The sequence below is a fragment of the Triturus cristatus genome, chromosome 7 (assembly GCF_964204655.1).
Source record: "Triturus cristatus chromosome 7, aTriCri1.1, whole genome shotgun sequence".
Lineage (NCBI taxonomy): Eukaryota > Metazoa > Chordata > Amphibia > Caudata > Salamandridae > Triturus > Triturus cristatus.
The window spans coordinates 200,390,876-201,544,308 of record NC_140590.1 but is presented as its reverse complement, the minus strand read 5'-3'; the positions used below and the strand labels follow the sequence as shown (position 1 = coordinate 201,544,308).

General features: G+C 45.1%; 2 protein-coding genes and 2 long non-coding RNA genes across 11 annotated transcripts; 1 reads left to right on the top strand and 3 right to left on the bottom strand.

Annotated features, from left to right (window-relative positions):
* Positions 1-77,089: 77,089 nt before the first annotated feature.
* Positions 77,090-77,667, bottom strand: LOC146809215 (uncharacterized). The gene is made up of 2 exons (XR_014965532.1): positions 77,613-77,667; positions 77,090-77,256 (listed from the first exon to the last, which is right to left on the bottom strand). It is a non-coding gene; the product is annotated as an uncharacterized LOC146809215 (long non-coding RNA).
* Positions 77,668-146,143: 68,476 nt separating this feature from the next.
* LOC146809214 (uncharacterized) lies at positions 146,144-149,351 on the top strand. Its single transcript, XR_014965531.1, has 5 exons — positions 146,144-146,278; positions 148,331-148,446; positions 148,580-148,673; positions 148,768-148,957; positions 149,222-149,351. It is a non-coding gene; the product is annotated as an uncharacterized LOC146809214 (long non-coding RNA).
* A 40,076-nt stretch (positions 149,352-189,427) lies between these two features.
* On the bottom strand, positions 189,428-405,863 carry LOC146809213 (uncharacterized). 3 transcript variants are annotated; one of them, XM_085616032.1, is made up of 7 exons: positions 405,733-405,863; positions 384,114-384,224; positions 371,134-371,291; positions 359,896-360,109; positions 288,410-288,516; positions 227,804-227,941; positions 189,428-189,607 (listed from the first exon to the last, which is right to left on the bottom strand). In XM_085616032.1, the coding sequence occupies exons 2-7, from the start codon at positions 384,222-384,224 to the stop codon at positions 189,517-189,519; spliced, it is 819 nt and encodes a 272-aa protein (XP_085472158.1). In that variant the 5' UTR covers positions 405,733-405,863; the 3' UTR covers positions 189,428-189,516. The 3 variants fall into 3 exon arrangements, with proteins under 3 accessions (XP_085472158.1, XP_085472161.1, XP_085472159.1); XM_085616035.1 differs by having other exon boundaries at positions 227,891-227,941; XM_085616033.1 differs by lacking the exon at positions 189,428-189,607 and having other exon boundaries at positions 227,800-227,941.
* Positions 405,864-565,226: 159,363 nt separating this feature from the next.
* On the bottom strand, positions 565,227-1,085,982 carry LOC146809212 (putative methyltransferase DDB_G0268948). 6 transcript variants are annotated; one of them, XM_085614312.1, is made up of 9 exons: positions 1,085,765-1,085,938; positions 1,084,959-1,085,114; positions 976,294-976,354; positions 936,120-936,230; positions 901,191-901,348; positions 784,006-784,219; positions 625,533-625,639; positions 598,311-598,448; positions 565,227-565,415 (listed from the first exon to the last, which is right to left on the bottom strand). In XM_085614312.1, the coding sequence occupies exons 3-9, from the start codon at positions 976,318-976,320 to the stop codon at positions 565,322-565,324; spliced, it is 849 nt and encodes a 282-aa protein (XP_085470438.1). In that variant the 5' UTR covers positions 976,321-976,354; positions 1,084,959-1,085,114; positions 1,085,765-1,085,938; the 3' UTR covers positions 565,227-565,321. The 6 variants fall into 6 exon arrangements, with proteins under 6 accessions (XP_085470438.1, XP_085470439.1, XP_085470442.1 ...); XM_085614313.1 differs by having other exon boundaries at positions 1,084,959-1,085,099; XM_085614316.1 differs by lacking the exon at positions 976,294-976,354 and having other exon boundaries at positions 1,084,959-1,085,099; positions 1,085,765-1,085,982.
* Positions 1,085,983-1,153,433: the final 67,451 nt, after the last annotated feature.

The following is a 1,153,433-nucleotide window of genomic DNA, read 5'->3' as shown; positions in this document are numbered from 1 at the left end:
GACACAGGGTAGGCATGAAGCATTTGCACTGTTGCTGCTGTGGATGACATAATAGGTGCTGCAGTCAACAAGTGGCATTTAACTTCTTGGCTTCTTCCATGTACTATAGACTTAAAGGTAAATTAACAAAAGTGGTAGCAAAGGCACTTTACCACTGGTTAGCAGTGGTACAAATCTGGGTTCTACCCTTGGCAGCTCTACATTCTGGGCCCTACCTACAGCTTGTTCACTCCCTCGGGATCCTCGAGGGACGCTCTATTATTGACTCTGTATGCCTGGAGAGTCAGTGCCCAAGGCCTCTGCAGACCTACTTCAGCACAATGTGACCCTTTCCCGATCATTTGAAGTCATCCACTTGCATTGACTGGGGCCCTTGGCGCATTTACTATAATCAGTGTCCTTCACACACCTACAGGATTTTCTCACCATCATACCATTTTCAACTAGCACTCTAATCATTTGAGTGGTACAACTGGGCATCAGTACTAATAGAGTTACACTGTCCAGGCTTCCGGCGGCCAGCTAGGAATGGTTAGAGGGACTGTACCTGATGGACTGACACCCTCCCAAACAACTAAGAGAGGGATGGCTGCAGACTAAAGAGATTGAAAATAGGGAGTTCTGCCGTGGCCCCTCCACCCATCTATCTATTGGGTGTCTTTCAGTCTCTTCACAAATTGATTTCCTCCCCTAATCAATCCATGGTGGTGAATAAAATAAAAGCCCAGTGAGCATCCGCAATCAAGGACTTTCAGAAGTCGGTCTACTGCCAGCAGCAAGGTGGACCCCCCATCCAACCCATATGACGAGGCCACAGCCATCAGCTGATCCCCAGGCACAGGCTAGCAAGGAAGATTTACAAACTTTGCTATCAGGATTCTGCACGGACATCACATTTCTCTGTTAAGTATTCAGCAGAGCCCTTATGGACCTCAAAACTTCACTATGTCAAACAGACAACCGCCTGGAGCCAAGGATAACATCAATCGCTCCACACACCTGGACAGACTGGAGTAGGACTACACAGCACTCCAAGACACACTCAGCGACCCAGAAAATCTGTCCTGAAGAAACAATATTTGGATTAAAGACATTACCAGGACGATCACAACTGCAGACCTGGAAGCACATGTCCAGGCTCTCTTTGTCCACATATTTCAACAACCCGAGGACCCCCCCGTCATTTTGGACTGCACTTATAGAGTCTCTTCCACCTACCAACAACAAAGGAATCATGCTCCTGATGTGCGCACATTGAAGTACTGGGTATTTTAGACCCAGCGGTGCAGGGGCACACACCCTATGACTTCGGGGTTTCACCCTGTTCCGGACCTACAGAAACACAGAGTCTTCTGGGTGAAGTCAAAGAATCGTTTATTGGCTGCAGACCAATGACAGGTATCCTAGAAGTACAACAGCGTGTATGTTCTCAGGAGACTGCTGAAAATCATAGGAACGGACTTCTCCTTAAGTACAAAATATCATGCTCCAGGCATACATTCCTTGGTTTACGATATGGTCATATAAAGGCATACATTACAAACGAAAAAGCAGAGTCATGATGACCATCCCACATTCCAGTTCGGCCAGCCCACAATGATTTACACAGGAAGGTTCAGATCCCATGTTTGAAGTAAATAGACCCCCCAATAAATATGAGCATCTCCTGTTTTGGGAAACAAGTCATAAAGCAAGAACAAGCAGGTGTGGAAGAGATTAGCCGGGGGATTGTGTAGAATGAAAGGGTTTTATGACGGGTCAAGCCCTGATACGAATCACAGGTGGAAGGAGGAAGGGGAGCTCGTGAGACCGGTTTGACCCGGGGCAGCAGAGCCAGCTGCCCAGGTCACAGAGAAGTCAGAGGGAAAGCCCGTGTACTGTGAGGCCCGTATTAACTCCATCATAGCCTATGTGAGGGCAATGACAAGATGGCCACTGCTTCCAAAATGGAACCCGCGTAGTTGAGCAGAATACGTGTACACAGTGCATTCGTAGCTAGAACGGCACATAAAGCACTCGTACGTGCCGCATTTACCATTTGCGGTTCGCTAATACCAAAATAGACAGAGGTAGGGCCCTGTCCCCTACGCGGTTCCGAATACCAAAGTACGACAGACCCTCCTTTTGCCCTTACATAGGCAATCACTATACTCATCTTAATCCGAGTCTAGGTCAATGTTCACAAAGTCATGGAGATGTTGCTGTAGCATCATCCTATTACTTAGCTCGTCCCTCGATACAGGTTTCCTTACACATAAGGTAGCACAGAGGCCACATATCGCAGGAGCACACTGTATGCATAGACAGAACAGGAAAAGAATGGCTAAGATCATTCCAATGACCATTAGAACTTTCCAACCCCAGGCAGATATCAATTCCCAGAACCATCCCATCAGTGACCAATCTCCCTTATCCACGTGTATGGCTTCAGATATTTTATGGAGTTTGGAGATGGCTTGATACACTGTTGGAGCATTATCTGGTATGAAAATGCAGCAACTGGATTGGATGACCTTGCATACCCCACCGCGGTCTGCAAGAATAACGTCTAGGACCATGCGGTTCTGCAAAGTCATAAGGCGATCCGCTTGGAGCTCAGCTGTCAAATTACTAAGGGCACCAGCCGTTACATTGACGGTGGATTCAACCACACGAGTCAGCTGTCTCAGGTTCCTACTATTGACCATAGGTCCCCAAAACGGCAGGAAACCCAGGAAAAAGTCTCCTGCTTCCTGACCGGCAGTGTCCTCCTTACTAATCACACCTCTCACAACTCTGGTCTTGTGATAGTCAGAGGCAGCAGTAAATGTCGGCGGTAGCAAGTTCGCAATATAACATGTGCCCGAGAAATCAGGGGGCAACCACGTATATGCTCGGTCATGACAGATGAAATATGTGCCCTTAGCAGCCAAAAACGCAGGGGAAAACTGTGACGGGAAAGTGTACGTTTCAGTACAGTCACTTCTTCCCAGTTGAGCCCTAGGGTTCTGACCATTACCCTGTAAGCAGAACCGACCCATGTGGGGTACGACCCAGATTGGAGATGAGATTTTTCGCTGTCTTTCACCCAGACTAATACTATACCCCGTCGCGTTCCATCCTACATAAGGTCTCAGCTCTTCTTTGGGAATGGACGAGTATGCATTAATATCCCTACTCATATCGGCAACTCCTTTCATCAAAGCCTTATTATTGGTGATGGGTCTGATGGAACGCGGTGGGCGAGGGGAGTATGTATCTAGGGCGTAGAGAAACATGGTTTGGAATGCCCATGACGATCCATTGTAACTGTACGGTAGCACCAGGTAGGGAATACCCTTGTTAGTGGTATGGGGCATTAACCCACAGACCCAGCAATTGGTCGTATTCATTACCAGTTGGTGCTGGTGCAAGAGTTGGATAAACGAGTTATTTACGAACTCTGATCGTCGGGTCTGTTCGTGTTCAGGCAAAGGGTGAAAAAAGTGAGAGGAGGCAGTAGAAAGGGGTATAGGCTGTTCAGTGGGTGCAATGGGTTTTGGAGCAGAGAAAAACACACATCCTACAATAAACATCATGATACTACACAGTGTAACAAAGCACAAAAAGACAAAACATTTACTTTTTACAATTCTACACATCCTTGTTTGAGAGTTCATTTCCTCAATCGGTCTCTCCATCCTACAAAACTCCATCCTCTACTCGGGCCGCTCGCGGTGGATGAGTTTCTTCTGCTAAGGAGTACGCCTGTCAGTCCAGGGAAACGCCCTAGACCAACCAGAACCGTTGACCTAGCGTCTTCGGCCTGTACCCCAAAGTCTTGGCACCGCGACCCTGCGGCAGAACCCGGATGGTGGTTCGAAAAACAAAAATCAAGAAAGTCCTTCAGATGGGAGAGCAAAAAATGTCAAAAAGGGAAATAATGAGGAAATCTTTATTTGTCCATGGGCCTAGGTCTCAAGTTATAGCGGAGACGGCCAGGTGCTGTTTGGTCTTGAAACAAAAGTTCAGGCTCAGTGGTGTCCAGTCGATTTGATGGCGGCACAGCTTCCTGCAGAATATTGTCACTCTCTTGGACTGAAGCTGTGTCTTTTAGGCGTGCGTCACTGAATGGTACAAAGCGAGGTACAATGTCTGTCTCTGAGTCGGCGATACCCTCGTTGACCCACTGGTCATATGGCAGAGGCAAGGGAACTACCTTGCAGTGAGTACCATGAATCCAGTGCTTCTTCCCTTTCACTCGCACTGCTGATCTTGTCGAAAGAAGAACAAGATGGGGGCCGATCCAGCGAGGTTCGTCGTTGCCCTTACGCTGGAAATTCCGGACCAGGACCCACGAGCCAGGGTTGATGGGGTGTCCAGGAGGTTCAGAGGCTTGGGGAAGAGTATCATGTACCTGTTGGTGCAAAACACGCAGTTTAACAGTCAAATCATACAGGTAATCGAGCAGTACTGGATGCTCTATTTCACTGAACTTCGTAGGCCTTGGCACACCCCATACGTTGGCCGGGCGGCCAAAGACTACTTCATAAGGACTAAGTCCCACTCGTGAGTGTATCGTCATTCTGGTGGACAAGAGTGCTAGAGGCAGAGCGTCAGGCCATTTAAGACCAGTGCTCGCCTGGATTTTGGCTAACTTGAGCTTTAAGGCTCCATTGTAGCGTTCAACTAGTCCAGCTGATTGGGGGTGATTTGCAGCGTGGAATTTCTGCCTTATGCCTAAACCTTCACATACATTCTTCATCACTTTACCCACAAACTCACTACCATTATCACACCATACCATTCTCGGCATCCCAAACCTGGGGAAAAACTCCTTCACAAGGGCTTTGGCTGTGGATAGGGCAGTGTTATCTTTCAGAGGATAAGCCTCTACCCATTTGGAAAAAGCACAAACAACCACCAATACATATTTCAGGTTGTTGCATCTTTCCATGTGAATAAAGTCCAGCTGCAAAACTTCGAATGGACATGATGGGGGTGCAAAGTGACCGGCCGGAGTTGGGGTTCCCCTACCAGGGTTGTACTTCAAGCATACTATGCAATTCTTGACCACATTCTCTGCACACTTGGGAATCCCAACATTCTGCCATACTGGAGCCAACAACTTACAGATACCTTTCGTACTGATATGCGCCATTCCATGTGCCATAGTAACCACTGGAAGCACATATGCATCAGGCAACAACCATCGTCTATGTTCTGTCAGGTCAATCCAACAACCATTCTCATCCAACTTACCCATACTCTCTCTCCACTTGCTTAACTCTTCTTCTGTAGCTTCAGCCTGAAGCAACTTCACACTCTCTATTGTGTTCTCACACATTCCCACATCATTAACCCATCTTGCGGGGCCTGCAACATACATTCTAGTCTTCACATTCTGTGCTGTCTCTCTCGCGGTCTCATCAGCAAACGCATTCCCACGTCCAACATCATCTGTGACTTTCCTATGCGCACTGCATTTCATGATCGCAACTTGCAAAGGTAGGGTCAGTGACTCAAGGAGATCATTCACCAACTTGCCATTCTGAATTTTAGCTCCATGCGACGTCAGGAACCCACGCTCTTTCCACAAACGCCCAAAATTATGAGCCACGCCAAAGGCGTACTGGCTATCTGTGTATATGTTCACTCTCATTCCTTCAGACAACACACATGCTCTCGTGAGGGCGATCAATTCTGCTGCTTGGGCCGAATTATGTGGCACTCGTGCAGTTTCCACGACCGTATGTAAAGTCGTGATAGCATATGCAGCAGTCGTGTCACCATTAGGGAGCTTGAAACATGACCCATCTACCCATAAAGTGCCATCACATTCAGTCAGGGGAGTATCTTTGAGATCTACTCTCCCTTTCGTCTCTTCTTCTGTCCTGAACAGACAGTCATGTTGCTCAATCTCATCTGAGTCTGCTGGAATCGGCAATAATGTGGCTGGATTCAGCGTATTGCATCTTTTTATGTGTATGTGATTCGCTAACAGTGTGAGTTCATACCCTGATAATCGCGCACTAGTCAAGTGTTGTGTCTTGGTTCTATTTAATAATGTGTCTACAGCGTGTGGAACCATGACAATCAATGTGTTGTCCATTACCAGACCAGCAGATTGTCGGATAGACATCGCTGCAGCAGCTGTCGCTCTCAGACAGCTTGGCAATGCCCTCGCTACAGGGTCCAAGGTGGATGAAAAATACGCGCATGGGCGCGGTCTGTCGCCAAAAGGCTGTGTTAACACTGACAACGCACATCCATCTTTCTCGTAAACATACAATGTAAAAGGCTTGCTATAGTCAGGAGTGCCCAACACAGGGGCTGAACATAATGCATTGCGTAATTCCACAAAACTTTTCTGACACTCTTCAGACCATGGGATAGGATTCGGTGTGTCTTTGCATGTTAATGCTAATAAAGGTTTTGCCAACAAAGAAAAACTAGGGATCCAATGCCTACAGTATGAGGTGATTCCTAAGAAAGCACGCACTTCTCTCTGTGTCTTTGGCACACTCAACTGTGCAATGGCTTGAATTCTTTCTGGGGTCAGTCTCCTTCCCTCCTTCGATAAGAGATGACCTAAGTAGGTCACTTCTTGTCGACAATATTGCAGCTTAGAGAGAGACACTTTGTGATGGTAAGCGGATAAATGGCGCAACAGTGACAATGTGGCTCCTTTACAGATCTTTTCAGTATCCGCAGCGATCAGTAAATCGTCCACGTACTGGATCAGGATAGCGCCACTAGGTAAAACAAGTGCATCAAGCTGCGCTTTCAAAGCTTGACTGTATATGGATGGACTCTCGCAGTAGCCTTGCGGAGCGCGTTTGAAGCGGAAGCTTCGGCCTCCCAGACTAAAACCAAAAATGTCTCTGCTCTCCTCTGCAATTGGGATACTAAAGAAAGCATTCTTTAAATCGATCACTGAAAACCATGCAGCAGAGGCTGGAATCATCGTTAACAAGGCAGTTATATCAGGGACAACCGGAAACTGAGGCACAACAATCTTATTAACCTCTCTAAGATCAATCACAAATCTGTAAACAGGTGGCTGTGAAGGGTCCGTTCGTTTTAAGACAGGTAAAATCGGACTATTGCAAACGTTGCCTCTTGTCTCTTCAATCACACCCTTATTAATCAAGTCGCTGACAATGTCTAACAATGCTTTCTGGCCTTCATTAGAGATCTTGTACTGGGGAATACGTGGCAGTCTGACATTAGCCTTTAAAGTCACCACATATGGTGGTATTTCCAAGAGGCCCACATCATTGGGACCAGTAGCCCAAAGGGCATCCGGAAGGGATGACAATTCAGGTGGCATCGTGTTTTTAGACAAATACATTGGAGAAACCACTTGCTTGCCTAATGTAAGTTGTACTCCTGAAGGAGAACAATACAGTGTAGCGTGCAATCTTTTCAACAAATCTAATCCCAGCAAATTCTCACCACAACCTGTTGTCAGGATCAGGGGCGCTTTCAGCTCGCAAGGTCCAACGGAAAGTGACATGGGACTGGAAATCGGGTTCCTAACCGGGGCGCCAGAAAAACCTACTGAAACATTTATATCGCCAGACAAAGGTGCGCCAGGGAGTTTGGAATGCATGATTGAACTCTTTGCAGCACCAGTGTCTAGCAGAAAAGGCTCCGTTACATTTGCTGTAGTCACCTCAACATACGGTCCACTCTGATCCACTGGCACTGAAACAACTCCCTCTCTCTGTCTATGGCTATCCTAGTAATCATTATTCTCTGCATCACCATCTTCTGCATAATAATCATTATTGTAATACTGAGCCGTATTACTAGTCGCATTAGCTTGCTGATCAAAACTATTAATGGCGCTTTGGGGCGGAAGAGGACGCGCGTTTTGGGGAACACTCCCACGCCCTCTGCCTCTAGGAGCTTGCTGACCACCTCTACCTCTTGCGCCATACGCATTACCGTTCCGTTGCATTAATTTAGGACAACTATATTTAAAATGACCTTCCTCTTTGCAGTATGAACATTGGTTGGGACCTACAGGGACACGTGGTTGATAATACCCATTCATTTGCTGATTAGTCTGAAATTGTTGGGGTTGGTGATAGACACCTTGGGGTTGTCTATAATTATTACCGCCGCCACGTGGTGGATAGGCCTGCTGTAAAAGGACCTTTGTCTTTAGTTCCTTCGTTTTCTTCTCCGTTCTATCTTTCTCGTCTTTATCTCTGTTCTCATAATACTGTGCAGTAGCCAGTATTTGCGCTGAAGAAGAAACAGCCCAAGAACTCTCTGAATCTTTCAACTTTTTACACAGGTCAGGGAGTAAATTCTGCACAAACTTATCCACAAACAACCGTTGGCCACCCTCAGTACTCATATCTTGCCCACTGTGGTCAATAAACGTTTCCTCAAACCTAGTAAAGAAGTCTGACACTGTCTCATCTTTCTTTTGCTTACATGCAGATAACTTGTCCCAATTTACGCGCATCGCAGGCATTATTGTCTTCATATACGTGATGATTCTACCAGGCAATTCAGCTACTAAAGGTTCTGGTTTCGCACCACCCGTTTGTCTAGCATCAGCAGCAACAATGTTAGCCCAGGTATCCCCTAGTTCTGCATTGTGATCTACATTACGAATTGATCCCCATAGAGGCTGTGGAACAACATTACCAAACAACATGTCTATGTCGGCCAGATTCATAATGCATGACCCTGCCGTCTGTGACAACTCTTTATAATAACCTGCTGGGTTTTTACGGGGATCAGGCAATGTCTGTTTAAGTGCTAACACCTCAGAGCGCTTCCATGGAACATGCACCCAAACACGTTGGAAATGCGCTGGCACAGCGGGGTTATTGCCGACAGCTGCAACTGCTTCTTTCCATACCGGGGGAACTTCTCTCATAGGGTATTGTCGCGCTTTTGCCTTTTTCCCCACAAGGACCTCTTGTTCAAACAATGACTGTTGGCAATCGTCATTCCTTAAGGACAATACAACCGCAACTGCTTTATCTACTTCGCGGTCCACAATTATACCAGTTCCAAAATCGAACCTCACTCTACACAATTCCTGCGGGTTCGGATTTCTACCACTATCCTCCAATTCTTCACAGAGAATTTCGCACATTTTCTCGAATACATATCTCTGTTTCGGGGCATCCCATTGATGGAAAGTGTGAACAACCGATTCCACATCATACAGTGAAGGAAAAACGATCCATCTACGCGCCATGTGATCTATTACCTTTTTCTCATCGGGGTTAGGCAATTGGCTGCGCAACTGCTTACGCTGTACACCAGGAGTTGCACCAGATGACCCAAAGAGAGGCGACATTAATGTAGTAACCACATTGGCTAAACGCTGTCGCGCTGAAGGAGAAGCTGAGGCGAGAACAGGGGGAAAAACAGAGGGAAGAAAAGAGGATGTAGAGACAGGTACTGGAGTGGTAGAAGGAAGAGCGTTAGGGGAGGCAGTTACTGAATTAAGCAAAGTCGCAGGAAGTGCGGGGGTAGTTGGAAGCACTACCGGAGGCGCTTGAGAGGACTGCGCTACAGGAATAGGAACTGGTTGCAAAGCAACTGGCGGTTGCGGCAAGGCTTGCAGTATATGCACTGGAGGTGGCATATTTACAAGCTGGGGAGGCGCCGTGGCAGTTTGAGCATACGGGGGTGGCGAACTCAACAAATGCGACATTAAGGGATCTTTCTCCTTTTCTTCTGACTCATCCTGCTTAGAATGTGGCAAAGCTGGGTAACATTTGTCAATCCCTAACTTACGCTGCCTGTGCAATTGCTCATTCATTTGCTCCTCTTCATTATCTTTAAATTGTACAGCTGCTTGCATTACTGACATACCTCTCTCTCTCTTATTCTTTTTCGCTAGCTTAATTTCCTTCTGTTTGGCTTCCTTTCGCCATAAGCGAAAAGAGTCAAACATCGCCGGCCGGGCTTTCTTCTTAAACAATTTAATTTCCAGGTTATCTAAAATATCGGTATCAAAACTACCATTTTGGGGCCATTTTAAAACACCGTCTTTCCTGGTGTAGTGGATCCACACTTCGTTATATGCAATGGGGCCTACGCCATGTTTCACATAGAGCTCATAAGTTGGAGTTCCAACCGGAGGAACCGGACATGATTCTTCCAGCTGGAAATCTTTTCCACAACCCAAACAGAATAATCTACCAAATAGTCCAGAACCAGGCATCTTCGCTCACTAGTCTAGATCCAAACGTCAAAGGATTATCGATTACGATATTCTCGTGAATACACGAGTCCTCTGGCTTTGGGGTTTGCAAACACCAAATCACCAATTACCAAATCAAATCAAACGATCCCGAGGGATACCAAAACAAATGGGAGACGCTCCACTTATACTTAACTGAATATTGCTGATCGATGACGTCACCAGAAGACTCTCTCGATTGTTTCGCTCTCTCAAACTCGTCAAGGGTCCAAAACAGGTCGATTAATCAGGGCAGCAGTCCTTCGTAGCCGTCGGGACGCGGAGAACCTCGCAGAAAAGACTTTCGGACCACGTCGACATGCAGGGGTCGATGAAGTGGCGGCCTTCCTCCGGAATTTCCACACGAAGCTCCTCACGAACCTCTGGCTTGGACTGGTACCGCTGAAATCGGCCCGAGTTGGGCGCCAAACTGAAGTACTGGGTATTTTAGACCCAGCGGTGCAGGGGCACACACCCTATGACTTCGGGGTTTCACCCTGTTCCGGACCTACAGAAACACAGAGTCTTCTGGGTGAAGTCAAAGAATCGTTTATTGGCTGCAGACCAATGACAGGTATCCTAGAAGTACAACAGCGTGTATGTTCTCAGGAGACTGCTGAAAATCATAGGAACGGACTTCTCCTTAAGTACAAAATATCATGCTCCAGGCATACATTCCTTGGTTTACGATATGGTCATATAAAGGCATACATTACAAACGAAAAAGCAGAGTCATGATGACCATCCCACATTCCAGTTCGGCCAGCCCACAATGATTTACACAGGAAGGTTCAGATCCCATGTTTGAAGTAAATAGACCCCCCAATAAATATGAGCATCTCCTGTTTTGGGAAACAAGTCATAAAGCAAGAACAAGCAGGTGTGGAAGAGATTAGCCGGGGGATTGTGTAGAATGAAAGGGTTTTATGACGGGTCAAGCCCTGATACGAATCACAGGTGGAAGGAGGAAGGGGAGCTCGTGAGACCGGTTTGACCCGGGGCAGCAGAGCCAGCTGCCCAGGTCACAGAGAAGTCAGAGGGAAAGCCCGTGTACTGTGAGGCCCGTATTAACTCCATCATAGCCTATGTGAGGGCAATGACAAGATGGCCACTGCTTCCAAAATGGAACCCGCGTAGTTGAGCAGAATACGTGTACACAGTGCATTCGTAGCTAGAACGGCACATAAAGCACTCGTACGTGCCGCATTTACCATTTGCGGTTCGCTAATACCAAAATAGACAGAGGTAGGGCCCTGTCCCCTACGCGGTTCCGAATACCAAAGTACGACAACATGTGTCTACTACTTCTGCATCAAAGATGACATTATGAAAAAGGCCCACCAAAAGGAACCGCTAATGTTTCAGATGTAATCCTTCTTTCTTTTTCCCAAATGTTTCGGCCAACACCTTATGTCACCGGAAAGACTTCAGAGACATTACCCATCACCTACAAAAAGAAAAAATCTTCTATCGTTGGGGACACCTCTTCTAGCTCCTCTTCATATACAAAGAGAAACGCTTTGCAATGAAAAACTATCTGCTTGCCAGAAAGATTCTAGGCCTCCCCTTAATTTCCTCCCAGGATCATAACCAATACACAACATGTACCAACTTGATGGATCTAGGTGGTGGCTGGCGTTTTCTCTCAACACGCTTTTCCTGCAGAAGGGGAAAAAGATGACCACCTGTCATCTTCAGAAGAGCAAGTATAATAGAGCAATAATCCATTGGAAGAATGAAACATGACATTCATGACCTGCTCCAAATTCCACAGCAATATTCCTTACAGTTGCCAGCATGTACCAGATTAACCTTTGCATACTGTGGCGGAATGGGGGGCTCTCATACTTGTCCTAAGAGTTAACCCCTACTTTCTCGAGTTCCATGTATTACATGCTAACTCCTATCTCAATTACATGACTGACTCCTAATCCTATAAACTATGAGGCATTTTCCCTTATTGTTGTTTTACTCTACAGTTTTTTACTATAGCTCTCATATATACCTGAAAGTTATTTCAACCTTTCCTATGTAAAGTTACATATAGAACACCACTACCTATGTCTTAGGCTACCTGAGATCTTCTTCAATCACGCATGCATTCCCACCACTTACAATATGCCTTAAAAGATTGTGTTGTTTAACCTACAAGGCCTTAACTCCCCGCTTAAATACAGAACTCTTATACAATGCCTTAAGGGTGCATCTTCTCATAGCAGATCCGAAATGCCTTCGGTCATACTAGTACTCAAAACAGTTGCCACTTTTATCTGGAAAACACACGTAGCAAAGATCTTTGTATGAAGGGGCTTGTCTATTAGGATTGATTCAAGATATATAGAAAGGGAGGTTCGCCAGGTAGATCTACGTGGCAAAGTAGGCCCACAAGAGCTTAAGCTGGTTTCCCTATGTGTTCCTAATGCTAACAAAAAATCATTCTACTCAGCTCCCGTCCCTCGGATCATTCAATTTTCAGTGGGTGACATTGACTTGGGAGGGGGACTATAATACACCACTGAACCCAGTCATCATCTGCTCCGATGTCCAGCAAGGCCAACCTGTTCCCCATGAATTATTCAGGGGATGCATGACGTCCACGTTGTAGACATCTGGCTCATCACTATCCTGGGAAGAGGGAATAAACTTTTATTCCAATGTCCATAGAACTAATTCTTGGATTGACTACTTCTCACTTCCAAGGGTCTACAACCTAACCTCCTCAAGTGCTGCATAGACATACACACATTGTCAGATCATGCTCTCCTGGAATCTACCAACAATAGTTCTTAAAGCATTGGGCACTCAACAAATTGATATTGATAGTCCAACTTGACAGGAGTGCATCAGGTAGACTAGAACACTACTTCGCGGAAAATGATAACAGGGAGGTGACTCCCTTGACACTATGGGAGACGGCTAAAGCAATCTGCAGGGGTGAGCTTATCTTCCAGATGGCCAAATTTGAGCATCCAGCCAAACAACAGAAATAGACTTAGAGCAAAATTATTCTAGACTGAGGCCCACCACAAGCAAGGGGGTACTGCAAGAACCCTAAGAGACTTCACAGGGTAGGAAGGGAGTTAGAGCAAATTCAGATGAAGGAGGCAGCCGAATAACTAATTTACATTAATCAAGTTTCCAACAATAAAGAAGATAAGGACACATTTGAGATCCTCACTGTATTCCAACCGTACTATTCAGCCCTCATTCATACATAAGATCTAAATAAGCAACTACAAGCTGACAGTCTCTGAGAATATGTTCTCTCACATTTGGAGCTATACTTCAACCTTCTATAGAATGATATCTTACTAGAAGAGGTTCGGGAGGCAATCTTACACTTACCACTACCTCATGCCTGCAGTCTATAAAGCTGATGCCTACATACTAGCCGAACCACTCACAAAAGTTTCCAAATACCTGATGTCTAAGGTAGCCACATACACTATGCTGGGCTCATAACTTACATTGCTGTTGAAGCCAGACAAGAATATATTGCAGTGTCTGTCATACCAGCCAATAGTCCATCTTGACTGCTATGTAAAGTTATACTTCTACATCCTGGTCATGAGCTGCATGAAATATGATGGCGCCTCATCACCAATCAGGATTCATCAAAAGAAGGCAGGCAAATGACAACACCAGACTGGTGGTAATACTAATGGAAGCAGAATCAGCCATAGGGTGTACTGGCCATTCCTAACAAAATTATTAGACAAGATCCAAAATCGTTAATGGGGTATATTACCCTGATGTGCTAATCACTAGAGGAACGAGACAAGGTTATCCCCTATCCCTGTTCAATTACTTGATGGGGAAAACTCAAAATATGTTGGGTGGGCAGGCTAGCTAGCCTTAAAATGAATTTCACGCCCCGGATCTTGTATATTCTCCAAACAAAGCCACTCACCCTCTCCAAAACAACCCAAAGGTCGATTCACCAGAAAGTTATTAGCTTCATGTGGCAAGGTAAGTCCTTGAATGTGGCATCTACAACTCTTCTGCTGCCTATGGCTGAGGGGGTATAGGGATTACTGGATGAGGTCTCTTACACAATCAGCAGCCCAAGTACGGCATTCCCTTGATTGGAATTTCAACACAAGGGCAAGCCAGGAACGCAAGGTAAACAATCCTTGTCCTCAGTTTCTCTGAAGGACTTCTTATGGCTACCATGCTCCACGTGTCAGCGATACCCTTCCCTACTAACCACAATGCTAAAGCTCTTAGAATACTGGCAAGTATTATTTCACAAACCAACATTCCTCACATATCACTCAATCAATCAATCAATCAATCAATCAATCAATCAATCAATCAATCAATTAATCAATCAATCAATCAATCATAGGCATTTATAGAGCGCTCTACTTACCCGGAGGGTCTCAAGGCGCCGGTGGGGGGGGGGGGGGGGGCGGGGGGTGCTGCTACTACCCGAACAGCCAGGTCTTGAGCTTCTTCCTGAAGGCGAGGTGGTCTTGGGTCAGGCGCAGGTCGGTCAGGAGGGAGTTCCAGGTCTTGGCGGCCTGGTAGGAGAAGGACCTTCCTCCTGTTGTCGTTCTTCGGATGCGGGGGACGGCGGCGAGGGCGTGACTGGCTGATCGGAGGTGTCGTTTGGGAGCGTAGAAGTTGATGCGGTTGTTGAGGTAGCTCGGGCCTTGGTCGTGAAGAGCTTTGTGTGCGTGGGTGAGGAGACGGGAGGTGATTCTCTTGTTGACCGGGAGCCAGTGCAGGTCTCTTAGGTGTCCGGAGATGTGGCTGTGTCGTGGGATGTCGAGGATGAGTCTGGCTGAGGCGTTCTGGATCCGTTGGAGTCTCTTCTGGAGCTTGGCGGTGGTTCCGGCGTAGAGGGCGTTGCCGTAGTCCAGTCGGCTGGTGACGAGTGCCTGGGTGACATTCTTCCTGGTCTCGGTGGGGATCCACCGGAAGATCTTCCGTAGCATGCGCAGGGTGTTGAAGCATGACGAGGAGACGGCGTTGACTTGCTTGGTCATGGAGAGGGAGGAGTCCAGGATGAAGCCCAGGTTGCGTGCGTGGTCTGTCGGTTTGGGTGCGGTGCCCAGGGCGGGGGGCCACCAGGAGTCGTCCCAGGCGGAGGGCGAGGATCCCAGGATGAGGACTTCCGTCTTGTCCGAGTTCAGCTTCAGGCGGCTGGTCGACATCCACTCGGCTACCTCTTTCATTCCTTCGTGAAGGTTGGCTCTGGCGGCGGCGGGGTCGTTGGTCAGGGAGAGGATCAGCTGGGTATCGTCGGCGTAGGAGATGATGTTGAGGTTGTGTTGGCGTGCGATGGCCGCGAGGGGGCTCATGTAGACGTTGAAGAGGGTTGGGCTCAGCGAGGATCCTTGAGGGACGCCGCAGATGACTTTGGTGGCCTCTGACTTGTACAGTGGTAGACGGACTCTCTGTGTTCTTCCGTCGAGGAAGGAGATGATCCATTCCAGTGCCTTCTCCTGGATTCCGACGTTGCTGAGGCGCTGCACTAGGGTGCGGTGGCAGACGGTGTCGAAGGCCGCGGAGAGGTCTAGTAGGATGAGGGCCGCTGTTTCTCCGTTGTCCATCAGGGTTCGGATGTCATCGGTGGCAGCGATGAGGGCGGTCTCGCGCTGTGGTTGGCTCGGAAGCCAGACTGTGAGGGGTCGAGGGATCCGTTCGTCTCGAGGAAGGCGGCCAGTTGCTTGTTGACGGTCTTCTTGATGACTTTGGCTGGGAACGGGAGCAGCGAGATGGGGCGGTAATTCTTGAGTTCGGTGGGGTCCGCTGTTGGTTTCTTGAGTAGAGCGCTGAGTTCGGCATGCTTCCAGCTCTCGGGGAAGGTGGCGGTGGTGAAGGAGGTGTTGATGATGTCCCGCAGGTGGGGTGCGATGACGGCGTCGGCTTTGTTGAAGACGTGGTGAGGGCAGGGGTCGGTCGGAGATCCGGAGTGGATGGAGTTCATCATGCGGACGGTTTCTTCGGTGCAGATCGGGGTCCAGGCGCGGAGGGTGGAGGTGGGGGGCGGTGGTTCGGACGGGTTGGACGTGGCGTTCGTCGGTAGGGTGTTGAAGCTGTTGTGTATGTCCGCGATCTTGTTGTGGAAGTAGGAGGCGAGGGAGGTGCAGAGTTCTTGCGATGGGGTGTTGTCGTTGTTTCCGGTGTTGCGGTTGGAGAGCTCTTTCACGATGTTGAAGAGTTCCTTGCTGTTGTGTGCGTTGTTATCCAACCGGTCCTTGAATGCAGTTATCTTGGTGTCGCGGATCAGTTGGTGGTGCTTCCGGGTGGCAAGCTTGAGGGTGGTCATGTTGTCCGGAGTTGGCTCCCTTCTCCAGGCTTTCTCGAGGGCTCGGCAGTTCTTCTTGGAGCTCTTGAGTTCCTCGGTGAACCATGGGGCCTTCTTGCTGCCGGGTCTGCTGGGCGGGGTCCTCAGTGGGGCGAGTTCGTCCGCGCAGTTGCTGATTCACTTCGTGAGGTTGTCGGCGGCCTGGCTGGGGTTCGCTGAGCTGGCGGGAGGGTGCTGGCTCAGGGAAGCGGCGAGCTGGTCAGCTGTGATCTTGCTCCAGCTTCTGCGGGCGACCTGTTGCTGGTGGTGGTGGGTCGTCGTTCTTTTGAAGGTGAAGTGGACGCAGCTGTGGTCCGTCCAGTGGAGTCCTGTGGCGTGGCTGAAGGCGATGTCTTTGCTGGAGGAGAAGACGGCGTCGAGTGTGTGTCCGGCGAGGTGGGTGGGGGCGGTCACCAGTTGCTTGAGTCCGAGGTTGGCGAGGTTGTCGAGCAGGGTGGTGGTGTTGTGGTCGTCGTTGTTCTCCAGGTGGAAGTGGAGGTCCCCCAGGAGGATGTAGTCAGCGGAGGGGAGGGCATGCGGGCTGACGAAGTCGGCGATGTCCTCGCTGAATTGTGTGCGTGGTCCCGGGGGTCGGTAGATCAGGGTGCCTCTGAGGGTGGTCTTCGGGTTGGTGTGGATCTGGAAGTGTAGGTGTTCGGCGGTAGTCAGGATGTCGTCGGTGTAGGTCGTGATGCGGATGGTGTTCCTGTGGATGATGGCGATGCCTCCTCCTATCTGGTTGGCGGTGCGGTCCCTCCGGGTGATCTTGTAGCCCTCTGGGATGGCGATGGCGATGTCGGGCGCTGAAGAGGCGTTCATCCAGGTCTCCGTGAGGAAGGCAACGTCAGGAGCAGTGGTGTCGATGAGGTTCCAGAGTTCGATGGCGTGTCTGTGGACTGAGCGGGTGTTGAGCAGGATGCACTTGAGGTGGTTGCTGCTGGTGTTCGGCTTGGCGGGTGCTGGTGTGGGGCGGGTCCGGATGCAGGTGAACTTGCAGGTGCGGCAGCTGAAGGGTCCGTGGGTGCGTCTCGGGGTGGCACGGTAGCATCCCGGGACTCGTCCGTCGTTGAGTGCGATGAGGGTGGCGGCGTCGTAGGTCCGGCGGGTGGGCTGGGGTCTGCGGGGGCCAGGGGTCCTGGCACTGGGCGTGGTCCAGGCGCGGACGGGCGCAGACGGGCTTACCTTTGGCGCACCTTCGGCGCTCAGTCGGTGCTCCCGCTGCGCGCGTCCGCTGCGCGGTCGCTGAGGGGGTGTCATAAGAAGGGAGCCGGGAGGGCGGGTCAGCTGGGAGGCGGGGAGCGCGTGGTCCTATCAGCAGGCGTGGGGGCGGGGTCGCGGCAAAAACCGGCGCAAAAATCGAGTCGGTCGGCCCTGCGGCGGCTGGGGCGCCGGGCTGGATCGGCGATCGAGGCGGGCGGCCCTGCGGCGGCTGGGGCGCCGGGCTGGAGGCGTCAGCAGGTAGCAGGTAGGCAGCTGGAAGGAGGCAGGCAGCAGGCAGTGGGCGTGGGGGCAACCAGGCCGAGGGCACAGTGGTCGCTCATACCCCTTCCTACACTGGATTGCAGGGAGACAAATACAATGTGAGATGTCCGGTGAGATAACGCTCATTGAGTCTCATTTACCATCACAATTTATGACAAAAGTGCATTGCCAACATATCCTGGCACTCCCCTCCTCACAGAAAACACACCAACATGATAGGATGGGAGAGAGACTGTTAGAATAAAAAAGAATTGCGGTGTTGTTACATATTGTTCTGCATAACAGGCATTTGCGGCATCATTTTATGTTCATCCACCATTTTGATCAATGAGTGAAACTAATCCATCTCTCTTCCTCTGCGAGAAGCAGCTTTAGTCATTTTTGTTTTTTCCAAGGTTGGGCCTTGCTCTACTAATGAATACACTGTTCTTATCAGCACATACCTTCCCCACTGGATAGAGGCCTGCTCACACTAGTCTAGCAATAGGCACAGGCAGAACAATCTTGGCATAGAGATAGTATGTGCCCGGTCTCAGGATAGAAATGTATCCTTCTGTACCTCCTTTGTATAGCTGGCTCCATCTGGAAAGTTCCAGTCTGGGCGTGCCTTCTTTGGTTCTGAAATGTATCAACATATTTCCGATGGCAGTCCTCTCTGCAGCACCCCTGAGCAACTTGGCAGACGGGACTCCGCTGGAGTGCATCTGAATATACATATACTTGGTTTGTATTCTCTAATCTCTGACCTACTCTTCATTTGTATGGAAGGCTAAAATGTGGTTGCAAGTGACCCGGGTGGCCCCAATCGGGTCATTTCCTTCAGTTGGTGCCGAACAGGGACTCCATCGGGTGAGTGGCCCATCCCCTCCTGAGGACGGATGGGGAGGTTGAGGCCGCAGTCGGGTTGGAAGGACTGATCAGGCATCTCTGCATGAGAGAGTTTCTGAATTCGCAGCTGCCCCTCCTGTCCCGCTAGATGGTGCCTCACCCAGCGGTCATCCCGACTGGACAGCGAAACCTTTGGATCTGACTGTTTGGTCCGAAGAGTCAGCAGTGGAGAATACAGTGGAGAATACATTTGTTTGACATGTGTACACCATGTGAATTTGTTTTGGTTCTTTGTGGATATTTTCTAATCTTTTTGGTTTCTATTTGACAAGGTCTGAGGACCAATTTTGGTACAAGGTGTTTGTGAACACTTTGCCAGGCAACATAACAAAATTGGCTCACTTTTAAAAATGCCAAGATTTAGTAGGGTTTTGGTTTCTTGTTGTTGTAGTTGTTGATCTGCAGATGCTTGACTAGAAGAAGGTCAGCCAGCGCCCCCAGAAGCCACTCTGATCTTTGAAATGTATGTTAAGCATGGGCTTGGCCCTATTATGTTTACCATGCTATGGCACAAATATACGAGGGAGAATGCTGAGTTGCAGTGGCCGTTGACGGGCACCTTTGATGAACATTTTATTTTTACAGCAAAAGTTGTAGAGTAGACACTCTATGTTTGATTTTCTTCGAACCTGGTAAAAGGAGGCTAAACAGAGGTGAATGAAAGCAGAGAAAGAGGACCAGAAGGTGAGAATGAAAACTTTGAGTCAGAAGGCTGTAGCACATGATAGAGAGAAACAAAGAATAGGAATTGAACGTGAAGATAGGACGTTTTGATTGAATATTGATAAATCTTATGTGACCCAAGAAGAAAATTATACATTTGTGAACCAATTGTTAGATACTCCACCACCATATGCCCCACAGAGGACATATCCTGCTCTTCCCTCACAGGCCCTGCTACCTGCTTCTTCTGTCTCTGCTATTTCTGCTTCTGTTACTGTTGATCGGACTGCCTTGACCACGGCACCTCCTGTCCTTTGTTTTTCCTCACCATGTGTAGCAACTATGACTGTTAGTACCCCTGCAACACCTATTGTTTTCTCTCTTTTGCCAACTCTTACACCGCGACACAGCCAGCAAGCAAAGTTTGTGCCTTCTACCTCTGTTGTCACTCCCACTGTGTTCTTCAATTCCCTGACATCACAGAGTAGTGGGACAACAGTACGTGGATTTAAGGATAGAGACTGGACGATGTTCAAGGAGCAAATGGGTCCGGATGTGCGATCGGAGATGGGAGATGCAGAGAAAGTGGCTAATCAGGCTGTGCAGTGGGCCTGATACCCCATTTACGGTGTGGAAGATGTTTGAAGTGTGATGAAAGATTATGCCTTTTGTTCAACAGAACTCCCTTAGGCATATGTCGGTTACTTTGATTGGTCTTTGGGATCAGTGTTTCAAAGATGCGATGTTGGCTGCTTACCGGGGTAGACTGCTTGGGAAGAGCCCCACCCATGTATCTCAGTTTTCGATGCCAGAAGTTCAACCTATCTATCATCCCAAAATACCATAGCTAAGGGATCAGCATAATGTTGTTACTAGATCAGGGGCAGTGGCCCGTTTCCAAGAACAGTGTGTTTATACTCTGTGGAAAAGAAATGAAGTCTTGTCTCTTAAGAACTCAGTTACCTGATCCTAGGAAGAATACGATGGCTTATTTTAAAGAGTTACTAAAGCTGCCTCTTCTACAGTGATGACACTTGCTGATATTGAAATGTTCTTTGTCTTTCTTGTTCCGGTTTATATTTGGAGACAAGTACACACACAGGATCATGCTGCGGAATTAGCTGGTAGCTGGGATCAAATTAAAGTATGGGATCAGAACAAAAGCCAAGTGATAAGCGTAGATCAGAGATACTTGCATTGCCCGGCTGTATCATTATATATATGCATTCTCTTATCCCTCAGGGAAGAGTTGATTGGGACAAGTTATCGGCTTGCCGTCAAAAGAAATATGAGAGTGTGTCTGATTTTTTCACTTGGTTTGAAGGTGTGTTTCTAGACTACAGTGGATAGGATTTGTCAATCGAAGGTGGTATTTGATTGTTTCTTAATAGATTTGTTTGCAATTTACTTCCTTAGATTGCGACCTGATTACAGGCTTCTGAGAACACCTGGTCTATCTCTTGCCCTTTTGTTATTTTGAATATGTCACAGTATTATGAGCACAGTGAAAATGAGGATAAGCAGAGGACAGAGAAGAAGCACACTGGTTTGAAGATGAAGGTGTTGTTGCAGCAGGTTTCTAGAGGGAATGGTAGAGGACGTGGTGGTTTGGCCCTGCAGCTTCCACGTACTAGCAGGAATACTATGCCTGTAGGGCCGAATCAGTGCATGTATTGTAAAGAGGAGGGACACTGGTGTAGCAAGTTTTCCGTGTTGTTGCAGAAGGTGGCGGTCCAGAGAGGAGGAGGTTCTCGTGGACAGGGTTGTGGAGTTGGTGGCCATGACAGGGCTCAGAATGCTGTGGCCTCTCTAGGTCGTTCTGATGAAAAGTATTTTAATGACCCTCGGGGAGCATAGTATTATCATGATGATTATGATACAGATGAGGTGAAATGGATATTGTTCAGCTAGGACATCCAGGGAGTGAGGGACCAGTTCCGATACCTGTAGATCAACGTGGTCCGTATGTTAGTGCGGATGTGCATGGTTCAGCTAAGGAGTTTTTCGTGGATACAGGTGTGACAAACAGTTCTATTTCTCGTTCCTTGTTCTATGGGGCAGCTCTGTCTGGCCATAATAATATTTCAGTAGGTTTTTCTTATGTACCGGCTGGGAGCTCCATTTCAAAACCTCTTGTGTTGACTATTGGTCATTTCACTGTGGATTTGTCATTCTTGTTGATGTCTAATTATGAAGAAAATTTGATGGGTTTGGACTTGTTGAAGAAATTGCATTCTACGATTTACTGCTCCTTGGTAGGTGTTTACATGACATTGTGCCCCTAGTTGAAGTTCCTTACCTGCCTCTCTGCCTGCCACCCACAGAAGCCACTGGGGACCGCATCCACCATACACCATTGGGCAAGGAGATGCCAGCATCACTTTCCCTCTATAGAGCTGGCATTCCCAGGCCACATCCGGGCAAAGCCCGGGCCAAAGGCGGGCCCTTCTGTGCCCAGAGGAGACTGGACTGGGCCAACCCTCTTGGTTTTCTTCCATTTGGATTTGGGGACTGCAGCAGTGTTTTGGCCTTGTATAACTGAATGAGGGCAAAACATTTTGTTTTATATGTCCCTATTTGTTTTCTATTGGGCTAATTTGCATTATGGGAAAATGGAAATCAAGCACTATACCAAAGACAATGGACTGAACTTTGGATGGTTATCTCCAAAAAGCGGTAGGGGTGTTTACTAAGGAGATAGAAATTGCGGAACGAAGACTCTCATTAGCGCCATGCCCAACCATATCTGGCTAATTTGACTCTCAAGTATTCATACCTGAATTAGTCCCTGAGCAGAGGCCACAACTACCCCTTTCACCTACTTGAATTATTGTGAGTCAGTATGTTCTACACATCCCCAGTGAAGGAGCTGCATTTAGCACATGCCCAGTGATGAAATCTACACTACCACAAGCTGCACCCGGAGGGAAAGGGAAACCAACTTACCAGACAGGGGTTTATTGCAAATCAAAAGGTCACTCTCCAAGGGTCACGAGAACTAAACAAACCCATTTAACAAGAAATACACTGAGGACTCGCATAGGAGGAGGGAGAAATATTGTATCAAACGTATTAGACAGCCCTGTTGATAAATTCAGTAGAATTGTACAAAAGACTCTGTCACCTCTTATATCTAGATTAGCTGGCATTGAAGAGCATCTTGCCCGAGTGTTGGTGGGCTTAGGCAACAATGCAGTACCCAACAAACTGATTGATAATGTTACCTGTTCAAGAAATTTGATTTAAAACAATATGATGTCATCCCTACAGTACCGATGAACTGCTTGACTTCTTTAAGTACAATATCCACTGTAAACGGTCGGGCGCCCAGTACAGGGTCCCCCAGTACAAATGTTAGTAATAACCCAAGGGACTCACCATCACAGGACCCCATCCTGGTTGGGAACATCCCATGGGTCAAGGGGTCACAAATCAATCAAGACCACTCATGACAGATAGGGGTAGCTTATTACAAGGAAATGTGTATACAAATGGCTCAGCAAAAACCAAAGGAAATGACGGACGGAGTGTTGAACATTGCAAGCACTCACCCCCAGTCAACTGATCTGGGTTTAATCCATCACCGTTCTTTAGCCCACTCTGCCACCCCAGTTCAGACATGGCCATATGCAAATCAGTCTGACCCTGTGCCTCATGGGAACAGTCCAGCCCGAACTGCCAAGCCAGGTCTTCCCTGGACCGGAAACAAGCTTCCTAGGACCGGTTTCTGGCATTTCAGCCGTCTTCAGCCAGGCTTGCTTGAATCCAGTGGCAAAGAGAGCAAGGGACTCACGTCTGAGCATACCCTGCCAACTTATGGCGAACAAAGCAAAACCCAAAGGAAATGACGGACGGAGTGTTGAACATTGCAAGCACTCACCCCCAGTCAACTGATCAGGGTTTAATCCATCACCGTTCTTTAGCCCACTCTGCCACCCCAGTTCAGACATGGCCATATGCAAATCAGTCTGACCCTGTGCCTCATGGGAACAGTCCAGCCCGAACTGCCAAGCCATGTCTTCCCTGGACCGGAAACAAGCTTCCTAGGATCGGTTTCTGGCATATCAGCCGTCTTCAGCCAGGCTTGCTTGAATCCAGTGGCAAAGTGAGCAAGGGACTCACGTCTGAGCATACCCTGCCAACTTATGGCTAACAAAGCAAAAACCAAAGGAAATGACGGACGGAGTGATTTAACTCAGATCTCTTGACTGGGGGAGAATGTCTGCATTGTCAGCATTCCGTCCATCAATTGTTTGTTGTACAAATGGCTCAGTGCATAATTATCGGAGTGAGCGGAGTGTAAAAGATATACTAAACTTACCCCGGAATGCACACCATATACTTTGATCTTGAAGGGGGTTCCCCATTTTTTCCTTGGCCAACAAGAAACTTTTCAAAGTCTTGTTAATAAATCGGCTCATTGGTGCTTTAAGAGAATTTTGCTAAATTGGTCTAATAAAATAATTATGGCCAGGTGAGTGAGCTATTTGGGTCATACGCCCAAATGTGGGGAAAGGGATTGTGATTTCTTTAATTTTAGTAATGCATGGTTTTGCTCTAATGCACTTTAGAGATTTACCTGGTGATCTGCTGGAGGTTCACCCACTGGGCTTTTTCTAACCTCCACATTATGAACTCACCACGAGAAACCAGTCTGCGTGGCTGGGTTCTAGTACACCTCCCCTCACATAGCTTTCTCCATTTAGTGATCCAAACCACTTTGATGTCCTCTCTGGGCTGTCTGAAATAGACTGGCTAACTGGTTTCTCTAGACAACTAGTTGCCATGATGGGAACGGGCTTGTACTACAGTGCTCAAGGGAGAGGATTCTATATGGATGAACCCAGTAACAGGGGCTCAGTGAATCTATTAGAATTCTCTACTACCATATCAAATAATATTAGTGAGACCTGAGACAAACCCAAAAATTATTTGCTGTGTCTTAATTTAGTCCCAAACGATACTATGGGTAGGAAGGATCCGGTTGTCTCTACCATCATAGCTGAGCAAGCCATAAATAATGAAATTACTGGATATGCAAATCAGGGTCATATTAAGTCTCTACTCAAATGTATTTCATGGACTATAGCAGGAATTCGCCCCAAATTGACTGATGAGGTATGGCTAAATTATATTAGAGGTTTTGACATTATTTGTCTTCAGGTGACGTGGCACAAGGAAGATATTGTGCTGAATGGTTAATGTTCTTACACGGCCCATGCTATGCCCTCGTTAGCAGGGAGAGCGAAAGGAGGGTTGGTACTGTCAATTTCAGTTAACTATGAGGCCATCAAAATTACCGTTGTTGGTACATCACCTTGGTTTCAACTAATCCTGATCTCCAATATGATACAGGCCAAGCTACTAGTAGTGGAATGGTATTATAATATTTTTTATTCAAACAACTGCCAGGTTATTGAGGCTCTTCAGGCGGAAATTAATAATACCTTTGAGAAATGGCAACCATTATGCATCCTCTGGGTGAGTGATTTTAATTGCTCTTCCTGCCCCCATAGCTCTAATGAAGTCTGTGGGCTGCTAAATACAGATGGGTAGCCCCTTCCACATTTTATTCACATCCCTCAGGGCGAGGCCCTAAACTCTATTATTATGGAGAATGATTTGGGCCTCATTAATGATTTAACTAGAAATTCTGTAGGACAGTGTCCTACCTATTTTGGAGGAGGTAGGTAAAGTTTTAATGATTTTATGTTTATCTCACATACGTTTTTGCCTCTTATTAGAGAATTTGAGGTGGAGCCAAATAATGCTGTCAATCATAACCCCATCCCCTCATAGCATCCCTTAATATATCAGCTCAGAGGGGGAAAGTAGACTGTCTGATTCATTTTAATTCCAATAAAGGGGTAAGGCTTAAAGTAGACCCCTCTGAATGTGAGGCAAAAACTATCTAACTATTTATGATTCGATTATGAGGTGTTTAGATCGTGACTTTCCCCCAGCTAAGATCATTCGTCAATTCGAACAGATTTGTTCAGATGTAGCTAAAAACCTGACCAAATCAATTAGGGCCAGGAATCTCCCGGAGACAAGGTGGTTCAATGCGGAATGTATACAAGCCCAAAATCTTTTAAATTGGCTCTCCATTTAAACCTTGTGATAGGACTCATATTAAAAGATGCTAGGGAGGCTCATAAAAATATAGTTAAGCAGAGGGAAGAGGAATTGAGGAGCTTAGCCTGGGATGATTTGGTGAGAGGCAGTTCCCTTAAGGACTCTAAAAGCTTTTGGGATATCATAAATCGTCCCTTATTCACCCAAGAGGCAATAAAGACAGATTTGCTGATTTGGGGGGATATTTGGGGAACTCATTTCAAGGCTATATTTAATCTTAACGGCCACCAGCCTGAGGTAATCAGTGGGGATTTGCCCCTAGATTTAACATTGGCTTCTTGCTTAAGTGCATCTATTTCAGTAGCTGAGGTTGAGGAAGCCATAGCAAAAGAAATTAACATGGAAGCTCCAGGTCCTGATGGAGTGCCATTAGATCTTTTTAAAAGTAATCCTCATCTATGGGCTCCATTATTAACAAATGTTTTTAAAGCAGTGGTGATTGGCCCTATCTCAACAACCTTTGGGGAGGCTGTTGTGGTTCCTGTGTTCAAAAAAGGTAATAGAAGTGACCCAGCTTGCTATAAGCCAATCTCCCTTATTGATGCCACAGCGAAGCTATCGGGGAGGGTAGTCCTTGCCCAACTCGAAACCTGGGCGACTGATGCAGGGGTTATGGCAAGAATGCAGTATAGTTTTAGAAGAGGGATGGACACCATGTAACAATGCCTCAACTTGTCTCTGATTATGGGGAAGTACATGATGGCCAGGAAGGGTTCTATTCAACTGGCCTTCATGGACTTGTCCAGCGCTTTTGATACTGTAAATCGGGAGAAGCTGTGGGCACTTATGGGGAAAATGAGAGTCAAGGAGGCTCTGACCTCTCTCCTTCGTAGGGTCCATGCATCTACCTCTGTTGTTATAAAATACAGTCCACAGGGTGAAAAAACCAGGCCAATAGCCTCCACAGAATGTGTTCGGCAGGGATGCATTTTTTGCCCATTTTCTTTTTTTGATTTATGCTAATGTGCTAAAGGCCTTTTTAACAGATGACAAAATTGACTGTCCACACAATGGGGGCACACAGGACCTGCTACTTTCTTATGTGGATGACACCGTGTTAATGGCCCTGACAGCTAACTGCCTGTTTGTAGATAGGGAGTCGATATTCTGTCCTTCTATATTTTGGTGTCGATATTTTGGGCATTCTATATTATGTCCCTCGATATTTAGTCACTGAACCGATCAGACAGCTAAGGAAACAGCCCGGGCTAGGATAAAAACAATGTTCGTAGCGGGTCCCGCTAGGTTGGTGCACGAGGTCACAATGTTTGAAGATACACTTGAGAATGTGAACGAAATACAGAGTGAGGCCACAGTGGAGGAATTAGCAGTGTGGCATAAATTACAGCACAATTGAACAATGAGGGATGTTGGATTGAAAAGTCAGTGTCCGACACGTCCCCGGACAGTTTTACGTACGAATCGGTAAACTGAAGTCCGAGCGCGCAAGTACGATCCGTCCCGTCCGTCCGAATGCACAACCGTATGGAAAAAACTCCGTACGGAGCGAACTCCCATGTCAACCATGGAGACGTCCAAACATGTGCCCGCATACGTGCCGAACACCCCTCCAGCCCCCCCCATGGCCGCGCCGTACCCCCAGCCCCCATGTCTCCGCCGTACCCCCAGCCCCCCCCATGGCCGCGCCGTACCCCCAGCCCCCATGTCTCCGCCGTACCCCCAGCCCCCCCCATGTCCGCGCCGTACCCCCAGCTCCCCCCATGTCCGCGCCGAACCCCCACCCCCGTAGGTACGGAGCGTACCCACACCCCCCGTAGGTATGGAGCGTACCCACACCCCCGTAGGTATGGAGCGTACCCCCACCCCCATAGGTACGGAGCGTACCCCCAGCCCCCATAGGGTAGGTACGGAGCGTACCCCCACCCCCGTAGGTACAGAGCGTACCCACACCCCCCCTAGGTACACTACGTGCTGGGGGTCCGCACCGTACCTACGGGGGTGTGGGTACGCTCTGTACCTACGGGGGTGTGGGTACGCTCTGTACCTATGGGGGGGTGTGGGTATGCTCCGTACCTACGGGGGTGTGGGTACGCCCCGTACCTACCCTACGGGGGCTGGGGGTACGGCGCAGACATGGGAGGGGCTGGGGGTACGGTGCGGACATGGGGGGGCTGGGGGTACGGTGCAGACATGGGGGGGCTGGGGGTACGGCACGGACATGGGGGGGCTGGGGGTATGGTGCGGACATGGGGGGCTGGGGGTACGGTGTGGACATGGGGGGGATGCTGGGGTACGGTGCGGACATGTAGGGATGGGGGTACGGTGCGTACCGGGCCCCCTTTTCCCCGTGCATCGCGGCGTACTTAGCTTTTCCGGCACTTTTTGGGTCCCGTAAAAATGTTGCCATGCGAAGTGCTGTGGGTACGAATCATACTTGCTGATCCGAAAAACGCTGCCTGACTCCGTGCGAATGTCGCGTACGCGGTGTCCCGGATCCAATTTGTATGTGTTTTTTTGCCGGTCGGTGTTTTTTACGATTCGTACGGAAATGGTGTTTCCGTACGAATCGTACTTGCATGTTTGTATTTTTCCTGGGTACGAGTCGGACGGATAAAACACTCCGTCCGACGATTCGTACCCAGTTTTTCCAGGATTGGAATCGGCCCCTGTATGGCAGAATGACAACATCTTCAAAACTGCTGCACATTTACTGAAGTATTGCATGGTGTGAATGATGCACAATCCTGGAAAAGGTACCCCTACATCACCTGGTAATTTTGCACCACCTACTTTCTCTTTTGATGTCCTTCAGTTAGACTATATTGAATTGGATAGGGTCAATAATTTGAAGTACTCATTGGTGGTTGTTTGTGGATTCAGTAAATAGGTTGATGCTTACCCGACTAAAGATAATACAGCCATTGCGACTGCAAAGATACTCCTGAATGAGGTCTTTCCACATTTTGGCTTGCCCAGTTTGATCTGGAGTGATAACGGAAGTCACTTTAATGCAAAAGTCATATAGTTAACTTGTGACGGTATGCACAAAAAAATGAAATTCCATGCTGCAAAGCACCCTCAATCAGAGGGTTTGGTTGAGAAGTACAATGGTACTCTCGAACTGAAGATAGCAAAGATTCAGAAGACAACATGTTTGCAGTGGCCAGATGCTTTACTATTAGCTCTCCTGTCCCCAGGAACAACAGCACATTCTAGAACAGGATTGTCACCATACGAGGTCATGTTTGGATGCCCGGCAAATGTCTGGGGTGTCCCGCTCCCTCGCAGATTTTTTGACATTGAGTATCCATTGTTGAGACTATCTTTGACAGTTAACTAAAAATGTACGTTCTATTCACCAACCGGTTCGCGAGTCTCTTCCACCCACACCGGAGGGGCCTCGACATGATATTTGGCCTGGAGATTACGTCTTGGTGAAGAATTTCCAGCAGAAGAAGAGTTTGGAGCCCCTTTGAAGGGACCTGAAAAGGTCCTCCTGAGATCTAGAACCGCTGTGAAGGTCGCCGGCTGAAAGAATTGGAATCATACCAGACCTTGCCGCAGGATACCCTTACCCTTGCCCTATGATCAGTGGGTGAGGGAGGGCGTTGGGGACACTGAGTTTGAGAAGGTGCTGCAATTCATCCCCTTCAGCGACACAAGTTGACGTGGACCCAAAAGGATGCAGAGAACGATGAGTGCTATATGCAGCAGTCCCTCCAGAAATTCGAACCACTGTTTGTTGACCCCTCTGTGCCTGGAGTCACCAGGTACAATTTGCGTCCTTGGCTGAGGAAAAGTGCACCAAAGGAGAAGTCAGATTAGTTAGGGATGGAATGTGTAAGTTAGGGTGTACTTTTCTATAGTACCAACCGTGTTAGTTTAAGGTGTCGTGAGACTGGTGCTCTGTTTTGACATTGGACAGGATAGATAGAACATGCTCCCTAGGAGGGGGGTACATTATCCTGTGTGATGTAGAAATTGGTGTTTTCCTCTCAGTTTTTTTACCCTGATGAAGCAGAAATTTGATTCTGTTTGTGGAGGTGCTTTATAAATGTGTATAGAATTGCAGGAATGGTTTGATTCTGTGAGGTCTTGCAGTGTTGGAGTGAGAGTAGTGTGAATGTGATTTCAGGCCAGAAGTTGTTCAAGGATTGAGATTTTAGTTGCAGGACCTGAAGTGGCCTAAGATCCCGGAATATTTTAAATGGTATAGAAGACACCGAGATTTTGATTGTCTGGTGATATGACATCAGGAACTTTCCACCTAAGACTGGGAACTTTTTGTCAATGGGATGCATGGGAATCATCTAGTGGACCTTGTGTACAGAGGTTAAATATACTGATTCAGGTGATCCATGCTGGTCGAGGGTTACTGTGTGTGAATGTTCTTGAGTGATTTAATTCTGTCGACCTTTTAGAAAGACAGACTATTATGAATTTAAGATGATCGTGTGAGTAAATGTGTACGGAGAAATCGTGAAGGAGGACGAGCTTCTGTGAGGAGTGAGGGTAATGTTCGAATGTGTCACGCTGCGATAGGCCGGTTGGTGTAGAGCTGCGCTGAGATTGGTTGGTGATCATAGGAAAGTTGTGGTTGAAAAGGATTGTTTTGTTGTAATCAATTGAACAAAAGTTAAATTTTCTGAAATCATGTAATGCTTTAGGATGTTGCAGAATCTTTTCAGATGTGATGAAGGAGTTGTTACCCAAGGTTACTCCAGCACACTCAATGGTAACAAATGTTGGGCTTCATACTATAATGTGGCTAAAAAATTGTCGTTTGATCACTGAAATGGTGCGTGCATTGTCATTTCCATGCTTTGGTTCATTCAGATTGGATGTGTTAAATCAGCGTTGGGTAATGGTGTTTGTGATACCACCTTTTCCTAGACCCACACAGTTTGAGGCAATAGATGCATGGATGCGTGCATCTCCTACTAAGCAAAGAGAGAAATATCAAGGGAGGATAAGGAAAACTGTGAAGGCATATCAGGTTGCACAGTGGGATGCAAGGCTTAAGAGGTGGAGAGTGGATACCATTGAGGGAGAGAGGTTGCTTGTACCCAGTGCTGTAGGAGATAGAGGACCACAGGATAGAAACAGAAGAACAAATTGGAGAGATAGCAGTGATAATTTAGACAGCTTGTTAGATGGTTTGTTGGTTGAGCGTCTGCCACCTTACAGTCAACAGATGTGTGAAGGGGGTGAAGCACTGAAGGCACTGAGGATGTGGGAAGCATATCAGCCCCAGTAGCTCCTGATCCAGGTGTCGTGGGAAGGATTTCAGCAGTAGTAGGGGGGACGGGAGTGTCTGCCTTGGGAGGTATGGAACAGACTGTTGTCAATGCTGCTTCACGATTGCCAGAAGCTCTTACAGTACCGGTTACTATTGGTCCTGTTGTTCCTGTTTATGACATAATATGCAGGACTCTGTTCGCACTTAGCTTTCAAAACCGGTTTTTGTTCACCTTGTTTCAAAAATGAAGTATTTTACTCAGTAGTTTGTTAATAAATCTGTCTTTATTCACACATTTTCTTCTTTAATCATTTTTATGCAAATTGATGCTCTCACAATAGACTTTTGATTTTTCAGAAATTTGCAGTTCTAGAAATCCCTTGCCTCAAAATCCTCCTGCCCAATGCATTTCAGCTCATAGACCCTTCTTCAGGAGAATCTGATTTGAAAATCCAAATTATATAATCAATATCATATTCTGGTAAGCCGATGTGCACACAAAAGTGCAATGCAGTTTACTTTGGGTGTGTCAAACACCCAAAGTGCAAGTAATAAAACGGTCCTAGCATGTTATGTGTATAATGCGTTTTTTCCAATCAATTCTTGTTTTAATGTTTAATCTGGTGTATTTTTTAAATTGAAGCACTGCTTTTACTATGTTTTAACAAAGAATGTGCACCACCGTCAGCGTTCAGTAAATCAATAGCATCTGAAAAGGAGACACATTGCGTTCCATATCACCATGACCCTGCGGCCATGCTCTGCGGTGCACATTTGCCTGGATACCTTGAGTGCCCCTAATGAGCCCTCTGTCTGAATCATGCGCTTGGTGTGATCCAACATGAACCCTTTGTCTCAGCTTTCAGCATTACTGTCACTTACCTGTTCATTCTGTAAGTTGCCGTGTGAATGGCCTAACGTAGGCTGTTTGTGTAGGAAGGTGACTACTCTTCTGTTTTGTATTTGGTTAATTACATGCATGGCGTGAACAGTGTAATTGCGCAGCAAATATTAGTGCCTCCCTCTTTAGGGTGAATAGCGCATGCATAATTTGTTAGTCCCAAATGGTTGCTTGTGAGAGTATGAGTCTATGACGTATTTGGAGTTTAGATGTTGATGATGGCATATATTGAGGAAAATTAAAATGTAATATTAATACAAATATAACCACATTGAAAATACCACTACTACATATAGAACACACAGGTAACATGATGCGTTTCCATAAAGGTGAAACAAGATAAATGGCATGGGGATATCTGTAATCTGTGTGGCTATACTTGTTTGGGATCTGAATTGTCTGACATCCTGTATTAACTAGTCCTGGGCGGTAAATTCCGTTCCGCTCGCGGAATTTTCGGAATTTGGGTAATTTCGCATTCCGCGAAGAATGCAGAATTGCCCAAAATTCTGCGTTTCACGGCTTTGCGGAATTTTTTGCTTGTTAGCGTTCTCAAAATGAGTGTTCGTGAGATATTTCCACCGAGCATGCAAACAGCATTTGCGAACAGGAAAAAAGCATTGCAAACAAGCAATTCCACATATTTGCGGAATTTCAGCTATTCGTGGAGATTTTTTACCATTTCGCGGTGCTTTGCGTTGAGTGACAATGCAAATTCCGCCCACCCCCTAGTATTAACTCATAAATTTCATTCGCTGCTCCAGATGAGTACATTAATGTTTCTGCTCTGTTTGCAGTCAGTTGAGCAATTTCTTCAAAAGATGGGGGATTCCAACTGAACGAGTACGATGCATTTAAATGCATCCAGATACGATTCGGTCAGACTCACTTTGACTTCAATGGGAGCCTGTGTACCGAACGCGTACACAGGCTTGCATTGATAAAAGGAGTGACTGGGGATAATCATACACCCTGTGGCGGACACCCCTTGGACCTGCAACACTGTGCATGGTTTGGAAGAGGGGACTCATGTGTACCCCCACAGGCCCAATTTGGAGGGCCCTGGGTGAAGGAGAGCCAGCTACGGGCCCCTAAAGACCAATTCCGGCAACCTTTTCGTTCCAGGCAAACCGAATTGGAAAGGCTGTCCGAATCGTTCATCGTTCTTGCTCACTCAGAAAACCTAGCCCATACAGCTGTATGAATCGGCTCGGCAAGGCTCTATCCCTCCGAATGCCTTCTGGAACAGATTCGGTCAGCGCTAAGGGTTTCCAGGCATCGTACTTGGTTGTTCGGAACTGTGAACGCTTTGGTCAGAAACAAGGGCTGCAGATCGGTTTTGGCATATCCGATTCTGTGATTGGAGTTGAGCTCTAAGTATAACCAGAGTCAGGAGGTAGGGATCTAACTCCTACATATTGTGTATATGTTTAAGACAGTACAACAGGAGACAATGCACATTATGCCTGGGATCCACAAAGGAGAAAATCATTAAAAGTGGATTGAAATTATTGATCAAAAAAGTTTACTATTGGACAGCACTGCGGTAATATAGAATAGCTCCTGTTCATGACCCAGGCTCAGTGGGAAGCTTTAATCAGAGGCAACGCATGGAGATTGAAGAGACTGGGTTAGAAAGAACAGATAGTACGAATGGGAATGGCCCTTTCTTAGTGCCTACGGAATCTATTACCCCTTTAGAAACCACTGCTGACCTTTCCGTCGTGGTTGAGAAACCATATTAACAATAAGGAAAGTCAGAAAGCAGGTGAGTATGGGAACTATAAAGGATGTAATGAAGGCGAAGTTATTGAATGCGATGAGACTGAAGTCTGAACTCGATAAGTAATACATGGGAGTCTATCCTTAGACAGAATAGAGACCTATGTGCCAGACAAATTGCTGTTTGTAGCTAAGGATATTTCCCGAAGGGCAATACAGGCACATGAGAAGTTGTCGGAGTTGGCTCAGAGGTATGGAGCAGAATTGTGACCAACAAAGACACTACAGGGAAATCATGGGATTACTTACAGTGACCAAGATCTAGAAGAAAAAAGAGTGACTGGGTTGAAGACGCACATCTGAGAACTGGTAATAGGAATAGGGGCTTGGAGTAAGCTAGATAAGTGGAAGGAGAGATGGTCAAAGAAGAAGAGCATAAAAAAGGTGACAGGAGAAACACCACCTGCAGGAGGGGGAACTCAGTGAGTATAGGTATATCCATTACGGAAAGTGCCTAATGGAGGATACATGCATGTTCTCTGGAGTCGGGCGATCTTGTTGCATTCATGAATGATTTCCCCAGGCTCAGGGAGAATTCTGCTGAGTGGTAAAAGCAAGTTAATTGCTTTGTTAAGATCTCAAAAGTGTTTTGAATTGAATTAAATACCTTGTTCAAAATTGAGGTTCCTAGTGATCCATGGTCGGCTTGTATGATAGCTTTTGAGTGACCTACTGCTGACCCAGAGAGGGACTCCAACACTCATGGTCTTTTGCCAATATTTATGAGAAAGTACGATCAGGTGATCACATGGTTGCTTGCCAAAATAGACCAACAGGACATCGATTTGGTTAAGATAGATCGAACAACCCAAGAACCTAAATAGTCAGTACATACTTCTTGTAAGAGGCTGTTACAAGCATTCAAGCAGTACTATGAGCTAGATACACTCTACCCTAAAGACATGGGACAATTTGCATGCAAATTCATGACTGGGTTGAGGTTGGAGATCAGCCTCATGATCCAACAGCATCTAATTTGTTGACAAAACAAATCCATAGATGAAATCCTACGGTATGCCAGGTACTGTAGTGATGATGTGGACTCAAAACATAAAAGGATGAAGGAGAAATTGATGTTAGTCCGAGTGTGCATTGCCCCGAAAGTAGAGTAGGTGTAGGCAATAATGGTAACTGAAGCTCCTGGTCAAGGGAATTTTCCAGGTGGTGACCAGGTACCATCAGTTTTAGGATTGATGGGACATGAAAAGGAAGAGGTCCGACGACAAGGATAGATGTAGCGACCCTGAAGAAGACCACTGCCTGACATTTTTGTCACAAGACCGGGCATTGGACGCGCTCCCTGTGAATCAAGCACAAGGAAGGGGAACTTGCGCAAGTGGCTGACAGAGTAAATCAGTTACCAAGATCATTCAACGCTGGAGGAAATCAGAACCAGTTAGTGCAAGTGCCTCAGCCTCCAAGAATCTCGCAGGGCAATTGAACATACCATCAAATGCCCTTAATGTAGGCTTTCAATGGATATTATTTGGACCCGCTAATTTCATAGTGCCTGCGGGGAGAGGAAGACTGTACTCTTGGAGCAGTCTTAGAGGCAGACCAGAGTGGACCATATATAGATGGTCATCCTATTACATTCTTGATTGATACTAATGCTACCCGTTCTACTGTGAGATCTGCAATAGCCCCAAACTTGCCCCTGTCAGTAAAATCAATCCATATTATAGGAGTTTTAAACAAGAGAATGACAAACCCTTTGACAGAATGGTACCAGTAAAAATATGAACCTTTCAGGATCACCATCAGTTTGTGGTGTGTTATTGTTGCACGAATTCTGCACCTCCACAGAACTATATGTTGCAGAGTAGGATCTGCCTCTTATGGTTACCCCCACTTTTTGCTGGTGTTTCACTGTTTTTCGACTTTAGTCTGGCAGGGGCCCTGCTATTCAGGACCGCAACCTAGCTGCTTCCTCTCTAAATTGATTCCATGTACTTTAAGTACACTCCAGATTGGATTCTGGGGTACCCTTGTGAGTCCCTAGTATATGGTATAATATGTACCCAGGGCATAGGTACCCCAGAGGCCTACCAGGGGCTGAAGCATGTATTGTGCCACCCCTGGAAAGTCCTCCAAAATGACACCACAGGTCTGCTTTTTAGAGGTTCGGAGATGCAGACCAGCATATGCTTCATTGGTGCCTGCCAAGCAGGGGAGTCACTCCTTGACCCCAAGGAAGATTTCTTCAGTCCTCTGGTCTTGAGCAGAGCGTCGAAGGTCCAGGATTCAGCTTCGGAGTTTCGTCCAGGGTAATCTAAAGTCCTAAGGACTGGGGTCCCATACTTATACTAAGGAAGGGGGTTGGATATGCTCTGGGGACCCACCTATGGGAGGGTTTGGAAATAGGGGTGGCTACACCCATTTCCGTTGTCCAGTTTCATGCCAGAGCAGGGGCTGGAAGCCCCTGAACCGGTTTGAGCTGGACTATGCACAGGGACACCAAATGTGCCCCCAGTGCAGGACTTCAAAGCACTCAGAGAGTGCTCCCACCCAGCCCCAATACACATAAGCCTGTCTGGGAGGTTGTTACACCCCCCTGTGACAGGAAACCTATTGTCCAGGCCTCCCCTGCCAGAGTTTCGATCAGCAGCAGGAGGCCAGACCCTTGTCTGTGGCTGCAGCATCCATTTTGTGATGCCAGGGCTCTATTAAGTTTCTACCTGGTATACCAGTGCTGTCATGTCTCTCCCTCTAGAAGGGTGGGATCATACTCTCACACCAGTTACTGGTGTGGGAGTATGATTCCAAGGTGTTTGACACCAAACACGACATGATTCCGTGCAGCCAGTTCAAAGTTAGCATTTACCATTTGGTTATAATGCACTTAAGAGTATATGGTCAAGATGCACTACAAACAGCATCAGAGAAGGGTCCCCGAACACTGCAGAGGGGCTCTGCTCATGCCGAGGCATGCTCTCACATAGGAACGAAGCACTCTGCCATCAGGATTGATAAGGCCTGCCATAGGAGTGATTTATAGGTTTATATGTGTGTATATGGTGAGATATAGTGAACCTATATCTCTGTAAGGGGTGCATGCACCACCTTACCCAGGCTGCAGTAGCAGACCTGTGGTGTCATTTTGGGTGGCTTTCCAGGGGTGGCATAATACCTGCTTCAAACCCTGGTAGGCCTCTGGAGTACCTATGCCCTGGATACATAGTATACCATATACTAGGGGCATACAAGGGCACCTCAGATCCAATCTGTAATGTACCTAAAGTACATGGAATCATTTTAGAGAGGAAGCAGCTAGGCTGGGGCCCTGACTAGCAGGGTTCCAGAAACACTAAAGTCAAAAAACAGTGAAAATCCAGCAAAAACGTGGGGGTAAACATGTGAAGCAGATCCAACTCTCCTACACAACCCCCCCCCCCCCAAACGCAGGGACATTAAACTAACCTTGACCAGTTGAGTCTTCATGTTCTAAGTGGAAATATCTGGAGAGTCCATCTGCATTGGCATGGTTACTCCCAGGTCTATTTTCCACTGTTTAGTCCATCCCCTGTAGGGAAATGGACCACCTGAGCAATTTGGGATTTTTACCCTTCATCTGTTTTAGCCATAAGAGTGGCTTATGGTCTGTCTGAACAATAAAGTAAGTACCAAATAAGTATGGCCTCAACTTCTTCAAAGCCCAAACCACAGCAAAGGCCTCCCTCTCAATGGCTGACCAACGTTTCTCTCTGGGGGTCAACCTTCTGCTTATGAAAGCTGCCGGTTGATCCTGTCCTTCATCTTTCAACTGTGACAGTACATACCCTACCCCCAACTCAGATGCATCTGTTTGGACAATGAACTTTTTGGAGTAGTCAGGACTTTGCAGAATGGGAGCAGTGCATATGGCCTGCTTCAGGTCATCAAATGCCTTTTGACAGCTAGCTGTCCACTGAAGCTTTTTGGGCATTTTCTTAGAGGTTAAGTCATTCAGGGGTGTCACTATTGATCCATACCCCTTGACAAATCTTCTATAGTACCCAGTTAGGCCTAAGAATGTTCTCACCTGAGTCTGGGTAGTTGGAGCAACCCAGTCCAGTATGTTCTGGATTTTGCTCTGTAATGGTTGAACCTGGCCTCCACCTACAAGGTGGCCCAGGTACACAACCTGACTATGCCCTATCTGGCACTTAGTAGCCTTGATAGTCAGGCCTGCTTTTTGCAGGGCCTCCAAATCATTCCTCAGGTGGACCAGGTGATCCTCCCAGGTGGAGCTAAAGACAGCAATATCATCTAGATATGCTGCACTATAGTCTTCCAGGCCTGTAAGAACTTGATTCACCAACCTTTGGAAAGTGGCAGGTGCATTCTTCAAACCAAAGGGCGTTACCACAAATTGATAGTGCCCACTAGGGGTAGAAAATTCTGTCTTTCGCTTTGCATCATCAGCTAGTCTGATCTGCCAGTAGCCAGCTGTCAGGTCAAATGTGCTTAGAAACTTGGCTGAGGCCAAAGTATCTATTAGCTCATCTGCCCTGGGGATGGGATGAGCATCAGTCCTATTGAGACCCTGGTAGTCTACACAAAACCTCATCTCTCTCTTGCCATCTGTGGTGTGAGGTTTAGGTACCAGGACTACTGGACTAGCCCAAGGGCTAACTGAGGGTTCAATAACTCCCAAATCCAACATCTTTTGGACTTCTGTCCTTATACAGTCCCTGACATGGTCAGGTTGCCTGTAGATGTTATTCTTCACAGGCAGAATTTCCCCAGTGTCCACTTCATGAGTGCATCAGGTGGTCTGACTTGGAGACAGAGAAAACATATGTCAGAACTAGCTGAGAAGTTTTCTGCAGTCAGTTTGCTGCTGGGCAGTGAGGCTGCCCACCAAGGCTACACCATCAACTGACCCATCATCAGGGTACTGAGAAAGCAGGTCAGGGAGTGGGTCACTCTCTTCCTCCTGTCCTTCATCAGTAGCCATGAGCAAACCCATGTCTGCCCTGTCAACATATGGTTTTAGTCTGTTGACATGAAGTACCCTGTGGGGATTCCTACGGGTTCCAAGGTCTACCAAGAAGGTGACCTCCCCTCTCTGTTCAACAATTGCATGGGGTCCACTCCAATTTTCCTGGAGGGCTGCTGGGGTCTCAAGCTCCAACACCCACACTTTCTGTCCTGGCTGGTAGACAGTCAGTACAGCCTTTTGGTCATGCCAGGCTTTTTGTAAATGTGGGCTAGCCTCAAGATTTTTGGTTGCCTTTTTCATATACTCAGCCATCCTGGAGCAGAGACGAAGTACATAGTCCACTATGTCCTGTTTGGGGGGCTTGAGAGGTAACTTCCATCCTTCCTTAACCAGACACAATGGATCCCTGAGAGGGTGACCAAACAAAAGTTCAAAAGGGCTGTAGCCATCCCCCTTTTGAGGCACCACCCTGTATGCAAATAAAAGGCAGGGCAAGAGTATGTCCCATCTTCGCCTAAGCTTTTCTGGGAGTCCTTTAATCATGCCCTTTAAGGTTTTGTTGAACCTTTCAACTAAACCATTGCATTGTGGGTGATAGGGGGTAGTGAACTTGTATTTCACTCCACACTCCTTCCACATAGCAGTCTAGTAACAAGACATGAATGTTGCACCCCTGTCAGATACTACCTCCTTGGGAAAGCCTACTCTTGAGAATACACTCAAGAGAGCTCTTGCCACCACAGGTGCTGTAGTGGTCCTTAGGTGAATTGCTTCTGGGTACCTGGTGGCATGGTCCACCACCACCAGTAGAAACTGGTGCCCAGAGGCTGTTTCTTGGGGAGAGGTCAGATCTGAGTCTACCAGGTACTGGTGCAACAGCTGATTCTGACAATTATTAAGGATCTGTTACCTCATAATCAAATTGTACAATCCTTGATAGTCATGCCCTTTACAGCCAAGTAACCAACCTTCCAGAGCCTTAGTAGCATAATCTGCAAAGTCTACCCAGTCCTGAGTATGTGCCTTTTGGGTATCCCTGAACTTTAACCTGTATTGCTCAGTGGTTAGGCCAAACCCATCAATTAAGGCACTCTTCAGACTGTTGTAATCATCTGACTACTCCTCTCTAACAGTGAGGAGTTTGTCTCTACCTTTGTCTGCAAAGGAGAGCCATAAGATTGCTGTCCGCTGCTCCTGGGGGACCTTTTGTACTTTACAGGCCCTTTCCAGTGCAGTTATCCATTTTTGGATGTCATCCCCCCTCTGGTAGGGAGGGACAATCTTATTCAGGTTTCTATGGTCATGAGACCTCTACCTATCTCTAGAGATGTTGCTACCACCATGGAACTAACTTTTTTCTAGCTCTGTAGAGCTCTAGGGCCTCCTTATCTAGGGCTACCTGCTTCCTTCTGATTTCAAGCTGAGCTTCCTCATACTTCAGAAGTCCCCCCCTCCTCTCCTGAGAGGTTTCCCTCCTATGAGAGGAGATTGAGGTCCCTACAGATGAGTTAGAATGGTTAGACTCCACTGAGGGAGATCTTGACCATCTTGGCCCACCACCAACTCTCCCAAGAGGGACAAAGATGGGTCCATTATGGTCCTCCCCATCACTGTCTAGGGGAACTGTTCAGCCTAAGAGGGCAGGTCATGGGGAGTTACACCCCTAGGCCTTTCCTCAGATGCTGTCCCACCCACTCTGCCTAACCCTTCTAAGACCTAAAGATCTGCTAAGGTCATCCAGCCTGAGTACCTCTAAGAGATGCTGGGTGGTTGGACTTTTGCCTGTCTTCAGTTTCCTAGTTGTACATAATGCCTTCAGTTCCATGAATGGGAGTCTATCATACTGGGAATCTTGTAGCCCATTGGCTTCTGGCAAGGACCTACTGGTTTCTGGCCTTGAAGACATTGCAAGCCTGGTGTGGTGTATTGCACTACCTACTCTAGTGTGGCCTACTAAACTCTCTTGAGTTTTAGAAAGGGTGTGCTATTCCTTAACACACAACTCTAAGTTCAGTAGAACTAACTGTATTCTAAAGTTTGTATTATATGTACCTAGGGTACCTTTAGTGGTTTTCAGTTAGTTACTCAATTGAGATTCTCTGGTAAAGCAATAGCAAGATGGAATCCCACACGCTGCACACCAATGTGAGAAGTTGCCCTGATGTGTGCTGTCCACTAGTTATATAGTGGGCACCCTGTATCAGCCCAAACAACCCTTTATTGGTTATAGGTTAAAGAAAACCTTTATTGAAAGCTATCCTAGTGGTAGCTATGGAGAGCAGCCTTCAGGCTAAGTCTTGAAGGAATGTGAAGCAGCTTGTTTAACCAGTCTATAATCTCTTGAGTCACTAAATGAAAGATATCCACACCAGGTATATATATAAAATATATGTATTTATTACTAAACACACCCTCCTAGTCTCTTTATGAGACTAGAGGTCAAAACACATGAGTTACACTTCAATAATTACAATAAAATAGCACATAAACACGTCAGGCCCTAGGGGTGAGCCAAACGATGTACTAAATAGTGGTATAAGAACCACGACTTAACTAGACACAAGGCCTAGAGCCTGTGGAATTGCTGGGACCCCAAGGAACCACCCAAGGTAGTGACACAGCGGACCCACGGGGGCCGTGTGCAGTGTGTCAACACAGCCGCGAGCTCCCGTTAGCTTCTATGGGGAAAGTCGCGGTTGGATTTTTAAAGATTAGGGACACTTAGAAATGAGTCAGGACCAAACCCTTTTGGACTTAGGAAGTTCTAGAGCTAGCACCCACAGCAGCACCGGAGTACTTCCAGCAAGGTATGTGGGACTCACCACTTGGTTGGGTGTCAGGGCACGTCTGGAGCAACCAGGGAAGCCCAAGGAAATGCAAAGTTACCCCCTCAGGGACCCACCAGTCAACGGACCAGGGATCGCGAAGGGACCTCAAGACAAAACACAAAATGGCAGCCCACGGGTCACTCGGAATGACCAGGCCGACAATCTTCAGTGGATTCAGTGCTCAAGGCAGGGGCTACAAGTCAGCCCAAGCACAACTTCATGAGACGTCAGGAAGTCAATGCACTTACAGAAATGCACGGGGACCAGGAGTTCCGGTTCCACGCTATTCACGAGGGCTGCGGTCTCAGCTTTGCTGGGGACTCGGGATGAGCTGGACTATGCACAGGGACACCAAATGTGCCCCCAGTGAAGGACTTCAAAGCACTCAGTGAGTGCTCCCACCCAGCGCCAATACACATAAGCCTGTCCGGGAGGTGGTTACACCTCCCTGTGACTGGAAACCTATTGTCCAGGCCTCCCCTGCCGGAGTTTCGATCAGCAGCAGGAGGCCAGACCCTTGTCTGTGTCTGCAGCATCCATTTTGTGATGCCAGGGCTCTATTAAGTTTCTACTGGGTATACTAGTGCTGTCATGTCTCTCCCTCTAGAAGGGTGGGATCATACTCCCACACCAGTTACTGGTGTGGGGATATGATTCCAAGGTGTTTGACACCAAATACAACATGTTTCCATGCAGCCAGTCCAAAGTTAGCATTTACCGTTTGGTTATATTGCACTTTAGAGGATATGGTCAGGCTGCACTACAAACAGCATCAGAGAAGGGTCTCCGAACACTGCAGAGGGGCTCTGCTCATGCAGGGGCACCCTCTCACATAGAAACCAAGCACTCTGCCTTCAGGATTGATAAGGCCTGCCATAGGAGTGACTTACAGGTTTATATGTGTGTATATGGTGAGATATAATGAACCTATATCTCTGTAGGGGGTGCATGCACCACCTTACCCAGGCTGCAGTAGCAGACCTGTGGTGTCATTTTGGGTGGCTTTCCAGGGGTGGCATAATACTTGCTTGAACCCATGGTAGGCCTCTGGGGTACCTATGCCCTGGGTACATAGTATACCATATACTAGGGGCTTACAAGGGCACCTCAGATCCAATCTGTAATGTACCTAAAGTACATGGAATCATTTTAGAGAGGAAGCAGCTAGGCTGGGGCCCTGACTAGCAGGGTCCCAGCCACACTAAAGTCAAAAACAGTGAAACACTAGCAAAAAGTGGGGGTAAACATGTGAAGCAGATCCTACTCTCCTACACCTGTGATGGCAACTTTGATTTTCCTTGGGCTTCCCTGGTTGCTCCAGATGTGCCCTGACTCCCCACCACGTGATTATTCCCTCAGTCCTTGCAGGTCTGCACCAAAGCATCTTTCTGCTTTCTGCGTGGGTTGCTGTTGCCAAGGCTTGTTGTGTCCAATCCAGGCACTGACACTGCAGCACTCAACATCTTTCGTGGGACAGCTCGAATCCAGCTCTTGGTTGTCCTCGACGCCTCCTGGTCCTCGTGGCTGAAGAGTCAAGCTTCACCTTTTTCATCTGAAATCACCCGACATTGGTGGGCATTCATCTATGGTGCCACTGGTCACTGGCTAGTGACCCGAGTCTGTCCCCTCTGCTTTCAGGTTCTTCTCGACTTCGATCCAGGCTAGGATCTCTTCGGACACTTCGCATCTTCCGGACAGCAGTACTTCTTTGCCATCTCCCATTGAAAACGACGACGCGACCGACACCATTTGACACCTATGCACCCGGCTTCCCTGGGTGAGGTAACTCGAGTACTCCAGTGCTCCTGTGGGTGTTGACCCTAGAACTTCCTAAATCCAAAAGTGTTTGATCCTAATTCATCGCTAAGTGTCCCTAATCTTTAAAAATCTAAACTAGACTTTCCCCATAGAAGCTAACGGGAGCTCGCGGCTGTGTTCTCACTAGGCCTGGGCGAAAATTTTGTTCCGTTCGCGGAAATTGCGATAATTTGACATTTTCGCGTTCCGCGGAGAGCGCGAAAATGTCAAAAATTCCGGTTTCCGCAGCTTGGCGATAATTTGTTTCTTGCTCGCGCAATAAAATAAAACATTCTCGCGCGCGCGCGATCGCCTTACCTGAATCCCTGCGTTCGCCGACAAGTTTTCTTGATCCGGTCGCGTTCTCCATGAGATGTTGTATTGTTTTTAGCCATTTGCGCTGTCTCGCGACAGTTCGCGCCCGCAGTGACGTCATGCGTCGCGCGATCACGTCTTTCTTCTCGCGATCATGCACCGCGAGAAAACTCAAAACAAGATGGCCGCGCCCGCAAGCAACCACATGGGTAAGTTGGCGACCCGCAACCATGCAGAAAATCTCGCGAACATGCCAGAAAAAAACTTCCGCATCTTCGCGATATTTCCACTTGTTTGCGATAATTTTAAACATTTTCGCGATAATTTGCGAAAGTTAATTTCGCAAATTCCGCCCACCCCTAGTTCTCACACTGCACACGGCCTACCTTGGGTGGTTACTTGGGGTCCCAGCGATTCTGCAGGCTCTAGGCCTTGTGTCTAGTCAAGTCGTGGTTCTTATACCACTATTTTAGTATATGGTTTGGCTCGCTCCTAGGGCCTAACGTGTATTTTACTGTAATATTTGAAGTGTAACTTATGTGTTTGGACCTCTAGCCTCATAAAGAGACTAGTAGGGTGTGTTTAGAAATAAATACATTTATTTTTTATATATATACCTGGTGTGGTTGCCTTTCATTTAGCCATTCAAGATTATAGGCTGGTAAAACAAGCTGCTTTATATTCCTTCAAGACTTAGCCTGAAGGCTGCTCTCCATAGCTACCACTAGGATAGCTTTCAATAAAGGTTGCCTTCAACCTATCATCAATAAGGGGTTGTTTGGACTGGTACAAGGTGCCCACTATAACTAGTGGACAGCATATACCAGGCCAACTTCTCACACTATACGCAGGAATATGAGACCCCGGTGTGAGGTTCTGTAGCGATCCGAACCCGTGAATTCGGTATCGTAGTACTGACACGATTTCGGTACCAATGAACCGCAAATGATCCATTATATGCATGACAGTGTTTTTGCTACGCAACTAGCATGAATTCACTGAGAAATAGGGCATTTTGTTGTAAAGTCATGGCATCCATTTTAGTTACGGCATCCATTTTGTTTCTTGCCCTCACATAGTCAATGAACGGACGATGACCCCGGTAGAGTCACCTTGTTAAGGACACGTAAGCTCGAGCTCCGAGAAAGGCTGACGCTGCATGACTAGGCAGAATCAAGCTGCCTCCCTTGCCTGAGGCCAGTCCTGCTATACTGGTTCTCGTGTCCGTTGTCCTTACTGAAAGGCCGAAGACGGTAGCCATGCCCGTTTATGATCCATAAACACCTCTTATCCTACTTTTCAATCCTTTGCACCTGGCTCTGCTCCTCTCCTTCTGGGCTTTTACAATGGGGAGGTTACGATTTTTATGATGGGGAGGATCGGGCAAAGAATGGAAAATTGTCGAGAGGACCTGATCGAATACCGAAAACCTACGACTAATTATTGTTTGATGTCTATTTACTGTTTGTTTGGGATACCGGGTTGGGCATGAGAAATATTCGTTTAATGTTGCCTAAAGACATTTTGCGTGTATTTAAAGAACAACCCACTTAATGCAATTTGAACAGTCTCGTAGATTCTGCCACTGTGTGGTTCCTATGACTTCTGTGTCCCTGCAGTGAATAAATCTTGGTCTCTGACGCCACCATCGAGAAACCCGCGTCTCTGTTTATTTGTGCACCGAGACAGGAAGGAACTCAGGGGTCTTCGGGTGTTGTTTCCCTGACACCTCTGGACTCTTAAAAGTCCAGAACCTCAAATTGGCGCCCAATGTGGGGCGACGTCATCCGGTACCGGTCCAAAGCCTGAAAAGTTCGAGAAGTTTCGTGTGAAGATTCCGGAGGGAGGTACCCCGCTTCATCGATCCCTGCATGTCGTAAAAGTGGCCCGACGATCTCTTCCACGAGGGTTCCCGTTCCCAGACGGCTACAGAGGACCGCTGCCCTGACTGTCGCCCTGTCTTGGACCCGAGGTGCAGACCTTAGTACGGCGAGATGTAGACGGGTTCTCCTTGGTGACGTCTTCCACATTTCAGTAAGTATTAAGTGGGTTACGCTCAGTTTGGTTGTTCTTTGTTGCTCTGGTTTTGCTTGTTGGATACGTTTGTTTTTGAATTCGTAGATTATCATTGGTTGCTCTTGTTTAGATAATCTTTGTTTTGGTATTAGTTCATTTTGATAGGCCTAAGTTCTCTGCGCATTTTGGTTGGAATTTGTCTTTGTTTGCGTCATGACTACCAGTAGTAATTGTTTCCTGTCCTGGTTACGTTGCAACGGGGATTCCCGGTTGGAGGATTCGTATTCGGTTTCTCCGATTGGAACTCCTACATATGAGCTCTATTGTAAACATGGTGTGGGTCCTATTACGTATAATGAAGTATGGGTCCGTTATACCAGAAAAGATGGTGTCCTTAGTTGGCCACCGCATGGTAGCTTCGAAACCGAAATACTAGACAATCTAGAAATGAAGTTGTTTAAGAGAAAAGCCCGGCCGGCAATGTTTGATTCTTTTCGCGTATGGCGCAAAGAAGCCAAACAGAGAGAAATTAGGAAGACGAAGAAAGAACAGAAAGAGAAAGGGTTGACTTTAATGGAGTCTGCTAGGCAGCTGCATGTCAACGAGACTGAGAAAGCAATGGAGGTGGCGAATAGAAAATATAATTTGGCAATTGATAAATGTTACCCTGTATTGCCATCTTGTCCTACTAAGGCGATGGAGGATCATGAAAAGGATTCTCTGTTGTCTTACCTGTTGAATTCACCTCCACCGTACGCACAGGGTATTACAGCACCACAGTTATTACCTGTTGTACAGCCAGCTGCTGGTCAGCCTGGAATAGTTGCTCCACTTCCCTTGATTCCAGCTCCTGTCCTTCCCGTGGTTAATGTTCCTTCGGCACCCCCTCTTCCTGGGTCGCCTGTTCCGCCTTTGCCTGTCGTTTCGCAAACTGCTTTACCTGCTACTCCCACCTTTACTATTTCATCTGCTTCAGCTGCCCTGCTCCCGAACCCTGTGAACATTCTGACTCCGCTTTCCGTTCGTCGGAAAATAACCGACTCTGTAACTAATATCTTAACTCCTCTCTACAGGTCTTTAATTGGGACCCCCGTTTCTGACTCTATACAGAGACGTAGCCAGCTTCCTGGTCCCCAGGAACGAGAAATGTTAGATTCGACAGCTCTTAGGTGGATGTCGAAAGCTGTGAAGTATGATGCACAAAGAGTGTTAGATACCTTTATGCAATGGAATGAACCAACTCAACGTTATGTTTTTGACGTAATGTGTTCTCTTGTGCGTGAAGAATGGGAATATGATGACTTAGATTCCGTCCCCTCTGATCTGATAAATATTCAGCAGAAATTCGCCGCAGGAATGGTGATAGGTTCAGAAGTAAGAGGAGCGATAGAACTGATTTTAGCTTATAGGGATGATTCCCCTCTTCGAGCGACAAGGGACCCTGATGGTTCACCGATTACTACTAGGAAAAGACGAGGTCAATATCCGATGAGGGAAGTTCCACCGATATGGCGTGATGCAGTTCAAGCTGATGGGGCTAATGGTATTGCAGCTGCCCCGGCACAATTCCAGAGAGTGTGGATACACATCCCTTGGAAGCGGGCCGAAGTATTAGCAGTAAAACAGGCGTTGCCGGACCCGCGTAAAAATCCTGCTGGTTATTACAAAGAATTAACGCAGACAGTTCAAGCATGTGTCATGAATTTGGCAGACATTGAAATGTTATTTGGCAATGTAGTGCCACAGCCTATATGAGCCAAGATTCGGCAAGAGAACCACCCAGTCGCCTTAGGAGGTGATTGGCCAGCTATTGTAGCAGCAGATGGGCAACAAGTTGGCGGTGCTAAACCGGAACCTCTGATTGCTGCCTTACCTGGCAGAATAATTAATCTGATGAAAACGCTGATGCCAGCGTTACGAGTTAATTGGGATAAGCTATCGGCATGCAAGCAAAAGAAGGACGAAAGCGTCTCTGACTTTTTCACTAGATTTGAAGAGACCTTCGGAGACCACAGTGGGCAAGATATGAGTACTGAGGGAGGCCAGAGGTTGTTTGTCGACAGGTTCGTGTTTAATTTATTACCTGAGCTTAGTAACAAGTTAAAGGATTCTGAAAGTGCATGGGCAGTGTCGACGTCAGCACAGATACTTGCAACTGCTCAGTATTACGAGAATAGAGAAAAAGAAGAGAAGGAAAAGTCAGAAAAGAAAACGAAAGATTTAAAGACTAAAGTTCTGTTGCAACAGGCGTATCCGCCTCGTTCGAATCAGTCAGATTCACAGCAGCGACCCCAGTTTCAGCAACAGCCACAATTCCAGCAAGGGACGTCCCAAAGATTTAATTATGGTTTTTCCCGACAACAGTTAGCATGGAATCAGTGTGCCTATTGTAAAAAGGAGGGTCATTATAAGAATGAGTGTCCGGTACTGCACGCACAGACTAGTGGTGTCCCAGCTCAGAGAGGTAATATTGGGTTTATGCAAACTCCTAGAGGTAGAGGACGTCGTACAATGACACCACAGGCTGATCGCCAATCAAATTATTTCGATCAGCGAAATGCACAATCTATGCAACCAGGTAAATCTCCACAGTATCATGTTGAAGATTATTATGATCATAATGAAGAGATTCAGAGAAGCGAGTACTAGGACAGCCACAGGCAAAGAGAGGGAGTAGTATCAGTTCCAGTTGATCAGAGTGGACCTTATGTCGCAGTAGTTACCTCAGGCGTTGTCGAACCGTTTCTGTTGGATACTGGTGCGGCGAAAAATTCAATTATGCATGCGAAACTCCCTGGCGCACCTTTGTCTGGCTTAACGAACACTTCAGTAGGTTTCTCAGGCGCCCCTGTTCACAATCCTGTTTCTAGTCCTTTGCCAATATCTGTTGGGCCATGCGAACTAGAAGCACCCCTTATTCTAACAACCGGTTGTAATGAAAATCTGCTTGGTTTAGATCTGTTGAAACGCCTGCATGCGACACTGTACTGTTCTCCTTCAGGAGTACAGCTCACATTAGGCAAGAGAGTCATCTCTCCAATGTATATGTCGATGGATAAGCTCCCACCGGAGCTGCGTTCTCTCCCTGATACTCTTTGGGCGACTGGTCCTAACGATGTAGGCCTCTTGGAAATTCCCCCTTATGTGGTAAGTCTGAAAGCAAAGGTTAAATTCCCACGAATCCCACAGTATCGGATTTCAAATGAAGGTGAACGTGCACTCGTGCTGATTGTGAAAGACTTAATACAGAAAGATGTGATAGAGGAAACTAGAGGAAATGTCTGCAATAGTCCTGTTCTGCCGATTTTGAAACGCACCGACCCGTCCAAACCTCCAATCTACAGATTTGTGATTGACCTCAGAGAAGTTAACAAAATAGTGATTCCGCAGTTTCCTGTAGTACCAGATATCACTGCATTATTGACGTTGATTCCTGCCTCAGCTTCATGGTTCACAGTGGTCGATTTGAAAAATGCCTTTTTCAGGATTCCGATAGCAGAGGAAAGTAGAGACATTTTTGGTTTCTCCTTAGGAGGTCGCAGTTTCAGATTCAAACGCGCTCCGCAAGGTTATTGTGAGAGCCCTCCAATTTACAGTCAAGCATTGAAGAGTCAATTAGATACTCTTGTACTTCCTTCTGGTGTTGCGCTGATCCAATACGTAGACGATCTTTTACTGGCTGCTGATGACAAGGAAACTTGCAAAACAGCTACAATTTCTTTATTACGTCATTTGTCAGACTTACATCACAAGGTGTCACCTTCTAAACTGCAATATTGTTGCCAAGAAGTGACCTACTTAGGTCATCTTTTGTCAAAGGAGGGAAGAAGGTTGACCCCAGAGAGAATCAAAGCAATTTCGCAGATGACTGTACCAAGCACACAGAGAGAAGTGCGTGCGTTCCTGGGTATTACGTCATACTGCAGGCAATGGATCCCAAATTTTTCTCTCATGGCAAAACCACTGGTAGCCTTGACTGGAAAAGGTGTTTCGAGCCCTTTGCCATGGTCTGATGAATGTCAACAGGGCTTCTCCAACTTACGTGATGCGCTGTGTTCAGCTCCTGTGTTGGGTACTCCTGACTACAGTAAGCCGTTTACTTTATATGTCCATTAAAGAGAAGGTTGTGCGTTGAGTGTAATAACGCAACAATTTGGTGACAAACAGCGGCCTTGTGCATACTTCTCATCCACATTAGATCCGGTAGCCAGAGCGTTGCCAAGTTGTCTGAGAGCTACAGCAGCAGCTGCAGTGTCTATCCGACAGTCTGCTGGACTAGTCATGAACAACATGTTAGTAGTCATGGTTCTACATGCTGTGGATACACTCATGAATCGAACGAAAACTCAGCACCTCACCAGTGCTAGACTATCAGGCTATGAGCTGACACTTTTGGCAAGTCACATTCAGATCAAGCGATGCAACATATTGAATCCAGCAACGCTGTTGCCGACTACTCTAGAGTCGAGTGATTCAGAGCCCCATGATTGTTGTTTCAAAACTGAGGAAGAGACAAAAGGTCGGATTGATTTAAAAGACACTCCGTTACTAGATCCAGATGGCACTTTATATGTCGATGGGTCGTGTTTTAAACTACAGAATGGTGATGTGACGGCCGCGTATGCAGTTACGACTTTGAGTACGATTGTTGAGACTGCAAGAGTAAGTCAGAATTCTGCCCAAGCTGCAGAATTAATTGCATTAACAAGAGCGTGTGTTTTAGCTGAGGGAAAGAGAGTGAATGTGTTTACTGATAGCCAATACGCCTTCGGCGTAGCACATAGCTTTGGACGTCTCTGGAAAGAAAGAGGTTTTCTCACGTCCCATGGGACTAAGATCCAACATGGACAGTTAGTCAGCGATCTATTAGAATCCCTGACCCTACCGAATGAAGTTGCGATTGTGAAGTGAGGTGCACATCGAAATATTACGGATGATGTTGGCCGTGGGAATGCGTTTGCTGATGAGGTCGCTTAAGAAACGGCCAAGAACATGACGAGCCGAATGTACGTTGCATCGTCTGCAAGATGGATTGCTGAATCAGGGATGTGTGAGAATACGATTGAAAGTGTGAAGGCAATCCAGAATGAGTAGTATAAGTAACAAGGGAACCCGGTAGAGGTAGCTAAGGACCACGGGTACAAGCTTATTTCTGTTAACAATAGTCCCTAGCGTAATTTTAGTTAGGAAAAAATGATTCTACATAGACTTCAATGAGACCTATGTGAGTTCCTCCTGTGTCCAGCCGGACAGAGGAGCATTTAATCTTAAATTATCAAAGGAATGTAAGTTAAAATGGAGAAGACTGATGAAACAAGGGCACAGTCCTGTACCAAGTTTTCAACAGAGGGAGGAAAAGGAAGATCAAGAAGTAAGAGGCAATTACAAATTAGTAACAGGCAAACACACTTTGGAGCGATCATGGGGGCTTACAATACATTGAACAACTTCAAGTAAGCTCTAGCCAATAGTATCCACGGTACATTTAAACAATCGCTATAATGTGGAACTATTATAACAAGTCGCTGGGGGTCGCGTAACTAGTTAGCATGGAGGAGTCTCGTTCGTTATCGGAATTAACCAGACAAATCGCTCCACCAACTAAGAACGGCCATGCACCACCACTTGTTATAATAGTTCCACATTATAGCGATTGTTTAAATGTACCGTGGATACTATTGGCTAGAGCTTACTTGAAGTTGTTCAATGTATTGTAAGCCCCCATGATCGCTCCAAAGTGTGTTTGCCTGTTACTAATTTGTAATTGCCTCTTACTTCTTGATCTTCCTTTTCCTCCCTCTGTTGAAAACTTGGTACAGGACTGTGCCCTTGTTTCATCAGTCTTCTCCATTTTAACTTACATTCCTTTGATAATTTAAGATTAAATGCTCCTCTGTCCGGCTGGACACAGGAGGAACTCACATAGGTCTCATTGAAGTCTATGTAGAATCATTTTTTCCTAACTAAAATTACGCTAGGGACTATTGTTAACAGAAATAGGCAATCCAGAATGAAGCAACTGAAAATGAGAAGAATGAATGGAAGGAGAAAACGGGTAAAATGGATTCAAGTGGATGTTGGGTTGATTTGTCTGAGCAGCAACGTTGGATGTTACCTGATGCGTATGTACTTGCGGTAGTCACGATGGCGCATGGAGCGGCGCACATCAGTTCGAAAGGGATCTGTAAAATGTTAGCTCCAGTATGGAAGAATGATGGAATTACTAAGTGTACGGAAAGAGTGGTGAAAAACTGCATGATATGCCTGATGCATAATCCTGGCAAGGGAACCCCAACCCCAACTGGTCATTTTGCTCCCCCTTCTTGTCCCTTTGAAGTAATTCAGTTGGATTTTATCCACATGGACAGGTGTAACAATCTTAAATATGTCCTAGTGGTAGTCTGTGCCTTTTCAAGATGGATTGAGGCATATCCGTTAAAGGATAACACTGCTATGTCCACTGCCAAAATCCTCCTCAAAGAATACTTCCCCAGGTATGGTATGCCACGGATTATTTGGTCGGACAATGGAAGTGAGTTTGTAGGGAAAGTTATGAAGAGTGTCTGTACGGGTCTGGGTATTAACCAAAAATTCCACAGTGCGAATCACCCACAGTCAGCAGGTTTGGTTGAAGGGTACAATGGCACCCTGAAGCTGAAACTTGCTAAAATTCAAGCTTCCACTGGTCTATCTTGGCCAGATGCACTGCCTTTAGCTCTATTGTCCACCAGAACGACTGTACACTCTCGAGTAGGGCTTAGCCCATATGAGATTGTGTTCGGTCGCCCTGCTAATGTTTGGGGAGTCCCTAGGCCAAAGGAATTCAAACAGATCGAATACCCAATGTTGATTGATTATCTTTATGACCTGACTGCTAAACTAAGCCTTATTCATCAACAGGTATTCGAATCCTTGCCTAAACTGCCAGAGAGTCCAGGCCACACGTTGAAACCAGGCGACCAAGTTGTAGTACGGAATTTTGAATGAACTCGGAACCTCCAGCCAAGATTCGTGGGTCCGTTCCAGGTACTCCTAACAACGAGAACTGCTGTACGCCTAGCTGGAAGGAAGAATTGGGTGCACGCTAGCCATACGAAACGTGTCCCTCTCCCACTCCCCTATGACAACTGGGTTAGACAGGGATTTGGTGTATCCGAGACAGAACCTGTTCCGAGGCACATCCCTTTCAGTGATGCAGAGTACATAACGGACCACCCACGAACTGAAACACAGAACTTTGACACCTCAGCAGGAACCGCTCTTTTGAATCCTGGACCGAGTGTTGTACAAAGTGAACATTTGTCACCTGTGGAATCGAACATTTCCGCACCTATAGACCAGCTATTTCAAGATCAGAAAAGACCCGGAAAATACAGATATAATCTACGTTCTCATGTTGTGAACTAATGACATTGCATAATTACCTTTCTGTTTGAAAACTGTTTTTGATCTTATTGCATTCCATTCAGTCAGGAAGTTTGCTCTAATTTTTTTGTTTCTCTCACCTTGCCGTCTGGGTTACCGTAGGGTCGTAACGTGTGCCTTGTTTTAATTTGCAGTGAACCAGACACAAGGTCGGTTTCTTCTGTCTATCTTGGGAACTCCCAGGGTAAACAGAGGCAAGTTTTTAACAGGTACAAACCATCCGTTGCGAACGGTTGTAGAAGATGGAGCTTCCTGAACTACGACGGGTTAATGTCATAAATGTGCACAAGACAAAACTATATGACATATTGTATAGCAAATGTTTTCTAATGCAATGTACTCTGACACTTCTAATTGTTTTGATAACTTTGGTAGGCGGAATTATTTTTGGTATTCAGTTGATCTTTACACCTGTTACATCTACAGTATCTCCCCATGTTCCTGTTTCTCCGACTGTTGTTTCTCTTCATTCTTTCCATCCTTTTCCTGCTCACGAGCAAGCTCGACGCTCTGAGTTTATAAATAACACTTTCATTCAGCTCTTGCATCAACATCAACTAGTGGTTAACACAACAAACTGCTGGGTGTGTGGCTTGATACCACATACCATGGACAAGGGCATCCCTTATCTGTTTCTGCCCTTTAGTTATAATGGATCATTCTGAGCATTTCAGACCATGTTCGCTTATGCCCTAGAGACCTATCCTCCACGACCTCCGCGTTCCACTAGGTATAACTCTGCTAATAGAGCCTTGGTAAAAGGAATCACTGACATGGTTAGAGATGTCAATAACACTCCGTTCATTCCCAAGGATGAATTGCGAGTTTACATGGGTTGGAATGTTACGGAATATGGCATTACTCTGGGTGAGAACAAACGTAAAAGCTCGACTCCGATCTGGGTGGTACCCCACCAAGGTCAGGTCTGTTTGCAAGGAAATGGGAGGAATCCGAAAGCTCGACTAGGGAAGAGTGACTGTATCGAAACATATGTTTTCCCATCACAATCTTCCCCTGCATTCTTAGCTGCTAAGGGTACCTATTTTATTTGCCAAGACAGAGCATACACATGGCTGCCTGCTGACTTCTCAGGCTCATGTTATATCGCTCAACTGTTACCTCCGACATACACTGCTGCACCGGACTACCACAAAACTAGAGTTGTGAGAGGTGTTTTCAGTAAAGAAGATACTGCTGGCCAAGAAGCAGGAGACTTCTTCAAAGGTTTCCTTCCATTCTGGGGGCCTATGGTCAACAGTAGAAACTTACGTCAACTAACACGGGTAGTTGAATCCACTATCACCGAAACTGCGGGTGCCCTTAATAACCTGACAGCTGAGCTTCAAGCGGATCGCCTCATGACGTTACAGAACCGTATGGTCCTTGATGTGTTACTTGCAGATCGAGGTGGAGTATGTAAGATGATCCAATCGAGCTGCTGTGTTTTTATCCCAGATAATACGCCAACGGTATATAAGGCCATCTCTAAGTTACACAAAATCTCTGACTCTATTCATGTAGAGGAAGGTGACTGGTCATTAATGGGATGGGTCTGGAGCCTGTTATCTGCGTGGGGATGGAAGGTTCTGATAGTCACTGGTGTTGCGTTAGTATTTTTATTTTAGTGCTGTCTCATTGTTCAGTGTGGTCCTGCCCTATGTAATCTCTGCATCTCTGCATGCGTAAGAAGACCACCTGTTTTTAGAGATACGCCACGGGATAGAGTAATGCTTCAACAACATATCAGTGACCTGATGAACATAGAAATGGACTCTGACATAGAGTAAGTTATTGCCTATGTAAGGGCAAAAGGACGGTCTGAGGTTCTGTAGCGACCCGAACCCGTGAATTCGGTATCGTAGTACTGACACGATTTCGGTACCAATGAACCGCAAACGATCCATTATATGCATGACAGTGTTTTCGCTACGCAACTAGCATGAATTCACTGAGAAATAGGGCATTTTGTTGTAAAGTCATGGCATCCATTTTAGTTACGGCATCCATTTTGTTTCTTGCCCTCACATAGTCAATGAACGGACGATGACCCCGGTAGAGTCACCTTGTTAAGGACACGTAAGCTCGAGCTCCGAGAAAGGCTGACGCTGCATGACTAGGCAGAATCAAGCTGCCTCCCTTGCCTGAGGCCAGTCCTGCTATACTGGTTCTCGTGTCCGTTGTCCTTACTGAAAGGCCGAAGACGGTAGCCATGCCCGTTTATGATCCATAAACACCTCTTATCCTACTTTTCAATCCTTTGCACCTGGCTCTGCTCCTCTCCTTCTGGGCTTTTACAATGGGGAGGTTACGATTTTTATGATGGGGAGGATCGGGCAAAGAATGGAAAACTGTCGAGAGGACCTGATCGAATACCGAAAACCTACGACTAATTATTGTTTGATGTCTATTTACTGTTTGTTTGGGATACCGGGTTGGGCATGAGAAATATTCGTGTAATGTTGCCTAAAGACATTTTGCGTGTATTTAAAGAACAACCCACTTAATGCAATTTGAACAGTCTCGTAGATTCTGCCTCTGTGTGGTTCCTATGACTTCTGTGTCCCTGCAGTGAATAAATCTTGGTCTCTGACGCCACCATCGAGAAACCCGCGTCTCTGTTTATTTGTGCACCGAGACAGGAAGGAACTCAGGGGTCTTCGGGTGTTGTTTCCCTGACACCTCTGGACTCTTAAAAGTCCAGAACCTCAGGTGTATGGGGGCTAACCCTTCCTACCACCTTAGTGCCCACAAACACCAGACAGACTAGCTCTAGTGTCTCACTAGCTCTCTTACACACTCATGAAGATGCAAATGATTAGATACCCCAAAACAAAACACTCCTGGATCACACCAGTCCACCATAAGAACTGACCGAAACACAAATATAGTTTAAAATGTTTATTTCAACTATTGTGCTCTAGAATGCTGTATACGAGCCACAACCAGCAGCAAAATGCATAAAATCAACACAGTTAGTATTGCAGCAATGCCATATATCATAAAGGGAGATGTCTTCATATAAAGACTGTGGAGAAAGGACTATAAGGCCTAAACCCTCCCGTTGGTAAGAAGAAGTATTATTATATAATAGAAGAGCTCTGGGCTTTGTCAGCAGACCCCATACCTTCATGCCTAGATGGTATGTCTACATCATAGGAACCGCATTGCTCTTCACACTGGAAAGCTCCCTCTCCAAGTGTGTGCTACCTAAACATGCATCCCCATAATATCGAAACAGGAGTTTTCAGCAGCAGCTGTATTAGTATATTCTGTCTAGGTGCTAGGGACTGACCAGAACAGAAAAAAGGGGCATTTTTTATTGACCTTGCTCACAGTGTTCAGACTAAACTCCAGGAACAGGCTGAGAACTAACCAAACAGACGGTTCTCATGTGAAAGGCATACACAGAGTCTTGTACAAATATAGCCATGTAGTAATGGGTGCAAAGTCAGCATCATGGCTAATGGGCTCATGCTAACTTAGCGATGTTGACAATGTCCCTATCGGCCAAGTGACATTATTCTAGTCCATTATGTTTGATAGGGTGTGAAATAGTTGTGCAAATGAAATTGTACCATCGATTGCACACTGAAGGGAAGCAAAATGCGGACTAGCAATGAGGATGTTGCCTTTAAACTGGCAAAACAGAACTTTTTTGCTACTTTGTTTCCTTACTGACTGTGGAAGGCATGCCACTGAATCACAGAGACACCATCTCTCCAGTGGTATGGGACTTCACAAGGGAAGAAATCGGACTTGCTCGAGGAGTCAAGCCAGTTTCTAACCAAATGCAGAGTTTCTGATAACACCCCAGTACAATCTGACCCCAGAAACAGGGGCAGGGATTACACCTGTAATTGAATCCATGATTGTGCAGGACATCCTGAAGGAGATCATGGGAAGTCCGTGAATTTCTCCTATTTTGGGTTTGCAGAAGCCCAATGAGAAATTTCACATTTTCCAAGATCTTCGGAAGATCAATATCGTTGTGATTTCTTGTTGTTCCATGGCACTGAATTAATCTGTGATCCTATTCCAGATTCCTTGCGAAGCTGAATAGTTCTCAGTGATTGACCTCTGGCAGACATTGTTCTCCATTCCATTGCACAAGGAGTGACAATTTTGATTTGGTTTCCATCTGGGGAATCATGTCTTAACGTGGTGTTGTATCAAGGGTGTACTGAAAGTCTGCCCATCTCCAATCAGATCTTCAAAAATAATCTTGAGAGTTTGATCCTGTCCCAGTATTCAGTGCTGGTTCAATATATCAATGACCTTCTCATCATTCCTTAAATGCGAAAGGCCTGTAGGGATGATACTATTATCGCCTAACTGTACCACCTGTCTGACAATGGGCACAAGGTGTAACGTCCTGGCTTTCTCGGGGTTGGGACAAACAGACGACGGACCAGAGAAATGGAGGTTTAAGGATGATTTAATAAACAGATAAACAACTACAGACAACAAAGAATACCGGTACTGGAATCACCAGTTAAAGTACGATACCCATTCACAGCTCGTCTAACCGTCCTCCGCATGCACACCGGACCCGGTATGCTCCAACGGAGGGCACAGTGCTAAGCAGTGGCCGACAATGCCACTCGACCGCTGTGAAGGGTAGTTCCAAGGTTGTGGAATCTACGGGGGGGCACGTGGGAGTCACCCGGCCGGGCTCTCTACCACCTGGGAACAGCCGCTCTACCAGTATCCCCCAGAGTACTGCCACAACACAAAGACGCTGGGAACACCTCCTAGTGTGCGTCTCTTGTATCCGGGTTTAAGTGATGATACCCAAGGTGGCGCAGAGAATGGAGGGGAGCAGCCGCTCTACCTATCCCAGTTCTCCTACGAGTGTCGATGGCTAAGACGCGGAAACACCTCCGGGATAGCGTCTTAGCTATAAGCGTGTGTTTACCCAAGGAACCAGGGTTGGGAGCTTCGGCTCGCACCAACCTCGTTTTCTCCAAATTGTCAGGCCGTTGGGAGCTTCGGCTCTACCAACGGGACTTGTGCCCAATGACGTTGAATACGGCTCTCAGAACGGGACAGGACACGGGCAGGAAGCACACGCCAGCACCTCTCCTCCGCTCCTTAGAATGTTCCTTCCGCCGCTCAACTCACCAACGGGTCCGTGTACCTCAACCAGGTACTCCGGCAAAGATCAGAATATCCGACGCCGAGTCCCAGTGATCTTCTCCTTAAGTAGTACTCTCGGCGTTGTATAACCATGACTCTTGAGTTGCATAACATGAAAACTAGGCGTTCCCCTTGGTGTTATGCAACCAGAACTCTTGAGTTGCATAACATGAAAACTAGGCGTTACCCTTGGTGTTATGTAACCAGAACTCTTGAGTTGCATAACATGAAAACTAGGCGTTTCCCTTGGTGTTATGTAACCAGAACTCTTGAGTGGCATAAGGCAATTGTTGCCGGAGGGCATTCTGGGAGTTGTAGTCCGCTCTCCTCCATGCGCACCAGGTTCACGGAAGTGGCATTGTGGGAGGGAATCCATGTGTGGGAGGGGATTCCTGACAGTACATCCCCCTCCCATCAGCGCCCCCCATCAGGACCAGCACAGGAAGGATATCGACGATGGAACGACGATACCAGACGAGGAGCGTGAACCCCCGCCGCAGGTTCCCATGACTGCTCCTCGGGTCCGTACCCCTTCCATGCCACCAGATACCATAGTTTGTCCCTGCGCCACTTGGAATCCAAGATACCAGCCACCTCGTACTCCACCTCCGAATCCACAGTCACCGACACCGGCGTAAGAGGCCTCACCGCGTTCGTGGGTTTCAAGAGAGAAACGTGGAACACAGGATGGATCCGCAGGGACTGGGGCAGGCACACTTTCACGTTCACCGGGCTGATGCATCGAAGGATCGTATATGGGCCCATGAAGCGGGGATGGAACACGCTACTTTTCTTGAATCTCATGTGCCGAGTAGAGACCCAGACGTAATCTCCAGGTTTGTAGACCGGTCCAGGCCTTCTCCTCCTATCAGAAAAGGCTTTATACGTGGCCTTAGCCCCCTCCAGGGCAACTCGAGAACTCATCAAGGCCTCCTTGATGCGGGCCACCCTCTTGGCTGTTGTCGGCAATCTGTCTTCCCTGACCAGGTGCAGAAACGGCAAGAACCGGGGATGATGGCCGTAGTTACTATAAAAAGGGGAGGCCTTGGTGGAACAATGTGTGGCGTTGTTGTACGCGATTTCCGCGATCCAAAGTAGGTCCACCCACTCATCCTTCCCTTGCTCTACAAAACAACGTAGATATTGTTTGAGCGACTGGTTCAGGCGCTCCGTCTGGCCGTCCGTCTGCGGGTGATAACTCGTGGACATGGCAGACTTGACGTGTAACGCCGAACACCAAGTTTTCCAGAAGTGCGACGTGAACTGAGACCCCCTGTCCGACACGATCACGTTGGGTAGGCCATGTAGTCTCACTACATTCTTCAATAACAACGACGCCAGCTCTCCTGCCGAAGGTACCTGTTTGCAAGCGAGGAAGTGCCCCATCTTCGTGAGATAGTCCACCACCACCAGTATGGCCGTCTTTCCTTGATCCTTTGGTAGCCCGACAATGAAGTCTAAGGATATGTTTTCCCAGGGTTTGGTTGGTGTAGGAAGGGGTTGGAGGAGTCCTTGCGATCTTCTGTCGTCCGATTTCATGGATGCGCAAACGGTACATGATGAACACCAATTCCGGACGTCTGTTCTCATGGCAGGCCACCAGAACTGCCGTCCTAGGGTCGCTACCGTCTTTTCGACACCCAGATGGCCGGCACAGGGAGACACGTGGCACCAGGTGAAGGCCTGTTTTCGAAGCCTAGGCGTGGGTAACAACATACATCGTCCTTTCACCGGAATCCCGTCCTTCATCTGCCACTCCTTGTGACTGCGAAGCCACCTCCGCCACATGAAGGTATGGGTCCCCTTCTGGACCCCCCTGAGGAACGTCTGTGGTTGAATCACCCCTATCACAACTCCTGGAGGGATGATGGAATGTTCGGCAACCAGCTGCGGATCCCTGGCATTCGATTGCCTCGAAAGCGCGTCCGCTTTCCTGTTCTCCGTACCGGGTTGGTATGTGATGTGGAAATTGAAACCGGAGAAAAAGATCATCCACCTCATTTGACGGGGAGACAAATGCTGGGCCGCCGTCAGAAACTGGAGGTTTCTGTGGTCCGTATACACTGTAACCACGTGTCTGGCCCCCATTAACAAATGCCTCCACTCAGCAAATGCGTCCTTTATTGCGAGTAGTTCCTTCTCCGCAATATGGTAATTGCGTTCCGCGTCGTTCAATTTACGAGACATGTACGCCACAGGATGGAGCAAACCCGACATCTCATTCCTCTGAGATAGAATGGCACCCAGCGCCACATCAGAGGCGTCCGCTTCTACCACATAGGGTAATTCCGGATTCGAGTGAGCTAGCACCGGGGCGGTGCTGAAGGCCTTCTTGAGGGCCACAAATGCTTTTTGTGCTTCCGGTCCCCACACGAACTCCTGAGACTTCCTTAGTAGTTGCGTGATCGGGGCAACCAAGCCTGAAAACCCCTCAATAAAACGCCTATAAAAGTTGGCGAAGCCTATGAAGCTCTGGACTTCCTTTACTCCTCGGGGCACCGGCCACTCCTCCACCGCTCTGATCTTGCGTTCCGCCATCTCCTGTCCGTTGGGGCTCAGCATCACCCCAAGGAATTCCACTGATGTGACGTGGAAGTCACATTTGCTGAGTTTGCAGTATAGCATGTTTTCCCTCAGTTTTTTGAGAACTGCGGATACGTGCTGTACGTGTTCTTCCTCTGAGTTGGAGTAGATGAGTATGTTGTCTATGTAAACGACCACGTAGATATCCAATACCTCCCGGAACACCTCATTGAGGAAGTATTGGAAGGCGGCAGGGGCATTGCATAGTCCGAACGGCATGACGAGGTACTCAAAGAGCCCGAACCTGGTCTTAAAGGCGGTTTTCCATTCGGCGCCGTCCCTCATGCGCACAAGATGGTATGCCCCCTTGAGATCAAGCTTTGTGTATATTTGGGCCTTTTTTACCTGTTCCATGAGAACGCTTATGAGAGGCAGGGGGTACCGTTTTTTTATGGTTATCGCGTTCAAGGCCCTAAAGTCCACGCAGGCCCTCAATTCGCCATTCGCTTTCGGAATGAAAAAGAGAGGCGATGCGGCAGGGGATTTCGACGGCCTGATGAACCCCAGCCCTAGTAACTTATCCAAATATCCCCGTAGATGTACGTTTTTGGGTTCTGTGAGCGCATACAGTCTGCCGCTGGGAACGCTAGCCCCCGGAACCAGGTCGATTTGGCAGTCGAACGGTCTATGTGGAGGGAGCACCTCCGCTCGGATTTCATCGAAGACGTCCCCGAAACTGTGATACACTCTGGGCAGCTTTACGTCCTTTTCTGCTGCCGTGGCGACCGTGTGACCTTCGCCTACCTCACCTTCGTGGGGGTCCTGCCGCATGCCGCACCATTGTTCACAAAACGGGGAAGTCATCTCAATGTGATGCGTAGGCCAATCCACCGTTGGGTTATGTTTTTGGAGCCAGGGTAGACCCAATATGACCCCGTACTGCGGGGCTCTGATTATGCTAAAGTCGATACGTTCGTTATGCAGTTTTCCGAACCTCACCGGTATTTCTCCTGTGTGCTGTCCGATAGGTCCGGTCACCAGACTTCTCCCATCCACTGCATACACCTCCTCTGGTATCTGTTTGGGAAGGAGAGTGAGACCCAGTCTCCGTGCTTCATTGTAGTACATGAACATGCCCGTGGCTCCTGAATCAATCATGGCTACCACAGGTATCCACTGGTCCTGCACTCCTACGTGTAAGGTAATAAACAAATGTCTTCGCCCTTTTTGATTCGGGCTCAACATGGAAGGGATGTGGGTGTGACTCCAAGATGCCCCTTCCCTAGACCCGGAGTCCCTCAGTTTTCCGCCAGTGCTTCCACCACTGCTGTCACCGTTTTGTTCGCTCGGTATCGTGAGGTTTTTGGCTTGGCTGGACACTCGCGTACATAGTGCCCCTTTTTCCCGCAGTAAAGGCAAAGGCCTTGCTTGCGGCGTGATTCTTTTTTAGTGGCTGTAAGGCTCGCCCTTATAGCTCCTATGTCCATGGGTTCCGTCCTGGTGGAGGAGTTGGTCTCAGGGCCACCCATCGAAACATACGATGGCAGCGCTTTCCCTTTCCTCTTGTGATCGCCCTTTCTTTCGTTCAATCTATGGTCCAGCCGTAGCACCAGGTTGATCAAGCCTTCACATGTCTTGGGTTGGGGGTCGATTTGTGCTACCACATCTTTGAGCTCTTCGCTCAAGCCCTGGTGAAACAGCGCGGTTTGTTTGGCTATGGGCCACTTGGTTTCGGCCACTAACCTTCGAAAAGCATTAAGGTACTGCACCAGATCATTGTTGCCTTGCCTCAGCTCCAACATCTCTCGGTCGGCAGTATACGAGTCCGCCCTTCGATCAAACACCTTCAAGAATTCCTCGCGGAAGGCTCCCCAATCACATAGGATAGGGTCGTCCCTGCTCACCAGTGGGACTGCCCATTGCGCCGCGTTCCCAGCAAGATACGAGATCAGAAAGGCCACTCTGGCTTGGCTGGTAGGAAAGGCCTTTGGTTTGCAGGACAGATGCTGTGCTACTTGAGTGAGGAATACCTGCACTGTGTTGGGGTCTCCGCTGTACCTCTCTGGTGTCGCCAAAGGAATGGCTACGGGCATCTCTACCACAACTGCAGGAGCCGTGGCCGTGTGAGAGGCACCCGCCTGTAGCGGATCGTTCTGCAGAGCGTCCATTCTAGCCTTAACGTCTGCTGTTTCCTGTCTGGAAGCGGTGAGCTCGATTTGCATCGCGGCTAAGACGGCCAACACATCCTCAATCGTGGCCATGTCGTTCACCCAACCAGGAGATAGTTATGGAAGAGGTCGGATATTATGTAACGTCCTGGCTTTCTCTGGGTTGGGACAAACAGACGACGGACCAGAGAAATGGAGGTTTAAGGATGATTTAATAAACAGATAAACAACTACAGACAACAAAGAATACCGGTACTGGAATCACCAGTTAAAGTACGATACCCATTCACAGCTCGTCTAACCGTCCTCCGCATGCACACCGGACCCGGTATGCTCCAACGGAGGGCACAGTGCTAAGCAGTGGCCGACAATGCCACTCGACCGCTGTGAAGGGTAGTTCCAAGGTTGTGGAATCTACGGGGGGGCACGTGGGAGTCACCCGGCCGGGCTCTCTACCACCTGGGAACAGCCGCTCTACCAGTATCCCCCAGAGTACTGCCACAACACAAAGACGCTGGGAACACCTCCTAGTGTGCGTCTCTTGTATCCGGGTTTAAGTGATGATACCCAAGGTGGCGCAGAGAATGGAGGGGAGCAGCCGCTCTACCTATCCCAGTTCTCCTACGAGTGTCGATGGCTAAGACGCGGAAACACCTCCGGGATAGCGTCTTAGCTATAAGCGTGTGTTTACCCAAGGAACGAGGGTTGGGAGCTTCGGCTCGCACCAACCTCGTTTTCTCCAAATTGTCAGGCCGTTGGGAGCTTCGGCTCTACCAACGGGACTTGTGCCCAATGACGTTGAATACGGCTCTCAGAACGGGACAGGACACGGGCAGGAAGCACACGCCAGCACCTCTCCTCCGCTCCTTAGAATGTTCCTTCCGCCGCTCAACTCACCAACGGGTCCGTGTACCTCAACCAGGTACTCCGGCAAAGATCAGAATATCCGACGCCGAGTCCCAGTGATCTTCTCCTTAAGTAGTACTCTCGGCGTTGTATAACCATGACTCTTGAGTTGCATAACATGAAAACTAGGCGTTCCCCTTGGTGTTATGCAACCAGAACTCTTGAGTTGCATAACATGAAAACTAGGCGTTACCCTTGGTGTTATGTAACCAGAACTCTTGAGTTGCATAACATGAAAACTAGGCGTTTCCCTTGGTGTTATGTAACCAGAACTCTTGAGTGGCATAAGGCAATTGTTGCCGGAGGGCATTCTGGGAGTTGTAGTCCGCTCTCCTCCATGCGCACCAGGTTCACGGAAGTGCCATTGTGGGAGGGAATCCATGTGCGGGAGGGGATTCCTGACACAAGGTGTCACTGAGTAAGCTTCACTACTGTCTAAAAAAACGTGCAGTTTTTGGGAAATCAATACGAGAAAGGTAAGAGGAAGACATCACCAGAAAGAGTGAAGGCAATCATGAAAATTAATCCGACCAATACCCAAAAAGAGGTCAGAAAGTGAATGTTCGTGGGAATGGGTGGCTACGGTTGACAGTGGTTTCCTAATTTCTCCTTGATGGTGAAGCCTCTGCAGTTGCTGACCGACAAGGATGTGTGTGATACTGTCCCTTGGAATAACAACTATCTGCTTGCCTTCCTCGAATTGAGACAGGTCCTGTGTCACGGTCCAGCTTTTAGAATGCCAGATTAAACATAGCATTCTTATTGTTTTGCCATGAACAAGATGGTTATGCTTTATCTGTACTTACCCAGACACATGGAGTTGCCCGTAGACCAGTGGCTTATTTCTCAGCTATATTAGATCCTGTAGCTTCAGCGCTGCCCAAATGTCTAAAATCTGTTGCTGCAACATGTTTCAGTATAGAATAATGTGAAAGCATTGTGATGGGTCATCGTCTTACAGTATATGCACTGCATTCAGTTTAACTTTGGATGACGAGAATCAAAACACAGTATTTGACAAACAACAGGCTGACAAGAAATGAGCTGCTAAAAATGTCACTCTGAAGCAGTGTCCTGTGTTAAATCTTACTACCTTGTTACCTCCTCTATGGTGAGGATATGGATTCACCGCGTACATTGCTAAATTAGCATAAGTTAGTATATGCTTGGCTGTCATGCTACCTCTTTTTCACATGTTTCTACATGACTTTGTTTTCGCAAATCCTCTGCTTGTGCTCGCTCACATGGTAACCGTCTACATTTTCACGTTTCTTGCTGTACTCTTTGGTCTTTGTCTGCACAGCGTGTTCAAGGTCGAAAAAGAATGTGCTCTGTTAATCTGCTTTGGTCAGTTCCACACATGTTAGACATAATACTACCACAGCTGCACTACTGAAAATTGAGTATTTTTAATATGGCATTGCAGGCATGTTAGGCACTTGGAGAAAACCTTTCCGAAGAGAAGAGCTGTGTTTGTCCGGAGATGTAAATAATTGCATCTAAACCTGGAGGTAAGGAGTCCCTCTGACAAAGCCCGGAGGTCTTCTATAATTATTATAAACTAGTTCCTAGCATGGGGGTGGTGGCAAGGCACATTAGGCCTTTTTTCCCCTAGCTTTAAAACATGATATCCCCGTTCATATTTTATGGAATTGTAACAATGCTCACTATATTAAGTGTATGCATTTTGCTGCTAGTATTGGCTCATGTGCTGTATTATAGAGCACATTAGTTAAAATAAACATTTTAAGCTATACTGTGTCTCTGATTACTTACGTTGTGGACAAGTATGAGTGAGTTGGTGAGAGTGTTCTTGCTCCCGCGATTAATGAAAGAGTCTGAGTTACATGTTCTAGGATGTCTAATCATCGGTAGATTTGCTGTAGTACGGAGAATGTGTGAGACACTATAGCTAGTCGGATTGGTGTTCCGGGCACTAAGGTGCGTTATTGGTACACCACTATACACTGAGGTCCAAGTTGCTTGCGTGTAGTTCTGTATATGTGCAGAATCCCTGCAACATGGCGCAACCAATGTTTGGTCTGGCTCTTATCTGCGAGACACTTGAGTAGTGCTTGTGCTTGTCCACAATCCCCTCGCTTCTGTTTCAGGAAACAGATGGGACAGTGTTACCTCCTATATTGATGTTTTTATAGGTTTTTTCAAGCTTGATGTTATTAAAAGGTGTTTACTTTTTGTAGTTACCCTCCATTGCGCTGCCACGCATTAGGTTGTTAATCATCTTTGTCTTCATGACTGAAATTGATATACCAGTGCAGAGTCGCGCAGCACTCCGGCGACATTTGACAGCATATGGAGTGCCTGGCGTGGGTGTCGATCCTTTCTTTGTAGTGGAAGCTGATCCGACACAACACTATGAAGTGTTTTATTCTTGGGTCACTTTTCCGGAAGTGGATAGTGACGATGATTTGTTCCATACTTACACTGCTTCGTATCTTCCTCACAAATATTGGCTCTGTACTAATTTTGAAGTTCCGCGCATGGCATGGCAACACCATATCTGGTTTAATGGCGCCCTCCCACACCCAGGGACTCCGATCCGTTTGGGCCCTTTATCTATCAATGGGGCCACTTGGCTGGATTTGGCTGGGTACACACCACACCCACGTTATCTGACAGTTTGAGTGGATGAACTCCGCGTGATGCACACCTCTTTAGTACAGGTGCATAGAGCTGTTGTACGATATGTTATGCGCAATGTCCAGGTGGGACCACCTGGGGTTGGTGCACAACCAGCTGGACCTGGAGGAGTGACTATTAGTACCGTTATGGTTAATTCGGTTATGGGCAAGCGTCCACAAAATAAGGATGATTTGCCTTATTGGCTTGCTGAAAAATTTGACCAGATGGAGGCAGTGTTTCTGAATACCTCTCCTGTGGAAAAACACAGGATATTGACAATTAGTTTGCAGAAAGACGTAATTCCCGAGTTAACCGATTGTAACAATTGGGGAATGGTGTTCGCGGCAGTATATGCGAAATGTTTCGGCACTCCCTCAATGACCGTACTCCCCTCCATGATTAAGTGTGTTCAAGATGAGCATAGCCCAGAAGTGGCTGTTGAATTGGGGTTGAGATTGGTCGGGGTGTTCGACGTAGTTGCTGATCTAATCATTGCTAATGTTAAGGGAGATGCAGTAAACTTTCGAGTAGCTATTGCTTTGGATCTAGTCCCAGAGCCTGACAGGCCACGCGAATTGTCGAAGATTAATGCACAGGCTTACAAAACCATTAGACACAATAGTTTAGGTGTTAAGCGTTTTGCTAAGACACCAGCTCAAACGCAAACACAACAGAAGTCCCAGTCTGAAAAAGAAGAGTGTTCAATCTTTAATAAAAAAGAATTGGAGAACTAAGAAACAGGGAAAGCAACAACAGAAACAGGGGTCACGTGCCGCATCACCGACACCCGAGTCTTCTGAGCAAACTCATGATTTGCGCGACCATGCGAGAATGAGGTCTCCCGACAGGTTTCAGGTTCCTCATCAGCGTTCTCCTCGTTCTTCACAGGAAACATCAGGCTCGCAGGCCGGTGGAGGTGAACCCCAGGATCGCGGCAGAGGTCGAGGTGCCCCACAGGGACGTGATCAATCTCATCAGACTGATGGAAAGGGGAAACAAGATGATTTTCCTCATCAGCGTCCACACTTTCAGAAAAAGAAAGTTGCAGCGTTAACAGCTAGATATGCCACAGACGGCAAGGACTCGGCTCCAGATTTTAACTTGGGCAGTAACGCTGCTCGACAGCAAAGCGGAAGTTACCATAGTGCGGCAGGCACTGCGTCCATTTATGGAGGCGACAGCAACTGACACTTTCATTGCAGTTGAAACAGCTGACACTCCGCGTGGCTCCCCCTGATAGACCATATGAAATTGTTCTCCTGATTGAAGGTGACATAAAGAGTGTAATTAAAGGGATTTTTGGGGAAAATCTGACATCTGCTTACGTTGGCAGAGGCGGATTGGCCCCCGCCTTTTGTTCTTGCTGCTCCTAAAGGAGAAGGTGATACATTTGAGTTTTTCACATAATGTATCCAAGGAGCATGCAGAGGTTTTTGCAGAAGAGTGGGCTTTGGTACTTGCACCGGCTCTGTACCGTACTAATATGGGCTGGGATAAAGACACGCCACCCCAAGAAATAACATTGCGGTCTACGCCTCAGCCACCACCCGCATATTCCCTCCAGCGGGAAGCAAAAGTCCAGTTTTTGAGATTCTGACACAGAGTATCAAGCAGTGATTGAGACATGTGTCTCACAGATGAATAACGCTCTTTTTACCGTTACCAAACCCGATGGGTCATACAGCATAGTTTTGGATTATCGGCACGTGAACTCTCATTGTCGCACTTTTGCAATACAGAATACCCATAGCTCTGCTCTTGAAGACAGTCTTGTTCATAAAAAATATAAAATTACACCTGACATTTCCAATGGCTTTTTCAGTCACAATCTGTCCCCGGCATGCAGTCAATGGACCGCATTTACCGCCGGTGGTAAACAAAAAGTATTTAGGCAATTAGCTATGGGCTACAAACATAGCCCCGGAGTTTTTCGCCGCCCGTGTTGTCGCTTTGCTGGACAGCATAGACCCAGATGCGGATTCGTACATTGATGACATTTATCTCACGGATGACCAATTATGGCCGCATCTCTGCCGTGTTGACTGCATGATTGTTTTGTTTGTGGACTACGGTTTCAAATGTAGGGGTGGGCGGAATTTGCGAAAGTGAGTTTCGCAAATTATCGCAAAAATGTTAAAAATCTCCGCAAACACGCGGAAATATCGCGAAGATGCGGAAGTTTTTTTCCCGCCCGTTCGCGGTATTTTCTGCGTGGTCGCAGCTCGCCAACTTACCCATGCGGTCGCTCGCGGGCGCAGCCATCTTGTTTTCACTCTTCTCGCAGTGCATGATCACAAGAAGAAAGACGTGATCGCGCGACCAATGACATTACTGCGAACTGTCGCGAGACAGCGCAAATGGCTACCAACAATCCAACATATCGTGGAGAACACGACCGGATCGGGAAAACTTTTCGGCGAACGCGGGGAATCAGGTAAGGCGATCGCGCGCGCGCGAGAATGTATTATTTTACAGCGCGAGCAAGAAACAAATTATCGCTAAGCTGCGGAATGCGGAAATTTTTACATTTTCGCGCTCTCCGCGGAACGCGAAAATGTCAAATTATCGCAATTTCCGCGAGCGGAATGGAAATTTAGCCCAGGCCTATTCAAATGTAACTTTGCAAAATCGCACATTGCAGAGTACACCGTGTTGTACTTGGGCAATGAGTTCAATAATGAAGGTAGAGGCTTAACACTTCGCATAGAGAAATGCGCACGTTTGCGACCTCGAACAACCCTCAAAAAGCTTCAATCAGTGCTGGGATTTTTGAACTTCGGACGTACTTACGTTCCTGAATATGCCCAGCGTATCAAGCCTCTTTATGCAATGATACAACCAACTTTTTCAAAAACCTGCTGGCTCCTGGAACATTCAACTATCCTGCAATCTTTGCAGTCTGATCTTCTTGAATCTAAATACTTGTTAACACGTGATAACCACACAAACCTGGTGATAAGAATCGGGCCAGGGGCAGTGAGTTTTACATATTTGAGGTTTAATTCTGCTTAGGGTCCAGCTGCACAGGAGATATGTCAGTTCTTCTGGGTCTGGTGGGTCCATAGATTGACTTTCAGGCCCTCTTCAAAGTTACAGGACTGAGGTGGCAACACTTAGCAGAGCAGCGCTCACAGATGGCAGAGCCCAGGGTGCTGAGTTCAAGATTGTTCCTTGCCTGTTATACTTTGTGCTTTTTGGCACTATTTTCACCTATATCTTGAAAATTGCACCATTCCAGTTCTATTGATTGAATTTCTGTAATTTTGGTCTTAAATTAATTATAACATTTTACACTATTTTTCTGCATTTGTTTGGGATTTTCTTGTGTTGTGTTTTGATTTATTAGTTTTTGTATTGCTGCATAAATACTTTACACATTGGCACTAAGTTAAGCCAGACTGCTCTGTGCCAAGCTACCAGAGCTGAGCACAGGTTCATTTGGGGTTTGATTGTGACTTCACACTGCCAAAGATTGTGGTTTCTGCTTGAGGAGGGATTCACTCCCTCAACCATTAACCCTATTTCTCACATCAAATGTGGTAGGTGACAGCTCCTCCCCCTCATCTAGTCAGAGATGGACAATCCTGCCAACACCTATGCTCATTTGTCCCACTATCTGGGAGCAATATAGAAAGACCAACTGCCAGCTACACCTAGTCATGTGCAGGCATCAAATGGTTGGCACATGAAAATGGTAAGTTTCTAAAACGGACATTTTAAGAATTGTGACATAAAATCTGCTTTACTATTAAAGAGGGTTTGAAATTACAATTATTTCAACACCAAAATCGACATTCCTACCTGCTCCTAAATGAAAGTTTTTACTTATTAAATGGAATAATTGAACCCAATGATATCCTATGGGAGAGGCAGGCCTTGCAACAGTGAAAAATGAATTTAAGAGTCTTTCCCTACCGGGACATGTAAAAGTTGGAAGTACATGCCCAACTTTCTAACTACACTGCACTCTGCTCTGTGAGCTGTGCCGGGTCTCCCCAAGGATCAATCAATCATCCATAAATCAGGATTTATAAAGTGCGGCTAATCACCCGATAGTGTATCCAGGCACATGCAGGTCTTGGTGGCTTATTCGAACAGCCAGGTTTTGAGGGTCTTTCGGAATTCTGGAAGTGAGGTGATGGTCCGGAGGTGCGTGGGGAGCCTGTTGCAGGTCTTTGGTGTGATGTGGGAAAAGGAATGTCCCCCACTTCTGCTTTGGCAAATACTTGGAGTCACAATGCATGCCATTACCCTGCATGCCGTTACACCACATACCTTTACCCTAACTTGCTGTCGGGGGTGCGCTGGAAGTTGGAATAGTATAATTTACTATTCCAACTCCAGTGTGTGCAACAGTAGGTAAGGTGTTGGAGTTAAATTCAACACCTTCTACCCCATGCAATAAGCCTTTCGCATTGTAACGACATGTGGGGTAATGGTATGCATTGAAATGCATGCGTTGTAACATTTGTTTCCCCAACACATCATGGTGTGAAAGGCAGCCTCACTGGAGCACAAGGAGGATGGTAGCAGGCCAATTTCACTAGATATGATCCAAGCCGCCCCCTCCATTCCTGGACAATGCAGCACAGAAAACATTGGTCGCTGCATTCCATGAAAAATCACTAAATCATCAAATCTTACCCTGTTAGCTCTATGATACTAACGCTAAAATAAATGTATGATCAAGCAGCAGGTTAAGACATCATTTCCGCCATATCTGCATTTTCCAGTTGGTTTGGATCTTGTTTCACATGGAGCCTGATTCAGAAAACCTTTCTGTGAGTACTTAATAATAAAAGTATCATGATTGATAGAAGTGAAGACAGGAAATAAGAGTCCCACCCACGAATTGTTATGCTTACTTACCTTCTTCAGGGGAAGTCAAACCATTGCCGCCTATTCACTGATCACCCGATTTTGAGTCAGCCATTATAGGAATACTCTTTCTAATTTCCACGATTATAGGTGATAGAGCCTCCTTATTTAGTTCCTTGAAATATTTTCTTTAATGACATTACCACCTTTAATCAGGCCTCTAGATATGGGTTGTATGGGTTCCCCTAACTATGAAGGCTCTTTCCTGTTAGCACAACTCCAGTGGCTACTGAAATCTTAAGTTAGACACTCTTGCAAACCCATTAAATGCTGGATGTTCAATGGGGCGAAATGGAGAGTTCGGCTGAGTATCTTAGGGCTTTAATGTTGGAGTATGTATAGGAAGTTATTGGGTAATAAAATGCCTTACTTTTCTTAGGTGCCCCTGAGGTCTGTGATGGTGCCTCCCTCAGGAGTTGTCTAGTTTAAAACAATGATAAGGTAAGAAGATGAGATGGAAACAATTGAGAACTTATATCGTGAAGGAGTGTTCTCCTCCTTTGCAGGGTTAAGAATAGGCACTGAGGAAGTCGCTGGCCAGTTTCTGGGGCTGTGGTTAGTGAGGTACCGGAGAAATGGATATTGGGAGCAACAGAACCCCTAAGAAATGATTCCCTGACAGTGCTACTGATTCTAGGGGAAGGAGGTAGGAGAGCATTGTCACACTGTATTACCTACATACAACACTAACTCCAGCAACAGAAGGGCAGTGGGAGACAAGCCTCCCAATTTTTTGTTCAGATAAATATTGGTCACATATGTAAGAAGGTGTCAAGTCAGTAAGTGAGAAACAGGGGCTTACATTTATGCAGAATGATTTGCATCAGTTAACAGGGATTTTCTCACGAGCTTCTGATTGCTGAACAAACTGTTAGTCCCTTTGGACTCATTTCTAGCATATTGTCTGGGATTGTAGATTTGACAGTTCAATATTGAAGACAGATTATTGAATCTATTAACAGAATGATACCAAGTATAGGAATTCTTTGTTCTTTCTTACACATTGGTTCACAATTAAAAGACAAAAATGAAGACAAATTCATTTGGTAATACCAGTGTTCTGCTATTAAGTATCCCCATACGTCTCCCAATAAAAATAGTACCCATCTTGCATGACTGGCTGAATCATCCACAAGGGGAAAAGCTCCAAAACACAACATAAGTATCTCAAAATGTTTGTCTTGTATAATGACCTGTTCTGCCAATGTGGGTAACCTCCATATCTAGGCCATACTCAGCTGCCACCCAGGGAAACCTACAAATCCAAGATATTTCTGAGAAATTTATACTGGCTAGAGTCCACAATGGTATGACTTCTAAGGAATGCTCTAACTTGTCTCACCCAAATACCATGCAAACCTCACACTTGGTGGTTTGGTTTGAAATCCAAATGCTGCTTACAGTTTCAGTAACCTATGACACCATTGAAGTGCATAATGTATAAAAGAATGATGCCAGTGCCCAAGGCTGCACTTCACTGGTGCTATTAAAAATCAGCATTCCGAATACCAAGACTGCATAGTTTTAAATGCCCCTCAGGCTCCTTTATTCCACTACCAGACACAGCTTCCCCTTTATATTCCTATTGACTGTCCCTGCTTTCCCTTTATGTCCCAGATTTTCTATATTTCTAATACCCATTGTTTTCCATTTTTTTTGTATTTATCTCTCTCGCTCATGGTCAATATCTGATGAGGAAAAATAAGTGTCAGTCCCCAAAAATGAGTGCCAGTAAAGATGCACCAGTAAACACTGCCATAAAATAAGCACAGCACCATTGACAACAAAACATTATTGGTCCGCATGAGAAATGGGCTGTAATCGACACTTTGTGCCATGAAGCAGTAAAATATCACACAGACTTTTTTTGGCTTGAAACTTTATTTTGGTAATCTTACCATGCCATGGCCAAAAACATTAGTTTCCATTTCTTGCTTTGAGAAAGATCTTAGCATTTCGGCAGCCTGTCAAGGAAGTATCACGCTGATTCTGATGGGTCTGTGAGATTCAAGGGAGTTGCGAAGTCCTGGAACCAGGTAAGTCACCGCAGTGTCAATTCTGCTTGGCGTTGAGCTGCACAGGAGATATGTCAGTTCTGCTGCGTCTGGTGGGTCCATAGATTGACTTTCAGGCCCACTTCCAAGTTACAGGACTGAGGTGGCAACACTTAGCAGAGCAGCGCTCACAGATGGCAAAGCCCGGGTGCTGAGTTCAAGATTGTTCCATGCCTGTTTGGCACTATTTTCACCTATATCTTGAAAATTGCATCATTCCAGTTCTATTGATTGCAATTCTGTAATTTTGGTCTTAAATTAATTATTACATTTTACACTATTTGTCTGCATTTGTGTGGGATTTTCTTGTGTTGTGATTTATTAGTGTTTGAATTGCTGCATAAATACTGCATAAATACTTTACACATTGGCACTAAGTTAAGCCTGACTGCTCTGTGCCAAGCTACCAGAGAGCTGAGCACAGGTTCATTTGGGGTTTGATTGTGACTTCACTCTGACAAGGATTGTGGTTTCTGCTTGAGTAGGGTTTCACTCCCTCAACAATTAACCCTATTTCTTACAGCAAATGTGGTAGGTGACAGCTCCTCCCCCTCATCAAGTCAGAGATGGCCAAGACTGCCAACACCTATGCTCATTTGTCCCACTGTCTGGGAGCAATATACAAAGACCAACTGCCAGCTACACCTAGTCATGTGCAGGCATCAAATGGTTAGCACATGGAAATGGTAAGTTTCTAAAACGGACATTTTCAGAATTGTGACATAAAATCTGCTTTACTATTAAAGAGGGTTTCAAATTACAATTATTTAGACACCAACATCGACATTCCTACCTGCTCCTAAATGAAAGTTTTCCCTTATTAAATGGAATTATTTCAGCCAATGATATCCTATGGGAGAGGCAGGCCTTGCAGCAGTGAACAATTAATTTAAGAGTCTTTCACTACCAGGACATGTAAAAGTTAGAAGTGGATGCCCAACTTTCTAACTACACTGCACTCTGCCCTGTGAGCTGTTTCGGGTCTACCCAGGGGTCAATCAATCATCCATAAATCAGGATTTATAAAGTGCGGCTAATCACCCGATAGTGTATCTAGGCACATGCAGGTCTTGGTGGCTTATTCGAACAGCCAGCTTTGAGGGCCTTTCGGAATTCTGGAAGTGAGGTGATGGTCTGGAGGTGCATGGAGAGCCTGTTGCAGGTCTTTGTTGTGATGTGGGAAAAGGAACGTCCCCCACTTCTGCTTTGGCAAATGCGTGGAGTCACAATGCATGCCATTACCCCGCATGCCGTTACACCACATACCTTTACCCTAACTTGCTGTCAGGGGTGCCCTGGAAGTTGGAATAGTATCACTTACTATTCCAACTCCAGTATGTGCAACAGAAGGTGAGGTGTTGGAGTTAAATCCAACACCTTCTACCACATGCAACAAGCCTTTTGCATTGTTACAACATGTGGGGTAATGGCATGTGTTGAAATGCATGCGTTGTAACATTTGTTTCCATGACACATCATGGTGTGCAAGGCAGCCTCACTGGAGCACAAGGAGGATGACAGCAGTAGCAGGCCAATTTCACTAGATATGATCCAAGCCGCCCCCTCCATTCCTGGACAATGCAGCACAGAAAACATTGGTCGCTGCATTCCATGAAAAATCACTAAATCATCAAATCTTACACTGTTAGCTTTATGATACTAACGCTAAAATAAATGTATGATCAAGCAGCAGGTTAAGACATCATTTCCGCCATATCTGCATTTTTCATTTGGTTTGGATTTTGTTTCACATGGAGCCTGATTCAGAAAACCTTTCTGTGAGTACTTAATAATAAAAGTATCATGATTGATAGAAGTGAAGACAGGAAAAAAGAGTCCCCTGATCACCCAATTTTGAGTTAGCCATTATAGGAATACTCTTTCTAATTTCCACGATTGTAGGCGAATCTGATTTCATTATAAGCAATGTAAACAATGTGGCAAATTAGTGTTTGATTTGCTCTTTGTTTGGTCCTGCCTCTTCTGCCATGTCCAGAATTTTAGTTAGAGGACTTACTTTGTCTTAGAAGTGGTATACAGAGCCTCCTTATGTTTTTTCCTTTAAATATTTTCTCTAATGACATTAACACGTTTTGATCAGGCCTCTAGATATGGGTGGTATGGGTTCCCCAAACTATGCAGGCTCTTTCCTGTTAGCACAACTCCAGCCGCTACTGAAATCTTAAGTTAGACACTTGCAATCCCATTATATTCTAGATGTTCAATGAGGCGAAATGGAGTCTTCTGCTGAGTATCTTAGGGCGATAAGTAGCATTGCTGAATGTTGGAGTTTGTATAGGAAGTTATTGGGTAATAAAATGCCTTACTCCTCTTAGGTGCCCCTGAGGTCTGTGATGGAGGCCCCCTCGGGAGTATGTCTAGTTCAATACAATGATAAGGTAAGAAGTTGAGATGAAAACAATTGGGCACTTATATCGTGAAGGAGTGTTCTCCTCCTTTGCAGGGTTAAGAATAGGCACTGAGGAAGTCGCTGGCCAGTTTCTGGGGCTGTGGTTAGTGAGGTACCGGAGAAATGGAAAATGGGAGCAACAGAACCCCTAAGAAATGATTCCCTGACAGTGCTACTGATTCTAGGGGAAGGAGGTAGGAGAGCATTGTCACACTGTATTACCTACATACAACACTAACTCCAGCAACAGAAGGGCAGTGGGAGACAAGCCTCCCAATTTTTTTTCCAGATATATTGGTCCCATATTTAAGAAGATGTTAAGTCAGTAAGTGAGAAACAGGGGCTTACATTTATGCAGAATAATTTGCATCAGTTAACAGGGATTTTCCCACGAGCTTCTGATTGCTGAACAAACTGTTAGTCCCTTTGGACTCGTTTCTAGCACATGGTTTGGGATTGTGGATTTGATAGTTCAATATTGAAGACAGATTATTGAATCTATGAACAGACTGATGGGCGAGCAGTTAACAGTATCTCAAGAGCTGTGTTTGTTTGGTAAGATGGCCAGAAATAAAATTAATAAGCACAAAACAGTAAATTCATAGATCTTGCACAGGTCTTAGCAATACCACTGGAAGGCTGTGATTGCCCCAGGTACGATTCCCTAGATGCAAGAATTGCAAAAATGGGTAGAGTTTCAAGTAGCAGTGATACCTGCGCAACACAAACAGCTGGGTAGGCATTTGCCACATGATGTCTGAAACATGATATTGTCTATGCTCGAAGCCAAGTCTGGGGAGATGTTTTGTAATCAAGATGTTTTGTTATGTTACGTTATGTTAAACAGTGTTATTGAGCACGCGGCTACCCAAAACACCAGGCTTACCGGCACTGATAGAAGGAAATATCTGAACAAAGAGTTAGCTGAAAGAATATTGGGGCATATCAGCAACAACCGGCGATAATTATCGCTAAGCGCACTTAGCGCTAGGATAATTATCGCCGGCTAGCGTGGATTTTTATCGCTGAGATAGCGTGCTATTAGCAACACTTATCTCGAAAGTGATAAAAATCCTCACGCTACCTGCCTAACGTGAGATTATCGATGGAAACCCAGCGATAATCTCACGCATTGTGGCGTTAGCTTGATGATAGGGACTCACAAACTAAGCCATGATATCCTCCTTCCATAGGATATCATGGCCAAGTCAGTCCTGAAAAGACAATTGATAAGTAGGAATGCACTCCTTCCCTTGTCATTTGTACTTATGTTGCTATTGTTCAACTTATTTATCAATGAATGCGTGCAGACAGGCCCTGTGAACCGTCCCGGTCACAGTTGTTGCAAAAGCAGAAAACTCGGCCACCACCTGGTGCACCCTCCTGTCGCACTGCTATATGGAAAACTTCCCTCATATTCAACATTTATAAATTCATCCATTTTCACCTTTTTTTCATACATGTTTAGGACCAAAAAAATATGCAGTTCCTTATGCCATCACTCTCCAGAACTCCATAAATCACTGCAAAGACAGCGTAGTTCCATCCTGTTTCTTTATTTAATTTTTTCATATGTCCACTGAGTGCTCAAAAGGCTTTTCACAGTAACACGTTCAAATAAAGGTCAAGATAAAAACTTGAGGCAAAGATGACTCATAACTATCGCCCAATGCATTTCGAGCCTAACCGGCTCTTCGTCAGGGGTCTCTGTAACGAAATAAAAAGCACATCTCAGCTACCCATTCACTGCTGACATAAATGATACAAAACAAAACAAAACGTGTCTCTCTTATTAAACTTGCCCTCATTATCCCACACCTTTTATTTCTACTGTATTACACCTCAAGTATCACGGAAACCAAACAAATCTTCTCCCTCCCACGCCTCAATCCCCTTCACACTCTAATGATTACCACACCCACTACTAAAATTAAGATGTGACCAGCATATTGTGCGACCCTCCAAACTGATAGCATTACTCTCTCTCTCAATTTAACTTATGGTACTCCCTTGTTTAAACCAACTGTCCTGTTTGTCTTTATCTTCAAACTTATCAAAAGTACCTGATGCGAGTCACTGCCTGCAGCCTGACCTCTTCATGCTCCTCTCTCTTTCCTGGTAACGTTAGCAACTCTCGCTGGTGGTCAACCATTGGTTATAAAGCAGAAACCTCCCCCACGTGTAATCTCTCAAACCCCTCCTCGTGACTCAAAACACCTGAAACTGTGCTCAATAGTTTTTCAACACCTGGCGTAAACTACAGATCCCATAATGCATTCTCCAGTGCCATAGTGCTACTAAAACGGACCTAAATTGGTGAAAACCCACTCTTAAAGTTTACTAAACGAAAGGACACTTTCATTCTGAATATAAAGTAATGACCGTGACAAAAAATATGTAATGATAATAATGCATAATTAAAAATCACAGTGCTTCAGAGAAAGAAAACGTGCAAAACATAATACAACAGTCCAATGAGTCCACTGCTATGATGCAATTTTGATAGATGTAATCATCATTTTATGAAATCCACTTCCTGCTACACCGCTGTCTCTTTAGTGATTAGAATTCTCCTTGGCTGAAGTTCGATTTTATCTCGCTTTGTCATGGGGTGCAAACCAAGTTAGGACAGTGCGTTTCTTGAAAAGACAATTGATAAGTAGGCATGCACTCCTTCCCTTGTCATTTGTACTTATGTTGCTATTGTTCAACTTATTTATCAATGTCCTGAAGCAGGCGTAAGGAAAGTAGAGATAACAGGGGTTATCGCTACTTTTCTTGCCGCTATGCTTCATAGCGTGGGGCTTGATGATAGGAGAAATGTCGCTTAGCTACATTTCTCCTGTCATGTCAGGTCAGGAACGCCCACTTTGCATCTCATTAGAGATGCAAAGCTGGGCGTTACGAATTCCTACGCTAACACAAGTTTTCACGCGTTAGCTAATTAGGCGATAAAATTATCGCCTCTTTTCGGCCGAAAATGACCGCAAAAGCAGCGATAATTCTATCGCCTCGCCTTGCTGATATGCCCCATAATCTGAAAGTTATATAAAAAGATAGGTTTTCCGTTCCTTCCTGAAACTTAACAGATTGTTATTTGATCTAAGGCATATTTTGGTGGTGAGGTAGGCAAATGAAAGACCACCTCCTCTTGCTCTTTTGATTCTAGTGACCGAAAGAAGGGAGAGGTTGTTTGATCTCCATGCTCTGAGAGCTGAGTAGAGGGTAATAAGATGCTTAAGGATATGTGGGCCTGGTGAATATTTCAACCTGTGGGCAAAGCATAGGGACTTTATTTATTTTCTTTTTTAATTGGCATTCAGTGAAGTTGCGCAAGAGCCAGGAATGCTGTATTAATATTAGGCACAGCTAGTAAGGCTTGTGCCACTACATTTTGAATGACCTGCATTTTTTTTGTGACCTATGCCGGACTACACAAATACAAGGAAATGCCATAATCCAGGCTTGACAGAATGAGGCCCTGGATCACCGTCCCATTACAATACAGGAAAAGCCATTTGAGAATTTTCCTGAGGGAACATAGCAGCCTAAAACACATGCCTGCCACCTTCTTTGGCTGGGAAACCATGGTCAGTTCTTTTCCCAGGATGACTCAAAGGCTCTTAACGCCAGGTTTAGGGATGGAGTACTCCCCCCAAACAACCACAAATACCTCAGTTTTGTAATTTAATTTAAGACAGCTTGCCGCCATCCAGCTGGCCACCTGTTCCGTGCATGTAATAAGCTTCTTAGAAGTAGAATTGGTATCAGGACGCATAGAGAAGACAATCTGCGTGTTGTTGGCATCGGATACCATTGTGAAGCCATCAGAGGAGATGATGTCAGATAGAGGACAAACATATACATTGAAGAGTGCAGGGCTCTAAGAAGAGCCCTGCAGTACTTCATATTCCACCTTATGCATTTCTGACCAGAGAGGTCATTTACTCACTTGAAAACTTTTGTTGGCTAGAAACAAAGTTAGCCATTTTAATGTGGTCCATAAGATACCTATTGTGTCTAGCCTGTCTCTCTAGGCTGAGTCTGAGACAGTGTTGAAAGCTGCACTCAAATCAAGAAGAACAAGCATAGCAGATCCACTGGGGTCACGTGTTATTTTCAGGTCCTCGTGGCCAACAGAAGAGCTCCATAATACAGCCATGGCAAAAGATCACTTGTGAGTGATGCACCAGGTTATTAGTTCCATAAAGTTTGAGAGAAAGCCATTTCAAAGTTATTTAGGATTTTGCTTATCCCTGGAAGCAATGAGATATTTTTTTGTGGCTTATCTGTGTCAAAGTAGGCTTTTTTTAACAATGGACGGATAATTGCATGCTTTTGTGCATGGGGACAAGGTTCACCTCAAGAGAGAAATGATATAGCTCTAGCATCCCCTGGGAAAAGACGGCACCCTAGAAATTGGCTATTTTTATGTATGGATGATAGCTAGGAATTTTACGTAATGAAAAAATAATTGCATAAGATAAGCTAAATCTATTATGGTCTTATATCTAGATTTTTGGGCAATTTCGGAAAACAAAGAAAAACAGGTAATTTGATTACACTCTCAGCCAGCATTATATTTAGCACAACATTTTCATATTTAGATGTCATTGGGAGCTGCACCACCACATTGAGAAAGGCTGCATGATAATCAAGTTAAACATTTGGGAGGGCCAGCCCCCCCTGAGTTGAGTCTAATTGTAATAATGCTAATGCAATTCTGGGCCGTTTGTTTGCCCAAATGAAGTTCCTAATTACCTTATCTAAATCCTCAAAATAGGATTTAGGTATTTTGATAGGAAGATTAACAAAAATAAAAATAATGGTAAAATGGCCTTTTTATCCATAGGTATGCGAGCAAGTTCTCCCAGGGGGTCCTAGTACTATGGAAGGAAGCGTTTTTTGAATGCCTGGGGGATTTTTTATTTTGGATCATACTTAATTACTCGTTTGTCATTAATTCGGTAGTCGGACCTGGGATTTCAGCTCTTTTTCATTTAGCTTCAATTAAATCACCAGTTTTCTTTTAAATGTCTGTTTATTGAATTTCACAAAGAAAAACAAACATCAAAATGCGTTGCGTTGCTTACTACATTCAATGATTCCCGGTACAATCAGTGAGAGTAGCAGACATTGATCATTAGTCCCATGACATACACCTTGACGGGTGTCCAAATGTCTTGTAGCGTCACGCTATCTTCTGTAGCAACTAACTCCCCCGGAGAGTTCCGGGAGATGTTCATGCTGCGAAGAGAGATACGAGAAAGAAATAAGAGGAAAAGGGGGGAGGGGGTGAAGAGTGCTCTCTGGTCCATGACAGGCAGTTTGGGAGGGAGGGGTGGGGGGGCAAAGCAGACCGCTGACCACGGTATGTGTGTAAAAGGCCGCTTTATTGGAGACAGGTGCACATTACAATTTAACAACCTTGGCCGAAACGCCTTCCAAAACTAAACCTCGCTAAATATAACATACCTAACCCCGCCCCCCACCCCCTCCCCTAAATTCCTTCGAGCCCGCCCCCGCCCGTACAATACAACATTACAACAATATCAAACATTACATTCCTGTATAACCCCCCCAACAATCTCTAAATACAAACCTTCCGTTAAACAAACTCCCCTGCCTGCCCCTTTACAGCTATGGGCCCCCAAACTGTGTAACCGAACTAAACTTACCAACCTATCCTTTCCCTGTCGATAACCCAACTCAACAACATAACTCCACCAACCTCCGGTAAAACTATCGAAAATTCACCATAACCCCCGCCACCCAGAAAGAGGGGGGCGGTGCAACTACCCTCCCCTCTTTCTGCCCCCCAACCAAAAAATGGGCTTTAAACACCACGAGCCTGATTCTGCACATTCAAACACCGAGACAAGACCTCCCGAAGCTCCAACAAATACAAATCCATGCCCAACCTCGACAAATGTACTCCATCCCCTCGAAAAAATTCCACCGCCTCAAAACGAATATCTTTGTGCGTCACCCTCCCAAAACCCAGATCTCTGCAAAACCTGGAGATTTCCAAATTCACCTTCCTCCGGGACCTGTCAATCGCCCTGGGATTCTTTGCCCCTCTCCACACCCTCCGCGGGACCAATTCTGTCCAAAGAACGTGACAACCCGACCATCTCTCCTTCAACAACGCCAAATCCCGTTTCATGGCACGCAATAATACCACCCCTTTTACACTGCAAAGATCATTCTCCCCCAAATGTAGCAGAAGAATATCCAGGCATTGTCCCTTCACCATGGCTTTGTTCAAACACGGAATCAGCTCCCTCCAAAGCATACCTCCCTTTCCTTTCCAGATCAATCGAAACAGGCTATCATTAAAACCCAAACTCCCCCCAAAATAACTCTTGCACGCTTGGACGTGTGCCCACTTGACGAAGGAATGCCCCACAATCCACACCGTCAACTCCTTTGTACGTGGCCCAGCCACCGAACCTGAAAAGAAAAACAAGAATGAGACTCAAGCCAAAGAGGTGGACGCAAGCGCCTCCGCTGCAGGTTCTCGCACATATTTGTTAAAACAGTCGGATGACCAGCGCCCTAAGCGCATTATGTCGCCCTGAGACCAACCCCGATTATGCGCTTCGGTTGCCGCCCCAATTCGAAAGGAGTGCATCCCAAACTGGGCCCCATCCAGACCCATATGCTGCAAACCCTTACGCAGCACCATGCGCAGCTGATAGTCCGTGACGCGCGCCCCATTCATATGCCTGAAAACCAAATCGCCCCTATCGCCCCCTGATAATATCTTCCATTGCCTTGCCAAACGCAGCGGACACGTGCAACTGGGGGCTCCTGCCTCTAACCAAACCCCCGTACCCATCCCCCTCTGGTCAGTTTTCGAACTAGTCAACCAAATGTTCACACCCGTGTCCAAAAAGAAAACGTCCTGCCAACGAATGCCCTTCTTTAGCTTGGTCCCGAGGAGCTCTGAAACCCGAAAAGCCCCAAAAAACATGAAAACCATAAGGGTGGCAAACAATGAAGCCTCAAAATCATCCCTGCAAACTGCAGGCAAAACTGTCAACAAACGAGCTAACATCTGCCAGGAAATAGGTAAACGGGACATCACAGTTCCCCCCCGCTCCCCAGCCCAGCCCTCGAGCATCCTGCGTCCTATTTCCCCAGCAGACGGGGAATAGCCCCAGAAAAGCTTACCCATAAAAGAAATCCCCGCCAACTTCCCCGCAATGGTGACTCTAGACAAACCCTTGTCGATGAGGTCAAGGATAAATTGAACTACATCCTCTGAACTGCGCCACCCTTCCTCCCTCCTACGCGCTCCTGAAGCCAAGAATTCCTTCCATGCCAAAGCATACGCTGCACGAGTTGAAGCAGACAAAGAACCTACCACCAGCTGAAATACCCTACGTTGCCGACAGACCAGAGGTGCTCCGGCATCGGGGTCGGTGTCCTGTCCACCTCCTTGGCCAGCCCACGGAACCTCTCCCACTGCGAACGAGACAAAGCATCTGCAATGTCATTGTCCACACCTGGCACGTGCAAAGCCCTGAATGCAATATCGTAACGCAAACAGCCCAACACAAACACCCTCATCAATTTCAAGATCTGCTCGTCCCTAGCCGACTGCCTGTTGACGATTTGCACCACAGCCATGTTATCCACACGGAACAGGACCCTCTTATGTTCCAGCTCCTTGCCCCAAATGGTCAGAGCCACCAACAGCGGAAAAACCTCCAAAAAGGCAATGCTCCGCCCACCGTTCCTCCACTCCTGCGGCCATTTCTCAGCACACCAACGCCCTTGCCAGTAGATGCCAAAACCATCACTGCCCGCTGCATCTGAAAACATTTGTACGTCCCATTGCACATCCTCATCTCTGGCCAGTGGAACTCCGTTAAAGGAGTGTAAGAAAAAGGACCACATACGCAGGTCTTCCTTCACACCTGCTGACAAACGCACATGATGGTGAGGTAAATGCTGACCCGCCAAAGCCCGGCCCAGACGCCTACAGAAAGTCCGACCCGCCCGTACAACCCTGCAAGCAAAATTCAAATGGCCTAACAGCACCTGGATGTCCTTCACTGTCACCTTCGGCCGGGCCAACATCAAATCCAGCAACGCCAACATTTTGGATTTCTTATCCTCGGGCAAACGGGCCTGCATTGCAACTGAGTCAAGCTCAATACCCAAAAAGGAGATAACAGTATCAGGACCCATTGTTTTCTCCGGCGCCAAAGGCACCCCCAATTCCTCCATAATCTCCTGAAAAGACTCCAGAGCCTGCCGGCATTCCAAAGAGCCCGGAGAGCCCACAAAGAAGAAATCATCCAAATAATGGGTGACCAAGCTGTGACCAGTGCGATGCGTGAAAAACCATTGCAAAAAAGTGCTGAACAGGTCAAACAGAGCACATGACACCGAGCAGCCCATTGGTAGGCCCCTGTCCACATACCATTTACCCTCGAACTGTATACCCAACAACGGCCAATCGTCCGGATGAACCGGGAGCAGCCTGAAAGCCAACTTGATATCACACTTTGCCATACCTGCAGCTGCGCCCGCGGTCACAACGAGTGACATGGCGACGTCAACTGAGGAGTATGACACCGAAGCAGCGTCTTCATCGATAAAATCATTGACTGACGACCCTTCAGGCCATGACAAATGCTGAATCAGCCGAAACTGCCCTTCCTCTTTCTTTGGCACCACACCAATAGGGGAAATGATCAAATTATGAACTGGCCACTCTCCAAACGGGCCTGCCATCCTCCCCTCATGCACTTCTTTACACAATTTTTCACGCACCACCAGAGCGTGTTCTGAGGCGGATTTCAAATTATCCGCCCACCTTCTCTGCCGGGGCCCGTGGTACCCCAAATGAAAACCCCACCTGAAACCATCAAGAATTGTCTGCTTTGCCACCAAATCCCCGAAACCCTTCAATGCTTCCTCAAGCTGAGCCAATTTAATTGGCGTAGGAGCCCTTTGGCCCAGAACCCTGTGCGCCCCTACCTCCCCGACCACCTTGTGACTGCTGCGCATTGCTAGACATCCCTGCGCCTGCCTGCTGCCCTTGCTGACCGCCTGGTGGCCTAACGCCCCAGCAATTGACGAGAGAGTGGCGCTTGCCGCACTTGGAACACTCGTGCCTATATTTGCAGTACGCCCGCGTACATAGGCCTTTGTTGAAATCCCAACAAGCTCCGACCCCAGTCTGTGACGCGGCTGAGCCTCCCACCCCACCCCGGGTGGGGTTGCCCTGAAAGGGCCGGTAAACTAGAGGCAGACCACTAGCCGTGAAAATAGTCTTACCTCCTGGTGCAGCCCCCATTGTATGCTGCCACAAATCATTATCAAGCTCACCCCACTTTGCCTCCGGGTCCCAAGCCATGCGGGCCCTAAATTCTTCATCATACTGTGCCCAAGCGTACCCATTGCCTGTAATCTAGGCCTTCCGTATGACGTCCATATACTTAAATATGGCCACACAGCGCTCGGGAAATTTTTCACAGTAGACACTGGCATAAATTAAAAATGCCGCCGTCCAATTTTCAATCGTCAGCGGCACCTTAGGGCGCTTCGCCAATTCATACTCCTCCTCCTTAGAGCCCTCCTTAGACCTCACCTCCCTGTGTAGTAGCTTCAGAAGTTCCACATATTCGCCCTTCCAAATCCGCTCCTTGGTCGCTAACATTAAATGGGCGCCTAAAGGCTTAGTCACCCCCATATAAGAGAGCTTCTTAATCTTTAACTCTTTGCTCTGTGGCTTGTCCTTACCCTCACTTACCTCCGTATTTGACCCAGTCTCTACCTTAGCCCCCAGAACCGCTCCCTCTGACCCCGTGCCAACTCCTGCATCTTTCACATATTTTCCTTTATATAGCCTCCCCTCCAAAACACCCCCATCCCCATCTTCCCCCGACCCCACAGACACCATAATAGGTTTGGCCCGTGGTTTAGCACTCTCACCTGGCTCTAAGGAGGGTGTGCGGACCGACTCCGACCGCCTCGCCGACCTCTCAGAATGATCCCTTGGAGGATGCGCCCTGGCCGACGGGCCGTGCTCTCCTTTGGATTTCACCACCACTGGCTGTGCAATGTGTGCCGCACCAGACACCTGTAACATACTGCGAGAAACATTAGAGTGACCCCCCTCCTCAAAACCCCTTATTTCCCCTTCTTCAGGGCTGTCCTCCTCATAATCAAGCAAGAGTGGCTCTTCCACCATCAAATTCTCTTCAGCAAAATCCACCACACGGGCCTTATCGGACCCAGAATTATGCCAACCGGCCTCCGCGGCCTTAAAACCAGCTTGCGGGGGAGCCGACTGTACACGCCGGTCATCCCCCCTACTTTGAGCAACATAACCATCCATCTTGTTTGAAAAATCCGTCCATCTTGACCGCCGTGACGGTGGGGCCAGCGAGGCCGCGCCGGACCTTCGTGAGCTGGCCGCGACGGGATCCCCCGTTGGTACGGAATGTGCCGCGCAAGGCCTCACCCTCCCTTCTCCTTGGCGATACTGGGCCGCACCTCGCCCTACCGAGTCCGCTGCGCTGCTACTCTTCTTGACCTGAAAAGAAAAAGGTTGGACTGGTGTGCTGGGTCCCTGCAATCTAACCGCGCCGCCCGCCCTATGCTCACCTGAAAAAACCTCCCTAGACTGCCGACCCCCAGAAAAACCCGCCTGCACCCTACCGTCCGCAAACACCGGCGACACACCCTCCTCATCCCCACTCCAATCCAGCATCGCCTGGACCACCGCAGACGCCTCTCCCGTCGCCCGCGACACCCCGCCAACCCGCGAACTGCCACGAGCCCCTACCCCCGACTCCAAATCTCCCCCGCGCCTCCGAACCTGGAACGAGCCCGACGCAGCTTCCCCCCCACTCCCCCGGACCCCCTCAGACCAGGAGGGAAAAATATCCAGACCGTCCCAAGCCAACTCTCCCCCAGCTGGCTCCAAATCCCCAAACACCATCACCTCCTCCTCACCCTCCCCACACTCGCTCCTGCCCTACCCCGACCTTCCTGAACCCCCAGCGAACGAAACCCCCCCCACGCGAAGACACAGAGGCCCGCGAAACCCCGAAGTCCCCAGAAAAAAGTAACTCCTGCTGAGAGCCCCACCCCCCCACCTGGGCCCACTCCCCTTCCCCCATAGAACTCGTCCCTACAGACCCCGGCCCACCCCTTGTAGATAAAGGGGGGGAAAACAATAGCGGGCTCTCCCCTCCCGTGGCCCCCACCACACCTCGCTCTCCCTCTTCCCTAGACCCCTCGAAAACGCCAATGCCCTGCCCCACGCTGTCCTGCTCTACAAAGGCATCCTGTAAAGAAAGCGAGGCCACCTGCTGGGCCCTCACGCCCCCTGCGCCGCCTGCTCTGGCACCCGCCTCCCTGACAGTATACGCGCAAGGAGAACAGACGACACGCGCCACACGCGCGACCTCCCGACCCGCTCCGCGCCCGTCACCGCCCTCCGCCTCTGACCTATACAGCGCCGGAGCCTCCGGCAAAGAAGAGGAACGCCTCTCATATACGCGCCCTCCCCCGCGCCTGCCCCTCACCGCGGGGGAAGAATACGAGCGCCCCGCTGACGCCGGCCCCCTAGACGCCATCTCTTCCAGGCACCAGCCCTCCCGACCCTCCTCACTCAGAGCTCCCAACTCCCCCACCGGTACGGGCGCCCTCCGCTGCACGCCGACAGCTGGGGCCGCCTTCCAAGCGCACTGGCGGCCCCGTTCACTCACCGCCATGGGCTTCATGCGCTTCGGCGAAGTACACGCCGCCACCGCCGCCGCTATGCCCGCCGAGGCCCGTCGCATGGGACGCGACGGCCCCGCCACCTCACCCACGACGAGGTCCATCCGGCCCGCCTCACTCAGGAGCTGGAGGGCTTCCAACACACGATAATCACCTTCCGCCATTACTAACAGCAAAATAGCACTAACCAAACTAACTGACCCTGACAAAAAACACACAGCACTAGCCTAGCTCCCAGCCACCAGGTCACCAAACCTAAAATGGTGGCCGGGAGCAGGCGCCCAAAGCATTTATACCTGGGCTGCATTTGGTTAGAAAAAAGGAGCCCAAATTCAAAAAAGGCCGCGCGGGGCCAGCCACGCCCCCCCACACGCCCCCTCCCAAACTGCCCGGGGGCGGGGACTCCCTTCGGTCGCCACCCCCCCCCAAGCCCTCCTTGTATCCGTCATTGCAGCATGCTCGGTGCCCCTGCAAGTCGTTCATGTGGTCTATACACAGTGCCTATATCACCTCAGAGATGGTCTCCCTATGATCGAGGGGGTGAGAGTCGAGATACCTTTGCAGTGGTGCCCATATGTTCTGCGGTCATGACTGTGCGGGCATTAGTTCCCAGTAGACAATTGGTTGTGGCAGAACGCTACATCCCCGAGCAACTCAGTCATGCGCGGCCTGCGCTTGCGCAGATTGCTGCTTTCCACTTTCCCAGTAAGAGTAGCATGGCCAACAATGTCCACAGACACCCTGCTCACATACCCCAGGAGGGCCACCAGTGGGGAGCGCTCAAGAACACAATCAATCATGGAGTCCAACACATCGAATATGCATTCCCAGAATCTCGCCGCCTCCGGACACTCCCAGGCCAGGTGCAAGAAGGAGGACTCAGGCAATCGGGAGTGGACAGTGGACAATTTCCTGAATGAGGGGGTAAACGTTTCCCACTGGGTCACATCGTCCACATACATGTATACTAGTATCACCTGAGGAGTCAAATCTAGGCCGTGCCGAGCCTGGTGCTGCCTAATCCTAGTACCGAGAGGCTCCGTCGCCACCGCAAATAGAAGCGGAGAGAGTTAGCGTCCTTGCAATGTACCCTGAGCCACCAGGATAGAGGGGGACACTGATCCGTTGATCCTCAATCTCGACGTCGGGGCAGAGTACAGCGGGGCATTTATTTTTAATAATGAAGGGGCTGATGCGGATACGAGAGAGGTGTGTGAAAAGGTACAGCCACTCCACGGTGTTAAAGGCCTTAGTTGCATCTCAATAAATTGTAGCAGCGGGGAGAGAGTGGTCTACTGCCTGCATGGTCACAAAGATGGCGTGATGGTTGTGTGAGGTGTTCCGTCCAGGAGGCAGGCCTAAGCAGCGTGGGCAGAAAGGGGTGCAGTCGGGCTGCCAGCAGTTTTGCGAGAATTATATTGTCAAGATTAGTCATTGACAGCGGCCTATATGAGTCTCATAGTTTGGGGGTCTTTGTCTGGTTTATGGATAGTGACAATTAACGCCTCCCTGGGAGAGGGGAACAGTGTGCCTCGCTCCAGAGTATCCCCGTACATATTGAGGAGGTGGGGTACAAGAAACATTGCGTATTCCTTGTAAAATGAAGCAGTGAGGCAGTCCAGCCCAGGAGCCTTGTCAAAGGGCATGGCCCGAATACCTAGATCACTTGACTCGTCAAGATAACTGCACTGCTCGTCACTTAGCCAGGCTAATTCAATCGATTCAAGAAGGGGGAGCAGATTCGGGTGTGCCCCTGCCTGTCACTCCAAGTACAGCTTGTTATAGAATGCAAGCATTTCTGCTTGTACAGCCTTCTGGCCGGCGATCACTTAATTGTCGCCGTTACACAGTTCGCTTATGTATTCACTAGCCAATTTTTTTCAGGAGGGCTGCCAGTGTCTTACCGGCCCGGTCCCTTTCCCCATAGTGACAAGCACATGCTTTCGTGTGCAGGTAGTGTGTCTCTCTGTGTGCGGAGTCCTCAAATTCTACTATTTTCTCTTTAATTTACCCCAAGGTTGCTGGCCGATTAGACTCAAAGTACTCAAATTCGAGCACAAGGGTTTCCCCCTCTGGGCACCTAAGATCTCCCCTGAGTGCATGCCACATACCTGCCTGCTTGGCGATGCACTTGCCACAAATTACCACTTTAAAAGCCTCCCAAATTGTTGATGGAGATTCCACAGTCCCACTGTTTAGCTCAAAGTACTCAGTTATCTCAGCTCGAATTGCCTCTCAAAAGACCTGATCCTGGAGTGCACTGGAAGGGAGCCTCCAGTGAAGGGCCTATGCTCTGTGTCGGACAGTGGGAATTCCAGCAACACCAGGGCATGGTCAGTGAGGGAACGGGCCAGGAGGGCAACCTTGAGCACCCACGTGCTTATGTTGCATGAAACAAGCCAGTAAAAGATTTTGGACCAGGTGGGACCTGCCTCAGAAACATAGGTGCCCTCACTGCCTTATGAGTGCCGGCATCACCAGACATCCACCAGATCATGATCTTCCATGGTTAGCATTTGTTCCACTGCTCGTGGGCGGGGCTGGCGTGAATCACCAGATCTATCATGTTCGGGTCAAGTCACCCCGCCACAAAATGGGCACAGGGCCGAGTGACACTGTCAGCCTTCAAACCTCATCCACATTTGGGCTGTATACCGATACAAGCCTGACCAGTTGCCTCCCAAGATCTCCAGTGACAATTACATACCTCTCCTGTAAATCGCATAGCGGCGTGCGCGTGCACCATGGGAGCCCCTTCCGGAGAATGATAGCCACACCTCTGGCGTAATTAGAGTAGCCTGCTACAAATTTCTCACCCATCCAGCCCACCCGTAGTCGCACACAGCTTGTGCCCATTAAGTGTAATTCCTTCAAAAAGCAGATGTCCACTCCTTGCCTATTGAGATATACTGCTACCAGTCGTACCTTTCGTCAATCATTCAGTCCACGTACATTCCACGTTACTGCTTTAACTATGGTCATGTGCCTAGTGGTGTCACCCATGTCTAAGGTCTCGCCCTGTCAGGCATTCTCAGCATACTACATCACCAGGTCGTTGTTGTTGATGGGTCAGAGAGAGAAAGAGGGGTTAAAGGAGGAAAGAGTAAGAAGCACATTGAAACTCGCCAATTCTGTCCCAAACCCAGTGGACCCACCCACTACAGCCCCCAACATGGCTGATAAGTATTACTCCTACCTCAAACAGGCCGACAGTGGTCAACAGTTAGAGCAAACATAGGACTCATCCCTGGGTGTGGCACCAGGAGCTCAGCATCTCCCAGAAGATGTGGGCTGGGCTTCTGGACGGAATGCCATCAAGAGGAGGATCCTCTCAGTCCTTTGAGCAAGCAGAGCAAGGTCCCAGGCAGTTATTTCAAGATGGACAGTCATTCTGGGGAAATAGGAGATGGATCATGGGGGATCATGCCTCCTGGCCAGTGATGTTGTTTCACTGCTGGTATTTTGCGGGTCGTCTACAGTCTCAGTCATTCTCATAGAGAGGGGTACTTTCCGTCCACATGTGCAGCCGATGCAAGGCGCATGAGGGAGCGGACAAACTTGGTGGCTAATTTAGGGTTTGTGAAAAGCACAGTCTTGCCCGAGTGAAAGATATGTTGCGTTGCTGGATAGAGGAGGGAATGCTTAATGTTCTGCTGCTGCAACATTCTCCTCACCGGTATGAGCTCTATGTGGCCTGCACTGTTAAAGTGAAGTCAGGGAAGAAGGAAACCATGTTGCCCTAGTTCCTCGTTTCTTCCATGTCCCGGGCTCCAGACATCCCAATCCCTGTAGTTCAGCAGGCGTGCAATGATTGGCCTGGTCGGTCCCTCTAGCGGTCGTCGCGGACAAATCAATCTGGCAGCACGTTCCATGATGCATACCGGTCATAGGAAGCCTCCAAACAGTGTTTTGAACATTTACTCAATGTAGTCTTCAATACTGGTCATGGCTGTGGTCTCTGGGATTCCCACAATGCGCAAGTTGTTACGGTCCGACCTCTCTTTGATGTCTTCATTCTGATCACATCCAACACTTTCTCCATGCAGAGCAGCTTTTCCCGGGTGGCAGTGCCCTCATCCTCCAAAGTGGAGGTGCGTCATTTTGACCACCATGGGATAAGCTCATCTTGATTCAAGACCTTGTCTCTGAGCCCATCCAGGTGATCTGACAGTGAGTCTATTTTCAGATCTATGGCAGACAGGGAGTGCTTCAGGTTCATAAACATTTCACATATGTTTAGTCTGGTATAGGATTCATGGCGGCTGCCAGAAGCTTTTCCTCTGGAGCGGTCCTTCCCCGGGAGTCTTGCGTTGTTCAAATGAGAGCTTGGGCTGTTTAGTGACCTGCTTGCCCATGGTATATGGTCATCACTTCAACACCAGGAGTGTGATTCAGCCATGCCTTCATTCCTGCATTGGCCACACAATCTGGTGATCCTTGGGTGACATAGCGCACTTACCCCCCCAGTTGCAGCCTCCTCAATCTGGCTTCTGCATGGATGGTTGGGGTGTGTCTGGAACCCGCAGCGTTCCCCCGTGATATTTAGGCCTTGGCTTTATGGGTTCCCATCACTTCCATTTGCGTGCTCTTCTCTGCCTCTCACTCTGAGGGCGATGGGTCCCGCCACTGAGGTCAGCAGCAGTGCCAAGGCCCCGTCCACTTTAGTCAGTTTGGTGGCGCCGCAACAGTCTCCCCTCATCGCTCAGAAAGCATGGAGGCCTACACCAGCGGCTCCCCCTGGGGGCCCCCCAGCGTGCCAGCGGAACCCCACAGGGCAACAGTCCACTTCACCAGCATGGGCACAGGGGTACATCCCACCGTCACAGATCTCTGTCACGCAGGGGGGTGTATCAGCAGCTGTCATCCCTTATGCTCCTCTGCAGCCCCTTTCACCGTGAGCTTGATGTGCCCTGTTCCCAGAGCTGCGCTACCCTCCAGTCAACCGGGTGGTGAGCAGGCAGGGTCAGGCCAGCTGGAGCCACTTTCCCGCTGCAGTCCATTTCTCTGCCGCGGCCACTGTGCTGGTGTCCTCTGGCACCCTGGGTGCCCACGAGACAGGCCACCACACCAAAGGCACTCTGCTACGGCAGCACTGGGGAGGATGCAGCCGACACTTCAAGGTGATCATGGGCGGGACGGCCTCCCGCTTTTTGCCACCTGATAGGACTCACCTATAGCCCCAGCCTCCAGCAGCACCGGGAGTCAGAGCAAGGCCTATTTCAGTGCAGCACATCCAGGCCCACAGACCTCAGAGGCAACACCGACCCTGTTGCATGTCCGCACCAGTGCTTTCCTGCAGTCTCAGGGCCGAGGGTTGGCAGGGCAGCTCTCCCTGGCCTTATCGGTCCCATTGGTGAGCCCCTCTCAAGCCATAGCCCACAGGGCCACCATCTTGCTGTTCCTTCTGGAGCTCACGGCCGTTCTCGGGCGTACCTTTTCCTTCGCAGTGCAGGCGATTATCGCTCCTCAAGGCACATCTGTTTACTGCCGGGGGTTTACGGAGTCTGTTCCTGCGGTTTGAGCCAGGGATGTCCGCTCACTTCAAAACATTGCCTTTACCAAAATAACTTCCATTCTAACTCATCTCCTTCATATTCAAAATATTTTATAACATTTAATGTTAAATACGAGTCTTTCCCTCAAGCTTTTGCAGGTAAGAGGGGATGGGGCAGAAATAGACAATGTATTTGGTATTGTCTGGAAGTGAGGAAGCCATGACTGCAGTGTAATATTACTGGTATTATGTAGGGCAGCTTGGCTATGGGACCACACACCTTCTCTAAAATTCAGTATTGGCACACACAAAGTTATTGCAGCTCTCTTTATAGGTGCATGGTTTGCAAATCCCACAACTATATCAACTTTTCCAACCAAAATACAATGGCAATACAGACATGCTTGATTTCAGCTTTCAAATCTAAGCGATATAGGAAGCAGCCAGGGGGCTCCTCCGCAAAAGCTAGGAGATTCGCCCTACAGCTTTTCAGCACTCAAAAAAAGGAAAAATAAAATGTATTTTTCTATGCTGAAGCAGTTTTGCGAGGCTGGGCTAGGCTGGGCAGCGCAGAGGGGAGGAGTGGTGGCACTCTCTAAGAGCTCATGACTGTTTGGATGGCCCAAGATGGCTGGCCAAACAATCATGCGCACTTAGCATGTTCTTCACCCAGGCAAGCCTGGGTGGAGGACATGCCCAGACTTCTACTCTCTGTCTAAGAGCTGAACCACAGTGTTCAGACTAATCACAATCCTGCATTGCAGCGTTGTGATTGGCTTAAAGAGCCTGGCTGCCTCCTGCTTCCTGTTCGCAGAGAAGCCAGGAAGAGGAAGGAGAGGAAGAGAGGCGGCTGGCCAGCCACCCGGCTGGCAGGTGAGTGATCATATTTGTATGCACCCCTGTCGTCCTTCAGGCTAGTCCTGTCATGTATCCCCCCTTTTACATACATTGTCCCATCCACACGACAATAACGGTTCTGAACAGGTGACCTTTTACCCAGTAGTTTGCTCCTGTCTCTTCGACACCAGGCTCTTAGTATTTTATCATAATCTCTGTACCTGACATACATAAACATGTCCTTAGGTACTGCATAATTATTCTGTATAATGGTCTCCACTTTTCTTCATGCTTGACCAACAGGTCCACTGTGCATGTCCCATTGTTTTAGGAAAACATTTATGTTTTTTTTCAAACATTTATGATTGCTTTCAAAACATATTGATTCTAGAGGAAATCCTGGAGTGACCACTCTAGTATATAAGACCCCTATTCCCCCCAGCAAATGAGAGGAGAATTCCTTCCATGCTGACACGGGGTCCTGCATGGAGAATCTTCGACACAGAGAGTCAGACATCATTTGCAGGGTGTCATTCTCAGAGCAGAGACGGGGTCCTTCATACTCAACCATCAGGTGAGGGGTTAGTTATTTTATATATCTAAACACATATGCATGCTACACCTACATATATAGGCTAGGTCCATTTAGTCAAATTACGTAAGGCGTGCATTAGAGGAGTATGCAAGTGCTACTGTCTTTATTGATCTGTATATGTTCATCTTCTTAGCACTATGGTAGAAATGGATCCACTGTCCACTATATCAGTACTTGTGATTTTTTTCGTATGTTTCTGTCTCTTGATTGTCTCTGCAAATATGTTTTACACAAAACTGACGCTGGACCAATAAATACTTATTGAAATGTCCTAATTAACATCCTGTACATTTTCTCAGAACAAGTAGGCCCTCGTGCCTGAGCAAAAAGTACTGTACTGTTTTCGACAATCCCTGAGGAATCGGGTTGTCAAGTTCGGTGGTTGCCAGGCATTACCTATACCACTGTAAAATGCAAAAGGGTTGTAGTGGCGCTGTAGATATAGCTGGTCTAACGACTGACGTATCCTGTGGAGTTAGTCGTGATTCAGTTTGGACACCAAGCTCTCAGTTTTGGTCATCCAAAACGTGCAGGTCGTGGGGATTCTTAGAAACTACACAACACCCCACCTTCCCTCTCCCTACTCTGCACCCTACTACTGATTCGTGGGAGAAGCCTCCACTGCAAGCACCTCAGGAATTACTGCAGAGATGAATTAACAAATGGATATATAGTTAGATGTGTGGGCCGGCTGGATGTATGTAGATGCATGGATGGATGAAGGATAGAGGGATGGATAGCTGAACAAGTAACAAGCGGGTGGTTTAGTGAGATGACGAGAGTGTGGGTAGATGAACGAATGGTTAAGTGAATCAACATTACTAACTCCGTCCAGTGATCTGAATCACATCAATGCATCTCCCTCGTCACAAATGGGTACACAAAGAAGACATATAAAGTTGAATCTATGTTTTTTTCCCATATCCGGCACAATCTTCTTACCTTTGACAAATAAGATATATGCCACAACCAGTTTATCAGTCAGCGCATAGCGTTAACTTTCAACAGCGGTATGGCATGAATCTCATCCAGCGATTTCACTGTCGTTATCTCACTCTTATACACTTATGGTCTGTGCTTTATACTCACATGGTAAATGTCATTGCCAGTTAACACTAGAGTGTACAGTGGGTGACTTTCCCATACATGTCTGTGTCGCCACTTTTCGAGTTCCTGCCACGAACTCGAACATGGCACAGACCTGATCACTTCCGCCTCTGTCTCCAGGCGTGCGCTGGATTTCTCACCTCCAGGCTTCATTCCTGAGGCGTGCCCGATCCTCTCTCAGAGCTTCAATATAACTGCTGAATCTTCGGAAACAAAATTAAAATTATTGCCGCTTTAGCGGCAGAAAACTGCTGCTTGAGCGGCAATAATGGACTTGATAATATGCCCTGGAGAATTCCAATAGAAGCCCATGTTTTGGTGACAACATGGGCTTCTATTGGAATTCTCAAAGCGCCGATAACTTTAACTCCATGCTTGATAATATGCCCCCTGGTTCCTCCATGGAACCTCTCTAGGAGCTTCAATTTAATTGTTGGACTTTCCAAAACACGCAGCGATCCTATTTAACTATTTGTTTTTGCGCTCCGGTATTTACCGTACCTGCCCCTGGATTCCACCTTGGAAACTTTGTATACTACTACCTGCATTCACATGCGCCTCAGTTGATGCACTTGCCCCGGTTTGGACGCAACCTGACCCAGATGCTAACTACCACGATCCTTAATTGCTTTACTCTGACTACAAGGATAACCCGCTACCATTACTACAGCACTGACCTATTCTCTGTAACCCAGTTCTGATGACAGCCTGATGACAACCTGAATTTCTTACAGGTTGAAACAACGTCGACCAATAATCGCATCCTTGGATGTACTCTAGGTTTCTTAAAAATTGTTAAACTTTTAAAGAATTATTTATATACTGATGTGTAACCATTCCACAATTTAATGTTTGTTGCTCTGTTTCTCACTGTCCCTTGCACCATTCACCTTCTACATGAGCACATTTGTGTACACCAATGCTTGGGTTGGGTTACACTAGCTTACAATGAAATTTAGTGCTGATATACCTTCAACTGGCTAAATACAGACCTACTGCTGAAATACAGACCAATGTACTTGTTTCTTCTTAATCATTGTGGACCTCCCTTTCTTTCCTTTGCCCTACAATTGACCTGTTTTCTTTACGTATGTGTCTACTAAATGATTACTGGTTGAGACATTGCTGCATTGTTACATATATCTATCCATATATGGGTTGAAGGGTTACCTCCTATTTTGTTTTCATGTGTAGAAAGCCAGGCATAACCTATCCATTCCTTGTACACTTCCTCTCCTTTACATTTTTGAGAGAGGGAGTGGTGACCCTAAAGCTCATATATAAGAATGTCTGTGATAGGTGCCATATGAACCTATTGTTTGTAAAGCTCTGCACAGCTGGTGAACTTAAAGGGTGATGAGCCATGGATGGAGAGTCAAATCTCTCTTTTTGCTGCTTACAATGGTCCAATAAAACGGGACTCAATTGTCAAGGTTTTTGTATTCATAACTGGCCAAGATGTATTTCAATTGTGGAATATAAAGCAATTTGCCGAAGACCACAAAATGCGGTAAAGACAAGAAACCGGAATTCAGTTCACTTCAAGACACTCAGGTTACAGAATGCACGCTATAAATGACGTAACCCTGGAGAACATACACTTAACCCATACTCAGAGGTATTTCTAGTAATCAGAATGACAGTTGGGACTTACCATGTTGGATAATACAGCAGGGGATATGGGGTGTGGATGTAGGTCCTATGAAACACATTCTAATTAAATTATTTGTTGCAAGTATCAAACCTGTTGGAATGTCATATTAGAAAAATGTGTGAGATTTATTTAAGCTCTTCATGAACATGAAATAAAGGAACTTCAGAATGAGGACAGCTAAGTATAAATTCAAAATTATTATTCGGTTTTATATAGCACAACCAAAGGTATTTTAAGGCTTTACAAGAGCACCAGATACATTCCAGAAGGACACTTTCATTTTTGTAGGCACGGTGAGATTAAGTGATTTAACCAAAATCACAGGATGTTGATCCAGTTCCGAGACTGGAAGCCTAGATCCTGGCCATGGCACCACATCTCTCTTCTCCTTATTGTTATAACTATTGTAGACAGCATCATTGTACATTATAATAAACACCTGCAGTCTTGTGTGGTCATATCATTGTATTTGCAGACTCCTAGACTACAGTCTATAATTGTTTTAGATGATAGTTTCAGATTCTTGCTCAGTTTGGAACTGTTTCAGTTTGCCTATCTTCCTTTTATTCTTGTGTGTTCAATAGAGTTTGTTTAAATAAAATGGATATAGGATTTCCTGCAACCAACCTTGCAGAACTGTCCCTGCCTCACTGGCTGTTTCGGCTAATCAGTTAAGGCAATTGTGGTGTCCAAACCCCCATGCCTTTGTTCTACACGTAGCTTCAAACTAGGGAACTTTGGATCAGCAGCGTACATGGAACTAAACCAGAGCAAATACATCAGCTGCTCTCTCAATCAATCAATCAAACATTTATAAAGTGTGCCAAGTCATCACCCGTTAGGCACTTTTAGCTGCTGCATGGTGGGATGTCATTTGAACATCCAGTTGTTGAGTTCTCTCCTGAATTGCTGGAGCAGCGGGGTGATCCTTAGATGCAGGGGAAGGGAGATCCATGTCTTGGCTGCCAGGTGCGAGAAAGTGCATCCTCCTCAGTTGGTTCGAGGATCCAGAGAGGGTGTCGGCAAGGAAGTGGAAGGCAAAAGGGAGGTATCTAGTTGGTTGGTGGAAGGTCAGTCTTATGTTGATGTATGATGGTCCTTCGTTTTGTAGGGCTTTGTAGGTGGGGTCAAATTCTTGAACTGGCATCTCTTCTGTATCTGGAGCCAATGTAGTTTCAGGGGGTGGGATGGGGTGGGGGTCCTTCTGGTCAGGTTAAGAACAAGTCTTGCCTCTGTGTTCTTCATTTTCTGAAGTATATTCAGGAGGTGTGCACAGATTCCTACGTAATGTATGGTCTGTTGGGGCCAGTGGTGGATCTCTGTGTCTCTTTAGAGATAAAAACTCAGAAAGGTTCAGGGTTTTAAATCAAGTACAGGAGGGGAAGTGGTGTAGGAGAGATAGCAAGGAGTGACAAGATAACGGAGGTGAGTGAGGCATTGAACCTACCTACCCCCGAGGTGAGACCAACAGGAGTTTCAGATTTCTTAAATAGGAGTGTATAGGAATGCCTCTCACACTCAGACTTTTAGCATGCTACATTTATCTCCTTTCAATACAATTTGCTCATTTGGTTCTATGTCTCACTTCAAAATGATGTTTTTCTATCAAAATTCCCTATCTAGACTTTACAACCTGTTCTACGTTCCTCATGCTCTATTCACCCGGTAGAGCTACATGTCATTTATATACTACATCAGTTTTCTACCCCAGATCCACACATCTGTCCACTAAACACATCCTCCATCTACAACCATCACTATCCAAATTTTGATTGCTACATCTGTTCTAAACCTTCCATATACACACAGGGACCTCTTCAAACTCCCATTTTGCAGTTACAGCAGGGGCGTGGGTTTTGATGGGCTCTTCTGTCTGTAATTCTGCAGGCAAAGGATCATAATTAATGCAAAAGGATGAGAAGCTGAGCAACCGAGATGATCGATGGATGTGTAAAATGGTAGATGGGTGGATGGATAGATGAATGGATGAATGAAATAGTGAAAGGATGGATGAATGGAAGGGAGGAAGGATATATGAATGAATGGATTAATGGATGGTTTGAAGGATGAAAGGATGGATGGATAGGAGAAACAATGGATGAATGAGAGAACTGAAATGAAAGGCTGGATGGAATGAAAGTGTAATTAGAAGGTGGGTGGATGGATGGACGGATAGGTGAACTGAAAGGCCGGATGGATGGATGGATAGGTTGAAAGGGTGGACAGATGAATGAGGGATAGGGTAAATAGATAAATGGATGGATAGAAGTGTGAGTGAAATGGTGGCTGAATGGATGAGGGAAAAGGTGGATGATAGATGCATGGCTGAATGAGTGAAATGATGGATGTAAGAATGGATAGAAGAAAGGGAGGAAGGATGGATGATTGAAAGGGTGAAAGGATGAGTGGATTGATGATGGGCTAGGTGAAAGGGTGGATAGATGAGTGAATGGAGGTATGGATAGATGGATGAATGGATGACTGAAAGGATAATGTAAGGAAGGATGAGTGAAAGAATGAATGAATGAATGAATGAGTGAAAAGAAGGGTAATCAAATGGTTGGATGAAAGATTGGATGATTGGATGAGTGAAAGGGTGAATGGATGGACGAATGAGTGGAAGGTTGAATGAGTAAAAGGATGGATGCAGGAGTGGCACCTGCTTATGACCTCACATATTACATCACCCATGACATGGTCAGTGTCCTCATGTTACGCAACTGGTGCTATATAAAGAGCTCTTATACCTGATACCGGGTCAAGTTCGCGATATATAAAACTTTTTTAAAAAAAAATGACATCACTGATCACATCTCAAATGACATCACTGATTACAGCACTCATGACATCATACAGTCAATGTGAGTGTTTTTAAAAAGTTTATTAGTCTTTCATATATATACCATGGTGTATTGGTTAATCAGTGGGTGTATGAGTTTCTCTATGGATAATTCATTGGGTGGGATGGGTAGGTAAAGATAAGAAATGTCTCGCTGGCGATTGTGTGGTATTAACATTTCGAACACAACAACTAGTGGAAATGATCCTGAGGGAAGGGGGAAACAATATGTTAGAGGGAGGGATCAATATACTACCTCTGGGTTATTTCTATCGCCCATCTCCCGAGATAGAGAAATCACGCCAGTTTGAGGGTAGGATATGGCCTACATATAATGTACCAGTAAGAAATCGCTTTAGAATACTTTCCCCTTTAGAGGAATTAGACTGACTATGTCACCCGGTAACATCTGTCTTAAATAACTTTAAGAACAAAGTGAGCAAGGAATTGGCATCTAGTAATAAGAACTTAGAGGAATTTACAGTAGGCCATGGTGACAGTACACAAGGGAGGAGGCAGAATAAACCAGACCAACATGTCCAACATGTCGACCATAGTATATTACTTAATAGTAAAGAGAGATCAAATTACATACTAAAAAAGGTCAGGACATTGGAAAATGAGGCCCCCTTACTAACAGTCAATGAGGGGAGGATATAGATCACATTCTGGAATATAGCGGGCCATTCATCTAAACTCTCTAATGATCCCTTTCTAGACTTTATTAGGAAAACTGACATTCTTTGTCTTCAGGAGACCTGGGCTCTTAGAGAAATGCACATAGACGGGTTTAAAACCTATCATACATCCGCCACCCCGTCAAATTTTGGGAGGCCAAAGGGTGGCCTGAGTATATATATCTCAAATATGCTGTCAATAAAAAGAATTTCTTTTGTAGCGTCCGAACCAAATTATCAAATCATGACATTAAATACGGATAGTAATAATCTCATAATTATTGTAAATTTTTATAATGACATCACTAAGGAAAAGGTGGAAGATACGGTGAATCAATTAAGACATGCAGTGCAAAAAATTCAGAACTCAAATCTGGGGACTGCCCAGATTGTATGGGGCGGGGACATTAATACTAACATATGTCCACATAATAATGATTTAACATGTGGTTTGGTGGATGAGGAAACTTGCAATTTAATTAATTTTCCGTATAATGTTTATGGCAATGCCTATAACGAGAATATATTTATGCTAGATCTGGGTTTTGTTAACACATTAGTTTCACCCCCATTCCTTTCTCACAGACTTTTAATGGGAGCTCTATCATAGATTGTATTCTGTTCTCGAATCGTCTCTCACATAAATAGGATTTAAAGTGCATAAAATTGCTATCAGTGATCACTTCCCACAAACAGTAACAATATCGTTTAAAAAGTCAAAACAACATAAAGAACGGGACCAAACATGTATTAATTTGGAGATTGATAAAGTAAATGGTTATTCACTGAAGTGGGAAAATACACCACAGGAGACGGTCTTAAAAAGCTTACTACAAATAACAGAAATAATAAAAAAACAGCCTGAATGTAGAGATAAAAAGGGAGACCAAGAAAAAGGGGTGGTTTAACACAGACTGCACGAAAGTCCATTCTGCACTCAAAAAAGCAATACATAACAATAACATATTAAAAACAAAGATAATAACAAAAAATAAAACGGACTAGGAAAGCCAATAATCAAGCGGTAAAACTGCGGAAAAGGGAGATAAAAGAATCCATTTGGAAGGATATGTATAGGGCCAGTGCTACAAAAGACAGTAGGGCTTTCTGGCGTGTAGTTAGATCCCCTTTATTTAGCTCCGATAGAAAGCCCTCAATTGAAATAGCAATTGACGAAAATCAGTGGGTGGGCCATTTTTCAAAAATTTTCGGACAGGCAGAGGCATCTGTAGATAGCCAAGATATTATTCTCTCAATGGCTAAAGAAACGGTGAACTACCCCATAGATGTCCTTTTACTTTAAAAGAAGTACAAATAGCTTTGAACACGAGTAAAGGAAGTAAGGCTCCCGGACCCGACGGGGTCCCTGTGGATATATATAAGCATAACCCAGATCTCTGGGCTCCACTGTTAACCCGCGTTCTAAACGCTGCCACTATGAGGGGACTAATTGAAACTTGGTCTGATTCTATTATGGTTCCCATTTACAAAAAAGGAGATAGGCAGGATCCGGCCTGTTACAGACCCATCTCCTTATTGGGGAGCGTAGCGGGCAGGATACTGCTTAATCGCCTACAACAATGGGCCGAGGAGAAAAGTATACTCTCAGATTTACAGTTTGGATTCAGGGAAGGGTTGAGAACAATTGATCAAGGGCTTAACCTGTCTATACTAATGGGTAAATACACGAAGGCAAGGAGGGGAAAAATACATTTGGCGTTTGTCGATCTTTCCGCCGCCTTCGAATGTGTTTCCCAAGAGAAACTGTGGAGCATTCTAGTGACAATGGGGGTAGAGTCCCCCTTAATTGATTTTCTGAAGGCCCTATACACTAGCGCAAAAGCCCGTGTACGCTATGGGTTTAATGGGGAATGTACAACATCATTGCAGGTGAAGAGATGCGTAAGACAGGGGTGTGTCCTGGCACCCTTCCTCTTTACATTATACACAAATGGCCTAGAAAAGGCAATGTTGGAGGGGTGCCGGGACCTACCCCAATTGGAAAGACGACCAATACTCGTATTACTATATGCGGACGACGCCGTTATTATGGCTAGGACCCCACTGGCGTTGCAAAGGGCACTAGAATCCTATAATGTTTATATGAAGAAACTAGATTTACAAATAAACGACTCAAAAACATATGTAATGAACTGTGGTAGGGGTGGTAAGAAGCAGAAGGACATTTTTCTAAATGGAAGGAAGCTGGCGACTACTTCTACCTACCCCTATCTAGGGATATTAATAGACGACAAGGGTTCTTGGGGTCAAGCCATCAATACTAGGAAGCTTCTGGTCATGAGAACCACGACAGCCCTTGTACATTTCTCTCAAAAATTGGGTAAGTGGCCCCCAACTGAATTAATTACAATTTACAAAGCTAAATGTATAAGTTTAGCAACATATGGGGCAAGGCTATGAGGCCATCGAAACGTATCAGAAATACAGAAAGTGGAGAATGCGTTTCTTAGATACTTATTGGCAGTCCCTAGAACTACATCCACTTTTATTTGTCACACCGAATTAGGCTTGCCCTATATTACAGATACTATAAAAGTGCAACCGGTTGTCCTATGGCACCGGATTTGGAAGTCACCGAATAACAAATTTAACCAGTTGGTATTGCAAGATAGTCTAAAACTAGAACATACCCTAGAGATAGAATGGATGAGATATATAAGGGATTTTGTGACCGACCTTGGAAAACCAGAATATTATTACAACCCCCAGACAATCTGTCCTATCCCAGGAAAAGAATTTAAAAAACAGTGTATGCAGCATATGGAGAACATTAGATTTGCGAATGAGGTGTCAAAATCTACAGTCCAATCAAATCAACTGATAACTGTTTCTTTTAGCATTCAACCTTATCTTCAATATACCCTAAAGGGTTACGACAGATTCGTCCTTACCCGTTTCAGGATAAATGTTTTCCATAGGCTGGTTAGTTTTCCAATGGTTAATGATTGGTCTAAACACTTACTGACCTGTCCGTGTGATAATATGTCCTCACAATCGACGATACATGTTGTGCTGTTTTGCAAATTTTATCAGGATGTAAGAAAAAAGTGGATAAAACCGATCTTAAAAATATGGGGCCTGCGACAATGCCGCCCAGCCTTTATTGCACTCCAATTTTTAGAGAATGAATGTCTAACAAGCAATGTTGCCTTATTTCTGAAGAAAATAATCAAGTGTAGGAAACAACTTGACTTAGACACCTCTGATTGTAATAGTAGGGTGGCATTGTAATCTCTTTTTTGAAGATCGTTAACAATCTAGAATGTAAATATGAGGGTTCAATTCTTGCTAAACCTTATATATGAATAATTGTAAATCTATGGGAAATTTTAACAATGTTTTTATTACATTCTTTGTTTATTGATCTCACAACCCTCAAAAACAAAGAACTGTGTGAGATATCTTATAAGCGTATTAATATTTTAACAGAAATGTTGATAATGTTTTTAAAATGGATTCAAATTAGTGAAAACAAAAATGAATTGGTAATTTTTATAAATGTATATGTATGCTTTTATGATTTTTTATGTGACAAAAAATCGAATAAAGTATTTTGAATTGAATTGAATTGGATAATTCAGTGGGTGCGTGACTTCTAGTATAAGTAAGTAAATAAATGTGCTAGTACTTATATAGCACACAGCTACCCCGGACCGGGGTCTCCCGGCGCTGTATTCATACCGCTAGGGAACCCTTCCTGGCTTTCCCTGTGAAATGTCCACTCCTGGGCATCCCCAGGGTGAAGCCAGGCATCCCCAGCGCTGTGGGGCCGTTGTGGAGATTAAGCAAGCTATTGCCCAGAGTTGCAGCGTGGGACCCATGATTAGAATAGGCACTGAGGCGAGAATATCCGGTCCGCGGAATTTATAGCCCGAGACCCTGCCGCGACGGGAATTGAGCACTGGTCCCGGACTAGTGCTCTGCATCGAGGACTGCCGCTCTAACCATTGAGCCACACTTCTCCACCAGTGGCTATGTGTGTGGGTTAGCAGGTGTGTGACTGCCTGTATTGTATGTATAACTGTATAAGTGAGTAAGTGGCCATGCAATTGACTCTAAGGGTAAGTGTCTAGGTGTGTGAGTAGCTCTATGAATGACTGACAGCATGTGAGTGGCTATATGGGCATATGAGTGTTTGTATTAGTGGCTTTATTTGTCAGTGAGTTGGTTATAAGTGGCTGCATAGGTGAGTGTGTGCTTGTGACAGTGACTGTATAGGTGAGTATGTGTTAGTATCTGTATGAATAAGTGAGTGGGTGTGTGTATAGCTGTATAGGTGAGTAAGTACCTGTGTGATTACATTTATGGGTGAGTGAGTAGGTGCGTAAGAAGCTCTAAGATGACTGACAGTGTGTGAGTGGCTGTATGGGTCTATGCGTAGACATATAAGTGGCTGTGTTAATGAGTGAGTTGGCATATATGTGGCTGTATGGGTGACTGAGTGGATGTGTGTATAGACATATGAATCAGTGAGTACATGTGTACGTACTGGTATGGGTATGTCAATGGTTTTTAGAATGTTAGTGTGGAAGTTGAAGTAGCTGTGGGAAAGCTTATATTGGGGTGTGAGTGGGATTGTCAGAGATTCTATGGATGATGTCATCAGTGATATAATCAGTGATGCCATTTGAGATGTAATCAGTGATGACACTGACCATGTCATGAGTGATGTAATATGTGAGGTCATAAGCAGTGCATTGCGGGGGAACGAGTTATAGTTAGCTCAGCTAAATATAACTGCTTAATTTCTCTGGTTTTTTACAAGTGAAATGTCAGCCTAACTATAACAACCCTGTAACATTTGTTTTTTCAGTTGCTTTTTAAAATTCTGTTTCTTAATTGTAACATCCAATGCTGCACGACAATGCGAGGGAGGCTGAAGCGCTTTGGGCACACAGGCCCAATTTTCTGTTATTATACAGAAGGATCACAAATAAAATGTGTTTGAAACTCAATTTGGAGCCCTGAAGAAGTCCGAGAAAGGAGGAAACGCATTGGCTACAACTATCTTTAATCTATAACGTTTATAAATGAAGAAATAAGAATAAAGAATATTTGAACTATAACATCTGTTGTCGAATTTCATGATTATATATTGTAAATTACTCTTGTCTGATATGCTTCGAGTATAGACCTGTGCACTATTTTCATGCTGGACTCCCAGTAAAATGGATATTGATTACATTTTTGTGTGTGGTGGACCATTAGGTGTGTGTGTGTGTGTGTTGGTATATATATATATATGTATATGTATGTATGTATATCAGCTCCAAAGCACCAACGTGGTGCACTCGCAGGCGGGTGCTTCTGAATGTGGGTGTGCTCCCGCATAACCATAACAGCTTCAACTCTCCTCCTCACTCTGACTTTCGTCAAGAAAGATAGAACTCTCGGGGGCCGTTTCCGTTAATTTATTTGAACAGCCAACTCGCACACATAAACAGACGCTTTTCGGTAACAGCCTTTTTCTATGTTTACCGAAGCGCCGAAATGTCATGGTTTTTAAACATCTTCCTTCCTGCATACGCACAAAAGAGGGACTATCGTGAAATCGCGATGACCCTAGCATTCAGTACAATCTCATAGCGCCATCTTAAAATGTCTAAACTCTTCAATAGGCATCGCTGAAACAGTAGTTGTCAGACTAGATGCCAACAAAGAGGGAAATATATAGCCTCATTTAAAATGCAGAACAAAGGTTATCCAATAGTGAAGGGGGATGAAGCCTACCCATTTGCGTGTCATTTTGACAAGGGACATCAACGTAACTGGGATTTGCTGAGTTATTTCTGCCTTTATCATGTGTCTAGCAATCCAAGAGGTGGTGATAGGATTCTGAGGCTACGAAGGCTGACGTTGCGGTACATAATTGACCTTCAGACGAAGGCATCGCTAGGCCTCAATAGCAGTGAAGAGCATGCTATACATTTGGGGGAGTGAGGCACATGATGAACAAGTCTGGTCAATTAGTCTGTTGTAATTATCATGGGTATATATATATACTGAGATGATGCTATTAGGTATAGAGGATCCACAAGAATTATATGTATATATGTATATTGATGCATCTCTCCATGTTTATGGTCCCTATTCATGCTTAATGGAATTCTTGATTTGCTGATTTGATCCTCTTTCTTTCTCTACCTACTTTCATTCCCATTCCTTTCCAGATTTTTGATTTTTGAATTTTCCTTTCTTCTTTTTATCTATTTTGACGTAAGGAAAAGCAGTATATACTCATTTGTATATAAGTGTAAATAATGTGTATTATGTAGATAGGCTGCCCCAGGTCATGTAGAAATGGATATAATTTTTGTAAATTTTGAGGATTAACTACAACTTTTCTTGCAGTACGGTGCCCATTCAGGGAGTGATGAATTTAACAGTACATTTATTTTGGTAGTAGCGCCAAATTGTGAACAGTGCTCATTCATGGGCGAGATGGATAACCTTTGTTCTGCATTTTAAATGAGGCTATATATTTCCCTCTTTGTTGGCATCTAGTCTGACAACTACTGTTTCAGCGATGTCTATTGAAGTGTTTAGACATTTTAAGATGGCGCTATGAGATTGTACTGAATGCTAGGGTCGTCGCGATTTCGCGATAGTCCCTCTTTTGTGCCTATGCAGGAAGGAAGATGTTTAAAAACGAAGGGGGATATTATCAAGAAACGGCGTTAAAATTTCCGTCGCTTTAGCAGCAGAAAACTGCAGCTAAAGTGGCGATAATGGGCTTGCTAATATGCCCTTGGGAATTACCATAGAAGCCCATGTTCTGGGGTCAACATGGGCTTCTATGGGAATTCTCTGCAGCATATTATCAAGCCCATTATCGCCGCTTTAGCAGCAGTTTTCTGCAGCTAAAGCGGCGATAATTTTAACACAGTGCTTGATAATATGCCCCCATGACATTTCGGTGCTTCTGTAAACATAGAAAAAGGTTGTTACCTAAACGCGTCTGTTTTTGAATGTATGTATGTATGTATGATTTTGTATATATCTATCTATCTGGGAGTGGTAGTTCTGCGGTGAAATAAGCGTGCACCAGTTGGTGGTCATTCATGACGGAATTTCACAGCCTGTGTTTATTTTGGCCCCAGAGCACGAACGCAATCCCCATGTTCTTCTTCTACTGCTTGAGGCTCTAAACCCTGAGTGTTGCAAATAGATTTGGGCACATGCGAACATTGCTTCTTCCGTTCTGGACGCATGTCAAGCGCCGAGGGATTTATTTTCCAAGACTTTACTGAAACATTTCTTTTGGTTAAACATTGTCTCGTTGTTTCAAGGTGCTAAAATGATACAGCACGTTATTTTATTATGTATTATCAGTTTTTAACAATATATATCTGGGCGATTAGATTTGAGAGATTGGCGTCGCAATGAATGGCTCAGAATGTTACCATCTAAGTAGATAACATTTACTTTTGGGTATGCATGCTCATTTATATGCCTTTACATGCCTTTGAAATACAAGTATGGTAATACAGAAGCTGGTTCTGCATTGAGCAGCGATTTGTACAATAATTTATTTTATTCTTGGCATTAAGTTTTATTTACAGATTGTATTAATTTATACCAGCTACATCGTTTGGGTATATGGGCATTATAAACATTGAAAAGTGCTGTTAGCAGTGCACGGTACTTATGGAATAGTACTCTTTCTATGTTTATCTATGCTTTGAATGGGAAGGGCTATATATGCTTACTCAGTTTTGGCGCCAATTAGATTGATAAAGCCTTCTATATATATAGATAGAACCTAGTTTCCATAGGAAAAGATTTTTTTGATTTGCTAATAACTTAGGCGTCGTTTGACCAATCTTCGTGAAATTCTCTAAAATAGAAGTCTATCCAGGTCATCTCCTATCCCGAATGTTTGAGGGTGAATCGTCAAGCGGGAGTTGAGAAATATGGGGGGTCCTAAAACACGTTTTCTCAATGTTAATTGCCATAGGAAATTTTGAGATGGGCTACAGCCCGAACTGCTGAACGGAATTACTCCAAATTTGGTAAAAAGGTTGAGCTTGGTTCAGAAAGCGACTTTTTTTTTTTAATGTAAATCCGTTCAGTAGTTTTTGAGAAATTAAAAAAATAGGAGTAAAAAAATCAATTTCCCCTAGGAAACTTTGGGCAAGGCTACAGTCGAAACTGCTGAACGGAATTACCCCAAATTTGACAAAAAGGTAGTGCTTGGTTCAGAAAGCGACCTTTTTTTAAAATGGTGTAAATCCGTTTAGTAGTTGCTGAGAAATTAAAAATATAAAAGTTTCACTATCTAGGGCAGCGGTGGAGTCGCGAACCCTCCTGACCACGAGCTTCATTCTAATTGGCTGCCATAACCACGAGCTTCATTGTAATTGGCTGTCAACACCCCAAACCAGGAAGTTTTGGCAGCCATCTTGTGACTCGGAAGAAGCGAGTCACCAGAAACCAGAGAAACAAAGATATAAAACAAGATAAGAGGGCAGGGTAGAAACCCCCTGACTCCCTAGGCCTGCTCAGGGGGTCCCAGAAGGACCCCAGGGCCCAAAAAAGAATTTAAAAAAAAAATAAAAATCGGCACAATTTCTGCTGGGGTCACGAATTCCGTCAAAATTGTTAAAAAACAATGAAGCCCGGGTTCCCGCGTTTTATTTTAATGAGGCCCCTGGGTGGGCTAGGGCCTGAGGCCATTTCCTAAAAAATAATAGCGGGGGCCCGTGGGGGCCCCCACAGCACCAGGAACCACCACGACTGCGGGGCTTTACTCTTGTTGGGAGGGGGGGTGCATGGCCCTCCTCCTGGAGCCCGTGATGGACCTGGGGACTGCAACCCCCCCAGGGCCAGCTCCTGCAGTGTCCTGGGGTGCCCACCTCCAGGACAGTGCTGGTTGCTATGACAGGGCGGGAGCCACACGGCTTCCGCCCTGTCATAGCAAACTTGCTTTGGATTTTGGAAGCGAGAGCTGGGGAACCTGCTCTTGCGTCCAAAATCCAAAGCTGATTGCTTTTCCACACCGGAGGTGCATGTCAGCAGCTCCCCATGTGGAAAAGCAATGCCGGCTCTGACAGGACGCAGGGAGCTGGTGGGACCGTGGGGGCATTGGGGCTCCCCTCACGGTCCCCAATGGTGAGGCCAGGCCCTTAGGATGGGTTCCTCGGGGACGGAATTGGCCACGGGTGGGAGGCCGACGTGGTCCTCTTCTCATTTTTTTTTCTTTTCAATAATGAACATGTCGGCATGCTTTGGGGGATGGGGTTCCCGAGGCAAATGTAAATTAGTGAAAGAGTACTTTTTTTTTAGTCATGACTCTAACGCGGCTCTCAGCGCGGCCCCCCGTGTGAAAGCGATGGGTGCGCAGCTCTCAGTGCGGCTCTCGAGTACTTCTTAAGTCTTTCAAACACTGAGGGGTATATTCTCAAGGACACATCGCCGAGTTAACGGCACTTTTTCGCAACCAAAATGGTGATGCATTTAATGCAAAAACCAAAGGAAATGATGGACGGAGTGTTGAACATTGCAAGCACTAACCCCCAGTCAACTGATCTGGGTTTAATCCATCACCGTTCTTTAGCCCACTCTGCCACCCCAGTTCAGACATGGCCATATGCAAATCAGTCTGACCCTGTGCCTCATGGGAACAGTCCAGCCCGAACTGCCAAGCCATGTCTTCCCTGAACCGGAAACAAGCTTCCTAGGACCGGTTTCTGGCATTTCAGCTGTCTTCAGCCAGGCTTGCTTGAATCCAGTGGCAAAGTGAGCAAGGGACTCACGTCTGAGCATACCCTGCCAACTTATGGCGAACAAAGCAAAAACCAAAGGAAATGATGGACGGAGTGTTGAACATTGCAAGCACTCACCCCCAGTCAACAAAGCAAAAACCAAAGGAAATTAGTTTTTGATTTGTTCGCCATAAGTTGGCAGGGTATGCTCAGACGTGAGTTGCTTTGTTGAGTCTGGAGCTATGGGCGTGGCACTGTTGTGAGCTATATGTGGAATCAACTGATGTGGGTGTCCGTGTTGTAGTGCTTCCGTCACCCGGGTCGCAAGCACCAATGTGTCACTCTGTGAGCCAAGTCCCTCATCATGGCCAACATGGAAGGTACGGGGATTCACTGACCCTACATTCATCCATAGTTCCACACATGAAAGATGGTGGACATCAAATCTCTGTGTGGATATGAAGATTTATTGCACACTCAGTGGAGTGTTGCAGCTGTAGCAATACAGGGCCATGGAAAGTTCAAGTTTCACTTTTTGGCACATGGAGGGCAGCCAACTAGAGCAAAGCTTGTGTTCGGGGTTAGGCTGCACAAACATATGTAGCTATACAATCACTCCGCCAATCCCCAAGCACTTAAAAATTCACTATACACTCTCCTTGTAGTACTCTAATGATCCAGTCTCTACGTAGGTACTTGTACAATGACAAAGTTACATAACCAAAGTTTTCCCCCACTGCCAGAGGTAACATGGTTGCATACCCTGTCCACAGCACAATATAAAGTGGTAGGGCCCAGAGGCAGTATCTTGCATACATAATGAACACACAGACACAGATAGATAGTGGAACTGGGTACTGGCACGTGTGCTTGACTCCTTTTTATTACCAGGGTCACATGTCCAGTGACGTCTGTGCTGGATGCGTGTGGGGTGAGTGTAAGCCAGCCCTCAGGGAATGGTTGATGCTGGCAACAAGTACAACAGTATTAATCGGATCACACACAGAGGTTCAATCATAAAGGGTTCATGACTTTTGCTGCACTAAGTTAGGGGCATCAGATGTGAAATAATACACAAAAGATTCTATCGTAAAGGGTTCATGACTTGTGGTACACTGAGGTAGGGGCAGCAGATCTGAAATCATACACAAAAGATTCTATCATAAAGGGTCCATGAGTTGTAGTGCACTGAGGTAGGGGCATCAGAGGCATTCCACGTGTGCACAGCTAGTGATGATGCATGGTCTTGGAGTGCGGCACTGGTAGCAATGTCTTTAGCCTACTGGAAAGCGTCATCTGCAATCCCAACTCGATCTGAATTGTGAGCCTCGCAGTCCGCAATGTGGATGGAAGGCAGTAGTCAACACAATCATCGAGGAATGCTTTTTGTCACTGACCGCAGTGTAGGTAAAAAAAGATGAAATGTGTATGGAATACATTGTCGAAATGTGTAGGTTTTGGGAACGTTATAGTTGCCTACTGGACTCTGAAATGAATGAATCAAGACTGAATTTGAACTGTGAGATCTGCTGGCCGCAGTGTAGACTGCCATTCAGTATTCCTTTGGACTTGCAAGATGAATTTGGTCATTGTACTAAAGCTATAATTGATATAAAAAAAGTGTGTGGGTTTGGTAGGTTTACCTTGATGGCCGCCGAGCACGGGGCCAAAAACAAAGGTGACCCCCCCTTGCAAAACCAGGTCGTTATAAGATAGGCAATTTTGATGTCGCCTCACTACATTTTGGGCCCTTGCCTGTCGAGGGTACGTGTCCCTCCCACACAAGTGAGGCACCATTTTTATCAGGAGACCTAGGGGAACACTGGGTGGTAGGAAATTTGTGTCAGCACGGTGATGCCACAACTTTCCCACACAAAAATGTGTGAAAAAAGTGATTTTTTCACCTATAATTGAGGTTTGCAGAGGATTCTGGGTAAGGAAACGTTGGGGGATCCACACAAGCCATACCTCACTGGAATCCCTCGGGTGTATAGTTTTCAGAAATGTATGGGTTTAGTAGGTTTCCCGAGATGGCTGCCGAGCAAGGGGCCAAAAACAAAGGTGACCCCCCTTGTAAAACCAGGTCGTTTTGAGAGAGGCATCTTTGATGACTCCTCACTAAGTTTTGGGTCCTTGCCTGTCGTGGGTACTTGGGCCTTCCACACGAGTGAGGCACCATTTTCATAGGTAGACCCTGGGGAATGCTGGGTGGTAGGAAATTTGTGTCAACCCAGTGATGCCACAACTTTCCCACACACAAATGTGTGACAAAAGTGATTTTTTCAGCTAAAATTGAGGTTTGCAGGGGATTCTGGGTAAGGCAACGATGGGGGATCCATGCAAGCCATACCTCCCTGGAGTCCCCTGGGTGTCTAGTTTTCAGAAATGTGAGTGTTTGGTAGGTTTCCCTAGATGGCCGCCGAGCACGGGGCCAAAAACAAAGCTGACCCCCCCTTGCAAAACCAGGTCGTTTTGAGATAGGCAATTTTGATGTCGCCTCACTACGTTTTGGGCCCTTGCCTGTCGCGGGAACTTGGGCCTCCATCAGTCTTGACCCTGTGCCTCATAGGAACTGTCCAGCCCGAACTGCCGACCCAGGTCCTCCTTGGACTGGAAACAAGCATCCTAGGACCGGTTTCGGGGTTTCACCCTTCTTCAGCCAGGATAGCTTGATTCCAGTGGCATGGAGAGCACAGGACCCACATCTGGGCATACCCTTCCCACTCGGGGTGACTAATGCAAAAACAACAGTTGATGGACAGAATGCAGAACAATGTCATACATTCACCCCAGTACAGAGATATGGTCCTAAATCCATCGGTTTTTTGCTCACCACACTGTTCCAGTTTGAACCCAGCCATATGCAAATCAGTCTTGACCCTCTGCCTCATGGGAACAGTCCAGCCCGAACTGCCAAGCCAGGTCGTCCCTGGACTGGAAACAAGCATTCTAGGACCGGTTTCGGGGTTTCACCCTTCTTCAGCCAGGATAGCTTGATTCCAGTGGCATGGAGAGCACGGGACCCACGTCTGGGCATACCCTTCCCACTCGGGGTGACAAATGCAAAAACAACAGTTGATGGACAGAATGCAGAACAATGTCATACATTCATCCCAGTACAGAGATCTGGGCCTAAATCCATCGTGCAACATTCTGTCCATCATCTTGTGTGTTTTGCTGTTCGCCCTATGTGGGAAGGGTATGCCCAGACGTGGGTCCCGTGCTCACTACACCACTGGAGTCAAGCTATCCTGGCTGAAGAGGGGTGAAACCCCAAAACCGGTCCTAGGATGCTTGATTCCGGTCCAGGGAAGACATGGCTTGGCAGTTCCATCTGGACTGTTCCCATGAGGCACAGGGTCAAGACTGATTTGCATATGGCCATGTCTTAACTGGGATGGCAGGGTGAGCAAAAAAACGATGGATTAAACCCAGATCCGTGACTGGGGGTGAATGTTTTGCCAATGTGCAACATTCTGTCCATCATCTTGTGTGTTTTGCTATAAAATTTTGCTAACAAGAGATTTCACAAAAATGAAATGCACTGTCAACAATTAAACAAACAAAAAACTGAACCAGCGACTCGCAGCTCGCGAGCTGTAAAGCCACGGCAAGGCACCATCCACTTTACAAGCCATTCACATACCTTTCATACATGATACACACAAGACCATTCACACCACCAGGTACAAAGCCAACACATTACAACATTCACAAAAAGAGACAAGGTACACCCTGCTTGAGAAAGACAGAAAAGACTAATATTTCTGCACAACAACATATTCTTCAAGCACACAGACATACTGGTTGGATTTGGCACGAGGGTGAGTAATGGTTCAGTATATACAGTTGTATTAACGAGAGATTTCACAAAAATGAAATGTACTGTTAATAATTGAAAGGACGAGAAACTGAACCATTGACTCACAGCTCGTGAGCTGTAACGCCACGACAAGGCACCAACCGCTTTACAGGCCATTCATACACCTTTCATATGTGTGACACAAACAAAACCATTCACACCACTAGCCATGGGCCCAGCACATTACAACACTCACACTAGCAGACAGCGCCATTCAAGGGCCCATTACTTTCACACGCCCATATTTCTGACACAGCAACCACACCAGCTCACGGATTGCGTGGAGTGGCGTTTAGCTTGCAGTGTGTGTAGTGAGCAGCAGAAAGTCACTACTCACACACTGCCAGCCAAGCACCCGTCCACGCACACTATCAGCCAAGCACCAATCCACGCACACCGCCAGCCAAGCGCCAGTCCCCTCACCGCCAGCCAAGCACCAGTCCATGCACACTGCCAGCCAAGCGCCAGTCCACGCACATAGCCAGCCAACCGCCAATCCACACACACCACCAGTCAAGCACCAATCCACACAGACCGCCAGCCAGGCACCAATTCACGCACACCGCCAGCCAAGCGCCAATCCACACACACGGCCAGACAAGCGCCAATCCATGCACACCGCCAACAATCGCCAGTCCACTCACCACCAGCCAAGCTCCAGTCCACTCACAACCAGCCAAGCACCAGTCCATGCACACCGCCAGCCAAGCTTCAGTCCACGCACACCGCCAGCCAAGCACCAGTCCATGCACACCATCATAAAAAATTTTTAAACAAGAAAGAAAACACAAACAAATTGCAACTAAATACAAAACTATAACTACAAAAACAACAGCAGTAACTGAATACATCATTCTGTTGCCAAACGTTAAACTGAACTATATAAAACCATACAGACCAGGAAGCACACTATTAGACACATAGTTGCTCCCAAAAACTCTTTTGAGTGTGATACAATCTGAAACATGTGGGCACACACAGCCCAGGATTAGAAGGACAATCGGCACAGTGCATATGACTCTCCTTCCGCACACCTCTTCGCAAGCAGACTCTACATCTCTTACAAGGATTGTTTTTTTTGAGTGTGGGAGGAATTAAATCAGGAAAGTGGCGATCTTTCAATCTAGCTACATCCTCCACCACTCCAACTCTAGGAACACTTGCCTGTTCCACATCAACAAGGCTGCCTATCACAGACTCCTGAAACTGAACAAAAGTCAACCTTGACGCAGGAGAACACTCCTTGAACACACCAAAAGCATTGAAAGTTGCTAAATTGAAGAGATGGAAGGCCAACATCTTATGTCAAATGTAAGCCTTATGAATAGCAGGGTAAGGTTCCAACCTCTGATCTACTCTATTAACACCACCCATGTGCTTATTGTAGTCTAAAATGCACACAGGTTTGTGCACTTCACCAATCTCACCCCAAGCAACCACAGGTGAAGTACTCTCATCATGGATGGCAGTCAGCATGTACACATCCCTCCTGTCCATAAATTTCACAGCTAGTAGTTCATCATTACGCAATGGACTGCACTGTCCCCTCTAAAGTTTTTTGCAAACAAGCTCTTTTGGATAACCTTTACGGTTAGAGCGGATTGTGCCACAAGCAAAAGTGTCCACAATTAATTACACAGCAGTGTAGAAGTTATCAAGGTACACTTGGTGGCCTCTGTTAAACAGTCCTCTAGCAAGATCCCACACAATTTTCTCTGAAACTCCAAAAGTGGACGGACAACCAGCGGGGTCAAAAATGGAATCCCTACCAGTGTACACAGGGAAATTAAAAACATATCCTGTCCTACTCTCAGAGAACATATACAGCTTAATTCCATAGCGTGCCCTCGTGCTAGGAATGTACTGACTAAAAACCAAACGGCTCTTGAACAGGACCAAAGACTCATCTATAGATATTTTGTTCCCTGGAGTATAGATCTCTGAAAATTGATCTACAAAGTGATCAAGAACGGGCTGAATCTTAAAAAGACGGTCACAGTCAGGGTGATCTCGTGGCAACGCCAAAGCATTATCAACAAACTACAGCATCCGAAGCAAAAGTAAATACCGATCACAAGTCATAAATGCAGAAAATATGGCCGTTGCCATCAAGGGACTGGTAGACCAATCTGAAGCCATGGACGGATTCCTTATCAAACCCATCAATAAAGTCAAACCCAAAAACTTCTTCATCTCTTCCAGATTTGTAGGAGTCTAGAGTGGAGCCTAAGTCTGGCACTGTTGTCCCTCAAAAACTGTTCAGCATACAAATTAGTCTGCTCAACAATCTCACTCAAAAATACATCATCCATAAACAACTGAAAAAACTGTATAGGCAAAAAAAAATCACAATCAACTCTACAATCTACATCACCACTAAAGGCAGGCAACACCAGCTGCACCATGTTTGGATCAACCCAGAGTCCGGCACTTCCAGTAGGAAGCTAGCAGCCTCAGGCTGCAATCCAGATGCCTCTTGCACCATCGGCACAGCAGGGTTCTCCTCTAAAACAGGCACTTCATCTGCACTGAGAGTAGCTTCATCCACACCAAGAGTAGCTTCATCCGCACTGAGAGTACCTTCATCATCCGATGATTCCATGTGGAGAGAAAACTCACTGCCTGAATCTTCCCTTCCCTCCTCTCCCTCCGACGCACTGTCAATCTCCTAATCCTGCTCAGAGGAAGATTCAACAAGCATACCAACCACCTGCTAAGCAGTCATTTTACGGCTAGCCATAATCCTTACTAATAAAGGTAACTTCTCAAACAAGTCAACAACAACAAACACTTTGTAAAATAAGTAATAAACAGAAGGTGTCTTTATCTGAAAGACCTATATACTCCAAAACGATACCACTCACTTGCCAGAAGCAGCTAGACTCACCACCACCTACTCTGCACAGACACAGTAAGGATCAACAATATCCCACTAAAAAAGAAAAAGAAAAGAAAATTACACATAAGACAATGCAAAACACATTGCAATGAATTTGCATACTCAAAACACTAACTAAATATGCTGCCATTATGACACCACTTACATAAATATTCATTCATGCATGACAATAATACTCGTTTGGAGTAAATACAACAAAAATGTTTTTCTTACCAAAATTATGCAATCATGCAAAACTGCAGAACAGCCACTGCCGGAACAGGAATCAAAAGCTTTACAATAGAATAAAAAGAAGAAATAAAACATTACAATCACATATGCAAATAATGCACTAGTCCACATACTATTCACCAGCCAAGCAAAGGTGGTAGGTGGGCCAAAAAGCATAAGGCCAATCTGCCCCCACTCGGAGCAGAAACAGCCAAAACATTCACCCTCATAAAGGGGGATCGACCCTTGCCCAAGGGGTCCCTCCCCAACACCAACATTTACAAAGCTCTGGTGTCTACTGGCTTCTGCCCCCTGAGGGGACTGATGGGCCTGAAAACATATGGCTGATCTGCCCCAGCGCACAACAGGACAGTGGCCCCTCAGCCACACAATAGCTGAATGTTGCGAGATGTGGCAACCAAACATGTGTGAAGGACGCAAGTCACCCACCAATAATAATGCCCACAATACCAAGTGTAGCGGTGATGTTCTGGACAGACCTCACTATGCAGAGCACAAACCTCTACATTTGTACATATACTGCTGGTGCTGGTAGTGTTGTGGACAGTGGATGCAACCATGTTACCTCAGGCAGTGGGGAAGATCTCGGTCATGTACCTGTATTGTCGTCCCCTGTAAGCGGAAGCGCAGTGGGCTGGTCCAACATACGCCACTCCAGCGTAGAAGTGTGAATAAATAGGCCTTGACTCTGGGCGTGGTTCACTTGTGTGAAAGCCAACGTGTCTGCCAGAGCAGCGGCCCTCACCTTGCCACGTAGCTGCTACCATATCCGCCGGCCTCCTCCACACAGGCCCTCTGTAAACACAGCGGCACAGCACCGCAGACTTATGTCCGTACAGACTACTGCCTTCGAACTACACTGTGGAGAGCAGGGCTCACCATTCAGATGGAGTGGCGATTGCAGATGACGCAATCCAGTAGGCAAGAGACATTCCTCCCAGTGTAGCCCACCCACACCATGCATCATAGCTGGCTGTTTACACGCTGAGCGCCAGAGGTACCACTAACTCAGTGCACCACAACTCAATGCCACGTCACCTTATTAAGGCACAATTCATTAGACAAAAGACATTGCTACCAGTGCAGCCCCCCGGACCACGCATCATCGCAGGGTGCGCACAAGCTGAGTGCTTCAGGTTCCTCCAACTCAGTGCACCACAAGTCACATCCACATGGTCTTACTGAGCCAGAAATAATTAGACAAAAGACATTGCTACCTGTGCAGCCTGCCCGGACCACACATCATCGCACGGTGCGCACACGCTGAGTGCTTCAGGTGCCACTAACTCACTGCACCACAAGTCATCGCAACATAGCCTTATTAAGGCAGAATTAATTAGACAAAATACATAGCTACCAGTGCGGCCCGCCCGGACCACTCATCATCGCAGGGTGCGCACACGCTGAGTGCTTCAGGTGCCATTAATTCAGTGCACCACAAGTCACTGCCTCGTGGCCTTACTGAGGCAGAATTCATTAGACAAAAGACATTGCTACCAGGGCGGCCCGCCCGGACCATGCATCATCACAGGGTGTGCACACGCTGAGTGCTTCAGGTGCCAGTAACTCACTGCACCACAATTCATCACCACCTAGCCCTACTAAGGGAGAATTCATTAGACAAAAGACATTGTTACCAGTGCGGCCTGCCTGGACCATGTATCATCGCAGGGTGCACACACACTGAGTGCTTCAGGGGCCACTAACTCAGTGCACCAAAAGTCATCGCCATGTGGCCTTACTGAGGCAGAATTCATTAGACAAAAGACATTGCTACCAGTGCAGCCAACCCGGACCACGCATCATCGCAGAGTGTGCACACGCTGAGTGCTTCAGGTGCCACTAACTCACTGCACCACAAGTCATCGCCACCTTGCCTTACTAAGGCAGAATTCATTAGACAAAATACATTGCTACCAGTGGGGCCCGCCCGGACCACTCATCATCGCAGGGTACGCACACGCTGAGTGCTTCAGGTGCCATTAATTCAGTGCATCACAAGTCACTGCCACGTGGCCTTACTGAGGCAGAATTCATTAGACAAAAGACATTGCCACCAGTGCGGCCCGCCTGGACCACACATCATCACAGGGTGTGCACACGCTGAGTGCTTCAGGTGCCAGTAACTCACTGCACCACAAGTCATCGCCACCTAGCCCTACTAAGGCAGAATTCATTAGACAAAAGACATTGCTACCAGTGCAGCCTGCCCGGACCATATATCATCGCAGGGTGCACACACACTGAGTGCTTCAGGCGCCGCTAACTCAGTGCACCACAAGTCACCGCCATGTGGCCTTACTCAGGCAGAATTCTTTAGACAAAAGACATTGCTACCAGTGCAGCCCACTCGGACCACGCATCATCGCACGGTGCGCACACGCTCAGTGCTTCAGGTGCCACTAACTCACTGCACCACAAGTCATTGCCACCTAACCTAACTAAGGCAGAATTAATTAGACAAACAACATCGCTACCAGTGCGGCCCGCCCGGACCACACATCATCGCAGGGTGCGCACACGCTGAATGCTTCAGGTGCCACTAACTCTGTGGTACTGAAAATTCTGGACCCGTGTTATAAACATCATCGTATCATGACGATTTTGGTATCAGCAGACCGCAAATGATTAGGATACTATGCGCTAGCATTTTCGCCATATTCGAGTGAAGAAATCACCCTGAAATCATAGTTTCCGTTCTGATCCCTCGGTTTCCATTGAACGGCAGCCATTTTGTGATTGCCCTCACATAGGCCAATGACTAGGCCAAAAATCGAGTCTGAAGGACACATACACCTTTCCTGACTCCTCTGTGACCTGGGCAAGCTGACTCCACTGCCTAAAGCCAAACCTGTTCAGCCAGTTCCTTTCCCAGTGGCCGAATGAGATTAGTATCAAGGCACAACATATCATAAAACCTCTTCATCACACACAAACCATGCCTAATCTTACACACACCTGTCCCTGTTTCTTACTTTATGACTTGCTTTACGAGGAGGAGGTGCCCGTTTTTATTGGGGTTCCGTCGATATCTGATGAAAGTACTGAGCCTTGCCGGGTAATTTATTGAGGGCTGGACAAACTGAAATATGGGCTTGTCATCATGACTCTGCTTTTTCTTTGTAGTGAAAATATGTGAATGGTCAACTGTAAAATAAGGAATGTTTGCCTAAAGCACAATATTTTTTATAAAAGGAGAAGGCTGGCTTTGTAAATTTGAGCAGTCTCCTGAGAATATACACCGTGTTGTACTTCTAGGATACCTGTTACTGGTTGCAGCCAATAAATACAATCTTTGACTTCACCAAGAAGACTCTGTGTTTCTGTAGTCTGAAACAGGAAGAACTCAAAGTCTTAGGGTGTGCTCCCAGGCACCGCTGGGTTCTGAAAAACCCAGTACTTCAGTTGGCGCCCAACGTTGGGCGATTTCAGCGTTACCGGTCCAAGCCAGAGGTTCGTGAGGAGCTTTGTGTGAAAATTCTGGAGGAAGGCCGCCACTTCATCGACCCCTGCATGTCGATGTGGTCCGAAAGTCTTTGCTGCGAGGTTCCCCGCTTCCCGACGGCTACGAAGGACTGCTGCCCTGACTATCGCCCTGTTTTGGACCCTTGATGATTGGTAGAGCGAAACGATAGACGAGACTTCTGGTGACGTCATCGATACCCCAGTTAAGTATAAGTGGAGCGTCTCCCAGTCCTTAGTTTGGTTCTTAGTTTGGTATCCCCTTGGGATCTTTGATTTGGAACTTGCAAGTACCAAAGCTGAGGGACTCGTGTATTCACGAGACTATCGTATTTGATAATCCTTTGAAGTTTGAAGCTAGACTAGAGAGCGAAGATGCCTGGTCTTAGCAGACTTGGAAATTTGTTTTGTCTTAGTTGTAATAGGGATTCCCGATTGGAGGACTCGTGTCCGGTTCCTCCGATTGGAACTCCAACCTATGAACTATATGTGAAACATGGCGTAGGCCCCATCACATATAATGAAGTATGGATCCGATACACCAGGAAAGATGGTGTTTTAAAATGGCCCCAATATGGTAGTTTTGACACAGAGATTCTGGATAATCTGGAGGTTAAACTTTTTAAGAAGAAAGCCCGGCCGGTGATGTTTGATTCTTTCCGCCTATGGAAGCCAAACAGAAGGAAATTAAATTAGCAAAGAGAAATAAGAGAGAAAAGGGTATCTCGATAATGCAAGCTGCTATGCAGTTTAAAGATAATGAAGAAGAACAGATGAGTGAGCAGTTGCACAGGCAACGTAAAATGGTGATCGATAAATGTTATCCAGTTTTACCGCTTCTTCAGCAAGATGCAGCAAAAGAAATTGAGAAAGATCCTTTAATGTCACACTTGTTGAGTTCGCCACCCCCTTATGCGCAGAGCGCTACAGCACCTCCGCAACCTTTAGTTGTGCAACCTCCGGTTATTGTGCCTCAGGTTCTTCCACAGCCGCCAGCTCCTCTTCAGTTGGCTCCAACTCCTATGGTGCAGCCCCCTCAAGGGCCGCCGACTTTGCTCCCTGCTTCATCTGTACTTCCTACGACTTTGTCTACTACATCGACTGCCTCTTCTGGTGTTCTTCCTGATACTGCCTCTGTGTCTGCATCTGCGTCTGCCTTGCCTCCCTCTGTTTTTCCTCCTGTTCTTTTGTCAACTTCTCCTTCTATCCGACAGAGAATGACTGATACTGTTGCTAGCATTATATTTCCTCTCTTCGGGTGTGGAAATGTGGATTTTCCTGGTCAGTTATGTCCCCTATCTTGGACCCCAACGGTTCTATGTGCATGTCGCAAGTACATGTATGCTCCCTCCAGTTCCAGTTTCCAAAACGCAAACATATGTGCGTCCACCGTCAACCTGTTCTCTGTCAGATCCGCCATCAATGGGCCGGATATTCCATTCCTAAGTATGAAAGGCCACCGACTTTATATGGCTAAGTTACTCTATTTTTACAGTTCAGGCAAGTAGGCCCGATTCTGTCCTCAAAGCCTTCCCTGCTCTCTGTCTCTGACAGCTTCAGCTTGAGCTCGCATCTGTATCCATGAACTTTGTCCTACTCCCTGTGCAGCTAACGGTGCCTGCCTCGGCCAGTTTTCGCCTGCCTGCCAAGAAGCTGTATTTCACCTTCGAATTATCTATTTTGCTCCTCAGCCGATGCATTCCTGTCTAGTAGTTTAAGTAAACATTCTTCCAGCTACCAAGCAAAGGACTCAGCCTTTCCGTCCTCCTGCAAGTGATTCATAGCCCTGTTTCCATGGAGAGTTTTCTGCCCCTCGCATCTCATATAGACACTTAGACGCTTGTACACGCACACAGTCAGTATAGAATAGATTCTGTCCGAGAGTCCTTCCTTGTGGATAACATAGTTCTTTAAACATAGGATGTTAGATATGATTTGGGATTAGGTTGACTTGACCCCCCAGACTTCTCGTCTCCACATGTAGAGCTAAATGTCAAGTCCCTTCACCCCCTAGTTGCACGTCAATCACACGTCATACTGCTGCGCACGCATCTATGTTAAGTATTATCGTATAGATCCACCTATGTAAGATAACCAGAACCAATCATGTTTCTTTTATTCCTTATTACGCCTAGTTTCGATTACGTACCTGTTACGTCACTTTACTTATCAAATGTTACGCCTTCTACATTCGTTTCATTGTAATGTACTTATTATAAAAATGCATGTCTGTCAATAAAGTATTGTACTTCACTTCCTGAACCCTCGTGGTGACGGAACCTGAAGGCCGCGACTCAAGTCGGCCATTTTTGATGGAATAAAGCCCATTTAGAAAACCTCTTATACCACGGATTCTGCCTCTTGTTATTTTGAGCTATTTTACTTTATTTAAAGATTCCGTATGAAATTCAGTCCGGTAAAGAAGATTTTATTTACCACATAATGGCGCCCGAATAGGGACACTTTCTCATCTCACGCGCCGGCGGTGCGTTGCAGGCCCGGTCTCCTGCCACAGCTGGACGGACCATAAACGCGTACCAGCAGGATTTCCTGTAAGCTCCCTCCGGTCAAGCGGGGGCGACTGAGGCTGCAATCAACCCAGACGAGGCGGTGAGAAGTGCGAAGTATCCCGACCAGAGCCTAGCTGAGAGAGCAAGATCCGAGGTATACAGAGGCCCACCAGGTTTTCGAAGTCCCGATGTCCAAAAGGTCCGCTGTCCGCAGTCATCGAGTCCTGTCCATTCTCTGAGGCCTTCCGTTTCAAGGAGCTACTCGGTGAGTACCATCGCCGGGGAGGCGTGTTGACGCGCACATAGGTTGTGCCGGTCAAGACGGATTTGGGTACACAAATCCGGTCTGCACTGTTTAGCAGTGTATATGTACTGTTTAGCAGTATATCAAGTATTCCGAAGTATGCAGTTATTGTCAAGAATTCAGCGTGGTGATTAGTTAGGCAGACTGTCATCATTGTCGGCCATTGTTAAATGTTTAATGTTTAATGTTTTCAGAAATATCTTGCATATTGTGGTATGAATGATTGTTCATTGTACACTGTTCATTATTGGGGTTTTTTTCCGTATTAAGTAAGTTCAAGAGTAAGTATCAGATCAGTTGTAAATATGCCGCTCTTCTCGAAGTTAAGACAGATTACTACCAGAAAAGGGGTGCTTGAAGAAGCAGTCCCTATTCCTCCTAGGGACACTCCAGGGCATTTTATGTACCATAAGCATGGCTTAGATGCCATATTGTTTCTTGATCTATGGGTAGATTATACCAAGGAATTGCCGGAAAGTCAAAGGTGGCCCGTAGCGGGAACCTGGGATGCAGAATGCATCCTGAAAGTGGAGGAAGAGTTATGGAAAAGAAAGGTCAGACAATCACAGAAAGACGCTGTTGAGTTATGGCGTAAAGAATCTCATAGACGAACAGAAAAAGCACGTAGACAAGAAGAGAGGAGTAAAGAAAGTTCAAATAAAGTTCAAGAAAATCTATTAATTAAGGAAGGTATCCGAGTGAAATCAGAACAAGTAAATAGACAAAGAAATGCCCTTATGAATGGTATGTATCCCCTTCTAGCCGAAGGACTACCTAAGGCTGCTCCACAGATGCCAAAAGACTTGCCACCCCCATTATTTCCAATTAAGGTACATCCAAAGGGACATCCCAGAACCGCAGAAGATGTTTTTCTTTCCTCATATCTAGACGACGCAGCTCCCGAGTATGCTAACGCCGCACCACATAGACCGTCTGGTGTAGGGGTTCAACGTCAGGATCAGGTATCTGTCCCCGTGCGACAGCAAGTCCCGACACAAGCTTCGGCAAGCACATCTGTTTCCGCATCTGTCTCCGCAGTCGACTCTACAGAGGTATCGACACCCATAGTTGCTGTGTCACGTTCGACGAACCCATTCACACCCGGCGCCCCAGATGGGGCCACGGGAGGTGCTAGCATTACCTTTACACCACCTAGAATAAATAAACTTGTCTTTCAAGAGTCAGCACATTCACGTACACCTAAATTCGTAAGTGAACGTACGCTTAAGGAACTCCTTGTAAATTGTAGATATGACCCGGTAGTTGGTAAAGAGGACGAAATGGTCCTGGCATCATTACGTATCAGGCGAGCCGCAGAGTATTTAGCAAGGTTACCAGGAATGATTACGCATCTAGATAAAATATATCATTTTGTCCAAACAGGGCGAGACCCAGAATGTATTAACAGAGCTATGGAATTCCAGAAAGTAGAGATACAGGGGGAACTGCTACGTTTCCTCATAAACTGTGTGATCAGAAATCAAGACCGTCCGGGGGTAGACCCGAATGCAATGCTTATTCTTACAAGATGGAGTCAGAATATATCAGAAGGGAGACACGATAAGCAAAATTGTATAATAGCCATGTGCCGAAAAATCCGTAAAGAAATAGAGCGTATTCATGAAGGAAGATTGGGGTGCAATCACAGCCTGCAAACAAAAGCAAGATGAAGATACAAGCGATTATTATGCTCGATTTGAAAAATGTTTTGGTATAAATAGTGGTATAAAAGCAAGTAGTGACTCATATCCACATTTATTTGTGACAAAATTAGTGGAAAATGCATTGCCCCCAGTGAAGAATAGAATATTGAAATTCGAAAGTACCTGGCAAAGTAACACTCCGTCGCAAATGTTACAAATGTTACAGTATCATCACAATAGAATTAGGGATGAACAAGAACACGAGCATAGACGCATGAAGGATACAAAAATGAAAATGCTAGTTTCTCAGACAGTACCAGCAGATGGTCACAAAAAGGGTGTGACACATTCTGGTGATTCTGCAGTTCCTGTAAAAGGAACCTGCAATTACTGTAAACAACTAGGCCATTATGTACACGATTGTCCAGTCCTGAAACGTAATATAGCTACAGGTATTGCAAAGGAGAGACCACGATTAGTTAGACAAGATCAGAATGAACAAGGAGCTATGCAGCATGGACAGTCCATGCCGGTTCAACAGCAATCCATGCCAGCCTCACAGCAACCCATACAGTTTGTGCCAGCTGCACCACCATTGCCTGCTACTGCCACACAAACCACAACACGACAAATGTATCAGACTGCACAGTATGAATACCCTGAGTATCAGCGTTACGCATGAACCAGCCTAGAGAGGGAAGTTGACTTACCGCTTATCGAGATTCCTGTAGATCAAGAAGGACCTTATGTACATAGTGAATTATTAGGTCAAGATAGAAAATTCTTACTCGATACAGGGGCAAGTCGAACAACCATAAAACGTAGTGAAGTTCCAGGGGCACCCCTCTCAGGCTCTCAAAATGTTTCCCTTGGTTTTTCAGGAAAACCTATTGTTAATGAAGTATCACAGCCTCTACCACTTACGATAGGACCTTTGACACGAACTACAGATTTACTGCTTACTAAATCATGTCCAGAAAATCTGTTAGGAATTAAAACTCTGAAAGCACTAGGAGCCATAATATGTTGTTCTCCGGAAGGAGTAAGGTTGTTTTTACGTGATTTTAAAGGTCACTATGTGTCTAGAGACATGGATCCCCGACTACAGACTTTACCAGCACATCTATGGGCACAAGGCCCTACTGATGTTGGTTGCATGAACATTACACCATACCGAGTTACACTCAAGGCAGGAGTGGTATTACCACGAATGCGACAATACAAGTTACCGCAAGATGCTGTAGGGGCTTTGTTGAAAATCATTGATGAGCTAATTGCCCAAGGAGTAGTTGTAGAAACAGACTCCAATGTATGTAATTCGCCGATAATTCCGATTCTTAAACGAACTGACCCTACTGCTCCGCCAGTATACCGATTGGTTATTGATTTGCGTGAACTAAACAAGTGCATTGTGCCACAATTTCCTGTGGTCCCTGATATATCATCATTGTTGACAGCAATTGATTCCGAAGCGACATTCTTTACTGTAATCGATCTCAAGAACGCCTTTTTCAGCGTCCCAATAGATCCGGAAAGCCAATACTTGTTCGGATTCAGTTTAAATGGGCGCAGCTTTAAATTCTCACGCGCTCCCCAAGGATTCACAGAAAGCCCCAGCATCTACAGCCAAGCACTGAAACGAGAACTTGACAGTATCCACATGCCAGTCAATACTGCACTGCTTCAATATGTCGATGATCTGCTGATCACAGCGAGAAGCGAGCCAGAATGTGAAAAAGCTTCTCTGACAGTTTTACATTTCCTAGCCGACAAGGGGCACAAGGTGTCTCCTTCTAAGCTGCAATTCTGTGTCCAGCGAGTTATTTATCTTGGTCACTCGCTGTCCAAGGAGGGAAGGCAGCTTACACCAGATCGCATCCAGTTAATTGCTAATATGTCAATACCCCAGACACAAAAGGAGGTGCGGGCTTTCATAGGCCTCACTTCATATTGTAGGCAGTGGATCCCTCAGTACGCATTTCTAGCAAAACCACTCATTCAGTTAACCACACAGGAGGCAGCCACATCGACTGTTCTCCCTTGGACTCAGGAACATACACAAGCTTTTGAAAGCCTAAAGGAAGCTTTATGTCAAGCACCTGTTTTAGCAACACCATGTTATAGCAAACATTTTACACTCTTTGTTACAGAACGCGAAGGTACTGCCTTGTCAGTACTCACTCAGGATCAAGCAGGATCACGCAAGCCATGTGCTTATTTTTCCAGTACATTAGATCCCGTAGCTCAGGCTTTGCCTGCATGCCTGAAATCAGTGGCAGCGACAGCTTTAGCAATCAGACAAAGCGATGCCATAGTATTAGGACATCCATTGACAGTACAAGTACCACATGCAGTAGAGGTTCTTGTGAACCGAACACAAACACAACACTTGACCATAGCAAGACTTACCGGTTATGAACTGACATTGTTTCAACCACACATAGAGATCCGACGGTGTAATACATTGAATCCTGCTACACTATTACCTGTAATTGGAACAGACCCACTAGCTCATAATTGTGTTGAAATTATTGAAATAAAGACGAAACCTAGACAAGACTTGACAGACGTTCCATTGTTAGATCCAGACCTGACGTTGTATGTAGACGGATCGTGCATGAGAACAAATACAGGAGACTTAGTGGCCGCGTATGCAGTCACAACAGACACTGAAGTTATTGAGACAAATTGTATAGATACTTTGTCAGCCCAAGCAGCAGAACTTATTGCTCTAACACAAGCCTGTATTCAAGCCACAAATAAGAAAGTTAATGTATACACTGATTCACGTTATGCATTCGGAGTTGTACACGACTTCGGCGTGCTATGGCGAGAGAGAGGTTATTTAACCTCCCATGGTGCCCACATTCAGCACGGACCCCTCATTCATGCTCTGTTAGACGCAATACATCTACCCACTGCTATATCGATTATGAAATGTAAAGCACACACGAAGGTTACTGATACCATTTCTCAAGGCAATGATTTAGCTGACAGAACAGCTAAACAGACTGCTCAGAATCGCACATTAGGCATGACAAAGCCAATAGTTCAGACACCAACACAGTGTATGACAATTAAGGATCCCGCACTTGACGTGATTGACATACAGACACATGCTACTGCAGAAGAATTAAAGAAATGGACTGAACTAGGAGGGATCCAGACAGATCAAGGATGGATGACGAAGGAGAAATCTGTATGGTTTCTCCCTGATTCCATGGTTCAAGCCATTATAGCTACAGTTCACAGTCCAGCACATTTAGGAGAGAAAGCTATGCTAGACAGCATTCAGCACATTTGGTTCAACAAACATTTACGAGCAGCAGCTAAACAAAAAGTCCGTACCTGTATGATATGTTGTCAGTTCAACCCAGGAAAAGGTGTTCCCGTAGAGCAGGGTGGATTTCAGCCTCCTGACCATCCTTTTGAAGTGCTCCAAATGGATTATATCCAGATGGAACGATGTCGAGGATTCAAATATGTTCTCGTAGTTGTCTGCGCTCTCTCCCGTTGGACAGAGGCGTACCCCGTATCAGATTACACGGCCCCGACTACTGCCAAACAGTTAGTTCGAGAATTCTTCCCACGGTACGGTTTACCACGTGTTGTATATTCAGATAACGGCCAGCCTTTCTCATCCGAATTAATGAAACATGTCTCGCTTTTGTTGGGATATCAGTGGAAATTCCACTGTGTCCGACACCCTGAGGCAGCAGGTCTCGTAGAAAGACATAACCAGACACTGAAAATCAGACTGTCCAAAATATGTAGAGAGAAAGGTGTCGACTGGATAGTAGCATTACCAGTTGCACTCTTTTACATGAGAATGGTAGCACACTCTAGAACAGGGCTATCCCCGTATGAGGTGATCTTCGGTAGACCGCCGAATATGTGGGGGACGCCTATACCACGCAAAATAACTGATATTGACTGTAATATGCTGACAGATTACTTGGCTTCCTTGATGTCTGCACTACAATCTTCTCGTTCACAGGTAGCTGCAGCCTTTCCCGACAACACTGAGGCGAAACCCCATGACGTTGTTCCGGGTAATCTTGTCTTTGTGAGAAATTTCGACAGGAAAAATCAACTGGAGCCCAGGTGGAAAGCACCCAAGTTGGTCCTGTTGACCACAAGAACAGCCGTGAAGATCGAGGGACGCAAAGGTTGGATTCATTCAAGTCACATAAAAAAATTTCATGGACTACCTTCAGATATAGACACTGTGCCCTGCACTCCCTCACAGACTGATTCAAAACTTCCTTTGGTGGAAAAAACTGAAAGCGAACTTTACAGAGTTAAGTTAAGGCCTAGGATGTCGAGCAATTTGATTGTTTAAGTCCTCTCCAAGGTGAAGCGGTTGAATTGTCTCCGACATGTATCCCTTGGACCTAAGTAGAGGAAATACCGGAAAAATGTTGAAACGACAGGCGTATTGTAAATCACTGCGTAGCCACTGCATAGTGACATTATTAATCTTGTTTTCCTTGAGTTTTTTAATAGTTACTGCAAGCATATTGTTGCATATGTATTATCCTGTTTCTAAACGTGCTTTCAATATAACTGATGAACATTCTTTTAGTGAATTACCCCCACATGAGTTGTCCTATAGACTTGCGCTGCGCAATAACACCTTCATTAGCATGTTACATCATTCCCATCAGACTAGTAATGCCACCAATTGTTGGGTGTGTGGCCGACTCCCTCCCTATCAGAATAACAAAGGAGTTCTGCCTTTCTTTCCACATCCGTTCACACACAATGGCTCCTGTGGAGCATGGTTTAATTTATTAAATTCCATAGACCCAGACACAGCAGTTTATCAACAACATTGGATATGGGGAAATCTGAATCTAGTTTTATTCAAAGTCTGTCATCCTAATAAGGAGGGTCGCCCCAGTAGAACAGGAACTGATCTAGAAAATGAAGTGTATAAATTAGGTAATTTTACACCTAATCTTATGATTTTGAATGTCAAATCCGAAGTTGAACTAATTCTGCCCACTATGTCTGTATTTCCAGTTAAGGGTGAATTATGTGTGAGAAAAGTTGGTTCCATACATATGGGCCATAGCCAATGCGTTACTACAATAGAATATAGTGATCAAGGTAAATCGTCATTTAGAGCTTCTCGCCATTCTTACTTTATATGTGGTCAGACGGCATATATGCTTCTGCCTCTAGATTGGGATGGTACCTGTTACATAGCATTCCTTTTACCACCTGTTTTCCTAGCTCCCCCTGATTATTATCGAAATGTTCATTTAGTACACAATAGAGAGCGAAGAGATCTCCCAGTTGTCGATTATACTGAGACGGCATGGGACAAGTATGTAGATTTCAATAAAGGTATCTTTCCCTATATAGGCACAATATCAAATAGTAAGCTGATACGCAGACTCACCAAGACTCTTGAAGCTGTAGTAAACGAGACTATAGCCGCCCTAGGCAATCTGACAGAGGAACAATCAGTGATGAGAATTGTTGTTCTCCAGAATCGACTTGTCCTTGACGTCATCCTGGCCGATAGGGGCGGAGCTTGCAGGGTCATCGGATCCAGCTGCTGCATATTCATACCAGAAAATTCGCCATCCGTATATAAAGCCATCACTCGCCTTCATAAGATAGTAAGCCAGATACACCAGAACCCAGGCACTTGGACTTGGTCCAGTTGGTTCTGGAATACGGTATCAGCCTGGGGATGGAGAGTTCTATCCTTCCTAGGTATTGGCCTTCTCATACTATTCAGTTGCTGTCTATGTCTACAATGTGGACCAGCAATTTGTGGTCTGTGTGCCACATCGTGCATTCCACATCAAGATTTTCATTCAAGATCCCGGAAGAAGAAAGAAGAACAAATGATGCTATATGAACAGATCAATGGATTGATGAAGATTGATATCTCGTGAAGGGCAAGAAGGGGACAAGGAGGGAATGTGGAAATGTGGATTTTCCTGGTCAGTTATGTCCCCTATCTTGGACCCCAACGGTTCTATGTGCATGTCGCAAGTACATGTATGCTCCCTCCAGTTCCAGTTTCCAAAACGCAAACATATGTGCGTCCACCGTCAACCTGTTCTCTGTCAGATCCGCCATCAATGGGCCGGATATTCCATTCCTAAGTATGAAAGGCCACCGACTTTATATGGCTAAGTTACTCTATTTTTACAGTTCAGGCAAGTAGGCCCGATTCTGTCCTCAAAGCCTTCCCTGCTCTCTGTCTCTGACAGCTTCAGCTTGAGCTCGCATCTGTATCCATGAACTTTGTCCTACTCCCTGTGCAGCTAACGGTGCCTGCCTCGGCCAGTTTTCGCCTGCCTGCCAAGAAGCTGTATTTCACCTTCGAATTATCTATTTTGCTCCTCAGCCGATGCATTCCTGTCTAGTAGTTTAAGTAAACATTCTTCCAGCTACCAAGCAAAGGACTCAGCCTTTCCGTCCTCCTGCAAGTGATTCATAGCCCTGTTTCCATGGAGAGTTTTCTGCCCCTCGCATCTCATATAGACACTTAGACGCTTGTACACGCACACAGTCAGTATAGAATAGATTCTGTCCGAGAGTCCTTCCTTGTGGATAACATAGTTCTTTAAACATAGGATGTTAGATATGATTTGGGATTAGGTTGACTTGACCCCCCAGACTTCTCGTCTCCACATGTAGAGCTAAATGTCAAGTCCCTTCACCCCCTAGTTGCACGTCAATCACACGTCATACTGCTGCGCACGCATCTATGTTAAGTATTATCGTATAGATCCACCTATGTAAGATAACCAGAACCAATCATGTTTCTTTTATTCCTTATTACGCCTAGTTTCGATTACGTACCTGTTACGTCACTTTACTTATCAAATGTTACGCCTTCTACATTCGTTTCATTGTAATGTACTTATTATAAAAATGCATGTCTGTCAATAAAGTATTGTACTTCACTTCCTGAACCCTCGTGGTGACGGAACCTGAAGGCCGCGACTCAAGTCGGCCATTTTTGATGGAATAAAGCCCATTTAGAAAACCTCTTATACCACGGATTCTGCCTCTTGTTATTTTGAGCTATTTTACTTTATTTAAAGATTCCGTATGAAATTCAGTCCGGTAAAGAAGATTTTATTTACCACACGGGTCAGCTGGTGTGACCCCTGATTCAGAGCGTAAGCAGTCGCGTAGTCAACTGCCTGATTCGAGAGAGAGAGAAGTTTGACCATATGGCACGTAAATGGGTTACTTTCCCTTTTAAATATGATGTAGAGTCTGTTATGGATGTCTTCCGTCAATGGTAAGCACGAAAACAAAGATACGTTTTTGAGAAAATGTGTGCTTTCCTTTGTGAGGAATTGGAGGATAATGAGATAGAAACAAATCCGCCTGAGTTGTGCCGTGTACGGTTTGAGTTTTCAAAGGGCACGATTGTGGGTTCCGATGTTGAGAAAGCAGTTGCAACGTTGTTGTACTTTAGGAATAAGGATCTTTCCCAGTCACTGTTTGAACATGACTCCTCAGTTAGGAAAAAAGTGAGACAGTACCCAATAAGAGAAGTCCCTCCGGTATGGAAGGAAGCCGTTGCGGCTGATGCCGTTAATAACATCGTTGATGCTCCAGCTCATTTTCAGCGTGTTTGGGTACATGTTCCTTAGAAGCGAGCTGAAGTTTTAGCACTTAAGCAGACTTTGCCTGACCCCCGTAAAAACCCTGCAGGGTATTATAAGGAATTATCACAGATTGCAGACTCATGCATTATGAATTTAGCTGACATAGACATGTTATTTGGGAATGTTGTTCCACAGCCTTTGTGGGGATTGATTCGCCATACAGATCATGCGCAGGAGTTAGGTGACTCATGGGCTAATATTAGTACTGCAAATGATAGACTAGTTGGTGGTGCCAAGCCTGAGCCTTTGGTAGCAGAACTTCCTGCTAGGATCATTACTTACATGAAGACTTTAATGCCTGCGATGCGTGTGAATTGGGATAAATTGTCTGCGTGTAAGCAGAAGAAAGATGAAACAGTGTCTGATTTCTTCACCAGGTTTGAGGAAACGTTTATCGACCACAGTGGTCAAGAGATGAGTACAGAAGGTGGTCAACGGTTGTTCGTTGACAAGTTTGTGCACAATTTGCTTCCCGAGCTGTGTAAGAAATTGAAAGATTCAGAGAGTTCTTGGGCCGTTTCCTCTTCAGCACAAATATTGGCTACTGCACAGTACTACGAAAATAGGGATAAAGATGAGAAGGATAGAGCAGACAAGAAAACGAAAGAATTAAAGACGAAGGTTCTTTTACAACAGGCGTATCCGCCACGTGGTGGTCAGAGTAACTATCAGCAACCTCAACAGTTTCAGAGGAACTCGCAAAGGTTCGAGTATTCTCAACCACGTGCTCCTGTAGGTCCCAATCAGTGTTAATATTGTAAAGAAGAGGGTCATTTCAAGTATAGTTGTCCTATTTTGTTACAGCGTACGAATGGTGCTTCTGGCGCAAGAGGTCGAGGTGTTCAACAAGCTCCTAGAGGTAGAGGACGTGGAAGTGTCCCCCAGAACGCGCGTTCCCTTCTGCCTCAGAATTCAATGAATAGTTTTGACCAGCAAAATAACGTGTCTGGTAGGACGGCTCAGTACTATGCTGACAACTATTATGCAGAAGATGAGAATATGGAAGGTAATGATTGCTAGGACAGCCATAGACAAAGAGAAGGGAGTTGTTTCAGTTCCAGTAGATCAGAGTGGACCTTATGTTAAGGTGATTACATCAGGTGTGTCAGAGCCTTTTCTGTTGGATACTGGTGCTACAAAGAGTTCTATTATGCACTCAAAACTCCCTGGCGCACCTTTGTCTGGCGAGATGAATGTTTCAGTAGGTTTTTCTGGCGCCCCGGTTAGGAATCCGATTTCTAGCCCTATGTCCCTTTCTGTTGGACCTTGTGAATTGGAAGCACTCCTTATCCTGACGACAGGTTGTGGTGAAAACTTGTTAGGATTGGATTTGTTAAAAAGATTGTACGCGACATTATATTGTTCTCCTTCGGGAGTACAACTTACACTGGGTAGGAAAGTGATCTCTCCAATGTATTTGTCGAAGGATAAACTCCCGACAGAATTGTCGTTTCTTCCTGATATTCTTTGGGCTACTGGTCCTAATGATGTGGGTCTTTTGGAAATACCGCCATATGTTGTGACATTGAAAGCCAATGTTAAATTGCCGCGCATTCCCCAATACAAGATCTCTAGTGAAGGTGAAAAAGCGTTGCTAGCGATCATTTATGATTTGATTGAAAAAGATGTAATTGAAGAGACAAGAGGCAACGTTTGTAATAGTACTGTTCTGCCTGTTTTGAAACATACTGACCCTTCTCAGCCACCTGTTTACAGGTTTGTGATTGATCTTAGAGAGGTCAATAAAATAGTTGTGCCACAGTTTCCAGTTGTTCCTGATATCACTGCCCTATTGACTATGATTCCAGCTTCCGCCACCTGGTTCTAGGTGATTGACTTGAAGAATGCTTTCTTCAGCATCCCGATTGCCGAGGAGAGCAGGGATATTTTTGGCTTCAGTTTAGGAGGACGAAGCTTCCGCTTCAAACGCGCTCCTCAAGGCTACTGTGAAAGTCCATCAATATATAGTCAGGTTTTAAAAACACAGCTTGAAGCAATTGTTTTACCTGATGGCGCTACCCTTATTCAGTACGTCGACGATTTGCTAATCACTGCAGATACTGAGGAAATTTGTAAAGAAGCCACCTTGTCGTTGTTGCGTCATTTGTCTCATTTACATCACAAAGTGTCTCTTTCAAAACTGCAATATTGTCGACAAGAAGTGACCTACTTAGGTCATCTCTTATCGAAGGAGGGAAGGAAACTGACCCCAGAAAGAATTCAGGCAATTGCAAAATTGAGTGTGCCAAGGACACAGAGAGAAGTACGTACTTTCTTGGGCATTACATCATACTGCAGACAGTGGATACCGAATTTTTCTTTGCTGGCCAAACCTTTGGTAGCTTTGACCTGTAAAGATACACCGAATCCCGTTCCATGGTCTGAAGATTGTCAGAAAAGTTTTTCCGAATTGCGTAATGCACTGTGTTCGGCTCCTGTGTTGGGTAAACCCGACTACAGTAAGCCCTTTACACTGTATGTCCATGAGAAAGAGGGTTGTGCATTGTCAGTGCTGACACAGTCTTTTGGAGACAAGCAGCCTCCATGCGCGTATTTTTCGTCGACTTTGGATCCGGTAGCTAAAGCATTGCCGAGTTGTTTGAGAGCCACAGCAGCAGCAGCTGTTTCTATTCGACAGTCTGTTGGGTTAGTAATGAATAATATGTTGATTGTGATGGTTCCACATGCAGTGGACACGTTGTTAAACAGGACCAAGACACAGCACTTAACTAGTGCTCGATTGTCAGGTTACGGGTTGACACTGTTAGCGAGTCATGTGCACATAAAGAGATGCAATACGTTGAATCCAGCCACGTTATTGCCAATTTCAGTAGAGACAGATGATGTTGAACAACATGATTGTTTTCTCAGGACAGAAGAAGAAACGAAAGGGAGAGTAGATCTTAAAGATACTCCTCTTGTAAAGTGTGATGGTACCTTATGGGTGGATGGTTCATGCTTCAAGCTTCCGAATGGTGATACGACTGCAGAATATGCTGTCACAACTTTGCATACGATTGTTGAAGCTGCACGTATACCACATAATTCAGCTCAAGCAGCAGAGTTGATTGCACTTACAAGAGCGTGTGTGTTATCAAAAGGAATGAAAGTGGCCATATATACCGACAGCCAGTATGCGTTTGGTGTGGCTCATAGTTTTTGACGATTGTGGAAAGAACGTGGGTTCCTGACTTCGCATGGAGCTAAGATTCAGCATGGTCAGTTGGTGAATGAACTTCTTGAGTCACTGACCTTGCCATTACAAGTTGCTATTGTGAAATGCAGTGCACACAAGAAGGTTACTGATGATGTTGGTCGTGGTAATGCATTTGCTGACGAAATCGCAAAAGAAACAGCAAAAGATGTGATGAATCGAATGTATGTTGCAGGCCCTGCAAGATGGGTTGGTGACGTTGGAATGTGTGAAGATACGATAGAGAGTGTGAAGTCTCTTCAAGCTGAAGCTTCAGAGAAAGAGTTGAGTGTGTGGAGAGAAATTACGGGTAAATTAGATGAAAATGGTTGTTGGGTTGACTTGTCAGAACATCAGCGATGGTTGTTACCCGATGCCTATGTGCTTGCAGTGGTGACAATGGCTCATGGAATGGCCTATATCAGTGTGAAAGGGATTTGTAAGTTGTTGGCTCCAGTATGGCAAAATGTTGGAATTCCTAAATGTGCAGAAAATGTGGTCAAGAATTGCATGGTGTGTCTGAAATACAATCCTGGTAGGGGAACCCCAACCCCAGCTGGTCATTTTGCGCCTCCAACGTATCCGTTTGAGGTTTTGCAGCTAGATTTCATCCACATGGAAAGGTGCAACAATTTGAAATACGTACTCGTTGTTGTTTGTGCCTTTTCAAGATGGGTAGAAGCATATCCCTTAAAAGACATCACTGCCTTATCCACAGATAAAGCCCTTGTCAAAGAATTCTTCCCTAGGTTTGGAATGCCGAGAATGGTCTGGAGTGATAATGGGAGTGAATTTGTGGGTCGAGTGATGAAGAAAGTATGTGAGGGGCTAGGTATCCAGCAAAAATTTCACGCTGCAAATCACCCCAATCAGCTGGCTAGTAGAGTGCTATAATGGCACGTTAAAATTGAAGTTGGCAAAGATACAAGCGAGCTCTGGTCTTAAATGGCCTGATGCTCTGCCCTTAGCAATCCTATCAACAAGAATGACTGTGCATTCGCGAGTGGGACTTAGTCCCTATGAAATTGTGTTCGGCCGCCCGGCCAACATATGGGGAGTGCCAAGGCCGACAAAATTCAGTGAGATCGAACACCCTGTACTGCTTGATTATTTGTATGAATTGACGGCTAAATTGCGTGTTTTACACCAACAGGTTCACGATACTCTGCCTCAGGTCTCTGAAGCTCCAGGACATCTTATCGATCCTGAATCATGGGTGCTGGTCAAAAACTTCCAACGGACGAAGAATGATCAGCCCCGTTGGACCGGCCCCCACCTCGTCCTTCTCTCAACAAGATCAGCTGTTCGAGTGGAAGGGAAAAAGAACTGGATCCACGGCGTACACTGCAAGAGAGTCCTTTTGCCTCTGCCATACGAGCGGTGGGTCCAGGAGGGGATCGCTGACTCTGAGACTGAGACCGTGCCTCGTTTTCTGCCTTTTAGTGATGCACGTGTAAAAGGAACATTTTCTGAACAGGAAAGTGACAATATTTTGCAAGAAGCTGTGCCACCGTTAATTCGATTGAACACTACAGAGCCTGAACTTCTGTTCCAGAACCAGACAGTACCTGGAAAAAGCTGTTACAATCTGAGGCCGAGAACTATGGACAAAAAAAAATTCTTTTTCTTTGCTATTTTTGAAAGTGCAGCTCTCTCATCTGAGAAACTTTCTTATTTTTGTTTTTCGAACCGCCATCCGGGTTCAGCTGTAGGGTCGTGGTTGCCCAAGTCTTTGGAGTGCAGCTGAAGGGGTTAGGTCGACAGTTCTGGTCGGTCTAAGGGAGTTGCCCTGGACTGACAAAAGCATTCCTTAGCATAGAACACCCTACCACCACGAGCAGCAATTAGAGAGGATGGAGTTTTTCGAGAATGAGAGACCTGCCAAACAGATGAACTTTAAAGCCAGAATGTGTATAATGATGACAAAGAAACGATTTTTGATATTAGGTATTTTCATGTTGCTTAGTATAATGACGTTTTTAATAGGATATGTTTTATTCTCTTTTCAAGTGACATTTGCACCCACTACACAGCCCATACCTGCTTCTACTGTTCCCTCGCATTCTTTTCACCCCCTGCCTGAACACGAGTCTGCTAGAAGATTTGAATTTGTCAATAATTCATTCATTCAGCTTCTACACCAACACCAATTAGTAGTTAACACAACTAACTGTTGGGTGTGTGGTCTTATGCCTCATACTACTGATAAAGGTATCCCTTATCTGGTCCTGCCTTTCAGCCATAATGGTTCTGTGTGGGCATATAGAACGATATTCATATACGCTCATGAAGCCAACCCCCTACGTTCTGTGAAAGATAATCCTAAGAATAGTGCTCTAGTTAAGGGTATAGTAGATATGATTAGGGAAGATATTTCCTATGAGACTATCCCGAGAGATGAGACACTAGCATATATTGCATGGAACATAACAGGATATGGAGTTACTCTGAGTGAGAACTAGCGAGCAAAGAGATCCTCCCCGATCTGGATTGTACCCCATCAGGGTCACCTATGTCTGCAAGGTAATGGCAAGAATCCCAGAGCTCAGTTAGGGAAAAGTATCTGCACTGAAACATATGTTTTTGCGTCTCAGACTTCCCCTTCGTTCTTAGCAGCTAAGGGTACCTATGTCATCTGCCATAATAGAGCCTATACATGGTTGCCCCCTGACTTCTCAGGCACAAGTTTTGTTTCGTTCCTGTTGCCTCCCACCTACACGGCCGCGGCAGATTACCATAAGACAAGGACAGTTAGAGGTGTCATCAGTAAAGAAGACACTACAGGACAAGAACTTGGAGATTTCGTAAAGGGTTTTCTGCCGTTTTGGGGGCCTATGGTTAACAGCAGGAACATAAGGCAATTGACAAGGGTGGTTGAATCCACGGTAGATGAAACAGCCGGTGCCCTTAGTAATTTGACAGCTGAGCTCCAGTCAGATCGCCTTATGACTCTTCAGAACAGGGTTGCATTAGACGTCATACTTGCAGACCGAGGTGGGGTATGTAAAGTGATCCAATCAAGTTGTTGTGTTTTCATTCCAGATAACACTCCAACAGTTTACCAGGCCATTTCCAAACTGCATAAGATCTCCGGATCTATACACGTGGATAAAGGAGATTGTTCATTGATGGGGTGGTTCTGGGAACTGATATCCGCCTGGGGATGGAAGATTCTGATAGTCATTGGGATGATCTTGGCCATTCTTTTCCTGTTCTGTCTGTGTGTACAGTGTGCTCCTGCAATATGTGGCCTCTGTGCTACATCGTGTGTAAGGAAACCTGTATCAAGGGACGAGCTAAGTAATAGGATGATGCTACAGCAACATCTCAACGACTTTATGAACATAGACCTGGGCTCAGACCTAGACTCAGATTAACGTGAGTATAGGTTATTGTCTATGTAAGGGCAAAAGGAGGGTCTGTGGTACTGAAAATTCTGGACCCGTGTTATAAACATTGTCGTATCATGACGATTTTGGTATCAGCAGACTGCAAATGATTAGGATACTGTGCGCTAGCATTTTCACCATATTCGGGTGAAGAAATCACCCTGAAATCATAGTTTCCATTCTGATCCCTCGGTTTCCATTGAACGGCAGCCATTTTGTGATTGCCTTCACATAGGCCAATGACTAGGCCAAACATCGAGTCTGAAGGACACATACACCTTTGCTGACTCCTCTGTGACCTAGGCAAGCTGACTCCACTGCCTAAAGCCAAACCTGTTCAGCCAGTTCCTTTCCCAGTGGCCGAATGAGATTAGTATCAAGGCACAACATATCATAAAACCTCTTCATCACACACAAACCATGCCTAATCTTACACACACCTGTCCCTGTTTCTTACTTTATGACTTCCTTTACGAGGAGGAGGTGCCCGTTTTTATTGGGGGTCTGTCGATATCTGATGAAAGTACTGAGCCTTGCCGGGTAATTTATTGAGGGCTGGACAAACTGAAATATGGGCTTGTCATCGTGACTCGGCTTTTTCTTTGTAGTGAAAATATGTGAATGGTCAACTGTAAAATAAGGAATGTTTGCCTAAAGCACAATATTTTGTATAAAAGGAGAAGGCTGGCTTTGTAAATTTGAGCAGTCTCCTGAGAATATACACCATGTTGTACTTCTAGGATACCTGTTAGTGGTTGCAGCCAATAAATACGATCTTTGACTTCACCAAGAAGACTCTGTGTTTCTGTAGTCTGAAACAGGAAGAACTCGAAGTCGTAGGGTGTGCTCCCTGGCACCGATGGGTTCTGAAAAACCCAGTACTTCAACTCAGTGCACCACAAGTCACCGCCACGTGGCCTTACGGAGGCAGAATTCATTAGACAAAAGACATTGCTACCAGTGCGGCCCGCCCGGACCATGCATCATCGCAGGGTGCACACACGCTGGTTGCTTTAGGTGCCTCTAACTCAGTGCACCACTTATCATCGCTGGCTGCACACACACTGAATTTCCAATAACTGTGCAGCTCTACAGAACGCAACGTGGCTGTAGGCCCTTGCTGACCGCTGCCTCAGGCCTACACTGTGGTCAGCACGGCTCACAATTAAAATTGAGTGTTTATTCATTAATTACAGAGTCCAATAGACAACTAAATACAACGTCTTCGAAACCTAAATAATATCCTTTTAGTATCCTTGCTTCAAGAACTATTTTGATATCAATTATAGCTTTAGTACATTCACGAAATTCATCTTGCAAGTCCAAAGGAACACTGAATGGCACTCTACACTGCGGCCAGCAGAGCTCTCAGTTTAAATTCAGTCTTGAGTCATAAATTTCAGAGTCCAGTGGGCAACTAACTATAACGTCCCCGAAACCTACACATTTCAACAATGTATTCATTAACAAATTTCATCATTTGTTCCCTACACTGCGGTCAGCAGAGCTCACAATTTACATTGAGACATGATTTATTAATTGCAGACAGAATTGCACTTTATGTCCTCACATTTTGTCAAGAGGAAGTGACAAAAAGCATTCCTCGATCTCTGTGCTGACTACTGCCTTCCATCTACATTGCGGATAGCAGGGCTCACAATTCACATTGAATCGCAATTACAGATGACGCAGTCCAGTAGGCAAGAGACATTGCTCCCAGTGTGGTCCACCCTGACCATGCATCATCGCTGGCTGCGCACATGTTGAATGCTTCTAATGCCCCTATCTCAGTGCAGCACAACTCATGGACCCTTTATGATACAATATTTTGTGTATAATTTCACAACTGGTGCCCCTACCTCAGTGTACCACAAGTCATGGACCCTTTGCAATAGAATCTTTTGTGTATTATTTCACATCTGGTGCCCCTACCTTAGTGCAGCACAAATAATTGACCCTTTATGATTGAATCTCTGTGTCTGACCCAATGATTACTGTTCTACTTGTTGCCAGCACCAACCATTCCTGGAGGGCTGGCTTACACTCACACCACACGCATCCAGCACAGACGTCACTGGACATGTGACCCTGGTAATACAAAGGAGTCGAGTGCACGTGCCCGTAGCCAGTTCCACTACCTATCTGTGTCTGTGTGTTCATTATGTATGCAACATGCTGCCCATGGGCCCTACCACATTACATTGTGCTCTGGAAAGTGTATGCAACCAACTTACCTTTGACAGTGGGAGAAAACTTTGGTTATGTAACTTTGTATCTGTCATTGTACAAGTACGTACGTAGAGACTGGATGATTAGAGTACTGCAAGGAGAGTGTATAGTGAATTTATAAGTGCGTGGTGATTGGCGGAGTGATTGTATAAGTACATATGGTGGCACAGGCTAACTCTGACAACGAGCTTGTCTCTAATTGGCTGCCCTCCATGTCGCAAAAACTGAATTTTGGACTTTGCATGGCCCAGTATTGCAACAGCTGCAATACTCCACTGAATGTGCAATAAACATTCATATCCACACAAATGTGTCATGTCCACCATCTTGCTAGTGTGGAACTATGGATGAATGTAGGGTCAGTGACACATTGACGCTTGTGACCCGGGCGATGGGAGCACCACAACAAGAACACCCGCATGCCAATGTTGCCAGATTTTTTAAGCATTCTCTACCCCAAAGACAACCAAAAAGTAGCCCAATATTGCTACTTTAAGGAAGGAGTGGCAGGGACATTGTCAAGCAGGCGGTGAATGCATTGGAATTGATGTTGCAGCAGGCTGCCAAGTATATATTTGTCTATAAAACGCTTTAACATACTAGTTTGCTGGAGCGCGGTATATATAATTATAATCTGGCAACTAGCACAAACCAAAATTTTACCGCACAACCGGGAAAAAGTTAGCCCATTTGTGTGTGATCTAGCCCAATCTGGCAACAGTGCCGCATCAGTTGATTCCTCATACAGCTCACGATGGAGCCACGCCCATAGCTCTGGAGTCATTCTTAACAGCCTCACGCAGGACTGGCACACGCCAGGCCAGCCCACTCTGCTTATGCTTACAGGGAAGAACAACAACACTACATGGCCCAGATTTCCATTGTGATGATCTGCTGCTCACAGGTCTAGTTGTCATTATGCCACAGCCACTCCCTCATGGCTAGTATACACCCACACCACACCCATCCAGCACAGGCGTCACAGGACACATGGCCCTACTAATAAAAAAGACCGGGCACAAGTGCTCTACGCCATTTTAGAGTTGCTCCCACAGCATGCACGGTCATGGCCCATCCCAGTGGTCCCGACACCTCATGTAGGCCTGAGCCACCAAACAGGAAGGCCTACCGCCACGTGCGCGGCCTCACTGGTTACTGAGGTAGTGGTACCGCAAGGAATGAGCGGGTGTGCAACCTGCAATGATGATAGGAGCACTAGTAAGTTCTCTGCCATGGAAAAATCAAGACGCAGCTCCAAATGTGATACCTGTTGGCCTGCGGAGCGGGACTGCATGATGTGGAGGGTGCCCTGTCTGTGAAAAGGTGAGCAGTGAGGCCTGGGTGTGCAGCAGTGGGCAAATATGTCTGGGCGGCGGGAGTGGATACACAATGGCGACACAGCGATTTAGGCATACACAGTCGTATATACTCTCCCATCACTAATTCTGCACTATGTTTCAGATGTGGGAGCTTGAGGGCAGCACTAGGACCTGGCATGTGGTTGGAGACACCTCAGTGGCATAAAGGTGAGCTGTGAGGGTTTACGCAACATTATGAGCACTCACTGTCCCTCTTCATCTTTTCCTTTCTCTCCTTCACACTCTTTCTCTCTCTCTTCTTCTCACAATGTTTCTCTCTTTCTCTCAATCTTCCTGTTTCTCACACTCTTTCTCTCTCTTCCTCTCTCTCACTGTTTCTCTCTCTCTTCATCTCTCTCACTCTTTCTCTCATTCTCTTTGTCTTCCTCTCACTCTTTCTTTCTTTTTCTCTATCTCTTCCTCTCACTCTCACTGGTGCTCTCTTTCTCTCTGAATTCCTCTCACTCTTTCTTTCTTTTTCTCTCTGTCTTCCACTCACTCTTTCTTTCTCTCTCTATCTCTATTTTTCTCTCCTTTGATGGACGTATGACGCACAATCTTATCTTGCTTTTTGTCTTGCAGGCTTGCGATGATGCGTGGGCATCCTGCAATCAACACTCAATCTGCTAAACAGAATTACACAAAATTTGGCAAAAAGGTATGTCTGGGTTCAGAAAGTGACCTATTTTTTCAAATGGTGTAAATCCTTTAAGTAGTTCCTGAGAAATACAAAAAATAAAACTATTGATATCTGAGCACTGAGGAGGATTCGCGAACCCTCCTGAGCCCGGCTTCATTCTGATTGGCTTCCAATACTCTGAACCAGAATGTGTTGGCAGCCATCTTGTGACTCTGTAACCGAGTCACAAGAAAACAGTTTAAAAATGATTAAAAAAAGAGAAGGGGGCAGCGTCTTTTAAAAAAAAGAAATTGTCAGAATTCACGGCGGGTCCGCTAATCCGGCTGAAAAATAAAAAAATGAAGCGGACGAGCTCTGTCTACCCTCACAATTGAGTAATTTGTCGGAACTGCATCCACTAAGTCGGGCCTGGATGCACCATCAGCCCAGGTTTCAGTGACAAAGACCCAGTCAGGTTCAGATACTGCCAAAGAAAACAGGGAATTCCAATTTGTGTTTTATAAGGGAACATGAGTTTATGAGGAAACCATTATATCTCTCTTCCAAAGTAGAGACGATGTGTCCTAAATTAGTATTAGGTACAGAGGTCAGATGTACCCAGGAAACCATCTGAGGCACAAACACATTGTGGCTGCTCATAGAGGTCAAGGACAGGGGACATGATGCAAGGAGGGCGACTTACGACTTCCTGTAAGCTTTAGTAGTGAGTCTCTGGGTAGCTAAGCAGTCCAGATGCAGACGGGCACAGATGGGCGCAGACGGACTTGCCTGTGACATGCCTTTGGTGTGCCAGTGGAGCTTCCACTGCACATCCGCATACACATGGCCCTTTTGTAGTTGTGTCTAGTCGAGACACTAGAGCGCTGGCTGACAATTATCTCCCCTTCCTGAATTTGCTCCCAATGCTTGCTTCCCTCAGCAACATCGAGCTGAACGGCTCGTGGCAATCCAGGGATGCAGGAAATGCCCCAGATGAAAAGACTGCCAAGAGTGAATGTCTGAGTGTTTAAATGTCTAAAATTGTGGAGCTGACAGTGTTTGCTGATGAAATCCAAAAGAGCATAGCCACAGTTATCCAAGTCCAAAGTCCAACTTTGTACCTCCAACATTTTTGGAACAGCTCGTATGGACAGTCGACAAAGTGAACTCTCAGCACACAATGGATGATACAATGGGCATCTTTTTAACTTGCTGGGGGTGGTGCATTGCCATCTAACTCTCCCATATTTTTCCTCAGATGACCCTTCCTACATTTAGGTGGGGAACCACAACTACAGTCTTCTGGTGTACTGTGAAATCTCCACCTGGCTTAACGTCCCTCCCTGTGGCTTGTGCAGATGTTGTTGGCACAGGAATGTGCTGGCAAGATGGCTGACACTGGTGACTGGTGTTTCACCTGTCCCCAACTCTCATCACGGCCTTGTGCTCCAAACATCATGCACCTGAGTCAGCCATATTGCAAGTACACTTCCCCCCACTGTCAGGTACCCATAGTTCCAGGGGTGCTGTTTGGGCTGAGTTAGAGGATGAGTGTTTGCAATGGCTACATCTCATATCAGGCCCTGTCCTACACACACTTTCCTACCCAGCCCAACCAGGCCACCAGCTTGAGAGGTGTCCTGGTAATGAGAGGAAGTGTACTAGCAAGATGGCTGACACTTGTGCCTGGTGTCTAACTTGAACACAACTCTCATCAAGGCCTTGTGCTCCAAAGATCATTCGCCAGTGTCAGCCATCTTGCCAGTACATTTCCAATCACTGTTAGGAAAGCAGAGCTCCAGTGGGGCTGGGTGAGGAGAGAAGTGTTTGCAGTGACTACATCTCCCATCAGACCCTGTCTTACACGCACACTCCCACTCAGCCCAAGCAGGCCACCATAAAGAGTGGAGTCCAGACAATGAAGGAAAGTGTGCTAGCAAGACAACTGACAGTGGTGCTTGGTGTCTGACTAGACCCATCATGCCTTGTGCTCCAAACACCAGTCACAAATGTCAGCCATCTTGCCAGTACATTTCCACTCACTGCAGGAAAGCAGAGTTCAGTGGGGCTGTTTGAGCTGGGTGGGAGGAGGAGTATTTGCTATGGCTATATCTACCATCTATCTCTTTTCAAGAATCTATTATTTTTATTCTCGTGGAGTGTTACTAATGTAATATTTTCATCACTATACAAGAGCTGGCTACTACGCTGTATGTTGGAGGCAGTCCTGTTTTCTCTCTCTATTTTTTTTATATAGTTTTTTTCGGGATGCAGAGGTCTGAATAAACATGGACTTAATTAAGCATTTATGGACCTCGATTTTATAATATTCATTTATGATCTAGATTGTTGTATAGTTATTTTACCATACTATACCTAACTATGTGATACCAAGATGGCAGCGCTACGTTTTCTTTTGCTCTGCCTTTTGAACCAGGTCATCTAGTAGAGTGATTTGTCCTTCGTTAGTTTTCAGAAAATCTTTCCCTATCCAAGATGGCGGGCACATCGTGTGACGTGAGAAGGACCCTAATGGACTACACAAGTCCGAAATGATTCAGGTGATGTGTGTTTTCCTTTCCCTAATTGAAACGCCAGCACTATATAATGAGGGCTTGGTTCAGGAACTTACAACCTCGGAGACTTCTTGTCCTGAAGAAATTCGCCGATTCGGAAATGCGCGAGGGAACTCTTCCCCTTACTAAGTAAGTGTTTGAACTAGCGGGTCATGCTTTTTAGGTCTCGTCATTTGTTTGTTGTGCGTCTTCCACTTTATAAAACAAACCTATTCTAGTTAGTATCCTTCCCATTCTAATTCTTCTCGCTAGTGCTAATATCTCGACATATACTTCACGCTTTGTCTTCTTATGGTCACACAAAAACAGTTCCATAATTCTGACATCTTACTCTGTTGTCAGGGCTAGTGTGCAAGAGCGCCATCTACTGGACACAGACATATTTTAGGAGCTCTTCATTTGTGCAAAACCGAACTTGAGTTGGGACTAGTTTACATAAAATTTTCACCAGGCAAATGTGAATTCGTTTTGGTAACTCTTATAATGAAAACATTTTAGCATGTTTGAGGCTACATCGACTTTCTCTGTTTCTTAATAATACAACATACGTGGAATTACTTTGCTTCGTGATTTTGAAAGCAAGGTATTCGTAAACCATTGCTTTTTCCGTTCACTCTGGTGCAAGAATCTATATGTAGGGCAGACTTTACTAACACTTAGCATATGCAATTGGCACTTAAACATAGCCACCATACTTCTGTAGATTATATTTTAAATGACCAAAACATTCATGGATGCAGCTTTTTTCTTTGTAAATAGTGACAAAAATGATTACAATCGCGCCAGGCGGGTACTCGCAAGCATCCGTGCTATTTCTCAATACACTGTCCCTTCAACTCAGGCTGTGGAAATTGTCAACTTAGAAAGATATGGAAACGAAAACATTTTATGCTCTCACACTGCTGCTCGGCTCTTTCTTTGTGCATCTCCTGTCTTCCCCCTCATAAAGTTGGTACTAAACATAAATTTGTAGACCAGCCGGCAGGCTTTTAGTCACAGCCTTTGGTTTATGGTGCAATAAGACTGGAAATTGTCGTTTTCGTGTTTTGGACATTATTTGCCACGAAACAGCAATACTAAGGGGGTAAGGCTGGTGACAGGGTTAGAGTTTAACATATTTGGCTCAAAACGGCAGAAGCTTTGGTTTTCCAGTTACTAGTATTGTATTTTACCATCTACCGTGCAGTTAATGGTGCATTTATTTCTACTAGTCACTCTCAATTATTTGTCGGCTCTAGTCACCTCACCTGGGTGAAAGGGCTGCACGTGCTCTTCTCCTGGGAAAAGAGGCTGGACTCACTCTGAGAGCCCTGGTAATAGTAAACGAACGATCTGTGTTGTTGCTGAGGACTCCCTGCTCTGTTCTGCTTGTCTTGAAGAATGTGCTTCCTTGAGATAAGCACAAGTTTTATGGGGTCCCTTTGCTCGACCGAAGAATTCCTTGTCTTTGCTTTTGAAGTGTAGTGGGGGCGGGGGGTTTATGACCCCTCTATCCCTTTGCTTAGCAAACTTTTTGCAGGCATGAGCTGCATCTGATGTCGCGTTAGAAGTTCTAGAGCCCAGATATTTACTCTTTGCGATAAACAAACAAGCATTTGCAATGCAATAGGTCTCGCATTTATACGAGTTTGAGCTATTGGCATTGTAAATGACAATGCTTTTTATTTAAGTTTTTTTTTTTTAAAACATAAATAAAAGGCACTGTCATTTACAATGCCAATAGCTCAAACTCGTATAAATGCGAGACCTATTGCATTGCAAATGCTTGTTTCTTTAAGCTGCTCTTACCTTTACTAGGATGCTGCCCCCATTTTGCTCTCTTATTATGCTAAAAACAACTTGCATCCCTTTAGTAGCTGTACTCATCGCTGTTATTTCTTTTATTTCTCTTTAGAAATATAGGTTTCCCCCTTAAGCTCGCTAAGTTATTTCTTTCTTGAACTTGGGGTATTCGTGGTTGTTTTTAGACTACTGATCATAATCCCCCTTAAGCTCGTTAAGTTATTTCTTTCTTGAATTGGGGGTATTCGTAGTCGCTTTTGGACTACTGTTCATTATGACTTCCGGCTTTACTTGCATATCTATTTAGCAGGAAAGCTAGTATAGTTTCTAGCTACACCTATGATGATAATGTTAAAACTTTTGCCTATATATAGAATCCTCTCTACTCTATCTTTGCAGATTTTATCGAATTGGGCTCTAGGATTTACCGTGAAAGCAACACTGGGACTACATGCCTTAGAAGGATATTGACACAAGTGGAGAAACCCACTTTATCTCAAGTTAATGAATATTAAGTAAGTCTTATATATTCCTGGAACATTTAAGAGGCTTTATGTATCCTTGGATATGTTCTGCATTGGACGATTACAAGTAGGAATAAGGACTAATTGCCTTTGATTCTTATTTTTCTTTTTCTTTTGTATGCAGCTTCCCATAAAACTGGAATGCTCTATCTAAAGGATCTTATTTTAACTTTATGAGACCTGCTTGCAAGGATATATACGGATATCACTTGAACTTGGTGGGTTCTTATGTGGTCCTCATAGAACTTTCATATATAGCTCTTCTAGATCGAGAAAAAAATTGGCATTATCATTTTTCATTTTCTTTTCCAGTTTTTTACTGTCTATCATTGAAGCGGCTCGATACTCCATATCTCTGAAAAGTTATATCCAGGGTCTCTATAGATTTTACACCATTTTATTGAGAAGAGTCGTGTCGTTACTGAATCTGGGAGGAAAGTCAGAGCGATTTATACTGACCCTATGTGATTACATCTTACTCTAAGTAACTGTGGCATAACAAGTATGTATAATCTAACATTTCTTTATAGTTTATCTTTGGGTGCACTTGGTATTGTTTTCCTTTCGACCTCTATCACTTGGTATGGTTCTATGATTCCTTTATAACTCTCTCTGATGGTCTTCTTGACTAGGATTATTTTTACACATATATTGTATATCAATTATGATATCTTCTAACTCTCAGTCCAAGCTCCCATGAGGCATTGTGATGTATATAGTGTGATTTATTCAAAGAATTTAAATTTTGTTACAACTATTCCCACAGATGATATTGATGAAGCTTCAAGGAATCTTTTGAAAGCAAATTATCGGTCCGATTAATTTAATGTATTAGTTAGGTTTGGAGTTTTCGCCTTTTGAATATACCATCAGCGCCCTGAGGAAGTACGGTGTACGAGATTTCGAAACGCGCATCGGTGCAATTGTGTTTTATATTTTGTTTTTGATGTATATTATTGTTGTGTGTTTTTATTGTTTTGTGCTTTTTTCATGTATCACATATATTTGTCCTTGATGTGTATGTTTGAATTGTTGATTTATGTATGTACCTTGATTAGATGTATTGCTTTGTCAATGTTTGAGACTCATCCTATTTGGATGAAGAGTTCAACTGTATTTATGTCTTTGATAAAAAAATATAAAGATTAACTCTATGAGGAAAGTAAATATATATATTTTTTGATAATGAAAACCAAATAATGGTATAGAATATTGTTCTCTTTTTTGTGGGATTGCTTGAAGGGGTTTGTTGTGGTTTTATGAATTATATCTACCATAAGGCCATGTACTACACATATTTTCCCACCCAGCCAAACCAGACCACCTGTCAGAATGGTTTCCTATCGGTAACTGGAAATGTACTGGCAAGATGGCTGACACTGGTGACTGGTGTCTGACTTGACCACAATCCCCATTAAGACCGTGTGTTCCATACATCAGTCACCAGTGTCAGGCAACCTGCCAGTACATTTCTACTCACTGTCAGGAAAGCATACTTCCAGTGGGGCTGTGTGTGCTGGGTGGGGGGAGGAGTGTTTGCAATGGCCCCATCTTCCATCAGGTCCTGTCCTACACAGACCTTCCCACCCAGCCCAACCAGGCCACCAGGATGAGTGGTGTTCCGACAATGAGGGAAAGTGTACTAGTAAGATGTCTGACACTGGTGCCTGGTGTCTCACTTGAACACTACTCCAAACAAAGGCCTTGTGCTCCAAACACCAGTCACCTGGGTCAGCTATCTTGCCAGTGTGTTTCCCCTCATGGTCAGGTACCCATAGCTCCAGGGTTGCTCTTTGTGCTGGATGGGAGCAGGAGTGTTTGCAATGACAACATCTCCCATCAGGCTCTGTCCTACACACACCTTCCCAAACAGCCAAACCAGACCACCTTTCAGAATGGTTTCCTATCGGTAACTGGAAATATACTGACAAGATGGCTGACACTGGTGACTGGTGTCTGACTTGACCACAATCCCCATTAAGGCCTTGTGCTCTATGCACCAGTCATCAGTGTCAGGCACCTTGCCAGTACATTTCTACTCACTGTCAAGAAAGCATACTTCCAGTGGGACTGTGTGTGCTGGGTGGGAGGAGGAGTGTTTGCAATGGCTCCATCTTCCATCAGGTCCTGTCCTACACAGACCTTCCCACCCAGCCCAACCAGGCCACCAGGATGAGTGCTGTTCCGACAATGAGGGAAAGTGTACCAGGAAGATGGCTGACACTGGTGCCTGGTGTCTCACTTGAACATTACTCCAAACAAAAGCCTTGTGCTCCAAGCACCAGTCACCTAGGTCAGCTATCTTACCAGTGTGTTTCCCCTCATGGTCAGGTATCCATCGTTCCTGGGTTGCTCTTTGTGCTGGATGGGAGCAGGAGTGTTTGCAATGACAACATGTCCCATCAGGCTCTGTCCTAAACACACCTTCCCAAACAGCCAAACCAGACCACCTTTCAGAATGGTTTCCTATCAGTAACTGGAAATGTACTGGCAAGATGGCTGACACTGGTGACTGGTGTCTGACTTGACCACAATCCCCATTAAGGCCTTGTGCTCCATACACCAGTCATCAGTGTCAGGCACCTTGCCAGTACATTTCTACTCACTGTCAGGAAAGCATATTTCCAGTGGGGCTGTGTGTGCTGGGTGGGAGGAGGAGTGTTTGCAATGGCTCCATCTTCCATCAGGTCCTGTCCTACACAGACCTTCCCACCCAGCCCAACTAGGCCACCAGGATGAGTGGTGTTCCAACAATGAGGGAAAGTGTACTAGTAAGATGGCTGACACTGGTGCCTGGTGTCTCACTTGAACACTACTCCAAACAAAGGCCTTGTGCTCCAAACACCAGTCACCTGGGTCAGCTATCTTGCCAGCGTGTTTCCCCTCATGGTCAGGTACCCATAGTTCCAGGGTTGCTCTTTGTGCTGGATGGGAGCAGGAGTGTTTGCAATGACAACATCTCCCATCAGGCTCTGTCTTACACACACCTTCCCAAACAGCCCAACCAGGCCTCCAGGAAGAGTGGTGTTTGATAATAAGGGGATGTCCACCAGCAAATTAACTGGCACTGGTGCCTGGTGTCTGCCTTGACCACAACTCCCATCAAGGCATTGTGCTCCAAACTCTAGTCAATAGTGTCAGCCATATTGCCAATACATTACCACTGACTGATTGTCAGTGAAATTGCTCCCCCACCCTCGCAACTCTACCATTAAGTGAGGCCTGCCCCTGCACTCTCGAGTGTTGGTGATGGAGACCCTGCTCCACCCACAGTTTTCCCTGCGCCTCATCCCTGGTGGTCAAGTGGACCTCTGTCTCCTTTCTCTCGCTCCACTCTTTCACTCATTTTCACTCGTTTTTCTACCCTCTTTTATTTTTCACCTTTCTGCACTTTTCTGCATTTCTGCTCTTTTGTGGTATAATTCTGCCTATTTCTCATTTTTCTTTACTCCTTATTTTCTCCCTTTACCTTTCCCTGCTGTTGCTGCCCCCGCACCCCCTCCCCCCAATGCGACTGGCCCAATCCAGCTCCCCTTCCCGCTCCCGCCTCCCAGCTGTCCAGCCCTCCCCAACCCCTACTTAATGGCAGCCTCTGCAGGGACAGGCGAGCAAGGTCATTGTCAGTGAAATTGCTCCCCCACCCGTGCATCTCCACCAGTAAGTGATGCCTGCCCCTGCACTCTCGAGTGTTGGTGATCGAGGCCCTCCTCGAGGCCCTCCTCCACCCGTATGTTTCCCTGTGCCCCATTCCTGGTGGTCCAGTTGACCTCTGTCTCCCTCCACTCTTTCACTCGTTTTCACTCGTTTTTCTACCCTCTTGTCTTTTTCACCCTTATTCACTTTTCTGCATCTCCACTCTTTCCTGCTACATTCCTGCTTATTTCCCGTTTTCCTTTACTCCTTAATTCCTCCCTTTACCTTTCCCAGCCACTGCTGGCCCCACGCCCCCCCCCCCCAGCGCGACTGGCCCAATCCGCCTCCCAGCTGTCCAGCCCTACCCGACCCCTACTTAATGGCGGCGCACGCAGCGGGGGCACTACAGGCTCGCCGAAGGCAAGCCTGTCTGGGCCTGTCTGTGACCCGACCGCGACCAGCACCAGGAACCCTGGACATTCGCACCACCAACGCTACAACCCATCGGCACTCCACGCTCTTAACCCAGGCTGCAACAACAACTGCAAGCTAGCATCACCAGCTGACACCCATGGACCCTTCAGTTGCCACCGCTGCCGGCACACCTGCAGCACTGCCAAGACCACGGACCCAGTGTAACCCGCCTGCAAGAACACAACCTAACCGAAGACCCTGCAATGAATCCTCCTCAATGTCCAATCCCTCCACAAACAAGGCACCGAAATCTGGGACGTCCTCGACAGCACCACCCCGGACGTAGCTTTCTTCACAGAAACCTGGACCAACACTACCTCGGCACCGGACCTCGCCATCGTCATTCCCCAAGTTTTCAAGATCAAGAAGGACCGCCCCACCCGCACAGGAGGAGGAATCGCCATTGTCCACAAATCCACCCTCCGCCTGAGTACTCTCCCCAATGAGCCCACAGACCTGAAGGAACATCTTCACTTCAAGATACTGGCCAGCCCTACCTCCACCCTCCGAGGAACCCTCATCTACTGACCCGCTGGACCCCTCGGATTTTTTGCCAATTCCATCACGGACATCATCTCCCCGCATGCAATCGCGTCCACCAATTACACCCTACTGGGAGACCTCAACTTCCACCTCGACAACCAACTGAACCCCAGCGCCACATCCCTCCTGGACAACCTCCACAATATTGGACTCTGCCAGATAGTGACAGAACCCACACACTCAGTGGGACACACCCTCGACCCCCTCTTCACAACAGAAAATTCTATCAACTACAGCCACACCACCGAACTCCCATGGACTGACCATCGATGAGTCCACTTCACCATCAGAACACCCACCATCCACAGACACCAGCACCTGCTCCTATGAAGAAACTGGACCAGAATCACCGACAACCAGCTAACCTCATCACTCAGCACCTCCACCCCAACCATTGTGGAAAACGACCCCAACACTGCAGCCGGAACCCTCCACAGATGGATCTCATACAGCGCCAACAACATAGCCCCCCTCAAGAAAAACAACAACACACACGCCAAGAAAGCTAGATGGTTTACCACCAAACTTCAAGAGTCCAGACGCACTTGCTGCCACCTCGAGAAGGCCTGGAGGAACACCAAATCCACAGAAGTCCACAAAAACGTCAGAGCCGCCACCATCGCCCACCACCAACTCATCAGAAAAACGAGGAAAAAAGTGATTGAAGACAGAATTGCCACTCATGCACACAAGAGCAAAGAACTCTTTAACATCATCAAGGAGTTCGCCCAACCCACCAGCGAGTCCACCAACATCTCTCCCTCACAAGACCTCTGCGACAAACTCAGCACCTTTTTCCACCACAAAATCAAGAGCATCTAAGACAACTTTGACTAAGACAACCAACGCACTGAACCCTGACAAACCATTCCCAACACCCTGAAGCCAGTGATTGACAACTGGACAGCCCTCACCACACACACTGAAGACGATGAAGTCAATCCACTCTGGGGCCCCCATGGACCTCTGCCCCACCACATTTTCAGCAGAGCTGTCAACACCATCGCACCTATTCTCCGCCACACCTTCATCCGCTCCCTGGCAACCGCCTCTTTCCCCGACAACTGGAAACACGCCGAGATCAACCCCCTCCTGAAGAAACCCTTGGCGGACCCCACCAACCTCAAAAACTACAGACCCATCTCCCTGCTCCCGTTCCCAGTGAAAGTCATCCAGAAAGCCATCAACAGCCAACTTGCTACATTCATTGAAGAGCACAACATCCTTAAGTCCTCCCAATCCGGCGTCAGAAAAAACAGCAGTACAGAAACTGCCCTCTTCGCCACAACAGACAACATCCACACCCTACTGGACAAAGGAGAAACAGCATCCCTCATCTTCCTCAACCTCTAAGCGGTATTCGACACAGTCTCTCACCGCACCCTAATACGCAGACTCCATGACGCTGGGATCCAAGACAAAGCCCTCGACTGGATCTGCTCCTTCCTCTCTGGCAGAACGCAGCAGGTCAGACTCCTCCTTTCCTCTCGGACCCTATACCAACCACCTGTGGAGTCCCCCAGGGGTCCGCCCTCAGCCCTACGCTCTTCAACATCCCCATGGCTCCGCTCGCCCCCATCCTCAGAACCTACGGACTCAACATTGTGTCATACACAGATGACACCCAACTCATCCTCTCCCTATCCAACAAACCCAACACTGCCAGACACAACTTTCAAGAATGTATGGATGTTGTCGCAAAATGGATGAAAAACAGCTGCCTACAACTAAACACCAAAAAAACTGAAGTACTCATCATGGACTCAAACCCCGATGCCTGGAACAACACCTGGTGGCCCCCCATCCTCGGAAGCCCACCCACCCCCACAGACCACGCACGCAACCTGGGAATCATCCTGGACTCAGATCTCAAAATGGACCACCAGATCAACTCCGTCTCGTCCTCCTGCATCCACACCCTCTGCCTCCTATGTAAGACCTTCAAATGGATCCCCCTCGAACACAGAAAGACCGTCACTCACACTCTGGTCACCAGCAGACTCGACTTCGGCAACTCACTCTATGCCGGAATAAACAAAAACCTCACCCTCAAGCTACAGAACATCCAAAACGCCACCGCAAGACAGGTCCTCAACCTGCCAAGACAGTGCCACATCTCCCAGCACCTGCGCACACTCCACTGGCTCCCCATCGAAGCTAGAGTCACCTTTGAAATGCTCACCCATGCTCACAAGGCCCTCCATGACACCGGACCAGCATACCTGAACCACCACTTTAAATTCCAAGCCCCCCAAAGGAACCTACAATCAGCCCAGCTAGCCTACGCTGTGTTCCCCCGCAGCAGAAAGACCAGATCCGGATGCCGCCCCTTCTGCTTCCTCACAGCCAAAGCCTGGAACAACCTTCCACTCAACCTCAGACAGGCAACATCGCTCCCCATCTTCGCAAGAAACCTCAAAACCTGGCTCTTCAACAGACACCCTCATTGATGGACTGGAACCTGCGAACCCCCCAGCACCTTGAGACGCTTACAGGTGAGTAGGCGCACTTAACAAACACCTGATTGAATGATTGACCACTCACTGACACTGCATACTTCCAGTAGGGCTGTTTGTGCTGGGTGGGAGGAGGTGTCTTTGCAATTACTTTATCTCCTATTAGGCCCTGTCCTATATCCACCTTCCCGCCCAACCCAACCCAACCAGCCCACTGGAAACTCTGCTTTCCTGACCGTGAGTGGAAATGTACTGTTAAGATGGCTGACACTGGTGCATGGTGTTTGGAGCACAAGTCCTTGATGGTAGTTTGGGTGAAGTGTGTACATGGCAATAGTTTTGATAATTGTAATCTTTATTGCAGGTATGTAGGTTATCTATATTACATACACATCATATGATCGTTGACTATTAGTTTGTTTGAATCTAAGAATGTTCATTTTGGTAACTGGGACAATTACAAAGATGTCTTCAGAAGTGTCATTGCTAACTTGTGTGAAATGTGGAGTTCCTCCATACCAGACTCCCATCCTTCTGGTATTTCAAACAAGCTCCTCACTGAATGATGATACTTGCCTTCTCCTCCCAAGAAGTAAAGTGCACAGGTGGTATAGGAGGGCCACCCACAGGTCGTTGTGCATCCTGGTGTTCTTTGCTGGGCAGTTGTTTGACCCTCCTTCTGATGTTGTACCACCTCTTTTTGATATCATCTGTTGTGCGCAGGATGGGGGCTACTGCATTTACATTGCTGACTACTCTGTCCCACAACTGATTTTTCTGTCTCATGGGGCTCTCCTAGTCTAGGGTCCTGAATACCAGCACTATCAACTTCTGATATGTAAAAATTGGCTGCTTCTTCTTTAACATAGTGAGGATGAGGGAAACTGTGAGTCTGAGCGTGAAAATGAAAATGAATGTGAATTAGATGTGTCTAAGAAAGGAATATGAAACAAAAAAGTGATATGTGCAGGCAGTGATTTGAATGCAGTGTGTGATTGAGTGCAGGGCTGACAGCAATGACTGAAGTAAGAGCTCCCTACTCTTTCAGCAGTATTGAGAAAGGATCATGGTCTTTTTTTATCTAGGAAGATTGGTGGGTGTGTCTACTTTTTAGGTCTCGCCTGAGCCTGCGCTTTAGCGCTGCTCTCGCGAGAGCTTTTGTAAATGGGGGATCTGGAAGTGCAAACAAGTGCTTTCAGGCCTCCAAATACAGTGCATGTGTGCCGGGCGCGCGCACCATTTGGCAGCCTGCACACCATTTGCTTTCACTTTCGCGGCCGCACGGTCACTTTGATGTTTGATCGCGATCACTTTCACTTTCGCGGCACTTGTTTATCATTGCCAATCTATTCTACAATCCATATAGTTAATTCAATCACCTCCAGCCCGCTACTGCACCTGAACAGAACAACACATATGAGCTACTTCCAATGGATGTTTTCCCCTCCCTATGTCTCCATACGCACATACCGCTTAAAGCACTCAGATGGTGTGCCGACACCCATGCCCCATCCCTGTGGCGAAAAACTGCTGCTGACTCCGCCCCATTCACTAAGCACCTGGTCTCCATCTGCCCCAGGAGCCCAATCAGCTGTCCTGGTTGATGCACTACTAAGGCCACCGCGGACCATACTGTGGTAGTGTTGTAGCAGTCCCATGCCAACCTCTGACTGGCCACCCAGGACCTTTCCCTCTCTTCCCCTCGGGTGTATCAGCAGCATATGACACACCAGAGTCCACATGTCCCCTGCGAGTCTGACCCTGAAAAAGAAAAGGTAGGTCCAGCGTACCATTGTTAGTTTCCCTATCTGCCCCCCTTCGTCCTGCTCCAGCACCCAAACACAACCTCCCCATGGTAATGCACGCTGCTCCCACCTCCCCTTTCCCGGATACCCCTGCCTCCCTGCCGCGAACTGCACCGCCGTCCCGCCCCTCCCTCCCTCCTGCCAGGGGCCTCACACTACTAATTATCCTTTCCCATTCCGCAAATCCCCCCTCCCTTTCACCCTCCCCCAAACTCCACTCTAGTGCTGCTGCTATCAGCCTAAACGTTGGGCCTTCAAGGTGGGCCCGCGCTCTGTTCTTCTCATCCCTTCGCCCCTCCCCCCGCTGCACTGGGTGGTCTTTGGGTGCCTGTAGGACCATCCACCCGTCTTCATTCCACCTCTCCCTCATTGCTTGTGGGGCCCTCTCCAACCAACCCCCTGCTGCTAGTGACACCGGGGGACACCCCCTTCCATGCCTTCCTCACTTTCCACGTCCTCATCTAACGCCCTCGTTGGCTGATCTTCCCTGCCATCACCCATAAGCTCCCCATTGTTCTTTCTTGCATGCCCATGCCAGCGTCTCCACTCTCTCCCTTCTGCTCTGTGGCAGAGAGCTTATTGGTGTGATTCCTCTTCTGAGGCCCCTTATTTCTCTCTGCCCCCACCCCTTCCCCAATCCTCTTCCGCGACCTCATGTTATCCTTTCTTTCCCTCCCCAACTGCCAGAGCACTATCTCTAGGGCTCATAGTACAGCTGCCCCCCCTGAACCGGATGGCCGCGCTGAAGACCGGCCCTCTTTTCCCATCATAAAGTACAGTGCCGGCCAGCGTGCAGGGCCTTTCCCAACATGAATGGCTAGCATTTCCCTCAGGGCAGCTTTCCTAGCTACTGAGCAGACCCTGGACCTCACCAGCGATATATGAGGCATTCCATGGCCCGACGCGGAAGCGAGCAGGCGAGGATTGCTGCCACTCCAGTGTGAGCAGGTCCATGCACCCTGCCTCTGATAGAAGATGCATGGTCTCCTGCATTCTTTCGTCCATGCCTGCCATCTTTCAATAAGTACCCGCCCCACAAAATTCACTGCCTGTTGAACAGTCACTGTGTCACCAAAATGGTGTATGTGATCATAAAATTGCCGGTAAGTAAATAATAACCCGCCCCATTGAGTATAGCCCAAAACAAGCCCAACGAGCCCAAATGTCGCTTGAGATGACCAATTGCCCAAATTCCCCGAAGGGCAAACCTCCATTCGGTCCTCTACCCCCCCCCCCCACCCCCCAAGGCCCATTCGGAGCATGTGTTGAGGGGCAGAATCACAAGTATGGATATTGTTATACCCTATGCCTTTAGCCATTATTGAGCAGATATGGTTTTACATTTGTGAGATGGCCTCCTATCAGTGTCATACACATGGTCCTATTGTGTATCATACACATGGTCCTAGTGTGTGTGATACCATGGGCATGGCATTTGTGTCCAAACAAAACAAATGACAAGTATTTGCAATGCAATAGGTCTCGCATTTACACGAGTTTAAGCTATTGGCATTGTAAATGACAATGCCTTTTATTTATGTTAAAAAAACAAAAATAAAAGGCATGGTCATTTGCAATGTCAATAGCTCAAACTCGCGTAAATGCGAGACCTATTGCATTGCAAATGCTTGTTTTATTGATGTGGTTTTTTTTGTGGTGCTTATGCTTGTTGTGTGTTTTTTGGCCAGCTTTTTTCAATTTAGCACTTGCCATGTGCGACACAAACTGTGTACGCAACCATGTTGAATGCATCATAATCTGCTTGTTGTGACAACCAATACATATTCATGCTCGGAATCCCTATGGGACTGCTTTTCTGACCGACGCAGTCAGTTCGTATTCGTTTACGGCCAATGTGGTTGCATTGGAATTGTCTGCGACTGACACTGTCAGAGTTTTTCCTGCTACACATTATAATACGGTGGTAAGAGACAACACAGACCAGTCGGGTTGAAAGTATCCACAACAGCGGCAGTGGGACGGTCTTTCCGACTGACGTCGTAGTAAGGCCCTAATTGTTTCACTAGAGAAACACTAGACTTTATACATCACAGGTTGTGATGTACTCAATATTTTAAATATCATGGGCCTGGCCCAACTTCAATAACTTGGCAAAAAAGGGATAATTTATAGTCCACATAAATACATTTCCATCCATAATATACCAAAATCATGCAGGGAATACACTAATTATAATTCCTCATGAGTATTGTATTGTAGTTTAAGAAAGTGAATTATCAGTTAGAGCAGATTGTAGTCAACCACAAGTAATAATGCAATTTATTTTTATATCCAGGCAAAGGTTTCAGTAATTTAAACCTGAGTGCAACCTGAACCTGTTTTCTCAGTCCAGCAAAGTCACACCTTGGGTGGATTGCCTTGGGTGACTGGTCTTGGCTCTCAGAAATACTGAAAGTTCCAACTTTTTAGATGTGTTAGAAGAAATCAAGTTAGACACAACTAATGGTCCCAAGATGTCAGGGTCAACCTTTGGTGGTCAAGTCTCACTGCAGGAGAGGCCACTAACAGGGTCCTCTCCAGGTTCAGTAGGTACAGGTCAGCTGGGCATTCCAGCAAAAAAGGTTTTTTGCAGCTTCGTTTGTGCCTGTAGCCACAAAGGAGGTCAGCCAACAGACACTTGGAGCCCATTTCTTATCTTTCCAGGATACTAAAATAGGTCGATTGGGTCAAAACACATACACAGATGACGGGTCAGCAGTATCCAGTGTACACAGTCTAAAAACCAGCAGTAAAATTCAGCAAAAAATGGGAATCACAATGCAGAAAGAAGAAGTTTTTCACTCATGCCTTCCATAGCTAAAAAGCCAAGCAGCAACAGCCATTCCTTTGACAGTTCTCATTGTTTCAAAGTGGGAAGTATGTTCAAATGCCCTATGCATTGGCAATGCCATATTCAGCTTACTGCTAAGACCATTCCCTTTGGGAAGTTGGACTATATAATAAATTCAACCTTTCTACATGGTATCCTTGATTTGTTGCTTTTTCCTGCATATATTTTTGCTGGTTTACAAAGTCTGTGCACTTTACCCCTGCTAACCAGAGGTATACTGCTTGTGCTCCCTCTTTTAACATGGTACATTGGCACATTCCCATTTTAACTTACTTGGAAGTCCCTAGTGTATGGTACAAGGTGTACTCAGGGTCTGGATGTAAATGCCACATATAAACTGCAGCACTTATTATGCCATCCACTACAGTGCCTGTATGAACATGGCTTCGGGGATACTCTGAGTAGTTTGGATTTTGCAGTGTAAAAACTACAGTTCGGCCTGTCAAAGTAAAACCATTTGCCAGGTAAAATCCTTCATTTTATATATGAAAAACCCACCTCTATGTAGGCATTGTAGTCCACAACGCAGGATGCTTGCTATTTATACATAGACTCTGTAAAAATGCATGTTAAGGTATCCATATAGTGACTAGCCCCCAAAATGTATTTAGACTGAAGGACAGCTGGCTGGCCCATAGAGACAATCAGAGTACATATCAAAATCTTTAGCTGTATCACAGGAATGGGACTAGCTAGAAAAACTATTTAACAACGATTTCAAATATTTATTAAAAATCAATTGTGAAGTCAGACGATTAATAAATATTAGGGGAAAAACCCTTTTAGGAGGTTTCCTTTTCCCTGCCTGACATTCCTGGAGGGTTATTTGCATTTCTCTCATACTTCTGCCAACCACTGATTAGCATTTGAATAGGTGTGAAAAAGGTGTGAACTGCCTTTGAGGAGCAAACAACAAGCTGACCTGAATGGGCAAAGATGACTTCTCTGAAACCTCCCTAAATATGCAGGGTGGGGTCTCTGCGCATCCTTGTCCCATTACAGTGTCAAATTCTCCTTGAGTGTAAAAGCCTGCTTGACAGGTTTGCTTGGTGTAGATATACCACTTTGGAGCATCCTTGAAAGGCAGAGTTTAGGTTTCTAAGATAATTCTTGTGTGCCTTGGTTCTGAAGGACACCCCTTTTTATGACCAGATATCTGTCTGACATTTACATAATAACACCAGATGGTGCACTCAAAAGGATAGGAACAGAATGGCCAGACAATTCTTGCCTACCCATTTTTTGTTAATTGCCGATGATCTCAGTTTTATTCTACCAGACATCTGTCTCTGGCTTTATTGAGGGTACAGTGGCTGTCCCAAACTAGATTCTGGTATCAGATGTGGGAGGACACAAGGATTACCTTGTTTCACTCCACACTCACACCTCTGAGCCTATGTTTAGGGTGGACAAACATTTTTGCCATTTTGAAAATGCCTTATTGTTTAGGGCATGCACAGGAGTCATTCATATCCACTGGCTCATGGCCAGGTTTAAATGTGACACCTCCAGGTACCCACTTTAGAACTTCTGAACCTGAGAAAGAAGGGGAGAAGCCTAGACTTGCAGTTACCTGAGAGGAGCCCTGAAAAACTAGACCTGCTCTCTCTTTTGTAACCAGGACAAAAAAGTGGACACAAAGGTCAAAAGACTGGCCTTCTGTTAATGTTATAGGGACACAATCAGCTACACAAGGCCTTTCCCTGCAACTGTTCAGCTGACACATGGCAACTGGAACTGGACTGTACCCTGCTGTTGGCCTCTGCCTAACACCCTGTGAGTCTCTAAGTGCCTTCCCAGAGGTCTTTAGGGACTTTAGAAGTGTACTCCTGTGGTGAATTGAGACTTAAAGGGCTGTCTCAGAAGGTAAAATGTTTGGCTAAGATGAACCTGGTTGGCGTATGCGACCCGCTATTCACTGCATTCCCTGTTTACTACAAACATGAACTATCATTGGCACTTTGTGCAGCAGCAGCTCCTCCGTTAAGGCGGAGTAGCCATGATCCACTGCTCTCTGAGCAGTGTAAAAATGAAAAATAAAATGATAATAACACAATGTAATTATCAATTTATCTTTCAGAATGGAGCAAGGGTGGGGCGGGTCTGTGCTATCCTGATGGACAGCAGCAGTCAGCAGGGAGGAAGAATAGTGATCACCATAAGTGCACATGATGGTTTAGCCGGACATCTTAGGACGGCCAAACCGTTATGCACACTTAACATTTCTCCACCTGGCTATGTTGCATAGCCGAGTTGAGAACAGTCTCATGTTCTGCCTGACCCACAATTTAGGCCACCCAGACCAATCACGATGCTGCTATCATGCTGGCACTACTATTACCAGCATGACAAAAGCATTGTGCTTGGCTTAGAGAAGTCTGGGAGGCTGTGTGCTGCCCGGAGCCGCGGACAAGGACAGATGAGAGGCGGCAGCCGGCAGGTAAGTCATCTTTTATTTATATTTTTATTTCTGACCCCTGTCTTCCCAACCCCCCACTGACACACCACTTTTTTCAGCAGCAACTGCCACTGACTTTGTGCTTTTCGCTATGTAAACATTTTTAAATTCTAGCTCCCCTTATTGGATGTTTTGTAATTTGGTTTATTTAATGTTACTTCTTTGCACTTTATTACTGTTTTCATACTGTATAATTACTTTAAGTATCGCCCTAAATTAAGCCTGGCTGCTTTGTGCCATAGCTATCAGTGGGTTGGGCTCAGTTTAATTTAGTGACTTTGAGGGTTCACCCTGAAAATGGCTGTGATTAGTCTTTGAGGTGGGTAGTCACCCACCCCAAGTGATAATACGTTTTCTTACAGACCGCCTCAACAGTTTTGAGCCTTTCCTCAAATTCTGTTTTGCCAGTACTGGCACTCTGTCATGCTCATTTGCAAAGCACACCTAGGATAGAGCTAACCCTAAACCTACACACAGAGGCCTCCCAAATGTGACTAATTCCACCATGGTGAACAAGTCACTGTTGTTAAATGAGTACCTCCAGGCATCGGCTTGTGAAGAACCTGAACCTTATGGGCCTGGCGGCGCAGGGTACACCTTAATCTCCTGGGTTCACCTGCTTTAACTAACAGAGACACGGGACACTCTGTCAGGCGTATAAGATCAGATTTATTAGCTGCAGCTAGTACAGTTGTCCTAGAAGTACACACGGTATGTTCTCAGGAGACTGCCACTTCACTCTGTGGCGCACAATCTTTTATAGTGCATAGATAACATATAGATTAACCAGAAACACACCCAATACATACATAAAGAGCCAATAAGGAAAGGTCAAAGACAAAACATAGCCAATCGAAAGAATTTAAAGACAAGGTATCGAGTAACCCGAAGAAGCCTCTCCTCCAACTGTGTTTGTCACCCCTCCTCACAGGTTAATTCATTAACGTGTCTGCAACTGACTCGCAGGTGGCGAGATACACTTGTGTGCTTTGGAGGACAGTTGTGAAACGAGAGAATACGAGCAGAGAACAGCGAAGGCCAGTAGAAAAGATAAAGTCAGAAGAGAATAGTGTGAACCAACAGATAGATGAGACAGGGATTAGTCAAACCAGACAGGGATTAGTGTACTCGGCCAGTCTCTGACACCAGTTAGTAAACAGAGGCAGAAGGCTGTTTTGACACGATACTACAGGAAAAGCAGAAAAGACCTTGTTTGCCGTGCTGCCTGAGTGAGGGCAACACAAAATGGCGGTGGTACACAAAATGACGTCTCAAATACAATCGAGATCGAAAATCGAATTTCCTCAGACCCTCCTTTTGCCAGAACTCAGGCAAAATACACAGACTCACGTTAATCTGAGTCGATGTCGATGGCCATGAGGTCATCGAGCTGTTGCTGCAACAGCATTTGAATGTTCTCTGTCCTCTGTGACTTAGGTCTTGGGATGCATACAGTAGCACAAAGACCGCAGATGGCGGGGCCACAGTGCATACAGAGACAACAAGAGAAAATGATGGCTAACACTATTCCAAGGAATGTTAATACCTTCCATCCCCATTTGGACAGTAGTCCCCAAATCCATCCCAATAACGACCAATCTCCTTCGTCTTGATGAATCGATTCGGAGATTATATGTAATTTAGAGATGGCTTGGTATACTGTCGGAGCATCGTCGGGTATATAAATGCAGCAACTAGATCTGATCAATTTACAGACTCCACCACGGTCCGCAAGAACAACGTCTAAAGTTCTGTAATGTCATAAGACGATCCGCCTGTAGTTCTGCTGTGATATTACTCAAAGCTCCTACAGTGATATCTATAGTAGTTTCTACAACACGAACCAGTTGTCTTATATTTCTGCTGTGGGCCATTGGACCCCAAAAAGGAAGAAATCCTTTGATGAAATCTCCTCCCTCTTGTCCTGCTGTGTCTTTGGAATCAATAATTCCTCTGCCATATCTGTTTCTATGATGATTGGAAGAAGAAGTGTATGTAGGGGGAAGAAGGAAAGCTATATAACATGTTCCAGAGAAACCAGTCGGCAACCACGTATAGGCTCTATCGTGGCAGATAAAATACGTGCCTTGAGATGGTACTAGCGGTGGCGAATTCTGAGATAAGTGGATGTACGTATGGGAACAAAAGCTTTTTCTTTGTTCGGTGTCAGCGGTCTGGCCATTTATTTGTAAACAGAAATTGCCTTGATGAGGAACAGTCCATATTGGTGGAGACTTTCCCTGTCTAACCTTATCACTAAGGCTAGTGATGTAGTGAGTGACGTTCCAATCAGTATATGCTTTCCTTTCATCAACAGAAATTTTACTATTCTCCATTATTTTAGCCATAGCTACCATTCCCTTTATCAACGAACCATGATTAAAATCTGGTCCACCAATATATGGACGGACAGGTCGTCTAAATCAACTCTGATATGCGTTAGAGAATATTACAAAATAAGCCCAAGCGGAGCCTTCATAGGAGAACGGAAGGACTAAATATGGCATCCCTTTATTTGTGGTATGGGTCATAAGTCCACACACCCAACAGTCGGTTGTATTAATTACCAATTGGTGGTGGTGTAATAACTGGACAAATGAATTATTGTAATATTCGGTTCTTCTAATGAGCTCATGTTGGAGAAGTGTATGAAATAGATGTGGAGAGACAGTAGAATAAGAAGACAAAGAAATAGAAACAGAGACAACTTTTTGCTGCATAGCATGAACAATCCAACCTATACATGCCAATAAAATACACAATAATATAAAAACACATAACGTTACACCACAACGACTGTACATTAATTTATAATACTTTTTCTCTCTTTCTCCTAATGTAGTCTCCATCTTCTAAGTGGATGCTCACGGCAATCTTCTTTAATCACTTGGTTATGATTATCTGCCGTCCTATGACACTACAAATCCTGCAGGCCTATTGCCACTACTCAGGTCACAACCAAGACTCCTACCGTGACCCTGCAACCGGGATAGAAACTACATGGAAGAGAGAATCTCAAGTTTTCTTAATTAGTCTGGGTCTTAAATTGTAATTGTCTTTATCAGGTACAGTCTGATCCTGAAACAATGTTCGTGGATTTGTGGTATTTAAGCGGAGATGTGGTGGTACAGCTTTCTGAAGAATGTCATCGTCCTCTTTCTCCGATAATGTTCCATTTAGGCGTGCATCACTAAAAGGTATAAATCGAGTAACCTTTTTGCTTTCAGAGTCACTTATACCCTTACGGACCCACTGATTAAAGGGCAAAGGCAATGGCACCTTCTTACAATGCACGCCGTGAATCCAATTCTTCTTTCCTTCGACCTTTACTGCTGTTCGCGTGGTCAGGAGAACCTGCCGAGGTTTCCTCCAACGAGGCTCCAAATTCTTTGTCCTTTGGAAATGCTTTACACAAACCCAGTCACCTGGCTGGATGGAATGACCTGGGTCTGTGGAGGCTTCTGGCAAAGTGTTCTGAACCTGTTGATGGAGAACACGCAATTTAGTTGTAAGGTCGTGCAAATAATCAATTAACATTGGGTATGGTATGTCAGAATATTTCCGAGGGTGAGGGACTCCCCATATATTAGCTGGGTGTCCAAAGACAATCTCGTATGGGCTAAGTCCCAAACAAGAATGACCAGCTGTTCTGGTGGATAGGAGAGCCAAAGGTAAAGCATCGGGCCAATTAAGACCTGTGCTGGCTTGTACCTTAGCAAGCTTGAGTTTTAGAGTACCATTATAGCATTCTACTAGACCCGCTGACTGTGGATGGTTTGCCGCATGGAACTTTTGCTTAATACCAAGACCTGCACAAACTTTTTGCATGACTTGGCCCACAAATTCGCTCCCATTGTCACTCCAGACAATGCGCGGCAAACCAAATCTAGGGAAAAATTATTTTAGAAGAACTTTGGCAGTAGATAAAGCAGTGTTGTCTTTCAGGGGGTAAGCCTCTATCCATCTAGAAAAGGCGCATACTACCACTAGAACATATTTGAGGTTGTTGCATCGTTCCATATGAATGTAATCGATTTGCAACACCTCAAATGGATAGGTCGGGGGAGCAAAGTGACCTGCCGGAGTTGGGGTTCCCTTTCCCGGATTGTACATCAAGCAAATAATGCAATGTTTCACTACATTATCTGCACACTTCGGGATTCCTTCATTCTGCCACACTGGAGCCAGAAGCTTGCATATTCCTTTTGCACTTAGGTGGGCTGGACCATGCGCCATAGTAACTACGGGCAGTACATAGGCATCTGGTAACAGCCAACGCTGGTGCTCTGACAATTCTGCCAACATCCCATCTCATCTAACATTCCAGTACTTTCTTTCCACTTACTCAACTCTTTCTCTGTAGCCTCGTCTTGAATCAATTTCACACTTTCTACTGTGTCTTCATACATTCCTCTTTCTCTGACCCAATTCGCAGGGCCCGCAACATACATGCGACTCGTAGCATCTCTGGCTGTCCTTTTTGCTACGTCATCTGCAAAGGCATTCCCGCAACCAACATCGTCAGTAATCTTCTTGTGCGCACTACACTTCCCAATTGTTATCTGGGTAGGCAAAGCAAGTGACTCAAGATGGTCAGTCACTAACTGTCCATGCTGTATCTTAGTGCCGTGAGAGGTAAGACACCCAAAATTGAACGCCACACCAAACGCGTACTGGCTGTCGGTATATACATTTACTTGCTTGCCCTTTGATAACACACACGCTCTGGTCAAAGCTATCAATTCATCTGCCTGAGCTGAATTATGTTTGATGCGTGCTGTCTCCACAATTGTATGCAAGGTAGTAACAGCATAGGCTGAAGTTGTCTCTCCACTAGGAAGCTTAAAACAAGAACCATCCACCCATAGAATTCCATCCAGATCTACTAGTGGCGTATCTGTCAAGTCAATTCTACCTTTTGTCTCTTCCTCAGTACGGAGAAAACAATCATGTTGTTCTTGAACACCTTTCGTTTCTGGAAGAGGCAACAAGGTAGCTGGATTTAAAGTGTTACATCGTTTGATGTGCACATGACTAGCCAAGAGCGTTAGCTCATATCCAGACAAACGAGCACTAGTAAGATGCTGCGTTTTCGTCCTGTTTAGTAAGGTATCCACTGCATGTGGTACCATAACAATGAGAGTATTATCTAGCACCACTCCAGCCGACTGACGAATAGAAATTGCTGCTGCTGCTGTCGCTTTAAGACAACTAGGCAATGCCTTAGCTACTGGATCTAACGTAGCCGAGAAATAGGCACATGGTCGCTGTTTATCTCCAAATCGTTGCATTAAGACTGACAACGCACAACCTTCTCTCTCATGGACATGAAGGGCTTACTGTAATCAGGAGTACCCAATACAGGAGCAGAGCACAGAGCAGCACGTAAGTCAGTAAAACTCCTCTGACATTCGTCAGTCCACGGAAGGGGCTGAGGTGTATCTTTCAAAGTGAGTGCCAACAGAGGTTTGGCCAGCAAAGAAAAGTTCGGAATCCACTGCCTACAATAAGACATACACCTCTCTTTGTGTGGATGGCACAGACATTTGCGCAATTGCTTGAATACGTTCTGGGGTTAATCGCCTTCCCTCCTTTGATAAGAGATGACCCAAATAGGTAACCTCTCGGCGAACATATTGTAACTTGGAAGGTGAAACCTTATGATTAAGATCAGACAAGTGACGCAACAATGCAACAGTCACATTTTTACATATATCCTCTGAATCAACAGCGATTAACAAATCGTCCATGTACTGAATAAGAGTAGCACCAGATGGCAAAGGAAAAGCGTCAAGCTGACATTTCAGACCTTGACTGTAAATAGATGGGCTCTCACAATAGCCTTGGGGTGCGCGCTTGAACCGGAAGCTTCGGCCTCCAAGAGAGAAGCCAAAAATATCCCTACTCTCTTCGGCAATGGGAATACTGAAGAAAGCATTTTTCAAATCAATAACGGAAAACCAAGCCGCTGTGGAAGGTATAATTGTCAACAGAGCAGTGATATCTGGGACAACAGGAAACTGTGGTACAACTACTTTGTTTACCTCCCGAAGATCAATTACAAAGCGATAAACAGGAGGTTGGGAAGGATCAGTGCGTTTAAGAACCGGACGAATAGGGCTATTGCATATGTTTCCTCTCATTTCCTCAACCACACCCTTCTGAATTAAATCATGTATGATATCCAAAAGCGCTCTTTCACCTTCATTGGAAATTCTGTATTGAGGAACACATGGTAATTCAGCATTGGGCTTGAGAGTAACAACATAAGGTGGGATCTCCAGACAACCAACATCATTTGGACCCGTAGCCCAAAGCGTTGCAGGAAGAGAGAGCAATTCAGGTGGAAATTTATCTTTAGACAAATACATTGGAGAAGTCAATTTCTGTCCTAAAGTAAGATGTACACCAGAAGGAGAACAATATATCGTAGCATGCATTCTTTTCAATAAGTCCAAGCCCAACAGATTCTCGCCGCAACCATTCGTCAAGAGAAGCGGAGCCTCTAAATCATAAGGGCCAATTGAAATAGGCAAAGGGCAAGAGACCGGATTACGAACTGGGGCGCCAGAAAATCCTACAGATACATTTGTTAAGCCAGAAAAAGGTGCCCCAGGGAGTTTAGAATGAATGATAGAACTTCTCATCGCACCAGTATCTAAGAGAAATGGCTCTGAAACACCCATTGTAGTGACATTAACATAAGGTCCATTCTGATCTAATGGACTCGATACAACTCCCTCACTTTGTCTATGGCTGTCCTAGTTAGCATGAAGGCTTTTATTCTCGCCTTCAACATAATGATCATCATTGTAATACTGTGTAGACCGAACGTTTTGCTGATCAAAGTAGTTCACGGAATTTGAAGGAGGAAGGGATCGCTGTTCTTGAGTCAACACACCTCGACCTCTACCTCTGTTTGCTGTTTGGAGGCCACCACGACCTCATGGAGCAGATAGTGCTCCATTGCGCTGTAATAAAACCGGACAACTATTCTTAAAATGACCTTCCTCCCTACAATAGGTACATTGATTAGGACCTAACAAAGGTCGCAGAATATACGGCTCAGGCTTTTGATATATTCTGTGATATATTCTCTGAAACTGCGAAGGCTGTTGAAACTGAGGCTGAGCATAACGAGGAGGATAAGCTTGTTGCAAAAGAACCTTAGTTTTCAATTCTTTAGTCTTTTTCTCTTGCTTTTCTTTTTCCTCTTTTTCCTCTTTTTCCTCTTTGTCCCTGTTCTCGTAATATTGGGCAGTAGCCAATATCTGGCCAGAAGAAGAAACAGCCCATAAACTCTCGGAGTCTTTCAACTTGTGTGACAGCTCGGGAAGCAAATTAAATACAAATTTATCTACAAATAATCGCTGTCCACCCTCTGTAGTCATATCTTGACCACTGTGATCAATAAATGTCTCCTCGAAACGAGTGAAGAAATCGGAGACGCTCTCATCTTTCTTCTGTTTACATGCAGCTAGTTTATCCCAATTAATAATCCTACCACGTAGTTCTGAAATCAAAGCATCAGGCTTAGCACCACCCACTTGAGCCGTATTCGCGGCAGTTATAACATTCCATGTACCACCCAATTCTTGAGCGTGATCCTCTCTACGAATCCTAGCCCATAACGCTTGTGGGACTACGTTTCCCATCAACATATCAATATCGGCTAGATTCATGATACAGGCATCAACAGTGTGTGACAATTCTTTATAATAACCCGCAGGATTCTTACGAGGGTCCGGTAGAGTCTGTTTAAGAGCTAAAACTTCAGATCTCTTCCAGGGAACATGTACCCATATATGCTGGAAGTGAGCAGGAACAGCTGGATTAAAACCTGCTGCTGCAACTGCTTCTCTCCACACTGGAGGAACCTCTCTCATTGGGTAATTTTTCAGTGTCAGCCTAACCAAAGAATCGTAGTCAAGAAAATTCTGCGAGGAAAATAAGGATCTAAAGGTGACAAGTGTCCTTACAGCGTCCTCAACCTTAGAACCCACAATGAGTCCTTTATCAAAATCAGCCTGAACATCTAACAGACCCTGAGGAACGGAACCCAAATCCATATCCTCCCATTCTTTAACAAGAGTGTCGCACATTACATTGAAAACATATCTCTGCGTGGGCGCATTCCATTGTGAAAAAGTGGACATAATATCGGGCACACTATTTTGGGGACCCCTCTCGATCCAATTACGAGCGAGAGAGTCCAATCTTTCTTGTTCTTCGGAAGCTGGGAACTGACTACGAGACTGTCTTAGAGAAAAAGTCGGAGACACATTTAAAGCCTCAAAGAAAGGAGATAAAAGACCAGAGACAGTGTCTGTGAGTCGTTTACGCACAGACGGAGAATTGGACATAAGAATAGGGGACAAGGTATTAGGCGAACAAACAGAAGAGGAAGCAGTAATTACAGGCGGAGCAGAAGGTAAAGAAGATCGAAGTTCAGGAGATGAGGGCAAAGAAGTCGAAGGCAAAGCTAGTGGGGGCAATACTGGAAGGGGCAGATGCGGAAGAGCCGGATCAGGTGGAGGCGCAACTGGCGGCTGAACAGGCTGTAACAATGGGGTTGCATTAGCACCTTGTGCATAGGGCGGAGGCAATCTCAATAAATGAGACATCAAGGGATCTTCCTTTAAGTCTTTTCTTTTATCAGGAGGGGAAGCAGGCAACACCGGATAGAATTTATCTCTTGCCATACGATGCTGTCTCTCTGAAATTTCCATCGCATTATTGGCTTCATTATCTTTAAATTGTTGAGCAGCCTGTATAATCGTCATACCTTGTGCTTTTCTATCTCGTTTTGCTTGCTTAATTTCTCTCTGTTTGGCTTCCTTACGCCAAAGGCGGAAAGAGTCAAACATTGCCGGCCGGCCTTTTCTTTTAAATAAAACTGCTTCCAAATTATCTAGTATATCAGGCTCAAAACTATCATTTTCTGGCCACTTTAAAACACCATCATTCTTCGTGTATCGGATCCATGCTTTGTTAAAGGCAATGAGGCCAACACCATGTTTAGAATAGAGCTCATAAGTGGGAGTTCCAACCGAAGGAATTGGACAAGAGTCCTCCAGCCTGGAATCCCTATTGCAACCAAAACAACAAAGTTTTCCAAACTTAGTCAGACCAGGCATCGTTATTTCACTGGACTGTTCACAAACATCAAGGGGGTTAAATCAATTAACACAGCACAAATGTACTCACCCCTCGGCTTCGGCTTTTGCAATAGCCGAATCAAAGACCCAAAGAACCAAAGATCAAACAAAATTGTGGGAGCTACCCACCAAATACTTAACTAAGGTTGTCTTCTTACGCCAACAGAGGCCCGTCTATCGTCTCGCCTTACCATACATCACCAAAAAGAGGGCCAAGGCAGGGCGGTAGTCAGGGCAGCAGTCATCAGTAGCCGTCAGGAAGGAGTAACCACGCTGCAAAAGACCTTCAGGCCACTTCGACATACACGGGTCGCTTGACGTGGTTCGCGATTCCTCCAGAATTTTCTTGCGGGGTTCCTCATGACCTTCAGGCAGAACCACTACCACTGAAACCGCCCAACCTTGGGCGCCATTTGAAGAACCAGAACCTTATGGGCCTGGAGGTGCAGGGTACGCCTTAATCTCCTGGGTTCACCTGCTTTAACTATCAGAGACACGGGACACTCTGTCAGGCGTATAAGATCAGATTTATTAGCTGCAGCTAGTACAGTTGTCCTAGAAGTACACACAGTATGTTCTCAGGAGACTGCCACTTCACTGTGGCGCACAATCTTTTATAGTGCATAGATAACATATAGATCAACCAGAAACACACCCAATACATACATAAAGAGCCAATAAGGAAAGGTCAAAGACAAAACATAGCCAATAGAAAGGATTTAAAAACAAGGTATCGAGTAACCCGAAGAAGACTCTCCTCCAACTGTGTTTGTCACCCATCCTCACAGGTTAATTCATTAACGTGTCTGCAACTGACTCGCAGGTGGCGAGATACACTTGTGTGCTTTGGAGGACAGTTGTGAAATGAGAGAATAAGAGCGGAGAACAGCGAAGGCCAGTAGATAAGATAAATTCAGAAGAGAATAGTGTGAACCAACAGATAGATGAGACAGGGATTAGTCAAACCAGACAGGGATTAGTGTACTCGGCCAGTCCCTGACACCAGTTTGTAAACAGAGGCAGCAGGCTGTTTTGACACAATACTACAGGAAAAGCAGAAAAGACCTTGTTCGCCGTGCTGCCTGAGTGAGGGCAACACAAAATGACGGTGGTACACAAAATGGCGTCTCAAATACGATCTAGATCGAAAATCGAATTTCCTCACTTGTCCGAAAACTCCTTTTAATTGTAACATAAATACACAGCTACAGATAGTTCCATCCCTCCCATCCAGCCACCTTTAATTTCTCTTTCAATGGTCCATCATATTGCCGAGAGCCCTGAGAACACATAGGGGCATATCTACAACGCGGCGATAGAAAATTATCTCCACTTTTTTAGCCGAAAAGCAGCAATAATTTTATCGCCTAATTAGCAAGCTCATGCTAGCGCGTGAAACCTTGCGTTAGCGCAGTAATTCCTAACGCCCAGCTTTGCATCTCTAATGAGATGCAAAGTGGACGTTCCTGACCTGACATGACAAGAGAAATGTCGCTAGGCGACATTTCTCCTATCATCAAGCCCCAGGCCATGAAGCATAGCGGCAAGAAAAGTAGCAATAAGCCCTGTTATCGCTACTTTCGTTACGCCTGCTTCAGGACTGACTTAGCCATGATATCCTATGGAAGGTGGATATCATGGCTAAGTTTGTGAGGCCCTATCAACAAGCTAACACCACATTTCGTGAGATTATCGCTGGGTTTCCAGCAATAATCTCACGTTAGGCAGTTAGCGCTAGGATTTTTATCGCTTTAGATATAAGCGTTGCTATTGGCACGCTATCTCAGCGATAAAAATCCACGCTAGCCGGCGATAATCATCCTAGCGCTAAGTGCGCTTAGTGATAATTAAGGCTCCCGGTTTTCCGTTTAAACGGATTTTTACATATAAATACAGACGGAAAACGTTTTGTTTTTTGCCTGTATTTATATGTAAAAACGGGAAAATACTTACAAAACAAATGCTCCTCTGTAAAAATCCTAGTCAGAGGTGCACAGGGACAGCCAAAATAAACGGGAAACTGCTGCCCTGAAACTGCTCCAGAGACGTGGGAGAGGGGGGGGGGAGACTGGGAGCGCCGTGTGTGCAGAGACACTCCAGCACCTCTCACAGCGGTAGTACAGGCTAGATAATTGTTGGGGCAGTGCAAGCAGCCAATGTCCATTAAGAGGTGTGAAAACACCCCAGGACATCGGCTGCAGCTCCACAACATTTTGCTTTGTGTTGTATAGGAGGGTGAAGGAGGTTGATGTGGCAGGGCAGGGGGCAGAAATGCCTCCAACAACTATTAGCATAAAGCTTTTAGGGTTCAGAAGAACTTCGCCCTTTGTCTTTTATTGTTAACCATTTTTGTAGTTTAGTACACAGACAAGGCTGCGCACTGTCGTGGGTGTATATGACAAACTGGGCTTGTGGTTCAACAAGTAAAGTGCGTGGCTTGATAACAATGGCCTCTCTGGTGCCTTTCCTCGCTTCAGCCCTCTGCCCTCGCTACACCCTTCCCCTCCCCTCTCCTTCCCTTCCAGCACTTGTGTAAAACAAGGAAGAGAACAACAGCGCTCCGAAATCGGACACTGGCAGCCTGCGAAGACACTGACAAGTAAGGCTGCTTTTTATTACTCAGTGTTTTTTTTCGCCAGCACACTGGTTGGCAATACACAATGGCCGCTTAGGTGCCTCTCCTCGATTCTTGCGCTAGTCTGTGCCTTACAGACGGTGTGCATACACTTGTGCATTAATTGCTAAGCTGCACACATTCACATCTGCTTCTTTATTAAATGTATTCTGATTTTTTTCTTCAAAAACAAGAACAGAAATGACTGTTGCACCACCTGTGCTCTACATTTTCCCCATAATGTCCATATCAAAGCACTATTCTGTACAGATAAAGATGCGATTTACCATGCCTTGTGGGGTAAGTCGTCTTCTAGTGCACACTGAGAATAATCTGATATTCATCAAGCAGACACTCTGTGATGGCCGATTAAATGTGAGTAAAAGAGGTAGTAATGTGTTGACATTTTGCAAGACATCTGCGCAAATGGGACCTAATCAAAATCACGAATACATGTATCTTTTCTTAGAGGACAGGGAAGAAATTGGCTCCCAATATGTAAAGTGCACTAAGCATAGGCTCCAATTTAAATTAAACAGCTATACCAGCCTAGTGCAAGTGTGCATGTCAATTTAAATAAATGTGGAAAAATACAAGCTTTAGCGTTTTTCTTTCTTGCATCAAAAATAAATGTGGATAAATACAAATAAAATGACCAAAAAATAAATACGGATAAATACAGACGGAAATGTTCAAAAAATAAATACCATAAAACCGGGAGCCCTAGTGATAATTATCGCCGGTTGTTGCTGATATGCCCCATAGAATGTCCGCTTAGAGCTATAACATGTTGTTTGTTGCTTTAGTTATTTCGAAGAGAATACAGGGGGGATGCAGACCAAAATTTGTTCTATATCTTGTTTTCTTTCTATTATTCAAAACACATTTGTACCAGGCAACCAATAAAAATAACAGTGCATTTCTTATTCACTATGGTTTCATTAGGAAAACCAAATTTCGGACTTGGCAAGTCGAAGTTCATTCACAAACATGAATGTTATGCAATAGTCTTGGGGGCACGGTTAAAGTTTAAAGAGTTTTAATTTATAAACCTCGTGTCCTAAGATGCAGTATTTTGGCTAACATAAGCAGACAAATGGTTAAGATCAGAACCATCAGCATTGTTACAATTGTATAGAAAATGAAAGGAGCAATCATAATAAAATGACAGTGGAAATAAGCCACCTTCCTTTCGCTAGCTAACTAATAGTATTATTATTAGACTTATAGAAGGTCTCTAGGCTTAAATGGGGGAACCCCATACCGTATAGATCAGCTTAGTGGAATCACATGACAGGATCAGCTAGGCTCTCTCCTGGGAACACTCTTCTGCTGAATGAACCTAAAACATGCTGCACTTCAATATTAAAAGCACTCGTCTTTCAGGTATCTGCAGCTGCGTGCATGTTATGGCTAAGAAGTGGGGCGATCAACCTGCACTCAACAACATGCACCGGCCTGGTCGCCTCCACGCTCCTCACCTCTCCTGCGCCTCCTGCTGCCTGAGCACATCGCCGCTGTGAGCCGACACCGATTGCAACGCCCCAGCCGCCGCTGGGCCGCCCGCTTAGCCTGCACCTGTTTTTTCCCGCCGCTGCCTGCCTGCGGCCCCGCCCCCACGCCAGACGATTGGCTACCACGATCCCGCCTCCCAGCTGACCCGCCCTCCCGGCTCCCTTCTTATGACGCCCCCCCAGCGACCGCGCAGCGGACGCGCGCAGCGGGAGCACCGACTGAGCGCCGAAGGTGCGCCAAAGGTAAGCCCGTCTGCGCCTGTCCACGCCTGGACCGCGCCCAGTGCCAGGACCCCTGGCCCCCGCAGACTAAAGCCCTCCCGCCAGACCTACGACGCCACCGAACTCTACGCACTCAACGCCGGCTGAACCCCGGGTTGCTACCGAGCCACCCCGAGACGCACCCACGGACCCTTCTGCTGCCACTCCTGCAAGTTCACCTGCATCCGGACCTGCACTACTGCACCAACCAAGACCAAGGCGAGCAACAGCAGCAGCCACCTAAAGTGCATCCTACTCAACACCCGCTCCGTCCACAGACACGCCATCGAGCTCTGGAACCTGCTCGACACTACTTCACCAGACGTCACCTTCCTCACGGAAACCTGGATGAACGCCTTTTCAGCGCCCGACATCGCCATCGCCATCCCAGACGGCTATAAGATCATCCGAAGGGACCGCATCAACCAGACCGGAGGAGGCATCGCCATCATCCACAGGAACACCATCCGCATCACGACCAACACCGACGACACCCTCGCACCTGCCGAGTACCTGCACTTCCAGGTCCACATCAACCCCAAGACCACCCTCAGAGGCACCCTCATCTACAGACCCCCGGGACCACACACACAATTCAGCGAAGACATCGCCGACTTCATCAGCCCGCACGCCCTCCCCTCCGCTGACTACATCCTCCTCGGGGACCTCAACTTCCACCTGGAGAACAACAACGACCGCAACACCACCACCCTGCTGGACAACCTCGCAAACCTCGGACTCAAGCAGCTGGTGACCACCCCCACCCACTACACCGGACACACACTCGACCCAGTCTTCTCATCCAGCAAGAACATCGCCTTCAGCCACGCCACCGGACTCCACTGGACGGACCACAGCTGCGTCCACTTCAGCTTCAAAAGGACCACGATCCACTACCAACAGCAACAGGTTGCACGCAGAAGCTGGAACAAGATCACAGCCGACCAGCTCGCGACTTCCCTGAGCAAGAACCCACCCACCAGCGCAACGAACCCCAGCCAAGCGGCCACCAACCTCACGAAATGGATCAGCGACTGCGCAGACGACCTCGCCCCCCTGAGGACCCCGCCTAGCAGACCCGGCAGCAAGAAAGACCCATGGTTCACCGACGAACTCAAGAGCTCCAAGAAGGACTGCCGAGCCCTCGAGAGAACCTGGCGCAGAGAACCAACACCGGACAACATGACTGCCCTCAAGCTCGCCACCCGAAAACACCACCAACTCATCCACGCAACCAAGAAAACTGCATTCAAGGAACGACTGGACAAAAACGCACACAACAGCAAGGAACTCTTCACCATCGTCAAAGAGCTCTCCAACCCCAACGCCGGAAACAACGACATCACCCCTTCGCAAGACCTCTGCAACTCCCTCACCTCCTACTTCCACAACAAGATCGCGGACATACACAACAGCTTCAGCACTCAACCGACGCACGCCATGACCAAACCACCGCCCCCCGCCACCACCCTCCGCGCCTGTACCCCGATTAGTGCCGAAGATACCGTCCGCACGATGAACTCCATCCACTCCGGATCTCCGACCGACCCCTGCCCTCACCACGTCTTAAACAAGGCCGACGCTGTCATCGCACCCCACCTGCGGGACATCATCAACACCTCCTTCGACACCGCGACCTTCCCGGAGAGCTGGAAGCACGCCGAACTCAGCGCTCTACTAAAGAAGCCATCAGCCGACCCCACCGACCTCAAGAACTACCGCCCCATCTCGCTGCTCCCGTTCCCTGCAAAAGTCATTGAGAAGACCGTCAACAAGCAGCTGGCCGCCTTCCTCGAGACAAACGGATCCCTCGACCTCTCGCAGTCTGGCTTCCGAGCCAATCACAGCACCGAGACCGCCCTGATCACAGCCACCGATGACATCCGAGCACTGCTTGACAACGGAGAAACAGCGGCCCTCATCCTCCTAGACCTCTCCGCGGCCTTCGACACTGTCTGCCACCGTACACTAGTGCAGCAACTCAGCAACGTCGGAATCCAGGAGAAGGCACTGGAATGGATCATCTCCTTCCTCGCCGGAAGGACTCAGAGAGTCCGCCTCCCCCCGTTCAGATCTGAAGCCACCGAAGTCATCTGCGGCGTTCCTCAAGGGTCCTCGCTCAGTCCAACCCTCTTCAACGTCTACATGAGCCTCCTCACAGACATCGCACGCCAGCACAACCTCAACATCATCTCCTACGCCGACGATACCCAGCTGATCCTCTCCCTCACCAATGACCCCGCCACCGCCAGAGCCAACCTTCACGAAGGGATGAAAGAGGTAGCCGAATGGATGAAGAACAGTCGCCTGAAACTGAACTCGGACAAAATGGAAGTCCTCATCCTGGGATCCTCACCCTCCGCCAGGGACGACTCCTGGTGGCCCCCCGCCCTAGGCAGCGCACCCCAACCAACAGACCACGCACGCAACCTGGGCTTCATCTTGGACTCCTCCCTCTCCATGACCAGACAAGTCAACGCCGTCTCCTCGTCGTGCTTCAACATCCTGCGCATACTACGTAAGATCTTCTGGTGGATCCCCACTGAGACCAGGAAGACGGTCACCCAGGCCCTCGTCACCAGCCATCTGGACTACGGCAACTCCCTTTACGCCGGAACCACTGCCAAACTCCAGAAGAGACTCCAGCGGATCCAGAACGCCTCAGCACGACGCATCCTGGACATCCCCCGTCACAGCCACATCTCCGGACACCTGAGAGACCTGCACTGGCTCCCGGTCAACAAGAGAATCACCTTCCGTCTCCTCACCCACGCACACAAAGCCCTATACAACCAAGGCCCAGGATACCTCAACAGCCGCCTCAACTTCTACGCTCCCAAACGCCAGCTTCGATCGACCGGCCACGCCCTCGCCACCGTCCCCCGCATCCAAAGAGCCACCACAGGTGGACGGTCCTTCTCCTAGCTCGCCGCCAAGACATGGAACTCCCTCCCGACCCACCTCCGCCTGACCCAGGACCACCTCGCCTTAAGGAAACAACTCAAGACCTGGCTGTTCGAGCAGTAGCAGACCCCCCTCCCCTAGCGCCTTGAGACCCTCTGGGTGAGTAGTGCGCTATATAAATGCCTTGATTGATTGATTGATTTCAGGTATCTGCAGCTGCGTGCATGTTATGGCTAAGAAGTGGGCCGATCAACCTGCACTCAACAACATGCACCGTCTAGTGACCCAGACTGTTTCTTTACACAATGTACAGACCAAGGTCTCTACTCACTGTTAAGGATGTTAACAACAGACAGTTCTCATGTGAAGCAAAGTCGAGTAAGCATTTCTCAAATAATAACATGCAACAACAGTGTCGCGTGCAAAAGCAGCAAAAGCGGCAAGATGGCTTTCTAACATCTAACGCGGTTGTGCTAACTTAGCATTGTACATAGGGAGATAGGTATCATCACTACACCCCCCCTTGATCGGACCACTAACCACTAGGGGCGCACTTTCAAGAACGCAGAGTTCAAGTCTGATAGAACGGAACCAAGGGCATGACCTGTAAGTCCATATAAGGGAAGTGAAAATGTTCGAAGAAAAAAGAAAATGATGTTGTAGGGAAAAACCTCTCAAAAGGGGAAAAAAATATAACATCGATGGATACACCATCTGGAAGAGGGCAAAAAGTCAATCCATCAAGGTGTAGGCACAATAAGTTGCAACAGCTTCCAAGAAGAAATCATTGGAACGTTCGCAAAATTATCTGCCAACCAGTTCAGCAAGGGGAAGGAACACACGTGTTCCTCGATTAATGGAGCCTCAAGCACCATACTTGGACAACAGGCGGGTTCTTCAAGATAACTTCTTTCCAAGAAGTCAGCAGCAGCCGTTCCGATGTCCCAATTCCCAAGGACTCCATGTGCAGCCGCACATGCCATAATCCTGATTCCAGAACAGTCCAACTCATGAACCACTAAGGGGCTCATTAGTCGATCAAAATCCAGGACAGGAGACACCGAGTTCGACAGACACAAATCCAGAGCCCATTGGAACGACCAATCTAGGCAATGAAAAACAGGTTGCGCACAAGTAAAGAAGGGAAACCGGAAGGATAATCCATAGGCGATGCTTACGGTCGCCAACGGCAAGGTGCCATAGTAGTCAAGCATCCGGTTACGCAGATGGAGCAGCCGGGGCATGCTGCCTTGGAGCGCAAGTTGCGCAGCCAATGCGCAGTACGCAAATCAATAGAAGTACCCCAGCTACAAGGGCGAGAAGCAAAGGGAGACCTCCGAAGACGCTGGAAAAAATAGAATGAGAAAATGCGGGGATCACATCAAAAATAGTTTGGAAGGAGGTCACGAGGCCTGAGCCCACAATTTTAAAAAAAACAACCAGGCCACTTGTTGACGAGGCATTAAAGATAGTCTGAATCAGGGTCCCAAAATGAAGTGGGAGATCAGTATTCAAAAGAGCCTGTACTTCCGTGTGTGTTGGCTACGTGAAGGACAAATGTTTCACGGGATGAAGTCAACGCGACTTCTTTTTGAGACAATAGAGCCCTTATTCTGCTCATCTTGTTGAACTCTGCTTTCAAGGTTGGAATAGAAGTCCAGATGGATACATCGAGCTGGCCATGCGGGGGTGGGAAAAGGACGTTATTGCAGCAAATTACTCGCTGTGATACAGTTACTATGTAAGGAATTCCCACTAACATCCCACAGCAAGCTTCATTATTTAATAGCAAATAACTACCATTAGCAAGCAGCGTAAAAGACAGTGTTATAACTGGCACCGGAATCCCTTTCAGGATGCAAGCTAAATTAGGGGCGTGTATATTACAAGCACCATGTAACTGAATGTGCCTACACACTACAGAGTGATCTGGAGTGGAAGTACACTCCTCACCTTTCAAATAAACTTCTGTACCGTCTCTCACACATCTATACGTGAATGGGAGTGACCAAACTTCGTGCAGGAAAGCAGTACCAAGTTGTTCATATCTGCCAAGGGCATAATGTTTCATGCATGAACTGAACTTAAACAGGGGGAACGGTAACGTGATCAACCCGTGTATAAGCCACACGGCAGAATTTAATTCAGCAACAGAGAAAGGTAAAGGTTCTAATTTCTCACTGTGCAGTAGTGAGTATGTAGCATCTTTCATGGACATGAACTGTTGTTTTGCAGTTAAATTAAAAGGGAGGAACAAAGATGAAACATTCATGTAATCCCAACGGACTTTCCCTGCCTTTAACGTTTGCAACGTCCATGCAAACTGCATAATAGAACGCAATTGATTTTGACCATGATACAATATAGACAAATCATCCTGCACAATGTCTAACACAGATGATACAATATTATCTAAGGTATAAATTCTGGAAGACAGGGTGTTAATGCTATTATCTATTACAGCCAATACTTTCTCCATATTGGCTTGGTCAATAGCTCGTAATCTGGACGCAGCCTCAATCTGTGACAGCTTCCAAACTTCGTTGTAAATAGCATAGACCCATCTTTTGGACCTTCCCATCGCAGGGCCCTTAACAAAATCATTTAAATCTATTTTGTCGTTTAATTTTGATAGATGAAGTTTAACAGACGCTAAGATAGAATGTTGCAGCCAAGATTGGCATAACTTCCCCACTGAGTATGTAGTTACAGTGTGAGAAGATTCAAAACGGGGGTCCACACGAACTTGTGTATACCCCTGTCTTAAACCAAGAAACCGATGTTGACAAAAATCCGAACTTGTCTGCCACACCAACCATCCCTCTGGATTCAAATCAGAAATGTTGAAGGATGTGATGGACACGTATGTTTGCAACTTAGCAAGGGAAAGATCTGTATGATTACCCCAATTAGGGTAAGCACCCAGATCCGGAATTGAGGGAGAATTTAATTTTTTAGTAGCACCCAATCCAAAACAGGTGGTCTGAAAGATTGATGAATTTAAAAATAACATGTGATTCGGGATAAGACAGGCACGATGCAAAGCTTCTGTTCCCTGTACCTGCCATGGTTTAGAACCCCAAACCGATTTAGGATCGATAGTAGCCTTCCACAGATCATATCCTCCAATTGCCAACTCGTCCATAAAGGACTTGGAGTACAACAATTTGGTGTGTGTCAGTCTAACTTTAGAAGCAGACTCAGGCGCAACCTTAAAATAAAAGGACGCCGGATTTGACACACTGAAATCAGAAAAATAAGTGAATTTGTTCACCAATGTGGCTGAGCTACCCAGCCTAGGGGCGGGACAGTGTTCCCATTGTGTGTAATTAACAACATTTCTAAACGTATTTGCTTTGTGCAGGAAGTGTGTGCCATAATGTTGATAGCAGAATTGCTCATCATAATTAGAAGTATCTAAATACAAATCTTCAGCATCAAATGCAGCATAATATTTTAAACCAGAAAACAGTGCTTCAATGGCTGTGACATCCCAATCATCTGAGTGGATGTTCTGTTTAACCACATCACCCATAGAAACACGAAACACATTCGGCACATTAATTACTTCAGTGGGGCCACGAATCTGAAATTTTACAGCATCCCAAGCGATCCCATCACATACAGGCCAGGTGGTAATGTTCACAAATGTCTGGTCCCTTTTCATGATATGTGATGAGGAGTGGGGGGCCAAAGTTCCATCAATTAGACGAATTGTAGATCTTTCTTTCAGGTAGTGTCCATTGATAAGTCTAAAAAACACTACCACAAAGCCAATGGACATAAACAAAAAAATACATATGAGCACCAGCCAAATGTAAGTCCAAGGGGGAATTAAAAAATGTCTTTTGAACCAGGCAATAAAAATGGAAACTTTTGACGGGGCAATGGAAGTCATTGAGTTAATGTCAAAGGAAGAATGTGACTGGTTAATTGCGGTTGATTGTAAAAGAGGCACCTGCAGGATAAGCATACTCAGGATCTTCAGGCAGACCACCAGCCGTTGGTGGCAGTAAAGGACCAGTAACTGTATGCATCTCGACGGCAACATCAGGCATGGTGTTAGAAGCTGGGGCCACAACAGAATTTCTCAGCATTGAAGGGCAAGAAACTGCTGGTGTCATACTAAGAAGTATCGGCCACTCGCTGTAGCTTGACATTGTCAATAGAGATGTACCTGTTATCCTTGCGACCAGGAAGTGGAGGTAAAATGACTATACGTGTACCCTGTACACCAAGCACCGGAACTGGTGCACGATAAGAGGGGCCAAACTCCTTCTTGTTCTCCACCTTCTCACAGACCAGGTCACCAACTCGAGGTAACCAGCCGACTACCGGAATCTGAAGTGCAGCATCAGACGTGGAGGGTACGTGTTCCTTCGCTAGAGTGTCTCTGGCGTCTTGAAGAGTCTGCAATACAGCACAGTGATCATATAGGTCAAAGGGTGCGGCCGCCGCCACCATGTCTAGACCATCAAGGTCCGGGACAAACATTCGTATGCCAAAGAGCATCATGTATGGGGTCCGCCCACCCAGAGACCTTCTAGGGAGATTATTAAGTGCACGTTGCACGTCATACAAGTGGCTAGCCAGTTCCGGCCAGTACCTAAAACCCTGGCTGTCAAAGATTGCTTTAAGTCACGGTTCATCCACTCCACCACACTATTGCCCTCTGGCCTGTATGGAGACGAAAATTTGACTTGGACCCCCAAATTTCTCATGGCTTCTTTGTACGCCTTAGAGGCGCATGCAGGGCCGTGATCAGAATGAAAGGTACCACACGCAAAACTTCCAACGAAGACACGCAAATCCTTGATGACAGTACGGGCATCAGCACTCCTTTGTGGCCACACCCAAGGAAAATGTGTGCACGAATCCACTGCAACCAAGATGTACTTGTACGCAGTATCAGAGGTAAAAGGACCGCAGTGATCTAAATAAACACAAGCAAGTGGTTTATTAGATATATACAACAGCGTTTGTGGTGGACGCGCCGCAGATGAAGGCTTTATCTGCTGACAAATGTCACAATTAAGAACATAGGCCGCGCTTGTTTGTATAAGCCGAACCTCCAGTAACGTTGCTGTAATAAAGATACCGTAGCCGCAACGCCGGCATGCGCGCACGCCATGCCCTCGTGGGCTGCTGATATCAAAGATGGTCTGCAGTCCACGTTGGGAATCAATCTGTCACCAACGTTGTTAATCCTCACTAACGGGATGTTATCAGGACTTAAGTGATAATGGTAACGAGAAGGGAATCCTTTCGGAAAGTCTTCTCCCGTCTCTGTAGCAGCAATAGCTACCAAGATGTCATCATCGATCTTACTTTTGGATCTTGTAACTGCCGCTACTAAGTATGTCGCCACTGCGGTTTTTGCTGCCTCGTCAGCCAAACTGTTACCGACAGCATGGACGCCAACACGTTGGTGACCAAGAGTGTGAATTACATTCACGAGAGGCAGATTTTCTTTGAGTCCAAAAATGTAGATTGTCGTTGTATGTTTGAACACAATAAAACGAGTCACTCACTATAAGAGTAGTGACCCGATGATCAGCAAACTCCAGTGCAAGCACCAGAGCACGTAGCTCCGCTAACTGTGCGGTACAATCACCCAATGACTGCGTATGCACGACATCAGATTGGAACTCGCCATTTTTGAAAGGACCGACTACAATTGCGCAGGCCGCTGAGTAAGCATGCTTTGATCCAGTTGCGGGTTGCGCACACCCGTCAGTGTAAATGACACAATGGTAATCCTCGAGCGGGCGCAGAGTCAGAGGAGCCGGATGAACGAATTCATACTCCAAACACTCCTGAGTCTGTAATGCCGCGTCAAAGATATATGTGACGTCAGGCGAAGTCAAGGAAGTTGCCCATTGTATCCACCTTGGATGCAAAGCCTTAGAATTAGGTACACTAGCTTTCGTCACCGCCTCAAGGGCAGGATATGGTGTCACCACCAGCATGCGTTTCCCTTGTGATAGCGCTCGTTCTTTCAGGATTGCCATCTGAACTGCTGTCAGTACTTTTTCAACAGCGGAAAATCACAGCTCAGCTGAAGTGTAGAGGTGTGATTTGTATGCAATGGGGACGGTGTCGCCCTCATTGAACGTTAAGTATGTGAAACTCACTGCGCCCGGTACAATTCTAATGACCAGGTTAGTGTGGTTATCACGTGTTTGTAAAAATTTAGAAGCAAGAAGATCAGCCTGCAAGTATTGCAATGCAGCTGAATGCTCCGGTAGCCAACAGGCTCTGGAAAAAGTAGGTTTTACCAATGCATAGAGCGACTTGATACGCTGGGCATAGTCAGGAATGTACGTGCGACCGAAATTCAGAAAGCCCAGCAGGGATTGCAATTTTTTCAGCGTTGTAGGAGCACGGAGGCGTGCGCATTTCTCAAGGAAGTGCCGAGCCAATCCTCGACCTTCATTGTTGCGCTCGTACCCCAAGAACAACACCGTATACTCGGCAATGTGGGACTTCGCAAACTTGAACTTGTAACCGAAGTCAGCAAACACAGTAATTATGTTATCCACGCGAGCAAGGTGTGGAAGCAACTCGTCGTCCGTTAGATAGATGTCATCGACATACGAGTATGCTTCCAGGTCTACCATCTCCAAGAGAGAGACCACTTGAGCAGCAAAGACCCCACGGCTGTTTTTATAGCCCATCGGGAGCCCTTTGAATTGTTTTTGTATGCCACCCGAGGTAAACGCCGTCCACTCATAACTGAGAGGGGCCAGGTTATGGCTGTGAAAGCCATTGGAAATGTCAAGTGTGGTTTTGAACTGTTTTCTCACGAGACTATCGACGAGAGCCAAACTGTGGGTATTTTGCACCGCGCACGTTCGGCAGTGTGAGTTTAAGTGCCGGTAATTCAAAACTAGGCGGTACGATCCGTCAGGCTTCGTCACAGTGAATAAAGGATTATTCATTGGTGACACACATGTTTCAATTACTCCCTGATATTCCAATTGTTCAAGGATAGAAGCAACGTGAGGTCGTGCCTCACGACGCATGGGATATTGGGGTTGTGGCTGGGGCGTGGACCGCAACGGAATCTCATGGTTGGGAGAAAATTTATCCCAGCCTACCTGATTACGATACAACGCAGATGCAAGCGCCTGCGCCCACTCCCCGGCCAACCTAGTAGAATGTTCCGTCGGCACTATGTGCCCAAAGGACAGGAGGATCACGTCCTCCCCTCGAGGAGCATCTAATACGAAAGCCGGGGGCCAATCAGCCTCCGCCAAAAGAATATCATAGGTCGAGGTCAGATTATCCCAAAAAAACAGTTTAATTTTGCGTTGTATGTCACCCTCAATTATAAGGACCATTTCAAACAGTCTTTCAGGGGGAGCCACGCGAGTATCAGCAGTTAAAACACTCACAAATGTATCAGTTGCTGTCGCAGCCAGATATGGACGCAGTGCTTGCCGCACTACTGTAACTTCCGCCGCGATGTCTAGCAGCGTTAGCGCCTATGTCAGGTTCCGAAGCAACTTTCTTTTTCTGAAACGGGGGCCGTTGACGTGCAGACTCGTCCTGCTTGCCTTTACCGTCAGCCTGGCGAGGTTGCTCACGACCTTGAGCACCTCTTCCTTTCCCACGGTCTCTGCCACCGGATTGTGAAGCCGATGATTCCTGTGAAGAACAAGGAGAGCGTTGTTCAGAAACCTGAAATCTATCAGGTGACTTAATACGAGAACGATCGCGCAGATCATACGTGCGGTCACTGGACGACTGGACGGGTGAGGCAGAACGAGAACCCTGTTTCAGTTGCTGTTTCCCCTGTTTCTTAGCTCTCCAACTTTGTTTTGGAAAGTTGGGCTTTTCGTCTTTCGTAGACGAACTCACCTTAGCTTGCTGCACTACATCAGGAATGATCACGGTGAGTTTCACACCCAAGGCGCTACGTCCCACCATTCTGTAGGATTTAGCGATAATTTTTGCAAATTCCCTGGGCCTGTCGTTCACATCCACAAGTTGCAGCATATTTCCTACTTGGAATTGCATGGCATCTCCTTTGAGGTTGCCCATCACCATGGAACAAATCCCATCGAAGCTGTCGACAAGCCTCATTCCCAATTCAATAGCAGCCTCCGCACTGTGATTCTCTTGAACTTTCTTGATGACGGAGGGTAGTACAGACATAGACGGAGTGCCATAGCACTTCGAATAGGTCGCAGCAAAGACCATGCCCCAATTGTCACAATCGACAATATCCGGGACCAGGTCCTTCGGCAAAGTAATGGTGAGTATTCTGTGTTTTTCCACAGGAGCGGTGTTCGGAAAAACCGCCTCCAGTTGGTCAAATTTTTCAGCAAGCCAGTAGGGAAATTCATCCCTACTTTGGGGACGCTTGCCCACAACCAAATTAACCATAACAGGACTAATAACCACCGCGTGGTGGTCAGTCGCGTGTCCCGCAACGACAGGTGCCCCCGCCTGCACGTTGCGTGAAACGTACTGCACTAAAGCCCTATGGACAGTAATCAGGGCTGTGTGTAGTACCCGCAACTCAGCCACCGCCATGTAGCGAGGATGAGGCGTAAAACCGGCCAGCACCGGCCATGTGGCCCCTGCAATAGACAACGGGCCCATTCTAGTCAGTGCAACCGCATGGGGAAGGGCGCCTTTAAACCAAATTGTATGCTGCCAGGCAGAAATTAGAATTTCTTGTGTCCTATACGGGGTATAGACCGGAGGTAGCTGTGTGGGAGTAAAGGAATGAAACGTATCATCGTCTGCATCCACCGCCGGAAACGTCACCCATGAGTAAAACAACTCATACGGGTATGACGCATCAGCGCTCACCACAAAAATAACAGCCATCCCATCATCTGGCACCCCATATGTCGTCAAATAATGGCGCAGAGGTGCACGACTATGCGCGGCTATATCAACCGCCATCAGGACACACTAAAGCGTATCAACGAAACCAAGTGTAGCACTGGGGTTCAGTAAAAATAACCTTTGTAATGATCAAGCTTGAAGGAACCTGTTAGTCGAAACCCAGGTAGGTTAAACCGTCACTCCCGTCAACCAGAAACCAGAGTGAGGGTGCTGTGGACTAATATAAGCACTACTAAGGCGTTTCAAATCAATAGACCAAACGTTAGGTGCGCCATGTTGCAGGGATTCTGCTTATGCACAGAACTATGTGCAGGAACCCAGGACCTCAGAGAATTGTGGTGTACCAAAAACACCCCTCAGAACCCAGAACCCCTTATCCGACTAGCTTAGTGTCCCATTCGTTATCCGAGATCTAGCTAGGCGGTCCCAATATATAGACAACCCAGAACAAGCGATATAGACTATTCTCAGGAATGGTGGGAATCAGAAATACCTTTTCGTTATTATTCTCATATCAGTCCACAACAGAATAAACAGAGACACGGTTAAAGTTTAAAGAGTTTTAATTTATAAACCTCGTGTCCTAAGATGCAGTATTTTGGCTAACCTAAGCAGACAAATGGTTAAGATCAGAACCATCAGCATTGTTACAATACCATAGAAAATGAAAGGAGCAATCATAATAAAATGACAGTGGAAATAAGCCACCTTCCTTTCGCTAGCAAACTAATAGTATTATTATTAGACTAATAGAAGGTCTCTAGGCTTAAATGGGGAACCCCATACCGTATAGATCAGCTTAGTGGAATCACATCACAGGATCAGCTAGGCTCTCTCCTGGGAACACTCTTCTGCTGAATGAACCTAAAACATGCTGCACTTCAATATTAAAAGCACTCGTCTTTCAGGTATCTGCAGCTGCGTGCATGTTATGGCTAAGAAGTTGGCCGATCAACCTGCACTCAACAACATGCACCGTCTAGTGACCCAGACTGTTTCTTTACACAATGTACAGACCAAGGTCGCTACTCACTGTTAAGCATGTTAACAACAGACAGTTCTCATGTGAAGCAAAGTCGAGTAAGCATTTCTCAAATAATAACATGCAAAAACAGTGTCGCGTGCAAAAGCACCAAAAGCGGCAAGATGGCTTTCTAACATCTAACGCGGTTGTGCTAACTTAGCATTGTACATATGGAGATAGGTATCATCAATACAGGTTATCACTGCAGCATACCTGCGGTTTCACAGTTACCACACCAGATTGCTGCTAAACCCAAGACCTGTGCATAATCAAGCTGTGCAATTAATCTAGGTGTGACGAAACAGGATGCCATACAAGCTGCACCGGTAGCACAATAATTTGGGTTTGCACAAGTATATGCCTTCCAAAAATACCCACACACACATTCTTAAAATACAAAAAATACATTTCAGTGAAAGAGATATATAAGATTTTTATTTATATTTTGCAATACAAATCTCCCATATATGATAAAAAAATATGATTGAAATATTCATCCATTTATTAGCCTGACTTGCAAGCCAACACACAGCAGTAATTGTTAGAGATCTCTAGCTCGGTTTCTGCAGGGGGCGATCCCATGATCCCCAAAATCCTGCAAAAGAAAATGGACAGAGTAAATTAGATACATAGTTTAGCACAGATAGCATGTTGGCATTCATTCATTAGACTTGCACCTCTCTATCTTTTCACTCTGGCCTTCAGTGCTCTCGATTGCCGCGGAATCTTACTAAAATAAAATTCAAGTCTAATTTGATAGAAGAGCCCTTTTGTCTTCCGATTTGTTTAGGGTGTTACATTTCATCAGCCTAGTTTGCTTTTCCCAATAAAAGTAAAGCTTAGAACTGCTCGACATGTCTGCTTTTTGTACCCGCTCATGCACAAGCAACCACGGTTCTCAATTAGGAAAAATGGAACTCCAGAACCAGAAAATTACACTATTTGTTGCACCTTGTGATGGTGTGGTATGGCTTATAAAGATTTAGTCACACGAAAAACTTTTTGAATCAAATCAGAAGTTTAAGAATAATGAGATTCGAATTTGTGATTATACTAAATGCTCTGAGCCAAATTTACATGGCTCAGCTCTGTGGGTCGACCCTGAATCCCCTTCAGGAGAGAGGGAAGGTCATGCTGCCCTCAAAGTGACAATAAAGGGGATGCCCCCTTACCGTTTCCCACCATCCCTAATGGAGAGCATATACGGCCCTATACACTCAGGGAATCATACATCTGTATTTACTAATTGCGTGCATGGGGACTGACTTACATTTCCACCTACTCAAAAACATTCCAGGTGGTAGGTAGCCTCTGAAGCTGCAGCAGACACAGACCTCCAGGTGTACTAATGAGAGTGTCATGTGAAATGACTCTTGGGTGGGCTACTATTCCCTCACCTCAGAACCATGGGCAGTACAGTGGAGTAAATATGAAAGTGTGAATCAGTTCTTCAGACCCAATTGTATTGGTGAGCATGCTGAGTGAGCATTAGGTTAGTTTAGAAGAAAAGCAAATATCTTGCAATAAGCTGTAAATATTTAGCAACACTTTTGGAATGTTTCAATTGTCTGGCTTCGGTAGAAAGTTCAGTACTATAAATACAGTTTGATTTTGTCCTGGGGTCTTAGTGAGTAGCGTTCGAAGTAGTGTGAGTCCTACAGTGAAAGCAGGATACACCCATTTTCCACACTGTAGCCCAGGAGGACAAGCCCCATCGATTAAACGTTGGTACCCCAGGATAAAATCAGTTACAAACTATTTAGAGCCAGAGAACCAGGTTAGCAGAGCTGCTCTAGAGGCAGAGAACCAGGTCAGTAGAGCTGATTTAGAGGGAGAGAACCAGGTCAGCATAGCTGATTTAGAGCCATAGAACCAGGTCAGCAGAGCTGCTCTAGAGACAGAGAACCAGGTCAGCAGAGCTGCTTTAGAGCCATAGAACCAGGTCAGCAGAGCTGCTGTAGAGCCAGAGAAACCAGGTCAGCAGAGCTGCTTTAGAGCAGGAGAACCAGGTCAGCAGAGCTGCTTTAGAGCCAGAGAACCAGGTCAGCGGAGCTGCTGTAGAGCCAAAGAACCAAGTCAGCAGGGCTGCTTTAGAGCCATAGAACCAGGTCAGCAGAGCAGCTTTAGAGCCAGAGACCAGGTCAGCAGAGTTGCTCTAGAGGGAGAGAACCAGGTCAGCAGAGCTGCTTTAAAGGGAGAGAACCAGGTCAGCAGAGCTGCTCTAGCTGACACTGACTGACTGACACTGACTGATTGACACTGACTGACGCAGACTGACACTGACTGACTACTCTCTACTACTCTACAACTCACTCTCTACTACTTTCTACTACTCTCTCTCTACTACTCACACTCTACTACTCACTCTCTACTACTCACTCTCTACTACTCTCTACTACTAACTCTCTACTACTCTCTACTACTTACTCACTACTACTCACTCTCTACTACTCACTCTCTACTACTCACTCTCTACTAGTATCCACTACTCTCAACTATTCACTCTCTACTACTCACTCGCTACTACTCTCTACTACTCTCTCTCTACTACTCACTCTCTACTACTCACTCGCTACTACTCTCTACCACTCACTCTCTACTACTTACTCTCTACTACACTCTACTACTATCTACTTCTACTCTCTACTACTCACTCTGTACTACTCACTCTCTACTACTCTCTACTACTCACTCTACTACTCTCTACTACTCACTCTCTAGGACTCACTCTCTACTACTCTCTTTCTACTACTCACTCTCTACTACTCACTCTACTACTCACTCTCTACTACTCACTCTACTACTCACTCTCTACTACTCACTCTCTACTACTCGCTCTCTACAACTCACTCTCCACTACCCACTCTCTACTACTTGCTCTCTACTACTCTCTACTACTCACTCTCTACTAATCACTCTCCTACTCACTCTCTACTACTCTACTACTCCCTACTACTCTCTCTACTACTCACTCTACTCTGCTACTCACTCTCTACTACTCTCTACTACTCACTCTCTACTACTCCACTACTCTCTACTACTCACTCTCTACTACTCACTCTCTACTACTTTCTACTACTCAGTCTCTACTACTCTACTACTCACTCTCTACTACTCACTCTCTACTACTCACTCTCTACAACTCACTCTCCGCAACTCTCTACTACTCACTTGCTACTACTCACTCTCTACTGCTCTCTATCTACAACTCTCTACTACTCACTCTCTACTACTCACTCTACTACTCACTCTTGACTACTCACTGTCTACTACTCTCTACTACTCTCTCTACTACTCTCTTCTACTCACTCTACTACTTACTCTCTACTACTCGCTACTACTCTCTCTGCTACTCACTCTCTACTACTCACTCTCTACTACTCACTCTACTGCTCACTCTCTACTACTCTCTACTACTCACTCTCTACTACTCACTCTACTGCTCACTCTCTACTCCTCTTTCTCTACTACTCACTCTCTACTACTCACTCTCTACTATTCACTCTACTGCTCTCCACTACTCACTTGCTGCTACTCTCTCTACTACTCTCTACTACTATCTACTACTCATTCTCTACTCTCTACCTCTCTCTACCTCTCTCTACTACTCTCTATCTCTCTACACCTCTACCCCTCTACACCTCTACCTCTCTACCTCTACCTCTCTACCTCTACACCTCTACCTCTACACCTCTACCTCTACACCTCTACCTCTCTCTACATGCACACATATGCACATATATATGCACATGCATTTATATATATGTATATGTATATATATATACATACATATATAAACATATATATAATCTGCATATCTATAAAAATACAAATATAAATGCATGCATACATATACATATATGCATACATATGCATGTTATGTACATGAAAGTTTGAAAAACACTAATACAAGCAAAGCTAAAAAGCCACCTAATTACAAACAGAATTGCTTTAACTTAAACGAGAGCGAGACCTATTGCATTTTCAATGCTTGTTTACTTTGGTTCCATCAAGAAGGCATTCAGATGTGTCATACATTTCCCATAATTTCTGAATGTTAGCGCTCTAGTTGCTCATTAGATCACTGTAGTAACGCTACTCCTCACCAGGAAAGTCTGCTGCTGGTATTGAAAGTGTGTGTTTCAGTCTGCATGTCAGAATTTTTTATTGAAATAGAAGAGGAGAAGTCACTCAAAATGTGCCCTCATTTTTCTTTTTTCAGCACTAATCATAATTTCTATGGCAAAATGAACCCCCTCATTGTGTTCCTTTTAAATTAAACTACTCACTCTCTACTACTCTCTACTACTCACCCTCTACTACTCACTCACTACTACTCAATACTACTCTCTACTACTCTCTACTACTACTCTCTACTACTACTCTCTACTACTCACTCTCTACCACTCACTCTCTACTATTCTCTACTACTCACTCTACTACTCTCTACCACTCACTCTCTACTACTCTACTACTCACTCTCTACTACTTTCTCTCTACTACTCTCTCTCTCTACTACTCCCTCTCTACTACTCACTCTACTACTCTCTACTACTCATTCTCTACTACTCACTCTCTACTACTCGCTCTCCACTACTCACTCTTTAATACTCGCTCTCTACTGCTCTCTACTACTCACTCTCTGCTACTCACTCTCTACTACTCTACTACTCTTTACTACTCTCTCTACTACTCACTCTCTACTACTCTACTACTCTCTACTAATCTCTCTACTACTCACTCTCTACTAGTCTCTACTACTCACTCTACTACTCTCTACTACTCTCTACCACTCACTCTCTACTACTCTACTACTCACTCTCTACTACTCTCTACTACTTTCTCTCTACTACTCACTCTCTATTACTCTCTTCTACTCACTCTACTACTTACTCTCTACTACTCGCTACTACTCTCTCTACTACTCACTCTCTACTACTTTCTCTCTACAACTCTCTCTCTCTCTCTACTCCCTCTCTACTACTCACTCTACTACTCTCTACTACTCATTCTCTACTACTCACTCTCTACTACTCGCTCTCTACTGCTCTCTACTACTCACTCTCCACTACTCACTCTTTACTACTCGCTCTCTACTGCTCTCTACTACTCACTCTCTGCTACTCACTCTCTACTACTCTACTACTCTCTACTACTCTCTCTACTACTCACTCTCTACTACTCTACTACTCTCTACTACTCTCTCTTTTACTCACTCTCTACTACTCACTCTACTACTCTCTACTACTCTGTACCACTCACTCTCTACTACTCTACCACTCACTCTCTACTACTCTCTACTACCTTCTCTCTACTACTCACTCTATTACTTACTCTCTACTACTCGCTACTACTCTCTCTGCTACTCACTCTCTACTACTCACTCTACTGCTCACTCTCTACTACTCTCTACTACTCACTCTCTACTACTCACTCTCTACTACTCACTCTACTGCTCACTCTCTACTACTCTTTCTCTACTACTCACTCTCTACTACTCACTCTCTACTATTCACTCTACTGCTCTCCACTACTCACTCGCTGCTACTCTCTCTACTACTCTCTACTATTATCTACTACTCATTCTCTACTCTCTACCTCTCTCTACCTCTCTCTATCTCTCTACACCTCTACCTCTCTACACCTCTACCTCTCTACCTCTACCTCTCTACCTCTACACCTCTACCTCTACACCTCTACCTCTCTTTACATGCACAGATATGCACATTGTTGGACCCGGCCTCGTGGCGTGGTCCTTACCCCCGTGGATTGTGCCCGTTCCCCGCCCCGGCCTTCACGGGCCACCCTTCCGAACTGCACCGAGACCCCTCATCCCGAGCCGCACGAGGTCGCATACCCCTCGTGGCTCCGCCATCTTGTTGGCATCCACGTGACTCTGTGCACCAGCCGGCGTGACCCCGCTCAACCCGGCCTCGGCCCCAGCGAAGCCCCGACATCGAGGCACCAAGAACTGGCCAGGGGGTGCCGCAGGAACCATTCACCGCCCCCGGCGGAGGACAGTATCGATGAGACCCCCAACTGTCCTCCCATCCCTAGGTGTGATCGCCCTGCAACTCTCTTTGGCCTGGCGCCTCTCCTGCTGGGCGTCTGGCCACCTCCACCCGGCCTCTCCGCCCCCCCCGGGCGCCAGGGTCCGGACATCAAAGGGCTCCAGACCTATATCTGGGGCGACCCCGCCACAGATCGGCAGTTGTATCCCGGAGTCGAGAGCCCTGCTGATTGAATCGCGGCTGACCCTCCGGAGAAGAACTCTTGTTGGAACTATCACGAGCCCTGCAGACTGCGTCGCGGCTCCTTCTTGTGAACACTTTGAAGCCCCCCCGGAACATCGGGGCCCTGCTGACGCTGTCGCGGCCCAACCTCGCTGAAACCTCCCTCGGAGCCCTGCTGACGACGTCGCGGCTCGAGCTGAGCAGAAACCACCTTGAGAGCCCTGCTGACCTGATCGCGGCTCCCCATGAACTGAACGCCAGAGCCCTGCTGACGCCGTCGCGGCTCGACCCCTCCGAGATCCGGAGGTCCTCCAGCTTGAGGATAAGAACTGGGCCCCAGGTACCCTCGTACCGAGCTCCTGCCAAAGACTGTCCCGCTACCCCTACCCTTCCAAAGAGACACTGAGACTTTTGGTGGATCCCTCGATCCCTTTCGTGTAAATATTGATCTCGTAACCTTTAAATACTGATAAAGAATTGCTCGTCTTGAGACAACCTCCTTGAGTCCTGTGTGGTGGTGTTACTGTGCTAGTACGTGATAGGAGAAGGATCTCTCAGGAAGCTTCTCGGCAGCGCTCGGCTACTTCGTGCAGTGTGAGGGCCCCCCTCGGTGGTCTCGCCGACTCCTCGGGGTCCGCCTTACAACATTTGGTGGCCAGCGACGGGATCCGAGCCGAACGCAGTACGTACCAGCCAGTACCCACTAGCTACCCATCCAGGCGAACAGTAATCATGAGCAGCCAGGAAAACAACGCGACCATGGAGTTCCAGCCCGAACGGTTGGAGGAATATACGCACAAAGAATTAAAACAGTTCTGCAAGGACAAAGGCATTGCAACCACCGGCCTAGGTACCAAAGAGGAGATGCAGAAAGCTCTGAGGACCTGGCTGGAGGCCGAGGCAGGCCACTCCCAAGAAGAAGGTCCCTTGCCCCTGACTGAGGCCACATCAACCGCACTGACTCCGGCAACCGGAGGAAGAAAGAGTCTAGAAACCGGCCTCTCCGAAGAAGAAATACGAGAGCGGGAGAAGGTCCGGAACCACGAACTAGAGCTCGCACGACTGCGGCTGGACGGTGAACTCCAGCTGGCGGAAAAGAAATTGGCCCTAGAGCAGCTACGGCTTCAAGAGGAGATAGAAGAGAAGAGACGGCACCGAGAGTTGGAGGAAAAGAAACTGACCCTTGAGCACGAGCGCAGTCTCAAAGAGCTCGAAATCAAGGCCAAGAACGGGGGGACCAACACCCCCAGTACTAGAGACACCCTACCGCCTGCCGAGGCCAAGGTACATATCCCGAAAGAGGTCGTCAAGGAGTACTATAAGAATGACGACATCCAACAATGGTTCAAGGCCTACGAGGTGGCCATGACCTCTCATCGGGTGCCCCGAAAGGACTGGGGCGCCGGCCTGTGGGGGCGGTTCCTGAGTGAGGGTCGAGACACACTGCTCCAGCTGCCGGAGGAGGTGATGACCTCCTACGATCACATGAAGGAGGCCCTGCTCACCCGCTACGGGCTAACCGCGGAAATGTACCGCCAGCGGTTCAGAGACTGCAAAAAAATCCCGGGTACCACCTGGGTGGAATATGTGGACTTTTTCAGCCGGGCCCTAGAAGGGTGGATCAAGGGTAGCAAAGTCACCACCTACGGGCAGCTGGTCGACCTCATCGTGTGGGAACATCTCTCCAACAATTGCTTCGTGGAACTGAGACAACACCTCCTCGACAGCAAGATGACCGACCCACGAAAACTCGCCGTCGAGGCCGATCGATGGGTCAACTCCCGGGTCCCCTGGAACTCAATGGGGGAGTACCAGAGGAACCCCACCGGACCCCCCCGCCAACGCGGTGGAGGGGGAGGGCCGAACAGGAACCGGGACCCCCCCGCCGGGGCCCCCAGGAGCCCCCCTCGAGGGCCACCGCAGCAACAACTCTCCCCGAGCCTAGCCCGAAGGGGGGCGACCCCGGCCAGACCCGGACCACGGCCACCAGTAACATGCTACGGCTGCCAACAAACCAGACACTATGCCAGCGACCCGGTCTGCCCCCTGAACCGAAGAAGTGGGGCCGGCGGGCCCCCGCCCCGACAGCTGGCGGCCGCCGCCCTGGGAGAGGGAGAAGAGGAAGAAGAAACTCTCGACCGAGGGACCACCGAGTGGGAGCCGGCAGCCATGTCCCTGGTCTGCCTGGGTAGCCGAGAAATGGTGCCCTGCACCCCCATCCCAAGCAACACCCAGAAGTACAGGCAGCAGGTCACCGTCAATGGACAACGGGCCGAAGCCCTTCGTGACACCGGCGCCAGTGTCACCGCTGTCCGCTGCCACCTGGTGACCCCCGAACAGATCCTACCCAATGTGCTGTGCCCCGTCCGGACGGCCGACAACAGCGAAAGCCTGTGCCAGATGGCCCTGGTCCCCTTCGAGTGGGGAGGGGTGACCGGCCTGCTAAAGGTGACGGTCCGCGATGACGCCCCCGTAGACTGCCTCCTGGGGAACGACTTGGAGAGTTCCCCCTGGGCTCAAGTAGAGCGACGAGAGCACCTCCGAATGCTGGGACTATCCGACTGGGCCTGCGCCATCACCCGGTCCATGACCGCCCGGGCCCCCCGCTCATCCTCGGCCCCCGGTGCCGCCCAGCCCGAGGGGCTCGCACCACCCCCCGTCGGCGGCGAGGGGGAGGCGGACACCGACCCTGGACCTAGTGAATCCTCCCCCGAGGAGATTGCTTCCCCGTGCGCCCTACCAGAACTGGCACAATGGCGACACGAAGGGGGCCCCACCCGGGAGCAGTTCCAGCAAGAGCAGCAGTCCTGTCCCACTCTCGAAGGGGTCCGACAACAAGCGTCCGCACAAACCAACGGGGACCAGACTGGCACCCACTGGGTCTACTGGGCCGAGGGCCTGTTATACAGTGAGCAAAAAGTGGCAGAACTCGGGGCCAGCCGCGTGTTGGTGGTCCCCCTCCGCTTCTGGGAGTTCCTGCTCAACCTGGCACATGACGTGCCCCTCGCCGGACACTTGGGGCAAGACAAAACTTACAGCCGTCTGGTGACCCACTTCTACTGGCCCCGGATACGGAGAGACGTGGACAACCACTGCCGGTCCTGCCAGACCTGCCAAGCCAGCGGGAAGACGGGGGGTCGGGTCAAGGCCCCCCTCCAGCCCTTTCCAGCCGTCAGCACCCCGTTTGAACGGGTCGGAATCGATATCGTGGGGCCCCTGGACCCCCAGACCGCCCGGGGCCACCGCTTCATCCTGGTCCTCGTGGACCACGCCACCAGGTACCCGGAGGCGGTCCCGCTAAGAACTATAACGGCCCCCGTGGTAGGCCGGGCCTTGATGGGGATCTTCTCCCGAGTGGGATTTCCCCGCGAAGTGGTGAGCGACAGGGGCACGAACTTTATTTCCAAATACATGCGGTCCCTGTGGCAGGAGTGCGGGGTCACGTACAAATTCACAACCCCCTATCACCCTCAGGGGAACGGACTGGTTGAGCGGTTCAACAGAACCTTAAAGGGAATGATCCAGGGCCTGGAAGAGCCCCTCAGGCGGAGATGGGATGTCCTGCTGCCGTGCCTCCTGTTTGCCTATCGGGAGGTCCCGCAGAAGTCCCTGGGGTTCAGCCCGTTTGAACTATTGTACGGACATCCGGTCCGCGGACCGCTCAGCCTGGTCAAGGAGGGCTGGGAGACGAAGCTCCAAGGCGCCCCTCCTGACGTCTACCGATACCTCCTGACCCTCCGAAACCAGACCCGCAAGTTCCGAGCCATGGCCGAAGCCAACCTCGAGGCCAGCCAGGAGGACATGAAGCGGTGGTATGATCGGAACTCCTCTACCATCGAATTCGAGCCAGGCCAGAGAGTCTGGGTCATGGCCCCGGTTGAAGCCGGCGCCCTCCAGGACAAGTGGACCGGGCCCTTCAAGGTAGTGGAGAAGAAAAGCCCCGTCACCTACATAGTCGACCTGGAGTCCCCCCGGAACCCCCTCCGGGTTCTACATGCTAACAGGCTCAAACCCCACTTTGCCCGGACCGAACTGAGCCTGCTACTGGCGACCGACGAGGGGGGCGAGGACGACTCCGAGCCCCTGCCCGACCTCTTGCAGTCCAACATCCATGACGGATCCATCAAAGGTGTCCAACTCGCCTCTTCCCTGACCCCGCAACAGCGTGACGACTGTCAACAACTGCTGCAGGACTACGCAGCCCTCTTCTCCCTCACCCCAGGGGTGACCCACTGGTGCGTCCACGACGTCGACACCGGGGAGAGCCCCCCCGTGCGACACAGAGCCTAGAGGGTACCCGACCGAGTGCGGGCATGCATCCAGGCCGAAGTAGCAAAGATGCTGGCCCTGGGGGTCATCGAACCCTCCGACAGCCCGTGGGCCAGTCCTGTCGTCCTGGTACCAAAGGCCGCAGCCCCCGGCCACCCCCCGGAGTTACGATTCTGCGTAGACTACCGAGCCCTGAATGCGGTGACCAAGACGGACGCCCATCCTATACCCCGGGCCGACGAACTCATCGACCGCTTAGGGGCCGCCCGCTACCTGAGCACGCTGGACCTCACCGCCGGGTACTGGCAGATCCAGCTCACCCCCGGCGCCCAAGAAAGATCCGCCTTTTCTACCCCGGATGGGCATTACCACTTTCGGGTGATGCCCTTCGGAATGAAGAACGCCCCGGCCACTTTCCAAAGACTTGTAAACAAGGTTTTGGCCGGGCTCGAGGCCTTCAGCGCGGCCTACCTAGATGACATTGCCGTGTACAGCAACCACTGGGCGGAGCACCTCCTTCACCTCAAAGCCGTCCTGGCCGCCCTCCAGCGGGCCGGGCTCACGATCAAGGCCAGCAAATGCCAGATCGGCCACGGATCCGTGACCTACCTGGGCCATCAAGTGGGAAGCGGGCAGGTGGCCCCTCTCCAGCCAAAAATCGATGCCATCCAGGCCTGGGAACCCACCACTACCCAGACAGCTGTCCGGGCCTTCCTGGGTCTCACCGGATACTACCGGCGGTTCATCCGGGACTATGGGAGCATTGTTGGCCCCCTCACAGAGCTCACGTCCAAGAAGCAGCCCAAGAAGGTGCACTGGACACCCCGCTGCCAAGCAGCCTTCGAAACCCTCAAGACAGCGATGTGTACTGCCCTTGTGCTGCAGGCCCCTGACTACAATAAGGAGTTTGTGGTGCAGACGGACGCCTCCGAGTATGGGATCGGGGCCGTCCTGTCCCAGGCCGATGAAAAGGGGCTCGACCGACCAGTGGCCTTCATCAGCCGACGGCTACTGCCCCGGGAGCAGCGATGGAGCACCATCGAGCGTGAAGCCTTCGCTGTAGTGTGGGCCCTTAAGAAGCTCCGGCCCTATCTCTTCGGTACCCACTTCCGGGTCCAGACCTACCACCGGCCCCTGCGGTGGTTAATGCAAATGCGGGGCGAGAACCCCAAGCTGCTGCGGTGGTCCATCTCGCTGCAAGGGATGGACTTTGATGTTGAACACCGGCCCGGCAATGACCACGCCAACGCCGACGGCCTGTCCCGCTTCTTCCGCCTTGACGAGGAGACTCCCTAAGGAGATGGGTGACTCTCCATGCCTTCGGCTGGGGGGGACGCCTGTTGGACCCGGCCTCGTGGCGTGGTCCTTACCCCCGTGGATTGTGCCCGTTCCCCGCCCCGGCCTTCACGGGCCACCCTTCCGAACTGCACCGAGACCCCTCATCCCGAGCCGCACGAGGTCGCATACCCCTCGTGGCTCCGCCATCTTGTTGGCATCCACGTAACTCTGTGCACCAGCCGGCGCGACCCCGCTCAACCCGGCCTCGGCCCCAGCGAAGCCCCGACATCGAGGCACCAAGAACTGGCCAGGGGGTGCCGCAGGAACCATTCACCGCCCCCGGCGGAGGACAGTATCGATGAGACCCCCAACTGTCCTCCCATCCCTAGGTGTGATCGCCCTGCAACTCTCTTTGGCCTGGCGCCTCTCCTGCTGGGCGTCTGGCCACCTCCACCCGGCCTCTCCGCCCCCCCCGGGCACCAGGGTCCGGACATCAAAGGGCTCCAGACCTATATCTGGGGCGACCCCGCCACAGATCGGCAGTTGTATCCCGGAGTCGAGAGCCCTGCTGATTGAATCGCGGCTGACCCTACGGAGAAGAACTCTTGTTGGAACTATCACGAGCCCTGCAGACTGCGTCGCGGCTCCTTCTTGTGAACACTTTGAAGCCCCCCCGGAACATCGGGGCCCTGCTGACGCTGTCGCGGCCCAACCTCGCTGAAACCTCCCTCGGAGCCCTGCTGACGACGTTGCGGTTCGAGCTGAGCAGAAACCACCTTGAGAGCCCTGCTGACCTGATCGCGGCTCCCCACGAACTGAACGCCAGAGCCCCTCTGACGCCGTCGCGGCTCGACCCCTCCGAGATCCGGAGGTCCTCCAGCTTGAGGATAAGAACTGGGCCCCAGGTACCCTCGTACCGAGCTCCTGCCAAAGACTGTCCCGCTACCCCTACCCTTCCAAAGAGACACTGAGACTTTTGGTGGATCCCTCGATCCCTTTCGTGTAAATATTGATCTCGTAACCTTTAAATACTGATAAAGAATTGCTCGTCTTGAGACAACCTCCTTGAGTCCTGTGTGGTGGTGTTGTGCTAGTACGTGATAGGAGAAGGATCTCTCAGGAGGCTTCTCGGCAGCGCTCGGCTACTTCGTGCAGTGTGAGGGCCCCCCTTGGTGGTCTCGCCGACTCCTCGGGGTCCGCCTTCCAACACACATATATATGCACATGCATTTATATATATGTATGTGTATATATATATAAACATATATATAATCTGTATATCTATATAAATACAAATATAAATGCATGCATACATATACATATATGCATACATATGCATGTTATGTACATGAAAGTTTGAAAAACACTAATACAAGCAAAGCTAAAAAGCCACCTAATTACAAACAGAATTGCTTTAACTTAAACGAGAGCGAGACCTATTGCATTTTCAATGCTTGTTTACTTTGGTTCCATCAAGAAGGCATTCAGATGTGTCACGCATTTGCCATCAACTCTGAATGTTAGCGCTCTAGTTGCTCATTAGATCACTGTAGTAATGCTACTGCTCACCAGGAAAGTCTGCTGCTGGTATTGAAACTACTCTCTACTACTCACTCTCTACTACTCACTCACTACTACTCAATACTATTCTCTACTACTCTCTACTACTACTCTCTACTACTACTCTCTACTACTCACTCTCTACCACTCACTCTCTACTACTCTCTACTACTCACTCTACTACTCTCTACCACTCACTCTCTACTACTCTACTTCTCACTCTCTACTTCTTTCTCTGTACTACTCTCTCTCTCTCTACTACTCCCTCTCTACTACTCACTCTACTACTCTCTACTACTCATTCTCTACTACTCACTCTCTACTACTCACTCTCTACTACTCTCTACTACTCACTCTCCACTACTCACTCTTTACTACTCGCTCTCTACTGCTCTCTACTACTCACTCTCTGCTACTCACTCTCTACTACTCTACTACTCTCTACTGCTCTCTCTACTACTCACTCTCTACTACTCTACTACTCTCTACTACTCTCTCTACTACTCACTCTCTACTACTCTCTACTACTCACTCTACTACTCTCTACTACTCCCTACCACTCACTCTCTACTACTCTACTACTCACTCTCTACTACTCTCTACTACTTACTCTCCACTACTCACTCTCTACTACTCACTCTACTACTAATCACTCTCTACTACTCACTCTCTACTACTCTACTATTCTCTACGACTCTCTCTACTACTCACTCTCTACTACTCTCTCTACTACTCACTCTCTACTACTCTCTACTACTCGCTCTCTACTACACACTCTCTACTACTTGTTCTCTACTACTCACTCTCAACTACACTCTACTACTCACTCTATTACTCACTTTCTACTACTCCCTACTACTCACTCTATTACTCACTCTCTACTACTCTCTACTACCCGCTCTCTACTACTCCACTACTCTCTACTACTCACTCTCTACTACTCACTCTCTACTACTCTACTACTCCCTACTACTCTCTCTCTACTACTCACTCTCTACTACTCTCTACTACACACTCTCTACTGCTCTCTACTACTCGCACTCTACTACTCACTCTACTACTCACTCTGTACTACTCACTATGTACTACTCTCTTCTACTTACTCTCTACTGCTATCTCACTACTGCTACTACTCTCTACTACTCACTCTCTACTCTCTATTCTATTACTCACCCTCTACTCTCTACCTCTCTACCTCTCTCTACCAGTTTTTTACTTTGATTCCATCAAGAAGGCATTCAGATGTGTCATTCATTTTGCATAAATTCAGAATGTTAGCACTCTAGTGGCTCATTAGATCACTGTAATAAAGTTACTGGTCACCAGGGAAGTCTGCTGCTGGTATTGAAAGTGCATGTTTCAGTCTTCATGTCAGAATTTTTTAATGAAATAGAAGTGAATTTGAGAAGTCACTCAAAATGTGCCCTAATGTTTCTTTCTGCAGCAGTAATCATACTTTCTATGGCAAAATGAACACCCTCATTTTGTTCCTTTTTAAATTAAATGTTTTAAGAGTTACCACTTTATCCCAATCAAGATAGATTCAGGTGTGCAATACGTTTGTCATCAGTAGGACTGTTAGCACTCTAGTAGTTCTTTAGAACACTCTGGGAAGCTGCAGTAGAACACAAAGGAATCAACTGACAGTCTCTGCCCTTGTTGGATGTACATGTTTTACTGAGAATGCCAGACTTCATTTTCACATGACTGAGAAAGATAATGTATATTTACAGAAAATATGCTCTCAGTTTAGCTTATAGATCACCTTCCAAACCTCTGTAAGAAAAGCATGAGAAAATAGTTTTCTCTCAAACATGATTCATCCCAGCAGAAGGCTTTTTCACATGATAAAATCACCTTAGAACACACCACAATTCCTAAAATGAGTATGGTACCATCAACAAATGATTTATAATGTAACTAAAGTCTTAAAACCTTATATTAACTGCAATGCTTTTTAATGAGGTGCTATCATGCATATTGGTCCCAAGATGGCTGCCAACACTTCTTGGATGAAGTGCTGACAACCAATCAGATTTCACGATGAGATGTGTGGTTAGGCTCCGCACAGATATATCTATGATTTTACTTTTGATTTTCTCAGCAACTATTGAATGGATTTATACCATTTAACGAAAAGGCATGAGTGTGAAGCAAGGGCTACCTCTTTGCCAAATTTCATGTAATTCCGTTCAGCAGTTCGGGCTGCAGCTGCGATTAACGGTTCCTATGGAAAATTGCATTGGGAAAACACGTTTTGGGACCCCCCTTTTTCTCCGCTACCGCTTGACGAATCACCCCGAGACTTTCAGGACAGGAGCGGACCGGAGCGCCCCACCAGTTTTGAACATTTTGTGAAGATTCATCAACCGGCGCCAAAGTTATTCCAAATAGAATGTTGCGGATTTCCTATAGATAATAGGTCCAAACTATAACTACCTACTGGCGACCGCCAGTAGGTAATATTTATCTATATCTTTGCCACGTTGACTTCTATAGGATGTTTTTTTGAAGTGATGCAGAAAAAATGGGTGAACAGAATTACACCAAAAAGGCAGACCTTTACTCGGAAAACATGATTTTTGTTTATTGTTTGAAATTAATTCAGGCATTTTTTAGACGTTCATGTTTAATTGTACTTATTGTGGGCTTGAAATGCTTTAAAAAATATGTACATGGATGGATGGTCCAGCCAGAGTTCTGTGGGTATCCTGTGGTACCTGTATCCTGTGGTACCAATATGTTAAAACATCGAGATCTGATCTGATTAGTTGAGTGAGCTTTCTGTCCTGCCGGTTATTTTGTTCTAGTCCTACGAGATTGAGTGCTCTGATTAGCTATTGGCAACCTCAAGAAAAATGGCTGACATTAAAGAACAAGGGAACCTTGTCATTGTCTCTTCAAAAACACATATCTGGGGTAGGATAGGGATAACCTCACGGCTTTGGAACCCAGAGAGACCCCCAGGGGCTTGACATTAAAATACAAAAAGCATGTTGCTGTTACAGTTATTCTTCCATGGGGCCTAGAACTGGCCTCCTGTGAGGTACTGTGGTACTCCAACACAAGCCATACCACAACACCAGGCAAGCTGCAGTATGTTAAGCTTTCATGGTCTGACAGTATTGTGAAAGTGACTCTTGGTTTGCTACCACAGGAGTAATGCAGCAAATGATTTAATTGTCTATAAAATGAAAACAATGTGGGGTTGGGGTTCATGGGGGATGGTCATTCGCCAGGGTGTTGGCTGTCCACAGGGTGTTCCATGCAGGTCATATGGCCAACATACTGTCACACGTGGGTGTGTGCAGCAGGGGACTAGCAGCCCACAGAGTTGGGTTGGGGCCTGCTGCAGGACAGCTCTGTGACCAACCTCAAGGTTTCTACAGCTCAAGCTGGCCCCCTGCAGTGGTTAGGTGCAGATGGAAAATGATACTCTGCAGCACATATCCAAAAGTCATATGTAGAAGGGGGTTAGCCACCTACAGGGTTTGACAATAGGGCCTGGCCAGAGCAAAGACATTGTGCAGACCTCAATTTGAATATGGCTAAAGCCCATGTGCAGTTGTCTTCTAATGGTGTGCAGAGTCTTGGGCCTGGGTCTGAACAGTTCAGGCCTTTTTGCTACCCCCCATGCCACACTGAGGACCATACACACAGGTGGTTGGCCTCATGCAGGGGGTTTGGTGTAGGAGCCTCGCCATCAGCTAATTCTATGGTGCCTCCCTTTCGTTACTGCCCCTACTTTTCTCCACCTTCCTTCTGCATTGTGTCATCATTGGACCATGGTGCCACTGCCCTTGCTGGCCCTGACATGTACTCCCCTGTCCTTGGTCAATAATTATTTTTCTTTTGTCACAAATCCCAGGAGTACTGGGGAACCAACAATGTAATAAAAATAGATTATAATAGAAACAGCATGTAAAATATTTGTGTGATGGTGAGTGCAGATGATAGAAGGCAATGGCAGTTAGAAGTAAAGTTGCCAGTGCTTTCAAATACAGATGTCTGAAACTAAAGAATATAACAGAGCAAATGACAATGATGATCAGCTGGGAAAGTGCCTAAACCTATGATGTCCATAGGCTTGGGCTGTACAAGTAGGGAGTAAGACAGTCCCTTGGGAATGTACTACACATGGAGTGGTGGGTGCAAGGCCTGGCCACAGGTGAGGCCATGTGGCCACCCCCATTACACACACACACCCATTTGCAATGTACAAACAGGGGTTGGCTGCACAAAAGGAGTGGGGATGGTGCCTGTTCCTTTGGCCAACACCATTATATGTGCATAGCCAAAGGACAAACACAGCAGGGGGTGGCTGTTTTCAGGGTGTCCGGTGCAGGGATCAAAAAGAGGGGAGAATGAACCACTTGTACTTGCGTTACCAGAGTCATCAGTTGTTGGTACCTTTCATAAAAATAATTCATACACGTACGTAGGTGGGAGGGCGGTATATCTTGGTTCTCTACCTATTCGGAACATGACAGCATCATTATAGGAATTATTTTTCAGTATGCTGACCTCCACCTGGAGGTAAACCACTGGTATTACAGTAGTGTCCAGAAACCAAAAAATTGAAAGAAGTAAGGTGCTCAATGTGAAGCGATGTTTAAATTTCTTTCTACATTATCAATTTACGCTGTCCCCCCATCAAGCTGGGGTTATGCATGCTAGAAACCCTTGATGAACTCTTAGCAGCCACTCTGCCAACTTCTCATAGAATCATAGGGGGCGATTTTAATTGCCACTTTGAACCTTTGGCAGGAATTCCCTCAGCCTCCCTGGACGAAGACTCCACCTGGCAGATTCAGGAGTGCCAGGCGTACCCAGTCAGGAGCTTAACCCCATTAACATTGCAGCTAAATAAGCTTCTGGCAGCCAATTCTCTTAGGGCCTGCAATGGTAGAATTCCCCCTGACGTCCCTGGGCACTTTACATTTAACCAAATTGGGAAGAGCTCTATTATTGACTATATGTTAGTCAATGTCGAACTCTGGTCCCAAATAAGGGCTTTCCGGGTCATACAGAGGGTTGATAGCGACCACAACCTCCTTTCTCTTGAACTAAAACACAAACTTGGCCATTCCTTCGGCAGGGAGAAGCTGGATACTCCTGCTGCTATGAATCTGGTCTCAGTGGCGGGTGGCAGACATATTAGATGGGCGAGGTTTGTGGCAAATCCTGGTAAGGTGGCTCAGCTTTACTCTTGTGTAGTCCCCAAATTGGGGGAGGCCTTTGATCTCTTTACTGGGAATTATGACATATCCGTCTTGTAGGATTTGGAACACATCCACTCCAGCATAACCAGTAATCTGACAGAATACTTCTACACCTCAGCAACCAACAGGCCACAAACAAATAAAGAGGGCCATTGGTTTAATAAAGCTTGCAGACTGGCCAAAAGAGAGCTCGTCAGGGTGGTTAAAACCAGCTCTGTTTCGAGTGTAAGAGTGGCTAGAACTGCCTACAAAGCTTTGATAGTGTCAGCCAAGACTGAGTGGGAAGAGCTCAGATGGACAAATATAAAAGATGCTCTAGATAGGCGTGATCATACTGAGTTTTGGAACTTGGTTAGATCAGGTTCACTAGAGGGTTCACCCGCTTTCTCACCGAACCTGAGCGAAGAGGTTTGGCTAGCTCATTTTAAGCCTTTATATTCTCTTACGAAAACCGACCTGGCGGTGCACTCAGCCTCTTTATTTGGGAGCCCGCCACCTTTAACATCCTCGGCTGCGGACGAGTGCCCACCTCTATCTATTCAAGAAATTAAAGCGGCCCTTAAATATTTGGCACCAGGGAAAGCTCCAGGGCTGGATAGAATACCTGGTGATTTATTTTTGGGTGAGCAGGAAGTCTGGGTCCCCTACATCTGGCTATTCTTTAATGCAATTTTGAATGGCATGGAAATTCCTGGAACTTGGCTGGGGGCCGAGATTATTCCCATTCACAAAAAGGCCTCCCCCCTCGATCCGGCCAATTACCGACCCATTAGCCTGATTGATGTGTTGCAGAAATTGTTTTCTCGCATTCTCCTAACAAGGATACAAAGTTGGATCGATGAGCACCAAATTCTGACCTCCCTTCAAGCGGGGTTTCGCTGCAAGGTCTCCACTGTTTAGACTCCAGTTGATCTTTTGGAAAACGGTTACACTGGGGGCCGGTAGCCTGTATCTGATCCTTGTTGACCTTAGATCTGCTTTTGACCTAGTGCAGAGGGATAAGCTTTGGGCCATTTTGAGGGAGATGGGGGCTCCTACATACTTATGCAACCTATTCAAACGGCTCCACCAAGGTACCTACGCGAGGGTAAGGTACGGGCGCTCTGGGGAGCTCTCGGCCCCCTTTCCGGTCGAATGGGGAGTGAGACAGGGGTGTGTGTTGGCTCCCACTCTCTTCTCCCTGTTCCTCAATGGATTAATTGACCATCTTTTGGGGGCCAGGGATCTGGATTCCCCCAGCTTGGCTGCCCGGAAGATCCCAGCCCTGATGTTCGCTGATGACACCCTATTATTATCAAAAACCTCTATGGGTTTGCAGCGAACACTGGACGTTTTTTGTCTTTTTTGCAAGTCAAGGAACCTGTAGATTAATTTGGCTAAAACCAAATTTATGGTCTTTAATGCCAAAATCTCCTGCTGTTCACATCCACACCTGGGCGGTATGGCGTTAGAAAGGGTTTCTAATTTCGATTACCTAGGTGTTACCTTGAGTGACAGGATGGGGTGGGGACCCCAGGTAGCCAAAGCAAATTTGAGGCTGGCCCAATCTTCTGGTGGCATTCTTAAAGCTCATACTGGGTCCCCATTTAAATCAGTGGGTCCACCCCTAGAAATTTATAAGACCCAGGCGAGAGGAGGGGCGCTCTAAGGGGCAGAGTTATGGGGTCACTCGCCTGCTACTCCCCTGACAATTACTGAGAATACCTTTATCAGACGTTTATTGGGCTTACCTCAGAGTACACCATTGCTTCCCCTTCGTCTTGATCTGGGTTTACCCCCCATACAGGGGGTCATCTCGAATCGCCCAGTGTTATATTGGAGGCGGCTCTGGTCTACACTAGAGCTGCTAAGTTATAGAGATGACCTAAGTTACCTTTTGTCTCTTAGGGGGGTTGGGAAAATTCCTTGGCTCCAGTTTGTCAAAAATGCATGTAAGACCTTGGGCAGGGTTGACTTATGGGATGCCCCTGAGTTGACATGCCACTCCCTCTCTAAGAGAGAGTTGGCCACCCTACTCAATAATCACCGTTTGGAACTTGCTCTTAGTAATCCATCGTTGGGCACGCTCTCTGAAAGGTTCTTGGAGGCCAAGGATCTTTATCACTTTGAGAAATGTCTGGACGACATCCAACCTGCATTGGCTAAGATGTTGTATGTCCAGCTGAGACACGGGTCACTCCCCTTTCGGGCAGTGATTACCAATTGGTCTGCCATCCCTGCAGTCTCTAGTCTTTGTGTTGGTTGTGAAAGGTCTGATGAAACGGATCTACATGTATTGCTTTTTTGCCCGTATTATTCTAGGAGCAGAGCTAAGTGGATTATCCCTCTTTGTAAAGTGTTGGGCCTCACAGACTATAGGGAGGCTTTTAGATTATTTAAATATGACACTACCCCCCTAATTGTTTTTGCGATCTCGAGATTTCTATGGGCTATGTGGAACTCTCGACGTGCTAAAATTAATCTGCACTTACCTGTTGTATCTGTGACTCCATAGGCCTATCCTTTCTGGATAGATCTTCCCGTGTAGCCCATGTTTTTTTAGCCCATTGGGCGATTTGCTTTTTAACCATTTTAATTTTATTACGTGTGTTTTATTTATTTATGAATTCTTGTCTGGTGTGCTCAGGAAACTTTTTATTCTCTTGTTTGTATTGCTTTTATATTTTTTTAACCGATAATGAAGCTTATTGATTGAAATTATCAATTTGGTGCAGTCATTTATTAATGTAGGGATGCTGAAGAAGTTAAAAACAAAGGGTGTGCGTACAAAAATTGTGTTACTTAATCTAGCGCACTAGTGTAGTTCATATGTGAGGTCGACATGTTTAAGCCCCATTCTGCCCAGCCGGGTCTAGGGGGCCTTCTTCAGGATCGATGAAAGTGAACTGTCACTATCTGTGCGGCAGTTTGGAGTGGGTTACCGTGTGTCCACTCTATTTAGCAGGTCATTAGTACCTTAGGATCCCTACTGTGGGCCTCCACGGGGGACCGGCGAGTTTCTCCCAGCCTTCTGCAGCTGTAGGAGTGTTTGCTTGTGCTGACTCTGGAATCGGTGTTGGGTGCAGGACCATGCACTTTGACCAACTTCATGTTGCACTAGGACAAAGGCTATTCACTCCCAGGGTAGGGGAGGTGAAACACCCATGGGGGGGTTGGACACAGGGCCTGACCACAAGCTGTGTGCAACAGTGGGTTGGTTGCTTAGTTGGGGTTTTCCAGCCAGTGGGGTCTGGATGCAGGCCCTGCAGTCAACCCCACACTTTACACAGTTAAGGGCTGTGCACAGCAGTAAGCTGGCAACCCTTGCTTGATTGGGTACAGGGACTGGCTGCAGGGCAGAACATGCGCCCAATCCCACATTGTACATGACATTGGGCCTATGGTAGCTGTTAATGTCCTACTCCCTTATTATAAATGCTTGCTCTCAGCGTGAATGTATAGTCTATTTTTACCTCTAGAGGCAACAATAGCCCATAAATCCACTTCTAACAAAAAAAAACAATGGAATGCAGAATGGAGCAGCCAGGGCCCAGTACAGCACATGTCAACAACCACCCAAACACCAGCCCGGGATGCCCAGCCAGAGTCCTAAGGAAAGAGGAAATGCAAAATCAGGGCCTCATATGAAAGGTGGCGCATTGCTGGGGAAAACAGTGAAGCAGAACTTTTCCTAGCACCATACTTGTGACCATGGCATCCGATGCCTGGGAGCACAGACAGTCTCCAGGGCCCAGAGGCCCAGCTGGGACTGCATCTGAGACCAGGAGTGGGGGGAGTCAGTGATGTGGATTTGCTGCAGCCTGACGGTGGAGGCAGTGGCATTGAAACTGACTGGTGCCCCTTGGAGCTGTGGTCATTAGAGAGCTCCTGCACCCAGACGTGGGGAGGTCTGCATTGCATAATACGTGCCACCACTACACCGGGGTGCACATAGGAGAATGTCAATGGGGCCTGCGTTTTTCTGCATCTCAGGTCGGATGATGTTGCGCTGGCCGGACGCTGTGGAGGGGTTAGGCCCCTGAGCTGTGCCTAACTTGTGTAGGGGGAGTGCTGCAACTTCATTCCTAAGGGGGCCCTGCTGCATCACCTGCATTGGGAGGTTCATCAGCAGACTATACAGTGACTGCTGTACCCAGGAATGTGAAATGTGGCCTGGCTGAGGCTCCTGCTGGCTGAGGCACAGATTTGGAGAGAGCGCAGCACATTGATCCCTGGCGTCCACATCCAGGTGAGGAGAAGGTGCGATGGAGAGCAGAGTTGATCCGGGGGTCAACTCGGGTCCAGGCCTAGGGCCTGTGGGTGGTACACTGTATGCCCTGAGCAATCCCTGCACTGCAGTGGACCTACATCACCAAGAGCACAGCACAAGACTGGTGGAGGACTTCACTAAGTGGCTCTAGTCGCTGATATCGACGATTTGGGGTGGCAGGTGCCAGGGACAGGGGAGTCATTCAGGCACTTGCCCGTGGGTGTGCTGCCTGATCTGCCCTTACTCACTGGGGCATTAACCAACACAGAATCTGATTGCCACTGTTAGGTTGGAGGATTCTACCGGGTAGTGCTGCCTTTCCTCACCCCTGGCATTGAGATCTTGGGTGTACCGAGGATTTCCAATAGAGCCGCCCGAACAAATGTTCCAGGCTAGAATACACCTGAGTGGAAGAGAGGGGCCAGCTGGCCACACTGCAATTCACCATATGCCACACATAGTGCCCGGATGTCCGGTGCAACAATGTCCCAGCCTGCACACAGGGTTGGTGTCAACATTTGGCCATGCTTCTGAGTCAGTGAAGAGAGAAGGTGGGGTTCACTGTCTGGTGGACAGTTGACAGAGGACACCATGGACTCCAAACTAGACTCTGTACTGACAGTGGGTACCTCCCTTGAACAAACGTGCACTTCCTTTGAGGGTCGCAAAGATGAAATCACAGTCGAATTCGCCCTGCAGCGTGCAGCTCATCACAAGCTGGCTTACAAGGTACACAACATTGAGCAAGAACTGGCCAAAGTCCCTGTGTCACCTCGCACTGCTGCTGCCTGTCGCCTGCTGCTGCCTGTCGCCTGTCGCCTACCTGCTGGTACCGACCCCGCTCACGCCGCTCCCTCCTCACCTGCGCTGACCTCCGCTTCACGCCGCTCTCCTCCTGCTGCTGCTGGCCACTCTCCTCGCCTCCTCGCCGCCGCCGCTGCCCCGGTCACTCGCCTTCCTGGCTTCCCGCCGCTGACCCCGCAGTCCCGCCTCTCCTCCCTGCCCATTGGCCACCCAGCCTCCCGCCTCCCAGCGGACCCTCCCTCCCGGCTCCTTACTTAAGGTGACCGCGGCGGGCTGGTCAGTGTGACCCCTGTGCCCCACACAGACGGTCGCTCACCTCGCACTGCTGCTGCCTGTCGCCTGCTGCTGCCTGTCACCTGTCGCCTACCTGCTGGTACCGACCCCGCTCACGCCGCTCCCTCCTCACCTGCGCTGACCTCTGCTTCACGCCGCTCTCCTCCTGCTGCTGCTGGCCACTCTCCTCGCCTCCTCGCCGCCGCCGCTGCCCCGGTCACTCGCCTTCCTGGTTTCCCGCCGCTGACCCCTCAGTCCCGCCTCTCCTCCCTGCCCATTGGCCACCCAGCCTCCCGCCTCCCAGCGGACCCTCCCTCCCGGCTCCTTACTTATGACGCCCCCCCAGCGACCGCGCAGCGGACGCGCGCAGCGGGAGCGACGATTGAGCGCCGAGGGTGCGCCAAAGGTAAGCCCGTCTGCGCCCGTCCGCGCCTGGACCGCGCCCAGCGCCAGACCCCCTGGCCCCCGCGCCCGCCAGCCCCCCCGCAGAACCTACGACTTTGCTACGCTCATCGCACTCAAACCCGCCCGAGCCCCCGGATGCTACCGAGCGTCCCCGCGACGCACCCATGGACCCTTCGTCTGCCGATCCTGCAACTTCTCCTGCCTCCGAACAAGCACCACGCCCACCAAGACAGACTACAGCAACCACCTCAAGTGCATCCTGATCAACACCCGCTCCATCCACAGACACGCCGTGGAACTCTGGAACCTCCTCGACACCGCATCTCCAGACGTCGCCTTCCTCACGGAAACCTGGATGAACGACTCCTCAGCCCCCGACATCGCCATAGCCATCCCGGACGGCTACAAGATCATCAGGAGGGATCGCAACAACCAGACCGGAGGGGGCATCGCCATCGTTCACAAAAGCACCATTTGCATCTCGACTGACTCCACCGACGCATTCAACACCGCCGAATACCTGCAATTCCAGATCCACACCGACCCCAAGACTACCCTCAGAGGCACCCTCATCTACAGACCCCCGGGACCACGCGCACAGTTCTGCGAAGACATCACGGACTTCATCAGGCCTCACGCCCTCCCCTCCACCGACTACATCCTGCTCGGAGACCTCAACTTCCACCTGGAGAACAACAACGACCGCAACACGACCACCCTGCTGGACAACCTCGCCAACCTCGGACTCCAGCAACTGGTCAACACCCACACCCACTACGCCGGCCACACGCTCGACCCCCTCTTCTCATCCAGCAAGCACATCACCTTCAGCCACTGCACCGGACTCCACTGGACTGACCACAGCTGCGTCCACTTCAGCTTCAAGAAGAACACGGTCCACCACCACCCGAAACAGGTTCCCCACAGAAACTGGAGCAAGATCACCGTGGACCAGCTCACCACCTCCCTCAGCCAGAACCCACCGGTCAGGACAACGGACCCTAACACAGCAGCCCTCGACCTCACGCAATGGCTGACCTCCTGTGCCAACGACCTCGCCCCACTGAAGAACCCACTCACCAGGCCCAGAAGCAAGAAGGCCCCCTGGTTCACCGACGAACTCAAGGACTCCAAGAAGGCCTGCCGCACCCTCGAGAAGGCCTGGCTCCTCGACAAGACCACCGACAACATGACCGCCCTCAAACTCGCCAACCGCAGACATCACCAGCTCATCCGCACCACCAAGAAGAAATCTTTGAAGGAACGACTGAACAAGAACGCCCATGACAGCAAGGAGCTCTTCAACATCGTCAAGGAGTTCTCCAACCCCAGCACCAGCAACAACGACATCACTCCCTCGCAGGACCTCTGCGACTCCCTCGCCTCGTACTTCCACCGCAAGATCGCCGACATCCACAACAGTTTCGGCGCTCCACCCCCGCACCCATCGACCGAACCTACGCACCCCGCCGCTATCCTCCAGACATGGACCAAAGTGACCCTCGAAGACATGACACGCATGATGAACACCATCCACTCCGGATCTCCGACCGACCCATGCCCCCACCATGTCTTCAACAAGGCCGCCTCTACCATCGCACCCCACCTCCGAGACATCATCAACGCCTCCTTCGACACAGCCACCTTCCCGGAGAGCTGGAAGCACGCCGAGCTCAGTGCACTACTGAAGAAACCAACTGCGGACCCGACCGACCTCAAGAACTTCCGCCCTATCTCGCTCCTTCCTTTCCCTGCCAAAGTCATCGAGAAGGTCGTCAACAAGCAGCTGGCCGCCTTCCTCGAGACGAACGGATCCCTCGACCCATCGACCCATCGCAATCCGGATTCAGAGCCAACCACAGCACAGAGACCGCCCTCATCGCAGCCACCGACGACATCCGAGCCCTGCTCGACAAAGGTGAAACAGCGGCACTCATCCTCCTTGACGTCTCCGCAGCATTTGACACTGTCTGCCACCGCACCCTAGTCCAACGCCTCAACGACACCGGCATCCAGGGGATTGCTCTGGAATGGATCATCTCATACCTCTCCGGCAGAACACAGAGAGTACGCCTCCCTCCGTTCCGCTCTGAGGCCACCGAAGTCATCTGCGGCGTCCCGCAAGGATCATCGCTCAGCCCCACTCTCTTCAACATCTACATGAAACCCCTCGCTGCCATCGCACGCCAACACAACCTCAACATCATCTCCTACGCCGATGACACCCAGCTGATTCTCTCCCTCACCAGAGACCCCGACACCGCCAAAGCCGACCTACACGAAGGGATGAAAGATGTCGCCGAATGGATGAACATCAGCCGCCTGAAGTTGAACACGGACAAGACAGAAGTCCTCATCCTGGGACCATCGCCCTCCGCATGGGACGACTCCTGGTGGCCCCCGGCCCTGGGAACCGCACCCAAGCCAACGGACCACGCACGCAACTTGGGCGTCATCCTGGACTCCTCCCTATCGATGACCAGACAAGTCAACGCCGTCTCCTCATCTTGCTTCCACAACCTCCGCATGCTCCGCAAGATCTTCAGATGGATCCCGACCGAGACCAGGAAGACTGTCACCCAGGCCCTCGTCACCAGCAGACTAGACTACGGAAACACCCTCTACGCCGGTACAACAGCCAAGCTTCAGAAAAGACTTCAGCGTATCCAGAACGCCTCAGCCCGTCTCATCCTGGACGCCCCCCGACGCAGCCACATCTCGAGCCACCTAAGAGACCTGCACTGGCTCCCTGTCAACAAGAGGATCACGTTCAGGCTCCTCACCCACGCACACAAATCCCTCCACGACCTGGGCCCAAGGTACCTCAACGACCGCCTGACCTTCTACACGCCCACCCGACAGCTACGATACGCGAACCTCGCCCTCGCCGTCGTCCCTCGCATCCAGAGAGCCACCGCCGGAGGAAGATCCTTCTCCTACCTGGCGGCTAAGACATGGAACTCCCTGCCCGTCCACCTGCGGCTGACCCAGGACCACCTCGCCTTCAGGAAACAGCTCAAGACCTGGCTGTTCGAGCAGTAGCAGACCCCCTCCCCCAAGCGCCTTGAGACCCTTCCGGGTGAGTAGTGCGCGATATAAATTCCTTGATTGATTGATTGATTGTTTACACTGAGTGAAGCATTGGAGGTGCAGCAGCTAATGGCATGTGTGAAGTCACTGGAAAGAGCAGCAGAGGATGGGGAGGGCAACTCCCAGCATACCAACGTAAGGGTGTTGGGTATGCCCGAGGGAGCAGGAGGGGCTGATGCAGTGGCATATACTGAAACATGGTTGTGTAACCTACTGCCAGTAGGTGCACTCTTCCCATTTTTTGTGTGGAACGTGCCCATCGAGTGCTGGCAAAGTGTCAGCTGCCTGGGATTGGTCGTAGAGCCTTCCTCTTCCTACAGGGACTGTGACACTATCCTGATGGAAGCACGCAAGGTGCAGGAGGGCAAAGTGGATAACTTCACAGTTATTATCTTCCTTGACTATGCCATGGGGGTGAAGAGGCAGAAGGGCCCATCTCTAGTGGTTAAGCGATGCCTCTGAGAGTTGGGCATCAAATACTCTCTCTTGTACCTATAAAGACTGCAAGTGATCTCAGATGTTCACATGCAAATCATTGACGCCACTCAACAGGTCTGGACCTGGGTGCAATCTACTGGTCATGTAACACACTAACCCAAGGGACTCCTAAGGGAGGGAACTAGAGGCATGGGGCACTCAGAGCAAGCTGGCCCCCAACCTAACATGAACACACAAAAGAAGCTGCTCTCGAGTTTCTTGACTGAAACTCTGCTAAATCCTAAGTGAAGTTGCTGGCATCTCACAAAAAGTGAAGGACTGTCCTCACATACCACCAGGTGTTATGCTTCATTACCGGCAGTCCTCTCTCTCTAAAAACTTGGTTTGATAGAGAGCGGGCCTTCACCTGGAGACAGGGAGGCACTTCTAAAACTAAGTGGGAGCCCGTGAAAGTGAGCGAAGTTTAAAAAACCAGTGTAATTGCAGAATTACATTTATTCCAAAGAGCATTTACATGGTATTAAAAGTACAGGAACAGTGAAAATAGGGGCATATTATTACCCCCTCACCCTAGTGGCTAATTTTGTCGACATGTTTTTGCCTTCTTGGCCCAAAGGGTCAGCGGCATTCATCAGGGCAAAGAAATAGGTTGGGCTCTGTTCTTACCAAAATATCAGTGAGAAGTTACTACTTGGTAGATTGACCTATGTCACACTCTACCAAGGAAGATTTTCAATCAACCCTATGAATACGGCGGCATTGATGTGTAATCACATTCAGAGACAGGATCCCGACACATGCCCTGAATACTCCCCCAGTGACGAGGGCTCCACTGCTACATGGTCATCCTGTGCGGAGTCTGTGCAGTCCCCGATGTGACTCCTCAGATGGCAAATAACCTAATTTAATGTTGACTGGTTGTTCATCTCAATGTCTTCCATGGTTACAGAGAGCTTCAGAGAGTCTCTGGCTTTCTGTGGTTCCTGGTCTTCAGCTTCATGGTGCTGAAGTTAGGGTCTACCAAGGTCAGCACAGAGGGGATCAGGTCTGCTCATCACCCAAAGGAAACAACGTAGTTGTTCATGTGAGCAATGCATGTCAGGGGTGGTGGTGGTGGTCTCCTTGGTGCTCCGAGCTGCAATAGCAGGAGGTCTACAGCGTTGTTGACCTTGCCAAGGATGAATTGTTGGAGTTCTTTTATTATCCAAGTGCCACATTTGTGAGGCCCTAGCGGCAGTCTTGCAATGTTGTAACATCACTTATTTTACGTTCCAGTGGCACAATGTGTCCAAGCATGTTTACAAGGCAACATAAAGCCACTTTACATGGCTTTGTAATCATGTGCCCCTTTCACACATTTAACAGTGTGAAAGGGGCATTCAATGGGTGTTGCTGAAGGTGTTCCTACGGCAAACCAATGGAATCTTAAGCATTCCCGGGTTTATGAGAAACCGTAAACCTTCGGAATGCGTCAGAATCTAACACCATACCAAGTGTGGAATTTTGGAGGTGCTAAGAGAACAAATGTTTTCATTTCTCCTCTTCTTTTCACTTGTTCTTTAGGTGCTGCAGCAGCACACAAAGAAAGAGGAAATACCCTGGATTAATAGGTTTTGTGCAGGTGGGTGTCCCTTCCTGCACATGATCATTCAATTCCGCAACACAGTCACCCTTGCACCATGGCGCAAAGGTGCCAGTGTTGGTTAATTGCAGCCATTGTGCGCCAAAGCATGGAAAACGACAGGGGGACTTATTCATGAGCCCCTTGCTGGCGTGTCATTTTCTTGACGTACTTGCAGTGTGAATTTTGCATTACGTTTAGCTGTAGTTACAAAGTGATGCATCCAGGCATATGCGTGAACTTGTAAAGCCCTGTACCACATTATTATACCTGTGTCAGGTATGATGTATGCAGGGTGGGCATTCCAATGCAACAAAGCCTCGTAGTAGTGGCGCAGTGAAATCTATCAGATTTCACTGTGACAATTTTAGGACACCTCTGCATCAAAAACTCATGTCTGCCTAATGGCAGGAGTAAGGGTGATGCAGTGCCATAGGGATAGGCTTGCCCCATGCATTGCTGGAGTTGTGGCATGCTTGTGACACACCTGCAGCAATGTGTGACTTTGTCAACTCATAGATACATTAGGATTCCTGTCCTTCATTGATTGTGACATGGAGCGCCATACAGTAAATCTATGGTGTCTCAAGGATAGTGCAGTGAAAAGTGTAAAATCGCTGTTTAGTCACAGTGATGCCATACTTTTCATGAATGAGGCCAAGGAATGCACCCTATCTTATTGATAGGGTGCAATCCTGACCTTCTTTTTGGGCGCAGGGCAGCGCAGTAATATTCCTTACAGCGCTGTCCAGCACCCAAACATCTTATATGTGGCCACAAGTGTTTTCACCAATTTTAGAATAAGGTAATTTCTGGCCCTAAAAAACTGCCTCTAATTGGACTTGGCACCAGTTTTTTGGGTTTTGCGACATACAAGGAAATCATTGTAAATATTGTGTCGTGTGTTTTGCTGGAATTTTCAGGAGAAGGCCGACCTTGCATCTCATTTTTGGTAACTCATGCTAACAGAAGTGATGTTTAAAATTGCTGCCAACTGGAGTTAGCGGCAACTTTAAATATGGCGATTAAAAAAGAGGCCTCCTTAACGTAAACAAATTGAAAATACGGTGGCATTAAGTTCTTGTAAATATGCCCCTAAGTTTAAAAATGTATATATATATATTGACAATTGGGTTACAATAAAAAAATCAGTATTCTGATTTGCTGCGGCGGTGCTACAATTAAAATTGGAATTCTGATTTGCTGTGGGGTGCTCTGAATGGCTGGCTACAAAGTGAATTGAAATGATGCAGCTGCCATTATATTACACAGGCACATGGTACCTGTGCCCTGAAAATCTTGATATATAAAGGACTAAGGGGGCATGGTAGGAATACCATGGCACTTGTGCCGGAAGGGTGTTCCCACAGGGGCCCTCCTGGGAGACAGACACTCTTTTTTTTATTGTAATTCTCATGATCCTACAGGACTCATCCTGGACTCTCAAGAAATAACAGAGGGAGTCCTGCTAGACCAGTAATAAAATATAAAAGGGTAAAGAGGATTAGGAATCTGTGGGGTGTGGTCTGACTATGGAGCGTTGGCTATCACAGAATGTGCAGGTCTAGAATGCAGGTAAGACCATGCAGCCAGCCCCTCCCCAGTCAAAGGTGTGCTCAGTGGGTGGTTGACCACCCACATGGGATTCCACATGCTGCGTGAAACAAATTGCTGTGTGTGCTGTGGGTTGACATGCTGAAGTATGGTAATAAATTCATACTTGAACTTAAAAATAACTGAGAAATTCACTGAGTAAGCAAAGTTAGAGGGATGTTATAGTTAAGTATGGTAATAATATCTTATTTTACATTAAAGGAAATTCACTGAAAAACGTTAAAGTTGGATGTAAGTGTCAATTAAATCATAACATTTTAAACTTTTAAAAACACTGTAATTCACCCTTCATGTTTTAATGAATTAACTATAACCTGTGCCCTTGCCATACACTGCTTATGACTTCACATGTGACATCAGTCATGACATGTTCTTAAGCATCATTGATAACATTACAGGAGACATCTGACATGATATCATTGATGACATTACTGTGCATGGTGAAGGCCTGTCATAATCATGTCAGTAAATGATAACTGTGGAATTTTTTAATTTCCAAATGATCAGGTCTTTTCTCACTGATATAGCTCATTGAATATGTCACGGTTAACTAGAATCTTCTTCTTATAAATTACAGGGCAATGTCCTGCTGTGTCAATGCTACTGTTGCATAAAGGCCTTGAAACAAATACAAAACCAGTATAAGATCCAATTCCAGGTTGTAATCAGAACATACTCAAATTTATATCCATCTAGAGACTATTTCAGAGCACATGCCCAAATTCACCACTATTAAGACCACATTCAACAACTGAATGAAACAAAACATCTTTCATCTTTACGGTGGAAAGAAATCAATACATTGGTAACGCAAGAGCAAATTAACTCATCTCTACCATTCAAGTAGCCTGCCATCAAGAGACAAAAGCAAAAAATCAAGAAATCATCTGTGACTGTGACCTTTTAATCACTCCCAAATCTAAATCAGTTGGTAATTGTCTGTATCTTTCCATGCTTCATACTTTTTCCCTCCAACCTCTCACAGGATAGAGCAAAGAAAATGCCTGGTCTTGGGTCACATAGACTATAGTAATATCAGCAATATCACAGTAAACAAGCCAATAACTATGACCTGGACAAGCCACACCCTCATCAGTTTCAGCATACTAATCTCACACATCCTCAGATCTATTACCACAGGACCTGCCTGCCGCAGCTTTAAAAGCATCACAGAAGCGGACTGGGCTTCCGACCTCTGTGCACTGGTATGAGTACACAAGCAATTTGCTTAAATCCATCAAGAATCTCAACAGCTGGGTTACTACATGCACCAATAGCCCAACTTCCCTCAAGGCCAGCTCAATGACAAGAGCACAGCCACAGGCCAGTTCGTACACATAGGAACTCTGGCTAGCAAAATGCTACTGCAAGCAACTGTATCGCAAATGAAGCTCAAGTGAAGACACTGCAGAAAAAAAGACATCTTTGAACCTACCCTTAAAAGCTACCACCAGCAGAAATTGAACACCAAACGTATTGCTCTTGCAGAATGCATCAAACCCAGCGCCAACAGAAGAAAGGAAATCTTCGCCATCATCAAGTATTTTACTGCTTTGCAAGGCACCAAAAATATGGCTTATTAACAAACTTCACAAACTCAAATATAATGTCAATCCCCACATTTCTTTGAAAGTTTAACCACCTTAAAGTACTTTACTTAGTGGATAAACCAAAAGCTTGGTATACCTGCAAAAACTGGCCCTACACTTCAGTCTTCCCAGTGACAGTTGCTATTCTACAACGCTCATTAGATTGACTAAAACACCACAGCATATCCTTAGGCATATTGAGTAAAAATCTGAATTGTGTGGTAAACAATGATGCCCCAAAATTGGCAACAGGTCGAGTGCCCGCTCTGATGTTTGCGGACGACACTTTGCTGCTGTCTAGAACATCATCGGGCATTCAAAAAACACTTGATGGCTTTGTTAATTTTTGCGAGCAGCGGGGATTGGAAATCAATTTGGGAAAAAAAAAATTCATGATTTTCAACCTCCCTAAACGGGTACGCCCAAATCCAGTTTTATTTGGTATCCCCCTTGAAAGGGTTAAAACCTTTGTTTACTTGGGCCTTACCCTAACTGAGAATTTTAACTGGAATAAGCAGATAGCCAAGTCGACGCTTAAGCTTTCCCAGTTGGCGGGGGGTCTAAATAACGTTTTTAAAAGATCGAGCTATAAACCAGTGTCTCCTGCTTTGGAGATTTTTTGTCGGCAGGCCAGAGCAGCTGTAATTTATGGGGCAGATTTGTGGCGACATAAGCAAATAGAGACCCTCATTAAGGTTGAGCAGTCATTTTTAAGAATACTCGTGGGGCTCCCCTCTAGCACGCCTTTGATCCCCCTGAGACTTGATTTTGGTTTAGTCTCAATAGAGGAGATTGTAAGTGCCAGACCAATCCTGTATTGGAAAAGGTTGTGGTCGGTTCCTGAACTGGCCTCATACAGAGCTGAATTTGTCGAAATCTGGCCTCTCCTCAAATCTAAAAAGATCCCTTGGTTCCAACATATTAAAGCAGCTAGTGTCTGCTTAGGACTCCCGGAACTTTGGGTAACCCCGGAAACTTTTTGTTCCGGGCTAACCAAGAAAGAACTCTCTTCACTGATATGTACACGGAACTCTCAAATACTTTTGAGCTCTACAGCGGTGGGTAGGTTGACTTCGGAGTTCCTCACAGTTAAATCTGATTCAAAATTTGAGGAATTCATGGATCAAATTGAACCCCCGCTTGCACGAAAGTTATACATTCAGTTAAGACAAGGTACCCTACCGGTTAGGTCCTTTTCAGCTAAGTGGCAGACGCAGAATCAGGAAACTTGTCCCGCATGTAACTATAAAATGGAGACTGTTTCACACGTGTTGTTCTTCTGCCCTGCCTACTCTGTAATTAGAAAATGTTGGCTGATTCCCATTTGTAGGAACTTGGGATTTCGTCATTTTAACCAGGCTGCTAGGTCTTTAATATATGACACCCACCCCCCTATTGTTTTTTCAGTATCTCGCTACTTGCATGGCATGTGGCGAAGGAGACAAACTTTTTAAAATTAATTCTCGTATCTATTCCCCTTCCATGATAACTTGTTGTTTAATTCTTTTTTAACATTTTTATGCTTATTTATTGTCTTACTGTGTTGTTGATGTACCTATGTGCACTTTTATGGTCTTACGGCCGAAATAAAGTTATCACTGACTGATTGAGTAAAACATTTGGAAAAGCCTTTAAACTCAGAATAAAAATCTGGATGAAAGCATCTGCCCTTGAGGTTGCATATGAAGAATTCAAGTCTTCACATCATCTGTAGGGACTATAACTTCAAATTTCTGTTTGTATATTGTCTACCATATGCTTCTATATATAAATTGTATCTTAATAACTACATTGTAATTGTACTTCTTATACGTTGTACCTGTTGAGACTAGAAATTGAAAAGCTGTACATGAACGAATGTGAGTAAGAAGAGGAAAATGTTGTAGGGTGAGTGGTGAGATAGAAAATTGTTGAGAAGGACTGACTAATAGCTTTGGTCATTATAAAAGGAACGTGAGAGAAAGTTCAAAGGGATTGCAATTGTACATGAGTTAAGTGTTGGGTGTTTAATTTTTAAAATGAGACATTTATCAGTGATTATTAGTTGCAAAAATGTCATGCATACTGCAGAACTGACACCTTTCTACAAAGGAACTACATATAATAACTCCCCATCAAATTAACTAACAAACCTTCAAGACGACAGTACACAATAACGCCACTTGTTGCTGTACTTAGATATTAGCATCAGGATCCACCAAAATTCTGATGGAGCGCAAGTCAATTTGAAAGACATCTAATATCCCAAACACTGCCCGCACATTAATTATACCTTGATGTCCAACACCTACATGAAGATCAGCTGAAACCAGACAGAAATCCTGTTATTAACCAAGAATAGCATACAGAAAACTGTAAAACCTTGCTAAATGACAAGCACTTTAGATTCACCTTGAACACCATCCTCATCCTCCCCGGATTGCTTTGCCAAAAAAAAAAGAAACAATGATGCCTGACAGAGCTTTCTCTTCTAAAGAAAGGTAAACCATTTTGTCTAGAAAGTGACTTCAGAGTTGCTGTTTTAGCCCCTATACTCTTGCATCTGGATGGCGGTAATGCCCAGCTCCATGGCCTCACAGACTCCACATTGGCACCCATTAAGGGATCCTGAAGACTGCAGCACATCTCATGCAGGGCCTGAAGTAATGTGATCACATTACCCCATCCTGATGGTACTCCATTAGCTCCTCTTGCCACAGTGGATGGAGCGTATTCTAGTAGGCAAGTGACCCTGAGGATGGATGGGCAAGTTAATAAGAAAGAGTATGGTAATCAGTAACATAGCTGTTGGTGTATACTTTGTGAGGAAAGATAATATGCAACACTAATGCTATCATTGGTGAAGTCAGGTACTTAGAGTAACATATATTGTTGCATTACATCAATCACCAAACTGAGACACTAGGCACACGAGGAAAGGAGAACAAACAGTCAGATTGAGGGTATAGGCTAAAATGTAATAAGCAAGGTTCAGGGAATCAATAATTCAAATGTTACCATGGTACCTTATGACAATAGAAAACAATTATGGGAATGAAGCTACAAAATATAAAACATTTTACAGAGTAAAAAGTTGTCATTGCAACTGAGAACCTATATCACACCAGAAGAGCGGGGGATGGAGATTAGGATACGGTGTCAAGAAACAATCTTCCAAGCCAGTTTAACCACAAAGAGGTTGATACACCCTTCCAATTCTATCAAATCCTATAGAAGAACACTTAAGTGGTTTATGCAAAAAAAGGATGAAGGCCTTCACTCATCGACAGTACATGCTTCCTCAACAGGCCCCTTTTTCACCATGGATTTAGCATTTATATCCACTGTGGGCTTTCCATCTAGCTCTTTCAGTGAAGCATAAGTGAAGTGTGTAAAACTTCTCTATTTCTAGAGAGGTCTTTCAGGACCAGAGATTATACTTGTAAAAATGTGGAAAGGGTGAAATGTTATTTGCTCGCTCTGTATCACATAGTTAAAAGTGTGGCATTAAGGTTCATTATATAATGAACTCCCCAGATAGTATGCTGTGCTTCGTCATTCAGACCCTCATTCACAGTGGATATAGAATTTGTATCCACAATGGACTCTCCCCAGATCTCTTCATTGGAGACATTAGTGAAGTGTGCCCAACTTGTCCATTTCTTTAGAGGTCCTTGGGGAACCAGATATTAGAAGCATAACATTTGTGAGAGGAAGATTAAAAATCCTTTTGTTTGCTCACTCTCTATAACATAGTTAATGCCACAGAGTCCAGGAAATCTACATAATGTAGTGCCCTGGTATTATGGCAACACGTTTCTGCTCCTGTCTGAGGCCCTTGTGGGTCCCAGCATTCATCAGGGTAATGGGTCTGCCCTAACAGTCCCATGAGAGATCCCTATCTGTTCAATATAGAGTCACACATCAATCCATCAATTGTAAAGGGGAATAAACTGCACCAGCTTGCCTTGTTTGGCCAGACTCAGTACTTTTGCCCCACAGGGAGAATCAACTGAATAAATTAGTGGCACTTTGCAAGTAATATATGTAATTTCTGTTACTGGCTTGTGAGACAAATGTAAGCACAACAAAGCACCCTGTATCTGCACATACATCATCCACCATCATTATTCACATGTGCACAAGTCTCACTGTCCACCACGTTTTTAGTTTGCACAATTATCACAGAGTGTGCATTTGGAATGGCAACCTGGCTAAGACATATGTAGTAATGTCTGAAACATGATGATACAGATTAAAGCATAGTGCCCCCAGTTCTCATGTTGGGAAATATTGTCTGGTTGTTGGGGAAGACGAGCTTGATCATACAGTGTGGTATGTTGCTGAGTCCAAAGTTGGTGTAAAAACGTCTTTAAAATCAAGCAATGTTTACTCATAATCTCTTTTGTGGTGCGCACTTTCAATTCTCAATGTTCGCAGAATCATGTGACATTATTGGGTGCACAATGAGGTCTCACAACACGTTATGCATTAATAATACATCAAGGTACATCTTCGAATGGAGGCAGATGAATCATAGCCTGGCAAGTCTTACATTCGTAATTGAAATGGTACAGTTGGATAAATTTGTTAGTAACAATTGTGAGTGCATTGTCAAACACGAACAGCCTGCACAGGACTTTCAGATGAATTTAACTTTATAAGGGGCACCCCACAAAGTTAGACCTAATGGAATATGTAATGTTGCAAGACAATACTCCCAGTTGTTTTACCAGAATTAGATGGTATAAGTTACGGCTGAACCTGTGACCTAATGGTACAGTCAGTGTCTCCATTGCTACTTTCTATTGCTTGAACTTTTTACTCATTTTAACACTGGCAAATTGTACCTTTTGCAATTTACATTCCTCAGAAACTACATAGCTAGTTTATAAAATGAGTTACTATTAAATGATCTATTATATTACAGACACAACATAAAAATGAAGGGGATGCTCTATTTATGAGTCTAGTAACTCATGCACCGCCACATAATTACTTACAAATAATATATTTATTTTTTGATTACATGTATTATTGCATTATTTTTTTATTCAAAATAGGTTATTAAAATATTTTATAACTGAATGAATAAATATGTACTTTTTATATTTTTTAACATTAATTTATGTTTTTTTTTTTTTACCTATTTAAATTATTTTGATTTAATGTAACATTCTTTCCTATAGAGTTTAATGTTAAGTCCCTACACCCATGATTTTCTATGAGATGTTGTTGCAGTTCCATGGTTTGTCATGTGTAGTCCTAGACTTACTACTGATTTGTGGTTATTTGCAGAAACTTACACTAAGAAATTGGAAATACCAAGAAGTATTAAACTTACTCAAAAGTGTAAACTACCTTTGGAGAATCAGGCCCAAAGAGTATACATACATTCATTATATGTGTCAGAGGGCTCCAAGTTAATGTTAGTCTATACATAGGTGAAAAATATGCTACATGTGAGCAGGAGTGAGACATGAGGGTCCCGATTCACAAATGTAAACTGAGACAAAAGTCTAACTTTACGATGTTTGGTATCCGCAAAGGGCATTTACCAGTAGTAAAGTTAGACTTTGTCTCAGTTTAACCTAAGTTTTGTTCTCAGTTAGACTTAAGACCAAAACTTAAGTTAAATTGACACAATAGTCTAACTTTACTGCTCATAAATGCACTTTGTGAATACCGAAATTCATAAAGTTAGACTTTCATCTCAGTTTACCTTTGTGAATCGGGCCTGAGGTTTTTATATGTATTCTCATTCAAGAGTATATGTATACCTTGAACAATATCCCTCAATAATTATGAATATAAATACAAATGTTCTTTGCATAAGTTAAACAAAACACTATCATAGGAAATGCCCAGAATTTTCCACATTTGTCCTTTATTTTTGGGACTTCAAAGACTGTGGAAATGGTTAAGGCTTTCGGAGTGAACATGAATATTGTGTGAAATTACTCCAGCTCTTATTATTCCCCAAGATATGTCCAAGAACCAGATCTACATGAACAGAATGGCTATAATCATGATAAAATACTGTATGTGTCATGATAAAACAGATCGATCAGGAGTGGACATATAGAGAAGTATGGCATCACTTCTGCTTTCCAAAGTTCTGATGGAGACTTTCAACTTGTGTTATTGTAGCATACTGTTTTTGTTACCTTTCTTGAAATGTTTGCAGGAATTCTTTTGCAACTTCTGGGTTTTTTATGAGGAAGTTCTGAAACATGCCAAGTGACTCTACATACCCCATCAATGCTGCAACGGATATGGATCTCTCCAACAAAATGTTAGTAACTCTGTAAACAATAAAGAGGATACAGGCTGTAGATTATGTCCATCATCATGCACTGACAAACTCATCTTCCATTATGAGGATTGATTCTAGTTGTAAAGAGTGTAAGATTTGCAAGAAAAACATAAGGCCCGTGTTACATTAAGTACACAATGTGCCAGAATTTATTTGTACGTTTTTTGTTGTTTGGGTATTAAGAGACTATGGAAACTGGCTTTTAAACCAAAGGCCTAATTTGGAGTTGATTTATCCCAGAAAATCCTCAGATTGCTGATTGCAATGTTAAACCTGTAAAAGAATGCAATGGGAAGATTTCCCTGACCATGCATGCAATGAAGTGCAGGCAACACACAATAATTTAAACTTCTGAATTAGTGGTCACTCCAGAAATGAGAATATTTCACAATACCACTTTTCCCCACAACTGTAAATCTGGGTCTATGTTAAGAGTAAAGTCAGATTGCTGAAATGCCTAGTACACAATCAGGAATAATTGTATAAATTGAATTGATTTCATTTTTTTCGACCAGTTCGGATATCTAAGTAAATTACACAATGTTTTACCAAAAGTGAACAATTTTTGTAGTTTCACATTTGTTTGTTAATTTTCTCAATTAACGCTTATAGAAAATTAAATATATTATACTAACAGAAATATCTCAGAGGGCGGCACAATTTAAAGAGCATGCTGCAGTCATGTTGGCCATAGAACTTCCCCTGCATTTTTGTCCCTGTCCCTGTGGAACTACTCTTCTATGGCGATGTTAGAACTGGGGGTCTCTAAATGCCACAGGTATTCACCTTTGTCCAAGTAGGGACTCTTGCTTCTAGTCAGAGTAAGAGGGATACACACTTTAGATAGTCCATGCTCACCCTCTTGGTAGCTTGGCCCGAGCAGACAGGCTTATCTTAAAGGAAATGTGTAAAGTATTTATACTCAAAACATGCAGTAACACAGTGAAAACACCACACATGGCCACCAAAACAGTTTAGCAAAATAAAGGATCTTTATCTAAACTAAGCAAAACCAAAATGACAAAAATCCATCATATAAGTATTAAAATACAACTTTAGAACAGTAACTTCAAAAATAGACTTGTACAAAACAAAACAGTTCCACCTGGGGCCATTTCGACATTGTGACAGGCAATAATCCAAAGAATGGCACTCACCGAGAGGTGCACTGCATGCGGCACAGAGTCAAGCGGACCCCAGGCAACAGTACCTTAGGAATGAAGTCATTGGATGATGCACGTCTTGTGGAGGTGAGGCGTCGGTGACAAGGTCAAGGCCGTCTTCCTGGCTGCCACGGTAGAGGCAAGGCATCGTGTCTGCTAGGAGGTAACATGTCAAATCCAGGACAGAGAAAGTTGTTTGCATCAGCAGTGAGTCGTCGGTTCCGGTGAGGTGATGCAAAGTCAGAGACTGGTAAAGTCACCCTCATCAATTATCAGCTCAACGATAACGGTATGCAGGTGCTGGTTGGGGTGACAGAGTTGGAGTGAGTACTGGTGTCATGAAGGCCGATAATAGCAGGTATTGATGCTGCGGTGCAGACAGAGTTGTGCATCGTGCACTTCACCAGCGGTGCCCCTAGCCTAGGTGCAGGTCGTGGTGTCAGGACGGCATCGCTGACGGCATCGGAGATTGTTTTTCTTGCTTCTCTTAGGTTTCCTCCAGCTTTTAACAACTGGATCAAACTCCAGAGCCCCAAATTTGAAATAGGCACCTCCTGGCAGGTCAGAAATCTCAGCTTAAATTTCAGGCTAGCCGGGAGTGAATTTTTAGTGCCCCTGAGGCTTTAGAACAGGAGGCCAGCACACACAACCCCTTGGAGATTACCATTCAAGCAGGTTTCTTCTCAAACTTACAGTCTTTGACCTTTACTTGGCAGAATCAGCAACTACAGGCCAACCCCACAGAGCACACAGCACAGAAGCAGTACTCCTCACAGCTCTCTAGCTCTTCTCCTCAGCAAAGGTTCCTTGAGTCCAGAAGTGATCCAATTCTTTGGGGTTGAAGGTCCACTACTTATACCTCATTTTATCTTTGTTCTCTTTGTGGCAAGGGTATCTGAGACCAGTCCAAACCAGTTATGCCCTTTCTTGTGCAACGGAAACACAGGGGGTGGAGTCGGCATTGTGCAAAGGAGACAGGATCTGTTCAGGTGCACAAGGAACTCCTCCCACCACTCTAAATGCAGCCAAGGTCTATACAGCTCTGCGTCACCAAGGAAAGGCAGGACACACATCAACCCAGCCAGTGGCTGTCTACAGTGAATGCACATCTCCAGCCCCTGTCACTATAAAACCAGACAGTCAATACACAAACCAGCAGAGGCACACAGATTAATTAAACATGAAAATACCTAAAAGGGGCATTTACAAACACAACATTTAAAAAACAACTTTTCTGAAAGTTCTGAAAGTTATACTTGTAATATGTTACAAAGCAACTCCCATGTTAGCCTATGGGATATATAGCCTTCGAATAGCAGTATTTCACTATCAGGACATGTCTCACCCACTAGTACATGTCCTACCTTTCACAAACACTGCACCCTGCCCATGGGGGTACTCAGGGCCTACCTGAGGAGTGTCTTACATGTAGGGAAAGGAAAGGGTATGGCCTGGTAAGAGGGGGTACTTTGCCAAATCAACATGGCAGTTTAAAACTGTGGGCAGGCACTGCAGTGGCAAGTCTGAGATACGTTTCTAGGGCTATTAATGAGGGGGGCACAATCAGTGCTGCAAACCCACTAGTAGCATTTGATTCACAGGCCCTGGCATCCTCAGTGCACTCTACTAGGAGCTTACCAGTAAATCAAATATGCCAAACATGGATCACCAATCACAATAATAATATATACAGTGAGCACTTGCACTTTGACACGGATCAGCAGTGCATTTAAGCCAGCAAAAACTAAATCCAGCACAGCATTAAAAATACAGGAGGTAGATGCAAGAAGTCAGGTGAAATCACTCTAAGGATGCCAAGTCTAACAGGCGAGAAAAAAAAAGTTCCTGAAAAGAGACAACTGTGCCTTGCTGGAGGAAAACTACTGAACAAAGTATATTAAACATGCTCTTGCCTGCTGCTGTGATATCACTTTGCTGTGTCTGAGGAGTGCAGAAGGTCCTGTGGCCAAATGAAACTCCTGCTGCTATAGAGAAAGACCAGGAACCAGTTATGCCTGGACATTTTTATCTGCGGGCCGGAAATTGAGTTGTAAGGAACCTATTCAACAACTTGAACCTACTGATTGTTCTCCGAGACCACAAAAGAGGAGAGTTTCAAGCTTCCTCATTTCAAATAATCTTGTCAAATCTTTAAAGGACTGGGTGAAATCTCTAAGTCTATCCAAAAAATACACTACCTTGAGTAATGCAATCCATCTCTTGGGCTTCTTATATATTTGAGGCATAAAGTAGAATACTATATTGGGACTGATAACTAAAACATAAGACTTCGAAGAGCCCTGTTCACCTGCAGCTTGCAACAATGTTCCTCTCTTGATTTTTGACTTCAAAATCCAAAGGTAAAACATTTGATTCCAGCGGTCCATGACTAGCCTTTCATGCAGAGTGATTCAGCCTGAGGCAGCTTCCCTTCCTATTCTAACATATTTCTGTCACTATCCAATTGTTTTTGATGACTCTGTGTTTGTTTTTACTACATCTTTTCCCCACTCCATTTACTTTTATAGTTTTAATATTTCTATTTTTTGGTATCTAATTTAATTATGAAATTGCATGCTTTTTGTAAGAGCATTCCTTTTTTATTTGATTATCAACATTTCATGAGGATTGGTGCTGCTGGTTTCTGAACTCTAGAATACTTCTGTCCAGAGTCCATTTTATGTATTCTAACTCCTAAAATATGCTAAAATCTGCATATCTAACTTTTCAATGAATCATAATGAATGATACATTAAAACACACCAATAACATAGAAAGTTAAATTTCACCTACAAATTGCTTCACCTATAGTGGCATTCACTGGGCTGACAAGGAAAATATGGTGTCATGCCTACCTGGGTAGCCTGGTTCCTGTAGCATTTAAACCTACAGGCAGACATGCCAAAATATATCTTTTGATTGGAGGAAAACCCTTACGTAGGGATTGTTGTTCATAATGCAGGGTGCTTTATATCTAAAAGATGAACATGTAAGAATTTAATGTGTTTATCTTCCCACAGTGAGTAGCTCATATAAAACCATTTTTACTGTTAGGTATCTAGCAGGTTCCAAGAATAACATTCCAATGTGCAGTTTGTTGGAAATCCATCTTATTTGCATATTCACACAAGAGTTTTCAATTTTTTTACCTATTGTTGCTGGCTTAGAACCCTGTGGACATTACCCTAGTATCCAGGAGTAAGCAATGTGTTCTCCCCCATTAAACATGGCAAATTAGATTATTCCTGAGTGGCACATTTAATGTACCTGTACATCCCAAGTATATGGTGTAGAACATGCAAATAGGTCTTGCAAGTAAATGTCACTTATGTACTGCAAATCGTATTAGGACCATCACATTCTAAACACCCATTTGTATATTTTTTAACCTTCCCTCCCACTCCACTATTAAAGAATTTTTTAGCAGTGGGTGAGGGATTTTATCTTTAATGATGTGCCCCCATACACAGTATCTTTAAGTGCTCCCCGAAATATGGTTGAGCTCACCCTGACCTTTATGAGTTGTGGTGAGCCCCATGATGAAGCATGTCACTATTAGAGTGAGTGTGGGCTATTAAAAGAAAAGGGTTTCTTTCCCTTCCCATCCGTACCAAAGGGTTGGCTATACATATAAACCTCTCAGGATTTCTATTTTTGAGAGAGTTAGCATCATACACTTAGGAACCCCCCCAGCCACCATTTGTTCTCTCTTTTTTGTTTCCCTCTGGTCCTGGAGGCAATAACTACTAAGTCAGGGGAAGGACATTCATTTGGTTGTAAGTATGTACAATAGGGAGGACAAGTCCTTTCTCTCCTCGTGATTGAGGACCTCCATACCCGCCAGGGTCCCCATGGACCTAGGAATTTGTGTATTAGGTTCAGTGCAAACATGGCTTCAGGCCTGTGCTGTGCAGAATGACTACAGTATACTGTAATAAATCTGCAGTATGACCTGTGAAAATAACCCTTTTTGACAGATGAAGACCTCTCTTTTTATATATCAGTAAGTAACCCATTGTAGGCCTTAAAGCCCACAAGGCAGGGTGCATGACATTTAAAAGTGACAAGGCCCAAAATGCTATTTTACTGTGGCAGGTCTAGATGACCTATGTAGAAAACCAGAGTACAATTGAAAATAATAATACTGTATTATGGGAGTGGGACCAGCCTGAAAAATAATGACACTACTAATTTTTTTTAGTTATTAAACATCCAATAGTAAAGTTAGACTTTTATTAAATATTAGGGAAATGTAACTTTCAGAAAGCTACCTTTACAATGTCTTGCGCTCCTGGAGGCTAATTTTTAGGACGTCCCCAGCAACTTCTAGCCTGTACTTGGCATGAATGAGGTGTGAACTAGGTGTGAAATTCCTCCCAGGAGCTACACAAAAGGTCAGCTTGATAGACAAGTCTCATGGAATGGGTAGGGCCGTCTCCTCTGTTCTCAGCAGAATATTCAGACTGCTGGCTGTGGTCATCCTATTGCACAACAGTATCAAACCCTGCCTGACAAGTCTCTCTGAAGCACATGTAAATCGTTTATGCTCTAAAAGGGAACAAACAGGACAAGAGAATAGGTTTGTTTTGAGTGCAGTGCCTGTTTCAAACTAGATTTTAGTGGTAGATGTTAGAAGACACTGGTGATTTCCCTTCCACACATATAACCACCCATCAAAGCCCAAGTTTCACATGGCTAAATACTTTGGCCATCTTCACAATACCCATGCAGATGGCAGTTTTGGTCAGTTTTTAGTAAGGCAAACACACACTACTAAAAAAAAGGGTGTAGTCATTACCAGGAACCTTTACTCGATTGGTTAGGGAGTACCCAAAAATCATCCCTACCCTCTAACTGGTGCCATCCATGAACATGGTGCCTAAGGTTTCCTCCTGATAACACGTTTTTGGCATGCTGAAGACAGAAGATAAATGGACCTGCTGTCTGTGACCTGAGAGGAGTCCTGAAGAACAATTTCTCTTTGTACCCAGGACAAATGAGTGGACTCCAAGGGTCAGTTGCCTGGCCTCCTGTGTCACTATAGAGGCCTTTTTCATGAAGCGCCCAGCTGATCAATTGTAAATGTATTTTGCTGTCAGACTCTGTCTGATAACCTGGGAGTTTCTTAACGTTCTCCACTGGGGCCCTGGAGGCCTTAGGCATGTACTGTGCTTGTTTGTGCACCAGAAGAATGTTTGGAACGTATTAATACTTTTCACCAGATCTCTTGGCTTCAGAAGGACCAATCTGCTTGTTGGATCTGAACAGGGCACCATCAATGTAGTCCTCAATTCATGCTTGGGTCTTGGTTTTTCGATTTCATAGACAATCATTGATGCTATGCACCTTTTGGCACTATTTCTACATACACTTTTAAAAATTCATATCTCTGGTTCACCTTATTGAATTTTTGGACTTCTGTTTATTACATTTTACTCTATTTTCCTTATTTGGTTTGGAGATTTTTGATGCTTTGACTTCACTACTGCTTTGGTACTACATAAATACTTTACAAATTGCCCTACGTTATGCCTGTCTGCTCCATGCCATAACTACAAGGTGGTTGAACCCAGGTTCATAATTGAATTTGAATTTGAATTTTTAGGTTTGCACAGAAAAGAGTAGTGATTATTCCTTGAGGAGGGTACCCACCCACCTCAAATGTCTTACAGCTTTCGTATGCTAAAACAAGTATTTTGTGTTTGAAATATGCTACAGAGATGGTTTAACCACTTTTGTTTACATTCATCAAAAATCTAATTCAATCATGAAATTGGATTTTTTACAGAAATATCAGAACAGAAACTCAGGAAACTTTTACTCTAACAGCCTGAAGACCCTGCAAGCTAATTATCACTGGCCTGTTTACAGGTTTCTGTCAGTGCTGCTTTGATAAGGTATAAAACACTGCTCTCAGGGCAGAGACAATGACTTTGGCCTACAAGGATGACTTGGGGGATGGAATATTACACAGATTAACCCAAGTAGGGTACTTTGGAACCAGAGGAAGAGGGGACTTTGATCCCCAAATAAATTTAGCTGCCTGGCAGTAGGCACCATGAAGGAGAGAACTGGCCTCATAACCAGTTAGAAGTGGTTGAATGGGACAGGGACTGCTCATTATCTCAAACACATCCTTAGGTGTCCTACAAGCTCCCTCGATGGTCTGAAAGATTTTGCCATGTTGTTTTTTTGCTAGGAGTGATGTACTGTGGGATATTCTACAATGAGGTAACCTGAATGTGCTGCATCAGTAGGAAAGAGGACATTTTTCCTATTGGTCATTGGGTGTCCAGGAGTCAGCCCACTCAGTGGCTAATGTATTGAATAAACATGAACAGAAGAGAAAAAGTCAACACCTGCTGTGATCTGTATGGAGACCTGGAAGGCAGTTACTGCTCCCACTGATATCTAGGACAAAGGAGTGGACTCCAAGGGTCGATTGACTGACCTCCTGTGTGGCTACATGGTTATAAAAGAGACTACAAGAGGCCTTTTTCCTGGAGTAACCAGTTCATCATTTGGTCAGCTGTGACTAAGAGGAACTGCCCAGAAAGTCTGAGAATTTGGGCTTCAAATACCTCCAGAGCTACAGAAGGATATCTCACCACAGGTAACTAATTTCCAAAGTACTTTTTCAGATATGGTGTAGGAAAGTAGGAACTGCTTTTTTGATACCTTCACTTTTTGCTGATGCTATACTGTTTCTGACTAGTCTGACTGGGATCCTGCTAATCAGGACCCGAGTATCTGTGCTTTTGCCCCTAAATTGTTTATGGTAAGTACTTAGGTACATCCCAGATTGGATACTGGTGTAACCTTCTGAGTCCCTGGTGTATGGTACTGGGGTAGCCAGGGCATAGGTACACCAGTGTTTCCCCATGGGCTGAACATTTATTATGCTACCTATGAGCTGTAACTACAGGCCTGCAATAGCAGCATGTGTAAACTAGTGCTAGCACCACTTACGCCAGATATAGGTTTTCCTGTATCTAAGGTCACTGCAATTAAAACCTATAAGTCAACCCGAAAGCAGGCCTTTCAATCCTGAAGGCAGGGTGCTCGGTTCTAAGTGTGAGGGTATCCTGACATGAGCAGGATACCCCTACAACCTTCGGAGTCCATTCTCCCGGGTTGTAAGTGCATCAGCCATTGTGATACAAAGAGTGGCCATGCCTCATTACTGGATGACCATCTCTAAACTGGCTGAAACAAACCCTGTCATGTTTGGTATCAAACATGTTGGATTCATACCACCATAAACACTGCAGGATATATGATTGCATGCACTGTATAGCTCCTGCGGGAGGCCCACAGTACTCCCAGTACCAGTCTTCAGACCCAGACAGCACAACATGGCTGCTACCGACCAGAGACACCATTTTGCCCTTCTGCTGCTGAGTCAAGCATGAGCAGGGGAAGGCAGAATAATAGGTATTTTGTCACAGGGAGTTGTCACCACCTCCCAGACAGGGTTTAGTGTATTGGGAGCGGGTGAGAGCACTTGCCAGCACCACTCAATTTGCTTGAGGGGTACATTTGGTACTCTCCGTGCATAGTCCAGTTCAAACCAGCTCAGGGAGCCGTTGGCTCCTGTTCTAGCTTGAAAATGGACAGAGGACATTTGAGTCTCCTCTCCACTGTCTGACTTCTCCCCTGGGAGGAAACCCTGAATCGTCCCGACCCTTACCTTAGGGTACTTAAGGGCTTACTTATGAGTGGGTCCCTAGATTCATTGTAGGATTCGATTCAGCTCCAACTCCACTTCAACTTTGACTGTCCGGACATTCTGGCCAAGTTGTGCTGACTGTGCCAGACAGATTGCACTGTCCTTTGCTCTGGGACTGAGACCGCAACTGAGAAGACTCTGTCTACTCCTGACTTTGTTGTCCTGCAAACCCAATGCACCATCAGTGTCTGTGCTCCATACAAGTTCCATACTGGGCCAGTGGACATCTAAACACATCCAAAGGAATCTCCCTTGGAGTGAAAGAGTCACTCCCCTTCATCCGCAGGCACAGTAACAAGATTGAACGGTGAGCCGAACCTGGGCTTCCCCGGATTCTCCAAGACTCAGCAACACAGGTGGTGGTTCTGCATTCCCTCGAGGCCTGAGTTGTTCTATTTACGAGTTGAGGCCAGCATCCCTCGTAGAACGCTCTACAACCGAATCCCTGTGTACCGTGACATTGCATTGCTTCTTCACTCTGTAGCTGCAATGGTTACGACGACTGACTCGTACTGACGAAGTTGGATGCATCGGAAGGTTCTGTGGATGAGTCTGTCCCCATTATAACTGACCTGTGCCGACTCGGTTGGTTGGACAGATGGACCCTGTCATCTTCAGCACCCCGGTGGCTAGGGCTGAGCTACTGATTCGGTGTACCTGTCCTTAAAGCCTCTACATCATTTGACCTGTTTTCTGAACTTGAGTGGCCTTTGCCATCCGTGCCTCCTGGATGTCCCAGTGTGGCATAGACTCTGACCCCTCTGCTTTCAGGTACTGTTCGACATCCATCCGTGCCCGGGATCCAACAGACTCTTTAATCCTACTGCAACAGCAATCTCATCCTGAAGTCCTCAATTGCCCTTGACAGTGGTTGTAGTTATCCTGAATCCGAGAGTTTCCAAGGTGGGGTAGCTCTCGAACCTTCTGTATTCCAGGGGGTGTCTGCAAGGTCCACTGTTGTTGCAGGGATTCTGCACATACACAGAACTATGCACAGGAAACCAGGACCTCGGTGTGTAGTGGTCTACCAGAAAACCCACCTCGGTGCCCAGAACCCCAATTCGACTAGCTATAGTGTCTCATTCGTTCTCCGTACTACAGCAAAGCTACCAATGATTTGACATCCTAGAACATGTCACTCCGACCCTCTCAGGAATCGCGGGTAGAAGAACACTCTTTTGTTCAAACGCTCATATTTGTCCACAACGTGAGTAAACAGAGACACTTTATAGTTTAAAATGTTTATTTTAACTAACGTGCTCTATAATGCAGTACACGAGCCAATATTAGCAGCAAAATGCATAAGAACAATATAATCATCATTGTTACGATTCCATAAAGCACAAAAGGGGAAACCATATTATAATGACAGTGGAAACAGGACAACAGCGCCTTGCCACCCTCCCTGTGCTGTGCGCGAGATTATTATAATTATAGAAGACCTCTGGGATTTGTCAGTGGGACCCCGTACCTCTAAGTATAGATGCAAGGATTTACATCTCAGGACAAGCACAGCTCTTCTTCTGTCGGACTCCCCCAAGATTTACCTGTGTCTTGCGGAGAGATCTCGCGGAGGCGACATGGGCTATCGTCCCCACACCCACCTCATTCCCAGTTGATGGGTCAACAAACCAGGACAGAAGGTGGGGGGGGGGGGCAGGGACGGTAGCTAGTGCTCTGGGTGATGTCTGGTGGAGTCGCTGGAATTCTCTGTATTTTCACTTATACTTCACTGGTACAATAAACAAGCGCTCCAGCGCGACTTACATTAACCATGGACAAATCAGCAAGCGCCCCTGTGGGGGAAGGAATAACCATAAACAAAATCAGCAAGCGCTCCTGTACAGAAGGAATAAACAGAGACAAAATCAGCCAGAGCTCCTGCGCGGAAGGAATAATCAGAGACAAAATCAGCAAGCGCTCCTGCGCGGAAAGGAATAATCACAAACAAAATCAGCAAGCGCTCCTGCGTGGAAGGAATAACCACAAACAAAATCAGCAAGCGCTCCTGCGCAGAAGGAATAACCAGAGACAAACCAGCAAGGGTTCCTGCACAGCAATAAGGAACTCCAAACAAATCAGCAAGCGCTCCTACCCGGCCATAAAGAACTACAGTCAAAACCAGCAAGCGCCATGCGCGGATAGGAATCACGGGAGGTCATTCAGTAAGGGTTCTGGACTACACAACATGTGCCTTATAAGTAAGCAATGGCGCTGCTGCGCGTGGTTAATAGGTACTCACGGGACTTGCAGCTAATGTTCTACCTTGCCTGGCAGTGCTACATGTATCAACGTGGCAGCAAGGTTCCCGGACTCGCACTCCTTCGCTACTCCCTCTACTGACACGAAAAGTTTCTTCTGCGCGCAGAGGCGGTGTCTGTTGTGCGCTGCAACGTATTCAGCGCTTGGAGACTGGTACTGAAATCGGGCTTCATAGATGGTTTCCCAGGGTAGTATACATCGGAACAGGCGTCGGAACGTTATTCCGAAGCATCGCACCGGGGGTAGGCCGCGGCTGATGAGTGGTTTCCCCCGGAAGCGGTGGTGATGTCACGCTCCCTTCAGTGATAGACTGGACCGCTCATGAAAGTTAGACACCGGAAGTGAGTCAGCCGCGTCTCGCTCACGTTCCCCTGACATGCGCAGGCACAGGTCAGTCGGACCGTGACATCTTCGTTGGAATGATTTTCTCCAGGTGTCCTTTTCATGCATGTAATGCCATTTTAAAAGCACCCAAGTTTCAGTAGTGCAGCTGTGTTCCATGTCATGTCTGTGGGCATGGGACTGACCAAAGTGCATCAACAGCATACATTGTTTTTTTACCTTAAGCACCCTGTGCAGATGAATATCACAGTGTACAGCTAGATGTGTGAAAGGCAGACAGTTCTCATGTGAAAAAAAGCACACGTAGAATATTTACGAGAACAGATCCATGTACGAGCGAGTGCAAGAAGCAGCAAAATGGCAGCCAAGCGCATACTAACTTGCGCTAACTTATGCTAACATAGTAATGTCCGCAGCTAATCCCATCTCCTCACTACACTGGGAAGAGTCCTTCTTCTTTAATCTTGGAACCGTGACTTACCCATTGACTTGTATTGAGCTCACGGCCGTGTTCCCACTCTGTGCATAGCCTCCTTGGGGTTCCTAGTTACTATTCTTGGGTGGTTTCTTGGGTCCCCTGCACTTCCACGTCTTCTGGGTATAGTCTTGACTTGAGTCGTGGTTCTCATACCACCATTTTTATATATGGTTTGTTCTCCCTTTGGCGAACACTTCGTATTTGTGGTTCTTACCTGTTTCTATTGCAAAGTATTGTGTGCATTGTGTATAGCTCCGGGAGATATCTGTATGTGTTAGTGAGTGTCTTATAACAAATAGATGTTTTTATAAATACACTGTGTGGTTCTCTTTCACTTAATCTAAACCAATAAGATTATATTCTGGTCAAACAAGATGCTTTACACTCCTTCTAGACTAAGCCTGAAGGCTGCTTTCCACAGCTACCACTCAGACAGCTTCTAAGGTTGTCAAAGACCACTAAAATCACCATAAGGTTTGCCTGGATTGGCACAGGGTGCCCACTTGCATAAGTGTGCACCATATACCAAGCCTGCTTCTCACATTGGTGTGCAGCTGTTAGGATTCAAGCCTGCATTGGTTTACCAGGTAAACTTGGCGTGAAATAATTGGAAAACCATTACTAATATTAGGCACATATAATGAAGCTTAGAATAAGCAGGTTCTACTGAACTCAAGGGTTGGGTAGTTAAGGGTCTAGCGCAAACCTTTCTCCAACCTCAGAGAACTTAGTTACCACTAGGTTAGGTAGGTGCAACACCATACTTCACCTAGTATGTCTAGATAGAGTGGCCTCATGTTCCAGCAACTGAGAGCCCTGTGTTCCCCTAGGAAACTTAAGACAGGGAAGGGCCTTAGCGCTCAACACCTCTTAGAGGTGTTACTGCAAGATGACCTCCAGAAAGCTGGACCTCAATGCCTCTTAGAGGTGGGCAAGAGATAAAAGAAGTATCAGGAGGGAACCCCCTAATGACACCCCTTGGAAAACTCTAATCCCCAGAGGATAGTGCAGATGGCGTCTCTAAAAGTAGGTCCCCCTTTAGCCCATCTGGGACAGTACAGGGTAGGCAAAGGAGGATTAGTTCCTCCTCTGCAGACTGCATTGCCTCTGAAACTATTGTAGGAACATCCTTCTCTAACAAGAGGGATGACTTCATAGATCCTTAACAGGAGTGTGATGACGTTTCGTTTCGTTAACTTTATTTGACAGTAAGTCATAAAAGTATCACAAATATACATAAAACATATTACAGCCAATAAAAACAAATGTATAAATAGATAAAATTGTAAAAAACAATTAAACTACATGCAATTAATGTCGAATAATTTTTTTTTTAAATAGGGATGGAAGAAGGTCTACCATAGCTCAATAAATTATACCTGGGGCAAGCCTCCATATCCTAGTACTATTCGGATTTCATATACCTAGCGGTCTTCCTTAGCTCGAATTAGCCATGCCCATTTCAGGAATTTTGCCATGGCTAATGCAATTGGAAGGCTAGGGTCAGTGCATAATATTCTTAATGCCTCCTCATGTTTCCGTAAACCAATGAGGCGGCATATTGGTATAACCCATTTTTTTCTTGGGGCTGCATATAATGGGCAAAAAAACAAGAAGTGGCTCATCGTCTCTTTCTTATCCTTACATTTAGGGCATTTATCACCATCAGTCCACGCCCATTTAGACGTAAATGCCCTAATGGGAAGGGTTCCTATCCTTAATTGAAAATAAAGCTTCCGGTCTATTGGTTTCTCTATTACATCCCAATAGGGTTTCAATAATGGGTAAGATTTAAATTCGAGGAAACGCTCTGTGAGATGAGCAGAAGCATTTACAAAACACTTTTCAGAGAAAATCATCTCCCAATATATCTTCTTAATTTCTGTCTTGGAGGGGAAAACAGTGTTTGTTGGGTCATCCCACAGATCCCTCAACCCCATTCTCCCTAGAAGAGATCTAATTGATTTCAACCACTTAATTTCATGAAAGCAATCCTTCTCTATTACTTCCTTGAGACCCCTTGCATAGTGATACAGTTCCTCCGTGGTCCATAGCCTACGCCAATATAATACTGGTCGCAGCATGGCAAGATCATACACAGACTTCTTACCGAGATCACAAAACAGGGGGACCAAAGGGGTACTTTGGGGGACATAAGTAACTTTCCTCAAAAACTCATTTTCTAAAGTGATCAGCTGCTTAACATTAGAAAACCCCCACAGCTCAGCACCATATAGAACGGAACCCAAAACTTTCATCCCATAGATCTCTAAGACTGATCTAATCGGTTTAGTGAAAGAAGACTTAAATCTTTTAAGTAATGCGCCTGTTTGTTGTTTAAACCTTAATATACTTGTATCTAACTGCGTATTCCAGCACATATCACTCTGAAGGTTGACCCCTAAATAAGTAAAGGCTTCAACCCGCTCTAGCCGACAATTGCCCATATATATACTTCCCTTGGACCGTTTTATTTGCTTTTGGCATCTAGGTTCAGTAAGGACCATAAATTTAGTTTTTGCACTATTTATTTCTAGCCCTCGCATATCACAAAAATCCATGAAATGCTGGAGTGCCTTCTGTAGGCCACTTGGGGTTTTAGAGATTATTAGAGTGTCGTCCGCGAACATAAGGACCGGGACGCACTCTCCTGCCAACACAGGGGCATCAGTTGGAACCAGGGAGAGGTATTTGGCCACTCCTTTTATAAAAAGTGAGAACAGGGTAGGCGCCATAACGCAACCCTGTCTCACTCCCCTCCCTACTGGAAAAGCATCTGTAACTTCACCCTGCCCGCCCCATCTAACTCTTGCATAAGTATCCTCATGAAGGCGTGCAATCAAAGTTAGCAATTCCAATGGCATACGTAATTCCTCCAATACTTGCCAAAGCTTCCCTCGCGGGACAAGATCGAACGCTGCCCTTAAATCTACAAATATTGCATATAATGCACCTTTGCCCAAAACCACAACACGCCAATATAAAACAATAAATCTAAAAACCTGATCTATCGTGCTAGTCCTTGGTCGGAACCCAGCTTGCAACGGGCTAAGGATATCCCCCTCTTCCATCCAGTCCTGGATCTTTCCCAGGACCAGTCGCCCCATTATTTTTTGTAATGAATCGATCAGGATAATAGGCCTATAGTTACTCGCTAGAGACTTATCACCTTTATTATACATGGGCACAATTTCTGCTCCTTTCCATGTGTGAGGGACAGCCATCCCCTGGGCAATAACATTAGATAAATAGCCAATATATAATCTCCATCATTCTTTAACACTAAAAAATAAATCCACAGGTATACAATCCATCCCTGGTGCTCGCCCTGCAATTACAGTATTCAGTGCCCTATCCACATCCCCTAAGCTAAAAACGATGCCTTCTTAAAATTTAGAACCGAGACCCGTCCCACTTAAGTTGCCTTCAGTATTAGCATACTGAGGCTTGAAAAATTAAACCCAGGAGTTTTGGGGTACATTATTTTGAGGACTAACCGCACACCCACCTCCTTCCCATTTATAGATATCCCAAAAAAGTGCCTGGTTCTTTGATAGACATGCGTCTTTAAGATTCAGCCACACTTGGTCATCCCAATCTCTTTTTGCCCCAGAAATTATTTCCCTATAGTTGCAACGGGCTGCTCTAATTATCTCCAAATTCCTTGTTTTTAATGCTAAGCTCAAGCCAGCCCGAGCTTCCCTACAGGATTTATTGTACCACCTCTCTGGTTTTTTACTCGCCATTATCTTAACAGTACCAGATTTACAAAAATGGGCTTTGAGATTAATAAACAGACCATTATGATCATCCTCAAATGGGCAGAACTTCATCCCAGGACATGCACCATCTCCCAACTTATCTAATACATTATCAAGCTGAACTTTAATAGCACTTAGTATATCAGCTTGTTTGCTCACTTTGCACCACTTAAGATGACGCTCATCATTTGATAAAATAGTCTGAGGGGCGAGTAGGTCTTCACTTAAATTAACTATTCCCTCCTGGCCTAGCCTAAATGATGCAACAAGAGGGTTATGATCGCTCTCAACACGAGTCCTAACTTCCATGTCCACCAGGGTATGCCAGAGCTTCAAATGGACGAGTAAATAGTCGATATTACTTGACCATATGCCATTGTCATAAGTTTTTACTCGCTTCCTATCAGACAATGTCCGACCATTTGCAGCCCTTAATTGGTTACCTAAACAAAGCCCATTTAAATACAACGCAGCCTCAGTCCATTTAGCTGATGGCCTTGCCTCCAGTTCAGGGACACCCCATATAATATCCTCCTCTTCCAACATATTTACATTCCCCAGACCAAGCGGTTCGAAAGTTGTATTAAAATCACCCGCGATTAATGGAAAAACCCCATCTGGCAGAGATTCAATCAGGAATTCTAAAGCCGTAAATACCTCCGTTTTTTTCCCACCGGGAACTCCTCGAGCATATACATTAATAATAACGATTTTTAGGTCACCCAACATATTAAGCCTAACAGCGATAATATCGCAGTGCCCAGGTAAAAATAATTGGATACTACAACTTAAATGCTGTTTGACCCAAATTGTCAATCCTCCCTTTGGGCGTCCCCTTTGTCCTCTCACTGCAGGGACATAAAAGTTCAGATAACCCGGGTTAAAGACTGGTTCAACAGACCAGGTCTCTTGAAAGAGACAGATATCAAAATTATTAATAAATTCTAACCAACATGGTAAAGTAGCCTTAGTCCCAATACCAGCTAGATTCCACGATACCATTGAAATCAGGCTAGCTGTAGTCTGTGTACCCTCTTTCATTACAATCCTATCCACAGTAGGACTCGGGTACAACATCATATGCGCAGCTATAGTTTGTGGTTCCTTAATTGGTACGTTCCGGCCTAAAGTAGAACTAGGGTGTGTCATCAGATATTCAACTGTGGTTTGAGGTTCCTCCATTAATGCATCCCTAGTTATGTTGGTGCTAAAGTAAAACTTCTTATACTTAGCCGGGATCAATGAATTATCTGCCCTATGTGAACAAGGGTGGGGGAAGCAATTAGCACCTAGTCGTAGGGTTGTGCTAATACTAACATTTACCCTAGGACTTGACACTCCCTCAGCTATTCCTATACCATTAATCATTTGTCCTTCACCTTCCATTAGGTTTATCTCAAGCAGTCTTTTTGTACTAATAAAACTTGAGGACTCACCCCCTGCCTCCATTTGCTGTCAGTCGCACTCCTCCAAACCTGACAAAACTGAAAACCTATTATATAGACTTAAATTCCGTGTAATCAGGTAGCTAGATCGATCATTCCATAGGGACATTTCTCTACATAGATCTTGCACAGGAGCATAAAAATAGGTTAAAGAAAGTGATTGGATCCGTGATCTGGGGTCTATTTGTGGGCAATTACAAATATGTTCAACACATCTCCTATCTCTGAAATTGACAATCACACAGTCCCCCCCAACTGTCTTTACACTTCTGCCTACCCAATTTACTCTTCTTACAGACAGAATCTCGGCCCTGTTATACACGGGCAACGGCCTATTCGCATTAAGCCAAAATGTGCACTTATTTTTTAGCTCTGCATGTGTCTCCCTCTTACCCAGCCCTAATGATGGTACCCCTGCCAATATAACCACATAGGGGGCAGATTCAGGAGGGAGTTCCACAGTAGGTAGGTTTGGTATCACATGCTCTAAGGGTTTAGTTGGTATAAAGCCCACATTAGATGCCAATTTACTTGTCCCCACACTTTTATCCTTGGCTCCCTGCTCATGTTGTCTAGCCTCAGCAACAATAGCCAGTGGGATAGTAGTACAAGTGATCTCAGACATATTTACAACGGAGGTACTACTCCTATTTGGCGATCCATTTCGGGTGTTACCCACAGCATTTTGGCATTGGGGTATTAATATCGTCTGTTTGCTGGTTGGGTCGCTATTCCGATTACCCATCATCTTCTGAACTGATGCTAGCGAAAGTTCAAGACATGTCAATACGGTCCAGTCTTCCGTAAATTGGATAAATCATCTTTTTAAGCATATCTTCCAAATTTTTCCAAAACGGGGTACCCGGCTCCTCTGGAGAATCTCTCTCAACACCTAACTTGGGGGTTATTTGTTTACTTGCTAGACAAGATGGACCAGAACAATCTTTGTTTATAACACTCTCTTTGATTACTCGATCTTTCCCCAACTTCCTTTTTCTGCCCTTGGGTTTTGATTGGGTTAGAATTTCATCGCCCGAACATCTGCTTTCCATAGACATACCCTTAGTTTGGTTCATCATACCCTTTTTGGCTATTAGCGCTGATCTAGTTTTAATAATAGGAGAGGTCAAAGATTTCTGGGAGGTATTTTTATTATTCTTCCCCGAAATAACAATAAGCTGTCCGAAACCACGACAAGTTCTTTTGTAGAAACAACTGGGCTACTAGTAGCTTCATCCGGAGAGCATAATGTGTCATCTGGATCTGCTTCAATAGGAAGTGGAGATTTAATCCCTGCCAGGCTTCCCATAGATGACCGTTTGTCAAACACAGTATCTAGGGATAGCCTTTTTTCAGTCAATTCAATATCTTTAGCCAAAGCTGTCGACACCCGTATAAGGAAGTTGTCCAAAGTGCCCATCATTGACCCGTCTGCACTAGCACAGGTCACACTATTATCCCTTAAAGATGTTGTAGTAACAGTAGCCATAGTGGACACTTTATACCCTCTACTGCAACAGATACAGATATTAGAAGATTTTCCGGGGAAATTAAGTATGCACACTAGAGTAGGTCAGGGTAACGATAACCCTCACCTTGCATTGGGCGTTAGAGAGGTGGTCCGTCCCGTCCTTAACTGGTCTTGAACGGGCTTAAACGGGCCCGCCCTTGGCCGATGATGTGCTATGAAGGCGCTGACAGGCAAGTGGAATCAGGTGAGGCACACCAAGCGCCCTGGGACACGTAGTTCAATTCCCGCTGCTCTGCACTCCAAACAACTGCGAAGCGGCTCCCGCATCAGCGGGAGTGGCGAGGTGCTATGAAGGCGCCGACAGGCAAGTGGAATCAGGTGAGGCACACCAAGCCCCCTGGGACACGTAGTTCAATTCCCGCTGCTCTGCACTCCAAACAACTGCGAAGCGGCTCCCCAGTGTGATGACTTCCACAAGTAGATCACTGCTTTAGAGAAGTCCTGTAAAGTACAGAAGGTCCCTCAAGGGCAGTTAGACAGCTATCCTGTGGCTCTCTTTTGCTAAGAAAGGTTGAGATGAGCTCCTCACTGTTAGAGAAGAGGATGCTGACAATTACTCAGTACTGACGAGTTCTCTCATAGATGGGTTTGGTGTAACCACCGAACAGTATAGGATTAAGTTAAGAGATACCCAGAAAGCATAAACCCAGGACTGGGCCTATCTTATAGACAGTTCTATTAAGGCTCTGGAAGGCTAACTTCACGGAATCAAGGCACATGATAGTACAATTTGGTTATGAGGGAGCACATCCTTAATATCTGTCAGAACCAACTTTTGCGTCAGTTATGTTATTGTAAATTTGTTATGTTATTGTAAATTTATAACGCGCACAGATACTCCTAAGAGTGTCCCGGTGCGAGCTACAAGGACAATAAGACAATGGAGGTTAAAACAGATGAGTTTTGAGATGTTTCCTGAACAGGTTGGAGTCCTGGATAGCACGCAGAGATAGCGGCAGGGCGTTCCACAGCTTGGTGGCCTTAAAGGCAAGAGATCTGCCCCCATACGTTGAAGGCGAACGCCAGGGGTGGAAGCGAGTAGCTGCGATGAAGATCTCAGAAGTCTGGTGGGCTGGTAGAAGGAAAAACGCTTCTTTACATAGGAAGGGCCTCCGTTATATAGGGCACGATGGGCAATGACCAAGGCCTTGAATTCAACACGCTTTCTGACAGGGAGCCAGTGTAGTTGACGAAGCGAAGAAGAAATACAATTCCTGATAGGAAGATTAACCACCAGCCGAGCCGCAGCATTCTGGATTACCTGGAGTTTATTTAACAAGTAATCAGGAAGGCCAATGTAGAGAACATTTGCATAATCAAGGCGGGAAAGAATCAGAGCCTGGACTACCGTCTCTTTGGCTGATCTGGGCAACAGAGGAAGAAACTTTCTCAAGGATCTGAGTATGCCGAAACAGCAACCTGTAAGCTTATTGTTGTGGGGCAGAAAGGACAGCTGCTCGTCAAACCAGATACTTAAGTTTCTAACTGGAAGACCCGTGCAAGCTGGAGGAGAAAAAGCTGGGGGCCAAATGGAATCCCTAAAATTGGGAGGAAATATGCCGTAGAGCAAGATTTCAGTCTTCTCCTCATTGCATTTCAACTGGGCGGCCGATAACCATTGAAAGACAGCTGACAGACAAATCTGTACTCTGGATGTGGAAAAGTCAGTCTTGTCCCAAGTAAACAGGAGCTGAGTGTCATCGGCGTATGCAACGACCTTAGCCCCCCCTTCCTCCGCCAGTTGAACCAGTGGCGTGACGTAAAGATTGAAAAGCAGAGGACTCAGTGAGGAGCCCTGAGGAACACCAGTGGAAACAGGTTGAGGAGGAGACGCAAAAGGTGGGAGCCAGACCTGTTGTGAGCGTGCTGTCAGAAAAGATTCCAGCCACTTCCAGGCTTGGCCTGTTATGCCGATAGCAGCTAACCGGGTAAGTAACAAAGCATGAGGGACGGTGGTGTCGAATGCAGCCGACAAATCCAATAGGATAAGGGCTGCACTCCCGCCAGCATCCAAGCACTCACGGATGGCCTCCGATACTTCAACTAAGGCAGCCTCAGTACTATAAGACGCCCTAAAACCTGATTGAGCTGGATGGAGAAGCCTCGAGTTCTCTACAAACTCCGTCAGTTGTTTGTTAACAACTTTCTCACAGATCTTAGCCAGACAAGGCAATAAGGAGATCGGGCGATAATTAGCAGGAATGCTGGCATCAAGAGATGGCTTTTTAAGCAACGGGATGATTTTGGCTTCTTTCCATTCTCGTGGGACAACCGCCTCAATAAGGGACAGGTTAACAAGAGTGTTAACCTCAGGATTTATAGTCTCAGCAATAGAAGCCAGAAGCCTGGCTGAGCATGGATCAGAGGGGGACCCTGATTTTAAGGATTGCAGCAGTTTCAGAGAGTCAGAGAGCGCAACCGGGGAAAAGTCGGAAAATAACACCACTGGAGTAGGGCTATCAACCGAAGACACGCTATTGGAAGCAAATGTTGCCTGAATAGACCGAATTTTAGCAACAAAAAAATCAGAGAGCTTTTCGCACCAGGAAGCAGACACTGGCAATTTGGCAGCCATCGCTGCAGGGGCCATAAAGCTCTGAACAATAGTAAAAATTTCTTTCGAGTTGTTACTAGCACACACAATACGTTGAGTCTTTTAGCTTCACAAATGGCCTTATAGTAAATCTTCTGAGTATCTCTAAGCGTCTTCTTGGCAATTGGACAAAAGCCGATGCGCCAGCTGCGTTCTAACTTTTTACATTGCCATATAAGCAACTTCAAATTGGGAGTAAACCAAGGTTGAGAGGGAGAGTCCCTATGGCGCTGACGGCATGGCAGGGGAGATGAGTTGTCAACAGCTCGTCCAATCCAACCCAGAAAACAAGCAAGCACTCCTTTCAGGTCATGGGGGAAGAGTAACCCTAGATTTATCTAGGCAGAGGCCAAATGCGAGAGGGTCGATTTTGGCTGTGGACGGACAAGAATTGGACTGTTGATCAAAAGACCCTTCACTCACGGACCACGTGAAGCAAGAAAGAAAATGATCGGACCAGGAGACTGGACGAGGAGGATCCAGTGAGATGGAAAAGTTTGAACAGATGGGATCCAGAATATGACCGCCGCTATGGGTCGGTGAGCTGACCCATTGGGTAAGCTGAGCAAGGTCAAGCACCTCTAAAAAGGCTTTAGAATCCCTCAAGTCCCGTTGGTCAAGATGGATATTACAATCACCCAAAAAAGATATTGTGAGAAGCGTAGAGCACGGGAAACAAGCATCTCACCGAGATCACCAAGAAAAGGGCCAGCATAGCCAGGTGGCCTGTAAACTAAAGTACCGGCAAGTGTAGAATGGGCCGAGAAGACGATGGTGAAGTCGAGGAGTTCACTCTGCGCAAGCGAAATAGTGTTGCCCAGTGTCATCTCCCAGACATTTCTATAGATGATAGCCACCCCCCCCCCCCACCATCCAAGCGGTCAGCCCGACAAATAGAGTAGCCTGCCGGGATAGCCATCTGAACCATCGGATTGGAAGAGTCAGTCAGCCAGGTTTCAGTAACAAACAGAAGATCAAAATGAAAATCCAGGATGAGATCAAAAATATCCTGATGGTGCTTAACTAGTGAGCGACAATTAATCAAGCCAGCTTTTGCAGTAGGAAGGGCTTTGGAACTCATAGTCCCTCTGGCGTAAGAGTGTCTAGCTCTCGGAGTTTGGCCAAGTAGGAATTTGCATTTAGAGCATGATAAAGGTCGCTTACCACTCACATCCCAATCCGTGTTAAGAGGACAGATAGCAGGTCTACGTGCAAGAAGCTCAAGTCGGCTATATATTACCGGACTTACCACAAAGCGCGGGGAAAGGACATCATGGCTAGCGCTAGACACCTCCGGGATGCGGACGGGCGCAGGCGGGCTTGCCTTGTGTGCGCCTTCGGCGCGTCCGCTGTGCGACCATCTGGCGTGCATTAAATAATCGTCCCGTGTGCACGGCGCTAGAGCGCCCCAGATCCAAGATGGCGGCTCTGGTCGGCACAGCGAGGGACCAGGAAGTGAGTACACCAAAATACACAGCAAAGGTAAGTTTAAAAACACAGACGGAGGGGGAAAATGTAAAAGTATTCAGTAGTTTCTTTTATAGTGCAAGTCAGGGGGCTTTAAAATTCTTCTGAGCCAGTACCTGGTGGACTCTGATTGGTCCTCTCCCTAAGAATTGGGAAAGAAAGCAGACAAATGGGTCCACACCAAATTTAAGTAGAAGCAAACATGGTAATGAATGTGATCAGAAGAAGCAAGATTATTCTAAATCCCAGGATAAGGGTGGGGACAAGGATGTAGTTAAAAAGAGTCTTCACATGGGCCCAAAAAACCTGCATCTGGGGGTGAGTCCCACAATTCCAAGAAAGATAAAAAGAAACCTTGGTGCCACGTTTGTAAGGTAAAGGCCCATTGTACAAGGGATGCTGATTGTCCAAAGGCCAAGGAAACTCCTACTACCACTTTCCCTGAGGCACCTGCTTCCCCTAGCACAAGTTCAAGTGGTAGTACAGCTATGTAATTAGTTGGGATAACTTTGGGTTCTCAGATATGTTATGACTTTGTCAGAACTCCAGCTCAGGCAGTTCTAGTCTGTGATGGTGGTATAGACAATGTCAGCTTACTGATAAGTCCCACTAACTTGGGCAAGTACAGACAACATCCTTTGATGAATGGAAGATAAGTAATGGCTTACAGGGACACTGGGGCCAATGTCACTATTGTGACAGAGAAACTTGTGCCCCCTAAGCAGATCATACTTGGACAAGTGTACCAAGTCACCAACGCTAACAATGTCAGGGCTGACCATTTCTTGGCCATTGTGCACCTCAGCTGGGGAGGGGTAACTTGAACTAAAAAGGTTGTGGTATCTCCAGACCGACTTGTAGATTGGCTGTTGGGCCATGATCTAGAAACTTCCGCCTGAGCTGAAGTAGAGTTCAGGACTCATGCAGAGATGATGGGGATCTCTGCCAGTTTGTTTGGTGTCTCCAGGCCTAAACAGCTCAGCACTGACAAAGCACTGGATCCTGGAAAAATGTACCAGGTGCTCTCCAAGAGAAGGAACAGGAGGGGTAAAGATTTAACCTCCTCACAAACTCTCAGTGAATATCAGCCTCCTGAGGCAGATGATCTCTGCCCCTGTGAAGGTAATGTTCCAGAGGAACTTGGGCCTGTCCAAGCAGAGCTCTTAGGGTCAGGGGGCCCTTTAAGGACAGAATTAAGTTTAGAACAGAAGACCTGTCCCTCTCTTGAACCCATGTCATACATTCACCCCAGTACAGAGATCTGGGCCTAAATCCATTGATTTTTTTTGCTCACCATGCCGTTCCAGTTTGAACCCAGCCGTATGCAAATCAGTCTTGACCCTGTGCCTCATGGGTACAGTCCAGCCCGAACTGCAAACCCAGGTCCTCCCTGGACTAGAAACAAGCATCCTAGGACCAGTTTAGGGGTTTCACCCCTCTTCAGCCAGGATAGCTTGATTCCAGTGGCATGGAGAGCACGGGACCCACGTCTGGGCATACCCTTCCCACTTGGAGTGACAAATGCAAAAACAACAGTTGATGGACAGAATGCAGAACAATGGCATACATTCACCCCAGTACAGAGATCTGGGCCTAAATCCATCGTTGTTTTGCTCACCATGCCTTTCCAGTTTGAACCCAGCCGTATGCAAATCAGTCTTGACCCTGTGCCTCATGGGTAGAGTCCAGCCCGAACTGCAAAGCCAGGTCCTCCCTGGACTAGAAACAAGCATCCTACGACCGGTTTCGGGGTTTCACCCCTCTTCATCCAGGATAGCTTGCTTCCAGTGGCATGTAGAGCACGGTACCCACGTCTGGGCATACCCTTCCCACTCGGGGTGACAAATTCAAAAACAACAGTTGATTGACAGAATGCAGAACAATGTCATACATTCACCCCAGTACAGAGATCTGGGCCTAAATCCATCATTTTTTTGCTCACCATGCCGTTCCAGTTTGAACCCAACCGTATGCAAATCAGTTTTAACCCTGTGCCTCATGGGTACAGTCCAGCCCGAACTGCAAAGCCAGCTCCTCCCTGGACTAGAAGCAAGCATCCTAGGAGCGGTTTCGGGGTTTCACCCCTCTTCATACAGGATAGCTTGATTCCAGTGGCATGGAGAGCACGGGACCCTAGTCTGGGCATACCCTTCCCACTCGGGGTGACAAATGCAAAAACAACAGTTGATGGACAGAATGCAGAACAATGTCATACATTCACCCCAGTACAGAGATCTGGGCCTAATTCCATAGTTTTTTTGCTCACCTTGCCGTTCCAGTTTGAACCCAGCTGTATGCAAATCAGTCTTGACCCTGTGCCTCATGGGTACAGTACAGCCCGAACTGCAAAGCCAGGTCGTCCCTGGACTAGAAACAAGCATCCTAGGACCGGTTTCGGGGTTTCACCCTTCTTCAGCCAGGATAGCTTGAGTCCAGTGGCATGGAGAGCATGGGACCCACGTCTGGGCATACCCATCCCGCTCGGGGTGACAAATGCAAAAACAACAGTTGATGGACAGAATGCAGAACAATGTCATACATTCACCCCAGTATAGAGATCTGGGCCTAAATCCATCGTTTTTTTTCTCACCATGTCGTTCCAGTTTGAACCCAGCCGTATGCAAATCAGTCTTGACCCTGTGCCTCATGTGTACAGTCCAGCCCGAACTGCAAAGCCAGGTCCTCCCTGGACTAGAAACAAGCATCCTAGGACTGGTTTTGGGGTTTCACCCCTCTTCAGCCAGCATAGCTTGATTCCAGTGGCATGGAGAGCACGAGACCCACGTCTGGGCATACCCTTCCCACTCGGGGTGACAAATGCAAAAACAACAGTTGATGGACAGAATGCAGAACAATGTCATACATTCACCCCAGTACAGAGATCTGGGCCTAAATCCATCATTTTTTTGCTCACCATGCCGTTCCAGTTTGAACCCAGCCGTATGCAAATCAGTCTTGACCCTGTGCCTTATGGGTACAGTCCAGCCCGAACTGCAAAGCCAGGTCCTCCCTGGACTAGAAACAACCATCTTAGGACTGGTTTCGGGGTTTCACCCCTCTTCAGCCAGGATAGCTTGATTCAACAAGACCTTAAAGGGTATGATTCTGGGACTCCCAGAAAAGCTAAGGCAAAAATGGGATGTCTTACTACGCTGCCTTTTCTTTGCCTACAAAGAGGTTCCTCAGAAGGAGGTTGGCTACAGCTCATTTGAGCTTTTGTTTGAACATTTAGTTAGCGGCCCATTGTGTCTAGTGAAGGAAGGCTGGGAGCAACCTCTCAAATCTCCTAAACAGGACATTCTGGACTATGTCCTTGGTCTGCGTTCATGCATGGCTGAGTACATGAAGAGGGCCAGCAAAAATCTGGAGGCTAGCCAAGAATTTCAAAAAGCTTGGTATGACCGAAAGGCTTTCTTGACTGTTTACCAGCAGGCCCCAGCAGCTCTCCGAGACAAGTGGAGTGCCCCACACACTATCCTTGAACAAAAAGGCGAGGTCACCTAAATAGTGTACTCCCAAAAGTCCCCATAGTGTTCTTCATATGAACCGCCTGAAACCTTATCTAGACAGGGCTGACATGGGCTTGCTCATGGCAACTGATGAGGCACAGGAGGAAGAAAGTGACCCTATCTCTGATCTCCTCTCTCAGAACCCTGATGATGGGTCAGTAGAAGGAGTTGCCTTGGCAGGCAGCCTGACTGACCAACAGTAAGCTGATTGTAGTCAAGTCCCCAATCAGTACAGACATATGGTCTCTCTGATACCCAGTCAGACCACCTGGTGTACCCATGAAGTGGGCACAGGTGGCAGCCTGCATGTAAAGAATAAAATCTACAGACAGCCTGACCATGTCAGGGAGTGCATCAGGACAGAGGTCCAAAAGATGCTGGAATTGGGGGTCATTGAGCCTTCAGGGAGCCCCTGGGCTATTCCAGTAGTCCTTTCCAAGGGTGGAAAAAGATAGATGAGGTTTTTGTGTGTACTACAGAGGCCTCAATGCAGTCACTAGGACTAATGCCCATCCTATTCCAAGGGCTGATGAAGTTATAGATACTTTAGCCACGTTTCTGAGTACATTTGACCTGACTGTTGGCTAGTGACAAATCAGACTAACTGAAGATGCCAAGCCAAAAATAGCATTTTCAGCCCCTGGTGGACATTATCAATGTGTTGTGATGCCCTTTGGTCTGAAGACTGCACCTGCCACATTTCAGAGGTTGGTGAACAAAGTCCTAATGGGTCTGGAAGCCTATGGAGTAGCATATCTAGATGATATAGCTGTCTTTAGCTCCACCTGGGAGGATCACCTGGTCCATTTCAGAAATGATCTGGAGGCCCTGCAAAAGACAGGCCTCACTATCAAGGTCACCAAGTGCCAGATAGGGCAGAGCAGGGTTGTGCACTTGGGCCACCAGGTAGGCGGAGGCCAGGTTCAACCACTGGAGAGTAAAATCCAAATCATTCATCTGGAAAGGTTCTTTGAAGTGCATGGATTTTTCTGACGACCCTGCCCTGGCTTTGAGCTGCCTGCAGTGACAATACAGGGTCATTAGGCCCTTTGTGTGATGGCTGAAGACAGGATATTGAGGTGTTAGTGGAGCTGTTCTCAGCTCTGCCCCTCCATCCTGCGAGTAGATGACTCATCGAGATACACCTAATTCCTCTATTGTGTGACTCTCTGGGAGGAATTTGCTGCATCTAAATGTCAACTACACCCAGTCATGTCACCCAAGACAGGCTAGGGGAACAAAAGGGCTAAGAGCAGAAAACTGCTAGCTTTCTAAACGTCCAGTTGGCTGGGAGTAACCTGGGATAACATGGTGAGCAAAAGAACAATGAATTCAACCAAGATCTCTTCACTAGGGTGAATGTTTGATTTGTTCTGCATTGTGTCCATCATTTTTATGTATTTTGCTTTCTGGCCCTAAGTGCGCTAGGTATGCCCAGACATGGGTCCAGGGCTCACTGTGTCACTGCATTCAAACTAGCCTGGCTGATCAGGGGTGATACTGCAAAACTGGTCCCAGATTGATTTGCACATGGCTTGGTTTAAACTGGAGTGACATGGAGAGCAAAATATAATCCGATAGTGTTACATTCATGGCCTTCACAACCATTTTTGTGGGCATATGGAGTCTGGAAATAGGACGATAGTTGCTAGGATCCGCCCCATCCAAGTTCGCTTTTTTCAAAAGGGGGAGAACTGAGGCTAGTTTCCAATTGGTAGAGAATATGCCTGATAAAAACATTTGATTAAAAATAGTGAATAAGTGAGTGGCCATTACTTCAGGTAGAAGATGAAAATCTTAAGGGGGCATGGGTCTAACAGGGATTCTGATTTATTTGATAGGAGTAGATTGATGACCTGATCCAAGGTCAAGGTTGGAAAGGAGAGTAATTCCGGAGGATCAATAGAATTTAATGTGGCTAAAGCTGCTTCCTCTTCCTCTTCCCCATTAAACATGGTTGGCATACTTTGAGAAGAGGTAGTGGTTTGGGGCATGGAGAAGCCACTATAAACTGATCTGACTTTCTCCTGCAGGAAAGTGGCCAAGGAGTTGCAGAAAGTCTGATTTACCCGTGTGGTGGCAATTTCAGGGGGTTTGGACATTTGTACTGTAGCATATAATTATTTTGATGAATTTTTTGATGCATTTATGGTTGTGGTGTAATAGTGTGTATTCAGCTCATGCATTAACTTTTTATAATCTAACAAAGATTGTTTGTAGGCCAAGCAAGATCGCCATTTCCTTTCACATCGGCGGCACTTTTGTTTCTGCAGCTTAAGATGTTTAGTATACCATGGATAAGAGCATCTTGATCTGTGATTAGTGGTGGATTTTTCAGGTAAGACCTGATCCATTGAGGTGCAAAGCCACTGCTTGAAGGCTGCTGCTGCTGTTTTGGGGTCATTATTACTTCTAAGGAGAGTCTGGGCCCGAGAGCTTTCTAAGGTTTCTGTTACAATATTGTTCCATGGACGGAATCTACTGGGAAATTTATTTCTCACATTTTCTGATCCCAAATGTTGGAGAGAAAGGGAAAACATGACAGCTTTGTGGCCGAATCAGGTTAGCGGGAGTGATGGGTGACATTGTACAGCGTTATTATTAGAAAATATTCTGTCAAGCAGGTGCCCTGCAGCATGGGTAGTACCAGTTACTTGCTGATTCAGTTCCAGACTATTCACCCACAGTGTTTAGGAAGTCAGGCCGGGGTCCAGAAGGACAATAAAATAATAAGCTATTAAAAGTATAGTGATTGTCAATAGAAATCTTAAACAGTAGGGATTACTGGTTGACAGGTTATTTTGAGTAGTAAATACCACTTTCCAGCTGCTTCAATAGATTATGGCAAGCCCACCACCTTTTTTTCTCACCTGGTTTTGTTTAAAAGTGGTGTACCTGGTTGGAACTGCGATGGCTAAATCTGGGCCTGATGAGGCGCCAGCTCAGGTCTCAGTGATGAAAGCTATGTCAACCGCCCGAGCCTCCAGAAAAATGGCAAATTCAGCCACGTGCCTACAAAGGGATTGTGCATTGATCAAAGTGCAGATAATTGATCTGGTTCTGCAAGGTCCTCTTGCTACAGAGAAAAGGGACGGGATAGCATTTGTGGTCAGTGCGGCGAATGTGAACATTACACTCTGGGCAGTGAATAGGATCCGCATACGGGTCGTCACTGAGGCAGGGTTTCCACTTGCACTTACTTGTATTGTTAATATCAAATAGCTAGTCCCTCGTGTAAGCCAGTTTTGGAGTAGTTTGGGAGCTGAAACTTGCAGAGCTACTGGCACTAGGCATGGGCCAGGCACAGACGGGCTTGCCTTTGGTGCGTTGTAGCACGTCTGTTGTGCGGCCACGCTGCAGCTGTGCTTTGACCTCCCCTGATATTCAGCATTTAGACCACTGACCCCCCCTTTCCAAGATTACCAGAAGTGGAAAAAAACGAGTTGCCCCTAAGTCCTGCCCTGAGAGACGAGCAAAATGCTGCTGAAATGCTGCTAAGGTAGGTGTTTAGAAGATTAAAAGGGTAACTTAAAAACAGATACAAATTCAGATTCAAGTACAGTCAAAAAGTGCAAGGTGCACAATGTGAAATACAGAATTTAAAAATGCAGAACTGAAGCAGAGTACTTGCTAAAACAATTACAGCTAAAGATAAAACTATCCCTGGGATCATGCTGCGGCCATGCTTTTACCTCCCCTGCTGTTCAGCATCTAGACCGCCGCCCCTCCCTTTCCTGGACCACCAGAAGTGTAAAAAAAAAAGTAGCCCCCAAATCCTGGCCGTCGAGAGGAGCAAAATGCTGCTGAAATGGTGCTCGGATAGGTTTTTAGAAGATTGAAAGCTCTGAATAAAATGACTACATCCAAAGGTAAAAGGCTTCACTGGGCGAAGGCGACAAAAGTACCTGACCGAAGATGGGACCTTCTCTGGGTGTGAAATCTAAATCTCTCCTGCTCTGAGCTTTCCCTTCAAAAATCAACAGTTTCACAGAGACCTTGTCCAGTGGGGATGTGATGATGTGGAACCTTCTTCAGTCACAGCTTGCTTGCCCCATTCAGTACGTTTTATGTCAATTACAGAGAATAAATTAAAAGTGTTATCTTCTGACCATGTCAAACCTGGTATCTGTATCTCACTGTGGTTAGACTCAACTGGTGTCTAGGTACGGTCAAGAAAAACCAGGTGACTGCAGTTGGCTTAACACTTTGTGGTGCTATTTTCATATTTAAATGTAAAAACTGATAACTCTGGTTTCTCTTTTCGGATTATGTATTAAAATTTACTATTATTTTTTAAATTGTTTTAGCTTTTTTCTTGTGCTGTGTTTTGAATTTAGGTACTACATATTTGCTGTACACATTACCCATAAGCTAAATCTTCTTTATCTTTGCCATATCTCTGAGTGGGTTGAGCTCAGGTTAATTTAGTGACTTAACTACTTCGCCTTAACAAGGGATGATGGTATTACTTGAGGTGGGTATTCACCCCCTTCAACTAATGACCAATTTCACTAATACCACAATTTCTTACAAAGGGTTCAGCCTGCTCCTTATATTCCCTTTTCTAGGTTTTTAAGGACTTGAGGACTGTGAGGCCTGTAATGGTGACCTCAACATTTTCAGTGTTTTAGACACCAAATCAGATCACTTTGAATCTGCAGATCTATATACACATGCAAGGCCCAAAATGGGTTAATCAGATCATTGATCCACATCCAAACGGCCAAAGGAAGAAAAACACCTTTGACAAATCACAGTAGCTTATATTTAAAAAGTTTGGGTTGGCAGATATTCACAAACCCGGATATATTGCTGAATAAATGGCCTGGATACATCTAAAATTGAAGCTCTTTATTCCCAACACGAGCTCCTCTTTAAGCATTAATTTCCCCAAAATTACTGAATAGATTGATACCAAACTGAAAAAACCACACAATTAAAGGTTTTAGCCAATGTTTCTGTATCAAGAACAAAATACCCTATGGGAAAAAATGGGGAATCACATTTTTGGGAACCAGTCCCATTTTTGAAGGCCCCAGTTATGGCTCTACACAAAACATTCTTGAAAGGGGCAGTTGAATGAACTTCTTTTACGATACTGACTCTATAGCTCCTGTGTAATGTAAATGGATTTGCTTATTAATTCCGTTCTGTTTTACAAATTAGGAATATGGAAGGGATTTAGCAAGGGTAGCTCCCTATTAGTGTTTTCACAGTTGTGCTAATTCATCAAGAAGGGGCATCATTTACTAGAGGAGATCCAAAATGTATACTTTTACTGATAATTGGGATACCATTTCACAAATCAATATAAAATTTGGAAAATCTTTAGTGTATTTAATTTATCTTTGTATGTCATGTTTAATACAGGTTAGTCAAAGGAGAGCAAATTTAAAAGTGAGGGCTACAAAATCTTTGATATAGTAAAAACTTGGGGGCAGATTTACAAGCCCATTGTGCCACTTTTGTATCACTTTTCCCTTGTTAAAAGTGACGCAAAAGTGGTGCAAGGGGCTAGTAAATGTGCCCCATTGTTGCTAAAGTGTGTTAGAATGGACCCGAGATCCCTTATGCAGTACCCTATATAATTTAGCATTCGCTGTACCATTTTCTTTGTGGGTGCCATTTTGAATCATGATCGAAATTAATCCAAAAAGTCTGTTAATTTTTGTTCATGCTTAGTTTCAGTAATAATGGACAGTTCATATTAGTGCATACATTTCCCTCTAGATAGAGGCCCTCTACCACTTGTCTGGTGGCGGGCTCAGGATGAAACAACCTTGGACGTGGTTAGGTTGTGTGAGATACTAGAATAAAAACTTATTTTTTTTGTATTGCACTTCCCAGTTGCATCTGCCAGGAAAATTCCATTGTAGACCTGTCTTTGCCCAACTATGAAACGTACAAAATGTATCTCTATGCTTGTTGATTTCAGTTCCCTCTGTATCACTCTTCAAGGCTGTGCAGACGGGGCTCCACCCTGACTGCATCTGAATAAAATGATTATTGGTATATTCTCCACTGTTCTGCCGACTCTTCATTTGGTATGAAAGGCTGAGAGGTGGCATGAGGAGACCCGGGTGGCCCCAAGCGGGTCACTTCCTTCAGTTGGTGCCCGAACAGGGACTCCTTCGGGTGATTAATCCATCCCCTTTCCGCAGACGGTGGGAGGATGAAGGCATCATCGGGTCAGACTGACTGCTCAGGGATCCCTGCACAAAGAGTTTCCGATACTCACAGATGCTCCTTATGTCCCGCCAGACAGTGCCTCGCTCAGTGGTCATCCCGACTGGAGTCCTTAACAGTGAAACCTTGTATCTGACAGTTTGGTCGAGGAGTCGGCAGTGGAGAACTAGTTCATTTGTACTACCGATATCAGGTGAGTTTGTTTAGGTTCTTTGTGGATATGGTACCATTTGAGTTTGAGTTTGGTGTTGTCTACGGACTGTTTTGATAAAAAGAGTTTGCAAACATTTTTCCAGGCATTAATAACAATTTTGTTTTTCTTTCATAATGCCTGGCTTCAGTAAGTTTGGGAATTTGTGTTGTTGTTGTTGTTCTACCGATGCCAGCTTGGAAGAAGCTAAGCCGGTGCTTTTTGAGGGTAGCCCTAATTTTGATATGTATGTGAAACATGGCCTTGGCCCTATTATAGTTAGTAGGTTATGGAACAAATATGCGAGAGACAATGCCAAACTACAGCGGCCTTTGACAGGCTCTTTTGATGAACAAAAATTATTATTTTTAAAAAACTTTTTTTTATTGATTTTCACAATAATAAGTTTAACCAAAGTACAGTGCAGCTGAAGATTTGAGCTTGATACAGAAATCATTATTAGGACAAGAGTGATAAATAGGCAAAGGTCTACAAAGTATTACGACCATCCTGATAACAAAGTGGAAGAGGACACATGTGTACAAACACTATGGTGCTGGCATCTGACCAGTGTACCCGGGTGTTCCCCTGTTTGTCCATGTGCCCCTAGGAGTATGTTGTTGTGGTGGCAGTGTGCCATCGGCATTCTGTGTAGTCACTAAATAAGCATGAAATGGTTGCCATATATACAGGGGCTGAGCAGCTGGTGGTTGAAGCGATGCATAAGTATCGCTGATCGTGTTGCCGTAGGCCATGCTGCACAGCCAGGTCTTCAGCATGGGCGTGTGTTTGCTGGCCCAATTGAGGGCGACTTCTCTTTTTGCAACGAGAAGCGCAATGGCTAAAAACCAGCACCTGGATTTCGGGAGGTCATGTATGTACACCATAAGAGCCAGCATTGGTGTGGGTGCAAGCTCCATTTCAATCATACAGGAGATTAACCCAGAGATCACCCTCCAATATCCTGCTATTTTGCCACATGTCCATGTAATGTGCGCAAAGTCTACGACCGGGGAGCTGAATCTGGGGCAGGAGTGTGGACGGGAAGGGTCAATACGGTGCAGCTTGAGTGGTGACAGATAGGCCCTCCAAAGGAATTTAAAATGCAAAAGCTTATGCCGGTGGTTGGGGGAGACTCTACGTATTTCTGTGCAACAGCGACTCAACTGTGAGTCGGATATGGGATGGCCCAGGTCACGCTCCTACGACGCCCGCACCCCAGCGTCCCGACTAGGCAGCATAGACATAGCAGCCCAGTACAATCTAGACATAAGCTGACTCTCACTAGTGTGTTTGATAATGCGTGTCAGCAGGGGGAAATCAGGAGGTTCAAGTGGGTAACTGAAAACGTTGGCACTCAATGCCCTCTGCAGCCTCTGCAGTACGAAATGATCCATTACCGTGGCCCCACGAAATGGGGGTCTTCCGTGCGTGAGAAGATATGGCCATTGGAAAATAGGTCTCTGAATGTTGTCAGGCTGAAATTTGCCAATGTCCATTTTACCAGCATCTCTTGCAGGATAGGCATCCAGCCATTGTCTGCCAGCAGAAGCATGCCGGAGTACAGGAGGTGGCACCAAGTATTTTGCATAGTCGGTGCCAAGCCCAACTCGTCGTGGAGAGCATTTGGATATCTTGCGGGTCCAGCGGAAACCCAACAGGTAATAATGTGCTAAGTGATGCTGAGAGAGCAAAATCAGCCTCCTGCATGAAATAAGGAATCCTGACATCCGGGTGGTACCAATGCCTGCTGAAGCTAGCCAGTGTTACCAAGTAGTAAATGCGGAAATTTGGCACCCCAAACCCTCCTCTCTCATATGGCAACATAAGGGTGTCCCAGCTAAACCATGGTTGTTTACCACCCTATACCAGCCGAATCAGGTAGTGTCTGTAGCGTGGAGACAAAACTGTTGTATAATGGGATGGAAATATTTTTAAATAGGTTAAAAATTGGCAGGAGGACCACCATTTTACCTATGGCTATTCTCCCCGCCATGGACAAAGGCAATGTCAACCAGCGCTCAATGTTGCATTCCAACCTCTCCATCACCGGGCTTTAATTTAATTGCAGAATGCGGCCCACATTCCTATGTATGTGGATACCAAGGTACTTAACGGAGTCCTCGCATCACACCAGCGGGTATTCCGCCGCACAAACAAATTGGGCGGTGGTCAATAGAAAGACCTCTGACTTTTCCCAATTAATACTGAGGCCCAACATGGCACCATATCCATTTATCTTGCGGAGAAGCAGCACAAGGTTGTCATCTGGGTGTGTCATCTGCATACAAAGTAAGGTGAAAAGGGCCATTGTTAACTGCAGTCCCCGTCTGCTGTGTTTCTCCTGCAGATGTCACACCAGAGGATCCAGTGCCAAGCCAAACAACGGGGGAGAGCGGGCACCCCTACTGCGTTCCCCGTGAGAGATGAAATGCAGACGTTAAAGTGCCATTAAGGTGGATATGCACCATTGGGGTCGAGTATAGGAGTCTGATAACCACTAGGAACCGCTCCGGCACCCTGAGGCGACCCACTGTGGAGTATAAAAAGGGACACTCTAGAGAGTCGAATGTCTTTTCCGCATCAAGCAGAACATCCGCCGCCGGAACTGGTTGTGCTGTTCTGTGAAGTGTGGCTAATAATGTTCAGAGGTTGAGGGCAGTTGACTTATGTGGAATAAATCCAGACTGTGCGGGTGAGATCACTTGATCAACTATCAGGGCAGGTTGTGTTGCCAATATCTTGGCTAGAATCTTGTTGTCGAAATTTAAGAGCGAGAGCGGTCTATATGAGCCGCAGTTATATGAGTCTTTCCCAGGTTTGGAAAGAAGTATTATAACCGCCTCCCTCAGTGTAGGGGGAAGCACTCCAGACTCCACCGCCTCTTGATACACATCTATGAGGTAGGGGGCAAGGATCGTTTTACATCTCTTATAGAAGCATCCCGTGTACCCATCAAGCCCAGGGGCCTTGGAGCCATCCAGTGCATCAATGGCTTCAGTTACCTCGTCTTCAGTAGAAGGTTTGTGCAGAAATTCCTGATGCGCTTTGTCAAGCCAGTGCAGGGAGATCACATCCAGATAATCCCTATACATCTTTGGGTCCCCCACCGTTCTGGACGTGTATGAATTACAGTAATAATTGAGGACCTCCTCTAGGATGCCTACATTGCCGGTGATCCGGGTGCCCTCCTGCCCATGTAACTCAGCTATATAAGTCAGCCTCAGGATTGTTGCATCAATCTAACAAGGGTTCTACCCGGACGTTCCCCTTCCCCATGGCGCCTAGCCACTGCATATTTGCCCAGGTAGTGCGCCTTCCGCTCCATAGCCTTACGAAAATCTGCCATAAGGGATGCAAGGTGTTGTAAACTAGGGGACTGCAAAAGGGAGGAGTCACTCCTGTCAACCTCCATCAATTGCTCCTCCAGTTGTGCTAGCATATGGCATAAATATCTAAATACACCAGCACTCTTGGAGATGCACACTCTTCTGGCATGTGCCTTAAACGTCTCCCACAGGGTGGCCTTTGAACTGACAGTGCCAACATTGTGCGTCAAGTACTCCAATATTGCTTCGCAGAGTTCAGTCCCAAATACTGTGTCTCTAAGGGCCATGTCTTGAAATCTCCACAGACTTTCCACACCCCCTGCACATGGGATTCTCAGCTGCATCAAAACAGGAGAGTGGTCCGACAGTGGGTGGGGAAGATGACTAATGGTGTTAATCCACAGGGCTGCCCCTGTAGTGAGGAGCCAGTAATCTAACCAGGTACATGTGTTATACGGGGCAGAGTAGTGAGTGTACCCATCTTGACTAGGTCAGTGGTATATCCATGCATCCACCAACCCATATGCCTCCCTAATGTCTAACAGTGAGTACCTAGCTCTAGGCTTGGTGTCTGTAATGGTAGCAGTACTATCTTTTGCCAGATCGAGAAGTGAATTGAGGTCCCCACCCAATTAAATTTGGTCCACCCCCATACGTTCTATTTATGCGTGAATGGAAGTGAAAAAGTCGGGATCATCAATGTTTGGTGCATATACATTAACACATAATACTGAGTGTTCTAATAAGCATCCCTTGACAAGTACAAAACATCCACCGGAATATTTATACACTGCCACCTCCCTAAAGGGCACCCGACTATGAATCAGTATTGTAACCCCTCGCGCAATGGAAATGAAGCATGCAACATATCTGTGCGCTCCCCAATTTGCCACTAGGTTGGACTGTTCCAAGGGGGCCAAATATGTCTCCTGCACGAAGGCAATATCCACTTGGTGTCTTTGCATGTAATTGGTTACTTGCTTACATTGATGGGCGTTGTTGAGGCCACTTACATTCCATGACATCATTACAACATTTGCTTCTGAGTATACCTTGTTAACCATTTTCTAGAATGGTATTACATGAACTGCCTGTTTTTGTATAGTCACTGCTGCACTGCAATAGAAAAATTCAAAAGAACCACATTTCAGAGTTTTGGTTGAAGACTCCATAAACCCCCACTGTCCGCCCATCCCCTGCATCAAACTTCGGGGGAAAACCCCAACCCACAAGTATGAATTTCAAACTTAAATGAGATAAAAACATTCTACATTGCTGTAACGAACTTAGTAAGTGCATCTGCACTGGGGGGGTGGCAACGCCATGCCGTTACCCCGGTTCTGTTGATGACGTAGCACCTAATTGGATGTAGTATGGTCCACCTCAAGCGGCGGCCACCGCAGCATTATCACGAAGGTGAAAAAAAAAAAGCAAAAACCACTGCAGCAGGCGTTAATATGTGCAATGGGGATGAATGGCATGTTCATTTTAACTAGCCGTGAAGAGGTCCGCGCTTGCACTGGAGTCAGGGATGATGGTCTGAGAGTGTTGCGGGGAGGGTATTCCCCGCTGACGCCCTGATTTGGAGTGTATGCCCGACAGAATTCCAGGGCATCATGTGGGGAATCAAACACACATGATTGGCCATCCACGTCCACCTTCAAATGGGCAGGGTAGAGCATCCCATAGCACAGATCTAGCTTGAGGAGCCTCGCTTTCACCCCTTATACTTCCGCCTGGCTTCCTGCACCATGGCTGTAAAGTCTGGATATAGAGACATGGATGATCCATGCCACTCTGGAGTGCCTTTTTCTCGAGCCATCCTTAATGCTGTGTACCGATCTTTAAAATTCAACAGGTGGGCTATGATTGGTCTGGGGAGCAACCTGGGTTTAGGCATGGTACAAGGGTGTGATGCGTGCATTCTACCATCAAGGTGGATGTAAAGAACTCCTGTCCAAAGAGGTTGATTAACAAGGTCTCCATGAATCCATCCAGCCGCCCAGTGTAGGTGAACTTGGGAATTCCCACCACCTCTATTTTGTCACTCCGTCAGGAGTGACAGTTGCGCTTTATAAAACTTCATTTTCATTTCATTTCATTGTCGTGCCGCTCCACTGCCTCCAAATCCTCATTGTTGATGGTAATGAACTTAAGAACTTTCTCCATGCTCTCAAGCTTTTTAGCAGTTTGGGCAGTTCCATCCTCCTGGTCAGAAATCCTGTCCTCTGCCATTGTTAGGAACCCTTACTGTTGGTCAAGCCTGGCGCCCACAGTGTCAAGCCTCTTGTCTCAGGCATCAAAACAGGCATCCGGTGCCTTGGAGCCTGTCCTTTGTTCCAACAACATGGTGTCTCCCTCCACCATGCTGACTTGCTGTGTTGCCGCGCTGCAGGTATGTGGTTTGAAAGTGAGCTTACTTTGTTTCGGGTCCCTCCAGACCATGCCCAAAGTCTGGGCAACAAGCAGCGCACTTTTGCGGGGATATAATCGCCAACAGCACTGCCATGGTGGGTGTGCAATACACCAATGTTTCAGGCTCCAACCATTCCTCTGGAGTCACAGTGGCTCGGCCAGTATTTGCGCCTCTAAGGTTTTTCCTGGGTGCAGCATTTGCTATCCATGGCCATCCGTGTCTCTTTTGAGGTAACCAGCTATGGTGGGGTGGTAGCCAGCAGCCCTGAGATGCCCATATAGGTATGGGTGGGGCTCTGACGTGGTCCCACAGCTCCCGGCCCGCTGACCGGCCCCCAAGGCTCACCAGTGTGCCCTGTCACCACAGGACCTCCGGGGGAAAGCCTGTGGTGCTCACAGGTCCTTGGCAGGTGTATTAAATGCCCGCACCGCCACCTCTTACCTTGTTGCTGCCAGCCTCTTCAATCGCGGCACTCAAAGCCACACGTTGTGCTCCTCCCAGCCTGTCAGGAGCGCTGGGCAGCTCCGATGTAATTGAGCCTCTGGCTTCTCACATGCCGATAGGCCTCTCCCCTCACAGGCCCACTGCACTAATATTGGCGCAGCCTGAGGGGTTCTCCGGGGTTGCGCTGATCACTGGCCGCCCCACACCGCTCCTTACACACCATCGCCTACCACATTGCTGCAGGGAGCGACGCTCAAGGAGATGGATGACGAGGAAGTACGGCAGAGCTCCAAGCCTACTCGGCCATTATGGTCGGTGGCTTGGCCATGCCCCCGATGAACAAAAGATTGACTTTTTACAAAAATAGTTGTTTAAAAGACGAAGTAGACAGTTAATGTTTGACTCTCTTCAAACTTGGCAGAAAACGGCAAAGCAAAGACGGTTGAAAATGGAGAAGGATGCACTGAAGGGAAGGATGCAGACTCTTACACAGAAAGCTATGGCATATGATAGATAAAAGCAGGAGACAGGAAGGGGTTGTCATGACAGGAGATTTTGTTTGCAAATTGATAAGTCTTATGTGACCAAAGAGGATGATGATAATTTTGTAGAAAAGTTGTTAGATACCCAACCCCTGCCTCCCTATGCCCCGCAGAGGAGATATTTTGTTTCTTTGCCGACACAGCAGCCTAGATCGTCTGCTAAAGTTACTCTTGTATCAACTACTGTTGTACCCACAACTCTGGTTACTGTGCCCCTGTTCTCTCTCTCTCTTTACCACCCTTGACAACTTTAGCATCTCTTACATCCACTACCCCCACTCCTTTGCCCCCTGTTCTTTCTCCTTTGGTGTAATCAATGACTACAGTTCTACCTATTACTCCTGTTACCCTTACTCCTGCTGGTATACATCCCCCGAAAGTTTTCGGATGTTGATACTCCTATATGTGGGTTTGATGACAGGGATTTTGTGAGATTTAGGGAACAAATAGGTCTGTTGAATCAATGTGACATAGGGGAAGAAGAGAAGAGTACACTAGGGAGCGGAGTTGGCCGACCGGCTAGGGCCGTCAACCTCAAATCGGGGAAACACTTTCAAGTCTCGGCAAGGACGCATAACATCCTGTGATTCTGGGCAAATCACTTAATCTCCCCGTGCCTAACAAAAATGTAATATGTCCTCATGTAATGCAACTGGTGCTTGTGTAAAGCGCTCTGATACCGGATACCTTCGGGTCAAGTTCGCGCTATATAAAACTCCGTAAATAGCGAGTCAGGCCATGCAGTGGGCTTGTAATGCAGTTTACAGTGTGGAAGATATTTGGCAGGTTATTTGCGATTTTGAGCCCTTCTTACAACAGCATGCTCTTCAACATATGTCTGCTACATTGATTAATCTTTGGCATACACACATTGGGTCAGAGGCTCCCCAAATAACATTTGACATTAGAGATCGTGTTTATATTACTGATTTGGAACCAGGACAGGTGTTTGGTAATGTTACTACCATAGTTTCTTATAGAGGCTGGTTGCATGATGGGAGTCATACTCAAATAACTCAGTTTCTCATGCGTGAAGTCCGCCATATTTATCACCCAGCAATACAATAACAGACCAGCATGGTGTGGTTACAAGACAGGGCATCCTTGCCCGTTTTCAGGAGAAATGGGTTTATACTCCATGGAAAAAGAGCAAGGTTTTAGCCCTTAAGACTACGTTGCCCGATCATAGGAAAAATCCCACTGCCTATTATAAGGAATTAATTGAGGCTGCTTCATTTTCTGTAATGACTCTGGCTGATATGCAGGTGCATACTCAAGATCATGTTACCTGAGATGGGTGGTACCTGGAATGTGATTAAGGGGTGGGATCAGAAGAGGAAGCCAGGAGATAAGCCACGTGCGGAGATACTTGCTTTGCCTGGCCGTATCATTACATATATGCATACCCGTATTCAACCTAAGAAAGTAAGTTGGGATAGATTGACAGCTTGGCGGCAGAAGAAGGACAAGAGTGTATTTGATTCTTCACTAGGTTTGAAGATACGTTTTTGAATTACAGTGGGCAGGATATTTCCATAGAAGGAGGAGTCTGTTTGTTTGTTGAAAGGTTTGTAACTAACCTTCTTCCTGAAATAATGACTCATTTGCAGGCATCTGAAATTACTTGGTCTACATCTCCCACTCTGTGATCCTGAATGTGGCTCAATATTATGAGCATCGAGATCAGGAGGAGAAGGACAAAACAGATAAAAAACATAGGATTTAAAGACGAAAGTTTTGTTACAGCAGGCATCTCGGGGAAACAACAGGGGATGGGGAGAACCTTCTTGACAACTCCTGCGTACTAGGCAGCCGTCAACGATAACTTTGGGACAAAATCAGAGTGCGTATTGCAAGGAGGATGGGCAATGGTGTAGCCAGTGCCCAGTGCTGCTACAGAAAGTTGTGTCCCCTAGAGGACGTGGCTCTAGTGGCAGAGGCCATGGGACAGACAGAAATGAGAATGCTGCAGCTCCTGTGGGCCGCTCTGACAATAATTATTTTGTTGACACCAGAGACGGACAATCACATTATGATGGTATGATGTGGATGATGTGACAGGTATGTCTTACAGCTAGGACAGCCAGGGACAGGGTGAGGGGCCTGTTCAGATACCTGTAGATCAGTGTAGTCCTTATGTCACAGCAGATTTGCAGTGTTCAACTAAGGAATTTTGGGTGGATACAGGTGCGCCGAAAAGTTCTGTTTCTCGACACATGGTCCCTGGGGCAGCCCTGTCTGGCCAGAATAATGTTTCAGTAGGTTTTTCCGGTGTACCGGTTGTCAGATCCATTTCTCGCCCCCTTGCATTTACTGTTGACCCTTTTACTGTTGAGTAGGCCTGGGCAGCAAATTCCATTCCGCTCGCGGAATTTGCAGAATTTGGGTAATTTCGCGTTCCGCGGAGAACGCGGAATTGCCCAAAATTTTGTGTTCCGCGGCTTCGCGGAATTATATGCTTGTTCACGCTCTCAAAATGCGTGTTCGCGAGATATTTCCCCCCGAGCACACAAACAGCGTTCGTGAACAGGAAAAGAGCATCGCGAACAAGCAATTCCGCGTGTTCGCGGAATTTCTGCATGCTCGCGGAGATTTTTTATCATTTCGTGGAGCTTTGCGTAGCGCGACTATGCAAATTCCGCCCACCCCTACTGTTGAGTCACCATTTTTGTTAATATCTAATTGTGGTGAAAACCTGATGAGATTGAATTTGTTGAAGAAGTGCATGCTAACATTTATTGCTCTCCTGATGGTGTCTATGTCACTATGGGCCCTTATATCAACACCAGTCAGTGTTTGTCTTAGGATGCACCCTTTCCAGATGAGTTTACTCCGGTACCCCCTACTTTATGGGCCACAGGTGATACAAATGTGGGTTTATTGCATATACCACCAGTTTCTATACAAGTTTAAGATAATGCTATTTTCCCCGTATTCCTCAATATAAAATACTGCAAGCAGGGGAATAAGCTCGTCTTCAAATTATTCAGGATTTGATATGAAAGGGAGTGGTTGAAGAAAAGTCCGCCAATATCTGTAATAGTCCCATTCTTCCGCTCCTTAAAAGTACACCTTCGGGTTCCCCTGATGCTATTGAGGATGCTATCATTTGGTTATTGATTTGCGAGAGGTTAACAAAATCGTGGTTCCACCGTTTCTGGTGGTTCCCGAAATTACTATGCTTTTAACGATGATCTCACCTACTGCTAAGGTTTTTTCTGTTATTGATTTGAAAAATGCCTTCTTCAGTATTCCTTTACATCCGGACAGTAGACATTTGTTTGGCCGGGAGAAGCTTTAAATTCTGTTGCGCTCCTCAAAGCTATACAGAGAGTCCTAGTATTCATAGTCAAGCATTAAAAAGTCAGTTGGACTCACTATCGCTTTCCCCAGGTAATGTACTAGTACAGTATGTCGATGATCTATTAATTTCTATTAAAGGTTGTAAGGATAGTACAGTGAAATTGTTGTTGCTTTTGGTAAAACATGGACATAAGGTCTCTCTTTTGAAATGTCAGTATTGTCGACAGGGGGTTGCCTATTTAGGTCACCTACTGTCGAAGGAGAGTAGGAGACTGACCCCTGAGCACATCAGTACCATTAATAAGATGCCCATTCCGCGGACTCAAAAGGATTTACGTGCTTTTATAGGTATTACATCTTACTGTTGTCAGTGGATCCCAAATTACTCGTTACTAATCAAACCTTTGCTTGCATTAACAATGAAAGCTCTACATGAGCCTTTGCATTGGACGCCTGAATGTCAGCAGTCTTTTGAACAATTAAAAACTTCGCTTTGTTCGGCTCCGGTGCTTGTCACACCTAACTATAACAAACTGCTTGTTCTCTATGCTCATGGGATGGCTGGTTGCACACTTTCTGTTTTAACACAGAAATTTGGGGATAAACAAAAGCCTTGTGCTTATTTTTCTGCTGTGCTTGACCCTGTGGCTAGGGCCCTTCCGAGTTGTCTGAGAGCGGTCACGGCTTTGGCCACTTCAATCAGACGATCATTGAGACTCGTACTTGATACAGACTTTACAGTTATGGTACCCCATGCTGTGGATACACTTTTGCATAAGACTAAGACACAGCACCTCACCAGTGCACATCTTACTGGTTACAGATTTACATTGTTTGCTAACAATATTGTGAATAAAAGATGTGCCACTCTGAATCCAGCCAGGTTATTACCCCTCCTTTCTGAGAATGATGCAGACGACAAACATGACTGCATATTCCCAGACAGAATAAGAGACGAAAGTATGGGTAGACCTGACTGATGTTCCCTTATCTGAACCCCAAGGAGAACTATATGTTGATGGCTCCTGTTTTAAATTACCAGATGGCACCACCACTGCAGCCTATGCTATCACTACGTTGCGAACAATAGTAGAGACATCACAGGTCCCCTATCAGTTGGCTCAAGCTGCTGAGCTTGCTACCCTTATTCGAGCTTGTGAATTGAGCGAAGGACTGGTTGTCAATATTTATACTGACAGCCTGTACGTGTTTGGGGTCGCACATAATTTTGGCCGATTGTGGGCGCGGAGAGGGTTTCTTGCCTCTCATGGTACCAAGACTGATGACGTGGGAAGAGGAAATGCATTTGCGGATCATGTAGCTAAGGAGACGGCCCGAAGTAAAACTAAACTCATGTTTGTTGCAGGTCCGGCTAGGTGGGTTCCAGAAGTTGCAGTGTTTGAAAACACTGTTGAAAGTGTGAAGGAGATTCCAAGTGAAGCCACGATAGAGGAATTAGCGAAGAGGCAAGACAGTTAAATGTTGAATTGATAAATCTGGAGAAAATAAATGGATGTTGCAGAATGCATATGTCTTTCCTGTGGTTACTACGTCCCATGGTCCAGATCATATTAGTGCAAAAGGCATTTGCAAAATGTTAGCCCCTGTTTGGCATTATAACATGATTTCTAAGACAGCTGCACATTTGGTGAAACTTTGCATGGTTTGCATGATGCATAACCCAGGGAAGGGTACCCCTACACCAACTGGTAATTTTATTTTGCACCACCTACTTTTTCTTTTGAAGTCCTTCAAATGGACTACATAGAGATGTAATAAGCTTAAATATGTACTAGTGTGTTCAGTAGATGGGTTGAGGCTTATCCCACTGAGGATAATATGGCCATTACAACGGCAAAAGTACTCCTTTACCCCTTCGATGCTCATGACGGAATGGTTCCGCATGAGCATCGGTGCCCCTGTGCTCATGACGGAACCATTCCGTCATGAGGCCAGGGGCACGAAATCCCTCTGCTGCAGAAAGCAGAGGGATTTCTCTTTAATCCCTTTGACCTTGGGAGCTGGGGAAGAGCTTCCCCAGCTCCAGCGGCCCCTCCCTGGTTTCTGTGGAATGAAGATCAATGCGCACGTCACGCTGTCTTCATTGGGCTATCTCAGCCCCCTGGGCACGTAGAAAGACAGGAGAGGTATCATTGGAAAGGGGAGATTCCCAAGCAGGGATCCACCCACTAGACACCAGGGAGTGGGAGCGGCCCCTTGGGCAAGGGCTTTTGCTCCCCCCAAATGTCATTTAGTCTTTTTGCCCCCCCCTGGGGGGCAGATGGGGGTAGTAGCCCACTAGACATCAGGGATATTTACTTTTACCCACATCATTTATTAGGGATGGGGCTGCCCATAAAGGGCATGTCCATGCCCCCACCCTGCAAAATGTACAGCCTTTTTGCCCCCCCTGGGGGGGAGTTGGTGGCAGTAGCCCCTAATCTGCCCCCCCCAGGGGGCAGAAAGCCCACTCTATGCCAGGGATTTATTTTTCTTCAAATTTGTGGTGGGGGCTGCCCAATATGAGCATGCCCATGCCCCCACCCACCCCCTCAAAAGTGACAGACTCTCTGCCCCCCCTGGAGGGCAGATGGAGGCATTAGCCCCAAATCTGCCCCTCCGGGGGGGGGCAAAAAGCCCAGTAGACGCCAGGGATTTTTTAGGCAAATTTTAATTAGGGTGGGGGCATTGGCATGCCCGTTTTGGGCAGCCCCCACCCTAATTAAAATTTGCCCAAAAAACTCCCTGGCATCTTGTGGACCTTTGATTTGATTTGATTTGATTTATAGACTTGTAGAGCGCACGAATGCCCAGAGGCGTCTTGGCGCTATGAGCGACATATAAGGATTCTATGCGATTTTGCTTGGAACACCAGATACTTAAATAATTAGTTCTTAAATAGCCATGTTTTAAGCAAACCTCTAAAAGTCATTAGTGAGTTGCTATTCTTTAATGACATCGGTAGACTGTTCCAAATTTTTACTGTTCCCAGGAAGAAACTTCTGCCCCCCCATCGCACCTGCTTGTATCTAGGTACTGCTAGGAGTGCTTGTGAGGACCTCAGATTCCTGGATGGGATGTCTTTTTTTATGTGTGTTTTGAAATAGTGTGATTCATTCCCTTGCAGTGCCTTGAAAGCAAGGCATTGTGACTTAAAGATAATTCTTTTGGCCACAGGTAAGTTCTTTCAGTTTGAGGGAGACAGACTCATACTTTGGAATGTCCAAGATCATTCTAGCCGCAGCATTTTGCAGCCTTTGAAGTCTAGTTAAAAACTGTGTTTGAAGACCCATATAAAGGGCATTGGCATAGTCCAGTCGTGATAAGGCTAGAGCAACAACCACAGTTTTAAGGGAGTCCAGTGGAATAAAATGACGGATTTTATTAATCATTTTCAATATACCCCAAAAGATAGAGGCCAATTTCTTAATTTGCCATTCAAATGTTAACTTTTCGTCTATTATGACTCCTAGGTTCCTCACTTTTGTGACTGGGGCTGGACATTCCTCTAAGTCAGCCGGCCACCATCTTGGAGACCAAAAGGGTGTTTTAGCTCCAAAAAGCAGAACCTCCGTTTTTCCTCCATTCAGTTTGAGGTAATTTCTCTGCATTCAGGTATTAATTTGTACCATGCAGATATTAAATCGGTCGGCTGTCTCCTCTACGTTGTCAGACAACGAGACCACTATCTGTGTATCATCGGCGTATGAAACAACCGAGAAGCCAGCTTTCCTGATTATGGCCACCAATGGGGCTACATATATATTAAAGAGAGTGGGGCTGAGGGAAGAGCCCTGAGGCACTCCACATGATAGATTGAAAGATTTGGAGACCAGCCCATCCATTTCTACAGCGAACGATCTGTTTGTTAAATAAGATGAAAGCAGTTTGGTGGCAGTATCATGGATCCCTAACTTTGTCAGTCTTTCAATTAGGATTCCATGATTGACTGTGTCGAAGGCCGCCGACAAATCTAATAAAATTAAGGCGGCCTTCTTTCCCTCATCCAGTGTAGTTCTGAGTTCTTCTACTGCCATTACCAACGCTGTCTCGGTTCCATGTCCTTCTCTGAAGCCATATTGTGAGTGATCTAGAGCTCTTGTTCCATGATAAAGGTTGAAATTTGCGTGTTAATTAATTTTTCCAGTACGGTCGGACAGATGCTATTTTCCAGGAATCGGGGAAAATTCCAGACCTGATTATTTCCGAGAACACTGTTGTAAGCTGTTCACTAATCATATCTGTAAGCATGTGAAAGATTTTAGGGGGGCAAGGGTCCGAGGGGGCTCCAGACTTAGTTGACATAGCTGTTTGTCTGATCTGCTCCTCTGAAGGTGGGCGGAGAAAAACCTCGTACTTGGTACTGTGAAGCAATTTCCTGCCGTACTGTCATCAGAGTCTAGCTGTGAGCTATCATTTAGTGATTTATATAGTGTCTCCACTTTGTCAGTAAAAAATGTTCCCAGGGTGTTGCAGAACTCTAAGTCAGCCTTCTTCTGATAGCTCTTTGGAGGACTAGTACGTTTTTTCACTGTGTCAAACAATTTACTGCAGGAGTTTTTTGATTCTAAGATCTTGTTGGTGAAATATTTGGACTTTTCCTCTTTAATTGTTTTTTTTTATAATCGTGTAACGTCTGTGCATACTCTTTTCTTCTCACCTCCTCATAATTTTCTCTCCACCTTCTTTCTGACTTTCTGCATGCTTTTTTTTTGTTCTCTTAGTGTGTCCGAGAACCAAGGTTAGGAGGGTTTTTTCCTGTTAGACAGGAAGGTTTTCTTAGCAACTAGTATCTCTATCGCTGATTTGGTCCACAGGTATAGTCTATTGGCCATGCCGTTTGAATCAGTTTCCAAGTTTGGCTTTGATGATCTTAGTACATCTTGTAGCCTGGAGATATCAGTATTTGTCCAGTCTTGGTAAACCGTTTTATCCCGATTAACAGTAGGTGTTCTTGATTGCCCTTTACCCTGTATAGTAAATACTATGGCTTTGTGGTCTGACCATATAACTGGTATGACTTCCACTATTTTTAATGTGGGATTGGATGTAAAGATGCCGTCCAGAGTGTGTCCTGCGTAATGGGTTTCTTGACTGACGATTTGTTTTAAAGAGAAACTTGCCATTGAATCAGTAAGTGCTGCCGTGTTTTTATCATCTTCTTTTTCTAGATGGAAGTTAAAGTCTCCTAAAACAGTAAAGTCAGAGTGCTTTATACTGGATTCTAGAAAGGGACTTATCTTCTCCATCAAGGTATTATGAGTTTTTGGCGGACGGTAAATGAGGAGGCCATTTAGAGTGTAGTTGTCGTGGAGACTTATCTGGAAAGGTAGGGTTTCGCACTCTGGCGAACTGCCTCTCGCACAACCCGACACTCTAATTTCTTCTCTGAAAATAATAACGAGCCCTCTGCCTCGTTTATGTTCTCTATCTGCTCTAATCATAGAGTAACCTGGAGGAAGTGCTGCATTTAGTTCCATATTTGAGGTGGCATCCGCCCACGTTTCTGTGATGAAGGCCAAATCAAGTTTCTGGATTTCTATCAAATCTGCCAATTCTGTATTGTGACGAATCGTTGATCGTGCATTAATTATTACTGCATTAGCCCCTATCTGCCCCGCCAGGGGGGCAAAAAGCCTACTAGACGCCGGGGATTTTTTGGGGGCAAATTTGTATTAGGGTGGGGGGTCCCAAAACGGGCATGCTCATGCCCCCACCCCCTCAAAAATTACAGCATTCCTGCCCCCACGGGGGACAGATGGGGCAGTAGCCCCCAATCAGCCCCTCCGGGGGGCAAAAAGCCCACTAGATGCCAGGGATTTTTTAAGGCAAATTTTAATTAGGGTGGGGGCATTGGCATGCCCGTTTTGGGCAGCCCCCACCCTAATTAAAATTTGCCCAAAAAACTCCCTGGCGTCTAGTGGACTTTCTGCCCAAACAGGTAAGGGCCCAAAACGCAGTGAGGCGACATCAACATTGCCTATCAAAAAATGTTTTGGGCCCTTGCCTGTCGCGGGTACTTGGGCTTCCCACACAAGTGAGGCACCATTTTTATCGGGAGACGTGGGGGAACGCTGGGTGGTGGGAAATTTATGTGAGCCCAGTGATGCCACAACTTTCCCACACAAAAATGAGTGAAAAAAGTGATTTTTTCAGCCAAAATTTAGGTTTGTAGGGGACTCTGGGTAGGGAAACGTTGGGGGAGCCACGAAAGCCGGGTTCACAAACTACAGCTAGGCACTGCCAAAAAAGGGTCATTTTTCACTGCGAAATTGAGGTGTGACCACATTGCGTTTTGTGCTGTTTCCTGTCGCGGGCACTAGGCCGACACACACAAGTGAGGTACCATTTTTCTCGGAAGTCTTTGCGGAACGCGGGGTGGGTAGAAATTTGTGGATCCACGCAGATTCCAGAACTTTCCACCACAGAAATGTGGGGAAAATGTGGTTTTTTTGTCATTTTTTAGGTTTGCAAAGGATTCTGGGTAACATAACCTGATGGGATGCAGTCAAGTCACCCCATCCTGGATTCCCCTGGGTGTCTAGTTTTCCAAAATGTATAGGTTTGCTAGGTTTCCCTACGTGCCGGCAGAGCTAGTGTTAAAAAACTACAGCTAGACATTTCGCAAAAAAAAGGGTAAATTTTCATTGTGAAACTGTGGTGTGTTCACGTTGGGTTTTGAGCCATTTCCTGTCGTGGGTACTATGCATACCCACACAAGTAATTCAGATGTGTAAAGCAACTGTTATTACCTATAGATTTGTGATGCATTTCTGCCTTCCAAATGAAAGACGTTGTGTAAAAAAAAGTCATTTTGAAAAATGACCGATAATTCTCAAGCTAGTAAGAGTATTCCCAATTTAAAAAATGTGCAAATATGTACTGTTTCTAAACTCTATAATTTGTTACCATTTCAGAAATACATAGGTGTCTTTCATACCGATTTTTCCATGTATACATTTTCCCACAATAATTGCTATATACCCGGAACATAATAAAAAACCATTGCAAATTGCTGTTCAGTTTTTGACTCTGGGTTCGTCGGGTTCTTGGTGAACCTACAAGTCCTATATATCCCCACAACCAGGAAGGTCCATCTGATGTAACAGTATATTGCTTTCAAACAGATGTCCTAATTAGAAGAAGTTACAGGTGAAAACGTTGACACAAAAGGCTGTTTTTTTCAACTAATTTTCAATTTTTCCTATATTTAACCGTTAGTTTCTATAAAGAAACCTTGATGGATCTTCACAAATGACCCCTTGCTGAATTCAGAATTGAGTCTACGTTTCAAAAATGTATAGCTTTCCAGGATCTATTATTGCTTTCATACCCATTTCTACCATTAACTGGAAGGAGGTTGAAAGCACAAAAAATAGCAAAAATAGGCTATGTCCCAGAAAAATGCCAAAAGTGTGTATAAAATGTTGGTTTTCTGACAAAAGTCTGTCATTCCCTAAAAGCTGGAAAAATGGTGATTTCAGCCCCACAAACCCTTTTTTGAAAACATTTGCAGAGAAAATCCCAGATGTTTTCATTTGCAGTCCGTTTTTCACATTTTTCACAAAAAAACAAAATTTTGCTGTATTTTGGCTTATTTCTGGGACCCTTTCAGGGGAATCCACAAATCCTGGGTACCTTTAGAATCCTCATGATGTTGGAAGAAAGGGACTCAAATTTGGCGTGGATACCTTATGTGGTCAAAATGTTACAGGGGCCTAAGCGCGCACTACCCCAAATAGCCCATAAAAGGCTTAGCACAGGGGTGGAAAAGGCCTAGCAGTGAAGGGGTTAAAGAATACTTTTCTCGATTCGGCTTGCCTCCAATTATTTGGAGTGACAATGGAAGTCATTTTAATGGGAAAGTGATTAAATTGATTATAGAAGGTTTGCATACAAAACAAAAATGTAATGCTGCAAATCATCCGCAATCAGAGGGTTTGGTTTAGAAGTACAATGGTACTCCCAAAGTGAAATGAGCAAAGATTCAGGAAACAACAGGGTTAAAATGGCCAGATGCTCTGCCGTTAGCTCTTCTGTCAACAAGAACAACAGCCCATCCTAGAACTGGATTGTCACTTTATGAGGTCGTGTTCAGATGCCCAGCAAATGAATGGGGTGTCCCACATCCTCGTAAATATACTGATTTTGAATATCCTGTGTTTCTTGACTATCTTGGCCAGTTAACAGAAAGTTTATGTTCTGTTCACCAACAGGTGCAGGAGTCCCTAACTCCTATACCAGAGGGAACCGGCCACTACATCCAGTCTGGGGATTTCATTCTCGTGAAAAAAGTCCAGAGGAAGAAGTCTGGAGCCCCGCAGGAAAGGCCCTGAGCAAGTTTTGTTGGTGACACGGACGGCTGTAAAAGTTGCTGGTTAAAAGTACTGGGTCCACGCCACTCACTGCCTGAGGATTCCTTTGCCGTTGACATACGATCAATGGGTCAAGGAAGGAACACCCAACACCAAGTGTGAGCAAGTGCTCAGGTTTGTTAGTGACGCCAAGCTAACATGGACACAGACATCTGAGGAGAATGAGGATGTTTTGAACGAGGCTATTCCACCAGAAATCGAGATATCCCGGAGCCTTTGTTCACTGATCATACAGTGCCTGGGGCTGCCAGGTACAATTTATGTCCTTGGCTGGGGGCTACTGAGTCTAAGGAAAAAAGAAGATTAGGGATGGACTCTATAAGATAGGTAGCGCCGAGTAACAGTACCAACGTATCATAGAAATGAGTGAGAATTTTGTGTTTACCTTGCCTCGGTTGTTTGAAAACTAGTCAGAAAAAGAGAAAGTATACTTAAAGTTTGCAACCATCGTCGACGTGAGTTTTGGAGAAGAGCTTAGGACAGAGCAATCTCCACCGCTGGTGCTCTAGAGCGCCAATTATTGATGGACAATAGGAGCCTGTACCAGAGAGGCTGTAACGGACACTGAGAACATTATATTATCTTGCATCTTATTCCTTTAAAATCATTATGCATCCTTTTGGCTGAAACGTTGCAGAGGAGGACCAGCCAATTGTTCCTATTGTACAGTATAGTGGGACATGGTCAGGGAAAAGAAAAGTATTGTGTGTCGTTCTTTTGATTCTACTGATAAAAATATTGTGTGGGGTATCATAGGTTTTGGAAGATGCTCAAAGTGTGCATTTACGTAGTAAGGGCAAGGTCATTTCCCTAAGACATACTAAGAGAACGGCTCCGAGTAATGTATTTTTGGAAACACATAAGAGGTTTTTTGGTGAAGGGACTGCTTGTTACCCCACTCGATCTGTCACCAGTTTGTGGACTGCATATCCATTGTCACTTGTAAATTACATGAATACTCGTCCACCCCAATTGATAGAAGTGAATGGAGTGTTTGGTTTTGGTTTTCCGGGGCCATGTCTATACCATAGAAAGCCACAGGGGGTGGGTTATCCGGGTTGTGATAATAATACACATTGCGATCATTTTTATATGGAAGAACAGAATGTAACATTAGTAGGTTGGCACTGCAAAGAGTTGACAGTTCCTCTAGAGGCTAGTTATTACCCTGCCTGTTGCCCCATTGTGAAAAGTATGGATACCTCATTGTATATCAATTGCGCAGGAATATTGTTGTACAAAAACGCAGTGCCTCTCACAAATAGAGAGGATCCAAGTATATTCGAAAGGAAATCTAGGTATGCTGCAGTGGATTATGAGGGGCTGATTTATACACACCCAGGGTTTTTATTTTTGTCTAATGGGACTTATTCCAATGTCTATAATGGTACAGAAGATGCAGCCCTTGGAATGTTATTCCCTTTTGGTGTTCCCTGGAGAGATGCCAAGTGACAGATGTAGAAGTCAATAATTACAGTAATGGTATCACCTTTAGATACATCCTTTCCTCTATTTTTACATTGGGTGGTACTTCCATGGCCAGGGGTGAGAAAGCTAGAGAACACTTTGGATGTAAACAGCAAATTTTATCTAATACTACAGTGGCAGCTTTACGCGACATTGCCACTAAGTTATAAAGTATGCGGATATATTTGGAACAAACTAAATATGCAGTGGATTTTATCCTAGCTAAGAGTGGAGGTGTATGCACGGTAGTTGGCGATCAGTGTGTGGTCGGCATTAAGAATATGGAAAAGAATATTACAAAACACATTCTAGATATTCTCGAAAACATTAAGGGAATGAAGAATGGAAATTAGAGTTAGGTATTGATGCTTTGCTGTAACCTCGTTCAGTATCTTCCTTTTTTTTGCTCCTATTTTGTCACCATTTTCACACCCAAAGAGAAAATATCAATCCATGACATCAATGCAGCTATAATGCCTCAGAAAGATATTGATGATATGATGCATGTAGACGAAGGAATGTTTGAGAATTCATCTCTTCTTGCAGTTTTGCTCCCTAATGTTGACAATATGGAATGTTCCTAATTGTACCCTATTATCATATTTTACTATTATTTACAATTCCGTTTTTTTTTCTATGGTCCGCAAATTTTTTAGCTCATGCTAAACGGAGGGTCTGTTATAATGGAGCCGAGATGGCGTACACAGTGCCCTATATAAGTTAGCATTTGCGGCAACATTTTCTTTGTGGACGCCATTTTAAATCATGATCTAAACTAATCCTTCATTGTTTCTGAGAAATAGCCTCTGTTAAGTTTTGTTTATGCTTAGTTTCAATAATGAATAGACTGTTCATAGTAGTGCATACCTTTCCCTCTAGATAGAGGCCCTCTCCCTCTTGTCTGGTGGCAGACACAGGGTGAAACGACCTTCGACTGTGTTAGATTGTGTTAGATACTAGAATTAAAATTCATTTTTTTTGTATTGCATTGCCCAGTTGCATATGCCTGGAAACTTCCATTATAGGCGTGTCTTTGCCCAACTACTAAATGTACATATTGTATCTCTATGCTTGTTGATTTTAGTTGCCTCTGTATCACTTTTTGAGGCTGTGCAGCTGGGGCTCCACTCTGAGTTCATCTGAATAAAACAATTATTGCTATAATTATTGCTATATTAGAGGTAGTCCTAGGAGACCCGGGTGGCCCCATGCGGGTCTCTCCATTCAAGAGTAAACCTTATAATCTTCAGCTTACAATTGAAAAATCGAGTTATGTGCTAATTGAGGAAGGTGGACAGAGTTCATTTGAACATAGGGTTGCCAGTGCTTAATGAAGTAACATTATATTTGACAGGCTGTTAGCAAGTGGAGCAGGGATCTCATGTTTTAGGCATATCTGGTGAAGCGGCAAACTTAAAGTGGGGATCTTTTTTTGATCTGCATTCTTTTGTGCTGATATTATAGACGAATATGAAATTTGTCAGAACCTTAGCATGTTTGCCTACCCCTTAGTATTTGAAGTTTCATGCAACTGCAGCAACAGGGGGCTCAGTTCTGTGGAAATCGGGCAAAGTGCTTTCTTTGATCATTATTAGATAAACTACTGCAGTTTGCCTGCCAAGAATGCATAGTTTCTTCAAGCATGCATGGCCTGGATAAGGCACAGGGCCTGACCTCTAACATGGCCAGCGATTTCATTTGTGCACCCTGTTTTAATGGGTTCGCGGACCAAACTTTGGTTCTGCAAATTCAAAAACAATAGCAAGAGCTAAACGTTTCTTTTTCCAAATGAGTTTAATGTAAATAGACTTGAAGTCTATTCACATGGGTTTGAGGACTGTCTGCAAAATAATGGTCCAACTATCTTGTTTACCACTTTCAACCCACTGGACACATTATTGTTATGCCAGTCCCTTGAAAACAACTGAATGGATTTACTTCAAACAAAGCAACAGCACATCTCTGAAAAATATTTTAGTTTCATTTCAAGCTTGATGCAATTCCTTACTGAGTTTCAATCTATTTTGTAGGGCAAAGATTCCAATGGGAGTTAAAAAAACAACTCTTATTTTTTGACCACCTTTTGAAGGATACCCTCCTTGGTGGTTTTGCATGAAACTGATGAAATTATAAACCATAGCTTATAAATATATCTGAAAAATTAATACATGTTTCTCAGAAACAAAGATTTTATGTTCAATTAATTCAGCTTTGTGGTAATTCTTTCAGATATATGTGAATTATGTCTTATGTTGTTTAATATGTTGCATAATGTGTATGGAATTTATAAAACACAATTTTATAACATCAGAATAAATATATTATTTTCTATATATATGACATCCATTTTTTTGTGCAGCGTTCACAGAGTTGACTGATGATATAGGGAAGTCTGTAAGTATGTACGTGGATTTATCTTGTAGAGATTATTCACACGTTGTGCCGCATATTTTACATTAGTTCAACTGTTAATTTCTATATGTTCCACTATCAAATACTAGGCATCCTCAATTATATTAGCCTCAAGGCCGACTTACAGGTGACTTGTTTTATATTTGAAAGTAGATTTCCCTCATGACAAAAAAGGTTTATTTTGACCAGTCTGCCCTCATGTTGTAAAGATTTAGCAGTCAGGTGAGAAATATAGGCCTGAAGACACATTTTCCTGGTCAGCAAAATAGATGGCACGATATGTGCTGCAGTCTACAGGTGACATTTAACTTCCTGCAATTGGAGTATTTCTTGTACGAAATACTATGGTTATATGTATATAAGGCATTTTTTACAAAGTTAACAAAAAATATAATATTCTTGCCTCCAATATAATGCCCCACAATGCTCTGAATACCACAATATTTTCCTATGATATTGCAAACCATATTATGATGATAGACCGTCTTGGCTCCAGACCCGGTGAGAGTCATCAGAGATGGTCAGCTTGTTAGCTAGATAGCTGGGGGGCCTATATGCGATGGCTCTGTAGAAGATGCAGTTGGTTTTAAGATAGTGTGGGCTGGCAAGAATCCCAGTGGAGTCCTAGCAACATAAAGGTGAATGAGATGGTGTTAGCGTAGTAGGATGCCTTGAAAGGGGGCCTATATTATGTCTGGTGGGCCAGGGAGCTGAGCATTTCCACCATCCAGATGCAAGATTATGAAGGACTGAACATCAGTTGTGGGGTCACTTTCTGAGTGAAACTGTTTCACTTTCTTCAATAGATATTGATGGTATCAGACCATCCATGTTTTCTTCACAATGTGTTCCTTGGGTGTGAGAGTGATGTCCCTTGTAAATCTGGGTGATTTGACATAGGATACAAGTATGAGGGTGAAGATTAGCTATTGAAGACGTCAAAGTTCAAGCCAGTTAGCCATCTATGTCCTATTTCCTACTTGCAGTTCTTAGCAAATAATAGGAATTCTTTATTGGTGCGAAACCACTGTAGGTAAGTGCTTAAGACTAAGGCCTAGATGAGGTGCAAGCAGTGTCTTAGGCAAATGTTGTCTAGACCAGAGGAGACTTTAAATTACACTTGTGAGAAGTTATCAAATTAGTGAATTTGGATGTGTTATCTTTGACTAGAGGCCAAAGTGTTTCCAGGTAGAAATAGAAGATATCGGCAGTAGTACTTAAGCCTGGGGCACTCCACAGATGATAGGGATCTTCTGAGACACTGAATCCCACATAATACTTCATGATGTAGACGAGGAGGTGATTTTGAGTGTGCTGAGGGGGCAGTGTTGAAGGCAGCTGAGGTATCAGACTCTATGAGGATGAATTGATCATCTTCACCTACAGCCAGGAAGACCTCGTCTATGATATAAAGCCTGGTAAGTAGTTGTGCAGTATATTGTTGTCAATGATGTGATCATGGAGTTAAATATAGACTTTGTTGGATGATCGTCTGTATTTTCAGACCTTTTATTGATGAGGTCTTTGGAGTACCAGTGTGCAGAATGTTATGGCTTGTGTTTGTTTTATTTGTAGCAGTCGTGTTTGCATGGTTTTTTGAAGTCATTTAGAAGGATTTTTGTTTGGAGGTGGGGTTTGCATGTAGAGAGATTAAGTGGTAGGTTGTCAAGGGAGTAGTCTTTCAAAGATCTGAATGTAGGTTTTGCTTTGTTTGCTGTTTGAATTCTCAGCAGGCATATAGAAATGTTGAGTTGGTGGGTCCAATCCAATGCAGAACTATGAGTGAGTTGCACTAGTTGTTTGGAGATGTTGAGAAGACAATGTTGAGGATGTGGCCTTTGGTATATCTTGCTTGGTTGGTTGTTTCATTGTGCTATAGCACATTAAGTATGTCAATGAGTTTGAATAGGGTGTCTCTTTTTTGTTTCATGCTTGCATTGTCTGAGATGTTGAAGTCACCAAGAAAGTGGTGAGGAGCATGTCAAGCTTGGTATTGTTGATACACTCTGTGATTTCTGGAGTGTGAAGAACTACAGATTGCAAGTTATTAAACTTGAAGTGTAATATGTGTCTATTAGTTTGAGATTGTGTGATGGTTAGTGTACTGTGCATGAGGTTGGGTTTATGTAATATGAGACTGCCATGGCAGTGTCTTTGTTGTCTAGCTCTGGAAAAGTTTGTAGGGACAGGCAGTGTGGGTTGATGACTTGAAGTTTGTAGGGAACCGGGGTTCTTGCCCAAGGACATTCCTGGGCCTAAAAGGCCCAAACAGGCAATGCTCGTATCTGTTCTTCCCTTTGATAGGAATGCCTAGGTGGTTGGACACCATGAGGAGTTGAGTAACGTGGAGAAAAGGAAGGAAGTAACATCACTTCCTGTAGAGTTGGTTGCTGGGAAATGCAGTGATGTCCCTCCTTGTGCAGGTGGATACTGGAAAATGTAAGGATGTCACTTTCTCTGAAGATAGATTATGTAGCATGAAGTCTGCTTGTCTGGCATCTTCCTTTAAAGTTTTTTTCTGGCAGGAAACCAGTGATGTTACTTCCTGAAGAGTTGTATTTTTGGGCTAAAGATGATGACTGTAAACTTGCTTGGGCACTGTAGGAGTATAAGATCAAGTGGGAGGTTTTGAAATGGTGGATAGTGTTGAACAGCTTTCTGTTTCTTTAGGCTGTTTAATTAATGGAGTTGGTATAGTAGTTGGATGTGACTGATGTGATGAATTGTCAATGCACTAAGTGCACAGCTCTTCGTAAAACAAGGTTTTTAGTGTGTTCTGCTTTTTGTCCTTTTTCTTTCTTCCCAGCAGATGGATTGTTTGTTGGTGGCAAGTAGTTCGGAGTACGAAGGTGAGGAGTGTTTTGGCAAGATCTTGTGTATTTTAGTTCATGCTGTTGAAGGTGAAGCAGTTTTGGAGAGAGCTGATGTTGGAAACTGAATTGGGTAGGGTGAGATATTACTTTTTGCACAAGGTGTTTGATCCTTCAAAGGATCTAAAGATTTGAAGTATACTCCAGGTTAACCTTGGGGTTGCTAAACAGGGAGATTGTGATGGTAAAGTTATCAGTACAAACCAGAGCTGTATTTAGGTTGCACTGGATGGTCAGCGATATCAAGAATGAAAAGTTGAAGCTATGGCCTTTAGATTGAGTTGATTGGTGACATGCTGTGATACCCTGTGTGTTTACCCTTAAGATGGTATCTCTTGTATTCTTAATGCTGTGTAAGTCTTTGTGTGAAGTGAGTTTGGGTGTGATTGTAGGGATGGTACTGAGGAGTGCTGGGCTAGGCACATCTTACCTTGTAGTTGCTTGCTGCATTTAGAGTTGTTTTGTTCCAAGGCCCTTTTCCAGCTCATAAGAGGATAAAACAGAAAATGCCATTGTCTGGCTCTGTCCAGAGAGATGGCCACCTAGATGTTGGGAGACCCTGAGGAGTTAAGTAGGATAAATGGCAGACATTTTGGGGAGGTTGTGGTTAAAGCAGTGACATACCTTCCAGCAGAGATGGATGTTGGGAAATATGATAATATCTACTTTTGTTGGCATAGATGCTTGGCAATGTAGTCCACTTGCCTGGCCTCCTTTTAAAAGGATTTCTGCAAGAAACTACTGGTAATTTCTAGATGGATTCTAGATCAGGATATTAAATTATTGAATATACAATGTCAGAGGATTTCCTCTCTCACATACCCACATTGGTGTTTATGTAAAACCTTAATTAAATTTCATGAATAAACATGAGCTCAACTGTTGCTATATTCATGACTCTCTGATTCCATACATCATTCTGCAATGTTGCCTCTCTAAAATCAAACAATGAGTTTTAAAAACTGTTTAAATTTCATCACAAAAGCATGGAACTGATATTCGTTGTCCCCCAAAAAGTTAAGACATGGAATTCGAGAGGTTTTTCTGCTTTCAAAGAACTTTGAAACTCAATATAAGGCTTGTTTCTCTGTGTGGGGACCATAAATGCCATAATGCCCATTAGTGCATAGTGCACATGTTCTCTCATATTTGTCTACTAAGAAGAGCGTTTGCTCTGATTTTAATATAAAAAACTCATGGTTCAAATGATATCCAGTAAAATATAACACTGTGTTTTTTATATGGTTGCCTTAACAATAGATAGGCATAAGTTGATAATCATAGTATGTGTTTGACTGTTTGGTTCTTTGACTAAGGAAAACAGATCCTGTATTACATGGCGTGAAGAGACATTGGAGGCAGCTTGGTACATCTACCCTAAATTGGCGGATGCATCAATCAGACAAAGTTGTTCGCTTAATTAAAGTTGGGAAAAATGCAGAGTTTTCTGTCAGAAGAGCTGGATTTGCCATTCCAAACCTTTGACCAAATGGCTGATCTGCCACATGGCTCAATTTTGGAAGCAGAGACCATCACTCATTTTCTCTACATGAGGCCACCATGCTGGCCCATTCTAAGGAAATGGACCCTGATCTCCAAGTGCAGAAGAAATATCACTGTGCTTCAAAAACACTGTAACTTTTCTTTACAAGAACAAACCCTAGCCTGGGGAGTTTTTTCTTGAAGTACAGAATGCTTGGTGGAGCAGGTGAATCACACATGGTGCTTGTTTGCGTCTTTTGGCAAATGGTTAGTTCCATTGGTGAACCTGTCATACTGGTAGATCAACTGAATGTACAAAGATCCCCATCTGCCTGGGAGTAAGTTTTCTCTTTGGTGGACAGTCCTCTGCTGAAGATGATGGGGGAGGTTAAAGTCATCACTAATCTAATGGACTTTTGGGCTGCCCGTCAGAGTCTAAATGGAATCGATAACCTGGCTTTCCATTTAAGGCACTGGTTACATTTGAGGCTGAATGTCTGATACATATATTTATCCAAGTAAACAAAGCTGCATGTCTGAATCCAAAGTAACAAGATATTGCCAGTCTAGGTATATAACTTGCAACTGTGAAACCTAGTTGTCTTTCTATAGTAAATGAGGACTTGCATTCAAAGGAAATAAACTGTAGAATCCCTTTGCAAAGATGTCCTGAAAATAAAGGGAATTTTAAACAACAAATAACATGTATTTTCCTCTCACTTGGGTTAGTTCTTGTCACCCCACCCTGTAACACAGTGGAAAGTTCACACAAAGAGATGGTTTACAGTTTTATATACAAGCTTCATAAATTCATATAGCCATTCAAGGGAGATGGCTTATATAGGTTGGTTCATTACCAGTACACACCATACACCCTCAACCTGGCTGCATTCACTAGTAATGCTTCTGTAAGGCTTCAGCATTTGAACTGAGGAGTTAGATATATGGAAAAATAAAGGGACGGAGCCATAAAGGGCTTACCCTCTGTCTAATGGCCTCATATGTCTTTTAACAGCAGATGTAAAATTCCTGCTCTGCCACTTTGTAGTAACTCACAATGTTCCACAGCTGTCTGATTGGTCTAGTTATTTTATTATGAAATATATATCTGTGACTTGCACAGTGATTGAAAGATTGGTCTCTTCCCCATATTTGTCTTACCTTGTTTTATCTGCATAACGAACAGCTTCAAATATCGCTTTGTATTCAGTAATCATGTTTTCAGCAACGCATTCAGAACCATATTCATATAAGAGAAAGTCAATACCCTGCAGAGATAAATTAAATCATGTGACAATCGTATTCAAACCAATCTGTACTTTGTAATAACAGCAGCATTACAAGCGATAATCCTTTTCCATAGCTTACAGTATCATTCAGGCTACAGATGATATAACTGTTAATTGCTACCTAACATCAATCTTCTCTGCTGGATCCATAAAAGTATTGAAGATATTTAAGAATTGATTTAGAGTTCAAAGTGAAGTAACAGTCAAAGGGGTAGCATCCACTGTCAAAATGTTCTTTAAGATTCCATACCTATGCTGGAAGGAATGAAGACAGTGAATTCTACTCCAGGCTGAAAACTCAGTCTTGAAACTGGGGACTCTTCAATTCTCTCCAATCTCATTATGAATGGTCCAGAAGAAATAGGCATTCCTCATGTTGAAAACAGATACACTGGGGATCAGAATTTAGGAGCTGCAATCATATTCACCTATTCTGAGTTCTATCATGTAAAATGTGGTGGAACATGTCAATATTGGGGCTTACTGCATCAAAATCGGACATTTTTCACTTGGTAAATTTTGGAATGTTTGATTTTCTGGGGAAAATTACGGGGGTGGGAAATTGTAGTACCAAGAGTTACCGCATATACTGGAATTTCTTGGGGTAGTCATAATCAGGGCCTTAGTCTGACTTCAAAGATTTGCCACCACTTTCAGCCTATTCCCTATATCATGTGCACATATTTTTCATTTCATTAACCCTAATTCCTCTAAAGCTAGGACAAAGATATATTAACACAATGACTGAATGAAGAATGGTGCCTTCTACACTCAATCATTCATTATGTTATTCATGGTATGCATGCATTGATTAGTAAAGTATGTAATTACCAGCGAGATGTCCTGACAAAAGAAACAAAGATGAAAAGGAAACAAGAAATAACAGGAAACCTATTATCCAGTGAAGTTTTTAAAGATTTACAAAGGGGGAGAATTTGATTTTGTGCACAGAGATAGTCTGGGAGTGAGTTGTGCTAGTTTCCGGCAAGAACAGAAAAAGTATGACTGTCAGACCTAGCACAGTAGTGCATAAGTACAGACAGGTGACATAAAGACCTTACACTACAGGTAGGCTGGTAGTGGATGAGCTCATGACAACTCTTTAATGATGAAATGCATGGAAAAACAAACACGCCTTTAGGTTATCCAATGCCAGGGCTCCAATGGCTTAGAAACAGAAACTCTTATATTTAGATCAAGCACAAGTTGGACATCTGTGTTCTGTATACATTACAATTGTTCAATGATAGAATATCAACACCTAAAATATACCCATACCACAATATCGATTAATAAATATCTATGTCAAAAATATTGACATCCTATATTTTTAATAGTAGGCACAAAAATATTGGAACATAAATATCGATGTCAAAAATATAGTTGTACAGTATATTGTTTTTAATATAAATACTTAACAAATATATAGGAAGTAATAAAATTACTTCAGTTAAGCACACATATATAATAATTAATATATATATTTACTTTAAAAGTTTTATAAACCTCATTATTTTAATGTATTTTATAAATTTAAAATTATGTAAATAATTAACAAACATATGTCTATATATCTATATATCTATATCTATATTACCTCCTGGCGGTCGCCAGCAGGTAGTTATAGTTAGGACCTATTTTCCATAGGAAATCCGCAACATTCTATTCCCAAATTTTCCAAACTTTTGGCCAGCTCCGCTCCGCTCCTACCCTGAAAGTTTTGTGGTGATTCGTCAAGCGGGGGCCGAGAAAAAAGGCGGGTCCCAAAACGCGTTTTCCCCATGCAATTTCCCATAGGATCTGTTGTCGCAGCTACAGCCCGAATCTCTGAACGGAATGACACCAAATTTGGCAAAGAGGTAGTCCTCAGTTCAGACTCATGCCTTTTGCATAAATGGTGTGAATCCATTCAGTAGTTCCTGAGCAAATTAGAGTTAAAATTACATAAATATCTATGGCCGCGGAGGATCCGCGGACCGTACACGCACCGTACGCGCACCCTCCCCGAACCGAGCATGCACCCTCCCTTTCGCGCACTGAATGCTAATTGGCTGTCAAGTCCCTCTCTATATTCGAAACCAGGAACTGTTGGCGGCCATTATCTGCCTCGGTAGAAGCGAGGCTGAAGAAGCAAGGGGAATAAGTGTGTAAAACATATAAAGGGGCAGAGTGGAAATACTCTGACCCTCTAGAGGTGCTTAGGGGGTCTCAGAAGGACCCCCTGGGGCCCCCTTTAAAAAAAAAAAAACAGCGAAATGCGCATACGGTGCGCGCATCCTACCGCGTTGGGTGCACGGATCCACAGAATTTTTTTTTTAAAAAGACAAGAAATCTTTGGTTGTATGACTACTTTGTACACTGGAAGGTAGGGTGTATATTTCTGTTTTGTAAAGGTATGATTCTTATTGTTTAACAAAAACAGATTGTAAGGAACATTATATATGATTAGCTGATATGTTGAAAAGTGAAGCACACTTCCTCTCTTGTGTAGGAACATTGTGTGCTGAACTTCTGACCTGTGTGCTTAGTGCAGTGTTCCATGACCTGTTTCTATGGTAACAGGCAGAAGGCAGATTGGGGGAAGGGTTGAAATGTATTTCAGTTGGAAAGGGTTAAAATGTTTAACCAATAGAAATGTGTGTTTGCTTTTGAGTTTATGTGTGAAGGATTGTGATTTGATGTTTACATGTATATGTGTGGAAAATGAAAGGGAAACTTTTCCATTCTTTGTTTTTGCTGAGAGGTGCACAGTGCAGAGATTTTGTAAAAGAAAATATGGTGAGTGACTGATATACTTCTTAATCTACAAAAGAACTTGAAAGATTAGTTATTTAATTGTGAGGGGATGTATGTAGACTATTTTGATTTTAATCAGACTAATGTATCTCTCCTGCTAAAGTGTAGGGAGTACTTTTTTTCTCTACAATCTTGTTGACAGTGTGTGTGCATGTAGAAGCCATTCTGTGATAAGCATTTGTGTTTTTCATCTGTGTTCAGACAGATAACTGTGCTGTTTTTATATTTTGGTAGAATTAGAAACCAGTCATTGTTTATGAATTTGTGAAATGAGTTATGTTATGTTTCTATACTAAAATGTAGTACTACTTCTAGATGAAGAAATGTGTTTTGGTATAGTGCAAGGGATAGTGTTGTTTGTCTAGAATCACACAGTGAGTCTGTGTGCATTTGGGAACCACTGTGAGAGAAGTATTTGGTAACATCATGTATTTGCTGACAGATAACTGTTTTAACCTGTCATGTTGTGAAGTTTTAGTAGTATTAGAAGACAGTTATGGCTTATGATTTGATTAAATGAGTCAGGCTTTGACAGAAAAGTGCAGTCCTGAAATATATAGATTGTGTGCAGTTCCCTTACCACTTGCACTGTAGTGAATGAGTTTTGGTAAACTCCTAGGGATAGTGGTGCTTGTCTACAATCACAGTGTGAGTTAGTGTGTATTTGGGATCACTGTGAGAAAAGCATTTGGTGACATCATGTATTTGCTGACAGTTAACTTTTTTTAAACCTGTCATGTTGTGAAGTTTTAGTAGCATTAGAATCCAGTCTTTGCTTATGTGTTGATTAAATGAGTCATGCTTTGACACTGATGTGCTGACTTAAATATGTAGATTGTGTGCAGTACCATTAACTCTTCTAAACTAGTGAATGAGTTTTGGTAAACTCCTAGGTATAGTGGTTGTTGTCTAGAATCACACTGTGAGTCTGTGTGCATTTGGGAACCACTGTGAGAGAAGCATTTGGTAACATCGTGTATTTTTTAGCAGATAACTCTTTTAAAACCTGTCATGTTGTCAAGTTTTAGTAGCATTAGAAGCTAATCTTTGCTTATGCATTGATAAAATGAGTCAGGGTTTGACACTAAGGTGCAGTACCATGTACTATTCTCTTCACTGTGGCAGAACTGAAAATTTAAAAGTTTTACCTAAGCACTGTCCTAGAAGTAGTCTGATTATTTAGTCAGTTTCTAAGTACCAAATAGATTGCTTCAAATGTCTATGCAGTATGCATGTAGTGTTCTAACATACTATACACTTGTCTTTTACACCTTCAATTCCCTAGTCAGTATCCATACACTTACAGGAAACACCCTGTCACTCCCTTTGCAGTCCTCTAGTGACCCATTCAACACCATGTACTAATCCATTCACTGTGCCAAAACCCAAACACTTATAAATTCACCAAGACACTCTCTCTCCAGTACTCTAATGATTCAGTCACTGCCTAAGTATTCATGCACTGAGTCAGGCCTTAGCACATGGACTTCTCCAAACCCATATCCACTATGCATGCAGTCCTCTAACCACCTACACACTTGTCTTTCACACCTTCAATTCCCCAGTCAGTATCCATACACTTCCAGCAAACACCCTGTCACTCCCCTTGCACTCCTCTAGTGACCTTATTAAGCATCATGTACTAATCCATTCACTGCGTCAACCCTAATAAATTCACCCAGGCACTCTCCTTGCAGTACTCTAATCATTCAGTCAGTATCCAGGTACTCATCCAGTGACCTAGGCCTTAGTATATGGACTGCTTCAAACCCCTATCCACTATGCATACAGTCCTCTAACCACCTACATAATTGTCTATCACACCTTCAATTCCCTAGTCAGTATCCATACACTTCCAGGAAACACCCTGTCACTCCCTTTGCAGTCTTCTAGTGACCCATTCAGCATCATGTACTAATCCATTCACTGTGCGAAAAGCCTAGCACTTATAAATTCACCTAGGCACTCTCCTTGCTGTACTCTAATCATTCAGTCAGTAACCAAGTAGTCATGCAGTGAGCCAGGCCTTAGCACATGGACTGCTTTAAATGCCTATGCAGTATTAATGCAGTCCTCTAATCACCTACACAGTTGTGTTTCACACCTTCAATTCCCTAGTTAGTATTCATACTTTTCTAGCAAACACCCTGTCACTCACCCAGTGTGTCTCCTTATAGTACTGTAATCATTTAGTCAGTTAGCATGTAGAGTTTTAGTGAGGTAGGCTTTAGGGCATGAACTTCTTCAAAGTAGTATGCACTATGCATGTAGTGTTTTAACCATTGTCACACTTGTGGTTCAGGGACATAGTTTCTTAGTCAGTATTTATATAAAATGTGTTTGTACAGTAATGGAATAGTATAATTTTGAAAGTTATTAATAAACATGTATTTGTGATTCTTTTTTACAGATACAGAACAGGAGTGTTTCTCATCTGTTTGCACTCTTCTCGTGCAGGATTGTTTGGATGAAGGGTGCTTAGGTGTTTCATCATACTTGCTGTGCCGCATGAGTATTTTTTGTTAGGATCCCCTCGTAACAGAACTCTTTTGAAAATCTTGTGCATGCGAAAGGTGGTATTGGTCTTTGTTTGCCCCTCGAGAAAAGTAGAAAATTTCCACATCACTGAAGGAAAACTTTAGATTTGGTGAATATTTTATAGCGACATCATTTACAGTTTTTGTAAGTTGAAGTTAAAAAATTTTGTTAGCTGTGTGCATTTTATATTTCTGTGATTTGTATTTTGAGAATGGCATGTTGTTTTTTTTTTAACAATCTTTGAGATTGTGTTTGTTTTTTTGCCCGCTGTTAAGTGATGAGTAAGATTGAAATCACTATTTTTAGTGAAATTTAATATATTCTGAGAACAGCAAAAAAAGGCAAAAAAAATGACTTTGTGGAAATTATGCTACGTTGTAAAAAATGTATTATTACATGTTATAATTTTTATTCCTTTTCTTTCACAGATCCAAATTTTAAAATAAGCAATTTATATGAAATGATATTTGAATGAAAAACTGAAATAAATGTATACCATTTTTTATTCCTATTACTGTGAAGGTAAGTTTAACTAAGTCTCAATATGCAGACTGAAGAGGCCTGCAAGAAGCTACAAAGTTGAAACACGTTTCTAAAAACACTCTGTTTATGTAGTTTTGAAATCTGACCATAATCAGATATCATGTGACCTGCAAAAAAAAGAGATTTGAGGGGTTCATAATATTTCACCTTTTTAGCTGTTGAAGGACCGCAATCATTTCAATCATTCTTCTTTGAACATCTTTGCAGACAAAACTCTGTGCTTACCTTCTATCATTCGCAAGGAAATTTAAAAATGGAAATATGTCACTTTTTGTAACATAGTTATTGTGCAAGATACTCTTTTATATTTACAAAGAGAGGAAAAGGCACTCTGTGCACTTTTTATACTCCATGTAAATATAACCTCATCATGCACACCACTTTGTGTTGAAAGGGTGTTCTATAAGTGTTGTTGTGCATGATTGCACTTAATACTCATAGAACAAGACACATGTCTAGATTGATCAGAAATCATAAATCTCGATATGTGTGTGAATGCTGCACCATTTTAAATTTGGTGTAGGAAAGCACAACAAGGAGAATTGTTTTAATTTCTCCACATTTTTATATCTTCAATGCATGCTGAAATGTTCAGCGTACATTGAAGAAGAAAAATGCATTTTCTCATTATTTTTGTGCATGAAGGTGTGTCTTCCTGCAGAAAAACAAACAGCACATGACACAGATATCCTTGCACTATGGTGCAAGGGTGCCTGTGTCACCACATGGCTGCAGTTTAAGCAGCCATGCAGAGAGAAGCATAGATTTGCAACATAATTATGTACATATGTTGCATCCCTGTGCTTCGGAAGTACTACAGCACACTGCAGTTAAAGAGGTTACTGTGTGATGCTGCAGCACTTCCTCATAGTTCTGCACTTATACATTCACCATAAGCTACTAATGCATTCATTCAGTCAATTACATACTAAACATACATTCATCTAAACTAACACTAACAAAGAAATTTAGCTATTTTTTTAAAACAGGAAAGTTAGTTCTTACAAGAACTTATTTTTTTCTTCTTTCTTCTTTTATATTTTTTGGGGGGTTTTCTGAACAATTTTTAATTTTTGGGGGTTTTTCTGCAAAAAAAAACAACTAAAAAAATTAGGAGAAACCAAACAATGAACTTCAAATAAAATTTTTTTTAAAAACTAGCAAATGTGACTTTCTTGCCGGCAGATCAGATCGATCGACTGCTCACCATAGCACAAAGTATTATTGCACTTAGTGCGGAGCACTTTTCAAAATTGAAATTGAGGACGGATGTCCAAGGTTTGGGCTGATGGATGCACTCTTGATGTGCTCGGCTGTGATGAGGTGGATGGCGCAGGAGCAGGAGTGTTTCTCATACGTCGGCACTCTTCTCGTGCAAGATTGTTTGGATGAAGGGTCCTCATGTGCTTCATCATACCTGCCGTGCCGCAAGAGTATTTCTTGTTAGGATCCCCTTTCGAAGGTGGCATTGGTCTTATTCTGCCCCTCTGGAAAAGTAAAAAATTTCCACTCCACTGAAGAAAAACGTTTTTTAGGTGGTGCCTCCGGCAAAAATTCATCCTCAGAAGTATGAGGTGATGCAGGTGAAGCCTGCTGCCCTGAAGCCAGTTTTGGTTGAAAAAACTTAGAGCTAAGTCTAAACTTAGTCTAAAAAATCTTCTTCTCTCCAAAGAGATGGTGCTCTAAAGAAGGTCAAAAAAGAATAATTGAAATGGGTGGGGTCTTTCAATAATTAGAAGAGGAAGTGTAATGAACCAATAAAATCTCTTTTTTTGCAGGTCACATGGGATCAGCGCACCGTGCGCTTATGCAGCATGCTGCCAGCGTGCATCCGCGAAATTGAATACAAAAATATTATAGGATTAGATGTAAAAATATATTCGTTTTAAGACTAGTTTAGAGTTTGTCTTCAATTAATATTCACATGAAATACATACATACGTTTTTTAAAATGTTAAATACTTCGCGGGATCCGCGCACCTACCGCGTCATAGACGCAGATGACGCATCACGGAAGCGCGTAAATATCGCGTTACGTACATCGAACGTGTCGCGTATAGGCTGGGAGTCACGTACCTGTTGCATTGCGATCGCGCACTAAACACGTACCCGACTCGTACTATGCGCGGATGCTATCGCGTAGGGATCGAGAACAGAACGCATAGGGTGCGCGGATCCAAAAACATTGAAAAAAATATATAAAATACAGTTTTGAACATATAGTTAAAAAAATATTTTGAAAAATATAAAAAAATATGTTTGTAAAACCCATTAAGTTCAAATAACATTTTTTAATTTTTAAAAGAATTAATTGAAAAAATAAGTTTAAAAAATGGTGATAAAAAAGTATTTAAAAATAAAGATAATTAATGAAATTGACACACTGAATTTGAACAATATAGAAATCCAATCAAAATCATTAAACATGATATCTTCAGAGATAAGTTATAGATAGGAATTAGCATTTAAAAGACCTTTGAAATTCACTGAAAAACCATAGGTTTCATGCACGTTAAAGTTAGGAATTGTCATTTAAAAAACCTTTGAAATTCACTGAAAAAACCAAAGGTTTCAGGGGCGTTATAGTTAGGAATTGGCATTTAAAAATCCTTAGATATTCACTAAAAAAACCATAGGTTTCAGGGGCGTTATAGTTAGCTTGACATTTCCCTCGTACAAAACCCTAGAAATTTCCCTGTTAAAGTTAGTTCAGCTAACGTGAACTCGCGCCCCCGCAATGCACTGCTGATGACGTCACATATTACATCACTCATGACATGGTCAGTGACATCACTGATGACATCACTAATGACATCTCAAATGACATCACTGATGACATCACTGATGATGTCATCCATGTAATAAATTAGTGCATCTTCTCACACCCTAATATAACCTTTGATACACCGACTCAAAATTTCAGATGGCCATTTTGAAAACCATAGATACTCCAATACCAATAACTACATACCCACTCATTGACTTTTAGGCCTACATACATCTCCACTCACTCACATGTACAGTCACTCATACTTACAGTCACTCCGTACAGGACACTCACACACCGCCAATTATCCATTGAGGTACTGACACACCTAGTCAGTCATGCAAATAATTAATCACAGTCCAATTTACTCACCTATACAGTTAAGCACACTCAAGTTCACTTACTCATAAAAATACTAACAAATTCTGACACTCTTATACAATTACTAATACAAGCACACACTCATCCATGCAGGCACTCCCTCAATCACACACTCTCACATATAGACAGTTATATACTCTTACACACATATACACTGCGTTTCACATATGTAGTTACTGACACATGTACAACTGAGATATACATTCAATCACTAACACACTCATACATACACTTACCCAACCACACAGTCCATCACAGTTGCACTCTTAAAACCATGCACCATAGAATCACCCACTCACACATCTATACACAGAGTCACATACACCCTACCCACACAAACACTCAGGCACCCATACAGATACTGAGACAACCAATCAATAACCCATATATACACATTCATATCGGTATTCACAAAACCATGCAGCCACTTATACACTAACACAAAGACACATACAGACATAGTTTAGTCACTAGTCTGCAGTAAGATACATTTAATGTCTCACTTATAGAGTCAGTTACGCACCTAGAAAATCATCCATTCACATACTTGTACACCCACTCATTCTTCAACAAGCCTTTCAATATATATATTAAACATATTAAAACTTTACAGAAACACAGACTCACTGGATGACGTCATCAGTGACGTCATCAGTGATGTCATCAGTGATGTCACTGACCATGTCATGAGTGATGTAATATGTGACGTCATCAGCAGTGCATTGCGGGGGCGCGAGTTATAGTTAGCTGAACTAACTATAACGGGGGAATTTCTAGGGTTTTGTACGAGGGAAATGTCCAGCTAACTATAACGCCCCTGAAACCTGTGTTTTTTTTAGCGAATTTCTAAGGTTTTTTAAATGCCAATTCCTAACTATAACGTCCCTGAAACCTTTGGTTTTTTCAGTGAATATATATATATATATATATATTACCTACTGGCGGTCGCCAGTAGGTAGTTATAGTTAGGACCACGTTTCCATAGGAAAACCTCAACATTCTATTTTGAATAACTTTGGCGCCGGTCGACGAATCCTTGCGAATTTCTCAAAATAGGTGGGGCGCTACGCTCCGCTCCTACCCTGAAAGTCTCGGGGGGATCCGTCAAGCGGGGGCTGAGATAAAAGGGGGGTCCCAAAACGCGTTTTTCCCATGCATTTTTCCATAGGACCTTTAGAACGAGCTACAGCCCGAACGGCTGAACAGAATTACTCAAAATTTGGCAGAGAGGTAGTACCTAGGTCAAGGAAGTGCCTTTTGTAGGTTTGGTGTAAATCTGTTCAGTAGATTCTGAGAAAATAGCCTTTAAATCAATATATATATCTGAGCCCGCTTACGGTACGCTTACCGTACGCTTACGGTAAGCGTACGGTGGCGTGCGCGAGCGCGATTCTGATTGGCTCTTAGATCTTAGTAAACATTCGAATCGGCCGAAACCAGGAAGCGGCGGCCGCCATTTTGTGTATTTCACTCTGAAAAAAAAGAGTGAAAACAAGGAAAGGGGGCAATGAGGAGAGTTACAGACACCCTAACATTTGTAAGGGGGTCAAAGAAGGACAGAAAAGTACAAAGAAAACATTTATTGATTTTAAAAAAAATCACGGGGTACGCGTACGGTAAGCTTACGGTAAGCGTACGGTAGAAAAAAAAAAAAAAAAAATGAAAATCAGATTTAAGTGTTTAGATATTAGGGGGCTCTAAAAAGAGCCGTTGTGTTTATGAAATGATTTTTTAGTGGTACCTACAAGTAAGTACCGATGCAGAGTCTAAGGTTCAAGAGGAAGACTCTGTTCCCTTCATCATTGAAGTGCACACCATCTCCTCTATAAATGTCTTGCATGTCATAACGCAAGTTGTTGTGGTAAATGGCACCCATACCATAGTCACGGAGGAAAGCAGAAACAGATTTGTTGACGTGCTTTCTTGCTTTGTCATCGCACCGCGTGCCCACCGTGCGTGCACGGCACTAACTGCGTAAAGTGGGCGCGCGGTGCGCGAAGCGCACCGCGTGCTCACCGTGCGCGCACGGTGCGCGAAGCGCACCGTGCGCGCACGGAACGAACTGCGTTAAGTGGGCGCGCACGCCACGAATGGCGTAAAGTAACTTAGCATTTAAAAAACCGTACAAATTCACTGAAAAAACCATAGGTTTCACACACGTTATAGTTAGGAATTAGCATTTAAAAAACCTTGCAAATTCACTGAAAAAACCATAGGTTTCACACATGTTATAGTTAGCGGAAATTTTACTGATAAAAAACCAATGAAATTCCCCCGTTATAGTTAGTGCAGGCAACTATAACTCACGCGACCGCAATCTTCTGCTGATGACATATGTGTCTTTATGAAAAAAAAATATTTGTAATATATGTATAGCTAAAAATGTATGGAAGAAGACATGGGCAAATAAGTGTCTAAATACAGTATTAGCATCAGCAGAGGATTGCGGTCGCGTGAGTTATAGTTGCCTGCACTAACTATAACGGGGGAATTTCATTGGTTTTTTATCAGTAAAATTTCCGCTAACTATAACATGTGTGAAACCTATGGTTTTTTCAGTGAATATATATATATATATATATATATAGGTATATATATATATATATATATATTCACTGAAAAAAACATAGGTTTCAGGCACCTTATAGTTAGAAATTAGCATTTAAAAAACCTTTGAAATTCACTGAAAAAAACATAGGTTTCAGGGATGTTATAGTTATTTGGACAATTCACTCATAGAAAACCATATAAATTCCCCTGTTATAGTTAGTTGAGCTAACTATAACTAGCGCCTCTGCAATGCACTGCTGATGTCGTCAGACATTACATCATTCATGACATGGTCAGTGACATCACTGATGACATCTCAAATGACATCACTGATGACATCACTGATGACATCATCCAGGTGAATGTGTAATTCTATAAAATGTAAATATGTTTTATAAATATATATATATATGCCAAGGTGTATTGAAGAATGAAAGGGTGTATAAGAGTCAGGATGGATGATTAAGTAGGTGTGTTACTGACTGTATAAGTGAGTGATTCATTGTGTCTTGCTTAATTCATGTGTTAGCGGCTGATACAGACATTCACACAGTTTAGGTTGTCAGTTGGTGTGTAAGCAGTTCCATGGTTTGGTTAGCAACTAAATGAGGATCTATATGAGCTATTGATTGCATGTCTGAGTACCTGTATGGGTGCCTGAGTGTCTGTGTAGGTGGGTGGGGGGTGTGACTCTGTGCATAGATGTGTGAGTGGATAATTCACTGGGTATATGTGTTCAAGTCTATATCTGTGAAGGGCTGTATCGCTGGGTGAGTGTGTGTATGAGTGTCTTCGTGAGTGAATGGATGCCTCAGTGGCACATGTGTGAGTAACTCCATATGTGAAAGACAGTATATTTGAGTGTTAGACTGTATAAATGACTATATGCGAGAGTGAGTGATTGTGAGAGTGCCTGTATGGATCAGTGTGTGCTTGTATTAGTTATTGTATTAGAGTGTAAGTATGTGTTAGTATATGTTTAAATAAGTGATGTGGTGTATAACTGTACAGGTGAGTAAATGAAAGTGTGAATGATTATTTCCATTACTGACTAGGTGTGTGAATAACTCTATGCATGAGAGGTAGTGTGTGAGTTTCTGTATAGATATGTGACTGGATTTAATAATGCTGTATTGATGGCTAACTGTATGTATGAGTGACTGTATGGGTGAATGAATGGATGTGTGTGTAGACCTAGGATTTAGTGAGTGGATATGTACTAACTGGTATGAGTGTGTTCATGGTTTCAAAAATTATAGTCTGTATTTTAGAGTGGGTGTATCAAGTGTTATATTAGGGTCTGTTCTGCTCGATTTTCCCGGCCTTCTTGTGTTAACAAGTGATTGAATGTGACTTCAGTCTCTTACCATTCAAGCCTAAGGGTTAGAGTAGTGAATGGAGCCTATTTACTAGGCACTTCGACATGATTCTGTGCTCTTCCCCATAGATCAGGGCTTGCACACATAGCCTAGGGGATAGATTTGTTAGTATTAGGGATAACCTGTCCTGTAGTGAGGGTATTTCATGGAGCTGTGCTGAATTCAGGCCTGGTAGGCCTCAAACGGGAGAGACTCCATCTTTCTTTCTGCTCCGGCAGCTTGGGATTCTTCTAGGTCAAGAGTAATGTTTTAGTTATGAGGTGTTATTCGCTTGGAGAGAACCAGTTCAGGCCGGCCCTTATCGAAGGATTGTATTTTTCTTCATGCCGAAGACACTACATCAGGCCGGCCGGCTGGGAACGTGTCCTTGGTACGGGGAGGTACGAGAATTTGGTGGGCGGCAGGTTACGGGCCGGAATTTTCCTTGAGGAAATGCACCTCTATATTAGTGAAAGTCTGAGGCAGTTACATGTTCAGTCTGTAGGCGGCATCTAGCCGTTAGCAGTAAAGCTACTACTTATTCCAGGGAAGACAGACGCCATCTTGAAGGCGGAGAAGAACTGAGAGACAGATGCTTTCCTAACAGAAGAGCCAGAGAGGAGAGAGTAGCCGATAAGGAAGAGGTCCCAGTGACTCGGAGAAGGGTGATTCCAGGCGAGCCGAGGCACAGACGAGAAGGGAACCTAGATGACCACTGAGTGCAGGCTACATACTACTAAGGTGATGTCGACCCTTTCTTATTAGAGTGTATAACTTAATCTTTCACTTTTCTTTGCAGGTTATGTGTTATATCGTAATGTTATGTGATTGTGTATGTAATGAGTAATAAAGTATCCAGTTTGTAGTGAACCGACATGTGATGCGTGTTCTTGTATAAGAGGGTAGCCTATTCTTCTAGTCAGCTGTGGCTACATGAACAGATGTTAACCCTGATCAGGTAAGTGGTAACTGAATAAAGGAAAGAGGAGCCCCTCAAACCTGAGAACAGGCTATGCCCGAACTGGCAATCCTTGTGTGATCTGATGAATAGTGAGACTGATTCCCTTTTTGTATGTTATGGTGATCATAGGATGAACTGTCGTATGAGACTGCCGTCTAGGTAGAGAGGTCTGGGTTCGTATGGGACCGCGAGGCCGCCACTTGTGATACTGCCGTATGGGCAGAGAGGTCTGGGTTTGTATGGGACCGCGAGGCTGCCACCTGTGATACTGTCGTATGGGCAGAGAGGTCTGGATCCGTATGGGATCGCGAGGCCGCCGATTGTGCCGATTGTGCCGATTGTGCTGAGACTGCCGCCTGGGTAGAGAGGTCTGGGTTTGTATGGGACCGCGAGGCCGCCACTTGTGATACTGTCGTATGGGCAGAGAGGTCTGGGTTCGTATGGGACCGCGAGGCCGCCACTTGTGATACTGTCGTATGGGCAGAGAGGTCTGGGTTTGTATGGGACCGCGAGGCCGCCACCTGTGATACTGTCGTATGGGCAGAGAGGTCTGGATCCGTATGGGATCGCGAGGCCGCCGATTGTGCTGAGACTGCCGCCTGGGTAGAGAGGTCTGGGTTCGTATGGGACCGCGAGGCCGCCACCTGTGATACTGTCGTATGGGCAGAGAGGTCTGGATCCGTATGGGATCGCGAGGCCGCCGATTGTGCTGAGACTGCCGCCTGGGTAGAGAGGTCTGGGTTCGTATGGGACCGCGAGGCCGCCACTTGTGATACTGTCGTATGGGCAGAGAGGTCTGGGTTCGTATGGGACCGCGAGGCCGCCACTTGTGATACTGTCGTATGGGCAGAGAGGTCTGGGTTTGTATGGGACCACGAGGCCGCCACCTGTAATACTGTCGTATGGGCAGAGAGGTCTGGATCCGTATGGGATCGCGAGGCCGCCGATTGTGAGGTCTTGGTATACATAGTAGGAATCCCCTGTCCTTAGGTGATAGATATATGTGGTTGCAGGATTGTAAATAGGTTCTAGGGAGGGGGTAACGTTCTGGCTGGGTTAGTGAGGCTCTGATGAGCGGGTTCTATCTGATCCGAAAACCCAGAACATTTGGCGTCACGAACCGTTTACGAAACCTGTGTGCGTTATGGTTGTATCGTGTTTGCCTTCGGCGCGTGCGTGGTTTTGTTTCTATATTATTTGTATATACCTGCGTGTAGTTTTCTTTTCTCTTTCTTCTTTTTCTTTTTCTCTTTTTCTTTCTTTTCAAAGATGTTTTCTAGAAAGTTGAAATCTACTTTTAAGTTGCCCGTTGATATTCCCGGCTGGGATTCAACGCCTTATGAAGCCTTAGCCCGTGAGTGGGCTGATTCTACTGGTTTGAGTGAGAATTGGAATTCTTTTTTGGAGCTGGCGGAGCCGGCTAATGTGATTACTTGTTTACAGAAGGCGCCGGTATCTAAGGGTGATGAGCTTCCCGTTTTGGGGCGCAGAGGTTGGATTGTTCTGTCTGCGTACAGGATCCTGCATGAGAGGTTGTTGAAGTTACAGAATGTGCATAAGGATGTGGAAGCGAACTTTGTTGAGATTCAGAATGCTCATACTTTGTTGTGGTGTCAAAATAAGTTGCTTGCTGACAAACTTGAGACGTACCAAACTATTGCCGAGAGGGCGGCTGTGCGAATTGCTCGTTATAAATACAAGAATCGGCGTGGTCGGGTTTCGACGCGGAAGGTGCGTCTGGTCGTGGCGAAAGCCGGACTGGATTGGAATCCTGATGAATGGGATGGTAATATCTGGAACTCGAGTGATTCTCCTTCCTCGGGTGAGGAGTCTGCCAAGCGCGAGTCCTCTCGCTCCGGCCGTGCTTGTAAATCTGCTTCTTGCGCCTCTGATGGTGCACCCCGTGATTGCGCTCGTCCTTCGAGCGGGGTCGATGCTTCTTCCACTGCTTGTTCCTCTACGTGTACTGGTCGAGCTCCTTGTGATGCTCATCCCGCGGTCTCGGCGCATCCAGTTTTTCGACGGAAGGTGCAGCAGGCTCCCGGTGCTCCGAATGGTATTGCTTTAGACTCTTTGGAGGATTTTACTCAACAAGAAATTAGTGATATTTTGCAGCGATTTCGACAGCGAGTTGGTGAGCCCTTGCTCACATGGATGGTGCGCCTTTATGAACTGGGCGCTGCTGGCATTATGCTGGATGCTGGCGATTGTTTGAAGTTTTGTTCCTTGAGTTCGGATTCTACTGTACAGGATCATTTTCGTAACTTTAATGGTGGTGGTCAAATTTCTTTGCTTCAATTGGCGACTGAGGGTTGTAATCAAAAATATCCTACTGAGTCTGACTGGCCTCTGAATGACAAACCGTGGTATACTTTGCGCGATGCTGCGCAACGTCTCAAAGAGGAGGTGATGAAAACGGCAATTTTTCTGAATACTGCTGACCGGTTGCTTGATGGTTTCTTAACATCTTCTGTGCGGAATCGTATTATTCGTTCTTCCCCTGTTGCTTATAAGCAGGTCATGATGACTTTATTGATTAATCAGACTGGTAACATGTTATCTGTGGTGCTGGAATCGGTATGCCAACTCGTTGAGTTGGGTGAGTGGTTTAAACCTGAACGGCAGTCCCGGCCTGACACTCGTACTCCTGGTGACAATAAACTTACTAGACGTGATATGTTTTTTGGTCTTATGGCCGATGGTGTGCGGAAGGAGGACATTGATGGTGAGACTACTTCTCGTTTGTGGGAAATGTTTCACAAACGTGGCTTGGATCGAAAGGAGGGTGCCCGGCGTGTTCGGACAACTGAGTATGATCGTGGTTTTTCTGACGGTAGCGGTGATGACGACCGCCGTGGGCGCTCTGATCGTCGTGATGATCGACGTTATGCGCGTGATTTGTCCCCCCGTCGTGAGAGAGACAGGGAGAGAGAGGGGGAAAGAGAGAGGGGGAGAGATGATTATGTTAACAGCAGACGTAGAGATGATAGGGATCAATCCCCTGAGTTGAGAAGGAGAGAGGATCGACACATATTGGCCGATCGAAACCCGCAGTACAATGCAGGGAACAGTAATCCATTTCGTAATGGAGATGGATATGAACAGGAGGTATCGATACCTAGGAACCGTGAGAGTCTTTATCCTGATTTATCCTGGTACACAGAACACAATAAAAAGGACTAGGAAATAGGTCAAGCTCCAGTACACAGATGGGCTCACAGAGATAATAGACCCTATGTAGATATTGATATTTATTGGAGACATCGTAATATCCAAAGGGCCCGAGCATTGGTAGATACCGGAGCGGAGGCCACTCTTATTCATGGAAAATCAAAGAAGTTTAAAGGTCAGCCTTTTACAATTACCGGATTAGGTGGAAAGGAAACTCCCGCAGTTCAAACCTTACTTGAAATGAGAATAGGTAGAATTCCTAGAAAAGAATACTCTGTATTAGTGGTGCCACTCTTAGAATTCATAATTGGAATTGATATTTTGAAAGGAATGACTTTGCACTTAGATGATGGATGTTACCAATTTGGAACTAAACATTATATATCGTCCAGGCCTGTACGGGTTGGTCGTTTAAGAATGCCCCCCATAAAAGTTCCCCAGGCGACAAAAGTGGTTCGTCAGAAGCAGTATCGTATTCCAGGTGGTCATGAAGAGATTAGTACCACTATTCAGGAGTTGGTGGATGCAGGAGTTATAACCCCAGTTACTTCTGCTTGGAATAATCCTGTTTGGCCTGTACGTAAGAGTGATAATTCTTGGCGCATGACTGTTGATTATCGAGAATTGAATAGACACACACCCTCTTTGACTGTTGCAGTACCGGATGTTATTACCCTAATTGAAAGAATCCAGAAACATCCAGGTACATGGTATGCGTCCATTGATATTGCTAATGCTTTCTTCTCGATTCCGATTGCCCCTGAGTGTCAGGAACAATTCAGTTTTACGTGGAACGGGCGTCAGATGACGTTTAGAAGTCTTCCTCAGGGCTATGTGCATAGTCCTACGATATGTCACCGGCTGGTGGCAGAGCATCTGGCTGAGGTACCAGTTCATCCACAAATTCAGATATGTCACTATATTGATGATATTTTGATCCAAGGTGAATCACAAGAGGAAGTTCAGACCCAATTGGATAGAGTCATTGAGTGCTTGCGTGAGAAAGGTTGGGAAATCAACCCGGATAAATTACAAGGTCCGTCCCAGGCTGTGAAATTTTTGGGTATTAATTGGCATGAAGGGCACCGAGAAGTGATCCCTCAGGTTAAACAGAAAATTCTTGATTTTGCAGCTCCGAGAAATAGGAAAGAAGCCCAAAGCTTCATTGGTTTGTTTGGATTTTGGCGCCAGCATATTCCTCATTTGAGTCAAATATTGGCCCCTTTGTACCAGGTCACTCGTAAAAAGAATGCATTTGAATGGGGTAAACCACAGCAAGATGCGTTCAGTCTGGCAAAAGAAGCAATTCAGCATGCTCTGGATTTATGGCCTGTATGTGATGGTGATGTGGATTTGAATGTGTCTGTACAAGGCCTTTATGCGAATTGGAGTTTGTGGCAGAAACAAGGCAAGAGTAGAGTACCGTTAGGTTTCTGGACCAAAAAGTTACCTGATGCTGGTGAGCGTTATACACCTTTTGAGAAACAGCTACTTGCATGTTATTGGGCTCTGGTGGATACCGAGCAATTGACTTTGGGACATGATATAGTTTTGCGACCTGAAATTCCTATCATGCAGTGGGTTATGAGTTCGCCGAAAACTCACCGAATTGGACACGCTCAAGAGGCGAGTGTGATTAAATGGAAATGGTATATACAAGACAGGGCACGTGTGGGACAAAAAGGAGTTGCATCTTTGCATGAGCAGGTGGCACGGGCGCCATCAACTGAAACTGAGAGTGAATGTTCCGTACCTTTAGTACAGGAATCTCCTGTTAAGTGGGGTAAACCTTTTGATGATTTGTCCGCAGAGGACAGAAACCATGTCTGGTTTACGGATGGTTCAGCAAGGTTCATAGGGACGAAACGGCATTGGAAGGCAGTGTCCTATAATCCGATCACACAAAAATTGCTGAGTACGACTGGTGAGGGTAAGAGCAGTCAATTTGCTGAACTCTATGCTGTTTATCAAGTTCTGAAACAAGAGTTACCTGGCACATGTCATATTTTTACCGATTCTTGGTCTACTGCCAATGGACTGGCAGTTTGGTTACCGACTTGGCATTCCCATAGTTGGAAAATCCATTCCAAAGAATTGTGGGGAAAAGAATTATGGCAGGAGATTTGGGAAATGCTCCCACAGAGTACTGTTACAATCTTCCATGTGGATGCTCATACCCCGATAGACTCTCTTGACAAATTCTTTCATAACATTGCAGATGAGAAATCTAAAATTGCTGAGGCAGTGGTGGACACGCAAGATTCTGATATTGCGGGATTGGCGAAATGGGCCCACCAGAAAGCAGGACACTTTGGAGAAAAAGCCACTAGCAGGTGGGCTGCTGATCGAGGAATTTATATTCCCCTAGATTTAATTAAAAATGTTATTCTACATTGTCCCATTTGTCAGCATATCAGGCAGCGCAAAGTGCCCCAAATTGTTAAAGGTCATTTACATCGCGGGAAATTGCCCGCTCAGATTTGGCAGATTGATTACATTGGTCCACTTCCTATGAGTAGGAATTGTCAATATGTTTGCACCATTGTTGATACATACAGTGGCCTGTTGGTGGCCCTTCCCTGAAAGCAAGCTACCCAATTGAATACTATTAAAACATTGGAATTGATTATGATGTATTATGGTGTGCCATTCCAAATTCAATCTGATAATGCATCCCATTTTCGTGGAAGATTGGTACAGGAATTCTGTGTGGAAAACAATATTGAATGGGTGTTTCATATACCATATTATCCACAGGCCTCGGGTCTTGTGGAGAGGTTGAATGGCCTGCTAAAAGACCAACTGCGCAAATTAACAGATGACAAGTATAAGAATTGGCGAGATTTTTTGCCTCAAGCGCTATTGATTTTGAATAACTGTCCTTTTCTAAATGCTGAATCCCCACTTATGCGTTTGTTTCCTCCGGATGTTGATGCTAAGCCCAATGAGATCAGAGAGACTGTGATGTACTGGGAGATTACTCCCGGAGCTTTGGCTCCATGCAGAGCGACCCCAGGGTCGGCAGGTTTAGACTTGCATGCCATGGATGACACCATTATAAAAAGTAAAGATCGAGTCATCATTGAAACAGGTGTTGGTGTTCAGATACCACCTGGAAATTTCGGATTAATTGCCCCTAGATCGGGGCTGGCTGTAAAAGGCATTCAGGTGCTTGGAGGAATCATTGATAGTGATTATCAGGGAGAGATTAAGGTGCTCCTGCTGAATAGCAGTGAGGTTGACTTACTGATACATAAAACTGACCGAGTGGCTCAATTGCTAATAATGCCTGTGTTCAGCGGTGAGATCACAAAAGGCACTGCCCCAACGTTGCTAACGGTACGAGGCCAGAAAGGTTTTGGCTCCACAGATAATCCTGGGGCCAGAGTTTGGGTGCAGTCGCCTAAGAATCCCCCTGAACAAGCAGAAGTGATTGCAACCGGTCAAGACAACACCATTTTAGTTATGAGACCAGGGAAAGATAGCTGGGAAGCAGTCCCGGCTGACAAATGTTACTTACGAGAATGAATAATGCCTGTATTTGATTCTTTTTCAGATCATTCTTTGGACCGTTGCTGCAGGATGTGTCGGCGTTGGACTCCTTTTGGGATGGTACGATGAGAGAAGAGGGATCCCATCAAACCGGGCTGAGTTGAGAACCCGAGTGTCGCGTTCCTTCGCTGCGTGGGATTCGTCGGCAAACTTTTGGGTTACATTGGCCAAGCAAGTGACGAAGACCCCTCATTTCTGCTTGACACCGATGAGATCGGTAACTGATATATTGGCAACTTGTTTGGTTGCTGTCCCTGCTTCATTGGAGACTCTGACTCATATTTTTAATATAACAAATGCTCGCCCCAATGTTCTTCTGGGCGATTTCGCTGCCCATGAGTATTGCCCCTTGTGTACTGTACTGTCAGACCCGATACCGCCTGTCCAGTCCCAAATAGTTACCTATAATATCACACAAGGTGATTTATGTTTTTTCCTTACTTGTGATCCTAGTGCGATTTCTGAATGTATGCGTTTAAAATTGAAAGGTGCCACTTCATTCACCGCTCATGAACGAACTTTGTGCTTTCAAAGGACACCGAAAACATGTACTTCTGTTCAGAATAACATGACTTGCAAGAGTATGGTAGTTACCCCCAGTCACTATCGCACGATGTTACTACCTGCCGGATGGCTTTTCTCATGTGGTAATACTTCCTGGCCATATATCCCCGCAAATATTTCTGGAGGCCCTTGTGCCATTACTAGACTGAGCCTACTCATGTTCTCGTCACATCCGAATGCCAACTCTCGCGTGATCCGAGATACAGTGAGGTTACAGGAGGATTGTGACTCATCTTTGCATTTATATTCCAAGTCTGAATACCTTAGCCTGGCTGTTTCAATTGTTGGTGTTCCTGCTCTGGCAGTTTATAATGCCAAATCTATTGGGAAAATGGCCTGCTGGATGGTAAAATCCATCAATCATACTTCTACAATCCTGTCTGACATGCTATTAGACGCCCAGGGTGAACGAAGGGCTATCTTACAAAATCGAGCGGCCATTGATTATCTTTTGCTTAAACATGGACACGATTGTTCTGATTTTGAGGGTCTTTGTTGTTTCAACTTGTCGGATCATACAAAATCCATTCAGGTTCACATTGACAAATTACATGACTTGACAGAAGAAGTTAGAAAACACATTGACCAGGGCTGGTTTGACTGGCTCTTTAATTGGTTACCTGATTTGCATTTGTTACGTCAAATATTAGGAGGTATTCTGATTACTATCGGCATTTTGATTTCTATCTGTTGCTTTATTCAGTGTATTCCTTCACTACTTCAATTCGGCACACCTGGTACTAGACATAGATCAGTTAGTCTTGTTTCATATTATTCTTCCACAGATATTAGTTCTGTTTAATGAATGTATAATAGACTGAAGTCAAGGGTGAAATGTTCTGCTCGATTTTCCCGGCCTTCTTGTGTTAACAAGTGATTGAATGTGACTTCAGTCTCTTACCATTCAAGCCTAAGGGTTAGAGTAGTGAATGGAGCCTATTTACTAGGCACTTCGACATGATTCTGTGCTCTTCCCCATAGATCAGGGCTTGCACACATAGCCTAGGGGATAGATTCGTTAGTATTAGGGATAACCTGTCCTGTAGTGAGGGTATTTCATGGAGCTGTGCTGAATTCAGGCCTGGTAGGCCTCAAACAGGAGAGACTCCATCTTTCTTTCTGCTCCGGCAGCTTGGGATTCTTCTAGGTCAAGAGTAATGTTTTAGTTATGAGGTGTTATTCGCTTGGAGAGAACCGGTTCAGGCCGGCCCTTATCGAAGGATTGTATTTTTCTTCATGCCGAAGACACTACATCAGGCCGGCCGGCTGGGAACGTGTCCTTGGTACGGGGAGGTACGAGAATTTGGTGGGCGGCAGGTTACGGGCCGGAATTTTCCATGAGGAAATGCACCTCTATATTAGTGAAAGTCTGAGGCAGTTACATGTTCAGTCTGTAGGCGGCATCTAGCCGTTAGCAGTAAAGCTACTACTTATTCCAGGGAAGACAGACGCCATCTTGAAGGCGGAGAAGAACTGAGAGACAGATGCTTTCCTAACAGAAGAGCCAGAGAGGAGAGAGTAGCCGATAAGGAAGAGGTCCCAGTGACTCGGAGAAGGGTGATTCCAGGCGAGCCGAGGCACAGACGAGAAGGGAACCTAGATGACCACTGAGTGCAGGCTACATACTACTAAGGTGATGTCGACCCTTTCTTATTAGAGTGTATAACTTAATCTTTCACTTTCCTTTGCAGGTTATGTGTTATATCGTAATGTTATGTGATTGTGTATGTAATGAGTAATAAAGTATCCAGTTTGTAGTGAACCGACATGTGATGCGTGTTCTTGTATAAGAGGGTAGCCTATTCTTCTAGTCAGCTGTGGCTACATGAACAGATGTTAACCCTGATCAGGTAAGTGGTAACTGAATAAAGGAAAGAGGAGCCCCTCGAACCTGAGAACAGGCTATGCCCGAACTGGCAATCCTTGTGTGATCTGATGAATAGTGAGACTGATTCCCTTTTTGTATGTTATGGTGATCATAGGATGAACTGTCGTATGAGACTGCCGTCTAGGTAGAGAGGTCTGGGTTCGTATGGGACCGCGAGGCCGCCACTTGTGATACTGTCGTATGGGCAGAGAGGTCTGGGTTTGTATGGGACCGCGAGGCCGCCACCTGTGATACTGTCGTATGGGCAGAGAGGTCTGGATCTGTATGGGATCGCGAGGCCGCCGATTGTGCCGATTGTGCTGAGACTGCCGCCTGGGTAGAGAGGTCTGGGTTCGTATGGGACCGCGAGGCCGCCACTTGTGATACTGTCGTATGGGCAGAGAGGTCTGGGTTCGTATGGGACCGCGAGGCCGCCACTTGTGATACTGTCGTATGGGTAGAGAGGTCTGGGTTCGTATGGGACCGCGAGGCCGCCACCTGTGATACTGTCGTATGGGCAGAGAGGTCTGGATCCGTATGGGATCGCGAGGCCGCCGATTGTGCTGAGACTGCCGCCTGGGTAGAGAGGTCTGGGTTCGTATGGGACCGCGAGGCCGCCACTTGTGATACTGTCGTATGGGCAGAGAGGTCTGGGTTCGTATGGGACCGCGAGGCCGCCACTTGTGATACTGTCGTATGGGCAGAGAGGTCTGGGTTTGTATGGGACCGCGAGGCCGCCACCTGTAATACTGTCGTATGGGCAGAGAGGTCTGGATCCGTATGGGATCGCGAGGCCGCCGATTGTGAGGTCTTGGTATACATAGTAGGAATCCCCTGTCCTTAGGTGATAGATATATGTGGTTGCAGGATTGTAAATAGGTTCTAGGGAGGGGGTAACGTTCTGGCTGGGTTAGTGAGGCTCTGATGAGCGGGTTCTATCTGATCCGAAAACCCAAGCAGAACAGGGTCTCATGAGGTACTTCAGATTTTGACGTGGACGATGCCATCAGTGATATCATCAGTGATGTCATTTGAGATGTCATCAGTGATGTCACTGACTATCAGTGATGTCACTGACTAAGAATGATGTAATATGTGACGTCATCAGCAATGCATTGTGGGGGCGCGACTTATAGTTAGCTCAACTAACTATAACAGGGGAATTTCTATATTTTTCTATGAGTGAAATGTCCAACTAACTATAACATCCCTGAAACCTATGTTTTTTTCAGTGAATTTCAAAGGTTTTTTAAATGCTAATTTCTAACTATAACGTGCCTGAAACCTATGGTTTTTCAGTGAATTTCGAAGGTTTTTTAAATGCCAATTTCTAACTATAACGTGCCTGAAACCTTTGTTTTTTTCTGTGAATTGCTAAGGTTTTCTAAATGCTAATTTCTAACTATAACGTGCCTGAAACCTATGTTTTTTTTCAGTGAATGTCAAAGGTTTTTAACATTTTAATTTCTAATTATAATGATCATTAAACCTATCTTTTTTTCTGTGTTTTTTAATTATCAACCCATTCTCAACTTGGTGAAAACTGCAAATCTCACCACTCTTCATCGATACCTTACGCCAACAAAATCGCCACAAATGAGAGCCACAACTAAAGCTAATGAAATGCAAAGTAGGCATTACCGTGCAATAAAAATACGAAAACACCATTTCCCCATATTTTCAATGACCAGCCAAATCTGCAATGTGATCCAAAAAGCAGGCAAAATGCCGAGTTAGCAGTAACAAATTAACATCAACCTTTAACTGATGTAAGGAGGTCGACTATCTACTCCGTGAATTGTACCCAACTCACAGCCACATCTAAAGACCAACACGTGATAGAGCTACTGACCATGCAGGTCAGACACGCAACAAGACCACAACACCCAGCGCCACCACCACCAGAACCTCCCCCCACACCACCCCCTACTACCACTGAGGCAGCGCAAAACAGGACAACAGACCTTCCCAAAAGGCCATGCCCCTCAGCCACACAATAGGTGAGTGTTGGGAGATGTGGCAAACAACTATATATGAAGGAGGCAAGTCACCCATCAACAATAAAGCACACAATGCCAAGTGTAATGCTGATGTGCTGCACAGACCTCACTATGCAAAGCACAAACTCCTCCATGTGGAGATATACTATTGATTCTTGTAGTGTAGTGCACAGTGGATGCAACCATGTTACCTCAGGCAGTGGGAAGATCTCGGTCATGTAACTGTATTGTCCCCCCCTGGAAGCAGAAGTGGAGTGGGCTGCTCCAACGTAACCCATTCCAGCGTAGGAGTATGAATAAATAGGCCAGACCCTAGGTGTGGTTCACTTGAGGGAATACCAGCGAGTCTGTCACAGCGGCAGCCCTCACCCTGTCATGTGGCTGCCGCAATAACTGCAGGCCTCCTCGACACAGGCCTCCTGCGAACCCAGCGGCACAGCACTGCAGACTTATGTCTGTACCGACTACTGCCTTCGATCTACACTGCAGACAGCAGCGCTCACAATTCAGATGCAGTGGCGATTGCAGATGTCGCAGTCCAGTTTGCAAGACACTTTGCTCCCAGTGCGGCCTGCCCAGACCACGCATTATCACAGGGTTGCGCACACGCTGTGTGCTTCAGGTACTACAAACTCACTGCACCATAAATCATCACCACATAGCCTCATCAAGGCACAATTCATTAGACAAAACACATTGCTGCAAGTGCATCCCGCCGGGACCATGAATCATCGCAGGTTGGGCACACGCTGAGTACTCCAGGTGCCACTAACTCTGCAGCTCAACTCAATGCCACATGGCTGTGCGCCCATCCTGACCGCTGCCTCCACCCTAGACTGGGGTTACACGGTTCACAATTCAAAATTAGTAGCGACGCAAATTGTGTAAGAGACTATAATGGGTTAAGAAGACCAAATGCTCTGAATCTGTGCAGCGCAAGTCAACGTCACCTGCCTGCCTGTGGGCCTTTGCTGACCGCTGCCTCCGGCCTACACTCTAGAAGACCGGTGACACATGGTGTCAACTAACCCTGTTCAACACAAGCCAATCCCATATGTGTAACTTTGTCCTGAGTCCTGAATAGCAGTGACCACAGCACAATACTCCCTTCGAGCAGTGAGGGGTATTTCCATATGGAAGGCCGGCGACACGTGGTGCCACTGAACCTGCACTATGCAGGCTTGTGGGGCTACCAATGTATGCACGTGGCTGTGGGCCCTTGCTCACCGCTACCTCTGGCCTACACTGTGGAAGACCGGCGACAAATGGTGCCACTAACCATCTTCAATACAAGCCGATCCCACATTTGGAACTGTGTACTAAGTCCTGAATGGTAGTGACCCCACCTCCGTGAGACAACCACAGAACCAGACACCCTTCGATGAGTAAAGGCATATTTCCATATGCAACGGCGGTGACACGTGGTGCCACTAACCCCGTTCAACACAAACCGAACAATCCCACATGTGGACTGTGTCCTGAGTCCTGAAGTGCAGTGACCCTAACTCCGTGTGACTACCACAGCACCAGACTCCCTTCAATCAGTGAGGCATATTTCCATATGCAACAGTGGTGATACATGGTACCGATAACTCTGTTCAGCACAAGCCGAACAATCCCATATGTGGAACTGTGTCCAGAGTCCTGAATGGTTGTGACCTCGAGACCATGGCAGTGACCACAGAAGCATACTCCCTCTGATTAGTTAGGCATATTTCATATGCAACGGCAGCGAGACGTGGTCAACAGAAGCCGATCCCACATGTGTAACTGTGTCTTGAGTCCTGAATGGCAGTCACCCCAAGTCCATGGCAGCGACCACAGCACCACATTCCCTTCAATCGGTGAGGCATATTTCGATATGCAAGGCCGGCAACACATAGTCCCACTAACCCTCTTTAACACAAGCCGATCCCACATGTGTAACTGTGTCCTGAGTCCTAAATAGCAGTCACCCCAAGTTCGTGGCAGCGACAACAGCACCACACTCCCTTTGATCAGTGAGGTGTATTTCCATATGCAACTACAGAATCCAGTAGGCAGCTAACTATCACAATCCTACACCCTACATATTATCCGTTTAGTATCAGCGCTTCAAGAAGATTTTTTTATATCATTTTTAGCTTTACTAAAATGACCAAATTAATCTTCAAGTGCAAACTAACATGGAATAGCAGTCTACACTACAGGCAGTACAGCTCGCAATAAGGCTCACAATGAAAATTATTTTTTCATTCATTAACTACAGAGTCCACTAGGCAAGTAACTATTACAGGCCTCAAATCTACATAATATCCTTTTAGTATCCTTTCTTCTTGAACATTTTTTATATCAGTTATAGCTTTAGTACAATCACCAAATTCATTTTCATGTACAAACAAACACTCAGCAGTCTACACTGTGGGAAGCAGACCTCGCAATTTGAATTTTGGACACGTGGTGCCAACTAACATTGTCCAACACAAGCCGATACCACACGTGTAACTGTGTCCTGAGTCCCCAATGGCAGTGACCCCAAGTCCATGGCAGCGACCACAGCACCAGACTCCTTTTGATCAGTGGGGCATATTTCGATATGCAATGCTGGCGACACGTAGTTCCACTAATCCTCTTTAACACAAGCTGATGCCACATGTGTAACTGTGTCCTGAGTCCTGAATGGCAGTGACCTCAACTTCGTGGCAGCGACCACAGCACCATACTCCTTTCAGTCTTATTTGTTGTTCTTTTCTTTTTATATGTAAATCTATACATGACTAAGATTCTTCTTTGTCCAACCGCACAGGGACAATTCCAGGCCCAAGAAGGTTGTTGAGGGTATAATGGCAATGTGGGAAGAGGGTGCGTTACCTGCTGATGTGGGAGAGGCAGCGTCAAAGTTGTATCTATCACAGAAAGAACTCCGATATGTTTTCACAAATGCCTCGGACAAATGCCAGCTGACGGACTGAATCACAAAATGGTTTTTCAATGCTTATGTAGTGTGAGTTATGAACAGTTCTCAGCCAGGCTCGCAGAGGGCCAGCTGCGGCGCTCGACTCACAGATGCAGTACTACGAACGGTCTGCGTTATTGTAGCTATCCCTGCCCTGTTCCGTCGTATGCCACGCCACGCCATACCACTGTGATTACGTTCCGACATTGGCCCCACATAGCTACCTGTCGCAGGCGTACTCGCTGTTGGCATGCAGATCAGTGGTCAAGTTTTCAACATCTCATGGCCACTCCCTCAGGGCAGGTTTGCACACACACCACACCCATCCGGCACATGCGTCACAGGCCATGTGACCACGCAAATATAATAGATCAACAACGTCACATCCTTTATTGCCGGTGCTGGCTAGATGGCGGACTCTCCACGTGTCTCAACCATAAAGAGTCTTTGAAAAGTTGCGCAGAAGGTTAGTCGCACCCTGATCTGTATAGCCGTCAAGGGCCTACAACCGCCTTGGCGCGGACTTCAGATGCACAGTGTTAGTACCACTTGAAGCTCACATGGCCATAAGGGGCCTACCACGACGTGGCACGGACTTGAGTTCCACAGGCTTAGCAGCCCCAAAAGCTGATGTGGTCTCCTCGATTGATTACTCAGGACTCAGCGACATGTGTGAGATTTGCCGGGCCACGGAGAAGCTGATGTGGTCTCCGCCATTGATGACTCAGGACTCAGCGACATGTGTGAAATCTGCCGGGACGTGGAGAAGATGATGTGGTCTCTGCCATTCATGACTCAGGACTCAGCAACATCTGTGAGATCCCTGGAGAAGCTGATGTGGTCTCTGCCGTTCACTCAGGACTCAGCAACATATCTGGGATGCGTGGAGTTTTGACGGGCATGTGGAGTGCCCACTGCTGCACACTTCAGTGGCACCAGGTAATTATTTGCCCATGGATGCGCAGGGGCGGCAGTGTCTGTCTGTTTCTCTCTCTCTCTCTCTCTCTCTCTCTCTCTCTCTCTCTCTCACTCTCTCTCTTCATTCTTTTCCTAATGTATCTAACTCGCTCTCTTACTTCTCCCTTTCCCACTCCCTTTCTTTTCTTCCCTCTCTTTTTCTCTCTGGCATTTTTTTCCTTCTCTGTTTCTCTGTGTCTCTCTCCTTTGATATGCCCATTACACACGTCCTTATTTTGTGCTTTATTTTCCAGGCTCTGTTGTCGACATCCATGGTCCCCACAGGAGTGTTCCGCTTTGTTGTTTTCTATTATTTTTGTTAAATTTTGTTTATTAGTTTATCGTTCATATATATATGTTAATAAAAAATAAAGTTTGAAAATAGTTTATCGTTTATCGTTTACATATATATGCTTATAAAAAAATAAAGTTTGGGAAAAAAAATTAATAAAGTTTTTGGTTGTTCTCTTAACTGCTGTGTGACTCTTTCTTGTTCTTATTACTGTTATTTGATGGAGTCCACCATGGTGTTAAATTTTGGGGCACTAATCGCAAGAATACAGGTGATGTCTGCAGTTTGCACCAACTTTTGAATAGCTTGTTAGATTTATCTCAACTTTACTTCCATTAAAGATCTGATAATGAAATGCAGACTAGCCATTCCTGTACAAAAAGCCATGAGGTGCACCTTTGCGATCTATACTAAATTCTAAAATCCTGTATTGAATTGCACTGAGGTAGTGGCTGCACTTACAGTGTACACACAAAATCAATTAAGAAATCTCATTGTATTGATATTGATTGGGAATAGTGCGTCAGGTGCTGGATCTTGACGAGATACACTGCTCAGTTCGTATATTGTTCTGCACACGAATCGCATCACAACTTTCACAGCTTTCTGCTGGTGTTAAGCAGGACGACTACCTGCACCATGAAAGGGAACACAGCCAAGAGCCACACCAGAACTCGGTCCTAACTATAACTATCTACTGGCGACTGCCAGTAGATAATATACATATGCATATACATATACATATATATATATTCACTGAAAAAAACATAGGTTTCAGGCACGTTATAGTTAGAAATTAGCATTTAAAAAACCTTTGAAATTCACTGAAAAAAACATAGGTTTAAGGGATGTTATAGTTAGTTGGACATTTCACTCATAGAAAACCATAGATATTCCCCTGTTATAGTTAGTTGAGCTAACTATAAGTCGCGCCCCCACAATGCACTGCTAATGACGTCACATATTACATCATTCTTAGTCAGTGACATCACTGATAGTCAGTGACATCACTGATGACATCACTGATGACATCTCAAATTAAATCACTGATGATATCACTGATGACATCGTCCACGTCGAAATCTGATGCACCTCATCAGACCCTAATATAACACTTTATACACCCACTCTAAAATACAGACTATAATTTTTGAAACCAGGAACACTCTAATACCAGTTAGTACATATCCACTCACTAATTCCTAGGTCTACACACACATCCATTCATTCACCCATACAGTCACTCATACATACAGTCAGCCATCAATACAGCATTATTAAATCAATCCAGTCACATATCTATACAGACACTCACACACTACCTCTCATTCATAGAGTTATTCACACACCTAGTCAGTAATGGAAATAATCATTCACACTTTCATTTACTCACCTGTACAGTTATACACCACATCACTTATTTAAACATATACTAACACATACTTACACTCTAATACAATAACTATCACAAGCACACACTGATCCATACAGGCACTATCACAATCACTCACTCTCACATATAGTCATTTATACAGTCTAACACTCATATATACTGTCTTTCACATATGGAGTTACTCACACATGTACCACTGAGGCATCCATTCACTCACCAAGACACTCATACACACACTCACCCAGCGATACAGCCCTTCACAGATACAGACTTGAACACATATACCCAGTGAATTATCCACTCACACATCTATGCACAGAGTCACACCCCCCACCCACCTACACAGACACTCAGGCACCCATACAGGTACTCAGACAAGCAATCAATAGCTCATATGAATCCTCATTTAGTTGCTAACCAAACCATGGAACTGCTTACACACCAATTGACAACCTAAACTGTGTGAATGTCTGTATCAGCCGCTAACAGATGAATTAAGCAAGACACAATTAATCACTCACTTATACAGTCAGTCACACACCTACTTAATCATCCACCCTGACTCTTATACACCCATTCATTCTTCAATACACCTTGGCGCATATATATATATATATATATATATATATATATTATCTACTGGCGGTCGCCAGTAGATAGTTATAGTTAGAACCGTGTTTCCATAGGAAATCCGCAACATTCTATTTGGAATAACTTTGGCGCTGGTTGACGAATCCTCGCGAAATTTTCAAAATAGGTGGGGCGCTCCGCTCTGCTCCTACCCTGAAAGTCTCGGGGGGATTCGTCAAGCGGGGGCTGAGAAAAAAGGGGGGTCCCAAAACGCATTTTCCCCATGCAATTTTCCATAGGGACCTTTTGTCCAAGGTACAGCCCGAACGGCTGAACAGAATTACTTGAAATTTGGCAGATAGGTAGTCCTCAGCTCAGGGAAGTGCCTTTTGCAGGTCTGGTGTCAATCTGTTCAGTAGTTCCTGAGAAAATCAAAAGTAAAATCATATATATATGTGGGCGGAGCCTAACCACACATCTCATCCTGAGATCTGATTGGCTGTCAGCACTTCATCCAAGAAGTGTTGGCAGCCATCTTGGGACCAATATACATGATAGCACCTCATTAAAAAGCATTGCAGTTAATAGAAGGTTTTAAGACTTTAGTTACATTATAAATCATTTGTTGATGGTACCATACTCATTTTAGGAATTGTGGTATGTTCTAAGGTGATTTCACCATGTGAAAAAGCCTTCTGCTGGGATATCATGATTGAGACAAAAATACTTTCTCATGCTTTTCCCACAGAGGTTTGGAAGGGGATCTATAAGCTAAACTGAGAGCTTATTTTCTGTAAATTCACATTATCTTTCTCAGTCATGTGAGAATGAAGTCTGACATTCTCAGTAAAACATGTACATCCAACAAGGGCACAGACTGTCAGTTGATTTCTTTGTGTTCTACTGCAGCTTCCCAGAGTGTTCCAAAGAACAACTAGAGCGCTAACAGTCCTACCTATGATAAACGTATGGCACACCTGAAGCCATCTTGCTTGGATTAAAGTGGTAACTCTTAAAACATTTAATTTAAAAAGGAACAAAATGAGGGGGTTCATTTTTCCATAACAAGTATGATTAGTGCTGCAGAAAGAAAAACTAGGGCACATTTTGACTTCTGAAATCCTCTTTTATTTCATTAAAAAATTCTGACATGCAGACTGAAACATGCACTTTCAATACCAGCAGCAGTTTTCCCTGGTGAGCAGTAGCTTTACTACAGTGATCTAATGAGCAAAAAGAGTGCTAACATTCTGAATTTATGGCAAATGTGTGACACATCTGAATGCCTTCTTGATGGAATCAAAGTAAAAAACTGAAAGTATTTCCTACTGAGGAGACTGCAGTAAATGAGGAAATTAGGAAACTTCATAACAAATAAGTCTCCCAAGATGGCCACCACAGACAAAAGAGCCCAAATGTAGCCCAAATATCACCCAGATGTAGCCCAAGTTTAGCCCAATGACAGAATGTCCCAGAGTGTTCTTAAAAACAACTAGAGCGCTTACTGTCTTCATTGTGACAAAAGTATGGCACACCTGAAGCCATCTTGATTGGAATAAACTGGTAACACTTAAAACATTTAATTTAAAAAGGAACACAATGAGGGGGTTCATTTTGCCATAGAAATTATGATTAATGCTGAAGAAAGAAAATGAGGGCACATTTTGAGTGACTTCTCAAATCCTCTTCTATTTCATTAAAAAATTCTGACATGCAGACTGAAACATGCACTTTTAATACCAGGAGCAGACTTCCATGGTGAACAGTAGTTTTACTACAGTGATCTAATGAGCAACTAGAGTGCTAACTTTCAGAATTTATGGCAAATGTGTGACATATCTGAATACCTTCATGATGGAATCAAAGTAAAAAACTGAAAGCATTTCCTACTGAGGAGACTGCAGTACATGAGGAAATTAGGAAACTTCATAACAAATAAATCTCCCAAGATGGCCACCGGAGACAAAAGTAGCCCAAAATCACCCAGATGTAGCCCAAATATAGCCCAATGACAGAAGTGTGCAAAACACTTATTATTTTGTGTTTTTGCAGTGTTATATAGTGCACACTTATCAGGTATTGGAGTGCTTTACATGAGCATTGGTTACATCACACAAGAACAAATTCATTTTGGTTGTAGACATGGGGAGACTAAGTGATTTGACCAAAATCACAGAATGTCGAGCTGAAGCAGAAACTCCAACCTGGTTCCCCAGTTGCAAAGTCTGCAGTTCTGGAAGTAACACCACATCCTCTCCCCTAAGTGCAACATTTAATCAAGTGGTCAACTGGATAAAAAAACAAAAAGATAACAAATAATTTAAAAGTGCTTTGTCGCTATTTGAAAACTCAGAAAATATGTCCTTATTTTAGTCTTTTAGAGCACTAACCATAATTTTGATGCCAATAAGACCCTCTCATATATGTAATTTCTAAAGGAAATGCTCTAGGTATTACAGTTTTGATTACATCAATATGACGTCAGGCGTTCCACACTTTTGTAATAAATATAGAATGTTAGCAATCTAGTTGTTCATTAGGATACTGTTGGGAGGCAGAGGCAAGGGGCACGGACTCTGAAAATTGAAGGCAGGTAGGAGGGTGCAAAGGCAACAATTTAACCACACTGAGCAGGCAGGAAGGGCCGTGGCAGCACAACAGACTATGGAGGGCAGTGGAAAGGGGGGCAGGGGCAACAAACCAACAATACAGGACTTGCAAGAGAGGCTGTGGCAATGTAATAGACCATTGTGGGCAGAAGGAAGAGGCAATGGTAGTACAACCATACATGCCAACAGACCCGATTCAGCCAGGAAACGTCCAATGTTTTTAAGCTCAAATGGGCTTTATTTGATCTGTCTCCTGTCTACAATCTTCTCTTTTTCAATGTAACTCAAAGGGGAAAATAAATACCACAGTTTTTTTTCAAAATCTCCCTCTTACCAAGTTCAAAATGTTCGCAAGTATGGTACATTGGATCATGGAAGGAAATGGGGTAGGGACATGGACTTGGATAACAGAGGACAGGAGGGACATGGAGAGGTGCACTAAACTGACCCTGCAGGGCAGGCATCAAGGTTTGCAGCAGCACAATACACCACACAGGGCATGCGGGACGGGAGTGCAGCACAACAATCCATAGAAAGCAAGAGGGAGGGGACAGGACCATGCACATGGACAACAGAGAACAGAGGGGCAAGAGGCAATGGTAGCTAGCTGACCATAATGGACAGACAGGAGAGAAAGCTGCAGCATAACAGACCATAAAGGGCAGGAGGGAAGGATCAGGGGCATTACAATGGAACAGACAAGCCAGGAGGGAGGGAGTAGGGGTCTGCACATGTAAACAGAGGGCTGGGGGCAAGGGGGCAGGGCAGGAGCAGCAAGATAGCCGTGGAGGTCAGGCAGGATGGGCACTAGAAGCAAGACACACCATGAAGAGCAACAGTGAGACTGTGATGGCATACACACAGACCATGGAGGGAAGGTGGGAGGGGGTCAGGGGCAGCTAACTGACCACACAGGGAAGGTGGGAGGGGCCATGGCAGCACAGAAGACCATGCATGGCAAGTGGGAGGGTTAGTGGCAGCACAATGGCTATGATGGGCAAGAAGGAGGTTGCAGGGGCATGCACAAAGGACGATGGATGATAGAAGGGAGGGTCAGGACCTGTGCACAGACAAGAAAGTTCAGGGGAAGGGGCCTCACAACAGACCGCACGGGGCAGGCAGGAGGAGCAGTTGCAGCACAACAGACCAGGGAGGGCAGAAGGGAGTGGCAGTATAATAGACCATGTAGGACAGGAGGAAGAGGATAGGGGCATGGCATGTGGACAGGCAGGGTGGAGTTGGCAGGGACAGGTTACAGTCATCTGACAATGCTAGGCAGGTGGGAGGGGAATGGCAGTTCAACAGAACACTCAGAGTAGATAGGAGTGGCAGGTCCATGGAACATGGTGGGCAAAAAGGATGGAGCAGGGGCATGCACCAAGACATCGGAGGGCAGGGGGAAGGAGAATAGGGGCAGCAAGCTAAGCACAGAGTTTAAGCAGGAGGTCAATGATGAGGCATAGAATTGGGCAATGGAGGGCAGGAGGAGGGGACTGGTACATCACACTAAATTGAGGGCAGTGGCAGCACATCAGACCATGCATGGCAGGAGGGAGGAGGCTAGTCCATGGATTCACACAACAGAGGATAGGGAGGAGGGGAATGGGGCAGCAAGCTAACTGTTCAGAGAAGGCGAGTATTAGGAACTTTATTGTTTTTAAAACGTGTGTCTGTGCGAACTACTTAAAATATGAACATGTATGCAGCATAATCTCACTTTTATTCAGGAAGAAGAGGACGTTTGTGGCTGTGCCTCCGGGCTCACTTGGCAGAAACACCCCCTGACCCTCCACCCCCTATCGCAAAATGTAATGCCCGTGAAAAGAGTAGGTGAACACAGTGTTATATAGAACATAGTCCTGAGAGCACAATTGGAAATGAAAACTAGATAGTGTATGGTATAAACTATGCACCAAAAAGTGTGATATAAGATGAACCGGGCGTGAAATATAATATGCAATACATTGTGTGCAATGACAGATTCATTGGAGTGCGCGAGATAGCACAGGCACTAGCGCGTGCTATGCGATGTGCGCCTTGGAGTGTAATATGCACAGGACAGTGTTGTGTAACCTAACTAGTCTCTAAAGTTGTAATATAAAATATGTGCTGGGGAGTGTAACGTTGCATATGCACTGTGACAAAGATATGGATCCCAGATTGTAATATGTATGGCATAGCACTGTGCGTTATAACATAGACATCGAGGAAGGCACGTTAGATGGGGCAATATAACCCGTGCGAAGACAAGTGTGGCATGACATATTCACGGGGTGGTGTTACAGTGCACATGGGCTAGAGAGTGTCATGGCATATGCACTAGCTGGTGGAATACAACACAGAGGTGTGTGGCACTCGGCAGGCAATGGTGGGTGTAACACAGCATTGGGCTCTGCCGGGAGCGCGCTGTGACTCTCAAGTGATGTTCGTCCCCTTTCCAGAGAGTAAAATAAAAAGTAGTACACAGTGGATGTGTGTTTTATTAACCGTGAGGGGGGTTTCTTACATAGTTTTGGTCAAATTTTTGTCGAATCCCCTTTGAATGGCTTGGTGTACATGTGTATTAAATGTGCCCGTCAATAGCTACCCATGTTTGTATAAATAAACAACAAGGGTGTCTACCGGGATTAGGCATGGTAGGGCATCAGACATGTCAGAGCTTCACTAGTGGTGTAAATACATTCCACGTGGATTCATTGTATGCATAGTCGCCTTTTAATGAATATCACTCAAATCGTCATGGTGATAGGTATGTCATTTGAGATGTCATCAGTGATGTCATGAGTGATGTCACTGACCATGTCATGAGTGATGTAATATGTGACGTCATCAGCAGTGCATTGCGGGCGCGCGAGTTATAGTTAGCTGAACTAACTATAATGGGGGAATTTCAATGGTTTTGTACAAATGAAAAGTCCAGCTAACTATAACACCCCTGAAACCTATGGTTTTTTCAGTGAATTTCTGAGGTTTTTTAAATGCTAATTCCTAACTATAACGTGCCAGAAACCTATGGTTTTTTCTGTGAATATATAACATATTTACATTTTATAGAATTACACATTCACCTGGATGATGTAATCAGTGATGTCATCAGTGATGTCATTTGAGATGTCATCAGTGATGTCACTGACCATGTCATGAATGATGTAATATGTGATGACATCAGCAGTGCATTGCAGAGGCGCTAGTTATAGTTAGCTCAACTAACTATAACAGGGGAATTTATATGGTTTTCTATGAGTGAAATGTCCAAATAACTATAACATCCCTGAAACCTATGGTTTTTTCAGTGAATTTCAAAGGTTTTTTAAATGCTAATTTCTAACTATAACGTGCCTGAAACCTATGGTTTTTTCAGTGAATATATATATATATATATATATATATATATATATATATATATATATTTACTGAAAAAAGCAAAGGTTTCAGGGGCGTTATAGTTAGGAATTGGCATTTAAAAAACCTTAGAAATTCACTAAAAAAAACATGGGTTTCAGGGGTGTTATAGTTATCTGGACATTTCCCTCGTACAAAACCCTAGAAATTCCCCTGTTATAGTTAGTTCAGCTAACTATAACTCGCGCCCCCGCAATGCACTGTTGATGACGTCACATATTACATCACTCATGACATGGTCAGTGACATCACTGATGACATCACTGATGACATCTCAAATGACATCACTGATGACATCACTGATGATGTCATCCAGTGAGTCTGTGTTTCTGTAAAGATTTAATATGTTTAATATATATATTGAAAGGCCTGTTGAAGAATGAGTGGGTGTACAAGTGTGTGAATGGATGATTTTCTAGGTGTGTAACTGACTCTATAAGTGAGTCATTAAATGTATTTTACTGCAGACTAGTGACTAAACTGTGTGAATGTCTGTATGTGTCTGTGTGTTGGTGTATAAGTGGCTGCATGGTTTTGTGAATACCTATATGAATGTGTATATATGGGTTATTGATTGGTTGTCTCAGTATCTGTATGGGTGCCTGAGTGTTTGTGTGGGTAGGGTGTGTGTGACTCTGTGCATAGATGTGGGAGTGGGTGATTCTATGGTGCATGGTTTTAAGAGTGCAACTGTGATGGACTGTATGGTTGGGTGAGTGTATGTATGAGTGTGTTAGTGATTGAATGTATATCTCAGTTGTACATGTGTCAGTAACTACATATGTGAAACACAGTGTATATGTGTGTAAGAGTATATAACTATCTATATGTGAGAGTGTGTGATTGAGGCAGTGCCTGTATGGATGAGTGTGTGCTTGTATTAGTAATTGTATAAGAGTGTCAGAATGTGTTATTCTTTTTATGAGTAAGTGAACTTGAGTGTGTTTAACTGTATAGGTGAGTAAATTGGACTGTGATTAATTATTTGCATGACTGACTAGGTGTGTCAGTACCTCAATGGATAATTGGCGGTGTGTGAGTGTCTATATAGGTGTATAAATGCATATGATAGTCCTGTACGGATTGACTGTGAGTATGAGTGACTGTACAGGTGAGTGAGTGGAGATGTATGTAGACCTAAGAGTCAATGAATGGGTATGTAGTTATTGGTATTGGAGTATTTATGGTTTTCAAAATGGCCATCTGAAATTTTGAGCCGGTGTATCAAAGGTTATATTAGGGTGTGAGAAGATGCACTAATTTATTACATGGATGACATCATCAGTGATGTCATCAGTGATGTCATTTGAGATGTCATCAGTGATGTCACTGACAATGTCATGAGTGATGTAATATGTGACGTCATCAGCAGTGCATTGAGGGGGCGCGAGTTATAGTTAGCTGAACTAACTGTTTTTAGAAACGTGTTTCAACGGGGGAATTATTAGGGTTTTGTACGAGGTAAATGTCCAGCTAACTATAACGCCCCTGAACCCTATGTTTTTTTTAGTGAATTTCTTTGGTTTTTTAAATGCCAATTCCTAACTATAGCGCCCGTGAAACCTTTGGTTTTTTCAGTGAATTACAAAGGTTTTTTAAATGCCAATTCCTAACTTTAACGTGCATGAAACCTATGGTTTTTTCAGTGAATTTCAAAGGTTTTTTAAATGCTAATTCCTATCTATAACTTATCTCTGAAAATATCATGTTTAATGATTATGATTGGATTTCTATATTTTTCAAATTCAGTGTGTCAATTTAATTAATTATCTTTTTTTTTAAATACTTTTTTATCACCATTTTTTAAACTTATTTTTTCAATTAATTCTTTTAAAAATTAAAAAATGTTATTTGAACTTAATGGGTTTTACAAACATATTTTTCAAAATATTATATTTTTTTAACTTTATGTTCAAAACTGTATTTTATATATTTTTTTCAATGTTTTTGGATCCGCGCACCCTATGCGCACCCTTCTCGATCCCTGCGCGATAGCATCCGTGCATGGTACGAGTTGGGTACGTGTTTAGTGCGCGATCGCAATGCGACAGGTACGCGACTCCCAGCCTATACGCGGCACGTTCGATGTACGTAACACGACGTTTACGCGCTTCCGCGATGCGTCATCTGCATCTAAAGACGCGGTAGGTGCGCGGATCCCACAAAGTATTTAACATTTTAAAAAACGTATGTATGTATTTCATGTGAATATTAATTGAAGACAAACTCTAAACTAGTCTTAAAACTAATATATTTTTGAATCTAATCCTATAATTTTTTTTATTCAATTTCGCGGATGTGCACTGGGTGCGTGCTGCGTAAGCACAGGGTGCGTGGATCCCATGTGACCTGTAAAAAAAGAGATTTGATTGGTTCATTACACTTTCTCTTCTAACTATTGAAAGACCTCACCCATTTCAATCATTCTTATTTGACCTTTCTTAGAGCACCATCTCTTTGGAGAGAAGAAGATTTTTTCAACCAAAAATGGCTTCAGGGCAGCAGGCATCACCTGCATCACCTCATACTTCTGAGGATGAATTTTTGCCGGAGGCACCACCCAAAAAACGTTTTTCTTCAGTGGTGTGGAAATGTTTTACTTTTCAAGAGGGGCAGAATAAGACCAATGCCACCTTGGTCACGTGCAAGATTTGCAAAAGAGTCCTATTGAGAGGGGATCCTAACAAGAAATACTCTTGCAGCACGGCAAGTATGATGAAGCACATGAGGATCCTTCATCCAAACAATCTTGCACGAGAAGAGTGCCGACGGATGAGAAACACTCCTGCTCCTGCGCCATCCACCTCATCGCAGCCGAGCACATCAAGAGTGTATCCACCAGCCCAAACCTTGGACATCCGTCCTCAATTGCAATTTTTAAAAGTGCTCCGCACTAAGTGCAGTAAGACTTTGTGCTATGGTGAGCAGTCGATCGATCTGATCTGCAAGAAAGTCACATTTGCTAGTTTTTTGTTGTTGTTTTTTATTGTTCCCTGAAGTTCATTGTTTGGTTTCTCCTGTTTTATTTTTTTTGTTTTTTTTTGCAGAAAAACCCAAAAAAATTCAAAATTGTTCAGAAAACCCAAAAAAAATTATAAAAGAAGAAAGAAGAAAAAAAAAAGTTCTTGTAAGAACTAACTTTCCTGGTTTAAAAAAAGAGCTACATTTCTTTGTTAGTGTTAGTTTAGATGAATGTATGTGTAGTATGTAATTGACTGAATGAATGCATTAGTAGCGTATGGTGAATGTATAAGTGCAGAACTATGAGGAAGTGCTGCAGCATCACACAGTAACCTCTTTAACTTCAGTGTGCTGTAGTACTTCCGAAGCACAGGGATGCAACATATGTACATAAATATGTTGCAAATCAATGCTTCTCTCTGCACGGCTGCTTAAACTGCAGCCATGTGGTGACACAGGCACCCTTGCACCATAGTGCAAGGATATCTGTGTCATGTGCTGTTTGTTTTTCTGCAGGAAGACACACCTTCCTGCACAAAAACAATGAGAAAATGCATTTTTCTTCTTCAATTTATGCTGAACATTTCAGCATGCATTGACGATATAAAAATGTGGAGAAATTAAAACAATTCTCCTTGTTGTGCTTTCCTACACCAAATTTAAAATGGTGCAGCATTCACACACATATCGAGATTTATGATTTCTGATAAATCTAGACATGTGTCTTGTTCTATGAGTATTAAGTGCAATCATGCACAACAACACTTATAGAACACCCTTTCAACACAAAGTGGTGTGCATGATGAGGCTATATTTACATGGAGTATAAAAAGTGCACAGAGTGCCTTTTCCTCTCTTTGTAAATATAAAAGAGTATCTTGCACAATAACTATGTTACAAAAAGTGACATATTTCCGTTTTTAAATTTCCTAGCGAATGATAGAAGGTAAGCACAGAGTTTTGTCTGCAAAGATGTTCAAAGAAGAATGATTGAAATGATTGCGGTCCTTCAACAGCTAAAAAGGTGAAATATTATGAACCCCTCAAATCTCTTTTTTTGCAGGTCACATGATATCTGATTATGGTCAGATTTCAAAACTACATAAACAGAATGTTTTTAGAAACGTGTTTCAACTTTGTAGCTTCTTGCAGGCCTCTTCATTCTGCATATTGAGACTTAGTTAAACCTACCTTCACAGTAATAGGAATAAAAACTGGTATACATTTTTTTCTATTTTTCATTCAAATATAAATTCATATAAATAGCTTATTTTAGAATTTGGATCTGTGAAAGAAAAGGAAAAAAATATATAACATGTAATAATACATTTTTTACAACACAGCATAATTTCCACAAAGTAATTTTTTTGCCTTTTTTGCTGTTCTCAGAATATATTAAATTGCACTAAAAATAGTGATTTCAATCGTACTCATCACTTAACAGCAGGCAAAAAAAACACAATCTCAAACATTGTTAAAAAAAGCCAACATGCCATTCTCAAAATACAAATCACAGAAATATAAAATGCACACAGCTAACAAAATGTTTTAACTTTAACTTACAAAAACTGTAAATGATGTCGCTATAAAATATTCACTAAATCTAAAGTTGAATTTTTGGAGGCTGCACCACGCCCACAACGTTTTTCTTCAGTGATGTGGAATTTTTCTACTTTTCTCGAGGGGCAAACAAAGACCAATACCACCTTTCTCGAGCACAAGATTTTCAAAAGAGTTCTGTTACGAGGGGATCCTAACAAAAAATACTCATGCGGCACAGCAAGTATGATGAAACACCTAAGAAACCTTCATCCAAACAATCTTGCACGAGAAGAGTGCAAACAGATGAGAAACACTCTTGTTCTGTATCTGTAAAAAAGAATCACAAATAAATGTATGTTAATAACTTTCACAATTATACTATTCCATTACTGTACAAACACATTTTATATAAATACTAAGAAACTATGTCCCTGAACCACAAGTGTGACAATGGTTAAAACACTACATGCATAGTGCATACTACTTTGAAGCAGTTGATGCCCTAAAGCCTACCTCACTAAGGGCCTCATGTAGGTAAATAAATTTTACCGGTTCTTAAATACCGAGCCGTACCGAATCGGTAAATTAGAATCGGTAAGTTATATGTAGGTAAAAATTCGGTAACAGTTACCGATTCGGTAACATTCGGTAAATACGAATCGGAATTCACCGATTCGGTAAATACCGAGGTGATAATTACCGAATCGGAAAATACCGAGGTGGTATCTACCGATTCGGAAAATACCGAGGTGGTATCTACCGAATCGGAAAATACCGAATCGGTATGTACGGATTCGGTAAATAACATCACATGACTTGACGAAACAGCTAATCCTGTGCAACGACAGCCCACCCAACCAGGAACTGCCCACACCCAGGCAGGTGTACACAATTAGCCGACGTGGCCACACCCAGGCAGGTGTACATAATTAGCCGACCCTGGAGAGGCTTGGAGTGCAGAGGAGAGGCAGGGAGCAGTTGCATGTGCGAGCGGGAAACGAACAGCATGTCCAGCCAGAGAACACAGAAAGACGGAGGGGAAAGGAGGAGGAAGCTCAAATTCAGCCCCAAGGAACTCCAGGTGCTGGTGGAGGAGGTGGTGAAGCAGCACCAGAAGCTGTTTGGGAGGCAATCCCTGCAAGTGCCTGAGGCCGAAAAGCGCAACATATGGCTGGCCATCCAGGCGCAGGTCAATGCTGTGGGAGTGACCCACAGGGACATTGAGGTCCTCAAAAAGCGCTGGTATGACCTGAGGATTGTGACCAAGAGGAAGATGGGCGACATCCAGAAACATCCAGAAGGAGGCCAGCCAGACCGGAGGTGGAACCAACAGGGCACCTGCCCTCACCGAACTGGAGGAGCTGGTGGCGGCCACAATCGAGCAAGAGAGCGTCGTGGGTCTTGGGGACGCCGACAGCTCTGCCAGAGCCGCAACACACCAAGGTAAGACGAAAGCACAGCAATGTAGCCTCCCCTACCCCTATCCCACATCCCCCATTGTGAAACGAGAATCACACTGCAGTCCACACGTGTCAGTGCAGACAGGCAATGCATTCCGGGAGATGTAGTCAGGGCAACACTAACCATGACGTAAATGTCACAGGGCAACAAGGCATGTCACGCACTCGAGGCACAAGGAGACAGAGGACAGATTGGAATGTGAAATGATTTATTGTGACGCTTGCAATGCAGCCCTTCGGGGACACTGAGCCAATGTTGTTTTTCTGTCCACAGATGTGACATCATGCAGTACAGGGCATGCTGCAGGGGAGACGGCACACCGGCCACAAAAATCACCTCTAGCCAGCACGAGTTCAGACCAGGGAGCAGGCCCACTGGCAGCCGAACCACCAACACAGCCAGCCTCGCCGCACACAGAGCCAGCATCACCTCACCGAGAGCCAGCATCACCACAACCACAGCCAGCATCGCCACTCATGTTCGAATCACCGGCCACATCTCCGCTTGCAGGTGTGAGAATGAGGAGGCGTCCAGCAGCCAGGCTACGAGCCTTCGACACCTCGTCAGACGACAGCATGGGCCCAGAAGACCGCACCGGGCACCAGGAAGGGAGCCATCCCACTGTGCCCCACACCTCCCAGGCAGCACAGACGGGAGCAAGAGGGCGCCGCAGGTCGCGTGTCCAGAGTCCACCAGCACCCACTGACGGCCATGGTGTCTTCTTGGGGCTCGAGGGCCAAATGTTGAAGCAACAGCGCCTGCAATCAAAGGCAGTTATGTCAGTCCAGAGGCACATGCGGGTGATGAAGACAAGCTTAGTCAACATGGACACAAACATTGGCGGCATGGCTGCGGGCATTCCGGACATGTCCCAGTCAATCCAGCAGTTGTGCAGCAAATTAGATGCTGACATCGAAGCACGGCGCCGGGAACGCCAGAGAAGGGACACTACCAGCAGGGCACTCAACCGTCTGGCAACTGCGACTTCCCTACTTTGCCGGCGCTCTGTGACGATGCAGGAGGGCCTAACACAGTGCTGCAGCGACCTGTCTCGGGGGATGGTGCAGGTGACAAGTGCACTAGGGGTGCTATTGACTAGTCAGGCGTCGACAACTGCTGCAGGGGATGCTGCGGAGAGCATCGACACCAGCAGCAGCATCACACCCCCCGTCCCCGAAGCACGCAGGAGCAGCAGGCGGCTGGGGGTTGGCTCTAGTGAGGATGCACAGGCCGTGCAATCCACCACTGCAGCGCGTATGCGCAAACATTGATGTGGCCCTGCTTAGCCACTTCCCATTGGGTGACGTAACCCTGGACATACTCCTTGTATAGATGGTATATTGCCAGATTGGCTTGTTCATGTGTTCATGGCGTGGTGCCACATTAAACTACGTCATGACTTCTCACAACTCGCTGTGTCCCCTCACTTACTCAGAAATAGTTGCATGTGATCTCTGCCCGTCTCTCTCTCCCATCGATTGCAGTTGGCACTCTAGCTGCGCTGCCCTCTGGCTGGCCTGACTCATCCTCGTTGTCCTCAAAATATGTTAGTTCCACATCTGTACCTTTTTTCGTGGCAAGGTTGTGCAGCATTGCACAAGTGGCAATAATCTTGCAGCAGGTGATGGGTTTGTACTGGCGTGCGCCTCTGCTCTTGTGGAGGCAGCGGAACCTGCTCTTCAGTAGTCCAAACGTGCGCTCCACCACATTGCGTGTTGTTTTGTGGGCCACGTTGTATCGTCTCTCACTCTGGGTTGCTGGGTGTAGGTAGGGAGTGAGGATGAATGAACGGCATGCATATGCACTGTCGCCTGGATGAGTAAAAGGGAACCATCAGTTACATGCCTCTATACACTCTGATTTGCAGGTTGCAAGGGGCGTCACTGTTACTTACCCAGCAGGTATCCCTCTCCGAATTCGCCGGCACTCAGTCGTGTGTAGATCCCACTATTCTGGAAGATGTAAGAGTCGTGGGTGCTCCCAGGAAACTTTGCAACAATATCTGTGATGATGTTCCCTGCATCACAGATCACCTGCACATTGATGGAGTGGGTGGACTTCCTGTTCCTGTAGATGTGCTCTGTATCAGCTGGTGGACAGATTGGGATGTGTGTACCATCAATACAGCCGATGACATGGGGGAACTGTGCCATGTGATAAAAGTCTGTTTTTGTTTTCTGCAGTGCAGCCTGTGTGTTTGGGAAGCTTATGTAGTGGTGCATTCTCTGCATCATGGCATCCAGGAACTTCCTGAAGAAACGGGACAGGCAACTCTGGGATACACCACCCACCGCAGCTATCACCACCTGATAACTGCCGGATGCCAGTAGATGTAGGCTGCAGAGCACCTGCACATGTGGTGGTATGGCGTGCGCCCTTCTTGTTGGCTGGTCCAGGAGTGGGTGCAGGTCCCTTATCAGGTCCATGATGGTTTCGGGGTGTAGCCTGTACCTCTCATGTATCTCTGCATCAGTCAGCTGTAATAGTGTGATGCGCTGTCTGTAGATTTGTTCCTCCCGTCGCCACACCCTCAGTCCTGCTGCCTGTAGACGTAGGCGCCTTGCAATGACGTACATGGCGGCCATGTTGTCCACGCTGTTGCATTTTGGGATTGCTTATGTGCATTGTTGATGGTTACCACCTGCTTTCAATCCGTGTTAATTACCGACTCTTATTTACCGATTTTCCTGGATTTCTTAATTACCGACTGCTCCTACATGTCATTTTAAATTTTTACCACTTCATATTTACCACTTCATATTTACCGATTCGTTAATTATGTATTCGGTAAATATGAATCGGTATTTTAGAATTCGGTAACTATGAATCGGTATTTACCGCCTCATATTTACCGAAAAGTGGTTTTTGGACTCCTACATCTCACTTGTCTGAATACCGGTCGGTAACGGCATATTTACCGAAAATCGGCCGTTACCGACCGGTATTTCGCTACCTACATGAGGCCCTAAAACTCTACATGCTAACTGACTAAATGATTACAGTACTATAAGGAGACACACTGGGTGAGTAACAAGGTGTTTGCTAGAAGAGTATGAATACTAACTAGGGAATTGAAGGTGTGAAACACAACTGTGTAGGTGATTAGAGGACTGCATCTATACTGCATAGGCATTTAAAGCAGTCCATGTGCTAAGGCCTGGCTCACTGCATGACTACTTGGGTACTGACTGAATGATTAGAGTACAGCAAGGAGAGTGCCTAGGTGAATTTATAAGTGCTAGGCTTTTTGTACAGGGAATGGATTAGTACTTGGTACTGAATGGGTCACTAGAGGAGTGCAAAGGCAGTGACAAGATGTTTGCTGGACTGTATGGATACTGACTAGGAAATTGAAAGTGTGAAAGACAAGTGTCTAGGTGGTTAGAAGACTGCATGCATAGTGCATAGGGGTTTGAAGCAGTCCATGTGCTAAGGCCTGGCTCAGTGCATGAATACTTAGGCCCTGACTGAATGATTAGAGTACTGCAAAGATAGTATCTTGGTGAATTTATAAGGGTTTGAGTTTTCGCACAGTGAATGGATTAGTACATGAAGCTGAATGGGTCACTAGAAGACTGCAAAGGGAGTGACAGGGTGTTTCCTGGAAGTGTATGGATACTGACTAGGGAATTGAAGGTGTGAAAGACAATTTTGTAGGTGGTTAGAGGACTGCATGCATAGTGGATAGGGGTTTGAAGCAGTCCATATACTAAGGCCTAGGTCACTGGATGAGTACTTGGGTACTGACTGAATGATTAGATTCCTTCAAGGAGAGTGCCTGGGTGAATTTATTAGGGTTTGGCGCAGTGAATGTATTAGTACATGATGCTTAATAAGGTCACTAGAGGAGTGCAAGGGGAGTGACAGGGTGTTTGCTGGAAGTGTATGGATACTGACTGGGGAATTGAAGGTGTGAAAGACAAGTGTGTAGGTGGTTAGAGGACTGCATGCATAGTGGATAGGGGTTTGAAGAAGTCCATGTGCTGAGGCCTGACTCAGTGCATGAATACTTAGGCAGTGACTGAATCATTAGAGTACTGGAAAGAGAGTGTCTTGGTGAATTTATAAGTGTTTGGGTTTTGGCACAGTGAATGGATTAGGGCATGGTGTTGAATGGGTCACTAGAGGTCTGCAAAGGGAGTGACAGGGTGTTTCCTGTAAGTGTATGGATACTGACTAGGGAATTGAAGGTGTAAAAGACAAGTGTATAGTATGTTAGAACACTACATGCATACTGCATAGACATTTGAAGCAATCTATGTGGTACTTAGAAACTGACTAAATAATCAGACTACTTCTAGGACAGTGCTTAGGTAAAACTTTTACATTTTCAGTTCTGCCACAGTGAAGAGAAAAGTACATGGTACTGCACCTTAGTGTCAAACCCTGACTCATTTTATCAATGCATAAGCAAAGACTAGCTTTTAATGCTACTAAAACTTGACAACATGACAGGTTTTAAAAGAGTTATCTGCTAAAAAATACACGATGTTACCAAATGCTTCTCTCACAGTGGTTCCCAAATGCACACAGACTCACAGTGTGATTCTAGACAACAACCACTATACCAAGGAGTTTACCAAAAATCATTCACTACTGTAGAAGTGGTAAGGGAACTGCACACAATCTTCATATTTCAGGACTGCACTTTTGTGTCAAAGCCTGACTCATTTAATCAAAGCATAAGCAAAGACTGGCTTCTAATGCTACTAAAACTGGACAACATGACCGGTTTTTAAACAGTTATCTGTCAGCAAATACACGATGTTACCAAATGCTTCTCTCATAATCCTTACCCAAATGCACACAGACTCACAGTGTGATTTTAGACAATCAACACTATCCTAGGAGTTTACCAAAACTCATTCACTAGTCTAGAAGAGTTAATGGTACTGCACACAATCTACATATTTAAGTACAGCACATCAGTGTCAAAGCATGACTCATTTAATCAACACATAAGCAAAGACTGGATTCTAATGCTACTAAAACTTCACAACATGACAGGTTTAAAAAAAGTTATCTGTCAGCAAATACATGATGTCACCAAATGCTTCTCTCACAGTGATCCCAAATTCACACTAACTCACACTGTGATTGTAGACAAGCACCACTATCCCTAGGAGTTTACCAAAACTCATTCACTACAGTGCAAGTGGTAAGGGAACTGCACACAATCTAGATATTTCAGGACTGCACTTTTCTGTCAAAGCCTGACTCATTTAATCAAATCATAAGCCATAACGGTCTTCTAATACTACTAAAACTTCAGAACATGACAGGTTAAAACAGTTATATGTCAGCAAATACACAATATTACCAAATACTTCTCTCACAGTGGTTCCCAAATGCACACAGACTCACTGTGTGATTCTAGACAAAGAACACTATCCCTTGCACTATACCAAAACACATGTCTTTATCTAGAAGTAGTACTACATTTTAGTATAGAAATATAACATAACTCATTTCACAAATTCATAAACAATGACTGGTTTCTAATTCTACCAAAATATAAAAACAGCACAGTTATCTGTCTGAAAACACATGAAAAACACAAATGCTTATCACAGAATGGTTTCTACATGCACACACACTGTCAATAAGATTGTAGAGAAAAAAAGTACTCCCTACACTTTAGCAGGAGAAATACATTAGTCTGATTAAAATCAAAATAGTCTACATACATCCACTCACAATTCAATAACTCATCTTTCAAGTTCTTTTGTAGATTAAGAAGTATATCAGTCACTCACCATATTTTCTTTTACAGAATTTCTGCACTGTGCACCTCTCAGCAAAAACAAAGAATGGACAAGTTTCCCTTTCATTTTCCACACATATATATGTAAACATCAAATCACAATCCTTCACACATAAACTCAAAAGCAAACACACATTTCTATTGGTTAAACATTTCAACCCTTTCCAACTGAAATACATTTCAACCCTTACCCCAATCTGCCTTCTGCCTGTTACCATAGAAACAGGTCATGGAACACTGCACTAAGCACACAGGTCAGAAGTTCATCACACAATGTTCCTACACAAGAGAGGAAGTGTGCTTCACTTTTCAACATATCAGCTAATCATATATAATGTTCCTTACAATCTGTTTTTGTTAACCAATAAGAATCATACTATTAAAAACAGAAATATACACCCTACCTTTCAGTGTACAAAGTAGTCATACAACCAAAGATTTCTTGTCTTTTTAAAAAAAAAATCCGTGGATCCGCGCACCCAACGCGATAGGATGCGCGCGCATTTCGCCGTTTTTGTTTTTTTAAAAGGGGGCCCCAGGGGGTCCTTCTGAGACCCCCTAAGCACCACTAGAGGGTCAGAGTATTTCCACTCTGCCCCCTTTATATGTTTTACACACCTATTCCCCTTGCTTCTTCAGCCTCGCTACTACTGAGGCAGAAAATGGCCGCCAACAGTTCCTGGTTTCGAATGTAGAGAGACACTCAACAGCCAATTAGCATTCAGTGCGCGATCGGGAGGGTGCGCGGTCGGTTCGGGTACGGTGCGTGTACGGTCCGCGGATCCTCCGCGGCCATAGATACTTATGTACTTTTAACTCTAATTTTCTCAGGAACTAATGAACGGATTCACACCATTTATGAAAAAGGCACGAGTCTGAACTGAGGACTACCTCTTTGCCAAATTTGGTGTCATTCCGTTCAGCGGTTCGGGCTGTAGCTGCGACAACAGATCCTATGGGAAATTGCATGGGGAAAATGCGTTTTGGGACCCCCCTTTCTCTCGGCGCCCGCTTGACGAATCACCACAAAACTTTCAGGGTAGGAGCGGAGCAGAGCTGGCCAAAAGTTTGGAACATTTCGCGAGGATTCGTCAACCGGCGCCAGACTTATTGGGAATAGAATGTTGCGGATTTCCTATGGAAAATAGGTCCTAACTATAACTACCTACTGGCGACCGCCAGTAGGTAATATATATATCCAATCCAAATAACACAGTGACGTACGCTCTCAGTAGTCAAAAGGCATATACGAAAAAGTCCTGGTTCCAAGTGTTTATTTCACACAACGCATTTCGGCTAAAAGCCTTGTTAACGTGTGAATGTATTCAAACAAGCAGTCTTTAACCCCTTCGGTGCTCATGACGGAATGGTTCCGTCATGACCCACGGTTGAGCTGTGCTCATGACGGAACCATTCCGTCATGACCACGCCCGCGCAAGATTCCGTCAGCACAGCGGCGGAATCTGCGCAGCATCGAAGGGGTTAAATATCGTAATGACCATTACCCTGCCCATAATCGCAATCGACAAAGGACTTACAAAAGCTCATGTACTCTTGCTAGTTTTTTAAGCGGCCATCTTCAAAAATGCAAATTGCAACCAAAAATCAAAGCCCTAATATACTGGCTATTGATAAACGTATTTATATGTAATTCATCTTGTCTATTAAGAATTATGAGCCAAATAGTTTACCTGTTGTGCATAAGATAAACCGTACAAATAATGAAGATCGGGTATGACAGCCATATTAAGATGGTACTATCAGTAATACCAGCGCACTCATCTATTGTCACTTATCATATTACATACAACGTATACACAAAGGAAAATTGCGCGCATTGTCAAGAGTCCAATTTCATGCTCAGCTACTAGTTTTAAACACCGAGAAAAGAATGTCATGTATTCCAGAAATAAAAAATATCTGCAATGGAAAAGATCTTACCGATGCAGCAGATTGCTGACTCGAGTGCTCATCAAACAGTGGCAGCATCAGCAAAGCGAGAATTCCAAGATGGCCGCCTGCCGCTTAAACAAAGAAATGCGGTCTAGTCTTCAAGCGACAAACAATCCGAAGAGTGCGCGTGTATCCAGCGTTCGTTGCACTTCAACTGACTCACCAGAGGAGACGGCAGTGTCTCAACCCAGCAGCGTTCTGAAGCGAGATTCCAGTCAGAAGATAGTGTCCTTTTCTTGCTATTGAGCATTCGTTCGACCGCCGAGTAAGCAGCTCCAGAGACTAGTGCTCCGTCTTCGACTAAGGTATTTTCTGACTAGCATCTTCCTGAGAGATACTTCTAAGGTCTTCACGAGAGTCGAGCAAATTATGAAAAAGGCATCTTAGTCAAGACCTAGAGTGAGTAGAAATCTGTAACTTAATTCGTAATTCTCGGAGGATAAGAACTAAAGATACAAGGTTGACGTATTAAGACTATAAGGACAGTACACTTCAATTTCTCTGCGAATATTCTTAGACTGTTCAGTTTAATTTCCTGAAAGTTTGCAGCCAAGAATTCAGGTCAATAAAACTTCGAGCTACCTTCTATATATATATATATATATAAAACCAAAGTCCTGAACTCCCCAGTAAGACAAAGGGAGCTGCAAACAGGTAAGGACCTCTTCACCATGCACAATGCTGACGTCCAACAGTAAAAACAGCAAACGATTCCAAATTTTTCAATTCTGACTTTTTATTTCATTGTCAGACAAGTGTCCGCCTCAGACGCGTTTCGATCGCCTCCGCGATCTTGATCACCTGACGCGCTGGTGCCGGACCATACAATTTAAAATAGGGTTCACCCAATCACAATGCTCAGTGTTAATGAACATAATAGAAATACTGCAACTTAGAGTGTGTTTACTTAAAAAGGTGCCGACAATCAATCGGAAACAAAAGTAGCCGGGTTGATGGAAGAAAATTGATACATAAAATGCAACAAACCAGCAAAACAATTCATAACAAATGAAATACATGGCTAGTGCCCCTGAATGCTAGAATGTTAATTGTCAAATCCTAACCACGGCTCGCATGTTTGGAAAGAAACGACAGCATAATTTCCTTTTTTATCCATAAATAACACACTCTCAATGACTAAAGTTAAAGGGGAAGAAAGATAAATAAATAAAAATTACGAAGCATGAATAGGGATGAAGAAAATTAATAAATACTAGAAAGAAGAAAAATAAATAAAGATAAAGAAACTAGAGCAAGAAGCATTGGAATGAATATTCATACTGTAGAAGACTGCCAGTTACAGAAAAACCGCTCAATTGAAATTGCTACTGTTGTTGGAATAACCACATACAAAGTAAAGATAAACAGCCACAAAGGAAACACATTTACAGAAAGTTATGCAAATCCTCACTCGTATTCATCCCGTTTGGCATCTTGGTATCTAATAAAAGGATGAAGGAGGATTCTAACTGGCGTAATTGTTTCTCTCTGTTGCCCCCCCGAATTGAAGGTGGTACCGCCCCAATCACAAAGTAAGACAAGTCACTGACCTTATTGGCATGAATGGCCTTAAAATGTCGTGCAACAGGATATGTGGGGTCCGAGTTTACAATCGCACGAAGATGTTGTAAGATGCGGTTGAAAACCGGTAGTTTGGTACTCCCCACATATCTTAAGTGACAGGTACATTCTAACACGTAAACCGCAAAATCAGTGCGGCACGTGAAATGTTGTTTTATTTGTACCGGAACATTGCTAAATGCAGTGCAATATTCAGAAACATTAATTCCGAATTTGCACGCACGGCATGAAGCACATTTGAAAAAGCCAAAACGTGTTAGCCACGTGATCTTTTCAGTGACTTCAGGATTGGATTTAACCAACGCATCCCTCATTGAGGGAGCTCTCCTGAAAGTAATATCCGGTAGATTTGGCAGTAGAAATTTCAGAGTTAAATCGGTTAAAACAATAGGCCAGTGTTTGTAAATAATGTGTCGCAAGCTTTTGTGTTGTTTACAAAAAGTGGTAATGAGTCTGATGGGTTGAATGATCTCGGTATCCACCTCCAAACTTGGACAAATAATTTGTGGCTGTCCGGCACTAAGACAGATTTGCCGAGACCAAAGATTGGCCTTGTCAAGGGCTTTTTTAAGATTGTCTGGTTTATACCCACGGGCAAGGAACCGATTGGTGGCCTCCTGTTGGCATTTTTCTAAATCACATTGACGGCTACAAATGCGACGTAGACGAAGATACTCCCCGTAGGGAATGCTACGTATGAGATGTGGAGGGTGTGCACTGCTGGCATGTAAGATGGAGTTGCCAGCAGTGGATTTCCTGTGCAGTTTGGTCTCTATGTGTTGGTCCATAATGAACACTTCCACATCAAGGAACTCCACTCTCTCAGTGCTAATAGTAGCCGTGAATTGTAAATTCATTGAGTTGTTGTTAATAGAAGCCACAAATGAGGAGGCCTCCTCTTTGGAACCTTCCCAGACGATAAAAATATCGTCTATGTATCTGCCGTAATACCGGATGTGTGCATCCCATATGTCTTTATGGTTGGTCCTGAGGACATGTTCCTCCCACCACCCAACCAAAAGGCAGGCATAGGTTGGAGAGAAACATGCCCCCATAGCCACACCCCTCAGCTGTTTGTATAGAGCTTTATTAAACAAAAATAGGTTGTTATTGAGACAGAGCTCAATCATTTGAAGAAGCATGGTATTGTGGTCTTTGAAGTTAATGGAACGGGAATCTAGAAAATGTTTGACAGCATTTAACCCCTGTGAATGTAAGATACTGGTGTAAAGGGAAGCTATGTCAAGTGTAATTAGTACAAAGGTAGATTGCCAGCTAATCGCCTTGATTTTAGTTAAATCTTAAATATTAAATATAGCAACCAACTTTTGAGGATAAGAACTACTAATTACAAGAACTTTCAAGAATTTTCAAACTTAACTGCATGGCTATATTACCAAGTCATCTCTGGGAAACTCCCCGGAAATATAATTAGCCATTTTTTCTTCATCTTCTTCGGAATACATAGAGAGAGGCTATTCCTCATAAACTTCACAGGTGAATAATTATTTTGTCGAATTTAATTAGCAGTGTATATAGTGAAGATCTTGTGAGAGTATTGAAATCTAGTTGGTCCCTATTAATGATATGTACTATCTCTTATAGGTGCATACTGAGAATCCTCCCAGAAAGATTAGAAGAGGAGAACAGGACGCACTAGTGAGGAGTCTCTCTTTTACCCAAAACCCCTTTCCCCCCTTGTAATTCTTGAGACTGTAGTTAGTCAGTCTTGGGCGTTTCAGAGAGGGACTGGAGTATTATCATCTGCCAGTAGGAAATCGAATCTCAGGTACCTTTGGTCTGACACGCATAAAGCATACAATAAACTTGAACATAAATGCATGACCAAAAAAGGGTGCCAACCGCAAAATTACAGTGTTAAATTATGCATAAGTTAGATAAATCACTTCAAGATAGAAAGTCATTTTTGACCGATAATACATGTCAGTCCCAATATGTCATGGAGTTTCAGAGTATTGATTAGAGCATCAAATTATACCCACAGTGGGCTTGTCACAATACATAACCAGCTTACTCCATATTGGAAAATAATGCGTCTTGTGTCCCACATTACATATGAAATGTGAATACAAAAAAGAGACGATGTTATAGAGCTAGTGCTCATATCTAATTCAGAACAAGACGAGATGGTCATGAATATAACAATCTAAGTCATAAAGGATACTGTACAAAATCTAATCTCAAATATTATGTCATGTAATCGTCATGAAATGTTCAAGAAAATAAGAAAATTGATAAATGATAACAAATACGTCTGTGGCTGGTATGTAATCAAAAGAACTGCTGATAAGAATTACATGAGGTGAAGACGTGTGAAGAAGTGCAGAACAAATTGGAGAAAAAGGGTAGGATGCCCGTGCTGGTGCAGACATGTGATGGGGCCCCTTCCTTCTCTCCTGTAAAAAAAATGTAAAACATAAAAATGGCATTAAAACCGTGAAATACTAAATCAAAATCTACAGAACATCTTCAATGATCATATCTACATATATACGCATATATATATATATATATATATATATTACCTACTGGCGGTCGCCAGTAGGTAGTTATAGTTAGGACCCCTTTTCCATAGGAAATCCGCAACATTCTATTTTGAATAACTTTGGCGCCGGTCGATGAATCCTCGCGAATTTCTCAAAATAGGTGGGGCGCTACGCTCCGCTCCTACCCTGAAAGTCTCGGGGGGATTCGTCAAGCGGGGGCTGAGATAAAAGGGGGGTCCCAAAACGTGTTTTTCCCATGCATTTTTCCATAGGACCTTTAGACAGAGCTACAGCCCGAACGGCTGAACAGAATTACTAGAAATTTGGCAGAGAGGTAGTCCCTATGTCAAGGAAGTGCCTTTTGTAGGTTTGGTGTAAATCTGTTCAGTAGATTCTGAGAAAATAGCCTTTAAATCAATATATATATCTGAGCCCGCTTACGGTACGCTTACCGTACGCTTACCGTACGCATACGGTGGCGTGCGCGAGCGCGATTCTGATTGGCTCTTAGATCTTAGTAAACATTCGAATCGGCCAAAACCAGGAAGCGGCGTCCGCCATTTTGTCTCTCGCACTGAGTGTTATTTATCAAACATGATGCCCAAAAACATGTTACGGGGCTGTTTTGACAACTCCCTCCCACATAGTCATGTTGAGGGAGTCCCCAAACATCCCCCAAGAGCAAAAACGGTTTTATTTTTTTTTCGGCAATTTCGCCGAGTACGCTTACCGTACGCTTACCGTAAGCGTACGGTAAAAAATAGAAATAAAAAAAACACTATCCACACTTACCCCACCCCCTGTGCTTTTGGTGGCCGAAGGCCACCAAATGTACAGGGCTTATTAAAGTTGATAAAAACCGTGCACGGAACGCACTGCGTCAAGTGGGCGCGCACGCCTCGAATGGCGTAAAGTAACTTAGCATTTAAAAAACCGTACAAATTCACTGAAAAAACCATAGGTTTCACACACGTTATAGTTAGGAATTAGCATTTAAAAAACCTTGCAAATTCACTGAAAAAACCATAGGTTTCACACATGTTATAGTTAGCGGAAATTTTACTGATAAAAAACCAATGAAATTGCCCCGTTATAGTTAGTGCTGGCAACTATAACTCACGCGACCGCAATCTTCTGCTGATGACATATGTGTCTTTATAAAAAAAAATATTTGTAATATATGTATAGCTAAAAATGTATGGAAGAAGACATGGGCAAATAAGTGTCTAAATACAGTATTAGCATCAGCAGAGGATTGCGGTCGCGTGAGTTATAGTTGCCAGCACTAACTATAACGGGGCAATTTCATTGGTTTTTTATCAGTAAAATTTCCGCTAACTATAACATGTGTGAAACCTATGGTTTTTTCAGTGAATATATATATATATATAACACAAGATCTATTAAAAAACATTCTATTATAAATTAAAACATTAAACTATTTAAAAATCTCTAAACTTAAATTTCCCACTCCAGTCAGTGCACCAGTAGGGAACATGTTGGATAGCGGAGGGATACAATGTACTATGACCACTCCAGTGAGTGCAACAGTAGTGAAAGTGTTGGATAGCGGAGGGGTTCTATTCCCATTCCAGTGAGTGCAACAGTAGGGAAAGTGTTGGATAGCGGAGGGGTTGACATTACTATTCGCACTCCAGTGAGTGAATCAATGGGGAACGTTTTGTATCGCGGAGGTGTAAAAATGTACTATTCCCACTCCATTCAGTTAAAAATTAAAAACACACAAAATATCATCAACAAAATAAAAAATATTTGATGTTACAAATAAAAATATATTTAACATTAAAAATTAAACTAAATAAAACATTTGGAATGTTAAATACAAATCACAAATAAATACAAATATCATATGAAATAAAATAAAATAAAAATTTCAAACAAATAAATATTTTTATTTAGAAATTATTTATTAACAGAAAAAAAAGGTATTACATACATATTGTATATTTACTTTCTACCCTATAACACCAGACAACTCACAACCCATATTTAAAATAAAAATAAAAATTTCCATAATCAACGTGTAAGTCGCGGTTGCAATTTTAAAGGAAGAAGGACCCTTCCTAATTTACCCTGAAGAAACCCATGGAAGACAGAAGGTTGGAGTGCCACCCCACCCGTGGATACCATAGGAACCAGGAAACCTTCCACAGGGGAGCCGGGTTCATCAGTGTGAAGGGGCGCCGGAAACTGCAGCTGAACACAACGCAGGAAAATGCCGCTGCTGGAGAAGGAGAAAGTGTCCGGTGGAACCCAAAGGTGGATTTAAGTTGGGAAGTACCTGAAAGCAGAGGGAACAGGGTCCATGCTACTTGGAAGTGACCAGGAGGCATGGAAGACGAATGCCCACTGATGTCCAGTGCTGTAGGAGAGTTGATGGTGACCTTGGAGCTGCAGCTGTGAGGACCAAGAGATGCAGTGAAAGATCAAGAGCTGTTCATGAACTGTCCAACATCAGATGTCAAGAGTTGAGAGGTTGGTGTCTGTCAGGAGCACCAACAAGCCTTGGCAACTGCAATCAATGTGGAACGCGAAGAAGGTACAGTGTCGGGACCAGCAAGGTCCAGGAGACTCACCACAAGTAGGGGAGTCAGGGCAGGCTCCAAGCAATCTGCAGAGCTCAAAGTTCCAAAGTTGACCTCAATAGGACCCTCAGGCCAGAGGCACTGGAGTTGCAAGAGGACCTCAAGCAGCTCACCAGAGAAGGAGGCCCATGGTGCATGTGATGCGGTACGGTTAAAGATTCTAGTCACTGGAGATGCTAGAGGTTAGAGCTAATTGGCCCGAAGATCTTGATGAAGGAATCCAACAAACCTTTGTAACTGCAAGTCGACGTTGTGCATAGGATTTCCGTACATGTGGCTCAGACGACTGATACTGGCCTCAAACTTGGTGAGAGGACAGGGCAGACATCAAGGGATGTGAAGAAGCACCATCTGTGTTGCTGAGCCTTTCAGAGTCAGTGGGAGCTCAGGATCAGCAGACCGATCAGCTAGGTTATGGTACCTGGAGCTTTAGAGAAATGACTCCTTCACTTCAAGGGAGATTCCTTCGGGTGTCTTGGATGCACACAGGCCTTAGAAGGTTTCCTCTATGGGTGAAGAGATCAGGAGAAGCAGGTGATTACCCAGTTGCAACCTTGATGCCCAGAGTGAAGTCCAGTGTGCCAAAGCAGCCGAAGTTGACGTGGTGTCTGAATTGTATAGTCTCCCACAATAAATCTAGGGACCCTCCCTCAGGCAAGCCCTTCAGTACCCTAAGGAAAGGTTTAGGGCGATACAGGGTTCCCTCCCAGGGGAGGGGTTGGATGCTGCGGCGGATACTCCCATGATCTTTGTCCAGTTTTGCGCCAGAGCTGGAACCAACAGCTCCCTGAACTGGTTTGAACTGGACTATGCAAGGAGGGCACCAAATGTGCCCTTCAAGCAGACTCAGCGGCACTAGACCAAACTCTGTCTGGGAGGTGATCTCACCTCCCTGTGACAGGATACCTATTGTTCTGCCTTGTTTGCCTTGAGCTTGGCTCAACAGCAGGAGGGCAGAATACTGTCTCTGGTCGGCAGCAGCCATGTTGTGCTGTCCGGACTTAGAACACTGGTACCGTGAGCAATGAGGGCCTAAAGGGGGGCCTTTACTCTGCTGGGAATCATACCTTTCACACCTTTTATGGTATGATCCCAACATGCTTGATACCAAACATGACAGGGTTCGTTACAGCCACTTTCAAGATGGTTATCGCGTATTGAAGTGGTGCCCCTCCATATGTTATATGGCTTTCTAACTTACAACCCAGGAAAATGGACTCCGGTAGGGGTGACCTGCTCAAGCAGGGGCACGCTCACACTTAGAACCCAGCACCCTGGCTTCAGGATAGTAAAGGCCTGCTGTAGGGGTGACTTATTGGTTTTAAGTGCAGTGACCCTAGATATAGGGAACCTATATCTGTTGTACGCGGTGTTAGCACCAGCTTACAACGGCTTAAATGGCAGGCCTGTAGTGAGAGTTTGAATGGTCTCCCATAAGTGGCATAATATATACTTCAGCCTATGGGGGACCCCTGAGGTACCTGTGCCCTTGGTTCCTTACTACCATATACCAGGGTCTTATAAGGGTACCTCAGTACCCAATCTGGGATGTACCTAAGTACTTACCATAACAAGTGAAAGGAGAAAGCCTGGAATCTTGAGTAGCAGGATCGCAGTCAGACTAGTCAGAAACAGCATAGCACCAGTCAGAAAGTAGATGTAACCATAAAAGCAGATCCTACTTTTTTACAGGAATGACAGGGTAATGCTTCAGAGTCTGATGATGATGATATATTTATAGAGCACAACATACCTTAAGGTGTCTAGGTGCTACCCGAAGGATATGTGGATCTGACTCAACTGGATTTAGAATTATGCCTTAAAGAGCCAAGTTTGTATGCCCTTTCTAAATTTTAGCAGGTTGGTCTCTTTTTTGAGTGAGGTTGGTAAGGAGTTTCATAGTTTAGCCGTTGCAGTGGTGAAGCTCTTGCCACCCCACCTGGCCCGTCTTACTCTAGGGACAACAAGATTTCCAAGCTCAGTTGACCTGAGGGACCTTGCTGGATTATATGGTTTAAAATGGCTTGCCATCTGCATTTGCCCCAGAGTGTTCAAAGATTTGAAAGCAATGCAAAGAGATTTAAATTGGATCTGTTTTGCTACTGGTAACCAGTGAAGATGGAATAGGGCTTTGGTCGCAGTTTCGAATTTAGATATTCCATGGAGTACTCTTGCTGAAGCATTTTGAACAATTTGCAGCTTTTGGATACTGCGTTTTGAGGCACTGGTAAACGGAGCATTGCAGTAATCCAACCTTGAAGATATCAATAAGGATACCACGGTTTTCTTTAGCTCCCAGGAAATTGAAGAAAGTATTTTCCTATGAATTTTGAGAATAAAGAAGCAAGTAGAGGTGGTGGAATTGATCCGTGCTTCAAAGGAAAGCTTGGTATCAACAATGACTCCTAGATTTTTGGCTTTAAGACTGGTGTGGGTAAAGAGCCAAGTGGGACTGGCCACCAACTGTCTGTCCATATGGAAGTGTTGTTGGCAAATACAAGGACCTCGGTTTTGGAGGGGTATAAGTTCAGACACTTGGCTGTCATCCAATTACCTATATGACTTATACAGTCATGAAATCTAGTGGCTGTAGAGCTGGATGAGCTGTTCACTGAGAGAATTATCATCTGCGTACGATACAGTTGCAAAGCCATAGCTCTTTATCAATTTGGCTAGAGGAGTGAGATAATGATTAAAAAGCGTTGGGCTAAGGGAAGATGACTGAGGGACACCACAGGGTAATGAAAATGTGGGTGACACATAATTACCCAATGCAACCAAGTGAGACTGCTCAGACAGAAAGGAACCCAGCAGGGAGAGCGCATTGTCCCTGATCCCAATGGAGACTAGATGGTCCAACAGCAGCTCATGATTGACCGTATTAAAATCTGCTGATGGCAGACTGTGACCTGACAAATATATGGGGCCTTCCCCAGCCTACAGACATTGAATACCCCTTCAAGTCCTGTTCCCACTGTTTTTCCCCAGAGATCCACTACTTTTTGGTGCAGGCTCTGCTTTTATCTGATGACTCATTCTACAAAACTCTGGAGGCAAGATTACAGATCATACACAAATTCACTCATTCTTAGAGCTGGAGTATACTGCGCCTCCATTCCCGTGGTAATTAGTGCATGAGGGCTGCTATGTACAGAGAACCAAGAAGGAGACTCCGCATTCACTGATCCGTACATATTTAATAGAACACACAGGGTTCGTCACCTCATCAGCAGAAATATTTCGGGTAGCAGTCAAAGTCATGTGGAGGGGGCTCTTGCTGGCAGACTCTGCCTTTGACAAATGAAAATCAAAAACCAAACAATTGAAGGTTGAGGTGAGGGTCTAAGACACCTTCATTGCATAATTCTGATCCCTCACCTAATGTATGGCATCAGCTAGAATCATGTAAACGTTGGTGAGAGTCAGAAATACTTTTCATTAACTAACCGTGTTGCTAATGTTCCTCTAGCAAAACTTTCTACAGAAGGGCATGGGCCACTCACCCACAATAGGTGGTGTGCTACATCATAGGGGTGCTCCTTTGCCAATACCAGCTGGTCCTAGGCTACATCTTACAGAGCTCTTGTTGGTACCAGTGTTACTGAGAGTGCATTCAGAATAGGATAAATTATGTAGTTTTACTGCTGCTAGTGGGGTGGCGACCACTCGATATCTATAACGACAATCCCTTTTCATCAGTGACATTGTGCTGTAGGGCTAAGTGCACAGAGGTGGGGAGCATAGTCCTACGTAACTGTGCCCCAGTAGTAGAGATGTATTTTAAGGCATTCCCAAAGCACACGTACGAAACCATGGCCATCCTGTCCACACCATCAACCTTTGGAGTGGGGTATTAGAGAGGATCTCCTCCTAAATATCCGATGGGTTGAGTATCAATCATACAACATTTTAAACTTTAAGAATTATAATTTTGTTGACCTCATGACTGTATTATGGTCAAGGAAATGCAAGGACTAGTCTTCATAGCAGTATTCTTTGACCACCTATATAAAAACAATGGGGTTGGAGGCATTCATATGAGATTTTCAGAACAAATTCGTAATAATAAGGGAACTACGGGCCCGATTCACAGAACTAACTTAAGACAAAATCCTAAACTTACTACCATTTTGGTATTCACAGAAGGCACTTCCTCATTTTGGTATTCACAGAAGGCACTTACTCATTTCGGTATTCACAGAAGTTAGGAGTCCTAACTTTAGGACTCCTAAATGCCTTCTGTGAATACCGAAAGTCTTAAAATTAGGATTTTTCTCAGTTTAGTAGTAGTATAGTTAGGACTCCTAACTTTAGGACTCCTAAAAGCCTTCTGTGGATACCGAAAGTCTTAAAATTAGGATTTTTCTCAATTTAGTAGTAGTAAAGTTAGGACTCCTAACTTTAGGACTCCTAAATGCCTTCTGTGAATACCGAAAGCCTTAAAATTAGGATTTTTCTCAGTTTAGTAGTAGTATAGTTAGGACTCCTAACTTTAGGACTCCTAAATGCCTTCTGTGAATACCGAAAGCCTTAAAATTAGGATTTTTCTCAGTTTAGTAGTTGAAAAGTTAGGAGTCCTAACTTTAGGACTCCTAAACTGAGAAAAATCCTAATTTTAAGACTTTCGGTATTCACAGAAGGCATTTAGGAGTCCTAAAGTTAGGACTCCTAACTTCTGTGAATACCAAAATGCGTAAGGGCCTTCTGTGAATACGAAAATGGTAGTAAGTTTAGGATTTTGTCTTAAGTTAGTTCTGTGAATCGGGCCCTACATATGCAATATGCCTAGATATATTCCACTAACATAGGTGTTGCATGATCAAAACCTTTTGAGAAGTGGCTGACTGCCAGTATTAGGAGTCAGACAAATCTAGCTGCTTTCAGAAAATGTGAAATGACTTTACTAAGTCAACGATGTACAACTGTTTAACAGACAATAATCCTTCACCAAGACCTCCTGTCCATCTGTATACCTCTGGTGTGTCAAAGGGACAGTGACTAATGCACCAGTGGTAGTTTATCTTCAGTCATCTGTGGCCCAGTTTCGAGTCAGAAAACATTCATCAAAGTATTGGGCTATCAATAGGATGTGCTAGTGATATTACTGTATAAATCGTAAGGACATCTAACAATGTCCTGCTCATTTGCCTCCCCTTTGATGGGTCACATGCCACCAACAATAAAGAAGAACATTATAAGAAGTCCTGTGCCATATTGTTGAACTTGGCCCTTTTTCAGGATTATCCCCAAACTGTTTGCATTCTTCCTCCTATTTTTCTGATCTGTTTTTGCATCAAAGCCACCCACTCAGGACCATCCAGCGATAAGACTAGATTAGAAATGCAGTTGCCTTTGGGTAAAACATATTCACATGAGGACTGGGCGACCCTGCAGACTGATCACGACCGTGCCATTAGAGAATCTCAACTCAATGTTTAAACTTCAAAAGACTCTTCGGCTGGCCTTGATCACCCTGTAAGTTCCAATGGGCCAAGCTTCTGCCCTACGACCGCTGCTGGAACTGTGCTGCTGACCTGTACCATATCCTCCCAAGGCTTAAGGACTATTAGACGGATGTCTGGTTCCTGCTCCCTCATCACAGCCTCTTCCCTCTCCCCACCCCCCTCATCTTACCCTCCTGGATGAGGTTCCTGACCTTCCTGCTGAACAACACATGGACACCAGTTGATAGCGACCTCCTTGTCATGAGTAAACTCTTTCTCCTCCAGCACTGGTGGCGGCCCATCCTGCACAGGTCCACTGAATGGCGGACACTACTTCATAGGGTGGCTAGTCATGAGCATACCACCTATAAGGTAAATGTTAAACTCAAGACCTTTAATGCCATTTGGAGCCCCTTCCTAGTGACGGATGAGGCTGTCCCGGTTTGAGATTGTTCCAGCCCGGTCCCCTCTTCCCAGAACTGCTGGTACACCCTCTGCATCACGGCCGCTGCTGCCTCCAGTTGATTTCTGTTCTTATTGCCATGTCCCCCATCTCCGTGCCATGACTTACTGGCTGGATTAAAGATTGCATGCCCTTTTCGAACGCCCCTCAGACTTCCTCCCCTTACCCATCCTTCTTCACTCTACCTCACCCTCCCTGCACTTTACCCAGCACCCCTAACGATGACCCTCAAGTGTCAGTAACCTGTTATTCTAGCCGCCTAGTTGAAGAGCTCTATGTTCTTCTGGACATGGTGTCCTCTAGCCATGGTGTTTTATTGCTGTTTGCTCTTGACTCTATTCGCCAATAGCACAGTGTTGTAGTGTCTCACCTGTACTAGAGCCCACTTCTATAAACCTCCTGCCTGTTTGTATTGTACCTTTTAATGACCTAATAAAGAAATATTGCAAAAAGTATACGTTTGCACCTAATTATATATATGCAATTGAAATTCCAGAGTCCTAATATTTTGTACAAAGGACGATCATGCACCTAAAAGACAGTTTGCAACTAAATGTGTTTTCCAACCAAATGTGACCGTTCGTTTTTGAAATTTTTCACATTTCTTTTAATGTGTCTCTAAGGCTGAATCACAACAAAATATGTGCTTGCTTCTAAGTGCTTCTAAAATGTTTCTACTCTCTACTGATTTTAGACAGTGTGTTTTTTACACTTGAATGTGCCTTCACCCTAAAGGGGATGGCAAACTGATGCACAGCATTTGCGCCTATCATAACATCTATATTTCCATATATTACATTAGGGACTGGGGGCAATATTATACTTTCAATAAACTTCTACAAGAACAACTACAAGAAGGTACCCAGTATTTTATGGGTGGGTAACTGCAATGCGCACATCTTCCCCTCTGCATCCAATACGAACTGTGGATTACTTGATGAGGAAGGTGAAGGCACTTCACCACAACTGGCATGGTGCTGCTCTCAATAGACTTTTCTTCACAAAAGATCTAGAAATAATGAGCCCCACTATCGAGTCCACAGGTCAGTTACAGAACACATATGGTTCCATGTCCCAGGGATCAACCATAGATTATGTAATAGCTTCAGTCTCCCTCAAAAAGTTCATTACTAGAAGTAACCTTCTCTAGGTTCAGTGGCCACGCAGCTATATTTTGCCACCTGGCCTGGGAAGGGAAACATGTCCACCACATAATCCATATAAAACCATTGATAACTAGGGGAAGTGGTAATGTTTGAAACTGGGGTACAACAGATAAGGAAATACTTGTCCAACCAAAATACCGAAATTGCTACACAGACATAATATCGAGTTAGAACTATCGAAGTCCCATAATATTGAGTTGGAAATATCAAAGTGACAGAATATCGACTTCAAGAATATCGTGGACAAGAATATCGACTTTAAGGTAAGAAATATTGTTTTTGTTAATATCGAAGTCAGTAATATCATTTGTAAAAATATTGTTGTTAATAATATCAATGTTTATATGAGATTTATCTATTTTAGCATGTATTTTAAATGTATGTGTTCTATATTTTCGTTTAAGTATTGTATTTTGTTTTTAATATATGTATTACATTTTTAAAAGTTTGTTTTTGTGTATATTTTTAATTATTTAATATTTATGTATTTAAAATGTTATATTGTAAATTGTGGTCAATAATATATTGTTAATTATGTATTAATTGATTAATAATAATTAATAATAAATTATTAATTATGTTATTTGTGTCATTTCTTTTAGGAGGAGGTTGTCGGTTGATAGGGAGTAGGCAGGGAAGTAATTTAATTTCAATATATTTTTTATTTTTTTAATTATACAATTTTATACTGTTAAATGTGTGAATTCAATTACTATTGATTGTTTTTTAATTGCTTGTTAAATTTAATTAATGTATTAATTAATTAATTATTTAATTGCTGAATAATTATGTTAATAGTGTTATGTTTTACAACATCGGTGGTGTCATTTATAAGGGAATATGGTGGGAGGCATTTTATTAAATCATTTGTTGTTAATTAATTTTAATTATTTTGCTTGTGTTGGAAAAGTAAGTTATTCCCCTATGCAATCCAACACATTTCCTACTGTTGCACTCGCTGGAGTGGGAATAGTAAATTATTCCTCTCTGCTATCCAACACTTTCCCTACTGTTGCACTTGCTGGAGTGGGAATAGTAATTTTTACCCCTATGTTATGCAACACTTTCTCTACTGTTGCACTCCCTGGAGTATGAATAGTAGATTATTCCCCTCCGCTATCCAGCACTTTCCATTCTGTTCTACCTGTTGGAGTGGGAATAGTACATTATTCCCCTCCGCTATCCAACACTTTCCCTACACTTGTACTTGCTGGAGTGGGAATAGTAAAGTATTCCCGTCCGCTATCCAAAACTTTCCAAACTGTTGCACTTGCTGGGGTGGGAATAATAATTTTTACCCCTTCGCTTTCCAACATTTTCCCTACTGACGCACTCTCCGGAGTGGAAATAGTAAATTATTCCACTCCTCTATCCAACACTTTCCCTACAGTTCTACCTTCTGGAGTGGGAATACTAAATTATTCGTCTCTGCTATCCAACACTTTCCCTCTTGTTGTACTTGCTGGAGTCGGAATAGTAAATTATTCCCATTCGCTATCCAACACTTTTCCTACTGTTGCTATCTCTGGAGTGGGAATATTAATATTTATGCCTGCGCTATCCAACACTTTGCTTAATGTTGCACTCCATGGAGTGGGAATAGTAAATTATTCCCCTACCCTATCCAACACTTTCCCTACTGTAGCACTTGCTGGAGTGGGAATAGTAATATTTTCCCTACCGCTATCCAACACTTTCTCTACTGCTGCACTCTCTGGAGTAGGAATAGCAATTTTCTCCCTCTGCTATCTAACACTTTCTCTACTAAAGCACTCTCCGGAGTGGGAATAGTAAATTATTCCCTTCCGCTATCCAAAACCTTTCCTACTGTTGCACGCGCTGGAGTGGGAATAGTAATTTTTACCCCTCCGCTATCCAACATTTTCTCTACTGTTGCACTCTCTGGAGTGGGAATAGTAAATGATTCCACTCCGCTATCCAACACTTTCCCTACAGTTCTACCTTCTGGTGTGGGAATAATAAAATATTCCCCTATGCTATCCAACATTTTCCTTACTGTTGCACTCCCTGGAGTGGGAATAGTAAATTATTCCTCTCCCCTATCCAACACTTTCCCTACTGTTGCACTCCCTGGAGTGGGAATAGTAATTTTATGCCCTCCGCTATCCAATATTTTCCCTACTGTTGCTGGTGATCTAGTGTAAAATGTAATTGTAAAATAATAAAAATATTTTAATATTTTAATTTATTATATATTTTTTATTTTTATTTTACTGGTATATGTATAAATATATATATATTTATAATTTTTAATATTTTTCTACCATTTTATAATGCGGCAAGGAGGAGGGACACCACGGCGAGGTGGAAGATGCCCCGCAGATACCAGAGAGCAGATAAGTGGGTTCTTTATCTTTTTTTTAATTGTAGGTGGGACTGGGGCGGAGCAGAGTTCCACAGAGTTTTTTTTAACTCTGTGGAACTCCATGGAGTGCCACTCTGCATACTCCGCCCAGGGTTAATACTGACCCAATCAAGGTTGTGACTGCCTTTGCCACAATACTGTGTGAGGTAAAAAATAACTTAACAAAGAATGGTGGAGCCACCAAAAAAATGGTACCAGAGTGCTCTAAAATCTACATAAGACCCTACATAAGGTCCTTTGGACTGAATCAAGAGATACAGCAGTGGTCAAGTTATCACAAAAACTCTATAAAGATGCCAGTAAGGCTAGACTACAAGCACTGACGGAGGAAGCCTGGGAACAACGTCAGCAGCCTTCCACCTGAAATAATTCCAGGGAATATTGGAAGGTAATTTATGCCTCATTTCTGAAATCATCCCTAGACCTTAACCGCCATGTGGAGAAAGATTTATGGGTGGCCTACTTTTCGAAAATATTCAGTACTGGGAGTGAAGGAAGGCAACTGTCCATGAATAGTATTGACTCTAATCCACCCATGTAAGGGAAGCCCTCATTTTACAGCAAGTAGAGTACAGGCCCCTTTGTTAGATTTAACCCCTGATGTCCCAAAGATGAACAAAGTCCACACTCCCATCCCCCTCGATGCAGACGGTGCGGTCCTAATAGAGAGAACTGGCCTGGCGCTTCAGAAGCTCTTAGACTCCTATGTTAAATGTATGCATAATCGAGATCTGCAAACTAATGATACAAAATCTTAGTGACTGGGCCGAAGGCTGAAGAAAGCCCCAACATTTTGCATTGCAGGCCGGAGAGTGGCTCAGTGGGATACATTTTCCTACTTAGGGTGACATTCGACAGTGCAATATGATGATCCCATATGCTGAGACACAGGGGCTTCCTGCTAGAAAAAGGTATTGGCGCTTCATTCTCTTTTACTAAAAAAGTTTGGATCGAAACCCCTAGATGTTGTGAAAAAGGTATGTTCAGCTAAATCCACAGCAGTAGCTACTTACGGAGTGTGTGGGGACATACTAAGTATGCAACACTGCAAACAGCATTATATACATTCTGGAAGAATCTGGGGCGCCTCCCTAAAAGATATTCTAAGTACAATTCCAATATGGCGCTGAAAGTTCCCTACATATCAGACCAGATATCCTTGGCCCCAATCCTTTTATGGCATTCCATATTGAGAAGGGATCCTGTTGATTTAACCCATCAGTTCCTGGGTGGCTGCCTTGCTCTAGTACATGCACAAAACATCTCATGGCTATTGTATGTTAAAAACAACCTGATTTCCCGAGGCCTAGAAACTATTTTTAAAACCCCAAGGACCTGCCATAATATCTAAAAAAAAAAAAAAGCTGTTAAAATGCGCTTTATAAATTATTTGGTGGAATAAAGGAATCGACTCAATAGTTTTAAATTTAAGGTGCGAGTATATGGTGAGGGACCGCCACTAATCAGGGGGCAATATTGTTATTTGACGGCAGTGACAAACTTGCACCACAGATTTTTACTATTGAGATTCAGACTAAATAAACTTAACTCCCTGTATGTTGGGTTACCCATCTGATGTTTTTTTTTGCAACTTCTTCTGCCCTGTCCTTTTGATGGGGTATCTTTACAATCTGACATACATATTTTAATCTTTTGTTTAGAACACCGTAAAAAGGTTTATTCTGCCATTCATGGACAAACACAATTTTAGACAATGTCGTTCTGGAATGTTCTTTAAAATGCTGCCTGATCACTATGGGGCATATCAGCAACACCCGGCGATAATTATCGCTCAGCGCTCTTAGCGTGAGAATAATTATCGCCGGGTAACGTGGATTTTTATCGCTGAGATAGCGTGCTATTGCAACGCTTATCTCCTCAGCGATAAAAATCCTCACGCTAACTGCCTAACGTGAGATTATCGCTGGAAACCCAGCGATAATCTCACGTAGTGTGGCGTTATCTTGCTGATAGGGACTTACAAACTTAGCCATGATATCCTCCTTCCATAGGATATCATGGCTAAGTCAGTCCTGAAGCAGGCGTAAGGAAAGTAGCGATAACAGGGGTTATCGCTACTTTTCCTGACGCTATGCTTCATAGCGTGGGGCTTGATGATAGGAGAAATGTCGCTTAGCGACATTTCTCCTGTCATGTTAGGTCAGGAACGCCCACTTTGCATCTCATTAGAGATGCAAAGCTGGGCGTTAGGAATCCTGACACTAAAGCAAGGTTTCACACGTTAGCGTGGCCTTGCTAATTAGGCGATAAAATTATAATTTTTTATCGCCTGCTTGAAAATATATGCCCCTATATTTGTTACTGTATCTTTCTTATGCCTGTCCCTAAAATCCAGAAGATTACACATTTGCCCGGAATGAATTATAGGTTCTCTTTTAGTGTTTTCACGATCGTTTTTACCTGGTTTTTATATTCTTTATGGAATTACTGATGAATTATATATGTATCTATGAAATGTTATGCTCTGTAAACACAGTTAGAATAAAGTAAAGTGATGATGATGAACATCTCACTACTTTGTTTTTTTCTCTGCACAGTGAATTTTCATCCGACCGTAACACCATGGCCGTGCTGATTGTTCACAAAATGTGATTTTGTACTCATATTAGTGTGCATGTAAATGTGATATTTGCAACTAGATGTCCTGAGAAAAGTCCCTGACACCACACTTGATGTTACATCAATGGCGAATTTGTACCTAAATGCACTTTTGCACCTTAAAAAGATATGCAAAATTGTGTGATGAGTCGTTTTATGAATTATTGCAAAGTACACAATAGGACATATTTACACAGACATTGTGCCACTAGAGCGTCACTTTTTAGGACGCTCTGATTGCACAATGCCCTGCTACATACATACCAAAGCAGCACTTTGAAAATATTGTATCTTTTCATGCGTGTATCTGCATAAAGCCACTGGATAGCAGGCGTTAAATGAGTGCAACGAGGATAAATAATTTTATTTCTCCTCGTTTTTGCTCTTTTTAACTGTGCTGCATCTGCAGCACGCATGGAAGGAGCAAATCACCTTTAATGATTGTTTATGTGCAAGAAGGTGCCCCTTCTTGCACATTGACAATCATCCCTGCATGATAGGCATCCTGCACCATGGCGCAAGGGTGTTTCTATTGGTAGTGGGCAGCTTTTTTGAGTCAGCGCAAGTGAAAACACAGGTTAGCACCGTATTCTTGTAAATACTGGCAGCCCAGCGTTTTTTAAATGACCTAGTGTAGCGCAGCTATATTGTTTGCAGTACCCCGCTGTACCATTTCTTTGAAAATATACCCCAATATGTAAATGTCTGTGCATTGACAACATTAATTCAAAAAACATCTTAAGTTTTTCATTTATTCCGGACTAATTAAAGTTTCAACCGTAACTATGTTGCAGGAATATATGCAACACCTACATGACGCTGCATGCCCCTAGATGCACTCCAAACGCTGGGCATCTATGGGTTCAATAAGAGACTTTGACACAGTGCAGTGCTGTAAGTCACCTTGATGTGCTGCACTGCATGACAGGTAGAGGGTAGGAATGCATCCTATTTAAGGCTATACAGCACATTCCTGTCCTTTTTCATTCACTGGCTCCATTTGTGTAGCTGAGTGCCAACACAGACACGCACCATGGTGCAAGGGTGCTTGTGTTGCACATAGGATTGTTTTTGTGTAGGAAGGTGTACCTTGCTGCACAAAAACAATCTTGGGAGGCATATTCCTCTTTTTATGTACGCTGCAGAATGCAGCACACATAAGAAGTGGAAGAATTGAGGAGAAATAGGGATATTTCTCCTTGATTGGCCTCCCCTTGGGAAGGTGTAAGATCTAGGTGCATCCACCTAGTAAATTTGGGGATGAATCAAAATCTATGGAAGTTGCTTGGGAACACTCACATAATGACCATGAAATGTCTTCCTAGGCCAGAGTAATGCAATGTAGCGAATTGCTCTGCATTGTAACACTCCAGATTTTTTAAGCGACTCAGAGCCATGTAAAGTGGGTTTGCGTGGTTTCAAAAATCTGACTCAGAGGTTTGCATCATGCATGTACCAAGTTCCGTGGTGGAAACGTGATGCAAGCCTGTCATAAATAAGGCCCTTAATTCTTTATATTTTATACAAGTCCAGGCACTTGCTAGTTACTTCTATTCATATGACTGTTCAAAAATATATGGGTTCTGGAATCTTAAGCTGAGAAACAAAATTGGCAGTCACATCTTTGTGGCTGCTTCCTAAGTCTGATGTGCGTAAAAGTTTTAAAAATTTGTAGAATAATAATTGTTTAATCACTCACCTCATTGAAAGCATGGGTTAAACTTTGAGAGCATTCTTTGTAGTAAAGATTAAAATGTGGATGCAAAGAGTATATTGCCAGGCAGCCATTGGGTTTGAGGACACGATCTGATTCTTTTAAGAACTCCTCTATGTTGAACCAGTGAGCAGCAACAGAAGTAGTGATCAGGTCAACAGAGCTATCTTCGAATGGCAAATTCTCTGCACAGCCAACTCTAGAGAAGAAGAGAAAAGATGGATTCACTTATGAAACCAGGATTTTCAAAGTCATACAAGGCATGAGTAATCAGAGACCTATCAGTGCACTCTCTAGGAAGCCTGATATTTATATATGCTCCAGCAAACACATCTTCACTACCCTGATTATTGAGGAAGTCATGGGCACTTTGAATTAACATACACTTGAAGGCATACTAATTAAATCAATATTAATTCTGGATATTACTTGCAAGAAATGGGCCTAATATTTAAGAGTGGTGGAAGTCACACTCAAATAATGTGCACAATCCTTGTCAGGATGAACCACACAAGTCACTTAATGAGCCTGTGCTTACCCCTCTAGTGGCTTGTCAAGAAATCCATCGTGGTTGTAATATATGACCAGAACATTTTTGCAAACTTAAGCTGACAGATACCAGCAAGAGTTCAATGACAGAACAGTCTCACAAAATGACAAAAACTGCACACCATACCACAAAACACAACACTACAATAATAGCAGCATTCCAAAACAATACCACACAAACTCTAAAAAGAACAAAGCAGAGGGCGTGACTTTGCTGCGGAATGCATTGGCCGCCATCTTAACTAGCTCCGTAGAACACCCAGCCACCTTCCGAAAATCTGCATAATAATCCGTCACCCATGCATTGGATGGGCCGCCGGACCCACCACTGAGGTTGGAGCACCGAAGAATAGCCTTGTTCAGCTGCCGGAAAGCGGAGTAATTGCTGCGGCCTGCCCAAGATCAGAGGCCGGGACCTGCTGCATTGGAGAACTGGGTGTGGTGCGTTATTTTTGTCCAGCTTCTAGTGAACACAAGGCCGCGGATGTTCCTGCAGTCAGGCCTGTGGCAGTGGGAGGTGGTCCGAGTCCTGTAATCCTGACCCTGATTCAAGAATCTGTGGCCTGACCGCCCGTTATGGATGGAGGAGTGCTCCTGCCAGGGTTGTGTGACCGAAGCCTGCAGAGGTGGCTGCAGTGGGCGGTGAATGCATGTGTCCCGATCGGCCAGCCGCTGTAACGGTAGGAGATGGCCTCGTGGGACGCTGAACGGCAGGACAGACGGCGCAGCTGCGGCTCTAGACTTGGGCAGCTGGCCTTTGAAGGGCTGAAGTTGAGGCTGTGCTTGAGGGAGTGGGCTTGAGACTGGCTGGGCGACCCAGCTGAATAAACTAACTCAGTGACCCAGTTAAATCACCGCTATTGTCACAGTGGGGCAAAAGAAAAGGTCACAGTGGTCAACACATACGTGCAGTGACCTGGTAGATGGTGCCTCCCCCCCCCGGTGGTGCTGGTGACAGAGAAACATCATAAGTGAGCCGCACGACAAGGCTTGTCACCATGGGGCAGAGGGGATTACTGCTAAGGAGTGGGAGACCTGGAGTCTGCGTGGGGCTGATCGTAGCAGCACCAGTGAGAAAATGTCGACTGCCAAGGGTGCGAGAATGGTGCAACGGACTAGACAAATATGTGCTGCCAAAGCACCCGGAACCCGAACAAGGTGACAAGGGGAAATGGATGACTGGATCTGAGGGGGAACTTCCGGACCCGAAGTTAAAAGATGTCATGGACACCATTTCAGGTGTATGCTCCTCCTTTGAGCAGAAAATTGACACAATCACGTCTGAAGTGAAGCTGATCCAAGCTGACCTAACTAAAACTGGAGAGAAATTGAAGCAGATGGAAATCTTCACTGCCAGCATCATGGGAGATGCAACACAAATGCAGCAAGATATCAAGGACCTGCAGACCTTTCCCAAATTAGCAGCGGATAAACTGGATGACTATGAAGGTCACACCAGAAGAAATAACGTGAGGATTATAGATCTGCCAGAGAGGGCGGAGGGTCCTGCTGCGGACCTATTCGTTGAAGAACTCATACTTAAACACCTTCATCATAAGGGGTTGTCCAAACTCTTTGTGGTTGAAAGGGCGCATAGAGTCCCTGGAGGACGCCCCAAACCTGATGCGCCTCCCCGCCATATGTTGGCGAGGCTTTTAAATTTCAGAGAAAGAGATGCCATATTGCAGACCTCGCATATGCCCCCCCCCCCTGAAATATGAGAATTCGGATATCTCCTTTTTTCCCAGATTTCACCTCGAATGTACAGCGGCAACGGCGTTCCTTTCTGGAAGTGAAGAAGAGACTTAGAAACAAAGGACTTAAATATGCCATGTTATTTCATGCCCGACTCTACGTCGAAGTGGATGGCAGGGTCTGGTTCTTTGATGCCCCTGAGGTTGCTGATGACTGGCTTGAAGGATGGAGAGACGCAGGGGCCATACGGCCCGCTAAGGAGTGGGCCCGGCCGGGTCATCTAATGACTCAATCTGATGAACTTGTGGTGCTGGTGATTGATCTTGGCGCAGTGCCTTCAAACTGACGCAGTGGCTGAACATGTGTGATGGATGATGGTTTAACAGCATTAATTGATTGTCCTATTTATCCTTTTTGATGTTGGGTGAGCCCATCTGGCAGGGCTCATCGCTTTTTGGACTTAGGAGGTGGTTGGGGTGGCGGAGCTTACACCCCCTAATATATTCTACATTTAGTTATAGGTTTGGATGACAGGCACTCTGCATAGTTGAAACATGAGCAGTTCCAGGCCCAGAGTGCAGGGGAGCAGAGAGGGGGAGTTGGCATGGAGTGGGGTTGTTCTATGTTCTGTTGAAGAGAGCGGCATTGCACATTACTAAAAGAGAGATGAGATACAAAATCTTTGCACCTACACATGGGGACGCACTGGGATAAGACCTTCAAGCTCCTAAGCTGGAATGTAAATGGGCTTGGGGACAAAGTAAACCGTAGTATCATACTGCAATATATCAAGCACCATGCTCCAGAAGTGGTGCTTCTCCAAGAGACACATCTGGTAGGTAACTCCTGCAAGGCCATGGGCAGATGGGGCTACCGGCTGGTGGCCCACTCTGGTTTTACCACGGGTTCCAGGGGAGTGGGTATCCTGATCAGGGATTCCTTTCCAATGTCAATATAACATACCTGGACTGATGGGATGGGTAGGTATGCAGTGATTTCCAGACAGTGGGAGGGTAAGACACTCACTCTGGTGTCGGTGTATATCGCACCGGGGCTGCAGGGCCAATCCTTCAGTGACCTGGGTAAAATTGTGTTGTCATTCCCGGTAGGCTCTCTGGTTATAGGAGGAGATTTCAATAAAGTGGTGTCGGGCTCTCTGGACCGCTCTCCCCCCATACCATCAGCCCCTCCCAGAGTTGGCTCCCAGACTTCATCGAGGCCATGGGCCTCATGGATGTGTGGAGAGTGTTCAACCCAGATTGTATTCAACACACTTTCTATTCTGAGGCACACAATAGTCTATCCCATATAGACTACCTTCTCACTCCGGCGCCCCAAGTGGGGACCATCAGGGAAATCAGACACCTCGTACAAGGCATTTCTGACCACTGACCACTGTGGGCCGAAGTGGTCATTGGTGAGAATGGGATGGGTGGCGCCTATCAGCCCATAGTACTTCAGAAACCCAGTGGTTAAAGACAGAGTAGTAACAGCTATAGAAAATTACTTCCTAGAGAATAAGGACTCAGTGAGTTAATCCCAAACCATATGGGAAGCCTTTAAAACCGTAGTGCATGGTCAGGCACTCTGGCTGATAGTGGGGTGCGGAAAGAAAAGTCGAAGGAACTAACTCGCTTGGGAGAGGAAATCCTCCTCATGAAAGACGATGGCTGGGGCATGAAAATCTGGACTCCTCTCACACTCTGGCGAGATCTACAAATCTGATTTATTATCAATGCTGTAATGTATTTATGTTATTGCTTTAATTGTTTTTTTGTGAAGCATGGAATATATTTTGCAAAATTCCCTATAATGTTTATTTAAATATGACAAACACAACGTAAAGTTCATGATGTTAACCCCTTGAGTGCCCCGCCCTTTCCCCCTCCTGTGCCGGCCCTTTCATTAGCGGGCGGGGTCCATGACGAGATAGTCTCGTCATGGGCACAGAAGGGGTTAATGTACAGAATGTTTACCTGTCCGGGGGGGGGGAATAAATATGCTAAAATCAATAAAAATATTAAAAAAAAAAAAAAATGAAAGACGATGGCGGGGTACCACTGACACCAGACAGTCTTCATGTCCTGAAGCTTAAATTATCAGAATATAAAACCATAGCAACTGACACGGCTAAGTCAATGGGTAGAGACAGAGAGGGTAGGCTGTATGACCTGGGTGACAAGGCTGGGAAACTATTGGCATGGCTGGATAAAAAAGAGCAGTCTAGCAGACTGGTTCCGGAGCTGCTGAAGTGCTCAGGGGAAGTTATAACAGACCCGCAAGAGATCGCTAATTAGTTTGCGAATCACTATTACTCCATCTATAGAGCAAGCACTACCTTTACGGAAGAAGACTTGTAGGATCTGATCAGAGACATAAAACCTCCCTCCCTAGACATAGATGACAGAGACCGGCTAGACAGCGATTTTACTAACGATGAGGTTGCTCAGGCGATTTGAAGCCTCCAATCCTGTAAGGCTCTGTGCCTCGACGGCCTACCAATCGAGCTCTACTAGTTGAAACCAAATTTACTTGCCCCAAATATGCGAGCCATGTTTGGGGAAAGCCGAGACTCGGGGCTGCTCCCTCTAGATCAGTAGGTTGCCATTACTATACATAAAACTGGCAAACCCGAAGGGGTATGCTCGTCCTACAGGCCCATCTCACTATTAAATGTCGAGCCCAAAATACTCGCAAAAATACAAGCCAGACTGTTGGTCCAGGTGATAGGCAAACTAGTACACCCTGACCAGTTGGGCTTCATGCCCCACCATAATACTTCTTTGAACCTAAGGAGGCTGCATGGTGTTTTGGGGCACCGGGGCACGATTCAGGAAGCTGCGGTCGTGGTCTCACTTGATGCCGCGATGGCCTTCGATACCATAGAATGGCCATATTTGTTTGCAGTCCTGGCCAAGATGGGATTTGGGCTGAATTTTATCGGGGGGGGGGTCCGCCTTTTGTATGCAGATCCTTTGGCACAAGTGGTTATCAAAAATAAGAAATTGGGGGTATTCGCACTAAGCCGGGGGATGCGACAGAGGTGTCAGCTGTCTTCCCTCCTCTTTGCTCTTACCCTGGACCCACTGGCGTCATGGATATGTGGAGACCCAATAATGCGGGGGCTAAAGTGGGAGGACCGCATTTCTCTATATGCGGACAACATCCTGCTTTATCTCGCATCTCCTAAGTCAGCGCTCTATAGAGTACTGGATATATTCTTCACCTTTGGGAAACACTCTGGGTACACGATCAACTGGAGCAAATCCTTGATGTAAGTCCTTAGTGGTGAGCCGCCTCCACTGCCTAGAGGGTGTCCCATGGAGAAAGCAAAAGAGGGCTTCCAGTATTTGAGAATCTATATCACCGCAGACCCCAAAACTAGCTGTGATCGAAATCTATCCCCCCCGCTACAGAGACTAAAACAAGATGTGACTACTTGGAAGACCTTACAGCTCTCATTATTGGGGAGGGCGGCATTATTCAAAATGATGTCTCTGCCACGTTTTCTATATGCGCTTCAGAACTTACCAGGTCCGGTCCTGCCACAGTATTTTAAAGAGGTGGAAATCCTTCAGAGGGTGCTGCTTTGGGATGGTCACCCTTGCATAGCCCTTCCCAAGTTGGTATGATGGGGGATTGGGCTACCAAATAAACAATGTAGGTGATTGGGCTACCAGACATAAGGAAGTATTACTGGGTGGCCCACTTAGCAGCTATAAATCAATGTATGTACCGTCAGTGGGATGATCCAGGTTACAAAATGGATAAATGGTTATTACCGGGGGTAACTACAACATGACTCTCTATATTTCATGCCGAAAATATTTTCACTTACGGGGTCGACTGGAAATACAGTGCACGTATGGCACACATAAATAGAAGCCTGGGGTGGGAACAAAAGCTCACGATGGATACTCCCTTGTGGGACACGGAACAATTGGGCACCCTGAGGGGTTTGGAGGGGTTTGATAAGTGGGACCTAATAGGGATCACGAAAATAGGGGCCCTATGGCAGAAGGGAGAAGTGGTGTCCTTCGCCACCCTGCAACAAGAATATGAATTGGCCAGTACCGAATACTTTAGGTATTTACAGGTGAGACATGCACTAATGTCGCACTTACAGAGAGGGGTATCCCCCCTGATGCCTCGCCGCTGGAAGACAGGCTACTCAATGGGTACCTACAAAAAAGAGCTGTGTCCTCGACATATAAAAAGCTGGGAAATAATGCGCCAGACCCTCTCAAAGTGATCCAGGAGCGCTGGGGGAACGATGGGTTGGAACTTGGTGACGATGAGTGGCAAGAGGCAGTGGCCTCCTCACGGGAAGTTGTAATCTCTTCCAGGTTGCACCTGGTCCAACTGAAAATCCTCCATAGAATCTATGTCACGGGGACTCAACTTGTCAGTATGGGAAAAGTGGATGAGGGCATGTGTAGGAGACACTGTAGTCAGGAGGGCACATTTATGCATATCCTGTGGGAGTGTGTGCATATACAGTTGTATTGGAAGGGGATACACACCTGCCTCAGGGAAGTTCTCGGATCCGTGGTGGGGAACGAGGCTAAGAAATGTCTTTTAAATATATGGGAGCTCACAGGCTTGGATAGAAAAACCTGTATATGGGTCACGTTGGGATTGATGGTCACAAAAAAGAACCGGGCCAGGTTGTGGTAGCCAGACCACACAACCCAAAGTTGTAGATTGGAATGCAGACTAGTGTATGCTGCGCAAAAACTGTGTATGTTCCTAAAGGGTGCCCCAAAAAATTCTGCCAAATGCAGCATAGTGCAGATTTTCTTGTGGGCGGCTCACCGACATTAAGTTGCCAAGCACAAACAAAAATAAGATGAGTGCTAGATCACCACCTGGTAGGAATTCTCAATGTGGACGGGCTTGGCAGAAAGAAGCAGCACAATCTGGTGCGCCTTGTGGTCCTATCCCCTCTGATTTTACTGCATGTGACAAGCTCCCAGTGCTTAAAATCAGCGCATACATGGCGACAAACTGGAATTCTGTCCTCACTGAGTTTTTAGGTAGCTTCAAGGAATTCCATGGAGTTGCACTCCTCAAGTTCCACCTACCCATACTCTAGACAGCCACATACAAAGAGAGCTTAGGAGTGCTTGATGGTCCATTCACATCCTGATGGGCTGTCACCAGGCTGATAGGCCATCCAGGGCAAAATGGGAGGAAGGATCTGACACTTGCATATTGTGCCTAGCCAGACACAAAGAGTGACTGTGCCTGGCTACACACAAATAGCTGCATACCCCCTGTTGTTTGTCTAGAGACAGGGCAAAAAGGGCAGAGACATTTTGCACTTCAAAGGCCTCTCTTTGAAGTCTCCTCAACTTCAAAGGCACAACTGGTTATAAGTACTTGATTCCTGAAATCACCAACTCAGTACACTTCTTGACCTGAGGACACTCTGCCAACAATAAGGATGGCTTTTCTGCTGAAAAGACTGTCACTCTGCTGGGTTCTGCTAGATTCCTGTTCTGCTGTGCCTGCCCTGATGCCTGATTCCCTCCTTGCCTGATAGTGAGAAAGATTTGACCTGCAGCTCTACATCCTTAGAAACAAGTGACTCAAGGGGACATCAAAGACTTCACCCAACCCTGCTACATCCTCTGGACTCTGCCAACTCTGAATCGTGCCATGCCAAGTGTTTTCTGGAAAAGCCACACATCACCGTTCTTTAAACAAGTCTGAACTGAATCATCTCGCCTCAATGCTGACGCATCGCCATTGCCGCTGCTCTGAACATATCATCGCTAGGGGTTCGACAACAACGCAACTCCCAACTGTGCGACTCAGAACTGATGCATCGCCTACAATCCTATTGATCTCGACAGTGATACATCGTCCGAGAAGGCACTATTTTCAGCAGGTCCTACATGGCTCTGGTATCCAAACTGAGCTTCATTGCAGTTTGCCTGACTTTTCTGATATGACCCTCTCCAGCAGGATCAGAGAGCCCGACAGCCACTTTATGTTTCAAAGCACTGCATTTCAAAATATTTGTTATAAATTCATAACTTAGGTTTTATTGTTTTTCTAACTTGCTTTGGATTATTCTTCAGTGGTGTTTCGACTGTTTTACTGTTTAAGTGATGCACAAATACTTTATACATTGTCTCTCAAGTTAAGCTTGACTGCTCTGTGCCACTCTACCAGAGGGTGAACACAGGTTAAATTAGGTTGTGTATTCTACTTATCCAGATTCGGATTGTGGTTCCTGCTTGACAGAAACCCAATTTCTAACAGAGTCCTTCTGAAACACGCTACGTCCCCGGAGATACTGAACGAGGATAGTGGTAGTCATACTCACTCAGCCTACATGTGTGTCCATGCTAGTGCAAACATGTTCACCTGAAAACAACCCAGAGCCTAATGCTACATCTGTGTAGCAGCAGACCTTACTTTAAAAAGCAGACACTGTTGGTTAGTACTTCCAGTTCACTTTATCACAGCTTACAGTGAGTGAGACCCAAGTAATGAGACTTACTCACAGTGGAGGTCCTAAGTCCGGGCAGTCATAAAATCAGAAATAATTAGTCTCACCCAAAGTCTACATATATACATTTATACATATAAAAATATTGAGAGTTTAATATGCTGTTTTCATATTTTAGTGATTAAAGCAAAAATTGGCAAGCACATGTCAAACACCTATGCCCAGAATTCTATTAGTTCCCCAGCACATGTAAATCCAAGTCTTTAAGGTTTTTGCATGTTTAAACAAATCACCACAAACAACATATATCAATGAATCGTGAGTCACGTCTTCTTCTTTCTTTTTATTTAAAAGGCCTTCATAATAGCTCTCAACAGCCAACACGTGTTGCGTCGCGTAATGAGTGTAGTCCCACGACTTTCTCAAGGCTAAATTCTCCGTATTGTCAAAACCTTGATATGTGGTTCTAATTCCAGACCACACAGGGTGTCTATTTCGACGGTGTCCGTACAAACTTCTAATTCTCGTAATCTTGAACCACGTCACTTTCACAGTGTGCTATGAAAAATACTCGTTCTGGTGTGGACACCGCCACATAAGCGTGCAGGAAAGCAGAGTGCAGCACTCGACTTGACAATACGGAGAATTTAGCCTTGAGAAAGTCGTGGGACTACACTCCTTACGCGACGCAACACGTGTGGTGATTTGTTTAAGAATGCAAAAACCTTAAAGACTTGGATTTACGTGTGCTGGGGAACTAATTGAATTTATGCTAGCTGATGCTTTCTTTTGTGGAGTTTGTGGTTCTCCACACCTTTCAGCACCGTCATAATAAGTAGATGACAGAAAACTGAGTGTGTGAATCTTTTTAGTGGTGCCTAGACACCTATACCTGATACCACGTGCCCATTCTTTGAACCTATGCCCAGAATATCAAGCCTCGGCCTAATAAATGAGGAACTTTTTTTCTCTATGGTACCGACTTATCACATTCTAGGGAAGGCAATTCATATTGGTTCCTTACTTCCTATTCTGCAGGTAAGGCCTTAACACCGACTTGAGCAGCCCTAATACAGCATCTATAGACTAAGAGTGAAGAAAAAAACTTTATCCACTGGAGCTATCAATTCCACCTTAATTCTACTGGAATTCTAAAGAAATAACCAGTTTCAAACGTCTTCATAAAATTCCACACTAACTAAAGAAATTGACACTAAAGCCACACATTTAAAAATATTCCTATGGCTAACACCAGTGCCAGAGACCTGCCTATCACAAAACAAACTCTCACCAGAAACCCACAATGAGACACTGCTATTATGGTTGCAAGGATGGAGTACAGGTAAGTAGTGCAGTTCAATGACACAGCATTTCATTTGCATATGAACATTTTACTGGGAAACTTTTTTTAAGTTTACAAGTAATCCAGAATGATTTCTAAATATTCTTCACTTGGATTAATTGACAACCACCACGTCAAAACAGTCATTGAATCAATTCACTCCTATGAGAAAAGTGAAGACCTTATTGAAGTATAAATTGTTAGGGAGTGGGAAATACATGGGAAATAACATTTCAAAAAGCTTTAAAATTGTCCTCATTTTCATGTTCCCCCTGCCAAATGGCTATGGGCCCGATTCACAGAACTAACTTAAGACAAAATCCTAAACTTACTACTTTTGGTATTCACAGAAGTTAGGATTTTGTGTATATTTATCTTAAGATAAACTTAAGACAAACTTAAGACAAACTTAAGACAGACTTAAGACAGACTTAAGACAGACTTAAGACAAACTTAAGACAGACTTAAGACAGACTTAAGACAGACTTAAGTTAGGATTTTGTCTTAAGTTTGTCTTAAGTTTGTCTTAAGTCTGTCTTAAGTCTGTCTTAAGTCTGTCTTAAGTCTGTCTTAAGTCTGTCTTAAGTCTGTCTTAAGTTTGTCTTAAGTCTGTCTTAAGTTTGTCTTAAGTCAAATTTAGGACAAAATCCTAACTTCTGTGAATACCAAAAGTAGTAAGTTTAGGATTTTGTCTTAAGTTGGTTCTGTGAATCGGGCCCAAAGATTTTAGTACAGACTGGACAGCTTTTTTATCACCAGTGTGGCCATGGTTAAACTACTGGTAACATTGTAAACAGCTTTTTCCATGTACTGTCCATATGAGAACCCTATTTCTGCACCTTTTAGTGAAAGTTGCGAACATTCCTGCCGTTAAAAGATCTTTGGCCACTATTCCTCATGGTACTCCTTGAAGACTCCCTCTGTTTACAGCCTCTAAGTTTATGCTCATATTGGTAAATTATATTTTTGAAAAATTCTCAAACTGTAGGGGATATGTTCTTATAGATTTCAAAAAGCTATTCTGATGCTACTTTTGGACTATAAGAAATGTCTTTATTGTGCTCCACCTCCTTTGCAGATGTGACTGTTTGTGTGATGTTAGAGTCACATGACTCTGAAATGTACTGAACAACCTGCACCTGCTATGAAAATCTGGTAAAAGTTGAAGCTTACCTACCGGTAGGACACATTCAAGGGTGAGCCAACACTCTTGGCCTCTTGGATCTGAGCCTCACTGATGTCGATCCCAACCACCTTCTGAAAATGAGCAGCCAAGAAACGAGTGCTGTCCCCTGTTCCACAGCCAACATCGACTGCAAGCTCATAGGTATTCTTCTGTTGGAAAAATGTTTTCAGCAAGATTATTAGAGACAGGCTTTTCCTTGTGATGTCCTTAATATATACACCACATTATATGGAGGTATGGTACTAATATCTTACTTTATATTACAAAATACCCTTCGAAATTCAAGAAAAAAAACGAAGATTAAAGTGATATTATAGTTAGGTGAAAATGCCAGATAAAAATATCATTAAAAAATTAAAAACACACAGAAATTCACCAGTTATAGTTTACTTACCTACCTATAACCTGTGCCCCAGCCATGCACTACCTATGATCTCCAAATTACTTCACACATTACATGTTAAATGACATCAATGGTGACATCACTGATAATATCTCACATGACATCGTCAATGGCATCCCTGATCTCATCACTGGTGACATCATATGTGATGGGCACTTAAGCAACCAGTGAAAGTTCAAGAGCATTATATAAGTAGATACTGAGTTCAACTAGTTTGTGTTGCTGATGTACATTTCAAATAGATTGTACCCTAATTCAATGGCCTTTTACCAAACATATACTAGAAAAACTGAACCTTCTCTTTGAAAGACATATTTCTCATCTGGATTTCATTAAACAACGTTAAAGAGTTGTCAAGAAGTACTATAGGCAATTTGTATATTAACTTGAGAATTTTTATTCCAAATATTCACTGGCAACTTTGTGACATGGTACATTTTTTTTTTAATGTAGAATCTATGGGTGACTCACAGAAGGTTCATGTCATAGTATGATTGCAAGCTGTGTTTAAATAGTGCACACCATTCTGCTCATTTCAAGAATATGTGCAGAGTGGTTTTACATTCTAAAGAGGATTGCCCTAGGGTTTGGTAGTGAATGCCTTACAATTAGCTGATGAGTAAAAGTGAAGACAATATCTTCAAATGGATCTATGCGTACCTTGCTGAATACCATCAAGCCTCAAAAGCTTCTAGCAAACTTTCATATCCATTGGATGATGTAATCTATGAAGTAATCAGTGATGTCATGCACATTTTCATTTGAGCTGCCATTAGTACATAAATGTTGTAATTTAACATTTTATGAGTGATGTAATATGTGAGCTCATAAGCAGTGCATGGTGGGGATGCAAGTTGTTGTTAGGTTTGTAAGCTATAAAGCAGGTATCCAAACTCCAAAGGGCCACCACTCACGTTTCTTTTGTTCTTTTTACGATTGTTTAACGATACTATGGTATCCTCACCTGCGGTATAGCAAAACCACACAAACTTCACTTATTGAATCTTGTGCTGTCTTGGGGTACACCAACTCTTGTGGGAGGCCAGTACTACTTCACATGGGTTCTTGCTGGGTTACACAGGAGTACCTGTGGCATAAAAACATTTTGTTTAACTTTTGAGCCAGGGAGGCCCCTCTTGGTACTGCAGAAGTGCCAGGAGATCGGAGTACCGCTATAATGTCTCTTTATATGTTATTTTCGTTTAGCTTTAGAAACACGTTAACTATGTCTTTCAATGGTGGCCGCAGCATTCTGTTCATCCCATAGCCAGCCAAACATCTCGCTTGGTTCTGTGAGACAGTAACAGTCTCATGAGACTGAACCAGTCTCATGAGACTTAAACATTCAATGGGAAAAAAGCCCTCTCAGCCAATTAGAACTCTCAAATTTGTCTTAACTTACAGTACCACGGGACCAACTGTCCAGATATAAATATATTTCCAATGCAAAGCTCTAAAAGCCAAATTTTCAAAATAATTTAAACAAGCTTTCCAAGTAAAGTTAAATCTGTTAGTCAAATTTGGTATAATTTTTTGATTAGACATTCTGCTTATTGGTGAGTGTCTCTGAGTGCTCACCGGGGCAGCCCCATTGTGATGTTGGCAGTACCCACTAAAATGTGCTTCTTCCCTGCCTAAGAAGATTTTTACTTTGCTCCCAACATAGTTAGTGAACAATATACAATAAAGAGCCCTGTCATGTTATCTGACAGACCTGCCGAAAACCGTCCCCCAATACAAAATCCAGAAGTTTATAGAATATGGATCTCTAGGAAGAATGGCGGACCCCATACACAGATGGATATTCAACATCTTGGCTGACACAGCGCTCTTGTCTCAGAACCTTCTCTCTGTCAGTCTGATTTTTCAGAACCCCTGTCCTCAGTTACATATCAAGATATGACGGGGAGCCCATTTTGCAGTTGCACCGGAGGGGGGTAGGAAACTACAACCCCCAGTTTCCTTTGCGGTTCTATGCTGCCGACTTGCCAGCACACCAGGAGGTGCTTAAAAACATGTAGCTACATGAAACTCCGAGTGGAGTTGCCGGAGTGGTCAAGGCAGCAACAAGTAGCTAAATGAGACTCAGAGCGGAGATGCCGGAGCGGTCAAAGCAGCAACTCTGCACCTGACTCATTTTGGGACACAAGAGTGATCGGTGTCTGTTGGACACAATTTATTCTGTACACAATCTAATCAGGGATTTCTTCTTTTTAATCTCCGAGCATAGCAGCCGGAGGTAGGATTTTAGAATTTTCTTTGGTAACGGAGGTGACGGGCTCTGTTTGTTGGCATAATGTCACTTAATTTATTAGTTTGACTCCTCAACGCCGGACGATGTAGAACTCGTAGGGAGTACACTGTGCCCCTCCCCTTCAACATTTTATAACAAAAGAAGATCTTCCAAGAGAGGCTGCTCAATTTGAGGAACACAGCATCACACAATTTGGTCCCGAGTCCTGATGAAGACCTGATGGTTACCATTTTCACACTTCTTTAAGGGGTCGAAATGTCGACGTGTATGAAAATCAAACGTTATAGTCCAATTAAACTTAAGATCCATTAATTAAGTTTTTATATTTAAGTTAGGACGATCTCACATGATTGTGACGTTGATGTAATTGATTGTGTTATATGTAAATAATGTTTGTTGATTCAATTGTATTGTGATTTATGTGTATAATTTTTTGTATTCACATATTGTAATTTTATTTAGTTTTTCTGTGTAATAATATCTAAATAGTCCTCTGTGTGTTTATATGTCATGCCTTGTATAATTTAATATATGCGAGTTAATCACATTTCATTATTTGGTACTGGTTTGTTTCATACCTACTTGATGAGTTTGGAGAGTCAATTTTGTTTTCTTTTTCATTGAGTGAGAATACCCCACCGGTGGGTACTAAATAAGAAAGGTTTTCTGATAAACCGTGTAGCAGAACCATTGTTCACCATTTGCTGATACCAGCATCAGCAAATGTTTGATGCGGTACGTCCACCACCACAGTGGCACCCCTAAGTGACCATAACTTGACCACAATATCACTATATATTTGGAGTAAGAGGCACAATATTTTCATGGCTGTAAACAGCATCACTACAAGCAGACCAAAGGGTATTAGAAATAAATGGGAAGGTGTTGCAAACAATTTTAGAACAAATATTGGGTAAATTGATTACTGTCTCCAGGAGGATATTGTTCCTAATTTGATAGTTAAAAATTTTAGCCAAATCACCAGCGCCATGAATCTACTACTTACTCGCCACCCCATTAGGGCAGGGAAGAAGAAAAAGGATGGTTTGATACCACTTACACCAAAACACTCTGGTTGCTAAAACCTGCCCTGACAATTAAAACTCTGTGTTTCCAATATATACAGGCCAGGGATAATAGGATAAAATCACTCCAGAATGAAGCATGGGACAACCTTACTAGTGTGGCAGAGAATAAAAACACCAAGCTATTCTGGGACACAGTGAATGTCCCATTCTTATAAAATGATGCATCTTGTCCTCTGTGATTGTCGGGTGGCACATTTTTCAGACATTTTTAAAGATCATAGTGAGGATGTAGTTAGGCCTAAATGGAGGATAGGAGTGGAATGGAAATTAGAAAACCTAGAAATTTCCCTCAATGAAGTCAAGCTTGCTATTCAAATTAGCAAATGGGGGTGGGCCCCTGGACGGCATGGGGTGCCAGTTGATGTACGTAAATCTGCTCCCGAACTTTTAGCGCCTATCCTGACCAGGGTCTGTAACGTAGCATCGACAGATAGTATGCTGCCTTCATGGGAGACATGGACAATTATACCTATATACAAGAAGGGGGACAAAGCAGGTCCCCTAAATTATCGCCCAATTTCACTTTTAGACTCCTCATCAATGGTCATGAATCGAGTACTATTGGTAAGGTTGGAGGAATGGGTACAAGAAAACTCAATCCTGTCCCCAGCTCAGTACGGCTTCAGAAATGAGATGGGTAAGGTTTCACAATGCATTAACCTGGAGCTTTTAATTGGTAAATACACAAGGTCTAAGACGGGTAATCTATATTTATGTGTTGCTGATCTGAGCAGTTCTTTTGATCTGGTCGAACCTAATCTATTGTGGGTAGTGTTGATTTCCCTGGGTGAGCCTAGACCAATTGTGGGGTTTCTCTCACACCTCTATGAAAAGATAGGGAGACAGGTACATTTGGGCCCCCAAGGAGAATGCACACCACCATTTAAAGTAGGGCGTGGCATCTGTCAGGGGTGTGTTTTGGCTCTATTACTTTTTGCACTCTTTAATAATGGAATGGATAGTCATCTTAAGTCGATGCAGACCGATGCCTCTAAGGCTGGAGGATTTTCAATACCAGTACTGCTTTATGCAGATAACGCTGTACTCCTAGCTGGACTACCAGTAGGCCTGCAGAAACTGATTAATGCATTTGGCGAATTTATGACTTCAAGGAAAATGGTTATTAACAAAATCAAAACATTCACTATGGTCTGTGGTCATATACGCAAACCATGTAAACTTTTTTGATTTATAGAACCCCAATTGTTTCAGTGAAATCCTTGTGTTATCTGGGAATATTGTTTGCAGGCAATGGCTCATGGACCCAGCAAGTATTAAATACCAGAGCCAAAATGGGCAAGGTCTCACAGGAAATCTTCAAGTTTGCATCAAAACTTGGTAGCCGCCCAAACAAGGAAATGGTGGCTATTTATAAATCTAAGGGCGTGACAGCAGTTACTTATGGAGCCGGTTTGTGGGACTAAGCCAATATTCATGACTTGCAGAATTGAGAAAGATACATTTTTTAAAAGGTTTCTATATTTGCCACCTTGTGCAGCAAAGACCATAGTCCATAACGAGGTTAACTTGCAATTTATAGAGGCTATCCTTCAGGTTAAACCTTTGTTTTTATGGATATAACTGTGGGCCAAGAATGAGGGTAGCTTTACTAGAAACATAACTCTTGTTTGTATAACTTTGGATAAAGCCCTAAATATACTGTTGCTATTATACATTAGTTTCATTTTTGGCGAATTGTGTAACATGTCCGCTTGGTCTTGTATCACCCAGTTTACATCACTTAGCAAGAATAGGATCAAAATTAGTTTTTTCCAATATAGGCTCGCCAAACGTGATCTGGACGAGGGGAACAATCACTAGTGATATTTTACAACAGCCTGGACAAGGAAGTGGGGGCTTACCATCATTTGCATACGTAAATATCATACAACATCCCTTTGTGCTGACAAGGTTGAGATGTAGTATTGTGCATCACCTCGTCGCTTTCCCACATATGAGGTTGTGCTCCTCTGATGCAAATTTGTGCCCTTGTGATGGCCACAGTAAACAACACTCTCTACACTTTTTATTATTCTGTAAACTGTACCAGAATTTGAGGACCCGTTTTCTGAAAACCTATGTTCAAATCACAGAATATTCGAACGTATAAAAATGCACTGAATTTTTGGGTGTCACTAGGTGGCCCACATGTGTTTTACAATGTTGCACTATTTATAACGAATGTTATTATAATTAGGAAAGCATACCACATAGCTAATGGTGATGGACTAAAAGGTCTATGAAAGGTTGGACTTTAATATGCTTATATCAGTGATTTGTAGTATCCACCTATCAGATCATCTGTATAGTTTATTTTTAGATGTGTTTTAACCACTCCTTTTTATATAATATTTTATACACAATATGGATCTTATTTTATGTATGCATATATGCATATTTGTGATTCTAGCAATGCACTTTTATGGCTGTATTGTTTATACACCTGAATCAAGTTTATGAACAAACAAACAACAAGATATGTTTATTCAAACAGCAGCTGCATTCTTCTAATATGTCTGGATGTTAGTGTCTGACCAGAGAGAATAACAAGGGACAATGGTTATTCAGACTAAATCCCAGAAAAAGAATAAAATACAAAAACATGTGCGAAAGCTGCCTACAATGTGCATTAGTAGGCTAACATAGAGAAAACGACAATGGGCCATGTAGGAAAAACACGACAGAGCTACCCCTGCCCCTCTTCCTCCCTGCCCTGCATTGTCTGTTTTGCTGCCACTGTCCTTCCATTTGCACAGCTTGGACAGATTCCCGCCCCTGTCCACCTTTCATAAATTATCCAAGTCCAATGATCTACCCCCAACTCTCCTGCCCTCCATGGCCCTTTATGCTTCTACTTCCTTTTGCCATTCAGGGCCCTTTGTGCTGCCACTGCCCTAATGCCTCTTCTGCCTGACTTGCTAGGTGTTTTGTTCTGCCATTGCTCCTGTTGCCTGTCCTGTGAGGCCAGTTTGCTGCCCCTGCTCCTGTCCCCTTGCCTCTGTCCTCTGCTGTCTCAGGCTATCTCCTACCCCTTCCCTTCTGCCCACCATGGCAATTTGTGCATAACCCTTCCCTCTTGCCCATTATCGTCCCAGGATTTACCATATAACCTGCTGCCCGTCATATGTGGTCTGTTCTGCTGCCACTGCTACTCCCAACTGCCCTGTATGGTGAGCTTTTTGCCTCTGACCCACTCCCACCTATTTTGAAATATTGCTTTTCTGCAAGATTACCTAACAATGTCTGGCCTTTTTGCTGAACATTATTTTTGATGGCTACAGAACCTAGCACAGATCCTGGGCTGCAACGCCAGTCTTAGGATACCACTCCTGAGATGGCGTGAGTGAAAGAGGAAAGAGATTTTCTATCATCTGAGGATGTAGCTCCAAACTCTGAGACACCTACGAGACCTGAGAAACCTCAGAGGCAAGTGCGGAGCTCATTTCCAGCACCAATGTTGGAGGTAAGGCCTTCCCAATGCCCCATATTGGAGGCTCCACCTGACAGTAGGTGGCCTGAGGCCTGGCTCTTAGCATTATCAGTTGTCAGTGAGCTCTGTTGCTAGTCCTCCTTGTGGGCAGATGTTTTCCTAGTTTGGGGACAGAAGTCTGACTTGGGGGCACAATGGACCACATCACCTTGTTTATGGTGCTATCGGCATACTGGGGTGCATCTCTGAAAAAGCTAAGGGTGGGAGCCTCACAGATGGGGTCTGCAGAAGGAGAAGATTCTACATAGGCAAAAACAGTAACCCAAGATGATGGTGACAGAGGGGTACAAATAGGCTCAGAGGTGCATAGAACAGACAATTGTAACTGAGGCAAATTGTTGACTTCTATCGCCTAAGCAGGGAAGTCAAAGTATTGATTAATCAACATAAACATTTGGCTGGGTGGGGCATTGTTCAAAACTTTCCCTTTCTGGAGGATCTCTCCGAATATTTTGTTTTTCTTCCTTGTTAGAAATGGGGTCTCTAGTTGGGTGGGTTATGCACCCTGTCCAAGTAAAATCCACCACTTTAGTCGGGGGACGCTAGATATACACTAAAAGATAACCTGTCCCCACCCTCTGGCTGCTTGACACAGAGCAGCCAGGCTTATATAGAGAGACAGTGTGTAATGTATTTGTGCAGCACACACTGACACAGCATAATGAAAATACCCCAAAAATGACTCAGGCAAGGAAAATAGAGAATAATGTTATGAATAAATCAAGACTGAAGTTACAAGACTCCAACAAGTAAAAGTAGAAGTTATGAATTTTTAAAAATTAAATGAAATTGCAGAGTCATAAAGCACCAACTGGGACATCTGGTCGCAGTTGACCAGGGCAAATCAAAAAGTTTCACAATGGAGTGGGGTTCGCTGTGGGCCTCTGAAAAGAGTACCTTTGGAGGGAGCCGTGTTGACATTGAGAATGAAATGCGAGGAGCAGGGAGATTATGTGACATCCAAGATCAGAGGGAGTCATAGTTAATGTATTGTTGTCTAGTCATACACTCAGGGAAGGCTTCGATGACTGACGGCACTAAAGTAGGAGATGCGTTGTTGAAGAGCCACTCACTTTGCTGACAACACTCAGATCTACATCAAAATCTCATCCCTCGAGGAGATTCTCTCCCTGAATGAGGCCCTGAAGCTGACCGTCCAATGGCTCGCCTCCAATCAACTCAAACTCAATGCAAAGAAAACAGAATTTCTCCAAATTTCCCCTCCTAAAACCAACCCTGAGATTCAGATATGGATTAAGGCCATCACAGCCTTAAATTGCCCACCGACCATTGTGGACTCGGCCAAATCACTGGGAATAACCCTTGACTGCAACTTCATGCGGGACCACATCAACTCGATGGCCAAATCAGCCAGATTCCACCTGAGTTACCTATGGAAACTGAAACACTTCCTTGACGCTCCCGACCTAAAAATGGCAGTCCAAGCACTAGTCATCTCTAGACTGGAATATGGCTATTCTACCCTCTCGGGTTTACCCAAGATCTCCCTGGCACATTTAAAAGCCTGTCTCAATGCATCCGCCAGACTACTTACCGGCACAAGGAAATTCGATCACATTTCTCCACACCTGAAAGCGCTGAACTGGCTTCCTCGCGAGGCCAGATCAGTTGACTGGGGGTGAGTGCTTGCAATGTTCAACACTCCGTCCATCATTTCCTTTGGTTTTTTCTTTGTTCGCCATAAGTTGGCAGGGTATGCTCAGACGTGAGTCCCTTGCTCACTTTGCCACTGGATTCAAGCAAGCCTGGCTGAAGACGGCTGAAATGCCAGAAACCGGTCCTAGGAAGCTTGTTTCCAGTCCAGGGAAGACATGGCTTGGTAGTTCGGGCTGGACTGTTCCCATGAGGCACAGGGTCAGACTGATTTGCATATGGCCATGTCTGAACTGGGGTGGCAGAGTGGGCTAAAGAACGGTGATGGATTAAACCCAGATCAGTTGACTGGGGGTGAGTGCTTGCAATGTTCAACACTCCGTCCATCATTTCCTTTGGTTTAGGCTGTGCAGCAGGCAGCTCTTACTGTCAAGGTCAGTGACTGCCAGATAAGGCAGCGGTCTGTGGCAGTGCTTAATTTGTAAAGAAAATATGTGCCAGGCCACTGCAGCTTGCACTACCTATTGTACCTGCCAGGGCCACTAGTGAGAGGACCAACACAACTACCACCCTTCACGCCCTCCAAGTGTGACAATTCAGACTATTTCAGCTCCCAAAGCTTTAACAATGGTTTGGACAGCAGGTATTAGTAATTTTTAAAGCAAATTGAATTAATAAACTACTGTTGTTGTGTTCCTATCTAGTTTAGACAAACATCGCCACCATGTAGCAGACTGTCATATGTGGTGGTGTTGATAATTAGGTACCAGTGCCCAGCACCGGAAAGCACCAGCTCAAAATATGCCATGGTCTGTGGGGTGTTTGGTACAACTTGTGGGTGGGGTAAGGTGTAGCCCTTCCATGCCAAGATAGAAACCATCAAGGCTGGTAGCCCCCAAAATATTGTAAGAAGTGATGGCATTCCTGGGCCTTATTGGATATGACTGGAGGTTTGTCAAGGGGCATGGCACCATTGTTGCCCCCCTTACTCAACTGCCTTCGAAGAAGCGACCAAGGAAGTTTACCTAGACAGAAGTCTGTCAGAAAACCTTTGACTCCCTCAAACAGGCCATCTGTACACCCCAGTACTTAATGGGCTAGACTTTTCCCAGAACTTTAATGTGCAAACGGATGCCTCAGAGGATGGCATGGAGGCAATATTACCACAGTTAAATGAGGAGGTCCTTGAACAACCTATAGCATTCATTAGTAGGAGGTTAGTTCACCAGGAAGAGAGGCAGAGAGCTACTGGGAGAGACGCCATTGTTGAATTCTGGGCACTGTAGAAGCTGCACATGTAGAACATGTAGAACATGTAGAACCAGCACATATTTTATTATTTTCCTGGGATTTAGTCTGAATGGCCTAGGCATGGTCAAAGAACATTGCCCCTTGTTATTCTCTCTGGTCAGACACTAGCACCAAGACATAACAGAAGAATGCAGCTGCTGTTGTGAATACCCATATTTCGTCATATAACTGGGGACAGGGGCTCTGAAAAACACACACACACAGAACGAAGGCCATGAGACAAGAATGTTGCATCAGCTGTGATGCAGCACATCCATCTATGCATGCTAAGGTACATGGTCCACCAGTACAGGGTCCGCTACTACTCCCAGAGATTTAGAATCTATGACCACTTAGCTTTAATAGCAGGGGTGGGTTCCGGTAAATCTGTCAGTTAACATGACAGGGCTTTTCATTGTATATGGTTTAGTAACCATGCTAATGACATTATTGACATGTATTTGTTTTCTAATTGTGTCACACTTATTGCATTTAATTAGAACACAATAGTTTAAATAAGGATTATAAACTTCCTTTGTGTCTCCTTTCTATCTTATTGTGGACAACTACAAGTGGGAGAACAAAGGGGAGTGTCCTGTTACAGCGATCCCTGAGAGGATCAGAAGTGTTGCATTCTGGGGTACCAAATCACTTGTCCCACTGGAAAGGTTAGGAGGGCAAGCTATAAGTCAGACTTGGGCTCATAAATACAGATGTGGTATGGTGACCCAGTCCCCTGTATACTGATGATTTCTTGTCCCAAGCATAGTTCTGTCCTGAGCAGAACCCATGCAACAATACTAGTAGACCAGCCACAATAATTTGCCACCCACCTAGGTAGCCCTTTAAAACATGTCTCAGGCCTGCCATTGTAGCTTGTGTGTTCAGTACTGAACTGCATTTTTTACCCGTCAAAAGTTTTTGCCAGGCCCAAGCCTACCTTTTTCTATAGATATAAGTCACCCCTGGAGTTAACCCTGAACAGCCTGGAGGGCAGAGTGCAGTGTATTTAGAAAGTTAGACATGTACTTTTAAGTTCAGAATTGTAATTAAATGCCCACTTCTAGTCACAATCCTGAAAATGCTGCTTTTGGCATTATCTCGTCCCAAGCAAACACAAAGAGATGATGGACCGAGCGCTGAAACCTTTCAGACACTCACCCCAAGCCACAGATCTGGGTTGAATACATCATTGTTTTTTAGCTCACTTCACCACCCCAGTTCAGACCCACCCATATGCAAATCAGTCTTGACCCTGGTCCAGCCCGAACTGCCAAGACAGATCTTCCCTAAACTGAAAACAAGCATCTTGGGACAGGTTTTGGGGTATTACCCCTCATCAGCCAGGCTAGCTTGAATCCAGTGGCAAAGTAAGGAAGGGACCCACATATGGGCATACCCTGCCAACTTAGGGCAAACCAAGCAAAAACGAGGAAATGATGGTCAGAGTGATGAAATGTTTCCGACACTTACCCCCAATCACAGATATGGGTTGAATCCAAGGGCTAGTTGGCTGGCCTCTTGATCAGAAGACTCAGAGATAGAACAGGCTTCCTTCATCTTGAGCACAGCACCTGGACTCTGCCAGCTGTGAGTCCGACCCTCCCAAGTGGTGTCACCCATGCCATGGACACTTCGAAGTGGGCCTGGACGTGCTATGCTAGCCCAACTGTGATCCCAGTAAAACCAATGCATCACAATGCATCGTCTCCCAGAGCCGCAGCAAAAAGCATCATCTCACCAAATTCCACAACAGGACCAATGTGTGATGTATTCCTCAGCACAGGACTTTGTATTGCCACCTGCAGTCTTTCAGGAACTGCTGATGCCCAGTACAGGCCTTTGCAATGCAAGCACCTCATCAGCCGCATCTTCACCGATAACGCTGGACTCCACATCGCAGTCTAACAGCTCCTAGGATTCACTCTGCCCGACACATCCTCAATGCAGGACTTCGCATTGCTCCACAACCAGGATTTAAGATACTCTTGTTCATGAGACCTAACTGGGTCCCAGGAGCCGGCACAAGCTTCATCGCAGTCGACCTGAACTTGTGACTTTGTCCCAGTCCCGCACAACCAGATAACCACAGTTGGAGCTTTGTACTTTTAGCCATTATTTTCACTTAAACCTTGTGTTGTGTTTCAAAATATGACTGTTTGAAGTGCTGCATAAATACTTTACACATTGCCTCTAAATTTAGCCATACTGCTTTTGTGCCAAGCTACCAGAGGTTTAAGCGCAATTTAATTTAGATTTGCTTGTGACTTCACCCTGGCAAGGATTGTGGTTGCTGCTTGAGGGATGCATTATTCTTTTAAATATATGTTCACTTGGAATAACTGCAGATGGAGGGACAGAGCTCTCCATTCTTTTCTGTCCTCTACCCCTGTGTTTCTTCATTTATTTAGTTTTACATTTTTTTACATTGATGCTATCCTCAAAAAGCTCCTGTAAAATGTTCTTCTGGTCAAACGTTGGGATTTGTTGAAGCCTGCAAATCTCTTGGAATAGACATTCAAATAGATTTGAGATATCTGTCCAGAATATTTCAATTTCCGGGAAGTTTATTTCAATGCAGAATTGTTTTCTGTATAGACAATGTTCCTGGGCTATTTTAACTGAATGTTGACACTTAACTTGTTTGTAAGACTGTCAAACCCTTCTAAAAATACCAGCAACATTTTTAGCACCCTGGAATAACTTTTTAATCAACAAGTTACATGTACATTATTCAATGCAATATTATCAATTCAAGATATATAGCTTTAGTTTATTGTTTCATCTAAATGTGAATGGTAATGCGCTCACACAAACCCATGTTCCTCTTACCTTCTTTTCTAGGTAGGAGAGGATAAGCTCCTGCACCTCACTAGGCTCACGGATCATGTATTTCCGATACAGTGACGCATGTTCCTTCTTTTCATAGAATCGAAAAGTCATCTGGAGAGGCAAAAACATGAGAAACAAAACGAAAAGAACATAAGGATTATACAAATAAATTATAAAATGAAAAACAATGCCATAATCTACTAAACTGGGATCCCCTCCTCTTAGAACAAAAACCATGTATTAGTGAAAATTCATAATTGCTGCAACATCATTACGAATGTGAAAAGTCACCCTAGTTGCAGCTTCAATAGTACTGTAGAAATTCAATTAGTGTAAAAACATATTCTGGTATAAAACCAGTTTTAGGTGTCAAATCATATTTGGATGTCAATTCAATAGGACCTTTTTGGCTCAAACGCACATTCAGATGTTGGTACCAAAATGTTCTTAGGTGCATTGGCAATGGAAAGTGGCAACACATTTAGGTAAAAGAAAAGTACACAATTAGAAGAAGTGGGTCACATTTCAGTGCACAAACACTGTTAGTTGCAAAACTACCATTGATGTAAAATCAGCAGGATTACAGTATATCATGTAGTCATGAAGTTAGCTACATAAAGATCAGATTAATGTGGGCAGTGCAGCTGTGAGTGTCAATTATCCATGACTGGGAGGGGGGGGGGGGAGGGTGTTACCTCATTGTTAAGACAGATTATCATCTCGAAGAAGGAGTATCCTCTGCCTTATACACCTCTAAACCACAGTGTGGTCTGTCTGTTTCAGTGAATCCTGGGCCAGGCATGTCAACAACAATAAACATCTATATTCAAACAGATTCTGAATCAAACTCATGTCACACTTCACATTTACGCAGCTATCCAACTATGTCACTCACATTCAGCCTGCTCCTCGATATATAGGTGTTAGACTTGGCATCTTTTGGCATGTTCCCCAGTTTTTTTTGCTTTCTGACCTCCTGGTTTTGACTCTGGTTTTGTTGGTTTAGTGTCTCTGCGCGCTTTCTCACTGCTGCTCAGTGTTAAAGTGCAATTGCTCCTGTTGTATATTGTTCTTATGGATTGGTGTTTCCATGATTGGCATATTTGATTTACTGGTAGACCCCTAGTAAAGTGCACTGAGTGTGCCAGGGCCTGTAAATCAAATGCTACTATTGGGTCTGCAGGGTCTGCAGCACTGCTTGTGCCACCCACCTGAGGAGCCCTGAAAAGGTAACTCAGGCCTGCCTTTGGAGAGCCTGTGTACAGTCTGGTACTGCCATGTTGACTTACCAATTGCACCCACTTGCCAGCCCCTAACCTTCCCTTTTCTTACATGTTAGTCGCCCCTAAGGTAGGCCCCGGGTGCAGTGTATGGGAAAGGTAGGACATGCCCTGGTGTGTGTGGCATGCCCATACACTATTGGAAGGCTACCTGCTCCCATGGGATAGAATGGGGAGTTTGCTTTTAACATCATATAACATAACTACCCATGGGAACAAGGTAGGAAGATAACGTTTAGAATGCCTGAACTCAAAATGTTAAAATGCATCTTTTTATTGAGGGTGATTTCTACATTCTGTGTTTGAAAATACCACATTTAGAAAGTAGGTATTTTCTTGCATAGCCATCCAGTGTGCTTCTGATAGGATGTGTATTGTCTGTCTGGCTTTGGAGTGACAGGGGCTGGGGATGTGCAGTGGGTCCAGAAAGTCTGGATGAGTCAGGGGTGGGCTGAAAAGACCTGAGCTGCATTTAGAGTAGGGGGAGGAGAGTTCCTTTCTTCTGAATGGGGCTGGTCTGCCTTCCACAATGCTGTCTCCACCTCCTGCCAGGAAGCTGAGCCAGAGAGGACAGAACTCATTTGGACAAAGCACAGACACTCTCTGACTGACAGAACAAAGGGATTTTGAGTATAAATATTTGGGCCCAGACCCCAACATTTTAGAACTAGATGGAATCACAAAACCTGCAAAGAAAAAGATCTGGAAGAGCTGCCAGGAGTACTGCCCCTTTGCTGTGTTGTTGCTTTGTTGGGTTGGCCTGCAGTTGCTGCTTCTGCCTTGGGCAGTGAAAGGACTGGACTGAACTTTCTTTACTTGTGCTGAGTATCTCCAATGCCTTGAAATAGAGCTTTCCTCCTGTCCTGAAGTCTCAGGGACTTGAAAGACTTCACCAACCTCTGGGTGCCGCCTCTAAGACTGCTGTTTCAGTTGCCACAGAGAAGGGAAGAGCACCTGACTCCATTGTTGGCTATGTGTCCTGACGGCACCGCAGAAGGCACCACCCGCATCTTGCACAGCAAATCTGGTCTCTCCGTCAACGACGACCAACACCGCCACCATTGAGCAGCTGCTTGCACTGTGAACTGGGGGCACCGCACCGCCTTGCTTCACTCAGCTATCCTGTTCTCACCGACACTGTCGCTGCTGCTGACTTCGACACCCGTGACTGCATCGTGGCTGGGGGCACAGCTCATAAGTTTCACGACCCACCACCTCGTCCCACACAGCAATCTGGGCTGACCGATGCCACTTCCTGCTGATCGGCTATGTCGCTTGCACCACAACCTGCCTTCACCGTATTTAGCACTGCATCGTCCTGAACCATAAGCTTTGGTCTCACGGACGCCATCTGGACGGTTTTCACAGAGCACTGCCTCCACCGCATTGAAAGGGCACCGCACCCTGCACCTCTTCCATTTTGCAATGCAACTGCGATAGTTGCCTTGGCTGGCTCGCACCAACGAGCCAGGCACAACGAGAAGGTACTGTTACCGGGTCTGTCCACGCTTTCGCTGGCCCATACCAACTCGGTTGGCTGGAACTATTAGACTCTGTTTTTTTCAGCATCGCAGTAGCCCTGGATGGAGCTACCATCTCATACAAACCATATTTTTGAGGCATTTCTGCAATTTTAAGGATAGCTTGCATAGTAAATATTTTTAAAGTACTGTATGTTGGATTTTTATCGTTTTGGTCTTGTTTTGGATATATACAAATATTGGATATTTTTCTAAAATGGTGTGGTGTCCTTTTGTAGTGCTGTCACTGTATTATTGTTAGTTATGTGCAAATGCTTTACACGCTGCTTCTGAGATAAGCCTGGCTGCTCATGCCAAGCTACCAAGGGGGTGAGCAGGGGTTATTTTAGGAGTGTAACTCCCTTACCCTGACTAGAAATAAGAGTCCCTAGTTTGACAAGTGTACTTACCTCTGCCAACTAGAGATCCCAATTTCTAACCATAGGGACGACTGCTTATGCTTATCTTCATGCTTGTATGCTCTTGGCGCACAAGGCAGAGGTCCAGGAAACCAAAACCAAGTCATTTGAGATGTTGATTACGTAGGACATCATGCAGGGCTCTTAAAACCTGATGCAAGATTTCAAAATCTTCAACCAGTGTCCTGGTGCCTTGATATGCCTCTGTAAAAAAATTGTTGTCCAGAGATTTTCATTTTTGATTTGTGTTTTTCGATCATTAGTTATTTAGCTTAGGTAGACATTGCTAATCCAGACTGATTTTTTTTGGGCGAAATTTTTAAAAATCACAGCTGTCCTACAGTGATGATGTAATATTTCAGGTACAATGAGACATATATACTTCATTTTGGGAGTCAAGTAGTCTTAGAGAGACAGAAAACAACACCTCAAAGCAACCCTTTGGCCATTTTCCCACAGAATAATGGTTTTGTAACCATTTATGTATACGCCGCACTAATATGATTATCGCTCCTGTTTTAGACACATTTTTGTTGTTAATTTATTTATTTGTTTCAGCAATCACTCATGGTACATAAGCAGAATGCTGAACAGAAAAATCTGTCCCTGTTCAGCAATGTCTACAAAAGCTAAAAAACTTCTCTAATGATCCAAAAATGGAAATAAAAAATAAAAATCTCTGGACAAAAATTGATTGACGAAGGCATATCAGGGGCTGAGATTATCTGCTGTGTGATATATTGACTAGTCTACAATCAGTTCATGACCTCTGGCGGATTTATTACAAACAGAGCACACTGTTTCTGTTTGCATTTTGGCACACCTTCAAATTGGCACACTGGCTAAAATCAGGGGGACAGTGACCCCTGTTGCATATAATGCGCTGCCTCCAGGCAAGACATTCACCTACAGCTGCCCTTGGGGCAGCACAATCGTGAATGCTGGAGTAGTTGATGGAAGTAGAGGCTTTATCTGTCAGTGTGCAGGCAGCATTCTAGTCAAATCACAATGATTAGACCGCTGTTAAGACAAAAAACTAAACTACTATTCCACACTCTGCTTCAGAACACAATGCATATGAAATATGATAATGACCTAGGAATTCCAGAAACACTTCCTGTATGATATAAATCCCAAAGCAAAGAGGAGAGGGATCAACAATCACTACTCAACCTTACTTACTATATGGTGGAAGAAAGCAATGATATAGTCTTTTTCATTGATGTGTAGGCTGCGTTTCCACAGTGCAGACAGCAGACAAGGCAGCTACATTTGCTGAGTGGAGTCTATTAAACATTCATTGGTTGCTGGGAATTCTCGTGACATGAGGCTACTAAGTAGGATCTAACTCACACTGTTTATATGGGTAATAGATTTGCAACAGTAATCATTCATAATATAAACCTACCACAATACACCTGTGATAGTAACATTCAATGGATGCATGGATGGATTGTCTGCAGCATTCTTATGGTAAAAGCTGTGAAACAAACATCACATATGATTGCTTCAGATGATGATGGGTATGGCTTCGGTCTCCATCTCCTCACAACCTTCAAAATTTCAGTCACCCACCTCAAATGTTGTAAAACAAAAAAGGCCTTTAGAGCAGGCCTGGGCGAAAATTTTGTTCCGTTCGCGGAAATTGCGATAATTTGACATTTTTGCGTTCAGCGGAGAGCGCGAAAATGTCAAAAATTCCGGTTTCCGCAGCTTGGCGATAATTTGTTTCTTGCTCGCGCTGTAAAATAATACATTCTCGCGCGCGCGCGATCGCCTTACCTGAATCCCTGCGTTCGCCGACAAGTTTTCTTGATCCGGTCGCGTTCTCCATGAGATGTTGTATTGTTTTTAGCCATTTGCGCTGTCTCGCGACAGTTCGCGCCCGCAGTGACGTCATGCGTCGCGCGATCACGTCTTTCTTCTCGCGATCATGCACCGCGAGACAACTCAAAACAAGATGGCCGCGCCCGCAAGCAACCACATGGGTAAGTTGGCGACTCGCAACTATAGAGAAAATCTCGCGAACATGCCGGAAAAAAACTTCCGCATCTTCGCGATATTTCCACTTGTTTGCGATAATTTTAAACATTTTCGCGATAATTTGCAAAAGTTAATTTCGCAAATTCCGCCCACCCCTACTTTAGAGTCATGTGAAGCACTATTGGGCACAGGTTTGGCATCGCTAAGTTGTGATTCAGATGCACTAGACTTACTGGTGGTGTGCTCCCGTTCTCCTTCAAACTTGTGTGCAATTGCACTGTGGCGTGTAGATGGTTGCACATAATCACCATGCAGCTGGACTTACAAGCAGATATTAACCCCAAACTACTAATTTTCTGGGGTGGGCCAGAGCCAAGAGGTCAAGGGCTGTGGATGCATGACCAATTATTGGTAATTCATTTCACTTGAACTGCTAATTTGGTTAGTGCTTCGCAGACAGTTTTCATTCAAAGACAAAGGCCTCCCCCTTTCACTTCACAATTGAGGGACAAATTAGTCTAGGGCTGGTTTAACCAAATACCATGCTGACTGACTAAATGGGGGGATGAGGGTGGGCCCATCAGTTCTGCATCTGATTCGGAGGAAGATTAGGATGTACAAGTTGTTAGCCATTCTATGTGGTGTAATGAACCACCATGGGCTTTTGAGATATGCCAGTCTTCAAAGGACCTTGCCTTAGTCCCAAAATACAGACCTGTGGATCAAGTTCAGTTGAGGGGAAGGGACCCCCAAACCTAGCGACAGTCAAGGATCAGCGGCAGCCTCATCATCTCAGCAGGACTAATCACCCCCAGTGTGCAGTAAAGACCCTCCAGACAGTGATTCAGAGGTGTTAATCTCAGTTGTCTAATCAGTAACCAGGTTGGCAAATGGTCTGCTAGTTCTTCCCTAACTCCCCAATTGGTCCCTTCGAGCTTGGTCTTACCCATTTGTGCGGGTCTAAAGAAACAAGTAATTGTGGCTGATTGTGAGAAAGGGAAGGGAAGGGAAGCTTCCCAGGGTAGGAAGGGTGAAGAGAACATGGGGCTTGGACATAAGGACCCTACCACTACAGATACTCCAGGTAAAAAAGGGGAGGGATTTTCTGAAATGCCCAAGGTTGATTCTCTAAAAGGCAGGAGGCCATCCTATATAATCATGGTAAGCTGGCTTTGCATGTACCAGTGGAAGTCAAAGAGAAGATTTGAAAGGGTGACTTTATGGAGGTTTTTTTACTTATATTTAGGCAAAGGAGGGAATTAGAAGCAATAGAGAAAGATGGGGAAAGGTTCACTACAGCAGAAGGCTTAAGGTTGATGAGAACATTACTAATTGATGAGTTGTTTTTAATGTTTATGTGCCTGTTATGCTTGAGAACAACCCAGAATTAGCAGCCTTTATGTTTTCCAATGTAAATAGCATTCTAAAGGCTCATCATGGTTATGGGGTATCACCTAGCTTGACTATGCCATGATGTCATGTAGGCCCAGGTCAAAGATCTTGAAATTGGGTACGATCAGACTGAAGTGAATATATATCAGTGGCATAGCTAGACCTATGGCCACCAGCGGCGATCCCTTCACTTGCCGCCCCGTGGGCATGTGTAAGAGTGGGAAAACTGTCGCCCCTAGAACTCGTGCCGCCCAGGGCGGACCACCCCCCCTGCACCCACTTGCTACACCACTGATATATGACTAGAGAATGTGAACACCAAGACCACATATTTCATTCACAGCATTCCGCTGGGGACAAAACCAAAGTTAGCTAGGCTTTTAACAAGAAAGTGTGCACTCACCCAGCAGGGTCATGTAAATTCAAATATGTCTGTTCCTTCTGCAGCTTTGCATCGCACCCAGAGTAAATACATTAAGAAATACAAATAAAAATACCCCCATTAAATCACCAAACTATCTGGGTTTTAACCACACCGGTGCAGGTTGACATTCTACTTCCCTGACTTAACACGCATCCTAATTGACATGCAGCACAGATTTAAGGATCCCAGAGTCTTGTGCACATTACGCACTGTGAGAATTGAATGTCATTGCAGACACAGCATGCGTGGTAGTAGAGAAGCTCCTTAAGGAAAGCTTGCTTGGTAAAAATGCAGGCTTGTTTTCAACCCCACCCTTTGAAAGATTTGTAGAAGTACCAACATCACAGTACAGGACTCTATGTTCCAAGATTCACTACACCACATTTTAGTGAGTGCTCTATGAGATGGTGTGTTCTCTCGCCCATGAGTGAATTACAAATTATTTTTGGGTTACAGTACTCTTTGGCTATGGCATACTTACTTCTAGTGTTCACGTTAAATGTTTACTAACCCTGTCAAATAAAAACAAATAATCAAAGAATATACGAGCTGAACTTGTAGGAAAGGTCACAGGTGTCTTAGGTAAATGTGCTGACTGACTGAGTCCTTCCAGCTAGTAATGAGCAAATCTGAGTGCATGTCCTTGGATGTTGGCATTGTTGAAGGTGGGGTGGGAAACAATGTCAAATTCTTCAGAGAGGAATTTACCTGTGTCTCCATCCAGAGTCATCTGGATGTCATACGTACTGGTGATGAAGGCAGCTTTCCCACTCAGGTTGGGTCTGAAACCAGACTGAGTGGTGTGGAGGAGTTGGTGATCATTGAGGTATTTGGTAAGCTATCTAATGATGATTTTCTCTAAGACCTTCGAGAGGAATAATAGCAGGGAAATCTGTCTGCAGTTGGCGAACGCTTAAGGGACTGCAGAAGGATTCCACAGCAATGGGAGGAAAGTTCTGTGTATCAAGCATTTGGGAAGATTGCAGAAGAGGTGGAGGCATTCTGAATAGGTTTGAACATGGAACTGATGCTTTGCAGTCTTCTGAAGTAGGTGAGGTGGGAGCAGAAGTCCAATGGGGCTCATGAGTGGATGAGCTTCATGGTGGTAATTACGGGCCATATGGTTACCATTGATTATTTAGATATGATCAGGAGTGGTTTGACAATGTTGGATGGGTCCAGTTGCGTTTGAAATTTAACGTATATGGTGGTGATTTAGTTGCTGAAGGTTTGAGAAAGATAATTACAAAGGTTCTGTGAAGAGATGATCAAGTTTGGATTTCCCTACTGGTGAGGTGAAATCTTTCACATCCATGAAGATTTCTTTGTTTCTGTTGGTGCTGGTATTGATGCTATCCACCAGTGCAGTGCATTTGGTGGTCTGGCTTATTTGGTGGTAGCATCTCAGGTTGAATGTGAACATGCCCCTGTCTGCATTGTCATGGCTCATTCTCTATTTGCACTCCAGTTGTTTGCATTGGTTTTACATCAGTTTGAGTTCCTCCGTGTATCAACTGGCCTGGGGTCTAGATCTAGTTGTATTGCTGTGTCTGAGGGGGGCCGGAAGTTGGTGCACAAGGTAACCCAATTATTCTTGATGGCTGTAGGGAGTTTGTTTCTGTGTTTAGGTCAGGGTATGTTGAGAGTGGTGTTTCAGTTATTGAAAGTAGTGCTTTCCAATTTAGGCAGTCTGGTCCGGTGACAGTGCATGTGCATATGAGCGGGCCTTGGATGCTGAACTTGTTGAGGCATGGACTGTACAAGAGACTGGAATAGGATCATCAATTCTGATATTGTTGAAGGTGGTAAAAATAGGTTCCAGGAGGTGCCCAGTGACGTGGGTAGGCCTCATTACTTGTTGGGTGAAGCCCAGGCTTCTAAGGTCTTCGATGAGTGCTTTTGCATTGGGGTAGTCATGGTCTTTCAGGTGGAAGTATAGGTCTCTGAGTAGGATGTAATTGCTAGTGTCAAGAGTGAGTGATGTATCAAAGTCCTCAATGGTATCAGTGAAGTTGATGCGCAGTCCCAGTGGTAGGATGATGAGAGTGCCACTTAGGGTGAAGTTAGTTGTGATGTGCAACTTGATACACCGATTGAGACAAGAATCAGCTCACCAATCCAGTGCAGGTTGCGGCGGAGTTTCCATCCTTCTACAAGGGGCTGTATGATGATTTTGTGGAATCTGCATTTTTTGGCTGACGTTCTCTTTATCATCTCACGGATGACTGGGCTGTCAAACCAGAGAGCAATATTACTGAAGATTAAATTCTGGACCCAATTAAAAGCATGCCCACGGGAAAAACCCCCAGGAAGGAAGGATTCTTTTTGTTGAATATAGCAAAGTAGATGATCAGACTGTGGTCCTGGTACTGGCCAAGATCCGAAAGAAGATGTGTGAGTCAGATTCCATATGACCAGAATTCAGTAGAGCTAATATTGTTCTCCCCCCTAAGCCTTCTTCAATGTGGCAACTCCCGCCCCATCTCTCTTCCCGGATTGAAAATTAAGTATATCCCATCCTTAATAGGCAGATCTCATGGGGGCTTCACACCAGAGTGCTCATCTTCCAACCTTATGAGACTTCTTTCACATATTACATGGCAAGAGCAGGAAATGAAAGTGGCAACATTCCGAGCAGCTGAGAAGGCGTTTAATAGGGTTCAATAGGGTCGAATGGCCTTACTTGTTCCGAACTTTACAGAGAGCTGGTTTCTAGCTGAGTTTTCTTTAAAAGGTTAATCTTCTTCACCGCTCCCCACGGCAACTATCACCTATAATAGGTCTCAGTCTCAACCGTTTACAGAGAACAGGGTCCCCAAAGGCTGCCACCTGTTGGCCTGTTGGCACTTCTTTTCCTATTGGCACTTGAAGCCCTGAAAACAAAACTACATGCATCCACTGTCATCTCCGGCATTAACGAGGAGGTCCTGGAAAGAGAAGCCTATATGTTCCATTACTACATGCAATCACTGCGTTTGGTCATCTTTCTAGTTATCAAATATCTGCCCCTTAAATGTGCAACAACACTAACAGAACTGAAGGGACTAAGGGGCATATTTACAAGGCGGCGATAGAAAACTATCGCCGCTTTTGCGGCCGTTTTTGTCCGAAAAGCGGCGATCATTTTATCGCCAAATTAGCGAGGTCACGCTAACGCGTGAAACCTTGCATTAGCACACGTATTCTTAACACCCAGCTTTGCATCTCTAATGAGATGCAAAGTGGGCGTTTCTGCCCTGACATAACTGGAGAAATGTTGCTAAGCGACATTTCTCCAATTATCAATGGGCACGCTAACCTGCAGAGCGACAAGCAAAGTAGCGATAACCCCTGTTATCGCTATTTTCCTTACGCCTGCTTCAGGACTGACTTAGCCATGATATCCTATGGAAGGTGGATATCATGGCTAAGTTTGTGGGGCCCTATCAACAAGCTAACGCCACATTTTGTGAGATTATCGCTGGGTTTCCAGCAATAATCTCACATTAGGCAGTTAGCGCTAGGATTTTTATCGCTTTTGAGATAAGCGTTGCTAATAACACGCTATCTCAGCGATAAAAATCCACGCTAGCCGGCGATAATTATCCTAGCGCTAAGTGCGCTTAGCAATAATTATCGCCGGTTGTTGCTGATATGCCCCTAAATACTTCGGCATCATGCTCAGCACGGACTTAGCACAGGCAACACTGACAAACATGAAGGCCTTGCTCACAAAATCTGCGGCTGACTTTAAAGAAGTGTTCCGTTTTGCAACTTTCACTGTGGGGCAGATGCAAACAGTAAAGATGGTGACAGTATCTCTCTTTAGTTACCTTCTTGAGAGGATCCAGGCAAATATCCCGAAATATCTACTTCACATACTCTGCAAACTTGTAAAAAGCCTATGTGTGGGATGGTCAGAAACAACAACTCAAACTCAGCAAGCTACATGCGGATACCTGAGAGGGAGGCCTTGTGCTTACCGTATATGGAATAAACAATCATTAATAGCGTTTTGCTCTTTCTACGTGCGCTGCAAACTGTAGCACGCATAGAAAAAACAAAAATGAGGAGAAATAAAAGTATTTCTCCTTGTTGCGCTATTCTAAGGCCTGCTATCGCATGGCGTTCTTTTTTGATGGTGTGCTATCTCAGATTCCACATGCTTATAAACCTGGGGCAGTGTCAAATTGCAATGGGTGTTGCTGTGCAATACCCTCTGCAACACCCATAGCACGCCCCTTTTACGCAAAGTGACGAACGTAGGGGGGTCGTATATGCAAGGTGGAGTTAAGCCACAAACAGTGGCTTAACGCTGCTTTGTAAATATGGAGCAGGGCATAGCTCCACCAGAACGTCTCTAAAAAGGACATTCTGGTGGTGGTTTCCCCTTGTAAATATAACCTTCTGTGTCTTCAAACTGTGCATAAATTCCCGCAATGACATTGTGCATTTGATACTCTCAGCCACCTTTACAAACATTTGGCAAAAGGTCAGAGGTAGTATCAACTCTTGCAACAATCTGGAGCAAAAGCCGTCAACAGTGCTGGTTTTCCTTCATGATGCACCGACAGCGGCTGATCTCGACAACCTTGCTAAGCCGTGTACAGAAACGACTCTTGTGGCAGCTACAATGGCGGTGCTTGTGGATGGAAGCAAAGGGTGACCGTTTCCACGTGGACGGGATGCATGACATGGCCGCGGCAGCCTCAAGTGAACACAGCATTTATAGCCTCTGGATCAAACGCTCGCATTAGAGCATATGTGCCCCTTTCGTTCCGGATGTGCTCCCCCCTTCTGAACCTCATATGGGCGATGCAAGTTTACCTACACTTTCTTTACCTATCCTCCTTGCGGCTGCCTCCTCCAACACGACGCCAAGTGAAGATGGGGCATGTGAACTGTCCGTCTGCTTGTATATTCGATTCTGTAGACCCTCCTATGACAGTAAGAACATCACGCAAAGGGATAGTTACTAAACTGATGTTACTGCTCTCTGTGTCATTTGTCACTGCATACCTAAGAATTATCGGTTTGGGGACTTTTTATATGATGATTTTAAAACCCAAGAAGGAAATGTAAAAAAAGAAAAGAAAAGCTTCTCTTCTGAAATAGACTGATTCGAGCCTCACACCCCTGCACTGTGACAACAGAAAGCATTTGTCTTTCTCCCAGTGCTGGGAACCTTAAAGGCGTATTCTAGAAATTCACTTTTTTGAGGCATGGGTTGGGTTTAGTTTGAGCAGAAATGAGGAATCATTGTGCGTTTAAATTGATAGGATGCCTTATTATCTCAAAATTATAGGCTAGGATGTATTGCTGATAAGCAGACTTGCAATTGTCGTGTTGTGTTGTGTTGTACTGTCTTATGTTCCGTTTTCTTATCAGGATTTATAGACCACATGGCTGCTCCAAATGGCAACTTCTCAGAGCTAAAATAGATCTGCTAAAGTAATTTAGTGCACATTGGCCTACTTTGGGGCTGTGCCACAGTTACAATGGCAAGAGTGCTCCAGAGTTTGGACGCATAATAACTGAAGGAGCAGTCCCCCTGCCTGACTTGTTTGATTTTAGGAACTTGTGCTAACTTTAAATTGGCTGATCTTAAGGTTCTAGATGGAACTTAGGCTTGGATGAGATGCCCCACATAGCATGGTGCTACATTTGCAAAGTCAAAGTAGGCAAAGCAGAGAACTGTGCATTGCATATGCATGCCCACTGGCACCCAGTGTACATCTCACAAATACGGTGTAATCGAGTGGTACTTGGGGATGTGACAGAGCTGGTGTGGGCCCACATTGTAAATAGTTTGGAGTATCTTTAGTGAGGTCTGCTTGATGGCAAGATATACAAATTTAGATAATCTAGAAATTATGTTCAGGTGGAGGCAGCTATTATCTGGTTGTCAAAAGTTGAATTACTATATCACGCCAAAGGCCTTCACGTCTAACTTAGGGACTGGCAATGGGTCTAAGGCATCTGGCCACAGTGAGAGGCTGAAAAGATTGGGCTGATTCCCCAGCATCATGTCTTACCATTGAATTGCGATGCATTTAAGGTCCATATATACTGCCACACACACCAGACACTCTCTCATTATTGGGTGGATTGCTGCCTGGATGGGGAGTCAGAGATATGATAAATTGATTTCAGCATTTGATTAATGTAAAGTGAAATTATTCAAAAATGTTCACCAAAGTCATATATGTTGAAAAGTGTAAGGCTCAGTGACGAGACTGTGGAACACCTAAGGGAATAAATGAAGATGTAAAGTATTTTGACAAAACCTGGAAGGAGTGGTGAACTAAAAGTACCTAAATAAGGTCCTCATCACATATCCTGCACTCTAAGAGCTAGATGTACTAACATTAGGAATACGGATTTTCTAATTGCGATTATCTCCGAATCGCAATTAGGACATCAGTATTCCTAATGTATGAAACTCTTAAGAGTTTTATTAGCAATTCCTAGTAGGTCGCAAATCGACCTATCTCATGCATATTAATGAGGTAGACTGCTGAGGTCAGCAAATCACCATGTCAGTGATTGATTTTAGTTAAAACAAGCTTTTATTTTTAAATGCAGCCCGTTTTCCTAACTTAAACAATTAATGGAGACTGCAACGTAGTTGCGTCACTGGCGCGCCAAAGGCAAGCCTGTCTGCGATCATCAACACCTGGACCATGTCCAGCACCCTTGGCCCCTGACCCATCCACAGATATAATAGCGCCAAACTTCTACCCCTCAACTCAGGTCCACACAACAACAACCACTACCACGCATCTCCGTGAGCAACAGCCCACTCCCCTGCCGGCACTGTCTCTTCCATGGCAACATAGAGCCCTCTGATATGGAGCCCCCACCCACCGACACCACTACAGATCAGCTCCTAGTGAACAACACCTGTTCACTTCACAAGCACACCAATGAGATGTGGAACACCACCACCTCCCTCACTGCAGACATCATCTTCCTCACTTAAACGTGGTGTAATCCAGCTTCACTACACAACATCGTCACAGCCACACCAAACATTTACATGATAAGCCGCGGGGATAACCGCAACAAACAGGGTGGTGGAATAGCCATTATCCACAGAGTCACTCAACTGCACAATCACTGCCGAATCTTCCATCTCTAACATGGGACACCTCATCTTTCAGATCAACTACAACAGCAAAACAACGGTCAGAGGCAAGCTAGCCTACAGACCCATTGGGCCACACCGTGCCTTCTGCAAAGCCATCTCCAACTTTGTAACCCCGATGGCCATACTCTCCAAAGACTTCCTCTTCCTCGTGAACCTTAATTTCCACCTGAAAGACCCCAACAACACAAACAAAACCAATCTACTCAAGAGTATGAAATTCCTCAGCCTCTCCCAACTCATCACAGACTCCACACACATCGCTGGACACACACTTGACCATATTTTTACAGAAAGTGACAGAATCAGGTACAACCATGCAACCAAGATCACCTGGTCCGACCATTTCATTGTCCACTTCAACATCTCAACCTCCACTTCCACACCCGCCACCTCCCCAAATCCCCCTTTCAGGAGCTGCATCATCATAACAGTGATTCTCTCTGTACAAAAGAAAGGAAGTGCTGTCATGATATATCAAACCCAACCGCGACCATGCAGGTTAGAGCAGTGGGGTCTGGGAGGGAGAATTGCGACAGACGAAGACGATGGAAAATGTTTTGAATTTTCCCTAGTGGTCTTCTGTTGAATCCCCCCAAACAGCCCCACGGGTTGGGGGGGGGCTGCAAGGGCCGAGGCTGATCAAACCTCCCTCTGTGATTGACCCCTTAGCTCCTCTTGCTTCACTCTTTTTGAAGGATTTACCACAGTTCCCAAAGGAGCAGAAAAAATAGACTGTCAGGTTAATTCCACATACTCAAGGATCAAACAAGGACTCAGTGGTTAACTCTAGTTTAAATCCAGTTTCATTCTTCTTATCCAATCTCTGCTTTTGAAAGGATGTAAAACCTTTCTTACATCCTTTTGAAACAATTCTTAATAGAGGACCTTTATTGGGCAGGTCAGGAACCTACCCTTAGTCTCCCAAGACTAATTACCGAACAGACCACAGAAGTTCCATGTTATACCTACAATTAACTATAGATTCCTTTCTGCCAGTAAAATAAGAGATCAGATGTCAACAATTCTTTTCATCACCAACAATTTCACCGCTCTGCACTGATTTTCATCATAGAGGCTTCAATCTGCTCTCTCATCACAACATTGGTAGCCTTCAACCTGAACTTATGTTGCTTTGTCAGTTTAATCCAGTGTCACTGCACCATTGCATTGTCTCAGCATTAAGTGTCACTGTTGGGGGGCGCTAGAGGGCGCAAGGCAAGATGGCTGCGCTGTAGTGCAGCTCCATTAGCCGAGCATTCTATCTACCTAATATCCTGCTCATATTCTGTCATCCTGCGCCAAGACCTGGCGGTCACCATCGCTGTATGGCAGTGGGGTGATTTGAAGTGGAAGCGTATTAGTGGATCGCCTGGAATCCTTTTTTTGCTTGATCGCCGCGGCGCCTGGTGCAACATGGTGGTGCGAGGCTCGGCAGAGGCCCCTGCTGAGAGCTGGTGATCTGCGCAGCCGCGAGGGCGCCACATGGGCCTGTATGGGCCAGGGACCGGTGTGAGCAGATACCCCTGCTGAACGCCCGTTGGGGTCGAGATTAACGGTGTGACTCGCTGCGGCTGTCGCCGGCGGGGGCCCTCGGATGCAGTGTGCAGCCTAATCCAGCAAAGGCGTTATGGCACTGTCTTTCAATCCCCGTGCTCCGTTGGGCTTATGGCCGTGAGCCCGTGCCCTGGAGGGAGCCTGGTACGGTGCTGCTGAGAAGAGACTGCGAAAGCACCATTACGGTAAGGGGACGTTCTCTGCTGGGTGGCCAGGCCCCATGCAAGGGATAACAGCAGCTGTAAGAGATTGTATGCAGAAGCAAGCACACTGGACTGGAGCTAAATTCTATGTTGATGGATCTTCTCCTGTAGGGACCCAGCAACGCTTTTGACTAATACCCAGGGCCAGTGTGAAGGCAGATACACGGCGTGAGCCACTGCAGGCCTGTGGATCTGGATGTGGCAGTTTGACTAAGTTGAATTGGTGGTGGGCCTCACTCCAGTGGCACGTTCAACGCGAGGTATGCCATGGTCCCCTGTCTCCTAGTGAGATAACGCTAAAGTCAATATCTGCACATAGATACAGGCGGAGTAGGGATTACCTGTTTATTTGGAATTCAACGTTCATTGCAGCACATATCGAAAGGAAAGACACTGAACTGTCTCTAGCACAACACAAGTAGCAGTAAACTACAGCAGCGGCCTGCGAGGGATCCACTGTGCTGGGCAGGGTTTCCAAGTGTGGCGTGAGATCTGCTGGGGCTGGAGGCACTGCGGAGCGTACAGCCAGCCAGCGGGATGTGATCTATACATATCGTCATGGCCTATATGGACAAACTGGCAAAACAGACAAGAACTTTTGAGCTGCAGAAACCTGGCAAATCGCAGCAGAGGGCATCCTCAGACTCAGAGCTTGATGCCCCACCTGAGGGCACACTTTCACTTGAAGCAACTCTCCTCGCTATGCAAAGTAGCCTGTAATCCATTGATGGTAAAATGTATTGCCATTAATCTGAGAATGATTCACATGTCAGCGAAGCTTGATGAGCAGGGCGCCAGGCTGGAAGAAGCTGAAAAGCATATTTCTGATGCAAAGGGCAGTCTACAAATTGTTTCATCCAAAACCCTCAACATGGAAAAAGGTGCTTGCGGTTATCCAGGCTAAGAATGAGAACCTCAAAGCTAGGTCAGGACGCAATAACCTGCGGATCACAGGCCTGCAGGAGTCGACCAACATGGAGAGACTGGAGGAAGTGCTCAAGGAGATCTTTGGAGCGGAATATCTGTTGACAATGCTGGGCACTCTGCCGAGGCCAACCATTGCTCAACTGTTAAATTATAGGGACCATGACTCAGTCCTCTGCATGTCCCGTGAGAAAGGCACCATAAACTTTTGGGGAAATAACCTGGCTGTCTACCAGGATTTCACTGCAACGGTCCGTGCAGTGAGGCGGGACTTCCAGCCTGTCAAGAAACTGCTAATGGCAGAGAACATCTTGTATGCCATGCTATATCCAGCCCAGCTACAAATTGGAACAGAAGGTGCTGTGATGCTGCAGATTGTGGCACGAGTAGAGTCAAAGGCATCACTGAGAGTGTGGCTGGTAATAAGAGTGGTCCATCTGACATGTAACTTTTGTCATCTGCTGATGAGGCAATGTGTACTCTACATTGGGTGCATAGCATGTATCTGAGAGATGTTGTGTACATGTTGATGGAGATTGATACTGCAAGTGTAGGTGTGGTTGTGATGAGGGCCGCACACATGTGTGTTTGTATATCTTGGGTTGTAAAGGTATGTGTACTGGGCTGGAGCACATGGGGTAGACATGCTTCTCCATCTAGATGCACCAGAGGTAGCTTATGATATGCTTGTGTGTTTGTAAGTTATGAGAGATGGACATGTAGTATGACATAGGTGTTGGAGAGATCATTCCTGCATGTGTTGATTTAATGCACAAATTGTGTTGAAGTTGACATGTGCATATGTGTAGATCATGTGCATGTGTGTGGGCAGTGAGAATTGCAAGAGTGAATCTACGGCTGTGTCACATATCTGCTGAAGCTTGCTGTCTGCCAATGTATGGCTGCATGTGACTCTTGTGCACCCGCTCATTAACCAATGGCTGATAGCCTACATTGCCAATACAAGCCCCATATGGAAGACTTCATGATTGGACTCAACACACATACAGCTCTGTGGAGTTCAGCCCCCTGTTGTGTGTGTCGACACAGACTAAGCCAACTTCCACACTCACACACATGTTGTGTTTGTTCTGCAGTGGGTGGCTGGTCGGTTGTCTTTCTACATCTTCCCCCGTGTATTTCAACTGTCTTTGATGGGCATTTAGTGGATGATGTGCTTTGTTTCTTTCTCTACTGGCCCTGGGCCTCCTACATCTCCTCTCTGCACATTCCTTAGGTTTGCCAGTTAACATTGCTGCCACAGTGTGGGACTAAATCTGACATAAAATTAAATTCGGGCATTGAATCCTTTGTATTTCCCTTTGCTCATACCCCAAATGTCGCTGTTGATGCATTTTAAATGGTCACATGTCACATTGTTCAATTAGACATTGCTGGAAATAATACTCCGACCCCCTTCTTGCTACACCATGCTGGGGAGTTGAGGCCCACATCCCCAACGTTGTCACTACAGCGCGGCCCCCATACCACAATATGGGTAAACATTGCTGGGGGTTTGCACCCTAAACACCAATATGGCATAACAATGGTTGTAGTGATGGGCATCCAGCCCCCTATTGGGTAGACAACTGTGAGAGTGATGAGCATCCACCCCCCTATGGGTTGGACAACGCTGGTAGTGTTAGGTATCCACAGCCCTATGGGGTAGGCAATGGTGGTAGTGATGGGCATCCATCCCCTTATGGTGTAGACAACGGTGGGAGTGTTAGGCATCCGCCCCCTTTGGGGTGGACAACACTGGGAGTGTTAGGCATCCACCCCCCCTATGGGATAGACAATGGTGGAAGTGATGAGCATCCACCCTCCTATGGGGTTGACAATGCCGGCTAGTGTTAGGCATCCATCTCCCTATGGTGTAGACAATGGTGGGAGTGATGGGCATCCACCTGCTTATGGTGGGGAGTGATGGACATCCACCCCCTATGGGGTGTACAATGTTGGTGGTGTTAGGCATCCACCCTCCTATGGGGTAGGCAATGGTGATAGTGATGGGCATCCATCCCCCTATGGTGTAGACAACAGTGGGAGTGTTAGGCATCCATCCCCTATGGGGTGGACAACACTGGGAGTGATAGCCATCCACCCCACTATGGGGTAGACAATGGTGGGAGTAATGACCATCCACTCTCCGATGGGGAGAACAACACTGGTAGTGTTAGGCATCCACCTCTCTATGGTGTAGACAATTGTGGTAGTGATGGGCATCCACCCGCCTATGGTGTAGAAAACAGTGAGAGTGATGGGCACCCACCACCCCTATGAGGTGGATAATGCTGGAAGTGTTAGGCATCCACCCCCCTATGGGGTAGGCGATGGTGGTAGTGATGGGAATCCATCCCCCTATGGTGTAGACAACACTGGGAATGTTAGGCATCCACCTTCCTATTGGGTAGACAATGGTGGGAGTGATGAGCATCCACCCTCCTATGGAGTGGACAACGCTGGTAGTGTTAGGCGCCCACCTCCCTATGGTGTGGACAATGGTGGTAGTGATGGTCATCCACCCGCCTATGGTGTAGACAACGGTGGGAGTGATGGGCACCCACCACCCCTATGAGGTGGATAATGCTGGAAGTGTTAGGCATCCACCCCCCTATGGGGTAGGCGATGGTGGTAGTGATGGGAATCCATCCCCCTATGGTGTAGACAACACTGGGAATGTTAGGCATCCACCTTCCTATTGGGTAGACAATGGTGGGAGTGATGAGCATCCACCCTCCTATGGAGTGGACAACGCTGGTAGTGTTAGGCGCCCACCTCCCTATGGTGTGGACAATGGTGGTAGTGATGGTCATCCACCCGCCTATGGTGTAGACAACGGTGGGAGTGATGGGAATCCACCCCCCTATGGGATAGACAAAGCTAGGAGTGTTAGGCATCCACTCCCCTATAGGGTGGACAACGGTGGTAGTGATGGGCATCCACCACCCCCTATGGAGTGGACAAAAGTTGGTGTGATAGGCATCCTCCCCAATGAGGTAGACAATGGCAGTAGTGATGGGCATCCACCCCCCCTATGGGGTTGACAATGCTGGGAGTGTTAGGCATCCACCCTCCTATTGGGTAGACAATGCTGGGAGTGTTAGGCATCCACCTTCTATGGGGTAGACAGTGGTGGTAGTGATGTGCATCCACCCCCTTATGGGGTGGGCTACGCTGGTAGTGTTAGGCATCCACCCCCTATGGGTTAGACAATGGAGGAAGTGATGGGCATCCACCCCAATTGGAAAGACAATGGTGGGAGTGATAGGCATCCACCTCCCTATGGGATAGACCACAGTGGGAGTAATGGGCATCCGTCCCCCTATGTGGTAGACAATGGTGGTAGTGATGGGCTTCCACCACCCTATGGAATAGAAAACGGTGGGAGTGTAAGGCATCCACCCCCCTATGGGGTAGACAATGGTGGGAGTGATGGGCATCCGTCCCCCTATGGGGTAGACATTGGTGGGAGTGATGGGATCCACCCCTATGCAGTAGACAATGGTGAGAGTGATGGGCATCCACCTCCCTATGGGGTAGACAACAGTGGTAGTCATGGGCATCCACCCCCTATGGGGTGCGTAACACTGCGACTATTAGGCATCCAGCACCCTATGGGGTGAACAATGCTGGGAGAGTTAGGCATCCACCCTCCTATGGGGTAGACAATGGTGGGAGTGATGAGCATCCACCCTCTTATGAGGAGGACAATGCTGGTAGTATTAGACATCCAACTCCCTATGGTGTAGACAATAGTGGTAGTGATGGGCATCTACCCGCCTATGGTGTAGACAATGGTGAGAGTGATAGGCATACACCCCCTATGGGGTAGACACAGCTGGGAGTGTTAGGCATCCACTCCCCTATGAGGTAGACAACCGTGGTAGTAATGGGCATCTACCCCCCCAAAGGGGTGGACAAAGGTGGGAGTGTTAGGCATCCACCCCCCTATGGGGTAGAAAACAGTGGTAGTGATGGGCATCCACCCCCTATGGGGTGGACAATACTGGGAGTGTTAGGCATCCAACCACCATGGGGTGAACAATGCTGGGAGTGTCAGGCATCCACTGTCCTAGGAGTCCTAACTTTACTACTCCTAAACTGAGAAAAATCCTAACTGTAAGACTTTCGGTATTCACAGTAGGCATGTAGGAGTCCTAAAGTTAGGACTCCTAACTTCTGTGAATACCGAAATGAGTAAGTGCCTTCTGTGAATACCAAAATGGTATAAGTTTAGGATTTTGTCTTAAGTTAGTTCTGTGAATCGGGCACGAAGTGTGCAACGATACGCACTCTATCCGCCCCACTCTCTCAGAGTCAGTCACCTACGATGCTATCCACAGGGTGAATATTCGATCACACAATACACAATTATTTTAAACACATGAGGTCACTCTGTAACATAAAAGACAAATAATATACCAAATCTGTATTTTCTAAAAGGAAAACCCATAGGGCTCACCTATGTTAAGGAGATAAATACTTTAGTTTTCTAAAAGAGGCATGAATCAGCTCATATTCTACGGCATATCACGATGTACAATATCACAAATACCATATTATCCAGTGCAAATTGTTAACTTCATATATACAGATGGCTCACACCTGCCGTGCAAAACGTTGTTTTTGCTGATACCCAACTTTGATTGCACTCAATAGGTTTCCATGCAGTACTATACAAACAGTAAACATCACTATGGAAGCAGATGGGCACTCTACTAAAGCTCTTAACAGAAGCAAAACCTTGTAATTAAAGAAAAGAGAACATCAGAGAAAAGACCGGCTTACTATTGCAACGAGTGTGCGTTTCTTCTTCAATGGCACCGTAACGTTGGTGGGTGGACAGTGAGTAGTCGCAGCTCCAAGGTGCTCAGAAGGATGCTTGCAGTATAAAGGCACACTGAAGGAAGCCAGTGAGTGTATGAAAGTCAGGTGGGAACTCTCTTATATGAAATTGATTGTTACATCAACAGATGAGTTAAAAACTCTAAACTCTGTGGTGGCAAATTGTACTAATCATGATTGGGCATGCCAATGTTGCCTCCTTTGCTGGCATATGTCTTTTCAACAAAGGTGGATAAGGCATTGCAACATGGGCCGCGCCCTTCCTGGGGCTCCTCGGGGTAAGAGTTCTATATAATCAAGCCTGCCAGGTGCCAAGTTAATTAGTTTTGAAGTACCCGTTAATGCTTCATGGAGTCGTTCTGAAGGCAGTTCAGATGAGCCCATGGTCTCTGGCAACTTGCCTTCTTTTCTTCCAGAAGAGTTGATTATTGTAATAAGGTGTATGTTTTCTATGACTGTTTTGTTAGGAATGAGTGATGAAACGAACATGTTACACAAGCCAATGCTTGGTCTTTGAGTTATGAAACAGAGTCTGCGAATTCAACAGGATGGTATTAGCTAATAGAGCAGAGTTGAGTTGGCGCTAATAAACCAATCGTACAAAGTACATAACGTCCCATCGGGAGATTGGGAAAGACTTCTTTATCCTTCAAAAACGAAAGCCAGATTGCATTCTGCATTCTGAGATTCGGAGTGGTCATTTCAGGCTTCGTCGTTAAGGATAAAAAGCCTAAGATCTTATTAGCAAGAAAAGTAGAAAATGTATATGTTATTCTATGTTGATTTGTATAGTTCACTAATCACCCAAGAGGGTATACAGGCACTATTTAAATTTACGTCTGTGCATAGATTTCCTACATTATGGAAGTAGGAAACTTCTCAAGCAATCCACATGAAAAGCTGAGCTTAGCACAGGCGTACTTGCAAATTCCTAGCAAAGTGAATTGAATTTCATCTTATGAACACACTCTCTTCGTATAGAGTTCACTGTGGCGAAAAATTCTGCACAGAAGCACAGAAGGATCACAATTCTTCACTGTTGGTTTTCCCTTCTCCACAGGGATAATATTTTACCGCTGCAGAGTGTTAGACGGACCGGGAGGGTCGGCCGAGGACAAGGGGAGAGGTCTCCGGGGAGAGCCGTCTCCAGCGATCGTACAGACGAGTAACTTCCCCCCCACAGATGTACACCACACAAGGATAGGATTTAACGTTCTTTATAAGCGATTTCTTAAGGTACGATGGAATGGTACAAGGAGGTCTGGACTCAGGGGTCCCCTCGATTCTAGTCTCTTGGTTTGGGAAAGAGGGTAGCGGGACAGTCTGGTTACCAATCTGGTAGATGCGATGATGGATAGCTCACAATCCTCGAGCTCGGTGTTCGGGCTTGGACGGGCCGCGGCAGCGCCAGCAGGTCCCGGTGAAGATGGTAGTTCCAACGGGCCACGGCAGCGCCAGCAGGTCCCAACGAAGGTGGTAGTTCCAACTGGCCGCGGCAGCGCCAGCAGGTCCCAACTAAGGTGGTAGTCACAACGGTCCGCGGCAGCGCCAGCAGGTCCCGACGAGGATGGAGGTTACAGAAGGCCGCGGCAGCGCCAGCAGGCAGGACGATAGTTCACAAGGCAGGGCTACGGCAGCGCCGGTAGTCCGTCAAGGATGAGTTCTTCTCGGTGTCTCTCGACTCCAGGATACAACTGCCTTCCTGCTCTGGAGCTGCCCCAGTTATAGGTCTGGCGCCCTTTGATGTCCGGACCCTCGCACTTGGAGGGCGGGAGGTCCGGGATGAGGGAGTCCAGACACCCAGCAGGGGGGTGGAGCCAGTGCCCGGGGGAGCTGGGGGGCGATCGGCACCTGGCGGGGGAGAGCCATCGACACTTCTTTCTCCCATTGACCTGCCAAGTGGTCCGTTCACCTCCTGGGTGGATGGTGGTGCCGGGATGTCGGGGCCTGGCCAGGCCCGGGGTTAGGGTCGAGCTGAGGCCACGCGGCCTCGTGGTGCAGTGTCCAAGATGGAGGCCGGGCCGGGCGAGGGGGGCGGTAGTGGTTCGGCCCCATGATACAGAGATGTCCGGGGGCAGGAGTCCCGTCTTGAGCCGGGGTGCGGGTTGCTGCTGTGGGTAACACCTGGAGGGCCGGGGCTCGGGCCCTGTCATGCGGGGAGGGAGCAAGCCCTTCATGTGGCCTGTCCAACATGCGTCCCCCCCAGCTGAAGGCGGGGAGAGTCACCCATCCTCTTGGGGACTCTCTTCGTCGAGGCGGAAAAAGCGTGACAGGCCATCCGCGTTGGCGTGGTCTTGGCCCGGTCGATGTTCCACAGTGAAGTCCATCCCCTGCAGGGAGATGGACCAACGCAATAGTTTGGGGTTTTCCCCCCGCATCTGCATTAGCCACTGCAGGGGTCGATGATCTGTTTGCACCCGGAAGTGGGTACCGAAGAGATAGGGCCGGAGCTTTTTGAGGGCCCACACCACTGCGAAGGCCTCCCTCTCGATTGTGCTCCAGCACTGTTCTCGGGCCAGGAGGCGTCTGCTGATGAAGGCCACCGGCTGGTCAAGTCCCTCGGAGTTCAGCTGGGAGAGGACCGCCCCGATGCCATGGTCGGAGGCATCCGTTTGCACAATGAATTCCCGGCTGTAATCGGGGGCCTGGAGCACAGGGGTAGTGCACAGGGCGGCTTTCAGCTTTTCGAAGGCCGCTTGACAGTCTGGGGTCCAGTTAATCTTCTTCGGGTGGTTCTTGGATGTGAGTCCCGTGAGGGGCCCCACAATGCTGCCATAGTCCCTCACGAACCGCCGGTAGTAGCCGGTGAGCCCCAAGAAGGCTCGGACCTCGGTCTGCGTGACTGGGGGCTGCCAGGACTGGATGGCAGCGATTTTGAGTTGCAGAGGGGCCACCAGACCGCTTCCCACCTGGTGTCCGAGGTAGGTCACGGATCCCTGACCAATTTGGCACTTGCCGGCCTTGATTGTGAGGCCGGCCCGCTGGAGGGCCTGCAGGACCTCTCGGAGGTGGTGGAGGTGGTCGGACCAGTGGCGGCTGTACACAGCGATATCGTCCAGGTAGGCGGCGCTGAACTCCTCGAGCCCCGCCAAGACCTGGTTCACTAGTCGCTGAAAAGTAGCGGGGGCATTCTTCATGCCGAAGGGCATGACTTTGAAGTGGTAGTGGCCATCGGGGGTAGAAAAGGCGGACCGTTCTTGGGCCCGGGGTGTGAGACCGATCTGCCAGTAGCCCGCTGTCAGGTCGAAGATGCTGAGGTAGCGGGCAGCCCCCATGCGGTCGATCAATTCATCCGCTCGGGGGATGGGATGAGCGTCGGTCCTGGTGACAGCATTCAAGCCCCGATAGTTGACGCAGAATCGGAGTTCAGGAGTGGTGCCGGGGGCAGCAGCTTTGGGGACCAGCACGACCGGGCTGGCCCAGGGGCTGTCCGATGGCTCGATGACCCCGAGCGTGAGCATCTTGGATACTTCCTCTTGGATGCAGGCCCGCACCCGATCTGGTACGCGGTATGCCCGGTGTCTGATAGGGGGACTGTCCCCAGTGTCCACGTCGTGCAAGCACCAGGGGGTGACCCCTGGGGTGAGGGAAAACAAGGTAGCAAACTGCAGCAGGAGGTCCCGGCAGCCTTGGCGCTGCTCTGGGGTGAGGGCATCGGAGAGCCGGACCCCGTCTACGGAACCATCTTTCTCCTGAGTCTTCAGGAGATCAGGGAGAGGCTCGGAGTCTTCTTCTGCTCCACTGTCTGTAGCCATCAGGAGGCTGAGTTCCGAGCGCACAAAGTGGGGTTTGAGTCTGTTGGTGTGGAGGACCCGGAGGGGGTTCCGGGAAGATTCCATATCGATGAGATAGGTGACGGGGCTCTTGCGTTCGACCACTTTGAAGGGCCCCGTCCACTTGTCCTGCAAGGCACATGGTTCGGTGGGGGACATCACCCACACTTGTTGACCAGGTTCGAACTCAACGGAGGAGGCATTTCGATCGTACCATTTTTCATGTCCTCCTGACTGGCCTCAAGATTCGCTTTTGCGATTTCCCTGAATCGCCGGGTCTGATTGCGTAGTGTCAGGAGGTACTTGAAGACGTCTGGAGGTGTCTTTAGGGGGGCCATCTCCCAACCTTCTTTGACCAGGCTGAGGGGCCCTCGCACAGGGTGCCCGTACAAGAGTTCAAAAGGGCTAAAACCGAGGGACTTCTGGGGAACCTCTCGATAGGCGAAGAGGAGGCACGGAAGTAGTACATCCCACTGGCGACGGAGGGGCTCTTCCAATCCCCCAATCATTCCCTTGAGCGTGCGGTTGAATCGCTCAACCAGTCCGTTTCCTTGAGGGTGATAGGGGGTCGTGAATCGGTAGGTGACCCCGCACTGTTGCCAGAGGGACTTCATATATTTTGAAATAAAGTTTGTGCCTCTGTCGCTGACGACTTCTCGGGGGAAGCCCACCCGGGAGAAGATCCCCATTAAGGCCCGGCCGACCACCGGGGCTGTCACAGTTCACAGGGGCACAGCCGCGGGGTAGCGGGTGGTGTGGTCCACCAGTACCAGGATGAACCGATGTCCTTGTGCTGTGCGGGGGTCCAGGGGCCCCACAATGTCTATTCCCACCCTCTCGAACGGGGTGGTGACAACTGGGAAGGGTTGCAGAGGGGCTTTGAGTTTGCGGCCGCTCTTCCCGCTGGCCTGGCACGTGGGGCAGGACCGGCAGTGGTTGAGGACGTCGTTTCTCATCTTCGGCCAGAAAAAGTGGGTCACCAGGCGACTGTAGGTTTTGTCCTGGCCCAGGTGTCCAGCCAGAGGGACATCGTGGGCCAAATTTAACAGGAAGTCTCTGAAACGGAGGGGCACCACCAGCACTCGACTGGCCCCTAACTCCGCGATTCTCTGTTCACTGTATAACAGGTCGTTATCCCAATAGATCCAATGGGCTCCGGTGGTGTCCCCGGCGCTCTGGGCGATGGCTTGCTGGCGGAGTCCCTCGAAGTCGAGGGAGGGACAGGTCTTCTGCTCTTGACGGAACTGTTCCTGGGTGGGCCCCCCTTCTTGACGCCACTGAGCCAGGTCGGGAAGGTCCTGGGGCTGGGTGACCCCTTCGGGGGTTTGCTCTGGGGGGTCGGCATAGTCGGTGTCCTCTACTGGAGCGATCGGGGGAGGAGGTGCAGGCCATTCGGGTTCTTCTGGTCGGGGGATGGCACGGGCGGCCATGGACCGGGTGGTTACGCACGCCCAGTCCGGGAGGCCCAACATCCCCAGGTGCTCTCTTCTTTCGACGGCGGCCCACGGGGAACTCTCGAGATCATTCCCCAGGAGACAGTCCACGGGGGCATCATCTCGGACCGTCACCTTCAACATGCCGGAGACCCCTCCCCATTCGAAGGGGACGCAGGCCATTCGACATAGACTCTCTGAATTGTCGGCTGAACGTACGGGGCAGAGAATGTTCGGCAGGATCTGCTCTGGTTTTACCAGGTGACAGCGGACGGCCGTCACACTGGCCCCTGTGTCATGTAGTGCTTCGGCCCGGCGCCCATTAATGTTCACCCACTGGCTATATTTTCTGGTGTTGGCGGGTAGGGGGGCCCGCGGGACCATGTCTTTCCCCCCTAGGCACGCTAGAACCATGGCGGCCGGTTCCCACTCTTGTTGTGCCTGCTCGTATTCTTCTTGTTCTTCGGAGATTTGTTCTCCCCCCAGGGCGGCGGCAGCTACCTGGCGGGGTTTTGGGGTTTGGTTCTGTGGACAGTTCGGGTCATTGGCGTAGTGGCCGACTCGCTGGCATCGGTGACACGTGACATTGGCTCGGAACCCCGGGCGCATCGGGGGGTTGCCCCGGCTGGCCGGGGGCGGGGTGCTGGCAGCGGGAGCAGCCGGGACGGTGTCTCTCCCTCGCCCCTGGCCTCCTCCTCCTCCTCGGGGACGGTGCTGACCTTGGTTGTTCCGGTTCTGCTCGGGTGGCCCTCTCCGGCCCACTCGGGTGCTTTCCCACCGGTCAGCTTCGGCGGCGAGTTGCCGTGGGTCAGTCAATTTACTGTCGAGGAGGTGCTGCCTGAGCTCGACGAAGCAGTTGTTAGAGAGGTGCTCCCACACCATGAGATTAAAAAGTTGTTCGTAGGTTGTTACGTGGCTCCCCTTGATCCTCGAAGGTTTGGCTGAAATAGTTGACATATTCCACCCAAGTTGTACCCGGGATCCGGGTGCAGTCCCGAAACCTCTGGCGGTACATTTCGGGTGTGAGCCCATATCGGGTGAGGAGGGCAGCCTTCATGTGGTCATAGGATGACATCTGATGGTCTGGGAGCTGTAGCAGGGCATCGCGGCCTTCGTTGACGAACCTCCCCCATAGGCCGGCTCCCCAGTCACTTCGATCGATTCGGTGGGAGGTCATGGCGATCTCGTAGGCCTTGAACCACTGTTGTATGTCGTCCTCTCGGACATACTCTCGAACGACATCCTTGGGGATGTGGACTTTCTTTTCTGTCGCTCCCGGGGTGCGCGGTCGCTCGGGCACCTCCGGTTCTTTGTTCTGCTTTCGTAGGTCTATTTCTGCCAGTTTGCGCTCGTGTTCGTATGCTAATCTCTTTTCTTCGAGTTCTCTCTGCCTCTGTTTTTCTTCCCGTTCTTCTCGGAGCCGCAGATGTTCTAGGTTCAGTTTTTGCTCGGCTAATTTTAGTTCACCGTACATTTTGAGCCGTGCCATTTCTAACTCATGCAGTCTGTTTTTTTCTCTTTCTTGGATCTCTTCCTGCGAGAGGCCCGTTCCTCGCTCCTCGGGAGCCGTGGCGTTCCTCTCTGCTGCTGCACTGTTTCGGTCTGGGGATCTGGCGACCCCGGTTTCTGCCCACGACTCAATGGCGTGCTTGAAATCGTCTTTGGTACTCAGGCCGGTGGTAGCAATGCCTAGTTCCATGCAGAATTGTTTCAACTCACGATGGCTGTACTCTTCCAATTTCTCCATCTGGAATTTCTCGGTGGATCCGCTCTCTTTGGTTGACATTGTGGTTTTGTCGTGGGGTGAGCTACTCTCTGTACGATTACGCGTTGATTCGGATCGCGCCGCTGGCCACCAATGTTAGACGGACCGGGAGGGTCGGCCGAGGTCAAGGGGAGAGGTCTCCGGGGAGAGCCGTCTCCAGCGATCGTACAGACGAGTAACTTCCCATCCACAGATGTACACCACACAAGGATAGGATTTAACGTTCTTTATAAGCGATTTCTTAAGGTACGATGGAATGGTACAAGGAGGTCTGGACTCAGGGGTCCCCTCGATTCTAGTCTCTTGGTTTGGGAAAGAGGGTAGCGGGACAGTCTGGTTACCAATCTGGTAGATGCGATGATGGATAGCTCACAATCCTCGAGCTCGGTGTTCGGGCTTGGACGGGCCGCGGCAGCGCCAGCAGGTCCCGGTGAAGATGGTAGTTCCAACGGGCCGCGGCAGCGCCAGCAGGTCCCAAGGAAGGTGGTAGTTCCAACGGGCCGCGGCAGCGCCAGCAGGTCCCAACGAAGGTGGTAGTCACAACGGTCCGCGGCAGCGCCAGCAGGTCCCGACGAGGATGGAGGTTACAGAAGGCCGCGGCAGCGCCAGCAGGCAGGACGATAGTTCACAAGGCAGGGCTACGGCAGCGCCGGTAGTCCGTCAAGGATGAGTTCTTCTCGGTGTCTCTCGACTCCAGGATACAACTGCCTTCCTGCTCTGGAGCTGCCCCAGTTATAGGTCTGGCGCCCTTTGATGTCCGGACCCTCGCACTTGGAGGGCGGGAGGTCCGGGATGAGGGAGTCCAGACACCCAGCAGGGGGGTGGAGCCAGCGCCCGGGGGAGCTGGGGGGCGATCGGCACCTGGCGGGGGAGAGCCATCGACACTTCTTTCTCCCATTGACCTGCCAAGTGGTCCGTTCACCTCCTGGGTGGATGGTGGTGCCGGGATGTCGGGGCCTGGCCAGGCCAGGGGTTAGGGTCGAGCTGAGGCCACGCGGCCTCGTGGTGCAGTGTCCAAGATGGAGGCCGGGCCGGGCGAGGGGGCCGGTAGTGGTTCGGCCCCATGATACAGAGATGTCCGGGGGCAGGAGTCCCGTCTTGAGCCGGGGTGCGGGTTGCTGCTGTGGGTAACACCTGGAGGGCCGGGGCTCGGGCCCTGTCATGCGGGGAGGGAGCAAGCCCTTCATGTGGCCTGTCCAACACAGAGAAAAACACCTTCTTCTACACCCCCACAAATGTGGGGGCGACCCATTTCCCTGCCCACCCTGGAAAGGGTATTTACACGACCTTTGAACTGGCTTATTCCAAAGTGGCGCATCTAACTTGCCTATACATCTCTTGTATATTGTGCAAAACGTGCACACAGGCCCTGGAAATTAGACACAATTTGTGAATTGTAGCACCTTTTGTGCCCTTCACTATAGTGGCAGAGCAAAAATGGCATGAGGAATATTCTGTGTAGCACGACTGCTGCAGGGTGAAACATGTAATCCGTCAAAATACCCCTTTTTGACAAGAGAAAACCTGTCTTTTAGATAATAATGAGTCCCCTGTATTATAGGAAAAGACAGCATATTTAAAAGTATGACATGCAGAATTTGAAAGTTGACATGTACTTACAGTGATTGACAACCGAAAGCTATTTTTACTGCAAGCAGGCCTGACTGGCCCAATGGAAATAATGGAAAGTGTGATTAAATAATAATGTGTCTATCTCTGGATTGGAACCAGCTTGAGACACGATTAAAAGCCTGACTTAATGGTGTACCCAAATTTGTATGTTGTATGCTTATCTGCATTTGTCCCACAGCGGAAGACTAGTGGGTAAGTAGCCCTGATGAGATGTGAAAACTGGCCCCAGAGCTGTTACAATGGCTTTGGGATTGGGGTGATGTTTTCTCTTTCCCAGGTAGGAAAACCAGCTATGTGTGGATGTGATGGGGGCTATCTCACCAGAGAAAGTTGTATTGTGGCATGTGATGAACGATGTGGTCCGTTGCACTAATATGCGATTTGACTGTAATGGAACAGTTCTGGATGAGTGATGTTTGTTGATACTGTGCATGAGTCCATGGGGATATTGGTAATGGAAATCATATGTAGATGTGAAAAGGCAAAATTGAGACAAGGTCTGACTAGTTATAGGGGTCAAAGTGGATTTGTGAATTTTAAGGTACGTACACCAGTCATGTGATCATTTGTGCAGGATGGTGAAATGTGAGGTGTTATCAAGTTGTATGTTGTGTTTGAATGTGACAATCCCTTGAACTTGTGCTGTTTTGGGTGATTACGCAGTGATATGCAAATGACTGAGTTCATAGCCATTGCTCTATGTATGTGTGTTGTTGTGAGATGTGGTGATGTGTGCAGTGTGCATGTCTGCGTGTGCTTTGATGCTGCACGGCGTGGCACGAGTACAGTCAAAGGCATCACTGAGTGTGTGGCTGGTAATAAGAGTGGTCCATCTGACATGTAACGTTTGTCATCTGCTGATGAGGCAATGTGTACTCTACATTGGGTGCATAGCATGTATCTGAGAGATGTTGTGTACATGTTGATGGAGATTGATATTGTGAGTGTAGGTGTGGTTGTGATGAGGGCCGCACACATGTGTGTTTGTATATCTTGGCTGGTCCGGTATGTGTACTGCGCTGGAGCTTCTCCATCTAGATGCACCAGAGGTAGCTTATGACTTTCTTGTGTGTTTGTAAGTTATGAGAGATGGACATGTAGTATGACAGAGGTGTTGGAGAGATCATTCCTGCATGTGTTGATTTAATGCACAAATTGCGTTGAAGTTGACATGTGCATATGTGTAGATCATGTGCATGTGTGTGGGCAGTGAGAATTGCAAGAGTGAATCTACGGCTGTGTCACATATCTGCTGAAGCTTGCTGTCTGCCAATGTTTCTTGATTTCGTCCAGGGAAGACATGGCTTGGCAGTTCGGGCTGGACTGTTCCCATGAGGCAGAGGGTCAAGACTGATTTGCATATGGCCATGTCTAAACTGGGGTGGTGTAGTGGGCAAAAGAACGATGGATTTAACCCAGATCTCTTGACTGGGGGAGAATGTCTGCATTGTCAGCATTCCGTCCATCAATTGTTTGTTGTAACGTCTGCCAATGTATGGCTGCATGTGACACTTGTGCACCCGCTCATTAACCAATGGCTGATAGCCTACATTGCCAATACAAGCCCCATATAGAAGACTTCATGATTGGACTCAACACACATAGAGCTCTGTGGAGTTCAGCCCCCTGTTGTGTGTGTCGACACAGGCTAAGCCAACTTCCACACTCACACACATGTTGTGTTTGTTCTGCAGTGGGTGGCTGGTCGGTTGTCTTTCTACATCTTCCCCCGTGTATTTCAACTGTCTTTGATGGGCATTTAGTGGATGGTGTGCTTTGTTTCCTTCTCTACTGGCCCTGGGCCTCCTAAATCTCCTCTCTGCACATTCCTTAGGTTTGCCAGTTAACATTGCTGCCACAGTGTGGGACTAATTCTGACATAAAATTAAATTTGTATTTCCCTTTGCTCATACCCCAAATGTCGCTGTTGATGCATTTTAAATGGTCACATGTCACATTGTCCAATTAAACATTGCTGGAAATAATACTTCCCACAAAGCACAGATTGGCTGCACATGGCTAAGGGTGACCCTCCCCCAAAAAAGGTTGCTTCACCAGTTCTGTGGCTGTTTGGTCCACATCCCCCACTTTCTCACTACATTGCTGGGGGGGTTAGCTCCCACCCCCTTCTTGCTACACCATGCTGGGGGGTTGAGGCCCACATCCCCAACTTTGTCACTACAGCGCTGCCCCCATACCACAATATGGGTAAACATTGCTGGGGATTTGCACCCTAAACACCAATATGGCATGACAATGGTTGTAGTGATGGTATTCCACCCCTCTATCGGGTAGACAACAGTGAAAGTGATGGGCATCCACCCCCCTATGGTTTGGACAACCCTGGTAGTGTTAGGTATCCACACCCCTATGGGGTAGGCAATGGTGGTAGTGATGGCCATCCATCCCCTTATGGTGTAGACAACGGTAGGAGTGTTAGGCATCCAACCCCTCTGAGGTGGACAACACTGGGAGTGTTAGCCATCCACCCCCTATGGGATAGCCAATGGTGGGAGTGATGAGCATCCACCCTCCTATGGGGTGGACAATGCTGGTAGTGTTAGGCATCCACCTCCCTATGGTGTAGACAATGGTGGTAGTGATGGGCATCCACCTGCTTATGGTGGGGAGTGATGAGCATCCACCCCCCTATGGAGTGGACAATGCTGGTGGTGTTAGGCATCCATCCTCCTATGGGGCAGGCAAATGTGGGAGTGTTAGGCATCCACCCCACTATGGGGTAGACAATGGTGGGAGTAATGAGCATCCACCAACGCTGGTAATGTTAGACACCCACCTCCCTATGGTGTAGACTATTGTGATAGTTATGGGCATCCACCCACCTATGGTGTAGACAACGGTGGGAGTGATGGGCATCCACCCCCCTATGAGATGGATAATGCTGGTAGTGTTAGACATCCACCCCCCTATGGGGTAGGCGATGGTGGTAGTGATGGGAATCCATCCCCCTATGGTGTAGACAACAGTGGGAGTGTTAGGCATCCACCCCCTATGGGGTGGACAACACTGGGAATGTTAGCCATCCACCTTCCTATGGGCTAGACAATGGTGGGAGTGATGAGCATCCACCCTCCTATGGGGTGGACAACGCTGATAGTGTTAGGCACCCACCTCCCTATGGTGTGGACAATGGTGGTAGTGATGGGCATCCACCCGCCTATGGTGTAGACAATCGGTGGGAGTGATGGGCATCCATCCCCCCATGGGATAGACAAAGCTGGGAGTGTTAGGCATCCACTCCCCTATAGGGTGGACAACGGTGGTAGTGATGGGCATTCACCACCCCTATGGAGTGGACAAAAGTGGGTGTGATAGGCATCCACCCCCCAATGGGGTAGACAATGGCGGTAGTGATGGGCATTCACCCCCCTATGGGGTGGACAACATTGGGAGTGTTAGGCATCCAACTACCTATGGGGTGGACAATGCTGGGAGTGTTAGGCATCCACCCTCCTATTGGGTAGAAAATGCTGAGAGTGTTAGGCATCCACCCTCCTATGGGGTAGACAATGGTGGGATTGCTAATCATCCACCTTCTATGGGGTAGACTGTGGTGGTAGTGATGTGCATCCACCTCCTTATGGGGTGGACTACGCTGGTAGTGTTAGGCATCCACCCCTATGGGTTAGACCACAGTGGGAGTAATGTGCATCCGTCCCCCTATGCGGTAGACAATGGTGGTATTGATGGCCTTCCACCACCCTATGGAATAGAAAATGGTGGGAGTGTTAGGCATTCACCCCCCCCCATGGGGTAGACAATGGTAGGAGTGTTAGGCATCCACCCACCTATAGGGTAGATAATGGTGGGAGTGATGAGCATCCACCCTCCTATGAGGAGGACAATGCTGGTAGTATTAGACATCCAACTCCCTATGGTGTTGACAATTGTGGTAGTGATGGGCATCCACCCACCTATGGTGTAGACAATCGGTGGGAGTGATGGCCATCCACCCCCCCATGGGATAGACAAAGCTGGGAGTGTTAGGCATCCACTCCCCTATAGGGTGGACATCAGTGGTAGTGATGGGCATTCACCACCCCCTATGGAGTGGACAAAAGTGGGTGTGATAGGCATCCACCCCCCAATGGGGTAGACAATGGCGGTAGTGATGGGCATTCACCCCCCTATGGGGTGGACAACATTGGGAGTGTTAGGCATCCAACTACCTATGGGGTGGACAATGCTGGGAGTGTTAGGCATCCACCCTCCTATTGGGTAGAAAATGCTGAAAATGTTAGGCATCCACCCTCCTATGGGGTAGACAATGGTGGGATTGCTAATCATCCACCTTCTATGGGGTAGACTGTGGTGGTAGTGATGTGCATCCACCCCCTTATGGGGTGGACTACGCTGGTAGTGTTAGGCATCCACCCCTATGGGTTAGACAATGGTGGGAGTGATGGGCATCCACCCCCCTTGGAGTAGACAATGGTGGGAGTGATGGTAATCAACCTCCCCATGGGGTAGACAATCTACCCGTCTATGGTTTAGATAATGGTGAGGGTGATGGGCATCCACCCCTATGGGTTAGACACAGCTGGGAGTGTTAGGCATCCACTCCCCTATGGGGTAGACAACAGTGGTAGTGATGGGCATCCACCCCCTATGAGGAAGAAAACACTGGGAGTGTTAGGCATCCAACCCCCATGGGGTGGACAATGCTTGGAGTGTCAGGCATCCACCCTCCTATGGGATAGAAAAGGGTGGGAGTGTTAGGCATCCACCCCCAATGGGGTTCACAATGGTGGGAGTGATGGGCATCCACCACCCTATGGGGTGGACAACGCTGGTAGTGTTAGGCATCCACCCCCCTGTGGGGTAGACAATAGTGGGAGTGATGGGCATCCACCCCCTACGGGGTAGACAAAAGTTGGAGTGATCGGTATCCACCACCCTACCCCTCCCTTTGGGGTAGACAACAGTGGTAGTGATGGGCATCCACTCCCCTGTGGGGAGGACAACGCTGGTAGTGTTAGGCATCCACCCCCTATGGGTTAAACAACAGTGGGACTGATGAGCATCCACCCCCTATGGGGTGGAAAACATTGGTAGTGTTAGGCATCCACCACCCTATGGGGTAGACAATGGTGGTAGTGATGGGCATCTACGCTCCTATGGGGTAGATAATTGTGAGAGTGTTAGGCATCCACCTCCCTATGAGGTAGACAACGGAGGAAGTGATGGCCATCCCCCCCCCCTAGGGGGTGAACAACACTGGTAATGTTAGGCATCCACCCCTATGGGTAGACAATGGTGGGAGTGATTGGAATCCATCCCCCTATGGGGTGGATAACGCTGGTAGTGTTAGGCGTGGGAGTTATGGGCATCCACCCCCCTATGGGGTGGACAATGGTGGTAGTGATGGGCATCTGCCCCCCTATGGGGGGCAGATACCTAATGGTGGGAGTGTTTGGCATCCACCACCCTATGGGGTAGACAATGGTGGGAGTAATTGGCATCCACCCCCCTATGGGGTGGGCAACGCTTGTACTGTTAGGCATCCACCCCCTGTGGGGTAGACAATGGTGGGAGTGATGGCGATCCATCCTCCTATGGGGTAGACAATGGTGGGAGTGTTAGGCATCCACCCGCCTATGGGTTAAACAACGGTGGGACTGATGAGCATCCACCCCCTTTGGGGTGGAAAACACTGGTAGTGTTAGTCATCCACCACCCTATGGGGTAGACAATGGTGGAAGTGATGGGCATCCACCCCCCTATGGGGTGGACAACACTGGTAATGTTAGGCATTCACCCCTATGGGGTAGACAATGGTGGGAGGGATGGGAATCCATCCCCCTATGGGGTGGATAAAGCTGGTAGTGTTAGGCGTGGGAGTGATGGGCACTGTTAGACCTGACATCCTTGGCGTGGGTTTTTCCCCTATCTTTTGCCTCTGCTACCTGGATTTTTGATGTTGTGCTGGATTTCGTTTTGCTGGTTTAGATGCTTTGGACACTCTGCCACTGCTAATCAGTGCCAGAGTGTAAGTGCTCCCTGTGTAAACTATCGTATTGATTGGATATACCTGATTGGCATATCTGTGTCACCATGAAGTCCCTAGTAAAGTGCACTGTGTGTGCCAGGGCTGGTGATGACAGATGCTACTAGTGGGTCTGCAGCGCTGATTGCGCCACCCACCTGTGTAGCCCTAAAACAGTGTCTCAGGCCTGCCGCCGCAGGCCTGCCTGCAGTCTCCGGACTGCCATGTCCTCCTGGCCAGTGTCCACACTGACCGGGCCTAACCCTTCCCTTTTCGTACACATCAGTCACCCCTATGGAAGGCCCAAGGTACCCCCCTGGGCAGGGTGCAGTGTACGTAGAAGGTAGAGCATGTGCTAGTGCAGGTAACATGTTCTGGTAGTGAACACCGGCCATTTTGTGTGCTCACTACTGCAAGGTTATCTTGTTCCATAGGCTAACATGAGGGAGGCGGGTGCCAATAGCTATCCGCCTATCTTCTCATACGAACAAGATAAGACATGAGTGTTTGATATCCCTGAGCTCAGCATTTAATAACACATCTTTTAGGAGAGATTGTTTTTAAATCCTGAGTTGGAGAACAGCACTTTTTAGAGAGTAACTGTTCTCTTGTCTGACCCTTCTGTGTGCCTGGGCGCGCTTGTGGATTGACTGTCTGGTTTGAGAGTGACAGGGGCCGGGGATCCCCCCGAGAGGTTGGCTGAGTCAGCCCTCTGCTGAATGGCGACAATCGCAAGGAGAGTGGAGGGAGGAGATAGCACCTGGGATTGAATAGGGCTGTGCCTGCCTGCCACCCTGCTGGCTCCACCTCCTGCTGGGCGGCTGACGACCTTGCCCCTCACTCTGAAAAGAATGTAGAAGCCAGGAAAACAAAGTGCTCCAGCAACACCCAGAACTGGATCAGACCGGGCTCAGGACCCACTTGCACAAAGACTTCAAAGACTTCTAGGGGTATAAGTACGAGACCCCTGACAACAGATTTTTAGATTCGACCATCGAGAGGAACCTCTGCTGAAAGACGGACCGCTGAAGAACTAAAGGAAGATTGCCGTGCTATGTGCTCTAAAGGCTGACCTGTTCTGGCGTACAACTGAAGCTAAGGAGAAGAAGGGGTCCTGCTGTGTGCTGACCCTATCCACTTGACTAAACAAGACTTTGCTGTGTGCTGTGTCTTCAACTGAATCTCCAAGGGCCTGAGAAGAGCTGGTCTCCTGTTTCGCAACCCAGGGATAGAAAGGTTGCCAAGAACTCAAGACTCTGCTGTGTCCCACCTGCGCTGCTGTGTGCCGCAGGGACCATGGACTGTTCTACCAAGCTTCTCAACATCTGCCTGTGAGGTGGGCTGGCTGCTCTCTGTCTTGCTGGAGAGTACCGCACCGATCCGGGCCTGACACCGGTGGCCGCATCAAGAAGATCGACGTGCTCATCGGCACGTGCCTTGCCGCGACCCGGAGGCCTGAAGCAGATCGAGAGTCGTATTTCCCTGCTCTACGAAGCCGCGCTGTGAGTGGCTGACTCCGGTGACGTCGACATCGTCACTGGGGGCTCGTCGAGGGAGTGGAGGAATCCTTGCACCAATCAGCCATTGGAGCACTTGTACAACGAGTGCAGCGACACCGCCGGAGCAACGTAGCTGCCTAAACATCGAGAGCCTACAAACTGATTCATTCTCAGTGAGTATTGAATCACTCAAGAGACTAGAGACTATCATCTTACGATCCCGACCAACCAAGAAAGCGAATATTGTGTAAACCTGTGATGCTTGATTTCAACTGCGGAACTTAGATAAAGATATATTATTTTTGATATAACTCACCTGTGTGGTCTACGTTTGTGGTGTGCGGAGGGGAGATCATTGTGGTGTCTACGTACAAATACCTTACACATTGCCTTGGGGATAAGCCTGTCTGCTCGAGCCAAGCTACCTAGAGGGTGAGCAGGGGTTATCTACCGTGTGTGTCCTTGTACCCTGACTAGAAGCAAGGGTCCCTATTTGGTCTAAGGCGTATACCTCTGCCAACTAGAGACCCCCAGATCTAACAGGCACCCATCCCCCTATGGGGTGGACAATGGTGGTAGTGATGGGCATCCGCCCCCCCTATGGGGTAGAAAATGGTGGGAGTGTTAGGCATCCACCACCCTATGGGGTAGACAATGGTGGGAGTGATTGGCATCCACCCCCCTATGGGGTGGACAACGCTGGTACTGTTAGGCATCCACCCCCTGTGGGGTAGACAATGGTGGGAGTGATGGCGATCCATCCTCCTATGGGGTAGACAATGGTGGGAGTGTTAGGCATCCATCCGCCTATGGGTTAAACAACGGTGGGACTGATGAGCATCCACCCCCTATGGGGTGGAAAACACTGGTAGTGTTAGGCATCCACCACCCTATGGGGTAGACAATGGTGGTAGTGATGGGCATCTACTCTCCTATGGGGTAGATAACTGTGATAGTGTTAGGCATCCACCTCCCTATGAGGTAGACAACGGTGGAAGTGATGGGCATCCACCCCCCTATGGGGTGGACAACACTGGTAATGTTAGGCATCCACCCCTATGGGGTAGACAATGGTGGGAGTGATGGGAATCCATCCCCCTATGGGGTGGATAAAGCTGGTAGTGTTAGGCATGGGAGTGATGGGCATCCACCCCCCTACGGGGTGGACAATGGTGGTAGTGATGGGCATCCGCCCCCCCTATGGGGTAGAAAATGGTGGGAGTGTTAGGCATCCACCACCCTATGGGGTAGACAATGGTGGGAGTGATTGGCATCCACCCCCCTATTGGGTGGACAACGCTGGTACTGTTAGGCATCCACCCCCTGTGGGGTAGACAATGGTGGGAGTGATGGCGATCCATCCTCCTATGGGGTAGACAATGGTGGGAGTGTTAGGCATCCACCCGCCTATGGGGTAGACAAAATTGGTGGTGATGGGCATCCACCCCCCTATGGGGTGGACACCGCTGGGAGTGTTAGGCATCCACCCCCCTATGGGGTAGAAAAAGGTGGGAGTGATGGGCATCCACCGCCCTATGGGGTGGACAATGCTGGAAGTGTTAGGCACCCACTCCCCTATGGGGTAGCTAATGGTAGGAGTGATGAGCATCCTGCCCCCTATGGGGTAGACAACTCTTGGAGTGTTAGGCATCCACCCCTCTATGGGGTGGACAATGCTGGTAGTGTTAGGCATCCACCCGCTATGGGGTAGATAATGATAGGAGTGTTAGGCATCCACCCCCCTATGGGGTAGACAATGGTGGGAGATATGGGCATCCACCTCCCTATGGGGTAGACAACGGTGGCAGTGATGGGCATCCATCACCTATGGGGTGGACAACACTAGTAGTGTTAGGCATCTACCCCGCTATGGGGTAGAAAACGATGGGAGTGTTGGGCATCCACCTCCCTATGGGGTGGACAATGCTGGTAGTGTTCAGCATCCACCCCGTATGGGGTAGACAATGGTGGGATTGATGGGCATCCACCCCCCCTATGGGATAGAACATGGTGGGAGTGTTAGGCATCCTCCCCTCTATGGGTTAGACAACGGTGCGAGTGATGGGCATCCACCCCCCTATGGGATAGACAACGGTGGTAGTGATGGGCATCCACCTCCCTTTGGGGTTGACAACGGTGGGAGTGTTAGGCATCCACCCCCCTTTGGAGTAGACAACAGTGGTAGTGATGGACATCCACCCCCTATGGAGTGGACAACGCTGGGAGTTTTAGGGAACCACCCCCCTATTGGGTGGACAACGCTGGTAGTGTTAGGCATCCACCCTCCTATGGGGTAGGCAACGATGGGAGTGATGGGCATCCACCCCCCTATGGGGTAGAAAATGGTGGGAGTGTTAGGCATCCTCCCCTCTATGGGTTAGACAATGGTGGGAATGATGGGCATCCACCTCCTTTTGGGGTGGACAACGCTGGTAGTGTTAGGCATCCACCCCCCAATGGGGCAGACAATGTTATGTTATGTTAACAAGTTATTATATAGCGCACATACACATACACCGGATTGGTTTCATGGGGCTGCCCTAAGAGGTACCGGAGCCCTGGTGACTTACTCGTAAGCTTGTATAAACAGCCAGATCTTGAGGAGCTTCCTAAAGCTCAAGAGGTCTCTGCAAGATCTGATTTCAGAGGGCAGGGAATTCCAATGACTGGGAGCTAGTACGGCAAACCTGGCACCGCCCACAAGCTTGAATTTGAAGGAGGGAATAGACAGAAGATGCTTATAAGCAGAACGCAGGTTTCGCGTGGGTATGTGCCTATGAATAAGGTTATCCACAAATGTAGGGCTCCTGCCGTTCAATGATTTAAAGATGAGGCAGCATACCTTGAAGTATAGGAAGCCAGTGCAGCTTCCTCATGAAGAGGGTGACATGTTGCCACCTACGTTGCTGAAAGATCAGTCTCGCTGCCTGGTTCTGTACCAGTTGCAATCGTTTAGTTATATAAAGAGGGATGCCAAAGTATCAGGAATTGGCGTAGTCTATATGGGACATGACCATAGCTAGAGCTACCTGAATTAAGGCTTCCTGGGTGAGAAATCTACAGATTGTTCTTAATTTCCTCAACTGGTAGAAGCAGGTCGAAAACACTGAGCCAATTTAGGTCTTCAATGTGAGCTCACAGTTGATTGCTACCCCCAGACCTTTGGCAGAAATGGACAGGGTGGGAGATTGTCCTACTTCCTTAGGCCAAAATTGTGGGCTCCAAGGGTTGTGTGATCCCCCTGTTAGGACCATTTCAGTCATGTCTGGATTAAGCTTCAAAAGATTGCTTTTCATCCAACTGCGGATAAATAGCATAGTGGATTGAAAATCACTGACCGATTCGGGAGAGTTACTAATTGAGAACATTAGTTGGAGGTCATCCACATAGTTGAAGGTACAAGCTTTCTTGTTTTTCAAGGCATGTATCAGAGGGAGGAGTTAGAGGTTAAACAGATGGGGGATAGTAAGGAGCCTTGCGGGACTCCACATGTAGTCTTCAACTTTGGGGATGCAACCTGGGCTGTGCAGATCGACTGAGAGTGGTTTTCCAGAAAGGAACTAATGCAGTTGAGGTCCGATCCCTGGATTCCCGCATTTCTGACACAATCGGCCAGTATCCTGTGGTCAACCATGTCAAAGGCTGCGGAAGGATCCAGTAAGACCAGAGCCTGCGGGGAGCCCCTATCAGCCTCCTTCCGTAGAGTGTCCAATACTGTCAGTATAACAGCCTGTGGAGTGTGCTTGACGGATCCCTGCTTGATGTGGATCAAGATACTCAGACTGTTCCAAGAAGGCAGAGAGGCATCTGGCTACATGGGCTTCCATTACCTTGGCCAGGTATGGGAGAAATTAAATCAGGCAATAGTTACTCAGGATTTGGGGGATCTGCCCCAGGCTTTTTCAGGAGGGGGACAACAATTGCCTCCTTGAAGGTATCAGGAACGTAGCCCTGGGATAGTGACTCATTCAGAAGGGACAGCGCTGGTCCGGGAAGAGCGAAAAGCGCTAAAAACGTCTCTTAAAATGCGAGGTGGGCAGCAATCCCAGGTGAGCCTGATTTTACTTTGGACAACAAGTCCAGGAATACCTGGTTACTTATTGTTGGAAAGTGCTCAAGGGGGCAAGGATTTATTGGCATAGTAGAGCATGCCTCGGGGATTGGGCATGTAGGGATGCTAGCCTTAATTGCCGTGATTTTGTCAATGAAAAAGGTGTTAAAAGAATCACATAAGGTTTGAGAAGGCATGGGTTTTATTGTCACTCTATCAGGGTTAGACAGTTCATTAACAATAGAAAAAATATCTTTCGACCTCTTGTTAGAGGTTAGAATTTTCCAAGAGACATAGGCAGCCTTTGTGGTCAAAATTGTTTTTTATAGTCTTTTAATGCAGCTAAGTAGATCGCCTTTTCATCCGGCAGGTAATTACATCTCCACCTCCTTCCATATTGCCTGAGGGCTAATTTTTGAGCCTTTAGGTCAGTGGCAAACCATCTCTGTGCTTCATGGCATCGGGATAAGAGTATTTTCCTGAGAGGTGCATGGTTATTGCTAGCTGCTTATAGCCAAGCTGTCAAATTTTCCTCACTGAGGTTAATAGATGGTTGATTTGGAGGAGCTGTGTTGGCCAGTGTGTTGAAAAATTGGACTTTATTGGTGCCATTCTAGCTCCTTGCTGTCACCCCTTCTGTTGTGGGGGTTTTGGCTCTAGAGATGTTATTAATGGAGAATATGATTAAATGTTGATCAGACCATGTGCAGGGTAGAATCGACGGGGTAGACACAGCAAGGTTCGCTGTCCATACCTAGTCAAGGGTATGCCCTTTAATATGTGTAGCCAAAGACACCTGCTGGTTGTAATTTAACCCTGTGAGTAAATTGTTTAGTTCAGCGGATTGGGGACCACCCAGTGTGATGTTTGCCCAATAGTTAAAATCACCAATCAGCAAGATTTTTGTGTGATTAGTTATTAGGTGGGCAACCTGTTTGGCCAAGGAATGTGGAAACAGTGCCATGCTTTGGGGGGTCCTTTAGAGTAGAACACAAATCATGGGGGCCAAGTCAGAATCTAGGTTATTCACAAGGTTGTCTACTGAAGGTAGGTCTAGTGGAGTTAACGCGGTGAATTTATAATCCTGGCCTATAATGGCTGATACTCCTCTGCCCACTTTACCCTGGGGGCGTTTGCTTGGAGGATATAGTAGTCATTAGATAGGGCGGCCAGCATATTAGGGGATGATTCCTGTGAGAGCCAGGTTTCGATTAGCAGGATGATGTCTGGCTGCTCAGACTCCAATAAGAGGAATATATCCAATTTATGTTTTATCATAGAGCTGGTATTGACAGATGGTAGCTGAGGTCTATTTCTATTCTGTATCTGGTTGTGCTCTGCAATGTGAGCGGAATGTGAGAGTTCAGGAAAGGATTCTCTGCTTAACATGATCCCATTCTTAATCAGGCTGATGTCTCTAGAATGGTTAAGTATGACTTTGCCAGAGTGCAGCTATTTGACTTCAGCTGACGAGTAGTTGGTGATTTGGGCATAATAACTGGCCCCTGGCCCCAGACGTCCGTGGACGGGCGCAGACGGGCTTGCCTATGGTCCGCCGAAGGTGCGTTACCGGTGCTCCCGCGCTGCGACCGGCATTAAATGGCTGGTAGCAGCCTTGGCTCCTCTCCCCTCCTCGGTGATAGGGAACCCCAGTGAGCGTCAGACCAGGAAGCAACTGAAGCCTAAGCCGACCCGCAAATGGAGTCTGCAAGAGCGAGGTAAATTCAGAACACAAAAAATTCAATACAATTTTAAAAACAATCTTTAAAATGTGACTAAATCCTAAAAAGTTCTGTAAGACAGCAGCACCGTTCTAAGACAATGGTGGGAGTGTTTGCCATCCACCACCCCCTTCGTGTCTACATTGCTGCAAGAATACCCCCACCCCAATATTGCCTGTGGTTTCCAACAAGCTGTGTATTATGTTGCCTTTCGCGGGGTAGTGACGTTTTTGTGTGTGGTAGGTGTCTTACATACCATCTGTGATGAATGCATCAGTTAGGGTTGTAGTATCGACCCTAGGCGTACATTATAGGGATAACATGCACGATAGGATACATGGCTGCTCCGTCTCGTTTGCAGGGATCGTTTTGTGGAGTGAATCAGAGCTGAAACACGGCTCTTCCAGCTGATATGACATGCTGGAGGTGGCACTGGCGACCTGTTTTGCGGAAGGGAAGTGCAAATCATAGTTGGCCGGACGGAATCTGATTGAGAAATGCCTCCAGACTCCATTCAGCATTTAGAGAGCCTGCTCGTAGTGAAAATGGAGCCAGAATCGGAGGGTACGAGTCATTCTGGAATTTGAGAGTTTTGCGCATAGTACTACGATGTTTGGATGGTCAGCTCCCTAGCTGAGTTGGGCGGAAGGTAAGAATACGGATGCCTCTGGGAATGCCCTCTGGACGAGATCGGAATCGGGCCCTAAGTCATGGTAATTGCACAACTGGAAGGACTCAGGCTGAAAACATATGCATAATACACAGCGGCCAACTGTGACCACGCAGATTCGGATGTGTACAGAAAGTGATGCATATCCGGTCTCCCCAGGAGGCAATCTTGAGTGGCCCTGGAAGTGGCACAGCTTGCCAGACCGCATGTGACATTATAGCACGTGCTGTAAATACACATTAAAGGCAGCAGAGCACACCAGCAAACCTGTTCCTCATTGGGGGCTACCCAAACTGACAATGTAGTTACAACCCATTAGAGCTGAAAGGTGGCGCCTCTGCCTTCATTTACCGCTGTCTCACTCACCACAGACGAAAAGTACAGAATCCCATTTGCCGCTCGTTAGAGGGGGCACAGAGTTTTAGTTCTGGTGTCGCATGATACAACAAGCATTGGCATAGCCAATAGGTCTCGCCTTTGGGTCCTTATAAGTGTTTAGCCATACAACAGTTGCATAACTAAATACTTATAAGGTCCCAAAAGCGAGACCTATTGGCTATTCCAAGCGGCCGTGCGGCCGCGAAAGTGAAAGTAATCGCGGTCAAGCGCGGCGCACGCGCCCGCGCACATGCACTGTAGGTCTAGGCTGGCCTGGTAGCACTTTTTGGAGCCCTCTCAAAAAGTCTCGCCAGACAAGCGCATGCGCGGGGTCAGGCGAGACCTAAGAAACAGTCTGTTTATATCCACCAGAATTACCGGGGGCATCGTCCAGCATTTAGAAAAAATGGGACTCTCGCAATGCAGTCTTATTTGATTACAAACCCCACCCTTCTTTCACAGCACTACGCCAATCTACTCTGATCCAATGTACAGGGACATAGGTGGTCTCGAGGGCTTTGTCTGGGCTTGGTTTTGGGACCGGCAGATAAGAAAGTGTCGTTTGTTTGTAAAAACGCTGACCCTGTACTTGGTGTTTACATCTTTAATAGCACTTGCTATAAACACACGACACCACTGATGAACACGAATTGACCCTCCTCTGAAATACCAGAATGCTGGTCCATTAATACAAACAAAGCCCCATGCGCTTTTACAACACTCTGTAGATTATCTGTTTAAACAACGCAGCATAGGTAAAGAAAACAAAGCCTAAAACAGCAGCTTTTTTATTTTTTTATTTTGCTTGAGCAAATGCTAGTATTTCGTGTTCAAGCCCGGTGAGGGCAAATGATTAAACGTTCACGTGTTGTACACAACAAAACTAAAGCTGCTAGACTGGCAGAAGGCGGATAAAAGCAGCAGCATCGAAAATACCAAATCTTGGTCTAGAGACGAGCCAGTGCCTATTTAAGAATATAAAACACGGTGAAGCTTCCTTCTTAATGTCTTGCTTCATTCTGTTTTGGAGAACGGAGGATAAAAAATGATTTGCACAGCTTTTCATCAAATCATTAACGTTATTACGGAGGCGGGGCTATAGACGGCATGCTCAGGAAATGACAGGCAGTGGATGGACTCATCTAACCCTTTGCTCCCCGCTCTGACCAAGAAGCCCTGCAACCTGAGCCTGTGTGCAAATTCCTCGCCATTCACAAAACATCAATGGGGTGGGGAGGAGACTGCCGAGGAAGCACACATGCAAATCCTGTTGCATCCAGCTCTTGTTTTCAACTGCTGAACCGGGGAGCTGAATTTATGAATTGAGAGGGCATATTCATTTCCGACAAAAGATATGGCTTCAGTGTATTTCCATGAGAATGTGAGCATGTGCTTAAAAGGTTTGTAACTATCTGCAACAACACGGAAATAAACATGCCTAACAAATGGATTTGAATACATTTTGCATATTTACAAAATGATTTAATTACACGTCGACATACCGACCTATAGAAGAAATATATACGATGTATACTATGAAACATACAGAGTTCAACAATCGGAATTAAATGTATGTAGGATTGATGTAGCGCCTTCATGAAGTACAGTACCCGTGACGGAGACATATGGCGGCTGCGCGCGTTCACGCGCACATGCACACGCGCACATGCACGCAGGCTTTAGGCCAGCGGCTGCAGCACTTCGAAAATCCCCTCCCAAAAATTCGAGCAACAGCGCATGCGCTGTTCTAGGCTCGACCTAAAAACGTTATATATGCAGTAATATGTCGTTGCGAAAAACTGTATATAGGAAAAACTAACCAAGAAATAAGACAAAGGTTGGTGCAACACAGATCAAGGATTATAACTAAAGTAGCCACCGCCACGAGGGTCAACCATTTTAAGGAAATGAATCACAGTGAACGTGATTTTAGATGGACAGTACTAAGTGTCATCAAGCCCAATCCAAGAGGAGGAGACACAAACAACACTCTTAAGAAAAGAGGCTTATTTAATTCTTAGATTTAACAGCACATTGTATGGTCTTAATGAAATGTCAGAAATAGGAAGAACCTAAATTTAAACTTCACTTTAATAACATCACAAGCTGATTTTAATACAGTGGCGAGTTATTTGATTCCTTCATATCAACATCGGTAAAAATGACTTTGAAAAAGTGTAACTGAGCCTAGTAGCTAAAGAATTGGACTCTCGATGATAACATCAGTTTCAAGATTTGTAGTCTGGAATCACACATTGCAACTCGTTTAATCATATCATCAAATTTAAAACAAACATATGATTAAGGTAGACGCATTTAGCTTCCCCGGTACACGGGAAAGCTAAATGCGAGCATAACTGGAAATCCGGACTGCAGCAGCAAACTGCCCAGCCAGGGGAAAGAGAGAACTTCGAAATATGAGAGGTAAATGCTGCAGAGGGAGAGCGTGATAGATTAAACCTGCACGCAGAAACATTGTATCATTGATCGCGTTCCCGTTTGTTTCACAGCACGCTAAAACAAAGTTGCAATTGAACGAGACCGGTTACACTGAATCAACCAAGTCTCACACCAAACATTCACAGCCCACTGCGCCTCTTACTGATCAGATTTCTGGGTGAGAAACATTTCGAATGTAAGTTCAAACGTTGCGCATCTTTACTAAGAAGCCATCATTAAGTAAACAGTCTTAAATCTATACAATGGCCTTCTGTTTTCACACAAAATAGTAACCAGTGATGAAAAAATCTTAAGGAATACATGGAACAAGCCCAGCAGCACAAGTACAGTACCCGTGACGGAGACATATGGCGGCTGAGCGCGTTCACGCGCACATGCACGCAGGCTTTAGGCCAGCGGCTGCAGCACTTCGAAAATCCCCTTACAAAAATTCGAGCAACAGCGCATGCGCTGTTCTAGGCTCGACCTAAAAATGGAAGAATGGCCTATCCCTCTTCAGTGCAGATGGCAAAAATTGCTGAAGCCGAGTGAATGGAGTGGTCTTACACTGGGAGTCTTAAAGCTACTGTAGGTGGCAAAGGAAGTAGGCACAGATGTGACTCATCTTTTACAACACAGTAATATAATGTCAGCTGCCAATCAATACAGACAGCACAGGGCGCCAGGGGCTACCTTCGTTCTTACAGATGCCACAAGAAGGCAAGCCAGTACAGGTGGCACAGTAATGCAAACCTTGATATCACCTAGAAAATATGGTGCAGTCATGTAGAAAGTTACTCACTGATTTCACAATTAATGGAACAGGAAGGTTAGTTTATCCATCAACAAGTAGAGATGGCGCAGGAAGTCAATCCCTGCTGTCACTCAGAATAGATGGCACAGGACGAGAAGCTGATGATCTGTCGTTCAGCGTAGACAGTACATGATGGTAGTCACTGCTATCCCTCACTATAAATGGTAAAGTTTCACTAGTGATGGCAAAGGTGCAGATGTCAGCAAATAAATAAATCTGAACTCAACACGTATCGCGAAAGCGGGCACAGCTTGACAGTATCGGTAGCACTAGCTGGCAGCAGTCCCTGTTTGTTGCACTGTTACATCTTTCAAGGACCTTGTGATATTGAGCAAGTCCATCTGTGTGAAATGATGCCCACCAGGCAGCACCGGGGCAAAAGCCATGTGCAGCGGGTCCGCAGGGCTCCAACCCCCAGGCTCCTCTGCACCGCACCATCATACCACCAGTGCCCGGAGGCGCATTAAAGCACCAGCGGGCTCCCACAGTGCGGGACGCGCTGGCAGACGCCAGTAGTACCGCCAGCAGAACCGGGGTGAAAGCCAGCAGCGCCAGGGTGAAAGCCACATGCAGTGGGTCCGCAGGACTCCAACCCCCAGGCTCCACCGCACTGCACCGTCATACCACCAGCGCCCCGGAAGCGCATTAAAGCACCAGTGGGCTCCCGCAGTGCAGGTCGCGCTAGCAGACGCCAGTAGTACCGCCAGCAGTACCGGGGTGAAAGCCAGCAGCACCGAGGTGAAAGCCACACCAGTGGGCTCCCGCAGCACGGGACGCACGCGGGCGGGCCCGTCTGCACCCGTCCGAGACCGGTCGAGGCTGGGCCACCTGTCTAACATCGCACAATTGGTATCTGCAACCCGGCTGATAGTGCACAAGCTTAAGAACCGACCCCGATCTTTTCCAATACTCAGGTACTGTTGTGTTTTACCTGCTTTTAGTTGCTAGTTTTCATCTGACCTGGGCCTGGTTTTGTGTATATATTGCCACTATGAGTAGGCGCAAAGGTGTAGCGGGGACTGTGGATACATTTAATGTGAGAGCTGAATCTCTGCTAACCCACGAAATAACGATGACTGAAAGACGACTTTCCTTAGACCCCAGGACACTATATGGTCAATTATCATCAGGCATTTCTAAATTGGCTGACAGATCTCGCCCACCCATTTCTTCCTCACTCTTAATTCAAGCTCAAGCCCTATCTCCGGAAGTAACACCAATGGCACTGACGGCACACTCCAAAGAGTCTAGTACAACTACCAGAGTCACCCGAGCATGGGTTAAAAAACCACGTGCAGAAACTAAGGCGAAAGCATTGTTAACTAAAAGGAAGCACTTAAAAACGTATCAGCACAAAAGGAACTGGCACTAAACTGATTAATCTAGTGTCTCCTGCCTCAAGTGCACCAGACCATGGCACCATCAACATTGCCACTACACAGTCTGATACCAATTTATTTGCAACAACGGAAGACATCGCAGGGGTATGGCATTTCCTGGTGATATGGAGAATACCTTAGACAAAGTACTGGGGAAAGTATTAGTCCACCTTCAAGATTTACTTAATAAAAATGTCACCCCTTTATGGGAGAAGGTTAATTATTTGGTCACTACCTTAGACACTTTGAACAGACACAGCATTCTTAAAGACTCAGAGCCGGTAAAAAGTAACACCAACAAAGTGGGTACTTTCCTGACTACACAGACAGAATAACACTTAAATGGGCCCACTAGTACAAACCACATAGCCACCTCAAAAATAGCCGTGAGGGACACCACCATTAGACCTATACCTCACGGACATACCCCAGATGCAAAATGATTACACAATACAAATGGGCTACATAGACCGACCGCGGAAAAGATTAGTCCCAATAATAATATAGGGACAACCCCCGTGGGACCGAGGCCCAACCAGGAGCCGCCAGTATAGAATCGCCTTGATCTGCCTCCGGCAGCTACACCATATGTCGTAATCCTGGCCAACGCCCCTACTTTGCAGACATCAGAATATGAATCATGGAGTGAACTGCGTAATAAGTCACTCCATTGGTTGGGAAAGCATACTGGTCTCAGAGATGCGCTATTTAAAAACTTTAAAATGGTAAGGCGAGTTGCATGGTTAGGTAAAAAACGAAAAGAGCTACAGGGAGATTGTATAGTCTTGACTTTTAGTGACCCCATGTTAGTCCACACCATCCTAACTAGGATAGGGAACGCTTCCTATAATAACGATGAAATGAATGTTCTGCCGTTAGGGGCTTTCTATCCACATTATCCGCTCCCACGCAGGCTTGATGTCAGAAAACCTACATAGGTTCCCCATGCCAGAAAATTTGCAGGGGCCTCCCAGTTAGAATCCATAACATGATGAAACATCCCACTTTGCAACTGCTTTGAACCGTTCACTTCATTGGAGGACCTAGATTGACCAATCTTAAATCAAGAGCGGGTGGTGGCCCAAAGGAAAGTGGGCACAACACTTCAAAGGGGTGACTTTGTGTACACAAGGGGACATGATAACCCCAAACAGGATGAGAAAGCAAGAGGTAAATCACCCTATAAAGATAACAACAAGGAGGAGGGGGATAGATGTGTAGACCTAGTTAAAACCCAAAATAGTATTGATAAGGGATCTAACAAACATATTACATCTAGTTTGCAAAGGATCGTTGAAGGGGCGCTGACTAAGCCAAACATCAGTAGAAAATGTAAAATACTAACCTGGAATATTGCAGGATTATCAGCTAAAGTAAGAGACCCCCAGTGGCTAACCTTTATAGATGAATACGCTATAATCTGTCTCCAAGAAACGTGGGCAGTCAGGGATATACATATAAATGGCTTTCAAACTTTTAATATCCCAGCAACTGCAACCATACATGGGTGAAATAAAGGGGGCTTGTGCATTTATGTCTCTAATGCGGCAGGGGTCTCTAATGTGAAAAGTGTAAATGACAGTGAGTTTTACCAGATATTGACAATGAACTTGGGTGGGGAAAAGGACGTTGTGTTGATACATTTTTATAACAATATCCCTAAAACAATGATAATGAATGTTCTCACCGACTTATATCGATTTCTAAAACATATTGAAGGAAAAATGTCAGGGATATGTTCATCATATGGGTTGGTGATTTCAACTGTTTCCTTTGCAGGCATAGTGAACAGGGCACCTGTGGTTTGGGCAGGGATAAGTAAGATACACCTCGACATTTTCCTCATACAAACACAGGGGATCTGTTAAATTAAATGGTTTTTCAATTTGATTTAGGATACGCAAATGACCTTTGCTCACCCTCCATACCTTTTCAACCGACTTTTAATGGCAGGGGATGTAATTCAATCATTGATTTTGTTTTAATATCTAAGAGGTACTCCTGTAATGTACTTACTTGTAATACCCTTGACATTTTAATGAGCGACCACTACCCAATCTGCTTTGACCTTTCCTTAAGGGGGCTGGCGAGAAGAACTAATAGGAACACACTATATAACTTCGATATTCATCTTGCTAGCATCAATGGGTATACCCTAAAGTGGGCAAAAGTGGATTCTGGGATATTCCTTCAACGATTAATTAAAAAAACGCCAGAGGAAATAGACATATGTCTTTCACAGGGCAGGGACGAGGACATTTTTTATGCCTTCCTCAAGATTACAGATGAGACTCGGAAATTATTAACGAGGAAAAAGCGAGATGGAGTGTGCAGCCCTTAGGGCTGGTTCGATAAAGAATGTACAAAGGCGCACACACACCTGAAAAATACCCTGCACAGTGAGCCTAGATGTAAGGAAAAAGTAAGGCAGGCCAGAATATTGTATCGCTTAGCCCAAAATAAACGGAAAAAACAATTAAAAAGAGAGCCCTACTTCAGGCATGTCTAGAGAAAGACAATTTTGGATTTTGGAGAGCGGTTAACGCTCCCTTTTTCATTAATAAAGAGACCGATATGATAGATGATATGATAGATATGGTCATCACAGCAGATAAGTGGGTAGAAATTTTTATGGACCTTTATAATGACGAGACTACTATTGATACCACCATAGCAACACCCGCACTGGGAGCGGAAGATAACATCGAACAGGGACCCTTTCCCATAGACATCCATATCTCCCTTGATGAGGTCACTAGAGCCATAAAGGAAAGTGCCTCAGGGAAAGCACCGGGACCCGACGGCGTACCGGTGGATGTCTATAAAACTAATATTGGGCTGTGGGCCCCACTTTTAACGAATGTTTTGAACAGTTGCAACCATTATAGGTTTATTCCCACTTGGACTGACGCTATTGTGATCCCCATATTTAAAAAGGGGGATAGAAACTAACCAAGCTGCTACCGCCCCATCTTTTTATTGGATGCTTTTATGAAAGTTGCAGGGAGGGTTATTTTAAACAAGTTACAGACATGAGATGAAGATTCTGGAATCCTAACAAATTTTCAATATGGGTTTCGCTCAGGATTAGGTACAACTGAGCAGGGACTTCACCTGGCACTAATTATAGACAAATATACACGAACAAAGAAAGGTAAAGTTTTTCTTACGTTTGTGGATCTAAGTTCCGCATTCGATAGCGTTAAACACGACAAGCTGTGGAACATTCTTAAAGATCTAGAGGTTGACCCACCATTGCTAACGTTTATTAAGGAATTGTATAGGGGGCTGGGGCGAGGGTCCGATATGGGAGACAGGGGCAATGCTCAACTAAGTTTCCTATAAAAAAAAAAAGGGGTGAGGCAAGGGTGCATACTTGCCCCTCTGCTTTTTTCACTTTATATTAACAGCTTAGGACAACATCTGAGTGAATACCAATGTGACTACCAAATTATAAAGGACACCCCCGTCCCTATCCTATTGCATGTGGACGATGCAGTGATAATGGCGCGGACGCAAGCAGGATTACAAAGGTCTGTCACCAATTTTGTTGCCTATATGAAAGACAGGGGCCTAAAGGTAAATACTACCAAGATATATTCCATGAGCTGCAGAACAAATAGGAAAAAAATATGTGACATTTTTATTGACAGCAAAAAAACTGAAAGTACGGATACATTTTCATACATAGGTATAATCTTTGATAGAAAGGACTCTTGGAAAGCGGCCATGAAGGCAAGAAAACTGAACTTCTCAAGAGCCATAGGAGCAGTGACTAACTTCGCTAAGAAACTAGGTGGCAGACCTGTCCCAGAATTGCTGGCCATATACAAATCTAAATGTATTTCAACTGGGAAATATGGAGCTGGCATCTGGGGCATTGAAGAAGTAGAACAAATCCAAAGCTGTGAAAATGCTTTCATCCGTTACTTGCTGGCTGTCCCCAGTTCTACCGCCACTCTTAGCTGCCATAGGGAACTTAGTCTCTCTTACATCACTGGTATTATTAAAATAAACCCCCTATTATTATGGCATAAGGTGTGGATAGCGGCAGAGACTGGTTTTAATAGAGATGTAATCTTAGATTGTCTCAATTTAGGTAGGGTGGCAAACATGGCATGGATTAATTATATAAAAAATATTTACACATGAAATTGGCCACCCAGAATATTTTGATTCCCCGAGCAGCATGGAAGCGGTATCTAGAAAAACGCTAAAAGATCACTGCCTGAACCATCTAGAGAATAAGCGCCGGTTAAAAGAGAGAGCGAAAAAATCAGTCATGGTCAACCATCCAATGACCACATGTACAGGTTTACAACCCTACCTGGCATTGGTACAGAGCAGTTTTTGTCGTATGCTTCTGGCTCGTTTCCGCAGTGGGTCCTTCTTTAGATTAGTTACATTCCCTGAAACTAACGATTGGACAAAAAACTTGCCCGTATGCCCATGTGACGACATATCAATACAAACAACTCTGCACTGCACTTTGTTTTGTAAATATTATGTTGCACCAAGGAGAAAGTTTTTAATGCCGACACTTAGAAGCTGGGGTCTAAGACAATGTAGAACAGCTTTTTTAAGGTTACAACTGCTAGAAAATGAACAAATTATCATGATAATTTCCTCTTTTTCAAAGACTGTTATCAGGTACCGGAACACAATGTGAAGGTTTTGCTAAAATGAGCTTTTTGCAGCCCTTTGTGTATATATATGGATTTCCTCTATGATCTTTGTAGCACGTAACTTAATTATGAATATAAGAACTGTCTTCCTTATTTCCTTGAATCATGTAATAGTACCGTAATACGTTTTTTAGCTGTTTTTAACATTTGTGCTTTTATGATTTTTTATCGTCAAAAAAATTGAATAAAGCTGATTTGATTTGATTTCAAATCTCTCAAAAACTTGAAATACGCACAGTGCTTCTAAGATGTGAAATTGGAAATCTTGCCTTGCCCACTAAAATGTCTGTGTATATGACAGTGTAACGTCTGGAGGCCAACAAAGAATAAGCTTGGGAATATTTAATTGAAATAAAACTCAGGTCATTACCACCTTATTTTTGTAAACTAAATCAGTAGTACAAATGTCAAAACCGTTAAACCATTGAGGGAAAATACAGCGGCACCTATTGTTCTGTGTACTTAGGGCTTGCTGTATATTAGGTGCAGGACATAAATATGCAGTTTAAATATTTGATAAGGGGAATGGAAATTGCATAGCAGGATCAATCCATTCACTGTGATGGCCCTGAGCGCATGCAGCAGCACACGCCAGCCTCGGCCGGCACTTCCAGTCAGCCTGAGCTGCAAGAAGACAGAGGTAAGTGCAATTACAGGAACAGCTGTGGGCATGTTTGTGAAGCTGCCTGCTGTTTATTGCATGACTTGTGAATGCGAGGCAGATGTATTACCGCATGGAAGGGTGTCTCAGGCTGGGGAGTTTGTTGGGGTTATGTATCTGCCTGTTGCGGTTATCCAGGGGCAGGCACCACCAGCAGACTCATTTCTTTTACAGGAGCTAAAAGCTATTGATTTATCCTGTACAAGGAAAAGCAACAGACAAATACACATGATTATTGAGTTAATCTCGCAGTCATAGGCATTCTGAAACTATTACCTCTTACTGGACAACAAGGGGGTGTTGCTCCCTTTGTGTTTACAGTAAATGTGGATCATTAAAACTCATCCTTAACTTTTATGCTACACCACTTTCAAATGTCACCAGCCGCCAATGGTACAAAGCTTTCAGCTGTGCCTAGCAGAGGTTGACTGCAAGACTTGGCATCTACCTAGGTCCTGCCCACAAACCCTCATGGGTGCCCAACTCTTCATTGAACATGGCATTCAAAAGTGCACAATAGGGGTCTGATTTCAGGCATTGTGCCCTTACCAGTCGTTTGAGGACAACTTCTGGTTGTCCATGACATTTACCAGTGAGCAGCTGTCTATTGGACCTGCAGCTAACTCACTGCAAGCAGCCACCGCCAACTGTTCTATGCCTTACATAATGACATTTGAAAACAAGGTCTAATGCCGGAGTACCTACAGCCCACCCTGCATTGTCCGTGTGCTATGCCAGTCCCTCACACCAACATCTATTGTCAGTTTTGTGACAGAGAACCTGCTTGTAAAATTTCGTTGTCAGCCTACTGTTCTTATACCTCCTGCCTACCCTACATTGTCACCTTGCTATCCTTGTCCCTCCTACCTACCCCTCTGTTGTCTGTGTGCTGCCCAAGCCACTCTCACCTAACTTCTGTTCTCAGCTCGAAAATTCTCCTGCCTACCCTTCAATGTCAGCTTGCCACACCCACCTCAACCACTTACCCTCTGTTGTTTGTGTGCTTCCCCAGCCCCTCCAGTATAATCTTTGTTGTCAGTAGTGAGCTGCCCCTACTCCTCCTGCTTACATATGGTTGAAAGTGCGCTGTCCAAGCTCCTTCCACCTACTCTTTGTTGTCAGCTTGCAGCCCCTGCCCGTGCCCCTTGCGCATACCCTCCATTGGCAGATTTGCGCCCCTGACCCTCCCATACCACCTACTGTCTATTGTCACCTGGCTGTCCCTGCTCCATCCATCTACCTTCATTATCCATTATCAGATTTCTAGCCTTTCCTAGGCCCAGGCAAAATTAACATTTCACATGTGGAATTGGCGGAATTTGGTAACTCCGCTCTACGCATGTACCACAGAGATTCAACTGAATTTCACCATCCATTGCATGGCGTAATTATAATCCTGTTAGTGTGTGCAAGACTTGTGTTACCGCGTGCTGGCAAGCACAAAAAGATTTGTCGGCCGCCACTGCTGCTTCCAGTCACAATGGAGCCTTCCAGCACCATTTTTGTGATGGTGGCAATTGCGAGCAGCTGCAGCAGCTTCTCAAGCACATTATCTACCCATCAAAATTCCCCAGAGGCTCCAACTTCATTTTCCTGTCTAGCAGGCTTCTCCTAGTGCTTTGTCTATCTTCTTGTCACTTTTCATTTGGATTTCGAGGTGGAATGATAACTCCCTTTGTATTGGATTAAGGCTGCATTTATACCATTGGATTTGAAGGACTTTAATTTTGTGACATCACCAGTAAGTTCAAAAACCTTTGTATGAGGGTGTTGTTTGTTTGATAGAGGGCATGCACATGCATTGATTTGTACTTTTGTTCAATTTTTCAATTTGATTGTGGTTCTGGTGGGTCGCGTAGAGTTGCAGAAGGGACCGGTGTATTTGTTTGGGCATTTCATTGTTTCTCTTTTGTAAGGGAAACAGTCTGTCCAGTTCAGTACATTTTCTCCATGTTTGTTAAATTTGTACTAATCATGTATTGTACTTTGTGGCCTAGTCTGCTCATAAGGCACCCAGCCAGTACTAGTCATTGGATACATGAAATAACTCTTTCTGTGGTATATGTTGTTTTAACTCATCATTTTGACTATGGTTGTCTGTGTGCTGCCTATGCCCTCCCACCTAACTTCTGTTCTCAGCTTGAAATTCCTCCTGCCTAACCTCCATTGTCAGCTTGCCACACCTATCTCAACCACTTACCCTTGTGTGTGCTTTCCAAGTGCCTCCTGTCTAGTCTCTGTTGTCAGTAGTATGCTGCCCCTACTACTCCTGCCTATATTCAGTTGAAATTGTGCTGTCCAATCCCCTTCCACCTTCTCTCTATTGTCAGCTTACATCCCCTGCCCCTTTTGCTTTTCATTTCATTGGCAGGTTTGTTCCCCTGACCCTCATGGCTAAACTCAGTTGTCAGCTTGTTGCTCCCAACCTCTCTGCTTACTCTATTTGTCAGCTTGCTGCTCATGTCCCTCTTACATACGGACTGGACTGCCACGCTAACGCTGTTATTCTAAATTTACTGCCGCTTGTAATTTCCGCCGAGCTCTTAGCTTTTCTAAAATATGAACCTGTTGTGTTTTTAAATGTATAAATAACACTTGCCTGCTTCCCCCAACGCCTACATGGCTTGCACACTAAATTGTTTTGCACAACTCACCATTTGGGTGTTTCTCGCGCTGCCTCACTCCCGACCGCCATTTTTGGTGTGGGTCTGAGATGCTCCCAAGACGCTTCCGGGGCTAGCGCTCTAGTCTGGACAAGCACTCCTTGCCACACGCTATTTAGGGGACTATAATGGTCGCGCGCAGTGCACGCGCGCAGCGTCGCGCCGGAGGAGCGTCAGAGGAAAGCCCGTCTCTGCCCGTCCGGGCCAGAAAGGGCCCAGGGGCCACCCCCCCTGGCCGACCACGTATATACTCGCCCGATACCCTGAGGTCTCTTAGCACAGGCAATACTGTGTTAGATGGGATAACCCTCACCAAATTACAGTCAGAGGCTTTGTTGCAGGGAGAGGATGTACTCACCCATACCAGGACACAAGGCCTTATAATTGCAACGTTAAATACACGCTCGCTGCAAAAGCATCACTTAGAGGTATTCTCACTTCTGGCGGAGGGCGAGATAGACATCCTTGCTCTCTCAGAGACATGGCTGGGCACGTCATCGACACCGGACGTTCTAGCAGCCCTGCCTCCTGATTTTGATGAGCTTTGGTACAATCGCCCTAAGGACAGCAGAGGGGGAGGTTTGGCCATCTTGTTTAACCTCTTCAGTGCCCATGACGAGATAGTCTCGTCATGGAGCACGGTTGCGCTGTGCCCATGACGAGACTATCTCGTCATGAACCCCACCCACTAGTGCAACGCCCGGCACAGGAGGGGGAAAGGGTGTGGCACTGAAGGGGTTAAAAAGAGTCTCAAGGTGACACAGATTGTAGCAGAAAATTGTGATTGCGCAGAGCTGCTAGGGATAAAAATATCACTTAAATCCTCATGCATCCTGCTGTTGCTAGTATATCGCCCACCCCAGAGTTCACCTGAATTTAATTACATCTTTTTTGAACTGCTGACAAACTTGGCCTCTAGATATAAGTCCCTTATAGTGGCAGGTGGCTTCAATTACCATTGGGATAAGGTTCCCAGAGAGCCCACTTAGACAGAGTTTGAAACTAATCTCTCTGCTCTTAACTTACAACTAGTAATGGGTCCTACCCACGTGAAGGGCCACACACTTGACCTTGTTTGGTCCTCCCTGTCCCTTATGGAAATAACTGAAGTTAGCCCTTGCATTTGGTCAGACCATTTTCTGATCAAGTGCTGGGTTCCGGGAGATCCCTTGCCGGCTGCTTCAAAGCAAATGCGGAGGAAAGTTCGGTCTTGGAAGAAGATTGAGGCAGATTCCTTAATCTCGACCCTGCTCTCTTCTCCCCCCCCCCAAGACGACACAGACGAACCTGGACTCTGACACTACTGCCCTGATGACCTGGATCCGGTCCGCTCTAGATAAGCTCGCCCCGGAGCGGATGGAGAGGACCAGAACAAAAGGAAAGGGAGCCCCATGGTTTGCCGCCTCACTTAAGGAAAAGAAGCAAGCCCTCCGCAAAGCGGAGCAAAGGTGGAGACTCAACTACTGTCCAGCAGAGTCACTAACCTTTAAATCACTTCTTGCTAGTTATAAGATGGACATCCTGGCAAGGAAATCCGCCTTTTATGAGAACAAAATTAGGGAGGCTACAAACAAACAAAGGGAGACCTTTGTGATTTTAAGGGAACTTACGCAGCTAGGCGAGAAGAGTCTTGCGGGTGATCAACCCGATTGCGATACCTTTCAAGGCTTCTTCCTTCAGAAGGTACAGGACATCTTGACGGATATTACTACGATTCCAGCTGGACTGCCTTTGCCATCCTGCCCAGATAGTCAGCTGCAAACTGGGACCTTGAACAGCTTCCCATATATCGATGAAAAGCGACTGGCGGAGCTTGTCGGCCATGTCAAATCAGGCTCCAGCACAGATCCCTGTCCCCCGAAAATTTTCAAATTGGCCTTGCCTGGTATTCAGACTCAGTTGCTGAGCTTACTGAATGCCTCACTAGAAGCGGGCTACCTTCCAGCCCAGCTGAAGGAAGCTAGAGTCTCCCCACTTCTTAAGAAAGCGGGAGCCGATGTTAATGTACTGAAAAACTATAGGCCTATCTCCCAGCTGCCACTCCTGAGTAAGATCTTAGAAAAACACGTCCTGAACACCTTAGCCAGCTATCTGGAGGAACACCATCTACTCCATGCCAGGCAGGCTGGTTACCGGCCACAGCATAGTACATAACTAGTTATGGCCACGGTCACCGATGAGCTGAGAATCAGAGCAGACAAGAAACAGCCATGCTCCCTGATTCTTTTAGATCTGTCTGCAGCATTTGACACGGTCAGCCACACCATCTTGCTGGACCGTATCGCTAAGCTGGGGATAACAGGACAGGCGCTCAAGTGGCTAGAATCCTTCCTGTCAGGACGCACTCAGAGGGTCCAGATGGGGGACCAGCTGTCTGGGATTAGTGAGGTGACATGGGGTGTGCCCCAGGGGTCCGCACTCTCCCCCTTACTTTTTAACATCTACCTACAACCACTGATGGAGGAGCTCACGCGTAGGAATTGTGAAATCTTTAATTACGCAGATGATACTCAGCTTCTGGTGCAGCTGGAAGAAACAAGGGAGGCTCAGGAATCAGTGAGGAACTTGCTCAGATTCACGGTCAATTGGATGACCAACAACCTCTTGAAGGTGAATGCTGAGAAAACGGAGGTACTGGTGCTCACCAACCAGGCTAATCCTTGGGGTGATCTGTACTGGCCCCCAGAATTAGGAAAAACTCCCACTCCCGGTACGGTGGTAAAAAGTCTAGGTCTAAAGATTGATGCAGATCTTACCATGGCCCCTCAAGTTTCGGCTGTGGTGGGCTCCTGCACGGGTGTGATGAGGCAATTACGCAAGCTGACCCCTATTCTTTCAGCCTCCACCCTACAAACCATCGTCTCTGCTACAGTCATCTCGAGGCTAGATTATGGCAACGCTCTGTATCTTGGTTTGCCACAGAAGTTGCTGAGGAAGCTGCAGGTCGTGCAGAACGACGCAGCCAGATTGATTTTTTCTCTACCGAGAAACTCACATGCAACCCCACTCCTTTGGAAGCTGCACTGGCTGCCTGTGAAGTTCAGGGTTCAGTTCAAATGTCTCTGTGTGGCCCATAAGGCACTCTTTGGCAAAGCCCCAGAGTACATTAAGCAGCGCCTGAGGAGGTATGTTCTCGGCAGAACCTTGCGCTCAGGTCAGGCCTCCAATCTGACTCAACCCAGATTTAAACTAAAAACTAAAGGAGGCAGTGCCTTTTCGGTGATTCTTCCGCAACTCTGGAATGAGCTACCTGCCAGTCTGAAGGAAGATTCACAGCTACTTTCCTTCAGGAAGAAACTCAAGACGTTCCTATTTAAAAAGGCAATACTTCCGGTCTAATCAGAGATGGCAGAGGGTTTCGGGGTGACAGTATGTTATGTTCTTTCTGTTTAAGCGCTTAGAGACCGGCGGTGATAGGCGCTATACAAAAACTTTATAACATAACATAACATACCCTCTGTTTTCTGTGTTCTTTCTAGCCCCTAAAACTTAACCTCCATAGTCAGCTTCCTTACCTTCCTGCATACCCTTCATTGTCAGCTTTTTACCCCTGCCCTACTCTCCTAACCTCTCCTCAGTTGTCAGCTTGCTTCCCCTACTCTTACCATCTACCTTCTGTTAAAAGCATGTTTTTCAAGTCCTCCCACTTACTGTTCATTGTCACTTTGATGCCCTACATGTCCTCTGTTCACAATATGCTGCCCAAGCTCCTCCCACCTACTATCTATTGCCAGTTTATTAGTCAGGCCCTTCCAGTCTGAGTGCTTCCCAAGTCCCTCCACCTAATCTCTGTTGTCAGCTTTCTTCCCCTACCCCTTCCCCTCCCTCCTACTCTCAGGTGTCAGCTTTCTGCCCCTACCCCTTGCCCTTCTCCTCCCTCTTACTCTCAATTGTCAGTTTACTGCCCCTCCCGCCTACCCTCAGTTGTAATGTAATGTAAAATGTAATGTAATGTAATGTAATGTAAAAGTGCATTTGTAAAGCGCGAACTGTCACTCCGCGAGGAGCCTCCTGGCGCTGAGAGGACGAGGTAGGAGAAACCGGGGAAGAAAAAGAAGGTGGAGGAAGAGTTAGATTAGTGCAAAGCAGCGGTCATCTGGGCACTTGTAGATCCAGGTTTTTAATGCTTTTCTGAAGAGCGCTTCCGAATCTTGCATACGTAGGCCGATCAGGAGTACATTCCAAGCTTTGGAACCAAGGTACGCGACCGTTTTCCCTCCTTTGGTGGTGAGTTTAAAGTGGGGTGTCTTTAACAAATTAGCCGAGGAGGATCTAAGCGTCCTGGTGGTGGTGTAGGGTGAGAAACGAGCTGTGAGGTATCTAGGGCCTGCCCAGCGAGTGGCTTTATGGGTGATCAGAAGCATTTTAAAGAGGATTCTTTTGTGGATGGGGAGCCAATGTAGGGTGTCTAGTGCCGAGGATGCCGAGGATCTACGTGGGAGCTTAAGGACAAGATGGGCTGCCGCGTTCTGTACTATTTGCAGTCTTTTTATTGTGGCTTTATTAGCACCTGCCAACAGGCTGTTGCAATAGTCCAAGCGTGAGAGGACGAGAGCCACTGTTACTGATTTCTTGGCAGCCAGAGGAATCAGATCAAAGAATTTCTTCAAAGATCTTATTATACTAAAGCAGGTGCCCGCCGTTACCAGAGCGTGGGGGAGGAAAGATAAGGAAGAATCAAACTTGACCCCCAAGTTTCTGGCCACCATGACCGTTTCCTGTGGAGGTGGGGTAACTTCTGGCCACCAACCGCCAGGGATGAAAGTCACATTCGTGCCAATGGGTAGGATTTCCGTTTTGTCAGTGTTGCATTGTAAGTGATTATTTTTCATCCACTTTATGACTTGAGAGAGACACGTTTGAAAATTGCTTTCAGCTTCATTATTATTTTTGTCCAGGGAGACGATCATTTGGGTGTCGTCAGCGTATGAGGTGACTTCAATTCCAAAGGATTTTATAAGGAAGATGAGGGGTGCCATGTAAATGTTAAATAACAAGGGGCTCAAGGAAGAGCCCTGAGGGACACCTGTGGTTATGGTCTTCTCTGTAGAAAGGAAGGGACCTAGCGCAACGGTTTGTCTGCAATTGGTAGGAAACGATCTGACCCATGTGAAGGCGGTACCCGTAATACCGCCGCGTTCGAGTCTAGCCAGAAGGATGTCATGGGAGATGGTATCGAACGCGGCGGAAAGGTCCAGAAGGATCAGAACGGCTTTCTTACCCGAGTCAGCAAGGGTTTTTAACACCTCCGTGATCTCCAGGAGGGCCGACTCCGTTGAGTGACTAGGACGGAAACCGGATTGCTGAGGGTGGAGGATATTGTTAGATTCAATAAAATTTGAAAACTCTTTAAGCACGAGCCTCTCCGTTATTTTGCCCAGCAACGAGATAGGTCGTGAGTTAGAGAGGACTGATGTGTCTACGTTTTCTTTTTTTTTAAGGGGTTTAACCAGGACAAGTTTCCAATCCTCTGTATTTAGCGAGAAATTAACTATTTGGTTGATGACTGGGTTGATGGTGTCAATGAGTTTATGCAGAATCCTGGGGGGGCAGGCATCCAATGGGGATCCTGAGTTGCAGGTCATTATGGCCTTGAGTGTGGAATCCAGTGAAACTGGTGAAAAGGTAGAGACATTTGCAAGAGCTGGAGCTGGAGTGGAAACTTCCGTCTTGATGTTAGGAGGGGTAAGGGAGAAGTTTTTTTGTATTTTAGAGATCTTCTCTTCAAAATAATTAGAGATGTTGTCACACAGAGATTGTGAGGGGGGAAGAACTTTCTTTAGTCCCTTCGGATGCGTAAAGCAGTTGACTATTTTAAAAATAGATTTTTGGTCTAGTTTAGACTCTAGTATAGCTTTTGAGTAATATGATTTTTTGGTGGTTTTAATATGAGCATAGTAGCGTCTTCTACCAGCTTTATAGGCTCGCCTCTCCTCAGTAGTGTAGGACTTTCTCCATTTACGTTCTAGCTGTTTGCACTGGTGTTGTTCTTTGGCTAGCTCAGGGGTAAACCATGGTGGTCTCTGAGTTTTAAGATTTCTTATTCCTTTCCTGTTCTGAAACTCCAGGGGCGCCAGATCATCACAAATGTTGGAGATCCAGGTATGAAAGTAGCCCGAATCATTGTTCGGGTTGCCTGTGAGGGTAGGAGTGTAAGTTTGAGCATGGGACTGAAGCTTGGGGTTGTTTATTAGTTTGGACCAATTACGACGGGGTATGGAATTGAGGGAGGGGTCCGGGCTGTCAGTGGACGGGTAATCTAAGATGAGTGGGATCATGTAATGGTCTGTCCATATAAGTGGGATGGGAGGAGTCACCGTAAGAGCGGAGAAATTGGAGCAGATCCCATCTAAAGTGTGGGCCGCCTGGTGAGTGGGGTGTTGTACGAGTTGTTTTAGAGTAAGGAGCTCAGTTATTTGGAGAAAGTTGTCCGTCCCAGGAGATCCTTTGGATTCCAAGTGGAGGTTAAAATCCCCTAGCATAGTAAAATTGGCGTATTTGAGAAGCGGCTGGCTTAGGGCATCACCTAGCGAGTCAGTAAAAGTAATGCTATGTCCAGGTGGCCGGTAAATGAGGACCCCTGCAAAGGACAGTGAGGCATCCAGAGAAATACGGAAGCCTAGGCTTTCAGCGCCTTTAAGGGAGTCTATGTCTATAGTGGAGCAGGGTAGGGAGTCACGAATGATAATGGCCAATCCCCCTCCTCTCCCTTCCTACCTGTCCTTCCTATGGATATTGTAATTAGGGGGGAGTGCAATGGCTAAGTCTGGATTAGAGCAGTCTTTCAGCCAAGATTCTGTGATAAACAGGAAGTCGAGTTACATGTCCAGTATTAAGTCTCTGATATCTTGGCAGTGTTTACTAAGAGACCTTGCGTTAACAAGTCCTCCTTGCAATTTAAGTTTGCGAGTTGAGGAAGGGGGGCTTATCTTGTTGGTCACTGTAGGGGCGCTACCAGGAAACACATGTCTACACTTGTAGCATGTGAAGGAGCCCCATAGTATGTCTGTGTCGATTAGGTGGGAGCAGTCCTTCCTAATGTTGAGTGCCCTTAAGGCCGCGGAGCTGTATGTTAGTACAGATGCTGTATGGGCAGGGATTCCTGCCTTGGGCACGTCCTTGGCGCAGACGGGCTTGCCTTTGGCGCGCCTTCGGCGCGCCGGCAGCACGCCCGCTGCGCGCGTCCGCTGCGCGCTCGTTCTAGCATAGTCAGTGGGCTGCCCAAGCCCCTTCCACCTACTCTCCATTGTCACCTGGGTACCCTTGCCCCTTCGCTCTACCTTCATTATCTGCTTGCTGCCTCAGCCCATCCCACCTAACCTTACTGTCCCTCATCACATTTCTATGCCTGCATAGGCCCTGGCAAAATTATAATTTTGCTTGGGTTGTTGGCAGAATTGAGAAACTCCGCACTACACATGTAACACAGAGTTCCTGCTGAATTCCACCATCCGGTGTGAGATTTGACGGCCACTGGCAAGTGTGAGTGTTGAAAAAGGCCTATTTTGCAGGGTTATCCCCAAACATTTTGCTTCTTCCTCCTATTTTTTCTGACCTGTTCTTGTTGGTTTTAAAATTCTGGGCACTTTACCACTGCTATTCAGTGCTAAAGTGCATATGCTCTCTGTCCCTAGTAAAGTGCCCTGAGAGTGCCAGGGGCTATAAATCAAATGCTACAAGCGGGCCTACAGCACTGATTTTGCCACCCACTGAAGTAGCCCTGTGAAGGTAACTCAAACCTGCCACTGCAGAGTCTGAGCGCAGTTTGTAACTGCCATGTCGACTTGGCAAGCACACCCACTTAATGTCAACAAAGGTGATGGAATGCACACCTTTCTTATCTTGATATTTCCAATTTTAACCATGATAGTCATCAATGTGTGCATGCTTACTGGTTTTGTGCCTTGCCCACATGGCACATGCTGATAATCCATGCTATGTGGAGCGTCATTTCGACCCAATTCCAGTCGCACAGCAAAAGCGTGAATATGCAATACTACTCCTGCATGATACACTTGTCCATTTTGCTCAATTATATCATGGTTTAGTTCACACTCCTCGGTGCACATGACTTTGCTGAAAACCCTTACCTATGACGATCCGTGTCTGTCTGTTTATGTAAGCAACTGCAATACATTGTTTTAAACAATTCCTTGTGGGCAACTCTGACCCAGTAGCTGTGGGCGGCGCTTCGCAGAATTCCATAGAGTTTTTATTTAACTCCGTGGAATTCTGCGTAGCAGAACTCCACGAACTCCGCCTAGGGTTACTTGCCAGGCCCTTATCTTCCCATTTCTTACATATGGCACCCTAAATGTAGGCCCAAGGTACCCCTGTGGGCAGGGTACTGTGAATGGTAGGACAGGTTTGTGACATGTCCTGGTAGTGAATTACAGTGCATTTAGTTTTTCACTATGGAAAGGCTATCTGTCCCATAGGGTAGAATTGGAGTTTATTTATAACATCTTATAAATGTAACTTTCCATTGGGACAAGATGGGAAGGTAACATTTAGTATGCCTGAACTCAGAATGTAAAATGCATCTTTTAGTAAATATGATTTTTTTTGTTCTGTGTTTGAAAATACCACTTTTAGAAAGTAAGTATTTTCTTGCTTAGCCATTCTATGTGCCTCTGCTGGTTTGTCTATTGACTGTCTGGCATTGGAGTGACAGGGGTTGGGGAGTTGAATTCTCTCAGACGGCCACGGGGGGTTGATGTGTGGTCTGCCTTTCCTGGATAGGTCAGGGAGGTGCTGAATAGACCTGGGCTGTATTCAGTGTAGTGGAAGGAGTTTTCACTAGAACCTGAATAGGACCAATCTGCATTTAGAGTGGTGGGAGGAGATTTCTCTTGCACCTGAATAGGCCCTGTCTGCCTTGAACAATGCTGTCTCCACCTCCTGCCAGGAAGCTCGGACAAAGAGGACAACACTGGTTTGGACTAAGCACAGACACTCTTTGCTGGAGAGAACACAGGTATTTGGAATATAAATATTGGGGCCCAGACCCCAGAACTTTAGAACTCACTGGAATCCAGGAACTTGCCAAGAAGAAGATCTGGGAGAACTGCCAGGTGGACTACTGCCCCCTTTGTTGTGTTGTTGCTTTGTTAGGTTGGCCTGCAGCTGCTGCCTCTGCCATGGGCAGTGAAAGGACTGGGCTGAACTTTTTTTTACTTGTGCTGAGCATCTCCAAGGACTTTAAGTAGAGCTTGCCTCCTGTTCGGAAGTCTCAGGGACTGCAAAGACTTCACCAACCTCAGGTTACTGCTTCTGGAACCACTGTTTCAGTTGCCACAGAGAAGGAAAACGCAACTGACTCCGTCACTGACTCGTCACTGGCTTTGTGTTCTGACGGCACCGCAGAAGGCAGCATCTGCATCACGCACCACAACCCTTGTCTCAATGACGACGACCGATGCCACTGCCACCAAGCCGCTGCTTGTACTGTGACTTGTGGGCACTGTGGTAAATAAAATTCCTTTACCTGGACTGAATTTGATACAGAATCATAATAAAATAGCTCAGTAAAATGAGAGGCAGAATCCGTGATATTAGAGTTTCGGAATGGGCTTTATTCCAGTAATCGATTATAATCGGATGCTTCAAGTTCCATCACCACGGGGGTTCAGGAAGTGAAGTACATACTTTATTGACAAGAGGTAACTTTTATAGTACATACATTATAATGAAATGAATACAGTAGGCGTAACAATTGATAAGGACATTGACGTTTGGGCTGCGTAACCGAAAATGGGTGTAATAATGAGTAAAAAGGAACATGATTGGTTATGATGTCGTGTATAGGTGGATCTATAAGATAATACTTGGCATAGATGCGCGCGCAGCAGTATGACGTATAATTGACGTGTAACTAGGGGGTGACGGGGACTTGACATTTAGCTCTATATGTGGAGACGAGAAGTCTGGGGGGTCAAGTCAACCTAATCCCAAATCATATCTAACATCCTATGTTTAAAGAACTATGTTATCCACAAAAGAAGGACTCTCGGACAGAATCTATTCTATACTGACTGTGCGTGCGTGTACAAGCGTCTGAGTGTCTACACTGAATGCGAGGGGGTAGGAATATTCCATGGTGACAGGGCTATGAATTACTTGCATGAGGACAGAGAAGATGGGCCTTTTTGCTTGGTAACTGGAAGAATGTTTACTTAAACTGCTAGGCAGGAATGCATCGGCTGAGGGGGGAGCAGATAATTCGAAGGTGAAATACAGTTCTTGGCAGAGAATAGGCTGATGTCAGGCTTCGTGAGCCGCGCAGAGAATGAGACATAGTTCATGGTCACAGATGCAGGCTCGGACTGGAGCTTTCAGAGGCAGAAGGCAAGAGGAGTTTTGATGACAGAATCAGGGCCTACTTGCCTGGACTGTAGAATGGCATAAGTGAACCATATAAAGCCGGTGGCCTTTCATATTTAGGAATGGAATATCCGGCCTATTCATGGCGGATCTGACAGAGGACATGTTGACGGTGGGCATACATGTATTTGCGTCTTCATAACTGGAACTGGAGGGAACATACATGTACTTGTGACATGCACATAGAACCGTTGGGGTCCAAGATAGGGGACATAACTGACCAGAAAAATCCACATTTCCACATTCCCTCCTTGTCCCCTCCTTGCCCTTCAAGAGATATCAATCTTCATCAATCCATTGATCTGTTCATATAGCATCATTTGTTCTTCTTTCTTCTTCCGGGATCTTGAATGAAATCTTGGTGGTGGAATACACGATGTGGCACACAGACCACAAATCGCTGGTCCACACTGCAGACATAGACAACAACTGAATAGTATGAGAAAGCCAATACCTAGGAAGGATAAAACTCTCCATCCCCAGGCTGATACCGCATTCCAAAACCAACTGGACCAAGTCCAAGTGCCTGGGTTCTGGTGTATCTGGCTTACAATCTTATGAAGGCGAGTGATGGCTTTATATACAGATGGCGAATTTTCTGGTATGAATACGCAGCAGCTTGATCCGATGACCCTACAAGCTCCGCCCCTATCAGCCAGGATGACGTCAAGGACAAGACGATTTTGAAGCACAACAATCCGCATAGCAGACTGCTCTTCCGTTAAATTGCCTAAGGCGGAAATAGTCTCATTCACTACTGCTTCAAGGGTTCTAGTTAATCTACGTATTAGCTTACTATTAGTAACAGTACCTATATAGGGAAAGATGCCTTTATTAAAATCTACATACTTGTCCCATGCCGTCTCAGTGTAATCGACAATGGGGAGATCTCTCCGTTCTCTGTTGTGTACTAAATGAATATTTCTGTAATAATCAGGAGGAGCTAGGAAAACAGGTGGCAAAAGGAATGCAATGTAGCAGGTACCATCCCAATCTAGAGGTAGACGCATATATGCCGTCTGACCACATATAAAGTAGGAGTGGCGAGAAGCTCTAAATGAAGATTTTCCTTGATCACTGAATTCTACTATAGTAGTGCATTTACTATGGCCCATATGTATGGAACCAACCTTTCTTACACACAATTCACCTTTCGCTGGGAATACTGACATGGTGGGTAAGACTAGTTCAACTTCGGATACGACATTTAGAATCATGAGATTAGGTGTAAAATTACCTAATCCATATACTTCATTTTCTAGATCAGTTCCTGTTCTTTTGGGGCGACCCTCCTTGTCAGGGTAGCAGACCTTGAGTAAAACTAGGTTCAGGTTTCCCCATATCCAATGATCTTGGTAAACTGCTGTGTCTGAGTCTATGGAATTGATTAAACTAAACCATGCTCCACAGGAGCCATTATGTGTAAATGGATGTGGAAAGAAAGGCAGGACTCCTTCATAATTCTGATAGGGAGGGAGTCGGCCACACACCCAACAATTGGTGGCATTACTAGTCTGATGGGAATGATGTAACATACTAATGAAAGTGTTATTGCGCAGCGCAAGTCTATAAGATAATTCATGCGGAGGTAAGTCACTAAAAGAATGTTCAGCAGCAACATTATAAACATGTCTAGAAATAGGGTAATATATGTGCAACAACATACTCGTAATAATTATTAAAAGACTTAATAAAAACAAAATTAATAATGTCACTATACAGTGGCTACGCAGTGATTTACAATACGCCTGTCGTTTCAACATTTTACGGGTATTTTCTCTACTCAGGTCCAAGGGATACATGTCAGAGACAATTCAACCGCTTCACCTTGGAGAGGACTTAAACAATCAAATTGCTCGACTGGTTGGGCCTAAGCTTTAGTTTATAACTTTCAGATTTGTTCGGTTCAACAAAAGGAAGCTTTGTATCAGTCTGTGAGGGAGTGCAGGGCACAGTGTCTATATCCGAGGATAGTCCATGAAATTTCTTAATATGGCTTGAATGAATCCAGCCCTTGCGGCCCTCGATCTTCACGGCTGTTCTTGTGGTCAACAGGACCAACTTGGGTGCTTTCCACCTGGGCTCCAGCTGAGTCTTTCGGTCGAAATTCCTCACAAAGACAAGATTACCCGGAACAACGTCATGGGGTTTCACCTCAGTGTTGTCGGGAAAGGCTGCAGCTACCTGTGAACGAGAAGATTGTAGTGCAGACATCAAGGAAGCCAAGTAATCTGTCAGCATATTACAGTCAATATCAGTTATTTTGCGTGGTATAGGCGTCCCCCACATATTTGGTGGTCTACCGAAGATCACCTCATACGGGGATAGCCCTGTTCGAGAGTGTGCTACCATTCTCATGTAAAATAGTGCAACTGGTAACGCTACTACCCAGTCGACACCTTTCTCTCTGCATATTTTGGACATTCTGATTTTCAGTATCTGGTTATGTCTTTCTACGAGACCTGCTGCCTCGGGATGTCGGACACAGTGGAATTTCCACTGATATCCTAACAGAAGTGAAACATGTTTCATTAATTCTGATGAGAACGGCTGGCCGTTATCTGAGTAAACAGCACGTGGTAAACCGTATCGTGGGAAGAATTCTCGAACCAACTGTTTGGCAGTAGTCGGGGCAGTGTAATCTGAAACCGGGTATGCCTCCGTCCAACGGGACAGAGCGCAAACAACTACGAGAACATATTTGAATCCTCGACATCGTTCCATCTGGATATAGTCCATCTGGAGTACTTCAAAAGGATGATTAGGAGTATGAAATCCACCCTGTTCTACGGGAACGCTTTTTCCTGGGTTGAACTGACAACAGATCATACAGGTACGGACCTTTTGTTTTGCTGCTGCTCGTAAATGTTTATTGAACCAAATGTGTTGAATGCTGTCTAGCATAGCTTTTTCTCCTAGATGTGCTGGACTATGTATAGTGTTAATTATAACTTGGACCATTGAATCAGGAAGGAACCATACAGACTTTTCCTTCATCATCCATCCTTGGTCCGTTTGGATCCCTCCTAATTCAGTCCATTTCTTTATTTCGTCTGGTGTAGCATGTGTCTGTATGTCAATTACGTCAAGAGTAGGATCTTTAACTGTCATACAATGTGTCGGTGTCGGGACTATTGTCTTTGTCATGTCGGGGGTTTGAGTTTGAGCAGTCAGTTTAGCTGTTCTGTCGGCTAGATCATTGCCTTGGGAAATGATATCAGTAACCTTCGTATGGGCCTTACATTTCATAATTGATATTTCAGTGGGTAGATGTATTGCATCTAATAATGCATGAATGAGGGGTCTGTGCTGAATGTGGGCACCGTGGGAAGTTAAATAACCTCTCTCTCGCCACAGCACGCCGAAGTCGTGTACAACTCCGAATGCATAACGTGAGTCAGTGTATATGTTGACTTTTTTATTCATGGCTTGAATACAGGCTTGCGTCAGAGCGATAAGTTCTGCGGCTTGAGCTGACAAAGTATTTATACGATTAGTTTCAATGACTTCAGTATCTGTTGTAACTGCGTAAGCGGCTACTAACTCTCCTGTACTTGTTCTCATGCATGAACCGTCTACATACAATGTCAGGTCTGGATCTGACAATGGGACATCTGTCAAGTCTTGTCTGGGTTTTGTTGTTATTGTAATAACTTCAATACAGTCGTGAGCTAGTGGGTCTGTTCCGATTACAGGTAAAAGTGTGGCAGGATTCAATGTGTTACAGCGTCTGATTTCTATATGTGGCTGAAACAATGTAAGCTCGTATCCTGTAAGTCGCGCTATAGTCAAGTGTTGTGTTTGCGTTCTATTTACAAGAACCTCTACTGCGTGTGGTACTTGAACTGTCAATGGATGTCCTAACACTATGGCATCGCTTTGTCTGATTGCTAAAGCTGTCGCTGCTACTGATTTCAGGCACGCAGGCAAAGCCTGAGCTACGGGATCTAATGTACTAGAAAAATAAGCACATGGTTTGTGTGCTCCTGCTTGTTCCTGTGTGAGTACTGACAAAGCAGTACCTTCGCGTTCTGTAACAAAGAGTGTAAACTGTTTTCTGTAACATGGCGTTGCTAAAACGGGTGCTTGACATAAAGCTTTCTTTAAGCTTTCAAAAGCTTGTGTGTGTTCCTGAGTCCAAGGGAGAACAGTCGATGTGGCTGCCTCCTGTGTGGTCAACTGAATGAGTGGTTTTGCTAGAAATGCATATTGAGGGATCCACTGCCTGCAATATGAAGTGAGGCCTATAAAAGCCCGTACTTCCTTTTGTGTCTTGGGTATTGGCATGTTAGCTATTAACTGAATGCGGTCGGGTGTAAGCTGCCTTCCCTCCTTGGACAGCGAGTGTCCAAGATAAATAACTCGCTGGACACAGAATTGCAGCTTAGAAGGGGACACCTTGTGCCCCTTTTCGGCCAGAAATTGTAAAACTGTCAGTGATGCTTTTTCACATTCCGGTTCGCTTCTCGCGGTGATCAGCAGATCATCGACATATTGAAGCAGAGCAGTGTTAACTGGCATGTGGATACTGTCAAGTTCTCGTTTCAGTGCTTGGCTATAGATGCTGGGGCTTTCTGTAAATCCTTGAGGTGCACGGGAGAATTTAAAGCTACGCCCATTTAAACTAAATCCGAACAAATATTGGCTTTCCGGATCTATTGGGACGCTGAAAAAGGCATTCTTGAGGTCAATTACAGTAAAGAATGTTGCTTCGGAATCAATAGCTGTCAATAATGACGAGATATCTGGGACCACAGGAAATTGTGGCACAATGCATTTGTTTAACTCGCGCAGATCAATAACCAATCGATATACTGGCGGAGCTGTAGGATCTGTTCGTTTAAGAATCGGAATTATCGGTGAATTACATATATTGGAGTCTGTTTCTACAACTACTCCTTGGGCAATAAGCTCTTCAATGATTTGTAGTAAAGCCACTACAGCATCTGGTGGTAACTTGTATTGTCGCATTCGTGGTAGCACCACTCCTGCCTTTAGTGTGACTCGATATGGTGTAATATTCATGCAACCAACATCAGTAGGGCCTTGTGCCCATAGATGTGTAGGTAAAATCTGCAGTCGGGGATCCATGTCTCTAGATACATAGTGACCTTTAAAATCACGTAAAAACAACCTTACTCCTTCCGGAGAACAACATATTATGGCTCCTAGAGCTTTCAGGGTTTTAATTCCTAACAGATTTTCTGGGCATGATTTAGTAAGCAATAAATCTGTAGTTCGGGTCAGAGGTCCGATCGTAAGTGGAAGAGGCTGTGATACTTCATTAACAATAGGTTTTCCTGAAAAACCCAGGGAAATATTCTGAGAGCCTGAGAGGGGTGCCCCTGGAACTTCACTACGTTTTATAGTTGTTCGACTTGCCCCTGTATCGAGTAAAAATTTTCTATCTTGACCTAATAATTCACTATGTACATAAGGTCCTTCTTGATCTACAGGAATCTCGATAAGGGGTAAGTCAACTTCCCTCTCTAGGCTAGTTCATGCGTAACGCTGATACTCGGGTTATTCATACTGTGCGGTCTGATACATTTGTCGTGTTGTTGTCTGTGTGGCAGCAGCAGGCAACGGTGGTGCAGCTGGCACAAACTGTATTGGCTGTTGTGCGGCTGGCATGGCCTGGGCATGCTGCATAGCTCCTTGTTCATTCTGATCTTGTCTGAGTGGCCGTGATCTTTCTTGTGTTTTACCTATGGCGATATTATGTTTTAAAACTGGACAATCGTGTACGTAATGACCTGGCTTTTTACAATAATTGCATGCCCCTTTGACAGGTCCTGCTGAATCGGAATGTGTCATACCCTTTTTATGTCCTTCAGCTGGAACTGTCTGGGTAACTAGCATTTTCATTTTCGTGTCTTTCATGCGTCTGTGTTCATGTTCTTGTTCCTCTTTAATTCTATTGTGGTGGTACTGTAACATTTGTAACATTTGCGTTGGTGTGTTACCTTGCCAGGTACTCTCGAATTTTAATACTCTATTCTTTACTGGGGGCAGGGCATTTTCCACTAATTTTGTTACAAACAGATGTGGGTATGATTCGCTACTTGCTTTTATGCCACTATTTATACCAAAACATTTCTCGAATCGGGCATAGTAATCGCTAGTGTCTTCGTCTTGCTTCTGTTTACAGGCTGAAATTGTACCCCAATCTTCCTTTTTCGTAGTTAATAAACGTGGCAGTACCTGTACTAGTAGACCTGGTAGTGCTTTAGTTTTGTCCCCAAGCCCCGAACCTGGACCTCGGGCCCTTTCTTCTGCTTCTAATGCTGACCATTCTATCTTTTGGTCACCTACCTCCCACTCTTTTTCCTTGAGTTTCTCATAAATGCCAGCAGGCATCAACACCTTTAATATTGTCATAATGTCGGGGTAGGTATACTCTCCCATGAGTAACATGTCTTTAATTTCTCGGTGAAAACCCGCTGGGTCTTTGTCATGACTGGGTACCACTTTCTTCATTTCTAACAATTCTATTTTCGATATGGGCGTATATACAAATACACGTTTAAACTGATCGTCCTCGCCTTTTATTGGGTGTACTTCTCGTAAGGGATTCTGTCTATCCATGTGATATGTAGTTCTTTCCTTGACAGGCAATGAGACATGCTCTGAGCATACAAAAAGAATATACTGCTTTCTTGATACTAGAATTTCTTTAATTAACTTAGTACCTGGACCTCTCCATTTATTCATAAGCAATTCAGTTAATATGTCAGGTAAAGGACCAGGGTCCGAATGCTGACTCTGATATAGTATAATGAGTTGTTGAATCATATAAATCCCAGCTAACCTCTGCTCATCTGGGGTGAGATTCAAAAATGTGCGTACTACTGTCTCGTCACTATATTTTCCGGGACTGTCCACCCAGTGGACAGCTGCCCTTGCTAAATCTTGTTCATCCATAGAATCGAGAAAATGATAACCCCTTCGTTCTCGGAGTAGTTTGTCGGCGGTTTGGAACGAATGCTCGTTAGACCTTATGTTAATTATAGGTATTTGGAAATTCCTGTCATTATCTGGACATATTGGATGTATTGAGTCAGTATGACGTCTAGTCTGATTCCTATTACAAGATCTTCCTCTACCTACATAGGCTATGGTGTCCGACTGTCCTGCGGGCAGTCCTGACCCTTCTTCCTCGCTTTGTTCGAACTCGTCTGTCTCTAATCTCTCCTCGTGTAGGCGTTCTATTTCTTTACGGATCTTTCGGCACATGGCTATTATACAATTTTGCTTATCGTGTCTCCCTTCTGATATATTCTGGCTCCATTTTGTAAGAATTTTCATTGCTTCCGGATCTACCCCCGGTCGGTCTTGATTTCTGATCACACAGTTTATGAGGAAACGTAACAGTTCCCCCTGTATCTCTACTTTCTGGTATTCCATAGCTCTGTTAATACATTCTGGATCTCGCCCTGTTTGAACAAAATGATATATTTTATCTAGATGCGCAGTCATTCCTGGTAGCTTTGCTAAATACCCTGCGGCTCGTCTGATACGTAATGATGCCAGGATCATTTCGTCCTCTTTACCGAGCACCGGGTCATATCTACAGTCTATAAGAAGTTCCTTAAGCGTACGATCACTTACGAATTTGGGTGTACGTGAATGCGCTGACTCTTGAAAAATAAGTTTATTTATTCTAGGTGGCGTAGAAAAAATATTGGTAGCACCTCCCGTGGCCCCGTCTGGGGCGTCGGGTGTGAAAGGATTCGTCGAACGGGACACAGCAACTATAGGTGTGGACTAAGCTATGGAAGCACCTGTAGGAACAGATGCAGAAACAGATGTGCTTGCCGGAACTTGTGACTCGATTTGTTGCTGTAGGGATACGGGTGCTGGATCTTGGCGTTGGACCTCCCTGGTACGCGGTCTACGTGGGGCGGAATTAGCATACTCGGGAGCTGCGTCATCTAAATATGAGGAAAGAAAAACATCTTCTGCGGTTCTAGGATGCCCCTTAGGATGTACCTTGATTGGGAATAATGGGGGTGGCAAGTCTTTCGGTATCTCTGGAGTAGCCTTAGGTAATCCTTCGGCCAGAAGGGGATACATACCATTCATAAGGGCATTTCTTTGTCTATCTACTTGTTCTGATTTCACTCGGATACCTTCCTCAATTAATAGATTTTCTTGAACTTTGCTTGAACTTTCTTTACTCTTCTCTTCCTGTCTACGTGCTTTTTCTGTACGTCTATGAGATTCTTTACGCCATAACTCAACGGCGTCTTTCTGTGACTGTCTGACTTTCCTTTTCCATAACTCTTCCTCGACTTTCATGATGCACTCTGCATCCCAGGTTCCCGCTGCGGGCCACCTCTGACTTTCTGGTAATCCCTTGGTGTAGTCTACCCATAAATCAAGAAATAATATGGCGTCTAAGCCATGTTTGTGATACATGAAGTGCCCTGGAGTATCCCTAGGAGGAATAGGGACGGCTTCTTCAAGCACCCCTTTTCTTGTAGTGATCTGCCTTAATTTCGAAAAGAGCGGCATATTGACAACTGATCTGATACTTAATCTTGAACACACTTAATACAAAAGCACAATAATGAACAACCATTCATACCACAATATGCAGGACGTTTAACACATTAAACATTAAAACATTAAACCTTTAACTGAAACAACAATGATGATCGTCTGCATAACTAAATCACCATGCTTAATTCTTGACACTTACTAGATACTTCGGAATACTTGATATACTGCTAAACAGTACAGGTACACTGCTAAAACAGTGCAGACCGGATTTGTGTACCCAAACCCATCTTGACCGGCACAACCTATGTGCACGTCAGAAAATGCCTCCCCAGTAATGGTACTCACCGGGTAGCTTCGGAAACGGAAGGCCTCGGTAACTTGAACTGGAACCGGACTGGACTCGACTCGCCTCGTCGGAAACTGGGCTTGACTTCGAACTGGTGGGTCTCTGTATACCTCGGATCTTGCTCTCTCAGCTAGGCTCTGGTCGGGATACTTCGCACTTCTCACCGCCTCGTCTGGGTGTTGATCGCAGTCTCAGTCGCCCCCGCTTGACCGGAGGGAGATACAGGAAATCCTGCTGGTACGCGTAATTGTCCGTCCAGCTGTGGCAGGAGACCGGGCCTGCAACTCACCGCCGGCGCGTGAGATGAGAAAGTGTCCCTGTTCGGGCGCCATCATGTGGTAAATAAAATTCCTTTACCTGGACTGAATTTGATACAGAATCATAATAAAATAGCTCAGTAAAATGAGAGGCAGAATCCGTGATATTAGAGTTTCGGAATGGGCTTTATTCCAGTAATCGATTATAATCGGATGCTTCAAGTTCCATCACCACGGGGGTTCAGGAAGTGAAGTACATACTTTATTGACAAGAGGTAACTTTTATAGTACATACATTATAATGAAATGAATACAGTAGGCGTAACAATTGATAAGGACATTGACGTTTGGGCTGCGTAACCGAAAATGGGTGTAATAATGAGTAAAAAGGAACATGATTGGTTATGATGTCGTGTATAGGTGGATCTATAAGATAATACTTGGCATAGATGCGCGCGCAGCAGTATGACGTATAATTGACGTGTAACTAGGGGGTGACGGGGACTTGACATTTAGCTCTATATGTGGAGACGAGAAGTCTGGGGGGTCAAGTCAACCTAATCCCAAATCATATCTAACATCCTATGTTTAAAGAACTATGTTATCCACAAAAGAAGGACTCTCGGACAGAATCTATTCTATACTGACTGTGCGTGCGTGTACAAGCGTCTGAGTGTCTACACTGAATGCGAGGGGGTAGGAATATTCCATGGTGACAGGGCTATGAATTACTTGCATGAGGACAGAGAAGATGGGCCTTTTTGCTTGGTAACTGGAAGAATGTTTACTTAAACTGCTAGGCAGGAATGCATCGGCTGAGGGGGGAGCAGATAATTCGAAGGTGAAATACAGTTCTTGGCAGAGAATAGGCTGATGTCAGGCTTCGTGAGCCGCGCAGAGAATGAGACATAGTTCATGGTCACAGATGCAGGCTCGGACTGGAGCTTTCAGAGGCAGAAGGCAAGAGGAGTTTTGATGACAGAATCAGGGCCTACTTGCCTGGACTGTAGAATGGCATAAGTGAACCATATAAAGCCGGTGGCCTTTCATATTTAGGAATGGAATATCCGGCCTATTCATGGCGGATCTGACAGAGGACATGTTGACGGTGGGCATACATGTATTTGCGTCTTCATAACTGGAACTGGAGGGAACATACATGTACTTGTGACATGCACATAGAACCGTTGGGGTCCAAGATAGGGGACATAACTGACCAGAAAAATCCACATTTCCACAGCACCCCACTCCCCAGACGCTCACTTCGCCATCCTGGTCAAACCGACGCCGTAGCTGCTTCTGACTTCGACACCCGTGACCGCATCAAGGCTGTGGACACCGCACGTAAGTCTCACAATGCACTGCCTTGTCCCACACAGCAGTCTTGGCCGCCCGATGCCAGCTCCCACTAACTGGCTCTGTCGATTGCACTGCAGCCTGCCAGCACCGCATCAAGCACCACCTCACACTGCACCGTAAGCTGTGGTCTCACTGATGCCTTCTGGATGATCACCATCGAGCCACTGTTTGAACCTCCTCGAGAGGGCACCGCACCCTGCACCGCGTCCCTTTTGCAATGCAACGGTGGCGGTTGCCACAACAGGCTTGCGTCAACGTGCCCGCCGCAACATGATAAGTACTGTTACTGAGTCTGTCCACACTTTCGATGGCCCGTACTGATGCAGTCAGCTGGAACTGTGAGACTCTGTTGTTTTCAGCTGCGAGGTAGCCCCGTATGGAGCTACCGACTAGTATGGACTGTATTTTTAAGGTATTTCTGCAATTTTAAGGATATCTTGCAAACTATATATTTTCAAAGAGCTGGTGGTGGTGGTGATGAGAGAGGGGGATCAGTTCTGATCATGGTGGGAGGTGATGAGGAAGAAGGGGGTAACCGCTTTGCACAAAGCAGCCCTGTCCCCAGCAGGACACCAGCATCACCTGATTCAGCAACCTCGAAATGGCACAAACCTCTGATGGAAACACAACTTCATACAGTGACTGCCCCAAGATGCACGTTGAGTTTACCACCTCCTGTTTCTTTCCAGAAGTCACCTGCATCAGTGATACCCCAAAATAAAAAATTCTTGGCTACTATTCCATGCATGTGAAGGCACGAATGGCCCTATGAATAAAATCACCCCATGGGAAGCTGTCTAAAATGTTAATGCTGGGCCTCCTCCTTTTTACTTTTGTGGAAGTAGTGGGATTTTCAGAATTTGTGGAGGCCATCTGCCTGTAATTAAAGTTTGCCAGCTGGACCTATTTTTCCAGAATTGCTGTTCCAGTGTTCTTACATGATGTGTTGAAATTAGTTCAACAAGCTTTGCAGCAAAGTGCTATTAACAAATTCCACCTGATGACAGACATGTGGACCAGTCATCAAGCAATGGAGTACAAGCGTATCACTGCACACTGGATCTCTTTTGTGGGGATTAGGCAACAGCTATCTACAGGGAAGTCCTAAAGAAACATTTATGGTCATTTAGTGGCATGCAACAGCAGTAAGGTTCTCCACTAAGAAAACCCATACAACTGCAAACATCGTGGAAAACGTTTACAGCAAGGTGATTGAATGGCTGCAACCCAGAGGTCTCAGAATTTGATTTATGGCCACAGACAATGTCAGTAAGATAGTCAAGGCCTTGGCCGATGGTGGCTATTTCAGCATTCCTTGTTTAGCACATTTCATCAACCTGATTTTGCAGTACTTTCTCAAAAAGCAGACACAGTCAGCAACAAACTGTCCACCTGCAGAAGAATCTGCACTCATTTCAGGCATTCTTTTAAAGCCCGGAAACAGTTGAGGCTAATTCAGCATGGTAATAGAGTACCAATTAAAGGCCTCGTACAGGAGGTGCCAACATGTTGAAACACAAACTATTATATGTTACAATGTCTGTTTGAGGAGTACAAACCAATCAATGACTATGTCATTCAAAGAGAAGGGGATGCAGCTGGGAAAAGCTTGACCATGGAGTTGGACAAACAGGGCCTTGTCAAATGCCTGAAACAGATGCTACTTCCTTTTGAGGTTTTCACACATTAAGTCAGCAAGGAGAATATTACGAAAAGCCAAGCTATCCCACCATTGTAACTGTGACAGGACCAGTTTAAAAAGGTGTCGCAAAAGTTTGCCAGTTTTAAAGGATAAATACATGAGTTGGGCGAGGGCTTAATCCTTCGCTGTTAATCTAAAGCTGCAAAGAGACATTGTACATATGTGCCACAATACTTGATCCGTGGTGCAAAATAATACTCTCCGCTTTCATTCCTTTTTCAGAAGTGGATGTTTCACTATGAAAGACGTGGATTTTTGAGCAAGCCAGAGACCTGGAAGAAGAGCGGCTGGAAGTTCCAGTTCCTGGCACGATTCTGGCATGTAGCCTTCAATCCCCTGATAGGCAGAGCTGTTGTTTCACAGAAGCAAACACCAGCAACAAGAACACCAGCAACAACAGCAACAGAAGTATCAGACCCAACCTCTGCAATGGCTTGGTTTCAACTTGCTTGGTTTAAGCCAAGTATAGAGGTGAAGGCAAAAGAGGTCAAGCAAGTGGCACTACCATTGATCATTCGGAGGATGTTCAAAGACTATCTGGATGACCCAAAAGAGATCTACGTGGATCAAAACCAATTGGTCTATTGGTATGGAAAGATTTGTCAATGGCCAGTGATCAGTAGGCTGGCAATATAGTATCTGGCTTGTCTCGTAGCTGATGTGTTTGCTTAGTGCGTGTTCAGTACAGCTGGCACTGTTGTCACAGTGAAAAGGACCAGTCTCTCACCTCAAAACATGGAGAGATTGACCATGATTAAAATGAAACAACACTTCATGCCACACAATTACACTGTTCCAGAACCACCAAAGGAGGAGGAGGATGATGAGGGCGATTGGTTAGACCCAAGTGCATTAGCTGAGCAATATCTGGGTGAACTACCTGAATTTGAGGATGAACTCTACTGCCCTGACTGAGTAGGCCACCATATATCTTTCATTTTATCGTCAAACTGCTTTGCCCCCCAAAAAATGGATATAGCAAAATAACATTATATATTTTGAATCTGAGTTATGCAGCCATACCATTTAGGCACATTTATTGCTGGATTAAAGTTCGACCTGTGTGTAGCGAAGAATCCACCCTATTCCCTTCAAGGACATTGCCGACAATGCCTTCCTCAGTCTTATGCCTATACTTATTTATTTTATTCCCTAGCAGGGAAACACCACTGAAGATCACTTAACTTACATGACTGCCAATGTGTTGTTTCCATGGGAAAAGACTAGGACATACAATACAATAATTGTGTACCACTGTGCTTGATAAGAACAGTTAAATATTGCACCAATGGGTGATCTATATTATTGAGTGAGTGCGACTGATGATTGATGAGTCGTGTGGTGGCAAACAGTGAGGGTGTTCATCTAATTTGTAAACTTGATTTGGATAATTTGCAATGTTTGGAGGCTGATGCATATTTTTGCCTGAAGGTGATTGACCCTTTCATTCTTACCTAGATTTACTTTCATGGTCCCCTCCTTCCTGTACTTTTTTCTGGTTCTTGTAGGACCTGCGGCGGTTCGCCTGTGGGAGCAGAGGAGCTCCCCCCTCTCCCCAAACAGCTGCAGAAAGCTGGAATTCCAAAATGGTAATTAAAGTATTTTATTACCATTTGAGTTTTCTGGCTTGCTGCAGAACTGAGAGGGCACGGCGTGGCCAGTGCATTATTGCTGCTGATTCGCAGCAATGACGAGTGGTCCTTTCAGTGTGAATTGGGCATGTCGGTTTGGCCGGCTACATTATTATGGCAAGGCATGCACAATTCAACCTCTCTATGACAGCCATGTTGGGGAGCAGGCACAGGCCTTCGGTGCTCTTCAGAGCACTGAAGCAGCCTGCTCTATCTAATCCAGACACTGCTCTCATGCATCATGAGAGCAATGTCAGGATTAGATAATGAGCTGTGTGACCTCGAGCCAGTGGAATCGGGAGCTGGCTGGAGGAGTCGGGAACCAGCTGGAGAACACCGAGGACAGGACGTCATGCAAGCTAAAAAGGTAAGTAAAACCTTTTTTTGTCATTTTAAAATGTCAATTTTGTTTGTATATTGTCTCATTTTATCTATGTCAACCCACCATTTTTGTGGGTCACCAACTGCTACTGTCAAGGAGTTTGGTTAACAAATAAAAACCTATACAAGATGTTCAAATTCCTTTCCTCTTCTTGTTTATCAAGAGCAGTGCGCTGCATGTCTATCTCTATCAATCTCATTTGTGTTGGGATTTGGACTGATTTGTTACATGGATTCAGGTCTCAGGGATGGACTATCTGAACAGCCAGAAGAAGGAAGTTATTATCTTCAAAGGGAAGCCAACATGATGATGACTCTAAGAGGCCTTCTCAGCCCTGTGGTCTGGAGAGAGGTGCTTTGATTCGGGAAATGCTAAGTAGCGTGTGCTGGCTGAGGTGTCAAATTCCTCTCTTATGTGGTTGTGGTTGGGGCAGGCACGGCTGGTCCATTGGGGCTAACGGGCCATGCCCCTCCACCTTTTGCCCCATATGAACAGTCTGTCAGGCTGAACAAAATTCAGCCTGACAGACACTGTTCACATTCCGTTCAATCCGCCAGAACCCAGCCATGCACATTTAACGATGTTTTCTGACTGCCTGAACTGAACTTTGCTGGGCTGAGAAAGTCACAGCTTCTGTGGGCATGATGTTCTCAGCTGAGCAAAGGTTCCTGAGGCCCTCTTCTCAGTGCTGGCATCACTCATTGCCTCGCACCTAGGCACTTCAGGGAAGAGGTGTGGCGCCGCAGCCAGGAGACTAACTCCGCAATCTGGGGATCACGGTTCGATCCCCGGCACCGGCGGCAGATTAGCCCAGCACCATGTGACTCTGGGCAATAGCTTGCTTAATCTTCCTGACGGCCCCCAGCGCCTACAGACCCTTACGGGTGATTGTTTGTGCTTTAAAAATGTGGATTATTATATTATTATTATTATTATTCAGTTTTAAGCCCTGAAGTGCCCAGGTTCGAGTGTCCATCAGTGACACTTCATCACAGCATGGGGTGGGTCAGTAGTCTCACTGACCCCATCCCACTCAGTGATGATGTTGGGACTGCTGCCTTCCCTCATTGACTGATCTTAGGTCAGCCAATGAGGGAAGGCAGCAGTCCCAAGCCTTCTAGACCTGCCGAGGCAGTGCAGAGCTGGCTGCAGGCAAGTGTTTTGTTTTTAAAATGTTAGGTGCTTCCATGCGTGCATGTATGAATATTTGGGAAAGAGTGTTGTGAATGAATGTGTTTCTGTGTGCGTGCATGTGTGTGTGAATGCATGGTTGTGAGTGTCGTATGTATATGTGCCAGTGTGTGTGTCCCATCTGCCCCCTCCCTCCAAAACTTACTGGCAACCCCTGGTTTGGGGGACTGTAACCGGACACTCACATGGGATTTCACATCATCGCATGAAAGACGCACTCAGCTAAATGTTAGACAGTTGTGAGATTGATCAGCCAGGTACATGCAGCTACTTGCTTGGGATTGGTTCTAAAATTGCTCTAACTTCTCATTTAAGCGCACATGAGTCATAATGAATGATTGCAGCAGCGTAGACTCTTGCTCTGCCTCTTGGTCCACTCCTCATGAAGATTACCTTTGGTCCTTCTCCTAGTCCCTTATCCTGCATGAAAGGCGAAAGATCCATAACACTCCTGCATACCTTACCAGATCGGTTTTACCGGGCACCCAAGAAGGACATTCTTAGAAGAATGCAGATGCACCACCCAATTGACATTTATATACAGTATATTTTTTTCTCTGAAAAATCATCATTTTTAGACCTGTATTTGTATTTTTCAATACTAGCTGACACTGTGCCGGGGTGATGATGGGGAGAGGTTGTGGCTTAACGACTTTGAAGCTGGGGAACCAATTTTGAGTCTAGTGAGAAACTCAAATATCCTGTGATTCTGGACAAATACCTTCATCTCCCTGTGCCTAAAAATGAATGTGTTCATATGTAATACAACGGGTGCATATGTAAAGTGTTCTCATACCTTTGAGTTGAGTTTACACTATATAAACTGCAAAACAAATGGCATTCATACATTTCTTTCATTCACACAAATTTACTTTGTGTTCCTAATTTGAGCCTTTCCGTTTTCTGGGTTTAAACACCTTTGGATATTTACCCCGATTTACTCTCATTGGTTATTGCTGGATTGCTCTCTTTCATTCTTGTGTAAAAATCAGGATTCCATCTTGTGTTGATTTTCTTGGGCTCGCCATCATAAGTGGCTGGGCGTCTACCTCGGTTACATATGTTATAAATAATAGAAGAGCCAGTTTCCTTTTATGATTGTGTTTTTTAAATGTATTTATTCAGCCCCATCTTCCCTCATCAGAAAACATTGCCCCATTGGGGTCCAAAGGCAGTTTGCCTGTGTTCATCCTCCTTTAATGCTGTTGTTTAGAGCCACTACATCTGCCTCTGACTATCCATAGGTATATGTATATGGTTAGAATTTGCTGAAATCACATTTTTGGAATAAAGGACACTTTCTGGGTCACACACTTTTCTACTATCCTCTGCATGACTCAATTAAGACACATAGAAACTTGTGTGGTTGATTCTTTTTATTTTACAGAGTTTTATATAGCGCAAACTTGACGCGAAGGTATTGGGTATCAGAGCGCCAGTTGCATTACATGAGGACACATTCATTTTTGGGATATTAAGTGACTTGCCCAGAATCACAGAATGTTCCCCAGATTCGAATGACCTAACCGTTAGGCCAACTCCTCTCCCCGATATATAGTATATGTTCTAGTCTTTATGCCACCTTCTAAATACATGGGAGTCTCTCTATCACTTCCTTGGGAATTGAAGGTAGGTATGTGGCACACACATCGGGGTGATGACGTTCATATATTTCCTGCATTTATAAAAATGTATTTTGTGTTTCTAATTTGAGCCTTTCTGAGATTTTGTCCCTTGAAGATTGCCTTTCCTAGTTCCCTCCCCTTTTTTTTTATCTTGGTTTGTTTCTTGCACCCTGGAGAAAGTGGTTCACTAAAAATGTTTACTGGCACTATGGTTAACGAAGTTTGGACCAAGAAAAGAAGATTGTAAAAGATATAGTAAACTAGGGGTATAAACAATAATTAAAAATCAAACAGTATTTTGTTTCTCTCTTACCTGTTTGGCTTTTATAAAACCTGAAGATCATATTTGGACATATGATAGGTTCATAGGGTAACCTACGAGGTAGACAATAAATCAACACACAATTAAACACATGATTGTAGTTCACCAAACAAACTGTTTTTAATTGTTTGCTGTATGTGTGAGTTTGACCGAATGTGATGTGATTGAGTTATATGTGGTGTGATTCCACAGTTTTTCGTATGAGTGGAACTTGGTGTAGCCAAAAATAATAGTTTTTGTCTAGGATGAACACCCTGTCGCTCTTTATATGAATAAGATAAGACTTAATGTATGAATCTGTATATGTGTTATAGGTGATAAAAAAATGGATCTATGTACAATAACAAAGAAAACAGTTAGGTTTGTACAAAATAGTTTCTATGAATGTTTTGACTCAATAATATTTCATTGTTTTAAATTTATGAGATATACTTCTATGAAATTAATGGAGAAGGCATTTTTTCGTTCTTGTATGTTAGGTGAAAGCTCCATAACACTCATGCTTACCTTACCGGACCGGTTCAGCCAGTCATCCAAAATGGACATTCCAGGAAGAATGCAGATGCACCACCAAATTGACATTTATATACAGATCATTTTTTTTTTTAACAATCATGTCTAGAAATGTGTTGGTTCGCCTATCAATATTTTTTATTTTTCAATCCAAGATGACAGAACATTTGGATATAGCTTGGCACTCTGGGGCTAAAGAACTGTTTGCAATGCATTTACTAAACTGCGTCATTCATTCATTTCCTTCCACAACAGATTTTATGATGATTATTTGCTGCTCATCACCATTATGAATATTGCTGCTGTGCAGTTTTTGTCTTTGTCACTCCTATTCCTAGATCCCTGTTCCCATCCATCCATCGAACCCATAACCCTCTTCTCCCAGGCTGGATTATATATTGAGATGCAATTTGTGATTTTACACCATAAGTGGATCACCCGCTCAGCGAGCAAGATGAGGTGAGAGGGACACCAACTCATTGTAGGATCTTTTTTTTTGTGAGCCATAGCCCATGCCAGATCCACACACCCACCCATGCATATAAGGGATACATAGCCATATATTGCAGCACTCGTCTACATCATCATTAAGGCCTTGTATTGATTACATGCTTAACCTTCTCCTGTCCTAAGTCCACACCTAATTAAGGATATTATAGGTTTAGTTTAAATTGTTTTGATCAATTAATTAAATAGCCCACATTCCTCAGAAGTTACTACTACTAGTTTTAATATTAGATCTTCTTTGTGTCATGATGATTGTCTGGTCTCAGTCTTTGATAGGTTATGATATGAATAACCCACTCACTCAGTGTTTTCTTTAAATCTAGTTGCCTGTGATGAATAATCCTTCTGAATAATCCTACAGTTGGCTTTCACCTAGATGGGAGTGAGACCTAGCTTTTGATGTCTATCATGTTAGCATGCTCGCCTATTACTACTACCACCATCATTTAGAAGGCATCATGGATAACTCAGCAATGTGGTTTTGGAAGATTTAGAGAGGGAGCAGCCATTGTTTCATCTATTCAGGTTTGGAAATGAGGAGTGAAGTAAACCAGCTTAGTTAGTAACTTCTACTGAAGATTAAGATTATTTTTAATGTATGTAACACATAGACAATATAGTCATGGGTATACCGCCCTAGTGATCAATGTAGTCACAGAGAGTAGTCACAAGTCAATCTATCACTGGTATCATATGAGTGCCTTTTAGTAACTTGAGCTTAAGTCGCTACACATTTAGGGTTGTGATTGATTTATGTACTGACTAACTATGTTGTAATGTCATTTCCCTTTTGGTAGGCACTTATTAAGGTCTCCACCTAATCCTCATTAACACTTGACAGGTACACATGTATACGGTGATATGTAGGAAGCCCAATACCGGTCGGTAACGGCCGATTTTCGGTAAAAATCGAGTTACCGACCGGTATTCAGGCTTTTGGTATGTAGGGATTTATAAATTTGAAAAACAATAGGTCCTTCAAAAGCAATTCAACATAAGAGAAATATAGACCACAATCGGCTCTATATATTTATACAATGCCCAGCCGGACATTGAAGTTTAATGATCCAAGGAGCGGATAATATAGACATAAGTGTGAATATCGAGTGGGACACAGTCCTGCGTCCTTCAACACTAAACACAATTACATACAGTGACACAAAAACGACATTTATCAGGCTGCAAAGAGAAGCTTATTGCCGATAGCAATTACAAAGGCAAGCTTTCAAAACGGTACAATAACATGCACAATTTTTAACATGTGTGTTTGACATGCATGTTTGTACAAAGGGTCGACGACGTTTCGATCTATCTAAGTAATACATAGATCATCATTAGGACTAGTAATACACAAGCCTGAGAATAAAATTCCTGTAAAGGGATGAAGAAAAAGAACAAGGAAAGGAAGCATACATTAAAAAACATGATGACTGGTTTCTTCAGGTACAAGGGACAGCCATGGGCTCCAGATTTGCTCCCTCATACGCCAACCTCTTTATGGGGCTGTATGAGCTGGAGCATATCTGGGGCACTGGTGCACAGAATTGGAACAACAACATTATCTTCTATGGACGATACATAGACGATATTATCATGATCTGGAATGGCACTGTCGAGAGTCTAAATACATATTATGACTATTTAAATCTTAACACTTTTAATGTCAAGTTGACCATTCAATATTCCAGTACCCATATGGAGTTTCTTGACTTAAGACTCTTCATAAATGGAACTAGAATAGAAAGTGACATATACAGGAAAAAAACTTTGTGTAACAGCTACTTGCATGCCACCAGTGCCCATCCTCAATCTACCATTAGAGCCATACCATATGGTGAAATGGTACGAGCTAGAAGAAATTGTAGCATGGAGAAGGACTTCATCAAGAATATACATCACATTAAATCAAATTTCTCAAAGAGAGGATACAACCAAACTTATTTGGATAATGCAGAGAAAAGAGCTCTCTCTCTAAATAGAAAGGAAGCACTGACTCCCACAATACTCAATAAGCGACCTGTTACCAAACACAATTCTGATGTGCTATTCATTACAGAGTACAATGTATTCAGCAACCACATTTACAACATTTTAAGAAAAAACTGGCACTTATTAGAGAAAGAAGATCACATGCGCAATATTATCTCAAAAAAACCCAGGGTGGTATATTCTAAGAGTAAAACCCTCAAGGACATACTTAGTCCTAGTTATGTCACAAACTACAAAACCTCCACCAAAACATGGTTGCCAGTAAAACCCTCAGGGTTCTACACATGCAATGATTGTTGTGTGTGTAAACTGGGGCTAAACAAGCTTAAGAAGTTTAAGAGCAATCAGTCAAGGGAGTTTACCATAAACTGTTTTAACAACTGCAATACCATCTTTACAGTTTATATGATCACATGCTCCTGCAATAAAATATATATTGGTAGCAGCATTCGCAGTTTGAAACTGCGAATTCAGGAGCATGTGCGAGCAATCAGAAATTGTGATCCAAAATACCCCATGGCCCAGCACATACATCAGGAACACCCGGGAGATAGAAATATCTCGTTTTGTGGTATTGACCATGTTAAAATGCCCAGGAGAGGAGGGAACAGAGAACTATTGCTTAGACAGCGGGAGGCGAGCTGGATATGCCGCTTGAGAACAAATAAGTTTGGTCTAAGTTTTAATGATGAATTACATTACTTTCTATAGGCCAGCTGCATGTCATGTGTTCATGGTCAAAAATGTCATTAGCCTTGATAAGAGATACTCAGTCCGTATCATTCAACTGTTGTCATAGTCTCAAACAGAAACATTTATGGAAATATGCCTATTACTGAACCTATGACATCCAATTGTATTCTTTACATGTCTTAGCGCCTGATTTCATTTTCGTTCACTGCGCTACTATTTCACCTACATGTAATTTTATTTTCCTTTGTATTGGTGCTGACACAGTATTCATTCATTTTCGTTTATATTTTTTTTGAGATTCAACTAGCACCACATTTTAACATTTGGGACACATTTTTTAACGATTTACTGAACATATACTATAGCGATGAACCCAGTGCTGCCCTTAACGATATTTCGTTAGTTATTAGGTATTGCTAGGTTGAAGCATACTGTGGTAAGATGTCCGCCGTTATCACAAGATTTACCTACCAGGAAATACTCATACATCTGACACATCGATATAAGAACTAACAAAGCCTATCTATGACAGCACACATATGCCTTTTTAAAAGTTAAACAAGTTTGAAACTCTAAAATAAACAACGTTTGTCATCAAGACTCACTTAAATATATCACACGAACAAAATTGTTCCGTTCGTGACAATCTGTTTGAATGTATTTGATATCTGTTAAATACTGTTCTTTCCATTTGTACTTCTTGCGTGATACAAAATATGTTCGTAATGTCAAAAATACCTCAGTGGAATCCTCAGACAATTCTGATTCAGGTGAGGGCCCCAGCACCTCTTCTAGGAATCAAAACTTTTTAGGAAGAGGCCAGACAGAATTACCAAAACGGGGACGAGTCAAAAGGGCGCAGAGATGGTACAATCCACCAGGCGAGCGTCAGACCAGACAAAAATGTTACCAATGGTAGACCCTACTATCAACACTGCCTCTCAACTGACAACGATTCCCATTTTTAATCTGTCATCTCATACCTTACTCGACACAGAACTCTCTCTGCTCAGTAAAGGGCTCTCATTTGTCCCCACCACGCATCCCAATTTCCTTGACCTACAGGCTGAACTCCTCAGATTTTTCAGACGTCTTCGGCTCCATGCTTATTTTCTGAATAATGCTACACCCAACCCTACTTCCTACACACCATTCCGCCCCCCTTCTAATTTTTTCCCCACAGCCAATATGGTACCGGTAGAAATCATCACCTTTGAAAAAATGGTGCTTAAAGACCTCACTGCACTCAAAGACAGGAAGAAATTTATTCCGTTTAACATATCTTTTCAGGAAAAGAAGGCTATTGAATCCTTGAAGAATAACAACTCCCTTATCATTAAATCAGCAGATAAGGGTGGTGGTATTGTTCTGCAAGAACTGGATGATTATAAAACTGAGATATTCCGTCAACTCCACAACACAGAACATTACTGTAGACTTCCTAGGGACCCTACTAGTGAATTACAGGCCCTTATACTTCAAATCACTACTGAAGCCAAAGATGAAGGTTTCCTTAGCTCTAAAGAATTCCAATTCCTCAATGCCAAGTCACCCAGATTACCGGTCATCTATACCCTTCCAAAGATACATAAACACCTCACTTCCCCTCCTGGCCGCCCAATAGTCTCTGGTTGTGGTTCTATATTAGAACCATTAGGCCAGTATGTCAATTATTTCATCAAGGATTTCGTGCCTTTGACTCAGTGCTACATTAGGGATAGTATGCACATGATCAGTTTGATTGAACATTATCCCTTTAATTCTTCTGAACACCTACTCTGCACGCTCGACGTGGAATCACTTTATACAAATATCCCACAGACTTTTGCCCTACAAGTGATTCAACAAGTCTTGGACTCCAGACCTAGACCACATACAGTCCCCACATTATTTCTTTTAAAATTACTTGAAATATGCCTTACCAGGAATTTCTTTTGTTTTGATGACTTATTCTTCCAGCAGGTGAAGGGTACTTCGATGGGTGCTATTTTTGCCCCGAATTTGGCCATTCTCTGCATGGACTTTCTTGAAACCAACATCATTCTGTCCCCCATTAACCCCTTTCTGTCTGGGGTTAAAATATGGCGTCGATACATTGACGACGTTTTCTTAATTTGGCATAACAGAGTTGATATGCTGACCAACTTTCAACATTGGCTCAATAACAATTGTCTAGGTCTCCAGTTCACACTTTCAACTGACTCCTCATCCATCCCTTTTCTCGATCTCACCATATACCACTCAGATGGTGAACTCCTCACAACACTCTACAGGAAACCTACCGAACGAAACACATTGTTGAGATATGAGAGTCACCACCCTAGGGCCCTGAGAGATTCTCTACCTTACTCTCAATTTTTGCGTATTCGGCGCAATTGTTTTTCTAAAGAAAATTACTTCATTGAGTCCGCAGTTCTTTCAGACAAACTGAAAGCCCGTGGTTACCCTAAGCGACTTGTCTGTAATGCCCAGAAACGGGCTTGGTACTGCCCTAGGGAAGCCTTGCTTACACCTAACCCCAAAAAAGAAACTAAAAGAATTGTTTGTGTCACCACTTTTTCGGTTATTTCCAACCATGTTCGCAAATCTGTCCTTAAACATTGGCCCATACTAAATGCGGGTATACTCAATCTGGAAAGACCATTGTTTGCCTTTCGTAAAAATCGAAATTTGAAAGACCATCTAGTGCGCGCTGCGATCCCTAGAAAAGCACCCCCCACAACACTGAATGCCCATTGGGGTCTCACCCCTTTGGTTGGACACGCCAAGTGTGGTAATTGTAATCTTTGCGACTGTACTTTAGAAGGTAAATCTTTCTCTTTTGGCAGTATTGTTATCAAATCTAATGGTTTCTCGAACTGCAACACATGTAACGTGATTTACTTGATCCAATGTCCATGCAACAAGAACTACATTGGTCAGACAACTCAGAAGATCAAAACAAGAATCGGACAGCACCGCAGCAGGATTCGCTGTAATGTCCCAAATGCACCATTAGTGGAACATTTCAAATTGGCCAACCATCAAGACAATGAGATCAAATGGACAGTTCTACGAACAATCAAGCTCCCTTCAAGAGGTGGTGATTTGACCCAAATCCTCAATAAAGAAGAGCTGAAGCTCATTATTCTTTTGGACACTATCCGTAATGGTCTCAATAGAAATGAGGACTGGCTTGCTCTTATCTAAAGATTCATTGACTTTCTGACATTCGCCTGTGTTCTCATGCTGGTTGTAAAGAAATTTACTCCTTTTAATCGTTCTTATTCTGTCATCCTCTTTGACCGGTGGTTTTTCTTACATGCTCTTATTCTTTCTCTTTCACTCCATGTCACTCACACTGACCCAATATGGCCGACAATATTCCGTCACGTCCGCCGATAATTACACCCATTGCACGTCCCGTCACATGACACGGTCACTCTGGTCACGTGGCCCCCCCGGGTTGGTTCAAGTATCCGGGTCCCTTCACCATTTCTATTCTACCCTGCGGCCGTGCAGTTACTGGATCCCTGGTAAGTCCCTTCCCGCCCCCCTTGGGTTCGTCATTGGCCCCCACCCTCCTTGACTCCCTCCCTCGTTCTCCCACAGGCGTATCCTGGAATTCCACAACGCCCTACCCGGAAGCCCTCCATCATTGCAGCTCCGGTTAATCCCTTCTCCAACACGCCTTCACGCACAAGCAGTGAGTTTTCATCCACAGGCGTGTTCCCAGCTGGTTGCTCCTTTCCCTTCCATCTTTCATACGGTTTTTTGCCCTCCAGTTACAGCGGCTGCCAGCCAAATGATATTCGGTTCTTGGTTGGTTCGTCTTCCACATATCCACTCCATCTGGAATTTCCCAATTGCGAGCTACGATTCTGTATGCTAACAACCCAGGTTAGTTCTCTGCCGCTTCTATTCACCCTTTGGTCCCGATCAGGTTCACCGGTTACCGCTAATTACTCGCGCCGAGTAGATCTCCAGTTCACACCGTCCTGGTTATACTTACACGGGCACCCAGTATTACTGCGGTTTTCTTCACAAACATCTCCTGGAATTACCCACCAATCGTTCACGCGGGTTATAGCACTCATTCTCTTCTCATCCGCATTTGGCCTTCTCGTTATTGTGGTTTTGCACTTTTTTGGAATCTCCCCCCTTCACTTTCTCCATTAATTAACCTTTTCCTTCGCCATAACTATTGCTCACTTTGGATTATGATTCATTTTGTGATATGTTGTGCATAATTCTGCCATTATTGAGAATTCTAATTATCTATAGGATGTTTTTTAATTTATGCTTCCTTTCCTTGTTCTTTTTCTTCATCCCTTTACAGGAATTTTATTCTCAGGCTTGTGTATTACTAGTCCTGATGATGATCTATGTATTACTTAGATAGATCGAAAAGTCGTCGACCCTTTGTACAAACATGCATGTCAAACACACATGTTAAAAATTGTGCATGTTATTGTACCGTTTTGAAAGCTTGCCTTTGTAATTGCTATCGGCAATAAGCTTCTCTTTGCAGCCTGATAAATGTCGTTTTTGTGTCACTGTATGTAATTGTGTTTAGTGTTGAAGGACGCAGGACTGTGTCCCACTCGATATTCACACTTATGTCTATATTATCCGCTCCTTGGATCATTAAACTTCAATGTCCGGCTGGGCATTGTATAAATATATAGAGCCGATTGTAGTCTATATTTCTCTTATGTTGAATTGCTTTTGAAGGACCTATTGTTTTTCAAATTAGTAAGTACCCTAGGTCCTTCTTACCTCACGGGTTTCCCCTTGTCAAGTATAAATATAAATTTGGTATGTAGGGTCACATTTCAGGATTCGGTAATTTACCAAATCGGTAAAATTACCAAATCGGTAATTTTACCGATTCGGTAAATACCGAATCCTGAAATGAGATGTAGGGGGAGTGTGTGGGTGTTGTGTGGATTCGTTATTTACCACCAACTAAAAGTTGGTGGTAAATGACGAATGGCTTTGAAAAAGCATTTTTTTGCACTTAGAAGTGTGCAATGTGGCAGACATACATGCCCTTAGGGCATGTATGTGTGCCACATGTGCACACATGCAGGAATCAGGGGTGCAACAGGGTGTCACTGTGACACCCTGCCACCCTTGATTGTGCTCCCCCCATTACCGAATCGGTATTTACCGATTCGGTAATGGTAACTGGCTTCCCATTGATTCCTATGGGCCTCCTGGCCCATAGGAATCAATGGGAAGCCAGTTACCATTACCGAATCGGTAAATACCGATTCTAAAATACCGACCCATTCCGAATCGGTAAATATTACCGATGGATTACCTACATAGCATTTACCACTTCATAAATACCGAAGCGGTAAAATTCGGTATTTATGAAGTGGTAAATGTTAGGCCACCTACATATGGCCCTATATATCTAATATTATCTCAGATTTAGATGTTTTTTTTTTGTTTGACTAATGTCCAACTATTTATAATACAGGCGGCAAAGATATATAGTTTCCTTCTTTTTACTTTCAAAGCACTGGGCATCAGGGACCATTTGACTCTCATGCAAGGTACTGGAGTTAATTACTTTCTAGTCATTCTTTGAACAGCCCTAACGTGACAGCTAACAATTTATGTGAGTTCTGTTATATACAAGTATAGAAGTTTAAGCTTAATGTTTGATTTTTTTGTTGGGTCACATTTCTTCTTTAGCCTTGGTTCTATGGTGGACATTCCATTTCCGATGCAGGAAGTGCTTGTATGATGTGGAGAACATTAGTTTACTTTATAATGACCAGGATAAGCTTTTTCATTTTTTGAATAATTAAAACCTTGCTTCTCTCTTTTCCTTTCTATTAAATATCGTCGCTTGTAGTTCCGTCCATTTGAACAACTTACCTTTCGAATCGTCCTAATTGTTACGGATGTGCTTTGAGTTTCAGAACCCGACTAAGGGTGACATGCTACCTCAGGATTTTATGCAAGTCAAGATCTACCTGAGACTATAACATGTCAGACCCACTTTAAATCTGGGATTCAGTTTATACCTGATGTAATCTGTTTACACTTGTTTAGATACATCCACGTCTTATGTAGACTTTTGCTTACCGATGTACTGGTGTAACTATGTGTTGCCTTACTACGGGTTGACTGACATTAGAGCCTTTGTGTCTACAACATCATTTGTCTATTAGGTTGGTGCTTAAAACAGTGCATGAACTTTATGCTCAGTGGCATGTCTTTATGATCCAGGTGTGGAGTTCTATGCAAACACTCTGCTATAATTTCTTTTTGATTTTCCTTTGAGAAATAATTTCTTTGTGCTCGTCTCAACCTTTACTTTTTCTTTCGGTAAACCCCATGGTTAATTCTCTCTTGGTGGACTGGAGTTCAACTATTCAACATGTATAAATCTGTTTTGAACTTTATCATGATGAGTTAAAGAGAGGTAAAGTGTTACCACAAATTTTCTCTAGTTGACATACTCATTTTATAAGTTTTCAAAAGTTACTGTTGGCTCATGAATGTAATTTCTTAGCTTGTATATGTATGTTTACGGGTTCTGACTGCTATGACTATAAAAATATATTTCACAGCCTTGAAAAAGTAACTGCATGGAATAACTTGTGTCGGCTGTTATTGGTTATTCTACATACTGAAGATTTGTCGTTACATTATGAATGTACTGAAAATTACACATTCCTTTTTTCTCCAGTATATCACATCATTGACTCATCAATACATATTCCTACTGTATGGACTTTTTAATAATGCTAGACTTCTCACAAAGTGCTATGGTATCTTTTGTTGTTTATAGTCACAGAAAGTAGTAGGACAAGGGTATAACTAACTGGTATATACACTTTGATAAGTGGCTTGGTGCTGCAAAAGTGGCAAACGTAAAAACCCTCAAGCAATAAGACAGACCTATTATGTCTTGTTCTCACTCTGTTAGCGGGATATTGTTTGGGTATACATGTGTATTTTTGTAAAGCGTACGTATCATCCAAGGGTCTCAAAGCGCTGAATAACAGATGTATATTGTTACCCAACTCAATGCTACTCATTTTATCGACCTCAGGTGGATGAAAGGCTGAGTGGACACACTGGAGTTAGAACCTATGACCATGAGGTCAAACACAGGCCCCTACAGTGGATGCATTAGTCCACCACGCCACCAGACCTGGCTATAAGTAAATTAAGTCACCTAGCAAATAAATAATTATATGGCAAATGACTTCAGAATCAGCTAAGGAAAGTTTAGGGGGAAAAGTAAATGTGCAGTTATGTGACTGTTCAGAGGGCAGCTTTTTCAACTAAAAAAAGAACAGCTGTGCTAAAAGTAGTGCAAAGACAAAAGGCATATAAATAAACAATTTTTAGTTTTTACAAATAAGTACCCAACTCTACACCCACTACAGACCCACCCCTTTCCCCAAAAAATAAATAAATCGCCTCAACCAATGTCCAACCTAAGTGCAAAAAAGCCCTAACTGCCCTTCCCAATTCCAAATATCCCACCCACAACAAAAGTCCCTCCCACCAAAGAAAATATAAAAATAAAGGGCTTAGAGGGCATCTATGTGGGTGTGGATGCAAGCCATCTCAAGGCAAAGGAGCACCAGCTCCTGTATTGAGACTGTAAATTAGGCAGTCACTGGATGATGAAAAGGAGGGGGCAGTGGTGGTGGATCCTGGCTGTTGGCGACGCTGGCGAGGGTGTGGCTTGGATGGACGCACATGCGGCTGGCTGGACATACTAGGGGCAGTGGCACATGCTTCTGCCTACTCCTCCTCCTTCAAAGCCACCAGCAGGTAATATTCAGCCTGGATGGCCTTTATCCAGCAGTTTTGCAGCCGGGCAGCTATTCCCTGCCGTGATGGTGAACCAACAGGAGCATGTATATCAAGAAAGAGAAAAGTCAAATTATAAATAATGCTCAATGCAAACACTTGTTTATATCATGGCACAGTAGCAGAACACTGCCGGTCCCTTAGGGCCATTTGAAATTTTTATGTGAATAGGCAAGGACAAGTTTTCCCTACACATACATTACATAAAGAACTGACTGCAAGGAATTAAGCCAGAATACCACCAGAATAAAAGTGTGCTTTTTTGTTTAAAGGATTTCATGGTAAAACAGACACTTTTGCCCTCATTACGATGTTGATCGGAGTTGCCTCTAACCAACACCAATGCAGATTAGGAACCAACTGATCTCAGGTCAGCGGTTTGGACTGCATTATTTAGATGTGACCGCACACGTTGAGGTTGCAAATTTCCATTTTTCAATGAAAGCTTGTGCGGTGGGCTGAAACCGCAAGCAGTACAACATCCCATTGAAAAACTAAGGTTTTTAAACATCAATCACTGTGCCTGCTACACAGTGCAGGGATGTTGAGGGGGATGATGCCCCCCAGGGCCAAATGTGGATGGCCAGGGGGTATGGGGACCATGCTAGGGGTCCCCAAAGTCAGTTTCCAACCGCCAGTCCATGTTGGTAAGACCGACATGGATTGGCTGTCGTCAACAAACATCATGATCCTGATGGCGGAAACATCGTCTTTAAGGGATTATGAGGCCTTTCCCATTGAACCATGTCAGATTTCCCGGCTGCTTTAATCTCCGAGTGCCGTCATCATAATATGGCAGTTGAACTTTAAACACACAATGTCGTTCGGCTTTCCGACTGACATTGTATTTAGACACAGACTATGTAAAATTAACAAATACCTCTCATTAATATGTAAGGCATTTATGTGGTACAATTAAATATATTCTTGTTGTGCACCATTAATGGATGCATGCTAGCGTCGGGTCTGGTACTATCTGCAGTCTGCAATCTGGATAGCAGTAATAGACAAATTATTATCTTACTCTCATTCCAATAGACTGCTCTTCTGGGACTGCATTTTAATTTTACACTGACTCCAAAAAGACACATGAATAATAATATTACTATCTCACACACATCATGTTAGTCTGCCGTAGACAGCAGAGAAAACAATTCACTGCAGCACAGTGAAGGAAATGTGTGGGAGAGTAGGATCTGCACCTTATGTTGCCCCCACTTTTTTTTCTGATGTTTACACCGGTTTCTTGCTATAGTCTGGCTGGGACCCTTCTAATCAGGGCCCCAGCCTCTCTGTTCTCTCTAAACAACTTGGAGTGCATATTAGCTGCACTAGTGATTGGATACTGTGGTACCTTATGAGACCCTAGTATATGGTACCTTAGGAACCAAGGGCATAGGTACTTCACAGGCCGACCAGGGGTTGAAGCATGTATTATGCCACCCCTGGGAAGCAGACTAAATCTGACACCACAGGCCTGCTACTGCAGCCTGGGTGAGGTAGTGCTAGCACTCCTCACTGAGATATAGGTACTCTATATCTCTCCCTGCACGCACATTTAAACCTATCAGTTACCCCTAAGGCAGGTCCTATCAATCCTGAGGGCAGGGTGTTTGGTTTCCATGTGAGGCGGTGCATCTGCCTGAGCAGGGCCCATCTGCAGCTCTCAGAGTCTATTCTCTGGGGCTGTTTGTGAATGCGGTCAAACCATACACTCTTAAGTGCATTATAACCTCGCGTTTAATGCTAACTTTGGAATGGCTGCATCAAAACATGTTGTGTTTGGTGTCAAACGCTTTGGAATCATACCCCCACTCCAGTAACTGGTGTGGGGATATGATCCCACCCTTCTAGAGGGATAGACATGTACCTACTGTGGAAACGCAGTAGAATCCTGAAGAGCCCTGGCATCACAAAATGGATGCCACCAGTCACAGACACTGGGCTGCCCTCCTGCTGATGACGAAACTCGCAGTGGAGGAGGCCCAACAATAGGTATCGTGTCACAGGGAGGTGTGACCACCTCCCAGACAGGGTTTAGTGTATTGGGGCTGGGTGGGTGCACTCCTAGAGTGCTTTGAAGTCCTGCACTGGGGGAGCAGTAGGCTCCTCTGTGCATATGCCAGTTCAAACCGGTTAAGGGGTTACCTGCGCCTGCTCTGGTGCAAAACTGGACAAAGGGAAGTGGGTGTAACCACCCACTCCCCTGACCCTTCCATAGGTGGGGTCTTAGAGCTAGTCCCTCCCTTCATTTCAGTATAAGTTAGGGAACCCTTGCCATTGCAAACTAGATATCCCTGGACGATGCTCTGAAGAAGAATCCTGGACCTTCGACGTTCCACTACCTCTGGAAGACGTAAGAATTTCCCTTGGAGTCAAGGAGTGACTCCCCTGCTTGGCAGGCACCAAAACTTTGCATCAGCGGTAGCAAACTTTCCCACTCCCACCAGAGTCCAAAGTCCCTGCAGCTCAGGAAGAGGATTTCCTGACTTCTCCAAGGCCATCATGAGTCCCCAGCGACGCTAAGGCAAGTGGAGCCCATGAGGGACGAGGAACCGCAATCCCTGTGTACCATGCACTATTTTCGAGTGCAACCCCTAAACGACGTTCTATGAACTTGTGCATTGGACCATGTATGGTCCAACCCTCCAGCAGGATTTCCACCAAGGATCAGAGGCCTACCCCGTCCCGAGTGACCGTGGGCCTCTATTGAGTGAATCCTCCTGAGGCGTCTTTGCGATCCCTTGCCGGCTGGCTCGTGGGTCCCCAGAAGACTTTTCTACAGTTCCAAAGGTCTCCCCTGGTGGCTCCATGCCTGCTCTGACTTACCCTTGCTGGGTGAGTCGCTCAGACCTTGCTGGTCTGCACCGCTGACTTTTGTCCTTTCCATGAGACTTGCTGTTACCAAGGCATGTTGGCTCCAATCTGGTCACCGACACCGCAGTAAGCTGCAAACTTTGTGGAACACGCCGAATCCAGCTCCTGACTGTCGTCGATGCCTCCTGGACCTCGTGGCTGAAGAGTCAAGACACCCGTGATCACCTGAAATCACCCGACGACTGTGGGCATCCAGCTTCCTTGCCCCGGGTCACTGCCAAGTGAATTTGAACACTGTCTCCTCTGCTTTCAGGTCTTCTTTCTTCTGAATCCAGCCTTGGATTCCACTGGACACTTCTCCTGTCTTCACAAGCAGTAAGTCTTCTTTGGCTCCCATTGAAAACGATGCAGCGCCCCGACACCTATGCACCCAGCTTCCCTGGGTGAGGTAACTGCAGCACTGTATGTGTTGGCTCTAGAACTACTAACCCTGTAAGTGACTTGCTTGTAGACTCTCCTGAAGTATCCTAAAACTCTAAAATTCCAACCGTGACTTGCTCTATTGAAGTCAATTGGGATCCGCGGCTGTGTTCTCACACTGCATGCGTCTCCCGTGGGTCCTTTACTTACCTGCCATGGGTGGATTAGTGAGGCCCCAGCGCTTCTGAAGGCCCTAGGCCTTGTCCCCTCTCAAGTCATTGTGCTTAAGTCTCTTTTTTAGTATATAGTCTGGTACGCCCCTGGGGTCCCAGCCATGTTTGTGCTTAATTTATTGTGAAACGTTGATTTGTGCATATGTTCCTGACTTCTAATCTCATAAAGAGATTAGTAGAGTGTGTCTAGTAATAAATACATATATATTTGATATATATACCTGTGTGGTGTCCTTTCATTTCGTAATTCAAGAGATTATAAGGTAAAACAAGCTGCTTTACTTTCCTTTGAGGCTTAGCCTGAAGGCTGCTCTCCACAGCTACCACTAGGATAGCTTTCTTTAAAAGGTTGTCTTAAACCTATCTACCATAAGAGTCGAATTGTACTGGTGCAAGGTGTTCACTTTAACTAGTGAACAGCATATACCCGGCCAACTTCTCACAAAATGGGATATAGATTTTTTTGGGCTTGTTCATCACAGATTATCCCTTCTACCAAACTGTAAATAAGGCACTTAGTCCCACTTTACTCATTGGCCTTACCCTCCTTCACAAATTATTTCAATAAAAACCTTCACTTGACACAAAGAATTGTTTCTCTACTGCAAGGTAAGCTAGAGAGAATAAGATAAGTAGACATTTTGCTATAGATTATTCATGTGTCATGTTCTTATCCGGGTGGTGTCAGGTCTTTTTATGTCTGGCCTAAATGTAATCTCCCTTAATGTTCGTGGATTGAATCGTCCTGTTAAGAGGTCCAAGGTCCTAGATTACTGCAAAAGCTTATCTAGTGATATTGTTCTTCTTCAGGAGACTAAGATTGCCTTTAAAGAAGCTTTGCTCTTGCGAAAGGAGTGGGTTCTGGATGTTCTTTGTTCTGAAGCCGCTGGTAAAAAGAATGGGGTTGTGACCATGATTTCCAAGAACTCTGGCCTGTCTATCGTTACTGCTGAACATGATACAGATGGCAGATGGCTGTTCTCTCGCTTGTGGCTCAGATGATTTATATGTAATGAATATTTATGCTCCCAACATTGATGATCAACTCTTTTGGCGTTCAATAAATAAAAAAACTCTCTGAGATCCCGCAAAATGATTTTGGATCCTATTTTAGATAGGCATTCTGCCTTTAAATTTTGCCCTCCTAGGTCACATAAACAAATGCTCACTATGTGCTCCTCTCATCAGTTTACTGACGTTTGGGGGTTACATAATCCTATGGGTAGAGATTTCAAGTTTTTGTATTCTCCACATTCTAGTTTTTCACGCATAGATTATCTTCTTGGTGATGCTGCTCTTCTAAAAGACACGAGTAATCCTATCATTCACCCAATAGTTGTTTCTGATCACGCAGCTATCTCATTTACTCTCCTCTCTCTGGTGGATAAACAAGTTCCTCGTACATGGCGTCTTCATACAGAGATTTTGGATGACAAAGATGAAGTCCAAGAACTATTGGTAGAGATTGATAATTTTTTTAAGGATCACAAGTCTTCAGTGAATTCCCCAATTATTCTATGGGATGCCTTTAAAAGCACAATTAGGGGCCATATTATCAAAAAAATGTCAAAACAGAATGCCAAGATCAGAGGATTGCTACAATCTTTGGGGAATGAGATCAAATGTAAAGAGAGATTATATAGAAGCTCGAATGATAAGTCTCTCTTGCAGAACATTAAAAACTTGAAATACTCTTATAATTCCATTGTCACTAAGAGAGCGCATATTGGCGTACAGGCTCAAAAATGTAAATGCCTGTTGCTTCAAAATAGAGTAGGTGAGATGTTGGCTGCCAGTTTAAAGTATCAAAATATGAATGTTAAACCCACTCAGATTTCCTATATTAATGACAGCAATGGTGCTAGGAAATTCCATTCTCAAGAAATTTTGCAAGTCTTTCAATATTTTTCTGAAAAACTCTACACCCCCATGGATCAATGTGATTTGTCCGTGTGTCAACAATTCTTGCCCTCGGTCCCTACACATACTATTCCGCAGTCAGAGATGACTGCTCTGGGGCAACCTATTGAGTCTGAGGAGATAATTTAAGCCATTCGGACGACTCAGTCGGGGAAGGCTCCAGGGCCTTATGGTTAGCCTATTGCTTTTTACAAGACTTTTTCATCCTCAATAATAAAATATCTCAAGAGAGTTTTTGATAACTTCGGGCAAAGTTTCGGGGTCTGCCGCTGAGGCTACTATTGTCGTCATTCCGAAAGAAGGGAAAGAACATTCTGACCATAAAAATTTCCATCCAATCTCGCTTCTCAATATGGAAGCTAAGATTTTTGCTAAAATCCTGGCTAAGCGTTTAGAGGGACATATCCCTAGTCTTAGCCATGGTTCTCAGACTGGCTTTGTAAAGGGAAGACTTGCTAGAGATAATATCCGAACCTTTTGTCATATATTGGAGAAAGCGAAGTTATCTGTTTTCCCATCGGCTGCAATTGCTCTTGATGCCGAAAAGGCTTTTGATAAAGTGTCTTGGCCCTTTTTATAAGCAGTGCTCTAATCTCATAATTTAGGCGATTCTTTTATCAGTATGGTAATGTCCTTATATGCACAACTTAAAGCTAACATCAGAGTTAATGGGGCTACGTCCTCCATTTTTAATCTACGCCAGGGTACTAGACAGGGGTGCCCGCTATCACCCCTTCTTTTTCTTTTGTCTATAGACCCACTCCTTCGGTTACTCAATCTGAATGAAAATATCAAAGGCTTCCAATTATCTTCATATACAATTAAAACGGCTGCGTATGCAGATGATGTTGTCAACTTTTCTGCGGACATCGCTACGGCCATTCCTGCTATCTCTAATACCATTAAAGAGTTTTCACAAGTTTAAGGATATACTCTGAACATAGATAAAACGGAAATGTTCCCTCTTAATGCGTTGTGTTTCCCTTCTCACATGGGTGAGGCCGCTTTAAATGGCATTTTGACGTGAATTAAATACTTAGGAATTTGGTTTTGTAATAATCTTTTAGATGCTATTTCTTTTAATGAATCTCATATACTAGCGAAGGTTAAAGACCTCTTATCCTCCTGGTCTCCGAAATACATCTCCTGGTGGGGATGACTTCAAACGCTTAAGATGATGATAACCCCCATTATTAATTTCTTATCCTCCATGCTGCCTGTGAAACTCTCCTCATCCGTGAGAGTGATTTATTTACGTCAACATTTTTATGGAGTGATAAGCATGCTAGAATTGCATGTAAACATCTTAGAAAGTCAGCTGTTTTGGGTGGATGTAATCTTCCAGATTGGAACCTGTATCAAATTGCCTTTTTATCATCTCAGGGTGCTTGTTGGTTTTTATCGGATTCCCTCCATACCCCCCATGGCTATATATTGAACGTGAGTTGCGTATACCTCTTTCTATCACTTCCTTTTTAACTGTTTCTAAATTGGTGCTACCCCATTCAAGCCGTATTATTTTTGACACAATTAATGCTTTAAAATGCATTGATAAAAAAGTCTCCAAGCCCATTCATAAATCGAGATGGTCTTCATTATGGTATAATCCTAAAATTGTTACTGATATTGATCCTGTTACGATGGCTTCCTGGGCTAATAGAGGTCTGGCGTTGGTCAAACATCTTTATGATTCCAATCATGACCCTTTTCCCTTTTCTTCTTTAGCCCACACATATAATCTCAATACTATGGATTTGTATACCTTTTTAAAAATAAAGGTTGCTCTATCTAGAATTGCCATTTCTAAAGATTCGACTAATATTTCACTTTTGTCTATGTGGTCTCGTGCAGGTCACACTGCTTCGAAGATATACAAGTTTTTATCTGCGCCACTTCCCTCTCAGGCTACTATTACCAAAGATAAATGGTCCCATCATTTTGATAGTGATATTTTCAAACATATCTCACGAGTCATGGCAATTAATTGGATAGGCTTCACTACAGAATAAGATTGCTCCTTCTCTTATGCAATCTAAATTCTTTTCTATGAACTCCTGCATTGGACACCTGCTCACAGGAAACTAAGGGACAATGATCTTTGTTGGAATTACAATTCGGTCTCAGGCACTCACCAACATATGTTTTTTTAATGCTCGTTACTACGTTCCTTTTGGGATTTGATTCAGAAACATCTTTCACTAATCTTTGATATTTCAGTGGAGCTCTTGTTACCTACGATTTTATTGGGTCCATGGGCTGCATGCACTCCTCTCCCCTTGGACCATACTGATATGCAGCTGTTAGATCTCCTCATATCCATTGCTGTTAAAATTATTTTAACCGAGTGGAAATCCTTTAATCTCCTGTCCTATCATACTTGGAGAGCCTGGGTATCGTTTCTTCGTGTGGCCCATACTTCTGTTGAAGAGAAACATTGTACTCCTTCCATCTCTAATAATATTTGGAGGTCCTTAGATAAGTATATGAAACTGTCCTTGCAGGGTTTGGTAGCCCAATAACCTTTTGTCTCTACTTCTAAATTTATTTATTTATTTATTTATTTATATTTAATTTTTTTCCACTGCAGCACGGGGCCCCCATCTATTAGTTATCTCTTATTTATTCATTTATCTATCTAAATATTTATCTAGCCAGTTACCTATCATTTTATTTATCTATATATTGTCCCCTCTTTTTCTTCTTTCCTGCTTTCTCTGTTCTTCCTTCTTTCTATCCTATCTTTCTCTCCTCTTCTGATATTTTTTAAGTTTGTGCAATACAGCTAATTTTTTTATTTTTTTATTATCATTCTAATATGAAATATTTTTTATATTATATACTCTGATTTAGTAGTATTTGAAATTTCGTTATTCTTCTGACATGGATTCTATATTAGTGTATATATTCCCCTACATTTTTTAATTATTTATTGTTTTCTTTGTCCTGATGTATTGCCTTTTATCATAATTGTATGAAGTCTTACTTTTGAAAATAATAAAGATATTGAACACAAAAAAGAATATTCATGTGTCACTGATCATCATGTGCTAAGCTTTTGCTTAGTTAGTCACTGTAGGTGACGAATGATAAAAGGGAAAGATTTGAACAGGCATAAATCCGTCATGGGAGCCATGAAATATAGATTTATAAATCACTTGGCCAGAAAAATGTGGCACATGCCAACAATGGATTTTTCAATTTTTTTGTAGGCTGTGACAGAGCTTAGAGAAGAATAATGCAGTGACATACTAGTAGGAGGTGACTGAGTGGACACTGGGAAACAGACCTTGTTTTCGGTTTGTAATGCATTGAAAACTTTGTAATGCTGCATTAACTGAAGCAGATGCACATTTCATAGTCCGCACTGCAGTGCTGAATTGAACCATGCTTCAGTTAGGTCACAGGTGACGAAATGCCATGGGCAGAGAGGTGATGAATGATGATGAATGAGATATCTGCCTCGCTTAACATATATACTATATTAAATTTGTCAATAAGCAACTAATGTTACTTACCACCAACTGTCCCTGCCACTGCTGGGACTCTTCTCCCTCCAAACCCCTGAGCTTCCTCCATTGCACTGGTGCTGTCAGTCCCGGCACTGATGGTCTGTGTGGCAAGATTTTTTTTTTTACACATTTTAGATTCTAGATCCGCTTCCTAAGTAAATAGTATTATCTTTTAACGAGGCACAACAGCCATACCTCATTACAGTTCGGTTAGCAGTATCTTCTATTGAAACTGTCCCTTTGGGAGGTTTGTTGGTTGTCATGTTAGAAATTCCAGGTAATCAAGGCAACCAAAAACATTTCATAATGGAGGAATAGAGGTATGATGACTCATTGAAGTGCACTGAAGGGGTTGAATGGTCAATGAAGGACATATGTTCTTGTCAAATGCAGTGGGATCTCATACTTTCCGGACATGCTGCACTGTCATGGAAACTGCTGGTATACTGTATAAATGCATGATAAGAAAACATTGAGGGGGTCCATGACCTTGGCCACTCTCTCGTTATGACTGTTGTAGCATGAGCAAGAAAACCGTATCAACAAACATATGTGGATAATAATATCTTACATGGGCCTGGAATCTTCAAAGTACCAAATATATGTTCTCTTAGTCTTACAGGAATACAAGACATATGAGGGAAAGCTTCCTAAAAAAGCAAAAGAAAGCTACAATCAGGGGGAAGTCCACCACAGAAACAAGAAATATAGAAAAAAAGGATAATGCAGGGATAATAGGAATTTAACAAACATTAGATACACGTTGAAACAAGCATTTGCAATGCAATAGGTCTCGCAATTGCGAGATTTTGAGCTATTATCATTGTAACTGACAATGCCTTTTATTTGGGTTTAAAAAAACTTGCAATAATAAAAGGCATTGTCATTTACAATACCAATAGGTCAAAGTTTCTAAAATGCGAGACCTATTGCATTGCAAATACCTGTTGATTACAAGCGCCCCATGCTGCGCTTTCACTAGTGGCCACACACCTTTCTTTAGACAAGCCGTGTCTAAAGAAAGGTCCGGGCCACTATTAAACTGAAAGCGTGATAGGGGGCGCTTTTACCAAAAAAAGTATTTGTTTGTCGAGTTGACAAACAAATGCTTTTTTTTGTAAAAGCGCCCGTGAAAGCACACATGACATGCTAAATGTTGTAGGAAAGCATGTAGTGCCTGCAGTAAGAGAAACCATTAAAGAAAATAGTGCTTACAGAGTAAATAAGATGTACCGTGTAACAACTGAAGTAAAAGGGTCAGTTCTCATAGGAGGTTACAAATTAACCTGTACCACTGTGTGCGTGGCCCAGGTGGACCTACGCAAGGGTTCAGAGGGCCCTTGGGAGGTATGAAGAGATGCGTCCTCCCTTTGTATACTAGGTATCACAAAAGAATATCCCTCCTGGGACCAGGGTGGTCCCTGGTGAAAAAGTGGAGTAGGGAAAGGAACAGCAGGTGAAGAACAGGGAATGTTGTGTGTTAGAAAACTCCCAAACCAGTCTGTAAGTCCCTAGGTCTATTAGCCCACCTTAGTTCAAGAGTGGAAAGGGAAAGAGACCCTTTTCTTTTTATAGCCCTCACTCACTCTAACAGTGACACGCTTCATTATCGGGCTCACCCCAACTCCTAAAGGTCAGGGTTGGCGCAACCGTGTTTTAGGGAGCACTTAGATAAATTGTGTTTGGGGGCGTGATGTTAAAGATAAAATTCCTCTCTTGCTCCTAAAGTGTCCTTTATGAGTGGAGTGAGAGGGAAGGTTAAAAACTGACTATGTTAGGGTGGGAGGATACTGTGGAAATATGGATTTTTGTGATCGGTTGTGTCCCCTATCTTGGACCCCAACGGTTTCATGTATAAATCACAAGTACATGTATGTTCCCTCCAGTTCCAGTTATGAAGACGCAAACACATGTGCGTCCACCGTCAACATGTCCTCTTTCAGATCCGCCATGAATGGGCCGGATAATCTATTCCTAAGTATGAAAGCCCACCGGCTTTATATGGTTCATTTATCCCATTTTACAGTCCAGGCGAGTAGGCCCTGATTCTGCCATTAAGCCTTTTCCTGCCTTCTGCCTCTGAAAGCTCCAGTCTGAGCTCGCATCTGTATCCATGAACTTTGTCCTACTCCCTGCGCGGCTAACGGTGCCTGACTCGGCCTGTCTGCCTGCCAAAAACTGTATTTCACCTTCAAAATTATCTGCTCCGCTCCTCATCCAATGCATTCCTGTCTAGTAGCTTAAGTAAACATTCTTCCAGCTACCGAGCAAAGGGCCCGGCTTCTCTGTCTTTATGCAAGTAATTCATAGCCCTGTTACTATGGAAGATTTCTGCCCTTGCATCTCATGTAGACACTTAGACGCTTGTACACGCACTCACAGTCAGTATAGAATAGATTTTGTTCGAGAGACCTTTCCTTTTGGATAACATAGTTCTTTAAACATAGGATGTTAGATATGATTTGGGATTAGGTTGACTTGACCCCCCAGACTTTTGTCTCCACATGTAGAGCTAAATGTCAAGTCCCCTTCACCCCCTAGTTGCACGTCAAATCACACGTCATGCTGCTGCGCGCGCATCTCTGCCAAGTATTTTTGCTGACATTGCGAAATTCTTTCATGGAACCACCCATTTGTGACATCATACCTAATGACGTTCTTTAGTTACGCCTAGTTACACCCATTTTAGTTACGCATGTATGTCTTTATCTCTGTTATCAACTGTTACGCCTCCTGCATCTGTTTCACTGTAATGCCTCTTCTATAAAAATGATTACCTGTCAATAATGTATTGCCCCTTCACTTCCTGAACCTCCGTGGTGATGGAATATGAAGCCCACAATTCGAATTGTTATTGGAATAAAGCCCGTTCCGAATCTCTAATACCACGGATTCTGCCTCTTATTTTACTGAGCTATTCTTATTAATTTTCCGCATCAAATTAAGTACCGGTAATTAAATTATTTACCACATATTTGGCGCCCGAATAGGGACACTTTCTCATCTCACGCGCCGGAGGTGCGTTGCAGGCCCGGTCTCCTGCCACAGCTGGACGGACAACAACGCGTACCCACAGGATTTCCTGTATCTCCCTCCTGCCGAGCGGGGGTAACTGAGGCTGCGATCAACACCCAGACGAGGCGGTGAGAAGTGCGAAGTATCCCGACCAGAGCCTAGCTGAGAGAGCAAGATCCGAGGTATACAGAGGCCCACCAGGTTCCGAAGTTCCGAAGTTTCGAGTCGAGTCCAGTCCGGTCCAAGTCCAGTTCAGTTCAGTTCCGAGGCTTTCCGTTCCGAGCTACCCGGTGAGTACCATTGCCGGGGAGGCGTTCTGACGTGCACATAGGTTGTGCCGGTCAAGACGGGTTTGGGTACACAAATCCGGTCTGCACTGTTTCAGCAGTGTATCTGTACTGTTTAGCAGTATATCTAGTATGTCTAGTATATAATTCAGAATTACCTAGTTAGTGCCGAGTATTATGCTTAGTGACTAGTTCCCTAAATGGCCATCATTGTTGTTCATTAAATGTTAAATGTTAAATGTTTTAAATACGTTCTGCATATTGTGGTGTGAATGACTGTTCATTATTGTGTTTTGTTGTATTAAACGTGTTCAAAATTAGGTATCAGATCAGTTCTCAATATGCCGCTCTTTTCGAAATTAAGACAGATCAAAACTAGAAAAGGGGTACTCGAAGAAGCTGTTCCCATTCCTCCTAGGGACACTCCAGGGTACTTCATGTATCATAAACATGGCCTAGACGCCATATTATTTCTTGATTTATGGGTAGACTACACCAAGGAATTACCAGAAAGTCAGAGGTGGCCCGCAGCTGGGACCTGGGATGCAGATTGCATCATGAAAGTAGAGGAAGAATTATGGAAAAAGAAAGCTAGACAATCACAGAAAGATGCCATTGAATTATGGCGTAAAGAATCATATAGACGTACAGAAAAAGCACTCAGACAGGAAGAGAAAAGTAAGGAGAATTCAAATAAAGTCCGAGAAAATCTATTAATTGAAGTGGTACCCAGTCATGACAAAGACCCAGCGGGTTTCCACCGTGAAATTAGAGACATGTTGCTCATGGGAGAGTATACCTATCCCGACATTATGAAAATATTAAAGGTATTAATGCCTGCGGGCATTTACGAAAAACTCAAAGAAAAGGATTGGGAGGTGGGAGACCAAAAGATAGATTGGACAGCATTAGAAAACGAAGAAACAGCTCGAGGTCCAGGTTTAGGGCTTGGGGAAAAGACCAAAATACTACCAGGTTTACTAGTACAGGTACTGCCACGTTTATTAACTACGAAAAAGGAAGACTGGGGTGCAATCTCAGCCTGTAAACAAACGCAAGATGAAGACACTAGTGATTTCTATGCCCGATTCGAAAAATGTTTTGGTATAAATAGTGGAATAAAAGCAAGTAGCGAATCGTATCCACATCTGTTTGTGACAAAATTAGTTGAAAATTCCCTGCCCCAAGTTAAGAATAGAGTATTGAAATTCGAGAGTACCTGGCAAGGTAACACTCCGTCACAAATGTTACAAATGCTACAGTACCATCACAATAGAATTAGAGAGGAACAAGAACATGAACAAAGACGCATGAAAGACACGAAAATGAAAATGCTAGTTTCCCAGACAGTTCCAGCTGACGGTCATAAAAAGGGTATGACACAGTCCAGTGATTCAGCAGGGTCTGTAAAAGGGACATGCAACTATTGTAAACAGCCAGGTCATTATATACACGATTGTCCAGTCTTAAAACATAATATCGCCACAGGTATTACAAAAGAAAGACCACGGCCACTTAGACAGGATCAGAACCAACAAGGAGCCCCGCAGCATGCACAGTCCATGCCAGCTCCGCAACAGTCTATGCCAGCTCCACCACCGCAGCCTATTGCTGCCACACAAACAACGACACGACAGATGTACCAGACCGCACAGTATGACTATCCTGATTATCAACGATACTCATGAAACAGCCTAGAGAGGGAAGTTGGCTTACCCCTTATCGAGGTCCCTGTAGATCAAGAAGGACCTTATGTACACAGTGAACTATTAGGCCAAGATAGAAAATTTGTACTTGATACAGGGGCAAGCCGAACAACCATAAAACGTAGTGAAGTTCCAGGGGCACCCCTCTCAGGCTCACAGAATATTTCCCTTGGTTTTTCAGGAAAACCTATCATTAACGAAGTATCACAGCCTCTTCCACTTACGATTGGTCCCTTGACACGAACTACAGATTTATTGCTTACTAAATCATGTCCAGAAAACCTGTTAGGTATAAAAACATTGAAAGCTCTAGGAGCTATAATATGTTGTTCTCCGGAAGGAGTAAGATTGTTTTTACGTGATTTCAAAGGGCACTATGTGTCCCGAGACATGGATCACCGACTGCAGACTTTACCCACACATTTATGGGCACAAGGCCCTACAGATGTTGGTTGCATGAACATTACACCATATCGAGTCACACTAAAGACAGGAGTGGTACTACCACGAATGCGACAATACAAGTTACCCCCAGATGCTGTAGTGGCTTTACTGCAAATCCTTGACGAGCTTATTACCCAAGGAGTGGTTGTGGAAACCGACTCCAATGTATGTAATTCCCCGATAATTCCGATTCTTAAACAAACTGATCCAAAAGCCCCGCCAGTATATCGATTGGTTATTGATCTGCGCGAATTAAATAAATGTATTGTACCACAATACCCCGTAGTCCCAGACATTTCTTCATTACTGACAGCCATTGATTCCGAAGCAACATTCTTTACTGTAATTGATCTCAAAAATGCCTTTTTCAGCGTCCCAATAGATCCGGAAAGCCAATACTTGTTCGGATTTAGTTTAAATGGACGAACCTTTAAATTCACACGCGCACCTCAAGGATTCACAGAAAGCCCCAGCATCTATAGCCAAGCACTGAAACGAGAACTTGACAGTATCCACATGCCAGTCAACACTGCCCTGCTTCAATATGTCGATGATCTGCTGATCACCGCTAGAAGGGAACCTGAATGTGAAAAAGCCTCACTGACGGTTTTACAATTTTTGGCCGAAAAGGGGCACAAGGTGTCCCCTTCTAAGCTGCAATTCTGTGTCCAGCGAGTTGTTTACCTTGGGCACTCGCTGTCCAAGGAGGGAAGACAGCTTACGTCAGATCGCATCCAGTTAATTGCTAACATGCCAATACCCAAGACACAAAAGGAGGTACGGGCTTTTATAGGCCTCACTTCATATTGTAGGCAGTGGATCCCTCAGTATGCATTTCTAGCAAAACCACTCATTCAGTTGACAACACAGGAGGCAGCCACATCGACTGTCCTCCCTTGGACTCAGGAACATACACAAGCTTTTGAAAGCCTAAAGAAAGCTTTATGTCAAGCACCTGTTTTAGCAACACCATGTTACAATAAACATTTTACGCTCTTTGTTACAGAACGCGAAGGTACTGCCTTGTCAGTACTCACACAGGAACAAGCAGGATCACACAAACCATGTGCTTATTTTTCTAGTACATTAGATCCCGTAGCTCAGGCTCTGCCTGCGTGCCTGAAATCAGTGGCAGCGACAGCTTTAGCAATCAGACAAAGCGATGCCATAGTGTTAGGACATCCATTGACAGTACAAGTACCACACGCAGTAGAGGTTCTTGTGAACCGAACGCAAACACAACACTTGACTATAGCAAGACTTACCGGTTATGAATTGACATTGTTTCAGCCACACATAGAAATCAGACGTTGTAGTACATTGAATCCTGCCACACTTTTGCCAGTAAACGGAACAGACCCACTAGCACATGATTGTATTGAAGTTATTACTATCACGACGAAACCCAGACAAGACTTGACAGACGTCCCATTGTCAGATCCAGACCTGACGTTGTATGTAGATGGTTCATGTATGAGAACAAGTACAGGAGAGCTAGTGGCCGCGTATGCAGTCACAACAGACACTGAAGTCATTGAAACATATTGCATAAATACCTTGTCAGCTCAAGCAGCAGAGCTCATCGCTCTGACACAAGCCTGTATTCAAGCCACAAATAAGAAAGTCAACATATACACTGATTCACGTTATGCATTCGGAGTTGTACATGACTTCGGCGTGCTGTGGCGAGAGAGAGGTTATTTAACTTCTCACGGTGCCCACATTCAGCACGGACCCCTCATTCATGCCTTATTAGATGCAATACATCTACCCACTGCAATATCAATTATGAAATGTAAAGCTCATACGAAAGTTACTGATATCATTTCCCAAGGCAATGATCTAGCTGACAGAACAGCTAAACAGACTGCTCAAACTCACACATCTGACATGACAAAGACAATAGTTCCGACACCAACACATTGCATGACGGTTAAGGATCCCGCTCTTGACGTAATTGACATACAGACACATGCTACACCAGATGAAATAAAGAAATGGACTGAATTAGGAGGGATCCAAACGGATCAAGGATGGATGACGAAGGAAAAATCTGTATGGTTCCTTCCTGACTCTATGGTTCAAGTTATCATTAATACAATACATAGTCCAGCGCACCTAGGAGAAAAAGCTATGCTAGACAGCATTCAACACATTTGGTTCAACAAACATTTACGAGCAGCAGCTAAACAAAAAATTCGTACCTGTATGATCTGTTGTCAGTTTAACCCAGGTAAAAGCATTCCCGTAGAACAGGGTGGATTTCAGCCTCCTGATCACCCTTTTGAAGTCCTCCAGATGGATTATATCCAGATGGAACGATGTCGAGGATTCAAATATGTTCTTGTAGTTGTCTGTGCTCTTTCCCGTTGGACAGAAGCCTACCCGGTCTCAGATTACACTGCCCCGACTACTGCCAAACAGTTGGTTCGAGAATTCTTCCCACGGTACGGTTTACCACGTGTTGTCTACTCAGATAACGGCCAGCCGTTCTCATCTGAACTAATGAAACACGTTTCACTTTTGTTAGGCTATCAATGGAAATTTCACTGTGTCCGACACCCCGAGGCAGCAGGTCTCGTGGAACGACATAATCAAACTCTGAAAATTAGATTGTCCAAAATATGTAGAGAGAAAGGTGTCGATTGGGTAGTAGCCTTACCAGTTGCACTCTTTTACATGAGAATGGTAGCGCACTCTCGAACAGGGCTATCCCCTTATGAGGTGATCTTTGGCAGACCACCAAATATGTGGGGGACGCCTATACCACGCAAAATAACTGATGTTGACTGTAATATGCTGACAGATTACCTGGCTTCCTTGATGTCTGCACTACAATCTTGTCGTTCACAGGTAGCTGCAGCCTTTCCCGACAACACCGAGGTGAAACCCCATGACGTAGTTCCCGGGGACCTGGTGTTAGTGCGGAATTTTGACCGGAAGACTCAGCTGGATCCTAGGTGGAAATCGCCTCAACTTGTACTACTCACCACGAGGACAGCCGTGAAGATCGAAGGTCGCAAAGGATGGTTACATTCAAGTCATATCAAGAAATTTCATGGACTACCGTCTGATGTAAACGTTACACCTCGCGTGTCTTCACCGATTGACTCAAAGCTTCCTTTGGTTGAACAAAGCGATAAGGAACTATACAAACTAAAATTACGGTCTAGTAAGTCAGACAATTTGATTGTTTAAGTCCTCTCCAAGGTGAATCGGTCGAATTTGTCTCTGACATGTATCCCCTAGACCTGAATAGAGAAAGAAACCGAAAGATGCAGTTGAAAAAGCATGCGTACTGTAAATCACTGCGTAGTCATTGCACAGTGACGTTATTAATTTTGTTTTTCTTAAATCTTTTAATAATCGCTGCAAGTATATTGTTGCACATATATTATCCTATTTCTAAACATGTTTACAATGTTACTGCTGAACATTCTTTTAGTGAATTACCCCCGCATGAGTTGTCCTATAGATTTGCGCTGCGCAATAACACTTTTATTAGTATGTTACATCATTCCCATCAGACTAGCAATGCTACAAATTGTTGGATATGTGGCCGACTCCCTCCCTATCAGAACTATAAGGGAATTCTGCCTCTCTTTCCATATCCGTTCACACACAATGGCTCCTGTGGAGCATGGTTTAGTTTAATTAATTCCTTAGATTCAAACTCAGTAGCTTATCAAGACAATTGGGTATGGGGAAACCTGAACCTAGTTTTACTCAAAGTCTGCTACCCTGACAAGGAGGGACTTCCCAAAAGAACAGGAACTGATCTAGAAAATGAAGTATATGGATTAGGGAATTTCACGCTTAATCTCATGATCCTGAATGTTGAATCCGAAGCTGCACCAATTTTGCCCGCTATGTCAGTATTTCCAGTTAAAGGTGAATTGTGTGTAAGAATGAATGGTTCCATACATATGGGCCATAGTAGATGCACCACTGTAATAGAATTCAGTGATCAAGGCAAGTCTACATTTAGAGCTTCTCGCCATTCCTACTTCGTATGTGGTCAGACTGCATATATACGTTTGCCTCTAGATTGGGATGGTACCTGTTACATCGGATTCCTTTTGCCACCTGTTTTCCTAGCCCCTCCTGATTATCACAGAAATACTCATTTAGTACACAATAGAGAACGGAGAGATCTCCCAATTGTCGATTACACTGAGACGGCATGGGAAAAGTATACAGATTTCAATAAAGGTCTCTTTCCCTATATAGGTACAGTTACCAATAGTAAGCTGATACGTAGATTAACTAGGACTCTTGAAGCCGTAGTAAATGAAACTATTTCCGCCTTAGGCAACCTGACAGAGGAGCAGTCTGCGATGAGGATTGTTGTCCTTCAAAATCGTCTTGTCCTTGACGTCATCCTGGCTGATAGGGGCGGAGCTTGTAGGGTCATCGGATCAAGTTGCTGCGTATTCATTCCAGAAAATTCGCCATCTGTATATAAAGCCATAACTCGCCTTCATAAGATTGTAAGCCAGATACACCAGAATCCAGGCACCTGGACTTGGTCCGGTTGGTTTTGGAGTGTATTGTCAGCCTGGGGATGGAGGGTCCTATCCTTCCTAGGTATTGGCCTTCTCATACTATTCAGTTGCTGCTTATGCCTACAATGTGGACCAGCGATTTGTGGTCTGTGTGCCACATCATGTATTCCACCACCAAGATTTCATTCATCCCGGAAGAAGAAAGAAGAACAAATGATGCTATATGAACAGATCGACGGATTGATGAAGATTGATATCTCCTAAGGGCCAGTAGGGGACAAGGAGGGAATGTGGAAATATGGATTTTTGTGATCGGTTGTGTCCCCTATCTTGGACCCCAACGGTTTCATGTATAAATCACAAGTACATGTATGTTCCCTCCAGTTCCAGTTATGAAGACGCAAACACATGTGCGTCCACCGTCAACATGTCCTCTTTCAGATCCGCCATGAATGGGCCGGATATTCTATTCCTAAGTATGAAAGGCCACCGGCTTTATATGGTTCATTTATCCCATTTTACAGTCCAGGCGAGTAGGCCCTGATTCTGCCATTAAGCCTTTTCCTGCCTTCTGCCTCTGAAAGCTCCAGTCTGAGCTCGCATCTGTATCCATGAACTTTGTCCTACTCCCTGCGCGGCTAACGGTGCCTGACTCGGCCTGTCTGCCTGCCAAAAACTGTATTTCACCTTCAAAATTATCTGCTCCGCTCCTCATCCAATGCATTCCTGTCTAGTAGCTTAAGTAAACATTCTTCCAGCTACCGAGCAAAGGGCCCGGCTTCTCTGTCTTTATGCAAGTAATTCATAGCCCTGTTACTATGGAAGATTTCTGCCCTTGCATCTCATGTAGACACTTAGACGCTTGTACACGCACTCACAGTCAGTATAGAATAGATTTTGTTCGAGAGACCTTTCCTTTTGGATAACATAGTTCTTTAAACATAGGATGTTAGATATGATTTGGGATTAGGTTGACTTGACCCCCCAGACTTTTGTCTCCACATGTAGAGCTAAATGTCAAGTCCCCTTCACCCCCTAGTTGCACGTCAAATCACACGTCATGCTGCTGCGCGCGCATCTCTGCCAAGTATTTTTGCTGACATTGCGAAATTCTTTCATGGAACCACCCATTTGTGACATCATACCTAATGACGTTCTTTAGTTACGCCTAGTTACACCCATTTTAGTTACGCATGTATGTCTTTATCTCTGTTATCAACTGTTACGCCTCCTGCATCTGTTTCACTGTAATGCCTCTTCTATAAAAATGATTACCTGTCAATAATGTATTGCCCCTTCACTTCCTGATCCTCCGTGGTGATGGAATATGAAGCCCACAATTCGAATTGTTATTGGAATAAAGCCCGTTCCGAATCTCTAATACCACGGATTCTGCCTCTTATTTTACTGAGCTATTCTTATTAATTTTCCGCATCAAATTAAGTACCGGTAATTAAATTATTTACCACAATACGATGGTCCTATGACCCTACACTTCACACCCACATGTTTCAGCCCTTACTACTGGCCTATGTATTGGTCCTGGGCTTTCATCAGGGTGGGATGCAAAAAAGAAACTTCCCCAGAGACGTGAATGTGAGAGCTCATGCAATTAACAAGTGTCACATTACGACAGGAGGGTAAGTTTAATACCTGCTGTTGTTTTCTGTGAGGAATTTCCTGCAAAAGAAAGCGACAAAACACAGATACACATAAGATAGCAGATTCTGTTCCATGTGTGCTGTGAGGCCGGAATGTGACAAAAGGTGGCAAAAATTAATCACTGTTATCGTTCCCTGTGATCAACGTGTCGTGAACGTGTCTGGTACACTGTGGGGAGCACCAGGGCGTAAGTCTGGTGTTCCATATTGTTTATATCAGTGAGCACATTCATGGTTGGTCGCTCATCCATAAATTGTATGGGTGGATAATGCAATCAAAATTTAATTTCATTCATGCCATTTGTAATATTATTGCTGCTCAGTGTCACACACACATGCAGGGGAGTGGAGGGGAGAAAAAAAAGTTTTTTTTCATGATTTGTAATAGGCGGTATAAAAAGGCACTCACCCCTTGATAATAAGGGTGCTAGCTCCCTACGAGGAGCTTCGAGGGGGAGGCCTTATAACCACACTCTAAAGGTTGGGTAGACACAAAAACAAAACAAAGCGCAGAAAAGCCGGCGTTAGTGTTAAAAATAGAGCCAGACAGGAGACTGCCAGTTAAGTCCCCTTCGGACGAGCGAAGGATCTAAGATTGGAGTTCTGTTTCTCAAATAAAAAAAAAACAAGTACAATCCAGTAAAACAACTTATCCAGTAATGCTTTTATATGTCAGGCAAAATCTAAAGCTAACTTGCTCCATGCTTTTGCAAAAGGAACCAGTGGCAAAGACCTAATTTAAGTTTCCAGGGTTTGTTTGATAACAGATATTTTTCACGTTGCTAATGTTATCAACATCTTGTTCCATGTACGGCCACCAAAAATAATACTTTAGGGTTTGTTTTTAGTGGCAGTGGATACTAAGTGACCAGAATGTGAACACAACATTATTTTTGACCGTCCCCCGATTGGTGGAACAAATTTGCCCACCCTTAACAATACACCGGATTCAACAGGCATAGTTGCCAAAGAGTGGCATTGTCGTTTGATGCAGCCTGTCAGACCCGCCGAGTCCGGCAGAAACTCGGAACTTGGAAGCCCTGCTCAGCGCCTCATTTTTGCAGAGGAGAGGAACCCTGGCAAGGGGGGAAGATAAGCAGGGGGTGCGGTAGCGGGTACAGCGGGCTAGGACCCATTGTGTTCGGTAGAGACCCGGGTCTCCGAAGCAGCCTGACCAGCATCGGTGGCGGCTCGGGCTCCCCCACCCACCCCCCCTCCATATATATAGATAACCAGCGCATCAACCATCTAGAGATCTTGGCTAGCACATAATTCGATATTGATCTTTTGTGGTTGGAAAAGTAACGTCTGCGCCTCTACTTTTCTTAGGCACTATATTGTTTTTCCAGCCTATACTTTGTTTTTCATTTGTAAATAAAAACGGTATATTTATGCTGCCATCTGCAAAGTCTATATTCTAAACTGGAGAAGATAAGGAATATTCTTTAAAATTAAACCTCTTATTTAGGTGTTTTTGTTCACTGGGGTTCTAGTCCAGTAAATACGTTTGCTGACAATGACACAGCCTTCGATTGTATGTCTTTAAATGATAGTAACGAATATAAACTGTGAGGTGTAATTGATTATGACAAAAACATTACATTTTATTCAAGTGAAGGAGTGTGTCGGAAGAATAATCCAGGGTCTTGATTATTTAACCTTCTCTTTCCTAAAGGGAGCTATCACGCATTTGTGACAGGGTCTGATTTGTTGTAGTCGGGGTCAAAATGTTATGTTCACTCCGTGCATTTGTATACTGCTTCTACTTTAATTATATTTTTTGGCGCCTTCCTGTGAATGGAGAGCCATTGAGTGCAGCACCTCTCTGCAGTCACCCTCGTCTTTAGTGAGATCTTACGGTTAATGCTGAGTGGGGGCATCTCCGGGTCGACTCTGAGGAGGTGCACAACATAACTAGTGCAACAGCTCAATGCAGCACTTTCTCAGTCCTGCACGTGTCTTTGACCACAGAATGGGTCTCCCTTTTCAGTGTGAACTGGTTAGTGCTGCACGGACATCGCCGCTGAATAGTGGCAGCATTACATATTGATATGTGTTCTAATTCTATGTTAATGTCCAACTGCAATACTAACATGCTGTGACTGGGTGGGGAGGAGGGATGGACACGGGGAAGGGTACTTTTACTTCAAATAATTATCACACCTGGGGGCCATCACTTGCCTGTGTGAACAGGACTTTGCCTCAGAGTCCGTAAATCTTTTACGAGTGGACACTGCACCCTACAAATGGGTGAAAAGATGTCTTCCTGTTTTGTGCCATACAAATGAGTGTTTATGGTGAATGCACTCTAGTAGTATGTCTTGGGGTTTAGTGATAGTGCTTTATGACATGTTGAGGCTAGCTGTTATTTATTATAGCGCACGTTTTCACTTATAATTGCTTGGAGGAGCTGTTTGTATTTTTCATTTGTATGTGTTTTTCTGCAACAAAAATATACATCGTCTTAAGTGTTTAAGGTCCCCAGGCTGGTGCGGACATAGCAAACCCATGCCCCAACACAAACTCCACAATGCACACAAACTTGTATTTGCAGCTTCCACCCACATTGATAACTAGGTCGGTTGTTGTTACGGTATAAAGGTGTAGTGGAAAGAGAACGTTTAATCGGTTTCTTAATTTAAAAAAAGACGAATAAATATCTCCGGAGAGATGAAATTTAAACAAAGAATCTTGAAAGATCTTTTTGCTTGAGCTGCCTTTTACGCACACTTGGTTTGTTGCTAGATGGAGGGCGGGGGGGCAAGGATGACACAAAAATAACGTGAAACCAAGGAGCCCTGGCGGGCACATAGTCACGTAACACACTTGCCATGAGGTAATAAAAACGGAAGAGATCCAACAGGGCCGGGCGAGAAGGGAGGGGGGAATGCCAGCAACAGAGGAGCCCGCGAAAGTGAAAGTGATCGTGATTACGATCGCTACGGAGGAAAGACACATGGCGCTGCGCGTGTGCACGTTCACGTGCACTGTAGCTTTAGGCCACGGCAGCACTTTGAAAAGCCCAGATATAAAATGTCTCTTTCGAGCCTTTGGCTCGCGAGACCTAAAAAGGAGGCAACATAAGAAACATACAAGGCAAAATGATTCTACTAGTTGGGAGAGGTAAAAGCTAGGTAAATAATAGTGATTGGAAACAACAGGTGGCTAAGCTACATACTTGCACTTCAAAATCAACCTTATTGGGTAGGAAGTGAGTTCTAAGTATCACAAACAAGAAAAATGTAGTCCTTGGTGGTGCTCACAAGGGTGTGAATCACTGCACTGTATAACAGTACAGACAACTTGAAAGAAAAGCACTGAAGCACACACTCTACTGTTTCCCTGAAAACCTTAATAAGCCAAGGCACAAATGATCAGTTGAGCCAAATTCTTCTGTTTATTCGTTACAAACTTCTGTGCTTGGCTTGTCATCATCAATAGAGATCTTTAGTGGCTTGTGGTCATTCTGTATATTCTAGTTTGGTAATCCTACTTAGACAACATAGCAGTTGTCCGTGCTCGTCAACTGAATGGCTCTAGAAAATCCAATCTAGTAAACATGCTGCAGAAATGCTAGGATCTTTCTCAAAACAAGAAATACAAAATATTGTTTTTTGGCAACGGCTGCGAAATGATAACCAAATTAAAGTTCCAAGTCAAAATACTTCTGTGGGAGTTTTTACTTCTTTAGTGGGAGGCAGCATGGCACCTAATATCACCAGACATTCAGAAGAAAAGCTTTGTCATAGAGATTGCCTATGAGTTTTGTTTCTTTGCCACCGTCTGACAATAAGAAGTGACGGTATTAAACACATTTTCAGGTGATTCGGGTCCATCTCTCGATGCTGATGATTATTGATTTGTTGGTCTCATAGGGTGCTGAAAGGTTAAGAAGAATTGGAATTTCAAATCAAATCAAATCCATTCTAAATTGAATAATCTCTCCTTTTGATCTTGCTCAAAAAGGTACGAGTCAAAATGGCTACGTAGTTTGCGGATTGGGGAGTGTTTTTTCATCACTGAGTGATTATAGTATGTGTAAATATTAGGGTCACTGATTCTTGGAGAAAACCATTTATGTTGCCTGTTAATAGTGACAGTAGTATTTTATTGTGTTAGCAGTTGAGAAGGATTCAGCTATAATGTTGAATACTTTCAAATTACCTGCTATTCTACTCATTTGTTCAGTAGTTAAGACTAGAGAAGAAGAGAAAAATAAAGGAATTTGAGAATGTCGATCGAGGTATTAGGTGATGTTTGTAATGTCTCTGCAATTTCCACATATATCCTCAGGACTCTGATAAAAAATAACAGAAAATTCTTATGGTTCTTGCCCTTTAACTTCTTGGAACATCAGAAAATAGTATAGCTTGCTATGTGGCATGATTGAGTCAGATACAAAGTGGTATTTTCTTGCTTTCTGGATAGCTCTGTAATTTTCACTCACATAGACATTTCAGTTTTCTATCAGATGCCATTCCAATTTCTCACAAATTTTCTATACTGCCTTTTCAGATCAGCCAAAAAAAGCTGAACCACTTGCTGACCATCTTTTCATTTCAGCAACCTATTTTATTTAACACAGAGCCCCTATTTCAAGTGTTCGGAATTTGTTTTGCTGGTGTCAAAGATTGGACACAGCAAAGGTCTATTGTTTTAGCTCCTTAATTGTTTGAGGAAATAACTTCTTCCAGTACCTACAGTGCTACCCTGCACATAACAGTATATGTGAAACGTGTTATTTATGGATGTATGACGTTACAACGCACACTATTACAACGCATGCACTTACAACGCATTTTTTACAACGCATAATCCATTACAACGCATGACATTACAACGCATGACACTACAACGCATTTTTAAAAAATACCTTTACAACGCACTACCATTACAACGCATACTACCTTTACAACGCATACCATTACAACGCATAATATTAAATTACATTTAAGGTAAGTATTAGATAGTATAGGGGTAAAAATTACTATTCTAACTCCAGGGGGTGCAACAGTAGGGTAAGTGTTGGATAGTGTAGGGGTAAAAATTACTATTCTAACTCCAGGGGGTGCAACAGTAGGGTAAGTGTTGGATAGTGTAGGGGTAAAAATTACTATTCTAACTCCAGGGGGTGCAACAGTAGGGTAAGTGTTGGATAGTGTAGGGGTAAAAATTACTATTCTAACTCCAGGGGGTGCAACAGTAGGGTAAGTGTTGGATAGTGTAGGGGTAAAAATTACTATTCTAACTCCAGGGGGTGCAACAGTAGGGAAAGTGTTGGATAGTATAGGGGTAAAAATTACTATTCTAACTCCAGGGGGTGCATCAGTAGGGTAAGTGTTGGATAGTATAGAGGTAAAAATTACTATTCTAACTCCAGGGGGTGCATCAGTAGGGTAAGTGTTGGATAGTATAGGGGTAAAAATTACTATTCTAACTCCAGGGGGTGCATCAGTAGGGTAAGTGTTGGATAGCATAGGGCTAAAAATTACTATTCTAACTCCAGGGGGTGCATCAGTAGGGTAAGTGTTGGATAGCATAGGGGTAAAAATTACTATTCTAACTCCAGGGGGTGCATCAGTAGGGTAAGTGTTGGATAGTATAGGGGTAAAAATTACTATTCTAACTCCAGGGGGTGCATCAGTAGGGTAAGTGTTGGATAGTATAGTGTAATATTATGCGTTGTAATGGTATGCGTTGTAATGGTAGTATGCTTTGTAATGGAATGCGTTGTAAAGGTAGTTTTTAAAAATGCGTTGTAGTGTCATGCGTTGTAATATCATGCGTTGTAATGGATTATACGTTGTGAAAAATGCGTTGTAATGGTAGTGTGTTGTAAAAGTTGCGTTGTAAAGGTTGTTCCCCGTTATTTATCTCCTTAAGAGGATCACGGTTAAAAAGTAAAACCTACAAAAGACATAAACTTCCTTTGAATCCAACTGATTTCACTTTTATTGGCATATCTCAGCTCCAAAATGTGTCAAAAGAAAACCTAACTCTGGTGCATTTATGGTTGGTGATCACTGCAGGGGGTGAGCCCCAAGCAGGAATCCACCCACTAAGCAACAGATGAAGTGAAGTTGAGCCCCCCAGGCAATAGTAAGTGCTCTTACCACCTAAAAAAGAAATGGTCTTTCTGTCTCCCTGAGGTACCCTCGGAGGGCAAATGGAATTCATATCTCCAATCATCCCCCTGGGGAGGCAGATAGTGCATTAGATACTGAAGATTATATTGGAGAAACAAAGACATGAGGGTCGTCTGTCCTGGAAACACCCCAAGTTAACCCAAAAAGTCTTTCTGCACAATTGAAAGACAGATTTGTGGATCTGCCCCAAGTACGGCAGAATTTTACGGCTATTATTTTAGAAAAAGAAGCAGTGAGAGCCATATTTCCAACTTATAGTGCACCCAACAAACTGTATTCCCCCGTCGATAGAGTGGAAAGGTCACTATATACTAGGAAAAATGGTTAAAAAAAGAGTTGGTGTAGCTACCCAGACATTGACCTGTGCCTGAAGTCCATAACAGCCCCAATAGACTTTCTACCCCCTTCTTGGGGGCAGATTTGGTGGGGGTTATCCTAATCTACCCACACAGAGTGGAGCAAAAAGGCCACTACATGCATGCATGTTTTTTAAATTTGAAAACCATACCCCTCCAGACTTCCTTGAGAATCATCAGAGAACGTGAACGCCAACGCCAATGCCGCATAGGCCGGGAGGCTCGCAGCAGTTCACAGCTCAGTCACAGACCACAGACCGCGGACCATTGCCTCACCTTGCTTCGCGGTTACAAACCCATCAATCCATTAACCCGGCCCCCAATCCGCTTACCATTGGCGTAATTTGGCGGGGGGAGATAGGCGGCAGAGAGCAGCAAGTGGAGACATCAAGGGGGCATTGGGTTGCTTGGAGACCTGCGACTTCGGCTCCCTAGTCCCCCAGTGCTGACTTCAGTGCTGTTGCTGCCGGGGGTCTGCTGGTGCGGGCCTGTTTTGCTGCTGCGTTTGCGGTCTTCGATATACGCCGTTCTTTGTCTGGAGCTTTGTGAGGCCAGACTTGGCTTTAGCCCCAGGAACTCGAGTTAACACAGGCTGCTGCACACATCAGAGGTGTGAGATGTGCAGCGTATTGCGCAAGGAGGAGTCACAGAAGCCACTGGAGCTGTGGGTTCCCACCTACAAGTTGCGGGTTGCGGGTGTGTGACACGTCTAGGCCCGTTTATGTCAGGGGGCAAACCCGGTCCTTCCAGCCCTAGCTCCAGCCCCGCAATAACCTGCCGCAAACTCCCATCGCAAATTCCTTCAGCATCCCTTGGAAGGTGTGCGAGAGTGCTGACCCGGACTCTGGAGTGGAACAGAGCAAGTGTTCAATTGACAACACGCTCAGGCAGGACTTCACGGAAAGAAAGGTGCATAGCAAAGTGTATTCCTCATGTGGGTGAGTGCAGACCCTCTAGAGGGTGGCCATAGAGAGTTTGCCTCAGGTGGAGGTGGCCCAGGCAGTACAGGGTGCAGCTTTTGTTCGCCTGTAATGCCCTGCTCACTTGGCTGTGAACATAATACTGATTTTAACTCTGATGCCACCCGCTCATCCCTACGCTGCTCTACCTGTTTTGGCCAGGATTAACGCTGGAGGAGGGAGCTGTGGAAGTTTTAGAATTCAGTTCATCTGGGTTGACTCCAACTAAAGGGTCCTGGGGGGGATCAACAGAAGAATATTTAAACAGCAACTTTTCAGAATCAGCAAATCCTGGATGGACTGAGAAATACAGCTTTACATATGTTATGCACAGCATTTTCTACAAGAGCTAAACCTTACGTACCTTCTGTGATAGCTGAAGCAATTATGGCAATAACGAGGTAATTCAGACAATTAGGTTAATGGAACCCATGAGGAGGATAAAAGAATAAGACGATGACTTAAGAGCACTTTTGAAGCAGGTGCATAGTCCCTGGCCTGAAGTGCTCCAGCTCAGGCCTTAAAGCAGTGTAATCAAAGGGGTATTGAAAGGCGGTTTATCCAGCCAGCAAAATGCGCTCAGGCTGTAGCAGGGGGTGAAATACCGATGGTACAAAGAAAAAGAAAGGGTCATAAGACAACCAGCGTCAAACTCACAAGGGAAGGGGAAGATATCAATTAATTTGCATGCACAAGCAAAGAGGCTTAGACTCCAGCCTCCATTGTGTGCACTGTAATTCCTGGTTTAACCCTGTTTCAGAACTCAATGTTTGCAACATGGCCCAGGATTCCGAAACTTCCTCCAAAATTCACCTTTATGAAGGATGAAGGCGTTGCTCTATTCCCTACAAAAGAGGAGGTTAAAGAGGTTCTTCCTGCGCTGCTTCCCCCTCTAACACCTAGTACAGTATGACCTAGGATGCTTCTTATAGATCCGGATGAACCAGTCCTCAGCCCTCAAGTCTCTCAACAAGCTCAACTTTTCTGCTTTAATTCAACCTCGACCTTGAAAATCTCGGCTAACAAACAGCAACCAAAGAGGCCGTCACAGTCACCAGTTTCGCCATCGCAAGGGCAGGAGGCACAGTCGATAGACTGGTCCAGTTTTTTGGCAAACTTTAGTGGGCATAACTCCAGTAACAACATACAGCGAAATAATCAAACAATAACACAACCGCCTAATCCAAAGAAGAAAGGGTATGATCCCCTGGAATTGGGAACCTCCAAAAAAGGCGGAAATAGTCAATCAGTGGATCAAGCCCCGCAGCGGGTCTCATCGTCTTCCTTAACCTCCAGCCCTTCACTTCAAACCCGCACTAACACCTTAGAAAATAATCAGCCGGTCCCTGTATCCACGACAGTCGGTCCTCACCTAAACATGGGGACCTGGGAGCAACTGCTCAGCACATTAGACACAACCGCCAAAGAATTACAATATCAATCGAAAAAGTTTGATATCCAAATATCACTGCTTGAGACATTAGCTCAGTACATTACAACTATAGAGTCGCGCTTTGACAGGCTTAATTCAACTATAAGAAGCTTACTCCTAATGCAGGGTGCCCATCTGTTACATCATCCGTAAATAATAAAGACCGATTGTGTGCTATCCTCATGGCAAAACTGACCGCTTTACCTTCAATAGTAGGTGACCTATTACAGGAAGTCAAATTGACCAGGAAGGAGCAATCTCAGAACAAAATCCCCCTATCATTTTCTCAATCTAGGGCTTTAAATATCACAGACCACAAAGGTCAGTCAGTACCGGGTCAGCTAGACAAACCTAAAAATCTCACAACTGTCAGCAACCTAACCTCCTGGAAGAACACTGTGGTCATAAATGCAGAGATTCATCCGGCACCCGGGAAAGCGGAACCCGCAATTATGGTAAATAACGTCCCCTTGAGTCAAGAAGAAAATAACATCCTAGACATGAAAACAGCACCATACGTCTCTGCATCCCAGGATATCAAGCCTTCAAAAGCTCCAATTCCTTTGTCTAAAAGAAACAAGAAGCGGTTAAAGAAACAGAATAAAAAACAACTTCAATTACAGCAGAAATCAAGACAGGCAACATTATTGGACACATACTTTTGCCTCAATCAACAGAGGTCATCTAAAAATCAACAGGGAATAGAAAGGTTTGACCAGGTGATCCCAGTCCCTAGTATTACCACTGAGATTTGTAAAACCACCCAAGAAACAGATAAACAGAAGTGGTGCTCAATAAATGAATCACCCAATAAATTGGTTCAGGAACGGTCAGTAGATAGGATCTTATATCAAATAATACATGGAACATTGGTGTCAGGCATGGGGAAGTCTCAAAAATATAAGGATGACAGGCCACAGCAAGGCCCAGGCCTCTTCCAAGTTGGCAGGTGACGAAACTGCAGTAAAAGTTTAATCTCCACTAGTGCGCAGCAAACAAACAGTAATAAAAGAGAGTTAACGCCCCAACATCTGTCTAGGCACAAAACGTAAGTATTCCAAATATAACAACAACAAATGAAAACGAAAATGTAAGCCTCGGCATACAACAACATTTGGATGAACCTAATGATCAGACATGTACAACAACATGGCGACTGGAGGCTACATTATGCATATTTCTTTAAATACAGTCCCAAGAAGCCGCATACATCATAAAGGAAAATGGTTCCAGAATAGAACGTTAACCATAGATAAAAGGCATGAGACCATAACAATCTGCCTCTTTTAAATGCGGCTCCAAGCAGATAAGTTAATTAACTTTTTCTTCTTTCCAACCTTGTAATATTAACTAAGTGATTCCTTCTTAATAACTTTTCACAAATTTGTATAATCGCAGGGCTAGCTCCCCCTCCCCCCTCTCTTTTCCCTCCTTGTCAAACTGATCTCCAATTTTTGGAGATTAGCCCCTGACCCACTTTCCTCTACCCGTTTTCCTTTCCTTATCACCGTATTTTACATTAGCTCATGTCTTTTACTGTTCGTTTCTGCGTTTGCTTGATAATACTCACCCAATTCTAAACAGAGCCCCGCCTTCTGACTCGACGGGGGAGAGATCTGCATCATATTGGCACCTCTCCCCCATGCCATTTCTAATTAACTTCATTCCCAAAACGCTTGAGCCAACCTGTCTCGAGCACTTCTCCTCCGTTTTTCGGAGCACTCGCTACCAAATTAAAGGAAAATACCTTGGCAACAGGCACAACGCGCCGTTACGTTGCCAAGGTGCTTTCTTCCATTCCCAACAAATCGAGGCTGATTCCCATGACAACGAGCTCCAGCTGATCGGACCTGCGAGCATATTGACGGTTGCTCGCCTTCCCGATCAGCTGACAGTGAATTACTCCCTCGTTTTACGCTCCTTCTTAGCCCTAAAATATCTCGTTCACCTCTAATGTATTTTTGGTGCCTATCCTTGCAATTAACTAGTTTAGCTCGATCGCTCCAACTCTGGCCACCCATACTACCTGTTAGACCTGGCACCTTGGCGTGAGTCTCCCTCCCTCTTTTTGTCGCTGTGCCTCATGTGATTTTATGGTGTTGGCCGCTCAGCGCGCTGTGCCACTGCCAACCAGTGTCGCGGTGCGAGTGCTCCCTTTGTAAATTGTATGTGTTGGTTGGATTCCATGATTGGATTGTTTGATTTACTATCAGACCCCAGTAAAGTGCGCCAGGAGCGCCAGGGCATGTAAATGCAAACACCGCTGGTGGGCTTGCAGCACGGGTTGTGCCACCCACAGAAGCGGCCGGTAAAAGATGTCTAAGGTCTGCCACCGCAGAACCTGCGTGCAGTCTGGTACTGACACGCCGACCGACAAGTGCCCACACTTGCCGGTCCCCGAAACCTTCCCTTGGCTGCATATTAGTCACCCCTCTGGTAGGCCCACGGGCAGGGTGCATTGTGAGCCTGAGGTAGGACAAGCCTAGATGCGTGGCCTGTCCTGGTAGTGAACGGCCGCCATTTTGCTGTTCACTACTGTAAGGCTACCCTGTTCCCATAGGCCAGTATGGGCGGCCTGGATTATTACACCCTATGATCCTAACCGACCCAGGGAACATGGTAGGAGATCGAGTTTAGTATGCCTGAACTCGGAATGATAAGGTACATCTTTTCGCAAGGTTTATTTTAATATTCCGGGTTTGCAAATGTCACTTTTTAGAAAGTTGGCCTTTGCTTGCCTAACCATCTCAGCCGCCTCTGCGTGATGTGTATCTGATGTCTGGCTGGTGTGAGTGACAGGGCTGGGGGAACCCAGATGGGCAGGGCTAGGTAGCCTGGTATGAATAGGACGATCGACAGGTAGATGGGTGGGAGGAGTGCTCCTAGGCTCTGAATAGGACAGTGCTCCGCTACCTCGATGCCGGCTCCACCCCCTGTGGAGCGTCTGATGACTCTGCCCTGCACTCTGAAAGAAGAAGCCTGCATCACGTAAACAAAGTGCTCAGAAACCGGACTGAACTAGGCAAGGGCCCCCCTGGCCTGGGAGAACAAAAGATTTGTGGTATAAATGGAGGAGCCCTGCTCCTAAGAAACTAGATCCGCTTTTGACCAAGAAGAATCTCTGCCTGAGGAGAAGGCACCGGGGAAGCTGTAGGAGGAAGACTGTCCCTATCCTGGGGGATTGGCCTGCAGTGGTGACCTTGCTGCCAAAGGGGAGAAGAGAAACTGTTGCTGAAGACTTTGCTTTATTTTTATTTTCAAGACTTGTGCTTTTCCAAAACGATCTCCAAGGGCTTGGAACTGAGCTTGCCCCCTGAACAGAGCCCCAGGACCATTGGGCTCTACCTGATCTTCACTCGCCTGCTGCTAGACCGTGGTGTCCTTTCCCTCGCCGGAGCTGTGACCCTCGTGCCGCAGTCCCTCCCTGAGCCGTGACCAGGACTGCTTAGCCGCCCCCGCCTTGGGAAGAGCCTCGCTCGATCGGAGCCGCTCCCCCTACGCTGTGTTGGGCTGCCCTGTCACCTCGCTCGCTGGAGGCTCGCTGTGCACCTTCACCCTCCCGCCGGAATCGGCGTTTGTGAGCATCTCCCAGCCTCGGACGGCCCGGACGCATCGGCGTGCCCGGCCGCCCCGCTTTGTTCACCCGCCACCTGCAACACCCGCTCTGGTCGTGAGCCTGAAGATCAGACCCCCATCGTAAAGTGTGGGAGCCCCGGACGCCGCCTCGCTCTTCTGCCGAAGAGCCGCTGAAATCCCGCCCCCACCTTTGCGTCAAGAGACAAGGTACTGTACTTACAACTCCGACCACGAACTCACATCGGATCCAGGGTCCGCAACGTTCTGATTTCCCTGTCATCTGCCGTGTGCTTCCCGGTCGCCGCTTCAGCCGAAGGGTGCTGAGGCCTACAGTCACCTTGTGCCCGCCTAAAGAACTTTTCGTACAAAGAGAACTTTACCGTATTCCTACGAATTGTGGCCCCATCAGGTCAACGTTACTGGGCCTTGTATTTAACTCTGCTGAAACTACATAAAAGCTTATTTTTATATACTACCGGATTGGTGTCCATTTGTGGTGCATGCAAGGGGTTTACTGTATGTGTAACTGCATTTGCTTAACCGTGTACGCCTGAGACTTAGCCTAGACTGCTCGCGCCACGCACCTAGAGGGTGAGCAGGGGTTATTCTGAGGAGTCATCCTTCGCCCTGACAAGAAGTAAAGGGTCCCTGCTTGTTGTGGGTTCACACCTGCGTCAACCAGAGCCCCCTCATTTCTAACATTGGTGGCAGCGGTGAGGATTTACGGATTTGCATTTGTGGTTTGCGTATAGTGAATCACTGATCGCCACGTAGTGAGAGCAGACCAGTAACACAGCCACAAGGCTAGCATTGTTTTTGTTTTGACAAGAATCTCCGTTGTTAGAGCCATGCCTGGTTCACTTTCCGCCGGAAGGGCGGCTTCCGTAATCTCTGGATTTGAAGACATAGATTGGGAGGAAGGCGCACTTCATGATCGTACCAATGAAGACTTGAAAGGTCTTTGCTCCAAGTTCAGGATTGCCCAAACTGGATTGAAAAAGAAGGAGCAACTCGTAAAGGCGCTGAGGGCCTGGTATGAGTCAAAGGCACCAGAGAATCAGGTGGAAGTGGTTCCACCAGAAAGTGTCCATGAGTTCGGCAGATGCCTGTCGCCAGAGGAGTTGGCGGACAGGGCAGCAACCCGGGCACACGAGGTGGAAATGGCGAAACTTCATGGGCAGATGGATATGGAAAAACAAAGATTAGCCATGGAAGAAAAGAAACTACAATTAGAGCATGACATGAAGCTGAGGGAGCTGGAGCTGAAAGCCAAAAGTTTGGAGCTTAATCCCTCTGGTGGCAGCACACCGCCAGGATCGGCGGAACCAAGAGTTTATATTCCTAAGGATGTAGTGAAGGAGTTCTTCAGGAATGACGACATCGGGCAGTGGTTCAGAGCCTACGAGGTAGCCATGTCTTCCCACCGGGTCCCTGAGAAAGATTGGGGAGCGGGGTTGTGGGGAAGGTTCCTGAGTGAGGGGCGGGACACACTGCTAGACTTACCTGTTGATGTTCGTAATTCTTATCCCCATATGAAGGAAGCATTGATGACTAGGTATGGGTTGACCCCTGAGTTATATAGACAGAGGTTCAGGGGTTGCGCTAAGATTCCCAATAGTACGTATGTGGAGTATGTGACGTTCTTTTGCAGAGCGCTGGATGGTTGGGTGAAGGGTAGTAAGGTGAATGATTATCAAGGGCTTCTTGATCTAATGGCATGGGAGCACTTGTCCAGTAATTGTTTTCCTGAGCTGCGCCAGCACCTGATCGATAGTAAGCTGACTAACCCGAGGAAGCTTGCTGAGGAGGCGGACCGCTGGGTCAGTACCAGGGTCCACAAGGGTACCGTGGGAGATTCCGCCAAAGGTGGGCAGGGTCCCCAGCAGAAGAGTGGGGGGGACAGGGGTAAACAGAAGCAGTTCCAGAAAGGGCCCCAAAATAATCCCCAAGGGAACCAAGGGAAGGGTTCTCAGCCTCCCCCACCCCCGAAACCGACCGGGGCCCCGACAGGTCCTCCTGTTCAGAAGGGGCCCGTAAGATGTTACAGGTGTAACAATTTGGGGCATTTTGCCTCTGATGTGAAGTGTCCGATGTATGGTAAACCAGCACCCACTGGTGCTCCACCCCGGCAGGTGACTAGTGTAGCCTTGGGGGAGGAGAGGGATGTCCAAGGTGGGTGGGGTCCCGCAGAGATGTCCCTGGTCTCGCTAGGAGACCGTGAGGTGGTCCCTCCAACCCAGCTGCCTGAGAACACTAAGAAGTACAGGCAGTGGGTGACCATAAATGGCCATAGGGTGGAAGCTCTTAGAGACACAGGAGCCAGTGTGACAGCTGTCAGGTGTCACCTGGTGTCTCAGGAGCAGGTGGTCCCCAATGCATTCTATCCCGTTGTTGCCGCTGACAACACAGAGAGACACTGCAAGGTGGCTCAGGTTCCCTTCGAGTGGGGGGGGGTCTCTGGTACTCTTCAGGTAGCTGTGAGGCCCGCCATGCCTGTAGACTGTTTGTTAGGGAACGATTTGGAGAGCTCACCTTGGGCTCAGGTGGAGCGGAGCGCTCACCTGGAGATGTTGGGTATGCCGGATTGGGCGTGTGTCACCACACGGTCCATGGCAGCCAGTAAAGGTACTCGAGAGATCCTGGAGCCTGAGAGGGAGGCCCAGGAACAGGCCTCAGAGAGAAGGAGCAAGGGGCGCGGGAAGCCGGCCCCTGAAGTTCCCACGGTCCAGGAGGAGGCAGACCTTGAGGGGGATGCCCTGGAGCCTACAGGGGAACAGATAGCTGAACTGGGAGACCTACCGGAGCTGACCCATTGGCAGCAGGAAGGGGGTCCCACCAGGGAGGACTTTTGTAAGGCACAGAAGGAGTGCCCTTCTCTCGTGGGTATGCGGCAGCAGGCTGCAGCCCAGGCCGCAGGTGATCAGTCAGGATCGCATTTCATTTACTGGGAGAACGACCTCCTGTATACAGAGCCTAAGGTTGCTGAGCCTGGGTCAGCCCGTGCGCTGGTGGTACCCCAGGACTTCAGAGCCTTCCTACTGGGGCTGGCTCACGATGTGCCATTGGCAGGGCATTTGGGGCAGGACAAGACCTTCGAAAGGCTTGTCACCCACTTTTATTGGCCTCAAATGCGCAGGAGTTCGGATACTCACTGCAGGACATGCCAGACTTGCCAGGCAAGTGGAAAGAGTGGGAGGAAGCAGAAGGCTCCACTCCAGCCATTCCCTGTGGTCGGTACCCCGTTCCAGCGAGTGGGGATTGACATTGTAGGGCCACTGGACCCCAAGACAGCGATGGGCAATAGGTTCATCCTGGTCCTGGTGGACCATGCCACCCGGTACCCGGAAGCCATTCCTCTGAGGACAGTGACGGCCCCCGTGGTGGGACGTGCACTGATGGGAATTTTCTCCCGAGTGGGGTTCCCTCTAGAGGTGGTGTCTGACCGAGGTACCAATTTCATGTCCAAGTACATGAAATCTCTTTGGCAAGAGTGTGGTGTAACCTACAAGTTCACCACACCTTACCACCCCCAAGGAAACGGGTTGGTTGAGAGATTCAACCGAACCCTCAAAGGCATGATAATGGGCCTGGAAGGACCCATGAGGCGCAAGTGGGACGTCCTCTTACCATGCCTTCTCTTCGCTTACCGCGAGGTGCCACAAAAGTCTCTGGGGTTCAGTCCCTTTGAGCTTCTGTATGGTCACCCCGTCAGAGGACCTCTAAGTCTGGTCAAGGAAGGCTGGGAGCAATCTCCCAGGAAACCTCCCCAGAATGTATATAGCTACATGCTGGCCTTCAGGAATCAGACTAGGCGTTTCAGGCAACTTGCTGAGGCAAATCTGGAAGCCAGCCAGGAGGAGATGAAGCGGTGGTACGACCAGAATGCCACTCTGGTAGAGCTTCAGCCTGGGCAGAAAGTATGGGTCTTGGCCCCCGTGGAGCCGTGTGCGCTCCAGGATAAGTGGACCGGTCCCTTTGAGGTGGTGGAGCGAAAGAGTCCTGTTACCTACGTGGTGGACCTGAAGACTCCCAGGAACCCCTTACGGGTCCTACATGTCAACCGCCTCAAGCCCCACTTGGAGAGGTCCCAAGTGGGCATGCTCTTGGCCACAGATGCGGGGATGGAAGAGGAGACAGAACCTCTTCCGGACCTCCTGTCAGCCAAGGAGCACGATGGGTCAGTGGACGGTGTCATCCTCTCTTCCACCCTGACCCCGGAGCAACAGAGTGATTGTCGCCAGTTGCTGGGACAATTTTCTGACCTGTTTTCCCTGGTCCCTGGTGTCACTGATTGGTGCGTCCATGATGTGGACACTGGGGATAGCCCACCCGTACGGCACAAGGCCTACAGGGTGACTGACAGGGTGAGGACATGCATCAAGGAGGAGGTCTCCAAGATGTTTGCACTCGGGGTCATTGAGTCTTCTAGCAGTCCTTGGGCCAGCCCCGTGGTCTTGGTCCCAAAGGCTGCAGCGCCGGGAGCCACACCCGAACTCCGGTTCTGTGTGGACTACAGAGGACTCAATTCAGTCACTAGGACTGACGCACACCCCATCCCCAGAGCTGATGAGCTCATCGATCGGCTAGGGGCTGCCAACTACCTCAGCACGTTTGATCTAACGTCTGGGTATTGGCAGATCGCCTTGACCGAGGGGGCCAAAGAGAGGTCAGCATTTTCCACCCCAGATGGGCACTACCAGTTCCGGGTTATGCCATTTGGGATGAAGAATGCCCCTGCCACCTTCCAGAGATTGGTCAACCAGGTGTTGGCTGGGCTGGAGTCGTTCAGTGCAGCCTACCTGGATGACATCGCCGTGTTCAGCTCCACGTGGGAGGAACACTTGCGACACCTCTGGGAAGGGTTGATGGCGCTGCGGAAGGCAGGCCTCACGATCAAGGCGAGTAAGTGCCAGATCGGGCAGGGTTCCGTGGTGTACTTGGGACACCAAGTGGGGAGTGGCCAGGTGGCACCCCTTCAGCCCAAGATAGAAACCATCCTGAATTGGGAGGCGCCCAAAACCCAGACGGAGGTGAGAGCCTTCCTAGGTCTCACCGGGTACTACAGGAGGTTTGTCAAGGGGTATGGCAACATGGTTGCCCCCTTGACCGCGCTGACTTCGAAGAAGCAGCCCAGGAAGGTGATCTGGACTGACACCTGTCAGAGAGCTTTTGAGGCCTTGAAAACTGCTATGTGCACGGCGCCCGTGCTCTTGGCTCCCAACTTCTCCAAAGAGTTTATCGTTCAGACAGACGCTTCAGAGCATGGTGTGGGGGCTGTTCTTTCACAGATTAATGAGGAGGGCCTAGATCAACCCGTAGCCTTTATTAGCAGGAGGTTACTTCCACGGGAACAGAGATGGAGTGCTATTGAGCGTGAGGCATTTGCTGTGGTCTGGGCGCTGAAGAAGCTAAGACCCTACTTGTTTGGGTCTCACTTCCGGGTTCAGACGGACCACAGGCCCCTCAGATGGTTGATGCATATGAGGGGTGAAAATCCGAAGCTGTTGAGGTGGTCCATTTCCCTACAGGGGATGGATTTCACGGTGGAACATCGCCCTGGTACAGATCACGCCAATGCTGACGGTCTGTCCAGATTTTTCCGCCTTAGTGGTGAGGAACTCCCTGGGGTAGGGTAGTTCTCCCCACCTTTCAGCTGGAGGGGACACGTGTTAGACCTGGCACCTTGGCGTGAGTCTCCCTCCCTCTTTTTGTCGCTGTGCCTCATGTGATTTTATGGTGTTGGCCGCTCAGCGCGCTGTGCCACTGCCAACCAGTGTCGCGGTGCGAGTGCTCCCTTTGTAAATTGTATGTGTTGGTTGGATTCCATGATTGGATTGTTTGATTTACTATCAGACCCCAGTAAAGTGCGCCAGGAGCGCCAGGGCATGTAAATGCAAACACCGCTGGTGGGCTTGCAGCACGGGTTGTGCCACCCACAGAAGCGGCCGGTAAAAGATGTCTAAGGTCTGCCACCGCAGAACCTGCGTGCAGTCTGGTACTGACACGCCGACCGACAAGTGCCCACACTTGCCGGTCCCCGAAACCTTCCCTTGGCTGCATATTAGTCACCCCTCTGGTAGGCCCACGGGCAGGGTGCATTGTGAGCCTGAGGTAGGACAAGCCTAGATGCGTGGCCTGTCCTGGTAGTGAACGGCCGCCATTTTGCTGTTCACTACTGTAAGGCTACCCTGTTCCCATAGGCCAGTATGGGCGGCCTGGATTATTACACCCTATGATCCTAACCGACCCAGGGAACATGGTAGGAGATCGAGTTTAGTATGCCTGAACTCGGAATGATAAGGTACATCTTTTCGCAAGGTTTATTTTAATATTCCGGGTTTGCAAATGTCACTTTTTAGAAAGTTGGCCTTTGCTTGCCTAACCATCTCAGCCGCCTCTGCGTGATGTGTATCTGATGTCTGGCTGGTGTGAGTGACAGGGCTGGGGGAACCCAGATGGGCAGGGCTAGGTAGCCTGGTATGAATAGGACGATCGACAGGTAGATGGGTGGGAGGAGTGCTCCTAGGCTCTGAATAGGACAGTGCTCCGCTACCTCGATGCCGGCTCCACCCCCTGTGGAGCGTCTGATGACTCTGCCCTGCACTCTGAAAGAAGAAGCCTGCATCACGTAAACAAAGTGCTCAGAAACCGGACTGAACTAGGCAAGGGCCCCCCTGGCCTGGGAGAACAAAAGATTTGTGGTATAAATGGAGGAGCCCTGCTCCTAAGAAACTAGATCCGCTTTTGACCAAGAAGAATCTCTGCCTGAGGAGAAGGCACCGGGGAAGCTGTAGGAGGAAGACTGTCCCTATCCTGGGGGATTGGCCTGCAGTGGTGACCTTGCTGCCAAAGGGGAGAAGAGAAACTGTTGCTGAAGACTTTGCTTTATTTTTATTTTCAAGACTTGTGCTTTTCCAAAACGATCTCCAAGGGCTTGGAACTGAGCTTGCCCCCTGAACAGAGCCCCAGGACCATTGGGCTCTACCTGATCTTCACTCGCCTGCTGCTAGACCGTGGTGTCCTTTCCCTCGCCGGAGCTGTGACCCTCGTGCCGCAGTCCCTCCCTGAGCCGTGACCAGGACTGCTTAGCCGCCCCCGCCTTGGGAAGAGCCTCGCTCGATCGGAGCCGCTCCCCCTACGCTGTGTTGGGCTGCCCTGTCACCTCGCTCGCTGGAGGCTCGCTGTGCACCTTCACCCTCCCGCCGGAATCGGCGTTTGTGAGCATCTCCCAGCCTCGGACGGCCCGGACGCATCGGCGTGCCCGGCCGCCCCGCTTTGTTCACCCGCCACCTGCAACACCCGCTCTGGTCGTGAGCCTGAAGATCAGACCCCCATCGTAAAGTGTGGGAGCCCCGGACGCCGCCTCGCTCTTCTGCCGAAGAGCCGCTGAAATCCCGCCCCCACCTTTGCGTCAAGAGACAAGGTACTGTACTTACAACTCCGACCACGAACTCACATCGGATCCAGGGTCCGCAACGTTCTGATTTCCCTGTCATCTGCCGTGTGCTTCCCGGTCGCCGCTTCAGCCGAAGGGTGCTGAGGCCTACAGTCACCTTGTGCCCGCCTAAAGAACTTTTCGTACAAAGAGAACTTTACCGTATTCCTACGAATTGTGGCCCCATCAGGTCAACGTTACTGGGCCTTGTATTTAACTCTGCTGAAACTACATAAAAGCTTATTTTTATATACTACCGGATTGGTGTCCATTTGTGGTGCATGCAAGGGGTTTACTGTATGTGTAACTGCATTTGCTTAACCGTGTACGCCTGAGACTTAGCCTAGACTGCTCGCGCCACGCACCTAGAGGGTGAGCAGGGGTTATTCTGAGGAGTCATCCTTCGCCCTGACAAGAAGTAAAGGGTCCCTGCTTGTTGTGGGTTCACACCTGCGTCAACCAGAGCCCCCTCATTTCTAACACTACCCTGTTGTCTCCTTGCATGATCATTCAAGCTACACGCTAGTTGCCCCCTCCTTCCCAATTCGTTTATAACCAAAAAAAAGGGGGAGAGAATAAGAAATGAAGGTGCCATTCACTGTACTCTTTAATTTTTTTTTTTTTTAAAAGGGGGTGCTATTTATTGTATTTCTAATCTCTATACTTACCTTATTTAAAATTTAGCTTAATACTATGTCTGATATAGATTCAGGTGAGGCTAGCGCCCCCATCCCTAGTATGGATAATGAAGCCCTCAAAAGCATGATCCATAATGAAATGAGATCTTGTATGTTGGAATCACTATTTCAAGTCATGGCCTCAAAGAGATCACTCCCCTCTGAGGAGGATGTTACTGAGAACCAACATACCTTAGCTACTGATGATCTCATCGAAATAAGGGGAAAAAGACTAAAAAAGGAAAAATATATCGAACAACCAACCCCTAAGAGCACTATGGGAGGTCCTAGCACCTCATCTTTCATAGGAGGTCTCCGCACCTCAAATACATTGGGTGTCAGCGGCACAACTCATAATGGTGTCCTCAGCGGCACAAAATATTTGGGTGTCCCTAGCGGCACAAAATATCGAAGTGCTCAACTTAATGATACCTGATTAGGAGACGATGATTTTCAAGATGATGATACCTTTGATTTCCCTGATGAATATATCTTGGACTTAGATGAGGATGATCAGGAGTTTAATTCTCAACCTTTTGAGGAAGATCTCCCTTCCTCATCTAAAGACAGTATTGTAGATCCCTTAGGCGAAGAAATGTTTTCTCCCCTTAATATAAAACATCCTAGGAGTTCAGAATGGGTTCCCCAAGAACACGTGAGCAAATTCATTACAAAATGGTTGAGGAACCCCCTGGAGAGAGATGCTCGCAATTTACTAAGAGCTGAATGCTCCAGACCCTCCATTGAGGATAAAGCTTGCGAGACCCCAAATCTTGTTCCCGAACTTTTCAAATATCTCTTTAAGCTCAGTAGGTATCCTAGGAAAGGAATGCAGAGATCCCTTAAAGGTTGTGAAGATCGAGTCCTTGATATCCTGGGTCCTTTAGCCAGGATCATCAATGCAGCGGAAGATAGCCACATCAACGACACACCAATGAACACTGAAGTTATTAGAGGCCTGAGCCAGAGGGCCTTAGTTTTAATGGCCAACGCCAGCCTCAACTCCGAGAGGAGAAGAGTGGTTCTCACTAAAATCAGCCCTAAATTGAGTGATCTTGCCGACAAGGAGCCATCCCTCAACCCTAACGGTTTACTTTTTGGTGAAGATCTGATTAAGACTCTAGGTAAATACGTGTCTACCTTTACGGCTTTAGACAAGGTCCATCAAAATATGAAAAGAGTCTTTAACACCAATAACCTTTTTGGCAGTGCCGGAAGTAGGGGCCTCTCTGCCAGCCGCTTCAACCACAAGCCCTACTCTAGATCAAGAGGTTACGGCAGAAGAGGTTACCAACCCTCAAATACCCCTCAATTTTTTCCGCAAAGAGGAAGAGGATTTCGCTCCAGAAGCTTCAGATCACGAGCAGCATCCAACGATAACAACCCACAAAGTGAGTACAATATCTCCTTCTCCTCCCCCTTCTTCTTCCCCAAAAGTAGGAGGCAGACTCAAATTATATTATCACAACTGAAAATTAATCACTCAAGACCCTTGGGTTCTGAACACAGTGAAAGGATTTATGATAGACTTTATGAAACTCCCTCTCAATCTTCTTTTTCCCAGAGACAAAACTCTCACCTTAGATCAAGAAAAAATAATAGAGGAAGCGATATCCTCCATGCTTCAGAATGGTGCAATTATAGAAGTCCCCATGGAGACTTTAAGGTTTATAAGCACACTCTTCCTCGTAGAGAAAAAACTCAACAGATATCTTGTTTGCAGGCACTTCAAGATGGAGGGCATTCATCTTCTGGGAGATTTATTATTATAAGGAGACTGGCTAGTCAAACTAGACCTAAAAGATGCTTATTTTACCATTCCTATGGCCAAGACTCATCAACCCTTTCTTCAATTCATGTGGAAAAATCATCTCTTCCAATTCCAAGCTCTCCCTTTCGGCCTCTCCTCGGCACCATGGTGTTTCACCAAAGTGATGAGATCAATCGCCTCTTCCCTAAGAGAAAAGGGTATTCGTATGATTACATATCTAGACGACATCCTTATTCTATCCCAGGACCATTCTCAGATCATTCAAGACCTGCATACTGTAATAAACCTCTTAGAAAAACTGTGATTCATCATAAACAGAGAAAAGTCGATACTGTCCCCCTCCAGAACTCTGGAATTCTTGGAATTTACGGTAGATACAATGAAATGTCTTCTCCTACTCCCATCAAAGAAAATATCCAAAATCAAGAAAGAGATAAGATACGTTCTGAAACAAGAGAATTTATCCTTGTGAGAACTAGCAAGGTTACTTGGGCTCCTTTTATCTTCTATCCAAGCTATCTTTCCGTGTCCCTTAAACTATTGTGCTCTTCAGAGAGTAAATGCGAGGGCACTTCATTCGGGCCTTTGGTACGGGGATGGCATTTCCCTGGACCAAGAAACAAGACTAGAACTGATCTGGTGGTTAGAGAATTTGGATGCTTGGAACGGAAAATCAATTTTCGGCTCAATACCAGAATTTGTCTTAGAATCCGATGCGAGCCTTCATGGCTGGGGTACCTGTTTCCGAGATCAGAACACGGGTGGTGTTTGGTCTCAAGAAGAATCCTCTCACCACATAAACTATTTTGAACTGACTGCCAACCTCTATATTCTGATGAGTTTCAAACACTCCCTTCAGGGCAGATCTGTCATTCTAAAAATGGACAATATGTCCGCGGTTGCCTATATAAATCGCCTAGGTGGAACAAAGTCTGCAGACCTCTCAAACCTAGCCAGAAAACTTTGGATGATATGTCTGGAACACAAGATTTCCCTAAGAGCGGAATATCTTCCAGGAAAAACAAACATATCAGCGGATTGGAACTCGAGGTTCCTCTTGGACCACACCGATCTCTGTCTTCAATTCCCTCAACAATATTTGGGGTCCTCTGGAAATATATCTCTTTGCCAGCAGACTGACTGTCAAACTGGACAACTATTACAGCTGGATGCCAGACCCGGGTGCTCTAGCAGTAAACGCCTTTCTTCAGTGCTGGAAAGGGACCAACGCTTATGCCTTCCCCCCCTTTTGCAATGATCCAGTGAGTTCTTCAGAAAGTGAGACATCAACGTTATTCAATTGTCCTAGTCACTCCCTTCTGGCCATCTCAGGCTTGGTTCCCCACCACCCTAGAACTAGCTTACGACCTTTCCTTCCTAATTCCTTCCCTAGTGGATCTTCTTACAGACGTAGACGGACAAATTCATCCCCTAGTTCAATCAGGGAAGTTGAACCTTCTTGCCTGGAGAGTGTCAGGAGATCCAGTGATCTCGCAGGCCTTTCATCAACAGCTTCAACTCTCCTCGGAGAGTCTTGGGCCCCTGGTACACACTACCGGTACAACAACATTTGGAAATAATGGGTACGTTGGTGCTTGGAAAGGAATCGGGATTCCATGGAAGCACCTATCGTTGACGTTGTTAATTTCCTCATAGAACAATTTGAAAGAGGGCTTAGCTATAGATCCATCAATTGTTATAGGTCGGCTATCTCCGCGGGACATGCTCTTGTCAGTGGTAAAAATGCCATTATTTGTAGAGTCCTTAAAATAATTAGACTCAGGAAACCTCCTAAACCTAGATATCAGTCTCTAGGGGATGTTAATTTGATTCTTGACCTTTTTTCCAGGTGGCCTGATAATATTCAGTTGAAGAGCAAAAATCTATCCATCAAACTTGCTACTTTACTTTGCCTTGTTTCTTGCCGTAGGGTCTCTGATGTTAAAGCTCTCGAAATCTCGAATAGATCCTACAACATGTTTGGAGTCAAATTTTACCTCTTTAGTAGAACCAAGACTATGTCTGATTCTATATTTTATCCACGTTTTGATCTTTGCTAGAAACTTTGTGTTGTGGATTGCATGAAAGAATATGATTGCAGAATGAATGCTCTTCGTCCTTTATGTGTGAATCAATTACTTATTTCCTTTGTCAAACCTCACAAAGCTTTTACTTCTGCTTCTATTGCTAGGTGGGTTAAAATTGTTATGAATTTAGCAGGTATTGATTTAAAAATCTTCAAAGCTCATTCTATCAGAGGTGCTATGGCCAGTAAGTGCTTCTGGTCTGGAGGTAAGTTGGATGATATTCTTAAGGCTGCTGATTGGTCTAATGCTAGGACCTTCGCCCAGCATTATTGTAAACCAATTTCTCATATGTCTGATGTAGTCTTACAAAGCTACCAACATGCATAATGTAGCCTCCGGTCTTGTAATGAAATTGCGATTCTCCTATTACCATGACTGGAGAATCTGGATTTCATTAAAGACTCGGAGGCTAACATTATCCCTCCCTCCCTTTCCCTTGGATTTGTAAAGCCTACAGTATATATATTTACTCTAACATATCTGATGAAATTGGGATTATTGTACTCTTCTTGTTTTACTTGAAATCATTTCAATTTATAAATGCTTGATTATTTTTCATTATACCTTGTTTAATTACAATGTTTGCCTCCTCTTTTTTTGCATTTTTTATTCTGGAGTTACTTGTTACTTTCTCTTTTTTTTTTCAGATAATCTTAATAACTTCTGGATTTTTACCTTTGGTTCATCCATCGTTCTTCCTTTCCTTCGTTTGGTGATGGTTTAAAGAAATCGTTTGATGTCTGGAGTCTAAACTCTTTGGGACTTATCCTGTTCTACACTGCATTTAAAAGAGGCAGATTGTTATGGTCTCATGCCTTTTATCTACTGTTAACGTTCTATTCTGGAACCTTTTTCCTTTATGATGTATGCGGCTGCTTGGGACTGCATTGAAAGAAATGTGCATAATGTTAGCCTCTGGTCTTTAATGAAATCCAGATTCTCTAGTCATGGCAATAGGAGAACCGCAATTTCACCTTACAAGGCAAGGGAGAAATCCTGAACTGAGACAATATAACAAAATGATTAGCTGCTCATCGAAAGCTCTGTCATTTGGAGTCCAAATACATCGCATCGATTCACTTCATGCCTTCTGATATACAGATTAACAAAAAGGCAACTGCAGTAGCATGGACCTCTAGCACAGCAGCTCGTTGCATCTGTGAAAACCAAAGGGTATTGGAAGAAAGGGGTTTTTAATCTCCCGACCAAAGAAAGTCCGATATCCAGTTGAATTAGTGAACAAAGAAAACACCATTGAGAGTGGCACAAAGCTGTTTCAACAAGAAAACACGCAATTCAATAAGATATGGAAACAAACCTGAAATGGTAACCAATGCTAAGAAATGTGACGGGCCATCCACGAGCAATGCCATTAAAACATCATCAATTGTTAACCATCTTCAAATAAAAAAATACGGGCAGGGAATGCACTTTAGCTGCACCGTTGATAGAGCCTCAACAAGAGAACTGGGACTGGCTCGCTCGTTCACTGGCCAGTTCAAACAACCAATGACACTCAAGACAGGATAGGACCATAAAGAAAACAGGAAATAAGATAAAGAATTCAACAATTAAGGTAATTTCCTGAAATGTTGCAGGTCTAGAAAACGTACTAACCGATATTGAGGCTATGACCTTTTTAAGAGCCCATGATATCATATGCATTCAGGAATGTTGGTGTGATAAGGAGACAATAATTGAAGGATACTGCAGTTCCATTCCCCTGCAACTAGAATGCTCATAAAGGGCCAAGCAATGGGGGGCTTGTCAATTTTTCTCTCCGCCCATTGGGATTTTAAAGTTAAAGAGCATGACACTGGTAATAATTATTTACAATGTTTGGAAATCAAAGACTGGCAAATTAACCATATAATCTGTAATCTATTTTTAATAAATGTTTATGTTCATCCAGCATCGTTAGAGAAACAACAGTGTGTGAAGAAATTAGAACATCTAGTCACTTCGATTAAACAAAGATATATGGAATCTCATCTTTTATTAACTGGAGATTTTAACTTAAACATGTTAGAGAATCCCCATCGAAGCATAGCAGCAAAATTGAGGATTTACAGTGGCAAATTCCAACACAGGCTTTATGCTCGCAAATAATTGATTCCTTGGGATGCTCATTGCTTGAGACACTAGAGGCATTGTCAATGAGTGCATTGAATGACCATTTCGCAGGAGACCAACCAATACGCCCCACGCATTATTGCCCAAAGAGTTCAGCAGTATTGGATTACAAATTCATCTCCGTCACGCTCTTTAACAGTATGCACACCTACTTGATCCAGCTACACTGTGAAAGTGATCATATGCCCCAGGTCAGGGCTCTCTGTACTACAACCAATAAGATCCCATCATTATCAGTAATAGGGACAAAGGATCATTACATTTGGAGATGGACCAAAGGGGTTGTCGAAGTCTCGACAAAGTATGATGACTGGAAAACTGTTATAGCTGATAAGGGGTCACTATTAATAGATGCTATTAGTGACTGGGAAATGCTAGTACAATCATTAATTGCCTTCATGGTTTTCAACAAGCCGGCCCGTCTGCTTAAAACTCATGGTTTCTAAACTCTGGTACACAAAGCAGTTAAGGGTGTTAAACAGGTCACTTAACAAAAAGTGCCACGCCCTCAAAAGCAAAGCAAAACCGAAATTAACTAATGAGGTTAAAGCACTGCACGTAGAGTATAAAAAACAGATCTGACAAGCCAAACGAGATCATGAGGAATGGGTTCAATCTGAATTGTTCATGGCATGTAGGCATAGAAATGCAAGACGGTTTTGGATGCTCGTAAATAGATTGAACAGTGAGTCATAGAACAGTGCCACAAATGGGAATAATGTTACAGCTGAACAATGGATAATGCACGTGACCTCGTTATATAAAGCTTCTCCCACAAATACCATAGAAAATACAGGCTTAACTGAATATAATTTGTTGCAAACAACATCTTCATCGACTATGTCTAAAAGCCTACGTTACGCGACAACCATCGACGGAGGCAGAATAGCCAGTTTAATCCTTAAAAGCAGAGGTGACGTATCGCCCAGCCCGAATGACATCCCAGCATCAATTTATGAACAGGACATCCATGGTCTGGAACACTCCAAAATGTATTTAAGAGATGTATAGTGCAGCATACAGTGACCTTATCCTGGCAAGGCTTGATTCTTCATCCCTTATACAAAAAAGGCTCTATCTCAACTCCATACAGTTACAGGCATATTGCATTATTGGACATTGATGCAAATTATTTTGCCTCCATATTACTCGAGGACTTACAAGACTGGGCAATGTCGGACAACCTGCTCTGCCTCAATCAAACTGGGTCCAGAACACAAGCGGGCACCATGGATAAGCTGGTGGCCATAAGGATGCTTGCCACCCAACAAATCCAGAAAAAGGACCAACTGTTTTGTTGCTTTATTGATTATAGCAAAGCTTTTGACCTCCTTAACCGTCACCTACTGTGGACCAAACTTAAAGCTTGTAAAATCCCAGACCCTTTATTACAATGCATCATACTGCTTTATTACAATACGTGGGCAAGAGTGAAACTAGGAGGACGCATTGAAAAATCAGCACGGAGCAAGGTGTCAAACAGGGGTGCATTTTAGCACCAACACTTTTTAATCCGTATATGTGTGCTTTGGTTCCTGCATTAAATAAAGTTAACAGTCATGCTCCCAAACTTGCGAATCAACACATCTCTTTGCTGTATGCGGACAACGATGTCTTGCTCAGCCAGACGCCAGTGGGACTTCAAAGATTGTTGGACGTAATAGCCACGTAATGTCAGGCAAATGATATGCAGATCAACTATGAAAAAAACATGCATAGTTATTTTTGGTTGGAAAAAGAGAAAACAACACCATTGGCGCCTTGACAACAATCAACTGACCATCGCGAAACAATATAAATATTTGGGCTGCTGGCTGGATAACAAAGGAGGTCACGTACGACACATGAACTTGCTAAAACCAAAATTAGCCTTGTTGCAAGGTGCTTTTCGGAAAATATCCAAGGGCACTAATAAGTTCTCCTTTGAGGCACATTTGTAAATTGTCTCTGCTAAACTGGTGCAAATACTTTCACATGGCTCAGAGGCTTATCTGGGAAAATTGGGATCGTTTTTGAACAGGGCAGAGAGCGCAGTGTTCAGGTCTTTATTTCAACTGCCAGGTAACACTTTGCCAGCGCAAATTAGGTTGGAATTCACATTACAGGATCAGATGCTTGTACAAATGGCCAGCATAATAACATACCTGCATCTACAAGATCTGCTGGGCATGGATCATTAAAGCAACTCATCTGGCTCAAAGTTGCAGGTTTTGACAGCACAAAACATTCAAATATCTGGACTCAATCAAGGGAGCTATGGCACTTGAAATAACCTCATTCACAGTTTAAAACACTCCTGAATAGAAATGTAAAAATGATATCATGGAAATCGGATCAAAGTGCATTTGCTAAAAGAAAACATGCCTACCTAGTCCTCGGTAGCTACAATAAAAAGGGCCCGCAAACATATATTAAGGAACTATTTTCCACCTATCATAAAAAGAAATTTCTGAAGATGACGGATGGGAATGTTTGCAACTATAGATCTACTTCCACCATGGGCGGACACATCAGAGTCAATAATTTTTCGGCTGTGCAACCTATTTCAGGAGTCAATAACTAATTTGCTCTGTATATGTCTGATACTACTGGCTGAGCGCAGAAGATTTCTCAGGCTCATATGGATCAAGGAGGGGACACCAACATTACCATTTGCTGTTAGCTTTCTACTGAACAATGAGCAGCCACAAGTGATAACAAAACTAGTCAAATTTTTAGGATGCGTGGAGAGGCAACTAAAAATAAACTTTGAATCCCAAAACGATGAAGTGGAGGTTCTCTGAATATTTGTATTTTTAATAAATAAATCTCTAATGCTTTGACAATATTGTTTCTCTTTTAAACCAAAGGTATTTTTTATTAAGTTATCCATTTATCATTAACATTTATTTTACCAGTTTTTACCAGTGAGTATTGATGATGAATTATGTATTACTAGTTAAATTATGAAGACCTTTGAAAAATTGTGATAACAACTATCACGCTAAGGTTATTTGTAATTTTAGGCACTTTGATAGACTTTACTAAAATCAAGTATTTTATAATTTAATTTAATTGATAAGCTTCCTGAGGCAGATTGGAAGATTTACTTCCAATTTGTCCCCAGAAGAGGGTGAAAGCTTACTGAAAATCCTGGATATTTGTTTAAAAAGTGGGTTGTGGCTGGCTCTCCTTGGCATCAGGTCGCACCTGACCCCAAAAGCTTCAATAATGTTTCTGACCCTGGGAGTATAGCGCATTACCATCTCCATGGCAAGCAAGAGAGAAAATAGAGCAAAGTTTTGACACATGGTGTGGCAGAGAGGGGTAAATCCCAATTGCCACAATGAATGGCCAAACTATTCAGTCTTTAGGCAGTCAGCAACCACAAAATATTACTTTACCTGGGCATTTATGAAACCTGACACTGTGGTGAGTATAGAGTTATATGGCTTTCATAGATTTCACTGCATTTCTTTCTTAGATGCCTGGCAAATATCAAACTTTGTCTAGAACCACAAATGTTACTCACATTTCTGTTAGGTAAAGTTTCCAGATGATCCATAAAATTCCTGCCACCCACACATCCCAGTCTTCTGATAAATGCAGTACCACTATGGCTTGGCCGAGCGTTTGAGGTAGAAATAAAGTAAACCAGGGGCAATGTCAGGGACACATTGTCATGGAGCACGGTTTTTATCCGCTCCTTTTACAGACCATTAACTCACATATACAAGTGGGTACCATTTTTATCAGCAGAAGTGTGGTAATACTTAGTTCTAGGAATCTGTGGATACATACAGATTTTAGAACTTTCTGTCACAGAAGTCCAAAGAGAATAAATAATTTTGAGGTTTGCAGGGATTCTGGGTAAGAAAACATAATGAGATCTATTCAAGTCACACTACTCTGGACATCCCCAGATGTCTTGTTTTTACAAATGTCTGTCTGTATGAGATTTATTCGGTTTCCATGGATGGCACACAAATTTGGACCCACATGCCATAACTAAGTGTTTACTGTGTTCTCTCAGTGTTCACAATTTGCCTTTAGAAACAATTCATGCATGTCATTTCTGAAATATGCTTTATTAATTGGTCCTGAGGTCAAAAAGGGGGTTGTGTAAACCAGATGTAGTCGGTTTCTGTAAGAAAACAGGGCTTTTTGCAGATTCCTCCTACTTTTTGCCCCCATTTGGACAACTAGATGTTGGTTTCTCACTTTGACAGTGCACTGGAGTCTGCTAACCAGGCCCAAGTGCGAGTGCTTTTTCCCAAAATCTGTTATGTGTGAAACGGCAATCCCAATTGTCAAGGACTCTACCGCCCTGTACTCTGGCTTTGAAGCCAATGTTTCCCGCACTTGCTGCCACCAAGAAACGATTCTGACCTCCTGTCAGGCAGTGTAATCTCACCAAATAGTCAGAAACAAACGCATGAATAGGAAGGCAGTCACACCTCCCTCTTCCCATGCAGGCTAGTAACGTGGCGCATCAATGCGCTGAGCTTCAGAGGGTGCACCACCTCTGATATGCATTAGGGCTGATTCCTAGAGTTGGAAACAGCCTTCCACCAGCCCCGGGCACATTTGCCTGGACGGGCAGGAAATGAGTTTGTCAAGGAAATGTTCACCGCTAGAAGGCTAGACACACTGCCAGGCTGTCCATACAATAACATTAGATTTTTGCCATCTTTAGAAGTGACAGAATAGAGGGTTCTAGGTAGTAAAGTTGACCTACCCCCTAATGTAGTCTGGGGCAGATTAGCTTAGCTGCAGGGGCTAGCTGCCCAGTGGCTTCTAGCTCCCCCACCCCTAATGTCTAGAATGTATGGGACCCTTCTGACATCAGGACCTTAGATCTGAAAAACAATCCCACAGCATCATAGTAAAAGAGGGATATGTTGTCCCTGTGGCAACAGACCTGGAACTGCGTAAGTGAGTCATGTCCCCAGCTAAAACTGTGCACTCCCTGGCAGAGGGACACCTGTGAAGCCGATGCAACCGGAGACTCTCTTAGACTAGAAGCACTAGTCCCCGGCAAACTGCAGGTAAAACAGTTTTCCAGATCAAAAGTATCTCTGCTCATCTGGCCCTCCATGGGCTCACCCATATCCAAATGGACTAGTACATTGTGGGAATTGCAGCCCTGCATCCACAAAGTTACAGGCAACTACCACGTACCCGGGACCACCAGAAGTCAAAGCTTCTTTTCACAAAACGTACTGCTGCCAAGGCTTGTTAGTCACCATTCTGACCCCTTTATTCAAAGCTGCATTAAGATGGAACTCCATCCGTCCTGTGACCGACATAAGCAACCACTTCTAAAATCTATAAATCTGTTATATATGCTATTTTGGTGTCTAAATTAAGATACAATACACTCTATTTTTATAAATTGGTGTTGGGTCTCCTATTGTCCATGTTGGTACTCTGAACTGATTGACATATGTTCCTCTAGTAAAGCCTGACTGCTCTTTGACACCCGACCAGTACTGAGCTAAGGATTTATTAGAGTGAATCCAAGGGCCATCTTTAGGGTATTGTGAGAGTGTTACATGGTGCGGATTAAACTCACACCACATAATACTCCACTTTCCTACAGTGTCTAGTTACATGGTGGGTAAAATAAACTTGGTGAAAGGGACTAATTTATTAAAATCCCACTATTTAGGCTCTCTGCTCTGGATGTTCACTCAAAGGCTGCAATCTCCCAGAAGAAGGATCATCCTGGACAGAACTTGACGCAGAAAGAAAAAAACATATGTTTGTTAAGTCTGCATGCAAAACTCGCCACATAAAGGCCTCAGTTCTGTGGAGGTCATTTGGGTCTGCATCAGCTGATGCCATTTGCAGGGCGGTCTGTCCATCTGCTTTACCCAGGCTCGAATGTTTTCCGTTGGCAGTGGGCTAATCTGCATGCGATCCATGATGTTGAGCTGCCAAGGGAGGAGCCTGATTTGACAGAGGATCAGAGATGCCAAATTGATCAAGGACATCATTTTAGGCCTTTGATCTCTCTCTCTCTCTCTGCATATGCCATACAAGGATTTTCCTGTGAAGGTTTGTGGTTGTGCTTACATTCATTTCTTCCCATAAGTGTCTCCCAGTTTGTGTTGAGGGAGTTTCTCTGTCAAAGACAGTATTTAATCATTTTCATGTGGATTGATTTCTTATCCTACGCATATGTAAAAGAGCTTTATCACCCACCTTTTGTACATTTTTCCCAGAATTGTGCTCTTCGTTTCTTCAGTCATTTTTCCTTGATGCATTCTTTTTACTGGAAGATTGTTGTTGACTACATCTCTACTGTGAAAACTCAAATGGGGAGTTTATGTTTATCTGAAATGGATAAACCAATGATTCCTACAACTAATGCTGGGAAAAGCTCCATTACAAGAGGAGTTAAAGCAATGTATTGAATTTTTATGTGCTGTATTGTGTAAATTAGCAGTGAATAGCATGAAACACTCACTCACAAATTCACAATGATCGCTAGGCTGCCAAGTAGGTCGCTCCCCTCCGCACAGCACTGCCTGTGTGTCCTTGCCCCAGCTGCTGCTGCTAGGTTTGTATCACCATCTGTATCAAGTTCAAGTTCAAGTTCAAAATCATCTTTATTCGAATTTTTTCAAATTCATAAAAGCAATCGCATATATACAGATTCAAATATAAAACCAATATATATTTGTACAATACACAATGCATGGTCACAAATTATTTGACATAAAAATTATTTCAAAAGTTTTCCATTGTTTTGCGTACATAAGTTACAACTCTCAGAAAGGTGCTAACACGAAAGATCAATTCATCAGTTTCCAGGGTAAGCAGCATCACATAAGACTGTTCCAAGGAAAGTGGTCTTTGTTTTTTAAAATATGGGAGTAAAAACCATTTAATATATTTTTTATAGAATTTACAAAAAAAGAAAAAATTTAAATCATTTTGTAGACTCACTTCATCACAAGGGCATAATATATTTTCTGATTTTGAAGAAAAATGACCTAATGGAAAACATAATAAAAATCTAACAGTACCTGCCCTTAGACGAAGCAGTAGTGATCTTTCCCAGTTTGTCATTGGTAACGTGAGATATAAAGGGATTGGTTGTCTATATAAGTCTTTGTTTACATAAGCCTGGACAGTTGATTTGGTTAGTTCTGCTTCCAGTCTCATGTTACTATAAAGTGCGTACAGTGCGAACTTAACTTCATTTTTATCTGTGGGCTCAATTTTAGTAGGGTCAGTAAATAAATCGCTTTTGCCCACACTACATAATATCTTAAAAACACCAGCAAGCCACGGGATTCTCAACCCTTTCTCACAATTTAAACAGTCTCTTATAATTTCGTGGGTTAGAGAGGCCGCTGTATTCCTCCAAATTGCCAGCCAGAACAAGGCAGGTCTTGTTGCTATAAAATCTGTTATGTAATGCAAATTTGATTCGCAATGACAGATATACTCCGAGGTGGCAATGGGGGCTCCAAGGAGTTTCCGACAAAAACGATTTTCCTCGGTTTGAATACTAGGGGTCTTAACCAAACCCCATACCTCAGCACCATAAGTTGCTACCGGGGCACATTGTGATTTAAAAATTTTTAAAATAGCTTTGGTAGCTCCTATTTTCTTAGGCCGTGGGAGACTGAGGATAGAATTGATGGCTTTTGAGAACTTGCTCGTGGCGTGGGCCAAGTGCCCACTCCACGAGCCGTTCGCAGCAAAAACCATCCCTAAATAGGGGAAAGTATTTGTAGAATGTAACTTATTAGTTCCCACCGAAATGGCACTAAGCTGTCTTTTCCCTGGCCCGCAGGACATAATAAAGGATTTTTTTAAATTTACTTTGAGATCCAACTTATCCATGTGCGTACGAAGCTTTTGACCAAGGTACGCAGGGCATTCGGAGTGAGACCCATGAGGACCGCATCATCTGCGTAAAGCAATGTTGGCAGGGGGCTCCCCCTTATTTTTGGGACATCCATAGTGGTTAGTTTTAAGGAGTTACTTAACCCGTTGATATAAATAATAAACAGCAGGGGAGCTAAAACGCACCGCTGCCTGACTCCTCTTTCCACTCTAATAGCCCCTGAGGTTTCCCCCGCCATCCCAATCCTTACTTGGGCTTTTGTGTCGGTGTGCAAATAGGCCAAAAAATCTACAAGGGGAGCATCTAGACCATAATTTAAAAGAATAGACCACAGTTTAGACCGATTTACAAAATCAAAAGCGGACGATAAGTCCATAAAGGCTAGGTAAATTGGTGACGACCTGGCAATATTATATTTGCCAATTACTAAGTTTAAATGTAAACATTGCTCTGTCGTCCCAACCCTACTTCGGAAACCCATTTGACACGGTTCCAAGACACCTAATTCCTCTGCCCATATGTTTACTCTATTATATAGGACTCGTCCCAGGATTTTCAATGTATTATCCAGAAGTGAAATAGGTCTATAATTTACTGGGTCTGTTCTCTCCCCTTTCTTATATATTGGTACAATTATACTTGTGGACCAGGTGTCAGGCATAGGTACTAAAGGTATACTGTTAAAAACATTCGTTAAAATCGGCGCCCAAAAATCTGGTTTCCATTTAATTATATCTATTGGGAAACCATCTGGCACAGGGGCCTTGTTGCCAAGACTTTGTTTAACCCCTTCGCTGCTAGGCCTTTTCCCCTCCTGTGCTAAGCCCTTTTTGGGCTATTTGAGGTAGTGCGCGCTTAGGCCCCTGTAACTTTTTGACCACATTAGGTATCCACGCCAAATTTGCGTCCTTTTCTTCCAACATCTTGGGGATTCTAAAGGTACCCAGGGTTTGTGGATTCTCCTAGAGGGTTCCCAGAAATTAGTCAAAATACAGCAATTTTTTTTTTTTTTTGACAAATGTGAAAAACGGGCTGCAAATGAAAGCTTCTGGGTTTTTCTCTGCAAATGGTATCAAAAAAGGGTTTGTGGGGCTGAAATCACAATTTCTCCAGCTTTTAGGGAATGACAGAATTTTGTTAGAAAACCAACATTTTTTACACAGTTTTGGCATTTTTCTGGGACATACCCTATTTTTGCTATTTTTTGTGCTTTCAACCTCCTTCCAGTTAACGGTAGAAAAGGGTACAAAAACAATAATGGATCCTGGAAAGCTATACATTTTTGAAAAGTAGACAAAATTCTGAATTCAGCAAGGGGTCATTTGTGTAGATCCATCAAGGTTTCTTTATAGAAATTTACAGGCAAATATAGGAAAAATTAAAAATTTGATGAAAAAAGCAGCCTTTTGAGTCAACGTTTTTACCTGTAACTTCTTCGAATTATGACATCTCTTTGAAAGCAATGTACCGTTACATCCGGTAGACCTTCCTGGTTGTGGGGACATATAGGACTTGTAGGTTCACCAAGAGCCCAACGAACCCAGAGTAGAAAAATGAGCAGCATTTTGTAATGTTTTTTTTTTTTGGTCCGGGTATATAGCAATTATTGTGGGAAAATGTATACATGGAAAAATCGGTATGAAAGTCACCTATGTATTTCTGAAATGGGAACAAATTACAGAGTTCAGAAACAGTGCATATTTGCACATTTTCGAAATTGGGAATACTCATATTTGCATGACAATTATTGGTCATTTTTCAAAATGACTTTTTTTTTACACAATGTCTTTCATTTGGAAGGGAGAAATGCATCAAAAATCAATAGGTAATAACAGTTGCTTTACAAATTTGAACTACCCAACGTCTCCCGAGAAAAATGGTACCTCACTTGTGTGGGTAGGCATAGTGCCCACGACAGGAAGTGGCTCAAAACCTAAGGTGAACACACCACATTTTCACACTGAAAATTTACACTTTTTTTGCAAAGAGTCTAGCTGTAGTTTTTGAACCCTAGTCCTGCCGGCACCTAGGGAAACCTAGCAAACCTATACATTTTTGAAAACTAGACACCCAGGGGAATCCAGGATGGGGTGACTTGACTGCCTCCCACCATGGTCTGTTACCCAGAATCCCTTGTAAACGTAAAAAATTGACAAAAAAAACACATTTTCCCCACATTTCTGTGATGGAAAGTTCTGGAATCTGCGTGGATCCACAAATTTCCACCCACCCCGCGTTCCCCAAAGTCCTACGAGAAAAATGGTACCTCACTTGTGCGGGTCGGCCTAGTGCCCGCGACAGGAAACGGCGCAAAACGCAACGTGGTTTTGCAGTGAAAAATGACCCTTTTTTTGGCAAAGTGACTAGCTGTAGATTTTGTACCCTAGCCCTGCCGGCACCTAGGGAAACCTAGCAAACCTATACATTTTTGAAAACTAGACACCCAGGGGAATCCAGGATGGGGTGACTTGACTGCCTCCCACCATGGTCTGTTACCCAGAATCCCTTGCAAACGTAAAAAATTGACAAAAAAAACACATTTTCCCCACATTTCTGTGATGGAAAGTTCTGGAATCTGCGTGGATCCACAAATTTCCACCCACCCCGCGTTCCCCAAAGTCCTACGAGAAAAATGGTACCTCACTTGTGCGGGTCGGCCTAGTGCCCGCGACAGGAAACGGCGCAAAACGCAACGTGGTTTTGCAGTGAAAAATGACCCTTTTTTTGGCAAAGTGACTAGCTGTAGATTTTGTACCCTAGCCCTGCCGGCACCTAGGGAAACCTAGCAAACCTATACAATTCTGAAAACTAGACACCCAGGGGAATCCAGGATGGGGTGACTTGACTGCCTCCCACCATGGTCTGTTACCCAGAATCCCTTGCAAACGTAAAAAATTGACAAAAAAAACACATTTTCCCCACATTTCTGTGATGGAAAGTTCTGGAATCTGCGTGGATCCACAAATTTCCACCCACCCCGCATTCCCCAAAGTCCTACGAGAAAAATGGTACCTCACTTGTGCGGGTCGGCCTAGTGCCCGCGACAGGAAACGGCGCAAAACGCAACGTGGTTTTGGAGTGAAAAATGACCCTTTTTTTGGCAAAGTGACTAGCTGTAGATTTTGTACCCTAGCCCTGCCGGCACCTAGGGAAACCTAGCAAACCTATACATTTTTGAAAACTAGACACCCAGGGGAATCCAGGATGGGGTGACTTGGCTGCCTCCCACCATGGTCTGTTACCCAGAATCCCTTGCAAACGTAAAAAATTGACTAAAAAAACACATTTTCCCCACATTTCTGTGATGGAAAGTTCTGGAATCTGTGTGGATCCACAAATTTCCACCCACCCCGCGTTCCCCAAAGTCCTACGAGAAAAATGGTACCTCACTTGTGCGGGTCGGCCTAGTGCCCGCGACAGGAAACAGCGCAAAACGCAACGTGGTTTTGGAGTGAAAAATGACCCTTTTTTTGGCAAAGTGACTAGCTGTAGATTTTGTACCCTAGCCCTGCCGGCACCTAGGGAAACCTAGCAAACCTATACATTTTTGAAAACTAGACACCCAGGGGAATCCAGGATGGGGTGACTTGACTGCCTCCCACCATGGTCTGTTACCCAGAATCCCTTGCAAACGTAAAAAATTGACAAAAAAAACACATTTTCCCCACATTTCTGTGATGGAAAGTTCGGGAATCTGCGTGGATCCACAAATTTCCATCCACCCCGCGTTCCCCAAAGTCCTACGAGAAAAATGGTACCTCACTTGTGCGGGTCGGCCTAGTGCCCGCGACAGGAAACGGCGCAAAACGCAACGTGGTTTTGCAGTGAAAAATGACCCTTTTTTTGGCAAAGTGACTAGCTGTAGATTTTGTACCCTAGCCCTGCCGGCACCTAGGGAAACCTAGCAAACCTATACATTTTTGAAAACTAGACACCCAGGGGAATCCAGGATGGGGTGACTTGACTGCCTCCCACCATGGTCTGTTACCCAGAATCCCTTGCAAACGTAAAAAATTGACAAAAAAAACACATTTTCCCCACATTTCTGTGATGGAAAGTTCTGGAATCTGCGTGGATCCACAAATTTCCACCAACCCCGCGTTCCCCAAAGTCCTACGAGAAAAATGGTACCTCACTTGTGCGGGTCGGCCTAGTGCCCGCGACAGGAAACGGCGCAAAACGCAACGTGGTTTTGCAGTGAAAAATGACCCTTTTTTTGGCAAAGTGACTAGCTGTAGATTTTGTACCCTAGCCCTGCCGGCACCTAGGGAAACCTAGCAAACCTATACATTTTTGAAAACTAGACACCCAGGGGAATCCAGGATGGGGTGACTTGACTGCCTCCCACCATGGTCTGTTACCCAGAATCCCTTGCAAACGTAAAAAATTGACAAAAAAAACACATTTTCCCCACATTTCTGTGATGGAAAGTTCTGGAACCTGCGTGGATCCACAAATTTCCACCCACCCCGCGTTCCCCAAAGTCCTACGAGAAAAACGGTACCTCACTTGTGCGGGTCGGCCTAGTGCCCGCGACAGGAAACGGCGCAAAACGCAACGTGGTTTTGCAGTGAAAAATGACCCTTTTTTTGGCAAAGTGACTAGCTGTAGATTTTGTACCCTAGCCCTGCCGGCACCTAGGGAAACCTAGCAAACCTATACATTTCTGAAAACTAGACACCCAGGGGAATCCAGGATGGGGTGACTTGACTGCCGCCCACCATGGTCTGTTACCCAGAATCCCTTGCAAACGTAAAAAATTGACAAAAAAAACACATTTTCCCCACATTTCTGTGATGGAAAGTTCTGGAATCTGCGTGGATCCACAAATTTCCACCCACCCCGCGTTCCCCAAAGTCCTACGAGAAAAATGGTACCTCACTTGTGCGGGTCGGCCTAGTGCCCGCGACAGGAAACGGCGCAAAACGCAACGTGGTTTTGCAGTGAAAAATGACCCTTTTTTTGGCAAAGTGACTAGCTGTAGATTTTGTACCCTAGCCCTGCCGGCACCTAGGGAAACCTAGTAAACCTATACATTTTTGAAAACTAGACACCCAGGGGAATCCAGGATGGGGTGACTTGACTGCCTCCCACCATGGTCTGTTACCCAGAATCCCTTGCAAACGTAAAAAATTGACAAAAAAAATACATTTTCCCCACATTTCTGTGATGGAAAGTTCTGGAACCTGCGTGGATCCACCAATTTCCACCCACCCCACGTTCCCCAAAGTCATACGAGAAAAATGGTACCTCACTTGTGCGGGTCGGCCTAGTGCCCGCGACAGGAAACGGCGCAAAACACAACGTGGTTTTGGAGTGAAAAATGACCCTTTTTTTGGCAAAGTGACTAGCTGTAGATTTTGTACCCTAGCCCTGCCGGCACCTAGGGAAACCTAGCAAACCTATACATTTTTGAAAACTAGACACCCAGGGGAATCCAGGATGGGGTGACTTGACTGCCTCCCACCATGGTCTGTTACCCAGAATCCCTTGCAAACGTAAAAAATTGACAAAAAAAACACATTTTCCCCACATTTCTGTGATGGAAAGTTCTGGAATCTGCGTGGATCCACAAATTTCCACCCACCCCGCGTTCCCCAAAGTCCTACGAGAAAAATGGTACCTCACTTGTGCGGGTCGGCCTAGTGCCCGCGACAGGAAACGGCGCAAAACGCAACGTGGTTTTGCAGTGAAAAATGACCCTTTTTTTGGCAAAGTGACTAGCTGTAGATTTTGTACCCTAGCCCTGCCGGCACCTAGGGAAACCTAGCAAACCTATACATTTCTAAAAACTAGACACCCAGGGGAATCCAGGATGGGGTGACTTGACTGCCTCCCACCATGGTCTGTTACCCAGAATCCCTTGCAAACGTAAAAAATTGACAAAAAAAACACATTTTCCCCACATTTCTGTGATGGAAAGTTCTGGAATCTGCGTGGATCCACAAATTTCCACCCACCCCGCGTTCCCCAAAGTCCTACGAGAAAAATGGTACCTCACTTGTGCGGGTCGGCCTAGTGCCCGCGACAGGAAACGGCGCAAAACGCAACGTGGTTTTGCAGCGAAAAATGACCCTTTTTTTGGCAAAGTGACTAGCTGTAGATTTTGTACCCTAGCCCTGCCGGCACCTAGGGAAACCTAGCAAACCTATACATTTTTGAAAACTAGACACCCAGGGGAATCCAGGATTGGGTGACTTGACTGCCTCCCACCATGGTCTGTTACCCAGAATCCCTTGCAAACGTAAAAAATTGACAAAAAAAACACATTTTCCCACATTTCTGTGATGGAAAGATCTGGAACCTGCGTGGATCCACAAATTTCCACCCACCCCGCGTTCCCCAAAGTCCTACGAGAAAAATGGTACCTCACTTGTGCGGGTCAGCCTAGTGCCCGCGACAGGAAACGGCGCAAAACGCAACGTGGTTTTGCAGTGAAAAATGACCCTTTTTTTGGCAAAGTGACTAGCTGTAGATTTTGTACCCTAGCCCTGCCGGCACCTAGGGAAACCTAGCAAACCTATACATTTTTGAAAACTAGACACCCAGGGGAATCCAGGATGGGGTGACTTGACTGCCTCCCACCATGGTCTGTTACCCAGAATCCCTTGCAAACGTAAAAAATTGACAAAAAAAACACATTTTCACCACATTTCTGTGATGGAAAGTTCTGGAATCTGCGTGGATCCACAAATTTCCACCCACCCCGCGTTCCCCAAAGTCCTACGAGAAAAATGGTACCTCACTTGTGCGGGTCGGCCTAGTGCCCGCGACAGGAAACGGCGCAAAACGCAACGTGGTTTTGCAGCGAAAAATGACCCTTTTTTTGGCAAAGTGACTAGCTGTAGATTTTGTACCCTAGCCCTGCCGGCACCTAGGGAAACCTAGCAAACCCACGCATTTCTGAAAACTAGACACCCGGCGGCTTCCAGGGAGGTATGGCTTGCGTGGATCCCCCAACGTTTCCTTACCCAGAATCCCCTGCAAACCTCATTTTTTGCTCAAAAAATCACTATTTTCACACATTTTGGGGTGGGAAAGTAGTGGCATCACCGGGCTCACACAAATTTACCACCACCCAGCGTTCCCCCAGGTCTCCCGGTAAAAATGGTGCCTCACTTGTGTGGGAGGCCCAAGTACCCGCGGCAGGCAAGGGCCCCAAACGTAGTGAGGCGACATCAAAATGGCCTATCGCCAAACCACCTGGTTTTGCAAGGGGGGTCACTTTGGTTTTTGGCCCGGTGCGCGGCGGCCATCTAGGGAAACCTACCAAACCCAGGCATTTTTGAAAATTAGACACCCGGCGGCTTCCAGGGAGGTATAGCTTGCGTGGATCCCCCAACGTTTCCTTACCCAGAATCCCCTGCAAACCTCTTTTTTTGCTCAAAATATCACTTTTTTCACACATTTTGGCGTGGGAAAGTAGTGGCATCACCGGGCTCACACAAATTTACCACCACCCAGCGTTCCCCCAGGTCTCCCGGTAAAAATGGTGCCTCACTTGTGTGGGAGGGCCAAGTACCCGCGGCAGGCAAGGGCCCCAAACGTAGTGAGGCGACATCAAAATGGCCTATCGCCAAACCACCTGGTTTTGCAAGGGGGGTCACTTTGGTTTTTGGCCCGGTGTGCGGCGGCCATCTAGGGAAACCTACCAAACCCAGGCATTTTTGAAAACTAGACACCCGGCGGCTTCCAGGGAGGTATGGCTTGCGTGGATCCCCCAACGTTTCCTTACCCAGAATCCCCTGCAAACCTCAATTTTTGCTCAAAAAATCCCTTTTTTCACACATTTTGGGGTGGGAAAGTAGTGGCATCACCGGGCTCACACAAATTTACCACCACCCAGCGTTCCCCCAGGTCTCCCGGTAAAAATGGTGCCTCACTTGTGTGGGAGGGCCAAGTACCCGCGGCAGGCAAGGGCCCCAAACGTAGTGAGGCGACATCAAAATGGCCTATCGCCAAACCACCTGGTTTTGCAAGGGGGGTCACTTTGGTTTTTGGCCCGGTGCGCGGCGGCCATCTAGGGAAACCTACCAAACCCAGGCATTTTTGAAAACTAGACACCCGGCGGCTTCCAGGGAGGTATGGCTTGCGTGGATCCCCCAACGTTTCCTTACCCAGAATCCCCTGCAAACCTCAATTTTTGCTCAAAAAATCACTTTTTTCACACATTTTGGGGTGGGAAAGTAGTGGCATCACCGGGCTCACACAAATTTACCACCACCCAGCGTTCCCCCAGGTCTCCCGGTAAAAATGGTGCCTCTTTTGTGTGGGAGGCCCAAGTACCCGCGGCAGGCAAGGGCCCCAAACGTAGTGAGGCGACATCAAGATGGCCTATCGCCAAACCACCTGGTTTTGCAAGGGGGGTCACTTTGGTTTTTGGCCCGGTGCGCGGCGGCCATCTAGGGAAACCTACCAAACCCAGGCATTTTTGAAAACTAGACACCCGGCGGCTTCCAGGGAGGTATGGCTTGCGTGGATCCCCCAACGTTTCCTTACCCAGAATCCCCTGCAAACCTCATTTTTTGCTCAAAAAATCACTTTTTTCACACATTTTGGGGTGGGAAAGTAGTGGCATCACCGGGCTCACACAAATTTACCACCACCCAGCGTTCCCCCAGGTCTCCCGGTAAAAATGGTGCCTCACTTGTGTGGGAGGCCCAAGTACCCGCGGCAGGCAAGGGCCCCAAACGTAGTGAGGCGACATCAAGATGGCCTATCGCCAAACCACCTGGTTTTGCAAGGGGGGTCACTTTGGTTTTTGGCCCGGTGCGCGGCGGCCATCTAGGGAAACCTACCAAACCCAGGCATTTTTGAAAACTAGACACCCGGCGGCTTCCAGGGAGGTATGGCTTGCGTGGATCCCCCAACGTTTCCTTACCCAGAATCCCCTGCAAACCTCATTTTTTGCTCAAAAAATCACTTTTTTCACATATTTTGGAGTGGGAAAGTAGTGGCATCACCGGGCTCACACAAATTTACCACCACCCAGCGTTCCCCCAGGTCTCCCGGTAAAAATGGTGCCTCACTTGTGTGGGAGGCCCAAGTACCCGCGGCAGGCAAGGGCCCCAAACGTAGTGAGGCGACATCAAAATGGCCTATCGCCAAACCACCTGGTTTTGCAAGGGGGGTCACTTTGGTTTTTGGCCCGGTGCGCGGCGGCCATCTATGGAAACCTACCAAACCCAGGCATTTTTGAAAACTAGACACCCGGCGGCTTCCAGGGAGGTATGGCTTGCGTGGATCCCCCAACGTTTCCTTACCCAGAATCCCCTGCAAACCTCATTTTTTGCTCAAAAAATCACTTTTTTCACACATTTTGGGGTGGGAAAGTAGTGGCATCACCGGGCTCACACAAATTTACCACCACCCAGCGTTCCCCCAGGTCTCCCGGTAAAAATGGTGCCTCACTTGTGTGGGAGGCCCAAGTACCCGCGGCAGGCAAGGGCCCCAAACGTAGTGAGGCGACATCAAAATGGCCTATCGCCAAACCACCTGGTTTTGCAAGGGGGGTCACTTTGGTTTTTGGCCCGGTGCGCGGCGGCCATCTAGGGAAACCTACCAAACCCAGGCATTTTTGAAAACTAGACACCCGGCGGCTTCCAGGGAGGTATAGCTTGCGTGGATCCCCCAACGTTTCCTTACCCAGAATCCCCTGCAAACCTCTTTTTTTGCTCAAAAAATCACTTTTTTCACACATTTTGGCGTGGGAAAGTAGTGGCATCACCGGGCTCACACAAATTTACCACCACCCAGCGTTCCCCCAGGTCTCCCGGTAAAAATGGTGCCTCACTTGTGTGGGAGGGCCAAGTACCCGCGGCAGGCAAGGGCCCCAAACGTAGTGAGGCGATATCAAAATGGCCTATCGCCAAACCACCTGGTTTTGCAAGGGGGGTCACTTTGGTTTTTGGCCCGGTGCGCGGCGGCCATCTAGGGAAACCTACCAAACCCAGGCATTTTTGAAAACTAGACATCCGGCGGCTTCCAGGGAGGTATGGCTTGCGTGGATCCCCCAACGTTTCCTTACCCAGAATCCCCTGCAAACCTCATTTTTTGCTCAAAAAATCACTTTTTTCACACATTTTGGGGTGGGAAAGTAGTGGCATCACCGGGCTCACACAAATTTACCACCACCCAGCGTTCCCCCAGGTCTCCCGGTAAAAATGGTGCCTCACTTGTGTGGGAGGCCCAAGTACCCGCGGCAGGCAAGGGCCCCAAACGTAGTGAGGCGACATCAACATTGCCTATCCCAAATGTCGCCTCACTACGTTTGTTGTCCTTGCCTGCCGCGGGTACTTGGCCCTCCCACACAAGTGAGGCACCTTTTTTACCGGGAGACCTGGGGGAACGCTGGGTGGTGGTAAATTTGTGTGAGCCCGGTGATGCCACTACTTTCCCACCCCAAAATGTGTGAAAAAAGTGATTTTTTCAGCAAAAAATGAGGTTTGCAGGGGATTCTGGGTAAGGAAACGTTGGGGGATCCATGCAAGCCATACCTCCCTGGAAGCCGCCGGGTGTCTAGTTTTCAAAAATGCCTGGGTTTGGTAGGTTTCCCTAGATGGCCGCCGCGCACCGGGCCAAAAACCAAAGTGACCCCCCTTGCAAAACCAGGTGGTTTGGCGATAGGCCATTTTGATGTCGCCTCACTACGTTTGGGGCCCTTGCCTGCCGCGGGTACTTGGCCCTCCCACACAAGTGAGGCACCATTTTTACCGGGAGACCTGGGGGAACGCTGGGTGGTGGTAAATTTGTGTGAGCCCGGTGATGCCACTACTTTCCCACCCCAAAATGTGTGAAAAAAGTGATTTTTTGATCAAAAAATGAGGTTTGCAGGGGATTCTGGGTAAGGAAACGTTGGGGGATCCACGCAAGCCATACCTCCCTGGAAGCCGCCGGGTGTCTAGTTTTCAAAAATGCCTGGGTTTGGTAGGTTTCCCTAGATGGCCGCCGCGCACCGGGCCGAAAACCAAAGTGACCCCCCTTGCAAAACCAGGTGGTTTGGCGATAGGCCATTTTGATGTTGCCTCACTACGTTTGGGGCCCTTGCCTGCCGCGGGTACTTGGGCCTCCCACACAAGTGAGGCACCATTTTTACCGGGAGACCTGGGGGAACGCTGGGTGGTGGTAAATTTGTGTGAGCCCGGTGATGCCACTACTTTCCCACCCCAAAATGTGTGAAAAAAGTGATTTTTTGAGCAAAAAATGAGGTTTGCAGGGGATTCTGGGTAAGGAAACGTTGGGGGATCCACGCAAGCCATACCTCCCTGGAAGCCGCCGGGTGTCTAGTTTTCAAAAATGCCTGGGTTTGGTAGGTTTCCCTAGATGGCCGCCGCGCACCGGGCCAAAAACCAAAGTGACCCCCCTTGCAAAACCAGGTGGTTTGGCGATAGGCCATCTTGATGTCGCCTCACTACGTTTGGGGCCCTTGCCTGCCGCGGGTACTTGGGCCTCCCACACAAGTGAGGCACCATTTTTACCGGGAGACCTGGGGGAACGCTGGGTGGTGGTAAATTTGTGTGAGCCCAGTGATGCCACTACTTTCCCACCCCAAAATGTGTGAAAAAAGTGATTTTTTGAGCAAAAAATGAGGTTTGCAGGGGAATCTGGGTAAGGAAACGTTGGGGGATCCACGCAAGCCATACCTCCCTGGAAGCCGCCGGGTGTCTAGTTTTCAAAAATGCCTGGGTTTGGTAGGTTTCCCTAGATGGCCGCCGCGCACCGGGCCAAAAACCAAAGTGACCCCCCTTGCAAAACCAGGTGGTTTGGCGATAGGCCATCTTGATGTCGCCTCACTACGTTTGGGGCCCTTGCCTGCCGCGGGTACTTGGGCCTCCCACACAAGTGAGGCACCATTTTTACCGGGAGACCTGGGGGAACGCTGGGTGGTGGTAAATTTGTGTGAGCCCGGTGATGCCACTACTTTCCCACCCCAAAATGTGTGAAAAAAGTGATTTTTTGAGCAAAAAATGAGGTTTGCAGGGGATTCTGGGTAAGGAAACGTTGGGGGATCCACGCAAGCCATACCTCCCTGGAAGCCGCCGGGTGTCTAGTTTTCAAATATGCCTGGGTTTGGTAGGTTTCCCTAGATGGCCGCCGCGCACCGGGCCAAAAACCAAAGTGACCCCCCTTGCAAAACCAGGTGGTTTGGCGATAGGCCATCTTGATGTCGCCTCACTACGTTTGGGGCCCTTGCCTGCCGCGGGTACTTGGGCCTCCCACACAAGTGAGGCACCATTTTTACCGGGAGACCTGGGGGAACGCTGCGTGGTGGTAAATTTGTGTGAGCCCGGTGATGCCACTACTTTCCCACCCCAAAATGTGTGAAAAAAGTGATTTTTTGAGCAAAAAATGAGGTTTGCAGGGGATTCTGGGTAAGGAAACGTTGGGGGATCCACGCAAGCCATACCTCCCTGGAAGCCGCCGGGTGTCTAGTTTTCAAAAATACCTGGGTTTGGTAGGTTTCCCTAGATGGCCGCCGCGCACCGGGCCAAAAACCAAAGTGACCCCCCTTGAAAAACCAGGTGGTTTGGCGATAGGCCATCTTGATGTCGCCTCACTACGTTTGTTGTCCTTGCCTGCCGCGGGTACTTGGGCCTCCCACACAAGTGAGGCACCATTTTTACCGGGAGACCTGGGGGAATGCTGGGTGGTGGTAAATTTGTGTGAGCCCGGTGATGCCACTACTTTCCCACCCCAAAATGTGTGAAAAAAGTGATTTTTTGAGCAAAAAATGAGGTTTGCAGGGGATTCTGGGTAAGGAAACGTTGGGGGATCCACGCAAGCCATACCTCCCTGGAAGCCGCCGGGTGTCTAGTTTTCAAAAATGCCTGGGTTTGGTAGGTTTCCCTAGATGGCCGCCGCGCACCGGGCCAAAAACCAAAGTGACCCCCCTTGCAAAACCAGGTGGTTTGGCGATAGGCCATTTTGATGTCGCCTCACTACGTTTGGGGCCCTTGCCTGCCGCGGGTACTTGGGCCTCCCACACAAGTGAGGCACCATTTTTACCGGGAGACCTGGGGGAACGCTGGGTGGTGGTAAATTTGTGTGAGCCCGGTGATGCCACTACTTTCCCACCCCAAAATGTGTGAAAAAAGTGATTTTTTGAGCAAAAAATGAGGTTTGCAGGGGATTCTGGGTAAGGAAACGTTGGGGGATCCACGCAAGCCATACCTCCCTGGAAGCCGCCGGGTGTCTAGTTTTCAAAAATGCCTGGGTTTGGTAGGTTTCCCTAGATGGCCGCCGCGCACCGGGCCAAAAACCAAAGTGACCCCCCTTGAAAAACCAGGTGGTTTGGCGATAGGCCATCTTGATGTCGCCTCACTACGTTTGGGGCCCTTGCCTGCCGCGGGTCCTTGGGCCTCCCACACAAGTGAGGCACCATTTTTACCGGGAGACCTGGGGGAACGCTGGGTGGTGGTAAATTTGTGTGAGCCCGGTGATGCCACTACTTTCCCACCCCAAAATGTGTGAAAAAAGTGATTTTTTGGGCAAAAATTTAGGTTTGCAGGGGATTCTGGGTAAGGAAACGTTGGGGGATCCACGCAAGCCATACCTCCCTGGAAGCCGCCGGGTGTCTAGTTTTCAGAAATGCGTGGGTTTGAAAGGTTTCCCTAGATGGCCGCCGAGCTCTGGGCAAAAAACCAAAGTAACCCCCCTTGCAAAACCAGATTAACTATTGTTACTACAGCGTGAGAATTTAGGAATAATACTGCAAAGAAAATGTGGCAGACAATTTGAGGTTTACAGGACAATGGGGATAAAAAATATTTTTCAAATCACTAGAGAGACATCACCATGAACTCCCAAGGGTTTTCGACAATATCTACAGTTGGTGGGTTATTCTTACATGGAAAGTGTACCTTGGCAGAGAAACAAAAGACAAAGATTCCTGCACAACCATCTATTCCTCAAACACACACACATACTGGTTGGATTTGGCACGAGGGCAAGTCATGGTTCAGTGTATTAAATTTTATTAACAAGAGATTTCACAAAAATGAAATGCACTGTCAATAATTAAATTCACAAAAAACCAAACCAATGACTTGCAGCTCGTGAGCTGTAAAGCCACGTCAAGGCACCAACCACTTTACAGGCCATTCACACACCTTTCATACGTGATACAAACAAGACCATTCGCACCACCAGGTACAAAAGCAACACAGTACAAAAATCACCAAAAAGGGACAAGGTACACCCTGCTTCAGAAAGACAAATATTACTGCACAGTCATCTAACCCGCAAGCACACACACATACTGGTTGGATTTGGCACGAGGGTGAGTGATGGTTCAGTAGATAAAATTGTATTACCAAGTGATTTCACAAAACATGAAATGCACTGGTAATAATTGAAAGGGCAAGAAACTGAACCATTGACTCACAGCTCGTGAGCTGTAAAGCCACGACAAGGCACCAACCTCTTTACAGGCCATTCATACACCTTTCATACGTGTGAGACATACAAAACCATTCACACCGCCAGCCGCGGGCCCATCACATAACAAAACTCACACCAGCACACAGCGCCATTCAAGGGCCCATCACTTTCACACGCCCACAATCCAGACACAGCAACTACACAGGCTGAAGGATTGCGTGGAGTGGCACTCAGCTAGCAGTGTGTGTAGTGACCAGCAGAAAGTCACTACTCACACACAGCCAGCCAAGCACCAGTCGACACACACCGCTAGCCAAACGCCAGTCCACGCACACCGCTCGCCAAGCGCCAGTCCAGGCACACCGCCATCCAATCGCCAGTCCAGGCACACCGGCAGCCAATCGCCAATCCACCTACACCGCCAGCCAAGCTCCAGTCCACGGACACCACCAGACAAGCACCATTCCACGCACACCGCCAGCCAAGCTCCAGTCCACACACACCACCAGACAAGCTCCAGTCCACGGACACCACCAGCCAAGCTCCAGTCCACGGACACCACCAGCCAAACACCAGTCCGCACACACCACCAGTCCACACACACCGCCAGCCAAGTACCAGTCCACGCACACCGCCAGCCAAGCACCATTCCACGCACACCACCAGCCAAGCACCATTCCACGCACACCGCCAGCCAAGCACCATTCCACGCACACCACCAGCCACGCACCAGTCCACGCACACCGCCAGTCCATGCACACCGCCAGTCCACGCACACCGTCAGCCAAGCACCATTCCACGCACACCACCAACCAAGTGCCAGTCCACACACACCAACAGCCAAGCGCAAGCCTACACACACCGCCATCACATTTTGGATTTTTTTAGAAAAAAATAAAAACACAAACAAATTGCAAATAGATACAAATCTTCTAACAGAAAATCAGCAACTAAATACATTGCACTAACACCAACCTTGAAACAGAATCATATTTTCCAAAGAATACAGACCAGGCAGTTCACTTTACCACTCATGAATCTTCCCAGAAATTTTTACGCGTGTGGTACGCTCGGAAACAAGCAGAGAGACACAGTGCAGGATGAGAGGGACAATCGGGGCAGTACATACGACTCTCCTTCCGCAAACCTCTTCGCCAACAGACTCTACATCTCCTACTGGGAAAATCTTTTGCGGGTGTGGGAGGAATGTGATCTGGAAAGTGGCGTTCTTTCAATCTAGCAACATCCTCCACCAGTCCAACTCTAGGAACACTTGCCTGTTCCACTACAACAAGGCTGCCTATTACAGACTCCTGAAACTTAGCAAAAGTCATCTTTGACTCAGGGCAATAATCCTGGAACACAACAAAAGCATTAAACATTGCCAAGTGGAAAAGATGGATAGCCAACTTCTTGTACCAAATGTAAGCCTTACGAAGAGCAGTGTAAGGTTCCAACCTCTGATCTACTCTGTCAACACCACCCATGTGCCTATTATAGTCTAAAACGCATACAGGTTTGCGCGCTTCAGCGACCTGACCCCAAACAGTCACAGGTGCAGTGCTTTCATCATGGATGGAAGTCAGCATGTAGACATCTCTCCTGTCTGTAAACTTCACAGCAAGAAGCTCCTGGCAACGTAACGCACTGCACTGTCCCCGCACAAGCTTTTGACAAACAAGTTCTTTCGGAAAACCTTTACGGTTACAGCGGACTGTGCCACAAGCAAAAGTGTCCACTTTGGCCAATTCCCTGAACAACCGCACACCAGTGTAGAAGTTATCTACATATAAATGGTGGCCTTTGTTAAAAAATCCTCTACCAAGTTCCCAAACAATTTTCTCAGTCACTCCAAAAGTGGACGGACAACCAGGGAGGTTAAACCTAGATTCCTTACCGGTGTACACCCTGAAATTAGAGACATATCCAGTCCTACTGTCACACAGCATATACAGCTTTATTCCATAGCGTGCCCTCTTACTAGGAATGTATTGCCTAAAAACCAAGCGGCCCTTGAACAACACCAAAGACTCATCCACTGCAATTTCTCTACCAGGGGCATAAATCTCAGAAAATCGATCAACAAAGTGATCAAGGACAGGCCTAATCTTAAAAAGACGGTCACAATCAGGGTGATCTCGTGGCAACGCTAAACCATTATCAACAAAGTGCATCATCCGAAGCAGAAGCAAATACCTGTCACGACTCATGACTGCCGGAAAAATAGACATTGCCATCAAGGGACTGCTAGACCAATATGAAGCCAATGATGGCTTCCTTAGCAAGCCCATCAAAAAAGTTAAACCCAAGAACTTCTTCATCTCTTCAACATTTGTGGGAGTCCACCGGGTAGCTCTAGAGTGTGGCTTAAGACTGGCACTGTTGTCCCTCAAAAACTGTTCGGCATACAAATTAGTCTGCTCAACAATCTCTGCCAAAAACACATCGTCCATAAACAACTGAAAAAAATTTACAGGCAAAAAGTTCTCAGTATTCACTCTAGACCCTGGAACACCAGTAAACTCTGGAAATTCCGGCTGCACCATGCCAGGGGCAACCCAGAGGTCATCACTTTCAACGGGAAGACTTGCAGCCCCAGCCTGCAGCCCAGATGTCTCTTGCCGCACTACACCAACGGAAAGGCTTGCAGCCCCAGCCTGCAGCCCAGATGCCTCTTGCCGCACTACACCAACGGGAAGCCTTGCAGTCCCAGCCTGCAGCCCAGATGTCTCTTGCCGCACTACACCAACGGGAAGCCTTGCAGCCGCAGGCTGCAGCCCAGATGCCTCTTGCCGCACTATCGGCACATCAGTCTCCTCCTCTAATACAGGCACTTCATCCGCACTAAGAGTATCTTCATCATCCGATGACCCCATACGGAGAGAAAACTCACTGCCAGAATCGTCCCCTGCCCCCTCTCCCTCAGAAGCAGAGTCAGTCTCTGACCCAATATCAGAGGAAGACTCAAACAGCAAACCAACAACCTGCTGAGCAGTCATCCTGCGGCTAGCCATTATACCTACTAAGATAGAAGACTGCACAAACAAGTCAACAACAACCAACAATGTGCAAACCAAGTAAGTAAAGAAATGTGTACCTTATATCAATAAGATCAATGTACTCAAAAACTATACAATCCAAAATCAAAAGAGACAGCTGCACTCACCAGAAACAAACTCTGCAGTGACACAGCAAAGACCAACGATATCAAACTAGAAAGAAGAAAAAAAAACAAATTACTCACAAGACAACAAAATACACATCGAGCACCAATGCAAAAAGTTTTTGACACTCAAAAACCAAACATACTGCTATTATTACACCATTTGCAAAAAAAAACAGGCAGAGAAATCAAACACATTTGCATTGTACAAAAAAACAGTCTCTTACCAAACTACACAAACAGCAAAACCACCAGAACCAAAACGTCAACAGAAGAAAAGCCATCACCTAGAACAAAAGAGTAAACAAAAAAAACATTACAATTGGAAATCACAAAAAATATAACAATAAACATTATAACATGCCATGTCACTACCCAAATGGTCAATCGGTTTGTGTGCCAGGTCAGGCAGAAAACAGCAGGAAAAAAAGGCTATTCAGTCCCGGGGCGGGTGAGCCAAATACATATAACAAATTGCACCCTGGAAGCGAGGGGTCACTTCTATTTCTAATTGAACTAATTCCCTGGTGTCTAGTGGGCTTTTCTGCCCCCAATGGGAGCAGAAACGGCAAAAAAATAAAACCGATCTGCCCCCAGAGGGGGCAGAAAAGTCTTCAAAAAATTTAGGGGCCCAAGGAAGCGACCCTTGCCCAAGGGGTCGCTTCCTACAATAATATTTATATCCCTGGTGTCTAGTGGGCTTTTCTGCCCCCCCCCCCCTAGGAGCAGAAACGGACAGAAAGACGACCAATCTGCCCCCAGGGGGGGCAGAAAAGTATTCTAAATAATTAGGCCGCAAAGGAAGCGACCCTTGCCCAAGGGGTCGCTTCCTACATAAAGAAAAAGACATCCCTGGTGTCTAGTGGGCTTTTCTGCCCCCCCTGGGGGCAGAAACGGGCAGAAAGACGACCGATCTGCCCCCAGGGGGGGCAGAAAAGTCTTCTAATCACTTTACCACCCTAGGAAGTGACCCTTGCCCAAGGGGTCGCTTCCTACATAACGAAATAGACATCCCTGGTGTCTAGTGGGCTTTTCTGCCCCCCCTGGGGGCAGAAACGGGCAGAAAGAAGACCGATCTGCCCCCAGGGGGGGCAGAAAAGTCTTCAAATTATTGGGCCCCCCAAGGAAGCGACCCTTGCCTAAGGGGTCGCTTCCTACATAGCATAAACGACATCCCTGGTGTCTACTGGGCTTTTCTGCCCCCCCTGGGGGCAGAAACGCGCAGAAAGCGGACCGATCTGCCCCCAGGGGGGGCAGAAAAGACTTCCAAAAATTTTGCCCCCAAGGAAGCGACCCTTGCCTAAGGGGTCGCTTCCTACATAGTATAAACGACATCCCTGGTGTCTAGTGGGCTTTTCTGCCCCCCCTGGGGGCAGAAACGCGCAGAAAGCGGACCGATCTGCCCCCAGGGGGGGCAGAAAAGACTTCGACAAATTTTTACCCCCAAGGAAGCGACCCTTGCCTAAGGGGTCGCTTCCCAAATTCGAAATAACAAATCCCTGGTGTCTAGTGGGGCATCCCTACTCCACGATCGCGACGCTGTGCGCGATCGTGGAGCAGGAATGCCCTGTATTGAGACATCGGGGGAGAGGAAATACTCTTTCCTCTCCCCCGATGCCTCAATACTACAAATTTCACCGCCGCGGCCCCCACCGGACAACAAAACCTACCTCTGCTCCCTTGGACGCGCTGGAAGAAATGGATTCCAGCGCGTCCAACACTTCCTGATGACGCCGGCGCGCGCTGTGCGCGCTGACGTCATCAGAAAGCGTGGGGGGGCTCGGGGGGGCTCGGGGTGGCAGCGGAAGCTCTTCCGCTGCCACCCCCGTAAAGGGGGGCAAGATCGCTGCACAAGGGGGGGAGCGCCAGCTCTTCCCCCGGGGGCTGTCCTCATGACGGAACGGTTCCGTCATGAGCACAGCCCAACCGATGCTCATGACGGAACCGTTCCGTCATGAGCATCGAAGGGGTTAATAGCCACATTCACCTCGCCTAAACTAATCTGTATGGAGCATAATTGACCGGGTATATACTCATCGTTAGCTGTTACGTTCATGGCATATACTTTTGAGAAGTGATCTTCCCAACGGTCACTCGGAATAATACAATTAATTGTGGATAGTTGGCTTCTCATGTTGCGCATTTTTTTCACTGCCGGCCAGAAAGTAGATGCCTTATTACCTATTGCGGCGTCAGATAGCTCCTCCCAGTGCTCTCTCAGAATCACTGCCTTGCGTACTTCTATTGCAGACTTATATTCCTTTCTTGCCGCCCTAACCTCCGATTGGGATCTCGGTTTTGCATTCAGTGCTTTACGTAAGGCCCTATTAGCAACAGAGCAATTTCTGTCAAACCACCTTGGGTCTTTACCTATCCTTTGGTTAGGCACAGTTAGGAATGTTTTTATAGCTGTACATAAACTGGTAAAGTCTTCAATTATCCTTTGGTTATTCCCGTCTGGGAAAATGCATGAGTCAATTAAAAGTTGGTGCTTATTTATAACATGCTCAACCACTTTTCCACTATCAACCCCCCTCCATTTCAACCTCAGATTGTTTGTGGCGGGGCTGATATCTCTAGCACCTGGAAAACTTGTAAACACTGGCGAGGGACCCAATTTGATTTTAGCCACTAATGCATTATGATCGCCAAAAGCAGTTTCCAGGACCCCGGCTGTTACGAGGCAATCAATTAGCTCGGATGACATAAAAATATAGTCAATAATTGAGCTATAATCTCTGCCTCTGAATGTCGGAACGTTAACAGTTTATGTCCATCACATTAATTAGAGCATATTCACGGATAAAACAATCAAATTCTATACCGCGTTTTAATGCGCGGTCAGTATGCATGTCTCCTTCTATTACTTTGGATTTAGTGATTTTAGCATTAAAATCCCCTGCTAAAATGATCCTGTTACCTCTGCTGTTATCTGATGGTTCAATAATATCCGATAAAAATGTAAAGTTTTATAAAATTTTTGTTTGGAATTGAATAAAAATCATTATTATAAAAATTAATCACGTAAATGGGAACCTTCCTTTTATATTCGATGACCTGAATATTGGGGTTATTGGTTGGTATTGACTTTATACTTCCACCTGCTGTTATCCTAACACCAATCAATAACCTACCCTTAGGGCGGCCATAATTAGTCTTGGTTGCAATTACCCTGTTACAATGGAAACCTACTATCTGGAGGTCCGTGATAGCCCAAGTCTCCTGGAACATTATTATATCTTTATCCTGTGATAATCATCTGTATCGTACTGCATTGCCTTTATTGTTTTTGGTGTCTGAGACTGCTGTAGTCTGTCTTCCCTCGGTGCCTGTTCTTGGTCTGTGCCCTCTTTTCCTTCTGTTCCCCTCACTGTCCCAGTGTGTCTCTGCCTGTTTTTTTGCCTCTGTTCTTGGTCTGTACCCTCTTTTCCTTCAATTCCCCTCGCTGTCCCCGTGTTTCTCTGCCTGTTTTTTGCCTCTGTTTCTTGTGTTGCCCTGTAATTTTGTGCCCTTTTTTTGCCTCTGTTCCCTTCGTTGCCCCGTAATTATGTGCCTGTTTTTTGGCTCTGTCCCCTTCGTTGCCCCGTAATTCTGTGCCCACTTTGCCTTCTGTTCCCTCACTGCCCCTCACCGCTCCAGCCGCTGCGTCCCCTGCGGTCCTGCACCCCCGAACACCCATTTGCTGCCCCTGCCCTGCCTCCCACCTCCCGGCTGCTCCTCCCTCCCACCTCCCCATATATGACGGCCGCTGCGTGCCGCGCCGCTGGCGTGCCGAAGGTGTGCATAAGGCCAGCCTATCTGAGCCCGTCCATGCCTGGACCACGCCCAGCACCAGAATCCCTGGTCCCCGTGCCCGCCACTACGACCGCCGCCGCTACGATGCCAGCACACTCCACACTCTCAACCCAAGACGGACCGACACCTGCTTCAAAGCCGCCCCGAAATGCACACAGGGTCCCTTCTCTTGCCGGAACTGTAACTACATGAGCCTCAGAGCCGCCGAACCACCCGCCAAGAAAGACCACAATCACCTCCGATGCATCCTACTGAACACCCGCTCCGCATGCAAACATGCCGTCGAGCTCTGTTACCTGCTCAACACTTCATCCCCAGACGTTGCCTTCCTGACAGAGACCTGGATGAACAACTCCTCCGCACCTGATATCGCCATTGCCTTCTAAGACGGCAACAAGATCACCCGCAGAGACCGCCCCAACGGAGTCGGAGAAGGAATCGCCATCATCCATAAGAACAACATCAGGGTCTCGACCAGCACCGACGACACTCTCAGCACCGCTGAACACATGCATTTCCAGATCCACAAAGACCCCAACTCCACCCTCAGAGGCACCCTGGTCTACAGACCCCCTGGACCCTGACCCCAGTTCAGCAACACCATCGCCGACTTCATCAGCACGCACGCCCTGACCTCCACCGACTACGTCCTCCTCAGAGACCTGAACTTTCACCTTGAGAACAACAACTACAGCAAATCCACCACCCTGATCGATAACCTCGCCAACCTCGAACTGAAGCAACTCATCACAATGCAGACCCACTCCACCGGCCACACGCTCGAACCCATCTTCTCCTCAAGCTCCCATGTCTCCTTCAGCCACACCACCGAACTCCACTGGACCGACCACCACTGCATCCACTTCACCTTCCAGAAACCCACCACACACCACAGCACCCAACATATCCCTCGCCGCTGCTGGAGCAAAATCACCGAAGACCAACTACGCGCAAACCTTACTCTCAGCCCACCCACCGAACCCTCTAACACTGACGACGCTGCCCACAGCCTCAGACACTGGATCGACAACTGTGCCAACACCCTCGCCCCGCTGAAGAAACCTTCCCACAGTGACACCAGCAAGAGGGCTAGCTGGTTCACCCCAGAACTCCTCGCCTCCAAGCGAGCCTGCCAGAAACTGAAGAAGAAATGGCACAGTGAGCAGACTCCGGACAGCCACGCAGCCCACAAGGACGCCATCCGCAACCACCATCACCTCATCAGGACTGCCAAGAGGACCTCCTTCAAATACCACCTCGACAACAACGCACACAATAGCAAGGAGCGCTTCAACATCGTGAAGGAACTTTCCAACCCCAGCTCCAACAACAACGACATCCCGCAGTCGCAAGCCCTGTGCGACTCCCTCGCACCTTTTTTCCACCGCAAGATAGCAGACATCCACGACAGCTTCAACACCCAGACAGCCCCAACAGACATCAACACAACAGAATCTCAGCACACCATCGACCACGACCCCCTGCTAGCCTGGGACAATGTGAGCCTTGATGACACCTGGCTGACGAGGGCTGAAAGCCCGAAACCGGTCCTAGGATGCTTGTTTCCAGTCCAGGGAGGACCTGGCTTGGCAGTTCGGGCAGAACTGTTCCCATGGGGCACAGGGTCAAGACTGATTTGCATATGGCTGGGTTCAAACTGGAAAGGCATGGTGAGCAAAAAAACGATGGATTTAGGCCCAGATCTCTTTACTGGGGTGAATGTATGACATTGTTCTGCATTCTGTCCATCAATTGTTGTTTTTGCATTTGTCACCCCGAGTGGGAAGGGTATGCTCAGACGTGAGTCCCTTGCTCTCCATGCCACTGGAATCAGGCTATCCTGGCTGACGAGGGCTGAAAGCCCGAAACCGGTCCTAGGATGCTTGTTTCCAGTCCAGGGAGGACCTGGCTTGGCAGTTCGGGCTGAACTGTTCCCATGGGGCACAGGGTCAAGACTGATTTGCATATGGCTGGGTTCAAACTGGAAAGGCATGGTGAGCACAAAAAACGATGGATTTAGGCCCATATCTCTGTACTGGGGTGAATGTATGACATTGTTCTGCATTCTGTCCATCAATTGTTGTTTTTGCATTTGTCACCCCGAATGGGAAGGGTATGCTCAGACGTGAGTCCCTTGCTCTCCATGCCACTGGAATCAGGCTATCCTGGCTGACGAGGGCTGAAAGCCCGAAACCGGTCCTAGGATGCTTGTTTCCAGTCCAGGGAGGACCTGGCTTGGCAGTTCGGGCTGAACTGTTCCCATGGGGCACAGGGTCAAGACTGATTTGCATATGGCTGGGTTCAAACTGGAAAGGCATGGTGAGCAAAAAAACGATGGATTTAGGCCCAGATCTCTGTACTGGGGTGAATGTATGGCATTGTTCTGCATTCTGTCCATCAATTGTTGTTTTTGCATTTGTCACCCCGAGTGGGAAGGGTATGCTCAGACGTGAGTCCCTTGCTCTCCATGCCACTGGAATCAGGCTATCCTGGCTGACGAGGGCTGAAAGCCCGAAACCGGTCCTAGGATGCTTGTTTCCAGTCCAGGGAGGACCTGGCTTGGCAGTTCGGGCTGAACTGTTCCCATGGGGCACAGGGTCAAGACTGATTTGCATATGGCTGGGTTCAAACTGGAAAGGCATGGTGAGCAAAAAAACGATGGATTTAGGCCCAGATCTCTGTACTGGGGTGAATGTATGACATTGTTCTGCATTCTGTCCATCAATTGTTGTTTTTGCATTTGTCACCCCGAGTGGGAAGGGTATGCTCAGACGTGAGTCCCTTGCTCTCCATGCCACTGGAATCAGGCTATCCTGGCTGACGAGGGCTGAAAGCCCGAAACCGGTCCTAGGATGCTTGTTTCCAGTCCAGGGAGGACCTGGCTTGGCAGTTCGGGCTGAACTGTTCCCATGGGGCACAGGGTCAAGACTGATTTGCATATGGCTGGGTTCAAACTGGAAAGGCATGGTGAGCAAAAAAACGATGGATTTAGGCCCAGATCTCTGTACTGGGGTGAATGTATGACATTGTTCTGCATTCTGTCCATCAATTGTTGTTTTTGCATTTGTCACCCCGAGTGGGAAGGGTATGCTCAGACGTGAGTCCGTTGCTCTCCATGCCACTGGAATCAGGCTATCCTGGCTGACGAGAGCTGAAAGCCCGAAACCGGTCCTAGGATGCTTGTTCCCAGTCCAGGGAGGACCTGGCTTGGCAGTTCGGGCTGAACTGTTCCCATGGGGGACAGGGTCAAGACTGATTTGCATATGGCTGGGTTCAAACTGGAAAGGCATGGTGAGCAAAAAAACGATGGATTTAGGCCCAGATCTCTGTACTGGGGTGAATGTATGACATTGTTCTGCATTCTGTCCATCAATTGTTGTTTTTGCATTAGTCACCCCGAGTGGGAAGGGTATGCTCAGACGTGAGTCCGTTGCTCTCCATGCCACTGGAATCAGGCTATCCTGGCTGACGAGGGCTGAAAGCCCGAAACCGGTCCTAGGATGCTTGTTCCCAGTCCAGGGAGGACCTGGCTTGGCAGTTCGGGCTGAACTGTTCCCATGGGGCACAGGGTCAAGACTGATTTGCATATGGCTGGGTTCAAACTGGAAAGGCATGGTGAGCAAAAAAACGATGGATTTAGGCCCAGATCTCTGTACTGGGGTGAATGTATGACATTGTTCTGCATTCTGTCCATCAATTGTTGTTTTTGCATTTGTCACCCCGAGTGGGAAGGGTATGCTCAGACGTGAGCCCCTTGCTCTCCATGCCACTGGAATCAGGCTATCCTGGCTGACGAGGGCTGAAAGCCCGAAACCGGTCCTAGGATGCTTGTTTCCAGTCCAGGGAGGACCTGGCTTGGCAGTTCGGGCTGAACTGTTCCCATGGGGCACAGGGTCAAGACTGATTTGCATATGGCTGGGTTCAAACTGGAAAGGCATGGTGAGCAAAAAAACGATGGATTTAGGCCCAGATCTCTGTACTGGGGTGAATGTATGACATTGATCTGCATTCTGTCCATCAATTGTTGTTTTTGCAACCATCAAGACTATGAGCACAATCCACTCTGGCTCCCTGTCAGACCCACTCCTGCACCACATCTTCAACAAAGCCAGCAGCTCCATCACACCCCATCTGCGCAATTTCATCATTCTCTCCCTCGAGACCGCGACCTTCCCAGAGAGCTGGAAACACGCCGAGATCAACGCCCTACTGAAAAAATCCAAGGCGTACCCTAGAGACCTCAAAAACTTTTGGCCCATCTCTCTACTTCCGTTCCCGGCCAAAGTCATCGAGAAGATCGGCAACAGACAGCTAACCCGATACCTTGAAGAAAACAGAATCCTGGACCCTTCCCAGTCAGGGCTCCGCAGCAACCACAGCACCAAGACTGCCCTCATCACCGCCACCGACGACATCAGGACCCTGCTGGACAATGGTGAGACCGCGGCCCTCATCCTCCTGGACCTCTCTGCCGCATTCGACACCATCTGCCACCACACACTACGCGCACGCCTCCACGCTGTAGGGATCTGAGACAAGGCTCTGGAATGGACCATCTCCTTCCTCTCCGGTAGAACCCAGAGCGTCCACCTCCCCCATTCCGATCCGAAGCCTCCGAGATCATCTGCGGCGTACCCCAGGGATCTTTCCTCAGCCCGACACTGTTCAACATCTACATGGCCCCGCTCGCACACGTCGCCCAACAGCACAACCTCAACATAATCTCCTACCCCGACGACATTCAACTTATCCTCACCCTCACCAAGGACTCCATCATCCACCAAATCCAACCTTCACAAAGGAATGAAGGCCGTCGCAGATTGAATGAAGATCAGCCGACTGAAGCTGAACATGGACAAGATGGAGGTCCTCATCCTCTGCTCCAACCCTTCAGCCTGGGATGACTCCTGGTGGCCGACAGCACTGGGTGCACCCCCGACACCCACCGACCACGCACGCAACCTGGGAATCATCCTCGACTCAATGCTCTCCATGACCAAGCAAATTAACGCCGTCTCCTCCTCCTGCTTCAACACCCTTCACATGCTCCTAAAGATCTACAGGTGGATCCCGACAGACACAAGAAGAACAGTCATCCAGGCCCTCGTCAGCAGCAGACTCGAATACGGAAACGCCCTCTACGCGGGAGCTCCAACCAAGCTCATAAAACATCTGCAATGCATCCAAACCGCCTCTGCACAACTCATGCTCGACATACCACGCCACAGCCACATCACCCCCGACCTGAGAAACCTGCACTGGCTCCCCGTCAACAAGAGGATATCCTTCAAGCTCCTCATCCACCCACACAAGGCACTCCACAAGACCGGCCCTGCCAACCTCAATGGACAACTCTCCTTCTACATCCCCAACTGCCAGCTCAGCTCCGCCAACCTCACACTCGCCACTGTCCCTCGCATCCGGAGAACAACCACTGGCGGAAGATCCTTCTCCCACCTCGCCGCTAAGACCTGGAACACCTTCCCACTGAGTCTATGACAGACCCAAGACCTGCTAACCTTCAGGAGGCTACTCAAGACCTGGCTTATCGACCAGTAGCGGCCTCCCCACCTCCCAGCGCCTTGTGACCCTCGCGGGTAAGTAGTGCGCTCTACAAATGATTGATTGATTGAAAGTCAATCGTTTTGAGTGAATCGGAAGCACACATTTGAGGTTCCACAGTCAAGGCCATTTCAGCACAGTGCATAGAGGCAACCATTTTCCTCAGGTTGCCTGAGTTTAATGTTCTTGGTAATGACACCTACTGTGGAGATCCAGTACCCACATAGTGACATACATGGTTTTAATTAAGGACCACACCAAATAGACTGGGCTCTGATCCCGACCTCTCAAGAGCCATCCCATGCATTAGTTTGCCACTGCAGCATCCCATGCAACAATAACGCTCAGAAAATAACCCCACATCCATACTTCACAATTCCGCAGGTGCTTCCCAAACCGAAGTTCTAATGATGACCCTGTCTAAATTGTATGCTTAGGGTCGAAACATTCAAAAATAATAATTAATGGACAAAATGTTAAACAATGTCAAACATTCACCCCGTACAGATATCTTGGCCTAATTCCATTGTTTTTTTGCTTCCCATGCCATTCCACTTTAAACCCAGCCATATGCAAATCAATCTTGACCCTGTTCCCTATGGAGACAGTCCAGCCCGAACTGCCAAGGGTCAAAACATTTACTTTACATAATAATAGTGTACTGTTTTTATTTTGGAGCAATTTCACTCTGTGTTAGAGTGTGTACAAACCACCTATGCATCCTGGATCAGTCACTATTATATGTACATAGATTGTATAGCACCAAGCACTTTTCATTCACTTATTTTCACTTGCACTTTGTTGTTGCGCCATTTGGGATCACCTTCTTACTTATGAATTGATCTAAGAACATGACTGCAATGGTTTTTAATCTAGTTTGTCAAGCAAATATAAAGTAATTATGCAGTATGAAAACAGATAGAAGTATAAGTGAAAAACAACAAAAATCGCAAACATGTTTGCTATCTTGAAAATGCCCAAAATGGTAGAGTTGAACTTGGGAACCCTTTACCAAATTGGTTAGGGAGTGCACAGGAGTCATTCATATCCACTAGCTGGACCTGCTCTCTTCTTGTAATCATGACAAAAAAATGGACACAAAGACCATAAGGCTGACCTTCTGTTAATGTTTAAAGTGACACAACAAGCTGCAAGGGTCCTTTCCCTGCAACTGCTCACTGGCCAGTGGCAACCGGACCTCAACAGGATCCTGCTGTTGGCCTTTGCCTAACTCCCTGTGAATCTCTAAGTGCCCTCCCCAAAGTCTTCCATCTTTTAGAAGGTCACTCCTGGGGTGAACTGAGATTTAAAGGACTATTTCAGAAAGTAAAATCTTTGGCTAGGATGAACCTGGTTGGCGTATGCGAACTGCTCTTTACTGAAGTCAGATTCTAATTGCACTTTTGTCCCAGTTTACTGCACACATAGACAATTATTGGCACTCTGTGCTTCTTCCTATGTAAAAATTGTAAAATTCAGACTCTCCTTGTTGGATGTTTTGTAATGTTGTTTATTACATTTTCCTACTTCTGTTGCTCTGCAGTTGTACTTTATTACTGTTTTCATATTGCATAATTACTTTACACATTGCCCTAAATTAGGCCTGTCTGTTCTGTGCCATAAGCAGTGGATTGTGCTCAGGTTAATTTAGTGACTTTGAAGATTCACCCTGAAAACACCTATGATTATTCTTTGAGGTGGGTAGTCACCACCCTAAATAATAATCCAATTTCTTACAGATCACCTCAGTAGTTTTGGACCTACCCTCAAATTCTGTCTTTGATAATACTGCCACTTTGCCATGCTCAGCATCAGCCACTACCATGCAGACCACAACAAGGATATACCTACCCATAACCTACACAAGGAGGCCTTCCAACCTGGGAGTAATTCCACCATGGTCAACAAGTCACTGTTGTGAAGTGAGTACATCCAAGATTCAGCTTGTCAGAAAACTTCTTTTAATTGTAACTGATATGTTGTGTACAGAATATGTGTTCTGCAGGTGGGTAGAATGATGATAAGAAGAGGAGAGAATGTATAACGGGGGGATGGAATGTAGCTGCAGGCCGTTGGGTGTGACAGACCGTGCCAGCAGCAGGCTGGGTTGGTTGTACCTGATTGCTCGAATGTAATAAATCTATATTCTACAAGTACTGTTTCGTTGGAATTCTTTACAACAAAGGTAACATGAATACACAGCTACAGATAGTTCCATCTCCCCCATCCAGCCACCTATAATTTCTCTTTCAATATTCCATTATATCGCTGACAGCCCTGAAAACATATAGAATGCCCCCTTAGAATTATAACATGTTGCTTATTGCTTCATTCATTTCCAAAACAATACAGGGCTGCTGCAGACCAACATGTGTTCTGTATCTTGTTTTCTTTCTATTATCCAAATACAATTGCACCAGACACCCAACAAAAAGAACAGTGAATTTCTACTTCTCAATGGTTTGTTGAGAAAACAAGATACAGACTTCACAATCCAAAGTCCATTCTTGAGCATGCATTTTATGCAATAGTCTTGGAGGCAAGAACAAATCTACATACTTTCATCCATTCTGAGTCACCCAGATATTACTGCAGTACAAATCCGGTTTCACAGATCCCACAACATATTGCTGCTAAAACCAAGTCCTGTGCATGAGAAAGCCGTGCAATTAATCTAGGTGTAAGGAAACAGGATGCCACACAAGCTGCACCAATAGCACAATAATTAGGTTCTACACAAGAATATGTCTGCCCAATAAATATCCACACACCCATTCTTAAAATAAAAAAAAAATCTATTTCAGTAAAAGAGATATAAGGGTGTTTATTTATATATTGCAATACAAATTACATTGTATTCGACATTATGATACAAAATATGATTGACGTGTTCATCCATTCATTGGCCTGACTTGCAAGCCAACACACAGCAGTAATTGTTGGAGATCTCTAGCTCAGTTTCTGCAGAAGACGATCCCATGATCCCCAAAATCCTGCAAAAACAAATGGAGAGAGTACATTTAGGTACATAGTTTAGCACAGATATCATGCTGGCATTCATTCATCAGACTTGCACTTCTCTATCTTTTCACTCTGGCCTTCAGTGCTCTTGATTGCCTCTTGATTGCCTCTAAATCTCACTAAAATAAAAACGAAGTCCAATCTATAAGAAATATGGTCCGCCATGTTGTATTATAATTTGTTTAGGATATTACATTTTATCAGCTTATTTTGCTTATTCCAATTAAGTTAAATTTTATAATTAATCAACATATTTATATTTTGTTACAACCCATGCACAGCCATAGTTCCCTATTAGGTAACAACTCAAATTCAGAAGCAGAAAAGGACCCTATTTGTTGCACCATTATGTTGGTATGGCATATCTTCTTAACGTTTTAAGCACACGAAAAACGTTTGTGAATCAAATTAGAAACTGAAGACTAATGAGATTCAAACTTTTTTTTTATACTAAATGCGCTGAGCCAAATGTACATACCTCAGCTCTGTGAGTCGACCCTGATTCTCCATCAGTAGAGAGGGAAGACCATGCTGTCCTCAAAGTGACAATAAAGGGGATGCCCCCTTACCGTTTCCCATCATCCCTAGTGGACCGCATATACAGCCCTATACACTAAGGCAGAGGTCTTCAAACTATTTTGGTCTGAGCCCCACCTTAAGCAATATGTTTTGAAGTTGGGCCCCTCTCTAAAACTATATGGCAAGGATTTGGGAGTGGAAGAGATGATCACAGGGGGCAGGGATCATGAGACCATTTCAGGGGTGCTTTTCTGTAGCTCGTAATCCACACTAAATATGCAGCACCAAGCAAGAATAGAATTGGCACACCACAAACACTACTGCGGATAATTGGGGTGCCATGGGCCCCAATGTACTCCACCTGCTTCACCAATGATGGATGTAGCCCTGAGAAACAAGCTATTTCCTCTTCTTTTATTCCTTCTCCACCATGTCTGACCATCACTTCAATCTCAAAACAAGTCCAGTCTCTGTCTGAAAGAAAATTAGCTACTGCATGCTTCCCCAGTTGTTTTTTGCCAATAGCGTCATCTGCCCTAATGCTAGCAAGGGCAATGAGCCCCCATGCCCACATTCTATTGTAAAACATTCATAATTGTGATGCAGTGGGCCCCATGGCAAAATTGTCATTGTACTTACTTCACTAATATTAGCTGCTACCTTACTGTTACCTCTGATCTTTCCCAACATGGGATCCCTCTCGTACCAACCCTCTCCCTCCTATCCCTCCTCACCCTCTCATCTCTCTGATGTCCAAATCAAGGGGTTGCCTGTTTTTAATTTACCCATTCCTTGGGTCATTGCTCCGAGGCTCAAAGAACACTGGCCCAGGAAGTGTGTTCTAGACTTCTTATTCGGCTGCAGCATCAAAGATGCCTACAGCTCTGCAAAGCAGGCTGTCTACTCAGGCAACTCAGTTGGGCTATTACTTATCGGTCAGATGCCCAAAGCTGGCTTTCTGGAAAAAATAACCACACAAATAGCACAATTGCCCCCCCCTCCTTCCGCTGCTTGGGCCCTGTTCTATGCAGAACAATGGTGACCTGGGCCCTAATGCTAGCAGGAAAAATGCACCCCATGTTCTTTTTCATAGCAAGACTGACATAACTGAGATCTAGTGCCCACTCACAGAGTGTGTGTGGAGGGGGAGGGCTCCTGTGCTGCAAAACAGATTTAGAACTACAGAAGGAACATGCTTTCTCACCAAGGTGCCCGCTACCTGAAAGATTGCCAATGTGTGCAATGGTTGGAGCCAGTGTAGGCTTTAATTAATAGAGTCACTCAGTTTCATGGCGACACATATTTATTCTTTCTAAGTGGTAATATATGTGTCCATTAAAAGGAGTGCACCTTTTTAATGGGCATATATAAAAATATTTTCCTTAGGTATAGCCTGGATTCTTATCACTAAAATATACTTTGCTGCAGTCTGCTTTATACATTGTAATACAATTTTAAAACAATGCCATTCACAGTGCTTTCTGTCATGGACTGGGACATTGTAGCACTATAAACAAGCCACTATTCATCACTGCACCAATCAGGATTTAATTATGTGACTCAGTCATCACACACGAAGACATCTGCAGTGATCACATTAGCTAACTGAGGTTTCATAAGGTAAAAGAGTATATTTCCTTTTGGTTAGTTTAACTTGCATTTATTTTACAACTAAGGTGTGTGCGTCTTTATTACAAATATAATTACATCTTCAAAAATAGAACATAAATTAGATATCACATTTTACAAAATGTAACATAGTCTTTCAGGTACTAAGATGCTGTTTCCATGACAAACCAGATGTCTCTAACTGCATAACCTCAAAGTATTTTTACAATGGTCACTGTGGTGCAATAATTGTGTGCAGGACAAGTGACCGTCATGCCTGTCAATGCCCCAACAAGTATTCTAGGTGACAAATGCCATCTATTTATCACTCTCCTGCCTTCAATCTCCAGTCTCCACACTTGAAAATAAAATCGGAAACATCCTCACCAGCTCCAAAATACAACAAGAATTTGCAAAGCAATAGGTCTCGCATTTACGCGAGTTTGAGCTATTGGCATTGTAAATGACAATCACTTTTATTTATGTTTTGGTTTTTAAAACATAAATAAAAGGGATTGTCATTTACAATACCAATAGTTTAAACTCGCATAAATGCGAGACCTATTGAATTGCAAATGCTTGTTTCAGTTGTGCCCACTCCTCATCATACCAATCCCGGACACCCTGAAGCAGATGACCCCTCGCTCCCAGCTCACCCCCAGAGCCTCATCCCTAATCTCCCTCCTTGCGCCATCCCCCACCCTTGGTGGCAGCAAAAGTACTTTACAGTTGGAATGAATATGCAGAGTGAATAATGCAGTGGATCCGGGAATAAAAAAACAGCCTCGTTCAGCAGGAAGTGATCTTTTAAAGACTCGTAAAACACTTAGAAGCGGGTGAGAGAATGTGTCGGGTGTCTCTCTGTCCAGCCTAACTCACAGTAGCTCAAGAATGCTGCGTGCACCTAGAAGCAGTATGGTGGGTTGGGGAGTGGGGTCATCCTAGCTGACGAAGAAACACGTTATTCCTCAGTAAAATGGTATCCTGCTGCAATCTGAATCTACACTGTATAGTGCCATGAACTGAGGCTCTGAGCTTGTGGCGCAGCTCACCTGGTGCGCCTCTCCAACACTGTGTGACCCTCGGCGCCAAGAGCAGAAATATAGTGAATGATAAGGCTGCATGGCCCACATTTTTACTTCCTTGCCATCAATAGTTGTTAAGGTAATTGGTGTCAGCCCCGGACCGACGTTTACATTTCACTAAAAGCTCCCAGGGGATTGTGGGAAGGCAGCGGGTGGAGCTGTGCTATGCATGATGTTGGCTGCTAACAGATCGGGTTTTGTGACAGCAGTACTATCTCCACACAGGTGCAGGCAGGATCATTACAGCCTTTATACAGGTTACAAAACACACGAACAATGTAACATAATACACTTTAAAAAATACACTTTAAAAAAGGAAAACCTACCGAAGAAAAAAGCCGAGTGAAAAGCTCAGCAGTGTCTGGTGAAATATTATCGCAGCACCGCGAAAAGCTCAGCAGTGTCCAGCCGCATCTTAACAATCGTAAAAAGATACGCTTGTGTGTGGGCATCAAAAAAAAGAAAAATACCGGAGAACAAAGCGCCATGAAAAGCTCAGCAGTTTATTACAGCTTGAAACATACAACGTATACCACTGCAGGTTCCATTGTGCCTATCAGTGTGTCCATAAAAGAGTGCTTACCAACCAGATAAATTCCACCATGTGACGCCGCTAGTACACAATCCAGTCCGGATGGGCGTGCCGACAAGGAGACAGGGTGTAAACAAGAAAGCCTCATTGCAAATAGGGAGCGAGCGTTTAACATAAATGATGACGCCCGTCAATTAGAAAGAGGGGCGGCACTTCAAGTGCCCTTCAGAAATCTCCTTGATCACAAAAGCCCTAGCAGAGTGTGAAACGCATGCGTGCTGCAACGCTAGGCGAGACCTAAAAATGCAGCAGTATGTCCTGTGAGCTTGTACTTGTGCAAAGTTTTTATTTCACAAAAAAGGAAAATCCCTTGTTTTTTGTGCCTCCCAACAAGTAGTTCTTAAGTACCTTTCTCTTTGATACCTTTCAATGACCACCAGTAGTTTGGATGGAAACTCTTTGTTTATTTCACCCACCTCACTTTTCCAAGTTGATAAACACTTTCACAGTTTAAACGGTATTGGTATTTAGTTTCTCTGCAGACGTTCCATTCCATTTCCCAACAGATTTATGCTGTAGCCTGATGACCCGGCACTACACCACGCCCTATACGCCTAATTGACCGTTAATTGATGACTTGTCCTCGGTTGTGTTTGTGTTTTGATATGTAGTTATATGTAGTTATTTCAAGGTGAACAGAAAACAATGGATTTTATTTTTCTTCTTTTTAGCCTGATCTTTGACCCTGACCTCACAATCGCTAGCCTTCCCAGTGCCACTTAGTTAATTAGTATGATTATCAAAAAAATGTTACATTTATTATAAATATTAGAGAAAAGGCTATGTAGCACCCAGTCATATTTCATCACAGATCCCTGTACAGTTCGTCTACATGCCTCTTACCTTGCTACCAGCCATTGAAACAGTATGGAAAAGTTATGTAAACTTGCCCTGCATGCCTTATTGTACATTAGTCCTGCAGCCACAATACAATATTGCAGTATTCCTTCAGCAACCGCTCCATGTGTCTCACTCCGTCCTGCACTGATATATTAGGTGCCTTTCTAATATATGGCGCTCTCTGGAGGTAGGTGGCCTGAGCTCAGGTTTGGCTACTGATTTAATACATGTATTTATGCTCAGCATATTAGTCTACAAGCAAGGTTACTGCTAATTTTCCTCTTTCTACAAGACTCCCAAAGGCATCTCTCTTTGTAGCCACATTACCGATGTCATGCCAAAGAAAAGAGAATCAAAGAAGGAAAATGATGATTCTTTGACTTGTTAACTCGAGTTTCAGAAAAACGTGACACTCGAGCACGCATTTTATTAGCTGTAACATGTACATGAATATGCCTGTTTCCCAGGCTCTGCACTTGCACTACACACTCTATCATTTTTAATTCACAAACACTGACTATGTTAGGATACAACCAGCACAATAGTCTATGTAACATTAAAAACACACATATAAACTTTGCCACAGCAGTGGAGCATTAAGCTGCCATGGGTTTACATGCCAATCCGTTATCGAGTAAGAAAGCGGATTACACAGTAGTTGATTCTACAGTGACTGGTGTCTAGTTCAGGATAAGGTCACCAGCAGACTTATGAGGAAAGGCCACAGCAATCAAGAGAAAAGAATAAAATACAGCCATCACGTTCTCTTATTTATTTATGCATTTTTATAAAGCGCAGAATTTACCCGAAGGTGTCAGAGCGCTGTACAATAGAACCAGTTACGTTACATGAGAGAAGTGTTACAAAATAGAACGTACAAAAATATCAGGACGCAGAATCAAACACAGCAGGCAAGAGGAACACAATATCAAACACAGCAAGCAAGGAATGTAAAAAAATAAATAAATATAACAAATTTACAATGACTAACGAACTTCCTGGCGGGGTCTGAGAATGAAGGAATTAGTTCTGAAAGTGTCTTTGGAATAGAAGAGATTTGAGGTCCGCTTTGAAGATCCGGATGGAGGTGGTGTCACGGAGCAAAGGAGGAGGCGAGTTCCAGATTCTCACCGCATTACCTGAGAACGATTGAACCATCAATTTTTCCCTTTTGAAGGAGGGGGGCTCAAGCAGGAACTTTTCTGCATTCCGAGAAGGTCTCAAGCCTCCGGACAATTTCAGTTTATTTGCCAGATAGCGAGGGGAGGAAGAGTGCAAGGCTTTGTGGGTGATGCAAGTCGTTTTGTAAATAGCTCTAGCGTCAATGGGAAGCCATCGGAGAGAAGACAGGATATGAGTGATGTGATCACTTCGTTTGGACCCTGAAATGAAGCGAGCTGCTGAATGGAGGACGGATTTAAGGGGAGAGAGGTGAGATTTGGGAAGGCCAGTCAGAAGAGAATTACAATAATCCAGTCTAGAGAGAACTAGTGATTGGACCAAGGTTTTTAGGTCTTTCTCCGGGAAGAACCGACGAATCCCCCACAGAAGGCGCAGCTGATAGCGTGCGTTCTTGACAATGGAGTTGATGTGTGAGATTAGGTTGAGTCTTTTGTCAAGTACGACACCTAGGGATTTAGCGCAGTCGACAATGATGGGTATACTATTGTGTAAATTCAGCTGCTCCATCCAGGATTGAACAGGAGGCGGGGAGAGAGAGGTAGATAGGAGGAGGAATTCAGTTTTTGAGGGATTGAGAATGAGTTGGTGAACTAACATCCAGTTGTGAATAGAGTTGAGAGTAGAGTTGACTAGTGAGAGATCTTGAGAGGAAGACACCTTGAGGTAGATGTGGGTGTCATCTGCATAGAGATGGTAGAGGATTCCAGATTTGCTTAGGAGGTTCCCTAATGGTTCCAGATAGAGATTAAACAGAGTGGGTGCAAGGATTGAACCTTGAGGGACGCCTTGACCAATCACCAGTGGAGACGAGAGACTGTTCGCAATCTTGATCATTTGGGATCTGTCCGAGAGGAATGAGGCAAACCATTTAAGCACTGTGCCTTCCACGCCCATTCTCTGTTGAAGAGTGTTAAGGAGGGTGTTGTGATTAACAGTGTCAAAGGCTGCAGATAGGTCAAGAAGAATCAGAAGGCACGATTCCCCCGAATCGAGTATATGCAGCACATCATCGATCACTCGCAGCAGGGCTGTTTCAGTGCAGCAATTTTGAATAAAGCCAGACTGGAACACGTCAAGGAGATTATTGTCCATAATGTGTTGGGAAAGTTGTTTTGCAACACATTTTTCTGTGATCTTTGAAAAAAAATGGAGATTGGTGATGGGGCGGAAGTTATTGAGGTTGTCTGCATCTGCGGAGGTTTTTTTTAGAAGGGGGTAACCTGTCCTATTTTGAGGACAGCTGGGAGGGATCCTTGACTGAGGAAGAGATTAACTAGCCTGGTCCAATAAGAGAGAGTATTGGTATAGAAATCAATGGCGATGACACTAGGTATGGGGTCAGAAGAATGGTTGGAGGGTTTTGTTTTGAGGATGCATTTGAGGAGGTCATCTTCTGAGATGGCGTCAAAGTTCTGCCAAGTGACTAAGGATTTTCGCTCCTCAATGGGGGTGGGGTGGGTGACCTGATCCACCAGTGATTTGACCTTTTCATCAAAGAATATAGCGAATTCAGGTGCGTTCTTTGAAGCATCCTCAGGTTTGATGGTTTGGGGAAAACAGTTTGGGTTTTTGATGAGGTCGAAAAGTTTTTTGGGTCTGGTTTTAGCTGAGTCGAGGAGGGATCTGAAATGTGATGCTTTTTCATGGAAGATGTGCTTGTGGTATTTGGATCTTGCTGAACGTAAAAGAGAGAGATTGGAGGTGGATGGAGATTGTCTCCAATGTTTCTCCAAGATTCTAAGGTTTTTCCTTTCGTCATAGAGAGCTTTAGCGAACCAAGGTGCTGAGGGCTGGGTCTTTTCCTTTTGCTTTAGGGTGGAGCGACATTGTCGATTTCGACTGCAAGGATTGAGAGGCAATGGGGAGTGAGATCGTTGACATCCGCGTTAGTGTTTAGACTAGGAAGTGAACGCATAGCAGAAGCACACAGAGTCTCAAGATCAATGTTTTTAGTTTTGTGGAACCAGGTAGAAGCCCTTTTAGGTTGGCTGAGAGTTATAATGTGCGAGAGGTGAAAATGGAAGGGAATGAGGAAATGGTCTGACCAGTCTACATGGATAGGGGGAGCAATGGTAAGCTGGTCTGGTTTAGAAATATCAAGGTCCAGAATTGAGCCCTTGGCGTGTGTAATTTCCGAGCAGTGTTGGACAAGATCGTTAGCTGAGAGAAAGGTTGCAAGCTTGTTGGCAGCCGAGTCTTCCACGGAGCCCCAGTGGAGATTGAAGTCACCTAGGAAGATCTGCCTGTCGCTTTGTGAATATTGGTCACTAATTAAGTCGGTGAGTTCTTCCATGAAGGAAGAGCTGTTACCGGGCGGGTAGTAGATGGCATGGAACCTGAAAGGGTGAGCCGTGATAAACTTGAAGTTCTACGGAAGAAGATGGTGGGAAAGGCTTTAATTTGAAGGGAGTTTCTGAAGATAATCGCAACACCTCCCCTGATCTTGTCTGTTCTGTCGTTTCTGAGGATAGAGTAGTCGGTAGGTATCAGAAGATGAAAAAAAGTGTGAGAGGAGTCATTAAACCAGGTCTCAGTGAGAAAGAGTATGTCGAGATTGTGGTGGGTGATAGTGTCAGAGATTTCCAGTTTGTGTTTGGTTGCAGATCTGCAGTTGTGGAGCATACAATGTAGCTCTGACGCAACTGTTTTGGTGATGGGAGTGTTTGGGCAGATAAGGGGAATAGGGATTAGAATCTTGAATGAGGGTGCCCCTTGAGAGTGAGGCTGGTAAGTTCTGACGGAAGAGATGGTCTGAATGGTGAATTGAGTAGAATTGTTAGGAGAGGAGAGTGGAGGGGGATTGACGTTGGTAGTCTTGCAGCTAGCCAGTAAGTTGGTGATGTCTGTGGAGGACAGACTGTGGTTGGCTTTATTGGGGCGCGGGAGCAGGGAACTCCTCCGGAGGTTATTAGGGGAGGGGGATATCTTAGCACTTAAGAGTGAAATGGATGCTTCAAGCTGGGAAATGGAAGAGATGAGAAAATCAAGTTTAGTTTCCAGGGATAGGTGGGCTGAGCACGGAGTGTTGGGTGGCTCAATGGTTAAGGGAGGGAGTGGAGTAGGCGAAGGAGGACAGGGTGATATGGGGGACTGGGGAGAATGTTGGGGTGCAAGGGTCAAAGGTGGGGGAGGGAGTGAAGTAGGCGAAGGAGGACAGGGGGATGAGATGGACTTGGGAGAGTGTTGGGGTGCAAGGGTCGAAGGTGGGGAGAGATGGTGGTAGAAAGGAGTGGATGGAGTTACAGTGATATTTTTACTGGTGTTGAGCAGAGACAAAGAATAGGGATTATAAGTAGGAGGAGAAAATTGAGAAGTAGAAAGGGAGGGCGAGAGGTTGAGGGGGAGAGGAGGGGGGTTAAGGGAAGGCCAGGGATATGGTAAGATGAGAGGAGAAGGGACTGTACAGGGAGGGGAGGAAGGGAGGTCAATGGAAGGCCAGAGGAATGGGGAGAAGAGAGAGGGTGCAGGCCAGGTACCATGGGCTGTGAAAGGTGAATGTAGGGGGACAGGCACCAGGCAGGGTGGGGGAGGTTGGGGGTAAATGGTAGTTGTGGGAGGAGTGAGGGACTGTGAGGTCAAAGGGAGGGAAGAGGGCGGAATTACCAAGAAGGGAAACAGGGTTGTGAAGCATAGGAGGAGGAAGGACTGTAAGGTCAGAGGGAGGGAAGGGGATGGAATTACAAAGAGGGGAGGCAGGGATGTGAGGCATAGGAGGGGGGAGTGTAGGTTGTAGAGAGATCGGAGGTGTAAGAACGGAATTGAAGGTACGACGGAAGGGGAAGAACAGAAAGGGATGAGGAGAAAGGGGGAGGAAAGGGGAAGGCGAGTTGATCGGTAGTTCAGGTTGTAAACAAGGTGGATTAAGTAGGGGGAAATGGGTAGGAATAGGGGGGTTAGGGGGCGGGAGATGGGAATGGAGTATTGGGGAGATGCAGGATGGGGAGGGGAAGCGGGAGGTAAAGCAGACAAGGTAAGGGGGGATCAAGTAGGGAAGGGGGCAGAATGGGAGAGGAGGGAGGAAGAGAAGTGGGAGATAAAGGGTAGACCTGTGACTCCCGGGAGAGCGGTCTTAAGGAATGTATGGGGGTCATGGGGGGAGAAAGGGAAAATGAAATAAATAATACATTTTCCCTCGTCATCAACCACCGAGATACTCCCCACCCAGCCCCACCACCTCACTGCTGTTACCTGCATATACCAAGGCTGAAATAAACTGTATTCTGATTTGCTGCGGGGGCGTTTTGAAGCAAGCAATCTGATTGGCTGGCTGATTGGCTGGCTGTAAAATGAGCAGAAATGTTGCAGATAATATGACATGACCCAGGGACCTGGTCCCTTTTGCCTCAAATTCTTGAATGAAAATGACATAAGTGGGCATGGTCAGGATACCATGGCCCACTATCAGTTGTGGGGGTCGGATGGTCCCAGGGAAAACTTCTACGGAGACAAAGTTTTTAAAGAACATTTGTAGTCCACATAGTGGCACAGGACTTACTCTTGTCTCCCAAAGCAGTACAAAAGGAGTCCTGCCAGACCTGAAAAAAAAGGCTTAATTGGACTAGAAATCTGTGTTGTGTGCTCAGACTATGGAGGGGTTGGCTGTCGTGGAGTGAGGGCCTCAGGTCCAGGATGCAGATAAGGCCCTGCAGCCAAGCCCCTGTCCACAGGTTTGCTCAGTGGTTGGTTGCCAAATTCAGGGTATTGGGTGCAGCCAGCCAAATGATGCGTTTTGCCAATGCCTGTGCATTCTGTGGATTAGCATGACTAGGTTTAGTAATAAAGTCATACTAGAAGTAACAAAAAAAAAAAGAAATTTACTGGAACTAATGGTATAGTTAAGCATGTTAATATTATCTTACTTTACATCACAAAAATCGAAAGGTGAATTATCGTTCAAGTTAGGTGAAAGTGTCAATTTAAACATAACATTTTAAACTTAAAAAAACACTGAAATTCACCAATTATAGTATACCAAAATAACTATAACCTGTGCCCTTGCCATGCACTGCTTATGACCTCACATTTTACATCACTCATGACATATTGTTTGGCATCATTGATAACATCACTGATGACATCCTATATGATATTATTGATGATGTTACTGTGCATGGTGTGCTGTGCAGGGCGTGTTATAATGTTTTTAATGAACGATAACTGATGAAGTTCAGCTTTTTATCAGTCTAAAATGATCAATTCTTTTCTCAGTGATATAGCTCAATGAATATGTCATGGTTTACTAGAATCTTCCTCCTATGAATTACAGTGCAATGTTGTTAAAGGCACTGCTGTGTCAATGCTACTTGTCACAAATGCAAAACCAGTATATGATCTAATTCCAGATATATTCAGAAAATACTCAAATCTATATCAGTCTAGACACTAACTAGAGTGCATGCCGACCTTCACAAACTACAGAATGCAAGAAAAGTTCTTTCACAATTAAGGTGAAAAAAAATGACTATTCGTTATAAAAGGTCAATAGACTCAGCTGCCCCATTCAAGAAGCCTGCTGCATGAGACAAAAGCAAAAATGACTCATGTTTGACTATTACCTATCAATCACTCCCAAATTTAAATCTGTTTTTAACGGTGTGTTTTTTCCCATGCTCCATATTTTATTTCACTACCACCACGCAAAGGATAGAACAAATAAACGCCTGGTCATTGGTCACATAAACAATTGAAATATGATCAATCAGCAATGTAACAGTCAACAAGTCAGTAACTATTACCTAGGCAGGCCATAGCCTCATTAGTTTCAGCATACCCATTCTGCACCTCCATAGAACTACCACCACTGGAACCATCCGTCTCAGCTTGAAAAGCATCACAGAATAGAACTGTGCTTCCGCCCACTGTGCACCTGTATGAGCACATCAGAAAATTGCTGAAGGCCATCCGGAATCTCAATAGCTTGATCACTGCATGCACCAATACCCTGACTTCCCTCAGGGCCAACATAATGACAACAGCCGAGCCTTAGGCCACTTGGTATACAGAGGAACTCTGGCTGATGAACTGCAACTGCAAGCAACTGGAGTACAAATGGAAATCAAGTCAAGACACCTCAGATAAAGACATCTTTGAAATCTGCCCTAAGAATCTACCACCAGTAGATACAGAACACCAAGAGCATAGATCAAAACCAGCACCAATAGAAGAAAGGAAATCTTTGCCATCATTCTAGATTTCACTGCAATGCCAGGCACTCAAAATATAACTTATTGACAAGCTTCAAAAACCCAGATATGATGTTAATCCCTACATTTCTATAAAAGCTTAACCTCCCTAAAGTACTTCACGCAGTAGACTAATAAAAGGCTTGATATACCTGCAAAAAATGGCCCCCCAATACTGTTTTACCAGTGACTTTTGCTATGCCTCTTAACACCTGATCCCTCAATGCCCATTCAAGTGACTAAAACACATTGTGTCCCAAATTGTGGAAAGATATAAACCCCAGAATATATAAATATATCTTGACAAAAGCATTTGCCCTTGAGTTCGGATTTGAAGAATGCAGGTTTTCATATTATCCCTGGTGGCTGTAACGTCCAATTTCTGTTTGCATATTGTCTAACACATGCTGATATATGTAAAAAGTATCTTAAAAAATACATTGCAATTGTATTTCTTATGTATTGTACCTCTTGAGACTGGAAATTGAAAAGGTGTACATTAATGAATGTGAGTAAGAAGAGCCGAATCTTGTAGGCTGAATGATGAGATGAAAAATTGTTGAGAAGGACTGAATACTAGCTTTGGTCATTATATAGGCAACATGAGAGAAAAATGGGAGGGATTGCAATTGATTGTGAGTTAAGTGTTGGATGTTTATTTCTGAAAATTAGCCATTTATCAGTGATTGTTAGTTTTAAAAATGTCATAAAGAACTGACACCTCCCCACCAAAGAGGCACATGTATTGGTTACCCCTTAAATTAACTAACAATCCTTCAAGAGGATAACACGCAAAATAGTCACTGTGGGGCATATTTACAAGCTGGCGATAAAAAATTATCGCCGCTTTTGCGGCCGTTTTTGGCCGAAAAGCGGCGATAATTGTATCGCCTAATTAGCAAGGCCACGCTAACGCGTGAAACCTTGCTTTAGCGTGGGGATTTCTAACGCCCAGCTTTGCATCTCTAATGAGATGCAAAGTGGGCGTTCCTGACCTAAAATGACAGGAGAAATGTTGCTAAGCAACATTTCTCCTATCATCCAGCCCCACGCTATGAAGCATAGCATCAGGAAAAGTAGCGATAACCCGTGTTATCGCTACTTTCCTTACGCCTGCTTCAGAACTGACTTAGCCATGATATCCTATGGAAGGTGGATATCATGGCTAAGTTTGTGAGTCCCTATCAACAAGCTAACGCCACACTATGTGAGATTATCGCTGAGTTTCCAGCGATAATCTCACGTTAGGCAGTTACCGTGAGGATTTTTATCGCTGAGGAGATAAGCGTTGCTAATAGCACGCTATCTCAGCGATAAAAATCCACGTTACCCGGCGATAATTATCCTCACGCTAAGAGCGCTGAGCGATAATTATCGCCGGGTGTTGCTGATATGCCCCTTAGTGTCCTACTCAGATATCAGGATCTGGATTCACCAAAATGCACAAGTTCATCAAAAAGTTAACTCAGTTTCAGACATCTAATCCCTCAAACACTGCCTGTATATTTATCATATGAAAAATAAACAATTGATAGACGTAATGCTGGACATTGCAAACATTCACCCCCAGTCACAAGGATCTGGGTTTAATCCATCATTTATTTGCTCACCACATCACCCCAGTTTGAACCCAGCCATATGCAAATCAGTCTTGGCTCTGTTCCTTGTGGGAACAGCCCAGCCCGAATTAAGAAACCAGGTCCTCCCTGGACTGGAATCAATCATCCTGGGACAGGTTTCAGGGCATCACCCTTCATCAGCCAGGCTAGCTTTAATCCAGTGGTGTAGTGACCACGGGACCCACATCTGGGCATACCCTTCCCACTTAGGGCGACATATGCAAAAGAAACAATTGATGGATGTAATGCTGGACAATCCAAACATTCACTTCCAGTCACAAGGATCTTAGCTTTATCCATAATTCTTTTGCGCACCACACCACCCCAGTTTGGACCCAGCCATACACAAATCAGTCTTGACCCTGTTCTTTGTGGGAACAGTCCAGCCCGAACTGCCAAGCCAGGTCCTCCCTGGACCAAAAACAAGCATCCTTGGACCGGTTTCAGAGCATCACCATTCATCAGCCAGGCTAGCTTGAATCCAGTAGTTTAGTGAGAATGGGACCCATGCCTGGGTGTACCCTTCCCACTTAGGGCGACATATGTAAAAGAAACAATTGGTAGACGGAATGCTGGACGATGCAAACATTCACCCCCATCACAAGGATCTGGGTTTAATCCATCATTCTTTTGCTAAAAAAAAAAAACTATGGATTTAGGCACAGATCTCTGTACTGGGGTGATTGTATGACATTGTTCTACTTTCTGTCCATCAACTGTTCTTTTTGCATTTGTCACCCTGAGTGGGACGGGTATGCCCAGACATGGGTCCGTGTTCTCCATGCCACTAGAGTCAAGCTATCCTGGCTGATGAGGGGTGAAACACAGAAATCGGTCCTAGAATGCTTGTTTCCAGTCCAGGGAGGACCTGACTTGGAAGTTCAGGCTGGACTGTTCCCATGAGGCACAGGGTCAAGACTCGGTTGCATATGGCTGGGTTCAAACTGGAATGGCATGGTGAGCTAAAAAACTATGGATTTAGGCCCAGATATCTGTACTGGGGTGAATGTATGACATTGTTCTGCATTCTGTCCACCAACTGTTATTTTTGCATTCGTCACCCCGAGTGGGACGGGTATGCCCAGATGTGGGTTCCGTGCTCTTCATGTCACTGTAGTCATGCTATCCTGGCTGATAAGGGGTGAACCCACGAAACCGGTCCTAGAATGCTTGTTTCCAGTCCAGGGAGGACCTGGCTCGCAGTTCGAGCTGGACTGTTTCCATGAGGCACAGGGTCAAGACTGATTTGTATATGGATGGGTTCAAACTGGAATGGCATGGTGAGTAAAACAAAACATTGGATTTAGGCCCTGATGTCTGTTTTGGGTTGAATGTATGACTTTGTTCTGCATTCTGTCCATCAACTGTTCTTTTTGTATATTTATCAGACCTGGGTGTCTAACACCTACCTGAGGCACGGCTCAACTAAGACAGAATTTATGTTATTAGCTAAGAATTACAAACAAGAAACAATAAAAACATTTCTCAATAACAAGCACCTACATAGCTTAGAACCTCCACTTTGACTTAATTGGAAGTGCACTTGGATTCACATTGGACACCAACCTCATCCTCTAGGAAGGCTTTGCCAAAAAAAAAAAATATTAATGCCTGACACAGCTCTCTCCTCTAAAGAAAGTTAAACCATGACTTGTGGTTCTAGCCTCCATACTCTTGCATCTTGATGGTGGTAAGGCCGAGCTCCATGGCCTCACTGATTCCACAATGGCACCCCTTAGGGAATCCAGCAGACTGTAGCACATTTTAATGAGGCCCTGAAGTAATGTGATCACATTAATCCATCCTCGTGGTACTCCATTAGCACCCTCGGATGGATGGGCAAATGAAGAAGAAGGGTGTGGTGAGCAGTAACAAGGCTGTTGTGTATACAGCGTGAGGCAAGACAATATGGAACACTAATGCTATCATTTCTAGTGATGAGGTCAGATATCAGTCACCAAGGTGAGACATTAGGCACAGAGTAAAAGGGGAAAACTGTTAGTTAGAGGGCATATGACAAAATGCAATAGGCAAGGCAGAACCTCATATCTAAACAATGGAAGAGCACAACGCAGTATTCTTTCCTTGAGGTGCAGGGAATTAATAACTCAAATGCTACCATGGTTACTTTTGACAGTAGAAACACATTATAGCAATGGGAGCATGTTAGAAATGGGGGTCTCTAGTTGGCAGAGGTAGGTACCTTTGACCAAGTAGGGGCCCTTGCTTCTAGTTAGGGTAAGGGGACTACACTCCTAAAATAACCTCTGATCACCCCCTTGGTAGCTTGGCACGAGCAGGCAGGCTTATCTCAGAGGCAGTGTGTAAAGCATTTGTGAACACATGCAGTAACACAGTGAAAACACTACAAATGGACACCCCATCAGTTTAGAAAAATAAGTAATCTTTACTAGACTTAACGAACAACAAAAATCCACAATACAGTATCAAGAATATGACTTTAAAATGATAGAAGTAACTTAGTTCAATGTATATGGTAAATGCAAGACTTTACTCTCAAAGTACCTTGGATGCATCACGCAAAACAAACAAAAGGGTCTCAGGGAAGGTGATGCATCAGTTCCTTGCTTTGGGAGAGGTGATGCGTCGGTTCCTTACTGTAGCGCAGGGGAGCTGATGCGTTGGTACCTTACCGGAGAAGAGGTGATGCGTTGGTTTGTTACTGCATTCCAGTTACGATGCGATAAGATGGTGCCTCGATGCGATGATGTGGTGCAATGCGACAAAATGGTGTCTTTGATGCGATGCGACAACGTGGATGCGATGCGTGTGCGCCAGGCGGCCGCGCGGCGAAAGCGATGAACTTTGCAGCCACGACAGGCCCTGCGACACGCTTCTCCAGTGATGCGACAGCAACCTCTGTGGCGGTGGCACACTTCTCCAGTGATGCGACACGCTTTCTCGGCGATGTGACGGCAAACAGCTGCGGGGGCGACATGCTTCTTTGGCGATGCGACGGCAACTGCTGCGGCAGGGATAGGCTTCTTCCTCGTTGCGTCACGCTTCCAGTTCCCAGCAACACACAGTATACAGAGGGCCCAAAACAACAGCAGGCACCTCACTGCAGGTAGAATTCCCAGCAAGGAAAGTCAGGGGTAGCTGGTGGTGAAGTCTTTGTGTCCCTGAGACTTCCGGACAGGAGGCAAGCTCAGCTTCAAACTCGTTGAGATCTTCCTCAAGATAGTAAAAGTACACACAAAAGTTCCTTTTCTCCTTTGCTTGGCAATAAGTAACCAATGCAGGCCAACCCCAAACAGCAAACAGCACAGAGGCAGTCTCCTCCTTCAGCTTCCTTGGTTTCTCTCCTTGGCAAAGGGTTTGTCTTGATTCCCAGAAGTGATCTAAACTTCTGGGGTCTGGGCCCCAATATTTATACTGCAAAATCCCATGTTCTCTGAAGGCAGATAGTGTGTGTCTGTGCCCAGCCAAAACCAGTTCTGTCCTCCCTGGTGCAGCTTCCTGGCAGGAGGTGGAGGCAGCATTGTTGAAAGCAGACCTGGCCCAGGTAGCTGAAAGGAAATCTCCTCCCCCTACTCTCTATTCTTGAAGGCTCAGGCAAGTGAAAGGAAATCTCCTCCCCCTACTCACTATTCAATACAGGTCCTATTCAGCAAAGCCCTGACCCATCAGACTGCTGGAGCCAAGGCCCTCTCCAGCCCCCTGTCACTCACAAACCAGACATGGAATGCACAAACCTATCAGAGGCATACTGGATAGTTAAGCAAGAAAATGCCTACTTTCTAAAAGTGGTATTTTCAAACATAGAATGTAAAAATCACCCACACTAAAAGATGTATTTTAACATTCTGAGTTCAGGCATGCTAAACTCATTTTTCGACATTGTTCCCTGGGTCAGTTAGGATTATAAGATATTATAATCAAACTGCCCTTTCTGGCCTATGGAAGCAGGTAGCCTTGTAATAGTGAAAAACAAAATTGGCTGTAATTCACTATTTGGACATGCCACACACATCAGGGCATGTCTTACCTTTCACATACATGCACCCTGCCCTTGGGCCTACCTTAGGGGTGTCTGATATGTAGAAAAGAGACGGGTTAGGGAATGGCAAGTGGGTGCACTTGCCAAGTCGACATGGCAGTCCCAGACTTCACACAGGCTCCACAATGGCAGACCTGAGCCATATTTTACAAGCTGCTCCTGTGGGTAGCACAACCAGTGCTGCAAGCCCACCAGCAGCATTTGTTTTACAGGCCTGGGGCACACATAGTGCACTGTACTAGGGTCTGACAAGTAAATGAAATAAGCCAATCATGGAGTCACTAATCCATTACAACAATTTACAATAGGGAGCACTTGCACTTTGAAACTGAAAAGCAGTGGCAAAGTGCCCAAAGCATCTAGATCAGCACAAACACAGGAGGCAACAGCAAACAATGGATGGGAGACCCACGCCAATGGTGCCAGGTCTAATAGGGCACAATGTATTATGCAGCGCTATGCAGATGAGGACAAGGCTGCTTGGAAAGTGGCCATATCTCTGAATAAAAAAGACATTTTTGTAGCCAAACAGGAATACTTCGCTGAGATCATTCTAAACTCATCAAATAAGTCTAAATGTATTTTTAAATTAGTTGATGACCTCACTAACCCTCAGTGCTCTCAAAACAAGATCCAGCCCACTCAAGATCTCTGTGACAGTTTAGCTAGCTTTTTTCATGAAAAAATTAATAATATCATCATGGAGCTAAAGAATAACACCTCTGGGGCGGTAGGAAGTGTGATTCCTAAAGTAGCTACTTCAGTTGATAGTGAGGGGGGAGTGCCTTATGTTGGCATACAGATTGGGGAAGGGACCGGTAAACCAAGTCTCTTGGACCATTTTGAGACCCTCTCTGAAGAGGAATTTAGCAGGCTCACTATGGGCATCTCCTCAGGCTCTCCTTTTGACCCCCTCCCTCATAAAATCTGGAAGGAACTTGCCTTAGAACTGTTTCCTAGGCTTCAACAGATCTGTAATCAGTCACTCTCTAGTGGAGTGGTACCTTCTGGCTGGAAACAGGCTGTAGTTATGCCACTTCTGAAGAAGGCAACTCTTGATTCAACCTGCCTGGGCAGCTATCGGCCTATCTCTCTCCTCCCCTTCCCACTGATAATTCTTAAACGCCTGGTTAGCAAATCTCTGTCAGTTTTTGTAAAACAGACCAGCTGTCTGGCAGATGTACAATTTGGCTTCCGTCCAGAACACGGAACTGAGTCAGCTCTGGTGACCGTGATGGATGATCTACGTCAGCTGGCAGACAGGGGACAATCAGCAATAATTATTTTGCTTGACCTGTCTGCCGCTTTCGACACGGCCAACCATGATATTCTGCTAACCCATTTAGAGGAGGTGGGAGTAGTGGGTACCGCCCTAGATTGGTTTCAATCCTACTTATCGGGCAGATGCCAGGCTGTGGCTCTTCCACCGTTCCAGTCAGCTTTCACTAATATCTGTCATAGGGTTTCGCAAGGATCCGCTATCAGCCCGATCTTATTCAACATTTATTTAAGCTCATTGATTAATACCATTCTGGCTCATAATGTAAAACTGATAAACTACGCGGATGAGACTCAGATCATTCTGTCTCTTAATTGAACTCAACCTAATGTCCTGGAGGACTTTCATGCATGTATGCATGATACTGCGCAGTGGCTACGAAATCATTTTTTACAATTTAATTTGGATAAGACTGAAATTTTGAACTGAGCAGTTGGGAAGGTCCCTCTGCCCCTTCCTGGTAACTTTTGGCCTCTTGACACTTCCACTCCCTTGGTACCGTCCATGACGGTGCGAAATTTGGGAGTTATGTTCAATGCCAACCTGTCATTGGAGACGCAAGTGAACAAGATGGTAGGGTCCTGTTTTGGCCTTATGAGAGCCTTAAGAAAGATCCTCCCACTGCTTCCAATCTAGGCTAGAGCATCGTTCAAGGCGCTATTTTAAGTAGACTTGACTACTGTAACGCCTTACTGCTGGAATCTCCTAAATATTTTATCCAGAGATTGCAACGTGGTCAGAACACAGCTGCAAAATTAGTTCTGTCCAGACTACGTAGCTCTTCTGCTTCAACGTGCCTGGCCGAGCTACACTGGCTTCCTGTGCAGCAAAGGATATTTTCTTAAATCCCTTTGGGCCCCAGGCCACTGCAGAAGAGACTGGTCTGGTACACTCCTGTCCGTAGCCTCCGTTCCTCTTCCGCCTGTCTGGCAAAAGTACCCAGATTTTACAGGGCCAAACTGGGAGGAAGAACTTTTAGCTATGCTGCCGCAAAACTCTGGAATGAGCTTCCACTTGCAATCAGACAGTGCAGTACCTTGTCCCTGCTTAGGAAAAGGATCAAAACATGGCTGTTTCCTAGAAACTGATCCTGCCATTCCAGAGTACTGCTCTTTTCTAGGCTCTATTATATTTTCTTTTCTCCTGTTTTGTGTTGGTCTGTGTTCATGTATCTTTAGCGCTGGGGTACCCGTAGGGTGTTTGTCGCGCTCTGTAAATACTATTTACATATATGCATACATACATTATACATTTTACAGGGTGAAGACATGTCATTGCTTACTGAGACCCTATATCACAAAAGAAGAGGGGTGAAGGGAAATTAAACTAAGGTGTTGAGATAAAACATCCTGGTCAGTTTAACCACAAAGAGCTTGATACACTCTTTGAATATTATAAACTCCTAGAAGCACCTGAAGTGGTTTATACAAAAAAAAGGATAAAGGCCCATACCCATTGACATTACATGCTTCCTCATCAAGCCCCTTCTTCGCCGTGGGCTCTCCCTCTAGCTCTTTAAGTTAAGCATAAGTAAAGTGTGCCAAACTTATATATTTCTATAGAGGTCCAACATGACTGGGGAGTCAATGTAATTTTTTTTTTACTCATTCTGTATCACATTATATCATGTAGTCCTCTGATATTATGCTATGCTTCATTATTTGCACCCTTATTCACTGTGGATATGGCATTGTTATCTACAGTGATACGCTGCACTATTCCTAGAGCTCTTTAATTTGTGGATAATGTAAAGTGTCTAACTTTCTTTAGACATCATTGTGCAACCAGACATTAGAAGCATAACATGTTTAGGAGTGGGGTTAAAAATCCTATTATTTGCTCACTCCCTATCACAGAGTAAATAGCACAGAGTCCAGGACACCATATAATCTGGTGCCCTGGTATTATGCCAACATGTTTCTACTCCAGTATAAGGCCCTTGTGGGTCCCAGGCTTCCATCAGGACAATAGGGCTGCCCTAACAGTCTATCCAATATTTAGTCACACATCAATGCGTCAATCATAAAGGGGAAATAATCTACATCTGATTGCCTTGTGTAGCCCTGCTTGACTTGTGTAGCCAGAGTCAGTCCTTTTTCCCCACAGGGAGTATCGACTCAATAAATTAGTAGTACTTTGGGGGTAATATATATAATTTATGTTACTGATTTGTGAGACATTGGTGAGCACAACACAGCACCCTGCATCACCACACACATCACCCACCATCATTATTCACAATCTCACTATTTACCTCTGTCCACCACATTTTTAGTTTGCATAATGGTCACAGAGTGTGCATTTGGTATTGCCACATGACTGAGACCTATATAGTAATGTCTGAAACATGTAGATACAGATTACAAATGAGTGCCCCCATTTCTCTTGTGGTGGAATAGTGTCTCATTGGTGGGTTTATCTATTGATGAAGACCAGTCAATAGTTGGTGTCAAAATGTCTATAAAATTAAGCAACAGTTACTCATAATCTCTTTTGTGGCGCCCACCTTCATTTCTCAATATTCGCAGAAATGTGTGACATCATTGGATGCACAACGAGGTAGAAATGACACATCATATAATAATACCACATTGAGGGGCATCCTTGAATACATTTGGTGAACCAAAGTATGAATGAAACTAGATGTTAGTCACCCCACAAAGGTTGAGACCTAATGGAATACTTAAAGTTGCAAGATATTACTCAAAGTTGTTTTAACAGAATTAGTTGGTTTAAGTTACCGCTGAACCTGTGTCTTAATGGTACATTCATTGTCTCCATTACTAGTTTCTATGGTCTGACCTACTTTTAACATTAGCAAAGTGTAACTCTTGCTATTTACATCCTCTGAAACTACATACATAGGGGCAGATTTATGAGCCCCTTGCGCCACTTTTGCGTCACTTTTAACATGGGAAAAGTGACGCAAAAGTGGCGCAAGGGGCTCATAAATCTGCCCCATAGTATATAACATGATTAACTATTAAAATACCTTTTATATTACATACACAGCACAAAAATGACTGGGACACTATATTCATGAATCTATTTTTGATGAAATGTATTATAACATTCTTCATTAATTCAAAATAGATTAATGAAATATTTTATAATTAAATTAATAAATAAGTACTTTTTATATGTATTCTCTAAAATGTATAAATCTTTATTTATATGTTTAACTATTTAAAATATTTTAATTTAATGTAACATTCTCTCCAGTTGAGTTTTATTCTAACTGAAGTCCCTACCTCCATGATTTTCAATGGGAGCATGTTGCAGTACAATGTTTCACCATGTGTATTGCTAGTTTTACTACTGGTTGTTCTGTTCTGTAGAAATGTACCCTGGGAGTTAGAGAATACCGAAAAGTAGTTAGTATGTTCAAAAGTGTAAGTTATGGGGCGGAGCCAATTGGTCCAACATTGCTGACACAATCTGAGCTTGCTCTGCCGGCCAACTCCAACATCCTCAAAAATCCTCCTGGATGCATCCTCCCTCGATGACCCATGGAACCCCGACTGTCTAGCTCCAGTCGGTGTGGCTTTGGGAGCCAATACCGGGTCAGTGTAATAGAAAAACGAGACAATCTGTGGCCTGCGGCCTGGTGAGGAGTAATGTGCTCCCAGGCCACAGCTGGGAGCGGGCTGTGTGTGCCTCACCAAAGGTTCTGGGTGAACGCGGAGACACACGTCAGGCCTGGGGGGATGATGAGCCGGGCCTGAGTCGACAGCACAGCAGTGAGTCTCGCTCGGGCAGGTAAGAACGTCCGGGCTAACGTGGGAGGGCCTGTCTGGGTCGGTGATCTCCCTGCAGAGGGATGCTGCAGATCGACGAGCACCTGGCAATCAATGCGAAGTGGTGGCATGCTCCTGGTCATAGGGGGTCCTTCCTTGGCTGCCTCTACAGCTGAGCACAACTGCACTGCTTCTACTCATTGCCCCATACATTTCAAAGGATCAGGGCTGTGGCGTTTAGCCCTGAGGATTGCGTACAAGGGGCCACGAGTCGGGGGGAGAAGGCGAGGGCCAGTAAATACAGGCCTTGGGGCCTCCATCACACATCATGTCCAAAGATAGGGCCCTTGGCCTGTGGCCTAAGCAAAGCACTCTGGATCGGTTTACAGGGACAGCGGCATAATCTGTAGATACTGTGGACAACACCATTGAATTGCCATATAATGCTCCCTACTGGACACCATCACCTAGTCACAGCAGGCACTTGAGACCCAAATTGGCACAGTAGTCGCAGAAGTGACACTCTTGTGCCAAGATCTCTGCAACTCAGTCGATCGCATAACCGAAGCAGAGACTGGGGTTTTGGTGGTGGAAGATGTTAAGTCTACGCTCCAACATAATGTTTCTACCCTTGAACAACTGACCAAGAGCTTGGCACTGCGGATCAAAGATGCAGAAGGGTGGGCACGAAGGAATAACCATTATTTTCTAGGTTTCCCTGAAAATTGAGAAGGAGACAATGTTGGAAAATTCCTCACCCGCTGGCTCAACTCTTGGATTCCGGACAACACGCTGTCCTCTTGCTTTGCTGCAGCAATGACCTCCACCGGGAGATAGACCATGGTCCATGATCGCACAGATTTTGAACTTTCATGACTGAGATGTCATCCTTAAACAGGTGAGGCTACAGTCTGATCTATCTACCCATTGTATCATGATTTTCCCTGACTATACAAAAATGGTTCAGCAGCAGCACCCACCCTTCACTGCAGCAAAGGCCCGCCTTTGAGATCGCAAGATCCCTTATATGCTTCCGTATCCATCCCGCTTGCGAGTAGTCTTCAATTCCAGCCCCATCTTCTTTGAAAACCCAGATGTTTTCACGTGGACAGATGAACAAAGGAGCCTAAAACCACATATTCCACAGAGAAGAAACTCAGACTCCTCAGTGGGGAGCCCGGTCGCATACAGCAAAAACCTTTGGACAAGCGCAGGCACCAATCCAGATCAATGTGGTTTTCCGAAAACAGTAACATCAACCCAGAGACCGCACCCAAAAAGAAAAATTGACTTCAGAGAGTTAGACCAAACTCCCCGGAACGGCGGCTTTGAATCCTTCTGAATGTGCAAGGCTGCATTCAGGCCAAGTATTGGCCGATCACTATGGTGAGCTTCGGTCTCCCACAGTTCTCGGTCCATCATTGGGACATTTAGGATCTATTGGGGAGACCCTGCTTCACCTCCCTGTTGATGGCGCGGTGCAGTACTTCCCACGATAGATACAACAGCAGCTTTTAGGTATTGGGATGGGTTGGGAGGGGAGTGGGGATGTTGCTCATGTTTATTTTAGTTTTGTTAGCACACATATATGTTGCAAAGATTGTTGGTTCCTAGAGCTGAGCTCCCCAGTGCAGTACCGTGATGAATATTTCTCCCTCATAGAACAATGGTGGCATAACCCACAATGTGCACCTCTGGACAACTATATGTTGTTAGTTCAATCAATCAATCAATCATGCATTGGTAGAGCGCACTAATCACCCGTGAGGGTCTCAAGGCGCTGAGGGGGTGTGCAGCTACTGCTTTAACAGCCAGGTCTTGAGGCGTCTCCTGAAGGTCAGCAGGTCATGGGTCTGTCGCAAGTGGGTGGGAAGGGTGTTTCATGTCTTGGCAGCGAGGTAGGAGAACGTTCTGCTGCCGGTGGTCGTCCTGTGGATGCGTGGAACGGTGGTGAGGGCAAGGTCAGCGGAGCGAAGCTGGCGGTTCGGAGTGTAGAAGGTGAGTCGTTTGTTGAGAAATGCTGGTCCGGCGTTGTGGAGTGCTTTGTGAGCATGGGTGAGGAGCTTGAAGGTGATCCTCTTGTTGACTAGGAGCCAGTGCAGGTCTTTCAAGTGGGCTGTGATGTGGGTGTGGTGGGGGATGTCGAGGATTAGGTGTGCAGAGACATTCTGTATGCGTTGTAGTCTTTTCTGGAGTTTGGCTGTGGTTCCTGCTTAGAGGGTGTTGCCGTAGTCCAGCCTGATGCTGATGAGGGCCTGGGTGACTGTCCTTCTGGGGACAGTGGGGATCCATTTGTAGATTTTGCGAAGCAATTGGAGGGTGTTGCAGCAGGAGGAGGAGACAGCGTTGACTTGCTCGGTCATTGAGAGTGATGAGTCCAGGATGAATCCCAAGTTGCGTGCATGGTCGGTGGATGTCGGTATGGCTCCCAGTGAGGCCGGCCATCAAGAGTCGTACCAGGGGGAGGGGGTGAAGCCGAGGATGAGGACCTTTGTCTTGTCTGAGTTTAGTTTCAGGTGACTGTTCTTCATCCATTTGGTGATGGCCTTCATTCCTTTGTGGAGGTTGGTGTTGGCGGTGGCGGGGTCCTTGGTGAGTGAGAGGATCAGTTGGGTGTCATCGGCATAAGAGACGATGTTGAGGTGGTGTGATTGGATGATGTTGGCAAGCGGGGCCATGTAGACGTTGAAAAGGGTTGGGCTGAGGGATGATCCTTGGGGTACGCCGCAGGTGATCAAGGTGACTTCAGATCGGAAGGGAGGGAGGCGTACCCTCTGGGTTCTGTTGTTGAGGAAGAAGGTGATCCAGTCCAGGGCTTTGTTGCGGATCCCTGCATCGTGGAGGCGTGTACATAGGGTGTGGTGGCAGACGGTGTCGAAGGTGACCGAGAGGTCCAGGAGGATGAGGGCCGCGGTTTCGTCGCTGTCCAGCATGGTCCTGATGTCATCGGTGGCAGCTATGAGGGAGGTTCTGGTGCTGTGGTTGCTGCGGAATCCGGATTGGGACGGGTTCAGGATGTTGTTGTCCTCGATGAAGTGGGTCAGTTGCCTGTTGGCAATCTTCTCGATGATTGTCGCCGGGAGCAGGGAGATGGGCCGGAAGTTCTTGAAGAACTTTGGGACCGCTGTGGGTTTCTTGAGTAGGGCGTTGATCTCGGCGTGCTTCCAGCTTTCCCGGAAGGTGGCGGTCTCGAAGAAGCTGTTGATAATCTTCTGGAGTTTGGAAGTGATGTTGCAGTTTGCTTTGTTGAAGATGTGGTGGGGCAGGGGTCTGATGGTGAGCCTGAGTGGATGGAGTTCATGGTTTTGATGATGTCATTGTCATTGTCCAGGAGAGCAGGAGGTTGTTGTGGCTGGGGGGTGGTGAGTCTGTGGTGTTTGTGGCTGTTGGGAGGGACTGGGTGTTGAAGCTGTCGTGGATGTCTGCGATCTTGCGGTGAAAAAAGTAGCTAGGGAGTTGCAAAGGTCTTGCGACGGCGGGATGTCTTTGGAGGTGGAGCTGGGGTTGAAGAGTTCTTCCACGCTATTGAAGAGCTCTTTGCTGCTGTGCGCGTTGTTGTCAATGCGTTCCTGAAGGAGGTCCTTTTGGTGGCTCGGATGAGTTGCGGGTGCTTGTGGCTGGTGTTCTTGAGGGCTGTGTGGCTGTCCTGTGTCTGTTTGTGGCACCACTTTTTCATGAGTCTTCGGCAAGTTCGCTAGGATTCTTGGAGGCCGGTGGTGAACCTTCTGGCCTTTCTGTTGGTGCGTCTATTTGAGGGTTTCTTGATCGGGGCGAGAATGGTGGTACAGTTGTCGATCCATTGCCTGAATTTGCGGTCGGCTGTGTCAGTGGTGTCTGTTGGTGGGTCTCGGGCGAGGGTGGTGATGAGCTGGTCCTTGGTGGCCTTGTTCCAGCTGCGGGTTGGGGTCCATTGTACCTAATGCCGTGGTGAGCCATAATTGGCTCACACAGAGGACACTGGGTTTTCACAAATGTGGAGTTGTGGGGTGTGTAGATGGGCCATGCAGAATGTGTTATCTTTTTGTGGTCCAGATGGAAGACAGTTCAAGATTAAACAAAGCATCAATTGTCTGGCACGATACATAGTGTACATAATTGTGTGTAAATGTAATAAATATTATGTGGGCAGCACCATACGCATGCTTAAAGAACGTATTAGTGAACACATGCGAGCCCTCAAACAAGCGGATACGAGATATCCAATGGCCATACATGCTTCCCTATGTCCAGCACAAGGTGACTATAAACAATTTGGCTTTTATGGCATTGAACATGTCCCACCGAATATACGGGGTGGGGACAGAGAACTCTTGTTACGTCGCACCGAAGCGACTTGTATCATGAAATTGAAATCGGTTAAGCTCGGGCTAAATATCGATCATGAATTACAATTTTTTTTAGGGAGTTGATTCAGAGAAATGAATTATGATCTAAGTTAGATACTGATTGTTCTGGAAGTATCTATTTCTGTTGTTGTGGAGATGATGGTGCTGAAACATTTGTGGGAGCAACTAGCCTTATGCATATCTATCTTATACATGCAGATTAATACTTCTAGGTGAAATAATTGATGTGATAAATTTTAGCAAGATGACTGAACATGCCAATGATATTGTATGCGGTATCTGACTAGGTGTTCACTTGTATTGAATTACTGTGGCATATTTTGCATTTGACCTTTTCTCTCTTTTTTTTCTCTACCTGGACCTTTTCTTCTTGTTGTCTTTTCTACTTTGCTTTTTTTTGGAGCATGTTCTTCTTTTTTCTTCCAAGTTGTGATGTACTTTATGTGTTAGAGGTGATCATCACGATTGAGATTGGACTGTCGCCACCTATCGTCACAATGTGATGAAGGATTGGGTTTTTGTGACGTACCATATGGAGGATTTTATGTGACAGTATAATCTTGCACGTATCTGATGCATGGGCACTGTGATGCGATGTTCATGCTTTCTCCCCGTACGGGCTGGTAATTACATGATTTGTACTAACCTGAGTAAAATTACCACTCAGTGCGATTTTGGGAGAACTATTGAGGTCTTATCCATGCACAAATTGTGTGGATTGGATTGACAAGGATCAAGACGAAAATCTTTTTGCTGTAGAGGGGTATAGCTTGTGCACTTTTTAACATTAGTGATCTTGCTATTGATAGTCAGTGACACATGACCTATATATGTTTAAATTGTGACATGGATTGTACTTGATTCGGTACAACCCTTATTCTATCTTACTCTGTAGCATTTTTGGATTTAGTTGTTTATTTTTCTGTTAAATATTATTATATCAATCTTGACACGACGAATATTAGACATGTTTTATAATAAATAGATTTCAAAAGGAGCGCAACATACATTGTTTTGGCTCCTTTGTGGTGACTTTATTTAGTGTGTTATAGGCGTTGATCGTCGTGTTTAACAGATTTTTGAATAAATTATTGCTCGTGTTTGTAGCGAAGTAGGTTGGCGTTCCAGCCTTTCACTTTTTCAGATGTAACGTAGCCTGTTTACGCTGCGCCAACGTTGACGTAACGTAATGGCGGCACATATGAAGAAAGACCGATGCAGGTAGGAAGCGTTGCATTTCCGGTTTATTGACCGCGTTTCTTCGTATCAAGCAGACACACTGGATTACTTGCACAGAATATTTTGTACTTAGGTGAGTTCCTGAGTAGATTAGGTTGGTCGGTATCGTCTGGGTTTATATTTTTCCCAGTGGTAATTGTACTCTGGTTATTAATTTTCTTACAGTGATGTGTACCTGATTATTGTGGCCTTACTCAGCTGAACAAACCCCGTTGTGTACTTTCACTTGGAAACCCAGTTATTTGGAGGTAATTGCATTTTGAATGGGCTAAATTTATTTATTTTTTGTTTGTAGATGTGCATATTGTGCTATGCTTAGTAGGAACTTTTATGCTGCACTCGTGTTTAGTTTGTTGATTGTAGTAGCGGTTCGGTTGTGTTCTGACTGCAATTCGAGAGGTATTCCCTGGTATTAATATCTTCAGAATGTGTCTGTTACCTCACACAATCATAGAAACATTGGTTCGTTTGTCGTTTGATCAACAGATTATAAGGTTACAACTTTCAGATACATGTTGGTATTTGTCTGGGCAAGCCCATTTTTTTCCTCTGTAGTCTGTTTGGAAAGATGTGTGACCCGTGCCCCTCGTTCTTCTTTTTTACGTTGTCTTACAGCATTTGGAATTTGCATGATAAATCCGTCCATTAGATGTATGTGGATGCGACACTTTGCGCCCTTAGCCGGGATGGATTGATCACCGGTTAAGTGGTAAGTTTTGCTTGGCCTGGTTATTTTTCATATCAGCTGGACCAACCAGGTCTGGTACGATAATGTATTGCTCTATTTTATGTTTTTATAGATTTATTAAGACAAAGAACTTCTGTTTCACGCCTGGAAAGGTAGGGTAAAAACCTCTGGTATTTGACTATCATGCATCTATTGGCTTATGGGGAGACCTTACACACAATTTCTTCCTCTTCTCTCACTGCGGTGTTTTTTCATTTACTCTTGTACTTGTTGTAATTTTTGGGGTTTGACTTCTATCATAAATAGACGGTTTGAATATGTCTGATTCTGACCCTGATATGACAACAATGTGGTGTTTTGTGACATGTTGTTTCAGACATCCTTTTTACCTATTCTGACTAACTTAGAATGTGACAAATTTTTTCTGTGATATTGTTCATGATCAATTGTATTCTTGAATATGTTTAGGAGTTTCTATATTGTCTGAATTATTGAGATTTTACTCCAAACTTTTTATGTACACTGGGACTTACTTGTTATGCACATGTTGAGTATAATTTATGATGTTGGCTGGTCTGTTTTTTACAAAGATGATATTGGTTTTTCACGCTGCGTGGAGCACTTATTTATTAGAAGTCGTCATCAATGTATATACAGACATTTAAAATTGTTGCTAAAAAGTTTGTATTGTACAGGGTTGTACCCTGATGAAACACGTGTCGGCTGGGCATTGTTATCAACAATAAATAGACGACTGTGAATCATCTAAGATGTTCCACGATCAATTTTATTTGGGAATCAAAGCATATGAAGATTTATAGCTGTTATGTTTGGTTGTAAACTTTGATGGCACAAATTGTGTGATACTCCATTTGTGTGTGCACAGGCTTATTGAGTAGAGAATGTTGGCACAGTTGTCGATCTATTGCCTGAAGTTGCGGGCGGCTGTGTCTGGGTCGGTGGTGTCTGTTGGTGGGTCTCGGGCGAGGGTGGTGATGAACTGGTCCTTGGTGGCCTTGTTCCAGCTGCGGTGTGGGGTCCTTTGTGGGTGGTGTTGCCCGGTGGGTTTCTTGATGGTGAAGTGGATGCAGTGGTGGTCAGTTCAGTGGAGGTTGAAGTGTGACTGAAGGTGCCGTGGTTGCTGGCAGAAAAGGTGGGGTCGAGCGTGTGTCCGGCGGAGTGGGTGGGAGTCATGACGAGCTGTTTGAGTCCGAGGTTAGCGAGGTTTTCGAGCAGGGCAATAGAGTTGCTGTCTTTGGCGTTGTCTGTGGAGCGTACGTGCTGACGATGTCGGTGATGAAGTCGCTGAAATGTGGCCGGGGTCCTGGAGGTCTGTAAACGAGGGTTCCTCTGAGGGTGGTGTTGGGATCAATGTGGATCTGGAAGTGCAGGTGTTCGGCGGCGCTGGAGGTGTCTTCGGTGCTAGTCGAAATTCTGAGGGTATTCCTGTGGACGATGGCGATTCCACCTTCTGGTTTGTCGGTGCGGACCCTTCGGGTGATCTTGTAGAAGTCCGGGATAGCTATGGCAATGTTGGGCACCGAGGAGGGGTTCATCCAGGTCTCCATCAGGAAGGCGACATCCGGAGAGGTTGAGTCGAGTAGGTCCCAGAGTTTGATGGCGTGCTTGTGGACGGAGCGGGTGTTGAGTAGTATGCATCTGAGATGGTTACGTCCTGCCCTGGCGGGTGGGGTAGGACATGCAGGTGTTCGGCGGCTGGTGAAGCTGCAGCTTTGGCAGGAGAACTGTCCTTGCATGAGATTCGGGGTGGCCTGGAATCTCATGGCCGGCGTTGAGTTCGTGGAGGAAGTTGGCATTGTAGCGGCGTCGGGTGTCGTGGCGCTCGCGGGGGCCAGGGGTCTGAGGTCTGGTGTCTGGCGCTGGCAGTGGTCCAGTCTGCCATTAAGTAGGGGAGGGGGGTGGGACTGGAGGTGGGGAGGCGGAAGCAGGGCTGTGTCAGAGGGAGTGGCCGCGGGGCCGCAGCGGCAGGAAAGGCTGCCTAGAATATGACAGAGGAAGACAAAATCCTCAAGTCAGGTACAAGGAAAAACTTAACTAGGCAAAATGTAACTAAAAACGAGTCAGGAGCAAGAAAAACTTAACTAAGCTAAATTAAACTAAAAACAAGTCTCCTATCAAGTCAGGAGAGGACCAGGTGGTGCTGGCACGGATGCGGCGGATTGCTGACGCAAACACAGGAGGTGGAAAGGCTCTTGCGCTGAGGCAGAGAGGCGCTGCAAGCGGAGCTGTTGGGGAGTGTGTTTGCCTGGACCAGAGGTCTAGGTGTCACACGCGCTCCCCCGCAGCGGCTGCCACTAAGTAGGGGAGGGGGCGGGACTGGAGGTGGGGAGCGGGGCTGTGTCGGTGGGAGGGGCCACAGGGCCGCAGCAGCAGGAAAGCTGCCTGGAATATGACAGAGGAAAATTAGTTGTTAATTAGTTATTTGGAATACCTGCGGGGTGGTCACTCTGGTACACTGCAGGACCTCATTTATGTTGGTGCACAAGTGGGCAGATCTGCATGGCAGATACATATTCCTGCATGAGATCATAGCCCGGGAGCATCTAGTATTCGGCCGCATTTATGCCCCACTGCCTTTGGGCCAGAGCTTCTTAGATCATTTTAGTGAAACTTTGGGGCTCTCTGCCTGATGGGATTGTGGTTGTTGAAGTCCAAATTAAAGACCCCGATGCATATGGTACGGTAGGTGGCTACTTGGAGGATACACTATCCCACAGACGCTGGCTACACCTTTCATTTCCACACCCACCTTATCATGCTCCAGAATAGATTACATTTTTATCCCGGGTCCTTCATACACAGAGTACCGTCGGCAATGACCTTCCCCGGAGGTCTGTCGGACTATTTCCCTGTGGTAGTTTAGTTTCTGCTAGGCCAGCATTGACACTCATTTAGATGGCGGCTTTCAGTGTGGCACTTACCAAACCAGACAGATCACATGCCTATTCGCAATGCACTCAAGGAGTACATCTCCCAAAATGAGACAACGGCATCCTCCACTTGTGTACTGAAGGAAGCTATGAAACCCATGATTCAGAGGGCAGACATTAGTCATTATACAGTGGAACGCAAACGAAGAAGCGTGCCTTATGACACTAGAGCGTCTGGCTCGAAATAGAAATTGGGTTGTGTCGCATGGGCAGCTTCATCTGATGTTGTAACAATCTCAAAGTGAGCTGATGGATGATGCACGTGGTGCATGGCTTGCTACACAGAGTAGTATCTACCAATGGGGCATTAAATCAGGGAGACTTCTCTATAGGTTATGCCAACAGGCACAAACCCATCCCCACTTCCGGGAATTCGGTACAGTGATGGCTCATTGGAGAATCGTCTGTCCTTAAATATATTATAGCTCTTTGTCAGAACAGAAGACCGCGTCACGTATTTTTTGTATAAATTCACTGGTTGTTTTATAGTTTTAGTAGTTTTAGTAGTCACAGAAACTAGGGCTATGATATACCCCTGTAGTATAAAAGTCTCCCTCGCGGCGCTCGTTCCAAGTATAATACGCGGTGTTCTGTTCTGACAAAGAACTATAATATATTTAGGGACAGACGATTCCCCAATACAAGACTTGGACATTTCTATACAACTTTTTGGTCGCCGTCTATATCAATAATCGAAGCCTTGAAAAAGTTTCTATGAAACAAAACACATGTCGGCTGCCGGTTCAACGCTTAAAAGGAGGATTGTTACACCAAGCTTTCTACTCCTGGATTATAATGTCACTGTTTTTTAAATTTGTGATTCAAGACTCTGTTATATATTCATATTACATTGATACGGCAAGAACTAAATTTATGTCCTGCTGGTACTTTAAATTGACTTGTTTAAACAACTGTATGAATTCATATTAAATTGAACAAGACTGCCGAGCTTTATATATCTGTATACTGTTTCCATTACCTTTCTTGTAATTGTTGCAGAAATTCGTTTGCATCTTCTGGGTTTTTCAAGCAGAAGTTCTGAAACATGCCAAGTGACTCTACATACCCAATCAATTCTGCAACTGATATGGTTCTCTTCAACAAAATCTTGGTAACTCTGTAAACACAATAGAGAATACAGTCTGTAGATTATGCCCATTATCCTGCACTGACAAAGTCATCTTCCATTAAGAGATATGATTCTAGTTGTAAACAGTGTAAGTTTGCAAGAGGAAAATAAGGCCGAAGTTATGTAAAGCATAAAATCCGGGGGAATTTATTTGCAAATTTTTCGCTCTTTGGGTAGCAAGAGACTAAGGACACTGGCCTTTAAACCAAAGGCCTAAGTAGGAGTTGGTTTATCATGGAGAATCCTCAAATTGCTGATTGCAATGTTAAACCTGTACGAGAAAACAATTGTCAGATTTCCCTCCCACGCATGTAATAAAATGCAGAAAACACACAGGGGCATATTATCAAGAAACAGCGTTAAAATTATCGCCCCTTTAGCGGCAGAAAACTGGCGCTAAAGAGGCGATAATGGGCTTGATAATATGCCCTTGAGAATTCCCATAGAAGCCCATGTTCTGGTGTCAACATGGGCTTGTATTGAAATTCTCTGAGGCATATTATCAAACCCATTATCGCCATTTTAGCGGCAGTTTTCTGTCGCTAAAGCGGCGATAATTTTAACATGGTGCTTGAAAATATGCCCCACAATGATTTCAACTTCTAATATATTGGTATTCCAGAAGTAAGAACATTTTACAGTACCCCTTTTCCTCATAAATGTAAATCTGATTCTATGTTTAGAGTATAATCATATTTCTGAATTGCCTAACACACAATCAGTAAAAACTGAACAAATTGAATTGATTCCATTTTTTAAACCAGTTTGGATATCTAAATAAATCACAAAAGGTTCCGCAAGATTGAGTAATTTTTGTGGTTTCAAATTTTTGGTGAATGCACAATTAATGCCTATAGACAATTACATACATTATATTTACAGAAATATCTCACAGGGCTAAAAATTGTAGAGTACCACATAAGCAGTTATGTTGGTCATGGAACTGCACCTGCTTGTGTGTACCTTTCCCTGTGAAACTTCTCTCCTATGATCAGAGAATTAACAAGGTCATAAAAAGTTGGAGGAAAACTACTGAACAAGTTAAAAGTAAACAACTCCTGCCAACACGTTGCTATGTCTGTGGAATGCAGAAAGACCTGTGGTCAAATGAAGCTTCTGTTACAGTAGAGAAAGACGAGAACCATTTATATCTGGAAAAAAAATTCTGTGGAGATGGAGTTGTGAGACACCTCTTCAACAAAATGAACCTTCGGATTGCACTATGAGACCAGTAATAATGAGGGTTTCAGGATTTCCCATGGCAACTAATCTTGTCAAATCTATGAAAGACTGGGGGGAAACTCTAAGTCCATCTGGAAAAAAGCACTCCCATCGGGAATGGAATTCATCTCACTGGTGTTTGATATTTTCAAGAAATAATGTGGAATACTATATTGGGACTAATCAACTAAAATATAATACTTCAAAGAGCCCTTCTCATCTAAAGCTTCCAATGATATCCCACTGTTTATTTGTTACTTTAAAGTACCAAAGGTAAAGCATTTGATTGAAGAGTCCATGACTAATCCCCCATGAAGGCTGACTCAGCCTGAGGCAACTTTCCTTTATATTCTAACATGTTGCTGTTACTATCCTATTGTTTTTGATGACACTGTGTTTACTTTCATTGTTTTAATATTCCTATCTTCTGTATCTAATTGAATACTATTTGTGAAAACATGCCTCTTTTGCTTGATTACCAACACTGCATGTGGTATGATCCTTCTGGTTTCTCAACTCTAGAGTACTTCTGTCCAGTTCCAAGTGTATTTTTTCCAACTTCTAAAATATGGAAAAATTGGCTAACCCTTACTTTGCATATTTAAATTTTCAATAAGGCTATAATATATGCTATAAGAAAAAACACCAATGTTATAGAAAGTAAATGTCATCTACAAATTGGCACACCTACAGTGGCATTCACTAGGCTGACAAGGAAAACATGGCTTCACTCCTACTTGGGTAGCTTTTAAACCAAGAGGCAGACCTGCCAAAAAAAAACTTCTGACAGGAGGAAAAACCTATGTAAGTCAACCCATAATAGAGATTGTTGTGTATAAGACAGGGAAGTTGGTATTTAAAATATGAACATGTAAGAATTTAGGGGGTCATTCATTACGATGGCGGATGGACTCGAGTCCCTTAGTGGGAATAGGGCCCACCCTATTGCATGTGGCAGTCCCGCACTCCAAGTTAGGATGCAACCGCTACCATGGTGGTCGCACCTTGCAATTTAACATTGAGACGGGCCTGACACATAGGGCAGTGAAATATAGGGGGGTACCATTGGCCAGTGCACCAACACCTCCCACCAACAGAAAGGGGGGCCACAAAGGGTCCCTAAAACCAATCACCGTCAGCCTTTCCATGGCATCGTAAATTGGCGGACAGTGCCTGCTAGGCACGCCACCATTTTACGGATGTAGATCGCTCCACCAGGGAATCGGAACAATTGCCTGTGGTGGTTCCGTGGCGGGCAGTCTTTGCGCCCATCGCGGTCGCGTTCTGGATCCACCCGCCATCCTAATGTGGCAGGCGGTGAATCCACGTTCGATGGCAGAGGGCTCGCCACTGCACGCTGGCGGTAGCGGGCCTTCCCCCATCATAAGGACCCCGTTAATGTTTGCACATCCCTACAGTGAGTAGCTTCTGAAAGCTATATTCATGTAATGGGTGTAGCCAGTTCTAAAATTAAAATGTTAAAGTGCAGTTTATAGGAAATACACATTTTCTGCATTTTCAAACCAGAGTTTTTTAATTGTTTTTACTATTTTTGCTGGCTGAGAACTCTGTGTAATTTACCCTACTAACAACCTGTGCTCCCCCATTAAACATGGTTAAATTGTATTCTTTCTGATTGGCACATTTACCTTGACTCTAAATCCCTAGTAGATGGTGTATAAAATGCAACCAGGGCCTGGAACTAAATGTCACTTATAAATTGCAGCACACTTCAGCGCGTATGGTTTCAATGACTACTGTGGGCGTACAAACATGACTTCAGGCTGTGTAGCATGACTACAATTTACAGTATAAAACCTGACTTATGACCTATAAAAATGACTCTTTTTTTACAGATGAAGACCTCCTTTTTTTATGTGTTGTTAAGGCAGCCGCGTGTACACCTTATAGCACCCAAGGCAGGGTGCATGGAATTTAAAAGCAAGACAAGACACAGTGAATATTACCATGTACCTACAGTGTAAAGGCCTAAATTGTAGCCCTGTGTAGAAAGCCAGAGTACAGATGAACATAATAATGTTGTATCTCAAGAATAGGACCAGCCAGAAAAATAATGGCACTACTATTTTTAAAGTCCAAAGTTAGACTTTTAATAATATTAAGGTAATGTAACTTTTAGAAAATTACCTTTACTCTGTCTTGAGCTCCTGGAGGCTAATTTACATTAACTCTCCAGCAACTGCTAGCATGTACTTGGCATAAATGAGGTGTGAGCTAGGTGTGAAATTCCTCCCACGAGCTACACAATAGGTTTGACAAATAAACCAGAATGGGCAGGGCGGACTCCTCTAAGCTCAGCAGAATATTCAAAGTGGGGGCTGTGGTTATCCTATTGGCAAATTAGTATAAAACCCTACCTGACAAGCCTGTCTGAAGCACATGCAAAATGTTTGTTCTCTGAAAGGGATCAAATAAGACAAGAGAATATTTTTTATCTCTCTTCTGTCTGGGCACTGAGGAGCCATGCTTTTTTCACTAGATGTCTCTCTCCTGATTTGTTAGCTCATGGGCTCAACATCGTCTCCTATGCCAATGACACACAGCACATCCTCTCCCTCACCAAGAAACCCAACATCACGAGGTACAACTTCCAAGAAGAGATGAAAGCAGTCGCAACCTGGATGAAGAACAGCTGCCTAAAACTCAACTCGGAGAAAACGGAAGTCATCATCCTTGGCTCTACCCCCTCCATATGGGACGACTGCCCTCGGAAACCTACCCACCCTAATGAGCCATGCAGGTAACCTCGGCATTATACTAGACTCATCACATATCATGCATAGCCAGATTAACGGTATCTTTTCAGCATGCTTCAACACCCTTCAAATACTACGCAGGACATTCAAGTGGATCCCCCTGACTCCAGGAAAATGGCCACTCATGCACATGTCACCAGCAGACTGGACTACAGCAACGCCCTCCGGAATCAACAAAAAACTCCTTTGCAAACTCCTGACCATCCAGAACGCCTGAGCCAGAATCATCCTCGATATACCATGGCACAACCACATCACCCAACACCTCTGTGACCTCCACTGGCTCCCTGTTGGAAGAAGAATAACTTTCAAGCTGCTCACGCATGCCTACAAGGCCCTCCACAACACCGGAATCCAATACCTCAACCCTTCCATGCACCCAAGAGAAACCTCCACTCAGCCGACCTCTCCCTAGCCACTGTCCCACACTTCTACAGGACCTGACCAGGTGGACAATCTTTCTCCTACCTCATAGCCAACATCTGGAATGATCTCTCCTTCACCTCTGACGAAGTCCAACACTGCACCAATTCAGGAAGAGATTCAAAACCTGGATCTTCGAATGACCCCAACAGAGCTGCTCACTCCCACTCATCAGTGCCTTGAGACCCTAAGGGGTGAGTTGTGCACTGTACAAAACCCTGATTGATTGATTGACTGATTGGTGATGAGTCCAGTGCCTGCTACAAACTGGATCTTAGTGGTGGATGTAGGAATAAAAAGAGGGGATAGTTGCCTCCAGGTACATTTACCCGATTGGAAGATAGTACCTAAGAATCAACCTGACCTGCTAACTGGTGCCTACCACAAAGTGGTATGCAAAGTTTCCTCCTGAGAACACATTATGGGCATGCAGAAGAACAGAAGAGGACTAGACCTGCTTTCTGTGACCTGAGAGGAGTCCTGAAGGACCAAACCTATGCCTGTAGATTAGGCTTGTGGCTAAGGGTCAATGGTTTGACTTGAAGTTCCAAATGCGTTAGCATGGAAGGGACTGAAAGTAACTTCTTTTGCTGCTGCAGCACACTTGTTGCACATCTGCCCACTTGTTTGCTCGCTGCTTGCAACTTACCCATCCTGGTCGCAGTGGCAGCATTGCCTAGATGTCTAGGTGCTTGGACGGATGGAAGAGCTGAAAGGGTGCTGGCCAAAGAGGAGCTTGACTGCCAGAGCAACTGAAAGCACCGACACTACCAGTGCACTGGGGCATGTTGGAGTGGCAAAATAACTGGGCCCATGGCACATGGCTCAGGCATCTCTTCGCGTCTTGCCCCCTTCCTCCTCTATAAACGTGCAACATCACAGCACTGCACAAAGTGCACCATTCCAATCCCACAACTCGCCTGGCCATGTGAGTAGATTGAAAATGTATAACCATCGATTTGAGGACTGACTGCACAATAATGGTCCAGCTATCTCTTTTAATCCTTTCAACCCACCGACACATTATTGTTATGCCAATACCCTGAAAAGTACTGAAGGGATTTACTCCAAACCAAGCAACAGCACTGAGTAAAGCTTACTTTCATTTCAAGGTTAATACATTTCCTTCCAGGGTTCCATTCAATTGTGAAGGGCAAAGATTCCTATGGGAGTCAAAATGGCTGCTCATGTTTTGACCATTCTTTTAAGTATACCTTTCTTGGTGGTTTTGCATGAAACTGAAGATTTCATAAGTAAGCTCAACACGGTGGGCCCGATTCACAAAGGTAATTTGAGATGAAAGTCTAACCTTATGACTTTCGGTATTCACAAAGGGCATTACAAGTAGTAAAGTTATACTCTTGCCTCAGTTAAACTTAAGTTTTGGTCTTAAGTTTAACTGAGACCAAAACTGAGACAAAAGTATAACTTTACTACTAGTAAATGCCATTGTTGCAGGGATTCTGCTTATGCACAGAACTATGCACAGGAAACCAGGACCTCAGTGAATTGTGGTGTACCAAAAACTCACCTCAGAACCCAGAACCCCTTATCCGACCAGCATCAGTGTCCCATTCGTTATCCGAGTTTTATCTCGGCGGTCCCAATGTATAGACAACCCAGAACAAGCGACTTAGGGTATTCTCAGGAATGGTGGGAATCAAAAATCCCTGTTCGTAAATATTCTCATATCAGTCCACAACAGAATAAACAGAGACACGGTAAAGTTTAAAGAGTTTATTTTATAAACCTCGTGTCCTCAGATGCAGTACTTTGGCTAACATAAGCAGACAAATGATTAATATCAAAACCATCAGCATAGTTACAATACCATAGAGAATGAAAGGAGTAATCATAATAAAATGACAGTGGATGTCAGCCACCTTCCTTTTGCTAGTAAACTAATATTATTATTATTAGACTAATAAAAGGTCTCTAGGCTTAAATGGGGAACCCCATACCGTAAAGATTAGCTTAGTGGAATCACATCACAGGATCAGCTAGACTCTGCTCCTGGGAAAGCTCTTCTTCCGAATGTGTGCAAAACATGCAGCACTGCAATATTAAAAGCACTCGACTTTCAGGTATTTGCAGCTGCGTGCGTGTTATGGCTAAATAGTGGGCCGATCAACCTGAACCCAACAACATGCACAGTCTAGCGACCCAGACTGTTACTTTACACAATGTTCAGACCAAGGTCACTGCTCACTGTTAGTGATGTGAACAACAGACAGTTCTCATTTGAAGCAAAGTCGAGCAAGCATTTCTCAATTAATAACATGTAACTACAGTGTCGTGTGCAAAAGCAGCAAAAGCGGCAAGATGGCTTTCTAACATCTAACGCGGTTGTGCTAACTTAGCATTGTACCTATATAAATAGCAGTCTTCACTACACCATTTGTGAATAACGGAAGTCATAAAGTTCGACTTTTGTCTTAGTTTACCATTGTAAATGGGGCCTGGTAAGTGTATGCCAAGTGTTGTGAAGATCGGTAAAACTTAGAGGGGACTTGTGTAATATTTGATTGCAGACTTCTCTTTTTCTTAGCTTGCCTACCCCTTCTTTTAGGAAACTGAACCTGAGATGCCTGCACTTTGCTTAATATGCTAAGAGCCTATCAAGTTTCATTATAGAGCACCAAAGCTATTAGGGCATGAATTTGCTTTTGCCCTCCCTTTCACTGTTGCTCCCTGTGATGGATCTGCACAACGCTTGCTATAATTACAAGCAAATCAGACTATGTATATTTAGATTCATCAAAAAAATGTAATTATTTGCAAATTAATACATTTGTATACAACAAACTGCCTCAGAATTCAATGCTCTGAAATCAATGTTATCAATACAGTTTGAGACTGAAATTGACACTGATTCTCTACGTATGGAATTGGATATAGTGGAGGATTTGGGTATAAATAGTGGCCTCAAAGCGAAATCTAAATTTATACCAACAGGGACACACCAAAATATCGACATCTTTCATGAGAAGGTCAGCCGAGGCGTACCTGCACGCATCCAGGACCCGCTCCACCCCCCGCGAGAACCCCATTGACTGAACCGTGTGCCGCCTGTAATGAATTAATTTCCCGGCACCGGAACCCCGCCTCCATACATTGAGCAGGTTGGACTTAGTCCGTTACTCCAGCAACTGGTTTCTATCGAGACATTCACTGCAGATTAATTTCTCGGCACCGGAACCCCGCCTCCATACATTGAGCAGGTTGGACTAAGTCTGTAACTCCAGCCACTGGTTCCTATCGAGACATTCACTGCTGTGGCGAGCACACCGTTGCATCTTCCTTAAATGACGACAACCCCATTACTTAACCTCCCATATGCTCAAGTTCATATGCTCACATTTGTCCTGAAGATGAACTCAAATAATTGAGTTCGAAACGTCATCGACCTTACGCAACTTGAACCTTTTTTGTACTGATTTAACCAAGAAAAAATGGTTCTCTATTGTTGCCAATGCGATGTTCCTTTTTAAAAAGTCCACCCTCACCTGCATGTCACGCTTTTTGTCACTAAATATGTGAGCACTTGAATTCAACCTATGTACAATAAATAAGTGTCATATATTGACCTTTCCTGTCCCCTGTTTCTCTATATTAAGTATTATTCTCCCGTATGAGTCTTTGAACCTATACAAAATCATCCGCCCTCCTAAGGGTTTCTCTTTGCACTGGACCTTCTTAGGCCATCCCGAACCATTGTTTTCTTCCACATACACAAATTACAGGCATCACACACCAGAACGGGTAATATGACATTTAACCTGTCCATGACCGAAAATCAGGCACTTAATGAGTTAAGATCCAACCCTACACTAGTCATCCGTGAGGCTGACAAAGGGGGCAACGTTGTTGTTATGGATAAGGTTGATTACATGGGGGAAATTGAGAGACAGTTAGCGGATACCACCTGTTACAGGAAACTAACCCTTAATCCCATCAGACCGCTATGTAATTATATCAATACTAAATTGTTTGAGTGGTGGGAAATTGGCCTCTTAGATGAAAAGGAATATGGGTATTTGACTGTTATTGAACCCTCTTTCCCATGTATCTACGTCTTAACCTAAGTCCATAAGGGAGGCCTTTTTCCACCTGGCCGACCGATCATTTCTGGTATCAACTCCCCCACAGAAAGGCTATCGGAATACGTGGATGGTTTCCTCCAACCACTGGTACAGAATTTACCTGCGTACGTGAGGGACAGTAAGGATATTTTGTCCAAATTTGAGGGATTGGAGTGGTCAGATTCTATGGTGTTTGTAACCTTAGATGTAACTAGCCTCTACACTAGCATCAAGAAAGAGTTTGGTATTAGAGCTATGGAATTCTATCTAGGACAGAGGTCTGCTGACCACTTGTCCCATAATGAGATGCTAATGGAAATGACAAACATAATATTGTCTAAAAACTATTTCCTCCACGACAATTAATGGTTCCAACAGATACAGGGGACGGCTATGGGCTCCAGGTTTGCACCCGCTTACGCCGGCCTTTTCATGGGCTGGTTTGAGCGGCTGCATGCCTGGGGCCGACATGCCACTACATGGATGGAACATGTACTATTCTGGGGCAGGTACATCGATGATGTCATTATTATCTGGAATGGACCTGTCCCCGAACTTTTGAGCTACCATCATTACCTCAATGACAATCCATACAATTTGAGGTTCACCATAAATTGGAATAGGGAGAGGATTGATTTTCTTGATATTCAATTTTTTATACATAACAACACAATACAGAGCACAGTTCATCGAAAGAACACTGCCTGCAATAGCGTATTATGTTATGACAGCGCTCATCCCCGACATGTAGTTAACAACATCCCCTTTGGGGAAATGAGAAGAATTTGTAGCACTCAAGAGGGATTCATTCACAACGTGAAAGAAACTAAGAAGAGATTTCTGGCAAGGGGTTATCCCCTGTCCCTTATGAACAAAACGAAGAGTAGGGTTCTTAAAGTTAAACGAGAAAGCACATTGGAAGAAAGAGCACCACGGAATAAGAAAGGGATAAGTTCCCCCACTTCCCTTGTAACTGGTTACAATAGGGATAGTAGCAAGATTTTCAATATCCTACGAAAGCATTGGAGACTACTTGAGGAAGTACCAGGTCTTAAGAATGAAATTACAGGAAACCCAAGGGTTACGTACAGGCGTGGTCGAAATTTAAGAAATATGCTTTGCCCTAGTTTCGTTACATCCTCAAAAACTCCTAATTGTATGACAGAGGGACAAGGGGGTTTCTTTACATGCATGAAATGCTGTGCATGCAAAATGGGAAGAAACAGGACTCGCACGTTCCAATTCAACACTGAAAAAGTTCATAGGATCAGACATATTATTACATGCAAAATTTGTCACATATATCTTGGGCTGCCCATGCGATATGATATATGTAGGCAGTACCAAAAGGGAACTAAGGATTAGGATACAGGAACACCTAAGAGCAGCAAGAAATGGGGATCTGAGATATCCCCTTACCACTCATATCCAAACTAAACAACACAAACTTAACGAATTATGGTTCTTTGAGATAGACCATATACCGGTATCCCCCAGGGGAGGTAATAGAGAGCAGGAACTAAGAAGGAATGAAGCAGGCTGGATATGTAGACTTCGATGTGTGGAAATGGGACACAATAGTGAATCTGAAATGCATTATTTTCTATAAACGATGCCCGATTAATCCCATGGCACATTGAGTAATTACAAACTACCCTAGGTACCCGTAACACATAATGATCTCTCCTTAATCCTTACTGTATCTGCTTTCTAATCACCAACTGAAAGGGCTACTGCATCCTCTACTAGGTTAAAAATACTTGTAGAATTGGATACGGTCCACTCCCCTTTTTATCGAGATCAAGTAGCTTTCTGCCTCCTTAAGATGCACCTTCTTTGGATATTTCATTGTTCATTTGACCCCGAATGTGCCATACCTGTTGTAGTTTCTCCAATGGATATTGACAAATCCTATACAATATATACACCCAACGGGGGAATTTGATCACACATTCTCCCTGTACAGATAGAATATTCTTCTATTTGGGACCTTTACTAAATATTCATTATGGCAGTTTTGATTACTAATGACTATATTGCAATTTATCTTTCGGCTATTTCCGTTTTTTATTGATGTCCTCACGTCTCTTAAATGACGTTTTGTTTATACTTTTATTTTATACTAACGTGGTTACTTCGCCTATATAGTCTTTGTTTATCTGGCCTAAGTCGCGCTTAACTGATATCAACGACTTTATCTGGTTGGCTGACTATCATATGCAGTCATTGTCTAAATTCCCTTTCTTTCTGTTGCCCTTAAAATAGGATATTAGCAACCACTGGATGACCTGTTTCTGTTAGTATTGGTTAAGTATGCTTTATCTCTTCTTGTTATACAGGGTTAGTTAACTGCTCAAAGATGGCGGCCGTTCTCTCAAATCCCCTTTCTATCACTGTCTTGCACTTGGGAATGCCCACGTCCTAAGAGGACAAACTTAGGTGTCACCTATTGGCAATAGCTACGTGTGCTATTCATACGGTATGTTGATCTTGCCTATATAATTTTCACTTACGTTGCTAAACTCGCGTTTAGCTATTTATGATTACATTTTCCAGGACTACGAACTAAAATACAAATTTGTTTCTTATTAGTCTGTCTTTTTAATATTAGTAGTCACAAGGTGATCGTGGGAATATTAATGAATTACGAAGACATTTTATTTTCATTAGCGATGCGGGGTTCGCTCACCCTTCCAAGATGGCGGCGGTTTTTCCTAATCCCGGCTCAATCGCTGTTCGGTACTCTGGAACGCTCACGTTCCAGGAGGGAAAACTCAGGTGTTATCAATTGGGAATTATCTATAGCACTATATAAATAGCAAGTTCGAACGACTTGCCCTGTTGTAACCTGACGGGGGTGACGTCTCTTCCTTAAACAGATGCGGAATCGGGTAGATTGATACATTGGGTCCTTTTCACTCGTTTTTCCAGGTGCACCCTTTACAAACCTTTCTGGCATGTTTGCATGTATGGGGCTCCTTTCATTCATTTGTATAAGGTGCATTTCAACTGAATTACCCTGCTTGCTGGTTTGCTACCAAGGGGATAGTATGGAATTGGTTTATTATTCTTAACTTTCTGTGTCACCCTTAAGCTAGGCATGAATGTTTTAGGCGCTTTACGGGTCCTCTACAAGCTTATTAAATCTTTAAAAAGTATTTTGTACGTCTGTGCATCATAAAACGGGCTACATGGGGCTAATTTTACCCCTTAAAGTTTAACTTTCTGCCTACCTATATGTAGCTGTTCCCACAGGCATTACATATTTGAACCATTGTCTTTCTCCAATTTGTCATTGATATTATACCAACTCTATGCTTGGCTTTTAACTTATTCAATAAATGTATATTACTCATCTTTAGGCATCTTAAAGAGTGATACTACCACTCGCACCGTTGGATAGAACTTAAATAGGACCAATGCTGGAAGGACAAGATTCGTCTTAGCTACTTAGCGAATAACCTTTCTCTTTGAAATTGAAATCGAGGCACACACCCCTTTGAAGTGAGTACGCATACCATCTCTTAACAGTTTGGTGATATGTTGCTGATATAGTTAATCTATGTATTCATCTTGTTTTTATATTGACTCGCTCTTTGGCTTTTTCCTGGTGACACAAATAGATGCTTCCAGTCACATGACAATTGAAATACAGAAAGACATATTAAAAAAAGACTATGATTAATACAGCAATTCTTTTGGTGGGTATACATTCCACTTCCCTAACCCTTGTACATACTTCTGTTGTCTCCCTTTTCTCTGCACTCATTTTTAGATAGATGTTTTTAGTGATGACATGGTGAAGGTTACTTAACTGTTAGATTTAATCCCAAGAAAGGCCTACAAGCCATTCCTTATGAAATACAGTGAGGATATTTTAAACGAAACCAAATATTCAGGTGATGACACTCTAATTATGCCAATAAAACATTATATCCTTCACTGTTTATTATCACAGGCATTTTGATCAAATCATCATATATGAACAAAACTATTCGTTTTTGTAATTAATTATTGTGATGTTGTGATGTTAATTTTATGTTGTTATTGATGTGGAGTTTAATTAAGAATTGTTGATTACTCCAATGATTCGATGTTGGTCGATATCTATAAATAGATGTCCAATTTAACTCTGATGAAAACTTGGGCCCTATTAAATTTGGTCCTTCTGATGTTTGCTTATTGTATTGTTATAATTGTTTGTGCCTATTGCTCATGTGTGTTATTTATTCTATGTATTTTTATAAAATTTGTTGCAGCCCTGAAGAAGTCCCGAGGTGGACGAAACGCGTCGGCTGCTTTGGCTGTTTTGGATGTTTTAATGTGTATATGACAACTGAAATAAAGAAGATTGCTTTGAAAAGAAACCTCATGGATATGGACTGATTTAAATTATATTGGACATTTTGAGTGGTGCAACTTGTGCTGTTTTCTACATTTGCTTGCATACCTTGTGCAATAGCAAGGCAAACCATACCTTAAAATCATATATGAAAAAAAAATCATGATTACACAGAAAGAAAAACTAATAAGATATACATGATTTCATGGTCAATGAGTTCAGCCTTGTTTAAAATCTTCCATCTTCATGTGAAGTATGTCTTATGTTGTTTATGATGGTGTATAATTTGAATGAAATTGCTAAAACAGAATTTTATAACATTGGAATAAACATACATATTTTCTAACTAAATAACTTTCTTTTGTTTCTTTGCACAGCATTCACAGAGTTTTCTGATAATATAGGGAAGTGAGTAACAGTGTAAGTAGAGATATTTTATAGGGATTGATTAGCACTTTGTGGAGTGTTTTTTTCATTAGCTCAACTGTTAATTTCTACTTGTTTCCCTCGTAGGAGAGTAGGATCTGCTTCACATGTTTACCCCCACTTTTTGCTGATGTTTCACTGTTTTTCGACTTTAGTCTGGCTGGGACCCTGTTAATCATGACCCCAGCCTAGCTGCTTCCTCTCTAAAATGATTCCATGTACTTTAGGTACATTACAGATTGGATCTGAGGTGCACTTGTAAGCCCCTAGTATATGGTATACTATGAACTCAGGGCATAGGTACCCCAGAGGCCTACCAGGGGCTGAAGCATGTATTATGCCACCCCTGGAAAGCCACCCAAAATGACACCACAGGTCTGCTACTGCAGCCTGGGTAAGGTGGACTTTCCCCATAGAAGCTAACGGGAGCTCGCGGCTGTGTTCACACACTGCACACGGCCCCCGTGGGTCCCCTGTGTCACTACCTTGGGTGGTTCCTTGGGGTCCCAGCAATTCTACAGGCTCTAGGCCTTGTGTCTAGTTAAGTTAAGTCGTGGTTCTTATACCACTATTTTAGTATATGGTTTGGCTCGCACCTTGGGCCTGAGGTGTATTTGAGCTATTTTACTGTGATTATAGAAGTGTAACTTATGTGTTTGGAACTCTAGTCTCATAAAGAGACTAGGAGGGTGTGTTTAGTAATAAATACATATATTTTATATATTTACCTGTGTGGATATCTTTCATTTAGTGACTCAAGAGATTATAGACTGGTAAAACAAGCTGCTTTACATTCCTTCAAGACTTAGCCTGAAGGCTGCTCTCCATAGCTACCAATAGGATAGCTTTCAATAAGGGTTGTCTTTAACCTATAACCAATAAGGGGTTGTTTGGACTGATACAAGGTGCACACTAGAACTAGTGGACAGCATATATCAGGCCAACTTCTCACATTGGTGAGCAGCGTGTGGGATTCCAGCTTGCTATTGTTTTACAAGATAATCTCAATTGAGTAACTAACTGAAAACCACTAAAGGTACCCTAGGTACATATAATACAAGCTTTAGAATGCAGTAAGCTCTACTGAACTTAGAGTTGTGTGTTAAGGAATAGCACACCCTTTCTACAACTCAAGAGAGTTTAGTAGGCCAAACTAGAGTAGGTAGTGCAATACACCACACCACACTAGTAATGTCTTCAAGGCCAGGAACCATAGGTCCTTGCCAGAAGCCATTGGGCTTCAAGATTCCCAATATGATAGACTCCCATTCATGGAACTGAGAGCATTATGTACAACTAGGAAACTGAAGACAGGCAAAAGTCCAACCACCCAGCATCTCATAGAGGTACTCAGGCTGGATGACCTTAGCAGATCTTTAGGACCTGAAAGGCTAGGCAGAGTGGGTGGGACAGCACCTGAGGAAAGGCCAAGGGGTGAAATTCACCATGACCTGACCTCTGAGGCTGGCCAGGCAGATGACAATGATCTGGACCTGGAAAATCCAGCTCCCCTAGACAGTGATGGAGAGGACCAAAATGGACCCCTCTTTGTCCCGCCTGGGAGAGTTGGTGGTGGGCCAAGAAGGTCAAGATCTCCCTCAGTGGAGTCTAACCATTCTAACTCATCTATAAGGACCTCAATCCCCTCTCATAGGAGGGAAACCTCTCAGGAGAGAAGGGAGAGACTGCTCAAGTATGAGGAAGCTCAGCTTGAAATCAGAAGAAAGCAGGTAGCCCTAGATAAGGAGGCCCTAGAGATCTACAGAGCAAGAAAAAAGTTGGGACTAGAGTCCCATGGTGGCAGCAACATCCCTAGAGATAGGGAAAGGTCTCATGACGATAGAAACCTGAATAAGTTTGTCCCTCCCTACCAGAGTGGGGGTGACATCCACAAATGGATACCTGCACTGTAAAGGGCCTGTAAAGTACAAAGGGTCCCCCAGGAGCAGTGGTCAGCAATCTTATGGCTCTCCTTTGCAGACAAAGGAAGAGATAAACTCCTCACTGTTAGAGAGGAGGAGTCAGATGACTACAACAGTCTGAAGAGTGCCTTAATTGATGGGTTTGGCCTAACCAGTGAGCAATACAGGTTAATGTTCAGGGATACCCAAAAGGCACAGACTCAGGACTGGGTATACTTTGCAGATTGTGCTACTAAGGCTCTGGAAGGTTGGTTACTTGGCAGTAAAGTGCATGACTATCAATGATTGTACAATTTGATTATGAGGGAGCAGATCCTTAATAATTGTCAGAATCAGCTGTTGCACCTGTACCTGGTAGACTCAGATCTGACCTCTCCCCAAGCATTGGGAAAGAAGGCAGGCAAGTGGGTCAGAACCAGGGTGAGGCAGAAGGTACACAACCAAGGTGGAGAACCCAAGAAGCAAAATCCTAAAATCTCTGATAAGGGTGGGGAGAAGGGTAAAGACCAGAAGTCTTCACAAGGCCCCCAAAAATCTTCTTCAAATGGGGATTCACAACAAGGGAAAAGGCCAAAAGAAACCTTGGTGCAAAATCTGTAAACAGAAAACTCACTGGACCAGTGACTGCACCAAGTCCAAAGAATCTACTCCAGCCACCATTGCCCTTAAGGCAACTGTTCCCCCTAGTACAGCTACAAGAGGTGGTGGCAATGTCCAGAATAAGGGTGTAGTACGGTTGACCCTGGGTTATGAGATGGACTCTGGCCTAGTCAGAGTTCCAACTCAGGCTGTGTTAGTCTGTGATGGGGGCATGGATATGTACCCCTTTGTGAGTCCCAGTAATCTGGGCAAATACAGACAACAACCTTTAATAAATGGAGTAGAGGCTTGGGCATTCAAGGACACAGGAGCAAGTATCACCATGGTGACAAATGATCTTGTGGATCCTGGGCAGATTATACTTGGTGAAATGTACCAAGTGACCAATGCTTGCAATGTCAGAACAGACCATTCTCTGGCAGTTGTTAACTTCTCCTGGGGAGGGGTAACTGGCCTTAAGAAGGTTGTGGTAAGTGCAGACCTACCAGTACAGTGCTTGCTTGGCAATGATCTAGAGACTTCAGCCTGGGCTGAAGTGGAGCTCAAATGCAGAAATGTTAGGGATCCCTGCTCATGTCTTTTCTGTGACTAGGTCACGGGCCAAAATGTCTAAAACTGGACAGGCCCTGGATTCTGGAATAATGGACAAGATGCCTCCAAAGAAGTAGGGTTAAGGCAGAGCCTTCCCACCTGACTCACAATGCTGATCAGTCTCCTCAGGGAGATGATCTTGAGCCTGAAGAAGGAACTGTCCCAGAGGAGCTTGAACATGACCAGGTTGAGTTCTTGGAGACAGGGGGCCCTTCCAGGTCTGATCTGAGCCAGGAGCAGAAAACCTGCCCCTCTCTTGAACCCCTCAGAAAGCAAGCTGCTGATGAGGCTGCTGGGAATTCAAATGGCACACATAAAGTTTATTGGGATGATGGACTCCTTTACTCAGAGAGTAGAGACCCCAAGCCTGGTGCATCCAGGAGGTTGGTTATACCTCTGAAGTTTAGGGGCTTCCTATTGACACCAGCCCATGATATTCCCCTAGTAGGACACCTGGGCCAGAACAAGACTTGGGACAGAATTGTTCCTCACTTTTACTGGCCCCACATGTCTGAAGACACTAAGGAGTTTTGCTGCTCCTGTGTGACCTGCCAAGCCAGGGGCAAGGTAGGTGGAACCACAAAGGCCCCCTTGATATCACTACCTGTGGTGGGGTTTCCCTTTGAGAGGGTGGGGATTGACACTGTTGGTCCCATGGATCATCAGACAGCATCTGGGCACAGGTTTATACTGGTGGTGGTAGATCATGCCACCAGGTACCCAGAAGCAATTCCCCTAAGGACCACTACAGCACCTGTAGTGGCAAGAGCCCTCTAGAGTGTATTCTCAAGATTAGTATTTCCTAAGGAGATAGTATCTGACAGGGATGCAAACTTCATATCTAGTTACTTGACTGATATCTGGAAGGAGTGTGGAGTGAACTACAAGTTCACCACACCCTATCACCCACAATGCAATGGTTTACTTGAAAGGTTCAACAAAACCTTAAAGGGCATGATTAAAGGACTCCCAGAAAAGCTTAGGCGAAAATGGGACATACTCTTGTCCTGCCTTTTGTTTGCATACAGGGAGGTGCCTTAAAAGGGGGTTGGTTACAGCCCTTTTGAAATTTTGTTTGGGCACCCTGTCAGGGGTCCATTGTGTCTGGTTATGGAAGGATGGAAGTTACCTCTCAAGCCCCCCAGACGGGAAATAGAGGACCGTGTACTTGGTCTCTGCTCCAGGATGGCTGAGTATATGAAAAGGCAACCAAAAACCTTGAGGCTAGCCAGGAATTACAAAAAGCCTGACATGACCAAATGGCTGTACTGACTTTCTACCAGCCAGGACAGAAAGTGTGGGTGTTGGAGGCTGTGGCCCCAGCAGCCCTCCAGGACAAATGGAGTGGCCCCCATACAATTGTTGAACAGAAAGGGGCGGTCACCTACTTGGTAGACCTTGGAACCGATAGGAGTCCCCACAGGGTACTTCATGTCAACAGACTAAAACCGTATGTTGATAGGGCAGACATGGGCGTGCTCATGGCTACTGATGAAGGACAGGAGGAAGAGAGTGACCCACTCCCTGACCGGCTTTCTCAGAACCCTGATGATGGCTCAGTTGATGGTGTAGCCTTGGCAGGCAGCCTCACTGGCCAGCAGCAAACTGACTGCAGAAAGCTTCTCAGCCAGTTCAGACATATGTTTTCTCTAACTCCAAGTCAGACAACCTGGTGCACTTATGAAGTGGACATTGGGGACAGTCTGCCTGTGAAGAATAAGATCTACAGGCAACCTGACATGTCAGGGACTGTATAAGGACAGAAGTCCAAAAGATGTTGGATCTGGGAGTTATTGAACCCTCAGTTAGCCCTTGGGCTAGTCCAGTAGTCCTGGTAACTAAACCTCACACCACAGATGGCAAGAGAGAGATGAGGTTTTGTGTAGACTACAGGGGTCTTAATACAGTCACTAGGACTGATGCCCATCCCATCCCCAGGGCAGAAGAGCTAATAGATACTTTGGCCTCAGCCACGTTTCTAAGCACAATTTAACCTGACAGCTGGCTACTGGCAGATCAGACTAGCTGATGATGCAAAGCCAAAGACAGCATTTTCTACCCCTAGTGGGCACTCTCAATTTGTGGTAATGTCCTTTGGTTTGCAGAATGCACCTTCCACTTTCCAAAGGTTGGTGAATCAAGTCCTTACAGATTAGCTAATGGGCTTTCCATTATCCCTGGGTTACCTTTCCTGAGCGCTGGGATGCTTCCGAGTAGCCATGCGCTATATAAGAGCCTTTTCAATTCAATTCAATTCAATTCAATTCAATTCAATACAGGCCTGGAAGACTATAGTGCAGCATATCAAGTTGATATTGCTGTCTTTAGCTCGACCTGGGAGGATCACCTTGTCCACCTGAGGAATGTTTTGAAGGCCCTGCAAAAGCAGGCTTAACTATCAAGGCTACTAAGTGCCAGATAGGGCAGAGACAGGTTGTGTAACCACCTCCCAGACAGGCTTATGTGTATTGGGGCTGGGCGGTATCACTCTCTGAGTGAGTTGAAGTCCTGCACTGGGGGCACATTTGGTGTCCTTGTGCATAGTCCAGTTCAAACTGGTTCAGGGGCTTCCAGCCCCTATTCGGCATGAAACTGAACAAAGGAAATGGGTGTAGCCACCCCTCTTTCCAAACTCTCCCATAGGTGGGTCCCCAGTGTATATCCAACCCCCTACCTTAGAATAAGTATGGGACCCCTGTCCATAGGACTTTAGATTACCCTGGATGAAACTCTGAAGCCAAATCCTGGACCTTCGCTGGTATGCTCAAGACCAGAGGACTGAAGAAACCTCCCTTGCGGTCAAGGAGTGACTTACCTGCTTGGCAGGCACCAGCAAAGCAATTTGCCGGTCTGCATCATCGAAGCTCCCGCTGGACTCTGAAGTATTTGCAGTCCAGGAAGAAGATTTCCAGACATCTCAGAGGCTGACCAGAGTCTCCAGCAAAGCTGAGACCCACAGCCCCTGTGAGTAGCGTGGAACCGGAACTGCTGGTCACCGTGCATTTCTGCAAGTGCATTGACTTCTCGATGTCTCTTGAAGTTGTGCTTGGGCTGACTTGTAGCCCCCACCTCGAGCACTAAATCCACTGAAGACTGTCAGCCTGGTCATTCCGAGTGACCCGTGGGCTACCATTTTGTGTTTCGTCTTGAGGTCCCTTCGCGATCCCTGGTCCGTTGACTGGTGGGTCCCTGAGGGGGTAACTTTGCATTTCCTTGGGATTTTGTGGTTGCGCCATATGTGCCCTGACTCACATCCAAGTGGTGAGTCCCACAGACCTTGCTGGTCTGCACCAAAGCATTTTTCTCCTTTCTGCATGGGTTGCTGTTGCCAAGGCTTGTTTTGTCCAATCCGGGCACCGATGCTGCAGTACTCGATATCCTTTTTGGGACAGCTCAAATCCAGCTCTTGGTCATTCTCAACACCTCCTGGTCCTCGTGGCTGAAGAGTTAAGCTTCATCTCCTTCACCTGAAATCACCCAACATCGGTGGGCATCTGCTCATCGCCTTCCTGGTCACTGGCAAGTGACCCAGACTCTGTCCCCTCTGCTTTCAGGTTCTTCTCATCTTCGATACAGGCTTGGAACTCTTGGGATACTTCGAATCTTCACGGTAGCAGCACTTCTTTGCAGCTCCCATTGAAATCGACGACGCGACCCAACACCAAAAGACACTTATGCACCCGGCTTCCCTGGGTGAGGTAACACAAGTACTCCAGTGCTCCAGTGGGTGCTAGCCCTAGAACTTCCTATGTCCAAAAGGGTTTGGTCCTGACTCATTTCTAAGTGTCCCTAATCTTTAAAAATCTAACCGCGACTTTCCCCATAGAAGCTAACGGGAGCTCGTGGCTATTTTCACACACTGCACACGGCCCCCTTGTCACTACCTTTGGTGTTTCCTTGGGGTCCCAGCGATTCTACAGGCTCTAGGCTTTGTGTCTAGTTAAGTCGCAGTTCTTATACCACTATTTTAGTATATGGTTTGGCTCGCCCCTAGGGCCTGAGGTGTATTTGTGCTATTTTACTGTGATTATTGAAGTGTAACATGTGTTTTGACCTCTAGTCTCATAAAGAGACTAGGAGGGTGTGCTTAGTAATAAATACATATATTTATATATATATATATATATAAATATACCTGGTGTGGATATCTTTCATTTAGTGACTCAAGAGAATATAGACTTGTAAAACAAGCTGCTTTACATTCCTTCAAGACTTAGCCTGAAGGCTGCTCTCCATAGCTACCACTAGGATAGCTTTCAATAAAGGTTGTCTTTAACCTATAACCAATAAGGGGTTGTTTGGACTGATACAAGGTGCCCACTAGAACTAGTGGACAGCATATATCAGGCCAACTACTCACATCCCTGTTGTATACTAGGCATTCTGGCTTATTGGCTGCAAGGCCTACTCAGAGGTGACTTGGTTTTGATCTGAAAGTAGCTCTCTCTTATGACAAAAACAAGTTTATTTTGACTGGTCTGCCCTCATGCTGTAAAGATTCAACAGTCAGGCGACAAACGAAGACCTGAAGCCACATTTTCCTGGTCAGCCTAATAGATGGCACAATATATATTGCAGTCTACAGGTGACATTTAACTTCCTGCTATTGGTGCATTTCCTGAACTGTATACTATGGATATATTTATATATGGCAATATTTTTACAACAAATATAATATTAATACCTACAATAGCATGTCTCATTATGCTCTGAATACCATAATATATTCCTATGATAATATTGCCAAACCATATTTAGCTGGTACACCATCCTGACTCCAGGCCTGGTGAGTCACCAGAAATGGTCAGCTTTTTAGCCAAATGGCTGGGGATGCTGGTTGTGATGGCTCTGTAGAAGCTGGCAAGAGACCCAGTGGAGTCCTATCAATTTAAAGGTGATGTAATCATATTTGTTGAGGCCATAAATGAGATATTGTGTGGTGTAGTACGATGTCTTAAAAGGGGGCCAATGAATAGTTTGGTAGGCCAGGGAGCAAAGTGTTTCCACCATCAAGATGTAAGATTATAAAGGCCTGAACATTAGTTGTGGAGCCACTTTCTGAGAGAAACAGTTTCACTTTAATCAAAAGATATTGCTAGTTTCGGGCAGTCTATGTTTTCTTTCCAATATGTTCCATTAGTGTGAGATTGATGTCCATTGTGAATCTGATTGATGGATAAAGGTATGAGGGTTAAGGTTGGAGTTTGAAGACTTCAACGTTCATGCCAGTAAGGCATCTTTATATTATTTCTTGCTTACAGATTTTGGCAAATAACAGGAATTGCGAGAAGCCACTGTAAGTAAATGGTCAAGATCTAAGACTGGATGAGGTGCATGCAGTGTTTTACACAATGGATGTTTAAAATAGAGTAGACAATTACAATTGTGAATTGCTGTCATAATCTTGAATCTGGTTAAGGATATCAGTGATATTAGGCCTAAGTTCCTCCAGGTAGAGATAGAAGATGATGGCAACAGTACTCAAGCCTGGGGACTCCAGAGATGATAGGGATCTTCTGGCACCCAGTGGTGCCTATGTCAACAAGCTGATATTGGCTGGAAAGACATGAGTAGAACAAATTAGGACCATTGTCACTGAATCCCATGCAATGAATCAGGGTGTAGATGAGGGGATGGTGTTGTGGGGCAGTGTTAAAGGCAGCTGAAATTTCAGTCAATAGGGGAAATAATGAATCATCCTCATCTATAGCAAAGATGGCCTTGTCTATGATGTATATGTTTGATGTCTCTATTATAAGATACCAGTTCAGTAGTCTTGCAGTAGATCTGTGGCACTGATGTGATCTTGGATTAAAATGTAGAACTTTTTTGATGATTTTTTTCCCCTTACATTTTAATTCCTGTTTGTGTGTTTTTTATTGATGCGGTGTTTTATTTGGAGCATTGCTGTGTGCATGTTTTATGAGAAAATTGTTGCAGTAATTCAGAAGGATATTTACTTTGTATGTGGAGTTTCAAGGATCTGAAATTAGGGTATTCTTATTTAGGTTGTCCTTCATTTTCAGTTTGAATCCTCAGCAGACATATAGGAATGTTGAGTTCTTTGGACCAATCCAATCTAATGGCACGTGTAGTTTCCACTTGATTTTTAGAGATTTTGAGAGGACGACGGTGAGGATGTGGCCTTTGGTATATGTCGCTTGGTTGGTTGTTGCTAGTTGCTATACCATGTTAAGTGTGTCAATGAGTTTGAATAGGGTGTTTCATGTTTGCATTGTCTGAGATGCTGAATTCAACAAGAAAGAGATGAGGAGCAAGTCAAGCTTGTGATTTTTGATGAGGGCTTTGATGTCTGGACTGTCAATTACTACCGAGCATATGTTAATGTGTTTGAAGTGGAATTTGGGTTGGGTAGTATGAGAGTGTGTGATGGTTAGTGTCATGTGTATGAGGTAGGGTATATAAAATATGAGGATGACATGGAAAAGGATTTTTTTGTCAAGTTCTGCAATTGATTGATGGGATAGGCAGTGTGGGTTGATGAGTGAGTACATTGTTATATCTTGCTTTGTAGGTTGCACGGTAAAAGGAGGTCTTACCCAAGGCCATTCTTGAACATAAAAGGCACAAACTGTCAATCATCTTATCTGTGTCTCACCATTGCTGGGGATGGCATGGTGTTGGACACCATGAGGAGTTGAGTAAAGTAGAGAGAAGGTTGGAAGTGATACAACTTCCTGTAGAGTCGGTTTCTGCAAAATGCTGTGATGTTACTCCCTATGCAGGTGGATACTGGCAACTGGTAATGATGTCACTTTTTCTGAAGATAGATGATGCAGAATAAAGTCTGCTTCTCTGGCATCTACTATAACATTTTTTTTACAGGAAATCAGTGATGTCCTTTCATGAAGAGCTCTATTTTTTGCACTGAAGATGATGGCTGCAAATGTGCTTGGGCCCTGTAGGAATATAGGCCCTAATTATGATGTTGGGTGGACCGCCACAGACAGGCCTTCAGTGGTGGTCCAACAAACATCCTGGATGATGGTCTGAACACCAGACTAAATTACGAGGGGTCGGACCGCAGAGGGCAGCGAGACAGACCACCACCTTTCAAAGGCTCAAGGAGCCCATAGGGGCAAACCAGAGCTTCCAATCATTTGGCTGGTGCTGCTGAGCCTCAAGAAACCTTCCAGGAGAACATCTGAAACATGTGTGAACTTTTGGCAAAGTTTAGTGAAAAAGCTCCAGAGGAAGACCAGCATTGAGGGTGAGAGATGAGCCAGCACTGTCAAACCGGCAGGTCCTCACTGATTCGTTCCACTAAAAGCTCCGGAGCTCAACGCTATAAACCATGAAGACAAAAACCTTGAGGGCTCATGAGGCATTCATCTGAGCAGGCCATCGTCGTCAACTTGAAACTTGCATCCAAAGACCTGATCATTCAACGAAGATAGGAAAAGCTTCCAAAAAGTGGCTGATACATATGTTAAAGAATGACCCGGCCAAATTGCTCATCCTATCTGAGATGCGCTCCATCGCAGTCAGCCTGAAACTTTGACCTTGTCCTGGTCTAGTGTGACCAGATAGTTGTAGTTGCACTTTAAACCTTTAAAAGTACCTTTTTAATTTAAACTTTAAAAAATATATCTTTGGTTCCCTACGTTGAATGCTTGTCATTCGGGTATCATTTTCAAGATAGAAATATTCTCTATTTCCATAAATTGGTGTTGGATTTTTTTTGTGTTGAGACTCTTAACTATTCACTTCCTTGGTGATATTAAATGCTTTACACACATATCTTCTAAGTTAAACCTGACTGCTCATCTGCCAAGCTACCAAGGGTTTAGCAAGTAATAATTTATTGAGGCTTGACTGGACCTTATTAGTGATTATAGTGGTATTAATAGCTGTAGGCACCTACCTGCATCTACTGATTACCCACCTTCCTACAGGTGTGTTCTTCTTTTCCTTCATTTTCTTGGAAAGTTTTCTGGTGGCAAGGATTTTGAAGTACAAAAACCTCGTGTACTTTAGTTCGAGAGTGGGTGTTCATGCTGTTGTAGTTTTGGAAAGAGCTGATGTTGTAAATTGGGTTGGGTAGGGAGAGATATGACTTTGATAAGGATGTAAAGGTTTGTGGTTCTCTCTAAGTTTACCTTGGGATTCCTAAACAGGGTGATGGTAATAGTAAAGTTATCAGTACAAACCAGAGCTGTAGGTAGGTTGCTCTGGATGGGAGGCGAAGTCAAGAATGTAATTTCAATGGTTGCTAGAGTGAGTTGATTTGTATCATGCTATGCTGCCCTTTGTTTGTACCCTTAAGATGATAGTATTTCTTGTGTTCTTAATGCTGTGTAAGTGTTTGTGTGAAGCCAGACCCTTACTGGGTAATAAGGAGTGCTGGCCTAGGCACATAATGAAGTCTTACCTTGAAAATGCTTTTTGTGTTTGACGTTGTTGCGTCCCAAGGCCATTCTAGTCTATTAGAGGTTGAAACTAAGCTGCCATTGTCTGCATCTATCCTTAGAGATGGACATCTAGATGTTAGAATACCCTGAGGAGTTAACTAAAGGCCGGAATTTTGGGGAGGCTGGGGGTAAAAAACAGTTAATGTTCCCTATAGAGATGGATGGTAGGAAATATGATAATATCCCTTCATGTTGATAAGGATGTTGGGCAATGTAGTCCACTTTTACAATGATGTCTGCAAGAAACAACTGGTCATTTCTAACTGGCATCTAGAGCAGTGTCTTAGACTTTTGAATGCAGAATGTAGAATGCCAGAGGATCTCCGCTTTCACATTCCCGCATTAGTATTTAAGTGAAACCTTTATTTCATTTGATGAATAAGCATGACCTCAACCTTCGCTATATTCATGACTCTCTTAGTCATTATACCATACTTCAAGGTTTCCTCACAAAGATCAAACAATGAGGTGCATAGAACTGGTTACATCTCATCACAAAAGCAGGGAACTGATATTCTTTGTCCCCCCAAAAGTTAAGACTTGGTATTTGAGGTTATTTTTGTTCTTCCAAAGATCTTTGAAGTTAAATATATGGTGTGTCTCTTTGTGTAGGGAGCAATGGATGCCATCATGTCCTTTAGTTCATAGTGCACATTAGGAGCATATTTTTCAGATTTGTCTACTAAGAAGAGGCTTCACTCTGATTTTAATACCAAAAAACCCATGGTTCAGACAAGATCCAGCTTTAGGTTGAAAAGTATCATCGCGTTTTTTATGTGGTTGCCTGAACAATAGAAAGGAGCACTTTGATAATCCTAGAATGTATTTGACTGTCTGGTTCTTTGACAGAGGACAAGAGATCCTGTGTTACATGGCAGGAAGAGACATTGGGGACAGCTTGGTGCTTCCATGCTAAATTAGCGGATTAATTGTCCTGACAACGTTGTTGCTCTCCCACCTTAACTACAGGTAGGAGAAATGAAGGGTTGTCTGGCAGGAGAGCCACAGCTGGATCTACCATTCCATACCTTTGACATGACAAATGATCTGACACATGGTCCTATTTCAGAAGTGGACACCATCACTCACTTTCTCAACATGAAACCATCATTCCAGTCCTGTTCCAAGGAAATTTCACAATGTTCTCCAAGTGTAGAAAAGGTCTAGCTGTGCTTCAAAGACATTGTAACTTTGCTTTGTAAGAACACACCATAGCCTTGACGGTTTGTTCTTGAGGTACAGAATTTTTTATGGAGCAGGTGAATCGCACAGGGGGCCCGAATGGGCTGCTTGCAAATTATTAATTCCATTAGTGGAGCTATCATACTGCTAGATTAGGTGAATGCACAAAAGATTCCAATCTGTCAGAGAGAAATTTCTCTATTTGATGGGCAGTCCTCTTCTGAGGATGATTGGGGAATTTAAATCCATTACTAACCTTATTGGCTTTCACGCTGTACATCAGATTGTTAATAGAATTGATAATCTGGCTTTCCAGTCAATCCACCTGTGATATTTGAGGTTAAATGTCTGTTAGATATTTTTAACCAAATAAACAAACCTGCGTGTCTGAATCTAAAGTAGCAAGATACAGTCAGCCAGTTCACTTAGGCATACGAATTGCAACTGTGAATCCTAGTTGTCTCTCTATAGTAAATGAGGAGTTTATTCAATAGAAATATACTGTAGAATCTCTTCGCACAGATGTCTTTAAAATAAGTTTCAATCTAGAAGTAAAATGCATTTTCATCTCACTTGGGTTAGTTCTTTTCATCCCACCCTACCTTTCCCTGTAACAAAGTAGGCAGTTCACACAAAGAGAATGTTTGAACTATACATTTGTCTATACAAGTGTGATAAATGTATGTAGCCATTTAAGGAGAATGGTAAGAATATTCATGTACTCACCTTCAGTAATGTTCTGACTTTCAGCTTATATAGGTTGGCTCATTATCAGTACAGGCACTCTGAGCTTGGCTGCATTTCTCAGTCATGCTTCTGCAAGACTTCATAATTTGAACTGAGACGTTAGATATGTGGAGGTAATAAAGGGACAGACCAAAAAGGGCTTGCCCTCTGTCTAATGACCTAACCTGTATTTTAATCTATCACTTCATAGTAACTGGAAACATGAATACATTCAAAATTTTCAGAGTACCACAGCGATTCGATTGTCCTAGTTATTTTATTACAAAATAACGGTCTGTGACCTGGACAGTAAGTGAAAGATGGGTCCCCTCCCCTTATTTGTCTCACCTTGTTTTATCTGCATAATGAACAGCTTCAAATATCGGTTTGTATTCAGATGTCAGGTGTTCAGCAACATTTTCAGCACCATGATTATATATGATAAAGTTGTAAGCCTGCAGAGATAAATGAAATTATGTGACAACAGTATTCAGACCATTCTGTACTTCATTTCAACGACATTTGTGTAAACCAATCAATAATAACAGTAGCATTGCCAATGATAATCCTTCACCAAAGCTCATAGTGTATTTCAGGCAACAAATGATATAACTGTTATATTGCTACCTAACAGTGATCTCTGCTGGATCCATGAAACCATTTAAAATATTTAAGGCTTGATTTAGACTTCCGAGGGAACTAACAGTCAATGGAGTAGAATCCACTGACTGAGTTTTGTCCAAAATTCAATAGCAATGATGGTGGAAATTGAGACAGTGAATTTGATTCCGTGTTGACAATTCAGTCTTCAAACCGGGGCTCTTCAATTCTCTCAAATTGCAGTATGAATGGTCTTGCCTGCATGCAATAAGTATTCCTTATGTTAGAATTTGAGACACTAGGGATCAGAATTAAAGAGCTACAATATTTATCACCATGTAAAATTTGGCAGAAGATGTAAATGTTGGGGTTTACTGCATCAAAAGCTGCAAGTATTATCTGGACATTTTTCTCTTGGTAAATTTTAGCAGGTTTTATATTGGCTAGGTTGGACAATTACAGTACCAAGAGTAACCACACATATTAGAATTTCATGGCACAGTCATAATGAGGTACTTAATCTGTTGTTTAGAAACTGAAATTGAATTTATTGTACAGTTAATTAAAACCTTTACAAACATGCATCTCATGTTATCATTTTATAGCAACAATTTGAACAAACAAAAATAAGTCACCATAAAAACACAATAAAATTAAGATAAAATATAGCCCAGATGCTCCCTAGGGAGTAACTTAAATCTTTTGAAAGAGAAAGTATGAGTAATCTGTTTTTTTTATAATCATAAGCTTAGCCACTTGACTGACAAAGCTATCCTCGTTGGTCCAATGCTTGACAACAGGATAGATTACACAGCAAAAAACAAAGTGCCGTGGTATGCAGGAGAAATTGCAATGTGCACAACAACAATTTAACCTCTACAAGGATTTTAGTGTATTTCATGCGTGTTCCACAACATTCATTGTAAACAGGCAATCAGTTCCCTTTGGGTATAATCTTAGCAGCAAAGCAAAAGTAGCTGACCTCGTTGGTCAAATACTTAGAAGCAGGTTAGGTGACGTGACAAAAAGCAAAAATGCCTGCAATAATAAAAATTGTCAGTGTTCTGCCTAATTTACAGCAGAGAAAGGTGCTAAGTGCAAAGCAGCTATTTGCAAGAAATCTTGCTATAGAGTAAAACAATACATACATTAAAAATTATTGAATACTTAGAAGAGAATGATTAGTCAACATAAAAGTTATTTCTATGGAGCAATCTACCCAGAGCGGGTTGTTTTAAAGTGCGTGGTATACCAGTGTTTAACTGTGCTGAAATTCTCATTAAGGCAGCAGCAGAGTCAGCATCTTGTGAAAGTTGAATCAAAGCACCAGGGTCCGTTTGGCTGCTTTACTGTCTGCTAGCTGATTGGCTTGTCTTTTGATGCTCAGTTCGGCGGCGGAAAGGAATTTTACCAGGCGGCAGCTTAATTGGACATCCTCGCCGGAAAAGCTTGCTAACACTGCTTGTCTGCAAGTCCGAATGTGTTTCTTATTAAAGAGTGGTCTAAAAAGGGTCCGACTCTCCTGTGTTAGAATCTTGCTTATGGTTAGTGGATGCACTATGTCCTCCTCTCCCTCCCCGCATAGTCAGCAGTTGCTAGCTTCGAAGGCATAGCCACAGCGGCATATGATATGCAGATCATAATATGCCGAGGCGGAGTTTCAAGAACTTCTCTTTGATGGCTCTAGAGAAGCTAGTGTAGAGATAGGCGTGGGGTGACGCCTTGCTTTAGGACTGTAAGTTGATCCAGCCATGAGCGCGCTCTGTCAGAGCAGCTTTATCCTGTATGAGTGATTCTTTTTTGACAGTGTTATTTTAAATTTTTTTGAAGCTTGCAAAGGTCCATGATAGCTCCTAAAGGTTCTGCATTCCGCGTTGGTTAAGTGAGTTGTCCAAATAGTGTCTGGCTGCAAATGCCTCCGTGGTTTGCAGTTCTTTTCACAAATAGGTATTAAGCGACTCTGGCGCCGCCATTTTGATTTTGTACCAGCTTTTAATGAATGCTCCTTTAAGGGCGCACTCTTGTCTTTGTATCCCGAACTCCAGCCTCAGTTGTGCAGGGGATGTGTATTCTGGTAACCCAAAAATAATTTGAATTGCTCCTGCTATTGTGGGAGCCAGAGTTTCAGCGTCTCTCCCTCTCATTGCTTCGCTTCCGTAAGTGATTGATGGTATGCGTTTTGCCTGGATCACCCTGGTTAAGGGGAGGAAATTTGGGCCAGAGATGTTGTTTTTTAGGTTTCTTAATGCCACAGCAGTCATTATTCCCCTTTTTTTATGGCCTCACATTGAGCTATATAGTTACTTTTATTATCGATGATAACTTCCAGGTACTTGTAGTTTTGTACAGCTTCCAGCTGCCAGTGATATGTTGATTTTTTTTGCGGATGTTCACGCTCAATATTTTTGTTTTTTCTTGGTTAATGCTGAGTTTGCTCTCCTCCGAGTACCAAGATGTGATATCGAGCAGGCGCTGTAAACCTACTGGTGTCTGGCTAATAAGCACCAAGCCGTCAGTATATAATAAATTAGACAACTGGAATCCATCTAACTTGGATGCATGCAAGTTGCTTCCATTGAGAGAGGACGAAAGCTTTGCTATAAAAAAGTAAAAAAGTATTGGGGCAAACACGCAACCTTGTTTTAGTCCAGAGGTTGTTGGAATCTTCTTTGTTAGGTGGTCTCCTGCGCCCAATTTTATTTGCACCCAGGTTTTGCTGTGTAAAAGGATTGTTTTTTTTAGAAGTAGCAATGAAATGTTCAGCCTTTTTAATTTTTTGCCACAATATATTCCCGTTTATATGGTTGAATGCTGAGCTGTTATTAATAAAACACAGATACAGAGGCTGCTTTATACCAAGTGCAGCATCTATGAGTAGTGAGAGGATTAAGATGTTGGTAGTAGTACCCATATTCTTACAGAAGCCTGTTTGGTTTAACAGGATTGCTGAAATTTCTGTGTCCCAGGATGTTAGTTCTTGTAGGAGTAATCCTGCATAGTATTTGGCTTTGCATTAGTCTTCTATCACTTTCAGCCACATCACCGAACTCCCGTTGACAGACCATTGATGCATTCACCTTCAGAACACCCACCATCCACAGACACCAGCACCGGCTCTCACGAAGAAACTGGACCAAAATCACTGACAACCAGCTCATCTCCTCACTCACCAACTCCACCTCACCCACCACGGAAGACGACGCCCCCAACACCGCCGCCCAGACTCTACACAGATGGATCACTGACAGCGTCAACACCATAGCCCCCCTCAAAAAGAACAACAATGCACACACCAATAAGGCCAAATGGTTTACCCCGAGAGTCCAGGCGCATCTACCGCCACCTCGAGAAGACCTGGAGGAACTCCAAATCCACAGAAGCCCACAACGACTTCAAAGCCGCCACCACCGTCCACCATCAGCTCATCGGAAACACAAGGAAAGCTGCAATTGAAGACAGGATCTCTACACATGCACACAACAGTAAAGAACACTTCAACATCATCAAGGAGTTCGCCCAACCCGCCAGTGGGTCGACTGACATACCCCTCTCACAAGACCTCTGCAACAAACTCAGCACCTTCTTCCACTGTAAAATCAAGAACATCTACGACAACTTTGATGAAGACAACCAACACACGGAACCCCCAGCAACCACCCACGACATGGTCTCTCATGCACTGGTTCTGCAAGCATTGCAATCTCTAGGAGTGTCCGGTGTAGCACTCAACTGGCTAAAAGACTTTTTGGTGGATCGTACTTTCCAAGTTTTTTCTCCTACATCCAGCTCAAAAATGTACTTTCCACCTTATGGTGTTCCCCAAGGCTCTATTTTGAGCCCGTTGTTATTTAATATCTATGTTAGACCTTTGGCACTTATTGCGGAAGATTCAGGGCTCTCCCTGTTCTCCTATGCCGATGACACCCAGATTGTTTTCTCTCTATCACATGACAGAACATCCAACCCATCATCTCTTCAAGTGGGGTTGAGAAACATCGCAGGATGGATGCAAGCCAACTTACTTAAACTTAATGGGGAGAAGATTGAGGTGCTACTGCTGGGCAGGGAAAAGAACTTATGGAGCTCCCTACATTGGCCATTGAGATGGGTGCTCTACCTCTGCCCAGTCGGCAGGTTCAGAATCTGGGTGTCATAATTGATGAACAACTTTCAATAAGGCAGCAAGCAGTGAAAATGTCATCCACTTGCTTTACTATCCTCAAATGGCTTAGGAAAATCCTTTGGATGATGCCATTATCTGCACAACGTACTGTGGTCCATGCTCTTATTACATCTAGGCTGGATTATGGCAATATTCTTTATCTTGGAGATGATAAGGATGTAGTACATAAGCTGCAACGGGTCCAAAATGTGGCGGCCAGGCAGCTCTGCAAGATTCCCAAAAGTGCTTCCATCACAGGTGCTCTTCGTGAGCTGCATTGGCTCCGGGTTGAGAACCGCTTAAAGTTCAAAGCCCTGTTCAGAATCAACTGTGGCAAAGCACCACACGATCTGAAAGCTTTGGTTCAGCATTATCTTCCCTCATGCACGTTACGTTCAGCCTCACAGGCTAATTTTATTGTGCCAAGGATTAGACTGGCCCGGATGGGCGGCCGGTCGTTTTCTTATGTTGGCCCACGGTTGTGGAGCTCTCTTCTGAAGGTACTTCGGACTGAAATTAGTTACGTGAACTATTGCAAGGGCCTAAAAACCTGGCTGTTTAATTTATAGAGCTTTTTTTGTTTTTCTTTACCTTTTCAGGCGGCGTCGGGAAACCCTTGGGTAGCTGTGAGTCTAATATGAATAAATGAACAATAACAACCCACAATGCCTTGAAGCCAATGATAGACAGCTGGACTACCCTTACCACTGAAGACACACTGAAGACAAGGAAGTCAATCCACTCCAGGGCCACCACGGATCCCTGCCCCCACCACATCTTCAACAGAGCCGCCGACACCATTGCACCCATGCTTCGCCACACCATCAACCGCTCCCTGGCACACGCCTCCTTCCCCACGACTGGAAACACTCCCTACTCCTGTTCCCAGCAAAAGTTATCGGGAAAGCCATCAACAGCCAACTTGCCACCTTCATCGAAGAACACAACATACTCGACCTGTCACAATCCGGCTTCAGAAAAAAAACACAGCACAGAAACCGCCCTCCTCGCCACAACAGATGACATCCGCTTCCTACTGGACAAAGAAGAAACCGTAGCCCTCATCCTCCTCGACCTCTCAGCGGCCTTCGACACGGTATCCCACCGTGCCCTAATAAGCAGACTCCATGAAGCAGGTATCTGGGACAAGGCCCTCGAATGGATCTACTCCTTCCTCTCTGGCAGAACGCAAAGGGTCAGACTCCCCCCTTTCCTCTCGAACCCTACACCAATCACCTGACAGATCCTCCCTCAGCCCAACTCTCTTCAATGTCTACATGGCTCCCCTCGATCCCATCATCAGAACCGACGGACTCAACATTGTTTCATACGCCGATGACACCCAACTCATACTCTCCCTGTCAAACGAAGCCAACGCAGCCGAACACAACTTCCAAGAAGGCATGAAAGCTGTCGGCAAATGGATGAAAAGCAGCTGCCTACAAATCAACACCGACACAACTGAAGTACTCATCATTGGCCCACATCCCGACATCTGGAATGACACCTGGTGGCCCACCACACTCGGCAGCCCACCACACTCGGCAGCCCACCCACCCCCATGGATCATGCACGCAACCTTGGGATCATCCTATTCTCCAAGCTCAAAATGGACTGCCAGATCAACTCCATCACATCCTCCTGCATCCACATCCTCCGCCTCCTACGTAAGACCTTCAAATGGATCCCCTCAAGCACAGAAACACTGTCACCCATGCCCTCATCACCAGCAGACTTGACTACAGCAACACATTCTATGCTGGCATAAATAAAAACCTCACACAAAAGCTACAAAACATCCAGAACACCGCCACAAGACTGGTCCTCAACCTACCACATCACTGCCACATCTCCCAACACCTGCACACTCTCCACTGGCTCCCCATCGAGCCAAGAATCACCTTCAAGATCCTCACCCACACACTCAAAGCCCACCATAACACCAGACCAGTATACCTCAACAGCCGAATCAACTTCCACGCACCCCAAAGAACCCTACGATCAGCCCAGCTCTCCTACGCCATGGTACCTTGCACCAGTAAGTCCAAATCAGGAGGCCACTGCTTCCCCTTCCTCGTGGCCAGAGCATTGATCGCCCTACCACTCCACCTCAGGCAGACAACATCCCTCCCCATCTTCATGAGAAACCTCAAGACCCTGCTCCTCGACAGACACCCTCCTTGAAGGACCTGCACCACCCCTCCCCCCAGCACCTTGAGACCCCTAAGGGTGAGTAGTCATGCTACAACAAACCCATGATTGATTGATTGAACTCTCTTGCTTCTTTCTGCATGCCGCTTGCTTCTTTCTGTACCATTTTGTGACTCTTTCACACACCCTCTTCCCTCTTTCTACACCTCTCTTGGCTCTTCCTTCACCTCTGTTCCTTCTTTCTGCATTTCTTTTGTTTCTTTCTGCAACTCTCTTGCTTCTTTCTGTACCCCTCATGTCTCTTTCACACCCATCTCCCCTCTTTCTCCACCCCTCTTGCCTCTTTCTGCACCTCTGCTCCTTCTTTCTGCACATCTTTTGTTTCTTTCTGGACATCTCTTGCTTCTTTCTGTACCCCATGTGCCTCTTTCTGCAACCGTCTTTCCTCTTTTTGTACACCTCTTGCCTCTTTCTGCACCACTGCTGGTTCTTTCTGCCCTCCTCTTGGTTCTTTCTGCACTCCCCGTGCCTCTTTCACCCCCCTCTTGCCTCTTTCTGTACCCCACTTGCTTATTTCTGCACCTCTGTTGGTTCTTTCTGCACTGCTCTTGCCTCTATATGCTACTCTCTTGTACATTTCTGTACCCCTCTTGCCTCTTTCTGTACTTCTGTTGGTGCTTTCTGTACCTCTCTTGCCTCTGTGTGCACCCCTGTTCCCACTTTGTATACCTCGTTGCCTGTTTCTGTAGCTCTCTTGCCTCTTTCTGCACTTTTATGGCCTCTTTCTACACCTCTGTTGCCTCCTTCTGTACTTCTCTTGCCTCTTTCTGTATCCTTCTATGCTTTTCCTGCACATCTCTTGGCTTTTTCAGTGGTACTCTTTCCTCTTTCTGTACCCCTCTTGCCTCTTTCTGCACCTCTTTTGTTTCTTTGTGCACTTCTCTTGCCTCTTTATGCACCCCTCTGGCTTCTTTCTGCACCTCTGTTGGTTCTTTCTGCACTTCTCTTGCTTCTTTGTATACCTCTCTTGCTTCTTTCTGTATCCCACTTGCCTCTTTCTGCATGCTTCTTCCCTCTTTGTGCACCTCTCTTGCCTCTTTCTGTACCTCTCTTGCCTCTTCCTGCACCCCTCTAGCCTCTTTCTGCATCTCGTTTGCTTGTTTCTGCTCTTCTTTTGCCTCTTTCAGTACCCCTCTTGCCTCCTTCTGCACCTCTGTTGTTTCTTACTAAACTGGCCTTGCTTCTTTCTACACCCCTCTTGCCTCTTTAAGCCCCCTCTTCTCTCTTTCTGCAATCCTGTTCCCTCTTTCTGCACCTCTTCTGCCTGTTTCTGCACCTCTGATGCCTCTTTTTGCGCTTGTCTTGCCTCTTTCTGCACCCCTCCTCCTTCTTTCTGCACATCTGTCACTTCTTTCTGTACTTCTCCTGCTTCTTTCTGCACCTCTCTTTTGCTCTTTCTGCACCTATCTTGCCTCTTTCTGTACCCATCTTCCCTAATTATGCACCTCACTTTCCTCTTTCTGCACACACAGGGCTACCTTTAAACTGACCTCAGGCTCAGAACAGAAGTGCATATATGCAAGTGCACAAAAGGACTGCTGGCCTCTAAGTTGATATGCCCTGTTATATGCTATGGACTTAGGGGTAGTTTTTATCCCCCTACCCACTTATGTACTAGGGGCTTAAATGGAGGTCATACCAATCACAAGGGTACCCCAAACCATGGTGTATCCTAGTGTATGTAGGTGTTTTCACTGTATTCTAAGTGTCTTTCAACATATTACTGGCTCTGGGCCTGGTTAGGCAGAGACCAGGGTCAGTCAGTTACCACTAGTAACAGTCAGGAAAAAGTTGGGGGGTACCCAGGGCACAGGATGACTTTGCAACAAGACCTTTTTCTGCACCTCTGTTGGTCCGTTCTGCATATCTCTTGCTTCTCTCTGCGCCATTCTTCCTCTTTCTGGACTTCTGTTGCCTCTTTCTGCATGTCTCTTGCTTCTTTCTGCACCTTTCTTCCTGTGTCTGCAGGCATACTTAGAAATTAGTATTTGAAAAACCTTAGAAAGTCAGTGAAATAACTATATGCTTCAGGGACGTTGCAGTTAGGAATTAGCATTTAAAAAACCTTTACAATTCACTGAAAAAAACATAGGTTTCAGGGACGTTAGAGTTAGAAATTAGCATTTGAAATCCGTTGAATTTCACTGAAAAAAACACAAGTTTCAGGGCCGGTATAGTTAGTCAGACATTTCACTCGTACAAAACCAGAGAAATTCAGCCATTATAGTTAATTGAGCTAACTATAACTTTCTCCCCTGCAATGCACTGCTGATGACGTCACAAATTACATCATTCATGACATGGTCAGTAACATCACTGATGACATCTCAAATGACTTCACCGATGACACCACTGATGGCATCATCCAGTGACAGTGTTTCTGTAAAGTTCACCTCTTTCCATGAGCACGTATGTACACAAAAAATTGGGTTGCACTTGCGTGTAATGTAATGTAGTGCTGATAGAATTACATCCACTTAAAATAGACCTTTTTTTTGCTAATTATTGTGTTCCTTTATTTCCTTTTCTGTCACATTGAATTGGTTTCCTTATGCACTTGTCTAACTCAATGATTACCTTTTGAGACACTGTTACCTTGTTAAACATATGTACCCGGGTCTCAACTGGTTTAACGGACCTTCTCCTGTTTTTGCTTTTTATAAATCTCTAAAAGTGGCATTTTCAAACACATAATTTAAAAATCACCTTTACTAATGGTGTGTTATTAAATTCTGAGTTTAAAGATCCTAAACTCTAAATCTCTAGCTATTCCCAACTGAAAGTTACACTTGTAAAATTTTACATGGCAGCTTCCAAGTTAGCCTATGGGAGAGCTAGTCCTTGCAATAGTGAAAAGTGACATTCACAGAATGTCACTATCAGGACATGCAAAACACACTAGTACTTGTCCTGCCTTTCACACACACTGCACCCTGCCCACAGGTGTACTTTGGAAATACCCTAGGGGTGTCTTATGCGTAAGAATAATAAGGTTAGGGTCTGGCAAGTGGGCGCACTTTCCAAGTCAACATTGCAGTTGAATCTGGGTGCAGACACAGCAGCAGGTCTGAGATACCTTTGAAAGGCTACTTTTGGGGGGGGCACAACTAGTGCTGCAGGCCCACTAGTTGCATTTGACTTACAGGCCCTGGGCACACACAGTGAACTGTACTAGGGATTTATCATCTGCTAGAAAGTGGATTATTTGTAGTGGTGAACATGCATCTCCCACTGGCAATAAGGCCACTAACATGGTCTAGGGCTCAGGATAGATCTCACAAAAGTATTCCCGTGCTCAACCCTTGGTAGCTTTCCCTGTGAGCAGGCAGGCTTAACTTCAGAGACAGATATGTAAAGCATTTAAAGTCACCAATTCAGTAAATATTTAAGACACAACACACAATAAGAATCACAAACCATTTTATACAAATAGGACATATATTTATCTTTGCAATGACACCAAAACAATATAGGAAACTGGAGATATGAATTTTCAAACATTTAGCATTATACAGCACATAGAAACCTATAGTGCCTATTGGGTTGTCTGGTTATGTTAGATCAGGACAAAGTCAAAGTTTCAGGTTGACCACGATGGAGTCCCTCGTGGCTGAGCACGATGGAGTCCCTCGTGATAAGCCTTGGTCGAAGAATTTACCTGCTGACCTAGAAACTTTCCTGGAGCTTTTTATTCTGGGTTTCCTCGATGCTCTCCATCTGTTCAGATTTGTTGAGGGCCCACCAGCTTGCCTTTCAACTGGATCCAAGTCAAATTATGAAATTCAGACCTCTGGAGCTTTCCATCTGGACAAACCAGGGATCCAGGCTGGCTTGCGGTCAAAAGTGGGACGCGTGACGCTTGCAGTTGGAGCCGGTCAAATATTTTACCTTCAGACTTGGAAACGTTTATGAAGCTTTTTCTCCTGGAGTCCCTTAATCTTCTTCATGAGTCCAGGTTCGGTGAGGGTTTGCCAGCTTGGTTTATGACCAGCTACCATTCAGACTCTGGAAGTCGGAACTCTGGAGATTTTCAGCGAGACGTACCTGGAGGGCAGGCCGGCTCATAGTTGAGGGTCGCCGGCTAGGCTGGCCAGGTCGAGTCGATCCACTTATGGAGTTTTTTCCAAAGTTGCTCCAAAGTTCTCATAACTTCTGGAACGTCTTCCTGAAGTTTCTCTGAGGGTCCTAATGTGTCTAAAACCTACTAGAAGGGTCTAGAAGCTCCATAATGGTCATTGCAAGTGTGAAACTTCAGATCCCACAATCCACTAGGACAAAACCCTTACAAATCTACTGGATGCACTCGAGGGTGGGGATTCTTGGTGGTGATGGTCCAGGTGAGCTCTGTTAACATATAGACTACAGGGAGTCCAATCTTTATTCTTTTTGAAGCAAGTTAAGTCCACAGGCTTGTAGTTCCAGATTGTGTAGCAGGTGCAGTCATTCAGAGTGCAGGGCCTGGTTGGTGCAAATCAAACTTCCAGCAAGGAACCTTCTTATTTTCTTTGTTTCAAGCACCAGATCTGAGAATATCTGCCCCTCTCATATACTTATTTAGTGTTCTCTGGGTCAGACAGGAGGGCGCTCCTGTACAATGAGTGCAGGGAAACACCCCAAAGCATGACCATTTTCTCCAAAGTGTGGCACTATGGTCTTACAGAAAGCATTATTCTTCCAAAATTCAATATGGCTGAAGACTCAGCAGAGAGGAGAAAGCTAGCTAAACCAACCTCCATGGTGGTTCATCTCAATAGACTCCCTCTCCCTGGCATCTGCACATTCCTTCTGTAAGCCTGCAATCTGGCTGTGTTCAGAGGGGATGTGTGTAGATGGACCTGGCTTCTTCTGACTGTCTCCTATCGGTGAAGTTTATTTTTTACAACCCCCTCTCCATTGCTCTGGCATTCCTGTGAAGCAGAATCCTCTATTCCCAGGATGGCCCCTCACCCTGGGTTCCACTTGTCACTTCATCTAAGCAGCCTGACTAATCAACTCAACTTAACTCTGACCAATCAGAGCAGACCACTAGAAGGCTGAATTTTGGCTTACAGACAGGAAAGTCTTATAACTTCTTTGTTGTACATTTTAGGATAAATTCAACAAAACATGTTGTTGGATTTCTCAATACCATTCTCCTAAGTCCTTGAACTATATTGTGTGCAAATCCTAGTAGTAGTTATTCATTATTTAAGTTAAAAGACAATTTTAACCTATGTGGCTGGGGATCTACAATGGAGAAGATTACATATCCAATTTCACCAGCACCAGGGACTATGAAACTGCTTTTATAAGGGCGCTGCTTATAGCTACTTGTACCCCAACCCTGGGACACCTAGGGAAGACTTTAGGGGTCCTGAATACATAGAGATCCTCACTCCACAGTGCTCCGAGCACAAAATTCGATTTTGGGAAGCACTCAACTACAATGATGGAAGTTAAATGCGAATTATCTCTATCCCCAGGGCATGTACAATCTCTTTTATAAGGCTCCTCCTTATAAGTACCAGACCCCCCTGCCCCTGGGACACCTAGGGAAGACCCTGGGGGTACCTAATGTGCCAAAATATTTTACTTTACTAATTTCTAAGTGCCCCAAACACCAAAGTAGATTTAAGCACTATTTGACATGAAAAAGCCTTCCTGCAACACAGGGCTGCTTTTAACTTGACCTCAGGCTCTTAGAAGTTTACACATGCAAGTGCAGAAAGGGCTGTGGCCTCTAAACTGCCATGTCCTAGTATGTACTAGGGACTTAAAGGTAGCTTTAATTCCTCTGCCCTAGTACTTCTTAGGGCCTTATTGGGGAGGTCATGCCAATATTAGGGGTACCCTAACCCATAGTGTACCCTAGTTTGTATAGATGTTTTCACTTTATTTCAAGTGTTTTCAGAATAGCACAGGCCCTGGGCCTGGTAAGGCTGAGCCCAGGGGCAGTCAGAGTCAGTTACCACCAGTACCAGTCAACAAAAAATGGCATACGATCAAAAAGAGGAGGTCAGAATGCAAAAAGACAGGGAAAATATGCCAGAAGATGCCAGTTCTATTTGTTAGTTGTATTTTTATATTGCAACATACAACATATACATTAAAATAACTTACTGCAAATAAATTAAGCTACCTAAGCGAAATGTTGTGCCTCAAAGTTGCTACATTAGGCCAGAGTAAAGCAAGCAAGCAAGGCTGCATTGCCTTACCCTAGCACTAGGGGTTATTCAATGGGTTGTGGGTGGTTGTATACAATGTAAATACATGGAAATATGATAATTTCCTTATGCAACATATATGAATTACCAGGGAATGCTTCCAAATTGCAAGAGCACCACTTTGGATGACTATGAAGGAGATGTATGTCTAATCTTCTAATCTCCATTTACAGAAATGTTTCATGTGTGCTACAATGTGCTGCACACAAATAGAGATTAATTTGCCTTAGACAATCACATGTACAGAAATGTGGGCCTTACAGGGCATCACAAAATAAACCTGCTTGCACAAAGTTGGAGGGTACAATTTTTCCACTAGTCAGCACTGGCATTAAGCCCTTATATGGCTTTTACGATGTTGTTGCTCGAATATGAATTTACCTTAAATAAATAAAATGACAAGAGGCTTTTGGCAAAACAGCAACAAGCTGCAGTGCCCAAGAGAGTATCGACAGAGGCTCATCCAAAGACAGTCTCAGATTAGAGAGGTTTTGGCCCACATATATACATTTTGTGGGTATAATAAAACACTTTTACATGCTTTGAAATGCATCATATTCATAAATAACAAGCATGACCATCTGATAAGGGTGACCCAGATGGCTCTTGACCTCGGCGTGGGCTGGTGTGGGCCAGTGTGCGAGTGACCAGATGTTCAGTGTGATAAGCGTCTGATCACTTACTGTTATGTGCATGTCATGGCCTGATTGGCTGAGTGTTCCTAACTACATATGGCATCTAACTTTGTGGTAATTTAGGAATGTGCGCCTTTGGCCAAATGTGTTTTATAGGGGCAAATCTCCTCTGTCCTGTTTGTGGTACTACCTTTCTGTGGGTTCGTCCAGGGTTTTCCATGGGTGCATGTTTGCCTTTGGGCTAAGTTTAACTACGGCCTGTCATTCGGTAGGCTTGGGTTTGCGTTACAGGACCTTTCTGACCACATATCTCTGATTTGGGGGTTGATGGGGCGGTCATCTCATATTAATCCAACATCTATGATACAAGTGCGTGAGTGTGTGTATGTGCTACCTAGCAGTCATTGATATTATATTTACCAATATTATCATTATTATACAAACAGTTGGTACATCGTACATCAACATCGCATTAACTTCTTTCTACCACAATAACACATCAACACAACCCTTACTTGCCAACACACCACACATTTTAAACTCTGGCAGCAAACAGGTCTAATACAAACAGTCTTAAATCTACTTCATCCCCTCCTACACACAACATACACTCTACTCACAAACACACCACCACCCCCTCTACCGTACAAATTCCACTTGCAAACAAAAGTATACAAACAAACCCATCTGATGAAACAAACACATCAGCAACTCTTTTCACTACTCCTTGAAAGCAAAACATATCACACACATCAGCAATACAAAACCTCTCAAGCACAACACTTCATAATATTTACAGTCTCAAAATACAACCACACACCCACCTTTGAAACTACACAAAGGAACAACCCACAATGCAAAGCTTTCTCTCTTTCACCACACCTAACAAACATACAGCAACACAGCAACTCTCTTCCAACTGCGTCTTATCCATTGGACAATTTAGAAGCTTACTACATGACCCACATGCTGCACCATCACCACTGACTCATACACCTTTCGCCCAAAACATACGCAAACAATATACACAACGTGCCACTCCTCAGAACTTTGCTTCTCAGTTTCTACTGCACAACAAGCTTACACCACAAAAACAACACAGCACACCAACTCACTCTCAAACACCGCCTCCACCACCTATGCATGCAGATCCATCAAAATACCTTCTTAGCCTGCTGGACGAGGAACACTTTACAGAACAAGTACACGATTGCTATCCTAATACAGATAATACCAGCAAAAGAATACACCTGCTACTAACCTACACATTACTGATCACTCTTCTACTAAACTGTCTCACTGTCACCAAAGCACATTCTCTAAACTGTCTACTAAGAAATGCTCGATCACTCTCTCAAAACAAATATCACATCTACAACCTTCTCACTGATGCAAAACCAGACATACTATTCATAACTGAATCATAGTTGGGAGATGATATGGCTCTAGTCCTGCATGAAGCCATTCCTCTCTGCTATCAAACGATCACCCAAAATCGTATATGCAAAAAATGAGATGGTCTAGCTGTTGTGTTCAAGCAAACATTACATATCACTAAAGTTGACGACATCTCTATAAAGAATTGTGAGGCTCTTCTCACAAAATGCAATCCTACACCATCTTACTCCTGTAACTTTCTGATCCTTTACAGACCTCCCCCTAGCAAGGCAACATTCCCTGACGCACTTCTAGACACAGTTTCAAACCTAATAACAATACACTTCAACCTATGCGTTCTAGGTGACCTCAACATTTTGTTTGACAAACCCAATATGATCCCTCCAAAAACAATAATCAATGGCCTAGCACACTGAACCTGCATCAGACTGATCACAAACCCACACACATCGCTGGACATATCCTAGATGTCACTTTTGCTAATACCGAACTAGTGAACTTTCAAACTATATCTCCGGTCACTTGGTCAGACCACCTAAAACCACCTTATGTGTATCCACCTATCGACAATGGAACAAACTCTATTTGGAACACTTAGAAACACAACTAACATCCAGCACAGATCTGGAAACAACACATTCTGTTAAGAAACTATATGAGTGGCTACAGGAAGCTTTTAATATCCTGACCCCACTCCAAAGCACACAACAGAACAAAAGAGAACAAGCACCTTGGAGAAATAAATACAGAGATAAAAGACATACAACTACAAATTAGAAAGCTGCAACGTGCCTGGCTCAAAACAAAATACAGTCAAGACAAACTTCACCTGCAGAAAATTAAAAGATTATACTGGCAAATCATTACATGGATAAAGCAGACACGTTGGACTCCTACTTGAAACAGAGACAAAGCACCAGCACTAAACCTTTTACAAAACAACAACCCAAGAATACTCTAACTTAGCCTCTCTGTTCCTTCCAACACATTTCACACAATGTATTTATAGACCTGGTCAAAGCAAGCAGGCCTGCCGGCAGCCCGTCTAACCCATGTCCACTACAAACTTTCAAGACAATTCTTCTAACAACCTCTGCTGACAATTCAGATGAAGAATCATCAGAGATTCCTGAACTACCGGAATATTTCCAGAACTCAAAAAGTAATATATACGTCCTTCACTGAAGAAAACAAACATGGACCCGGTGAACCCTGAAAACTGACCCATCACAAATGGACCTTTCCTGGGCAAACTGATAGAAAGCACAGCGTTCACCCAGATGTCACAAATCATTGAAGCCAATGCCATACTTTCAGACTTCCAAACGGGATTCCATCCAGGAAGAGGCACAGAATCTGCCCTCCTTGCTATCTGGGATGACCTGAAGAACACAGTTGACCGTAACGGGGTTGCCTCGCAACTCCTCTCGGTCCTCTCGACTGCCTTTGACACAGTTGACCATGACGCTCTGATACAAAGACTCTACGAAGTCAGCATAGAGGGGACTGCTTTAGACTGGATCACGGACTACCTTCGAAACAGAACTAATGTCATCCATACCCGACCTTCCTCGTCCAAACCGTACTCCACAAAATCTGGGGTCCCTCAAGGCTCTATCATCTTGCCCATGCTTTTCAACATCTACATGAAGTCATTACTGTTACTGACAATCAATTTCACCTCATGTGCTGTAACTATACAGATGACACACAAATACTTCTTCAACTAGAATGCCCCAAAGACATCGGAAACTCTCCAATTTACAGTTGTCTCAGAGCCATAGACCATTGGATGACATGGAGCCATCTCAAATGGAATACGTCCAAAACAGAAATACTCACGCGTGGCGATTGGAAACATTATGACCCGCTTGCTGCCTGGCCTGATGAACTGGGATCTCTGCTTAAAGTATCAAAGGAACTAAGAAACCGCGGAATTACCATGGACTCCAAGCTGCTAATGAATGCCCAAGTGGACAAACTAGCAAAAACAAGCTTTGTTGCTATAAAAACTCTGCGACGAATCTTTGCCCCATTTGGGACTTTCCGCCAAGGTCCAAGCTACCATTTCCCTTGTTTTGTCCAAACTTGATTACGCCAATAGCCTCTACCACGGTGTTAGACCTGGCACCTTGGCGTGAGTTTCCCTTCCACTTTTTGATGGTGTGCCTCGATTGTTTTGCTGGTGTTGTCCGCTCAGGGCACTGCGCCACGGCTAATCCGTGCCGCAGTGCAAGTGCTCCCTAAGTAAAATGTACCTGTAATTGATGTCCATGATTGGTTTATTGGATTCACTGTCAGTCCCCAGTAAAGTGCACCAGGGGTGCCAGGGCTTGTGAATGCCAATGCTGCTGGTGGGCTTGCAGCGCTGGTTGCGCCACCCACGGAAGCGGCCTTGTAAAGTGTGTCTAGGGTCTGCCACCGCAGACCCTGTGCGCGGTCCGGGACCGTCGCGCTGACTGCGCAAGTGCCCCCACTTGCCAGTCCCTAAACCTTCCCTTACCTACATATTAGCCACCCCTCTGGTAGGCCCGAGGGCAGGGTGCATTGTAGGCATAAGGTAGGACATGCCCTGATGTGTGTGGCATGTCTTAGTAGTGAATTACAGCCTTGTCGTTTTTCACTATTGAAGGCTACCTGCTCTCCATAGGCCAGAATGGGCTGCCGGGGTCACGCCAACGCTGTGACCCCAGTGGACTCAGAGAGCATGGTAGAGTGTCAAGTTTGGTATGCCTGAACTCAGAATAATAAAATACTTCTTGTAGTCAAGTTTATTTTAGTATCCTGGGTTTGTAAATACTACTTTTAGAAAGTTAGTATTTACTGACCTGACCATCTCAGTCCGCCTCTGCTGTGTGTATGTGTTCTGCCTGGCAACAGTAAGGAGCAGGGTGGGGGGATCCCCAGAGACAGGTTGGCTGCCAGGTGGTGGGTAGAGAGATTACACCTGGATGGGTGGGAGGAGTACACCTTGACTCTTGAATAGACCTGTGCTCTGCCACCACAAAGCCGGCGCCACCCCCTGTGGGGCGGCTGATGTCTCTGCCCTGCTGCTGAAAGGAAAGAGCAGAGTCACCATAACAAAGTGCTCCAGAACTGGACTGAGCCAGGCCTAGGCCCCCTGACGCTAAAGAACAAAAGAATCATGGTATAAAAGTAGGAGCCTGGCTCCTAAGAAATCAGAATCCTGTTTACCACAAAGAACCTCTGCCCGACTAGAAGGAGAAGGAGACGCTGGAGGAGCTGGCCTGCTGCCTGCCTTGCTGAGAAAGGAGAGGAAGAGACTATTGAAAAGACTTTGCTACTTTGTGCTTGAACATTCTCCAAGGGCTTGATCTGAGCTTGCCCCCTGAACTGAACCCCAGGAACAGTGGGTTCTCTGTGCTTCTTGCTCGTCCTCCAATTCGAGCCGTGTGTGCATCCCGCTGGAAAAGAGACTGCGCCCCTCATCGCCCCTCCTAGGGCCGTGACACTCAGAAGCTCGCCTGCCTCCAACCCGTGAGAGCCCCGCTCCGTCCCGAGCCGCTCTCTGTCCCCGGGCCAGGCCGCCTGCATCCCTGTCACCGCCTGCTACTGGAGCGCGCTGACCGCGCTATCACCCCTCCTGCCGGAAGCCGTCCGACGACTGTGATCCACGCCGGGTCACCCAGCTGCACTGACTGTGCCCTGTGGCCCCGCTTCGCTATCCTCGGACATCTCAGGCCGCGCCGCCCCCGCTGTGGAGACCCCCCTGCACCGCCGTGCTAAAGGGTCGCGGGCCGCGCCTGCCTACTTGCCCACACCTGCTGATTGAGGACCCAAGAACACTTCCCAAGCTGAGAGTCGCACCGACCTGTGCCGACTCTCCACATCACGAAAGAAGTTCCAGTATCGGGCTCGGGGCCCGCAACGCCTTATTTCCCCGTTCGCAGGAACCGATCTCTGTGAGTACTGGAACTACAAGTAAAGAGACTACAAAGTACCCATTTGAAACAACGAGCCAAGAACATTTGCCTGCTGTATAACCTGGTGGCCTAGTGACAACGTTATTGGTCTTGTGATAAGTCTGTTGAGATATATATACCTTATTTTTACATAAAGAATCGTATTTTTATATATATCCAAGTCTGGTGTCCGTTTCTGGGGGGATTGATGTATTTACTGTGTGTATGATTGTAAGTGCTTAACCAACAACGCCTGAGGAATCGCCTTGGCTGCTCACGCCACGCACCTAGAGGGTGAGCAAGGGTCATTCGCAAGGGGTTATCCTGCGCCCTGACGTGGAGGAGAGGGTTCCTGCTTGACACAAGGGCAACCTTGCGCCAACCAGAGATCCCCGACTCTAACATTGGTGGCAGCGGTTGGGATTTCGGATTTGCACTTGTAATTTGCATACAGTGAATTATTAATCACCAGATAGTGAGAGCAGACCAAATAACGCAGCCACAGGTTTAACTTTGTTGAGACATCTGCCATTACTGCAACCATGCCTGGCTCACACTCCGCTGGGAGAGCACTATCTGTGATTTCTGGAATCGATGAGGTGGATTGGGAGAGACTGGAAGGCTACACGATGGAGCAATTGAAAGGCTACAGTGTACAATTCAGAGTCCCCCATGCTGGATGCAAGAGGAAGCCCCAGTACACCAAGGCGTTGAGAGCCTGGAAGGAGTCACGAGACCTACGGAATGCGGGGGACATCGTTCCACCCGACAACCTTGAGGAGCCCAGCAGAGTCCGGTCGCCAGAGGAGCTGGCAGATAGGGCAGCAGACAGGGCGCATGCGATGGAGATGGCAAAGTTGGAAGGACAGATGGAAATGGAAAAGCAGAAGTTGGCCCTGGAGGCACAACAACGCCAAATGGATCATGATATCAGATTGAAGGAGTTGGAGCTGAAGGCGAAAAGTTTGGACACCGCTCCTTCTGGTGGCAGCACTCCACCAGCGCAGGTAGAGTCCAAGGTGTACATCCCCAAAGATGTAGTAAAGGAGTATTTCAGAAAGGATGACATAGGGCAGTGGTTTAGGGCCTACGAGGTGGCCATGTCCTCACACCGGGTCCCTGAGAAAGACTGGGGAGCGGGGTTGTGGGGAAGGTTCCTTGCTGAAGGGCGTGACACACTGTTAGATTTACCCTTAGAAGTCCAGACCTCATACCCCCATATGAAGGAAGCTTTAATGACCAGGTATGGGTTAACTCCTGAGCTATATCGACAGAGGTTCAGGGAGACCAAGAAGATCCCTGAGAGTACGTATGTGGAATATGTGACCTTTTTCTGCAGAGCGCTGGATGGTTGGGTGAAGGGTAGCAAAGTGAGTGATTATCAAGGGCTGCTTGATTTAATTGCATGGGAGCACTTGTCCAGTCAATGTTTTCCTGAGCTACGCCAGCACCTGATAGATAACAAGCTGTCCAACCCGAGGAAGCTTGCTGAGGAGGCGGACCGCTGGCTCAGCACCAGGGTCCACAAGGGTCAAGTGGGAGACTCCGCCAAAGGTGGGCAGGGTCCCCAGCAGAAGAGTGGGGGGGACAAGGGTAAACAGAAGGGGTTACAAAAAGGCCCCCAAAGTAATTCCCAAGGGAACCCGCAGAAGGGTTCTCAGCCTCCCCCAACCCCGCAGCAGAACGGGGCCCCGACAGGTAGACCTGTTCCAAAGGGGCCCTTCAATTGTTATAGGTGTGGTGACCCGGGTCACATTGCCTCTGATCCTAAGTGTCGCCTGTTTGGCAAGACCGCACCCACTGGTGCTCCCCCCCGGCAAGTAGCTAGTGTTAACTTTGGGGAGGAAGTAGCAGTCCAGGAGGGTGGGGGTCCCGGGCAGATGACCCTAGTCTCGCTAGGAGACAGTGAGATGGTCCCTGTAACCTACCTGCCCTCTAACACTAGGAAATATGGGCAGGTGGTGACCATCAATGGAAAGAAGGTTGAGGCTCTTAGAGATACAGGAGCCAGCGTGACCTCGGTGAGGCAACACCTGGTGTCTCAAGAGCAGATTGTACCCAATGCCTACTGTAGGGTTGTCAATGCTGACAACGTAGAGAGTCGTTGTCCAATGGCTCAAGTTCCCTTTGAGTGGGGGGAGGTCTCTGGTACTCTACAAGTCGCTGTGAGAACTGACATGCCTGTAGATTGTCTGCTAGGGAACGACCTGGAGAGCTCCCCTTGGGAAAAGGTGGAGAAGACCACGCATCTGAGGATGGTGGGTCTACCCGACTGGGCGTGCGTGACCACCCGGTCCATGGCAGCCAGTAGGGATGTTGAGAGGGTCCTGGAGCCTGAGGGAGAGGTCCAGGAACCGGCCTTAGGGAGAAGGCGCAGGAGGCGCGGGAAACCGGCCCCCGAAGTTCCCACGGCCCAGGAGGAAGTAGACCCTGAGGGGGATGCTCTGGAGCCTACCGGGGAACAGATTGCCGAACTGGGAGATCTGCCTGAGCTGACCCATTGGCAGCAAGAAGGAGGTCCCTCCAGGGAGGAATTCTGCAGGGAGCAGAAAGAATGCCCTTCTCTCGTAGGTATGCGGCAACAGGCTGCAGACCAGGCCAATGGTGTTCAGGCCAAAACACACTACGTGTACTGGGAGAGTGACCTCCTGTATTCCGAGCCTAAGGCTGCTGAACCTGGGTCAGCCCGTGTGCTGGTGGTACCCCAGAAGTTCAGAACCTTCCTACTGGGGCTGGCTCATGATGTGCCGTTAGCAGGACATTTGGGGATGGACAAGACCTATGACAGGCTTGTCACCCACTTTTACTGGCCCCAAATGCACAAGAATTCCGATTCCTACTGCAGAACCTGTCAGACTTGCCAGGCAAGTGGTAAGAGCGGAGGGAAGCACAAGGCTCCTCTGCAACCTTTCCCTGTGGTCGGTACGCCATTCCAACGAGTGGGTATTGATATTGTGGGGCCTCTGGACCCCAAGACAGCCCTGGGCAACAGGTTCATCCTGGTCTTGGTGGACCATGCCACCCGGTACCCTGAAGCCATCCCTCTGAGGACAGTGACGGCCCCCGTGGTGGGACGGGCACTGATGGGGATTTTCTCCCGAGTGGGATTCCCTCTAGAGGTGGTGAGCGACAGGGGGACCAATTTCATATCCACATATATGAAATCCCTGTGGAAGGAGTGTGGGGTAACTTACAAGTTCACCACTCCTTACCATCCCCAAGGAAATGGGTTGGTTGAGAGATTCAACCGAACCCTCAAAGGCATGATCATGGGCCTGGACGGTCCAATGAGGCGTAAGTGGGACGTCCTCTTGCCATGCCTGCTCTTCGCTTACCGAGAGGTGCCACAGAAGTCTCTAGGGTTCAGCCCCTTTGAGCTTCTGTATGGTCACCCGGTAAGAGGACCTCTGAGTTTGGTGAAGGAAGGCTGGGAGCAATCTCCCAGGAAACCTCCCCAGAATGTATATAGTTACATGCTGGCCTTCCGAAACCAGACTCGGCGTTTCAGGCAACTTGCTGAGGCAAATCTGGAAGCCAGCCAGGAGGAGATGAAGCGGTGGTACGACCGGAATGCCACTCTGGTAGAGCTTCAACCTGGACAAAAGGTGTGGGTCTTGGCCCCAGTGGAGCCGTGTGCACTTCAGGATAAGTGGACAGGTCCATTTGAGGTTGTGGAGCGCAAAAGTCCTATCACCTACTTGGTGGACATGCAGACTCCCAGGAACCCTTTGAGGGTCCTACATGTTAACCGCCTTAAGCCCCACTTAGAGAGGACCGAAGTGGGCATGCTGCTGGCCACTGATGATGGAATGGAAGAGGAGACCGAGCCTCTTCCCGACCTCTTAGTGGCCTCTGAGAAAGATGGGTCAGTGGAAGGAGTTAACCTCTCACCCTCCCTGACGCCCGAACAACAGGAAGATTGCCGCCACTTGCTGGGACAATTTTCCGACCGATTCTCCCTGGTTCCTGGTGTCACAGATTGGTGCGTCCATGATGTGGACACAGGAGACAGCTTACCTGTAAAGCACAAGGCTTACAGGGTAACTGACAGGGTCAGAGCCTGCATTAAGGAGGAGGTCTCCAAAATGCTTGCGCTAGTGGTGGTTGAGTCCTCCAGCAGTCCTTGGTCCAGCCCCGTGGTCTTGGTCCCCAAAGCTGCTGCGCCGGGAGCCACACCTGAACTCCGGTTCTGTGTGGACTACAGAGGACTCAATTCAGTCACGAAGACTGACGCGCACCCCATCCCCAGAGCTGATGAGCTCATTGATCGGCTGGGGGCTGCCCGGTTCCTCAGCACGTTTGATTTAACGTCTGGGTACTGGCAGATCGCCTTGACCGATGGGGCCAAAGAGAGGTCAGCATTCTCTACACCAGATGGGCACTTCCAGTTCCGAGTCATGCCATTTGGGATGAAGAATGCCCCTGCCACCTTTCAGAGGTTGGTCAACCAGGTACTGGTTGGGCTGGATGCGTTCAGTGCCGCCTACCTGGATGACATCGCAGTGTTCAGTGCCACCTGGCCTGAACACCTGCGCCACCTCTGGGAAGTGTTGATGGCGCTGCGCCGAGCAGGCCTCACGATCAAGGCAAGCAAGTGCCAGATCGGGCAGGGTTCCGTGGTGTACTTGGGACACCAAGTGGGGAGTGGCAAGGTGGCACCCTTGCAACCCAAAATCGAGACCATCCTGGCTTGGGAACCCCCCAAGATGCAGACCGCAGTGAGGGCCTTCCTGGGGCTCACTGGGTACTACAGGAGGTTTGTCAAGGGCTATGGAACGATCGTTGCCCCCTTGACAGAGCTGACTTCGAAGAAGCAGCCCAGGAACGTGATTTGGACTGACACCTGTCAGAAAGCTTTCGACACCCTGAAGACTGCCATGTGCACGGCGCCCGTGCTCTTGGCCCCCGACTTCTCCGAGGAATTCCTAGTCCAGACAGACGCTTCAGAGCATGGTGTAGGGGCTGTTCTCTCACAGATGACTGAGGAGGGCTGGGACCAACCCGTAGCCTTTATCAGTAGGAGGTTACTTCCACGGGAAAGTAGGTGGAGTGCAATTGAGCGAGAAGCATTTGCTGTGGTCTGGGCGCTGAAGAAGCTAAGACCCTACTTGTTTGGGTCTCACTTCCGGGTTCAGACGGACCACAGGCCCCTCAGATGGTTGATGCAAATGAGGGGTGAAAACCCGAAGCTGTTGAGGTGGTCCATCTCCCTACAGGGTATGGACTTTACGGTGGAACACCGTCCTGGTACAGATCACGCCAACGCGGACGGTCTGTCCAGGTATTTCCGCCTTAGTGACGAGGAACCCCCTGGGCAAGGGTAGTTCTCCCCACATTTCAGCTGGAGGGGACACGTGTTAGACCTGGCACCTTGGCGTGAGTTTCCCTTCCACTTTTTGATGGTGTGCCTCGATTGTTTTGCTGGTGTTGTCCGCTCAGGGCACTGCGCCACGGCTAATCCGTGCCGCAGTGCAAGTGCTCCCTAAGTAAAATGTACCTGTAATTGATGTCCATGATTGGTTTATTGGATTCACTGTCAGTCCCCAGTAAAGTGCACCAGGGGTGCCAGGGCTTGTGAATGCCAATGCTGCTGGTGGGCTTGCAGCGCTGGTTGCGCCACCCACGGAAGCGGCCTTGTAAAGTGTGTCTAGGGTCTGCCACCGCAGACCCTGTGCGCGGTCCGGGACCGTCGCGCTGACTGCGCAAGTGCCCCCACTTGCCAGTCCCTAAACCTTCCCTTACCTACATATTAGCCACCCCTCTGGTAGGCCCGAGGGCAGGGTGCATTGTAGGCATAAGGTAGGACATGCCCTGATGTGTGTGGCATGTCTTAGTAGTGAATTACAGCCTTGTCGTTTTTCACTATTGAAGGCTACCTGCTCTCCATAGGCCAGAATGGGCTGCCGGGGTCACGCCAACGCTGTGACCCCAGTGGACTCAGAGAGCATGGTAGAGTGTCAAGTTTGGTATGCCTGAACTCAGAATAATAAAATACTTCTTGTAGTCAAGTTTATTTTAGTATCCTGGGTTTGTAAATACTACTTTTAGAAAGTTAGTATTTACTGACCTGACCATCTCAGTCCGCCTCTGCTGTGTGTATGTGTTCTGCCTGGCAACAGTAAGGAGCAGGGTGGGGGGATCCCCAGAGACAGGTTGGCTGCCAGGTGGTGGGTAGAGAGATTACACCTGGATGGGTGGGAGGAGTACACCTTGACTCTTGAATAGACCTGTGCTCTGCCACCACAAAGCCGGCGCCACCCCCTGTGGGGCGGCTGATGTCTCTGCCCTGCTGCTGAAAGGAAAGAGCAGAGTCACCATAACAAAGTGCTCCAGAACTGGACTGAGCCAGGCCTAGGCCCCCTGGCGCTAAAGAACAAAAGAATCATGGTATAAAAGTAGGAGCCTGGCTCCTAAGAAATCAGAATCCTGTTTACCACAAAGAACCTCTGCCCGACTAGAAGGAGAAGGAGACGCTGGAGGAGCTGGCCTGCTGCCTGCCTTGCTGAGAAAGGAGAGGAAGAGACTATTGAAAAGACTTTGCTACTTTGTGCTTGAACATTCTCCAAGGGCTTGATCTGAGCTTGCCCCCTGAACTGAACCCCAGGAACAGTGGGTTCTCTGTGCTTCTTGCTCGTCCTCCAATTCGAGCCGTGTGTGCATCCCGCTGGAAAAGAGACTGCGCCCCTCATCGCCCCTCCTAGGGCCGTGACACTCAGAAGCTCGCCTGCCTCCAACCCGTGAGAGCCCCGCTCCGTCCCGAGCCGCTCTCTGTCCCCGGGCCAGGCCGCCTGCATCCCTGTCACCGCCTGCTACTGGAGCGCGCTGACCGCACTATCACCCCTCCTGCCGGAAGCCGTCCGACGACTGTGATCCACGCCGGGTCACCCAGCTGCACTGACTGTGCCCTGTGGCCCCGCTTCGCTATCCTCGGACATCTCAGGCCGCGCCGCCCCCGCTGTGGAGACCCCCCTGCACCGCCGTGCTAAAGGGTCGCGGGCCGCGCCTGCCTACTTGCCCACACCTGCTGATTGAGGACCCAAGAACACTTCCCAAGCTGAGAGTCGCACCGACCTGTGCCGACTCTCCACATCACGAAAGAAGTTCCAGTATCGGGCTCGGGGCCCGCAACGCCTTATTTCCCCGTTCGCAGGAACCGATCTCTGTGAGTACTGGAACTACAAGTAAAGAGACTACAAAGTACCCATTTGAAACAACGAGCCAAGAACATTTGCCTGCTGTATAACCTGGTGGCCTAGTGACAACGTTATTGGTCTTGTGATAAGTCTGTTGAGATATATATACCTTATTTTTACATAAAGAATCGTATTTTTATATATATCCAAGTCTGGTGTCCGTTTCTGGGGGGATTGATGTATTTACTGTGTGTATGATTGTAAGTGCTTAACCAACAACGCCTGAGGAATCGCCTTGGCTGCTCACGCCACGCACCTAGAGGGTGAGCAAGGGTCATTCGCAAGGGGTTATCCTGCGCCCTGACGTGGAGGAGAGGGTTCCTGCTTGACACAAGGGCAACCTTGCGCCAACCAGAGATCCCCGACTCTAACACACGGATTACCTTTAACAACTATGAAAAGACTACAATGGATGTAGAACTGGACTGACAGACTACTCTTGCATATCAAACCGCAAGACCACATCTACCCGGCCTTGAATGTCCTGAATTGGTAACCGGTTGCCAGAAGATCCACGTTCAAGCTGCTTTGTATCACCCACAAAGCGAAGCATGAATTGGGACCACTCTCCATCAGGAATAAAATCACCAAGCACATTCATCATAGGAACCTCTGCTCTAGAGTGGCACCTTACCTTAAAATTACAAGATACTAGAAAAAAACCACAGGTGGCACATCCTTCTCCCCCAACATAAGATCCACCAAAAACCACCTTATCTTCAGAAAACTACTTATGAATTGGCTCTTCCCCACATAAGGACCATACGGAAACAGAAATATACAGCATATCCCTCTGTATAAAAGCATTTATTTGTAATATAGATAGGTACCTATATATGTGTATTGCTTTGTATAATCATGTCAAATAACTATGTTAAAAAAATTAATAAATAAATACGTTTTTAAGTACAACACTTGAAAACCAGAGTTCAGCAAATGCATCTTTAATCGATTTATACTTACTTCCTTTATGCATCTATATACCTTCCATGTACTTGGAAATATGTATTTATTTATTTCCTCCCAAAAAAACAAACAAAAAAACAAAAAGCATATTCAATGCACTACCCTATTTCTCACCCTATTCCTCTATCAATATTATTAATCTATATCTACTTACTTCCTTTATGCATCTCTAAACTTTCCATGTTTTATGGATCTATATATTTATTACTTTCTTCTAATTCAGCATTTCCAATGCACTACCCTATTTCTCACCCTATACCTCTCTCAATATATCTTCTACCTCAACTCTCTGACTCATCTCAAACCTCTTTCTACTACTCTTTCCAATGCACTACCCTATTTCTCACCCTATACCTCTATCAATATATCCTCTACATCTCTCATTCATCTCAAAACCCATACCACTACTATGACCCCCAAAATAGCCCTTTCTAGACTCTCCCCTACTCTACCCCTCCTTGCACCATCTGACACCTCTTTTACCATACTGATCCCCCAAAACAAGCCTTTCTAAACTCTTCACTCTAACTCCTTCGCTTCACATCCTTTTATCTCATCCCGAGCCTCCCACTACTGCTATGACGTCAAAAAAAAATCTAAACCCTTCATTCTTCTATCCCTCCACTATCCATTTCAATCAAAATAACAGACTAACATGTCCACTTATCAAATTTTATATGTCACTATACTAATTCACCACTGATCCTTTATTGGTTCTGAGTAGCATCCTACTCACAGAAAAAAGCGCTTCAACACCTCACTATATAGATGCAAAAAAATTCCCTCTTGTATCCCTCCACTATCCTTCTCAATCAAAATAACTGATTAATATCTACCACTCAAATTACTTTCATATTTCACTATACCAATTCACAGCTAATCCTTTATGGGTTTCGGAGTAGTGTGCTACTCGCCCAAAAAAGCGCTTCAACACCCCATATGGGGTAACAAGCGCTATATAAATACAAACCTTTTTCTCTCTTCTATTCCTCTGCTATCCTTCTGAATCCAAATAACTGACTAACCTATCCACCACTCAAATTACTTTCATATTTCACTATACGAATGCAACACTAATCCTTCTTGGGTTCCGGAGTAGCGTGCTACTCGCCGAAAAAGTACTTTGACGCCTTGTCAGGGGTAGTAAGCGCTATATAAATGCAATTACAATACCATACAATACAATTATGTCGACATACGTTACGGCGGACATCGACATTGGATTTACTGGTTTTGACATCACTCTGAGTGCATAGGTTACAGCATACTTAGACATTGCATTTACGGGTATTGACATAATTGTGCATGCATAAATTACAGTGATGTCATTTGAGATGTCATCAGTAATGTCATGAGTGATGTCACTGACCATGTCATGAGTGATGTGATATGTGCATTGCGGGTGCGCGGGTTATAGTTAGCTGAACTAACTATAACAGGGGAATTTTAATTGCTTTGTACGAGTGAAAAGTCCAGCTAACTATAACGCCCCTGAAACCTATGGTTTATTCAGGGAATTTCGAAGGTTTTTTAAATGCTAATTCCTAAATATAACGTGCATGAAACCTATGATTTTTTCAATGAATTTCAAAGGTTTTTTAAATGCTAATTTCTAACTATGCCTAAAGAGATAGGACATGTGAATAAAGAAGAAAAAACGCACAGAAAGAAAAAAAAGAAATGCAGAAAGAAGCAACAGAAGTCCACAAAGACGAAGAAAAGCGCAGGAAGAAGGATAATGTGCAGAAAGAACAAACAGAAGAGCAGAAAGAAGCCTTGTTGCAAAATCATCCTGTATTCTCAACTTTTTCAGAAGGATACTGGTGGTAACTGAGTCTGACTAACCAGTCCTAGAGCCAGTGCTATGTTAAAAGACACTTAGAATACAGTGAAAACACCTACATACACTAGGGAACACTATGCGTTGAGGTCCCCCTGTGATTAGCATAACCTCCTCTGTAAGCCCCTAGTATATAATAGGGCAGGGGGATAAAAACTACCTCTTAAAACGCACCACAGGGCGTGTTTGCACACTTCGCCTCAGGCCCAGTCCCCCTCCATTCCCTACTGTGTAAACACGCCCTGTGGCCGTTTTAATTTGGGATATTAAGTCCCCTTGAATCTTGAGGGTCCCTAGGGTCCAACTAGCCCACTAGGTACCTCCAGTAAGCGCCACAGAGCTGCGTTGCAGAGAGATGTAAAAAGGGACACGGCCTAGACCACCTCTCTGCAACACAGTGGAGTGGCACTTACTGGAAGCAGCTAGTGGGCTAGTTGGCCCCCAGGGACCCTCAGGATTGAAGGTGAATTATTAACCCAATTTAAAACGCACCACAGGGTGTGTTTGCACACGTCACCTCAGGCCCCATCCCCTCCCTTCACCACTGTGTAAGCACGCCCTGTGGCCGTTTTTAGTTGGGAGATTAAGTTCATTTGAATCCTGAGGGTCACTAGGGTCCAACTAGCCCACTAGGTACTTCCAGTAAGCGCCACAGAGCTGCGTTGCACAGAGGTGTAAAAAGTGGCATGGCCTGGACCACCTCTCTGCAACGCAGCACAGTGGCGCTTACTGGAAGCACCTGATGGGCTAATTAGCCCCCAGGGGCCCTCAGGATTGAAGGGGAATTAATTCCCCAATTTAAAACGTGCCATAGGGCGTGTTTGCACACGTCCCCTCAGGCCCCATCTCCTCCCTTCCCCACTGTATAAACACGCCGTGTGGCCATTTTAAGTTGGGAGATTAAGTGCCCTTGAATCCTGAGGGTGCCTAGGGGCAAAATAGCCCACTGGGTACGTCCAGTAATCGCCATTGCAGAGAGGTGTAAAAAGGGGCACGGCCTGCACCACTGCTCTGCAACGCAGCGCAGTGGTGCTTACTGGAAGCACCTGGTGGGCTAGTTGGCCCCCAGGGTCCCTCAGGATTGAAAGGGAATTATCTCCCCAACTTAAAATGCACCACAGGGCTTGTTTGCACATGTCACCTCAGGCCCCGTCCCCTCCCACTGTGTAAACGCACCCTGTGGCCGTTCTAAGTTGAGAGATTAAGTCCCCTTGAATCCCAAGGGTCCCTAGGGTCAAACTAGCCCACTAGGTACCACCAGTAAGTGCCACAGAGCTGTGTTGCAGAGAGGTGTAAAAAGGGGCGTGGCCTCAGAACACCAGTCTGCAACGCAGCTCCCTGGCGCATACTGGAGATACCTGTTGGGCTAGTTGGCCCTCAGGGACCCTCAGTATTGAAGGGGAATTGATTCCCCAACTTACAACTCGCCAGGGGGTGCGTTTGCAGAGTGCTGCAAGGAGGGGACGTGGCCTCTGGCGCGATGCTGGTCTTTTATTTATTTACTTTTTTTAAGAAGGGGGGCTGTGTGGCCCCCCTTCTTTTTCTAATTTATTGGCCCTGGGGACCCCATACCACAGGGCCTGCCCCCTAATTTTTTGTTTAGAAAAAAAAACATTTGGAAGGGGGCTGCATGGCCCCCCTCCCGAGGCCTTAATCGGCCCCGGGGACCCAACCCCAGGGGCATGGCCTTTTTAAAAAACAAAACTTTAAGAGGGGGGCTGCGTTGCCCCCCTCCTTTGGCCACTAATGGCCCCGGGGACCCCATCCCCCAGGGCCAGCTTTTGTTTTTTATTAATTTTTTAATATATTTATAGAAACACCTAGGACATGCTGGACAAACCGTACGTACCTATCACCATGACGATTTGCGTGATATTCATTAAAGGGCGACTATGCATAGAATGAATCCACGTGGAATGTATTTACACCACTAGTGAAGCTCTGACGTGTTTGACGCCCTATCGTGCCTAATCCCGGCACTCCCGCTGGTGGGTACTCTCCAAGTAGACACCCTTGTCGTTTATTAATACAAACATGGGTAGCTATTGACGGGCACATTTAATACACACACACACCAAACCATTCAAAGGGGATTTGACAAAAATTCGACCAAAACTATGCAAGAAACCCCCCTCACGGTTAATAAAACACACATCCACCACCGGATGTGTACTACTTTTTATTTTGCTCTCTGGAAAGGAGATGAACCTCACTTGAGAGTCACAGCACGCTCCTGGCTGAGCCCAATGCTGTGTTACACCCACCATGCCCACCGAGTGCCACACACCTCTGTGTTGTATTCCACCAGCTAGTGCGTATGCTATGACGCTCTCTAGCCCATGTGCACTGTAACACCACCCCATGAATATGTCATGCCACACTTGCCTTCGCACGGGTTATATTGCCACACCTAACGTGCCTTCCTCGATGCCTATATTATAACGCACAGCACTATGCCATACATTTTACAATCTGGGATCCATATCTTCGTCAAAGTGTATATGCAATGTTACACTCCCCAGCACATATTTTATATTACAACTTTAGAGACTGGTTAGATTACACAACACTGCCCTGTGCATATTACACTTCAAGGTGCATATCGCATAGCACGCGCTAGTGCCTGTGCTATCTCGCACTCTCCAATGAATCTGTCAGTGCGCACAATGTATTGCATATTATATTTCATGCCCCGGTTCATCTTATATCACATGTTTTGGTGCATAGTTTATACCATACACTATATCTAGTTTTCATTTTCAATCGTGCTCTCAGGACTATATTTTATATAACACTGTGTTCACCTACCCTTTTCACGGGCATTACATTTTGCGATGGGGGGTGTAGGGTCAGAGGGTGTTTCTGCCAAGTGAGCCCGGAGTCACAGGGCCCGATTCACAGAATTAACTTAAGACTAAATCCTAAACTTACTACTTTGTGGTATTCACAGAATGCACTTACTACTTTTGGTATTCACAGACTGCACTTACGACTACTAACTTTACATCCGCACTCGGGCCGGAAATTCCGGCCCGGAGGCGGAGCTTCTGGCTCGGAGGCGGAGTTTCCGGCCCGGAGGCGGGGCTTCCGGGCCGGAGGTGGAGATTTCGGCCATGGCTAAATCTCCGCCACTGGCCGGAACCCCCACCTCCGGGCCGGAAGCTCCGCCTCCGGCCCGGAAGCCCCGCCTCCAGCCCGGAAGCTCCGCCTCCGGGCCGGAATTTCCGGCCCGAGTGCGGACGTAAAGTTAGTAGTCGTAAATCCATTCTGTGAATACCAAAAGTAGTAAGTGCAGTCTGTGAATACCAAAAGTAGTAAGTGCATTCTGTGAATACCACAAAGTAGTAAGTTTAGGATTTAGTCTTAAATTAATTCTGTTAATTGGGCCCACAGTCACAAACATCCTCTTCTTCCTGAATAAAAGTGAGATTATGCTGCATACTTGTTCATATTTTAAGTAGTTCGCACAGACACACATTTTAAAAATAATAAAGTTCCTAATACCCGCCTTCTCTGAACAGTTAGCTTGCTGCCTCATCCACCTCCTCCCAATCCTCTGTTGTCTGAATCCATGGACTAGCCTCCTCCCTCCAGCCATGCATGGTCTTATGTGCTACCACTGCCCTCCATTTAGCATGATGTACCAGTCCACTCCTCCTGCCCTCTATTGCCCAATTCTATGCCCCATCATTGACCTCCTGCTTAGCCTCTGTGCTTAGCTTGCTGCCCCTATTCTCCTTCCCACTGCCCTCCGATGTCTTTGTGCATGCCCCTGCTCCATCCTTTTTGCCCACCATGTTCCATGGACCTGCCACTCCTATCTACTTTGAGTGTTCTGTTGAGCTGCCACTCCCCTCCCACCTGCCTAGCATTGTCAGATGACTGTAACCTGTCCCTGCCACCTCCACCCTGCCTGTCCACATTCCATGCCCCTATCCTCTTCATCCTGTCCTCCATGGTCCATTTTAGTGTCACACCCTTCTGCCCTCTCTGGTCTGTTGTGCTCCTGCCTGCCCCGCGTGAGCTGTTGTGAGTCCCCTTCCCCTGAATTCTCTTGTCTGTGCCCAGGTACTGACCCTCCCTTGTATCCCCCATGGTCCTTTGTGCATGCCACTGCACACTCCTTCTTGCCCATCATGGCCATTGTGCTGCTACTAACCCTCCTGCTTGCCATGCATGGTTTTCTGTGCTACCACGGCCCCTCCCACCTTCCCTGTGTGGTCAGCTAGCTGCCCCTGACCCCCTCCCACCTTCCCTCCATGGTCTGTGTGTATGCCATCATATTCTCACTGTTGCTCTCCATGGTGTGTCTTGCTTCTAGTGCCCACCCTGCCTGACCTCCATGGTCATCTTGCTGCTCCTGCCCTGCCCCCTTGCCCCATTGCCACCAGCCCTCTGTTTTCATGTGCAGACCCCTGTTCCCTCCATCCTGGCTTGTCTGTTCAATTGTAATGCCCCTGATCCGTTCCTCCTGCCCTTTATGGTCTGTTATGCTGCAGCTTTCTCTCCTGTCTGTCCATTATGGTCAGCTAGCTACCATTGCCTCTTTCCCCTCTGTTCTCTTTTGTCCATGTGCATGGTCTTGTCTCCTCCCTATTGCTTTCTATGGATTGTTGTGCTGCACTCCCATCCCGCATGCCCTGTGTGGTGTATTGTGCTGCTGCAAACCCTGATTCCTGCCCTGTAGGGTCAGTTTGGTGCACCTCTCCATGTCCCTCCTGTGCTCTGTTATCTGAGTCCATGCCCCTACCCCAATTCCTCCTGCCTTCCATGAACCAATGTACCATACTTGCGAACATTTTGAACTTGGTAAGAGAGAGATTTTGAAAAAAAACTGGGGTATTCATTTTCCCCTTTGAGTTACATTGAAAAAGAGGAGATTGTAGACGGGAGACAGATCACATAAAGCCCATTTGAGCTTAAAATCATTGGACGTTTCCTGGCTGAATAGGGTCTGTTGGCATGTATGGTTGTACTATCACTGCCTCTTCCTTCTGCCCACAATGGTCTATTATATTGCCACAGCCTCTCTTGCCAGTACTGTAATGTTGGTTTGCTGCCCCTGCCCCCCTTTCCACTGCCCTCCATAGTCTGTCATGCTGCCACTGCCCTTCCTGCCTGCCCAGTGTGGTCAAATTGTTGCCTCTGCACCCTCCTACCTGCCTTCAATTTTCAGAGTCCGTGCCCCTGGCCTCTGCCTCTCAACAGTATCCTAATGAACAACTAGATTGCTAACATTCTATATTTATTACAAAAGTGTGGAACACCTGAGTCATCTTGATGTAATCGAAACTGTAACATCTAGAGCATTTCCTTTAGAAATTACATATATGAGAGGGTCTTATTTGCATCAGAATTATGGTTAGTGCTCTAAAAAACTAAAATGAGGACATATTTTCTGAGTTTTCAAATAGCGACAATGCAATTTTACATTATTTGTTATCTTTATGTGTTCTTTATCCGGTTGACCACTTGATTAAATGTTGCACTTAGAGGAGAGGATGTGGTGTTACCTCCAGAGCTGCAGACTTTGCAACTGGGGAACCAGGTTGGAGTTTCTGCTTCAGATCGACATTCTGTGATTCTGGTCAAATCACTTAATCTCCCCATGTCTACAACCAAAATGAATTTGTTCTTGTGTGATGTAACCAATGCTCATTTAAAGCACTCTAATATCTGACAAGTCTGCACTATATAAAACTGCAAATACACAAAAAATAAAAAGTGTTTTGCACACGTCTGTCATTGGGCTACATGTGGGCTACATCTGGGTCGTGTTTGTGCTGCATTTGGGCTCTTTTGTCTCTGGTGACCATCTTGGGAGATTTATTTGTTATGAAGTTTCCTAATTTCCTCATTTACTACAGTCTCCTCAGTAGGAAATACGTTCAGTTTGTTACTTTGATTCCATCAAGAAGGTATTCAGATATGTCACACATTCGCCATCAATTCTGAATGTTAGCACTCTAGTTGCTCATTAGATCACTGTAGTAAAGCTACTGTTCACCAGGGAAGTCTGCTGCTGGTATTGAAAGTGTATGTTTCAGTCTGCATGTCAGAATTGTTTAATGAAATAGAAGAGGATTTGAGAAGTCACTCAAAATGTGCCCTAATTTTTCTTTCTGCAGCACTAATCATACTTTCTATGGCAAAATTAACCCCCTCATTTTGTTACTTTTTAAATTAAATGTTACCACTTTATTCCAATCAAGATTGCTTCAGGTGTGCAATATGTTTGTCATAAGTAGGACTGTTAGCGCTCTAGTTGTTCTTTAGAACACTCTGGATCGCTGCAGTAGAACACAAAGGAATCAACTGACAGTCTCTGCCCTTGTTGGACGTACATGTTTTACTGAGAATGTCAGACTTCATTCTTACATGACTGAGAAAGATAATGTGAATTTACAGAAAATATGCTCTCAGTTTAGCTTATAGATCACCTTCCAAACCTTTGTGGGAAAAGCATGAGAAAATAGTTTTCTCTCAAACATGATTCATGATATCCCAGCAGAAGGCTTTTTCGCATGGTAAAATCAACTTAGAACGCACCACAATTCCTAAAATGAGTATGGTACCATCAACAAATGATTTATAATGTAACTAAAGTCTTAAAACCTTCTATTAACTGCAATGCTTTTTAATGAGGTGCTATCATGTATATTGGTCCCAAGAAGGCTGCCAACACTTCTTGGATGAAGTGCTGACAGCCAATCAGATCTCACGATGAGATGTGTGGTTAGGCTCCTTCCAGATCTATGTGTGATTTTACTTTTGATTTTCTCAGGAACTACTGAATGGATTTACACCATTTAACCATGACACAACATGACTCTGAACCAAGGGCTACCTTTTTGCCAAATTTGGTGTCATTCCGTTCAGCAGTTCGGGCTATAGCTGTGATTAAATGTTCCTATGGAAAATTGCATGGAAAAAACACCTTTTTTGGACCCCCCTTTTTTCTCGGCCCCTGCCAGACGAATCACCCCAAGACTTTCAGGATAGGAGCGGACCAGAGCACCCCACCAGTTTTGAAAATTTTGCGAAGATTCGTAAACCGGCACCAAAGTTATTTCAAATAGAATGTTGCGGATTTCCTATGGATAGTAGGTCCTAACTATAACTACCTACTGGCGACCGCCAGTAGGTAATAGATATATATATCCTCCATCAACAATTCAAAGGAAGGCACCGCACACCAGTAATTTGAGTAATTTATATATTTGTCACAAACGTGCAATTTGCCCCAAGAAACCACCATCAACGCGTTTCAACCTCAATCGGTCTTGCTCACGGTATGTATATTTATTTATTCACTGAAAAAACCATAGGTTTCAGGGACATTATAAATACAAATTAACATTTAAAAAACCTTTGAATTTCACTGCAAAAACCATAGGTTTCAGAGACGTTATAGTTAGCTGGATATTTCACTCATACAAAACCATTGAAATTCCCCTGTTATAGCTAGTTCAGCTAACTTAACTTGCGCCCCCGCAATGCACTGCTGATGACGTCACATATTACATAATTCATTGCATGGTCAGTGACATCACTGATGACATCATTGAATTGAGGCAGAATTCAATAGACAATAGACATTGGTCTGAGTGTGGCCCCCCCAGACCACTCATCATCGCAGGGTACGTACACGCTGAGTGCCAAAGCTACTACTAACTCACTGCACCATAAATCATCTCCACATGGCCGTATTGAAGCAGAATTCAATAGACAAAACTTAGCTCCGAGTGCGGCCCCTCCGGACCACGTATCATCGCAGGGTACATACACACTGAGCGCCAAAGGTACTGCTAACTCAGTGCACCATAAGTCATCGCAAGAAAGAGTGAACAGTTTTGTGTCAGCAGTGAAGCATACTATCACTCGAAAATCACCCAAAAATACTTATAATATAAAATGAACAGAACAATCGAAGTACATTAATGATTACAATCCAGTGATTTTGAAGATGTGCAATGCAAATATGGACATATAATATGTTGCAGATAACTGAATTGCTGTTTCTCGCTATGTCACGTCATATATTACCAAGTCTGAGAAGACAGAATTGAAAGAAATGTGGGAAGAAATTACACAGGAGAAGACACTTAGCAAAAAATTGTACAGCTTCAGTTTGAAGATGCTTTCACATTAAGAAATTAAATCCTACAAATGTTCGGATCGATAGACATCGGCAAGTTTATATTCATAGTCAAGAGGAATCATCTGGATAAGTCTAGGTCTTGCTGCGGCACAAAATCGAGTTTTAATATAAATGATATAAAATACGTTTGTAGTGATATAGAGTTACGTTTCTTTGGTAGTCAAGAGAAGTGTACAGAAAATAACAGTTTGATTAGTGTATGTGTTGAAGAAAAGATGGAAGATAATAGTGATGCGAAGTTTCAAATAGATATAACAACGTTTAAAGTAGTTTCTGGTGAAAATCCCAACTAAGTATAACGTCCCTCAAATCTACACAATATCCTTTTAGTATCCTTGCTTCAGGAACTTGTTTTATGTCAGTTATAGCTTTACTATAATGACCAAATTCATCTTGCAAGTCCAAACAAATACTGAACGGCAGTCTACACTGCGGACGGCAGAGCTCACAATTTGAACTATAAAGTCCCTGAAACTTACATATTTCGACATTGTATTTCATAAATGTTTCATCATTTGTTCCATCCACCTACACTGAGAACAGCAGGCCTCACAATTCACATCGAGTCGCAATAGCAGATGACGCAGTCCATAGGCAAGAGACATTGCTCCCAGTTTGGCCCCCCAGGACCACGCATCATCGCTGACTGCGCTCATGCTGAATGCTTCTGATGCCCCTACCTCAGTGCAGCACAACTCATGCACCCTTTCTGATACAATATTTTGTGTATAATTTCACATCTGCTGTCCTCACAAGTCATGAACCCTTTACGATAGAATCTTTTCAGTATGATTTTATATCTGTTATCCGTGCCTTAGTGCAGCACAAATCATTGACCCTTTATGATTGAATCTCTGTGTCTGATTCATTGATTACTGTTGTACTTGTTGCCACCACCAACCATTCACGGAGGGTTGGCTTACAATCACCCCACACACATCCACCACAGACGTCACTGGACATGTGACCCTGTTATTAAAAAAGAGTCGAGCGCATGTGCCCGTACTGAGTTTCACTATCTATCTGTGTCCGTGTGTTCATTATGTATGCAACATGCTGTCCCTAGGCCCTATCACATTACATAGTGCTCTGGACAGCGTATGCAACCATCTTACCTTTGACAGTGGGGGAAAACTTTAGTTATGTAACATTGTCTCGGTCATTGTACAAGTACGTACGTAGAGACTGCATCATTAGAGTACTGCAATGAGAGCGTATACTGAATTTATAAGTGTGTGAGGATCGTCGGAGTGATTGTATAAGTACATATGTTGGTGCAGCATTACTCCGACAATGACCTTGTCTCTAATAGGCTGCCCTCCTTGTGGCAAAAACTGAAACTTCAACTTTCCATGGCCCTGTATTGCTACAGCTGCAACACTCCACTGAATGTGCAATAAACATTCATATCTACACAGATATATCATGTCCACCATCTTTCTTGGGAGGAACTATAGATGAATATAGGGTCAGTAATTCCCCGCACCATCCATGTTGGCCATATTGTGGGACTTGGCTCACAGAGTGACACTTTGGCTTTTGCAACCTGGTTGACGGTAGCACTCCAACACGGACACCCGCATCCAGTGGTGTCTGATTTTTTTAGCTTTCTATAGCCCAAAGCCAACTAAAAAGTAGCCCAAAGTAGCCCAATATTGCTACTTTATGGAAGGAGGGGCAGGGACAGTGTCAAGCAGGCAGTAAATGCATTGGAATTGATGTTGAAGCAGTATGCCAAGTAAATATTTGTCTAATAAAGCGCTTTAACATACTGTCAGTCAGTCAGTCAGTCAATAAGTCTTTATTCGATTAACATCATAAAAGACATACTATACATGTTAAAAAGAAGTTCATATAAAATACAATTCATATTACAATACAAGATAAAAAGTACTAAAATCATGTAAGATATTTCATAGTGAACAAATGATTAAGACATAATGACTAAACATAGTAAAATTTGATAAAACACACGCCAATCTAACCTAAAAGTCCATAGTGATGGCGCTATTTGAAAAACAGCTGAAACCTTGTGGGACACATATCAAGACTTGAGTTTCCGTACCCTAAGAATGCATGCCCAACTAATGAATTTGGCAACACCTATTACTACTTTGCTGGAGTATTGTATATATATTTAAAATCTGGCAACTAGCACAAACCAAAATTCTACCACACAACCGGAAAAATATAGCCCAATTGTACGTGATCTAGCCCAATCTGGCAACACTGATGCCACAGCCAGTCCCTCACGGCTGGTATACACCCACAGCACACCCATCCAGCACAGGCATCACAGGACACATGACCCTGTTAATATAAAAGACCAGGCGCACATGCACTACGCCATTTTAGTTAAGCTTTCTATAGACCAAAGCCAACTAAAAAGTAGCCCAAACTAGCCCAATATTGCTACTTTAGGGAAGGAGGGGCAGGGACAGCGTCAAGCAGGTGGTGAATGCATTGGAATTGATGTTGCAGCAGTATACCAAGTAAATATTTGTCTAATAAAGTGCTTTAACATACTACTTTGCTGGAACATTGAATATATATATTTAAAATCTGGCAACTAGCACAAACCAATATTTTACCACACAACTGGAAAAATATAGCTCAATTGTGTGTGATCTAGCCCAATCTGGCAACACTGATGCCACAGCCACTCCCTCATGACTCGTATACACCCACACCACACCCATCCAGCACAGGCATCACACGACACGTGACCCTGCTAATATAAAAGACCGGGCACATGTGCACTACACCATTTTAGAGTTTAGAGTACATGGCCTCACTTCTCACTGAGTTTGTAGCACCGCAAGCACTAATCGGTTGTATAACCTGCGATGATGATAGGTGCACTAGTATGTCCTCTGCCATGGCCATATCAAGACTCAGTATCCAATGTGAGACCTATTACCTTCCAGAACGGAGCTGCATAATATGGAGGGTGCCGTGAATGTGAAAAGGTGAGCAGTGAGGCCTGGGTGCGCAGCAGCGGGCAGATACCTCTGGGAGACGGGAGTGGATGGGTTGCAGCAGCCTGGATGCAGAAAGGCTGCACAGCGATTTGGGCGTAGGCAGTCATATATACCCTGCTATTACCCTTTCTTATTGCATTTTGAACACGTTTTCCAATAGCAGGACAGTTTTTACAGTCGGCCAAATGTACGTCGCTCCCACATCTGTAGCAAAGTAGTTGAGTATTTCTTTTTTCATACTTTGTACCCTTAAATTTACCATCAAAATTTGATGAACTTTCCTTTCTCTGTTTTTTTTTAAAGAGGTAAGGTCTGTTGGGAGCATCGAAGCATGCCGACACGAGTGTGACATTCCTCTCACGGCTTGTGGCTGCCTCGTGTCGCTTTGGGAATGTTATGTTTTGAATGTAAGAAGGTTGGGAGGTCGAAGTTAACGGGGGTTCAGTTATTTTTGCTTTATTCTTGCTGCTTACAAAACATGTTTTGAGGATTAAACCACATCAAGAGAATTACCGTCTCTGTCTTTTCATTCCTACATACCGGTCTTTCCGCCAATTACTAATTCTGTACTATCTTTCAGATGTGGGGTCTTCAGGGTGCACTATGTCCCGGCAAGTGGTTGGAGACACACTGGTGACACAAAGATGAGCTGCAAATATTTTCTCCAGTGTCACTCTCTCACTGTCTCTCTCTCTCTCTCTCTCTCTCTCTCTCTCTCTCTCTCTCTCTCTCTATCTTCCTCTCTCCTTTGATGGACTCATGACGCACAATCTTATCCTGCTTTTTATCTAACAGACTCTGATTCACAAATTGACGTTCCTCCCCCCAACACCACCAGAGCTGAAGACGTGTAGAATCTGCGATGATGCGTGGCCATCCTGGCAATCAACACCCTTTTTGAATTGTGAGCTCTGTTGACCGCGTGTACTGAGGCTGAGGAGGCTCCTTCGGCCCGTGGTCGACTCTCTTTGACACACGTCGGTGGCGGAAGGTGAGCATAGAGGCTAGTTTGTGCAGCAGCGGGCACTCACCTCCGGCCAGTGGGAGTGGATGGGGTACAGCAGCCTGGATGCGCAGCGGCAGGTAGTCAGCTCCGGATAGTGGGAGTGCATGGGGTGCAGCAGCCTGGGTGCTCAGCGACTGTTTTACAACTCTGGGCAGTGCAAGTGTATGGGCTACAGCAGACTGGGGACCATAATATCAAGAACGGCGATAACATTATCACCGCTTTAACGGCAGGAAATTGCCACTAAAGCAGCGATGAGTGGCTTGATAATATGCCCTTGAGAATTCCCATAGAATCCTAGGTTCTGGTGTAAAGCACCTCAAACTTGGGCTTCTATGGGAATTCACAAGGGCATTTTATCAAGCCCCTTATTGCCACTTTTGCGGCAATTTCCTGCCGCTAAAGCGGCGATAATGTTATCGTCATTCTTGATAATATGGCCCTGGGTGCACAGCGGCTGTTAGACACCTCTGGGCAGTGGAAGTGTATGGGATACAGCAGCCTGGGTGCACAGAGCCGAAACAGAGAATTACGCGTTTGCAGTTGTATATAGTCTGCAATTACTAATTCAATACTATCTTTCAGATAACTAAACTTAAGGGTGCAGTATGTCCCGGCACGTGGTTGGAGACACACCGGTGACATAATGGTGAACTGCGAAGATTTTTTCCAGTGTCAACACTCCCTCTCCATCTCTCCCTTTCTCTCTCCCACACTTTCTCTCTATCTCTGTCTCTTCCTCTGTCTGTCATTCTTTCTTTCTCTCACTTCCTCTCTCTCACTCTCTTCCTCTCTCTCACACTGTTATTCTCTCTTTTCCTCTTTCTTTCTTAATATTTCTCTCTTCCTCTCTCTCACTCTTTCTCTCTCTTCCTCTCTCTCACTCTTTCTCCCTCTCTCTTCCTCTCTCTCTCTTCCTCTCTCTCACTCTGTTTCACTCTTTCTCTCTTCCTCTCTCTCTCTCTCCTCTCTTTCTCTCTCTGACTTCCTTTCTCTCTCTCACACTGTTTCTCTCTTTCTCTCTTCCTTGTATCTCTCTCTTCTCTCTCTCACTCTTTCTCTCTTTCTCTGTCTTCCTCTCTGTCTTACTCCTTCTTTCTGTCTTCCTCTCTCCCTTTCTCTTTCGCTCTCTCTCTTCCTCTCTCTCTCACTCTTTCTCTCTCTTCCTCTCTCTCACACTGTTTCTCTCTTTCTATCTTCCTTGTATCTCACTCTTCCTCTCTTTCTCTCTCCTTTGCTGGACACATAATGCACCATCTTATTTTTCTTTTTGTCTTGCAGGCTGTGATTCACAAATTGTTGAGGGATGACACGCCATGGCTGTACATAGTTTTATTTGTTGTTGTTTTCTTTTAATAAAATATTTCACACACATAGTTTTATTTGTTTTTGTTTTCTTTTAATAACATGTTTTATATGTGAATCCTTACATGACTAAGATTCTTATTTGTCCAACCTCACAAGCATCTTTTTTATTAAAACTGCGACACCAGCCGATTTGTTACGCTCCACATTTAAAAACGTTCCTGTCACATTTGTTTGTGGGGGGTGAGCGGGGATGGCAGACAAGCAGCTGCTGCTTGGGGATGTCGGAGTACTGGTGGGTGTCTGACCTGCATCATTGTTGTCTCCATTGCATCTCTTCTCAGAGACCTGCAAACCTGCGGCCTAGTTCGTAAAAGTGCGGGCCCGAGAAGTCACACCGGCAGAGCTGCAAGCCCACCAGTGGTTTGCAGAGGGAGACTTGTGGGCCCAAGAAGGTTGTTGACAGTATGCTAGTGATGTGGGAAGAGGGCGCATTACCTACTGATGTGGGGAGAGGCAGTGTGAAAAGGGTATCTCTCACAAACAGAGCTCCGGTATGTTTTCAGAAATGCCTCGGCCAGATGCCAGCTGACGGACTGAATCACAAAATTACTTTTCAATGCTCATATAGCAAGACTTATGAACGTTCGTACCCAGGCTCGCAGAGGGACAACTGCGGCCCGTCTGCTCGACTCACAGAGGCAGAACTATGAGCCGTATGCTCCCAAAGGAACAGCAGCGTAGTAGCTCGCAGAGGTACAGGCACAGCAGCGTACTAGCTCGCAAAGGTAGACAGCTGCAAGCCGACGGACTGGCTTCTAAAGACATACCTCTGAATTGGTGATGTTGGGCATGGGGAGCGTGAAAGGGTTATATTCCCATTAGTGTCCTGGAGTGGAAGTCGTGCTGCCTGGCGCTCACCTGTTTCTCCTTTATTGTTAATAAATCTTAAACCTTCACTTCGTCCAAATCATCAATACACAGAGCTCCGCTATATTAAATTGCCCCGGAACCTTTCTTTTATATTTTCACTCGATGCGAGGCACAAGATGACTGCAAAAACTTCCTGGTTTCCAGTGTTGGTAGCCAATCAATGGACACTTCCTGCTTTGAAGAGTTAGTAGCCAATCGGAGGCAAGCTCATGCTCGGGAGTAAGGCACCGACCAGATATATATATTTTTTCCCTTTAATATATCAAAAACAACTGAATGGATTTACACCATTTCAACAAAACCGAGCTTTCTGGACCAAGACCTTTCTACCTGTCAAATTTGGCATAATTCAGGTAAGCAGTTTGACCTGTAGCCTTGTCTAAAGTTTCCTATGGAAAATCCATTGAGAAAACACGTTTTCACCCCCCCCCCCTTTTTTTCTCAGCCCCCCCTTGACCAATCATCCCTAAACTTTAAAGATAGGAGCTGATCAACAAAGAGATACTTTTTGGAAAATTTTGTGATGAAGAATCGTCAAACGACACCAAAGTTATAAGCAGATGGAGAGCTCCAGGAGGGGCGCCGCGCAACCCCTCTCCTTTTTTTTTTTTTTATTATTTTTATTAGGTTCTTGGCAATCCATTAGAGCAAATAATGCAGTTTGTCAAACATAGACATTATGCTGGATCAAAACATAGTACATCAACAAAAAAAGAAAAAGCGAGAGACCCCCACAAACCATATATAAAAAGAGTTCAGCAATTTAAATTATAGTAACAAATATCGAAATATATCTACCACTTCAAAAGATAACTTTAGTCAAAATATGATTTCCAAATTTTGGTGAATTTATGCAGTGCCCCGATCCTTTGTGCGAATATAAATTCGGATTTCCTGACTTTCTTAATTTTTTGATACTATTCATCCACAGTTGGAACAGTTTCTGTCTTCCAATATTGAAGAATCAGTGATCTGGCCACTGCTACCAAAATATACAAAAGTTTCGCCATAGAATCAGGCAAATTTAACTCAAGGTCCAATCCGAATATAATTAAATTTTCATATCTAGTGATCGTAAAATGTAAATGAAGAGAAAGCAAAGAGAACATTCCTTTCCAAAATGACTTAACTTTAGGGCAAAAAGCCATTATATGAGACCAGTTAGCCAGGTCCGATTGTGTGCATCTGAAACAAGTAGGCGTCGAAGTGCTATACATTTTAGCCAAGATTGCAGGGGTATAATATAAAAGCCACTTACTAAAGAAAAGCATTCGTCGCCAATTGGCACCTCTCAAAACCGTAAAATTAAATTTATTTAAGGTTTTCCAAAAGTTATCAGTTATTTTAATGTTTTCCTGCTTCTGCCACTTTTTTATTGCTTTGGCACTTATATCCTCCTCCCTACTTTGTGCTAAACTTTTCCTCCATTTTCCAGGATTTTTAAAAAGTGGGGACCAAAAAAGGTCATTTGTCAAATGTGACAGTTGACTATTTTGTGCTAAATCGAATTGAGCCAAAGATTTATGCAATAAAACATATGAACCCATAAGAAGAAAGTTTCCACGGATTAAAGTGGACATGTCATCAATAGTCAACCATACTCCATCTTTCACAAAGCTCGACAAAGTTGTAAACCCAGATCTGTCCCAATTATGTATGATTTCTAACCCGATATTAATCCCGAATCCCAGAACAGCGTCCCTCAGTGGAGTTACTAAGCTCAAAAGAGGAAGAGAGTACCTTTTTAGCATGACTTCACGTTTTTTAAAAAACCAGCTCAGAACCTTATATCTGACTAGTTTGGGTGATTTAAATATCGAAAGAGGAGAAGGAATTTTGGTCTCTTTACAAATTAAGTCGAAAAGTTTTTTTATAAATAAAGCAACTCTAGGTATTGAGTGTTTAAATCTTGAGAGATACTGTGCAAAATAAGCGTAGTAGTAGTCTTTCAAATTTGGCAGACCAAGACCTCCTTGTTCTTTATCTGCATATAAGGCGTTAATAGCTATTCGAGGTTTTTTTCCCGCCCAGACAAAAGCTGAAAATAGAGATTCAACTTTTGAAAAAAAAGAGCCTGGGAGAGGACAAGAGATAGTAGAAAACAAAAAGTTAAATAAGGGAAGTACTGACATTTTAATTAATGCCACCCGGCCCAGAATGGATAAAGGCAATAGATTCCAACGTGAAAACATATCACAAACTTTTTGAATCAGCGGCTCGAAATTCAGTGTATACAAATCCCGTACTAGAGGTGTTAAAAGGACACCCAAATACTTTTTGGGTCTATTATTAACACAGCTCTGAATATCTGGGTGCAAATCAGGATTATTCCTACCACAGATTAAAATTTCAGTTTTCTTCTTATTGATTCGATACCCCCCCAATGCTTCAAATTCTGTAAAGACCGAAAAAAACAGTGTTTGCGTATATATCTCAGGTTTCAGCAGCAACATAATATCGTCTGCGTATAGTTTAATTTTGTCCATACAAGCAACAGGCGGGAGAATATCCTTACTTTTTCTAATTGCTACTGCTAGAGGCTCAATAAAGAAAGCAAAGAGAGCAGGAGATAGTGGACATCCTTGCCTCGTCCCTCTTTGCACTGAAATCGAGCCTACTATAAATGAATTAACAAGGATATGAGCTTTTGCCCCCTGATATAAATTCCTAATTAGAGTAATGATTTGAGAAGGAATACCAAAGTGCTGTAATATAAAAAAAAGTGTATCCCAAACCACCAAATCAAAAGCCTTTTCTGCATCTAAAAGGAGAACTAAGGCCGGAACCCTACGTGTTTCAAAATAGTCTAATGCCTCAATCAGGTAATGTGTGTTAGTAATTAATTGACGGCCAGCAATAAAGCCATTCTGGTCTGCGTGAATCAATTGCGAAGGAACGTGGTTAAAATGAATAGAAAGTAATTTTGTAATAATTTTATAATCTGAGTTCAGTAATGTTATTGGCCGGTAAGAGTTAGGATCTAGGGCTTGTTTCCCTTTTTTCAAGAAACTGACCACCGTTCCATCGTAAAAGGACGCGGGAATTGGGCCACCCTCCAGCATAGAATTGACTAGTGAAAGAAGAAGCGCAGAAAAAGAACTAAGGAACGTAACAAAAAATTCCGCGGGAAGTCCATCTGGACCACAGGCCTTACCATAAGGAAGGCTTTTAACAACAGACTCTAAGTCGTCAGATGAGAATGATGACGCCATTGCTTCTTGGTCCAGTTGAGAAAAAGTAGGAAGACCATATTTATTTAAAAAATCGTTTAATCTCCCCTGATCTGTAGTGTGATATGAGGTATAGATGTTCTCATAATGGGACAGCATAATTGTTCCAATCTCTCCCTGATCTAAGGTATCCACGCCAGTAATTGGAGATTTAACCCCTTCCATGCCCATGACGGAACGGTTGCGTCATGAGCATCGGTTGAGCTGTGCTCATGACGGAACCGTTCCGTCATGGCCCCGCCCGATCTCGAACCCTTCAGCACCGCGGGGGAATCCGTGCAGCGCTGAAGGGGTTAAGAGATCGAATCACATTAGCTGCAGCACGTTCTTTAACCTGCCATGCTAAGAATTTGCCCGTAAAATTACTATGCTCGTACATTTTTTGGGCTTGTCTGCAAAAGATTTCCTCACTTCTAGTATAGTAATGTGCATTCAACTCCCGTTTTGCGGCATTCAATTGATTTTGTATCTTAAGAGAGGGATTGTGATACATTTGATTTACTAAAACCTGTATGTTTTGCTGCAATTGATTCTTTGTATCCCTATAAATGGCTGATTCCTTTGCGTCCCTTCCTATAACTACCCCCCGAATAAATGCCTTCAGTGAGTCCCATACAACATGTATGGGGGCTGTTCCCATATTTCGTTCAATATATTCCCCAATCTCCTTTTTAAGAAAAGATACCCATATTTCATCAGAGAGATAAGACTTGTTAAAAACCCATCGTTTCTGAGTATTCGTGCTTTCTTCCAACACAAACTCAGCCACTAACATCGCATGGTCGGAGAAGCCATTATGTAACATCCGATAATGCTGAATTTTAAATTTGGAGGAAACCAGAAAAAAATCGATGCGAGAAAATGACTTATGCCTTCCCGACCAGCAAGTATATTCTCTTTTATAAGGATTTGAAGAGCGCCATGGATCAACAAAATTGAAAATCCTTACGTTATTCATAATTATCTGAAATGATTTAGGTTTCAACTGCTTTTTCCCGCCAGTGGTGGAATCCAAGTTTGGTTTCATAAGAATATTAAAGTCCCCTCCGATCACAATATCCCCCCCAACCATCAGTAAGGACTGAAACATTTCGTCATATATTGCAGGGCAATCATTCAAGGGGGCATAAAAGCTTACGAAGGTAATATGCAGTGGTCTATTCTTTAATTTACACGTGGCCCAACACCACCTACCCTGAGTGTCTGCATCAAATTGAATCAACTCCGCCTCTAATCTCCTACTAAGAAAGAGTGCGACTCCTCTCGCTGACTCAGAGAAAAAGGAAAAGCCCCGATAAAAGGCCCACCCCTTAAACATGGAAAAATGATCAGATTTTGAGATAGGAATATGAGTTTCTTGCAATAATATAACTGCTGGATTTTCAGACAGAATCCATGTCTCTATTGCCTGCATCTTCTTTTTATTATTTAGACCATTCACATTAAAAGAAATAATTTTCAACTTTATTTTAGTCATAATTAGGACCCAAACTTAGAACCCAGAACATACATTTTTCCCCTTTGTCTAATATAGCTTTAAACAATCAATACCATGATCAGTATTCACCAGATAATCCAACACAAATACCACGTTTATCTCCAGCATTTGACCAAGCAGCAAAAATAAAAGCAACGAATTTTTTTTTTTTTTGCCAAGAACTTCATTTTTAACTTTTTTAACCCACCCGACCCCTCTACAGCCTATGGCACCCTCCTAACACTACCTACTTCTTCCCACGCGTACCACAGGAACCTACCCCTTGACATTGAGGTGTCCTGAATTCACACCCCTTAACCCCAAGACCGTGACCCCCCCCCTCCAAACACTTAAGGATTCGCAGACCTGGAAAAATGGAGAGAGAAAAAAAAAAAAAAGATTTAACACGTAATCTAGGTTGTTACACAAAACATTCAACTATAAATCATACGATCAGACTAGCCATTTTGAATTCCCTGGAGCAACGCCTGTGCTTCCTCCACATCTGATAGCATATAAAATTTTCCTTTAATGAGAACTCTGAGTTTGGATTGTTGTACAATCATTGCTTGAGCCCCCTTAGCTTTAAATAGATGTAGGATTTTGACGAACTCCTTCCTGCGTCTCGCTGCTGCTGCGGACATGTCGGAAAAGATTCGGCATTTCGTTGTATCAGTCACAGGGAACTGCCTTTGTTGTATTGCCTTGGAAAGAATTCGCTCCTTAACCCTAATATCGGCAAAATTCAAAAGAATAGTTTGCGGGAGAGTTGAATTCGGGAATGGGCGAACAGGTACCAGGTGAGCTCTAGTAATGGTGAGATCATCTTTATGCTCCGGTATCACCACCTGATGAAGAAACGTGGTCACCCAACCGAGCATTTCTGTCCCCTCAATTCCTTCGGGGACCCCCACTATGCGTAGATTGGACCTTCTATTATAATTCTCCAACTCGTCCAATTTAATTTCAAAAGCCTTTGTTGTTTTGAAGACCTCTTTGGACTCTTGTTTTACTACAGTAATTTGGTCCTCTAAGGAAGAGATCCTCTCCTCCGCCTCAAGTAAACGAGCTGGGAAAGAGGAAACTAGTTCCTCGATTTTATCCATCTTGTCCAGTCTCTGATGAATCGCAGAAAGTTCGGCATTTTGCGACCTTTTAATATCCCTCACCTCATCCAGAATTAGATTCAACATGTCCTTCACGGACATCTTCATTTCACCCTCCCTCTCTGTATCCATCTCTAACAGGGGGCCCAGGGGGGTCTGTCACCATCCTGTCACGTCCCCTATCAGGGACTTCAAAAGGCTGTGTGACTACGCTCCCTAAATCTTCTTTTCTAACATCCGCAGCATCCACTATTATCTTTTTTCCCCCCCCTAAATCAGATGTAGGAAGACCAATAAAAGGAGGGCTTGAAGAGGTATTTACCACAGGGCACAGCCCATTTGTGCCAGCCTGCGGAATCAGGCCTAACTCCACATTTGGTGACCCCATGGAGATCGCATTATTAGTTGAGGGGAGAAGTGATTTTTTAGTGAACAGAGGAAATTGTTTAGATGGAGGACACAATAAGGGAGGTTGAGTAGAATCAAGAGTCTTAGAGTGATCCCCAGAATGCAAAACATTAATCTCATCCCCCATATTCAGCTGGACTAAGTTTTCTACTAATGTATCCTCAGCCTCTGAGTTCTCTGGTGAACGTCCCAAATCACCTTCCTTAGAGACAGCACCGTCTATTAACCTGGCTGTTGCCGCTGCCTCTTTTGCCTGCTGTCGGCGCTGCTTAGCTTTAACACGAGCATTTAAAAGTTTTCCCATAATGCGTGCGTCAATAGTTGTTCCTCTCACTCGCCTAATTAGCGATTTTCCCCCTTCGATGCTTTTAGAAAAAAGTGGCTGTATGCAACAATGAACAAATGTGGATTAGTTGCTAAGTAGACTTTGAGACAGCCAAAGCTCAATCAGCACCGTTCAATCCATCTCACGGGAACAGTACCATTTTCACATCCAGAGCGGGCAACCGCCTCCTCCCCTGCTCAACCACTTATTACCTGCCGCCTCGATGCCAATTGTCCAAGGAGACCATCCACCAACAGAGGCAGAGCAAAGTAGCAATCAGGCTCCAGCTCGCCAACAAGAAGAGAAAAAAAAAGAAAAGAAAAAGAACAACTGCGGGCGTCGTCTCCCTCAATATATCAAATGCCTGCAGCACCACAGCCCCAGGAGCAACGCGCGGACAAAGACACCAGAGTGGCACTAGCGCAGCGTAGATAGAATTTGTAGTGTCTTCATACTCCTCCGTCTGGCGGTCAGCAGACTCAGCTCCAGCTCCAGCTCAGTCCCTGAGCCTGCGAGCGGGTGAGTTATATTGACATTCACACTCCATGTACGATTTTTTCCCTTTCTTTTTATCTCTCCCTTCTGTCCTGCACACTTAACCAATGCCTGCCACAGCCTGCCTCAGAGCCAACCACTTGCAAGCAGAGTCCCGGACAAAATCGCCGAGAGAGTCAGTCACATCTATTTCACAAAGAGCAATTTCAACAGTGCCTCCCTCGACGTGCTGAACGCTGAAAGTCAAACTGAAAAGTTCAAACCTGCATCCTCTCACCACTTCGCCCGCTGTTGGCCGCACCTCCTCAATGCATTCCCGTAATGAAAACAGTGAAAATATAACGAAATCCACTTGGGGAAATTACTCTGGCTTCCGGAACCCGCAAGCAGGCAGAAACGAAGATTAGAGCCGCGCATCCATAACCAGCGCTGCAGCATGGAACAGCAAACGCCTCGCAGCCTCCATCGTTGACCTCGAGAAGGGGAGGGGCAGCAACACGGCCCTCAGGTGCTACGTGGAGGCGTGGAACTCCACCGTAGCGGCCCCGCGCAACCCCTCTCCTAACATGAGTGAAGCCCCGAGACTACGGGGAACCCAGCAGGCACCCGCAGCCCCAGTGAGCACCCGCTATTAATTTTTAAGAAATGCCCCTGGGACCTACCCACCCCGGGGTCTCATTAAAATAAAACACAGGAACCCGTGACGCCAGCACGAATTCTGGGACACCCTGACCAGGCCTAGGGGGTCAGGGTGTTTATACTCTGCCCCCTTCCCTTGTTTTCTACCTTTGTTTCTCTTTTTTCTAGCGACTCGCTTCTACCGAGCCACAAGATGGCTGCCAGCACTTTCTAGTTTGGAGTGTTGGCAGACAATCACAGTGAAGCTTGTGCATGGGACTTAGCCTCCGCCCAGATATCAAAACTTTTATTTTTCTAATTTCTCAGCAACTACTGAATGGATTTACCCCATTTTCGCTTTCTGACCCATGCACTACCTTTGTGCCAAATTTGGGGTAGTTCCGTTTATTAGTTTCAGCTGTAGCCTTGCACTAAGTTTCCTATGGGAAATTTATTTTTACACTCTTATTTTTTTAATTTCTCAAAAACTACTGAAAGGTTTTACACCATTTAAAAAAGAGGTCACTTTCTGAACCAATCTCTACCTTTCTGCTAAATTTGGGGTAATACCGTTCAGCAGTTCGGGCTGTAGCTCGTCGCAAAAGTTCCTATGGAAATTAACATGGGGAAAATGCATTTTGGGATCCCCCTCTTTTCTCAGTCCCCGCTTGACCAATCACCCCCAAACTTTCAAGAGAGGAGCTGACCTAAAAAGTGCAACGTTTTGGAAAATTTCATAAAGATTTGTTACACGACGTCAAAGTTATTTGTAAATCAGGAGCAACCTTTGTTTTGATGGATTAGTTGCGGCTGGCCCAGCTGCGGGGACAGCCCGCTGCAGCGAATGCGGATCCTGCCGTGCTCCAGGAGGGTCACGCTTCAAGGAACGGGGAGCTCGCCTATTGAAAATTGAATATGGACTGAATGTCAGTGTTCAAGCCATATTTCAAGCCCACTGGGGAATGATTGATATTATTGCAAGAGACCGCAGCACCAACATGGAAGGATCATTGTTAGAACTGCAAGTACCAGAAGGCCATATAGCCTACGCCTACGCCCACTGGGGCCGGACATACATAAAGTAGTGCAAACGTCAAACAATGCAATTGCTGTTTTCAGAATCATTTTACCTGTGACCAAGGATGAGGAATATCCGAAACGCGTCAGGTTTTATACTTTGAATCTGGAGTGAAACTGACTTTTGGTGATTATCAATAAAACAAGATGCGAAAATACCCCGAGTTGGCGTCTCCATAGGGGCAACCTTTGTTTTGATGGATATTTAGATATATATATTCACTGAAAAAAACATAGGTTTTACAGACATCATAGTTAGGAATTAGCATTTAAAAAATCTTTGAAATTCACTAAAAAACCATAGGTTTCAGGGACTTTACGCCTGCAATGCACTGGTGATGACGTCACATATTACATCACTCATGACATGGTCAGTGACATCACTCATGACATCACTCATGACATCTCAAATGACATCCCTGATGACATCACTGATGACATCATCCAGTGAATGTGTGTTTCTGTAAAGTTAAAATATTTTTCATATACATCTATGCCAAGGTGTATTGAATGAGTGGATTTACATGTGCCTGAATGGAGTATATAGTAGGTGCGTGACTGACTGTATAAGTGAGTGATTAAATGTGTCTTACTGAATGCATGGGTTAGTGACTAAACTGTGTGAAAGTCTGTATTAGTCTCTCAGTTGGTGTATAAGCAGCTGTATGGGTGGGTGAGTAGCTACATGAGTGTCTATATGGGTTATTGATTTGTTGTCTGAGTATCTGTATGAGTGCCTGAGTGTCTGTGTGCGTGGGTGGGGGTGTGTGTGAGATGTGCATAGATGTATGAGTGGGTGATTCACTGGTTGTATGGATTCAAAAGTGCATCTAGGAAGGGCTGTATGGGTGAATTAGTGTGTGTATGGGTGTGTTGGTGAGTGAATGAATGTCTCAGTGGTATATGTGTGAGTAACTACCTATGTTTTAAGGCAGAGTCTAAGAGTTTTGGAGTATATAAATGACTATACGTGAGAGTAAGTTATTTGAAGAGTGGGTGTATAAATGAGTATCTGTTTGTATCAGTGATTGTATAAGACAGTAATTATGTGTTAGTATCTGTAGGAGAGTAGGATCTGCTTCACATGGGTACCTCCACTTATTTCTGGTGTTTCACTGTTTTTTGACCTTAGTCTGGCTGTGGCCCTGCTAATCACGACCCCAGCCTAGCTGCTTCCTCTCTAAAATGGTTTGCATGTACATTAGGTACATATCTAATTGGATTCTGGAGTGCCTTATAAGCCCCTAGTATATGGTATACTATGTACCTAGGGCATAGGTACCTCAGAGGCCTACCAGGGGCTGAAGCATGTATTATGCCACCCCTGGGAAGCACTCCAAAATGGCACCTGGGTAAGGGTGTGCTAGCACCCCTTACAGTTGTATAGGCTAACTATATCGCTACCATTGCACAAACATATAAAACCTATACGTCACTCCTATAGCAGGCCTTAATACTCCTGAAGGCAGAGTGCTTGGTTTTTATGTGAGAGGGTGCCCCTGCATGAGCAGTGCCCCTCTGCAGGGTTTGGAGTACCTCCTCTAATGCTGTTTGTGGTGCAGTCTGACCATATACTCTTAAGTGCATTATAACCTCGCGGTAAATGCTAACTTTGGGATGGCTGCACGGAAACATGTCGTGTTTGGTGTCAAACGCTTTGGAATACTACCCCCCACCAGAAAAATCCTAATTTTAAGACTTTCGGTATTCACAGAAGGCATTTAGGAGTCCTAAAGTTAGGACTCCTAACTTCTGTGAATACCGAAGTGAGTAAGTGTCTTCTGTGAATACCAAAATGAGTTAGTGCGATCTGTGAATACGAAAATGGTAGTAAGTTTAGGATTTTGTCTTAAGTTAGTTCTGTGAATCGGGCCCTAGAACTAGTGGACAGCATATATCAGGCCACCTTCTCACAGTATCTGCATAAATAAGTGATGTGGTGTGTGTATAAATAACGCAGTTGGTGTGTATAACTGTTTACATGAGTAAATGTGTATGTGATTGATTCTTTGCATGACTGACTAGGTGTGGGAGTAACTCTATGGATGAGTGGCGGAATGTGACTCTATGTATAGGTGTATGAGTGCATATTATAGTACTGTATTGATGAGTAACTGCATGTGTAAGTGACTGGATGTGAGTGTAGACCTAGGAAATAGTGGGTGGTATGTAGTATCTGGCACTGTTGTGTGTATGGTTACAAAAATAATAGTCTGTGTTTTAGAGTGCGTGTATCAAAGTTTATATTAGGGCATCAGTATGTGCATCAGATTATCACGTGGATGATGTCATCAGTGATGTCATCAGTGATGTCATTTGAGATGTCATCAGTGATGTCACTGATCATGTCATGAGTGATGTAATATGTGACATCGTAACCAGTGCATTGCGGGCGCGCGAGTTATATTTAGCTCAACCAACTATGACGAGCAATTTCTCTGGTTTTATATGAGTCAAATTTTCAACTAATAGCGTCCCTGAAACGTATGGTTTTTTATTTAATTTCAAAGTTTTTTAAAATGCTAATTCCTAACTATAATGTCTGTAAAACCTACGTTTTTTTCAGTGAATTTCAAAGGTTTTTTTAAATGTTAATTTCATATTTTAATATTAATAAAACCTATATTTGTTTTTGTAATATTTTGGAACTCTATTATCCTTTTTCTTTTATTTGAAAAATTATGTAATGTTTTATATGTATATCTTTTCTTTTTTTTTGTTAAGAAAACTGAAGTCCCTTACTGCTAGTGTACCATGCTCCATATGCACAAAAATCCTATCCGCCATACTGCTAAACTCGTAAATGATGTGCATTTCGTATCCGACGGGTTTGTGGCACCGCGTCCCAAGGTAACATCATATAAGTATGTGGTCATGCCAGCTGCTACTTTGGTATGCGACGGGTATGCAGTACCAAGCCGCGCATTATGTCATGTACGAATGGGGTCGCGCCCGCTGCGCGTTGCATATGCGACGACTGCACGCTGCCAGGCCCTGTGTTACGTCATACGTATGGTGTACGCCATTCCCTCATTTTCTTTTCTGGCTCAAAACTATATGTAAATAAGTTTAAAGTGTATATGAGAACAAGCGATAATCTAAAATATTTTAAAAACATTTATAAATTTCTAACTGTAATAAACTTATATTATTGTAAATATATTTTCTCAAAATCGCGTTGGTGCAGCCTCCTTGTGCGCTCGGTGCGCGATTGCCATGTGACCTTAAAAAAAGCATTTGATTGGTTCATAACAATTCCCATTGTAACAGTTCGAGGACCCCACCCATTTGAGTAATTCTCTCTACAGCATTTGATGAGAGACTCTTCTTCAGCTTCGAGAGCTTTTTTGAAAACATTTTGCTATGTGCACATATTTGACACTGCACACAACATGCAACCTTCATCTTCATCAATATTCATGCTCTATAAAGTAGCCTTCCACCTGTGAAAGCCATGCACCTAAAAGTTACATACCCAAAGTTTTCCCCACTGCCAGAGGTAACACGGTTGCATACGCTGTCCACAGCACAAGGTAATGTGATACGGCCCATGGGCAGTATCATGCATAGATAATGAACGCACGGACACAGATAGATAGTGGAAGTGGGTACGGGCACGTGTGCTAGACTCCTCTTTATTACCAGGGTCATATATCCAGTGTCGTCTGTGCTGGATGCGTGTGGGGTGAGTGTAAAGTAAACCAGCCCTCAGGGAATGGATGCTGCTAGCATCAACTACAACAGTAATCATTGGTTCACACACAGAGATTCAAGAATAAAAGGGTCAATAGTTTGTGCTGCAGTAAGGTAGGGACAGTAGATGTGAAATAATACACAAAAGATTCTATCGTAAAAGAACCATAACTTGTGGTATACTGAGATACAGGCAGTAGATCTGAAATAATACACAAAAAGATTGTATCATAAAGGGTCCATCAGTTCTAGTGCACTCAGATAGTCACATCAAAAGCATTCAGGACCGTACTAGGAACAATGTCTGTTGCCTACAGGACTGCATCATCTGCAATAGCGACTTGATCTGAATTTTAAACACTGCTGTCTGCAGTGTAGGCCAGAGAGTGGTCAGCAAGGGCCCACAGCCACGTTGCGTTGACTTGAGCTGCCCAGTTTGTCATACGCGAAGCAAAAAAAAATGTGTGCGGACCCTGTGATGATGCAAATGCACGGTGCGGACAGAGCACTCTGGAGCAATGTCTTTTGCCTACAGGACTGCCTCATCTACAATAGTGACTCGATCTGAATTGTGAACACTGCTGTCTGCAGTGTAAATTGAAGGCAGTAGTCAGCACAGTCATCCATGAATACTTTTTCTCACTTCCTCTTCACAAAATACAACATAAATTACAAAAAACTCTGCAATAAATATATCAAAACAATTCGAATTGCGATCTCTGCAGTCCACAGTGTAGACTGTTATTCAGTGTTCTTTTCCACTACCGAGAAGACTTTGATCATTGTACTAAACCTATAACTCATCTAAAAAAAGTTCTTCAAGCAAGTATACTTAAAGGATATTGTGTATATTTCAATAGACGTTGTAGTTAGTTGCCTACTGGATTCTGTAATTAAGCAATCACCACTTGATCTGAATTGTGAGCCCTGCTGACCGCAGTGTAGGCCAGAGGCAGTGGTCAATAACACCTCACAGCCACGTGCCGTTGGATTCGAAAGCACGGAGTTGGTCGCAACTGATTGGAGGGGGTATACACAAATCATCACAGAATTTAACTTATGACATCCTCAATCACAGAATCAAGACCCCGTTTCACTGTTCGAACCTGCTGTACCACAGTGTACTCCAGCGACCGCAGTCAGCCAAGCCCAAGAATCATGTGCAGCATTTAGCTACGGAAGCACAGAGTCTGATGCACCCCAACGGAGGGAGTTCTGTGAAAACCAAGCAGCAGGTAATATCGGACATCGTCCATTGCGGGATCAAGAAGACACCATTCCACTGTTGGGACCTAGAATTGGTTGCACTTGGTCGAAGGGAGTACCTTCATCTCCACTCTCAGATGCAGTTCTAACATCGTCAATTGTGGGATCAAGACACCGTTCCACTGTTGGGACCTAGAGTTGGTTGCACCTGGTCGAAGGGAGTATTTTCATCTCCACTCTCGGATGCAGTTCTAACATCGTCTACTGTGGGATCAAGGCAGCGTTCCACTGTTGGTACCTGTTGGACTACAGTGTTAGTAGTATACAGAGCATTCCACGGTGCTGGGCCTCAGGCTGGGCACTGTGTGCCTGTGTCGCGATAGCCAGCATTGATTTAAGAAGCCTTCCCAGCTCGCAGACCTCGGCCCAAAAGCTTCCGCCGGCAAGTGGTGGGCCCTCTTTCACATATGGCCGTGTTGAAAGGTGAACTGTGGGGAATATGTGCGTCGCAGTGGCTATTACGGTTTCTGGGTACCAAGAGGCTGAGAGCATTATTCACGCAGCCACCTTCGCTCACGGCATTAGCCTCTCAGCGGTGTAAGCTACGCAGACCTGGCAGACATGTTCGCCATTCCAGAAGAGAAGCACACCCAGAGAAACGTGCCTTTTATTCATACCCCTACACTAGCCTTGTGCACAACGAGCCAGCCCACTTCGCTAAAGATTTGCGCGGGAAGGGGCCACGTACGCGCTATGTTTTCTTATTCTTCCCTACTGACTGTACTATCATGGTTGCGTCCACTGTTCACTTCACTCAATAGACCATCAGTGTATCTTCACAAGTACATGTCTGTACTCTGCATACTCAAGTCTGTCTGGCACATCATCGCAACACTTTGCATTGTATACTTTTATAATCGAGAATCACTTGCCACCTTCGCACATACTTTGCTCCCATGTCTCCCCGCATTCTGCATTGTGTGGCAGAGGTGCCATGCCATGTTTGGTTTGTGTACATGGCTAGCCACGGTTCCCACAGTACGTAGTGTTGTTGTGTCTGCTAGATGTACATGTTGTTTGTCATATTGTATGTGATTATATAAGTTAGCACGTTTATTTACGATCAGTGGTTTCTCCCACTTACATATCACTGTCTTAAAGAGGATACAGAAGTTTTTCTCACAGGTGAAAAGTGCGACCACGATGGCAGTCATTCATTACTATGCAAGAATGTCCAACTGCACGACGCTTCTAAGCTTACAGCCCCCAATCGTGCGTGCTTTCTTGAAAGCACGCCAACTCCCACAATTAGACCAACATTCACACAGCATTCTAACAGCAGTTATCTGGTTCTTAATAAAATGAACTGCTACGGAATGTGAGCGCATACCGTATGTCCTTACTGTTTGAAACTGAGTAACTTCCTGTGGCAATGTCTATTTCCACCCACACAAAGTAACTCCCACAGTTCAACTTGGTCTTCAATACCTACTTTGAAAACAGATTTTATTAAACTGAGCAAGCTGAAACCACTTTTGTTTCAAACAGAAGTGTCCCTCACTGCTGCAAAAGTAATTTATGGACTGCACATAGCACAAACTTCAAGTAAAATACAGTCCTTTTTAAATACGAACCTCCCATTACACTTTGTGAACTGTTACACAATTTTCAACAAATCTGACATTTAAGCTCTGGCACACTTTTTTAACACTGTCTCCTCCGGCCTTGTCACAGGCTTTTAAACTGATTTTGGTATAATACTAGACTTCATTCATTTTATCATCTCTGAAATAACAGGAACAGTGCCCATAATTCTTGCTCTGTTTGAGACCATCCTACTACTATTTTTGCTTGTAAAAAATGGCTGCGCTTCCTGTTTAACAAGCATGTCTGACAGAATACGTCTCTACGCGAAGCTACATCAATGCCGTGAAAAAATGGAACAACTTTTCTGCTGCCTGCCTCTATCTATCATCGGAGCCAGCTACAACATGACATTTATTTACACATATGCAATCTGTGTGCAACCATCTTTTTGTTTCAAAACTTGCCCATTCGACTGGCGAATGGATCCATGCCTTGCCAACATCCCAACAATCGCTCCCGATATCCAGCAGGTAATAGAGTATCTTGAAAACCATGAACTTGATTGTTCGGGCAGTGGAGCAATGGAGGATTTAATGCAAAAAGGTATTCTGGCGGAATGGGACTTCTGCGCAACCACGACAGATCTCCTACAACGTGCGACCATTGACAACATCGCAGATTGCCTGCCAATTCAAATTGCCGCTTCAACATTCGAGGAACATTACTGTCCCTTTGAGGATATGAATTGGATCGCTTCGCTTTTCTCACACGATGGCAACAATCGCCTCTTGAAACATTACGCATCTCAAGCCACTGAAGAACATCTGGACTGCAATCTCCAAGACTTGTAAGAAATTTACTTTATTCTTGGATGTATTTTTTCCAACTTTTTTGACTTTTTCCTATACTATTTTTTAATAGACTTCAATTGAACTATTTTCATTTAATAACTTTCGAAGTATGCTTACGCATTAGAACTCTGATTTCTTTTTTGCCCCTTATGTCTCCAGCCTAACCAGGGATCGGTGATCTATGGCCTATGCAAATACGCTATTTACTTGCTAAATTAGCCTAAACTCGACATTCATTTTGAAACCATGTCTATTCTTTGTGCACACGTCTCTCTGCCTGTCTGTTATCCATGAAGCTATTTCACACAAATTAGCTCATCCTCAGCCTCTGCTCATGAGCTGGCGATCAAGATAAAAAACACTGCATTGTTTAGGAACTGGTTGGCAAAGTGTGGTAATCATAGCCTAACTTTATTTTAATTATACAATTTACAGTCATTCATGTCGAATAGGTAATTTTTATGGAACTGTAACATGTGGTGTGGAATTGACTGAAGCAGGAGCTTAGGTTTGAATACAGCAGAAGTGGTTGGAGTTTGCCTCAGCTGGATGTCTTAGCTCTTGCACCAGTTGGTCCATTTATGGCACTTAAATAATGACACTTTTTATATAACTTGCAGACTCCATCACTTTATTACACACAGCCACTTTCTTAAACCATTTGTCTTCTGTGACATTGCAACATTCTGCATTACATTCTTCACGATTATTTCTTTATTCCTGCTTGCTAAAACACTCCATTCGAGTCTTCAGACCGGTAGGAGTGAGTAGTTTGCTTCCCACTCCCACTATAGTCTAAACGCATACGAACACCACTTGCACAGCTATTCTACAGCAGCCAGTATACTACAGTGCACAGAGCATATCAGTTTACAGCAATCAGCTCACGGTTTCATCCCCGAGTGTACCGGCACCTCACCTCAGCACCATCACACTCTGGGCAAAACAGCACTTTCACACCGGTAAGGGTGAATACTTCGCTTCACACTCCCTGTATAGCACACCCTAATCACCCCACAGAGCTCACAGCGCAATCGTCTAAATGCATACTAACACCACTTGAACAGCTATGCTACAGCGGCCAGTATTCCACAGTGCCCAGAGCACATCAGTTTACAGCAATCAGCGCATGGTTCCATCCCTGAGTGTACCGGCACCTCACCTCAGCACCATCTCACTCTGTGCAAAACAGCACTTTTACTCTGGTAAGGTTGAATACTGCGCTTCACACTCCCTGCATAGCACACCCTAAACACCCCACAGAGCTCACAGTGCTCCTACCCTCCTCTTTCCTACTTTTTTTGCCCTTTTTTCCCCTTACTCGCTTCAACAGAATCACAAAATGGCTGCCAACACTTCCTAGTTACAACCGTTCGCAGCCAATAAGCAGAAAACTCGTGCTCTTAATACCTCAGCCAATCAGATGGCAGAATTCCCAAATATTGATATCTGTAAATTTCGATATTTCTCCAAAACTACTGAACGGATTCACACCAAATAATCAAAAGCGTGCTTTCTAGACCAAGACCCTTCTCCCTACCAAATTTAGGGTAATTCCGTTCTCCTGTTCGACCTGTAGCCTTGTCTAAAGTTTCCTATGGAAATTGCATGGAGAAAACATGTTTTGGGACCCCCCCTTTTTTCTTGGCCCCCCTTGACGAATCACCACCAAATTTTTAACATAGGAGCTGATATGAACAAAGAATTAGTTTGGAAAATGTCATGAAGATTCATCAAATGACGCCAAAGTTATAAGCAAAACTAAAAATGCTCTTCCTATGGAAACTTGGTCCTAACTATAATATATATATATGTTAGACTCCCCTAAAGCGATCACTCAGGGGATTTACAATACAGCCTGTTGGTTTATTTTTCAGTAACGCATTTTGCCTGACCACGCCGGCTTGCTCACACACTGAAATAGTTTTTAGAAAGCAAAAAGGGACTCTTCTTAACCTGAGTTCCATGACATATATTTTGGAATGGTAAATTCCCATTCAAAGCATGTTGCAACTTCCAAGCGCCGTAGCATGATGTGCTAGTGCTCACATCTAGGGATGGTAATGTTTTTGCCATGGTTGATGTAATAAATTTGCTTCTGGGAAATATGCCCATGCAGAGGTATCATATGTAAGAACTAATTGAGCCATAGAGGCGGGATGGAGATATGTTTATCCCACATTAACATTTACGGACTGCAATTCCCTCAATACATCATAATAGGGAAAGAACATCTGCTCCGAAAAGACAAGTCCTCTTTCCCTGTCAAGTTGCTACAACTAATAGACTCACACTCACCTGTTATAAAACAATCTTTGGAGACAGTTTGCGCTATCTTTAAGAAGTCGAGGAAGGCATAACGCCGAAACGCGTCCTTGTATTAAAGAGTCTTCAAAAGGGTTCCTGTGACTGCAGCATGTTTCTTGTGCTGAAACTGGAGCATTCATATATATATATATCCAACAAAACTCCACTCCACATGGAAGAGAGCACGCACACAAGGAGTGCTTTGTTAAAATGCATCTTTTATTCCATAGCGCCTCCTCCAACCCAGCAACACAGAGAGACGCGTTTCGGCTGTCACAGCAGCCTTCCTCAATCTGATAAGTGCCATTAATCTATAAACATTTATATATGTCATTATCATAGACAGAGAAAAAATCATCAGGTTTCAAATTGAATTTAAAAAGATACATACGTAGAAAAACATGTACACAGAAGAATTCACTTAAAATGCCTTCATTTTTTTTTTTTATCTGTTTTTATTTTTATTATTCAAAGAATTACATTTACTTGAAAGACATCATTACTTGCGCACTTTCCACACATGTTAACTAGACACATTAAACACACAGTTTCGCCACTTACATGGTGGACCCTGCGCTCGCCCTAGGCACAGCCGCAGCGCCTGACTGAACATAGTGATAGCTTTCAGTTCTGATTGCGTCTAGAATATGCCTCTATTCAGGAGCTGCTTAGTGCCAGAATTTCAGCGGAGTAGTCCGTCCTTTGTTGCCATATGGACTGTCTAACAGATTTAGTTAAAGAAGTCAGTTAATCCCCAACAGTCCCAACAATCCCAACTCAGCCCGGAGCTAGTGGTGGTGTCCCCCTCTTCCCTCACTTTGCCTTTTCCATTGACCTCGTCCAGCATAATAAAAAGCTTGTTGTCCCTTCATAGCGAGACACGTCGAGTGTCTCCACCCCGGTACATGGGGGGATTCCTGCGCTTTCTACCTTTTGGTGAGCAACCTTTTGGCAACCGCTATTCCCAGGTCTAAGAACCGGGATGTCACCTTCATGGCCGGCATTCTACGGAATTGGTGTAATAGGTATACCTCCCATTCGAATGGCAAGCTACGGCCAGTACTTATATGTAGCAGCTTGCTTATCCTACACCAATAAGTATAGATCCTCTGGCAGCTACATAGCATGTGGATCAGCCCCACCCCAGGTTCCAGACATCTGGGGCACACCGCATCTGTACGGTGAAAGTAGCTGTTGATGGCCTCCGGTGTAAGGTATGCCTTGTGTAGTGTGAACAACTGGATCTGTCGGAGCCTCATATTCCTGTGGATGCGCACTGGGCCTTTCAGTACCTTTTCCCACTCCTTATCCTCTAAGGGCCTCCCTAGATCTGTTTCCCATTTGCGTCGGAGCGATTCTAATGTGACCGCTGCATGTATGCGTAAAGACCCTGCGAACCAACGTATCAGGTGCCTGCCTCGTCCCATAACATGGAGGTACTGTATAGTGTGATGTTGCTTAAAATGCCATCATGACGTTAGTGGTCACAATTGTAATCACCCAATTGATGATAGTAATCAATCAATCAATCAATCAATCACAGCATTTATATAGCGCACTACTCACCCGGAGGGTCTCAAGGTGCTGGGGGAGGGTGGTCCGCTACTGCTCGAACAGCCAGGTCTTGAGCTGCTTCCTGAAGGCGAGGTGGTCCTGGGTCAGGCGGAGGTGGGTCGGGAGGGAGTTCCACGTCTTGGCGGCCAGGTAGGAGAAGGACCTTCCTCCTGTGGTGGCTCTTCGGATCCGGGGGACGGCGGCGAGGGCATGGTCGGTCGATCGAAGTTGGCGTGAGGGAGCGTAGAAGTTGAGGCAGCTGTTGAGGTATCCTGGGCCTTGGTTGTGTAGGGCCTTGTGTGCGTGGGTGAGGAGGCGGAAGGTGATTCTCTTGTTGACCGGGAGCCAGTGCAGATCTCTCAGGTGTCTGGAGATGTGGCTGCGACGGGGGATGTCCAGGATGAGTCGTGCTGAGGCGTTCTGGATCCGCTGGAGTCTCTTCTGGAGTTTGGCGGTGGTTCCGGCGTAGAGAGAGTTGCCATAGTCCAGACGGCTGGTGACGAGGGCCTGGGTGACCGTCTTCCTAGTCTCGTTGGGGATCCACCGGAAGATCTTGCGTAGCATGCGCAGAATGTTGAAGCATGACGAGGAGACGGCGTTGACTTGTCTGGTCATGGAGAGGGAGGAGTCTAGGATGAAGCCCAGCTTGCGTGCGTGGTCTGTTGGTTTGGGTGCGCTGCCCAGGGCGGGGGGCCACCAGGAGTCATCCCAGGCGGAGGGTGAAGATCCCAGGATGAGGACTTCCGTCTTGTCCGAGTTCAGTTTCAGGCAGCTGCTCATCATCCACTTGGCTACGTCTGTCATACCTTCGTGTAGGTTGGCTCTGGCGGTGGCGGGGTCGTTGGTGAGGGAGAGGATCAGCTGGGTGTCGTCGGCCTAGGAGATGATGTTGAGGTTGTGTTGGCGTGCGATGGCTGCGAGGGGGCTCATGTAGACGTTGAAGAGGGTTGGGCTGAGGGAGGAGCCTTGAGGAACGCCGCAGATGACTTCGGTGGCTTCTGATCTGAACGGGGGGAGGTGAGGAATGAGGTGATCCATTCCAGTGCCTTCTCTTGGATTCCGACGTTGCTGAGGCGCTGCACTAGGGTTCGGTGGCAGACTGTGTCGAAGGCCGCGGAGAGGTCTCGGAGGATGAGGGCCGCTGTTTCTCCGTTGTCGAGCAGGGCTCGGATGTCATCGGTGGCTGCGATCACGGCGGTCTCGGTGCTGTGATTGGCCCGGAAGCCAGACTGCGAGAGGTCGAGGGATCCATTCGTCTCGAGGAAGGCGGCCAGCTGCTTGTTGACGGTCTTCTCGATGACTTTTGCAGGAAACGGGAGCAGCGAGATGGGGCGGTAGTTCTTGAGGTCGGTGGGGTCGGCTGATGGATTCTTTAGTAGGGCGCTGAGTTTGGCGTGCTTCCAGCTCTCCGGGAAGGTGGCGGTGTCGAAGGAGGTGTTGATGATGTTCCGCAGGTGGGGTGCGATGACAGTGTCGGCCTTGTTGAAGACGTGGTGAGGGCAGGGGTCGGTCGGAGATCCGGAGTGGATGGAGTTCATCGTGCGGACGGTGTCTTCGGTGCTGATCGGGGTCCAGGCGCGGATGATGGTGGTGGAGGGCGGTGGTTCAGTCGTGGCTTGCGTCGGTTGAGGGCTGAAGCTGTTGTGTATGTCCGCGATCTTGGTGTGGAAGTAGGAGGCGAGGGAGTTGCAGAGGTCTTGCGAAGGGGTGATGTCGTTGTTTCCGGGCGTTGGGGTTGGAGAGCTCTTTAACGATGTTGAAGAGTTCCTTGCTGTTGTGGGCGTTGTTGTCCAGTCGTTCCTTGAAGGCAGTTTTCTTGGTGGCGTGGATCAGTTGGTGGTGTTTTCGGGTGGCGAGCTTGAGGGCAGTCATGTTGTTCGGTGTTGGGTCTCTGCGCCAGGCTTTCTCGAGGGCTCGGCAGTTCTTCTTGGAGCTCTTCAGTTCGTCGGTGAACCATGGGGCTTTCTTGCTGCCGGGTCTGCTAGGCGGGGTCTTCAGGGGGGCGAGGTCGTCTGCGCAGTTGCTGATCCACTTCGCGAGGTTGGTGGCCGCCTGGCTTGGGTTCGTTGCGCTGGTGGGAGGGTTCATGTTCAGGGATGTCGCGAGCTGGTCGGCTGTGATCTTGTTCCAGCTTCTGCGTGCAGCCTGTTGCTGGTGGTGGTGGATCGTGGTCCTTCTGAAGCTGAAGTGGACGCAGCTGTGGTTCATCCAGTGGAGTCCGGTGGCGTGGCTGAAGGCGATGTCCTTGCTAGATGAGAAGACGGGGTCGAGTGTGTGTCCAGCGCAGTGGGTGGGGGTGGTCACCAGCTGCTTGAGACCGAGGTTGGCGAGGTTGTCCAGTAGGGTGGTGGTGTTGCGGTTGTTGTTTCTCTCCAGGTGGAAGTTGAGGTCCCCGAGGAGGATGTAGTCAGCGGAGGGGAGGTGTGCGGGCTGATGAAGTCGGCGATGTCTTCGCCGAATTGGGTGCGTGGTCCCGGGGGTCTGTAGATGAGGGTGCTTCTGAGGGTGGTCTTGGGGTTGATGAGGATCTGGAAGTGCAGGTGTTTGGAGGGTGCGAGGGTGTCGTCGGTGTTGGTCATGACGCGGATGGAGTTCCTGTGGATGATGGCGATGCCTCCTCCTGTCTGGTTGACGCGGTCCCTCCGGATGATCTTGTAGCCGTCCGGGATGGCGATGGCGATGTCGGGTGCTGAGGAGGCGTTCATCCAGGTTTCCATGAGGAAGGCGACGTCTGGGGCTGTGGAGTCGAGCAGGTAACAGAGCTCGACGGCGTGTCTGTGGACGGAGCGGGTGTTGAGCGGGATGCACTTGAGGTGGTTGCTGCTGGAGTTCGGCTTGGTCGGTGCTGGAGTGGTGCAGGTTCGAATGCAGGCGAGCTTGCAGGAGAGACAGCAGAAGCGTCCGTGGGTGCGTCTCGGGGTGGCTCGATAGCAGCCCAGGATTCTGCCGGCGTTGAGTGCGTAGAGTTCGGTAGCGTCGTAGGTCCGGCGGGTGGGCTGGTGTCTGCTGGCACCAGGGGTCCTGGCTCTGGGCGCGGTCCAGGCGCACACGGGCGCAGACGGGCTTACCTTTGGTGCACCTTCGGCGCTCAATCGGTGCTCCCTCTGCGCACGTCCGCTGCGCGGTCGCTCTGGGGGTGTCATAAGAAGGGAGCGGTGAGGGAGGGTCCGCTGGGAGGCGGGAGCGTTGGAGCCAATCGGCTGGTGGGGTGGCGGGGCCGCAGGCAGGCAGCGGCGGGAAAACCAGTGCGGGCTTGGCGGGCGGCCCTGCGGCGACTGGGGCGCCGGAATCGGCATCGGCGATCCGGCACAGGCAGCAGGTGAGGCTCAGGAGGCAGGAGAGGCAAGGAGCGTGGGGGCGACCAGGCCGATGAAGGCGCAGTGGTCGCTCCCGAGCAGGAGTCTAGGTCCCCTTAAGAAGGGAGCGGTGAGGGAGGGTCCGCTGGGAGGCGGGAGCGTGGGAGCCAATCAGCTGGCGGGGGGGCGGGGCCGGAGGCAGGCAGCGGCGGGAAAACCAGTGCGGGGTTGGCGGGCGGCCCTGCGGCGGCTGGGGCGCCGGAATCGGCGTCGGCGATCAGGCACAGGCAGCAGGTGAGGCTCAGGAGGCAGGAGAGGCGAGGAGCGTGGGGGCAACCAGGCCGATGAAGGAGCAGGATTCATATTGCATCTACATACATACTTTAGCTGCATAATGCGGCATCAGACCTCCAAAATATACCTGCACTGTGTACAAATGACTTTAAAAAAAAATTGTATATTTTTCCAATAAATTAAAAAACCTCTGTTGAAATATAACATTGCCAACAGATTTCTTGTGATGCTTTTAAATATTGACCATATGCTGCGTGAGAGTAATCAGGAAGCTGCACTGCCCGAAACCCTGAAACACCACCCCCAGCACGAACCCATACACTGCCCGAACACTGCTGCACTGCCCTAAACCCTGAAACACCACCCCAACACGACCCCCTAAACTGCCCAAACACCACTGCACTACCCTAAACCCTGAAAAACCACCCCCAGCATGACCCCCTATGCTGCCCGAACACCACTGCACTACCCTAAACCCTGAAACACACACCCCCAGCATGATCCCCTACACTGCCCAAACACCACTGCACTGCCCTAAACCCAGAAACACCACCTCAAACACAACCCCATACACTGCCCAAACACCACTGCACTGCCATAAACCCTGAAACACCACCCCCAGCATGACCCCCTACACTGCCCGAACACCACTGCACTAAACCCTGAAACACCACCCCCAGCACGACCACAAAAACTGCCTGAACACCGCTTCACTGAACTAAATCCCTGAAACACCACCCCCAGCATGACCCCCTACACTGCCCGAACACCACTGCACTGCCCTAAACCCTGAAACACTACCCCTGCACGACCCCTACACTGCCCGAATACCACTGCACTGCCCTAAACCCTGAAACACCACCCCCAGCATGACCCCTACACTGCCTGAACACCACTGCACTAAACCCTCAAAAACCACCCCCAGCATGACCCCCTACACTGCCCGAACACCACTGCACTGCCCTAAACCCTGAAACACCACCCCCAGCACGACCCCCTACACTGCCCGAACATCACTCCACTGCCCTAAACCCTGAAACACAACCCCAGCACAACCCCATACACTGCCCGAACACCACTGCACTGCCCTAAACTCTAAAACACAACCCCCAGCACATCCCCCTACACTGCCCAAACACCACTACACTGCCCTGAACCCTAAAACACCACCACCAGCAGGAGCCCCTACACTCCCCAATACCACTGCCCTAAACCCTAAAACACCACCCCCAGCACGACCCCTACACTGCCCGAAAACCAGTGCACTAAACCGTAAAACACCACCCCTAGCAAGACCACCTACACTGCCCGAACACCACTGCAATGCCCTAAACCCTAAAATCCACCCCCAGCACGACCCTCTACACTGCACAAACACCACTGCACTGCCCAAAACCTAAACACACTACCCCAGCATGACACCCTACGCTGCCCGAACACCACTGCACTTCCCTAAACCCTAAAACACTACCCCCAGCACGACCCCCTATACTGCCCGAACACCACTGCACTGCCCTAAACCCTAAAAAACGACCCCCAGCATGACTCCCTACACTGCCCGAACACCACTGAACTGTAATAAACCCTAAAACACTAACACCAGCACGACCCCCGACACTACCCTAAATGCTAAAACACTCCCCCCAGCACCACTTCCTAGAGTACCCAAACACCACTGCAATACCCTAAAACACTACCCTCAGCACGACCCCCTACACTACCCGAACACCACTGCACTACCCTAAACTCTAAAACAGTACTCCCAACACGACCCCCTACAGTACCCAAACACCACTGCACTACCCTAAACCCTAAATCGACCCCCAGCGTGACCCCATACACTACACAAACACCACTGCACTACCCTAAACCCTAAAACCCTAGCCCCAGCATGACCCACTATACTACCTGAACACCACTGCACTACCCTAAACCCTAAAACACTACCACCAGCATGACCCCCTACACCACCCAAACATCACTGCACTGAACTAAACCCTAAATCTACCCCCAGCATGACACCCTACACTACCCAAACACCACTGCACTGCCCTAAACCCTAAAACACTATCCCCAGCACGTCCTTCTACACTACAAAAACACCACTGCATTGCCCTAAACCCTAAAACACTACACCCAACACGACCCCCTATACAACCCAAACACCAATCCAATACCCTAAACCATAAAACACCACCCCAGCACAACCCGCTAGACTACCCAAACACCACTGCACTACCATAAACCCTACAACATTACCCCCAGCATGACCCCTTCACTAGACAAACGCCACTGCACTACCCTAAACCCTAAAACACAACACCCAGCATGACCCCCTACACTTCCCAAACATCACTGTACTACCCTTAACCCTAAAACACCACCCCCATCACATCCCCCTACACTGCCCAAACACCACTGCACTGCCCTGAACCCTAAAACACCACCACCAGCAGGAGCCCCTACACTCCCCAATACCACTGCCTAAATCCTAAAACACCACCCCCAGCACGACCCCTACACTGCCCAAAAACCAGTGCACTAAACCGTAAAACACCACCCCTAGCAAGACCACCTACACTGCCCGAACACCACTGCAATGCCCTAAACCCTGCAATCCACCCCAGCACGACCCTCTACACTGCCCAATCACCACTTCACTGCCCACAACCTTAAAACACTACCCCAGCATGACCCCCTATACTGCCCGAACACCACTGCACTGCCCTAAACCCTAAAACACTATCCCCAGCACGACTCCCTACACTGCCCGAACACCACTGAACTGCCCTAAACCCTAAAACACTAACACCAGCACGACCCCTACACTACCCGAACATCACTGCACTGCCCTAAACCCTAAAACACTCCCCAGCACGACCACCTATACTACCCAAAGACCACTGCACTACTCAAAAACCCTAAAACACTACCCCCAGCACAACCCCTATACTACCCAAAGACCACTGCACTATCCTAAACCCTAAAACACGACCCCCTACACTACACAAACACCACTGCACTACCCTAAACCTTAAAACACTACCCCCAGCATGACCCACTATACTACCCGAACACCACTGCACTACCCTAAACCCTAAAACACTACCACCAGCATGACCCCCTACACCACCCAAACATCACTGCACTAAACGAAACCCTAAATCTACCCCCAGCACGACACCCTACACTACCCAAACACCACTGCACTGCTCTAAACCCTAAAACACTACCCCCAGCACGTCCTCCTACACTACAAAAACACCACTGCACTGCCCTAAACCCTAAAACACTACACCCAACACGACCCCCTACACAACCCAAACACCAATCCAATACCCTAAACCATAAAACACCACCCCAGCACAACCCGCTAGACTACCCAAACACCACTGCACTACCATAAACCCTACAACATTACCCCCAGCATGACCCCTTCACTAGACAAACGCCACTGCACTACCCTAAACCCTAAAACACAACACCCAGCATGACCCCCTACACTTCCCAAACATCACTGTACTACCCTTAACCCTAAAACACCACCCCCATCACATCCCCCTACACTGCCCAAACACCACTGCACTGCCCTGAACCCTAAAACACCACCACCAGCAGGAGCCCCTACACTCCCCAATACCACTGCCTAAATCCTAAAACACCACCCCCAGCACGACCCCTACACTGCCCAAAAACCAGTGCACTAAACCGTAAAACACCACCCCTAGCAAGACCACCTTCACTGCCCGAACACCACTGCAATGCCCTAAACCCTGCAATCCACCCCAGCACGACCCTCTACACTGCCCAATCACCACTTCACTGCCCACAACCTTAAAACACTACCCCAGCATGACCCCCTATACTGCCCGAACACCACTGCACTGCCCTAAACCCTAAAACACTATCCCCAGCACGACTCCCTACACTGCCCGAACACCACTGAACTGCCCTAAACCCTAAAACACTAACACCAGCACGACCCCTACACTACCCGAACATCACTGCACTGCCCTAAACCCTAAAACACTCCCCAGCACGACCACCTATACTACCCAAAGACCACTGCACTACCCAAAAACCCTAAAACACTACCCCCAGCACAACCCCTATACTACCCAAAGACCACTGCACTATCCTAAACCCTAAAACACGACCCCCTACACTACACAAACACCACTGCACTACCCTAAACCTTAAAACACTACCCCCAGCATGACCCACTATACTACCCGAACACCACTGCACTACCCTAAACCCTAAAACACTACCACCAGCATGACCCCCTACACCACCCAAACATCACTGCACTAAACGAAACCCTAAATCTACCCCCAGCACGACACCCTACACTACCCAAACACCACTGCACTGCTCTAAACCCTAAAACACTACCCCCAGCACGTCCTCCTACACTACAAAAACACCACTGCACTGCCCTAAACCCTAAAACACTACACCCAACACGACCCCTTACACAACCCAAACACCACTCCAATACCCTAAACCATAAAACACCACCCCAGCACAACCCGCTAGACTACCCAAACACCACTGCACTACCATAAACCCAACCACATTACCCCCAGCATGACCCCTTCACTAGACAAACGCCACTGCACTACCCTAAACCCTAAAACACAACCCCCAGCATGACCCCCTACACTTCCCAAACATCACTGCACTACCCTTAACCCTAAAACACTACCCCAGCACGACCCCCTACACTATACAAAAACCACTGCACTACCCTGAACCCTAAAACACTACCCCCAGCAAGACCCTGTACACTACCCAAACACTACTGCACTACCATAAACCCTAAAACACTACCCCCACATGACCCGCTACACTACCCAAAGACCACTGCACTACCCTAAACCCTAAAACACTACCCCCCACATGACCCCCTACACTACCCAAAGACCACTGCACTACTCTAAACCCTAAAACACGACCCCCTACACTACACAAACACCACTGCACTACCCAAACCCTAAATCACTACCCCCAGCATGACCCCCTACACTACCCAAATACAACTGCACTACCCTAAACCCTAAAACACTACCCCCAGTAGTACCCCCTACACTACCCAAACACCACTGAACTATCCTAAACCCTAAAACACTACCCTAGCAGTACCCCCTATACTACCAAAACACCACAGCACTACCCTAAACCCTAAACCACACCCCACAGCATGACCCCCTACACTACCCAAACACCACTGCACAACCATAAACCCTAAAATACTACCCCCAGCACAACCCACTACACTGCCCAAAAACCATCGCACTACCCTAAACCCTAAAACACTCCCGGCAGCATGAATCCCTACACTACACAAACACCACTTTACTATCCTAAACCCTAAATCAACCCCAGAATGACCCCCTATACTACCCAAACAACACTGAACTACCCTAAACCCTAAATCTACCCACTGCATGACCTCTTACACTACCCACACACCACTGAACTACCCTAAACCCTAAAACACTACCCCAGCACGACCCCCTATACTACCCAAAGACAACTGTACTACCCTAAACCCTACAACACAACCCCCAGCACAACCCCTACACTACCCAAAGAACACTACAGTATCTAAACCCTAAAACATGACCCCCTACACTACACAAACACTGCTGCACTGCCCTAAACCCTGAAACACCACTCCTAGCATGACCCCCTACACTGCCTGAATACCGCTGCACTGCCCTAATCCCTGAAACTCCACCCCAGCATGACCCCCTACACTACCCGAACACCACTGTACTGCCCTAAACCCTGAAACACCACCCCCAGCACAACCCCCTACACTGCCCGAACACCACTGCACTGCCCAAAACCCTGAAACACCACCCCAGCACTACCCCTACACTGACAGAACACCACTGCACTAACCTAAACCCTAAAAACTACCCCAGCACGACCCCCTTCACTACCCAAAGACCACTGCACTACCCTAAACCCTAAAACACTACCCCCAGCACGACCCCCTACACAACTCAAACACAACTGCACTACCCTAAACCCTAAAACACTACCCCCAGCACAACCCCCTACACTACCCAAAGACCACTGCACTACCCTAAACTCTATAACACTACCCCCCACATGACCCCTACACTACCCATAGACCACTGCACTGCCCTAAACCCTAAAACACGACCCGCTACACTACACAAACACCGCTGCACTACCCTAAACCCTAAAACACTACCCCCAGCATGACCCGCTACACTACACAAACACCACTGCACTACCCAAAACCTTAAAACACTATCCCCAGCACAACCCCCTACACAACCCAAACACCACTGCACTACCCTAAACCCTAAAACATTACCCCCAGCAGTACCCCCTACACTTCCCAAACACCACTGCACTATCCTAAACCCTAACACACTAACCATACACCACTGCACTACCGTAAAACACTACTTCCAGCATGACCCCTACACTACCCAAACACCACTGCACTACCCTCAACCCTAAATCTACCCCAGCATGACCCCTTACACTACACAAACACCACTGCACTACCCTAAACCCTAAATCTACCCCCAGAACGACCTCCTACACTACCCAAACTTGACTGCAATACCCTAAACCCTAAATCTACCCACAGCACGACCCCCTACACCTTCTGAACACGACTGCACTACCCTAAACCCAAAATCTACCCCCAGCATGACACCCTACACTACCCGAACACCACTGCACTACCCTAAACTCTAAAACACCACCCCCACCATGACCCCCTACACTGCCCGTACACCACTTATCGGCCCTAAACCCTGAAACAGCATACCCAGCATGGCCCCCTACACTTCCCGAACAAAACACCATCGCAGCAAGACCCCCTACACTACACAAACACCACTGCACTACCATAAACCCTAAAACACTACCCCAGCACGACTCTCTACACTACACATACACCACTGTACTACCCTAAATCCTAAAACACTCCCCCAGCACCACTCCCTACACTACACAAACACCACTGCACTACCCTAAACTCTATAACACTACCCCCAGCATGACCCCCTACAGTACCCAAACACCATCGCACTACCCTAAATCCTAAATCTACCCCCAGCACGACACGCTACACTACACGAACAGCACTGCACTACCCTAAACCCTAAAACACCACCCCCAGCACGACCCCCTGCACTGCCCGAACACCACTTATCTGCCCTAAACCCTGAAACAGCATACCCAGCATGACCCCCTACACTGCCCTTAAGAACCAGGCTGAATTAGGCCTGGCGGCACAGGGTATGCCTGAAATCTTCTGAGTTCGCCTTCCAAATTGTACAGAGACACGGAACACTCTGTTGGCATATGAACTTCAATTTATTAGCTGCAGCTAGGTACAGTTGTCCTAGAAGTACATCAGTGGTAGGTTCTCAGGAGACTGCCACTTCAATCCGTGGCTCACAGTCTTTTATAGCGCTTGAATCCCCTAAAGCAACAACCCCCTCAATGTGCAATAAAAACAAACAAATCATCCACTAACAAACATTCCTTGTACAAGATACAGGCTAATAGGTAATAGAAATTCCTTCCCTAGGGTCGTGTTCTCTACCTGACCCTATAGGCCAGGTGGCAAGTTAAATTAATTTACAATAGGACGTGTTTGCGTCTTGCAGGTGGTGATTCGTAAAACAATTGGAGAGGCAGAGAAGGATCACCAAGGGTCAATAGATGGTTATCACGGGAATTAGTTGCTTCGAGCCGGGTCTCAGAATGTACTTTGCTCAGAGAGACAGAAAAAGGTTGTTTAACATGTTACAGTACAGAGTATGAAAGAAACGCTACGAAGGTCGTCGGTGCCTGAGTCAGGGCAACATCACAATGGTGTCAATACGCAAGATGGAGCCATAATTAAATTTCCTCAGACCCTCGTTTTGCCATTACTCAGGCAAAAACACAGAGGCTGTTGTTAATCAGAATCGACTTCAATAGCCATGAAATCTACAAGCTGTTGTTGCAGCATTATCTTCGTGTTCTCTGCTTTCTGGGATACAGGATTTGGAACACACAGGGTGGCGCAGAGCCCGCATATAGTGGGACCACATTGTAGGCAAAGGCAACATGAGAAGAGAATAGCCAAAGTCGCTCCGACAAAGGTAAGAATCTTCCATCCCCATGTAGACAGTAGTCCCCCAAACCATCCCATCAGAGACCAATTCCCTTCATCCTGGTGAACGGACTCAGCGATCTTATGTAGTTTAGAGATGGCTTGGTATACTGTAGGGGCATTGTCTGGAATATAAATGCAACAGCTAGATCCGATCAATTTGCATACGCCCCCACAGTCAGCAAGAATAATATCTAATACCATCCTGTTCTGAAGCGTGACAAGGCGGTCAGCAACGAGTTCTGCAGTGAGATTACTCAAAGCTCCAGCTGTTTCATTGACAGTGGCTTCTACAACTCGAATTAGTTGTCTTATGTCTCTACTGTTGGCTATTGGGCCCCAGAATGGAAGAAGTCCTTTCAAGACATCCCCGACTTCTTGCCCTGACGTATCCTGGTCAGACGCCACCCTTCTTTTCTGTAAATGATGCTTGGCATCCGCTATGTATGTAGGGGGCAACAACCAAGCGATATAACAAGTGCCTCTCCAATTACCAGGTAGAGAAGTGTAAGCCTTATTTCCACACACGAAGTATGTAATACGTGAGGGAACCATGTGAGGCCAATCTGTCCCATTCAAGGTCACAATATGTTGGCAGTTGCTTGTACCTTTATATTCTAACCCTCCTTTCCTAATACAGAATGGTGCTTGTCCAGGTACCACTAGAAAAGTTTGTTCTTTTCGAGAAGTTTTATTAGAGGGCAGGAAATACAAATCCGTAGATCTGGTTTGGCGATCAGTATATTCTGACTTCTCACTATTCGTCCCATATATCCTTTTTCTGTCCCGCCAACATAAATGGTATAGATGTGCTCCCAAGCTCCTTACGTCTCGGGTATCACCATCTCCAGAAAATACCCAACTGGCACTCAATTCCCACCATGCACTACACGAACCATTAAATGAAAAACGAAGGGTAATGTATGGTATTCCAGTATTCACTGAACTTGGCAGAAGACCACAAACCCAACAGTTTGTCGCATTAGCAGCCAATTGATGTTGGTGTAGCATAGAAACAAATGTGTTGTTATGGAATTCACTCCTTCTCGACGCAACATGAGGGGGTAGAGCGACATGTGTATACATTTCAACGGTAACTTTGGGAATAGGCTGCGTAAAAATTACATGTAGTCCCCATCCTATGCAAGACAATATAATACATATTAAAATCAAGATTATTAAAGCCACTACAAAACGATTATGCAATAATTTACAATGTTTTGTGCTCATTGTTTGTATTTTGTCCATTCCCTTTTGAACAGTCATTTCCATCTCTAAATGTTGCCCGTGACGGGAGGTTGCTTCACTCAGCTGTGATTGTCTGTAGTTCTTTTATTTTCCTACAAGTCCCACAGGCCTAGAGCCACACCTTGGGTCACAATTCTGAGACTACGATCACGGCCCTGCAACATGTGGAAATCGGGATAAAGACAAAGTCAATGAGGCCTTATTGAGGTATTTTGTTCAGTCTGGGCCTCAAATCGTACCTCTGGGAACCAGGTACAGTTTGTTCTTGGAAAAAGAGATGTGGTTCAGTAGTGTCCAATTTCAATGCCGGTGGTATAGCTGCTTGGAGGACCTCGTCGTCGTCTTTCTCTGAGCAGGCAAAGTCTAGGTGTGCATCGCTAAACAGTCCAAATCTTGGTATTCTTTCGCTTTCAGAATCGCCAATTGGGTTACGAACCCACTGATCAAAAGGCAAAGGTAGGGGCACTTTCTTGCAATTTACCCCATGTACCCAGTTCTTTTTGCCGACCACCCTCACTGCAGTACGCGTCGTTAGAAGTACTTGACGAGGTTCTCTCCAGCGAGGTTCCAAGTTCTTCGACCTCTGGAAGTTTTTAATGCAGACCCAATCTCCTGGCCGTATGGTATGACCAGGATCCGTTAAAGCCTGAGGCAAAGTATCTTGTACCTGTTGGTGAAGGACACGTAACTTAGTGGTGAGATCATGCAAATAGTTAATTAACAATGGATGCTCTATCTCGGAGTATTTATTTGGCCTTGGGACTCCCCAAACATTTGCAGGGCGTCCAAACACAACCTCATAAGGACTAAGCCCCATACGGGAATGGGTGGTTGTTCTGGTGGATAAGAGAGCCAAGGAGAAGGCATCAGGCCAAGCAAGACCCGTGCTGGCTTGTATTTTCGCGAGTTTAAGCTTAAGAGTGCCATTCCACCAAACCTGCTGACTGAGGATGGTTTGCTGCGTGGAACTTTTGTTTAATGCCAAGGCCTGTACATACTTTCTGCATGATCTGACCCACAAATTCACTTCCGTTGTCACTCCAAATAATTCTGGGTAACCCAAATCTCGGCAGAAACTCCTTCAAAAGGACTTTTGCCGTGGATAGAGCAGTATTATCTTTCAGGGGATAGGCCTCTATCCATCGGGAGAAGGCACATACCACAACAAGAACATACTTCAGATTAATACATCGTTCCATGTGAATGTAATCTATTTGCAAAACCTCAAAAGGGTACGTTGGGGGAGCAAAAGTGGCCTGCCGGTGTTGGTGTTCCCTTACCCGGGTTATGCATCAAGCATATAATACAATGCTTAACCAGATTGTCTGCGCATTTAGGGATCCCCACATTCTGCCATACCAGAGCCAGAAGTTTGCATATACCTTTAGCGCTAATGTAGGCTGGACCATGTGCCATGGTAACTACTGGGAGTACATATGCATCTGGTAACAACCAGCGTTGATGTTCCGACAAGTCTGTCCAGCACCCTGTCACATCCAACCTTCCTATACTCTCTTTCCACGTACTCAATTCTTTCTCTGTGGCTTCTGCCTGGATCATTTTCACACTGTCCACAGTATTCTCACACATCCCTCCTTGTGCAACCCATCTGATCGGCGCTATATAAATACCTATACATTTACATTTACATTTACATCTAGCAGAGCCCGCAACATACATGCGGCTTGTAGTGTCTCTAGCTGTCTCTTTCGCTATCTGGTCTGCGAAAGCATTTCCTTGACCTACATCATCTGTAATCTTCTTATGTGCACTACACTTCACAATTGCTATCTGAGTGGGCAAGGTAAGCAATTCAAGAAGGTCATTTACCAATTGGCCATGCTGTATCTTAGTGCCATGGGATGTGAGAAACCCTCTTTCCTTCCACAGGCGGCCAAAACTATGGGCCACTCCAAACGCATACTGACTGGGCTGAATTATGTATAATACGCGCTGTTTCCACAACAGTGTACAAGGTAGTGACTGCATAGTCTGAGGTCGTTTCACCATTGGGAAGCTTAAAACAAGAACCGTCCACCCAAAGGATCCCATCCGGGTCCAGGAGTGGAGTATCCTTTAAATCAACTCTGCCTCTTGTCTCTTCCTCCGTGCGGAGGAAGCAATCATGCTGCTCTTGAGTACCATTTTCTACTGGAATTGGCAGCAATGTTGCCGGGTTCAGGGCATTACATCGCTTAATGTGTATGTGGCTAGCCAAGAGCGTCAATTCGTTCCCCGAAAGGCGGGCACTCGTGAGGTGTTGAGTCATTGTTCTATTTAGGAGGGTGTCTACTGCATGCAGCACCATGACAATGAGGGTATTATCTAATACCAATCCAGCAGACTGCCGAATGGAAACTGCCGATACTGCTGTAGCCCTCAAACAGCTAGGTAATGCCTTGGCCACTGGATCTAACGTGGCCGAAAAATAGGCACAGGGACGTTGCTTGTCCCCAAATCGTTGCGTTAAAACTGATAAAGCGCAACCTTCTTTCTCATGAACATAGAGTGTGAAAGGCTTACTGTAATCAGGAGTTCCTAACACAGGAGCAGAGCACAAGGCAGTACGTAAATCAGTGAAACTTTTCTGACATTCCGCAGTCCATGGGAGAGGGTGCAGTGTAACTTTAAGAGTAAGTGCCAACAAGGGTTTCGCCAAAAGGGAAAAATTGGGGATCCATTGTCTACAATAAGAGGTAAAACCTAAAAAGGCACGCACCTCTTTTTTTGCGTAAATGGAATAGGCATTTGGGCAATTGCTTGGATACGTTCTGGGGTCAATCGCCGTCCTTCCTTTGACAAGAGATGACCTAGATAGGTAACCTCTTGGCAGCAATATTGCAATTTAGATGGTGAAACCTTGTGGTGGTGGTCAGATAAGTGGCGTAACAGTGAAATGGTAGCCTTTTTACAAGTGTCCTCAGAATCTGCTGCAATCAACAGGTCATCCACATATTGAATGAGAGTGGCCCATAGTGGTAAAGACATAGTATCGAGCTGTGATTTTAATGCTTGACTATAAATGGAGGGGCTCTCGCAATAATCTTGAGGAGCCCGCTTGAACCGGAAGCTTCGGTCTGCTAAGGAGAAGCCAAAAATATCCCTACTTTCCTCAGCAATGGGAATGCTGAAGAAAGCATTTTTGAGGTCAATGACAGAAAACCAGGAAGCTGAGGCGGGTATCATTGTCAATAGGGCATTAATATCCGGGACAACAGGGAACTGAGGTACTACAATCTTGTTGACCTCTCTGAGATCAATCACAAAACGATAGACAGGTGGCTGAGAGGGGTCGGTTCGTTTAAAAACAGGCAGAACAGGGCTATTGCATACATTTCCCCTAGTCTCTTCAACCACACCATTTTGTACCAAAAGAGCTTTTTCGCCGTCACTGGAAACTTTATACTGTGGAATGCGAGGAAAATTTATATTAGGCTTGAGGGTTACAATGTAGGGCGGAATCCACAGGAGGCCCACATCATTGGGGCCGGTGGCCCAGAGGGTGGCGGGAAGAGAGTGTAATTCAGGGGGAAGCTGGTCTTTAGACAAATACATCGGTGAGGTCAATTTCTTACCTAAGGTAAGACGTACACCAGAAGGGGAACAGTGTAATGTTGCATACAATCTCTTCAATAAATCCAAACCCAGCAAATTTTTGCCACAACCAGTTGTTAAAAGGAGCGGGGCCTCCAAGTTGTAAGGGCCTATTGAAATGGGCAAAGGGCGTGAAACTGGGTTTTGAACTGGGGCATCAGAAAAACCTATAGAAACATTCGTACAGCCAGACAAAGGTGCCCCAGGGAGTTTAGAGTGAATCATAGAGCTCTCAGTCGCACCAGTGTCTAATTGGAATGGCTCTGTAACACCTAGTGCTACCACATCAACATAAGGCCCGCTTTGGTCCACTGGAACTGATACTACTCCCTTACTTTGTCCATGGCTGTCCTAGCTAGATTGGGAATTCTGGCTCTCATCCTTGGTATAATAATCATCATTCTAATAGTTGGTAGACTGAACATTTTGCTGATCAAAATAATTCGTGGAGTTTCCAGGGGGCATGGAACGTTGGTTATTAGGCGGCGTACCTCATCCTCTACCTCTGGGTGCTGACTGATAACCACCCCGGCCTCGTGATCCGGGAGTGCCGCTCGTATGCTGTAACAAAACCGGGCAATTATACTTTAAATGGCCTTCTTCTTTACAGTAGGCGCATTGATTCTGGCCCAGTGGGGGTCGGGGAACAAAAGGCCCAGGCCTCTGCAACTGTCTCTGAAATTGTGGAGGCGGCTGATATTCACGTTGGGCAGGGCGAGGAGGATAAGCTTGTTGCAAAAGAACTTTTGTTTTCAGCTCTTTAGTCTTTTTATCAAGTTTCTCTCTTTCCTCTTTATCCTTATTTTCATAATACTGAGCAGTAACCAATATCTGGGCCAAGAGGAGACCGCCCACGCACTTTCGGAATTCTTCAATTTATTAGATATTTCTGGAACCAAATTTGACACAAATTTATCTACAAACAGTCGTTGGCCACCTTCTGTGCTCACACCCTGACCACTATGATCGATAAACGTCTCCTCAAAACGAGCGAAGAAATCAGAGACGTTTTCATCCGCTTTCTGCTTACAAGCTGCTAACTTATAGGCCTGGGCTAAATTTTCGTTCCGCTCACGGAAATTGCGATAATTTGACATTTTCGCGTTCCGCGGAGAGCGCGAAAATGTTAAAATTTCCGCATTCCGCAGCTTAGCGATAATTTGTTTCTTGCTCGCGCTGTAAAATAATACATTTTCGCGTGCGTGCGATCGCCTTACCTGAATCCCCGCGTTCGCCGACAAGTTTTCCCAATCGGGTCGCGTTCTCCACGAGATGTTGGATTGTTGGTAGCCATTTGCGCTGTCTCGCAACAGTTCGCGCCCGCAGTAACGTCATGCGTCGCGCGATCACGTCTTTCTTCTCGCGATCATGCACCGCGAGAAGAGTGAAAACAAGATGGCCGCACCCGCGAGCAACCGCATGGGTAAGTTGGCGAGCCGCGACCATGCAGAAAATACCGCGAACGGGCGGGAAAAAAACTTCCGCATCTTCGCGATATTTCCGCATGTTTGCGGAGATTTTTAGCATTTTCGCAATAATTTACAAAAGTCGCTTTCGCAAATTCCGCCCACCACTACTAACTTATCCCAATTAACTCGCAGAGGGGGCATCATAGTTTTCAGTTAGGCAATGAGCCTAGCTGGGAGTTCTGTAATTAAAGCCTCAGGTTTGGCACCACCCACTTGGAGTCTGTCCGCGGCAAGTATGGCAGCCCAATCACCCCCCAATTCCCCGGGATGGTCCTCCTTTCGAATCCTAGCCCATAATGGTTGTGGGACCACATTACCCATTAGCATGTCTATATCGGCCAAATTCATAATACATGCATCGACAGTTTGGGACAACTCTTTGTAGTACCCAGCAGGATTTTTACGGGGGTCCGGTAAGGACTGTTTAAGGGCCAATACCTCAGATCGTTTCCAAGGAACGTGTACCCACACACGTTGAAAGTGAGCAGGTATAAGATGATTACCACCCTGAGCTGCAACCTCCTCTCTCCACACTGGGGGAACCTCTCTCATAGGATAGTGTTTTAATTTTCGTCTAACAGAGGAATCGCGTTCTGGCAAAGACCAGCAAGCAAACATCATTCTAAATGTGACAAGCGTCCTTACCGCATCCTCAACCTCTGCGCCCACAATCAGCCCTTTATCAAACTCGGCCTGAACATCTAGCAGGCCCTGAGGAGCTGGTCCCAATCCCATATCCTCCCACTCTTGACCTAAAATGTTACACATAGTATCAAAAACATATCTCTGCGTTGGTGCCTCCCACTGCTGAAAGGTGACCCTAATGTCTTGCACATTATACTGGGGGCCATTCGTGATCCACCTTCGAGCAAGAAGATCTAACACTTCCCGTTCATTTGGACCTGGGAGCTGACTACGAGTTTGTCTATGAGGAGGAACAGGGGTCATTTGAAGTGTCCCAAAGAGAGGGGACCGAAGACCGGAAACGGTATCAACCATTCGCCTCCGAACGGAGGAAGAATTCGTCATTAGGACAGGAGACAGGATATTAGGCGGGGCAGAAGAGGGAGTAATAGGTACAAAGGGAGACGAAGGTGAGGGAGAGCTCGGTAATACTGTAAGAGGCTGTGATGGGGTGCAGGAACCGATTGAGGAGCGACAGGTGGAACAACAGGTGGAACAGGAGGAACAGGTGCAAATAATAAAGGTGCATTCGCTCCCGGGGCAGGCGGCAGTGCAAAAGGTACATTAGCCCCCTGCGCATAGGGCGGAGGTAATCTCAACAGATGGGGCATTAAAGGATCCTTCTCAGGGTCCACATTTTTCTCTGTAGGGGAAGTTGGCAACACTGGATAACATTTATCTACCGCCATACGATGTTGCCTATCTAAAACCTCAATCGCATGATCGGTCTCGTTATTTTTAAACTGCTGGGCAGCTTGTATAATAGACATATTCCTCCTATCTCTTTTAGCTTGTTTTATTTCTTTCTGTTTGGCCTCCTTACGCCATAAGCGAAAAGAGTCAAACATAGCCGACCGGGCTTTTCGTTTAAACAAAGTGTCCTCCAAATTATCTAAGATATTGGGCCCGATTCACAGAACTAACTTAAGACAAAATCCTAAATTTACTACCATTTTCGTATTCACAGAATGCACTTACTCATTTTGGTATTCACAGAAGACACTTACTCACTTGGGTATTCACAGAAGTTAGGAGTCCTAACTTTAGGACTCCTAAATGCCTTCTGTGAATACCGAAAGTCTTAAAATTAGGATTTTTCTCAGTTTAGGAGTCCTAAAGTTAGGAGTCCTACCTGTGCTACTACTAAACTGAGAAAAATCCTAATTTTAAGGCTTTCTGTATGCACAGAAGGCATTTAGGAGTCCTAAAGTTAGGAGTCCTAACTTTACTACTACTAAATTGAGAAAAATCCTTATTTTAAGACTTTCGGTATTCACAGAAGGCATTTAGGAGTCCTAAAGTTAGGAGTCCTAACTGTACTACTACTAAACTGAGAAAAATCCTAATTTTAAGGCTTTCGGTATTCACAGAAGGCATTTAGGAGTCCTAAAGTTAGGACTCCTAACTTCTGTGAATACTGAAATGAGTAAGTGCCTTCTGTGAATACCAAAATGAGTAAGTGCCTTCTGTGAATACCAAAATGGTAGTAAGTTTAGGATTTTGTCTTAAGTTAGTTCTGTGAATTGGGCCCATAGAGTTCAAAAGTGCCATTCTGCGGCCACCGTAAAACACCATCTTTCCTAGTATAGCGAACCCACGCCTCATTAAAGGCTATGGGGCCAATACCATGTTTAGAATATACTTCATAAGTGGGAGTCCCGGCCGGAGGAATTGGACAAGAGTCCTCCAGTCGGGAATCCTTATCGCAACAACAACAAAACCATCTTCCAAACTTACTGAAACCAGGCATCGCTATCACACTAGTTTCTTTACAAACTTCAAGGGGTTAATTAGTCACTTTATAGTACTAAAACTGCACTCACCCCTCGGTTTCGGCTTTTGCAAAAGTCGAACAAAGACGAAACAAAGACAAAGGAGTGGCCACTATACTTAACCAGATGTTGTCTTACGCCAACAGAGGTCCGTCGAATGTCTCGCAATACTAATCACCAAGGGAGCCAAAGCGTGGCGGCAGTCAGGGCAGCAGGTCTTCTTAGCCGTTGGAAAGGAGAAGCCACACTGTAAAAACCTTTAGTCCACTTACGACATGCAGGGGTCGATCATGTGGTGCCCGTCCTCTGGAATTTCCTTGCGGGGCTCCTCACGATCCTCGGGCTGGACCCACGATCTCTGAAGCCACCTCACAGAGGGCACCATTTGAAGAACCAGGCTGAATTAGGCCTGGCGGCGCAGGGTTCGCCTGAAATCTTCTGAGTTCGCCTTCCAATTGTACAGAGACACGGAACACTCTGTTGGCATATGAACTTCAATTTATTAGCTGGAGCTAGGTACAGTTGTCCTCGAAGTACATCAGTGGTAGGTTCTCAAGAGACTGCCACTTCAATCCGTGGCTCACAGTCTTTTATAGCGCTTGAATCCCCTAAAACAACAACCCCCTCAATGTGCAATAAAAACAAACAAATCATCCACTAACAAACATTCCTTGTACAAGATACAGGATAATAGGTAATAGAAATTCCTTCCCTAGGGTCGTGTTCCCTACCTGACCCTATAGGCCAGGTGGCAAGAGCATTCCTAAGTTAAATTAATTTACAACAGGACGTGTTTGCGTGTTGCAGGTGGTGATTCGTAAAACAATTGGAGAGGCAGAGAAGGATCACCAAGGGTCAATAGATGGTTATCACGGGAATTAGTTGCTTCGAGCCGGGTCTCAGAATGTACTTTGCTCAGAGAGACAGGAAAAGGTTGTTTAACCCCTTCGCTGCTGCGGACATTCCGCTGCAGCGCTGGGGGGGGCAGGGGGGCAGCGCGGCGGGCCTGTGCTCATGACGGAGCCGCTCCGTCATGAGCCACAGTTGAGCTGTGCTCATGACGGAACGGTTCCGTCATGACTCCGCCCATTTGCGTTGTCGCCCCGCACAGGCGGGGAAACAGCGCCGCGCAGGCGGAGCGGCCGCCGGCAGGATTGTCATGACGGAACCGTTCCGTCATGAGCACACGACAACCGTGGCTCATGACGGAACGGTTCCGTCATGAGCAGGGAAGGGGTTAACATGTTACAGTACAGAGTATGAAAGAAACGCTACGAAGGTCGTCGGTGCCTGAGTGACGGCAACATTACAATGGTGACAATACACAAGATGGAGCAGTAATTAAATTTCCTCAGCCCGAACAAAACACCACCCCCATCACGACCCCCCACACTGCCCAAACACCACTGTACAGTCCTAAACCCTGAAACACCACCCCAAGGACGACCCCGAACACAACAGCACTGCCCTAAACCCTAAAACACCACCCCCAGCACGACCCCCTACACTGCCTAAACACCACTGCACTAAACCCTGAAACACCACCCGCAGCACAACCCCTACACTGCCCGAACACCACTGAACTGCCCTAAAGCCTGAAACACCACCCACAGCACAACCCCCTACACTGCCCGAACACCACTGCACTGCCCTAAACCTTGAAACACCATCCCGGCATGACCACCACACTTCCCTAACACCATTGCACTGCCCTAAACCCTGAAACACCACCCCCCACATGACCCCCTACACTGCCCGAACACCACTGAACTGTACTAAACCCGGAAACACCACCCCCTCATGACCCCTACACTGCCCGAACACCACTGCACTGCCCTAAACCCTGAAACAGCACCACCGCATGACCCCTTACACTTCCCGAACCCCACTGCACTGTACTAAACCCTAAACACCACCCCCTCATGACCCCTACACTGCCCGAACACCACTGCACTGCACTGCCCTAAACCCTGAAAAAGCACCCCTGCACGACCGCATACACTGGCCGAACACCACTGCACTGCCCTAAACCCTGAAACACCACCCCCACATGAAAATCCTACACTGCCCGAACACCACTGCACTGCCCTAAACCCTCAAACACCAACCCCTGCACGACCCTCTACACTGCCCGAACAACACTGCACTGCCCTAAACCCTGAAAAACCACCCCAGCAAGACCCCCTACACTCCCAGAACAATGCACTGCCCTCAACCCTGAAGCACCACCCCCTACAAGACCCCCTACAGTGCCCGAACACCACTGCCCTAAACCCTGAAACACCCCCCAGCAAGACCCCCTACACTGCCTGACCACCACAGCACTGCCCTAAACCCTGAAACACCACCCCCAGCAAGACCCCCTACACTGCCCTAAATCTTAAAACACAACCCCCAGCACAACCCCTAAACTGCCCGAATACCACTGTACTAAACGTAAAATACCACCCCCAGCACGACCCCCTACACTGCCCAAACACCACTGCCCTAAACCCTAAAATACCACCCCCAGCACGACCCCCTACACTGCCCGAACACCACTGCACTGCCCTAAACCCTAAAACACTACCCCAGCATGACCCCCTACACTGCCCGAACACCACTGCACTTCCCTAAACCCTAAAACACTACCCTCAGCACAACCCCCTACACTGCCCGCACATCACTGCACTGCCCTAAACCCTAAAACACTACCCCCAACACAAACCCCTACACTACCCAAAGACCACTGTACTACCCTATACCCTAAAACACTACCCTCAGCACGACGCCCTACACTACCCAAAGACCACTGCACTACCCTCAACCCTAAAACACTACCCCCCACACGACCCCCTATACTACCCAAACACCACTGCACTACCCTCAACCCTAAAACACTACCCTTCAGCATGACCTACTACACAACCCAAACACCACTGCACTACCCTAAACCATAAAACACTACCCTCCACACAACCCCCAGCACTACCCAAAGACCACTGCACTACCCTAAACCCTAACACACTACCCCCAGCATGACCCCCTACACTGCACAAACTCCACTGCACTACCCTAAACCCTAAAACACTACCCCCTACACTACACAAACATCACTTCACTACCCTAAACCCTAAAACACTCCCCACAGCATGACCCCTACACTACACAAACACCACTGCACTACCCTAAACCCTAAATCTACCCCCAGCATGACCCCCTACACTACCCAAACACCACTGCACTACCCTAAACCCTAAATCTATCCCTGCATGACCCCCTACACTACCCAAACACCACTGCACTACCCTAAACCCTCAATCTACCCTCAGCACGACCCCCTTACACTACCCATACACCACTGCACTAACCTAAACCCTAAAACACTACACCCAGCACGACCCCCTACACTACACAAACACCACTGCACTACCCTAAACCCTAACACACTACACCAGAACGACCCCTTACTCTACCCAAACACCACTGCACTGCCCTAAACCCTAAAACACTACCCCCAGCACGACCCCCTACAATACCCAAACACCACCGCACTACCCTAAACCTTGAAAACGTAACCACCACCACATGCCCAATCCCCCTTACATCTCACTCCTTGTGGTTCCTCTCTCCTCGTGGTTCCTGCTTCATGTCGTATCTGAGGGGTGGTGCATATTGCTGTGAGGAAATGGAACAGTCTCTGTTTCCTTACAACGACGTGGATCGTCTGCATTTTTTTAGAATGCATGGTCATTTACCATACATACCTTTACAACAAAATTCGTTGTAAAGGCATGCGTGGTAAATGACCATGCATTCTAAAAAAATTCGTAGTAATGACTTCATGATGTACCACACATGTGTGGTAATGCATGCATTTTAATGGTATCGCAAAATAAAAAAGTTGTTGTAATGGCGGTTTACCGATCGAAACTGGCCCCTGTTCTTCAGTGAGTCGTTTATTTGATAAATTCGGAAGCAATGTGTTTTTTTTTACCGAAAAGTGCATTCCCGGCTGTTGTATTGTGAAAGTGTCCACGTGACCTGGTTTCACTTCCGATGAGAGAGTGGAAGGGTCTGTTTGAAGCAGCATTCATCGCAGGTCCTCTTGAAGACCGTTGTAGCACTAATTCTACATTTTGGAACTAGGGCATTTTAACCTTGTTGTTCTTGACAGATATAAAGAGAAGATCCTGTGTTATTCAGTGCCCTTGTTACCTTTTTTGTGGGGAGTGGTGCTTGTCACTTCACTGCCCCGCCGGTGCACACGACTGGGCTCCCCACCTCGTGTGCCATCTGCAGGGCCTCTGCCTTCGGATCACTGGTTTCGGTTTCTGGACTGGCAACATAAACAGTTGCTGCCAAAGGACTAGCCTGAACACTTAGGTGAATATCCCCTGCACCAGCATTCCGCAGAAATTCTTTCCTAGCTCTCACACTTCGACAACGATGTCATAATAGCACGGCTCCACTCCCGCCACCGTATGACCATAAGAGGACCGCGTCGACGTGCTGATGTCAGTTCCACCCATTTTTTCCATGCAACCGAGATAAACAGGTGGACCGACACATTTTCACATGTATACATAGTATACTAAATATATATATACAAATGCATAACCAATAAATGCATAAAGAAATAGCAACAGATCAAGCATTTCTCACTATTAAAACATAAGCATGATTAAGACATATTAAAAACATTCATGCCAAACAGTAAAAGCATCTTTTTGGTAGAAACAGGTGGACAACGGGGAGGTGAGTGGGACATTGAGGAATCCACAGGCAGATACTCTATCCACCAGAAAAAGCGATACTGAAGGTAAGTAACTTGCTCTTCTGATGGATACTTCTGCCTGTGGGTTCCTCACCTTTTGAATAGAATCCTCAAGCCGTACCTCACCCAGAGGAGGGTGTCCACCTGACTAGACCAAAAAATCTTGCAAAACAGATCGAGCAAAATGGCCATCCCTCCTAACCTCCGAATCCAATAATAATCGAATAATTTTTAGTCGAAATTATATTGAAAATAATACTTTAAAAATACTTTTATTAATAAACACTTAAAGGAAAACTTTTATTTATAATTAATTTAATGATATTGTATACTTTACAAATTACGCCTAAGTCGCGACGACAGCGTGACTTTTCAAAATGGCTACTGGAATGCGCGCAGCTATCGTGTAGGGTGCGCGAAGGGTGTGCGGCTTCTGTATAATATATAAAAAAAAGAAGGAATATAGTTTTCCTAACTAAAAATTATTCTAGATTTATTTAAATATATATATATATATATATATATATATATATATATATATATATATATATATATATAGAGAGAGAGAGATATACGTATATATATATATATATATATAAATATATATAATCTACTGGCGGTCGCCAATAGATAGTTATAGTTAGGACCGAGTTCCCATAGGAAATCTGAACATTCTATTTTGAATAACTTTGGCGCCGGTTGACTTATCTTCGTGAAATTTTCAAAACTAATGGGGCGCTCCGCTCAGCTCCTACCCTGAAAGTCTCGGGGTGATTCGTCAAGCGGGGGCTGAGAAAAAAGGGGGTCCCAAAACGCGTTTTCCCCATGCATTTTCCCATAGGACCTTTAGTCGAAGGTACAGCCCGAACGGCTGAACAGAATTACTTGAAATTTGGCAAAGAGGTAGTCCTTAGGTCAGGCATGTGCCTTTTGCATATATGGTGTCAATCTGTTCAGTAGTTCCTGAGAAAATTGCAGTTAAAAGTACATAAATATCTATATGCGCGCACCGTGCGCGCATGGTGCTCGCACGGTGCGCGCACCAAATGTCCGCGAGCGTAATTCTGATTGGTGGTTAGATGTCAGTCAACATTCCAATCGGTCGAAATCAGGAAGTGTCGGACGCCTTTTTGTGTGTGACAGTGAAAAACAAAGGTGGAGAACGTGAAAAGGGGGCAGGGTAGAGAGTTCCTGACGCCCTAGCCTTTGTCAGGGGGTCCCTGAAGGACCCCGAAGGCTGAAAAAAACATTTTATTTTTTCTCAAAAAATCGCGGGGTGCGCGCACCGTGCGCGCACCCCCCAGCCGCCATTTTGAGTTTTAGAGGCAGAAGAGAGCTAAAAACACAAGTGGAAAACGTGAAAAGGGGGCAGGGTAGAGAGTCCCTGACCCCCTAGGCCTTCTCAGGGGGACCATGATAGACCCCTAAGGTCCCAAAAAAAAAAAAAAAATTATAAATATTGCGCGGTGTGGGCACGGCGCCCGGTGCGTGCACGGTGCGCGCACGGTGAAAAACCCTTTAAAAAAATATATATATGTGTTAAACTAAGTTTATAGAAGATATTAACTATGCTGTTCAACTTTATCCAAATTAAAAAAAAAAAGAGCTGAGCCATTCCATATTACAGGATACAGTCAATCTATAACTATATACATAGGTAGTTTATTGTAAAATAAATATATAAAAAATATAATAATACATACATAAATTAGCATTTAAAAAACCTTACAAATTCACTAAAAAAAACATAGGTTTCACACACGTTATAGTTAGAAATTAGCATTTAAAAAACCTTGCAAATTCACTAAAAAAACCATAGGTTTCACACACGTTATAGTTAGGAATTAGCATTTAAAAAACCTTGAAAATTCACTGAAAAAACCATAGGTTTCAGACACGTTATAGTTAGGAATTAGCATTTAAAAAACCTTGCAAATTCACTGAAAAACCCATAGGTTTCACACACGTTATAGTTAGGAATTAGCATTTAAAAAACCTTGCAAATTCACTGAAAAAACCATAGGTTTCACGCATGTTATAGTTAGCTGGACATTTCACTCATACAAAACCATTGAAATTCCCCTGTTATAGTTAATTCAGCTAACTATAACTCGCGCGACCGCAATCCACTGCTGATGATGTCACATATTACATCACTCATGACATGGTCAGTGACATCACTCATGACATCACTGATGACATCTCAAATGACATCACTGATGACATCTTTGATGACATCATCCAGTGAATATGTGTCTTTCTGAAAAATAAATATTTTTATCTAAAGGTTAATGGAAGAATAAATGGATAAATATCTGTATCAGTGTCTCACTTTGTGTATAAGTGGCTTCATGGGTTGGTGAGTAGCTACATGAGTGTGTATAAGGGATATTAGTTCGTTTTTAGAGTATCAGTATGAGTGTCTGTATGGTCAGTAATGTCATGAGTGATGTCACTGACCATGTCATGAGTGATGTAATATGTGACGTCATCAGCAGTGGATTGCGGTCGCGCGAGTTATAGTTAGCTGAACTAACTATAACGGGGGAATTTCAATGGTTTTGTACGAGTGAAATGTCCAGCTAACTATAACATGTGTGAAACCTATGTTTTTTCAGTGAATATATATATATATATATATATATATATATATATATATATATATATATATATATATAAATGATCCTGAAGCTCTGCACTTCCAGACACCTGGCGAACAGACACAGCGATATGAGGCCAGATGATATTTATTGGAAAAACCTCGAACCTGACACGTTTCGAGTATCTGATACCCTTGCTCACAAGTCAAGTAAGTAACTTCATTCGCCATTTTTAAATACATTGCTGTGTTAAAGTGCTATCACCACATGATTGAAAAACATAGAAAAAACACTGGCAGTCTTATTCAAAGGCACTAGCGAGTCTGTTTTCCAAACATTACGAGTTCCAGCCATCAATGGGTCCCCAATGAATACATGAGACATAATATTGCTGTATAAATGCGCAAAACATGATATAATAATATTGCAATTGAATTCAAGGTGATCATTCTTCATTGTAAATAAATAAATCATTAGAATTCTTAAAATACCTTAGCCATAACAAAAGTTTCAAATTCACATTCTAAACGTGAGAAACTACATATGAAATTCATGTGACATATATTTGATATGTTAATAGAAACATGAAAACTGTAGTGATAGTAAAAACTATGGCTGTGCAAATCGCAATAATTGTTTGTAAACAATATATATTTGATACTCATGTCACTATCTTTCACAATACTAGTCTGTTTTCAACTTCCTGTTTAAATGCTGGGATGTACCCTTTCTAATTTTAAGGCTGAGATGTGCAAAAACGCAAAAGAAAGTGCCAAGATATTTATAAAGTGCAAAAAGAGCCAAATGGACCCTCATAAAGTGCTAGTGCTAATACTATCTTATAAAAATGTACAACAACTAAAACCACTGGGTAAAATGGTAATAACCCTACTTAACAAAGTTAAAAACAGGGCTAAAACCTTAAAAACCGGCGGCATTTTGAATCAATCCTAATTTAAGAGATCATAAACAACAATAATATACATACATAAGTCCAGTACTACAAAGAATATTTTACAAAAAATGGTACAGATCCTCCGTGTTATTCAGGCCATTAGGTGTTTTACTGTCCAGCTCTAAAATCATTCTTGATTCTAGCTTTCTCAACATCTTCTCCCTATTGCCTCCTCTCCGGGGTTTGGGAATAGCTGCCACAACAAAATACTGCAAACAACTGAGATCATTATTGTGCATTAGTTTAAAATGCCGGGCCACCGGGTATGTAGAATCGTTGTTGACAATAGCCCACAAATGCTGCAGTATTCTGACGTGCACCTGCAGCTTGGTGCTGCCCACATATCTGAGGCCACAGTTGCACGTCAGAACATAAACTGCAAACTCAGTTTTGCAAATTAAAACTACCCTTAATCAGAACCAAGTCTGCACTAAAAGGAGTCGATTAGGAGGTAGTATTAATGCCGAACATGCATACTCTGCAGGAGGAACACTTAGTGAACCCCTGCTTCGGCTGTAGCCATTTTTTTGAAGCTGCGAGTTCGGGAAAAGTCTTCACAATCTGTGTTGTCATGGAAGGACCCTTCCTATATGTGATCATGGGTTGAGATGGTAGAATCGGAGCCAAAACTCCATCTGTCATAATAATGGGCCAGTTACACCTAATGATGGACATGATTCTTCTCTCCTGTTTACTGAAGGCAGTAATTAATCTTGGAGCACTCATAGTGGTTTCAATATTTTTCGCGTGGTTTACTTTAGATAATAGTGTGTCCCTCGGTTTCATATCGTCTTTGCTAACTGCCTCAGCAAGAGAGGACTCACTATAGCTCTTAGCTCTATATCTTTCTAGGGCGTCATGTTTGTATATAGTGAAATCCTCATCTGTGCTACAGATTCGCTTAAGGCGTATTAGTTCTCCAAACGGGATGCTTTTTATTGTGTGCTGAGGATGCGCACTGCTGGCATGTAGAGTTGTATTGCCAGCTGAGGCCTTCCTATGAAGAGTTGTCGCTATGCTCCCATTTTTAATGTATATTTTTCCATCTAAAAATTCCACCTGTTGCTTGCTGATCTGTGAAGTGAATTTTAAATTGGCAGTTTTGATGTTGATTTTATCGATAAAATCCATAGCACTCTTCTTATTTCCCCTCCAAACAATAAAAAAAAACAGCGTCAATGTAGCGCCACCATTGCACTACATGGTTACAGTAATCAGAATGAAATGTGCGCCTCAGGACCTGTTCCTCCCCACAGCCAACATGCAAGCATGCATAGCTGGGGGAGAAACAGGCCCCCATCGCCATGCCCCTCTTTTGCAGGTACACTTCGTCACCAAACAGAAAGTAGTTGTTAAAAAGACACCATGTTGTTAAATCTAAGAGCATCCTATTATGGATATAAAAGTCCGATGGACTATTATCCAGAAAATGTGTTAAGGCATTCAGGCCTGTTTCGTGCTCAATGCTCGTATAAAGGGATTCGATGTCTAACGTGATAAACAGCAAATCCTCTGCCCATTGTATATCCGTTAGTTTATTCAATAGATCCCCGGTGTCCTTTATAAAAGTAGGTAGTTGTTTTACCAAGTCTTGTAGAAAATAGTCCACATATTGCGTTACATTTCTCCCTACGCTTTCAATGGCTGCAATAATTGGTCTGCCAGGGACTGGGGTAGCATTTTTGTGGACTTTAGGAATTAAGTGCAGCCTGGGCAGTATTGGATGTTCAACATGTAGGAAATTATATTCCTCTGACGATATACATCCATCTCTCTTCCATTGTAACAGTTTTGCTTTTAAATTATTTTTGGCTGTATTGTATTTTTTCATATATGCTTTTTCATAGCAAGACTGGTCCTCGAGATGCCTTCGAGCTTCTACTTTATAATCTTTTTGAGGCCAGATAAAAATGTTGCCCCCTTTGTCCGATTTGGTAATTACTATTTCATGATTATCCCCAAGTTTTTTCATAAGCTTAGAGTACTGCAATTCCTGATCACTTTTTTGGCATCTTCTATATTTGATTTGGTGGTACAATTTTTTTATCTCCTCAGTGACAACCTCGTGGAAAATATCGATGGCATCCTCCGGCATCATCGGAATAAAGTGTGACTTGGGCTTGAAGGGACTGATGCCCGCTCCACATTGTTTGATTTGGGCTATAGCAAGTCTTTCCTGTGTTGGCAACATATCTGTGCTGTTGGATACTACAGTAGGTCTTTCTTCAATCAAATTGTGCAGAGTTAAAAGTGCAGGAACATCTCTAGCTTGGAGTTCTGAACTGGCATTGCTGGTATTGTCATCAGTTTGTGTTCCTTTCAAACCTTCCTTGATGGAAAAGAACTTTTTCAATTTTAACTTGCGGATAAAGCAAAAAATGTCAACTCTGGTGCAAGTATAATTAAAATCACTGATAGGACAGAATGAGAGCCCTAAAGCTAGTAGCTGTTTTTCAGCCTCTGTGAGAGTGATGTTGGATAGGTTGACAATAGTATTATCATCCATGTTTATTTTCCATGCCAGTACATTTTTTTTGGTGCTTTCGCATTTCCTCCTTTTGCGCCTCTGCCTTCTTCTTGTATTTTTTCTCCTTCTTCTTTCTTTTTCGGTTGTCTCGGTCTTAGGGTCTGGCGGAGGCGGTATATACAAATAAATAAAAAAACATAGGATTGAGGTACATTAGACATACACATTTTCATTTAAAAAACCTTTGAAATTCACTGGAAAAACCATAGGTTTCAGGCACGTTATAGTTAGAAATTAGCATTTAAAAAACCATAGAAATGCACTGAAAAAAACAGGTTTCAGGAACGTTATAGTTAGTTGGACATTTCACTCGTACAAAACCATGGAAATTCCGGCGTTATAATTAGTTCAGCAAAAATATAACTCACACCCCCGCAATGCACTGCTGATGACGTCACATATTACATCATTCATGACATGCTCAGTGACATCACTGATGACATCACTGATGACATCTCAAATGACATCACTGATGACATCACTGATGACATTATCCACATGAAAATCTGATGCACCTCCTCACACCTCAATATAACCTTTGATACACCCACTCTAAAATACAGACTATCATTTTAAAAAAAATAGACACATCAATACCAGTTACTAAATACGCACTGACTGATTCCTAGGTCTACACACACACCCACTCATTCACCCATACAGTCACTCATACATGCAGTCACTCATCAATACAACACTATCATAAGCACTCATACACCTATACAGACACTCACACACTACCACATATCCAAAGTTACTCACACACTTAGTGAGTCATGCAAAGAATCAATCATACTTCCGTTTACTCACCTATACAGTTATACCAACACCACCTCACTTATTCATACAGATACTAACACATAATTGTTCTCTTATAAAATCACTGATACAAATACACACTCATCCATGCAGCCACTCTCACAATTACTGACTGTCACATATAGTTATTTAGATACACCATCACTCACATATACTGCCTTTTACATATGCAGTTACTTGCACATGTACCACTGAGACATCCATTCACTCTCCAACACACCCATACATACACTCACCCACCCATACAGCCCTTCACAGATGCAGTCTTGAACCCATACACCCAGTGAATCACCCACTCATAGATCTATGCACGGAGCCCAGCGCGCACCCTGCCTTGCACGAGCTGTATTCTAATTGGCTGTCAAAACTCCAGATCAGGAAGTGTTGGCAGCCATCTTGTGCCTCGATAGAACCGAGCAGTACAAAAGGGGGTGGTGATGGACGGAGCATCAGAACCAATCAAACACTCACACCCAGTCAACAGATCTGGGTTTGATCCATTACCGTTCTTTAGCCCACTCTGCCACCCCAGTTCATATGCAAATCAGTCTGACCCTGTGCCTCATGGGAACAGTCCAGCCCGAACTGCCAAGCCATGTCTTCCCTGGACCGGAAACAAGCTTCCTAGGACCGGTTTCTGGTATTGCAGCCGTCTTCAGCCAGACTTGCTTGAATCCAGTGGCAAAGTAAGCAAGGGACTCACGTCTGAGCATACCCTGCCAACTTATGGCGAACAAAGCAGTACAAAAGAGGGTGGTGATGGACGGCGCATCAGAACCAATCAAACACTCACACCCAGTCAACAGATCTGGGTTTGATCCATCACCGTTCTTTAGCCCACTCTGCCACCCCAGTTCAGACATGGCCATATGCAAATCAGTCTGACCCTGTGCCTCATGGGAACAGTCCAGCCCGAACTGCCAAGCCATGTCTTCCCTGGACCGGAAACAAGCTTCCTAGGACCGGTTTCTGGCATTTTAGCGGCCTTCAGCCAGGCTTGCTTGAATCCAGTGGCAAAGTGAGCAAGGGACTCACGTCTGAGCATACCCTGCCAACTTATGGCGAACAAAGCAGTACAAAAGGGGGTGGTGATGGACGGAGCATCAGAACCAATCAAACACTCACACCCAGTCAACAGATCTGGGTTTGATCCATCACCGTTCTTTAGCCCACTCTGCCACCCCAGTTCAGACATGGCCATATGAAATCAGTCTGACCCTGTGCCTCATGGGAACAGTCCAGCCCAAACTGCCAAGCCATGTCTTCCCTGGACCGGAAACAAGCTCCCTAGGACCGGTTTCTGGCATTTCAGCCGCCTTCAGCCAGGCTTGCTTGAATCCAGTGGCAAAGTGAGCAAGGGACTCACGTCTGAGCATACCCTGCCAACTTATGGTGAACAAAGCAGTACAAAAGGGGGTGGTGATTGACGGAGCATCAGAACCAATCAAACACTCACACCCAGTCAACAGATCTGGGTTTGAACCGTTCTTTAGCCCACTCTGCCACCCTAGTTATAGAACCGAGGCACAAGAAACCTAAAAAACAAACGCAAAAAACGCGACAAGGGGGCAGGGTAGAAACACCCTGACCCCCTAGGCCTGCTCAGGGGTCCCACAAGGACCCCCGGTGCCAAAAAAATAAAAAATAAAAATTTAAAAATCGGCAAGATTCGCGCACCCAGCGCGAATTTCGGCCAAAAAAAATAAAAATATTCTGAATATTCTAATTTGCCCCGGGGCCAAATCGCGGGGGCATAATTAAAAAAAAAGTGTGGGGGGTCCCAATCCCCCCCACACTGCCCTGGTGACCGCCAACCCCCGGGACTCCAAGATTGTATATGCGGGAGGGCTCACGGCCCCCCGCAGCCCCGGGGACTGCTACTCCCCGGGGCTTCGTTACCATAGGTGGGGGGGCTCGCAGACCCTCGTGCCCCGGGGACAGCCATCCCCCGGGGCTTAAAATTATTTGATGCGGGGGGGCTCTCAGGCCACCCCAGCCCCAGGGACCGCCACCCCCGGGGCAACTAGTACATGTTGGAGGGGGGGCCATGCGGCCCCCCTCCTGGAGCCTTGTATTGGCCCTGAGGACCGCCACCCTCCAGGGCCGGCTCCTGCAGTGTCCCGGGGTGCGCACCCCCGGGACACTGCTGTTTGCAGCAGCTCCCACCCTACCATTGCAAACTGCTTTGCTTCATTGAAGCGAGAGCAGAGAAAACTGCTCTCGCTTCAATGAAGCAAAGCAGATTGCTTTTCCACATGGGGAGCAGCATGTTAGATGCTCCCCATGTGGAAAAGCAATGCCGGCTCCCGCAGGAGGTGGGGAGCCGGCTGGGACCGTGGGGGAATTGGGGACCCCCCCACGGTCTCCAACGAGAGGCCAGGCCCCGGGGGATGGGATCCCAGGGGCCAGAAGTGGCCCGGGAGGGGGAGCCATACGGCCCCCTCCCCATTAAATAAAAAAATAAAAAAATAAAAATAAAATAAAAAAAATGGCCGGCCCCGGGGGATGGGGCCCCCGGGGCCTTAAAGTGGCCAGAGGAGAGGGGCTACGCAGCCCCCTCCATAATTTTTTTTTAAAAAGGCTCATGCCCCGGGGATGGAGTCCCCGGGGCAATATATGGCCTTGGGAGCCCTTCCAGATTTTTTTTTTTCAAATATAAAAATTGGGGTTAGGCCCTGGGGGATGGGGTCCTTAGGGCCACAAAATAGAAAAAGAAGGGGGGCTACACATCCCCCCTTCTAAAAAACAGAAGGAATAAAAAAACGGGGTTGGACCGGAGGCCACGTCCCCTGCTTACACCACTCTGCAAACGAGCCCCCTGGCGCGTTTGCAGAGGGGGAACTAATTCCCCTTGAATACTGGGGGACCCTGTGGGCCAAATAGCCCACCAGGAACCTCCAGTATGTGCCAGGGGGCTGCGTTGCAGAGAGGTGTAATGAGGACACGCCCCTTTTTACACCTCTCTGCAATGCAGCTCCGTGGCACTTACTGGAGGTACCTGGTGGCCTAGTTGGCCACTAGGGGACCTCAGGATTCAAGGGAACTTAATCCCCCAAATTAAAACGCGCCACGTTTGCACAGTGGTGAAGATAGGGGGCACGGCCTGAGGTGATACTGTGCAAACAAGCCCTGTGGCACGTTTTATGTTGGGCAATTCATTCCTCTTCAATCGAGAGGTCCCCTAGGGGCCAACTAGCCCACCAGGTACCTCCAGTATGCGCCACAGAGCTGCGTTGCAGAGTGTTGTAAAAAGTGGCATGGCCTCTGAACACCCCCTGCAACGCAGCTCCCTGGCACATACTGGAGGTACCTGGTGGGTAATTTGGCCGCCAGGGGACCTCAGGATTCAAGGGGACTTAATCCCCCAACTTAAAACACGCCACGGGGCGCGTTTGCACAGTGGTGAAGGTAGGGGGCTGGGCCTGAGGTGATATGTGTGCAAACACGCCCTGTGGCGCGTTTTAAGTTGGGGATTTAATTCCTCTTCAATCCAGAGGTCCCCTAGGGGCCAACTAGCCCACCAGGTACCTCCAGGAAGCGCCATGGAGCTGCGTTGCAGAGTGTTGTAAAAAGGGGAATGGCCTCTGTACACCTCTCTGCAACGCAGCTCCCTGACGCATACTGGAGGTACCTGGTGGGCTAATTGGCCCCCAGGGGACCGCAGGATTGAAGAGAAATGTATTCCCCAACTTAAAACACGCCACAGGGCGTGTTTGCACACGTCACCTCAGGCCCGCCCCTTCCTTTACCATTGTACAAATATTCCTCTAAAATCAGCCGAACTACGAATTCCGATTTACTCACCTGTTATCAGGAGAGAACCCAGGGCTGCATCTTTTAGACCAGCACTGACCCTGAAAAGTAATTCTAAGCGTACTTACCAGTAACTTGTATTTCCATCCATAGGAATCCATTGTGTGGTTTTCAGCAGAAAAGTTTCTAAGTGTCCATTTTTGAAACGTAGAAATATTCCTCTAAGATCAGCCGAACTACAAATTCCGATTTACTCACCTGTTCTCAGGAGAGAACCAAAGCCTGCATCTTTTAGCCCAGCACTGACCCAGAAAAGTAATTCTAAGCGTACTTACCAGTAACTTGTATTTCTTTCCATAGGACTCCATTGTGTATTTTTCAGCAGAAAAGGTTCTAAGTGTCCATTTTTGAAACGTACAAATATTCCTGTAAAATCAGCTGAACTACAAATTCCGATTTACTCACCTGTTATCTGGAGAGAACCCAGTGCTGCATCTTTTAGACCAGCACTGACCCTGAAAAGTAATTCTAAGCGTACTTACCAGTAACTTGTATTTCTTTCCATAGGAATCCATTGTGTGGTTTTCAGCAGAAAAGTTTGTGTCAATTTTTGAAACGTACAAATATTCCTCTAAAATCAGGCGAACTACGAATTCTGATTTACTCACCTGTTATCTGGAGAGAACCCAGTTCTGCATCTTTTAGACCAGCACTGTCCCTGAAAAGTAATTCTAAGCGTACTTACCAGTAACTTGTATTTCTTTCCATAGGAATCCATTGTGTGGTTTTCAGCAGGAAAGTTTTAAGTGTCCATTTTTGAAACATACAAATATTCCTCTAAAATCAGCCGAACTACGAATTCCGATTTACTCACCTGTTATCTGGAGAGAACCCAGTTCTGCATCTTTTAGACCAGCACTGTCCCTGAAAAGTAATTCTAAGTGTACTTACCAGTAACTTGTATTTCTTTCCATAGGAATCCATTGTGTGGTTTTCAGCAGAAAAGTTTGTGTCCCTTTTTTAAACGTACAAATATTCCTCTAAAATCAGTCGAACTACAAATACTGATTTACTCACCTGTTATCAGGAGAGAACCCAGTGCTGCATCTTTTAGACCAGCACTGACCCTGAAAAGTAATTCTAAGCGTACTTACCAGTAACTTGTATTTCTTTCCATAGGAATCCATTGTGTGATTTTCACAAACTAAAAATATTCCTAAAAAATCGTCTGTACGACTTAAACACATTCTTTCAACTGTTTACAGGAGATTCACCTGTGCTGGATCCAGGATCCACCACTGAGTAAGAAAAAGTAACGATAACAGTACTTACCTGCTAAGTGAATTTTCTGCCATAGGATAACATTGGTGATTCTATGTGAAATTTTTTATAAGTTTCAACTTTTAAAATACAATAATAATCCTTAAAAATCACTACTGTAACCAAAACGCTTTTACTCAACTGTTTACAGGAGATGTCCAAGGACTGAATCTAGCATCCAGTCCTGTGGTTAGAAAAGTAATCCATAAAGTAACTAATTGCATTTGACTAGAAATTCACATTGAGTTCAATGGTGCTTTGTGTTTGAAATTGTGTTGCCCATTGCAACAACTGTAACTACTGTACTTAAAAGTCTATTGCCTATTTGCAAAGTATTTAAACTAAAGTAATTCATTCTGAGAAAGTATATTTTGTATTGAAATGTATAATGTAATTAAAAAAATAAAATATCTAAAAATAAACATTTTAAACAATGTAGTAAATCAGTATCAACAAAATCAGTATAACAATTAATACATTAAAAATTGTCATTTACAAAACCTTTGAAATTCACTGAAAAAACCATAGGTTTCAGGCCTGAAATAGTTAGGAATTAGCATTTAAAAAACCTTTGAAATTCACTGAAAAAAACATAGGTTTCAGGCCTGATATAGTTAGGAATTAGCATTTAAAAAACCTGCGAAATTCACTGAAAAAACCATAGGTTTCAGGCCTGATATAGTTAGGAATTCGCATTTAAAAAACCTTAGAAATTCACTGAAAAAACAATAGGTTTTAGGGGTGGTATAGTTAGCTGGACATTTCACTCGAACAAAACCATTCAAATTCCTACGATATAGTTAGTTGTACTAACTACATCTAGTGCACCCGTAATCCACTGCTGCTGATGTCACATATTACATCATTCATGACATGGTCAGTGACATCACTGATGACATCTCAAATGACATCACTGATGACATCACTGATGACATCATCCACGTGACAATCAGATACACCTCATCATACACTAGTATAACCTTTCATCACTCACTGTAAAATAGAGAGTGCCAGATTTAAAACCATTGACACACCAATAAAAGTTTCTAAACACCCACCCAGTGATTCCTAGATCTATACACACATCTAATCACTTACCTATAGATTCACTCATACATACTATCAATGATCAATAGAACACTATCAAATATACTTATTCACCTATATCGACATTACACACCAGCACACATCCTAATCACTTATGAAGTCATCCTACTCACTTATGCAAACAATGGATCAGACTTACTTTTACTTAGCTATACACTTATAAAAACACCACTTCATCTATTCATATAGACAATAGCTCATACTTAGTGTGTTTTAAAATCACTATTACAACTATACAGTTATCCATACAGTCACTCATACAATCACTGTGTCTTATGTATACTTATTTATATACAACAACTAACACATACACTGGCTTTTATTTTTCTAGTTTGTTGGACATGTACCATTGAGACATATATTTGCTCATCGCCACACCCATAAAGATATTCACTCACCCAAACAACTGTTATAACAAGTAGTTTTAACTTCATATACCTACTGAATCAACTATTCACACATCTTTGGGCAGTCACACACCCCCCACCGAACCACACACACATTCACTCTCCCATACAAATAGTCAGTTAACTAATCAATAAATGATATAGACTTTCACGTAGCTAGTAACCAACTAGTGCAGCAAAAAGGAAGACCCCAGCACTCTTCAACTAATTTATAAACAATACACATTCGTTAGAAATTAATCACATACGCAGTATGTTCCAAGTCATAGAGAGAAGAACCAATTCACATGAGGAATATCAGGAAACAAACAAATGTATGCTGTGAGTTTAGTTTAATGATTTTTAAACACAAAGCACTTCATCTAGCATATTGCATCATATATCGGACAAAACATCGGACAGAGAAGAATATCTTCTTCGTTAGTATGTATGTCCCAAATCTTGCAGTTCTTGTAAATGCTAAGGTTTGACACGTAGAGTATTCTCTCTGAAACAGCGAACGCGCGTTTCGTCACCACCGTGACTTCCTCAAGGCTGTAAGGTAATGGTAGAACAAACATTGAAGTGTCCTGAAATTAATGCCCAAGCTGCTGTAACAACCCTTTATAAACAAATTTTTTAAAATTCAAATAATATTAAGAGCACTATATGTCATTGACAAGAAGACTGATTAAAAACAAGTCCTATATACACTGTCACCCTCAATATGTGAACCAAAAAGTGAATAAGAAAGACATGCAAAGAAAAGGAGTAATGTGAGAAGCATAGAACAAACTCCAGCTTTAGAAGAAACAATCATACCACATAGTGCCACAGTCAGACTGACTGGAAAAGTGTTCATGGCTATGCCAGAAAGATTGGAAAACGGTGAGAAAAAGAGGATCTATGAGTCCGTGTCCACTTCCTGAATAAGTTAAAGAAAGACGGCTCCAATGTTAAGGAACCAAGAAAGAAAAAGAGAATTGTAAATCAAATTCTTGTATATTGTTACATCACCTTCAGTTATGATGGTTGCATAAATGTTAGCAATGGCTATAGTAGACCCGATCCCCTAGATATCTCCGAGGTCCCCAGAAAGTAACTCAATGAATCCAGATATTCACTATCTCTTAGGGTTGCAAAAATAGTAGCTGGAGAAGGAAAGAAAGCGCACCAGTCCTTGCAAGATTAGATAATTCAGTCGAGAACGCATTAATAATTATAGAGCTCAGGTCAGTGCATTCTACTGCCTATACCCATAACCGGACAGCCAGACATTCACCTTTGTTTAGCTTCAAGTATGAGGTAGAGCGTATTGTGTTGTAATGGGGCCATTTAAAACCTCCAAAATCCTGTTGAGTATAGAGATCCAGTAAACCAAACGTGGTATAGTGCGGTTTGGCAAAGACTGCATATGAGACAGATAGAAAACACAATTGTAAAATAATTTCTAGAGAATCATTTTAAAGATTGTCAGACCTAGTAGAACGTGAACACATCATATAAGTGTGACTTACGTACACATTAGAGTTTAAGAACACAGGTTCTTAGATCCAGAAGTGATAGATGTCTCTTGTCATTTGAGCCAAGTTAAAATACATCTATGAAAAACAGAGAGTATGCACATTAAATGCATACAACGAGAAACTAATTTAATTAAAAGATGAATTTCCTCATATTCAATATCAATTTTGGAATAGCAAAAATGACTAAGGGGCATATGCATCAACATTAGCATTTGCGATTCCTTATTAGCGAAAAATAAGGAATCGCTAATAAGGAATAGCAAAAGGCTATGCATGTAGGAATCGCTATTCAAATAGCGATTCCTTAACATTCCTTATTACCGAATCGGTAATACCGAATCGGTAATAAGGAATACCTACCCATTCATTCCTATGGGCTTGGAGGCCCATAGGAATGAATGTAAAGCCATTCTGTATTAGCGATTCGGTATTACCGAATCGCTAATAGCTGGAGCACTTTCAAGGGTGCCAGGGTGTCAAAAGGACACCCTGTTGCACCCCTGAAAATGATATGTGCACATATGTTGCACACACACATGCTCTAAGGGCATGTGTGTGCGCAACATGACACTTTGAAAAATGCACAAAAGTGCATTTTTCAAAGTTTTTGCAAATTACCATGCAGTTCATCTTCATGGTAATTTGCTCCCCTTATTAGCGAAATCGCTAATTTTTTAACTTTGATGCATTGCATTTAAGGAATCTCACTTTGGGATTCCTTAAATGCAATCGCTATTTAAGGAATCGGTATTTAAGGAATCCCTATTTAAAGAATCGCTATTTAAGGATTCCTTAAATACCGATTTCTGCTTTTGGGTTGATGCATTGGGATTGGGAATTTTTTACTTAATACCGGGAGCTAATAAGGAATCGGTATTTTACCGACTGGATTTTGGCTTGATGCATAAGGGTGTAAGTCTAGTAAAAGAGCACTTACGCAGTCACCAGCAAGCTACATAGGCTCTGCTATTCTTCAAATATCCCGTAAATTCTGCTAAGGAGCCTTGATAAGGTCCTAAAGTATAGGGAAAATATGTCAATTTTTTTTTTTATATATCACAGTCATTTATCTTACCTGTCCAAAGTTAGACTGATGTTAGCAAATTAGAGTCATTTGACAAATAGAGAAAATAGATATTACATCTTTGGCCAACCTTGGTGCTACGCTATCCAGTTAAAATGTTTTAAGGCAGAAGGTCTATGCTTGTGGGTATAGCTACTATTAATCGTCAACGTGGACCTCCCGTCACACACCACACTATCCACTACATTTGCCTTCAATCTTAGAAAACTATCATTAAAAGTTTGAGCCATTTTTCAAACAAAGACAGAAGAGTGATACATCTTTTGCCACTCTTGTTGCTACGCAGACCATTTAAAATGTTTAGAGCAGAATATTTCTGCTAGCGAGTGTAGCAGCTGATTGTAAGTCAACGCGGACCTCCCGCCCCACGCCACACTACCCACTACAAATACCTTCGGTCTGGGAAAGTTGTCGTCCTAGGAATCCTCCCGTCCGTAGCCGTCCTGCATCAGGTAGTCCCGCCCGAGGTCTGGTTTATAAACCAATTCAGTCCCGGAAGTGTTCCTAGCTCTGTGCACGTACATTCAAAGACGGACTAAAGTTCGTCGGTGCGGGCGCCATGTTAGAGTAGGAGAATTGGAAAGAAATGAGATTTGTTTGTTAAGGTCACCACTGACCCGATATTTTACATCATGGGATGTCCCAAGAAGTGGTGAGAAAGAGAGGTGAAGTGTTCCTTACATTGTGCCGAGCGAACAAACACTTACATTAGAAGACGGGTTATCGTTTTTTTGGTACGGGCGCCATATTGCAATAAGGGAATTTAGAGAAATTCGTTTAGTTGTTGGTGAGCCATATATTAAGGTCACCACTGACCCGATATATAAATAGAGGAAATGAAAGAGATGTGGTGCATGAGATTGATAATAGCATAAACATATACGCTTCCAATGTCACTACATAAATGAAGTTTCAAAAGATAGAAAAGCGGAAGGAGAGGGGAGTGCACAAAGATTGGGAGGGGAGTGCAAATAGACCCCCATCCGCCTTGATTTAAGAGTTCAAAGGACCAGTCTATCGTTTTTGCATCTGTACATTTTCCGAAATAGCCATTAGAAGAGTGCTGTACACAAAGAGCAGGGCAGTCATTACAATCCATTTAGTAACGGTATTGAGTAATTATGGTGGTCATCCAATACAACATGAGTCTCCCACCCACACTCATGTACTGTGATGTACTGGACGGTTACCTTGAAGTAGTCAATACTGTTACTACATGAACTATGACAACTGTTTTGTTCTCCATTGATAGCACTCCCCAAACGGCCCTACCAGAAAATTGTATAGGCCTTGGAGAAGTTACCTTGAATTAGTCAATACTGTTACTATATGAACTGTGATAATTGCTTTGTTTCTCATCTACAGTATTCCATAAATGGCCCTACCAGAAAATGTAAAGATGTTTATTAACAGAATGGCCTATTGAACTCTGAAATTAAGGTGGATGGGGGTCTGATTATGCCCCCTCTGAACTTGTTATGTGCCATGTTGTATTGGATGACCACAATAATTACTCAATACCGCTTGGGCATTAATTTCAGGACACTGAATGTTTGTTCTACCATTACCTTACAGCCTTGAGGAAGTCATGGTGGTGACGAAACGCGCGTTGGCTGTTTCAGAGAGAATACTCTACGTGTCAAACCTTAGCATTTACAAGAACTGCAAGATTTGGGACATACATACTAACGAAGAAGATATTCTTCTCTGTCCGATGTTTTGTCCGATATATGATGCAATATGCTAGATGAAGTGCTTTGTGTTTAAAAATCATTAAACTAAACTCACAGCATACATTTGTTTGTTTCCTGATATTCCTCATGAGAATTGGTTCTTCTCTCTATGACTTGGAACATACTGCGTATGTGATTAATTTCTAACGAATGTGTATTGTTTATAAATTAGTTGAAGAGTGCCGGGGTCTTCCTTTTTGCTTCTATTATGGGCCATGTGTGACCTGTTTAATCGATATCCTTGGTAGTGGGATGCCTGACCTCGATTGGCACCTTCCTTATAGAGTGTCTCACAGTTGGATATACCTATTGTATTGAACTGCCCCATTATCTGATTCAAATCGCTCATGTGATTGTGCGACTCATTATCCACCACTACCTTGTGTATGGACTAGAACCAACTAGTGCAGCAGTTTACACAACAACTGACAAAGTGATACAGATATTCACACAGTTTTGTCGCTATCCAATATATTTAGTGAGACACTATAAATTAGTCAAGTAAACAGTCAATCACACTGCTACTAAATCCTCCATCCAGATATTTATATTTATATATCCACTCATTCTTCAATGCAAATTGCTATATATATATAATACATATTTAAATAACAAACCAAACCACATTCACTGGATGATGTCATCAGTGATGTCATCAGTGATGTCATTTGAGATGTCATCAGTGATGTCACTGACCATGTCATGAATGATGTAATATGTGACATCATCAGTAGTGGATTGCGGGCATGCGAGATGGAGTTAGTACAACTAACTATATTGGAGGAAAATATATATATTACCTACTGGCGGTCGCCAGTAGGTAGTTATAGTTAGGACCCTGTTTCCATAGGAAAACCGCAACATTCTATTTGGAATAACTTTGGCACCGGTCTACGAATCATCGTGAAATTTTCAAAACTAATGGGGCGCTACGCTCCGCTCCTACCCTGAAAGTCTCGGGGGGATTCGTCAAGCGGGGGCTGAGAAAAAAGGGGGGTCCCAAAACGCGTTTTTCCCATGCATTTTTCCATAGGACCTTTAGACACAGCTACAGCCCGAACGGCTGAACAGAGTTACTTGAAATTTGGCAGAGAGGTAGTCTACAGGTCAAGGAAGTGCCTTTTGTAGGTCGGGTGTAAATCTGTTCAGTAGTTCCTGAGAATATAGCATTTAAATCAATATATATATCTGTGGCAGCTTACGGTGCGCTTACGGTGCGCTTACGGTAAGCTTACCGTACGCGTACGGTGCCGTGCGCGAGCGCGATTCTGATTGGCTGTTAGATCTTAGTAAACATTCGAATTGGTCGAAACCAGGAAGCGGCGGCTGCCATTTTCTCTCTCGCACTCTGAGGGGGGGAGGAAAAACAAAGGTTGAAAACATGTAAAGGGGCATGTTAGACAGCTCCTAACCACCTAGCCTTGATTATGGTGTCCCAAAAGAACCCCCAAGTCAAAAAATTCAATTTTACTTTTTTTTCGAAAAAACGCCGATTACGCTTACAGTACGCGTACGGTAAAAATTAATATCCACATTTTCCCTCCCCCGATTCCGAAAGGTGCCCGCAGGGCACCTTTTGTGCATGGCATATGTTATAAATTAAAAAAATGAATAGATTATCTTTCACAACGAAGCGCATAATATGTCCTCCGTGTGCGGACGGTGCGCGAAGCGCATCGTGCGTACATGGCCCATCCAGCGTAACGTGGGCACGCGGTGCGCGTAGCGCACCGAGTGCCCACCGTGCGTGCACGGCACTAACTGCGTAAAGTGGGCGCGCACGCCACGAACGGCGTAAAGTAACTTAGCATTTAAAAAAACGTACAAATTCACTGAAAAAACCATAGGTTTCACACACGTTATAGTTAGGAATTAGCATTTAAAAAACCTTGCAAATTCAGTGAAAAAACCATAGGTTTCACACACGTTATAGTTAGCTGGACATTTTACTCGTAAAAAACCATTGAAATTCCCCCGTTATAGTTAGTGCAGGCAACTATAACTCACGCGACCGCAATCCTCTGCTGATGACATATGTGTCTTTATGAAAAAAAAATATTTGTAATATATGTATAGCTAAAATTTAATGGAAGAAGACATGGGCAAATAAGTGTCTAAATACAGTATTAGCATCAGCAGAGGATTGCGGTCGCGTGAGTTATAGTTGCCTGCACTAACTATAACGGGGGAATTTCAATGGTTTTTTACGAGTAAAATGTCCAGCTAACTATAACGTGTGTGAACCCTATGGTTTTTTCACTGAATTTGCGAGGTTTTTTAAATGCTAATTCCTAACTATAACGTGTGTGAAACCTATGGTTTTTTCAGTGAATATATATATATTCAAGCTCCAAAGTTGCCCGCAGGCAAGGCCGCACTCCCCAGCAGCTTGTTACGAGCATATTTCCCGAAGCAATTTTCAGGGTAAAGTCAACACTGCGTCCTTATGTGATTACAGTTCTCGTGTCAACGATAGTAGAGCCTGACGCGTTTCTGGGCTTCCGCCCTCTTCAGAGGCTCGACATGAGATTGTTGCGGTGGACACGCCCACACCTTTTGTAATTAAACACCCTCAGATGAGCTTTGCTAGGTAAATCCTTGCAATGTCTTATGGGAAAGGTGGTTCGTGTCAGCCACATTGATTTTACTGTTGTGATGCCCTGGATGGGCCCGAAGGAACAGGTGAGACATAGATCCCCTGCTGCTGGTCCGTGGCCCCCTTTGATATGGGGTGGTGCGATCCTTTACGGCCGGGCCGCCGCACAAATATTCAAGCTCCAAAGTTGCCCGCAGGCAAGGCCGCACTCCCCAGCAGCTTGTTACGAGCATATTTCTCGAAGCAATTCTCAGGGTAAAGTCAACACTGTGTCCTTCTGTGATTACAGTTCTCGTGTTAACGATAGTAGAGCCTGACGCGTTTCTGGGCTTCCGCCCTCTTCAGAGGCTCGACATGAGATTGTTGCGGTGGACACGCCCACACCTTTTGTAATGAAACGCCCTCAGATGAGCTTTGCTAGGTAAATCCTTGCAATGTCTTATGGGAAAGGTGGTTTGTGTCAGCCACATTGATTTTACTGTTGTGATGCCCTGGATGGGCCCGAAGGAACGGGTGAGACATAGATCCCCTGCTGCTGGTCCGTGGCCCCCTTTGATATGGGGTGGTGCGATCCTTTACGGCCGGGCCGCCGCACAAATATTCAAGCTCCAAAGTTGCCCGCAGGCAAGGCCGCACTCCCCAGCAGCTTGTTACGAGCATATTTCTCGAAGCAATTTTCAGGGTAAAGTCAACACTGCGTCCTTCTGTGATTACAGTTCTCTTGTCAACGATAGTAGAGCCTGACGCGTTTCTGGGCGTCCGCCCTCTTCAGAGGCTCGACATGAGATTGTTGCGGTGGACACGCCCACACCTTTTGTAATTAAACGCCCTCAGATGAGCTTTGCTAGGTAAATCCTTGCAATGTCTTATGGGAAAGGTCGTTCGTGTCAGACACATTGATTTTACTGTTGTGATGCCCTGGATGGGCCCGAAGGAACGGGTGAGACATAGATCCCCTGCTGCTGGTCCGTGGCCCCCTTTGATATGGGGTGGTGCGATCCTTTACGGCCGGGCCGCCGCACAAATATTCAAGCTCCAAAGTTGCCCGCAGGCAAGGCCGCACTTCCCAGCAGCTTGTTACGAGCATATTTCTCGAAGCAATTTTCAGGGTAAAGTCAACACTGCGTCCTTCTGTGATTACAGTTCTCGTGTCAACGATAGTAGAGCCTGACGCGTTTCTGGTCTTCCGCCCTCTTCAGAGGCTCGACATGAGATTGTTGCGGTGGACACGCCCACACCTTTTGTAATTAAACGCCCTCAGATGAGCTTTGCTAGGTAAATCCTTGCAATGTCTTATGGGAAAGGTGGTTCGTGTCAGCCACATTGATTTTACTGTTGTGATGCCCTGGATGGGCCCGAAGGAACGGGTGAGACATAGATCCCCTGCTGCTGGTCCGTGGCCCCCTTTGATATGGGGTGGTGCGATCCTTTACGGCCGGGCCGCCGCACAAATATTCAAGCTCCAAAGTTGCCCGCAGGCAAGGCCGCACTCCCCAGCAGCTTGTTACGAGCATATTTCTCGAAGCAATTTTCAGGGTAAAGTCAACACTGCGTCCTTCTGTGATTACAGTTCTCGTGTCAACGATAGTAGAGCCTGACGCGTTTCTGGTCTTCCGCCCTCTTCAGAGGCTCGACATGAGATTGTTGCGGTGGACACGCCCACACATTTTGTAATTAAACGCCCTCAGATGAGCTTTGCTAGGTAAATCCTTGCAATGTCTTATGGGAAAGGTGGTTCGTGTCAGCCACATTGATTTTACTGTTGTGATGCCCTGGATGGGCCCGAAGGAACGGGTGAGACATAGATCCCCTGCTGCTGGTCCGTGGCCCCCTTTGATATAGGGTGGTGCGATCCTTTATGGCCGGGCCGCCGCACAAATATTCAAGCTCCAAAGTTACCCGCAGGCAAGGCCGCACTCCCCAGCAGCTTGTTACGAGCATATTTCTCGAAGCAATTTTCAGGGTAAAGTCAACACTGCGTCCTTCTGTGATTACAGTTCTCGTGTCAACGATAGTAGAGCCTGACGCGTTTCTGGGCTTCCGCCCTCTTCAGAGGCTCGACATGAGATTGTTGCGGTGGACACGTCCACACCTTTTGTAATTAAACGCCCTCAGATGAGCTTTGCTAGGTAAATCCTTGCAATGTCTTATGGGAAAGGTGGTTTGTGTCAGCCACATTGATTTTACTGTTGTGATGCCCTGGATGGGCCCGAAGGAACGGGTGAGACATAGATCCCCTGCTGCTGGTCCATGGCCCCCTTTGATATGGGGTGGTGCGATCCTTTACGGCCAGGCCGCCGCACAAATATTCAAGCTCCAAAGTTGCCCGCAGGCAAGGCCGCACTCCCCAGCAGCTTGTTCAGAGCATATTTCTCGAAGCAATTTTCAGGGTAAAGTCAACACTGCGTCCTTCTGTGATTACAGTTCTCGTGTCAACGATAGTAGAGCCTGACGCGTTTCTGGGCTTCCGCCCTCTTCAGAGGCTCGACATGAGATTGTTGCGGTGGACACGCCCACACCTTTTGTAATTAAACGCCCTCAGATGAGCTTTGCTAGGTAAATCCTTGCAATGTCTTATGGGAAAGGTGGTTCGTGTCAGCCACATTGATTTTACTGTTGTGATGCCCTGGATGGGCCCGAAGGAACGGGTGAGACATAGATCCCCTGCTGCTGGTCCGTGGCCCCCTTTGATATGGGGTGGTGCGATCCTTTACGGCCGGGCCGCCGCACAAATATTCAAGCTCCAAAGTTGCCCGCAGGCAAGGCCGCACTCCCCAGCAGCTTGTTACGAGCATATTTCTTGAAGCAATTTTCAGGGTAAAGTCAACACTGCGTCCTTCTTTGATTACAGTTCTCGTGTCAACGATAGTAGAGCCTGACGCGTTTCTGGGCTTCCGCCCTCTTCAGAGGCTCGACATGAGATTGTTGCGGTGGACACGCCCACACCTTTTGTAATGAAACGCCCTCAGATGAGCTTTGCTAGGTAAATCCTTGCAATGTCTTATGGGAAAGGTGGTTTGTGTCAGCCACATTGATTTTACTGTTGTGATGCCCTGGATGGGCCCGAAGGAACGGGTGAGACATAGATCCCCTGCTGCTGGTCCGTGGCCCCCTTTGATATGGGGTGGTGCGATCCTTTACGGCCGGGCCGCCGCACAAATATTCAAGCTCCAAAGTTGCCCGCAGGCAAGGCCGCACTCCCCAGCAGCTTGTTACGAGCATATTTCTCGAAGCAATTTTCAGGGTAAAGTCAACACTGCGTCCTTCTGTGATTACAGTTCTCGTGTCAACGATAGTAGAGCCTGACGCGTTTCTGGGCTTCCGCCCTCTTCAGAGGCTCGACATGAGATTGTTGCGGTGGACACGCCCACACCTTTTGTAATTAAACGCCCTCAGATGAGCTTTGCTAGGTAAATCCTTGCAATGTCTTATGGGAAAGGTGGTTCGTGTCAGCCACATTGATTTTACTGTTGTGATGCCCTGGATGGGCCCGAAGGAACGGGTGAGACATAGATCCCCTGCTGCTGGTCCGTGGCCCCCTTTTATATGGGGTTGTGTGATCCTTTACGGCCGGGCCGCCGCACAAATATTCAAGCTCCAAAGTTGCCCGCAGGTAAGGCCGCACTCCCCAGCAGCTTGTTACGAGCATATTTCTCGAAGCAATTTTCAGGGTAAAAGTCAACACTGCGTCCTTCTGTGATTACAGTTCTCGTGTCAACGATAGTAGAGCCTGACGCGTTTCTGGGCTTCCGCCCTCTTCAGAGGCTCGACATGAGATTGTTGCGGTGGACACGTCCACACCTTTTGTAATTAAACGCCCTCAGATGAGCTTTGCTAGGTAAATCCCTGCAATATTTTATGGGAAAGGTGGTTCGTGTCAGCCACATTGATTTTACTGTTGTGATGCCCTGGATGGGCCCGAAGGAACGGGTGAGATATAGATCCCCTGCTGCTGGTCCGTGGCCCCCTTTGATATGGGGTGGTGCGATCCTTTACGGCCGGGCCGCCACACAAATATTCAAGCTCCAAAGTTGCCCGCAGGCAAGGCCGCACTCCCCAGCAGCTTGTTTCGAGCATATTTCTCGAAGCAATTTTCAGGGTAAAGTCAACACTGCATCCTTCTGTGATTACAGTTCTCGTGTCAACGATAGTAGAGCCTGACGTGTTTCTGGGCTTCCGCCCTCTTCAGAGGCTCGACATGAGATTGTTGCGGTGGACACGCCCACACCTTTTGTAATTAAACGCCCTCAGATGAGCTTTGCTAGGTAAATCCTTGCAATGTCTTATGGGAAAGGTGGTTCGTGTCAGCCACATTGATTTTACTGTTGTGATGCCCTGGATGGGCCCGAAGGAACGGGTGAGACATAGATCCCCTGCTGCTGGTCCGTGGCCCCCTTTGATATGGGGTGGTGCGATCCTTTACGGCCGGGCCGCCGCACAAATATTCAAGCTCCAAAGTTGCCCGCAGGCAAGGCCGCACTCCCCAGCAGCTTGTTACGAGCATATTTCTCGAAGCAATTTTCAGGGTAAAGTCAACACTGCGTCCTTCTGTGATTACAGTTCTCGTGTCAACGATAGTAGAGCCTGGCGCGTTTCTGGGCTTCCGCCCTCTTCAGAGGCTCGACATGAGATTGTTGCGGTGGACATGCCCACACCTTTTGTAATTAAACGCCCTCAGATGAGCTTTGCTAGGTAAATCCTTGCAATGTCTTATGGGAAAGGTGGTTCGTGTCAGCCACATTGATTTTACTGTTGTGATGCCCTGGATGGGCCCGAAGGAACGGGTGAGACATAGATCCCCTGCTGCTGGTCCGTGGCCCCCTTTGATATGGGGTGGTGCGATCCTTTACGGCCGGGCCGCCGCACAAATATTCAAGCTCCAAAGTTGCCCGCAGGCAAGGCCGCACTCCCCAGCAGCTTGTTACGAGCATATTTCTCGAAGCAATTTTCGTGGTAAATTCAACACTGCGTCCTTCTGTGATTACAGTTCTCGTGTCAACGATAGTTGAGCCTGACGCGTTTCTGGGCTTCCGCCCTCTTCAGAGGCTCGACATGAGATTGTTGCGGTGGACACGCCCACACCTTTTGTAATTAAACGCCCTCAGATGACCTTTGCTAGGTAAATCCTTGCAATGTCTTATGGGAAAGGTGGTTCGTGTCAGCCACATTGATTTTACTGTTGAAATGCCCTGGATGGGCCCGAAGGAACGGGTGAGACATAGATCCCCTGCTGCTGGTCCGTGGCCCCCTTTGATATGGGGTGGTGCGATCCTTTACGGCCGGGCTGCCGCACAAATATTCAAGCTCCAAAGTTGCCCGCAGGCAAGGCTGCGCTCCCCAGCAGCTTGTTACGAGCATATTTCTCGAAGCAATTTTCAGGGTAAAGTCAACACTGCGTCCTTCTGTGATTACAGTTCTCGTGTCAACGATAGTAGAGCCTGACGCGTTTCTGGGCTTCCGCCCTCTTCAGAGGCTCGACATGAGATTGTTGCGGTGGACACGCCCACACCTTTTGTAATTAAACGCCCTCAGATGAGCTTTGCTAGGTAAATCCTCTACTGGGGATTGCTGTAGTCCGAGTGCTCCCTCGCCTGTGGGCAACTTGGAGCGACATACTTACACAGCGGCCCGGCCGTGGAGGGAGCACCACCGCGAGGAAGGAAGCGGGCCATGGAGCTGTGAATCGTGCTCAGCTCTACATGGGACACACAGCGCCAGAGAACGCCAGACTTTGTACACTGCGGGGCTCATCTAAGGGCATGCATCAGGAACTCCGAGTACATGGCACCCATTTGGGTGGAATTGCTGCACTACAGGTCCCATAATCCTGTGGGGGGCCGTGAGTCAAATGCTTAGCCTATTGGAAGGCAGTATAATATTTAAATAAATGGTGCGGTCAGAAACGCCGTGCACTTGGTGAACTAAGCCTATGAATAAGGATCATTCCGAAACGCGTCAGGCTGCTCCTGCTCTGTGTTTGGTCTACTGGGGATTGCTGTAGTCCGAGTGCTCCCTCGCCTGTGGGCAACTTGAAGCGACATACTTACACGGCGCGACGCCAGACTTTGCACACTGCGGGGCTCATCTAAGGGCATGCATCAGGAACTCCGAGTACATGGCACCCATTTGGGTGGAATTGCTGCACTACAGGTCCCATAATCCTGTGGGGGGCCGTGAGTCAAATGCTTAGCCTATTGGAAGGCAGTATAATATTTAAATAAAGGGTGCGGTCAGAAACGCCGTGCACTTGGTGAACTAAGCCTATGAATAAGGATCATTCCGAAACGCGTCAGGCTGCTCCTGCTCTGTGTTTGGTCTACTGGGGATTGCTGTAGTCCGAGTGCTCCCTCGCCTGTGGGCAACTTGGAGCGACATATATATATATATATATATATATATATATATATATATATATTACCTACTGGCGGTCGCCAGTAGGTAGTTATAGTTAGGACCCCTTTTCCATAGGAAATCCGCAACATTCTATTTTGAATAACTTTGGCGCCGGTCGACGAATCCTCGCGAATTTCTCAAAATAGGTGGGGCGCTACACTCCGCTCCTACCCTGAAAGTCTCGTGGGGATCCGTCAAGCGGGGGCTGAGATAAAAGGGGGGTCCCAAAACGCGTTTTTCCCATGCATTTTTCCATAGGACCTTTAGAACGAGCTACAGCCCGAACGGCTGAACAGAATTACTCGAAATTTGGCAGAGAGGTAGTCCCTAGGTCAAGGAAGTGCCTTTTGTAGGTTTGGTGTAAATCTGTTCAGTAGATTCTGAGAAAATAGCCTTTAAATCAATATATATATCTGAGCCCGCTTACGGTACGCTTACCGTACGCTTACCGTACGCGTACGGTGGCGTGCGCGAGCGCGATTCTGATTGGCTCTTAGATCTTAGTAAACATTCGAATCGGCAGAAACCAGGAAGCGGCGGCCGCCATTTTGTGTATTTCACTCTGAAAAAAAGAGTGAAAACAAGAAAAGGGGGCAAAGAGGAGAGTTACAGACCCCCTTACATTTGTGAGGGGGTCAAAGAAGGACTGTAAAGTACAAAAAAAACATTTATTGTTTTTTAAAAAAATCACGGGGTACGCGTACGGTGAGCTTACGGTAAGCGTACGGAAGAAAAATGGCGTGCGCGAGCGCGATTCTGATTGGCTCTTAGATCTTAGTAAACATTCGAATCGGCCGAAACCAGGAAGCGGCGGCCGCCATTTTGTGTATTTCACTCTGAAAAAAAGAGTGAAAACAAGAAAAGGGGGCAAAGAGGAGAGTTACAGACCCCCTTACATTTGTGAGGGGGTCAAAGAAGGACTGTAAAGTACAAAAAAACATTTATTGTTTTTTAAAAAAATCACGGGGTACGCGTACGGTGAGCTTACGGTAAGCGTACGGAAGAAAAATGGCGTGCGCGAGCGAGATTCTGATTGGCACTTAGATCTTAGTAAACATTCGAATCGGCCGAAACCAGGAAGCGGCGGCCGCCATTTTGTGTATTTCACTCTGAAAAAAAAGAGTGAAAACAAGAAAAGGGGGCAATGAGGAGAGTTACAGACCCCCTAACATTTGTAAGGGGGTCAAAGAAGGACAGAAAAGTACAAAAAAAACATTTATTGATTTTTAAAAAAATCACGGGGTACGCGTACGGTAAGCGTACGGTAAAAAAAAATTAAAAAAAATAAATGACGCGGCTACGCAAATTGCGTAACTATACGCAAGCAGCGTAGAAAAATTACGGGCGTTGCGTAAACCGTACGCTTACCGTAAGCTTACGGTACGCGTACTAAAAAAATAATAAAAAAAATAGAAAAAATGTACTGCAAATAAATTTTACATGTTTATTTTAAAAAATATATTAAAAAAAACATATTAAAGAATTTTAAAAATTTAACCATAGTCTTTATAAAAGGTAAGAAAATTAAAAAAAATATGTTAAAAAAAATAGAAGAAAAAAAAAAAATTAGCATTTAAAAAACCTTGCAAATTCACTGAAAAAACCATGGGTTTCACACACGTTATAGTTAGGAATTAGCATTTAAAAAACCTTAGAAATTCAGTGAAAAAACCATAGGTTTCACACACGTTATAGTTAGGAATTAGCATTTAAAAAACCTTAGAAATTCAGTGAAAAAACCATAGGTTTCACACATGTTATAGTTAGCTGGACATTTTACTCGTAAAAAACCAATGAAATTCCCCCGTTATAGTTAGTTCAGCTAACTATAACTCGCGCGCCCGCAATGCACTGCTGATGACGTCACATATTACATCACTCATGACATGGTCAGTGACATCACTCATGTGCACCCTTTGCACGTATTTCAGCACCTCTGTTGCTTCTTTCTAAACTTCTCTTCTTTATGCACCCCTCCTGCCTCCTTCTGTAACTCTCTTGCTTCTTTTACACCTCTCCTATTATTTTCTGCACCCTTTTGTCTCTATTTGCACCTCTGTTGGTTCTTTCTGCACAGCTCTTGCTTCTCTCAGAACCTAACTTGCCTTTTTTTGTACTTCTATTGCTTCTTTATACACCTTGGATACTTCTTTCAGCAATTCTCTTCCCTCTTTCTGCACGTTTCTTCTTTCCTTCTGCACCCCTCCTGCGTCTTTCTTTACCTCTCTTGCCTCTTTGTGCACCTCTCCTATCTCTTTCTGCACCCCTCTTGCCTATTTTTGCATCTCTGTTGGTTCTTTATGCACTTCTCTTGCTTCTTTCTACACCATTGTTGCTTCTTTCTGCAATTCTCTTGCCTCTTTGTGCACTTCTCTTGCTTGTTTCTGTACCTTTCTTGCATATTTCTATACCTCTGTTGCCTCTTTCTGCACCTCACTTACTTCTTTCAGCACCCCTCCTGCCTGTTTCTGCACTTCTCTTGCTTCTTTCTACACCTCTCTTTCCTCTTTATGCTACCCTCTTGCTTCTCTGTGCATTTCTTTTGCCTTGTTTCTGCACTTCCCTTGCTTCTTTCTGTTCCTCTCTTGCCTCTTTCTATACCTCTCTTGCCTCTTTCTGCACTTCTTTTGCTCCTTTCTGCACCTCTATTGCTTCTTTCTTGACCCTTCTTCCCTTTTTTTGCATCCCTATTGCCTCTTTCTGCTGTTCTTCTGCCATTTTCTACTACTCTCGTGCTTCTTTCTGCACCTCACTTGCCTCTTCCTGCACTTCCCTTGCTTCTTTACACACCTCTGTTGCTTCTTTCAGGAATTTTCTAGCCTTTTTCTGCACTTCTTTTGCTTGTTTCTGCACCTCTCTTGCGTCTATCTACACCTCTGTTGCCTCTTTCTAAACCACATTTGCTTCTTTCTGCACCACTCTTGCCTCTTTTTGCACCCCTCTTTTCTCTTTCTGCACCTCTCTTCTCTCTTTCTGCATCCCTGTTACCTCTTTCTGCACCTTTCCTGCCTTTCTTCGCACCTCACTTGCCCCTTTCTGTAGCTTTGTTGTTTCTTTCTGCACCACTCCTTCCTCTTTCTGTACATCCCTTGCCTCTTTGTGCATCTCTCCTACCTTTCTACCTTTCTTTTTGCACCTCTGTAGGTTGTTTCTGCACTGCTCTTGCTTCTTTCTGCACCTCAATTGCCTCTTTCTGCACTTCTCTTGCTCTTTTCTACATGTCTCTTGTTTCTTTAAGCAATTCTCTTGCCTCTTTCTGTACTGCTCTTCCTTATTTCTCCACCCCTCCTGCTTCTTTCTGTACCACTCTTGCATCTTTTTGCACCTCTCCTATCTCTTTCTGCACTCCTCTTGCTTCTTTTTGTACCTCTGTTGGTTCAGTCGGCACTGCTCTTGCTTCTTTCTGTACCCCCTTGCCTCTTTCTGCAACCCTATTTTTTCTTTTTGTACCTCTCTTGCCTCTTTCTGTACCCTTGTTCCCTCTTTCTGCACCTTTCCTGCCTGTTTCTGCACATCTGTTGCCTCTTTCTGTATCTCTGTTGGTTCTTTCTGCACTTCTTTTGCTCTTTCTGCACCCTTCATGCCTTTTTCAGCACCTCCTTTGCTTCTTTCTGCACTTCTCTTCCTTCTTTCTGCACTCCTCCTGTCTCTTTCTGTACCTCTCCTGCCTCTTTTTCACGTCGCCAATATTTTTCAGCACCCCTCGTGCCTCTTTTTGCACCTCTGTTGGTTCTTTCTGCACTACATTTGCTTCTTTCTGCACCTCACTTGCCTCTTTCTGCACTTCTCCTGCTCTTGCCTCTTTTTGCACCTCTGTTGGTTCTTTCTGTACCTCTGTTGCTTCTTTCAGCAATTCTATTGCCACTTTCTGCACTTCTCTTCCTGCTTTCGGCACCCTTCCTGCCTCTTAATGCACCTCTGTTGCCTCTTTGTGCACCTCTCCTGCCTCTTTCTGCACTGCACTTGCTTCTTTCTGCACCTCTTTAGCCTGTTTCGGCATCTCTGTAGCTTCTTTCTGCACTTCTCTTCCCTCTTTCTGCACCTCTGACTGAGAGATAGTTGTAATCCCCCTGCCCTTTTTTGTACTAGGGCCTTACAGGGGAGGTCATGCCAATCACAGGGGTGCCCCAAGGGATAGTGTACCCCAGTGTATGTAAGTGTTTTCACTGTATTCTATGTGTCTTTCAACATAGCACTGGCTCCGGGCCTAGTGAGTCAGTTACCACCAGTACCAGTCAGCAAAAAGTTGGGGGCACAGGATGACTTTGCAACAAGGCCTTGTTCTGCCTCTCTGTTGGTTCTTACTGCATATTTCTTGCTTCTTTCTGTACCTTTCTTTATCTTTCTTCACTTCTGTTGCCTCTTTCTGCATTTCTCTTGATTCTTTCGGCGCTTTTCTTCCTCTTTCTGCACATGTCCTACCTTTGTAGGCATAGTTAGAAATCAGCATTTAAAAAATCTTCGAAATTCACTGAAAAAAATAAATTTTAGGGACGTAATAGTAGAAATCAGCATTTAAAAAACCTTAGAAATTCACTGAAAAAACACAGATTTCAGGGACATTACAGTTAGTTGGAAGTTTCACTCATACAAAACCAGAGAAATTCAGTTGTTATAGTTAGTTGAGCTAACTATAACTTGCACCCCTGCGATGCACTGCTCATGATGTCACATATTACATAATTAATGACATGGTCAGTGATATCACTGATGACATCATCCACGTGAAAATCTGATGCGCCTCCTCACACCCTAAGATAACCTTTGATACACCCACTCTAAAATACAGACGACCATTTTTGAAACCATAGACACACTGATACCAGTTACTACATACCCACTGACTGATTCCTATGTCTACAGACTCATCCACTCATTAACCCATACAGTCAATCATACATGCAGTCACTCATCAATACAGCACTATCATATGCACTCATACACCTATACAGACACTCACACACCACCACTCATCCATAGAGTTACTCACACACCTAGTCAGTCATGCAAAGAATCAATCACACTTCCCTTTACTCACCTATATTGTTATGCACACACCACTTCACTTATTCATACAGATACTAACACATAGTTAGTCTTTTGCACAATCTATAATACAAGCACACACATACATACAGCTACTCTCACAATCACTCACTCTCACATATAGATGCAGCTCCCCTCTTGCGGCTGTTTTTGGCCCCAGGACCTCATCCCCCAGGGCATTGCCTCTTTTTTTATTTTTTTATTTACACGTGAGGGAGGCCACATGGCCCCCCTTCCCTGGGCCACTTTTGGCCCCAGGGACCCCATCCCCAGGGCCTGGTCTCAACATTGGGGACCGCTGGAGGTACCCCAAAGCCCCACGGTCCCTGCCAGCTCCCCGCCTCCTGCATTGCTCTCGGACATGTCAGCAGCTCCCTTTGCCCAAAAGCAATTCTGATATCCATTCAACTAAGCAAAGCAGTGTTTGCTATAGCACGGATGGGAGCACACCATAGAAAACTGCAATGTCCTGGGGGTGGTCACCCCAGGACATTGCTGGAGCGGGCCTTGGGGGGTGTAGGTCTCCAGGGCCATGGAGGGCTCCTGGAGAGGGCTGCATGGCCCCCCTCCCATCATGATTGAAGCCCTGGGGAGATGGTGGTCCCTGGGAAAGTGTGGGGAGGGGCAGGAGCCTCCAACACTTTGTATAAGATATTTAAGCCCTGGGGAGGTGGTGATCCCCAGGGCTAAGGAGGGCCAGCGAGGCCCCCGCTCATAATTACAGAATGCCCGGGAGAGGTGGCAGTCCCCGGGGCATCTTGGGGGGGGGGGGCAAACGCCTCCCAAATGCATTTTTCAAGAAAAGCCCCTGGAGGTGGCAGTCCCTGGGGCTGCGGGGGCCTCTGTGAGCCCCACATAACAGTCATATATTGCCCCCAGGACCTGGCCCACTCTGGTGCCTATAAGCAATGAAGCGCGGGAGACCGCGCTTCGGTTTTTAAATTTTTTTTCAGCAGAATTTAAGCACCATGCGTAAATGTTGCCGAAATTAATATTTTTTTTAATTATTTTTTGGACTGACCAGGAACCCCCCCTTTTTTCTCGGCCCCCACTTGATGAATCACCTCAAACCTTTCAAGACAGGAGCTGACCAGAGCAGGCCATTAGTTTTGAACATTTCATGAAGATTCGTCAACCGGCACCAAAGATATTAGCAAAAGAAAAAACGCTTTTTGAATAGAAACAAGGTCCTAATAATAACTACCTACTGGCGACCACCAGTAGGTAATATATATATATTTATATAATGTTTTTATTCATATGAAGGCCGGGCCATAGGTGATTGAGTGTCCAGGCACAAAATGTGCCCAGGAAGGTGGCCCATGCGACCCCACTCCCCACAAGGCATAAATAATTCAAATACATAAAAAGGCTGTCAAGTCACCATGGTCTTTGCCCCCTTTCCTTACCACTCTACAAACACACCTCCTGGTACACTGTTGGTTGGGGGTTGAAGTCCAATTAGCTGCTAAGGGTCCTTGGTAACCAACCAGACCTCTGTTTCCTCCAGTGACACAGTAGTATTGCTGATAGATCTTCAGAGGCTACACCCCCTCTCTCTACCACCCTGCAAATGAGCCTCCTAGCACTAGAAACCCCTCCTGTTACCTCCAGTAAGTCCCACAAAGTGGGACTGCTGATAGGTGGTCAGAGGCCTATTCCCCCTTTTTCACCACTCTGCAAATGTGCCTTCTGGAACGCTGCTAGTTGGGAGACAAAGTCCCAAAGAATGCTGAGGGTCCTTGGGGCCAACAAGACCACCTGTTACCTCCACTCAGTCCCAAACAGTGGGATTGCTGAGAGAAATTCTGAGGCATACCCCCTTTCTCCACCACTCTGCAAACATGCCTCCTGGCACACTGCTGGTTGGTGAATTAACTGACTTTGCTCCAGAGGGTACTAGGGGCCAACTACCTGTCCTGTTACCTCCAATAAGTCCCACACTGCTGGACAGCTGAGAGTTCTTAGGGGAGCATGCCTCCTTTCTCCACCACTCCGCAAATACGCCCCCGGGGCACTGCTAATTGGGTGATGAAATCCCCTTGGATGCTAAGGGTCACTGGGGGCCAGGAGCACCTTCTGTTACATCCAGGCAGCTAGATTGCTGGGTGCTTGTCAGAAGCCCGACCCCCTTTCTCCATCACTCTGCAAACAAAATTACTAGTTAAAAAAACATAGAAATTCACTGAAAATAAACAAAGGTTACATGGACGTTTTAGTTAGGAATTAGTATAAAAAAAACTTAGAAATTCACTAAAAAAGCCAAAGGTTACATGGAGTATATAGTTAGGCTCAGGTTTCACTTGTACACAACTAGTGAAATTTAGCAGTTATAGTTTAGGCCTGGGCCAAAATTCCGTTCCGCTCGCGGAAATTCGATAATTTGGCATTTTCTCGTTCCGCAGAAAGCACGAAAATGTCAAAATTTCCGCAATCTGCATCTTAGCGGTAATTTGTTTCTTGCTCACGCTGTAAAAAAATACATTCTCGTGCGCGCGCGATCGCCTTACCTGAATCCTTGCGTTCCCCGACAAGTTTTCCCGACCCGGTCGGGTTCTCCACGAGATGTTGGATTGTTGGTAGCCATTTTGCGCAGTCTCACGACAGTTCGTGCCCGCATTAACGTCATTTGTCACGCGATCACGTCATTTGTCGCGCATCACATCTTTCTTCTCGCGATCATGCACCGCGAGAGTATGAGAAGATTGAGATCTCGAACACGTCATTCTCCACCACGAGCGAGAGCGTGAGGACGCGGGCATGTCTAATTGAATGCGAAAAGGAGAAAGAGACCCCGAACACGTCATATCCAACTCGACAGGGAGCGAGAGGACGCGATCAACTCATTTTGGACACGCCATTGACATCCGGCGGAAGTAATGTGAAGCTCGAGAACTCGAACATGTAAAATTTTCAATTTGGAGAAGAATATCAGCTCTAGCAGCATGAAACCTTCTGTAAATGATGATTTTGGATGAAAACAACTCCTCAGATTGACATTTGGCTGTCCTTTTTTGTGCAAGGAGTCCTTTTTTAAAAAGGTGGGGAGAGGGAGGAAGTGCCACAGAATCTCCAACTTCCTGTTCCTGTCCAGCAGGCTCCTCCCAGTGCTTTGTCCATCTCCTGCTCATTCTGCCTTTGGATTTTGAGCTGGAAAGATCACTCTTTTTGTCTGCTGCATCATTGCAATTGGATTTGATGATTTTTTATTTGGATATTTTACAAGTAAGTGGTTGTTGTGTCTGTTTGATTGGGGGCATTGCAGTTGTTGTAACTACAACTTATTTTTGGTAACTATCATCATTCCTTTTTTTAAAAATGCTGTGGGTAGTATTAGTCAGTAGTAGGCCCGAGCTAGTCATGGCCTCATGGATGTGTGCATGATGAAGCAACTGTTCCTTTGGTGTTCTTTGAATGTATTTCATTTTCAAGCATCATTTAGGGCCTGGATGGCATTGGAATGAGTTGGGAAATGTGTTTTTTAGGGGTGGGCTTTCTGATGTTGTTGGGCCTGGCCATGTGGCTGGTGGCCATTTTGAAGCCTAGGCCTGCAAGTTTGCCTGGCCTTGTCTGCCAACAGGCCTGCTTTTATCCAGTAGAATCAGAGCAAGTAGCCACAGCTTTATTAATCAAGTGTTTTCTGTGTGGTCTGTTGAATTTAGACATCATTTAGGGCATGGATGGCATTGGATTGAGTTGGGGAAGTGTGTTTTTTGGGGGGGGGGGTTTCTGATGTTGTTGGGCCTGGCCATGTGGTTGGTGGCCATTTTGAAGCCTAGGCCTGCAAGCTAGCCTGGCCTTGTCTGCCAACAGGCCTGCTTTCATCCAGTAGGATCAGAGCAGATAGCCACAGCTTTATTAATCAAGTGTTTTCTGTGTGGCCTGTTGAATTTAGACATCATTTAGGGCATGGATGGCATTGGATTAAGTTGGGGAAGTGTGTTTTTTCGGGGTGGGCTTTCTGATGTTGTCGGGCCTGGCCATGTGGCTGGTGGCCATTTTGAAGCCTAGGCCTGCAAGCTTGCCTGGCTTTGTCTGCCAACAGGCCTGCTTTCATCCAGTAGGATCAGAGCAGGTAGCCACAGCTTTATTAATCAAGTGTTTTCTGTGTGGTCTGTTGAATTTAGACATCATTTAGGGCATGGATGGCATTGTATTGAGTGGGGGAAGTGTGTTTTTTTGGGGTGGGCTTTCTGATGTTGTTGGGCCTGGCCATGTGGCTGGTGACCATTTTGAAGCCTAGGCCTGCAAGTTTGCCTGGCCTTGTCTGCCAACGGGCCTGCTTTCATCCAGTAGGATCAGAGCAGGTAGCCACAGCTTTATTAATCAAGTGTTTTCTGTGTGGTCTGTTGAATTTAGACATCATTTAGGGCATGGATGGCATTGGATTGAGTTGGGGAAGTGTTTTTTTGGGGGATGGGCTCTCTGATGTTGTTGGGCCTGGCCATGTGGCTGGTGGCCATTTTGAAGCCTAGGCCTGCAAGCTTGCCTGGCCTTGTCTGCCAACAGGCCTGCTTTCATCCAGTAGAATCAGAGCAAGTAGCCACAGCTTTATTATTCAAGTGTTTTCTGTGTGGTCTGTTGAATTTAGACATCATTTAGGGCATGGATGGCATTGGATTGAGTTGGGGAAGTGTGTTTTTTTGGGGTGGGCTTTCTGATGTTGTTGGGCCTGGCCATGTGGCTGGTGGCCATTTTGAAGCCTAGGCCTGCTAGCGTGCCTCGCCTTGTCTGCCAACAGGCCTGCTTTCATCCAGTAGGATCAGAGCAGGTAGCCACAGCTTTATTAATCAAGTGTTTTCTGTGTGGTCTGTTGAATTTAGACATCATTTAGGGCATGGATGGCATTGGATTGAGTTGGGGAAGTGTGTTTTTGGGGGTGGGCTTTCTGATGGTGTTGGGCCTGGCCATGTGGCTGGTGGCCATTTTGAAGCTTAGGCCTGCAAGCTTGCCTGGCCTTGTCTGCCAACAGGCCTGCTTTCATCCAGTAGGATCAGAGCAGGTAGCCACAGCTTTATTAATCAAGTGTTTTCTGTGCGGTCTGTTGAATTTAGACATCATTTAGGGCATGGATGGCATTGGATTGAGTTGGGGAAGTGGTTTTTTTTGGGGTGGGCTTTCTGATGTTGTTGGGCCTGGCCATGTGGCTGGTGGCCATTTTGAAGCCTAGGCCTGCAAGCTTGCCTGGCCTTGTCTGCAAACAGGCCTGCTTTCATCCAGTAGGATCAGAGCAGGTAGCCACAGCTTTATTAATCAAGTGTTTTCTGTGAGGTCTGTTGAATTTAGACATCATTTAGGGCATGGATGGCATTGGATTGAGTTGGGCAAGTGTGTTTTTTTGGGGTGGGCTTTCTGATGTTGTTGGGCCTGGCCATGTGGCTGGTGGCCATTTTGAAGCCTAGGCCTGCAAGCTTGCCTGGCCTTGTCTGCGAACAGGCCTGCTTTCATCCAGTAGGATCAGAGCAGGTAGCCACAGCTTTATTAATCAAGTGTTTTCTGTGAGGTCTGCTGAATTTAGACATCATTTAGGGCATGGATGGCATTGGATTGAGTTGGGGAAGTGTGTTTTTTTGGGGTGGGCTTTCTGATGTTGGTTGTCTTAAAGACATGCTTTTGTTGTGTGTGTCTGGTGTGTGTTAGTGTGCAATGCATGCACCCTGCAGACCTTTTTGGGGGCTGTGAATGTTCATATTTGCATTTTGTTGCATTAAAAAGGCAGAGCAGTGTGCTTTAGCATGCATCCTTTACCTGGCTTTTATAGGCCTTTTGTCAGCTCCTGGTGTTCCCAGGCCCCCTGCTTGTTTGTGATTTGTGAGTGTCCATGTGGCTGGTGGCCTTTTTTTGTGTTGGGAGTTATTAGTGTCCTGCTATTGCCATATAGGCCTGTATGGTTTTCCTATTGGCTTACTGCTTCCATCCATCTACCCCCTTTGCCAGCAGCAGTTCCATGGATGCTGAGATGCTCATATAATATAATGGCAAATAGGGTCCACCCCACTTCCATTACATTTTTATTTTGGTGGTTCTTATTAACTTTCCTATCCTTCCTGAGAGTGTAGTGTGTGACTGTACACAGTAGTATAACATAGCCCTTGTTCAAAAAAAGTCATAAATGGCTAGACTATATCTTTTGTTTGCACTAGTACAGTAGTAAGTAACTGAACCACAACAACAAATGCAACATTTCACTGATGTTCTTCTCCTGGCTTATTTGCTTTTAGGTGCACAAACAGCCAGAGGAGGAGGTGTCTTCAGTATCACCCGGCTACCCGTTGTACTGGCAGCCAGACAGAAGTCCTGCTGCGCATCACGTCCACGTGTGACCAGAACTTGTTGTGCATCTGCATCCTGCCTGAAATCTGAAGAGGGTGCCCCCAAAGAAAGGTACCAGGTCCAGTACCAAGAAAGTTGACGGTGAGAAGGAGGAACAGAAAAAGGAAGTGCCATTAACCACGACTGGTGGTGTGCCGGACAATGTTTTTTTTGGCACCAAAAAAGTTACGCCTGCAGCAGCGTTGTCCCGGAACCAAGCTGGGAGCAGCACCTCAGCACCAGCGGTCCAACCCCACCAACCTAGGCCCAAGGGCTTTAGTGTCGCAGAGGTAGCCAGTCTACTAACGAGCAGCGATGTTGAAGAAATGTCATTATCGCAAAGTAGTACACAAACAACGCAGGCGCAAACTCAGCAGATAAGTGTGCAGCCGCAACAAGAATAGCAGCAGCCACAACAAGAACAGCAGCAGCCGCAACAAGAACAGCAGCGGCCGCAACAAGAACAGCAGCGGCCGCAACAAGAACAGCAGCGGCCGCAACAAGAACAGCAGCGGCCGCAACAAGAACAGCAGCAGCCGTAACAAGAGCAGCAGCAGCCGCAACAGCCCACCATAGTAGTTGTTGCTCCTGACGTAGGGGCATTTCAGGAAATCGAGCTTCCTGCAGACAAAGTGGAGCAAAGTCAAACCACTGTTTCAGAAGATCTATTGTCTTCCAGACCACCAGCAAGGAAAAGGAGGCTTAGTCCATCATCTTCTTCTTCAAGCCCCACTTTTGATGATCGTGATGCCACTTGGCACCCACCAGCTCAGTCTGAGAGTGATATACGCCACAAGACATTGCTTCTGAAAAGGAAGATCCCAGAAAAACTTAGAGTTATGGAGGTAGATGTAGAAGAGGGGGGTTATGTTGATGAAGACGAGCCAGTCATCACGCACATTACTCCCGCCCCAAAGGGATCGGAGACCAACATTCTCACCCTATCCAGAAAGGCTGCTACTGAGCGGGATGTAGCACGGATATCACCAACACAGGTTACACCACCACTACCTCCAGCTGCCATATTTTCCAAGGCCCGGCAGGGACCTGTATCCAGCTCAAACATCTCAGTAGGTAGTGGTAGTAAAAGTCACAGTCTAGGTGCACAGGGTCACATTTCAAGCACACCCTCCAGTTCATCTGGTATTGAAAGTGGCACATCCAGCAGTGCCAGAAAGTTCTCCTCCCCAGTTTGGGACTTCTTTTCTGTTAGCACCAAGGAGGAGAACGTTGCTATATGCTCAATTTGTCTGCAAGGTTTTCGGCAGGGTAAAGCTTGGTACAAACTATGGTACCCGAGGCCAAACAAGTCATCTCAGAATACACCACACTATCGTGTGGGAGAATCACCTACTTCAGTTAAAAGAAAGTAGAAAAACTCAACCCATTGAAGTTGGTCAGGAAGAATCAGGGAGCGATATTATTGCGGTGGAAGGTGAAGAAGAGGGAGGCATTTCTAGCTCTGTCCCCAGTAGTGCAGTGGTACCGCCCACATCCTCCTCAGTAACATCTGAGAGGCACTGCAGTAAGAGCCATACTCAGAGTCAGGCTGAGACACCAAGGCGACCGAGTACCGCAATGAGACAAACTGTGTCGTTGAGCCTAAGTGGGTTAATGAAAACAGCACTACAAAGGAAATTAATCCAGCCTACCACTGAGAGCATGCTTAGGTTGGAGGGGCAGTTCCAACGCAACCACCCAACGGCACGGTTGTACAATGCGAAGCTGGCTAAAATGTTAGCGCTGGACCTTCTTCCCTTTACATTTGTGGAAGGGGTGGGTTTCCTTGAATTTGTGTCAGCCATATGCCCTAAATGGAAGGTTCCCAGCCGGTCCTATTTCGCAAGAATTGCTGTTCCGGCACTACATCATGATGTTCTGGAATTGGTTGGACAAGCTTTGCAGCAGAGTGGTGTTCACAATATCCACCTGACAACAGACATGTGGACCAGTTGCCAAGCCACATATTACATGTGCATCACTGCACACTGGGTCTCTTTTGTGGGGGTTAGAGATAAGCTATCTGCACGAGGTGCTGTTGACACAGCTGCGATTTTTAAAGGTACTCGGAAACATGCAACTGTAGCCATGTTCACCATGGAGAAATCTCATACGGCTGAAAACATTTTTGACAAGTTTCGCAGCAAGGTTTTGGAATGGCTGCGGCCAAGAGGGCTTAGTATTGGTTTTGTTGCCACAGACAATGGCAGTAATGTACTTATGGCCATGGAATTTGGTTCCTATTTCAGGGTCACTATCGACAACAGCAACAATAACTGGATCATTAGGCCCAGTACAATCGTTAGATGATTGGTATGTACAGTTAGGCATTAATAAGCATAGTGCTGATGCACAGAGAAAAGATCCCGAAAGCTTACCAGCAGCACCCTTGAACATTGAGCGGATGGTTCAGGCCTATCTGGACGACCCAACAGAGGTGTACATTGATCAAAACCCATTGCAGTATTGGTATAGGAAAAGGTCTGAATGGCCACTGCTCAGCAGGCTGGCGATAAGCTATCTGGCTTGCCCTGTCGCAAGTGTCTCTTCCGAACGTGTTTTCAGTGCTGCTGGTTCCATTGTAACATTGAGAAGGACCAGTCTCTCTCCCAAAAACGTGGATAGGTTAACAATGATCAAAATGAATCAGCACTTCATACCACCGAATTACACAATACATGAAGCAATGGAGGAAGATGAGGACAGCGGCTCAGTTGACGGAAGTAGTGTGTCAGATGATTACCTACTTCTGGCCGACACCCCAGAGTTTGAGGACGAGCTATATTTCCCTGAAAATTAGGCTTGCACTTACTGTCTTCCTCCCTTTTTTCCCCCTTTATTTGTGTGTCTGTCATTCCGGTTACAAACTTGTGAATCACAACAAATCCATTACCACCGTCTTCTACTCTTCTTATTTAATATACAAGTTTCAGGTGTCTGCAATTTGACAGTACAGTCCTCCGAATCCAGCTCCTCCGCTCCATCATACTGAATCTCCCGTCCAAATCCATTGCCCTCATGAATGATGATCGAATGAAATAGAAGAACAAATTCAAACTTTCCTAGACCCGCCAAAAGAAGAGGAGCATGAATCAGATGACTACTATAGCTATCCTCCTTTCAGAGCCGAGAGAGACTGCCCATTAACTGAAAATAAGATGGAGCAGGTAATGATTGATGCCATGCATTGGACGCAGAGTCGCAGACTGAATGATTTTGTTGTGATGGTTGTGCATGAAGTTATGTAATTGTGCACTAATCATCTTTCTACAGTACACACTAAACTTAACTCAAGGTGAATTTTCCCCTTTTTGCAAATAAGAAATTTGTACTTCTCCTGCAGCTTGGTGATACATTGCTTTAATTCAATACAGGAAGGGGACTCACTCAATCTGCGCAATGAGTATGATTGACACAACAGCACCGTCCATGATGATGATGGCGAAATAGACGGGCCGCTAACTTAAGATGAGAAGGAACAGGTAATGACATTTAATGGCATGCATTGGACACCTGACTCTGAGAAATTGGTGTTTGTGTTGTCGTTGTTTGTTTGTTGTGCACAGAGTGAAGAAAAAGTGTACTAGTAATCTATCTTTCTGTACACACTAAAGACTGACTCAAGTTAATAATATTTCTACTCTTGTTGTGTAATAACAATTTTACTTCTACTGCAGGCCGAGCTTCACAGTCAGTCAGTACAAGTATCGGAGATGATGATTGATGGAATAATAACAAGTCAGGAGGACGTTTCATGAGTGGCATCAAACTTAAAAGCCTAAAGGTAAACACGTTACAAAAAACAGCGGTCCTAGACCTATACTTAGAATGAATTTAATCAAAATACTTTGTTTTTTATGATTCAGTTAACCATATCATTAAATGAGGTAAACAGCATAAAAAGGAGAAAACGACCTTGGAAGGAATTCACCATATATTTATTCAGTTATATTTTTGGATAAAAGCCATATGTATTATTTTAATCACATGAATCAATCAAAGGAGGTTGCACCAGAGGAAGGTGTGCAGTGAAAAAAGAGAGGGTGCTCATGTGTAAAGAGATAAAGAAGAAAAATACTTCAACACATTATCAGAAATTTAATATGTCAAGGCAGGGAGGAACGGTTACAAGTCACCGTCCTAGCTAGTCTGTCCCAATGGCATTCATGTAAACTTGACTTTTGTTTCAATACAGAAATCAATTCCGAAGTAGCACATTAAGAAGGGTATTTCGGGTACAGACTAAATGCAAAAGGGGCGTCGACGTTTCGATCCGACTTTCGACCATAAGGGAAATTAGACAGCCTCGGTCTTGCGGATCTTCATCAGGACTTGGCCTGGGCAACCTAAAAGGCAATTGGCGCCGATTAGTAGGTCGTTGCATTAAAAAGGGGTGGTTAAAATCAATGAAAAAGTATACAGGGGCTCACCTATCAATTAAGGGTGAGTAGCGAAATCCACGGTTCATACATGGAGTCCAATAGAATGAGTTCTATAATCCAAACTAAAAGAAATCAATGTAAGATCAGCTAAAGTAATAAACTTCTAACTGTAACAAGGGAATACATAGAATTGAATTTAATTAAGTAAATACCTTGACAGCGAATGTCCAAAAGTTAAACACCAGAGTCTTCAAGGGACGATTACAGCCAACTGTATAAACAGAGAGGGTGCTAAGTTGTAGTCTCTGTGCATGTGAAATGCTGCGATTTCCATACGTTACTCAATGGAAAAACAAGTAAAGCCCATGGAATCACACTGCCACAGTAAAACAACCGGACCATCAATTATATTAGAAACGGGGCCACAAGGATAATAAAAGCTTAAATCACATAACCCTCGACACTGGGTGAATACAGTGCTCAGAGGACGCCTGAATGCCAATAAGAAGCGGCGTACTTAGGCCAAGGACGAAGGAAGTATATCGGTTACATGTCATGCAAAGAGCCGGCATATTCAAGCTGAGCGTATATGACACGAAGGTCCTACGCGTCAAGGCCGCGTCTAGATCAAAACATCATAGTGATCCCAGGGTCGGAGAGTTACTTACTGTTCCAATTCAAGATTAGGCGGACAACTGGGGTTCCTTGGATTATTTAGTTTGAGCGCGCCTAGCCAGTACGCGGTCGTCACCATGAAAACAGGCACAATTGAAGCGGGAGGTGGACGGTGTTCACGTAAGTTATAACGTTACCGGCAACGTCAGGCAGTGCGTGACCGGTGTGAGAATGGGAAGGGAGGAAAGACTCCCGGAATAATAGCGAGTGACAGAGCAAAGTCAAAATATTTACAAAATATTTACAAACTTAATAATAGCGATATTACAACAGAGTATACAGTGTTATAATTACATAAAAGACATGAGCATAGAATTATACACGTATTAGATAGACATCATAATAAGAATGATGCGACAGAACACACAGTCTTGCAATTGCATAAAGGCCATGAACCTGGAATATTTTCAACATGGAATAGTTTTTAAACAGACAATGAAAAAGCCGGTGATTGACACTAGAGCCCTAATGTCTGAACCAGCCAGATGTAGTACAAGAGTGATACAATACAATTAGTAATTTGTGAGTACTGAGACCTGTCTGCTGATCTCCTCAAATTCGTTAAGGCCTCGGGTTACTGTGTTTAGAGAGTGTATCCATTTGCACTCGCGTTTATTGAGGGTTATGCTGAAATCTCCCCCTCTGGGGTTGGGGCTTACCTTTTCTATGACCCACCATTGAAAACTATTGGCCGCATGGTCGAATAGCATAAAATGCTCCACTAAGGGGGCACCCTGTACTCTGCATCGAATACGGCTACAGTGTTGTAGTATACGGCACTTGACTTTCTGTATGGTTTGCCCAACATAGATGAAACCGCAAGGGCATTGGATTGCATAAATCACGCCGCTCGTATTACAATTACTGTGTTCCTTTAAGCTGTACGTGCACCCATTGTATGTAAAGTCAGTCATTTCTTTAGACATAGAGCAGGCCTTGCAAGTACCACACTTATGGTGACCATTAATAGGTGGGAGACCTCATAAAGTTGTCTGTGCATGGATCGTAGGAGTGTCTAACATAGATTTAACCACATTGTCCCTAATATTTTTGGCTTTTTTGAAAGCATGTAGGGGGAGTGGTATGTTTCTTAACTCATCGGAAACCAGGTGCCAATGTTTGTTGATTGCCTTCTTAATAGCGTTACTCTTCGTATTAAAGGTAGTAACACAAACAAGGCGCTCGTCGTTATTCTCCATTCTGACCTTTGGGCTCAACAAAAGGTCCCTAGGGTTGTGCCATGCCCTTTTGCGTGCCTTTTTTAGCAATCTAACGGGGTAACCTCGTTCACTTAGTCTCGCGAGAAGACCTGCTGACTCCTCAAGGAAGTCCTCTTTTTTGGAACAGTTTCTCCTAAGCCTTAGGAACTGGCCGAAGGGCAGATTATCCCTCAAGTTACGTGGGTGGTGACTTGTATATCTCAACAAAGTATTTTGTTCACTGTTTTTCCTATACAGACTGGTGTACAGTTTATCAGATTGAGCATTTATGTTAATATCCAAGAAGTGGATAGTTTCCCTGCTGAAGTCAAGGGAAAACTGGATATCCGGGGAGCAGGTGTTAAGCCAATGATGAAAATCTATCAATTGTGCCTCATCCCCTTTCCAAATCATTAGGACGTCGTCTATATAACGACGCCACAGCGTGATGCAATCTCTGTGTGGGTTGTACTCATTAAGAACAAAGCATTGTTCGTATTCATGCATGTATATAATTGCTAGATTCGGAGCGAAGCTAGCGCCCATAGCCACGCCTTTAGTTTGCAGATAGTAGTCCCCCAGAAATGTAAAATAGTTGCGTGTCATGGCAATTCTGAGAAGCTCAATAATAAATTCAGTAGGGACCCTGTGTGGTGTGGTACGGTTGTTCAGTACTGACTCAATACATGTGAGGGCGGTGTCCTGTGGGATATTAGTGTACAGAGATGTTATATCCATTGTAACCAAGATGTCAGTCGTGGGGTCATGTTGACGCCCATCAACTAGCTGAATTGTTTGCATTGTGTCTCTTAGGTATGTAGATGTGTTTTCAGCGATGGGTTTTAGGAACACATCAACATATTTGCAAAGGGGCTCCAGAATGGAGCCACAACCGGAGATTATCGGTCTACCAGGTGGACACTCCATCCGCTTATGTATTTTAGGTAGAGTGTAGATGGTAGGTGTCCGGGGATGTTTATTATTTAGGTATTCATACTCAGGTTTTTTGAGAATACCTAATTCCAAAGCCTCTTGTGTGGTACGTCTGATTATGTTAGTGATTTCTTGGGTGGGGTCCCTTCTAAGTTTTTTATAGTTTCCTACCACAGATAGTTGTGCGAGAATCTCTTTCTTGTAATCCTCCACATTTTGCACCACAATTGCACCACCCTTGTCAGCTGGTTTTATGACTATTTTGGTGTTGGTTTTAAGGGAATCCAACCCCTCCCGTTCTGATTTGCTGATGTTGTACTTGACATATTGTCGGTTCGACAATATTTTATCCACATCCCTCAATACCACCTGCTCAAAAGCTATAAGTTTGTGAGATAGTAAATGGGTCGGGGGGTTGAATTTCGAAGGAAAAATTTGATGTCCCTAGCTACCTTGTCCAATTTGGTGGCCTGGGTGTAGATGTCAAAGTCACGTATTGTTTTCTCTAGCCTTTCTAGAGCCTCCTTGGCATTAACGAGGGCTCTGTCCTCTGTGATCTCCTTTTTGAGGTCAAGGATTTCTCTAGTCAGACGTTCCACTTCCTCAACAGCTGTTTCAATCCCCAACACCATCCAATGTCTAGAACAATTGTTGGACACAAAACTAAAATTCTCTTTGAATTTGGGGTTGTCTAGAAAAATTGCAGGCTCGTTCCTAATTTGTAAACCCACTGGTATCACATTAGTTTGCAAGTATTTGGTCAGGGTATGTCCATGAAGTCTAGTTCTAATAAGTTTCTTCTCGAGTCTCTCTAATTTCGATATCTTTTCATTAAGTGTCAAATCTATGCTCGGGGTAGCTCCACCCAGGAGCTACCCCGAGCATAGATTTGACACTTAATGAAAAGATATCGAAATTAGAGACTCGAGAAGAAACTTATTAGAACTAGACTAATGTGATACCAGTGGGTACTAGAGAAATCCTTGACCTCAAAAAGGAGATCACAGAGGACAGAGCCCTCGTTAATGCCAAGGAGGCTCTAGAAAGGCTAGAGAAAACAATACGTGACTTTGACATCTACACCCAGGCCACCAAATTGGACAAGGTAGCTAGGGACATCAAATTTTATGAAAAGAAAAACACGTATCCATACTTACAGGAAGGTTACTACACGAGGGAATATCAGGGCACTTTCTCGAGTAGAGGGAGAGGCGGCTATAGGAGGTACACCACCTTCTCTGGATCATCACTAGGAAGTGGTTCGGATAGCGACACTGAAAGGCCAGGTCCCAGTACATCTACATCAACTCTAGGCCACCCATACACTGAGCAGCAGGCCCCTACGACCCCTTTTTTAGCAGAGGACCAATGGTGGGGACAGCGAGGCCGGGCACGCCCCTGGGGCAGATCCAGGGGGAACAGGAGCCAAGGGTGGAACAGAGGCAGAGGGAGACAAAACAAACAGGTGCAGTTCCAACAGGAGAATCACGGAGAGATACAGACACGCCGTCAGCACTACAGATGGTAACTTATGAACCCGTCAACCCTGTAGTTAACCTTTCTTCCTATACATTAAAACCTAATGAACAAATAGTTCTGCAAAAAGGTCTCTCTTTTGTGCCAACCAATCTACCTAATGATTTTAATCTTAAGGTAGAACTTCATCAATTCTTTAGGAAGATTAGATTGAAGCACTATTTTCAAAAAATCCCATCCAACCCTATTTTCTCTGGCAGTGGATTAAGACCTCCTTCGAAATTCAACCCCCCGACCCATTTACTATCTCACAAACTTATAGCTTTTGAGCAGGTGGTATTGAGGGATGTGGATAAAATATTGTCGAACCGACAATATGTCAAGTACAACATCAGCAAATCAGAACGGGAGGGGTTGGATTCCCATAAAACCAACACCAAAATAGTCATAAAACCAGCTGACAAGGGTGGTGCAATTGTGGTGCAAAATGTGGAGGATTACAAGAAAGAGATTCTCGCACAACTATCTGTGGTAGGAAACTATAAAAAACTTAGAAGGGACCCCACCCAAGAAATCACTAACATAATCAGACGTACCACACAAGAGGCTTTGGAATTAGGTATTCTCAAAAAACCTGAGTATGAATACCTAAATAATAAACATCCCCGGACACCTACCATCTACACTCTACCTAAAATACATAAGCGGATGGAGTGTCCACCTGGTAGACCGATAATCTCCGGTTGTGGCTCCATTCTGGAGCCCCTTTGCAAATATGTTGATGTGTTCCTAAAACCCATCGCTGAAAACACATCTACATACCTAAGAGACACAATGCAAACAATTCAGCTAGTTGATGGGCGTCAACATGACCCCACGACTGACATCTTGGTTACAATGGATATAACATCTCTGTACACTAATATCCCACAGGACACCGCCCTCACATGTATTGAGTCAGTACTGAACAACCGTACCACACCACACAGGGTCCCTACTGAATTTATTATTGAGCTTCTCAGAATTGCCATGACACGCAACTATTTTACATTTCTGGGGGACTACTATCTGCAAACTAAAGGCGTGGCTATGGGCGCTAGCTTCGCTCCGAATCTAGCAATTATATACATGCATGAATACGAACAATGCTTTGTTCTTAATGAGTACAACCCACACAGAGATTGCATCACGCTGTGGCGTCGTTATATAGACGACGTCCTAATGATTTGGAAAGGGGATGAGGCACAATTGATAGATTTTCATCATTGGCTTAACACCTGCTCCCCGGATATCCAGTTTTCCCTTGACTTCAGCAGGGAAACTATCCACTTCTTGGATATTAACATAAATGCTCAATCTGATAAACTGTACACCAGTCTGTATAGGAAAAACAGTGAACGAAATACTTTGTTGAGATATACAAGTCACCACCCACGTAACTTGAGGGATAATCTGCCCTTCGGCCAGTTCCTAAGGCTTAGGAGAAACTGTTCCAAAAAAGAGGACTTCCTTGAGGAGTCAGCAGGTCTTCTCGCGAGACTAAGTGAACGAGGTTACCCCGTTAGATTGCTAAAAAAGGCACGCAAAAGGGCATAGCACAACCCTAGGGACCTTTTGTTTAGCCCAAAGGTCAGAATGGAGAATAACGACGAGCGCCTTGTTTGTGTTACTACCTTTAATACGAAGAGTAACGCTATTAAGAAGGCAATCAACAAACATTGGCACCTGGTTTCCGATGAGTTAAGAAACATACCACTCCCCCTACATGCTTTCAAAAAAGCCAAAAATATTAGGGACAATGTGGTTAAATCTATGTTAGACACTCCTACGATCCATGCACAGACAACTTTATGGGGTCTCCCACCTATTAATGGTCACCATAAGTGTGGTACTTGCAAGGCCTGCTCTATGTCTAAAGAAATGACTGACTTTACATACAATGGGTGCACGTACAGCTTAAAGGAACACAGTAATTGTAATACGAGCGGCGTGATTTATGCAATCCAATGCCCTTGCGGTTTCATCTATGTTGGGCAAACCATACAGAAAGTCAAGTGCCGTATACTACAACACTGTAGCCGTATTCGATGCAGAGTACAGGGTGCCCCCTTAGTGGAGCATTTTATGCTATTCGACCATGCGGCCAATAGTTTTCAATGGTGGGTCATAGAAAAGGTAAGCCCCAACCCCAGAGGGGGAGATTTCAGCATAACCCTCAATAAACGCGAGTGCAAATGGATACACTCTCTAAACACAGTAACCCGAGGCCTTAACGAATTTGAGGAGATCAGCAGACAGGTCTCAGTACTCACAAATTACTAATTGTATTGTATCACTCTTGTACTACATCTGGCTGGTTCAGACATTAGGGCTCTAGTGTCAATCACCGGCTTTTTCATTGTCTGTTGAAAAACTATTCCATGTTGAAAATATTCCAGGTTCATGGCCTTTATGCAATTGCAAGACTGTGTGTTCTGTCGCATCATTCTTATTATGATGTCTATCTAATACGTGTATAATTCTATGCTCATGTCTTTTATGTAATTATAACACTGTATACTCTGTTGTAATATCGCTATTATTAAGTTTGTAAATATTTTGTAAATATTTTGACTTTGCTCTGTCACTCGCTATTATTCCGGGAGTCTTTCCTCCCTTCCCATTCTCACACCGGTCACGCACTGCCTGACGTTGCCGGTAACGTTATAACTTACGTGAACACCGTCCACCTCCCGCTTCAATTGTGCCTGTTTTCATGGTGACGACCGCGTACTGGCTAGGCGCGCTCAAACTAAATAATCCAAGGAACCCCAGTTGTCCGCCTAATCTTGAATTGGAACAGTAAGTAACTCTCCGACCCTGGGATCACTATGATGTTTTGATCTAGACGCGGCCTTGACGCGTAGGACCTTCGTGTCATATACGCTCAGCTTGAATATGCCGGCTCTTTGCATGACATGTAACCGATATACTTCCTTCGTCCTTGGCCTAAGTACGCCGCTTCTTATTGGCATTCAGGCGTCCTCTGAGCACTGTATTCACCCAGTGTCGAGCGTTATGTGATTTAAGCTTTTATTATCCTTGTGGCCCCGTTTCTAATATAATTGATGGTCCGGTTGTTTTACTGTGGCAGTGTGATTCCATGGGCTTTACTTGTTTTTCCATTGAGTAACGTATGGAAATCGCAGCATTTCACATGCACAGAGACTACAACTTAGCACCCTCTCTGTTTATACAGTTGGCTGTAATCGTCCCTTGAAGACTCTGGTGTTTAACTTTTGGACATTCGCTGTCAAGGTATTTACTTAATTAAATTCAATTCTATGTATTCCCTTGTTACAGTTAGAAGTTTATTACTTTAGCTAATCTTACATTGATTTCTTTTAGTTTGGATTATAGAACTCATTCTATTGGACTCCATGTATGAACCGTGGATTTCGCTACTCACCCTTAATTGATAGGTGAGCCCCTGTATACTTTTTCATTGATTTTAACCACCCCTTTTTAATGCAACGACCTACTAATCGGCGCCAATTGCCTTTTAGGTTGCCCAGGCCAAGTCCTGATGAAGATCCGCAAGACCGAGGCTGTCTAATTTCCCTTATGGTCGAAAGTCGGATCGAAACGTCGACGCCCCTTTTGCATTTAGTCTGCACCCGAAATACCCTTCTTAATGTGCTACTTCGGAATTGATTTCTGTATTGAAACAAAAGTCAAGTTTACATGAATGCCATTGGGACAGACTAGCTAGGACGGTGACTTGTAACCGTTCCTCCCTGCCTTGACATATTAAATTTCTGATAATGTGTTGAAGTATTTTTCTTCTTTATCTCTTTACACATGAGCACCCTCTCTTTTTTCACTGCACACCTTCCTCTGGTGCAACCTCCTTTGATTGATTCATGTGATTAAAATAATACATATGGCTTTTATCCAAAAATATAACTGAATAAATATATGGTGAATTCCTTCCAAGGTCGTTTTCTCCTTTTTATGCTGTTTACCTCATTTAATGATATGGTTAACTGAATCATAAAAAACAAAGTATTTTGATTAAATTCATTCTAAGTATAGGTCTAGGACCGCTGTTTTTTGTAACGTACATTACCCAGGTCCTTGACCAGATTGGGTTACCCCGTTTTCTGTAATGATCACCTTTGTGCAGGCAAGTCCTGCGAGGGTTTTTTGTTTGTTAAAATGTTAATTGGTTTATCGATTGATTGTGTTTTCTATGAATTATTTACTATTTTGTGATTTTGTAAGAATTTATTGTTGTAAATTGAATTTATTATGTCTGATAAAGAAACTTTATCCTATAGTGAGGATTACATAGAAAAGCTCTTACAGGCACAGGGAGGTGGCACTTTCCTGGGTGGAGCTACCCCGAGCATAGATTTGACACTTAATGAAAAGATATCGAAATTAGAGAGACTCGAGAAGAAACTTATTAGAACTAGACTTCATGGACATACCCTGACCAAATACTTGCAAACTAATGTGATACCAGTGGGTTTACAAATTAGGAACAAGCCTGCAATTTTTCTAGACAACCCCAAATTCAAAGAGAATTTTAGTTTTGTGTCCAACAATTGTTCTAGACATTGGATGGTGTTGGGGATTGAAACAGCTGTTGAGGAAGTGGAACGTCTGACTAGAGAAATCCTTGACCTCAAAAAGGAGATCACAGAGGACAGAGCCCTCGTTAATGCCAAGGAGGCTCTAGAAAGGCTAGAGAAAACAATACGTGACTTTGACATCTACACCCAGGCCACCAAATTGGACAAGGTAGCTAGGGACATCAAATTTTATGAAAAGAAAAACACGTATCCATACTTACAGGAAGGTTACTACACGAGGGAATATCAGGGCACTTTCTCGAGTAGAGGGAGAGGCGGCTATAGGAGGTACACCACCTTCTCTGGATCATCACTAGGAAGTGGTTCGGATAGCGACACTGAAAGGCCAGGTCCCAGTACATCTACATCAACTCTAGGCCACCCATACACTGAGCAGCAGGCCCCTACGACCCCTTTTTTAGCAGAGGACCAATGGTGGGGACAGCGAGGCCGTGCACGCCCCTGGGGCAGATCCAGGGGGAACAGGAGACAAGGGTGGAACAGAGGCAGAGGGAGACAAAACAAACAGGTGCAGTTCCAACAGGAGAATCACGGAGAGATACAGACACGCCGTCAGCACTACAGATGGTAACTTATGAACCCGTCAACCCTGTAGTTAACCTTTCTTCCTATACATTAAAACCTAATGAACAAATAGTTCTGCAAAAAGGTCTCTCTTTTGTGCCAACCAATCTACCTAATGATTTTAATCTTAAGGTAGAACTTCATCAATTCTTTAGGAAGATTAGATTGAAGCACTATTTTCAAAAAATCCCATCCAACCCTATTTTCTCTGGCAGTGGATTAAGACCTCCTTCGAAATTCAACCCCCCGACCCATTTACTATCTCACAAACTTATAGCTTTTGAGCAGGTGGTATTGAGGGATGTGGATAAAATATTGTCGAACCGACAATATGTCAAGTACAACATCAGCAAATCAGAACGGGAGGGGTTGGATTCCCTTAAAACCAACACCAAAATAGTCATAAAACCAGCTGACAAGGGTGGTGCAATTGTGGTGCAAAATGTGGAGGATTACAAGAAAGAGATTCTCGCACAACTATCTGTGGTAGAAAACTATAAAAAAACTTAGAAGGGACCCCACCCAAGAAATCACTAACATAATCAGACGTACCACACAAGAGGCTTTGGAATTAGGTATTCTCAAAAAACCTGAGTATGAATACCTAAATAATAAACATCCCCGGACACCTACCATCTACACTCTACCTAAAATACATAAGCGGATGGAGTGTCCACCTGGTAGACCGATAATCTCCGGTTGTGGCTCCATTCTGGAGCCCCTTTGCAAATATGTTGATGTGTTCCTAAAACCCATCGCTGAAAACACATCTACATACCTAAGAGACACAATGCAAACAATTCAGCTAGTTGATGGGCGTCAACATGACCCCACGACTGACATCTTGGTTACAATGGATATAACATCTCTGTACACTAATATCCCACAGGACACCGCCCTCACATGTATTGAGTCAGTACTGAACAACCGTACCACACCACACAGGGTCCCTACTGAATTTATTATTGAGCTTCTCAGAATTGCCATGACACGCAACTATTTTACATTTCTGGGGGACTACTATCTGCAAACTAAAGGCGTGGCTATGGGCGCTAGCTTCGCTCCAAATCTAGCAATTATATACATGCATGAATACGAACAATGCTTTGTTCTTAATGAGTACAACCCACACAGAGATTGCATCACGCTGTGGCGTCGTTATATAGACGACGTCCTAATGATTTGGAAAGGGGATGAGGCACAATTGATAGATTTTCATCATTGGCTTAACACCTGCTCCCCGGATATCCAGTTTTCCCTTGACTTCAGCAGGGAAACTATCCACTTCTTGGATATTAACATAAATGCTCAATCTGATAAACTGTACACCAGTCTGTATAGGAAAAACAGTGAACGAAATACTTTGTTGAGATATACAAGTCACCACCCACGTAACTTGAGGGATAATCTGCCCTTCGGCCAGTTCCTAAGGCTTAGGAGAAACTGTTCCAAAAAAGAGGACTTCCTTGAGGAGTCAGCAGGTCTTCTCGCGAGACTAAGTGAACGAGGTTACCCCGTTAGATTGCTAAAAAAGGCACGCAAAAGGGCATGGCACAACCCTAGGGACCTTTTGTTGAGCCCAAAGGTCAGAATGGAGAATAACGACGAGCGCCTTGTTTGTGTTACTACCTTTAATACGAAGAGTAACGCTATTAAGAAGGCAATCAACAAACATTGGCACCTGGTTTCCGATGAGTTAAGAAACATACCACTCCCCCTACATGCTTTCAAAAAAGCCAAAAATATTAGGGACAATGTGGTTAAATCTATGTTAGACACTCCTACGATCCATGCACAGACAACTTTATGGGGTCTCCCACCTATTAATGGTCACCATAAGTGTGGTACTTGCAAGGCCTGCTCTATGTCTAAAGAAATGACTGACTTTACATACAATGGGTGCACGTACAGCTTAAAGGAACACAGTAAATGTAATACGAGCGGCGTGATTTATGCAATCCAATGCCCTTGCGGTTTCATCTATGTTGGGCAAACCATACAGAAAGTCAAGTGCCGTATACTACAACACTGTAGCCGTATTCGATGCAGAGTACAGGGTGCCCCCTTAGTGGAGCATTTTATGCTATTCGACCATGCGGCCAATAGTTTTCAATGGTGGGTCATAGAAAAGGTAAGCCCCAACCCCAGAGGGGGAGATTTCAGCATAACCCTCAATAAACGCGAGTGCAAATGGATACACTCTCTAAACACAGTAACCCGAGGCCTTAACGAATTTGAGGAGATCAGCAGACAGGTCTCAGTACTCACAAATTACTAATTGTATTGTATCACTCTTGTACTACATCTGGCTGGTTCAGACATTAGGGCTCTAGTGTCAATCACCGGCTTTTTCATTGTCTGTTGAAAAACTATTCCATGTTGAAAATATTCCAGGTTCATGGCCTTTATGCAATTGCAAGACTGTGTGTTCTGTCGCATCATTCTTATTATGATGTCTATCTAATACGTGTATAATTCTATGCTCATGTCTTTTATGTAATTATAACACTGTATACTCTGTTGTAATATCGCTATTATTAAGTTTGTAAATATTTTGTAAATATTTTGACTTTGCTCTGTCACTCGCTATTATTCCGGGAGTCTTTCCTCCCTTCCCATTCTCACACCGGTCACGCACTGCCTGACGTTGCCGGTAACGTTATAACTTACGTGAACACCGTCCACCTCCCGCTTCAATTGTGCCTGTTTTCATGGTGACGACCGCGTACTGGCTAGGCGCGCTCAAACTAAATAATCCAAGGAACCCCAGTTGTCCGCCTAATCTTGAATTGGAACAGTAAGTAACTCTCCGACCCTGGGATCACTATGATGTTTTGATCTAGACGCGGCCTTGACGCGTAGGACCTTCGTGTCATATACGCTCAGCTTGAATATGCCGGCTCTTTGCATGACATGTAACCGATATACTTCCTTCGTCCTTGGCCTAAGTACGCCGCTTCTTATTGGCATTCAGGCGTCCTCTGAGCACTGTATTCACCCAGTGTCGAGGGTTATGTGATTTAAGCTTTTATTATCCTTGTGGCCCCGTTTCTAATATAATTGATGGTCCGGTTGTTTTACTGTGGCAGTGTGATTCCATGGGCTTTACTTGTTTTTCCATTGAGTAACGTATGGAAATCGCAGCATTTCACATGCACAGAGACTACAACTTAGCACCCTCTCTGTTTATACAGTTGGCTGTAATCGTCCCTTGAAGACTCTGGTGTTTAACTTTTGGACATTCGCTGTCAAGGTATTTACTTAATTAAATTCAATTCTATGTATTCCCTTGTTACAGTTAGAAGTTTATTACTTTAGCTGATCTTACATTGATTTCTTTTAGTTTGGATTATAGAACTCATTCTATTGGACTCCATGTATGAACCGTGGATTTCGCTACTCACCCTTAATTGATAGGTGAGCCCCTGTATACTTTTTCATTGATTTTAACCACCCCTTTTTAATGCAACGACCTACTAATCGGCGCCAATTGCCTTTTAGGTTGCCCAGGCCAAGTCCTGATGAAGATCCGCAAGACCGAGGCTGTCTAATTTCCCTTATGGTCGAAAGTCGGATCGAAACGTCGACGCCCCTTTTGCATTTAGTCTGTACCCGAAATACCCTTCTTAATGTGCTACTTCGGAATTGATTTCTGTATTGAAACAAAAGTCAAGTTTACATGAATGCCATTGGGACAGACTAGCTAGGACGGTGACTTGTAACCGTTCCTCCCTGCCTTGACATATTAAATTTCTGATAATGTGTTGAAGTATTTTTCTTCTTTATCTCTTTACACATGAGCACCCTCTCTTTTTTCACTGCACACCTTCCTCTGGTGCAACCTCCTTTGATTGATTCATGTGATTAAAATAATACATATGGCTTTTATCCAAAAATATAACTGAATAAATATATGGTGAATTCCTTCCAAGGTCGTTTTCTCCTTTTTATGCTGTTTACCTCATTTAATGATATGGTTAACTGAATCATAAAAAACAAAGTATTTTGATTAAATTCATTCTAAGTATAGGTCTAGGACCGCTGTTTTTTGTAACGTACATTACCCAGGTCCTTGACCAGATTGGGTTACCCCGTTTTCTGTAATAAAGGTAAACACGTCAACAACAACCACAGCAGACCCAAATGTCTGTGTAGAAGTGGAATAGAGTGTAGCGGTGGGATGACTGCGGTGCATTGATTTACTAACTTAAACTGTAAAATGCTATGTTTGGAATGGATAATGTGCTTTGCCTTTGTCCAACTCTTAAAAAAAAAAAAAAAAAGTACTCTAAAGTCTAAACGTAGGATGTGCTACTGCTAAGCAACGTGCCGTCAGGCCTATCACTGTGGGCCTGCTCTCTCCTGTTATTGTTGAAGGTCAATGCTGGAAACAGACTAGAGTAGAGATGATGCATACATGCCACCTCGGAAAGTGTCCTTTTTGCACTACACCATAACTTGTGCATTTTCTCAATATCCCCTTTGTTTTTCCATCTACAATTACAGGCCGGGCCTTGCCCTATACTTGGGAAAACATTACAATGCACACTTACCTTACCAATAAATCGACTTTTTTTTCCAGCCGGGAAGTGGCGAGCGGCGACACACCCAAGATTAATGGACGAGAGGACCAAGAGGAATGCCGAGATGCAAATCCAGTCCACATTTTTTACCAGGATAACACAGTAACAGTATCAACTTTTATCTTCTTTTAAATAATTTGAATCATTTTTTTGTATACAATCTTTACAACAGTGTGTTCTTGTTGTTGTTATTATCATCATTAGGTTTGCTCTCTGTTTACAATTCTTCCCTACCAATATTAAAAATGTCTATTTGCTATCTGTAAAAGTATTAAGGCCGGAACAACAGAACAAGAAGTGTATGTAATCAGGGTCTCTCATCATCATCATGCATTTCCTTTTTCTCCCTTAACATATGGATATGGTAGTCTTCAAAGATTGTCGTTTGTTTGCCCATGCATACTGTTTTTCAATGTCAAACCTTTCCCAAAAACCCCTTCCCATCCATTCAACAAACCCTAACCCTCTTCCCCCGGGCTGTGTGACTTATTGTCGAGGTGTGACTAAATTAAATGTACACCAATACTTAATCACACGCTTGCTGGGGCGGATGTGGCGAAAGCAACAGTACTTCAATTTCAAGGCAGAGCGATGATCTTGTTCTACTTGCCCACCCATGAGTAGGATATTTTAGAGGTTATTTTATTTAACAAACGAACATATACCTCAGCATTAATTGCTGGCATTGATTGGATTTGTTTGTTGTCATTCTTCATACACAGCACTAACTGTTAGGCTGTAGGCCTAGTCAAGTGACTCAACACAACTATAGTTTGTAACTCTGTCTAGTAGGCTATCCCATCTTCACCATGCAGCCATTGCTGTGCCTAAGTTAAACATCAAGCACAAGTAAGAGAGAAGTTTGGGGGAGGCAGAATTAATAATGGACATGTTTTCAATGAATTCAATTTCACACACCCCTTTGAGTCCAGATAAAGAATACATAGACTAGAGGAGAGACTGAAAGTACTAGTAGGACAAGTCAATCAGTGAGGGGTGTTGCATCTATCTGTTTGTGTCTTACACAGTCAGCCAATTATTTAAATCAAACACTTGCTATTGGCGGCCCTGCACCAGCAAGGACACAGTGTGATGTAAAACAGTAACCCCACCTACAAAACATTAACAGCATTGCATGTAACGTAGAAAAATATATTTAATTTACCCTAACAAAAATAAACTAAAAACCCACAAAAGCTGACCCACCCCCCTCCCTAACCCCAACCAATGTCTGTAGGAGAGTCCAGGAGAAAATAGTAGTCCGAAAAGTAAAAACCCAACGCCCAAACCAGTTCCCACCCACCCAAACAAGAATTAAAAAAGGGGCAGAAGACAGGGACTAAGGTGTGGGGTGGGACTGAAGGAGGACACGAATCTGCTCCTCTAAACGGGCGACGCGGCGTCTGAGGGCGTGGCAGTTGCAGCCACAGTGGGGGGGGACCCGAGATGGCATTGCGGTGGAGGTGGGCAGCCGCCAGACGGTGGCACCATTCCGCTGGAGGGCGGCGGCTGGGGCCCGGGACACTGGAGGAGGCTTCAAGTGCTCCTCTGCCAAGACCACCAGCCAACGGTATTCACGCTGGATAGCCTCCAGCTTCCCGCGCCGTGCCTTGGCGGCCAACTCCTTACGATTGAGTTTAGGAGTAGCTGTGTATCAAAAAGAAAAAAACAAGACAATTGTAAAATATACTCTTAGAAAAACAGTTAATTATTTATACACATAGTGGCATGGTAGAGTAGCACTATAAAGCACAGTAGTACATAACATTTTAAATCTCGCCCGTCCTTCTTCCTTCCACCCGTCTTTCACTTTTTAGTTGAACAGTGCACCAGGTGCTCTTCTCCATAAAACTTTCAAAGCGGAGTTGAAATCAGATAGATGAGGCCATTGGTTACTCAATACTCCAGCTCCTATGCCAATTAAAGGGATTCTAGTCTTCTAGTTCACTTTTCAAACGTTCACAACAACTCATACTTAGTTAGGACATCGGATGGCGGACAGACTTTGTCCGCCCGCCATCCTCATGCTAAAAAGGGTGGGGGTCCCGTGGGGGCAATTAGGAGGATGTGCCCAACACAGTGGCGGGCGCATCCTGTTTTTTTACATTCTGGTTGGCGGTGCCGAAAGCAATGCTAAAAATACATGTGCAACTTTTCCAAGCACAACGTGACAGGCCTGCGCGGAGCCTGTCACGTTTTGCTTTGAAAGGCAGGGGGGGTACCATAGCATAGGTACCCTCCATGGGGGCCCCCAAGCATACTCTGCAATGTCTGCATGCCTTTCTGTGGTGGACGGCAATGCTGTCACGCAAAGGCATTCCAAAATGCAGATTATATGGCTGGCGGTGTGTTCAGAGAGACACCACCACCATATTGAACCCTTTTCCGCCTGGTCGACATGTGGGGGGTCTGACTCTTTTCTACCGGGATGGTGGGATGTTTGCCCCTGCGGTGTCGGCGGTGAATACCGCCGGCCTGGCGGGGGCAATACTCCCTCCATCCTAATGGGGCCCTAAGTCTCAACAGTACAGTATACATACAGTACACCCTTGCAGTGAGTGTACTGTCAAGTTCAACAATAGTTAAGGATTATGAATCTAACTTACCACCACCCGCCACTGGTGCTGCCACTCCCCCTACTGCTCCATCGTCAGTATCTGCAGCAACTGCCGCATCCTCTCCCTCTGCATCGCTGGCCCCGGCAATGGTGGTCGGTAGTGCGCCTAGAAAACATTACACATTTATTAGGCATCATATACACCTCCCCCTATTGATCAGTAGCAAGGTTGAAAAATGAGTTAAACTAACATACATCACTAGTACAAATCAGGTAGTAGAAGAGTAGACAATAATAGTTATATATGGTCCCCCCAGGGTCATTCTAGCCTCTGCTTAGTTAGCCCGAGCCATGCAACCATTTTACCTTTGTGTCTTTTATTTTTGCACATGTGACGTTACCTTGCAGCTTTTTGTATAAGACACATTTGAGCCCACATGACCTGCCTCACACTGCTACTGTCTACGCGCTGCGTACAAGCGGTCAACAAAAACATTAACAAGCCTCTTTTTTATGAAGTATTGGCGTACTGTTAGTCCATATTGCTTGTCCATAAATGCTACACTTTTTGGCACGGCTGAGAAATGCTTGCAAGTTGCAATATACTAACGCGCACCATTTCATTTTTCGCATTACAGACGGAAGATTCCCTTCTAAGAACCAGAGCTTTGCAGAGCTTATGAATGATACAACAACTACCAGTACTAGGTTCTTCTAAGGTGAGGGGTCCCTTCACTCTTCATTTATAAATTTATATAAAATAAATTCCTAGGGGATTGTGGTGCTGCCTTCCACCACTGTTCAGTTATCATGATTTAATTCCCAACTGTAAGTAAGTGTAACAATGTTTATTGTTTTAATGTTATTGATTTTCCGGTTGGTGCTGCATTATATAATAGAACAATGTACAGAGCTTCTCAATTCAAAATAAACATTTTGAACTTACATAGACTTGGTGGTATTTGGTGTGGACTAACTTACACGAGTGAGCAAATTAAAGGAAGGGTGTCCATGTGCATTGCTTCCACGACTGAGAGGTTGGGTGTGTTATGTTCTGGGTCGTCTACTTGTTGGGTATCTTGGGGGGAGTGTTAGGAGACCTAATAGTTATGACAAGACAGTACTATAGTTGAGCAGGGGATTGTGGTGGGTTCTGAATTTCTGATTGAGGTGTGTGAGGAAGGTCCAACCTACCATCACCAACATCCTATTTTCTTGTGCAAAGGTCTGTATGTGCAAGATCCCTACAACAGTAGTAGTATATCCTATAGGCTATCATATCAAAATAGTAATAAATCTGGTTGGGAATTTGTTGCTTAGAATTGTCAAAGTCTCAAGATTAACAAAGACTCAAGATCAATGAGACTAGACGTAGTACAAGAGGACGACCCAAAGGACTGGACTCAATGGCTAGAGCTACTGGTGAATCTGAGTTTTATTACAACCTTTCAAATAAAGAGTTGCACTGGCCAACTGGGCAAGCTTAGCTACTACAGCACAGACAGACTGATAGTAGTAGTAGTACTGACAGTCATCATAGCAGAGGCAGGGATAACAAGATTTTTGAAACCGTACATATCGAAGGATAATTGTTGGTAAAAATTAGCATTGGGAAACTGAAACAATAGTTCGTGAAAAATATGGTGCAGTAAAAGTTATGGAATAAGAAATATTATTAAAAACAAGAAGACTTACTGGGGCCAGTAGAGGAGCCCTCATTGGTGTCCTCCTGGTGGTGGTGTTCTGACTGTCCCGCCGACTGCCCACTCCCTGTCTGTCTGCCCCTGGGTGCTGATGAACAGGAAAGATATAAGAAAGAGACAAACATTGATGGATGGTGTCAAACAAATACAATATTTTTAAAGAACGGTCAAAAACACTTATGTAAACAAAAATTGCAATAACTAAATTGACCGATCTCATCTGGTCAACAAGTAGTATCGGGGGATTTGCGGATCGACTACTTAAGTTACTGTTTATCAACAGTAATCCAGTCTTCCATTCTGATTCCAGAATACTAAGTTAGAACTAAGCTTAAGTACGACGTACCACCCGACCTAGCCCACCTATTCCAGGCATGCCAATTGTACATTAAGTAAGCATTTCCTCAACAATGCATATGGTCAAATGGCAAACACATGACTACATTTTTTGTATACACCAAATTTTGGGTTGATTCATTGATGCTGATGTTCTGCTAGTGCTAAGCCAATTACCACCACTCATTGAACAAACTAGAAAAGGTTCTAATAAAGACTGGCGTACTAGCAGCACGTCACGTAACTGAGGTGGCATCATGCATACCACTAACAAATTAGAAACTTATACAAAGTACCTAAACCTAAGTATCAATCCGCCCCTATCTCTTAGTGACAGGACAAAGTAAGGAGTGGACTAGAGTCACTGTAGCATTACGTAACTTAATTTCTCTAAAATAAACTCTAACAGAATCACGCTAAGCGAGCGCAAATGCAAAGTTGCAAACAAGTAAGATTAGTAGTAGTGCAGAGGAGCACCTGTGTCATAATCACAGAAGACTTTTAAACGTAATAAACCTGGAATGTAAGTAGCAACATTCTAGCTGGTTGGAAGAAAAACAAGATATTCGCAATATATAAAACAGAGCAGAAGAACAGACACAAAGTAGTAATAATTAAATAGTTACTCACCAAGCCCCGGGACCTCCACTCCTAGCAGGTCCAGCAGGTCCTGCTCAGGGTCCAGGATGTCGGACCACCGGTGAGTCAACTGCGTCTGGGTGCGCCGGACCCAAGAGCAGCGCAACACTGCCCGGCGTACCTTCCCCGACCGCTGCCGACGCTCATGGACGCCGTACCCGGACCCAGGCCTGCCACCTGCTGCCAGGGTTTAGGGGAGGTGGCGCTGCACAAAGAAAATGAGTGCAGCCAACTCCACCTCCCCAAATAAGACCCGTGCCTGCACCCCTTGTGGTTGCCGCCTTCCGCAAGGAAGGCAGACGCGGCTCTGGCTGCGACGGCGAGCCCTACTACCCTTTGACATGGTTCTGGGACGGGGCGGGAAAGAAAAGATAATAAAATTAAAGAAGTAAAGGAAATAAATAGCAGGCAATAGAAAGAGTGAAAAAGTAGCTAAAAAACAAACAAAATGTAGACCAAAACCAAAAATATAGAAGCAGGAAAATAGTTAGAGAAATAATAAATAAGAAAGATAAAAAAAAGTGGCTTTAAACAAAGGATTGAAAAGATGCAGGGAGGATTCAAAATCAGGCCCCAGAACCATGCAATAGAGTGAAAAACAAGATGGCCACGCCCATTTCGACCACGTGCGCAAGTTCGCGCGATATTTTCTCCCCGAGCAAGCAAAAAGCAACGCGATCAAGTAAAAGCGTTCGCGAACAGGAAATATCTACCGTGAATGGGCGCAAACATGCATTGCGTGACCCGGAACAGGAAGTAAGCATCGCAAGAGGGCAGGACAAGTGAAAACAAGATGGCTGCGCCCGTGAGCAACCGCATGGGTGAGTTGGCGAGCCGCGATCACGCAAAAAATACCGCAAACAGGCGGGAAAAAAACTTCCGCGTCTTCGCGATATTTCCGGCGTGTTTGCGGAGATTTTCAACATTTTCACGATAGTTTGCGAAAGTGAATTTCGAAAATTCCACTCACCCCTATTATAGTTAGCCGAGCTAACTATATCTCGTGCCCCCGCAATGCATTGCTTATGATCTCACATATTACATCACTCATGACATGGTAAGTGCCATCATTGATGACTTCATAAATGGCATCACTGATGACATCATCCACATAATTACTGACACATGTATACACACCCTACATAAACTTTCATACACCCACTCCCACACAACCATTCATAGACCTATATCAGTACCTACTCACACACTCACTGATTCATAGATCTACATACATATCCATTCACTGACCCATACAGCTACGCATGCACCCACTCACTCACTAATATAGCCACTGACATATACACTCATATACCGATACAGCCACTCACACACTGAGTCAGTCACCCATACAGCTTCCCTTACCCCTAGTCACTCACCCATACACTCAATCACACAATCACTTACAAATACACACACACCCACTCACTTACACATACAGATACTAACACAAACTCACTCACCTATACACTTACTGAAAAGCACACATTAGCTCATACAACCATTATAGCAATCACTCATTCACCCATACATTCACTCATATATCCCATTACTAACCTATACTGCCTCTCACATACCCAGTTACTCACCCACATAGCACTGACACAGCCACTGACATATCCAGATAGCTATACACAAACTCACTCATCCACACATCCACTCACACATGCTCTCACTAACCCATATAGACAATGACTTACCCATTAACTCATACAGGCAGTCACACATACTTTCACCCACCCACACAGATACTCAGACAACCATACAGGTACTCAGACAACAAATCACTCACCCACACAGCCATAGATAAACTCATTCATACATACCTCCCCTCACACATGCACTCACTAGTCCATACAACCTCTAACTCACTCACTCACTCACTCACTCACTCACTCACTCACTCACTCACTCACTCACTCACTCACTCACTCACTCACTCACTCACTCACTCACTCACTCACTCACCTATACGAAAAGTCACATAACCAATCACTCACCTACACAGACACTCTGACACCCATACTGGTACTCAGGCAACCAATCACTCACCCATACAGTCATGCATGTACCTACTCACTCACCAATACAGCCACTTAGAGACTGGTACAGGAATTCACACATCCAGTCACTCACCTATACATTCACTGAGACACCTAATAACTCACTTATACAGTAAGTCATACACCCACTGAATCATCCATACAGGCCCTCATCCACCCACTCATTTACTAGTACACCTTGGCATATATATTTAACAGTCATTAAGGTTTTAAAAACACTCACTGTCACTGGATGATGACATCAGTGATGTCATCAGTAATGTAATTGACCATGTCATGAGTGATGTAATATGTGAGGTTATAAGTAGTGTCTTGCAGGGCGGTGAGTTATAGTTATCTCAGCTAACTATAACTACTGAATTTATCTGGTTTATTTGGAAATGTGGGCGGGTTAGCATGAGCATTTTTGCAGTGTTCGGGGCAACAACACCAACATTGATTGTGAGCAAAGGATGTCCAGCGCATTTGGGAGACATGGAATGCGACATGGAAAGGTGAGGAGAATTTTAGTGAGGAGGTACAAATTGCCATTAGGGAAGGTAGGCTCCTTCAAATGTCCACAAGTGGATGTGATTAACAGGCACACAAACAAAAAGGTGATGACACGGGACCACTCTGAAATTGGCCAGTGGGCACAGGCAAATGTTACCTGGCAGTTTGCCGACAGAAGCATACCTACCTCCCCTGATGGGTTTGTGTCTCCCCTGCAGTTGGTGATGTTTGAGTGAGAGGCATCATTCTGAGACACACACACATATATCAGGGGAAGAAGATGTGATGAGTCTGCCCCCACGAGAATTTGTCTGTGCCAGCAAGGAAGGGCAGCACTGACAAAGGCATGATGACTTATCAACAATGCAACAATATCACTATGTAGGGCAGCCTTTGTTGCTATGTATGGGTCCAACTTGTGCTTCATAGATCCCATGATGTTAATGAGGGTCACCAGCTTAGTGACAACCTCACTGGTGTCAGATGTTGAGGCCTGTTGTTCTTGCCACTGTCTCATGACACCAGCAATGTAAGCTAGGGACTCATCCAAATATGGAGTCATGGGTAGGTCTCTTTAATTGCCTTATATGTATCCTTATTAGGACTAAGGCACCTAAATACTCCCTCTAGGATGTCCACTATGGTCTCCATCCCCACCAGCACCACATCAACCGTTCGCTGCTGACCTCTAACCACTCTCCATTAGAAGATAACTTGTGGGTCAATGGAGATTGCAGCTGGTCTTGGACTGGCAGATGGGGCATGACCTGTGGGTGGCTGTCTCTCTGGAGACCTTGCAACACTGTCATCCCTTGCCATGGCCAGAGTCAAAGATTTTATAGAGTTTAGGAGTTGTTGGAAAGTGTCATTGTCCATGGGGGGCGGGATGTCATTACCAATAGGTTAGTCATCCAGGACAGAACGTCTGTTGCCCAGTATACCAAAGTTTCATCCAGCTCCTAGTGTACTAAAGGAATTGCATTGGCTGCCAGTCAGACAGAGAATTGTTTTAGGACACTTTGTATCACTTTCATGCCCCTTCATGGAGCTGGGCTTTAAAACCTGAAAAGAAAATTTGACTGGTAAACACCTCCTATGACATTACGTGCCTCCACATCCAGAAATGTCTCGGTTTCAAGATTCAGACTCTCCTCGCATGGAGGAAAAAGCTTTGTGACATCAGCTTACAAACTTGGAACTCTTTACCTATTCAGTTCTAATCAATGTATACCTTTCTGCCTTTCAGGAGAGATTTACAAACCTTCCTTTTCAGGTCCTGATTAGTATGTCATTTCAGGCTTCAATAGAGCTAGCGCCAAGACACCATTGGTTATACGTGCACTTTTGAAAATAATATATAACATAACATAACAGTCTGCTGGACAGGAGGTGTTATTTGTTTCACTGCAATTACATTTGAATATGTTAGTGATGATGTATAATAGATGTTCAAAAATCAATGGGAGAGTGGATCCCTAGTCCCAAATGAACCAGGGTGTGCAAAGGCAGTACAAAGTGCTATTAAGAAACCCTCAATCACGTTATACAGAGATCGATATTAGCGGTATATTTTCATTCTCCGCTTCGTTATTTGTAACGTGACAGCATCATCATCGGGTTACTGTAATGCTTCCTCCACCTGGAGGACATACCACTGGTTGTATTGGTAGTGATCGTAGAAAAAAAGGGTGAATTCTAGTGAGATGACAAGTGGTGAAAAGGTATGTTTAAAAATCCCGTAGAGCCAGTAAAAAATCTTTAATTGCACTGGATGCAGGAAGTTATAATAGATCTTCAATGTGCACTCGAAGGCTAATTAGGGCCCTGTGCACTGTAAAAAGGTGTCCATAAAAAAGGTCGACATGTTTCAGCCCTTCTTATGCCCCGGAGGGTCAAGTGGGCTTTCTTCAGGACCTAAACGGTGAAGAAGACCCTAGTATTCATAAGGTCTTACAGTGAGGAGAGGGAGGTTGATTGATCTCAAGTGTATCTGTTCAATTGAACCTGTATCCCGTTATTGCAGGCTACAGCGGGTGTAGTTGGGGCGGTCGCTCACGCTCTCTTCGGCGTGGAACAGTCGTTCTGTGCTGACTCTGCCCTCGATGACCCGGGGGGTCTTCTTCACCGTTTAGGTCCCGAAGAAAGCCCACTTGACCCTCCGGGGCATAAGAAGTGCTGAAACATGTCGACCTTTTTTATGGACACCTTTTTACAGTGCACAGGGCCCTAATTAGCCTTCGAGTGCACATTGAAGATCTATTATAACTTCCTGCATTCAGTGCAATTAAAGATTTTTTACTGGCTCTACGGGATTTTTAAACATACTTTTTCACCACTTGTCATCTCACTAGAATTCACCCTTTTTTTCTACGATCACTACCAATACAACCAGTGGTATGTCCTCCAGGTGGAGGAAGCATTACAGTAACCCGATGATGATGCTGTCACGTTACAAATAACGAAGCGGAGAATGCACTTTGTACTGCCTTTGCACACCCTGGTTCATTTGGGACTAGTGATCCACTCTCCCATTGATTTTTGGATACTTGAGACAAGGAAGCTGAGTGGATCAGAAGCTCTTCCTTCTCCCTCCAGTTTGATTATTATAGTATAATAGATGTTGAAATAAGTCATTTGTGTGACAAACAGACTGCACATTTTCATTGACTTTATTTTACACATAGATGTTAACAACATGCTACTACTAGTAAATGAGTCCAAGTTACTCTGTTGTTGGCTTTCATAAGGCAATTTCTTTACATTGTCCTTTGCTTGTCATACCACAACTTGCAACACAGTTTTTCTTCTTGCTGGCCTGCGCTGCTTGAAAGCGTGAGTGCAGGTAGCGGCCTCATTTACCATGTTGCTAAGCTTATTTTTTTGTTCAATGTCTAGATTAATGTATGTTTCACTTATAGACAGCACTGCTGAGAACACTGCACCATGTCACCAGGGTTCACGCATTCCCCCTAGGCATCACTTAGCCCAGAGCACTAAACAAAGTAATGTTATTTTGTCATCTGCTAAATTTGATCCTGCACTCTGCCTTTCACAAAGTACTACACGTCAACTTGCCTTGCTATGCTGTCTTGCATGTATTTTGTGCATTCATGTGGATGAGGGATAATAATTGACACGACGTATCCTCGCAACTCTAAACAGCATGCAACCTTGCTACACTGCAGCAATTGGCACGGTCATGTACTCGAGCTACACGTAGAGTGACATTTGGGACAAGACTGTCAGACTCACAAGCTCAAGATTTGGGGACAAAATAGTATCCCTCAGATGCATGGACCGCCTTGTTGACATTGCGCCAGATACTGAATCCCTTTGTGGGTTGGAAATATAAGTACAAAAGAAAGGTCCTTATCAAAAAGGACATAGCCTTGAGAAAGTTGCGGGACGATTTCCCTTTGTACGCGACAAAACAAGTGTTGGTTGTCTGAAGCAAGACTAAAAGAATAAAGAAAGAAAATAAGAATTGAAATAACTTGTGTATAATTGGTGCTTACATCGTGCACTTAACGAATTGTTGATACACCTATGACGTGTGCTGAGGAATTCTTTGTATGTTTTGTTGACTTTGGCCGCCATTTTGGGGAGGTTGGTTGTTCTCCTCACCTTATAGCACCGGCTTCCAAGTAAGTGGTTTTATGTACAAATACATGTTATTTTCCTGAGTGGCACCACTATACCTAAGCATTATACCACTGTTCATTAGCAGTTGCAAGGTCATGTACTAAGCATATTCTATTTATTTATGTGGACTCTTGTAGCATCCAAGTACACGCAGTCATCTCCAGAGTCCAGAACAGTAGGCACTGGGCACCATCTCTGGAAGGGTAACATGCCATAGCATCTGCAACCACTTAAGCTCACTCCATTTCCTCATCATCCAAGTTGTTCTTCTGTAAAGTAGTACAAATCTCTTTACTCAACCCTACTCACTTATAGTTGTACATTATTCATCTGGCTATCATCATTCAGACCCAGACACTTAACTTTCTCTCACACACTGATGACACCAAGATCATTTATAGACTCTCTGATGAAAACAAAACCACCAACATTTGTTACCTTATACAATCGACCAACATGCCGACTTGTATGTGAGAGCTAGGGCTCATACAGAATCTCACACAATGGTGTGAGAGTATTCTAAAATATGTACATACCCTGGCTGCCCACAAGACTAAGCTCAAACACCTCACCCACCAACCATCCCCAAAACCTGCCATCATCCTGGACACCTAGCTCACCCTGTCACTTCACAGTTTCTTGTTTCAGATCCTCCTGCCTTAACATATATAGCATTGTCAGACATTTCTTCCTATGGCTCCCTCCTGACTCCTGATACATCATCACCCAGATCCACATCATATGGAGAATATAGCTCACCAATGCCCTCCTCTGTGGCTTCTCTTCACAGCTGCTACACAAGAGAGAATTTATCAAAGACAGCAGTGCATGATTATCAATCAGGCTACCTTGCGGCACATACTTCACACTTCCCTATTTAAGCTTTGATGGCTCCCCATTCAGACACACAGCAGTTCAATGTGCTTATCTACACCTACATAGCAGTGCACTACCAGGTACCCTTCAAGCTCACATACAATCTATGCTTCCAACAAACACTCATGGACCTGTGGTGTACATCACTTGCATTCACCCCACCCCAATATTAATTTTTACAAGACAGGAGGTAGTGTGATCTCTAACATGGCAGGCAAGACCTGTGAAATCTTACCCAGCACATCAGGACAGCTGAATGCAATATGGTTTAATGCTAGTGACTGTACATGTCTCTCTTCACATGATTAGGCCTGGGAGGTGAAATACACTCCATTTGCAGAGTTTTCTGCACATATCGGAGCTCGCGGAGTGCAGAAAATTCTGCTATGCCTAGTGCAGCAGAGTTTTTTCCATGCTCGCGCTCGTGAACAGTACAACTCAGGTGAGAAGTTGATTGTCTGGCAACCACATTCCAATATTTAACCCTACACTTTTGGCTCATTTTTGATTACCTCAGTTATTAACATTTGGTTCTACTCACTTAAATTGCTCTTCCTCTTTGATTCAGTCTGTTCATCTTCGCTGGTCTTGGGGTTGTTGCCTTCACTGCTTGTGCTTACTGCTCCCTCCATTTCTTGCTTATGTTGAATTGCAAAGATCTTTTAGTTTGCAATGCATCACTTTTAGAGGCTTTGTACCACACAATGCATTCCTATGTGACACAAAGCTGATTTATGGCATATAGACATTGCTTTACAACCTGCAAATCAGCTTTGTGTCACATTGGGATCAGATGAATTATGGAACTTGTGCCATCCTTCCCACTGATGCATAAATATCTTCGATGCACCTTGAGACCTTATGATATGGTACACCATACCATAAATGCGTGCATCCTGGTCAGTTCATAGTGACATACGGCAGTTCAAAGTTTTCTTTCTGGTGCGATTCTGCTGCAACGCAGCGATGCATCAGTTCTCATAAATATGCACCTTAGTTCTTTATATTTAATACAAGTCTATGCCCCGCTTATTTACTTCTATTCACATGATTATTCAAAATTATATGAGTGCTGGAACTTAAAACCTAAGATCAAAATCAGTAGCCATATCTTTGAGGCGGCTTCTTAAGTCTAATATGTGCAAACGTATTTAAAAATTGCATAATATTGATTGTTTAAGCACTCACCTCATTGAAAGCATCAGTTATAAGTTCAGAGCAATCTTTGTAGTAAATATCATAATGTGGATGCAAAGTGTACATCGCCAGGCAGCCATTGGATTTGAGGACACGATCTGATTCTCTTAAAAACTCCTCTATGTTGAACCAGTGAGCAGCAACAGAAGTAGTGATCAGATCTACTGAGCTATCTTCTAATGGCAAATTCTCTGCAGGGCCAACTCTAGAAAAGAAGATAAAAGATAGATTTACTTATGAAACTAGTTTCAAACGTCGTGCAAGGCATAGGCTTTCAGAGACCTAACAGTGCACTCTCTAGAAAGCTTGATATTAATGTAATTGATGCCTCTAGTGCCCCACCAAGAATGCTTTCACTAACCTTATTACTGAGGATGGCCAGTCTAAATTAACAAACGCTTGGGGTATATTAATTGAATCAATATTATTTATGGCTTTAAAAGTAAGAAATAGGGTTATTAGTAGAGAAGAAAAAGGTTAAAAAAACAGGTGACCAAAAAGCAAAAAATCCAGACAGATTAGATGGTCAGCACCATCTCCTCACACACACCGTGGCCAGTTGATTCTTACGGGGAAGTAATAGCCACTATACATGGGTATTCGTTACATTGTCAGCAATTACAAGGGGAAAGGGTTTCAGACCAGACACCCTACTCACCAGTTATCGACTACCCTAGACTGTATGTTGGCTGACTGCTGTTTCTATGTTAGATACATCTAGGTCACTAATCGCCTACATGGACTAAACAGAACTAGGCCTATCCTTTTCCTGGGTCACATAACACTGCACCCACACTCCTTTGGACAAGGGTACGGTACCTCAAAGCTGATGCCTCCATACTGGCAAAGTCTAGAACATATTCCATGGGTTACTGGCTGCTCCCCATGCTGAAGATTACTCCACCCAGTACCCTTTCTCATCTGGGTCTCCACATCCTGAAGATGCAGACTCCTTTGACCTTGTCCCATTACATACTGCTCAGGTCTGTATCTGTCACTGCCCTTTCGGGATGACTTACTTCCCTAAAGGAGAATCGTGCAGAAAGAGGGAAGTGGGGTGCAAAAAGAGGCACGAGGGATGCAGATAGAAGCAAGAGAGGTGCAGAAATAAGCAAGAGAAGTGCAGGAAGAAGCAACAGAGGGACAGGAAGACGGATGAGAGGTGGAGAAAGAGGCAAGAAAAGTACAGAAAGAAGCAACAGAGATGAAAAACGGGGAAGAGGGGTGCAGAAAGAAGCAACAGAGTTGCAGAAAGAGGCAAGAAGAATGCAGAAAGAGAGAAAAGGGCTACAGAAAGAAGCAAGAGAGGTGCAGAAAAAACAGAAGTACATACAGAAGCATCAGAAAGGCAGAAAGGGGGAGGTGGGGTGGAGAAAGAGGCAAGAGGGACACAGAAAGAAACAAGAGAGGTGAAGAAAGAAACAAAATAAAAGCAGAAAGAAAGAACAGAGGAATAAAAAGAGGAAATAGGGGTGCAGAAAGAAGGGAGAGGGGTGTGAAAGAGGCACAAAGGCAAGACAGGTGCATAAAGAAGGAAGAGAGTTGCAGAAAGAAACAAAAGAAGTGCAGAAAGAAGGACCAGAGGTGCAGAAAGAGGCAAGAGGGGTGCAGAAAGAGGATAGAGGCATGTGAAAGAGGCACAGGGGTTGTAGAAAAAGCAAGAGGCATGCAGAAAGAAGCAAGAGATTTGCATAGAGAAATAAAAGAAGTGTAGAGAGGAGAACAGGTGCAGAAAGAGGCAAGAGGGGTGCAGAAAGAAGGAAGAGGGGTGCAGAAAGAGGCACAAGGGTTGCAGAAAAAAGGGATAGATTTGCAGAAAGAAGCAAGAGAAGTGCAGAAAGAAAGCAACAGAGGTGCAGAAAGAGGGATGAGGGGTGGAGAAAGAGGCAAGAGGAATGCAGAAAGAAGCTACAGAAATACATAAAGGGGGAATAAGGGTGGAGAAAGTGGCAAGAGGGTCGTTAAAGAAGCAAGAGAGGTGCAGAAAGAAAAAAAAGAAGAGCATAAAGAAGGGACAGACATGCAGAAAGAGGCAAGAGTGGTACAGAAAGAGGGAAGAGAGGTGCAGAAAGAAGCATGAGTGGTGCAGAAAGAAGCAAAGAGGTATAGAAAGAAACAAGAGTAGTGCAGAAAGAAGCAACAGAGGGGCAAAAAGAGAAAAGAGGGGTGCAAAAAGAGGGAAGAGGGGTATAGAAAGAGGCACTAGTGGTGCAGAAAGAAGTGAGAGATATACAGAAAGAACCAAAAGTGCAGAAAGAAGTAACAGAGGTGCAGAAAGAGTCAACAGAGGTAAAGAAAGAAGGAAAAGGGGTGTAGAAAGAGACACATGGGTGCAGAAAGAAGCAAGAGAGATTCAGAAAGAAACCAAAGTAGTACAGAAAGTAAAAACAGAAGTGCAGAAAGAAGCAAGAGGGGTGCAGAAAGAAACAAAAGAAGTGCAGAAAGAAGCAACAGAGGTGCAGAAAGAGGCAAGAGGAGTGCAGAAATTGGAAAGAGGGGTGCAGAAAGAGGCACAAGTGGTGCAGAAAGAAACTAGAGAAGTCCAGAAAGCAGCAAGAGAAGTGCATAAAGACGCAGCAGAGATGCAGAAAGGGGGAAGTGGGGTGGAGATAGAAGCAAGAGAGATACAGAAAGAAACAAGAGAGGTATAGAAAGAGGCAAGAGGGTGGCAGAATGAGGAAAGAGAGGTGGAGAAAGAAGCACAAGTGGTGCAGAAAGAAGCAATGATGTGCAGAAAGAAGCAAGAGTAGTGCGGTAGAAGCAACAGAGGGGCAGAAAGGGGCAAGAGGGGTGCAAAAAGAGGGAAGAGGAGTGTGAAAGCGGTACAAGAGATGCAGACAGAAGCAAGAGGGATACAGTTAGAAGCAAGAGAGCTGCAGAATGAAAAAAAGAAGTGCAGAAAGAAGGAACTGGTGCAGAAAGGGGCAAGAGGGGTGCAGAAAGAGGGGTGAGGGGTGCAAAGAGAAGCATGAGGGGTACAGAAAGAAGCAAGAGAGATGCAGAAAGAAGCAAAATAAATTCACAAGAAAGCATTAGAGATACAGAAAGGGAGACATGGGGTGGAGAAAGAAGCAAGGGGTACAGAAAGAAGCAAGAGCGCTGCAGAAAGAAACAAAAGAAATACCTTTTTGGAACAGAGGTGCAGAAAAAGGCAAAAGGGGTGCAGAAAGAAGCAAGAGGTGCAGAAAGAATTAACAAAGTTGAGAAAGCAGGAACAGAGGTGCAGAAAGCAGCAAGAGGGGTGTACAAAGAGGGAAGAGGGTGTGAAAGAGGCATGAGGAGTACAGAAAGAAGCAAGAGGAGTACAGAAAGAAGCAACAGAGTTGCAGAAAGAGGGGTTCAAAAAGTGGGAAGAGGGATGCAAAAAGAGGTGTGTGGGGTGCAGAAAGAAGTGAGAAATGTGGTGAAAGAAACAAAAGAAGTACAGAAAAAAAGAACAGAGGTGCAGAAAGAAGCAACAGGGGTGCAGAAAGAGGGTGGCTGGGTAGAGAAAGTGGGAAGGGGTGCAGAAAGAAGTGAGAGGTGCAATAATAAGCAAAAGTCACAAAAGAATGAACAGAGGTGCAGAAAAATGCAAGAGGGGTATGGGAAGAGGGGTGTGACAGAGGCACAACGGGTGCAGAAAGTAGCACAAGAGATGTAGAAATCAGCAACAGAGTTGTAGAAAGAGGAAAGAGTGGTGGGAAAGAGACAAGAGAAGTGCAGAAAGAAGCAACAGAGATGCAGAAAGGGGGACGAGGGGTAGAGAAAGGGGCACGAGGGCTGGAGAAAGATCAAGAGAGGTGCAGAAAGAAACAAAAGAAGTGCAGAAAAAAGGAACAGAGTTGCAGAAAGTGGCAGGAGGGGTGCAGAAAGAGGCAAGAGGGGTGCACAAAGAAGCTAGTGAGGTTCAGAAAGAGGCAATAGAGGTGCAGAAAGTGGCAAAAGAGGTGCAGAAAGTAAAAGAGAATTGCACAAAGAGGCAAAAGAAGTGCAGAAAAAGAAAGAAAGGTCAAGAAAGATGCAACAGAAATGCATAAAGAGGGAAGAGAAGCGCAGAAAGAAGCAAGAGTGGCTTGCACACCATTAGCACTAATTTAACACCCACATTTAGCAATAAGTAAGAGATGACCATTCTAGGTTTGAAAAGGACCTTCCACCATACTGTAACACTTGTCGCTGCATTTTTAGTAACTTTAGGGCCATTTGAGCTAAAAACAAGGCAGATGATGAATTATGTGGCTAATGCGGAAAATGTGTAAATGTGAAAAAGTCGGTGCAGCCAAACTGTCGCATACTTTCAGTGGCCCTGCTCATACCTTTGACTAGGTCCAAAAGTGCTCCTAAGTGATTCCTTCTTATTTTCTCTCATTGAGTTAATTGTTTAGCTTCTATAGAAACGAGGAAGACTAAACCTGAGGTTACCACTCCACAACACAGACTACCATACCACATAATTACTCTTCATAACACATAATCCCACTCTACATAATTCCTATACACTAAATACCACATACTTTCTATCACATAATTTCACTTCACAACATACCACATAATTCCACTACGCACAACATACATCCACTTCACTCCAAAAAACACTAGTAAAAAACTTTTACTTTTACAATGCAGATAGCTCTAACTCTTGCAAATGCGAGACCTATTACATTACAATTGCTTCTTTAACTTGTAGTCGTGGTTGCAGAGTGGTGCAGAAAGGGGGCAGGGCCTCCAACCAGTGCTCAGGAATACCGCTACATAGGACTTACAGGAGGTACCAGGAGGGCTTCTTGGCCCTCAAAGTCCCTCAGGAGTAAAGTGGACTTAATCTCCCTACCCGTACTGTGCCAGGAAGCATGTTTGCAGAGTGGTGGCGAAAGGGGTGGTGACCTCCGGAGACCTCTTAGCAATCCCACTGTGTGGGTCTTACTGGAGGTAACAGAGGGGTAGTTGGCCCCCATGGTTGTCCGTGGGGGCCAACTACCCCTTCTATTATCTCTTGTAAGTCCCACACAGCAGCACTGGTAAGTACTCATAGCAGGCCACGTCCCTTTGACCACCAGCCTACAAAGATTCTCCCCGGCATGCTCTTGGATGGGGTTTAAAGTCCCCTTCACTGCTGCGGGTCCTTAGGCACCAACTAGCCTACCTGATATCTCAATTATGCCCCAGATAGTGGGATTGCTGACAGGGGGACACAGGCCACACCCCCTTTCTCCACCACTCTGCAAACTTGCCTCCTGGCATGTTCTTGGTTGGTAGATTAAGTCCCCTTGAGTCCCTGGGGGTCAACTAGCCCACCAGGTACCTCCAGTAAGCCCCACACAGCTGGATTGCTGAGAGTGGTCTGAGGCCACGCCCCCTTTTTACACCGCTCTGCAAACACACCACTTTAGTCCTAAGGTCCTCAGGACACATGTGGTTTCATCGCCCCACCAGCAGTGCACCATGAGGTGCATTTTCAGCAAAAAGGGGCATGGCCTCAGACCACCTCTCATTAATCCCACTATATGGGGCTTACCTGGTGGGCTAGGGATACTTGAGCAGGCCCAGTGGTTCAGGGTTTTTTCTACCCTGTCCCCTTTTCTTGTTTATTAGCTTTTTTTACTGTTTTCTTGTGACTCGGTTTTACCGTGTCACTAGATGGCTGCCAACACTTCCTGGTTTTAAGTGTTAGCAGCCAATCAGAATGAAGCTCATGATCGGGAGGGTTCACAAATTCCTCCATGGTCACCAGAGATCAATATTTTTTATTTTTTAATTTCTCAGATCTACTGAACAGATTTACACTATTTAAAGCAAAAAGTACACTCTGGACCAAGAGCTACCTCTCAGCCAAATTTGGTGTAATTTCGTTCAGCAGTTTGGGCTGTCACAGCGACAAAAGTTCCAATGGAAATTAACATGGAGAAAAAGCTTTTAGGGACCCCCCCATTTTTTGTCGGCCCCCCGCTTGACGAATCACCCCAAAACTTTCAAGACAGGAGCTGACTGGAGCACCCATTAGTTTTGAAAATTTTGCACATTTCGCCAAACGGCGCCAAAGAAATTGGCATATAAAAGAACATTTTTCCTATGGAAACTAGGTCCTTACTATAACTAACCTACTGGTGGCCAATAGCTAGTACATATATATACACATATATACTCATATATGCCTTTTTCTTAAATGGTGTAAATCCGTTCAGTAGTTCCAGAGAAAATGACAGTTAAAAGTACATATATCTATGGCCTTGGAGGATCTGCGCACCCTGAGCGCACCCTCCCGATCACAAGCTGAATTTTAATTGGCTGCCAGCACTCTGAATCAGGAAGTGTTGGCAGCCATCTTGTGCCTCGGTAGAACAAGGGGAGTGGCCTCTGAACACCTCTCTGCAATGCAGCTCCCTGGCGCATACTGGAGGTACCTGGTGGGCTACTTGGCCCACAGGGGACCGCAGGATTGAAGAGGAATTAATTTGCCAACTTAAAATGCGCCACAGGTCACCTCAGGCCCCGCCCCCTTCCTGTACAAATATTCCTCTAAAATCAGCCGAACTACAAATTCCGATTTACTCGCCTGTTATCAGGAGAGAACCCAATGCTGTATCATTTAGCCCAGCACTGACCCTGAAAAGTAATTCTAAGCGTACTTACCAGTAACTTGTATTTCCTTCCATAGGAATCCTTTGTGTGGTTTTCAGCGGAAACGTTTCTGTCTATTTTCACAAACTAAAAATATTCCTAAAAAATCGTCTGTATGACTTAAACACATTCTTTCAACTGTTTACAGGAGATGCACCAGTTCTGGATCCACCACTGAGTAAGAACAACTAACGATAACACTGCTTACCTGCCAAGTGAATTTTCTGCCATAGGATAACATTGGTGATTGTATGTGTCAACTTTTAAAATACAATAATATTCCTTAAAAATCACTACTGTAACCAAAACTCTTTTACTCAACTATTTACAGGAGATGTCCAAGGACTGAATCTAGGATCCAGTCCTGTGGTTAGAAAAGTAATCCATAAAGTAACTAATTGCATTTGACTAGCAATTCACATTGAGCTCAATGTTGCATTGTGTTTGAAATTGTGTTGCCCATTGCAACAACTGTAACTACTGAACTTAAAATTCTATTGCCTATTTGCAAAGTATTTAAACTAAAGTAATTCATTCTGAGAAAGTATATTTTGTATTGTAATGTTGAATGCAATTATAATGTAATTAAAAAAATAAAATATCTAAAAATAAATAGTTTAAAAAATGTAGTAAATCAGTATCAAAAAAATCAGTATAACAATTAATACATAACAAATTGTCAGTTACAAAACCTTTGAAATTCACTGAAAAAATCATAGGTTTCAGGCCTGATATAGTTAGGAATTAGCATTTAAAAAACCTTTGCAATTCACTGAAAAAAACATAGGTTTCAGGCTTGATATAGGTAGGAATTAGCATTTAAAAAACTTTTGAAATTCACTGAAAAAAACATATGTTTTAGGGGTGTTATAGTCAGCTGGACATTTCACTCGTACAAAACCATTGAAATTCCTCCGATATAGTTAGTTGTACTAAATACATCTCACACGCCCGCAATCCACTGCTGTTGATGTCACATATTACATCATTCATGACATGGTCAGTGACATCACTGATGACATCTCAAATGACATCACTGATGACATCACTGGTGACATCATCCATGTGACAATCAGATACACCTCATCATACATAGGATAACCTTTCATCACTCACTGAAAAAAATACAGAGTGCCATATTTGAAACCATTGACACACCAATACAAGTTTCTAAACACCCACTCAGAGATTCGTAGATCTATACACACATCTAATCACTTACCTATAGATTCACTCATGCATGCTCTCAATGATCAATAGAACACTATCAAATATACTTATACACCTATATCGACATTACACACCAGCACACATCCTAATCACTTATGAAGCCATCCTACTCACTTATGCAAACAATGAATCATACTTACTTTTACTTAGCTACACACTTATACAAACGCCACTTCATCTATTCATATAGATAGTAACTCATACTTATTGTGCTATAAAATCACTATTACAAGTATACAGTTATCCATACAGTCACTCATACAATCACTGAGTTTTATGTATACTTATTTATGTACAACAACTGGCACACACACTTTTATTTTTCTAGTTTGTTGGATATGTACCATTGAGACATATATTTGCTCATCACCACACCCATAAAGATATTCACTCACCCAAACAACTGTTATAACATTTAGTTTTAACTTCATATACCTACTGAATCAACTATTTGCACATCTTTGGGCTGTCACACCCCCCCACCGAACCACACACAAATTCACTCTCCCATACAAATACTCAGTTAACTAATCAATAACTAATATAGACTTTCACGAAGCTAGTAACCAACTGGTGCAGCAGTTTACACAACAACTGACAAAGTGATACAGATATTCACACAGTTTAGTCACTATCCAATATATTTAGTGAGACACTATAAATTAGTCAAGTAAACAGTCACATCAATCACACTGCTACTAAATCCTCCATCCAGATAATTATATTTAGATATCCACTCATTCTTCAATGCAAATTGGTATATATATATAATACATATTTAAATAACGAACCAAGCCACATTCACTGGATGATGTCATCAGTGATGTCATCAGGGATGTCATCAGTGATGTCATTTGACATGTCTTCAGTGATGTTACTGACCGTGTCATGAATGATGTAATATGTGACATCATCAGCAGTGGATTGCAGGCACGCGAGATGTAGTTAGTACAACTAACTATATTGGAGGAATATATATATATATATATATATATATATATTCAAGCTTCAAAGTTGCCCGCAGGCAAGGCCGCACTCCCCAGCAGCTTGTTACGATCATATTTCTCGAAGCAATTTTCAGGGTAAAGTCAACACTGCGTCCTTCTGTGATTACAGTTCTCGTGTCAACGATAGTAGAGCCTGACGCGTTTCTGGGCTTCCGCCCTCTTCAGAGGCTCGACATGAGATTGTTGCGGTGGAGGAATTTCAATGGTTTTGTACGAGTGAAATGTCCAGCTAACTATAACACCCCTAAAACCTATGGCTTTTTCAGTGAATTTCTAAGGTTTTTTAAATGCTAATTCCTAACTATATCAGGCCTGAAACCTATGGATTTTACAGTAAACACATATATATATATATATATATATATATATATATATATATATATATATATATATTTATACGAAGGGATGGCACCTATATATGCTGATATACACATTTACGTAAATGAGTATGGCCATAAAGATGGAAAAGGTTTTCTTCTTGACACAGCAGCAATATTTATGCTTTTTAGCTTATTTATTTATTTAAATGAGAGTGACTTTTTAAATTTGACTGACTGTGTCTAAATTAAAATGTAGAAACCGGCCACACAAATCTATACATTACACGGACAAGGTAGATTACTGTAGATATTTTAGCATTGTTGTAACAATTTTAACAATTTGCTATTTTGCACACTTAATGTGAGAATTTGAAAATGTATAAAACTCACATGTGAAATTTCCTCGATGTCTATGATCGTACTGAACCTCTTGGGCATGTCCCCTTTAAATGAATTGTAAAAAAATGTAAAAAAACGCAACTTAAGACACCGCGAGATGTGTAGCGCGTCATGTGATCAAGGTCCTTCCGGGACCGAAACGCGTCATGTCGATCGTGTGAGCTGAGGCTGAATAAAATCTTTTAATGGCGTAATGAAGTTTGTGGTCCGCACTCTGATTTGAGGCAGTAGATACTTCGGCTGCTTTTGGAGACTTAGCGCGATAATAGTAACCGGTTTGGAATCCTCCGGTACACTGCGGACCCCCTCCGGCATGAGGCAACGGCTACCATCAAAGGATTCAAAGACTTGGGCTCAAGTCACACAAGAAGTAATCCGGGAGGATTTCACCGATAGCCAAGCCCCCCAGCGAGCATCCAGTGAAGAGACCCACCAACACTGCAAGGTAAGCGAACGCGAGTCGGAGGGCTCGCGGGACGCCATTACCGAGTGTGAGTGTGGGATTTGAAATAAACCGATGCTGGGTACGGAGGTCAAGTAACAAGCGAATACCTGGGAGCGAAGAAATTATTCACAGCTTCCTATATACGCTACACGCCCACATCACTGCAATCAGTTTTGTAATTACAGCCAGTACAGCTAAAGCATGTCGGCAGACGCGCTAAGGGAAAGAGAAGAAGCAGCAGCCAACATGTTCGATGACAATAAGGCACCAGCACAGGACTCCAACACCCATAATGCACCACCAAACATCCGTAGTACCAGTATACGTGACAAAGTGAGACAACTTGAAAAGTTGATGAAAAGCGAACTGAGTAAGTGGTGGGAGGGTAAATCCCTCCAGAGGTATTTGGACGTCAAAAGAGTCCCAAGGGGTTTACGAATTCTTTTAGCCCCTAGCTATGAGAACCCGGACAAACTTATGATGAAGGAATGGGCAGAGACCAATCTAGAATCATCTATGAGGTTGATGGTCATACTAGTCAAGTATGCCGAATCAGACCGCACCAAAATACAAGCTGACATTGATAAACTGAATACTGAGCTCAATGCCATTGATCAACAGGAGGAAATTAAAAAACTTAAAGATGAAATGGCAAAACGTTTGAAAAAGGAGGAAGATAAAATCAGAGAAAGAAAAACTTATAAATTTCACCGGGATCGCATGGACTATGAATGTGGCAGAGTCTTTACTTTTGCCCAAAAATATGATAAATTAAAAATATCTAAATATGGGAATACAACACAAGGCCCAAGCACAGCCCAAATGCGACCAGACAGACCAGATGAATTAACCTCCGTTTCCAGCATCAGCTCAGGACGTGAAAGTGACTCAGATGTGGAAAGTCGTGCACAAGCTATGGCACAAGTACCAGCAAGTATCTCTCTGGCAGACGAGGTAGATTTTTTATGCCTGGAACGCAGGGACACTCTACGCCCAAGAACAAAGAACAAACAAGCAGGAACTCCACTAGAAAAAGGAGGGAGAGAAGACAAGCCAAGCAACGACGCACCACAGCAACAACAAAAACAAACACAGAGGAGACAACCGAGGCGCAACTGGAGAAGATAGAAAAAACTCAGATGTCAACCAGTCAAACTGTCATCAATCTATCTCGCATCACATTAAATGAAGCGGAAAAACAGCTCCTAGCACTCGGTCTCTCCTATTGTCCTGAGAGTACATTCAACTATGCCTCCACGAGAATGGACATCTTTAAAAGTATTCACAAACTAAAACTAAAAAAACATTTCCTATCTGTGGAACAAAACAACAACAAAAAGTCCATCCCTTACACACAAGGCCTAGAGTCCACACCAGAAGACCTCACTCCGAGGGACGTACCTTTGCTACAAGTTCTACAGGAACTGGCTAATGAAAATGACACTTTTTCGCAAACTAACAACTCGGTACAAGCGAGGAAAGTTATTACACCTTTTAAACCTCGCTCTACATTTAAACCCATCACGGTGAGAGACTCTATCGATATCTTTAACGAGCAAGTCATCAATGGCATCAAGAAACTTAATTACGCTGTGAACTCCAAGATTGACACTAAGAGGAACATAAAAAAAGTGCAATACCAACAACTAATGAGTAAGCTCAAAAAAGACAAGGAGGTAATCATCCGCAATTCAGACAAGGGCGGCAACATTGTGCTGTTGGATAGAAAAAACTATGTGGATGAAGCGATGTCTCAACTAAAGGATCGGGAATGTTACACGCGGTGCGATCATCAGATACTTAAGAACATGTATAAGGTTTTTGCAATGAAACTGTTGGCCTGGAAAAGTGCAGGTCTAATAACTGATGATGAGTACAAATACATGCGCAATGATAACCCTACGATTCCGATCATGTACTTTATACCTAAAGTACATAAAAATCCATTGCAACCACCAGGAAGACCAATAATCTCAGCTCGCAACAGCCTACTGGAAAACACATCGAGATATGTGGACTTTTTTCTCCAACCCTATGTACAAACTTTGCCCTCTTACATACGTGATACTGGTGATTTCCTCTCCAAAATCAAAGACTGTGAGTGGCACAATGAGTATCAATTATTGACTTTAGACGTTACATCACTCTATACGTCAATTAATCATCAAGATGGACTACGAGCAATGAGACATTTTCTTGCAAAGAGGGGTGCCCCATTTGAAGACCATAGTAACATGTTAGCCAACATGGTAGAGTTCTGTCTTACCAATAATGTGTTCCTCTTTGAAAATGCTTTATATCAACAACAACGAGGTGTAGCTATGGGGGCCAGTTTCTCTCCCAGCTATGCATGTTTGCATATGGGCTGGCGGGAGGAACTGGTCCTGACACAACGACACTCCATACAACTCAGTAACAACATAGTGAAATGGGTGAGATTTATTGATGACCTTTTCATAATTTGGAGAGGCAGCACCTCTGACGCTACTCTATTTGTGGACAGTCTTAATCAGAACAGCCTAAATTTAAAGTTTACATCAGATATCAGCTCAAGGTCAGTCAACTTTTTAGACGTGCAGGTCTATATCAAGGAGGGTCAGATCCACACTACATTACACAGAAAGTTAACAGCTGGCAATTCAACGCTGCATGCCAGCAGTGCACACCTGCAGCACCTCATACAGAGCATCCCTTATGGGGAGATGCTGCGCCTCAAGCGTATCTGTAGTGACCCTATTGATCTTAGACAGGAACAGGCCGCCAGTAAAAGCAGATTTCTGGCAAGAGGATACTCGAAAAAGATTATTGACAGAGCAATTGAAAAAACTAATAGTCTTGATAGAGCAACCCTTTTACAAACAAAAGGAGTAGCCAAGGGAACTGAGGATCAATTTAGATTTATCCTCAACTACAGCAAACAGGGCAGAACCCTTAGAAATCTAATCAATAAAAATTGGCCTATAGTGTTGGGGGATCCCACCATAGGCCACTTGCTCCCCAAAAGAGTGTCAATAACCTTCAGCAGAGCGCCATCTATGCGGGATGCATTAGTCAGAAATGACTTGGAAAATCAGACTCAAGTCACCTGGCTAAGCCAAAGAAAGGGGTTCTATCGATGTAAATCATGTAAGGCATGCCAACAGGGCGTTAACACAACTGCCTTCAAGACACCTTTTGCCAAAGAAGAAATCCCGATCTCCAAATACCTAACCTGCAAAACAGATCATGCCATTTACGTGCTGGAGTGCCCCTGTGGACTTAGGTATGTAGGTAGTACTATCCTACAGGGGCATAAGAGGGTACTCCAGCACCTAAGGGCAATTAAGAATTCTGACCCAGCTTATCCTGTCGCCAGACATTTTGAGGACCTTCACAAGTCCGATCCCACTCTGTTAAAATATTTTTTGATCGACAGTATTCCACACAAAAAAAGAGGGGGAGACAGGGTCAGAGCGCTCAGACAATTAGAAACCAGATATATTCTTAATCTGGATACCAAGCACCCTAATGGCCTCAACCAAACCGAAGATCTTTACACGTGTTTGTGAATCTCTACCAACCATATCCTTTGTCATAACCAAATCGGGGTAAAATCAGAATAAGCAGCTTTATGTCCAATAATCGAAGTTTTTGGGATAAATTAGATCAATTTAAGGAAAACTGAGACCTATAAGAAGGAATATCATGTTCATACTCTATTTTTTCCCTTGCTGTTTTTGCACATGTGCTCTTCTCTAATACCACACATACACATCGGGTTCTTCTTCTTTTTAAACCAAGCAAAAAATCATTTTTTGAATTTGGGGATAAAAAGCACACATAGCACTCAGCACTATAGGAAAGAAAAGGGATTTTCATTTGTTTTTCTTCTCCCCACGCACACTTACCCCACATGCTAACAAGAAAATATGAGGTTGTTACAATATCGATCAGGACTCTTTGTTTGATTTCACCATAGTGTCTATAATACAAATCTACGTTGACACCTGGTATTTATACCTGGACGAAGGGATGGCACCTATATATGCTGATATACACATTTACGTAAATGAGTATGGCCATAAAGATGGAAAAGGTTTTCTTCTTGACACAGCAGCAATATTTATGCTTTTTAGCTTATTTATTTATTTAAATGAGAGGGACTTTTTAAATTTGACTGACTGTGTCTAAATTAAAATGTAGAAACCGGCCACACAAATCTATACATTACACGGACAAGGTAGATTATTGTAGATATTTTAGCATTGTTGTAACAATTTTAACAATTTGCTATTTTGCACACTTAATGTGAGAATTTGAAAATGTATAAAACTCACATGTGAAATTTCCTCGATGTCTATGATCGTACTGAACCTCTTGGGCATGTCCCCTTTAAATGAATTGTAAAAAAATGTAAAAAGACGCAACTTAAGACACCGCGAGATGTGTAGCGCGTCATGTGATCAAGGTCCTTCCGGGACCGAAACGCGTCATGTCGATCGTGTGAGCTGAGGCTGAATAAAATCTTTTAATGGCGTAATGAAGTTTGTGGTCCGCACTCTGATTTGAGGCAGTAGATACTTCGGCTGCTTTTGGAGACTTAGCGCGATATATATATATATATATATATATATATATATATATATTCACTGAAAAAACCATAGGTTTCAGGCATGTTATAGTTAGCTGGACTTTTCACTCGTACAAAACCATTGAAATTACCCCGTTATAGTTAGTTCAGCTAACTATAACTCACGCGCCCGCAATGCACTGCTGATGATGTCACACATTACATCACTCATGACATGATCAGTGACATCACTCATGACATCTCAAATGACATCACTGATGAGATCACTGATGACATCATCCAGTGAATGTGTGTTTTTCTGAAAATTACATATGTTTTATATATGTATATCTCAAGGTCGATGGAAGAATAAATGGGTATATAAGTGTCTAAATGGATGATTTGTTTTTTAAAAATTGATTGTATAACTGACTGATTAAGTGTATCTTAGTGAATACATGGCTTAGTGAGTAATGTTTAAATATGTAAATATCTGTATCAGTCTCTCACTTTGTGTATAAGTGGCTGCATGGGTTGGTGAGTAGCTACATGAGTGTGTATATAGGTTATTAGTTGGTTTTTTGAGTATCAGTATGAGTGTCTGAGTGTCTGTATGGTTTGGTGGGGGGTATTACGTAGTGCATAGGTGCATGAATGAGTGACTCACTGTTTGTATGTGTTGAAGACAGCATGCGTGCAGGACTGTATGGGTGGATGAGTGTGTGCATGGGTGTGTTAGTGAGTGAATGACTGTCTCAATAGTGTCTTTATGAGTAACTACATATGTTTTAAACTAGTATATGTGACTATTGGTGTATATAAGTGAGTATATGTGAGAGTGAGAGATTGAAAGAGTTCCTGTATGAATAAGTATGTGTTTCTATAAGTGATTGTTTAAAAGAATAAGTATGTGTAAGTTTCTGTAGAAGTAAGTGTGGTGGTGTGTGTATAACTGTATATGCAAGTAAATTGATGTTTGATTCTTAATTAGCATGAGTGACTATGTGTGTGAGTAACTCTATGGATGAGTGGTGTTGTGTAACAGGATGTATAGATGTATGAGTACATATGATGAGTGAGTACATGTATGTGTGACTCTATAGGACTGTTGGTGAATGAGTGGATGTGTATGTGGATCTTAGAATTACTGAATAGGTTGTTGTAACTGATATTGGTATGTCCATTGTTTTGAAAATTTTAGTTTCTATTTTTGAATGTGTGTATCAAAGGTTATATTAGGGGGAGAGGAGGTCTGCCACTCTATCACAAGGATGATGTCATCAGTGATGTCATTTAAGATGTCATGAGTGATGTCATAAGTGATGTCACTGATCATGTCATGAGTGATGTAATATGTGACATCATCAGCAGTGCATTGCGGGCGCGTGAGTTATAGTTAGCTGAACTAACTAGAACAGGGGAATTTCAATGGTTTTGTACGAGTGAAAAGTCCAGCTAACTATAACACCAATGAAACCTATGTTTTTTTCAGAGAATTTCTAAGAGTTTTTAAATGCTAATTCCTAACTATAACATGCCTGAAACCTATGTTTTTTTCAGTGAATTTCAAAGGTTCTTTAAATGCTAATTTCTTACTATGCCTACAGAGATAGGACATGTGAAGAAAGAAGAAAAAATGCACAGAAAGAAAAAAAAGAAATGCAGAAAGAAGCAACAGAAGTCCTCAAAGACGAAGAAAAGTGCAGGAAGAAGGATAACGTGCAGAAAGAACAAACAGAAGAGCAGAAAGAAGCCTTGTTGCAAAGTCATCCTGTACCCTCAACTTTTTCAGACGGATACTGGCGGTAACTGAGTCTGACTAACCAGTCCTAGAGCCAGTGCTATGTTAAAAGACACTCAGAATACAGTGAAAACACCTACATATACTAGGAAACACCATGCGTTGGGGTCCCCAGGTGATCAGCATGACCTCCTCTGTAAGCTCCTAGTATATAATAGGGCAGTGGATTAAAACTACCTCTTAAAACGCGCCACAGGGCGTGTTGGCGCACGTCACCTCAGGCCCCGTCCCCTCACTTACCCAATGTGTAAACACGCCCTGTGGCCGTTTTAAGTTGGGAGATTAAGTCCCCTTGAATCCTGAGGGTCCCTAGGGTCCAACTAGACCACTAGGTACCTCCAGTAAGCGCCACAGAGCTGCGTTGCAGAGAGATGTAAAAAGGGGCACGGCCTAGACCACCTCTGTCCAACGCAGCGCAGTGGCGCTTACTGGAAGCACCTGGTGGGCTAGTTGACCCCCAGGGAGCCCTCAGGATTGAAGGGCAATTAATTTCCCAACTTAAAATGCGCCACAGGGCTTGTTTGCACATGTTAACTCAGGCCCCGTCTCCTCCCTTCACCACTGTGTAAACACGCCCTGTGGCCGTTTTTAGTTGGGAGATTAAGTTCATTTGAATTCTGAGGGTCCCTAGGGTCCAACTAGCCCACTAGGTACCTCCAGTAAGCGCCACAGAGCTGCGTTGCAGAGAGGTGTAAAAAGTGGCACGGCCTGGACCACCTCTCTGCAACGCAGCTCAGTGGCGCTTACTGGAAGCACCTGGTGGGCTAGTTAGCCCCCAGGGGCCCTCAGGATTGAAGGGGAATTATTTCCCCAACTTAAAACGCACCATAGGGCGTGTTTGCACACGTCACCTCAGGCCCCGTCCCCTCCCTTCCCCACTGTGTAAACACGCCCTGTGGGCGTTTTTTAAGTTGGGAGATTAAGTCCCCTTGAATCCAGAGGATCCCTAGGGGCAAAATAGCCCACTAGGTACATCCAGTAAGCGCCATTGCAGAGAGGTGTAAAAAGGGGCACGGCCTGCACCACCTCTCTGCAACGCAGAGCAGTGGCGCTTACCGGAAGCACCTGGTGGGCTAGTTGGCCCCCAGGGTCGCTCAGGATTGAAAGGGAATTATTTCCCCAACTTAAAACGCACCTCAGGGCGTGTTTGCACACGTCACCTCAGGCCCCATCCCCTCCCTTCCCACTGTGTAAATGTGCCCTGTGGCCGTTCTAAGTTGAGAGATTAAGTCCCTAGGGTCAAACTAGCCCACTAGGTACCTCCAGTAAGCGCCACAGAGCTGCGTTGCATAGAGGTGTAAAAAGGGACGTGGCCTCAGAACACCTGTCTACAACGCAGCTCCCTGGCGCATACTGGAGATACCTGTTGGGCTAGTTGGCCCTCAGGGACCCTCAGTATTGAAGGGGAATTAATTCCCCAACTTACAACTGGCATGGGGGCGCGTTTGCAGAGTGCTGCAAGGTGGGGGCGTGGCCTCCGGTGCGATGCCGGTCTTTTATTTATTTTATTTTTTTAAGGAGGGCTGTGTGGCCCCCCTTTTTTTTCTAATTTACTGGCCCTGGGGACCCCATCCCCCAGGGCCTGCACCCTAATTTTTTTTGTTGAAAAAAATTAATTTGGCCTTAATCGGCCCCGGGGACCCCAACCCCCGGGTCATGACCTTTTTTTAAAAAAATTATTTAGGAGGGGGCTGCGTTGCCCCCCCCCCTCAGGCCACTTATGACTAGGGGTGGGCGGAATTTGCGGAATTAACCTTCGCAAATTATCGCGAGAATGTTTAAAATTATCGCAAACAAGCAGAAATATCGCGAAGATGCGGAAGTTTTTTTCCAGCATGTTCGCGAGATTTTCTGCATGGTTGCGGGTCGCCAACTTACCCATGTGGTTGCTTGCGGGCGCGGCCATCTTGTTTTGAGTTGTTCTCGCGGTGCATGATCGCGAGAAGAAAGACGTGATCGCGCGACGCATGACGTCACTGCGGGCGCGAACTGTCGCGAGACAGCGCAAATGGCTAAAAACAATACAACATCTCATGGAGAACGCGACCGGATCAAGAAAACTTGTCGGCGAACGCAGGGATTCAGGTAAGGCGATCGCGCGCGCGTGAGAATGTATCATTTTACAGCGCGAGCAAGAAACAAATTATCGCCAAGCTGCGGAAACCGGAATTTTTGACATTTTCGCGCTCTCCGCGGAACGCAAAAATGTCAAATTATCGCAATTTCCGCAAACGGAACGAAATTTTTGCCCAGGCCTACTTATGACCCCATCCCCCGGGGCCGGCCTTTGTGTTTTATTATTTTTAAAAAATATATATTTATAGAAACACCTAGGACATGCTGGACAAACCGTATGTACCTATCACCATGAGGCTTTGCGTGATATTCATTAAAAGGCGACTATGCATAGAATGAATCCACATGGAATGTATTTACACTGCTAGTGAAGCTCTGACGTGTCTGACGCCCTACCGTGCCTAATCTCGGCACCCCCGCCGGTGGGTACTCTCCAAGTAGACACCCTTGTTGGTTATTTATACAAACATGGGTAGCTATTGACAGGCACATTTAATATACACGCACACCAAGCCATTCAAAGGGGAATCGACAAAAATTCGACCAAACTATGCAAGAAATTCCCCTCATGGTTAATAAAACACACATCCACCGCCGGATGTGTAATACTTTTTATTTTACTCTCTGGAAAGGAGACGAACCTCACTTGAGAGTCACAGCGTGCTGCTGCCTGAGCCCAATGCTATGTTACACCCACCAGTGCCCGCCGAGTGCCTCACACCTCTGTGTTGTATTCCACCAGCTAGTGCATATGCTATGACACTCTCTATCCCATGTGCACTGTAACACCACCCCGTGAATATGTCATGCCACACTTGCCTTCGCACGGGTTATATTGCCCCATCTAACGTGCCTTCCTCGATGCCTATGTTATAACGCACAGCGCTATGCCATACATATTACAATCTGGGATCCATATCTTTGTCACAGTGCATATGCAACGTTACACTCCCCAGCACATATTTTATATTACAACTTTAGAGACTAGTTAGGTTACACAACACTGCCCTGTGCATATTACACTCCAACGCGCATATCGCATAGCACGCACTAGTGCCTGTGCTATCTCGCGCTCTCCAATGAATCTGTCATTGCGCACAATGTATTGCATATTATATTTCACGCCCCGGTTCATCTTATATCACACTTTTTGGTGCATAGTTTATACCATATACTATATCTAGTTTTCATTTTCAATCGTGCTCTCAGGACTATGTTCTATATAACACTGCGTCCACCTACCCTTTTCACGGGCATTACATTTTGCGATGGGGGTGGAGGGTCAGGGGGTGTTTCTGCCAAGTGAGCCCGGAGTCACAGTCACAAACGTCCTCTTCTTCCTGAATAAAAGTGAGATTATGCTACATACTTGTTCATATTTTAAGTAGTTTGCACAGACACACATTTTAAAAACAATAAAGTTCCTAATACCCACCTTCTCTGAACAGTTAGCTTGCTGCCCCATCCACCTCCTCCCTATCCTCTGTTGTCTGAATCCATGGACTAGCCTCCTCCCTCCTGCCATGCGTGGTCTGATGTGCTGCTGCTGGAGCGGGTTATGCAAAATTTTTGTATACCCATCCCATTTTGCATGTCGTTTTAATAATTAGATTAATTATTTAATCATAATCGTACTAATGGTTTGGAGTGATGTGGAAATAACTAATCAACCTTATTAATGACCGAAATACATGTGGGATTTGCATCTGCATGGCCTAATTAATGACGTGAACTAAATTTCGTACGCATATTAATGATAGATAATTAGAACATTGCATGATATATGTCGCTTTGGTGATGAAATTGTGATTCGTGCTTTATTTAGTAAGCATAAACCGCATTGAGTGTTGCTTTTGGCTAGATAAATACACACACATATGGGTATTAGCGAGGGAATAACATTTAATTAGTCATTTCTATGTATTAATTACGTTTTTGTGTTTCTTTGCTTAAGTTGACTATTCTGGCATATCAAATGATGGCTGCTTTTGGTGCCTAACCCAACTGCCGACGCTGAACCAGGCTTGGGTGAAGTGCGCCAGTGCTAAAAGATGAGCAACAATGGCCCTGTCTTGACCCCAGGCAAGCTGTACTTATCAAGGCCACTGGGAAAGGTGCCAGCGCTACAGACAAAAGGCTTTATTAAAGAACCGGAACCAGCAAGTATGCTGACAACATGGAGTAAACCTTATGGGAACGGAGAGGTTGACCCCTGATCAGCCAATCAGAACAGTTTAAAACTCAATATTGTTACATTTTGCTATTGAAATTATTATAAAACCCATAGAATAGACAGGTTGGATGGTCGATTTTCTGATGATATGCTGACGAAGAGGACGGTGACACTGCAGGACAGCCTGAATCTTTGACGGACTGAATTAATGCCCAAAATCCTGATGAACTTAACCTGCTAAATTGATGGGCATAGATTTGCAAGATTGCCAGATTTGACATAGAGGACGACTTTAGCCAGAATAGGTAAATAAGAATGGCAACTTGATCAAATGAATGATTTAATCTGCAATATTAATATACATTTGGATTTGAACATCTACAGAAATGAGTTGGGTTGTTTATTCATTGAAATGTGTTAATGAAAAGGTTAATTAGAGTATTAGAAATTCACTTAAATCTACAACTAACAGATCCATCCCGGTCATGGGGGGAATACCAAATGTAGAATCTAGGGCCTAATGAGTATAAGAAGGGTTTGTAGGTTTGTTGCTCATTAGGGTAAAGTGGTATCTTCCTCCCTCATTATCCAGCACTTGGAAGGATAATCGCCTCTCGTACGGACTGATGGTGAGTGTGTGTTGGTGTTATGGGCCACACCAGCGAATGTATGGATAGTGTGCATGTGTGAGATCTTTTGGTCCGCAACGGTAGGGAGGGATTTTGCACTCCGCGCTGGAGCACTGCCACTGCCCTCCATTTAGCATGATGTACCAGTCCACTCCTCCTGCCCTCCATTGCCCAATTCTATGACACATCATTGACCTCCTGATTAGCCTCTGTGCTTAGCTTGCTGCCCCTATTCTCCTTCCCCCTGCCCTCCGATGTCTTTGTGCATGCCCCTGCTCCATCCTTTTTGCCCACCATGTTCCATGGACCTGCCACTCCTATCTACTCTGAGTGTTCTGTTGAGCTGCCACTCCCCTCCCACCTCCCTAGCATTGTCAGATGACTGTAACCTGTCGCTGCCACCTCCACCCTGCCTGTCCACATGCCATGCCCCTATCCCCTTCCTCCTGTCCTCCATGGTCCATTTTACTGCCACACCCTTCTGCCCTCCCTGGTCTGTTGTGCTGCAACTGCTCCTCCTGCCTGCCCGCGCGGTCTCTTGTGAGGCCCCTTCCCCTGAACTCTCTTGTCTGTGCCCAGGTCCTAACCCTCCCTTCTATCCTCCATGGTCCTTTGTGCATGCCCCTGCACCCTCCTTCTTGCCCATCATAGCCATTGTGCTGCCACTAACCCTCCCGCTTGCCATGCATGGTCTTCTGTGCTGCCATGGCCCCTCCCACCTTCCCTGTGTGGTCTGCTAGCTGCCCCTGACCCCCTCCCACCTTCCCTCCATGGTCTGCGTGTATGCCATCATAGTCTCATTGTTGCTCTCCATGGTGTGTTTTGTTTCTAGTGCCCAACCTGCCTGACCTCCATGGTCATCTTGCTGCTCCTGCCTTGCCCCCTTGCCCCCAGCCCTCTGTTTCCATGTTTAGACCCCTATTCCCCAGTGACGGCCCGTGTAGGGCGTTTTACCGGGGCGGTGACGTGGCGCAGAGGAGGGGCAGGGTGGGGGGTTGCAAAATGCGGCAAACGGACGATTTCAAGTAAGTTATGAAAAAAATTAATAAAACGAATTTCGTTGTGCTCGCTGCATCGCCAAATGCGATGCAGCGCGCGCAACGAAATTCGTTTTATAAATGTTTTTCGTAACTTACCTGAAATCGTCCGTTTGCGGCATTTTGCAACCCCCCACCCTGCCCCTCCTCTGCGCCACATAACCGCCCCGGTAAAACGCCCTGCACAGGCCGTCACTGCTATTTCCTCGCTCCTGGCTTGTCTGTTCCATTGTAATTCCCCTGATCCGTCCCTCCTGCCCTTTATGGTCTGTTATGCTGCAGCTTTCTCTCCTGTCTGCCCATTATGGTCAGCTAGCTACCATTGCCTCTTTCCCCAATGTTCTCTGTTGTCCATGTGCATGGTCCTGTCCCCTCCCTATTGCTTTCTATGGATTGTTGTGCTGCACTCCTGTCCCGCATGTGCTGTGTGGTGCATTGTGCTGCTGCAAACCCTGATGCCTGCCCTGTAGGGTCAGTTTGGTGTACCTCTCCATGTCCCTCCTGTCCTCTGTTATCCGAGTCCATGTCCCTACCCCAATTCCTCCTGCCTACCATGATCCAATGTACCATACTTGCGAACATTTTGAACTTGGTAAGAGGGAGATTTTGGAAAAAAAACTGGGGTATTGAATTTCCCCTTTGAGTTACATTGAAAAAGAGGAGATTGTAGACAGGAGAGAGATCAAATAAAGCCAATTTGAGCTTAAAAACATTGGACGTTTCCTGGCTGAAACGGGTCTGTTGGCATGTATGGTTGTACTACCACTGCCTCTTCCTTCTGCCCACAATGGTGTATTATATTGCCACAGCCTCTCTTGCCAGTCCTGTATTGTTGGTTTGTTGCCCCTGCCCCCCTTTCCACTGCCCTCCATAGTCTGTTGTGCTGCCACTGCCCTTCCTGCCTGCCCAGTGTGGTCAAATTGTTGCATCTACACTCTCCCACCTGCCTTCAATTTTCAGAGTCCGTGCCCCTGGCCTCTGCCACTCAACAGTATCCCAATGAACAACTAGATTGCTAACATTCTATATTTATTACAAAAGTGTGGAACGCCTGACGTCATCTTGATGTAACCAAAACTGTAATACCTAGAGTATTTCCTTTAGAAATTACATATATGAGAGGGTCTTATTTGCATCAAAATTATGGTTAGTGCTCTAAAAAACTAAAATGAGGACACATTTTCTGCGTTTTCAAATAGCGACAAAGAGCTTTTACATTATTTGTATTCTTTATGGTTTTTTATCCAGTTGACCACTTGATTAAATGTTGCACCTAGGGGAGAGGATGTGGTGTTACTTCCAGAGCTGCAGACTTTGCAACTGGGGAGCCAGGTTGGAGTTTCTTCTTCAGCTCAACATTCTGTGATTCTGGTCAAATCCCTTAATCTCCCCATGTCTACAACCACAATGAATTTGGTCTTGTGTGATGTAACCAATGCTCATGTAAATCACTCCAATACCTGACAAGTCTGCACTATATAAAACTGCAAATACTAAAAAAATAAGTGTTTTGCACACTTCTGTCATTGGGCTACATGTGGGCTACATGTGGGTGATATTTGTGCTGCATTTGGGCTCTTTTGTCTCTGGTGGCCATCTTGGGAGATGTATTTGTTATGAAGTTTCCTAATTTCCTCATTTACTGCAGTCTCCTCAGTAGGAAATGCTTTCAGTTTTTTACTTTGATTCCATCAAGAAGGTATTCAGATATGTCACACATTTGCCATAAATTCTGAATGTTAGCACTCTAGTTGCTCATGAGATCACTGTAGCAAAGCTACTGCTCACCACGGAAGTCTGCTACTGGTATTAAAAGTGCATGTTTCAGTCTGTATATCAGAATTTTTTTAATGAAATAGAAGAGGATTTGAGAAGTCACTCAAAATGTGCCCTAATTTTTCTTTCTACAGCACTAATCATACTTTCTATGGCAAAATGAACCCCCTCATTTTGTTCCTTTTTAAATTAAATGTTTTAAGAGTTACCACTTTATGCCAACCAAGATGGCTTCAGGTGTGCTATACGTTTGTCATAAGTAGGACTGTAAGCGCTCTAGTTGTTCTTTAGAACACTCTGGGAAGCTGCAGTAGAACACAAAGGAATCAACTGACAGTCTCTGCCCTTGTTGGATGTACATGTTTTACTGAGAATGTCAGACTTCATTCTCACATGACTGAGAAAGATAATGTGAATTTACAGAAAATATGCTCTCAGTTTAGCTTATAGATCACCTTCCAAACCTCTGTGGGATAGGCATGAGAAAATAGTTTTCTCTCAAACATGATTCATGATATCACAGCAGAAGGCTTTTTCACATGGTAAAATCACCTTAGAACACACCCCAATTCCTAAAATGAGTATGGTACCATCAACAAATGATTTATAATGTAACTAAAGTCTTAAAACCTTCTATTAACGGCAATGCTTTTTAATGAGGTGCTATCATGTATATTGGTCCCAAGATGGCTGCCAACACTTCTTGGATGAAGTGCTGACAGCCAATCAGATCTCACGATGAGATGTGTGGTTAGGCTCCGCCCAGATATATATATGATTTTACTTTTGATTTTCTCAGGAACTACTGAACGGATTTACACCATATATGCAAAAGGCACATGCCTGACCTGAGGACTACCTCTTTCAAGTAATTCTGTTCAGCGGTTCGGGCTGTACCTTCGACTAAAGGTCCTATGGGAAAATGCATGGGGAAAACGCGTTTTGGGACCCCCCTTTTTTCTCGGCCCCCGCTTGACGAATCACCCAGCGACTTTCAGGGTAGGAGTTGAGCGGAGAGCCCCATTTAGACTTATCTTTAATTCCAATTGTTACATATCACTTGCAATAATCTTTAAAAATCACCTAGATTATCAGCAGCCACCATGGAGGATAAACTATTGTAGTTCTCTTTGATCTAAACTCATATTTACTTTGAAATGATATAATATGATCGACGATGCAAATTACGTCCAGTATGTTTTCACTTTCTACTATTTTTTGTAAATGTTCTCTTTAAAAAGACACTCTGGACATTAAGACTCTATGGTCCAGTTGAAGGCTGAGTGCCGAAACGCGTCGACCGTCTTTTTGTGCGTGTTCCTGATGTGTACCTGCTAAATAAACACTAATTGAGTGTTCTCTGTGGTGCCGTGCTTTCCTTTGATGCGACGAACCCCAGGACTGAGGGTGAAGCGAGAGTAAAGTTTTGCCTATATTGAGCGATGGCTGCCTGCGCTCTACGTGCACCTGGGAAGCGAAACGACATGGCGATCTAAGCAGCTACCTGATACCGGAAGGAGAAGTAACTCGCCGGCTGTTCTGGTTGCTGTTGCTGCGCATCATCTGTTCATTACCTGCTTGGAGACTCCGCGACAGGATCGTGTATACGCGGAGGAGCAACTCGAGAACTTCGGGTGAGTGAGGTGACGGGAAAACGGTTGGTCGCGCCTTTGGACTCTGCGGAAGCAGTTCCCGAGTTACCCCCGCCGCGTACCCAACACTTTCGAAGACCCTTTGCTCTCTAATTTTGCTCAAGTGCAGAGGGACTGTTTTAGAGAATTGTTACGAACAGATCCTCGTCTAACTTTCTCTCGCATATCTGAACGGAACAAACAAATTACAATTATCGAGCAGCATACAACGACCATATTCCCGGAATTGACTACTAGTACTTATTAGTCAAGTAACAGAGACACTATTCAACGAGGATTAACCATCGAACATCACGCACGAAAAACAAAAATAATCTTTAATTGCATCGTAATTACACAAAATCGAACTACAATACCCACAATCCACCATGGCTGAGAGGGTAAAAAATCGAGTACAGAGAGCATGTGATCTCCTCAACGATGACTCCAATCCTTCCCATAAAACCGGAAATGGCGCATCGAGTGGAGACAAGAAAAATAGAACCGTCTCCTGTATCTTAAAAGAATTACAAGCTGCTCGCATCCAAGAAGTAAATAAATGGTGGGAGAAAACAACGTTAGAAAAATATATTGAATTCAAAAGAATTCCCAGAGGCTTGAGAATCCTCATTATGCCCACCCTCAATGACTTGGATGCCGACCTAATCAAACAATGGCAAACAGATACTAACGAATGCTCCTTTAGATTGATGGCCACCTTGATTGCCCATGCTGAAAGGAAGTTAGCCACGATTGCCACTACCATTAAAGAATTGGAGGCTGAGTTGAATTAAAACCCCTACTGATGAGGAAACTACCAAATTAATGGAATTAATGGAAAAGAAAGTCAATAAACATGAGGATGACGTAGAAAAACGCAAAGCTAACAAATTTAACAGGGACAGACTTGACTACACATTTGGCCGAATTTATACCTTTGCCAGAAAATACGATACATTTAGAAATCGTGTAGTCATGGATAAATATAGTGGACAAGAGACTCCTGTGTCCGAAGAGAGCTCTGAATTAAGTTCAGCTGATGAGGATCAAGTCACCTCTAGTGTGGATTTTTCCGGGGAAATGCGCCTCATGCAGATGACAACGCGACAAAGAGGACGCGGCCAAGGACCATCACGGGGGAGAGGACGATCACAAACCCGAAACGGAGAACCAGGAGAGGCGGCCAGACCCAAAAGAGGAAGAGGAAGAGCAAAACAAAATTAAAACCACAAAATCTCAATTTGATTGTTAATCTCTCCAATAAAATTCTCAACAAAGCACAAATCTCATTGCTTAACAAGGGCTTATCTTTCTGTCCCAATAAAGACATGGACCTAGCCAACATATGCATCGACCTGTATAAATTTTGCCGTAAAATCAAGCTTAAGAAATATTTTGAAGAGAGACCCTCCCAACCATCCTCTACACTCTTACCGAGCCAAACCATTCAATCCTTGAGTATCAAAGACATTCCAGCATTGAAAATAGCTACCTCATTACAAACTGAATCCCTTATACAAGTTGGTGCCAGTAACCTCTCTTCCAGATCAGATCTACAATATTGTCAAGACACGGGCCTTGAAACCAACAGAGGAGGAAACAGTGGTTCTAAAAACCGATCAACTTTTTGTCCACAACTGCCTCCTGGTAACAAAATTGATCTCTTTCAGGAAATTATGGTGGAGGAGATCAATAAAATGTCCACCAACTGCCCTATGTCATCAAACAAAAAGTATAAAATGACAACAAAACACAAGAACAAGAGCAAGATATGGAACCTCACTCTTGAAGAACACAATGCATTAAAAGAATTACGTAATAATCAAAACATCATCATCAAAGCCTCGGATAAAGGCGGTAACATCGTCATTCAAAACTGTGAGGATTATATTAAAGAAGCTACTAGACAACTTAACAATAAGGAACACTATGAGAAATTAACAAAGAATCCAATCAAGAATTGGACAGAGGAATACCATATGAAACTCTTGGCTTGGAAAGAGAGAGAACTTATTGATTTGGAAGAATATCTATATCTAAAAACCAATCATCCCATCACGGCAACTATTTATTTCTTACCAAAGATCCATAAATCAACTATCAATCCGCCAGGTAGACCCATTGTTAGCTCCATTGGTTCTCTATTAGAATCTACATCTCGGTTTATTGACATCTTTCTAATGAATTATGTTACAGCCCTCCCATCATACCTGAGGGACACAATGGACTTTTTACAAAAAATTGATCGACTACAGTGGAAAGAAAATTACATTATGGCCTCCATTGATGTTTCTTCTCTTTACACTTCCATTCGCCACCCAGATGGAATAGCAGCAGTAAAAGAATTCCTCGACACCAGAGCAATTTGCTTTTTGGAACATTCTGAGATGTTGATTGAAATGCTGACATACTGTTTGAAACATAACGTCTTCCTGTTTAGAGGAGAATTGTTCCTGCAAAAACAAGGGACCGCGATGGGAACATCCTTTGCCCCAACTTATGCCAACCTCCTCATGGCAACATGGGAAACTGAAGTCTTAAAGGACGATCGCGCAAAAAACATAAAATTCTGGTCAAGATATATCGATGACCTGTTCATCATCTGGTAAGGCGATATAGAGCTTTTCATGAACTTTCTTGATTCTCTCAACACTAACAGATACCAACTGACCTTTACATCTACCACTAGTACAACTAATATTGTATTTCTGGATGTCGAAGTATATATACTGAATGGCAAATTTTGTACCAAAATGCACAGAAAACCTACGGCCAGCAATAGCATCCTTCATGCTAACAGTGGACATCCAGCTAAACTCAAATGGAGTATCCCCTATGGGGAAATGTTAAGAGCTAGAAGGAATTGCTCAGAAGTCTCAGATTTCAGCCAACAAATAGATGAAATGAGTCAACGTTTTTTACAACGAGGTTATCCTTTGGATGTAATTCTCACTGCAAAAAATAGAGTTAAAAACAAAAACAGAGATGAATTACTCCAACCTAACTTAGCAAGCCATAACAAAGAGGACATTGCTACAACAACGAGACTCATAGTTGATTTCAACAATCAAAGTAATGAATTCCAAAAAACAACATCTAAATACTGGGAAGTACTGCTGCTTGATGAAACCCTTAAGAAAATTCTGCCTCCCCGACCGAGAATCACTTATCGAAAAACTGCCTCTCTCGGAGACATTCTTACACACAGCCACTTTGAAATAAAACTGCCAACTACCACATCATGGTTAACCACACCGGGATTCTGGAAGTGTTCAAAATGTAAGGCGTGTGAACAGGGTAAAAACATCACTTCTTATCAATTACAGAATGGCCACCATGAAAAAATCAAAGACCACATCACATGTGAATCAAAATATGTAATTTACAGATTGGAATGTCCATGTCAAAAATATTATATAGGCAGCACAATCAATAAACTCAAACTCCGCATCCTGCAACATCTGCGCGCAATCAAGAATAAGGACTTTACATATCCTATGGCCAAAAATTTTTTTGAATTCCACTACAGTGACAGTAATCAACTTAAATACTCTGGCATTCAAATTGTCAAACAGAAAGAAAGGGGTGGAAACCGAATTCTTGAGTTAAGAAGAGCAGAGTCGAGAATGATTTTACTAATGGGTACAGAAAACCCATTAGGACACAACTTGGATGCCGAACTGCATGTGCACCTTTGAGACATTTGAACTGACTACTCATGATGGGCTCCTTCCTGTCCCCCTCTGCTCTTGTACATAATCTCCACTGTTGATCTAAAACTGTAAATCGTCATTTGTCTTCACTGCATCTCCCTCCACTCATCCTTCTTCTTATCACTGCTGACATAGGACATGCAAATTTTATTTTGTAATAGTTGGAATCTGTCTTTAGATGACTTTAGGTTGGTAGCATTATGAATTTTTGACAACTAATTAACTTTGCCAATTGATACCAATTCATACTTTATGAGAATCTTTACCTAGGAAGTCATAAGTGAGTGGTTAAAAATTATGATATAATCACTGACCCTGTGGATATTCATTGTTTAGCAGGATCTTATTATCAACAATTGTCAAATTCTAATCGATTTACTGATTGTCCAAAGGTACTTTACCGTTATTGTGACTTATCTTTAATTCAAATTGTTACATATCACTTGCAATAATCTTTAAAAATCACCTAGATTATCAGCAGCCACCATGGAGGATAAACTATTGTAGTTCTCTTTGATCTAAACTCATATTTACTTTGAAATGATATAATATGATCGACGATGCAATTTACGTCCAGTATGTTTTCACTTTCTACTATTTTTTGTAAATGTTCTCTTTAAAAAGACACTCTGGACATTAAGACTCTATGGTCCAGTTGAAGGCTGAGTGCCGAAACGCGTCGACCGTCTTTTTGTGCGTGTTCCTGATGTGTACCTGCTAAATAAACACTAATTGAGTGTTCTCTGTGGTGCCGTGCTTTCCTTTGATGCGACGAACCCCAGGACTGAGGGTGAAGCGAGAGTAAAGTTTTGCCTATATAAATATATATATATATATATATATATTCACTGAAAAAACCATAGATTTCACACACGTTATAGTTACGAATTAGCATTTAAAAAACCTTGCAAATTCACTTAAAAAACCATAGGTTTCACACATGTTCTAGTTAGCTGGACATTTCACTCGTAAAAAACCAATGAAATTCCCCCGTTATAGTTAGTGCAGGCAACTATAACTCACGCGACCGCAATCCTCTGCTGATGACGTCAGATATTACATCACTGTAATTAGACACTTATTTACCCATGTCTTCTTCCATTAATCTTTAGCTATACATATATTACAAATATTTATTTTTCATAAAGACACATATGTCATCAGTGATGTAATATCTGACGTCATCAGCAGAGGATTGCGGTCGCGTGAGTTATAGTTGCCTGCACTAACTATAACGGGGGAATTTCATTGGTTTTTTACGAGTGAAATGTCCAGCTAACTAGAACATGTGTGAAACCTATGGTTTTTTAAGTGAATTTGCAAGGTTTTTTAAATGCTAATTCGTAACTATAACGTGTGTGAAACCTATGGTTTTTTCAGTGAATTTGTACGTTTTTTTAAATGCTAAGTTATGTATTTATTAATTTTCTTTTTTTTTCAGGTTTTTCACCGTGCGCGCAACGAGCGCCCACGGTCCGCCGTGCACGCTCCGTGCGCGCACCTCGCGCTTTTAAAAAAAAACAAATAATAGTTTTTTTCGCCCTTGGGGGTCCTTCTGTGACCGCCTGACCAAGGCTAGGGGGTCAGGAACTGTCCACTCAGCCCCCTTTTCATGTTCTCCACCTTTTTTTTTCACCCCCTCAGACTGCTAGAGACAAAATGGCGGCCGACACTTCCTGGTTTCGACCGATTCGAATGTTTATCGACATCTAACAACCAATCAGAATTGCGCTCGCACACGGCAGGGTGCGCGCACAGTGCGTGCACGGTGCACGCGTATAGATATTGATATGCTTTTAAATGCTATTTTCTCAGGAAATACTGAACAGATTTACACCAGACCTGCAAAAGGCACTTCCTTGACCTTATGGCTACCTCTCTGCCAAATTTCACGTAATTCTGTTCAGCCGTTCGGGTTGTAGCTGCGACTAAAGGTCCTATGGGAAAATGCATGGGGAAAACGCGTTTTGGGACCCCCCTTTTTTCTCGGCCCCCGCTTGACGAATCACCCAGAGACTTTCAGGGTAGGTGTTGAGCGGAGAGCCCCATTAATTTTGAAAATTTCACGAAGATAAGTCAACCGGCACCAAAGTTATTCAAAATAGAATTTTCAGATTTCCTATGGGAACTCGGTCCTAACTATAACTATCTACTGGCGACCGCCAGTAGATAATATATATATATATATATATAAAATATAAATATATATATATATATATATATATATATATATATATATATATATATATATATATATATATATATTCACTGAAAAAACCATAGGTTTCACACACGTTATAGTTATGAATTAGCATTTAAAAAACCTTGCAAATTCACTTAAAAAACCATAGGTTTCACACATGTTCTAGTTAGCTGGACATTTCACTCGTAAAAAACCAATGAAATTCTCCCGTTATAGTTAGTGCAGGCAACTATAACTCACGCGACCGCAATCCTCTGCTGATGACGTCAGATATTACATCACTGTATTTAGACACTTATTTACCCATGTCTTCTTCCATTAATCTTTAGCTATACATATATTACAAATATTTATTTTTCATAAAGACACATATGTCATCAGTGATGTAATATCTGACGTCATCAGCAGAGGATTGTTATTTTTTTAACACTGTCTCCTCTGGCCTTGTCACAGAGTTTCAACCTGGTTTTGGTATAATACCAGACTACATTCATTTGATCATCTCTGGAATAACCGGAACAGTGCCCATAATTCTTTCTCTGTTTGCGGCCATCCTACTACTATTTTTGCTCATAAAAAATGGCTGCGCTCCCTGTGGTAACAAGCATGTCCGACAGAATACGCCTCTACGCACAGCTGCATCAATACTGTGAAAAAATGGAACAACTTTTCGGCTGTCTGCCTCTATTTATTATCGGAGCCAGCTACAACATGACATTATTTTACTCATATGCAATCTGCGTGCACCCATCTTTTTATTGCAAAACTTGCCTATTCGACTGGTGAATGGATCTATGCCTTGCCAACATCCAAACAATCGCTCCCGATATCCAGCAGGTAATGGAGTATCTTGAAAACCATGAACTTGATTGTTCGGGCAGTGGAGCAATGGTGGATTCAACGCAAAAAGGTATTCTGGCAGAATGGGATTTCTGCGCAGCCGCGAAAGATCTCCTGCAATGTGCGACCTTTGATAACATCGCAGATTGACTGCCAATTCAAATTGCCACTCCAGCATTCGAGGAACATTATTGTCCCTTCGAGGATGTGAATTGGATCGCTTTGCTTTTCTCACACAATGGCAACAATCGCCTCTTGGAACATTACGCATCTCAAGCCGCTGAAGAACTTCTGGACTGCAATCTCCAAGACTTGTAAGAAATTCACTTTATTCTTGGATTTATTTTTTCCAACTTTATTTCCTATAAAAAATTTTAATACACTTCAATTGAACTATTTTCATATAATAACTTTCTAAGTATGCTTACGCATTTGAACTGTGTTTTCATTACTGCCCCGTACGTCTCCAGCCTAAACAGGGATGGGTGATCTATGGCCTATGCAAATATGCTATTTACTTGCTAAATTAGCCTAAACCCGACATCCATTTTGAAACCATGTCTATTCTTTGTGCACACGTCTCTCTGCCTGCCTGTTATCCACGAAGCCCTTTCACACAAATTAGCTCATCCTCAGCCTCTGCTCACGATCTGGCGATCAAGATAACAAAACACGGCATTGTTTAGGAACTGGTTGGCACAGTGTGGTAATCGTATCTACCTTTATTTTCATTATACAATTTACAGTAATTCATGTCTAATAGATATTGTTTATGTCACATGGAACTGTAACATGTAATGTGAAATTGACTGATGCAGGAGCTTAGGTTTGAATACAGCAGAAGCGGTTGGAGTTTGCGTCAACTGGATGCCTTAGCTCTTGCACTACTGGGTCCATTTATGGCACTTAAATAAAGACACTTTTTATATAACTTGCAGACTCCATCGCTTTATTACACATAGCCACCATTTGTCTTCTGTGGCATTGCAACATTCTGCACTATATTCTTCACAATCATTTCTTTATTCCTGCTTGGTAAAACACTCCATTTGAGTCTTCAGACTGATAGTGGTGAGTAGTTTGCTTCCCACTCCCATTATAGTCTAAACTCATACTAACACCACTTGCACAGCTATGCTACAGCAGCCAGTATCCTACAGCACCCAGAGCACATCAGTTTACAGCAATCAGCTCACGGTTTCATCCCCAAGTGTACCGGCACCTCACCTCAGCACCCTCTTACTCTGGGCAAAACAGCACTTTCACACCAGTAAGGGAGAATACTTCGCTTCAGACTCCCTGTATAGCACACCCTAACCACCCCACAGAGCTCACAGCGCTATAGTCTAAACGCATACTAACACCACTTGCACAGCTATGCTACAGTGGCCAGTATGCTACAGCACCCAGAGCACATCAGTTTACATCAATCAGCTCACGGATTCATCCCGAGTGTATCCGGGACCTCACCTCAGCACCCTCTCACTCTGGGCAAAACAGCACTTTCACACCGGTAAGGGTGAATACGTTGCTTCACACTCCCTGTATAGCACACCCTAACCACCCCACAGAGCTCACAGCGCTGTTAACCTCCTCTTTCCTACTTTTTTTGCCCTTTTTTCCTCCTTAATTGCTTCAACGGAATCACAAAATGGCTGCTAACACTTCCTAGTTGCAACCGTTTGCAGCCCATAACCAGCAAGCTCGTGTTCGTAATGCCTCAGCCAATCAGATGGCAGAATTCCCAAATATCGATATCTGTGAATTTTGATATTTCTCCAAAACTACTGAACGGATTCACACCAAATAAACAAAAGCGTGCTTTCTAGACCCAGACCCTTCTCCCTACCAAATGTGGGGTAACTGCGTTCACACGTTCGACCTGTAGCCTTGTCTAAAGTTTCCTATGGAAATTGCAAGGAGAAAATATGTTTTGGGACCCCCATTTTTTCTCGGCCCCCCCTTGATGAATCACCCCCAAGCTCTCAACATAGGAGCTGATATGAACAAAGAATTAGTTTGGAAACTTTCATGAAGATTCATCAAACGACGCCAAAGTTATAAGCAAAACAAAAACTGCTCTTCCTATGGAAACTTGGTCCTAACTATAACTACCTACTGGCAACCGCCAGTAGGTATATATATATATATATATATATATATATATATATATATATATATATATATATATATATATATATATATATATATATATATATATATATTCAACTCAAATTGCCCAAGCATTTCTGGAGGCACACACTGCCGTTGTAAACCAAAGGTTTATTAGATCAAAGCAACCAGCTGACATAGTCCGGAAATGCAATTTTCACGGCCGACGCGTTTCGAGGATTTGTCCTCTTCTTCCTGGGCCATTGCATCAGTGAAGTTCGATTGGAGCGAACCAGTATGCCTTAAGTAATGTTCCCGCCCATAGTGGGTGTTGCTGAGTGCACAGGGGCATACTGGGACATGTAGTCAAGCCGCTGAGTGGGTCTCCACGATCTTCTTTAAGATAAATGTTCATACCCTGGATTGGGTTCCGGATGTAACGCTGGTCATATTTCGCTGGCATCAGCAGCGCCATGTCGGTAAGGATTAGTTCCCCCCGTGGCCTCTCCATATGTACGAGATGGTGCTCTCCAGCGCGGCAGGGCTGCCGCGACTTAATATTCAACTCAAATTGCCCAAGCATTTCTGGAGGCACACACTGCCGTTGCAAACCAAAGGTTTATTAGATCAAAGCAACCAGCTGACATAGTCCGGAAATGCAATTTTCACGGCCGACGCATTTCGAGGATTGGCATACTGGTTCGCTCCAATCGAACTTCACTGATGCAATGGCCCAGGAAGAAGAGGACAAATCCTCGAAACGCGTCGGCCGTGAAAATTGCATTTCCGGACTATGTCAGCTGGTTGCTTTGATCTAATAAACCTTTGGTTTGCAACGGCAGTGTGTGCCTCCAGAAATGCTTGGGCAATTTGAGTTGAATATATATATATATATATATATATATATATATATATATATATATATATATATATATATATATATATATATATATATATATATATATAAAAAATGCAACTAGATACTGGTCGAAGAAAGCTGAAGAGCACTATCAGCATCTTTTTAAAATTTCTCTTATTGCCACAAACTGAGCACTGACAGACGCATTTCGGCACGTCGCCTTTCTCAATGTTAGCACGACTGAGCATGAAACATTGTTTAAATAAAAAGACAATTCATTGGTTAGGTGTGATAGAGAACAGTAAAAACTGACTATTCTACTCTTTGCCAACAGATATTCTGTGATAGCCATTTTGTGATTAATCCCTGGGGACTGACCCCCCGCAGCCCCATGGTTTGTCACCTCCCTGGAACTTTCATTTAAAAAAATGCAGGGGGCCGAGAAGGCCCTCCAAATCCCTGTAGACCACCACCTTCTAAGGGCAAATTGAAACAAAAGAGGGGAGCCACACCCTGCTATCCACCCCCAGGACATGTCTGTTTGCTATGGGTTAGAGGGAGCTTTGCCACTTTCTGCAAATGAGTGCATAAAAAATGCTTTTGCTTGCTGGAATCAGAGCACAATTGCCTTATTAGAGAGGGTTCTGCATGTTTAGCAGCTCTCTCTCACTCTGTCAAAGCAATGCCGGCTCTTGCAGGGGAGCTGATAAAGTTCTACCATGGTGCTAAAACAGTGTATATATGCAGTATTATAATAGAAATGAAGTTGTTCATGTATTAACATATGTAGGTTAGCATTCGCGGCACCATTTTCTATTGGGGTGCCATTTTGAATCATGATCGAAACTGATCATTTGCTATTTCTGAGAAAAGGCCTATGCTGAGTTGCGTTTCTCAAAGGCCGAGTATTTCTTCACTAACGAATAGACTTTCTTTATTAGCACATACCTTTGCCACTAGATAAGGACTTCTCCCACTAGTCTAGTGGCAGGCACCGGCAGAGCGACCTTGAGTAGTAGATAGTGTGTGCCTGGCCTCTGAATCAAAACTTATTTCCTGCATTTAAATGCTTTGCAGCACCTGCCTGGAAAATTCCATTATGGGCGTGTTCTAGCACAGTTATGAAATGTACATAATGTATCTTTTATGCTTGTCGATTTCAGTCACTCTGAAGCACTATTAGTGACTGGGCAGACTGGGCTCCACTCTGAGTGTACCTGAATAAACTAATATTGGTTTGTATTCTCTACTGTCTGACCGACACTTCATTTGGTATAGAAGGCTGAGAGGTAGTCTTAGTGACCCAGGAAACCATAATCAGGTCACTACCTTCAAAAGGCATATACAACAAGGCGTTAATCAAGCATGCTCCGACTATGTGAACCCTATTCTAAGTGTACCTAGAGTGTGTGTAGGTGTGAAGCCAATAATCCCCCCAATGAACGATCCAACCTCATTACCTGATGGGAGAGAATAAAGGACTTAATGGGAGAGAATAAAGTACACTGTCTTGGTCACAAACTGGACAATGTAAGAAAATATGCTGCTTCACTACATGGGCCTAACCCAGGAATATAACACCCAATCCTGATGGTCGATACATGAAAATCCATTTAGAACCATTTTTAAAAAGCCAGCAGGCCATGGTAATAATTAAGCTAAAAGCTTTAAAAACTGTTGTAAAATCATCTGGTCAATTTTGTTTAAAAACCAGGACAAATTGTCCCACACAGAAAAGCCAATTGCCTATGCGTTCTGGGTGGTAGATGCAACATTGCTGTTGCCCACAACTGCAGACGACGTTCTAAGAGGCGCATCTTTAAGCAGGCTTGTAGGGAAGTAGGATTTGTTTCTTAAGGTTACCCCCACATTTTGCTTGATGTTACACTGTGTTTGACCAGGCTGACTGTGATCCTGCTAATGAGGACCCCTGTCTCTGCTTTCTCCCTAAAATAAATTGATATGTACTTAGGTACACTCCAGATTGGATACTGAGGTACTACAGGCCTGGCATTGAAGCCTGTGTAAGTTAGATATAGGTTTACTATATCTATGGGTCGCTAAACTTAAAACCTATAAGTCACCCCTATAGCAGGCCCTGACAATCCTGAAGGCAGGGTGCTGAATTTTATGTGAGAGGGTGCCCCTTCGTGAGGAGATTCCCTCTGCAGCCTTCAGAGACCATTCTCCCGGGTTGTCTGCGACACAGCCAGACTTATAGGTAGAGGTGCATTGTATACTCGCAGTAAATACTACCTCAAAAACGTCTGAAACTAAATATGTTGTGTTTGGGATCAAATACCTTGGAATCATACCTCCATACCAGTAACTGGTATATTAGGTAGGATTCCACCCTTCTGTAGAAAGCTTTGTGGGTCCCTGGCCTTCCAGTACCAGCCTTATAGACCCGGACAGCACAAAATGGATGCTGCTGACCAGAGACTCATTTCTGCCCACCTGCTGCTGAGCCAAGCTCAAGCAGAGGAAGGCAGCACAATATACATCATGTCACATGGAGGTGTGACCACCTCCCTTACAGGATTTAATTTTTTGGAGCTGGGTGGGTGCTCTTCCAAAGTACCTGAAAGTCTGCATGAGGGGCACACTTTGTGTTCCTGTAGATAGTCCAGTTCAAACCAGTTCTGGGAGCAATTGGCAACTGATCTGGCGCGAAACTGGACAAAGGACATGGGTGTAACCACCCCCCTGTCCTGAGCCTCCCCTGGGAGGATCCCCTGAATTTTTACAACCCTCTACCATGGGTACAAAAAGGCTTGCCTGGCTGTAGGACCCTATATATAATGTGGACACGATTCTGAACAAGAAACCACTGACCTTCGACCGTCTGGACACCCTGGACTTCCCTGGACTTCGACTTGGCCTGACTTCATCTCCCTCTCTATCCAAAGCATTATCTGTGCCCATACACCATACAGGCTCCATGCAGGACCTGTGGAGCATCAAGGACAACTGAAGTATCTCCCTTGAAGTGAAGGAGTCACTACCCTGCGTTTGCAGGCACCATAATGCAACTGACTGGTCTGCTATTCCTGAGCTTCTGCAGACTCTGAAGAATCCAGCAACACTTGAGGTGGGTTGCTATGTTGCTTGAGCTGCCCTCTCACCAAGTTTGAGGACAGAATCCCTTGTGGGGAGCACATAACCTGAACCCCTGTGCACTGCATACTTTTGTGATTGCATAGGCTTGTTTGTGTTCCACAACTTTGTGCATTGGCCTGTTAATAGCCCTCACCTCAGCGCACATTTCATACAAAGGACTCCAGCCTCCTCATATCTCTGTGCACTGCAACCTGAGTCATTACAAAACTGCTAGAGGTCCCCTCGCGACTCATGTGCCATCAACCTGTGGGTCCATTTAAGGGACAACACTGCTTTTCTTGGGCTCCCCTGGTTGCTCCAGGCCTGCCCTGACTCCCCTTGCTGTGATGAGTCCTTTGGTCCTTGCTGGGCCAGACTGTAACCTTCTTTGACCTTCTTCATGGGTTGCCCGCTGGTAAGGCTTGTTGGTGTTCCTGCCAGACACTGACCCCTCAGCACTCAACATCCTTTGTGGGACATCTCGTACCCGGCTCCTGGTCATCCTTGACATGTCTTGGTTCCTGCAGCTGCAGAGTCACGGTCTCCTTCTTCGTACCTAAAGCACCTGACATCGGTCGGCATTCGTCTACTGAGCCCCTGGTCACTCCTGTGTGACCCAGAGTCTGTCCCCTCTGCTTTAATGTTCCTTCCATCAAGAATACACCTGCGGATTCCACAGGACACTTTTCTTCTTTCCAGTAGTGGCATTTCTTTGAAGACTCCCATTAAGAACAACAACGGTTTCCAAAGCCATTTCAGACCTATGCACCCGGCTTCCCTGGGATAGGTAACTCTGGTACTTCGGTATCCAGGGATGGGGTGGCTCTCCAAACTTCTATGTTCCATAGGGTTTTTTCGTAATCCACTGGAAGGGTCCTTAAACTTAAAAACTGCAACCGCGACTCTCCCATTGAATTGCAAGAAGCACACAGTCGTGTTCTCACATTGCATCCATCCTCCATGGGGTCCCTACTTACTCACCTTGGGTGGTTCCTTGGGGTCCCAGTGATTCTACATCCTCCAGACACTGTCTTGACTCGAGTCATGGTTCTTATACCACTATTTTAGTATATGGTTTGGTCTCCCCCTGGAGCCCACTGTATATTTGTGCTACTTACGATTGTTTCTGTGCTAAAGTATAGTGTGCTTTGTGTTTATCTGCGTGTAGGTATTTAGGGTGTTATATTAATAAATATATATTCTTTTAACAACTTTGTGGTTCTCCTTTCATTTAACCAATACAATAAGGTTGCTTTCTGGTTAAACAAGCTGCTTAACATTCAGACTAAGCTTGAAGGCTGCTCTCCACTGCTACCACTTGGATAGCTTTCTAAAGATATCTTTGACATCTTAAATCACAGGAAGGATTGTTTGGACTGGCGCAAGGTGCCCTCTTTAATAAGTGGACATCATATCCCAGGCCAATTTCTCACAAGGCTTATGTAGCAAAGGTAATTTCATCCAATTCCCACAGCAGTCGCTGAGGAAGGTGTTGTTAACCAAAAGTGATAAGTGATCTGTAGAGCTGTTCTTATAATCACTAGGAGCTGAAGCATCCCAAGGAGGATCTAAGAATGCATTCTTCATTAACTGAGTATGCTGGGGACAACAAAACGAATGGGCCTTTAAGGGGTCCATCTTTGCTTCAATGTATGGTGGCTCGCCGATTTTGATCTGAGACATACATAGAGGAATCATTTGTGACTGCAAAGCAGACAGCAGAAGACAGGTTGTATGCAGTCAAGCCAGACTGGTCTGAACAATAAGAACCAGTGCTCATTGAGGTCTTCAAGCTGAGGTGTGCCGAAGCAATATACCATGCACTCACGGCAACACAGCACCAACACTGCTGCCATTCCAAGTTGAACTGGGATGCCCTTTGCAGGACAATAGTGAGTACTCTAAAAACGCTTCCCAACATGGAGTGTATGAAAGATGGAATAACTACGCAAATAGTTTGAAAGGTGCTAACCGGACCAGAGCTGATACATTTTAAAAAGTAAACTATTTCTTTTGTATCAGCCATTGTTGAAGATAGGGTATACCAGCTCTCCAAAATGCAGTGGGAAGTTAGTGTGGAGCAGTGTCTGTATATCAGAGGAGGATCTTGCAACCTGATGATCAAACGCCACTTTTGCCAAAGTTAAGGCCACATCCTTTTGAAAAAGCATAGCTTTCAGTTTCCTCAGAGAATCAAACTGTATGTTGGAAACATTTCTCAAATGCCATAGCGCAGTCTCCGTAACTCTGTGAGCAGGTGGAAACAGTACTGATGTGCAACCAGTCAATATGGAATTAACTGTTACTAGCTAAGCAATGCCTGGTCCCAATCCACAGCAACCTTGATCATTCAGCATCAAATAGCTCCCATTCCAGAGCAGCTGAAAACTAGATGTATCACAGCAGCAGGAGAACCCTTCAGATAAAAGACACATTTGATACTGAAGCAGTGCATGCTCAATGGAGAGAAATGTCCTTGCAGACTAAGGATCTGCTAAAAGAATCCTCACAGTCAGAATCACTAAAAAAACACATCTGTGTCTCCATTCCTGCATCTACACCTAAATGTTAATTCTCAATAAACATGCATATGTGCCTACCTGTTGGTATTGGAGACAATATTGGAACTGGAAAGTCATGACCTGCAGGGTGATGTAACCATGGATTATCCAGTCTGTGGATGGTGTCTCAGCCACGGTGAAAGGTAAGTGGTCTCATTTGCAACATAGTATACCTTAAATGTCTGTATGCCATTACCATCTGTCTATCCATTAGATTATATTCCGAAAACAAACTAGTACTGTTGATGTAACCCCATGGCACCTGGACAGAATGTAATGTTTATAATGTCAAGCTCAGCATTACGATGTACTGTAATTGTGACTGCCCATGTTGTAAAATAGACATGCCTTGCTGTATTATGTCAATTGCAGAAGACACTATGAGGTCTAATATTATGTTGGGTGGATCGCCACCGCCCGCGTGGCGGTGGCGATCCTCCCGACATCATCCCCTGCCCACCTCCCATTTCCCCCAGCCGTATCATGCTAGACACCGCCATCCATATTACAATGAGAGCGGGAAGCAGTCATTCCGTTGCCGCCACGGAAAGTCATACAGATTTCACAGTTGGGGGGCCCGTTGGGGGGGCAAATGGGGAATACCTATGGTACCCCCCTGCATTTGCATGGACAATGTGGCAGGCATCGTGCGGTGCCTGCCACGTTGTGCATGCAAATGCACAATATACAAGCAAAGCATTGTGGCGGGTGGTGCTGTGTGCACCGCCCACCACAAGTAAGTGGATGGGGATGCCACTGCCACCATGGCGGTGGCATCCTAATTGCCGGTGCGGGACTGACGCACCACTGGCAGCCGGTCCAAGACCCGCTAGGGTGGCAGGCGGACGTAAGTCCGCCTGCTATCCTAATAGGCCCCTATGTTTCCCAGTGAATAAATTCTAGATGATAATGTGGTCATACCATTGCTAACCACAGCCAAAGCCTTTTGTAAATTAACACTGTTGAGCTTGAGCAATCTCTCAGCAGCTTCATGTTGAGAAATCTTCCACAGCTTGTTGTATATTCCATAAAACAAATCATTTTTGATGTGGGTTCCTGAGACCTAATAAAAAATCCCTGCGATCCCAGTCATCAGAAAGAAGGGACAAGTGTTAATTCACCTGGGAAAGTGGTGGGGGTTTTAGCCAATCTAGGCACAACTTCCCAACACTAAGAGGCCGATTTCGATCCGGGTCGGAAGGGCACCGAACGCGATCCGGCTGGAAAAACTACGAGCGTACGTGTGTTTTCTGGCTGACTCATACAGCTGTACGAGCGAGCAAGTACGATGCGAGCTACGTGAGATTCACCAACCGAGTCGTTTCCGGGTCCGAACCGCTCCGTACTTCTCGGTCGGAAGCTAACCGTGGCGTGCAATGGATGCGATTTACCACCGAGCCAGAACGATGCACGCGTTGGACAGCCTGTGCGAGCCGGAGTGTCCGGCTTGCAAAATCTCCCGGAGTTGGACTTCAGGGGTCCGCGTCGGACCCCCTGACACATGCAGCCCTACGACTCGGACACAAGGGGAGACCTATGGGTCTCCCCAACACAGGCATGTACGGTGCGGATGGCACTGACGCGTACCCACTGTAGGGGGTGCACTTGTTCGAGACATACCTATTCAGTCATTGGGTGCGCATGCACGCGTCATACAAGTGGCTCCCATTGACTTCCATGGGAGTCCGTCCAAACCGAGTCCGGCAGCATACGGTCACATCGTACTCACTCGGTCGGACTGTAGGGTTCCGGCTCGGTCGGAAAAGACTCCGGATCCGACTCGAATGCGGGAATACCCGGTGTGTTCAAATCCTTCATTTTTGCTTCACTAAGTCATGAAGTTTGTTGCCCTGTTTGTTCAGCAAAATCTTTTAATGTGATATGAGGCAAGCTTTAAATAAGCCCTCTGTTCCCTCAATCTCTCAATCTTTTGTCCGCAGACAGATTTTGTTTCTATGGTGTCTTATCAAAAGACAAAACCCTGTATAGACAGTTGTTGAATAAAGGAAGCTTGTTTTTATTTGCATGAGTAGGTGCAAGCCTATAATAATACAAGGCTGGGTCTGAAGTGTCAAAACCTGAAAAATAAGCAAACGTTTGTGCAAATCTCTTTTTACTAGCTTTCAGCGGTATTGGACAGTGTTCCTATTGTGTATATCTATAAATAGCACATGGGATACTAGATTTGTGTAAAAAACTGTGACCATAATGTTGATAACAGAACATGTCTTCATAATCTGATGTTCCATCATACAATTCATCATTAGAAAATGCAAATGATTGTTCTAGATATGCAAGCAAAGTATGCACAATTTCAATGTCCCAATTATCAGAGAAAGAGGTGATGATATTATTTAAGGAAATTTTAAACAAATAAAGATCAGTATGACCATACACATCATACGATACCCTGTCCTATAAAATTTCTTCAGAAACTGGAACCGCTGTAATGTTCACCAGGGACAAGTCTCTTAGTTCGCAGTGTGATGATGCTTGTGGTTATGGTTTAATAAAAAAGTTCACAAGTTGTATTCCGGATCATTCTGGGAGACAGTGTCCATTAAGAAATACAGGGAAAAGTAACACTATTGCAATCCAGAGACGTAACCAGGGTGGGATGGATGGAGTAAGTCTTTTTCAGCCAAAAGTAGAAAACATACATGCAATGCTTGAAAGAGAGGGGCTATGGTGGCAGCTCTGGTTCACTTGAATCCAATGAGAAGTCTTCATAATGCCTGAAGTAGCCAGATGCAGTTCGGTCTATTGTTGGCAGCTCAGCAGGTTTTGTGGAAATGGGAGATGACTCGATCTGTGGCATATTCACATAGAGATTGTCAATTTTTTTAATTGAGATTTCTGTACTTGTTGATTGTTCATTTGTAGTTGTTTCAACAGGGAGAAGTATCATTTCATTGTTGTGGACAGCTTCTGTTTGGAGAATGGAATATTCTGTCTTTATTAAAGCTTTCATCTGAACTTCCTATGCAGTAGCAAGTGGAGTGTGGTGGCTACTCAGGAGTCCACGTGACCTACTGTTGAGAATCGGCCACATAGTGTGGTTTGATCTGATCAATATAGATAAACCTTTTGTCTCTGCGACAGGTAAGGGGTGGAAGAAGTACAGTTCCAATACCTTTGCGCAGCCAAGACAGATACAGGTGCTCTGTATGATGGCCCAAATTGTCCACTATTTTCTCTCTGACCAGGCCCCCAGTCTTCAAAACCCAGGCTGATCTTGCTGGCCCAACCTTCACTTCCCCAATGGCGGTATGTTTTACTTGGACGTAGCTTTGTAAAGCCCAAAATTCAGTGAGTTCTTGTAAATAGGCAAACATTCATCAATGTCAAATGGTGTTTTAGTCTCCACTGTGTTGACACTATCAAGGTCTGGTATCCACATTCTCACAACAAATAGGAGTTCATAATTTGAACGACTTCCTAGGGATTTTCTTGGCATATTGTTATGTGCCCTCCGGCCCCCATATAGGAGATTGACCCAACTGCTACCCAAGCCCAATACCCTTGCTGTTAAAGATTGCTTCAAGCCATGGTTCTTCCTCTCAATGACTGAATTTCTCTTAGGATAGTATGGGGAGGAGTACCACAAGGCCTCATCCAAAATATCCATGGCTTCTCAAAACCCAGAGAGCTAAACCCCAAACCCTGGTTGGAATGTAGTATGCCAATTGAGACTTGCAATTCCTTTATAACAGTTGGAGCATCAGCCAAATTCTATGGGCAAACCCATAGGAATCTGGAGCATGAATCCACTGCCACTTAGAAATACTTGTAAGCCTCATCTGATTGTAAGGGGCTGCAGTGATCCAAATAAACACATGGCAAAGGCTTGTCTGAGATCAATATAGGTGTCTGTGCTGGACATGCTAAGGTTGAAACTTTCACGTGCTGGTAGATATTTCATTTATGGGCAAAGTCCTTAGTCTGTTTGGTAAGACAGGGCTATCGAAAGCGATGCTTCAGTAAAGATACTGTAGCTCTTACCCCTGCGTGAGCTGAACCCAAGCCCTCATGTGCAGCTAATATCAGTCCTAATTTGCGATCACTGTTTGATATTGCTCTATCCCCCATTCCTGAAATCTGAGCATATGGAATGTTTTGTGCATCTAACTTGAAGGAATACTTTAGTGGGAAACCTTTAACCAGGGCTGATCCATTGCGTGTGGCATTAACTGCAATCATAGTTGTTCCATCTAACCTTGTACTTGAGTGAGTTATTGCAGCAATGGCAACACTATCAGCTGTTGCTTCGGTGGCTTAATTTGCCATGGAATTCCCTCCAACATGAACACCAACACTTTGATGACTCAATGTATGAATAACATGAGCCTGTGGCAGGACTTTTTTCAGCTTAGCCACCAGTTCTCAAAGCATCTTGATTTTAAGGTGCAACCTTTAGAATCTCTAAATACATTCTGCCCCAATAGTGTGGATATTTATTATAAGACTGGACACAGTAAAAATAATCACACACACTAAGTGTGGAACTTCACAATACGTAATTTGTAGTGCCAATATCAGGGCTTTGAGTTATGCAAGCTGTGCTAGCTAGCCCCCTATGGAGTGAGTGTGTCTTTTGAGGACAGAACTTACTGTCATGCAGGCGCCCTTTTACAATTGTGCATGCCGCAGAACATTTCTGTTTTGTTCCTAAGGCGGGCTGGGCAGAACCATTGGTATAAATGATAGATTCATATTGATCTAGTGCCATTATTTCATGTGGCAGAGGATGCTCTTGTCAATACTGCAGAAATGCTTGTGTTTGTAACGTAGAGTGAGATCTGTATTCTACATATGTTTTAGTGAGAGAGTTAGCCCATTGAATCCATCTTGGATGTAGAGATTTAGCATTTGGGATGCTTGCTTTGGTAACAGCCTCTAAGGTCGGTCCTGGGGTCATTGCAATTATGAGTTTCCACTGCACTGGTGCTCGCTCTCTCACTACAGAAGACTATACCGCAGTGAGTATTTTCTCAGTGGATGCATAACTCATTTCAGCGTTTGTGTACAAATGTGCTTTGTGTGCAATAGGAACTGTATCGCCTTCATTGAAAGTGATATAGGTGTACCCGGTTGGTCCAGTGACTACACAGATCACCATGTTAGTTGTGTTAACACATGTGTGTAAATGTTTAAAAGCTGTCATGTCAGCTAGTATGGAACTTAAAATATCTGTATGCTCCTGTGCCTAACGATGCACTGAAAAATCAGGTGTAATCAAGTCCGAGAACGGTTTTACCGTTTCTGCGTAATCCAAAATGTAAGTTCTGCCAAATATTTGAGTGGTTGCAAGTTGGAGCAGCACATATTTTTTAAATAAATTGTCTGCTAAGCTTTTCCTTTCACTCGACAACTCATATCCCAGGTACAGGACATTGAGGTGGAAATGTTTTGATTTTTTGTAATTAAGGGGCAGATTATCAAGAAACGGCGTTAAATTTATCGCCACTTTAGCGGCAGAAAACAGTCGCTAAAGCAGCGATAATGGGCTTGGTAATATGCCCTTGAGAATTCCCATGGAAGCCCATGTTCTGGTGTCAACATGGGCTTCTATTGGAATTCTCTGCGACATATTGTTAAGCCCATTATCGCTGCTTTAGCTGCAGTTTTCTGCAGTCCAGCAGGGCACACAAAACCTGAGTTGCCCAGACTGCCAATACAGGGCATCATGGCAGGGGGCCCACCCGCTCAGCAGCTTAAGGTACCACTGACTCAGTGCACCCAAAGTCACAGTCCTGTGGCACGGTGCTTGTGCCTGCCACAATGCGCTGGGTGAGACTAACCCTGTGCAACCCCAGTCAGCGCCATGTGGTGGTTGGGCCATGCCATACACAGGCCTGGGTTGCCACTAAACCTGTGTGCAATAAAACTCATGTGCCCTTCATGATTGGGAAACATGGTGTTCGTCATCCACTCACCACGGGCAGAAGAGAATGTGATGTCATCGGCCCCTTATGTTGGCGGAGTCACATGGCCTGTGACGCCTGTGCCAGATGGGTGTGGGGTGCATGCAAACCTGTCCTCAGGGAGTGGCTGTGACATGCTGACAACTAGACTAGTGACCTGCACACCACAAGTGAGTTCGCCTGCGGCGGGGAGCAATGAGGTCCCCCCTCGTAGCATAAGCGGAGTAGTCTGGCTTGACATATGCCAGACCAGCGCAGGGCTTGCCACAATGACAAGTGGAATCTGGCCGTGGTTCAGTTCAATGTGCGGACAAGGTTGCTAGTGATGCGTGTGTCTCAGTTGTAGTGTCCTCAGGACCCGGTACACAAAATGCAATGTAGCACCCTCTGACTGGCATCCCACAGGATGGCCATCATTGAAGCGAGGGAAATCACTGTCCCTAAATTCATCCACACATGCATACATGACTGATGATGGACATGACACAGCAGTGTGTCAATGGATGTTTATTGCACATCCAGTGGCAATGCCCAGCACACTACAGACTATTGGCCCGTGGAGGGCCAGCCAGAGTCCGTCCGAGGATGACAAGTCCTGCTGAAAGGAAGGGTACAGTCTTCAGCCTGGTCACCGTGTCATTGGTCACCAATCCGGAAGTGGCTGTCCATGTCACTGTCCAAGGTGAGCGCAGCGGAGTGTATCGTGTCAGTGGAAGTTCATGAGGCCATGTGCGGGACCAGTACGGGAGGTGAGTGGCGGATGAGGTCAATGATGATGTCTTGAATGGTTTGGGTGTCGATGCTGATGTTGTCCTCCTCATCATCCATGAAGAGTTGGTGGGACTGCTCTGCAGGAGGTGTACCGTAGCGATCTGAAGGGGAGATGGTGTATTACTATGTATCCACATGTGTGTAGACACATGGTACAGGTTGACATTCAGACAGCATGGCATTGTACATTGTGACAGTCTGTAGATCTGGGCGATGACCCAGAATCATTGTGGGTGTGCACTGTGCTCTGCTTGATAGTGCATGTGTGTTATTGTGCCCATCTCCACCCGTCCCCCCTGTACCTGGTGGTCACTCACCCTGTTGCAGTTGTGTTGTGTCCTGTCGAGCAGTGTCCGGTCCCCCGACTCCGGCCACAGTCTCCACTCTAATGACTGTCGACACCAGCTCCTCCATGTCATCCAGCTCCAGCTGTGGCGCTGGGCCTCCCCCCTCCAGTTTGCGTTGCTGCCTTCTGGTTGGCAGAAAGTTTCTCCTTGTTCTTCCGCCTGATGTCATTCCATCACCTCTTGACCTCGTCCATTGTCCTCTTGTGCTCTCCGACGGCATTCACCTTGGTGACGATGTCCCGCCATATTGCAGTTTTGGTGCCCAGTGACATGTTGGAGGTGATGAAGAGTTGTTGATGGTGTTCCATCACCTCTGTGACTATGATCCTGTTCGCCTGTGGACTGAACTTCGTCTTCCTCGTCTTCTTCTCCTTACCCATCGCTGTCTCCGTTTTCCCAGGATGGTCGTCCGGGGTGCTTGTAGGGTTGCGCTCATCTTCTGCACCTGCTCCAGCTGCCTCCATGGTGCTTGGGTGTAGGTCAGTTTGTGTGTGGGGGTTATTTCTGCTTTTATGAACATTTTTCCCACCTGCCAGTTGTGTGTTGCAGGCCTGGCGCTGGCGCTGCGTATCGCTGATTTCCTCATCGTGCTTTGGCCCGTTGGCGTGTTTTTTTGTGCTGTGGTTAGTGTTTTCATCTCCATCGAGGTGGTTCTATCGCGGACATTGTCCACGGTTTCGGCAGACTATCGCATGGTGCCGCCATGTTGTGAATTCCACATTGTCACGGGGTTATATTCCCGTGATGGGCTGCGATATTGAAAGTTGCGTTACGCTACTAATGCGGTACTTATCACGCGTTCTTGTGAATATACCCCACAGCCTTGCTAAAGTAGAGGAGCTATTGTTAACACCCACTCCAGAGCATATGAATTTTTAACTGAGTCTGGTATGAGGTAGGGCAAGGTAGGTAAAATTATGTCTTCCCCCATTTGGTACTCTGTTTTGAAATTAGGTGGCCAATCCTTTTCAGCCAAAAGAATGTTGTAGCCAAATGTCAGGTTATCTTACAAGAGACCCTTCATTTGTCTAGGTATGTTCCCCTCCATTTGGAGAATATTTTGTATAAATCATGTGGTACACTTATATTTGTATCAGGTGTTTTCACCGTGATATGCTCACTCAGCGCTACTGCTTACAGATAATCCATCAGGTTCCGGCGAGCTCTTGTGACTTCTGCTGTGCTGTCCAGTATTGTCACAGCCCATTTCCCTTTCAGAAGCAGAGTTCTCAATAGCCTGGGCATTTCTAATTTTGATGATGGCTACCTTCTTCTTTTGAAATTGTGGTTTAGGTTTCATTTATTTGTCTTCCTGATTTGTGATGTAGTCTCATGTGCAATGGTTTGTAGTGGAGACAGGGCTTTGTCTGCATACACTGTTATGTTAGCATAAGCGCTTTAGAAATTAAACGCCATCTTGCCACTTTGCTGCTTTTGCACACGACACTATAGGTAGCTGTTATTACAAGTAAACTGCTTGCTTGCATTTTATTCACATGAGAACGGTCTGTTGTTCACATCTCTAGACGTGCACCGCGACCTTAGTCTGAACACTGTGTGCAGAAATAACAATGCATCTTGTTGAATTCAGTTGATGGGTCCACGCTCTAGGTACAACAAGCACACAGCTGCAAATATCTGAAACTCGGGTGCCTTTAATATTGCATTTGCATGCATGATTCAGACACTTGGAGAAAACCTTTCCAGACACAGAGAGAAGAGCTGATCCTGTGATGTGATTCACCTAAGCTGATCTTTGAAGTATGGGGTTCCCCATCCAAACCTAGAGACCTTCTATTAGTTTATAAAACTAGCTTTCTAGCCAGGGGAGGGTGGTTCACAAGGTATCATAGAAACTGTTTCCACTATCATTTTAATATGATGTCGGCCTTCGTTTTCTATGGAATTGTAACAATGCTGATGGTTTTATTTCTATTCATTTGTCTGCTTATGTTAGCCAAAGTACTGCACGTTAGAGCAAGTAGTTAAAAATAAACATTTTAAACTTTTCCGTGTCTCTGATTACTCTTGTTGTGAACTGGTATGAGAATAATAATGAAAAGGTGTTTCTGATTCCCACCATTCCTGTTCTGGGTTGTCAAATCATTGATAGCTTCGAAATGATATGGAGAACGAATGAGACACTGATGCTAGTCGGTTAGGGGTTCTGGGTACTGAGGTGAGTTTTTTGGTACACCACAATTCACTGAGGTCCTGGTTTCCTCTGCAGAGTTCCATGCATGAGCAGAACCCCCGCAACAAGGCGCCCCTAACGTTTTGGTCTAATGATTGAGACGCCTTAGTAGTGCTTATATTTGTCCACAACACCCTCACTCTTGTTTTCGGTTAACGGGAGTGACGGTTTAAACCTACCTATATAGTTGACTTATAGGTTCATTCAAGCTTGACAATTAAAACGTTTTCTTTTTTAATTACTGCCCCTTTTTGTGCTACGGTTTAAGATAGATTGTTTTTCTTCTCTGCGTCCCTATGGCTGAAGTCGCTATTGCAGTGCATAGTCGCGCACCTCTCCGGTGTCATTTGACGCAGTTCGGGGTGCCAGACGATGGGATGTCTATTATCTTTGTAGTGAGTGCCGATGCATCGTTCCCCTATGAGCTGTTTTACTATTGGGTTACTTTTCTGGAGGTAAATGCGGGCCATAAGACATTTCACGCATACACTCCTACGGCAGTTCCAGATAATTACACGCTGTATAGGACGCAGGAAATTCCTATTTCTGCTTGGCAGCATCGTATTTGGTTCAATGGTACCCTCCCCCACACTCTTACACCAGTTTGGTTAGGTCCCTTGTCTATTTCAGGGGCAACTTGGCCAGTCTTGGACAGGTTCACACCACATCCACGTTCTTTGCTAGCCCCGGTGGAGGATGTATGTCGTTACAACACACACTTTTACAACGCATGCACTTACAATGCATTTTTTACAACGCAACATCCACTACAACGCATTCCATTACATAGCATGACACTACGACGCATTTTTAAAAACTACCTTTACAACGCATTCCATTACATCGCATACTACCTTTACAACGCATACCATTACAACGCATAATATTAAATTGCATTTAAGGTAAGTATTAGATAGTATAGGGGTAAAAATTACTATTCTAACTCCAGGGGGTGCAACAGTAGGGTAAGTGTTGGATAGTATAGGGGTAAAAATTACTATTCTAACTCCAGGGGGTGCAACAGTAGGGTAAGTGTTGGATAGTATAGGGGTAAAAATTACTATTCTAACTCCAGGGGGTGCAACAGTAGGGTAAGTGTTGGATAGTATAGGGGTACAAATTGCTATTCTAACTCCAGGGGGTGCAACAGTAGGGTAAGTGTTGGATAGTATAGGGGTAAAAATTACTATTCTAACTCCAGGGGGTGCAACAGTAGGGAAAGTGTTGGATAGTATAGGGGTAAAAATTACTATTCTAACTCCAGGGGGTGCAACAGTAGGGTAAGTGTTGGATAGTATAGGGGTAAAAATTACTATTCTAACTCCAGGGGGTGCAACAGTAGGGTAAGTGTTGGATAGTATAGGGGTAAAAATTACTATTCTAACTCCAGGGGGTGCAACAGTAGGGTAAGTGTTGGATAGTATAGGGGTAAAAATTACTATTCTAACTCCAGGGGGTGCAACAGTAGGGTAAGTGTTGGATAGTGTAGTGTAATATTATGCGTTGTAATGGTATGCGTTGTAAAGGTAGTATGCGATGTAATGGAATGCGTTGTAAAGGTAGTTTTTAAAAATGCGTTGTAGTGTCATGCTATGTAATGGAATGTGTTGTAGTCGATGTTGCATTGTAAAAAATGCGTTGTAAGTGTAGTGCGTTGTAAAAGTTGCGTTGTAAAGGTTGTTCCCCCCCGGTGGATGACTTATGTCAACTCCATACCGCCTTGATTGCGGAACATAGGGCTTTAGTGCAATACGTCTCTCGCAATGTCCAGGTGGGGGCACCTGGGGGTGCAGCGCAACCAGTTGGACCAGCCGGGATCACTATTAGTCCAGTCATGGTTAATTCGGTAATGGGCAAGCATCCCCAGAATAAGGACGATATACCTTATTTGCTTGCTTTCCAAATTCTACTCCTGTGGAAAAACACAGGATCCTTACCATTAGTTTGCAGAAAGACTTAGTCTCAGAGGTAACAGAGTGTGAGAACTGGGGTAAAGTATTGGCAGCAGTATTCGTGAAGTGCTTTGGCACTGCGTCTATGACTGTGTTGCCCTCCGTGATCAAGCGTGTTCAGGATGAGCAGGGTCCGGAGGTGGCGGTTGAGTTAGGAATGAGGCTTGTCGGCGTGTTCGACGTAGTTGCTGAACTCATCCTTGCTAACGTCAAGGGAGATGCATTTAACTTTCAAGTGTCAAATGAGCTGCGCCTCGTCGCCGACATTGATAAACCTGGCAGTTACCAAGAATTATTGCAGAGGCTTATAAGGGCATTGGCCGCAATAGTTTGGGTGTTAAGCCTTTTGTTAAAACAACAGTGCAACCGCAAACTCAGACGGTTAAATCTACTAAAGACGACCGTCCAGCTTTTCCTAAACAAAATTGGAAAACTACGAAACAGGGGAAGCAGCAACAGAAACAGGGGTCTTGTCCCGCGTCACCAGTACAAGTGGCTACTGAACGCACTTATGAATTGCGCAATCGCACTAGAATTAGGTCTCCTGATAAATTTCAGGTCCCTGACCAACGTTCTCCTCGTTCTTCACAGGAAACATCGGTCTCACAGTCCGGTGGAGGTGAACGTGGCAAAGGTCGGGTGCCCCTCAAGGACGAGAGCAGCCCCACCCAGCTGATGGTAAAGGCAAGCAGGACGAATTTGCACATCAACGACCTCCGTTTCAGAAAAAGAAAGTTGCTGCACTAACAGCGAGGTATGCCACAGATAGTGAGAACACAGCTTCGGAAACTGACATGGGCACTAACACTGCTAGACAGCGCAGTGGAGGTTACGATAGTGTGGCAAGCACTGCGCCCATATCTGAAGGCGACAGCTACTGACACATTTATTACTGTAGAAACTGCTGACACTAGAGTGGCTCCCCCTGACAGACTATATGACATAGTCCTTTTAATTGAAGGTGACATACAACGTATCATAAAAGCGATTTTTTGGGAGAATCTCTCCTCTACATATGACATTTTGCTCGCAGAGGCGGACTGGCCCCCAGTTTTTGATTTGGCCGCTCCCAGAGGGGAGGAGGTAATCCTCTCATCTTTCACGCACACTGTGCCGAAGGAGCAGGCTCTCAACTTTGCAGAAGAGTGGTCACACACGTACTTGCTCCGGCGTTGTATCATACTCAGGTTGGGTGGGATATATTATAACCAAGACATGAGATTCCGTTACGGTCTATGCCACAGCCACAACCCCAATATCCCATGCGCTGAGAAGCTAGATCTCACGTCGCAGAAATCCTTGAACAATTGGAATATCAAGGTGTAATTGAAACATGTGTGTCACCCATGAATAATCCTCTTTTCACTGTAACCAAACCTGATGGGTCGTACCACCTAGTTTTGGATTATCGGCATTTGAACTCTCACTGTCGGACGTGCGCTGTGCAAAATACCCACAGTTCTGCCCTCGTTGATAGTCTCGTGAGAAAAAGGTTTTAGAGCACACTTGACATCTCCAATGGCTCTTACAGCCATAACCTATTGGTAGTCAATGGAGAGCCTTTACTTCTGGCGGCAAACAGAAACAGTTTAAAAGATTAGCCATGGGCTATAAAAACAGTCCTGGTGCCGTTGCCGCACGTGTAGTCTCTCTGTTGGAGAGCATTGACCCTGATGCGTACTCGTATATTGATGATATCTTTCTCACAGACGACGAATTATGGCCGCATCTGTGTCGCATTGACCGCATCGTTGTTATGTTTGCGGACTTCGGTTACAAATTTAACTTTGCAAAATCACACATTGCAGAGTATACAGTGTTGTTTTTGGGCTATAAACTCAACAACAAAGGTCAAGGTTTAGCACCTCCTGGAGAAATGCGCATGTTTGCGCACTCCAACAACTCTGAAAAAACTGCAGTCTTTGCTCGGTTTTTTAAATTTCGGGCGTACTTACATTCACGATTATGCCCAGCGTATCAAGCCGCTATATGCCTTGGTACAACCTACCTTTTCTAAATCGAGCTGGCTGCCAGAACATTCAGCTATCCTGCAATCTTTGCAGGCTGATCTTCTTGCTTCTAAATACTTATTGACGCGTGATAACCACACAAACCTCGTGATAAGAATTGTGCCTGGCGCAGTGGGTTTCACGTACTTAACGTTCAATGAGGGAGACACAGTCACTATTGCTTACAAGTCACACTTGTACACTTCTGCTGAAATGCGCTTTTGAACAGTCGAAAAGGTTTTGACTGCAGAGCAGATGGTGATTCTGAAAGAGAGAGCCATGTCGCAAGGGAAACACATGTTGGTCATCACACCGTATCCTGCCCTTGAGGCAGTGACGAAAGCCAGTGTACCAAATTCTAAAGCTTTGCATCCACGTTGGATACAATGGGCCACTTCTTTGATGTCTCCGGATGTCACTTTCATCTTTGATGCTTCATTGCAGACTAAGGAGTATTTGCAGTATGAATTTGTTCATCGAGCTCCTCTGTCCTTGCGCCCGCTTGAGGATTACCATTGTATCATTTACACTGACGGTTTGGCGGAACCAGCGAAGGTTTCTAAGTACGCTTATTCAGCAGCCTGCGCAATAGTGGCTGGTACTTTTGCGAATGTAGAATTCAAGTCTGATGTCGTGCATACGCAGACATTCGGTGATTGTACCTCCCAGTTGGCAGAGCTTCATGCTCTGATGCTTGCACTGGAGTTTGCTGATCCTTGAGTGACTACTCTTATTGTGAGTGATTCTTTTTACTGTGTTCAGTCTTTCAACAACAATTTAGTCTTTTGGTCTCAAAATGAGTATCGTGATTCCAAAGGTAGCACAATCAAATATAAAATGCTTTGGGTTTGAGTCGCAGAACTTTAGCAACGTCTACCCCTGTTGAATGTAATTCATACTCTTGGTCACCAGCGCGTAGGTGTCCAAGCTGATGGCAACAGTTTAGCTGACGAAGCAGTGAAAACAGCAGTGGTAACATATCTGGTAGCAGCAGTTACAAGATCCAAAAGTAAGATTGATGACGACATCTTGGCAGCTATTGCTGCTACAGAGAAGGGCGATAATTAACCTAAAGGTGTCCCTTCCAAATACTCTTATCATTTAAGTCCTGATAAAGTTCCCTACTTGAGAATTAATGACGTTGGTGACAGATTGATTCCCAACGCGGACTGCAGGCTTTCCCTGATAACTGCCGCTCACGAAGGTATGGCTTCTGCCCATGCCGTCGTCTCTGCGACTGTTACCCTCTTACAACAACGTTACTGGCGGCACGGGTTGTATAAACAGACTTGTGCTTATGTCCTCAATTGTGACATTTGCCAGCAGATTAAACCTTCGACTGCTGCGCGTCCACCTCAAACACAGTTGTACATATCTAATAAACCACTTGGTTGTGTTTATTTGGATCTCTGCGGTCCTTTCTCCTCCGATACTGTGTATAAGTACATCTTAGTTGCAGTGGATTCGTGCACATGTTTTCTATGGGTCTGGCCGCAAAGGAGTGCTGATGCTCAAACTGTCATCAGGGATTTGCGTGTCTTTGTGGGAATTTTTGAATGTGGTACCCTCCATTCAGAAAAGGGTCCAGCGTTCGATTTCTAATCATCTCCCTGCTTATGTTAGCCAACGATCTGCACCTTAAAGCACGTAGTTAAAAATAAACATTTGAAACTTTTCCATATCTCTGATTACTCTTGTTGTGGACTGATGTGAGAATAATTACGAAAAGGTGTTTCTGATTCCCACCATTCCTGAAAGTATTCTAAGTCGCTTGTTCTCGGTTGTCTAATCATAGGTAGCTTCAAAATGATATGGAGAACGAATGAGACACTGATGCTAGTCGGTTAGGGGTTCTGGGTACTGAGGTGAGTTGTTTGGTACACCACAACTCACTGAGGTCCTAGTTTCCTGTGCATAGTTCTGTGCATGAGCAGAATCCCAGCAACAGGGTGTCCCTTTTGTATGTTTCTCTCGGAACGTTTATCGGATGACTACTGAAAGTAACAAGAGGAACGTATATCAGTATCCTGATACCTATCATGCTTTCTAATATTGTCACGGTTTCTTAAATTGTATTTCCTCTTGGTGCGTGCGACCTGCCCCGTTACTATGTTTTGCTTTGTTTATATTTTGTTTATTATCCCATTTCTTCGTGGAAGAATCAGGTCCGTGCTTAGAGTTATCCTTTCCAGAATTGCTCCTAACTTTTAGTTTCTCAGGTCTAGCTCCCAGATTATCTCTACCTAGTGTTTCTTTGATAATCTTAGATAAGTCTTGATTCTGTTGTGTAGGAGTGAGCTCCCTCGGGTGTTGGCATATAGCCAATACTATTGTCTCTCCTTTTATGTTACTTAACATAATTGCAGATGCTTGGGCAAAATTAACCATTAGTTTTATTCCCAAGACCAGGGCAGGCTCTGCCCCGTTCTCATACTGTATTTGTTTCAGTACATCTGGCATAACTGCTACCATAAGTTATGGTATAAACTGCAGCGCAGATTGCACCCCAAGTGGGACAGTCTTCTATCCAGGGAACCTTCCCCATTGGCAAGCAAATTATTAATATTCTGTGTTTTTCCTGCAGGACAGTATGCGGAAAACTGCTTCAAGCTGAGCTGTTGTCTGCGCTATCCAGAATGGAATTTGCTTCCAACTGGTGGGAATCCTTCCCATAACTGCGTTCAGCATTTGGGGGCTAATACCTGTAGTGGTCAATTGAGGTTGTGCAGCCTGAGCAGCCCTCACAGGCTGTACTGTCAGTTTTCTCATTATATATTGTGTAAGATTCCTCTAAATGTTTACTAGGTCTGTATAAAGTGTACACATTCCTGCTGCAGCTAGAGTAGCAATATCTGGATGCGGTGTATAAGAATCTAAAACCAGCCAGGTCTCTCCTCCTTTACTGAGCGGACAAAGTATCACGTGTTCTGTTGTATGAGGTATGGAGACTTTAAAACAATTATTATTCTCTTGGTAAGTTACTGGGACTTCTATGTCCACGTAAAGAAAATAATCTTGAGGTGGTTCATCTTGTGTGAGTGCATCTGCAGGTGGGATTTTAACCCAAAAGTAGAAGACCTTTTCTGAATGCTTTGTGTGCCTCAACCACAAAGGTAGCAGCTCCACCCATTGTCTGGAGGCCATGCTTCAGAAACTTCATAGTAACTTCCTGTCGGTAATTTTCTGTATTATTAAGAGCAACTTCCTGGTCCTCAATGCCCTCAGCTTATTCAGTCATTGTTAAAGAAAAAGTTCATTAATCAAATTGAGGTATGGTATGCAGAATGCAGGAAACTTTTAATTCTTCAAGCTTGAATAACCTTCAGCCAATACATAGTGTATACCTATTCAGATGAGATGTTTTTTTTTTATTTCCCTTACCACTTTGGACGTCTCCGGTTTAAATGTGAGTAGGAATCTCTGAGAAAGGATGACTGAACTTCTCAGATTTGACTGTAAAATAGGAACTGAGCCAATGCTGGCAACGCCATGTCGTGTAGGTCTCACTACTCCATAGGATCTGCACATTTTCTAGACAACATAATCTAGTAGCTAGGTACCTAGACTTATTTCAGACACCTCCAAATATGTTGGCCTAGAGACCAGTTAGTTCACAGACAAACTGGCCAATTATTACACGGCCAAAGCAGACGACTTTGGACTCATGCTCAAAACAAAGACAAAGCACCAGCACTAACCATTTACAAAACAACAATCCAAGAATACTCTTACCCAGCCTCTCTGTTCCTTCCAACACATTTCATGCGTTGAATTTTTGGACCTCGTCAAAGCAGGCAGTCCTTCTGATCCGTGTCCACTGCAAACCTTCAAAGCAATTCTCCTAGGAACGTCTGCTGCCAGTCCAGGAAGAAGAATCATCAACAACTCCTTAACTACTGGAAGATAACCAGGAGTTCTCAAAAAAGTGTACATACCCCCACTACTGAAGAAAACAAACTTGGACCCAATGAACCCTGACAACTACAGACTGATTACAAATGGACTTTTCCTGGACAAACTGATAGAAATACCAGCATTCACCCAGATATAACAATTTTTTAAAGATAATGCCTTACTTTCAGACTTCCAAATGGGATTCAATCTGGGAAGAGGAACAGATTCAACCCGAAGAAAACAGTTGACCGCATCGGGGTTGCTGTGCTACTTCTCATTGACCTCTCGGATTGCCTTTGACACAGTTGATCATGACACTCTGATACAAAGACTCTACAAGAGGGGACTGCTCTAGACTGGATCGCATCCTACCTTCGCAACAGAACTAATGTAATCCATACACCACCTTTCTTGTCTCAACCGTACTTCACAAAAGCAGGGGTTCCTCAAGGCTCTATCTTCTCTCCCATGCATTTCAACATCTACATGAAGTCAATACTGACACTGATCAATCAATTTCACCTCCCGTGCTATAACTATGCAGATGAGATGCAAATACTCCTTTGTAGGAGAGTAGGATCTGCCTCTTATTGTTACCTCCACTTTTTGCTGATGTTTCACTGTTTTTCGACCTTAGTCTTGCTGGTGCCCTGCTATTCAGGACCCCAGCCTAGCTGCTTCCTCTCTAAATTGATTCCATGTACCCTAGGTACATTGCAGATTGGATTCTGAGGTGCCCTTTTAAGTCCCTAGTATATGGTATACTATGTACCCAGGGCATAGGTACCCTACAGGCCTACCAGGGGCTGCAGCATGTATTATGCCACCCCTGGGAAGCCCTCCAAAATGACACCACAGGTCTGCTAATTCTGCCTGGGTTAGGTGGTGCATGCACCCCTTACAGATATATAGGTTCACTATATCTCACCTATCACTGCACATATAAACCTATCAGTCACCCCTATGGCAGGCCTTATCAATCCTGAAGGCAGGGTGCTTGGTTATATTGTGGTAAATAAAAATACCGGACTGAATTTCATACGGAATCTTAAAATAAAGTAAATAGCTCAAAATAACAAGAGGCAGAATCCGTGGTATAAGAGGTTTTCTAATGGGCTTTATTCCATTCAAAATGGCCGACTCGAGTCGCGGCCTTCAGGTTCCGTCACCACGAGGGTTCAGGAAGTGAAGTACAATAATTTATTAACAGACATGTATTTTTATAATAAGTACATTACAATGAAACGAATGTAGAAGGCGTAACATTTGATAAGAAAAGTGACAAAACAGTGACATAATCGAAACTAGGCGTAATAAGGAATAAAAGAAACATGATTGGTTAGAATTATCAGACATAGGTGGATCTATAAGATAATACTTGGCATAGATGCGCGCGCGGCAGCATGACGTGTAATTGACGTGCAACTAGGGGGTGAAGGGGACTTGACATTTAGCTCTACATGTGGAGACGAGAAGTCTGGGGGTCAAGTCAACCTAATCCCAAATCATATCTAACATCCTATGTTTAAAGAACTATGTTATCCACAAGGAAGAGACTCTCGGACAGAATCTATTCTATACTGACTGTGTACGTGTACAAGCGTCTAAGTGTCTATATGAGATGCGAGGGATAGAAAACTTTCCATGGCAACAGGGCTATGAATCACTTGCAGGAGGACGGAAAGGCTGAGTCCTTTGCTTGTGAGCTAAAGGAAATGTTTACCTAAATCACTGGACAGGAATGCATCGGCTGGAGAGGGAAATAGATAATTCGAAGGTGAAATACAATTTCTTGGCAGACAGGCGAAAACTGGCCGAGGCAGGCACCGTTAGCTGCACAGGGAGTAGGACAAAGTTCATGGATACAGATGCGAGCTCAAGCTGAAGCTGTCAGAGACAGAGAGCAGGGAAAGGCTTGAGGACAGAATCGGGCCTACTTGCCTGAACTGTAAAAATGAAGTAACTTAGCCATATAAAGTCGGTGGCCTTTCATACTTAGGAATCGAATATCCAGCCCATTGATGGCGGATCTGACAGAGAACATGTCGACGGTAGACACACATATGTTTGCGTCTTAGAAACTGGAACTGGAGGGAACATACATGTACTTGTAACATGTATATAGAACCGTTGGGGTCCAAGATAGGGGACATAACTGATCAGGAAAATCCACATTTCCACATTCCCTCCTTGTCCCCTTCTTGCCCTTCACGAGACATCAATCTTCATCATTCCATTGATTTGCTCATGGAGCATCATTTCTTCTTCCTTCCGGCATTCTGAACGGGACCTGTGATGTGGAATGCATGATGTGGCACACAGACCACAAATCGCTGGTCCACCTTGCAGGCATAAACAACAACTGAAGAGCATAAGAAGGCCAATACCTAGGAAGGATAAAACTCTCCATCCCCAGGCTGATATCACACTCCAAAACCACCCGGACCACGTCCAAGTGCCTGGATTTTCGTGTATCTGGCTTACAATCTTATGAAGGTGTGTTATAGCTTTATATACAGATGGCGAATTTTCTGGTATGAATATGCAGCAGCTGGATCCGATGACCCTGCAAGCTCCGCCCCTATCGGCCAGGATGACGTCAAGGACAAGACGATTCTGGAGAACAACAATTCTCATCACTGATTGTTCCTCTGTCAGATTGCCTAGGGCGGCTATAGTCTCGTTTACTACAGCTTCAAGAGTCTTGGTGAGTCTGCGTATCAGCTTACTATTTGATATTGTACCTATATAGGGAAAGATACCTTTATTGAAATCTACATACTTGTCCCATGCTGTCTCAGTATAATCGACAACTGGGAGATCTCTTTGCTCTCTATTGTGTACTAAATGAACATTTCGATAATAATCAGGGGGAGCTAGGAAAACAGGTGGCAAAAGGAATGCTATGTAACAGGTACCATCCCAATCTAGAGGCAGACGCATATATGCCGTCTGACCACATATGAAGTAAGAATGGCGAGAAGCTCTAAATGAAGATTTACCTTGATCACTATATTCTACTGTAGTAACGCATTTGCTATGGCCCATATGTATGGAACCAACTTTTCTTACACATAATTCACCCTTAACTGGAAATACTGACATAGTGGGCAGAATTAGTTCAACTTCGGATTTGACATTCAGAATCATAAGATTAGGCGTAAAATTACCTAATTTATACACTTCATTTTCTAAATCAGTTCCTGTTCTACTGGGGTGACCCTCCTTATTAGGGTGACAGACTTTGAATAAAACTAGATTCAGATTTCCCCATATCCAATGTTGTTGATAAACTGCTGTGTCTGGGTCTATGGAATTTAATAAACTAAACCATGCTCCACAGGAGCCATTGTGTGTGAATGGATGTGGAAAGAAAGGCAGAACTCCTTTGTTATTCTGATAGGGAGGAAGTCGGCCACACACCCAACAATTGGTCGCATTACTAGTCTGATGGGAATGATGTAACATACTAATGAAGGTGTTATTGCGCAGCGCAAGTCTATAAGATAATTCATGTGGCGGTAGGTCACTAAAAGAATGTTCTGCAGCAACATTATAAACATGTCTAGAGATAGGATGATATATGTGCAAAATCACACTCGTAATAATTACTAAAATACTCAATAAAAACAAAATTAATAATGTCCTCATACAGTAGCTACGCAGTGATTTACAATACGCCTGTCGTTTCAACATTTCTCGGGTATTTTCTCTACTCAGGTCCAAGGGATACATGTCGGAGACAATTCAACCGCTTCACCTTGGAGAGGACTTAAACAATCAAATTGCTCGACTGTTTGGGCCTAAGCTTTAATTTATAGCACTGAGAGTCATTCTGTTCAACAAAAGGAAGTTTTGAATCAGTCTGTGAGGGAGTGCAGGGCACAGTGTCTATATCTGAAGGTAGTCCATGAAATTTTTTGACGTGACTTGAATGAATCCACCCTTTGCGTCCCTCGATCTTCACGGCTGTTCTTGTGGTCAACAGGACCAACTTGGGTGCTTTCCACCTGGGCTCCAGTTGACTTTTCCTGTCGAAATTTCTCACAAAGACAAGATTACCCGGAACAACGTCATGGGGTTTCGCCTCAGTGTTGTCGGGAAAGGCTGCAGCTACCTGTGAACGAGAAGATTGTAGTGCAGACATCAAGGAAGCCAAGTAATCTGTCAGCATGTTACAGTCAATGTCAGTTATTTTGCGTGGTATAGGCGTCCCCCACATATTCGGTGGTCTACCAAAGATCACCTCATACGGGGATAGCCCTGTTCTAGAGTGTGCTACCATTCTCATGTAAAAGAGTGCAACTGGTAATGCTACTATCCAGTCGACACCTTTCTCTCTACATATTTTGGACAGTCTGATTTTCAGTGTCTGGTTATGTCTTTCTACGAGACCTGCTGCCTCGGGATGTCGGACACAGTGGAATTTCCACTGATATCCCAACAAGAGTGAGACATGTTTCATTAATTCGGATGAGAAAGGCTGACCGTTATCTGAATATACAACACGTGGTAAACCGTACCGTGGGAAGAATTCTCGAACTAGCTGCTTGGCAGTAGTCGGGGCAGTGTAATCTGATACGGGATACGCCTCTGTCCAACGGGAGAGAGCGCAGACAACTACGAGGACATATTTGAATCCTCGACAACGTTCCATCTGAATATAATCCATCTGGAGGATTTCAAAAGGATGGTCAGGAGGCTGAAATCCACCCTGCTCTACGGGAACACTCTTTCCTGGATTAAACTGACAACATATCATACAGGTACGAACTTTTTGTTTAGCTGCTGCTCGTAAATGTTTGTTGAACCAAATGTGCTGAATGCTGTCTAGCATAGCCTTCTCTCCTAAATGTGCTGGACTGTGAACTGTAGCTATAATGGCTTGAACCATGGAATCAGGGAGAAACCATACAGATTTCTCCTTCGTCATCCATCCTTGATCTGTCTGGATCCCTCCTAGTTCAGTCCACTTCTTTATTTCTTCTGCTGTGGCATGTGTCTGTATGTCAATTACGTCAAGTGTGGGATCCTTAATTGTCATACACTGTGTTGGTGTCTGAACTATTGGCTTTGTCATGTCTAATGTGCGATTCTGAGCAGTCTGTTTAGCTGTTCTGTCAGCTAAATCATTGCCTTGAGAAATGGTATCAGTAACCTTCGTGTGTGCTTTACATTTCATAATCGATATAGCAGTGGGTAGATGTATTGCGTCTAACAAAGCATGAATGAGGGGCCCGTGCTGAATGTGGGCACCATGGGACGTTAGATAACCTCTCTCTCGCCACAGCACGCCGAAGTCGTGTACAACTCCGAATGCATAACGTGAGTCAGTGTATACATTAACTTTCTTATTTGTGGCTTGAATACAGGCTTGCGTTAGAGCAATAAGTTCTGCTGCTTGGGCTGACAGAGTATCTATACAATGTGTCTCAATAACTTCAGTGTCTGTTGTGACTGCATACGCGGCCACTAAATCTCCTGTACTTGTTCTCATGCATGATCCGTCTACATACAACGTCAGGTCTGGATCTAACAATGGAACGTCTGTCAAGTCTTGTCTAGGTTTCGTCTTTATTTCAATGATTTCAACACAATCATGAGCTAGTGGGTCTGTTCCAATTACAGGTAATAGTGTAGCAGGATTCAATGTATTACACCGTCGGATCTCTATGTGTGGTTGAAACAATGTCAGTTCATAACCGGTAAGTCTTGCTATGGTCAAGTGTTGTGTTTGTGTTCGGTTCACAAGAACCTCTACTGCATGTGGTACTTGAACTGTCAATGGGTGTCCTAATACTATGGCATCGCTTTGTCTGATTGCTAAAGCTGTCGCTGCCACTGATTTCAGGCATGCAGGCAAAGCCTGAGCTACGGGATCTAATGTACTGGAAAAATAAGCACATGGCTTGCATGATCCTGCTTGATCCTGAGTGAGTACTGACAAGGCAGTACCTTCGCGTTCTGTAACAAAGAGTGTAAAAGGTTTGCTATAACATGGTGTTGCTAAAACAGGTGCTTGACATAAAGCTTCCTTTAGGCTTTCAAAAGCTTGTGTATGTTCCTGAGTCCAAGGGAGAACAGTCGATGTGGCTGCCTCCTGTGTGGTTAACTGAATGAGTGGTTTTGCTAGAAATGCGTACTGAGGGATCCACTGCCTACAATATGAAGTGAGGCCTATGAAAGCCCGCACCTCCTTTTGTGTCTGGGGTATTGACATGTTAGCAATTAACTGGATGCGATCTGGTGTAAGCTGCCTTCCCTCCTTGGACAGCGAGTGACCAAGATAAATAACTCGCTGAACACAGAATTGCAGCTTAGAAGGGGACACCTTGTGCCCCTTGTCGGCTAGGAAATGTAAAAAAACTGTCAGAGAAGCTTTTTCACATTCTGACTCGCTTCTCGCGGTGATCAGCAGATCATCGACATATTGAAGCAGTGCAGTATTGACTGGCATGTGGATACTGTCAAGTTCTCGTTTCAGTGCTTGGCTGTAGATGCTGGGGCTTTCTGTAAATCCTTGAGGAGCGCGTGAGAATTTAAAACTGCGCCCATTTAAACTGAATCCGAACAAGTATTGGCTTTCCGGATCTATTGGGACGCTGAAAAAGGCATTCTTGAGATCAATTACAGTAAAGAATGTTGCTTCGGAATCAATTGCTGTCAACAATGATGATATATCAGGGACCACAGGGAATTGTGGTACAATACACTTGTTTAGTTCACGCAAATCAATAACCAATCGGTATACTGGCGGAGCAGTAGGATCAGTTCGTTTAAGAATCGGAATTATCGGTGAATTACATACATTGGAGTCTGTTTCTACAACTACTCCCTGGGCAATCAGCTCATCAATGATTTTCAACAAAGCCACTACAGCATCATGCGGTAACTTGTATTGTCGCATTCGTGGTAGTACCACTCCTGCTTTCAATGTAACTCGATAGGGTGTAATGTTCATGCAGCCAACATCCGTAGGGCCTTGTGCCCATAGATGTACTGGTAAAGTCTGTAGTCGGGGATCCATGTCTCTGGACACATAGTGACCTTTAAAATCACGTAAAAACAACCTTACTCCTTCCGGAGAACAACATATTATGGCTCCTAGTGCTTTCAGAGTCTTAATTCCTAACAGATTTTCTGGGCATGATTTAGTAAGCAATAAATCTGTAGTTCGTGTCAAAGGTCCTATCGTAAGTGGTAGAGGCTGTGATACTTCATTAACAATAGGTTTTCCCGAAAAACCAAGGGAAACATTTTGAGAGCCTGAGAGGGGTGCCCCTGGAACTTCACTACGTTTTATGGTTGTTCGACTTGCCCCTGTATCGAGTAAGAATTTTCTATCTTGACCTAATAATTCACTATGTACATAAGGTCCTTCTTGATCTACAGGAATCTCGATAAGCGGTAAGTCAACTTCCCTCTCTAGGCTGGTTCATGCGTAACGCTGATACTCAGGGTATTCATACTGTGCAGTCTGATACATTTGTCGTGTTGTGGTTTGTGTGGCAGTAGCAGGCAACGGTGGTGCAGCTGGCACAAACTGTATGGGTTGCTGTGAGGCTGGCATGGACTGTTGCTGGACTGGCATGGACTGTCCATGCTGCATAGCTCCTTGTTCATTCTGATCTTGTCTAACTAATCGTGGTCTCTCTTTTGCAATACCTGTAGCTATATTACGTTTCAGGACTTGACAATCATGTACATAATGGCCTAGTTGTTTACAGTAATTGCAGGTTCCTTTTACAGGAACTGCAGAATCACCAGAATGTGTCACACCCTTTTTGTGACTATCTGCTGGTACTGTCTGAGAAACTAGCATTTTCATTTTTGTATCCTTCATGCGTCTATGCTCGTGTTCTTGTTCATCCCTAATTCTATTGTGATGATACTGTAACATTTGTAGCATTTGCGACGGAGTGTTACTTTGCCAGGTACTCTCGAATTTCAATATTCTATTCTTCACTGGAGGCAATGCATTTTCCACTAATTTTGTCACAAATAGATGTGGATATGAGTCACTACTTGCTTTTATACCACTATTTATACCAAAACATTTTTCAAATCGAGCATAATAATCGCTTGTGTCTTCATCTTGCTTTTGTTTACAGGCTGTGATTGCACCCCAATCTTCCTTTTTTGTAGTTAATAAACGTGGTAGTACCTGTACTAGTAAACCTGGTAATAGTTTAACTTTATCCCCGAGCCCTGAACCTGCAGCTCGGCCCCTTTCTTCCTCTGCTAATGCTGTCCAGTCTATCTTTTGGTCTCCCACTTCCCACTCTTTTTCTTTCAGTTTTTCATATATGCCAGCAGGCAAAAGCACCTTTAATATCGTCATAATATCAGGAAAGGTGTACTCTCCCATCAGTAACATGTCTTTAATTTCTCGGTGGAAACCCGCTGGGTCTTTGTCATGACTAGGTACTACTTTTTTCATTTCTAATAATTCCATTTTTGATATGGGTGTGTAAACAAATACACGGTGAAACTCATTGTCTTCGCCTTTTATTGGGTGCACTTCTCGTAGGGGATTTTGTCTATCCATATAGTACGGCGCTCTTTCTCTGTGGGGCAGCGAGAGAGAATCCGGACTTACAAAAAGGACATACTGCTTACGTGACACTAATATCTCTTTAATTAGCTTGTTACTAGAACCTCTCCATCTGTTCGTGAGTAGTTCCGTTAATATATCAGGTAAAGGACCAGGGTCAGCATGTTGGCTCTTATATAATATGAGGAGTTGCTGAATCATATATATTCCAGCTAAACGTTGTTCATCTGTACTGAGGTTAAAAAACGTGTGTGCTACGGTCTCATCACCGTATTTTTCAGGACTGTCAATCCAGTGAACGGCTGATCTGGCTAATTCTTGCTCATCCATGGAATCGAGGAGGTGGTAACCTCTTCGTTCTCGTAGTATTTTATCTGCGGCTTGAAACGAATGTTCAGGAGATTTCAGATTTATTACAGGCGTCGGATACGTTCTGCTATTATTTGGACCTACAGAGTGTATGGGATCAGAAAAACATCTAGTATTTTCACAGTATCTTCCTTTGCCTACATAGGCTATGGTCTCTGACTGTCTTGCGGAATTCCCTGATTCGGACACTTCATCTTGCTCAAACTCGTCTGTCCCCAATCTCTCTTCATGAATACGCTCTATTTCTTTACGTATTTTTCGGCACATGGCTATTATACAATTTTGCTTATCGTGTCTCCCTTCTGATATATTCTGACTCCATCTTGTAAGAATAAGCATTGCATTCGGGTCTACCCCCGGACGATCTTGATTTCTGATTACACAGTTTATGAGGAAACGTAACAGTTCCCCCTGTATCTCTACTTTCTGGAATTCCATAGCTCTGTTAATACATCCTGGATCTCGTCCTGTTTGAACAAAATGATATATGTTATCTAGATGCGTAGTCATCCCTGGTAACCTTGCTAAATACTCTGCGGCTCGCCTGATACGTAATGATGCCAGGACCATTTCGTCCTCTTTACCAACCACTGGGTCATATCTACAATTTACAAGGAGTTCCTTAAGCGTACGTTCATTTACGAATTTTGGTGTACGTGAATGTGTTGACTCTTGAAAGACAAGTTTATTTATTCTAGGTGGTGTAAAAGTACTGCTAGCACCTCCCGTGGCCCCATCTGGGGCGTCGGGTGTGAAAGGGTTCGTCGAACGTGACACAGCAACTATGGGTGTCGATACCCCTATAGGATCGACTGCGGAGACAGATGCGGAAACAGATGTGCTTGCCGAAGCTTGTATCGGGACTTGCTGTTGCACGGGGACAGATACCTGATCCTGACGTTGAACCCCTCCGCCAGACGGTCTATGTGGTGTGGCGTTAGCATACTCGGGAGCTGCATCGTCTAGATATGAGGAAAGAAAAACATCTTCTGCGGTTCTGGGATGCCCCTTTGGATGTACCTTAATTGGAAATAATGGGGGTGGCAAGTCTTTTGGCATCTCTGTAACAGCCTTAGGTAGTCCTTCGGCTAGAAGGGGATACATACCATTCATAAGAGCATTTCTTTGTCTATTCACTTGTTCTGATTTCACTCGGATACCTTCCTCAATTAATAGATTTTCTTGAACTTTATTTGAACTTTCTTTACTCCTCTCTTCTTGTCTACGTGCTTTTTCTGTTCGTCTATGAGATTCTTTACGCCATAACTCAACAGCGTCTTTCTGTGACTGTCTGACCTTTCTTTTCCATAACTCTTCCTCCACTTTCATGATGCACTCTGCATCCCAGGTTCCCGCTATGGGCCACCTTTGACTTTCCGGTAATCCTTTGGTATAATCTACCCATAGATCAAGAAACAATATGGCATCTAAGCCATGTTTATGGTACATAAAATGCCCTGGGGTGTCCCTAGGAGGAATAGGAACTGCTTCTTCAAGCACCCCTTTTCTGGTAGTAATCTGCCTTAACTTCGAGAAGAGCGGCATATTGACAACTGATCTGATACTTACTCTTGAATTTTCTTAGTACGAAAAACACAATAATGAACAGTGAACAATGAACAGTCATTCATACCACAATATGCAAGACATTTCTGAATACTTTAAACATTTAAACATTAAACATTATAACAATGATCGACAATGATGACAGTCTGCCTAACTAATCACCACGCTGAATTCTTGACAATAACTGAATACTTCGGAATACTTGATATACTGCTAAACAGTACATATACACTGCTAAACAGTGCAGACCGGATTTGTGTACCCAAATCCGTCTTGACCGGCACAACCTATGTGCGCGTCAACACGCCTCCCCGGCGATGGTACTCACCGAGTAGCTCCTTGAAACGGAAGGCCTCAGAGAATGGACAGGACTCGATAACTGCGGACATCAGACCCTCTGGACGTCGGGATTTCGGAAAACCTGGTGGGCCTCTGTATACCTCGGATCTTGCTCTCTCAGCTAGGCTCTGGTCGGGATACTTCGCACTTCTCACCGCCTCGTCTGGGTTGATCGCAGCCTCAGTCGCCCCCGCTTGACCGGAGGGAGCTTACAGGAAATCCTGCTGGTACGCGTTTATGGTCCGTCCAGCTGTGGCAGGAGACCGGGCCTGCAACGCACCGCCGGCGCGTGAGATGAGAAAGTGTCCCTGTTCGGGCGCCATTATGTGGTAAATAAAAATACCGGACTGAATTTCATACGGAATCTTAAAATAAAGTAAATAGCTCAAAATAACAAGAGGCAGAATCCGTGGTATAAGAGGTTTTCTAATGGGCTTTATTCCATTCAAAATGGCCGACTCGAGTCGCGGCCTTCAGGTTCCGTCACCACGAGGGTTCAGGAAGTGAAGTACAATAATTTATTAACAGACATGTATTTTTATAATAAGTACATTACAATGAAACGAATGTAGAAGGCGTAACATTTGATAAGAAAAGTGACAAAACAGTGACATAATCGAAACTAGGCGTAATAAGGAATAAAAGAAACATGATTGGTTAGAATTATCAGACATAGGTGGATCTATAAGATAATACTTGGCATAGATGCGCGCGCGGCAGCATGACGTGTAATTGACGTGCAACTAGGGGGTGAAGGGGACTTGACATTTAGCTCTACATGTGGAGACGAGAAGTCTGGGGGTCAAGTCAACCTAATCCCAAATCATATCTAACATCCTATGTTTAAAGAACTATGTTATCCACAAGGAAGAGACTCTCGGACAGAATCTATTCTATACTGACTGTGTACGTGTACAAGCGTCTAAGTGTCTATATGAGATGCGAGGGATAGAAAACTTTCCATGGCAACAGGGCTATGAATCACTTGCAGGAGGACGGAAAGGCTGAGTCCTTTGCTTGTGAGCTAAAGGAAATGTTTACCTAAATCACTGGACAGGAATGCATCGGCTGGAGAGGGAAATAGATAATTCGAAGGTGAAATACAATTTCTTGGCAGACAGGCGAAAACTGGCCGAGGCAGGCACCGTTAGCTGCACAGGGAGTAGGACAAAGTTCATGGATACAGATGCGAGCTCAAGCTGAAGCTGTCAGAGACAGAGAGCAGGGAAAGGCTTGAGGACAGAATCGGGCCTACTTGCCTGAACTGTAAAAATGAAGTAACTTAGCCATATAAAGTCGGTGGCCTTTCATACTTAGGAATCGAATATCCAGCCCATTGATGGCGGATCTGACAGAGAACATGTCGACGGTAGACACACATATGTTTGCGTCTTAGAAACTGGAACTGGAGGGAACATACATGTACTTGTAACATGTATATAGAACCGTTGGGGTCCAAGATAGGGGACATAACTGATCAGGAAAATCCACATTTCCACAATATGTGAGAGGGTGCCCAGGCATGAGCTGAGCCCCTCTACATTCTTCGGAAACTATCCACCAGCGTTGTCAGCAGTGCAGCCTGACCATATACTCTTAAGTGCATTATAACCAAACGGTAAATGCTAACTTTGGACTGGCTGCACAGAAACATGTTGTGTTTGGTGTCAAACACCTTGGAATCATACCCCCACACCAGTAACTGGTGTGGGAGTATGATTCCACCCTTCTAGAGGGAGAGACATGGCAGCACTGGTATACCCGGTAGAAAATTAATAGAGCCTTGGCATCACAAAATGGATGCTGCAGCCACAGACATGGGTCTGGCCTCCTGCTGTTGACCGAAACTCCAGCAGGGGAGGCCTGGATAATAGGTTTCCTGTCACAGGGAGGTGTAACCACCTCCCAGACAGGCTTTAGTGTATTGGGACTGGGTAGAAGCACTCCAAGAGTGCTTTGAAGTCTGCACTGGGGGCACATTTGGTGTCCCTGTGTATAGTCCAGTTCAAACTGGTTGCAGGGGGCTACCAGCCCCTGCTCTGGCATGAAACTGGACAAAGGAAATGGGTGTAGCCACCCCTATTTCCAAACCCTCCCATAGGTGGGTCCCCTGAGTTAGTCCAACCCCTTTCTTGGGTATAAGTAAGGAACCCCTGAAAACAGGACTTTAGATATCCCTGGACAAAACTCTGCAACTGAATCCTGGAACTTTGATGCTCTACTTAAGGAGTGACTCCCCTGCTTGGCAGGCACCAAAGATGCATCTGTCTGGTCTGCATATCTGAAGCTCCTGCCAGACGCCGAAGACTTTGCAACACCAGAGGTGGATTTCCAGACTTCCCCGAGGCCGAACCAGGGTCCAAGCAAAGTTGAGACCCACAGCCCTCGTGAGTGATGTGGAACCAGAACCCCTGGACACTGTGCACATTTGCAAGTGCATCCGCTTCTCAATGTCCCCTGAGGCTGTGCATTGGGTTACTTGTAGCCCACACCCCGAGCAGAGAATCCACTGAAGATTGTCAGCCTAGTCACCTGGAGTGACCAGTGGGTTGCCATTTTGTGATTCCTCTTGAGGTCCCTTTGCAATCCCTGGTCTGTTGACTGGTGGGTCCCTGTGAAGGTAACTCTGACTTTCTTTAGGCTTCCCTGGTTGCTCCAGACGTGCCCTCACTCCTCCTTGCTGGTGCAGTCCGTCAGACCTTGGTGGTCTGCACTGAGCCATCTTTCTCCTTTCTTCATGGGTTGCTGTTGCCAAGGCTTGTTGGGTTCAATCCGGCACCAATGCCGCAGCACTCGACATCCTTCATGGGAGAGGTCAAATTTATTTATTTAATGGTTTTGTAAAGCGCGTAGTAACTCCGAAGAGCATCCCAGCGCTGATCTGCTTCTCCAGGGGTTTTGGCCAACTAATGGGATTATATTAGCGGGAAAAGGAAGGTCTTTAAGGTCTTTCTGAACTGGAGATAGTTCGGTTCAGTCCTAAGTTTTCGGGGTAGCTGGTTCCATCTCTTCGCCGTGTGAACCGAGAAGCGACGGCCACCGGTCTTAGCTTTTCTCACTCTAGGGACTACAATGAGATTTTCAGAATTGGACCAATCCAGCTCCTGATTGTCCTCGACGCCTCCTGGTCCTCGTGGCTGAAGAGTCAAGCTTCATCTTCTTCACCTGAAACACCTAACATTGGTGGGCATTCGTCTCTCGTGTTCCTAGTCACTGGCAAGTGACCCAGACTCTGTCCCCTCTGCTTTCAGGTTCTTCACATCTTCGATCCAGGCTTGGATCTCTTCGGACACTGCACATCTTCCCTGCAGCAGCACTTCTTTGCCAGCTTCCATTGAAAATAACGACGCAACCTATGCACCTGGCTTCCCTGGATGAGGTAACTCAAGTACTCTGGTGCTCCCATGGGTGTTGACCCTAGAACTGCCTAAGTCCAAGAAGGTTTGGTCCTAGTCCATTTCTAAGTGTCCCTAATTTTTAAAAATCTAACCACAACTTTCCCCGTAGAAGGAAACAGGAGCTCATGGCTGTGTTCTCACACTGCACACAGCCCCCGTGGGTCCCCTGTGTCACTACCTTGGGTGGTTCCTTGGGGTCCCAGCGATTCCACAGGCTCTAGGCTTTGTGTCTAGTTAAATCGTGGTTCTTATACCACTATTTTAGTATATGGTTTGGCTCGCCCCTAGGGCCTAACGTGTATTTGTTCTATTTTACTGTAATATTTGAAGTGTAACTTATGTGCTTTTGCTTCTAGCCTCATAAAGTGACTAGAGGGGTGTGTTTAATAATAAATACATATATTTTATATATATACCTGATGGGGATCCCTTTCATTTGGTCATTCAGGAGATTATAGACTGGTAAAACAAGCTGCTTTACATTTCTTCAAGACTAAGCCTGAAGGCTGCTCTCCATAGCTACCACTAGGATAGCTTTCAATAAAGGTTATCTTTAACGTAACATCAATAAGGTGTTGTTTGGACTGGTGCAAGGTGCCCACTATAACTAGTGGACAGCATTTACCAGGCCAACTTCTCACATCCTTCACCTGAAATGCCCCAAAGACATTGAAAACTCAGCAATTTTCAGTTATCTCAGAGCCGTGGATCAATGGATGACGTGGAACCATCTCAAATTTAATGCTTACAAAATGGAAATACTCATGTGTTGCAATTGTAAAAATTATGACCCGCTTGCTGCATGGCCTTATGATCTAGGAACACCACCTAAAGTATCGAAGGAAGTAAGAAACCTCAAAATGACCATGGACTCCAAACTATTAATGAATGCCCAAGTGGACAAACTAGCAAGATCAAGCTTTGTTATTTTAAAAATTCTTTGATGAATCTTCCCCCATTTAGGATTTCCACACAAGGTTCAGGCTACCATCTGTCTTGTTCTGTCTAAACTCAATAACACCAATAGCCTCTACCATGGATCACCTTTAACAACCATAAAAAGACAATAACAGATTCCGAACTCGGCTGCCAGACTACTCTTACCTAATAAAAAGGAAGACCACATCTACCCTGCCTTGAAAGCCCTGCATTGGTTAAGGTTTGACAGAAGATTCACATTCAAGCTGCTTTGTGTCACCAACAAAGTGATAGATGGAACAAGACTGCTCTTAATCAGGAATAAAACCATCAAATACATTCAAAAAAGGAACCTCCGGTCTAGAGTAGCATCTCGCCTCAAAACTACAAGATATAAGAAAAAAATACTGGTGGCACATCCTTCTATGTTTAAGCAGCTCAACTATGCAACTTTTTACCCCCCAACATAAGATCCACAGATAACCAAATATCTTCAAAAAACTACTCAAGAGTTGGCTCTTCCCCACATAACCATCATACACAATCAGAAATATACAGCATATCCCTCTGTATATAAGCATGTATTTGTTATACAAACATGTGCCTATAAATATTATGCTTTGCAGAAATGTGTAGAATAATGATGTTTAAAAAAATATATATAGATATTCATTAGTTCTGCTAAGCAAATGTACATATTACTGATAGTTACATTATTCTGTTTTTAACATGTATATAAGTGATAGTATAAATAAATACATTGTGTATCATAACTATTCGTGTATGATTGCTTCACTATTGAATTACAAAAACATCTATTTAAATAACTCAAATTCATTTAAAGTACAACAACTCTTGAAAACCTGAGTTTATTTAATGCATCTTTAATCTACATATACTACCTCCCTTTACACTTCTATACATCTTCCATGTAATCATGGATCTGTATATTTATTACTTTTCTTCTAATTCAGCATATCTGAAGCACTAGCCTATTTCTCACCCTGTACTTCTCTCAATATATCCTGTACCTCAACTCCCTAACTCATCTCAAACATCTTTCTATTACTCTTTCTAATGTTCTACCTTATTTCTCACCATACACCTTCATCTATATATCCTCTACCTCCACCCTCTCATTCATCCCAAACCCCATACCACGATCCCCTAAATAACACATTCTAAACACTTCAATACTTCCCTCTAATACTTCCCCTCCACCTCCCTTTTACTCATCCCAAGCCTCGTCTAACTGCTATGAGTTCCAAAAACAAAAAAACAAAAAAGATTTTTAAATGCTTCCGATTCTATCCCTTCACTACCCTTTCCAATCCAAATGACAGACTATCATGTCCACCACTCAAATTAATTTCATATTTCATTATACTAATTTACTACTAATACTTTATGGGTTCTGGAGTAGCATGCTGCGTGCCAAAAAAGTGCTTTAACACTCCATCAGGGGTATCAAACGATATATAAATGCAAATCTTTTTTCCTCTTCTATCTCTCCACTGTCCTGCTCAAATCAAATAACGGACTAACATATACACCACTAAAAAAAGTTCAAATTTCACTATTCTAATTCACAATTAATCCTTTAATCCAGAGTAGAGTGCTACTCGTCGAAAAAGTGCATTTGAAACCTTGTCAGGGGTAGTAAGTGCTTTATAAATGTGTTTAAAATTCAATTTACAATGCAGTACAGTGCCACCATAGGCCCCCCCTAACCTTACAAGGGAGGAAATGGTTTCTGGCAACCACTGAACATGACAACCCTGAACCCACGTTTTTCTTGTATAAATGACATGTGCTGCAATGATTAATAGACAGAAGCAGATAAAAGTGATTACTAGCACCAAAAGAGTAAATAGTAGATATAGTTCTACCATGGTGCTAAAACAGTGTATATATTAAGGCATATAAAACAAGGCAATAACCTAGCTTACTCCTACTATGCAAACCCTACTCTAAGTGTACCTAGAGTGTGTTTATGTGTGGACACAAGAATCCTCTGAAGGGACGATCCAACCCCATTACCTGATGGGAGACAATGAAGAACCCTGTCTTGCTCACAAACTGGACACCCCTCACGAGGTATCAGACAGCTGCTTGATGAAGTCTCAGCATGCACAGACACTCGGAGTGTTGAACTCCCTCCTCTCCTAATCTATCGGGATGCTCATCTTTTATAATAGAAAGCAGCCTTTCAAAGTGGCTATAGATTACTGATTTTATGGATCTGTAGGTAGCACTTTCGCCCCCTGGATAAAAATAGCGATGACATTTGTACATTGTGCAAGAAGAGACCTTGTACATGATGGTCAGGGCATTCTGATAATGTTGTGCAAAGCAAGATGTGTGAGCAAGTTTAGTTTTGGAGAAACAAATTCAATGATGTCACTCACGCAAACATGTGCAAAAGCTCACTGATGAAAAACAGGAAAATGTAAAAAAATGAGCTGCTTCGCTACATGGCCTAACCGGGGAATATAACACCAAAACGCGTTTTCCCCATGTTATATTCATGGGGATTTTCTATTAAAATGTGATTGTCTGTCAACACTCTAATCCTGGAGACCATCAACTCCTTGGGGTTTCTGATTTAAATTATGCAGGGGGAGCCCACATAGCACTCCCACACCCTGGGGACCACCACCTCCCAGGGGCTTCTTTTATTATTAAATGAGGGGCTTCTCAGATGTCTCCTGTCCCAGGGACCCCCACCTCCATGGGGCTTTACAAGTGAAAATATGGAGAGGCAGTGTGCACCCCCTGCAACCCCGGGGGCAGCCACCTTCCCTTGGTTTTAACATTTATTAATGAGGGGCTACATGGACCCCCAGACCCATTAACCACCACCCCCCCAGGGGCAAAACATGACATAAATGTGGGTGGGGAACATGGCCCCCCACAACCCTGGGTTGCCACCTTCCCAGGGCAAATGGTAAAAATTAAAGTGAGGGTCTGCATGGCTCCCCTAGCCCAAGCGACCTGCCCTCCCTGGGGCTGTATCCTGTGATGGAGGGGGATTACATAACCATGTGGACCACCCCTTACCCAGGGCTAGTACCAGAAATGTCCTTGGTAACCCCACTCGGGATATTGCTAGTTGTAATAGCTTGGCAGGGGCATTACTGCTCCCACCAAGCCAGAGCAAACTCTGCTCTGCTTTGAGTAAGTTAAAGCATGTAAAATATTCTTGCTTTCTCGAAGCAGAACAGAATTGCTTCTGGACAGAGGGAGCTGAATTTTAAGCAGCTCCCTCTGTCCAAAAGCAATGCAGGGGAGGCAGCAAATACTGCGGGGGACTTGAGGCTCCCCCCCATCTTAAGCAGATGAGAATGGGTGCTATAGGTGTGATAAGGGTACCCACAGATGATGCCTGGCCCTGAATTAAGGTATCCCCAGGGCCAAAATCAGTCTGAGAGCAGGGCTGCAAGGCCCTAATCCCTTTTTAAATAAATAAATAAATAAGGGGCAGGCCCGAGGGGGTGTCGTCCCTCAGGCCATAATTGGCCCAGGAAGGGTGCAGAGTGCCCCCTTCCCTTTAATACAAAAAAATCCCCAAAAAAGAAAGTTTGGGCCCTGGGGGATGGGGTCCCCGGAGTTGAAATTAACCCGGGATAGGGGACTTGTGCAGTGATGTCATTTGAGATGTCATTTGACATGTCATCAGTGATATCACTGACCATGTCATGAGTGATGCAATATGTGAGGTCATAATCAGTACATTGCGGGGCATGAGTTATAGTTAGCTCAATAACTATAAATGCTGAATTTCACTGGTTTTGTGCGAGTTAAGCCTGAGCCTAACCATAATGTCCCTGTAACATTTTTTTTCCAGTGAATTTTTAAGTTTTGTTAAATTTAATTTCCTAACTATAATGTCCATGTAACCTTTGGTTTTTCAGTCAACATATCTATCTATCTATCTATCTATCTGTCTATCTATCTATCTATCTATCTATCTATCTATCTATCTATCTATCTATCTATCTATCTATCTATCTATCTATCTATCTATCTATCTATCTATCTATCTATCTATCTATCTATCTATCCTTCTATCTATCTGCATACATATATATTTGCTCGACGTATATATAAATATCTTCTTTTTGTTTTTGCTAAAAACAAATAAAGTTTACTGGGACTTTATAGTTAGGCTCAGATTACACTCGTAGAAAATCACTAAAATTCATCAGTTATAGTTACATGAGCTAGCTATAACTTACAGCCTGCATTGCGCTACTTATGACCTCACATATTAGATCACTAATTACATTGTCAGTGACATCCATGATGACATCTTAAAATGACATAACTGATGATATCATCCAGTGAGTGTAAGTCTTTTCTTAGAAATTATGATTGGTATACATATATTCTAATGTACTACAAGAGTTAAATTAGTATGCTAGGTGAACTACTAAGGAGTAATACTGCTTCTATCATATATTAAGTAAGTATCTGTGTGAATGTATGTATCCTTGTGTGAATGGTTGTGTGAGTGGTTGTATGGGTGCATACGTGTGTGTGTGAGAGTAGCTGTGTGGGTGAGTGAGTTTCTGTGTGAGTAGCTGTAGTTGTGAGTGAGTAGGTGTATCAGTAGCTGTATGAGTGAGGGAGTGGGTGTTTGAGTGGATGTTTCGTTAAGTGAATTGGTGTGTGAGTGGCTATATAGCGAGTGAGTGTATTTGTAAATGGCTGTATCAGTGAGTGAGCAGATGTATGAGTGCTTGTATGGTTGTGGGAATGGGTATGTAAGTGGTTCTGTGGATATGTGAATGTGTATGTGAGTACTTGATGGGTGAATAACTATGTTGAAAGATTCATGCACCTCTCATGCACCCATTCTAACACCCATTTACCAGTCATGTCCTCCTCCTAACCTCCATTCACCACTCATGAACTCATTTAATAATCTATGCATCACTCATTCACTCATTCATATAGAACTCACTCTCTCACACTGTAAATTGGTGTCTAAGTGGCTGTATGGGTGTGTGAGTATATATGTGAGTAGCTGTATGGGTGAGTGATTGGTTCTCTGCGTACCTGCATGGGTGTCTGAGTGTCTGTGTGGGGTGTGTGACTGCCTGTATGGATGAATGAGTTGTTGAGTCAGTGGGTGTTTAGATTACTGAGTGCATGTATGAGGGTGAGTGAGTGGATATGTCAATGGTATAGGGGTGAGTAACTAGGTATGTGAAAGGCAGTATAGGTGAGTGATGAGTGATATGAGTGAATGCATGGGTGAGTGAGTGAAGGTGAGAGTAGCTGTATGAGTGAGTGTGTGGTTGTGTCTAGGCCTGGGCGGTAAACTCCGTTCTGCTTGTGGAATTTGCGGAATTTGGGTAATTTCGCGTTCCGCGGACAACGCGCAATTGCCCAAAATGCTGTGTTCCGCGGTTTCGCAGAATTTTTTGCTTGTTCACAATTCTCAAAATCTGTGTTTGCAAGATATTTCCCTCCGAGCACGCAAACAGGATCACGAACAAGCAATTCCGCGTGTTCGTGGAATTTCTGCATCCTCGCAGAGATTTTTTACCGTTTCGCTAAGCTTTTTTCATGTTTGCGCTTTGAAAATGCGTTCTCGCGCGCGCGATCGCCTTACCGGGATTCCTGTGTTCGCTGATGAGTTTTCCAATCCGTTCGCGTGCACCACGAGATGTTGATAGCCGGTCGCGCTATCCCGTGAGAGTTCGCGATCACGTCATTCTCCACGTCAATCTCTACTGCATGAGATCGTAAACACATCATTTTGGACGCGCCATCGACATCTGGCGGATATGTGGTCACGGTGAAGGTCGCGTTCGCGAACACAACAAATTTTCGATTTGGAGAAGAATATTAACTCTAGCTGGATAAAACCTTCTCTAAATGATGATTTGGATGGAAAAAACTCCTCTGATTGACATTTGGCTGTCCTTTTTTGTGCAAGGAGTCCTTTTTAAAAAACAACTTTTGGGGGGGAGAGGGAGGAAGTGCCACAGAGTCTCCAACTTCCTGTTCCTGTCCATCAGGCTCCTCCCAGTGATTTGTCCATTTCCTGTTCATTCTGCCTTTGGGTTTCAGCTGGAAGGATCACTTTGTGTCTGCTGCATCATTATCATTGGATTTGAGGACTTTTTAATTTGATATTTTACAAGTAAGTTGGTGTTGTGTCTGTTTGATTGGGGGCATTGCAGTTGCTGCAACTACAATTTTGGTACTTATCATTCTTTTTTTTAAATTGTTGGGGGTAGCCAGTAGGCCCAGACTAGTCATGGGTGGGTGCATGATGAAGCAACTGTTCCTTTGGTGTGTGTTGAATGTTTTTCAAATATCATTTAGGGCATGGATGGCATTGGATTGAGTTGGAAAATTAGTTTTTTGGGGGGTATTTCTGTTTTTGGGGGTGTGTTAAAGAAATGCCTTTGTTGTGTGCGCCTGGTGTGTTGGTGTGTACCCTGCAGACCTTGTTTTGCCCTGTGGGTTTTCGTTTATGCATTTTATTGCATTAAAAAGGCACAGCAGTGTGGGTTAGCATGCATCTTTTGCCTGGCTTCTTTTATAGGCCTTTTAGCAGTTCATTGTTTCCCAGGTCTCCTGCTTGTTGCTTGTGAGTGTCCATGTGGCTTGTGGCCTTTTCTTGTGGGAGTTAATATGGGCCTGCATGGTTTTCCTAATGGCTTACTGCTTCCATGCATCCCTTTGCCAGCAGCAGCTCAATTCCATTACATTTGTATTTGTGTGGTTGTTCTTATTCTTTCCGGTCCTTCCTGAGAGTGTAGTGTGTGTATACTGTACACAGTAAGTAGTATACCATAGCTCTTGTTGCCAAAGTCTCACAAATGGCTACACTATATCTTCTATTTTTTTTGTTTGTACTAGTAGTAATTGAACCACAACAAATGCAACATTTCACTGATGTTCTTCTCCTAGCTTATTTGCTTTTAGGTGCTCAAAAAGACAGAGGAGGAGGTAACTATCAACATCATCCGTTGTACTGCCAGACTGAAGTCCTGCTGCGCACCACGTCACGTCCAACTCTGACCACAGACATCTCTGCAACTTGTGCACCTGCATCCTGTCTGACCTCTGAAGAAAATGGGCCCAAAGAAAGGTACCAGGTCCTCCAGTACCAAGAAAGTTGCCGGTGAGAAGAAGGAACAGAAAAAGGCACTAACCACGACTGGTATGCCGGCAAATGTGTTTTTTGGGACCAAAAAACACACGCCTGCAGCATTGTTGTCTGGCGGGAACCAAGCTGGAACCAAGCTGGGAGCAGCACATCTGCACCAGCGGGCCAACCCCACCAACCTAGGCCCAAGCCCATGAGTGTCGCAGAGGCAGCCAGTCTACTAACGAGCAGCGATGTTGAAATGTCAGTATCACAAAGTAGTACGCAATCAATGCATGCGGAAACTCAGCAGATAAGTCTGCAGCAGCAGGCGCAGCCGCAAGAACAGCAGCAGCAGGCGCAGCCACAAGAACAGCAGCAGCAGGCGAAGCCGCAAGAACAGCAGCAGCAGGCGCAGCCGCAAGAACAGCAGCAGCCGCAATAACAGCAGCAGCCGCAAGAACAGCAGCAGCTGCAAGAACAGCCGCAAGAACAGCCACAACAGCAGCCCACAATAGTAGTTGTTCCTCCTGAAGTAGGGGCTTTTCAGGAAATCGAGCTTCCTGCAGATAAAGAGGGGCAAGCCACTGTTTCAGAAGATCCATTGTCTTCCAGACCCCCAGTAAGGAAAAGGAGGGTTATTTCATCATCTTCTTCTTCAAGCCCAACTTCTGATGATCTTGATGCCACTTGGAAGCCACCAGCTCAGTCTGAGAGTGATGCACGCCACAAGACAAGGCTAATGATAAGGAAGGTTCCAGAAAGCCTTAGAGTTATGGAGGTAGATGTACAGGAGGGGGATGATGATGATGACGGGCCAATCATCACTGACATCACTCACGGCCCAAAGAATATGGAGACCAACATTATTACCCTATCCAAAATGGCTGCAAGGGATGTAGCATGGATACCACCAACACAGGTACCACCACCACGACCTCCAGCTTCCATATTTTCATTTGCTAAGGAAAGGCAGGGACCTACATCCAGCTCAACCACCACCTCAGTAGGTAGTGGTAGGAGTCACATTCCAAGTACACCCTCCAGTTCATCTGGTATTGAAAGTGGCACATCCAGCAGCACCAGAAAGTTCTCCTCCCCAGTTTGGGACTTCTTTTCGGTTAGCAGTAAGGAGGAGAACATTACTATATGCTCAATTTGTCGACATGCTGTTAGGCGGGGTAAGCTTGGTACAAACTATGGTACCAGAGGCCAAACAAGTCATCTCAAAATACACCACACTAGCATGTGGGAGGCTCACCTACTTCACTTAGAACAAAGTAAAACTCAACCCATTGTATTTGGGCATGAAGAATCAGGGGACGATATTATCGCAGTGGAAGGTGAACAAGAGGGAGACAATTTGAGCCCTGTCCCCAGTAGGGTAGTAGTGCTGCCCACATCCTCCTCAGAAACATCTCAGTTGCACCGCAGTAAGAGTCTGAGTCAGGCTGAGACACCAAGGTGACCAAGGTGCAATGATTATGAAACAAAGTGCGTCATTGAGCCTAACTGGGTTAAAGAAAACTGCACCACAAAGGAAAATAATCCAGACTACCATTGACAGCATGCTTAGGTTGGAGGGGCAGTACCAACGCAGCCACCCAACGGCACGGTTGTACAATGCGAAGCTGGCTAAAATGTTAGCACTGGACCTTCTCACTTTTTCATTTGTGGTAGGGGTGGGTTTCCTTGAATTTGTGTCAACCATCTGCCCTAAATGGAAGGTTCCCAGCCGGTCCTATTTCGCAAGAGTTGCTGTTCCAGCACTACATCATGATGTGCTGGAATTGGTTGGACAAGCTTTGCAGCAGAGTGCTGTTCACAATATCCACCTAACTGTCAGGATCCGATCAATACCGCGCCTACCGAGGCCTAAAAGAACTACATTACCCAAGAGCCTCAGCGACCAACAGTGAAGTACTGGGTATTTTAGTCCCAGCGGTGCAGGGGCACACACCCTATGACTTCGGGGTTTCACCCTGTTCCGGACCTACAGAAACACAGAGTCTTCTGGGTGAAGTCAAAGAATCGTTTATTGGCTGCAGACCAATGACAGATATCCTAGAAGTACAACAGCGTGTATGTTCTCAGGAGACTGCTGAAAATCATAGAAACGGACTTCATCTTAAATACCCTTTTTCTCGCCTCAAGCATACATTCCTAGGTTTTATGATACGGCAATATATAAGTGTACATTACAAAGAAAAGGCAGAGTCATGATGACCATCCCACATTCCAGTTCGGCCAGCCCACAATGATTTACACAGGAAGGTTCAGATCCCATGTTTGAAGTAAATAGACCCCCCCAATAAATATGAGCATCTCCTGTTTTGGGAAACAAGTCATAAAGCAAGAACAAGCAGGTGTGGAAGAGATTAGCCGGGGGATTGTGTAGAATGAAAGGGCTTTATGACGGGTCAAGCCCTGATACGAATCACAGGTGGAAGGAGGAAGGGGAGCTCGTGAGACCGGTTTGACCCGGGGCAGCAGAGCCAGCTGCCCAGGTCACAGAGAAGTCAGAGGGAAAGCCCGTGTACTGTGAGGCCCGTATTAACTCCATTATAGCCTATGTGAGGGCAATGACAAGATGGCCACTGCTTCCAAAATGGAACCCGCGTAGTTGAGCAGAATACGTGTACACAGTGCATTCGTAGCTAGAACGGCACATAAAGCACTCGTACGTGCCGCATTCACCATTTGCGGTTCGCTAATACCAAAATAGACAGGGGTAGGGTCCTGTCTCCTACGCGGTTCCGAATACCAAAGTACGACAGACCCTCCTTTTGCCCTTACATAGGCAATCACTATACTCATCTTAATCCGAGTCTAGGTCAATGTTCACGAAGTCATGGAGATGTTGCTGTAGCATCATCCTATTACTTAGCTCGTCCCTCGATACAGGTTTCCTTACACATAAGGTAGCACAGAGGCCACATATCGCGGGAGCACACTGTATGCATAGACAGAACAGGAAAAGAATGGCTAAGATCATTCCAATGACCATCAGAACTTTCCAACCCCAGGCAGATATCAATTCCCAGAACCATCCCATCAGTGACCAATCTCCCTTATCCACGTGTATGGCTTCAGATATTTTATGGAGTTTGGAGATGGCTTGATACACTGTTGGAGCATTATCTGGTATGAAAATGCAGCAACTGGATTGGATGACCTTGCATACCCCACCGCGGTCTGCAAGAATAACGTCTAGAACCATGCGGTTCTGCAAAGTCATAAGGCGATCCGCTTGGAGCTCAGCTGTCAAATTACTAAGGGCACCAGCCGTTACATTGACGGTGGATTCAACCACACGAGTCAGCTGTCTCAGGTTCCTACTATTGACCATAGGTCCCCAAAACGGCAGGAAACCCAGGAAAAAGTCTCCTGCTTCCTGACCGGCCGTGTCCTCCTTACTAATCACGCCTCTCACAACTCTGGTCTTGTGATAGTCGGAGGCGGCAGTAAATGTCGGCGGTAGCAAGTTCGCAATATAACATGTGCCCGAGAAATCAGGGGGCAACCATGTATATGCTCGGTCATGACAGATGAAATATGTGCCCTTAGCAGCCAAAAACGCAGGGGAAAACTGTGACGGGAAAGTGTACGTTTCAGTACAGTCACTTCTTCCCAGTTGAGCCCTAGGATTCTGACCATTACCCTGTAAGCAGAACCGACCCAGGTGGGGTACGACCCAGATTGGAGATGAGATTTTTCGCTGTCTTTCACCCAGACTAATACTATACCCCGTCGCGTTCCATCCTACATAAGGTCTCAGCTCTTCTTTGGGAATGGACGAGTATGCATTAATATCCCTACTCATATCGGCAACTCCTTTCATCAAAGCCTTATTATTGGTGATGGGTCTGATGGAACGCGGTGGGCGAGGGGAGTATGTATCTAGGGCGTAGAGAAACATGGTTTGGAATGCCCATGACGATCCATTGTAACTGTACGGTAGCACTAGGTAGGGAATACCCTTGTTAGTGGTATGGGGCATTAACCCACAGACCCAGCAATTGGTCGTATTTATTACCAGTTGGTGCTGGTGCAAGAGTTGGATAAACGAGTTATTTACGAACTCTGATCGTCGGGTCTGTTCGTGCTCAGGCAAAGGGTGAAAAGAGTGAGAGGAGGCAGTAGAAAGAGATATAGGCTGTTGAGTGGGTGTAATGGGTTTTGGAGCAGAGAAAAACACACATCCTATAATAAACATCATGATACTACACAGTGTAACAAAGCACAAAAAGACAAAACATTTACTTTTTACAATTCTACACATCCTTGTTTGAGAGTTCATTTCCTCAATCGGTCTCTCCATCCTACAAAACTCCATCCTCTACTTGGGCCGCTCGCGGTGGATGAGTTTCTTCTGCTAAGGAGTACGCCTGTCAGTCCAGGGAAACGCCCTAGACCAACCAGAACCGTTGACCTAGCGTCTTCGGCCTGTACCCCAAAGTCTTGGCACCGCGACCCTGCGGCAGAACCCGGATGGTGGTTCGAAAAACAAAAATCAAGAAAGTCCTTCAGATGGGAGAGCAAAAAATGTCAAAAGGGAAATAATGAGGAAATCTTTATTTGTCCATGGGCCTAGGTCTCAAGTTATAGCGGAGATGGCCAGGTGCTGTTTGGTCTTGAAACAAAAGTTCAGGCTCAGTGGTGTCCAGTCGATTTGATGGCGGCACAGCTTCCTGCAGAATATTGTCACTCTCTTGGACTGAAGCTGTGTCTTTTAGGCGTGCGTCACTGAATGGTACAAAGCGAGGTACAATGTCTGTCTCTGAGTCGGCGATACCCTCGTTGACCCACTGGTCATATGGCAGAGGCAAGGGAACTACCTTGCAGTGAGTACCATGAATCCAGTGCTTCTTCCCCTTCACTCGCACTGCTGATCTTGTCGAAAGAAGAACAAGATGGGGGCCGATCCAGCGAGGTTCGTCGTTGCCCTTACGCTGGAAATTCCGGACCAGGACCCACGAACCAGGGTTGATAGGGTGTCCAGGAGGTTCAGAGGCTTGGGGAAGAGTATCATGTACCTGTTGGTGCAAAACACGCAGTTTAACAGTCAAATCATACAGGTAATCGAGCAGTACTGGATGCTCAATCTCACTGAACTTCGTAGGCCTTGGCACACCCCATACGTTGGCCGGGCGGCCAAAGACTACTTCATAGGGACTAAGGCCCACTCGTGAGTGTATCGTCATTCTGGTGGACAAGAGTGCTAGAGGCAGAGCGTCAGGCCATTTAAGACCAGTGCTCGCCTGGATTTTGGCCAGCTTGAGCTTTAAGGCTCCATTGTAGCGTTCTACTAGTCCAGCTGATTGGGGGTGATTTGCAGCGTGGAACTTCTGCTTTATCCCTAGCCCTTCACATACATTCTTCATCACTTTACCCACAAACTCACTACCATTATCACACCATACCATTCTCGGCATCCCAAACCTGGGGAAAAACTCCTTCACAAGGGCTTTGGCTGTGGATAGGGCAGTGTTATCTTTCAGAGGATAAGCCTCTACCCATTTGGAAAAAGCACAAACAACCACCAATACATATTTCAGGTTGTTGCATCTTTCCATGTGAATAAAGTCCAGCTGCAAAACTTCGAATGGACATGATGGGGGTGCAAAATGACCGGCCGGAGTTGGGGTTCCCCTACCAGGGTTGTACTTCAAGCATACTATGCAATTCTTGACCACATTCTCTGCACACTTGGGAATCCCAACATTCTGCCATACTGGAGCCAACAACTTACAGATACCTTTCGTACTGATATGCGCCATTCCATGTGCCATAGTAACCACTGGAAGCACATATGCATCAGGCAACAACCATCGTCTATGTTCTGTCAGGTCAACCCAACAACCATTCTCATCCAACTTACCCATGCTTTCTCTCCACTTGCTTAACTCTTCCTCTGTAGCTTCAGCCTGAAGCGACTTCACACTCTCTATTGTGTTCTCACACATTCCCACATCATTAACCCATCTTGCGGGGCCTGCAACATACATTCTAGTCTTCACATTCTGTGCTGTCTCTCTCGCGGTCTCATCAGCAAACGCATTCCCACGTCCAACATCATCTGTGACTTTCCTATGCGCACTGCATTTCATGATCGCAACTTGCAAAGGTAGGGTCAGTGACTCAAGGAGATCATTCACCAACTTGCCATTCTGAATTTTAGCTCCATGCGACGTCAGGAACCCACGCTCTTTCCACAAACGCCCAAAATTATGAGCCACGCCAAAGGCGTACTGGCTATCTGTGTATATGTTCACTCTCATTCCTTCAGACAACACACATGCTCTTGTGAGGGCGATCAATTCTGCTGCTTGGGCCGAATTATGTGGCACTCGTGCAGTTTCCACGACCGTATGTAAAGTCGTGATAGCATATGCAGCAGTCGTGTCACCATTAGGGAGTTTGAAACATGACCCATCTACCCATAAAGTGCCATCACACTCAGTCAGGGGAGTATCCTTTAAATCTACTCTCCCTTTCGTCTCTTCTTCTGTCCTGAACAGACAGTCATGTTGCTCAATCTCATCTGAGTCTGCTGGAATCGGCAATAATGTGGCTGGATTCAGCGTATTGCATCTTTTTATGTGTATGTGATTCGCTAACAGTGTGAGTTCATACCCTGATAATCGCGCACTAGTCAAGTGTTGTGTCTTGGTTCTATTTAATAATGTGTCTACAGCGTGTGGAACCATGACAATCAATGTATTATCCATTACCAAACCAGCAGATTGTCGGATAGACATCGCTGCAGCAGCTGTCGCTCTCAGACAGCTTGGCAATGCCCTCGCTACAGGGTCCAAGGTAGATGAAAAATACGCGCATGGGCGCGGTCTGTCGCCAAAAGGCTGTGTTAACACTGACAACGCACATCCATCTTTCTCGTGAACATACAATGTAAAAGGCTTCCTGTAGTCAGGAGTGCCCAACACAGGAGCTGAACATAATGCATTACGCAATTCCACAAAACTTTTCTGACACTCTTCAGACCATGGGATAGGATTCGGTGTGTCTTTGCATGTTAATGCTAATAAAGGTTTTGCCAACAAAGAAAAACTAGGGATCCAATGCCTACAGTATGAGGTGATGCCCAAGAAAGCACGCACTTCTCTCTGTGTCTTTGGCACACTCAACTGTGCAATGGCTTGAATTCTTTCTGGGGTCAATCTCCTTCCCTCCTTCGATAAGAGATGACCTAAATAGGTCACTTCTTGTCGACAATATTGCAGCTTAGAGAGAGACACTTTGTGATGGTAAGCGGATAAATGGCGCAACAGTGACAATGTGGCTTCTTTACAGATCTTCTCAGTATCCGCAGCGATCAGTAAATCGTCCACGTACTGGATCAGGATAGCGCCACTAGGTAAAACAAGTGCATCAAGCTGCGCTTTCAAAGCTTGACTGTATATGGATGGACTCTCGCAGTAGCCTTGGGGAGCGCGTTTGAAGCGGAAGCTTCGGCCTCCAAGACTAAAACCAAAAATGTCTCTGCTCTCTTCTGCAATTGGGATACTAAAGAAAGCATTCTTTAAATCGATCACTGAAAACCATGCAGCAGAGGCTGGAATCATCGTTAACAAGGCAGTTATATCAGGGACAACCGGAAACTGAGGCACAACAATCTTATTAACCTCTCTAAGATCAATCACAAATCTGTAAACAGGTGGCTGTGAAGGTTCCGTTCGTTTTAAGACAGGTAAAATCGGACTATTGCAAACGTTGCCTCTTGTCTCTTCAATCACACCCTTATTAATCAAGTCGCTGACAATGTCTAACAATGCTTTCTGGCCTTCATTAGAGATCTTATACTGGGGAATACGTGGCAGTCTGACATTAGCCTTTAAAGTCACCACATATGGTGGTATTTCCAAAAGGCCCACATCATTGGGACCAGTAGCCCAAAGGGCATCCGGAAGAGATGACAATTCAAGTGGCATCGTGTTTTTAGACAAATACATTGGAGAAACCACTTGCTTGCCTAATGTAAGTTGTACTCCTGAAGGAGAACAATACAGTGTAGCGTGCAATCTTTTCAACAAATCTAATCCCAGCAAATTCTCACCACAACCTGTTGTCAGGATCAGGGGCGCTTTCAGCTCGCAAGGTCCAACGGAAAGTGACATGGGACTGGAAATCGGGTTCCTAACCGGGGCGCCAGAAAAACCTACTGAAACATTTATATCGCCAGACAAAGGTGAGCCAGGGAGTTTGGAATGCATGATTGAACTCTTTGCAGCACCAGTGTCTAGCAAGAAAGGCTCCGTTACATTTGCTGTAGTCACCTCAACATATGGTCCGCTCTGATCCACTGGCACTGAAACAACTCCCTCTCTCTGTCTATGGCTGTCCTAGTAATCATTATTCTCTGCATCACCATCTTCTGCATAATAATCATTATTGTAATACTGAGCCGTATTACTAGTCGCATTAGCTTGCTGATCAAAACTATTAATGGCGTTTTGGGGCGGAAGAGGACGCGCGTTTTGGGGAACACTTCCACGCCCTCTGCCTCTAGGAGCTTGCTGACCACCTCTACCTCTTGCGCCATACGTATTACCGTTCCGTTGCATTAATTTAGGGCAACTATATTTAAAATGACCTTCCTCCTTGCAGTATGAACATTGGTTGGGACCTACAGGGACACGTGGGTGATAATACCCATTCATTTGCTGATTAGTCTGAAATTGTTGGGGTTGGTGATAGACACCGTGGGGTTGTCTATAATTATTACCGCCGCCACGTGGTGGATAGGCCTGCTGTAAAAGGACCTTTGTCTTTAGTTCCTTCGTTTTCTTTTCTGTCCTATCTTTCTCGTCTTTATCTCTGTTCTCATAATACTGTGCAGTAGCCAGTATTTGCGCTGAAGAAGAAACAGCCCAAGAACTCTCTGAATCTTTCAACTTTTTACACAGGTCAGGGAGTAAATTCTGCACAAACTTATCCACAAACAACCGTTGGCCACCCTCAGTACTCATATCTTGCCCACTGTGGTCAATAAACGTTTCCTCAAACCTAGTAAAGAAGTCTGACACTGTCTCATCTTTCTTTTGCTTACATGCAGATAACTTGTCCCAATTTACGCGCATCGCAGGCATTATTGTCTTCATATACGTGATGATTCTACCAGGCAATTCAGCTACTAAAGGTTCTGGTTTCGCACCACCCGTTTGTCTAGCATCAGCAGCAACAATGTTAGCCCAGGTATCCCCTAGTTCTGCATTGTGATCTACATTACGAATTGATCCCCATAGAGGCTGTGGAACAACATTACCAAACAACATATCTATGTCGGCCAGATTCATAATGCATGACCCTGCCGTCTGTGACAACTCTTTATAATAACCTGCTGGGTTTTTACGGGGATCAGGCAATGTCTGCTTAAGTGCTAACACCTCAGAGCGCTTCCATGGAACATGCACCCAAACACGTTGGAAATGCGCTGGCACAGCGGGGTTATTGCCGACAGCTGCAACTGCTTCCTTCCATACCGGGGGAACTTCTCTCATAGGGTATTGTCGCGCTTTTACCTTTTTCCCCACAAGGACCTCTTGTTCAAACAATGACTGTTGGCAATCGTCATTCCTTAAGGACAATACAACCGCAACTGCTTTATCTACTTCGCGGTCCACGATTATACCAGTTCCAAAATCGAACCTCACTCTACACAATTCCTGCGGGTTCGGATTTCTACCACTATCCTCCAATTCTTCACAGAGAATTTCGCACATTTTCTCAAATACATATCTCTGTTTCGGGGCATCCCATTGATGGAAAGTGTTAACAACCGATTCCACATCATACAGTGAAGGAAAAACGATCCATCTACGCGCCATGTGATCTATTACCTTTTTCTCATCGGGGTTAGGCAATTGGCTGCGCAACTGCTTACGCTGTACACCAGGAGTTGCACCAGATGACCCAAAGAGAGGCGACATTAATGTAGTAACCACATTGGCTAAACGCTGTCGCGCTGAAGGAGAAGCTGAGGCGAGAACAGGGGGAAAAACAGAGGGAAGAAAAGAGGATGTAGAGACAGGTACTGGAGTGGTAGAAGGAAGAGCGTTAGGGGAGGCAGTTACTGGATTAGGCAAAGTCGCAGGAAGTGCGGGGGTAGTTGGAAGCACTACCGGAGGCGCTTGAGAAGACTGCGCTACAGGAATAGGAACTGGTTGCAAAGCAACTGGCGGTTGCGGCCAGGCTTGCAGTATATGCACTGGAGGTGGCATATTTACAAGCTGGGGAGGCGCCGTGGCAGTTTGAGCATACGGGGGTGGCGAACTCAACAAATGCGACATTAAGGGATCTTTCTCCTTTTCTTCTGACTCATCCTGCTTAGAATGTGGCAAAGCTGGGTAACATTTGTCAATCCCTAACTTACGCTGCCTGTGCAATTGCTCATTCATTTGCTCCTCTTCATTATCTTTAAATTGTACAGCTGCTTGCATTACTGACATACCTCTCTCTCTCTTATTCTTTTTCGCTAGCTTAATTTCCTTCTGTTTGGCTTCCTTTCGCCATAAGCGGAAAGAGTCAAACATCGCCGGCCGGGCTTTCTTCTTAAACAATTTAATTTCCAGATTATCTAAAATATCGGTATCAAAACTACCATTTTGGGGCCATTTTAAAACACCGTCTTTCCTGGTGTAGTGGATCCACACTTCGTTATATGCAATGGGGCCTACGCCATGTTTCACATAGAGCTCATAAGTTGGAGTTCCAACCGGAGGAACCGGACATGATTCTTCCAGCTGGAAATCTTTTCCACAACCCAAACAGAATAATCTACCAAATAGTCCAGAACCAGGCATCTTCGCTCACTAGTCTAGATCCAAACGTCAAAGGATTATCGATTATGATATTCTCGTGAATACACGAGTCCTCTGGCTTTGGGGTTTGCAAACACCAAATCACCAATTACCAAATCAAATCAAACGATCCCGAGGGATACCAAAACAAATGGGAGACGCTCCACTTATACTTAACTGAATATTGCTGATCGATGACGTCACCAGAAGACTCTCTCGATTGTTTCGCTCTCTCAAACTCGTCAAGGGTCCAAAACAGGTCGATTAATCAGGGCAGCAGTCCTTCGTAGCCGTCGGGACGCGGAGAACCTCGCAGAAAAGACTTTCGGACCACGTCGACATGCAGGGGTCGATGAAGTGGCGGCCTTCCTCCGGAATTTCCACACGAAGCTCCTCACGAACCTCTGGCTTGGACTGGTACCGCTGAAATCGGCCCGAGTTGGGCGCCAAACTGAAGTACTGGGTATTTTAGTCCCAGCGGTGCAGGGGCACACACCCTATGACTTCGGGGTTTCACCCTGTTCCGGACCTACAGAAACACAGAGTCTTCTGGGTGAAGTCAAAGAATCGTTTATTGGCTGCAGACCAATGACAGATATCCTAGAAGTACAACAGCGTGTATGTTCTCAGGAGACTGCTGAAAATCATAGAAACGGACTTCATCTTAAATACCCTTTTTCTGGCCTCAAGCATACATTCCTAGGTTTTATGATACGGCAATATATAAGTGTACATTACAAAGAAAAGGCAGAGTCATGATGACCATCCCACATTCCAGTTCGGCCAGCCCACAATGATTTACACAGGAAGGTTCAGATCCCATGTTTGAAGTAAATAGACCCCCCAATAAATATGAGCATCTCCTGTTTTGGGAAACAAGTCATAAAGCAAGAACAAGCAGGTGTGGAAGAGATTAGCCGGGGGATTGTGTAGAATGAAAGGGCTTTATGACGGGTCAAGCCCTGATACGAATCACAGGTGGAAGGAGGAAGGGGAGCTCGTGAGACCGGTTTGACCCGGGGCAGCAGAGCCAGCTGCCCAGGTCACAGAGAAGTCAGAGGGAAAGCCCGTGTACTGTGAGGCCCGTATTAACTCCATCATAGCCTATGTGAGGGCAATGACAAGATGGCCACTGCTTCCAAAATGGAACCCGCGTAGTTGAGCAGAATACGTGTACACAGTGCATTCGTAGCTAGAACGGCACATAAAGCACTCGTACGTGCCGCATTCACCATTTGCGGTTCGCTAATACCAAAATAGACAGGGGTAGGGTCCTGTCTCCTACGCGGTTCCGAATACCAAAGTACGACAACAGGATATAGGGAGCGCGGTCGCGCAGGATGTTGCGCGTAATTTTGAAACTTTGGATTTGTTCCCTACCTCGGCGGAGAGCGGAGGAGGACGAAAGCGGAGCGCCGTCAGAAGATACGACGTTGGATATTGGACGACTGGGAGGAAGACGCGAGCGGCCAGACGAACGGCAAGACCGTGAGTACGCAGCGTGAAAGACGCTGCGGGACCGAGCTTCGCTCCGAGTGCGTTTCCTATCAAGAGACAGATAGGTGAGTTGCTGGGCAGCTCTTTTGGGTGTTTGACAATACATTAGGTGTGGGGGTGCGGCAAACGAGGAAGAAACACCGGTGAAGGAACCGTATGTTCTCGGGAAAAGCGCCGCCTCTACCAATCGCGGATCATAAAGTCACGGAAGGGAGAAACCCTGATTCGCCATATTACTTTGTTGGGAAAATACCCAAGCTACAGGTGCAGGCTACAAGCCAACCTGGGATTATAATTCGTTGTGTAATTAGAAGAGGAAGGGAAGACGAGGAGAAGTAACCTCGAGACTAAGGGGGTACAGTGTTCGGAGAGCTTCCTTATCTCCAGTGGAAACTTTATGCTTTTGGTTCTTTTTCGAGACAGTTCTTTGCTCTCAGGGAGTTACAGAAGGAGGTCCTTCACCCCTGACAAGCCATCTATATGTTCTGGTATGCAAGAGTTGGGCTGTCATGCGTGGCGTGTAGCTTGTTGAACGTAGTGGATGTGATATTATCTGTCTTCTTTGCTTGATAGGTCTGACGAGGGTAGTTGGTGAGCCGGCTTTGTTCCGGTGTTGAGGCCTTTGGGTTGATCCAGGTACCTATACTTCCTAGCAAGACCATATTGAGAGTAGTGGTGATTACCGTATTTTATTCCTGTCTGTTTTGTTTTTGCAGGTCCTTTTTTCCACTGCTGTCCCTTCCCTTTCCTTTCCCCGCCTGATCTTTCACACACCCAGTTCCCTTCAGTGGTTGGGTGTTGGTAATATCTGGAGGTGGACCTATTTTCTGCAGCAACCGGATCCTGCGAAGCTGGGCTTGACACTAACAACAGACATGTGGACCAGTTTCCATGCCACTGATTACATGTGCATCACTGCACACTGGGTCTCATTTATGGGGGTTGGAGATAAGCTATCTGAAGGTGCTGTTGACACAGCTGAGATTTTTAAAGCTACTCGGAAACATACAACTGTATCCATGTTCGCCATGGAGAAATCTCATACTGCTGTAAACATATTGGAAGAGTTTCAGAGCAAGGTTTTTGAATGGCTGCGCCCAAGAGGGCTTAAGATTGGTTTTGTTTCCACAGATAATGGCAGTAATGTACTTAAGGCCAAGGAGCTTGGTTCCTATTTCAGGGTTCCGTGTTTGGCGCACTGCATTAACATTATTGTTCAAGACTTTCTGAAAAAAGAAGCCATGGTCAGCAACCTTTTGACCATCTGCAGAAGAATATGCACTCATTTCAGCCATTCTTTTAAAGCTCGGAAGCAGCTGAGGATCATTCAACGTGACTATAGAATGCCAGTCAAAGCACTCGTCCAGGAGGTGGCAACACATTGGAACTCAACCTATTACATGCTTGACCGTCTGTTTGAGCAGTACAGGCCAATCAGTGAATATTTCATTCGAAGAGGGGATGCTACTGTGAAAGGCATGAGCCTTCAGATCGGCCAATGGTGCCTAGTTAAATTCCTGACTGAAATGCTTCTTCCTTTCGAGGTCTTCACACGTCAGCAAGGAGGACTGTACTATCGGCCAAGCTATCCCATTGTTGTAAATGCTAGAGCATCAGCTGAAGGAGGTGTCTGAAGCATACAAAGATGAAGACGAAAGAAAAGAAGCATATGAGTTGGTGGAGAGCTTAGCCCGTCGCTTAGCTGACAATACAAGGGTGCAAAATAAGATTTTGTCACAAAAACATTACATTTGTGCCACAATTCTGGATCAACTGACAAAATGGACACTGTGACTGAAGACAGTAATTCCTTTTTCAGAAATGGATGTTGCCCGGTACAAAACTTGGATAGCTGAGTCAGCGAGTAAGTTGGAAAATGAACAGCTGATAATTAAAAGCCCGCTAGATAAACCCACAACAAGTACTGCAGCAGGGCATCCGGCGTCAAGTTCAACTTGGGAGCCTAGGGGCAGTGCATTTGGCTCAGAACACTCACCAACACTATCTACAACAGCAAGAACTGGATCTTCAGGCCCAGTAAAATTGTTACAGGATTGATATTTACAGCAAAGCATTGGTAAGTCCAGTGCTGATGCAACAAGAAAAGTTTTGCACCCCTGAACATTGAGTGGATGGTCCAGGCCTATATGGACGACCCAACAGAGGTGTACATTGATCAAAATCCATTGAGGTATTGGTATGGGAAAAGGGCCAAATGGCCAGTGCTCAGCAGGCTGGGGATAAACTATCTGGCTTGCCCTGTCGCAAGTGTCGCTTCGGAACGTGTTTTCAGTGCTGCTGGCTCCATTGTAACAGTGAGAAGGACCACTCTCTCACCCAAAAACGTGGAGAGGTTAACAATGATCAAAATGAATCAGCACTTTATACCACCGAATTACACAATACATGAATCAAGGGAGGAAGATGAGGACAGCGGCTCAGATGACAGAACTGGTGTGTTAGATGATGATTACCTACTTCTGGTTGAACCCCCAGAGTTTGAGGACGAGCTATACTTCCCTGACAATTAGACTTGCACTGCCAGTTCTTACTGTCTTCCTCACTTATTTTCTTTTATTGGTGTATCTGTCTTTCTGGTTAGAAACTTTGAATCGCAACAAATCCATCACCACCGTCTTCTACTTGTTTTATTGTCATATACAAGTTTCGGCTGGCTGCATATCACAGTACACTCCTCAAAATCCTGTTCCTCCATCCTCCTGAATCTCCCTAAATCCATTGCCCTCAAGAAGTCAGATGATGATTGGATGATGCAAAATAGAAGAAAAAAGAAAAGATATTTCCAAGTTCCTCCAAAATAAGTGGAACATGAGTGATGATGACTACAATAGCTATATGCCTTTCTGATCCGAGAGAGACTGCCCATTAACTGAAGATGAGAAGGAACAGGTACTGAATGATGCCATGCATTGGACGCTGACTGAGTGTTTTTGTTGTTGTTTGTTGTGCATGAAGTTACTTCATTGTGTACTTTATATAATAATCTACACACTAAAAGCAACTCAAATCCCTTTTCCCTTCTTGTATTTTTAATATCAAATTTGTACTTCTACTGCAGGCCGATACACAGCATTTTGAATATAGGAAAGGGACTCACTCTGTACACCCAGACTGAGTTGAACAACACCATCATGATGACCACAGTGACATAGTATCTTCACAGTCACTCAGTACACGGATCGGAGATGATTGATGGAATAAGTCAGGCCGTTTCATGAGTGGCATATAAGGTAAACAAGTAAACAACAACCACAGCATACCTAAATGTCTGTGTAGCGGTGGAGTCAAGTGTAGCGGTGGTATGACTGCGGTAAATTGTAAAATGCTATGTTGCTGGATATGTGCTTTGTCCAACTCTTTCAAAAAATGTACGCTAAAGGGAGGATGTGCAAAGGATGCCGTCACCGTGGGCCTGCTCTATCCTGTTGGTGTTGTAGGTTAATGCTGGAAACAGACTAGAGTAGAGATGAAGCATCCATGCCGCCTTGGAAAGTGTTCTTGTTGCACTACACCATTAACTTGTCCATTTTTTTCAACTTGGTTTCAATCTCAATATCCCTTTTGTTTTTGCATCTACAATTACAGGCCAGGCCTTACCCACTGCTATACTTGGGAAAACAATGCACACTTACCTTACCAATGAATCTACATCTGCCAGGCAGGCAGTGGCATCACACAAGATTGATGGATGGTGCATCCATGGAAGGGAGGACCAAGAGGAATGCTGAGATTCAACTCACCATTTGACCAGGATAACACAGTAACAGTATCAACTTTCTACATCTTTTAAATAATTTGATTCATTTTTTTGTCTACAATCATTACAACAGTGTGTTCTTGTTGTTATTACTATTATTATCATTAGGTTTGCTCTCTGTCTATAATTCATCCCTACAGATATTTTAAAATGTTCTTTGCTGTCTGTAAAATTAAGTCCGGTAACACTGAACACAAACTGTATGTAATCCGGGTCTCTCCTGATCATCAATCATCATGCATGTATTTCCATTTTCTCCCTTAACATATTGATATGGATATGGTAGTCTACAAAGATTCTGTTGCTTGGTGTTTGTCCATGCATACTGTTTTTCTTTCTCAAACCTTTCCCCAAAACCCCCTTCCCAACCATTCAACAACCCCTAACCCTCTTACCCCGGGCTGTGTGACTTATTGAGGTATGACTACATTAAATGTACACCAATAATTTATCACACGCTTGCTGGGGCGGATGTGGCAAAAGCAACAGTTCATCAATTTCAAGGCAGGGCGGGGATCTTCTCCTGCTTGCCCACCTATGAGCAATATATTTGTGAGGTAATTTTTTTGCCAAAGGAACCGGCTAATACATCAGCATTAATTCCCGGCATTGATTGAATTAATGGATTTCATTCGCTGTCATCCTCCTACACAGCACTAACAGTTACGTTTGTGTCCAGTGTACTGTAGGCCTAGTCAAGTGACTCGACACAACTAGAGTTTATAACTCTGTGTACTACTAGGCTATCCCCACCACCATTATGTTTTGTTGTATTTGGGCATATTATTGTTTGGCAGTAGGTTCTGTACTGTACTTCATTCTACTACTCCTCGAAGAGTCTCTCTCAGGCTACTGACTGTCTCATTTTCTTTTTCGGCAAATGATGCTGTCAGTGTCTACTACTACTACTACTACCACCACTACAACCATGGCATGTTAGGAAAGAAAACCATCATCACCATGGGCCAACGCTGTGCCTAAGTCAAACATCAAGCAAAGGTAAGAGAAGTTTGGGGGACGCATAATTAATAATGGACATGTTTTCATTAATTAAATTTTGCACACCCCTTTGAGTCCAGTTGCAGAGTGCCTAGAGTAGAAGAGACTGACAATACTAGTAGGACAAGTCACTCAGTGAGGGGTGCCGCATCTATCTGTTTCTGTCTTACAAAGTCATCCAATTATTAAAATCAAACACTGGCTGTGGGCGGTCCTGCACCAGCAAGGAAAAAAGGATACAGTGTGATGTAAAACAGTAACCTGACCCAGAAAACATTGACAACATCGTATGTAAACTTAAGTAGAAATATATTATTTATTACCCTAACAAAAATAAACTATGTAAAAAAAATCCTACACCTGACCCACCCCTCTCCCTAACCCCAACCAATGTCCGTAAAGAAAATGTCCAATTGCCCAAAAGAGAAAACCCAACGCCCGATTCCCACCGACCCCAAGAATAATTAAAAAAGGGGCAATAATAACAGGGTCTAAGTTCGGCGGGCTTTTTTCAGGAGGACACGAACTTGCTCCTCCAGGTGGGCAACACGACGCTTTAAAGCGCGGCAGTTGCATTCACAGGGGGGGGCAGCACTGATGGAGGGGCAGCGGCAGGCGGCTGCCAGATGGTAGCGCCGTACCACTGGAGGGCGGTGGCTGGGGCCCAGGGTATTGGAGGAGGCTGCAGCTGCTGCCGCCTCCTCCTCCTCCTCTTCCAGGACCACCAGCCGACAATATTCGGTCTGTATGGCCTCCAGTTTCCAGTGCCGGGCCTTGGCTGCCAACTCCTCCCGGTCAGGTTTCCCCTTGGAAGGAGTAGCTATATATGAAGAAGAAAAAACAAGACTATTGTAAAATATACTCTTAGCAAAGCAGTAAGACAAATATTTCTACACATAGTGTCACGGTAGCAATAGCAAGCACATAGCATTTGTGGTATGTACTATCTATCCTCCCACTTTCTTGGACTTTAACATTTGTGGGAGTTTCAGGCATTCAACCAACCATGCATCTGATTCCTATCAGCCACCAGTATGCATGCTGCATGCATCCCACGAATCTTTCTCTGCCAGTCATAAATCTTAAATCTCACCCATCCTTCTTCCTTCCACTCTTCTTTCCCTTTTCGTTCAACCTATCCATCAAGGTCATCTGATCTTACTTTTAGTCTTCTCCATAAAACTTTCACAGCTGAGTTTAAATCATCAGACAGAAGACGCCATTGGTTACTCAACACTCCCACCACTAATGCTTTTAGTAATGCTAAGTAGAGGGTGTCTTCAACCGTTCACAAAAACCTCTTACTTAGTAAGTCAACTGTACAGTATTATACAGTACACCCTTGCAGTGAGTGTAATGTATATAAGTAAGGATTAGGAATCTAACTTACCACCGCCCGCCACTGCTGCTGGCTCACCCCGTGCAGCTCCTCCTGCAACTGCCGCCTCCTCCTCCCCTCCATCAGCAGCCACCTCGCCGCTGGCCCCGGGACTGGTGGTTTGTAGTGTGCCTTGAAAAAACATTACACATTCTTTAGGTGTCATATCCACCTCCCCCTATTTTCACTAGCATGATTGAAAAATGAGTTAATAGTAATACATACATATACAGCATACATCATTAGTACAAATCAGGTAGTAGTAGAGTAAACACTAGTAGTTATATGGTCCCTAGAGTCATTCTAGTCTTTGCTTAGTTAGCCCGAGCCATGCTACCATTTTACCTTTGTGTCTTTTATTTTAGCACACGTGTCGTTACCTCGCAGCTTGTTGTATAATGAGTGACGCCTTTGAGCCCACATGAGCTCATACTGCTACTGTCTAAGTGCTTCGTACAAGGTCAATCAAAACAAGCCACTTTGTTATGGAGTTCTGGTGTTGGTCCATATTGCTTATTCAAAATGCTACACTTTTTGCCATGACTGAGAAATGCTTGCAATATACTAACACGCACCATTTTTCTTCTAACAGACGGAAGATTCATTCTCTGAACCAGAGCTTTGCAGAGCTTATAAATTATGATGTAACCAGTACTCGCTTCTTCTAAGGTGAGGAGTCCACAGAATTCGCTCAGATCTTCATTTATAATTTTATATAAACTATATTCCTATTCCTACAAAGGGGATGGTGGTGCTTCCACCACTGTTCACTTATTATGAATCATGATTTCGCTTTTTTTTTCTTCGTTCTATGGACTTGTAGTTGTTGTAAGTGTAACTAAGTGCAACAATGTTTATAGTTTTAATCTTATGCATTTTGCTGTTGGTGCTGCATTATAGAGCAAAGTACGTAGCTTGCCAGTTGCAAATAAAAATTTTGAACTTACATAGACTCGGTGGTATTTGGTGTGGATTGACTTACATGAGTGAGCGAGCGAAAGGAAGGGTGTGCAAACTGTGCATGTGCATTGCTTCCACGACTGAGAGTGCGGGAGTGTTATGTTCTTGGTTGTCTATTCATTGGGTATCTTGGGGGGGGTTCGGAAAGCTTATAGTAAGAAAACACTTTTATAACTAGTGAGGCTGGGGATTATGGTGGGTTCTGTTCTGATTGAGCTGTGAGAGTGTGGAAGGTCCAACCTCCCATCACCAACATCCTATTTTCTTGTGCAATGTTATGTATGTAGAAAATCAATACAACAGTAGTAGTATTTCCTATCCTATCAAAATAGTAAAATCTGGTTGGGCATTTTGTTGGTGGGAATTGTCGAAAAACATCAAGAGTAATAAAGACTCAAAGATTAAGAAGAATAGATCAAGAGGACAACCCAAAGGACTGGACTCATCAATGGCTAGAGCTACTGGTGAATCTGAGTTTTATTTAAAACCTTTTAAATAAAGGGTGGCCAACTGGTTATGGGATAACAAGAATCTAGAAACAGATAGTCTAGATCGAAGGGTAATTGTTGGTAAAAAATAGCATTAGGAAACGGAAACAATAGTTTGGGAAAACAAATACGGTGCAGTAAATGTTAGTGAATAAGAATTAATATTAAAAACAGGAAGTCTTACTGGGGCCAGCAGAAGAGCCCTCGTTCTGGTCTTCTTGTCCGACTGGAACTGCTCCTGCCGACTCTGACCCTGTCTTCTTGCCCCTGGGTGCTGATCATGAAAGATATAAGAAAAAAAGAGACAAACATTGATGATTGGTGTGAAACAAATAAAATATTTTTATAAGACTGTCAAAAAAACATTTGTGTAAACCACAATTGCAATAAAATGTACCTATCTAATCTGGTCGACAAGTAGTATCTGGGGATTGGCTGACCGACTAGTTATTATTTATCTACACTAATCCAGTGTTCCATTCTGATTCCAGAATACTAACTAAGGCTAAATAGTATGTACCAACTGACCGAGCCCACCTATTCCAGGCATGCCAATTGTACATTAAGTAATCATTTCCACTTCTTTTAGTCCTCAAAAAAGCATAAATGGAGGACATATGCGTGTATTTTGCATACACAAAATTGTTGGTTGGTTGATGCAGATGTTCTGCTAGTGCTAAGCCTATTAGCACTCACTGAACAAACTAGAAAAGGTTCTACTAAGGACTGGGGTAAGCGCACTAGCAGCACTCAGCAGCACGTGACGTAATAGAGGGGACGTCGCAGACCACTAAAAAATTACAAACTTATAATAAGTAACTAAACCTAAGTATCAATCGACCCCTATCTCTTAGTGACAGGACAAAGGAAGGACTAGAGTCACTCTAGCATTACCTAACTTAAGTTGTCTAAAATAAACTCTTACATAATCACGTAAAACGAGCGCAAACGCAAAGTTGCAAATAACAAGATTAGTAGCGCACAGCACCAGTGTCATAACAATCACAGAAGACTTTTAAACGTAAATTACCTGTAATGTATGTAAGCAGAAGCATTCTAGCTGGTCGGAAAAAAATATATATTCGCAATATATAACACAGAGCAGAAGAACAGACACAAAGTAGTAATAATTAAATAGCTACTCACCAAGACCCGGGACCTCCACTCCTAGCAGGTCCAGCAGGTCCTGCTCCCGGACCAGGATATCGGACCACCGGTGTGTCAGCTGGTTCTGGCTGCGCCGGACACCCGAGCAGCAACACACTGCCTGGCGCACCTTTCCCCACCACTGCCGACACTCCCGGAGCCCGTACCCAGACCCAGGCCTGCCAACTACTGCCAGGGTTAAATGGAGGTGGTGCTGCACAAAAAAAAACAGTGCAGCCACCTTCCCAATTAAGGCCCGTGCCTGCACCCCTTGTCGGCACCACCTTCCGCAAGGAAGGCGGCCGCGGCTCAGGCTGCGATGCCCCCTGTGGGCCTTTGCCATGGTTCTGGGGTAGGCGGGGGCGGAAAAGAAAAGGTAAAAATTTAAAAAGTAAGTAAAAGAAATGAAAAAAGCAGGTAATAGAAAAAGAGTGAAAAATTGTTGCAAAACACTCAAAAAGTAGACAAAAACAAAAAATATAGAGTGAGGAAAATAGAGAGATAGATAATAAATAAAAAAGATCCCAAAAAATGTTCAGAAACAAAGGATTGAAAAGATAGAGGGGGGATTGAAAAGCAGGCCCCAGAACCATGGCATAAAGTGAAAAACAAGATGGCCGCGCCCATTGCGACCGCATGGGCATGTTCACAAGATATTTTCCCCCCGAGCACGCAAAAAGCATCGCGAACACGCAATACGCGTTCCCGAACAGGAAATACCTAACGCGAACAAGCGCGAGCATGCATTGCGCGACCCAGAACAGGAAATAGCATCGTGAGCGGGCGGGACAAGTGAAAAAAAGATGGCTGCGCCCATTAGCGACCACATGGGCAAGTTGGCGACATATCTCCAACGCGATCATGCAAAAAACATCGCGAACGGGCGTGAAAAAAACTTCTGCGTCTTCGCGATATTTCCGCGTGTTCGTGATAATTTTTTTGTGTTTTCGCAGAGATTTGCGTAACGCGATTTCGCAATTTCCGCCCACCCTTACTAAGGAATAGTATGATTTACTATACCAGCACCTTCCCTACTGTTACATAGGCTGGATTTGCAATAGTAAATCCTACTATTCCTAAGTCCAGCGCCACTAGAGCAAGTCGTTGTAACAACTTGCATTGTAATGACTGCTTTGTAAACGTATCACGGTGTAAAGACCGCATTGTAACGTCATACATTCTTGTGGATGATGTCATCAGTGATGTCATTTGAGATGTCATTGACCACTTCATGAGTTATATAATGTGTGAGGTGATAAGCAGTGCAAGTTATATGTATCTCAGCTAACTAAAACTGCAACATTTCAATGGTTTTGTACCAAACTGAGCCTAACTAAAATGTCCCTGTAACCTTTGTTTTTTTTATGTGAATTTCTAAAGTTTCTTATTCCATTTAATAATTATAATGTCCCTGTAACCTTTGTTTTTTCAGTGAATTTTTAAGTGTTACTTCCTAACGATAGCGTCCCTGTAACCCTTGTTGTTTTCAGTAATTTCTATTGCTTTTTAAGTAGTAGTTGCGTTTGCAGAGTTGTGAAGAAAGGGGACGGGCCTCTGACCACCTCTCAGGAATCCCGCTGTGTAGGACTTATAGGTGTTACCAGGAGGGATTCCTGGCCCCCAAGGTCCCTCAGCTTCCAAGAGGACTTCATTCTACAACCAGTAGTGTGCCAGGAGGCATGATTGCAGAGTGGGGGCAAAAGAGGGCGTTGCCTCCTTGGCAGCAAACAGCCCCTCCTGTTACCTCCAGTGAGTCCCCCACAGTGGGCTTGCAAAGAGGTCTTTAGAGAACATGCCCATTTTTTCCTCCACTTTGCAAAGGCACCTCTTGACGCACTACTGATTTAGGATGAAGTCCACTTTGCTCCTGAGAGTCTTTGGGGGCCAACTACCTCTCCTGTTACCTCCAGTAAGTCCCACGCAGCTGGATTGCTAATGGGTTGTAGGAGGCCATGCCCCCTTTCTCCACCGCTCTTCAAACGCACCTCCTGGTGCACTACTGGTTGAGGAAGAAGTCCGCTTTAGACCTGAGGGCCCTAGGAGTACAGTGATATGCATTTTCCAACCAGTAGTGCACCAGAAGGCATGTTTTTAAAGTAGTGCAGAAAGGAGGAAGGGCCTCCGGCGACTTGCCGGTGCCTTTTTTAAAAAAATGTTTAGGTAGGAGGGGCCATTAGCCCACCTTCACTAAAAAAAATTCGGGCCTCGGACCCATCCGCCGGGCTCAGCCTTTTTAATTTCTTTATTTTGTTGTGGGGAGGGTGGATGATCTTCAAAGCCACCTGTGCCGTTATGTGGTCTCGGCAAATACCCACAGCACATATAGAATTCTTACACTTATGCAGTGATGCAAATTCTGCTTCTTCTCAACTTACAACAGGAAGCCTTTTATTTCAGATATTGGACATAACCACATTGCTGTGTATGCACAGTCAAACAATTTCCTTAAGACTCGGGGCCTCATTTAAATAATTTTGATGCACAGCAGCACAGCATCCCTTCCTGCTGTGCTGCCATGTGCCAGAAGAAAAGGGCAGCAGTGTGCCAAATTTACAAGATACAGCCCAATCCCGTCCTACTCCCTGTGACAGAGCACAGCAGCCGTGACCCAAGGCACACAACCTTGCGGCATATTGCAAGGGTGCCTGCATTGCAATGATTCAAGAATGCCAATACCAAATTCTAACATGTTGCAAGCATAACCGAAGAATACCTAGCACCTAAACAACCCATGCTTTGATTGGAGGAGGTAACTACAACTATTGCAACAATGAGTGAGTGATTATGTGAGTGATGATTGATGATTCAGTTGATTGATTTGCAATGTTTGGGGCCTGAGTGATACTCGATAATTTTTTCCCTGAAAGTGATTGGCCCTTTTACAATAAGCCAAATTTACTTGCAGCGTCCTCTCTTTTTTTATGGTTCTTCAGAAACCACAATAGTCACTTTGGTTAACAAATAAAAACCTATGCAAAATACCGCAATCCTATGTCTCCTCTGCACTACTCGTCTATCGTACTTGGGTCATGAGGACAGGTCTGGGACGGAGATACTCATCAGGAGGGGGATGAAGGAATTCAGGGCAGGATCTATGACCTTATTAACAGCTTCAGTTCAAAGATAAAACAAGAGTCTGATGCCTAGCTATGGGGAATGGAGAGAGGTGCATTTATTACTGAAATTCTGCTGTGTATGTGCATTCTGCCCTTGCAACAAAAGTGAAACTCTGAGTCCCCCTCTTGTTTTTTAAATCTATTTCTGAGTTTTCTTAAGTTGATACACTCCTCATGAAGCCTACCTTCCTTTTGTCCTTCTCCTTGACTCTAAAATACAGTTTCTGTTTAACAATCTTCAGGCCTTCTAGTTTCCTGCACAGATCAAAGGTAGAAGCTGAGGTCCACACTCCTGCTTACCTACCGGCCCAGTCCAGACAGGCACTGAAGGCACTGAAGAGCGCAGATGCACTACGTAATTTTTGCAATACAGTATAATTTTTCCATTGACAATCAGATTTGGAGAACTGTGTGGGTGGTTTCACTACCAACTTAGAAGACAAAACATTTAGATATCTGAAGGACTACTTGCAATGCATTTAACTGTACCACTCATTCCTCTGTTTCCTTCCACAACAGATTGATGATAAATGTGTTGCTGCTTATTGCCCAGATGAATGTTGTCTTTATGTAGTATTTGTCTTTGTAAAACCTTCTCCTGAATTATTTTCTCATCCATTCATCAAACCCCTAATCCTTTTCTCCTGTGCTGTGAAATTTATTGATATGTGGCTTCATTTGCACCATCAATGGATCACACACTTGGTAGGGTGGATGTGGTGAAAGCTACACTGTTATGAACCCCAATATTCTCCCAACATAGGCCTAGGTAGTTACATTACCTTTTACCTACATCCTTCCTACCATTGTCCTACATAATGGGTCTGATGTTGACCTTTTACCTAGTTAGGTGCTAAATGACTGTCATGTGGTTTTCTCTGAAAACTAGCCTCATGTATTATGCATGAGGATTCTCAGTATCACAGCAGGATTACCATCTTCTGCAAAATAACTCTGTATAAGGGTCACCTCTACCGTCTGGTTCTACCTAGAAGTGTACTATGGGCATGCAGACATGCCCATAGTACACTTCTACGTAGAACCCCTGAGGGTACCTTTTGGATATATAAGCACTACGTCTTTGCTGGGCAAACCAGAGGAGAAAAAGACTTCCCTGCTCACATGCTGGCGAACGATGCTGAGGCTTCTGCATGCAGACACTCCAGCACGCAGTGGTCTGCCATCCCTCAAGGGGTGTCCTTCTTGAAATAAAGACACGGTCCTTCGCTCTCCCACATGAAGTAATGAGGTTAGCTTTATCCTAAGGTGATTCTTGGTTGCAAATTTTCAAACATGCTAGGTAAACTTAGGTACATCTAGTTATGGTTGCATCGTAGCAGTACGCATGATTACTGTCATGTATCTATATGCCTGCAAATATTAATTGTTTAATACTATGGTAGAATTCTACCTTTACTCTGTTGGTGCTTATAACCGTATATATTTATTTCTGTCTCATGGTTGCTGCAGCACACTTATGTTACACTAGAATGACGCTGTTTCAATAAATGCTTATTGAAAAACTATCTCCATTGTTTATTCTGTGTAGCTCTCTGAGACAAAGTGAGCACAAGTGACTGAGCGAAAAGTACTGTACTGTTTTCACAATCCCTGAGGGGTCAGTGTTGTCATGTGTTAGACGGCGACCTCAGAGGAGCCCGGAACGGGGTCCTGACTACCCTGAGACCCACCCTCAAAGTATCGTAGCCGGGCACTGGCGGGAGATTCCCCAGGGGGGAGGAATCTCGCAACTAGGGTCGTACTTCTGGCACCACACGACACAGAGAGACCACACTGGGTATCCTCAGAACAAGCTTTATCAAACAGGTATCACTGCAAATATGTACAAGGTGAGCACGGGCTCAAGAGTCTCGGAAAGGTAGGGGGTAGCGGGACTGTCTCTGGTAACGGTTCAAAGCAGGGTCGTATCCGGCGCACAGCTCCCAATCCTCGAGCTGGGGGATACGTGGTCGGAGTTGGGGTCCGGCGGGACCGTGAGAGTCTGGGGGAGCCGCGAGTCACTCAGCAGGCTCAGGTACAAGGTCGGAGGTCTTACGATCTTCAGGGAGCCGCGAGTCACTCAGCAGGGCTCAGGTACAAGTTCGGAGGTCTTACAATCTTCAGGGAGCCGCGAGTCACTCAGCAGGGCTCAGGTACAAGTTCGGAGGTCTTACGATCTTCAGGGAGCCGCGAGTCACTCAGCAGGGCTCAGGTACAAGTTCGGAGGTCTTACGATCTTCAGGGAGCCGCGAGTCACTCAGCAGGGCTCAGGTGAGTTCCAGTTTCAGGAGCCGCGACCACGTCAGCAGGCTCTCGTTGTTCCAGCGTCGAATCTGCCGGATAGCCCCAGAGCACCCCTTGTTATAGTTCGACCCCTCTTTGATGTCCGGAGTCTGTGCAGGCAGGGGTCTTGTCACCTGGGGGTCGCTTGTCGGGTTTTCCTGCTATAGTCTTTTGATCCTTTCAGGGCCAGGTCGGGAGGAGTCCCAGACACCCAGCAGGCGTGGAGCCAGCCCTCAGGGAGGCCGGAGGGCCGATCGAAACCCATCGTCCCGGGGGAGTTCAGAGGTGCGATAGAAACTGCTCCTCCCTCTCTCCCCCTGGAAGCGTGATGTCCTCCAGCCGGAGTGGCGCCTCTAGGCCCGGGTCGCGCTGGGGCCGGGCGGCCATCTTGGTGCATGAAGTGGGCACGCGGGCCCGGGGTGGCCGAAAGGAGAGAGGCCAGGGACGGGGATGTCCGGGCCGGTGCGTGTGTCCTGGTGGGGAGGTTCGGCTGGGCCGGGTGCTTGGGCTGTAGGTACCAGGTTTCGGTGGTGCGGGGGCACGGAGGGCCATTCTACGAGGCCGGGTCCAACACGCGTCCCCCCCAGCTGAAAGCCGGAGAGAACTGCCCATCAGCTTGGGGGGTTCTCTTCGCTGAGGCGGAAGAACCGGGAGAGGCCGTCAGCATTGGCGTGGTCCGTACCAGGGCGGTGTTCCACGGTGAAATCCATCCCCTGGAGGGAGATTGACCACCGCAGTAGCTTGGGGTTTTCTCCTCGCATCTGCATGAGCCAGCGTAAGGGCCGATGGTCAGTCTGGACTCTGAAATGGGTGCCAAACAGGTAGGGTCGTAGCTTTTTGAGTGCCCAGACCACGGCAAAGGCTTCGCGCTCTATGGTGCTCCATCTTTGTTCTCGGGCCAACAGCCGCCGACTGAGGAAGGCGACGGGCTGGTCTAGGCCTTGGTCATTTACTTGGGACAGGACGGCCCCAATGCCATGCTCGGAGGCATCGGTCTGGACTATGAACTCCTTGGCGTAGTCGGGAGCCTGGAGGACGGGGGCCGTGCACATGGCCCTTTTTAGGGCATCGAAAGCTTCCTGGCAGGCAGCCGTCCACTGCACTTTCTTTGGCTGTTTTTTAGACGTGAGTTCTGTGAGAGGGCCGACAAGGCTGCCATACCCCCGAATGAATCTTCGGTAGTAGCCCGTGAGTCCCAGAAAGGCTCGGACCTCCGTCTGGGTGATGGGTGGTTCCCAGGCCAGGATGGCGTCGATCTTTGGCTGTAGAGGGGCGACCTGGCCACTCCCGACCTGGTGCCCCAAGTAGACCACGGATCCTTGCCCGATCTGGCACTTGCTGGCTTTTACTGTGAGGCCCGCCTGGCGCAGGGCGATTAGCACCCTTCGGAGGTGCTGGAGGTGCTCACTCCACTCTGAACTGAAGACAGCGATGTCGTCCAGGTATGCCGCGCTGAACTGTTCTAGCCCGGCCAGGACCCTATTCACCAGTCGCTGGAAAGTGGCCGGGGCATTTTTCATCCCGAAGGGCATTACGCGGAAGCGGTAGTGTCCATCGGGGGTGGAGAAAGCGGACCGCTCTTTGGCCCCTTCGGTGAGCGCAATCTGCCAGTATCCGCAGGTGAGGTCGAATGTGCTGAGGAACCGGGCTGCCCCTAGTCGGTCAATGAGTTCGTCGGCTCGTGGAATGGGGTGGGCATCGGCTCGGGTAACGTCATTGAGCCCCCGGTAGTCCACGCAGAAGCGGAGCTCGGGGGCGACACCGGGGGCCGCTGCCTTCGGGACCAGGACCACGGGGCTGGCCCAGGGACTGTCAGAGGGCTCGATCACCCCCAGGGTCAACATCTTCGAGACCTCCGCTTGAATGCAGGACCGGACCCGGTCAGGAACCCGGTAGGCTCGGTGTCTCACCGGCGGGCTGTCCCCGGTGTCCACATCATGAACACACCAGTTGGTGACCCGGGGGGTCAGGGAGAAGAGGTCAGAAAATTGTCTTAGGAGCTGGCGGCAGTCCGCTTGTTGCTGGGCAGTGAGGGCTGGGGAGAGGTTCACTCCTTCCACGGAGCCATCCTGCTCCTTGATACACAGGAGGTCCGGGAGGGGATCCGACTCATCTTCGGCCCCGTCATCGGTGGCCAGCAGGAGGCTCAGTTCTGTCCGCTGGAAGTGAGGCTTGAGGCGGTTCACGTGCAGGACCCGGAGGGGATCCCGAGGCGACTGGACGTCCACCAAGTAGGTGACTTGGCTCTTCTTCTCGACCACTTTGTAGGGCCCAGTCCATCGGTCCTGGAGAGCGCCAGGCTTCACGGGGGCCATGACCCACACCTGCTGGCCCGGCTGGAACTCGACCAGAGTAGCATTCTGGTCGTACCAGCGCTTCATTTCTTCTTGACTCGCCTCCAGGTTGGCCTCGGCCAGTTCTCGGAACCTCCTGGTCTGGTTCCGGAGGGCCAGGACATACTGGAACACATCTCGGGGGGTGGTCTGGGGTGCTGCCTCCCACCCTTCCTTAACTAAACTGAGGGGACCTCGGACGGGGTGCCCATAGAGTAATTCAAACGGGCTGAACCCTAAGGACTTCTGGGGGACCTCCCGGTAAGCGAACAAGAGGCAGGGGAGCAGGACGTCCCACTTACGCCGGAGGGGCTCTTCTAGGCCAGCGATCATCCCTTTCAAAGTCCTATTAAACCTCTCTACGAGGCCGTTCCCTTGGGGATGGTACGGGGTGGTGAACTTATAGGACACCCCACATTGTTGCCACAGGGACGTCATATACCTGGATATAAAATTAGTGCCGCGATCGCTCACGACCTCGCGGGGGAAACCCACCCTGGAGAAGATCCCCATCAGGGCCCGGCCAACCACTGGGGCCGTAATGGTGCGTAGGGGAATAGCCTCTGGGTAGCGGGTGGCATGGTCCACTAGGACCAAGATGAAACGGTGACCTTGGGAGGTGGGGGGGTCCAGTGGCCCCACGATGTCGATCCCGACTCGTTCGAAGGGGGTACTGACGACCGGGAAGGGTTGGAGGGGAGCCTTGCGCTTCCCCCCACTCTTCCCACTGGCTTGGCACGTGGGGCAGGACTTGCAGTGGGCCTCTACCGCTGCTTTCATCTTAGGCCAATAAAAATGGGTCACGAGACGGCTGTAGGTCTTGTCCTGACCCAGGTGACCGGCGAGGGGGACATCGTGGGCTAAGCCCAGGAGGAAATCCCGGAAGCGGAGAGGTACCACCAGTACCCGTCCGGATCCCAGCTCCACTGATTTCTGCTCACTATACAGGACGTTATTCTCCCAATAGATTCGGTGCGTTCCGGTCTGGTCACCTGCGGCTTGGCCCTCGGCCTGGCGCCGCAGCCCGACCAGGGAAGGACAGGTGGCTTGCTCCCGGCAAAATTCTTCTCGGGTGGGCCCGCCCTCGTGGCGCCAATGGGCCAACTCGGGTAGATCCCCCAACTCGGGGACCGGGGCGGGGTCGGAGGGTGCGGGTTCGTCGCTGGCGACGGACCCTTCCGATGGGGGAACGGGAGGACCCTCGGCAGGGACGGTGCTGGCTACTTCGACCGGGGTGCTCTCGACTTCTCTCCGGGGAGTGAGTCGGGCTGTCATAGATCGGGTGGTGGCACACACCCACTCGGGGAGGCCCATCATTCCTAGGTGGGCCTTGCGCTCTACGTGCTTCCAGGGAGAACTCTCCAGGTCGTTCCTTAAGAGGCAGTCGACCGGCTGGGAGGTTCTTACGGCCACCCTGAGTTTACCTATCACCCCTCCCCACTCAAATGGCACCAGGGCCACCTGACACATACTTTCCCTATTGTCTGCAGAGATTACGGGGCAAAAGACATTGGGGAGGATCTGCTCCTCGGGAACTAGGTGCCTGAGGACACCGGTGATACTGGCCCCGGTGTCCCGCAGGGCCTCTACCTGGTGGCCATTGATCTTGACGAGCTGCCCATATTTCTGTGTGTTGGACGGTAGGAGGCTACCAGGGATCATTTCCCTATCTCCCAGGGATACTAGGGCCATAGCGGCGGGTTCCCACTCCTCGGCTTCCTCAACCTCCTCCCCCAGGGCTACGTTGGCTATCTGCCTCGCAGGGGTGACTTGGGTGGCCATGGGGCACTCTGGGTCATTGGCGTAGTGCCCGGGTTTCTGGCAGCGAAAACATGTGACGGTCACCCGGTGTCCCCGTCTCCCAGGGGGCCCTGTTACTGGTGGGGGGGGCGCCGGGAAAGGTGGAGGCGGTGTCTTCGGGGGGCTAGGCTGGGACTCCCTCGGCCCTCCCTGGTTCCCTCCCCCTCTCTGGCGGGGTGGTCCCTGACTGGTTCGGGGGTACTCTCCTACCATGCCCCGGGAGACCTGGGTGTTGGTCCAGCGGTCGGCCTCCACGGCCAGCTTCCGGGGATCTGTGAGCTTGCTATCCAGCAGATGTTGACGTAGCTCTACGAAGCAGTTCGCAGCCAGATGTTCCCATAACATGAGGTCCGTGAGTTCGGCAAGGGTGGTGACCTTGCTGCCCTTGACCCACCCATCGAAGGCCCGACTAAAAAAGTTTACATATTCCACCCAGGTGGTGCCCGGGATCTTCCTGCAGTCCCGGAACCGTTGGCGGTACATTTCTGGGGTGAGGCCGTATCTTGTGAGGAGAGCCTCTTTCATGTGGCTGTAGGAGGTCTGCAGGGAGAGGGGTAGGTCGAGCAGGGTGTCCCTTCCTTCGCTCAGAAACCGTCCCCACAACCCCGCCCCCCAGTCCTTCTGTGGAATCCGATGGGAGGTCATGGCGACCTCGTAGGCCCGAAACCATTGCTGAATGTCATCGTTTTTATAATATTCTTTGACCACATCCTTGGGGATGTGGACCTTCTGTTCCGCTGGGGGGGCCGTCTCTCGGTTCCCCGAGGGCCTCCCGTCCTCATTTCGGGCCTTGAGCTCGAGTTCCTTTAAGCTCCGTTCGTGCTCCAGTTGGAGCTTTCTTCCTTCGTGCTCCCGTTGGAGCTTCTTTTCTTCCAGTTCGCCTTGTACCCGCATTTGCTCTACTGCTAGCTTTTTCTCCACTAACTTCAATTCGCCCTCGATTTTGAGTTTGGCTAACTCGAGTTCATGACTGCGGCTTCTCTCTCTGTCCGCGAGCTCTTCCGGGGATAGGCCCCCGTCTGGTACGATGCCTCGCACCTGATTGCTACTGCTTTCGCTTTGGGGGGGTTCGGCTTCGTCGGGGCGCTCCCCCGTGCCTTCCGGGCGGGAGGCCCCGGTCTCCACCCAAGTTTTCAGTGCTTTCTGCAAGTCTTCCTTAGTGTTGAGGCCAGTGGTAGCGATTTTAAGTTCTTTGCAAAATTGTTTTAGCTCTTTGTGTGTGTATTCTTCCAGATGCTCCACCTGGAACACTCTGTTGGCGTTGGTTTCTGCGGAGCTCGTGGCGCTTCCTTCTGCCATCTTTGTTGGTCGTGCGTCCGTCGTTTACTGTACGATCTCTAGGTGATGGGCCCGAATCCCGTCGCTTGCCACCAATGTTAGACGGCGACCTCAGAGGAGCCCGGAACGGGGTCCTGACTACCCTGAGACCCACCCTCAAAGTATCGTAGCCGGGCACTGGCGGGAGATTCCCCAGGGGGGAGGAATCTCGCAACTAGGGTCGTACTTCTGGCACCACACGACACAGAGAGACCACACTGGGTATCCTCAGAACAAGCTTTATCAAACAGGTATCACTGCAAATATGTACAAGGTGAGCACGGGCTCAAGAGTCTCGGAAAGGTAGGGGGTAGCGGGACTGTCTCTGGTAACGGTTCAAAGCAGGGTCGTATCCGGCGCACAGCTCCCAATCCTCGAGCTGGGGGATACGTGGTCGGAGTTGGGGTCCGGCGGGACCGTGAGAGTCTGGGGGAGCCGCGAGTCACTCAGCAGGCTCAGGTACAAGGTCGGAGGTCTTACGATCTTCAGGGAGCCGCGAGTCACTCAGCAGGGCTCAGGTACAAGTTCGGAGGTCTTACGATCTTCAGGGAGCCGCGAGTCACTCAGCAGGGCTCAGGTACAAGTTCGGAGGTCTTACGATCTTCAGGGAGCCGCGAGTCACTCAGCAGGGCTCAGGTACAAGTTCGGAGGTCTTACGATCTTCAGGGAGCCGCGAGTCACTCAGCAGGGCTCAGGTGAGTTCCAGTTTCAGGAGCCGCGACCACGTCAGCAGGCTCTCGTTGTTCCAGCGTCGAATCTGCCGGATAGCCCCAGAGCACCCCTTGTTATAGTTCGACCCCTCTTTGATGTCCGGAGTCTGTGCAGGCAGGGGTCTTGTCACCTGGGGGTCGCTTGTCGGGTTTTCCTGCTATAGTCTTTTGATCCTTTCAGGGCCAGGTCGGGAGGAGTCCCAGACACCCAGCAGGCATGGAGCCAGCCCTCAGGGAGGCCGGAGGGCCGATCGAAACCCATCGTCCCGGGGGAGTTCAGAGGTGCGATAGAAACTGCTCCTCCCTCTCTCCCCCTGGAAGCGTGATGTCCTCCAGCCGGAGTGGCGCCTCTAGGCCCGGGTCGCGCTGGGGCCGGGCGGCCATCTTGGTGCATGAAGTGGGCACGCGGGCCCGGGGTGGCCGAAAGGAGAGAGGCCAGGGACGGGGATGTCCGGGCCGGTGCGTGTGTCCTGGTGGGGAGGTTCGGCTGGGCCGGGTGCTTGGGCTGTAGGTACCAGGTTTCGGTGGTGCGGGGGCACGGAGGGCCATTCTACGAGGCCGGGTCCAACATCATGTTTGATAGTTGCCAGAAGCTATTCGCTCCATGGTAAGAGTGGCTCATAGTGGCACTGTGAGCTAGCAGGGCTCACCATCTAACATATCCTTTTGGTGTGTCTGTGTAGGAGAGTAGGATCTGCACTTATGTTGCCCCCACTTTTTACTGATGTTAACACTCTTTTCTGTCTATAGTCTGGCTGGGTCCCTGCTAATCAGGGCCCCAGTCTCTCTGTTCTCTCTAAACAACTTGGAGTGCATATTAGCTGCACTAGTGCTTGGATACGGTGGTACCTTATGAGCCCCTAGTATATGGTACCCTAGGTACCAAGGGCATAGGTACTTCACAGGCCTACCAGGGGCTGACGCATGTATTATGCCACCCCTGGGAAGCAGACTAAATCTGACACCGCAGGCCTGCTACTGCAGCCTGGGTGACGTAGTGTTAGCACTCCTCACTGAGGTATAGGTTTCTATATCGCACCATACACACACATATAAACCTATCAGTCACCCCTAAGGCAGGCCCTATCAATCCTGAGGGCAGGGTACTTGGTTAACAATGTGAGGGGGTGCCTCTGCATGAGCAGGGCCCCTCTGCAGCTGGCAGAGTCTATTCTCTGTGGCTGTTTGTGGATGCGGTTAAACCATATACTCTTAAGTGCTTTATAACCTACCGGTAAATGCTAACTTTGGAATGACTGCATCAAAACATGTCGTGTTTGGTGTCAAACAACTTGGAATCATACCCCCACACCAGTAAATGGTGTGGGAGTATGATCCCCCCTTCTAGAGGGGACGACATGTACCCACTGTGGAAACACGGTAGAAATCTGAAAGAGCCCTGGCATCACAAAATGGATGCCACCAGCACAGACACTGGGCTGCCCTCATGCTGCTGACTGAAACTCACAGTGGAGGAGGCCCAACAATAGGCATCCTGTCACAGGGAGGTGTCACCACCTTCCAGACAGGATTTAGTGTATTGGGGCTGGGTGGGTGCACTCTCGGAGTGCTTTGAAGTCCTGCACTGGGGGATCAGTAGGCTCCTCCCTTTCTTTTAGTATAAGATAGGGAACCCTTGTCATTACAAACTAGATATCCCTGGACGACACTTTACTTGAAGAATCCTGGCCCTTCGATGTTCGACTACCTTTGGAAGATGGAATAATCTCCCTTGAAGTTAAGGAGTGACTCCCCTGCTTGGCAGGCACCAAAAACTCTAATCAACGGTAGCAAACTTTCCCGCTCCTGCTGGAGTCCAAAGTCTCTGCAGCCCCGGAAGTGGATTTCCTGACTTTTTGATGGCCATTGTGAGTCCCCAGCAGAGCTGAGGCGAGTGGACCCCACGAGTGATGAGGAACAGCTAAACCCAGGTACCGTGCACTATTGTCAAGTGCAACCCCTTTACGACATTCTACAAACTTGTACATTGGACCATTTATGGCCCAAGCCACCAGCAGGTTGTGCACCGAAAATCAGAGGCCTACCCCATCCTGAGTGACCGTGGGCTCCTGTAAAGCATTTCCTCACGAGGCATCTTCACGATCACTTGACCGTTGGCTTGTGGGTCCCCTGAAGACTTTCTTATCAAACCAAAGGCCTCCCCTGGTTGCTCCAGGCCTGCCCTCACTCACCCTTAATGGGTGAGTCCCTCAGACCTTGCACCACTGACTTTATTCACTTTGCACGAGACTTGCGGTTGCCAGGGCTTGTTGGTTCCAATCCGGTTGCCGATACTTCAGTAAGCTGCAGACGTTGTGGGATACTCTGAATCCAGCTGCTGGTCATCATCGATGCCTCCTGGACCTCGTGGGCAAAGAGTCAAAACACCCTTGATCACCTGAAATCACCCAGCTTCTGTGGGCATCCATCTTCCTGGCCCGGGTCACTGGCAAGTGACTGTGAACACTGTCCCTTCTGCTTTCAGGTCATCTTCATCTTGAATCCAGCCTTGGATTCCACCGGACACTTCTCCAGTCTTCGCAAGCAGCAAATCTTCTTTGGCTTCCATAGAAAACAGCAACACGACCAACACCAAAAGACACCTATGCACCCGGCTTCCCTGGGTGAGGTAACTCGTTCACTCCAGTGCCCTAGTGTGTGTTGGCCCTCGAATTACTTACCTTGTAAGTGGCTTGCTTGTAGACTTCCTCAAAGTACCCTAAAACTTTCAAAATCCAACCGCGACTTGCTCTATTTAAATCAATAGGGAACCTGCGACTGTGTTCTCACACTGCCTTGGGTGGATTAGTGAAGCCCCAGCGATTCTACAGGCCCTAGGCCTTATCCCCTTGCAAGTCGACTTTCCTAAACCTCTTTTTTAGTATATGGTCTTGTAAGCCCCTAGGGCCCTAGCCATATTTTTCCTTAACTTATTGTGAAACGTTGATATATACATACATATTTGATATATACCTGTGTGGTGTCCTTTCATTTGGTAATTCAAGAGATTATAAGGTAAAACAAGCTGCTTTACATTCCTCAGAGACTTAGCGTGAAGGCTGCTCTCCACAGCTGCCACTAGGATAGCTTTCTTTAAAAGGTTGTCTTAAACCTATCTACCATAAGAGTCGAATAGGACTGGTGCAAGGTGGCCACTATAACTAGTGACCAGCATACGCCAGGCCAACTTCTCACAGTCTGGAATCAGTCTAGACACTAAACCCTTAGTTTATGTTGTCTAAATGCACAGATCCTATGTAGATTTGTAGAAACTTCACAACAATACCAGCTAAATAAAGCATGCAAGTAAGAGCCCACAATCGCCCCGTTTACCCACCCACACTTAAAAAGTGATCCATATTTTAGATATAGAATGAAGAACATCAGTCATCAGTGTCATCATTCAGGCCTTGTGTTGTGCAACCATAAACGCCTAACCTAAGCTTGTCCACTCTAGACTTTGGGGCCGATCACGATGTTTGGCGGAAAGCTTCCTCCCGACACTCAGAAACTCCTTGACCGTGTTTGAACCCTTATGACCGACTCGGTCGGTTTGCAATACGTCCGAGCGATTATGTTGTTCGTAGTCAGAATGTAAACCACGTGGTCATGCCGAACCCAATAGTGCAGCATCACGTGTGATTCCTAACATCAGGATGCACATGAGAGCAGCATAGTGCAATGTGAAGACGTACTCCAAGTTGCAGATGGGAAACTGGTGCCAATCAAACTCCACTGCATGCGGAACTCTGCAGAGTTTTTGTCCACTTCATGCAGTTCCACGTAGCAGACCTCAATGAACTGCACCCAGTCCAAGTTAAAAGATCACCAACCACCATTCCCCATGGTATTCCTTGAAGAGCCCCTCTGCTTAGAGCCTCTTGATTAAATCCGGACATAAAGACATGTGATGTCCAGAGTGTTACAAACAGCATTAAATGACTTGGAACACACTATTTAAATTTATGTTTATGTTGGTAAAATATATTTTACAAAAATTCTCAAACTGTATCAGAAGTTTATTTATCTTGCTTTACCACCTCTGCAGATGTGACTGCTTGTGCGATGTTATAGTTACATGACTATGAAAGGCACTGACCACCTTGTACCTGCTATGAAGTCTCTGTTAAAAGTTGAGATTAACTTACAGGTAGGACACATTGGAGGGTGCACCAACACTCTTGGCCTCTTCGATCTGAGCCTCGCTGATGTCAATCCCAACCACCTTCTGAAAATGAGCAGCCAAGAAACAAGTGCTCTCCCCTGTTCCACAGCCGACATCAACTGCCAGCTCATAGGGATTCTTCTATTGGAAAGAAAGGTTTAAGCAAGATTATTACAGGTGAAAATGTCAGCTAAAAATACCTTTTAAAAATCAAAATGACACAGAAATTCACCAGTTATGGTTTACTTACCTAATCATAACATATGCTCCAACCATGCACTGCTTATGCGTATGATCTCCAAATTACATCACACCATATATATTAAATGACATTATTGGTGACTCCACTGATAAAATCTCATATCACATCATTGATGGCATCACTGATCACATCCCTGGAAAATCATCCAAGTTACTGCTCCTCAAATACAAAAAATGTAATACTGGAAACTAGTCTCTTTCAGTATGGTAAACATTATATGTTGAAAGTTTTGGTTACCAGTTGTAGGAAGATGGCTCTTTATATAGTGTGCTGAAATGAGGTGAACTGTATTGAGAGAGTCCAGGTATCTCTTACTAGTATACAGGGGATTGCTTCAACAATCCTAAAGTGACTATTTGCGGTACTGTGGTAGAGCAGCCTTAGGCTTACCAGAGGGGAGTGTTAGGCATTTGTTGCACACAGTCAATAAATGAGACAAACACTCAACAAGGAAATCTGACACCAATTTAGAAAAATAACATAGCTTTTTATATTCATTTATGCACCAAGATCTATGAGATGAGGTAGGTACTTTTTGAGTTATGGATTTTCAGACAAACAGAAAATACAGCTGCCAGATTAGAGGCATAAACCTTCAACAGGGTAATTTTTTCCTATGGAAATAACATACCCTTGTAATTGTGTTACAAGTTTTTTTTATTGGACTTTAGGTAAATAGGGGCAGAGGGCCTTAGAACCTCCAGCAGTTTTGGTTCACCTGCCCTTGTAGTCCGGGTACGAAGGTTCTGTCTTCACAGTAGCATTGAATTTTATTGCTGAAGTCTGTAGGGAAAACCTGTAACAGAAAAAGGCTGCAAGTTTGGATTAAGGGACAGGTCTGTCAGATCCCACAGGAGAGTCAATTCTTGAGGGTCTCTGGGACTAGGATGCACCATCAGTAGGCACAAACTCAGGCTATGGGGCTCCAGTGCAGAGGTGTTATATCTGGTGTGTCCCTGCATTGGAGGCTCTCACAGTTTAGATGTGACAGGGAATAGGATGTGACAGGGAATAGGAACAAAACATTACATTGATGGTGACCTTGCTGATGCTGATGTTCCACTTCGGGAGGTCTGTCTTGGCTGGACACTAAACAAGCCTTAGCTGCAACAAACATTCCGGGAGATTTGGAGCAAATTAAACAATTATTTTTGTGTGATAAGAGGACCACGAGAGAAGACGTGGAGCTCCAGAAACCAAGTGTGAGAAAATTTGTTATGCTTAAGACTACCTTGGCCATTGAACCATATTTGGAAGGGTCTTTTTCTTCACATGAGAAATTTTTACTGACCAGATTTAGGTTTAACCAATTTCATCATCTGCTTATTCGACCTAAATGTGATATTTTTAATAAATTGGCAGCGCCCTGCGGCTGCGACGGAAAGTCTCCGCAGGATATGCTGCATTTTATCTTTTTATGCAAATTTTATGAATTTCCTCGTAAATTATATTTAGTGACTCTTTTAAAAAAACTTGATTTTAAACAAATCAGACCGGCTCTTTTGTATTTGCAGCTTTTGCACAGTGACAGTGTTCTCCAAATGAAGGAATTTTTAAAATTATGTATTAGATTGAGAAACTGCCTGGACCAGTGAAACCATGCCCCTCGCTCTGTGTTCATATTTTAGAGAGCAATATCCTTTTTCTTTGTGTACTGAAATGGTTGGTGCTCTTGTAATGATGTATTGTATATTTTATGTATGTCTTTTATGGTTAGCAATAACCGAAATAAAGATTTGATTTGATTTGAAACATTCCGGTACCCCAGGTATTGGTGCAGGGTTGCTACCGGGGGCCTAACATCTTCATACATGGTGGAAAGACAGTTATGATCTTCTGGATCACGGTGATGTCTTCCAGCATGGCTGCTGTTTGGTGGACCCAGCAGTCAGAAGGACAGTGTACCAGGTTGGTTCAGTTGGTGCCTTCAGGCTGCAAGGAAGTGGCTCCTTCACTTCAAGGGAGATGTTGGCTGGTTGGGAAAGTACTGGCAGCCCGCTGAGGCTTTTTGAGGATGCAGAGCTGCAGGACAATCAGGTCTTTGCAATTATTGGGAGAACAGCAGGCAGGCAGGGATTGGCAGCAGGTCCACAGCTAGCCATTGCTATCATTATTTGGCTTTTCTTTGCCCTTCTTCTTCTTTAGTCAGGTAAATCTGAGTCCTTGGTGTCAAGGGGCCCCTGAAATACTTAATTTGGGGGCGGTAAGAGAAGCGAAGCCACTACACCCCACATATGACCACAACCTGTGGGGAGTAGGCATAACCCTGTCCCAGAGTTGACAATTCCACCAAAAACAAGGCGGTGGAATCATTTTTTATGGAGCACATCAGGCAGCCCACCTTAGGGGTGTGACTAGCCTGGTGGTGTAACACGCCTACTTGCAAATCTAATTTATCATCTGTCCTGGTGCCAAATGAGCTTCAGGACAGGGGGTAGAGTCACTCAGGTCTGGGGGAAGCCAGGGTCACATATCAAAAGCAGCAGGGGCTTTGAAGCCCATGGCACTGAAATGCTAAATGATTAGCCATCCTGCTGGAAGAGGTGTGAGCACATTCATAAAGAGCAAGCACTGTTTCTGGCCTCAGAGAATGTGAGCTCTCACCGGCAGAAACATGCCTGTGGTGGCAGGTTGGATGATACAATTCAGCCAGTACACTAGATAGTGGTAGGTTTTTCAGGTGGGGCCTATGGGTGCATATCATAATAAATCTTGTACTGGTATCTGTACATATTTATTAAGACAAGGTGTTTGCTACCAAACACCATAGATTCAAATTCAAATTCAAGTTTATTGTTTGATTACTAAAAACCATAACAAAATGTTAAAACCATGTGACTCATAAATACATATACAAATATTTAAAAGAGCTAGTTTTAAAATGCTGAGCACAGTGTCCAGGTAGGCCTTGCTGTAGGGGTCGGCGGCCGCGAGAGTTTTTATTACAAAGAATTGGCATGGCCGGCCGGCCGACCGAAAAATTGCTGCCTTCTCTTTCCCCAGCATTTTAGCAGCTCTGATGACAAATTTGATGAACTTTATTAAGACAAGGTGTTTGATACCAAACACCATAGCTTTCAGTAGAGTCATCATGTCGTTTGGGAACTCGTAATGTCCAGTGCCTATATAATTAAGATGACTTTGCTGTTCACTTGTATTATCTGGTAATTAAACTAGACAGCACAGGTTCACATCTGCTCATGTTATGCTCTCAGATGTGATATAATGCACCCTGCCTAAGGGCTACAAGACCTGCTGTAGGGGTGATTTACATATATTGCATGCAGTGACTTTGACATGGCACACAGTGAGATTGCCATTTTGTGTTTTAACTCATGGTTTGCCCCATGACACACAGTCTGATATGGTAGGATGCATGCAATTTGTATGGGGGTCCCTTATGGAGGCATAATAAATGCTGCAGGCTTTAGGGACCCTCTTTGGTACCCATACTCTAGGTACCAAAGGTACCATTTATTAGGTACTTTCAGGGGTGCCAAAGTGTGTGCCAATTGGGTTACATTTATAACATTTTACCTTGTTGTAGGGAAAGAGGACTGGCACTGGGGCCAGGTTAACAGTGACTCAGTGCACAACAGTTGAAAAATATGAATATCAGTCGCAGAAGGTGGGAATGACCATGACAAAAAGGGCACTCTCTGACACTAGTCAAAATTTAAAAGCAAGCAGTACTTCTTTAAATAGTTAAATACTGAGTTGAACTAAGGTGTGCTGCAGATGTGCATTTCAAAAAATGATGTCTTCAAATGCCTCTTACCAAAAATATAATAAAAAACACAACCTTGTACTTGCAATACATATTTCTCATGTGGATTTCTGTGTACATGATGACGTTAAAGTGTTGTCATGAAGAACTATAGAAAACTATATAAACATGTCATAGTATAATTGCAAGTCTTGCTCCTATCAAGAACATGTTCAGAGTGGTTTTACACTCTTCCAAGTACTGGGTCAACTTGTAACTTGCTGAATACCTTCTAGTATCAAAAGCTTCTAGAAAACGTTCAAATCCATTGGATAATGTCATCTATGTTGTGATCAGTGGTGTAATCTACACTGTCATTTGTACTGCCATTAGTAATGTCATAAATTTTGTAATTCAACATATCATTAGTGATGTATTAAGTGAGGTCATAAGCAGTGCATGGTGGGTATCCAAGGCATTGTTAGGTTTGTATGCTATAATGTAGGCAGCCAAACTCCTATGGACCGGCACCAATTTTTCTTGGTTTCTTTTCCAACTTTTTCCCAATAATATGGTAGCCTAAACACCACGCAAGCTTCACTTACTGAACCTTGTGCGATCTTGTGGAACTACGGTTCATAATGGAGTCTTGCACTACTTCACAGGGGTTCTCGCTGGGTTCCTCAGGAGGCCTGCAGAACAATTTATTTTATTTTTTTACTTTGAGCAAGGCGGGCCCCTCTGGGTACCGCATAAGTGTTAGGGGATCAGGATAGTTCTATCCTGCCCCATTATGTGTTATTTTTGTTTTAGCTTTGGCACATGTTACCCATGTCCTTTAAAGGCATCCACAGCATTCTCTTCATATCATGGCCAGCCAATCAGATTTCTTGGCTACATACTGTACTGGTACCAGTCCCATTGTACTGAAACGTCGAATGGGAAAAATAATCCTCTCAACCAATTAGAACTTTTGATTTTTTTTAACTTGCAGCACTGTAGGACCAACTGCCCAGATATAAATATAATTTAAATGCATATTCCTAAAAAACTGTTTAAAGAACTTAAGCCAAATAATGAAAGCAAGCTTTCCAACCCGTTTGGTGTCCCAGTGCTCACCGGTGCAGCCCCATTGTGTTGTGTTGGCAGTACCCAGTGAAAAGCGCACCTGCAGAAGTAGATTTTTACTCTACCCCTGCAGGGGGAGAAAATATTTTTCCCTACCCATGCGCACAGACAGGGAAGAAAAATAAAGGTTTCCTCCCGCCCACCAAGCCAAACTTACATTCTCAAGGGATGGGATCCCTGGATTTGTACTGTAGCTCAGGGAGGGGAGCCATGTGCTTCCCTCCCTTCATTCATCACATTGCCCTGGGTGATGGGGTGCACAAGCCTGGGTAAGGGTTCACCCTATCACCTTAATCCACAAATCAGCCTCAGATGAGGTCCCCTGGGCCTATGTAAGGCTCAGGGAGGATGGCCCATGCCTCTTAATCAATAAATTGGCTCCAGGAAATGTGGGAACCACTGCTTCCCCCCCCCCCCCCCCCCGTAAAAGCAGAATGTCCAACTCACCAGGCCCTGGCCCACCCCGGTGGTATAAATGTTTGAAAAGGGAGAACGCAGCTCTTTTTCTTCTTAGCTCTATGGATGCCCCAGGAAGTTCCTTTGGGGCCTCCCATAGGACTATGGAAGCTGTGTAGCCCTGCCCTCCTACATGTGCTTTAACTTATTTTTTCAGGCCAGCAAATGAGACCTTGAGTCCTTTTCCCCTCCCTCCTGCCCCCTCATGTTTCACTGAGCTACCACTGCTCCTATTCCCCCCACTCTGCACTGTCTATTGTGCTGCCACTGTCCCTTCCATCTGCACAGCTTGACCAGCTAGCTGCCCCAGACTTTGACCTCCTGCCCCCTGCCATAAATTGTCCAAGTGCAATGCTATGTTCCCTCCCTCCTGCCCTTCATAGTTCTTTATGCTTCCTTTTCAATGCATGTTTCTTTGTGCTGCCCCTACTGCCTGTCGTGCAAGGGCAGTTTGCTGCCCCTGCTCCTGGTCCCTTCCTCTGCCTGTTGCTGTCTGAGTCTTGCATCTACCCCTTCCCTTCAGCTCCATAGTCCTTTGTGCCTAACCCTTCCTTCTGCCTCTTATCCACCATGGTCCCATGATTTACTGTTAACACTGCTGCATTCCATACATGGTCCGTTCTGCAGCCACTTCTCCTCCCACCTGCCCTATATGGTCTGCTTTCCACCCCTGCCTCTGATGCCCTCCAATCTATTTGGAAAATGTGCCTTTTCTGCAGGATTAACACAAATGTTTGGGCCTTTTTGCTGAACCTTTTTTTTGCTGGCTACAGAACTGCACTGAGCAGAGATTTTGGGCTGAGAAGCCAGTTTCAGCATTCAACTGCATGGCAAAGAGAAAGTGGAAAGAGATTGTCCATAACCTGCTGGTGTTGCTCCACACTCTGAGAAGCCTAACAGGCATGAGAAACTCAGGATGGCTAGAGGCCTGGCTCTTGACACTGACAGCTGTCAGTGACCTCTGTTGATTGTCCTCCTTGTGGGCAGATGTTTTCTCAGTTTGGGGACAGATGTCTGACTTAGGGGGCAACAATTGGCCACAGCTCCTCATTGGTGGCACTATCTGCATACTCGGGTGCATCTCTAAGAAGGCTAAGGATAGGAGCCTCACAGATGGGCTCCGCAGAAGTAGAGGATTCAACATGAGCAAATATAGTAACCCAGGAGTATGGCGACAGAGGGGTACAGATAGGTTTGAACAGGCTTAGATAAGACAATTGACAATGCAGAAGAGGGATATTGTCCCCTTATATCACCTAAGATTTGGCTGTAATTGCTGCATTAGAAATGTTCCCTTTCTGAAGAGTCAAGCTGAATATTTTGGCCTTTGCACTTGTTAGAAATAGGGTCTCTCGTTCGCAGATGTATGAACCATGTCCAAGTAAGTAAGTAAGCTTTATTGTTTGGCTATTTTAACCCATAACTATGTTACATATAGATCTTCAAAACGATATCAGTTAGAATATACAACTATACAGTATATTTAACCTTCAGATTAAAAATTATTAAAATCGTATTTCAATATAGCACATATGTTCCATTTTTTCTGTGAACTTAAATTTAGTTATAACCTCCATGTAATATATTTATTATGCTGAGAAGATCTAATTATTTCTGGCTGTATTTTATTTAGGACAAGTTTGTGGAGCGTTAGGATAACAGCTTACAGTTCACATGAGGGTCTGACAGGTTGAGACTCTGTATAATGGGGGCCCTACATGTCCTGATCACTCGTGATTTAAAATCAGACTTCAATAAAGTGACACAAGCAGGATATAAATATGGAAAAATGCAGATCAGGTGAATAAAACTTCTTTTTTATGACCACAGAGTCTGCATGTTGTGGTGCCATTGCGTGTCCAACTGGGTTGGTTTGCTATTGTTGGTAGCTGACCGAACCGAAGAGCAATTAAGTTTTTCTTTAAAATGCTTGTTTAAGGGACATCAGTCCCTAGCAGCCCTCATGCGCCAGGAGGCGCCAATGTGATCTTCCCACGGACGGAGCCGCTCTTAGTCAGCTTGGGGCTCCCGCAGACCAGGAGCCCATCCTAGCACAAGCATGCCACACTATGTTTTCTGCACTTCAGTCCCCAGCAGCCCTCAAGTGCCGAGAGGTGCCAACGCGATCTTTCTGCACCCGGAGACGCTCTTAGTTAGCTCACGGATGTGCCCTGAAGAAGCCCGGAAGAGGCTGGGCTGGGCCTACCCCCTTGGTTTTCCTGTCTGGATGCCAAGATAAAGTTACAGGGCACAACTGTCTCAAGCTGGGTTAAGGTAAAAAAAGCTTTCCTAATTATAAGACAATCTTCAGCATGGGCAAAAAGAAACCCATGCCACCAGTAAAACATACTGATACAACTTCAGATAGCTTTCTCCAAAAGGCAGTGGGGGCTATCAATAAGAAAATAGAGCTGGCGGAGCATAGACTTTCATCAGTTCCACCACCTGATCTTCCAGCTTCAGCCCCCTCCGACTCATATATAGTGGTGGAGGATGCCGTGTCGGTCAGAGGTTACAAGTCCCACTTACACCAAACATTGTAATTCTGAATTGGCAGGTGCTGGCGCATTGATTGACCATAGACTGAGGGGTCATTCACTAAGGGTAGAGAGATCTAAACAAGCCTGCCCGGGTAAATCTTGGGTTGGAGGAGGAAGAATCACTACACAGGATGAAATGGACATGTCCATTGATAGACTCAACACAGTTGTACAGCGAGCCCTTGCACCCATCTTAGCACAACTTATTTGCATAGAAGAGCATCTTGCCCATTTTTTGAACAGTGCAGGGAAATTAACGATATCAAGAATACATGATGAAATGTTGACCTAACCAAGCTGCTCTAATAAAAGGTTGAAAGATGTTAATGATGTTACTGTTAGTGCCAACCTGAGAGAGCCTGCCCCTATAAGTGATTTACTAATTACAAACAACCAAAATTCCTCCCAGGAGCTTGTCACCACAAAGAACAATAATAGTTCAATGCCTTTAGTATCTGGGGTTGTGGGACAGGAAAGGGCCTTTGTTGGGGACAACTGAAAGCAGGGTCCTGGGGTAACTAACTGAGAGAGCTCTGGCCCTCTGAGTGGGGGAGATACCCACAAAGCTCCACAAATCTAAATGGTTCACTGCAAGTTACTCAGGGGGGACAAGGGGCAATCGACATTTTAGATTTACCCCCAGATTGTACACCATATACATTGATTTTAACAGGAGTACCCCAGCTCCCGCCGGGGCATCGAGAGAGTTGCCAGAGCTTAATTAAATCTGCTTATTGGCTCTCAAGGAAATTTTTTATCACAAACAAACTGGCTTGAGCATATTATTATGGCAAGGAGGGTGAATATGTTGGGCAATACGGCTGAACGTGTGAACGGGGATTGTGTTGTGCTTAACTTTATTAAAGCTGTGCTTGCACATTTTACACTGATACATCTCAGAAATTCCTCTAATGAAATGATTAAGGTACGTCCACTCGTCTTCTTTTACCCCCCCTCAATCAGGGGTCTCATACGAGACAACAACCCATATTGAGATGACAGAATAGATCCCCAGTCCCCAAGTTCACGTCATGTATCCACTCCAACTGTTTTGACACTCTCTCTGGCTTGAGCTGAATCAACTGACTGCCCGTATGCGTGGGCAGCACAGCCGAAACTAGAAGATCTAGGTTACAACGCATCAGTCTAGAGAGAGCCTCAGAAGATGTTGATATTGGTAAAAATCCACCTGTTGAGCCACCTGGAACCACCTCATTCAACCTTATTAGCACCACTGAGCATAGAACTCTGGCAAGTGCTGGCCGTCTCCCTCTTCCTTTTCTGATGATAACCGTGGATGGGAGGGGTTTGACCAGGCAGCTATTGTTTCCATTCCCACTACTAATTCCACCTCGGGGAGCACAGTGGACCCTGAACACACTACTCACCCATTTGAAAAAAAATCCTGAAACATTGTAAGCATTTGCACTATGTTGGCAAATGAGGAGAGGCTTGAGAACATTAGGGGATTTGATATTGTCTGCCTCCAGGAAACATGGCATAAGGATGACATTGTGATAGCCGCTTATCGCTCCTTTACCGTCCATGCAACACCATGACTCAATAATTCTTTGGATCCATCACAATATGGGTTCAGAGCTTTTCATAGCACTGAGTTGGCGTTGTTAAAATCGACCGAGGAAATCAGAGAGGCCGTGGATAGGGGAGGGAACATGATGTTGATCCTATTAGACCTATCCACGGCCTTTGATACGGTTCACCATATGGTACTACTTAACCGGTTATCTGAAATAGGGATAAGTGGTTTGGCCTGGAAATTGTTGAAATCATTTTTGACGGATAGGTCACAAACGGTAGACCTAGATGGTAACATCTCTGAACCCTTTTCTTTGCCATGCGGGGTGCCACAGGGCTCACCTCTTAGCCCCACGCTTTTTAACATCTATGTGGCACCCCTGGCTGGCATCATCAGGTCCTTTAGGTTCCAGCTCACCTCCTATGCTGACGACACACAAATTGTGTTGTCGGTAATGGAGGGAGCAGAAAAGGAAGCAGGTATTCGCTTCCATGATTGTATGGGATCCATCTCAATGTGGATGTCTGCCAACTGTCTAAAGCTTAACTCAGCTAAGACTGAGGTTTTGAGATTTGGACACCAGAGTGGTGGCCTGAGGATCTGGGCCTGTGTCCCATACCATATAGAAAAGCCAAGAATCTAGGTATTGTGGTAGATAATAAACTCACCATGGGGCACCATGTGAGAATGGTGACCTCTGCATGCTTCATGGTTCTCAGAATAATCAAGAAAATTAGGTTCTTCCTGTACGAAGGGAGTCTGAGGACTGTGGTGACGGCACTTATAATGTCGCCTCTCGACTACTGCAACAGTTTATATCTTAATGTTCAAAAACAACATCTGAACAGGTTGCAAGTGGCCCAGAATGCGGCGGCCAGACTGCTGACCAGGACACCCAGGTTCGTCTCTGTTAAGGGAGAACTCAAGAAATTGCATTGGCTTCCAGTCCCTTTGAGATCTCGCTTCAAGGCGCTTTGTATTGTTTTTAAAGCTGTGAATGGAACAGGTCCTGAGTTCCTTAAATCCAAGTTTTCATGGTATATCCCAAACAGAATATTAAGGTCAACAGGCTCCAAACAAGTGAAAACACCCTCTTTTAAGAAAACAAACTGTGGAGGCAGAAGCTTTGCTTATTGTGCCTCTAAAGCTTGGAATGAACTGCCTTTCCGACTGAGAAATGCTCCAGATCTCATCTCCGTTTGGAAAGGCTTGAAGACATGGTTCTTTTCCCATTTTTAGGCCTATGCTACTCAGGTAATCAGTGCTCAGCGCCAGGACACCCTAGGGTAATCGAGCGCTCTATAAGCATAAATAACATAACATGACTGGCATGGCTAAAGGAGGGCTGGTGTCCGTAATTTCCCAAAAATATGGGTCTAGACAAGTCTCTGTAGTTGACTACTCCCCCTGGTACCACGTAATCTTGATTTCTAACTCAAACTGGCATTACAACATTTTTTACAGTAATAGTTGCTATGTTATAGAAGCCCTTCAGTCAGAAATCAACATTATCTCAGGTAAGTGGCAGCCTCTATGTATCCTTTGGGTGGGGTATTTCAATACTACCTACATGCTCAGTGCCAAACGAGTTTGTGGGATATTGGACTTAGAGGACCAGCCTTGGTCAAATTGTATTCACACACCACAGGTTGAGACCCTAAATTCTATTATCATTGACAATGATTTAGGCCTTATTAATGACTTAGCCTCTAGCCTTGTAGCACAGTGCCCCACATATATAGGAGGATGTAATGGGATTTTTATAGATTTTATGTTTATATCAAGAAGGTACTTGCCACTTGTTGGCGTCTTTGAGATAGAACCAAATGACACCAGTGATAATAATCCCCTAACTATTTCCCTGATTACAAAAGCCTTGGCAAGGAAAGGTGATGGTTGTTGCATTCAATTTGATCTCAACAAAGGGGTAAGCTTAAACTTGGGCAAATAAACCATGTATAATTTGAGAGAAAAATTGTGGCAGCGAATATGGACTCTATCATGAGATGCCTCCAACATGACGCACATGCAGATGAGGTCATTTGAACTTGTCTGTGTAGACGTAGCTAAAAGACTCGCCAGATCCACTCAGATGAGGGAATCCTGACAGAGGGGGGTCGGTTTAATACAGAGTGCTCCAGAACCCAAAGGAATCTTTAAATGGCCCTTCGTGAAAATCTTTGTGACAGAACTCAAATTTAAAATGGCATATACAAGTGTTATTAATTTAAGGAAGGAGCATTTGGGGAAACTAGCCTGGGAAGATTTGGAGAGAGCCAGTGCCCTCAAATATTCTAAAAGTTTCTGAAATATCCTTAACCGTCTGCTTTTTAAGGATGAGGCTGGGCAGATGGCCTCTCTGATTATGGGGGACATGAGGGAATCCTGTGTTCAGTTAGAGGAGGAAAGGGAGGATCCACCTCAGACTTAACCATTGCTGCCCAACTAAGTGCATCGCTCACTGTTGCTGAGGTTGAGGAGGCTCTGGCAAAGGGAATTTGCATGAAAGTCCCAAGTCCCGATTGAGTCCCTCTAGACCTATATAAAAGTAATCCCGCCCTCTGGGCACCCCTCCTGACCAATGTTTTTAAATCAGTTGTGACTGGTCCCATCCCAGTGTCATGAAGGAAGGCTGTTGTGGTTCCTGTTTTTAAAAAGGGTAACAGGAGTGATCCAGTCTGTTATAAGCCAATTTCCCTCATTGATGCTACAGCTAAGGTTTTAGGGAGGGTCGTTCTTGCCCGACTCGAAACTTGGGCGATTGATTTAGGGATTGTGTCAAGGATGCAATATGGCTTCAGGAGGGGAATGGGCACCACAGAGCAGTGCCTTATCCTGTCCCAGATTATGGGGTTTCATACACTTGGCCTTCATGGACTTGTCCAGTGCTTTTGATAATGTTAACAGAGAGATGTTGTGGGCCCTAATGGGGACTATGTGTGTTGAGGAGGCCCTGATTTCCCTGCTACGTAGGCTTCATGCCTCCACTACTGTTGCCATAAGGTCTATCGTTTCTACAGAAGGTGTACGGCAAGCCTGTATTATAGCTCTGTTTCTTTTTTTAATCTATATTAATGGTTTAGAGGCATTTTTAATAGATAAGGATTATGATTTTCCCTGAATAAGTGGCAACAAAGTTACGCTGTGATCATATGCGGATGATACTATGCTAATGGCTTTAACAGCAAATAGTCTTCAAAAGTCACTCAAAGCTTTTACTGATTTCATGTCGGCTCTTGACTCAAAAGTCAACTTTATTAAATCATATATAATGGTGTGTGGCCCCATGTTGGACTTGGTCCTTTTTTGGCAAATGTTCCTTGAACTTTTTGCCTTTCTCCTAGACCTTTTTCTGACATTGTGTTGCCGACTTAGATGCTTTGGGCACTTTGCCACTGCTGATCAGTGTCAAAGTGCAAGGGCTCCCTGTATAAAGTGCTATGGTAATTGGTTGTCCATATTTGGTATGTTTGTCTTACGAGTGAAGTCCCTAGTAAAGTGCACTATGTGTGCCAGGGCTGGTAATGCAAATGCTACTAGTGGGTCTGCAGCACTAATTGTGCCACCCACACAAGTAGCCCTGAAAAGAGATCTCAGGACTGCCACTGCAGTGCCTGCAAGCAGTTTGCTAACTGCCTTGTTGTCCTGACAAGTGCACCCACTTGCCAGTCCTGACCCTTCCCGATTTATGCACATCAGACACCCCTATAGTGGGCCCAAGGTACCCCCCTGGCCAGGGTGCAGTGTATGTGAAAGGTAGGACATGTACTGAGGTGTGTACCATGTCCTGACAGTGAAATACTGCCGAATTCATTTTTCACTGTTGCAAGGTTGCCCATAGGACAGAATGGGGAATGCTGTGTCACATGTTTCCAGCAATCTTCCGCTAGGCATAAGATGGAGAGATGGAGTTTAGTGTGCCTGAACTCAGAATTTAATAACACATATTTTTGTGAAGATTGTTTTTGAATCGTGTGTTTAGAAACCATGCTTTTAGAATTGGCTGGTTTCTTGTCCTAACCATACTGTGTGCCTCTGCCTGGTTGTGTGTTGACTGTCTGGGTTTGGATGTGACAGGGTCTGGGAAGTGGCCTGACCCCAATGAGGAGTAGTGAGACAGCAAAAGGCTGGCCTGCTTTTGGTGTGGTGGGCGGAGTAGCCCCTTTGATGCGAAGAGGGCTGTGCTGCTGCCACGAAGGAATGGCTCCACCTCCTGCAGAGTGTCTGCGGCCCAGACCCTCACTATTAAAGAAAGGATTTGTGTACTGGCAGGAAGACACCCAGGTCTGGTTTGGACCGGGCTCAGAGCCCCCTGAACACAAAGACTTCAAAGGAATTTAGGGGTATAAATGTGAGAGCTGAAACCCCTGAACTCAAGACTAAACTCAAGCCTGAAGAAGGATTGAAACTACTCCATGATCAAGAGGAAACTATGTCAAAGAAGAACAGCTGAAGAGACAGAAGAGAAGGACTGTTCTTACTGTGTGTTGTGGAGCTGGTCTGCAGTTTGCTGATTTGACTAAGGAGAAGACAAGGGACTTTGCTGTGTGCTGTATCCCCATGCTTGAAAGTACTTTGCTGTGTGCTGTCTCCTGAAGTAACTTGTCTTCAAGGGCCCAAGAGGAGCTGGCTCCCTGTTGTGGAAACTCAGGAACATACAATTTCCAAAGTATGTCTCAGTGACGCTGTGTGCATGTGCTTTTTTGCAGCCTGAGACCTTCGTAAGAATTGCCCCGTGACCATGTGGCCCGGAGCAGTCTTGTTTTCTGCTTCGATCGACAGGTGGACCAGAAGTGCTGTGATCGTGATTGCCATCGGCCTGGACCGTCGTCCCAAGGGGAAGCCGTGAGAAGTCACCGCCACCGGCCCGAGCCTGACTTTGCCAAGGAGAGACCTGTGAACCTTCACCATCGTGGGTCAGAGGTCCTTTGCCCAAGATCAACAGAGTCGCGCCGGGAGCTGATCAGGTGCGTGGCTGTCGCCTGGTAGCCCGCCAACCCAAAGCCGCACAGCGTGATGCCCAAGCCGCCAAGAGCGTAGAGAGAGACTGCACTCCCCCAAGTAATGCTCCGCTAGCATGTGTGTGTCACCGCCTGGGGCGGAGTGCGTGCTACATGAGACCACTCTCGGCCTTTCCCATCTTTGCAGCACAAGCCTCTGCTCAAGTCAGTATCGTGGCCCGTACTCACCGAGGAGTGGCAGTACTGGGGTCTGATTGTGGTGCTGCACTTGGTTTCCTTTGTACCAGTATTGGGGGCATATTTTGGCTGTCGCTGACTGCGAGTCAGCCAAGAGTGGCATAGCGACCTTCACTAGCACCGCGATCAGTGCCGAACTGCATTATTACTTGCTTTTATGATCCTCAGTAGTACTTGCACTATGAACTGCATTATTTCTTGCTTTTACGATGCGCAATACTACTTGCACTACAAACTGCATTATTAATTGCCTTTCCGATCCGCATTAGTACTTGCATTAAGAACTGCATTATTACTTGCATTTACGATCCGCATTAGTACTTGCATTAAGGACTGTCTTATTTCTTCATTACGAACTGCATTATGAACTGCATAGCATTGCATTAGGACTGCATTATATCATCATAAACTGCTCATTAATACCGAAAAAACCTACAAGTGATTGTTGGCCTAATAACCGGCCCAGTGAAATTATTACGAATATGCATATGCTGGATATTTTTATCGTTTGGTCTCATCATATTTCTTCTTGATAAAGATACCGCTATTTTCCTAAATCAGTGTGGTGTCCATTTGTGGTGTTATCACTGTGTGACTGGGAGTGTGGTTGCAAATAGTTTACACATTGCCTTGGAGATAAGCCTGGCTGCTCGTGCCAAGCTCCCGGAGGGTGAGCAGGGGTTATCTAAGAGTGTGTCCCTTCTTTCTCTGACTAGAAGCAAAGATCCCTATTTGGACTAAGGTTCCTACCTCAGCCATCTGGGGACCCCAGTTCTAACACCCCATATCTACTAAATCAAGAAAGTTTACTGTAAGCGGTAAGACTATCGGTAAGCTGACAAATTCAACACATTTGGAGAATAATTTTAATAATACTTTGAATTGAGGTACCCTGGTTACTGCCAGGGTTCAACACACCAGTAGGGATGTGGAGGGCTCTTCTGTTTTGCCTGCTATCTAGGTCACAAACCAGTGACGGAGTTGGTTACTTTATATAAAGCCAAATGTTTATCTGTCGTATCCTATGGCGCAGGAGTTTGGGGTCATCAGAAAAATCGCCAATTACAAGTCATGGAAAATAAATACATTTATTAAAAGACTGTTGATGACCCCTAAAGGTGCCCCCTCACTCTTCTGTCATCACAAATGGGTTTGGAATTCCTACAGTGTTGAATAGATAATACCCCTCTCTTTTCATGGGTCAAAATTTGGCTGACAGAGGTTCTGAAATTTACAAGGGACATTATTAAGTATTGTACTCATTTAGACAGTGCTTTGTCGATCCCCTGGCTTCGTTTTGTGAGAGACTCTACGAGTTAGGCTTGGGGCACTATTATGACAACCCTGAGAACATTAATTCAAATGCGAAATCAATTATAAAAAATACATACTTGTCTAAGGTAAGTGAGCTTAGTTCACTTGGAGAGCTGTTAGGACCCTTGCGTTTCCATGATGTCCAACAGCAATTTTATCTTACTTTTACTACTAATGCCTGGATTTGATTTTATTTAACTAGATTTCGCCTAAGCACCTTGCACTTTCTGGTGGCTTTTCCAAAATAGTTAAGGTGGGTTGACAAACTCATACCTTGCCCTTGCGATAATATGGCAGCTCAGAGCACCTTGCACTTTACGTTGTTTTACCCTCTTTATACAGAGCAGAGAGGATACATTTTGGCCTCACTTTTGAGAGTAAATCGACCATGTACCTATATTGAAGGCTTTAATGTTTTGCACTCTTTGGCTACACTTGATATTTGCACTGCTGTGACTAATTTTATTAAAGCTGCAATGGCCATTTGAAAACGCTATGAGTTACAATAGGCAACTGTGAATGTTACATCTTTTTAAATGTTGTGTTAGTTTTAATGAAGTTTTAGGATGTATGTCGTACCAAGCTGTACAGAGTATCTGATATTAAGAAGATTTACATTCCTTTTAATTAACGGAATCCTTGAAAACAATTACATTGATTTCCTCCTTGGTACTGATCAAGTTTGTATGTAAAAAAAAATGTTTTTAGTTGGTCATGTCATGGTCTTTTGAAGCAGAATAAAGTTACTTTTGGCTTGCCTTGAATGTGCTCGCTAGCCGAAGGTGCTTTTGTCTTGTAGCAGGGAATGAAGTTTTGCTTTTTTTTAATGATTTGTCTAGAGCATGTGAAAGACAAGTTTTCGCCGTGGTAGTTTCTAGTGCTTTGTGATAATACAGATTATGTGTTGATGTTTTGTCTTTTTCCACTTCAATCCATAGTGCTTTATCAATTGGTGAATGTTCCGAATTTCGCTTGATTTTGTACCAGCTTTTAATGGTTGAGTACGTCCAACCAACTGACTCATTAATTAGCCCAAATTTTCAACCACACCTGCCTGGAGATGCATTTTGAGGTAGTTGGAAGACACGTATATAAGTGGCGACATGTAGTTTATTTAAAAGTATTGAGTATTTTCCATATAGAGCAATGGTGGCATAAGATATTGTTGGCTGAAATTCTGCTGCTATCACAGACAACAATGGTGTAAAGGATGGGCTTTCCAGTTTTTGGGCTAGAGTACTGAAGGCGTATGTTAGCGCACCAGCCCTTTTGTTCCTGTTATCTAAGTAGAATCCATTGTATTTGCAGCTAGTAACTTCTTCCAGCATCTTATCATTGAACCTTATTTTTTGTGTGAGGCTGAGTCGCATTTAGATCAGCATGCTTTAGGTTTTTGTTATGTTAATTTCCACTTTATTAGTGATGAAGTAACCTTGCATTTCTGCTAACACCAGATTGAGTCCTACTTTTGTTAGGCTCATTTTTACCACGTCGTAAGTGTATGAAAGATGTGACAACTTAAATTTACCCAGTCATGGCGAGCGAGAAATGGTCTGACACCCGCCTGTGTGCTTGATAGCACATGGACAGGTTAAATAAATGGGAAGCCAACACACATCCTTGCTTCAAGCCCTTGTATGTGGCAATCCTTCTTGAAAGCCTGGTGCCATCCCCCAGCTTGACCCTTATGCATGTGTAGGTATAAAGTTGCATTATTCCTCAAAATATTATTTCTGTAATATTCCAAACTTTCAATTTCCTCCACAACCTGATCCGATCTACACAATCAAATGCTGCTTTTAGGTTTATAAAGCAGAGGTGACATTTTTCCTATTCCCTTTTGCATTTGTTGGGGGTTAGTGAGACTGATAGTACATTTGGTGTTGTTAGGGTCCCTTTCCTGAATCCGGTCTGGTTGACCGGGATCAGGTTATGCTTGTCTGACCCCTCGATCAAGTCTGCCAGGATCATTGATGTATAATACTTTGCTTCAACATCAAGTAGTGTTATAAGTTTATAATTTGCAGGTTTGATCGATCTCCTTTATATATTTGATTTTTTTATGGACCCAAACCAGTTAAGTGGGTGCAGCGTAGTAGTTCAGCTTGAAGTAAATATCATAGGTAAGTGCCTACAGAATGTTGTGTTGCATTTGAAAATCGACTGGGGAATGCACGTTGGTCCTGGTGCTCCGTCGCTTCTTCTGCTCCTTTTTGTCTATATATTGTCTTCAAGTAGGAGATTTGGATCAAAAGCATTATCTACGAGAGGGATGCTTTTTCTTGTGTCCAAATTTGCAGATGTTATAATTCTTTCATTGTTGGCTTGCTTAAAAAGTTGGCCCGTTTCCGGGTTTGACAATAGTTCGGGCAAAAGATCCCCCTCAAATCTTTGGCCTAAGAAATCTAATCAGACTTTCTCCTGAATTTTCTATGTTTACCTTTCTCATCCCTTGATTGTTTTGGGTATTCTTTCCTTAACTTGCGCATGTTTTCCCATGCCACTTGATCCATATCTGTAGTTTTGGTGCTCCTGACAGCTTTTCTTAGTTCTCGTTTCAATGCTTGCATTTTCCATCAGGAGGCAATGTTTTCCTTCCTTGGTGTTCTCCTGGAGAAGCCTGGCAATATTGATTCTATTACAGGACCGGAGGCTTCGGATTATGCTTCTCTTTCTTATATTTGCTACTCACAGCAGCCAATGAACAACGTTTTGTATGCAAACAAAAACTACATTTCCCATGATGCTCGTCCACACATCACATCCTGTATAGCCCCATAAGAGCCACAGTGTCCCGTTTCTCCTCCTCTTTCTTTGCTGCTCACGCAGACAGTTAAGTGCTCAGAACGTTACGTTGTACATTATGTAATTTTTGACTGTTGCCTTGTCGTTGCTGATATTGCAGTTATATATTTGCGCTTATGTCGCGCTAGATGGAATATTAGTTTTTTTTAACAACCCTGTGTCTGTACTGGGGGCAATTTGTCTTCTGTTTCATGCGCGATTTAGCGCTCGCGGGCGCTATTGTTATTAGTTACCGATCCCTGATGGATTGCAGGCCCCGTTAAGTCCCCGCTTGGGGTGCTGCGCTCCCGCTTGGAGCGGAGCTTGAATACTTGCGCTGACAGCCTTCGATTCACTCCCTGCTGGCCGCCGAGTACCGCGCTGTTCACGCGCATGGCGGAGTTACTGTGCCTATATTCAGGTTTGGGACTGGTACTGTTAAGGGTTCCGTTCCCGTTTATTCGGGTCATTTCGCGCCGCCATTCCCGATTTCGAAGCGGGTGTTGCGCTTTCCCCGCCAGGAGCGTGAAATCTCAATGTGGGCGGTCTGATCGGGCTTAAGGGTGTTCCCGCTGACTTGTAAGTGCCGCGCTGCTTTTGACGACTTCAGTTCAGGTTCCCCTCGCGCTTCAGGCTTACAGCAGGTCCATGTAGCCTAGGGGCAAGGCTCTTGCCTCCAACCCCAGAGGTTCGGGGTTCGCACCCAGGGTTTCTGGGTTGTACTTTGCGCAGGACTAGATTTATTTTACATTATTCATGGAATTCCTTTTACAATTTGGGCGTCGTTTTTGCTGATACATGCTCAGTCTTAATACTGCTCGGCCCGCCCCGGTTCAGATCCAGGTCGCTCCCGCTGGAGTGGAGATGGCGCACTGATAATGCCTGCGATTTGACTGATTGGGCCTCTGTTGATCCTCATGGGAAGGACTTGGTTCGGCTGAAGACAGAATTATAACGCTCCCTCAAGAGCTGAGATACTGCGCTGTTGTTGCAGCATTCAAAATGAGTCCCTGTGGGACAGTGATTGGGTCTAGATTATTACTCAACGGTTAGGTTTCAATGTTTATGGTTTTTCTGCTTTAACTTTACCCTGTCATTTCCATAGGGTTGCTCTGTTTGTTGCGCGATTTCGCGCTTTTTCCGACAAAGGCTTTCCCTAGTAGCCGAGTGCGGTTATGGAGTCATAACGCTCCGGTGTGCGTAACCCAATGGGGCTGCATTTCGGCAATTTGATTTACGCACGTCGCATGCGTCCCTGTTTTTCCTTCACAGGTTCACGGAGCCTCGGGCCCTACATGGGCAGGCTTCTTGTACGCCTTCCAGGCTGTAACAATCGGTTGGCCCTTGGAGTGCGCACACGCTCCTGAGAATTCGCTATGACTCGGACGCCCATGGGGCTGGAATAATCTGACTACAGCTTTGCTGAGGAGCCGATACATTATTATTTTTCACTTGTGTGCACAGGGTTGGCTCCCCCTCTACTCCTCCATTACGCTGTGCTTGGCACTTCTCGGTTGAATACGGACACCCCATGACAAGCATGGGTGGAAAATTTAAGGAGGATGTGATCTAGTCGAACGGAGCGCGCACGGCTCCCGAAATAATTATGTTGACGCTCAGGCTCTACACGCCCTTGAGTACGTCGACCGGGCCCGGATGTACCAGCCCCTAGCTCGGGCACGCAAAGCTTGATTGACGGCCATCATTCTTGAGTCATTTTTTCCTTGGGCAGGTTTGTTTCTATATCATTCGACATGACAATATTAGGGCACGCGCGGGCGCTCTACGGGACTTAGATCAGGGGCGCAATAGTTATAGCTCGAGAACTGCGGCCGGATAGACTGATTACGGTGGAAGAGTCCCTCTTTTCTTGCTAGTTGTACGAGGAATTTCAGAGAGGGTTTCTCGGAGCTGCCAGGTTGCCAGGACAACCTCCGAGTCAGGGTCGGACGCAGGCGGCGATGGACATCTTGATGTCCTGAGGGGGCTGACCCTGGCGACGGAACCCATCTGGGACAGCTTTGTTACGGGTCGCATCTGGGATATGTAGACATAGTTGAACTTTGGTCACGCGCTCTGGACTTTGGTGGGTCTGTCGCGGGGCTGGTCCTTGTGAACCGCTTAGAGACTCTGTTTTTTAGCAATGGTTTTCCCACCAGGTTCCACACAAGTTTTTCTACTATATGGCTTTCGGGAGAGCATTCGTGGTAGTCAGTTTTTCCTTCCCGTCCTTGGCGGCTGCTCCAATGACGGACTTGGGGAGGACTTGTACAATCTCCCCAGCTTTCTATTTAGGTGATTGCTCCCTCACGGGAACAGGGCGTCTTCCCATTCCGGTTTATAGGTGTAGGTGTGTGCATACATATATATATATATATATATATATATATATATATATATATATATATATATATATATATATATATATATATATATATATATATGTGTGGGTTGATCCTAGCACAGACATAGAATTTAGCCTCTCATCCTCCCGAGGTCAGTTTTCCTCGTCGGATTCCAATTTGCCCTCGGGGTTACAATTTGTGTTGGCTTTTTCGGCCATTCCCTTCGATGCGCTTCGCTTAGATTTTTGATTTTTTTTTTTTTTTTCCAGGGTTATCTCCTTAATCATAGGTCAGGTTTGTTTTTACAGCTCCTACTTGGGAGCTTCAATGGAGCCCAGTCTGACGTTCCCATGCAGAGGGTTCCATTTCGGGCAGTTGCCGCAGTAGTAAGGCGTTTAGTACGGTCTGTCAAACTGTTTTCTGCCCTCCAGTTTTTCGAGTCCTTCTTCCACATAGGTCTTTTGACATGTACTTCCCACACCATATAATATCTCGGGGGTGAGAGTCCTCGGCCGGACAAAGGGTACGAGGTTATGTTCCTAGGGGACTTGGTCACAGACTTTTGGCATTCTGCCGGAGGTATTAGATTTGAGTCATTACGGAATAGAATCCGTAGCGACAGGGCGCAGTGGCTGACTGGTAATTCGGGTATCTCCTGATAGCGGTAGGGGGCAGCTTCACCCGAAGGATATTCAGTGGTTGTAAGCCTTTCTGGGTTCTCGTTACGCAGACCGTTAGTGGCAGGAAGGATTCATCACGGACGTTCGGATGGAGATAAAATCCAGGGGGTACAGGTGTATGCCTTGTCTCACGGTTGTCGGTGGGACTGAACTATGTTCTTTCCTCCATTCCACCCACATTTCAGGGAATGTGACGCAAAATTGCATTGCTTAGCGGAAGCGATCTTTATAACTCTGGTAGGGAGGTCTCCATTTTGTTTTTTTCAGTACTCCTTGAGTCGGCGGCGTCCGACTCTGCAGTCTCCGTGACCCCTTACAGCATTCCATTTCCTGCACGTGGCGCGCAGGGTGAATTGGGGGCAGTGGTCCTTATGATATACCAAGGAACTAGCTCAAAGGTTAGTCGGGCGCCTTTTGGTGGCACAGGGTCTGGGCTCGAAACATGTCATGCCTGTACATTCTGTTTCCCTAGGTGGTATATATATATATTTGAAACACATTGTTTTTTTGTTACAATCTACACTTTTCGGACACGCTGTCGGTGCTCATTTAGCTTCCCTGGGCGCTCCCGCGCAACCACAATATTTTTAGGCGTCAGCGGATCGCGTTGTTGGTAGGTACCGTCGTGTTATCTCCGTGAGGGCTGAGTTTCCTACTGTGTGTATATTTCAGCAGGTATTGTTCGGTTTTTGCGCGACGTTCGCTTCGCAGTGGCCATTTGGCCATTTATGTAGGTCATTTTCGATAGAGTAACATTAAAACCCAAATTAGAATAATCCCCTGTGGGAGATTTTCTCGTTTTCTTCTTTGGAACTGCCGACAAAATATGTCGGCAGGGAATAGCCTATCGTCAGGCTGTGTTACGAGACCTTCTCCCTTTCGGTGTTCCAATGTCGAGACAGGCCCACGATGTTACAGGTACAGTATCTACTCCAAGAAGTTTCATTATACTTAATGTCAGATTTACATCTGGTCAAGGCCTGTTCCCATTATGTTTCCAACTGATGCAATTTACGTGTGTTTTCCAGGCCACAAGGTCTACAAGGGAGTTTACTTGGTGTTACTCCTGAGGTTGTGATATAATTGTTGTGCTATAACTGTGGATTACATTATAGACCCTCTACATATGTCCACGGCTATTATAGCCGGTGGTGGATGGCAGTTATGCCGGGATACGATATCCATATCCAAATGTTTGAGACAGTCTGTTTGTGGGACCTTATCTTTCAATAGTGTTTGGCTGATTCCTATAGTACAGGATATTTCAAGATATACTGATTGATTTCTCACTCTATATTTAACCTGTTTATTATTCAACTGGTGGGTGTTATGACTGTACTATTTGAACTGTTTATTATTCAACCGGTGGGTGTTATGAATGTAGTTGAGTTGGACAAGCATTAAACTAGCATAATCCGAAGCCTCCGGTCCTGTAATAGAATCAAAAATTAGCTAGCATTCGCGCCAAGAATTTTCAATTCTATTAAGGACACGGAGGCGAGGATTATCCCACCCGGTTTATTACGATATTGGTAATAATTACCCACCCGCATGTATTTGATATTCTGTGTAAGCAGAAGTTACGGGTTTTCCCTGTCTCATTCCTTTCAGGTTCTGGGAAAAGAAGACGGAGCAGGTGTACTTCTGGTGTAGAGAACGTGCAATTCCAGTTTGGATATGGTTCTGCCACGTTGGAGGATGATTATTGGACTCCTATTCCTATTTTGGACTAAAGTATTAATGTTATTGATTATTAAGTTCGAGCAAAGAAAGAGGAGGAGAAACGGGACACTGTGGCTCTTATGGAGCTATACAGGATGTGATGTGTGGACGAGCATCATGGGAAATGTAGTTTTTGTTTGCATACAAAACGTTGTTCATTGGCTGCTGTGAGTAGCAAATATAAGAAAGAGAAGCATAATCCTCGCCTCCGTGTCCTTAATAGAATTGAAAATTCTTGGCACAAATGCTAGCTAATTTTTGATTCTTTCCAGGAGTTCATTGAGTTGGTGTTTTTGCTGCAACTAGCCACTGCAAGATCCTATATTGTGCAGCTCAGATTTTGTTGCGAGGCATTGGCTCACCCTGGTCATTTTAAATGTGTAGCGTTTGTAGTACCTTCCAGTGCCAGGATGTTCATGTGCCTTCTGGGGTTTAACCTGAAATGTATATACTGATGGCATTGATAGCTCTGTGTTGTAAAATGAATTGGAAACTTTAGTAAATGTGGCATCAAAGATAGCAAGACTATTGTGTAGTCCATTATGGATTGGGCTTTAGCACCATGGAATGTACATTTCGGTGGGAAGTCCTCAGTGGTTCTACCATTGCTTACCGGCATCCGTAAATACAGTGGCGTCACTAGGGTTGGTGTCACCCGGTGCGGGTAACTCATGGTGTCACCCCCTCACGACTTACCGCATGGACCTCCTCCGCCCCGAGTCCGCCAGTGGACACAGTTGGCAAATAACGGGACCATACAGAATCCTTAGTAACGTTTGTAAATGTAGGTGCTATATTTACAAAATGTGCCTGTTAACAACAGTGTGATAATGATTCATTAATCAGGCTGTACAGTGGGCTACCTGCTAGTCAACAGTTTATTGGAATTTATAATATCATAGGTATAGTACTTTTTACTGGTGTGGTGTTCCCACTATCCAGTAACACAATATATCAGTGGTCGAAGTGGGGGAAAAAAAGTAGGGGAACTGTGGGCGGAGAATCAGAGGGCGGGAATAACCCAAGGATTGGATCAGTGGGCAGAGCCAGAGGCGTGGCCAGAATGCGCAAACATCCCAATTTTTTGTATTTGTTTGGTTTCCCTGCCCAGTTTTATCAACCAATGGATACACATGATTATTTAAGGTTATAATGAGTTATTGACAGTAAAATGTGTTCACACAGTGGGATATGCTTCTAATCACAGAGGTGCCGATTCCGATCCGTTAAAAATATTCCCCGTACGAATCGTATCCGGATTTTTTTACGTACAAATCATACAAGTCCCGTACAAACTGGCAAGTATGATTCGTATGTTAAAAAATCCATACGAATCGCATTGGGAAAATTCCCCGACACGTCCTCGGGTCATAAAAAGTGTCCGACACGTCCCCGGACAGTTTTACGTATGTATCGGTAAACTGAAGTCCGAGCGCGCAAGTATGATCCGTCCCGTCTGTCTGAATGCACAACCGTATGGAAAAAACACCGTATCGAGCGAACTCCCATAGCAACCATGGAGACGTCCAAACATGTGCCCGCATACGTGCCGAACACCCCCCCAGCCCACCCCCCTAAGTACACGCCGTAACCCCAGCTGCCCCATGTACGTGTCGTACCCCCACCCCCGTAGGTATGGAGCGTACCCCCACCCCCGCATGTAAGGTGCGTACCCCCACCCCCGCATGTACGGTGCGTATCCCCAGCATGTATGGTGCGTACCCCCACCCCCGTATGTACGGTGCGTACCCCCAGCGCACCATACATGCGGGGGGTACGCACCCTACATATGGGTGTGGGGGTACGCACCGTACATACAGGGGTGGGGGTACGCACCGTACATACGGGGGTGGGGGTACGCACTGTACATGTGGGGGTGGGGGTACGCACCGTACATGCAGGGGGTACGCACCGTACATACGGGGGTGGGGGTACGCACTGTACATACGGGGGTGGGGGTACGCACCGTACATACGGGGGTGGGGGTACGCACCGGACATGCGGGGGTGGGGGTACGCACCGTACATGCGGGGGGTACGCACCGTACATATGGGGGTGGGGGTACGCACTGTACATACGGGGGTTGGGGTATGCAACGTACATGCGGGGGGTATGCACCGTACATACGGGGGTGGGTGTATGCACCGTACATACGGGGGTGGTGGTACGCATCGTACATACGGGGGTAGGGGTACGCACCATACATGCAGGAGTGGGGTACGCACCGTACATATGGGGGTATGCACCATACATGCGGGGGGTACACAACGTACATACGGGGGTGGGGGTACGCACCGTACATACGGGGGTGGGGGTACGCACCGTACATGCGGGGGTTGGGGTATGCAACGTACATGCGGGGGATACGCACCGTACATACGGGGGTGGGGTAGGTGTATGGTGCGTACAGGTACGGGGCTGTGGTACAGAGGTGGGGTACGGTGCATACATGGGGAGGCTGGGGGTACGGTGCGGACATGTAGGGATGGGGGTACGGTGCGTACCGGGCCCCCTTTTCGTTGTGCATCGCGGCGTACTTAGCTTTTCCGGCACTTTTTGGGTCCCATAAAAATATTGCCGTGCGAAGTGCTGTGGGTACGAATCGTACTTGCTGATCCGTAAAATGCTGCCTGACTCCGTGCGGATGTCGCGTACGCGGTGTCCCGGATCCGAATTGTGGGTATATTTTAGCCGGTCAGTGTTTTTTACGATTCGTACGGAAATGGTGTTTCTGTACGAATCGTACTTGCGGGTTTGGAAGGTGTTTTTCCCGGGTACGAGTCGAACGGAGAAAATGCTCCATCCGACGGTTCGTACCCGGTTTTTCCAGGATCGGAATCGGCCCCAGAATGTCCCCAAATACGATAAAATGTGGAAGCACAAGCCATTTGTCTCCAAGCCATGGAGTTTCTGTCATCAGCACTTCTCCCTTTTCCAAAACAGCAGTTCAAACATGAATGGCTAAAAATCCTAGTTTGCAAATGTTTTCTAAATAAAAATGGCTCTGCCATATTTGCCTCATAATGCAAGATCTGCAGCATGATCTGACCATTTAAACCAATAAATTGTTTGTTGCTCAAACGTATCAAAAGTTAATAAAAAATGTGACTTGTGTTGCTGCGGAGTAGATGACAGTTAATAGCTCATTGTTCTATGTTAGGATTTTAACTTATAAACTGCAAGTAACAAAAGGATCTCTCTGACAAAAGCAGTAGCCCACTGGCCTATTTACATTATGTGCACTTTGTGATCTGCATGGTACATGTTCTTTGCAGCAGGTAGATTAACCCTCTGAGCTACCTTTCCATTAGTCAAATCTTCCATTAGACAAAATTCCGATCTCTTTCTAGGAAGAACATTAATCACCAGAGTCATCATGACATTTTTATTGTTACCGAAAATTAATGGAGGCCAGGAAGGGGGCAGCAAGCGTTTTTAAAACCATAATATACTTGCAAAAATGATGCCTCCACCTAAAGTGAGCACCTGGTGAGGTCACACCGGTTGCACCGCCCTAGAGCTGGCCCTTCTCAAGGGTCCTGTGATCTCAGTGACAGGGTCACTGTTGTTCTAGGGTGTACTGCTTCATAGGCTTGCCCGCAAGACTGGAGGTGAACTTCAGTATGGATTGTGGTTGACAAACCTTGAAGGTTAACCTACACTTGTCGTGCTAGGGTCCACCTGCTGGTGCTAAGACACCATGGCTTCTAAGGTCTTGCGAAGCCTTCTAACGTCTAGCATGAGATAGTGCTCTCTCAGGAGAGTGGTCTGGTGGACTGGTTATTAAGGCTGAACCTGGTCCCCAGTTTCAAATTCAGCAGCTCTGGCCATAGCGCCACATCCTCTCCCCCACTGAACACCATACTGCCCCACTGAGAAAAACTCACACTGCCTTCAACTACAACCCAATTGTTGCCAGCTATAAACAGCTGGATGCGTCTCAATTAAATTACGCACTGGGCAAGCGCAATATGTGGCCTACAAAAAAAAGTGACAGCATCCTGGAAAAATCAAACAATCATAGGGAATGCAAAATGTTGCAAACCATGTGAAATGTAAGCAGGAACAACATGGTTACCTTAACGCTTTTACACTCACTGTTCAGAAATCAGTGAGTGCTTTTGCCTGAAAAGTTAAGGACATGACAACAGGGCCCTGAATGGACCCATTTCAATGGCCATTGCTTATATCCTTACAAAACGTAAGCAGTATGGTAAAAAAAGACAACATCCCTAGATACAGAGCGGCAGTACAAATTTTGTTTTTCAATCCTCACATTGCAGTACCTCCAGGATTGGTGCACTAGTTCCAAGCCCAGGGAAAACAAAGCCAAGACAACAAAAATAGCGCTTCACTGGCAAACTCTGTAAAAGTGGCGCTAATGTGTTTGGGTGTGAATAAAATCAATCTGGACAGTTTGCTACCACTCTGTCTTACTTTATTTAGTTATTTATTTTTCATATTTTTCAACTTTTATTCCCGATGCTGCATTTTGGAACTAAATGTCAGAAAAATACGACATTGATTTCCAGCAAAAGTGATTTTGTTTTTTGGATCCATTTCACAGGGAAGCAAATAAAAGAAAGGAGAGGAGACAGTGCGCGCTGCGCACTGGCACGTCCTCCTCCTAAAAGGTTAGGTTGCTCTGCGCACATCGGCCCTGTTGGTGTCACCCCATGTGAGGGTGTCACCCGGTGTGGTCCGCACCCCCCGCACCCTCATAGTGACGCCGCTGCCTAAATAATAATATTGTGAGAATTGACCAAACTATATGGTCTGGGTGGTATGCCTGGAGTTGGTACTGCGGTAACACATCCCATTGTATAGACTTTGATGTAAATTTTGCATCCTCATTTAGTGTGTGGATTAAATAAGCGTTGAAATTGCCTATTAGGATTATATCCCAAAGTGGGTGAACATTTCTTATGTCTGAAACTGTTGTTATTTTAAATGAATTAAGTATTTTTTCCTATATAAATTTAGGTGAATATAAATGTTAATCAGCAGTACTGATCTTTGTTCATGATTCCTCCTATACGTGAGTTTGAGTATTTGCAGGCCAATGTCAGGGGATTTTAGTTTTTTGGGTTTAATGTTTAATGTTGTAGACACATAGACTGCTTGTCCTCCTGTAGTGCTCTTTTTTCTTTGCCTTCACAAAATAGTGGATTCAAATTTTCAGGGGTAAATTCTCCAAGGCCAATGCCTCCTGGAGTGCTAATATATCATATACTTCCCGGTCCTGAGGTGGTATGCCTTCTTCTAGCAGTCGTTTTGCTAAATTTCATGAGAGAAGGTGTAGATCATCTCTCTCTATCTTCCTCAATGGGGACTTCCTGGGTCATTCTCTCTTATGTGCATTTAGTGTGGTTGCAAGGCCACTTCCACAGCTCTTCCTCACCCCACCTATTTAGACTCACTCTGTCGACTATACTGTCATTCTGGGCTTTGAGTAAGCCAGTTTCTACTGTATTATCTTGCATTTTTTTGAACATAGGATCACTTGTCTTATTTTTGTGCTTGCTTTTCAATCATGTTGTTTTGACTTCTCAAATGCCTCCTCGTTTTTGTGTCATTTGTAATTACACCTACTGTTGGAGTCTGATCATCGTCCTCCATGATTGCCGTACACGATTACTTCTTTTTAAGAAGATCCTTTTCTTCCCCCATGGGTGCATGTGATTCCTTAGATATTTTTTTTCTTGTGTTCCACTGTGCACTGGGTTCCTGAGATTTCTTTTCTTGGTTTTAGTTGTTATTGATGTTCTATTGTGATAGACAACAAATGTTGTTTGATGGCCAAATTGGCTTTTTTAATACTTGTTATCTCTTCCAGCATTGCAGGAAGGGTACTTAGCTTGTCGATGATCGGCTAACAAGGGCAGGTTGTAAGAAGTAGGGAGTGAAGCGCTTGTACACTTACTATTTGGTCAGTGACTTTTTCAAGTTTGACATTAACACCTGATATGTGAGTCAGCTCCCCAGTGTAAGGTGTGTGTGTGACCGTGTCAGGGTCGATCTTACTTGGAGGTGAACTTGGGTTTCTTTCTTGGGCATTCTGCAGAATTGAGTACAACTAAGCTTTTTGGGGTGATTATGTTGGGGGATGTGTAATTTGATGGTGAACGTTTGCCACTAAAGTTTGGGGATAGCATATCTTTGTTTGTTTTGATAGTTTTATGCGCCATGTTTCAAAATGCTGCGTGTTATTCAGTATAAGTTGTGCTATCTCTAAAGACAGCCATGTGGTTAAGGTGTGTTCAAAGTGTTTAAAAACATTGTTTGGCAGAACTTCCACTGAAAGAGGATTTGCAGACTCTATTTGTTTCAGTCCTTGGATTTCAGCAGGATATTTTAATAAAATCCCCCTGTGAAGAATGTCATGTCGACCTTGCGAGCTATTTAGTGGGTTGAAGATCATTTTAAGTATGTCGGTGTTGTTGTGGCGGGAGATGTTCCCAGTCTAATTGAGGGCTCCAAACATTTTTTGATGGAGTCAATTTTCTATTGGTTTGTGCCACAACCCTGAAGCCTGTTTGGTGTATAGGTCTGTCTATTGTTTCTTTACCTGTTCACATGCTCTATTCTCTTCTGTAGTGATGTGAGGGTGGGCCTCCTTGCTTTCCTGAGGATCTTCTTCTTTGTTGGATGCCTTTGTCAAGGTTTTCTCCTGCACTGTATTCGTCGGTGCTTTTATTAATAGGGCATGTTAAATACAGCCGTCGTCCTTGGTGTTTTTTGGTCTGGACCCTCTGATCTGGTTTGATTATTAATTGATACAATTTCTTTCTGGTTTCTAGCCCTGTGCCCTGGACTGCGGCCATTATTGTTCTTAATTTGTGGGATGTTCCACGATGATTGTTTGTGTGAGCTTTATGTAGATTCAGTGGGCCTCATTTATGAAAAGTGACGCATCACTGCGTGAAAACAGTGATGCGTCACTTTTCACTGCGCCCTCCCTGTGACTCCAATGATGCGTCATATTAACGGTATGACGCATCATGTTGCAAGGAGTCACAGATACGTCAGTATTTCTGACGTATCTGTAGACGCAAAAGTGACGCATTGCTGGAGTGTGTCACAAAAGTGACGCAACTCCAGCAATGTGTCCTTTCACATGGGGCAAGCCCCATGTGAAAGGGCCTGCGTCAGTCTTACGCCTGCTGTGAGGCAGGCGTAAGATATTGACGCATTTGCACCCTAGAAGTGGCGCAGTGAAATCTCGTAGATTTCACTGCGTCACTTCTACGATGCTTACTTACTTGGGAACGCCCACCCTGCATACATTATACCTGACGCAGGTATAATGTAGCGCAGGGGTTTACAAAGTGACGCATCTAGGTAGATGCGTCACTTTGTAAATATGGCGCATCAGTGACGCACCGGTGGCGCAAAAGTGACGCAGGGGCTCATAAATGAGCCCCTGTGTTTTCAGTGTTATCTGTATTCCACTGCTGATTTCCTTTTGTTTTGTTTTGATATTTCACTGTCAGTTTGTGGTCATTGTTGGTGTTATCTGTTCTTATTATACCGTCCAGTTCTCTTATTGATGGGGTAGTGATCTGGACCTGTTTGGGCTCAAATTTTCTATTTTCTCTACCTCTTCCTCATCCCATTTAATTAGGTTAGCTTCGTCGACAACAATGTCATTCTGGGCTTTGAGTAAGCTTGATTCCACTGTATTATCTTGGATTATTTCATACAGGAAATATTCTAGGTTCTTCTTGATTTATCACTTGTCTTGTTTTTTTCCTTGCGTTTCTGTTGGGCATATTTACAATGTCTGGTGCATCTCTGCAAATCAGCAGGGATGCACCAGAACAGATGCGACACGTGAGCCTCTCCTTGCACCACCACGGATGTGTCACATTTACAATGCGGCGCACCGTGGCACAAGGATAGGCAATGCGTGTGGCATTTTGTGGCGTAAGGGCGGCACATTGCTGGAGTCGCATCGCAAGCGCGACGCAACTGCAGCAATGCACAAGGGCCGCCAATACCTAACATGGTGCGCCACTCGTTACGCCTGCTTCAAGCAGGCGTAAGGTTTTGTCGCAGCGACCTCGGAAAAGTGACTCAGTGAAATCTTGTAGATTTCACTGCATCACTTTTACAAGGCATTCCTGCAACTGAACACGCACCCTGCGACAGAACGCCCACATGAAACCTGACGCAGGGCATTACATTGTAAATGAGGCGCAACGTGGCACAAGGTTTACGCCACCGCTGCATCACAGAAGTGACCCAACGGCTGCGTAAAAGTGTTGCAAGGGGCTTGTAAATCTGCCCGTTGATATTTTGCCTTCTCGATTGCCTCCCCGTGTTCCTGCTATTTGTGATTACACCTACTGGTGGAGTCTGATCCTCTTTCATGATTGTATAGCTGATTGCTTCTTTTTACAGAGATCCATTTCTTTCCCTGTGGTTCCGTGTGATTTCTTAGATTTCTTTTGCCTTGTGTTTCCTTCCTCATTGGGTTCCTGAGATTTCTTTTCCTTGTTTTTGATTTTTTCTTGTGTTCGCCAACAACTGTTTGATTGTTGGCCAAATTGGCTTTTTTAATACTTATTTTCTCTTCCAGGATTGCGGGAAGGTTTTGTAGCTTGTTGATGATCGGCCTACCTGGGCAGGTTGCATGAAGGAGGGAGTACATCGTTTGTACTCTAACTATTATCTTGGTGAGCTTTTCAAGTTTTGAATGAATACCCGAGATGTGAACCAGCTCCACCATGTAAGGTGTGTGTCTGTGTTTGTGTCCGGGTGATCTTCCTTCAAGGTGAACTTGGGCTTCTTCCGAGGGCATTCTGCAGACCCGAGTACACCTTGTCTTTTTTGGGTGATTTTGTGGGGAGATATGTCATTTTATGGTAAAGTTTAGCCATTAATGGTTGGGGATAGAATATCTTTGTTTATTTTGTTAGTTGTATGCCTCATGTTTCAAAATGTTGTGTGTGGTTTAGTATACGTTGTGCTATCTCTTCAGACTGCCATGTGTTTAAGGTGTGTTCAGAGAGTTTAACATTCTCATTTGGCGGTAATTCCACTGTAAAAAAAAAAAAAGCAGAATCTAAGGGGCATATTCACAAGGATCTATTGCAGGTTTTTAGTGTGATTGGTGGCCTCTTGTGTTTGACAACAATTGTTAGATTGTTGGCCAAATTGGGTTTTTAAATACTTATTTTATTTTCCAGGATTGTGGGAAGGGTACTTAGCTTGTCGATGATCAGCACACAGGGGCAGGTTGTATGAAGTGGGGAGTGACTTGCTTGTACTCTTACTATTAGCTTGGTGAGTTTTTCAAGTTTGGCATTAATACCTGAGATGCACATGGCCACTATATTCATTAGGTCTACATGTGTACCTAATGTGTCAGACGGCATAACAGGTGCCTTTGTTGAGGCTTGTAAAGTATGCAATAAAGAGGTGTAGAGGCCTGTCTAATTGAACTGTTCTCCTACTAAATGTGGGAGGTCCATTGCAGTATTATGTAATGTTTGAGCAAACCTACTAAAGGGTGGTGAACTTTGAGTGTAATTCTATGTGGTCCTTTTTTGTAGCTATGTGGTCAATTTATGTTGTGATAGAATCCTCATTTTCTTTTCCAGATCTTTTGGTTACAGAAAAATTATCCTTCTTTTCTTCCAATGCCTGTAAGAGATCCCCATTACCTTTGAAGCCAGTAGTTCTCTATGTTATCCGATTGTAACGTGGCATATACATTTTACACCTAGTTTATCTTTTAAAGAGGCATATCTTAAGTCTGATGGTGACTGTTTCACTTTTGAGTTCACTTTCTGTGGGGCCAGGGGTGCTAAGAGTCCTGTTACAGTTCCTTGCATTGAGAGATGTACGTCCCTTGGATCTGTAAGGAAGCTCAACTTTGAACATACATTTTTTTTACCAAACATAGTTAGTATTGGGAATATGAGAGGACTCCTTTGAGTAGCACTGGCCTCATTTATCTTGTTTGAATTTGTAGGTTTATCCCTCCCCGGGGGACAAGCCGCACCTGCCTTACTCCGACCGCTTCTGCGCCGAACATGGGGCTCGTGGCTTTAAGTCACATCTAGGTTCTTGGCTTCTCTTCTCTCTCACTCACTTGCTTGCTGCCTTACCTCGCCTCTTCTTTCACCTACGGGAATCCACAGGAGCCACAGAAGTTGGTCCAAGGAGCACAGCTCAGCACGGCATTGCAGCTAGGCTTTGCTAAGCGGCTGTGGCAGGCACTGGCAGCACTGGGGCAGCACCGTGATTAAGGTTCACTGCTCCCCGGTTCCTGCACCCCCAGTTACTACCCTCAAGGTGGGGCTTCCAGGGGGGATGGTGAGCCGGGGAGCGAGGAGCTGGGTTTTGTGCACTGGCTGCACTCTAGTAGCATATGACGTCAACACTCTTGGGGCGCTCGTTCCACTCGTCCAACACAACCTGCCTGTCCAAGTAAGGACCACCACTCTAGGCAGGGTGAGCTACATGCACCCTAAAACATAACCTGTGCTCATCCTCTGGTAGCTTGCCACAGAGCAGGCACGCTTATCTAAAGAGGCAATGTGTAAAGTATTTGTGCAACGCACACGGTAACGCAATGAAAACACCACAAAAAGGGATCCCCACCGGGTTAGAAAATTAGAGACCAATTAAGACCAAAAACAACAAGAATCCAATAAGTAGAACAGGAGTTATGAATTTTTCATAGATTACATGAAAATATAATGCTTAGAATAAAAGAGCGCCAACCAGGAATATCTGGTCATTCTTGATTCAGGCAAATCTGAAGGTTCAGGCTGACCTCGGGTTGGATACAGAAATCAGCCATGGCCCACTGGAAACAGTACCTTTGGAAGGGCCCTATCAACATTGAGAATGAGATGCAATGAGCAAGGAGGTAGGGATTCGTTTGAAGCTTGCACTCGCCTGGAATAGGCATTCCAACAGCTTGGAGATATCTGTGTAGAATATTTCACTTTTCGCGGAGGTTATTTCCGTACAGGATCGCTTTCTTTATAGACAGTGTTCCTGGACAGTGTTAACTGAATAATAGCATTTACCTTGTTTGTATAACTGTCAAAACCTTCTAAAAAAATTCCAGCAACATTTCTCGCACTCTGAAATAACGTTTTAATCAGCAAGTTACACATACATTATTCAAAACAATTTTTTTGAATCAACAAACACAGCTTTTATTTATCTTTTATTCTAAATGTGAATGGCGATACTCTCACACATACCCATGTTCCTCTTACCTTCTTTTCTAGGTAAGAGAGGATAAGCCCCTGCACCTCTCTAGGCTCACGGATCATGTATTTCCGATACAGTGACGCATGTTCTTTGTTTTCGAAGTATCTATAAGTCATCTGGAAATGCACAGACACAAAAAACAAAACAAAAAGAACATAAGGAGGAGCATAGATTATAAATGATAAAATGAACAACTATGTCATAATCTATTAAACTGGGTTCCCTTCTACTTAGAACAATAACCACTTATTAGGGCAAATGCAGCTTTCGATGTAAAATCATGATTGCTGCAACATCAGGAATGTGAGAAATCACCCGAGTTGCAGCACCAATAGTACTGTGGAAATAGATTTGGTGTAAAAACATATGCTAGTATAAAATCAGTTGTAAGTGTAAAATTAAATGTTGGCGTCCAGTCAATAGGGCCATTTTGAATCGAGCACAAATTCAGATTTCAGTTACAAAATGTTCTTAGGTGAATCAATGGTCAGTGGCAACACATTTAGGCAAAAATAACACAATTAGAAGAAGTGAGTCACATTTCAGTGCACCAATAACTGTTAGTTGCAAAATTACCATTGACGTAAAGTCAGCAGGATTGCAGTATATTATATAACCACAATGTTAGTCACTTGAAGATCTGATAAAGGGGGGCAGTGCAGATGTGATTGTAAAATACCCATTACTAAGGGGGAAGAATATTCTTTCATTGTTAAAGACTGACAGATTACCATCTCGAGGAGGGAGTATCCCCTGCACTATACACCTCTAAACTGCTGTGTAGTTTGTTTCAGGGAGTCCTGTGTCATGCATTTTAACAACAAAGAACCTCTGTGTTCAAATAGATCCTGAATCACACTCATGTCACACATCACATTTATGCAGGCATCCCACAATGCCACTCACTCACAGCCTGCTCCTCTTAATAGAGAGGATTACCTATTCTGAACTGCATACTTTGATGTTCTTGGTGCACAATGTGGAAATCCAGCAAGCCATAACTAGGTTATTTCATATGTTGGCTCTGTAGGAATTCATGTAGACCTCTGAAGTTCTGAGGACCGATTGCAACATGTTCAACAAGTGTCTGCTCTATAATATAGTAACTAGCTTCTGGAGGCTGTATTACAAAACAAGCATTTGCAATGCAATAGGTGTCGCATTTACGAGAGTTAGAGCTATTGGTGTTGTAATTGACAATGTGCCTGTAAAAGAGAGAGGCACATTTTGGTCCAAAGACAGAACACAGCGAGGGAACAACATATGTACAAAGCATAAACATTACAGTAGACATTGCCGTATTTTATAGTATATATTTGCTTAGTATAGTACCCACGGTTGCTGACTATTTAATTTATTGTGCCTCATAATTCCAACCCATAATTGTTTGATTGAAAGAATCTTCACGCGAGTAACCATGTGGTGTGCTCGGAATTTGCTTCAGCACCACATCGAGATCAGAAAGCTCTACATAAATTTTACTTTGATCAGTGCTAAGCAAGGTGACGGTTGTAAAATAGGCTATGCGCCTAACTTGTTCACAGCCTCACAGGCACCTTGTCCAAGCAAGCCATGTTATTTCGCAGCAAAGGGGTATGCAGTGATTGAGTATGAACGAGCAGCATTTGACTATGAGAACACACAAGACTGTAAATGCTTACAGATGGGCTGAGGAGAAGGCGTGGTGGAGCTTATTTTGCAGCGTTAGTGAGGCAGAAACAGAACGCAAGCTTCAATGGCCAAATTAAGTCTGCCAACAAGCTAGGCTTGACAATAACGTGAAAGTTGGGACTAAGCAACACCATTATTGGTTAAAGGGACTGCAAGGAGGGGAGGAAACTACGTAAGAAGATAGAAGGCCACAAGTTGAAAAACATGTAATCGGACCCTTAGTAATGCATGAACTGTTATAAACTAACCACTTAGTTATTATGGGGTAGAGATGAGGCCAATTATTAGACATTTATCAAAAAAGAATAGTTTAAGGGATGGCGTTTGCTTTGTTTGCCCTAAGTTGGCAGGGTATGCCCAGACATGGGTCCCTTGCTCACTTTGCCACTGGATTCAAGCTAGCCTGGCTGATGAAGGGAGTTACCTGGAAACCGGTCCCAGGATGTTTATTTCTGGTTCAGGGAAGACCTGGCTTGGCAGTTCGGGCTGGACTGCTCCCATGAGGCACAGGATCAAGACTGATTTGCTTATAGCTGGGTCTGAACTGAGGAGGCGAAGTGAGTTAAAGAACTATGATGGATTCAACCCAGATCTGTGACTGGGGGTGAGTGTCTAAAAAGTATTAGCACTCCGTCCATCATCTCCTTGTGTTTGCTTTGTTTGCCCTAAGTCGGCAGGGTATGCCCAGACATGGGTCCCTTTCTCACTTTGCCACTGAATTGAAGTTAGCCTGGCTGAAGAAGGGTGTTACCCAGAAACCGGTCCCAGGATTCTTGTTTCCGGTTCAGGGAAGACCTCGCTTGGCAGTTCAGGCTGGACTGCTCCCATGAGGCACAGGGTCAAGACTGATTTGCATATAGCTGGGTCTGAACTGAGGTGGTGAAGTGAGCTAAAGAGCGATGATGGATTCTACCCAGATCTGTGACTGGGCCTGAGTGTCTGAAAAGTTTCAGCGCTTCGTCCATCATCTCTTTGTGTTTGCTTTGTTCGCCCTAAGTTGGCAGGGTATGACCAGATGTGGGTCGATCCTGTGCTCACTTTGCTACTGGATTCAAGCTAGCCTGGCTGATGAAGGGTGTTACCCAGGAACCGGTACTAGGAAGCTTGTTTCTGGTTCAGGGAAGACCTGGCTTGGAAGTTCAGCTGGACTGTTCCCATGAGGCACAGGGTCAAGAATGATTTGCATATAGCTGGGCCTGAACTGAGGCAGCAAAGTGAGCTAAAGAACGATGATGGATTCAACCCAGATCTGTGACTGGGGGTGAGTGTCTCAAATGTTTCAGAGCTCAGTCCATGATCTTCTTGTGTTTGATTTGTTCGCCTTAAGTTGGCATGGTATGCCCGGACGTGGGTCCCTTGTTCACTTTGCCACTGGATTCAAGCTATCCTTCCTGATGAAGGGTGTTACCCAGACGCCGGTCCCAGGATTCTTGTTTCCGGTTCAGGGAAGACCTTTCTTGGCAGTTCGGGCTGCACTGTTCCCATGAGGCACAGGGTCAAGACTGATTTGCATATAGGTGCGTCTGAACTGAGGTGGTGAAGTGAGCTAAAGAACAAATGGATTCAACCCAGATCTGTGACTGGGGGGTGAGTGTCTGAAAAGTTTCCGCACTCCGTCCATCATCTCCTTGTGTTTGCTTAGTGCTGGCTTTTAACAGAGACAGTTAGCATTCCACAATTTTGCAATGCATAGGATTTCATTACAGCTCTGAAAATGTGGCATTATTTGAAAGGGTTTGTGCTTAACCCCTGTTTTACAATGTTTTTTCTGTTTTCTTTTCTTTGTTTTCCATCTTTAGAAAGCTGATGATACTTTGAAGCTGCCAGGTGACACATTAACACTCCCAATAAGCCCTCATCTCCCACTTTATATGGCATGTTGAAATTACTTCCAGAGAGCTGCAAATGGTCGTCTTTGTTTTTGTCCTCATTTATGCGATAATTACGGTTATGGTACACAAAATCACCTTGTCTAATATTGTTCCTTGTGTTTAGAGACCACACTTTTATGTTGAGGTGAGACCGTGTCTTGAAAACCTTCCAATTCTTTGAGAAAACCCATCACAGATCCACTGTGACAAATCCCTCAAATTTGTTAGATCGCATAAAGTAAAATCATTGGACGTCCCTCCTTACACTGTCTCATATTATTGTCCCAGATTTCCCAGTACTTAGTCCTTTTACTCTTCCCTCTACACTTGTCTAATTTCCTAACCTTTTCCACAGCGCAAAGCCACTCTACCACCCTAGGAGGAGTTGCAAGAATCCAATTCATGCAAACCTTGTGTCTGGCTAATAAAATTAGAACAAATAATACTTTTTTTTGTTTTTTACCTAATGCACTAGTGGGATCGTGACTATTCAAAATGCCAAAAATAACGGTAAAAGTGCTTACCTTAATGTTCTTTTTTAAGACTTTATCGATAATCTTACCCACTTCTTCCCAAAAAATATCAAGATGAGGACACAGTTGGAACATATGAATATCGTTCGCTTTTGGCTCCCCGCATTTTGGACACTTTTACGTCACCTGATTATTCATTTTTGATAACTTTTCCGGTGTCCAGTATGACCCTTTGTGGTAAAAAGAAGTTTTTTTCTCAAGGGTGCAGAAACTATGATATGCCATAAAAAATTGCAGGATACTTGCCATCTTTTTCCATACGTCGCCTGGGATTGTAAATTCATCCTGAATCAAATAACGATACCACTTCGACATCTCCTTTCTTGTTGGATCTTTTTGTATTTCTTCCTCCAATTTCTCTGTGGTGTCTAGGTTTTTCTCTTGATCCTTTGACCAACTCGCCAGCTGATAGTATTTAAACCTGGATAATTTCCCCTTTGTTCATTCAAGCAATAGGTTCCAGCTTTGTAAATTACCGGAGTCAAGAAGTTCTACCCATTTTGTTATTCCCACTTCCTTTAATGGTCCTGCTAAGGAATATTTTAAGCAGTCAGGGGTTCCAGGTGACTTCCATATAGGGGCTAGTCGACTATGCTATGTAATTTTCCAAGCTCTTCTTATTTCATACCATAACTTATACGCAGATCTCGAAACTTTTAATTTGAATTTTTTGAAGTACTTCGGGTGGCCGACTTTGTAGAGACAATAGTCCTTGTCAGTGTGAGACAGGGTCTATTTTTATCTTATAGTACCGCAGGCCTATTCTGCCCACACCTGAGGTATGAGACCTTTATCCTTGCCCTGCCCCTTGGCCTGCCAGCCTAATTTGTAGGCCGTGTGAAATTGAGCAGAGGGTCCGGTTTTACTGTATAACAAATGCCCTTGGCCATCCTTGCCTGTCAGCCAGTATGAACCCCTATGTAGGCCCTGCCAGCCTAATCTGTAGGCCTTTGTTAAATTGACCAGAGTTCTGCACCCATTTTTCTGAACAGCAGGCTCTAAGCCTGTCTGACTAAAACTCACAGCCAGCTTCTCTCTGCGAGGCCTCCTGCTACAAACAATAGAGCCCCCATACCTGTGTGCACAGAGTTCACTGGCGCAAGGTTCACTGTCTCTCTCTAGTCTGTCGTAATATAGCCCACCACATCCTGGGTACATCTGGCAATGTGAATAGAGAAGTTCCCACCACAAGAACATCAGACCATGGTGATGGATGTGGCAACCAAGACATTGCTATATTTTTTATTCCTTACGTTACATATTTTCTGCTTGCCCTATGCAATTTAGGACGAGCGCTTGGCCTGAGAATATCACCTTTCACCTAGTCTATGTTCCACATTTAGTAAGATAGACATGACACTTCTGATAAATGTGCGAACAGTGGTGTAATTGACGTAGGTAGGACTGGCGTGAGATTATTTTGCTGTAGGCACTTCTCACTGCTTGTAGGGTATAAAAGGGGGGTCCACAGGTTTCTTGGCAGACTACCCGACCCGTCTGTTGGTAGATGGCAGACGAGTGTGGGTGCTCTTGTTTTTTGTTTTTAAGATACAATTTAACTTGCCTATATATTTGCTGTATATGCCATGTATGCTATTTTGTCTCTAAATTGGTGTCTTCTTATTGAGAATTTAATACTAAATTATAATTGGAAGGCTGCTTTCCTTTAGGTTTAAATGTGAGTATTCTCAGCATTTTAGATCGAATGTGTTTTGCATTCTGAGAACATTTTCCTTGATTTAAATAGTTTTTCATAGTGCATTTATAAATGTGTCTTTGAGGTTTGTATTCTGCACACGTTATAATTGCATTTTCTGAAGTGTCTCTCTTCAAACGATTTCAATGCCTTCTGAGTCCTATTGAGAATTAGACAAAAGTGCCTTCTGATTCACATGACTCTCAGTGAATGCGAGGTCACTATATTTTGTATTTTGTATTTTAAATGCCTTTTTCTTGAAGTTGCACCTTCTAAATAAAGCTGTTAAACCTTTTGGCTTAGTGTCCATGACTCATATATTTGTTTCCTTCATTTTAGTGTGAGCATTCCTGCACACCCCGCCTCAAGTTAAGGTGCACCCTTGTCCCCTAAATTGCTCCCTCGAACATTTGGCGAAGGGTCCCCCAACCTCCCAAACCCCCAAAACGCTCCCTGTAACATTTGGTGTCCCCAACATGATTTGCAGCTCCAGCTGACAGGAGACCACCCTCACACTGGGACCCCGTACGCTTACTACCCTCCATGCCCCTTTACTGAGTGCACAACAGAGAACAGCGCTCGGGTAAGTTACTGAGGCTGCCTGATGTGCTGTGTCTGTGAGCAGTTTTTAAAAGCACTCATGGAACATCTGTGTTCGATGTCCGATGTCTCAGTTTCCTGTCTAACTGGTCTCGTATTAAAAAGAACATTCCTGAGCTAAGGAATCATGTGCGTTGTGGACTCTGAGCCAAAAATTGACGTTAGGAGATTGTACGAATGATGTGCTCTTTATAAATAGATATACGTTGTTATTGTGCCTCTCTGGAAGCAGAGAGGGGACTCTGTCTAGTTGCAAGGGCTGACAGGGAAGGAAAGAGTGAGTCTGGCATCTTCAAGAGATTATTTTTGTTTTATCATTGTTATAAGTGGTTATCGTGCCTCTCTGGGAGTCAGAGAGGGGCCTCTGTCTAGTTACAAGGACCGACAGGGAAGGGAAGGATGTGTCTGGCATCTTTAAGTGTTCAATTGTGTTTTTTTTACAAAATAGATAAAAGGTATACCTCTGTCAACTTATAAGGATTGACAGGAAAGGGATGATTACTCTCAGTCAATAGTCCTGAGAAAGAAGACGAAATGCATATCGGTCTAGCTAACAGGTCTACGATTTCCTCTTGTGTTACGGTTTCCTCTGGTATAAGAACGTGGTTTCCCCGGGATGTATTAGTTATTATATTTTCGCAAGCTTAAGCATTGTTTTTTCCTTTTTTTTAGAGATTACATTATGGGTTGTTTATCATTATATAGATACATTTTGTGTTATGGAGAAAGAGTTTCACAGATTTTAGCCTGTCCAAGAGGGACAGGACACTTGTGCAGGAAGGCAAGGAGTTTTCATGATGCAAACCTCAGCTATTTGCGGGCTCAGGAGCGGTTCCGAGTCCCGGATAAGATGTGCCACTCTACGTCTTGTGACTGGCACGTGAGGATTTATGATAAACAGTTATCAGACTTCAACGGCTTTTGCGAGGGACTGTCAGTATATATTTTTATTTCCAAAGACAGTCAACATGAGTATTGTGTGATTAGGGTTTGTAAACAAAACTCCTTCCAATGTGGTTTTCTGTTCTCTTCCTGTGTTAAAATGAAATGTAAAGACGATTATTTTTTTGCTATGTTATTTTAAGACAGCCTTCTGTACGCATTTAGGCCAGCAGAGGGGAATGCACAAATAGTTCTGTGGGTTTATATATATCTATAAATAGACGTGTACATAATTTGCTTCACATTTTGTATAATTGAAGCGCGATTATTTTATGGTCAAATATCTTTTTATTGTGGTCTTTTTTTGCATGCATTGTGTTTGTCTATTTAAGTATTTGTGCCTGGCGCACCAACCTTTTATGTTCTAGTGAGACCAATAATAACTAGAATTGTAACTGAGAACGAGAACTGTTGTTGCCTCTCAAGGGAGACAGACCAGGGCACTGGCAGCGATCGGGGTCTGTGGACGCGCTTCGAGATGCCTCTCAAGGGAGACAGACCGGGGCACGCGCAGCGATTGGGGTCGAGGTCTGTGGACGTGCTTGTTTTTATACACCTGGTATTCTGAACTCACGTCTGAAAGTGCTTCCATATGCGATAATGAAAAAAAAGTGTTTTGGTGAATATTTGCACAAAATCACACAATTTAACTGGGGAATCCCTAACTTATCCAGGTTTTCTGATTTCACTTTGCATAAATTGCTGCCCATTTATCTTTCCTTATGTCAATGCTTTGTTTTGACCTCTTGGGAATTTTTTTATATAGCGTGAACTCGAGTCGAGCACTTTACATGAGCACCAGTTACATTACCCAAGGTTACATTCATTGCTTATAGGCATGGCGAGATTAAGTGATTTGCCCAGAATCACACAATGCTGAGAAGTTGCCGAGACTCGAGATGATAGAGAGAGCTGAGTGTAAGTGCAAGTTTTAAGTAAAAGCAGATATACTTATTTTTCAAAACACAAATAAAAATATGGATTAACGAAAATAAGCTGGCCAAAAAGAAATATAAATACACACAGACGGAAATGTAAACAAATAAAGATACCACAAAACCGGGAGCCCAACTCATAATGCTCACTCACCACCCGAGATGCGCTTGCTCTGTTTGTCCGCTTCAAGCCTTCAGTGCATAGGGGGAATATAAAGCAGGACCTCCCTCCGTCCGACCAGCAGAGTCCAGTTTGCCCAATCAGCACCAGCACGAGCGGGCACGGGCAACACGCACGTGCACCTGGGGGTCGACCCGCTGTCTCAGCGGACCTGGTCTGCTGCTGCTCCCAACAGGTGTCCTTTTGATGAGATCAACGACACAAGGCGGTAGAAACTGTGTTCTGCGTGCTTTCTGTTTCATGTACTAAGAAACTAAACTTACGATGTCCACAGCCCGACGCTACCTAGAAACTTCCACAGTACGTCGTTACTAATCCGTCGTAGTAAATCGGACCTCACCCCCATTTGAGACAAGCATTCGCAAAGCCAGTAATAGGCCTGACGTTAGTGCAGTGAATAGCCTTTTTGTGATATAGTAGACCAGAAATAATTAACATGGACACACATACAGCCAATACAATAAACTGAGAAAGCCTGTTGCATGTGAGCTGCTCTGGTGTGATTGACAATGTTTGAAGCCTGTAGCTCTAAAAGGAAGAATATAAAAAGTCGGAGATTTGAAGTAGCTTGACTCAAACCTGAATATATGATAACGTATCAAAATACAATAGGTTTCTTGTCGGCAGACAGCTAAAACTGTGAGTAGGCAAGACCTACAAAAAACAAGCATTTGCAATGCAATAGGTCTCGCATTTACCAGAGTTTAAGCTGTTGGCATTGTAAATGAAAATGCGTTTTATTTATGTGTAAACAAAAAAAAAACATAAATAAAAGGCATTTCATTTACAATGCCATTAGCTAAAACTCACGTAAATGCGAGACCTGTTGCATTGCAAATGCTTGTATATAAAAGCTGTTGCCTTTTTGTGAATAAATAGTATTATATAACTACCCCTTGCCCCCCGAGTCCCTGTCTGACCCATGTGGGGCTGTACCACATTTCATTACCACAAGTCACTTTCAGATAACTGACCAAGTAATGCACAACAACCAACACCAACTTGTACTTGGTGACAGGAGGTTGCGTCTGGCGTCTCCCACTTTGTGCCGCAAATACGTGTGTATGGGACTGCATCTGGCAGCTCACATTTGTTTTGAATTTTGATGACCTATTTGGTGTAAATTGTGCAGGAATCTTATCGCATTGAGATTAACAGTGTCTTTTTTCCAACTGCGTGCTTCCAAATTGGGAACTATTTTTTTCCTTCATCACATCGTCTTGTGGGTTCCTCTCTCGGGCCTGGCAGCAGCCATCGCCTTTCAACCTCTTTCTCTTCATTGTAAAAAGTGTCCTTTGTTCTCCGCCTTTTTTAGTTACATGCAGTGTACTTTATTAGCTATACTTTGTTTCTTTGTCTCTGTGTGCATTTTGAGTCTCTCCCTCTCTTATCTGGCTTATGGGGCTTTCTCATCTCTTTCTCTCACAGTAGTATCACAGGATTTCACTACTGTTTGGTGTAATCTTATATATGGGTGTACTTCTCTCTTATGCACTGCAGTGAGAGGTGATCAGCAGGAACATCTGGGTACGTGCCAGGCACACCCACTTTAACTGAGACAGGTTCAATTAGAGACCACGAGACCAGTGCACGGTGCATCCAGTGAATACTGTGTCTAGCTTCCAAGTAGCTGCCTTCACGACTAGTTACGTCTTTTTTTTAGCACGGTTTTAAATAGGCTCCCCTATTTTAACTCATTATACCCTGAATAAAGTACATTCAGTTCCTTGACCGTCACACCTCATGCCTCACACCTCACCTTTCTGGAGTGCTTGGACCCTTAGTAATGGATTCTACCACTTGAATATTCAATCAAGTGGTAGAAAGGGTGGGGAGGAAGGATTTTGCAGGCATTAATTGACCATGTCACACAGCAACTTTTTTATGTTTTCTGGTTGCTATTACGCCCTAGACTTGGCCCAGCATCAAATGATAGGCCAGCCACACAAAAGAAAAAAGTGACATAAAAAGGTGAGGTCCAGGACTGTCATCCCTTACCGCCCAGAGCCCAATGATAGAAGATGTTATATCAGGTAAAATTGAGCTATTCCCTTTATTTTTGGATCATAGGCTTAACATAGTACATACAATGTTCTATGGCCCACAATGTTAAAAGACTAAAAATACCATCAATATAAGTAATATAGTTTCCTGGCAGAAAAGAAAATACTTTCAGTTTCAAATGCATATGAATATCTCTCTATTTAGATGACCAATTATAATTCATATAATAATAATTCATTATAGAACCTGATGAATATCTTTAGGCACCCATATTTCAATGCACAAAATGCAAAGGCAAACCTGGTCAGCTAGATTCACACTGAAGATTACACCAAATATTGCAGTACTAAGCAACTAAGTATGAAATAATTTACTCCTACCTGCATCCAAATTCAGCAGCAGCCGAGGCAGGCACAAGCGGTAGCCCAAATGCTAGGGCAGATCCAGGAAGTACTGCCACAGAGCGCACACAGTTGGAGTTAGCTAATAGAAAAGATTTTGAAATTGTGTCTCGTGGCCTAGGAAGTTAGTGAAACTGGACTTAGAGCAACGTAAATTTTGGAGCAGATGGTGAACATTAGACAGAGGATTGGAATTAGCAAGATAAGACTGTACTGCACAGAAGAGGGGAGATAAAATGATGGAGTGGAATGCACGCTAGCTACACCCAATTTTCGTTTTATCTATAGGTCCAAAACATTGTTGTAGGCCCTTTGGAGCAAAGCACTAGAACATACGGCGTTAACACAATGTGCATGACACATAATGAACGTGGGTTGGGATTGTGGGAGCCTCTGTTTGACTTGATGGTCACAGGTTCATGTGCTACTAGGTCTAGTGAGCATTTCACCTTTCTAAGATGGATAAAATGAGTACCATTGAGTTAGGGGAGCAATAAAGATTTGCTATTTTGCGCCACAATACCATTCTGGGTGAACGTGCGCTTTACAAAAATGCTATAGTACTTTAAAATAAGCTACATTTTATGTACAATTAAAGACAACACATGTGCCTGGATATTACGTGGTGTTGAAGGGTTAAGATTTTTGTCTTGAAATGCCTTCAGAAGTAGCACTCCTGGCTGACCACAGACTCTGGGCGTTGAGCCAGGCAGGAAGGAGACTTCCTGTGGTTGGCAACAAACATGAGATTGAGAGGAAGAATATGCGTGTGTAGAAATATATTTTTGTATACAGTTGAGCTGTGAAAGTGAACAAGAGAGATAAGTTGCCTAAAATCACACAATTTGGTAGCGGGGAAGCCGAGATTGCATACAGGGTTTCAGGTTTCACATTGTGCAGTTTAGTGACGAAATACATATGTGTCTAGATTACCACAGGTAGCCACCACACCAACTTCATTCACACATGCCCCAGTACCAGGAAAATACAAAAGAATAAATAATACGTGCAGATATAAAGTAGATTTCAATGTTAAATGACGGTATGCATGGAGTAAGCAATGCTCAGTATTACAATATTGTCAGAATAAAATGTGTAGATTTAAAGAGGCATTTTAAAAGTACAGTTGCAGACTTTAGAGGTGGTTGCATATATTTCGCAGTTCGACCACTATGAGTTTCTGTCTCCCTGAAATGTTTCTATCTCCTGGGAACTATTAGAGTACAATGTTTTGGTTTGTCGTTTGATTCGGCTTTCTGAGTTAATTGATGTTTCGAGGTTTTGCAACAATTAGGGTCTTCCGTGCGTCCCCAAGAGGTGTATTGGATTTCCTGTCTTCGGGATGTTTACATAGATAAGCAATGTTATTGTTTTCATCACCTCTTGTCTGGTTAGAAATAAAATATAAATAAGAATACATTTTCCCACACGTTTGGATCACAGCTGTCCATTATGATATTAAAGCAGCAACAACTTTCAGTAATACCTGAACGGACTGCTTAAAAATAAAATAGGCAAAATAAGCGCCACAATTGAGGGAAATAAATAAATAAATAATTAAGAGAAAGCAAAAGTTGTTATTGCATATGACTTGCCCTGTTTTCACTCACAAATATAACTATGTTCTGACAACAACCTAACACCCCATATACTTCTCATTGAACAATTAATATATGTATATGTCACATCAACTAGACCTAACAGTGACATTGAAATTATGGAAGAAGACATATATTTGTATAAATTAACACGCGCTGTGAAGTTTCTTTCTACTCAGGTATTTAGGCGGAAGGAAAAGGGCCATGTTAGAAAAGGGGGTCTCTAGTTGGCAATGGTATACCCCTTTGTCCAAATAGGGACCCTTGCTTCTAAGTCAGGATAAGGGGATTACACTCCTAGATAACCCCTGCTCACCCCCTTGGTAGCCTGGCACGAGCAGACAGGCTTATCTCAGAGGCAGTGTGTTAAGCATTTGTTAACACATACAGTAATACAGTGAAAACACTACAGATGGACACCCCACAGGTTTTACAAAAATAAATATTTTTTATATAGACTTAACACAAGACCACAAACGACAAAAAACCACAATACTGTACTTAAGATTGACTCAAAGATGGTAAAAGTTACTTAGTTCAAGTTGATGATAAATGCAACACAGTTCTCATAAAAGTACCTGGATGCATAATGAAAAATAAACAAAAGGCTCGCAGAGGTAGATGCGTTGGTTCCATGCTCTAGGGAAGATGATGCATCGCGCCTCAATGCTTGCGCAGAGTAGGGGATGCATCGTGATCCTTACCGGTGCAGGGGTGATGCGTAGGTTCTCGGCCTGCGGCCCGGTTGCAATGCACAAGATGGTGCCTCCATGCGATGCAACAATCCTGGAGCGATGCGAGAAGATGGTACCCTTGATGCGACGATGCGACGGCGATGCGTTCACGCCCTGGCAGCTTTGCGATGACTCTGTACTTTGGAGCCGCGACAGGCCCTGCGACACGCTTCTCCGGCGATGCGATGGCGACCCTCTCAATGGCGTCATACTTCTCCGGTGATGCGACAGCAGACAGCTTCGACGAAGACACGCTTCCTGGGAGATGCGGCGGTGGCACGCTTCTCTGGCGATGCGACGACAACAGCTGCGGCGGCGATACGCTTCTTCTCGCTGCGTCACGCTTCCAGCTCCCAGCGACACGCAGGCCTCTGCAGATATAATTCCCAGCAAGGAAATTCAGAGGGGAGCTAGGGGTGATGTCTTTTGTCCCTGAGACTTCAGCAGGAGGCAAGCACAAGTTCAAGCCCTTGGAGAAATATTCTGTAAGATGATGAAAGTCCTTTGAATGGTTCCTTCTCCTTTCCTTGGCAATGAAGACACCACTGCAGGCCAACCCAGCAAACAGCACACTGGCAGAGGGGCAGTCCAAAACTCCTGCAGCTTCCTTGGTTCTTCTCCTTGGCAAAAGGTTTGTCTTGTTCCCAGAAGTGATCTAATTTCTTGGGATCAGGGTACCCCAAAATCGTTTGTCCTCTGGAGGCAGCGGGGCCTTTGCCTTTGCCAAACCGGTTCTGGTCAGTCCTGGAGCACTTTATTGACATGGCTCCTTCTTTCCTTTCACAGTGCAGGGCAGAGACATCAGACGCATCACAGGAGGTGGAGCTAGCACTGTGCAGGGAATGCACAGCCCTATTCAGGTCCCAGGTGCAACTCCTCCCACCCATCTACATGGAAATCTCTCTATTCAGTTCTGTGCTGACTTACCCTGTCTCCATGAATTTCCCACCCCCCTGGAAATCCCCAGCCCCTGTCATTCAAACTCCGGACAAGGAATACACAGCCTAGCAGAGGCAGGTTTGGATGGTGAGACAAGAAAATACTTACTTTCTAAAAGTACAGAATGTTAAAACCAACTTCACTAAAAGATGTATTTTATCAGTCTGAGTTCAGGCATACTAAACTCGAATTTCTACCATGTTCCCTGACGTCAGTTAGGATTATAAGATGTAATAATCAAACTGCCCATTCTGGCCTATGGAGAACAGGTAGCCTTGCAATAGTGAAAAACGAAAATGGCTGTAATTCACTATTAGAACATGCCACACACACCAGGGCATGTCCTACCTTATACTTACAATGCACCCTGCCCTTGGGCCTACCATAGGGGTGTTTGATATGAAGAAAAGGGAAGGTTTAGGGACTGGCAAGTGGGTGCACTTGGTCAGTCAGCATGGCAGTCAGAGACTGCACACAGGCTCTGCAATGACAGACCTGAGACACACTTTTACAGGCTGCTTCTGTGGGTGGCACAAGCCACCAGCAGCATTTTACTTACAGGCCCTGGGCACACATGGTGCACTGTACTAGGGTCTGACAGGTAAAGCAAATAACCCAATCATGGAGTCACTAATCAGTATATCAATTTAACATAGGGAGAGCATATGCACTTTAGCACTGTTCAGCAGTGGTAAAGTGCCTAGAGTCATAAAACCAACAAAAACAGGTCAGAGAAAATATAGGAGGAAGGCAAAAAGGTCAGGGATGATCCGGCAAAAAGGGCCAAGTCCAACAGGCCCCATCATTCCTGAGCTCCAACGTATCAGTCCTGGAACACAGATTATTTAGAAAAGACATGTTAAAGTATTAGTCAATTCACCAACATCTGTCTGCATTGTCAAGAGGAAGGCATTTTGTTTCCATTGACTGTCCAAAGAGGAAGAAGACGGTGATCAGCAGCAACAGGAACACCCCATCTTCACAAGCAGATGTATTTATAGAATAGCACTAGGTATATTGCGTTCTTGATGGGTTTTGACTATTTGAATGGTGCAAGGAGAAGTGCTGTTTTATATGTGTATCTAAAAGAAATAATGTGTATGTATATTAATGTTTTTCATTCCTAGGTTCTTCTGAGTGGAGAGAATATTGTTGTAACAAATTACATTGTACAGTGGAATGTGCTAAAATGCATTCTAATGCAGTGCATTCACCAAGGACTACAAAGGATAGGAGTCATAGGAAAAGTAGTAATGTTGTATTTATATTATGTTTATGTATTGATCATTAGTAAGGAGTATATGCCAATACAGAAGGATAGTGTGCATTGAATAACAGTGCTTCGTATTATAATGTTCTAAAGATACAGCGTTTACAGATTTAAATATGTCTTTTAGTATACAGGTACAGTCTTTAATGGTGTTTGCAATTAGATTTCAAGGTATAAAGGATTGGCACAGTTTGACAACTATGAGTATTTTGATTTCTAAAGGTGTTGCTTTGACAGAGATTTTCAATTATGTTTTTTGTTGGGACAAGCTGTAGTACAACGTTTAATTGTTCTTTTGCCTTTTGAGATAATGAATTTCTTTTTAAAAGTGTCATATAGGGATGCCAATATAATTCTTAGGTTCTTTCCTTCCTTTGGAGTTCCCTCATTACCTCAGCTGGCCAACAAATTCATCATGCACCATTAATAGCACAACTATTGCAAGGCCTGTTGCTACAAAAGTTTCAATTGTACAATGTGCTGCACACCGCTCCTCCAAGGACTATGTATCAATTGGTAAATAATTTATTGATGCAGATGTACAAAAAGGAATAGCATAAACTGATTGTGAGTACACAATGGTTCAAATTGTTTTCACTCCTCATGATATTATGATATAAAGATAAAGGATGATGATATGCACTATGACCCTAAGTATATTATTGAAAGGGGTGGAAGAAAAGGAAGAAGGAAACAGGGGAGGATGTAGGCAAAGAGAAGAGGGAATATGGATAGGCCCAAATGAAAAGATGTTTACCAAAGATAATGCTTGCTCCCATGGCCCGTCTTTTTCACGGCTCATCACTTGAAGGATGTGATGGGAAGATCAGACTGTTTTCCTAATGCGGTATTTCTATTGCCCGAGGCCACTTCATTCCCCACATTAAATGGACTTCATCAACATACCCCCCTACTCAAACTACAAGTATGTGTTGGTTATTGTGTGCATGTTCAGCAAATGGACTGAGGTATACCCATTCAAGAACTGCAATGTACAAACTATTGCCAAATGCATCCTGAAAGAGTTCATACCATGCTTTTGAATACGTATGCTTTTGGGTTCTGACAATGGACCGGCGTTCATCTCACATGTGATTGAGGGGTTGTGCAAGGGGCAAGGAGCCACACAGAAACTACATGTGTTCCACGGAAACTACCAAGTGGGAATGGTATCCCAAGCTCATCCTGATGGGTTGTACATGCTACTTAGCAGAGAAAGGAAGAGTGTGTAAGCGGACCCCAATGATAAATCAAATAAAGAAGTCTGTTATGTTATGTTATGTTATTTTATGTAAAAGAAACTTGTAGATCGCATGTACACCAGGCGGTTTCATGGCGCTGAGGTCAGAGAAGGTGCGGCACTCACAGCATAGTCAGATTACTGATATGACTGAGAAAATAAGAAGGTCTTTAACAGTTTTCTGAAGTGTTCCTAAGGGGTTGCCAGCCTCACGTTTGTGGGAAGCGAGTTCCAAAATTGCGGGGCTAAAACAGCAAATCTGAGCCCTCCATGTTTTTTACGTTTAAATGAAGGGGTGATCAGGAGATTAGAATTGGACGCGCGCAGATTGCGGGGAGGAGTATAGTGCTGGATCCTGGAGGAGATAAAATCTGGAACATCAATGCCCCAACCCCTCAGTCTACAAGTTGTGACAGTAAGACATCTTTATCTTCTTCATCACTTTGTTTTCTTCATTTTTGAAAGCGCCTAAATAATAGAAATGCTTGAAAACCTCTTAAATTATTTGAAGACAGGCACCAACAGTTACCTTTTCCGTTTACAGAAACGATCACTGAAGCTCTGCACAATTCCTTAGCAAAACTTTAGAAAAGAGTAAAAGTACAGCAGAAGATAAGACATTCTTCCAACTAGTCACACTAGCCACACGTACCAACGATTGGAACAATCCCTCAAGACTTTCAAAACCATTAGAGAAAATGATCATGGCTGCTACTAGCAGCATTAACCCCCATTGCTGCCATTATAATGACTATTGTACCACATTGAATAAATAGCCATTGATAAAGACGGGACAGGGGGACAGTTGACAGGGCAGGATGTAATGTTTCCACACACCGGCCTACCAACTCAGAGAACAGCATGTGTTACAATGTCATACCTGTCTCTAAATACGTGGGCTGTGTCCTAATGTACAATATGCTCTTCAGTCAGCACACCATGTCTGTAGCAGTTGCACCTCCTGAGAAAAGCATAATTAGCAAAGGGAGGACAAGGACAGAACAGGGATAGTGATTAATTTAGCACTTATAGAAGTTGTAGAAGTAACAGTAATTGGACTACACTAAATGCAGCCTGCTACCATTACCAAATACCTGAAAAGCCTGAAAGGTATTCTGTAAGGATTTTGTTCAAGAATGAACAAGAGGAAGGAATGAGGCAGGGTCTATTTTCATCATATTGTACCCCATGCCCATTCTGCCCACACCTGAGGTATGAGACCCTTATCCTTGCCCTGCCCCTTGCCCTGCCAGCCTAAATTGTAGTCTGTGTGAAATTGAGCAGAGGGTCCGGTTTTACTGTATAACAAATGCCCTGGGCCATCCTTGTCACTCAGCCAGTATGAACCCCTACGTAGGCCCTGCCTAATCTGTAGGCCTTTGTTAAATTGACGAGAGTTCTGCACCCATTTTCTGAACAGCAGTCTCTAAGCCTGTCTGACTAAAACTCACAGTCAGCTTCTCTCTGCGAGGCCTCCTGCTCCAAACTATAGAGCCCCCACCCTACCCGTGAGTGCAGAGTTCACTGGCGCAAAGTTCACTGTCTCTCTCTATCCTGTCGGAATATAGCCCACCACATCCTGGGTACATCTGGCTATGTGAATAGAGAAGTTCTCACCACAAGAACGTCAGACCATGGTGATGGATGTGGCAGCCAAGACATTGCTATATATTTTATTCCTTACGTTACATATTTTCTGCTTGCCCTATGCAATTTACGATGAGCGCTTGGCCTGAGAATATAACCTTTCACCTAGTCTATGTTCTGCATTTAGTAAGATAGACACAAAACTTGTGATAAATGTGTAAACCGTGGTGTAATTGACGTAGGTAGGACTGCCGTGAGATGACGTTGTTGTAGGCACTTCTCACTGCTTGTAGGGTATAAAAGGGAGGCCCACAGGTTTCTTGGCGGACTATCCCGCCCGTCTCTTGGTAGATGGCAGCCGGGTGTGGGTGCTCCCCAAGAGCTATTGTTTTTTTGTTTTTAAGATACAATTTAACTTGGCTATATATTTGCTGTATATGCTATGTATGCTATTTTGTCTTGAAATTGGTGTCTTCTTATTAAGAATTTAATACTTATATTATAATTACAAGGCTGATTTCTTTTATGTTCAAACGTGAGCATTCTCAGCATTTTGCTTGATTTAAATTGTTTTTCAAAGTGCATTTATAAATGTGTCTTTGAGGTTTGTATTCTGCACACGTTATAATTGCATTTTCCGAAGTGTCTCTCTTCAAACGGTTTCAATGCCTTCTGAGTCCTATTGAGAATTAGACAAAAGTGCCTTCTGATTCACATGACTCTCAGTGAATGCGAGGTCACTATATTTTGTATTTTAAATGCCTTTTTCTTGAAGTTGCACCTTCTAAATAAATCTGTTAAACCTTTTGGCTTAGTGTCCATGACTCACATATTTGTTTCCTTAATTTTACTGTGAGCGTTCCTGCACACCCCGCCTCAAGTTAAGGTGCCCCCTTGTCCCCTAAATTGCTCCTTCGAACATTTGGCGAAGGGGCCCCCTAGCCTCCCTGGCCCCAAAAATGCTCCCTGTAACAAGTGGCAACTTTCCAGCAGGAGGAATAAAAGTCATGTGGTCTAAGAAGATTTCTTATATTCTTAAATTAAAAGTCTGCGCTTGCTATGCCACCTTGATGTTTCTTCTGGCATAGCTTTTTCCACGCTATTCTTAATCCTTTGGAGGCCCATATAAAACCATTAATTTCACTTTTTATCTTTTTTATCCATTGGGACTTAAACTCTAGTGGGATGGCATTAAATGAAAAGGTAAACTTTGGCAGAATAGCCATTTTTATGACGTTAGATCTCCCCAAGAAGGAGAGAGATGAAAAGCTCCATGATCTTAATAGGTTCCTCATTTCCTTTACTTTTGAATTCAAATTTACTTGAGCAATGTTGTTGATGTTTTTTAGAACTTCTATCCCCAAGTATTTTATTCTGTTTGTAGTTCCTGCTATTAATAGGTCCATGTCCCAATGCATAATTTCCGTCTTCTGGTGATTATCTTGATTTCTGGAATTTTTTCAAAAATCTGTTAGAAGTTTTGTTGTGATAGGGAGAGACTTCTTTAGATCACTTGTATAAACCATTAAGTGGTCAGTGTATAACGCCACTTTCTTAACCCATCCTTTGAATTTAAAAGGGATAATTTCCTCGGATCTCCTGATCATGTTGGCTAGAGGTACTATGTACATGTTAAAAAGGTGAGGAGAAAGCGGGCAGCCCTGTCTCCTACCCCTTTTAATCTGAATCTCTTTCGATAGACTACCGTTTATAAGAAGTTTTGCTACCGGAACCGTGTATAATGATGAAAAATTGCTTTCTGCCAAAAAAACCAATTTACTTGATCGAACGCTTTAGCAGCGTCAAAGGTGAGAACTGCAAGTGGGGTCTTTTCCTGAGTAGCAATGTCAATGGCTGGTGAGTGAGGTCAAGAAGCTGTCTCCCCCTAATAAAACCTTTCTGGTCAATATGTATAAGTTTGTCAATTTTAGATCCAAGTCTTGTAGCAAGTATTTGCATGAATATTTTATAGTCATTATTCAAGAGGAATATGGGTCTGTACAAGTCACATTTTAAGGGGTCTTTACCTGGTTTCAAAATCAGGGTAATAGGAGCTTCATTCCATGATTTTTTAAGTGGTCGGCCTTCTAGATAGATAGTGTTTTAAGAGGTCCACTTATCTGGGAACCAAGGTTTCTTTTAAAGCTAAATAAAGCTGATTTGGAATAGCGTCTGGGCCAGCTGTTTTCCCTTTTTTTAGTCTTTTTATCGCCTTTACAACCTCTTCAATAGTAATTTCTGCATTTAGCAATTCACATGAGTCAGCATCCAGCTTAGAGATCAGTGATTCTCTTAAATAGGAATCTACTGTAAGGCCTGGAGGTGTTAAGTCTTCCTCGTATAGAGACTGAAAAAAGTCTACAAAGGCTTCTTCTATTCCTAACCTATCTTCAACCTTTCCACCACCCAAACAACTATATACTGCTGTAATTTTATTCCTGTTAGAATCGGTATTAAGCTTCCAAGCCAGAAGTTTCCCGCTCATCTCCCCACACTCATAGTTTGATAAGCTACTAGACTCCCATCTTTTCCTTACTCTTTTTTCCAGATAGATCGATAAGTCACTTTTCTTTTTTTTAATTTCAACTTTTGCCCTTTCTTTCTCTTCTTTAGGTGTTGCAGCCTCATACACCCTGTGCTTATCTATTATGTCTGTCTCTAACTGACTTATTGTGTGTCTATTCTCCTTATTTCTTTTTGCTGCCATGCCAATCAGAGTTCCTCTTACTACCGCTTTATAAGCATCCCAAACTACTTGGGTGGATACTTCTCCGGTAATGTTGACCTGGAAGTAGTTCTCTGTTGTAACCTTCAAATTTTCTATAAGTTGTTTGTCTAGCAAAAGTGTACGGTCCACCGTCCACCTTATCTCACCCTGAAGGAAGCTTTGACTTATTTCCATCTGAACTAGACAGTGATCAGAAAGGTGTGCAGGGACATGGTCTATTTTTATCACATTTTGACTAAGCAGTTTATCTATCAAAAAATAGTCGATTCTTGAAGCGTGGCCGTATCTCTGATTCTTGTAAGTACATCTGTAACTTTGATTACCTTTAATCTTTCAGATATCGATCAGGCCCAAATCTTCTTTTAGTCTATTCATCCATTCCCTCATTTTAGGGAGATTTGAAGTTCTTCCAGGCGGATATCTATTGTTGTTAGGATCTAATAGTATATTAAAATCACCACCTAGAATAATTGGAATGGATGTGTTAATTAGTTGGTCATATAAAGATTGGAGCGGAGCTGGATCGTCTATGTTTGGGCCATAATATCCGACCACAAAAAAAAGACTTATTCTCTAGCTTCATCTTTACAGCAGCCCATCTACCTTTCGAGTCTACACAGTCCTCTGTGATTATTATGTTTGATGGTTTTTTGACAATTATCTTTAAGTTCAATCGTTTCTATCTATTCCTCGCCTACCTTGGTGATATTAACTTGTTATATATTTTACCATGACCATAGCTACCATAAATCATCCATATCGGACAGTTATCTTTTAGATTTTTTTCACAGATGCTCCCCACCAGCAGAACCTTAAAATAGTGCTCAAAAAAGAAAAAAGGCTTACTCCCCTTGCCCACCCCTGGAGAACCCTTCCTACTATTATTGGACAAACCTAATCGCCCTGTTGGAGCTCCGTTGTTGAGAGGTTGTATATTATAGCATCATTGGCCCTTATTTGTTTGCTTTAATATTTTCCAATAGTGTCTCCACTTCTTTAGGTTCCCTGATATTATGTGTCAGATTATTCCACATGATCTTCAGTAGAGCCGGGACCTTCATTTGTACCGTGGCCCCTAGTGATCTCAAATCCTGAATATAGTTCCTTAGAGCTCACTGTCTATCTAGTGTTGCCTTTGAAATGTCTGAAGAAATTTTAAAGTTGTAGTCACCTTTAGAAAGAGCACCTACTTTTAAGGCCATACTTAGGATGTTTTCTTTTAAGGTATAGGTTTTAAAGTTTACAAGTATTCTCCGCACACTTTTCCTTACTTTGTTCAGTCTGAAAGAGTCTCTATGTACTCTTTGGATGTCTTCATCTAAATCTTTCTCCTCTACCTCTGCAAACATTTCTTTTAACAGCTTGACTAAAATATTCTCTATATTTTGCCCTTCTGCACCTTCAGGAATATTAAGTATTCGTATATTACTCCTCCTTGAGTTATTTTCCAAAGTTTCGATCTTGTCTCTAAGCTCTTTTTGCTAATTCTTAATTTATTGGTATCGTTCTGACAAGATTTTATTTCTTCTCTGGTCTGCTCCACTATGTTTTCCATAGCTGATACCCGGTCTACTAATGCATTAACCTTAGACTCCAATGACTCACATGTTGCTTGTATCCTCTCCTGTTTTTTTTTCTGATTTAGTAAAGCTCAGTTTCATTTCTTTCATTAGTGACCCCATCAGGTCCCCGATTACTCCCTGCAAAGGAAATTCCGAGTTTGGGTCGCGGGGTGGCATATTTTGATGTTGATTTTGATGTGGATTATCTTCGGACTCCGGACCTTCTTCGGCACCTAGTCCATTCTCGTCTACTCAATCTCTCACCATAAGGACTTGGAATCAGTTGGGGGATTCCACAGGTATTACAATAGAATGAGATGTTGGCTTTTGCATGTTTTGGGCTCCTCTGTTAGCGTTTCCTTCCTTTTGTATTATGTTTTTAGGTATTTTAATGAAAGAACGGAGGGAGGATGTTACTTTTAGATTAGCTCCCTTCTTGCATTGTTCTTTTTTTGCCACCTTAGCGGCTCTAGTTGAGACCACTGCTGCTGTTCTACCTGTTATTTTCTGGCCCCTTTGCTTTTTGTTAGTTTGTTTTGCTGTCACCCCGCTCGGAGTAGCTAATTGCTCTTTCGCTGTTACAGTTCGACCTATATCGTCTAAGGTGGCCAATGCCAAACTTCTATTTCTTAGAGTGTAATTTATATCTTGAGTACGACTTTTAGATAACTCTTTACTGACAATGTTTTTTAATTCTATTGTGCTCCCTTTTGTGGGGTCTTGTGCTTGGGCTAATACTTGAGTCAAGGGTGGCAGGTCTTCCTGTAAAACCTTTGTTACAATATTTAAAGCAGTTAATTCAGCTCGTTTGCCCCTACCTCGCTTTTTTACCGAATTCATCCACTCTGTATGGTTTAAGCCTTCTTTATCATCATTTTCTTTGTCTCCCTCGTTAATCCCCTCTTTACAGCCTTTCCCTGGGCTAGCAATGTATAATAGAGAGCTGCTTGGGGGGGGGGGGGGGGGGGGCTCTAAAACGTACTTTTGCTGCAACTCTTCACCACGATTGTAGACTGGCTGCTGCTTCCACCCAGTTGCCTCCCCTTTTCCCAGCCACTCTCGGCCTGCTGGGACGCAGATTCTCTCCTGGTCCCGCCTCTGCCTCCACTCCGATACTTTACCGACACAAAAGCCGTCCCTGGGTTGGTCTCATGGAAACTCGGATTCAGTAATTTCACACCGAGAAGAGGTAATCCAGGAGTGCTTTCTCCACAAAATCTTCATACTCACGGGCCGTTACAGGCCGCTACACATGTTTTGCATTCCTCTCTCGACGGAGCTGCCGACCTGAGCTTCTAACCGGCCTCCATGTTCTCCTTCTGACCCCTCCACAAATGATCGTCTTTTAATATAATCCAAACATTCCTCCTCAAACATGAAGATATCAGAATGTTTTATTGACATGTTGTAGCTGCTTACAGATGCTGTGAAATATTCATCTGAGTAAATAGCCCCCACCAAATGTAGATCTCTGTAAGTGCATACTTTAATGCTCACACATGTCTGTGATTCAGTTAAGTTAACCACTGCACAAACAGAAATGAAGACGTTCAGCTGGCTATTGCAATGTCATTAAACTACGTGCTTGGGCGCTGAGCACTTGAATCTTGTGAATCCTGTGAGAAGCATAATTGTTTTTCTGGGCAGAGCTTCACTTGCTAAATTGTGGGTGTTAGAAATACGGCAGGCCATTTGCAGGACAGCTAGGGGTAAGACAGCGGACGTTAGGCAGCAAGGTAAAATACAAAATAAAAATTGAAGGGAAAGCAGCAACCGGAATGGGTATGGGTATGGGTAAATTAAAGCAAACTGCACCCTGCCAAGTGATGGGCAAAAGGTGAAAGCAACATGGGTATTATTAAATTCACTCACCCAATGAGGAGAAACCGGTGGCAGGCTGTGGGGTGCAGTAATAAATAATACGAAAGAAAAGGGAAAGACAGGGGCACCGGGGAATGGGCCAGATATGAAATAGAAAGCTCAATACTCACTCGCAAGTGACGCCTGTCACATAAGAGGCCGGATCTTGTAGTGGGAGGCAGAGGCCTCTTTGCCCGGCTCACTGGTGATGCACACCAAGAGAGGCTTGGGCCGTGGTAAATATAGAAGATGAACACCTCATTTTGTTCTTCTTCTGCTGTGTCCGATCAGGGAGAAAAAAATTAGAGGAACACCTCATGTATCCTATCAGGCAGCTCACATAGTTAAAAAAAAAGCACAAGCAAAGCCAGCGTTCTAGTGTGAACATGGGCTTCTATTGGAAGTCTTTGTGGCATGTTATCAAGCCCATTATCGCCACTTTAGTGGCAGTTTTCTGCCGATAAAGCGGCGATAATTTTAACGCCGGACCTTGATAATATGCCCCAAAGTCCGTGGTGCTCAAACCGACAGTGCTTCAAGTCCTGATCTAAGCCTGGATACCAGCTGCTGACGTCTACAGCGGAGACTTTTTCCAATTTACACAGTGAACAGACTACCCTGGTTCACACTCACTCGCACAGGAGCGCAGGGGTGTTTTTGATCCCTGTAAATATGCGCAGGAGTGCGCTATTACTTCTCTGGTCCACGCACCTGCTGGTGCGTAGGGCTGCCTTTACCGTTGCAGCATGTGCAGGAGCGCGTGGCCACTCTTAACCTTGCCCCACGCAGGAGCACCTTTGTTTTTCATTCCATTGCGACACGCGCAGGAGCGCGTAGTCGCATTGAAACCTTGTCCCGCTACAGCGCAGGAGCGCCTTCGTTGATCACCCATTGCGCCACGCACAGGAGCATGTAGTCACATTCAACTTTGTCCTGCTACCGCACAGGAGCGCCTTTGTTTGTTCATCCTTGCGGCATGCGCAGGAGCGCATTGTCCTACTGCACCTTAGCCTACACTCGCGCAGGAGTGCCTTTTTGTTTCTTTTCCTTTGCGCCACATGCAGGAGCATGTAGCCGCATTTCATATTTCTTTACACTCGGGTAGGAGCGCTTGTGTTTTCCTGCCTTTGCGGCAAGCGCAGGAGCGTGTTGCCATCTATACTTAACCCACACTCACGCAGGTGCGCTGGTGTTACTTTCTTCTGTTAAGCAGGAAAAGGAGTGTTTACCAGGTACCTTCCTGTTTGTCCTGTTTGCCCTCAGCTCATCCTTACGTCTCCAGGTGACTATATACCTTTGGCATCACCTCTGGTGTTCGTGTGAGTGATATATGTGTGTTATCCCTGGGAGAAGAGAGGGCAAATGCACTAATCATATGGTTATTTCCTTATCAAGCCAGTGATTCCTAGGAGAGTTCCATCAGCATGAGTAGGAATACCCAACCAGGTCTTCACGTAAGGCATCTCCACAAAATGCCTTTAGGACTCCTTCTCCTGGTCTCATCCTTGCCCTGGTCAGTATATATTCCTTTGCTAGGGAAAGGTGGGGGACGGTGGAGGTTGTTCACGTCATCCCTGTAAGATTGCTCCACAAGTACATAAGGTAAGACTTGCGGGATCCTGACAGAAACCACAGACCATGGTGACTGGCCATATGCACTCCCCCCGAGCACACACTTAAATCAATTACCAACTTAGTACAATAATATAATAGAGCACATTTCAAATTAGATTTTCTTGGTCTTTATTTCCTTCTTTTTTGTTATCCAGCCAAAACGTGTTTCGTCATCTGGGAAAATAACCCACGACTTCCTCAGGGCTGTCTTCCTATGTCGAAGCACTCTCATACCTCTATGCCGGTTTTACTTCTGTCCCGGTAAGTAGACATTGGACATCCGAATCTCAAATTCGGAACATCCCATTAAGCTTACAAATTAATTATCCGTACATGAATTGGCCAATATGGGGTCAATGAAAAGAAAAAGGAACAAAGTTTCAGATATCTTCACAATCTTCAAGCACACTGTATGTTCATACGCTTACTGACTAGGACCCTGATCCGTGTCTTTTCAGGAATCAAAAGACTCAAGGGCAATGTATTAAGCCCAAATAGTTGTGAACAATGCTACGGATGCCGATATGCGTCCGGAGGGCTCTCTATTTCCTGACGTGTAAAATCCCCATGGTGACTGGCTAACTTGGGGTATGAGGGTGGGTCCATCAGATCTGCATCCAATTAAGGGCTAGAGTAAGACATCCAAGTTGTTTACCATTCTAGGTGGTTCAATATACCACCACAAGCTGCTGGGAATAGACAGTCTTCGAAGGACCTCACCATGGTTCCAAAAGACAGACCTCTGGATCATGATCAGTTGGAGGGAAAGGACTCCCAAACCTAGCAAGAGTCAAAGAATAGCTGCAGCCTGCTCGTCCTAACAAGACTAATCACTCCCAGGCTGTAGTAAAGACCCTCCAGACAGTAATTCAGAGGTGTTATCTCATTCGTCAATTTAGTCACACAGTTAGCATCCAATACAGATAAATAGACTACCAGTTCTTCTATAACCTCTTTATTGGCCCTTTTCAAGCTTTGTTCTTAACCAAAAGTGCAGATCTGAAGAAACAAGTCAAGGTCACTGTGGCTGATTGCAAGAAAGGAGGGTAAGTTTCTCAGGGTAGGGAGGGTAAAGAGAACAAGGGGTTCAGACATAAGGACCCTTAAACTACAGATACACCATGTAAAAAAGGGGAACAATTTGCTGAAAGGGATAAAGTTGCTTCTCTAAAAGGCACTGGTGGACAGGAGACTGTCCTATCTAAGCCCGATATGCTTTCTTTGCATGTATCAGTGGAGGTCAATGAGAAAATTTGAAAGGGTGACGTTATTGATGGTTTTTCACTTATATGTGGGAAAAGGAGGGAATGACAAGAAAGAGAGGGAGATGGGGAAAAGTTCACTATGGATAGAAGGTTCAAGGTTGATGAGAACATTACTAATTGGCGATTTGAGAAGAACCCAGATTTGGCAACCCCCATTATTTTCTATGCAAACAACATTCTTAAGGTTCATCTTGTTTACAGAGTTACCACCTGGCTTGAGTATGACTGTCATTTCAGGTGGCCAAGGTCAAAGATCGTGAAAATGAGCAGGATCAGACTGAAGTGAACACATGACTAGAGAATATCAATAACAGGACCATTTAAAACAACTATTTAACCCTTCGTTGTGCCGGTTGGCCAACGGCCATCGCGAGCACTACCTCGGTAGTGCTGCACACGTCCGTTGGCCAACGCGACCCTGCCCACTCAATGGGACGCCCTGCACCGCGGCGGGATTACCACCGTGGTAAACGGGTTAATTGCAATATTCCATTTGAAACAAAAAACAAGCCTGCAGGACATTTAATAAGAAAGTGTGCTCTCGTCCTGCAGGGTCATGAAAATTCAAACATGTCTGTTCCTTCTGGGGCCTTGCATCTCACCCAGATTTTAGATGCATTAAGAACAACAAAAAGGCAAATAACCCATTACATTCTAAAACTAGTTAGGTTTTTTCCAAACCACTGCATGTTCATATGCTGCTGCCCTGGTTCAACATGTACCCTAATAGACATGCAGCACAGATGTTGTATTTGGTTGAAGGATCCTGGTATTGGGTGTTCTGCACATAAACTACTGTGACAATTGAATGTCAATGCAGCATGCATGGTAGCAGAGAGACTCCTAAAGGAGAGCTTGCTTGGTAGAATCGCAGGTTCATTTCCAACCCCACCATTTGAAACATTTGTAGGAGTACCAACATCATAGTATAGGACTCCATGTTTCAAGATTCATAATTTTCTCACCACACCACATTTTAGTGAGTGTTCTATAGGATGGTGTGTTCTCTCCCTCATGAGTAAGATAAAATGATGTTTGGATTACAATACTGCTTGCCCATGACATAAGTACTACCAATTTAAATGTTCCTATCTCTGTTAAATAAAAACTGAAAACAAAGAAATATGTGATAACCCAAGAGCACCCAGTCTGCCACAATTAATTTTAAAAAAACATACTTTTAATTCCATACATTCTATCTTGTTCATTAAACGAGAACCTGAGTGTGAGTGGTTCTGATGGTGCAACTCAAGTGCTACACTCACAAAAAAAAATTGGCACTGCACTGTGGAACCTGGCCAGACATTCAATACACAGTTAACATAATTTTTCAAACAGGTAAAGCATGGATAAAACATTACGTTTCGAAGTGCATTGACCAACACTTTCCCTCTGTCCCATGTTAGCAGTGGAGGATTTGTAGAGCCCATTATCACCGGGGTGGGGAGTATCCTGGCACTGAGCAGGTGTGAGTCTAGTCAAACCTAGGGCCTAGTTGGACTGCTTGAAAAGCCAGGTCTATGACTTCTTGCAAACTTCAAGAAGTAACCAGGAGGCTCTCAGGTGTAGCAGCTGATTGTTCAACACTTTAGGACTGATGAATGTAAAAGAAGGATCAATCATCGGATCTAGTTCTCTGTGTGTGTGGGATGTGTGCAAGTAGTCTGGATGAGCAGAGGTTTCTGGAAGGTCATTGAAAGCAGATGCGTTATTGAAGTATGTTGGACCTGTGTATAGTACCTTGAAAATGTAGATAAGGAGTTTGATTTGTACTCCTTTGTTGATGGAGTCAGGTGTGGTGTGATGTCAGTGCAGCGTGGCACAATGAGAGTGATTCTGGCCCCTGATTCTGAATGGTCTGCAGCCTTTTAGTAAGTTTTTTGTTTCAGAGGAATTTCCTTTAGTCCAGTTTGCTCATTACAAGTGAGTTTATGATGACTTTCTGGGTGCTGATTAGGAATCATTTGAAAATCTTCCTGATCATCTTTAAGGTATTATATCCAGATAAGACTGCAAAAACAAAAAGTTCTTGCATACGTTTTGAAAATGTTAAGCCTCAATGAATGTTTATGTTTCTTTGTTCTTTTTTCACTAGTTTCTTGTTGGAAAGCTGATCTCTTTAATTGTTATAAGATTGTTTTTATAGTTTATGCAATTTAACTTGTTCTTCAACTGTTAGAGTATTCCTTACCTCCCCTCCCTCCCTTCCCCTCCTTCCCTCCTCCTTATTGCTGTTTTAAAACAAAAATAGCTTTCTTGTTTGATTTTATTGCTTGCTGTTCTTTGTACGTTTTTGCTTTTTAATTCATTATATATCAGCTGGCTTTTTGTACCTTAATTCTTATTATTTAATAAAGCTTCTTAAACATACAAGATGCATTTAAAAATCTTCCTCAGCATCTTTAAGATATGGAAATATGAGGCACTGATGACGATGACGTTTGGCGGTCATGTCGAGTTTGCTGTTGATGACCTTCCTGAGGTTCTTGGCAGGGTTGAGAGCGTTGTTGGTCCTTGCTCTGTTGGCCATCAGGCAGAGTGCTACAGTGAAATGCTCTTCCAGAAGATCACAAATTTGGTTAAAATGTTGGTAATGAGTTTGATTTGTACTCCTTTGTTTATGAGAGTCAGTGGAGCTCTTTCAGGTGTGTTGTGATGTCAGTGCAGTGTGGTACATTGAGACTGATTCTGGCCACTGATTCTGCATGGCCTGCAGCCTTTTGGTAAGTTTTTTGTTTCAGAGGAATTTCCTTTAGTCTAGTTTGCTCATGGCAAGGGAGTGTGTGATAGCTTTCTGTGTGCTGATTAGGAACCATTTGAAAATCTTCCTCAGCATCTTTTAGGTATTATATCAAAATAAGTCTGCAAAAGTTGATCTCTTTAATTGTTATAAGTTTGTTTTTATAGTTTATGCAATTTAACTTGTTCTTCAGCTGTAAGAGTATTCCTTACCTCCCCTCCCTCACTTCCCCTCTTTCCCTCCCCCTCATTGCTGTTTTAAAACAAAAATAGCTTTATTATTTGATTTTATTGCTAGCTGGTCTTTGTACTTTTTTGCTTTTTAATTCATTATTTATCTGCTGGCTTTTTGTACCTTAATTCTTGTTATTTAATAAAGCTTCTTAAACATTCAAGAATCCTTTGAAAATCTTCCTCAGCATCTTTAAGGTATGGAAATATGAGGCAGTTATGACGTTGACTTGGGCGGTTATGTCGCGCTGGCTGTTGATGACCTTCCTGAGGTTCTTGTCAGGGTGGAGATCGGTGTTGGTCCTGGCTCTATTGGCCATCAGGCAGAGTGCCACAGTGAAATGCTCTTCCAGAAGATCACAAACTTGGTTTTGTCAGTTTTCAGCTTTATGCAGTTGGTCTTCATCCAGTGTGCAATTTCAATCATGAAAGTATTATACTCAATATGGATACTAGACTTCTTGGCCATGAGGGAGAGAATGAGTTGCATGCCATTGGTGTAGAGAGGACGTTGATGTGGTGAAAGTGGATGATGCTGGGCAGAAGAATCTTACATGCGTTAAAGATGGTCGGGCTCAGGTAGTATCCTTATGGAACTCGCAGGTGTTATGTTACGTTATGGGCTGGCTTAGTAGGTCCTTCCATTCAAGAATGAGCAGGTCCATCAGAGTGCATGTCCTTGGATTTTGATGTTGTGTAAGCATTGGATGCGGGTGGGGTGGAAGACCGTGCCAAATCTCCAGAGAGGAATTTGCCCATGTCTTCGTCCATAGTCATGTTGATGTCATCCATAGTGGCAATGAGAGCAGTTTCCCTACTCTGATTGGGTCTTAAATCCGAATGAGTGGTGTTGAGGAGTTTGTGTTCATTGAGATATTCTGTAAGACGTCTGCTACAGATTTTCTCTAAGACCCTGGCCGGGAGATCAGTCTGTAGTTGACAAGCGCTTATGGGTCTGCAGACTAGTTTTTCAACAATAGGAAGACAATTGCATGTACTAAGCATTTGGGAGGATTTTAGAAGAGGTGGAGGCATTCAGAATGACTGTGAAAATTCAGCTGCTGGTTTGTGGTCCTCTGAAGTAGGTGAGGTGTGGACAGGAGTCCAGTTGGACTCCTAAGTAGATGGGCTCTATGGTGGTGATGACAGGCCTTGTGATTAGCATTGCTTCTTTTGATAAAATCTGGAGGTGTTTGGCAATGACTGTTGGGTCCAGTTGCATGCTGAATTTAGAGTAAAGGGAGGTAATTTTGCTGCTAATGGTTTGAAAGCGATCATTACAGAGGTGCTATTGGGGGTGATCAAGTTGGAAGGAGCCTCTGCTTTTGGTGATCTGGTTCATTTGGTGGTAGCATCTCAGGACACATGTGAACATGGTCCTGTGTGCATTTTCCTGACTCAGTCTCTATTTGCGCTCCAGTTTTTTGCACTGATTTTCCATCAGTTTGAGTTCCTCCATGTACAAAGTGGCTTGGGGTCTAGATCTTGTTGTATTGCTGTGTTTGGGGGTGGGCAGGAAGTCAGCGCACAAGGTGACCTAATTGTTTTGATGGCTCTGGGGAGTCTTTTGCTGGGTCCAGGTCATTGGGTGTTGAGAGTGGTTTTCCAGTCATTGTCAGTGATGCTGTTAACATTTTGGCTGTCTTTTCCATTGGTGATGCGTGTGCATTGGAGTGGGACTTAGATGGTGAACCTTTTAGAGGGCATGGCCTGTGTAGGAGACCGGTGTGGTCTCATGGGCTTGGATATTGTTAATTTGGTTAAATATGGTCCAGGAGTTGTCTGGTGAAGTGTGTAGGCCCCATTGCTTGCTGGGTGAGGACCAGACTACTAAGGTCTTTGATTAGTGCTTTTGCATTGGGGTCTCTATGGTCTTCCAGGTGGGCGTTTAGGTCTCTGACAAGGATCTAATTGCTAGAGTCAAAAGTGAGTGGTGCATCCCAGTTCTTGATGGTGTCAATGAAGTTAAAGCGCAGTCTCAGTGGTAGGGAAATGAGAGTGCCACACTAGGTGAAGTTAGTTATGATGTGGAACAACAGATGTTACAGGTTGGGGGATAGCTTCCCTGTGGTGGTGGTGCAGCTGATGCTGTTCTTGTGGATGATGGCAATTCCACCTCCATGCTTGCACACTTTGTTGGGGGGGTCTTTGTCAAGTATTTTATAACACTTACTGAGCATGTTTGTAAGCACTCATTATGTTTACAGATAATTGACTAAATGGATAGAGAGACTGTGAGGCCTAAGATCATTACAATTCAGAAATCAAGTTACTTCCTTTGTACACTTAACTCAACCAAAGGCAGAGACAGCAAGCAGAGAAAGCGTAATCAAATCTGTGGTAGAGGGACACTAACCCAGGTACAGCATAACATAGTATTGTCAAATATGTGACTCCTCTAGAAAGTAGGTGTTTAATTTCAAGGGCAGGATGATATCTTCAACATAACTTCACAATTCAATCTTAACATCATGTACATGCTTTGTTTCCCCTACACTCATATTACACGCCCTGAACACCCACCCGATGGCATCAAGGAGAGCAATGAGGGCTAAGTCATACCACAGACCATGCTTTATAGCCCCAAGAACAATGTTTGCAAATACCCATGCTCTAAAACATGCATAAAATGGCTACAGTTTCTATTAATATACGTTATATTTTTCTATGCATCCTAACCATGTATTTTTACCTAATCCCTATAGGGTGATCTACCTCCTCATTACCTACAGGTAAGTGCCATCAGGGTGCCTATCTTGGTGTAGAGCTGGGCCTCATCTCCCGCAAGAGGTAAGCAGAAATCAGCTGGAATTCCAGCATGTTAGCAATGTCGCAATGTCAGCTAAATGTTCCTCTAAACAAGGAAGTGATGCTGCTTATATAATAAACATCACTCATGCTGCCAAGATGAAGCCCCAGTCTGGCTGTTATTGTTTTTTGTATTGTGATAGGTCTGTCCCAAGTGTATACAAATAAGACAACATTTTGCTTAGTGAACTTAGGTCTTGTTCAGAAGGTTCAAGGGGGTTGATAATATGCCTACCAAGTGGAAATGTAATGAAAGCCAGTTCAGTGAATAGTATCCTGCACAGGCACACAACGAAATGTGTGTCAAATGTCAACAAACAGTGTTTAAGAAAATATGTAAATTTAATGTCACTATGTAAAATGGTGGTGTTCTCACTCAATCTAAATGTACCACATTACATCCAATTATTTGAAATAAGATGACTAAAAAGCTATCCCAACTATGATAAAGTATAAGGTAAAATATCCCTTCAAAACCATAAATCTAAAAAAGCATCACGCTTCTTTAATACCAAAAGCATATCAAAAGTCATATTGTTAAAACATCTAAAAATGAAAAGAACATGTTAAAAAAGACTATGTTCCAGATTTACAAGCCCCTTGTGACCCATTTATGCCACCGTTGCGTCACTTCAGTAACGCAGCGGTGGCGTAAACCATGCGCCATGTTGCGCCTTATTTACAACGTGAAGCATCTGGGGAGATGCGTCACGTTGTAAAGCCCTGCGCTACATTAAACCTGCATCAGGTTTAATGTATGCAGGGTGGGCGTTCTGTCGGAAAAAGCCTCGGAAAAGTGACGCAGTGAAATCTACAAGATTTCAATGAGTCACTTTTCCGACGCCGCTGCGTCATAACCCTGCGCCTGCTTGAAGCAGGCGTAAGGCGTAACGCAGCATGTTAGGTATGGGCAGCCCCTGAGTATTGCTGGAGTTGCGTCACGCTTGTGACACGACTCCAGCAATGCGCCGATATTACGCCATCAGATGCGTCACGCATCTGTTTATCCTTGCGCCACGATGCGCCGCATTGCAAATGCGGCGCATCTGTGGTGGCGCAAGGGTAAACTTGCGTGACGCATCTTACCTGGCGCATCCCTGCTGATATGCAGGGATGCGCCAGTCCTTGTAAATCTGCCCCTATGTTTTTTAGTTCCAAATAGTTTATTGGCATTTTAACAAAACATACAACCTGTCATGTATTGCAGAAAGCTTGTGAAACATACAGAGGACGTACCATAACACATGAGTATTGGAAGTAGTACATACATGAATCAGCATAGGACACAGCAGACAGTCTTAAGTTAAAGATATAAGTGTACTAGTATGGAGAATAAAGCTGATGTAACTACTGAATATGGGATCAGGATGAGATGATTCCCAATGAGACTGGAGGAAAATGTATGATGTGTAGTCTGTTTCTTATGGAACTAGAGTATGTGGGACAACTGACTCAAGAGAATGTCGTATGGCAATGAAGAATAGAACCAGGAAGAGGATTGGACAGTGTAAAGGAGCAAGAGGGGAAGGGGGAAAGGTTAGTGGTATATATAAATACAAGGCGTGAATCGGTATCTAAGACCCAATGTTTGGTAATGATAGGTACGCAGACTTGAGTTTCTCAAAATTGATGAACTTTTCAGTGAGCGCCAGACAGCACTAAACATTTGAGAATATATCTTGTGGTTGGACTGATATTCATGAACTTCTCTCAGAAAAGATACCAAAGTCTACCAGTTGTGGAAAGTGAAATGATTGAAAGTTTTCTATTCTGACAAGATGGCTTTCACAGCGATTGCCAGAAGGAGATCTACCAGTGCCATGTCCATGGTGTTAAGGTTCTGATTGATTTTAGAGGACCAGGGTCTTAAAGCCATAATGGGAAAGTCTAAGGAGATCAGAGTTTTAAAAATAGCTGAGAGGTGGGTCTGAATTGGGTCCCAATACGGAGTAGGGAGTAGACAATGGAAGAGTATATGTTAGTATCAGCAAGTCCTGTTGTTGCAATTCCAACAAGAGTCACTCTCTCTCAAGTCTAGTTTATGTAATCTAGCTGATGCCTGTGTAATAAATTGATAGTAAAGCTTTTTATTTTGAGGATGTAAAGTGTTATTTTATTGCTCAAGAATAGCTTGCTGATATATTTTGCCAGTTTTCCTCTGAGATGTGTTGAAACACCTGTAAGTCGAAGTCTTAAGCCCATTTTGTGGACAGTAACAACGCTTGCTGTAGAAGCATGTTGGAGAATGTTTTTTTTTAATTTTGGAGGCAATGTGACCTAAAGGAAGCCATTCATTCAAAAGATCAGGACGAGTCCGATGTATGGCATTTCTTACCTTAGGCAGCTTGACTTTTTGTTTCGGGAAACATATGAAGTCTAAGTTAGGGATGTCATAAAATTGTGCGTGAAATGGGAAAGACAGTGAGCTATTGTTATCATCACATAAATCTCAAATTTGTGTTATGCTCTTGGAAGACCATGTGTGGGTAATATTCACAGAAAAACCTGCCTTTGTTTTAGGATTGAACCATAAAGAAGCTAGCCTGGAGTTGTGGAAAGATTTGGGTCATAAGGGCTAAAGATAACATATATGCCACTGCCCAGTCTGCACCTGATCCTGTTCAAAGGTTACTGGATGTCCTCCAGCTGGAGGTCGTTTGCTTTCCAAGTTGTCTTTTAATGAGTTTTTTTTATTTTGATCCTTCTTATGAACACTGTAGTTTGCTTTCACTACAGTTCATCAATTGAATTTTCACTTCAATTCATTATTTTAAGCACAACACTTTCAACTCCCAATGCATTTCGGCCATTATGTGGCCTTCATCTGGGGATGATTTCAGTGATTCGGCTAAACAAACTCAATGCGTTCTTAACTGCCAGCAGAACTGTAGTGAAAGCAAACTACAGTGTTCATAAGAAGGATCAAAATAAAAAAGCCCATAGTGGGAGTGTTGTCAGTGTTTTAATACATGCACATCTTTGTACTTGGCAATCCTGGAGTTTCAGGACTGCGTGTTAGATATCGGCGATATTTTGATGTGATTGCTGAAAGTGAATGCACAACTCTCTACATACTAGACTAAATAATGTGACAATCTTGCATCTAAGCCTGCCATATTGCACTCCACGATGACAAGTGTGTTAACAGGAATGCTAACAGTGCTAACAGGAGTGCTCGCTAAAAGGAGACACAAAACTCCATCTAAGTTTGTGCACAACTATATTCATCACTCCCTTTTCTCCCAATGACTAGGGTTTCAACTACATCTGAATTTTTGCCATAATAGCAAGCTAAGATACCCTTGTGTAGTTGTTGGTCTGGAAGAGCGTTAGACAGGATATATTTTGGTTACAACAGTGGACGTCTAGCAGATTGATCCAACAACCTCACCTTCCACGTGGGGTGACTGTTACTCATCCCACCCTCATATTATTGCCCTTGTCCACTGCAATGCAGGTCACAATGGGGCCCAGATTGTTTAAACCTGGTATGCAGGTTCTAGGATATTTTACACACCCCCACAGTCTCAAGATGGCAGACAATAGACAGGGCAATATAAAGAAGAGAGAGTCCAAAGCGAACCTTAAGTGAGCTAAACAATCTCCCCAGATTCCAGGCTCACCAGTAAAAGGGAGCCCTGAATCCTCCTCCACCTTAGAGGCAATTATACTAAAACTGAACTCGGTACATGACACTGCGCAGAGTACTATGATCAACACAAATCTGCTTCAAGTAGAGATAGTTGGGATTCACAAAGGTTTCTAGGACCTGCCAATCATATTATCCTATGTGGAGACAATAATATCTACCTTTGATGACTTTACAAATGCCCAAGCACAACAAATACAATGCCTCAAATGCTCCTTACCCTGAATAGAGAACTTACAGACAAGGAAGATTTCAACTAGAGGAATAACCTTTATATATTTGGATTACCGGAGGATATCAAAAAATGTAACTTTCTCTTTAGCCGATTTCCTAATTGCATGGTTTCCAGAAGTCCTCCAAATTTCCTTTTCCAAAGGCTTCAAGATCAAAATAGCCCAGAGGGTACCAACCTTTAGACAAAGAAACATGCCCACTCCAAGACCTCTCATCTTGAATGATTAAGTGGCAAGAGCATAGAGACATAATCTAGCAAGATTATGCAAGGGACACTGTCAAACATCATATAGGGTTTCTGGGTCTTCAACAAAGGCTGACTGACAATGAGATTTTCCCATTTCCTCCGCTAGGATAGCTTCCATCCACTCCTGACCTCTGGAGAAGTGTCTTAATGCCTCTGTCCATGATGGCTAAAAACCTTGGCTATATGCTGACACATTAAATACTTCTGACCACAGTCAGGGGTAGGCTGTCCCCTTTATTATCAAACACACAGGAGCCTCCTGAGTTGTTAAGATAGTTCTTACACATTGGCTTGCAAGTTTAGTCTAATGAGTCTACCTGTTCCAGAGCTTTTCCCCATGTCCGAGCATGGTGTGGGTTTGCTCCAATACACTCATAATACTCATATGGTGGCAATATGTCATCAGGATTATTGTCCTACATCCTAGCCTTCCTCCTTCTAACCCTCCTCAGCCACTAATAGTCACCCATAGATGTATTTTTGCCAGATCTCAGGAATTTACCTATCCTGGTATTTACACTCTAACACCTAGAACCATAAGTATCTTTCTGACATGGATATGCACTATAATGACCACTATAAAGCGTTGCATTTGCTATACTTATCTTCACAACTCGCATTGTCTGTACATGTAGAGAATGTTTCAGTAGGATATCATATTGTACGGTGGTCATAAGTTGTCAATTTTGCTGTTGTGGTGGGCTTGTATTGGATTTAATGTTGCTCTGCTTTCTCTGCAGGCAGTGCACTGCATACATATTACCCAAACAAATATACATAAGTTTCGAAGGAGGTATCTTCTACTTCCAATTACAAGACCTTGTTGTTCTTTCCTACAAAGGCAATACCAAAACAGTGACATTCCCCCTATCAACACGCTTAGTGTTTTTTGCCACTCATGCTTATCATATCTGGCTGGCCAGCATGCGCTGCTGGTTATTGCCGCTTCTTCCGTGCTCTACTCTAATTACCCCATGCATTTTGTCTCTTACAGATTTTTCCAGATGGGTAGAGACCTTAGCAGAGATAGAGCTAACCCAGAAACTGCAGGGTCTTACAAGGTTTTTATTTTTTCCCCCTATTCTTTCCTATTCCACAGTCCAAGTGGAATTATCTTACTGCAAGAGCTCCATATCCTGATCTACACAACCCTTCATACCGCCTCCACTTTGTGGCTCTATCATCTTAATAGCCTATTAGCAATCCAGCACGCTTACCAATGTCATCCTTAAATATAATCTCCCTCAATGCCAAAGACCTGGATCACCCCATAAAGCGATCCAAAATCCTTGATCATTGCCAAGGTTTATCGGGTGATTTAGTACTCCTCTAAGAAACAAAGATAGTCTTTAAAGAGGACCTATTGATGAGGAAAGGTTTGGTTTTTGACATTACTTGCTCCGAAGCTCATGGCAAAAAGAACGGGGTGCTTACCCTTTTATCTAGAAAGTGTGGCTTAGCAGTTATTGCATCAGAACATGATTCCAATGACAAATTGCTTCTCTCTAGGTTAAAAAACATCGAACACGATTTATACGTGATGAACATATATGCTTCCAGCATTAACGACCCAGTAGTCTGACTCTCTCTCAGCAAAAAATTAAATGATGTCCCGCAAGAGTCAAAAATAGTTTAGAGATGGTTACTTTGACCTCCCAATGAATCCAACTTTGGAGACTAACTCCGCCTTCAAATTCAGAAACGCAAGGACCCCCAAGTCATAATCAACTTATGCTCCACCCACCATCTCCAAGATGCATAGAGATTACATAATCCAAAAGTAATGATTGTATCTTCTTTCATCCCCACTCAAGTGTTTCTCACTTTCATTATCTCCTGGTAGACAACTCACTCCTCAAAGTCACTTCCGATCCAAAGATTCACCAAATTCTTGTCTTGGACCATGATCCATTTTATTATCTATTCTAACTCATCCAAATGGGGGGGAAAATTGAGTGTGGCAGTTACATTTAGACATTCTAGATAATGAAACAGACGTTGAAAAGTTAAGTAAAGAAACTGAGCATTCACATTTGAGTGTGTCATGTGAGGTCAAATCATTAAGCTTATGACAAAAAAGAACCATGCCATCAAAGAATCCTTACAATCCCTAGGTGCTGAAGTAAAAAGTAAGAAGAAAGCTTTCAGACACTCTAGTAACAAGTCACGACTGAAGGAAATTAAGCCAGTAAAGTACACATATAATACTATTGTTAGCAAAAGAACTTATCGTTTTGTTCATGCCCAAAAGTCAAAACATCTTCTTTTCCATAATAGAGCGGGTAAAGAACTTGCCAACACACTCAAATTCAACAAGATAAGCAACCAAATCATACACATCAAGGCTCAGGATGGCACTCAAAGAGATAAAACCCAGGAGATAATGGAGGTGTTTATAGAATTATATTAGAAGCTTTACACCCCTCTTAATACACAGGATAAAACTAAGGAGCACATTTTCAAATATTTTGCACTGGATAGCGTTGAGGTGTCAGCAAAATGCTCCTCTAACTAAACAAGAAAGTGATGCTGCTAACATAATAAACATAATCCATGCTGCCAAGTCAAAGCTCCAGTCAGTCCGCTATTGTTTTTTTGTATTATGATAGCTATGTCGTTGAGTGGACCAAAATAAGAGACATCATTTCGCGTAGTGAACTTAACCCTCATACAGAATGTTGAAGGTAGTTGATAATATGCCTACAAAATGGAAATATATTCAAAGCCAGTTCAGAAAATAGCATCCTGCACAGGCACACAGTGAAATGTGTGTTGAATATCAATGTACAATGTTCAAGTAAAGATGTAAATTTAACGTGAGGGTGTTCTCGCTAAATTCGAATGTGACCACATGACACTACGGACACAGGTATGTCCTTATGTAAACAATCTACACTCAGTAGGGGATTTCGAGAACTTTGTTTCCTAGACACTAAATCAATTATATAAATTGTGTTTTTACTGACTAATATTGCAATGAAATTGTACTTTTAGATTCAGATTTGTAACCAAAATATACTCATGCATTTTCTTATCTCACTTTTAAGGCCTTGTGTTGTAGTCCCATCCACCACTTGTTACATCTACTACTGCTCCTATCTCTGCAAAGAAAACCACAATGGAATGTTAGAGCACACAGATGGTGGAGACGGGTAAGTATAATGTCATCAGTCAGTCAGGTAAGTGTGGGAAAAGCTGATTTTTAATTCTACATCACATCATTATTACTTTAATGGCAACTACATGCTGCTTTACATATTTGTATACATTGTAAATCATTTTTTGGTAATCATTGTTTTCCATTCATGTGCATTTCTCTAATGTGTAAGCTATTTTTTCTCAATGGCTTCAACATCAGGAAATACCATTTCAGCACCAGCTACAAAGACACTGGTTCAGCAGCTGTCATCAAGAATGCTATCCAGAAAGGTAAAGACGGTCTTTGTTGGAACTCTGTGTTGGTGGTCAATGCTAGCTGTTGATGCTGTAGTGTGAAGTTCAGATATTGTACTGGCGGGTGTTGATGATGTTCGCTGTGGCATGAGGATTCAGGTTTGCCAAAACGTCACATTAGTGAGCGGTGTGCGACAAATCTTGGTGCTGACCGGCCAATTCATGAAGATTCCAAAAACTTTAGGGGAGCTCAACTGAGGCAACACCAAGGGCTTCATTTATGAGGATTTGAAGTAGGGCAGCACAACATCGTAGGTCAGTGCAGCAAATCAGCTTGCTGTGCTACCCTAATTCAATGAGAAAGAGCAGGAATGCACCATATTTATCTAATAAGGTTCATCCTGGTGTTTCCCCCAGTACTGGCACTGTTTTGGCAGGCTTGAGCCAATGCAGGCAACCTTCAACCACGGTGCAAGGGTGCCTGTGTTGTTGGCAGGATTGTTTTTGTGCACAAAGGGGCACCTATCCTGCACAAAAGCAATTCTGAGAGGCATTTTCCTCTTTCTGTGTGTGCTGCAGATTGCAGCAGACACAGATACTTCAGAATGCAGCACACACAGAAAGAGGAATAAACAAGGAGAAATAAAATTATTTCTCCCAGTTATGCCTCTCCTCAGGAGGCGTAAGGTAAAGGCTCTTCCCCAGGTTTACGAGGTCTTGTCAAAATCTTGTCAAAGTATCAAAATCCAAAACCCTTCACAAGCTCATGAAACACCTCCTGAATGCAGGATAAAGCAACACAGCAATTTACACTACCTTGCCTTACTCCATAATTATGATTTTGTTGTTTGCGCCCTTGGGACATCATTAAAATTGATGCTCCGGTTACACAAGGCACTCATAAACATGCTGCCATGTGTCCAAGACCTGAGGGGCACCAATTGGCACTCAGTAACTCACTTTGACTGAGGTCAGCAGGACTCAGGCAGGTATTGTTGCAGGGCCAGGAAGCCTCTGGAACTTGTTATGGCCCTGTGGCTTAGAACAGGGGTTCAGCTGACTGACCATTGGAGTCACTTCAGATTTTATAAAGGGTGCAGATCCCCTCTTCCTTCTCAGCAAGCAAATCAGTAGGCATCAGAGCGGCAGAGTAGCAGGGCAGCAGAGTGACAGTCCTGGCACCAAAGCAACACCGCAGTCCTTTTTCTGAAGCATCCATAGGTCAAGGAGTGTACTGAAGATTGGGGTGTAAGGTCGATTCTGTATACCTGGTGCCGGCTTTGAAGTAGTAGAAGTTTCCAGAGAATTCCATGTGAAGTCCTCTGTGTTCCATGCCTCTACTGTCCTGGTTGCAAGCTGACTACAAGAATTTGTTTGTGTGAAGGCATGGCACAGCTTAATAAGTTTATAAGTGTGCTGGGCACAGCTTCCCCCCCCCATCCTGGCAGGGCCTATTGCGTGGATGTCTGGGAGGATAGAAGAAAGTCCTACTGCCAACTACACCCAGTCATGCGACCCAGAAACAGGCTGCAGGCACCAAATGGTTAGGACATAAAAATGCCAACTTTCTAAAAGTATAAGTTTCAAAACTGTAACTTAGGATTCGATTTTACAAATAAAGAAGATTTTTAATAAAAATATGTCTAGACACCAAACATGACATGCCTATCTGCCCCCAATTGAAAGATAGCACCTACTAAATGTGCTCCTTAGGGTGAGGTAGGCCTCACAGTAGTGAAAAAGAATTTAGAAGTTTTTTACTACTAGGACATGTAAAACTTAGAAGTACATGTCCAGCTTTTCTAATACACTGTACACTGCCTTCCGGGATGTGTAGTGTCTGCACTAGGGGTGACTTATATGCTTTAGGAAAAGGTGGTTGGGATCTGGCAAGACGTTGTCTTGGCTGAACGAAATGGCACTTTAAAATTGTACACACAGGCTGCATGCTTGAAAGGCTAATCAAGTGGGTGACACAATAAGTTTCATAGGCCCGCCAGTAGCATTTAATTTACATGCCCTGTGGTATTACAATACTAGGGACGTCTATGTAAATTCAGTGAGCCAATGTTGCCATGTTTAGAGGAGAGAACGCAAGCACTTTAGCACTGGTTAGTAGTCATAAAATGCACAGAGCACTAAAGCCAACACAAATGGGCTAAAAAAACAAAGGAGTAAAGGCAAAGGTTTGGTGATAACTCTTCAGAGAAAGCCAAATCCATCAACCAAAATAACAATGACCTGATTACAATGTTGGCAGGCAGGGTTGGTCCATCACAAACATGACGGATATCCGCTTCGCTAAATTACAATTCCTATATGCAATATGGCAAATGGAATATCCGTTACATTTGTGACAAAGTATCCCATCTTCCAAGATTGCAATCAGACCCTAACTTCTTCAGCTTCCCTTCAGCCTATGCAGGACACACCATTCACAAACCCTGTTGGCAATCCTCTTCTCATACCCACAAACCAATCACCTCCACAAGCAAACTCCTGCACCTGCTGCACTATAACCAACTCAACCACCACCACGACCATCATCACCATCCCCAGTACAACCAACTCATTCACCACCTATTTAACAGACACCAACTTAACCACCACCAACCCATAAAACATTAAAAAAGGCATGCTGACAACAACTTTAATCATCAGCATTGCATAGGAGAAGTTGGAGGATAAGCTCCCTAAAATAAATGAACATTTGTAAATATTCATTAACTTTTTCCTAACACACTCACTGAAACTTATATATTTTTGTAAAATATTCTAAGTACCACTTATAAAAAAAACCCATGTGTAAACTTGGCACTTTAGTTTTAACTGTATGTTATCACGTCTTTCCTCTTTCATAGAGGAACTCAAAAAAAGTAGCTGCAATCACATTGCTTAGGAAAACTACTCCTGTGGCCAACATGCTAAATGAGACTACTCCCATTATCTACAAGACACCTATCAAATGTATCCGGTTGAAGCTGTTGGTCACCTTTTAATATTTTTAGGTCTTTGCCTAGGAATAAACCCGCTTGGTAAGAGGTAATTAGTTCACTCAATCTCACTGCTAAAATTTCAGTAAGGAGTTTCATTTTGATGTTTAAAAGAGATATAGGTCTGTAGGATGCACATTGAGAAGATGTCTTCCACAACTTGGGGATGACCACTGGAGCTGCCTCACACATTGTGCCCACAGGTGAGCTTGCCTCTTCTATTTCATTAGAGTAAGAAAAGGACAGGTCCAAGATGTGTGCAGTAAATATTATAAAAGCTGGCAGTATACTCTTCCAGGACCTGTTTTTTTTCTGATTTTTGATTTGATATTGCTGCTACTACCTAGTACCATACAAATGCCCCTCATATTGGTTTTCAGAAAATTCTATGTGTGCTGCATAATGCAGCACACATAGAATTTGAAAAATGTAATTTTTTTAAAAAAATAATTGTAATGTGCAGAAAGGGACACCTTCCTGCACATAAACAATCAATGGCATTTTGCTGTTTTCATGTGTACCACACAACGCAGCACACATGGAAACAGCAAAAACAAGGAGAATTTAAACATTTCTCATTGTTGCGCCATGTTTTCCATGTAAATATGGGGCAGCGTCATAATCAATGGGTGTTGCGCTAGAACACTCACCACAACAACCATTGCCCTCCCCTCTCAGGCTAAGTATAGCAAGAAAGGAGGCCTTATTCACAAGGTGGCTTTAAGCCACGTTAAGTGATGTTCCTGTGGTGATCGGAGCTTGTAAATATGCCCTCCAGTGTCACAGCTCTTTAGTCAGAGTGGCTCTGTGAGTGCTGGTGTCCCTAGGACAGTGCACTAGTGTTGATGTTGTTGACTTATATCAACACTCTGGTAGCACTATCCCCACATCCATATATCAATGTCAGTGCTCTAGTTTCCTTGTAACAGTGACTATCCAAATGATAGTGTTCTTGTGGCAGTTCTCCTGTCGGTGTCCACATGTCACTACGCCATGGCTTGCACTCCCAGTTTGCCTGGAACTGTGTCCCTATGTTGTGTCACTGTGCTTGTGTGGTGTCCTAGTGCCACTGTCTTAATGTCAACACCCCTATGTCAGGTTTTGCAGTGAAACTGCCCTGTGACATAGTCATACCATTAGTTGTTGTGCCCCATATCTGTGTCCAGTGTCTCTCTGCCCTGCTCATATTGCTGCTCTTGTTTCATGGTTTCCTGTGTCAATGGTCCATTGTTTATGGTAGCAAAATATGACATCACCCATTTCCTTGTGCCCCAGTGTCAGTGGCTCCTAGTTAGCATTACCTTATTTACTGTACCCATGCCAATGTCCCATGCCAGTGTTGGTTCTTCTGTGCCAGTGTTTTTAATGTCACTGTGTTTGCCTCTGTGTTAGTGTTACTGTCCCAAAGGATATCTTTATTTACCTATAAAGCACTTATACTACTTAAAAACACAAACGTTTTATTAACATTCGTGCCCCTGGGTTCAAAAGGCATGGCCCCCTGGTATTTGAGCTTCTAGGGCACGTTGGTAATGCTGAAGGGATTTCGGACACGTCTGCAGGGACCACCCCAGGTATCTTCCTTTCAAATTGAAGTGTGTTGCCTCCTGGACAGTGAAAGGTGGACTGGCAGCTTCAAACAGCTGGTTTCCTTTCACTAATGAATTGTTCCCAGTGAGATACAAATTTGCATTACACTGAGAAAAGCAAGTCATTATGACACGTGTGCAGTGATCCAGTGTGCACCGTGCACGCCCTGTTAAGGGTCCGCCCTGGGCCAGAGCAGGGCCTCATATTTGCAATACAGATCCACGTGATCTAAGTCTTGGCACAGCGCGATGAGCACTTTAGACAAGGAAACTTTAAAAAAAAGTTGTGTAATTAATTTTTTTCTTGCACAATCAGTTGCTGAAAGGGAGAGCAGACACGTCAGACATCCATTTCACTAATGCCTACGTCACAGTCACTCATGCAGTATCACAATGAATCCCCACCTAATGACTAATGATGGAAATGTGTGAATTATGTTTAAAAGTTCTGATCTGCATTCTGAATGTATTGAGTGGTTAAGGTAGAGCTAACAGAAGTGAACTTTACCAAAGAATCACTGGTATTGCTTGCCCTGCATGTGCTTTGGGGGCGTGCGGCAAGCTTAAAGAAATGAGTGCCAGTACTCTCAGGCCAACATAACAGTCACCCGCCCTGAATCACCTGGCTGGTGTTGAGCTCAGCTGTTTTTTCTTGTTGTTGAAATATGAACAGTTGCTGGAATCTGACCAAATAACCGAAACTGAATATCACCAGTGATAAGCAGAAAAACGAAGGGCCATATCAGCAACGGCCAGAGATAATTATCGCTGGCCGTGCTTAGCGATAATTTTCTTATCGCTGGCTATCTCTGCTTTTTATCGCCCTGGTAGCGCGTTATCATCAACGCGCGGCTCCAGGGTGATACAAATTCCAGAGATAGCGGTGTTATCGCCGTTTTGCAGGGAACATCGCTGGTTTTCCAGCGATGTTCCCTACAAAAGGGTGATAACCTTGCTGATACGACCCTGTGGTCGTATCAGCATATTCCGCCCCCAATGTTAGGGGTGGCTTAGTCAGGATTTTAGCAGACGTTAGTTAACGTCTGCTAAAATGCAAGGGCATCCTTGCTGATAGCGCAAGGACGCGTTATTGCTCTCCTGACATGTAGTGTATGTCAGGAACGCCCACTTTCCATCTCATTAGAAATACAAAGGTACGCGTAGTGTAAAAGGGTGCTAGCATGCGAATACAAATGTTAGCACCCTCTTGCTGAATGGGCCTTGATGATATGCCCCTAAGACACCTCATTGTTACTGCAATGACCTTTAATGTTGTGAATGAAAGTAGGGAATGTCTAATTTTGTAGAATATTCGACAAGCATCTGCAATGCAATCGGTCTCGCCTTTGGGACCTTATATGTATTTAGCTGTGCAGCATTTTAGTCTCAGTGCTTAGACATCTACTGTTCTTTAACATGGAGGGAAAATAAGCACCAAACTGTATGACACACCAAGTATGGGAACACATGGAGAAAAATATTGCCTTTCAGCGGAAAATGGTATGGTCCAAAGCACTGTTTTTAATATAAAAGCAGGTTCTTCGGTGGTCATATTGTTGAAAATACAAGATTTGAAAAAAATATTATTGTTACGGGTACTGGTGGAAGACAATTTCTATGGACTGGAATCTAGAGAATGCTAAAGGGATTCTAGTATTTTACTGACCTCTGCTGGTCGTTTTCTATCAAGAAAGTGAAATAAAGGTAGTTGCCAGAAACATTAAAAAAAAAGTCCCTCAGCAGAACGCAATACTGGTATTTTACTGACCTTTACTGGTCGTTTTCTATTAAGACAGTTAAATTGAGGCAGTTGAACAGAAAAAAGTCCCTAAACAGAAGTAGACAAGTCCTAGGGCTGATCTTAAGAGCCCACAAAGAACATACACATATAAGTATATACTAAATTATATACAAGAGGTCTTGAATGTTCGACCTAAAAAGCTACTCTCTTCTGTAACTTTACAAATTGGAAATACCCATTGAGTCTCACAAACACATTAAATTTAAAATTACATTTTACAGAATTAAGAGTATGACAGATTGCCAGCATAGGTAACATTGGATACGTGCAAACAATTCTGCCAGCAGCGCACAGTCAAGTAACTTATTAAGACATTAAGGGCCAGATGTATCAACCATTTTTCTGGTTGCAAACAGTCCTTTTCTCAGAATCAGGCCCTTTGCGACCGGAAATATGTATTGTGGTCTGATCATTCCCAAATTGCCATTTAGTAACATGTTACTGAATTGCAGTTTGGAATTAGGAAAACATACTGATTCGGTATAAGAAAGTGGCATGTTTTGGGCTTCCCTTTCTAATACCGAATTGCAGTGGCATATGTAAAAATATTCAGAGACCAAAATGCAGTTGCTAAACAGTCACATTTTACCACCTACTTCAAGTATGTGGTAACCCATTCACAAACTGGAACTGGTCCCCAATGGGACCTCTTCCCTTTTGTGAATGTTCGTAAAAACGTTCCTAAAAAGCAGGCAGTGGTTTCACAGACCACTGCCTGCTATTAAAACATGGAACATTTTAATTTTTCTTTTTTCTAAACAAGCTGCATTTAAAAAAATGCTTTCTTTGAAAGAAATCATAGATATAGACGTCTACTGACCCCAACAGGCCACCATCCATCTCTGGGATTTTAGCAATTCCTAATGGGTCTCAAATTGTGCCCCACCTCATTAATATTCATGAGGTAGGTCAATTTGAGACCCACTAGGAATCGCTAACATACATTAGGAAAAGTGATTAACTGATTACGATTCGAAGAAAATTGCCACTATGCCATCGCTAGTCCCAAAACTGATACATGTGGCCCTTAGTCAAGTAACCTGTGTGCATGAGGAACTTGAAGGTTTCTCAAAATCTTTGTGATTAGAAGTTCATATATGAAACTCCGAAAGATAGCTTCCTTCTGACTGTTATGAGGTTCCACAATTTATCAAAACTATAGCAACTAATGGTGTGGATAAACATATGGTCAACACTCCACCAATACGGAGCCAGCATTCATCTCAGCATCAGGGACTACAAGGAAGAACAGTAAAAGGAAAATACGGGAAGTCTGTTAGTCTCATGAAGGCTAGAGGAAGAAGAGGTGTGAGAAGAAATGCACTCTATTAGCTGCACTCTCCAAGAAGCTGCAAACTGTCCAGCTGGTGAATATTCTCCTGCACCATACAACATTACTTGAAACACATGAGTTTGCTTAAAAGACGCATGAGTCAGCTCGTATTCTACGACATATCATGATGTACACTATCACAAATACCATAATATCCAGTGTAAATTGTTGTTTCCCAAAAATATTACCAATATGTTAACTTCATATTTACAGATGGCTCACACCTGCCGTGCAAAAAGTTGCTTTTACTGGTACCCAAGTTTGATTGCACTCGATAGGTTTGCATAGAATTCGATAATCACTGCGGAAGCACATGCACACTCAACTATAGCCTCTTGGCCGTAGCAAAACCTTGTAATTAAAGACAAGAGAACATCAGGGAACAGGCCGGCTTACTGTTGCAACGAGTGTGCGTTTCTTCTTCAATGGCAGCTGCTTCGTCGGTGGGTGGACAGTGAGTAGTGCAAGTCGCAGCTCCAAGGGGCTCAGGAGGATGCTTGCAGTATAAGGGCACACTGAAGGAAGCCAGTGAGTGTGTGAAGGTCAGGTGGGAACTCGCTTATATGACATTGGTGGTTACATCAACAGCTGAATGTGTAAATCATGATTGGGCATGCCAATGCTGCCTCCTTTGCTTTCGTATTTTTTTCAACAAAGGTGGATAAGGCATTGCGACATGTTGTTTAAGAACCTCGCCCTTCCTGAGCGTCCTAAGGGAGGGACTTTGTAGGATCGAGCCTGTCAGGTACCCCTGTCAGGTACCAAAATATTGGTCTTGATGTCTCAGTCAACGCTTCATGCGGTCTTTGAGGAGTCCGTGCAGATGAGCCATTGAGCCCCGGCAAGAAGCCTTCTATTCTCCCCGAAGAAATGATTATCGTAATAATGTGTTTGTTTTCTGTGACCGTGTAGTTGGTACTGGATGATGGATGGTTAATGTTACACAAGCTAATGCTTGTTTTTTGAGTTGTGAAATGTTACTAGCTTACAGAGCAGAGTTATTACAACCTTGACTCTAATAAACCAAACTTACAAAGCATATAATATGACCCACCTGTAGATCAGGAGGTGTGAAGAGCCTGTTTTATCCTTTTCTAAAAAAAAGTCAGATTTCATTCTTCAGTTGCGATTCAGGGGTGGCCTTTTCAAGCTTGGTCTATAAAGATCATAAAGCTTAAGGTCTAACTAAAAAAAGGATGACTTGTTTAGAGCACTAATCTCTCGAGAGGGTATCCAGGCGCTAGTTTCATTTACGTATATCTGTAGATTTTCTACTTTATGGAAGTTTCAAACTTCTTAAGGCATCCATATGGAAAGCTGAGCTTAGCACAGGTTTCCCTGCAAATTCCTAGCGAAGTGAGTGATGTTCCTCTTGTGAACACAATTTCTCTGTAAAGAGTTGACTGTGGCAAAGAATTCTGCACAGGAGCACATGGAGATCCCAGTTCCCCGTGCACATGCACGCTCTTAGCTTTTCTTTTCTCCACAGGGATAGTGATTGACCCTTGCAGAGAGCCTCTTCTTCACACCCGGGAAAGGGTAGTTACGCCAGGACTTAAATTGGCTTATTCCTAACTGGCACATCTAACTTGCCTAATAATCCCTTGTACATGGTGCAAAAATGCACCCAGGACCTGGAGTAAAGACACCGCGTGTGGACTGCAGCACCTCTTATGCCATTTACTACAGTGGCAGAGCACACATGCCATCAGGCCTACCCTATGTGACCCAAGTACTGTAGTGTAAAACATTCAATCTTTCAAAATAACTGTTTTGGACTGAAAAAAGAACTACCTTTTAAATTATATTATAGCAAAAGACAGAGGGGCCAATTACAACCGTTGAGGATGGGGAACGGCCCGACCTCAGGTCGGCAGTTCCGACCGCATTATTTGGATGTAACCGCCCACAGTGGGGTCGGAAACATCTACTATTCAATGGAAGATTGTGTGGTGGGCAGAAAAGGTCTGCAACACAAGCTTCCATTGAAAAACTGATGTTTTCAAACATCCCTACACCGTGCAACAGTCACCATAGGTGCCCCGCAGGCCACAATGCGGAGGGTGAGGAGTGCAGGAACCCTGCTATGGCCCCCCAATGTCACTTTCCGGCAGCCTTTCCATGTGAGAAAAGCTGACATGGAAAAGCTGTCTGAAACCATCATGATTTATCCTGATGGCGGAGCCGCCATCATCAAGGGATTATGAGGTGTTTCCAACGCACCAGCGTCAGTAGGATCGCCGATGGGGGTTGGACTGCAACTGATGAGCTGTTGGTGGCAGTACAATAGTCATCGAAATCAGGCCCACAGTATTTAAAGGAGGACATGTAAAATTTTTAAGTTGACATGTCCTTACAGTGATTAGCAATCACAAGACATGTTTTTTGTAAGCAGTGCTGGCTGGCCCACAAGAAGTAATGGAAAGTGTGAATAAATATTAATTCTGCTATCTCTAAATTAGTGCTAGCTTGAGACACGATTAAAACCAGGCTTAATGGTGAGCCTAAATTTGTAGTGAGTAGTAAAGGAAAGTATGTTTTCAAAAGTTAAGCACCTATATGCTTATCTGCAGTAGTCCCCCACCGGAAGTTTAAAGGGTAAGTTCAAGTTTATTTATTTTGTTTGATTAATTAAAATCTTACAAAAAATTACTAAACGCGTCATCAAATATAAAAGATTTAAATAAAAATAAAGATATATGATTGTTATCATATCTTATACTTAATAAGATACAATATACAGTATATTTTAAGGTACAATGGATTAGCAATTCAAATGATATTCCTCCAATGTATTTCCATCAGCACACAAAAGGTTTACAAATGCAGAATTCATAACTATATCTATCAGAGCTTGCCTACATGTCCTTACTCCACGATCATTAAATAGTCTCTTAAGAGTAATTTTCCTTTCATTTTCTAATTCAGGACAAAGACACAATAAATGTATAATGTTCTCTTGTCCAGATTTACATAACCTACATTGGGTATTCTTTTCTGATTTCTTCCATGGAGGTAAATGACATAATCCCGGCAGTAGGCCAAATCGTGCTTTGATAAAAATATGTTTGTTTTTCTGCAACCACGAAGTTTCAAGATATTCTTGGACCTTTTTATTCATAAATCTGTTTATGATTGGCCATGCATGTTTTCTTTTTACAAGTATAGCTTTATCTTTTATCAGGGACACATGATTAGTAAGTTTGTTGATTGTTTTTTAAAGCTTTCCTGGGTACTTGTGTCCTCCCAAATCGGTAAGGGTGGGCGACAATTTCCGTTATTGCGAAAATTCTACATTTTCGCGTTCCGCGCGGAACGTGAAGGAACGGAAATTGTCACCTAGGCACTGGTGTGCTCTCACCCCATATCTACGGTCAACAATTTGCTGTCATCCTTGATGGAGCTCTGTGCATCCATGAGTTTCTCGAGCGCAATCCCGTGTAGTTCCCGACACCAGGAGGTTCTGTCTCATCATCTGCTGCTCTGATCCGTCTCTGGCCCTTTATAAACAAGAGGCATGTGAACTGCATGGAAGCCCTGCCCGTTTGGCCCCACCCCACACACCAGTGGTGTGCAATGTCTTCCCGCCCTTTCCCCCACTATGATGGACAGCTCACTCGAGGGACCCTGGCTCCCGTCAGCGCGGTGGCAACGTTACAGACACACATGGTTGCTGTAGACAACTCTTCTGCCCCTTTACGCAGCTGTAGTGTAGGAAAAGCACTATACATTTACCCAACAAGGTAGCACTTATTGATTAGCCAGTAGGAAGTACTCCAATTGAGTAGAGGTATTGCACAAAACGGTGGCATCTCCTTGGGTAAATATGCAGGGCAGGATTCAGTTTCCTCAAATTATGATTGATATTTTTTAATTTTATCTGTATAATCTTGTTTGGAAACTTAGATTGCTGTTTCCTAAGTCTGTTACGGGTCCATCTGATTTTCTAATCGTATATGGGAGGTTGATGTTAGTTTCCCTTTTTTCCAGTTGAGTCACTTGTTTTTTCTGTACGCAAGAAGTGGTATCATTAGGTTTTACTGTGTGAAGATTTGCTATTGCTCAATTGCAGACCTCCTGGTTTTATCTTTAAAACATTCTTTAACTAGCTCTTGTGCCTTTTCCTTTATATCACCCGTATTATTTTTTCCATATAAGTTTTATATAATTGATGGTACATGTCTGACCTTGCGTTGTCAGATACATGACGATTTTATATTAATTATTTGTTGACAGTAGTCGCTATCAGACACCTTCCTTAGATGACAGGAAATGACTTTGTTAAAGAAATTTAATGATACCATTGTATAATAATTTGTGAATTAAAATGATGTGACTGAAATTTCCAAGCTGGTGGTATATCCATTGAAAATCTACCGTTTAATATACTTAGTCCAAATGCTTCCACATCCATCAAAAAGTTTCTTCCGATTAAATTTTGTTTGGTGTTTATTATGGGATCCAATATTTGTTCAGGGATTGCCCATTGTTGGTTTTGGGACTGTATAAACTCGTCCTGTAAGAATTTTTTTGGGAAGTACACACCAGGTCAATTCAGGTAATACTATGACAGATGCAGTCATTTTATACAGAACATACTAGAGCGTAATTTAATTAAAAGTGGCTTTCCCTGTCACAAACAAATGGTAGGGGGCACCTGGACAAGCCCCAGCATTTTTCTTCCTCATTAGGCAAGCAACAATCCCCATATGAAAAAGCTGCTCCCAGAACTGGTTTGAATGGACCACAGAGGAAGGGACTGCTCATTGCTCTGGCCACACCGCGAGGTGGACACACGTGCTTTTCACAAGGGGGATGGACTACACTTCCTGGATTTTATGAGTAAGGGAAACTCTGGAATTGTTTACAGTAGGTCCCACTGCAAAAGTGGATAGTGTATCCTGTGGGAACTTTTAACCAATTTGTTAGGGAGGGGCCAGGAGTCACCCCAACCACTGACCAGTGGCAGGCATAAATGTGTTATCCAGAGGCAACAACCTAAGAGCATATTCTGTACCTAAGAAAGAACAGAAGAACAATGAACTCGTTTTCTATTGTACCTGGGATAAATAAGTGTATTACAAGGGTCATTTAGAGGAACTCAAATGTTGCTACAGGGCTACAAAATCATCAAGGAGCCTTTCTCCTGAAGTTCTAAGCTCTCCAGTACCAAAGGAACCAGACCTGGACCAAGATGGTGCCCTCTTCTGGAGTGAACTTGACCTCAAAAGCTGTTCCTGAGGTCATGGGACTCTTTACAGTTTCTAACTGTAGATCTTTCCTACCATTCCTAAAAACCTAGGACTTAGAAACTTTTTGGATTTCCAGACCTCCAGAGGACTGGCAAAAAAACTCTCTCACCTCTTCAACCAAGACCCGACTTTACAGGGCTAAGAAATCAGGGTTCTACCACATAGAGAGTCTTTATAGAAAATCTGGTTCAGTGGTACCCCTGCGTGGCGATGTCTGGCTTCATGGAATTCAACATTGTATACTAACATTAGACACAATTACAAAGGTAAAAATCTTGAGTGTGTGAAGACACCAAAAGAGTCTGACCAGTGAGTGGACCTTGCTGGAACAAAATGAAATTCTCCTGCTCGGTGCTGTTCCAGTCAAAGCTAACAGCTTCTGTAGTGGAAAGACTTCCTCGGATACAGCCTGCTGCGTTGCCCTTCTGAAGACTGAGTACCAAGGTAAAGTCTTCAACAAGGCCAAACCTGGTTGGTCTATCTGTCAGGGGCTCCATTGTGGTCAGCCTCAAATTGCATCTAGGTCCAAGTCTACCAGGACTATTGACTACCATTAGAGAGTTGTGCTTTTTGGCACTTTCTTTTTTTTTTTTTTTAAACAATTTTTATTGGAAGTATACACCAGGTCAATTCAGGCAATACTATGACAGATGCAGTCACTTTATACAGAACATACTAGACAGCACCATTAATCTTCTTACTGATATCCATTTAAGTCTTACAGTCCAACACACCTTATTATACATCCTCGAGTCCTCACCTCCCCAGGACGCTAGTGTCCCATATGGCTTATGTTGCCAATGTTCTATTCGCCCAAGACTGGGTCCGAGTCCTTGGGAGGGGGTTCACAGATGTTGCCTCTAAACGTGTTCCACTTCCCCCAAACCTGCTGCCATTTCCAGGGGCAACCCCTGTTAATAAAGACCGCCCTTTCCGCGACCATCGCACCGTCAAGATCCCTACACCACCGCAAGTGGGAGGGGAGTGACTGCGCCCCCCAGTGTTGTGCAATATTCCTCTTCGCCAAAGTAATACCCAGGGTTACCCAAGTTTGTTCTGCGTGGTTAAGATCTGTAGATTCCCACACATTAAGCAAGCATCTCCGAGGTTCGGGGGGAAAATCATCGTGTCCAGTAACCCGGGAGATCGTTGCCATGACCGCCCTCCAGTATTGAGTAATGCCAGGGCAGTCCCATATGGTATGGTAGAAGGATCCCCGGAGGCCACAACCCCACAAGCAGAGTGGAGTAGCCGCCCTCCCTATTTTGTGTAGTGTGGATCTGGTGTAATACGTCCTGTGCAGTATTTTAAGTTGCACAAGTTTTATTCTAGATGGGGTCCTCACCTCCCGCGGGCACGCCAGCGCCCCCTGCCAGTCTTGTTCATCCATTTCCCCCACCTCAGCCTCCCATTTACTTTTAAGGATCCCTGTGGGATCTTTCTGGTGGTTAACCAGCTTGCGATATGTCAGGGATATAGCCTTTTTGGCTAGGTGGTCCATCAGCAGACGATCCTCAAGTGGGGAGGACTCGGGTAGGTCAGTCCCCTTAGGTATAGCCTTCATCAGTGCGTGCTGTATTTGCAAGAATCAAAACTGCTCTGTCCGCGCCATGTGGTATGTCGCCTGCAGCTGCTCGAACGGGATCACCCCGCCCCGCTTCCAGAGTTCACCGACCCTGGAGATGCCGATGAGATCCCACTTCGCAAAACCTTTACTCATGCGTAGGTTGCCTATCTTGGGGGAGACCCACAGTGGCGTCTGTCGAGTGATCACTCCCTCCCAGCCCAGCGTTTGCTACGCCATGTACCATATCTGTACGGTGTGCGCTGTCGGGCCAGTTAGTTTAGTTGCTTTTTGGCACTTTCATCACTTAAACTTTGAAAAATCATGTCACGAGTTTCCCTTATTGCATTCTTGTTGTTTTCATGTTATTTCCCTAATTACACTTTACTCAATTTTACAAATTATGTTTGGGATTCTTTTGACTTGATGCTTTGACTTTGACTATCGGTGACAGCACTACCAGGAGTTGAACCCAGGTTCACCCTGCTAAGAATTGTGGTCATTATTTGAGATGAGCAGCTGCATAATAATCCAATTTCTTTAACAGTTCTTTTTCACTACCCAAGTGTAATCACTGAGCGATATGCACTCCAATCATCACAGTGTACCTGTTAGGAAAGCGAATCCTTCATTTAATAACCAAATGATAGATCATTCAAAAGCCACAAGAATGTATGGTCTGTATTTGCTAATCTCTTGTGTTTAATTGTGCAACCATGCACAATCGTTTATTATCTATGATCTTAGATCAGAAGGTTAGGATCATACCCTCCCTTGGAACTTTTGTTAAAGTCCTGCGAAAAACTGAAATATTAAGTGAAGGCAGTATAGCAAATAAGGAGGCTCAATAGAAGTGGGTCAGCAAGGGGCTGCCAGACTCTTCAGGGAGTTTAGACATGTCCAAATGGGCAAAAGAGATAAATCTGATTCAATTTCAGCCACTATTGATAGAGGACACAGTGGTATCAGAAGTGGGGGCAGATAGTGACCAAACAATAGCCCACGTTTGTCTGTGAGGGAAAGTTGTATGAAGTAAAAGGAGAGAGGAGATGGTAACACTCTCCTCAGAAATCAAAAATAGGTTTGAGGTATTGGAAATGAATCAGAAACAGATAAGGCTGGCATATGAGAAATTAGTAAAAAAGATAGATGACCTGACTAATAGGACAGCCATTTTAGAGGAAACAGTTAGGGATCTCAGAAAGTCTGTACAAACAAGCAGTGCACAGATTGAAGGCCTAAAACTAAAAGAGCAGGAACAGCAAGACAGACTATAGAGAATGGAAAATATTCACAGATGGAACAACCTATGGATTTTGTAGGCACTGAAAGAGGGACAAGATCTGAACACTTTCATAGCTAAGCTGTTCAAAAATGAACTACAAATGGATAACTCAGAGCAGGAGATTGCCAAGGATATTCAGGGGATTTATAGGGACCCCTTTAGGCTGAACTCTAAAAGAACTAAGCCAAGGAGAATATTAGTACATTTTATCACTTATTCGTTAAAATATTTTTTTGTTGCTAAAAGCCCTGAACAAAAAAATAGGTAGATGTAGAGGGGGGTCGAATGTGAAGTCAGGTCAGATTTATCAAATGTCACCTCTAACAGACAATGGGAAATGGGAAAGAGGATAGACCCATTGAAGGAACTAGGGGGCACAATTCACCTGAAGTTCCTGGCTGTATTGGAAGTGATCTTAAAGAATAAAATGCATACTTTTCAGACAGTTAAGGAGGTGGATACATTTATTGAAAGTGTGCACACTGGAGCATAATACTCGGAACTAGGCTGGTTTATACTGATTGAATTATGGATATTTTTTTCCAATTTTCCTTTTTTTCACAATATATTAATTTACTAAGGTTGGCACACTTAGGGGGATACCCATAATGCTTAGGCCATAGAGAGTCAGTGACAGATTCTTTGTGGGGATGGTTTTCAGGGGGCACAGGGTGGGGAGTATTTGTGAGAAAATGTAAAAAAAATCCTCAGAATCCTAAGTAATACCGATCTTGCATCTGGAGGATAAAGGGGGTGGGTGAGAAACAAATAGCATACATTAAAATACTGGTTGGAATGTAAATAGTTTAAGGGTAAGGGGGAGACAGGAGAGATTATTGCAGTACATAAAGGGTTGCCCTGCTCAGGTTATAATCATACAGGAAACACACTTGACTGACAAATGATGTCTAGAGAACTTCAAGGCAAAAAGATGGGTGCAGCAAGTAGTAAGTACAAGGCATACATCCATTACAAAGGGGGTGGCTGTTCTGGTAAAACAAGATGCAAAGATCATCATTGCGGAGAGTGTCTCAGAAAGTGCGGGAGGATGGGTTATAGCAAAATGTAAGATATCAGGGCAAGGCTTTACGTTGGTAGGTTATTATGGGCCGAATAAGGACGAGACTTCTCCCCTGAGGGAGATGTTGACAGTTACTGAATTTCCCATATCCAATTATCATGGCTGGGGATTTCATTGTAGTTTTGGATAATCTTTCAGGCAGATCCACTAAAAGCAGAGCTGCTGTGATTCCTAAGATGGCAGGACAGATATTATTTCGCAAATGGGTCCATGAGATATTTGGTGGCAGAAGGCCAGAGCTAAGGGAGGATACACATATAATTAGAAATATAGTTCTCAGTCAACAATTTACAACTTTTCTAATGGACATAAACTTAAAGGATAGGGTACAAGACATCAAACATATAGGGGCTCATTTATTGGATCACTGCAGTGATGCTGGATTTAAGCTTAATAGAGAAGAATATGCACTCTAGATGGACAATGGATCGTACTCTGGAATTAGAAGAGGATACTGTAGAACTGCTGAATAAGGAAACAAAGGAGTTCTAAAAGCAAATTTAGGCTCTACCTCGGTGGGGTTACTGTGGGATGCATATAAGGCCTATTTAAGGGGGAGTGTAGGCAGCTTATCTGCATTAAGAAGGCAGACTTACCATGAGGCAGTTATAAATCTGGAAAAGCAAATCCAAGAAAAAGAGAAGGAAATCATCAGCCTAAGATAATATCAAGGAGACAGTCAAGCTTTACTGTTGGAAAAAGAGGAGTCTAAAGCAAATTTAGTTAGCATATTGGAGGGTAGGGTCTGAAAGAGATGGGAGGCTAGCAGCTTAGCTCATTTTGAATATGGGGACAATTGTAGCGAATTTCTAGCTTGGAAAATCAGAAATGACCGGGTGCGGAATTTGGTTAAGGAGGTTAAATGTGAGTACACTGGGGGTGAGCTGAATGGCAAGCAGGAGATAGAAGGAGCCTTCTTTAGGTATTTTGAAAAGGTTTATCAAGAAGTTGTAGAGACAACTGAAGAGGTCAGAAATTGGCTAAGGCAGGAACTGTTTGAAGTCTAAATGGAAGAAGAAAGTAAGTTTTTGAATGTGGACATGAATAGGATGGAAGTAAATCAAGCACGGGGAAGCACCGGGTCCAGATGGCCTGCCTCATGAAATTTACAAAGTACTGGCAAGACATCTAGCACCAATCTTAACTGAGGTATTGATTGAGATATTTATGAAAGGAGCTAGCATGCCTGAGTCTTGGAAGGAGGCCATGATTAAATTAATTTTGAAGCTAGGGAAGTGTGTCAAAAATTATATATATAGGCCTGTGTCGTTATTAAATTGTGACTAAAATCTTTGCGAAGATTCTGGCTGAAAGGCTTGATGGGGCTATGAAAGATCTAGTACACGAGGATCAAAAGGGGATTGTATGAGGCAGATCCTTATATGAGCTGACAAATACCCTTATTGGTTCCATAGATTTGGCTACTGTATATGAACTCCTCTTAGCAGTAATTGCTTTAGACACTACAAAAGCTGTCAACAATGTAAATTCGGTCTTTTTACAAGTAGTTATAAAATCTCTCATTCTGGGAACAAAGTTTTGTAAGACACGTGTTGAAATATATACCTCTACTGATTGATCCTTTCAGAAAAACCAGAGGCATAAGACAAGGATGTCCTTTGTCACCCCTATTATTTGACCTATATATTGAACCTCTAGCGAAGAAAATCAGAAATGACCCGGGGAAACCTCCTTTCAGATTTAAAGGTTTGGAGAAGTAATAAGCCTTATATGCTGATGACCTTTCGATTTATATGACCCATTTGCAGAAGATCGCAAGTCAAGTTATGGTATTGACAACGGACTTTGGCAAGGTCCCTGGATACAAGATCAACAGAGTCAAGACAGATATAATGGCCGGGAACACGGAAAAGGGAAATGAAAAAGTTAAGAGGGAGATGAGGTGCTTAGGGATTAAGATTATGCAGGATATCACCAAACTTTCTAAGACAAACTTTGAAAAGATTAAGAGGGAAGTGTGTAACTTGTTAACGAATTGGTCACATCTGCCGCTGACCAACTTCAGCCGAGTCAATTTGGGGAAAATGGTTATTCTCCCAAAGTTAACTTTTTTGTTTAATTCAATTCCCATACACTTCAAGAAAGAGTGGTTTGGAAAGTTGCAAGGCCTCATCAGCAATTTTATCTGGTCATCAAATAGGCCTCATATAGCTTGGAAGAAGCTGATAAGGAAATTAGGAAAAGGTGGTTTAGTGTTACCAGACTTGCAATTCTAATCTTGGGCTTTCATGCTGAAGAATGGGAGAATGCTCCTAGATAGACCTGTGTGCTCAGGAATAGGTAGATTTTTTTCGGAAATGTTAAAGGATGTGAAAGGAGGTGAGTTTGGTTTCTTGCATGAGTACACAGATCCCAAATACTTCAAAAAAGTCAGATTGAAAATATTACAGGGCATGTCAGAAACATGGTACAGGATTAAAAGAATCTTAAAGTTATCCTATTTTGGTAATCTGGCCCCAATTTAGGACTCACCTGGTTCACCTAATTAGACAAAGGTCCACTGAGGGAAGCGAGCATATTTACATGGGAACATTTAATGAATGAAGGACATTTGATAACATGGAGATGTGCAGAGAAAGGACGGCCAACATGGTGTCGACTTTCAAATTCCTACAGATTCAGAGCTGGTAGCAAACAATCCTCCAGTACGATGATAGGGGGACCAAAAGAATTTGAAGAAAATCTGATGTTGGGAAGATCCATGAAGAGAGAAATTTCAGTCTTGTATTGGATGATGATTGACATGACAGATAGGGAGTTCACGTTGCCGCTGGAGCTGTTGGGAAAATGCTTGCCGGAGCCTTCGCTGGAGAACTTATGGCAGGTATCTATGACTGTGCTGTATAAAGTAGTAAAACCCATCTATTTAAGAAGGAACCATCTCTTTTCAATTCATATGGCATATTGGACTCCACCAAGATTATCGAAATTTGGGAAAGGAGGAGATTTGGCATGTACGAAATGTACAAACAAGGAGGTAGGGGGATGGCCAACTTTTATTCAGCAAGTGCTAAGTTGATCAACGGGAGCACACACACTCTGTGAAAACTGCCCTCACCCACAACAAGTTGTGGGTGAGGGCAGGAGACCACGGCACCAGGAGAGACGGACTACGTGAGAGGCGCACCACTCTTGACGAATGTGTGACTACAGAGGGTCGCTCTCTACTCCAGTGCCTGTTCGAGCAATTTACTTGATAAACTCTGTTCCTATTGGGGAAGAGTAAGTGACATCTAAGACTCCAAACTTACAGGTGGAGTATAAACCCACGATCGTGGGTAGTATGAGGGGTTGTAAAAAGGCATAGGGATCTGACTTGTCCTGAAGAATGCCGGAAATTTGATCTTGTACCGGCAGAAACATGTTGACCGCTATGCAGAATGGAGGGGTGGTGAGCACCTAAATTAACTCATTCCACCACTATCCATTTGGTGTATATATATCTCTTTATGTACACCTTTTTAATCTGACTAGGGAATCCAGGAATAAAATTGTTATAGAGATATCCCTGGACCAGTTTTAACATTTATTATTTCTGCACTAAAGGATCCTGCCTTTTTTGTTTGTTTGTATCACTGTTGTATTGTTTACCCCTCCCTATTGCTCCGCCTCTATCGTTGGTTTGCGCAGAGGCGTCAGTAGCAGCCCAATGATGAAGCATGCCACAACTTGTTGTGGGTGAGGGCAGTTTTCACAGAGTGTGTGTGCTCCCGTTGATCAACTTAGCACTTGCTGAATAAAAGTTGGCCATCCCCCTACCTCCTTGTTTGTGGGTTATTGAATTTTTGAGGAGGATGAGGTAGGGGTTTTACCTTCTCCCCCTTCTTTTTATTGTGAATACTATGTACGAAATGTAGACAGTTGAAAGAAGATGATTTGCACATGTTTATGAATTGCCCCAAGATTCAGCCATTTGGGGAAGATGTGAGTAAAACTTTATCTGATATCCTGAAGATACAACTTCAGGCAAGCGTATCTTTGTTTTTTGGGGGTATATCTAGATGTACATTTAAAAGGTAACAGAGAGGAATCAAAACTGATATTCTATGCAATACTATTGGCATGCACAGAAATATGCAGGAAGTGGGTAGACCTACACCTCCCCACTATATGGACCGGGTAAAGAATATTGCCAGATTAGATATGTCAGGTCATGGGAAGAAAATAGATGAATTTTGTCCACCACTAATAAGCAGGAACAGAAAGGGCAGATGGGGGGTCCGATGATTAAGCCTACCTCCCTTCCGCTTTCACATATCCTATTGAGCAGAGTCTGCTTGGAGGATAATGGTGTACAGAAGTAAGGTTCACAATCGAAGGGCGGTATCGGTTGAACCCTTTTCTTCCAGCAAAGGGGCAGGAAAACTCAAGAACGTGCTATGGAAGATTTTGTCAGAGGCAAAGGAGGAAAAAATAATATGGAAAAGAATGTTTTCCATGATGGCGAGAAAGATATTTGCATAAATTAAGCAATCAAGATACCGATTTGAAAAAAGATCGAGAAAGGCAGCTATCTGCCAAAACTTATTTCTTTCATTTGGATTGGTAAGCATAATGAAATAAAAGGACTGCTTTCACACATTCTGGAGTGCAGGGTTTCTTTTTACTGAGAGAGTAGTGTCAGTGCGAAGGCGTTAAGTGGTAGCACACCCGTGCAACCCTTGTAATCAGGCACAGGCTGGCAAACCACCATAGAGAGTGAAAAAGTTGAGGTCAGCCTGCCCCCATACTGGACTTGGAAAAATTTCAGAAATAGAGGCGTGGCATGGTCTGAGGTCCCAATAGGCAGTCCGAAGAAGATTGAAAGATTAACAGAGCAGGAATTATGTATACAGCAAAGAATGTGAAAGAGACCAGCAGTTTGTTTAACATCTCAGTGTATAAGCTTATTGTATATGAGTGTGAGAGAGTCATTGTATCTAGCTTGATTGCTGTGTTTTCTGTGTATGCAAGTTAGTTTTATGATTTTGTGTGATGTTACTCCTCTATGACAATGAAATATTGGTCAGCGTATATGTGCACCTGTGTATTTTTTTCAAGTGTGTTGTATACGTGCACAAGTATTTCATATGTATATACATCAGTGAATTTTTGTGTGCACCTATGTAATATTTTTATGTCTGTCCATATCTACCTGAAGATGTAGAAATGCACCACTGTAGTGCAGCGGGGTGCACTATGAGATTGGTTTACACTGTAGCACATCTAAGTTCTGGTGCACAGTCTGCATACTTTTTGGTTGCTGCCACCCTTTGTGTTTGCTGTTACAATTTTCCTAATCTTGCTTGTATCTTTTGTATTTGTATAATACAACAAGTGCTCTAACGTTGGTAAAAGTGACATTCTAATGTTGGAAAAATGGAAAAAGGTGTGCTTTCCTTTATCTGTATGTATATGTGGATGTATATACATTTACATGTGTATCTGTGCAATGTGCATGTGTGAGAAGTCTTCCATTTTGCCCTGATCACTCCCACTTTTTTGCTGGATACTGGTGGTAACTGACTCCAAATGTGCCCTGGCCTCTGCTTACCAGACCCTGGGCCGGTGCTCTGATTATAAGGTATATGGTAATTGGGCTTCATTACAATTGGTACTGACAGCCTATTTGTAAGTCCCTAGTATATGATAAGGCCTGTTTACAAAGATGCTCAGTAGACCTAAACCACTTAAGTGTGCACTAGCAGGAATGCAGAGCAAATCAAACATTCTTCCCTAGTTAATAGATCTGGGTTAAATCTATTGAAAAAACGCACCTTTTGTCCACTTTACATTAAAATGAGTAGAGAGAGTTGGAGGTAAAACATTTGGTTCATTCAAGTTTGAACAGATGCAAAACCCGCAAGGAAAATGTTATTCAGTGTAGGTAATGAATGACCACACAGAATTCTTCTTTCATATTTATACTATACTTTAAACAAGTCTGCCTACTCCCCTACACTTACCTCCCCCTAATCCATTGGAAATTTCCTTCCAGCAATACAAACAAAAAAATAGCTAACCACAATACATTTTCAAGCTAAGGGATTACAATTACAAATTAAATGGAAAAAGACCAGCGTGACTTTCCATCTCAGAGAAACTCAAATGATTAACAAAGTGTAATTATTCTAACAGCCACTCTGTACTTTTCCAAGGACACAGAGAAAAAATCAATAAAAGAATATATAATGTCGGAAGTGCATGGAAAATTCCTCAATTGTTGTACAAAGTCGGGTTGATTTACACCTAATTGTAGCAGCTGCACCATTTCTTTGAGGTACAAAGAGGGGAGGAATAACAGGTGTTTCCCCCATAAAGACACCCTCAATACATCACACCCTGAATTCAAGGCCTGCTTGGTAAATTGTAGATCTCTATCAAAACACACTGATGAGGTTTGGCTTGTATTGAAGTCTAATTCTTGGGACCATATGCTCTTACCTGAAACATGGTAAAAGATAGTTCCAATTCTGATATTTTCCTGTTGATACCGTAAGGTTTTCGGGTTGTCACATCCAGCCGAGTGGGAAACAGAGTAGGGGGTGGGCTTGCTGTAATTCTGAGAGATGATTGGGAAATATCAAACAAGAGAATAGACGACTCTGGGATGATTGAGGCCCTGTCTTGCTGCATTAAAAATTCCCCTGCATCTTCCATAGCAGGGTTGCTGGTCTATAGACCCCCAGATACTCCTACCAGCCACCTGCTAGAGCTGTGTGGTATTATTGCAGACCTGTCTCTGAGGCGCCCTAACTTTGTTGTCCTCGGAGACTTCAATGTCCATATGGACAGCAGCAACTGTTCCTTGGCCTCTCAGTTGGCAGATACTCTTAGAGGCATGAATCTAGCTCAGAAGGTGAGTGCTACCACCCATAAAGCCGGACACATGCTCCGCATCCTCTTACTTGATCAGACCATTGGTTAGTTCCTTTTAGCTGCACAACCACTACATGGTTAAATAAAGTTAGTTCCTTGTATGAAGAAAGGAGAGATTGGAAAAGATCTCCCCTGAGACAATGGGTTACAGTCTGACCCACTTGACCTGTCGGGTGACCCTTGTGGGGATGCATGATCCTTCAATTCATGGGTCACATCAGCCTTGAACAAAGTTTCCCCGATAAAGACATTGAAACAGGCCAGGAGGAAACCTTCTGCCCCCTGGTTTCCTGCTTTTCTCCTGGTTGGGAAAAGCTCATGTAAGAAGTTGGAGCACGCATGGCACAAAGTCTACAATCCTGAGGCCAAGTATGCCTACCCAACAGCTTTAAAAAAAAATCACAAGCTTAGACATAACACCATCAGAAACTTTATTGCCTGTCAAATTAAGTCCTCTGACAATTCACTCAAATAAGTTTTTAAGATTGTCCATGGCCTTATAACACCTACAGCTTTGGATAGCACTATTGTTCCCTCAGCTCACCTTTGTGAGGATCTATCTCTTTTTTTTCAGGAGAAAGTGTGTTGTAATGCATTGATGTAATACTGAAGTTTGCTCACGCCTGTTGATTCTGTCTCCATGGTCCATGGCCTTGTGTGAGGCAGTTGGAGACTGGAGAACTGAGAGGCAGGTAGCGAAAGTTGGTGGTGTATCTTGGAGACATTAAACTCATTTGAAATACTACCCAGTGTCTGTCTCTTCAACACTGGCGATGAGCAACGCTTGTAGAGGACAAGAAAGCCATCAATTCCACTTTTGGACCCACTTTGAACTTTTTTTGCCATAACTACTGATTGGCGACCACTGAGGACTACAGTTTTTTTTCAAGATTACTGCCACGACATTCAGCACGCTTGAAATCAAGGTAAACTTGGTTTTACCTGTATTTCTGTTTTTGGGGATTACAGCCGTCGAGCCTCTGCCCTTGTGAAGCTGCCAGTGAGCCATTGTGCGGTTGCGCGTGGAGCTGTTCATGAGGTCCTCATGGAGATGTCAGTGAGACATTGTGAAGCTGTTCTCGAGAAGCCACTAATTCTGTGAAACCACTTGTGAGCCACTGTATCCTGCTTCTGACATCATCGTGCACGCATACGCTGATTGCCGCCATCCTTGTTTTCTTCCTGGTAACCATAACAACTGTTACGGAGCAAGCAGAGGCTTAATTTGTCTTCAGTTTCGCATAGCATCAGTTACAGAGCAAGCAGAACCTCCGTTTCTCCTCGCTTGTATCTATGCATCATTTTTACTCATTGCAGACATTTCCAGGCACTGTTATCAAAAAAAAAATACGATTGTGATTTTGTTTTACCATTTGCCTTGTTAACATTCTTAACTACTCTGCCAACATGTCAGCGACTTCAATGAATCAAGCTCCTGCCTTTTAATATGAGAAAGGCGAACCACTTTTACCTTGGAAAATGTGGAAATTATTATTTGATTCTTACTTAGTGGCAATAGGTACTGAGAAATTCTCTGCACATAGGAGACAAGCAATTCTCCTTCACTATCTGGGAAATTAAGGGCGCAATATATACGAAAGTATTGATGTAATACCTGTAGGTGAAGGAGATGGTGAACCCTAAGATGTTTTCGAGATGTCCATAAAAATGTTGGAAACTTATTTTGGTCAACGGATTGTTGTTGTCTTGGAGAGACACAACTGCTTTATGAGGATCCAAGAACCCAATGAAAGAGTTGGGATTTATATTGCTTCCTTAAAAACACTTGCCCTCACTTGTGAGTTTGGTGATCTGACGGACTCTCTGATACGTGATCAGTTAATCAAAAGCACTAACAGTCCAAGAGTGCAGGAGAAGATTTAATCCAAAAATCCCTCACTCAAAGAAGCCATCGCTATTGTCCAGGGGGTAGGCACAATTAATGGTTGGGTCAAAGAAATAAAGACTCACATACCCGCAACAGAAGATGTTCCTACTCCTAGTGGCATACATGATGTAACACAAAAAGATGTTCAACAAGACACTCTCAGGTAGCTGTTATTATAAGTAAAAATGCTTGCTTGCTTTTTCTTCACATGAGAACGGTCTGTTGTTCACATCCCTAGACGTGCACAGCGACCTTAGTCTGAACACTGTGTGCAGAAACCGTCAAGGTCAAATAACAATGTATGCTGTTGAATTCAGGTTGATCGGCCCACGCTCTCGACACAACAAGCACACAGCTGCAAATATCTGAAACTCGGTGTCTTTAAAATTGCATTTGCGTGCATGATTCTGACACACTTGGAGAAAACCTTTCCAGAGACAGAGAGCAGGGTTGATCCTGTGATGTGATTCACCTAAGCTGCTCTTGGAGGTATGGGGTTCCCCATTAATACTTAGAGACCTCCTATTATTATTATAAAACTAGCTTACTAGCCAGGGGAGGGTGGTACACAAGGTATTATAGGACCTGTTTCCACTATCATTGTAATATGATTTCTCGCTTTGTTTTTATGGCATTGTAACAATGCTGATGGTTTTATTCTTGATCATTTGTTTGCTTATGTTAGTCAAAGTACTGCATCTTAGAGCACGTAGTTAAAATAAACATTTTAAACTTTTCCGTGTCTCTGATTACTCATGTTGTGAACTGATATGAGAACAAAAGCGAAAATGTGTTCTTGATTCCCACCATTCCTGAGAGTATTCTAAGTCGCTTGTTCTGGATTGTCTAATCATTGGTAGCTTCAATATGATACGTAGAACGAATGAGACACTGATGCTAGTCGGACAGGGGTTCTAGGTACTGAGGTGAGTTTTTTGGTACACCACAATTCACTGAGGTCCTGGTTTCCTGCGCATAGTTCTGTGCATGAGCAGAATCCCCGCAAAAGCGGTTGCACGTGGAGCTGTTCGTGAGGCCCTCATGGAGATGCCAGAGGCCATTGTGAAGCTGTTCTCGAGAAGCCACTCGTTCTGTGAAGCCACTCGTGAGCCACTGTATCCTGCTTCTGACGTCATCGTGCACACATACGCTGCGTGCCGCCATCTTTTTTTTCTTCCTGGTAACCATCATTTTTACTCATTGCAGACATTTCCAGGTACTGATGTAAAAAAAAAATATACAAGTTTGATTTTTTTTTACCCTTTGCCTTGTTAACATTCTTGCTATTCAGCCAACATGTCAGCCACTTCAATGAATCAAGCTCCTGTCTTTTTATATGAGAAAGGTAAACCACTTTTACCTTGGAAAAGGTGGAAATTATTATTTGATTCTTATTTAGTGGCAATAGGTAGTGAGAAATTCTCTGCACATAGGAGACAAGCAATTCTCATTCACAATCTGGGAAATGAAGGGCACAATATATATGAAAGTATTGATGTAATACCTGTAGGTGAAGGGGATGGTGAACCCTCAGAGGTTTTTGAGATGTCCATAAAAATGTTGGAAACTTATTTTGGTCAACTGTTTATTTTTGTCCCGGAGAGACACAAATGCTTTATGGGGAGCCAAGAACCCAATGAAAGAGTTGGGATCTATTTTGCTTCCTTAAAAACACTTGCCCACACTTGTGATTTTGGTGATCTGACGGACTCTCTGATACGTGATCAGTTAGTCAGATGCACTAACAGTCCAAGAGTACAGGAGAAGATTTAATCAAAAAATCCCTCACTCAAAGAAGCCATCGCTATTGTCCAGGGGGTAGACAATACTTCTGGTTGGGTCAAAGAAATAAAGACTCACACACCTGCAACTGAAGATGTTCCTACTCCTAGTAGCATACATGAAGTAACCCAAAAAGATGTTCAACAAGACACTCTTGACAATGTTTCTCAAGTGAATCAAGGAACTAGAAGCAAGGTCTAAACCGACTTTTCAAGAATTAAATGTTACATTTTTGGGAGTCTTAATCACACCTCCAATAACCCCAATTCCTATGCTAGAGGTTCCACTTGTCATAAGTGTCATAAGTGTGTAATTAGGGGTCACTATGCCAGAGTCTGTAGATCTGGTGGAAAAGCACGCAAATAGAGAATGTTGAGACCACCAATAACAGCTCGAGAACGGTGGTATGCAGCCTGAGAGATGATGGTGTGGTAGATGCTGATCTCATAAGCATGCCTGAATGTGAGGTAGTAATTGGAGAATAGTTATTTGTTGTTCTAGCTGATTCAGGTTCTCCTTTTTCTATGCTGGGTAATGAATTATGGACCAAAATGTTTCCTGATTTACAACTTTTCGTTCCTGACATCAACCCAGTAAATTATGGTGGTTCAAATATTGATGTGATGTGATGTGAGAATACACTTTAAAGGCAGAGAAACTACTGGAAAAATCTATGTGGCCAAACGTGGTGACAACCTTTTAGGTTGGAGGCACCAAAGAGATTTAGGGATTATATTTAACGATAATGCATGCATGAAGAATGAACTAAAAAGGCTTGTGACTCTAAATATTATAGAGGAAATTGAGTCCTCTGAATGGATGGCCCCAGTGGTTTTGGCCCCCAAGAATGGAGGGAAAAATATCAGAATGTGTGTTGACTTGAGTAGTCTTAACAGGTGGATATGGGTAGACCGACAACCGCTCCCCAACATTGCAGATTTCATGACTATGCTTAATGGTGCAAGGGCTTTTAGTGTATTGGATGTGTCCTCAGCATATCACCAAGTACCCCTGCACCCAGACTCTAAACATTTAACATCTTTTGTAACACCATTGGGGGCATTTCGCTTTGTCAGAATGCCGTTTGGGCTGGCCTCACCCAAGATCCTCGAGAAGGAAGTTCAGAAGCAATTATCTAACTTTCTTGAGTCTAACAACTGTTTGCATGACTCCCAATCAGGCTTTAGATCTGGATACAGTACAGAGACTGCCCTCCTGGAAGTTACAGAAACTGTACAGTAAGCCTTAGATCAGGGGAGCTCAGCCATCCTTGTGCTGTTGGATCTCTCCGCAGCATGTGGCACGGTGTCTCACCAAATCTTACTGGAGAGACTCCATCACCTGGGAGTGTTGGGTACTGTGCTGGCTTGGTTCCGCTCATTCACTTTCAAAGAGCATTCAGAAGCAGCATTTGACAACTTCAAGAACTCGACCTGAAGGACAGATTGTTGCCTAAAATTAAATATTGATAAAAAAGAGGTGCTGTTTTTTAACCAACCTTCAACTTTGACTTACGATCTCTGGTGGCCCTCAGAGCTGATCCCCCTCCTACTCCAGTCGAGGCGGCTAGGAATCTTGGTTTCAAATTCGATACACACCTCTCCTGTAGAGCTCAGATTTGCCAAGTCTTGTCGGCTTGCTTTTGGAAATTAAAAGCCTTGTGGAAATTTCTGCATTTTCTTCCTATAGACTGTCGAAAGACTGTAGTCTATGCCATGGTAACACCAAGGTTAGACTATGCTAATAGCCTGTACCTGGGTCTTCCTGCCTATCTGACTCAAAGACTACAGGTTTTTCTGAATGTGGTGGCCAGACTTATTAGAAAGGTGCCATTTTGTCATTGAATCTCTCCCCACCTGCGGAGCTATAGTTCAAGCCACTCACCATTGCCTATAGAGCATCCAGGGATAGAGGCCTAGTGTACCTGCGACAGAGACTCCGGAGATACCACCAAGCGAGGACCTTGAGGTCTTATAGTCCCTCGTTTCTCTAAAACCAGGATCGGTGGTAGAGCTTTTTCAGTGAGAACCGCATCCTTGTGGAACTCCATGCCTGTCCACCTTCGTAAGGCAGAGACTGAACAAGCTTTTCTGAAAGCATTGAAGACCTGGCTATTTGCCTGTCCCTAGTATGCAGTCCTTCTCCTTCCTCCTCCTCTGCTGGATCTGGCTTAGCATCGGGAAACTGCAAATTCTGTTTCCCCATTATAGAAACCAGCTCCATAGGCAAACATGGGAGTGTTTTATTTAAGTATACATATTGACAGGAGCGAGATAAAAATGTATTTTTAAAGATTATAAATGATAGTTATGATAAATGCAACAACCTTCCATTATTAGATTTATGATAACTATTACAGAAAAGAGGTTATAGAACTTTCTTTTGTGTAACCAAAATCCAGCCTTCTAGCTGCCCATTGCTGATTGGCCAGCTTCGTCCAGGCTGAACTAAGCTGTCCTAATGAGGTGTGAAGTGGCCTGCTATAGCAAGAGGATGTCCTGTGGGAGTAGAATGGAAACTGCAGTAGCAAAAGGCAAGATGGGGGAGAAGTGGCCAAACTGGTCTTCAAAGGGAGAATGACAGTACAGGGTCACTCCCAGAAACTGGACCCCCAGCAACACAGGTGCCCCTGTAATTAGATTAGTAAAGGGGCTGGAGGAAACGTGTTAAAGAATCTTAATTATGCCAGTGGGTTGGCTTAGCTAGACCTAATCCTACCGAAAAGACTTTCTTTATTTTGGATTTTGGATGAATAGTGTTTTTTGAGACAAGTATATGCCACACTTTGGAGAAAGTGGGCATACACCTGGGTGGCCCCGTGTATCTTTCATTGGTCATGCTGCCCCCAACTTGAGGCCAAGGAATCCTGAATAAACATGAAAGAGTTGCCAAGGAACTTAGAACTCTGCACAAAACTGCAAAGAGAAGAAGGACTGCCCTACTGGAACCCTGCCTGCACCCCAAAGGATTGCCCTCTAGAGAACTGCACTTGCTGCACACGTGGAACTGCAGGCCTGAGGACTATGCCTTGCTTCATAAAGGATTACAAAGTTGAATCCCTGAAAGCAACAGCTTAACAGAGCTCACCTGTACCATCTCCACCAAGAAGTCCTCCACCTGGAGTACATTCAGTAAAATGTTAGTATTAAATCTGTTTTTATTGGCAGAATACAAGGCGAAGCAATCAGGACAATGCCGCCTACAACCCAATGGGCCGGCTAGTATTGGCCCGTTCAACTTGGCACGACAAAGAAGAAGGTAACAACCCACATATAATTAATCAACACATTTCAATCACCCTCCTTTAAAAAAAATATAATTCTCAGTGGAGTGAAGGAGAGAGTGGATGCTTGAGATGTTTATGTAATTTCCTTTTCACTGATGAAAAGCGATAGTCTAATTATGCATTGCATCATAAGAGTAAATAACAGACTGCATTGTACCTCTCCACAAAGATCACACTGCACTTATGAATCAACGACTGCATCAGATAGGTGAATCAACAATTGCTTCATATCTGTGAGTCAAATATTGCGAAATAATTGCTGGTGTTTACCTGCCTGTTTTTTCAAGACCGCATTTGCAACTTTTTAGGCAGCGTTTAGCACCCTTGGATTCATTCTTATCCATGTGACATTCTTGACATGGTTCTCACATCAATGCCCTGCTCGGTGGGGGGGGTGAGTTCGGCAAGAGATCTGTTTTGATTTCTTAAAACCCATCAACATCTGCACGTTTCTCCTTCAACGCCTTGCTTTCCAGACTATGATAAGAAATTCTACTTGACAAGATAGCTCACTTGTCGGGCTGTGTCAGCTATGCCATTTAACCACACTTACATTTCTATCACATACATGTGGTGTCAGTCAGTCAGTCAGTCATAGTACTTTATTTCGATAAATCAATATCATAAAAAGACAAGGGATAAAATTAAATACACTCAGACAAAAGAAAATACAATTAATACAAAATAAGAACATTTCTCGTATACAATTCATCATTATATACACATAAATAATGCTAAAATAGATACATGCTATAAAATTCAATTCTATATGTACGTTAAAAAGAGGTCAGTTAAGATAAAATGAACTATACAAAACATTTACATAGAATCGGTATAAAAATCTTCCATCAAATGACCACTAGCCGTGAGCAAAATACAGTACAACGTTTTTAAGAGCCCAAGTTTGGGGTGATATCTATCACCATCCTTTTCTTGACTCTAATCGCCCCCACTAAAAAATTAGCAACGTGAAAGGTAATCCTCGGGGTCTGTAATAACTGTAAGAATAAAAGAGCGGGCTTGACCTGTATAAACCCAGCCTCTCTAAGGATCGGGAGCAAGTATTTCCTTCTTAGGGCCATAAAGTGGTCACAGAACATCAAGAAATGCAAAGTGTTCTGTGTCGAGAAATTGTCACAGTTACAGGGTAGGGCGTTTTCGGGAGAACACCAGGTCGGGAAATGACCCAAGGATAAGTGAATTAAATTCAACCGAAAACGGGTTAGGAGAAAGCGATGATAAGGCAGGTTGACGATGGATAAATATGGTTCAAGACCAGCATGAGAGCTTAGAATAATACCCGCCCTTACTATAGGTTTCTCATGTTCTATTTGTTCCGTGTCAGATCGTAACCTATCTCCCAACAGTCCTTTAATCTGAACTAGATCTTGTACAGTTATTGTAGACGGAGATGAATAGAGATCTCCTCTCCCTATCTTAAGGAGGCTATTTTTAATGTAGACTAGCCACGGTATTTTACAAGCTCTATCTAGCTGCATGCAGTCTTTTATAATGATATGGTTGAGGGGAATATCCTGATTCAGCCAGGTCCTCAACCAAGCCAGAACAGGGGCCATTTTAATCTGGTCAGTAATATAACCCAAGCCAAGTTCAGAGTGTACGATGTAAGTAGAAGTTGACTGGGGAACGGAAAGGACAGATCTTAAAAATTTATTTTCAGTGATCTGAATACATTCCGTCAAACAATTGCCCCAAATAGCACTGCCATATGTTGCTATCGCTAGACTTTTGGCTTTGTAAATTTTTAACAGGGTGACTATAGGTCTTGCTCCTAGTTTTTTTATAAAACTCTGGATGGCAAAAGAAGATCTAGCAAAAGCAATATTTCTGTTTTTTATATTGGGCCCCCAAGTACCTTTCTCATCAAACATGATCCCGAGATATGGAAAGGTGGCTACTCTACTGAGCTCATGGTTCCCACATGTAAAAGTTTTTATTAACCTCTTTTTCGTACCCCTCCCCATAATCATAATTTGAGATTTTTTAGCGTTAATCTTGAGATCCAGGGTACTCATGAAGGCTTCAAATGCATTCAATAACCTTTGGAGACCTACACCGGTGCGTGAAAGCAAAACAGCGTCGTCTGCGTATAGGAGGACTGGAATACCAAGTTCACCTATACGTGGGACATCAAGAGTTGCCGCCTTAAGGAAGGGTTCCAAAGCATTTATGTAAATGGTAAAGAGGAGGGGAGCCAAAATACAACCCTGCCTCACCCCTCTTTCTGACTTAAAGTGGCTGGTGCAACGCCCTTCCGAGGTGACTCTAACCGCGGCTATTAGATTAGAGTGCAAGTCAGCCAAAAGATAAACTAGTGCCCTATCCAAGCCTATATTGAGCAGGATATTCCACAATTTAGAGCGATTAACAAGATCAAAGGCTGATGAGAGGTCCATAAACCCCAGGTATAGGAACCCCTCTCTGGCCTTCGTATATTTTTCGGCCAGTAAATGTAGATTAAGGCTTTGATCAATTGTACTTCTTTTGGGTCTAAAGCCATACTGGATATTGGATAGTATCCCCTTCTCAGTAATCCAGTCGTTCAACCTAGATAGGATGACCCTACCCAATATCTTCACCGATGAATCAATTAAAGATATCGGTCTGTAACAGGATGGATCTTGTCTGTTACCCTTTTTAAAGACCGGTACAATAATAGACTTTTTCCATGAGTCCGGAATCTTATCGGTGGTAAGAACGTTAAAGACATTGCATAGGATTTTGGACCAGAACTTAGGTGCATATTTAAAGACGTCCCCTGGCACCCCATCAGGGCCTGGGGCTTTGTTTTTTGGAGACAATTCAATTGCCCTTTCCACTTCTTCCGGGGCAAAGATAACATTTTGCTTGACAGGGCACGGGATCCCTTCTTCCACTAATGGAGAAACAACGTCAATATCAGTGCCAGTGGGATCCGTGTAAATCTCACTAAAATGTCTAATCCAACCCTCGTCGGGAATATTGGCCTCCAAAGGGGTATGTGAGTCCTCTAAAAAGAGTGGCTGGTTTATTATTTTCCAAAACAGACCACTATTTTTTAATGTTGCTGGATCCAATAACTGAGCCAAGGCATTGTCTTTTAGAGCCCTCTTTCTCTCTAAAAGTGTTTTTTTATATATGGACCTAGCACTCGCTATATCCTCCCTATTTTTGGGGGTTGTCTTTAATACTTTTAATAGGTCCCTGTGGGCATTAGAACATTTCTTGTCAAACCATCTGTTTCCCACGCGGACCATCGGACTAGATTTTATCTGGAGGCTACAATCAATTTCATTACAAATGTTATCAAATGCTACTATGACCTCATAACATTCAATTCTATTTGATAAACAAATTGCAACTTCGTCCTCCCTCCTGTGCAACACCTCCTTTAAAAAGGTTTCGGGAACTATTTTTGCCCATTTCAACCTGCGATTTTGGTCTTTCACCACAAGGTCTGCTCCCCCTCTAACTTTTACTGATTTAAGAGAGAATACATTAACAAGCATAAATTCTATGACTACAGGATTGTGATCACTAAAAACTGATACCTCTGTGTAATATTTGATAACATTACTTAACAAACAAGGAGTCAAAAATATATAATCTATGATAGAGCCCTTGTCATTTCCTTTAAACGAGGGGATTCTAGTATTTCCATCCCCACAGGCTGATTCATATAAATTCCAGCTAGCCAAAAAGGTTTCAAGCAAATCACCACGCCTAGTGTGCTCTAGATGCACTTGGGATGAGAACGGGGGGGTATCAACATCCTGACCAGTGCATAATAAAGGGCATGGATGTATGTTAAAATCCCCTAATAATATTAATTCATAAGTGTGTACGTTAGTACTATAGGTTGACAAGAATTTGTCCAGTACTTCTAAATTGAGACTGGTACAATCATTGGCATTAGAGTTATAAAAGTTAATAAAAAGTATGTTAACCTTTTCCTGCGATGCAAGTTCTACGATCAAACAGTTTTCACAGCCAGATGAATGTTGACTAAGTGACCCTTTGATGTCTAGTTTAAATAGGGTTAACAAGCCCCCCTTGGGGCGTCCTGCCATACTACTGGAAGCTGGAATAAAAAAGCTGCTGTACCCATCCAGAGAGAAGTTGTTCAACAGGTCCCATGTCTCTTGCTTGTTAAGCCAGGCAAGTGATTTATTTTTTAGAGAGTCATGGGTTTCCTGCCTGGAGTTAGACATACAGGAGTCAACCTCAGGGACATTAATCAATACCACTGTGTAAGGAGCGCACTGTGGTGGGAGGTTAACAATTTGATTTCTCTTGTATTTGGTAGGCCCAAAAACTTCTCCCTCAGCTACAGGCTTCTGGATGTTCTGAGAACGTGTTTGTACTAAATGTGATTTACCTGAGGAGGTGGCTACAGTAGAAGGTGAATGTACTGGTAGCGTGGTAGATGAAACGTTTGTGGGCCGACATGACTGACTACTACCCCCCGGGCCCCCAGGACCTCCTTCGCTGTAAATTCCAGGCGGATGCAAAATGGGGTCCGGGACGCTAACCAATAGACTATGGCCTGCGGAGGCCGGTAGGGCCGATTGAGGGGTTATCAGGGAAGAAGGTCGAGTTAAATAGGAATCCAGAAGGCCTTTCAATCTGTCTACCTCTAAAGAGACTGAATCTAACTTCGCCAACAAAGGGCTAATTAGTGCCTCCAGTTTGGACTCTAAGATTGATACCAAGTGACCTATTGAATCTGGATGAAGAAAACCCCCCTCGACATTGTCATTAGACACTAAGGTTTCTTTTAATGAGTCTGGTGTAACCCCCCTGCTTGATTGAGGTAGACCTTGCTTTTTTGACTTTCGAGTTACCACCCTCTTCACTGGAGCCTTCCTACACGCCCGCACTCTTCTCTGCATGGGAGAAGAAGTTGGGGTGATCTTTAAACAGGGTACTAAAATCTGTGAGGAAGTTGAGTCATTTAGAGAAACATGTTCATCCATGCTTTCAGCGTTTACCAAATCATGAGGTACATCAATGTTAACGTCTGCAGTGTTAGTATTTGCGCTACAACTTTCAGGAAAAGGTGTTTTAGTATTAGGAGCTATTGAGTTTGATGGAGATGCTTCAGGGCTCAGTCTACCCAAGGAGAGTCTCCTGTCTTTGTTGATCTTATTGACGACTTTAACGAGATAATTATCCATGGTCCTCTTTTCACTTGTGCCGGATAAATTAGATGCCCTGGACTTCGACATCAGGGTTGAAAAATGCGAAAACTTGCAAGACAGGGATATAGCAATGGAGCTGCTTACTTACAAGTCCGTAAAATACAAGATCCGGGGCCCGGCCCGGCCTCCTCCGGCCCCGGACGGCCACAGACAGCCCGCCCTCTGCCCGGGACCGCCCTCTGCCCGGGCTCAGCCCGGCACCGCCCGCGCGCGTCCCGCGACGCGGAGGGAGCCTCAGCTTAAGTAGCGCCTCCGGGCGCGCTGGTGACCGGCCGGATGTCCTGCCAGAAGCAAGGGATGGCGGGAGCTGTAGTTCCCCCCAGCTGCGGCCACCGGGTGAAAGTGGCGGCGAGGGGAACAAACAGCGTTGGTGTCCCGCGGAAGTTGCTGGCTGGCTGCAGGTAGGTTCGCTGACCTTGTATGCCGTATGGATTGCCCCCCGCTCCACCGAGGGAGCCTCAGCTTAAGTAGCGCCTCCGGGCGCGCTGGTGACCGGCCGGATGTCCTGCCAGAAGCAGGGGATGGCGGGAGCTGTAGTTCCCCCCAGCTGCGGCCACCGGGTGAAAGTGGCGGCGAGGGGAACAAACAGCGTTGGTGTCCCGCGGAAGTTGCTGGCTGGCTGCAGGTAGGTTCGCTGACCTTGTATGCCGTATGGATTGCCCCCATGTGGTGTCATTAAACGAAAGCACCACCGTGTCATGGTATCCCTGATATTGTATTTTTCACTTCTAAAACACTTTTATTCCACATTGGTGACTCGCAGGAGTCTCCTACATGTTTTTGATTGGTGTTAACACACCAGACCCTGATATGTTTTAATCTGGGTTCTGTTTGTAGAAAGAGTATGTCCTTAGCCTTAAACTGAGGCCTTAAAAGATTGTAAGTTTCTTGCTTCCTTCTTGCAACGATGGACGAACAATATTGTTTTTGTTTTGCATATTTAAATTGATAGATGCCCTCTTTTCTTTTCAATTTGGGGTAAAGGAAATATTGTTCAGTCTTTTTTGCACATATAACGGTGGCTGCAGCTGAACGATAAACCTTTCCTACAAGATGCCATTGGTAAAAGTTCTTACGACAGGCAACTGAAGCTTCCCAATACTGTAGATGAAACAGTTGTGGTTAGGTAGATGTTTCAACATATTGACGAGTGAGAGCGCACATTCTAGCTTCATGGATATTCTTGGACCTGACATTCTTGGTGTTTACCCCCAACTTGTTGCCTTACACGATCCTGTTTTTGCTGACTTTTTATGCTGGCTCTAGGACTCTGCACACTTTACCGCAGCTAAACAATGCTAAAGTGCTTGTGCTCTATCCTTTACATATGGTCACATCAGCTTAAATCCAATATACATATTTAATTTACTTGCATGCTCATAGTAAAGTGGCACTACATGTACCCAAGGCCTGTAAATTAAATGCTATTAATTGGCTTACAGCATTAATTATGACACCAACTTAAGCAGCCCGTTAAACATGCCTTAGGCCTGCCATTGCAGCCTGTGAATGCTGTTTAAAATGCCAATTCGAGGTGGAAAATCAACATTTTCCCAGGCCTAAAGCTTCCTTTTTAAAACATATAAGTCATTCCTGCCTGCCTGCAGCTGAAAGAAGACATGACGGAGGCACTGATCTTTGGCAACAGTAGCAAAACATGGAATGACTCCTGGTGGCCATCAGACCTAGAACCCGCACCCACTCCAGAAACCTCGGAATCATCATTGACAATAAACTCACCATGAATTCACACATCAACGTGGGTCTCCTCTGACAGCTTCCTCACTGTCCACATGCTACGTAAGATGTTTAAGAGGCTACCCCTACACACGAGAGGCACCGTGACGCAAGCCCTCATCACCAGCCTACTGGACCACGTCAAAGCCATCCACGTAGAAATCCCTGAACACCCTTTCATAGACTTCGAACCAAAATTAACGCCGGAGCCAGACTTATCCTCGGCTTTCCGATGAATCAGCATCACACCCCAACTCAGGAAACTCCACTGGCCTCCCGTACAGAAGAGATGCCAATTCAAGCTGCTGACCCATGCACACATGGTTGTAAACAAGCAAGGACCCACCTACAGTAACCACTGCCTGAACTTCCACCAACCAGCTTCTCCTTCCTTTCACTTGCCCATATCCCCCTCATCTATCGAAGCAGAAGTGGAGGACGCTCCTTATCTACATCGTAACAAAGACCTGGAATAGCCTTCCCGCACACCTCCGGAACATCACCTCAAATTTGGAATTCCGAATGGCTCTCAGGACTTGGCTGTTTGAATATGCTCCCCGGCCTGCGATCACCTGGATTCTCTATTGGGTGATTAGCTGTGCTTCATAAATCCTGAATGATTGATGATTGATTAACTGATCATTAGGGTAGGCCTGAAACAGCCCGCAGGGCAGAGTGCAGTGTATTTAAAAAGTTGGACATGTACTTTTAACTTTTATAGGCCCTGTTAGTGAAAGACTCTTGAATTCATTTTCCACTACTGCAAGGCCTGTCGCTACCTCACGTTAACAACATTTGTTTAACCTATTACATTTAATAAGTGATCACTTTCATTTGGGAGCAGGTAGGAATTTCGAGATTAGTGTCTAAAGAATTGTAATTTGAAACCCACTTTTTAATGGTAAAGCTCTGGATTCAACCCAGATCTGTGACTGGGGGTGAGTGTCTGAATCGTTTCAGCGTTCCATCCATCATCTCCTTGTGTTTGCTTTGTTCGCCATTAGTTGGCAGGGTATGCCCAGACGTGGGTCCCTTACTCCCTTTGCCACTGGATTCAAGCTAGCCTGGCTGATGAGGGATGTTACACTGAAACTGATCCCAGGATGCTTGTTTCCGGTTCAGGGAAGATCTGCCATAAGGCACAGGGTCAAGACTGATTTGCATAAAGCGGGGTCTAAACTGAGGAGGCGAAGTGAGCTAAAGAACGATGAAGGATTCATCGTAGATCTGTGACTGGGGGCGAGTGTCTGACATTTTACAGCGCTCCGTCCATTATCTTCTTGTGTTTGCTTTATTTTCTGAGTGGCAGAAGGTTTGGTGTATGTTGCATCAGTGTAAAGGAGTCCCTCCTCCCAATAGGTCATGTGGGGGCCACTGACATCTCCCTTTTTCTGTGCAGTAGCTTGCTGTCTCAGGCTTTTAAGACTTGGTCAGGTCCTCTGTCCAAGGCACAGCTGTTCCCTAAAGAGTCCCTCAGGGCCTAGGAGTTCAACATAGTAAGGTTCAAGTTCCATGGGCTCAGTTCCCTCTTGGGATGACAAGTCCTCTCCCTGACTCCCTGAATAAAAGGGTCTTTGTAGGAGAGTAGGATCTGCCTCTTATGGTTACCCCCACTTTTTGCTGGTGTTTCATTGTTTTTTTTACTTAGTCTGGCTGGGAACCTGCTATTCAGGGCCCCAGCCTAGCTACTTCCTCGCTAAATTGATTGCATGCACTTTAGGTACACCACAGATTGGATCCTGAAGTACCCTTGTGAGTCCCTAGTATATGGTATTCTATATACCCAGGGCATAAGTACCCCAGAGGCCTACCAGGAGATGAAGCATGTATTATGCCACACCTGGAAAGCCACCCAAAATGACACCACAGGTCTGCTACTGCAGCCTGGGTAGGGTGGTGCATGCAACCCTTACTGAGATATAGGTTCACTATACCTCACCTATCACTGCACATACAAACCTATCAGTCACTCCTATGGCAGGCCCTAACAATCCTGAAGGCAGAGTGCTTGGTTATTTGTGAGAGGGTGCCCAGGCATGAGGTGTATTGGGGCTGGGTGGGAGCACACTCAGAGTGCTTTGAAGTCCGGCACTGGGGGCACATTTGGTGTCCCTGTGCATAGTCCAGCTCAAACTGGTTCAGGGGCTTCTAGCCCCTGCTCTGGTGCAATACTGGGCAAAGGAAATGGGTGTAACCATCCCTCTTTCCAAACCCTCCCATAGGGGGGCCCCAGAGCTTGTCCAACCCCTTCCTTAGGTATAGGTAAGGAACCTCTCTAACCACAACTTTAGATATACCTGGACAAAACTCTGAAGCTGAATCCTGGAATTCCGATGCTCTACTAAAGACTAGACGACTGAAGAAATCTCCCTTGGGGTCAAGGAGTGAATCCCCTGCTTGGCAGACACCAACAAAGCATTTTGCCGGGATACATTTTCGAAGCTCCCGCCGGACTCTGAAGTATTTGCAGCCCAGGAAGTGGATTTCCAGATATCACAGAGGCTGACTCGAGTCCCCAGCAAAGCTGAGACCCGCAGCCCTCGTGAGTAGTCGGGAACCGGAACTCCTGGTCACCATGCACTTTTGCAAGTGCATTGACTTCTCGACGCATCTTGAAGTCGTGATTGGGATACTTGTAGCCCCCACCTCATGCAAAGAATCCACTGAAGATTGTCGGCCTAGTCACCCCGAGTGATCCGTGGGCCGCAATTTGTGTTTCCGCTTGAGGTCCCTTTGTGATCCCTGGTCCGTCGACTGGTGAGTCCCTGTGAAGGTAACTTTGATTTTCCTAGGGCTTCCCTGGTTGCTCCAGATGTGCCCTGACTACCAACTAAGTGGTGAGTCCCTCAGACCTTGCTGGTCTGCACCGAAGCATCTTTCTTCTTTGTGCTTGGGTTGCTGTTGCCAAGGCTTGGCGTGCCCAATCCAGGCACCGATGCTGCAGCACTCGACATCCTTCATGGGACAGCACGAATCCAGATCCTGGTTGCCCTTGACACCTCCTGGTCCTTGTGGCTGAAGAGTCAAGCTTCACCTTCTTCACCTGGAGCACCCGATATCGGTGGGAATTCGCCTATCGTCCTCTTGGTCACTGGCAAGTGACCCAGACTCTGTACCCTCTGCTTTCATGTTCTTCTCAACTTCGATCTATGCTTAGATCTCTTCGGACACTTCGCATCTTCCTGGCAGCAGCACTTCTTTGCTAGCCCCCATTGAAATCGACAACTCCACCCGACACCATTTGACACCTATGCACCCGGCTTCCCTGGGTGAGGTAACACGAGTACTCCGGTGCTCCCATGGGTGCTGACCCTAGAACTTCCTAAGTCGCAAAGCGTTTGTCTTGACTCATTTCTAAGTATCCCTAATCTTTAAAAATCTAACCGCGACTTTACCCAAAGAAGCTAACGGGAGGTTGTGGCTGTGTTCTCATACTGCACACGGCCTCCGTGTGTCCCCTCTGTCACTACCTTGGGTGGTTCCTTGTGGTCCCAGCGATTCTACAGGCTCTAGGCCTTGTGTCTAGATAAGGCGTGGATCTTATATCACTATTTTAGTATATGGTTTGGCTCGCCCTTAGGGCCTGATGTGCATTTGTGCTATTTTACTGTCAAATTTTAATTGTAACTTATGTGTTTAGACCTCTAGCCTCATAAAGAGACTAGTAGGGTGTGTTTATAAATAAATACATATATTTTATATATATACCGGATGTGGTTGTCTTTCATTTAGCCATTCAAGAGATTATAGACTGGTAAAACAAGCTGCTTTACATTCTTTCAAGCCTTAACCTGAAGGCTGCTCTCCATAGCTACCACTAGGATAGCTTTTAATAAATGTTGTCTTTAACCTATCATCAATAAGGGGTTGTTTGGACTGCTACAGGGCGCCCACTATAATTAGTGGACAGCATATACCAGGCCAACTTCTCACATTGATGTGCAGCGTGTGGGATTCCAGCTTGCTATTGTTTTACCAGATAATCTCAATTGAGTGACTAATTAAAAACCACTAAAGGTCACCTAGGTACATATAATACAAGCTTTAGAATACAGTAAGTTCTACTGTACTTAGAGTTGTGTTTTATGGGCTTAGCACACCCTTTCCATAACTCAAGAGAGTTTAGTAGGCCACACAAGGCCAGGAACCAGTGGGTCACTGCCAGAAGCCAAAGGGCTTCTCGTCTCCAAGTTCGATAACCTCCCATTCATGGAACTGAAAGCATTATGCACTACTAGGAAACTGAAGACAGGCAAAAGTCCAACCACCCAGCATCTCATAGAGGTACTCAGGCTGGATGATCTCAGAAGACCTATAGGGTATGAAGGGGAAGGCAGAGTGGGTGGTGCAGCAACTGAGGAAGGGCCTAGGGGTAAACTTTCCCATGACCTGACCTCTAATGTTGACCAGGAAGATGACAATGATCTTGACCTGAAAGATGAAGGAGAGGGCCACACTGGCCCCCTCTTTGTTCATCCAGGAAGAGTTGGTGGTGGTCCTAGAAGGTCTAGATCTCCCTCAGTGGAGTCTAACCATTCTGGTTCATCAATAGGGACCTCTATTTCCTCTCATAGGAGGGAAACCTCTCAGGAGAGGAGGGAGAGATTGCTTAAGTATGAGGAAGCTCAGCTTGAAATCAGAAGGAAGCAGGTAGCCCTAGATAAGGAGGCCCTAGAGCTCCACAGAGCTAGAAAAAAGTTGGGACTAGAGTCCCATGGTGGCAGCAACATCCCTAGAGATAGGGAGAGGTCTCGTGACCATAGAAACCTGAATATGATTGTCCCTTCCTAACAGAGTGGAGATGACATCCACAAATGGATAACTGTACTGGAAATGGCCTGTAAAGTTCAAAGGGTCCCCCAGGAGCAGTGGGCAGCAATCTTATGTCTCTCCTTTGCAGACAAAGGTAGAGATAAGCTCCTCACTGTTAGAGAGGAGGAGGCAGATGATTATAACAGTCTAAAAAGTGCATTAATTGAATAGTCTGGCCTAACCACTGAACAATACAGGTTAAAGTTCAGGGATACCCAAAAGGCACAGACTCAAGACTGGGTTATGAGGGAGCAGATCCTTAATAACTGTCAAAATCAGCTATTGCCTGGTGGACTCAGATCTGACCTCTCGACAAGAATTGGGAAAGTGGGTCAGAACCAGGGTGAGGCAGAAGGTACAGAACCAAGGTGGTGAACCAAAGAATCAAGATCCTAAAAACTCTGACAATGGTGGGGAGAAGGGTAAAGACCAGAAGTCTTCACAAGGTATCCAAAAATCTTCTTCAGGTGGGGATTCACAGTCTAACAAGAGAAAAGGCCAAAAGAAACCATGGTGCAAAATCTGTAAACAGAAGACTTACAGGACAAGTGATTGCACCAAGTCCAAAGACTCAACTCCAACCACTATTGCCCCTAAGGCAACTGTTCCCCCTAGTACAGCTACTATTGGTGGTGGTAATGTTCAGAATAAGGGTGTAGTAGGGTTGACCCTGGGTTCTGAAGTAGACTCTGGCCTAGTCAGAGTTCCAACTCAGGCAGTCCTGAACTGTGATGTGGGCATGGATATGTCCCCCTTTGTGAGTCCCAGTGATTTGGGCAAATACAGACAGCAGATTTAATTAATGGAAAAGAGGCGTTGGCATTTAGGGACACAGGAGCAAGTGTCACAATGGTGACAAGAGATCTTGGGGATCCTGGGCAGATTATACTTGGTGAAATGTACCAAGTGACCAAGGCTAGCAATGTCAGAACAGACCATTCTCTGGCAGTTGTTAACTTCTTATGAGGAGGGGTAACTGGCCTTAAGAAGGTTGTGGTAAGTGCAGACCTACCAGTTGAATGCTTACTTGGCATCTAGCTTGGGCTGAAGTGGAGCTCAGGACACATGCAGAAATGTTAGGGATCCCTGCTCATGTCTTTGCTGTGACTAGGTCACAAGCCAAAATGTCAAACACTGGACAGGCCCTGGATTCTGAAAGAATGGACCAGGTGCCTCCCAAGAGGAGGAGCAGTAGGGTTCAGGCAGTGCCTTCCACTTGGCTCAGAATTCAGATCAGTCTCCTGAGGGAGATGGCCTTGAGCCTGAAGAAGGAACTGTCCCAGAGGAGCATAAGCCTGACCAGGTTGAGTTCTTGGGGACAGGGGGCCCTTCCAGGAAAGATCTGAGCCTCTCTGACTTGAACCCCTCAGAGAGCATGCTGGTGATGAGGCTGCTGGAAATGCTAGTGGCACCCATAAAGTTTATTGGGATGATGTACTCCTTTATTCAGAATGTAGAGATCCCAAGCCTGGTGATTCCAGGAGGTTGGTTATACCTCTGAAGTTTAAGGGCTTCCTATTGACAGTATACCATGATATTCCCCTAGCAGTACACTTGGGCCAGAACAACACTTGGGACAGAATTGTCCCTCACTTTCACTGGCCCCACATGTCTGAAGACACTAAGGAGTTTTGTCACACCTGTGTGACCTGCCAAGCCAGTGGCAAGGCAGGTGGAACCACAAAGGCACCCCAGATACCCCTACCTGTGGTGGGGGATCCCTTTGAGAGGGTTGGGATTCACATCTGGGCACAGATTTATACTGGTGGTGGTACCCAGAGGCCTTTTCCCTCAGGACCACTACAGCACCTGTGGTGGCAAGAGCTCTATTGGGTGTATTCTCAAGAGTAGGCTTTACTAAGGAGGCAGTATCTAACAGAAGTACAAACTGTATGTCAAGTTACTTAACAGCAGTGTGGAAGGAGTGTGGAGTGAATTAAAAATTCCCTACACTCTATCACCGACAATGCAATGGTTTAGTTGAGAGATTCAGCAAAACCTTAAAGAGCGTGATTAAAGGTCTTCCAGAGACGCATAGGCGGAGATGGGACATCCTTTTGCCCTGCCTTTTGTTTACCTACAGGGAGGTGCCACAAAAGGGGGTTGGTTACAGCCCTTTTGAAGTTTTGTTTGGCCATCCTGTTAGGGGTCCTTTGTGTCTGGTGAAGGAGGGATGGGAGTTACCTCTCCAACCCCCTAAACAGGGCATAGTGGACTATAAACTTGGTCTCACTTCCAGGATGGCTGAGTACATGAAGAAGGCAACTAAAAACCTTGAGGCTAGCCAGGAATTGCAAAAGGCCTGGCATGACCAAAAGGCTGTACTGACTGTTTATCAGCCAGGACAGAAAGTGTGGGTGTTGGAACCTGTGGCCCCAGCAGCCCTCCAGGACAAATGGAGTGGCCTCCATACAATTGTTGAACAGAAAGGGGAGGTCACCTACTTCGTAGACCTTGGAACCCCTAAGAGTCCCCACAGGGTACTTCATGTCAACAGAATGAAACCATATGTTGACAGGGCAGACATGGACTTGCTCATGGCTACAGATGAGGGACATGAGGAAGAGAGTGACCCACTCCCTGACCTGCTCTCTCAGAACCTTGATGATGGATCAGTAGATGTTGTAGCCTTGGCAAGCAGCCTTACTGTCAAGCTGCAAACTGACTGCTGGAAACTCCTCAGCCAGCTCAGACATATGTTTTCTCTGACTTCAAGTCAGACCACCTGGTGCACTCATGAAGTGGACACTGGGGACAGTCTGCATGTGAAGAATAAGATCTACAGGCAACCTGACCATGTCAGGGACTGTATAAGGACAGAAGTGTGGAAATGTGGATTTTCCTGATCAGTTATGTCCCCTATCTTGGACCCCAACGGTTCTATATACATGTTACAAGTACATGTATGTTCCCTCCAGTTCCAGTTTCTAAAGACGCAAACATATGTGTGTCTATCGTCGACATGTTCTCTGTCAGATCCGCCATCAATGGGCTGGATATTCGATTCCTAGGTATGAAAGGCCACCGACTTTATATGGCTAAATTACTACATTTTTACAGTTCAGGCAAGTAGGCCCGATTCTGTCCTCAAAGCCTTTCCCTGCTCTCAGCCTCTGACAGCTTCAGCTTGAGCTCGCATCTGTATCCATGAACTTTGTCCTACTCCCTGTGCAGCTAACGGTGCCTGCCTCGGCCAGTTTTCGCCTGTCTGCCAAGAAGCTGTATTTCACCTTCGAATTATCTATTTTGCTCTTCAGCCGATGCATTCCTGTCTAGTGATTTAGGTAAACATTTCCTTTAGCTCACAAGCAAAGGACTCAGCCTTTCCGTCCTCCTGCAAGTGATTCATAGCCCTGCTGCCATGGAAAGTTTTCTGCCCCTCACATCTCATATAGACACTTAGACGCTTGTACACGCACACACAGTTAGTATAGAATAGATTCTGTCCGAGAGTCCTTCCTTGTGGATAACATAGTTCTCCAAACATAGGATGGTAGATATGATTTGGGATTAGGTTGACTTGACCCCTCAGACTTCTCGTCTCCACATGTAGAGCTAAATGTCAAGTCCCCTTCACCCCCTAGTTGCACGTCAATTACACGTCATACTGCTGCGCGCGCATCTATGCCAAGTATTATCTTATAGATCCACCTATGTCTGATAATGCAAACCAATCATGTTTCTTTTATTCCTTATTACGCCTAGTTTCGATTACGTACCTGTTTTGTCACTTTTCTTATCAAATGTTACGCCTTCTACATTCGTTTCATTGTAATGTACTTATTATAAAAATACATGTCTGTCAATAAATTATTGTACTTCACTTCCTGAACCCTCGTGGTGACGGAACCTGAAGGCCGCGACTCGAGTCGGCCATTTTGAATGGAATAAAGCCCATTTAGAAAACCTCTTATACCACGGATTCTGCCTCTTGTTATTTTGAGCTATTTACTTTATTTTAAGATTCCGTATGAAATTCAGTCCGGTATTTTATTTACCACATAATGGCGCCCGAATAGGGACACTTTCTCATCTCACGCGCCGGCGGTGCGTTGCAGGCCCGGTCTCCTGCCACAGCTGGACGGACCATAAACGCGTACCAGCAGGATTTCCTGTAAGCTCCCTCCGGTCAAGCGGGGGCGACTGAGGCTGCGATCAACCCAGACGAGGCGGTGAGAAGTGCGAAGTATCCCGACCAGAGCCTAGCTGAGAGAGCAAGATCCGAGGTATACAGAGGCCCACCAGGTTTTCCGAAATCCCGATGTCCAGAGGGTCCGCTGTCCGCAGTCATCGAGTCCTGTCCATTCTCTGAGGCCTTCCGTTTCAAGGAGCTACTCGGTGAGTACCATCGCCGGGGAGGCGTGTTGACGCGCACATAGGTTGTGCCGGTCAAAACGGATTTGGGTACACAAATCCGGTCTGCACTGTTTAGCAGTGTATATGTACTGTTTAGCAGTATATCAAGTATTCCGAAGTATTCAGTTATTGTCAAGAATTCAGCGTGGTGATTAGTTAGGCAGACTGTCATCATTGTCGATCATTGTTAAAATGTTTAATGTTTAATGTTTAAAGTAGTCAGAAATGTCTTGCATATTGTGGTATGAATGATTGTTCATTGTTCACCGTTCATTATTGTGTTTTTTTCGTATAAAGAAAATTCAAGAGTAAGTATCAGATCAGTTGTCAATATGCCGCTCTTCTCGAAGTTAAGACAGATTACTACCAGAAAAGGGGTGCTTGAAGAAGCAGTTCCTATTCCTCCTAGGGACACTCCAGGGCATTTTATGTACCATAAACATGGCTTAGATGCCATATTGTTTCTTGATCTATGGGTAGATTATACCAAGGGATTACCGGAAAGTCAAAGGTGGCCCATAGCGGGAACCTGGGATGCAGAGTGCATCATGAAAGTGGAGGAAGAGTTATGGAAAAGAAAGGTCAGACAGTCACAGAAAGACGCTGTTGAGTTATGGCGTAAAGAATCTCATAGACGAACAGAAAAAGCACGTAGACAAGAAGAGAGGAGTAAAGAAAGTTCAAATAAAGTTCAAGAAAATCTATTAATTGAGGAAGGTATCCGAGTGAGATCAGAACAAGTAAATAGACAAAGGAATGCTCTTATGAATGGTATGTATCCCCTACTAGCCGAAGGATTACCTAAGGCTGCTCCAGAGATACCAAAAGACTTGCCACCCCCATTATTTCCAATTAAGGTACATCCAAAGGGGCTTCCCAGAACCGCAGAAGATGTTTTTCTTTCCTCATATCTAGATGACGCAGCTCCCGAGTATGCTAACGCCGCACCACATAGACCATCTGGCAGAGGGGTTCAACGTCAGGATCAGGTATCTGTCCCCGTGCAACAGCAAGTTCCGACACAAGCGTCGGCAAGCACATCTGTTTCCGCATCTGTCTCCGCAGTCGACTCTACAGAGGTATCGACACCCATAGTTGCTGTGTCACGTTCAACGAACCCTTTCACACCCGACGCCCCAGATGGGGCCACGGGAGGTGCTAGCAGTACTTTTACACCACCTAGAATAAATAAACTTGTCTTTCAAGAGTCAACACATTCACGTACACCAAAATTCGTAAATGAACGTACGCTTAAGGAACTCCTTGTTAATTGTAGATATGACCCCGTGGTCGGTAAAGAGGACGAAATGGTCCTGGCATCATTACGTATCAGACGAGCCGCAGAGTATTTAGCAAGGTTACCAGGAATGACTACGCATCTGGATAACATATATCATTTTGTTCAAACAGGACGAGATCCAGGATGTATTAACAGAGCTATGGAATTCCAGAAAGTAGAAATACAGGGGGAACTGTTACGTTTCCTCATAAACTGTGTGATCAGAAATCAAGATCGTCCGGGGGTAGACCCGAATGCAATGCTTATTCTTACAAAATGGAGTCAGAATATATCGGAAGGGAGACACGATAAGCAAAATTGTATAATAGCCATGTGCCGAAAAATCCGTAAAGAAATAGAGCGTATTCATGAAGAAAGATTGGGAACAGACGAGTTTGAGCAAGATGAAGTGTCCGAATCAGGGAACTCTGCAAGACAGTCAGAGACCATAGCCTATGTAGGCAGAGGAAGATCCTGTGATAATGCTAGATGTTTTTCTGATCCCATACACTCAGTATGCTCAAATAACAGCAGAACGTATCCAACGCCTGTAATAAATCTGAAGTCTCCTGAACATTCGTTTCAAGCCGCAGATAAAATACTACGAGAACGAAGGGGTTATCACCTCCTCGATTCCATAGATGAGCAAGAATTAGCCAGATCAGCCGTTCACTGGATTGTTAGTCCTGAAAAATACGGTGATGAGACCGTAGCACACACGTTTCTCAACCTCAGTACAGATGAACAACGTTTAGCTGGAATCTATATGATTCAGCAACTCCTCATATTATATAAGAGCCAACATACTGACCCTGGTCCTTTACCTGATATATTAACGGAACTACTCACGTACAGATGGAGAGGTTCTAGTAACAAGCTAATTAAAGAGATATTAGTGTCACGTAAGCAGTACGTCCTTTTTGTAAATCCAGATTCTCTCTCCCTGCCCCCCAGAGAAAGAGCACCGTACTACATGGATAGACAAAATCCTTTACGAGAGGTGCACCCAATAAAAGGCGAAGACAATGAGTTTCACCGTGTATTTGTTTACACACCCATATCAAAAATGGAATTATTAGAAATGAAGAAAGTAGTACCTAGTCATGACAAAGACCCAGCGGGTTTCCACCGAGAAATTAAAGACATGTTAATGATGGGAGAGTACACCTTTCCTGATATTATGACGATATTAAAGGTGCTTTTGCCTGCTGGCATTTATGAAAAACTGAAAGAAAAAGAGTGGGAAGTGGGAGACCAAAAGATAGACTGGACAGCATTAGCAGAGGAAGAAAGGAGCCGAACTGCAGGTTCGGGGCTCGGGGATAAAGTTAAACTATTACCAGGTTTACTAGTACAGGTACTGCCACGTTTATTAACTACAAAAAAGGAAGATTGGGGTGCAATCACAGCCTGTAAACAAAAGCAAGATGAAGACACAAGCGATTATTATGCTCGATTTGAAAAATGTTTTGGTATAAATAGTGGTATAAAAGCAAGTAGTGATTCATATCCACATTTATTTGTGACAAAATTAGTGGAAAATGCATTACCTCCAGTAAAGAATAGAATATTGAAATTCGAGAGTACCTGGCAAAGTAACACTCCGTCGCAAATGCTACAAATGTTACAGTATCATCACAATAGAATTAGGGATGAACAAGAACACGAGCATAGACGCATGAAGGATACAAAAATGAAAATGCTAGTTTCTCAGACAGTACCAGCAGATGGTCACAAAAAGGGTGTGACACATTCTGGTGAGTCTGCAGTTCCTGTAAAAGGAACCTGCAATTACTGTAAACAACTAGGCCATTATGTACATGATTGTCAAGTCCTGAAACGTAATATAGCTACAGGTATTGCAAAAGAGAGACCACGATTAGTTAGACAAGATCAGAATGAACAAGGAGCTATGCAGCATGGACAGTCCATGCCAGTTCAGCAACAGTCCATGCCAGCCTCACAGCAACCCATACAGTTTGTGCCAGCTGCACCACCGTTGCCTGCTACTGCCACACAAACTACAACACGACAAATGTATCAGACTGCACAGTATGAATACCCTGAATATCAGCGCTACGCATGAACCAGCCTAGAGAGGGAAGTTGACTTACCGCTTATCGAGATTCCTGTAGATCAAGAAGGACCTTATGTACATAGTGAATTATTAGGTCAAGATAGAAAATTCTTACTCGATACAGGGGCAAGTCGAACAACTATAAAACGAAGTGAAGTTCCAGGGGCACCCCTCTCAGGCTCTCAAAATGTTTCCCTTGGTTTTTCAGGAAAACCTATTGTTAATGAAGTATCACAGCCTCTACCACTTACGATAGGACCTTTGACACGAACTACAGATTTATTGCTTACTAAATCATGCCCAGAAAATCTGTTAGGAATTAAAACTCTGAAAGCACTAGGAGCCATAATATGTTGTTCTCCGGAAGGAGTAAGGTTGTTTTTGCGTGATTTTAAAGGTCACTATGTGTCTAGAGACATGGATCCCCGACTACAGACTTTACCAGTACATCTATGGGCACAAGGCCCTACGGATGTTGGCTGCATGAACATTACACCCTATCGAGTTACATTGAAAGCAGGAGTGGTACTACCACGAATGCGACAATACAAGTTACCGCATGATGCTGTAGTGGCTTTGCTGAAAATCATTGATGAGCTAATTGCCCAGGGAGTAGTTGTAGAAACAGACTCCAATGTATGTAATTCGCCGATAATTCCGATTCTTAAACGAACTGATCCTACTGCCCCACCAGTGTACCGATTGGTTATTGATTTGCGTGAACTAAACAAGTGTATTGTACCACAATTCCCTGTGGTCCCTGATATATCATCATTGTTGACAGCAATTGATTCCGAAGCAACATTTTTTACTGTAATTGATCTCAAGAATGCCTTTTTCAGCGTCCCAATAGATCCGGAAAGCCAATACTTGTTCGGATTCAGTTTAAATGGGCGCAGCTTTAAATTCTCACGCGCTCCCCAAGGATTCACAGAAAGCCCCAGCATCTACAGCCAAGCACTGAAACGAGAACTTGACAGTATCCACATGCCAGTCAATACTGCACTGCTTCAATATGTCGATGATCTGCTGATCACCGCGAGAAGCGAGCCAGAATGTGAAAAAGCTTCTCTGACAGTTTTACATTTCCTAGCCGACAAGGGGCACAAGGTGTCCCCTTCTAAGCTGCAATTCTGTGTTCAGCGAGTTATTTATCTTGGTCACTCGCTGTCCAAGGAGGGAAGGCAGCTTACACCAGATCGCATCCAGTTAATTGCTAATATGTCAATACCCCAGACACAAAAGGAGGTGCGGGCTTTCATAGGCCTCACTTCATATTGTAGGCAGTGGATCCCTCAGTACGCATTTCTAGCAAAACCACTCATTCAGTTAACCACACAGGAGGCAGCCACATCGACTGTTCTCCCTTGGACTCAGGAACATACACAAGCTTTTGAAAGCCTAAAGAAAGCTTTATGTCAAGCACCTGTTTTAGCAACACCATGTTATAACAAACATTTTACACTCTTTGTTACAGAACGCGAAGGTACTGCCTTGTCAGTACTCACTCAGGATCAAGCAGGATCACGCAAGCCATGTGCTTATTTTTCCAGTACATTAGATCCCGTAGCTCAGGCTTTGCCTGCATGCCTGAAGTCAGTGGCAGCGACAGCTTTAGCAATCAGACAAAGCGATGCCATAGTATTAGGACACCCATTGACAGTACAAGTACCACATGCAGTAGAGGTTCTTGTGAACCGAACACAAACACAACACTTGACCATAGCAAGACTTACCGGTTATGAACTGACATTGTTTCAACCACACATAGAGATCCGACGGTGTAATACATTGAATCCTGCTACACTATTACCTGTAATTGGAACAGACCCACTAGCTCATGATTGTGTTGAAATCATTGAAACAAAGACGAAACCTAGACAAGACTTGACAGACGTTCCATTGTTAGATCCAGACCTGACGTTGTATGTAGATGGATCGTGCATGAGAACAAATACAGGAGATTTAGTGGCCGCGTATGCAGTCACAACAGACACTGAAGTTATTGAGACACATTGTATAGATACTCTGTCAGCCCAAGCAGCAGAACTTATTGCTCTAACGCAAGCCTGTATTCAAGCCACAAATAAGAAAGTTAATGTATACACTGACTCACGTTATGCATTCGGAGTTGTACACGACTTCGGCGTGCTGTGGCGAGAGAGAGGTTATTTAACCTCCCATGGTGCCCACATTCAGCACGGACCCCTCATTCATGCCTTGTTAGACGCAATACATCTACCCACTGCTATATCGATTATGAAATGTAAAGCACACACGAAGGTTACTGATACCATTTCTCAAGGCAATGATTTAGCTGACAAAACAGCTAAACAGACTGCTCAGAATCGCACATTAGACATGACAAAGCCAATAGTTCAGACACCAACACAGTGTATGACAATTAAGGATCCCGCACTTGACGTAATTGACATACAGACACATGCCACAGCAGAAGAAATAAAGAAGTGGACTGAACTAGGAGGGATCCAGACAGATCAAGGATGGATGACGAAGGAGAAATCTGTATGGTTTCTCCCTGATTCCATGGTTCAAGCCATTATAGCTACAGTTCACAGTCCAGCACATTTGGGAGAGAAGGCTATGCTAGACAGCATTCAGCACATTTGGTTCAACAAACATTTACGAGCAGCAGCTAAACAAAAAGTTCGTACCTGTATGATATGTTGTCAGTTTAATCCAGGAAAGAGTGTTCCCGTAGAGCAGGGTGGATTTCAGCCTCCTGACCATCCTTTTGAAGTTCTCCAGATGGATTATATTCAGATGGAACGTTGTCGAGGATTCAAATATGTTCTCGTAGTTGTCTGCGCTCTCTCCCGTTGGACAGAGGCGTATCCCGTATCAGATTATACTGCCCCGACTACTGCCAAGCAGCTAGTTCGAGAATTCTTCCCACGGTACGGTTTACCACGTGTTGTATATTCAGATAACGGCCAGCCTTTCACATCCGAATTAATGAAACATGTCTCACTCTTGTTGGGATATCAGTGGAAATTCCACTGTGTCCGACACCCCGAGGCAGCAGGTCTCGTGGAACGACATAATCAACTTTTAAAAATCAGACTGTCTAAAATATGTCAGGAAAAGGGTGTGGACTGGATAGTAGCCTTACCAGTTGCGCTATTTTACATGAGGATGGTAGCACACTCTCGAACAGGGCTATCCCCGTATGAGGTGATCTTTGGTAGACCACCGAATATGTGGGGGACGCCTATACCCCGTAAAATAACTGATGTTGACTGTAATATGCTGACAGATTACCTGGCTTCCTTGATGTCTGCACTACAATCTTGTCGTTCACAGGTAATCGCAGCTTTTCCCGACAACACCGAGGTGAAACCTCATGATGTAATTCCTGGCGATTATGTCCTCGTCAGGAATTTTGATCGGAAAACCCAACTGGAGCCAAGGTGGAGACTTCCTAAGTTGGTCCTGCTGACGACCAGAACAGCTGTGAAGATCGAAGGAAGGAAAGGCTGGGTGCATACCAGCCATATCAAAAAATTTCATGGACTTCCTCCTGACACAAACAGTATTCCCCGTGTGTCTTCCCCCATTGACTCAAAGCTACCTTTGGCTGAGGCCAGTAGCACCGAACTCTATAAACAGAAACTCAGGTCCAGATCTAAACTGTCGGACGATTTGATTGTTTAAGTCCTCTCCAAGGTGAAGCGGTTGAATCTGTCCCGACATGTATCCCTTAGGTCTGAATCATGTAGAGTCCAGAATCATAATGAAACGACATGCTTATTGTAAATCACTGCGTAGCCACTGTATTGTGACTTTATTAATTTTGTTTTCCTTGAGTTTTTTAATAGTTACTGCAAGTATATTGTTGCATATGTATTATCCTGTTTCTAAACGTGTTTTCAATATAACTGATGAACATTCTTTTAGTGACCTACCCCCACATGAGTTGTCCTATAGACTTGCGCTGCGTAATAACACATTCATTAGTATGTTACATCATTCCCATCAGACTAGTAATGCCACCAATTGTTGGGTGTGTGGCCGACTCCCTCCCTATCAGAATAACAAAGGAGTTCTGCCTTTCTTTCCACATCCGTTCACACACAATGGCTCCTGTGGAGCATGGTTTAGTTTATTAAATTCCATAGACCCAGACACAGCAGTTTATCAACAACATTGGATATGGGGAAATCTGAATCTAGTTTTATTCAAAGTCTGTCACCCTAATAAGGAGGGTCACCCCAGTAGAACAGGAACTGATTTAGAAAATGAAGTGTATAAATTAGGTAATTTTACGCCTAATCTTATGATTTTGAATGTCAAATCCGAAGTTGAACTAATTCTGCCCACTATGTCAGTATTTCCAGTAAAGGGTGAATTATGTGTAAGAAAAGTTGGTTCCATACATATGGGCCATAGCCAATGTGTTACTACAGTAGAATATCGTGATCAAGGTAAATCTTCATTTAGAGCTTCTCGCCATTCTTATTTTATATGTGGTCAGACGGCATATATGCGTCTGCCTCTAGATTGGGATGGTACCTGTTACATCGCATTCCTTTTGCCACCTGTTTTCCTAGCTCCTCCTGATTATTATCGACATGTTCATTTAGTACACAAAAGAGAGCGGAGAGATCTCCCAGTTGTCGATTATACTGAGACGGCATGGGACAAGTATGTAGATTTCAATAAAGGTATCTTTCCCTATATAGGTACTATATCAAATAGTAAGCTGATACGTAGACTAACCAAGACTCTTGAAGCTGTAGTAAACGAGACTATAGCCGCCCTAGGCAATCTGACAGAGGAACAATCAGTGATGAGAATTGTTGTTCTCCAGAATCGTCTTGTCCTTGACGTCATCCTGGCCGATAGGGGCGGAGCTTGCAGGGTCATCGGATCCAGCTGCTGCATATTCATACCAGAAAATTCGCCATCTGTATATAAAGCCATAACACGCCTTCATAAGATTGTAAGCCAGATACACGAGAATCCAGGCACTTGGACGTGGTCCGGGTGGTTTTGGAGTGTGATATCAGCCTGGGGATGGAGAGTTCTATCCTTCCTAGGTATTGGCCTTCTTATGCTCTTCAGTTGTTGTTTATGCCTGCAATGTGGACCAGCGATTTGTGGTCTGTGTGCCACATCATGCATTCCATATCACAGTTCTCGTTCAAAATACCGGAAGAAGAAGGAAGAAGAAATGATGCTCCATGAGCAAATCGATGGAATGATGAAGATTGATATCTCTTGAAGGGCAAGTAGGGGACAAGGAGGGAATGTGGAAATGTGGATTTTCCTGATCAGTTATGTCCCCTATCTTGGACCCCAACGGTTCTATATACATGTTACAAGTACATGTATGTTCCCTCCAGTTCCAGTTTCTAAAGACGCAAACATATGTGTGTCTATCGTCGACATGTTCTCTGTCAGATCCGCCATCAATGGGCTGGATATTCGATTCCTAGGTATGAAAGGCCACCGACTTTATATGGCTAAATTACTACATTTTTACAGTTCAGGCAAGTAGGCCCGATTCTGTCCTCAAAGCCTTTCCCTGCTCTCAGCCTCTGACAGCTTCAGCTTGAGCTCGCATCTGTATCCATGAACTTTGTCCTACTCCCTGTGCAGCTAACGGTGCCTGCCTCGGCCAGTTTTCGCCTGTCTGCCAAGAAGCTGTATTTCACCTTCGAATTATCTATTTTGCTCTTCAGCCGATGCATTCCTGTCTAGTGATTTAGGTAAACATTTCCTTTAGCTCACAAGCAAAGGACTCAGCCTTTCCGTCCTCCTGCAAGTGATTCATAGCCCTGCTGCCATGGAAAGTTTTCTGCCCCTCACATCTCATATAGACACTTAGACGCTTGTACACGCACACACAGTTAGTATAGAATAGATTCTGTCCGAGAGTCCTTCCTTGTGGATAACATAGTTCTCCAAACATAGGATGGTAGATATGATTTGGGATTAGGTTGACTTGACCCCTCAGACTTCTCGTCTCCACATGTAGAGCTAAATGTCAAGTCCCCTTCACCCCCTAGTTGCACGTCAATTACACGTCATACTGCTGCGCGCGCATCTATGCCAAGTATTATCTTATAGATCCACCTATGTCTGATAATGCAAACCAATCATGTTTCTTTTATTCCTTATTACGCCTAGTTTCGATTACGTACCTGTTTTGTCACTTTTCTTATCAAATGTTACGCCTTCTACATTCGTTTCATTGTAATGTACTTATTATAAAAATACATGTCTGTCAATAAATTATTGTACTTCACTTCCTGAACCCTCGTGGTGACGGAACCTGAAGGCCGCGACTCGAGTCGGCCATTTTGAATGGAATAAAGCCCATTTAGAAAACCTCTTATACCACGGATTCTGCCTCTTGTTATTTTGAGCTATTTACTTTATTTTAAGATTCCGTATGAAATTCAGTCCGGTATTTTATTTACCACAGAAGTCCAAAGGATGTTGGATTTGGAGTCATTGAACCCTCAGATAGCCCTTGGGCTAGTCCAGTCGTCCTGGTACCTAAACCTCACACCAAAGATGGCAAGAGAGAGATGAGGTTTTGTGTAGATTACAGGGGTCTCAATGCAGTCACTAGGACCGATGCCCATCCCATCCCAAGGGCAGATGAGCTAATAGATACTTTGGCCTCAGCCACGTTTCTAAGCACATTTGACTTGACAGCTGGCTACTGGCAGATCAGACTAGCTGATGTTGCAAAGCCAAAGACAGCATTTTTTCCCCTTAGTGGGCACTATTAATTTGTGGTAATGCCCTTTGGTTTGAAGAATGCACCTGTCACTTTCCAAAGGTTAGTGAATCAAATCCTTACAGGCATGGAAGACAATAATGCAGCATATCTAGATGATATTGCTTTCTTTAGCTCCACCTGGGAGGATCGCCTGGTCCACCTGAGGAATGTTTTGGAGGCCCTGCAAAAAGCAGGCCTAACTATCAAGGCTACTAACTGCCAGATAGGGCAGAGTCAGGTTGTGTATCCGGGCCACCTTGTAGTGGGAGGCCAGGTTCAACCATGGCAGAGCAAATTGCAGACCATAATGTACTGGGTTGCTCCAACTACCCAGACTCAGGTGAGAGCCTTCTTAGGCCTGACTGGGTATTACAGAAGATTTGTCAAGGGAGATGGATCAATAGTGACACACTTGAATAACTTAACCTCTAATAAAATGCCCAAAAAGGTTCAGTGGACAGCTAGATGTCAAAAGGCATTTGATGACCTGAAGCAGGCCATGTGCACTGCTCCCATTCTGCAAAGTCCTGATTACTACAAAAAGTTAATTGTCCAAACAGATGCATCTGAGTTGGGGGTAGGGGTTGTACTGTCACAGTTGAATGATGAAGGTCAGGATCAACCAGTAGCTTTCATAAGCAGAAGGTTGACCCCCAGAGAGAAACGTTGGTCAGCCATTGAGAGGGAGGCCTTTGCTGTGGTTTGGGTCTGAAAAAGTTGAGGTGATACTTGTTTGGTACTCACTTCATCGTTCAGACAGACAAAAAGCCCCTCTTATGGCTAAAACAGATGAAGGGTGAAAACCCCAAATTTCTCAGGTGGTCCATTTCCCTACAGGGGATGGACTATACAGTGGAACAGAGACCTGCGAGTAACCATGCAGATGGACTCTCCAGATATTTCCACTTAGAACATGAAGACTCAACTGGTCAAGGTTAGTTTAATGTCCATGTATTTGGGGGGGTTGTGTAGGAGAGGAGGATCTGCCTCTTATGGTTACCCCCACTTTTTGCAGGTGTTTCACTGTTTTTTTACTTTAGTCTGCCTGGGACCCTGCTATGCAGGGCCCCAGCCTAGCTGCTTCCTCTCTAAATTGATTGCATGTACGTTAGGTACACCACAGATTGGATTCTGAGGTACCCATGTGAGTTCCCAGTATATGGTGTACTATGTACCCAGGGCATAGGTACCACAGAGGCCTACTAGTTGGTGAAGCTTGTATTATGCCACCCCGGGAAGCCACCCAAAATGACACCACAGGTCTGCTACTGCAGCCTGTGTAAGGTGGTGCATGCACCCCTTACTGAGGTATAGGTTCACTATACCTCACCTATCACTGCACATAGAAACCTATCAGTCACTCCTATGGCAGGCCTTAACAATCCTGAAGGCAGAGGGCTTGGTTACATGTGAGAGGGTGCCCAGGCATGAGCTGAGCCCCTCTGCAGCCTTTGTAATCTCTGTTCCGGAGTTGTCAGTGGTGCACCCTGACCATGGATTGACTGCACGGAAACATGTCGTGTTTGGTGTCCAACACCTTGGAATCATACCCCACACTAGTAACTGGTGTGGGAGTATGATCCCACCCTTCTAGAGGGAGAGACATGGCAGCTCTGGTATACCCTGTGGAAACTTAACAGAGCCCTGGCATCACAAAATGGATGCTACAGCCACAGACACAAGTCTGTCCTCCTGCTGCTGACTGAAACTCCGGCAGGGGAGACCTGGACAATAGGTTTCCTGTCACAGGGAGGTGTAACCACCTCCCAGACAGGCTGATGTATATTGGGGCTGGGTGGGAGCACTCTCAGAGTGCTTTGAAGTCCGGCACTGGGGGCACATTTGGTGTCCCTGTGCATAGTCTAGCTCAAACCGGTTCAGGGGCTTTCAGCCCCTGCTCTGGCACGAAACAGGACAAACAAAATGGGTGTAGCCACCCCTCTTTCCAAACCCTCCCATAGGGGGGTCCCCAGAGCTAGTCCAACCCCTTCCTTAGGTAAAAGTAAGGAACATCTGTAACCAGAACTTTAGATATCCCTGGATAAAACTCTGAACCTGAATCCTGGAACTTCAACGCTCTACTAAAGACTAGAGGACTGAAGAAATCTCCCTTGGAGTCAAGGAGTAACTCCCCTGCTTGGAAGGCACCTACAGAGCATTTTGCCAGTCTGCATTTCCAAAGCTCCTGCCGTACTCCAAAGTATTTGCAGCCCAGGAAGAGGATTTCCAGACATCTCTGAGGCTGACCTGAGTCTCCAGTAAAGCTGAGACCTGCAGCCCTCATGATTAGCATGGAACCAGGACTCCTGGTCACCGTGCACTTTTGCAAGTGCATTGAATTCTCGACGTCTCCTGAAGTTATGCTTGGGGTTACTTGTAGCCCCCACCTCAGGCAGAGAATCCACTGAAGATTGTTAGCCTAGTCACCCCGAGTGACCCGTAGGCCGCCATTTTGTGTTTCTGATTGAGGTCCCTTTGCGATCCCTGTTTCGTCGACTGGCGGGTCCCTGTGAAGGTAACTTTGATTTTCCTTGGGCTTCCCTGGTTGCTCCAGATGTGTCCTGACTCCCAACGAAGTGGTGAGTCCCTCAGGCCTTGCTGGTCTGCACTGAAGCATCTTTCTCCTTTCTGCGTGGGTTGCTGTTGCCAAGGCTTGTTGTGTCCAATACGGGCACCGAGACTGCAGCACTCAACATCCTTTGCAGCACAGCTCGAATCCAGCTCCTAGTCATCCTCGACGCCTCCTGATCCTCGTTGCTGAAGAGTCAAGCTTCACCTACTTCACCTGAAGCACCCGACATTGTTGGGCAGTCACCTATCGTCCTCCTGGTCACTGGCAGGTGACCTAGGCTCTGTCCCCTCTGCTTTCAGGTTCTTCTCATATTTGTTCCAGGCTTGGATCTTTTCAGACACTTCACATCTTCCCGGCAGCAGCACTTCTTTGCCAGCTCCCATTGAAATCGACGACGCAACCCAACAACATTTGACACCTATGCACCCGGCTTCCCAGGGTGAGGTAACATAAGTACTCTGGTGCTCCCAAGGGTTTGGTCCTGACTCATTTCTAAGTGTCCCTAATCTTTAAAAATCTAACCACGACTTTCCCCATAGAGGCTAACGGGAGCTCGCGGCTGTGTTCTCACACTGCACACGGCCTCCGTCCTTCCCCTGTGTCACTACCTTGGGTGGTTCCTTGTGGTCCCAGTGATTCTACAGGCTCTAGGCCTTGTGTCTAGATAAGGTGTGAATCTTATATAGGCCTGGGCGAAAATTTCGTTCCGTTCGCCGAAATTGCAATAATTTGACATTTTCGCGTTCCACGGAGAGCGCGAAAATGTCAACATTTCTGGTTTCCGCAGCTTGGCGATAATTTGTTTCTTGCTCGCGCTGTAAAATAATACATTCTCGCGCGTGATCGCCTTACCTGAATCCCTGCGTTCGCCGACAAGTTTTCTTGATCCGGTCGCGTTCTCCATGAGATGTTGTATTGTTTTTATCCATTTGCGCTGTCTCGCGACAGTTCGCGCCCGCAGTGACGTCATGCGTCGCGCGATCACGTCTTTCTTCTCGCGATCATGCACCGCGAGACAACTCAAAACAAGATGGCCGCGCCCGCAAGCAACCACATGGGTAAGTTGGCGACCCGCAACCATGCAGAAAATCTCGCGAACATGCGGGAAAAAAATGTCCGCATCTTCGCGATATTTCCGCTTGTTTGCGATAATTTTAAACATTTTTGCGATAATTTGCGAAAGTTAATTTCGCAAATTCCGCCCACCCCTAATCTTATATCACTATTTTAGTATATGGTTTTGCTCTCCCTTAGGGCCTGATGTGCATTTGTGCTATTTTACTGTCAAATTTGAATTGTAACTTATGTGTTTAGACCTCTAGCCTCATAAAGAGACTAGTAGGGTGTGTTTATAAATAAATACATACATTTTATATATATACCGGATGTGGTTGTCTTTCATTTATCTATTCGAGGGATTATAGACTGGTAAAACAAGCTGCTTTACATTCTTTCAAGACTTAACCTGAAGGCTGCTCTCCATAGCTACCACTAGGATAGCTTTTAATAAATGTTGTCTTTAACCTATCATCAATAAGGGGTTGTTTGGACTGGTACAGGGTGCCCACTATAATTAGTAGACAGCATATACCAGGCCAAATTCTCACATTGGTGTGCAGCGTGTGTGATTCCAGCTTGCTATTGTTTTACCAGATAATCTCAATTGAGTGACTAACTAAAAACCACTAAAGGTACCTTAGGTACATATAATACAAGCTTTAGAATACAGTAAGTTCAACTAAACTTAGCGTTGTGAGTTATGGGCTTAGCACACCCTTTCCATAACTCAAGAGAGTTTAGTAGGCCACACAAGGCCAGGAACCAATGGGTCACTGCCAGAAGCCAAAGGGATTCTCGTCTCCAAGTATGATAACCTCCCATTCATGGAACTGAGAGCATTATGCACTATTAGGAAACTGAAGACAGGCAAAAGTCCAACCACCAAGCATCTCATAGAGGTACTCAGGCTGGATGATCTCAGAAGACCTATAGAGTCTGAAGGGGAAGGCTGAGTGGGTGGTGCAGCAACTGAGGAAGGGCCTAGGGGTGAACTTCCCCAGGACCTGACCTCGAATGTTGACCAGGAAGATATCAATGATCTTGACCTGGAAAACCCAGCTCCCCTGGAAGATGATGGGGAGGGCCACACTGGCCCCCTCTTTGTCCCTCCAGGAAGAGTTGGTGGTGGGCCTAGAAGGTCTAGCTCTCCCTCAGTGGAGTCTAACCATTCTGGTTCATCAATAGGGACCTCTATTTCCTCTCATAGGAGGGAAACCTCTCAGGAGCGGAGGGAGAGACTGCTTAAGTATGAGGAAGCTCAGCTTGAAATCAGAAGGAAGCAGGTAGCCCTAGATAAGGAGGCCCTAGAGCTCTACAGAGCTAGAAAAAAGTTGGGACTAGAGTCCCATGTTGGCAGCAACATCCCTAGAGATAGGGAGAGGTCTCATGACCATAGAAACCTGAATAAGATTGTCCCTCCCTACCAGAGTGGGGATGACATCCACAAATGGATAACGGCACTGGAAATGGCCTGTAAAGTTCAAAGGGTCCTCCAGGATCAGTGGGCAGCAATCTTATGTCTCTCCTTTGCAGACAAAGGTAGAGATAAGCTCCTCACTGTTAGAGAGGAGGAGGCAGAAAATTATAACAGTCTGAAAAGTACATTAATTGAAGGGTTTGGCCTATCCATTGAACAATACATGTTCAAGTTCAGGGATACCCAAAAGGCACAGAATCAAGACTGGGTAGACTTTGTAGATTGTGCTACTAATGGCTCTGTAGGGTTGGTTACTTGGCAACAAAGTGCATGACTTCCAAAGATTGTACAATTTGATTATGAGGGAGCAGATCCTTAATAACTGTCAAAATCAGCTATTGCACCAGTACCTGGTGGACTCAGATCTGACCTCTCGCCAAGAAATGGGAAAGAAGGCAGACAAGTGGGTCAGAACCAGGGTGAGGCAGATTGTACAGAACCAAGGTGGTGAACCAAAGAAGAAAGATCCTAAAAACTCTGACAATGGTGGGGAGAAGGGTAAAGACCAGAAGTCTTCACAAGGTCCCCAAAAATCTTCTTCAGGTAGGGATTCACAGTCTAACAAGGGAAAAGGCCAAAAGAAACCATGGTGCAAAATCTGTAAACAGAAGACTTACAGGACAAGTGATTGCACCAAGTCCAAAGACTTAACTCCAACCACTATTGTCCCTAAGTACTGCTACTATTGGTGGTGGTAATGTTCAGAATAATGGTGTAGTAGGCTTGACCCTGGGTTCTGAGATAGACTCTGGCCTATTCAGAGTTCCAACTCAGGCAGTCATGAACTGTGATGTGGGCATGGATATGTCTGTATTTGCCCACTCGCCGGGGTTCAGCTGCAGAATAGTCCATAGAGGCGTCCAGAGCTCTTGTTGGTGCAAGAATGGGTCAAATCCAAGAACCTAAGAACCTTCAATTCTCCAAAAGGCTCATCCGCTACAATGTGCAGCTCATCGAAGGTGAGGAGTTGGTGTGGAGGTGTGGAGGTGAAAGGAGGAGGGAAAGGGGAGTCTAAAGCGAAGGAAGTGGAGGAGGCTCCCAAATGCCTCCTTGCTTTCGCTCTTAGCTTTACTCGTTTAGTTGGAATTTCTTTGCAGTCTATAAAATCCTCTGACTGTCAAGTAAATACAGATATGAGGTAAGGGCAGCTGCACGGAACACTGCCCCGACCTCAAATGAAGTGGCAGAGAAGGAATGGGGAGGAAATACCACACAGCAGCCTAAGTATTCCATTAGGAGTAACAGAACCACACAATTTAGCAGCAATATCATTGACTTCTCCTGAAGATGCTCAATATTAAAAAAGTCATAATAGGGATAGCCAACCAACTATCACAGGGTATTTTAAACTACTTGAAAGTATAAATAAAGATCCCAGAGAAGGCATTACAGACTGTGGAATACATAGAGTGAAAGCAGCTACGACCAAAGCTGCAATAAGGCAAGGCATAAGCCATAACCTGGGGTGTACGCTTGTTAATGACCTATCTCTTTCTGGGAATAAAGACGTGGAAAGCAACCACTCACTAGCTGACAAAAGTCCCTGTATTGTATCTACAGTTTACAGTGTGGTCCTGCCAACAGCAAAAATCCATGGCCCACTTCAGGTAAAAACTCAGGTTCATGCCCCAGTGCTCAAATAGGTAGGCCTCAGCAAAAAAGTGCATCTAGTGGACATGTAGGTGCAATTAAACCTGTTCCTTCATCATTATCTGTGCGGGAGATAAAGTCTGTGACAGTCGCTAATGCAGATGCAACTTCTAGAATACATCAGAACATCAGCCTAAGTTCGAACAACTTTGTAATTATAATACAATATGTAATAATAGAGGTTCATTTTAAGATTTCAATAAAAGGGATTAAAAAGAAAAGGTTAAAAATGTGAACTATGTACAATTGATAAGACACGACCCACAATATGACTTAACGGCGCCTCAAAATGCGCTGCGCCTTGTGATCCACTCCGTAAAAACTGTCAGGAGAGTACTTAGTGCTCCCAATTCATTCTGTCATTAGGAACTTGGCTTTTCAAAATACAATCATACACGTTGCATTTGGCTTCAATATTCTGTATTCCTCCTTGTATCTCCTTACTCCCAGATTTCTACAGAGGGGAGCAATCCATTTAAATCAGGTGTACAGGGGACAAAAAAATAACACATGTTCGGGTGACTCGGGGATCCCTTTGAATCAAGGGCAATATTCTTCAGTACTCTCTCCTACTTTACACCAATTCCTTTTAAAGTAATTTAAAGGTACACAGCCATACCTAAACTGCAGGTATAGTTTCCTTGCTAGTGGGGGGTTCAATTTCATCCAGTGTGGGCTCAAATTAGGCCTGGGCAAAACTTTTGTTCCGTTCGCGGAAATTGCGATAATTTGACATTTTCGCGTTCCGCGGAGAGCGCGAAAATGTCAACATTTCCGCTTTCCGCAGCTTGGCGATAATTTGTTTCTTGCTCGCGCTGTAAAATAATACATTCTCGCGCGCGCGCGATCACCTTACCTGAATCCTTGCATTCACAGACAAGTTTTCTTGATCCGGTCACGTCCTCCATGAGATGTTGGATTGTTTTTAGCCATTTGCGCTGTCTCGCGACAGATCGCGCCCGCAGTGACGTCATGCGACGCGCGATCAAGTCTTTCTTCTCGCGACAACTCAAAACAAGATGGCCGCGCCCGCGAGCAACCACATGGGTAAGTTGGCGACCCGCAACCATGCAGAAAATCTCGCGAACATGCGGGAAAAAAAATTCCGCATCTTCGCGATATTTCCGCTTGTTTACGATAATTTTAAACATTTTCGCGATAATTTGCGAAAGTGGATTTTGCAAATTCCGCCCACCCCTAGCTCAAATACCATAGTCTGTATAAAACTCATAAAATCAATCGAAAGTGCCCCCTTACAATTTATTATCAGGCCAGTTCCAATAAAACCCCATTATACAGTTTTCAGATTAGATTTACTGATCTGGCTAAGGGTTTCCGTGTCTCCCCAACAGGCAACCAGCCCTAGCTTAATTAGCACGTTCTTCACTGTTATTGGAGGAAAGTTTTGTATAAAAAGAAACTTGCTCGTATGCAATCCTCTCGAATAACCTGTAATACTGTAACCAACATGTTTGTACTAGTGTTGCACCACATTTTACATATTGTACCTAGGGGAAGCTTTTCAATGTACTTTACTAACCAGTAACCCGAGTGGCCTAAAAATAGCTGCCAAACAAATGGGAACTCTTCTGCTCATGCGTCTACTGCATCTACGTAGTAATGACGTCTCTGTCGCATGGTGGGACATCTTTGCAGCTGGGCAATAGTTTTTAACATGGCTGCTCGAAATCCTTGCATTAACGCACATGCTGTGCTGAAACTAACCCGTGCAAGTTTTATTTATTTATTTATTTATTTATAACACATTTATAGAGCGCCTGGTTACACCACAAACGGTGTGTCCCCGCGCTATGACACAGGAGAAAGAAAGTAGCAGTAAGGGAGGTGCTAGTAGAACGATAATAGTTCTTTTTTACCATAGAGCCATGTTTTAAGTTGTTTGCGGAAACGTATTTCAGACGTCTCTGTTCTTAAGGTTATTGGTAGAGTGTTCCAGGTCTTTGCTGCTAGATACCTGATGGACCGTGCTCCCTGCCTGGCTCTGTATATCCTGGGTATTTTAGCCAATGCCTTGTCCGAGGACCGTAAAGTTCTGTCAGGTTTGTATTCCTCAAGGAGTGAGTGCAGGTACTTAGGGCCGGATTTCATGAGGATGCGGTGCCCATAGCCTAACGCCTTGAATATGACCCTCTTTCCTACTGGCAACCAGTGGAGTTTCATCAGTGCATTCTCTGCATTTGCTCTTCTGGGTAAGCCAAGTACCAATCGAGCAGCAGCGTTCTGTGCCCTCTGTAGTTTGGCACGTCCTCCCTTGGTGGTTCCAAGATAGAGAACATTGCCATAGTCCAACTGTGAAGTTATTGTTGCATGGACAATGGTTTTTCTAGCATTGGAGAGCATGAGGTTCAGAATTTTCCTCGGAACCTTGATCGCTCCATAACATTTACCCACAACCCTATGTATTTGGTTGATGAAATTCAACTCTGCGTCAAAAAAGATACCTAAATTTTTGACTTCCATTTTAGGGTTGGGTAGTGGGCCTAAGGAGGCTGGCCACCAGGCAGATGACCAGATGGTTGGTGATTTCCCCACAATCATTACCTCCGTTTTGTTCCCATTTAGTTTAAGACAGTGGTTTGACATCCATTTCGCAACCTCTGATAGGCAGTTCGAGAAGCGGGTGGCTGCTTGTTCATCTGTTTGAGACAGTAGGACAATTAGTTGTGTGTCATCAGCATATGAGACGATAGACACATTATGTTGTTTGACCTGTTCGGCCCAAGGACTTACATATAGGTTGAAGAGGGTCGGGCTTAATATGGAGCCTTGCGGTACTCCCTGCTCGAGAGGCATGCTCTTTGATATATAAGATTCGTGAGCCACTCTAAAACTACGATCAGAGAGGAAAGACTTTAACCAGCACAGAGCTTTACCCCTGATATCGTATGCTTCCAGTCTTTGTAGGAGCAGTTGATGGGATACAGTGTCAAAAGCTGCACTGAGATCGAGAAGGATCAGTGCAGCGGTATCTCCTTCATCAGCATGTTTCCTCAATGCTTCCGTGGCATAGAGTAGAGCTGACTCCGTTGAATGTGCACTTCTGAAGCCTGATTGTGAAAGATGTAATAGATCATGTTTATTTATATGGTCAGTAAGTTGCTTATTAGATATTTTCTCCGCTATCTTAGCTGTAAAAGGTAGTAGAGAGATTGGACGTAGATTTTCTAATACAGTGCGGTCAATGCGGGAATTCTTTTTCAGAGGTTTGACAATAGTCTGTTTCCATTTGTCGGGAACTATGCCATCTTGGAAGGAGCGGGATATAATGTCCATGATATGGGGCATGATAGTGTTGGCGCCTTCCATAATTATATTCGGTCTGGCGGCATCAAGGGGGGAGCCGGATTTTATTCCTCTGGCTGTGTCCTTAAGTACGTCTAGGCTGTGTATGGTGAATTCGTCCAATGTGCCTCCTACATGGTGTTTGTTGTTGGCATGGATAGTATTAGTACCAAGTCTTGCCTCTGTAGGAAAAGTATCATAAATATTCTTAACCTTAGAGGCAAAGAACTCCGCAATTTTGTCACAGTTCTCTTTGGAGGTAGGAGTTTCATCCGGCTCCTTCTGAGTTTTTAGCGACTTCAATATCGTGAATAGTTCTTTAGGAGCATTCTTGGCTCCATTAATTTTCTCCGTGTAGTAGCTGCCTCTGGTTTTCATGATTAGTGAGTGGTATTGTTTGAGTTCATATTTGTATTCCTCTCTCGCTTTGGTACAGTAATTCTTCCTCCATATTCGTTCCAGCTTTTTACATTTCTTTTTGACTACAGCTAGTTCTTTATTGAACCATGGTGCAGTTGTACCCCTCCTTTTAGGGATTCTGGTGCTCCATGGCGCTATTTCATTTAGCGTCTCGGAGATCCACGAATCTAGTTGGTCATTTGCACAGTTTGTGTCATTGTCCCATCTTGGTTCCCTTTCTATTAGAGCTTGCGAAAAGGAAGTGGAATTAAATGTTTTCCAGTTCCTAGTAGTTATTTTCTGGTCGGGTTGTTTAGGAAGTTTTCTGTGTGTAGGTATGGAGAAAGGCACTAGGTAGTGGTCTGACCATGGGATAGGACAAGGAAGTCCAACCATTACCATTATTAAGCTATTAATGCAAAATACATATTAAGTAAAGGGGGTTAGAGTAGAAGTAAGTGGTATACACTGAATTAATTTAAGTTTGTATTTTAACATGTTTTTCTCTGACTTTACGATTAGCTGGTATTTGGGCCTTGGAGGGTGACCGACGTCCCTATCCCTTTGCGACAACCACGCATGCGTATTGCATCCTTGTCTGGCACTAAAAGAGGTTACCTTCCCGGTCCTGAACCTGTCCTGAATCCTTGATACTCTTATATCCAGGTCCTCACACCATTCTAGGTAAATATAGTTCAGTGGGGTAATGCTCCGTATTTGTTCTCTGTTCTTTCTCTCCTCAGGTACTGTCATCACAAGAATTTGATTACTGTGCATTGATTATAAGCTAACTATACTATTTTTCCTGATGGAGAAATTTGGTGTGTCTACGTGTATTCTGATTTGACTCAAAAAATTATTAATTCAGATAAATCTTTAAAACTCCTACACAGTAAGTGGTTTTTTAAATTAAAAGTTAAATGTGTTATTATTTCCTTCCTTTTCTAAATCTACAACTAGATCTATCTGGCGATGATACTGGTGTAATAGGCCTCTATGGTAAATCAAATTTGATGACCGGCAGATATTTGCTAGCTCATTGAATGTATGAATGTAAATGGGCCCAAAGTGAGAGTTGTGTGTATGTGTGTGTATAGAGCTGGTAAACTCCGCTGCATCAGTTTTCCTTGGTAGCAGAGGCATGGTTAGTTTAGTTAGTTAGGCGAGGATTGTATTTGAAAATTTGAATAATTGATTTATGTTCTCACCCAACCCGTTATGTATTGTTTTATGTTGTCTGGAAATTCCTGGGAATATTGAATAGCGGGTGGTAAATGGACGCCACACTGCAGTGAGGTTATTGGTCTGGATCGAAAAAGTGCTGAAAGTTATGCAGAACTAGAAGCACTAAGTTAGGGATTCATTTCTTGTATGTTAGAGAGAATAATTGGTAGCAAGGAGTTCGCTGGTGAAAATGTGGTATTATATCACCTAGAAAGGGTAATACTGAAGGAGTAGCAGGTTCTCTGATGCTTGTGTGAAGAGTAAGCGGAAAGGTTTTACTCGAAGTGTGTGAGGAGTAAGCGGAAGGGTTTACTTGCAGTGAAAGAAATGCTACTAGTCTTTGAATTAGTGGGTTAGAGACAATAGCGAATGTTTCTACATTGTTAATTAATGAAAATTTGTGTGAAATTTTGTGAGAAGAATAAGTTTTCGCATTACGTTGTAAAGGAGGGGTCAGTTGAGGGTGTTGCACTGACGTCACTGAGAGCCGCGCTGGGATTGGTTGAAACAGCGTGCGTGTAGTTGATGCGAAATTGTAAAGGAGGGGTCAGTAGTAAGGAGTAATACTGACGTCACAGAAAAGCCGCGCAAGCATTGGCTAAGCGAGCGAGCAGAGTAGAAGTTGATTGGTCCTCAGACTAGAAAACTCGCTGGTATTGGAGAATCATTAGAAATAAAGCAATCGTTTCATTGGTCACTAATAATAGAAATCCCAAGAATAATAATAGATAGTGGAGTTTGCATGTACGATCCAACATTAACAGGGTCTCATCCAGACAGAAGATTTAGAGGGTTTGCTTATGAACAGTATCTTATCAAGCACAAGCACGCAATGTATGGAGAAAAGAGAAAGATGTCATTTATAAAGAAGGTCAAGAATTATTTTAAAAAGGATAAACCTATCAAGAGTAGAGAAGGGATTCTTATTCCTCCGCCAAATACGCCTGCATCATACATGATTGTGGAAAGAGGCTATTATACCTGTGGATGGTTAGAAAATTGGGTAGAGGACACAAAATATGATGGAATATTAGCATTTCCTGAGTACGGAAGCTTTAATGGGAGAATACTGTATAACTTAAGAACTCGGATGAATGAATTAGAACCCAGACCTAGATTGACCCAGTATGAGTCTTTCAAAGTATGGGAAATGGAAGCCTTTGAACGCGATAGACCACGAAGTAACAGGACCATAAGCAAATATTATCCAAAATTCCCCCGAGAGACTAGTGATAGTCAAATGAAGCAATGGAGACAGGCCATGGTGGCAGAAGGTTTATATCCTGTGTTAACATCAGAAGAGCAGACTGTAGGGAAATGTACAGAGAAAAACAAGCACTTAACCATGATAGGTAGCGGAGAAGTAGAAGAAGGATATTTAGAAGACATATAGATGAAAAGTCCTCCACCTTATAATGATAGATTTAACGCCCGATGATAGGAACACCTTTGGTTCCACAAATAGTACATGACACAACAATAGACAGGGTACTTCAAGAAAAAGAAAAGGAAACAATAAATAAGAATAGAGATGAATTGATCCAGAAGATAGCTCAGATAAAGGCACGTCCTTAAGCATTGACCATACCAGTGACAATAGGTCCAGTGGTCCCATTGTATGGCGAAAAGTCAAACTGTCCCAAAGTTCCTGTAATGCCTACTCCAAGCATAGAATCTAGAAAAGAAAAAGTAATAGTAATCAAGCAAGTGAATGTGAATCAGTAATATCATTAATGGATTTACCCATAACAGAACCAATAATGGAAACCAAGAGGAGAAATTTACCTAGTTGTTCAAAGGATGTTAGACTAGAAACCTCAACAGGAAGCAGAAGTGCCACAATAGTAACCCCAGAAGATATAGAGAAATGGACTCAAGAAATAGAGAAGCCAAAGCCACAGCCAAAAATATTAGATATTTTCAAATTGTGAGTGGGATTGGAAGAAATGGTAGCCGGAAATGTGAGTTTAGACAGATTAAACAACTACAGTCAAAAAGAGTTATTGTTTATTTGTAGAAGCGTCAACCGAAATACAAAAACATTTCATGAAAAGTTGACACATCTGGCATCTGAAATGGGAATTGATATAGGGAAGTCAAAGGTGTTGCAGAAAACATATAGAGCAGAATTTACCAATAAAGATTTGGAAAACATGAATATGTCCAGAAGAAAGCTACAGATCAGGGAGTTATTATTTCTATTACAAAAATGGGGAGATCTTGAAAAATGGAAAGTTAGGTGGGCAAATAAAAAGGAAGAAGCACAGGTAAATCGAACGACATCTGAATAGGCAATGAGAGAAACCGAAAAGGATGAAAGATTGTATTCAATGAGGGAAGTACCAGAGTGGGTTACGTACATGTACCATGGACTAGACAGGATATATTGTTGTTTACAAATGATTTCCCTAAACTGAGAGAGAAACCAGTAGAGTGGTACAGACAAGTTGAGAGGTTTGTGAAAGTTTCAAAGGTTTTATTAAAAGATTTGGATGTTCTGTTTGACACAGTAGTACCTGCAGATTTGTGGATGGAGTGTAAAATTCCTGTAGATTGGTCTAGTGAAGAGTATCCAAGAGATTCAAAGACAGGAGCCCCGTCAGAAGATGAAATGAAAATATATCACCAGGTGATTACTTTTCTGAACAGTAAAATTCCCCCGAAAGAAACTGATTGGGTAAAAATAGACAGAACAACTCAAGAGAAGAATGAGTCTCTACATGCATATTACGAACGTCTTTTACAGGTGTTCAAACAATATAGTGGTTTTGAAAGTATAGAGAACAAGGACATGACTCATTTTGTGTATCGATTTGTGACAGCGTTAAGATTGGATATATCACAAATGATTAAGCAGCACATGTTATGTTGGCAATCAAAGCCCATGGACAAAATTTTAAAGTATGCCAAATATTGTGGGGATGCAATTGATAATAGACGAAAAGCCGTAGAAGAAAAAGTAATATGGGCTCAAGTAAAATTAGCTGAACAGCAAGAGCTTCTATTTAATAAACAGTCTGAAAATCAAGGAAGGGTACAAGGTCAAGGTGAAAATAATGGGGGTAAGCCACGGGGAAGGTTGAATTGGGAAGAGGCAAAGAAAAGGTTTACCTGTCATGGGTGCAGGAAGTTGGGGCATTGGAAGAACGAGTATAAATTCATTCAAGTTAATAATGGCCCAAATCAAAATTTAAATCCACAGACACAAGACTACAAGCCCTAGTTCTTGGGGCAATTATGGGAGGGAAGGGGAGGGAATATGGCTGGCAGGTTGGGGTTTGCTTCAGTGGGAGTGGGGAGGGTATACAGGGTTAGAGGTAGGGACGGATGTTTGGAGTTTGTGTAAGGGGAGGGGAAACTTGGGACAGTTGAGGGGTTTTTGCCTACCGAGGAGGGTGGTGGGAGAGGCTTATTGGAATGTTGATTTGCTTGTTTATGAAAGTCCAATGCTGTGGTTGCTATGGCTACTCTTGATACGACTACGGGGTCATAGGAGAGGGAACGTACTTTATGTTATGTGGCTATTGGGATTATGGGAATTTGCTGATTGATGGCCGATGCTGACCGGATGACGAAACTCACTGTCTTATCATGGAATGTGCGAGGTTTAAATGATGCAAGAAAGTGCAGGAGGGTAGTGGCCTATTTAGAGCAGCATCAGGTACAAATCGCATTATTTCAGGAAACGCATCTTAGTCCACGTTCTAATTATGCCTTGGCTAGTAAGTGGGCGGCGGTACACAGTTTCTCTTCCTATTCAGTGTATGCCAGGGGCACGGCAATTTTAATTTAAAAAACGGTGCCTTTTGTGAAACTAGGTGAGCATACGGATACAGAGGGGAGATTTGTCTTGCTATGGGGCAGGCTTGGCACAGACACAGTCACAATGGTCAATTGTTATGGCCCTAACGTAGATTCCCCCGCATTTTTCACACAGCTTTGGGGTAAAATACTGAACACGGGGTCGATGCATATTATATGGGGAGGAGACTTTAATGTTGCGATGGTCCCAGGATTGGACAGGTCTGACGGCAGCCCTCAATACAATAAAAGTTCAAGGGATGCGTTAGAGGGTATACTGGAGGAGGGTGGACTGATAGATAGTTGGAGGTTCGTGCATGCTGGGCTCCGGGAGGGTATGCACTTTACAGCCTACGCCAACACATGGGCCATACTTGATTACTGTTTCTTATCTCACGGATTGGTGGTCAATTTAGGCAGAGTTGCGCATTTACCGAGGTCTTATTCGGATCATTGTCCGGTTCTGGGTCAGATATCAGTCCCGGGTTATGGAAGGGCCGTACAGACCTGGCGTATGCAATCCACGGCACTTCTGGTTCCACTGTTTAAAACAGAGCTGGGGGAGGAAATCGCGGAGTTTTTCCCTTGCAATAAAGGGTCGGTAGATAGTGTGGATACCATCTGGGAGGCGTTTAAGGTGACGGTCCGGGGAAATTACATCTCAAAGAGCTTTGGGGTGCTGAGAGACATACGAGGGGCGCTTACGAAACTGGAGAAAGAACTTAAGGGGCTGGAATCTAGGATGGCTTGGGAGCCGATGGGCCCAATTCATAAGGAATTTAGAGAAAGGCTAACGCACTATGAAAAGGAAGCAGATAGAGAGGCCACATTCAGAGGTAAACACTGGCAGGCTCGGAGATACTGCGAGGGGGAGAGACCTGGTCGCGCTTTAGCAGAGATCGCTCGACATCCGCGATGCAACACGCACGTACTGGAGATACGTACATCGGAGGGTGTCACGCATCAGGATACGAAGGGGATATTAGGCCGCTTCACTGAACATTATGAGGAGTTATATACTGCACGCTGCGCTGGGGAGGTCATATTTGGGAATTTCTTGGATGATGTGGCACTATGCTGGCTCAGTGACGACCATAGGCAGTTCCTTGGAGCCCCGTTTGAACTTGATGAAATATGAGATGCAATTATGTCTCTTAATAATGGTAAAGCGACAGGCCTAGATGGGCTGCCAGCGGAATTTTATAAATGTTATATTGATATAATGGCCCCAGTGCTCAAGGAGGTCTTTGAGGAGTCTTTGGAGGTGGGAATTTTGCCAGGGTCAATGAGGGAGGTGGTGATTACTTCTTTGCTGAAACCAGGTAAAGACCCTGCTGAATGCGATTCGTATAGACCGCTCTCTTTGATCAATTGTGACGCCAAAATATTGGCGAAGGTGCTTGCCACTAGGCTCTCCCTGTTGATGTGTAAGATAGCCCTTCCGGATCAGGCTGGGTTTGTCCCAGGTAGATCTACGGCCAGTAATTTGCGAACCCTATTCTCTCTGATCCACACAATAGCGCCGGACCTACCTGTAGCTGCCATATTCCTGGATGCCACCAAGGCATTCGATTTGGTCGAGTGGAGCTACCTGTTTGCCATTTTGTATAGGATGGGGTTTCCAAAAATATTCGTGGCATGGATAAAGTTGCTTTACACTGACCCAATGGCGAGAGTACGAATTAATGGCGAGCTATCGGACCCGATTTCCCTAACCAGAGGTACCAGACAGGGGTGTCCATTGTGCCCATTGCTATTCGTGATTGCGATTGAACCCTTAGCATGCCGTATTCGACAGCTGCACAAAGTGCTTTTAAATGCTTCCAGTGTCAGATAGATGTGTCACTCTATGCGGATGATTTAACGCTGTATGTGGTAGATCCGCAGACTCACCTCAATCCGCTGCTCCGGGAATTTTTGGTTTTCGGTCGATTGTCTGGTATACAAATTAATTGGAAGAAATCACAGTTTTTTTCCCCTGACTCCAGCGGTGGCCCGATTTTCATTAGACTATCCGCTTGAATGGTGTGACTCGGATCTCCGTTATTTAGAGATCCAGATATCAAAGGTGAGGGAGGAGACGTTACGATTGAATTATGGCACTGCCATCACTAAATTGGCGGAGGATGTAACACGATGGATTGCCTTACCTTTTACCATGGCTGGTAGGGCATCACTAATTAAAATGGTGGTTTTACCTTGGTTTCTATACTTGTTCCAGAACATCCCGTACTATCCGGGTGCGTTTTTTTCTTTTGGACGCTGCGTTCAGAGCTGTTGAGGCTGTTCTGGAAGCAACCTAGATTGGCATGGCCGATTATTACCCAGCCATATAGTAGAGGGGGATTTGATGTCCCCGATTTTCTAGCTTATTATCTGAGTGCTCAAGCGCATTTCGCATACCATTGGTTTGCGCCTACGCCATGCATGCCGCAGCTGGCTGTGGAGGACTGGATAGCTCGACCTCTGCCACTGAAGGGAATTGTTCAGGGCCCGGTAAGTGCGATAGAGACGCCGGCTACTACGGTTACGTGCACGATCGATGCGTGGCAGCGGATCCTACGAAGGATCACACTTACTTTCCTGTATGCACCGACTTTGCCGCTAGTTTACCATCTGGGTCTATCCTTGTTGCAAGAAGGGGGGTTCCAGCGGATGTGCGCTAAGTTGAAAATCCGCTACTGGGGCGATCTGTTTGTGAACGCTCAGTTTAAAATGCAAGAACAATTGTTTTGGGGGTGTCGGCCTACACCGCTGGACATCTTTTACTATATCCGGCTGCGGCAGGGATTGAGGGCTGTTCTGCCGCAGTTTCCGAAGGAACCTGAAATAGTGCTGCCCCTACAAGTTCTGCTTACCTCTGCGGATGGCAGGCATCTGGTTTCTCACCTGTACCGTAGTATCCGAGAGCAAAGTGGGAGTGGAGAGTGTAAAGCGCTCAGGCAGTAGTGTTTTGATATAGGCAGGGATATAACGGAGGCACAGGGGGCATATTGCTGTGAGCTCACTTCCGAGATCTCGGCCAGCTGCAGGCTACGGATTATCCATTATAAGTTTTTGCAGAGATTGTACTGCACGCCCGAAAGAAAGATGAGGTTCCGACTATCGGATAATGACAGATGTGAATGCTGCCACTCGGAGGGGGCCGGTTTTTTACACTTGGCTTGGCTGTGTCCGAGGGTGTCTGATTATTGGATGCAGGTCCACACAGCATTAACAGCTACGTTGGGCGAAACGATTGAACGTGACCCGCTCATGATGCTGCTGGGATATACTATGCAGATACCCAAGGTGCATCGGAAATTTGGAAACATTGCACTCTTACTGGCGAAGCGGCAGGTTGCCTGTCGGTGGGGGAGGGGCCGTGCACCAAAATTTAAGGAGTGGATAGATGACTTACTATATTGTCAAGAACAGAACACGATATATGCTGACGCACAGTCACTGGGTAGTAGGGCCAGGGACATATGGGATCCGTTCAGAGAATATTTGGCAGCTCATGCCACTTCAGATGAAGATGGAACTCATGTAGCAGTGGATACAGGCCCTGCAGATATCACAAATGTTTAGGAGAGGCGCTGTGAGGAGGTGATGTGAGGAGGTGTAAGTATAGCTGGGAGTGTGGTACAGTGATGAGATTCTCTATCAGATGGCGGTACTATGGCTATAGCGGCGCTGGAGATGAGAAGGTGCGGGATGGCCTGGTTGTAGAGCGCGGGGTCTGGCATACGATTTATAGGGGGTTGTTGACCTGGAATAACTACCTCACTGTGTGACATGGCAGATTGCCCATAGGGATGGGAGGCGTAATAGGTGCTGCAGGTATGCTTGACGATCTCCTCGGCTTATAGCCCTATATTGTGGCTTAGATTCATGACCTTTGGGGCGGGTGGTTGCTCCTGTTCGAAGGGTTTCTCAGGTTTTTTGACCCTGTTCTGTACGTGACTATAGCTGTATGCCCGGCAGTACTATGGCAATTGTGGCTTTCTGTTTAGCGTTAGGATTATGGACGTCCATTCCCCAAGTTGAACTTCGCTGTAGTTAAGCAGCGAAGGAGCAAAAAAAAGGGAAACAGAAATAACTTCATGGACCTTTGGACTGTTGTATGTCAAGCGGGGATGGTAAAGGGATGTGTTACGGAATCTTGCCGCTGGACCTCCGGGTTGTCGGACAAATGGCTGTGTATATATGCGAGAGTAACAGACGGGTGTTCTCGAATGCAGCCGGCCCGTGAGGTTGTAGGCGTGGTTCTGTAATACTTTGTAATGCTACAATAAATGTCTTGGGGAAAAAAAAAAAAAACATGGCTTTATGTTGGGGTTTACCTATGTAAGAGTGCAGCAAGCAGTTAGAGCTATCTATCTGAACTATCCAACGGAGCCTAAAACATTGCTGGTACTGCAGGCGGGGCTTGCAGAAGAAGAGCGAAGTGGTCTGATCACTAAGCTATATAATGCTTCACTGCGGAAATGGGAGCCAGGGGAACACCCATCTTATCTTAAATGAAATGCTGCGCTAGGGTCCACACTAACGCTTGAACAATGGAAGTTCTGCTGTGAGTTAACAGGGCACCTCACTGGGCGCCTCACGGCAAATTGTAATCTTTGCATAATCCACTATTAGTATTTGCACCAGTAATATCACCAGTCAGATCACAGCCTAATATCGTTTAACCTCATTAGTTCCAGTTGCAATGATCCAGCGAGATCCAAATATGAAGAGAGAAGAAACTGGAGGAAAGTCTCCCCTGGGTCAATGGGTCCAGCACTATTAAATACTCCGATGCTGCTCACAGGGGAACCCAGTTGTGATGCCTCCACCATCAATCGTTGGGTTACCGCAGCCCCTACTAAAACCACGAAATTGGCTAGAAATAAACTTTCCCCCCCTTGGTTCACTACTGAACTCCACTTGGAGAAAAGCCTCTGTAAGAAGCTGGAGCGAGTCTGGCGGAAAACGAATGATGCAGAGACTACGTGTGCTTACAGAGCAGCACTAAAAAAATTCCTTCAGATAAAGTGCAACACTATCCAGCCATTCATCAAGAAAGAATATGCAGACCTGGCAGAACTTAAAAATTGTTGTCCTATTTCCCTCCTGCCAGCACCAGCTAAGATTCTTGAGAAAGAAGTGCAGAGACAATTATTGGAATTCCTGGAATCCAACAACCTGCTCCATGACTCCCAGTCGGGATTTAGGTCAGGCTACAGCACAGAGACAGCTCTGGTTGAGGTGGCGGAAATGATTCGTGGAACTCTGGATCAGGGTAGCCGTGAAATGTTAGTGCTGTTGGACTTGTTCACAGCTTTTGATATTGTTTCACACCGGATCCTTCTAGAGAGGCTTGAGCGGATGGGAGTGATGGGTACCACCTTAGCCTGGTTCCGCTGCTTTCTTGAGGGCTGCTTCCAGAAGATTCTTCTCTGCCCCCATGTCTCTTCCGCTCGCCCTCTAGTCTGCAGAGTTCCTCAGGGATCGGCATTGAGCCTGACCCTTTTTAATGTGTACCTCACCCCCTTGCCTCACTTGTCGAGCATTATGGTATAAAGGTTGTCTTGTATGATGATGATACCCAGCTTGTGTTCTCTTTTAGGGATCACTTTGAGGCAGCTTTCATCAAATTCAGAGAAAACGGAAGTTCTGTTTTTTAATCTGCCGTCCCCTCCATGAGCTGATCTCTGGTGGCCAATGGAACTCAACCCTCCTCCACTCCCAGTTCCATCTGCTAGAAATCTGGGGTTTAAATTTGATTCTACCCTCTCGTGCAAAGCCCAGATATATACCAAGTTTCATCGTCTGAGGAAACTGAAAACCCTGCGGAGATTCCTCCATCTCCTACCAATGGACTGTAGGAAAACGCATTGATCACCTCACAACTAGACTATGCCAACAGCCTGTATTTGCGTCTCTCAGCCTATTTGATCGGGAAATTGCAGGTCAGGCAGAATGCGGCTGCCAGGCTCATCAAAAATGTGCCACTCCGTCACCACATTTCCCCCCATCTGTGCAACCTACATTGGCTGCCTACTAAAAGGAGGATAGATTTCAAGACTTTGACACTTGCCTACAGGGTTACCAGCGATACTGGCCCCCAATACTTGAAGCACATACTTCCTCAATACAACCAGACTAGGACCCTGAGGTCGAATCACCAGGAACTCTTAGTCATCCCCCGCTTCACCAAAAGCCAGTCTTGGTGGCCGATGATTCGCTCTTAAAACTGCCTATCTTTGGAACTCCATGCCGGAGCACCTACGAAAGGCTAAATCAGAACCTTTATTTAGGAAGTCTCTGAAGACATAGCTTTTTGGCCTACCTTAGAGCTATCCCCACCAGTTACTACCACCCTGCACTGGCTGTTAGCACCGGGACACCTCCGTTGAATGGAAGTAATGCGCTCTACAAGTTGTAATAATAATAAATATTAATATATTATACCCCACTGCAACTGCGTAGGTTTTGTTTGCGTGAAACTGCTTGCTGCATGAGGGGTGGGCAGGCAGATGCTGATTTTCTGCATGTGGCATGGCTGTGCACAGGGATATTTCCATTCTGGTCCAGGGTGGTGAGCCTGCTTACCGATGTTGTGCTGGAACCTGTGCGCTGTGCTCCAGAAGTTTGCTTCTAGGTAGTAAGAAGAGTGTAAAGCCTTGCAACCGGTGTATTGTCGCTGTCTCAACTCTGTTAGGTAAAAGGGCTGTAGCTCAATGTTAGGAGCAAAAACCACTCCCACTGTAAAAAAATTTATCCGGAATTTAATTTATTATAGAGACCAACTGGGGACCTATGCGGAGGAGCTGCCTGATGCCTCGTGGCCCAAAGATTTCTGGGCCCACTTACTGTATATTTATTGAGCCACCCCGACCTGTAACAACTTTCTTGTTTATGTGCTGCTCTGTGCAAGGACTTTGTTTGCCTGAATTGGGACTCCATTTCTGATGTACCACTCATATTTGTCTGCGATGCCCAGGATTCACCAAAGGAACAATGTAATGTCACCTGATGTGCCGGGAGGGGTCGGGTAGGGGGTTCATTTTCTGCAGGCTTTGTTCTTCATTTTGTATTTCTATGTATTCTATCATCTATATCAGCATTTCAAAATAACAACAATTAAAAAAAAGGTTTCTATTTTTGCGATATGTAAAAAGTGGTTTAGGTATTTTATCTTGATGTTCCTTGTTGGTTTTCAATATATGCCAGTTGGAACATATTATCTGGTGGATTTGTTCATTTAGCATTGAAAGACGTGTGACGAAAACTAATTCCGAGATGTTCTTTTTATTATTGTTAGTCAAGAGGTGCTGCCTGTCATAGTATCTAGCCCGTTTATATGAATCTCTTACTAGTCTATGCGGGTAGCCTCGTGCCAGGAATTTGTGTTTCATGACAACTGCTTTGACATCAAAGTCCTCCATGCTGGTACAGTTACAGGGCGACCTTAAAAATTGGCCAAAAGATATGCTGTTTTTTTGAGATGCAGGATGAAAACTGTCATAATGTAATAAAGTATTACCAGCTGTAGGTTTGGTATATAGGTCAACCGCCAACTGTCCAGTCATGTGCTTGATGATAATATCCAGAAATTCTGAATATTGCTAAAATTTGATGTAAAATTGATTTTAGGGTCAGATAAATTGAGCCATACTAAAAATTCCGCCAGAGTCTCCTTAGTGTCCACCTATATGAAGAAAATGTCATCTATAAAATGTGACCAATTCACAGCTGACTCGAAGCATGGTGCTATTTCATTATAGAAAATGTATTTTCAAATTGGGCCATTTAGAAATTTGTGATTGTGGGGGCACAAGATGTGCTCATACTTTCGCTCTTTACTTGTTTATCCAGTTGGCCGTTGAATTCGAACACATTTTCCTCAAGGATTATTAGGAGGCATAACAATGAAGTTTTCATCGAAGACAACATTCATGATTTCAATGAACCATTTAAGTGCCTGTATTGCTCCCTGAATAGGTATGTTGCTGTATAGGCTGTTGATGTCTAATGTAACTAGCCATTGTAGTTCAGGATTAAATAAGATACCTTCCAACAAATTATTGATATGCCTTGTGTCCTGGATCCTGGACAAATGCAGGTGTTCGAATAACATGAGAACGAAGAAATGCATCCAAGTATTTGGACACTGGTTCAGTAATAGAACCTATGGTGGTGACAATAGGTCTAAAAGATGGATTTGTCTCACTTTTGTGGATTTTAGGCACACCAAATAGGCTGGCCATTATAGGGTATTGTATATTCATGTAGGCATGCTCCTTATCACATATGTGTCCTTCCCTTAGTGCTTCATTTGTTAACCTTTGAATTTTGCCGTTGATTTTGTCTGTTGGGTTTCCTATTGATTTTGACAAAGAATTTAGTATCATATAGCATTTCTTCCATTTTTGATGTATACATCGAGGTGTCTAGTATGGCAATGCCACCTCCTTTGTCACAACTTTTGATGGTGATTTCCGATTTTGTTTCAAGTCTACAAGCGCTTTGTATTCATCTTTGTTAATGTTAAATGGTGTTCTTGGGACATATTTGGTAGCCGGGTCAATTTTTGGTGAACCACCTGTTCAAATATCTTTTTTTCAACTGGTATTTGTTCTGTGGTATGAGTAAAGGTACATTTTAATGCTAAGCCTGATTTATTTGTATCAGTGGAAGTTTTGTCTGTATTAGTAAAGAAAGACTTTAGGCGGATCTTCCTAAAAAATGACATCAAGTCTCCAAATATCTCAAATTTGTTTATGCCAGAGTGGGGTACAAATGTCAATCCTTCCATCAATAATGAATAAGTGGCCGGAGTCATGTTGGAGGTACTTAAATTGACTATGGGAATTTCCTTCATATCCTCCTATATTGGGCATTGTGGGTTACTAAGTATTGATTCTGGTTGATCTGTTGATTTCGCAGAAACCGGTGTTGATATTGTGGTTGCTAATTGCCCCTTCTCTGGTTGCGCCTGCCTAAAAAAGGTTAGTTTGTTTGAAGCATTCTAGGTGTATAACGACTATTTCTAAAGTCAAACTGATTGGATGTTCCTTCATTATCAGAGTCTGACGTGTCGGAAAAAGTGGTCCCTTTCCTATTGTATTGTCTGTATGGTTGTTGTTCCTGTTGTGCCATGTCTGATTGAGTATAATAGTTTTCAGATAAATAAGAATATATGTTTTCCTGACTGGAGTAAATAATGTCTTTTTTCAGTTTCTCTGTCTTCCGTTTTCTTAAATAGTCTGTGTATGAATTCATTTCTGCGTCTTTGGGGCATATAATCAAGGTCCGGTGTTAAAATGATCGCCGCTTTATCGGAAGAAAACTGCCTCTAAAACGGTGATAATGGGCTTGATAATATGCCCTTGAGAATTCCAATAGAAGTCCATGTTCACACCAGAACTTTTCTCAGTTTAGTAGTAGTATAGTTAGGACTCCTAACTTTAGGACTCCTAAATGCTTTCTGTGACTACCGAAAGTTTTAAAGTTAGGATTTTTCTCAGTTTAGTAGTCGTAAAGTTAGGACTCCTAACTTTAGGACTCCTAAATGCCTTCTGTGAATACCGAAAGCCTTAAAATTAGGATTTTTCTCAGTTTAGTAGTAGTATAGTTAGGACTCCTAACTTTAGGACTCCTAAATGCCTTCTGTGAATACCGAAAGCCTTAAAATTAGGATTTTTCACAGTTTAGTAGTAGCACAGTTAGGACTCCTAACTTTAGGACTCCTAAATGCCTTCTGTGAATACCGAAAGTCTCAAAATAAGGATTTTTCTCAATTTAGTAGTAGTAAAGTTAGGAGTCCTAACTTTAGGACTCCTAAACTGAGAAAAATCCTAATTTTAAGACTTTCGGTATTCACAGAAGGCATTTAGGAGTCCTAAAGTTAGGACTTCTAACTTCTGTGAATACCGAAGTGAGTAAGTGTCTTCTGTGAATACCAAAATGAGTAAGTGCATTCTGTGAATACAAAAATGGTAGTAAGTTTAGGATTTTGTCTTAAGTTAGTTCTGTGAATCGGGCTCAAAGTCTTCATCTGAAAATCCAAAAGTTTGGAGATTGGCCATGATATAATCAAATCAAAAATGCAGTGATAACTAATGTGACAATAAGAAAAAAGAGGAAGATAGTGTTTTAGAAAAGAGTAAATATACTGAGATGTGTTATGAAATGTATATAGCATATATTACAATTGAGACCTTAGAATATAGGTTTAGAGAAAAGGTTCAAGTAATGGTGCCAACCAAACATATACTGAACAGTCATAACAATGATAGGAAGACCTTATTAGGAAACTCCCCTCACAGTCAGAGAGAAATAGAGTTTTGGAAAATAGGGACCCACTAGTTCAATAAGGATCATGTCATGTCTAAGTTCGGGTGTACATCGTACATACAGTATTGTTCTTATACATGTAATCTGAAAAACTAGGATTTGAATGAGGCTATGTTTTTGTTATCAACAAAATATCTTTATTATGCCTAATATTTACTTTACTTAAATGACATCTCCTTTCTTCTCCCCTTACTATGTACTATGGATTAATTAGCACACAGAATGTTTTGTACTGCCTATCTATAAGATTTGTTTATTTCATAACACGACTTGGGATATTTTGTTCCTACTTTTAATATTCTAATTGAAGAATTTGATAATTTTGTCCTGTACATACAATTTATGTATAACAATGTGAAATTATTAAAATGCACACAATTGGCGGTGCTTTTTGTTACTCCACTCTGTCATATTAGAATTTAAAACTCTTTTATGTGCACAGTGCTATTCAACTCTATATGCATCATGTACTCTGCCTCTTTCTAATTTCTCTAGTGTACTCTGCACTAATCTTGCGACCAGACTAAAATGGCTGACACTTCTATTACCCTTCAAATCCCAATACTATTTTCTTCTGGTGAAAATGAAAGTCCTGGCTATTAAGAGAACGCAATACCTTTTAATGCTGGATCCCGGGGCTTCCCATTCCAACAGACTAATTTTCTTGCTCTCATTCTTTATATATATAGCAGCCAGAGGCTTTTGAACAGGTTTGGCACTTTTTGCGACTCGCGGGGTCTGATAGTTAACACCACCAAAACTAAGACCATGTGTATTAACCCGTCCAAACGCTTTAAAAACCACTTTACCCTGGATGCTGTTTCGCTGGACAATGTGGAGGGTTTTGATTACTTGGGAATTTGCCTCGCTAAAGATATGAAATGGGGTCCCCACCTTTCCAAGATGCTCTTAATCACAAGAGGACATCCGGTGCCATTTTGAGAGAACAGCGTCTTGCTGGGTGTAGGCCTGTGGCCCCTGTGCTTGCGGTCTATGCCGGTAAAGCGCTTTCATCGGCCCTGTATGGTTCTGAGCTTTGGGGCTTCCAGAATGTGAGTGATCTCGCCACGTCGGAAAATAAGTTTATGAGAGATATGCTATCTTTACCCTCTTCGACGCCTTTGAAGCCCCTATTTTTTGACCTAGGGAGACACTCAGTCCAAGATATAGTACGTCTGCGCCCCCTTCTGTTTTGGGCTCGCATCAAAAGGACTGCCGAATTGTTCCATTATGCGGCAGCTTTTGATGAACTTGTCGTAGCGGACTCTGGGAGCAAGATAAAATGGCTAATAGACCTCCGGAAACTTCTGTCTGCCATTGGTCTAAACGAGGCCTGGCGTTGCCAGACACCACCCACAAAACAGGTTATAAAAAAAATATACTGGGAATGGGTGCAGTTACAGGTTACTCAAAATCCTAGACTGGGGAAACTGGCGGAGGGTTTCTTCCAACACAAACACACCTGCTCATTGGAACCCTATTTGGACTTTATCCAAATCCCTAGACACAGGGTATTATACATGAAGCTGAGATTTGGGACTCTTCCGACCAACAGTTTTGTTGCACGCTGGAAAGGGCCAACCATGATACCTTCACCCTGCCCGGGCTGTGCTTATCATAATGAGTCGACGGCACATCTTTTGTTTGCCTGCCCGGCGTACAGGCTCCCTAGAAAGAGGTGGCTAAAGCCGGTTTGCCAACTATTGGGCCCAATGAGCCATTGTAATGCTCTCCGCATCTTATGTACAGATACCTCTTCCCTTACACTGATATGCAGGGTGGCTAAATTCTTGGGCTCTGCCTGGCTAATTAGAAGTAAGATACTGGCTAGGAAGCCTCCCTGTTTAATCAGTGCAGACATTAATTGTGATCAGTATCCACTTAGCTAAGGTTCAAGGATTGGGTCCCTTTTTTTTTTATACAGTGTTCCAGTCCACACATGTAGTTTTAGATTTTTTAAGGTCTTTTTAAAAAAAAAAAAAACTAGGAACTAAAATTTGTATTGGAAACTGTATTGTATAAGCTGTGTTAGATGATGACTTAATCACCTTTTAACAATTTTAACTATGTAAATAATGTGTTTATTTTTATTCGGAAATGTACTGCTTTTATGATATTTTTATATCGAATAAAGCTTATACTTGTACTACTAGCAGCCATATTTGACACCTGGAGGCTCTCTGGATCATTATCTGCCTTTGCGCCATAATCCTCATATTTTACCTGATAAAACCTCGTTTTTGTATGATGAAGGTCAGCTGCTTTAATAAAAATTCAGGATTTAAAACTCACCCCAGCAGGTGTATCCTTTCATCTTCTTTCTTCAATGCCTTGGACTAAAACATTCCTTGCCAATATGTGGAACTAAGGAATCTTCCTTTACCACTCCATCTGCCTGCCTTTTACACCACTCCTAATTCCTTAACCATTGCTGGTTTACCATACACTTGTTTACTTTTTTCTCACTTTTGGGCTTATATACGTACGCCCTCTTCTTCTTTTTTTTTTTATGACACTTTGTGTGGGTTGGGCAATAAGCAACTTAATACTCAGCAAATGAAATATTGATGTTGTAATGTTGTTCAACAAATGTTTTTTACTGTCATACAGCCCTGAAAAAGTGACCTAAGTGACAAAACACGTGTCTATCACTGAAAATTGCTGTATTAAATGGACTTGGAAACACCGTCATCAAAGTGTTTAGTCCTTGTATAAATAATTTTGTTTTCTTTCTGTGAAAACTGAGATGGAATTTACATGCTTTCAGTGGGATTGTTAAACCATTGAAAGAATAACTTTTTCTATATTTTTGTAACCTGTGAAAAAGAAACAAGTTCTTCTAGCAAACCTCAAAAATATATGTTACTAAACATCATCAAATGATTGAAGTGTTGGTGTATAATTCCTTAATTATATTGTAACTCGAGGGCATTGTTCATTGTATACTCACAGAAAAGGTAGTAGGATGTGTTATTACCCTGGGTGGCAGCACTACTCATTACAGTAATTGTTTTCTTGACCTAGTAGTACTACCTGCCCACCAAATTTGTTCATTTTATGACGTGCAACCTCTTTTTCCACTACCACCCCCTTTGTTTGCTGCATCATATGACCGTGTTGAAGGCTGCAGAGACGTCTAATAGGATCAAAGCAGCATTCCCATCAGAATCCAACGTTTGCCTTATGTACGCAAAAGCAGTGAACAAGTCTAGCTCAGTGCTGTGTTGGCTCCAAAAGCCATATTATGTTGTATCTAAAACAGTATGGTTATCATTGCGAGATGTAAGCTCTGAATTGATAGCCTTTTCTACCATTTTAGCAGGGATGGGAACCCGAGATGTAGGCCTATAGTTGGATGGGTCACTGCTATCCAGGTTGGATTTTTTAACAAGTGGAAGAATAGAGGCCATCCTCCATTTTTTGGGGAAATAGCCTTCCCTGAACATCTTGTTAATTATGTCCTTCAGGCGTCTAGAAATGGCATCTGTCACCCGCTCAAAGATCTTAGGAGTGCCGGGATCAAGGGTGGAGCCAGACAGAAATTTGGCTGATTAGAGCCTAAATGACCTTCTTCTGAAAGAGGATTAAATGGCTGCAAGCAGGCATTGTTAGCTAATGGAACTGCTAATGAGGACAGACAAGACATGAGAGTATTTCCTAGTGTGTCAAATGAAACCTCCAACTGAGTTAAGGACGTATCTTCAGATTCATCTAGACCATTGGTCTGTTGGTTTGATGAGAACACATAATATTTGAACCTATTAAGATGTCCTACGGCAAACAAAATCTAATTCAGAAAAATAGGAGCGTAAAGGCAAAATGTTTGAGTGCGATCTTGAAGAGAGTGCCAAGTTCAACATGAATGCAGCCAAAAAAAACACATACATCTTCTAGACTTCACTTTTGTTCATTGAATTATTAACTATTCATTGATTGAAGTTAACTTTAACGGGCCCGATTCACAGAACTAACAAGACAAAATCCTAAACTTACTACAATTTTGGTATTCACAGAAGGCACTTACTCATTTCGGTATTCACAGAAGGCACTTACTCATTTTGGTATTCACTGAAGTTAGTAGTCCTAACTTTAGGACTCCTTAATGCCTTCTGTTAATACCGAAAGTCTTAAAGTTAGGATTTTTCTCAGTTTAGGAGTAGTAAAGTTAGGACTCCTAACTTTAGGACTCCTAAATGCCTTCTGTGAATACCGAAAGTAGGATTTTTCTCAGTTTAGGAGTTGTAAAGTTAGGACATGGTATGTCTCCATTGATGCAAAGTAGCACAAAATAGTGCATAGCTTTACCTTGTATTACTTTATGGCTACGACGCAGTGGATGTAAATCCCAATTTTAAACACAAATACTGTGAGCATGCCACTTTGATGCAATAGTGTAGATCTAACATCATAGGAGAACAAAGATTAACCCATAATTACCCTTTGATAATAAGGATTGTTAGACCTGGAAACCCTTAGGGTGGTCTCCCCCCAAAAACCTTTTGCCTGCTTGCCATCAATTTTGCTGAATTTGTTTTGTTGGAATATGTGGACTCTTTGCACCTTACACTGCTAACTAGTGCTAATGTCCTTGTGCTTTCTCCCCAAAATGTGGATTGATTGGTACATACCTGATATACATATTTAATTTACTTATGAGTCCCTAGTAAGCGCATCACATGTGTCCAGGGCCTGTAAGCGTAATGCTATTTATGGACTTGCAGCACCGCTTGTGCCGCCCACTTAATTAGCACTTTAAAACATGTTCCAGGCCTGCCATTTCAGCCTGAATGCAGTGTTACACTGCCATATCGACTTGGCATTTAAAACCCCTTGCCAAGCCTTAAACTCCCCTTTTATTAAATAAAAGTCACCCCTAAGGTAGCCCTAGGTAGCCCATAGGACAGGGTGCTATAAAAACAAATGACAGGACATATACTCATATTTTGCATGTCCTCGTAGAGAAAACATCTCAAATTCATTTTTCTCTAGTGTGAGTCCTATCCCTCTCCTAAAATAGCATTGGAGATTCCAAATTACACCTAACAAGCTGTAATTTCTAATTGTAAATGGCTAGACCTGTCATGTGCAGCAACAATGGAATTGTAAAGGTAAATCCTCTTGGTAAAGTAGGGTTTATTGTAAAAATGTTGAAAAATGTACGTTTAGAAAGTTCGAGTTTGCTGCTCTTAGCCTTGTTGCCAAGCCTTAAACTCCCCTTTTATTAAATAAAAGTCACCCCTAAGGTAGCCCTAGGTAGCCCATAGGACAGGGTGCTATAAAAACAAATGACAGGACATATACTCATATTTTGCATGTCCTCGTAGAGAAAACATCTCAAATTCATTTTTCTCTAGTGTGAGTCCTATCCCTCTCCTAAAATAGCATTGGAGATTCCAAATTACACCTAACAAGCTGTAATTTCTAATTGTAAATGGCTAGACCTGTCATGTGCAGCAACAATGGAATTGTAAAGGTAAATCCTCTTGGTAAAGTAGGGTTTATTGTAAAAATGTTGAAAAATGTACGTTTAGAAAGTTCGAGTTTGCTGCTCTTAGCCTTGTGTGCCTGCAGCCTGTCTCCAATATACATTTGGGGTGGGTGACAGTTGGGGTTCGTGAATTCCCTCTAGAAATGCAAACACAAAGGGAACTTAGATATGACTGATGGGCCATCAAAATCCTAATGAGTCATACTTACATCTGAATAGGCTGCGTCTGGTCCCCACACAGACGACTGTTTAAGCCCCTGTAGTGAATCTGGAGCCAGGGCAGGAAGGGAGAACCTCTGTCCACATCAAAATCCCTCTTTTGAAGTCGCCTCCACTTCAAAGGCGCCACTGGGTATAAGAATGGGTCTTCTGACCCCACCAACTCAGTACACTTATGGACCGTTGGATACTCTTCCAGGGAGAAGAACTGCTATGCTGCTACAAGGACTGACATTCTGCTGGGCTGCTGCTCTGGAAGAACTAATTTCTTGCTGTGCTGACCTGCTGCATGGTGCACTCCTTGTCTGTGTGAAAGAGACTGGACCAATCTGACTTGAACCCAGAACTCATGGTGACTCAAAGGGATTGTCTGCTTGCCTCCTGTTTTGAAGTCTAAGGGACACCAAAGACTTCCAACCATCCTGCAATAGCTCCTGAGCTCTGCCATCTGTGAATCTTACCCTGCCAAATGGTGCAATCCAGCCTTGGGCCCTTGGTAGTGGGTATAAAGTGCTGCGCTGTTCAAAATGCACATTACAACACCGTTGCACCACTCGGAACCAGAGCATCTCTATCTATTCTGACACAACGCCTCTGCTGCACCAATCAGGGACATCGCATCGCTGACAGTTGAGCACACCGCCTCCTTTTCCGACTCATCTATTTTTTGAGAAAGTTTGAAAGCACATACCATTAGTATTTTACATATATAAGTACTTATGGTGCCCTTTATATCTGTCACAACTTATAACCCTTTGTAATGAATGCTTTTTTAGGTGTCTACTGTCTTTCAAGCTACTAGTTATCGTCTAGGGGGCATAGGCAGCGCTGCAAGCATTCTAGCTAAGCTGCCAGTGGCGGCTCCTCTACTAAGGAGGAGGAGATTACCCCCACTGCTATTGTAGCAGTGGAAAAAAGAAAAAGAAAATGATAATACTTTCTTTTGGAAGTAGGGGTAGGGCTGGCTCCCTGATACCAGAGCAGGGGAGGAGTGGTTTGCACTCCTCTCAGTGCACATGAGTCTGGTGAGTTGTCCCATGAAGGATGTCGAGTGCTGAGGGGTCGGTGTCTGACTGGAGCACCAACAAGCCTTGGCAAAGGCAACCCATGCAGGAAGGTGAAGCAGGCTGACTGGAGCACCAACAAGCCTTGGCAAAGGCAACCTGGCGTACCTGGAGGATCATTTTATTCTGGACCCCTCTCAATTGGAATTTCGAGCAGCCCGTAGTGCTGAAACCCCACATGTGGAAGTTACAGATTCCATCCGGTGCTCCTTGGATGAGGGTGCCTCTGCCATGCTTGCATTTTTAGATCGCTCTGCTGATCTTGATACTGTCTCTCATTCAATTCTGATGAATAGACTGTCTGAGATCTGTGTCAGATGTACTGCCCTAAAGTGGTTAGCTGACTTTCTAGAAGACGGGTCTCAAATCACCAAAGGAGTGCTTTCAAATCTCAGCAGGTCCTTCTCACCAAGGTAGCGCCCCAAGGCTTATCATTGAGCCCAAAGTTGTCTTAACAAATTTGTGGCTCCCCTGGCACACGTTTTAAAACTTGATTTTGAAATAATCTCATTTGCTGATGACACACAACTAATCATCTCCATGAAACAGGGCATTGAGAGTACCAAACATTGCTTCCTAAATTGAATGAGAAAGATTGCTGCTTGTATGTCCAGTAATTGCCTTCAGTTGAATAATGAGAAGATAGAGGTCTTGCTGTTTGGGAAGGTGCAACATTTTTTGTCCTACGACAAAGAATTGCATATGTGTATGGTAAAAAAAGGTTTTCCTTGGCTTCCTGCTGCGGCCAGGAAAACACTGTTCCAGTCAGTGATTATCAGTTACCTGGATTGCAATGATGCCTTCCTTAAGGCAGCTGATGACACCCTTCTTTCAAAACTTCTGGTCGTACAGGATACAGCTGCCCGGCTAGTCTGTAATCTCCCTGCAGGCTAGTCTTTGGCCCCTATCCTTAGGTCTGACCATTGACTTCCAATCACAATGCGTATTTTTTAAAGATATGTTGCCTTGATCACAAAGCACTTCTGGGAAAATCTCCTTATTATTTGAAGGGCAAACAAAGGGACATATTATAAAGAAAGGGCGTTAAAATTATCGCTGCTTTAGCGGCAGAAAACTGCTGCCAAAGTGGCGATAATGGGCTTGATAATATGTCGCAAAGAATTCCAATAGAAGCCCATGTTCTGGTGTCAACATGGGCGTCTATTAGAATTCTCTAGTGCATATTAGCAAGCCCATTATCGCCGCTTTAGCTGCAGTTTTCTGCCACTAAAGCGGCGATAATGTTAACGCCGTGCTTAATAATATGCCCCAATGTTATTGCCATCCTGTAAGATCTTGTGATAAGGCTCTGCTAGTCACTCCTCATATTCGCACCTCAAACCAAGGAGGCAGAGATTTCTCTTATATGGTTTCGAGGGCATGGAATCAACTTCCTGTCTATCTGCGGAGCTGTGTCGATTTCACTCAGTGTAAGGGACTTCTAAAAAACAATCTGTTTTAATGATTGGATGCAAGGCTTGAACAGGCTGAGCACCAAGATACACGTTTGGATGTGATTTGTAGCACTTTATAAATACCAAAACACAACAACATAGCATATCTGCTTGAACTACCTGCCACTTTCCCCATGGAAGAAGAGGATGAAAAACATTAAACTTGTAGAACCTGTTGGTTATTGTGTGGACATAATTTAAGGAATCATCAACAGTAATTCCTAGGTTCCTAAGCATGTTCGTATGAAGAAACGTAGGGATGATTGCAGACAGTCATCTGGCAGAAGACCAAGTAGACTGATTATCTTTAACTGAAGTCATGGTTTATCCATAGTAAGCATCAGGATATTTTGGGCCATTCAGGAGGCCACAGAACTCATGGATTCTGAAAGATCACATAGGAATTGTGAATGCTGGTCAAAGGTATTGGGCATGTTATCATGATTGTAAGTGAAAACAATAAAATGAAAAGACTCAATGAGGGCAGTGAGGTGGGGCTTCATGCATGGGTAATTTAAAATGCACTCAAAAGAGGGGTAGGGTGACCCCTGATATCTCATGAAAAAATGTCTATCCATTGTTGTGATTGAAACACAATATCCTTCTCAGACAATCTGTTGAAGAAAATATTCCGATAAACAGCTCTTAAAGGTGCAGAGAAATTTCATAGAATCAATGTTGTAGTATGTTCTCGATGCATCATCATGAAAATTCATCGAAGGCAGCAATCAAAACAGTGTTGATCTTGCGAGCTGGAAGGAAGCCATACTCAGTGAAATCCATAGAATAGGAACGCTCTTAAAAGTTAGATATGACACTGCTGACAGCTTTCTTAAAGGAGCAGAATGGAGATGTATCTAAAATTAGCAAAGACTAAGAAATCAGCTCAAAGAGGAACAATTATAACTTGCCTGAACAGAAAAAGGGCTCTAGCTGATGACAGAGAATGGTTGTGAATTTGACAGACTGCGGAAACAACAACAAATTCAACTTGGGTGCTGAACTAAAAGGGTTCAGGGGGCTCTAGAGGGCACCTAACAAGATGGTCACGGCTTAGTCAAGCTCCAGTGGCAAGAGGACTGATCAACCCAATACTGCACTTAAATGTTCCATCATTTCCATCACAATTGGAGATTAGTGACCCAATGTAAAAGTCCAAAGAGCCAGTCCACCTTTTATTTTTGAAAATTGATGGCCTTTGAACCAGAGCAGTGTATCATGGAGATGCACAGCTCAAACATGGTCACCAGGCAGCTCCTGAGTAAAGCCTGATTAACTGCTAGGCATTGGGCTACTTACTGTGCTACAGGGCCATCTGAACTGGCTGAATTCCTGGAAAGTATGCACTATTGTGATGTTGCTAGGAAGAAAATTATAGCACGGTATAGTGGCCATGCTCACCTAGAGGGATACTAACAAACTGGCCTGCTGCAGCAGTTAAACACAGTGCTGTGGTTAGAGGGCTAAACCTGTCTATAATGTGCTGTGGTTCATGTGTTCCATAACATGTTAAATCGCTCACTATAGCATACAATTTGCATACACAATAATGAGTCTCCCATGAGGGTATAATATTGCTGACAGTTAGCCTTTAACTTGAGGTTTTCTTGGGGCTGAACAGATGGCACCATTACGTATTGCAAGCATGCAGCTGCATTGTGTTCTACTTCCTTCAATAACTGTGTGTGGGTATAAATATCTATTGGCTGATAGCAATATTTATTTCAGCTCATCACTTCCGTGGTCAGTGGGCAAGCTATTTCTGGGACTTTACCAGGGAGATGGGAACACCAGACATTAAGAATATGTGTCACACATTGAGGAGCACAAGGGTACTCAAACCATGGAGCACCAATATGAGTCACTCCACTTTCAAAATGAGGTTATGGGTCATGTTCCAGGAGAGACAGCTGCTGTAAGAAATGCACCTTGGTGATATGAATTATCACCTAGAGAAACAGCAGACACACTGGACCTACCTGAGCACAGGATATCACTGTCACTATAGTACAGTCAAATCTGCCAACCATCTGCAAGTGGAGTGCACTAGGGTAAGCAATCTTTGTAAAGCCAAGATTCCTGAGACAACAGCAATGAGCTGAGTCAAGTACTATATAGAGAAGTTGATGTGCGGCATCTTTGGCGAGGACAACCTATCCTCAACATTTGCAGTTGAATAAGCCCACCAAATGTTTTGACTTGGATTGATTCCTGGGGCTCCATTTTCTCTCGCCATTGCTAAACATCTTAATTACAGAAACTGTGAAAAATTAAGAATATGGTCCGAAACAAGAAGAACATCCAACATTGAGGCTCTGATCTCTCTTTCTCCTCTGATTTCATACTATCAGTTCAAGAAGTACGTAGTAAATTCACTCCAATCAAGAAAACAGTTAGAGTCATGGATATACGCTATGTAGTACTATTACCTCCCAGACTGTGTTTTGCCTCATGTCATGACTGTCTTAAAAAAAGTGGAGAAACTGCTTCAGAAGACATCTTTGAATGTCAAGAAGGGTGCATGATGTCAATGAAGTCCAGAGGAAACTCATCACCTCAGTAATTTTTCATACATTTTAAATACCGCTATGAATAGTTCATACATAATTGCTAATGGCCCCCTCTTTTTTTTTTAAATTGTCACTTGGTGCATATGAAGCTCACGCAAACGCTCTCCTGGAGCTTGTGGATTGTGTCTCAGGGGCCTGCCAATGGCTAGGGAGGGGTTTACAAGCACCCTCCCCATACATATAACTTCTGCCCCAAGTAATGGAGTGCCTGGGGCCTTCCAATGGCTGGAGGAGAGGTGTTCCATGCCCCCTCACCATTAAAATAAATAAGGCTCTAGAGTTCTGGCAATTATAATGTAATTTCATTCAGCTGTTTTGGCAAAAGCTCTGTCTGATTTTCCTATGGAAAATTCCATGACGAAAACACATTTAGGACCTCCCCTTTATCTTATGCCCCTTGATAACGGCCCTGCCTAATGGATCACAATGAAACCTTCCAGGAAGGAGCTGAGGTGGCTGAGACTCTTTTTTCAAACGTTTCGCAAAGATTTGTCTAAAAGCACCAATGTTACATCCTGATAATCAAATTGCTCGACCACACCAAGATAGCCCACATTTTTTAACCTTTCTTTAGCAAAAATGGCTGAAAAGTTATACACCGATCACACAATTTCTGAGTAAAGCTCTAGTTTTCGGTCAAATGTGTTGTAATTCTGTTCTGATGTTTTTCTGCATCTCTATATAAAGTTCCTATAGGAAACTGCATGGGGAAACGTGTTTTGGGACCCCCCTTTTTATTGGCCCATATATCTTGACTGATACCCCCAAAACCATGCAGGCATGAGCTAAGGTGGATATACATTTTTGGGGGGAAACTTTCAAGAAGATTTGTCAAACACCGCCAATGTTTTTCATATCACAAAACTCGCTCTTCCTATGGTAACCTTATTTAAATGTTTTTTTAGGAATCAATTAGTTCTCATTGTAGCCTGCTTCCATTGTTTTCTATGGGAATGTGCAGTACCAGTGTTTAGAGATGTGTGGAATGGCTGATCTGGTTTACATTTAAGGCTGTTTCATAAATGACTATTATGAATCATTCCCCATAACTAATGTGATCCTTGAATAATGGTAAAATGTTATTTTCTGATCATGACTTTTCTGTATGAGTGGGTGATGCAGTATCTAACGGTTAGAAATGGGGGTCTCTAGTTGGCAGAGGTAGGTACCTTTGACCAATTAGGGGCCCTTGCTTCTAGTCACGGTGAGGGGGCTACACTCCGAAAATAACCCCTGCTCAGCCCCTGGGTAGCTTGGCACGAGCAGGCAGGCTTATCTCAGAGACAGTGTGTAAATTATTTGTGAACACATACTGTAGTACACTGAAAACACTACAAATGGACACCACACCAGTTTAGAAAAATAAGTCATCTTTACTAGACTTAACACAAGACCAAACAACAAAAATCCACAATACAGTATTAAAAAATATGGCTTTAAAATGGTAGAAATAGCTTAGTTCAATTTAGATGGTAAATGCAACACTTTACTCCTAAGAATCTTGGATGCGTAACGCAATACAAACAAAAGGGTCGCAAGGAAGGTGGTGCGTCAGTTCCTTGCTTCGGGGAAGGTGATGCGTCGGTTCCTTACTGCAGCGCAGGGGAGGTGATGCGTAGGTTCCTTACCGGAGAGGAGGTGATGTGTCCTTTTCTTACTGCGTTCCAGTTACGATGTGACAAGATGGCGCCGCGATGTGACGATCCACTGTGATGCAACAAAATGGTGTCTTTGATGCGATGCGACAACTTGGATGCGATGCATGCACGCCCGACGGCTGTGCGGTGAACTCTGTGGACTCATGAGCCGCGACAGGCCCTGCGACACGCTTCTCCGTTGATGCGATGTAACCTCCACGGCGGCGACACGCTTCTCCGATGATGTGACACACTTCTTCGGCGATGCCTCTGCAAACAGCTGCAGCGGCACGTTTCATTACAAACAAAAGCAATGCCCTAATCGCTGCTTTGAGCACCCTGCACCAGAAATGAAAGGACCAAACACTCAATCCTCTCCTGAAAGTCATAGCAGCCAAACTCTTGCCAACTTTAACCTACGGCAGTAAGGCCCTTTTCAGAAGTGATTCAGCCCTCTTGGTCAAACTCCAAACAAAACTTTTCACTATGCGTTAAACCTAGTCTGGAGTTCCTCTCCAAGAAGAATTAACTGGAATTCGGCCTAATGAGGCAATTAATAGAGCTACAGGGAACAATTGTCAAATGCTGCTTTAAACTACAACACGCAGAGCTCAATTAATTAAATAACATCCTGTGGTCTGGAAATGACAACTCGAGCTGCAGCAAGGACAGCAACAACCTTGAAAAACACGTGGATCAATCATTAGTCAACTTGCACCTAGGGAACCTCTGGGCCTTAGCACTGTCATACCATGCTTTAAAAAATAGTTATTCCTGCGATGGCCTCTATTTCTCTTCTACAAGATAAAGAAGAGCTCACCAAAAGAAGTCATGCATGTATGGTCATAAAAGGCTACTCAAAACCAAAGCAAGCATCCTACCTAGCCAGCACATGTCCGCTTCATCTGGAGATCTGGAGCTCAAGCTGCAGCGGTGTCTAGCTACAAACCTGCATGGCTGTACTCCAGCAACAGAGCCTGTCAGCGATGCGGCTCAAATCAAGAGATCCTTCTGCACCAACCTGCCTCTGCACCAAAATGGCGGAGGAGAGGAGGGACCTCCCCAAACCTTCATTAAAAAGCAAAGGGATCCACACATGCAGGAGGGCTGTTAGGTCCTGCTTAGGAGCCTGATGGCCCTACCCTGAACTGTAGCCTCATGAATTTGCTAAATACATTTGAACAGAAACTCCTGTAATGAGTGTAATTGTGTGCTCTGAGGCAGAGCAGGTCTTCAGCCCTTAACATCATTATCATTGGATTTGTCAGAAACAGAATCATCCCTGATGAAGCTCGTCTACTGCCCTACAGACAGTTTAAATACATCTGCACTGTTCATACTTGTTACTTGTAGCGCAGGAAACGAATGAGAAAAGTACAACTTATCATTGCAGCGGGTTTGTCTTCCTGTTTGACCAGCAGCCGCTGCAGTGGTGGATGATAGTGAAAGGCAGCTCCTTGGTGCTCAGAGAGCTCCCGCCGTGCAAAGCGCTAGAGTCTGTCTGAAGGAAGGCACTGCGTCTGGGACGGTGCAGACAGGGCCCGAAGTATAAGCAACAGATGTGGTTATATTCAGGCCAAGCTACCGTAGTGGTGAAAGTGCGCTTTACAAATACACATGGTATGTTATGTTATGTTATGTTATGTTTGCATAACAACTATAAAGGCAGAAACGGTTACACAGGCTAGTGCTTTTTAGGTCTCACCTGAACCAGCGCATGCGCTGGACTGGCGAGACATTTAGTAGGTGGGTTTAGAAAGTGCTACCCACCTTTTTGTGCTGGCTACAAGCTACAGTGCACGATAGCGTGCATGTGCACAGCTGCTCCCCGCATTCCACCCTCCCTTCTCGCCCAGCCATCTCCTGAGCCAGCCTTCAGCACCATACCCCTCCCCCCGCTGCTGCGCGCGCATCCCTAGCGTGCGTGATCACTTTCGCTTTTAGAGTGATCGTGATCGCGATGAGGGATTGTCAGTGTGTAAGGAGTAAGGGGATCGGGTGCATTGCTCTACATTGCTTTCGGCCCCTCCTTAAACTGGGTATCAGAGCCATGCAGAGCCTGCTCTTTGGCTTGAGCCCGGCTCGCCTTGGTTCTCCGCCAATCACTTCCTCTGCACCACAGCATATGTGAGTCATGAGGGGCAGTGAGCACTGGGCATATTTTGATTTCTACAAATATTACTCATCGGGGCACTTCTCCCACGCATCATAACACTGCTGCACAGTTAAAGGAATCGCTTCTGTAGTGTCCCAGAAACTGGGTATCAGAGCCATGCTGCACAGTTAAAGGAATCGTGTTACACCTGGCACCTTGGCGTGAGTCTCCCTTCCACTTTTTGTTGCTGTGCCTCATGTGTTTTGCTGGTGTTGGCTGCTCAGAGCACTGTGCCACTGCCAACCAGTGCCACAGGGCTTTGACCACCCTGTAGCCTTCATCAGTAGGAGGTTACTTCCACGGGAACAGAGGTGGAGTGCAATTGAGCGTGAAGCATTTGCTGTGGTCTGGGCACTGAAGAAGCTAAGACCCTACCTGTTTGGGACTCACTTCCGGGTTCAGACAGACCACAGGCCCCTCAGATGGTTGATGCAGATGAGGGGTGAGAATCAAAAGCTGTTGAAGTGGTCCATTTCCCTACAGGGTATGGATTTCACGGTGGAACATCACCCTGGTACAGATCACGCCAATGCTGACGGTCTGTCCAGATTTTTCCGCCTTAGTGATGAGAACTGCCTGGGGTAGGGTAGTTCTCCCCACATTTCAGCTGGAGGGGACACGTGTTAGACCTGGCACCTTGGCGTGAGTCTCCCTTCCACTTTTTGTTGCTGTGCCTCATGTGTTTTGCTGGTGTTGGCTGCTCAGAGCACTGTGCCACTGCCAACCAGTGCCACGGTGCAAGTGCTCCCTGTGGAACATATATATGTTGATTGGATTCCATGATTGGCTTATTTGGTTTGCTGTCAGACCCCAGTAAAGTGCTCCAGGAGTGCCCAAGGCTTGTAAATCCAAATGCTGTTAGTGGGCTTGCAGCACTGGTTGTGCCACCCACAGAAGCAGCCTTGTAAAATGTGTCTAAGGTCTGCCATTGCAGAACCTGTGTGCAGTCTGGTACTGTGTACTGACTGGGCAAGTGCACCCACTTGCCAGTCCCTAAACCTTCCCTTTACTTCATGTGAGTCACCCCTATGGAAGCCCCAAGGGCAGGGTTCATTGTAAGCATAAGGTAGGACAAGCCCTGATGTGTGTGGCATGTCCTAATAGTGAATTCCAGCCATTTTCGTTTTTTCACTATTGCAAGGCTACCTGTTCTCATAGGCCAGAATGGGCTGTTAGAATTGTTACATTCTATGATCCTAACAGACCCAGGGAACATTATAGAAATTCGAGTTTAATATGCCCGAACTCAGAATAATAAAATACATCTTTTAGTAAAGTTTATTTTAATATTCTGTGTTTGCAAATACCACTTTTAGAAAACTGGTATTTGCTTGTCTAACCATTTCAGCCCGCCTCTGCTATGATGTGTATCTGCTGTCTGGTTGCTGTGAGTGACAGGGCTGGGGGATTCCAGAGGGCAGGGCTAGGTAGCCTGGTGGTGAATAGAGAGATTTACATCCAGATGGGTGGGAGGAGTGCACCTGGACTCTGAATAGGGCTGTGCTCTGCCACCAAAATGCTGGCTCCACCTCCTGTGGAGCGTCTGATGTCTCTGCCCTGCACCCTGAATGGAAAGTCAGAGACATGTCAACAGAGTGCTCAGGAACTGGTTCTGGCTGAGCAAAGGCCCCTCTACCCGAGACGAACAAAGGAATTAGGGATATAAGTATTGGGGCCCTGCTCCCAAGAAATTAGATCCTGCTTGACAAGAAGAAACCTCTGCCTGAGGAGAAGAAACTGGGAAAGCTGTAAGGAGGAGTACTGTCCCTGACCTGGGGGATTGGCCTGCAGTGGTTGCCTTGTTGCTGAAGGAGAGGAGAAAGACTACAAAAAGACTTTGCTTCAACTTGTGCTTTAAGATCTCCAAGGGCTTGTGAGTGAGCTTGCCCCCTGAACGAAGTCCCAGGACCAGTGGACTTTATCCGCCTTGCAATCCGCTGCTACAAACGCTGTTTTTAGCATTTGCCGAGGCCGGGAGCTGTGTGCGTCTCGTACCTCCAATTTGTGTCCAGCAACGCACCGTACCCCGCCTGTCTGCCTCAATCAATGCGTCCTACGATCCGTAGATCGCACCGTGACTGGCCGATTTCGCCGCGTACAAACACTTCGCTTCATCGAGTCATCTTGGTTGGTAAGACTCGCACCCTGCCGCTAAAGTTCAAGGCTGCCGCTCGCATCGAAAGGGGGAGTACGCACCGTACGTCCGCCTCGCACCGCAGCCAAAGACTGAAAGCCGCGGCTCCTACTGTACGGCTCGTACACCGCATCGTAAATTGCACGCTCGCGTCCAGGCCCAGCCGCCTCACTCCCCGCGGCCCCCGCTCTACGCTTCGCACCAACGACTGCACCGAGCCGTGGCTCGCACCGTAAAAGGGCCGACAACGCTTCTGGAACACCTTTGTTTTACACTGCATCGTCCGTGCCAGACTCATCGAATTAAGGTACTGTGTACAACTCGCCCTGCATTTGTGTGCGCATCGGACCGGAGCGTCCGCTGCGCCTGTTTGACTCTTTCTGGGCATTTTCATCACCGTGAGTGCCGGACAAAGGGTACGAATCGCACAGACCTCTAAAACCAAGCATTTTAACAAGATCTCTTCATTGCTAACAGTATTATAGTCATTTTTGTCGTAGGTTGGTCTTGTGCTAAGTCTTTACATAAAAGATAACTATTTTTTATATAAATCTAGTGTGGTGTCCATTTGTGAGTTGTCACTGAGTTACTGTATATGTTCACAAATGCTTAACCTATAACGCCTCTGAAATAAGTCTTGTCTGCTCGCGCCAAGCTACCTAGAGGGTGAGCAGGGGTTATTTTAAGAGGGTGATCCCCTTATCCTGACTAGAGGAGAGGGTCCCTGCTTGTTACAAGCACCTACCTGTGCCAACCAGAGACCCCCAAATCTAACATTGGTGACTGCCATGCCTGTGGACTGTTTGTTGGGGAACGATTTGGAGAGCTCCCCTTGGGAAAAGGTGGAGAAGAGTGCTCACCTGAGGATGGTGGGCCTGCCTGACTGGGTGTGCATGACCACACGGTCAATGGCAGCCAGTAGGGGTGCTCAAGAGGGCCTGGAACCTGAGGGAGAGGCCCCGGGACCGGCCTTAGAGGGAAGACACCGGAGGAGCGGGAAACCGGCCCCTGAAGTTCCCACAGTCCAGGAGGAAGCAGACCTTGAGGGGGATGCCCTGGAACCTACCGGGGAACAGATAGCTGAACTGGGGGACCTGCCTGAGCTGACCCATTGGCAGCAGGAAGGAGGCCCCTCCAGGGAAGAATTCTGCAGAGGGCAGAAAGATTGTCCTTCTCTCGTGGGTCTGCGGCAGCAGGCTGCAGACCATGTCACCGGTGATCAGTCTGTTGTAAATTGAAACTACGATGTGATTAAGCATTTACTAAAGACATGAATTCTCCTGCCTTACACATGTCTCTTTCGTTATGTTGACTGAAGTTTGGACTCCATTTTGTATTGTCATGTCTCCACGTGCTCAACACGAGAAGAGTCCTATCTTCGTGTTAGTTGCTCTTGTAATCTGCCTAGTAACAGTCTATAAATAGTTCCTTTGTCCGCCTGGCGCATGCCCAGACTTGACCACATCTGTTATCAGTTAGTCCTTGCTTGACCATGTTTTCGCGGGCTCAAGGAGTATGTCAGCTCCGCCCACATATTGATCTTGTATCGAAAATGTCCATAAAAGGTAACATTCCTCGCCTCATGTTGTATCCTCCAACTTATGATCCCCTCTGTTGTGTATAAAAGGGGACCGTGTACGCAAGTTCTTTGTGCTACTCTATGCAATACTGAAGGGTATTGTATGGATTGTAGAACCACCCTTAAGGGTTAATAAACTCTGTCTTTGTACTTTGCAGTTTCCGTGCCAACTTCCTTATAGATTCCATTACAGGAGAGCGAACCCTTGTGTCCTGCGGGCCTAGCTGGGGCTTGTATTCGTCAAGTCTGGAACACATTTCATTTACTGGGAGAATGACCTCCTATATTCAGAGCCTAAGGTTGCGGAGCCTGGGTCAGCCCATGCGCTGGTGGTACCCCAGAGCTTCAGAGCCTTCCTACTGGGGCTGGCACACGATGTGCCATTGGCAGGACATTTGGGGCAGGACAAGACCTTTGAAAGGCTTGTCACCCACTTTTAATGGCCCCAAATGCGCAAGAGCTCAGACGTTCATTGCAGGGCCTGTCAGACTTGCCAGGCAAGTGGAAAGAGTGGGAGGAAGCGGAAGGCTCCTCTCCAGCCATTCCCTGTGGTCAGTACCCCATTCAAGCGAGTGGGGATTGACATTGTGGGGCCCCTGGACCCCAGGACAGCCATGGGCAACAGGTTCATCCTCGTCCTGGTGGACCAGGCCACCCAGTACCTGAAAGCCATCCCTCTGAGGACAGTGACGGCCCCCGTGGTGGGACGTACACTGATGGGAATTTTCTCCAGAGTGGGATTCCCTCTAGAGGTGGTGTCTGACCGGGGTACCAATTTCATATCCAAGTATATGAAATCCCTTTGGCAAGAGTGTCGTGTAACCTACAAGTTTACCACTGCTTACCACCCCCAAGGAAATGGGTTGGTTGAGAGATTCAACCGTACCCTCAAAGGCATGATAATGGGTCTGGAAGAACCCATGAGGCGTAAGTGGGACGTCCTCTTACCATGCCTTCTCTTTGTTTACCGCGAGGTGCCACAGAAGTCTCTAGGGTTCAGCCCTTTTGAGCTCCTGTATGGCCACCCAGTGAGAGGATCTCTAAGTCTGGTCAAAGAAGGCTGGGAGCAATCTCCCAGGAAACTCCCCAGAATGTATATAGCTACATGCTGGCCTTCAGGAACCAGACTAGGCGTTTCAGGCAACTTGCTGTGGCAAATCTGGAAGCCAGCCAGGAGAAGATGAAGCGGTGGTACGACCAGAATGCCACTCTGGTAGAGCTTCAGCCTGGACAGAAGGTGTGGGTCTTGGCCCCAGTGGAGCCTTGTGCGCTCCAGGATAAGTGGACCGGCCCCTTTGAGGTTGTGGAGCGCAAGAGTCCTGTTACCTATTTGGTGGACTTGCGGTCCCCCAGGAACCCCTTGAGGGTCCTGCATGTCGACCGCCTTAAGCCTCACTTGGAGAGGTCTGAAGTGGGCATGCTCTTGGCAACAGATGCTGGAATGGAGGAGGAGACTGAGCCTCTTCCTGACCTCCTGGCAGCCACAGAGCAAGATGGATCAGTGGATGGAGTTAACCTCTCTCCCACCCTGACCCCTGAGCAACAGAATGACTGCCGCCAGTTGCTGTGACAGTTTTCTGATCTGTTCTCCCTGGTTCCTATTATCCCAGATTGGTGCGTCCATGATATGGATACAGGAGACAGCTTACCTGTGAAGCACAAGGCTTACAGAGTAACTGACAGGGTCAGGGCTTGCATCAAAGAGGAGGTCTCAAAGATGCTTGCACTTGGGGTGATTGAGTCCTCCAGCAGTCCTTGGGCCAGCCCAGTGGTCTTGGTCCCGAAGGCTGCAGCGCCGGGTGCCACACCCAAACTCCGGTTCTGTGTGGACTACAGCGGACTCAATTCAGTCACGAAGACTGACGCGCACCACATCCCCAGAGCTGATGAGCTCATTGATCGTTTAGGGGCTGCACGGTACCTCAGCACGTTTGACTTGACATTTGAGTACTGGCAGATTGCCTTGATTTATGGGGCCAAAGAGAGGTCAGCATTCTCCACACCAGATGGGCATTTCCAGTTCCGGGTTATGCCATTTGGGATGAAGAATGCCCATGCCAAGAAGTTGGTCAACCAGGTGTTGGTTGGGCTGGATGAGTTCAGTGCCGCCTACCTGGATGACATTGCAGTGTTCAGTGTCACTTGGGAAGAACATCTGTGCCCCGTGTTGTTGGCACTGCGAAAGGCAGGCCTCACGATCAAGGCAAGCAAGTGCCAGATCAGGCAGGGTTCTGTGGTGTACTTGGGACACCAAGTTGGGAGCGGCCAGGTGGCGCCCCTTCAACCCAAGATTGAAACCATCCTGGCTTGGGAACCCCCCAAAACCCAGACAGAGGTGAGAGCCTTTTTAGGACTCACAGGGTACTACAGGAGGTTTGTCAAGGGGTATGGCAACATTGTTGCACCCTGAGGTAATTCTGTATTCTGTCGCCATTTTGTTGCCCTCACTCAGGCAGCTTGGTAAACCGAGTGTTTTTGCCCTTTGTACTGCCACGTGTCAAATAACCTTCCCTTCCTTGTTGTAAAGCCAATTCCAGGAACTAGCCAGACTGACTAAATCCCTGCCTATACTTACTACTCCTTGTCCCAACTATTTGTTCTTTCTCCGCATTATCCTATTTTGCAAGTTGTCCTTTGAAGCACACAAACATGTCCTGCCGTTACGACTGCACCGAGCCGGGGCTCGCACCGTAAAAGAGCCGACAACGCTTCTGGAACACCTTCGTTTTACACCGCCTCATCCGTGCCGGACACAACTCGCCCTGCATTTGTGTGCGCATCGGACCGGAGAGTCCGCTGCGCCTGTTTGACTCTTTCTGGGCATTTTCATCACCGTGAGAGCCGGACAAAGAGTACGAATCGCACAGACCTCTAAAACCAAGCATTTTAACAAGAACTCTTCATTGCTAACAGTATTATGGTCATTTTTGTCGTTGGTTGGTCTTGTGCTAAGTCTTTACATAAAAGATAACTATTTTTTATATAAATCTAGTGTGGTGTCCATTTGTGGTGTTGTCACTGAGTTACTGTATATGTTCACAAATGCTTAACCTATAACGCCTCTGAAATAAGTCTTGTCTGCTTGCGCCAAGCTACCTAGAGGGTGAGCAAGGGTTATTTTAAGAGGGTGATCCCCTTATCCTGACTAGAGGAGAGGGTCCCTGCTTGTCACAAGCACGTACTTGTGCCAACCAGAGACCCCCAAATCTAACAAATCACTTCTGTAGTGTCCCAGAAACTGGGTACAGAGCCATGCAGAGCCTGCTCTTTGGTTGAGGCCGGCTCGCCTTGGTTCTCCGCCAATCACTTCCTCTGCACCACAGCATATGCGAGTCATGAGGGGCAGTGAGCACTGGGCATATTTTGATTTCCACAAATATTACTCATCGGGGCACTTCTCTCACACATCATAACACTGCTGCACAGTTAAAGGAATCGCTTCTGTAGTGTCCCAGAAACTGGGTATCAGAGCCATGCAGAGCCTGCTCTTTGGCTTGAGCCCGGCTCACCTTGGTTCTCCGCCAATCACTTCCTCTGCACCACAGCATATGCGAGTCATGAGGGGCAGTGAGCACTGGGCATATTTTGATTTCCACAAATATTACTCATCGGGGCACTTCTCTCACACATCATAACACTGCTGCACAGTTAAAGGAATCGCTTCTGTAGTGTCCCAGAAACTGGGTATCAGAGCCATGCAGAGCCTGCTCTTTGGCTTGAGCCCGGCTCGCCTTGGTTCTCCACCAATCACTTCCTCTGCACCACTGCATACGCGAGTCATGAGGGGCAGTGAGCACTGGGCATATTTTGATTTCCACAAATATTACTCATCGGGGCACTTCTCTCACACATCATAACACTGCTGCACAGTTAAAGGAATCGCTTCTGTAGTGTCCCAGAAACTGGGTATCAGAGCCATGCAGAGCCTGCTCTTTGGCTTGAGCCCGGCTCGAGTTGGTTCTCCGCCAATCACTTCCTCTGCACCACAGCATATGCGAGTCATGAGGGGCAGTGAGCACTGGGCATATTTTGATTTCCACAAATATTACTCATCGGGGCACTTCTCTCACACATCATAACACTGCTGCACAGTTAAAGGAATCGCTTCTGTAGTGTCCCAGAAACTGGGTATCAGAGCCATGCAGAGCCTGCTCTTTGGCTTGAGCCCGGCTCGCCTTGGTTCTCCACCAATCACTTCCTCTGCACCACAGCATAGGCGAGTCATGAGGGGCAGTGAGCACTGGGCATATTTTGATTTCCACAAATATTACTCATCGGGGCACTTCTCTCAAACATCATAACACTGCTGCACAGTTAAAGGAATCGCTTCTGTAGTGTCCCAGAAACTGGGTATCAGAGCCATGCAGAGCCTGCTCTTTGGCTTGAGCCCGGCTCACCTTGGTTCTCCGCCAATCACTTCCTTAAGAAGGAAGCCCCTAACCTAACTTAAGGAGATTAAGTGATTTGCCCAGAATCACAGGATGTTCAGCGTCATTGCAGAGACTTGAACCCGGTTCCCCAGCTTCGAGGTCGACCTCCCTAGCCGATAGGCCAAATCCTCTCCGCCATGATTCATTAGCCCCCCCGCCACCACCATGGAGATGGGCTAGCAGCTGCATGATGTGCTTTATTTTTTTTAAAAAAAAGGATACATACATTAAATCTTATTTCAGTCATTAGTACTATTGCAACATATTGGCATATAGTGGGCGCATGTATGACAAAGGCGTCATGTGTTGCTGTGCTCTGGACTTCACCTGCAGCAGAATAGAGACATCATTTATACGAGGGCATGTTTGAGGGCATATGGCTGGTTAGAATGAACCCCCAGCAGAACATTAAGAGATGTGTACAAAGTTCATTATGGCGCTCCCTGTTTAGATGATAAGTTAATGATTCTAAAGAGTTAGGATCTGAAGGGGGTGTGCAGGGACAGTATGCAAATGAATCATATGGGATCGATGCCCAATTGGTCACCTGGACCAAAGCCTCCTTTTTGTACCATTGGTGATTTGGGGCCATATCGCTGTATCCAATCATTAACAGCGCCTCCCTTCACCATGCTATGGTCTCTCCCAGCAGAGACTAGCCAACAATGCCTTTCTAGCACGACTTACCTTATAAAATTATTCCCACAGTTGGGTTGCAGAACTGTCCACTCAAATGGTACAAGGGTGTGGCTTAACGGCTCAGCGGACGACTATGAAGCTGGGGAACCAGGTTCCAGTGTGGTAGGAGGCTCAAAGAATCCTGTGACTCTGGGCAAATCACTTAATCTCCCCTTGCCTAAAATTGAATGTGTCCGTCTAGGCTGTGTTTCTGTCCATTGAATCACATTAACAATTCAGTGCTTATCCATTTAACATCATTTCCTTCTAAAAAACACTGGACAAATTAATAAACTAGGGCTCATTTCTCAGTTGAATAGTTGATTTCTCAAAGAACGCCCTTCATAGGTGGGCAGATAGTGGTTCATATTCAACTACTTGACTACTTAACTTGAACAAACAGGGCATATATTTCTCTTTATGTATAGTGCTTTGATGACCTCCACATCCCCTATTGGGCTAAAGTTCTCCCCATTTCTTATTTGGAATGCTGTAATGTCCTTCACTTGCCATCTTCAGGATACCCTGTGTTTATCCTACAGTGAGTTGGACAGTCATATGAGTCTTCATGTTTCCATGTTGCTTTTAGTTTTAATGGACAGCAGAGTTGAGGGATGCAGCCAAAGTATTCTCATTTTCTGAGTAATAGTGTATAGGCTACCACCCTGTTTGTATGCTGCAGAAAACGGTGGTGTCCTCTTGTGTTATTTTGGTGATTGCGATCTTGGACATCCAAGCCTGCATTTACACCCTTTACCCTTCCTGTCCTTCAACCAAAAGCCTATGTACCTGGTGGGTGTGGGAGTGCTTACATGCAACGGTTGATGTTGTTGCACCAAGGATATTGTGCTGCAAAACTAAATACTTATAAGTTCCCAAAAGCGAGACCTATTGGCTATGCCAATGCTTGTTTACAGATTATGCAACAGGATGTGGGAAACTAATGCTACGTTAATTACCTCAATGGCTTGCACAAAACAGTTTGAGCCCTCTTGGCGTTAAGAAACCGAATATACAGAAAACTCACATCAGGTCAGGTCAGGACACAAGTAGTAAATAAAGCAATATGCGAGAATCCAATACATATTTGTCTGTGGCAAACAGTTCAGTAACATATTAAGACATCCGTCATGCAACAAGGGCCTGTGAAGCTGGGCTGGGCAGGCGAATCAAAGGCAGCCCTGACAAACATGTACAAAGCAGCCCCTGCCCTGCGTCTCCTTGTGCAGCCTCTCTCCTCCCGTCCATCATTCTCTCCCTGCCTTCCTCTGCTTTCCTCTCCTCCCCCTCGGATCGGGCTCCCTACTGCACTTGACCTCCGGGCAGGGCCGGACTGGGAACCAAAACCGGCCCTGGCAAAGTGCTCGGACCCCCTCCAGGGCTTGGGGGGGCTGCCGAGCTCTTTGCCAGGGCCGGTTTTCGGCCGATTTTGTTACAGGGCCGATGTTGCAGCTATGCTGCAAAAACGACCCTGTAACAAAACCGGCCCCCAGGGGCCCAAAACCGGCCCCCACCCGTGCGGCGCACCGCCTCCGGAAGCTGGGGAAAGTGACGGAGGCACCAGGAGAGGCCCTGGGCTTTCAAGACTGGACACCAGACAAATGCCCGGTGGAATGAAAGGCTTGTCCAGACCTGACAAAGCATTACAATGTATATAAAAGAACTAGTCTGGGCAAAGTAATGTCCCTCATAGTGCAATGCTCAGGGGCGCGGCCGTATCTCTCTCTCTCTCTATCCCTCTTGTGAAAGCTCCCCTTCACTCTCCCATGAATCACTGCGGCTTCCAAGACAAGCGAGGCGATGCCCGCTATTGAAAAACTATTCTAAGTAGATCAGATACATTTTATCACGAACATCTTTTGTTTTCTTCTGCATTCCCCACTCGCATCTGATTGTATCCTCCGTATTGTCACAGTGCACATCAAATATGTGTTCCAGTGTTTTTATTATCATTATTATAATTTATTTAAATACAGTCATTGTGTTAATGTCCTATTCACATATTTCTCGATTTACATTCTCTGCTAATGTGTACAGAGGGAGTCATCCCTGCTGAAGCTCAAGTCCACTGCCCTACAGCTGCAAACACAGCTGCACCCTTAGTCATGCCAGGGAAGGAAGCAAAGGAGAAAAGTACAACTTACCGTTGCGACCGATGCTCGACCAGCGGGCGCTTCACGGGTGGGTGGAAAGTGATTTGAAGAAAGGCAGCGCCTTAGACCTCAGACAGCTCCCCTGCGAGCAAAGCAATGTGGACTGACTGAAGGTGGGCAGAGCATCTGGGGCTGAAAAGACAGGATCTGTGGTAAAGCGACAGATGTTTACACCACTCGTTTTCAGAAGAACCCGAAAGGCAGACGCGCAGCAATACATCACTCGTGTGTGCATATTTGTGTCAGAGATATTTGAGAAGACTAATGACCTTTAGTTGTTCATTCATTTAACCCTGTTTTCGCAAAAAAAGTGGAGAGGAAATTCTTGCCTGCATCTCACCTATACAGAGGGCTGGGGCTTGTCAGCGCCTGAGTATTTTAAGCACAAAACTGCCAGGAGGCCAAATTCTTAGCATTGGCACTCAGTGAATGCTTCAAAGCCGCCATGTCTCAATTCTGAGGCAGTGTACATTAACATGCAATCCTTTTAGCGATTGATATTCAGATGGCACTTCTTAATTTCTGATCATTGTGTCACAGCGCATGGTTTAAATGGCACGTGTTACTAGGAGTGGGTGCGGAATGTTAACACACAGACTGGGGCTTGCGCTGTAAATTACTCTACGGATATGGGAAATTAACGGTAAGTAATCAGTTTACATAGCACAGCTTTTGCGCGCTCTTAAGGAAACTGAACATACAGCAAACACACATCAGGTCAGATTAGTGAATCAGAAAGGGGTGTAGACTTTGAAGACAGAGATTTTTGCATGTTCCTGGACGGCCAAAGGTCTTACGTCACTTGGAGCGGGAGCGGGAGCACCTTCTAATCTTGAACGGTGGTTGGAGGATGCACGGCTTCCTGTTCTTGGATCCTCTGGTCTTGAAGAGCGTTCTCAGTAACGCGACCAGCTCACTGCGTGTTATCACAGATAATAGGAGAGTTGTCGTGGCGTTGTGTAATATGTGGTATCCCTTGGGATCTTTTCTCCCATGGCTTCGGCAAACTCCGGATGTCCTATTGGACCGCTCGGACGAGCCCGCAGCAGCCCCGCCCCGCTGCACACATCTCTCTGCTTAGCTTTACTGGGGCACGCAAGAATGGTGTCAATGAATAACTTAACTGTTTCATGTGTTTATTCTGCCTGGACCTCTATTTGAACGGGTACCCTCAAAATATTAACTAAATGTAAAACCAAGGAGAACAAGCATTGGCATAGCCAATAGGTCTCCGCTTTCGGGTTTGTATAAGTTTTTAGTTATGTGTTATATTAGTGTATGTGAAAGTTATAATAAAAGTGTTAAAACTTTCAAATACAATAATATAAAACATAACTAAAAAGTGAGAGGGGGGCGCAGAGAGTAGAGGCAGGGCGCTGTGGCAGAGCTAAGCAGGCATAAGGAATTGGAAATGGGGTGAGAGTGGGTGGGGGCAGAGAGTAGAGGCAGGGAGCAGGGTGTTGTTTATTTTATTCATTTTTATTTTATTTTATTTAATGCGTTTTTATATAGCGCGGACTTTACCTGAAGGTGTCAGAGCGCTTCACAATAGGAACAGTAATGATACATGAGGAGAAAAATTACAAGTGAGCATGTTACAAAAGCAAACGTTACATTACATGAGGCAATAGTGACAATTGTACAAGTATCACGAGCAAACAAAATAGAAGAGGTAAATGATACGTTACAAAAGGAAAAAGTGACATGTGTGCAGGTTACAAAAGCATACAAAGTACAAGTAGAGGTAAAAAACTGAAATAAATGGCAGACACTCAAAACACTAAAACAAACGTTATGTTACATGAGGCAATGACGGCAATTGTGCATGTATCAAAAGCAAACAAAATACAAGAGGTAGCAAACGATACGTTACAAAAGGAAAGGTGACACGTGTGCATGTTACAAAGGAGTACAAAGTACAAGTAGAGGTATAATACTGCACTAAATGGCAGACACTCAAAACACAAGAACACACTGGGAAGGTATTTCTAGAGGCATGGAGAACAGAATTTCCTATAATGGAAGGACTTCCTTCAGATAATAGAGGGCGTGAATTAAATTTGGAAGGAGATCTTTGAGGTCAGTTTTGAAGGCCTGGAAAGAGGTGGTGGTCCGGAGCTGAGGCGGAAGTGAGTTCCAGATTCTTACCGCGTTGCCTGAAAAGGATTGGGCCATCGATCTTTCCTTCTTGAAAGTGGGAGGTTCAAGCACTACATTTTCTGCATTACGTGATGGTCTGGAGCCTCCAGAGAATTTCAGTTTATTCGCCAGGTAGCGAGGGGTGGAGGAGTGCAAGGCTTTGTGGGTGATACAGGCAGTCTTGTAGATAGATCTTGCCTCAATGGGAAGCAACGGAGGGTGTATAAAATGGGTGTGATGTGGTCGCTTCTTTTGTCCCCATATATGAAACGAGCTGCTGAATGGAGAACAGAATTCAGGGAGGACAGGTGGGATTTGGGGAGGCCAGTAAGAAGAGAATTGCAGTAGTCCAATCTGGAAAGAACCAGCGATTGGACCGGGGTTTTAAGGTCGTGCTCCGGGAAGAAGCGACAAATTCCCCAAAGAAGGCGCAGTTGGTATCGAGCAGACTTTGCAATGGAATTGATGTGGGAGAGTAGATTGAGTTTTTTGTCGAGTATGACACCAAGGGACTTTGCGCTGTCGACAATGATGGGTTTATTGTTAAGTAGATTCATCTGATCCATCCATGATTGAACTGGGGGAGGAGAAAGTGAGGAGGAGAGGAGGAGGAATTCAGTTTTGGAGGGATTCAGAATCAGTTGATGAGTTAACATCCAGTTTTGAATGAAGTTGAGAGTAGAGCTTAGGAAAGAGAGATCGTGAGTGGAGGCCACCTTAAGGTAGATTTAAGTGTCGTCCGTATAGAGATGATAGTGGATCCCAGATTTACTAAGGAGATTTCCCAAAGGTTCTAAATAGAGATTGAACAATGTGGCTGCAAGTATAGAGCCTTGATGAACACCTTGACCGACAGCCAAAGGAGATGAAAGACTGTTCGCTATTTTGATCATTTGGGATCTATCAGAGAGGAAGGAGGCAAACCATTTCAGCACAGTGCCCTCCATGCCCATTCTCTGTTGAAGAGTGTTAAGGAGAGTGTTGTGAGGCTGCAGAAAGGTCAAGGAGGATTATAAGACAAGACTCTCCCAAATCGAGTATCCGCAGTTCGTCATCAATAGGGGTGGGCGGAATTTGCGAAAGCGACTTTCGCAAATTATCGCGAAAATGTTAACAATCTCCGCAAACAAGCAGAAATATCGCGAAGATGCGGAAGTTTTTTTCCGGCATGTTCGCGAGATTTTCTGCATGGTTGCGGGTCGCCAACTTACCCATGTGGTTGCTTGCGGGCGCGGCCATCTTGTTTTCAGTTGTCTCGCGGTGCATGATCGCGAGAAAAAAGACGTGATCGCGCGACGCATGACGTCACTGCGGACGCGAACTGTCGCGAGACAGCGCAAATGGCTAAAACAATACAACATCTCATGGAGAACGCGACCGGATCGGGAAAACTTGTCGGCGAACGCGGGGATTCAGGCAAGGCGATCACGCGCGCGCGCGAGAATGTATTATTTTACAGCGCAAGCAAGAACCAAATTATCGCAAAGCTGCGGAATGCGGAAATTTTGACATTTCCGCGCTCTCCGTGGAACGCGGAAATGCCAAATTATCGCAAATTCCGCGAACAGAATGGAAATTTTGCCCAGGCCTAGTCATCAATCACTTGCAGCAGGGCTGTTTCAGTGCTGCAGTTTTGAATGAAGCCGGACTGGAAATTGTCAAGAAGGTCATTGTCCTTGATATGACGAGAGAGTTGTTTCGCTACACATTTTTATGTGATTTCCGCAAGAAAAGGTAGGTTAGTGATGGGGCAGTAGTTGTTGTGGTAGTTCGCATCAGCTGTGGGTTTTTTAAGCAGAGGGGTGACCTGCCCAATTTTGAAGGAAACAGGAAGGGAGCCTTGACAGAGGGAGAGGTTGACCAGAGTGGTCCAATAGGAAAGAGAATGGGTATAGAAGTCAGGCAGTCAAAAAACTTTATTCGATATATAAAATATCATAAAAGTGTAAAACATTTAAGATCAGTGATTAAAATGAATAAAAACAGAAAAAGTTATAACAGTATCAATGGCAGCATGATTCATGAGCCCCAAGGAGAGAAGTTATCAGCAGTCTTTACAATAGAAAAATAGAAGACAAGTATAGCAGCAGAGGGCCAGTACAAGTAATGCTGGGGGCTGGGCTGGATCAAGGAACATTTAGGCTTGACACAAAGGCTAGCACTTCTTAAGTAGCCTCTGTCTAATCCTCCATGCCCCCCCAAGAACTTGGCAGTCCCACAGATGACACTAGGGTCTGTTGTCTCATAGGTAATGATGCGCAGGGCTACTCTGGCTGACCTACAGCCCAGATTTGAACAGATGGGTTTCAGCCATCTAGATCGGCCCCGACTGTATCCCAACAAGCAAACAAAAAATGGGCAATTGATTCCGTGGGGGAGGCGCAGCCCGGGCAGCCCTTTTCGACGCCCTGCTTACCACTCCACCCTGTCTGGAACTCGTGTAATGGTAGAGTACCATATCTAAGCTTAAGGTATAATGATCTATCACTTGGGGACTCAATCAAATCCAAGAAGGCCTCCAGTCTAGGTGTAGGTTTAGTGTCTAAAAATTTCTCGGCCAGAATGCCATTCTATGACCTCAGGGTGGCGGCGTTGATCCAAGCCCAATAGATTTTATGTACAATTACTTTGGAAGGAGGGCTCTGGCTCACCCAAAACTGACTCAAACCCAACGCCACCACCAGTTTGTATACTTTGGATACTGAGGGGATCTTAAAGTGAGCTCCTAGTGAAAGAATGTCGTTCAGAGCAGATGCATACTGACCCAAGTCCGGGGACCTTCTTAGTCTGACCCAATATAGTAGAGGGCGTAGTCTAGCCACGTCACTTATAGGATGTCTGCCAAGATCGCTACGAAGGGGGACTAGGGGAGTAGACTGGGGGAGTGAAACAATGTCTCTAAAAAATTTATTTTCTGATTTGGTCAAATCAGAGAGGTTATCAAATCCCCATATTTCTGCCCCATAGAGAGATGCAGATAGGGCCTTCCCCTGGTAGATCTCTAATGCTGCTGCAATTGGGAGGCTAAAGGACAGCCTCTGGTGTCTTGCTATCGCTCCAGCTGTGCGTTTGTGGCACAGAAGCATTTTAGAGAGATGTGGGGCCCATTTCATCTTGTTATTAACCCTCACCCCGAGGTAGTCAAATGCTGTAACCAGCTCCAGTATAGAGTCGTTCACCCTGATGTTGTTCTTGAAATTCTTGGAAGGGGACATAGCCATTAGCTTGGTCTTGGTGGTGTTGATTACCAGGCCCCTGGAGTGACAGAAGTCAGTGAAGCGGGTCAGGAGTTTTTGAAGACCCATAGGGCTTTTCGAGATTAGCAGCGTATCATCTACAAACAGCAGGGAGGGTGTTTTTTCCCCGCTCAGGGTTAGCGCGTCGACCCCATCAACCCTCAAATGGTCAACCACCCCATTAATAAAGAGGGAAAATAGGGTCGGCGCCAAAACGCAACCCTGACGGACCCCTCTCCCAACTGCTATTCTCTCGGTCGTCTGTCCCTGGAGGACCCACCTGACTCTCGCAAAATTATCTTCGTGGAGCCGAATGAGGAGGTCCAGAATTAGAGGGGGAATACCAAGATCAGCCAGGACTTGCCACAGATTTAACGGGGCACCAAGTCAAAAGCTGTCTTGAGGTCGATGAACGCCAGGTAGAGACTGCCCTTTTCGATGATCACAGATTTCCAGTATATGGTGCAGAATCGAAAAACCTGGTCGATAGTTCCCACTCCTTGCCTAAAGCCTGCCTGGAAATGGGACAGGATATCAGCTTCATTGATCCAGTCCCCGATCCTGGTTAGGAGGACCCTGCCAACCACTTTTTGGATCACGTCAATTAGGCTGATGGGCCTGTAGTTGGCAGGGTCCTCTCTGTCTCCTTTTTTATTAATGGCCACCACCTCTGCCCCCTTCCAGGAGTCTGGTACGGGGTGGCCAATTGCGATATTGTTCAGAGATAGTAAGATGAACTCAGCCCAAAGATCTCTGTCATAAAGGAGAAGGTCTCCAGGGAGGCCATCGGGTCCAGCTGCCTTGCCAGGAGCAATCATTTTTAAAGCCGAGTGGATCTCGCTAAGGCTAAAAAGGGGCCACCCCCCTATAGGGGCAATAGGCTCCCGTGTAGGGCCATCAGACAGCAGGGGAGGGTCTTCCTCCGATGAGTATAGGGCAGAAAAGTGATCAAACCACTGGTGCCCAGTTATGTGGTTCAGAATTAAATCAGCCCCACCCCTTGCGCTAATGTTTATGAGGTCCCAAAACAGGGTCTGGTCTTTGCATCGTACTGCAGATTTCAGATCCAGCCAGTGATCCTCTTCTCAAAGTCTCTTAGCTTTTTTTATGTTATAGTAAGATTTTCGAGCACAGACAATAAGGGGCTGATCTCTTGATTTTAGGGCCCTAACAAGTTCCTGCCTGCTAGTCCTGCAGTCGACCGTAAACCACCGGTTTCCCGAATTAGGACGGGATTGCTTGCAAGCCCCGTTGGAATTAGTTACAAAGAAATTCCCCACCTTTTTAATGGTCTCGAGGTATAGCTTTTTGAAGCTGCTGGGTGATGTAGTACTGGGAGGGCAAACCCAGGCGGCCTCCAGCAGACCAGTGTTTTCTACCACGATGTCTTTATAGAAGTCAATGGCAATGGCACTAGGGATGGGGTCAAGAGAATGGTTAGAGGGCTTTGTATTGAGGATGCATTTAAGGAGGGCATCTTCAGAGATGAGGTCAAAGTTCTGCCAAATGGTTAAGGATTTGCGCTCCTCTGTAGGGATAGGATGAATGACCTGATCTACAAGTGATTTCACTTTTTCGTCAAAGAATACAGCGAATTCCGCTGCTTTCTTAGTAGAATACTCCAACTTGGAGGTTGGGGGAGAGCACTTTGGGTTCTTGATGAGGTCGAATCGTTTTTTGGGTCTATTTTTGGCTGAGTCAAGGAGGGATTTGAAGTGCGACGCTTTTCCAAGGAAGATGTGCTTGTGGTACTTGGATCTTGCTGAACGAAGCGTGGCCAAATTATCGGTGGAAGGTGCTTGTCTCCATTGTTTCTCAAGGACTCTTAGGTACTTCCTTTCTTCATAGAGGGATTTGTTGAACCAAGGTGCTGAGGGAGTAGGCCTTTTCTTTTTGCTTTGGGGAGGAGCGACATTATTGATTTCGACTGCAAGGACTGTGAGGCATTGGGAGGTGAGTTCGTTAACATCTAGGTCCGGGTCTAGCCTTGGAAGTGATAGCAAAGTAGAATTACAGAGGGTACCGAGGTCAATATTTTTAGTGTCAAGGAACCAGGAAGTAGCCCTCTTAGGTTGGCCGAGAGTTATAGAGTGTGATAGGTGAAGAGAGAATGGGATGAGGAGGTGGTCAGACCAGTCGACATGAATAGGGGTAGCGATAGTCAGCAAGCCTGCTTTAGAAATAAAAAGGTCCAGGATTGAGCCCTTAGAGTGTGTTGTTTCTGTGCAATGTTGGATAAGATCGTTTGCAGAGAGGAAGGTGGCCAGCAAATTTGCAGAGGTGTCTTGAGGCGATCCCCAGTGGACATTGAAGTCACCCACGAAGATCTGATTGTCACTTTGCGAGTATTGGTCGCTGATGCAGTCCGTAAGTTCCTCCATAAACGAAGGGCTGCTACAGGACGGGTGGTAAATAGCATGGAATCTGAGAGGTGAGTGGTGGTCCAATTGAAGCTCAAGAGATAGGCATTCAAAAGCGCAGAAGGGGCTGTTAGGAAAAGCCTTAAGTTGAAGGGAGTTTCTAAAGATGACTGCAACACCTCCCCCAACTTTGTCAATTCTGTAATTTCTAAATATAGAATAGCCTGTGGGTACTAGGATATCAAACATAGAGTGAGAGGTATCGTTGAACCAGGTCTCTGTGAGGAGGAGCATTTCAATATTGTGCAGGATGATGGTATCAGAGAATTCAAGTTTGTGTTTTATTGCAGATCTGCAGTTGTGGAGCATACAGCGCAGCTCTGTCGAGACTGTTTTGGTGACGGGGTCACTTGGACTATTAGGGGTGCTGGGGATATTGTACTCATACGAGGGTGCTCGGGAGGGTTTAGAAGGATGAGTGGTTCTGACAGAGGAGATGGTCGGAATAGTGTAGATAGTAGGGTTACTTGGAAATGAAAGTGGAAGAAGGGTGGCGTTCGAGGGCTTGTGTGAGTTTGCAGACAACAGGGTATGCTTGGCTATTATGGGGTGTGGGGGCGAGGTGCATCTCGTGGGAGGGTGAGTGTTTTCCAATTGAGGTGTATGGAAAAGTTGAAATCTTGGAGCTTATAACTGAAATGGTAGCTTTAAGTTGGGAGATGGAGGTGATTAGAGAGCCTAGCTTATTTTCCAGAGAGAGTAAGGCAGAGCACGGCATGTTGGGTGGCTAGATGGAAACAGGAGGGGGTGCACTTGGCGGTGGAAGGCAGGGAGAGGTGGGGGAACGGGAGGGGAGTAGGGGTACAGGGTTCAGAGGTGGGGAAAGGTGGTGGATGAGAGCAGGCCTTGGTGCACCAGAGGTGAAAGGAGAGTTGTCTTTATTGGTGTTGCAAGAAGGATAGGAATTAAGGACATAATTAGGGGGAGATAGGAGAGGAGCGAGGTGGTGGGCGGAAGGAGAGGGGAGGAATGTGTGGAGTCATAGGGATGAAGGAGGTTTGGGAGGAAGAGAGGGGAGGGGGTTGGAGAGGTCCTGTCAGCTATATATGAATTGAAAATTCCGTTTAATAAGCATATCCAGCCGACACGTGTTTCATCGTGGGAAGTGTGAACCACGAATCTTCAGGGCTGAAGCTAATGCCAAACTAACAGTAGATGCCCACTACCGGTGATAGTTCCAACCCGGTAGGGTAAATACAGGGTCAGTCGAACTGCACAGATTAGTAACTTCTCTTCAAATTAAAACAGCCACGATCAAAAATAACTTCATACCGCCAGTCACGTAAAAATCCGATATACATAAAAAGTATCTTTAGGGAGTAATTCCCGCTAGTAGCAGTCAGGTGACGTGTTCGTTAAGACAAGTCTGTGCCATCCATTATGAATGAAGCGAAGCGTCTAAGCGGCCTGGCGGCATATATTCCGTATGTCAGTGTGTCGGCTGGATATGCTTATTAAACGGAATTTTCAATTCATATATGGATGTTTTCTTTGTTGCATTGTACTAACCTGTATCGATCGTTGATTATATGAATTGTATGTGTGCACAGGACTGGTCTTTTGCTCAGCTTGAGGTCAATTTCATTTGGCCTTTACAATTTGAGGGGTTTAGGGGTCTCCCCTCCCTGTTTTGCACCATACAGATATTGTAACTTACTGTACCAACGTTTATCTGCAGAGCGCCACTACTTCCTAATATTTGAATACCCTGTTCTAAGAATTTTGACATAGGTCCTGTCAGCTAGGTGAGGTGGCTGTGAGGGAGCGGGTATCTGGCAGAGTGAGGAGGGTTGGGAGATAGGGAAGTTGAAGAAAGGAAGTGGTTCTGCTAGGCCCGAGGGAGGCAAAGGGTTACCAGGGAGGGAAAGGGGGTAGCACAGCATAGCTGGAGGAGTGGGGGAAGGAGAGAGATGCAATGGATTTGTGTGGAAATCGGGGTACATAGCGAGGGGAGGAGGGGTGGAAAAGCAGAGAGGAGGAGGGAATAAGGGGAACGTAAGGAAAGGTAACTAGGGGAGAAGGCTGGAGGAGAGGTGAACTAAAGAGGGGGAGGAGATGAGAATGGAGTACAGGGATGGTGCAGATTGGACGAGGAGCGTGTTAGCTAGAGGTAAGACTGAAGTGATGAGGGGGGCATACTGTGAGGGGGGAAGAATGGCATAGAGCGGGACAGGCAGAGGGCACCAGAAGCACGGGGTGAGAGCAGGAGAGGGCAGAGAGCAGAGACAGGGACGGGCAGTGGTGGGGTTAGAGCTGAGGGAGGTAACGGAGAGTAGCATGGCACCAGAAGCACGGGGTGAGAGCAGGGGGGAGCAGAGAGTAGAGACAGGGAGCAGGGTGCTGTGGCATAGAGCGGGACAGGCAGAGGGCACCAGAGCACGGGGTGAGAGCAGGGGCGGGGGGCAGAGAGTAAAGACAAGGAGCAAGCAGGATGCTGTGGTATAGAGCCGGACAGTAAGAGGGCACTGGAAGCACGGTGTGAAAGCGGGGCAAAGAGTAGAGACAGGGAGCAAGCAGGGTGCTGTGGCCTAGAGCCGGAAAGGCAGAGTGCACCGGAAGCACGGGGTGAGAGCAGGAGAGCACAGACAGGAATGGGCAGCGATGGTATATAACAACAATAACTACATAACTACCAAATGTGATTCCAAATACTGACTCGCAATTGCCTTGAATACTAGTGTCAAGAGGCATTGTGGGTGCTACATAAAAACAATAATACGTAAATGTCTACCAGAGGCAATTACAATGATTTTTAAATTCTGTCAGTATTTGGTGACCTCAACCACCTGTGATGCAAGACCTATTCCGCAGACATATGTTAGTGATCTAGAGTGCATGTGGAAATATCAAAAGACAGCCCTTTGGGGGCAGTAAACATAATTGAATTTGAAAACATGATTTTATCAATGTGCATCTCATCAACTGAGAGTTAAATTACTAATTTACCATAGCAGTGAAGTACGCACATTGCTATAATAACGAGTGTACGCTATTGGCATTGTAAATTACAATGCCTTTTATTTATGTTTTTAAAAAGAAAACAAAAATAAAAGGCATTGTTATTTGCAATGCCAATAGCTCAAATTCGCGTCAATGCCAGATCTATTGCATTGTAAATGCTTGTTACTTTTTGCTGTTGGAGCTTCCTTTTGGATCTACTTCTGGATTTGGGTCTGGCTCTTTCCTCCATCCTGTTCCACAGGAGAAGTTTTGTGTTTTACTACACTTTTCATTGCTAATCCTCAATCTATGTTTCTATGACTGACAATGAGGTTTTTCCCCAAATGTGGATTTTACTCTTAACTGGGATCACCTAATGAGATAATTGACACCTTTTCCGTACATTATTCAGTGCATGGCAGCAACGTGGATACTGGAATTAGTCACTCTTACTCCAAGAAATCTAAAGGGCGGCTCAATAGACAGTCCAAACATCCAGTCTTCGATACTACATTAAAAAGTCCTCTACTAGTGAGCCTTAATGAACATCTCTCAGACCACACTGTATTCAAAAGGTCACATACACTAGAAACCTAAATCAAAATTGAACCAGACTACATTCTTTCAACAGTATGTCTCTAGGGAAAGGAGACCTGTTGAAGCTTTAAGGCAGTTAGCTATGCTTCAACATTCCAAGCTGTGTGTTTACCCTGTGGGTGTGTTCCGGTTTGACAGTGAGATGGGCGGGCTGGTTTTTGGAGCACACCACAGAGTTGCTGCTCGACTAAAGATTCCAGCCTATATATAATGAATCTCAATGACGCGGTCACCATTGGCCGGGTTGTAGCGCTTTTTTTCCCTTTACTTTTAGCCAAGCTACATGACAGCCACAATTCTGCACATCATGGCTAAACAAACATTGACAAAGCCAAAAGCTCTTGTATCTGCGAGACCCATAGGCTTTGCCAATTTTATTTATTTCTGCCAGGACAGGAGGGTGAGAGATGCCATGTAACAACCGGGAAAGGTGAGAGGGAGCAAGCAACATCAGGGGAGGGGGCAAGCAACAACATGGAGCGGTACAGGTGGGTAGAGGGGCAAGCAGTAGTATGGGTCGGGAGGGTGCAAGAAATAACATAGAGTGGGGCAATGCCAAAGTAAGAGGCAGACTTTTAAAAACAAATACAACACACATAAAACTCAGCAAACGGAGGTCTGAATGTGACTGCCTCTGTAATTAACATTTTTAGCTAAATTTCCTCACTGCTTGTTAATCACTCGTTAATACTACCTTCTAAGAACTAGCTGTTTAATTGAGGTTTACCAGGCAGAATGCTTCCACCGTCCTGCCTACTTCTCCGAACCATATTATGTGCCTATGCAATTAGAGCCGAGCTGTGATTAGCCTACAGCACGCCACCCTAATACAAATATATTTTTCTAATCTGCTCCCACATAGGGGTTGCAGAACGGGACACGGTTATCAAAAGTATGCTTGTCATAAAAAATAAATCCATAATTATTTAACTGGGCAGGAATGAGGCTGAACCCCTTAAATGCTTCAATTATGCAAACTCCAGCAGCGACTGGGTATTGTACGCCACATCTTTCCCATAATAAGCTATTCAGCGGGCACAAAGCCTGGCAGCACTAAAAAGCAACGTGTGGCCTCAGAGCGGGAGACCTGTTAAGTTTTTTTTCAGCCGACACAACCATGTAGCCCAAGCTTTATTACATTGCCTCAGAGCAAAACAAAATTAACAAAGGAATTGTTAAATTATAGATGCTTTCGCTTTTTTTCTTCAAAGGCAATTGTCCCTGAAGTGCTGTTTGAGTTTGACTCTCTCTGTTTTTCATCGCATCCTTCCTTAATTGATTTATAGAAAATTAGCATTCACTTTTAAAAATTTTTTTTGAAGTATGCAGCCATTCAAAGCCTTTCAGCTATCACTGGACCATATAGAATGTCTAAGTAAAGTGGGTCGTGATATGAAAGTCACCTTTTTTTTGGCAACTTGTTGAAGGCAATTACATTGGAGCTGCGGTGGTTTAGGGACCGGCAATAAATCCCCGCTCCTGAGTGGGTGAGCGCTGCAGGCGGATCTGTCGTCCCTGTTTTGGTTTCCAGGATTACAAATGATCCGGGGGCCCGGGAGGCAACAATTGCTTTTGTACTTTGAAAATGATGTTGTACCGATGGATGCTGTTGCTGTACCGGCCTTTGAGGAAATGTTGAGCATATGTGCGGCGCTATCAGCAAAAGTATGGAGCGAATCGGTAATCCGAGGCTTTCGTTTTATGCCAAATAGAAGGAGAGCCGGCGAGGACAATTACAGTGAGATTTTAAAGAGAAATTCCGTCACAGTGGAAATGCAATATTGTGTTATCGCAGTGCCCAACAATGGCTTGCACCATGTACAACTGCCGAGTGTCAGGGCGCCCACGAGGAATACATATTTAATAAAGTGCTGCTTTAAATTACTAGCCTCCAAAGGGTGAATTTAGCATAATATACGCATGACGCATACAATACAAGCTCTTGTCCTACGTTTGAAAATGCATGTGCACTTTAAGTACGTTTTTATAATAGAAACCCAGCAAAAAATGTGTTTTTCGAGGCACAGCCTGGCAGTGAACTCAAGAGCAGTATTTTTCTAGGGCTCAGTGAGTAGACGTAAACAAAGGGAAGCGGACTCCCAGACCTGCACACCTAAAGGGATGGATAAGTCACCTGTGCTGAAGGATACTGAGCTATAAAAGCTGTGTTTTGTGGCTTAAGAAGTGCCCGACATCTGTGGAAGGCAGTACATGGAAACGCCATGTTGCACCAAAGGAGACAAAAAAATGGTAGCAGTGAAACACAAGCACGGCCCGCGAAAGTGAAACAGTACTCCGGGTTAACAAGTGGGAGGGGTGGGGGGAGTACGATTCCCTTGCGGGAGCGAACGCAATAATTGTTAACATATGGCTCCGCTGCTCGCTCCCGCAAGGGAATCGCTAAACGTGCACACGTTGCGGTAGACAGCAATGCAACGCGTGCACATTTTTGACCGTAAAGCTGTGCCGATTACAAAAGGCGAGACCTAAAAATAAAGGGGTATCTCGAATGCAAAATGAAACAAAAACATTATTTTAAGGAGATGGAATGAAATCAACACGAGTTAAACATAATTAAAAGGGAGAGGAAAGCATCACAGTAATGGAAACACGCATTTGCAATGCAATAGGTCTCACATTTGTTAAAGTTAGAACTGTTGGAGTTAAAAATAACAATGTTTTTTACTTTTTTTATAACAATGGCAATAGCACTAATCAAATATAATGACTCAACTGCAAATAAACAAACAAAAGTAAAAAAGCATTGTCATTTTCAACTCCAACATCTCTAACTTTAACAAATGCGAGACCTATTGCATTGAAAATTCTTGTTTTTAATGCACGTCGTCATTGCTTACCATTAATAATTCTTACCTCCACCCGAGATCTAAGACTCTTATTGTAGGAAGGGTGAACGGGAGGGTCGGCCAAAAGGCCCGGCAGGACCTGGCGGCATCTGAATAGAACAGCACAGACAGATCCCAAATTGGCCACTATGCTGTCTGAAAAAAAGCGTCCCACAGCTGCTTCTCAGATATCAGCTCATCGTCACAATTGCGGTGGCTGCTTTACCACTCCAACCATGCCTGAACCATCCCTGCCTGTAATGTTAAGGAAGTAAGTACATGGCACAATGGTGACCAGTTTCAAATAATCTATCAATGCAGTCCCAACCCTCTCAAAACTCAGCTTAAAAGAATTATGGCAAGAGCAGATCACAGAGGACCCGGAATCTAGACCTCAACTGCAATTAATGGATGGGTGTAACGAAATAGGGCAAAGGTTCGGAGCGTGTCTTCAGCAGGTCTGGTTCTGCATTTAATAATTCAGTCAACAGTTTAAATTCACGTGTCCGACGATGACAGTCTGGTCTGGAACAAACCCCGTCCCACCACTTAAAACCAGCGCAAAAGTTTTGTCCACTGGAGACGGTCTACAGCACACCTTATCACGGGTGTCTTTAAAAAACAAGCATTTGCAATGCAATAGATCTCGCATTTATGCGGGGTTGAGCTATTGTCATTGTAAATGACAATGCCATTTATTTATGTTTTTGTTTTTCAAAACATAAACAAAGGCATTGTCATTCACAATGCTAATAGCTCAAACTCTTGCAAATCCGAGACCTATTGCAGTGCAAATGCTTGTTTAGAGAGATAGTGAGGATGTGGCTTAGTTGCCAAAGCGGACAATATTGAAGCTGGATAACTAGGTTCGATTCAGGCAGGAGGCTCAAACATTCTGTGTTTGCCGATAAATTAATTAATCTCCCCATGCCCAAAAATAATTATAAATGAACAGGTCTGTCTGAAAAGTGTTGTTAAATTAACCGGGCGAAAAGCAGCACCGGGAGGAAAAAAAGGTAGTGCTTTTAAAGCAATAGAAAAGCACTGCAAGGGTAATGATACCATACTTAGCCGATGCTCCTTTGTCGAACAAGGGAAGTGATGTATCGTGGGCACTACCAATTACAAGGCAGTAAAAAAGAGCAACGCAAGAGTCTGACCAATAGTGAGTAGCAGGAGGGAATAGTGTGGTATTATCGATGACAACAGGTTTTGCAGACAGTGCACGGGGGCTGATATTCGACCTAAAAACAAGGAAATAATGCAAAAAGTTAAAGAGGAAATAAGGAATAATTTTAGGATTGAAAAAGAATGAGAGAAAATGCCATACAGGAAAATGGATAAAGAAAACTTTTTGGCTTTTTAATAAAAAAAATATTCAAAGGCTTAAAGATATTACATGGACAGAAGCAGCAAAAGCCTTCTTTATTTGCATGTAGACATGTGCCTGGTTTTGATATCTCATATGACACCTCTCTGACTCCCTCTTCAACCCCAGGGGTGATTATACAATAAATTAAAATAGACAGCTGAGCCAAGGATCTGCCTTGGCTCTTGAAGCCCGTGCACGAGCTGGACCTTGAACATTTTTGTATTAACATTTGGAAGCTCTGACATTAATAGGTCACATGACAGCGCTGCACTGGGAAGTACTTATTACAAGTCATAGTTTCTAAAACATAGATTTAGAACTATTTCTCCTCAGCCCCTACACTGGTGACAGTGCTGTTAGTAGAATAGGAGGCAGGACAGTTTTTATGTGAACCCTGTCTGCGTCCCATATCACTATCAAGCAACATTATGGTCTAATACATCAAACACAAAAGGCTTTTGTGCAGCTGGTATTCAGAAATCATGTATTTGAAAGTGTTTGTGATATAAAATATATGCCTCAGATCACAAAATGTAAGCAGGGAAGCCGTGATTTATCCAGAAATTCTGGTTTTACTTTGTAAAACTCAGTCACTCAATGGGAATGATTTCGTCTCCTTATTATGTTAAGGCTTTCTTTTACCTCTTTGTGCATCTCTCTGCAATTTTTAGATAATGCAAACTTAACTCTAAGGCATTAGAGTGCTTTATATAAGCAATATTTACATTAAACATGGTCAGATTTCTTTTGGCATGGGGAGGTTAAGTGATTTGCCCAGAATTCCAGGATGTTGAGCAGAAGTTTAGACTTGAACCAGGTTACCCAGTTCCAATGCCAACAGCTCTGGCAGGAAAAGTCAGGGTAGAGCAGAGATGAGCAGAAAGGTAAAGCATTTGATGCCTGATGCCTGTGTCCTTGGTCACTCATAGGTGCCAATGTTTCAGATTGCTTATGTGTGACATTTTCATAATTTCAGTCCAATTATGAGTGACATTCGACGACTATGAGCGACACTTTCTTGCAAGCAAAATCGAGCAATGAAGATGAGGAAAACATATATAAATATCAGAAATGACACCCATTTGAGCAACAAGAAACTCCAAAAAGATCTGAAAACTGCAGGAAAGTACCAGAAATGGAAGGGCATTAGTGATCTTGCAACTTGTTTGTAGTTAAACAAATGTGTAACCATAATATTAAAAGACTGCAGGATTGGGGATGTGAGCACAAGTAGCAGGAAAAAATATCTTCTAAAAAACACAATTATGAACTGTAGCATAAAGTACAAACAAAGCTGCATTGCTGATTTCGATTACGTTCGGGAGCAGGGTGCACATGTGAAGGTTAGGGAGTTAGAGCTGAGCTGATGGCTTTAGAGCAACATTAATTTGTGCCAAGCCAGGTGAACTGTTTCCCAAAAGTAGCCTTATAATGTGTTACATTTTCAGCCATTTATAACATTTCTTATTCAATTTAAAGTTGCATTCTGGGACATGTAGTTTAACTTTTCTTTGTGCTGTTGGCTAAAAAGCCAGACCTTACCGAAGATGTTTGATACAAAAGATTACGCAATGATAAATTAAAGTTGCTTTAAAGACAAGATAACATGGAATGTATTCCATTTTTGAAACATGAAGCTCTACACGTTGTGTACTCATGAGAGAGCCCATTTGTACATGTTGCTGACATTGTGCATTGTAGCTAAATCTTTGGTCCTTTAAAGCATGGTGCCTCCCTAATTCTGAGAAAGATTTCAACCAGCTTGTCCTTATTGCTCGTGCCTGGACCATTATTTTTTTTTTTTTTTTTTTTTTTTTGAAAAAGTTTTTATTGAACAATAATTCGGTTACAAGTACGGGCCTACAACCACCCGGGCCGGCCGCTAGGTACAGAAGGAAATCTACACATATCAAGGCTGCAATCAGTTCCCAGGGCGCTGCCCCGCAGTGGCTCCAGATAGTTCTCGAGGAACAGGAAGCGTAAGTCCAACCATCACAAAAACAAAAGGAAAAACAATAAAAAACAAAAGGCGAGTTATGCGGGAAACCAGTGCGGATCAGGCTCCCCCCGGAAAACTCCCGTCAGAACAATTGAGCAATCCGCTAAAGAGAGGAGTACCGGGAGGCCGGGGACGGAGGGGGGGGGAGGGGGTCAAGGGAGATGGACGTCCATATGTAGTTGTTCCAAAAGGCGCCAGGAGCCATCAAGGGTCAGGGGGACATGGCGATATCAGTGTCTACCAGGGGGGGCGTACAGATGCCTCCGCGATACGCGTTCCATTGCCCCCAAATGCTACCCCATGCCCCCGGCTTGCCACGGGCCACATACACAGTCTTCTCCCTAAACATACACCAGTCCATATTCTCCTTCCATACTGACACGGTGGGCGGCCGTTGAGCGCCCCAAAGTTGCGCTATGTCCCTCTTGGCAATCATGTTCCCTAGGGCCGCCCACCGAGTCTGAGCCGCGCTGTAGTCATTGGGCTCCCACACATTCAGGACACAGCGACGCACCTCCGGCAGCAGCACAACCCCGGTGACCTGTCCCATAACCGTGTGGACCCGGCGCCAGTAGTCCGCCACCTCGCGGCACTCCCAAAGGATATGAAGAAAGGTGGCGCTGAGCCCACAGCCTCGCCTACAGAGCCCGTCGCCGGAAAATCCCATCGAGACCAAGCGCGGACCCGTCACATACACCCGGTGGAGAATCTTGAGCTGTACCAACCGAAGACGAGCCGGAATGGCAACCTCCTTGGGGGACGACAGTGCAGACTGCCAATCTTCGTCGTCCAATTCCACCCCGTCCCCAGTCCAAGCCTCCCGAAGGCGAACAAGAAGGTCCGCCCGGTGATTGATTAATTTTTTATAAATTAAGGAAATAGTACTATCAGGGACATGTCCATCAAGTATGCGGTCCTCGAGGGGCGATGAAACAGGGATCTTGGTCCCCTCCCCGAAGACCGAGAGCAGGGCGTGCCGAACCTGGGCGTAGCGGAAGAACTCCCTGTCGGTCAGCTCGTATTCGGCCTGGAGCACCGCGAAAGTCTTTACCGCGCCCTTGTGCCACAGGTCTCCCACTTTGCTGATACCAATCGTGTCCCACTGGTCAAACCCCTTCGTGGTCCACAAGCTTCCCAGGCGGTCGGAAGCAAACAAGGGAGTAGCACATGTTAATCGCTCACTCCAGCCCATGGCCGCAGTGGCAGCCCTCCAGGTCCGCACCGCAATCTTAGTAGGACCCGTAAGGGTCCGGCCAGCCAGGCGGGAATAAAGTGCCCTGTTGTAGTTCCCGCCGGGAAGCAGGAACTTGTCCATCTCATACGCCGGATTCAAGCCGGGCGCATACGTGGCGTGGTTAATGGCAGATAGCTGCGAGGCCCAATAGTACCTGCGAATGTCAGGAAGCGCGATGCCCCCGTCATACCAGGGGAGAGTGAGCTTGGCAAGAGCAATACGCGCCCGCCCGTCCCACACCAGTCTCCTCTGCAGGCTCTCCACCTCCCGAAAATAGGCCACTGGGATAACATCGAAGGAGTTCTGGAGTGCATAGAGGAACCTGGGAAGGGACATCATTTTAAACAGCGCGGCCCGACCCAGCGGGGACAGGGGGAGCCTGCACCACCGGGCCGTGTCCTCCCGCAGCCGCCGAAGTGGACGCAGGAGATTCTGCTCATAGCGAGCCACCGGGTCCAGCGAAACGTATATCCCCAGGTACTTAAAGCCGCTCAGAGATATCTGAATCGGGAGCCGAGGCGGCAGGAGAGGAGGACCACCAGAGATGGGATAAACGCAGGATTTAGACCAATTGATCGTGAGACCCGAATTGTTCCCAAAGGAGGTCAGAACGTCAAAAAGGACGTTGAGTGACTGCCGCGGTGAGGTGAGATACAGGAGAATGTCGTCCGCATACAGCGAGACCCGATCTTCGAAGCCCGGGCCCCACCGGATCCCTCTAAGCGAGGGCTCCCAACGGAGCCAGGCAGCGAGTGGCTCCAGGGCGAGAGCAAAAAGCAACGGGGACAACGGGCACCCCTGCCTCGTGCCCCTGCCAAGGGCAAAGGGCCGAGAGACCCGCCCATTCACCACCACTTGAGCCATGGGTCCCGTGTAAAGGAGCCTCACCCAGCCAATAAATCCCTCTCCAAAGCCGAATTTATCCAAGACGGCCCAGAGGAATGGCCACTCAATAGTGTCAAAGGCCATCGTGGCATCCAAAGAAACCAGCACGGCCGGTTCGGAGAGGAACTCCGCCCTGGCAAGAGCACCGTGAAGACGCCGCAAGTTAAGAGCGGTGTTGCGGTGCGGGATAAAGCCGCATTGGTCCGGATGTATAAGGTCGCACACGACACTCAACAATCGATTGGCCAGGACTTTCGCCAGGATTTTAGGCTCCGCATTGAGCAGTGAAATAGGCCGGTAAGAAGTACAGCGGTCTCGCGGCTTGCCCTCCTTGGGGATAACGACTATGGTGGCCAAGCGCTGGTCGGCCGGAAGGGAACCCGCCGCAAGAGAGTCGCGAAACATGCGGCTGAGGAAGGGCGCAAGCTTATCAGGACGCAATTTGTATAGTTCAATGGGCAGACCGTTAGGACCCATCGCCTTGCCCGAGCGAAGGGAACGAATCGCGGTCGCTATTTCATCCGACGACAAGGGGGCGTCCAGCCGCTCTCGGTCCTCAACGGACAGGCCGGGCAGAGCAATATCTCTCAGTAAGAGGCGAGAGTCATCCTCATCCCTGTCAGTCACCGGGGAGTACACCGCCCGGAGGTGGTCGGCGAAACATTCCACAATCTCATCCGGCTCAGTCACACACACACCATCCGCAGCACGCAACTCGGGGACCACACGATTCACTCTCTCCTTTTTGTCCAGCCACGCAATCAACTTTCCCGCCTTGTCCCCCGCGTCATACAATCGGCCCTGCTGCTCCCTATACATAGTTTTGGCCGCGTCAGTGACCAGGGACCTATATTCGAACTGTTTCAGGCTAAGGGCATGTAGCCCGTCCGGAGTAACATTCGCCTCCAAGGCCGAATCCAGCCCCGAGATGTCAGTCTCAAGCTTCACCACCGCCTCGCTCCTAACCTTCTTGGCCACCACTATTTGGGCGAGGGCGTGTCCGCGTATCACAGTTTTAAAGGCTTCCCAAAGGGACAACGCAGACGACACCGACCCCTCGTTTTCACTGAAATATTGGTCCATGGCCTTAACCAGGCTGTCACGAGTCACAGGGTCCCGCAAGTACCAGGGGTTAATGGGCGCTATCCGCCCTGCGGACCGCGACCCGGTGTCAAAGAGAAGCCACAGCGGAGAGTGGTCGGAGATACCACGCGCCAGGTGTCTGACCTCTCGAATCCTATCAGTCTGCGCCGCGGGCATAAGGAAGTAGTCTAACCTGGAGAGACTCCCATGCGCCCCCGAATGAAAGGTGAACTGACACTGGGTCGGATGCATTAGTCTCCAACTATCCACCAAGCCGAAGGTCTCCAACATCCCACCCAGCCATGACTGGGCAGCGGGGAGGGTCCTTGGTGGGTGACGATCCAGTTCACCCGAAACCACAGAATTAAAGTCCCCGCCCATGAGCAGGAGGCCGTCCGGAAGGTCAAGCAGCATTCGACCCAAGTCAATAAAGGTGGAGTTCTGGAGGCCCGGGGGGACGTAGACTGAAACCAGGGTAAGGGGCTGCCCCTCCCACCTCCCAATCAAACACACATAGCGCCCTCTGTCATCCGAGACTATCCTCGTGATCTCCACCGGAAGGGAGGTTCGCAGGAGAATGCCCACCCCCCTGGAGCCAGTTGTGAAACCAGAATGGGCTACGAGGCGGTATCCCCCCCTGTTCATCGCATGGCAGACATTGCCGACCAAATGCGTCTCCTGGAGAAACACCACATCAGGAGTCAAACGACGCAAATATTGCAGTACAACACCCCGCTTAATACGGTCCCCCAACCCATTGACGTTCCATGACATAAACCTCAACCCGTCTCCCCCCATCCCCTCCAATAGATCAAGAGGCCCCCAGCCCGCCGCACAGTTCCCAAATATGGACAAAAATCAATACCTCGCCCTGTAAACAAAAAACACACAACAAAACAACCCCTCTTCCCCCCCAACCCCACCCCAAGTCCAACTCCCCCCACCCTGCACCCCTGCGGGCCAAAGACCCCCCCCAACTTGCAGTGTGCCTGTCGCCCCACTAACCCCATTCTACAAAAAGACCCCGGAGGAGGAAAGGGACCCGAACCCGCCCGCACCCCTCACGGGTCCTGGTAAGACACAGTATGCAAAAGAGTAAGACCCAACTGTACAGTGCAAAACCGCAAAAGCAAGGACCAAATGTCAGTCTAAGGGGACCCGTCACCTGCGGTGCCCCCAGAGGGCCCGGGCCGGCCACCCCCGTCCGGCAGCGAGTCCAGCCAGTCACTTGCGGCCACAGGAGAGTCAAAAAAGGCTGTCCGCTCTCCATGCTCCACTCGTAGTTTCGCCGGGTAGATCATCGAATACTTCAGGCCCAGCTCGCGGAGACGGCGCTTCACCCCTTGGAATCCCATCCGCTGTTTCTGGACCAGTTGTGTGAAGTCCGGATAAAAATTGATGGTCGAGTTCTCGTAGCGGACCGGGCCACGGGTCCGTGAAGCCTGCAGAATAGCGTCGCGGTCCCTGTAGTGGAACAGTTTAGCCACGATAGGCCTCGGGGGGGCCCCCGGCCGCGGCCGGCCGCCCGGCACTCGATGGGCCCGCTCCACGGCGAAGAATTTGCTTAGGCCAGCCGGGGACAGCTGTTGCATGATAAGTTCCTCGACCACGAGGTCCACCGGGCGGCTGTCGGAGGACTCCGGTACACCAATGATGCGGATGTTGTTGCGTCGGGCCCGTCCCTCGAAGTCCTCAAGCCGCCGGGCCATATGGTCGTTGACCACTCTAATGTCCCCAAGCGCGGCCCGCAGATCCGACACCTCCGCACCCAGGGTGGAGGTCCGTGCATCAAGGGCCTGGACCCTCTCGTTAGTTTTGGAGAGGTCGGCCCGAATCAGGGTGACATCGATCGCGACAGTGTCGATCTTACGGGCCAGGGCCTCATATTGCGTCGCGATGGTTTCCCTGATGCCCTCGATGGCGCCCATAATGTCCTGCAGGGAAGGTTCCGCAGAGACGGCCGTGCCTCCCCCTGCAGCATCCGGGGAGAGGCCAGCAGCGCCAGGGGACCCCCTGCCCTGGGTGTAGCGGTCCATGTTGTTGCTCTGGACCGGCCCCCCGCGCAGAGAAGCCTTGGTCTTGCGCCCCTCCGGACCCCCTTTGCCCGCCATGTGAGCGCAGTCTCTCAATGGGACCTCCGATCAAGAGGTGTGCGGGCGCCAGCAAAAGGACCACAAACTGTCGGTGTAGGGGTCGGAGGCGTCAGGCCCACCAGTAGCAGAGGGAAGCAAGCCTCGGGCAGAGGCCCAGGAGGCACCTCGCCACCCTGAGCACGCACGCCAGCCGATCTCCTGAGGGCCAAAACCGAAACCGAAAGTGCTGAATCGGCAACTGGCACCGCGCTGAGGCCGCTGTTGTTCAATTGCAGCCCGGCCCCACGGGTCACCTTCACCCCGGCCACCTCCGTCGGGTGGGTCCCAAAAGTTCCGACGACGACAACTCAGGATTCCCAGGTCCGATTAGAGTTTTAAAAAGAGATATAAGATCAGCTGGTCTTCATCTCCCAGATTCCATAAACCAAATCAGGATAGTCTCAGGATATATTCCGAGGAGCAGAAAGGGTCCGGGGAGCCCTGTGCTCACGCGACCATCTTGGATGCGCGCTAGGCTCCTCCTCGCCTGGACCATTATTACCTAATTATCTCCTGCTAGGTCACTGTGATATTAATTGCAGTATGCCATTCTCCCTTCCTGCACATATAACATTACAGACAGGTCACTGCTCTTATATATAGGTGTTACTGCTTGCAACCCTTTCTACATCTGTGGTGTCTCTCACCTTTCTAGGGAATTCAGAGAGATCCTCTTGTTGGGAACCTACACATGCTTCCGGACTGTCCCAGAGTTCTGCTGACAGCTTCGGTCAGGTGGAGACAGTCTGCGGGGGACCCAGTTATCCAGAGCAGCAGTTCTCACCCACATAGCGGCCCTACAGATATCCTCAATTTGTGTACCGCATGTGGGGAGGTAGACTATACTCAGAGTATTGAAGATTATCGGTAAGTAACCAGGACAACTACTCCAACTGGGGCTGACTAGTCGTGCTTGACTGAAGCAAATCCAAAAGTTCAATCGGACCGCTATGGAGCACGGGCGAACAACAGGAGTCACGCAGAACAGCTGACAGTACATTCGATACGTTGATGCTTGGGGACGATTCGATGCACAATGGAGAGGATGCATAACAAGTGCAGGTGATGTGTTGGTGCAGGAGGAAGTGCAAGGTCCTTGAGGCATTGGCACTCAGAGACGATGCATTGTTCAAGGTAGGTGCTGCACCAGTTGCGGGTGCTTTGGTTTCCGAAGGCAGTGCAATGTCAGTGAAATGTCAATGTCAAAAGCACAGTGAGTCAATTTTGTGGTGTCGTAGTCGAATCGCTGGCTGAAGGTGATGCGTCGGTTAACAGTCACGCAGGGCTAGGAATGTATTGAAGTCGGGACGGTGCACCATGAATGTCGGTGATGTGGTGTCTGAGACTCATGCAGAAGCACTTCTTCGGAGGTGTTGGGGCAAAGTTGGGGATTCACTGAAAGTCAAGGTCAAAGTCGTTGCATTGTGCACTCGGTGAGCAGTGTCTGCGGCTCCAGTGCAGGCAGCAGCAATGCGTTAGTTTTGCAGAGATGTGCAGGTTCCAAAATTACGCTTCTTAGTCATAGCCACAGATGGGGGGGGGAGCAGGGCCTGGCCAGGCCATGATGTGTCCTGGCCCCCCAATTAAAAACCCAGATCTTTCACTTTCTGTTATTTGATGAAAATATGGTTAAGTATGATATTTGTGACAGCGCACGTGATCTGCAGCCTCAACTCTGCCTGCATTACCAATACTGTAACTGAAAGAACTGTTGCTGTCTCCAGATTAAGAGAGTGAGACAAGGAGACAGACAGAGGCAAGGGAGAGACTGGGCTCAGGCTCTCATGCACAACCTGGTGCACTGAATGATACTTATATGACTTATGAATCATCAGAACGTCCTCATCAGGAACCTCACTACCATCAGTGAAAGTACTGCATGCAGGCAGCAGGATGAAATACACCCTGAACACACTGCTTCTAGGCCTCCCTTATCTGTCCGCAAAGACCAGGATGGCAAAAGAGTCAATCATGTTTTAAAGCATAGTAAAAATTGGCAATTGCACAGAGTCCGCACAGGAAGTCCACCTGATATGTGGTCGGGACAGTCCCACGCCATAAGTTTTCTATTAAACAGCTGTGTTTATTTTAATAGCACATCTAAAACAAAAGAGATAAAATAAAAAAAATACTGTAACTGACCCTCTGTTGTAAAGACATTGTAAGGGTTGACATGTTGGGCTACGAATGTGCACCATGTTTTTATTAAAGGTGCAAGACATGTGCATATTTCTTTTCAGTCTGTCGACAGGCTAATTAAAGAGGCAGAACTACACAACAACAATGGTAGAACAGTGTACATGTACACAGACCTTATGAAACCCTCACCCACTACACTGACCTCACATAATTGCATACTTAATCAGGTCTGCCATAAAACAGTCAGGCAGGCATCTTTGAGAGCAGTAGCAGTAGGATCTCAGTCAGGCTGGTGGGTTGGGTTCTGGGCCTCAGATCAATATGTTATACCAGGTTGAGCAGGAGCCACACTTGACATATTTTAATTATACTTATCTATCTTGCACAGAACCTCCGTACAGTGTGCTCTAGAGAAACCAGATGCATCACCCCAAATGCAAAAATCGCTATTTAAGTAATTGCTAAAATTGCGATTACTTAAATTACGATTGCATTTAGGGAATTGCAAATTGCGATTCCCTAATTGCAATGCAACAATCAAAATAAAATAGCGATGTTGCACTTAAGAAACGCAAATTACCATCAATTTAAAGTTAATGGTAATTTGACAGAACTTCGAAAAATGCGCAAAAGTGCATTTTTCAAAGTTCTATGTTGCACACATACATGTCCTTGGGACATGTGTGTGTGCAACATGTGTTGAAATTGCAATTTCAGGGGTGCATCAGGGTGTACTTTTGGCAGCCTTTCACCCTTGAAATTATATGCACAATTTGCGAGTAACTATTTGTTACTCGCAAAATGCGCATGCAATTCCCATTGATTCCTATCGGCCTCTATCAATCAATCAATCAAGCATTTGTATAGCGTGCTACTCACCCGGAGGGTCTCAAGGCGCTTGGGGGAGGGGGGTCCGCTACTGCTCGAACAGCCAGGTCTTGAGTTGCTTCCTGAAGGAGAGGTGGTCTTGGGTCAGGAGGAGGTGGATGGGGAGGGAGTTCCACGTCTTGGCAGCCAGGTAGGAGAAGGATCTTCCTCCTGTTGTGGCTCTTTGGATACGGGGGACGGCGGCGAGGGCGTGGCTGGTTGATCGAAGCTGGCGGGTGGGAGTGTAGAAGGTCAAGCGGTCGTTGAGGTATCTTGGGCCTTGGTTGTGGAGAGCTTTGTGTGCGTGGGTGAGGAGTCGGAACGTGATTCTCCTGCTGACGGGGAGCCAGTGCAGGTTTCTCAGGTGTACGGAGATGTGGCTGTGTCGGGGAATGTCCAGGATGAGGCGTGCTGAGGCGTTCTGGATGTGCTGGAGTCGTTTCTGGAGTGTGGCTGTGGTTCCGGCGTAGAGAGAGTTGCCGTAGTCCAGTCGGCTGGTGACGAGGGCCTGGGTGACCGTCTTCCTGGTTTCGGTGGGGATCCACCGGAAGATCTTACGTAGCATGCGTAAGATGTTGAAGCATGATGCGGAGACGGCGTTGACTTGTCTGGTCATGGAGAGGGAGGAGTCCAGGACGAAGCCCAGGTTGCGTGCATGGTCTGTTGGTTTGGGTGCGCTGCCAAGGGCATGGGGCCACCAGGAGTCGTCCCAGGCGGAGTTCAGTTTCAGGCGGCTGTTCGTCATCCACTCGGCCACGTCTTTCATCCCTTCGTGTAGGTTGGTCTGGCGGTGGCGGGGTCGTTGGTGAGGGAGAGGATCAGCTGGGTGTCGTCGGCGTAGGAGATGATGTTGAGGTTGTGTTGGCGTGCGATGGCTGCGAGAGGGCTCATGTAGACGTTGAAGAGGGTGGGGCTGAGTGATGATCCTTGTGGTACGCCGCAGATGACTTCGGTGGCCTCGGATCTGAACGGGGGTAGGCGGACTCTCTGTGTTCTTCCGGCGAGGAAGGAGATGATCCATTCCAGTGCCTTCTCCTGGATACCAATGTTGTTGAGGCACTGCACTAGGGTGCGGTGGCAGACCGTGTCGAACGCCGCGGAGAGGTCCATTAGGATGAGGGCCGTTGTTTCCCCGTTGTCGAGCAAAGCTCGGATGTCGTCGGTGGCTGCGATGAGGGCGGTCTCGCGCTGTGGTTGGCCGGGAAGCCGGACTGCGAGTGGTCGAGGGATCCGTTCGTCTCGAGGAAGGCGGCCAGTTGTCTGTTGACGGTTTTCTCGATGACTTTGACGGAAAAGGAAGGAGCGAGATGGGGCGGTAGTTTTTGAGGTCGGTGGGGTCTGCTGATGGTTTCTTCAGTAGGGCGCTGAGTTCAGCGTGCTTCCCGCTCTCTGGGAAGGTGGCGGTGTCGAAGGAGGCGTTGATGATGTCCCGCAGGTGGGGTGCGATGACGGAGTCGGCCTTGTTGAAGACGTGGTGAGGGCAGGGGTCGGTTGGAGATCCTGAGTGGATGGAGTTCATCGTGCGGATGGTGTCTTCAGTGTTGACTGGGGTCCAGGCGCGGAGGGTGGTGGTGGGGGCGTTGTTCCGGTCATAGGGTGCATTGGCTGTGTGCTGAAACTGTTGTGTATGTCTGCGATCTTGCTGTGGAAGAACGAGGCGAGCGAGTTGCAGAGGTCTTGCGAGGGCGTGATGTCGTTGTTTCCGGCGCTGGGGTTCGAGAGTTCTTTGACGATGTTGAAGAGTTCCTTGCTGTTGCGGGCGTTGTTGTCCAGTCGTTCCCTGAATGCGGATTTCTTGGTGGCATGGATCAGCTGGTGATGTCTTCGAGTGGCGAGCTTGAGGGTGGTCATGTTGTCTGTAGTTGGGTCTCTGCGCCAGGCTTTCTCGAGGGCCCGGCAGTTCTTCTTGGAACTCTTGAATTCGTCGGTAAACCAAGATGCTTTCTTGGTGCCGGGTCTGGCGGGGGGGGGTCTTCAGTGGAGCGAGGTCGTCTGCGCAGTTGCTGATCCATTTCGTGAGGTTGTTGGCGGCTTGGTTGGGGGTCGCTGATCTGGTGGGGGGGTTCTGGCTCAGGGATGTGGTGAGCTGGTCGGCAGTGATCTTGTTCCAGCTTCTGCGGGGGACCAGTTGCGGGTGGTGGTGAGTCGTGGTCCTTCTGAAGCTGAAGTGGACGCAGCTGTGGTCTGTCCAGTGGAGTCCGGTGGCGTGGCTGAAGGTGATGTCCTTGCTGGAGGAGAAGACGGGGTCGAGCGTGTGGCCGGCGTAGTGGGTGGGGGTGGTCACCAGTTGCTTGAGTCCGAGGTTGGCGAGGTTGTCCAGCAGGGTGGTGGTGTTGCGGTCGTTGTTGTTCTCCAGGTGGAAGTTGAGGTCCCCGAGGAGGATGTAGTCAGCGGAGGGGAGGGCGTGCGGGCTGATGAAGTCGGCGATGTCTTCGCTGAATTGTGTGCGAGGTCCCGGGGGTCTGTAGATGAGGGTGCATCTGAGGGTGGTCTTGGGGTCGGTGTGGATCTGGAAGTGCAGGTGTTCGGCGGCTGTGAGGGTGTCTTCGGAGTTGGTCGTGATGCAGATGGTGTTCTTGTGGACGATGGCGATGCCTCCTCCATTCTGATTGGCGCGGTCCCTCCGGGTGATCTTGTATCCGTCCGGGATGGCGATGGCGATGTCGGGTGCTGAGGAGGCGTTCATCCAGGTTTCCGTGAGGAAGGCGACGTCTGGGCATGTGGCGTCGAGCAGGTTCCAGAGTTCCACTGCGTGCCTGTGGACAGAGCGGGTGTTGAGCAGGATGCACTTCAGGTGCTTCAGGTGGTTGCTGTTGGTGCTTGGCTTGGCGGGTGCGGTACGGGTCCGGATGCAGGAGAACTTGCAGGATTGGCAGGTGAAGGGTCCGTGGGTGCGTCTTGGGGTGGCTCTGCAGCAGCCGGGGCTCTGGCCGGTGTTGAGTGCGATGAGAGTGGCGGCGTTGTAGGTCTTGCGGGTGGGCTGGCATCTGCGGGGGCCAGGGGGTCTGGCGCTGGGCGCGGGCCAGGCGCGGATGGGCGCAGACGGGCTTGCCTTAGGCGCGCCTTCGGCACGCCAGCGGCGCTGCCGCTGCGCGGCCTCCATATGAGTGGGAGAGGGAGGGAGGAGCAACTGGGAGGTGGGAGCGGGGCGGCCAATAGGGTGCGAGGGGGGCGGAGCTATGGGACGCGGTGGCCAATAGGGTGCGAGGGGGCAGAGCTACGGGACGCGGCGGCGGGAAACAGGCGGCGCGGGGGAGACGCGGGGAGTGACAGAAGAAAAAAGGGACACAATCTGGGCACCAAAGGAGAGGGGGACAATCTAGGCAGCAAAATACACAGGTACAGTGGGGGAGAATCACTCACTCGTGGGTACAGAAGAGAAGGAGGGCACAGTCACTCTAACGCAGGCAGACACAATGCAGCAGCGGTCAGTGGTCACACAGGGGGCTGCGTGGCGGTGAGGGTAGCGACCTGCCTGGTAAACAGGGTCAGAGGTCGCTCTCTCTACCGCTGCGCGGCCTCCATATGAGTGGGAGAGGGAGGGAGGAGCAGCTGGGAGGTGGGAGTGGGGCGGCCAATAGGGTGCGGGGGGGCGGAGCTATGGGACACGGCGGCCAATAGGGTGCGAGGGGGGCGGAGCTACAGGACGCGGTGGCGGGAAACGGGCGGCGAGGGGGAGACGCGGGGAGTGACAGAAGAAGAAAGGGACAAAATCTGGGCACCAAAGGAGAGGGGGCAATCTAGGCCTCTAGGCCCAAAGAAATGAAAGGGGAACTATGCCTTATTTGTGAATTGCAATTTGTGAGTCGCAAATAAGGAATGTTTAGCAATCGCACATTTTATTGCGATTTCTACATGCAAAAGTATTTGCGATTCCTAAATTGTGATTTCTTAAAAATCACAATTTAGGAATTGCAAATGCACAGTTTGATGCATGTGGCCCATAGACACTTACACAAAGAAAAATATGGATAACCATGCACAAAGCCATAAAGACACCTGTATAACCAGAACCACAAACATAAAGGTATCCTTGCACACAGACCTACATGCAGTATATATAGTTCTGAATACCACCCATGCAGACAGACTAACTATGCACACCTTCCAAACAGTCTGATCATTGTGTGCCCATGTGGCTGTATGTAGACAGCCTCTGGTAGCAATGTCTTGTGGAACTGGAAGTAACATTTAAAAAACCTTCAATAGTCATTGTTTCTAAAGGATGGAGCTGTTGTTTTTGAAGAATGCCATACTGTTAAAGGGGAGTGTTGGTTTAAAGTGGTCCCTCTATCCACCTAGAGATAAAATCTCTTCTCTGTTAAAATCTCATAAATGTCATGGATTGGTGGATTCCTGTCAATGAGAGATGGTATTTATGCTTGCAGCTGATCAACAAATATACAGACACACATGCACACAAGAGTTCAGACATGTAGTCTCTATGTGCACAGACAAACACCCATATATATACTATTTTGTTTTGCAGAAGGCTCTGAAATCACCATGTGTAAATCTACCAATGGACATTAAATCATGTGCACATCAGCCTGTGCTTACTGCTCCACATCACACTAAGTCGTCTTCCAATGTATACCAGTATGTACCCCTTACAGTCAATCACCCTATACTCCCAAATGCACAGCATTCATTGCTCCCATTGTACATCAGCTTGCACTTCCCTGAGCTGAAGCACAATATCCTGCATTACCATCTTGCAGAATACAAGTTAGTCCTTTGCTGCATATATGCTCCCCTGATACACATACCCTTTGCCACTTGCTTTTGGGTGCACTCATGTTCTTCCATATCATTATGTGATGAATTTCACCAGTTCTGAGCTTTCTTGGATGTCTGGTGTTTGTTGAAGGGTCATTTTAAGGCATGGGCAAATTGGCCGATTGCCCAAGACCTCCGGCATCTAAAGGACCTCATGGTAAAGTGATCAAGATAGCCGGAAGAACACATTTTTGTTTGTCTGATGGGCATGCACAATTCAGAGAATCTTAAACAACATACCCACTTTCTCCACCATAACCCTCATGCTCCCTGGTACTTTGTGGAAATTAAAGTTAAAGAATAAAGTTTATGTCTTATGTCTCGCTTTCGATCATCATATCACCTGTTCTATCTTACACTCTCTATTTATCCCTCTACCAAATACTACATTGTGTTCTTCTTTGCAAATTATAGGTGGGGCCTAGCTCTCCTCTCCCAAGTGTGTCCCACCCAGTTCACAGAAATGCAGCAATACTAAAATCTGTCTGGGAAGATTCCTCTAATGCCTCATGTGTTTACCACACATACATGGGTCCTCCAAAAGCGAACCTGAGGTCTTCCATTACAGACACACCTTTACTCAGTGCATGTACACAGTCACAGCACACACACTGTCCAGCACTGTTACCTCTATGTATTTTGCCTCCACAGTGACCCATACACCCAGCACACACATCCACCATGTTCATACTGCACAACACTATTTCCTTCATGTACTGTACTTCTCATGGGTATACATACAACCAGTATATGCATTCACCATGCATGCATTGCACAGCACTACATCCTTCATGTACTGTTCTCCTCGCAGGTACACACATACCAAGCACATACACTCGACATGCATGCATTGCTCGGCACTGCCCTTTCCCTGTATTGTACCCTTCAAAGGCATACATACACCCAGAGCTGAGTCACAACACTTGCACTGCATAGCACTTCCACATTCACCTGATGTAGCGTAAGGGTGAGTTAAGCACACAGATGCAAAACCTTTAAAAAGGTGAGTGAACCTGTAGGCCTCACTCCAGTGACAGGGTAAAAAGTACCTGTTCACTACTGCTGATCTCTAACTCCTGGTGAAGGTGGTAGCCTTCCACCACTGTGAGGGTAGCACTTTGGGAACCCCAATTCCAAGAAGACCACAATCAGTGAGACAGGCCTATGTCATGACATGCACATGTGATCCGTGTTTTCCTATGACAGGAAAAATCAGCAGTAGGGAACCAGACAACAGTACGGTTGGGCAGTCCGGGTAGGGGTACAAGTCCATTACCATGCAGAGGACTTTTCTGTCCCAACTATTTCCTTTTCAGGAATGATGCAAAATGGTGATCTGGCATTTTGTGCTATTTTTAGCATGAAATGCTTCCTTACATGTAACACTAACAAAGTGAACAATTGCATATTACATGAAATGTCACCCATGTTCTATACATTTGCATTGTTAAATGAACAGACACACAACAATGAGGTATGAGGCAATTCTATCTGCACCTATTACTTAGTTCGGTCAAGAGGTTTTTAACTTTTTTAGGGTGCTAAGGATCTGAGATTCAATACCTCTAAATCTCCAAGGGAGTCATGAACAAAAGCACTATGATCCAGCACACCATAGAAATTGTATATAATACGATATTATAAATTCAAACAACATTGATCCAATCAGCAGGTTTCGTTTCAAAATCCTTTATTCAATTTTCTTCTTTTAAAATCTGCGTAGCCAACGTGTTTCGTCCTTACGGACTTCTTCAGGGCTACAAATAATCATAAACATACATATAGACAACAAGTAGTGTGCTCTATGTTTAAAGAGTCTCATATTTACAATCTTATTTACAAATTTAAGAACTTGTTTTTCAATATACATTATATACATAATATACAAGATATAAAAAAATTCAACCTGCTGAAAACAAGATATACAATTTGGACTGGATTATTTCCTTTAAGATAAACATGAGTTCATAGGGTGGATAGTGGTCCCATCCCAAATATACCTTGGAAGGCTACTCTGCCTAATTTAGAAGGTTTCTACATAGTGATTCTTATGTCTTATTGGCGGAATGGGGAATTTTTCTTACCGAAAAATTATTTCATAGAAGTCTTCTTTATATGTTCCCTCAAAACTGAAGTCAAAATTTGTTTGCTCCTTTATGAACCAAATTTATTTGTGATCTGAGGATACAATAAGAGGCAACATGATATGACCATGTGTATATATTCATCAATATCACATCTTTGTTTTATTTATCAAAGCCTCCTCCTTTGTATACAATAAAACCTAATCTATCAATCAATTGGTTAATTGCGATATCAAGATAAAGCGTACCGTATTAAGTATCCTTTTGTGGTATTCTCAATGTAAAATATCCCGTGTAGGGGCAAAGCTCAGTATCTATCAAAAGAGAGTGTGAAAGAGAATAAGTATGTTAAAGACATTCATACAGAGTTACAAGAACATTCATAGGGGTACAGTTTCTATTGTGGCTCAACTATACGTCATGATTCAATTAAGATCTATCATACTCCTCTTGCTGGAGTTATATGCCAATTCTATTTTTCAAAGTTCATATACTGTACTCTGCGTATTGGTAAACACACATATTAAGTGACATTAACTATCCTTATCTAAATAAGAGTTTTGGACAGACCAAAAACTATTGGTTTTGGATAGACAAGAAAATATATTCAAGTTGAAATTATAACTGTAAACATACTGTCCAAGACAACCCATTAGGAATTTAACTTCAATTTTGTTAGTTATTCTATAGTGAGCAAGAGGTAGAAGGTTCCCTATTGACATTTACTTAGGAGTTCCAGATTTCAAAAGTAATCCTTCCAGCGCATAGTCCATGTATTAGTGAGACTAGCTCCAGGTTCAAATTTAACTTCAATTTTGTTAGTTATTCTATAGTAAGCAAGAGTAAAGAGGTTCCCTATTGACACTTACTTCAGAGTTCCCAATTTCAGGAGCAATCCTTCCAGCGCATAGTCCATGTATTGATGAGACTAGCGCGAGGTTCGACCTTATATAGCTCTCCTACGTAACACCTGTATCCACTTAAGACATTAGGGGGCATATGTATGAAAGCAAAAATTAGTCGCAAACGCTGCGAATCGCAAAAAACAGCGTTTGCGACTGATTTTTCGCTATTTCATATGTATGACACACTTCCAAACTGAAAAATAAGAAATCGCTAAATTAGCGATTTCTTAGGCTGCGAAACAAGAAAACTGCGAATTTCCTAGCGAATACCTAATTTGCGATTCCTTAGCGTTGCGAATATCGCTAACAAGAAATCGCTAGCTAAGAAATCGCAAACACATGTATGAAAAAATCGCAAATTGCGATTTCACGAAATTCGCTAATTAAGAAATCGCTATTAACACCAATTGCTTGCAGGTGGTAAACTGGTGCAAGGTACAAAAACCAGCCCACAATGCAACAAACACACCCACAATGGCTGCAATGTACGTGATAGCCAGGAGGCTGCGTATTCGGGCCCTTGCACACAGGAGAATGAGACAGGAACGTATCTTCAGGCTGCGCATCACCCTGTTACAGAACACTGACGAGGAGATCTATGACAAGTACAGACTGCACCCACAGACCATAATGGACCTGATTGAGGAGCTGAAACCCCACTTGGAGCACCCTACTCGCAGGACACAAACAATTCCCACACATGTGCAGGTCCTGTGCTCCCTGCACCTCCTCGCGTCAGGGAGTTTTCAACGGGTCATAGCGGAGGTTGGTGGTGTGTCACAGAGTGCACTTTCGCGCTTCTTCCATGCCTTCCTAGATGCAATGCTACTGAGGCTCCCACATCACATTTACTTCCCCACCACCCAACAGGCATTACAACAAACGATACTGGACTTCTACCAGATTGCACGTTTCCCCCACGTCATCGGCTGCATTGACGGGACCCATGTGGCCATCACACCCCCAGCAGAAACTGAATATGTCTACAGGAATCGGAAATGCTACCATTCCCTCAACATACAGATTGTGTGCAACGCTAAGTATCACATCACCGACATCGTAGCCAAATACCCCGGCAGTACACATGACTCCTTCATCTTCCGACACAGCGGAATACACAGACGTCTGAGTGCTGGAGAGTTTGGGGAGGGGTACCTGCTCGGTAAATACATTGCACACATCAATACATCCACTACATCAGTTGAGGGGGGGGACATTGACTCACCTATTGTGTTTTTTACCATGCAGGTGACAGTGCCTATGCAGTGCGCGACTTCATCCTGACCCCATACCTGGATCCTGCAAATGCAAGTGAGAGGAGCTACAACAGGGCACACAGATCTACACGCTGTGTAATTGAGCGAACCTTCGGAATCCTGAAGAGCCGCTTCCGGTGCCTGCATAAGAGTGGAGGCGCACTGCAATACAGCCCTGAGACCTGCTGTAAAATCGTGTCAAGCTGTGCAATGCTACATAACATGGCAATGAGGAAAGGCACCACAATTGATGTGACCGATACAGACACTTCGGATGACGAGCGCCCTGCTCCCCCTGCCAGACCAGCACCAGGAGTTGGGGCAGCTGCTGGACGCCAGAGACGGACTGAGATCACACAAAACTACTTTTAGGTGAGTGTTGAGGAAATGAGACTACAAAGCCTGATGATGTGTCAAGTGTTTAATCACACTTAACATGAAAGAAATTGTAATTGTCCCCAGCACATGTTGTACACACAGTGCAGAGAAGGCACAAGAAATAGGGCAAACAGCCTTTTGCGGGTTAATGCACCCGTGTTGCAGTCAGTGTCCCCGCAGATGATCACCTCCGTCGGTGCCGTCCAGGGTGGTTGACCCCCATGGTGCGCCCTTGGCCTGCTACCTGTCTGCCACTGCGGCGTCTTTCACCTGGCAAGGTTGGAGTGATGCTGCTGCGACTCGATGTGTCCTCACTCTCAGCAGAGGCCATTAGTGCGCTGCCACCTGCATTGGCTGTCTGCAGCTGTTCCACAGCAGTGGTCACCTGCGCCAGCCCTCGCGCTATGTCCTGGCAGCAATGTGCCATGTCCACCTGCATGGTTACGCTTCTGCGTGTGAGTGCGCTGGTGGTGGTGCAGAGGCGGTTGACTGCCTTGGTGTAATTGTGTAGCCGTGCATTGGCACGTCGTCCAGCCCTGTCATTGGCAGCTTGGGTGTCCCTCAAAGTGGCACAGAGCTCTCGTATTGCCGCTACCATGCTGCGATTGTCCTGATGTAGGCGGCCTAGCTGGCGACTCATTGACCGCATTGCCTTGCTTTGCAGGCGCTGTTCCTGCAACATGCACTGTTCCAAGCCGGAGAACACGGTGCCTTCTCCTTCTGTTGCAGTGCTGCTCCTGGGCCTTGACCTGGAAATGGCCTGTTCCCTTTGCCTTGGTGTTGGTGCGTCATGACGGGGCATGTCTGTCACACCCTGACTCCCCTCTCTCCTGTCGGTGTCATCGCCTGTTGCTGGGACTTCATCCTCAAATGGAGGCAGTGGGGGCACATGTGCGCGCTTCCTGCGCTGAATTGGCTGCTGCTCTGTCTCATCGCTGGAGTCCGCAGGGTCTGCAGGCTCCTCTCCCTCAGCGCTGTCTTCTTGTGGCATGGCGTGTGCTGTGGATGTAAAGGGGACTATATGAGTTTGTGTTACTGTCTGCATGTGGCACTCAATAAAGTTACAAATCTTTGACGGCTAATCTCTGACACATTTCTATTCAATGATCCCCAAAACACATATGTTGCATTTACTTGTGATGGTGTCATGGACACACAGTCAGACACAGTACTACGAGTACCATGATGCATTGCTGGGTGTGCTGTAAGACCTGGGCTGGATTGGCATGTTGGGAGTTAACTATGCGCATTTGGGGGAGTGTGCAAGGGATGGGGAGGAGTGCAGGGTGATTTGGCATGCATCTTACCTTGTCTGCTGGATGAGGGGTCGGAGCTGTCGATTGCAGCCACACCACCAACGCTCTCAGGCAGGAGGGTTGACTCCACAAGCTCCTCATGGGGGGTTGGCTGCTCTGCAGTGGATGGTCCTCCTCCAGTCTGACTGGCATCCTTGAGTCTGGCTGCCACCCTCTCCTTGGACCTCTGGCGCATATCATACCACCGCTTGCGCAGCTCCTCGATGGTGCGTGTGGTGACTCCAACAGCATTCACCTTGCTCTGTATTTCCAGCCAGATTTTCCTCTTCCTGGCCTCTGGGACTTTGAGTGCCTTCTTCCCAAACAGGAGCTCATGGCTGCAGACCATCTCCTCAATGAGGACCTCCTGCTCCTTTTCTGAAAACTTGTGTTTTCTCTTTCTTTTTTCTGCATCTTTGCCCTGCTGGTTTTGTTTGGGATCCATTGCTGGTTGCTGTCTCCAGGAAAGCCTCCTCACACTCCACAAGCAGCCTCTGGGTGTGGCTCAGGTGAGCAGGTGCAGGCAATCACTACAGTTTCCTGTTTGTGATGTCATCAGCCTGCACCAGGCTTGCAGATTCCCGTTTTTGCGATTTCTTATTTAGCGAATTTCGCTATTAAGAAATCGCAATACGGGATTCTGCGAATTATTTGCGATATTTAAGGAATCGCAAATGATTAGCGATTAATTTTATACATCCCGTTTAGCGAATCTGATTTTGCGAATCGCAAATTCTCGCAATTTGAGATTCGCTAAAGGGGAGTTTGATACATATGCCCCTAGATGAAGCCGGTTATATGTAAAACGGAGCCGCCATATTGTAAGATGTTAAATTCTGATCAACCAAGTATAATCAGATGGCAGTTTAATGTAAAATATATAGACTATAATAGAAAAACGACAGAGAAAGTTGTTTTCAAATTTTGTAATAATTCTTAATGCAGTGTCCATGCATAACATTTTTTACAGGGTTATGTTTTAAATAGTCCGTGTAGTAAATTTGATGTATGCATACGTATATTATCCTTATTTATATATTTACAGGCGCCGTCTTTGAATGATGAAAGACGCCATCATAAAGGATATTTTAATAAACCAGGGGCAAAGCGAAAGCTCTTCTGAATTGCATCTATATTTACTTAGGGCATTAAACCCGCCTCTATGTGTAAAGCAGAAACGCCATTTTGTAATATGTTGAAACTCTCACGAACTGAATGTAAACAGAGGCCAAAGAGATTCGAACATGTATAGACCCGACACGGAAACGACAAAAGAAGGTTTTTTAAAGTTTTTAAAGGATAATTCCTAATTCCATAATCATGTGCAGCGCTTTTTAAACTTTTCAAATAAGATCATATTCTAAAATAGTTTGTAAATTTGCGGGCGCCATCTTGGAATACTAAAGAACGCCATCATGCGGGATAGTTGGGTGTAGATACAGGCATATGTGATCCCGAAGCAAAGAAAAGGTTTATTCTAATCTTTTTTAGAATATTCCATATAAAGATTTTATATATATACTTCTCAAACAAGTCGTGCTTCGAACGATGTGTTCACTGGTGTCCGAATGAGATATACTCATTCATCACATATTGCTGTTAATGTAATTTATGGGCGCCATTTTGGAGTCGGAAGCAACCCCCAAAAAATATAATTCTTTATATATTTTATAGGCGCCATCATTGAATAATAAAAACCATACTAAAGATTATTTGCACTACAGAAAACAAGAAACAAATAAAAGAGATAGTTAATTCAAAAGTATACGATTCAAATCCGCGAACCAAGAATTAGGGAAGGGGATTAATTTAAATCTATTAAAAAGCATTGCACATGTTCATTATTTACAAAATCGTGTCAAATAAAGAAAGGTCATGGGATCAAATACGGACTATTTAGGTTTTTATCCTTTTTAAGAGCGCCATTTTAAAATGAAAAAATGCTCCATGCATTTGTATATGACCAAGGTCTAATAGTAAAGTATAAACTTATTAGAATTATTCAGAGCCTTCATTGAAATTGCCTCAGTATTATCCTATACAGGAACTAATTTGCAATGTATTTCGTGATATCGCCTCTTTCAAAAAAAGTCTAACTCTATAACCCACATCGTTATATGATTTAAATAATGGGAACCATATCCATTGGTATGTGATACATCACTAGCCATTAACTAGATAAGTTGAGATTTAAATCATAGAACAGAAAAGAATAAATATCATTATCATATACCAAAAACGTTTAGAAAACATTTCATTACATGCATACCCTTAAGAGGTTAGATTTACTGCAATAATGCTCTTATAACGAAAATGTATAAACAACATTTCATTACATACATGCCCTTAAGTGGTTAGGTTTAATTCAGTAATGCTCTTATCCTCAATTGTAATGCTGGAAAGATGATAACAAGAAGGGGCAAGTGAAAGAAGAAGCAATATTCATTTTACAGTGCAATCTGTAGATATATTATATTATCGCATACTCTGATATTAAGAGTACTAATCACACAGTGCACATATCAAGGCCCAATCCCCTAGGGGCTATACAGATAAACAGTATCGAGATTACAACAAAGTAACAGAAAGCGCACAGTACATAAGTTTTTCCATAAAGAAGAGGTAGCAATCTCTTAATCTGTTGCATACAATATGTTTCCAAAGACCATATATATATATTTCTGTACTATACAAAATGAAAACATTTGTCATTGATGTTTAGGCCCATATTAATGGTTCTAAGACGGCAGATCCAACTCGCCTCAGCCTGCCTCAATATCTTCTCTCTATCTCCACCCCTTTCTGGTGCCTTCACATGGTCAATTGCATGAAACCAAATTTCTGGTTTATCCGAATGCAATTCTGAAATATGTGTGGCAATCGGATATTTGTCATCCCTGTTTCTTATTGCTCTTACATGTTCTTGTATTCTGGTTTTCAATTGACGAATACTGCTACCAACATAAATCTTATTACAATGGCATCCAATCACGTACACAGTATGCGTGGTGTTACAATTTATGAAGGAATTGATCTTATATTCCCATGCAGTATTGTATCTGAATTTGGACTTTTTATTCAATCCAAAAGGACAGACATGACATGAGCCACACCTAAAAAAGCCAGACGGCTTTGTCGGTAACCATGTACCAATCTGTTCTTTCCGTTCCTTAACATAACTAGGGCAAAGAATATTTTTAATAGTCTTGCCCCTTTTGTATGCCATTTTAGGCTTGATGGAAATAGTGCCTATGAGAAGCTGTGCTTTAGTCAGTAGATGCCAGTTTTTTCGTAATATGTTATATACATGATTACTGTAGGCCTTATATTGGGTCACAAACATTACACCCTCCTTTCTTGTTTGATTCTCATTCCTATGTCTTTGTACCAGGGTATTATTCCTATCTAGCTTTCTGATTTTATTTTCCGCTGTTGTAAGGCACTTTTATGAATAGCCTCTACTTAGAAAGTTGTTTTTTGTAGTTTCTAAGTTGGTATTGAAGCACCTTTCTTCACTGCAGTTTCTCCTAATGCGAACCATTTCGCCATATGGTATTGCATTTATGGTTGCACTCAGATGCGCGCTTTCAGCATGAAGCACGCTATTGCATGCAGTCGGTTTCCTGAAGATTTCACTTTGTATTTTTTTGTTACAAGCATACAACTTAAGATCTAGGAACTCAATCATTTGTCTTGAATGACTCATGGTCAGTTTAACATTAAATCTGTTTGTATTTAAGTAGTCATGGTAGTCCAACAGCTCTTTTTCACACCCATTCCATATCAATAGAATGTCATCTATGTATCTACCATAGAAAATGACACTGTTGATCCGTTTTTTTAAGCCCGGTCCCCAGGCATGCTCCGCCTGATACATTCCCATAAACAGGTTTGCATAGGATGGAGCAAACCTGGATCCCATGGCCGTGCCTTGTTTTTGTAGAAACCAGGTCCCATTGTGTAGGAAAACATTAATCGTTAGGATCATGAATGGCATTTCAAGAAGCATCATTGAGTGCTCTAGATGTTGAGCATTTCTCTTGAATAAAGAGTGTTTTAGAGCCTCCAAGCCCCGTTCCATATGGATGCATGTATATAAGCTTTCAACATCCATGGTGACAAACATAAGATCATTACTGTCCCATTCCAAGTCCTCTAATTTGCACAGTACATCTCTACTATCTTTAACATAGGAGGGCAGGTTTTTCACAAACAGCTGTAAAAAGCCATCTACGGATTCTGATAGTCGTTCTGTTGGTCCACCATTTCCCGAGATTATTGGACTACCTGGCGGAAACCCCCCCCCTTTATGTATTTTGGGGAGTATGTATATACAGGGATATCTGGATTTCTGCTCCTGTAGATACCGATACTCATGATCGGATATCAACCCGGTCTCATGCCAGTCTTGCAACCTAGCATTGATAGTTCTTTCAATCTCAGCGATAGGATGTACTTTGAGTTGTTCATAACATCTTTTGTCATCAAGTTGTCTTTCTGTTTCCCCCAAATAATCCTTGAGGTCCATAACCACTATGTTCCCCCCTTTGTCAGCCTCGCGTATTACAAGTTGGGGATCTCCCTGTAAACTTTTCAGGAGAGCTTGCTCTTCCTTAGGGAGATTATGATGATGTATACAGTGTGAATTTTTACCATGTTTATCCTCAAGTAGGTGTAATTGCTTAGTTACGTTTTCTAAAAATTCATCAATATAAGCATCATGAACTCCCAATGGTATAAATTTAGATTTATTTCTCAATCCACTATCTATGGTTGTATATTCACTTATGTTCAACATACCAGCCAATTGTGTTATGTTTACATCTAAATCATCCTCATCCAAAGTGGCTAAAAGATGTATACCATGCAATTCCTCAATGGTTAAAGATGTTTGACAATCTGCATTTTTCAACACATTGGTAGGGTTACTTGGATGTTCTGCAAAATATTTCTTTAATTGCAGCTTGTGTACAAATGTATAAACATCTGTATGTACATCAACGAAATTACAATCAGTAGTTGTACAAAAATTCAAGCCCTTCTGTAAAACATGTAGTTCTTTTACATTCAAGATTTTGGTGGATAAATTAACAATGCTAGGTTCTTTAGACTGGCTAGGTATTTTATCGTTATCACAAATGGTTTCTGTACCGATATCATCTATTTCCTGTTCTGAGTTGTTCTGCTTTGCTGTCTTGTTTGGACTCCTGTTCTTATTCCCTTTTCCTCCCCGTCTTGTTCTGGGTTTACATTTTTCTTTTTGTTTCCCAGTCTGTATCGCTGGACTTCTCGTAAAAAAAGGGAGGTCGAGGGTACTATCTCAAGATTACTAGTACCTTCACCTGGGTCATTTTCTATCGATGAGAGGGAAGTATTGCTAGACAAGATGCTGACTGATTTCTCTTTATTGCTTATTTCAACTGTCTGTTTTGGAATTATATCATCATATTTTCTAGAAAAGGTAAAGATTCTACCTCGTTCATAATGATTTTCATCTCTAATAATCTTCTTCTGTTTTTTGTCTTTCAAATAAATCTGATAGCATGTTAACTCCTTTTTTAAGATCTCATAATTTTTTGCCGTTGCCTCTTTCAAATTTAAATCCATTATTTACTTTTCCAATGTCACAATTTCTTCTCAAATTTTCTTAACCTTTCTTTCTGCATTAGTAATCAGGATTCCCATCATCTTAAAGGATGAGTCATATAGACCTTCCTCCCATTCATTCAACAGATCACTTTCCAAGTCTTCATATTTCGGGAATATTACAATTCTTAGTCCCCTAGGTATCATCTTATTTTCCAAATATTTATTTTAAGTATTTGGCCTGCCCCTAGGGCCTGACATGTATTTGTGATATTTTACTGTCAAATTTGAAGTGTAACTTATGTGTTTAGACCTCTAGCCTCATAAAGAGACTAGTAGGGTGTGTTTAGAAATAAATACACATATTTTATATATATATATATATATATGGTGTGGTTGTCTTTCATTCAGCCATTCAAGAGATTATAGACTGGTAAAACAAGCTGCTTTCCTTCAAGACTTAGCCTCAAGGCTGCTCTCCATAGCTACCACTAGGATAGCTTTCAATAAAGGTTGTTTTTAACCTATTATCAATAAGGGGTTGTTTGGACTGGTACAGGGTGCCCACTGTAATTAGTGAACAGCATATACCAGGCCAACGTCTCACAGTCTTGATCTTTTTGCTGTTCAGAAGCTGGTCATCCGGTCTTCTTACCTTTTCTCTTGGAAGTTTGAGCCTTTTCCCCAGACTCCAACATGTTTTTTTCACTCTAGGTTGGTCTTTGTGCTCTTATTTTCACACACCATATCACAGGGATTTCCAGCATTGCTGCATGGGTTGTTAACTTTTACCTCAGACCATGCTGAGATCTCCAGATCATTTCCAAGCAGATAGGCCACTGGATGCCATGGAGAGACCACTACCTGTTTCAGGGCAGGAACCCCTCTCCAATCTAATGTTGCCTTAGCCATGGGATGTTCTGTGGTGACACTATCAGAGTTGGTGACTGGATAGGTTTTTCTAGTCAGGTATTATCCTGGTGAAACCAGTGTATTATTCACCATGGTGACAATGACACCTTTATCTCTCAGGGCATCTATTCAAGTCCCATTAACAAGGGGAACTGCTGGTACTTTTTTAAGTTGGTAGGCCAGACAGTTAAACTGGCATCACCTACCCCACCCTCAGATTATAAAAAGGCTTTAGTGTGAGCCCTGATTTGCTTTGAGCACAATATGTTTCCCATCTTGAGATTTGCCACACCAGTGATAACTTGAGGTGGACTAGGGGCATTCTTTTGGGACAGGCAGAATTTCCATTTTGATGTCCTACCTTCTGACAGATGTGACACCAGGCCTTTAGGGGATCACAATGTTTACCCTTGTACCCACCACTGGGCTGGGAAGACTTCTGGAGCCCACCCTTGAGCAGGTTTCTGGGTACCTTTAGAAGACTCTTGGTTTCTATCTTTAGGTGGATCACCCTCTTCCCCCTAGGGAGGTTTAATAATCCCTTTCTTTTGGTCACCCCCGATGGTTTTCCTTGGTCATCCTTGTCTTGACCCAGTAGTCTGCCTTGTTTCCCAATTCTTCAGAGAAATTTGGCCTAGCTTTACCAGATACTGATGGAACTTTTCTTTAGTGCAATCACTTAACATGTGTTCTTTCATAAAAAGATTATAAAGCCCAGCATAGCCATGCACATCATGAGGTCAACCCAGGATTGACTCAAAGTTTAGTGTGCCCCCCTGACTCAGGGTGCCCTTCGTGAGGTTATAGGACTCAGTATCTGCCCCAGTAATGGTCAGGAATATGTCCATGCAGTTATCAGTGAACAGTTCCCAAAGCAATGCTCTCCATTGTGACTTCTTTACTTTTCTCATTCCACTGACTCGCTCAAAGGCTGTGAACCAAGTTTATTGTCACCCCCCTCAAATTTGGGGACAATCCCTTTTGGGGTTTTAGGGTCATAAGAAGGTTCTCTGTCCCTATGTAATATGTTGCTGCCACCATTTATGCATGTTAGGCCCAATTCTGCTCTTTCTTTTTCTAGAGCCAGGAATCTATCCTCCAGGCTAGTCTTTTTCTAAAAGAATGTCCCTTTCATTGGGGCAGTCCTCAATGCTACGTGGGGTGCCTGACCCACCTGTGTGGGATCTAGGTCCCCTATCCTTTTCTTTTGGTGAGAGGAGCACAGTGGCCATATTTTCTCTATTCGGTAAGGGGGTTGGGAATTGACCTCCAAATCACTACTTTATCCTGCTGGGATTCATCCTGCTCAGATGGGTAGTTCCTTACATATTCTGACAAGAGCTCTTGGAGCTGGATTTTTGTAGTAATGGGACCACTTTTGATTTTTGGGAATTTACAGAGAGAATTTACCTGTCCCAGATTGAGATTGAGGTAAAGGGTCAGGTTGAGGTCTACAACCATATTCTCTGCATCCATTATTTTACTAAAGTTGGGACCTTTTTAAGAGGTCTAAAACAACTCCTAAGTACTTTTATCCCTAACTAAACAAAGTTGTTAAAATCTTGAAAATACTGAAGGAATATAACCAATGCCCTATCACGCAATTTTGGATTGTAGTCGTGTAATCGGGTGTTGGCTAAGTAGTTCAACAAACAAAAAGTTGTAAACCATACCGCTGATCCACCAATGTAGAAAGCTGGCTCTGTAAATACTATACCAAAGTAAGGGATAGTGTGCACAGAGGCCAGTTAAATCCCAGGGGCTTACAGAGGCTCAAGTAGGTAATGCTGAAATCTCTGTTTGTGGTAGTGTGGTTTAACAGTTAGGCTTAGCAGTGCTGTGTTAAACATTTTATGTACACACTCAGGCAAGAACTGCTTGCACACACTCAAGAATGAATCCAGACTAATTGTTTTGTATAAAAAGTTATTTAGTTATTTTGTGTCTAGAACCAAGCAGCACTCAGTTGCAGGTAAGTGACAGTCTTCAAAGTACTAACACATTTCAAAATGCAGTAGGGATAGGTTTGCAAGGCAGTACACAATGCTTTACGGCAATAGAAATATTTGACTGATATCCATTTAGAATAGTGGAATAGTGGAACTTTTCAAAAGAAATAGGATTAACAATGCAAGGCAATCCTATGGGAGGAAAGCAGGGTTATGCATTAATATGTAAGTACACAACTTACTCTTCCAGTCTTTGAGGGTTTAGACCAAAACTGGGCAGGGGTCAGTGTGAGGTAGGTATAAGGTAGGTACTGCACCACCAGTGGTGCTGGGTGGAGAGGTCACTGAGCCCAATGTTAGTCAGTGGATACTGCGAACACCCTAAGAGGCACCGGATTCAGTATCTAGCGGTTGACACCATCAATAAGATTTACCCTCGAGGTCAGTGGAGAGCAATGAGAATTGATGGGATTCAGTAGACCGCCAACACCGTTACCATTGCGGTCATCATCAGTAATAACTGTAAATCGGATGGAGGCCCCACCAACCCAGCAGTCGTGGTCCCGGGGATGGAGATGTGTAGGGATGGAGGAGTTCCGCCATCTCTGTACACCATGGAGAGGCAGTGGTCGACAGGGAAACTTGCAGGAGGGTACAGACTTTGAGGAATGGAGCTGTGACCAGCTAGGGTTCTTGGACTTGGAAGAAGCCCTCCAGATGCTATGCTTTCTTCTGAAAGGGCAGAGTGTGCGTCAACACAAGTACCGGTCCTCTACCACCTTGTGATTCTTTTGCAGCAGTGATTCGCGTTGACACAAGTGTCAGTCCTCAACTGCTACATTTCCTGTACCAGCAGATGCTGGGACTAGAGCCTCTAGCCCACAGGGATGTTCTTGTTTCTTGGGTGAAGACTGAAAGGTCTCTGGGGTTTCTTGGAGGCCTTGCAGAGTTTCTGGAAGGACAGCAGATCCAGTTGTCGAACCGGTTACAGGTGGCAGTGTTCTTGCCAAGTTCTGTCCCTAGAGGTTCATCTACTTGTCTAGCAGTGGTCAGATTTAGTTTTTTTCATTGGTCCATCGAATCAAGGTTCAGGAGTGCCCCTAAATACTGAAATTAGGGGCATTACAGGTAGTGGAAGATTGTAGCCAATGGGTTACTTGCCTTTATGGTGACTAGACGCATGGAATGTCCTCTCCCTTTGGTCGGGCATCCCTCTAACCTGATTGGGTCAAATCCTTCCATTCCAAATGGAGAATTTTCTGAGGAGGGGATCACCTCAGTCCAGGGCACCTTAGGGGTGGTCCTGGCAGAGAGGGTGCACTCCTCTCCTGACTACTAATTTTCCCACTGACCTTGCCACCAAAAGTGGGGCTTGGTCAAGAGGCAGACATTTACACTAGATGGGGAGGCCCTGGCTAAGATATCAAAGAGCAGGAAGCCTTTGAGGCCCACCACCCTAAATGCTGTCCCTGCTTTGGGGTAGGTGCAAAGCACATCCACCTCAAGAAGCCTTTGTCCCTGACCCAAGAGAGCACAAGAGCTCCCATATCAGGGAGTCAAAAACCTGTGTGTGGCAGGCTGGTGCAGACCAGTCAGCTGGACATGTGGGCTGTGGTCGTTTTCCAGGGGGCATCTCTAAGATGCCTTCTGAGTGCATTTTGTAATGTCTACAACACTTGCATTAGGTTTGGTTTATTAGGCTGAGGAGTTTGATACCAAACCCCTTCAGCATTCAGTAAAACCATCATCGAGCTGTGGAGTTCGTAATGACAAACTCCCAGCCCATGTACACGACATGGCTCTTCCGCCCATACAATGTCTGTGAATGGCACAGACACTGTAGGGGCACATTGCTCATGCAGCTGTGCCCTCACCAGTGGTATTATCAATTGAATTTGTCTTCTAAATATGAACCAATGTGCAAGAAATAACACATATTGCGAATTGACCTTTGCCTCAAATGATAGTATGGGTAACTCCAAATTCAGAGTTGTATAAAGTGCCACAATTCCTATAACTTGGTATCATGGGCTTAGTTGGATAATGTATCCATTTCCTACATATCCACTTTGCATCCATTAGATTTTACTATATAAATTGCTGCATGGTCAGTACCTGATGAAATATCTTCATAAGCTGCAGCTTGGTTGATGGTTCTTGATATCATGATTTTGGACAATATATAAGCATTATGTATCCCTGTGGCATTCTTAGAGAAGTAGTGGCATATTATTTTAGTAAATCAGCCTTTGGGGCAAAAAAATAAAGATGAAAACACCAATTTCTACCTTTTCCTATTTCTACAATATTTTATTTGAACAAAAGGTTTTTCTGGAAAAGCTATGAACAATCTACAAAAATGACCCCTTGCTGACATTAAATTTGTATCTACTTTTAAAAAAATGTATAGTTTCCAGGTTCACCCATGAGTTTCATACCTGTTTCCATCACAACATTCAAGAAGGTAGAAATCACAAAATAAGAAAAACTGACTACCATTTTGAAAAATACTAAAACTGTGATTAGAAAATGTTTTCTTTTTTTTTCTTTGTTTCGTCTGTTGGGAAGATGGTTATCTAAGCACAGCTAATCTTTTGTTGGTGACATTTTCATAAAAAAACATGTTCTCTTGCACACCATTTTTATAAATATAAACAATACATTTTGCTGTATGTTGGCCATTTTCTCATGGTCCTCCAACAGAATCCACATACTGTTGGTGAGTTTAAAATCTCCAAAGGACACAATGTTGGCCTGATACATCTCCTGGAAAAAAGTTATGAATGCTTAAGCTTAAAGTGCCCCAAACATGAAAACAGGCTCAGCACTGCGAAAAGGAAATTATCTGTAACTAAGGGGTTAATATATTCCCTCAGAAGTTATGTTCACTCTTTGTCTTAAGAACTGATTGAAGCATAGACTGTCCAGGAAGTTGGACTGATAATAGGTCTGGAAATCAAAACTTTGATTGTGAAATTCAGGTTCATTGGGTATCAAGGCACATGGTGGGTAAAGAAACTCACTGAGAGGGATTGATTTTAGAAATTCCACAACACAATCCTATTGCTCTGGATGGTCGCTCAGAGGCTGCAGTCTCCCAGAAGAAGGTAATTTTCAGGCAGAGCTTGAGATTAAAGAAGCATGTGTGTGTTATGTCTACATACAAAACTCACCAGCAAACAGCCTTTGTTCTGTGGAAGGATGGAGCTGGTCATATGCATCAGAAGATGCAAAGTATAACAAGGGTTACCCATATGTTACACCTGAGACCTCAGGCCTCAGTGGTTACCATTGACATTGGCCTCCTCTGCATGTGGCCCAGGATGCCGAGCTGGCCACGAAGGAGAATGATTGTACAGAGGATCAGAGATGTCAAATGGATGAAGGGCAGGATGCCAGGCATGCTCTCTCTTTTTCTGCCTGCTGTACAAGGACAGCATCACTTTCCTATTAAAGTGTGTGTGCTTAGAGTTATATTCTAAAATTGTTGTATTCCCAGTTTGTGTTGACAGAGTTTCTCTGTTTAAGATGGCGATTGTTCATTTTCCTGTGAATTTATTTCTTCTTCCATTTTGTTACCATCTTAATTTTTGCTTTAAAGGATGGGAAACGAAAATAGGGGATCTATGTGGGCAAATAAATAGGTACAGTGACACAAGTGTTCTTCATATGCATCATACAATTTACAAGAGGATTAATGTAGAAATGTGTACAGTTACGTTTTGATTGGGTCCACTGGGGCTAAATCTGAGTTTCGAGTGGGGTGTACAGTTTATTATTAAAATGCTAAGAATGTAAAAGTTTGGAGTTGGGCTGATGAGTTCTAGTGGGTGATACCTGGGTCCTAGGGATCATCTTCAGAGGAGAAAATGTACTTGTGCATGAACATCTTAGAGTTTTGAACATTGCCAATGCGAGGCCTTCCATTTGTTGTTCCCATTTTATGTAGGTGATGCCATGTAGGTTCAAATGTGTGAACTCTATGCAGTAGCAATGCTGCCAGTTTCTCAATATCATCTATATTACATATGTTCCCCCATCAAATGTTGAGGGATGATGTTTGGGCTTGCTTCCATATTTGGGCTGTGCTAAAAATGTAGCCAGCAGCAAGTGGTAGAACAATTTGCCTAGTGGAGTAGTCATAGGGTATGTTCCATTTGCCCCGGGTGTCCATATCTTTCCCCATCAAATGTTAGGGATGGTACTTGGGCTTGCTTCCACATTTGGGCTATGCTCAAACAAAAAGGCTTCAGCAAGTGAAAGAAAAATGTCCTAGTGGAGTAGTCATGGGATATGGTCTATTTGTCCCTGGAGCTCCTGAAGTAGGGTTATGTTAGTTATGGCACACATAATGGAGAGGACTTCCTGCCAAAAAAGGATTGGATATGACGGTATTACCACCCTGTGTTCATGAGCTACAAAGCCGTTCCAAAAGAAGCTCAGGCTGCCCAACATCTTGTGAAGATGTGAAGAGATCAGAATGTGTCTGTATTTTTTAGGAGTTCTCCTTATGGTGTAGACGTATGGAGGACTTCATGGCCCTTCCCCAGATGTCTGACCGAGTATCCTCTGGAATGTCAGCTCCGAGGTCCCTCTCCCATAGTCTCATGTGTGTGTGTTTTCTGTGAGGAGTAGGAGCCAGGATATGTTGGTAAAGCCAAGTTATGACTTTCATTCATAAATTGTGTAAGTATAAGAGACTCAATTGGTGTGGTATCTCGTGAGACATCGCAGATTGGATGTGTCTCCCTCTCATCCATTGTAGGACCTGCAACAGTCTAAAACTCTCAAATGGAAAAAAAAAAACAATTGATGGACAGAATGCAGAACAATGTCATACATTCACACCAGTACAGAGATCTGGGCCTAAATCCATCTTTTTGTTTGCTCACCATGCTACTCCAGTTTGGACCCAGCCATATGAAAATCCAGTCCAGCCTGAACTGCCAGTCCAGGTCCTCCCTGGACTGGAAGCAAGCATCCTAGGACTAGTTTTGGGCTTTCAGCCCTCTTCAGTCAGGATAGCTTGACTCCAGTGGCATGGAGAGCATGGGACCCACGTCTGGGTATACCCGTAAAACTCTCTTGTCTAGTTAGGTTATAAAAGTTTGCTAGAGCTTTAATGTCCTGCAGTTCTGATTCCAGGTGCAGCAGTGTGGGTCCGTCACACCAGGGGGAAAATCTGGGTTCAATTGGAAGGGATGTGTGAGGAATGTTTGTTTGTAAAGTATTACTTGCCAATATTTTAAGAGTTTTACCATTGCAGTGAGTAGGAAAGGGTATCGCTTATGCGTGGAGCACAGTAGCCATAACAATTCCTTCAGGGAAACTGAGGAAAATAATTGTTTGCATTGTATTTACAGCTTGCCCTATGGTCAAATTTCCAATCAAGGGAATGTGGTACTTGGCTGCTAATGTGTGACACCACATCGGGTAATCCCTATCCCCCCCTCAGCCATGGGCAGCAGAAGAGTTGTAGATGCCACATGCATGGATTTACCCTGCCACATGAATCTAATAATTTTATGGCAAGCCGAGCTCTGGGTTGTCTTGGAAAGGGTGAGTGGCAGTGTTTGGAGAGTATGCAAGTATCGGGATATGAAATTCATTTTAAGGCTAGCTAGCCTGCCCAGCCAACATATTTCGAGTTTTCCCCACCAATATAGATCTTTAAACAGCACACTGATTAGTCTAATGTAGAGGAGCTATATTGCACTAACAGGGCCAGATGTATCAAGAATTGCTTTTGCGATTCTTACATAGCGAATTTTACCGATTCACTATTTAAGAATCGCTAAATGCAATGTATGTAGGATTTGCAAACAAAACTGTGAATCCTACATATTCCTTAATAGGGAATTGCACATTGCGATTCACTGCTAAGGAATACCTTCCCATTCATTCCTACGGGCCAGGCCCATAGGGATGAATAGCATTGCATTCGTAATTTGAGAGTATCAAATAGGTACTCGCAAATTGCCCATGCAATTTCAAGGGTGCAAGGGTGCCAAAAGGACACCCTGTTACACCCCTGAAATATGCATGTGTGCACATGTGACGCACATGTGCCACCTGACACTTAGGGAAGTGCTAAAAAGTGCATTTTTAAAGGAATTTGCAAATTACCACCAACTAGAAGTTGGGGGTAATTTGCGATTCCTTAAAGCCAGGTCACAATTTTTTCTTGCTTCCTGCATTGCATTTATGGAATCGCAAATTGCGATTCCCTAAATGCATTCACAAAATAGGTAATCACAAAAATTGGGATTACCTATTTTGCGAATACTTTTTGGGATGATACATCCCAAAAGGCTTTTTCCTGTGTGCAAACGGGCCGATTCTGAGATTTGGCCCATTTGCGAACAGGAAAATGCTTGATACATTTGGCCCATAGATATTCTGTATTTAGGAGGGCAAATTGATGTCCAGGTAAAGAATTGTGGTTTCTATTCACTTGAAGCTCCCCTTTGGATCGGCTTATGTGCGATATTTTGCAATTTATGGTAGTTGATTTTGAAGCCTGATACCTGTGCAAACCAGTTTAATTACGTTAGCAATGCTGAAATTGGTTCTGTTGATTCAGTTATAAAGCATAAGATCTTATGTAGCCAACAAAGCAAGTTTGTGTTCTCTGCCTCCTACCATCAACTCACATATATTTGAGTTTCTCTGCTAATTTGCCACTAGCAATTCCATGGACAAAGAAAAAGTTTATGGGGAATAGGGTCAACCTTGTCTCATTCCTCTGGAGATTAGCACATCACAGGGAATATTCCCCCTTAACTTTGAGCACGGATTTGTCTAACAATATTGTTAGGAATAGCCAGTCCACCCAATCAAAGGCCTTTTCCGGGTCAAGGGAGAGAAGGACAAGGGGTGGTTCTGCCACTCGGATGCTTCCATTAGTGTTACCACCAGACTGGTGTTGTCACTTTTGCTGCCTAATTTTTTTGAATCCTGATTGGTGACAAGGTGCCATCATATTTCATACAGTCTTGTGACCAGTATGGAGGAGTATAAGTTGATGTCGCAATTGAGAGTGGCTATCGGCTGATATGAGAGACACTGCAACATATTCTTATCTAGCTTCAATAGAAAGGTAAATATGAGCCCAGCATAGTGTCTATGATTACATTAGACATCAGGAAGTAGTTAAAACATTTTCGAGGGCTTCATCTAGTATTCCGGCATAAGTCTTATAGAATATGGCTGTTACAGCCAAGGTATTTTTTAGGTGGTAAGCGTAAGTTTGCCTCCTGTAACTCTTCCATTGAGATCTTCCATTAGACACCAAAGTCTGCCTTCTAATGTGGGGGATAATTTTCTCAAATACAGTCAGCTTGCAGTTATTGTGAGTAAAAGAGTGCTAAGTAGTACTTCTGGAATACACTGAGGACCTCAGATGTGTCATACAGGTGCATCCCCTCCTCCTACTACTTCATGGTATGGATGTGGTTACGGGTTACCTTAAAGCAAAGTTTATATGCTAACAGTTTTGCTTTGTTCGCCCTAAGTTGGCAGAGTATGCCCAGACGTGGGTCCCTTGCTCACTTTGCCACTGGATTCAAGCTAGCCTGGCTGATGATGGCTGATTAGCCAGAAACTGGTCCCAGTATGCTTGTTTCCGGTCCAGGGAAGACATGGCTTGGCAGTTCGGGCTGGACTGTTCCCATGAGGCACAGGGTCAGACTGATTTGCATATGGCCATGTCTGAACTGGGGTGGCGAAGTAAGCTAAAGAATGATGATGGATAAAACCCAGATCAGTTGACTGGGGGTGAATGCATGCAATGTTCAATACTCCATCCATCATCCCCTTTGGTTTTGCTTTGTTCGCCCTAAGTTGGCAGGGTATGCCCAGACGTGGGTCCCTTGTTCACTTTACCACTGGATTCAAGCTAGCCTGGCTGATGACGGCTGATTAGCCAGAAACCAGTCCCAGGATGCTTTTTTTCGGTCCAGGGAAGACATGGCTTGGCAGTTCGGGCTGGACTGTTCCCATGAGGCACAGGGTCAAACTGATTTACATATGGCCATGTGTAAACTGGGGTGGTGGAGTGAGCTAAAGAATGATGATGGATTAAACCCGGATCAGTTGACTGGGGGTGAGTGCTTGCAATGTTCATTACTCCGTCCATCATCCCCTTTGGTTTTGCTAACTCCCATCTTAACCTGCACAAGACTCTTAGGGTTCTTGCAGTAGCCCCTTGCTTCTGTTGGGCCTCTGTCTAGAATAATTATTGCTCTAGGTCTATTTACTGTTGTTGGATAGATGCTACAATTTGGCCAAATGGGAGATAAACTCATCCCTGAGAACGGCTTTAGCATCTCCTATAGTTTAAAGCGAGGCACCTTCCTGTTATCGTTTTCCGCAATGTAGTGTTCTCTAGGCGACATGATGCACTCCTTACAGTGGGTCTCTCAATGTCAATTTGCTGAGTGCTCAAGGCTTTGAGAATGCTTTTTGGGCTTACAGTGGTCATTGTCAACCAGATCTGACAATGTGACTATGTCTATGCAGGTATTGGGGAGGCTCGGTAGTAGTCCATTGGAGGTGAGGAAGTAGTCAATCGAAGACATTGGAATACAAGTTTAGTCCCTCTCCTCAGACTGGTAGTGGTGCCAGATGTCTACAACTTTGAGGTCATGCATCCTCTGAATAAGTAATAGAGGGGTTTTCCATGCTGGGCATGGCAGCTGTCAATGACTGGGTACAGCGGTGTAATACAGTCCCCCTCTCAAGAGTCACCAACTGCAAATTGAATGATCTGAGGGATGAGAGCAGTGTAAAATAATTATTTATTATCATTTGGGCATATAGAGAAACCATAGTGAGGTCTTGTGTGCCTAGTTTGCCCTGTAGACATACTTGGTGGCCTTCCCTATCTGTAGATATGGAATCATTCCAAAGAGACAAGCCCCTTTGTGCAAGGATCCTCAATCCACGTGTTTTTTGGATAAAAGTGACAACTGCAATGAGTACCAGTATGGGTGAAGGCTTTTTCATATCTGCTATGAGAAGGTACATCTCTTGTAACAGTGCTATGTCTACCTCTGAGGAAATTCAAATACGGCCCCATCTTTCCTAGTAACACCATTACGCTGTTGCCCTCACTCAGGCACCTTCAACCTTCGTAGCGTTTCTTTCCCATTCTATACTGTTGCACATATTACACAACCTTTCCTGTTTCCCTGAGCTAAGTCCATTCTGAGACCCGGCTCGAAGCAACTAATCCCCCAGATAACCATCTATTGACCCTTGGTGACCATTCTCGGCCTCTCCAGTTGTTTTACGAATCACCATCTTCAACACACAAACACGTCCTGTCGTAAATTAATTTAACCAAGGAATGGCTATGCCGCCTGACCTATAGGGTCGGGTACAGAACACGACCTTAGGGAAGGAATTTGTATTACCCATTATCCTGTATCTTGTACAAAGAATGTTTTCTTGTGGATGACTTGTATTTTTATTGCACATTGTGGGGGTTGTTGCTTTAGGGGATTCAAGCGCTACAAAAGACTGTGAGCCACGGATTGAAGTGGCAGAAACCTGAGAACCTACCACTGATGTACTTCTAGGACAACCGTACCTAGCTGCAGCTAATAAATTGAAGTTTCTATGCCAGACATAGTGTTCCGTGTCTCTGTAATTTGTAAGGCGAACTCAGAAGATTTCAGGCATACCCTGCGCCGCCAGGCTTAATGAGCCCGGTTCTTCACCTCCTTCTGCTTAAGCAATTGTATGAGAGCTCTGCATTTAAGCGGGTGTTAAGGTCATGTAGGTAAAGTGACACTATCGAATATGTGCATCATTGTAAGTGGTGGGAAGGCATGCATGATTGATGATGGGCAGCCTGAAACATAGCTAGTGGTGTTCTATATGCGATGCGAAGAGCACATGTCACATTAAATAGGAAAGGTTGAAATAACTTCCAGGTATATACAAGAGCTAGGGCAAACAACAGGGGGTAAAACAACAATAAGGTAAAAGGCTCCGTAGTGTATAGGTTTAGGAGTCGCTCATGAAATTGGGACAACAATAATAATAATAAGTATTTGTGAAGAGAGAATATATCATTCCCTTAAGGGTTTCAAGGCACTGGGGGCCATCAAGGAGATTAAGTGAGCTATTGCCCAGAGTCACTTGATGCTGAGCTGAGCTGCCACCGACATTTTGGATTAAATGGTGAATCCAGCACTCCATAGTCTGCCACTCTAGCTGCAGCACCACACCTCTCCCTTATAACACTTAGCATGCACTTAGTAGACCTAGAGAAAGTAGAGGATAGCTCCTAGGAGTAGTAAGAGAGCCTCCCAATTCCCTACATTATGAAAAGTTAATCGTGGTTAGTGCCAGCTACTAGGGGATTCAAGCGCTACAAAAAACTGTGAGCCACGGATTGAAGTGGCAGTCTCCTGAGAAACTACCACTGATGTACTTCTAGGACAACTGTACCTAGCTGCAGATAATAAATTGAAGTTTCTATGCCAGACAGAGTGTTCCGTGTCTCTGTAATTTGTAAGGCGAACTCAGAAGATTTCAGGCGTACCCTGCGCCGTTAGGCTTAATGAGCCCGGTTCTTCATTTGGTGCCCTCTGTGAGGCCGCTTCAGAGGTCGTGGGTCCAGCCCGAGGATCGTGAGGAGCCCCGCAAGGAAATTCCGGAGGATGCGCACCACGTGATCGACCCCTGCATGTCGTAAGTGGACCGAAGGTTTTTTACCGGGTGGCTTCTCCCTTCCAATGGCTGACTGCGGCCACGCTTTGGCTCCCTTGGTAATTTGTATCGCGAGACATCAGACGGACCTCTGTTGGCGTACGAAAACATCTGGTTAAGTTAAGTATAGTGGGCACTCCTTTGACTTTGTTTTGTCTTTGTTCGACTTTTGCAAAAGCCGAAACCGAGGGGTGAGTGCAGTTTTTGAACTATAAAGTGACTAATTAACCCCTTGAAGTTTCTAAAGAAACTATTGTCGTAGCGATGCCTGGTTTCAGTAAGTTTGGAAGATGGTTTTGTTGTAATCGTGATAGGGCTTCCCGACTGGATCACTCTTGTCCAATTCCTCCGGCCGGAACTCCCACTTATGAAGTATATTCTAAACATGGTATTGGCCCCATAGCTTTTAATGAGGCATGGGTTCGCTATACTAGGAAAGATGGTGTTTTACGATGGCCACAGAACAGCAGTTTTGAGCTCAATATTTTAGATAATTTGGAGAACACTTTGTTTAAGCGAAAAGCTCGGCCGGCTATGTTTGACTCTTTTCGCCTATGGCGTAAGGAGGCTAAACAGAAAGAAATAAAACAAGCTAAAAGAGATAGGAGAGATATGTCTATTTTACAAGCTGCGCAACAGTTTAAAAATAATGAAACCGATCATGCGATTGAGGTCTCAGATAGGCAACATCGTATGGCGGTAGATAAATGTTATCCAGTGTTGCCAACTTCCCCTATCGAGAAAAATGTGGACTCTGAGAAGGATCCTTTAATGTCCCATCTGTTGAGATTACCCCCGCCCTATGCACAGGGAGCTAATGTACCTTTTGGATTACCGCCTGCCCCCGGAGCGAATGCGCCTTTATTATTAGCACCTGCCCCGCCTGTTCCGCCTGTTGTCCCACCTGTCGCTCCTCAATCGGTTCCTGCACCCCCACCACAGCTTTCTCCGGTATTACCGAGCTCTCCCTTACCTTTGGCTCCTTTCTTAAATGTTACTCCCTCTTCTGCCCCACCTAATATTCTGTCTCCTGTCCTAATGACGAATTCTCCCTCCGCTCGGAGGCGAATGATCGATACCATTTCTGGCCTTTTGTCCCCTCTCTTTGGGACATTTCAAATGACCCCTGTTCCTCCTCGTAGACAAACTCGTAGTCAGCTCCCAGGTCCGGGGGAACGGGAAGTGCTAGATCTTCAAGCCCGAAGGTGGATCACGAATGGCCCCCAGTATAGTGTGCAAGATATTATGGTCACCTTTCAGCAGTGGTAGGCACCAACGCAGAGATATGTTTTTGATACTATGTGTAACATTTTAAGTCAAGAGTGGGAGGATATGGGATTGGGACGAGCCCCTCAGGGCCTGCTCGATGTACAGGCCGAGTTTGATTGTGGGCGCAGAGGTTGAGGACGCGGTAGGAACGCTTGTCACTTTTAGAATGATGCTTGCCTGCCGGTCCTTGCCAAAACGCGATTCCTCCGTCAGGCGAAAATTAAAACACTATCCCATGAGAGAGGTTCCCCCAGTGTGGAGAGAGGAGGTCGCAGCTCAGGGTGGTAATCCTCTTATACCTGCTCACTTTCAACGTGTGTGGGTACATGTTCCGTGGAAACGATCTGAGGTATTGGCCCTTAAGCAGTCGTTACCGGACCCCCGTAAAAATCCTGCTGGGTACTACAAAGAGTTGTCCCAAACTGTCGATGCACGTATTATGAATTTGGCCGATATAGACATGCTAATGGGTAATGTGGTCCCACAACCGTTATGGGCTAGGATTCGGAAGGAGGACCATGTGAGGGAACTGGGGGGTGATTGGGCTGCCATACTCGCCGTGGACAGACTCCAAGTGGGTGGTGCCAAACCTGAGGCTCTAATTACAGAACTCCCAGCTAGGATCATTGCCTTACTGAAAACTATGATGCCACCTCTGCGAGTTAATTGGGATAAGTTAGCAGCTTGTAAGCAGAAAGAGGATGAAAACGTCTCTGATTTCTTTACTCGTTTCGAGGAGACGGTCATCGATCATAGTGGTCAGGATATGAGCACGGAAGGTGGCCAACGGTTACTTGTAGACAAATTTGTGTCAAATTTGGTTCCGGAAATATCTAATAAGTTGAAGAATTCCGAAAGTGCGTGGGCGGTCTCCTCTTCGGCCCAGATATTGGCTACTGCCCAGTATTATGAAAATAGGGATAAAGAGGAAAAAGAGAAACTTGATAAAAAGACCAAAGAGTTGAAAACAAAAGTTCTTTTGCAACAAGCTTATCCTCCTCGCCCTGCCCAATGTGAATATCAGCCATCTCCACAATTCCAGAGACAATTGCAGAGGTCTGGGCCTTTCGTTCCCTGACCCCCACTGGGCCAAAATCAATGCGCTTACTGTAAAGAAGAAGGCCATTTAAAGTATAATTGCCCGGTTTTGTTTCAACGCACGAGCGGTATTCCCACATCACGAGGCCAGGGTGGTTATCAGTCAGCACCAAGAGTTTGAGGACGAGGTACGCTGCCTAATAACCAACGTTCCATGCCCCCTGGAAACTCCACAATTTATTTTGATCAGCAAAATGTTCAGTCTACCAACTATTACAACAGTGATTACTATACTGAGGATGAGAGTCAGAATTCCCAACCTAGTTAGGACAGCCATGGACAAAGTAAGGGAGTAGTATCAGTTCCAGTGGACCAAAGCGGGCCTTATGTTGATGTGGAAGCACTAGGTGTTACAGAGCCATTCCTATTAGACACTGGTGCAACAAAGAGCTCTATGATTCACTCTAAACTCCCTGGGGCACCTTTGTCTGGCTGTACAAATGTTTCTGTAGGTTTTTCTGGCGCCCCAGTTCAAAACCCAGTTTCGTGCCCTTTGCCCATTTCAATAGGTCCTTACAAATTGGAGGCCCCGCTCCTTTTAACAACTGGTTGTGATGAAAATGTGTTGGGTTTGGATTTATTGAAGAGATTGTATGCGACATTACACTGTTCCCCTTCTGGTGTACGTCTTACCTTAGGTAAGAAATTGACCTCACCGATGTACTTGTCTAAAGATCAGCTTTCCCCTGAATTACAATCTCTTCCAGCCACCCTCTGGGCCACCGGCCCCAACGATGTGGGCCTCTTGCGGATTCCTCCCTACATTGTAACACTCAAGCCCAATACTAAATTTCCTCGCATTACACAATATAAAATTTCCAGTGACGGCGAGAAAGCTCTTTTGACTATAGTTCATGATTTGGTACAAAACGATGTGGTCGAAGAGACTAGGGGAAATGTATGCAATAGCCCTGTTCTGCCTGTTTTTAAACTAACCAACTCTTCCCAGCCACCTATCTATCGTTTTGTGATTGATCTTAGAGAGGTCAACAAGATTGTGGTACCTCAATTCCCTGTTGTCCCGGATATTAATGCCCTGCTGACAATGATACCAGCCTCAGCTTCCTGGTTTTCCATCATTGACCTCAAAAATGCTTTCTTCAGCATTCCCATTGCTGAGGAAAGTAGGGATATTTTTGGCTTCTCCTTAGCAGGCCGAAGCTTCCGGTTCAAGCGAGCTCCTCAAGGCTATTGCGAGAGCCCCTCCATTTATAGTCAAGCATTGAAATCACAGCTCGATACTTTGTGTTTACCACAAGGGGCCACCCTCATTCAATATGTGGATGACCTGTTGGTTGCAGCAGATTCTGAAGACACTTGTAAAAAGGCTACCATTTCACTGTTACGCCACTTATCTGACCACAACCACAAGGTTTCACCATCAAAATTGCAATATTGCTGCCAAGAGGTTACCTACCTAGGTCATCTCTTGTCAAAGGAGGGACGGCGATTGACCCCAGAACGTATCCAAGCAATTGCCCAAATCCCTATTCCATGTACGCAAAAAGAGGTGCATGTGCGTGCCTTTTTAGGTATTACCTCTTATTGTAGACAATGGATCCCCAATTTTTCCCTTCTGGCAAAACCTTTGTTGGCACTCACTCTTAAAGATACACCACACCCGCTTCCATGGACTGCGGAATGTCAGAAAAGTTTCACTGATTTACGCACTGCCTTGTGCTCTGCCCCTGTGTTAGGTACTCCTGATTACAGTAAGCCTTTCACACTCTATGTTCATGAGAAAGAAGGTTGCGCGTTATCAGTTTTAACACAACGATTTGGGGACAAGCAACGCCCCTGTGCCTATTTTTCGGCCACGTTAGATCCAGTGGCCAAGGCATTACCTAGCTGTTTGAGGGCTACAGCAGCAGCGGCAGTTTCCATTCGCCAGTCAGCTGTATTGGTATTAGATAATACCCTTATTGTCATGGTACCGCATGCAGTAGACACCCTCCTAAATAGATCAAAGACCCAACACCTCACGAGTGCACGCCTTTCGGGTTACAAATTGACGCTCTTGGCTAGCCACGTACACATTAAGCGATGTAATACCTTGAACCCGGCAACATTGCTGCCAATTCCAGTAGAAAATGACACTCAGGAGCCACACGACTGCTTCCTCCGCACAGAGGAAGAGCCAAAAGGCAGAGTTGATTTAAAGGATACTCCACTCCCGGACCCGGATGGGACCTTATGGGTGGACGGTTCTTGTTTTAAGCTTCCCAATGGTGAAACGACCTCAGCCTATGCAGTCACTACCTTATACACTGTTGTAGAAACAGCACGTATTATACATAACTCAGCCCAGGCAGCTGAATTGATAGCACTGACTAGAGCTTGTGTGTTGGCTGAAGGAAACAGGGTGAATGTGTATACTGATAGTCAGTATCCGTTTGGAGTGGCCCATGGTTTTGGCCGCCTGTGGAAGGAAAGAGGGTTTCTCACATCCCATGGCACTAAGATACAGCATGGCCAATTGGTAAATGACCTCCTTGAATCACTCACCTTGCCCACTCAGATAGCGATTGTGAAGTGTAGTGCACATAAGAAGATCACTGATGATGTAGGTCAAGGAAATGCTTTCGCAGACCACATAGCGAAAGAGACAGCTAGAGACACTACAAGCCGCATGTATGTTGCGGGCTCTGCTAGATGGGTTGCACAAGGAGGGATGTGTGAGAATACTGTGGACAGTGTGAAAATGATCCAGGCAGAGGCCACAGAGAAATAATTGAGTACGTAGAAAGAAAGTATAGGAAGATTGGATGTGACAGGGTGCTGGACAGACTAGTCAGAACATCAACGCTGGTTGTTACCAGATGCTTATGTACTCCCAGTAGTTACCATGGCACATGGTCCAGCCCATATTAGCGCTAAAGGTATATGCAAGCTTCTGGCTCCAGTATGGAAGAATGTGGGGATCCCTAAATGTGCAGACAATCTGGTTAAGCATTGTATAGTATGCTTGATGCATAACCCGGAGAAGGGAACACCAACACCAGCAGGACACTTTGCTTTCCCAAGTTACCCTTTTGAGGTTTTACAAATAGATTACATCCACATGGGACGATGTAACAATCTGAAGTACGTTCTTGTTGTGGTATGTGCCTTCTCCCGATGGGTAGAGGCCTATCCCCTGAAAGATAATACTGCTCTATCCACGGCAAAAGTCCTTTTGAAGGAGTTTCTGCCAAGATTTGGGTTACCGAGAAATATTTGGAGTGACAATGGAAGTGAATTTGTGGGTCAGATCATGCAGAAAGTATATACAGGCTGTGGCATTCAGCAAAAATTCCACGCAGCAAACCATCCTCAGTCAGAAGGTTTGGTTGAATGCTATAATGGCACCCTTAAGCTTAAACTGGCGAAAATACAAGCCAGCACGGGTCTAGCCTGGCCTGATGCCTTGCCCATGGCTCTCTTATCCACCAGAACAACCACCCATTCCCGTATGGGGCTTAGTCCTTATGAGGTTGTCTTTGGACACCCTGCAAATGTTTGGGGAGTCCCAAGGCCAAAGAAATACTCAGAAATAGAGCATCCATTGTTAATTGACTATTTACATGATCTAACCACTAAGTTACGTGTCCTTCACCAACAGGTACAAGATACTTTGCCCCAGGCTTCAACGGATCCTGGTCACACCATACGGCCGGGAGACTGGGACGGCGTCAAAAACTTCCAGAGGTCAAAGAACTTGGAACCTCGCTGGAGAGAACCTCGTCAGGTGCTACTGATGACGCGTACTGCAGTAAAGGTGGTCGGCAGAAAGAACTGGGTACATGGGGTACATTGCAAGAAAGTGCCCCTACCATTGCCTTATGATCAATGGGTTCATAAACAAATTAGTGACTCTGAAACCGGAAGAGTACCAAGATTTGGACTATTCAGCGATGCGCGCCTAGACGTTGCCGGAGCAGGACAAGACGACGACGAGGTCCTCCAGACAGCTATACCACCGGCAGTGAAATTGGACACTACTAAACCACATCTCCTTTTCCAAGAGCAAACTGTACCTGGTTCCCGGAGGTACGATTTAAGGCCCAGACTGAACAAAAATACCTCAGTAGTGCTTCATTGACTTTTGTCTTTATCCCGATTTCCACATGATTGCAGGGCCGTAATCGTATGTCTCAGAATTGTGACCCAAGATGTGGCTCTAGGCCTGTGGGACTTGTAGGAAAGTATAAAGAACTACAGACAATCACAGCTGAGTGAAGCAATCTCCTGTCACGGGCAATATTTAGAGCTGGAAATGACTGTTAACAAGGGAATGGACAAAATACAAACAATGAGCACAAAGCATTGTAAATTATTGCATAATCGTTTTGTAGTGGTTTTAATAATATTGATTTTGATGTGTATTATATTGTCTTGTATAGGATGGGGACTACACGTAATGATTACACAGCCTACTCCCAAAATTACGGTTGAAATGCATACACATGTCACTCTACCACCTCATGTTGAGTCAAGAAGGAATGAATTCCGCAACAACACATTTGTTTCCATGCTACACCAACATCAATTGGCCACTAATGCGACGAACTGTTCGGTTTGTGTTCTTCTGCCAAGTTCGGTGAATACTGGAATGCCATACATTACCCTTCCTTTTTCATTTAATGACTCTTGTAGTGCATGGTGGGAATTGAGCGCCAGTTGGGTATTTTCCGGAGATGGGGATACTCGAGAAGTAAGGAGTTTGGGAGTACATCTATACCATTTATGTTGGCGGGACAGAAAAAGGATATATGGGACGGATAGTGAGAAGTCAGAATATGCTGATTGCCAAACCAAATCTACGGATTTGTATTTTCTGCCCTCTAATAGAACCTCTCGAAAAGGACAAACTTTTCTAGTGGTACCTGGACAAGCACCATTCTGTATTAGGAAAGGAGGGTTAGAATATAAAGGTACAAGCAATTGCCAACATATTGTGAAATTGAATGGGACAGATTGGCCTCGCATGGTTCCCTCACGTAATACATACTTTGTGTGTGGAAATAAGGCTTACACTTCTCTACCTGGTAATTGGAGAGGCACGTGTTATATTGCTTGGTTGTTGCCCCCTACATATATAGCAGATGCCAAGCATCATTTACAGAAAAGAGGGGTGGGGTCTGACCAAGATACGTCAGGACAAGAAGTCGGGGATGTCTTGAAAGGACTCCTTCCATTCTGGGGCTCAATAGCCAACAGTAGAGATATAAGACAAATAATTCGAGTTGTAGAAACCACTGTCAATGAAACAGCTGGAGCTTTGAGTAACATCACTGCAGAACTCGCTGCTGACCGCCTTGTCACGCTTCAGAACAGGATGGTATTATATATCATCCTTGCTGACCGTGGGGGCGTATGCAGATTGATCGGATCTAGCTGTTGCATTTTTATTCCAGACAATGCCCCTACAGTATACCAAGCCATCTCTAAGCTACATAAGATCGCTGAGTCCGTTCACCAGGATGAAGGGAATTGGGATCTGATGGGATGGTTTGGGGGACTACTGTCTACATGGGGATGGAAGATTCTTACCTTTGTCGGAGCGACTTTGGCTATTCTCTTCTCATGTTGCCTTTGCCTGCAATGTGGTCCAGCTATATGCGGGCTCTGCGCCACCCTGTGTGTTCCAAATCCGGTATCACAGAAAGCAGCGAACACAAAGATAATGCTGCAACAACAGCTTGTAGATTTCATGGCTATTGAAGTCGATTCAGATTAACAACAGCCTCTGGTTTCTTTGCCTGAGTAATGGCAAAAGGAGGGTCTGAGGAAATTCAAATACGGCCCCATCTTTCCTAGTAACACCATTACGCTGTTGCCCTCACTCAGGCACCTTCAACCTTCGTAGCGTTTCTTTCCCATTCTATACTGTTGCACATATTACACAACCTTTCCTGTTTCCCTGAGCTAAGTCCATTTTGAGACCCGGCTCGAAGCAACTAATCCCCCAGATAACCATCTATTGTTGTTGCTTTAGGGGATTCAAGCGCTACAAAAGACTGTGAGCCACAGATTGAAGTGGCAGAAACCTGAGAACCTACCACTGATGTACTTCTAGGACAACCGTACCTAGCTGCAGCTAATAAATTGAAGTTTCTATGCCAGACAGAGTGTTCCGTGTCTCTGTAATTTGTAAGGCGAACTCAGAAGATTTCAGGCGTACCCTGCGCCGCCAGGCTTAATGAGCCCGGTTCTTCACCTCCTTCTGCTTAAGCAATTGTATGAGAGCTCTGCATTTAAGCGGGGTGTTAAGGTCATGTAGGTAAAGTGACACTATCGAATATATGCATCATTGTAAGTGGTGGGAAGGCATGCATGATTGATGATGGGCACGGGCAGCCTGAAACATAGCTAGTGGTGTTCTATATGCGATGCGAAGAGCACATGTCACATTAAATAGGAAAGGTTGAAATAACTTCCAGGTATATACAAGAGCTAGAGTAAACAACAGGGGGGTAAAACAACAATAAGGTAAAAGGCTCCGTAGTGTATAGGTTTAGGAGTCGCTCATGAAATTGGGACAACAATAATAATAATAAGTATTTGTGAAGAGAGAATATATCATTCCCTTAAGGGTTTCAAGGCACTGGGGGCCATCAAGGAGATTAAGTGAGCTATTGCCCAGAGTCACTTGATGCTGAGCTGAGCTGCCACCGACATTTTGGATTAAATAGTGAATCCAGCACTCCATAGTCTGCCACTCTAGCTGCAGCACCACACCTCTCCCTTATAACACTTAGCATGCACTTAGTAGACCTAGAGAAAGTAGAGGATAGCTCCTAGGACTAGTAAGAGAGCCTCCCAATTCCCTACATTATGAAAAGTTAATCGTGGTTAGTGCCAGCTACTGTAAGGAAGATAGCTGTGGAGCATGGAGCAGGTCATGAATGTCATGTTCCATACTTTCAATGGATTATTGCTCTATTATACTTCCTATTCTGAAGATGACAGGTGGCCATTGTTTTCCCCTTGGTGACAGAGGTTGCACACTCTTCTGCTGGAGGAGCATGTTGAGTGAATACACCAGCCACCACCTTGGTCCGTCATGTTAGTATATGTCGGTTCTTGGGTATAATCCTGGGAGGAAATTAATGGAAGACCTAGTATCTCTCTGGCAACCAGGTGGTTTTGGACTGCAAAGCGTTTCTCTTTGTATGTGAAGAGGAGCCAGCAGGGGTATCTTTTCTTTTTGTAGGTGTTGGATAATGTCTCAGTAGTCTTTCTGATGGGCTACAGTGTTGGTCGAAACATCTTGAAAAGGAGGAGGGAATCCCCCTGAAACGTTAGCGGTTCCTGTTGGTAGGCCTTTTTCACAATGTTGTCTTTGATGCAGAAATAGTGGACTAGTGCGCTCATCAGGAAGAAGATTCTTTTGTTTTTGGCAAGTTAATTAGACTCTATAGGTGAAGTCCAACATGATCAGGGTTCCTCAGGTTGTTGAAGTATGTGAACAAAGAGAGCTTGGATACTTGCTTCTAGATCTGCAGTTGTGATCATCGTGGTAATGCCTCTAATCCTAAAATTGTTCCATAAGGACCAAATTTCTTGGTTGAGGGCTCTGTTGAAGTCTTAACAGAGAGACGTGATGTCTTTGCAGAACTCTGATAGCAAAGATTATAAATCCCTCTTGGCAGCTGGTGCCTGGGGATCAGCTGATGCCTGTGTCCTAGTCTTAGAGGTGGGACATAAGGGGCCCGCCCTGCTGCTGGCAGGAGCCAGGCTTTTGAAGGAAATCCTTGATTGAGAATTCTCACTGGGCCTTTGTTTTATTCACCACCGTGTTTTTATATGGGGTGGAAATCAATTTGTGAAGGGGCTGGAAGACTCCCAATGAATAAGTGGGGATAGGGGCCATTGCAAAGCCCCCTACTACCAATCTCCTCAGTTCTGTACCCAACCCTCACTTAGTTGTTCGGGAGGGGGTCAGACCATGAGGTGCAGACCCCCTAACCAAGACAAGTCGGGCCACTGGAAGCCTGGACAGTGTTGCTCTATTGGTACTGGAGCCCAGTTGCGCCACTCCAATGGGTAGAGAGCTAGTTGACAATGGTATGACGGCAAGGAGATCCTGTCAGAATGTGGGGGGACACCAATTTGAGTGGATCTGCCTTGGTTCCCTAGTTAAAGCAAGTGGATGATCTCAAATGATCTGGCAAGGGTCGCACTGTGTCCAAGTAAATCTGCAAATGCCTTAGGCATATCCGGCATACAGGGCCAATGAACGAGCACCCTTTGAGGATCCCAGGGGAGTGGACAGGCTGCAGGTAGGGGCCAGGATGTAGAGCAGCCATGGAGGAAAACCCCAGGTATGCACCATTGCAAACCAGTAGTAAAGAACCTATGCTACCCTTTTTTAATTTACATTTTTGTCTGTAGTATATGGCACAAGCCAGGAAGTTAAATGCCACTTGTGGACTGTAGCACTTAATATGGCAGCCACTACAGCAGCAGTGCAAACATAGCATCATGCCTGCCTTCTGTCTGTCCATTGCTGATGAACATTGTTTTGTTCCCTGATACTTCCTGGTAGCCTAAAATGTCACCTCTGTCCCAGTCAACTGGGACCATTGACTGTCACTGGCACTTTGTGGATCTTGGAACTATTCCTACTTAAAAAAAATAAATCATATCTCTGGTCCCCTAATTGATGTTTTGTCATTTTGGTGTAATTTTATTTATTAAAATTTTACTCCATTTTATATGTTTTGTACTGCATTAAATTGCCGCAAGATTAGCCTGTCTGGTATGGGCCACAGCTACCAGGAAGTTGACCTAGGGTAATTTTTTAACTTAGAGGGTTCACCCTGACAAAGGTTGTGATTATTCCTTGAGTTGGCTAGTTACCCACCCCAAATAATAATGCAATGTCTTACAGACCACCTGAACAATTTTGTTCCTGCCTTCAAATTCTGCCTTTGGCAATACTGCCACTCTGTGAAGCTCAGACTTAGCCACCATCCTAGTTGACTAAGAGCCATTTTCTTCTGCAGACCCAAGCTGGGATATAGTTAGTCCTTGACTTCCCAAAGAGGCTGGTGGAGCAGGTAAAACGACATTTTGTATACCTTCTCTATTTTGCATGAAAATACTAAATACATAATCATTCTAAATACTAACCTGTATTAATTGTTTGGAGTATTACTACTAATCATTTTACACCTTTATAAACACAAGATACACGGGGACTAAATGCTAATTGCATGGCTAATAATTTTAATGACTAACTGTGGTACGCATATTAACTGTAGAATGTGTTGGTATAGAAAATTGCATGATTTATGTTGCTTTTGGGATGGTTTGTGCTCCTGATGTTGCGGAATGGTAAGTATTATTGCTTTAAATGTTGCTATAAGCTAGGAAAATACTAATATATTGGGATTAGTATGGGTTTAAACATTAGAATCTTCATTTCCGTATATTCATTATTTTTTATGGTTTTTTTGCTTAAGTTGGCATTCGGGCCCACTAGGCCGCAATATTCAAAATGGAGTTCGGAAGTGGCCACCGTCGTGTGAGCACGATGCCTACTGCACAGACTCGGATGGCTCTGAAGATCTCCAGGCGACCTCCAAAGTGGCCACCGTGTTCCTTGTCAAGGATAGGAACGTGGAGAATTGCCAGAACTCAGCTAATGTGAATGACAGAAAAGGACAATGAAGACCTGTATCCAGAGGTCTACATGTTGTTACTTCAAAACTTTTCACATGAGAACTGGACAAACTAGAGGATGACATATTCAATCCCCTGAGAACCAAGAAAACCTGGGAACCATGACCAATATTAAAATTTTTAGGGGTTTAGCCAATCAGGAGTCTTCTACTCCTGGAGATGTTGCGGATTATCTTAGAATTTCCTATATAAGGGGAACTTTAGAAGAGGGTGGGGAGAAGTGTAGAAGTGCGTTCCAAGTTTCCGTTGGTGATTGCTGGTGAGGAGAGTCGATTTGCTTGTACGACTGCCTGGTCCTTGTGATACCCTTGGGACTGTGTCGAGCGAAAGAAGCTTTCCCTGACTTATTGGGTCTTAGCCTGCACTTTTATTGGACGATTTCACCAGAAGGGATTTGATTTGTGCAGGGCTTTCGGGAAATGGTCACCGGATCTGAATTTAGGTAAATATAATTGTTACGCAAATGTGTGACAAAATATTCATTGAACCCAAGATTTGATTAAAATGCTGATTATGCCAACGAAAGAGAATTAATTAGATAAACTAAATATTGATGAACAAAAATGAGTTTGTGATTCTTTTAATAATGTATTGATTAATCAAAGGTTCCGAAGCTTAAATGTGTTTTAGCTGGTTCTAAATCACCATTAACCAGTCCAACTAATTGGTCCAACAACC

Coding starts and splice junctions, on each gene's coding strand:
- LOC146809213 (XM_085616032.1), bottom strand. CDS start 384,224: ATGACTTTTCGATTCTATGAAAAGAAGGAACATGCGTCACTGTATCGG. Junction 360,110..371,133: donor CCCTTGAATGTGTCCTACCG/GTAGGTAAGCTT, acceptor CTTCTTCTCTAG/AGTTGGCTGTGCAGAGAATT. Junction 288,517..359,895: donor TAACCCATGCTTTCAATGAG/GTGAGTGATTAA, acceptor TTATCTCTGCAG/GGTATTGACTTTCTCTTATA.
- LOC146809212 (XM_085614312.1), bottom strand. CDS start 976,320: ATGGGACTACAACACAAGGCCTTAAAA. Junction 598,449..625,532: donor CATTATGCAGATAAAACAAG/GTGAGACAAATA, acceptor TTGTGTTTACAG/AGTTACCAAGATTTTGTTGA. Junction 565,416..598,310: donor CTGCAACAATTACAAGAAAG/GTAATGGAAACA, acceptor TTGTTTTTGCAG/GATTTTGGGGATCATGGGAT.